The sequence below is a fragment of the Aspergillus heteromorphus genome, assembly GCF_003184545.1.
Source record: "Aspergillus heteromorphus CBS 117.55 chromosome Unknown BO70scaffold_5, whole genome shotgun sequence".
In the NCBI taxonomy this organism is placed as follows: Eukaryota; Fungi; Ascomycota; class Eurotiomycetes; order Eurotiales; family Aspergillaceae; genus Aspergillus; species Aspergillus heteromorphus.
This window is the reverse complement of record NW_020290410.1, coordinates 509780-1318538: the sequence shown is the minus strand read 5'-3', so window position 1 is coordinate 1318538 and position 808759 is coordinate 509780. Positions and strand designations below refer to the sequence as shown.

Here is an 808759-nt window from a genome sequence, read left to right as displayed (position 1 = left end):
CGGAGCCAGTGGCCAAGGTGGTGCTGGCTCGGCGGGGAGAGGCGGCTGGATCCATCTGTCTGATAGCAGACGGCCGCCGGACTTTGGCCGCATTGCTTGGTATGTGTGCTCCTGAACGGGATGTGGGCTGTGCTGACTTGACTCAACAGGCCCGAGGATATCTTCGGAAGTCTCGAGGTCGATGCCGATGGGAGCTTTGTGGGAGGCAATGGCAATTATCAGTCGAGCGGTATGTGTGCATGATGGCTGCTGGAGAATTGGGGCTGACTTCACAAGGTACCTACCGGATTGTGACTCGGGATGGAATGTAAGTCTACCCGTTATTATCTTTCCATGGCATGTATGCATAGCGCTGACAGAGCCAGCTTTGGGTTGAGTCCCTTCCTTAGAGAAAAGTTGGTCCAGCGACTGCGCCAGGAGGCCCAATAGATGCTCAGATGAGCTTGTACAATAATGAAGGTGTATTATTACTTGGAAATGGCTCCCATTAAACTGCTGGGCAGTTATCAATCTGGAAAATGCCTAAATTACCGAAAATGGCAGCCCTCGATCCAGCCAGAGCGTGCAATTCTGATGTCATGTTCAATCTTACTTGTGAAGAAACTTCGTGATGGGCTGGGTTCCAGTCGATTTCTTCTCCGGGGTCTTCACAGGCTTGTTATTACGAGTGGCACTGCGCATCTTCTTCGGCTGTACCCCCGATATCGAAGGGCTGGGCTGCACACTCTTCGGGGAAGTCATACTAGGACCAGTCTTTTGTTTCTTGAGATCCTCCGCCACGGGCTCATCCGAAAGTTCTCTCTTTACCCCAGACACCGGCTTGGGGGCATTATCCTCACTCCACTCCGTATCCTTCGTCTCTCTGTGTTCTTGTTCATCCTTGACCACGTCTTCCTTCTTCACCGCACCCCCCTTGTTCGCATTGGCAAAGAAATTGGCGATGTTGCCCTTGTTCTCCTTACTGCTCACGGGGACCACAAAATCCGGAGAGTTATTGCCCACCTTCCCGACCTCCTTCGGGACGGGATAACACTCCAGCTCGCCTTCAAACGGTTTCAACACGGCCTGCAGCTCCCTCGACCAGGTCGTCCGCCCTGGATCCAGCCAAACGCGCATTGCCTCGCTCCCGGTGTCCAGTATGACCGGCATGCGATCATGCAGGAACTGCAGCTGTGGATTCGAATCCGTCGTGATGACCGTATACGTGTAGAGCGGCTCCGTCGAATCTACCCTATCCCGTCAGCACAGCACACCCCCAACCCAGCCCATAAAAAGAAAAGAAAAGAAAAGAAAAGAGGAAATCTCACCCTCATACTCCACACAATCCCACAGCCCCGCAAAATACATCAACTCGCCATCCATCCGCTTCACATAATGCGGGACCTTCTCCTTCCCCCCTGGGCCCTTCTTCAACCACTCGTAGAAGCCCTGACACGCCACCACGCACCGCTTCCGTCGCTTCATGGACGTCCACATCCCCCGGTCGTCGAGGAGGGATTCGCTCCGACAGTTTATCGTCCGCATGAGGAAGCCGTAGTCCGGGCTGCGCTTCGTCCAGAACGGCACGAGGCCCCAGCGCATGCTTTGGATTTTGTACCGGGGTTCTGCTGTTTCTTTTTTCTTTTTTGGGGATACTGAGGTTTGTGCCGTTCCGTCTGTCACTGTCGCGTGTTCTAGCTCCCATCGTTAAGTAAGCGGGATAGACAGACAGACAGACAGATAACTAGTAGATAGTAGATAGATACGATACACACCTTCGTTGCCAGGACGGGGCGATATATCCGCGCGGTACACGGCGCCATTGTACCCCGGAGCGAAGTTGAACGTTTCGCGCACTTCGTCGTCGTCGGGGACTTCGTCGACCTGCATGCCTTGGGTTTGGAGGTGTTGGCGGATGAAGTTCATTCGCTGTCGATCGTGCAGTGGTGTCAGTACGGAGTAGAGTAGTAGAATATATATTGATCGTGAGAGAGTGGGAGGGAATACGCACCACGCTCAGGGCATAGCGACCACACATGGTGGATGGGAATCAACCGGTGTGCGCGACTGACATGGAGTAAGAGCAGTACTGGACTGGACGATGCTCTGTTGATGTTGATGTTGATGTTGATGTAGATGTATGGGATCAGTTCGACGTCATGCGACGGGGCGGAAGAACGAAAAGACGCACGGACCAACCAGCACCGCTCTGGACCGCCACTGCAATTGACTTTCCCGCCTTCTTTCCTGCTTCGGTCGGTCTGGCTGGAATTGGTTGGGTTCTACCACCACAATTCCACAATCACAAAGACACACCACACCACAATCAAATACAACTGCAATGTTCCGCACCGCAACCCGGCGCGCTGCCAGCGCCACCAGCAGCGCCCTCCGCAACACCCAGCAACAGCAACATCAACATCAACACATCCCCCTCCGGCCCTCGCATCTCAAACCCACCAGCACCCCTCTCCAAACCCAACGTCGCGCCCTCACCTACTTCCAACGCCTTCGACGCGGCTACGACGCCTCCAAGAAAGACATCTGGCGGCGCAACCCGATCCTCCTCCCCTTCGCCATCCTGTCCGTGATTACCGGGGCCGGCATCTTCGGCTTCGTCAACTACATCGAGCTGACGCAGAACGTGCCGCAGTACAGCCGGTACCCGGACGTGGTGTCGGAGCGGCTGCGCACCGCGGTGTATTACACGGAGATCGACCTGAACCCGATTAAGGCGGCCCAGGCGTACCAGGAGGCGTTGAAGTTGGCGCTGGAGAATAACATGCATCCGTACTGCGAGGAGGTCATTGGGATCCGTCTGCAGACGGCGATGATGCTCGAGAAGGCCGGGCTGGTGAAGGCGTCGGTGCAGATTCTGGAGGGGTTGTTGGCGGGTACGACAGGTTATGTGAGGAGTCAGAGGGCGGCGTGGGGTAGTCTGGAGAAGGAGATGGCGGTTAGGGAGGAGGTGAAGAGGATTCAGGAGGAGGAGCAGCAGCAGCAGAAGAAGGAGGATGGACCGTGGGTCGTGAAGGCTAAGGGGGAGGAATTTGAGGACGTGAAGGGTCGGGATAGGACCGTGGATCAGCAGGAGGTGACGGTGGTCCTTGAGAGTGACCCCCTGGCGGTGCGACGCCTGGATACGGCCCTGCGCAAGATGGTGGGCATCTGCATGAAACTGGCGGCTCTGTATGCGAGCGACTACATGCAGGAGGAAGATAAGGCGCAGGATCGACAGGAGCTGGCGGTGGAAATATCCCTGACCGAGATGAACCGTCGAATGAAGATGGGGCTGCCGGTCGGCGGCCTCAGCGGCGGCGAAGACAACTGGTTGAGTCTGGCGGACATCGCCACCGCGCTGACCGAGCTGGCCGGCTTGCATGTCGGCGAGTGGCATTTCAAGCTGGCGCAGCCGTTATACCTGCGTGCCCTGGACCTGGTGTGCGCCGCAGAGGGCGACGAGACCTTCTCCCCCAAGCGCATCACCCTCCTCAGCAACATCGCCACTTGCGCGGCCGAGCACGCGATGGGCGAAAAAACGGACGGTTTGTTCGATGCGGCGCGCAAGTGGGCACGGATGGCCCTCGATGCGAAAGCCAAGGTAACGTATAGTGATGAGCCAGAGTTACGACTGCAGCAGGAGGAAGAATGCCAGTTCTCCTGTTGTTCGTCGTTCATGACATTGGGGGAGCTGAGTTGGTTCCAGCAGAAGTATGAGGATGCTACAGCGGCTTACACAAAAGCCAAGGAGATAGCTGACGGCTTAGGCGACAAGGAGCTGCAGAAAAAACTCAAGCAGACCTTGGAAGATGTTCGACGAGAAGAAGAGAGAAAGACTCAGGAAGCCAAGGAGAAAGATGCCAGGGAAGGCAAAAAAGAGTGAATTTGACGATATGGATGTATAGATAGAGACAGCAGTGTATATATATAGTTACCACAGGGACGATGATGAATCAAAGAAAGGAAAACTACGACTTCAAAAAAGAGCATGAGCACGGGCCGAAAGAATTGTCTATGGGGCATCATCAGGTTTGGGAATAATTTTTTTTTTTTCAAACAGTCTTTTTTAAAATGGTATTAGAACATGCATGCCATCGTTCACAAGATTCCAGACATTTCGGATTTTATGACGAACGAATCGAGTAAAGCTAGACATGTGTGAGATAAACCAGCCCGTCCAGCCCCGGGAGAGGTATTATGTCTCCGGAAGCAGGGGGGAAACGGACGGAGTGTACTCTTCATTTGCTCATGGCTCATACAATCCCAACCCAATGCCTTTTGCCCATTCATTTTTGGTAGGAAAAAAAGATGATAAAAAACAGAAATGGAGTTATCTTGTTTGTTTGGCTCTCTTCTCCCTCTCTCTCTCTCTTTCTCCATGAAACACCCCGTCTACACCGCGCTCAGATCAAATATGGAGAGGATATCTAGGCCCTCGACATAACACCCCAGGCACGGATCTTGTTGTCGGTGTAACCAGCGAACAGAGTCTGGCCGTCAGCGCTCCAGGCCAAGCTGACACACTCGGGCTCGCGGCTCTTCTTGCCCTTCTCGATGTACTCGGGCTTGAGCTCGTCCACCTTGCTCTTCTTCTCGAGGTCGAAGATGGTGATGGAGCTGGCGGTGGCAGCGCACAGCCAGTACCGGTTGGGGGAGAAGACGAGGGCGTGGATCTCGTCACCGGCGTGGAGGGAGTAGAGGTGCTTGGACTCGTTGAGATCCCAGAGCATGGTGGTGCCGTCCTTGCCACCGGAGGCGCACAGGGATCCATCGGGGGAGATGGTGACGGTGTTGATGTATCCGGTGTGACCGATGTGGTCGGTCTGGAGACGGCAGGAAGCGAGCTCCCAAACCTGGATTCTTTGTATTAGCGAATTGCCAACGAAAGAAAATCGAGGAAATAAAATAAACATATAGAATGTTGGGAGGATCCATCAGGGCATTGGTGATTTTTTGTCTCATGGCCGAAGCTCTGAAGTAGCAAATACGTAGATATGCAATACATCATGTGGAACTGAACCGAACGAAAAAGAGGAATTAAATGACGCAGGGAACGTACCTTGACGAGCTTGTCCCAGCCAGCGGAGACGATGACGGGGTTCTGGGGGTTGGGGCTGAAGCGCACGCAGGACACCCACTCGGTGTGGCCCTTGTCGGTGATGGTGAACTTGCAGTCACCCAGGGTGTTCCAGAGCTTGATGGAGCGGTCCCGGGAGGCGGAGACAATCTGGCGGTTGTCGGCGGAGAAGGAAACGGAGAGGACGTCGTTGGTGTGGCCGACGAAAGTCCGGGTGGTCTCACCGGTGGAGAGCTCCCACAGGCGGAGGGACTTGTCCCAGGAGGAGGACAGAGCGTAAGCACCGTCGGAGGAGATCACCTATAGACATCAGGCCCGTCAGCCAATCTGGTCCCTTTTTGTGTGGTTTCGAAACTCGGTTTTCTCGGTCTCGCGGGTTTTGGGGGGGGAAGGGTTTCGTACACAGTCAGAGACGATGTGAGAGTGACCCTCAAGGCTGCGCTTGGGGTAACCGTAGGCCTGCTCGTCGCGGGTCAGGTTCCAGATGATCAGGGTCTTGTCGCGACTGCCAGAGAGCAGCATGTTGGGGCTAGAATCGAGGAAGAAAAACACAGAAGTCAGAACCCAGTTTGTCCATATTCAACCAATGCGGTTTTTGGTCTTGCAACATCACGGAGAGACTCTGTCACAGACCGAGTCTTCCGTGGATGCCCATTCTTATTTTTTTTTTCTTCTCGCAACAAAAATGCAGCAAACGCAGTGCGGGTGGGTTTCAAAGCAATTCGGTAGGCCCTTACTTCTCCAGAGAGGTGGCGAGGGAGGTAACCCAGCCATTGTGGCCCTCGAGGGTGCCGCGAAGGACCAGCTGCTCAGCCATGATCGAAGTCTGGGAGAGGGATGGTAGGAGAGGATGAAGGCGGGCGGAGCAATTGTCGTTGACGCTGGGCTGGAGATAAAAATCACGGCGACGTTTCGACGATGGAGAGCAGGCTGAGCCCTAACTAGCGCGCCCGCCCGCCTCGAAGCGTTGTGCGCACCGCCAACCCTAACCAGGCATAAGCGAGTCACCTGACACACCGCCTTCTGCCTTGGCACCCCCGATTACTCCCGAGCTATGTCATACAGTCATCCTCCTCCGTGCCGCCAGTCGGAGTACTCCTCCGCTGATCAATCAAGTGTGCTTTTTACTCTTCTTCTAATATACAGCCAATATACAAACCCCCCCCTCATCTACCACCCATCTAGTTAAACACCTGCACATTCGGCATCCGTCCCAACCCCTTCCCCCCCGTCTTCTTGCTCTTCGCCGCCTGGAACCCAGTCGCACTGTTGTCCCGCACATGCTGGCGCAACAGCCTCAGCACATCCGACTCGGCCCACCGAGTCGGCACCGGCCGATACGCCGCCTTGAACGCGCCCACCGTCTGCGCCCACTCGCCGCTCTTGGCCCCCGTGCGCTTCCACGTCTCCGTGGGGGTATCCTGCGCGCCCGCCTCCGTCGAGTTGGCCTCATTGATCGGCGCATCCTGCGTAGCCCAGTAGTAGATGTCCCAGTCGTTCTCGTCCAGGAACCGGTCGTACTCCTGCAGCTGCGTCTTGTCCATGTTGGCCAAGTAGACGTCCGCGAAGGTGGAGAGTAGGAGGTCGGATTCGAGGATGCCGCGCTTGCGGCTTTGGTCTGTTTCCATCAGTTATTTATTAGCCATTACTATCCGTAAGATGCGTATATGATATTCAAGAGACCGTTGTGGAAAAGAGTGAGAAGAAAGGAAAGGAAGGGAGGGAGGGGAAGGGAAGGGGAAAACGAACACAACATCCTAGCCCTCATAGTCGAGACATCTTCATCCTTGCGACGCAGCGGCTCAACCTTAAAGGTGATACCCTCCATCTCACCCACGCCCAGCTCGGGCTTCTGCGCGCCCGTCTCCTGCCGTCCGCCGGTGAAATGCTCGATCTTGCCCGGGTATGGATCCGCCGGCTTGTAGTTCGGATCGACCGAGTTGAGCATCTCGGGAGGCGCGGGCCTCTCGCCCACCTTGGGGAAGTCCTTGGTCAGCGTGGAGGTGGTGTTGGGCACGAAGGTGTTCGGGGGCTTGTTGGTCTGGTTCTCGCGGTGCTCGGGGGCCGTGGATGGCGAGCGGTTCTTGCTGGCTTGGATGGCCGAGCTGCCGAAGGAGCGACGGGCGAAGCTCGAGATGGTGGTGGTGGGCCGCATGAAGCGGGTGATGAGACGGGGGGTGGACATGGTGATGGTGTGTATATGAGGGAGATAGATGATGGAGAGAACCTGGGGAGGTCGAGATGATCGAGATTGAGTAGTCACTAGACTCTGGAGTAGTTAGTTAGCCGGAGCGTTAATAATGTCGGGGTTGACATCATCCGGAGAAATATCGTTTGCACTGTTTGCACAGGATGCGCCAACCGGCGCCGGCGGATTGGCAACGCTGCTAGACTATAGTTGGGGTCACGGCAGTGGTTCAGTTCAATGTCTGCCATGGATCAAAGATATCATGTCAGAGGTATCCAATTCGCTTTGTACAACTTTTGGGAAGCTTGTGTATATCTTCAAGGAGGTTCCAAACTTCCTACGAGATATACAAAACTCCCTAATAACGCAAAGGAACCCCCAGAGAACAATATTCTCAGATGCTACTCCTGCATCGCTACTTCCCCGACACATTACTTCAATGCAACTGCAAGCTGCTTCGCTGCCTTAGAAACCGAGAGACGCTCAACACCGCCCAATATACAGCAATATACAGCCATCCATCAGAGACCATCAATACCCAAAACAGTGTACCTCGAAGTATATCCCGACAAAGACAAGCCTACAAGAAAAAGGAAAAAAAAAGGCCTCAAACACAACGAATGTATTGGGAAACTCCATATTTTGCCATGACAGGCCGAGAAAGCATCAACCTGGAACCTTCTCGTCTGTATGACCCGCCTTGCAGCTGAGATATTCTAGATAAGGTGCTTGGATCTGGACAACAAGTTAGCCATCACCCCTTGACCAACCCCACCACTTCCCAAAAGACAAAGCACAGGGAGGAGGAGGAAGAGGAAAGCATACCTAAAGTAAGCCCGCAGATACACCACCTGCCAAGCGCCCAAGCCAACCAGCATGCCCATAGTCCCGAAAGCGAACCACTTGACACGCTCGTTCGTGCTCTCGTTGGTGTCGCGGAGCTTCTGCTCGCGGGCACGCAGGTATTCCATCTCGCTGACGATCTCGGCCACCATCTCCTCGATGCGGCGGAGGTCGGTCTCGACGGGCTTGAGCTTCTCCTGGACCTGGATGCTGGACCAGTCGCGGGCGTCGGCGCCGATGTCGACGTCGAGTTCGATGGACTTGAAGGGGTTGGAGTTGGGTTCTGGTGTTGTCAGTGGTCGTATTCACACATGCACGTACACACAGAGAAGAGTAGGAAGCATTCCGCCGTGTATTCCCTCAAGCGGGGGGAAGAAGGAAGAAGGGAAGATGGCAACATACTGCGAGTATCCAGCTGGTTATCGAAGCAAACATCGAAAGCGGTATCAGCGGGCGAAGTGAACGCCTGACGAGTCTCGCCGGCGATATCCTTCGGACGACCGTGGTCGTTGCCCAGAGCATCCTTGATCTATCAGAGCACAACAGTTAGCAGCAAATCACATTAACAGCGAGAAGGCAAGCTCGAAGCCGAACGGGCAACGATCGATCGAGACACGCAGCAGCAGCAGCAGCAGCAGCAGCAGCAGCAGCAGTAGCAGCAGTAGCAGTAGCAGTAGCAGCAGTATCCCGACCAACCAACCAACCACCCCCTCAACCCAAACATAACCCATCCCGAAACAAATCCAATCCAATCCAATCCAATCCAGAATCCACATACATGCATATTCACAACCTGCCCATCACCCTTATTCCCGCTCACGATCGCCGTGACAACAACCAGCTGATCCTTGAACACGAAGTTGCGTATACACCGTTCATTCTTGCCGCTCACGGCCGAGAGATCGAATTTCAGGGCCGCGGAGAGCTGCACCAGCAGCAGGAGCGCGAGGCCGAGGAGAGACCGCATGGTGAATTGGGAGGTCCCCATTTCTTCGTTCGAATTGGCGACGGGGAGTGTAGTTGGACGGATTGACGGTCGGGGAAGCTGCGGTGCGGCGGACTTGATGCCACGCCGCGTCTCGGGCGGACCGATGTCGGGGGATGGTTTTTCCGGGATGGGCCACTGGGGGTGTTTTACTATGGGTGACCATAGGGGGGGATTGATAATCATAATGCCGTTTTTGTGCAGTTCTGGTGAAATGCTGTCTGTCTGTCTGTTTTGAGGACATTTCTTGGGGATTGATCTAGGTTATTTACCTTACGGAGATTTTACTAGTAGTCAAGGATATAACTACGATAACAGACTACTTCCCCATACGCACTCACGAACCCAAAAACAACAAGTTCAAAAGAAAAAAAAAGAAAAACATGCCATCCACGGCAGGTACATAGCTAGATAAATAGGCATGTAGGTAGATTGATATCATTCATATCCAAATTCAGAAAATCTGTCCTCCCACACAGACAAGACATATACAAGGTAATAGTGAAAATGTAGAAATAAGAAAATAGAAGAGAAGAGATGAGAATAGTGTCGAGGGGGAATCAAGCGCAGAAAAAGAAGAGAAAAAGGAAGAATACCGCTGTAATGTAAAGAGTGATACTGTCCAACAGTCCAACGGCACAGGTGAGCCATACAAGAAAGAATCAAGACCCAAGGAGAGGGAAGGGAGGGAAGAAGTTCGGGGGAGACGTAGGTAGGTTAAGGTTCAATATAGACAAGCAGAAAAAAAAAAAGCATCGTTCATGAGGGTGACGGCCACGAGACATGTCAATGTCGTTTGCTACTAATCATGTATGTAGCATATCGTGTTCGCGGAAACAGAGGATGGCATAGCAGGGAGGAAGAAAGAGGCGATTCGTCGAGAGAGACATCAAACCTCGACCTTCTTCCGACGCACGAAGAGCCGCGCGAAGCCCGAGTCCTTCGATTTGCTCGGGGGCGGTTTCACCACGACAGGGGGCTCAGGAGGGCCCGTGTTTCTAAGGAAGTCGGCCAAGGCACTGGTCTCGGTCTGCCTCTTGGGGGCGGTGGACCCGGCTCCGTACGCTCCCGTACCCCCGTTGCGCTCCATGCCAACTTTAACAGTGTAGTTGGATGTGACGGCGGCATGGTTGTTGTTGCTGATGCTGTCGGAGGGCTGGCGAAGCGAGCTCTTGGAAGGTTTCGCGCTGGGCGTCTTCTCGGAGGCGGTGTTCCGGCGGAGTCGGGCTTTCATGGCGGATGCACTCAGCCCGCCTGCCGAACCGCGTCGGGTGTTCACCAAGGGGGGTGGGGAGGATTCGGGGATCTCGGGCGGAGGAGGGACGTTGCGGAGGAAGTCCATGAGACTCTCTTCCTCGCGTTTCGGTTTCGGGGGTTCGAGAAGGTCCTCGAGGTCGTCGTCGTCGTCGTCCATGTCGATGGCGTACGGATCGGGGACCCGACGCCGGGTCCGTGGGGGACGGGGGTCATCCGATACATTGTTGTTCACGGGAACAGATGTGACCGGGACCCTTGCGATGGTGGACGGGGTGCTCGCCCGGACGGTGGATTCCAACAGTGCCGTACGAGAGCCCACGGATGTCATCGACTTCGCCATCGAGTCATGGGTGCTGGCAACGGAGGGAGCCCCTCGTCCTGCGCGCTCCGGCTCGTCCTCTGTGAATTCGTCCGAGTCCATGGTGTCTCTGAAGGGTGCCACCGTGCGAGGGATGCGGTGGGCGCCCGCCGTGGGCGGACCTTCGCGAATGAAGTCTATCAGGTCGGACGTCTGGTCGCCCTTAGGAGTCACGGGGGAACGAGCCTGCAGGCGAGAACCGCTGCGCGTCGAGCTGGAGATGGAGAGGTTGGCCGGCCGATTGGTCTTTTTCGAGACGGTCGCGTCGGAGAAGCGACGCATGGCGGAGGGCTTTCTAGGGCTGCTCTCGCCGGCGGCGGGGCTGGTGGGAGTGTTGGGACCGCTGGACTTGCGGAAGCTGGGGGTCGGTTTCTGCTGCAGGGCCATGCTGGGAATCTCGATCGCTCTAGGAATTGACTGGTCGGGGGCGGTCTTGGATACTGGAGGGAGGCCCGTCGTGATGCCTGGCGAGGATGTGATGGAGGTTCTGAGGGGGGAGAGATCGTCGGACGGACTGGCGCGCTTGTGGAGGCCGGCCAAGTCAGCAGGGTTCGATTGCTGGGCTTTCCATCGAGGGGAATCCGGCAACTAATGCACGTTAGTACTCGTAGGCCTCAAGGAGGACAGACCATGGGGCATGGGGCATGGGGCATGGGCGCACTCACCTCCATTTCGCGCATGCTCTTGGGGGTCAGGGTGAAATGGATCGTCTCCTCGCTGCGAATCAGCTCATCCAGCCCGGTTGTATTGTCGAGCCCAGACTCCCTGGTGGAAACCCTATCGAGTTCGGAGGAGGTACGGAGATCCCCCGGGCGACCGATCAGACCCTTCAGCTTGTTCGAGACCTGCGAGGTGGTGGACCCCGCAGTGACGGGGCGCCTCTCGCGGCTGCTGCCGAAACTGTCAGAGCGACGCGACTGGGAGTAGCTGGAGGACGCCACGGAGGTGGATGGGCGCCCGGATAAGCGTTGCACGGCGGCGCGTTCGATGCCGGAGGAGCTGGGGGTTGCGATGCTGCCTGCACTCGAGCGCCCGTAGCGATGCGGACTGCCGGAGGTGGTCAGGGGAGTGGTGGATTTGGGGCGCGACACGTCGGAATGGGCGCTCTCCCCAGAAGTGGAGGCGGGCCTGGCGGGCCTGACGGCCTCGTCGGTGGACGAAGAGGAGGCAGCGGAGGAAGACGAAGGGGGGGCGACGGCGTCAGGATCGGATACATCGACATCCACTTCGTCGGCGGCGGGTTGGGCCGGAGTGGAGTCGCTCTCCCCTTGCGCCCGCGCCGCTGGTTCGCTGCCGGTAGGCGCCCGCGGTGTCGCACTCTCGCTCGCATTCTCCCTCGCCTCCTCACTCACCCTCGTCCCCTCCTCACTGCGCATCGCCTTCCGGTTCGGCCGGTGCACCGTCCCCTCCTCACGATCGGTAAGGGGCGTCGACGGGATCGGCGTGCTGCTCGCCTCGCTCGGGGCCACTTCGACTGACGCGACCGAGGTGGGTGACGTTGTGGCAGACTCCTGGACTGCGATCGATTCCGACGGTTCGGAAATAACGGGGGTTTTGGTGGTGGTTGCAGGCTCCTCGTCTTCCTCGTGCTCGTACATCGTCTCCAGCCGCCTTCGTTCTTCCGATGGCGTGGGAGACGAGCGCTCCTCGGGCTGCTCCTCTGGCGAGGGGGGATCCTCGACGGGCGCAGCGTTGGGCAGGGATCTCGAGCGAGCATGGCGGGACGGGGGGATGGTCTTTGCACTGTGGATCTTGGGGGTCAAGGGGGAGTTGGCGTTGGAAGAGGGCGATCGGGGCGAGGGCAGCGTCAGCACCATCAGACTGTGAGGCCGCACCTTGTGGGCCACGACCGCCTGCATGGTCTGGATGTCCCCCGTGTCGAGCTCCGGGAGGAAGCCCGGGATTTCGATCTCCTGGACGTCGTGTTCACTCTCGGGGAGCGGGACGGCCGCGGGATTGACCCGGGAAAGTTCGTGTTCGTCGATGGTGACGGCACTGCTCTTGCGGCTGGCGGCAGACACAAAGGTCGTGCTGGACCGACGCCGGAGGGATTCTCTCGACATCATCGGCGACAGGCTGACACCTCGAACGCGCTTCCGCCATGTCCGCCAGAGCCGTCCCAGCGTCGGGTTTAGCCCCAGCTTCTCCATGTCGTAGTCCTCCACGATCAGCCGATCCATCGGTCCTCGGTTGGCGCCCGTGTCGCTCACGTCCAGCTCGTCGGCGAATTTCTTCGACAGTCGAGACCGCGCCGTCTCCCCCGCAATCACCAACGCTTGCTCGCCAATATGCTCGATGATGGAGGTCAGGAAGATGGCCGCAGCGGGTGTGATGTTGCTGACGTGACTCGCCAGCCGCCGGGGGAGCCCGTCGCCGTCGCCCAGAGTGTCCCGGTTGATGTACTCCTCCTCGTCCTCCTCCTCCATATCACCCAGCCGCGTGTAGACCATGCACCGCAACCGCGTCAGTTTCCATGAGTGAATCAGATCGAAGTCACCCGCGGGGGTCAGTCCGCCGCGGAATTCAGCCTGTTCATCTTCGGGCCCTCCCAAGTAATCGCTCAGTTCGTCGTCGGCGGCCGACACCATTTCCCGGGCGAGTCGAGGCTTCAGCACCTCCGCGACGGCGGGTCGAATGCATCCCAATTGGGTGGACTTGGCTGCGGCGAGGATATTGAAGAGAATGTTATCGAGGAATCCGTTCAGGGCCCCGAGGGCGTCCCGAGTCACCAGGGCGCTGGCATTCCGGCCCGGAATCTCGTCGTCGGCCACGAAGTCGGCGGTGTTGAACTCCTGGTCGGCGGTGATAATCTGGGCGGCGGCGGAGGAGGCGATGAAGGACGGGGCCGGCATGACCGGGGGAGGAGCCAGCAGAGACGAGTGCGAGAGCTGCGAGTCGCTGCACATGCTGCTGCGCGAGCGCGAGCGCGAGACCGTCCGTCCCAGCTCTGGGGAGTCGGGTCCTTTGCTGTGCGGCATGGTGAGTGGTGATGCGGGCTCACATGCAGCCACGAGATAGTAGGTAAGGGTTGTAGTCGTAGTCGTAGGGAGAGAAAGAGGGAGAGAAAAGGGAGACGGGGGGGTCCAGAGGGAGTGGCTCGGGCAAGGAAAGTCCAAAAGAAAGAAGAAGGGAATGAATGCGATCCCAGGGCATCGACTAAGCGTTCATCTCTTCGTCAGCGTTTTCGGGCAATACGAGCGAGCAATGCTGCACCGCCCGAATGGGGGCCTTTTGCGCAGTCTGCCTGCTGGCGGGGGATGCCGTCAGATGGCGTCAGTCAGGCCTGGCTGGTCGTCTGGTCTCAGGCTGAAAAGCAAAAAAAAAAGAGCGAACGAACAAAGGCCAGGCCGACGAAGAAGCAGGGAAAAAAAAAGAAAGGAAAGGAAAGGAAAGGGCCAACGAGGGGGGAGGACGGGTGAGAACCTGGAACGTACCCGTGTAACGAACCGCTTTAGCAGTGGTAGCAGTGGTAGCAGTCGGAGTAACTCATGTTGAGGGGGAAAAGGATTCCGGGGGATCAGTGAAGACCTGGCCTGGGTAACGAAGAGAACAAGGGAGGGGTGAAGGAAAGGAGAACGATTGAAGGTGTGTGTGTAGGAAAGGAGAGAAGCAGAAGCAGAAGCAGAAGCAGAAGCAGAAACAGAAACCATGGACAACGGTACTCTAGCAACTAACTACTAGTTACGACTTAAGAGACAGACAGCCCTAAGGAAGGATGGAAGATTCAGGAGTATCAGTCCATCCCATCCCATCCACCTGGCGACTACACCGTCTCTGTTCCTCCCAATCCACTCCAGATCCGGGAAACAAATCAGGTCTGACTATCTAACTGACTGACTACTAGACTACTTCTTCTTACAGTTACAGGCCGACGGACAAGCTAAGCCGTCACTAGCAAAATCAGGAGAGGTGCAGGTGGAGCCCACCCTTTCTTTTCTGGAGGCTCCAGAGGCAAATGAAGGGCACGAACGGCGCCGTCGGTGGAGTAAAGGATATTTATTCATGGCAAAGAAATTATTCTTATCCGGAAGCAGTGCGACCAACTTATCTATTATCTATCTCCTTCTCTAGACCATCCGACGGAGGGATTGTCCCTTGTAAGACTACTTCCTGTGTACGGTGTACTCTGCAGGGTGTAAATTGTTTGTGTATACTACCGATCTAATCGGATGGGATGGTGCCAGCCAGGCACGAGGGGAAGGGGAGGGGGGGGCCCTGCCGCGATCGACATACATGGCTGGCCACTTGCCACCACTGCCACTGCCACTGTTTGCAAACACCACACTACTTTGCCAGGCACACCCGGCACGGAGCAACCGTACCGTGTTTGAATTTCGAAATATTTTGATTTTGTCCGCTCTCGCCCATGGAACACCTCATGGAGCTCTTCGAAGTCCCCCTAACGGGCTCATCGCCGGCAACAATTGCCTTTGAAGATTTGTAGTTCCAATTTCCTCTGCTCCAGGGGCACTTGAAATTGGCACTTGCTCTTATTATTATTATTATTATTATGATTATTATGATTATTATGATTATGATGATTATTATTATTATTATTATTCTCTCACGATTAGTGTCCCACGGTCCCAGGGCCAGAGGACAGAGCAGAGACAACATTAATTAAGAAGAGGCACCGAAGCCCCCAAGAAACCCGACGATCGCCAGTCCCGAACTCCCTAACAGTAGTAAGTCAGTCAGTCAGTCCCAACGAGGCTTGCCCCACCGCGCGACAAAACAAACCCTAAACCCCCCCCCCGGCTGCAGGAAAGGGGCGCTATCTAATGTACGCCCGCCCACTGCTGCTGCGGTTTTCGTGCGTCTGTGACCTTGGGTCGGGTCTTAGACTGCATGCCCCGGATATTCGATTTAATCCCCTCGAAACACCGCACGTCCTCTGTCATGGACTACTTACTTTGCACTCTGTACTACGGAGTCGCCAGTTGAGGTGGCCTTGGCGCACCCGCATCATCTTTCCCGAAATGATCAAGACCATCCCAAGCAAGCTCAAACTCTGATTCCGACTATTAAATCCAACAAGATCCTCCATCCTTCATTTTGGTTGGGAAGCGCCCGCTCCGGGATCCACCTCCTAACCACGGGGCAAGCGCATCACACGGGTTTGGGATTCTGAAGATTTGGAGATACACACTGAGAAATAATAATGGCGCACCAGGGGCGTCCCAAAAGAAAAGAAGAAAAAAAAAGAAAACGGTCGCTTTCCAGAATGTCCTCAAATCCACACAAGCCCACACTCGCATATCCTGTCACTTGTTGCTTGTCTTCCGCAAGACAAGCAGACAAGCACTGGATGGCTCCATCAGGAGATACCTAGATAGACTGACTGACTGACAATGAACGACGATCTCCAACCTGACAAGGTCGATCGCAGGGTGGATGCCACGAGATTCGAGAAACGATGTGCATGGGCTTGCGCATGCATGACTCTCACGTTGGCCATTACGATTCACACTAACTAACTAGTTAGCTAACTACTGGGACGCCTTGACAAATCTTAGATCGCGCGGTGCCCATCTACGGGCCAGCAAACCTCCGACCATTCTCTCGACTAGTAGATACTAAGTACTATCTTAGTACCCCTCCCATCCCTCCCATCAGACCGGTAAAGGTTAAAAGCACGGGATTATCAATCTTGGGGAGTTGAGTGTGCCGTCTTAACCTTGCTTCGTCCCGGGTTCTTTCTTGTATTCTGCAATCCAATAATCCCGGGTTCGAAATCGCATCCATACCCACTTTCTTAGCACGCAATTCGGGATGCTGTGTCTATTTACGGAGTACATCTAGAGTACACACACAGTATGCAGTGTGATACCCTCCCTCCCAGTCCCAGCCCAGTGGAACCCCCCCGTCCGTGGTTCGAGAATCGAGATACCCCATCCGGGTCATCCCAGCCGGATAGTTAATCGGGTGCACACGCATCGCAAATGCCCCGTGATTGGCTTCCCTCCCCGAGTCCCCCCCGTGTTAATATATCGGGGACTGCCCGCCATCCACTTCGTTTCGTGGGCCTTCAGCTGGGCTGGGTCAAGCTGAGCTGGACAGTGGACACAGGCTCGGCTGGGAAGTCAGTACGAAGTAGATACTCCGTAGTATCGTATGCTACATGACTCGAGGTGCGACATCTTCCAAGGCATGTGGGTGTTACTCAATGCAGGTATCCGGGATAGATGATGATTATGATAATAATAATAATAATAAAAATAATAATGGGGAAGGAGATGCTCGTGAGGAGGTTTCCTAGCGATCGCTGCGCCGCGGTGGGGGATCGACCTGCCAACCGGATCCGATAGTGCCACTGCCACCCTTTTACTTTGTAACTACGTACTATAAAGTCGTAAGTACATGTGGTAAAGAACCCGCGGGATGGAAAGTGAGGCTCTATTCTCTATCTAGACCTGTGCGACATTGTCTATCGTCTATTGACTGTCTACTGTCCGGTTTTACAAAGGAATTTATTGAGGTCATGCTGTGGTGGTTGGTGAGTGGTGCCTTCTAATTGACACCAGACCCTGGATGGAATAAGCTCTCTCTCTCTCCCCCCCTTCCAATAATAATGACGAGTGTAACTCAAGGTATAGATATACCTCGGGCTGACGATCACCTGTCCTTAGTAAGTAAGTACGTGGTACGGAGTACTAACTATGGTGACTATCTAGTGACCCCTCAACCCTGGCAGAGTCGTAGAGTAGTAGACAGGTACACGGGCGATCTACAGACTACCAACCAGTCAGTACAAGAGGATAGCCAGTCGATTGATGACTGTCAGTTCTCAAAAATGGGCTGGATGGTGAATACCCATGTAACCTGGTCAAGGTAAGTCTATGGTTCCAGCATACGGAATACTGCATGAATATTTACATAATGCGTGAGTAATATTATATCGCTAACTATAAAATATGGTGGTTATGGTTATTTGCTCAGGAAGTAGTAGTGTATATGGGCCGCCCTATTGTCCAGGATCAATATGCATCGTGTCAAAACAAAATATATAAAATTCTGCCCCACTTACTTATTTTTTTTTTTTGATTTTCTTTCAAGACAAACGGGGATTTCCTGATGGACAGTAGACAATCATCTGCCTGTCTTTAAACTCATACCCGGAATCCACTTTTATGATTACCAGACAGACAGGCAGTCAGTTAACTCTCTTCTCACCCCTCTCCGCTGGAGTCTACGTTAGTATATACTGTCAGTGTATGTGTAGTACCCAAGTACCCGTTCCACAACACCACCACTCAGCTGACAGCCGCCAAGGCCCCAACACCAACACCACCGAACTCAAGAACCCAATCCACACCCTGCGACTCTAACAATGAACGCATAGAAGATAGTCTAGATAGAGTGCCCCAGCCCCGTTCATGTAACACATACTTACACAACTCTATGTCCCGAGGGGTGGGGGGGGGCGACTCGATCTATCTAACCTAAAAGCAACCCTAACCTAGAAAAGAGTGTGACAGAGCATTCCCCTCTTATTTCCCCTTTCCCCAGGATAGCATGCATGTATGTATAAGAGACTGTAGAGAATCACTGTACCCATATCAGGCATAAAATTCCCACTTGCGCAAGACATGCATCCCCTGTCTGTCCAAACCAACAGTAAGTCAGTAGTTAACTACTGAAGTACGTAATCCACCTGGCTTGCTTACCTCTTACCCTCTCACCTGCATCCAGATTCCAAATCTGGCTATTGCTTACTTCCCCTACCCTACCAAGTATCTGCCTACATATAACTAGTATATGTACCTACAGAACTAAGTGCGTAGTAATAGTATATAGTAAGATATCATCTCATCCGAGATAATTCCCATCCGGGGCGAAATTAGATCCCATTTCGACCCCACCATCTCAGCCCCATAATGCTCCGTAGTCTACGGTCTACAAGGTAAAATGATCTCATCTCTCCATAGTTAAACGGACTAACCCTGCACGAGAAATTGCTCTCTAGGCAATAAGCAGGTATAGTATAGTGTAGTATAGTGTAGTATAGTAAGTAGCCCGACTCCCGGGGCCGACGATCTACCTACCGCCTATCTAGTACTTACAAAGTTATCTGTCTGCCTGCCTGCCCTGGCAGTCTACCTGTCTGTCGTGTCGGATTACCGGATCGTATGATGTGTGGTTTGATGGGATTGCTCTTTTATTTTCTTTTTCTTACGTTATTTTATTTTATTTTTATTTTACTTTTTTTTCTTTATTTTTTTCTCGACTCGGTCGCTTCGCTTCGCTTGGCTTCGGTTCGGGAGGTTAGATATCTACTTACTTTGTAGTATCTAGTATCAAACATCAAACAGTCTAGCCAGCGATCGATCGGGTCGGCCAGACTAGACAAACTCGCGTTACGCAGGATGCCGGGCTGGACCAGGTCCGAGTCCGACATGCAGGCTTTGTTTCGCGTTCGACAGGAATCCTCCTGGCATGCATCGGCCGGGGGGGAGGCATTGTCGATCTCTGTTTCAGCTTCCGGTTGGTTTCGAACAGTTCGCTTCGGCACCTAGTGAGACATTAATTCCCCGTTGTATTACTCCGTATATCTCTCGAGGTAGACAAGTGGGTGGGTGGGCATGTCTACCCGAGCCGAGTCCTCGTTATGGATGATTCTCTTCTCGCTTCGAGGCAAGGGGTTGTTATTGTTATTATACAGATGGCAAGGCCAGGGCAACCTTGTAAGGAAAAGGCACTTTTTATTGTGGCACGCTAAAGTAGAAGATAATCATCCCGAAATTTTAATATCCCCGCTTATGAGCTTTTGGAATCCCTGCTATGCAGTGGTATGTCGTGTGCATCATGTTTAGCAAATCTGGACCGGACTGCGCGGTCGCGGTTCGTTTTTCATTCTGGAAGTGGTCATGTTGTATGACCGGCCACCTAGTGTAGGAAGCCCTGCCACTTCTCCAGTGCGTATACAACGCCACTGGCGAAGAAACTGAGCTCGTCAGGCCCGATGTTGATAGTATCACAGGCGAGTTTCTCGCGGAGGATAGCCTCAATCCTGACCCGAGTCTCTGGGTGGGAGGCGTCCGAAAAACATCCCGGGACTTGATTGCTGAGGCTGACGAGGTCGCTGAGCTCCTCCTTGGCCACGACGTTGCGGAACAACCCGATAACGTGATTCAGGAGGGTGTCAAAGTAGGCTCCGGTGGCATCGCCAGAGTCCAGGTACGGCGAATGCACACGGCCCGTCTCGAAATCGTTGACCTGGCTGCGCAGTTGCGCCTTGTATCGGAGATCGCTGATGCCGTTGATGGCGTTCATGTAGGCGACAAAGATCCGCCTGTCCAGTTCAACGCTGTCACTGGGGTGCTCCTCAGGCAGCTGTTCCATCGACTCGAGGATGCTGCTATGCTCGTCATCCTCGATGTCGTCGACGTCCGAGTCGTCGCTTTCCCCCTCTTGTATATGCAGCGTCCCGGAGGCGCGCGCGATTTCCATCAGTTCGTGACAGGTCATTTCCCGCTGGGGTTCTTCATCCTCAGCATCGTCAACATCTGGCGCATCAATATACCGCACATTGTCGTCAAATCGGACGAATCCTCCGAACGAAACGAAGTCACCGTCGCAGGACTCATCGTCCTCTTCATCGTACGTTTCGTACATGATGTCAGATGCGTCGTCCCATCCGGAGACGTGGTACATATCGTCGTCGTCGTCATCGGATTCTCCGAAGATCGCATCGTATTCGAAGTCCGAATCTTCCGATGCGTAGCCCGACTCGGACTCTTCGTCTTCAATTTCCGAGTACGGCCTCTTCAAGATAGGCTTCAGTAAAGGACGCAGAGACGGTCCTGTCGCAGGCTGCACGGGCAGCACACCTGAGCTGTTGGGGGCCGGTTTGGGAGCCGGTTGACCGTTCGACGTCACCGAGACCTCGTCCGAGGCATAGCAACTGTCTTGGGAGATCGAGATCTCGAGCTGCGAGAAGGTCGAAGAAAGAGACTCCCAGGACTTTTTGTTCATGTTTTGAGTGCTCATTTTGACAAAGGTCTCACCAAATAGACTGCCCCAATGCTGAAAGTGGTACAGACCCACGGAAGACGCGTTGATCGAACAGTGATTTTCCCACTCGTACCAATGCGGCGAATGGGAGGTAGGAAAAGTGGTTAATTTATTCAAGGTAAACAAAGAAGGGTACGTTGATTTTCGGAAAGTGGCTTCGGAGGCCCTCGGTACGCGGGGAGGAGTCCATGGTGAAGCACAGGAGTGTGAACAAGGTATTCACCTAGTGAGAGCCGGCAAGGCCCTTGACCAGAGTAATCTTGCAAAACATTGTTGAATCGTCTGTTCACTTGGAGATAGGAGAGGTTCTGAGGTTGTAACGCATGCGCGTCTGGTTGCTGTCGAGGTTGGCGGAGATACACGGGTAAACTCCTTTCTTGCCCTTAAAAACACGTTCGATGTTGATGGACTGTCTGATGTAATACATATAGACTGTTGTGGGGTCGTTCGTGAGGATTCAGCTGAGTGGAGAGGAGGTGGTTGATGCGAGGCAAAGACCACGACGCGTCGATGCTAAGAGAGAGCAGGCGACTTGAAGCGAGAATAGAGGGTCAAAGTGGAGGGGTAGTGGCTTTGTCTGAAGCCGACTCCGTGCTCGTGGTTTGGACCGCGAAGAGGGGTAATAACCGATGGCGGATGCCCTGCGCTATAGGGACATGCCCACTTTTCGCGGGGATAGGCAAGGTGCAGGCGGGGGCGAAGTACAGAGAACACAATCAAGGCGTGTTCCTGCGAAGCAAGTCAGAGGTAGTCAGGGAATTATCAAATCTCGACAACCAAGGGTCGAGAAGTGTCTGAAATAGGTGAGAAATAGCACAGGCAAGAGTGCTGTGGGGGGGGGGGGGGAGGAGAGGAGAGAAAGGACGAGAAGAAGCCGGGGGGAACGCCTGGCAGGGTCAGTCAGATTTCCGTCATCACCTGGGCACCTGACCTGCCCGGCGCGGCCTTGTTGCCTCCGTCCCTTTCCGGCGCTGCGCTGCCTTCGGCCCGGTCTCGGAACGCCCAGCTGGGACTAGCGCGGAAGACTGCGCCCTCGCTTGGCGGGCCAATCAGCGGCATCTATATCAGCCCGGCGTCTGCAGTTATTCCGGGCCGGAGTTTGCACGGGACTCGCGGGCGACTTTCCCCGATCGGACGGGGATCGGCGTCGTTCGTCTCCTCTGGGCTGGTCCATCTTCTGGCTGGCATCTGTGGTAGCATCGCTGACATTCCTGATTCCACTCCCTGCGATGCTTTCTCGCGCCCATGGATAACTCTCTCCGGAGCTTTCCCAAGATCTCGAACGCTCCTCAAATCGACCTGTCTGGCTATCACTCGCTTTCCCGAAAACCGCGTCGTCCCCCCCCACGCTGGCCATGTTAGCCTTCCCTCTACTCAAGGGCCATCCACGGGATGAACGTGCAATATTATTCACTGTTTACCCGGCACAGGCCGTTATGCAGGCCTGGTATGCTCGTGCTAAAAGAAGCTTCCCGGGGAATTCTTCTGCGTGGCTTGCAGTTCCATTCGCGGGGGTGAGTCTGGCCCTTTGTCAATCGGACCACCTTATTCATGCAGGCCGACGGTTTCGGTCCTTCTGTGACTCGGAATCTTCGAAACACTAGCGTCTCTGCTCTTTGGCTGGGCGTGGTGGCCTTACCCTAACTGTGATGTTCGCTCGGGGCTCTTAGTACGGTGCCCTGGTGCCCTCGAACTACCACTCAACTACCATGTACACCCGTGAGGGATCCGAACAAAGAAATCCCAACTTGGCAAAGAAGGGGAATGGCGTCTTTCTTTACGAGTTGCGAAGTCGAGCCCATCAGAAACCTCAGCAGGTTGACAAATCAGGCGCACCACCTGGGACAAGGAAACAAAGAAACCGCTGGCACATCTCACGCTTAGAGTTCGTGTCCTTCCGTAGGGCGAGTCGACGATATCATCTGCTTGTCCTTCAGAAAAGACCAATCGAGCTGCGGTTGCCCTGTTCGAGTTTCAGAGCCCTCTTGCTCGAGTCGAACCCGCTGAATGCGAATAACCACGTTATTGCTGCAGCTTGACACGTAGAAATGATAATTATAGAAACCTGTGATAACAGTTGAGCTGCAAATCTTTTGTCTCTTTTGTCCAACTTCCTTCAAGCTAACCCTGATTGTGGATAGCTCATGGGTGGCTATTGCCCGGTATGCCCAAGCTTCCTTCCACGCATAGTTGCTGAGGGCGTGCATTCCTCCTAGCCCCAGCATTCCAGTATCCATCCAGCTAGCTCCTCAACGGTAGAGCATTGGATACCCGAGGTCTTCGACTCCACCAGAGCTGGAAGGTGTGGAGCAGAGCATCGGTCGGGGGGGAAAATAGTGCAAATCATCGCAGCTACGTACTAGCAGCCTATCCCAGCTCTGGGCCGGGGGGGATGGAGAAAGCAACCTAATGACGCTTACACTCCAGATGACCGTCCGCCAGCTTTGCCATCCTGACTGCTCCACAAAGCCCCTTGACGCGTCGTGCCGTCGAAGCCGGAGTGACATCCATTGTGTCACTCCTGGTTCAATCCAGCCTGGCACTGATTATCAAACACCGAGCAGGCGAGCTTTATTGGACTGGCCTGGCGGTGGTCCCCTCTGGGGCCCGCCTACGATGGCCCTGCTGATACCTATGACCTCTGCTTCTGGTATAGTGAGGGTTGCATTCCCGCGGGTGGCCATTTGGGTCCCGAGCCTACTGGGTGACGAAGAAGACACGAATCAGCCACCAGGTTTCCCGGCCTCTTGATTGGCAAGGAAGGCCTGTGGGCAAGGCATGGGCCGTTCTGTTCGGGCGACTGAGGAGGGAGTGGGCCATATCGAGCGCCGGCCATTCCCTGATGGCACATTCCCTGCCCATCTTGCCCATCTTGAGAGGGGGTGGAATGTATGCAGAATCCAGAGGCTGGTGCCCGTCGTAGCAATTCAAATAGGCCCATCTGTCTGTTGTTTGTTTGCTTTGTATCCTTTGCATCCTCTGCACTGTTTTCTTTGATTGTCAACTTGTCAAACGATCCCAACACGCAAAGCAAAGCAAGGTTCTCCCGGCGCCGGAACATTCCATCATCATCATCATCACCACTCAGTCGCATCATCGTCACCATCGAGACCCTTTGGAGACTCTTCTGCGGATCCCCGGCAAAAATATCCGCGCTGCACAGCTTCCGCAAGCTTTCCCTTGCATCAAGCTTTGCTGCAGTTAGCTTCGTCGCCAGTCATATCTGATATCGCGCAGTTGTTTGTTGGGTCAACCTTTGACAGCTTCTTTGGTCGTCGCCGCAAACGGAAAGCGGCCCTATTAGCACCATGTTCGCCCAACCTTTCGACCATTCGTTCAATGATTTATTTAATCAGTACGTCAATATGGACTCTGCCAGTGTGGACGGCAACAAAGATGTTTCATTCCCCGGCGATCTTGACCAAATATTTCAACTCGACTCCTTGTCGAGCGACTGTGGCGAGCATTCTCCCACCGTCTCCTCCACCAAGCAACCTCATCCGGCTGTCCAGACCTGGAGTAAAGACTTCTGGTGTCTGCCACAGGACGCAGACCCCTCTGCGGACCAAGGCCACTTCTCCCTCCAGCAGCACGATACCGTGCATCCTTCTGCCGTCTCCGATCTGAGTGTCAACCTGGAAGCTCCTCCTCCCCAGCCAGCCTTCCTCCCTGACACCCGCTCCTCGCCCTCGACTCCCCCCGCAACTCCCAGTCGCAAGCCGAAAAGTGCCCTGGTCACCCCCAAGTCGATCCGTCGTCACCGTGACCCTAATGACCGTCGTGCTCTGATGCGCAATCAGAGCTTCTCCCCCAGCCTATCGCGCTCCTCCCAAGTCCAACGGAGTAGAATGGCGTACCCCGAAGCCTGGCAGCGATTCCAGAACTTCAGCTTCCGGAACTCAGACGACCGCCTGCCTCTATCACCACCGCCATCTGATATCCTCATTCAACATGAGAACCTGTCAGCAGACAACACCGCCGCACACCTGAGTCGCGCAGAGCCGCCACCGGACATGACTCCTCACTATGACTCGGGCATCTTCAACCAGTCCCCCGCCATCTCCATGCCTTCACCATCAGCAAACGCCATGGCCCGGCAGCAGCAGAGATATTTAAGTCAATCGAACAACTCCACACTGACAACCTCGAGCCCCCCGTCGACTGACGACATCTTCCCCTCCCCGCATTCCTCCGACCCTCAGTCCATGTCCTCGTGGCATTCCGATTCCCTCGGATCGACGGGGCTTCCATACACCCCTGACATTCACGGCCACGACGCCCAGGCCTGGTGGTCTCCAATGACATCTCGCGTTGCCCAGCGGCAGCCTTCCTACCAGCAGATGGTGACATCACCAGCTGCGCAAAGACCCGTGCAGAACCCCGCAAGCCAAAACGACATGCTGCAAGGGGGCCTGATGATCCAACTTGACCCCTCATCCTTCGATCTCTCCGGCACAAACCCATCCTTCGCCTCGTGTGGCATGCCTTCGGCCCCCAACGGCCACGAAACCCGCCCTTACAGCCACAACACCACGGCATCCGTGGACTCATCCTCCTTCATGACCCCCCAAGTTCCTCCCATGCAATCCCGATCACCATCACTATCACCGGGGACCAGCGGCTCCCCCAGAAGCGGATCGACCATGCACAACGGCAACGGCGTACGGTCTTCTCCCCCACGTCGAGGCTATGGCCGGAAGCTATCCTCCAACTCGATGACCGCCCCCAAGCCAGTTAAGGGACTTAGCGGCTCCTCGGGGAGTCCAAAGGGGAACAACAAATCCGTCACCGTATCATTTGTGAACTTCACCGCACACGACAGCCAGAAGATCCTTGGCGGCGTTGCCCCCAGCGGTAGCTCCAAGACCAAGGCCCGGCGAGAGCAAGAGGCTCGCGACCGACGACGCAAGCTCAGCGAAGCGGCCCTACTGGCCGTGCGAAGGGCAGGAGGAGATGTTGAGGCCCTTGAGGCCATCCTGTGCTAGACACATGCCTGTACCATCTCATCTATATATACCTAATTGTCTTTTCGTTGCTCTGTTTTTCTTCTTCATCTTTTTTTTTTTTTTTGCTGCAACTAGCCCGTCGGTGTTTCGTTATACCATTTGATTTCTGGACTCGGTGTTTTTTTTTTTTTTATTTTTTTTTATTGCTGTTTCCTTTTAAGCAGGATGGGACTTGCTTGGCGCTGGATCTCAAAAGCATTAGATTCGCGGGCATATGGTCATATAATATATACTAATCAGTATAATATACTATTTCACCCTACTGTCTATTAGCCAAACCTAGTAATCTTAACAATAGGCTCTCTGATCAAGGTGTCAAACTGATTCAAATACCACATCTAACCTGATTTGATGATTATCCGAGCGTTCAACACAACAAACTCCCTTGTTAACATTTCAAGTTCCTGCTGCTGTTCCATGAAGAGCTTATTAATCCGGATTCTAGATCCTCGACAACAACGATCTAGCAGCCGCTTGGCATCTCGGCTCAACCTTCTGATTGTGCTCTAATCCGCAACTCTGCAAGATAGTGCCACTTCGGGGGTAGTGGCGTACTACGTTGCATATCAGGGCCCAGGGGTATGAAGACCAAACGAAATATGCATCACGGTCCCCTCTTTTATTTATTTATTTTTTACATTCTTTGCCTGCAGACAGACACTCTCTTCCTCCCTCCGAGACTTCGATATATCTCCATTTGACTTGACTTGACACCTAGTGGAGAACACGGTGGATAGACAACGAGGGAGCTTCTACGGATTCCCAATAAGTCTGCTCCACGGGTATTTCCCAACCATCGAGGCGAATAGTATTGGAATGCGCTTTTGCGTAGGATAGGAGAGAGGAAATCACGGCGCTGGCTGTGGCTCGGATTAGATTGGATTGTCTATGAGGACTTGGAGTGGATGATTCAGGGTGGAGGTGAAGAGACGTGATGTAGAGTCTTTTCTTCATTGAGTCTTCTAGAAAGTGTGTTAACCATTCATTCAATGATGGATGATGGTCCAAGCAGCTTACAAGCGGCAGGGACATAATTTCATGTTGGCTGCGGGGTCGTTATGCCTTCGCAACATCTATAGACTGCCTGCGCTTGACCGAAATATAGTACGATTGAGGGTGTCGCAAGAATGTCCGGGTGTTCCAAACAAGCCGGGCGTGTGGGTCGACCGCGGAGACCTGTAGAAGAGTCATGAGTGAGCCATCCGTATTTTTCGTTCCATTATTTTGACAAAATCTGACAAAAAGAATAAATGAAAAGAGAATAAAAAGAACTTACCTCAAAACGCATCAACAGGGTTGCAATTATCTTCCTCAGCTGCGCGTTTGCGAAATGCTGGCCGATGCAAGTGTGCTTTCCCATTCCGAAGGCCATGATAGAGCGCTCCATGAGATTATGCTTCTCTTCAGATGCCTCGATCCATCGCTCTGGTCGAAATACGGTGACATCGGAGCCAAACACCTCGTCATGGTTTATTATCCCTTGAAGGCAGCCAACCGTTGTTCCGGCTGGGATATGGGTCCCGCCCATTTCCATTCCGCCATCGGGAGTGACGCGGTCAAGATTGAACTGAACTGGGGAAGATAATCGAAGGGTTTCCTTGACAATTGCGTTAAGGTATGGTAGTTTCGAGAGCTCCTTGATGCTTGGTGGATAGGACAGCTCATGTCCCTTGATTTCTTGCTCGATGTTGCTAAGGATATTTTGGTTCTTGAGAATCTCGGACAGTCCGTATGTGACGGTAAATGCAGTGATATCGGACCCCCCGATGATCGTGCTGAGTGTCATCCCAAGTACCCGCTCGGGAGAGATCATATCAGGCCGTTCCTGTCCTGCTTCGATATAGACATTGAGCAGATCAGTCTTCTCCGGATCGGGTTTCTCCAGCCGTGAGTTCAGACACTCACGTCCCAGACGGACGACCTTCCAGTTCAGACCAACCATGTAGCCTAACGCCCAGGATAGCCAGCTCATGATGGTCGGAATCGCGTGCACTCGTGCCCAAGTTAGAGTGATAACTTTCGTGATATACAAAGACCCGTCTACGTCAGTAGCGTGTTCCATGAAGCCGGGTTTGGCCGAGAAGGCAATGTCGTTCATCATATCGGCAAAGTAGTAGACAAACCACTCGGCCATATCGAAACTGCCACGCTCCTCAACGTGGCCGATGAATTCAAGAGTACACTGGTCCATCTTCGACTCAAAACCCATAACTGAAACAGGGGTAAAGGTCTTGCTGACCATCCTCTTCGTAGTTGTATGTTCATTTTCGTCAAGGATGGCTTCCAACCCGCTGACACTCCTACCCTTATACCAGGTGACCATGGTTTTGAATACGCTTCCCTGCATGTCACCTGGATTAGCCTCTCACGACTCATGTAGAGTTTCCCCTGTACACATACCTTTTTCAAGACAGGATTGGTCTGGTAGACTTTCCTTGCGTTCTCCACGCCTCCCACACAGAGACTATTCGGACCATTGCGGATGAAAGGCCCGTGCTTCTTGTGCCATTCGGACATGACTTCCACATAGTCCCCCTTCCAGTGGCGGTATACCTTCCACCAATCCGTATACCGAGCAATAGCGGGTCCTGGGAAAGCTGCAAGTTTTCGCTCAGCTTTGATGAAATATAGCAGAAACAATATCCCCAGGGATAAGACCACAGATTGTGTTGAGACCATGATCGCTTGATATATGGATTTGGAGACTATTGGATTTCAACGGGGCTGATGTTCATCTCCCTTATATACCGCCTGTCTGTATTATCATATGGGATCAGCATCAAGAGGGGCATGACAGATACAAAGGTATGTGGGAGTTGATAATTACAGAATATACATGCTCTTGAAAGATTCAATGTAGATGTTGACCTCGTTACTGGCCCCATCGCTTGACGGTTATGGGATTTGGTAAAGAATCCGGACGCATACTTTTGTGTGGAGCTCTCAATCCTGCCCGGACATGACCGGAGATCCGCTGGGATAGTTTCGCATTTGTCATTGGCCTTCATGCCTCATGGGCAAGAGCATGATACCACTGGGGTCGTAACAAGTATACTTGAACACCGACCATTCCCGAGTGGCTGAAAGGTAAAGAAAGTGAACCCCCCAGCTAAGACGTTTGGGGAAAGGCTTGAGGCTTGGAAGGCCAGTTTAAGGCACATGCAGTATGCCTAGACAACTAACTTAGTACCGAGATTGGACGGCTAATCTAGCGCTTCTTCCTGCAGAACGCAGGTTCCATCTCGAGATACAAGCGCCCTGCAGGATGCTGTCAGTAGACCGCTGCGGCACAAGGCCGAATCTGACCGTTAGTGTCGAAACTTTCCAGTAACCTGGGCATTAGAGAACATGGCAAATTGGTTCTGGCATCCCAGTGGCATGGTGCCCAGATCGCCTATACATATTTCTCACTTATCATGGTAGACACTATTTGGGGTTTCAGTCCCAGCTCCGAAGGGGTATAACAACAGTCTATAGTCAACAGTGTACCCTGCTTAGACTATAGGAACCATAAAGGCGAAGTTTCCGACCACTCGAGGAACCCGGCGGGCGTGGGTGGTTGTCGTCTCGAGGTCTACACCGTAGTATGGGGCTACGATGCGGAGCGGGGCCCCTCGACCATCTCCCCCCCCCCCCCCGCTATGTATATATCCGACTTGAGATGGTGGACCAAATGGGGACGCGAAGGATGGAGGGTGGCTCGCAGGCAGAACGTGCAGTCATACACATGGGGGCCATAACATGGACAAGGGCAAAATAGGCAGTTGTTGCGACTCGATCTGCAGTCTGTGACGCGCATTGCGGTGTTTCCAGATGGCAATCCCCCATACATGACTACCATGAGATAGTATATGGTTCTTGGATGCTCGCTCGCTGAGACAGAAGATGATGACGAGGATGATGGCGGGATGGGGAAGAAGAAGGGGAGGAAGAAGAGAAAAAGAAAAAGAGAAAGAGAAAGAAAAAGAAGTCGCGACGCGTCAGGACGTGTCAGGTGATCGCCACCGGTAAAATCCCTTCCTTCCTCTTTCGTTCTTCCTTCTTCCTTCTTCCTTCTTCCCACATACGGATCAGCACACGGTCAACCATCGAACCAAGTGCCACAGAATATCAAATCAAGGGGCTGTGAACCCTCCGCGGACATAGCCAGATGATCACTTAAACGTCGCTTGCACTGCTTGAGAGTGGGCCGGCTGAACTGCCGGCCATCGTCTGGATACCAACCCAACTAAACAGGTCTAGATAGATGTCTAGCCGGTGGACTCCAGGGCTCCATCCAACAACCCCTTGTCACCTTGTCACTTGTCAGATCTGAATCAGCGGATTGATCAGGACTGTACCCGAGACCCACTCAAACTGAGTGATCCATGGCATCTGCACTATGCCTCATTCAACGTCCGTGTGGGGCATCAATCATGGAAGCGAGCCTCAAGTGATGAAGATTCTTCCGGTCGTACAAAAAAAGGGACTACGGTACTTGATATCACGCTTGATGACGAGGCTTTTCGATCCTGCCGTTTTTGGCCTCCTTTACTAGTCACAGACGGGTATCCTACGTGTATCACATCAGCCCTTGACTGCGTGCGCCCTTCAGCGTTCAGCCGTTCTCGGATTGCAAGTCGTCAAGGACAATTAGCATCGCAGGAAGGTCTAGTCAACCCTCAATGATGGAAACAGGATCTCACTCGACTGTCTGTCTACCTGTATATAAGCCGCTTCTACCCCCTAGAAACCGGAACGGATACGAATCATATAACATATCCCACACACCCTCTTCAACAATATCCACCCATAAACTACACAATGGTCCTGGTCCCCCAAACAGACCTCTACTCCTTCTTTTCCGAGGAACGCTTCTCGTGCCTGGACTATCTCGACGACTCGGAGCTTGATCCAGCCAGTCGCGCCCACATCAGCGAGCAAGTGTGCGATCTCCTGGGCCTATTTTTCCAAGTAACAAAATGCACCTACCTCCCATTCGAGAAAGACACCCATCTCCGACAGCAGCTCTGGGGATGGGCAGAGAAGGAACTGACCCACGCGACCTCGTATGACATGGGCAGCCTGCAGCCCGTCCTCGAGGCCGCCGCCTCGTTCACCGAGTCCTGCTACCCGCTGGCCTCCAACGAGATGCGCCTCTCCATGTCCCAAGGGACTGCCTTCATAGTGTCCCTGGACAGCTACCTCATCCACCCCACGGTAAAACAAAACCTAGCCCAATCCCAGTGCCGTCTCTCCGCCGGCCTCAAGCCCCTCGACGACTTCTCCTCCTCCTACTCCGCCTTCACCAAAGAAGTCGCCGACCTCTACGGCTCCCTGGACCCACTCATCGGCACACTCTCCGCCAGCGGCTGGGGCCAGCACGTCGAGGGCTGGTGTCTGGAGGAGCAGATCCAGCTCGCATACAGCCACACGCAATGCGAAGCCGAGTCCGAGTCCCAGTCCCAGTCCCAGTCCCAGTCCGAATCCACATCCAAATCCAGGCCCGCCCCTCAGAGTCAGAGTCAGAGTATGAAAATCTGCCACGTGGAAGACTTCCCCTTCTACCTGCGCTCCATAACTGGCGTCCCCATCCCCTACATCACGGGGATCTTCAAGCCGACCAGGGGGTTGGAAGTCCCCTACACGCTGTGGATGTCCTGTCTCCCCGCGCTGAAGGTCTTCGCGTGCCTCTCGAACGACCTGTTCTCGTACCCGAAGGAGTTGCTGGACTGCGAGAAGTTCAACTTCATCAATATCCAGACGAAGACAAAGCAGGATGCCGGCTTCAAGTCCCAGTTTGTGGAGGATAGGCCGTGGACGGTGCGGGACACGCTGTACGAGACTGCGAACCGGGCCGTGCAGTGCGTGCGGGCCATCGATGAGGCGTTTGGGGCCAGACGACCCGCTGGTTCCTCCTCGGGGGCGAGGAGTGTGGATTATGAGTTTCAGCTGGCGGCTACGCTGTGGTCGTTGTTCAAGCAGGGGTATATCTCTTGGCATATTAGATGTCCGCGGTATCGGCTTGATACTCTCAGATCGAGGTTTGAGGGTTCGCTGCAGGTCAATTGATGGATTGATTGATTGATTGATTGTTTTCTGTTCTGCTCTCTTGGGAGGGGTTCCCCCATTCCCTCAAATATACGGCTATGCTCTTGATGTCCTGATACCTAGACTTGAATTTTAAATCATGTTACGCATTTTTGGCCTTTTTTACCCCAAATTAGCCAGGTATCTGTTGTTAGTTTGTAATGGTAAAAAAAAATCAAATCTTTCAAGTTGACTGCTAGTGTGACACTGAGATCCACAATCTTGAAAAGAGAAACATAACTATCCCCGACAAGAAATCAACGATCATGCTAGAAGAAAGTGAGTTACGAAAATCAGGACGCCTAGTAATGTCATCCCAGGTAATGAAACCTGTCCGAAAAATAATTCACCTGATCCTATATCGCCACTGACTCAGCTCCACACGACGGTTCGACTATCACTGGTACTTATGTCTTTTATTAGGGCACCCAACGTCTTACAGCTCGTCAAGAGAGCCGTTTTAGTAGTAGTAGTAGCGTTAAGTTACCGCAGGATCAGATCCTGGATGTGGAGTCCCTCTCATGGCCATCTAAGACAGGGAATTGGGACATTGTTCGTGGCGCTATGCTACGATGGCACTATAGCTACAGAATCCTGCCACCTCTGCAGCAGTATTTTCGTGGTCAGAAGATAGTCCTGACGGCCTGGGTGTAATGCGTGTAATGCTGACAAGGTGTCAGCTTCATCCACCGTCGCTAGCAATCTCAATGGTACCCTAACCAGCCATCCAGAGGGACTCGTCCTAGCCCAACTTCTGTCTGCCAACATATAAGCCCCACAATGTTACAGCCCCATTGCATTCCAACAACAGTCTAGATTTCCATCCCCAACAATCCATTCCATGATACTATCCAGAGAGACAAGGAATAGCTCTCAGCCGAAATGACCGTCTCTTCCGAAGAAACCCCTTACATGCTGTCGCCCCTGGACCACACCATCCCCAAGATCTACGTTGCCTTTTTCCTATCCTTCCCTCTGGAAACCCCGGAAGATGGTCTGCGATCGCTCAAGAAAGGGATCACCAAGCTCATCCAACGTCTTCCGGTTCTGGCAGGGGACACAATTCTGCGCGCAAGTGCCCATGGCCACAAAAACGTTCAGTTCGTACAGAAACCAAACGAAGAGACGGCTGCCATCCCCATGCTGCAAGTCAGACACCATTCGAAACTCTCTCTCCACGAGATATCAGCCCAGAAGGTCAAGAGTGGCGTGGAGAGCCTGCGGTTGGCTGACGCGTGTACGCCCCTGCCGGATTTTATCAGTCCCCTGGAAAGACGACCCATCTTGCGATTTGCCGCCAATGTCATGACAGATGGGATCCTTCTGGCAATGAGCATCAATCATTCCTTTTTCGATGGAGGCGGGGCGGGGGCTATCATGGAAGCCCTGGCAGAGTGCTGTCGAACGTCGGACTCTGACCTGAGCTTGCCGATCTTCAACCTGTCCGATCAGGCCTCACGAGGGAAATTGTCGTCTCTCGGTACTACTACGGGGGTAGAGGCTGCTGATATGGACCACTCCAAACAGTACAATGCCACGGGGACGATCCCTTGCCTGTCTTCGGGCGAGTGGTCAGGCATGATGGAATCCTTCGCCACATCCCTGACGAGCTGTCGCCTTGAGCTGTCAGCCAGCAAACTGGAAAGGTTGAAAACTGTCTGCAACCAGATTCTTGCCCTCGCCTCATGCCCAGATTGGCCACTGTATGTGTCCAGTAACGATGTCCTTTCCGCGCTGATCTCCATCTGTCGGAACAAATGCCACGATGCCCACGGTGGCAAGGAAAGCGAGCTCACTACCATTGTCAATATGCGGCGTCGAGTAGACCCGCCCTGCCCCGATCACTACCTGGGGAACATGATCACGGCGGTTCATGCCCCGATCCCATCATCCGAGCCAGAATTGCCCGTCGACCTCTCTCGATTCGACGACCTTGGACTTGGACGCGAGGACCTGCTCCGGATCACCGCCGCCGCGGCTCGAATCCGACAGAGCATTTTGGTAGTCGACGATCGACATGTACGGAGTCTGATGGGCTATTTGCCGAAGATGCACGACTGGAATGCAATCAATATGAGATCATCCGATCTTTCGATCTCCAGTTGGAGGGACTGGAAGGTGTACGGGTTCGATTTTGGGCGACATCTGGGAGCCATCTCGCATTTCCAGATGCATTTCGGGTTGAACGGCGGCTTGACGGTCGTCATGCCGGCGGGTGGGAAGATCGGGGCGGATTGGGACATCCAACTCATGATCAAGTCCACCGATTGGCCTTCGTTGCAGAGTAGCCATCTGTTTCAATGGGCATTCGGGGCCTGAGCTACCTGATCATATTATATAACTTGTCCGTATGTAGTAGATATATCGTGACCTATACTAGATATTTCCGGAAGTGCTGAAAAATAGGCCTTTCGAGGTATAAACTAGTCTTACTATTACATCTTCTATCTATATAGAGATTATACAAGGCATAGTATACTAAGAAAATATGGACCAACTAAACCCCACCCATTGCCCATCCCATTCCCAACAATACAGTCATTAGTCTTACGGAGTGCTAGATATCTGATAGACTAATTTGATAAATCCGACACTTGATAGATACTTCATGTAAATGATCACATCCACATCCAACTGCGCGCCTCCACGGCTCGCGGTCGAGACTCAGATACAGTCCCTCAAAGACAACCACCCGCGAGTGAGCCGTGATAGCCGTGGCTGGATCGGGCATGGCTGCCAACTGGGCGCGAGAGAAGTGATAGCCGTCCATGGGGATGCAGGCCGCAATGTCTCTGTTGGCCAGTTGGTTCGCTCGTGCCGTCACCGTGGCCCGCAGCAGTGAGGAATCAGGGCTTGACTCGGCCTTGCGGGCCGCCATCCGCCAGACTCAAGACATCTCCGGTGGAGATGAGCAAGGAAAAGGAAAATCTGGTCCGATTCGGGAGATGGCCGTCGTGTGGACTGGGGGAATCCGGAGAATGCTGCGGTATATATATATAATTACGAGTCATTCCTGGGATGCCATATTGTTATACTACTAAGTATCTACAGTGGGCGACCAACCATGCCAGATCTCCCGCCCAGCCCTAACGGGACCCACGAGGAGATCCCTCACGCCTCGCCCCGAACTCGCTCCCTCTGGAAAGCCAGCTTCTGTGTGGTGGGACTGTGTCTCTTCTGTTAGTCTGATCACTGATTATCATTCATTCGCCTACTCTACACCAGCACCGTCGTGGGAAGGGCTACTACTAAACAGCAGCCAGCGTCGGCGAACAGATACGACGGCTCCCTTCTCAACAGCCTGCAGGCCCTGGATCCGTGGATGGCATTCATGCAGCATCCGGCCGGCGCGTGGCTGGGGTTCATCAACGCCATCTACTGGGCTGGGTCGGGACGTTCTTCGGCTCGTTGCTGTCGGCGCAGCTCACCAGTCGATACGGACGCAAGATGGGCATCGCAGTGGGCCTTCCCCCGCGGGCTCTTGCATTGAGCTCATGGCCCGGCTGCTGGAATTCATCGAGGGCAAAGCCCAACTTCTGCGCCCGGATCTCTGTGATGCATGACATGAGTGTCTATAATGCTGACGCGACTGAATCCCCCCCGGCAACGCAGAAATATTATTTGTACAGAATATGTACCCATGCAATGCATCCTCTGTCAAACGGACTGGGACGACCAGCTACAGCTACACCCAATCTTTGTTACCGAGGGAGTGGTGAAGCGTGCCCGTCCCGAATCGCACCTAGGGCTCTCCATGACTTCCGAGCCGGCCGAACTAGTATTACTCTGCAACTCTTTTGCCTGCGGAATGGCGCCATTCATTCATGAAATGTGATAAACCCATGTAGATAAATATACAAAATCGCGATCCTACGACACCGCAAACCACCTAGTTGTCACCCTCTCCCTCGACTCGATCGATGATCACGCCTTCAATGGCCTCCAATTTCCGAATGGCGTCCTCGCTGACGGGACTAGATTTGCCACCGGTCGATTAGCAAAATGTTCCGTTCCAGCGCTATACTGTAGTCACCAGCAGCAGCCTATCGAACTTACGGAGGATTGCCGAGAGGAGGGTCCCGGATAGCGACCGGCCAGTCTTCTTGGCCCGTATCCTTTTGGATGATTCTGGAGAGCAATCGCCACGGTTCAGTCTGGCTATCGAGAAAAGAGAAAATGAAAAGCAAGATGGATGGATGACCCTGGATCAAGGCCGTGGACTTACTCCCGTACCCGCACGTCCAGCTTGTCGAATGTCAAGGCATCGTTGTAGGTATACCGGATTTGCTGCAGCGGGACGGCGTAGAGGTGAGTAAACATACATCTTCCGATGGCGAATGAACCCTGGTTGGCAGGTCGGGCACTTACTGGCATGATGGACAACGCGTTGGATGTTGGCGGCTGAGTATTTTGGTTCGTGGCAAGGGTTGGAACGGATTCTGTGACTAAGTACTTCGGTGATAGGACGTGGTATGTGCAATGTAGAAGTAAAAGACAGAATGAAGGAGGGTTGGTGTGCCTCTTATAGTAGAAGTTGGTTTGCCGGGATGAAAGCATGACTGACTGATGGAGCCATTCCCCAGCAATAATACCAACTACGTCACAGCCTTACTTAATCTCCACAAACAAGGAGCAGCTCATTGTGGGGGGCGGGTTACAATGTGGAGAAACTTGGCCAGTCCTGGGTATTAGTTGCAAGATATCATGGCTTTGTACCTTGTTTCGAGTTTGATTCCGAGTGGTAGCGGAGTGAAGATATCATACATGCATCGAGAATACAAATCTATCCATAGATGGGTAGGTAATATACAGGGGTATTTTCTGAGCGGACTAGGTGGCCTGTTGGGTCCTGTTGAGCCAGGTCTCGCCATCAGATTTTGCCATTGAAGCTTGCTGCCTCTTCATTCAGACCTGTTCCGTATTTCAGGGACATACGGCAGTTTGATGAGACGCCCCGGATCACGACCATGTTACCAGATCTGATACTGTTCCGTGACAAGCCACAAGGCCATCAATGGCAGTTGACAGCAAATCTCTTCGGACCAGGGCAATCGTATGAACCATAGAAGTTCACCAAACACCTTACTTCTTCGAAGACGGGGGCGACCACGACTGAGGCTGCCAATTCTCACTCGGACCACCCGCACGGGCCTTCGCCCAAGGATCTTCTTTCGGTGGCGCTGCCTTCTTCGGGGCTTGTTGCTCAGGCACCTTGTTCTGCGTTTCCGGAGAGCTCAGCGTAGCGCCACTGGTATTCGTCGTCGGGAGGGGCCTTTGTGTATTGGGCATGTCGAGATAGGACGGTTTACTCGCCCAGCGGGCATCGGCTAGACGCGCCAGTTCCTTGATCTGAATCTGGCGGATGATGTCCTGTTGCTGTTCTTCGAGAGTGGGGGCTTCTGCGCGGACGTATCGGAGCCATTGGTGCCATTGTGCTAAGTCGCAAAGAGGTGTCAGTCTGTGTATGATCCCGGTCGGATTTCTTCCACGGGGGGACTCACGACTGACTTGCACATCGCTAAAGTGGGTTTTGGGGTCGCATTTGACGATGCGCCGGTAGCGACCGGCGTTCAGATGGTCTTTGAATTCCCAGAAGGTGTTCCCGGAGAGGTCGGTACCTGGGTGAGTTTAGTGTGAATTGAATGCGCTGAGCGGGTGGAATTGGAGATCGGACATACCGACGAGGAAGGAACTTCGCCACGGAAGGCGCAGACTTTTCCACTTAAACCAGAGACTGTTCACCGGACTCATTGGGCCCTGAGTGATGAGGGTGGAATTGGGGAAGTCGGACGGAGATTGAGCCGGGCGTGTAGGAGGGTGGCCGAAGGAAGGAAGAAAACGCGAAGCGAATAATAGTTAATGCGAATCAGGCGGATGATGATTCGGCAGAGGGAGACAATCTGCCGCGGCACGTCATCGGCGGAGGCGGAGGCGGAGGGTATTCTTGCCGTGTATTGCCCGTACGGTAAGGTTGGACCCGAGGCAAGGCGGCCAGGCAGTCAGGCAGCCAGGCAGCCAGGCCAGCGGCAGGCAGGCGTATTAATTCTTTCTCCTTCGGCGATGATGGAAGATTCCATCCGGGCTTCCATCATCCATTCCACTCCCGCATTCCTTCCCTTCCTCGCCGTCGCCTGTCTCGACGCTGTTTATCTTCTTCTACCATCACCGGCTGGAGATCTGTGCGATTCAACAACTCAATATCTTGTCTGCAAGCGGACACTTCTGTTCTTTGCTCGAGTCCGTCGTCCCGGACCCTTTGTACTCCGGATCTCGATCCCCTCCTGAACCCCTGTCTGTGACGTACCCGTTCGTCCCACCCGCAGCCACAGCCACTATAAACAGCGAAACCCCCCCCCCCCCCCCCTATTCCTCTCGCTCACTCGCCCCCATTCTGCTTTTCGCATCGGTCTGCTGCATGCCACAAGCATTCTGATTTCGACGGTTTGAACTTCCCGATGGCTTCCGTCACCTCCCTGGACAAGGACTTGCGCAATCTGCGCCTGTCCCGCTATACCCCGCAGGCAGCCGCGGAGGTCCGCGACTGGATCGAAGAGGCGCTTCAGGATAGACTAAAGGCTGGAGATTTACTGGACGCTTTGAAAGATGGTGTCGCACTCTGCCGGTAAGACAATCCGCACATTCCCTGACCCCAAGCCAGCCATCGCAGAGCCTTGAGCCATCAGTGATTGGGCAGCAACTAACTAATGACGTCGCAGGCTGGTCAACCTAGCCGTCTCCCCCGGTGTCAAGTACAAGCAGTCATCCATGCCATTCGTACAGATGGAGAACATCTCTCACTTCCTGCGCGCTTGTCAAACGCAGCCTCTTAGCCTGCCCCCTCACGATGTCTTCCTCACCGTCGATCTCTACGAAGCGAAGGATCCCGCGCAGGTCCTGCAGTGCATCACGTCCTTCAGCAGACGCGCCAATGCCCTGCAGCCTAGCAAGTTCCCTCGTGCACTTGGCCCGCAGAGCAAAGGAACTACGCTGAGCCCGCACGCGACCGGGTCCAGCCAGGGACCCTACACCCCCACGAAGTCTAGTGCCTCCGGACACTCGAGTCCGGCTCGGTCTCCCAACCCCGTGAGCAGCTGGAGCAAGAAATCGGACCAGTTTGCCACGGCTCCTGCTTGGAACATCCACCAGTATGGCTACATGGGTGGTGCCAGTCAGGGAAACCAGGGCGTCGCCTTCGGCGCTCGTCGGCAGATTACCACCGCTGCCCCGCATGTTCCCAGCCTGGCCGAAAAGGAAAAGCGAAGACGGGAGGAAGACGAACGCCAGCTTCTGGAAAAGCAGGAAGCGGAGCGCCGGCGTCAGCTAGAGCGTGAAGCGGACGAGGAGCGCGCGCGCGTCGAAGAGGAACGCCGCTGGCAGGAGGAGACGGCGCGTGCAAGGGAGCAAGAGCGCCTCGGTGTGGAGGAGGAGAGGAAGCGCTGGGAAGACCAACAGCGCAAGTGGGACGAGGAGGAGCAGCAGCGTGTGCGGGAGGAGAAGGAGGTGGAGGATCGGCTCGAACGGGAACGGCTGCAACGACGGGAGGCCACCGACAGTCGTCTCAATGGCCAGTTCCTCAGCCAATACCAAGCCAGTGTGGCAGGAGCTACTAGCCCTGCAGCCGAAAACCAGGAAAGACAGCGCGTCCGACAACTCGAGCGGGAGCTGGAGCGGGCCAAGGAGCGCGAGCGCCAGTACGAACGCGAACGCCAGGATGGCGGCGAAAAGGAGGCCGCCACGCCGGAAGCTCGCAGCCCCCGCGCGCTCCCTGTTCCTGTCAAAGCAAGCTATAACCTCTCATCACTGGAGCAGGAACGCCGCCTGCTGCGCCAAGAATGGCAAAACCACCATACCGAGGATCCGGCCGAAGCGAGCAGCCCTCCACCCATGCCTGCACGACCTCTTCCCGAGCCCGTGGAAGACAAGCCACCCATGCCCCCTCGTCCTCTGCCCGAGCCTGCGGAAGTGCCGCCCCCCATGCCGCCCCGCCATCTCCCAGACCAGCCGCAGGAGAGCCGTGTGGATCGTTTCCTCGCCACGAACCGTCCCCCTGTTGCCGCGAAGCCCGCCACCCACCGTCCCCAAGACTTCACAACGACATCGGAGGTTGACGCCGAGAACAGCCGCCGCATCGCTGCCCAGGAGAAGACCAAAGCCGGCGGATGGGCCTCCAAGTCCCTGCTCGAGCGGGAGATGGAGCGCGAACGGGAGCGTCAACGCGAGTGGGAGGAGAACCAGAAGCAAACCGAACAGGTTGCTGCCCAGGGCATGCGCGACGGGTCTCTCGGCACAGGCCCGGGCCAGGGAGCGTGGGACGTCCACCAGTACGGCTTCCTCGGAGGCGATAGCCAGAACCGCGGCGGTCCCGGTCTGGGCGTTGGCGGCGCCAGACGCCAGATCATTGGCCCGCGGCCCCCTCCGTAAATGGCTGTGCATGTACCTACCAGGACATAGAGCTTCAGACTGAAGTCGCTTTATACCCACCCTTCCCCCTGCGCTTTCTTACTCAGTATGCAATCCGATACTTCAATCCCCCCTTGCCCTTGTAAATAGGTAGTCCAACAATGGCAGAATTAGATTTCAATAGAATTGCACTTCACAACCTGGGTATCTGTAACAATCGATGACGGACGGTAGAGTAGCTAAATATACGCCACCAAACAACAGCAACCGTAAGAAGCCGGAACGCCCATGCTACTCTGGAATAAAAAAAAAAAGCCCAAACACACGCCCGAAAAAGCTTTCATCTTCCGCCAAACTTCCAACGCACCAACCAACCCCCACTAAACATTCATTCATTCATTCATTCATTCATTCATCCGTTGTTTCGTTCATTCGTTCATTCCACCATAGCCGTCCCCTCGACATGCGGCAGAAACTCATCGACCAAAAACAGCAGCCGCTCCGCACTCTCCGCCAACCAGGTATACTCGATATGATCGGCGAACTGCGAGCCATCATCCCTACGGGACTCGCGCTGAGACTTCCTCGCGCGGGCATCGATGCCATCGCGGACGGCGCGATCCAACGCCGGATCCGAGGTCAACATGCTGCTATCGGCGAGGAGAATGAGGAGGGACTCCAGGATGATGGAGATTTTGGCGTTGTCGGAGGTACTCGATGTATTGGCGGAGTAGGGGAGGAAGCATTGGACGAGTTTTCCCTGGTTGAGGTACTCTTCGTCGGAGGTGGGGGCGGCGGTCTCGCGCATGCGGTAGAGGAGGAATTCGCAGAGGGTGGTTTGGGCGGCCGGGGAGAAGGAGGGGAGGACGGTGGGGCTGATGAAGGCCTGGAAGATGGGGAGGGGCAGGTGTCGGATGTTTTCGGCGAAGAGATGGTAGAGGTCTTCCAGGGGGGTGAAGTCTTCGGGGAGAAATTCGGAGACGGTGGAGAGGAGGTGCAGGAGACGTTGGCGGAGGGCGAGCGATCGCATGCCCCCGAAGAAGCCTACGTCGCCGTGCATGTAGGGGATGTGTTTGGTGGGGATTTCGTTGATGGGCACGATGATTCCGGTGCTGGGGGCGGAGCCGCCGTAGGGCCGGCGGGCGTGTTGATGCCGGGGCCTAGGGCGGGGGCTTTGCGGGCGCTGCGCCGCGGGCGTTTGGAATTGCGGGTTGCGGCGGCGGCGGAGTCGGTGGTGGAGGTTTCATTCTCGTCCTCATCCTCGTCGGAGGTGAGGTAGTCGCCGAATTCCTCTTCGTCGATGTTGACTTGCGCGCTGCGCTTTTTGCCGTTTGCGCTGTCGGTCTTGGCGGCGTGTTTGAGCTCGTGGGAGAAGACCTCGCGGAACTCGTTGCTGGAGGTTGAGCCCCCGTCGGCGAAGATGGAGCGGACGATGCGCCGGTTCCGCCCGTAGACGGCACTGGCTTCGTCGATGTATTGGAAGATCAGGCTGTCTTTGAGGATCTGAAGGGAAGGGTCTTGCTCTTTGGTCTTGTCTCTGTGGCGGTGTCGGGTCTTGCGTTGAGGAGAGGTGTCGATGGAGGGGGTGGGGCGGTGGTGTTTTGGCTCTCTTTTCGCTGTCGGACTCGCTCGTTCCAGTCACTCTCGAGGACATCGCACATGAACTCGAGCCACACTTGCCATCGCGCCCAGCGCTCGTGGTGGAGGACAGAACAGTTGAAGGCCCAGCCGACGGCATGCCAGAAGTCTCCTGCGCGAGACCAGAGGGACTGCGACTGGCCGAGGTCCAGGTTCAAGGGTCTCGCGTCATCGGCCGACAGGTCTCCCCGAACGGGGGTGTCATCCGCGCGACGCCGGCCCCCATGGCGGGATATCTCTAGGTGACTGAAAGAAAACGCGGGGCCGAGTTTCGAGGCGATGGGCCCGACGAGGGTGTTGGTGAGTCGAAGAAGGCGTAGCGCCGCGTGAGGCGCCTCTTCCTCCTCGGCAGTTTTTGCGCGGGTGGTGGTAGCGGGGTGCACGAGGAAGGTCGCTGCGACGGCGAGGTGTTGTACGGGGGGAACAAGGGCCGGGGTTGAGGCGACGGTGCCGGAAGTGAGGATGTTCAGGAGAAAATTGAGGCCCTGGGTGTCTGGACGGATGTTAGGAGGGCGGACAAAGGAAGAGAGCGCATGGAGACGGACAGAGTTTCTCCTCCAAGAAGATGGAGGCGTGTTGGGCAAGCTCGAAGGGAACAGGTCTGGCGGGGCGATAGAGGGGCCGGAGAGCCTCCTGCGAAGTCGGTACGGTCATGGAAGCTGGGAAGCTGAGAAGCTGATGGTGGTGGTGAGGAGGAAGTCGGATGAAGAGTGAAAGATGAACAAAAGAAACAAAAAGGAACCAACCGAATGACGCGCCGCTTATCGGTGGAGGGGGCGCGTGTTGCGGGCGGTGATTGGCGGGCGGGGGCAGGGATCCGCCGAGGCAAAAAGCGATCTGGGGTTGGTTTTGGGGTTTGCAGCCGGTATTTTTCACTTCCATCCATACAAGAAGTATCTCAATGCATGGCGAGATGGCACCAGGAAACTCCCCAGCAAACCAACTCGAAGATGCTACTGAACAGCCGGGGCTTGTCGTTTGCTATACAAACGGTAGGAAAGACTCATTTCTGCCAGAGGTCTGAATGTATAAGAAGCCTTCTTCTCCCTCCCTCCTCGAACTCTCCTTCCCAACCACTCCCCACTTATCTTAGTCAACACTCTCTCGTCTCGCATCAAGATGTCTTCTGAAGCACCCGTTACTTCCACCATGCCCACCTCTTCTTCTACTTCCTCGGAAGGAGCAAAGACGGAGTCTACCTGTTGTTGTGGTTGCTGCAGCATGGGGGGATATGACTCTGACGATGAATCATCGGACGGTGAAGAAGAGAGTGAAGAAGAGAAACTCGCCTCCTTCCTGTCACGACTTGCCGTCGATCGCCTTGCCGTGTATCATCTTGCCGTGGATCGTCTTGCTGTGGATCGTCTTGCCGAATATGCTTTCGATATTCGGAAGACCATGCACCCAGAAGAGGATCTTCAGCTACCTGAGATCGGCCCCACGATCTTTGGCAGGAAGCATATTTCATTTCCCCTGACGTTCCACGACGGAGCATCCTGGCTTCTCAAAGTTCCCTTCGGGGGAAACGCCCACACCTACGATGAGTATAGTGCGAGGGCTGTACGGGCAGAGGCTCGGACTATGCAGATGCTGCGGCGCGAGACCACCATCCCCATCCCGGAGGTTTACGCCTTCAGCGACACCTGTGACAACAAGCTGAACTCTCCCTTCATCTTTCTCCAGCATGTTAAAGGCAAGCCCGCGTACCACGTGTGGCACGACGAGAAAGCGTCAGATGAAGCTCTGCGAGCCCAGCGGACTCGTATACTGCAGGACGTCGCCGCCGCCTTTGTCCAGCTCGACAAGTTCTCTTTCGATCAGGGAGGGAGCCTGGTCTTCGACGGCGAAGATTCCGAGCCAGATATCGACGTCTATTCAGCCCCCATCAATCCATGTCCCTGCCATTCACAGCCCGATGATGATGAGCTAGCGGATATGGATGGTTTCGGTCCGATCTCAGACACGAAGGAATACTTTACCATCGTGGGCGACTGGCGTATGGAAAGGTCTCTGTCAACGCTCCTCACAGGCGAAATGGACTTTCTAAAAATGCTCGTCGACCAGATCCCGGAACCCAATGATGGACGGAAGCCCTTTGTGCTAGACAATCGACACTTGGGTCTGTGGAGTATGATTGTCTCCGACGACGGCGCAGTGCAAGCTTTCCCGTATTGGTCAGAACCAGTGGCCGTTCCTCGATGCATTGGAAACGAACGATACCCCCGCTGGCTGATGTGCGATCGGGATATCCCGCAGTTTGGCCCCGAAGAGAACGTGATAGGTTGGCAGCCTGGGCGTACCTGGACAGATTCAGCAGAAGAGTTGAAATTCTACCGATCTGTCTATGCCGAGTTCATGCGGTCTCATCGGTCCTCTCCGTCAGAAGATCTACCAGCGCAGCCTGACCTGACTACCAACTCACTCATCTGTCAAAGTATATATGAGGCCGCAACGGATATGGCGTGCAATTGCTTCATTGGGGACGTCTTCAACGAGATCAAGCACAATGTTCGAGATCAGCTCACCCCTAAAGATGTGTACAGTGACGATGAAGAGAGTGAAGACGAAGAGAATGAGACCGAAAATGAGAATAGTGAGAAGGCTGAAGACGAGAAGGATGAAGATATTGACCGTAAGAGACGATGTCGTGGTTTACCCATCAAGTTTGAATTCTGGTCTGTGATAATGGCCCTTGAAGAGGGTTGTTTGCCTAAGCGCTACAATGACCTGATCCGGGCTGGCTTCGATGCAGTGTTGCAGAAGAGTCACACTCTCTAATTTCCACAGTCTCTCATATCTCCTGTGCCATTTGTTATTTCCTTGCGGTGTTTGCTTTTCATTTACATTTTCATTTTCGGGCGTGAAGTGTGTTTATATATGGATTGTACCTCTCTTGAATCTGGGACTCTCATACTCCTACGAATCTATTAAGAGTAACCATGGAGCTTGAAGACATCTTTCCACAATCAACCACCGCCATATCCCTATATTTGAATTAATTTATATTTTGAAGTCTTCTAAAAAACCCATACATGATCTACTCGCCATCCCTGTAGGAGTGTATACACAGTAACCCACATGTAGACATAGTAAAGGTCACCCCACACTCATAAGGTGTCCTTCATCTGCCTTCACCCAGTCTTCTTCTCCACCGCCATCCACGAAAACTACATCCTTGTAGTTGAACCTTGTGCCATTGGGTCACACGTCAGAACAATTTGTGTTTCTCCAATTGCTATTATACATCAATTGTTCTGGAAACTTTTCGCTACATAGAAGTCTCGGACAGTATCTCGGTCATATTATCCAAATCCAGCGATGACAGAAATCGACTGTAAATAAAATACAACAATCTTGTCCTCCCATCCCAGCCGGTGCATGCAGCCCAGACACACTAAACCGTTCCCGATCGGCCACGCTATACCCGTTTCGCCCGGACCGGACCCTACCCTGCCCTACCCTACCCAGTCAGTCCCCTCCGCGACGGATGACGGGGGCGATCCAATTTCCGTCGTCCGACGAAAAGCTTGACGATAGCCAATATTTTTTGTCTTTGGCGCCGTGGTGGTCCCATGCCAAGGCTGGGTCGCCAACGTTGTCCGTTTCTAGACCATCTTACGGACGGATTATAGTACCAGGCTACTATGCGAAGTACACACAGACCAATGGGAAAAAGCGCTCGGGACTCAGGAACGACGCGTTGGGTGGTTATCTGATGCCCCACTGGACGAGACACGGGCACTGGCCGGGCTTTCGCAGGTCGAGACCCACCGGGGCTTTGACAATTGACGTCCCAGAATACTCCTGTCGGTTCTGTCCACCATCACGAGCCTGGTCCCCCACCCACCCAAGCAATGGCTCCCACCGTCCGTCCGGATCTGCGAAAATTCCCGACCAACACGTGCGTTGGGGTGGGATTTTGAATGGCTGGGCTTCGAAGGGACGGGTCGACAAGACTGCAACCCAATCGGCTAAGGGAGCTTCCGTGGGAAATGCAGCAGTCGATCCCAAGCAAGGTTTGTCCTTTAGTGTGTACGCGGTATGGTAAGATAGGGTGGGAACTGGTCCTGGCAACTGGAAGGGATGCTGGGGATCTCAGGGAGGGGAAGGACTACTTATCAATCGGCGGATCTCTCGCGGGTGTTGCTTGATCTGATAAAAACTTCATTGTCGCGTGCCCACATTTCGAGGTGCTTTCAGGCGCCACAATGGGTAACAATCCCGTCTTTGCGGTCACTGGTAGGTCATCATGCATCATCCTCGGATACTTTGTTGGGAAGGGGTCGGAGATGACTCACCGTCTACAGTCTTCTTCATCTGCTTTCGAGAATGTCTCGAAACCAGCGTCGTCGTATCCGTTCTGCTGGCGTTCTTGAAGCAGTCGCTCGGACGGAGTGAGGACCGTCAGACCTACAAGCGATTAGTGAAGCAGGTAAACTGGCCCACATTCAATGCCATCAATACTCATACGAGACCTTACTGACGACGTTTCTCTCTCTCAGGTCTGGCTAGGATGCGCGCTGGGACTGTTCCTCTGTCTCTGCGTGGGCGCGGGTATGATCGGCGCATTCTACGGTCTGGGCACGGACACATTCTCCAGCACGGAGGATATCTGGGAGGGAGTGTTGGGAATCCTGGCTTCCATCATCATCGCTGTCATGGGTGCCGCCCTGCTGCGGGTGTCGAAGCTCCAGGAGAAGTGGCGCCTGAAGCTGACCAAGGCCCTGCAACATCACAACAACACCAATACCACGCGTCAGGGCCGGGTCAAGCAATTCTTCGAGAAATATGTCATGTTCATCCTCCCGTTCATCACGGTTCTTCGTGAAGGACTGGAGGCGGTGGTTTACGTCGGAGGAGTCGGACTGGGTCTGCCAGCCACATCCTTCCCCCTGGCGGTCTTCTGCGGCATCCTCGCGGGATGTTTGGTCGGATATCTGATTTTTCGGTATGCGTGCCCCCCCCCCCCCCCCAGCTAATCCCCGTGATTTATGCTAATATATTGCTGGTGTAGAGGTGGCAGCGAAACCTCGATGCAGATCTTCCTGATCATCTCGACCTGCTTCCTCTACCTCGTCGCCGCGGGGCTCTTCTCGCGTGGAGTGTGGTACTTCGAGAACAACGCCTGGAACAACATCATTGGTGGAGATGCCTCCGAGACTGGGTCTGGTCCCGGATCGTACGATATCCGCAAGAGCGTTTGGCACGTCAACTGCTGCAACCCCGAGCTGGGTGGCGGTGGTGGCTGGGGTATCTTCAACGCGTTGCTCGGATGGACCAACTCCGCTGACTACGGGTCCGTTATTTCGTACAATCTGTACTGGATCTGCGTGATGCTCGCCTACGCCATGATGCTGTATCGAGAGCGAAAGGGCGCGATCCCCGTCATCGACCCGATCTTGGCGCGGTATAAGGCGTTCAAGGCTCGGGTCAAGGCTGCCATTCTTCGCAGGCCGGTTGAGGACGAGGACAGTGGCCCGGTGGAGCCGCTGGAAATGGCGCAGAGTAACAGGATGAAGGAGATCATAGCTGGTGTTGGGGTGAGGGAAGCGGAGGCTTAGTTAGGGCTTGGTCGTAGAAAAACTCGAGAGACTCGGAACAAGGACGAGCGATTGGTTAGAGGCAGGCGACCTGAACAGATCATACCCCAACGCTGGTGAATAGAATCAACCAGCAGCAGTGCATTACTGTAGTGAACAGCAGTCGGAGATAGAAAAAAAATTCATCTGGATTATACTGGAAATGGGGCACGAACGGGGGGGGGGATGAATGCCAAGCGCGGGGACCGCGAGATTTGCCCTAAGTGAGCACTCAACAGTAGACGAGGAGGAGTATCTACTGATTGATAAGTGGCATGGCCGATCCCCTGCTCCACTAGCGCCGCCGCCACAAGAGGGACTTTATAAGAAACTCGACGCCCTCTCCCCGTTCCTCTTCCCCCCTCCTGACCCCAACGACTCACCCCCCCCCCCCCTCCTCACGATGGCCCTCCTCCGCCATCTGCTCCCCTGGCTCACCAGTGTTGTCTTCTGCCTCAGCCAATGTCAGGCCAAGACCGTGACCTATGACTTCAACGTCACTTGGGTCACGGCCAACCCGGATGGGCTGCACGATCGCAAGGTGGTGGGCATCAACGGGCAATGGCCGCTGCCCATCATCGAGGTCGACAAGGGCGACCGGCTGGTGGTGAACATGTACAACGGACTCGAGGACAAGAGTGCCTCGATCCACTTCCACGGCATGTACCAGACCAACACGACCGACATGGACGGTCCCGCCATGGTGACCCAGTGCCCGGTGCCTCCGGGCAGCTCCTTCACGTACAACTTCACGGTCAACCAGAACGGCACGTACTGGTACCACTGCCACACCGACTACTGCTACCCGGACGGCTATCGCCAGGCCCTGATCGTGCACGACAACTCGTCCTACTTCCACGACCTGTACGACGACGAGTACACGCTGACCATGAGTGACTGGTACCACACGCTCACCGAGGACATCGCGCCCAGCTTCATCACCGTCGACAACCCGACGGGGGGCGAGCCCGTCCCTCAATCCTTCCTCTTCAACGACACCGTGAGCAGCACCAACGTCCCCGTCGAGGCCGGCAAGACGTATCTGCTCCGCCTGATCAACATCGCCGCCTTCGTGGCCCAATACTTCTACATCGAGGACCACTCCCTCCGCATCGTCGAGATCGACGGCGTCTACGTCGAGCCCACCGAGGCCGACGTGCTCTACATCGCCGCCGCCCAGCGCTACTCCGTCCTGGTCACCATGAAGAACTCCACCGACAAGAACTACGCCATCGTCACCGTCGCCGACTCCGTCCTGCTGGACACCATCCCCTCCGACCTGCAGCTCAACCAGACCAACTGGCTCCAGTACAGCTCCAGCGCCCCCCACCCGGAAGCCAACATCACCGTGGCCGTGTGCTCCGACCTCGACCCCTACGACGACATGGACCTGGTGCCCTACGACAAGCAGCCCCTCCTCACCGACCCCGACCACTCCCTGACCCTCACCGTCACCATGCAAGACCTCGAAAACGGCGCCGACTACGCCTTCCTCAACGACATCACCTACACCAAGCCCAAAGTCCCCGCCCTGTACACCGTGATGTCGGCCGGGGACCTGGCCACCGACCCCACCGTCTACGGCACCAACACCCACTCCGTCGTCCTGGACGAAGACCAAGTCGTCGAGATCATCCTCAACAACGGGGACACGGGCTCGCACCCCTTCCACCTCCACGGGCACGCCTTCCAGATGATCGACCGCTTCCCCAGCTACGGCCAGCACTTCTACGACTACGTCGACGCCACCGACCCCGTCGTCTACAACGCCTCCAACCACTCCGCCTTCCCCGAATACCCACCCCGGCGCGACGTCTTCGTCCTCCCCCCGCAGGGCTACTTCGTCATCCGCTTCAAGGCCGATAACCCCGGCGTCTGGTTCTTCCACTGCCACATCGACTGGCATCTGTCGCAGGGCCTCGCCATGGTCTTCATCGAGGCTCCCCTGCGCATCCAGGAGCGCGTCACCATCCCCCAGCAGCATTACGAGGTGTGTGAGGCTGCCGGTATCCCCTACCAGGGTAACGCCGCCGCCAACACGGAGGATTATCTCGATCTGACCGGCCAGAACGTGCAGCTGGGCTGGTTGCCTGCCGGGTTCACGGCGAGGGGTATCGTCGCGTTGGTGTTTTCCGTCGTGAGTGCGTTCTTGGGAATGGCGGTCATTTCGCTGTATGGGTTGTCGGATATCAAGTCCGGAGGGGAGAGGCAGGCGGGTGTCGTTCAAACGGAACAGGTCCAGGATCAGTAGTACCAGCATCGGGATCAGGAGGTACATGGGGCTTTGGTGGATCTGTAGTTGGTTGGTTAGTTGGTAGGTTAGTATCGTATATATAGTGAGCACTGATGTAGGTGTGTTTGTTACAATGGTACTAAGTAGTAATATTACAGACGAAGTGAAAGCGTGTCTTGTTTAGTGGATTCATTTTCTTGTGTGTGATGTGATATGAAGAAATATGGATAGTCATTTTTTTTGCAGTATATGTACATGTACATGGTTCTTTGACTTCCTTTCTAAATTCATATCAATCATCCTTCTGTCCCCAACAACTTCCTATACAACCCCGAAAAAGAACACCGATCTATACAATGTGTGTGTGTGTGTGTGTGTGTGTATCACCCCCCGTCCCCGACCCCCCCAACCAACAAATCCGAATCCACCCATTCAAACGACGGCTGTGTCCCAAACAGCTCCCACATCTGCGTGCTATTCCACCACGACATCGTCTCCGATGACATCTCCGCCTCTGTCGCAGAGTCTGCAGTATACACCCCCATCTCGCTGCTGCCGCCGCCACTGCCACCATGTACGATATTCTGCCGAATGGCATCTTTCCCCTCACTATCCTGACCATGACCATGACCATGACCATGACTATAATTCTGACTCTGACTCTGAACAAGCGGACTACACAGTGTCAAGAAGGTGGTAAACAGATGGTGCAGCTTTGCGATGGCGGGGTTCGACTCGATGAATTGGTACAGGCCCTGGGTTGTTTCCGACATCAGGTGGAAGTCATGCGGGTTGGAGGTGCAGACTACGTTGCAGAAGAGGATGTAGAATGGGGTCATGGGGTAGAAGAGGACGGTCCTGTTGTTTTATGTCGTGTCAGTGGTAGTGTTGGGTGGGGGTGTGTAAGTTATAGAAGTAACAGGGGTCTGGGGAGTGCGGTGTAGGGTGTAGGGTAGGGTTGTGGAACAGATTATGTCCAAGGGGAAGTACTCACCACGACAGAAAAAATGGATAGACGCCTACAAACGCGTGGTCGTCATTAAGGGTCTTCTGCAGCCGGCCTAACGCTCCCAGGGCATTTCGCGCGTGAAAGAGACATTCGTCGCGGACTTGGGCGCCGCCGAGGGCTTGCGATTTGAGGTGGATGAGGGTGGTCAGGACGGCCTGGAAGCGGAATTCGACGGCGGTCCATTCCAGTTGGAGGCCTTGTTTGGAACTGACGCGTCTCTTTTTTTTTTAGAATTAAAAAAAAATGATTCGTTAATATTGATTTTATAACAAGTTGATTTTGCGAAAACACAAAAGATGATGTGATCAGCTGGGCTGGCTGGTTGAGAGAAGGCTACTCACCTCGGTAATAGTTGCATGCAACGAAACCATTTCCCTTGCCAGCGAACTCAGCTTCGCAGCCTGTTCGCCTGCATCTTCCGGGCCCTGACCATGGTGGTAGATCTCCATCGCCTGGTCCTGGATTTGGGCGAGCTCGACCACCGTTTTCACGATCAGACCGAGCGGGACGCCGTGTTCGAGGGGAACCAGGGACGCGGGGCTGACTTTGAGTCGTGGGAGGGAGGGGGGGCGGAGGAGTAGCATGCTAAGCGCTTTGTCGAGGAAAAAACACGAGAAGACACAGCGTCGGGCATCCTGGTCTTCATCACTCTGGGCAGTCGTGTTGGGTTTGATGTTGTGGTAGTTCATGGATACGAGGATTTGCGAGGCGATGGCGGTTAATGTCCAGCCTTTGATGGGGTTGCCTTGCATTTGGTGGAATAGGGCCTAGTCGGTTAGTATTTTTGCTGGTGGGGGAAAAGGCTGCGGCATTGAGAAACAGAAGGATAAAACATACCCCAGAAAGCAGTGCTTGAACCAGGGATATAGAGTTCGAGCCGACGAAGTTGATCTCATCCAAGGCCCGGGACGCCGCCAAGGCGTATCTCTGCTGGGATCGCTTGAGATGCATCCGCAACCGCTCCGAAAGATGGTGTTTAGGCACCCGGGTCATGTAAAACAAGGCTTTCGTGAACACGCAGACCTGATAATGCAGCGAGGTCTGTCGATCCAGTCGTCCCTCCGCGATGGACAGGCTCATGTGTTCCAACCCTTGGACCGAGATGTGATCCGGCCAGTGGAAGTGCTTTCCAGGGGAGTGCTGATGGGCCATGTCTAAATCATCATTAGCCCTGGATGCGGAGCGTATCGTGAGCACTGACCCGTTGCCATCATATAGTATACCTCCAACGAGAACTTCTGAGGTTCCAGCACCTCTTCATTCTCCGCGTTCTTTTCGTCCGCACTCGCCGGTCTCGGCTCGGAAGAGGAAGCAGAGATCCTGTCGACCAGCGACAGGGCTTGTTCGAACACGGTACGACGATCCAGGGGGATGTGGTCGCTGTGCTGGAGCTCCCCCTGGATGAACTGCCGGGCCTCAAACGCTCGATGCATCGGGGGCACTCTGGTGGTGGGTGGTTCGGCAGATTGGTCGACCGTGGCCTCTGCGTCTTCGAATTTCCGCTTCACGCTGCCAGTCCCAGAGACCTGAGCATGGCCAGACACATTCTGCCCGTGCTCCGAGGGGTTGGTACTCCTCGATCTGTCTTGACCGTGGCTGGAGCTGATCACGGAGGCGGGTGCGGAGGGCGGGACGGCGTTCTGGGGGTTGGAGATGAACTGCTCGAGAGATGATATGCGGTCCGAGAGCCCTGAGATTCTGCAGACGGTCAGACCGACCGGATGATGAGTCGTTGGAGGGAGCGAACGCAACCGCACGCAGCAGCCTCGGGGATCGGGTTAGGGCAGACGGACCGGGAAATCCTCGGCCGCATACTGCGCCTGGGACGCGTACGCCGGCATTCTGCCCGGGCATCGACACAGTTCATACAAGGATCCAAGCGATCGCATTTTACCTAACAGCGATTGGGGTTTAGATAGGCCATCCAACTAGGAGAGACAAAAGAACATGCATGGGCCAAGTCAAGCACGATGACTTCGGACCGACCTTCCGAGTATGGCACAAGTCGCACTGGTAACACCGAGTTAGCCGCGGGAACGAAACGCCGAGGGAAAAAATGAGCGTCGTGATGCCAGAAAGGGGTCTCAAAGCTTAGCGAAAGCCAAGCCAAGACAAGACGTACAGCGGATCTTTCCACAGCCAATGCGGGAGTCATTGGGACGTCTGCATCCTCGACCGAATCGGACAGCGCGCACGAGAACGTCGTACAGCCTCGGTACATACGGCGGTGGTGGAGGAGGAGGGGGAGGAGGAGGGAGGGAGGTGTGCAGGCAGCAGAATCTTGCTCGGGCGTCCGAACATCCGACCGAGTTGGGCAAGAGCTGCTGCAGGACCAAGGGACCAAGACAACGAGGGAAAAGAATGAAAAGGGCTGGGGGGAGGAAGAGGGCGGGCGTGAAAAGAGCGTCAAAGTGGAGAGAGAAGCAACTTATCAGCAACAGTGTTCCTCGTCATCAGGGACTGAGAAGGGACGGACGGGGCCTGGGCGATCGGGGCTGCGCGTATCGGAGCGTAATAATACGCGGCTGCCAATACTCGGCAGCCGTGCCAGTCCCCGAACCCTAACCCTGGATGGATGCAACAATATCATCATATCAAGATCATTCTGGGTAGGGTCGGTTTTGCGTACTCGGACCGAATTACCAAGTTCTGCGTCAGGGCCTTTCCGTTGTGTTTGTAACAGGGAAGGAGAAGGGGAAGAAAAGGAAAGACCCGTCTCCTAGGTAGCTGCATAGGATAGTTATTCACTTTGCAATTTCCGAGGTATCCGCTTTCTCATTTGCTCTTCTCTCCCTCCCTTCTACTGCCCACTACATCAGTACCCTCAAGTCAGTTCAACACCTTATCTTCTCATTCTATATCATTCCTGTTTTATTTCGAGATGATCTTGGTCTCTGGACAGCTTCAAGGACAAATCCCCTTCCAGCCCATCCCAACTGAAGTTAAGTGAATCAAGCGGATGGCAATTGACACACCAGAACCCAAAGAATAGAGATAGAGCGCAATCCAGGTTCTACCTTCCACTATCGAAACTCACTCGTCGACCGCAGCCCCAACCCACTCTTCTCGTACGCCAGGTCGATCATCTTCATCTGGTTGCACGAGTCCTGTCCCTCCACCCAATACTGCGTCGGCCGGCCCCTGACCCGATTCACAAACTCCTCCAGCTGATACCGATACGACATCCACCAATCCTCCCCAGGCAGATGCACAAACTGCCCGCCCGCCTCCTTATACGTATACGCTTTCTGCGACGTACTCTCCACCCACCTTTTCACCGGCAACCCGTCCTTCTTCTTCTCCCGAACCACAAACGTATCCTGCACGTCAATCTGATGCCAGATGAAGGCATGCATGAATCCATGCAGTGTGACTTGTCGACTCCGGACCTTTTCCTGCGTCCCAGGAAGGGAGTCATCCGGAACCACGACCTCGCGGGTTGTCACGCGGGCCTCGGAGGGTTTCCAGAAAATCGAACCGCGCAGGGAAGTCGTCGCTTCCGCGATCCCACCGTTCGGAAACCGGAACTGCGCCTTGAAGTCATAGTCGCATTTGTCGTGCCTGCCGTCGCCAAAGACATTGGTCTCGCAGCTTACGCATTCCACCGGGTCGTCCTTGAAGATCATGCGCAGGAGGCCGAAGTTGTACGTGCCCAGGTTCATCATGCTGCCGCCGGAGAGGGAGTAGTTGAATTCGATGTTTTCCTTTGCCGTCAGGAGCCACGGCACCATAGAGTCGGTATGGACGTGCACGACGTCAGCGGGGTTGATGAAGGAGAGGAATTTGTGCACGGAGGGGTGGAAGCGGTGGTGGAAGGCTTCGAGGAGGACGGGGGCGTTGGGCTGTGATAGTTCGGGCAGGTTGAAGAGGATGTTCGCTTCGATGGCGTTGGAAGTGGAGGGTTTCTCGAGCAGGACATGTTTGCCGGCGCGGACGGCGCGGACGGCCCATTCGAAATGAAGGCTATTGGGGAGGGGGATGAGAACGGCGTCGATGTTGGGATCGTCGAGGATCTCTGGGGAAGGTTGGCAAAAGTTGGTTAGGGTTGCGGGTCGGGGATGGTGGAGACGGGCTTCAATAACCAACCCTGATACGAGCCCCGAATGTCCGGGATGCCGTGCTTCTTCGCGAACTCTTCGGCCCGTGCATGATCGCGCGCCGCGATGGCTTGGATGATGACATCTGGATGGGACTTGGCGGGTGTGACCAGGGCGAGGGGCCTGTTCAGTTAGCACCTGGCCCTGGCTTGTTCCAGAAGACTTACCCGATCTTGGCGGCGCCCAAGATGCCGAACCGGAGAGCATCGCTCTTTTTCTCGACCGTCGGGGGGCCGAACGCCGTGAAAACTCGGCCAATTAAGGATGCCATTCTTTCCTAGATGGAGGAACGATCGTTACTAATAGACAAAGACAAGACAGCTCCCACGACTTATATAAAAGCGACAGGGTGCTCGAGCCAGGCTACAGTTACTTACTATACCAGGCCCGCCCGGATAGCTCCAGCCCCGATCCCGCCATGCGCCATGTGGGCCGGCCGGTTCCCGCATAGGAGATTAATGCGAAGGAGCGAATCAGCGAATGATTTGCTTAGACTGCGGAGTCAAGTCATCTGTAGAGACTTCCAAGTTCCAACTAATCCTTCACCCGTCAGATGTGAGCAGTACATGCCCACCTCGTGGCCTTCTAACACGGTTCCTGGCACCAAGGCTCGTCGGAAGCAGTTGTATCCGGAATCCGGCGCAGGAGCGGAGGTGGAAGGGCTCAATGTCGAATAGAGTATGAGCTCATTATATTGTCTGAGTACCTGTCGATTGGCGGTTGTGACGGGACCATTATAATGACGATTAACCTGGACAGGCGCAATGCCCGCCGACCTGCCGTACAAGAGCTACCAAAAGCAAAAAACATGTTGGCAATAGATACATAAATCAACAAAGCAGCAGATTGGCGATGAAAATCCGCAACATGCGCTCTCGCAGCCTTGCATTACAGGGGATGAAGCCTAGTAGTACCTGCGACTTGATGGATACATTGCCCGCGCCGCATCGCTCTGGCATTCCTGATTCGCGAAAGCCCGGCGCCTACAGTGTCCGTCTAGCCGCCTGGCCTCTTATCCCTGCAGAACCCTACACAAGGGGCCGCTCAAGCCCTACCCAGACATTGCGTGAGAGACGCTCTATGGCCCCACGCATTTGGTATTTAGCGCTGGATGGCATGGCGGCTGAATCGGTGGCTCCCAGCAGTCTGCCATAAGGCTGGGCCATTTCTTGCTTTGTTTCCAGGGTCGATGGCAAGATTTCTGTTTTCTTTCCTTGCATCACCCCACTCTCGTATACTTATTCATATCGATCAGTCTCATAGGAATATTACGTTCTGACCAGCCAATGTCGACCATAAAAGCCAACATGTTATGTCAACTCTGCCGCGAGATCTTCTCCAAACCCTGGAACCCTGAAGCCCAAGACCACCATTTCCATGCCTTCGAGATGGAAATGGCCGCGGCTGAAATCTGCCACATATGCCACGTGTTGTGGAAAGCGATTTCTGACCAGCCGCCCCGACAGCCAGAAGAGTGTCAGAACGGGGTCAGCATTGAGCCTGCGGCCGATCTGAAGCCAATCTCCCAGTATTATATTTTCCGCGAGTCGCCCACTAGCCAGAATATCACCGAGTTGAAATTCATGGTTGATAAGGACGGTGTCACTGACGGGGGACGGGGGTTTAACTTTTCCCTGCAACAGATGAAAGGTCCGTTCTTCCCCATAGTATCATATAGTATAGTGCCATCCGCATTAACCCTTCCAGAAACCGACCCTTGCCCTGACCCCAGCACTCTCTCCACCCCCGAGCCCAACGACTGGTCCCACAGCCTCCAGGCAGCGAAAAGGTGGTTCGACACCTGCCTGGAAACGCACAGTCGATGCCGAACGCCCCCTTTGTCCGGCTGTACCCCCACACGCCTAATCCGAATCGACCACCCGGGCCCTAATCAAATCAGCCTCTGGCTAAACCCACATGCAGAAACGCAGCACGGACTGCGATACGCAACCCTCAGCCACTGCTGGGGAAGTCCAAAAATCTCGCACACCTCCCGCCTGACATCCGCCTCGCTCGCGACACTCCAAAACGGCATCAAGATCTCCGAACTCGACCACGTCGCCCGGGACGCGGTCTCCACCGCCCGTCTGCTCGGCCTCTCGCTCCTTTGGGTCGATTCCCTCTGCATATTACAGGACTCGCACGAGGACTGGCTCCATGAAGCGCCGCGCATGAGCTACATCTACGGTGGAGCGGTGATCAATCTTGCTGCCAGCGTGGCTGCCCATAGTGACATGAGTTGTTTTCCTCCACGAGACAACAACACATTATCCTCTCTGCAGCCCTGCATTGTGCGACCACCCTGGAATAACAATGGCAACGAACATGGCCCCCTTACCACTCCCTACCGCCTCTACCATAACGACTTCTGGTCCGACACCTTCACAGCCATGCCCCTCATGACCCGAGCTTGGGTCGTCCAAGAGCTCCTTCTTGCCCCACGGCTTCTCCATCTCTGCGGATCCCAGTTATTCTGGGAATGCGGCGAGCTCAGTGCCTGCGAGATCTTCCCCCACGGCATTCCACCCAATAACAGTCCGCGATGGATGACCAGATCCACCATCTGGGACGCGCTGGCTCTCTCCCAAAGCCCTCACATGATGGGAGGAGGAGATTCTCGCCGTGCAACATCCCGTAAGCTCTGGACGAGTATCGTGGCTCAATACACGGAAAGCGAGCTGACCTTCTCGACTGACAAGCTCGTTGCGATATCTGGGGTTGCGAGAATTATGGAGCATGCGCTGGACGACAATTATTGTGCGGGGCTGTGGAGGAAGACGCTGGTTACGGATCTGGGGTGGCGGAGAGCTAGTGCTGGGGCTAGGGGCTGGGGTGATGCAGGGATGAGACCGAGTCCGTATCGCGCGCCGTCGTGGTCTTGGGCGAGTTTGGATGGTCGGGTTAGCCTGGGCTATCGCGATTATGGTGTTGAGAATGTGGGTCGAGAGGAGCAGGAGGAAGATCTAGAGCCACTGGTGGAGATTCTGACATGTGAGATTGAGACTGCGACTAACGACCCCTTCGGCCCTGTCACAGGTGGCAATCTCAGACTCGAATGTCTGCTCGCGACAATCGAAGTCCATGAGGATGAAGGCGAATTCCGTTTCCTTTTCAACAACACATGGCATGTCAACCCCGGACGCATCTTCCTCACCCTCGACTGCACCCCCTCCACCCACAAACTCCACTGTGTGCCACTATACGTGACCAAAACACAGTCTCAGTCCCCGTCCCCCGGCTGGGCGATGTCTTTACTCCTCCTAGAGCCGACGGGGGAAACCAGAGGTCAATTCAGACGGGTGGGCGGGATGACTGTGTTCTCGGGGGCACTGGGGATGGAAGACTGGGCTGCGTTTGGGGATGTGAGCAAGGAGGGGTGGATGGAGTATGAGGACCTGGATATGAAGATTGAGGAAGGGAGGTATTGGATTTCGGTTGTGTAGATCCACGGATGAGTGGGTGCTTGGGGGGTGGGCTTACGTCCGAAGGAAGGCACGACCCTGAAAGGGAAAGGACTGCCCAACAGCCACTGGAGGAAGGAACGATCCTACAACCCGAAAAGGGAAGACATGACCCAGCAGTCCTAAACAGGAAGTAATGATCTATGAGCCCCAAAGGGAAGTCACGATCTAGTATCCTCAGAAAGGAAAGAATAATCTTGTAGTCCCAGAAAGGAAGGAACGGCCCTGCAGCCCTAAAAGAGAAGGAGAGACCAAAAACTTCACAGAGGGAAGGAGCGACCCTGCAATCCTGAAATGGAAGGCACGACCCAGCAACCCCCTGCAATCCTGAAATGGAAGGCACGACCCAGCAACCCCAGAAGGGAAGGTGCGATACAACCCTGAAAGGAAGGAACGACCCTGCATGCAAGAACGGAAGGAGCGATCCAGCAGGCAGGAATGGAAGGAACGACCCAGCGTGCAGGGGGGGAAGGAGCGACGGACCTACTAGGCCTCGGAGTTAGCTTCTGTGGAGTGTGGTCATACTGTATCGAAGATTTGATTTGCTTTCCCTGGTTGCGGATTGAGAATACGGATGGGTGTGGAGTACTTCTCCTAGGGTATACCACCAGTTCGATAAATCAGGGCAGACCGCAGAACGCTACGGAGTAAATGTCTGCAGTATTCCCAAAATTTGGAGCTTGATTGCTGCTAAACCCCCGACAATAACTGCAGGAGATATAGACATCGTAGTTTTTTTTTTTTTTGTCTGTCAGCTGACATCACAAGTCCAGGCTCGATCCCTGCACACTAACTAAATGAACATTGTTTTTGAGCTACGTCAGCGGTCCTATCAAACAGACTAGCAAGCTCCCTGACCAGGTACCCCTCTTTTGAGGAGAGGTGCATTTCAAACCCCCGCCAGATGCATAGCGACTCTACTAATAAGCTAATGATTGCTTCGTACGGACAGCGATAAGTGGGACATGTCTTAACCAGCCTGCGCAATCGGGTGTATTCATCTACTGACTAAAGGTTAGACCAGCAGACAACCCTCAACCAACCCATACCAGAGACGATATCGAAGCCACAATCAAGGTAGCCACATAGGAATGTGTATGGAAGCCGTCTGATGAAGCGTCATGGTGTCACTGTATCCGGAAATGTGCCCCTTCACCTTCGGCCGACGCGTGTGCACCACCAACATATCGCGAGTAGCGCGCTGCGATCGATCGATCTGGTAGATGGGCGTCAGACTGTGCTTGTAGTCGTGGTCCACAAAGACCAGGGTATCCAAGAAGTCTCGATGCTGCACGCGTGCCTTGATCAAGGTTGGGTTGGTCTCCCAGACGGGGATTCCCGTGGTTTCTCGGTTCTCGTGCATGTAGGTCACCGCACTATCGGACCTGACATTGTTGCTCCCTATAAGGACTGTCATGGTGTGGTCGGCGCCGTCAGAATGGACGCCCTCCAGGGCCGGCTCGCCAAGGATGCCCAGTTTCTCTTCAGTGAATGTTCGCACGTTGAACATCATGCAGATCCAGCTGTGGCTGGCGTAGTCCAGCATGTCTCGCGGGACCACAGGCACGTTCTGAAAGACCAACGCCTTGAAAAGCATCAGAGCTTGCACGACGGTGTTGCCTTGCATGTCGGCTGGGGCCTCGTCGAAATCCCTGGGGATGCCGGAGTCGTGGCGTTTATAATCTTCCTGAACGGTGAGGGTAAAAGGCTGTCTTTCTAATCGCCGAATGCTTCGCGTCTCGAAGTCAATGCAGTACCTCCCGTATGTCAGGGTGCGGTAGTCCACCGTCGGATCATCACCAGTCTGATCACTGATAAACTTGAGAAATTCAAAATCCTCCTCTCGCGCTCCCAACCCCCTTAAAATGGGAACCATATCCTCCCCGCGGACAAAGATGTAGTGGTCCCGAAGGTACGTCTGTCGTAGCGCCATGATCTTTGTTATGGCCTCGTAGAATTGCACGTCATATCGCCGATCAAGCACGTTCAGGGTGTGGGCAGAAGGATAGATAGACTTTTTCAAGTCCTTACTGGAGATGCCCATTGTGGATAGGAAGGGGGTTCGCTGGACGTTGGGTAAAGATGAATTCACACGATAGAGTCAAGAGAAACTCTGATCACAAATGACCATTCCTCCAAGCCCAGGATCCGCTTGTATAAGTAGCATCGAGCTTGCCTTGCATGAGAATCCTCAACGCTTGAAAGAAGCCCTCTGTCATACCTTCCAGCATCAGGCCATACGCAAGAATGGCGGCAGTGGCGTCCTGTTGGAGAAATTATCGAAAGTACAATAAATTAGTATGCGTGTTGCCACCTCATCTGCTCGCCAAAATCGCGAGGCGAAGAAGGCGAGGCCCAACCCCACAATTTCCCCTCTTCGCGGATCCTGGTTCTGAGAGTAGGTAGAGTAGATTCGAAGCACCCAGAACCAAGTGGCCTACCAGTGGTAGGAGGGAACACTTCGATTGGTTTGCTCGTCGGAGATAAACCCCCTGTAGTGTTGCATCGCTTCACATCCTTGTTCACGACTTTATCAGGGTAGTAAAGGCGAGGCATATGCAGCACTCTCTATACCATGCTCTGAGATAGCTTCGGCCGAAACATTCAGCCAATTCTTCACGCAGAGAGCTGCCGCGACCTTGTTCCGAGTAGGCCACTGCATAATTGGCGCGGAACAAGCAGTCCCTACGAGGAAATCGATACATCACCAGTGCTGGTGAGGAGATAAAACTGAGACAATAACTGAAGGGACAGGGATGAGCTGCGCAGCTATCTGCAGTGATGCGCCGGACACCGTCGGAAGGTGGGTCTCTTCTCAGGCTCGACATCTTCGTAAAGATCTGGACTCGAGAGAGAACCAGGATCCGATGCAGACTATCGAGACTTTTGCCACTAGGGAGGTATGTGTTGTCACAACGTGCTGCATGCACCCCTCATCTCGAGAGACTGGAAAGTGAAATTAGTGTCGGGGGGCGCGGACCGGGCCGTTCAATGGCGACCCACAGACCGCAGCGAGGTAATTGTTCCTTCAATGTCCCGATTACGTCCGGATATTGAGAACAGTATTAATAGTACGCCTGTTCGATAAGTCTTTGAACGGATTAAGGAACGCATTTCTACTTACATTTTCTGTTAAACTTGTTCTTGCACCATGCGCCCTGACATGACCGCAGTCAGCCACTGGCCAGGATCTTTCCGAACCGCGGATCCGAAAGGCCGAGAAACCCCCTTGCTATCCATCGTGGATGCATGGTCTCTACTGCTTTCTCGGCTCAAACAGACCTCGGAGACCATCAAGCAGAGGTTCGACGAGCGTTCGCGGGTCGGAGAAAAAAAAGATATTCGAGCCGATGAATGGTGCACTTCGATCTTCCTCGAGGCCTATACACGCCTGCTCAAGTTGACAACCGAGTTCGAGATGCAGCTGGCCATTACCAAAACTGAAGGCCAGTCGGCATCCGCCAATACGCCGGCCTCTTCGTTCTCCTTAACTGTCTGGCAGATTGAGGAGCGGTACAGAGCCTTGATCCAGCTGCAGTCTTTTGTTGGGTCGCTCTTCGAGAGGGCCACCCCTTCCTACGACCAGTCCAAGGTCTTCTGGTGGTTTGATCCATCTTACTACCAGTCCACTGGCATCAACTATGACCGCTTTGGGTCACCGGACGTACGAGACTTTGAGAAGAGACTGCTGGACGCGCTGCAACTGGGCAACCAGCAACCGGTCAAGCTGGCTCTCACGTCCAGCGGAATGTCCGCCTTTTCAGTTTTGCAGCAGTACGTGCTGCAAGAGGTAGTCAAAGCGGGCGACACGATCGTGGTGTCGCCCTATATCTACTTCGAGTCGTTTCAGCACCTCCGGCCACTGTCTCACGTGCAAGTCGTGAACTCCGAGACATTCGAGGCCGAGGATATCATCGCTACCGCAGAAAGGCACAACGCCAAGGTAGTGTATGTGGATCCGATGGTGAACACGGTTGGATTGGAGACCACCGATCTCCGCAAATTCGCGCAGATGGTCTCCTCCCGAGACGGTTGGTCAGATCGTCATGTCATCATCGACGGAACCCTCGTTTCCGGCGGCATGGAGGTGTACAACTGGTTTCACGGCCCTCACGCCCCGCAAGTTCTCTATTATGAAAGCGCCCACAAGTACATCCAGATGGGCATGGATGTGATTATGTGCGGCTTCACTGTATATCCGGAGGCCTTGGATTCCACCATGTCGCTCATTCGACAGAATACGGGCAGCGTGCTCTACTCCCGCATGGTCACAGTCCTCCCCCCTATCGACAGTACGGTGCACCAGTCCCGTATGAGCTGGATCACCACCAATGCAGAGAAGCTGTATCTGATCCTGGAGAAGCGGAACATCGGGGTGGCCGAGTTCATGTTCCCGACCCATTGGCGGCGGATGGGCTGGCGGCATGGAGGCAACGTGGTTACCATTCGGTTCTACGGCGAGGGGATGAACAAGAGACCCAGTCTGGAGGCCTGCTCGGACCTGATTCTGCGGGCTGCCGAGGAGGAGGGGGTTGCAATGACCAAGGGCGCCGGGCTAGGCTTCTCGATCACCCGCATCTATGAATCACTCGCCTTCATCAAGAATGTGGATCCGTATCTCCGCGTCTCCGTCGGGGTGGATCCTAAGGACGTGGAGCCTGTGGCAAGGGCTATCTTGAAAGGGGTGGAAAGACATTGCCGCCTGTATCATCCTCCCATGGTGCATCTCAAATCCAAGGCCAATGGCAATGGGATCCCTGCTAATGGCAACGGTTTCCCTGCTAATGGCAACGGTTTCCCTGCGAATGGCAACGGTTTCCCTGCGAATGGCAACGGTTTCCCTGCGAATGGCAACGGCACGATTGTTCGATTCAATGGGTTTCCTCCCAAGGTTGAGATCTAGATGCCGATGCCGTGCTATGCGTTAGCAAACAGACGAATGGAATAGTGACGATTACGTGTCCTTTCGTAGACAGTAAACCCGAATATTCCCGTAAGTACAACAGCAATAGCTGAAGAGGTACCCTGTTAAAATCTCCACAGTTATGGCTATTCGGCCGTCGGCTACCCGGAAGAGTCCCGCGAGAGTGCTGAAATCAGGTACAATGCAATGATCAATCATTCAATCAATCAATCAGTACCTTGGTACGCGTCCAAGATGCTACCTGACTGCATTAGCACCATTCAATGGAGGTCATATCCCTGTAGTGCCACCGAAGAAACAAGAGAGTGTGAAATTCACTTGGACCCACTGGATTCTGCATAGTATCATGCAGGCAGCTGCGTCTGCTCGTCTTAAGACACGCCATAACGGTGGCAAAGAGCAGTGATTTGACTAGCTTCAGGTCGTAGTCTGCAGCGGGGGCATCGCATTCATCCACCCGGTTACGTGGCGGAAGAGGGGCCAGTTCAAACTCGAGGTCAAGCCCCAGAGTACAGATATCTGCATGCATAATCGGGCGTTTACCTGAATCCAGAAAATCTTGGTAAGTCACTCTGGATTCTCCCTCTGAGTAACGAGCTCTTTCGCACTGTGCCGCCATAATCCTTGATTGTATCTCCTTGTCACCTACCGTTGGCTTATAAAGTGGGATAACGCACAGCAAGAGGAAGATACCCTCCGCAATATTATCATTGTCACTGCAAACCATGCTTTCCTTGGACCATTCTTTGGGAGTGTGGGAAACCCGTCTCCCTATTCTATGCGCTCTCATCGTCGTGCTGGTAAGCTCAGTCACCTCGCTATTTATGCCCGTTCATACTCATAAAAGTAGACTCTGGTAGTCTCACTAGCGGTAGGGGCCTACCGCTTAGCCTTTCATCCACTCCGGCGATATCCTGGGCCATGGATAGCCGCCCTGTCCGATCTTCCTTACCTGTATTGGACATGGGCAGGAACTCTCCAATTCAAAATCAAAGACTTTCACGACCGCTATGGCGAGGTAATCCGTATAGGGCCCAACTCTCTTACCTACCGAAGCCCTCAGGTGTGGCGAGAGATATATGGCACCCAGAGAAGGTTCCCCAAGGACCCCAGCTTCTATGTGCCAACTCCCAGCGGACCGACCATCGTCGGGGCAAACGACGCCGATCACTCGCGCATCCGGCGCCTGCTCGTGAACTCCTTCGCAGACAAAGCACTGCGCGAGCAGGAGGCTCTCATTCATGCTCATGTGGACCTACTTATGGAGACTTTGCGGGCCGAGGTATCTGCGTCCCGGCAGACCGTGGACATGGCCCAATGGTTCGAGTTCGTCACCTTCGACATTACCGGAGACCTGGCATTCGGGGAGTCATTTGACTGTGTGAAGTCCAAGCAGTACCACCCATGGGTATCTATCGTCTATCCCAGTATGAAATCGGCCGAGTTTGAGCGGAGTCTGCTGGTGTATCCCGTCCTCACTCCACTCGTTAAGCTTCTGCTACCTCGACGACTTGTCCAAATGCGAAGAGACCATTGGCACATGAGCAATGAGAAGCTCCAGCGTCGTCTGGCCACCCAGACGGATAGGAAAGACTTCCTGACTTATATCCTGCGGCACAACGACGAGCGCGGAATGAGCCATAGCGAGATTGAAGCAAATGCAGGTATTCTGATTATCGCAGGGAGCCAAACCACGTCCACGTTGCTCTCTGGCTGTATCTTTCACTTATTCCAGAACCCCGCCGCCTATCGACGACTCACAGAGGAGATCCGCGGGGGCTTCGAATGCGCCGATCAGATCACCTTTCAGTCGGTTGCCAAGCTCCCCTATCTTTGCGCGGTGATCGAAGAAACACTGCGCGTCTATCCCCCAGTGCCCGCCATTTTCCCACGACTGGTGCCCACAGGCGGCGCCGTGCTCAACGGCGAACATGTCCCGGAAGGAGTAAGTCAAGGCGCACACCCGAGGAGGCCATCCATTCATTCTGTTCCTCTTTAGGTCTCCGTCTCCGTCGCCCATTACTCAACCTATCGATCAAGAACCAACTTCGCCGAACCAGACTCGTTCCTCCCGGAGCGCTGGCTGGACGAGGAAGATCCGGGATGGAACACCAAGTTTGCCGCCGACCGTCGGGAGGCGTTGCAGCCCTTCTCCTATGGGTCTCGGAACTGCATTGGTCAAAGGTGAGCTGCCGCTCCTTGATACATCCTGCTGCTAGAATCCGTGCCGCTAATCGGCGGGTGTCACTGTTAGACTAGCTTATGCTCAAGCGCGAACCATCCTGGCCAAGTTCCTGTGGAATTTCGACGTCAGCCTGGATCCGCAGTCGCTGGCGTGGACCGATCAGCTGTCGTTTAGTATTTGGGAGAGGCTGCCTTTGATCGTGCGATTGACGACTGTTTCACGCGATCAGCCAGAAATCAGTTGATGCCGTAGATGCTTGGTGAGAGTCATCGTCAGCTAGCCGTGTAAGCCCATCGTCAGTCGACACGGTCTTAGCTTAAAAGACTGAGTCGGGTTGCACCCCGAGATATGAAGCACGCGTTGTCGGCGCGAAATAAACAGCAGTTAGTCCATCGCGTCTATCCACGCGTTCATCCATCTGATCTAGTCAAGTTTGACCGTATAGCATCCAGTATCGACTGACATCTGTAGGAGGGATCAAAGTCTTGAGTGAGATGTGAGATGTGAGTAGATGGAATGTCGATGGGTGGGAGTCGGGGAAGTCGGGGACGGATCTGCCCCACCTCCACCTTCCTGATCTGGAAGTCAGATGGGCAGACATAGTAGTACTTAGTAAGAAGTGAAGTACCTACTAGTTAACTAACTAACTACTAGTAGTAGTACCTCCTAGAATAATGCACATACTGCTAATGCAGAGTGCATAATTCCCTGCTCATTCTACATTCATATTTCTCCAGGCAACATCACTCTTAATGCACCTTTACGATGGATGAACATACATCATATTTAGGCAACACCCTTTTACGTAGCAGGAACCAGTAACTCGATAAGCGGTACAGTAAGACGTGAAGAAGATTTATCCACGTAATACACAGGATCCAGTGGTACAACTCAGTCAGGACTACGCAGTCCGGAAGTTGGAGCCAAACCTTCCACAAAATAAGTTAGCCCGGAAGTCATCGGTGCGTGCTATGGTGGTGATCACTGGCCAGCCAAGGCCCGGTTGTCGATATGTGACTCTTCCATGACAGAATATCACGATATTACCTGTTATGCATAAGCTAGCTATATACAAGACCACCCTCGGCATGAGCCATCTCGGCACGTGGAAAGCCAAGGCAACCGACTCGACAATCACGCCATTGATCTCCGCTCCGCTCGTTTCAGCCGGACTTGGCTGCCTTGCCTCAGGAGTCACGAGAAGCCGGCCACCCCCCATCGATCCGCCGATCCACCGATTTACAACGGGCACAGGTGCAGCAATATGGAATACCTTCTTATATAGAGTGTAGTGGTGATGAGCAGCGAGCCCAGAAACATCAGCCCGGCCCCATGCCATCATCTATTCCGCACACACCATCACGCCTTCCCCCTTCTATAACCTGAGCCGCATCCCCCGCTGTCTCCTCGATTCTGCGGTCCCGAGCAAAGCAGCGAGCGCACTTCCGGGGGGCTCCGGGGATGCGGCACCGCCCGAAGCGGCACGGCGACACGGCGACACGACACGGGACCCCGGGAGTCGAACAAGAAGCGAGACGGGGGGTGGGGAATGAGACAACGCCAAGCGGAGAATATTATCAAGAACGATAAGTAGTGTAGAGGACGCGAAACACAGAGTGTAAGATAAGGGAATAAGAGCAAGTAAATGAGACAGGCCAAAAAAGGAGGGAGAGATAGAGAGAGAGAGAGGGAGAGAGAGAGGAAAGAGCGGCTACTCCTCTGGTATATCTGAGAAGAAACCTATTCGCAGACGGTGCGACTAATCCCCGTGTTAGCATTTATTTTCCGTGACTCAAGGGGGGGGCAAAACACGTACAAACGGCAATTTCGGGATCACCACGCCCAGGGTCGCGAGGAAGTTGATGGTGAAATACGTCAGGTCGTAGTGGGTATAATGCGTGCTGAGGAGGAAGAGGCAGATGGGCACGCAGAGGAGGAACTTCTTGGTGGGCGTGTACTGGTCGCCGTTGTCGATCTGTTCCCACATGTTGAGGTTGTCGTACGCGCCGGCGTTGAACTCAAAGGGAATGCCCCGCACCCAGTGGAACATGAGGAACGAGCCGAACATGTAGCTGATGTTGGTGAGGGTCCAGGAGGTCTCCTGCGAGAGACCGGGGATGATGTCGTAGAGGATCTTGAGGGCCACGATGAGCACGAAATGGATGGTCCAGGCTCCTGTCCGACGGCGTGCGGTTAGCCACTGTGTCACTGCCATCCTGGGCACTCCCCGCAGGTACCCCTCTTCAGGATCTGGGAAACAGGTACTCACCCTTGGCGTTGACCCAGTTCGCATTCAGATTGGGCAAAGCCGCCTGGTCGCTGGTGTGTTCAATGGATTCGGCAGGTTCCTGGTAGATGATGCTGCTGGAGCGTCTCCTCCGACCAGCCTTGCTTTGAGCCATGCTGGAGTCCGGAGCCAACCGGCGCGACGCAGCGTCGACCTCCGGGGGGAAGGAGATGGCACGGGGGGCGAGTAGGGAAGACACTTTGGCGGTGTTGAATCGGACGGGGGAGGGGGGGGGGAGGGATCGATAGGGGTATCGGACAGAAAGGTCGGGATCGAGAGAGAGAGGGAGGGAGGGAGAACGACGGCGAGAGGTGCAAGGGAAACGACCGAAGCAGCCGCGAGAGGCAACGAGAGAGTCAAGCAGGGCTGGCTGGCTGGATGGATGGAAGCTGAAGTTCGAGGGTTCGGTTGGTTTGGTTGGTCGGAGGCGATCTTGAAGACGATCGGCGGCGGTGGTTGGTCACGGGAGCAGGTACCGTATCGTATTACCGGGACGCGGCGGTCATTATTCTTACACCGGCAGACCCTAAGCAGGCGAAAAAAAAATTATAATAAAAGGGGGAGGGGGAGGGGGAGGGGGAGGGGGGATGGAGATAAAGCGAGAGATCTCTGCAATCTAGAAGCTGCTAGCTGAAGCTCTAGCTCCTGAGATGGGGAGGAGGAAAATAAATCAAGGGCAGAAAAGGCCAGATGCTCCGATCGGGGGGGGGATGTGGCTAAGAATAGCCCGGACAGCCGGGGGGATGACGCCGGAGAAGTTGCAGTTGCGAGTCTGGCGCGGTTCTCAGCATTGCTGCTGCTGCATCCCATTGTTCTAGATCCGCATCGCCCCTCGCGGCCATCAGGCAAAGAGCCCTCCCTCCTCGTCTCTCATGCACTCGACTGTAGATCTATGATAGATAGACGACAGTTCCAGACCCCGTAGACACGACAGGCTCCATCCGGCCATTTCCACGCCCGTCCCTACAGCGATTGCTGGCAGGAGGTAAACATGGTACGGCCGGGGTATGGGAAATACAGGGCGTGCGGAACGGCACATCTGGTCACTGCCGCCCCCCGTGAATTTCCAGCTCGAAATCTGCTGCTGTCGACGCTGAACTTCCCTCACGCACCTCCTCACCAACCCGGCACTCTCCCACGATGGCAGATTCACCATCAGACGATCACGACTCACGCACCGCCTCGGTCGCCCCCCGCGCTCAGGCGAAGACCCTGTCGCGCCAGAGCTCCCAAGACTCCAACCCGAACCCGCGCAAGAGACAGCGACGCAACGGATCCGACGACGCCCGCAAACCCCAAGACTTTGTGCCCCAGGGCGCCACCTTCAGCGCGACCGCCCTCGAGGTCGACCCGGATTCCACCTCCTCGTCGGGCTCGGACAGCGACAATGCGTCTTCATCGGATGACGCACCGGACGCGGGCGGTGCGCAGGCTCCCGCGGCTCCTCCGAACTGGAACAAGGGAAACAAGAGTGCGATCCGGACGTCGCTGCGCAGTCGCGGGAAGGCGGAGGAGAGCAAGCCCGCGTCCCAGTTCGACGCCGTCAACGATAAATTCTGGCGCAGCCGGAGTGCATCCACCGACTCGAGGCCGGACCAGGGTGGTGCCACAGAGGAAGGGGAGGTGGACTCGAGCTCGGATGAGTCCAGCCAGATGCGCGACTCGGACTCGTCAGGCTCCCTGGACTCGGAAGCGGACGACTCCATTCTGCTGAACATTGGATCGCGCCCCGACGGCGACGACGAATACGACCCGGAGGCGCTGCCCGTGTCGAACGGCAACACCGCGAATGGACATGGACACGATGGCACGGATGACCAGTCGAAGGAGACCGCGCTCCTCCGCTTCTCGAAGAAATACCCGACCGCACCCTCCACCCTCGCCGATCTGGAACGCGACGACATGGACATTCAGGCCAAGTACCGGTTTTATGACCGCGACGTCAACGACATCGACCTGCAGCTACCGATTACCTGCACTGAATGTCTGCAAGAGGGGCACCTGTCCGCCGTCTGTCCGTCAAAAGAGGTACCTTCCCCCCCCCAACCTCTTCCCCGGCCCTATTCAACTCAACTAACCAAACTACAGTGCATCCACTGCAGCGCATGGAACAAACACCCCAGCAACGTCTGCCCGACGTGGCTCCGCTGCCAGCGATGTCGGTCGCGCGGGCACGACCAAGACGCATGCCCATCGGCACTGAAAGGCTCTGCGACCGAAACTCCCTGCGACCTATGCGGCTCGACCACGCATCTCGAACTGGACTGCGATCTCATGTGGAAATGGAAAGCCAGCCAACCCGAAACCTCAGACGCGCCCCCGGTGCCTGTCCTCGTATCTCTATCGTGCGCCCACTGCACCAGCAACCGCCACCTGCTAGGCGACTGTCCCTCCCTCCCGGCCGGTCTGCGCTCCTCATCCTGGACGCTCCAGGGCGTCGACCCGAACACGATCACAAACCTCAACTCCGTGGTAGCCCCACGTCGCGGCGGCGGTGCTCCCCGCGGCCCGGGCGGACCCCGAGGTGGCGGGATGAAGATCCGAGGCCGTGCAGACCACCAGTACCAGCAGCAGCGCTCGTCCTCCGACAGCGAAGACATGATGTCGAACCGACGGCCGCCCGTCAACCGGGGAGCGGGTGCCACGCGCAGCCACATCCGATTCGGGAGCGGGATCGGCCGCGGCAACAAGAACCTGGCTCCAGCGGGCAATGGCGGTGGCGGATACCGCACCGATCGGAACGACTACTCGTCTGCCGGGCAGCGGTCGATGTCGCCGAACCCGCGACCCAACCGCGGCCGAGGCAAGGATAGCTGGCAGCCGAGCGGACGCGGGAAGCCGCCGAGTCGGCCGCCGTCGCGCGGAAACGGGAATGCTGGACGCGGTGGGGGACGCGGTGGGAAGCGAGGGGGCGGAGGTGGTGGTGGTGGTGGTGGTGGTGGTGGTGGGGGAGACATGTATCGACCGATGCCGAGTGCGGGGAAGAAGGCGTGGGATCGATCCCGATACTGATGACTGATGATTAATGAGCGTGGCTGGGTGATGGTGATGGTGATGGTGGTGGTGGTGGATTCTCTGACGATTCGCGTGTACAGCTGAGGTAGACGGTGCAGTATACCCGTGATTTCTTTTAAAATGTATTATATCCTACACTGATGGAATCGTAGACAAGCAGCGTATATCTGAACGGTATGTATCCATTGAACCGTACGTCTATCCAAGTATTTCCCCCCCCCCCCCCCCAATTATCAATCAGTCATATACAGATCCGATCCGATATCTACATCTATAATCTCCACACGCATCATCTCAGTCTTAATCTTCAATCTTCAAATGACCCGCAGTTCCACCCCCTCCTGCCAATCCATTCTTCTCCCCCACAAACCCCCCCTCCAAGACCCCAATCAACTGGTCCAGCCGCTCAATGCACAGGTCCGTATGCCGATGCTCCTTCAGATGGGCATTGTGCTCGTTGAGCAGCAGGACCGTGGCGGCGCCGGCGGCATGGCCGGCGGTCATGTCATCGATGCTGTCGCCGACCTGGATGAATGAGCCCACTGCACCATTCTCGTTGAATGTCGAAGTACTATGTGTGGAATGACACTAGGAATAACCGAAAGGGAGAAAGGAATAAGAAAGTCACGGATGGCAGATAGACATACCATAATCAGCCCGTCGGCACCCACCCCCCACTCACTGGCAATATGCAGGATACCCGCTGGATCGGGCTTGGGCAGGACGCCGGGGGTCTCGCGGGTGATGATGGGGAGGAAGAGGTGGGTGGGGAGATGGTTGTCGAGGAGGGTTTGGACGGGGGTTCTTCATTCATTAGCCGTCATCAAATCGCAGAATACCGATGATGATCATCTCTCTCTCTCTCTCTCTGGTAACAGGGTAAGACAAAGGGCAGACAGCATACTCGAAATTCCTCGTACACAGAGCGCGTCGAACGCGCCTCTTCTCGAGATAATCCATCAGCTCGACGAGGCCCGGCTGGGGCCGCTGGGTGAGCATGGCGGCTTGCTCGATGGCTTTGATCTTGTTGAGGGCGTCGGGGCGAGAGGCGGGGGGGAGGTGGGCGATGTGGTGGAGGATGTCGACTTGGGGGGGGATGTCGAGGGCGGCGCTGGGGGTTGTTAGGGTGGGGGTAGCATTATATAGTATAAATGGTTGGGTTAGGGATGGAATACCGCATCTCAGCGAACATGTAGTTCTGGGGAAGACTATTGTTTCGTGGAGTGGATCATTTAGCTAGCTGGGAAGGGAAGGGGGAGGGAATTGGGGAAAGAATGGCGGTACCATAAAGTGCCGTCGACGTCGAACACGATGCCCCTCAGCGGGGGGGCATCAGAGGCCTGGGTGGAGGGGTGGAGGGGTGCAAAGCGGCGTGGAGGGGGGGATGGGTTGAGAGAGGCCATGATTCTCGCTGGTGAAGAGGGAGAGAGAGAGAGAGAGAGAGAGAGCATGAATTATGGAAAGATGGTGTGATGTGGTCAGGTCAGGTCAGGTCAGGAATGAAGTGGCGCGCTAAGATAAGAACGAGTGGGGAATGCGGGGAGGGGATTCTCTGCCCTAACATCGACACGACACTACATTCAACTTCATCTACAACTATCCAGTTAGTAGTACTACAACGGTGTGATGCTCTGCGGTAGATCGCGATCCGGTGGTCACTGCGCCAGTCTGCTGCAATATGAGACATCAGATGGGAAGGAGTCAACAGTCAGCAGTCAGCAGTCAGTGGCTCCTGCTTCAGGGAGTGTCCAGCTTCATCGCCATCCCACCCCGACGTTCCTGTCGCATCCACATCCACTTCTCTCCCGGCAGAGTTGGCTTCAACCAACGCTAGACTCTGTTGATGCTCTTTGTCACATCTACCGAACGCCTCTGGAAACTTCCCACCTCCTCAGCTACCCCCCCCAACCCACCCCACCACGACAAAAGAAATGTCCTCCAACGAGCCCGCCATCAAGGCCGCGATCCTGATCGACTCACTCAGCCTGCGCCGCGTGGTCTCTCTGCTGCAGACGCTGCTGACGATCAAGTTCCTCCACGCGGTGCTCGACGTGTTCCGGGTGGACCGCACGACGGAGGAATATCCCAACAGCCGCATTGCGCAGACCCTGGAGCGCAAAGAGCAACACCTGATCAACATCCTCCTCATCCTCGTCCCCGAAGAGCTCTACCTGCCGGGTCCCATCTCTCTCTCCCACCCCGGGGGATCCGCCGGCCGACGATGCATCCTCTCCAACACCAGTTCGGACCTGCTCCCCACCACGCGCGGCAGCGCATCCACCAACATGACGCTCCCGCTGATGCCGGTGCCCACGCGCGTCTCGCCGATGGTGCACCTGTCCAACTGCATCTCGCACCGCAGCGTGGACGTGGAGATCGCCAACGCGGCTGTGCTGGGGCCGGGCACCGAGTTCGAAGACACGGGCGCGCAGCGGCTGGGCCATCGGCCGCTGGTCAGCGACTCGGTCTACTCGTCGGTCATCCGCAGGAGCCTGTCGATCAGTGGTCCGAGTTCGATCTCCGCGAGCCAGCGACAGAGCCTGCTCTCCGGGATGCGGCTGTCCGGGCTGATGTCGGAGGTGTCGGCTGGCCCCGTGGTGGTCGATATCGAGAAGCTGCAGCGCTCGCGATCGGCAGACAGCTATCCGGGCAAGTTTCCCATCAGCGAGGGCCTGGAGTTCAGTGCGTTGGCGTCGGCGGCGCCGCGGGTCAATCAGGGGGGGAGCGAAACTGCCGTCGTCAGGGCTTCGGTGAGGCCGACCGAGGTATAGGCATATTCCTTATGCACTGCCGTGATGCCTGTATTGTCTATACTCGGGTGGCCTGTATCTGCAGTCAGACCTATCTGTATCCGTGAGCGTGTACTGTCTTATCTTCCTGCCAGGCCTGCACTTTTGTCTTCGGTCACGTCTGTCTTTCTGGATCCGTGCCCTACCTATGCTGCTATTCTTCTTCACTCATCAGACTCGGCGTCAGATCCAATTTTTATATTCTGGCAGACAACCCTATCCCCTATTCAGCTATATCATCATCATCATCATCATCCAACCCACCACCTCAATCCTCCACACATCATCCATACCCGTCACCACCCCCAACTATAAACCATATCCATGTATACAACCATCCCATTCATACTAATACTAATGCTAATAATACTACTTCTCAATCACACTCTTCCCCATGAATGGCATGATCACGATACCCCATCGCCCGGACAAAGATCTTGGCGCTCTCCAGCACGCGCCTCTTGCAGTGGCCGTGGGTGTCCATCCCCACGAACGCCCCGTACGCGGTGTCGAAGTCGGTGTGGCGGATGGATTTCCAGATGGTGTGCACGTCGTCGGGGGGGAGGGGGATCTACGGATGATGATCATTGGTAGTTAGCAGTCTGTCAATCCGTAGGTGGTTGAACCGTAGGTAGTTGAAGAGTAGGTGAGTCAGTGAGAGAGGGATTGACAAACCATATTCGGATAACTCCACATAAAGGTATAACTGGCGGTCCCCGGCTCCCTCCCCACATGATAAATCCCACTGGGCACCGTCCCGATGGTATCAGCCAGGAACATGACCTTCTGGCTCCTCCACCAGAGGACGCAACTGCCGGGGAAGTGACCGCCGGTTTTGATGGCTATTATATCGTCTCTGCCTGTGTCTGTGTCTGTGTCTGTGTCTGTACCTGTGTCTGTACCTGTACTTGTAGCTGTAGCTGTGTCTGTACCTGTACTTGTGTCTGTACCTGTACCTGTACCTGTATCTGCACCCGCATCCACATCTCCATAACCATTTTGAACCCCATCATGATATGAGCTTGAAGATTCAGATGTCGATACCGAGTCGAATAAATCCACCTGCCGTCCATCCCAGAATACCTCCCTCCCTCTCCCCCTCCCTTTCTCCTTCCCTTTCTCCTTCTCCTTCTCGTTCATCTCCATCGCCATCTCCATCTCCATCTCCATCCCCCCCCTCCCCCTCCCCCTCACCACCCACTCCCTATCCTCCGCGGCCAGGAAAACATCACACCCAAACACCTCCCCCCAGACGACATGGGAGGTATAGTAATGCGGATGAGAGATGACAATGGCGCGCAGACCCCCGAGGGCGCTGATGCGGCGGATAGTCTCATCGTCCAGGTAGGTGAGACAGTCCCAGAGGACGTTGCCGTGGGGGGTGAGGAGGAGGAAGGCGCGCTGGGAGATGCCGAGTTTGGGGATGGTGTGGATGGAGTAGAGGTTGCTTTTTCCTTGGGGAAGAGGCAGGGGAGTGAAGATGTTGGTGTAGGTCGGAGAGGCGTTGTGGAGGGTGCGCAGGGTGGTCCAGGTTTGGCTGTTGGGGTTAGCCTTGGCTTGGTATTTGTTCATTTATTGATTTATTGATTGATTGGTTGGTTGATTGGTTGATTTCTGTATATTTGGGGTGTTGGGTGGGTAGGGAGGGGGGGGGGGTGAGTGGGATATGATTGGAATGAAAATGAAATAAAAGGGGGATAACAGGAAGTGAGGGGTGGAAGTTGACACCTATTTAGATGTTGATGTTGATGTTGATGTCATGTGGATAGGTAAGTTAGGGTTATTTATTAAAAAAAAAAAAAAAAAAAAAAGACGCACCCCGTCGGAGGAATATACTGTCGCGGGTCATCACAGATCTTGCAGTTCGGGGGCGGCGACGGGGTCGAGAACTGCGTGCCGCAGGTCGAGCAGATGATGAGGTCGAGATGGGGGTCGAGAGGGTCGGACATGATGGATACTGCTTGGGACTAGAACTGTATAGCACAGGAGGGTGATATAGTCAGACAGTCAGACAGGCAGACAGTCAGACAGGATCAGGTCCCAAACAAGAGGAGAAGCAGCTTTATCTATCCTTTTACCCCGCAGGCCACCAGCAAACAGAAAGTCCCAACCACGGTAGCACACGGATAAACGATCATCTACTCCGCTGATCCACTCCGCATGACATGAAATGTATGTAACCTCACTTTTGTCATTCATTAGCATAAGGCCGGCCACCGCCAAAATATCCCGCAAGAAGGAGGAAGGGAATCATAAAAAAAAAAAAAAACGATTACATGGTATTCGACATGGTTTACACCTCTCCAACCGCAATACAAAACCAGAAGTATCAAAGCAGCAGATGCAACACGCTCAATCATCAACGAATCATCAACGCATCATAAGTCGTGAGGGGTGAACAAAAGAAAAGGAAAGGACAGAAACTCCGCTAAATCCGCAGCAGCATCATCATCATCATCATCAATAATCCAGCTCCGCGTCGACCTGGTCTGGACTGGCCCGGTACTGGCTGTGCTTCCTCCGGGCAGGACTGAACTGACTCCCCGACGTCAACGGCCGCGGCCCCGTCGGCTTGCGCGCCGGCGGCGGCGTGCTGCGCGGAGACCGCATCGCAGAACTCTACAGAAATATCGTCAGCATCCGGCGAACTCGCCCTTTCCGCACGTGTGCACTAACCCGCGAAGCAACCCGTTCCACGTACGACCGCTCGTCGTCTTCCTTGGCTTTGAGCGGCCTCTCCGGGATCAGTGGCCCGTCGTCCTTCACCTTCGGCGGCCGTGGCGGCCCCGTGTGGCGCGAGCTCGCTTCCGAGTAGCCGGCATCCGAGATGGGCGACAGACGGCTGCCTCCGCTGTAGCGCTGGTTGGCGTTGACTCCCGACAGGCTCGGGTTGGATCCCCACTGCTCCGATGGCGCTCCCGATCCGGGCATCGTGTATCCCTGCGCTTGCGTCTCAAGCTGAGACTGGTAGCGCCCGGAAGGTCCCTGCCGCGGCTGCGGGTGGAACAGATCGAGACTGCCCCGGTGGGCCTGGTACTTCGGCACCTCCGACGCCTGGGATGGCACGAGAGGCGACGGAGGCCGATTCTCCTGCGCCTGATCTTCCAGCGTGTACGTCGAGCGCAGCCCGTCCCCCTGGTCGTAGAAGTCAGGCTTGTTGTACGCCCCGGCGAAGTCCGATCCCGACCGCGATGCCTCGAAGGACGCCCGCTCCTTGCGCCCGGGCTGGATGCTGTTGCGGATGTTGTCCCCCATCGACGACGCCGTGGTCTTCGACCAGCGCGAGATCTTCGGGAAGAACGAGGAGCTGCTGGACTTGTGCTTCTTGGCCTTCTCAGTCTTCGGGGTCGTGTCGTTGCTGAGGGCTCCCGACGCCATGGGTTCCCGCGGGGGGTCGAGACCGGCGCGGAGCCGGCGCGGTCCTGGCGGTTGGCCTCCTGCGACGGCAGCGGCGGGCTCAAGAACTCCCCGCGCTCGTCGACGTCCAGGTCCTCGTCCAGTTCCGGAACCGTGCTGACCCGGTTCTCCATCCCCCGCCGGAGTCCGTTTCCGATGAGCGGCTCCTGCGCTGGCTGCGAAGAGGTCGAGAGATACTCGGACTGGTTTCCAGGAGACGATGTCCCGGCCTGTCCCTCTGGCTCGTAGCCCTCGGGGTCGACGCTGGCGGCACGGGGCGCGCGCACGTACTTGTCGTCCTGGTTGAGACGCAGAGCCTCGACCTCGTCCAGCAGCTGCTCCAGCATATCCTCGATGCGGCCCAGATCGCTCGAGTTCTTCAGACTCAGCCCCTTGAGTGCCCGCTTGAAGATGTTCTTCCGCTTCGAGCGCATGTCCTCGCCCTCGTCGACGGACATCTGGCGAGCGCTGCGCGCACTGACCGGCAGTGGACGCGGCCCGCCGAGGGCTCTGTGGGTGCGCTCGTGCTGCCGGTCATTCGCGTCCATGATCGCTCCATCCTGTTGGGCAATGAACTTCTTCATCTCCTCGAAGGAATTGCGCATTTCAGCGGCGCTCCGCACAAGAGTCACGAGGATCTCCGTATCCCTGGCATTCCGTTGGGCATCCCGAACGGTGAGCTGCGCAGTCAGCATGAGATCAAATGGCCCGCTCGGAAAAGACTTACATGGTCCATTAGTGCAACAATATCCTTGGATTTGATCCGGTCAATTCCCTTTCCAGTCGCACTGTCGTACAGGGGCGAAGGCACTCCATGGGAGAACCCACTCAGCTGTCGCTGGTGAGAGGGCATGAACGAGTCGTCGCCCCCGATGGGGCTGTCGAACATGCCCATGCCATTCGTATCAATCCCGGCAATCCCTTTGCTGAGGGGCTCCGGCGTCTCCACGCTCGGGGACCGCGGGTTGGCGGCCGAAACATAACCCTCATCCTTGGCGCCGAGAGGGGTGCCCAGCATCTGTCGGGGGTAGTCTTGATCGAAGTAGTCGTTCGCACCATAGTCGTTCGCGCCATAGGTGTCGCCATAGTTGCCATAGTTGTCCTCGTAGTAGTCCCCATATTTGGGCTGCTCGACCGATCCCAGGCCGAGGCCGGCGCCGGCGCCGGACTTGTCAAACAGCGGCGACGGGGCGTCTTTGGACGGCGTGCGGTTGAAGCCCCAGCTGTGCTCCTGAGCCGCAGGACCTTGGATGATGGAAGGATTGGTATTGATCTCGGATTCGGAATCGGGGCTCCCCTCATCATGCGGCATCGGGCTCTCGCGATCTACACCCGAAAACAGAGCGGGCTCCGTCAGATCTTCCAACGACTGGGTCACGCTCTGGGGCGGCGAGGTTGCACCCATCCGGCGGGGAAACGAGGTCGCGTCCGGGCTCGGCGCATCCGGGCTCGGCGCATCCTGCCGCTGCTTGAGAGGGCTGCCTTGACGAGATGGCTGAGGGGTGATGTCATCCAGCTCCTCCTCGCTCTCATCCTGCTCGGGGATATCATTCATCGACCGATTCGCCCCGGACTGACTGTCAAGAACGGTCTGGTCGAGCACCGTCGGGTCGAGCAGGGAGGCGACAGCTGATTCTACCGCCATCGGATGCACGAATTGAGGGTTGGCAGCGGTTCCCCCCTCCACATGGTGCCCTTGGTCCACCATGTCGCGGTAGTCCATCTCGCTTTCGTCGGTGTACCCGGTCATCCGCTGGCGCTCGGTGCCCGTGGACTCGGCCATCGAATGGCGGTAATCATGCTCCTCGTCCTCGGATTCGTCCCAGTGTTTGTCATCGCGCGGGGAGGGCCGGGGGGTCTCCTCGTAGCCGAGCTCCGGACCGGGATATTCTTGCTGCTGGCGCCGGAGAGACTCCGTCTGACTGGTAATGCTAAGACCTTCTGGACGAGTGGATCTGGCCAGGTTTGTGCTGGGCGCAGACGAAAGCGAGTCAATCGAGAGGCGTGGTTCCAATTCTCGTTCATCTTCAGAGTACTCGTACCTATCATGATGGGCCTCCTGCTTGACCGGAGACTGGCTCTGGTAGCTGGCGACGCTCTGGATCGGGCTCAGCGTGCGCCGACGGCTCCCCAGATCGCTGAAGCTGAGATCATGGTGATCCGAGTGGATATCGAGGAGGTTGGCGGCAGCTGCAGCGGCGATCGCTGAGCCCGCTGCCTCTCCCACGGGCGAGCGCGTCGAGGAACTGGGACTGTGGATCGACAGATCATGGCTGGACAGGTTGCTGTGTTTGAGCCGCAGCTCATACCGGGCATCCAAGGGGGTGCGGTTCGGCGTGCGAGGCGTCGGGGACAGCGCTTGGAACGGGGGGGCGCGGGATACCTCCTGGGCCCGGTCTTCGTCGTACCACGTAGATGCTGCTGCGGTCTGCTCGGAGAGGAGCGATGCTCTGGTCAGATCTGATTCAATGGCACTGCGCAGGGGCATGGGAGCAATGTTGTGCTTCTGGAAGACCAGCTCGGTCTCGTTAATACTTCCAGTACGGCTGTGGCCGCCGCCGCCGCCGCCGCCGCCGCCGCTGCTGCGTCTCCGGCCTTCGCTCTTGTCGAGGCTCGACCGCGAGTCGTGATGGTGGAGGGCGGCGGCGGTCAGGGCGTTTCCGACGAGCGCAGCCTTCTCGGCATCACGCAGGCCTTTGCTTTTCTGGCGACGCAGCTTCTCCTGTTCCGTCATCTCGGGCCGATATCCCCACTTGATGTACCCGATCTCGGGCCCCTTCTCGCTGTACCGCTCGCTGTCCTTGCTGGAGCGGCGTTCTTTGTGAGAGGGGACAGAGTCGCCCGACAGCAGGATCCCCTCGTCGCGGCTATCCTTGTTGAGGACGACCTTGGGTTTGCGGACGTCAGGGGCGCTGGCGTGCTTGGAGAGGCGGCGACCTAATTCGTCCCGAGAGGGGGTGCTGGCAGACGAGTACGACGCGTTCATGTCCCGGTCGAACTTGGAGGTGTTGGAGATGACCTTCTGGTCCTTCTTGAGCTCCTTCAGTTCCGGCAGGATCAGCCGCCGGATGGCATCCTCGACGGTTTCCAGCAGCTTCGGGTTGTTGATGGATGACTTGGAGGTCCCCGACTTGAAGGAGTACTGGTCCCCGGACCGCCGATGCGAGGAGACGGCCGAGGCGCTGAGGAGGCTCGACTCGGGACTCATCACGTCCTCCGTGCCGCGACGACGGGGCGACTTCGTGTCCATTTCTTGGGGGTCGCTGTCGTCGAACCTGCTGCGCTCCGCGCGGCGGCGTTGCCTGGAGACTTCGCGCGGGTCGTTGCTCAGCTTCTCGGCGACGCGATGGGCGATGCGTTCGGTACTGAGGCTGCGGCTGCGCTGGCGGCGGGGGGTTTTGAGGTATTCCTTCTCAATGGACGGGTCGCGTTCTAGACTCTGGCTGCGTTTGCGACGAGGGCCGGACGAGGGGGCTTCCAGCATGCTATCGGCGGGCATGGAAGAGATGTCGGAGGTCGGGTGGAAGTAGCGGGTGTCGCGGGAGAGCGTGGACAGCTCGCTGGCCTGGTCGCGGTTCATCAACTCGATCTCGACGGGCGGGCCCGGGGGCTGGTTCTCGTCGGTGGCGGAATTGTTGGAGGAGTAACCCTGGTCGTCGGACTCGGGCCGGGACGCCTTGTGGTGGCGGTGGGGCGAGCTCAGGGAGATGCGGCGGGAGTAGACGGGCTTGCGACCGGCGGAGGACTCGGTGATCTGGATGTGATGGTCCCTGCTGTGGTGGTGGTGGTCGCGGTCGCGGTCGCGGTGGTCCTTGGACTTGCGGGCGGAGGAAGGGGTGACGCGGACGCGGACGCTGGGGCGGGCGACGAGAGAGCCCGAGCCAGAGCCAGAGCCAGAACCCTTCCCACCCTCGAAGTACTCGATGAGCAGGGAGGTCTGGGAGTGCTGGTGCGACGAGCGGGACAGCTTGGAGTCGTCGTCCCCGCGGGACCGGTGTCGGCGGCGGGTGGGGATGGTGATGGGGCTCCCGTCGTCGGGGATGGAGTAGAAGGACTTGTCTGTGCGGCGAGAGAGGTCAGTTGCCAGATCGGTGCCTGCGATGCTACCGGCGATGGTGGTGTTGGTGTCGACGAGGGATTCTGTGGGGGCTGGCAGGATCGGTCGGCGAGTGTCGACACCCATGCTGCTGATGGTGGATTGTTTTTTTTTTTTCTCTCAGCCCGACCGGATCATATTACTGCAGCTTCTTCTTTGGGTGATTTTCTTTTTTTTTTTTTTTTTTTTTTTGCGTGCTTTTTCAGGGGGCAGGAAACGTGCAGGGGTGGGAGGCAGGAGGGAAGCAGCAGGAAAAAGGGACCTCAGATGATGTGGGTGTGGGTAGTGAACAGAACAGATGGCGTGTCACACCCGATCGGACGGATTGGGATGCAGTTGAGGTGAGGAGATGGAATAATGGATGGGGGTCGAGGCACAGACACCGCCTGGGTGGCTGTAAGTGAGGATCCGCGGGAGTGGGGACTGGAGAGGATGTGAGATGGGATGGGATGGGATGGGATGGGATCAGGATGAGGAAGTGAGGGAGGGGAGGGGATGGGAGGGAAGTGAGGGGAGCTGCAATATCACGAAAAAAAAAAAGCAAAGAGAGACGAGAGACGAAGCGTACCAGCGCTGGGAGGGGGGAAGACAGTATGTAGCAGTAAGTAGCAGTAAATAGTAAGTAAGTGGCGTGTGGTTGGAGCAGACAAGAGGGACAGGAATAGGATCAGGAACAGGATCAGGAACAGAAAGAACAAACACACGAGGGGAAGATGATCAGGGAGATTATCGGTGAAGCAGCCAAAGGACGCAGCCTCATTCACCGCAACAACAAGTCAGTCAGTCCCGTGCTGCAGCAGGTCCAGATGAAAACTCGTCCGTTCTTTCGCCGAGAGGGGGAAAAGAGACACTAGCAGTGGGGAAGGGGGGGGGGAAGGAAAGGCGATGGCTGGGATGGAGAATTAAACAGACAGACAGACAGATAGATGGATAGATGGATAGATAGATAGATAGAAAGGCTCTCAACCACCAGACTTAATTAAGTAAGGTACTGCCAGGCGATGGGATGTGCTGGCAGGGAACAAACAGTATAACAAAGTACTCCGTAGAACAAGATCGTCTCTCCAACACTCCAGAGGGCAAGTCAAGTCAAGCCTCCCTCCAGCCTCGCGATCGGCCAGCATCATCCTCTTATACTCAGTCTGGCGCCGTTTGGGTTCCCTTGCGAGATTCCCACGTCGGTTGGGTTCGAGGGAGATGGATGGATGAAAAAGGCCCTACGTGTGTGTATTGTCTATACCCTACTCCATACTCACCGACCTACTATCTACCTGGGAATTCCTGGGTTGCTACATTTTCAATCTACATGAATGCTTCTCCATCGAATCTACACCGTCGGGAATAGAGACATACCTAGCTAGATAGGCGAGCTAACCACGCTGCCGGCGAGGCGATCCTCCTCTTCTTCACCCTCGGGATCAACAGGAGCAGGCAGGAAGCACGAGGCAGCATCACCAACGGGCAACGGCCCCATTGCCTCCGTAGTGCAACCCGAGATGTGATCTGTATCCGGTGTGGCCCTATGAGGGTTGCACAGGTGTGAAGGGCCTCCATCCATCTGCCTGGAGGATGAAACCTGCCTGGGAGCGTGTCGTGCTGCCATTTATATACCTACCCTGAAACACGAGCCACGGTGGTTGCGGCGAGGGTGACTCGTCGGGGTGGGAGCCACGATCGATGCGCTGCTTCATTCTGCTTCATTCTGCAAAACAGACCCCTGAGTAGGATAGAAGATACAAGTATGGTTCTGGTTCTGGCGGGCCTTTCCCCCGACCGGAAAAAAAAGCCAAGCCCGCGCGGTCTCCCCGACGACGGCACGATTGGCGGATGGGAGATGGAGCTGCCAACTCATCACATCCGTGATGCCGCCGGTGGAGGCGGTGATTGGGGAGTGAAGCCTGTGGGAGGTTGCACGGGCTGACTGGTGCTTACTCGGGGTGGCACTCGAACTGTACGTTGGGAAGGGAAAATCCATCTTTCGATCTTTCTCTATCTTCCGACTTTCCAGCCACCGGAGAAGTGAAAAAAAAAAAAAAAAAAAAAAAAAAAAAAAAAAGTCAATTTGGACCAGCCACCCTATTATTATTATTATCATTGTGTTCGGGGTGTTGTTCCTTGCGAGGGAGGGACTAAAAGTACCGTCTTTACATGGCCGGTGGAGGCGACCAACCTCCTCCTTTTTCTTCCATCTACGGAGTACTTCATACACTCAAATAGTTAGCCCCCACGCTTACTAAAAAGTATGAATGGAAGAGAGAAAGAAGGGGAAAAGTAATACGGATGTTGAAGATTGAACTGTACCTAGGTACGGAATACTCCGTACTCCGTACATATCCAGATGCCCGTTGATGGGGCTCATGGCGGAGAAGGATGTTTCAACCCCTCCTTTACTGAGTAGTGAAGATCTATTCTCATCTTACTGGCTGTCCTTCCCATCAGAACGCACTTGCACACATGATACCCCAGCCCTACTGTATACTACTGCATCCCTACACCTCCCACTCAAGAACCAGCATGCCGCTGAAACAATGCTTTTACATATCCAACAAGAGAAAAAGGAACAGTCCAGATATCCACAGGGTAAGAACTCCGAAACGAAATGCCAATCCGATCAATCAACCCACTTGATTCATTCCACTCCCCCTACTCATCCTCGTGCCGCCGCTTGAACTTCAACGCCCCCTTGGGCTGGCTGCCGTACGTCCGCCGGCCCTGCTGCTGCTGCCTCTTGTCGCGGCTCATGCTGGACCCCAGCTGGATGTCGATGCGCGGCGGCGCCGAGAACCCGAAGCCCTTGGCCACCTTGATCAGGTCGAGCTTCTGCACGTCGAAGACCGAGCGGAGCGAGTGCGACGCGTAGGCCTGGAGGTAGGCACGGTAGCCTTCCTTGGCGGACTGGTGGGGGGGGATGAAGTCAGTATTGACGACACAGGTCAGATGTTGTGTGGTGTCAGTGGGAGCTCACCTTGTTCAGATAGTAGTTCTGGCCGATCAGCTTCTCCAGCTGCGACTGCACGTTGACGATCTTGCTGGCCGGGAAGTCGAACTCCACCACGGGCACACGAGCCTCCTTCAGGTGCTTCAGGAAGCCGACCTCGGACGGCTGCAGGAACATCAGACTGCGGCCCTTGCCGTTCACACCACGGGCCGTCCGACCGACACGGTGGACGTAGTCGCGGGTGTCATCCGGGGGGTCGAACTGGATGATCCAATCCACGGCCGGGATCTGTGATTATTAGCAGGTGTTCAGAATGTCGTAAGCCATAAACTACTCACATCCAAACCTCTGGCGGCCACGTCGGTACAGATCAGAGTGCCCTGCTTGGCGTTACAGAACTCGAAGAATGTGTTGGTGCGCTTCTGCTGCTTCTGCTTGCCGTGCAGCTCCAGCACGGGGAGGTCAATGTAGTTCAGCAGCTCGGCGTGGTACTTGACGCAGTTGCAGCTCGAGAAGAAGACGATGATCTTCTTCTTGATGTTGCGTTTCAGGAAGGAGAAGAGCAGCAGGAAGCGCTTGTCGGCCTCACAGACCACATAGCCCTGCTCCAGACCCTCGACCGTACTGTGTTCTTTGCGGTGGTCCACGTTGATGTACAGGGGGCCGGGGCGCAGCGATATCCGGGCCAGATCCTCGACTTTGGTGGTCTGGGTGGCGGAGAACAGCATCGTCTGTCTCTCCTCGGCGGGGAGGATCTTCACGATCTGGCGCATTTCGTCCTCGAAACCGACTTCCAGAATACGGTCCGCCTCGTCTGCGCAGGGTTAGAGCCATCCGTTCATCCACGATGTAGATGTAGTCCTTACCGATAACGAGGGTCTTCAGGTTCTTGAAGACAAACCCGGGGGTGTTCTGCAGGTGGTCGAGCAAGCGACCAGGGGTGGCAATGAGCAGGTTGACGCCCTTGGTGAGCTTCTCGGCCTCCGCACGCCGGTTGGCACCTCCAATCACGATACCGTATGTTTGCGAGTGGTGAGCCATCAGCTCTCTAGCCACACCGAATATTTGCAGCGCCAGCTCTCGAGTAGGAGACACCACCAGGACACCAGTACCTAGACCACACCACATCAGTCAGCATCCGACAAACACCACCGCCGCCGCCTGTAGAGAGAGAGAAAACCAACCGTTACGGGGCTTAAAGCGCAGGGCACTCAGCATCTCCACCGCGGGGATCAAGAAAGACAGCGTCTTTCCGGATCCCGTCTTCGCCGCACCGAGCACATCACGACCAGCCAGTAGCGGGGGGATAGTGCGCTGCTGAATCTCGGTCATCGTCTCGAAACCCATATCCTGGATACCCTTCATCGTCTTGTCCGAGAGGTTCAATTCGGTGAACTTCTGGGGCGCGATGTCGGTCTCGGTCTGGGGCAGACGGACAGCGTCCACGGAGGGCAGGTCGGCACCGGTTCCCTCCTCAGCCTCATCATCCTCATCAGCCTGCTGACGGCGATGGATCTCATCGTCGCTGTCGTTCTCATCCTCCTCGCTGGAGTGATCGACCTTGCGCTTCTTGGGGGCCTCCTCCTCCTTCTTCGCCTTCTTCTCTTCCTTCACCGCGTCGAAAATCTTCATCTCCTTCTTGTCTTTCTTCTCCTTCTTCTTCTCATCCTTGGTCACATCCTCGACGACATCCTCGGCCGCAGCAGCGGCGGCGGGAACCTCCTCAGCGCGGGCACCACCACTGTGCTTTCTCTTGCGCTTCTTGGCGATCGATTTCGCGGTATCGACGGGAATCGGCATGGTGACTGAGTTCCCTTTGCGAGGGGGATTGGGGGATTGGGGGACTTGAGGTGGTGGGCCTGGCTCGTTGAATCTGGTCGACCGGCTTGCCTTTTTCTTTTTTTTTTTTTCTTCCGCGCTCTTTTTTTGGGTCCGGTTCTGCCATCCTCCGCCTCACGTGCTGATAAGCGGCGATAATTGGTGGACTATTGGTGCCTGAGGCAGTTACGCTTACTCATCCGCACGGGACAGCCTCAGGCAGCTCATATTTTCCACAGTCGCGGTGGTAACTAGGAACGCACTCGGAGGAGTAAATAAACCAGAGTGTTCAAGGGAGTGCAGAAGGGTGGGCATTCTGGGTACTTTGTTTTACACCACCAGATAAAGGATAAGGATGTATAGTCAATGACTGCACGGCATTACTACCTGTCATACAAGGCAGGGTGAGTGTAGAACAGATGCTACGCCAGCGTTTGCTGCGGAATATATTGTCAAAAGATTAGGTTGCTCCCTGGTTTGACATGGGGGGGAAAAAAGCTAAGCTGTGTTAATCTAACACGCATTTTACCCTCTCAGACTATTCTGTCGGCTACTCGGAGACTGTAAGTTAAATAATGATGCATACATAGTCTCTGAAGACTGCACAATGATTTTAGATAATCGCATAGGTGTTCAGGGGATGTTGGTGAGAGCATGGATAGTATCCCAGTATCGCCAAGTCTACATGATGTGTGCTCCTCCCTTGACCTGCTTTAAGCTGGATTGTCAGTCACATCGAAAGGCGCCCATATGACAAGGCAGACCGACAAGGCGCATCGCCAGGGAGGTTCCCCACTACACCCGGTCCCTGAATTAGATGATAGATTATAGTCCGTAGCTTACCTGTGTTCTCCAGCATTGCCAGGCAGCAAGACTTGGCACCCCAGTGAAGACGGTGACGGTGATGCAGAACGGCAAAAGCACCGTCCAAGCATGGCGGGCCAGGAGATGTTGGATTGTAGTGTCTGGTGGGTATCCCAGCGGTTACATTTGCATAGTCGCAATCTCCTGAGTTTGAGGGACACCGAATCAAAGTATCGGGATTGCGTGTCTTCGCTGGCTTCACTTACAGGCCTATAGGGGGGACTTGCAGATGACTAGAGTGTGGATATCGACTCACTGGCGTCTACCCCGTATTGCTAGCAGAGGCCCTTTCTTCTTTAAAGATGACTATCGTGGCTTGGATTCTCTGGGAAGGGTCCTGGGCTCATGAGAATTGTCCGATGCTGTCATTCTGCTTGGTCGGGTCCTCAGATTTCCGGTAACTAGATGTTTGCTGGGTAGATAATGTAAAATACAATATGGCAGTTGGCATGGATAGCGCGCTTCGGGTTCTCCTCGTCCGCGAATGCATACAATGCATACAATGCATAGAGCTAGAGTTCAGTCTGCTTGAGGCAATGAACACCGGATGTGTCGTTTGAATCCACGCGGGACTTTGTTGAGCACTAGACGTGGCTGTGAACCGCTTACCCCTGAATGCGTTTTGATTAGGGATGTGCGCCTAACCATGCTAGCATTTGAAATATCGGGACTTGAGTAAATGCCCCTGATGACGGCTTGGCATTCAGCGTAGTCAGGTAAGCTGCAGCAGACGTGATGGTGGAGGAGATCTTGCGTGGTGTTTCAGAGAGGCCTATACTTAGGATGGTGGTTGACTGTCAGTTTCTTGATTAGCATGCTACTTGGCTGTCCACTGTCCATCCATTGCCAAAAATCAATGAAAGTACAGGACTGGCGGGCTTGGCCTGTCAGAGTACCTGTGATTTTCGAACTCCTCTTTGGGTCACTCGGATGCACTAATAAATCTCAACCATGTCCTCATCCTCCCGCGTCTGAATCAGCGGGGAGAACCAGTACGAAAGTCAAATATCGTCACGGACGCATAGACAGCATCCGTACATCTGTGCGGGCCGGTAGGGGCGCCAATACGTAAAGCAGGTTGAGACACGTCACCGACGGAGAATCAGAGAACAGCCTTCCGAGGTCGAGAGATTGAGGTCTTCCAACGAAGACGTTTGCTTAAGGAAGCATCTACTGCAGTTCTATCGCGGGAGCGGAATAGGAACGGAATTGCTGGAGAGCCGAATCCCTTTCATCGCTCGTGTCCGACGCCTAGGTCTAGTAAGTAGTGCCGTAGTTTAGGCATCCAGATAGATAGTTAATTCCGGCTTCCCAACTGCCGGGCCGTAAGTTTCCCGGAACATACAAAGCCTACCGAGCGACGACCCTGAGAAGCCCCATGGTTTCTGTGTCTGGTCGGGTGTGTTCACAGCACTGAAGCAGATTATTAAGGTTGGGGCACCACCACCACCACCGTCCAGGCGAGAGAGATCTATCTGATTCTGGGTGGCTTGGCCGGGAGACGCGCAAACCTTGGTTCAAGGTTCAGCACTTCGTCGCAATGCCAAAAATAGTCGGCGCCTTCCGTGGATCCGGCGTCAGCAATTCGCACCTTGGACCCTTTCCGTTCGTCGGCCAATTTGCTTCCCGCGGGTTCCAGTTGGGCCAGTTGGTCTGGACCCAGCGTATGCGAGACCAGCGGCCTGCAGCAGAACGTGTATGCTCGACGCTGAATTACTCCGTCTGCTGGTGGTAAATCGTGGAAATGTACGGGGTTGGGGGGGGGGATCGATGGGGGGAGGGACGTCATGATGCGCAGTCACGGACGGGGCAGGTGTGATGATCCGCCCCCTCAATGGGATGCCATCTGCATGTTGCATGTCCGTGTGCCGGGGGGTGCTTGGGCTTGGGCTTGGGGAGGCAGATATACAACACAGTAATAATATTGGAGGTGGGTTTAAGAAATCAAACGATGAAGATTCAAGCAGCTTGGGTTCGGTGGGGAAGGCGATGGTGTTTCACTGTTGATTAAAGGCATCGGAGTTGATGGGAGAGAGAATATTGCAGCAGGAGGAGGAGGAGGCTGTGCATGTATGTATGTAAGTAAGTATGTATGTATGTATCTTACATTGCGCTGTAAGGTGGTACGGTGGAAATGTACCAGAAAGTACGGAGTCCCTCCCCGACTATACAGCGGATCAGCACCTCCCAACACAATGCAACCAGGCCTCCGGGCACCAACTGGTTCGACTGTGCCGTCTCTCTAGAGCCTAAGCACCAGGCGGCGCTTATGTGCGTGGTACGGAGTAGATATCTCGTAGTTGTTACACGATCCCAGGCACAGGGTCCAGGTCCATGGTTGAAACAGAGCCCGATCGGCCGGAATATAATCTCTTCCTGCGAGATTTGACAGTTTGAAACGATCGATCAAGGCGAGACCTGACATCTCATATGTCCGCGGCACCATGTCTCTTATATGCACCCTTCTATCTACCTAAGTAGGCGGTCCTTAGACAGGTACGGCTATCTATATTTCTACATATTATGGGGTGGGGACGTGCCTGGGCCTGTGGATGACTCCGTGCATGTTGCATCGCCCATCCTCCCTCCAGTGTATGTACCGCCGCGACGCTCCGAGCCGTTTCAGTCGCGGTGTATCACTTGCCCATCACGAACTCGTGGACTCTCGGGTTGGGGGTTATTTATAGCGTCCAAGTCGATGGCGGTGGTGAGGACGGGCGAAGAGGAACGAGGGGCAAGAAAAAAAAAGAAGAAAAAAAAAAAAAAAGCCCAGTTGCTGAAAAGAGGCAAAATGGAATGAAGCACTCCGTCATCAGGTTGGGAGGGGGTCTCAACTCAACTCTCAGATCCAATGACGATGGATAAGAGGGAGGGAGTGGGTGGTGGACACTAGCCGTATAGAGGGGCGGCAGATCCTCACAGTCAGAGAGTCGGCTTCGAGAGGTCCTGAACAGTTCGATGAGCAGCAACAGCGGCAGAGCAGATCCACTGGGCACCGGACTTAAGCTCTGGATGCCGTCTGAGTGTCTGCAGTCTGCAGCAGCGATACCCCACAGCCTGGGAGGGGATAATTTCGCCATGGGCTGGAAGTATGGAACCATCCATGAAACCAGCCGTTTTTGCCCTCTCGGGCGCCAGAGATTTTCAGTCGACGGTCCAAGGCAGGCAAATCAGAGGAAAGCATAAGTAGGCAGGCATCCGCATTCGGCCCAGACCAGCCCCCCCCTGAGGGACGCGCGTGCACCCGCGAGTGTAAAAAGTAAGAAGTACCTACGGAGTACATCAGTTGGGAACTTGGGAGGAGTTGGGGGAGAAAATAATGGACACGAGTGGGTTCGTTCTCGTTCTTTCACTTGGCAAGTAGTATGAGTGTAGAGAGAAAAAGGATGTCATGGACAGGCAGGTTCAGAGAATGAATGAATCAGGAAAGATGGTTCTGGGTCTACACTCTACAAACTTAAGTAATCCATCCCCAGGTAGTTAACTAGTTAGTTAGTTAGTTAGTTATCCAGTTGCAACCCGCCAGTACCACCTGCATCACTCAGACCCCATATTTGTGTAGGCAGGCACCGTAGTACTAGTCCTCCGTAGTCCCAGCACTAATCCCCATAGTACCATTACCACCATACCCGCCTGACCGTACCATACGCTGTGCGTACAGTGGTTCAGCTCCGCTCCCGCCCCTGATTGGCTGCTCACCCGACAGCCCCCGTGCTGAGTCAGCTTCTGGTACATTACGGACCTGTTTCAGTTGGAGACCACGGCGGACTAGCCTTGTGGCATTCCCGACCGTCGCTCGTCGTCGTCGCCTCTCATTCCTCTCCTCCCCTGACGCGGAAAGATTACTTTCTCCTCCTCGTCTGTCGACCACCCTTCTCTTCACTTCTCTCGTTCCATCTTCTGCTTCGCCAAGTCGACAGTGACTGTTCCGACGACTGACTGTCCCCCTCCGTCCGCTCGTCCCCCGAGGGTGCGAACGCCTCTTCCCCCCCCCCCCCTCCTCCCTCCTCCCCATCCCCCTCTCGAAGGGAGACTCAGGCAACCGTCTCCTGTCTTGTCCCCGTCCGTACCTGCGACTCTTACCACCCACCTCGATTCGGCCATACTGTGTGTCGCCATCCCCACGCTCGCTTTCTCCCAGCTCCAACTACTACACTCCCTTGGCCCCCGATATTGCAGTTCGACACTCGTTTATACATCCCATTCTTTTCGCTCCCTTCTTCGACCCGATCGAATCCGTTTCATCCGATCTTTTGTTCCTCGACACGATCCCGAAGCGCCCTGGGCTACCAATGACGTTGTGAACCAACCGGAACCGCAACAAGGCACTACCCCCCGTCAAGCGATCATCATCATCATCATCATCATCCTTACATCTTGCGCCCTCCGACTTTTCCCCCAGGCCAACTTCACCTTCGTTACACGCTCCGGATAGCACCCCCGAAAGAACTATAGACCACAGCCCCAAGGCACAATACCGTCCTCCCGCCTTTCAGGACTTCCGCATCCGGCCGCGCCAAGCTGGTGCTCTGGAGTACCACCTTCTTTTCTCCCTGCTACTTAACATTCCATTTCTCGACGGGCTCCCCCACCGGTAGTCCTCGGTCACATCCCCGCCAGCATGCGATTAATATCCCTCGTCATCGGCCTCCTGGTCGCCGTGCTGAACGCCCCGCAGGTGGCCGCCATCAGGCTCATCGAATCCAATGCCCTGAGTATCTGTCAAGACAGTACCAACTTCACGGCCACCTACTTTAGTGTCACTTTCACCCCGGGCAACCGCTCGCTCGCCTTCAGTTTCGATGGAGTGTCCGCAATTTCGGGCAAGGTCACGGCCACCCTGGTCCTCGAGGCCTATGGTATCCAGGTCCTGACCAAGACCCTCGACCCTTGTGAGATGGATATTAGTGGTCTCTGCCCCATGAATGCCGGTAGCATCGACGTCCCCTCAGCCACAATCACCGTCCCCGAATCTGTCGTCAAGGATATTCCAGGTGAGTGTCTTCGGTCCTCCATGTCCCCCAGATGGGCCCTAACCACTCTCCCCCCCCGGTAGGCATCGCCTATACTGTTCCCGACCTCGATGCCAGCGTGCGGATCTATATCAACTCCACTGCAACGGGAGAGAGTATCACCTGCGTCGAAGCATCTCTTTCTAACGGCAAGACTGTCTACCAGAAGGGTGTCGGCTGGGCGACGGCTGTCGTCTCTGGCTTGGGTCTCGCGGCCTCCGCCATTACTTCCGGCCTGGGTCATTCGAACACGGCTGCTCACGTCGCAGCCAACGCTCTGTCTCTGTTCAGTTTCATGCAATCCCAAGCCATGATCGGTATGACGGCGGTTCACATGCCTCCGATCGTGGAGTCGTGGACGCAAAATTTCCAGTGGAGTATGGGTATCATCCATGTCGGCTTCTTGGAAACCATCTGCACCTGGTATCAACGATCCACCGGAGGCACCCCTTCTACGCTCCTGTCGGATCTGTCGACCACGTCGGTTGAAGCCTACAAACGCCGCAAGCGCTCTGTTGACGAAGAGAACATTGTCCGCAGAGCCACCGGCTACTTCCACTACTACGAGAGACTGAGCCAAAAATTCGCCAAACGCTCCACAGCGACCAACACTGCCACTGATTCCAGCGTGATTGTGCGTGGTATCGATCGGGTCGGTTTCCACGCCGGGATCGAAGAGACCAATATCTTCATGACTGGACTGATCTTCTTTGTCGTCTTCGTTGCGTTGGTGATGCTTTTTGTGGGGCTTTTCAAGATTGGCTGCGAGGTCCTGGTCAAGAATGGCAAGATGAAGGGCGATAAATTCCAGGAGTTCCGCAACGGATGGCAGGTTGTTGCCCGTGGAATTCTGTTCCGACTGACGCTTATCGGCTTTCCTCAAATGTGCGTTCTCTGTCTGTGGGAGTTCACCCAGAGGGACTCGGCCGCAGAGATGGTTCTCGCGGTAATTATGTTCCTCTCGGTCGTCGCCGCGCTGGGCTGGGCTGCCCTTAAGGTCATGCATCTGGCCCAGCGATCTGTCGTCATGCATAAGAACCCGGCTTATATCCTCTACTCCGACCCAACTTGCTTGAACAAGTGGGGTTTCTTGTATGTGCAATATCGCGCCACCGCATACTACTTTATCCTTCCCGTGTTGGGCTACATCCTGATCAAGGGCTTGTTTATTGGCTTGAGTCAGCATGCTCCGGTCGTTCAAACAATCGCCCTGGTCATCATCGAGGCCTGTATGCTCATCGCCGTCAGCGTCCTACGCCCGTGGATGGACAAGAAAACGAACGTGTACAATATCTCGATCGCCGCTGTTAACTTCTTGAACGTTATCTTCCTGCTGTTCTTCTCCAACGTGTTCAACCAGCCTGGAATCGTCACCGGTGTCATGGGCGTGGTTTTCTTCGTGTATAACGCCGTGTTTGCCCTGGTGCTGTTGATCCTGGTGCTGATCGCGTCGGTCTATGCCATCTTCTCCAAGAACCCCGACACACGGTACCAGCCCATGAGGGATGACCGCGGGTCGTTCATCAAGGGCCAAGGCCAGCAGCTGACGACCGAGCTGGATGCCCTGGGTGCCACCGCGCGCGGCGACATGAAGGGCTCTCCGTACCACAACAGTCCGTTTGAGGATGATAACGCGTCCTTCTCGAGCGGCAACGGTGCCAGTATCAGCCGCCAGAACCTGGAGCCCCATGACCCTTCACCACACCACACCGCGCGCCACTCGCCCGTGTCACCCGTTGACCCGTCCCTGCCGCTGTTCCCCAGCGACAACTCGTCCCGGAACGGCCCTCCGAGCTACGAGTCGAACATCGGACGGTCACCATCACCAGTGCCGCGGGGATACAACAGCTCCCCCTTCCAAAACGCACATGCATACAGGCAACAAAACAACCCCAGCCCATGGCAACGGGGGGCCGGTTACGACCACTGAAAGATTAATATGATTGCTTTCTAGCCTTGCTCGCGATGAAGTTATGGCTTAGTGCGGGAATGGGAGGGAAGGACAAGGCGCGGGAAGAGTGATTTCAAAAGACCGACTGTGATCCGCCCACCATATACGTGCGCGATTTTTTGCTTCTGAGCTGTTGATTTTGCTTCTCTCCCATTTGCCTGTCCATTTGCTTCTTTTGGACTACCATTCCTTGTCGTATACTGTGATATACAGCAAAATTTCTTTCTCTCCCTTAAACTACTTTTTTTTTTGCCACCACCATTACTACTACTATTACCATCATCGTCATCCGAACCCTACCAAGGCATTTTCCTTCCTTCCTTTCCTTCTCTCTCTATCTCTGTGTGTGTCTTCTGTCTCTTTATCTCCCTCGTCGCTGGCGTTCTGATATACTGGGTCTGGAGATCGGTACCCCCACCCTTTTTATTTTAACTATATATTAGGGTTTTTTGCGGAAACATTTTGTCTCGAAATTATATTTTCTATTATTTCAATTTTTTTTTTTTTTACCAAATTTTCCGCTTGCTGCTTTCTTCCTTGCTGACTGTCAAACTGACAGGGGTGTCTGTCTGTCCGTCCGGGTATGTTGTATCTTCAATGCTTACTTTCTACCGTCTGATCCCGATATCCCTGTATTATTTGTTGCTGTTGTTTTCGGGGGTTCTTGCTGAGGGACATGTGGTGGTGGTGGTGGCTGTGGTTGTGGTTTCTCTTTCGTGCGTGTATGTATGGAAAGAATGAAAGACAGGCAGGCAGACAGGCAGAGGAATCATAATGCTATTTATGGCTGTGGCTGGGTCTGGGGTCTGCGTTGTGCTACGGCGATGACGCGGGGCTTGGCCTAGTTTTTGGAATTTCATGTGCGTTTTGTGTTTCTTGTAGGGTGTAGATGGGGGGCTATTGTAGGCGTAGATGCGGATGGGATGTAGATGGGATGTAGATTAGGATGTAGTTATAGATGTGGATGTAGACATGTAATAGGTCGACCCTAGTATGATTTACGCATAAGTCTAAACTTACTATACATAGGTACCTAGGTGGTATGCCATGCATAACGCCGTGTTTGGTGTTTGGGGGTTGAAGTCGGGTGAACTTGAGGACGTATATGCGCTATTCAGTCAGTTTACCTCTCAAGGCAAAGTAGACCGTATAGATACACAGACGAACGAAGCAATTCAAATCCACCGTCCATTTCTGTTTTGTTTGTTGTGTCTGTCTGTCTGTTTGTCTGTCATTTGTTTGCCATTGTCCTAACTTTTCCTTCTCATGAACTCAGAAATACCACAGGAAGACTAATGACGGGGTGATCCCCAGCAAACGCTCGTATAAGAAAACACAAATAAATCTAGTAGTAGACACTTAATGAAAAATGAAATAGAACCCCGATCCATATGACACATAAGAAAAAAAAAAAAAAAGAACATAATCCTCAAAAAAAGCATGCCTAATCACCGCCTATCACCCAATCCCGGCGGCGGGCCAGGCAGACTCGAGCTCATACCAGGAGGAGGGGCATAGCCGTCTGAACCCGGCGGGCCACCGATACCGGGCGTCGGACTGGGGCTGTATCCCGATGGCATCTGGCCCGGGGGAGGGATCTGGGGGAATCCGGGAGGGGGGTAGGGAAGTTTGCGGGGAAGCCGCCGGGCGGAGGAGGGAAGCCTTGGGGCATGTTGGGGAGAGGGGGGAGACCTCCAGCACCGGCGGCGCCGGGGAAGGGAGGGGGGAAGGGGAGGCCTCGGGCTCCGGGGGCTGTTGGTGGTGGCAGTGGTTAGTTTGGAGATATTTATGTGACGGATGGAGATGGGGACAGATGACGTACGAGGAGGCATTCCTGGAGCGCCGGGTGCTGCGCCGGGAAGAGGCATTCCGAAAGGAGGAGGGGGAAGTTGACCTGGTCGGCCTGGGGGTGTTAGCCTGTGTTCTCTTTTCTCTTCTCTTGGGTCTCCGGGGGGGGGGGGGGGGGGGGGGGTGCTGTATGCTGTGGTGGAATCATACCAGGGAAGCCGAAAGGCGGAGGAGGAAACGCGCCGGGGGGAACCATTGCCGGGTTAGGGACGGCCTGGCCTTCAGCGGCATAGGACGAAGTGATGGAGTCGATGACCGACTGGGCCTTTTCTTGTCCGATTTCTGAGGACCGTTGGGTTAGCACTTTCTTTCTTTCCTTTTTCTTTTCTTCGGGGGGGGGGGAGGAGACGGGTCGGTCAGCCGTACGTTGGTAGTATTCCACGACGTTTCGGAGGTGGTTACGACCGGAGTTGTGCGCCTTGCGCACGCTCATCGAGTCGTGCGTCAGGTAGACATCGCAGTAGTCGCCTGGAGGTCAGGACATGGTCAGTTGGAGTTGGGTGGATGGATGGGGCGATGGAAGGAATTGCATGCGCGGGAGGTGGGTGGGTGGGTGAGCGTGGGGCGCGATCAGGGGGATCCTACAGAAGAGTAAAGTGGCTGTCAGCAGAGGTCCTGGTCAAGGAGGGATGGGGCACTTATATTTGGGCATCTTGAATCTTCAGAGCAACTGCTCTTGGAAGGGGAAATAAGTCGGAGTCGGCAGCGCTCAGACGGCGCGTAGCGCGGGAGAGAGAGGACTCGGGTCGGGATTGTTCAGTGCTGTAGAAGCGAGAGGTGGGATAGCGCGAGAGAGTCAGCCCGGGATGAGGGAGAATGGGCGCGAAAGACCGTGGATGCTCGTGGACGCGAAATGGCTGGCGATGGAGGGCCGGAGGCGGAGTTCCACTGCGGTACCAGGGCGGTCGGGCGTGGCAGTATGCCGGCCCTGTCGTGGCCTCAGGCATGGTCAACTGAGTGGGTTGTGAGCGAATTATTAATATCATTTTTTGGTGTGTTGATGTTGTAGTATGCATTACGGTGACAATTTTCATAGTTAGCTTGTCATTCCACCATAATCCAAGCATCCCAGCATCCCAGCCCCCTGAAGTTCATGAACGGCCCTACGAACTTAGTAGTATATATCATGTGATATATATATCTGTGGCTTATGCGATGAGTAAGTACTTCCAGACCTACTCGAACAACTAATGAATCGTGTCAACTTAAGACTACTTACTTTATTAGTAGTATTGCATAGTTAGATCTGATATACTCCTCAGATATACGATTCACTCGAATCTTTTACGCCCCAGAGTCCCGATGCCAGTCTCTACGCTCTCCGCTGAAGATGAGGCCCTTGCCCCGACTTGAGCTCTGAACAGAATATACCGGCAGGCTCTTCTCACCCATGGCCTCTTTTGCTTTTGGAAACCATCCTAGATATAGATGCTCCGTGTGCTCGTATTACGCAATAGAGCGCAAGGGTTAGACATCTCGTCATGGGACGCGCTGGTGAGGAAATCGATTCCACGATGGTGTGACCATTCGACATGCAGCATGATGTGATCGATGACGATAATGACAAGCGTGCTTGAACCGGACAGAATCCCCTGTGGTCTACAAGAACGGGCGTGGACTGAGAATGTTGGAATCAGGAAAGCGTAAGGGGAGTCAAGTCGGGGCTGGATTTGAACGAAACCAGAAGGCGGCAGATAGACAGCTGCAGAGACGGTGAAGATTCCCTCCTCCCAACCGGTTGGTACCGGGCTAACAGACGCAAGGGTGACCTTGTTGCAGTGACACTGCGGAATGCTTCTTCAGCTTCCTGGTGATAGGAGATGTTGTGGCGATCAACGCACGCGACGAAAGTCTTGGAGAATGACTGGCTGTCACGAGACCCCGAGGGGGGGAAGGGGCTGGAAAACAAGGCCGTCGTCGAAGGGGGTCAGTCAGCTGGGGGGTCGGCGGGTCGACGACCCATGGCAGAAATGGCCAGCAATAGATAATTTCCGGCGTCTCAAGTTTCGAGGTTTCATCCAGAAGAGGTTCTGGACGGCGGGGAAATTGCTCGTACGTCATGCCGGGCCCACGCCCGTCAGGCGGATGGAAGGGCCGGAAGAATATTGGGAAGAGCGAAAGCTGCATGCGGCAGTCGCCCGGGGCGAAAATCCGGGGAAGAAATACGACGTGGCCTCAAAGGTGCCAGTCAGAATTCAACCTCGGGGACTCTGGACTCTAACAGGCCTCAGGGAAGGCCCGCCAAGTTCCAACCATGATTTGCCGGCTCATCCGACAGGTTATTATTATTTCAGGGGATGCAGATAGTCTATCCCCCTGACCCCTGATGTCTGAGTCCTGGCCGACTAGCAGCCAGTAGTTGGTCGTTAGTATCCGACATAGTGTGTTCTACACCGTTCCGTTGACTAAGAGGAACCGCTTCACTGGGTGGGGATGGATGGGGATTGACAGCGTCGTGTGGGATGCGGTTGGATGCTGGACGTTGGGATGTTGGATGATGGATCATCAGGGTGAGGCATTTCTTCTCGTTTACCTACTTCGTACTACTTCCTCGGTAGCCGGCAGCCCCTCTCCTTAGTTAGTTAGTCGTGGTTAGTCATTCTTTCGCGTCGGGAAAAAGAGTCCAGCCCGTCGCCGGTCCGTCTGGGGAAAACTGGCCCGGTTGGGATTAGCGTTACCAAGACTGTGGGGGGGAGCAATCCTGGTCCTTTGACGGGCCTCAGGCACCAACCCCCTCCCACCCCCTCCCACCCCCTCCCACCCCCTCCCACTCCCCAAATTCCAGCCCGCCCGATGGCCGGTAACAGCCAGGCATTGGTCGACGTCAGTGAGGCCAAGTAGGCAGACGCCATCCGATTGGCATCTGGCACGAGAGTCCAGACGGACGGAATGAACAATAATGATGCGGTTGTTTGATCGTTGGGTGATCTCCGCTAGGCCAGACTGCCGAGCTCCCCCATCGAACTATTTTAGAATTATTAGGTGATCGCGAACGGCAGGTTACTACGGCCTTCCCCTCCTGCACAACGGCGGGTTCATGCATGATGCCATCATAACCCGGGGTCCAAGTGTGCAGGCAGTCCTATAACTAGTAGCATGCAGTAGTAATGCAGTTACAGACGGCTCCTGCCTTGGCCTCCAGCGTCCTGCAGCGTGCCTGGTTGGGGGGGAAACTCTGTCTGTAGTACTCTGTACTCTGTAACTACAGTAGTATCTATCTACTGCTGTTCCACCTACTCCATACAGTAACACCCCAAGGTCCTCCGTGAGAGGATGATGGGCGAGTCACAGTAATTGCCGCCATTTTATTACCGAGCATTATGTATTGCTGGCTCAGCGGTACGATCAGGATCTAAGTTTAGCCATCTGCCCAGCGCGATCACGACGAATGATGCAACCGCCCTGCTTTTTCGTTTCGGCAGACTGGGCCTGTCAGGCTGGCCTGCCAGGCGCTTGACTGGTTCTCGGGGCAGCCACGCGGCATGCCTTGAATATTGCATCTTGAACAGCGTGCTTGACGAACGGAACAACCTGCACAGGATGGGTTTGTACGGAGCACTAGACCGTAAGGTAGGTCGTAACTCGGGGAGTCAGTTGTGTTGATCGAACGTCCAACTGTCCCAACTGCCAACGCAGACCATGACGCGTGACCGGCGGGTAGTTTTCATTACCCCCAGGAAACCACCTGGTGGACGCCCGCCCTCCTCATTGGTGCCGGCGCCAATTTCTCTTACGTTTCGCCACGCCTGGGACTGGCGCCGTGCATGTCAGATGATCGTAAAGAAATGGCCAAAAGCAGCGATGACTCGCAGGGGTGGCGGGGCTGGCAGAGCCAATGAGGGGGGTTTCCCGAGGACCGAGGACCTGTGAATGGCTTCGGCGACCGCACGTTCCTGAAGCCTGAAGCCGCCGGATGAAAAATTTGCTGGGGGGGGGGGAAAGCAGCGGTGATGGGCGACGATGGCGTAGGGTCGTAGCGCGCGCATAGCCGGGCCACCGGGCATGGGCTTAGCTAAGGGGCCGCAGAAATTTCGCCATTTTTGCATCGCGCAACCTTGAGGGCTGAGGCTTGAGTCAAGGGCTCCACCGGTGGGCGGGTTACCCACCGCGTGTGACCCTGGGTTTGCGGTTCGGTGAGGAAAGACCATGGTGCAATCATGAGCCCGCGTGCCGTCACAAAGGGGGCTGCCCTGACTCCTTCCCCCGGTTGTTACTGGAGCCCCTACGCCTGCTCGGCCAACTATATAAAACCTTCCCCGCCGCGATGTCTGGTTCCAGGCCATCCAAAGTGGATTCCATCACCATCGCCAACACGGAAAAAATAGAAAACAGGAAAAAAACAAAGCGAGGAAAATTTTCTTGACGCTTTGTCTTTCTGATATTTCTTCGACCGTCCTGCTCTTTGCCCACTCCTCCTCATACATCCATCCATCCATCTACACCACCCGTCCTATACTTCGACCCTCGGTCCCTCGTTCCCACCAAGCTGGTCTTCGTTGTCTATATGTCCATTACGCCATAGTCTGCTCTGCATTGGGCTTCCGCGCATTGAGTCATTCCGCCTAGACTGCGATTCTTCTACCTATACTGCCCACCACTACCACCACCACCATGCCATCCTCCGTGAATTACCGCGTCATTGAACCGCACCCGTCCATCCCGCACACCAGCCGACCTGCTCTGCACACGGCGCGCGGCGGTGCCGGCAATGTCATCAACCTGAAGGGCACCAGGACCACCGACTCGCGGACGGCCACCGGTCCGGCCTCGTTGACGCGCCTGGACTCCAACGTCCCTAGCACCTTCACCTCCGGCCGCGGCGGCGCGGGCAACGTCCACAGCAGTAGCGAGCGCGCCATCTTCAGCTTCGACGAGGAGCTCGAACGCGGCCTTCGCCGCGCCGCTCCCGTCTACCACGTCGGTCGTGGAGGCGCCGGCAACATGATCTTCGGCGACGATTCCTCCAGCAGCCTGAGCCGCAAGTTTTCCGTGAGCAGCAATTCCACCTCGAGCAGCACCGGCTCGACACGCGAGCGGGCTCTGCGCGGTCTCGAGAAGGGTTGGGGCAAGCTCAGGGGCATGGCATAAGAAGAAGAAGGAAACCGTTCTGTTTTCAACCATCCAGACGTCATTGGATTTCCTTCAGCCTGCCTATCAGCGTTGCATCACTGCAAGATCATGACTCACGACTCACGACCACCAAAAAAAGTTTTTGTTTTCAACAATCGCACACTTCGATTCAACCTTTCCACTTCAACTTCATCTTTCTACCGACACTTTAATCACCATCGCCGTCATCGTCATCGCCATCGGCACTTGCCATGGCCGACTACCTTGACTTGAAAAAGGGTGCTGGCTTCTACACACCCCCCACCCACTCATCTTTTTACTTCAACCACTACCCCAAAAATCCTTTCAACATGATACCCCCTTTCGCCATGGTTCTCGTCCATATACGTAGACCTGAGCGTGGCATTTAACAATTGCCCTGCTTGCTTGCTTGCTTCATTTGAACCAACCAAACACCATCCACCCGTCCATCCACTGGATCTTGCTTTCTTGTCTTTTTTCTTTTCTATTTCTCATGGCATTGGAATCCTGCATACCCTGCCGGCGGTTACATCTCTGTACTTCTGGATCCGGTTCTCTGGCAGTTCGGGAGTACGTTTTGGTTTGTTTGTTGGCTTCTTGCTCATCCTAGAGCCAATATACCCCCTATTGCATGTATGCTTCACCATGTTTAACCGGTTATGGGTTTATATCTGGTTTTGTGAATTGAAATGAAAGAACAAGAACAGAGCAACAACCTCTTTTTTTTTTTCTCTTGTAAGGGAGTAGACTCGACTATCCAGTAGTACTGTAGAAAACGGACCTGGTTCGGTCAACTCGCCGTATCTACAGCTTGCTATCTCTTGCCTGTACTTGAGGTCAAGTATATAATAGTAGGATGACCTCACAGTGGCAGGAGCCACCGACTCACCATATCATCACACAGTGGGTAGTACTTACTATCCCCACACCCCCACACATTATAATGTATTTATAACCCTGCATATTCTCACTATGTAACACATGGATCCCTTGTTAGTTAGTGAATTGAACCAACACACCAGGCCCACCGTTTAGGGCAGTTGCTGTTTACTTCTGTGTAACCGGCACCACCGAATCTCTCTTGACAATTCCCAGCAAATTCAAATACATGATTTATCTATCTACTTAGTGAAAAGGTGAATAAATAGGTACTGGTATATTTTTCCATCTATCCATCCATCCAAAATTTACACAAAATTTGGGGCATGCAGATACCACACCACCCTACACTATAGTTATCACACATACATACAGAGAACCAGGAAGGAGAGGAAGAGAGGGAGGAGGGAAGAAAGAGAGCAAGCAAGGAAGAAACAGAGACGAGGGAAGAAGAAAGTAGAATAGCGGATATCCTGTTTCTAATCTGCCTGCCTACCGATCGGGTGTTCGTTGCATAGGCATAGGGACAGTTAGACCGGATTGAAGAGTGTAGACTTGTGTTTGATCCGGTGAGGAAAGGAGGGGGATAGATAGGGAGATGATAGACAGATGGATAGAAAGTTAGATAGATAGATAGATAGAGGCGGATGACGGGCGACGGCGTTCAGATATACAATCCATAGAACAAGGTGGATAAAGGGAAGAGGAGGGCAGCTTGAATCGAAGGGAACAGGAGAAAAGGAGGGGGATAGATAGGGAGATGATAGACAGATGGATAGAAAGTTAGTTAGATAGATAGATAGAGGCGGATGACGGCGACGGCGTTCAGATATACAATCCATAGAACAAGGTGGACGAAGGTAGGAGGAGGGCACCTTGAATCGAAGGGAACAGGAGAAAAGGAGGGGTATCTATTAAAAGCTGCAGCTGGAAATCTACATAAACCCTGACCGGAGTCAGAAGCCCAATCGACATCTTGTCTGACGTGGGACAATCGAGGGTCTCGAGTCTTGCGGGCGATCCTGGCCCCGTCCGGTCCGTCGCTCGGCGAGGGGGTGAGTGAAGTGAAGCCAGGTAGGGGAGTCCCGGTGATGGAGGTCGTCTTGCGAGGCTGCAGCAGCACCTTAGGCGAATTTCCGGTGGATGATCTCGGGGTCTTCGTGCCATTCGTCTGCGCTTACCCACATCTGTCGATTGGTCAGTTTGGGAGGAAGAGGAAAAAGAGAGAGAAAAGAGAATGCCATACCTTCCGGAACGTGCTCAGACCGGCCAAGATGCCACCTCCAATCCATGTCGTGTATTTCCGCTCCGCAGGAGCAGAGATCCGGATCTTCATGTCCTCGACAGCCAGGCGCTTGATCTCGCGCATCAACCGGTCCGGGAAGTTCTTGCAGAGCGTCGATCCACCCGACAGGACGATGTTCAGATACAGGGACTTCCGCAGATCGAGATCTGTCCGAGTGATAGCGTCCTGCACAATCTGATGAACACCGGGGTACTCCAACCCAATGAGTTCCGGGTCGAAGAGGATCTCCGGGGCGCGGTAGCGCTCTTGACCGATCTGTATGTCGTAATTAGGAAATCGGATTCAGAAGACAACATGAGCGAAAATACGCACCTTGATCTTGTGTCCGTCAGGCAAGGCGTAATCCACCGACTTCGTCTCCGACTTGTGATAGCTATTCATCCAATCCTTCTCCTCGCGCTTCGGATCCAGCGAAACATAGCACACCTTCTCCTTGATCATGCGGACGACCTCCTTCTCCGCACTGGTATGGAGCACATGGCCATTCTTCCGCAGCAGCAATTGCAGCTGTTCCGTGACATCACGTCCCGCCACATCGATCCGCCGTATACTGTTAGGGATAGCGAAGCCCTCGAAGACGGGCACCGCATGGGACACGCCGTCGCCAGCATCCAGCACGACACCGGTGGTGCGCCCGGAGGCGTACAGTGACAGCACGGCCTGGATGGAGGTGTACAGGGCGGGGACGTTGAAGGTCTCGAACATGATCTGAGCGGCGGTGTCGCGGTTCTTGCGCGGGTTGAGCGGCGGTTCGGTCAGGAGCACGGGGTGTTCCTCGGGCAGGGTCTTCAGCTCGTTCTCGTAGACGTAGTGCCAGATCTTCTCCATGTCGTCCCAGTCGGTGACGATGCCGTGCTCGAGCGGGTAGCGGATCTTGAGCAGGCCGCGCAATTCCTGCGCGCGCTGGCCGATGAAGACGTCGCCTTCGAGACCGCCGGCCATGACCCGCGGGTGTTTGGGCCGGCCCACGAACGAGGGGAAGTAGCACGAGGGGATTTCCTCACCGGCAAACCCGGCGCGGATGGTCCCGCTGCCATTGTCGATGACGATCGGGGCGTTGTGGAGGGTGGCCTCTGCCATTGTGTGGGATTGGGGTTGTGGGGAGGGGGGGGGGGAGGGGAGGATGCAGGAGAGGAGGTAAAGTAAAGGAGCGGGTGTTTTGTTATGATGCGCTGCAGGGGAGAGGGGAGGGAGGAGAAGTGACGGTGAGGCCCCGCGGCCAGGTGGATGGCTGGGCAATGACACGAGGGAGTCCAACGAGGTCGAAGATCTTCTCCGGACGGTTCCAAAGGCGATTGCGAATCTCCGGAGGTCGACGAGGAGACGAACGAGGCCGACGGAGCTGCTGGTCGGGCGTCTTGTTCGGCGCGTCCTTGGCCGGAATGGCCCCTTCCGCCTTCCCTCCTCGGACGTATCCCCCGGCAGAATGCGTCCCCCAAGCGGAAGGCGGTCCCGATCTATACGGCCTCTACGAATGTGGTCTAACAAATGAACGGATCACGGATCTGAATTCGAGATAGAACCCCCTTGATCCCTCGTCAGGATTAACGTCAGGATTAAGCTATGGACAAAGATCAACTAGAGGGGTTTTCCCACTCCGCAAGCCATCAAAGCCTGGGCGTACCCATGCGGTTCTTCTCATCATGTCGTCATCCCGACGCGAGTCCGTATAGCTACTAATAATCTCTTATCTGGACATCGGCTGACGGGAAGGGCATCGAGGCATGGCACTGCAGAAAGGGGAGCCTCAGCCCGAGCAAGCGACGGAAGCGTCAACAGTCCTGCCAGAGGGAATCGATGCTGGGATATGCCGGGGTCATGGACATGGCCATGGCGAGTCTCTTGAATTTGGCTTCAATCTAAGAAGCCCAGCTCGTCAGACATGACCTCCTGCAGCGAACGCTGGCGCCGCTGGCTTACCGCACACACGGGCGGCCACGCCAGCATCTGGGCCCGCAGGCGTTCTCCCCGGCCGATTGCAGCAGAAAGATTTCTGTGGGGAAGCGAGTCAGTGAGTCGCTCTGGCCGAAAGGAGACAGACCATCATGGAGGTGGGGACGCATACTGGCAGCTGCTCGCGATGACGTAGCCCTGACTCTGAAGCTCGTCGGCCAGTTCCTGCTGGTGGTTATCCTTCAGAGTCGAGTTGGGCACGACGACAAGAGGCACGCCCAGACGCATGGCGCCGAGGATACTTCCGGATCCTAGATGGGGATCGCGTTGGTCAGTCCAGTCCAGTCCGTCCGTCCGTCCTCGAGTCAACGGGTCAACGGGTCTTACCGGCGTGGCTGATGATCAATCCTCCGTCATGGCCCTTGGAGAGGTTGGACCGGGCCATACGCATCTCCTCGTCCAAGCCGTCCGGGTTGAAGTCGAACCCTTCGACTAGAAGGCCATTGCGGCAGCCAGTGTGGGGAGGGTATTGACGCTCGAAGGCATCCCAGACGGACTTGCCGTCTTTGCCGTACTGAATGAGCAGGTTGGTGTAGCCGAAGCGACGGAGGACCTGGAGGAAGTCCTCCTGGAGGATTGTTTGGAGGAGTTCGTGGAACGAGGCCGTGGCGCCGACGGTCACAAAGCAGACCTTTATGGGCGACCGCGCGCGCATGGGGATGGGGCGCTCCATGATGGTTGGTTGGTTGATGGTTAGTTGGGTTGGGGTTTGGGTTGGGGGTGGAGATGTGGGGATGGCCAGCGCCAAGCTAGACACCGGCTGACGAGGGGAGGTGGAGGATCATGTCAATGACACCGAGGGAGAGCATGCGAGTGCGACATGTTCTGGCCGGAGAGAAGGAGAGAAGGAGAGATGAATGGATCTCAGGCAGAGAGGCAGCCATGGCGGGCGGTGAAGGGGACTCTCCCCCGAAGCGGACTAGCGCCCCCGGGGAGACTGATCAGAGGTGAAAAACATCCGCCGAACTTGCCTTTCGAACTGCGCATCCCCCCATCTCCTCCCCAGTCATCCCCCCCCCACCACCCCCCCAATGGCCTCAGTAGCACGGTATCTGGGCCGTCCGGCCCAACTCCTCGTCCGTCGGGGCCAGTTCCCCTTGACCGTGCCATTCCGCCCATTCTCCGTCTCCCGCCGCACCCTCATGCCCAAGGACCCGGACTTTCTACCAGAGCCCCGGGAACTGCGTCCGGAAGAGCTGCCCCCGGCACCCGATTACTCGCCGGACGACCTGCCGAAGGAGGTGCGCGCCCAATACGATGCAATGTCGCTCACGGAGCGCGAGGAGTTCGACAAGTTCAACCGCGACATGGTGGCCGAGTACAACAACATTGGCAGGCGGGTGGCCATCTTCGACGAGTTCGACCGCCAACTCAACCAGATCGACCGCGACATCCCGCTGCACTTCGACGATCAGCCGCTAAGTAAGAAGGGCAATGGATTCTGGGCTGCAGATGAGGAGGATGATGAATTCGCCGTGGACCTGGACAACGACGAGCATTTCAACGACGACGAGATCACGAGCATGGCTCACGCCGAACTCGAACTGCACCGCGAGATTCGAGAGTATACTCGTATCGCGGCCTGGGTGATGCCTTCACTGAGTGGTACGTACGAACCAAAACCAACATCTGCACCGCCCCATCCCAATTGACCGTGCATCAACCGTACTGACAATATCTCTCCGACAAATCAAAAAGCACTCGCCCAACCCTTCACCCTCCCTCCTTCCACCCACATCCTCCGCTTCCGCTACACAACCTACATGGGCGAGCAACACCCGTCGGAACCGAAGGTCGTCGTCGAACTGTGCTCCAAAGATCTAACGCCCACGTACCTGACGGAACCGCAACGCCAAACCTTCCTGAAGCTGGTCGGAACCCGCTACAACCCGCAGACGGACATCGTGCGCATCTCATGCGAGAAGTTCGGCGCCCGCGCCCAGAACAAGCGATACCTGGGCGACGTGATCAAGACGCTGATCAAGGAGGCGAAGGAGGGCGACGCGTTCACGGACATCCCTCTCGACGTGCGGCACCACAAGCCCAAGGTTACCCGCCGGTTCCCCGACGAGTGGGTGATGACGCCGGAGCGGAAGAAGCAGCTTGAGGCCCGGAGGGCGGAGAGAGCGCGTGCCCGGGACGAGGAGCTGAAGCCCCCCGTGCATGGAAACCAGATCGTTCTGGATGCTATCCAGTCCCTGCCGGCGTTGAACTCGTCTATGGTTGCTAGAGCGACGCAGGAGCGCGAGAAGGTCGCTATAAAGGTCAATGCCAAGTCACAGAAGAAGAGACTTCGCTGAGATTGAGGCTGATTAAGGGAGATGGAGATGGAGATGGCGATGACACTGAGCAGGGGGCTCATCTCATCTCGTCCTCCTCTGTCCTGTCTCGTCTTCTGTCTTGTCTATACATAAAGAACTGATGTGTCTGTTTTTTTCCCCAAGGGTTTGCATTTCCTTTTTCTTTTCCCTTTTCCTCTCTGTACTTTCTGTCACCTATCATCCTGTCTGTCTGTTTGTGTAGGCTCAAACAAAACAGGGCGGCGCTATTTCCTGCATGGTTGTATTAGATATTATCTATCTAGTTTATGTCAATGTACCATATTTCATTTACTGTGACACTGCACACACACCACCTGATTTGTCCTATCCTAACTTAAACTACTCAGCAAATACCGAAGAGAAAATATAAAGAAAGAAAGAAGAAAGAAAGCCGTATGAATTCACAACACAGACTGCCGTTGCTCATATCTTATTTACTAAATCTACCATTGCATCCCGTCCCTTCTTCACAGGGCACAGAAGAAAGCAGGTATAAACACGACCATTGCGTATAATACACCCTAGAGGGCCAGCCGTTTGATAGGGGGAAAAAGCAAAGCAAAGCAAAACAAAGAAAAAAAAAAGAAAAGAAAAGCATCAAGGAGGGTCGAAAAGAAATAAGGAGACATTGAAAAAAACACACACAGACGAACAATCCACCCTTAGGACTTCCTCACTTCACTGCACGTCACTGCACTTCGCTTCATCCCAAGGCTCCATCCCACTTTCCACACGCCACCCATTGGTTCATGTATCTAGATTCGATCACCCCTCACCCCCATCACACCCCAGTACAAGAAAGCCACAAAGCAGAAAGAAGGAAAGTGCACCATGAAACCACAAATTCCATCCAACAAGGAATGTTCAGCAAGACACGAGAAGAGGAACAACAAGAACAAGAGAACGAAGAAGAGCGAAAAAATAAACAAGATAGAAGGAAACAAAGTCAAGGAAAGGTATTATTTATGACAAGACAGACTAAACTCGGCTCCATGGAGGTTTCGAGTGTATACTTCGATATCCGGCCATTGCGCAGTCATTTTGTCAGTCAGAGTCAGTCAGTTAATCAATTAGAACCATCAAGGAGAGTCGGTAGTAGTAAGGTATATTTAGGTTCCGCGTGTCATATCATAAAGGTCATAGGGTGTTGTATTTACGTCGAAGTGCTCGTTGCGTATTGCAACATGCACAGTATCGCGCTCCGGCCTCATCTCGCGTCTCGCATCGCCAGGCCGAGCAGGTCGTCTTCGGATGATCCGTCTGACTGCTGGCGATGAATTCTGCGGCTGCCGATGGCACCAAAAACCGACTTGGGCTGCTTGGCCCTGGTGCGATTACGGGCGATGCTGGGGCTTGACTCGCAAGAAGCGGTTCCAGATGGGCTAGATGGAGATTCCTGACGAGAAGGAGGCTCCGAGACTGGCATGTCCAGAGCGGGCCCGATGTTTGGACTGGCCAGGTGCGAGCCGGAAGTGACCCGGGAAGTCGGAGATGCAACGCTCGAGGAGGTAGTGGCATAGTTCATCAAGAAGTTTCCAAAGGCATCAACCGCACCGGTCTCGTGCCCAGAATCCAGCGCAGAGAGCTGTGAGCGCGGCTGGTAACCGTACAAACGACGGGACTTCGGTGTCTTTTTGGCGCGGCCCTGAGACGCCTGGTTCTTGAAAGACGGACTGGTCATCAGGTAATCCGAGGGTCCGGCCATGGAAGCTGGCATGAGGGATTGAAGACTGCGGGCAAACTCATCGCGGTGGTTGTTGCTGCTTGGGAAGGGGACAATCTCCCGAGGGCGCGGATAGTTGAGGGCGCTCATGCTGCCAGGCGCGGGCTCCATAGTCGACTGTTCTGCAAACTCCGGCAGAGGCTCAAAAGACAACAGATCAAGCTTTTTCATCGCTGAGTTGTCCTCGCTGGAAACATATCTAGCTCCATGCTTAGGAGGAACCGGGCCCTTGGTCGAGTCATACGCCAGCCTGGACGCGCCAGCGAGGGCAATTGACGACTGCTGGGTGAGAAGCTGGCCGGATGCCTTGTATTTGGACTCCTTCTCGATTTCAGAGGCGTCCATCGCTCCATTGATTCCCAGACGAGCCGGATACTGGATCGCTCTGAAGGCCCCGCTGTCGGCTGGGGGAAGAGCATGGCTGATATGAGAACGAGGGTGAGCATGTCCGTTGGGGATCAGGCTGGGGATGCCGTACTTGTCGCGATACCAGCGAGGAATGTCACGAAGGCCCAGCTTCTCCAACATGGCGGGGTCGTTGGGCATTTCATGTTTGTAAAGACATCCTGCAGGCATGTTAGGGAGCGCATCCTGAATTCACAAGCCGATGTCCTTACCCTGCTGCTGATAGTCGCATTCGCCATGACGAATCCAGTACGAACAGTACTCTTTCTTCGCATTGTAGTGAGGACCCTGGGGTAGGGTCAACCTTGCCCGGAGGCTTATCCAGGGTTCTGACAAGGTTACATGTTGAGTAACACTTACCTGTTTGGGACCACTGTGACCAGCGGCTCCACCGCCGCTATTAGGGACCAACCAAGTGCTACTGGAAGGACTGGAGTAGTAATTCTGAGGGGCCCCCTGCTGCAGAAAAGAAGTCACCGCCAGACGCTGGCTGGTAGGGAGACTTTCATCGGAAAGGAGCCTCATGAAAGCTAGCTGCAGGTCGTAGTCATGGGTGCGGTGACCAGCTGCGTTGGCGGCGGCAGATGACGCACGAGTCGCAACAGGAGTAGCGCCCTCCACCACATAGCACCGAGTCCTCGGATTCACAGTCCCAAGGCTGGTCATCCCTTGAGTCCCACTGGCCGATAGGACACGGGGAGCTCCGCGGATCGAAATGTGCGAGGGAAGCTCATCCACAGCGACCAGGGGGGTGAGGGTGCCATTTGGGCGAGTACAGAAGAACTGGGGGCGAGTCGGGGAAGACATGATAACTTGAGAAGATGAAAGGCAACGAGAGAGCTGGCGAACCGCTGTGCGGAAGCCTGGAGGGCTAAGAGCAGTAAATCCTAGAAGGTGACGCGGAAGTATGCGGCTATAAGACACAAGAGGCGGGAAAACGGCGGATAGATGAGGATAGAGAGAAGCGTCGGGAGGGAGGAAGAAGATGGCGAGGGAGGAAGAAAGGGTCACCAGGCAGATTAATTTGTGGGAGAAGCAGAGTAGTGAATTGCCGATGGACGAGCGAGAGGGATATCGACATTCACTGACGCGCAGGGGCTGGATAACACCGCGCCAGTGAAGATGGGGACTCTAAGGGAGATGGAGAGATAAAAACAGGAGGCAGGGACAAAATATAGCGCGCAGACATATATACTGTTAAACACTTTACCACAACAATGCCATGCAGAAACAAAAGGAAGAATAGGAAGGAGAAGAAGGGGACGACAAGCAACGGATACAAGAAGCGACAAAACGATCACATTGAGCATTCACCCCCAGAGGAGAGGGAGAACAAAGCAGCCATCAGAAGGGGAAACGGGCAGCTTTCATTATTTGCAGCAAAGAGCCCAGAGCCCCCCGGGATCCCTAAGCAGTGCCTGAGCCCAGATCCAGCCACGACGAAATGCCGTCAGTGTTTGTCCGATGATGTTGGTCAGTACAACCGTCATGCCCGGATGGCTGCAGCCCTCCTCCCCTCTGGGCCCGGGACGGTCTCTATCTTTCTGGTCGGCCAGGTTTGCTTTGCTGTGGGGGGGAAGGGGGTGTAGTGACTCGCGTTCGGGGAGTTTAAGCTTTTGGCAGTTATTATTGCATCGTACATTTCTTCTGTTTCCCTCCCCCCTCCCCCCTAGTTTATGTTGACCCGTCTGCCTGGAACGATTGCCATTGCGTCGATCAGCCAAGACCGACGATGGTGGTTGGTGGTTTGTCTGCTTGCAGGAAGCCGTCGGAAGGGTCCCCTCCCAGCATCCAATGCCCATGTCCCTCTGGCCAGGGTCTGTCATGCCCAGCGTCTCTGGTCCCGGGGGGGGGGACTTGATTGTCGATAGCAACGTGGAGGCAACAACGCTTATATCGGCCGTTGGTGTTGGTGACACAACGGCTCCAATCGCCCGGCAAATCAGCACCAAACGCACTCCCGTGGAAAATCTGCGATTAGCCAAAGGTGGCCAGCATGGACACATGATTCGTACGGGGAAGACGTTACTGCTGTCATAATCCTACCAGCCGGGGCAGATGTCACCAGATCCCCTGGCTGGGATGGGAACGTGACCACATTGTGAAGCAACTGGGCCCTGACCGGTCTTTCTGTCGGCCCAGGCCTCCAGATTAATCGATTTCAGGACGGACAGTCCAGCATTGGAAATGTTTATCACGGATGGGAGTCTCTCCTGGGAGGGATTGGGCATAAGTTCGGGGGAGAAGCAGAAGACGAAGACGGCAACCGCGGCGGAGGAGCGGCTGCACATGTGACCGCCGTGCCTGCCATTTCTGGCCTCAATGCCAATCATGAGAAGAAACAACAAAAGCATGGGTTGTCCCCTCCACGTCAATTGCTCTGCTAGACTATGCTACACTATGCTCGCATCTTATGTATTATGTATGTACATGCCAAACGCTGACAAGGATCCCCAGTCCATGCGCCCTAAACCTAAAATCCGGATGCCCTCACTCCGGTACTGCTAATTTCTCTTCCTAGTGACCAATCCCTTGCTACATCCTTCAAGGCCCCTGACGGTACTGGTTACCAACGACAGGAGGTTGAGGAGGTCTCGCGACTTGTGATGATGATGATGATGGTGGTGGTGGGGGGAAAGTCGGCGGCGGGGCGCCATCGAGGGTGAGATCGACGACAGGGTAGGCCATGGGCACAGAGGGACGGGGGTTCGTCACGACGGCACCAGCAGGCTGGGGCGTGCTACTGCTGGGGGTGCCATTGCTGGTGGGACCCAATGCAGCCTTACTGGCCTGTCGCCTCTTACGCTGTGCAAGGTCCCCGCGGATGCCCGTCAGGTATTTCTTAGCCAGCTGGATGGTTTCGGGGTCCTCGGTACTGTGCTTCAGGGCGCCGAGCATGCGGGCCACCTGGTCTTCGGATCGCAGATGCGGGCATGTGCGGGCATACCCGTAGTGTGCCAGCCCGCACAAAGGGCAATGTTCGGCCCCGGCCATCTTCAGGCGACAGTGCCCGATCGGGTGGACCTGGTTGCACGCGATGCATGGAGGCGCTTGGTGTGGGTTCGGCTCTACGTTGCCATCCAGGGCCGGGGGGAAGTTCTGCGCGGGGATGCGTTCGAATTGACGTACTGCGTGGCTGGTCAGTGGATCGAAGGTCCTCAGTCAGATGCCAGGGCGAGGGGGGTTCTATCTACCTTTCGTGGCCTTTAAGACCCCATCGGCCTGAGCGGCCTGGACCATCTCGTCGGGATCCAAATCGGGCGCGGAATCGGATTCTGATTCCATGGCTGCCTCGGCTCGGAACTCGGTATCGCTCTCGGCCTCACGCTCCGTGCGAGATTTGACCGGCGATAGTTCCAGGGCCTCGGTGGCATAGTCAACAGCTGTCCGCTTACGTTTCCCGCGACCCAGCGTCTCTGCTTTCCGTCGGGCTTCCTCGGCGGCGGCCTGCTCTCGCTCCCAGAGGATCTTTTCCCAGACGTCTGCACTCGGCGGGGCTTCTTCCTCAACGGTCTCCAGCTGATCCTCGAGGTTCTGTTGGTCGTTTGCCCACACTCGAGCAAAACTGAACTGTGACTCCTGGTTGCCTTCATCGGGGGACATGACCTGCTCAGCTTGACTACGGTCAAGAAGCTTATCAACCGATTCGGGATCATAGCGCACATCTCCCGAGTCATCGTCATCAAACAGGGCTTGAGCACCGTGCCGCAGAATGGACTCCAGGTCCCGTCCGTCGTCTTCCTCGGCGACCATTCGATCAATCAGGACGTGGTCAAGAACCATCTTCTTCTTGCCAATCTGCATGATCTTCTCCTCCGCACTTCCCCGCGTCATGAGCTGGAAGACAAGAACCTTGTTCTTCTGTCCGATGCGGTGGGCACGGGACAATGCCTGCATGTCCTGGTGTGGGTTGAAATCTGGGTCCATAATGATCACAGTGTCGGCGGTAGCCAGGTTGATTCCCACACCACCCGATCGCGTCGACAGGAGGAACACAAAGTACGGGGAGTCTTCCGCGTTGTAATCTTCGATCGTCTTCTGCTTCTCAAGCGACGTCATCTTTCCATCGAGGCGAAGAAACGGCAATCCAAGACCTTCCAGGAAGTCCTCGAGGATATCCAGGTTCTCAAGAAATTGGCTGAAGATCAGAACTCGATGACCCCGCTCTCTCAGCTTGGGCAGCATGAGCTCCAAGAGCTGGAACTTGCCGGCCGCATCCACCAGGGCCCGGTGGGATGCAGCAGAGCTGGCCGTCTTCTCCTCAATAGCCCGGCTGTAAACGAAAGGATGACAAAGACACTTCCGCAACTGCATGAGGATGTTGTTGAGGTTGTGCTTTTCGGTCTGCTTCAAGCTTTTCCCGCCATCCCTCCTTTGGAAGATTGCCTTTATCAGCTGCGGATTCTTTGCCAGAATAGATTTGTACAGTTTCTTCTGCACCATGGCCATGGAAACCGGAACGATGATCTGAGCACACGGTGGTAGAAAATCGAGAACTTGAGCTTTTGTCCGCCGCAGGAAGAATGGGCGTAGCGTGTTGTGCAGTTCTGGGATGTTGTCCTTAGACAGAGTACCATACTCGGCTTCCAGGCTCTCAGCCTTCTTCGATGGATCACAGAATTGCAGGAGATTGAACAATTCTCTGATGTTGTTTTGAAGAGGGGTACCGGTCAAGAGAACCTTGAAAGGGAATCTGAGCCGTGACAAGGCTTCGTAGAGCTGACTCTTGTCATTCTTCAGCCGCTGTCCTTCATCGACAACAAGACCCGCCCAGGGTACTTTAGACAACACTCTGCGGGATGCGTCGTCCACCATAGTCTCATAAGATGCGACCACGACATGACACCGAAGTTCGGGATCGTCATCAGCGAACATCTCGTAATCCTGTGCCAGCTTCCGAGAGAAGGCAGATCCGTAATACGTGACTACCCGCATGGAAGGAACCCATGCCTTTATTTCCTTCCGCCAATTCGGACATGTCGAATTGGGGACCACGACAAGGAAAGGCCAGCATTTATGGTACTGAATCAAGGTGGCAAAAAGACCGATGATTTGGATGGTCTTTCCAAGACCCATTTCATCAGCCAGGATAGCATTTTGCTGCTTGAACCACATGTAATAGAGCCAGTCCAGCCCATCCTTCTGGTAGTTCATGATCTGCCCGCCCGTCATAATATCTGGCTGGCCCTCTTTCACGACCTTGGTGCTGAAACTTTGTTTCCTAACATGAGAAATGCGTTTTCTGAGGGCCTCTTGGCTCGGAATGTGAGTGTATTCCCTCTTGACCCAATCCTCATAGGCAGCTTTGAAGTCCTCCCATCGTTCCGGGTGGCTGCTGCGATCAGGAGGCGTATCCCAAGTTACATCCTCGTATGGCAAACCCTTGAACTTGACATACATCTCGACCACATCCTCCACGCGTTCCAGGTCTGACTCGAAGGTGCGTTTGCTACCGGAGTTGGGTGTAACGGTGGCATACCGGACGTCAAACACAATGTCCACCCGCAGAAAGTCCTCAGGGATTGCCTCCTCCAGGGTCCTGCGCGGTTCGTCACTCTTGTCAGACCTCAAGAAGGCTCGACGCATATGGTGATTCACAAACCCCCATACCCAAGTCCCGGGCATCCAGGTGGTATGGTTGTAAGATTTCGTCTTCCACTTGATGAGGTACTCTCTATCCTCGTCCTTGGCGGCATCCGATCGGGTATCAACTGGCCGCCACGCAACGATCGCCCCGACCTCTCCGGGTACAGTAGCGCAATGTTGACACTGCCAGGTCATGTGCGTGATCTCGGACAGATGGTCGAAATGAAACGCTCGATGGCATGTGGTGCAACGGAAGAGGACGTTATCGATGTCATTGACTCGGGTCATATCATACGGCGTGATGGGATCTTTGCCCCCGTTCTTTTGTCGGAGCTGTTGCTCCTCCTTTGGAGTCAAACGTTCTTTAATTGGTTTGGACATGTTTCCTTTGATGTTGCAGATAGCGCAACGGCCTTGGTGCGGAGTGGATGAGTCTTTTCCGTGGGCAACCCCCAGACAGCGGCGACACTGGAGAATGAACAGCGTTTCCGATACCTTGGTGGCCAGATGATCTCGCGCAGACCGGGGACCCAGACATGCCTGATGGAAAGCGCTGGTACATCCCTGGCAGAAGACGAGAGGACCCTTTATCTTGTCATCGCCGATAACATGGCAGACTTCACAAACATTTCGGTGGCGTTGTCGAAAAGCGTCGCTCTCGGACAGCTCGTGGAAGGATTCCTTGGCTCCAAAAAACTTCTGTGTCTTGGGAGTATCGTCATTCTCGGAGATGTCATCTTCGTTCCTCTCGCGTAGGTTTCTCCGCACGGTATTGCGGGATCTGGTGGAAAAGCGGGTGCCCTTGCGCGCACCGCTGCTGCTCTCTTCCTCTTCCGAGTCCGAGATCGCAATTGAGCGCATTTTGCTGGAGCGCTTCCTTAAGACCCGCCGTCCTCGGCCGGTCTTGCTAGAGGAAGCAATCAGGTCCTCACTCGAAGGTGAATCTCTCCTTGCGCGACGAGGTGTCTCTTCGTCACTGCTGATGACTCCAAAGAATGCGGTAAAGCCTGACTTGCGACTGACGGTAGTGCGCCGGGAGCGCCTCGCGTTAATCTCTGGTTCCGAGGCAGATGTTTCTGCTGAGGTGACAGGAGAGGGTGATCGAGATGAAACGTAGTTGGCCGGTCCGTAGTTGAGGAAATTAGAAAGCGCCTCGGGGCCGTTCTGGAGGGATTGGAGTTGCGAGAAGGACATCTAGGGAGAGAGTGAGATGAGCAGGGTGAGCGATAGGTGAGGGGTCAGTCAACGCAAAGAAACTCCTACCCTTTCAATCTCACCACTTTGTAGCTTCACTTGATAGCTGAGCTCCTCATCCGTCTCGGAGATCTCACTGATGACGTAGCGGACATCGAAATGACCGGGAAGAAACTCATATTGCTCGAGGTCACTCGACAATCTGCCTGGGATCCGAACAACCAGCGGCGGCGTTTCCGGGCGGACGGGCGGTTTGGCGCGGATGGTCGGGGGATTGTTGAACTTGGCGAACAGCTCCTGGACGAGGTCGCCATCGTTGTCTGAGGTGTTGGGCCTGTCGCCGGTGGCATTCCCTTGGTCGATATCCATTTTCGCATCCACATCCACATCCATATCCATATCCATGACTATGGTTCAATATCCCAACATATGTAGTCCGACAAAGTGGTGTTGTTAGAAGGCGGGAGGGAAGGAATAAAGGGCCAGTCAGGTGCGAGGCCAGGTGGGGGTAAGGAAAGTCTCGGGAATTAAGAGAGAGGATCAGGGGACAACGCGAGGGGAGTCCTCCAGGAAAGCTAAGGAAGGAAGCCGCCGTGAAGAGAGCATCTCCCAACGGGGTGGAATGATTCCTGCGATCTTGCGATTAACCAATTTCCAGCACGCGTCTCGCCGGACGCGAAATTCCGCGCGGGAACAACGATGATGCGGCATCTTATCGATCGGGCAGGTCGCGGGCGGTGAGGAAACCTGAATAAAGTGGGCGATTCTCAATCACCGGGAATCCAACCTCGTGCAGTGCAGAGATCGAAAAGAAGAAACCATTTTATCCATCTGCCTCGGGTCATTTTACACAGCTCAGAAGAGTGACGGCGGGGATAAAAAGAACAAACAGTTCAGATCATAAAATACATACAACGGCATCTATCTGCCAACGCCGGAACCGACATATATGGAACAAAAAGAACCAATGAACCCCTCTCCCTTACATTGTCAAAAAGGCTTCCCAAGCAGTCTACACAGAACCAGTCATAACAATTCCCAGTCATCGCCCCTCAACTTATACCACCCAAAGATAAAAGATAAAAGAAAAAAAAAAAAAAGGGGGGCGGAAATCATTACTTCCGGCGGCTCTTGGATTTGGGCGCAGTGTTGGAGGAGACGCTGGCTGCCCGGGACGTGGAGGTGGAGTTGGCTTTGGTGCCACCCTTGACGGCTTTCACTTGCTTGTTCTAGGGGTTGGGTTAGCTGCGGCAAAGGGGAAATTGAATGGTGGCAGTAGATGATGACTTACTACTGCACCGCCCTTGGTCTTCTTCTTGGCGGGGGGCCCTTCTTCCTCCTCGGGTTCCTCCTCGTCGCGGTCACGGCCGCGGCCTTTGCCGTTTTCACCGTTGGCTTTCCCATCTGTCTCAAATTCCTTCGCAACGGTGTTCAGCAGAGTAGTGCACCGGCGCCCGATCTCGACGGGTGTCCGACTGAGGAAGAACCAGTCGAATCGGAATAGAGGGGAGTCGCGGATTTCATCGCGGATCTTTTCGTAGAGACCCTCGCCGTCAACTCCATACCTGTCCAGCATCACCAACAGGAACCGGTCCTCCTCTTCGGTGTAGACCTTCTTGTTGGTGGTCGAGACGGTGTAGTTGATCTTGAGTTGCTGCAGGGGAACCCGGTACATCTCCATTTTCTTGCGGAGCATCTTGCGTTGGTGGTTCATCTTCCGCAGCTTGTCCTCACCCTGGTCAATGACCCGAAGGTACTTAGGGTAGTCTTGAATCTCGGTGTAGCGTTCCCAGAAGACCTGCGCGTATTCCTCGATCTCATCTGGCTCTTTACTGTCAACCTCGGTGGCGATCCCAGCGTAGTCAGTACGACCAAACTTGGCCGAACCATTCACGAATTGTTGGAAATCACGGCGGTTCCAGGTGGAGAAGCCGTCCTCGGACATCCTCGCTTTCTCTGCTTGCTCCTCCTCGGTAAGAGGTACCGCATTGTCGATTTCTTGTTGCTCCAGATCGCGCTCAGCCTCACGCTCGCTGAGCTCCTCCTCAGGGCCGTCAGAGAGAGGAACCTTGTACCCGATCTCCTTGTGGAAGTAGGCAGTCTCCTTCTCCTGCAGCTCTTGAAGCCCTGGCGGGAAGAACTGCCAATCGTGGACAGAAATCTGCTTCGGTGCCCGAGGAACCTTAGGTTTGGGATCTGCCGTCCTGCCGCCGGTAGCCAACGCCTGGCGATAGTACTTGTCGATGGAGTAGAACTGCTCCTTTCGCTCACGCTTCGCCGGGTTGATCCAGTTCATGCCGATGTCCTTCTTACGATCCGTGAAGTCCTTACCGTTCCACTCGTAGGCGCTCTCGGAACTGAATTTCTGCAAGTCGTCGATGCCGAGCTTTTCGTACTTCTTGCTCAAGAGCGCCGTTCTCTCCTCGCCCTTGCGGAAGATCTCGTCGATGTCGTCCTCGGTGAACTGGTGGTCTGGCAGGGAACCGGACCCGCCCTGCGTGTTGAAGACGTTGGCCGCACCGTGTTGAATCATACCGAGCAGCTCGTCCTTGGACGCGGCATTCTTGGTCTGCTGCTGGGCCCGTCCTTGCTGGATGACAAGCTGATCCAGCCGCAGCTTCTGTGCGGCACGCTCCAGCACCTTTTCTTCAATCGCGTTCTCAGTGACAAATCTGAAAACCACGACCTGCTTGGTCTGACCAATACGATGGGCACGGTCCATGGCCTGCAGATCCGCCTGAGGGTTCCAATCGCTATCGTAGAGAACAACAATATCCGCAGTGGTCAGGTTGATACCCAGACCTCCGGCTCTTGTCGTGAGCAGGAAGACGAACTTTTCAGAGCCGGGCTTATTGTAATCATCGATTGCAGCGATTCGGTCCTCATGGGCGGTCGTTCCGTCGATACGGCAGTAGTTGTATTCCCGGAACACACAGTAATCCTCCAGAATGTCAAGCACACGACTCATTTGGGAAAAAATGAGCACGCGACTCCCTTGCTTTTGCATACGCGACAGCAGCTTGTCAAGAATCACCATCTTACCCGCATTGAAAACCAGGTGCTCATCGGTCGTGTACGGGGGACCTGGCTCGGCTCCCTCGAAAAGATACGGATGGTTGCAACATTTGCGAAGCTGCATGACAATGTTCAACAAACGGGTCTTCGACTCACGCTTACCGGCGGCTCCGTTGACCGCGTCGATGTCCTTTTCGAGAATCTTCTGATACCACTTGACCTGCATCTCCGACATAGGCACGTAAAGATTGACCTCCTTCTTAGGGAGCAGACTCTTCTCCACGTCGCTCTTGACACGGCGCAGCAAGAAAGGCCGCAGAACGCGATGAAGTTGTTGTACAACCGTATCCTGGTCGGCGTCTTGGCCGGAGAACCACTGGTCGAATGCCTCCGAGTCACCGAATACATCCGGCAACAAAAAGTTGAGCAGGGCCCAAAGCTCGTGAAGGTTGTTCTGGAGCGGGGTTCCGGTAATCAGCAGCCGGTTCCTGGAGTGGAACACTCGAATAATCTGCGCAAGGGACGACTCCTCGTTCTTGATGCGATGAGCTTCATCGATGATGATGTACTCCCAAGCGAACTTCTTGAGGTGCGACTTTTCCCGCAGAACCATCTCATAACTGGTGATGCAGACGTCGAAATTCTCCTCCAGGAGCTCCTCATTAATCAATTTGTGCCGCTGTTCCTTGTCACCCTGCAGAACAAGGACCTTAACCTCGGGCGTCCACTTTCCAAACTCCCGCTTCCAGTTATCGAGGGTGGACTTCGGGACAGCGACAAGATGAGGCCCGGTGATGCCGCAGACATGTCGAAGGTAGCCAAGGAAAGAGATGGTTTGCAGGGTCTTTCCCAGACCCATCTCGTCGGCCAGGATACCCGAGATACCGTTCTCGTGGAGAGACACCAGCCAGTTCAACCCCGCAACCTGGTAGTCGCGCATTTCGCCATGAACGAAGGGCGGGGATTCCCGGAAGACCGTGCCCGTTCCGGCGCCGCTTCGCTCATCCTTCAACAGTTCGGCATCCTCTTCCTGCTCTGTTCTGCGCCGCCTGTCTCCGCCCGCACCACCTGAGCGGGCGGAACCCTTCTTCTTCGCCCTTGCTTCATCTTCGGCATTTTGCCGGTCGATCTCGGCCATGATCTCCTTGATCTCCGGGTTGGGGTTCGTTTCGATGAAATGACGGAACAGGTCCGTCAGGCCGAGCAGGTAGCGGAATCTCCGGATAGAGTCATCTTCCTATAGCAACATCGATCGTAAGCCTCTAGACATCGACACATGACCGTCGCGTGGATATACCTTGGATTCGTCCAATCGGCCGTGCTTTTTACTCCAGATACCTTTCCTCATGTGGAAAGCTTCCGACCTCCGCCTCCGGCCATCCAAAGGGGCTGCGTCGCCTGCAACACTGCTCGCCGTGGTGTTGGGGTTCGTATCGGAGTCCTAGGTTGCGTTAGTCGGCTCGTCCGCCGGACCGCCCGCCATTGGCCGGGAGCGCCTTTACCGTGTAGTATGGAGAGTCCTGCTGCCCCTAGATCGATCCGATCGTCAACGGGGGTGCCTCCAAACTCCAGTAAGACGCGCCCGGAAATGATAGGTTGCGAAACGAGAGGAATTGCGGCGCACTCACCGTCATCGGCGCGTCTACGCTATCGACCGGCACCGCGGGGACGGGCTCCAAGTTCGCATCGGTCATCGGGGTATCGGCCTGGGATGGCGAATCGGAGGGGGGGACTTGTGAAGGAGCCATCACGGTCCACGGCGCACCTCTGCGCAGGTGTTTGGTGGTTGGTAGTATATGGCGGGACACGACCTGATTGCGTATCAAGCAAACAAACCCGGGGAGCTTGGAAGGAGATGGATAGCAAGACAAGACCCACTGCCAGTGCAGTATCTGGGTTCCGCGGATCTGAGGGGGGAAGGAGGGGGGGGGATTGGAATTGGAACTTGAGAGTGAAGAGGACAAGCGAAGGGAGGAGCAGTCGGGACTGGCGACGGGATGATGAAAGGACGAGAGAGAAGCGAGAAGCAGCGCCCGTCGCGCTCGAGCTGGGATGGCAAATGGAATTTCGTCGGAGAAGCGCGGCCGGGACACGCGCTGATTGGACGGGAGACGCGAAGGCGGGACTGACTCAGGCGTGAGTCAGCAGGGGGGCGGAAGACGAGTTTCCCCGCGGTGGGTCACGTTACCCGGGCAGGCGCAAAGAAAGATCAGCTGCGCCAGCATAGCAAAGCAGCCATATCTCCCCCCCCCCCCCCCCCCGATCGATCGAAGAGTCCCTCCAGCCCACTCCCACGAGGTCGACTGACTCCCTCTCCTTTCTTGCTGCCTCCCCTCTCCTCCAGCGCTCCCCCTCCCCCTTCCTTGGGCATCACCTTTTTCCTTTGTTCTTCGCATTAGTCTGCCGTAGCCGGCTGACTCCTCCGGCTGCCGCGGGATTTGCCTCGTTGCCCTGTTGACAAAGCACGGTTCAGGTCGCCCCTCCAACGCTACTTGCTCACTATCTCAAGTCCTCCCCGAGGACTACTCGAGCTGCAGCACCACCCTTCACCATGGACTCCATGCGATCCCTCAACACCTCATTGCCCAAGTCGACGCCTCGTCCGCAACCCCCCGAGCAACTTCTGCAGTCGTTCAAAGCTGCTGCTCTGTCCGTCACCAACCTTTACAAGAATGCCGTCTTCGAGCAGTCCCAGGCCAAGCAAGCCGGCTACCAAGAAGCAATTGAGGATCTACTGCACTTTCTAGACCGGGAGAACCTCGGTCTGGGAGACGGGGAAGGCTGGGCGGTTCGACAATGGGCCACGGAACGGAGTGATGGCACCGGCCCCCCCAGCGATGACGACGAGGGAGAAAAGCACGCCCGAGGCACAACCCCCACGCCTGCCCGGAAGGCACAGCCAGAGCCAGAGCCTGCCCGGCAACCATCTAAGCCGGCCTCCCCTGCGACGGACGAGCAGGCTGCCACACCGCAGCAACAGCATCCTGTGTCCTCGTCACCCGTCCCCGAACCCAATGCCTTCGATCGACCCACTATATTCACCTTCACCTCCGGGCCAACGTTCCCGCAAATATCCGAACAAGACATGGACATGCAGCCCTCCGACAACTCGACTCCTGCATCCCAAGACGGTGCGCCGGTCAGCGTCTCCGTGTTGCCACGGAACTCGCGGCAACAGCACCGTCACAACAACTTCTCGCGAACGAACACCCGACCGTCTGCGCGGGAACCGTCCGTCGGAATCGGCTCGAAGCGCAAGCTAGCCGTGCCGGATTTCTTCGACCTCTCCGGCCTCGGGAATCGAGACATGTTTGGCGGCGGCAAACGAGGCCGCTTCACCTAGAGAATATGACATCTCGACGATTAGACGAGCATAATATTCTTACGGTCACGCAGCGGTCGATTGCATTTTGATTTCGTGGTTTTTCCTTCGGTGCATTAGTGGGAGTATTGCATGTGGTCCTGTTCCGGGCCAGGGGTTCCATTTTCCTCCTACCTATCATATTCTCCTTATGCTGTGTTTTATATTTTCTTGTCCAGTCCTCATTCTTCCATTTTTTTTCTATTTTTTTTACTTATCCTTATATCCCTTGGTCACATAACATTCAATCTATAGAGGTTACCAGATATGGCGATACCCGGCGAGGCGGCGGTCTGTGAGATTAATGGTGCTATTTTATATACTGGTCTGGTGTGTATATGAGTTATCAACAGTTGAAGCGACGCTTCGGCATGCATTCCGTTCACCCCCAACGCCCTAAGTCGAGAACACGCAAGCAGTAGGTAGATACATGGAAGAAGTAGAGTACAGGCGATCCCACTGCGGGCGGGGATCAATTGACAGCCCTCCAGATACCCAGGCCGACCAGGGCTGCAGAGATGGTCGCAATGCCCAGACGCCGAGATCCCATCTTGTATTTGGTCGCACCCTGCATGATGGCTTTTTCCTGGGCCGTCAGGTTCTTCATGCCGGAGTAGTAGCTGTACACGCCAAGGCCGATGAATGCAGCGGAGCCTATCTTGGATTAATCACATGCGCATGGGACAGACAGTGGTGGGGTGAAGACTCACCAGTCACTCTGCAGGAGAGACAGTCATCGTAGGCGTCTTCTGCGAGGGCGCGTTTCGGGTCCTTGGGCTGGACGTCCCAGGCATTCTTGTCTGGGGTGGATGGGGCCATGAGGACTGGCTGAGCAGGCAGGAGCAGGCAGGAGCAGGCAGGAACAAAGAAGGCAGTCAAGCTCCTCTGGAGGAAAAGCAGCACCAGTGCCAGCACAAGCTGTGGCACGGCGACAATGCCGCCGCCGCGGAAATCCGCGCGAAGGCGGGGCGGGGCGGCAGAACGGGGCTGAGGCGGCGATTGGCCTTTAGCGTCCAGGGCACAGCGATCGATCGCCCCAAGTATCCATCCATCCATCCAACATGACCCCCTCCAACTCCTCCCCCCCAACCGCTCCGCACAGGGCGCCTTCACCACCATGAGCGGCCAGATCGACGCCCTCTACATATACGATGAGCAGAAGTATGCCCCTGTCGAGATATCTGCCCTCCGTCGCCAGCTACTGACGGTCCTGCCCCTCCAGCAATCCGTTCGTCGAGCAGGTCTATCGCTCCCGGCCGCCCTCCGCACCGGCCATCCTCCCCCTCTATCTGGCCCATGCCGCGCCGCGCCCATCGCTCCTCTACATCCCCGGGGCCACCCCGCCCGTGACCGTCTTCTCCGTCGTCCAGTCCAACCTGCTCTTTCTCGCCCTCTCCGAGGAGGACACCGAGCCGCTGCTGGTGCTGGAATTCTTGCATCGCGTGGTCGACGTGCTCGAGGAATTCGTCGGAGCACCCTTGCTCTCGTCGAAGCTACAGGCCAACTACGATGTGGTCGCGCAACTCCTCCATGAGATGTGCGATGCCGGCATCGTGTGCAACACCGAAACCAATGCGCTGCAGGAGGTGGTCGAGATGCCCGGGTGGATGGGCAAGCTGTTGGGTGGTGTGGGACTAGCGGGGTGAGTTGTCAAGATGACTTCAAGTGGTGTCATACTGTCTTGGTTTGGTTGACTGACGCTCGAGCATGATAGATCATCCACCCCGATCCTGGGCCAGTCCAATGCCCTGAAACAATCCATGTCCGCCGCCGCCGCGCAAGGACCGGCCATTCCCTGGCGAAGACCGGGCGTCCGACATACCTCCAACGAGCTATATGTCGACATCATCGAGTCGCTGTCGGTTACGATAGCCCCCTCCGGGCGGTTGCTCTCCGCTATGGTCTCCGGTACCATTGCGTTTACGGCCAAAATATCCGGGGTGCCCGACCTGCTTCTGTCGCTGACGGCCCCGGGTGGTCCGAAGATGCTGGGGCAAAAGTTTGCGCTGCCCGTGTTCCACCCGTGTGTGAGGCTGGCGCGATGGCGGGAACGCCCCGGCGAGCTCAGCTTTGTACCACCAGACGGGCGGTTCATTCTCTCCGGATACGAGGTTGACCTCTTGCCCATGGATCCCAGCCTCGACGACCCCCCGAGTCACATGGAGAAGCTCTTTCTGCCCGCGATCGTAAACATCCGCAAGTCCCTCGGGCCGACAGGGTCAGAGTTCGAAGTGCGCCTCATCCTCAACACGAACTTCCCGGGCTACTCGTCCGCGAGCCGGTCAGGCGTCGGACGCTCGGGATCGGGCTCGACCACGCCCTCTTTCCTGCCAGGAGGCGGAGGAAACTCGTCGATGCCAGTATTGGACGAGGTTGTTGTGACGATTCCCATTCCGAAGTCGGTCCGGAACATTACCGACATGCAGGCTAGCCGTGGGGAGGCACTCTTCTCGCCGGGCAATACCGCCCTCGAATGGCGAGTACCGACCAAAGACGCCGGCACCGTCTCCGGGACAGCCACCCTCCGGTGCACCGTCGTGGGACACTACGCGGACGACGACCTGGAGGACGAGGAGGACGACCCGGACGCCAACCTTCTCCAAGGCTACTACGACGACGCCCCCGCATCCTACCAGAACCCAGACGCCGACACGACGAAACGCAAGACGAAGAAAAAGAAGAAGAAGAAGGTGGTCAAGAAGTCCCGGGCGGCCGCGGCAGCAGCAGCAGCAGCAGCAGCAGCAGCGACGACGACAGAACCCTCCGCATCAACCTCCGCCGATCTCCTCCCTCCCGCATCCGACGACCCCGAACACATCCCCTGCCCCGACCCAACCCAACCACAAAGCCCCACACCCCCGTCCAACCCTCACCACAACCCCGACCCGAATCCCAATCGCAGGGCTCGCCTCCGCCCGCGCCCTCCGACTCCTCTATCTTCCTCACGGCCGCGCGCAAGACCAAGGCGCAACTCAACGCCACGCTCATGCCCAACTCGGCGAGCGTCTCGTTCTCGGTCCGCGGCTGGCTGCCGTCGGGCATCAAGGTCGAAAGCCTGAACATCGACCCACGCCGAAGCCGCGGACTCGGCGAGGGCGTGAAGCCATACAAGGGGGTGAAATATATCTGTGTCAGCCGGAAGGGCGTGGAGCGGCGATGCTGAAATACGACTTGGCTTGGATATCTAAGTTTGAGAATTGGCTATCTGGCTCACATGTGTTGGATTCGAATTTGAATTGCCGATTACGATTCCTGGGGGAGAGTTTGCTGATCTCGACGAGGCAAAGCTGCAGATTATAGATACTAGGTACATAGAAGTGAACATTTGATGAACATCTTGCTTTGACCAATTGAGTAGACCTGGTAGAAGGTAAGTACCTGACTAAGACAGCCAAGCAAGACAGTATTCCGTGACGGCAGCACCCCCCCTGATTAAGAGATCAAGATTTTCAGGTCCCAGGGAAAGAAAGCATCATCGCAAGGCTGAGCCCTAAAAGGTTTGGCGGAAACTAGGTGTACCACCAGCCATGAAGCCTGCGGCTTAGTTTGAGACTCAAAATGGGGAAACTCGCGTGGCCCAGTAGCTCCGACATTAGCTCCAGCTGCCACTGTCACCGTTATATAATCTAATTGCATTAACTACATGGACCAGCCCGGGCTAGCTACTTTACCCGAGACCAACTCCGGAGTATCATAAGTGATTCTTTGATTTGTGACTGGGATGCCAGATTTAGTCGCATAGAGGTACTACTATACCGGAGAGCGATCCGGTGCGGCTCCCTCCTCACGTGGACCAACGTGGCGTGGTCGCTGCAGCAGATCGGGTTGGATTATGACCCCTCCGGAAAGACAGAGTGCATGGATGTGTTCGACTGCCAGACAGAAAACAGAAAGCAGCAGATCAATAGTGGGGGTTTGGCGTCGACTGGCCTGCCCATCTTCAATTTAGTATCTTAGGGCTAGGAGGAATCGGGGAAGAGCGAACTCCAGTACTGCGTACAACGGATGGAGACAAAGAAAAAAAACAAAAACTTACCATTACCGTACTATTCCAACCAGCTCGTCCTCCTCTCCCAGCTTTGTCAGGAAAGGTCGTTGAGAGGGGCGTTCTCTTTGCGTCATAGGGGTTTGTTGTCAGATTAGTTGTGAAAATATACATTAAATGCTTATTAGTACTAGAAACCAATTTAGTGTACACCACCCCCACCTCCACCTCCACCCACATCCAAAACCTATCAGTCCGTCGCAACCTATAACTCCTATTAACCATACTATCATACCATCATCATACCCCAACCCCAACCCAGGCCCAAAAACCAAACCAAATCAAATCATATTCTCAAAGTGATACCGACTCCCCACCGACAACGACCTACCAGGCCCCTTCCCCCCAGAAACCTCCACCCCTCCCTCCACCCCTCCACCAGACCTCGAAACCGTAACCTCCGTCGTAAGCATAATACTATTCGAGTCATCGCGAAACGACAGAATATACTCATCGCTGGAGTTCCCGCTGTCGCCATGGTACGTGCTCGGCGGGATGGGGTAGGGGTCTGTGCTGAGCTGGGGGGTTTTTCGGTCGTATTTGGCGTGCTGGTGATGGTTGTGATCATATCGGGATCTAGATCGGGATTGGGATAGGGAGTGCTGGGGGTTGGGTTTGGAGTCGCCGTGGTTGTAGAAGGGCGTCTTGGAGCGGGAGCGGGAGCGGGAGCGGGAGCGGTAGCTGTAGCTGTAGCTGTCGAGGACTTTCTTGAAGAGGGGTTTGAGGGTGGGGAGGCTGCCGGCGATGATGCCCGTGTTGGATTCGACGCTGTGGAGGGGGGGGGGGGGGGGTTAGGGTTTATTTTGCTTGGAAGGGGAGGGGGTGTTGGGATGGGTGGACTTACGCAACCCATATTGTCAAGCTGGAGTAGTCCCAGAGGAGATCGCCGGTGCGGCCATAGTTTGCGATGAAGGACAGCTTCACGATGGCTGCGGCACAGGCACTGGATGGATAATTTATTAGGAGGGTGACCGGTTGAGTGCAGATGAGAAACTCACAAGATCCCTAACCCTAAGATGCAGATCAGTGAGGCTTTGGTGCGTTGGTTGACCTGCAGATGTCTACTGGGGTTAGCCAGCGGTCTGATTCTGCATAGGATCAATGTACCGGAGCATGAAGGCCGGGAGAACGGCGAGTATCAGGTCCGTCAGGATGTTCAGTGCTGGGTAGATATGTCAGATAGGTCGTCGGTGGGGATTGGATGACTCCGTACATGTGTTAACGTAGCTCAGGGTAAGGAGCTGGGTCGGGGCGAAGCATTTCGATTTCACGGACAGGTCCCAGCTCGATCTGATGTCCTTGCACTGGAAGATAAGGGTCTGGGAGGTTAGACGTCATCGCGAGGCAGGAGAGGCAGACGGACCAGGAAGCAGATGGTGGTGTAGAGGAGCATGAGCACTGCGAGGGGGTCAGCATTGCGCAGTGGCTAGTGACCAAAGTCTTGACCTGAAAGATCCCGGATATCTTCTGATACATACCGATCACCGCCCAGATAAAGATCTTATACCCCCGCCGCGGTGCAAAGCGCAGAAGAAACAGCCCAATCGATATCTTGACCAATCCAATCGCCCACATGTATATACCCTGCGTGGCAAAGTTGAGGTGACTTGCCAATGTGGCCGTCTTCTCCACATACACCGTGTGTCTTCCGGCGCCGTACATAACCTCCGGTATGATGATAGCCCATCCACTGAGAGACTGGAGTCGTCAGGACTGGTCGACACGAAGCAGGAGGGTCTTACCAGCGCCATGGTCAAGACCATGGTATAGTCCTGGACAAGTCAATACACAAGCCACCGGTGAAGATGACGACTTACATCAAGCCCGACATTCCGGATGATAAACACACGCACGTACAACCGAGCCAGGACGGTGGCCAGTGCGAACATCGTCGTGATGGACGTAGCAGTGAGGATCTTGGGAGCCTGACTGACATCGGGCAGGCCCGCGCCCCCCAGATGAGCGCCCGACATAGTAGTAGGAGTAGGAGTAGGAGGAAGAGTAGTAGCAGATCAAGCATCGACCATGCATGCATGCACGCACGAGTGTCATATTCCCGAGAGACCAGGCAGGAACGGTCAACAAGATATAACATAGGGCAGGGGTGGCCCATCATTTAATTCAGGGACAAAGCTTGATACTAGTATATTTGCCCATCCAACAACACTCTACGAAATCAAACCAAAGCCCTGCTGGAAACCCAGCGCCAAAACACCGGAGCCGAGGTCGATCACCGTTTCACACAACACATCAACCCTGACTCTGAGGCAACTTATTCATGAGCACCGATGGCATTCTCCTGACCGACCCTCACCCTCATCACAATCCATGTTTCGCTGTCCTCCCACTAGATCCTTCGCTCCTCGCAGGATCCTGCCAAGAAGTCCAGGCTTGAGGATTCGCGAAAAAGCCGCAGCCATCCAGGGGTTACGGGGTAGGGATGGATGGATGGATGGATGCAACTCTGGCGATCCCTGTGCTGAGGAAAAGGATTCGGATCCCAGGCATCTTCAACCCTGGACAGGAACCTGGCCAATGGGGCGACTGCAGCCGTTGACAACGAGCAGGACATTAAGGTAGAACCTCGGGGGAATCCTGTTGGAGCTCGGGATTGTAGCATCCGCACATCATGATTGACCACTAGGGTACAGTCTGGCTGGTGAGGTTCTGTGCATGTAAAAAGTGGTGCATACATGACACCCGTGAGAGGTTGCGTCCTATTCCCTTGGATGATTCACCACTTTTGTATTTCGTACTAGACATCCAGTATGAATCATCCCCTACAAATACCCATAGCGAAGTCATTGCTACCATCCTAGTAACACCGATTAAGTGATTAAGTTCTCTGATCGAACCCCCCCTCCCAAATTCCCCCAAATTAAACCTGATATCAGACTTACCAATCCCAGCCCCTGCAACAATCCATGTGGCTTTTGACCGATAATGATCGTAATGATCATCCGGACCGATCGATTTCTGTTGCCGGAACCAGGTTGGACGGCCACGATCAACGGTCACGGCCGATCGACGGATCCGCGGAACGCAATGGATCGGCCCAGGAAGACGGACGGACCATGGATGGAGGATGCGAAGGGCCGAAGTCAAAAAAGAATGAAAAAAAAAAAAAAGCCCCAAATATGGGGACTGCGAGGTTGCCGAGGGATTTGAGTGGGAAACTTGGAAACCTCTTCCGTCAACCGTAACATTTTCTCGCCATTGGTGGGGGTTCCGCTGTTATCGTGGCTGCCAGGCGAGCTTGGACTCTGTCTTGTCTGGATGGAATGAGGGCGAAGATGTTGTGGTTGGTTTTTTTTTTTTTTTTGGTTTTAGTTGGTATCGAATCTTCGGTCTGGTTATGTTGTCGCTTGTGGCTCTGACGAGGGCCTCGCGAGGGGATCGTGTGGGGTTATGTTCTGCGGTGTTAGTAGGTGTTGTAGACCTGGCGAGTTGGAAGCATCCCAGCAGACCGATATCATGCTACTATACCATGATAGTTGTAAGTAATCGAGTGAATCTGAATCGGAGGGTGGGCCAGGGTCCTGCAATCCGATACGGGCTAACCCGCAGGAGTCTGTTCCTGTCTCAGGAGACAGGAACAGACACAGACACAGACAGATGATCTCCTCCCCTCCAGGATCTCACCACTTAACCGGGCAGTAACCGGCTGATCCCAATAGGCTCGACGCAGGACGATCCGCCCACGGACCCGAGTATTAGCCGACACGGGATGGGTGAAAGTCGAGTCTGGGCCAGGGTGGAGCAGCCAAGTACAGGCAAGGCCGGCGACAGACAGCGCATCGCCGTTGAAGCCATGGGCCTGCATCTCGTATCCAAGTGAGGGCGCTTGGCCAAACGTTCAGGCCGGGTTAGGGCTTCGTCCTCCGGCCCCGTCCGCCAGCGGCATGGACCGCTGGCGGGCTACTTCTCATATCACCGTGTCTGGGGCTGTCTGCAATCTGCTTCACATGTTTATTTAAATTGACGGCTATTTCCGTTCATCCGCTCGCCTGTCCGTCATTCACGCTGCTTTCGTTCATCTCTCACGGTGACTGGAGAGAGCATCATGGTCCTCAAGACGTTATTAGCCCTGGGTCTTCTCGCCCTGCAGGCCTGTGCCATCCCCACCGCCTCAACAACAGACTCAGACTCCAGCTCTGCTGTCGCAGCAGCCGCAGCCCAGATCTCACACTTGGCCAGCCATGCCTACAACGAGACGATCGCCAACCTGCCCAGCTCGGGGCCCTGCACGCGAGAGACCCTGCGCATCCGCCGCAACTGGCGGGCCTTCTCCACGCCCGAGAAGAAAGCCTACATCGACTCGGTGCTGTGTCTGCAGAGTCGGCCCGCGCGCACGCCCTCCGAGCTGGCCCCCGGGGCGAAGACGCGGTATGATGACTTTGTGGCGACACATATCAATCAGACCTTGGAGATTCACTACACGGTAGACCCATCATACCCACACATTAACGACCCGCACGTCCTAATCCTCACCACAGGGCACCTTCCTGGCGTGGCACCGCTACTTCATCTACCGGTTCGAGCAATCCCTCCGCGAAGAATGCGGATACACGGGCGATTACCCGTACGTCTCCTCCTCCTCCTCCTCCTCCTTCTTCTTTCTACCGCCACCCGCTAACTCTTCCCCAGATACTGGGACTGGGGCGCCGACGCCTCCTCGATGGAAACGTCCCCGGTGTTCGACGGCACGGCAACGTCGATGTCGGGCAACGGGGCGCCGATCGCCAACGAGCCCCCGATCTCGCTCTTCCTGGGTAACTACCCAGCGATTGTCCTCCCCGCAGGCACCGGCGGGGGCTGCGTCACCAGCGGGCCCTTCCGGAACTACACCCTCAACCTGGGGCCGGCGGCGCTGTCCCTCCCGGGGGCCAACAGCACCTTCAGCGCCGCCAACCCGCTGGCCCACAACCCGCGCTGTCTGAAGCGCGACCTCACCACCGCCATCCTCTCGCGGTACAACACCTACCCGCAGATCCTCTCCCTGATCACCGACAGCCCCGACGTCTGGACCTTCGAGATGACCATGCAGGGCGTCCCCGGCAGCGGGTCCATCGGCGTCCACGGCGGCGGGCATTACGCCATGGGCGGGGATCCGGGGCGAGACGTGTTCGTCAGTCCCGGCGACGTGGCGTTCTGGCATCACCATGGCATGATCGATCGGGTGTGGTGGATCTGGCAGAGTTTGGATCGCCAGAGCAGGGAGAAGGAGATCTCGGGGACGGGCACGTTTATGAATGAGCCGCCGTCGGCGAATACCACGTTGGAGTCGGTGGTAGACGTGGGGTATGTGAGAGCGGGGGAGACGAGGAGGATGAGCGAGTTGATGAGTACCTCGGGGGGGTTGTTTTGTTATGCTTATTTGTAGGGGGTGGGCGGGAGGTTTATCCGCTTGTTCAGCGGTGATATGATTATATATAGTATATGTTTGTAAAAGAAGAGCGGTGATATCTTTGCATTTTGCACGTGGTGACAATTAAGCAGCGGTCATATACTTGCAGCAGCGGTAACATCGTCGGTGGCACTAATAACAATGGAATGGAAAAGAAAATGAAGAACAAGGAGGGAGCGGGAGTGGGAGGAGGAGAAGGAGTTGGTGAGGAAACATCTTGACCCCATACGTACTCTGTAACTACAGAGCGGTAACATGACAGATCACTCCCCGCATAACGCAGCGGTAACATCACATCGTCTCGAGCGGTAACATCCGCGACAGACAGCGGTAACGCGGTTGCATCTACCCACATTTACTACATACTATACTACTAGTAGATTCTTCTACTGCTTACTATCTTCGTCTCCATCTAGATATCTCCCCACCTACCTAGTTCAGACCCCATACGATTGATGCAATGCGTTGAATGAACTGAACTGCTTCGGATGTTCACCTTTCCTACTACCTACCTACTATACCTACCTGCCTGCCTGCACCAGACCACCACCCCGTGGGTAACATGTAGAACCACTCGAACATCCCATCAATCAACACCAACTAAGTAGCAACTTATGTAGCCATCCCAGTACATCAAAAGTGAAAGTAAAGGTAAAAAATTGACGGATATTGTAGTAAAAGAAAAAACTAGAAATACACATTACTTGCTTGCGTAACTCACAGCTTCGAGGACCGGCGCTCGAGCACATGGCGCAGAATATAAGCAACTGGGAGATGGTGAGCAGATATCCAGATCAAAACCATTCTGTCTAAATAAAGACGATAGAGAGATGAAATAGACATGGTGTCGTAAGAAAATTGAAAAAAAGAAAAAAAGAGGAAAGGGTGTCGTGGAAGAAAAAGATCGGAAGCATTAAGCCGATGCTGCATCATGGACTTCACCTTCACTCTGGTCTGTCGATCGACGGACAGTAAGTCTGACATATCAAGCACCGTGCGCGAGCCCACAAGGGATTAAAAAAAAGGGGGGGGGGGGGGAGGGTGGAAGAGAGATATCAAACAGGAAATCACTCACCAGCAGCAATGACCGTGGCGCGCGCAGCACCGGACTTGGGGGTACCGCCGCCCACAGTAAGCATGTACCGGAGCCAGCCGAGGGGGAGCTTCTTTCCGCTGCGGTCGAAGTCGGGCGCCAGGACGGTCGCCTTCTTGTACAGTTCGATCTTGTTGCCGTACGGCGGGTACCGGATGTTGAGGAACGTCTCCATCCAGCCCGGGCTGGTGGTGATGGTACGGCGGTGCACCCAGACGTCGAAACTGGCCTTGCCGCGGTACGCGCCCTGGCCACTCTCGCCAACACCGCCGAACTGCAGCGTCGGGATGTGCAGAGCGGCGTCGTTGATGGCCACGCCTCCGGAGCGGGTTTGGGAGATGACTGGAGGGGGGGTTGGTTAGGTCTGTGTGATAGTAGTGACAGGGGAGGGAACATACTCTGGTCGGTTTCCGCCTTGGAGGCGAACGGGTACAGACCCAGCGGGGTGGACTGGATGCCGTTGGCGATCTTGATGGCCTCGTCGACGCTGTCGACCGGGAGGATGGGGAGCAGCGGGGCAAAGCTCTCCTGCGTCATCAGGGCGTCGTCGGCGGAGTCCAGCACGATGACGGTGGGCTCAATGAAGAGCTCCTTTTCATCCATGGTGCCTCCCACGACGATCTTGCCCTGGGTGCTGTCTAGCATGCCCTTGATGCGGTGGAAGGCATCGAGGTCGATGATGCGCGAGTAGTCGTCGGAGCCCTTGGCGCCCTGGGGGTAGAACTCCTTGTAGGCCTTGTCGAACTCGTCCACGACGGAATCGACCATCGAGCGCTCGACGAGCAGGTAGTTCTGCGACGTGCACAGCTGGCCGGAGTTCATCAGCTTGGCCCAGAGCATTCTGCGGGCGACCAGGCGGGGGTCGGCATGCTTGGTGACGATGGCCGGGTTGATGCCGCCCAGCTCCAGCACGACGGGGGTGAGATGCGGCGCGGCGGCCTTGGCGACGATGCGCCCGACGTTGGCGCTGCCGGTGAAGAAGATCTTGTCCCAGCGCTCGGCGAGCAGGGCCTGGGTCTGGGGGATGCTGCCCTGGACGATGGTGTAGGCGGCGGGGTCGAGGGCGGCCTCGACGATGCGCTGCATCACCACGGCGCAGTGGGTGGGCTTCTCGCTGGGCTTGATGACGACGGTGTTGCCGGCGGCGATGGCGCCGGCCACGGGGCCCAGGGTCAACTGGAAGGGGAAGTTGAACGCACTGGCCCGTCGTTAGCGGCCGTTATGCTGGACAAGCGATAAAGGGGGCGAGGGACACTTACCCGATGACCAGCACGCACCCGAGGGGATCCTTCCGGATGACGGGGTTGGTGAGTCGGAGCGAGAGGTCGATGTCCTCGGCCTTCTCATCCTGGACCCATTTGTGCAAATTGCGACAGATGTAGACGATGTCGTTCATCATCCAATGGCTCTCCGACATCTCCGACTCGAACAGGGGCTTGTGCAGGTCCAGGCGCAGGGCCTCGTGCATCTCCTCGGCATGGTCCTTGATCCTGTCGGTGGTCAGCCATGCGACGCGGGAGACATTTCCGCCAGGGACACTTACGCCCAGTAAAGTTTGCGGAGCTGGACCAGGCGGTATTCGACATCGCGAGTGGTGTGTTCGTGGAAGGTCTGGCGGACGCGGGCGACGCGGGCGGCGACATCTTCGACGGGCGTATATTGGATGGGGGGGATTTCGATGGCGCCCATGATGATGTGGAGGGAGTGGAGGATGTCAGCAATAAGTGCGGGTGGTGGGGGGGGGGGGGAGAAGGAGAAGGAATGGGCGTGCAGATTAATTGCAGGGATTTTGAGGGGGCGGAAAATAAAGTAAAGGAAGAAAGGAGGGATTCGACAGATCGAGAGAGGGAGAAAAAGATAGGGGGGGGGGGAATGTAATCTTAAAGGCGACCGTTAAGGATGAGAGTTGGAGAGAACGGAGAGAAACCCCTGACCGACGCACGGGGTTGTTGATTAGGGTAAGGTAACACTTTGGAGGGCTCGTGTCGCCAGCGGGGTCTCTCTCTTGCCAGACAAGTAGTTAGAGGGTAGTAGAACACAAACACGAGTCCGAACCACGGGTTCCAAGGGCAATTCTTGCGACCGCAGGAAATCCCCCGAATGGAAAATGCAATAATGTACGGAGAACGGAGTACAGACATGCCTTCCCCTCACCTCCCCTTGCCTCGGTCAGTCAGGATGATGGCATTCATCGCCACGGCTCCCATGGTTGGAGGACCCAGCTTTTGGTGGCGGCAGATCACTGCGCCCGCCAGCCAGATAGATAGATAGATACTTTATTTTGTGTCGCTGACCAGCCCCACTTCTCGCAAGCTACGCTGCTTGCGGGTAGCTTCTGCAGCGGCAATCCCTGCACTCCGCTCTCATCGGAGGCAATTTCTGTCAACACCATATCCCTGGTCACATCCCTGCTCACACACATGGCTGAGTACTACTCCCGAGCTGTCTGTTTAGCACCATCACACCCATCTGGGTGTCCGTGTCTGGTCACTTTCTAGTCGAGGCACTGATAATGCACATATGATGATCTCCGTCAGATCGGATCCGTCCTGGGGGAGCAGGGGAGTGATAGGAGGGGACATACGCGACGCGTTGACCAAGTGGCCGGGGCTGACGATGACAGAGTTGAAAGTCGACGCCGAGGTAGTTGTTCGACGAGGGGATGTATCCCGGCGGCGACTGGGCGCCTACCAGGGAAGCCCCGAGGGCAATCGCGGCAAGTGATTTGAACATGGTTGGAGTCCGATGAAGCTTGTCCCTGTACTTTGCAGCGGTTTATAGCCTCCTGACGCAGCGTCTTCATGCGCAGCTGGATTGCAACCGCTATCTCCGACCTCCGACATGGGATGTTCTGTCGACTGTCGTCGAGGCCACTCTCTACCACTGCCCTCTTCCCCCGCGGGATGGACGGTAATGGGGAACCAGCGTTCCAGGGAGATGGCAAACCCACTTCGAGGTACGAACCGTCTCAATAGTCCACCAGAAGCTCAATTCCTTCACATGCGAAGGTTAAACCCTGTTGAGGGTTGAGGGTCGGGTGGTGTGCTGCTATTCCGACCCCCGATCCCCGACCTCCGTCTTTCATTATCACTCACATCTTCCTGAAGACATCTTCCGGACTCGCAAAGAGCTCCAAGGGAATGATATGCTTCTGTTCCATACCACGACCACGGCCATCGGTTGATCTTTTTTTTTTGGAATTACACATGCAACAAACACCCTTGCATGATGAGAATCTGCAGATCCACTGCGGTGTAGATCGATCAGATGTAAAAGCCAAGTTAATCAAAAAGCCCCGAATACATTCCAGAGACATGTCAGAACAAATAAGCGTAGACTAAAATCAATAGTCGGCCAAGTGTCGCTGCATCCGGAACTAGGGAACCCACCGTGACATGCTTCTTCTGGCCTACGAGGATGCCCTCGACCAAAAAAAAAAAAAAATAGCAGATTCAGATGCTAATGGCTGTCAAGTCATTCCGATCCATATTAACAAAAACACTACCATGCCTTTCTTTCCCCAAGAAAATACACGCACATCCAGCCTACAGCTTCGCATTAATCACACTCCCCCCATCCACCGTGATCGTCGCCCCATTGATATACGACCCCGCCCGACTACCCAGGAACAAGCACGCGCCCGCGACATCCTGGGGCGTCCCGATGCGACCCAACGGGATATTGCTCTCGATGACCTCGCGGTTGGACTTCAGGGTGGCAGCCATCATCTTACTCTCGAACGGGCCGCACGCCAACGAATTCGACCTAGAGTCAGACAATCAACCAACGATCAGCCACACTTCCGGATCTCGATGCCAACACGGCGAATTACAGAAACATAAACATACGTGATATTCCGCTTCCCGAGATGATACGCCAAGACGCGACTCAGATGGTGCAGCCCGGCTTTACTGGCACTGTAGGCGAACGTCTCCAGCGCCGGCACTCTCAGCCCGTCGACGCTCCCGATATTGATGATGCGGGCCGGATCGCCCGCCGACCCGGCATTCTCCAGCAGCGGGGTGAGCAGCTTGGTGAGATCGAAGACGCGGTGCAGGTTGAGCGTGAGGACCCGCGTCCAGGCCGCGGAGGGGTATTCGTCGTAGGGTGCACCCCAGTTGGAGCCGGAGTTGTTGACCAGGATGTGCAGTTCTATGATCGTCAGTATTAATCATGCATATATGCTCATGCTTTAGATCCCGCCTGACGTTTTTCGCAAGTAGGGGGGTGGCAGAGGCAGAGAGCACTTACTATCTTCGCGCTTGGCGATCTCCTCGGCGAGTCGCTTGCACTCCTCCTCCTGGTAGAAATTGGCCGGGATGGCATGGGCCTTGCCCGTGCCGAGGGCGTTGAGCTCGTCGACCGCCTTGTCGCATGCTTTCGCGTCTCGCGATGAGATGTACACCGTCGCGCCGTTGGTCACGAAGCCCTCGGAGATCATCCGCCCGATGCCTTTGGCGCCGCCGGTGACCAGCACCACTTTGCCCTGGAGATATATATGGTTAGGTTGGATGTTGGATGGCGATGATGGGATGGCTGGGTGGGCTACGGCGGGGTCTACGCATCGCATTGACTGTTGTACAACTAACCTTAACGTCGAAAAGCTTCTGCACGTCCATGGTAGTGGTTAGGATTTGGAGTTGGGGAGGGAGGTGGGATTATTTGTTTAGATGGAATGGTTGGGAGAGAGAAAGATATCTCCATCCAAAGATGGGGGGACCCCTTACATACAAAAGTAGATGTCGGGGGGTACCCGAACAGCCGGCGCTGCGCCGCTTGGCAGACGATGCCGAGGCTGGCGGGCCGGATCAACTATGATGCGCGGGTCGAGCATCACCGTGGCAAACAGGCCAGACCAAGACCAGCTGCGAATCTTAAATCTTAAACTGACTTAGTCAAAGAAGAGACCGTGTGACTTTCTTTGGCTGATGCGCTGATGCGGAGTCCGTCCCTCGTTCTCTCTGATCGGACCACCCCCACAAGCATGGGGTATCGCTGCCTGAGGTATCCGTCGCAGGAGGGCTTGAATCTGCTGGTTAGCCGATCGGAGCCCCGACGACTCGCTCGAAAAAAGTCCCCAGGCTGTGGCGGGGCAACTCAACTTGTTCCCAGTCCATACATACTTAGCCACGATACCCTCCTTCACATTTCACATTCTCCCCCCCCCGTATATTCTGTGAATACATATCTTGTTCATATCTGCTAGAACTATTAATATCCATTACACACCACATCCCCACCACACCATGGAGGAGCTATTAGCCAAGCACCGCAAGGAGCAAAAAGAGCTCCAGGGCCGAATCACGCAGAAGAAGAAGTCCGCCACCAAGAAAACCCGCAAGGGCGTCAATGACGAGTGCGAGCGATGGCAAAGAGACCTCACCGATCGGCAGCAGGCTGAGATCGCACAGCTGAACGGCGAATCCGATCCCGTCGACGGCCTCGAAGACCTCAGTCTCCACGAACCCAATGGGGACGCGGACGCGGACGACCCTGCCACCGCAAACCAACAACAACAACAACCTACACCTACATATACACCCGATACCACGCCGTCGCAAAACACCCCCTCCGACGACTCGTCGCAATCCTCCGGCTCTCGTGCCAAGAAACCCAATCGCCAGAAAGCTCGTCTCGCGCGTCGGGCGGCCGAGCAAGCAGCCCAGGCGGAGATCGCCGCGCAGGAGGCCGCACAGCAAACGGACCACCGTGGGAACGAGAAGGAGGTCATGGACGGCGTGTTCAAGCGGCTGCAGCTGAAGGAGGTGGAGATAAACCCTGATGGACACTGTCTTTTCTCGGCCATCGCGTGCCAGCTGGACGAGCAGGGGATCGGGCTGAAACCCGACCCGAAGCGCATGGTCCTCCAGGGGCCTACCCAGTCGCGCGTGGATACGGTCGCCTCGCCCAAGCACGATGGCTACCGGGCGGTTCGGGCGGTGGCGGCGGATTTCATCAGCGACCACAAGGAGGATTTCGAGCCGTTCATGGAGGAGCCCGTGGACCGGTACACGCGGAAGGTCAAGCTGACGGCGGAATGGGGCGGACAACTCGAGCTACAGGCGATTGCACGGGCATATGGCGTGGAGATCAACGTGATCCAGGGCGATGGGCGGATCGAAAAGATCGAGCCAGACGAGACCGATGAGCCCAGCGACGAAGAGGGAGGCAAGCGGGTCATCTGGTTGGCATACTATAGACATACATACGGGCTTGGGGAGCATTACAATGCGCTCACCAAGCAGACATAGAGGAGCGCGTAGATACGCGCCCAATCAACACTAGGTTATTAGCCATTCCATACAGATCAGGTTCCCGCGGGGTGTGTCGGAGAGCCCACGCCGGACGCATCGACGGATGCAACGCGCAGAAGAACTATCCCAGTCAGCCATGAGCACTGAGCAACCAGAAAGAAAGAAAGAAAGAAAGAAAAAAAAAGAAAAACTCACCATATAATCATAAACCAAATCAAACCCCTCCCCCTCCCCCAACCCCCCGAGAATCAATGGCTAGGAGACCCTCTCTCGGAAGCTAGCCTGCTGCTGCTGATATTGATAGGAATTAATTCCCTGGACTAGTGCCCTGGGACCAACACCCAATGGCTGCATGTGCAACGACAGGGAAGGTGGGGTTGCGAATACCTGCCTAATTGGGAGGGGCCAGGGACCCCCGATAACAGGCCTTCTCCTCAGTCTTTCCTTTCTCCCTCTCTCTCTCTCTCTCTCTCCCTCTCTCTCTTCCTCCATATCTACCTATCATTGTGAATAATTCCAATGCTTAGCAGTGGGCCCACAGTATCTCATACCCCATCATATTCCATTCTCTGCATCAGCTTATCCCTGACTCATACCCATCCCCACCGCCTGCGAGGCCTTTTAGCGCATGGTATTCCCATCCTTCATCCACCTTCTTTTGCTTCGTCGGGACCTTCACTGTGGCCCGGGTTGAGCCAGGCCTATCGCGCCGTTTAACCCCATACGGAGAGGATCTCGTTGGAGCGATCTATACTGGAGATGACGGCTTCTACTGGGCAGGAGAATGGCCTTCCCGAACCGGAAGTCATCGAGGCCCCTCTGACTGAGCACGACCTTCGTCAAACAACGCGATCGACAGGCCCAATGACGGACCTCAAGCACAATCATGACTCGCTATCCCAGGACTCGGATGACCCTCCGGTCATGGAAGGGAAGGATGAGGAGGCCCAAGTTTCATCGTCCATCTACTCGCGCGAGGAGCAACAACTACCGGTCGTGGTGCCGCGACTGAAACGGAGGGGGCTGTTCGGTCAGCTCACGCTGCTAGAAGAGGTCGAAAACCCCAAGGTCTATCCTCGCAAAACGAAGTGGTTCATCACATTTGTCGTCGCCGTGGCAGGCGCGGCCGCTCCGATGGGCAGCTCAATCTTCTTCCGTAAGTCTGCCATCCCCAACATGGCCAATCTCTACCGCTTACCACAGCATCAGCCTCGCTCTCTCAGGTAACAAAGGATCTGGGCACGTCAACAACCATCACGAACTTAACGATATCACTGTACATGCTTAGTATGTCCATATTCCCACTGTGGTGGTCATCGTTCAGTGAACGACTCGGGCGACGGACGATCTACCTCGTTTCTTTTAGTCTCTTCGTTCTCTTTAACTCCCTCTGTGCGATATCCAGCTCCATAGCTATGCTGATTGTGCTCCGGATGTTGAGCGGGGGCGCGTCTGCATCAGTCCAGGCCGTGGGCGCCGGAACCATCGCGGATCTCTGGGACCCGCACGAAAGAGGACGGGCCATGAACATCTTCTACCTAGGCCCGCTATGTGGACCCCTGATAGCGCCGATTGTGGGTGGCGCGTTGGCCGAACGATGGAAGTGGCGAAGCACCCTGTGGTTTTTGGCGGCGTATGGAGGCCTCACTGTTGTGTTTATCCTTTTCGCGCTTCCGGAGACCCTCGCAGCTCCAAAGTTCCAGACCCGAGAGAAGGATGAGCATCAGGAACCACTTCAGCGTCAGCAGAGTCGTGTTTCCTCTCGGCAGGTTGTCCAGTTCACCACCAGATGGCTCAAGGTGCTCAAAATGGTTCTTATCGATCCTTTGAAAATCATTCTTTACCTGCGCTATCCTCCGGTCCTGTTGACGGTGTACTACGCCAGCATCACGTTCGGGTCTCTGTATGTGCTAAATGTCAGTGTCGAGCGTACGTTCGGGAGTAGCCCGTATAACTTCAGCACGATCATTGTCGGCCTCATGTATATACCAAACTCCTTGGGCTATGTGGTTGCGAGCAGCTTTGGAGGCCGCTGGATGGACAAGATCATGCAACGGGAGGCCAAAAAGGCCAACCGATATGACGAACACGGCAGACTCATCTACCGCCCGGAAGACCGGATGCGTGAGAATGCCTGGCTGGGAGCCGTTCTCTACCCTGCTGGGCTGATTTGGTATGGCTGGTGCGCGGATCGGGGTGTATTTTGGCTTGCCCCGGTATGTTTTGGCGACTCTTCACCTGGATATCTTCCGGATTTATGGCTCGGACTGACATTCACAGATGATCGCAAACTTCTTCTTTGGCGTCGGATCCATGCTCATTTTCGGCATGGCGACGACGATGCTGACCGAGTTCATGCCCAAGAGGTCCTCCGCCGGTGTTGCGTTGAACAACTTCATGCGAAACATCTTCTCGTGTGTGGGATCTGTGGTCACGGCCCCAATCATCGACGCGATTGGCAACGGCTGGCTTTTCACCATCCTCGGACTGGTTGCTTTTGCAAGCAGCTCCGTTCTCTTCGTGATGAAAGTGTACGGCCCCCGATGGCGAAAGTCCATGGACGCCCTGAGGGAGTGACCTTTCCTGTCGACCCTGTCATGTGTCATCTGCGAGACGCCCGTAGCGCCGTATTGGGTACCCAAAGCTGGTTTTGGGGCTTGGTTCTGTTGGTGATGGTTACGCATGGTCAAGATCATAGTAGACGCTTGCATATACCCTTTTTTCTTGTCCTGCTCTGTTTGGTGCGATTTTCCTTCGCGGGGGTGCCGGTGTCTTTCATGTTCTCGAACAGCTGAGTGGCAAGTCTGGACGATTCGACGTCTTCAAAAGCATTACGACTCGGGAATACCCAAAAGATGATTACGATTAGTGGTATTTTTAGGATAAATGAGAGCCTAAGAAATGCCAGGTGCTCTGCTGGCTGTGGCAAAATGCCTGATCCGTAGTGCCAGCGATAGAAGATGCAGCCCTGAAGATTCAGCCCCGACAGAAAGAGCTGGCGTGAGAGTGATAATTGGGGGCCTCAAGGGGTTTTGCTTCACGTCAGCACCCTAAATTTCTGTAATGCGGTTTGCATTAGAGTAGACACCCAAGCAGACCATATCATAATGTAACGGAGTGTCCGACAGCCCGGCTGTCATTTCCATTTCTGATTATACTATCTTCCTACCTGACCCAGCATACAGCAGCCTACCTACCATACAGCCTACAGCCTAAAGCCTAGACTGCCTATAATCTTCCGGATGTCATGTCAGGTACTACCACCACCACCAAACGCAAACGCCAGATGACAGATGACAGATGAAGTGACAGATGGAACCCAACATCAATGCATGAATGACATGTACAAATACGACTCCCCCACGGTACCTACGAAGCACTCCGTATTTTCTTACACGGTAGAGCAGCAGAGCAGCAGAGCAGTAGACCAATCAATAGACCAGTAGAGGGAGAGGGCGAGGGAGGAGAGAGAAAGAAAGAGGAAGAGGAAGAGGAAGAGGGAATTCTCCTACCGCGCCACGGAGTACATGTACACGTATATCTATCTACTAGACGAGTATGCGATGTGAATGTCAATGTGATATTATGCGATGCAGGTCAGTGGAAAAGGTAGGGAGTAAGTACCTACAAAGAGAAACCGAGAGGGAGAGACCGAGAGAGAGAGTGTGTGTGAGAGAGAGAGAGAAAGAAAGAGCTAACAGTACCGACCGGCCGGCCGGATCGAAGCGGATACATGCATACACATACATAGGTACATCATGATACATAGGTACGGAATATATATCACAGACACACGGACCGGACCATTGCTGAGGTATCTACAGTGCTGTGTATGGGAGATGAGATGTGAGTAACTATGTATGTGGTTACTTAGGTAATGTGCATAGCAGAGGATGGGGTGTGGTGGTTTACAGGGTACTCCGTAGATGGGATTTAGATGGGAGTTGGATATGGATCTCATGATTATCAATTATCAGCAGGGGTAGGGGTGGTGATGCCTTGTTGCCACTGTCCGCTGTCACGCAAGGTTACTAGATATAGAAATGCGTGGGGGAGGGCAGGGGAGGGGAGGGCAGGGAGGAGAAGAGAGGCGTCAGGGTAGGTTTCTAGGGTAGGTAGCGTTACTAGGGTAGGCTGGTAGGTTGGTGGTAGGTTGGTAGGGCCCATTTCCGGCCCGTTGCGTTTTGCCCAGCGTGGGATGGGGGGACAGTGACCACTGATATTGGTGGATGGTTGTTTCTTATTGGCCGGGGTTGTTTTTGGGTAACTAGGGTACGGAGTGTGTGAGAAACTGAAGCTGTCGAGGATGTCATTGTTATTCGGGTTTCGAGGTAGGTAGCTGGTAGCTGGTAGCTAGCTGGCTGTAGTAAGGTTGTACGACAGATGGACATGGTACAGAACATCTAGTAAGGTATGACTTTGTTTTCTCTGTCTGCCTGTCTGTCTGAGTACTTTGGGCGCGTTGCGTATGCCAGGTAGGTAGGTAGGTAGACAGGTCGGTACACAGGTCGGTACACAGATGGGTAGATAGACAGGCGACTACATACCCAGTTACTCCGCAAGTACCCCATAGGTTGTCAGTAGTTACTTAGCGCCTATAGGATGTGTGTGGTGTGGCAGGGAGTGGGTGAGTGTGATCTGCCTGCCGCGCAACATTCGCCGATGACTGCCGTGCTGTGCTGGCAATAGAAAGATCTAGTAAGCTGTATCTGTATGTGTATCTGAGATGGACACCCTTCCTTCCAGCAGCGTCAGTCCACGAGAGTCGGGAGAGAGATAGAGATTCGATTCGATTCCGTGACGTGGAGAGTTGTTGCCAGAGACCCAACGAGGAGGGACAGGGGAAAACAGTCCTCGTTTGTTGGCCCCTTGGACGGCGCGCGCAGGGGAGCTGTCAACTGGACGCACCGCACCGCACACGCACACGCACACGCACACGCACACGCAGGCTGGGCAGTAGCTCGCATCTCTCCGTACTCCGTAGATAATCAGACTCGGGGCTGGAGAGTCCTCAACAGGCCCGAGTCTGGATGGGGAGGATTCGGGATGGCCAGCCACTCACCGACTGCCAAAGCAGCAGCCAACGCGCCTCACTTGGGGGGTCGGTGGATGCGACGGTCCGTCATCTTCCCACCGCCGTGCGTCTCTGGGTCGGGTCGGGTCTTGGAGGGCATTGAATGGGAGGGGACGGTGGTTTCCAAGCATTGGGATTGGATTTCAGCTGTGAGGTAGATCGCCAGGATCGGGGGATATTCGATTTGCTTGGACTCTGTCTGGGGAGAGGTTGAGGAGGCAGAGGAAAGGAGGATGAGGATGGAAGAGATGGAAAGGACAATACGGACAGATTACAATACGCAGTACCTGGCGGGATCCGCTAGGCCCGGTTGGGCAGTCAAGTGATCTGCGGCGGGTGAAGTGGCCGGTGGGGAATCAACAGACTCTCTCTCTCTCTCTCTCTCTCCCCCTCTCTCTCTCCCCTCTTCCCTTTCATCGTTATTGCCTCTCACGATGAGAATAATGGATCACCATTGGCGATGGCTTCCCCGATCTCGATTCGGGCTGACTGGGCCAGATGCGATCTCCATCTGCCCTCATCCGCCCATCTCATCGGCAAATGATGGTGATGCGATGCCTCGACAGAGCAGTGTCACCGAGTTACACCCAAAACCCCTAGCTAGCTAGTTCTTTTTCCTGGCCAGGGACCCCGTCGTCTCTCCACGGACCATGCAGCCAGTCCAATAATCTACTTACACCCACCGCCGCAACCCTCGTTGGGCATGAATAATCCAGCATGTGCTGCTGCTGCTGATGCTAACTAACCATGTCGGTGATGGACGCAATCACCAACTCGGCGTAACCACGGCCTCCAATTCTCCTATAGTCGGACTTTTTTACTTCGGATGGCTTTACGCCTTCCCTGGGGTCAGATGCAGGCTTAATTGGCTGTGTTTGGTTGCCGGCCCGGAGATCAATCAGTTGACCGTGCATCGTCGAGGCGCGGGTCTCTGCTGCCAGTGACCTTGGCTCGATCGAGTCCGACTGTCGATGCACAAAGTACCTGCCTGTTTATTCCCAGTGCATTGGATCTATTTGCATCCTCCAGGCGTCCAGAAGGCAAAGGCAACCAGTGTCAAAACTTACCAGGGCATCCCATCCCGATGGACCTGTGGGCTGTGGGCTGTGGGCTGTGGCACCACCCCCACCCACCACACTAATGAGACACCCTAACGAAGCACCCAATTCCCTGAGGGCTTGCTATCCTATCTGGGCCGCACTCCTCCCCCATCCCCCCCGCCACCATCACTTGCTACTGCAGGCTTCGTCTGCAGATGGCTCTCCGCCGGCTTGCCCCCTTGCCCCAGTGATGCTTCCGGAAGAGGACCCTCTTTCTATGTCCGTCCGCGAGGGCCCATGGCCCGTGAGACGTGGCCCAATGAGATCCGATGCCGTTGGGCTGTTCGTCCATGACGTCCCCAGCCCCAACCCCAAACCACTCCTGGGCCATTGTTCCATACCACTGGGTAGCCGGGTGAGCTACATACGATACGTCGCCTCGCCTTGGTCCGCGAGAGGAACCACTCTGTCGTTGGCGCATAGTCGGGCCTATGCTGTAGTCTCCCTGCTCCCTCCAGCCTCTCATGCCGCTGCGTTTGCTTAAACCCGACATGCACACAGGCTCCCCTCGTTTCACACCCCTTTCTCTTGCGTTGCCCCCCCCCCCCCCCCCCTATTTTCTTTGGGTTCTTTTCGCGATTCGCCCTCCCCCTGTCTTCTACGCCCTGTCTAGAACCTGACAGGCATATGTCATAATTCTGCACCGGATTTATATTCGCCTGTCACACCCACCTCGAAACCGGTCATCAGATTCCACGAAAAACGCCACTGATCCGATGCCATGGGTAAGAATAAGAAGGGAGGCAAGAAGAAGAACAGCAATAATAAGCAACGACTCCCGGTAAACGACAATCAATCCTCCAAAGAGCACATCTCCTCTCCTGATCCGGCCCCGGAAGGCGCGGTGGATGTCGGAGAAGATGGACCAACTACCGACCCAGTATGCACAACTTCCCAAATTTGAGTACCAGACTTTCGAGCGTCATTATCAGACCTTCGACCGTCAAACTTTTAAATTTTCATATTACCCTGTCAATCCTTCATCTTCATCTGCGGATCATCTGACGCCGCCTAAGGATCAGGACAACAACAACCCCGTCGAGCCACAGACAGACCCTGCCCCCGAGAGTGCTCCGGAAGATGGATCAAGTAGTACCCCTGCTGACAGTACATCGTCTCCTGAGACTGAAGGTTTGTGATACCCTTCCCTTTTCGATGCTTGTCCCGCTTTACACATCTTATTTTAGCATACATACTAACGTTACAAGACACATCCGAAGCCACAACACCGCCAGCGGACGAGGGTGAAGAAGCCCCCAACGATACGGGACCAAAGGAGGAAGGCGAGAGTCCTGCTCCAGAAGCAGAGGTGTCCGCACCCGCACCCGAGGATGGCGCTCCAAGTGACCAACCTGCGGAAGACGCGGCTCCAGACGTAGAGCCGGAACAGGCCGAAGAAGCCGCCCCGGCAGATGCAGGTGTCACGCCACCGGAGGAGAACAATGAAACCCCCACCGATGGTACGCCTACAATCTTTGATAGTTCCCAAAGTCAGCTGACCTTACACTCCGAGGACGACTTTCCAGAGTGCGATCCTACAGCAGAACAAGACCAAGTCGAAGCCGAAAAGGAAGAAGCCACGAAGCAAGAGGCCGCGGACGCCGCGCCGGAAGACGAACCGCCAGCAGTGACCGAAGACCTCATTGATATCGACGGCGACAATGCCGAGCCCGACGCCGCAGCAGAGCCTCCGGCCGAAAATCAGGAAGAGGGTGACGCGCCTCCGAATGGCGATGATGCCTCAAATTCCGACGACGCGGGTGCGGATGGAAGCGGTGATGCGGGTGCAGAAGAGCCAGCTGCGGGCCCAGAGCCTGAAGCTGAAGCCGAACCCGAAACTACAGAAACTGCGGACGAGACACCCGTAGAAGAAAGTGCGCCAGAACCGGTCGAAGAGTCAGCTGCAGAGCCTCAACCTGACAGTGAGCCAGCTGCTGCAGAAGAAGAAGAAGCAGCCGACGTCGCCGAAGAGGCTTCGCCCGAAGAGGCTACACAGCCTGAAGCAGCCGAAGAAGCTACAGAGGATGCACCTGCTGAAATTCCTGCCGAGGAATCTGCGCCCGTGGACGAACCCGCAGGTGAGAGCGCCGACGCAGACACTCCAGCTGGAGAGGCTGCTGCCGACGAACCCGCGGGTGAGCCTGAGGCAGAAGCCCCAGCTGCCGATGAGGAACCCGAGGCAGCAGAGGCAGCAGAGGCAGCAGAGGCACCTAGTGAAGAAACGCCGGCTGAGGAAGGTGCGGATGCGACTGATGAAACACCTGCTACGGAGCAAACTACGACTGAGGAGCCAGCTGTAGAGGAACCGCCAACCGAGGAAGCTCCGGACGCAGAACCTGCAGTGGAAGAAGCTGCTCCTGAGGAAGCTGCCCCTGAGGCTGAAGCACCCGCAGAAGAAACGCCTGCCGAAGAAGTACCTGCCGAAGAAGCACCTGCCGAAGAAGCACCTGCCGAAGAAGTACCTGCCGAAGAAGCACCTGCCGAAGAAATTCCTGCAGAAGAAGTGCCCGCAGAAGAAACTCCTGCAGAAGAAGCACCTGCTGAGGAAGAGCCTTCTCCTGAGGAACCAGCTACTGAAGCTGCACCTGAAGAGCCTGCCCCTGCTGAGGAGCCTGCTAAGGAGCCTGCAGCTGAAGAGGCTATTGAGGAACCTGTTGAAGAAACGCATGAAGAAGCTCCGGCCGCTGAAGATCCTGAGCCAGCTGAGGCTCCACCAGAGGAACCAGCTGCGGAAGAGCCTGCCGCCGAAGAGCCCGCCGCCGAAGAGCCCGCCGCCGAAGAGCCCGCCGCCGAGGAATCAGCACCTGTCGAAGAGCCAGCTCCCGAAGAGGCGGCTCCCGAAGAAGCTGCCCCCGAAGAAGATGCAACTCCTGAAGAAGTGACTCCGGCCGAGGACCATGCACCAGTTGAAGAACCTGCACCAGTTGAAGAACCTGCACCAGTCGAAGAACCTGCACCAGTCGAAGAACCTGCACCAGTCGAAGAGGTTGCTCCTGTTGAGGAAGCAATTCCCGAGGAAGAACCTGCGCCGGCCGAAGAGCCTGCTCCTGCGGAAGAACCAGCACCGGAAGACGAGCCAACGCCCGCTGAGGAGCCCGCCGCTGCTGAGGAACCTGCCCCTGAGGAAAAGCCGGCTAAGGAGGCTGCTCCTGAGGAAGAAGCTGCGCCAGTCGAGCCAGCTCCAGCGGAAGAGCCTGCAGTCGAGGAACCCGCTCCCGAAGAGCCAGCTGCTGTTGAGGAAGCTCCCGCTGAAGACGAACCTGCGCCCGCCGAAGAGCCCGCTCCGGAAGACGAACCTGCACCCGCTGAGGAAGCCGCGCCTGTCGAAGAACCAGTTACTATTGAGGAACCTACGGAAGAACCTACGGAAGAACCTGCGGAGGAACCTGCGGAGGAACCTGCTCCAGCAGATGAACCAACACCCACCGAAGAGCCCGCCCCTACCGAAGAACCAGCTGCTGCTGAGGAGCCTGCTGAGGAGCCTGCTGAGGAGCCTGCTGAGGAACCTGCTCCAGTCGAAGAGGCTACACCTGCGGAAGAACCAGCACCCGCTGAGGAACCTGCTCCGGCTGAGGAACCTGCTGTCGAGGAACCCGCACCGATCGAGGAGCCTGCAGCGGAAGAACCGGTCGTTGAAAGGGAAGTTTACGAAGATGACCCGAGCGCAGAGCCCGCGGATGATGAACCAGACACTACTCGTTCCTTCAAGGATGAAGTCGTAGCTGGAGCCGCCGCCGGGGCTATTGCAGGGGGCGCCGCTGCAGTAATGCAGCCATCTTCCTCCCGCAGAAGACACAGAAAATCCCCCGATGTCGAATACGAGCGCAAAGAGTCAAGAAGCTCTTCCGATGGATACCGATCAATGCAACGACAGAAGAGTGAACGCGCCGGCATTACCGGCCGATGGGCTGAAGCACTCAAGGAATCCAGGAGATTACATGGAGAGAAACAGAAGCAAAAGGTGGTTGTTGTCGACAAAGAGCGCCGTTCGTCAGAGCGAGACAGGGATCGCGATCGGGATCGTGACCAGGACCGCAATCGCGACCGTGATCGTGACCGCCCTCGAGACCGTGATCGTGATCGTGACCGAGACCGTTACCGCGATCGTGACCAGGGCCGCGATCGGGATCGTGGCCGCGATGAACGGGATCGCGATCGCGATCGTGAACGTCCGCGACGCTCCGAGCGATCTGGAAAATCCGGGAACTCAGAGCACTCCGAGCGTTCGACGAGCGGCAAGGAGAGCGCACCAACTCGATCGTCCAGACAACGCTCTGACCACTCAGGCAGCCAGGAAGGCGAACAAAAAAGCAGCTCCTCGTCGCGCCCCAGCGTGCAGGCAACCGCGCCCAAGCCTCGCTCTTTCTTTAAATACGTGACCGAAGGGCAGTCTGACACCAACGGACCTCTCCTGAAGATTAACGGGGCCAGAGCCGCTGCCAACGTCTACGACCGTCCAAGAAGGCCCTCCCATCAAGGCCACCGCTCGTCGCAAGAGGGCAAGAGCACCAGTGACCGCTCCGGTGGATCGGGATCGCGTCCCGACGACGATGCGGAAGCCCGTGCTCGGCGTGAAGCTCGCAGAGAGCTTCGCAAGAAAGCCGAACAGGAGGAAGCAAGGGCCAAGAAAGAGGCAAGAGCGAGGGAGCAGGAGGCCGAACAGCGCCGCTCCCATCGCAGCGGAGAACATCGCCATCGTCATCATCGACGTCGTGAGCCGTCGCCTCCTCCGAGCGGAGTCTCCAAATTGAAAGATTTCTTCAAGGCGGCTGTTGCTGCGCACTGAGTGCTCTTTCCTTTCCCCCTTAGTCTCGGACGTCTACAATCCATCTACCTACCCATTCATTTCCTTTGTTGGAAAACCCCCTTTCTTTCCCCTTCGACATGACATATTACTTACTTCTTTGTACTTGTCCCTACTTTCCCCTATATTTATCAGTGTTTTGCCTGTTCATTGCACAGGGTTCAATTGATGCATCAGCGGTTGGGGCATTCGTGGTTACTTGTCATGCATTTTAGCCCTTTCAGTTATACTGTTGTGTATCTTAACGTTGGACTGTATGTTGCAAATGATGATTATGACCTTCTTCTTGATAAGTGGATATTCTGTAATCTTCTTTCCTAAACGTATGTGCTTGCGTTCTGATTGTGCGCGCCCATAAGTAGTGTGTATAAGAATCGACCAATCAGAGTCTTCAGGCACGTATCAGGGTGTAGCCTTTGTGCGATTTCACACCACCGGGATTGCCATTCCGTCACCTCTCGGGTCACTGCCTGCGCTGTAGATCAATTGTCCTTCATCGTAATGACAGCGAATGATCTGTCCTCGACCGAACATGCCCCTTTTCCATTCAGTCAGCACCTTGACTTGATGGCCCAGCTCCTTGAGACCCTCAACAGCTTTATCGCTGATCCCTTCCTCGACATAGACTGTTCGATCAATTTTCTCGTCACTGCCAGCCGCGATACAGACCCGAGGGGCGTCGAGGGCTGCCTGTGGATGGTAGTTGAATGCAAGCATATTGAGCAAAACCTGGACATGGCCTTGGGGTTGCATAAAGCCTCCCATGACACCATACACCGAATGCAAGGAACCGTCGGAAACATTAGTGATCATTGCAGGGATAATGGTATGATAGGGTCGCTTGCGTGGAGCCAACACGTTCGGATGTCCGGGAGTCAACGAGAAGTTGGCCCCCCGATTCTGCAGCGTGAATCCACACCCCTTAGGTATGATGGATGTGCCAAATCCACCGTAGTTGCTGTTGATAAACGATATTCCATTTCCTTCCTTATCTGTGACAGCGAAGTAGACTGTGTCGCAGTGGTTGTGAGCAGGGCTACCATGGTCAATGATATCAGATGCCTTGTCGGGGTTGAACAGTTTTGCTCGCTCCGCCAGGTATTCTCGCGATATCAGAGCCTTGCTTGGCACCTGCTCCACATCAGGGTCTGCGATCCACCAGGAACCATCCGCAAAAGCAATGCGGAGACTTTCGATGACGGCATGGAGATACTCGGCGGAGTTGTGCTGAGCTTCAGTGAATTTGGGGGTCTTGCCGGTGCGTTCTAGTTCCTCAAGGATTCCCAGGGCCATGAGGGCAACGATACCTTGACCATTCGGCGGATGTTCCCATATCTCCACTCCCTGGTTGACTTCATCCGATGTTCCTGGGGTCTGTTTGTCTATAATACCTTGACCGGTGAATTTGAGCGAGATGGCTTCTGTGTCCTGACTCCCCGTTTCTGCGTGGTACTTGAGATCTTCCAAGGTTATGTAGCCTCCAAGATCCTGGACAACCTTGACCAACTCCTCTGCAACCTGGCCCTCATAGAAACCTTTCTTGCCTTCCGCAGCAAGTGCTCGGAATGTTTGAGCCAGCGTTGGGTTTCTAAGGATCTCCCCAGGCAGAGGACTCCTGAAACCGTTTTCCGCCTTAGGGTCTGGTTTCAGCATCTCATGGTAGTTGGGAGATGCGTTCCGGATCAAATGCTCGCTTTCATGCCACTACGGATACGTCAGCTTCTGAATGTCCAAGGTCAAAAGGCGACATGTACTTACGAAGAAGGATGCTAGCTCGGAGACAGGAAAGCCTTCCTCGCCAAGTTCTATGGCTGGAAGCAAAATCTGCTCCAGAGACAATTTGCCACTACCAAACTTCTCTACCGTATCAACCCACCCTGCCGCAGCACCGGGCGTGCTCACAGCAAAGACACTGGTCATAGGGATTTTCCCAGACTCATCAGGGCCAATGTTCAGATCCTTCCGGACCTTCTCAAGCGTTGCGCCGGCAGGATACCGGCCGGAGCCGTTCAAAGAATGAACCTTCTTCGTTTTAGCATCGTAGAATAGACAGAACATGTCCCCACCGATACCTGTCGACGAGGGTTCGGTGATATTCAATGCGGCCGCTGTAAAACACACGAATCAGCGTCCGTCTGTGCCAGTGCGGAATTTCTGACTAACCTACGGCTACGGCAGCATCCTTTCAATAGTCAGCATGTATCCAAGAAATAGGAACTCGGGTTGGTCCGACGCACAGCAGCATTGCCTCCCTCATTCAGAATCCTTTGGCCCGCGGCTGCCGCTAGTGGCTGAGTGCAGGTGACAATGCCCTTGGTACTGTGCACTGTGCTCCTCCGACTTGCGAAAGGGACCAGGTCGGGGTTGAGGCGGGAATAGACGGCTTTGGAGTTCAGGGGCATCTTGAATTGAGGTTGGGGTTGCGATAGCCTCGAGAGGGAAAGTGGAAGGTTCCGGGAACGAGTGAGGGGACGAGAATCCGGGGGGAGAAAGTAATTTAAAGAACCATAAATTGGAGTAAGAAGATAGCGATGTAGGTCAATCCAATGCGGGCAAAGCAGTGACAGTGCCCCGCCACGTTGGAGACAGCCACCATATCTTATCGGGGCAGTCGGGGCATTCCCGAGGATAAGTGGGCGGTGAGCGGAGATTAGGACATTGTGGATGAAGATGGCGATGGATTGGGAGACAACTGGCGACGGTAGTCAAGAGGAGGATGTTGTCCGTGTGGGAGTTGGTGGGTGCAGTCATGAAGTAATTGAAGAAGAGTGAGGAAAAGAAAAAGAAGAAGAAGAAGAAGAAGAAGAAGAAGGAGCAAAGGCAGAAGACGAGGAGGAGCAGCAAATGGGCATGCACGGCCGAGGCTCGCACCTTCCCGATGGGGACGGCAGCGCGTCGAGGCCCGAAAGGGTAAGGCGGGGCACCTGACCGTGATAAGATCCTCTCGTGCGGCAGCAAATCCCCTCACTTCCTCCCCTCAAGCTCCACGAGGCCGATCTGATATGATCTAACCGCCTCACTCTGCCCCTCTAAACCTCCTGAAACAGCCGGTTCGGCACTGCGCTTCCCCATCTGACCCAGAAAAACTCGTCCCGGCTGCTGGTCCGCCGAGACGAACCACTTCCGTTGATCGCGAGGACCCGCGCCGAAGACGGAGCTGGATCGTTCCCTGCCGCATCATTCCACTGCAGGCTTCATCCGTCACGCGCTGTGGGCTGGGCGCCGTTACGCGTTATAAACTGACTATGACCCGGTCGGATTCATCAGGCTGACTTGCTTAAGTTCGAGTTCTGAAGAAGTCTGAATCCAAATCCTGCTGCATGCACTTTACTTAGACTCCTGCCGGACATTCATCTAGCTTCTGTGGGCCGTGCGGATACTCTTCCTTCTATACTATACACTCCTACTCCTTTCCCCATCCGAGCAAGATGGTGGTATTCATTGACTACGACCGCGATATGCTCAACCAGCATCATCTACCCGCGCGTCCTGATACCCTCCTCCATGCCTGCCTAGAACCAAAGAAGCAGCAGCAGCCTGCGCTGTCCAAGCTCTCAGCCGGGAGCCCAAAGGGGTCGCCTCGTCCGGCGGACAAAGAGCCCTTGTCCAACCTCCTCCCGTCCCTCCCCAAAGAAGAACAGACTCCGAATCGAAACGCCTTTTCGGCTGCTCTGAGCTGCTATCCGTATGAAACACTTTGAACCAGGCCGCACCAGTGTCTGGTTCGGGATGTTGTGCTAACTGCGGATCCAGGATCATCAAGGAGATCGCTCGCTCAATTGACCTAAACACCCTGCACGCCCTTGCCCGAACATGTCGCCAATTCCACGCGAACATGGCCCCATATCGCCCGCAGCTGGTCAAACAGACCCTGCGTTGCGAGAACGAGTACATCGAGACACTGTCGGACATGTTGGACAGCAAGGCTGCCATTCCCCGCAACGTCAAGTCCGTGATCCAGCTCCTGAGCGAGAACGCCAGAAGCTCCGGACGAATGACCCGCGGTAAGGTTGGCAAATGTGCCCGAGACATGGTTGCAGAGTGTCACCGCTGCTCCAAAGTTGTGTGCCGGGTAAGTCCATCGAGCCCCACACCATACATCCAACCCACCCTCTAACTCTCTCATCCACCCAGAACTGCACCATCAAGCCCCCAAACAACAACATGCTCAAAAACCGCATCCGTCGTCTCTGCACCACCTGCCGCACAGCCCCTCTCAACGACCTCATCCACCCACCCTGCGAATCCTCCTCATCATCACCCACCACGCCACCCCTCTCTCCCTCCCAAACAACAATCTCCGCCTTCCAACGCACCCCCTGCTCCTGCTCCGACGCCATCTGGCTGTGTCACCAATGCGGGCACCAAGTCCGCAGCAACGACACCACCTACCGACGGGTGTGGTCCTGGCGGACTCGATACAGCACATACCTGGGGGGTCTCGGCACGGGAATCGGCGAAGGCTGCCAAGGCGTGAAATGCGGCCGAGGGGAAGACTGTCTCGCGGCCCAAGAGATCGAAATGGAAGTAGAATGCGAAGCCGACGAAGCATCCGGTAGTCCTACCGACTACGATCGTCACTACGGGCCCCCGCGCCACGCACCGAGTCCCCCACGACAAAACCACCCTCACACCCCCCTTGTCCATCCCTCCGCCCCCCCTGACGTCTGGGATCACCGCGAGGAAGACCAACCGGGCTACTTCCGCCAGGAGATCATCGGTATCGGCGGGCGCGTCAAGCATAAATCCAAGAAACGGGTCACGGTCGGTGCGTGTGTCGTTGAGTATGAGGATGAGCGCGACTCCGGCGATTATCTCGTTCGAGAGGAGAAGGGGCTGCATCGTAGCTGGTGTGGGTGGTGTTGGAGGGTCGTTCCAGCGAAGACGGAGTTAGAGTTGTGATGAGATCTGATCCGTATCCATTATCAGGGCAGAATGTAGTGGCTGGTTTCAAGAGGAGGTATATTATCTACCGTTATGTACGTACGTATGTACCCTAACTCAGCGGAGCGGGTAGCAGTCGAAGTCGCAGTCGCAGGTGCAGGTGCAGTCGCAGTCGCAGATGCAGATGCAGTTACTCGAACGTCCCATGTCTATTTCATCCCCTTAAGTAGGAATCTAATACATACATATATACATACGTACTTTTACTTCCCAAGGGCTTTTCATCAGTAAAGAATACCTAAGGTAGTGTCTTCTTTCGACTCTTTAATGTACATCCGCTCAAGATGCCTTTATCTAACCCCGTCTTCCAACCTAGGTAAGTACATTGCTTTTCAAATACAGCTCTCCTTTGTATGTTGTAGTATCGATTCCCTCCAGAGTTTTCAATATCAGGAATCCCACGGAATGGCAGACCCAACCTGTTGACAACTTCCAAATAATAATCCACTAGAACCTTTTAATAAAGATCCAGTAAACCAAAGCTAAGACCCCAACTACACAACCTCCAACAAACATCCACACGTCCACATGTCCACACGTCCACACGTCCACACGTCCACACGTCCAACCACACTACCCTACAATCTTCCAGTCTTCCAGTCTTCAAGCTTACGAGCTTACAAGCTTACAATAATATACCCATAAAATAAACAAAGTAAAAGATGATCAACAAAGACCATAGTTATTCCATGCAAAACATCGCACTCTATAGGTAGTAATATACTGATACAGTAGTGATACAAAGGAATCAAAATATACAGATACACAGACAAAAAGAGAAAAAGAAAAAAAGAAGCATCATGAGGTCAGATCAAACATACATCCAAAACAGACAAAAGACAATCAATACCTTGGCGCATAAACGTAGCATAACTCAGTAAGAACATGAATGACATATGAACAAACCAGGGCGCATTGCAGAGAGTAAATAAAGGAAGCCACAAAAATGGGTATATCTTGGTGAAGAGGAAGAAAAAGAAAAAAAGGCCAACCCAAGCCCAGTCAGTCCAAATGGGAAACATAAAAAAGAAGAGAGGCATATGGACAAGGGGGGGGAAGCAGGAGCTGAATTGAACAGTCGTTGCGAGAATGAAGCTTTTCCAAGCAAGGTGACAAAGGAGATGAAGGTATAGTAAGATGACATAGGGGAGTGAAGAAAAAAAGTCTAGAGAAGAAGAAAAAAAGATTACCGGATCAGGCCACTGTTCTTTTGTGGCTTTTTGGGGCCTAATGACCGCCTCGATGCCCTTGTTCGACAGGCTCGAGGCATCGCGACATTATTAGTCGGATGATGGTTCGATGGTGTGAGAACAAGCCGGGGGAGATCCCGTGGAGCTGCTTCTTTTCCCTTTCCTTGTGTATTCCTTCTCTTGTAGTCGCATTATTTCGTTCTCACACTGATTAAATGTACCAGGAAGATTAGTGCGCATCGCTGCGTCTCGGCGTATCGGGCGTCCCAATGGGTCGAGTAATGGCGCATCAGTCGTATAAGAACACGGCTTATAAGCCCCGACTAAGCACCGTGAGCCCAGCTGCTGGGTATCGAGTCGAAAGATCATGGTCATCACTTCGTGCTGATTTCGTATGCATTCACATTCCCCATGGCTTCCACCCCATTACAGGTGGAAATGCCGCAGGCGGAAGAGTATGGTCGTCATAAGTGAGGCTATGCGTTGTTGACCAGCCGGGAGATGGATAAGGGCAGTGGATAGTCTGAGTGATGCGTGTTAGCGTTTTCGCAAAAGGCGGGTGCGATTGACATACTGGTTGGAGCAGACCTTCCGAAAGAGGAAGGGGCATCATGCTCAACGACGGCAGGCTGGTGTCTGGCTGCTCCCAGCAGCGCATGTTCGACTGCATGGACATTGGCGAGGATGTCAGGTCGGGTTCCATGAGGCTCTCGGGATACGGCTCAACGACTGTGACTGGTGTCGAGACGACGGATGAACGGGAGTGGGAGTGAACTGAGAGGGATGTACCATCTGAAAGAGGGGACGGGCACGTTTCCGGCGTAGCGTAGAACCGGCTGTCTTCTACCGACTCGTGGATGTGAGGATGGCTAGGGTACATGGGCGTATGATGTCCAGATGGCATTTCCACGCTATTCCACATCAAGCCACAGTCTCCGGTAAGGTCAGGGTGAATAGCAGGGGCCACGAGAGATCCAACAGACATCGCGTTCTGCGGTTGGGTCACGGCAAGGTACTGTCCCGGGTGCGAGGTCATAGGCGTGGCGTGGGATACATAGTGCTCGGGCATGATTGGGGCACGGTTCTGCTGTTGCCACTGCGCGGTCCGGTCCATCTGTGCTTCCAACTCGCTGAAAGTGACCATTAGCATCCAAGGTGCGAATCCGATTCCGGTTGGTTGACTCACTGTCGCTCCATGTGGCGGGCTAGTAGGTCGGGACGGTGGAATGCCTTCTTGCAGTTGTTGTGGGCACACCGATAGAGGGCCTCCGGGTTGTGGTTCAGCTCATGCCGTCTGTGCGATTCAGTTAGCATGATTAGATGGCCGAAGGCTGGGATCCCAAGACAGATGCCTACCTGCGGTGCTCTGCTCTTGTGAAGACCTTGTTGCAGCCCGGGTACTCGCAGGCATGCACGCGCTTGCCCTTCTTTGCCTTGCTAATGCGGTGTGTGGTTGGCGTGTAGGTAATGGGGAGAGGAATCTCCGATTGAGTAGTGCTTCGACGCATGGTGGATGGGTTGTTGTTCCTGGCCGCAATGGTTGGGGGGTTGCAGAAGGTAGACGTTGTAGTTTTGTTGTAGTAGTTGGTGTGAGTCTTGTTGGTGCAATCCAGAGATGGAGGGGCAGGAGCAATTGACTTGATAGAGTCGCGTGTGGAAGTGAGGATAGAGAGCAGACGGACTGGCGACTGGGTGATAGATATAGTTTCAGTTCCTGAAGGAGACGATCCCCTGGCAGTTCTGCGACAGACCCAGAACTTGTCAGGAACGGGACGTGGTGGTATGCGTGTGGAGATTGGGGGGTAAGTGGGCAGGTGGGCTGTGATGCAGGTCTGCTAGCAGAATTGGGGAACGGTCCAGAAGGGGAAGAGGAAGGAGAGTGAGATCAGGAAAAATGCCTCGCATCTGCAGGCCAGGGCGAGGCAGTGAGATACTAGGTATGAAAAAAGGAAAGTGAGGATCTGAAACGGGCGGCATGGTGGCAGAGAGGCTCTAGGGTGGGTTAGAGTAGTGGGAGATGGAGGGTGCGCGAAGAACCACGGCGATATACAAGAACCCCCCCAATGGGGCTAGACCGGTGCAGACAACTCCAGCGCAGGTGTGGGCCTGGTGAAGACTAGGCCTTCCCCGAAAGATCGCCGGGCAACTGGGGGGAGGGGGGGGGAAGAGATGAATGATTTGAAAAAAAAAAATAATAATAATAATAAATGGAAGAATAAAATAATCTGATTATGGAAAAATAAAAATGAAAGGATTAAAAAAAAAGAATAATAATCAAAATAATCATCATAATAATCCCAGTTATTAAATGGGGAAGAGGGGTTAAAAATAAATATTACAATGCGATTATCGGCCAATCTGTTGCGGCCTGAGAACCAGGGAATGTAGCTTAGTACAGGCCAGTACTGCTAGTCCTAAGCGAGCAACCCAATTGTGGTTTTGCTGATGATCCATCTGCAGGGTGATCAAAGCAAGCATGGCTATGCTACTACTACAGTATGTTCGACGGCTAGTACGGAGTAGCAGTCACAGAGTCGGAGCAGACAGCTCTTCCCAGAGCACTTGTAATGGTAATTCAGGTATTTTATCACCGATGTACTCCGCAGTGACTAGAGTAGCAGTAGTATTAGTTATAGCAGAAGTAGTAAGTTAGTAGTTACTAGGAAAGTAGATTGAAGGCATCAATCTAATTGATCCAGTCCGTCACAAAACCCACGAAATTAAAAAACCAATAATAATATAAAATCAAACTCCAGGATGAAGAAACAGCCAATTCCGTATTTTCTCGATACCGCCTCGGGACGATAGGTTTCGCTCCTGGGTAAGGAAGGTAAGGGCCCTTCAGGCTTCAGCAGCCATCCCCATCGTCCACATCCACTGTCATAATGGGACCCGTTATGAAAACGGGCAAATGACAGCCGACAGACAATCCAACATGGGATGTCTCCTCCCCTCCTTCACCCCCCCTCTTCTCCCCGCCCCCTCAATCTCCAAGCGAAAAGCAGCCAAGTGTGCGGCTGAGGCGCACTGCAAGAAGTGAGGTGAAGAAAAGGACAGGCCCTGTGTGGTTGATTATTTTTACATTACGATGCCTTGGATGTGTACCCTGCCCGAACGGGCCAGTCGGACCGCAGTTCTCGCCCAAATATACTTCAACGGTTCTATGGTTGGCTCCATGAGCAAGAGTCATGTACGCACTAGACAGATATGGAGGACAGTATGTAGCTAGATCTCCATCTCCGACGGCCACGAGGATCAGCCAGACGTACCCAGACGGCTCGCTGGGAGCCAGGAAGGAACAGATTAAATTAATCATCGTGATTGCAAATTTGATGAATGGTCTCTTCCTAACTCCGTACTATGTATGTCCTGTATGCAGAGAAAGGAGACTAATATGAAAGGGGTGGTAATAAACTGAAGGGAGAACGAGAGAGCGAGTAATGGAGAAAAAAAAAAAAAAAAAAAAAAAGGGATACCCCACTCTCAGGCAATACTCCGTGCACAAACTGCCTAAAGTACACATGGCTAGAATCATCCCTGGTAGATCCTGTCAGCACCAAGTATGTATCTACGGAGGACTACACCATAATTACACACGAGTCATACTACCTGACTACCACCCTGAAGTGACGACAGAGCAGCGGGGTCGATGCCTTACTGTCTGATTCTGAAACTGCCACTCCGCCATCTTTGCGGTTTCATCTGATCAACTGCATGAGTCGCCTGGCGGGTTCAATTCCGAGTCCGGAGTACGGAGAGTACATGGCTGGCCCTCCCTGCTGTTCCTTCACCGGAATGCTGACAGGGCTCGGTACATGCATGCATGCATGCATGCACCGGGTGTGGGTGTGGGTGCGGTACGGAGTACCACTACTGATAAGGAGGAACAAGAGCAGAACAGTGAAGACATCGTGCTTGGATTAGGAGGTTGGAGGGAGAGTATTATTACAGCGGAAGTCCACGGTCGGGGGAAATGTTGGTTCCGCGAGGCCCCTAATTGGACTGGTCGTCTCGTAGGTCGATTCTTAGCCTGCAAACCAACAACCTCCTTAGGTCGGCATGCTAGAGGACTAGTGGCAGGAACCTGACTGACCACGGCCGTCCTCAAGCTCTCTCATCCGTGATCCAAGCCTCAAGCGACCCCACTGCTGGAGCGAATGTGCCAAAGGTCCCAAGCTAGAGTTGCTCCACGGACCGCACCAGCCAAGATCCTTTCCAGGCTAAACGTGAGCCATGTGGGGGCGACCCACCCAGTCAATTTGGTTTAGACAATTGACATCCATGATCCGAGAAGCAGCGATAGGGTTCAGTTGTTGTTGCTGTTGCTGTTGCTGGTGGTACGGCACGGATCCAGGATGCTGCTGCCTCCCTGCCTCCCTGCCTGCCCGTGACCTCCCGGACCATCCCGTTAAGGCGGGTAAGAAGTTCAATGTTTCAAGATGCCAACCTGCAGAGGAACGGACAGTCCCATGCGACCAACTAATTATAACCCATCCGCAACATCGGTCGGCCATGCTAACTGGACAGCCCCAGCAGTTCTGCATGGATTAGGTTTGTCATGGAAAGGAAGCCTGTTCCTTTCCCGTTCTCGCAAACCACCGCGCAAGGCCTCCCAAGTCCCAAGTCCCAACGGTTCCCCGCTAGCCGGAGAGAGAATCTTTTTACTTTCCCGTCCCCGTCCGGACCAGACCAGAGGCCTCTCCGTCTCGAGTCACAACTCCACTGTCATAGCATTGGCGATCGATCGGGCTTTCCCTAGTGTTGTGGAGCGGTGCTCATCTTGATTTCGGAGGCTGAAAGCGAGTCTGGCCATGACTGGTCTCCAAATATTCGCTCGCAACCAACAACAAAAAGTTGGAGACTTTTAGACAACTGGTGCAATTCCTCTGGGGACATCAATCGTCCCGCTAGATCATCGGGGTTAAGAAGTATGGAGCACCCACCTGGCTCCGTACTACTACTGCATGATACTTCCCACCACCTAAGGCAGCTAGCAACGTGGTACTGTCGATGGAAGGCCTGAGCCGGCTGACTCGCAATCATAAAACCTGTAATATTACCACGTGAAGTAGCAGGGATGTTGTGTCTGGTGCCATGCATATTACTGAGGCTAAGGTGCTCAACCCATGTCGATCTTCAACTCGCCGGATTAAAGCCCGCCAGCAGCCAGCAAGTCGAGTCTGCCTGCCAAGCAATGTCTCTCATTCATCACTTACCTGGTAGGCTGGTACTCCGTAGGATGCTCCGTATTCCGTATCGGGACCCGCAACACCATGTGATTTGGTGCCGGCCATGCTCGGTGGCCCTTTACCTCTCTGCAGACCACGGGAGGAAGACTTAGCACCCGGAATCAGGGGCACAGGAAGGAAACTTGGTGAAGAAAAGCAAAGTGAAGAGAAGGGAAAAAAAGGAACAGCCGCGATAAGCACTCTACGCCGCTGACCACACACATGACATTAGCCATCCAACGTTTTAAACCTTGACTTGTTGCCAAATTGTCCCCGACACTTGTATAGAGACCGGGGCACCTACTTCGGCACGGTGTAATAGCATCCGATATTAAAGTGAATGCGAGCTATAGCTCCATCTCCCACATGGTACTCCGTAGATAGCGAAGCGATATCCGTGATGATGATAGACACATCTAAATTGGGTGTCCACTGCGACTGACGGTACAGGTCTAATACCACAGGGCGTAATATTACATGAAGCGATGTACCACCAGCTACCTTGGGCGCTAGTACCCACAGGGGCACGGCGTATTCCGTAGTGGGAGAGCCTTAGGGCGCTGGGTACCCCCTTGCTGAGTATCGCGTACTACCTCGAGGTACCCAGCCCTGTGGGGCCAGCATTCTCGTTTCGCCGCCCCTCGCCTACATACTTTGTACAGTACACGAAGGCAGGAAGATAACGAGCACACGAACATCCATGCCGTTCACGCTCCCTGGATGATGTCCTGGCCCCCTTCTGTCTTCGCACAGGCTTCTAGCTCGTTTCATGTCGAGGATCAGTGTAACTCTGCACGCTGAGCCTTGCGCTTCGAGAAGGATGACATCTGGTTGTGGAATATGCAGTTAGTAATACGGAGTACCTTAGTCGGAGATGGGCTGGGAAGCAAACGGGCCACCGCACACAATCTCGATAAGACCGAGAACAGCCTCAGAGCCAGGGGATATGGATTGCTCAACGGGTGTGCAATTCCTGCGGTCCACTAGGGAGAATATCGGATCACAGACACGGTTCTCCCGTATGAAGGTTGCGGAAGTCCCGTTCCGTCAATGGCCTCGGAGTGGGAGCTACCAGGTGGGTTGGGGCTTGGGCCTTCAAATGCGACCGGTTCTGGACTAGAGGCAGATCCATACCGAGATGGCCCATATGGCATTCTGTCATGGCTGGTGATAACTACACTGCCATCGAGGGTCTAGATAGATAGCTCCGCTACCACCTGACAGACTCTAGATTAATCGCAAATTATCCCGGTGCCATGTGTCTAGGATCCGCGGCAGGATGGTGTAACCGCATCACGGTCTGCAAGTAGGCCGATTTCCCCGTAGTAAGCGGGATCCCATACCCTCGGGCTAATAATCGACAGGACAGGGTGCCATTGAAAAGAGCCCTAATAGATAGCAACCGCAGTCAGCAGGCTTTTGCCAAGCGAAGGAGCCCAGATGTTATATGATCGGTCGACTCCGATTGGAGCCATCTTCCTGGTGTGAAATACCGGGTGTCTTGGTGGGGAAACGTTCATTATTGCGTATCGATGGGAGCACTAAAAGCAGGACTACCACTGACACCCCTCCACAGCCCACACGCAAGGAGTCCAGGAGCCTGGAGGGACCGCAGGGTGCCATCTCAGACTTTTCCGGAAAATCTAGCCCGGGGATGATGAGCGGGGGCCATTGGAGACTTGGAGTAGAGTCTAGTTGCGGATAATTGTCAGGAGGCTAGTCAACAGGCGGCTTGGCCGATGGAGACTCTGAACTTGTTTGAAAATGAATGCCTCAGGCAAAAGGAGCAGGGAAAGAGTAAGGTACCACCTATCAAGCAGGGGTGTGCCACTGTGCATAGCCATGACACCATGACAGCATGTCTGCAGCCCGCATTGGCTTACCAGGCTACACGTGGAGGGGACCCCCATCCTAGAATCAGAATCCTTCGAAGGATGCTGGCGAGTCGGGCAAGGGGTCGCCCATGTGGGCATCTCAGGTTCTCAATCCAATGCCTGCTCATGCACCTGATGACCGCATTCACCGATATACCGATAGCAGTTTCATGATGTCCGCGTGGCATCTGGGGTATATGACAACAGCGATTTTATTGATCCTAGCAGCGGCTGGATTCGCGGCAGGAATCAGGAAAGGGAATACGATGAAGTCTGCACGGAGACAGCGGAGCCAAGCGTCCTGCCAGGCAGGCTGGACAGTCTGATAGGAAGGAGGGAGGGAGATAGATAGGACTAGTTGCCGAGTTGCACATGGCTGTAAGCACTGATTCGGATATGGAGAAAGAGCCTCGAGGCTAATAATAACCAACAATGCCAATGTTACTCAGCAGCCAGCCGTATTTTCCGGGCCTGTCTCCGTGGGCGGCTGGGCAGCACGGGCGACGGAAGGGGTAGGAGGGGGGGGAGGGGAAGACGAGGTCGACAACGTGGTCATCCTGTGGGGAAGCAAGGAGGAACCGATTACTTACCTAGATAAGTACTTAGTGCAGGCCCGCTGGGCACTCTCCACCCGCGGAATGCGCCATTCCTCAACCTGGTTAGTAGGTTTGTAGTTGGCCAGGATAGACACGCGGTTTTATTGTTGTTATTATGGGTGTCATGATGCAGTGATGATTCTCGTACATCAAACCCCGTACATGGGACATATAGGTGGGTGTGTAAACAAGGGAACGAATGTAGATAGAAGAGGGGAAGAGGGTGCCTGGCCGGATCAGGACTAGGCGATCGCGAGCTGTCATGTGCCCGGGGCAGTTCCCCTCCACCTCTGGCGCTAGGCCGCAAATGGCAACCACTGTGCAAAATAGTGCCCGCCGGCAAAATAACAGTGGCCACGCCCGCTGGTTGGCTGCGTCCCCAACCCCGCTAAGGCAGGCTAGCCGCTAGCGAGCCCAGTTCTAGTTAGTCTACTTAGTTGCTTTGCTCCCTCCCCCATCTCGCAAAGTATCCCTTTCGAAGCTCTGCCATCCGATTACGGAACTAGCCAGCCATGCAAGGTGATGATAGTTACTGCAGTCATCATTGCTTCACTCGCTGCGCCGCTGATGCTGAAACGCTTCCGTGACAACGTGCATGCTCAACGCCCGTCTACCCGTGTGCGGTCTCGGGTTCAATCCTCCCTGCTCCGTCTACATGCGTTGACTTCATCGGACGCTCGGTAACAAGTGGGATCCGGTGCCAGAGCCCACGGAGCCTAGCTCTTCCCCGGGCCGTGGTACCCGTGGGCTCGTCCGGATTCCTGATTTCTCCAGGAGGTGGTCTGGCTCGGAGATGTTGCATCGACTGGATAACAAGATGCCTGGAGGATTTACAGTTGTGAGCTATACTATGGAAACGTGATCCTGTGTCCATCCTGCATCCTCACGGCCGGGGTTGGATCCGAGAGGTCTCGTCGCTAAGGCAGTACGGAGTAGATGGTAAGTAGGATGATTGACCTTGATTGACGGACAGCCCCTTCGAGAAGAGCAGCGGCCGTCAAACCTGATGATCAGCACTCCAAGGGGCTTGTGAGCCTGAATACCACGCGAGAGCAAGCCAATTATCCGCCTTGTTTGCTCGAATCATTCAGCCCAGTCAATGGATAGGAATCAAGGCCGGATGGCATGACAAACACGATCATCTCATGATCTTACCTCATCCCCAACTGTCCGCCACACGGAGTCGATACGGAGCGCAGAGCACCTGGAATCTGAAACACACTGTGATCATCGGCCAGCCTGCCTGGCCCCTCCATATGGCGGGCCTAAGCCTACCCTACCGGTTCACAGTAAGGCTTCTTTTTCTCCGGGCGATCAAAAATCAGGAATTCAAATCAGCCTTGCCTGAGGCCGGCGGGCCTTATGTAATCCATCTCGGGGCGGGATCGTGCAAGACCACCCAATTTTGGCGCCATCGCGTGAATCGGGTCTATCAGTATCCCTGGAATCCTTGAAGAATGCTGCATCCGCGTATACCCTTGACGGACAATCCATGTCTGTTACTGAAAAGAGCCTGTAAGGCTTAGACAGAAACCTGGCTCCCTACCTCCAGCTACCGTCCATCACTGATGTCCAGGCAAACACACGAAGATGAGCCCTCAACCAAGAGAAACCCACCGTTCAACGATAATCACATCGGCGTCCTCGCATTATTCTCATCCTCGATCAGCCTCTTGCCCTAGCCCCACTCATGTGGAGAGGTCGGCACATAGTATGGACTATGGAGCCCACATTATTATTCTACCTACACCTCAGGTTTGTTGTGGGCACGTCCCAGTCCCTGGTTACGTCGTGACAAATTCCAAGACTTAAATGGAATTCCCCCGTGGGATAAGCAACATTATAATCGGAATTCAGAATTTAGATACGTTCGATACTCTCACTAAAATCAAGCGCTGCAGCTAGCATGCTAGGCAGCTGACGCCAGCTACAATTGGAGCACACCGGTCGACTAGGCGATTAGCCGCTGGAGCCGTCGTCCCCCATTTGGAGAAACTAGGGGACGGTTCCTAGTCGGCCAGCTAACTATGGCACTATGTACGTGCTAACGTCGGTCTTGTCTAATGAATAACAATACTAGCCTGAGCGACTGTTATTCTCATCCTAAAGCAGAAGTCTGCCTACTCCCCCACTGCCAAGCAGTCTATTCAAGTTCGTCTAAATTGGCCTGCATGATTGTCCACCCCGTGGGCCGCTGCGTATCCTCCGCGGGTCTTTTGTGCGAAACGAACAAGCGAATCAGCCTCATTGATTGACGCAGAAAGCAACTGACGACCGGGGAGGCCGACCAGACCAACCGTCATTGTGCCCATGTTGACTGTGATCGACGTCTGCTATGCCATTCGTGTATCTGGCTCGAGCATTCCAGACCAGGCTGAGCCTTCAACAGGCGGAACGGCCCCTTCCGATGTCGAATATTCCCACGGGCCCCAAGACTTGCACTGATCTCAGTCACATATCGGCATATCCCATCTGAAGGGTGGAGTTCGTGAGGCTGTATGCCGTTTATCCTCTTTCAATGTGCATTCCGTTTATCCCGTCTCTTCCATGGTATACTGTTGATTGCAGTGTGTCTAGGCGCAATCCACTTCCAATTTCGAATCCGAGAACCATGGCTTTCCCCTGTCAGCATGTTCCCTGTCAGCGCATAGTGACCAACACGAGGTTGGACACGTTGTAACCTAGTCACCCGGTATCAGGGCAAGGTTATCTGCTGCTCGGCCTCTCCGGACGTCATTGGTGGAGAGTTGCTTCCATACTACTTCGAACATTCTATATACCAACTTCCGGTTTACGTTGGATACCACTTTGGGAGAAGCACATCCTCGTGCAGCATGTAGCCTGCAAACTACTGCACAAGTAGCAGGCTCACGGGCTACAGAGCCATGAGGCCTCTCCTTCCGCCCCCATCGCAGAGGTGACATGCGCCCTGGGGCGGAAAATAGCCACATGGTCTGATCTAATTCTTACTGTTGGCCGGTCCGCCAACCGATCAGAAAGCAGTTGCTTTGATTTACTGTTACTGACCGGGATTCATATGTCTCTTACGAGCCGCTGGTGATTGCCACGTACCGAATCGATCGACTATCAAAATGCGAGTATATCATCCGTCAGGCCGGTCTATAGATAATCTAGATTATCAACCTGTCATCCTGCTAAGTGGAACTAGCCAATTCCTGTCACCCCGCTGCACAGCCATTTTTGACCGCGGGCTAAACACTGGAAGGACCCGCTTCCCTGCTAGCTATTACGGAGCCCTTGTCGATGCATGATCTTTTGGATCCTTCTGAGAATAGCCCTACCATTGACTAATGGCATGCTGAGGAGATATTAAATGCCGCCTGGCTGATTTGCCCGGCGTCTATCGTGGACCAAGCCTTCTGCATGATAGCAAGGCTATGCAGGGGTGTTTCATCCGACTACACGTGTGCAGGTTGCAAACCCCCCTTCGAGAGCCGTGAAGATCATATTGCGCTCTGCGACAATACGATGGCAGGGATACTGCTGGACAACGGCCGGGGCTTTTGCCACTGAGGATCTCCTTATCTCCCCCGTATCCCAGGCCATAATGGCAGCGTGACACACATGTTAATCATTGCGGGGCTTTAAGCCATGGCGTCATCATCGACCAGCGTGCTATCCCACGATTCCTTATTCCCATCACCTTCCACGGATTGATATGTGGTGTTACATTCGGCTGAGCCCGGACTTGCAACCTATTCCAGGCTGGATGCTGTGAAATATGATGCTTATCCAATTGGGGCCAGTTCTGATGCAAGCAACGCAATAGGAACAGCCCCCAACACGAGCCACTACGAACCAACATGTTGGTTCGAAGTTTACCGCTGACTCGTTCATACGCGCAGTAACCGCAATTTAAGCATGATACTACCAGCAGTTCCTGCATCTAAGGACACTCTCCATATTATACTGATTAGGATTAGGTGAACAGAGAAATTGTCATACTTGTCTCACCATTCCAGGTCCCTACCGTCTACCAACCAACAGCATGACTGCGGGCACAGGCGTTGGGACGAAGCACCGTGCAGAGAGATCTGACACAGTCTTCTGCAAGCATGAGATGAGCGGCCACTCCGCGAACCTAATCCTGAAACTCCTTCCACTTGACCATTCTGGCCCTCAGATCCACCTCCTTTCCGTCCACCACGAATCTGCCATCCCCGCGATGGTGAGCCATCTTCATTTCCCTCACCCCTAGCTCTCTGCCACCAACAGAGTTCTTCTCGTCTCCTGCGTTCTTACTCCCCTGGCCATATTCTAAATCCATATCCCTATTCACCCATGCTCCAACCACCCTCAGCACCCACAGGTTGTACTTCGCCACCAACGCTCGATCCTGCACCACACACTGGATATTAGCCACAACGTCCTCCCCTCCAACCAATGGTGCCCGTGTCTGTGCCCTTTCCTCCTCTTCCCCCTTTCCCTCTTCCTCCTCTGCGGACCCAGAATCTGAAACATACTCCGGTGCTGGGACAGGGTTGATCCCGAATGTCTCCCACTTATCGACATCCTCGCCACTGCAGTTTCCAATGTCAACGGCCTTCTCCAACATCTCCACCGCGGGAATGGCAAGCACACACTCGCCCGTCTTCTTCAAGGTATCGTAGCTCTTGTCCCACGGGCCAATGCAGGCCCCGATCAGCGTTGGCTCTTCGTGCTGAATCATCATGTGGAACCCCATGGTCATGATGTTGTGCGTCCGGTTGGCCAGGGACCCCGTAGTCACGAGTACGACAGGCCCGGGCTCCAGGAGGCGATTGACCTGATGGATCGGATAGGGGAGGAATTGGTCCAGGCCTGCCGCTGCTGCTGTTTCTGTGCCTGGACCGTCCCTCCTCCACCTCTGCCTCTGCATGCTAGCCCTGAGGTCAGATTTCGATCGCTTGCTCGCCCGTTCTAGGTCTGGCTTGCTCAGAGGCTGCAATCCAGTATCTCCTTCTTCCGCGGTGGTCCGTTTGCGAGGCATATCTTGCTTGTCTTGTTTCTGTTTTGCCACCTCCTTATCTTTTGCTTATGTGCGTAATGGATACGCGATTGTACGTGTGTGTAGGTAGGTAGGTAGGTAGGTAGGTAGGTAGACAGGCAAGCATATAGACACGTAGGCACGTAGGTAGAGCCGTATATACAGAGATATGTGCTGAATGACCGTCATTCCACACCTGAGAAGACACGTCGAGGACAAACAAACATTTAAACACGAGCAGACAAAGAACCCGCGGAATCGATGACTTGAGTACTCTGTACTTTGTCGCCGTCCCCGCATTCTGGGCTGAACCGGTCATTCCTGTTGGTCGGGTCGGGTCGGGTCGACTGGGCCACCTTTGTGTTCAAACATGAGAACATCTGTTCAAGTTCGGTGGTTCTGAATTCAAAGGCCTGATGGACGATAATACAGTTGGATGAAATACCCAGGATGGGTCTTGGGTTAGTATAAGAAACTTCAGAAAAGCAAACATTCGCATGAGTTGAATCGGCATAGCAAAACCAGCCAGTACCCTACAGTATCTAACATATAATATATGTTTGACAACCCAGACAGCCAAACACTTCACATTATAGTACCACCACCACCACCATCCCATCAAAACCAGAAACTCACGAGGAGAAACTTGCTAAAGACAAATCTAAAGACTACTTCTAATTACCTAGCAAGTCAATCCAATATCTATACCGCCCTCCTCCCTGTACAAAACACTTAAATCTAAAATCCAATATTCAGGCATTACCCAAATCCAGCCAATATACCAGCATACCAGCAGGATCAGAGCTCGAATCAGCTTCTTCAGATGCACAATAATAGCCTATTAGCTAAACTAGCCATCTATCTATCTATCTATCTTACCCCCCCCCCCCCCCCCCCCCCCAACAGGAATCTCCAATAACGAAATTAAGCAATAGATAGAAATAAATTCCACTGTTCATCCAGGAACCCATCCGAAAGTGCCTCCTGCCTGTCTGCCTGCCTGCCTCTCCTCCTTCTCTAGTTGGTGGTAGTAAAGAAAGTAAGGCAATATACTGTCTCCAACATTGTAAGCAGTATAAGTATATCTACTTTACTACTTACTTATATTAATTAAACAGGCTGGGAGGATTTATAATTTACATCCATCTAGGGAGTAAGTATCTGTATAATCAGAGGGTAGAGACAGGTATGTGTGCTCCTTGTAGCGAAAATGAACTCCCTTGAGTACTTTTTATACTGTCTGGATGGAATGGGTGTTTGAGAAAGAGGGCAAGAATTATCTATCTGGGGTGGTGGTGGTAGTAGTAGTAGTAGTAGTAGTAGTAGTAGTAGTAGTAGTAGTAGTAGTAGTAGTAGTAGTAGTACCCCTATTAAATGTTTGCACATGCACTGGTTACTCTTGTCTACATCTCTTATTCTTATATATACACATATATTCATAGGTGTCACTGTAATTGGTTGAGTGTTCATGAACTAGTTATAAATAAGGGGTGGGACAATCGATATACAGTGATGATATAGTATACCGGGATACTAAGCTATCTCCGCCATATAAGTATCCGCACAGGACATTTACAAATGGATGGATGACAGTAATACGAATAGCGAGGGGGGGCAAAGGAAAGCAGAGTATCTTTAGCATAAACGGCATAGTCGAGATGTGTTGCTTTGCCACACCACCCATCAGACACCCAGACACTCATTTAATTCTAGGCCAAGGGCCAAGACACAAATTCAGGGAAAATACATGGTATCCATTCATCCTCACATTAGCTACAGGCCTGTCCATCACCTTACTTACAGACTTCACACCAAGGCCAGTGCCGGGGGTGAAGCAAGCGTGGCAGATCGCCAATAGAAATAAGCACATCACAAAAATAGAACAGATCGGGGGTTCCTGGTTTCAAAAAACAAAAAGGTATGGGGAAATCACTGCTGTCCGCGAGGGGAACCAAAATAAGATACAGCCCGCATCAAACGCCTTTTCAGAATACAAAAATGCTGGACGGATGTGCCGCAGTCCAGTCCAGCGAGCCTTGCCCTTTAGAGGTCCTTGCGATAAGGAAATCTGGCGGTCCGCGAGTGCAACCGCAATTGGTCTGGCAGCCCAAGGATGATCCACGGGGAGCGCTGAGTACCCAAATAATCGAGTTTCTCAGGGCTGCACACCGTCGACTAATATCCACTGAGACCGGTACGATACCGCATGCAGGTAGGAGCGGAGCTTTAATAGCCAACGATCGAGAGGATATCATATCCTGGTCGTGGGGCGCTGGTATCGCAAGGTCGCTAAATAGCCAAGCAAGAAAAAGAAAAGAAGACGCTATCATAAAAGCGCAACGGGTTGCGACAAGCGAAGGTCGAGTGTGAGGTGTTAAGCGACGAGAGCGCATGGCTCAGCCGATGGGGGTACGTGGAGCTCAGGTGGACCTCGATGCATCACTCGGTATTGTCAAATGGTAACAAAAGCCTTTAGCCTTTTAATGATGAAGGCGTCCATCAGGGTTCGTCACCTGGAAATCATGTTAGCCACGGTTATTCTATGGTATCACCGAGTCAGTCTCACCTGCAAGATCCGACGCGAGAAATCCTGGTCATCGTCGATGCTGCCGTTACTTTGACGCCTCTGCGCCATGAAGTCGCCGTCAAATCTAGAATCCGACATGGAGTTCTGGGACATCGGATTGCCAAAGTTGTCCACACCAACACTGCGGCGGTACTGGGCCTCAACAGATTTCCGGTTCTTGAAGCGCCACAGGAAGAAACCAGCACCGACAATAGCGCACAAGCCAACCACACCCACCACGACGCCAGCAGCAATGGCAGCAGTACTGGCGGTCGACTTATCCTTGCTTGCCGCAGAGGTCGTGGCACTTTCGGCCTTTGCAGCCGTCGTCTCGCTTGCTGCTGTCTCATATACTGTTTGTGTGGTACCAGCGCTGGTGACAACGTGGGCTTGGGGTTGTTGGGTCGTTGATGTAGCGGACGTTCCACTCTCAGCACTAGATGTTGTACTTGAGGAGGCGGAATAGTTTTCAACGTCGTTATCCATACCAGTGAGGTAAACCGAATACGTATCGGAACCACCACCTGTGATTGGGACCATCAGTAAACCAAGTCATTAGAGAGGGGCGAAAGCAGGGAACGTACAGTCCACACTAGGCCAACCGGCACATTCGATGTTGCATTTGCTGTCAGAAACCAAGGCCGACGATGCAGGCAACTCATTGCCACAGAGACAGTCCTGTCCATTATGTAAAGCAAACACGGTGTAGCTGCCCTTCAAACACAGCTTCTGACAGTATCCATCACTTTGATATGTGTAGGTTCCTTGGTCCGTCAATGGCGTCGAGTTGGAGTAACAGCCGTTGTATACCTCTGTATAGGCGTGGGCAGCGGGCAAGCTGGCAGCCAGGAAAACGGCAGAAGCCGCCAGAGCCGACCGGAAGGTCAAGGGTTTTGTGGGATGATACATGGTGGACGGAGTAAGTGATCACAGGAGGGTCGAGTATGAGTGTCTGAACATAGGTTTCAGACGCAGCAGCGCAAGATGATGGATCAAGCGAAGGAAAAGGGACGACCCGCGTAACCCTTTGGGCCTCTTCAAGCTGTATCAAAGCTTGGTTGTTCTTTGTCTCACTTTGTCCCCGCTGTTAGACTCGTCTCGCGATGGTGTCCCGAAGCGAACAGGGCAAGCGTGGACAAGGGCCGGTCGTAAATAAGGGCGCGTGACGTAGATGATGGGGACGAGGTGTGGGTATCCGGTCGGGTTAGGCGACAGCAGAGTAAAAGCGAATGGAAGTTAGGTGAGCAGGCGAGCAGGCGAGTAGGTGAGAGATCGAGTGAAGATGGCGATGAAAGAGTGAGTGTTGTGTGTGTGATGTCTACCTTGGGAACAGGCGGTCCCTGACGCTGGCGGGGAAGGGCCCTGGAGACGGGTGGTTTCAAGCCCCCCCTTTCTGTCGGAAAGGGTTTAATGAGCACACCTGTGCGGGCGGTTTAGGCAGAGAAACGGCCAGGATCGGAATCGCCCCCAGCAACTGCAATCAGAGGGGAGACGGAGTTCTATTATGGCCCAGGGGGCTCAGGATGGGAATCTCCAGTAGCGTGAAAGCCTTGTCAAGCGAAGGTGAAAGCAAAATAGAGAGAGGGAGGGAGGGAGGGATGGAGAGGATCGGGAAAGGAAAGGTAAACAAGAATGCCCGACAGCCCGTCAATAATGATCCTCAGGCCCAAAAAAGAGTGTGGAGGGTGAAGTAGCGAAGGGATGGACAAGAAGGGGAGACGATAGAACGAGTGACAGTTTCCCAGGACTTGACGGATTGGGGAGGGAGAGAGTGACTGCAGGACCTCACCTGCCGGGAAGGGATTAAGCGACGCTAGTTACTCCGTACTGCTGCTACTGTTCGTCCGTCTGTTAGTCTGTTAGATACCAGGGGGAAGGCAGAGGAGAGGCAGTCTAACTTTCCCATCTGGCCAAGGCGAAAAAAAAGGGACAAACAAAGCGTGAGGAGGAGCATCATTCCCCCCTCGCTCCCCCAATGACAGCCCGCCATTCCATACGCGGTACGCTTTAGGGTCGTTTTTGGTGGTTCCCCGACGGGACTTGACCCTGGATGCGCAGGGCGGTAATTTACCAGCTTCCCGCGTACCTGGCCGCCCGGGTCCAATCATACCCGCGACCGGCCGCTGACCTCAGCGCCGCCGTCCAGGGGCACGGCGCACTAGTCCTGCGTAAGTACGGAGTACGACAGAACTAGATAGGATGGGAAGGCACGGAGGAGGGGCCCATCCTTTCCCCTTTCTGGCCATGAGTGGCATGCGCTAAGCCCGCCCGGGTCATGGCGGCAAAAAGAGGGGATGCTGTTGATGGTGATGGTGATGGTGATGGTGATGCACATGCTGAATGCTCATGCTCATGCTCATACTTCGGCCGACTTGGGAGTCCCTATTTACTATCTGTAGATAGATAGATACTATGGACTACGTACCCAGAAGAATGACCATCGAGACATCCTACTACTACTCAGCAGCAATGTAGGGCTCCCAGAAACATACCAGTATGGGCAGACATTCGGGTCAAAAATCCAACCATACCTTCGTGCGACATTCTTCCACCATAATACTACTACATGTTTGCCGATGAGGGCACGCGCAGCAGAAGGGAGGGAGGACAGAGCTTGTCACACCCACACCGTCAAGTCACTTATCCGTCCGTCCTCGGGTGGTTCGGACAAGAAGCAACCTCCGCCATACAAAGAAGCCAGAAGTGAGACTTGCCTGGGGCGCAATGTATTAATAGTAGCTCCAGGATCCTCCCACCATTCAACGGGGGCGCTCGTGACCCAAGGAAGACACGGGCAGCTTTTCACTCCTCCATCAGCGGTGGTGGTGGTGTGGGTGTGTGGGTGTGGGCACTGGGCGGGTGTGCCGGTGTCGGTGTCGGTGTCGATTTCGGTCGTGGCTATGGATTATGATGATGATGATGATGAATAGATAATAATGAATGACTCGGTGATCTCTTTCCAATCTGACTGTCACCAGTGGTGATGAGCTGTTCAACGGGACATTATTATTGCGCCATTCCTTGCTGTTCTGCAAGACGGGACAATTTGGTGTTCCCGGCCACTGTAGCGATTTCCATGCAGAACCCCCTACTAAGTACTCCGTAGGTACTGCAAGTACGGAGTACTAACTACTACAGACTATTGTGCAATCTGGACAACCACAGCCAATTCCCCTCCATCGTTCCAACTGCCTCAAAACAGATGTGCAGAAGCATCCAACACCCGAAATTTCCAGGAAATATGTATGACACCCTTTCCCCCAAATTGATGGCCAGCACATCTGCTTCTGAAGGAGGAATGGCAACGGCCGTGACTGGCCGGCGCCCGGCTATCATACACAGTACTGTGTAGTAGTAGTTATTCCGTAGGCGCTGGCAATCCTTGACGGGCCAATAAACAGCCGGTGAGCGGAAAGAAATGGACCCTTGAGCCAAGCTGGATTTAGGCGTCGAGCGTTTGATTTTTCCACCATGCGGGCCCTCCTTCTATGTACGGAAGGGACCAGCTCGACCCCCGACTCAGGGAGTTCGATCGGATAGAAATGCCCACGCCTTGGCATCGTCGTTCCGGAGCGACGTCCAACGGTTTGTTTCGATCGATTTGAGGTGTCCTCTCTCTTGCATCATTCTTGGCCACAGCCAACCTACTATGATGCGATGGAAACCTGGGCTGGTTTTCCATGGTTCCAGCGGTCGGCCGTTCCCGGGGGAGGGAGGCCCGCGGGTGGAACTGGAACCCCTTCTTCTGCAGCCCTTGGGTGTGGTTAACTAGATAGGTAGCTACCGCTTAGTAAATAGCTCCAGGGACCGCAATAATGTAAGGAACCTCCGCCCCTTGACGCGTGTATCTGCAGAGTTGATGCACTGCAAAAGCACAGTGCAGCGCAGCAGTCGGCGTCTCGACTGTCTACCAGGAGAATAATAATCTGCTAAGGCCATGGCCCGTTTGCAATAGATAGAGGGGGGGATGGAGCCAGATGACGGCTTTCTAACTGCTAGTTCGTACGGAGTGTATTCCCGCATGAACATCACTTTGTACGTACTGATGACTTGAGCCACATTAACATACACACATACCGACAGGAATGCCTTGCTACTCCATATCTAGGAAGATAAAACCTCTCAGCGCATACATGCCATACTACGCACCCTGACTCACACTACCGAATCCACATTCCCAGGGCGGGTGAAACTATTCTGGAAGCACAAAGCATGAAGCATGTTGACGCCGACAGACGGGCACAAATAAGCTTATTGTGTGTTTCAGCATGCGAGACTCAGACACTATCTACCTAGTATCTATCTAAAGACCAGAGTCAGGGACCACTGCCCTGACACTTCCGGCTACTACTAATGTACCGCCCATCCTGGCCTATAGGCTGGGCAGGGCATAATCCGAAGCCGTTACCTGTCTGGCCTTGCTCTTCCCGAACTATCCCAAGTAGATACCTACTTAGCACTGGCAGGGCTGGCTGGATTCAACAACAACAACAAAAACCTGGGGAGTGAGTGCCACACAATGCTCAAATGTCACGTTAGGCTGTTGTCACTCACCCATCCACCCACCGTGTTCTGACTCACTGTCAGACTGCCCAGCCCAAGGCTAATTAATAGTAGCCAATACTCCATACGGTTGTATATACCCACCACCAATAACCACATCTAGCCATTGCAAACGAACAAAAGACCGAAGATCACCAGCCAGCCAGCCAGCCAGCCAGCCAGCCAGCCCCGGGCACCGACGGAGCCCATCCATCCATCCATCCATCCGTCCGTCATCCACAAGGAGAATTCTAGCCTCGTCTCGACTCTTTCCTCTTCCTTCTTCCCAATAATGGCCCATAACCCATGTACTCCGTACACAGAAAACCAATACCACCAGGGTAGATATAATTACCTAGGTTAGTGACTAGGCATCTCCATAGGTATGTATGTAGGTAGGACTATCACCGAAAATCCAAAAGAGACGGTGAGACTGAGATGAGCCATTACAGAGGAGAGAGGGGGGAGGGAAGGGGAGGGAAGCGAAGAAGAGGGACCCGTCCGTACCCGGGACCCAGCGGAGTGAAACCCTGGACGACTACGAGGCCGAGGTGGGAGGGTCTAGAACGTGTCATGATGATCCACGATACGATGTCTCTGCTTTGCTTTGCTCTGGTAGCTCTGCTGCTCTGCCGAGTTTTTTTCCATTTATAAACTACTACTACCTTTCTCCCCATCCGCGTGATTTAGGTAGTAATACGGGCGTATATGTAAATAAAGGACGGATAGAAAAAAAAAAAAAAGAAAAAAGGCCGGTTACTAGTGTCGTGTTGGCATTGGAAGGATTCAACTTATTCCTTTGCCAAGATGGTTGACCGTGTAGGGAAATGGGGAAATTGGGCCCTGGGATGCTGTCTGTCAGTCTGGCTGGCTGTGAACTGGGCTTACCTGACCTGACTGACCTGGGTGAGTGAATGAGTGGGTGAGTGAGAAATTCGGGGATGAGGAACAGAACTCCGCCCGTCCTCGATTCTAGGTTGTGTAAGTACCTTAGTCATATATTTATGTAAGTAGTAAGTACTATACAACATCATTATTGAGAGTACTTAAGTGAGGGCGTGTGTGTGTGTGTGAATGGCCGAGTGGCGTCCGCAGCTCTATCCCCAATGTTGGGGAAATAGTCAGGTTGGGGGTCCAGCATGAGGTATCATCTACCTACCTACTTGAGTAGGTCAGCGGATCGGATCATCAGCACGAGCGCAAGCTATGGGATACTCATTCTCATCGTCGTCATCATCATGGATCATTTGATCGTTGCGTGATACTACTACAAGGTACCTAGGTAGGTAGGTAGGTAGGTAAATGATCTGTCCGATGGAGGTCTGGGTGGATGACCTGTTGGTTCTATATTCCGGACGGAGGGCGGCGGTCCTGTGAGACCCGACACATGACTATTGAATAGGTACCCCGTAGATATATTGGGAATGGGCAGTTCCTCCTTTTCTCAAGGTAGGTATAAGTTGGTGCCTGGAAACTGTGGCCATGGCTTGTATGAGCCTGGAGTTAAGTATGGCCAGATGTTCGCGGTGCGTTACTGCCGATGTGCTGTGACTCGTTTGTTGACTCCAAGCACGGGTAGATGCTCAAGCACTTGGATCTGAGGAAAGGCGCGCAGCACACCCAGTAGTTCTATCTACTCCGTACGATCACCGCATCCAACAAGCTTCATATCAAGGAATCGTAAAAATTCATTTAGATTAAATAAGAATACGGAGGCAACGACACCCCGCAGCATGCAAGGTATGCCACCCATTTTCAATCCGCAACATCTGCGTTATCTCCGATAAATGCTTCATGTCCACTTTTGTTTTAGTATCCCCTTGGTATATATGCTCGTGAAAGACATCTCTATCAGAAACGGGAGTCCTAGTCCAGACAAGCGTCACGCTTGTCTGTGAAGCCCTGCCCTGATCTATGGCTTAGGGATGTGCAGCGTCTTGCTGACCATCAGACAACCGTGGAGCACAAAGAGGAGCACCAAGGGGTGGAATTCAAACATCGTACCCTCGGCCGCAACGCCCAACGGTAGGTCGTCCAGCACCCATCCTTGCGAAACGCAGTAGGCCATGTAAGACGCGATGGACAGGGTTGTGGGGATCGGGGTGCCCTCGAAGTACTTAGACTTGCCGGACTTGTCCTTGGGCAGGACCGCAACGGTCACGTTAAACCGTGCCAACCGCGTCAAGCCGCACAGAACGAAGAAGGAGAGGAGCAGATGGTCGAGGCCTGTGCGCATTCCGAGGGCGAAAGCTGCCGCGGCGGGTGCCATGCCAAAGGAGATCTAGAGTACAGAAAGCAGGCAATCAGTCACTTGCCGGTGTGAGACCCGGGGGGGTGGGGGAGGGGGCGTACCAAATCCGCCAAGGAGTCGAGCTCCTGACCCATAAGCGACGACTTTTTCCTCCACCGAGCAATCTTTCCGTCCATGAAGTCGAAGAATAGCCCGAATGGCATGAAAGCCAGGGCAGCCCAGATGGCACCGAATTCGTGGGGATCGCCAAGACAGTAACGCAGAGACGAGAAGACGGACATCACTGTTTATGAGCGGTTAGTGTCAGTTCGCGGATATCGAGCCGAAGTGAGATGTGAGCTTGCCTCCACAAAATCCTAGAGACGCGTTAGCGGATGAGATGTAGACGGAATAATGTTCCGGAGGGAAATGGGTTCTTACCATTGAGTTCAGTGACTAAATCTGCGAGATGCATCGCCCTGGTTTGCGAATCTGCGTCAGTGACCTTTGAAGGCCCCAGAGCAAAACCACGAAAACTTACCTGATCATGCTGAAGTGGCCGGTTTCCGAGGAAAGAAGCATCTTCTGCTTTTCTTGGCCTACGAGTCTTTTAGTCCGTCGCGCCCTTGAGGAAGTATCGCCAGGATGCAAACTTACCACCGTCACCCGCAGGTGGGCCACCGCTATTCGTTGAGGTATTCGACGGCATGGTAGATATCCTGCGAGACATGCTCAAGCTGGAAAAGAAAGAAAAGCTCGTAAGGTAGATTCTCGACAGGTCGGGATGTTTGTTTATGTGGAAAGGGTGGGTTGTAAGGGTCGAAGGGGAATGATGCAATGGTAGGCAGCTACCTTGAGCAGGCGTGTTGACAGGCGCACAGATTCTACGGCTCAAGCGTGGCCAGACGTCATTGCAAGGCGGTGTTGCCTGCGCCACCCTCACACCAGCCACACTACGGTGCTGCCGCTGCCGAGTGCCGACCGATTACCACTGCGCCACAGGCACCCTTACCGGGCTTGTCGCCTACTGCATCTACTATTCAGACAACTCAAGGATCAAGAGGTAGGCACTGAAATACTATGGCAAACGGGAGGTTTAGAACAAGATTCAGCGTGATTAATCGTTGCAATACATGAATTCCATGGCTGAGCAAATCCGCGACAGCCTCTGCGTACAGCAAAGCAGCAGATTCTTTTCTAGGACGCGCAAGAATATAGAGACAAATGAATTCCTGCAAGAGCTCCCTTTTCCCAAAACGCCGTAATAAGACAGTACTACCAAAAGACAGAGACCGTCTATCGTCTGAAACCACCACCGCCGCGAGGGGCACCCCGGCCACCGCCTCTCGAGAAACCACCGCCACCGCGGGGGCCTCCTCTGCCACCGCCCCTCGAGAAACCACCACCGCGACCACCACCGAAACCACCACCTCCCCGAGGGCCACCACGTCCTCTGGAGGCACCGCCACGGAAACCACCTCCACCGCGCATGGGGCCACCGCGGGAAGCACCGCCGGCTCTCTTGGGCTTCGCGCCACCTGTATTGCAGTTAGAAAAAAGTCCAAGACCATCTGGCTTGTGCGAAAATCGTCGGGGATCCTACCAGGAGCCTTGGGCTTGGGGAGGAACCTAGTGGTACAAAGTCAGCAGTGTTTCGTTTGACAGACAAGAATCAGCGACAACATACTTCTCCAAAGGCAGGAGCTTGTCTCCACCGATGTAGACCTTGTCACCGGCCTTGAAGGAGGTCGCGACAATTCCCTCCTGGGGCTTGATGGTGAAGTAGACCTGGTTGATGGGGCCGAGGACCTCATCGACCTTGCCGATGGGGGTCTAAAGTTGTTATGCCGATTAGTTTCATGCGCGTCTGTGAGTCGTTCTCGGGTCGGTGATTCATACTTTGTTCTCGAGGTAGATGGGGGCGTTGAAGTAGGGAATCTTGGGGTTGATCGACTCGCAAACCATCTCACCCTCGCAAGCGTGCATGACAGTTCCCATCTCTAATTGATCCAGATTAGTCGCACGTTCCAATTTTCGATGCTGGGGCGAATAATTACCCAGAACCTGGTCGGGGGGACCGAAAGACTGCTGGTAACCTCCGCGACCTGTCCGATGAAATTTTCGTCAGCTCATCCTCCAGTGCCAAAGTCGGCTCGCGATTGCTGTTTCCGACTCACCACCACGGCCACCGCCGAAACCGCCACGGTTGGCGCCACTGGCAAATCCACGGCCTCCACGGAAAGACATCTTGTATTGCTGTTGTTGCGGTCGACCTGGAGATCTCGGAGTCCGGAGAAGTTTTCAAATGGTGGGAAGCTCGAAACGGTAAAGTGTCGCTAGCCGCAAGGGCAGTTTCCTGTCACGTGGCTCACCGCCCGCGGTCCCTCACTGAGTCACTTGTCGATTTGCGTTTCCGGATCGTCTCATTTCGATGCGGAAAGTCAGTCATCGCTGCTGGTCCTCCGCTCTCTTTCGGTCCAACCCTCCCAGATTGTTCTCCTGACGCTGCGGGATACAGCAATGGCTTCTGAAGGCTCCAAGGACCTGCCCGTCAGGCCGGCGGCCGACGCCAAACCTGCCGGTGGTGAGTTACTCACTGCCTGTCTGCCCCGCCAAATGCTGTCGAAGCCCCTCCTAACCAGTTGACTGCGCCAGGCGCCGGATCTCTCCCCGATTTCATGATCGAACGGAACAATTTTTTTGAGGAGTTGTGGCAGCAGTATCTCGAGGAAACCAAGAACCGCCCTCACCCCGACATCAAGGTCTCAATTGAACTCGGTGATGGAAACACCCTGGATGTCACCGCCAAGGCCTGGGAGACCACCCCCGCACAGCTTCTGAAGAACGTCCCCAAGGAGTTGAGCGCCAACATCGTCCTCGCCAGGGTTGGAAAGGATCTCTGGGATCTGGGCCGTCCCCTGGAGGGCGATTGTACCGTCTCTTATGTCCCCTTTGACCACCCCGAGGGACGGGAGGTCTTCTGGCACTCCAGCGCGCACTGCCTCGGTGAGGCCTGCGAATGCGAATACGGATGTCTTCTTTCGCACGGACCTCCGACCCCGCAAGGTTTCTTCTACGACATGGCCATGCCTGACAAGTGAGTATAGAGAGGGTCGCATGGTTGAGCAGATGTGCTGACGTGGAAACAGCCGTGTCGTCAAGGAGAGCGACTGGTCCTCGCTGGACAAGGGCGCAAACCGCATCTTCAAGGAGAAGCAGAGCTTCGACAGACTGGAGGTCACGAAAGAGAACCTCAAGAAGATGTTTGCCTACAGCAAGTACAAGTTGCACTACATCGACAAGCTGGTGACCGGAGAGAAGAGCACTGTGTACCGGTGTGGTACTTTGGTCGATCTCTGCAGGGGTCCCCACATCCAGAGCACTGGCAAAATCAAGACTTTCAAGATCATGCAGGTATATATTAGTATACGTCGCATACCGGATAACATCGGCTGATCTTTCACAGAACTCTTCTGCTTACTTCCTCGGTGACCAAACCAACGACTCGTTGCAGCGTATCCGCGGTGTTGCTTTCCCCGACAAGAAGCAGATGCAGGAGCACCTGAAGTTCCTGGAGGAGGCCGAGAAGCGCAACCACTTGAAGATCGGTAAGGAGCAGGAGCTTTTCTTCTTCGATGAGGTGTCTCCGGGATGTCCTTTCCTCCTTCCCAACGGTACCAAGATCTTCAACGCCCTTCAGTCCCTTCTGCGCACGGAGTACCGTAAGCGGGGCTACCAGGAGGTCCAGACCCCCAACATGTACGATGTGGGCCTTTGGAAGACGTCTGGCCACTGGGCTCACTACAAGGATGACATGTTCAAGATTGACGTCGAGAAGAAGGAGTGGGCCCTGAAGCCCATGAACTGCCCCGGCCACTTTGTCCTCTTCGGTCACCGTGAGCGGAGTTACAGAGAGCTTCCTCTGAGAATTGCGGACTTTGGTGTCTTGCACAGAAACGAGGCCTCCGGTGCCCTCAGTGGCCTGACCCGTGTCCGCAAGTTCCAGCAGGATGACACGCACATTTTCTGTACTCAGGACCAGGTGAGTACATGCCCTTGGATCTCCCAATAGGCATTTGAATTGAGCTAATCCCGAGAAGATCATGTCCGAAATCGAGGGTCTGTTTGACTTCTTGCAGTCCATCTACGGACTGTTCGGCTTCACTTTCAAGCTGAAGCTTTCCACCCGCCCCGAGAAGTACTTGGGTGAGCTGGAGACCTGGAACGAGGCCGAGGCGCAGCTCAAGGCTGCCATGACCAAGTTCAAGGGCAATGACTGGATCATTGATGAGGGTGATGGTGCTTTCTACGGACCCAAGATCGACATTACTATTGCCGATGCTCTCAAGCGAGAGTTCCAGTGCGCGACCATTCAGCTCGACTACCAGGCTCCCATCAACTTCAAGCTCGAGTACATGTCGAACGAGAAGGGTGAGAAGGCCGTAATGACCGAGGATAGCGAGGCCAAGCCTAACGAGCCCGGTCCTGGCCGCGCCCGCCCGGTTGTCATCCACCGTGCCATCATCGGCAGTTTCGAGCGTTTCCTTGGAATCTTGATCGAGCACTTTGGCGGCAAGTGGCCCTTCTGGATCAGCCCTCGCCAGATCCTGATCGTGCCCGTTATGCCTGCCGTGAACGACTACGTGGAGGAGCTGCAGAGCATCTTGCGCCAGGATAAGCTGAACGTGGACATCGACATCAGCGGAAACACCATGCAGAAGAAGATCCGTACTGGACAGCTGCACCAGTACAACTTCATCTTTGGTAAGTGCACTCACCTCCTTTCTTGGCCATGATTCGGATTGACTCTAACTGCACACACAGTTGTCGGCGCCCAAGAAAAGGAGTCTCGCACGGTGAACATCCGTAACCGTGATGACCCGGCTACCCAGAAGATGGGTGTCATGGTTCCTCTGGAAGAGGCTCGCCAGAAGCTGAAGGCTCTGCGGAAGGAGCGGAGACTGGTCAACGCTCTGTGAACGGAATTGCATTGTGGATTATTTGCATGAGAAGATCTACGTGTCACTATACCATGGCTTAGATACTAGATCGTGTGAGGTCATGAGGGCATTATTGATGTTTGATTTAGCATGACATAAAAAGAAAGACCAAGATCCTAGACTGCACGAAGTGACGAGACGGCGTTACATTTGATTGACGGCGAATCGTATATGATTTTTATTTCTGGGTAAATATGGAGTAGTAGTTGCGATGAATTGCCAAACTTAATAAGGAGCGCAAGGCGAAGGAGTGTTTGACGGCGTGTCTCATGTTGTGTGTCCCAGCCCTGCTTTCGGAGGTCCGACCAGCCCAGTCCGACGCCGATCCCAAAAGGCCAGGGAATCCATCCATCTCTTCTTCTTCCCCCATCATCCTTCCCACCCCTTTGGGAAACACACCAGGTCCTCCTCGACAGGGAGGACGATGACAATTGCAACGAACTGAGTCTTGCGTTCCAGCGAAATTAGCGAAATTAGCGACATCCCCGACATTCCCGTCATGACTGGTCCATGATGCCTCTTTCATTGCAACCCCAACCTCTGTGGCGTAAGGCGCCGGTCTTCTTCTTCGTGGCCGCCTTCTTCTCCGCCTGCTTTGTAGTCTTTTTCTATTCCAGACCCCCGAGCCAGATCGTGTCGCTTCCCGACCCCGAGCTCAGCCCCTCGCTCCCTCCCCCCGACGAATACAACCCGTGCTCCGTGGACCTCGACCGTCTTCGCAAGTATTCCAATCACTCCGTCGAGTCCGTCGAGTACGCCCGGTTAGAAATCGCCGTAACCCCCACGGATAACTTCACTCGCCATGCCGATGCCCTCAACACGCGCTTCCCCAAGTTCCGCACCGTTCGTTTAGACACCGAGGCGCATCGACAAGACCTGTCGCCGGACAAATGCACCGCCTCCGTCACGATCCAGGGCCCCATGCCGAGCGCCCGCCCCGATGCGTCGCACATGATCTTCGGCCTTGCAACGTCCCTGGATAGACTCCTCGACTCCCTGGATGCTTTCGCACACTGGGCTGCGGGCACCAATGCGCAACTCCTGGTCGCCGTCGATAACGGGGGAGGGCCCGAGAAAAAGCAGGCACAACAGCGGGCGGATGCGTTGGGAATCCGTCTCACCATCCTGCAGGAGGAGGACGAGCGCTTGGACCGATACTTCTATTTGATCCGATACCTGTACAAACACCGGGATGCAAACACCCAGTGGGCCGTGATGATGGACGACGATACTTTCTTCCCGTCCATGACGAGGCTGGTGGATCGGCTGGCCACCTACGACACGACAAAGCCTCAGTACGTCGGGGGCGTGACCGAGGACCTGCAGCATATGTACGGCTCGGGGTACATGGCGTACGGAGGTGCGGGCATCTTCCTCTCCATGCCGCTTCTCCAGCAGCTGCAGCCATACTTTGACGAATGCTATGTTTTCAAAGCGGGAGGCGACCGCATGCTCTCGCGGTGTATCTATGCGCACACGACCACGAAGCTCTCGGTGGAGCGGGATCTCTTCCAGCTGGATCTTCGTGGCGATGCGTCGGGCTTCTACGAGGCCGGACGCGGCCAGCCGCTCTCCGTGCATCACTGGAAGTCCTGGTTCGAGGCCGACATGGTGGGCCTCAGCAAGGTGGCCAGCATCTGCGGCGAGGAATGTCTGCTCCACCGGTGGCTCTTGCCGGACGAATGGTACCTGGTCAATGGGTTCTCCGTGATCAAGTACTCGACCGTGTCGGATGATCCGTTGCCTATGGAGCATACCTGGGACGCGAGCAAGTATCCCGGCCCGGACCCGTTCACCTGGAGTCTAGGGCCCCTACGTCGCAAGGATGAGAACAAGATTTCGTTCCGACTAAGAGATGCAGTACAGGAGGAGGGGCGGGTGCGGCAGATGTACGTGCATGAGGTGGCGCCAAAGAAGCTGGAGGTGTTGGAGGTGGTTTGGAACCTGGTTCCGTGAGGAACTGGTTTTTATGTTCCTTTTTGAGACCGATAGACACAGAGATACGATACTGTGTATAGATTCTACCTAGTCTTTCAGCTTGATGCTGGAGCAGTGGAGGAAAAAGTCTCAAGTGCCTCGTTCGTAGTAGATAGATTACTCCACCATCTAAGTGACAGTTGCATATGCATGGTTGATCTGTAAGTACTAGGCATAGACACGCCTGCCTCAGGCACAGGTGGCACTGGATGTCTGAGGCTTTCCAGGCATTATTTTCCAGGCATTTTCCAGGCAACCGGGTTCCTCGCCGGAGTGGAACTGAAAGGCCAACAACATCCATCTCCGAGCCTCCGACTGCTCTCTCTGCCTATCGCGTCGACGCGAACCCATGGCGTCAATTTGCCTCAATTTCCCTCGACGGCGACTGCAGGCTGCGCGCTTCCCAGACCCAATCAGCAGGCCGACTGGGGGGTCTGTCACATCCCATCACTTGGATTCCCTGTAGGAGTGCTGTATGGAGTGCTATAGGTGAGGTGGGGAAGAAAGAGGAATATAACCTCCTCGCCTCCTCGCCTCCTCATTCTTCCAGAGCCTTCTCTTCTCTGATCATCATTGTGATTTTTCTTCATCTTGTTGTTATTCTCCCGTGTCTCTGCTGATCCCGTCTCCTGTTTCAGAATCATCCAGACCCTCTCGGACATCAGCGGGGCACCGACCGGCCAACCGACCCAGCGACCCAAACAACCACCACCTGCGGACACTGCGGACTGACAGACGCCATCCATTATTCATTCCTCGTGAGAAACTTCCCCAGGGGACAAAGAAAACAGAAAGCACGGAATCCAGAAAAAGCAGCCCAGGCTATCTGACCCGCACCAAACTCTCCTCCCCTCCTCCATCCACCAGAAGAGCAGCGATTCGGGTCCAGCCCAACAACGGCCGTACTCGAGCGGATACTGCTGATACTACTTGTGTACTATCTATCTTCTACCCCACCTGGTGCCATCCGACCCTCGATCGGAACAACTCTCTCCCTCCCCCCATCCCCCATCGGCCGACGGTCCCAGTTAACTATCTACTGACTACCCAAACGGCGTACCTTTCCCCTTCCTCCTCTCCCCCGCCCTGACCTGCCTCGCTTTTCTCCCACCCCCTATCCCCCGGTCCGTCGCCCCCCCATCGTGTCATCATGTCCGACCTTCAGGGTCGCAAGATCTTCAAGGTCTTCAACCAGGACTTCATCGTCGATGAACGCTACACTGTCACCAAGGAATTGGGCCAGGGCGCATACGGTATCGTCTGGTAGGTCGGCTCTCCTCCGTCGGCGTCACGGCGCCCCCCCCCCCCCCCCCCCGGCGAGGACAGACCCTCCCCACGGAAATCATGGTTCTAACGACACCAGCGCCGCCACCAACGGTCAGACCGGCGAAGGCGTGGCCATCAAGAAGGTCACCAATGTCTTCAGCAAGAAGATTCTCGCCAAGCGCGCCCTGAGAGAAATCAAGCTGCTCCAGCACTTCAGAGGTCACCGCAATGTGCGTCATTCTCGTCCTTCCCAGCGCCAGCCCGTGAGCGCGTAATCACTGACATGGCCATGTCCCAGATCACTTGCCTATACGACATGGACATCCCCCGCGCGGACAACTTCAATGAGACCTACCTATACGAGGGTGAGATCTTCCCTGGTCCGCTACACACGTACATTTCCGTCGCTAATCACGGACCTGAACAGAGTTGATGGAGTGCGATCTGGCCGCGATCATCCGCTCCGGACAGCCCCTGACCGATGCCCACTTCCAGTCCTTCATCTACCAGATCCTCTGTGGTCTCAAGTACATCCATTCCGCCAACGTGCTGCACCGTGATTTGAAACCCGGAAACTTGCTGGTCAACGCCGACTGCGAGCTGAAGATCTGTGATTTTGGTCTGGCCCGTGGTTTCTCGATCGACCCGGAGGAGAACGCTGGATACATGACGGAATATGTCGCGACGAGATGGTACCGTGCGCCGGAGATCATGCTGAGCTTCCAGAGCTACACCAAAGCCAGTACGTGCTCCTCCTGACCCCATCTCCGTCCCCATACGGTATACTGATCAATGTGCAGTCGATGTCTGGTCCGTGGGCTGTATCCTGGCCGAGCTTCTCGGCGGTCGCCCCTTCTTCAAGGGTCGCGACTACGTTGACCAGCTCAACCAGATCCTCCACTACCTGGGAACCCCCAACGAGGAGACGCTGAGCCGGATCGGCTCCCCCGGGCCCAGGAGTACGTGCGCAACCTGCCGTTCATGCCTAAGATCCCGTTCCAGCGCCTGTTCACCAACGCGAATCCCGACGCGCTCGACCTGCTCGACCGCATGCTCGCATTCGACCCCTCCTCGCGTATCTCGGTCGAGGAGGCCCTGGAGCACCCCTACTTGCAGATTTGGCACGACGCGTCGGACGAGCCGACCTGCCCCACGACCTTCGACTTCCACTTCGAGGTCGTCGATGACGTGGGTGAGATGCGCCGCATGATCTACGACGAGGTCGTGCGCTTCCGGGCCACCGTCCGGCAACAGTCGCAGGTGCAGGCCGCCGCGCAGCAGCAGCAGATCGCCCAGCAGACCAACGTGCCCATCCCCGATAACCAGCAGGGCGGCTGGAAGCAGGAGGAGCCCAAACCCCAGGAGGCGGGCGGTCTCCACCAGAACGATCTGGAATCGTCGCTGCAACGGGGCATGGACGTCCAATAAACAAAACAACCCCCCCCTGGACCAGTGCCCTGCCCACCTAGCTGCCTCCCTCCCTCCCACAGTGTACATGTTTGTTTGCCTATCTGCTTGCCTGCCTACCTGCCCACTTCGTCGCGGAGGATTAAAAAAAGGCCTGATCGCTTCGCCGTTGAATATAATCAATCCATCGTGGTTCTGGAAATCGCGGGCGTTTCCTGGACTAGCTACGTACCCTTATCACTAGTCATATCATATCCCTATCTATCTATCCATCCTTCTATCCTTCCACCTATCTATCCTCCCTTTCTCTATTTGTTATCCTACCCTGCCCTGCCCTGCCCTAATCCCTCCACCCCTACCCCATTACCCCTTCCATCCCCATGTATGCATGTATGTACGCCCTTGCCCCCGACCCAATTTTGGACCGAATGCAACGACCCTTCCCATTCTGCTTTTTGCTGTCCGTGATATTCGCCATGTGTGTGAGAGAGAGAGAGAGAGAGAGAGATAGCTGGTTCTGCTCGCATTCCGGGTGGTTGGTTAATTGGTTATTCGTTGATTAACTGGTTAGACTACGGTCGAAATGCTGTGCTGTGCTGTGATGCATTTGAAATTGAGCGCTGGTTTGATTGCACCCATCCCTTTTGGTTCAATGATTGATTGGTTGGATGATTGAATGAATGGAATAGATAGATATAGTACTTTGGTTGATTAGTTGGTTGATCTAATGATCTATATATGGTTTCGGTTAGTATCTTCTATCTACTATCTACCACCACCAATGTGATGTGTGGTGTGTGGTGTGTGATATGTGTGACTTCTTAGTTAGGCAGTTCCTTCCTTCTTTCCTTTCTTGCCTAAATGACCGGCTGCCTGATTGCCTGATTGCCTGATTGCCTGATTGCCTGATTGCCTTGGTGCCTTACTACCTGGCTGCCTACTCCTTCCTATCCTGTCCTCTCCTTTCATGTTCTTTTCCCCTTTTACTCAGCTAGCACGTGTATCATCCGTAATCATATCTATTGTTGTAGTGAATTATATATAGGCAGATGGGCGGATAGGTACTAGACAGGCAGACAGACAGACAGACAGACAGACAGACAGACAGACAGACAGACAGACAGACAGACAGACAGACATATGGAGAGATGAGAGGAGAGAGGAGAGAGGAGAGAGGAGAGAGGAGAGAAAGCTCCTATACACTATCCATACCAGCTAGCACAATTTTCATTCGGTTAGTTAAGTAGTAGTAGGGAGTAAGAAAAATATAAGTATCATTCATCATTCATCAATCATCATATCAATCAGTGGTGTTTGTTCTACTTTACATCTGCCCATCCAATCCATCCCATCCATGCAAACTACCTTACACAACTATCAATTCAACCCTAAGATCCAATGATATCCAAAAAAAAAAAAAAAACAACAAGAAGAAGAATAAGGAGAAGAGACTCAACTCAATCCAATCCAATCCAATGCACTTCGAACACAATACAACCTCCACAACCCAATAACCCACCACCCCATATACCACAAGCACCCATACACCCATCCACCCAGAGTCAAATCAACAATCAATAATAATACCCCCTCCACCAAACCGCCATTCCTGCAGCAACCACCAAATCCAACATCTTGATGCCCTCATCCTCAATTATTAACTTCCCCAATTTAGCGGATTTCCCGCGCATACCGCCCCCCGCTCGCTCGCGCGCAAGAGAAAGATCGAGACGGTCGTCGCTGGGTGGACGGCGCAGAGGGCCCGTTTTCTCTTTCTCGTGCTGCAAGGGATCGCCAACACCAACACCACCACCACCACCACCACCGCTGCTGGTACTGCTGTTGGAGGGGTTGCGCGAGTGGTGAGCACCGCTGGCACCGCCACCAGAGATGGAGGTGATACTGGCGCCGGAACGAGCGCGGGGACGAGTATGGTTGTTTGGATTAAGGAATTGGGCGAGGGAGGAGCGTTTAGAGGAGGAGGGGGCGGCGGTGGTAGTTGTGGCGGCTGGAGATTGCGGGGAGGTGAGATACGATGGTTCGGTGGGTGGAGAAGCGGGGTGGGCGGAGGAGGGTTGGTCGCGGAAGGCGGAGGCTTGGCTGAGGGCGAAAGGGGAGATGTGGGAGGGACCTGGGGGTTGGTGCAGGTGGCCGGGCTGGAAGGGAGTGTTGAAGCGGATTTCCGCGACGGTGACGGCGGGGGATTCGGGCATGGAGGATTGGTTGGAGCTGGGGGTGGGGATGCCCGGGGTGGGGATCATGTGCTTGCATTTTAGGCTGCGGCCATTGACGCTGGTCGAGAATGTGCAGATGCCGTTCCAGGGAGAGGTGAAGGTGTAGTAGCCGCTTTTCAGCTTGGAGTGGTGGCCCGGGGCGTGGGAGATCGTGGGACTGCCGCTGGCGATGCTGTCGAGGGAGGGGCGACCGGGGAGGTCGAGAGAGCCGCCGCGGGCTTCGTCGTTGAAGTAGGGTCGGGAGACGCAGAGCTTGCGATGGAAGCGGCGGGGGTGGGAGGGCTCGTTGGGGGCGGATGTTGGGATGGGAGTTGCCGGGTCGGCCTGGGGCTTGAAGGATGCTAGGGAGATGGGACGGCCGTTGGGTGGGAGGCTCTTGCCCAGGCTGGCTAAGGAGAACGGCTCATTCTGCGCTATGAACCGGTTGTAGCCTGGGGTGAAGATGTCGATGTCGATGGCGCCGTTATCGAGCCGGGGGGTCGACATGGTCGCGACATTCCACTGACTGCCGTGCGTAGGGTCACGACGGATCAGTGTGATATGGAAGCCCCGGGGAGCAGGGGCCCGGTGGTCGTGCGGTCTCAGGGCGGGCGACTGCCCCGGGCTTTGCGGAGGGCTTCTGACTGGCGATTCCAGATGGGTTCGCGATGGACTCCCGTGGGCTGAATGTGGCCGGATCTGAGGCCTTCTGGAATCCAAACTATGGCGACTAGCCTCGTACTTCTCCCTCCACTTTTCCTCGCCTCGCGCCAGGTACCCCGACAGCGCTGCGCTCCAACGATTGGCTTTCTTCGCCGGGACGGGGTCTATGGGCGATCCCAACACAGGATCCTCTCTAGGGACGGGGGGGAGCGGGCGCGAAGGGCGCGCATTCTGAACGGCCGCGGCATCTTCTGTTCGGGTGGGTTCGAGAAAGTCATCGAAGGTTATTGGAACGGAGCGTGGCGGTGCACAGATGGATTCGCCCGGTGTAGTATCGCCCTGGTAGCTGGGACGAGGCGGCATGGGAGGTCGCTGCAGGTAGTCTGGCATCTGTGAGGGCGACCTGGTCTCCTGCGACTGCCACGACGTCGGACGCGGACGAGCGGGGAGAGGGGGAGGAGGGGCACCCGCATCGGCCGTCACCGGATTGCCAGCTTTACCAGCGCCCGGCACAGGCTTGCGCCTGACGTTGTTCAGTCGCGCAAGCTCAGGCGAGGGGGAAACCTCTGCGTCGTCCCCGAGCTCTTCTTTCCGCAGCCTGGCCTCTTCTTCGCGCTCCTGCTCGTATTCCTCGAGAAGGACCTCATCGTCGGGAGTCGCAACATGCAGATAGTAAAGGGAGGCATTGATGGCCTCTGCAGAGACGCTGGCCTTGGTCGGTGGTTTTAAGGGGGACAGGAAAACATCTAGGCGAAGCGAGGAACATGTCAGTCCATGGCCGAACAGAAGACCAGAGAGGGAGGGGGGGGGTTCGCGGATCGATCATATGCATGTCACCGCCCATGCGGGGCATTCTTCAGGCGATCGGGAAGAAAGAGGGAGGGGGTGGATGCGACGTACCTCGACTGCCCGGGACGCGCACGATGTACAAGACCAGCGGATCGAGTTTCTTCTGGGTGGGATTGCGCGGATAGGCGGGGGGGTTGGAGGCGACGGCAGTGATGGAGGACAGCGAACGAGCCTCGACGGGGGCTTTGGGGAGGCCGGGGGTCGGCGTGGCGGCCACCGAGACGGACTCCCCGTCCCCCGCGGCGTCGACCTTGGCCATGGCCATGCGAGGGGGTTCCGAGGGGAGGGGTGCGGGTTACCGAGGGGAAAGGGTCGCAGGGATCAGAACAACCGGCATCAGGGGTGAGGGAAAGAAAACAAAAAGCAGAAAAATGAAAGGGGAGAGAGAAAGCAAAAGGAAAGGGGAAAGGGGAAAGGGAGGAGAAGGAGAGAGAGAAAGAGAGACAAGAGAGGGAGGGAATGAGGGAAAGCGGAGAAGCCGGAGAAACCGCCAAGAGGTTGATCAGCATCGGGCAGCAAGAGGACTGGACTCTGGAGATATCTATCTATCTCCCAGTGGCACAACGGGATCTACGTGGGACAAGCACAGCAGCAGCAGCAGCAGCAGCAGTGACGATCAACCGGACGGACTGTCCTGTGGGACAGAAATGAGGCTGCCTGGCCAAGGCAAAATGGAAGGAGGGAAGGAAGTACACAGCCACCACAGCGTCCCTAGCAAGCAATGAGTATGGATTCGGTCAATTATCATCACGTCCAAAAGGTATCTCGCCAACAATATAACAAGAATTCTAAGCTACAGGTCAGGTAACTTGGCGTGCCCCCCCTCATGCGATAGCTGCAATCGCCGCAATATAAGACGAAAGAAGAGGAAAGAAATCCCGAGTCAACAACAATCCCGCAGCAGCAGGCTCCCATCCATCCTACAAGGTGGATCGGATCGTAGGGCCCAATTATAAGAATAGCGACTCGCAAGAACAACATTATGAACTCCCATGCGCCCAAGTGAACCATGCCCCTTTCCATGAAAACGCGATGTCTAGACGACCGTCTCCGATCGCTCGCCCTCCGCAATGATCGGGACGTTGAGTCCTCGCTCGGGGCTCTGTAGCACCAGTTGCTCGTGGCGTCGCGCGCGCAGGAAATCGCTGATGGCCCGGATCAGGATGAACCACCCGACGATCATCAAGACATAGGAGATCCATTCGCTCGTGGTGATGGCGGACACGGCACCGCCGCCATCCCCCCCGGAGCCCCCATCCACATTATTCGGGTCGAAGCTATGGCTGTTGGGGTCTGGCGGCGTCACGTAGTCCGAGCCCCCGTCGTCCGACCCCTTCGAGTCACCGCCGCCCTTCATGTAAAAGCCGTACTGCACCAATGTGAGGCCGAGTCCAGCCCGGCTACCATTCTTGGCGGCGTGCGTCGTGTGAAGGAGGTAGGTCAGGAGGAATCCGACCAGCTGGAACGACATGGAGATCATGGCATTCCAGACAAACGAGAAGATCGAGCCAACCGGCAGCCCATCCACAAACACCTCATCTGACGAAATCCCCGGCGCAAGGATCGTCGTCTCCCAGTACGGGGGGGTGGCATCCGCAGCGGCTTCTTCGTAGGACTATATATAGAACATCATCAGCATTCACCTCCACCCTTACAAACACATCTCCAAAGTCGAAATCCACATACCGGAGGCAAATCCTCGTTCTTCTCCCCACGCTCCGGCTTAGCCGCCAGATTGGCAAAAACACCATCGTTCGCGTTACTGATGACCCGACCGGCGCCCGAGCCCGGGGTGTTAAACGACGGCAAAAGCGTCGGTCTTCTCTGAATGCCTCCGCCGGAGCGTACGTCCCCTGCCTGCTGTTCCGATCCACTGGACGACGATGATGACGCCGCGGCGACGCTGCTGCTGCTGCTGTCCGCCACCGAGCGGGTATCCGGCTGGGCCCGCATTAGCCGCTGGCGGTCGTCGGGCTCATCCTCGCCCTCGGATTCACTACCATCGCCAAAGGCATCGGCTAACGTCTGGTCGGCATGGTCTCGGCGAGAGTCGTCGTGGAGAAGGCGTCTGGATGGGGAGGAGGAGCGAGAGCGGAACGAGGGAGGTGGGGAGGAAGGCGTCGGGTTGGGTCGTAGAGGGATCGACGAATGTGACTGGTGTGTGTCGCCTTCTTCATCGTGGGCGTTCACCTATACAGATAACGATGTCAGTCAGCGATCCTTCATGGATTCCCGCCCATCGCGGACTGCAAGACACAGGCCCGACGGCCGGTCTCTTGAAACGCTGGTGCCTCATACCCGTTGATAACGCTGCGAGCTCATGACGAGCTGAGCGAGCGGGAGTCCGGAAGGAGAAGAGAAGAGGGACGAGAGAGGCGAAACAAAGGAAAACAACGAAGACGGTCGAGTATGTAGGACGAGGCAGAGAGGAAGAGGCGTAAAGAACGTGGATGGATGGGATGAGTGGGAGGGACGATGGAAGGAGATCAGCTGGAGATGACGAGGAGAAGAGCCAGGTCAGGCACCCAGGCACCCATGACCCGGTGGCTCAGGCAGTCAGGCTGGACTGGTAGTTCGTGCGCCCGCATGCCTCAGGCCGCATATTTCCTCGTGACCGGCTTTTTGCGACATCCCGAGCCATTCTGTAGATGCTGCAGAGAGCACACCTCAGCCCTTCGCACTGGAACTGGCTCCTCTCACAATCCCTCCGACCTCATCCGACATCCCAACCACCTCATATATCCCACCTCCTCCCTCACCAGTGCCCTCAATCCACCTCCACCATGGCCGCCAAACCCGTACGCTATACCACCCGCAATCAATCCGCGGCGAATCCCCAAACAAGCCCTCTTTGGACACGGAACTAACCAGCGAAAACAAAATACAGAACCCCCAAGCCATCCAAACGCGGATCGCCCACCTCCTCAAACACTGGCCCGTCGATAACGTGCGCCCGGCCTCCGTCTCCGTCCAGACCTACCTCCAAGCATCCCTATCGCAAGCCAACGCCGCCGAGTCACAGCAAAAGCAACCGCAACAAACGCCGCCCGTCAACATCAGCCAGTCATCCGCGGACGCGCTCTCATCGCTGCTGGAGGACCGTTATGCGAGACGGTACCCGTTGTCTCCGCGCATGCGGCACCCGGCCAGCAACCCGGACTATTACGACAATCTTCTTCGGGAAATCGACGAGGCGCCGTCGCGGGATTGGCTGGGGCGGTTGAGGAAGAGGCTTGCGGGTGTCTTCAGGTTTAAATAGATACTACTGCGTGCGGGGCTGTTGGGTCTTTGTTTCTGCTTGGGTTGCGTTGCGTTGCGTTGCGTTTCTCCTGTACTGTACGGTGTAAGGGTGGGGAAAAGTGTACATGCACATGCTACTACTGTTGTATCACTATTGGGCTGCATGATGGGATGGGATGGATTTGTCAGGGTTGGTTGTGAGACTCGGAGGCCGCGAGACGAGAGAAAAGAAAATAAGTGGACATCCCTGTACTTTTACGACAATGTATATATACTTAATACTGCATGCGAATGTTGTTTTTGGTCTTTGAGAAATGGCACGGCTTTTAGATACTGTTAAGTGCGAGATAGTATATAGTAGTTTTGCAGTCGGATATCGCCGTTGAAAGAACACGCTTGAAAATTGTACAGAAATGACAAGGAGACCAATAAAGTCTGGGAATGGATAGGAAAAGATGACGACCGGCGACAATCACAACATAGGCTTGACATCATCGGCAACCTTGAACGGCGCCTCTGTCTTGCTCCGCACTTCATCCACGGTGACTCCGTCTGCCAGCTCAACCAACGTCAACCCGTCGGTGAAGTCGACATCGAACACGCAGAGCTCGGTGATGATGCGGCTGACGCACGTCTTCCCGGTCAAGGGAAACTCGCACTGCTTCACAATCTTGGGGTTGCCCTTCTTATCCGTGTGCTCCATGGTCACCACCACCTTGGTAGCGGAGGGGTTCGAGACAAGGTCCATGGCACCACCAAAGCCCTTGATCTTACCGGGCAGCATCCCTAAAGTCTCGCCGTCAGCATGAAGATCTCCTACCATAACTTTCAAAGGTTCACTTACAGTTAGCCAGATCACCCCGGGCGCTGACTTGCATTGCGCCCAGGATTGTGAGATCGATCCGTCCGGCACGAATCATGCCGAAGGACTCCTCACTGCCGAAGCAAGCCGCGCCGGGCAGCAAAGTGACGGTCTCCTTGCCGGCGTTGATGAGATCAGGGTCCTCCTGGCCCTTCTTGGGGTAAGGGCCCAAGCCCAGAATACCGTTCTCCGACTGCAGCGTAACCGACACAGAGGGGTCGACGAAGTTAGGCGCCAGCATGGGCATACCGATTCCCAAGTTCGCATACATGCCGTTCTTGAACTCCTTGGCCGCACGGCGCACGATGCGCTCGCGCTTGGCGGCCGTATCACCCTTGCCTAGAGCAGCAGCCGCATCCTCGCCCTCTTCCTTGGCGAAAGTAAACTTCTCGATATTCTTCGGGGTGGTGCTCTGAATAACCCGCTTGACGTAGATGCCGGGCAGGTGAATGGCAGCGGGGTCGATCTCCCCAGGCTCGACGATGTGCTCGGCCTCGACGACGGTCATCTTGGCATTGCGACCCATCGCCCCGTTGAAGTTAGCCGCTGCATAGCGGAACTGACAGTTACCCAGCTTGTCGGCCTTCCAGGCCTTCACGAAGGCATAGTCACCCTTAATCGCTTCCTCCATCACATAGCTCTTCTTGTCGAAGACCTTCACGTCCCGCGGCTGACTGTAAAGCGCAATAGTGCCATCGGCATTATGCTTCAGTGGCAGTTCGCCCGTCTGCACGACCGTCCCGAGGGCAGCGGGGGTGAAAAAGGCCGGGATGCCTGCACCACCTGCCCGACAACGCTCAGCCAGGGTACCCTGGGGAGTCAACTCGAGTTCGATTTCTCCGGTCAAGTACATGCGCTCGAAAGTCTTGTTCTCTCCCACGTAGCTGGCAATCATCTTCTTGATCTGTTTGGACTGGAGAAGCAGACCGAGGCCCGCTCCATCCACACCGGCGTTGTTGCTGACGACCGTCAGTCCAGTGATCGACGGGTTGGCTTTCACCGCGTTGATGAGCGTGTCCGGTACACCGGAAAGACCGAATCCACCGGCCAAAAGTGTGGAATTGGACTTCATGTCCTTGATGGCGAGGTCTGCGGACGAGAGGACTTTATTGATTTCAGGCCGACGAACACTACTGGAAAAGGCACGTGCAAGGAACCGTTGGTGCTATACAGCGCAGAAAGCCCGTCAGTGTCCCCATCCCGAAGCTATATTGCACAGGGAACTATGTTCTTACCTTGCTAGGCCCGGCACCAAACTGCCGCGCAATGCGCAGACATGTTGCCACCTGCGACGGCATAATGAATCACGAGGGAGAGTTAAAGAGCTTAGTAGGGGTGCGCGAATGCCAATTGGCGCTCAAAGAAGATAGTGGGCTGGTAGAAGATCTGTCTCGCACAGAGCGATTGGAGGGGTCTGATCGCAGAGGAGTAAGTAGCTTTCCGGGAAGTTGGAAGTGGACGACGAGGCCGCCATTTATAGGGAGTGGATAAGGACGGTCAAATGCGGAGGAGCGGAAAGCCACCCGCCAGGCCGCCTTCCCCGGAATGGCCCCGCATTCATCGCAGACCCTCGATGCAGTAGTGGTGACCGGCCGGCCTGTAAGCTGGAGACTTCCCCGGCACTTCTAGGATCTAGAGGTGGGCGCAGAGCCTCTCCCATCTTGAGCACCATTCGTTTGGAAAAAAATAAATTACTCGTCAATTCGTCTTCCTCTGAAGGGTGTACCCCAACGGTTGCGCCCACATCGACTGCCGACATGCTGAGCCGGCGCCAGCGTTGCACCCGATCCCGATCCGCGGCCCGCGTCGGATCTGCCACCGACCCCGTGACTAATCCTGTGAGGGTCACGTGACTAGTCAGTGCTACAGGCTACTAGGAAAAGCCAGGAAGGAACCATGGCAACATCACGGTAGGTACTTGGAGTATTGCGCCTCAGATATGCAATCATACACAGGTAGAAATAAGACTGTACATCATCAAGAGTCATGGCCGGTAACATCACCTGGTATTTACAGGAAAACATGACAACATCTCCGCTAGATAGCTTGCACAAAGGATATCGTCGTCAGCATAAACAAATACAAGAATAAAAAAAAAAAAGCTGCAACGCGACGGCAAGGGTTTCAACATCCACAAAGCCTCAGCCTCCACTGTCAATCAAAGCCGTCGCGGTTCATACCACCCAGCCCTATGGCCTTTGCTGTGTGATGAATCGTCCGGGGATGTCGTAATGAGTCCTCAGCCCATGGCTTCAGCCCATCACATCATCGGAACCCTTGCGTTTCAGAGGATTTGGTGTCGAGAGTCGGTCCGGCGGCGTTAGCCCTGAACCTACCACTTGACGTCACGTAAGTAAGGGTCACTCTGCATCTGCCATCCTCTGGTAGCTATGCCGTCTCCTGCATCGAGGCCTTGTCTATGTTTTTCCATGGGGAAGTCGGCTCCCGTACCTGGTGCGCCATTATCAGTCCAGATCTCATCGTACGCTGGTGGGTTCCTATCCGCATCTCCAGGAGTGATCGTTGACGAGGTGGCGTCTTCCATCAATGGGGTCGTGTTGTCTGTTGGGGCTTCAAAGACCTCTCTGCAGACGGGGTCGACTAGGCGATCCTTCAACACGTCGTTGACATACACGAGGAAATATGGCGTGGGAGGGTTGTGCTGTCCCTCGTCGCTGAAGATCTCGTCCAGGTTTTGTACTTCGGTCACGTATTCGTCATTGTACTTCCTCCAGACTTTCCGGTTAAAGTCGAAGATGTAAATATAGTAATGGCCGAACGAGACCGACCCGTGGTGGACAAACACCGCGTATAACCGATAGGCTAGGTTCTTATAGTCGGCAAACTGGCTGGAGATCATCGTCTGGGTATTCTTGATCTGGTCCTCGATATCTGTAACAAGGTTAGCTCTTGAACCATGATTTGAGGAATTGGAAAGAGATCCCGTACAGTTTAAGTCAGCCTTCGCTATCTGCGAGAGCTGATCGAGTTCGGGTAGAATCCCAGGTTTGATATCAATAGCGTCTTGAGCGATGTCTGGTTCTTCCTTCATAGAGACAAGGTCTTCGAGTACTTCCCTCGCACTGCCGAGTAGCGCCGCTGTATCCTGGCCATCGGACTCCTGCACCAAATATCAGATGTATAGTCTAGAAACAGGTGGTTCGCAACATACCAATTCGCGTAACAGCTCCGCGCGGCGTGCTTCGAGATCCTTGAGCGAATTCTTCCATTGCCAGCACTGTTGTCGTCGACTCACAAACTCGGGTTGTTGCGTGTCCATATACCGATCAAGGTATATGGTTTCCTTCAACCCGAGGTGATGCGTAGACTTGAATGAGCGTTTTGTCATTGGGTCGAATTGGACACGTTGAACCTGGATCTGAAGCACCGGAGGTAGTTTGCTTATAGCCCCATATTGCTCAGCGACCGAATTTTCAACATTCACTTTCTGAACGTCAAAAGCCCCATCGATCGCTGCGTATATGTCGCGAGGGCCAGTCGCAACATCGACTTTGATATCGCACCACCACTCTTCCTTAGATCGTATACCTTTATCCGATGCTATATACGATCGAGTCTGGCCATAAAACAAGCTATTGTGGATGTTAGGTTAGACTTGTAACTATCTGTGCGTAGAAAGTAAAACTCACTCTTTCACTTGGTCGACTTGTTCGCCATCTGCAGCGTGTGAGATAGGCCTGATAGCGCACTGGCTCTGGAAAAGCACATTGTTGATGACCTCCGTGACATCCTGCTGGGCTCCAATCTCTACTTCCTCTATAAGCTGTCTTTGGGGATCGATTTGTGGAGTAGGGCGCGGGGGCACTGGAGGTGGTTGATTGTTTGGCTCGGCTTGGTCGAGAGGGGCTGTGTCTTTGGGTGGCTCTTCAACGGCCTCGGAGCCTGTCTCATTCTGTGCATCCACCATCACAGAATCAAGTGGAGGCTCATTCTCTTTGCCCTCGATATGAGAAGGCTTGGTATCATGTTTGACACTGTCAGAAACAAGGGTGGCCTCGCTATCTACTTCACTCGTGGTCGAGCGCTTGGACGCCTCGATTTCGACACCCGCCGTGTCCTCTGGTTCCGTCTCTGGAATTGGTTGCGGAGGCCCGAGAGGTCCTAGTACTGGTGCACCGTTGATTTCACCGAGTGCGCCCGCAGGCCTATTTGTGGAGATGGTTGACCGGCGACGGATTGCTGCCTCGTTAGAGGGGCTTATCAGCGTTAATCGTGCTAACTCCTGACCCGGAGTGACGCAGGAGGACGAGGACGTGATCATGTCCGAAAATAAAGTCCGCAACTCCCTGAGGACTAGAACGGTAGAAAGGTGAGCTTCTCTCATAACACACAAAAGGTGACGAGGCACTTACATCTCTGGGAACGCTCCACCTCCTTCTTCGCCACTTTGCGAGATCCCACCTGCTTCCGACTCAGACCCTCGTCACTCAAATCCATCCTGAAATTCTCAAAGTCCAAGACCATGTCCCTATATGGGCGTACAGAGAAGTAGAACTGCAGCAAGCTATTGAGATAGCAGGTGTTGCCAATATTCTGCAACCCAACCGGCCATTCCGCCATATTACGGTCCGGCTTCGTGTCACTCCCTGAAACCATGCTGCTCAGTAAAGGGCTGTTCTTTTCTTTGGCTATTACGCGTAAGGCTTCGTTGTATTTTTCAGCCTGCGCTGGGGCTTCGTCCACACAGATCGTATAGGCCGCCATGATTGCACCTTCGTCAACTGTGCGATCCGGTATCTGGAGAAGGCGGTAGGCATCTCCGATATCCATCTCACTAGTCGTCATCTCACCGGTCTGTATGAAGTGCTTGAGAGCATCGGATTTTCGCGCTTCGGCAATAAGTTCAACAGCTCGCCGAGCGACGTCTTTACAAGACGGCGTATCGTCGACCTAGAGTATCTGTTAGCGCATGGCCAGATAAAGGTTTCTACTCGGGTCACCGTACCTTGGCAGTATATATCGCCATTATAAAATCGTCGCTCGTTTCATTGCCAACGCCGAGGTAAACCTGGGCCTGTTCAACGGTTGCCACTCCTTTCATCAAAGTCAGCTTCCTATCTGTCAGGTATATCATGGTCATGGGTAGAATAAGAGGTCTTACTATCTTCTGCCACTGATTTGATGCGCTCACTACGTCTGCTCTCGCCTATCCTCCACAACTGTCGGCGGGATTCCGTTTCCTGAGTCGTAGAGCTCAAGTAGGCATAGAACTTTCCGATGATACTATCATCGGTAAGCCAAGAGTCATCATGACTCAATCCGAAATACTTATAAGCATCTACGACATCTTCGTCGGTGAATTTTCCTTCGGAATAAGCCACTTGCACGGCCTGTTCGATAGCCTCACTCTCGTAGCCTACCCGGAGATCCCCGATTGCCTTGAGGCTCTTGAAATAGGCGGTCATTCGCGCTGGATCCATTGCGATTTGCCGATTAAAAGCCTCGATAATCGACTGAGACGACATGTCTTCAACAACACCTAAGTCTTCGTAATAACTGATATCTCGTCAATTTACTTCTGGGACATGACAGTATGCGGGTGGAACTAACGGTGCAGGTGACATCTGGAACTCGTCGGACCGGGACGCCCTTTGATCTGAACGTTTGATGAGCATGTAGCCTCTAATAGAGTTAGGTTCACTTACACTCCCGGGCCTCCAAGACATAAAGAAGGTCATCGCGTGATTGATGGTAAGGATATTCCAGCTGATGTCCCTTCTTCTCCAACACGGGCCGTTGCTCGATGAGAGCAGAAAGCTCATGCAAAACGTCATCGAGGAAGATCTTCAGTTGATCTCGGTAAGGATTTTCCGTCCATGGGTTCGGACGCGGTGGTTCCCAGAAACCCTCGTTCTAAGTGATGTTAAGCATCATGATTACGAAGCTTGTGAAGCAAGTAACCAACCTTGACGGTGAACCCTATGAACTCCAGTAGTTCTTTGCACGGCTTTCCTTCGACGCCAAAACACGACATGAATCTCTTGTTGATCGCTGATATCGACTTATTCTGCTGTTTAGAGTCAAAGGAATTGCTGATATATGCGCGCAGATTATCGAGGACATTGATCGGTTGCGGCATGGACATCCCTTCCAGGCGCTCGGGGTGTGCTGCAGCTGCCTCGGCCGCTCGTTCTCGCAACAGTTCCGGATCGGTCAACAAATGTACCCAGTCATCATTGAGCACGGGGGAGGAAGCTCGTACAGACACCACGACGGGGCAGCTGAGATAGGAGCACTCGTAGTGAAATGTCTCTGTGGTCTGTCCTTTGGGGGTGATCTCCTCGGGAGAGACACCACCTCTCTGCCGTCCGGATTTGTACACCAGATGATGGATGTGACCTGGGAGGTTCTGGCTCGATTGTCCGATTCCGGGTATTGAGCTGATGACTAGTTGTAGGTGGTACCGGCATTTGGGGCATATGGCCGAGACCTTGGCGGGGTTGCCAGAGTTGGCTCTTCGGTCCGGCTGAGGTAGGAAGCTCTGATTTGGCTTGGTCACATATGTATGACGGCAAGCCGCAGGGGAAATGAATTCAAGCGGCCCATTGTATTGATCTGGGAAGACGGGGGGGACTTCCGAGAGAAGGTTGCGGCCTGAAGCTGGAGGGTGGGCGGGATCGTAATCATGAATGTCTTGCACAAGACGCGGGGCAGTCTTGCCTGGATGAGATAATCTCGTGTTAGCTCATACTACTCGATGCGATTCACCGCGGTGCGCCGCTTGCGGGATGACGATGCGTTACCTGGCCTCTGAGGAGACGACATGAGTAGGCTCTACTGAGCTCGCCGTTGCCGCAGGATCAAGGCAGGAGATCGTTCAAGATCTTGGAGTAATTTTTGCCCATGAAATTTAGTACCGGGAAATCGAGAGACGCACGACAGTCTCAGGGGCACAGTTGCGGTTATATTCTAAGCGTCATCCGACTATGCGTGAGAGAGCAAGCTGGGCAGTGAATTGTAGGTGTGTGGTAACGGAGGGGCGGATGAGGCAAGCGGGCGGCAAGTAGACAGCTCGACGGTGATTGAACCAGGACTTCCAGCACAACCAGGTCTCGGGGGAGCAAAGAAAGATCACCGCGGGGTGCAGGAGGAGATGAAGGAGGAAGCCCGCATGCCAAGGGAGAAGAACAAACGCGCTCCGGGCATCGATCAGATGTTCTGGTCAAACCGGCCATCAAGTGAGCTCCTCTCGGGGGAGCCTGTGGAGGCGGTGGGGGCCGGCAGAAAGCGCGACGTCCCAAATTCATCGCATCTCCGTCCGACGACACTCTCGAGTGCTAGCCACAGCTCTGTCCCAGTCTCCAACCGCCACCATGGCCCCGCCTCATGATGACCACCACTATCACCCCAAGGATGCGATCAAATCGTCACTGAACAGCTCCATGATCACTGGTGGCGTGGGTCTTTTCGCCTCCGCGGTCCAGAACACCCTCACCAAGAGGAATGTCGGCCCCATGGGTGTGTTCACGCGGAGCGGAGGCACAATCGGTATTTTCGGTATGGATACAATCCTGGATGATCGAGCACAAGGTCTCGAGCTGTGTCAATGCTGACGGCCGGTGTCTCTCTAGCTGCCATGGGAGGTACTTACGAGTTCGTGAAGACCGCATCGGCCAACCTTCGTGAGAAGAATGATCACTACAACGTCGCTCTGGGAGGCTTCTTCGCGGGAGCAATTCTGGGAATCCGAGGTGCGTTCCCCATGACCCGACCATCAATTGGGTCGATATCGTTCTGACGAAGATACAGTCCGCACATTCCCCGCCGTTCTGGGTTACGGTACTGCGCTGGCCGTCTGCACGGGCGCCTACGAATACACCGGTGGGCTGTTCGGCAAGAAGCCGAAGGACCTGGAGGTCGACGAGTTCGACCGCCGGACGAAGATCAGGACGACATACAGAAGCCCGGCAGAGCAGACCTTTGCTGAGTTGGGCGAGGGACGAGGTTCGTACATCCCGCAGATATCTTCTATGCCGTATGGCCCCGACGTTGCTGATCTGATTACGCAGGTATCTATGCTCCCGGATACGCCGAGAGACGGAGCGAGAGGATCAAGGAGGCATACGGTATCGAGGTTCCGACGTCCCCGGCCCCCGCATCATGAACCCGGTTTCGTTAGATATCTCCAGCGCAGTCCCTCAATTCTCAGGTTTTTGTGTAAAACTATTCCATTGTTTCGATGCTGTTCAGCTAGCAGATTTGGTACACCCACCAATAAAGTTTCCTTTTCCCGTTCTGACACTGCCGTTATCTGGCGGGTACTCACAGTAGGAAGGAATATGTGAACCCCTCCAGAGGCGTTGAGCGCACAGCTACCTACGCTTTCTGTCGGAAACACTCATATGATACCCGCGCATGACACACTGAACTGTCTGCGCTGTCAATCTAGATAGATCCACCGACCTCCCCAAACTGCGAGGGGTAACATAGAGGTGGAGCGTCTCAGGTAGTACTTAGATAGATGAATAGCTTAGGTTTTGTAACATGGAACAGCCGTCCACGGGAATTATACCTCCGAAGCACGCCAGGGGCAATAGGACGTTGTTTTGCCTAGCTATTTACGGATGATCCCGTCCAGTGGCGTCTGTGAGACAGCAGATGGATACTACTAGTAGCCAGGTAGAGGGCTTGGATGGTGTGTGTGTTTCTGATAGTACCGGCTGGGGTTGATAGGAGGGCGGGGAGGAGCTGCCCCCCCCCAGCCACACCGGCCAATCACATGGCCGGCTTATCCAATCCCGGAAGGACAGGAGAAGCGTTCAGGTGCCACGGACGGATGACCGAGTACGGAATACAACCACACAACCCAAAGATCCCACCTAGAAAATGGGAGGAGGCAGGCAAGGAGACAAGACAAGCCCAACCAGTGTATCTTTCTTTTTTTTTTCAGCCGATCGAGGCGGGAGACGCCGTGCTGGAGCCCTGTCAATCTATTGACGTCGATACAAGGGATGCACGACAATCCATGCAGGGGAAAATGTGATATCACTTCGTCAATGCCCCTTAACCACACGGGGTAAAGATAATTGGATCGGCTGGAGAAATATGGAGTACGGAGGGCACATGATGGAACCTTCTCTGGGCTCATTATTATTCCTGGAAGGTCATCGGGAAGCAAGCATACCGGGCATCTGAGCGAACGGGGGAACAGGACATCGTACTTTGGTACGGAGGCTACTTTGGATATCAGATAGGGAGGGAGTGCGACTCCTTACTACTACTATCTATCTAGTGAATAGTAGTCCTCAGATTGCATTTGCGCAAGTAGTACGGAGTACGGAGTACTTAATCGACTACGTCAGGTAGATTGCCATGTGGAACATGGAGGGACTGAGGAACCAAACCCAGCGTATCCGGGATCCTCCGTACGACTTATGTAGTACTCCGTAGTATGTTCGGGATTGCGCAAAGAGAAGTAAGTCCCTGAGTCGCAGCGCAGACGCAGCAGTCCCTTAAGTGCCGAGGCTAGAGACCCATCCATACTGGCAGGCTGGCACAGGGAACCTAACAGTACGGTACTCCATCGCAGTCCCCCATTGTCGAACCCGAATGCAGGGAATCCGACCGGATCGACAAAGAACCGGATGAACCGTGCATGACGTCGAGGGTCAAAGTGGCTGCTGGGATGCTGGGCTGCTGCCTCAACGATACCCAAAGCGGGAAGACAAGACCCCGAAGATCCGCTCGGAGGTCTCCTTTTTATTTTTTTTTTCTCCTGCGTGCGCCTGAACTCTGATGGACGATTGCCACCGTGACCCGTCGGGATGGGTCTCATCTCATCACACTCACACTCACACTCACAGGAGTCAGGACTGCCACAGTACTTACCCTTTGAAAAGGGGGGAAGTCCGTCGAAGCCATGAAGAACGACTGTGCAGACGCTAGAAAGAACGGACGGAAATGATTGGCCCAGCGGGGAATCGACGACCAAGCAATTTGCGCAGTCAGCCAATCAGAATAGAGCTGAGCCACACCCACCAGCCTTGTCCGGACCGATGGGGTAAGTGCGGCCTGGTACTCCGTACAAGCCACGCCGATGGAGCAGCAGCGCCTGCTGAATAGGGTAGGTAACTTCCCGACTGTAAGGCAGAACGATTTTGAATGGGTTCTAAGTTTGATGGGAGAGACCACCGCGGAGGCTAAATGGCTGGATATGTGCCTGAGATGATGCTGGTGATCATGATGATGACGATGCTGGAGATGCTGCTGCTGCTGCTGCTGATGCTGCTGGAGATGCTGCTCCTCCCTCTCCTCCTCTTGCTGCTGCTGTTGCTGCTCCTCCTAGAACAGGCAACGGCATTAAACCCACTTCCTTCCTTCCTTCCTTCCCAGTATAGATATCGGACGGCAGCCCAGATCCATTTATTAAATCCATTGTATCCTCATTTCCTTTCGGTTTATTTTTATAGATCGAAATCTAATTTTCTGATCAAATTACCGACTACCGGTAGTACTATTATTATTCCAAAAAGGAGAGGGCATATCGATCGACCACGATACGATCACTCCCCCCCCCCCCCCCCTTCCTCCCCAAACACCCATCCAGACCGACCCATCCATCCATCCGCCCATTCATCCATCTGGCATCGTCCATTGAGCGCCATTCATGGTACGACACGGGGTTGCGAACTTTGTGGCCCATCCCCCCCTCTTCCTCCTGGCGTGAAGTCAACTCGGATCCGGGGATTCCGCTCCCACCGTTCACCATCGAGCATTTGAGGGGCCTTGGTCGTCATAACGTCGCAGCTTCCTTGGTGCTTCTGGCCAACGTAGACGTCATCCGGAACCGGCGCTGGGATTATAGTAACCACTGCCCCCCCTAAGAGTCCGGAGTACTACTACCAGGTTCACTTCACCATTTGCTTGTTGCAGCCTCGGAGGATTATACTCCTGAGTGAGTCGTTGTCGATCGGGGTGTCTCTCTGCATCAGTACTCCCCCCAGACAGCCGGATACTACTGGTTCTGGTTCTTTCCTCTCTTTCTCCTCTCTCTCTCCTCCTCCGACATCCCCATCCCCTTCTTCTCGCAGTCTCACCTGCACCGGTGGGGCCCAATCTCTTTTTAACCCCCGAGTCGCGTTCTGATCGGCCGCCGATTATTCCTGCGACGGCGACGGCGACGGTTCCTGCTCCCAGTGCCAGAACAGGGACTATTGCGAGCGCAAGCGTACTAGTCTCACCCGCTAGACGGAGGCGACGACACCCAGCACCACTCCCAGCACCACTCCCAGCACCACCGGCGGATAGGAGTGTCGCCTGCTGCTTTGCCCCCGCAAACAGTCCGCCCCAGACCCTTTGGGCGCCCGAGTCTCGACGCTCGCCGCGCGACTCTAATTTCCACTCCCCCCGTTCGCCTGGTAACCACGCAACTATCTAGTCGCCTGCGCCTGCCGACTACTAGATAGAATAGACCCATCCCCATCTCCCCCCCCCCCCCCCCAAAAAAGCGCGTCGTCGTCGTGATTCAGTCGTTCCCGGAGTGGACTCCCAGATCGGACTCCTTTTTCTCCCCTCCTATTCTAATTTCGTTTTTGGTGTCGCGTTTCACCATCCCATACCTTACCCGGCCGCTCCCTTCCTTATATTCTTATCACGGCCCGCATCCGGAACTGTCTTTCCAACACCCCCGATCGGTTGATATCGACACACGGGCCCGGCTTGCCCTGCACCGCCCAATTGCTACCCTCTCGCCTGCCCGTCATCACCGCCCCCTTCTCGTCCCCTCCTCCTCCTGCCCAGTCACCCTGCCACGCCGTCAGTCATGGCTATGGCCGTTAGGTCGCAGACGCCGGTGCAGGACACATACGGCGCGATCCCTCACCATCCCGATCTCCTGCTGAATCGCGGGTACAGCACGCGCTCCAGCTCCCGACCGAATTCCATGATCGTTACCAGCTCCGGTTACCTCCCACACGGCGCCAACGCCGAACCTACTTCGTTCGCCCACAACGGCCGGTTCCACGAGGAATTCGATGCGACTAGCCAACGCGGCTCAGTCGTTCTAGACGGTCCGTCCAGCGCGGGCATGCAACGATCCGTCTCTCAGATGTCACAGTCGCGCTCCGCAACCCCGACCCGGTCGAGTACATTGAAGAAGAAAGCCTCCCTTACCAAGCGAGGAAGCATGCGTCGTAGCAGCAGCAAGCGAAGCTTGCGTGCGGGCAGTGTGAGGAGTCTCGTCTTGGGCGACAAGGAGAAGTATGGCGCCGACGAGGACCCGAACAGCGCGTTCTATATCCCTGTTCCCACCAACGGGAGCCCAACCGAGGTCCTAGCGAACCGCTTTCAAGGTAGGATCGCATGTCGCAAAGGCTCCCCAGCTCATGGTTCGCTAATGCGCAGCAGCGTGGCGCAAGGTCCTCAAAGACCTCATTGTCTTCTTCAAGGAGATCCAGAAATCGTACGAAACCCGCTCCAAACTGTTTCTGTCAGCGTCGAATATCATGCAAAACACCTCCCTGCCACCGACTTTTCTCAAATCTGGCGGTCTCGCGGATGCGACCGAGGTGCTGAGGGACTTTCACCGACAAGGGTACACGGAAGCGAACAAGGCCGCTGAAGTGGAAAGTGAGGTGGTCAACCAGCTAATGGGATTGCGAAACGACCTGCAAAAGAAGACCAAGGAAATCCGCAGTCTTTCGGGCGACTTCCGCAACTCCGTGGATAAGGAAGTGGAGGCTACTCGCAAAAGCGTGCGACACTTGCATGAAGCGCTGGGCATGGTTGACACCGACTCTTCGGCTACGTCAGGCAAAGGCGATCCTTTCATTGTCCGCTTGAATGTGGACCGACAGATTGAGAAGCAGATCGAAGAAGAGAATTATTTGCACAGGGTATGCCATACCCCGTGTCACAAGCGAGGACCTGGAAATCAAAATGCTGACCGTTTCCCAGGCCTTCCTGAACCTGGAAAACTCCGGTCGCGAATTAGAATCCATCGTGGTGGGCGAAATCCAAAAGGCCTATAACGCATATGCCAGCATCCTGAAGCGGGAAGCGGACGAGACATACGACACGGTCGAGAAACTCCGCGCGGGACCGATTTCGATGCCTCACGATCATGAGTGGAACTCATTCGTCGCGACCACGGACGAACTGGTCGATCCGCGTGTTCCTCTCCGCGATGTGGAGAACATCACATACCCGGGTAAGGATCATCCCGCTGCTGCGGAGGTCCGGTCCGGGATGTTGGAGCGCAAGAGCAAGTATCTGAAGAGCTATACGCCTGGCTGGTACGTTCTTCGCATGCCGTATTTCTCTCTTTCCCAACCGCGTTGCTGACCAGGAGTAGGTATGTCTTGTCTCCAACGCATCTGCATGAGTTCAAGTCTGCCGATCGGGTGGCCTGGCAACAACCGGTGATGTCATTGAACCTCCCGGAGCAGAAGCTGGGGTCGCACTCTCAACCGGACTCGACGTCGCACAAGTTCATGCTGAAGGGACGTCAGACCGGTACGATGCACCGCGGTCACTCGTGGGTCTTCCGCGCCGAATCCCACGAGACGATGATGGCGTGGTACGAAGATATCGAGAGCCTAATATCGAAGACCGGGGAGGCTCGAAACGCGTACGTGCGACAGCATATTCGGACCGTGAGTGGCACAGGTTGGCGGAACAGCAGCGACGGAATGGACGAGGACGAAGCGGACAGGACGCCGTACTCAGCCGAGTCGGCGGTTTTGCACCAGGAACGCCCAACTTCCCAGCCTCGTCAGCCGGGGGGGCGTTTCCCCAGTGACGTGCAGATAGACCGCCACTTGGAGGCTCCACTGTCGCCGTCTAGCGGAGAGAGCTCCGGCGACAGGGATCTCCTAGCTGCAGCGGGCTCGTTTCCCGACGGCCGAACTTCCTTCAGCAATGAGATGGACGAGAGCCATGCCCGGACCGCCGCCGGCTTGACCGACCGACCGTATCCCGCCGATGTCGAGAGGCACGACAGCTACTATGGCAACTGGATGGGCACTTCAGACGCCGCCATGCGACAGAGACAGCAGCTTGCTCAGCAGGGGCACAATCCCGTCGACCACAGAGAGACCGCCTGGTCCGATCGGGGAAACACTTCGAACTCCTTCTTTGTTGCAGGGCTCGGATCCACGAGCTCGCGCGACCCGTCTCTGACTCGTCAGAGAAACCGCGGCGAGAGCGCCTCGACTGCGCCTACCACCGCCAACCTGACTGACTACACCCATACCACCGTGCCGACTTCGATTGACGAAAGCGAAGAGTCGCCCCATGGTGGCTTTGAACTCGACGGCGTGAAAGGAGACAGACCGGCAGATAGCTCTTCAGTCCGGACCGCACCAGCTGGACCTGTCGGGAACGATGCGGCCGTCTCGCAGAATGGGACTGCGAAGCGTCCCTCGGCTCAATCCAAGGGCAGTGTGTCGACGCTGGAACTGCGGATTCCAGGCCACTACCCGCCAGCCAATCTGGCTGCATAAGCAAAAAAAAAAGGTATTCCTTACCTTTGGACATGCAAGGCCACATAGGCCCGAATGCCCTTTTGCTTTGATGTCCCATTTCTTTTGTCTATTTCCTTTGTCACTTTCCTTTGTATCTGACGCATCTATGTGGTCATGTTACGTACCTTCCTTCTTCTCTCCCTTGTGAAGAAGAAAAACACGAACCCATTGTTCATTCAAAAACAGGGGCATCTGGACGGTTATATGGTTGACCAACCATCGGCCTACCAAGACCTCCCCACATATTATCTATCAGTTTTACTCGGCGTTCTCATGTGACAGGTCGAGATGACAGGTCGACAGGCGGATGGACGGACGGACGGACGGGTCGGAATGGGATCGGATGGGATGGTTACATGGATTGGCTATGGCTATCTCAAAGGCGTACGGTACAATTCTTGGATATATGGATGGATGGCTGGTTTCTGATTCTGCTTTTCATTTTGCTTCTGGCTCTGCTCTGGTTCAGTTCTTTTCCACTTGCGCTTCATCTATCACTTTCTGGATGGTTTGGCTGGCAACTTGAACTTTGGTTGATTTTTTTTTCCTGCGCTTCATTTCTCTGTACCATATTCCCCCACCAAATTTGTTTCTTTTTTTTCTTTTCTTTTCTTTTCTTTTCTTTTGGGTTTGTTTTTGGTTGGTTATTGGGTTTGGATTTTCTACTACCTATATCCTGCTTCAGCTGGTTGATCTGGAATTTCTTTTTTTTTGGATCTGTTTTTTTCCCAACCCTTTTCGTCTCATCATATCTATCATATCCATCACATCATATCACACCATATCACACCATATGAATGAATCATTCTCGCCTTGCTATTTGGTGTCTACTTCTGCTTCATCTATCTCATCTCATTCTCACGTTTCTTTTAACTGGGATCTGGGAAGGCTATGGTCAAGTCAATCAGTCAGTCAACCTGGCTGGGTCCTCTGGGGTGGGATGGGATTTTAGCTAGGTAGCTGATTCGAATGAATGGAATGATAGATTATCCACCCACTCACTAAGTCTAAGGTTCGACTGGGAATGGCGAATGCGGAGTAGAGTGTATGCAGTTGGTTTATCGTAATTTGGTTGCCCTTCTTTTCCTGGTTGATTACGATAACTTAGATAACTATTAGTTGTATACTTTCATGTCAGTTCAGTTACCTTTGATTGTATGGATAACAAATAGACTAAGTAGACAGCAGACAGACAGCAGACAACAGTAGCACGGCTCTAGTAGTCTCTCCTTCCTAAAATCATCTACTCAGATGAAAAAAAAAAAATCTAACTTCATTTCAGCCAGCTGTTCTGTTTACTAGATAAGTATTACTCTATTGACATGGCATGGAGTATACCAAGATCAAGACCAAGATCAAGGTCTGGACTGGAAATAGACAGATAGACAGATATATAGTAGATGGTGGATAGACAGATACTATATAGATGTGTATATACTACTTTATGCTTCCCACATACCTACTCCCTAAGTAGGTACTCCCTACTCCATACGGAGTACCTGCTCCTGCTCCTGCTCCTGCTCCTGCTCCTGCTTACTTCAGTCCATAGTACAGATACGATATCTCTACAAAAGCCTACAAAGAGAAACAAACAGTCAACCTCTCAGAATCACAATTTCACTATGGGTGGGTGGGTGGGTGGGTGAGTCTGACTGACTGACTGGAGTAGTCGAATCGACCCAATCCAACCCAATCCAACCCAACCCAACCCAACACAACACAACACAACACAACACACCCATACCAACTAACCCCATCAAAAGCAACCGCCAGACCTACGTCTATCAACCATTGCGCAGTTCAGTATTCAGTACTCCGTAGATACCTCCCAGTTCAATTCCAGATCCACAATCCACAACATAAAATTCCGATTTGTCTGACTATCTGTCCGACCCCACAAGCTCGACCAGAGAATCCGAAAGAGAAATCAGAAGAAAGAAAGTGAATGAAAGCAAGTAAAAAAGCTAGCTGCATGACAATGGCAACAACAAAACATGAAAAAGAGGTGTGAGGGTGAGTGTGACTGATACGAGAAACAAGCAAAGATACGCCACGCTCTCGACTCGAGCCCACCACGAGCCAGCCAACACAAGAAATAACAGGTCGGACCGGTCATTCATCATCCTAATCTCGATTCGGAGTACGTACGTAGTACATGGCAAACTTTTTTTCAAGCCTCTCGAATGTATGATCCCCCGCAAGCAAGGCCAAGGGAAAAGAAAGAAAAAAAAAAAGAAGAAGATTCATATGGTAAATTTACATGATCTGGTCCTGGGTGAGCGCGGCGGAAGGTTCGGGGCCGTCATCCATGATGTCCTCGGGTCCGGGACCGGCATTCAGGTACTTGACGAATGTAATGCCCAGGGGACGGCCGCCGTACTGGTAGCCCGTGAACTTGGCTGGAGCAGGCAATGTGTGTTAGTAGAGTATCCAGGCTGAATAGATTCAGGACGCTTACAAATTGCAGTCTCTGCGGTGTCGCCGCTGTCGAACTGAACCACACCGGTGCCGCGAGAGCGACCGTTGGGCTCGTACTGGATCTCCGCACGGTCGACCTTTCCGATGGTCGAGAACAGATCCACCAGATCCTCGTTGCAGGTCGACCAGGGCAGGTTGCGCACGTAGATGACACCGCCCTTCTCGCCGCCGGAGGTGGCATAGTCTGTGAAAGGGTTGGGGGGAACCGAGGCCACGCCCTCGAAGCCAGGGCCACCACCAGGAGCACCGAAAGCGCCGGGGGGTCCAGCGGGGGGAGCGCCAGGGAAACCGCCGCGGAAACCACCGCCAAAGCCACCACGACCGCCACCGAAACCGCCGCGGCCGCCGAAGCCACCACCACGGCCTCCAAAGCCACCACCGAAACCACCACCACGGCCACCGAAACCAGGTCCTGCACCGGCAAAGCGATCCTCACGGACCTCCAAAGCACGTCCCTGCCAGTCATAGCCGTTGAACTGCTGGATGGCGTTGCGGGCATCCTCGGGCGACTCAAAAGCGACAATACCGGAGCCCTTGGGGCGGCCCGTGGCATCGGTGTGGACATCGGCGCGGATCACGGCACCTTGTTGAGCTAAGGAAGAAGCGGGTGTCAGTCTTCGAAGCGACATGTGGTTCAGGAATGGGGGGGAGAGAGAGCAGAGGCGGCGGTTGGATGGACTCTGCTGTCTAATACATACCAGCCTGGCGGAAAAGATCCTTCAAATCTTGCCAGCCAACGTTGAACGGAAGCTAAACATCCCGAATGTCAATACCTCACCCAAGCCAATTTCGTACGGGGACACAAACATTGGACACATAAAGCTGACGGCCACTGGCACCCGGGGGACCACCGGGACCACCGCCGAAGCCACCGCCGAAGCCGCCGCGGCCAGGGCCTCCGAAATCTCCACGAGAGGGGCCTCCCGTGAAACGAGGCTCGGGTTCACGGTCCTGTCTGTGTCAGCTACCACTGGAGTTGCCCACAATGCCGAGAAAAGGTCCCCAAATACCTCACGAACGTAGACCAGTCGGCCCATCAAGTTCTGATTGCTGAGGGTGTTGACCGCATTCTGCGCTTGGTCCCTAGTCGCGTATTCCACAATCCTGTTGCGACCGTCAGCACGGTCCGTATGACGCGGTAAACCACGAGGAGAATGAGGAGACTCACCCGCATCCCTACAGTATCCCGGACGGCCAGGCCCAGCCCGTCAACCCAAACAGTCCATAACAAACGAACCAACGGGGGAAAATCCAGAAGCACAAAGGGAAAAGAAACCAGCCACACTACGCATTGGCGCCCACCTTCGACATTCCATTGGGAAGTAGTAAGACATCGGCAAAGATCACTTCTCCAGCTGTTCGAACGTCGCGGAAGTCCCCCTCCAAAGTCAGCCACGGATTCCAAACACCCAAAACACGTCACGCGCCCGACAGCGCAATATGACCCTGCTCACCCTGTCTCATAAAATCTTTCAGGTGATGCCACTTGACATCGTAGGAGAGGTTGCCCACATAGACACGGCGGTCTTGTTGGGACGACTCGCGCACGGATTGCATCATTTGTTCTTTGGCAACGGCGCGATCTTCGAAGGAACGGGGAGGAGGCGGGTAGCTGCTGCGCCCGCCGTAACCAGAAGCAGAATGACCACCAGAAACGCCGGGGGCCGTACTCATAGGAGAGCGAGAGCGACGGTCGGAGCGGCGGTAGTCGTCACGGCTGCGCGAGCGACTGCGAGGCGAGTACGAGCGGCGACTGCGACGAGGGCTACGAGAACGGCGACGGGGCGAACGAGACCTCTCGCGCTGCGCGTGGTCAATGTCGTCGTCAAAGGCAGATGGAGACATGGACGATGTGAAGGAGCGCGCGCGCGAGCGAACGCGAGCGAGGGGAGCGGGAGAAGAAAGTAAGGAAGGGGGAAATGAGATGGCGGGGGGTAACGTGATCTGCGCGCACAAGGTCCCTAGCTGGGGGGAAGAATGGATGAATTGAGGGGGGGGAGAAGAGATGAGAGATGACTGAGGAGGAGGGGAGAGAGAGAGAGAGGAGAGAGAGACAGGAATGAGTGAACTGGATTGGATTGGGTCCGGGTGCCGGGACGCCAGAGAGCCACCCGGTCAGGTGACCCGAGGCCCGATCGGGAATGGCGCCAGACGGGGGACCCTGGGGAAGTCACGGGATGCCCGGACCAGCAACAGCCAGCTAACAAGGGGGGGGGGGAAGAGAGAGAGAGAGAGAGAGAGAATGTGTGTGTCTGTAGATAGATGGATGTGTAAGATCACAACAGCTTTGGTAGGATAGAATGGGATGGGATGGGATGGAGTGCATCCAGCAGGTGTACACGATAGCTCGCTGGGGATCGAGCCAACGGTGGGGATGGGATGACGGAGTCCCGAACGTGTTGCACCGCCCATGATCTTTAGCAAGGGGATGGGCCAACCCATTACCTCCCACCTAGCGGCCTGCACAAAGGGACCTCGATACGCGCCGAGAAGAGGGAAGGAATCATTTTCCAGGAGCAACCCGGAGAGCAAAAGTGCACATCGACTCGCTACACTAACAAACTGGCGGATGGAAAAGCAAACTTACTTGATATGGTCGATAGACGTCGGCTGAAGGTTGGGCCTGGATGGTAAGCCACCGATTCAATGGTCGGGGGTGGAACAAAGAAGCAGCAAAGGGGTTTACCAAAGTACGAAGAAGTGAAGAGAGAGGGGGGTGGGGAAGGGAAAAAGTGACGGGAAGGGGAGGGGGTTAGAAGAAAGAAGATGGAGGAGGAGGCGAGAGAGATAAATGGAGAGAGTAGGGTGATGACGGGAGGAAGAGAGGGGAGGGGAGGGGAGGGGGAGGAAGAGGGAGGGAGAGAGGGGGAGGGGATGGGAAGAGGAAACCTAGCCAGAGGGTGCTGGTGTGGGTGGTGTGTGTAAGGATTATTGGAAGAGCCAGGGAAGTTAACTAGTCGTAGGAGTACACAGTAGTAGGGACGGACGGGGGGGTGTGGGAAAGACTCGGAAAAAGAAAAGATGAGCTGAGCTGAGCTGAGCTGAGGACCGCGTAGAAACAGTTCCAGTTCTAGCCCGTGTCCGTCACATTGTTGTCAAACAGTTGAGAGTCAGTCAGTCTGGCTGTCTCTGCCTGCCTGCCTGCCTGCCTGTCTGTCTGCCTGTCTGTCTATCTCTCCATCTGTCTGTCAGACTGTTCGGGACACATGCAGCCCCACAGGGTGATTGGCCTTCCCCCCCTCCCCTCCCCCGACGAGCATCCGCAGGCATTGTCCAGTGAGCGTGGATGTGGTTGGCGTAGGAGTCACGGCAAGAGGAATGGGATGGATGCATGGCCAGGATGCCCGCTGCTTTTGGCTCGGCACGCCAGACCGGGCCTGTCTGTCTGACGGACATACGGCCGGGTGCCGCAGGGAGGGGAAGATGGCCGGTTCGTACCGGAGTGGGAACCCGTATCAACATCAACACTGGTCGACAGGGTTGGTATGCGCGCAACCCGGACAAGGGGGCGATCATGTCACGGGGGAGCAGTGCCCGTCAGGGGGGGAGGAAGAGGAATGTGAGCTCCCCGAAGAAGGGCTGGATCACGACCGCTGCGATGGTTTCGGGAGTAGAGGATCCAGGGCATTGGATTGGAGGGCAGGTGGATCATCAGGGAAACAAACAATCTGGGGGAGGAAGAAGGGAAGGGAAGGGGAAGGGAAGGGGGAAGGGCCAAGAGTCAGTAGGAAAAGGACCACCCACCCATGATTAATGGTCTTTGGTTTGATGCCAGCGGAAGCCAAAAAAAAATAATAATAATAATAAAACTGAATTAATAAAACACAAGGGACGAAAGGACGAAAGACAAGACCAGCGGGATGTGGAAGAAGAGAAGACAAGTGAGTGGCCGAGGGGAAGGGAAGATAGGTGTGATGGAGATGGATGGGGAGGGAGGAGATGGATGGATGGGATGGGGGAGGGAGGGAATGAGAGGAGGGAGGTAGAGTAGTAGAGTAGGCCTGTCTGGATCGACTCCCAGAGTTTGAACAACCCCCCCAGAGCAAATCGGAGCTCCAGAAAGAGGGGTGGACGGGCTGGGACGGGGCCACGGGATGGGCTAATTGATAATGCCACGATGGATGGGGAAGAGCAGGTAGATAGGTCGATAGATAGCTAGTTGGGTATGGAGCGTTGTGTACTCCGTATAGTTAGATAGATAGTATAGTACACCCCCGCAGGTTCAAGTTGTTGATGACAGATCCCCATATCTCCCCAAATCCCCCCCTCCCTCCCATGGTTGAATTGATTCCCTTCCCTCTTAAAGGAAGAAGCCGTCACTGCCAGCCTATCACAGCCGGAGGCTTAGCTAGTGTGTAGTATCTAGCGGGTACCGGTGAAGTATAGGTACAGGTAGGTAGGTAGTAGTGTACAGCACACCGTGACACCACACCCGGGCAGTACCTACCTACCTGCTTACCTAGGTAGATCTTACTAACTAGTTAGAATCTCTAGTTTGTTAAAACAATTGACAGTTGACAGTTGACAAGCAGGTAGCTATTAGCTAGCTGGCAGCACGGACACCCCCAGAATCTTGGCTCTGCTCAGGCCACCGCTTAAGAGGAATTCTCCGCCATCGCCACCCCCCCCCCCCAAGTTCCGCTTTTGTCCTTATCTAGAGATCTGACATCGGGCCATGACGGGTCTAACAAAGGTGGAGTACTCATTTCATCTATGCCCAGAGAGAAGGGAAGACGCTATTTACACAATAATCACAATGGTAGGCCGCAAGCAGGATTCCAGGACCGTGACCCGTTTTCGCCCGGTTCGTCACTGATCCATCGCCCTTGGAGGATCGTACCCGGCACTCTGCTCACAGGTCCTCTTGTTTTCCACGTAAAAACAACCATCAGAGCAGGGTATCAACACCATGACAAATGCTTTCCAAAAAAAAAATAGAAAATAAAAAGAAGAAGAGTAATAAGGGGGACAACCAGAGGATGAGGTGATGGGAAGAACGAGCGTTAAATCATGGGCACATGCGGCAGGGAACAAGGGGTTGGAAAGAAAGGTAAAGGCAGGAAAATTTACACCAGAAGATGCACGGATTTCACTACATGAAATCAAGCTCTCGTGTTGTACAGAATGGCTTCCCGCGAGCTTCGAGGTCGGTCGCCGCATCGGTCACGGCTCGGCTTCGAGGCCGGCTTCGATGGGCTCCATTGATGGGGTCAGTCCCAGAGAGCGGGCGGGGTGGTGGTAGAATGTAAAGTAAGGCTTTTGCAGACCCACAGACGTGGTTTAGGTCCCCCGGGGGTCGCTGCATGGCGACAAAGCAGGATTATCGGAGATCGGAGATATTGGTTCCCCACAAAAGGCTTATATTAATGACTGGAGAAGTTTGAGTCATCATGACTCGCTTCGCTGCTCCTCACGCGATTGCTGCTGGCCCTGGTCTCGATCCTTGGCTTTGCGTCGAGACGGGGCAGGGACAAAGTCGAAGAATCGGTACTTGCTCGTTGTCTCCCGTGTGATGCTTGATCGACGAGATTTGGAAGGCTCGTGATATTCCAGCGAGTAGGTAGAAGAGTTTTTCGAACTGCCGGTGCTGTCTCGAGGATCAGCCCACCGCGGTATCGAGAAGGGCACTCTACTTTGGTCCCAGGTGGCAGACGAGGAGCTGGGAGGGGTTTCCTCCTCGCCCTCAGGGGCACAGTCAGTGGACCGACGGGGTAGAGATGGTCTTGACGTAAAATAACCAATCGAGTTTCGATGGCTGCCGGTAAGGGATGTCGATCCCGCAACAGCTGCCTCTGTGGCCGGGCTTGTAGGCTTGGAGCTCTCGTCATAGAAAGTTACCGAACGTTCCATAGAATCAACCAGTTCCTCCCATTTGACTTCCAGGCTTCCACTTGGGCGCTCTGCCTGTTCGGCTCGAGTCAAACACTCCTTGGTGCGTTGGTTGAGGCGAAGGGCTAGTTCATGGAATTTGCTGACCCCTGGGTCGATGTCTTCCATTTCACCCAGTCTCGCCGGAGCCATGTCGAGCCAGATACTGATCAGGTTGGCGAAGCTCCGTGCATGGTCAATCAGAAAAGGAAGGCTGGGAAAACCTTCGCGGGAAGTAGGGGGTAAGCGTCCCAAGATCTGGATGGGCGTGGCATAGGAGGGTGTAACAATTGGAGCCGGACGGTCGGCTGGAATTCCACAAATGGAATCCACGAACTGTTTGAAGTCTGCGCGATTGCTGACCAGAAACTTGTTCATGGGCTCCATCCAAGGTTCCTTGCTACCGAATGTGGTCATATTGGCTAGACCTTGCAAGGCCTTCGCGATGAGAGTCAATGTGCGTTGAGCGCGGGGGCGAGGATGATCTGCAGGGCATTAGAACAAGAACTAAAATGAACACGAGGGGAGAAGTACCTTTTAGCAATCCAAAGAGCTTCGGGTTAAGGATTGCCGGACAAAAGAATCGCAAGAAGAGGAAGCCAGATACGCTACTATACGTGACTGACCGGAGGAAATCCCCGTACCGATCTTCTGCGCAAGCCCGGATGTGTCGGAAAATGAGCCTAAGTTCGGCCGGACATCTTGACGCGGAACTAGCAATGGATTTCCAGACTCCCGTGCTGAGGGAAATCAAGTTTCTCCAGTTGCGATCAAGGTCATCCGACCGGTGCACGCGGGAGGGATCGACCTCACACTCAGGGTCGGTTTCGTCGATGTCGCGGAGCCGCTCTCCGATCGTCTCTTCCAGGTATTCTTTACCCAGGCGGCGCATATGGTAGTCAAGCGCCTTGGTGAGAAGGGAATTTCCCCGGAAAAGAAGATTCGCCTCGACTGTGGCAGTGCGGCCCATGTCCCTGACGAGGACTTCTCTATCCTGAGCCGACTCCCGGGAGTCATTGGAATGGATCCTCGAGGTATACCTTAGCCTGTTGGCAGTTGATTCTTTGTGCAATCCATCGATCTCGTCCTCTACTAACGCCGAGATCCACTCGACGGTGGTGCCTGATACTTGATAGATATTCAAAAGAGCATCAGACAACTGATTGAGTTCAGAAGACATGACCTGAGCCATATTGATGGTAAGACCGTTGGTGAAGGAGTGTAAAATTTCAGACATCGGCGCGTACTCGTGAGACATCAGAACGACCGTCTCTTCCATCCGAGCTCTCATGAGCATTTCACCCACTGGCTGATCCTTGTCATCCAAGATCGGCCACCACTTCTCAGTTTCCACCCCCGGCTGTAGATCGTCCAGCTTCAGATCAACCCTGCCAAATGTAGCATCATGGGAAGATAGCTCAACGTCATCCAAGGCGCGCGTAGGGTTTGACTCCTGGTTCAGTGAATGAGAACCATGTGAGATAAGTGACCAGTCCTTCTGGGTTGGGTTAATGGTTTTCACAAGTATCGAGACCTGAGACAAGACAGGAGGAAGGTCGCTGAAAGTAAAGTCCTCTCGCCAAAAGGGGTTTGCTGTGCGATATTTGACAGCAGTTTTGGCCCGAATCTCACCATCCAGAAGGACTTCGGTGTAGTAATCGCTCACCGCGGATGACGAGGACGAGTTACTGTGCGATCGCGACTGCTTACGACTTCGGGGAGCTTTTTCCGCAGCTTTGTTTCGATGTAGTTTCGCCTCCGTCACCCTTATATCGAGCACCCTTTCAATTCTGAACATATCTGCCATGGAAGCAGTACTGGTATCGGATGTACCCTTAGGATCCTCTTCGATACAGGTTTCGGGACCGTAAAGCTCGGGTATGGTGAAAGCGCGCAAGAGCACGAACCACACCTCAAATAGGACTCGGCTTTCCAGAGCCAGGTACACAGGACGTGTTATGCCGGAAGCAGAATGGACTGCATATTGCGGGTAGATAGCGATGCAAAATTCGTCTTCCAGAACGGAAGAGTGTAACTGTTGGACTGCACAGCGGGAGAGTTGAGAAAGTTGGACACAAGTCACGAGCGTGATGTCAGATTCAGTGTATAGTTTGAAAGCACCGTTTTCCTGCAGCGTGCAGCTGACTCGCAGCCACGACGCGGAAAGCGCCCTTTGCTGGCGATACGTCGAGACCCGACGGCCAGAGGACGGTCGGACACCAGAAGCACTGGGCCTGTCCCATTGGAGCATCTTACCAACCTTGATGATCGCAGCTTCTTTCTGAACTGTGCTCTCGGAGTTGCGCCGACGGTCGGTCAAGCGGCGATCCCCTATCGCGACCGACTGAGGCTTCGTCATCTTGTTCTGGACGCCCTTGGGTCGGATCGGCTGCCAGCAGAGCAGAGCAGCAAGCCAGGAGTCGAATGTTTCACTCACGTGAGGCCTCAATTCCACTCCTAAGCCCGATGTGAAGGTTGATACGCTGAGGTAGTTTGTACGTAATTCTGGGTCGACAAGAGAGCGAACTTGACACCCACGAAGATCTGGAATTAGAGTCTTGGCCAAAGCGGGCTCTCCTTTTGCTTGGTATATCAAACTTCCCGTGGCGACGTTGATGGCGCAGTAGCCCGATGACCAAGCAGTTGTCGATGCGGTCCGAAACGAAAGAATGCCGTGCATCCTTCCACAAGTTGTTTTCATAAGCTGCAGAATCTTGGACGCATCGGTACTCGACAGCGGGGAAGGGGTTTGATTGGCCGAGACGCTCGTCGCTAAGCCCGAGCCCCCCGGGGGCTTGCTTGACCGGTGACGGCCGAGGGATTGACTGAGATAGGTGGGAGATTGAATTGACGGGTAGCCGATGGATCCTGTCTGGTCGTCCGATGCCTTGGACTGGGCAGTTGCAGTGTTTATAGACCCTAGGCGATTCCGGGCTCTGAAAAATGTGTTAGGGGAAATTTCGCTGCGCTGATCATCCAGGGTGGTGGTCCGTGATCGCGCGCGCTGGCTTTTCAACTCCACACGGGATTCTTCTTCGTTGCCCGCCGAGTGGGAGGTGTGGAATTCGCGACGCGAGTCTCGATCGGAGGCTCGTGTTCGGGCGACGGGACGAGGGGACGCTGCTGCACTTGATGCGTGATTCTCGGCTTCCGATGAAGTGGAGTGGTTGCCGCCTTCAGAGTCTGGGGTCACTGTCCGAATGCCTGTGTCCCTGAAACTGTCGGGGTAGACCATCCCATGCCGATCTTTGGAGGAGGATTTCTTGCTGGGCCGCCGTTCCACAGGACGACTGTAAATTCCCTGATGAACCGAGTTCCGTTTGAACCCGTTCGAACTTTCCGGCTCCATCTTTTCTTCCCAACCACACACGACGGAACCGGCAGCAGCGGCGCTCGGAAGAGGTCGCTACAAAATACACGAGACACAGACAGGCGGGCGGAGACACATAAACTGGTGATACACTGCGGGATTGTTACCTTGCAGCACGCTGGCACCCAACGTACGCTGCGCAACCGTCCTCGAACAATTGGGGGTCTTTGTCGTCCAATGGGTCGCTAGCTGAACGCATGGAGTCCGGGGTGAGGGAGGGAGATGGAGTTGCACATTCGGTCGAGGCCGTAGCGTTGGGGTACGAGCGATGAGGGGGGAGGGGGGGCAGCCAAACGATTGCTAATTCAGGGGGTGGGAGGAGAGGAGTGTTCTGGTGTGGTGTTGGGCGGTGGTGACGATGGCTGGATGGCGGTGGCAGTAGTGAGTGGGCGGGAAAAGCGCAGCCAGTGTGGAAGAAAAGTCGAGACGAAAATCGCTAACAGGCGCGGTACGAATCCAATCCTCCAACAGTCCAGGTACGGCCGCGATGTCGCTGCTAAAAACGCATCGTCGGGGTAGGTTAGCTCGGAGGGAGGGACACGATGGGGGTAAGCGGGTTTGAAAGAACGCAGTGGTGGGAGTAGTGGTGGTGGGAGTGGGAGTGGTGGAGGCCGAACGGTACGGCGAGAAGTGGTTAGGTAGGTAGTAGATAGTCGGTCGGCACAAAGGTTTGGTTCGACCAACCGCAACGCGATCTCACTGGGATTGACCGGAGAAGCTTGGGGATATGGGGAATATGGGTAAAAACGCACCTTCATCAGCTAGAATTGACACCTTTGCCGTGGTTGGGTTGCTTTGGGGGTTTGGGGGGGGGGGTATTGGGGGGTATTGGGGGGTGGATGAATAATAGGTGAGAGAAGCGCCTCCTTGAAGGTGTAAATAGGAAGGGTGAATGAGTGGATAATTGGCTGGTCCGATTGACAGACGGACTGATTGAATGAGGCCAATTACCCAGACGACGTGCGTTGTGAGAACTGCAGATCCCGCATCAGAAAGGATGCATTTTTTTGTACGACAGACGGGGGTCTAGTCGGTTTGAGGGGGGGGGTGGGAGGAGGGTTGTGGCAGTAAGCGAGGGAGAGGGAGGAGAGGGAAGCCAAGTCGAGGATCAGCTGGAGAGAGAGAGAGAGAGAGAGGAAAGGAAAAGAGGGAGAAAGCGGGAGGCGGTGTTGAAGTCGTGCAGCTGAAGAAGCGGGACGGCAACAGGGCAAAAAAAAGAGGGGGGGGGGTGATTTTGGATGGATGAAAGGAAGAGCAAGACTGAGGAGGATTGATAGTTGATAATCCCCAATTAAGGGAGGGAAAGAGACAGCGATAGGCTTGGGATGGGGAATGAATGAATTGGACAAACCGAAATCCCACGATCTCGATAGGGTACGGTAAGTACTCACGTTGCACCTGGGATCAGGGATGATTGAAGACCGATGATACGACAATGGAAGGACCCTTTCCCATTCCAGATGCAGGGGAAACGGGAGAACGCCCGATCTCTCAGGCTCGGAGGTCTACTCTGCTGAGCGCTGAATGATAGTGATACTGCACAACAACAGTCTGGATCCAGCCACTTTGCGGGACCTTGGTTCTCTGTAGTCTGTACACGAGATTTGCTTATGGTTACCGCAATATTCCCCCTAGAATGGCCTGATGCTATCCGGAAAGAATATTGCGCTGGCTTTCATTTGCAACGTCCAGTCCACACTCCTCTATTTGGATGGGAAATAGTCCAAGCTTGGGACTATCTATCTGGTAGTTAAGTCTCTAATTGAACAGGTGGGAAAATGAAAAATGAAAAAAAAAAAAAAAAAAAAAAAAAAAAAAAACCTAGAAATAGAAATAAAAATAAAACTGTTGGGCTCGGGCTCTGGGGCTGAGATCCCTGGGGGTAATCCTCCTATTTCCTTTTCTCTTGATTTGGATCTCGACTCTGTAGAAGGATGGTCTGTAGACTGTGTAGACTACTCCGCGTCCTTCCCAGCTGCTAGGTCTACGATTGATACCTCCCGTTCTTCGCCTGGGGTGTCCTTATACAAAGCATTGATTGCTCCTGGCATCCGTGGAAAAGCGGATGGGTCAGATTCCAAATAGGCTACAGCTCAATTGGATGTGGAGATTATGTACCCATCATTTATCAACCGGATGAGTTGGCCTTTAATCGATGCAGGATCCCTCGAGAGGCCGGTCAATCATGGTGATGAGCTTCCAGAAAGGTCCACAGACCTGCCTGCCTGGACCTGACTGCTGGGGCTAATGCAGCGCCCAGCTCGGATGGTGGTTTACTCCGACCGCATTCCTCCCTTCCTTCCCTTCCTTGTCCCTTTCCAATGCAACTAGCCCGTGTTCGATTCTTCTTTCACTCTTCCATCGGCAAAGAGGATGGTGGCACCAACCCAACCCATGGCCCAGTTGGTCGTACAATGAATAACCTACCACCTACATAGTCGCCCATTTCTAGAACCCACCCCAACAGGGTGCGGCAGTCAGATCCGAGGGACTAATGATTATCGCCACTGGGATCCTTCCCGCCTCCCCTGTAGTTTTCTGCCCCGATATTAGTATTCTGGACTATGGTGGTTGTTGGGTCCTGGGCAGGAGGGCGTGTACCGGCGCGCCGCTAAGCATGGCTGGCTACGTATGACTACGCTCGCATCAACGGTGTGCAGAACATGATCGGTTGCGATCTGCCGTGGTTGTGGCCAAATGGTCTGCACACTGGCGGGCCATTAATATCACTGCATGGCGCTTAGCCTAGCTAGTCGTTGGCACTAGGCATCTCCATAGTATATAGGTGGCCCATTACGTTTGTGGCTGTTATCTATCTTGAGTGCCGCCGCCTGCGACAAAGGGTGATAACCGGGTCTGGGAAATGACAAGGGTTGACCTGAATATTGCGGCCACCACGATTGGAAGATTTTCCCCAGCTTCAGCGACACTGGACGGAGGATCATAACAGGCGTGTCCATGGTACAGGTCTTGACCCAGCGATCATTTCACCGGGTGTGGATCATTCGGGTAGCCAATTGATCGCACCAAACCCCTACTAGCTTTCCACCGTTTGATGGCAATTGATGGACGCCGGGACGGAGTACGAGGGCACTTCGTATCTACACTATAGATAGTTTACCGGGCCCGGGGGAGGGGGGGGAGAGGGACGGAGCAAAAGGGGGCAGCTCCGGGCATGAGAAGAGAAAGAAAGAGAATTCCACCCAAGGCCAACGGGGCCAGCGAAGCCACGACTCTAACGCCGCGAGTCACCACGTATCTAGATTATTAAAAATGAGCCACTACGGAGCAACTTCCAGTAGCGTTCCAGTGATTCCAGTCTTCCAGAATGGACGCCCACCCCGCACGAGCCACCGACGCGCTCAAGGATCTCTGGCGCTGGAGCCAATCAGTGGTCCCCGTCGGCGGCTCATCCCGTAAGCATCCCACTCAAACTGACTCTGAAGTCTGAACTGACTCGTGTCGTCAGAGACTCTCGGTCGTGGGGTCACGTGAGAATCAGGCCCCCCTCGGCGCTCGGCGGTCGCATTAACTGCCATTCCGGATGGTTATCACATGACACCAGGAACCCGCCTCAGGCACCACACCGACCAAGTATCTCCGGGTGACGACTGACCGCCGACCGACTGACCTGACCGCCTGCATCATCGCAGCTTATCACGAGGGCCGCCGGTCATCAGCTCCTCTTTCGATTCCAGCCATCTATCAACTCCTGACCGACCCCTTCCTCTTCCCTCCCACAGTCAACCGAGCTCGTTCAGTAGATTTCGGCCGAGTTCATCTGCTTCTCTCCTCTCCCCTCCTATTGACCCACCTCAAGAGTCAGAACTGATCCATCATATCGCTCCATAGATGCTGGGTCAATCAGCCGCGTTTGTCTCTAGGTTATCATTGCCGCCTCTCCGCTTCAACCACCCTGCCTCGTTGCTATATAGCCTCTCCCCATCTGGATGGCCCTGAAGTGATCCGATCCACGGTTTTGCGGCCGCTATAATGTACTGATTATTCTATAAATTCCACGACTTACCCGAGTATCTTAATCCAAGATGATGGCATCAAACATCCTGTCCCGGTTTCTCCCTCCAAACGGCTCCCCATCCGTGTATGAGACGATCCGACAACACGATTCCCACTCAGAATCATCGGACATCGAGGAACGCGCGGGCTTGACACTGGAAGATGACCACCGGGACCAGTTTAGTGACCGTGAACTCGAGGAAGCCCTAGCAGATGCTGGGAGGGATGATTCCCCGGGCCCGAGCGATCCATTTCTGCCGCCCCAGAGTCCGCCCCGGAGAAGAGATGGGGGAGGCATCCTTCAGAAGGGCTCTCGCCGTCGCAAGCGCAGCCGTTCTCGGGGAATACACATAGCCTTGCCTAATCATAAACTTGACGATAGTGACGATGACGTCCCCGCCTCTCTTCTCGTGGAAGGAGGTCAAGATGACGACGATGACCTGAGGTCGAGACTTCCTCCTCCACCGCCATCCCATCGCCTCCCCGACCAACCTCCTCGCCCCCGATCCCCCCCTCGAGGAGAGTGGGCTCGCTGGGAAACGACCCGAGAACAGTTACCTCTTCACGACGCCAATCGGAGGCGCCCTCGGACGCTGTGGTCGGCTGGGTACCCCAACTTGGCTACAGTTGATCCGAAGGAGAAAGCAATGTGGATGTGGGCCAATGTTGATAATTTGGACAATTTTTTGAAGGACGTCTATACATACTTTCTTGGGAATGGGATTTGGTCGATTTTACTGAACCGGGTCCTGAGCCTTTTGTGCGTCTCCCACCCCCTCTTCAATATGGGCGTCAGATCTTATGTCCCCGGCTAACAGGTTTCTTGGTGACTTCGCAGGACGTTTGGGTTCGTTGTAGGATTTAGTATATTCCTCACCAACTGCATCGACTACCACAATGTACGCGGAAGTAAAACTTTAGACGACATCCTAATTCAGAAATGCACAAAAAAGATGTCCTTTTCCGCGACCTTCCTGCTGTGGTTACTTTCTCTCTTCTGGATCGGCAAGGCTTTTCAGTACTTGTTAGATATCAGAAGGCTTAAGCATATGCACGACTTCTATTTCTACCTACTTGGAATATCTGATGCCGAGATCCAGTCGATATCCTGGCAGGAGGTTGTCAGTCGACTGATGACTCTGAGAGATTCCAACCCCGCGACTGCAGGCGCGGTCTCCGCGAAGCATCGCAAATTCATGGGGAGTCAATCCAAGCAACGTATGGATGCTCACGACATCGCGAACCGCCTGATGCGCAAGGAGAACTATTTGATTGCCTTGGTGAACAAGGACATATTAGATCTGACTCTTCCGATACCGTTCCTCAAGAACAGGCAGCTGTTCTCCCGTACACTGGAATGGAACATCAACCTCTGCATTATGGACTATGTCTTTAACGAGCAGGGTCAAGTGCGAACGTTGTTTCTGAAGGACACCCACCGACGCGTGTTGAGTGAGGGCCTGCGTCGGCGTTTCATATTTGCAGGCATCATGAACATTTTTGTAGCCCCCTTCATTGTCGTCTATTTCCTGATGCACTACTTCTTTCGCTATTTCAACGAGTTCAAGAAGAACCCGTCTCAAATCGGATCTCGACAATACGCCCCGCTGGCCGAGTGGAAGTTTCGCGAGTTCAACGAATTATGGCACCTTTTTGAACGGCGTACTAACATGTCTTACCCATTCGCTAGTCGCTATGTGGACCAGTTTCCAAAAGACAAGACCGTCCAATTGGCTGGATTCGTGGCGTTCGTGTCTGGCGCTCTCGCCTCGGTATTAGCCCTGGCATCCGTCGTGGACCCGGAGTTATTCCTAGGGTTCGAGATCACCCACGATCGAACAGTGCTGTTCTACTTGGGTGTCTTTGGATCAGTCTGGGCCGTTGCTCGGGGCCTGGTCCCGGAAGAAACCAATGTGTTCGATCCTGAGTATGCGCTGCTGGAAGTGATCAAATTCACTCATTACTTCCCGAGTCATTGGAAAGGCCGGTTGCATAGTGACGACGTCCGCAAAGATTTTGCTGTGCTGTACCAGATGAAGGTTGTTATCTTCCTGGAGGAGATCCTCAGCATGCTATTCACGCCGTTCATTCTCTGGTTCAGCCTGCCCAAATGCAGTGATCGTCTCATCGACTTCTTCCGGGAATTCACAGTACACGTCGATGGGATGGGCTATCTTTGCTCCTTTGCTGTATTCGATTTCAAGAAAGGCACCAATGTCATATCCCAGGGGGACACTAGTCGACGAGACCCTTCACGGCAAGACCTTCGGGCAGACTACTTCTCGACGAAGGACGGCAAGATGCTCGCATCCTACTACGGGTTCTTGGACAATTACGGCGCCAACCCTCGGGGCGGCCCCCCCCGAGCAAACGCCAGTTCTACCCACCTCCTACGTTCCCGACCCTCGGGTCCCCGTCTGCCATTGAGATGGGCCATTTTGGTGATCGACTCGATCAGACGCTGACACGGCCGGGGCCAGCAGCAGCAGGGCTCATGGGCCAACAGTCTGCATTTGGTGCTCCCCGGTTCGGTCCCACCGGCTTGGGCGACCATGCATCGCCTGCTCCGTCCATTCTGCTTGACCCGCACCATCAGCCGTCCGCATCAGGGTTCCGTTCAACGCATCGCGCTAACCCTTACCCACGCTATCGGGCCACACGACCCCCTCCCACCATCTCCGACCCTATCGAGGATGAAGACTCGCCTGCGGCCAAGGCTCGTACCGCTGCAGCCAAGTCGCCGTCACAAGCCGCAGGTGGGTCGAGCGGGGGCGGCATCGGCACCAGTGACAGCAACTTGGAGGAGTCGTGGCGGATGAACCTAGGGGGGGAGGGAGACGAGGACGAGGACGAGGGAGGTGACAATGCCGACGCACTCGCGGGGGGTGCAGGTGTTTTGGGCCTCATTCAACAGTTTCAACGAGTGAACCAAGACAATCGGGGGCGTCCGACGGTTGGTATATAGATAAGCAACTGTGCTCGAACCCGCGAGGATCCGTTCATTCATGCCAGGCGATGATAACTGGAGAATTCTTACCCACGTGAGCTTTGGGGGGGGGGGGGGGGGTTTCCCGGAGACTTTACCTACTAAGTAGGTACCTTTCCCAAACCGTCACGGGGGGAGGCCCAAACGCTGGATTATTGTGATCAGGTGTCGAAGCCCTGAAGGGTGCTTACTAGTTACCCTCACTACTCTCATGTGCCGACCATTCCCCGCTCGGATAAAGGGCCGGCTGAACCTTCGTGGTGCTTAAAGCCTTAACGTTACATAGATAGCGCTTACTTACCTCCCTACCCACTTACATACAATCATGACTCGAGTGGCGTTGGTGCTCCGTACTAGAAGAGACTTAGTCTACTCCGTAGATAGTATCTAGTGGTGGTTACTATTCCTGTCAAGCTCTGTCGGCGCACGCCCCATCCAATCCCGTTGTCGAACAGTCTCCTCGCGCGACCCATCGCCCACCCCTTAGGCTTAGGGTTAGGGGTCTCTGGGTTTAAGTAGATAAATACTACTTGCGACGTAGGGTTCCATGAAGTAAATTTGTGAAGCCCTCGTTTCAGGGTCCTTTTTTCCGAAACGAGGATGGGGCAGTGACCCGCCGGTTACAGTATGTACAAAGTATGTACAGATGATGAGAAGAGAAAGGTGTTTGGTAGATAGAAGCGAGAAAAAGGGGGGGAGGGGGAGGAGGAAAGACACTCAAAAAGTAACAATCACAATCACAAGCAATAGTCTGTAAGTAAGTAACTTTATAGTGCAGCGTAATCTAAGGACTTGTCCAATTAATGCAATTACTGTTTTCTTGGGTACTCTCTCTCTCTCTCTTACTACCGGTACTTTATCTAGATAGCTCTAGACTACCCCTGGATGCAAAGTCCAGTCCAGTCCAGTCCATCCGGCCGGCGGTGGATGTTGAATGTTGGATGGGGCTAGACCACTAGCGAGTAGCGACTACCTAAAGAGTGCTAGTGCCCCACCCCCTCCCGTAAGTTAAGCAAGTATCGGTAAGTTAAGTAAGTTAAGTAAGGTATCGGATTACTTACGGGGGGGGAAGGGGGAGATATAAATAGAAAGTGACAATATTCGATTTGGCCCGTCTGTCCGTCCATCCGTCCGTCCCCTGCAGGATTGCAGCCCGTCTAGATAGTTAGTTCTGCTTGTGGTTGTTTAGATGGTACTATGGAGATAGTGCTAAGTGGCTCATGCTAGAGACGGATGTGGGATGGCCTCCTGCCAGAGGGACTGGAGATGAGATGGACGTCCTTATGGGGGTATTTATTATACTACTTTGTAGAATGGTGCAACAACTAAGTAAGTACGAGAGGGAGAAAGAAGAGCATGGCATAGCATGACATGACATGACATGGCATCGGTGGTATGTATCGCTGCAGGTTACTTACCCCGTGTAAGTCAATCAGTAAATAGCCCATTCCAACCCAGCCCTGACAGCCAGTCAGTCGGTTTTTCATCCCCCCCTTCCCCCCTTGGCAATGGCTGCAGCAAGCAAATCCAGGCCTGGAACGAAACCAAAAAGAGAGAGAGAAAGAAAAGAAAAGAAAAAGAAAAAGAAGACTGCTGATCTGATCCTCCCTCGGTCGCTGATCCGGGGATCTCCTGCGGTCTCGATCGCAGATGAAAAAAAATAGTTGGCAGTAAATTTTCGATTGATCTAGTGATTTATTTATTTGTTTGTTTATTATTATTCTTCTTCTTCATCTTATTTTGTGGGTGCCTTTATTGGTTTTTATTTTTATTTCCCCCTTCATTTCATTTTCATTTTTGGCTCGCCCGACTAAAATATCAAGCAAATTGACAGGGATCCTTCAACTCCATATTTACCTACTTACTACCTTTGTGTATCTAGGTAGACAGTAAATCATGTGGAAACATCATGCAGAAAGACTAGGCAGTGATGGATGAGTCGGAGTATTGCTTACCCCGGCTCTTAAGGTAAGTAAGTGGTTACTAAGTACTCCGAAGTATAGTGAAGAATGAAGAATAGTCCAATGCATGCATCTATTTCCAAGTCCGCAACGGAGAGGGTTTCCGACCGCAGAAGGTGGCCGGCGGTTGCGTCCATTCTTCCTCAGTCTTCATTCATTGGCCCCGGCCCCAGTCTCTCTACCCAGTCTGGCCGCTCAGTCCTTTAGTTGGTTCTGGTTTCTGGTCCCTCTTATCGCGTACCTCCCGTCCCGTTTCTTTCCTTTCCCTTTTCCAACATCTCCCTCCCTCTTTCTCTCTCTCTCTCTCTCCCCCCTCCCTCCTGATCAGGTGGTTGTTGTCGCTGTTGTTGCCTCTTTTCCTCATCCCCCCAATTACCCAATTCAATTCAATCATGACCTAAAGGAGGCCTCACTGTCCTACCTCACTTACTTCTCTGCATCGATTGATTGACTCAATTCTGCCACTCGTTTGGTCCACTTCTATGTTGGATCTCACCCCCGTCTGTCGTTAGAGATTCTCGCCCTCTGCCAAACAATAGCCGGCATTTCTCCATCCTCCACTCCTTTTCAGCCACACCCCTCCGTGACTACTACAGGATTACACACTAGGATCTCGTGATTCCTTCTGTCCCTCTTTCCTCGTATCCGTCCCTCTGACCCTGGGTTGGAGACCTCTTCTTTCGTTCCCCTCCCCCTCTGGTTCTGTATATTTTGTGAGACTTTTCCCCGCGGGTTCCTGCCATCATGATGTTTCGAGCCCGACGGTACCGGGTCTTCCTGGTGTTTGCGACCATCTTCGTGCTCGCCTTCATACACTTCGCCCGATCTCGAGAACAGTCCCCCTCACCCATCGATCGCCACCCTGCCTCGTTCTCTCCGAATTCGCCCGCTGCCGACACAGTCGACCACCAGGACTCCGCCCCAATTGCCCCCCCTCCTTCTCCTCCTACTCCCGATCTCAGCTCCGAACAGCACTCTACCGAAGAGGTCCAGGACCCCACTATCGAAACTCCCGCTGATATCCGCCCATCGCCCTCGGCGGAGGCCCCCAAACCATCGAGCGATGCAGCAGTCAATGAGGACGAGGAGGAGAGCCAGTCCGCTCCGCTCCGCTCCAAATTGGGGGTCCAGAAACAGGAGGCGCTGGAAGTAGAGACCCCCGAAGCGACCTGGCCACACCCTCACTGGAAGAAGCTGCCAGAGCATTACCCCGTGGCGTCAGAGGACCTGATCCGGTTGCCAACCGGCCAGCCGAAGGAGCTCCCGAAACTGCAGGCGGATTTCAAAGACGAGTCCTCCGCCGACAAGATGCAGCGTGTACAGAGACTGTCCGCCATCAAGACCACTTTTGAACGTGCATGGACCGGCTACAAGACCTCCGCCATGGGCCACGATGAAGTCAGGCCCCTGCGCGGTGGGTATCGCGACCCATTCAATGGCTGGGGGGCCACCCTGGTGGACTCCTTGGATACTCTCTGGCTCATGGAATTGAAGGAGGAATTCTCTCTTGCGGTGGACTACATCAAGACGATTGACTTCACGACCACCAAGAAGAAGGAAATCCCGCTCTTTGAGACCGTCATTCGTTACCTCGGTGGCCTGCTCAGCGCGTACGATATCTCGGGGCACAAGTACGACGTGCTGCTGGAGAAAGCGGTCGAGCTGGCTGAGGTTCTCATGGGCGCTTTCGATACGCCGAACCGCATGCCAGGGCTCTTCCACAGATGGGCTCCGTAAGTCGATTTTGGCTCGTTGAAACCTGACATAATTGTGCGTGGCTGACAAATTGATTCGCAGGGTCAGCATGGCACTGCCTCGTCGTGCAGATAAGAAGGCCGCGCTCGCAGAACTCGGCTCTCTCTCTGTGGAATTCACTCGCCTGGCCCAACTGACCAAGGAAGACAAGTACTACGATGCAATTGCGCGTGTTACGAATGAACTCGAGAAGTTCCAGGACAACACTCAGCTTCCTGGCTTGTGGCCACTCAGAATCGACGCTTCTGGTTGCAGGAAATCCCAAACCCACGTTGATCACGAGGCCCCGCGTGGCCAATCGCCCGCCGAGACCCCGTCCAGTTCTGCTCAGTCCAAGCCCAGCTCGACCATGAAGGCTTTGCCGACTGACGCCCAGAGCTACGAGGAGTTTCTGGAGCCTCGCGACAGCAGGTCCCTTCATGATGATGCCCAGCCGGCTGGGTACGGTGGTGTCTCTGCGCAGCCGTACCCCAACTCGGAGAGCGAATACCGGGCGTCTTTCGAGCAGCAATCCCCCGAGGCGCAGTGCCGAGAAGGTCTTACCGCCTTTACCGGTGAAAGCGAGAAGTATGGCCTGGGTGCTCTCGCAGATTCAACCTACGAGTACCTGCCTAAGGAATACATGCTTCTAGGCGGTCAGAATGAGCAGTATCGTACCATGTATGAAAAGGCCATCACGGCGGCGCGCGAACGTCTGGTCTTCCAGCCCATGGTCAAGAATAACCGCGACATTCGATTCCTGAGCACTGTCAGCATGCCCAAGGATCATGGCCATGTGCGGACCACATATGACGGCGATCACCTGTCGTGCTTTGCCGGTGGCATGGTTGCTGTGGGAGCCAAGATCTTTGGCATTGAAAGCGACATGGAACTTGCCCACCAACTGACCGACGCTTGCGTGTGGGCGTATGAGTCCACCAAGTCCGGAATCATGCCTGAGCACTTTTCCCTTGTTCCATGCAAAAAGGGAGAGAGCTGTGAATGGAACGAGACGGCCTACTACAAGGCCCTCGACCCGAACATGCAGGAGCGGCTCGCCCGGGCCATGGCACGGAAGGAAGAAAGGAGGAAGAAGAAGGAGAAGGAGGAGGCCCTGGCGGACGCTGAAGGTTCTGGCTCCAAGAAGAAGAATTCCATCGGCAAGCGCGAGCGCGGCAATTGGCATGTTGTCGCGAACTCGGATGGGAAGTCCGCCAAAAAGGACGAGGCCGAGGCGGAGGCCGAAAACGAGGACTCGGATGAGGACGAAAAGATTCCCTCCCACGAGGAGTTCGCGACGGCCCGGATCCGCAACGAACGGCTGCCACCCGGCATCACCATGCTCGTGAACCGCAAGTATCTCCTGCGCCCCGAGGCCATCGAGTCGGTGTTCATCATGTTCCGCCTGACGGGTGACGAATACTGGCGGGAGAAGGGGTGGGAGATGTTCGAGGCCGTGTCCAAGTACACCCGCACGGAGCTGGCCAACTCGGAGATCGACGACGTGACGGTGGAGACGCCGACGATGCTGGATGAGATGCAGTCGTTCTGGCTGGCGGAGACCTTGAAGTACTTCTATCTGCTCTTCAGCGACCCGGGGGTCCTGAGCCTGGACGAATATGTGCTGTAAGTGGCTCCTCGTTGGATCTATGAGAATCAGGCTAACTGTGACCCTGCAGCAACACGGAGGCGCACCCGCTGAGGCGTCCGCAATACTAATAATGGCTTTGTATGCATGTGCAGTATACGTCTATATTGCTGTTTTTGATGCGTTCTTTGTAAAAGTACAGATACCACGTCCCCGAGTACATGAGTTGATTGATGCGCCGCTTGCCCCTCCTCCTTCTGTGGCGTCCCCTTATGGGTCGTCCCCTCCTGTGACATCCCCCCCCTTCCTTCTTCCTTCTTCCTTCTTCTTTATCTTCTTCTGTGATGCTTTCGTTATTTCTAGCTGGTTTGGGAATAAGAGGCTGATATATGGCGATCTGGATCTGTAATGCACCGGCGACCGGGCTGGGACGTGATGTTATTGTATAGAGCGTGTGCGGTGGAGGTAAACCAAACAATACTAATGAGGCGGATGAAGCTTGCCTAATGCCTTCCTTTTCTGGCTTTGTATATGTATGTCTATGTCTGTGTCTGTCTATCGTGCCTTCCTATCTAGGATGGAGTAGATCCCAGAGGAAGTATGTAGTAGAGTAGGTCAGTGCGAAGTATGGGTACTATTTGACATGTCCGTTCTATTTCTGTTTATCTAGGTGTCTATTGTATTATGTCACTACCTACCTACCTACCTACCCACCCACCTCCTCACTCATTCATCCCTCTAACTATATGTCCTGGAGTAGAAAGAAGAAAACCCGCCCATGGATGTACTCTTTTCAAGTTCCTCGTCCTTGATAAAATACACCGGATGCCGATGTTCTATATGGCCGATTCCGAAGACGGGGTTATCTATAAAGGTAATAAGAATAAACACGTCAGTGATCTGTCTTCGTTCCTTCCTTCCTTCCTTTCTTTCTTTCTTTCTTTCTCTCTATTGCCAGTGAATGACTGAATACCCGGCTGTCATTCATGGTGGATACAGCCAGGGCAGGGACCTGGACATTGAAGAGGACCCCCGGGGAAACCAGTCGTTTGAAAATGGTACTTATGACCTGATTGGTGGTCGCGTGCTCGGTCCTGCACGCTACCAGGAACTTGCATCGAACTATGCAGAATGGGGGTAAAGTTGTTATTATGGAAAGCACGCGTGATGCAATGGATGTATAACTTGTTTTTGGAACTCTCCCTGGATGGTGGGTGGTGGCTGAGCAAACCGGATCCACGTCTCTTCAACATCAGTCGCGCGTATTCCTGGACACATAGATTTCGAGCGCATGCGGCCTCAATCCTGGTCATCATCCACTTGACTGCGCATCACGCCCTGGTGGACGTTGCGCGACTCCAGAAAGAAGAAAGCTTCCTCATCCACGCTGCCACTGGCGGAGTTGGTCAGGCTGCGATCAATCTCGCGCGAGATCTATGCCAGTGTTGGCTCTGAGGCGAAGCGAAGATTCTTTGCAGTAACCTACCAGATTCCGTCTGATCATATTGTGTCGAGTCGGGACATGTCTTTTGAGAAGAATCCCATGTCCGTGACAAACAGTCGAGAGGTTGATGTTATTCTCAACAGCCTGTCTGGGGCTCTCCTGCGGGCGAGATGGAATTGTATTGCTCCTTTGGGCCGGTTTGTCGAGATTGGGAAGCGATATATTCAGCTAAATCGTCAGCTGGCCATGGCTCGTTTCGAACGCGCGGTCTCGCTCCGTGCCATCGATCTTCTGCCTCTTGCAAAACACAATGGAAATGGTCTGGCGAAGGTCCTGGACAATGTGATTGCAATGCAAAGGGATGGAGGTTTGAAATCTAAGATCCCGATCAACTCCTCTATTTCTGATATCCAGCAGGCGTTCCGGACCATGCAGACAGGAAGACATACTGGGAAACTTGTGATCACAGCTAAACATGATGACTTGGTGTCTGTTGGTTACTGGACACGCAGCAGTGCCTGGGGGTGGAAGATTTATATTGACTGTTGAATTCAGTTACTTCCGCAACCACACAAGTTCCTATTCTCGCCCAATAGGTCATACCTTACTGGTGGCGGGGTTGGAGTATCGAATGCCAAATGGATGGCCCAGCATGGTGCTAAGCATATTATATTGGCGTCCAGAAACGCGGAATGTCCAAAGCACTGGGATTTCTTCCTGCATCTCTCCAACCAGTTTCACTCTCACGGAACAATCATTGTGGCTCAAAACCTGGACATCACCGATTCAGATAGCCTGCGTGTTCTGGTTCAAGGCGTGTAGGAACAGGGTTTCCCATCCGAGGCGTGATTCACGTATGGCTCTGCGGGACGCCTTGTTTGATAACATGGGCCACGGTGCGTTGCACGAGGTCCTGGGGCCCAAGACCACTGGTACCTTGAACCTGCATCGTCAGTTCCAAAGCCGTGGCAATATCGACTTTTTACTCACTCTCTCTTCCACGACCGGGGTTCTGGGTAAGATCTCGCAGGCAGCGTACACCGTCGGGAGTGCCTTCCAGGATGCACTCGCCAGGTATTGTGTCAGTCAGGATCTCCCTTCCACAGCCATAGATCTCGGTATCGTCCGGTCTGTTGGCGCCATTGCAGATATGAGAGACCTCACTCGGCATCTTGAACGGCCAGGCTTCAGTGTCCATAAAAAGGATGACCTCCTGCATCTCATCCAGGCAGCTATCCAGAGCTCACAATCCCAAGCAACATCCTTTGAGTAACTCTTGACCGGCATTGCTCCATTCTGCGAGCACGACGAAGCCCCCTGGAGGAGAGATGCCCGGTTTGCCGACCTTTTCCGACACGAAAGCGTTGGAAACTCGAACCTGTTCCGAAGACCCGCAGAGCAAACCCAGGCAGGTCCTGTCCCTCGGGGCTATCCTGCACAATACCAAGATAGCTTTGTGGGGGGGAGGCTTTCTGCAATGTTTATGGTTCCAGAGTCAGAGATACAATGTCCACGTGCCGCTGGTGGCCAAGGAGCCGAGCAACTAGATCATTCAGACCCCAAGAGCTGATCCGAGCATTTTCGATCTGAAAACGAGTCGGTCGCTGGCTGGGTTGGGGGAGGGGGAGATGGTTGTATGTCAAGTAGAAGTCGTTCTATCGGAATGACGTACGGAAACCAAGGCGGCGGAGGGCCGCAAATCCCCCGCCGCCCCGAATTGGCCAACTTCATTCATTTCACTTCCCTCCTCCTCTCCTCCTCTCCTCCACTCCTCCATCACACTTCCTCCCCATCGGTCTCAGCATCTCTCTGTTCCTCTCCCCCTCCCCACGGAGCAAACCCCCCCAGCTACTCGCGACGGGCGCAAGACGGGATGAGTGCCGGGACACGCCACGCCCGACGAGGACGACCGAGCTGTGGGAAATGGAGTTTGAGGTCTCCCTGGAGAACGAGCAGCAATTCTGGGACGGTGCGTTATACTTGCTATCTTATGGTTCCATTGTTTGTTTGCTCTTCTCTCTATTGGGTTTTATTCACCCACAATAACAAACTTCCCTGTCTCTCCCTCTCGTATCTTCCTATCTACTTGCTTGTTTTGAGTATCCGATTCGTTATCTCCTCCCTCCTCCTTCCCCCTTGATAAAAAAAATGTCGCAAAAAAGAGGAGAAAAAGCAATTCCACCATAAAAGCAAATCCCAAACTCAAAACCCAAAACGAACCCAAAGCCGAAAAAAAAAATCTAAGGCACAGGCTAATTCGCCCATCGATACGTTTACAGAAATCCAAGAGATCGTCTCCGTTCCTTGCTCCTCCGAAGACCATATCGACGATGCGCTCCGATCTTATCTGAGTCTGTCGGCGAAGTATCGAGGTTTGTCGACATTTACTGCCGGGGGATACAATAGCGAATGAATAAGCTGACGTGTGAGGGGATTGGCTGCCGGTCAGATGAATACCTTCAGTCGGATTTGGATATCACGCGATGCTCGTATAAGCTGCTCGCGTCGAATATCTTCGTCGCGCATACGGATTATGTTCGGAGGCAGATGATCTATGGGTTGTTGCAGGTATGCAGATCAATTACAATGCACAAGCACATAGACAGGGTGCTTGAGCTGGCGGGAGGAGAAGGAGGGGGGTTTTGTTGACATGCTTCTAATAATGGTGGTTTCTTGCGGGGTGATAGGATGACGATCCGGCGACGCTTCATGTCATTGTGTCGTTTCTGCTCTTCGATGGGCGGCAGCATGATGTGGCCTTTCGCATGATGAATGAGGAGGGCTTGTTCCCCAGACTGTTGGAGCTGCTGCAGGCGCGGAATCAAAGGGAGGAGGAGGGCGTTACGGCTGGTTTGCATCGGCAGTTGATGGATCTGATTTATGAGATGTCGAGGATTCAGAGAGTCAAGATTGAGGATCTGGGTGGGTTTGATTTCCCCTACTTTTCGATTGTCGGATCTGGGAATGGGTTGTTGACAATGACGCTGTGTGGCAGTTCTCGTGGACGATGATTTCGTCAAGGGCCTCTTTGATATTATTGAGGATCTCTCTTACGATGTCAATGATCCTTATCACTATCCGGTGATTCGGGTTTTGGTGAGTGGTTGTGCCGGTGTTTTCAGATCTGATAATGGCGTGCTAATGTCTTTACAGCTGGTTCTGAATGAGCAGTTTATGATCTCTGCGCATGACCCTATCGAGGAGAATTTATCGACGAATACCTTGACCAATAAGGTCATCAAGATCTTGTCGATGCACGGCAATCTATACAAGACTTTTGGCGAGAACATCATCCTCCTTATCAATCGCGAAGGTAAAATGTCCCCACCGCAATGAAAGTGAAAGTGACGATCTAACGCAATGATAGCCGAAACCTCGCTCCAGCTTCTCACGCTCAAGCTCTTATACCTCATCTTCACCACCCCGAGCACCTACGAGTACTTCTTCACCAACGATCTTCATGTCCTAGTGGACATTCTCATCCGAAACCTTCTGGACTTGCCCGAAGAGGCGTCCGCTCTCCGACACACCTACCTCCGTGTCCTTTATCCGCTACTCGCCCATACGCAGCTGAAATACCCGCCCTTTTACAAACGCAATGAACTCAGGCGGATGCTCAGCAATCTCGTTCACGGCCAGCTGTCCGATGGCGAAGCAGACAGCGAGAAGATCATGCACTTTGACGAGGTGGACGAGACGACGCGAAGGCTGGTTCTTCGCTGCGCAACGGTGGAGTGGCTACGGGAGGTAAAGCCCCAGAAGCCTCAAGACGAAACCCCCGCGCTGCCCCTCTCGGCTTCAGACGGGGGGCCTCTTGATGTTGAATTTGGAGTTCCATTGGAATCGTTCCGGACTCTGTCGCCTACCAGCACGGTTGACAGCACCCCTGAGAGCTTATCACCTACCAGAGTGGACGGATCAGGCTCCAGTTTCCCGAAGCTCGACGCAGACCGCAAACTCAGCCAGGCGCAACGACTTGGGATGCATCTGGAGCCGGCGTCATCGTCGTCACTTAGCGTCCAGGAAGTGGCCTCCCAGCACGAAAAACCGGGCGTCATGACCCCGAGCCGCAATGATGTCCGCGCGGGGGCAGCCAGTCCAACAAGCTCTTCGAAGATAGTCGGCAGACCTAAGATCAAGCCCCTGCCCCCGAAGACAAGACGTTGGCGAGGCCGACGAGCCACCGAGGACGAGGACCATCTGGCGCCGACAGACAGGATCCCCGAAGATACCGAATCCCAGCATACAAGTCCTCTCGCCTCGACAACTGGAGCGCACACGCCCGTGGACCGAAGGAACTCAACCAGCACGTCAGGACTCGTCCCGCCACCTGTCCCAGGTCACTCACGTCGCTCGGCCTCCAACCCACCACCGGCCGTTCCTCCACCCAGACGATCAACCGTCCCCCACTTCCACGCAATCCATCAGGCCCTTCCAGTAACCAGCCACTGCACTCCACTCACCAGCCCATCCCGACCCGCCCAGCAGCAGCAGCAGCAGCAGCAGCACCATCATCATAGCATCAGCACCCCCAGCACATCAACCACCGCGCCTCCCCTCAGTACCAGCCCCAACACCCTCCCCCCGAAGCACGGACAGAAGCCCGAACCGCCGAAAACCCGTCGTCGAGGTCGCACTCGAAGCGCCGTGCCAGATTCGTCTGATCAACCACCACTACCATCACTACCCCATGTGCCTGACATTCCCAGCGAACATCTCACGCATCACCCACAACCAGGAGAACACATTACTGTTGACCCCCCAACCGACAGCGAGGCACCCAAGCCCAGCGCCACCATCAGCGTGGAGGAAGCGGTGCAGAACGTGTCTCTTGAGTGACTGACTTTCCGATTCGATATCAAGTCAAACGGCTCTGCATACATACGGTTATTTTCATTTCATTCCCATTTACTTACCTGGCTACCTTACCTCCATTTCCATCTCATTTCATTTCTTTGCATCTCATTTGAGTCCTCCATGATCCCTTCCATCGACCAATCGCATCCATTGGCAGGCATACCAGCGTATCGTATTGTGTTTCGTTGTGTCTGTTCCATCCATCTTTCTCTGAATAATTTCTTACTTTATTTTACTTTACTTTACTTTAGTACCTATTTTGTTTCTCAATACTATTGAATCTTGATCCATCATCATTGTTATTCTGATTATTATTATCATCTACTTGGATCATCTATCACGGACTGACACGGAGTGCAATGTAATGGAATTAACCTACCTACCTAGATTCCCCTTGAGCATTTACCCAGGGTACCTCCTCATGCTTAATTAATAACGATAATGATAGAGTGTGCACCGTTAACTTACACCTACCTTAGTACTACTTCTACCATGTGGCCAGACACGATACTAGTACTAGTAGTAGCAGGCACCTCCCTAAACGATAGGTAACAGTCCTACTGTACTATACCATACACAGCCTGTACCACCACCTACCCACCATACCTTATCCACCTAGTAACTATACTGTGTAGTACCAAGTCCCTCCTGTACTCCGTACAGAATACCTAACTCAGGAACTGGACACCGTAAGAACCATACCTACCTAAGGGTAGGTAGGTAGGTAGGTAGGTAACTTACACCCATACAGTAAGTACTGTCTAAAATCTGAATACTACTGACTATAGTTATGTACTACAGTACGGAGTAGATACAGCTAGTATCTAGTCTCAGCAGGTTTTATGAATTTGGTCAAGTTCAGGTTGTTAGTTGTGGACTCCATCCAATAGTACTTACTAGTAGGTAATACATACTAGCTTCCCCGCTAAAACGGCTAAGAAACAACTAAGAAACGTTAAGAAACGCTTCTTGGTATTCCATTCCGTTCCGTTCCGTTCTGTACCCGCTTCTTTCTTTTCTTCCTTCCTTCCTCTTGGTCAGTCAGTCCCAATCTCCAGTTCAGTCCAGTCCTACCTTAATACTCCGTACTGTGTGTGTATGTGTAGTTTATCTACAGTAGACACTGACTAAGTACAGAGTAGTTAGTTAGTTAGTTAGTTAGTTAGTTAGTTAGTTAGTTAGTTAACTCAACGTATTATTAACAAATCCATCAACAAACTACAAACTTCAACCTCATACAGTATACATCATTAATATGGTTATTCACTGTTGAAATGGGAAATGGGAAATTGGAAATTGGAAATTGGATATGTAGGTATGGAACAGCCAAAACACCGTGGATCCTGAACCCCGAACCGGACAGGAAGATACTGTACCAGATACCAGATACCAGATACCAGATACCAGATACCAGATACCAGATACCAGATAGAAGATACCATACCTCGACCCAGACCCAGACCAGACCCAGACCACAACCAAATCTCAATCTGTAGATACTCTGTACAGAGTATTGCGTGACGACCCGTCCGGCGTCCGACTTCAAGATCTGGATCCGGGACGACGGAGTGCGGAAGGATGGTGGACGGCGGACCACTGCACGCCGCGGAACTGGGAAATGAAAAAGTACGTAGCCGCTGACGACGACGTTGGGCCTGGTGAGTGGCTAGTGAGGGCTAAGGAACTAGGGAGTGGATCTGATCGATGGATAATACCATTGTACAAAGTACCATACACAATACACAAAGGTATTGTGGTATGGGAACTGAAGGTATGGATGCACGTATGTAGTATGTACAGGCGTGGAAATCTCAAAGACGTTTAAACACTCATAATAATCGCCGCGTGTAATGATGGTAGTACATACAAGTCTGGCTGCTGCTGCTGCATAGAAAGAATACCAACATATGCACATGCACACGCACATGCACGTGATACATGAATTAGAGTTCATGGGGATGAAGGGTAGAAAAGGTGTGGTGTAGTGTAGAATCCAAGACGATCACAACCAGCGCGATCCGGCCAAAAGAGTATCAAATATCAATCAATGTTTGCAGGAATGTCAAGACGATGCCAGATCGCCCGCCCGCCAGATCGGCATAGTGGGACTGTGGAACAATAATGATAATAATAATGCTGGCTTCGAAGCTCGAACATGTCAGCGCTTTTCAATGCCCCAATACTTCTCCGCTCCGAAAGTGCCGCTGGAGTCTTGCTTCCAGCCGTCGTCGAAGGCAGTGAAGAGGATCAGTTCGTCGTCGTCCGGGAACGCCTGCTTCAAGCTGGCGATGGCCTGCTGTTGGTTTTCCGCCGACGGGATAGCCTTGCCGTTGGGCTGTCCGCCATGGGGCCAGCCGGACTCGGTGATGATGGTTTTCTTCCCGCCGGCCGCTCTCGAGATCTTCATGGCCTGGTTCTTGGCGTACTGGCCTGCCTGGTCGGGGGTGTTGTTGTCATCGAAGAAGGCGTGGCAGTTAGCGGCACAGTAGTCGGAGGCCAGGCAGAGCTCGGGATGCTGCAGCATCACCGAAAATGTGTCGACGGTCACCACGGGGCCTCGGTAGCCTGCGCCACGGAGCTTGCGGCGCGCAGTTTGTACGGCATTTGTAACATCGGCGACTGAGCTTTGCCCCTTGTTGACCAGCTCGTTCCCGATGGTGATCGTGTGGAATACGGTCCAGTCTCCGTCTGCCGCCCTGGTAATGTAATCCAGGCTGTCTGGGAAGTTCTGCAAGTCGAACACACCAGCAAAGACTTTCATATTGCGTCGTCGGGCTGCCGTAGATACCTTCTTGGTCTGGTCACAGTCGACGCCGTAGATCCGGATAAATCCATAATGTGTCAGCTTGTCCAAGTCCTTGTCAACCTCAACCTGAGACTTGCAAGTGCCATCATCGTTGTACGGAGAGTAGGAGATCCCATAATGGCGGTTATTCTCTGCCTGCAGGGGAATGCTGGTCTCGCCATCCTCGCCATCTGGAAGAGCGGGCGATAGTTCAAAGGGCGCGTTGTCATCAGGGATTGGCAGAAGAGGCGGAAGGTCTGTGGGTATCTAACAGCCACTTCAGGTTAATTGAAGCCTGACTGATGTGTAGCAGAAAATGATTTTAACACTTACATTGGCGGCAGTTGGTGTTGGTACTGCATCGTCCACAGCACTCGTGGCAAGAGCATGCCCTTCCCCATCTACCCAAACAAGCACCTGGGCTACCAGTGGCTCCTTGCGAGAGGCAATTCTGCCATCGCCAGTATCATGACCTCCTGGTCGGTCGTTAATCAACAGGCCGGCGCCAATGCGTCCTTCTGTGTGCAGGGAACGTACCATAAGGAAGCGCACCAGTAAGATGGCTGAGTAGCAGCACAACAAGGAATTGCACGAGAGGCTTCATCGCTGATTGAACGTGGGTCCGGTATCACGATCTCGCCAAGCTCGAGGTAACACGATAGCTTTCCTAAACCCAAGCTACTTGACTTATGGAGAGAATAGAGGACCGTATCCCAAATGACAAAGTGAGATGCGGCCGGTGTGGAGAATACCGGTGAGGATAGATCTGGTAGAAAATCGTTAACGATTCCAGGCAAAGTCGGACGGGGAGAAGGACAGAACCTGCAGACCCTGCCGCAACGAAATTGCCGTGTTACACATGGTGAGGGACTCATTCCCTTCATTCTGATGGATCGAATCGAGAAGCCAAGGGAGCGCCACTGTCTTCTTCGTAGGAAGAATGTATTCAATCCAGGCCAGTTCAAGATGGAATGCTCGCCTCATACCTGGCTCGATAGACCCTTGGGTCTCGAGAATGCGCGACCGACAGGGTCGTGAAGGGGATAACAACCCCTTAGCAACTTCACCTGAAGGCTGGTCTTCTTTCCCTGTCGTGTCTCGGACTGTCAAGGAACCAAGGAAGCAGACCCCCCTGTGTACCCCTTTCATTTTGAACCAACTTGGCCAATAAAAATCACATAACCAATCGAGCAGAAATCGAATTGATATTAAAAAAAATGTTATGTCTAATAATGTCCACAGGGGAAATATGAAAAGGGCAAGTGAGAATATCTGCAAAAAAAGAGTAGAAGGAAGCCATTTCCGGAAGAGCATGGAATAAACAAACTCCTCATTTCCCTCTGAAAGAAAAAAAGTACTTGGGTCGTACCATCACACTGTGCAATATGCTATACAAAGAACCATGTAATGGCGTTCTATTACCGACTGGAAGAGCAAGGAGGATGTGGCAGAATGGAATAAGGGGGCAATGGGCGTATCGTTGGAGCATTAATGTTCATGGCCATCTCCCTGTATAAGGCCGAAGGGGGTGTGAGAAGGGCGAGCGTATAATGATGAAGACTCTACTTCCTCTTGCTCAGAACTTTTGTGATGGCGTGGCGGATCGTCGTTCCTGCTTTTTCGATCTCCTTCCTGGTCAGGCCGGTTGTGACGCAGACCTTCAGGGCAGGAGAGACAATCTGCTTCGGCTCGAAGTTGTCCTGAAGGGTCTTTAGACGGCTGATCAGGACGCCATTTGCAAGACACTAAGCGCGACACGGATTCGTTAGTCATCTGTTCCATATAGACACAGTTTAAGAATCAGGTACATACCTCATCGACGACGTCTTGCAGCAAAAATTGTTGGTCATCGAGAGAGAGTCTCTTCGCAGCCACAACTTCGGGTTTGAGGACCAGAATCATCATCGGGTTTTCCGGGGCACTGGTGCAGTACACCCAGTCGCTGCGAGGATCCAGCTGGGCCCACATGGCCTTGGTGTGCTCCCGCAGCTGTGTCACGGTCTCAGGGCTGTTCTGGAGGATGTTAATCGTGGCACTAGCGGTGGTAGACAGAAGAGCAGGGAGTGCCGCAGAGAAAGTGTATGCAGCAGCGGAGATACGCTGGTGGTGGACGATCTCCTCCGAACCCGCGCAGAAGCCGCCACCTGCAATCAATGGGCCGGCCAGCGAGCCCACGATCATGTCAACCTCTGCCGCGTCGACGTTCTGGTGCTCAGTGACACCACGGCCGCTCCGTCCGAGAACGCCAAAGGACCAGGTCTCGTCGAGGACCAAGCGGAACTTGTACTTGAGCTTCAGCTCAATCTGCACATCCGAGTTAGCCGGTGCCATCATGGATTTCAGAGAGTCAATCACATACAATCTTGGGCAAATCAACCATGTCACCATACGACTCGAACAGACCCTCCGTGATGATGAATCGTCTCGTGAGAGGCTTTCTAGCTTGTTCCTTGGTGACCTTGGCCAGGACTCTTTCCAGGTCCTCCATATCGTTGTGCTCATACCACCGGACGATGCTACGAGAGATCTGAATACCCTTGCGAATAGCGAAGCTGACGCCTTTGTCTGCAACGATGATATCACCGCGCTTCGAGAACGCGGGGATCACACTGGAGATGGTCGAAAAGGCCTGGGCATAGATAATACAGGATGCAGTGCCGAGGAAAGACGCGACATCAGCTTCGGTCTTCATGTGGACATCCTGGGTACCGTAGAAGCCGCGGGGACCGCAAGGCCCGACGCCATAGTTGCGGAGAGTCTGGATCGCCTTCTCTTTCAGGGACTCGTTCGTGTTGAAGTTGTAGTAGTTGTAGGAACCGAGATTGACGACCGTCCGACCATTGCTCAGCTTAGACTTGGGACCCACGGGACTGTAAATCGCCGGTCATTCCATTAGCATTCATTGCATGCATCGGTTGAGGGAGAAGGTCGCAGAGACATACCCAACAATCACCGTGCGCTTCTCAACCTCCATAGCTTCCAATGGGGTTGGCTTTCCCACCAGAGGCTCGGGCGTCCACTCATCCACCAAGTCATCGATTTCGTCTTCGGAGAGTTGGACGACGCCGGGTTTAGTCGAGTACTTCGGGGCCATAAGATAGCGCAACGCGAACAGGAACAGGAAGAGCTCGACCGCGGATCGAATCGGATCATCCTGGTAGCTGGACTTGACGTAACGAAGGAAGATCGCCGAGCCGGGGACACGATGGAACAGGTCTGCGAGCTCATGAAGGTACTCCGAAAGGAGACGCTGGGTCTCCTGGATATCCATGGTGGAAGAGGACTCCACTCAGGGGTGGCTCGGGGCGCAAGAACCTGGGCGCGACGGGGGAGGGAAAGGACCGAATGGAGGTAGGAGAAGAAAGCAAAGGTTGGTTTACAGTCGAATGAATAGCATCAGGTCAGCAGCGTCGCTCATCAGCCATCGAGGTCGAAGTGGAAGCGACGCGGCAAGTCCAACTTCGGGGCCGGGCGCGGCCCGGCACGTGACTGGCCGGCTCCTTGCAGCCACGCTTACGGGTTACGGGTTACGGGTTACGGGTTACGGGTTACGGCGTACGGCGTACGGCGTACTCTTCTGCTACCCAATAACTACTCATGCCGCCTATTACCTACTATGAACGCTACGAGGATTATTCATGCGAAGGATCAGGATCCATTCTTATTAGCCGGCAGCCTGACGCTCCGCTACGGCGCTACAACGGATCAGGATAAGCGCTCAAGACAGTCGGATTGATAGTCGACGCAGGAACTACAGGCGAGAAGCCCTCTGGAAGACACAACGCAAGGAAATCAATGGCACAGGCACAGGATGCAGTGGGTGATACAAAAAAAGTGGGCAGGTCTAGTAAACACATAAGGACTGAAAACACCGGGACAGAACACGATCGAGAGAGATTGAACCCATTAATGTTGGCAACGGATGGAGCATACACGCACAGTTTCATTGAAGAGAAGAAAATAGTGGAAACGAGAAAAAAAAAACTAGGCAAATGTATGAGACCCGGCAGCGACTTCAAGGCGCTGGTTACTTTATACAGCTCGTTTCCATGTTCCATTTCCGAAAAGAGAGAAAGACAGGCAAAAATGCAAAAGGACAGTGAAGAACCACGAGATGCGCCTCTAGGCGGACGCGGACGGTGTCCAGGCGGAGTAACCGACTGGGAGACCGTTACCAGTGTAACTGGAGATGGTGTCGTTGTTGTCCGAGTCGAGGGGCTGCAGAAGCTGCATCGGGATGTTCATCGACACACTGATGCCCATGTCACGGGCAACCAGAGGGGCGATCAGGAGGATCAGGAACAGAACCAGCATGCTGAAATACAAAATGGCAAAACGAACAACTCTTCTCTTGCGGAGCTTCGACTGCTTCAGAGAGTAGATCGGAGGACGGATTTGACGACTAGAGGTCTGTTAGTGATTGCAATCAACTAGGGGAATTCACGGTAACGTACCTCGGCCGGAGCCAGAAAAGAATGACCGAGTGGAACTTGTCAACGTAAGGCATGCAGAGAGCGGGCAGCATGACAAACAGGAGGATGTGACCCAGGACGAAATCAGCGGAGAAGTAACCCAACTCCGTGATCTTGCAAAGGAATTCACGACCAGGCTGGGACATCGAGTGCCAGCCCATGTTGTACCATTTTCCGGTCCACCAGGCGATGTTGGACTGGTCATGCTTGAATTCTCTGGTCAATGCGAGGGAGATGATGAGCTTGTAGAAGAAGCGCTGGATAGCGGCGGCGGCAATCATTCCCAGAAGCATACGAGGCCAGGACCAGCTCTCCAAGAAGAACATGACTTCGAAGATGACAAGCAGGATGATGACGGCAATAGCGTGGGCGATAGCAGCGAGAACAGCACCGAACTTCTTGCAGCACATGCCAAAGATAGGTCCCATACAGCACGCCATGGCAAAGAACATACCAGAAACACCGGCGTTGATGGCAACAGGTCCGAAAGCAACAACGGCGATACGGATAACGGCGTTGGAGGCTCTGGCACTTTCGTTCGAAATACCGGTTCTCGAGTTGATGTAGAGGTAGGGGACGAGGGTAACTGCGACTTGAACCAAAGGCACGACGATCTCACTGACGAAGATGTTGGTGAATCTGGCTCTGGGAACATCACCAGACCCCTTCTCCGACGGAACACCGAGAAGCTTGCGCTTATAACCAGTGAGACGAGTACGAGACAAGCGGCAGAAGGCAATCCAGGAAGACGCGTGGGACCGGGAATTACCACGGGAGAGCCATCTGATATAATCGCGGTAGTCGATGAAGAAGTCGTGCCACGCGAACTGGTGAGGGTTGAAGAGGAACGGAGAGATGCACAGGGCGAGCAGGGAAACCCAGAACCAGATCAGAGCGGCCGTCCAGACGGTGGAAGTCGCGAACAGAAGCATCAGCAGAGAGCGAGCACCGGCGTAGATGGAAGGACCGGCAAAACGGGAGTACAGGACACCGAAGGGAATACGAGCAGTGGCGAAACCACGTCCAGTACCGATATAACGAGCACCTCCGAAGGACAAGTTCTGGTGGACGGCGTTGGCATAGATCTGACAGACGAACACCTCGAACATGAAGGAGAAAGAACCAAAGTGCTTCGCCAGACGGGTCGCCATGCGCCACAGTCCTCTCTCGGTCAATTCCTGGACAGCCAGGGGAACGAAGGAGATGAAGAACACGATGAAGATGGAGATGACACAGCGGTTGACCCAGTTGATGATCGGCGTCAAGTCGGCACAGTACGTGGGGCGGAGAGGGTCGGTGATGGGCAAGTTCGAGTTGTAGCGGCAGGTGATGGTCTCATGCTTCAAGGCACCCAGGTTGATCAGGACAATCATGAACATCTGCACGGACAGCATAATGAACATGTTGTTAAGATGGAAACCAGGATGGGCGTAGTAGAAAGACAGGAAGCGGTCAAGAGGCAGCTGTGTTCCGAGATAGTAGTATTCTCTGGACAGCATTTGCTCACCCATACCAGTACCAATCTTGGTTGTGAAGTTCAGAATGGAGCCAAAACCCAAATCACGACCCTTACCACACTGGAAGTACTCGCAGTGCTTGATGCGTCCACCACGACACAGGGTAGTCATACCGGCGTAAATATCCTCGTTCAGGTGAAGACCCTTCTGAGCCTTGGAGATACCACCTCGCGTAGTCATGAAAATACCGTTCAGGAAATCAGGGTGACCATAGTGCAGTTTACCACCGATCTGAGCGAGCGTTCGAGCAAACAGAGTACCGAATGTCTGTTCCTTACTGGCAGCAACGTCACCAAGAACACCAACACTCTCGGAGAAAATGTATTCACGGGCACCAAGAATGGCGACGGGGGTTTCGGCAGTAGAAGCAACACCAGGGGTGTAGGGCGAGACGTTATCGTTGGACAGTTCCTCAAACTCAGCGAGAACGCTACGAATCTTCAGGCACTCTTCCAGGTAGTTGTCCTGGTTAGCGTCAATGACCTGGATGTATTCACCGCGGTAGAAGATGATCGAGTGGTTCTGGTTGTCGGACTTTCCGTCACCGAGAATGGGGTTACCGGAGAGCTGAATCCTGAACTTGGGCTTGCGCATGGAGTTCTCGAGAAGTTCACAGTGGCCGTCAATCAAGGCGGAGTACAGGCGAGGCTCCTCACCCTCTTCGGTCGGGGGCTCCTCATCAAGGTAAGCGATCTGAAGGTCGGGGTAGGCGCGGAGGAGGAACTCGGTGTTTTCACGCTCTTCCTTGTTGAACTTGGCATAACGCTGCATGGAAACGCAGATCTTGAACTTGCGGCGGGCCATTCTCTCGAGTTCGCGCTCGAGCTTCTCGGAGTTGCCACCGAACATCTGGACGACTTCAGGGTTCTCAACGCGGTACAGGAGCTTGATGGCTCTGCTGTAGTTCATGAAACCGGAGATAGTTCTGTAAAGGGTCTGGGAGCGCAACGAGGACCAGATACGGGTACGAAGAGTATATTCCGGAGCAGCAGACTTGAAACCGATGCAGTAGAAGGGAAGATCATCAATCTTGCTCTTCTGGGCGTCCTTTTCGTTCTTCTCGCCTTCGCCGTTGAATTGAGAAGTCTCATCAGCCAGAATCTTGGTGTCCTTGACGAAACAGTCCCACTCGTGGGGGTGGAGCTGCTTCAGGTATTCCAGGAGAGTGACACGAGAGTAAGGCTCGTCTTCACGGATAATTTCACGCAGCGAGAGAAGGATCTTCTCACTGTAGTGGGGGATGAGAACGGTGAAGGTGGGCATGTTGTCAACCGGAAGGGGCTCGGGCATGGGCGTGGAGACGGACTGAGCGAAGAAGGAAATACGACGTTCAGCCTCACTGCCGGCGGGGAAGAACTCGGTCTTGAAGGACTGATCCTCCTGAGAGACGAAGAAAGTAGGAGCACGCAGAGTACGCTTGCCCTCCTGCTCCGAAGGAACCTGGTGGTACAGCAGCTTCTGAACGTGGTCGATGGCCAGCAGATGCTCACGGTACATGGAGATGATGATAGCATTCCACACCTGGGAGATGAGGACCTTGGGCTTGTACTTGATCTCCATGTCGGTAGTCGCAAGAACCTTGGAGTAGATACGCTTGGGCAGACGAGAGAAGATGTTTCTCCAGGGAGACCAGATAGACACACCGAGGTAGAAGGACCGGGCCACCGAGAAGATGGTGTTGCAAATAACGTACCACAGGTAACTATCCAAGAAGAACAGCGTCAAGTCCATGAACATCATGAGACCGAGGAGAATCCGAGGCTGAGCGTGGCAAAGGCTGTTCGGGATGTACGTGACACCGGCACACTGGTGAATCTGCATCGGCGAAAGGATACGCATAGGATCCTTCAGGGACAGGGTCAGGAAGAAGTAAGACTCGACCAGCTTGGCACCGAAGACACAAATCCAGAGACCGTAAGACATCCACATATCGTTTCCTTGAAGCTTCGGGTAGCTGGCGGTAAACGTCTGACTGGCAACGTACTGGCGGCCGTGCTTCTTCAAATAACTACCGAACAAACCTCCAAGAGGCATGACAGAGAAGAAGAAGAACGTAGCCAGGGCAATGAAGAAGTGAACGATACCAATGATCAGGAGGATCGTCTCAGTCAGGGAGCTTGAGAAGCCGAAGACGACGACACCAGGGGCTAGGTTGATCACGAAGACAAGGATGAGGAACAACAAACGCTTGGTCAGATGCTGAGCACCAGCCCAGCGGCGAGGCACATACATCCATTCACACAGCGTAGCAGCAATTTGGATAAAACCGACAAGAGCACCACCGAAACCAACAGCGGACCACTGTTTTGAACCAGCGGGCTTGTTGTCCAGCTGCTGCTGGTAGTCGTGGACGTACAGTGTGGGGGCGTTGTAAGCAGTGAAGAACCAGAAAGCACCAAGATGGATAACCCAGATACGGTTGAAGTTCGTGACCATGTGAAACCAGGACCGAGTCTCTCTGTATGTCTTGAAGAAGGCCTTCTTCCAGTTGATATCCTTCAACTTGGTCCATCTCTCGGCGGGGGGGATATCCACGAGACGTGTCTTATCCTCGAGGGCAATGCGTTCGATACCCTCGGGGTACCAGAAGAGTTGGTTCATGTCATCATAACCAATGATCTTGTCGTGATCGCGCTCTCGGCGAACATACTTGCCATCTAGTATTTCGTAACCCTGGTCGCGGCAGAACTGGTAGAGGGGGGTAATGATTTCGTTCAGGTAGGTGAATTCCTCCACCGGCTCCACGCGGTTCTGGCATTCGGGGGAAGTGTAGAAGTCGTCCGCACACTTGAAGATGAAACAGATGATCTCGGGCATGTAACGAACTTGGTTGGCCTCACCCCAGACCAGCATGTACAGAGCTAATTGGCGGATTCTGTCGTGCTGAGACATGCGGTTCATGCGGGTCTTCCATCTGTACACGGCGGCTTCCAGGCTGTTGTCACCTTCCAAGGCCTCAAGGTTCTCCTCGACGTTCTCGGGGTTCTGCTGAGCGGCGGCCTTGGCTGCGGCGGCAGCCTTGCGGGCCTTTCTCGTCTTCCGGTCGGCTTTACCGAGCTTCATGTTGGCGAAACCTACCGCATCGTCCAAGTCGAGATGGGCCGCGAAATACCAACGGCGGTAGTTGGCGTTGTCACCACCGATGTAGTCAGCGTGGAGGGACAGAAGTGCTTGGTTCGGAGTCATTCTCGAGGCTCGCGAGTCCAACTGTGTCATTAGATGGTCGTACATGTTGCGCATGCTGTCCCGCTGGAAACCGAACTTGTTGACCAGGTCGATGAAGATATCCTCAACTTCTTCCTTGGAGACGGGGACTTGACCGTCGGACGCCCATGCCGGGTACGGCTCCCGCGAACGCTGGGCGCCGGGGGCGTTGCCGTAGTCCATGCCGTATACCGGAGTGGAAGCTCCGGATGATCGGTTGGCGCCGTACGAGACCTGAGAGGACGGTGGCCGGTAGCCGCCACCGTATCCTCGACCAGCGTACTGACTGTCGGCGTAGCTGTTGTAACGTTCGTCCCCGCGACCGTAGTAATCCATATCAGCAGCGCGCGCAGTTTCCGACCTCATGGTGAAATCACTGAAGGTCTCCGAATCCTCCTCTGAATCGCCGCGCCGTCTTCCCTGGTTCCCACCATTCCCTTGGTCATAGTACTGGTCACCATAGTACTCATCCTGGTGGGCAGCATCGTAGTATCCACCCTCTTGACCACCTTCGGCATTGTAATATCCGCTGTTACTGCAAGGAGAGATAAAACGTCAATGAACAGCCCCACTGAGTATGTTTACGGTGCAAGACATACCCTCGGTCATAATAACTATCGCCACCGTAATCGTTAGGATCGTAATAAGCCTGGCCGCCGTTTTCGTCCTGATAGTAGGAATCGCCATGCTCTTGATGGCCGTAGCCATCATCGTAGTGCTGCTCTGCTGGATATCCAGACATCTTGAGAAGCCACAATCACCGAGCCTTGAAAAGAGCTTCTTCTCAGAGAATCAGCAGCTGATTGCCAGCAAGGGTCCATGGATGCGGAGAGGGGGAGGGGGGCACGCCAACTTACATAGACAGTGGCCCATTAAAAATTACTTAGATCCGTTTTCAGTGATCAGACGCATGAACAGATTTGCCGTTCAGGTGCAGTGAATATGTAATGGAAGATTCTCGGAGGACGCGTCGAAATTGACTCTCAAGAGGCACCAGTCCCGGACTGTCAAACGAGGCAAAGCAATCAATCTATCTCAGCAGCAAGGATCGTGGGAATATTTTGTTGATGGTCGACTCTAGAGCGGAGCCGGAGGGTCGTCACTCGAAGTCGTTGGTCAAACGAATGGCAGGGTGAAGCGAAGTAGTAAAGAACAAAACACGACTAGACTAAGGGGCGAAGAAAAGCCTCCCGACGACCACAGGCCGAACCTGTCTCAGCCAAGAGAGAGACGTCCCTCTTCTTTCCTCAAACGAAAGCAAGAAAGAAGGAAGGGCGTCTGGAGGGGGTGGGCGGTCGCTAGTGTTGCAGGGTAGTGAGGTCGGGACGGAGGAGTAAAAGAGTGAACGGAAGCCGAAAGAAAAGAGGTCGAAGATCCAAAGAACGAAAGAAGGAAGGAACTAAGAGACGGACGGAGAGGGAGGAGGAGGCTTGAGTTGGACGGTAGTGGTGAAAAGGGAATTGATTGCCCACCCAAGCAGGGAAGATAGTACTGGCGCTACTCCTAGTACCTGGGAAGGGGGGGCCGGTGGTTATTTTGGGATCCGGATCTGCTAATTTCAAGGTTACTTGCGCGCCAGTCCCGTACCTGTATGCAATACCGATTCTGTCCTAGAAGGGTGGCCCCGCTGGCCTATGAGAACAAGCTAATTCCTCCTGCTTTTTCGCTGCTGCTGGTATTACCGCACCCGGTACCAAACGCGCGTATCGTTACCCACCCACCACCCACCACCTCGCCATCCGCTCGCCATCCGCCCGCCATCCAGCTGGACTTTCTTTCTTCCCACGCACCTCACAGGCTCACTCACCACTCAGATTCTTTGGGGGTTGGCCCGGAGTGCGGATTACTTGGCAGGGTCTGCCATGATTGGCCTGCCACGCCAGGTGGCTCATCTTGTCTACCTGCCTGTCTGACCTACCAGGTCAAGGATTGAAGGTACCTCAGATACCCATGGATAGATAATGGAGATGGGCCACTGTGGCCGTGGGTACGCGTAAAGCCTACGTTAGGAAACTTGGGATCTTGTTGTTTGCAGTCTTTCTATTCACGGCAGATTTCCGTTGCCACTCTCTCTCTCTCTCTCTCTCTCTCTCTCTCTCTCTCTCTCTCTCTCTCTCTCTGTACCAATTCATCCTCGGGGAGCAGCAAATCCTTTTCTCAATTCATACACTGACAGCTTGGGGCTCTAGGAGAAGGTTAAGCGGAGCGTTTCCGGCAATAACATGAACATATCTCCCCCCTCTCTCCCTCCTCTCCATCCATCCACCAGTTCCAGACGGTGGTAGTCGCGGAATCCATGGGAATCGACGACGGCCCCTGAAGCCCCGACCCACCGACCGGTAATGCAGATGGCGCAACAATACCGTACCTTCCCCGTACCTTACATGATGTGTATCGGCGTTACTTCCATGTATGTATGTATGTCTCGACATGGATGGTCTTGTTTACGTTGCTTCCGCCCGGCATGCAGGGATAATCTTCCTCATTCCTGAGAGACTGTCTTAGCGACTGCCTGCCCGTACAACAGGTGGCAAGTCAAAAATGCGTCGCTATGCATGCAGTCCATGGCTGGATGTTACCACCTTGAGGTTGTTTATTATGTGTGGAGTAGGAGTCGGTTCTCGATCCTGGTGAACCTGCCCCTGCCACCCACGGCCTTTGGTACAAAAGAGTTGGAATTTGTTCCTGATCCATGCTGACATACACCCGCAGTACCCCGTCTGGCTTGTAAGCATCGAATGTAACTAACTACCTAGTACGGAGTACGTAGGTACCTTACTCCATAGATACTTACTCTATCAACCGCTGCCTGTATGTTATCCTGGGGGTCATTACGGAGTATATACTAACTACCTAGATAGGTGGAATATAAGTACTTTGATAGACAACTACCAAATATAACTCCTGCACATCAATGGAAAGACGAGGCGGGCAAGTGTTAATCGTAGCTACTCAATGAACCACTACAGTCTTGTTCGCAATTGACCTCCTTGGCCAACATCACGATATCATCGCACCTTCTATCCATAATCCGCCTTGCCATCGATCAATAGTACGTACTCGATGGTCGGGAAACGAAGATATGAAGAGTCTTTTGGTTGCAGCAGTAGCCTGAACCGATTCGCCACGGTTCGCACACAGAGCAGGCATCGGCCTATCCCATCACATAGTTAGCTAACCTGCTCATATCCGCTGAGTAAGGAATAGGTACATCATCGCAGGCAGCATTTCCATTTTTACTTTTTTTTCCATTTATATCCCCCCCCCCTTGCCACCAATAGTTTCTACTCGGCATCTATAATAGACATTGACGGGCAATCACCACCGGACAATATGTCAGATCTCAAAGTCCTAGGTACCGGACTCCTATTGAAACCGAAGGGGGTCATCGATGTTCACCCCCTCACTGAGCATATGAAGAGAGACCTACAGGTAGGTAGGTGCCTTTAAAGGCGTCTCAAAGACCATTGCCGAGGAGCAAATAGTATGACGCTGTGGCTTCTCCCTCAGATGACATTATCTCTTTATGCACGTTGGGCGTTACCCAGACGGATATTCGATGTTTGACGGCTACGGATTCTCCATAGCAATGGCAGACGAGCAGTACATACTACATAGTAGTATCCCCACAGGAATGCAGAATATGGGGTATGATGGGGGGGCTGTTCTCATTCTTCAGACAACTTACTTACTATAGAGGGGAAATTCACAGCATACCGACCCCAGCCACGGAGAGCCATTGATCATGTTTAAAGAGATGCCATGCATACTTTGTAGTACTCCGTGTTGCAACTCATGGCGCTGTTGTCAATAATACAGGTTTGTTCTGTCTCTACCGTGTAATGTTCTGCAAATAAGCTACTGCGAGTCCACACGATTAATCAAATCTCCCCCCTCCCCATAAAAGGGTATTCTAGACTTTTACTCCGTACTCCCCCCTCGATACCCCATACAGAGAGTCATAATTTATCTCGATCATTCCTCGGGTTGGCGTAGATATCTAGTACCTATATACCTACCTTACTAGTTACTATATACTAAGTTCTGTCAGCCGTTGCAATACCACTCCCTCCCACCCGGCGTGTTCGAACACATGGGGTCCAGCTGAAAGTTACACGCTTACGGGCCGGGCGACCGCCAACTTTACTTCGATTTTACTAGCAGGTAATGCAGCCAACCCGCCGCTGACACCCACTCAGTGACCACACAAGCAAAGTCAAGCACATCGTTCCAAGATAAAATGTGGTCGTCAAACCACTAAGGTCAACAAGAGCTCGAGGGCAAGCGAACCCCCCACCATGACTAGCAGACCCAACTTTTCAGCCTTGGTTGGAGTGGTGGCTTTTTTTTTCCTTGCTTTTCTTCGACGCCTTCCTTTTTTTCTTCAAGAATTCCGTTTCGCCCGAGAGTTTCTTATTGGCAAGAAGGACGGTTATCTCGCGACCACGGGAATCGTAAATGGAAGAAGTCGGGCTAGATAAATGATCGACACATAATGTGGTCGGCCTTCCAGCCTTCCGTGCTGGAGGCTGGGTACTTGGCTACTTTCTTGTGGATACCATTATGATTATGTGCTTAGGTAGAGCCTTAGTGGGCAGCTACCACAGTGTATCTAGTCTGTATCTGCTTCATGTCCATGACTCCGTTTACGCTCATCGCTAAGGTAGGTAGGTAGGTAGGTAGTTAGCATGCTAGTACAATGTAAGCAGGAGCCGTAACTATGTACTTTACTTTACTTTACTTTACTTTAACCAAAAAAAAAAAAAAAAGAACTTCTAGAAGACGATGTAAGGGGGGCGGGCGGACGGTGGAACGTGAGCGAGCGTTGTGTGAGTGCTGACTGCCCGAATCAATAGAATTAATCGCAGGGGCGACGACATCTAAACGATTGATTGATAATTTCGAGGATCAGAAGAGTAATCATTGGCAGACCCAAAGTATCTTAAGTCTTAAAACCTTTTCCGCCATCTTAAAGAATCTGCCCAGGTGATGATGATGGATGGATGGATGTACATGGATTGTTTCCAAAAATATGCCGGTGACAGCCAGTGTATCGAGATCCCACCCAGTAAGCTCAAAGCCATGGGACCAGCCACCGCCGTACCACCGGTCCCTCGGATGGGAATGTCTCAGTATTTGCATCTGGTTCCCCGGTTTGACTTTGATGTGGATTGATAACTGGATACATCTATCTAGAATGCCCTGTACCCATTGCCCCCCCCAGCCGCAGATTTTATTCTACAGAACTCCGGCCATCAGTTCCACCGATGGATTTAAAATTGCTCCCCCCTCCGGAGTATCTATATGTATGTACCTATGCATGTAACTACCTCGATTTGGTGTTTCCTGCCCTTGCAGGCATCCAAGAATCTGACAACCCCGACCGGTCGACCCTTAATCAGACCCCTTCAAGGCAAGAGGCCCCATGTTTGTTCTAAGTATATATACCTACCACCTTTAATATAGTAGAATTCCCGAAGTATCTATGGAATAGTTCCTGGGGGCAAATATCGCCCGGAATCATTGGATGATAGGAGTTCTATCAATCACAAAATCCATCTATCAGGGTATTATATGAACCTATCACTTCGACCACAGCAGGTAATGTACCACCCAAAGTCAGTAATTCGAGTACTGCGTAACTGACTGTAAGTAACTACAGAGTACGGAGTACAGGCATGAACCTTAAGTAAGCACCAACGTTACAAGGCGATTTTAATCAATGTTGCCAGCAGAGCAGCCGGGCAGCGGTTGAGCGTCCATCCCCATTCGGTGCGATGGTGGGGGGTCGGCTTCAGGACAACTTTACAGGTTTCATGAGCTGCCCGCTGATGGGCCAATCCCTAAACAGAGGGGGGCGGTGGAAATTTGGGAGGGTGGGGATCTTTGGCCGTCCGGGACCAATCGGATGCGGCAGGCCAACAAAGGCCAGCGGGTGGCAATTCCCTGACGCGCGACGGTCGACAGACTGAATGGCCGGGCCTGGTCGAAGACGTGGGACCGCTGCGAAAAGGGGGGGTTTCAGGTTTCATCTCGCCCGACCTAGACCCCGGAATTATTATCTTTCGCATTATTATTGTTGTTATTATTATTATTAGTATTATTATTATTATAGTTTTATTTATGTGTGACTATTCCGTCGTCTTACAGTGGTGGTTACTCCATGTCTGCGCTAAATACTATGGAGTAGTACTACAGAGTACTGTCCACTTGTACTTTGCGAAATGCGTACAAGAATGGCCTGTGCGTGGTATCTTATGTTCCGACTTACACCGCATGAAGCGGCGAGGCAGGCCGATGGATATAGGAGGAGTATCTCCCCTAACGCAGTGACAGTTTATAATCACCTCCTTATCAAAGTCGTCCGAGCACCCTCCTTAGAGAAAGTCTCTAATAGTTCGGTCCCTACGAAGAAAGGCCTCGACAGGGGAAGTCTCAGGCCGGGATCCCGTCCAGGCTTATCGGACGGCCCTTCGCACTTCCCCCCCGCCGCGAAGGGCAGGGATCGACGGATGGATGGCAACTGACTCAAACTGCACAGGAACAGTAAGGTCCAACAACCTGTTTGAACTCTCCTGCCACCGACGGTCTCAGTAGGCACTTCGCCACATCGATATGCCACACCCACTCGTCTTCTGTCCGGTGCTACGGAGTGCTTTTCCGTGCGATGCAGGATCGGCACGTCTCAAGGCAACATGATATTCAGGAGCTGATGCTGCCATTTATTATCGCCATCATAACCGGATGCGATAATTCTGGTGGCGAGCTTGCCTTCAGCCATGATCCGATTTGCGACGAAATGATGCTTGGACGATGCCGACCGAGTACAACCCACCTCCGCATTCAACACCGGATTTGTGGCAGTTATGGGAGACACGCATGAATCGTGGTCTCAGTTGAAGCAGTGACATCCCAGTTGCTTGATCACACGCTAAGCTTGGACTTCCAATGGGCTGTTGTGCATGTGCAGTCGTTCAGGTGTTCCAACCGACAATCCTTGACTGTGGTGTTACCCGACTTGTGTGGGGATGTGGATCATGCAGTTTCGCTCTTGCAGTTTGCCTGTGCATGCTCCGATACTTCGCGACATGCAGCAGATGGGATAATCGTGTCTCGAACACCTATCTAACTACCAGCCTCGCTCCGTTTTCATCGTCAATCGGCTAGCTACGGCTACCTTGGTTGGTAGCAACAGAAGATCTGCCTCCATTAGATATCATCTGGTTCTGGGCAATAATGGGCCCGACGGGGTTGCTTTTGAGACATTATGCGGGGAGCTACGACGGGTTCCTAACAAATCGTTTGGACTCGGGGACTCTTGTATCATCGGTGCTCCGTTAGCAGTGAACATGTCTCGGGGGGCTTTGCTGCACGGATGTTTACTGTGGAGCAGACGGAATACAAGCTCAAGGTTTGTCTGTTCCCGTGTGATATGCGTGCGGAGTCTACCTGTTGTGTGGGTTCTTTGCCACGGTTCAGTCAGTTCTCTCGCTTTTCTTGCCGAGCAACTGTCTCCGGCGACGGATATCCGATGTGTAGTTTCTTGTACTCGCAATACCCTTCGACCTTGCTAGCTACTGTAGTAGGATACCATCAAATCATTATTTAGCGGCTACCTGATATTAGATCATGGCCGAAGTCAGCCTTCAACTTCTACCTATGTTATATTCCACGGTTCGGTTTCATTCATCTTCCTGGCAGATCACCCTGTTGGAGATCACGGCCATTGCCAGAGAAGTATATACTTATACTAAGTATATCTGCTGCCTGGTCTTGATTCCTGATAATATGCGCCTCCTGACGAGGTGGCTGCAATCTGTGTGACTACGTAGTGTCCTTGCCACCGACATGTCGAGCTCTAGATACCCAGTACATAGCGGCCATTTTCGGTGATACGATGTGGCTGTGTGAGTCTTCTATTGATTTCTGCTTCCATACTTGCTCGGGGCACATGGACTGTCGCCCAGCGGCTGCTCTCCGGTGGGCATTTTCATACCTCGTATGGAGACATCCATCGCGCATGTTGGGTTTTTCTTGAATTTACTTTCTGGCTGTGAACTTGGCCTTATTGGCTAGTATGGCTAGGATGTGATACCGGGTATCTTTATGTATAGAGTCGTCTTGCCTCGGCTCTATATACAGTTTCTGTATATGGTTCGTGGTATGGACTGTTTGGTCTTGCAGGATGTTGTGCTTTACTCCATTATAGGAGGAATGATTCCGGGGGGGGTAGAGACCCTGTGTCTGGGTGCAGGGTTGGAGAGAGTAGTCTTCACTGGCTTGATACTTGATGTTCTGGCTCATCGGTTTATCAGTTTGTGGGGGGCTAGGGGTTGGAGGGGGGCATATTGGATGGTAAAGGCAATAGTGAGCAATACGGGATCGTTCCCCTTCACCGTGAAAATGAGCGGTGGTGGAACTTTTGAAATCTTTCTCTATCAAGTAAGGCTATACTTACACTTTCCCGTTACATGTGTTGTTGATTCAGCTTCCCCATCGCGTGGGATATTAGGTTTGTCCTTGAAGTATGTCGTATCAATAAACACATTTCTATTCGTTTGTTTCGGGATCTGGGAGACTTGGAGCCGATATAGTTGGTCAGTATAGTAGTATGAAACCTTTGCTGGGTTCGATTTATTTCATCGCGTTGCAGTCGGGTTACATTGTCCGGGTAGAATGCCAACCGCAGGGAATATATACAAAGGTTACAGACAGGACAATCAATCCATGGCAAATACCAAGAGCAAAACATGAGATTTTGCCTGGGAAGAAGAGCTTTTAGTCTAAGAAATCACCATAAACCATACCATAACCAGAACTCATCAAGCAGCAACCACTTGTCGAGATTATCATCTGCAGCTTGACAAATGCTGAACCGTAGAATAGGTTTATAGTGCAAAAATTAACCAGCAAATATCTAACAAGCCCGGGTGGTCTAGTGGTATGATTCTCGCTTAGGGGTACAACCCAAGCATATCTGCGAGAGGTCCCGCGTTCGATCCGCGGCTCGGGCCTTGTATCTTCTTCTTCTTTTTTTTATTTCGACTTTTTTGCATCTTTATACTGTCGAGAGACCGACCATACAAATAGATAGAAAACCAATAACGTACACCACAAGGACCTTTCCCACATGGACGAATAAATTGCCAGCCCTTGTCCCCAAGACACCCCTCTAGCACCGATAATCTCCGCAGTCATTGACACCGGCGGATCAATTGTTGTACAAGCACGTTGCCCAGCCAACGGCCTTTTACTCCCACCGACAATCAATCGCAGCCTCACTCACACCACCTGCTCAACGCAGGTACAGTACATATCCGGAGTCCACCGCTGCACCTCAACAGACACATCGACAACTGCCCGGCCGGCGTTTTCAGACCCCTCACACCCCCAGCCCAAAAGGTGGAGGGACAAGCTCCGTGCCGCGGAGCAGACATACATATACATAGTACCCGATCCCCGGCAATAACCAACAGACAACACACAACAGACAACAGTTGAAGATGGCCCGACTCAACTCCGCCAGTCCGACCAAACCAGCTGTCCTGCGCGAGCGACTACCAGCAACCACCACCAGCAGTAGCAACATCGGTCGCAGTGCCACCGTGAAACGCGGGCTCAGAGACAGCACCCCCATGTCGCAGGGCAAGACAGACAAGGAACAATGGAAGTTGACCGATGAGACGTCGTGGTCAAAGAGCAGATCTCCCACAACCACCACCACCACAACGGCGGCAGCGGCGGAACGGCCCCCACAAAGGATCAATCGGCTACAAAGGACGGGAACGGTGTCTAGTGGCACGTTCAACATATTCTCAGAAAGCGACGGGCAAAGCGACACGGAGGAGAGCAGTCGGTCTTCCCTGTCTAGTACAGCGGACCGGTTGAAGCTCACCCAGGTCAACTCTTTGCTGCTTCCGCTGCCCTCGCCGCCGCGAGCCCGGCCGGTCCGTAAATCGGTGGGGTATAACTACGACAAGGAGAATGACCCGATCGATGGCGAGGAGCAGGAGGACGAGGGCCCGTCTCTGTCCAGGAACTCGTCCACTGCTTCCAATCAATCTCCGACACGGAGGGTTCCTCCTCCCCACACTGGAGCGAGGGGAGGGCCTCGGACTCCAAACCTGGGCTATCTCCAGCAGCAGCAGCAGCCAAGCTCAGAAGATGAACAAAGCGAAGATGAAAACGATGATGACGACACCAACTCCTTGGATGATTTCATCGTCAGCGACAACGACGAAATCAGTTACCATGAGTCATCCGCCGACGAGACATCCGAGGAAGAAGATGTAGGAGAAGAGAAACAGCCCACGCCCTCTCCGCCCAGGACAAGAAAGCGACTGATCAGGGGAAGACGGCTCTTTACTGAAGCAGGGCCGAGCACCTCTCCGCAGGGCTCTCCCCCCAATGAAGGTCTCCGCCTGGACCCAGCCCTTCCGGGTGCGTTGACAGGCGCGGTCCCCAGACTAGAAGCAAAGCCCCGAAGGCTGTTCCAAAGGGAGCTGGACCTCTCCGACAGACTGGGTAACCTGAAGCTCAATCAAAATAGCGCAGAGTCTGAAACAGACGAAGTCCCTAGAGGGTGAGTCTTGACAAGTTCCTACTCAACAACACAGTGAGTATATATAGATGCTAAGACGTCTCAGACAACAAAGCCAAAATGCCGGACCAGTCAAGGAAACAGGCCCTATCATGGCGACCCCCCCAGGCAGCCCATCTAGAAAAAACCTCCTCAGATCACCGAAGAAGACAAGGGTCCGTATACCACCGACACCACACCAAGAAAACACCGACCTGTTCTGGGACCAAGAGACCACCAACGCCTGGGTCGACAAGCACTCCCCGCGGAAGCCAAAGAACATGAACCCATTACAGGAACTCGTAGACTCGGACACCGAGCCCATGGACCAGACCAACAACAGAATGTCCAGCCGTCGAGCATTCAGCCCGATCGCCATCCCCGAAACGACGCCTCCGAGCAAGCCGATCCCGACAAAAACCCCCAGCAAGACAGCAATCAAGAAGCTGGAAGCGGCGCAACGCAAAGCCGAAAAGGCGCGCCAACAAGAATGGAACGAGAACAAAGACCGACTGGCGCGGGAATTCTTCAACGTCCTCGACGACGCCATGACAGGGGGGGAGATCTCGAGGCTCTCCGCCCCGACCGGCGGCGTGCACATCATCTGGCACAAGCCGCTGCAAACGACCGCCGGCCGCGCGGTCTGGAAAGGCGTGGTGGGCGAAGTGCCCAACATCGCGCACAAGGTGATCCGGCACCACGCGACGATCCAGCTCGCGCCGCGGGTCATCGACAGCGAAGACCGACTGATCAAGACCATGGCGCACGAGTACTGCCATCTCGCCAACTTCATGATCTCGCAGGAGCACAAGAAGTTTCACGGGGAGAGCTTCCAGCGGTGGGCGCGCAAGTGCGAGGCCGTCATGAAACCCCATCCCCGTTATGGCAATAATCAGGTCACGATCACGAATTGCCACAACTATGATATCAACTACAAGTACGAGTGGAAGTGCGATCCCTGCAACAAGGTCATTAAACGGCATTCGAGGAGTATCACGAAATCTCACGTCTGCGGGAACTGCCACGGCCCGTTCAGACAGGTTAAGCCCAAGCCGAGGAAATCGCCGCAGAAGAAGAAGATATCGCCCCTCGAGACGAAGAAGTCACTTCCCTTGAATGCTAAGGGGTTGTTGGAGAATGTCGTCGAGGCGATGGCCGCGGACAGAGACAGAGACAAAGCCCGCGAGTCCACGAAGTGTGGGTTGGATGATGGTGGGCTTGGCCTTGCTGTTGTTGTGACGCTCAGTGACACCGAGGATGAAGGTGTAGTTCATGTCTAGTTGATGTTGGTTGACATGTTGGGAATGATATGATAATAGATAAATTGTTGGTTAGTTGGATGTTTTGCTGTTTGTTAGCGAGCATGTTTGTTTCTGCCGCTGCTCTTTTCTTGTCTGTTCTCTATTGGGCGGTTGGTTGGTTGGATGGTTGTACATACAAATTGCACATACATGTTGGATGGAGGTGATGTGGGTGTAGATGGCTGGCGTTCATCAGGACAAGTAGGAGTAAATTTGGCAATTTCGGGGTTATTCTTCTTGAGTAAGTGGTTAGTATTGTAACTACCTAGAACCATCTATAGCTATCTATCTATATACATAATACAGCTTGTTAATGAGTGTTGAATGCAGCTCTTTTTCTTCCTGTCCTTGGTATCATTTCGTCATACTATCTATACATATACAGATCCTGCCCAACCAACTCCTTCCTGTCCTTCTTTGGTGTAAAGTAGCCTTAGATAGGAAAGTTCCTTTCCTCCTTCCTCCCTCCTCCCACTCTTCCATCCTTTGTCCACCCCCCCCCCAACGCAATATATTTATTACCATCCATCCAGAGGTAATCCCCCCCCACCTTCATCTACCCCAACACCAACCAACAACCCTCACCCCCCATCAGGATCAAGCCCTAATCAATCAATCCTCAGACAAACAACCCCACTCCACAACCTCCAACCCGCGCACCAGCTCCCTCCCGACCAACTCCCCCATCATAGCCTCCTCCCCCTCAACCCCTCCAAATCCCCCTTCCCCTCAAACTCCTGCTCGGGCACATTCCCCCAAACCAGCAAATCGGTATCCACCTGCTCCCCCAACCTCACCAACAGAAACCAGCAGCGAGTTGTTTTCGTCAGGGCTCCCTCCCCACTTGACCCGCCACTCCCCCTCCTACCCCTATCCCAGCCCCAGCCCCAGCCCCAGCCCCAACCTCTCCGCGCCTATTCCCCACCGGCGCCGTAAACCTCACTTCACCGGTATACCCCCTCACCTCAGCCGGGAACTTCGGGAGAACGACGGGCGTCGGGCCGGCCAGGAGCTCGATCTTGTCGTCTGCATCGCAGAGGTCCAGGATGTGGTAGATCGCGGAGGCTTTGTCGAGGGTTTCTTGCGTTGGGGAGGGGGGTGTAGTTGCTGTCGCCGTACCCTGTGCCGTACCCTGCGCCGTAGTGGTGCTACTACTACTACTACTACTACTACTACTACTACTAGTAGTAGTAGTAGTGTGATAAAGCGACGGCCACGAGGCAAGCGTTTCCAGCGCGGTAGAATTCGGCACGCGCTGGTTGATCTCGTAGATGAGGTTGCTGAGGGTTGTAGGCGAGAGGAAGATTTCCTGGTGATCGGGGATTTCGCGGAGGGTGCTGGGTTATTTCATTTATGATTAGATATGTATTCTTCCCCTTTGGTGGGATGCATTATGGGAAAGGAAGGGAAGGGGAGGTTGGATGTTACCTGGAGTCGATCCAGCCGCGGGGGATCAGGCCTTTGATGGCGTCGCCGTAGAGGCCTTGGGGGGTGTATTGGGTCATTAGGGTGGTGTATTATTTGGGGTTGTGGTGGTGGGAGATCGACCGAGTTTTGTATGGTGGAAGGGTTGTCTTGTTGTCTCTTTGGTGAATATTATTGATGAGAAGAAGGAGAAGAAGGAGAAGAAGAAAGAGAAGTAAATGTTAAACCGATCGGAGCTTCAGAGAAAGTTGAAGGTGGGGGGTGCGGGGTCCGATTGGCCCGCCGCCGATAGGAGCCAGCCTTGCGGATAAGGCTTATAACTCTAGTCTACTGAGGAGTACTACAGCTAAGTAGTTGGCCACATGTATAACTACAGGTCCATTGGCTAGCTGCATATAAGATAGGCGCATGCATTATCACACTACATATCAAGAAGCTCCTCAATGTACTCATCCAAAGCAATCACCCGGAACCGATTCCCCCACTTCGCCCGGAATTCCTTCTTGCGATACGCGTAGCTCGTCACCTGGCTGAAGCTCACCAACTCCACGGCCCATCCCCGTCGCAGCGCCCGCTCAACCATCTTCATAAATCCGCCCGAGAACTCAGCTTCCGCCGCGTCTCCCGTGGCGAGCACTATGGTCGCGGGGTCATCCGTGTCCAACAGACTTTCCAGGATCTTCAGGTGCAGAATTTCGTCCACGCCCTGCTCGACCCAGCGCTCTTCCGGCGCGTCGTTCGTTTCTGAACCGCTGCCGGGGTCGTGAGAGCCCGTCCGAGGATTCTTGCGGAATTTCATCTGCCGGGGGGTCAGGTGTTTGACCTTATGGACCCGGTCGAGGATGTTCGCTTCGTAGCCCAGCTGTTCGCCTTCGGTGATCGCTGCAAATCGGTCGGAGCCTACCAAGACTCTCTTGGCAATAGGCCGACCGCGCTCGAGAATCAAAGAAAAGTTCTGGAAGGAGAGAGGCAACCGTCGAATCCGTGTTTTCACAGGGATATTGCGTGATAGTTTCACCGTGTCGTGGAATCCAACCATGATCTACAGCCAGTTAGTCAGAACTCCCCGTCGCCAGGGCGTCATACTTACATTGGACATATCGACAAAGACATGAATGGGGTGACATGGCGTCTGCCCCTTCTTGGGAGTTACAGGCCGTCCTACTTGGGTCACGGCATCTGCGTAGTCGGGGAAGTTTTTCAAAAGCTTGGTCAGGAGGCCGACCTTTCGATCGTTGGCCGATCTGTATGCGATGGGTTGTATGCGGGTGGTGCCGGGGTTGGGCGTAGCCTTCACCACCTTAGAGGGAGACGCCTCGATAACCTCATCATACGACGATGGTGGTGTCTCATATGGATCTGGCATGCCCCCCGGTGTGCCCACCTGCGCAGGGACCAGCGACAGGACGCTGCCCTTCTTCAAAAGAGGATGGTCGAACACGCCGTCGGATTCAGCCTCTACGGCAGTCTCAGACGAGCTAGATTCGTAAGTGCATTTTCTGGTACCCGCATCGCGGTTATTACGGGCGCTCTTCCCACTCGGTACCTTGGCCTGCAAGTTGCGAGACTTGGAGACACCAGGAACGGGGATGGGCCTCGGTGATGCTCGAGGGGCCACCTGATCGAAACCTGCAGGGCCTACATGGTTGTTGGATGGTCGTTTGAGGATTTCAATCTTTTTGGGTGGCTGTGGTGGGGGAACAGACGTGATGGTCTGGACTTCGTGAACTTCGTGGGTTTCAACTCGGGCGCGAAAGGGAGAAGGGCTAGCACTGCTGGTGCTGCCCAGCAGCTCCCAGAGTGAACCGAAATCCCCAAGCCGTGGGGGATCACTGCCCCCAAGCCTCACATTGTGCGACTGTACGGTGGAAGTAGAGACTTCATTCCTGTTTGCGTCCCCGGTGGGCCGGGAAACGAGGGTTGAGTCATGGTGGCGATAAGGAGGAGGGGGGCTACTGCTGCCGTACGTGGGCGTGCGCAGGAGATTGATCACCGGGGTGAAGTCCCAGGTTGAAGCGGATTCATACGACGATGGCATTGACAAGTCTGATGATGATGATGATGATGATGATGATGATGATGATGATGATGATGATGGAATGGATTGAGAGTGCGCAGGCGGAGGGATCACCTATAACCGTCCCGACTCAAGGGAGCGCTGGCGGATGGATAAGGCGGGGTTGAGCGTTGACACAACACAACACAAAGAACAGCAGCACCAAGATCGCTCAAAGAGAATGTCAAGCAGAGACTGAAAGAAAACTAGAGATAGAAGCCGGAAGACAAAGCTGAGGTAGTAGATATAACGCAGACCAACATGATGGTCAGGGAGACCCGACGAGAGAGTGTTGGCGCCAAACAAACATGCGAAAGAGAGAGAGAAGGAGAGCGTCAGGCACGACGGCAGGCAGACTCGGCCTGAAGGGACTCGCCGCGTGGCGGTGAACAGCTGGCCGTGGTACTGCCGCAGCCCACCGCCTGCCGTGGGAGTCGCCCCCAGAGGCTATGCCCAAAACGGGAAGGCGTGTATTGGACGTCGCTTCAACAATCATCCGATATTTCTTGGCGCAGGCCACGGCGCTAACCGCATTCAACGTGCATGCAATCATCGAGACGTCATGGAATCTGATAGGCGCATTATGGCGTTGCGTCCAGCATCCGGGGAAGCTGGTCGATTTCCCTGGTTCGGGAGTCCAGACCAGATCGCCAGGACTGTCACCGATGACGCTCATGTTAGATCTTTCGTCGTGATTGGAACTGGGTCCCCCTCTTCACGATGACGTTGATTCGCTGGCTCGCTGGTTCGCTGGGATCTCTCCCAGGGAAATTGCTTGCATTCACTAAAAGTAGAAGCATCACATTCACCTGGATTGCGTAGCCTTTTCATGCCCGGGTTTGATTAACGACGTCATGGAGCAAGTTGTATACCACCAGAAAGCTATATAAAGCCTTCTTTGCACCCCTCTCAACCTCGCTTCATCATCAACCATCCTCATCTGAATCCACTACAGCTCAATTCTTCAAACCAACTATCTTTCTCTACCTCTTCAAACTTCCAACCGAACTACCATCATCATGTCTGACGCCGGCCGCAAGGATTTCACCACCAGTATGTCGCCCCTGCTCCTATGTTTGGCTACCGTGTCATTTGCTTGCAGGATGCTAACGCATATGCACAGAGGCTAAGGAGGAGATCACTCCCGACTCCGCCAAGTCCACCCAGGACAAGGTTAAGGAGACCTTCACCGACACCACCGACCGTGTTGCCCGCGGCTTGCAGTCCGACGACAGCAAGTCCGCTCCCCAGGAGGCCTTTGACAAGACCCAGCGCTCCCACGATGAGGCCGCCCACGGCGGTGCCTCCGGCTCGATGTCAGTATAGCCCAGGCTTGGATGTGTGTCTCAGCTTGAAACAGTGCACTGATATATGCAACAGTGGCGACAAGATCAAGAACGCCGTCGGTCTCGGTGGTAACTAAGCCAGCCACATATACCCTTAAAGAGTCACGCCTAACAACACTTTCGGTTCTGTGATGTCTTGTGCATGGGAATTGTGGAAGATGGATTGGCGGCTCACGGAACATTTTCTATTATGATATCATGATTTCGACGATACCATATCTTGATAGTATCACTTCACTAGGCTCAATGCTAGTCTTGTAATATTTCAAACAAACATCCTACTTTCCATCAGTAAACGCATTTTACCTGTCCACTAGCTTCTCGAACATGCCATCCCGTTGCAGGGTGAGTTCGTCAAGCTCCCGTTCTAGTTCCTTGTACCTGGACCTGGCTCCGGGTATGTCCTTCGGGAGGTCATGAAACATTGCAACCCTAGTCTGTAATGTCTTGACGGCTTCCAGCATTTTTGTGACGCTCTCCTCTTCTGCAATGACTTCCTCAAGCGTAGGCCCCTTGCTCTGGTTCCTTTGCAGGGAGGCAATCTTATCCTGGTACTCGCCAACCTTGGCGTTGAGCAATTTGGTACCTCTCGTCCATTCAGCTGTTTGTGCCGGGAGGTTGGCGGGTGTCTCAAACGCCTCGTTCGTTTTAAGATCCATAAGCTGCTCTCGGAGCGTCGCCAGCTCGGTTTCTAGGTAGCTGTGTAGCGTCTGAACCTTAGACAGCTGCTCCTGGACGCCGAATTCTTCCTTCGTGAGTTCGATAATTGACTGGCCAAGGTCTCTCGTTTCTGAGCTGAGGGCCCCAAGCACCGCAGTCGTCTGTGCCAAATCCTCCAGACTCCGCGTGCCATTATCATCAAGACTCATCTCCACCTCATCCAAGATCTCCGTCTTCTGTTTCTCTTCCATCTCTTCTCCGGCCTTGAACTGCCGGACCGCTTCCTCGCGCGCTTGATGGAGCACCGTGGCTTCCTCGTCCGCAGCATCGTTGGCGGCAGCTAGGGCCAGTAGAGTGCGTAGGGTATCATCATTCCGCTCAAAGTTAGGAATCGGATTGGGCGCATATTGCCGACCCAGCCAGGAGTTCACATAGGCCCAGTCTTTGGCCTGGATAGCTGCCTGGCGGGCCTTTGCGGGGGAGACGAGGGGGCTGTCCATGACGGATACGACGGTAGCGTCTCCAATAATACGAAGACTGCTGCTTGGTGATGGCAGATGGACGGTTGGGGGATGTTGCAGCCGGCCAAAGCGCGCGGTGTTTATCCGACTTCCGCCTCCTCCGCCTCCGCCTCCGCCTCCGCCCATCGGGACCGTCGCAGTGACCACCACCACTCCGGTGATACGGGTTCATTCGACCAACATCGGGCAGCATGGCGGGCTATTTTCCTCCCAATGGAGCCATCTCCAGCCATGCGTCCACTCGAGCGTCCTCGCCGGCTTCCTCGCCCCTCTCGCCGCCGGCACACCAGCGATCCAATGCCTTGTCCAACCGACTGACAAGTGTACTTTCGGCCTCATATGCCGACTCGGACATTCGCGACGCGCTGGAGACCCTCAGTCTCCGGGGCATCCACAACACGGCCGAGGTCCGCAGACAGCTCCGTCTAGACGTCCAGAAAGAGGTGGTCGACAGTAACGCCGAGATTGTACGGGACTTTGGGAAGGTTGCGGAGGTGAGATTCGCGGGGAACTGGATGGAGAGTTGATATGCATGCTAACCTGGGTCGAATACGCAGCAACTGAAACGAATTGGAACCGTGATATCGAACCTGAACCAGACATGCGAGGAGATGCGGAAGCACATAGTCTCCGCGAGACAAGAGACAACCCCTGTTCTCGAGGAAGCGTCTGCGTTGATGAAGCAAAAGCAAGAGGCGGAGACCAAACAGCAACTTCTCCAGGCATTCACCCAACACTTCATCGTCTCTGACGAGGATCTTCTGGTCCTGACATCTGTGGAAGAGCCTATCGACGATCACTTCTTCGACATCCTCTCCCGGGTGAAGCAGGTGCACCGTGATTGCGAGGTGCTGCTGGGTGGTGAGAACGAGCGACTCGGTCTGGAACTCATGGAGAAGAGCTCGAGAAGCCTCAACTCGGCCTACCAGAAACTCTACAGGTGGATCCAGAAGGAGTTCCGGTCATTGAACCTCGAAGATCCCCGGATCAGCAGCTCCATCCGGCGAGTCCTGCGAGTCCTGGCCGAGCGTCCGAGCCTGTTCCACAGCTGCTTGGATTTCTTCGCAGAGGCCCGGGACTACGTGCTCTCCGACGCCTTCCACTACGCCCTCACGGACGCGGTATCCGGCGCGGACGGGGATCGAAATGTCAAGCCGATAGAGTTCTCCGCCCACGACCCTCTACGCTACATCGGAGACATGCTAGCCTGGGTGCATTCCACCACCGTATCCGAGCGCGAAGCCCTAGAGGCCCTCTTCGTCGCGGACGGCGAAGAGCTCGCCAAAGGCATCCAAGCCGGGCTCAGCAGCGAGCCATGGTCCCGCATCGACGAAGACAAGGAGGTCACCTTCGACGGACAGAAAGCCCTCAGCGACCTAGTCAACCGCGACCTGATCGGCGTGTCCCGCGCCCTGCGCCAACGCGTCGAGCTGGTGATCCAAGGCCACGACGACCCCGTCACCTGCTACAAGGTGGTCAACCTCCTCAACTTCTACCAAACGACCTTCTCCAAGCTCCTGGGCCCGCAATCTAGCCTTTCCGAACTCCTCTCGACCCTCGAAGCGTTCACATTTAAGCACTTCGACATCCTGATGCGCGACAAAGTCACCAACCTCTCGACCGACCACTCCGCCCTCACGCCTCCTCCGGACCTCTCCGTCCCCGAATTCCTCCAAGACGCCCTCGAAGTCCTCACCTCCCTGATGAAGACCCACGAAGCCTCCTTCGGCGCCGACCCCGACCCCAGCAACCCCGCCCAGGAAAACAGATTCACCCCGGTCCTCCGCGCCGCGCTGGACCCCTTCCTGGACCTGGCCAAATCCTCTGCCGCAGACCTCCCCACCACCACCATCCAAACCATCTACCTCACAAACATCCACCTCACCACCCGCGCAGCCATAACCCCCTACCCCTTCGCAAGCGCAACCCATACCCCCCCGCTCCAATCCGCCCTCTCCACCCTCCGCATGGACCTTCTCGACATCCAACACCGCTACCTCCTCACCTCCTCAGGCTTGCACTCCCTCCTCGCAGCCCTGGAACCTTTCTCCCCGCACCCATCATCATCCGCTGCCCTCCCTCAACACCACCACCACCACCACCAACAACAGCAGCAGTCGTCCAAACCAAACAACATCGCCGACATCACCGCCCTCCCGGCCTTCCAACCCGCCGCCCTCATCGCCACCAGCCAGCAACTCGACGACTTCCTTCCGTCCGCGCTGATGGACGCAACAGATAACCTGAAGCGCGTGCAGAGCGCTACCTTCGTGAAGAGCGTGACGGAAGAAGCCGTGGAGGCGTTCTGTCGCGATTTCGAGTTCGTGGAGGGTATGATTATCGGGGCGGATGAGGCCAGGGGGAATGTGGATGTGGATGTGGATGTGGATGTTGTTGGGGATGAGAAGGATGATGAGGGTAAGGATGCGGATGGGGACGAGGGAGCGGAGGAGAATGATAAGGATTGGGGATTGAGGAAGTTGTTCCCCCGGACGACGGGGGAGATTAGGGTTTTGTTGAGTTGAGAGATTCATTCATCTTATTTTCTTTAGGGGGTTCGTTTCTTCTTGTTTTTAGTCGTTTTGTGAGGGTGGTTGGGGTGGGTTTTATTTGAGGGTGTATGTATGTATGTATGTATGTATGTATATAGTATTATTTTGTGTTGTGAATTTTTTTTTTTTTCGTATGGACTCTATATGTGTATTGCTCTGGTTTTATGTATACTACCTACCTGTAGGGCTGCAGTTACACCTGCCGGATCATGATGCCGTAAGGGTCGCGATCGCGCTCACTGACATCAACGATACACTCTGCATCATCGAAAGCCTGTTTCAGGTCCGAGTCCGCCGCACTGCTGCTGCTGCTGCTGCTGCTGCTATCCTTCAACCCCTCTGCGCGCTGCGCCTCCCACTCCGTCTGCACCGCACGGGCGAGCTTCTCCCGCATCACGGCACGGAGGTACCCCCGCTCAGTATTCGTATGGGCCAGGGCAATGACGACAGAGCCGCGCTCAACAGCGGCCAAGGCTTCATGGTGACTCAACTCTCCGGTAAAGAGCACATCTGGGATCTTACCACCGGTACCCTTGAGCAGCACACTGGACCCGGACCCGGGACACACGCCCACGGTACGGATCTTCAGATCCTCGACGGTGGCCGTCTGCGGGATAGCGATGGGAATACCGCCGGGGTATCCGACGCCCTGGGCGATGCGATCCACGATGGCGGTGAGAGGCTGCGGCTCGTCGAAGGTGACGATGCGGCCCATTCCGGCGGATTCCATGCCCTCGGGGACGGGCGGGGGAGACGGGATGATGGTGTTTCGGACGTGGGGGACGGGTGTGGCGGGCGTGGCGGGCTGGGGGTGCGGGAACGTGAGGTGCGAGTAGTGTGCTGAGGAGGACTTTTGGATCGAGGGCTTCGAGGCGCTGGTCGGCGCGATTGCGCCGGTCACGATGTCGCACAGCCAGTCGGCCATGCCGCCGGGGGTGGCGTCGATGGCCGTGTGCGGGGAGTACACGCTGATGCCTTCTGTGGCGAGACGGAGGAGGGTGGATTGTTGAGGATCGTTGAAGGTGAGCGATTTCAGGCCGCGGAAGATGATCGGGTCTGGAGGGGAGGGAGGGGAGGGATTAGTTGGTGGTGTGGTGTGGTGTGGTGGGTTGGTTCATTGCATACGGTAGGCTACCACTATGGAGTCTCGACGGGCAATTGCTTCATCGGCGACTGCTGTGGTGAGGTCGATGGCTAGGAGGACCGAGTTCTTCTGTCTGCGGGTGTGGTTGAAGGGGGCTTCGAGGAGGACTGGGAGATGGGTGTTAGTTGGGTGTGTAGTGGTGGTGGTGGATGAGAGCTTACGGCCGGTGTTATCCCAGCTCTTTTCTGCAAGGGACTCGGGGTAGCTAGTGTTTTGATATGCGGTGTCAGCGAGCAATGCGCGAGAGAATCGACGTTGATGTTGATGTTCTAGAAGACGTACAGCTTCCTCATGGAGCTCACCACTGCCCGCGTGAACGGCGACGAGATGGGCTGCGACATTGTGGAGTATAGGCGATGGGAATAGCGGGCAAGGGCAAGAGTATTCATAGACAATAATGGAGGTATTGATTTAACCCGGGGATGTCAGCAATCAAGCGGGACGTCGAGCTCGAACAGCAGAACCCCGCGATTATGAAACAAGACGAAGCTCGAACAATCAATGCAACGGCACGGCAGAGAGACGATCAAAAGCCGAGGCGAAAGCTGGCGCCACACCACGCCAGTCCCCATCCAGCCTAGCACGCACCAGCCACCGCGGCAGCTGACCAATACAGCCCATACGGTACGGTAACTAACCCAACCAAGAGGAATTCCGTCATCCTACATCGGAAGAACGAGGCATCAACCGCACCTCAGTATCAGATTTGCTTGGGACGATATCGGTCGCCTTTCCCCCTGCCCGGTCCCCAATAATATAAATCCCAAATAGAACCTGCCGCATCAACTTGACTTCCCCGAGAAACCACCTTCCCCAGTCCGCGCTTGATGTACTCACGCACCACTACCCTGTTGAGCAGAAGCTGCCGGTATCTTCTCCGCACCCCCGTCCACCATCACCAATCGCCCTTTTCGATCTCCGCGCGCTCCTTCGCTGCAGTGAATGCAGCCATGGCCGATACCCCGGGTGTCACGGCAGACTCGCTGAAGCTTAAATTGATCGACCAGTTACAGGCTCAGCATGTCGAGATTGAAGATTTGTCGGGTATGGAAAATTGCCCGTGCTTGCTGATTAATTGCTTTGCTTGTTGCTTTGCGGGATGCCCGCTCCCTCTCTCTATATACAAATACAAAATATGAGGACTTGAATGTTGACGGTATCTTTTTTTTCTTGTTCTCTAGGTGGCTGCGGACAGGCCTTCCAGGCGGTGATTGTCTCCCCGCAGTTCGAGAAGAAGACCATGCTGGCCCGTCATCGCTTGGTCAACTCGGCTCTGAAGGCTGAGATCGCGGCTATCCATGCCTGGACGCCCAAGTGCTACACTCCGGAGCAGTGGCAAGCGCTGCAGGGTTGAACGAACCCTGTCTTTCTTTCCCTGGCAGTTGGGAGGAAATCGGAGGTGGAGGTGGATATATCCTGGGTATTGAGCATGCTCTCTGTCGTCTGAGGGGCATTGCAGTCGGGCGTTGGGTTAATCGATGATCAGGGCTTTGCGCAGCCGGCTACAACTTTTTTCTTTTCACATTCGCTGGCTATGGGTTTTGGAAATAGACTTATATCGGAATAAATATTATGATCTATTGTCATGTCTTGTATACTAGATTTTACACAACGGCTGGGGTATGGTGTACGGGTAAGCCGGACGCGTTTAGCCCAGCACCTTCTCGGCCGCAGAGACTGTATTCGCGGTTAGTACCGGCCCAAGTATGATTGATGCTACGGGGTTGACAGGAGACGTACCGTCAAGGCCGATGTTGTCGGGCTCCACAAAAGCTTCCTTGACCTTTCCGTTCTCGACGAGCAGCGCGTAACGCTTGCTGCGGTTGTTTCCGAAGATGGAGGCGCTGTCGAAGGTCACGTCGAGAGCTTCGGAGAACTTGCCGGAGGGGTCACCCAGGAAGCGAATCTATGGTGTTGTTAGTAATTGAGATATTGGAGGATTCGTGCAAGGGACATGGGCGGTATCACTTACGCCGCTCTTGCCGCTAGGGTCGAGGGAAGTCGCCCAAGCCTTGGTCCTATTGTGGGATTAGTCCAAAAAAAGTCCTCAGTCGAAGAACCTGGCTAGTGGCTCGTAGCTTACACGAAAGGGTCATTGACCGCGACGACGAAGACCTGACCGGCCTCCTTGAGCTTGGGGTGGTTGATGTATCCGGGGACATGGCTGCTAGAGCAGGCGGGGCCTAAGACAGCAGGAATTAGCATTTGAAAAAAAAAAAAAAACATGAAGTAGCATTGGGTTTGTGTTCTCTCTCTCCGCCCGGGACGAGCAGGTCGGCGCAAACAGGGATGCGTACTGAAGGCAGCCGGGACACCGATAATGACACCCTTTCCCTTGAGCTCCGTGGCAAGGTTGACCTTGTTGCCGGGGGAGTTCTCGACGAGAACATCCAGGTTGGGGATGGCGTCTCCCTTCTGGACGAAAGCCGGGGCGGTGTTGTGGAAGAGGGCCCTCTGGGACAGGGCGCGAGGGACACCCGCGGTGAGACGGCGAGCAGCAAACATGGTTGGAGGAGGAATGAATGAATGATAATTTCCTAAGGAATGTGTTAGATGGAAGAGATGGGAGGTTCAAGTCACAGGAGCCCCTGAAAGCTAACCTAAGTCTGGAGCCGTGGAATGAGTTGTCAATGAAGAGAGGGGAGGGAGTGGGAAGTGCAAGTAAGTGGTAAGTGGTGGAGCTTTCTCGAGGATGGTTCAGCTGCGGAACATCATTTCGTCATGGTCGCTTTCGGCCGCTGCAGAGCCCGGACGTCAGTCGCCGAACGTGGGGGGGGGGGACTCGCTCCCCTGGGCCCTGGCTGAATGACCAAGTCCTTCTATTCTCATTTTGAGGAATGCTTAGCCCTGTATTGAGTTTCAGTGAGGACGGTCGTACTCCGTAGAATGCGGAGAGACATCCAGAGAGCTGTCATTTGTCCCGTTGACAACCCAATTAGGGGGTGCCCGTGAGTCGCTGGCCACAGCAGATTTGCCTTCATCGATGCTATGCTGGGCGATGATGTAGGAAATCGACGGATTTTGTCATCTCCAGGCAAGGTGACCGAGTGGTTAAGGTGCCAGTTTTAGGAGCCTATCTTGATACGATCCGAAACACTGGTTCGAAAGAGCGTGGGTTCGAATCCCATCCTTGTCATCGAAATGTTGTTTTTGTGTTTTTGGCTATCAGTCCGTCAAATTGTTGATGGAGTGAGTGAGCCTCATGATCGTGTTATCTACATGAAGGAATAACTAGTTAGCTCCTCCCCGGTTAGTCAGAGCCGTTCCGATGCCCCGGCATGTCCAGTAGGTATCCGGACCCGAGTGAGATGAGATGAGATGCTCAGATGAGACCGCATCCAATCAATCAAACCCAATGGACATATCCTCCGGGTTTCCATGGACCAGTCTCGATCACTAGCTTTGACAGTTCGCAATTCCCGCCTGACGGACGGGTTGCCCTGCATTGTCTATATCATACTGCAAGGGTTCGCAACATTCAGGTGGCTGTGGTCCGGGGAGGGAGTCTGGGCCCCGGCTGCACCCCATCTATCTCAGACCGTGGCGGCTGGATATTATTGATGGGCGTGATTAAGAAGAAATGCAGGACAGGAATCAATCAAGTAATACTGGAGTCGGGCATCTTCTGCTCCCTTGACGAGTACATGATGCTTGGGAGGTGGCGCATCCATCCCGTCACTCCTTGTACTAAATAAAGCGCCTGCCGGATCTCTATCATATCGTTTTGGCTCAACTGGGAACACTCGGGCACGGAATGGCTGTGCCTTTGTCTCTCTTTGTCCGCAACTCATTTGTGTGTGTGTGTGTGTGCTGCATTTCCAATCCTCACATTGTCGGCTATCTGAGTGAGGGATCTGCATTGACTGCCGAAATAAAGACCCCCATCGGATGGGCCCCTAGGCAGATGTACTCCAAAGATAGGATAGTATTCATCTGGGGAATGTAGATACTAGTAGATAGATAGTTCCCATCCGGCAACCGTCGGACCTGACTTCAATTTCGATTACCCGCATCTGTTGGTTGTCTACCGCGTGGGCCGAGCGAACAGACAAACCGTCCGTCCGTATACTATGACGACCGTTGTTGATCGCTGGGTAAATCCCAAGGCCCCTCCGCTCCGGGCAGCCTATCCCCATGGCTCCCCGCCCATCCTTTTTCATGCAGTGGTTCTGCATCGTTCGGGCGCACTGACAGCCTGGGGCCGGGAGTGCCGCCAGAAGATACATTTCGTCACTGTTGATGAAGTTGGCTACCTTACTTGATGCTTCGGGGTTGGTTTTCTTTGAACCTTCCCCTTTTGGGCCGGGCGAGGATTATTTATTAATATTATTGAGTTGTTGTCTCTCCCTATTAGTTAGTCCCCGAGGCTCTAAGAATTAGTTAGTTGGAGTTAGCAGGAGAATTCTGGTCTACCCCTCTTTTAGGATCTCCTTGCTTGAGGTCATCCACCAAACATTTCGCGCAGGTAGAAAAGCTCCCGGATACCCGAAACCCAAAAAGAAAATACCAGATAGAATGGATGGATAGGAATTATGAGAGGGAGGGGGGGGAAGTAATTTGGGGATGGAGAGGGGGAGAGGGGGGGGGAAGAGTGAACCAAAAGGGAAAAAAAAAGAAAAAGAAAGAAAGAAAATAATAAACAGCGACAGACAGACACATAAACCGTCGGGTAGATAGATGGTTGTGTGGCTAGTGACCACCACCACGTCCTTGGGAGGGGGAGGGGGGGAAAAGAGGAAGAACCCACTTGATAGTCAGTTGCCCTTGAACCTGATTGCCAAATGGGCTCGAGCCGTGGAAAGGCAAAAAACCCCCATCTGTTGATTGATTGATTGCTGGCCTGCTTGCTTGCATCCACCACGCCTCCATCAGCCCACTTGCACCAACACTCAACAACTCAGGCATTTCCATTTTTAATTCCATTTTATTATTTCTCATTACCACTGTACTGTGAAGCGTGAAGGTTGAACACCACACCCCAAGGCCCACCGGGGGAACTGCGAGCGACCCGGACTAAACCCAAACGGAGGCGACTAATTAATTCCCATTCCTCCTTCCACTCCATCTCTCTTGCGACCACCACCACTACTGCTACCTTACGGTCGTCTTTTTCTTCTCTCCCCCATTCTTCTTCTCTCCTCCTCTTCTTCTTCCTCTTATCGTGTCTTATTATAATTATTATTTTATTCTTCTTTCCCCCCCAATCCCCCCCCCATTCTCGCCTCCTGCGAACTTCCGGGAGAAATCGTCGGCTGGTTGGTTTTCTCTTTCCCGTCCACGCCCGCTCCTCGAAGCCCTGCGACGTGTTGAGCCTGTTGCTTGTTCGATCGGTCGCGACCCATCTAGCCCACGATGGACGGTGGCCAGACCTCGACCAGCGCCGCCCCCGCGGGCAACTCCAGCGATTTTGTAAGTATCGGCCTCGATGCCGATGGCCCTGATCATCATGATATGATCAATGAATTATTTACTTTTCCTTCTGTTCGGTCGCTAACAAAATGCCTAGGTACGGAAACTCTACAAGTGAGTCTTCCCCTTTTTCCCTTCCCCCGTACCTTTTCCCTCGCTTTGATCGTCCGTCCGGTCGCTCGCCCTCGGCTCCTCCCCTCCTCCCCCCCCCAAACCCGACCCTCAACGCCTCCCACCCCAGCACTGCCCGATGTTCGCTGCGCCCGATAGATTGAAACGACAGATACCTTGCATATCGATCGGATAATGAGTACTGACTTGGCCAAGGATGCTGGAGGATCCCTCGTATTCGGAAATCGTGCGGTGGGGTGATGAAGGGGATAGTTTTGTGGTCCTGGAGGTGCGGCGCTCTCCGTGTTCTCCCCCCTCTCCCGCGATCGCAACGCCGCGACTGACCGGTTACCTGCCAGTGCGAGAAATTCACCAAAACCATCCTTCCGAAACACTTCAAGCACAGCAACTTCGCCAGTTTCGTGCGACAGCTGAACAAGTACGACTTCCACAAAGTGCGACAGAACAATGAGGAGAATGGGCAGTCGCCATACGGCCAGAATGTAAGGATGCAGCGCTCGGTGGCGGTCGATGCGATCTGTTCTAATTGGATCTAGGCGTGGGAATTTAAACACCCCGAGTTCAGAGCGAACAGCAAGGAGTCGCTCGATAACATCCGGCGGAAGGCCCCGGCTCCGCGCAAACAGACCCAGCCCAGCGACGACTCGGTCCCTACCCAGCAAATAGACTTGCTGAACCAGCAGATTGTGGCGCAGCAGCAGCAGATCCAAAACTTGTCGGATCGCTACGCACAGCTGACGGTCGATCACCAGTTGATGCTGCAGGAGCTTTTGAGGGTCCAGAAAACGGTCCTCAACCATGAGAACGTCATCCACCAGGTGATGACTTACCTGCTCTCTGTCGATGCTCGCCAAAGGCGCGACAGCAAGGCAGCGGCGCCTTTCCAAGCCCAGGGCCAAGCTGGCTCGACCATGAGTCCTTCGCAGGTCGCAACCATGGACGACGAGCCGTCATCGCCCTTGCAGCATGCTTCGAAACTCCTGAGTGATATGAACGCCGAAATCCAGTTCAACCTGGCTGGCTTGGAGTCAATGGGGGAGCCCCCGAAAAACACGGCGGTAGTTCCTGCGCCTGCTATGGAGGCGGCCTCGCGCAACGGTGTCGCGCGCCCCCCGCCCACAAACCAGGCCATGGTCTATTCGAAGATGAACGGCGAGATCGAGCCCGTCGTTTACCCCGTCGGTGCCACAAATGGGATCGATCCTATGTACAGCGAACATGTCAACAACGTCCCTTACCCGATGCCCCCCAAGCAAGAGCTTGACGAGACCCGAAGGCAATTCCCCGACAACCGCAAGAAGAGCGCAAATGTCGACCCTGGCTGGATGCGCAACCCGCATATTCTGCTTGTGGAGGATGATGCGACATGCCGACAGATCGGCGGGAAATTCCTTTACTCCTTCCACTGTCACATTGATACCGCGGTAAGTTTTGCCTGCTGGGGTGTATCTCAAGTGTATGATAACTAACGGTGTTGCAGTTTGATGGACTGGAAGCTGTGAACAAGATCCAGGATGGCTCCAAATACGATCTTATCCTCATGGATATCATCATGCCCAATTTGGATGGTGTCTCGGCTTGCCATCTGATCCGCCAGTTCGACAGAACCCCCATCATCGCCATGACCTCCAATATCCGGAGCGATGATATCCAACTCTATTTCCAGCATGGTATGTCCGCGGTTGTGAAAACATCCCCCAAATGTCGTTCTTGCTCAGGGGCTAATTTCTTCAGGCATGGATGATGTTCTCCCCAAGCCCTTCACGAGGAAGAGTCTTCTTGATATGCTTGAGAAACACTTGGTCCATCTCAAGATTCAGCCGGGCATGGAGCCTCCCCAATCTGCGGCCTCGGTCACTATGGCCGCCCAGAGCTCGGCGGCCCAGTCGGTTAAAGAGGACAGCTCCCCTGGTCAATCACCAGTAACTCCGATGAATAACTGGCAATCCCCCGGCCAGTTCCCGGGAATGGCCCCTGTGGCCCCTAGCATTCAACAGGTCCCAAGTCAATACGTTCCTGCTACCCCGGCCGCGGCTGCATATGCCGTGGACCAAAATGGCGTTCAATATCCTGCACCTCCTGTGGCGCTCACAGCTGCAGCGACTGCAGCAGCCGCCAGGCCGCAACCACGACGGCAGCTTTCAGAAATGTCTAGTGCCGGGGAACCCCCTAACATAGCTAAACGGCCGCGCATGTATGCGCACCAGGCGCAGCCCATCGTCAACCCAATGCAAGCGACGCGGACTGGCTAGGCCCGGTGCCTTCTACTATTGTATACGTCGCCTCGTCCACCACAACTCAGGACGACCTCTCTCAGTCCCTCCCATCCCGTCCCCCGCTCCTCTCCCCCTACTCCCGCCATGCCTCCTCGCCTCACGATTTCCATTTCTCCTCTTCTCATGAAATCTTAGCCGTACGATACTGTTGACTCGGGGAGTTGTACTGCGTTTCTGTTTTGCAGAATTTGTTCGATATATCCCGGTGTTTAGGGCGTATCTTGTTACTTGCATAGGTTGCGAATCGTCTTGCGGCAAACTGTTGCGTTGTTTCGTTTCTACTGGATGGCCGGTACAATCAAACTGGCACATGAGGTATGGCATCCAGATACCGTGGTTTGAAAGAAGGGACCTTGAGCTGGCAGCAGGTAGTATCCATCGATTTGTGTGCGTGTCGCTGGAAGCGATTACTCGTTAAGGCGCCGACCATTTTTCTGTAACTCTGTTGGGAAGGTCAATTTGTGGTGGGTCATTTAATTGGTTATAACAGCAGGGTTGTTGGGCCGGGCAGTGGGAAATCTATAGAGCCAAATCACATATCTACACTATCACCAATCCTACCCCGCAAGCACACCTACCTCGATTCTGTGCTACCTAGTAAACCCACCCTGCCCGGCATTATTCAGCTGCGTAAGCCGTAGAACCACCGTGGACTGTAAATGTATGCGTATACGGCCCCCATCAGCAGCCCTGGGTTGTGCAACTGAGCAACCACTCACGGAGGTGAAGATCCAACGACCCAGTGTTCATCCACCCCAACCAAGCTTCCCGCAGCCCACGATCGTGCATTCATCAGCTTACCCATGACAGATAAGGTTCTAGACCGGTGGTCCCTGAACAAGGGATATTCCTTCGAGTCCATGAGGGCCCAGGCCCCTGGCCGTGTTCTGGACTCTTGGAACCCCCCGACCCCGATCAAGCCACCGTGGCTGATGCAGCAACCCAGCAACACGTGATCACTCTGTGGAGCACGTGATGGTTGGGCGGTCAGGAACCAGGCAAACAGTGCAAACCGCGCGCAAAGGTGGGATGGAGTCTGACTCCTCCGCCCGATGAACGCGGGCTTGGCGGAGATTTTGCGAACTGAAGACTACTACGAGTTACGCGCGCCTCCCCCCCCCACACCTGGTGAACTCGACCGGTCGTGAGTTGCTTTGAACCTGTGCGCGTTACGGCTGGACCTCCCTGCTTTGGTTTTTCGCTGTCCTCTGGGGACTTTTTTTTTTCTTTGAATACTTGAGTTTGAGGTGGGGGAATCTGTCTAACTAACTAGATGTGAGTGCGCATTGTATGAGTCGTGTATCAATTGCTGATGGTTTGGGGGGGGGATTAGATGGGCCCGAAACAAAAAGGTGGTGCGTCCAAGAGGGCGAATGCCACGGAGGAGGTGGAGGAGACTTTGCAGGCTGTGGTATGTTCTGTTCTGTTCCTTTTTTTTTCTTTTCTTATTCTTTCTTTGATCTGTTTTGGGTTCGCTGTGGTTTCGAGTGCTGGACTGACTGGTTGTTTTCTGGTTCTAGGTGCTTGCGGATACGTTTGAGACTCGGTTCGAGCCCTTCACACTGGAGAAGCCTCGGGTATGTATCTCGTGTGCTGGAAAGAAAGAAGGGAGGGTGGATATTAGAGGATGTGGACTAATGGAGGGATACTAGTGTCTCTTGCCCCTTGCGAACACGCCTTTGATCGAGTATACGCTTGAGTTCCTTGCCAACGCCGGTGTCCAGGACGTTTTCTTGTACGGTGGCGCGCACTCGGATCAGTTGGAGAAATACATCAAGTACGTGGGTTGACATTGCGGGGTTGGCGATTGGATCTCGGGGCTGACCAGGAGTCTCTACACAGTGCGTCGAAATGGAGAGCGCCGTCGTCGCCGTTCAAGCAGTTGACCTTCCTCAAGTCGACGTCGACATCCGTCGGAGATGTCATGCGTGATCTCGACGGCAAGCATCTGATCACGGGCGATTTCATCGTGGTCAGCGGCGATGTCATCAGCAACCTGCCCATCGAAGGTGCGCTGACCAAGCACCGTGCCCGTCGTGAGTCCGACAAGAACGCGATCATGACCATGGTGCTGCGCGAGGCTGGTCGCAACCACAGGACCAAGTCGTCGTCTGTGTCGCCTGTCTTCGTCATCGACCCCACCAAGGACCGCTGCATACACTACGAGGAGATCGATCACTACTCGCCGGAGTCTTCCCGCCTGAACATTGATACCGAACTCATCACTACGCACCAGGAGATTGATCTTCGCCAAGACCTGATTGACTGCAATATCGATATCTGTACCCCGGACGTGCTCAGCCTCTGGTCTGACAGCTTCGATTACCAGGCGCCCCGGAAACAGTTCCTGTTCGGCGTGTTGAAGGACTACGAGCTGAATGGAAAGACGATCCATACCCACATCATCAAGGACCACTATGCCGCGCGGGTGCGGAACCTGAAGGCCTACGATGCCGTCAGCAAGGATATCATCTCTCGTTGGACGTACCCCCTGTGTCCCGATACGAACCTGCTCCCCGGTCACAACTACGAGCTCCGGAAGGGAAGCCTGTACCAGGAACAGGGCGTGACTCTGGCCCGCTCATGCGTTATCGGGCGGCGCACGGTTATCGGTCAGGGCACGAGCATCGGGGACAAGACGACGGTTAAGAACACGGTTCTCGGACGGAACTGCAAGATCGGCAAGAATGTCACGCTGGACGGTGCCTATATTTGGGACGGCGCGGTGATCGGTGATGGAACGACTGTCAACCAGGCCATCGTTGCTGACCGGGCGGTGGTGGGCAAAAACTGCATCATCGAGCCTGGGTCTCTGATCTCGTATGGGGTGGAGATTGCCGACGGTGTTAACGTCACCGAGGGCAGGCGGATAACAAAGGCTCCCCGGGAGGATGATGATGGCGAGCCAACCAATGAACCCGAGGTCGTCGGAGAAGGCGGCAAGGGATACGAATACGTTCCGTATGAAGACGAAGATGACGATGAGACGGCCAGCAATGCTTCGTCTGGTTTGAGTATGTACCCTCTGCTTGGAAATTCCCCGATTTTCGGATTGCGTGCCCGGCTAACCTTGCGTTTGCAGTTTACAACATGGCGAACCTGTCACTTTCCACCGAGTCGATCTCGACGCTATCTTCCGAGATCACAGACTTCGGAGGATCTCGCTCCGGAAGTTTCAGTACTACGATGTCCGAGGACGACGAGGATCACTTCGTGCACGATGCCGCGGCTAGTGTCTACGATAGTTTGCGGGATAGCGTCACGTCGGACGTGGTACAGCTGGAGCTGGTCAGTCTACGGATGACAGCCAACGCTTCCGACCACCAGGTCCGCCGCGCCGTGGTGTCGGCCTTCATGAAGCGCATCCAACAGTTGATGGAAGGCGGCAAGGGAGCCGGCGAGGTCATCCGGGAGATCTTTGGCAAGTACCGGGAGATCGTCGAACGGGCTCTCTTCGACCGGGACAGCAAGACCAAGTCCGACCAGGTGGACCTGCTGGTTCTCATCCAGCAGGATCTTGTGCACCGCAGCCGGGGTGACACGGTTCTGCTTTTCACGGCCAAGGAACTGTACGAGCTGGAGATCCTGGAGGAGGAGGCTTACGAGCAATGGTGGGCTGATGAGCGGTCGAGCAACAGCGAGGAGATGCGACAGGTGCGCAGCCAAACCCAACAGTTTGTGGACTGGCTGGCCAATGCCGAAGAGGAAGAGAGCAGCGAGGAGGAGAGTGATGATGAGGAGGACAGCGATGAAGATGATGAGTAGATGAAATAGACCATGGCCCATAATGCTAGCAAAATCAAGACCCATGAGGGAATCTTCACAATCAATGAATGGATCGATTGAATGGGGCCTGGATGGGTGCCTGCTTGCCTGCTTGCCTGGCCAGGCCACCGCGGAGGTCAGGTGAAGGGCTAACCCAAAGAGAGTATATTTAGAGGCTATTATTTGTCAGTGATCGATCTATCTCATCGTGGTCCTCTTCTTCTTCCTGCCCATGCATGTGCTGGCCTGGCATACAGAGCAACTACTTACTCCTTACTGTCCAGGGTCTGGAGTATTGCCTGGTATCTCTTTTTCAAGCAAGCAAACATCCGACATTTGCACACTGCAGATTGTTCCTGTTCCTTGGGAGCTGCCATCACCGCAGATACCCGGGTGGTCCCAATCATACAGTGATTGATCACTTCCACGGAGAAGGACAGCTGTTATTCTAATCCGGGCCTATCTATCTACAAAATTCTGGGTCTTTGGTGGAGTTCAGTCCACACTTGGGCCCTTCGAGTTCGTGGCTCCTGCAGTTGACCCTGCCAAGGTACGGAGCATACATACATTACATACGATACATATGTTGGAGCCTCCAGCATCAGTGATAATCCCTTTTGCTGCTAGCCCTCGCTTCTTTTTTTACTTTTTTTTTTTTCTTGCACGCAGTGAAACCCGTGTGTTTACTGCCCCGCCACCATTCATTACTTGAATCTAAGGTTCGATTGATTCAGGTCGATTCTCGGACCCTCCAGAGTCCAGCGGTTGTTCCCCTCCAGCAGGCGGTGCGGTGCGGCTTGGCCTGAGTCGAACGCCCCCACACCTCCCGTGACGTCCACCCGTTTGCTAGTGACACCACCCCTCCCTTTTACCCTGCTCTTGAATGAGCATCAATAAGCTACCACAGCAAACGCAACCGCAGACGTTCGGCTGAGGGTTAGAGGGTTAGATCCGCGTCGCCTCTCTCCTCTACACCCTTTCCATTTTATCCCCCTATCTCCGCAAACCTTCCCATCCTCTCCATCCGTCCACCCCCCTCCTGTCTCTCCGGTAGGCTGTGTTGTCTCGGAAAAAGAGACCTCGACGTTCCACCTCGAGTCCTGCCTTTTTTCGCATCAGCACATACACCCGCTTGCCACGGGCAGGACGCCTTCACCACGCCTCCACTCACGAGGAAGAGGAAGGCGGCCGAGGCGACGCTTGTACATAACGAAACAACAGCCGCCACCGAGGCTTCCGTCGCCCTCTCGCCCGCCGCCACCGGAACGCCCGCCTCGGGCAACTCCACCCGCAAGAAACTCAGGTCCGCAGAGCAGGATCCCGGCACAGATTCCACGTCAGGGATCTCAGGGAGCTTCTCGGTTCCTGCGCGAACGAAGTCCACGGATCTCAACACCCCGGTGTCCACCACCATGGAGTCGGACGAGGATTTCATGAGCATCGGCTCAAGCCCGGATGACTTTCTGGATACCCAAGGAAGTGATGTTGAGAGTTTAGATGGTCGGTGATTCGATTTGTTGGCTGTGCCTGATTTAACCTGTGCTGACCCTTGTTTCTTTCTACTGGCCAGACTTCGGAGACGATTTCGATGGCGGATTCTCCAAAGACAAAGATATTATCGCGACGAAACGGAAGCCCTACGAAGTCGAGTCCAGTGTTTTGAGCCCGGAGGATATCCGCCAACAACAGAATGTACAGATCAACGAGGTCTCGTCTATTCTCAAACTGCCACCAGAGTCGTCGGCCATCCTGTTGCGATATGGACGGTGGAACCGCGAGAAGTTGATTGACTCATACATGGATCACCCCGAGACGACCCTAGAGGAAGCGGGTCTGGGAGCCAATACCCAAGTGAATCCAAGGACCGAAAAAATACCAGGATTCGTGTGCGACATTTGCTGTGAAGACGGGGACGACTTGGAGACGTACGCCATGCGTTGTGGACATCGTTTCTGCGTGGACTGCTATCGACATTACCTCCGGCAGAAGATACGGGAGGAGGGAGAAGCCGCTCGGATAGAATGTCCGGGCGACACATGTAATATTATCGTGGACTCGAAATCGTTAGGGCTGCTTGTGACGGATGATCTCAAGGATAGGTAAGGACCGAGTGTGCCTCGTTTGATTACTCGTCCGTGTGGCGTGCTGATGCTTGCGTTTAGATATAATGCCCTTCTCATGCGGACGTACGTCGATGACAGGGACAACATCAAATGGTGTCCGGCCCCGAATTGCGAGTACGCGGTCGAGTGTCCCGTGAAGCAGCGTGACCTCCGTCGCATTGTGCCGACAGTGCAATGCGACTGCAAGCACTATTTCTGCTTTGGATGTACGCTGAGTGACCACCAGCCGGCGCCTTGTGTGTTGGTGAAAATGTGGCTGCAGAAGTGCGAGGACGACTCCGAGACGGCGAACTGGATCTCGGCCAATACCAAGGAGTGCCCCAGGTGCCACTCTACGATCGAGAAGAACGGTGGATGTAACCACATGACGTGCCGCAAGTGCAAGCACGAGTTCTGCTGGATGTGCATGGGACTGTGGTCCGAACACGGCACCAGCTGGTATAATTGCAATCGCTACGAAGAGAAATCCGGTTCCGAGGCCCGGACCGAGCAGGCGAAATCCCGGGCGTCGTTGGAGCGGTATCTCCACTACTATAACCGATACGCCAACCACGAGCAATCGGCCAAGCTCGACAAAGACCTATACCTGAAGACCGAGAAGAAGATGACCAGCCTGCAGTCCCAATCCGGGCTTTCCTGGATAGAAGTGCAGTTCCTCGACACGGCGTCCCAAGCGCTGCAGCAGTGTCGGCAGACGCTGAAGTGGACGTATGCCTTTGCTTATTACCTTGCACGCAACAATCTCACGGAGATTTTCGAGGACAACCAGAAGGATCTGGAGATGGCGGTGGAGAGTCTGAGTGAGATGTTCGAGAAGCCCGTGCCGGAGCTAGCAAACTTGAAGGTCGACATCCTGGACAAGACGGCCTACTGCAACAAACGACGGGTGATCCTGTTGAGCGACACCGCAGAAAACCTGAAAAACGGTACGAAGCCCCTGCCCTGCCCTTGTGCCTCGAGGGTATTGTACACTGACTCGTATCACAGGGGAATGGACCTTCAACGTGGATTGGTAGAGTAGAGCGTATAGAATGATCAGACCTACGTACATTATGTCGGGTCCACCCTCCCCGACCAGTGGACGAGCTTCACGACGTGCATAACGACAGCGCATATGGTTTCACTATCCCTCCGGCGTCCTGAAATGTTTTCCTTCCTGGATGGAGATCTTTATTGCTTGTATCAACTAACTGCTGGGCGAACGTTTTTGTGTTGTATCTACCTTGCCATGTTTATTTTCTATTGTAGCAGATACTGATGCGGGTCTCGTCTCTTCTCTTCTCTTCTCTTCTCTTCTCCATCTTCCCAATTTCCCTTATATCTAGCTTATCTACCTTTGCTCTCTTTCGCCCTCTGTGTGTGATGGGAATTTGGGCTCGCATTTGGTTTTGGACACGTATGGATGGATGGATGGATGGATGTATGGGTAACTAGGTAGGTGGGTGGGTAGGTAGGATTAGGATTAGGATTAGGATGCGGAATTTTGAGAGGATTTATTGTAAGGATGAGATGAGTCCGTCAACAGAAAATCCAGCTCTTCAGTGTAGGGAGGGAGGGAGTAAATATACTGGAACCTAGTTGGGATGAACTGAACTAGTCTGACAATCAGTGCCAGTCAGTCCGCGGCATATCCGCGGAGCAAGTTAGCAACACCGAGACGGGGCCCTTTCCCTTCCTTCCTTCCTTCCTTCATTCCTTTCCATCGCAGTCGGCGATAGGGTTCCCGAGCTGGCTGGATAAAGCTTAGAGGACCAGAGGAGGAGATGAACTAGAGCTAACCCACCCACGCCCACCTAGCCAGCCTAGTCAGTCTACGGTAAGTAAGAGAGGGTCGGCAAAGAAGAAAAAAAATCAGATAAGACGGCTGGGCACGCGCAGGGCAGGAAGGATCGTCTACTAGACTAGTATCTAATACTAGTAGTAGTCTGTAGTAAGATAGTCCTGGGGGGGGGGAGCCGGCCTACCGATGGATGGATTCCTCCGCGGTTCGGCGGTTCGGTTGGTTGTCTGCCCGCCCGTGCTGAGATGGGGGGGGACCGCGGCAAAACCACCCTTGTTGTTTATTACCATCTATTCTAGTATCTATAGTATGTATCTATCTACTAGATATCTACTAGGGAGAGAAAAAAAAATATCGGTGCAGGGACTGGAGATCGAGGGAGATGATTGGTGAATAGATATCTACCTAGTACCTAGTTGGCGGGATCTTGATTAATTATTACTAGCAGTTTTTTTTTTTGTTTTTTTAAAGCAGTTAGTTAGATACTTACTTCAGTTGATGGTAGATGGTATCTAAGTGGCAGGTGGCAGGTGGCAGGTGGGACAGGTATCCAATATCCATTACTCATGGAGAAATGGTCCGTCATCGGAATGAAAGAAGTCAGAGTCTGAGATAGTTAGCGTAGGACTAACAGTAACTGGACGGACTAGTCTCCGTATTCTGTGGACTGGATCCCGGCATAAGATACTATACATACATATTAGATACATGGATAAGAGGGTTATTATAGGGCCAAACTAGGTAAGGTACGGAGCACTGCGTATCGACTGCCGTGGATGGATAGTAGATACTAACTACTACTAGATACTAGTACTACGGAGTATCTACCTAGTGTCTGCTCCGTACTGCAGAGTGGATAGGTTGGAAACTTAGCCTAGGGTGTTAACTTGCTAACTGCTAAGGCTGCGTTAGTTGGCTGCTACTGACTTGCTTGCTTAGGGCAGAAAACTAAAAGAGGGTGGTGGTCTAGGTCGGGGAAGCTGATTCAGCGGTTGATAGGACAAATGAAAAAGAAAAAAAAAAAAAAAAAAAAAAAAAGAGAAGAAAGAAAAAGAAAATAAAACCTCAGGTCGGGATGGGGAATTATTATCATACTCTGAATATCCGTACATACTGTGTAAGATGGAGAAAACCAGGCTAGAAGACCGAGGGAATCAGGGCCGAAGGAGGTTGTTCCTCTTCATGGGTCCAGGAAGCGATGCAGCAGGCAAATCATATCAATCTATCATCTGCTGAAGCTGCGATGCCGCGCCTGTAAGGCCGTACGCCGTACGCCGAGCTGACCGTTCCATACACGCTCCGAAATGGCTCCAGGCCTGCTCTTGCGCGGGCGGTGTCGCGTATGTGACGCGTATTGACAAGACGGGACGGGACGGTATGCAGCGGCCGACCTGCTCCTTTAGTTAGTACCTTAGTTTTCCACCTTCAGCAGCAGCAAGAAATTCCCGGCCGTCCAAAGAATTATTATCACCGGCTTCCTCTTGCTCGCCATTCTCCCTCCTCTCTCCCCTTCGCTGCATTATTGATTCTTCCTCGCTCTGGGTCCGGTTGGCACCGCTCTCTCCTCTTCGACTTTTCCTCCTCTTCCTTACCCTTCCTCCTCCTGCTCCTTACTTCCTCCCCTTCCGCCTATCCTTGTCCGTCCGCTCCGTGTCTGTCGGTCTTCCTTCCTCTCCGCTCCGCAAGTCCGATTTCCTGTGTCGGCTTTTTCGACCTTGACCTTCAGCTCAATCACCCTTCCCCTCGACGAGTCGCGGTATCATTGACTTCCGAGTTCCCCCCCTCCGGTCTTTTTTCTTTTTTTTTTTTTTTTCCAGTGAATCCAGCTGTGTGCTACGTCCCAATCAAGCTCCATGGCGACCCCCGAGCATCTCCCCGAGCAGGAATTCGAGTACGTTGTGCTTTGTGTTTCCCCGGTATCCAGCCCTTGGGCTTCAATTTCACCAGTCCGCGCAAGGGGGGGGGAGGATGGGGGTGTCAAATCCTCCCTCCGGATCCTGATTGCGTTGCTCTACTTTCTAGTTGATCGACGAGCGACATGTGAATTTTCCGGTAAACATCCTGAGAGCTAACGCCGCTTCTTCAAATCTAGCTATGAAGCCCTCCCCTCGAACTACGGTCTCGGCCGGAATATGATGGCTGGCGCCTTCGCGGGAATAGCAGTATGTGCACACTTCGCGTGTTTGTGGTGTATACAGGAGAGGGGGGAAAATACAGTCGGGCCGTGCTGATGTGATGTGATGGGTGATGGTGTCTAGGAACACGCTGTTATGTACCCGGTGGATCTGTTGAAGGTATGTCTGCGTCTGTTTTTTGTTCTTGGGGGCTGTTTTGGGGCGGGCGACCGACCAGACTAAAGCTCCTACTCGATTTCTGCTTCGGGTTGGGCTGTGCGCGGACTAGTGAAAAGGGCTCTGGCTGATGGTGGGGTATTTGTACAGACACGCATGCAAATCCTGCATCCCTCGACCGGTGGGCTCTACACAGGCTTGACCAATGCGGTCTCGACGATTTACAGGATCGAGGGCTGGAGGACACTATGGAAGGGTGTTTCGAGTGTTATTGTCGGTGCTGGTAAGTGGTAGTGATGATGGTGGTGATGATGAGGTTTTTGAGGGGGGCGCGGTCAGTCGCGGAGGCTGACGGGCTTTTTTTTTTTTTTTTTTTTTTTGGACAGGTCCGGCCCACGCCGTATACTTCGGTACATATGAGGTTGTGAAGGAGATGGCCGGTGGTAACGTTGACGATGGTCACCACCCGGTAGCAGCAGGTGAGATGTCATGTCCCGACCTTACGAGCGCAATTGCTGACGATCCCCAAGCGCTGAGCGGTGCCTGCGCGACCATCGCCAGCGATGCTCTGATGAACCCCTTCGATGGTGAGTCTCCGCGACCCTTGCGATATCGATGTCTTCGGCGATGCTGACGGGAGCAGTCATCAAGCAACGCATGCAAGTCCACGGCTCCGTACACAAGACCCTCCTCCAATGCGCCCAGACCGTCTACCGGACGGAAGGTCTCCAGGCGTTCTACGTCTCCTATCCCACCACCCTCTGCATGACCGTCCCCTTCACCGCCACTCAATTCGTCGCCTACGAGTCCCTGTCCAAGGTCATGAACCCGTCGCAGGATTACGATCCGTTCACGCACTGCATGGCGGGAGGTCTGGCGGGCGCCTTCGCGGCCGGTCTCACCACCCCGCTGGACGTGGTGAAGACGCTGCTGCAGACTCGAGGCCTGGCCCAGAACGAGGAGATCCGGTCGGCCAAGGGCCTGTTCAACGCCGCGTCCATCATCAAGCGCCAGTTCGGCTGGAAGGGATTCCTGCGTGGCGCTCGCCCCCGCATCATTTCCACCATGCCTAGCACCGCCATTTGCTGGTGAGTCTCCCCCCCGGCCGGTCTGCATCTGTGCGCCGCTGGGGCCTTTTATTCTGACGCGTTCGCATAGGACCTCCTACGAGATGGCCAAGGCCTACTTCAAGGGCCAGGTGGACAACTGAGCGACCACGGCCTTCGCTAACGGCCCAATCGCATGAATCCGACTCCCTCCAGCTCAGCGACCCCTTTACCCTCTTCTGGTTGCGGCCAGACTTGTCTAAGGGCACAAGCAAAGACCCGTTTCCCAAGAAAACCCAACCCCAGCCACGCATAGGAAGAAATAACGACACCCTCAAAAGTTTTTCGAAAAAAAAAAGATCGTCTTGTTGAACGAGAAGTCAAATCATCCTACCTACCTTACCTAACCGACTTACCCTTAGTATCACATGCGGAGCACCGATCGAGCGTTATTGCCTGCGAGCTGCGGGCCTGCGATCTCGTCGGGTGTCTTTTGCCTCCTTTCCTCTTCCTCTGCTTCCTTTCTCTCCTATCGATCCCTCTCGTTCTCGGGCGTGTGCCCCATTTCCGGACCCTCGGACTTAATACACGCAGCGCCGAGGACGAGAGAGGGAGGATGTCCGACTCCGAATTGGGAACCCTTCTATTCTGACGTGTATTTATCTGTTTTGGACGGGGTACAGTTGACTGGCTTGATGGACGATGAATGCAGGCCCTGGCGTGGTGTTGGCGAGCCCGGGCTTTTTTTTTTTTCATTCCCCAGGCTCGGATCGGGGCCCTTCGTTAGGGGCCCCGGTGGTGTATGCTTCTTCATTCGTGCTTCGATCGCGTACTACTGGCGTTGGCATGCAGGGGAACATCTGGACGAGTTTCCTTTTCTTTTCCTTTCATTTGTGTCTGGTTGGATTGTCCTTCTGCATTATCTTCTATCTTCCTTTTTTTTTATTATTATTCTTATTGTCTTGGATGTTTGCTGTTCGGATACATTTCTTGCGGCATGTGCCGGATTGGATGAACGAGAATCTGTGTATGTATGTACTTTATAGAGGAACGAGATGATCGATTGATTGGTATGCACGCGACCATGAGAGGGTGCATGTCCTTCCGAGACAGTTGTTTCTAAGTAGTTTCGAAGTAGTCGGTCAAGGAAATAATGGGTTCGTGGGGCGAGACCTCCAGAACAGCCAAAACCGGTAACCAACGACGTCACAGGGAAAAACTGGGGGGGGAAACGAGTGACTTACAGTACGTACTCTTCCTTCGGTCGGATCTTCCCTCCTCTTCCTCTCTTCATACTTCATCTTCATAGATCGTCGTCCTCTGCTGCTTTCCCCCCCTCCATTCCCCCATATTCCCAAACCCCCCCCCAATTGACCTCTCCGTCCGCTCGTTCTCCCCCTCAATCTCTCATCCTTCGACTCCCGCGGGCGGGCCCTGCAACATCCACGTCTTTCCGGCACTGAATGCCTCCTCATCCATGATGCGCCCCAAGCCGGCGTCTTCGCTGCAGAAGACCTACGATGACTGCTACCTGATGTGCTCCACTGCCGTCTACTTCGAGGGCCAGGTCCGTCACCACTCAATGCTACCTTCCTCCCCCCTCCTCCTCCCCCTTCTTTCTCACTCACTCCCTTCTCCCCTTCTCCCAACTATACCCCAAACTAATGCGGCCCCGACCGATGGCAGAATAATGAAGAAGAGGCCCTGAGATCTTGGCGTTCCGCCCTAGAAACGATCTACTATCACAACGCTTATCGGGTGTCCTCCAAGTATACACCCAAAAACGAGACCGAGCGCGCCTTGCAGGATTCCATCCGCCAGCTCGAGCTCCAATGCAGCGAGCGGGTCGACCTCCTCCAGGCCCTCCGTGAGAGCAGAAAAGATTCCACCGGTCGATCGCCCCCCCGAACCACTCCCGGCTGGATTGGTGACGGAACCGTTCCCGCCGTCGGATATACCGACCTCTCCAAACCTCCCACCATCCCCGGGCGCCCGCCGCCCAAGACCACCGTCAGCTCTGAATCGATCAGAAAGGAGTCCAGCAGTGCCGCCACACCCTCGCCCACCATCCCGATCCCCGCACAGCGCACGCAGTCGCATTCCTCCAGCAAAACCGACTCCCGGGACCCCAGCCCCGACCGGCGGAAGATCATGCCGTTCACGTTGCGCAACAGCGATCTCAAGAAGCATACCAAGAAGAAGGACAGCTCCCGTCGGAGAGATCTGCGGCCGGCCGCAGCCTCTCAGGCGGCGGGTCTCGCCTGGGGTAGTATCTACCCCACGTTCTCCTCGCCCGACAAGACGGCCAGCGATGCCGCCCTCGCATCCTCCCGCTACAGCGCCCCCAATGACCCCGGCTTTCGCAGAGAATCAGAACCCCGTCGACCCCATTCGGGGGATGAGCGTCTCCAGCGGAGGCCAACCAACCCAGCAGAGGACCCAGATAGTCGTCGCACGGGGCGGAAGCTCCGCGCGCCCGATCAGGCAGTCCGGCGGCCGCCCGTGAAGAAGCCCTCCTCGTCGAACACGCCTCAAGCAACACCAACGGTCTCGACACATCGCCCTCCGGTCATCGAAGTTCAACAACCGTCGCCTCGTTCTCAGTCCGCGTCCGTGGGGCCCGCCTCGGGAGACGCCGTTCGCCCGCAATTTCCACCGAAGCCCTCTATCAAGCCGAAACCGGTAGCGCTGAGGTCATCCAATCCAACACCAACCTCCCCGGGGTTATCCGCTGGCACGTCGGAGGGGCCGAGCAAATCACCGGCAAAATCGCTGTCGCGGCCACGGGTCACGCCGAGTTCATCGGCCGATGACGCCTTGGTTCCAGGCTTGGATCGGATGACGCTCTCGCCGGGAAGTCCAGTCCGACCAACGCCTCGGCTCAGACGTGACGTAACACCGCCTTCCAGTGATCCGGAGTCGCTGGGGCCCAAATCGACCGACCTGGAAGAAGATGCGGTCGATGAGGATGCGGATGAGGACGATGCGATCATGGATGTCATGAACAAGCTCCCGAAAGGCGTCGACGTGATGTCCGCGCGGCAGATCCTCAACGACATCGTCGTCCGCGGAGACGAGGTGCATTGGGATGATATCGCCGGTCTGGACGGGGCCAAGAAAGCCCTCAAAGAAGCCGTGGTCTACCCCTTCCTCCGGCCGGATCTATTCTCAGGTCTACGAGAACCGGCTCGCGGCATGCTCCTCTTCGGCCCCCCAGGAACAGGCAAGACGATGCTGGCACGCGCCGTGGCCACGGAATCCAAATCGACCTTCTTCTCTGTGTCGGCCTCCACTCTGACGTCGAAATGGCACGGCGAAAGCGAGAAGCTGGTACGCGCCTTGTTCGGGCTCGCCAAAGCGCTCGCCCCGTCCATCATCTTCGTCGACGAGATCGACTCTCTACTGTCTGCCCGGTCGTCGGGGACCGAGAACGAGGCCTCCCGACGCTCGAAGACCGAGTTCCTCATCCAATGGTCCGACCTGCAGCGTGCAGCCGCCGGGCGCGAACAGAAGGACAAGAAGATGGGCGACGCCAGTCGTGTGCTCGTCCTCGCGGCTACTAATATGCCGTGGGACATTGATGAAGCCGCGCGCCGCCGCTTCGTCCGTCGCCAGTACATTCCTCTCCCCGAGCACGGGGTTCGCGAACAGCAATTACGCAAGTTACTCAGTCACCAGGTCCATGAGCTCTCCGATGAGGATATCGAGGTTCTTGTGCAGGTTACGGAGGGTGAGTCCCTTTCTTTCTTTCTTTCTTTCTTTCTTTCTTTCTTCTTTTTTATCTATTCTTTATAACAACTAATCGAATCAACCAGGATTCTCCGGCTCCGACATGACCGCCCTCGCCAAGGACGCCGCCATGGGCCCCCTCCGCAACCTCGGCGAAGCGCTGCTGCACACCCCCATGGACCAGATCCGGGCCATCCGCTTCCAGGACTTCGAGGCCAGTTTGTCGTCCATCCGACCCAGCGTGAGTCGGGAAGGGTTACAGGAGTATGAGGAGTGGGCGAGACAGTTTGGTGAGAGGGGGGGTTAGACTTCTTCCTCTCTGGCCCCCCAACACACACACACACACACACACACACACACTCTCTCTCTCTCTCTCTCTCTCTCTCTCTCTTTTGCTTTCTCTCGTTCTTTCCTCGTGTGCTCTGTCTGGTGCGAAGAGTTATCGTATCTACATAGTGTTGTCTTGGCTGTGTTATTTTGTGCTTCTTTCTTCTGTGTGAATGGCGTACGTACAGGGTTGGTCGGTCGGTCGGTCGGTCGGTCTTATATACTGGATACTGGATTCGGTGCGTTGGTTGATTTGGATAACTGGCGATGAATGGACGGACGGACGGACGGATGGATTGTATTATCGTCTTGATGTTGATGTTGATGTTGGAATGGGACATGATATTATTGATTGATTGATTGATTGACTGATCGATGGACAGACGGTGCATGGTCACTGACTGGGATAGGCTTGGGTGGGATGGATTGAATAGGCTTTTGATACTTGATAGGATAGGGATAGGAAAAGATAGGATATAGGATGGGTGCATTACTTCAGGTGTTACTGTGCTGTTCATGTCTGTCTGTCTCTACTTCGGTACGGGATAGGTAGGTGTCTGGGTGTTAATTGGTCCTGGTGTAGATGAAGTTTGCCTGTCATATTCAATTCAAATTCAAATTCAAATTCAAATTCAATAATAGGCTTGCAAGATATATTGTATACTCACTCACTGCTGAAACTCTACTTCTCGTATTCTGTCTATTGTTTTACCATCATGATCATGGCACTGAGAGAGGGGGGGGGGGGGGGGTGGATAGGACTTAGTATGGCATGATATGATATGTTATGATATGTTATGATAGTATGATATGTTATGATAGTATGATATGTTATGATAGTATGATATGTTATGATATGGATATAACATGATGTTAACAAGATAGACTGACTAACTAGAATATACTGTAGACTACCCCATACTCTCTACTCTCTCCTCTCTACTATGTATGCTATATCCTATCCTACCAGAAAAGGAAAGAGACGGAAGGGGGAAGGAAGGCTAGGTTGGGTTGTACGACATGACATGACATGACATGACATGACATGGTATCCTAATCCGGCCATCGGAAACCACCTTCCTATCTACCCATCTACTTACCTACTTACTTACCTACCTACCTAGTATCTACCTAGTAGGCAAGAACACGAGACGATGTAACATCGCTGTACCTCCTCCTGCTACTACTACTACTACTACTACTACTACTACTACTACTACTACTACTACTACTACTACTACTACTACTACCACTACTACAAGGGTCGGTCGGAGCCATTATCCCTCCCCTCCCCTCCCCTCCCTCATCAATCTACAAATCCAAACAGAATAAAAAAACTTTGTGAGAGAACGAAGAATTACATCAATGGTATTTTCTAAAAAGAACTATCTACCAGAAGAGAAAAAGAAAAAGAAAAAGAAAAAGAAAAAGAAAAGAAAAGAAAAGAAAAGAGAACGGGAAAGACCAAATTGGGTGGGATAAACAACAAGGGAGTAACGGTATACCAATACCATCCTATCGATGGAAGGATGGATGGATGGATGGACGGACGGACGGACGGGCGGACCAATGTGCCAATGAACCAATGAATTAATAACGAAGGCAGTAGGCAGTAGGCAGTAGGCAGGTAGACAGGTAGACAGCAAGACAGCAAGACAAACAGGAACGAAGGAGAGAGAGAAAAAAATAAAAAGGGATGCAGGCAGAACGAAGGCAAGAAACAGAGGGTATATGGATGATATAAATCAGTATCTCGGTATCTCGGTATCCCAGTATCCCAGTGTCCCAGAATCGGGAAGGGAGTGGGATTGGCTTGGAAATTGTGCAGTACATAAGTGTGAGTAAGAAGGCGAGGTAGTAAGGTAGGGCAGGTACATGACAAATGGAAGAAGCAGTCAGTCAATCAATCAATCAATCAATCTGTAAATCAGTCAATCGGCCAATCAATAAAGAAATTTGGATAAGGAGAGGAGAGTGAGTGACGGAAGATGACTTCGTAGTTGGTTTTGGTTGTACCATCAATATATGCAACGAACGGCGTAAAGTAAAAGGAAGGGACAGCGGGCATCAAAAACAGTAAAAACATCAAGAACGACAGAAACAGAAATAGAAAAAGAAAAAAATGGTATCCGGATTCGACTCCTACAACTGCAACTAGAAGAGAAGGAAAGAAAAGAAAGAGAGAGATAAAAACATAAAAGCCCGAGCCTCGAACGGTGGCTAGATATCTGGACCGCACCCGACCCCATCACCTCCTCGCGTACCGCATCGTCGCCTACAGATCTATCAAACTGCCGCCGCCCTGCTGAGGCTGATGGTACGTCTGCTGTCCTCCCCAGGGGTTGCTGGCGGGCTGCGCAAAGCCCGTCTGCTGGGGGACGAACTGCTGCTGCTGCTGGCCGTAGAACGGGTTGTTGCCGGTCCGCGCGGCCCGCAGCCGATCTATCCCCTGGCCGGCCGAGTTGACGAACGTCCCCGGGGCGGTGTGCTGGGCCGGGATACGCAGGTCGCCGGTGTTTCCAAAGGTGTCCTGGCCCTCGCCCGACGCCAGCAGCGCGTTGAGCTGGGCGCGGTGCGGGTCTTGCATCTGGGGCGGCGTGCTCTTGGGCGGCGCCAGGGTCTGCGGCTGTGGGGAGAAGGACTGCGGGGCCTGGAAGTTGGCAATTGGGTTGAACTGGTTGGTGGTGCGCTCTTCCGCCAGCGAGTTCAGGGTCGGGGGTCCGGTCGACACCGGCTTGCTCTGGAACTGCGTGCGGGCCGCGAATGGGTTGTTCGACCCGGTGGGCATGGGTCTCAGAGGGTCCGCCGACTGCGTGCCGGGCGCAGCCCATGGGTTGTTGGTGCCGGCCGACAGGTAGTTTTCCTGGTGCTGCTGCTGCTGCTGTTGCTGGGGCTGCTGCGAGAAGACATCGGTGCCCCACGGGTTGCCGCCGCCGAAGGCTGTCTGTTGCGGTTGTAGCGTGGTCTGGGGCTGCAGGAAGTTGCTCTGCTGCTGGCCATAGGGGTTCTGGTCGAACGCGGAGGGCTGGGACTGGAATCCATTGGCGTACCCGTTGGGCATGCCCGTCATCTGTCCCTGGAAACCAGTGGGCTGTGCATATTGGTTGTTCAGGTAACCGGTCGACAACGGCTGCTGAGCGTTGATCGGGTTGCCGAACCAGTCGACGGCGCTCTGCTGCTGGTATCCCTGGTTGTACCCAGTGGCCTGCGCCTGGGCCACTGGCACCGGGGTGTCGTCAAAGAGCGAGTTGGCGTTGCTTTCCTCCAACTCCCGCTTGCGCAGTTCCTCCTCTTCCCGACTGAGCTTGATCGCCCGGGCCAGATCTTCGTCATTGTCCACCCCGGCTTCCTTGGCCCGTCGCTTGCGTTCCTCCTCGGCTTCGTACTTGCTCGCCTCGATCGCCAAGCGATACTCTGCATCGTCGTCGTCATTGGTCGTACGCCGACGTTCGCGGCGCTCCCGACGGGGCGGCTCATGCCCTTGAGGCTGGTAGTCGTCAAGTCCGCTCACGCGGGACTTCCACAGCTTGCGGTCGGACCGCTCACTGCGCAGTCTGTCTTCGTCCAGAATCAGGGAGGTAAGTTCTTTGGCGGCAACACGGACTGCAACGAGACCAGTCAGTCAGACACATAAACACATACACGACGCCACACCTGGAGCGCAGCTTACCATTCTGTCCGACATCTCTGCTATCTTCATCCACGTATTGGAATTCGCGCAGGGTCTTGATGATGTAGACGTTCTTGCGGGCCCACGTCACCACCAGCTCGGAACCCTCATGCAGACAATAGTCGAGCACCTTCAATGACTTGAGCACGTGGCGCCAATTCTTGCCCTTATCGTTCAACCGCTTATCTAGCATATCCATGATCTCGTAGAAATCGGTCGGACTGACAATCCCACGGGAGAACGTTAGCGTGCGGAACAGCACGGAGTCAATGGCTCGGGGCCGCCTACCTGCTGAATGTCAAGGCAGCAATCTCAGCCATTTCGGTGCCCGTAGGCCCCCATGGATCATTACTTGTGGCTAAAACGCACGAGGAAACACAGGTCAGCACGAGTCCGTTCCAAATCCGATCACGACGACCGTTGACCGTTCCGCCGACCGACGACGGCGAGCGAGATATGACGTGCGATGAAAGCAGACGATGCGATGAGAGACAGGCGATAGAGGCGAACGGAACGGGAGGGACGTACCATTTCGAACCTTGACCTGGACGGAGGAGTAACCCTTGGTGACGTTCTTGACGCTGCGCACGACTTTGGACATTTTGGCGAGAGGGGGGAGGGGGAAGGGGGAAATATAGCGGAGCGGTGGTGGTGGTAGCCAGACGCGAACAGGGAGCGGGACCCTGCTTCGTTAGATCCCGTTCAAGGGGCGAGTCGATGGAGGGGGGGATGCGCGACGGTGGCTGGTGGGTGGTGTTGGTGGTGGAAGGGGGGGGGGTGTAGGTAGTAGGGAGTGCGATGGGAGCAGAGCCAGCCCGTCTCTCCTTATCGCGCGGTGGTGGTGGTACTAGCGGGTAGTGTGTTGTAGTGGAATGAGTAGTGTAGTGTTCAAGGTTAGTTTCGCTCGGAGGTGGAGGTGGAGTGGTGGTGGCAGTGGCACTCAAGGCAGAGAGGCGGCGGGCGTATGTAAGCCGCGGTCGGAATGGTCAGTCGGTGACGAAGTGAGACAGCAGGTGTGGCAGTGAAAGGGGAGGGGGATGTCGATCGAATGGACGGGACAGAGTGGCGGGATGGATGGATGGATGGATGGATGGGAGGGAAGTCTGGGAGAGAAGAGAAGAGGAGAGGAGAGGAGAGGAGAGAAAAGAAGAGAGAGAGAAAGAGGAATAGAAGGACTAGTGAGTTGGTTGGTTGGCTGGTTGGTCGGGCTGCCACCGGAACCGCGATTACGACGCCAACGACACTCAAGGTTTCTTCAGTCCCAGGAGAGCAATTGGGAAGGAATAGCGGAAGAGAAAGGGAGGACGAGGAAGAAGGAGGAAGAAAAAGAAGAAGAACAATGACCGGAGAAACAGCCAGCAATCCAGGAACCGGAACCGAATTCAAGATGAGGAGAAAAAGCTGGAGAAGAATCAGGAGATGATGGAGAAACTAACTACGGATACAGAGATGATACAGAGATGGTGTCATACTTCCACTCGCAATATATACGCCGTGCCGCAGGTCGATCGAGTGGGGGGGAGTCAATTCCTCCTCTCTCCCGTCTCAATCGAGTCAGACTGTCTAACTATATAAACACTCTTACTCTCTCTCTCTCTCTCTCTCTGTATCTACAGTCTATCTATCTACATCCCCGGACCCGGTTCTTGTGGCGGTGCAGATCCCCTCCTGTTGTATAGTTACAAAACCGACGTCATCGGACGGCGGCCTTGCAGCGCCCCAGCACGTTCCGGAGAACCCTTGCAGTTGCCTCACGCCTAGAATCTTCCTCCCCCAAGCAAGGAACTGCCTAGTGGACTGTCAAATACGTAGGACGGGTGCGTCCAGGCAGCAGAATTGCCCCGTTTGTCTGCCTGTCTGCCTGTCTGCCTGATCCGGTCTGGTCTGGTCTGGTCTGGTCTGGGTTGACTTAGGGTTCAGGCAGGCAGACAGACAGACAGACAAACAGACAAACAGACAAACAAACAAACAATTGGTGGTACAACTGTACATAAGTATATAGTAGCAAGGCCAATCGTTTCAAGTGTGTCTATATTATTCGGCAGGGTGTATATGTCATAACACCCCCGACAAATGTCATGGAATGAACAGCTTTGAACAACAACAACAACAACAAAAAATCACCACACCATCAGGATTGACTTTTCTCCTCCTCCAGGCTCAGGTACTTGGCCTCCGCACCCTTGATGCACGCAATGTTCGCTCCCAGCTTGTTCAGCGTCTCCACGTACTCGTCGTACGGGTCCGAGTCGAACACGATACCTCCACCGGCCTGCAGGTAGGCCACCCCGTCCTTGACCATCATCGTCCGCAGTGCAATGCACGTGTCCATCGCGCCCGGCAGCTCCGTCGTCCCGTCCGCGTTGGCGATGTTGTAGCCGAAGTAGCCCACCGCGCCCGCGTACACTCCGCGCTTCTCGCCCTCCAGCTCCGCGATCAGCTGCATCGCCCGCACCTTGGGCGCCCCCGACACGGTGCCCGCCGGGAAGATCGACCGGAACGCATCGAAGCGCGTCTTCTCCGGCCGCAGGATGCCCGACACCTGCGACACCAGGTGCTGCACGTGTGAGAACTTCTCCACCACCATCAACCGATCCACCTGCGTCGTCGTCGGGTCGCACACCCGGTTCACGTCGTTACGCGCCAGGTCCACCAGCATCACGTGCTCCGCCCGGTCCTTCAAACTGCTGCGCAGCTCGTTGGCCAGTGCCTCGTCCTCCTCCGGCGTCTTGCCCCGCTTCACCGTGCCCGCGATCGGGTGCGTGATGATCCGCCCCTTCTCCTCCTTGGCCAGCAGCTCCGGACTGGCGCCCACCAGCTGGAAGTCCTCGCAGTCGATGTAGAACAGGTACGGCGACGGGTTGACCGTGCGGAGGTGGCGGAAGAGGTTGAAAGGGTGGAGGGAGGTCGGCCGGGACAGCCGCTGCGACGGCACCGTCTGGAAGATGTCGCCCTTGGAGATGTGCTCCTTGAGCCTCGTCACATGCCGCTCGTATCCCTCTTGGCCGATGTTCGACGTGTATTCCTGGTTCTGGATGATCGGGCCCTGGGGCGGAAGGGTGTAGTCGGGGCGAAGCAGCGTGTCGATGGTGCGCTGAAGGGTCTCCTGTCCCTGGCGGTATGCGGGTGCCAGCTCCGCGTCGCTGCTAGGGATGGGGATGTACGTGATGACCTTGACGACCTGGAAGAAGTGATCGAAGGCGATGATGGTGTCGAACAGCATGAACAGCGACTCCGGGATCTTCAGAATGTCCTTGACCGGCCGGGCCGTCTTGGGCTCGAAATACCGCACACAGTCGTAGCCCACATATCCGATAGCACCGCCGGTCAGGGGAGGGAGGATCAAGCCGGGTACCGTCGCGACCCGGAACTCGGCGAGCTCCTGCTCGAGGAGAGGCAGAGGGTCGCACTCGGGGCCATGGCCAGAGCCGGTCTTGAGAACTTTACGGGGATCTGGAGACAGATGCAGAGAACTCGTCAGTCATCGCTCCACCCGGCATTGTAGCGTCGAGGATGTTCGCATACCAGCACCCACGAAACTGTATCTCCCGATGGTCTCGGTCGTGGCAGCACTCTCGTAGAGGAAGGACAACTTCGATCTGGACCAACACCACGTCAGCGCATGTGCCCGCCAGGCCGTGCGGCGGTCTTGAGAGGACCGACTCACTTGTCCGCGATCTTCAGGTATGCCAATGTAGGGGTCAAGAGGTCGGCGGGAATCGACGTCGTCAAGGGCAGGAGGTTAGGGGAGAATTTCGAGTCTCTCGACCGGGCGATGACTTCGCTGGCGGTCTCGAGAGACGGCACGATCGTGACCTGGGTGAGTCACATGGGTATGGCATCAGTAACGGGTTCAGGTCCTCTTCCAGGGGAGGAGTCCATTGACTGGCGGTAATCTGGAAAGCAAGACAGCGGGGATAGCAAACAGGAGAACGTACAGGAGGCGCCATCCTCGCGATGCCGACGGCGATGGGGATTTGGACTGCGGGGAGGGGTGGAAGATGAGAAGAGTTCGGCAGGACGGCGGGGAGTCGGAGTTTATTTGCTTTTGCGAGGGATGGGATTCCCTTTGTGTTCAAGACCACTCTCGATCTACCCCGCGGGGGTGTCAGTCCGAAAGCCCGCTGTGTACGGCGTACTGGACCAGGGACTCACCTCAAATGTAGAAGAGGGATAGAAGAACAGTTGGAGGTAAAAGCACAAGGATGGAAAGGCCAGAAGCACAGGGACGCCTTCAGGCACGCAGGCATTTCCGCCCGGACTTCAAGGCAGCGACGGCCTTGCTGGGGATGGCCCAAAGAGGCCTAGCGCGCCGAGCATAATCGGCTTCGATCGAATCAGCGGCGATTAACCTCAGGCCATCATCACTAAAGACTGATGGATCCCAACTAACTGACTGACTAGAAGTCCACCGGTGTCTATCTATCTAACTAGCAGGCCATCTAGCAGCAGCTCGCAATCCTGTCGCGCTGACCGTCTTTTCCTGCACATCCAAAAGAATCGCATCAACCAAGCCAGGCTGACCGGTTGAATCCCCTCTTCTGCCTGTGCCTCTGCCTCTGCACGTTCAGTTGTTGGGCTGCACGCCTGCGAACCGCTAACCTCCTTCGGTCCTGCTGCAGAAAGTCTCGCCGGTTGCTGGGGGAATCCGCCATCTCAGCTCAGCCCAGCTCGGCTCTTCCCCTCTCCTTCGTACCGTTCCAGCCCGCCAGATCACGGTGTTGTGTTGTTCTCGCCCGGAGCCTACAAATAACCGCGCATTCCGGCATATACGGGGAAACGCAGTTAGTTCTCTAGTTCATCTCGTCTCCCAGTGACAGGTCAAAACACGTAAATTCCTGCAATCCGCGCCACCTTGCAGCGGCCCGGCTACCTCCATCCGTCCCTCTCGGCTACCGATCGCTCACGCATGTATTTACACTCTGAGGTGGTCGCCAGATCCAGAATCAGAAACAGAGAACAAGCAAAGCATTAAATTACAGAGGTCAACGCCCCGCGAGCCAGCCATGGACCAACCTCACCCCGCGCCGTACGATCAGCTGTCGCCCCCCTCCTCAGTGGCCGACCAGATCTGGGACATGGCCCTCACAGACCCCGACTATGCCTCCCACATCCTCGACACCGAAAATGCCGCCGCTCCCTTGCCGGTCCGACTCACTCGATTAGCCCACATGGCCTCGCAGCTGGACCCCTTGTCCAAGATCGACGCCGGCACTCTCCACCACTGTCTCGACACCCTGGAATCCCTGCTGGACCCGCGTCCAGGATTGTCACAGGAGGTCGCCCGGTGCCGCCCTCACTCTCTTTCCCGATCCACCAACTCCGTCGCTTCCTTTTCCACAACCGACTCCCAGGAATCGGAGGACTCCCTCCCGGCGCCACAAGAGGTGTCCCACCCTCAACTCAAGGATATCCTGGGGGAGGTGACCGCACTCAAGGTGGAATTTGATCGGCGTCGCGAGGAGTCGGCAGATATCTATGACTTGCTCAGGCGGGAACGTCAGGCACTGACACGGAGGATGTCGGAGCTAGAAAACGAGATTCAGGAATTGTGAGCACCATCTCTTAGGGCGAGTATGTTTGCCGCGATCTTCACTAATACATCTCATATCTTGCAGGCAAATGGATATTCTTGAGGACTCGGCAGAGCGGGAAGCCATCGAAGGCACGATACATGGACTCGAGAGCTGGGTGGACGAATGGCATAGACAGCGCTTGGCGACTGCGGTGGCCAGGAAACCGGGTGCCACTTCCCGGCGAAATGGTCAACGACGATGGTCCAAGTGTAGGATGGATGATGTGGATCATGACGGCGAAGCACTCTTCGAGGGCCTCACCGCATGGATGCGAGGATGGAAGGATGTCGAGGAAGGCTTTCGTATCAGAGAGAGGGACCGCGGCCTGAGAAGAGAAGAAAGACAGAAGGCACGGGCGGATATATATAAAGGGCACTGCCCAGTAGAATTGGGACATTGATCAATGAGGCCGAGGCTGTGGATTGAGGATTCCAGGCATGAGGGCATACCACATCGGCATAATAGTTGCTAATGTAGTAACGTGCTGGAAAATTGCTGAGAACTGGTGCGACTCTCAACCGATCATGTGCCTTTGAAATCACCGATTAAGCTGTCCAAGAACAAATGGTACACTGCAAGAAAAGAAGAAGAAAAAAAAGTCAACGTAGCCACCGTAACCATGTAATGTCGCCAACCGCCGCGTTTCCCTGATGACCTGAGCTGCGCCGTTCGATATGATCTAATCCAAATCCTTCGAAAAAGAACTAATGATTATTGTAATGGAGGTGTAGGAGGGCTGAGGCGATGCTGTCCGGTCACGCTCCCACAACACGGCACATCGGGGCCTGCCGAGGACCGGGAGCGGAGAGACTAGCCCGAGGTGATACCGACGCTTGGTGATAAGTCCGGCCTGCCTTCGCCGCAGAAGAATAAATGGGAAATGTATCAGATGGCTATTTACCATGTTCTCAATGTACTATCGGAGATTAAGAAATCGTCATGAGGCCGGCTCGAATGCTCGCCGGTCAAGATCAGCGTTGTAGGTTTACAATTGCAAGCTATTAAGCCAGGTTAGTACGGTATTTGGCACAAACAATCGAGGACTACATACCTGGTTACCAAAACCGAAAGCAAGCTTTTTGCCATCAGTGTCCCATGCTAGACTGCGATCGGGCACCGACTCCACAGTTCCATTATGTCCATTCACGACGGAACTCATCTCGTCGTCCTCTTTCTTCTCTTTCCTCTCTTCGCGTTCTGGTGCTTTCCAGGTAGCCAGCGGAGTGCCACCTCGTTGTGCATTCCAAATAAAAAGGCCCTCTTTACTAGCGGCAGCAAGAGCGAATCCATCAGGGGAGAAAGTGCTGGCAAGAGCAGGCGACGTCGGTCCAAGGAACAAGCGGTGGATAAGATTGAAGGTCTTCGACTCCAGATCAATGTGCCACACTTTGACTGTATCATCAGTAGAAGAGGAGGCCAGGACCAGTGATTGGAGTGGTTGTTGTTCCATGTTGGGCTTGAGCTCGATTGCCGTGATATCACCTTCATGCGCTCCATCGACAAGAATATCATGAGTGGGTACCCACAGAGTGGCATTTGCAGACGACGCGGTCACCGCGACGGACGAAGTGCCGGCATTAACGCAGCGGATGAATGTCCAGGGTCGGTCATTGCCAGATGAGAATGTCTTCGAGACATGGATGCTCGAATCAACGTCGCACTGGTACACAATACCATTACCAGAAGCAAACGCTTGATTGGGACCCAGCCAGCAAAGATCAAAAATCGAACCATCGACCACATGAGGAGAGGGGAACTCGTCAGGGCGTAAGGAGTCGTCCCACAGAGCCAATTCGGATATCCTGCTGTCTGAAGCGACGACAATCAAATGAGACCCGCTCTCAGCCCAATGGAGTCCTGTGATCATCCGAGGGACTTCGGGTAGAAGATCGACGGCATTCCCCGAGACGTCGTACATGGTGATCGAACCTCTCATGTCATTGTAGGTTGCCACCGCCAGCTTCTGGCCCAGGGGGTCCCACGCGACTGCCGAGACACAGGTGCTGTCCCCCTTGTTCTCCACGAGCTTCTCCTGCACGGGAGCCGCGCTCGACGACAGCTTCCACAAACTGCAGAAGGAGTCGCCGGCGGCCACGACGACGGTAGGGTCCTTGGGGCGCCACAGGGCGCGGGTCACGTGGTCTGCACTAGCCACATCGAGGATGGCGGTGTCGGGCCCAAGGTCGGCCGCCTTGGCGGGGGTGATCTGGACGCCAACGCTGTGGCCGGTGGTTAACGTGAAGGTCGGCGGCGCGGCGGCGGGTGGTTCCTGGTCCTGCGAATCCGGTCGGATGCCCATGCTCACATCTCCGTCACCATCCACCGCCATCTCAGCCGTTGCTGGAGACCCGTCGGCTGCTGGTGGATTTTCAGTCGCCACTCCGTTCGAATCAACATCCATAGGGACTTCATCTCCGTTGGCTTCCCCGCGGTCGCTTTTACGGGCTTTCTTGACGCTGGTGCTGGCAGCGGGCTGGGGTACCGCGGCCTCGGCTGTCAAGTGACCGTTGATCACGCCGCCGTCTCGCGCAACTTTGCTAGTAGTAGGCGAGACAGGCGCCTGGTCTGTGCCAACGCCTGCCTCCCCGGGGCCACTGCGACCCTTTTCCGGCTCCGGTTCCAGCGGCGCTGGCCCGAAGAAATAATCAGACGATGTGAACGCCGTAGGATTTCCATCCTGTAATCTCGATTAATTTTGCCCACCCGGTGATCGACGTAGAATCAAGATCAGGCTGGAGGGAGGGGGGAATAAATTAATTTTCATACCGGGTCGACAGAATGCTCGAGCTCATGGTATTGGAGACCCTTTTGGACCAGGGATACCAGAGCATGAGTTTTGATGTACGGGGCAAATGACAAACTCTGCGGATCAAGATTCCACGCGCGCTGCAGAGTCAGTGCGGCCTCCCCATGCCCTGTGAAAGATTTAGTCATCTTTGATCATCAATAGACATTGACCTGGGGCAATGGAAATCAAAAGGCAAGAATTAAAGTACCTGACTCTTGAAGATACCTAGTTCCCAGTTAGCCCAAAATACCCAAAGACATCGAGCAGGATAATTTTAACAGGTACGGAGAGCATGCACTGCTAGACCATGAGGTTGGCAAGCAAGTTAGATACATACCTCCATATTAGGTAATTGACGTGATGCGATGTGAGATCGGGTTGTGCCATTGTTACATGTATGACAGCTAGTAAGGTGGAGGGTCCGCTAGCATGCCAGAAACGAAAGGGTCTCCGAGAATTAAAGGTAGATGAGAGCAGGCGGGGATTGGGAGGTCAGGTTGGTGAGGTATGATGATTGCAGGGAGCTGACGGGTCTAGCTCAGTGAGGGTGAAAAGAAAAACTCTTCTTTCGGGGGTCCCTCTCAATCAGAGCTCGAATGGAAGACGCGGAGGCTTCTGGGACGAGAGGGGAGAACGGAGTGGGAGAGAGATGCAGCCAAGGCTGGGACAAGGGAGAGGAAGCAGTGGTTGGAAGGGAGGGTGAAGACGTAGAACACAAATCGCCACGGGGGAAGGTTCAAAGTACGTCAGTCAAAGAGAGTAGTAGCGGAGACCATCGAACATCCTAAGTTAGATGCACCTGGGGAGACAGTTGTTGAAGGGGGAAGCGCGAGACGGGTCTTGGACAGAGGAACAAATTGGGGAGAGGAAGATGAAGGACGAATAATATCGGGACGGGAGGAAATCGACACCAACGTGTGGCTTAAAGATAGCAGACCCGCTAGCGAACTGCAAAGACCGGAGAAGCAACACCAGTCCTAGGGAGGTTCCTTTGACTTTCAGTTCCGGGAGGGGAAGGCGGATGGACGGATGGATGGATGGGGGAGAGGGGGGGGGGGGGGGGGGGGGAGGGAAAGGGAGAAAGCAGTCAAGATCCGAGTGGATGAATGACTGATGGAGACCGAGAGAAGAGAGAGAGAGAGAGAGTATGGGACGGACCAGCAGCCAGCCAGAACGACAGTGGAGGTCGAACACAAGTGTACGTACGAGGAACTCCCGTTAGTGTTGGTGTTGGTGTTAGGCAGGCAGGTAGGCAGGCAGGCAGGAAGACCAAAGAGGTACCAAGAGTCAGTCAAGTCAGTAGTAACTGAGCTGGAGTGAGTTCACTGAGTTGACCCTCGAGACCGTTCAAGTCAACCCAGTCAACCAGTCGACCAACCAAAGCAGGCTAAAGGGAAAAGCTGGAATTTCTCCAGGCGGCTCTGGCACGCTGTTTCAGACGCTGGGCGCACCGGGAGTGGGCATTTTGCTGAGGTGCTCTGGGACTTTTTCGGGGCTTGACTCGTTGTGGCGTCTAGGCCACTGGCTAGCGCGCAGCCGGCCTCAAACCCACTCCGGGCCCCTTGTCCATGGGCGGTTCTGAAGGCGGTTCTGACCTTTCTGACGGACGGCCAGCCGATCGAGCTCCACGCTTGCCCCCTTACGGTTAGCCGTCTCCGGCCCTTTCATGGTTCGATTGGCCCGCGGCCCTTGTTCGTGCATTTTGCATTTTGCGCATTTTTCGTGTCCTGGGGATGGGGTTACCTAAGCGTCCTGTACAAAATAGATGCACATCCACGGATCACCCACGATGAAAGACCACCTATACATATTACTCCATACAACCTACCAAGGTCATGTCTTTAGAATTAAGTTCTAGATAACTACATCATGGCCAGCCAGCTCTTCGGCTCCTTTTTTTTTTTTCCCAGATCTTTCCCCGATGATTCAATAAATCCCCTCCGCCAATGATCCAACCAGATCGGGATCTCTGGGGGGGAAGGGAGGGGGGGGGGGGGGGGGGGCGTCCATTCTTCTGCTGGGATGCAGATCAGTTAGTTGCACTGCGTACCGGTACAAAGCACATCCCTCTGGAGTACATGCATGCATTCTGGGGGGAAACCCATCCCCTGCCGGTAGTAAGCCGCCGTGTGAAGACCTCCGTGCTACTCCATGTGACTCCGACTCCATGCGACTCCATGCTACTCCATGCTAAGCTTGCTTGCTTTAGCTGCTAAGCTGAGATCCTGGCCTTTTATTCAGTGGCGATCCACTTGGAAAATCACTGAGTGGGTAACCATGCCATGAGGCCAGGCAGTAATTTCCCTGGGCTGAGCCACAGTCCCCGATGACTGAGCCACACGTGACCCCCTTGCGATGCCCATCGATCTGCCCATGAGGAACAGCCATGTCTTAGGGACATACGGAGTACAATAGCCAGAGCAATATGGCTGCTATCTATTGTGTAGACAGGTAAGGCTTATTGATGGTCCGGAAGCTTATTGTGCACGGATCCGATGAATGGCTCCCCATTATTCTCTGCTTGGGCAAGATCCAGATAACTATTCCTTACTATTCTTATTCAGACAGCTGGGATCTGTCAGCAGGTCTCCCCACTCTAGCCCCGAATGTTCCATAGTCCATGTCACTTCTCCGTATGTATCTATCTCTAGATTCTAGATACCCCGATTATCTACCCCGTACGAACTTAAGGGGGGCAGACAGTTCCTGTAATAACAATTTCACGGCAGGGCTGCACCAGCAAGAATGGCGGCCTGGGGAACACCATGCAAGGTGTCCAATCAGATCGGCGCGATCCCGTCCTTGCAGCTTGCCCGAAAATGGAACCCCCCCAAACGCCGCGGCCGACTGATCAACTGAACGGACTGAATTTCGCTCTTCCCACTTCCTCTTCCAACCCAGTCGGGCTCTGTCGACAGCCTGCGGTCCCCCCAGCCGCAAGAGCTTCCTCTTCCACGATGGCGCCTCGAGTCAATATCCCTCCAGCAACCCGCATCTGCCTCATCAGCCTCCTCACCCTCTCCTTGCTGTACAACATCGCCCGATGGCGCCAACTTGACCCCAACGGGAGGGCGCCGGCCATCACCCCCGTCGTACCCTACCTGACGCTCGTCCCATCGCTCTTTCTCTTCTATCCATGGACTCTTCTTACAGCGACCTTCGTGGAGCAGAACATCTTCACCGTGCTGTTGAACGCCGCCACGCTATTCTACGGGGGCAAATACCTGGAGCGCGCATGGAGTTCCCGGGAGTTTGCGAAATTCATCCTCGCCATCGCGGTGGTTCCGAATGTGGTGATCGTCCCGCTCTATATCATAGGGGTTGCCATCAGGGGCACCTCCGGTAGCGGGTACGCCTTGTTTCCTAGTGACGAATGCACAACATCCTGCGCTTTCCCTACTGACTCACCGACTCTAAGCGTAACGCAGATATGCGGCGGTATCTCGATCCAGGCATCCTTCCTTGTCGCATTCAAACAACTCGTGCCCGAGCACACGGTCACCCTTTTCAAGGGCTTGGTCAAAATGCGGGTGAAGCATTTCCCCGCCCTCTTTCTGCTGTTGAACACGATCAGCGGGGTGGTTTTCGGCACGCATGTCGCGACGATTCTTTCCTGGCTTGGCCTGTTGACCAGCTGGACGTACCTGCGTTTCTTCAAGCGCCAGCCGGATCTCAGCGGCACGTCGACGGACGGACTAGGCATCAAGGGCGATGCAAGTGAGACCTTCGCATTTGCTTGTCTCTTTCCGGATGTGCTTCAGCCGCCAATCGCGTTTATCTCCGACCAGGTGTATGCTCTATTGGTTGCGGTGCGGGTTTGCACGCCTTTCTCCGAGGAAGAAATCGCCTCGGGCAATCAACAGGTTCTGGTACGGGGCGAGGCCGGTCTCCCGAGTATTCTTTCAAATCATCGCAACGGAAGGGCCATGGCGAAGCGAGAGGAGGCCGAGCGCAGACGAGCCCTGGCCCTGAAGGCACTCGACCAGAGACTCCAAGCAGCTGCTGCCGGAAGAGCACCGCCGCCGTCGACGTCTACATCGAACCAGCAAGGGTCCAGCCATGCCCAGACCCCAACCCCCACGGTGCCAGCGGGACAGAGTATGCTGGGTGAAACCAGCTACACGCCAGACCATGCGTGAACCCGGAGAGTCCTTGTAGTGTATGGTTTACAGGAGTTTGGTTGACTGTTTGGGATAGCGTCCAAGGAAATTGCAAATTAGAGTGTTGATGGAACCCTTCTACTTAGCCTTCTCGTCGTGTATAGAACCCGACGGCCTGTTTTAGTGATTATCTATAGGCCGTTTCATGCGAGTGCAGGTCACGAAGGCGGGACTTGGTTTGTTATATCAGCCCTTGACTGTACAAATTGGCTTTTCCCCCTTTCCCTCGTGCAATAACGACAGAACATGAACCGCCTATTTGCTCCATACCTATGTCCTTTCGCAATTCAAACCAGGACGATCACGTATGTCCAGTCAGTCTATTACATTGATCCTCATTCATCAGTGTTGTACAGAGAGCAAAAAGTTTGAACAAAGAGATTCCCAAAACTACATAATCGAACAGGAATAGTAAAGAAATGCCATGCTACAAGAGACCACGCCCAAGTCGTAATCCCACAAACCGACTCCCATCTCGAAAGCAGAGTTTATATACCCGGCGACACAAAACGGTGGACCGAAAAGAAAGAAGAAGAAGGAAGAGACAAGCCATCGAGGAGGAGAGGTATAAAGAAGAAAGAAAGAAGGCCGCTTAGATCTCCTTCAACTTCTCAATCTCACCCTTAGCCTCTTTCAGCATGCGTTCGCGATCCGCCCTCTGCTGTCTGATTTCCGCAACGCGCGCACGATCCGTGATACTCTTAGCGTCCATCTCCTGATGCCTCGCGCGCTGAGCCAGATCGGCCGCGGTGGGAGGGACCTCCTGGGCGCCAGTCACCTTGGCCACCTTGTTCCAGATAGCCTGGAAATCGAGGTCCTTGAGCTCGAGGATAGCGGACTGTTCCGTGTCCAGCGGCTTGGGGGCGTGCTTGTCGGTGATCTTGGCGGCGAGCAAGGAGGCGGCGTCGCTGGTGCGCTCGGAGAAGTAGATCGTCAGGGAGGCGGGGATTTCCTGCTCGGTGGTCTGTCGTACGGTCATCGGGATGGCCGGGTTGTGGAACTTCAGACGGGGGAGACATTTGCGCCAGAAATGTCGCGCGCCCTGGTGGCCGCCGTAGATCTTCTGGGCGTATGTGAGGTGGAGACGGGTGATGGCAGGGAATTCCTTGGTGGCGGTCGCGGCGGTGGGGAGGATCGCGGCACCGGTTCCGGTGCGGACGTCGAGGAGCTGGAGAGTTGGAAGTTGCAGTTAGCAGGGGTTCTCATTCCTGGTGGTGGTGGTGGTGGTGATGGTGTGGTGGTGGTTTTGTTTCCCCGGTTCTTATTCCGGGCCCGTGAGGGATGCGCGAACGTCCGCTCAAGGGGGCCGCATCGGAGGTTGCTAGGATTGAAAGAATTTGGAAAAAGTAGATTTTACCTTCTGGAGGAGGGTTCAATTCGAGTTAGTATTCGGAGTCATTGATATTGGGGTGATGCTCGACTTACAGCATTCAGCTTCCGCATCCGCTTGAAGAAGTTGACCATTGTGACGGGTGAGCGCGCGAGCTCTTGGGTTTTGAAGAAGAGATTGGTCAAAGAGAGGCTGCTTCGAGTCAGATACGGCAGCAATCGGTCTGGTGAGCTCGCGGCGGAGGGGATGGAGGGTGACTGGCTTGGAGCTTCCTCGTTGATTTTTGGGCTCGCCGGCGGAAAGAAAAGCGGCCGATATCAGGTCACGTGATGGCTGGCCATGCTTGCCCGGGCGTTGAAGGGATTCGATGGTCGTCGGCAGCTGATGAATTGATGATTGTCTGGTTGGAATCCCAGTGCAATATGGATTTCTCTCCCAGTGCGTATCTGATATGCTTCGTGGAAGTCATTGGTCGTGTTCGAGCATAGTATGTATAGTTGCACCATGCCAAGATGATCTAGTCGTTGGCTCCGTAGCGACTTGAGATAGCGCTGAGCAACGCCATCGCATTCTGCCCTCTCGTTCATGAGTCATTTCCCATTTCCGTATCATTGATGCTAGGATCCCCCCCCATATCAGCACCAACAGGGGCGCATGTGAGTCAATTGCACGCCGAGAACTGTACGGAGCATAGCGACGCAGCATGAAACAGCGGCTGATTGGGGCAGGCGGTGACTCACGGACCGCCTTTTCCCACATACGGAGCAATTCTTTTCGACCCCGCGGTGACTCCAGTCGATCTATAAAGACTGCCCTGTTCCTCCCTCGCCCCAGGGCTCTCTATCTCCAGTTTTCAAGCAGGAATCCCTCACATCCGCAGCCATGGCAGCCGCCGCTGCATCAGCAGCTGCCCTTGATCAGGACAACAGCACCAAAAATACCATGAAGCTCGAAAATGTCCGCCTCACTTGCCCCTCCTCGTCCCCCTCCCCCCCCCCCCCCCATATTGTCCAGACAGAGCTGATGGTCCATGGCCCAAATAGACCGAGAAGAGAGATACCCTCATCGCCATCGAGAAGAAGTACCAGGCGCAATGGAAGGAAAACAAGGCTTTTGAGGTCGATGCTCCCTCCTTCTCGGAGGTGCCTTTCGGCAGCATGTCCGCCGCGGAGCTCCGTGAGAAGCACCCCAAGTTCTTCGGAACCATGGCCTACCCCTACATGAACGGTACCCTGCACGCAGGCCACAGTTTCACTGCCAGTAAGGTCGAGTTCATGACGGGTGTGGCCCGCATGGAGGGTAAGAGGGCTCTTTTCCCTCTGGGATTCCACTGCACCGGTATGCCCATCAAGGCCTGTGCGGATAAGCTCCGGGACGAGGTCAAGAAGTTTGGACAGAACTTCGAGGGCTACAGCGAGGAGACTGAGGAGCAGGACCAGACTTCCGTCGCCGCCCCGACGCAGGAGGTCAAGGCCCAGCAGGAGAAGTTCTCCGGAAAGAAGAGCAAGGCCGCTGCCAAGACGGTGAAGATGAAGTACCAGTTCCAGATCATGCTGGCCATTGGCCTTCCCATTGAGGAGATCCACAAGTTTGCCGACGCCTCTCACTGGCTCCAGCATTTCCCTCCTCTCGCCATCCGCGATCTCGACAGCCTGGGTGCTCGGGTGGACTGGCGCAGACAGTTCGTCACCACTGACGCCAACCCCTACTATGACGCCTTTGTGCGCTGGCAGATGAACCGCCTTCACGAGCTCGGCAAGATCATGTACGGTAACCGGTACACCATCTATTCTCCCAAGGACGGACAACCCTGCATGGACCACGACCGGACTGAGGGTGAGGGTATCGGACCCCAGGAATATACCGCCATGAAGCTCAAGGTCAAGGAATGGGCCCCTGAAATTGCCGAGCTGGTCAAGGGTAAGGTTGAGGAGGATGCCAGCGTCTACTTTGTCCCCGCCACTCTGCGTCCGGAGACCATGTACGGACAGACTTGCTGCTTCCTCGGCCCGAAGATCACCTACGGTCTCTACAAGACCAAGGAGAAGGAGTACGTTGTCGTCACGAAGAGGGGTGCCTGGAACATGGCCTTCCAGGGACATTTCTTCGACAGCGAGCACTTCCCCAAGTCTCAGGATGAGCTGCCCGTTGTCGTCGAGGCCCCTGGATCCGCCTTTGTTGGTACTCTTGTCAACGCTCCTCTGTCTTTCCACTCTGAAGGTGTGCGCATCCTTCCTATGGAGGGTGTCTCGGCTAGCAAGGGTACCGGTGTTGTCACCTCTGTGCCCTCGGACAGCCCTGACGACTACGCCACTCTGCTCGATCTCGCGAAGAAGCCCGAGTACTATGGTATTAAGAAGGAGTGGGCTGAGCTGGAGATCTTCCCTCTGATTGAGACCCCGACATACGGAAACCTCACTGCTCCTGCGCTGGTCAAGCAGCTGAAGATCAACTCTCCCAAGGATGTGAACCAGCTTGCCCAGGCCAAGGAGCTGGCGTACGGTGAAGCTTTCTACAAGGGCACGATGATTGTGGGCGAATACAAGGGCCAGCCTGTGAGCGCTGCGAAGGAGAAGATCCGTCAGGCTCTTTACGACAGCGGAGATGCTTTCCCCTTCGCGGACCCCATGGGTAAGGTTGTCAGCCGCAGTGGCGACGACTGTGTGGTTGCCTACCTTGGCCAGTGGTTCCTGAACTACGGCGAGAACGATGCTGAGTGGCAGAACACCACCCTCAACTACGTTGTTAACTCCCTGAACGCCTACTCGAACGAAACCAAGAACGGATTTGAGAAGAACCTTTCTTGGCTCAACCGCTGGGCTTGCGCTAGAACCTACGGCCTGGGTTCGAAGCTGCCCTGGGACAAGCAGTTCCTCGTTGAGAGTCTGAGTGACAGTACCGTCTACATGGCCTACTACACCATCGCGCACTACCTGCACGGTGACCGCTACGGCAAGGAGACCGGTCTTCTGAACGTGAAGGCGGAGCAGATGATTGACGAGGTCTGGGACTACATCTTCACCAGACGTGAGATCAGCGATGAGCTCATCGAGAAGAGCGGCATCAGCAAGGATTCCCTGCAGAAGATGCGCAGAGAGTTCGAGTACTGGTACCCTCTGGACGTCAGAGTGTCCGGTAAGGATCTCATCCAGAACCACTTGACCTTCTTCCTCTACATCCACATTGCCCTCTTCCCCGCGGAGTACTGGCCCCGTGGTGTCCGTGCCAACGGTCACTTGCTTCTGAACGGTGAGAAGATGAGCAAGAGCACGGGTAACTTCCTTACCCTGAAGGATGCCGTCGACAAGTTCGGTGCCGATGCTACCCGTATCGCCTTCGCCGATGCTGGTGATGGTATCGAGGACGCCAACTTCGAGGAGACCGTTGCCAACAGCAACATCCTGCGTCTCCACACGCTCAAGGAGTGGATGGAGGAGACCGTCAAGGATGAGACCCTGCGCACTGGACCCGCGGATGCGTTCTGGGACAAGCTCTTCGACAACGAGCTCAACGGTCTGGTCCGGGAGACCAAGAAGAACTACCAGGAGTGAGTCTGACTGCAGGGCCCCTGTTCAGCAGATGCTAACACCTTTCTAGCACCAACTTCAAGCTTGCCCTGAAGACGGCTCTGTACGACATGGTCAGCGCCCGTGACTTCTACCGTGAGGCCACCACCACTGCCGGCGTGGGTATGCACCGTGACGTGGTTCTCCGCTACATCGAGCTGCAGGCTCTGATGATGGCCGTCATCACTCCTCACTGGGCTGAGTACATCTGGCTCGAGATCCTGAACAAGGTTCGTATCTGATCACCCATCCATCCCAAAATACCACTAACTCCACATCCAGCCCGAGAGTATCCACCGCGCTCGCTTCCCCGAGGTGCCCGAGACCAGCCCCGAGCTGTCCGCCGCTCTGGACTACGCCCGCACGACCTCCTCCAGCATCACCTCCGCGGAGGCGATGTTCGTCAAGAAGCTCTCCAAGGGCAAGCAGATGGCCTTCGACCCGCGCAAGCCCAAGAAGCTCACGATCTACGCCGCGAAGAAGTACCCCTCGTGGCAGGAGAAGTACATCGACCTGGTGCGTGACGCCTTCGACTCCATGAGCATCTCCTTCAACGACAAGGAGCTGAACGCCAAGGTCGGCAAGCTGGGCGAAATGAAGAAGGCCATGCCCTTTGTCCAGCGCCTGAAGAAGCGTCTCGTCGTCGACAAGGAGAGCCCCGAAGTCGTCTTCGAGCGCAAGCTGCCCTTCGACGAATTCGCCGTCCTGCGCGAGATGGTCGCCGCCATCCAGCGCGTCACCGGCTGCAAGGAGCTCGAGATCGTTGCCGTCGATGAGGGTGGCAAGACCGGTGAGGTCCTGGGTTCGGGTGAGAAGCGCGAGGGGCTTTTCGCCGAGAATGCCGTGCCCGGTCAGCCTACGTTTAACTTTGCCAACATTGAGTAGAGAGATTTACTATACCACACCACTCGAGATAGCGTGCAGTAGATTATGGGGATGTATTCATCTTTTCTTTTCTTTTCTTTTTAGGAATAAAATAAGCAATGTGAATGATTTACGTTAGAGATTACGACTTGAGGTGGCTGTTATAGTATCTTATTGTTTATCTAGGTACGCTTTACTACTAGACATAGATACATGATGTTTGCGTCAGAACCGGAAAGAATCCTCATCATAGTATGATAAACCAAGCAGCCTCAAATTCCGACTTTATGCACACGAGTCATTTAAATTCCTCAATTCTCTCCCCCCCCCCGGGCCGGGAACCTTTTTTATACATCATCAACCCAACCAACCCAACCAACCAACCCTCACCAACCTATCTCTATTACAACCCCTTTCACCACCACCATCAACCAACCAACCAACCACTATCAGGAACTAGCCCATCTATCTCCCAATCGACACCAGAAGAAACCAAACACATCGCCAACAAAAGTAGATAAAGTAGATACTATCCCGTAATAAGAAAGCACAATATATATAATATCAATCCTTTCATTATACTCTATATTCGCAAAAACAACCAGAACAAGGGGTGTCAATGTATAGTACGCGTCAGTGTCGGTGTTAGTGTTCGATAAGTTGAGTCTAAGTACTATATGAATATAGATAGATAGATAGATAAATATAGATAGGGAAGACAGCAGACAGCATGCGCTCGCGAATGCAATTGACGCACGCACTCTGTGTGATACTATACACACGGACGAATTTTATACTTGATCATGGATTGAGGGGCCAGATGTCGTCGTCGTTGTAGGAGGAGGAGGAGGAGCAGCTTCTTTCTAGCTTCCATGAAGGCATTGTTGACTGACATGCATACATCAGTTAGATCTGTCCAGTCCAATAAATAGACCCCCGTACTTTGAAGCTATACTCCGCAAATGTAAAATAACATTATACTATAAATACACCCATCCACCTATATAAGAGCCTCCCCCGCCGCCCCCAGCTCCATCTACCAACCACCCCACTCCACATCCTCTACCTTACTATCTAAAAAGAAAAGGAAAAAAAAGTAAACACCCAATCTAAAACAGCGAAAACCCGACCAACGCAGCCCCAGCCACCCAAGCAGGCCACCAAACACACCAAACAACGACCTGGGTCCAGACGCCCCAAACGTCCCACCCGAAGGCCGCCTGCGTGAGAACCGACTCGACGTCGACACCGAAGTACGCGCACGCGACGACAAGGACAACAGGCGGGGAGAGGAGGTTCAGCAGCACGAGGGCTAGCACGGCGAGGACGTGTCGGAGGGGTGCGGAGACGGAGTGCGGGTTGATGCGGTTGACGAAGCTGAGCGGGGCGCAGAGGAGACCGATCATGAAGGAGAGGGAGAAGTTGAGGGTGGCGAGGGCGGAGAGGAAGAGGCCAAGGGTGAGGAGGGAGAAGGATTTGATGAGGTGGGATTGTTGGGTTGAGAGGCCGTGGGTTAGGGTGAGGGAGGAGGAGAGGAGAAGGGGGAGGACTGCGTTGGCAAGGATGGTGGTGTAGGTTGCTGGGTTGTAGTACTGGGGTTTGTTAGTGGGGTGGGGTGGGTTGGGAGAAGAGGGAGGGGACTGACTGTGTGGGGGATGTGGTTGAAGATGTAGAGGGGCAGGAGACCGAGGAGATGGAGACCGACGACGAGGGTGAGAGGGAGGGCGAGTTGGCGCTCCCGGATGTTCTTCGTGTCGGGTTTGGGGGTGTCGTTGCTGGTCTTGGGGGGGTCTGCAGCTTGTTCCTCTTTTGTGGGCTTTTCGACTGGAGAACCGACAGGGCTCTGCTGGGAGTAGGGGTAGTAGCCTGTGCGGAGCCACAGGGCAATGGCCATGATGGTGAAGTTCCCAGCGATGAGCATGGCGCTGGGGAGGTACGTGCCGATGCTGACGAAGCGGTTGGTCTGCATGAGGAGATAGAAGAAGAAACTCTGATGCAGATGCTCCAGGAGATTATTCAAACTGCGGCAAAGACTCTCGACGGTGCGGCCCAGGGCCATCTCATCCTGCCAGCCATCGCCTTTCGGCTGGAGAGTGATGGCGTCGATGTGGTACGGCATGAAGCTGCTATGCGGGCCCGTTGCGTATCCGAACCCCTGCTTGACCATCCCCCTCATCATCGTCTGCAACCGCATTTCGTAGCTGTCGTTGTGATCCCACATCTCCTGCAGATTAGCCCCGATACCCATCTGGCCGCTGGCAATCGACACGGCGGTGTTGAACAGATCCAGATTGGGCAGTTGGCCATTCACCCCGTCGTAGAGGATATGCAGGGACTCGAACCGATGGTCGAAGGGGTATTCGATCACCAGCCCTCCCTGCAACGCACCACTCTTCAACGGCAAAGGCTGCACAAACGCCGGCTGCATATCATGATACGCATCAACCCACGCCTGCGTGCCAGCCTTACTGTCCGGCGGAAACAAGAAGATGATATCCTTCGACCACAGCGACCACCCTGCACGAACCCAGTCAGCAAACCATCCATCCGTCCATCAAACAAAAACCAAGAATCATCACCACCCACTCTTAAAATATCTCGCCAGAGTCAGCGCAAGACTGACACCATTCAAATTCAACTCATCATCCACGGTCTTCCACGCCGCCACCAACACAATCGCCTCGGTGGCATCGCCTCTCGGCGCCTGAATAATCGCATAGACATTCTGCCCCTGGTGCGTGAGGCCCGAAGACGTGTACTCGTAATTCTGCGTAGCGACCTTCAGCCCCGCGGCTTTCAGAACCGATTGAATCTTTCCAGACACCCTGGCACGAAGAAAGTCCCAATTAGCTTATCCATCCATTAATTGCATCGCATGATCCATCCATCCATCCATCCCGCCGCAGGAAGCACCACAACAGAACAGAACAGAACATACGCCGGCGTAAACTCATCATTCCTCCCTTCCCTCCCCTCCTCAGTCTGACCGACTAGAATCCCCTCAAGCTCCTTCTTATAACCGCGAAAGACATGTTGTTCGCTACCAGAGAAATAGGCGTGGACTTGGCCGGGGAGGAGCGCGTTCTCGGAGATGTAGGTTTGGCGGGAGTAGTCGTTGAGGGGGAGGAGGAGCAGCCAGACGACGCCGGCGACGATGCAGATGAAAGAGAGGATGTGCGGGAGGTGCACGAAGAGGAAGTGAGGGTTGCTCCGCAGCTTGCGGACGGCGGCTGTCATGGTCCTTTGAGTCAGCGTGGGTGTACCAGGAGTATTTAGCTGTCCTGCCTGTTCCTTTGCGACAATCCGGGGTAAGGTGCCGATGGCAGGCGGGCCATAGGATGGAAGAGGAGGGAAGGGTGGAAGACGGGTATTTGGAGATCGCTAGTAGGTCGCGAGGCAGACCCGCTCGGAGTTTTAAAAACGAGACACGACTTACATTTCAGGGCCATGGGATCTGGGGCATTCGGGGAGGTTGTCCCATGGTGGTTTGGTTGGTGATGGGGGGGGATGGTTGGTTGGACGGGCCGAGAGACAGCAGCAGCAGCAGCAACACTAAGCAATAACTACTGAGTACTGACTACTAACAAGCACCCGTCCGCCCGCAAAGGTTACGTTGACCGCTACGGACCATCTGCACAACTCAATGCCAAATCCATTATTATTTGCTTACCCCACAACATTTACTATTATTGCAGGTCACTACCAAATGCAGCCGTATAATGCCGTATAATGCTAATTAACTATGCACAAGAAAGGTAATCTGCCGCAGGCCGCATGCCTTTACGGACCGAGACGTTGCGACGTGCCGAGGAAGCTCATCGGGGTTCCTCTCTCGCCCCCGGTGGTGGTCGTCGGCAGGACGCCGTAGCGACCGTACGTCTTCTGGTCCACAGACACGTAGTGTGGCAGTCTTCCGAGCAGGTTCAGCTTTCCTTCGATCCACCGCAGGATCTTCTCCGGGGGAACGAAGAACTTGAGAGCCCCAAGGCCGACTGTCGGGTTGAGTCAGATACCGGTCGCGGGGATGGAGACAGGACAACTTACGCAGATATCCAACAAGGATCGCACACAGATGTCCCAGGAAGCTTGTGTTGGGCACAAGGATCGAGACGAGAGCGCACGCAAACAGGGGCGAGGTCCACGTAGGGATCTTATAAGGTCCCAGACTAGAAACACCATCAGCAACAGAACCCGGGTACCGCGGAACTAGCACCAATCGTACCTAAAGTAGGGGTTGGACTTGAACGTCCTGATGGCTTCGGAGCCCAGAAGAAGGAACACCCAGATACTGAGCCCATTAGACGACATATCACGCATCCTGAGAGACCCAGGACTCACCTTGCACCCGTGACAGCAGTATTTCTATGCAGGACAAACTTCTCAATCAAGATGTAAGCACCCGCTGGGAGCGTGGAGAGAGCTAGAAGCAGAGACGACCTGAATTAGCACATCCCCTCTGATCAACCTTCCACAAAACCGAACTTACGTCCAATAAACAGCGCAACGGCAGTCAACGTGCCATGCTCCGCCTCAAAGCGCTCTAACAACGGCGTGAGGGCCAACACATTCAGGAAGGCGTGGAAGAACCCCAAATGGATAAAAGGATACGTGTTGAGTCGGTACACTGTTCCGTATGTTAGCTCGCGACCTATATCGCCGACCCATGAGCTTGCGCTCGCACTTGCACGGACGCAAGGCCACGTGTGAACATACTGGTGCCGAATCCAGCCTCCTCCGGTATTATGGATCCCCATTGCACGACGCTCCAAACCGTCTGAAGCTCAAGAAGCCAAAAGATGATGATCGCGAGCAGAACCAGGCGCGTGAACAGAGGCAGTCGGAGGACGTAGGTTCGGACCCGGGAAGGGTTGAAAGGCAACGGCGGCAGAGCGGCGGGGGTAGCCATGGTGTTCGGTATTTGCAACGATGCAAACGCGAGTAATTACAATGCGGAGGGGGCAAAAGCAGTCGTCGTGTGGAGACCGACGGTGAAGAGGATCAGATTTATCGAGAACAGACGGCAGGGCGTCAAGGGCGGCGTCGGACGGTGCTGACGGGGTCTAGGCAGGGAGCGAGCGAGCGAACGGCCTCCTCGGGGGGAGGGGGCTTGCAGATGACCCACAGGGGGTAAATGAAGGGATCGGAATCGAGGATATGTATAGATAGATCCAAGGAAGGCAAAAAAACCGTGACAGGGAGTTGTGGGAGCGGGATTATTCAACGGCAGGTCATGGGCGACAGTCGTCTGTACCAGCACCAGCCACCACGGGGACGAAGGGACGCAGACTGCGGGTGGTTCTGGTATACACGCGACGGGAGGGTCGAGAAGAATGAACAGGCCAAACCAACAACAGCCGAGACCCGACCAGCACAAAGCAAAGGAACCAATAGAGAGACGAAACCCCAACACAAGAGCAATTGATTAACGAAAGCCCCGACCCGTGCTGTGCGTCCTAGTTCCTGGGGATCGATTAATATTATTGAGTGGACTCAGTAATTAATTAAGACTGATCTGGTCTTCGCTCGTGATTTTTCCAGCGGATCCGCGGGTGAGTCACGTGCTCGATAACGCTTATCGTTCCTGCTGCTTACTGTTTACTGCTTACTGCTTACCCCTACATTCACGACTCTCTCTCTCTCCATCTCTCCATCTTATGGAAAAGCATGTCATTCCTCATCTCGGTTCATTATGTACTAATGGTCACGGCTATGGAACAAACAGCGGGTCCTGCGGCACGATGGCACGCTGGGACGCATTTACAGGTACTGTCTGAACCAGGCGACGGCCTGGCAGAAAGCCTGCTCCTTGGCCCACTTGAAGTGGGGATTGCTCAGGTCGGCGCGGACAGCGAAGCCGTGGGAGACACCGCTGTACAGGTTGATCTGCCAGGGCTGGCCGGTCTTGATGAGGATGTCCTCGGACTCGTGACGAAGCTGGGTGGTGAAGATGCTGTCGATTTCTGGGAGAAAGAAACGCGTTAGGGATTCGTCCACAGAGCCAGGAGCAAACAAAACATTCAGAGAAACCCAACAACCAATATGAACATACCAGCAGCAGCAATGGACAGAGGGCCCTTGATAGCGGCGAGCTCCTCGTGGGTGACGAAAGAGGGGTGGGCGTTGAAACCAACGTCGACCTGGCCGTCCTTCAGGTAACGAGCGACGTACTAACGTGTGCCCCGTTAGCAGGAATCCCGACAGATAAGGTACTCATCCCTGCGAGGGATCTCACCTTAGCACCGAAGCAGTAGCCGACAGCGGCCACCTTCTTCACGCCCAGCTCGCCCTTGAGGTACTTGAGGGACGACTCGACGATGGGGTCGATGTGCTGAGTCTGGTGGTTGGGGGCCCAGGCGGCGAAGTCGAACTTTCCGGCGGCCATGTCGCTGTGCTGGACCCAGTCGCCGTTGAAGAGGTCGGGGACGACACACAGGTATCCATTGGCGGCGTATTCGTCGGCGAGGAGCTTGGTGTTGTTGTACAGACCGAAGATGTCGCTCAGGAAGAGAACGGCCTTCTCGGGGTTCTTGTTGTCCTTGGGGTAGACAACATAGGTGTCGACTGGGGAGGAAGAGTGGCTGTTAGGAAGGTGTCTCCATACGCGCCGCGACGCAACGCAGGCAAGAAGCAGTTTCCACTAGGAGTCTCGGACAACTCACTGTCATTGATCTTCTTGATCTCACCGACGGGGGTGCCTTCGTGCTTGAAGCCCTGGGCACAGCAAGCTCCGGGGGGGTTAGAGGCCATTGTGAAGGGTAGGTGGGGTGGTCTGGTGACGAAGGTGTTTATAAACGGAGAGTAGAGAGGTTGGAACTTGGAGCAGAGTCAAAAGCTAACAATGGAGAACCGGCGCATAGATATATGCTCGGGAATTTGCCCCGAACCGAAAAGCATCCACCCACCACCACTCCTTTACCCGTCCGCCTTTTCTCCCAGGTTCCCTCCCATCCATCCCCACTTATTGCCCCTCCCTCGTTGCCATCTATTACTAATGCGCCATTTCCCGTGCCGAAAGAGGTTAGAGGCTTGACATCACATCACCTCTTACCTAACTATCTACCCCGTATTATGGCCATGCACCACCTCTCACTTCGGCTTCTTGTCAGAGAGTCCGACTTCCAATCAAATCACATCTGGGGGGGGGGGGTCGTGGATAACATACTGATTATCTACGCACGGAGCACAGTAAGCAATTGGGTTGAGTAGTGGTGGTCTCTGATTCCTCGCGAGTCGTGGGGTCCTTCCAGTCCTCCGAGACAGCCTGACCGGCAAGGATCTGCCGGGCTGGGATTATTCGCCTGCTCGCTCTCAGAGGGCTAAGCTTTGTCGGGCGTCCGGACTTAACAGGGGCGGACCAACCCCGCGATCGGCATTGGATTTGCAAGCAGAAACGCACCTCCCCTTCCGTAGGTCCGATGAATGCTGGGGAATTCCAAGTGGAGAATCAAGTATCTACCTACAGTTATCGGTTCTACTGGATGTAAACGAAGCCAAAAAGACAAATGTAGATAAATAGATAGATAAATAGATAGACAGATAGATGGACAAACAGAATCCTATTGTCAACTAATTACATCATCATCATCATGCTGCATAGATCCGGAAAACTCGTACTCGTCAATCACCTCCTCCTCATTCATTATCTTTGCATAACAGGGATATGGTCATTAACACGGGGGCACGTCAGATAAACAACAAGAGAGTCGTGGGACAGGGCCGTGGTATATATGGTGGTCGGTCGTATTATAATGTTCGTCACCCGAATGTCCGAGCTGTGACACCAGGCCGAAGAAAGGCATTGTTGTAGGGGGTATAATGCTGTGAATAGCAGATAAGTTTTTTTTTTTCTTTTTTTTTTTTCTTTTTTTCTTTCTTTCATTTTGTTTTCGATTTTGGGATGCACTTCCACACTTCATTGGACTTGATCCTCCCCCGGAAGGGCCATTAGGTCCTGGTGTGGGAAAAGGACCTGTCTGTACTGGAAATGATCAAGTTCGTCAGGTGTCAGGTGGATGTTCAGATTTGCTCAGGCCGATGCCGGGAACTGGAAAGGCGGCAGTCGAGGGCGAGACTCCCGCTTCACCGCCCACGCCTTGATGGAGATGGCGACGATCTCGCAGGCCATGATGAAGGCGGTCAGCCCCATGGTGACTGTGAAGACAAACATCGCGTCGAGGTCGTAATATTCCAGAACCTGGATCACGCTCCGGGTCTAGGACGAACAGTTAGCCAGGTGGTCCCGCGGATCGTTGTGGGGCTCCATAAAACTTACGCTAAGCATGAAGACCAAGCCACCCGACATCAGGCAGAACGCAGCAACAATCTCAGTCGGGGGGCGAGATGGAAGGTAGGAAGTCGGAGGCTTGAGGTACATAACAATATACGTCATTCCACGGGCCAGCGCGAAGCCGACAAGCATGTTGCCCCATTGCTTGTGCACCATGGTGGAGACCATGCTGTCCTGGTGGTGAGAACTCATCATCGTTCCCAGCAGAAGAATAATCAGCGCAGGCATGGGGTTGAGCGACACGCCCTGGGTGTCGGGAAGCTGCCAAGCTGTATCGGTTGACTTGTGCGCACCCATGTGAGAAGGGTATTGCAGGACCGTACTGTTCAGCCAGCCCTTGACGCGCCTCGACTCGAACAGCATACCGCAGAGGCCACCGCCGAAAAACATGACCGAGATGGACACATGCTCGAGATCCGTCGCAGTCCATGCGCTACCCCAGCCAGCGAGATGCTCCAGGAAGACGTTGGTAATACCATACAGGAAGATCACGAACGATTCGACGAATTCACCGGTGGGAACCTTGGCCTTCCAGCCACCGACAATGGTGCTGGACGGCTTCACGTTCCACGCCCAGCCAAGGTCGGCCCAACTGCCAAGCATGCGACCCAGGGTCAGGATGCCGTACCAGAAGAAGATTCCTCCTTTGATGAAGTGCGCGAGGCCGTTGAAGATTCCGTTTCCTCTCTGTGACACGAGTCAGTCAATGTCGCACCCGAAAGAACAGACCAGGGACCTACCATCAAACCGCCGTAAGTGACACCACCCGTTGCGATGGCGACAAAGCCAAACGGCAGTATGATCCGATCAATCACATTGTAGATGATCGAGAGAATTCGAACGACTCTGCCGGAGACCATACGAGGCACACGACTGGCGAGGAAGCGGTCGGCGAAGGGAACGCGGAAGCACCCGCGTGGTTTGGACGAAGATTCGGGAAGAGAGTCTTCAGGCTTCTCGAAACCGTCATACTCATCCGAAGGAGAGCCGCACGACGGGGAGCCAGGGCGACTGTGAAGAGACGAGGAGTTTCTTTCGGTGCCCTGTCCGCTGTCCCTCGACCAACGGTATGAGTGGCGGATCCCGGCTGGGTATGACTGGGGACTTTCGGCCATCTCGTCGGTCGATACCGGGAGAAAGGCTGCCTGTTCATAGGAGCTCGATTCTGTCTCGGCTCTACCCGCATAGGCGAAGATCAACGACATGATGACTTGCGCGCTCATGACCCAGGTCGCGATCCAACCGATCTTGTGGTGAGCGTTGTTCTCATACAGATCGGGGGTCTGGCTGTTATAGATGATTCCGATGAGCAACCCCACTGCGTTGAGCACCAAGAAGAGGAATTGCGACGGTAGCGCGAAGCGCGAATGCGCGATGCTGAACATAACCGCTGCGGTTACAACCATTAGTCTTAACTCCGCGCGTGAGAACAAGACCAAAAAACCATACCTGTCGGCAAAGTGAAGCACCAGGCGACAATCATCAAACCGATGTGGGCTACAATTGCACCGCTGTGCTTCCCATACGCGAAGTAGCTCAGAGGCGCGTCGGCATTTGCATCCGCTTGCGCTGCCTGTGTTGTATCACTGCTGCTCGAGTCCATGCTCATGTCCATTCCCATGTCCATCGCGTCGTCATCTCCGTGAGGAAGGGCGTTCGCGATGGAGACTAGGAGGAAAGCCGCCGCAAGCGCGGCCCGGGAAGCTCGCTGCCACATGACGGGGAGCTTCTCTGATGGGCAGAAGCCAAAAACCACTATGCGCGGGGGGATGCGACAGAGGGAGATTAAGTATACTGGAGCTATGAGTTCAGGTCAACTCAAGCCCCAAGAATTAGCCCGCTCAGGGTGGTGGGAGTTTGTGGAAAGCCGGGTGGCGGATGGGTCGGCAGCCAGCTCGTGGAGGGCAGGCGAAAAAGTGTCTGGCCGGTCGAGAGTAGGGCTGAGGTAGAAGAGGTCTGGGAAGCTGACCGTCGTGGGAGGGCCGGGGAGGGCAGAAGTATAAGAGTGGCTGAAGAAGTCCAGGGAACCGAACCGGCCGACGGATGAACCAGGGAATGGAAGAAAAGAAGGGCAAAGGACTGGGGTGTGAGAGGGTCGCGCGAGAGTTTTTAATCATTACTCATGGCTAGTACTTTTCCTTGCGCCGTGTCGCTGCTCGTCCTTCGCTCGGAGCAGGCGGGGATAGGATGCCACAAGGCCGAGAGGCCGTGGAAACAACGCCCGTGGAGCTCCCAAAGCTCCGTGTGCCGAAAGTGGAGTTTGGCTCGCACCCTCGCGCTAGCAGGGAACACCGTCCCTAGTCGGTCATCTAGATACTTCTCTCTCTCTCTCTGTGTACCTCGTAGGTATCAGTCAAGTGAGTGTGCTGTCTGCTGTCCTGCTGTCCAGAGGTCGATCGTTCCAGGTGGAACCGATGATGTTTCTTGCACTGCACTCGCGAACATGCCGGTTGTAGGCAGCCGTTTACCTGACCATGACCATGTTATAACTGAAAGTCTTCAGCCTTGCAGCATCGTCATCATGAGGTGTCTGTCGTCCGTCGGAAACGCTGGTACCACTCCCTCATGATCTCTCGCCAGCAGAAGATTATTGGTGATTGACCTGGTCACCGCCCTTGGAGTCTGGAACCTTAATACTTCATTATTTTTTTTTTTGGTCTCTCTAGAGCTCTCTCTCTGTCTCTCTCTTTTTTTTTATTTTATTTCATTTTTTTTTCCGTTTTTTCACTCCCCCCCCCTCTCTCGGTTCCCACGCTTGCCGGATGTTCCCTTGGGCAGGCAGCCAATCCCGCCCGTCAGCTCTACAACTTCCTTTCAAGCATCGCATGAGTTAGAGTTGTTGCTGTCACTCTGACTCATGATGAATCTGACTCTGAGCAAGATCCAGGCAGGCCCAGACGATAGCCCCAACCAGAGGAGAGACCCAGTCTCTTCTCTTAATGCATTGATGTAATCCTGTTCAAACCACAGAAAAACGAGTCCATTCTTGGGTCTCGGAAGTCCGGAGCGACCGGGAAGATACTTCATGACCAAGTCCTGGCGCGCTGCCGGCTCCGTGGGAAATGACCTCATCCCAAGGTACCGGGCGGTTAGCGGCTGGCCTAGAGCAGACCACTCCAGGCCGGATCGGGATCATGCTTTCTTTGGGCTTGCGCTTGAATGGCCCCTCCGCGGATTTATTAATAATCGTTGGGATTGCAGTCTGCAGCATCAAAATCAGAGGGCCAACTCGGACAGACAGTGAGTGGTCTGGATCCCCTGGAGAAGGCGCTGGATACTACCTTCTTCGTGAAGACTACGGTGTAGGCGGCATCGTTCGATCGCGGGGTGCGATTATGAATAAGCAGTGTCCATATGCAGGGATGCTGATACCGTCAAATCTTGGACCCCGTCTCTCCACGGACTGACTTATTATTTGCTGTGCCATTATTAATTAGCATGGGAGTCGCATCGACGCTTACACCATCGGTAGTATGTCGAGACCGTGGGGGACTTCTGCCACGGCGGCCATCCCAGCTCGTGGGAGAGTGATACGGTGATACGGCAGGAATGTTCGTCTTCTAGTGTAGAATGGTCGATGGTCATGAGTCTGCCAAACTTCTTGACCGGGTGCCGACATCAACAGGGTGACCGTCCCCTTGCATATGCGGGGGCTGCGGAGACATGTCGTTGGAGGCGTCGTGACCAGAATGCCATAGTTCCAAGTGAAGAGCACTTATTCGAAAGCGCCAAGCTACAGAGGTGGAAGATGAGACAATAGGTGCGAACATGAACAGAACGTCTCGTCGAATGGAAGCTTGGCATCCCGGTATCCCTCATATCAGATGCATTGAAGGAGGAAAGCCTTCTCCGTCTGCGATACAAGGGCGAAACCACCCCGGGACTCTCACACACATACACCTTTCGCTTCGCCAAGGTCGATCGCACATTCTATTTTTAAGCCTGTCTTACTACACTTAATTTTTTGAATCTCAGTTCTGCCTCCATGCGGTGGGTGTAGCAGCCGTGGGGTGCCTGAACTCTGAAGGCCCAGCCCTGTCTGACAGGCCCAGCCGGAATGTACCCAACTGGCCCACGGCTTATCTATCTTCATCCATCTCCAAGCTCAGGTGGGCTGATCTCTCACCTACTTGGCGCATGTCCGTGTAGCATGACGTTGTTATGCAGGCTGTCGCACTAAACGTCGGTACTACTGGCGAGATGGTGTACATAGTAGGACAAGACCCCATTTAGATAGTACGGGTCTATACCTGACGATCGATCTTGGGGGGATGGATCGCAGAGAAAGAAACTCTATATGCGGCCCTGAACATCAGTTGCGGGAGCCCCTTTGAGTCTTTGTAGGGAAGGAATGATGGAGCGCCAGCAAGCGTCGATCTCTACCGCCTTAGTGGCAGCCATCAACTGCCTCGGAAGCAAACCCCACCGAGCGGGCCTCGCACGTTGGGCTTTGCCCAGCCCTGTCTGTCTGTGCCCATCTTCTCTGTGTATCGGGACATATCTAGTTAGTAGTCTGATGGTCCAACCGCTTCCTCCTCATCTGACAACCCAACCGACGATCCTGGCTTGGCGTCACTGGATGGAATACCAAGACGGACTTAGGATTTATTTTGCAAAATCCAACATCCGCGCCCTTCCGTATGAACTGCCCGGTCAACCACACATGCCCGCCTTACGGACACGCACCTCGGGACTGGACACACATCCCTGAGCTCTCGGAGATCTCTCGCACGGCTTTTTATCCATTCCAGGCGGCTTTCCTCGAGCCTCTTCTTCTGACTTTCCCACTTTGGCCCTAACCCTTTTCCTTTCCCTTCACACCACCGCTCGCTAGCTAGTCCTAGTGGTGCGTCGTATGACAGTCCACAGTTTGACTCATCGCACTTTGACTGCCCGCGCGACGGGTCGGATATCTGAAGCGATCAGATCGTTGACGTCATTTCATCGTCTATTGACAGGCAGCTCTATTCCACTCATGTAAGGCCTTCCACTGACTACAGGGTTGAACGATAAAAATAGTAGGTCAATCCGATCTCTCAACAAGCATGGCTATTATTTTGCCTGTCCTGGGAAGTTCAATGTGAAGGCCACCCCGCAGCGCAGCAATCGTTGCCGTCTTGGACATCCGTGCTGTCATCGTCCCGGCTGCAGCACATAACTAGTAGTAACGAACCGGCGGACCCGCCATAAAAATTGGCTGATAAGATCCAACCCAATCCCATGACCTTGAATTCGGGACATCCGGCTCACTCGGCTGGGCCAGGCCGTCTACACAGTACATAAACTCTAGGATGGGTTGATTATTTTGTCCAACTCGGGTTCACACAGCCATTTCGGTGATACGTCAGCGGTTGGGACTTTTCTTTTCTACTTACCAACCATCCGTCCCCTGCCGGCCACTGTCCTGCGGTCTAGTTCTAGTTTTACACAGTATGGCCAGTCAGTATAGCTGTGGACCCCAGCTCCAATGCATCGCCCAATCAGTCCCACGATTGATCATTCCGGGCTCTCAAACTCGACCGGAGACTTTCCCCTCCATGTGGATTTCCGCTTCAACACTGGTTATGCTCCGAGCAGTAGTGCTCTTGGCGAAAATCTTTGATATTGGTAGAGTAAGCAAAACCCGCCGGAGGGCGCCGTCCGTGGTTGCATTTATAAGCAGAAATCTTTGCTTGACAGCCTTAGGTACGGCTTTCTGGATGCAGTATAGGCGCGCCCTCGGAGTACACACACCACATGGATCTCCGTAGCTCCCGTCCCTTTCAGCATTTGAGAGGGAAACAAAACACCTTTCCTCGATCCCAGCCCGGCCAAATCATATCTCATATCTTCAACTGACTGGTGCACAGTGCCAAAAGAAGTATGTATGTACTAGGTAGGTACCCCGTAAGCAAGCAACATGGGTAAGTATGTTGGGAACATGGCAAACACGTACCACAGCACAACCCAACCAACCCCCCAAATGGTTGGTGATGCCGGAAATCCGGCACATGGAAAAAAAAAACACTTCACCTAGGCCAATCTCCGAACTCGCCCAAACCACCCTTCCCCCCCCCCCCCCGGCCCCTCTGATCCAATCACCTGGCCCAGCACATCCGTACCAAAAGATCCTGGTCTGGTCCGTAAGACGGCTGCAGAAAAAAAAAAAAAAAAAAACCCTGCTTGGGAATTTGCGGTCAACTTGCCGTGTCATGATCCATCTCATCTCCAAGGGATCAATCAATCAATCAATCACCGGGGCTAGCGGGTGATCCCGCAAGTGGCTTCGAAGCGAATTTCCTTCGCATCGGGATGTCGGATGTTGGGTTCTACAATGTCGGAAGCTACCTACCGTACTACATAAGTCATAAGTAGGTAGATAGGTAGTTACTAGGTATAGTAGGTACCTGTCTAGTAGTTCTGGGTCAGTCGGCAAAGAGCTCCCAGATCATCCGACTAGATACCCAATCGCTTCGTTGCATCCCGTCCGTTGTACTTTGTATAGTACAGTGCCTGGACTAGTACCTGGTTATATTGGCTTGGATGCGATGTTCATTGGCAGGACTTTCTTGGCCAGTCGACCTAGCCCAGACAATCACATTCTATCTATCTGCTCCGTACTGGATGATCGTTACGTGTTTGGGAGGGAGGGAGGGATGGCTGGCTGGCTGGCTGGCTGGCTGACTCGCTGGCTGGGTTATTCGGGCCAGGTCAGTCGACAAGGCTGAATACAAGTAATTATGTCTGCTGTCTGTCTGCTGTCGTTCTGCTAGATATAGTAGATAGATAGCTCAGGGTACTCCATACTGGAGGTACCACGGCATATCTACTCCGCGGTCTAGTCTTGCATCTTGCATGGCGTTATTGGCCTTTGGTCTGGCGTTGCCGCGTTACAGGACTGACTATCCGTACTTTAGTACATACCTACTAGGTAGGATCTCAGGTACAGTATTTTGTTCCGTACCGGAGAGGAAGCAAGCAGGCTAGAGAAAGCGAAGGGTCCTGGGGAGGGGAGTTACTACTGCACTCCATATCGCGCCATTTACGGATGGATTACGGAGCACCTACATATGCGGAGAACCGCATTTTTCTTTTCTTTCTTGTGGACCGACAAGTCCAGACTCTGGGGTTACTAACTATACCTAGGACCTATGTAGGTAGGTCTTGCATACTTACCTCGGAGGTTGTCAGTAGGCATGTACTTATGTACATTGCACATATGTACATAAGTATGTATGTGTGCACATCTCAACGAAGCATGTGACCGAATCCCCATCCCAATTCTGCATCCCGACCCCGACTTCCACCCCGAGTCCAACACTGTACACGATTTGTCTCCGTTATCTGTGATCTGACACCGGGCGTGTCATGTTCGAATCTCGTCCTGCAAGGATGGTGTCCCTTCCGCTGGTCGCGTGGTCATGCCACCATCTAGGTATGTAAGTACTTATCTGTGTCGAGATATTGGCTAGCGAGAGGGGAGATCGGCGATGGCTGAGGGGGGAGTGGAGGGGGCGAGGGGGTTAGTTGGTCGAGGTGCTTCGTGCTTGGTTCTTTTTGCTTGATTGGGGTTACCATAACCATAGGTATGGGGGTATGGGGGGTGTAGTGTGAGAGTTTCTCTGGTACAAATGGTGCAGAGTAGGTGGTCAACTTCAACTGCGCTCATCGAGTAGTATGTGTTTGAACGTCGCGTCTGGGAAGGAGGGAGGTGATATCATCGTCGATAGTTATCCTCTGCTTGGAATACTCGAGACAGACTCCGTGGTAGAAAGAATCAAGGATAGCTTCGAGTGTACAGATCCGGTGAGTCTCAAAGCATCACCACATAACAGCAGCACTCAGTAGAGTGTAGACAACGATGTATACAGTAAGCAAGCCAGCAAGTAACTAGTTAGTTATACACCGAACCAGCCCGGAAGAACCCACCGCCCTGATCACCGCCCCAACCCCTTTCCCGGGTTTTCCCCCCTCCTTAGTCACGAAGGCACGCATCACATGACCCATTCATCCCAAACAGGTCTAGTGCCCACCCGCAAGCGAGATGGTCCGAGCCCGCATCACGGAACCCGGAAAGCACACAACGGATAATTTTCGAACCCTAACCATCCTGTTCAACCCTTCAACGCCCAGCGACGACAAACCGCCCGTCAAACAACCCGTCTCATCCCCAGGTTTCTCTCGCCGCCTCAGATTCAAGATGACTCACGAGTCCGTCTGGTTCAGCCGTCCCCGCAAGTAAGGATACGCCGTTCGGGAGAATGTGAAATGTTGAAGATTTGAATGTGAAGGCTAACGAGGTTTTTTTTTTTTACGATGATATAGGTTCGGCAAGGGTTCCCGTGGTTGGTGCGTACACACTACTATCTGATTATTCCGGAATTGCGATTCGATTTGAAGAAGAGACGGCAAAGAAGAAGAATACGGAAGCAAAGGAATCGGGAGAAAGAAGAAAAAGGATGGAATGCTGATTTGAATCTGTGTTTGATATAGCCGCGTCTGCACTCACCGCGCCGGTCTTATCCGCAAGTATGGGGTATGAGAACACCACTTTTTCTATATTGATCGCTCTGCCTGGATTCGCGACCTCGGGATTGGAATCAAGGCTTGAACCGGGGGAAATATCATGCGTGGGCTGGGCTAACAGGTTCAATAGATGAACATCTGCCGTCAGTGCTTCCGTGAGAAGTCCTCGGACATTGGTTTCCACAAGGTTGGTTTCCTCCACCATTACCATCTTACTACCCACCTGCACCTGCACATATACGTCGCCTCGAATGGATGAGAAACAAAGGAGGAGGAAATGGGACACGCCAATATCACAACAAACCACCCACACAAATACAAATCCACACCCATCCACCCAGAAATATGAAACAAACAGCAGAACTAACGCCTTCACCACCTTCTTCAGTACCGTTAAACCAATCACTTCTCTCGATGCCCATTTCCTATTTCACGACAACTTCGTTTAAAAAGAAAAGACGCACTCGGCGCTCGGTTGCTCGGTTTTGACCGCTCCACATACATGCATACATACCTACCTACCTACGTCCTCCCTTGTCGCCTTTTCCCGCGAGTGGCTACAATCAATCCAATCAACCTCTTTTAAAGAGAAGGACCAAACAATGTTGGGGGGGGCTTGTGTGTGTGTGTGTGTGTGTGTGTGTGTGTGTGTGTGTGTGTGTGTGTGTGTATGCTGCGGGGATGGGGGAAATATTAGTTGAAGAAAAAACCGACCAAAATGACAACTTGATAACCTTGACAAAGAAAAACGAATGATCCATGCGTCTCGTCTGAGATTGCTCTTTTTTTCTTTTTTTTTTATCTAGCCGTGTGGGATGTGTGTAAATGGGGTTCGGGGAAAGAAGAGTTGATAACGATACAACAGAAAAAAAAAAGAGAAAAATTATTGGGTTGATGAAAGGGATATGTTTGCGCGGGATGGGGATGGTCGGTTTTAATTGTTTTTTGACGTGGCTTACTTTTTTCTATTCTATTCTATTCTCTTAGAATTAGGGATAGGTTAGGTGGTGGCGTCAATTCAATTAATGATTTCTTTTGTCGACGATGATCTTATCTTGCTTGCAGTAACTATTGTGGGGATGGGCAACTTTCTTTCCCTTTTTTCATCTTTTCTTGATTGATCAGGGTGATCATCCTCTGGAGACTGAGAGTGTAGAGGTAGGGGTGGGATTGAGGGATTCCCGCTTTCTTGTCTGGCTGGATGGACTGTGCTCTCTGGGGTATTTATTATATTAGTCCTGATTGATGGTGAGGCTGTCAGGCTGGGGTACGGGGCGATGCTGCTCTGGTGTTACATGTGATGGCTGCCTTCTGGTCTTTCAGCCGGGATGGATGTCTGTCTGGCACTCACCTTGTACTGTTTTCTCTGTGCAGGCTGGTCAAGGCATAGATAGCCCTTGCGTAGTTTACTCCATACTGTCTCTCGTATTGCACTTCAGCCTGGTGTGACCCCCAAATTATAGAAAGGAAATATCGAGACATCAAACAGCATTCATAAGTATCTAACGGAGCAGAAGCCACTGATAAACTGCCACCGTCTAAGCCACTGTATCTCCAGCGAGCAACACCATCCTACCCCAACGTTTACCGAGAAAGAAAACAAAGCAACAAAACGTTTGGAATCACTTGAGATGCTATCATCTCCGAGTTAACCACTCCAGATGGGTATGCGAAAAATCAAAATCAGGTCAATGACTGAACTCCTGACGAAACTCCGGGTCGCTGAAATAAAATAATGCGAGGAAAGCCGCCCGATGGATGGAATGGTTGATAAACAATAGTTGGATCTGCACCGTTTCTACTGCGGCGCAGAAGCGAGAGATCGAAGATTGTAGAACAGAAGGTAAGCGTCGGCGTTGAGGACGTCTGCCTCGGTGACCGGCGTGACCTGGTCGTCGTTGAAGAGTACCCACTGATGGTGTTGAGGTCAGTACTGGAGAGCCGGAAAAGAAGTTTGAGACGTACCTCGTCGCCCTGGCGGCAATACACATAGTAATGCCCCGCGTCTAATTTGCCCTTGTGGACCACGGCAGATGAGAGGTCATACATGAACCTGGTTCTGTCGACTTTGGCATGGGGACGAGTCGTGTAAGGCAGCATGTTGATCGAAAGCGGAAAGTCGATTTTGCCTTCCAGTTTCTCAGAGACGGAAAATGTGTGTTCGAAACGCTGTCCGAGTTAGTTCAGGTTCATGTATGCACAGGATAGCATTGCGGCCCGTACCTTCAACTGCATACATAGAATAGCAGGCAGTTTGCGGATGCGCAGCTGCTTGGTCGCCTTCTGAGCCGCCCCTCCGCAGTGACTGCAGCTGTACACTCCCGCCATCAACTTCTCCGGTGATGTGAAACTCTCCAAGCACCCGCGGAGGGTGGGCGTCGACGAGGCCCCGATGCCGCCCATGGCTCGCTTTTTCGCCTGCACCTGAACGTCGAGACTGAGGTCTACCATCGGGTCATCCGTTCGCGTGACATTGCCGCACTTGTCGCAGGTCACGCTGCTGCGAAGCTTGCCGTAAAAGGTTTTATGGAAGAAACAGGGGCAACCTTTCTCATGGCCCTCCCGGTGCCCCTCGGCGCTACTGTGGAGCTTGTCGACGAGAAATTGGTAATATTCATGGGCATCTTGTTGTTGGTAGCCCGCCAAGGCCTGAAATGCGCATTAGTATTGACTGACGGATAGAAGGTGAGATGTCATACAGGACTTGAGCGCCATGAAGCTAGAAGGAGGTTCAAGGCCGCGAACCCTTCCGGCCTGTCGCTGCTATTGAAGTCGGCAAAAGCCTCCGCAACGGCGCACCCTATACAGTCGGGGGCAGTGCAGTCATGAGGCTGATGGCCGCTCCCAAGGAAGTATGTGTTGAGTATAGGGTCATGTAGAAGTGTCTGGAGAATGACATTGAGATAGCATGTTTGCCCCAGGTTGAACAAGCCCCTAACACCTTGTTTCGCACAAGGACGTTTGGTGGCATTGCTTCGTATATAAAGCTCGTCGGCGGAGCTATCGCTAAAGCGACGTTTCTTGGCAACTTCTCCCTGTTAGCTGCGACAGAAAGCGGAAATGAGATCAGTCGCTAACCTTCCAGCGCACTTTCCGCCGTCGAACACCGCAATCGTTCTAGGTGATGGTCGTAGACAAAATCATCACACAAGTGACAGTACAGCGTTCGGGCTCTGGAGTCCATGACTGGCAGAGGGTTAGCCAGCGCTCTTCGGCGCAAAAGACGATCTCTTACAGAACTGATGGTCCGTCTTCTCGGAATGAGCTTTCCGATCTCCCAGTGCCATTGTCTCGGAACATGTCAGGCAGGTGTATTTAGGCTTCAAGAAGCCCTTAGCCCTGAGGCGACCATTCTTCGCGGTTTCCGTGGATTTCGGGAAGGCCCCCAGGGCGTTATGGGTCTTGATGAAAGCACTCTTGAACTGCTCCGCAGTGCCCCCATCCTGCTTCAGCAGCGCGCCAAGATGCTCTTATAGCGGGTCAGCGATGAGACGGAATGGCATGAGGCGCGATGCGCATGATCTATACATACCGCAGCCAAACTCGGCCTCGGAGAGTAACGATATGGAGAGGACACTGGCCATTCCGACGGTATAGTGGGGACGGGTAAGCGGAGATGAGGCTTGAGGGTCGCACTCGACGCCTATCTGGCACAGCCGACCGAGAGGTGAGGGTCTGGTATATCAGACCAAAGAGGATGTTCAGGACTCCAGCGGTCCTCTCTCATAGACCAGGGGGGAGAGGCGGGGGTAGACGTGTTCAGCAGGTCAACTGCAGAGAAAGAGAGAATCCATGGATTGTCACACCCGAGAGGACTGTGCGCATTTCAATCAGATCAGCATTGTATTATGGGCAAGGCATGCGGGGCCTGTGAAGAGGCAGAGGGGAGGAGGGGAGGAAGGGAGGAGGCAAGGAAGAAGCACCTTCAATAGACGGGCCCTATAGCAAGCCCGGGGGAGAGGGGGTTGAATGGGGTGAACGGGGAGGATGGAGCAGCAGTTCAGTGTTTCTCCGCAGCCACCGGCTGTTCCGCAGTCGGGATCGGAGTTCGTCTGGAGTCGGAAGGAAATGTCCCTGGATGGGAGCAATGGATGCAGTCAATGACCAAGTCCACGATGACAGACTGCCCTGGAGAGAAGACGTAGCAGGCGCAAGACCACGAGTCCGCATGAATTTTTTTTTGGCAAGGGACGACCGCGGCTCCGGGCGATAAAGCAACCGGGACTGCATTTGATCCGATTTCCCATCTCGTCACTGCGACGCCCGCCGCCGCGCCTTCCCTTCCCGGACGCACAGCCGCTGGGCTCTCCACGCATGCTGGATCTCGATCTGGATTAGATTGGATCTGGATGGGACCTGCTGGTCTCTTATCCACCCTCCTGCTAGGCAATTCTCTACTACTACCCCAGGGTGGGTCACTCTGGAGACGGGCGATAGTCCTACAAGGCCTAATGGCGTAAAAGGCTTATTTGGGCCGCAAGCCCACCAGAACCCGACATATCCATCGGGATCGCTCTTTATCATTCATACACAACACTATCATACTTCGTGGAGGCTGTTTCATGAGAGCTAGGAAACTTAATCGCCTCAGGAGCGAAACAATCTCCCAGCCTATCGCAAATCCGATCGACAACCCGACACTAGCCAGATGTTCCATCGCACAGGACACGAGTCGCGGGATCGATCAAGTGCTTGGCAGACTTTGTGTCACGAACTGCAGCATCTGTCGGCGTCCGATCCGGAAGCGATTCCTCGTCGAGTCCCCGGAGCGCACGGTAGACTGCAAGGCCTTTCGGCGGGTTGCTGATTGCCGACCGTTCCCTACGCCCAAGCCTCCGGGCCTCGTGGGCTCTGCATACCCGACTGCCTGCCTCCTGTAATACACTTTATGATGTTTGTCCCTTCCTTCACCGGATTCCTCTGCCTCGAGGCAATGCGCTTGGGCGCGCCCCACGACTCGTGCCTCTGGTCGTATAGCGACCCCTCGTCGAACCGCGCGTTGTTCCTCTTTTGGTTCCACGAGACGAAGCCGGGACCCTCGTCGTAGGCTTGGTCGAAATAGTGCTCGGGGGGTTCTCGACAAACGACGTATCCGTAGTCCTAGGCACACGATTTCGTCAGAGACAGAACATGACCATACGTAGCCAAACTCACATGAATGTTGTTTCGACGTCGTTCGGTCTCAGCTGCTCCGCTTCGACGTCTGTAAAGAAAAATTAATATTTCAAAGGTTTGTCACAGTGGATCAGGCCTACCATCTTGCGTCTCCGCCTGCTTTGCCCTTCGAAACGATTCGGGGATAGGAGCCTGCACCCTCAGTGAGCATTATGCGTGGAAACAGAAAGGTCTTGGGCCACAATACCTCGGGAAAGTCCACACAGAAAGCGTTCATGTTCAGGCCATACAGAAAACTGGCGAAACTCTCGCTGAACCGCGTCAGACTCTCGTGCATCAACTGGAGGTGCATGAAGTTGGCCTCGAGATCCGCCATGGAGTCCGCGAGTTCCGCAAACTGAGGCTCCAGCGCATTGATGGCTGGCTGCGTGTAGCCTGCATTGCGAATGCTGTGTCCATAGCCATGCGCTTCACGAAGCGACGATCGAGAACCGGGTCTCAGGGGGGTTGTAGGTCTCGACGAGGGCCGTGGGCGAGACGCTGAGTGGGAAAACGCATCCATGACGACGATGCCTAGACTATGGGCCGTAGGAATTTCCGGGGGGTCAAACGGGCGGAGGGCGTAAGAGGAAATCTGTCAGTGATATGAGCGACGCCACTTGTTTCAGCCTGGTTGGATGAATTGCAGCGTTGGGGACGGCAAGTGTCTGTTGTTGTTGTTGTTGTTGTTGCTCCCCGCTTCGGGCAAGTCCTGATCACTGGACCCTCTCACGGCCTGTATGCCTCAGGCTGCGATGGTGGTTGCCCACTTGCCGCATTGGGCCTGGCAGTCCTTCTTAGTTCTGGTGCTACTCGACCTATAATTAGGTTCGGACGAGACACTACGCAAGACCCCTGGTGGGAGCGCCTGGGAACCGTTCTGATCCATTCTTATTACGGGGCGCTGAAACCTGCACCAGTGCACTGAATCGGAATCCGATAGCATCATCCGCTAGCTGCGAACCTCCCCAAGTGCCCGTCTTTGTATGAACCCTGGACCCTTAAGGTTCTCACCGGCCGCCTCGTTCCGCTCGCCCTCCTCCCTTCGCCTCCTTCTCTCGCTTGCCTTCCCCGCATCCTCCCCTCCCCTCCCCCCGGCTTTCATTTCTTGCCTGTGGCTTTTCGCTCAGCGAGTCGCGGATCGAGATATCTCGCACAGGAGGACCTGCCCTGAACATCCGAGTCGTCAGTCTCCGGTCGCCTTTTGGCCCTCGGGAACAAGCACATGCAGGCTGGTCCATTCCTGCGCCGCCGCCTCTTTCCTTCCTCGGCCAACGCGATCCAATTTGCGTCGCAAAGACTGTTCCATCCTGGACGTGCACAGATCTCCCTACGGTGCTCCTCTAATTATACCCCTTTGATTAAGTCTCGTCCGATCACACGGCCATTCTCCACTTCGCCGTCACATCGTCGCGAACCGAGTCAGGCTGCATCGTTCTGGACGATCACAGTCACCCTCATCCTCCTCGGTGCAGGATCCTGGCTCCAAAATAAATTCTACAACCACGGCGACGAGCCCCTCCCGGCTTCTATCCCCCCCGAACTTCAGAAAAATCTAGACGAACCGTTTCTTGGTGTGATCGAAACCCTTAAGACAATGCCGATGGATCTACCGCCCGGAACCGTCGGGAACCTCACAGCGGAGCAGGAAGCCAAGCTACAAGAGTTCTGGGTCCTTCTGCTGAAGGTCTGCGGTGTCAATCTGGATGCAATTGAGCAGCAGCAGAGCGGCAGCGAAACCCCTTCAAGTACATCGCAGGAGAAGGAAAAGAAGAAGTCAAAGCGCAGGTTTGGCCTGTTCCGAAGCAACGATGGCGAGGAGGAAGACACCGCGAGTGATAAGACGAGCAATGGGGTCACGTCCAGCCTGGCTTCCATCAACATCGCCGACGGAGATGACAAGTATGGACAGTCGAAGGAGTTCCAGCAGGCTCTCGTGGATATGAAGCCCGAGGAGATCCGCCTCACGCTTTGGGAGATGGTCAAGCACGACAACCCCGATTCTTTGCTTCTCCGTTTCCTGCGGGCGCGTAAATGGGACGTCAAGAAAGCCCTTGTCATGTTTATCTCCACGCTTCGCTGGAGACTGTTGGATGTGAAGTTGGATGAAGATATCATGAAGAATGGCGAACTGCATGCTCTGAACCAAACCAAGAGCTCTGACCCGGCTGAGAAGAAGCTGGGTGAGGACTTCTTGTTCCAAATGCGCCAGGGCAAGAGTTTCCTCCATGGCGTTGACAAACTCGGCCGCCCGATTTGCGTCGTCAGAGTGCGCCTGCATCGCACGGCCGATCAGGACGCGGAAGCCTTGGATAGGTTCACCGTGTATACCATCGAGTCGGCCCGGATGATGCTTGCACCTCCGGTCGAAACAGCCGTGAGTATTCACGCCGGTTGACACAGGAGATGTTCTGACCGTACACAGTGTATTGTTTTTGATATGACCGACTTCTCTCTGGCAAACATGGTATGTGCACTGTGGTCTCCCGCAAGTTATTCTTTCTAACCCGGCATAGGACTACCACCCCGTCAAGTACATGATCAAATGCTTCGAAGCCAACTACCCGGAATGCCTGGGAGTTGTTCTTATCCACAAGGCCCCTTGGATCTTCTCAGGTTTGCATCCTCCATCCAATCATGACGACCGTGCTCTAACGCGACGATAGGAATATGGAATATCATCAAGGGCTGGCTTGACCCTGTCGTCGCCTCCAAGATCCAGTTTACCAAGAACGTCCAGGACCTGGAGAAGTTCATTCCCAAAGACCGCATCATGAAAGAACTGGACGGTGACGAGAACTGGGCTTACAAATACATCGAGGCGCAGCCCGATGAGAACAAGCCCATGGAGGATACAGCCAAGCGAGACGAACTGCTGGCTGAACGGCGGCAGCTCTCTGAAGAGATCCAGGGCCTCACCATCGAGTGGATCTCTTCCGCCATGAAGAAAGACGACGGGGCCATCAAGGCCGTAGTGAACAAGAGAAATGAGCTCATCGAGCGCTTGAGAGTCCAGTACTGGGAGCTTGACCCCTACGTCCGAGCCACCTCCTTGTACGACAGACTGGATGTCATCCAAGGAGGAGGTAAGATCGAGTTCTATCCCACCGCGAGCAAGGTCGAAGGAAACGCGCTCAGCGATGAGAAGGCGGAATGATCTGCCCTGCCCATGATGTTATATAGCGTGTTAGAGAGTGTTGTTGATAGAGGTTTGGTGTGTCATAATAGGATTGCACTGTGGCATGTAAATAGCTTCTTGTCTAGATGGGCATGGATTGTTTCCTTTTTTTTTATAGGCCGTTAGACTGGAATATACGGTTGTGGGCTTGATTGTACTTGGGCATGCACTGCTGCCAGCTTGGCTGACCCTGCGTGACATGAGATGAGATACAGGCCAGCACTTTGACCGGTGTAAAGCAGCTCAAGGGTAGGTAGGGAATTGACAATCCGAGGGAACATTTTAGATATTTACATAGGAAACATCAATCAAAACAGCTACAGCACTTCCTACAACCCTCCTCCAAGCACACACATACACACAAATTTCAATTCGGAGTACACAAAGTCATGGTACTATAGACATTAATCCGTACTACCTACAATTACATCTTCGACTTAAGATCCTCGTACAAAGCCTTCAGCTTATCCATATCGGTATCCTGGGCCGGCCACTCGATACCGAGACCTTCGGCCTTGTTAGGCTTGGGGATCTGTTTCGTTGACATTCGTTAGCACTCCACAACCTACAGCCTACAGCATCCTTGACATCATAGCCATAGCCATAGCCATAGTCATGTCATAAGAAGAGAGGGAGAGGGAGAGGGAGACAACGCGAAGGGGTAACGTACCATGTGGAAGTGAACCTAGTAGCAACAAAAAAAAAAAAAACAGCAGAAGCTCCGCATTAGCCAGATATCCCTCCTCAATAGGGGAATGGGTGAACGGGTTTGTAAGTAATGGGTGGGAGTTTCTTACATGATCGACAACCTGGTGCGCTATGCGGCCGTTGTTCTGCAGGATGTTGAAGTCCTCGGCGCCGCTGATCTTGGCGATTTTCTTCGCGACGGGCTGGTTTCGATTGTTAGTTTAGTGCCTCGTTGCGGGGGGAGCATCTCGCAGGGTCCTCAGTCTGGGGGTGATATAAAGTAGCCCTGTGCCGCCTCCCCGGGTTCGGGAGTGGTGCTGCTACGTACCAGGATTTCGTGCAGATCTTCGTCGGGGATGTCGGTGAGCTTTGCACCGTGGAATTTGGGGATCACGAGCTGGGGTTTGTTAGTTCAATCTTGCGTTATTCATTTGTTTTATCTTTTTGAGGGAACGTATGCATTTGGATAGGAATGGGGGAGGAGGTGCAGTAAAGGATTGCTTATTAGACATTTCATTGATGCTCATCTCAAGGGTCCCGTCGACTGGTGCGGGGATGGGTGACCAGAGACAGGGATGAACATAGAAAAGTTCACAAGCAAGGGCAGGGCAGGGCAGGGCAGGGCAACACTCACCGCATGTCCACGGCTCAGAGGCTGGATATCAAGGAAGGCGAAGACCTTGTCGCTCTCGAAGAGCTTGAAGGAAGGGATATCACCTGGTGGTTTTTACGGCGGGCGGGATTAGCTAGGGAGCCACCATAGACACAACAGACAGGTTCGCGGGCGAAATTGGAGAGACCTGATTGTCAGAGGGAACGCAGGTTGTTTATCCTACTTACCCTTGATGATTTTGCAGAAGATGCAAGCAGCGGACGACGACATTTTGTAGAAGTTGGGGTTGCGTGTGATGGATACGAAAGCTGGGGGATCGAAAGTACGAAGGAAGATATGTGATGCTCAAGGCAGAAGAAGGGCGACAGCCATGACCGAATGCGGGGTTGAGGCGGAACGCGACGGACAATTGTTACTACTGGCGAGGGGAAGGAAAAGAAAGGGAAAGAAAAGATCGCGCCGTCGGGGATTCGAACCGCGGCTGTAGAGCGTACAAAAAGGCGGGTTAAGTAGCACAATAAGGGCCAGTCTGGGAGGAGTGGGACAAGCTAGCTCAGAACCCATTTCTTGCCTTTTACCAGAGATGGCCGTGGCTTGCCCAAAAGACTCCTCTTCTCAATCTTTGGACTTATCCATCGACATAGCCGTCGATTTTATTGTTTTTCTTTTTGCTCAGGTGGTATCGCGTAGGATGGGTCTGTCTGGTGATCCTTTTTGAATTTCCTTTTTACACCGATTAGTTGTTTGTTTGGAGGGCACTGGTGCGTTCGTTTTATTGCCACGGCCGTGTGCATAAATAAGGCTGCAATTGCCAATGCCCACAGCCGACACACGCTTTGGAAGGAGTCCGTCCCTACATTTGACCTTCTATAACCAATAGACAGCCTGCCATTTGCGCCAGACTTGTGCTACTTCAGTTACAGCTTAAACTATCCCTTTAGCCTTACGCCACCGAGTGAAATCGATCTCTTTATTCAATCGGATGTTGCAATTGCTAAAGCCTCCAGCGGTCTCCGCGGATGCCGCCGCGGTACGGACAGCTCCGTGCCCCTCACTAAGACACCCTCCCTCCCTCGCCGAGAAGCTTCCACTCCTTATCCCTACTCCAACAGCCTAGCCGACCCGAGGAGATGGAGCACAGCCAAGCGATCGTATCGCCAGACGGACACAAGTCCGTTCCGCCCTGATTCGGTGGCATTCCCGAGGCCGCAGCTGACCCCACTGGCCTATCTTATCATCCTACGCTTATCGGGAGGGGTCTCCGATGCCCTCGAAGTAGATATAGCCCCAGTCGGCGCCATCGACGGCCAGGATGTCTTGTGCTTCATATTTGGGCTCTTCAGCTGCTAGAGTCGCTGGCCTACTTGTCAACCAGGCAATATCCCATTTCGTGCGGACCGGTTTTGCATCTTCTCGTCGAGCCTTCCAAGTCTCTCATAATCGGGCCATGTTGTCTACGGAGTTGACGGAGGCTGAGGTCTCGGCTCTCAGGGCCAATAAAGAGCGTCTTGCGAAGGACCTTCATCTCAGCTGTCAATGGGGGTTTGGGATTCGCTGGGGAGAGTAAGTTTCATGTCGCACCCTATGCGTTCACGTTGCTAGTGCGAAAAGCTCTGTATAGGACAGAGAACATCCCTCTTTCAATTGCCACAGCCCTCGACGAGAATTAGACTGATCATCATCTAGCGGGTCCACAGACACCGGTATGCAGCGCCTGGCGCTATCACAAGAGGACAAGCAAGTGCGGGACTGGTTCATTGAAACAACGAAGGCATTGAAATGTGAAATCACGGTGGATGAGATGGGAAACATCTTCGCTGTTCGTCCTGGACGACGGACCGATGTACCAGCCACCTTCATTGGCAGCCACCTAGATACTCAGCCGACGGGTGGTAGATATGACGGGATCCTGGGCGTACTCTCCGGTATCGAAACACTGAAAGTGTTGGATGAGATGGGGCTGGAGACTGAGGGTGGTGTGGGAGTTGTAAATTGGACAAAGTAAGGCCGCGGTAGCTATACCCACCCTCGATCTTGCATCACTAACAATTCCATAGCGAAGAGGGTGCCAGATTTCCCATCAGCATGGTGTCCTCCGGAGTCTGGGCGGAATGCATTCCCCTTTCCAAGGCACATGAGCTCAAGGAGGTCCCAACTGTCGCTTCTCTCCCTACGGCGTCTTCCGCCCCAGAATCCATCAAGTCCGCACTGGAGAAGATCAGCTACTTGGGAACTACCCCATGCTCCTACAAGCAAACGCCAATGGCAGCCCACTTCGAGCTGCATATCGAGCAGGGCCCTCACCTCGTTTCCGCGGGCCAGCATGTCGGTGTTGTTACTGCGGTCCAGGCATACCGCTGGTTTCGCCTGAACATCATCGGCAGGGATACCCACACAGGTACGACTGCGTTCGAGCACCGCGCAGATGCGCTATATGCTTTCGCTCGTATGATGGTGCGTGCACGCGAGGTAGCCTCCTCCCACGGCTGTCTGGCCAGCGTTGGAATTGTGGAAGCGAAGCCCGGTAGCGTGAACACGGTTCCTGGTCTCGTCAGCTTCAGTCTCGACATCCGGGGACCGGAAAGTGAGTTGGTCGAGGTTGTGGAACAGGAATTGAGAAAGGATTTCGACTCGATTGCTGCAGAAGAGGGCAAGGGCATTGGCAAGCCCTGCCGCGTGGAGTGGACTCTCGACTTCGATTCACCGGCTGTGAAGTTTCACCCCGACTGCATTAACTGCGTGCAACAATCTGCGGAAGCCGTTGTCGCGGACAGCAATGCTGTAGAGCCCAAGTCACTTATTCGGACGATCATGAGTGGTGCGGGACACGACAGTGTGTTCACTTCTAAAAGAGTCCCAACCAGTATGATCTTTGTCCCGTGCAAAGATGGGTTGAGCCATCATCCGGAGGAATTCTGCTCTGCGGATGATTGCGCCACAGGTGCATCGGTCATCCTGCAAGCCGTGATCCGCTATGATCGACAGAGGTTCTCCAAATAAATCTGGCAGTGGTACGTGCGCTCTGCTGTATCTAGCCCTGTACAGGAGCTGGGCCAGAAAAGCACTGGAACATATGGCCGATAATACAGGCTATGTATTTACCCAGTTAGCTTAGCTACACTATTACGAAAACTACAAATCCAAAATTGGTATCATGAAATCATGCCATTAATCCTAACTATTTCGTGACATCGAGACAGCAGAAGGCATAAACTTCTTTTTAAGGATGTGCAGCAGCACGGCAATTTCTGACTTCTTTCAAAGAAAAGCCTACTCAAGCCGCACCGGCAACGATCCCATCAGACCCTTGGAAGACCAGCAGGCGACACTCTTAAGAAGAGGGAGCACCACGGCCACGGCCGAATCCACCACGGAAGCTGGGGGCGAACTCGCCGGGGGCACCACCCTCCTTGTTGTCCTCACGGCGGCGGTAGCCACCCTCACGAGGAGCACGAGGACGACGCTCACGCTCCTCACCACCCATCATACCACGAGGGGGAGCGTGGGAACGCTGCTGCTTGATGTGGGTGGCGGGGACAACCTCGGCGGGGAGGTGGAGCCACTCACGGAGGTAGTCCAGACCCTGTTAAAATTTCAGTTAGACCAGCTGTCCTTTATTCTTCCGAATTGGAACATAGCCAAAGCAACATACCTCGGGGGTGAGGGTGTAGTAGTAGTACTGCCACGAGAACTGGGTCTTGACGAAGCCGCGGGAGTTCAGGGACTGGAGGGCCTTGATCACGTAGAGGTTCTTGGTGTCAATGTCGCCATGCTTGGGAAGGTTGAAGTCCTTCTTGGCCACGAGCACACCCTCTGTTTAAGTAAAACCGTCAGCGACAAATATTCCTCCTTCATATGCGCATATCTCGACCGGATGCCGGCCGGCGGGCGCAGCTTCACATACCGCGAAAGAGGTACTCGTGGATCTTCTTGCGGTCTTCCTTGGGGATAAGCCTGAAGGCGGAGAGGTTAGTTATCACATCACATCATATCGTTATCATCATATTGAAGCCCAATGGCTAATATTAGGGGCGTCAACTTACATTGTCGCGAGTTCCTAGCGCTCTTCGGGGAATCGCCTTGACAACGCGCGAAGAGAGTGGTTTAAATGTAGATATATGAGTGGAGCGGCGGCCGTCGAGGGAAAAAGTGCGCGGATTCCCGATCGGGATACGCTTGCAGGGTTGCGGCCCTAATCGGCCCGCTAGCCTGATAAGCGCAGTCACGTGGAAAGTTGAGCTGTTTCAGCCTAAGGCATGAGTCCTCCTTGTGTCTTAGTCAGCTTCTTTAGTCAGCGGTGGCTTATCGGGAACTCTCCGCATCGCGTCTCTTGTTCTGCAGTCCTCAACTCCACCTTCAACGAGCGACACAGTTGCGGTGCGACGGTGCTACATATCCTCTACTAAACACCGGCCTATCTCCCATTCCATCCCAGTCCTATTTCAAGTTGCCACTAGCCATCACCATCAAAATGGCGCCCCAGAACGTCAACATCCTCCTGTCGTCCTTCCCGGGTCTGTCGCTACCCCCGACAGTCTCATTCTCGCTTCCGTCCTCGTCGAGCATCTCTGAGCTCACGGAAAAGGTCACCTCATTCCTCCCCTCCTCTGTGTCGTTGGATTCCCTCGTCCTGACCACCACCAACAACAAACAACTCCTCCCCTCACCCGAACTTCTCCTATCCTACCTCGCCGGCGACTCCGCGCCCACCTCAATCCTCCCCCTCCGCCTCAGCGCCCCACTATGCGGTGGAAAGGGTGGTTTCGGATCCCAGCTTCGTGCCGCCGGTGGCCGCATGTCCAGTAAGCGCAAGCGCAACCAAGGCGACGACAACGGCTCCAGCCGCAATCTCGATGGGCGGCGTCTTCGCACCGTCAACGAAGCCAAGGCGCTGGCCGAGTACCTTGCGCTCAAGCCGGAGATGGACAAGAAGGAGAAAGAGGAGCGCCGGCGCAGGTGGCAGGCTGTCGTTGATGCGGCGGAGAAGCGCCAGGAAGAGCTGAAGAACGGCGGCGGGAAGCAGAAGATCGATGGGCAGTGGATGGAGGATAAGGAGGAGATGAACGAGAAGGCGAGAGAGGCGGTCCTCATGGCCATGAAGGATGGTATGTGGACGGATAACCTGCACGAGACTATCTTGGGTGGGTCGAGTACGAGTGCCAGTGAAGGTAGTGGCCAAGACACTCCGTCTGCGTCTGCCTCGGAGGAAAGCGATGATGAGCAGGAGATGGAGGATGCGCCGGGCCCGTCGCAACCGGCTCGCAGTGTTGCGCCCAGGCGGTATGTTGGGTTCGATGAAGATGATGAATTCATGAGCGATTCTGATGAGGAGGAGGATGAGTCGGCCGATGATACCAAGGGCAAAGGGAAGGCAAGGGCGTGAGCCATGTTAAGGTTGTGTTGTTTATGCGTTTACGGAGTATGGTTCATGCATCCTTCGGGTTCTTTCATGCTCTTCAGTCGTTCGGTCATTTACATGCAGGGTCTGCGGATCGCGGGAGTTTTCAGCTTTAGTATTAGCGTACAGTTTTGTTTGAAATACATAATGACCCTTCCTACTACCACCTCAAGATAAATAAATGTTTATATCTTCTCTGGTTTTGACAGTCATACTGGCCATTGTTGTCCGGCTGTTTTGCCACCGCGAACTTTTTCCGGGGCGTCGAAGCGGACCTCCGCCGCCGTCACTATCAATCGCCGCTCTCCATCCATCAATTCTTCCCTCCCATTCAATTTCTCCGCCCAAGGCTGCTACAGTCTACGGACTCCATCATGTCGCCATACCTCGGGCGCGTGATCCCAAGGGGTCCTACATTAAATCGACTTTCCTCACGCCTTCCGCGCCAGTCCTTACAGCTCTCCAGGCCGTGCACGCGAGCAGCTGTCTTTTCGCAGCCGGAGGTCCTCCCCGTCCGAAGTCTAGATGGCTTGAACCACAGAATACTGCTACGCTCCTTCTCCACGAATCGTCCGTTACGTGTCAGCGCTCCTGAACAAATCTCAATTCTTGCGGATCCTGAGTCTCCCGAACCACCCGAATATTCTGCAGATACCGATTCTCCCGAACAGCCCGATCTTGTGGCAGATGCTCTCCCTCTCGATGCGCTCCCCCTCCCTCTGTGTTGCCCCGGATGTGGTGCATTTGCGCAAACCGTCGAGCCCCTCGAGCCCGGCTTCTACGATACAACCAAGAAGCAGACGCGGAAGCGGATGGCTGAAACGCAGCAATTGGCTGAACGTCTAAATGAGGAGTCAGAAGAAGGTGTTGGTCTTGATTTGAAAAATGACGCGGAGACAGCCGCAACGGAGATTCGGCAGCATCTTGAGCTGATAGAAGAGAAGGGGAAACCCCGTCGCGAGCCAGGTGCGATAGTCCTCCTTGATTTCTTTCTTATAGCGCGCAACCGTTGGTACTAACTGGAACATAGCTGCGGTAGGAAGAGCCATAGCCACTGCTAGCAATTACCTCAAATCTGCGACAGCCCCGGTACAAATATGCGACAGATGCCACGATCTGTTGCATCACAACAAGGCCATGCCTGTCATTGCGCCAAGTATGAGCGCCATCCGTGCATACCTCGATGAGTCGCCTTACACCCATAACCGCATCTACCATGTCGTCGATGCGGCAGATTTCCCCATGTCTCTTGTCAGATATATCTACCAAGAGCTCGGTATTTTCAATCAGCGCACGAAGAACCGGCGCTCGGCGTCTTACAGGTATAAGCAAGGAGTCAAAATGCCGACCATCAGCTTCATCATCACTCGCGCGGATCTTCTTGCGCCTACGAAGGAGCAAGCGGACTCCAAAATGAAGTTTTTCCAGTCGGTTCTTCGTGATACTCTCAAGCACCAGGCCGCAGATTACCGCTTGGGCAACGTATATCTAATCAGTGCTCATCGGGGCTGGTGGACCAAGAACGTCAAGAAGGAAATCAGGGAGCACGGAGGTGGAATCTGGGTGGTCGGTAAGACCAACGTGGGAAAGAGCAGCTTCATCGAGAGCTGCTTTCCCAAGGACACCAGGAATCTGGAGAAGATTGCCGACATGGTGCAGCGCCACAAAGAATCCAAACTGACTCCCAACCCCAACATCTCTGTTCTTCATGGCACAGAAAACGTTCTTCTCCCACCTCCGCCTCCGGAAGGTCTCCATCCTTTTCTTCCGATTGTGTCCTCGTTACCAGGCACGACGGTCTCTCCGATCCGCATCCCCTTTGGACATGGAAAGGGCGAGATGTTTGACCTTCCAGGACTGAAGCGCCACGATCTCAGCGACTATGTTTTCGACGAGCACAAGCGCGATTTGATCATGTCCTCCCGGGTAAACCCCGAACACATGTCCATCAAGCCCGGCCAGTCGCTATTGCTCGGTGGGGGGCTGGTAAGAATCACCCCGACACATCCCGACACGGTGCTCATGGCAGCCTGCTTCGTGTCGCCGGCGCTTCAGCCATTCGTCACAAGAACCGACAAGGCCATGGAAATCCAGGCCGAGCGGCGTCATTACCCGGGCACCATCATCGCCAAGGGCTTCGGAGACGGCATCAGGCCCGCCGGAACCTTCGACTTGAAATGGGATGTCACCAAATCGCATCTCCCGAGATCCATCGCCAAAGCGCTCCAAGACAAGATCATCAAGAAGGCCCCGTCTCTGCCTTACAAAGTGATGTCCACCGATATCCTGATCGAGGGATGCGGCTGGATCGAGCTTACCGTGCAGCTTCGCTCCAAGCCGACACAGCCAACGCCCGAGACCAAACCCACCTCCACCACCACCACCACCAGATCCACCACATCTAAACCCGAATTCGACGACATGGAGCCCGTAATCGACTTCAACCCCAAGCAAGACATGGATCCACTCGAGCCCGAATCCGAAGACGGAACCACCTCCGATCCCAGATTCGGGCTAACCCCCAAACCCAACCCCGACTCTCCCCCGTCTTCCTTCCCTCAAGTCGAAATCTTCACCCCGAGAGGCCTGCACGTCGGCTCTCGCGCCCCGATCGAGTGTTACCCCATCATCGCGAAGCGCCAGGCCGCCGAACAGCGGAAGAAAGCCGGCCGAGGCCGCCCGGCCATCAGCCAGCGCCATCGAGCCCAGGGCGGCGGTGCCGGTCCCCGATCCGGATCCCGCTCTTCTGCCGCCGAATGAAATCTCCTTGTATAGTATAGAATATCAGTATTAGTATATATATTGTCTGTCTAGAATAGCGATAGCGATAGCGATTGGTGTTTCCGGGTGTATGACTGGGGAGGGATAAAACAAACTGTATACTTATGTATTATTATAATTGCAACGACTTGGGCATGAGCAGGTTTATTACTAGTATTTTTGTATTAGATTAAATATCAATGTCAACTTCATTGGGGGGTTCTTTTCTTTCTCTCTCCCCTCTCTTATCATCTGTCTCGGTCTCTGTCTGTTTCCAGTCGTTCGTGTCTTGTCTCTTCCGCCTTGAATTTCACACTCTACATCTATTTACAAAAGACCCCGCAAGTCTCGTATGGATCTCAATTATAATGAGGTTCTAGTACGGAGGAATTGTTCGTACATACATGATGGGGTAGCTCTTATGCGAGTCAGGGGACCAAATAACGGGAAGAGGGGAAGGGAAGGGAAGTAAACCAGAAAGGTATCTGACTGGCTGGCTGTCTACGCAGCCCAGACGTCCTTTCCTACGCCCTCGATCCAGTGACCCAGCTGGTTCACGCCGGCATCCCAATCCTTCAGACGGTTCCGCATGCCCTCAATCTGCTTCATATCCAGCACCTTGGGCTGGACCCAGTTGATCTGAGCGACCTGGGCGACTTGGTCGATGGCGCCCTTGAGCAGGCCCAGCGAGAGGGCCTTCATGATGAGATGCTCGATCTCCTCGGGCTTGACCTTTGTCTCCGCGGAGATGGACGAGAACGTAAGGTTGCGGTCGTGCGGGGGCCGGCGGAAGACCATCTCCGTCAGCGCGGACAGGGAGATCTTCTGGTACAGGAAGATGCGGTGTTGCTCGAGCAGCTGATTTTTGGAGATGTTGCCGGCGAGGACGTCGTAGGCGGTCAGGTCGCCGCGGTTGAAGGCGAACAGGAGCTCGCGCAGCCAGCTGTGCGGCGTCTGGGTGAGGGAGTCCAGGATCGGGTGCAGGAGCAGTTCTCCGAAGTTGTAGATCGAGTCGGAGACCAGCGCCGCCACGCTGAGGTTGTACGCGCGGGACGCACGCTCCGATTCGCCGAGGTCCTCGAGGTCGATGCAGGCGAGGTAGAGGAGGGCGTTCTTGTAGAAGGAGGCGAATTCTTGTTTGGTCTATGACATGGGGGCCATTGTTAGGTATACCGTACACGATACTGAAAGATAGATGAGGGGGCAGTTGAGTGCGGGGACCTACGTGGTAGTAGTCTGCGTTGACTTTGTAGAAGGAGGCGTGCACGACGGTCTCCACGGAATCGAATGTATCCAGCACCTTCTGGCATGTCTCCAGATCCTTCTGTGCACCGTTCAGGTCTTGTAGCCGTTGCTTAACGTTGGCGACATCGGCAAGGGCGTAGATGTAAGCGTCTTGTGACTCGGGCTTGTTGACTTTGTCTGCCAGCGATGTGAGGAAAGACAGGCGTTCTTGGTCATCTGGATGGTTTGGGGGAGATCTTGTCAGATTGGCCGTCGGGTTGCTGCGCGATGGGTGGGATACAAACCAGCGCACTCTGATGATGCCATCAAACCCAGCGAGACGAACTTGAGCTGATTGATTCTGTCGGCGAAGCTGAGGACGAAGGACTTGAATATCGGTAGGCGCTGGGGAGCACTCTCGGGTAAGCGGAAGAAGTCGACCAGGGAGTCCGTGAGCTGATGCCATAGCTTGCGCTCCCAGAGGTCTTCGAAGCTCAGGAAGGAGGCCTGGGACGTCTCCGGAGCTTGTTCGAGCTGCTCGCTGAGGAAGTCGGAGATTCGTTGGTTCTCCATGGTGGAGGAGGTCTGGAGAACGCGAAGCGAGGGGTATAGAGGGACGAGATGGGAGATCGGAGGATGGGAAAGGGCGAATGGGTGTAATGGCGAGAAGATGGGGAGGGAAGCTGATCGGAAGGTGGAAGCGGAGCTGTTGGCTCATCGCTGGGCTGCGAAACCCTCATCGGGAGGGCGGTGAGGCACATGACATCGCCGGCACGACATCATCTTTGGCGGCTCAGTTGCTCGCTCTCCTCCGCTACCATCTACGAGGACCCTCGAGGTCGTCTTGCATCGGTCGACTCATCTTGTGGACAAATTGAATCTCAGCATCTCAGTAATCATGGCAGCTCTCCGGTCTGGGCCTCCCCAGATCCCTCTTGGCGGGCATCTTGGACCCAGTTAGTCTACAAAAAGTGTCCGATATCTCTCCGGGCAGCTATGGATTTGGTGGTTCTGCCAGCGCCCAGGCTGATATTTACTGGTCCCGTAGGGCTATAAATACGGCCCTTTGACTCCCGGCGTTTCTTCTTCTGTGGCTCAGACTCACCTCATATCTATCTCTCAGCAATTAATTTTCTATCTTCTGGAATATCTTTTTCTACCGTCCGTTTCTACTCACATAAATTGGAATATCCCACATCTAATCATGGCGGAGCACACCGAACACACCGAGAAGAACCGTCAATACTTTGAGTGAGTAGTAGCACCCGTCGACGTCTTAAAGAACAAGGTTTCTAACATGCACAGCAATCTTGCCAAGTCCTACAAGGACAGTTTCAAGCCTGTCCTGGATGGAATCTGCAGAAATGTTACGGCCCGCCGTACCTGGATCAGTGATACCTGGACCGACACCGAGGCCGGTCAGGGGAAGGAGATCAAGGTGCTAGATTACGCATGTGGGACTGGCGTTGTCTCTCTGGTAAGTTACTTTGCGTCTTAGGGGGGTGAAAAGTAAAAGACATATGGACTGACAAGTCTAGACTTTGGCACCTTTCGTGTCGAAGATCGTGGGCATGGACGTCGCAGACAACATGATCAATCAGTTCAACCAGAACGCCCACGACGCTGGTTTCGGGGACAAGATGTCCGCGATCAAGGGTGACCTTCTGTCTGAGACTCTGTCGGACGAGCTCTCAGGACCGGAGTACTCTGATTTTGACATCGTTGTCGTCAGTGCGGCCCTCCACCACTTTGAGAAGCCGGAACTGGCCATGTCCCGTTTCTGCCAGCGGTTGAAGAAAGGCGGCGTGTGTCTGATTATCGACATTGTGCCGGACCACCATCGGATGGCGCACGACTTTGGTGAGGCTGAGCACACGGTCACAAACCATGGGTTTACCGAGGAGCAGATGAGGCAGCTGCACGAAGGCGCAGGGCTCAATGAGGACTTCCGGTACCAGTCTATGAACGAGCAGTTTGTGTACCAGAAGGATGGGAAGCAGAGGACCTTGACCTTCTTCCTCTCGCGTGGCCAGCGTGCCTAGGTCGTTTTTGTGGACAGGTAGCATGATGAATATGAGCACCACGCAATAATTCTATAGGATTTTCCCTGTAGACCTTTGATCTACGAAGAATCCTCCCTTAGACCCATCGAGTAACTTCTGTTCATCAATTATCCTGGTGGTAGTAGACCTCGCATGACGACGATATGTCCAGCAGCCAATCAGAGTGGTCGAATAGTCAGACGCGATCCGGCGTGAGGCCCGGATTGACCACGACGAGGGCCATCCAGCTCGAACCGAGTAGATAATTTGTGTCCATAGTAGGGGAGTAGTCTCTCTGCCCTATTTGACCGTAAGATGTCTGAATCTAGCGTGGGGAGGTCGCAATGGCCAAATGCCTGAGGACCGGTGGTGGCCGAAAGGGGACTAGCGCGCGAGTCCCGTGCCAACTCCAAGATATTCGGGACCTTCACTTTCGACCAGCTGCAGCAGCATCAGTCCTGACGCCGAGCTCCGCTCTCTCCCCTCTCTTCCTCACTCTCTACCCAAACACCGTGCCGGACGCAATTCGGTGGTCTCGGCTGATTCCAACCAGAATTGAGACCATGCAGACGTCCCGGGCCGTCAATTCCGCCATGGGGTCGAGGGCATTCGTCCCCACCCCCCGGGTCCAATTCCAGATGCAGCGCCGGAATCTCCAGGATGTCGCGATCACTCGGACCGGAAAGCCTCTTCTGAAGATCCAGGGTGGACGGTAAGGCGCCTTCCGATGTGGTGGAGCTTCGTGTGCTGACTAGTCGCCCTACAGCTCCTCTCTGGGAGGTACATAGCCCTTGTCTCCGCCGCTTCGTATGCTGCCAGAAGACTAAACTCTTCTCTAGGTCACACCGCGACCGTCTTCGGTGCCACTGGTTTCCTCGGTCGCTACATCGTCAACAGACTCGGTATGTTGGGCAATTGGTCGACGGGAAGGACAGACGCTGACGCCGTTTAGCTACGCAGGGATGCACCGTTGTCGTGCCCTACCGTGAGGAGATGACGAAGAGACACTTGAAGGTCACCGGTGATCTTGGCCGGGTCAACTTCATTGTATGACGGCTCCCAATAGACCAGGTGGCGTGGCCCGCTAACTGGTGGCAGGAATACGACTTGCGCAACACCCAGTCCATCGAGGAGGCTGTGCGCCACTCCGACGTTGTCTACAACCTTGTCGGTCGTCAATACCCTACCAAGTCAGTGAAATGAAGGGAAATGGTGAGCGCTCTGCTAATTGGCGCAGGAACTTCACCTACACCGACGTTCACGTTGACGGCACGGAGCGCATCGTCGAGGCGGTCGCCAAGTACGACGTTGACCGTTTCATCCACGTCTCTTCTTACAACGCCAAGCGGGACTCTCCCTCCGAGTACTTCTCGACCAAGGTCCGTGGTTCTGGTCATACATGGTCGCTCGCATGCTGATAGTCGCAGGCCTGGGGTGAGGAAGTGGTTCGCTCCATCTACCCCGAGACCACCATTGTCCGTCCCGCGCCCATGTTCGGTTTCGAGGACAACCTCCTCCACAAGCTCGCCCGGGTGTCCAACCTCTTCACGTCCAACCACATGCAGGAGCGCTACTGGCCCGTCCACGTACGTCATTCGGGATGTGATTTTTTTTGGATAGCTGCTGATGTACATAGGCCCCCGACGTCGGTGCCGCCCTGGAGCGCATGCTGCACGACGAGACCACCGTCGGTCAGACCTACGAACTGTACGGCCCCAAGAACTACTCGACGGCCGAGATTGCCGAGCTGGTGGACAAGGAAATCGTCAAGCACCGCCGCCACGTGAACATCCCCAAGCGGCTCCTCAAGCCGATGGCGCACTACCTGAACAAGTTCCTGTGGTGGCCCACCATCTCCCCCGACGAGGTGGAGCGCGAGTTCATGGACCAGGTGATCGACCCGACGGCCAAGACGTTCAAGGACCTGGACATTGAGCCCGCCGAGCTCAGCAACCTGACCTTCCACTACCTGGTGAGTGTGTTCCTGGTGCGTCTAGGCATTGGCTAATGTTGCATAGCTGGGATACCGCAGCGCCTCCTACTACGACCTGCCCCCGGCCACGGAGCGGGAGAGACGGGAGGAGAAGAAGTACCTGCACGTTCTCGACGACCAGTAGTCTTGTTTTTTTAGTGTACATACCTTAGACCCATTGATTCGTTTGTTCGACTGAGCACATTAAGCAGATGGTAGACAACTCAGTAAATGTAGTAAACGGCAGTCTCGATAGGCTGGTAACTAGACATCCCAATTGAACATTGAATATTAGCTCCAGGCATCTCAGTAGGCAGGCCGCGACAATAGGCGGGGTCAATCAACAGAGCATAGAGCAGACCATTGCAGAAAGACGTCAATCGGACCCCACCCGCACCTCCGCCTCCATCATCCATCATCCACCCTCCATTCATCCCACCTCACCACTACCACCACCACCTTTCCTCTCCAATTCCGCCACTCAACCCCAATCTACAACCTACAAAATGCCCTCCCCCGACACAGAAACGGGAACCACCCGCATCCTGCTCCTCAAAACCAAATCCGTCCCTCACGACGGGTACGACGAATACTTCACCACCACCACCACCACCACCACCACCCCAGCTCCCACCACAACCGCAACCACAACCACTCCAACCTTCATCCCTGTCCTCTCGCACAACTTCCATACCCCAAACCTACAGACCGTGCGCGACCTCTTCACATCAAACAATGGGTTCCTGGGACCGCCAGAAAACAGAAAATACGGGGGGTTGATCTTCACGAGCCAGCGCGCGGTGGAGGGGTTCGCGGATGTGGTGGGGGGGGTTGTTGATGGTTAGTTTTTTTTTTACCTTTACCCTTACCTACCTTACCTCTCTCTTTCTGTCTTCTCTGCTCTGGTGGTTTTCTTTCTTCCACTGGACTGGAAGGAATCAATCACATCTGTGTGTATGTGTGTAGAGGTATATGCATGTGTGGGTGGGTGTGTATAGATATCTATCTACCTATCCCACACACACCATACTACCATACTCTATACCCACAGCTACGACAATAGCAACCCAACACAACAAAGAACACTCCAAAACATCCCCCCCCCTCCCTTCCACAAATACTAACACATACCTCCCAACTCTCCTCCCCGCACAGAGAAAATCAAGCGCGAATTCGCCCTCCCCCTATACACCGTCGGTCCCGCAACGCACCGCTCCCTCTCCACCCTGACAACGAAACACCTCCCCCACGCAACAATCCACGGCCAAGAGACGGGCAACGGGGGCGCATTGGCCGAGTTTATTCTCCAGCATTATAACGGTCTCTACTCTGACACGATCACAACCACAACCGCACCCACACCCAACACCACCGATCCCGACGCGAATACCCAGCCAGAAACCCAAGCGCAGAAAGCCCTGAAACCCCCCCTCCTCTTCCTCGTCGGCGAACAACGCCGCGATATCATCCCCAAAACGCTCACCAACCCCTCCCTACCCCCGCATACGCGGATCGGGGTCGACGAGCTAGTAGTCTACGAGACAGGCGTGATGGAGGGGTTTGAGGAGAGTTTTTCCCAGATCATCGCGACGGAAAGAGAAATAATGCGGGATAGCGCACCCGAGAAGCAGAATGAGGGGAGGGTGGTCTGGGTGGTGGTGTTTTCGCCGACGGGGTGTGAGGGGATGGTTGGGGTTTTGAGAGAGAATAATTATATGGATGGGGAGGATGGGGGGAGGAGGAGGAGGTTCTTTGTGGCGACGATTGGGCCGACGACGAGGGATCATCTTCGCAATGAGTTTGGGTTCGAGGCGGATGTTTGTGCTGAGAGGCCTAGTCCGGAGGGGGTAGGGGAGGGGATTCGGAGGTTTATGGAGGGACGTGGCTAGATACCAGGTACTTAGGGCTTGAGGTGGTGTGTGGTGGGTGATGTTTAGGATGAATCTGCTTATCGAAAGGCCGGTCTTGTACGGAGTATATATACCCATAGTTTGGTTCGGTGGACAGAATTCTGTCTCGCATTCAATGACGCTAACATAATGTATATTCAGGAGCTGGACTATCGCTGAAACTGCAAACCGCTTCTTCCAATGTCACATAAAGCACTAGATGTCGCAGTCAATGACTCCCACAAACGGGCAAATTGCAGCAAATTACTCCGCACAGGGCGGGTCGGAATGTCCAACTTGCCCGGCCCTTCTTCTATGCATCCATGGGTTATGTGCATGACGACGTCAACTGTCCCAACTCATCAGGCTCTGCCTTGTTCTTACTCCGTGGTATATCTCATCTCCTCGTAAGCCGTCTACCGCATAATCTCCTCGTAGATCAGAACTGCGCGCAAGTCAGTGGTTGTTCGGCTATGGGATCATTGGTAACTGACGCTTCAGCTGCTCCTTGCTGAGAGCATCTTTGTTCTTATCAAAGTCGAAGAACCCTTCGGGGATAGGTGGCGCCGTCGGTTCGTCTTCGGGGTCGTGGTAGGGCTCTAGATACGGATGGCGCAGCGCCTCTTCGACAGTGATGCGCTTGGCCGGGTTGAAGGCCAACAGCTTCTCCAGGAGGTCCAGCGCGAGGTCGTTGCTCTTGGGGAACATCGCCCGGAACGGGATCTTCTTCTTGAATGGCAGAGACCGGATGTACTCCCGCGCACGCCGAGACTTGATGCCGTAGTAGTCCTCCATGGTTGGTGTGCCGAGGACATCAAGGATCAGGGTCAGTTGGTGGTGGTCTAGCACCATGTCAGCGTTACCCTGCATTTGCGCCATTCAAGCCACTCACAGTCTTTGCCTGGGAACAGCGGCTTCCCGCTCAGCATCTCTGCCAGGATACAGCCGACACTCCACACATCGATGGCCTTGGTGTATTCCTTGAACGTCAACATGATCTCCGGGGCACGGTACCACCGCGTCGCGACGTATTCCGTCATGAATCCCGAGTTGTCATCGGTCGATGCGGCTGACCGGGCCAGACCAAAGTCACACACTTTCAGGTCGCAGTTCGCATTGAGGAGAAGGTTGGAGGGCTTGAGGTCACGGTGGAGAACGTTGGCGGAGTGCATGGCTTTCAACGCGCGCAGCGTCTGGTAGATGAAATATTGGCAGTGGTCGTCGGAGAGGTCTTGGGTGCGAATAACCCGGTGCATATCGGTTTCCATCAGTTCCTGGGGAGGATTAGTCTCGAGCGTTTCGAAGCGCCTGGATGGGCAGTACCTGAATCAGATACACCTCGTTGAAGCTCTCGTAGTTCCGAGGCCTCTGGATGTCCAGGATGGAGATGATGTTCTCGTGGTTGAAGTACCGCAGCAGCTTCATCTCACGCAGAGTTCGCAAGCAAAACATGGAGTGGTCGAACGGCGTGATCTTCTTGATGGCGACCTTTTGCCCGGAGGGCTTGTGAATAGCGGAGCTGGAGTCCCCTTAGCATGAGATCAATGCCCAGCTTGCGTCGATACTCACCACACCACACCGTAGGCGCCCTCTCCGATGACATCTTGAATCTCATACTGGTCCGAAACGTTGAAGGAAATCTTCCGCGACCCCCCTTGAGGAGGCGCCTGCTGCACCATGGTTGCGGGTACGGGAACTAGACAGGTGTCAGTTGAAGCCGAAGGCCGGGTATTTGTGTGTTGGGCCGCGCGCTCAGCAGACTACCTCATCCCTCAATCCCATCCTAAGTGAAGCGACCAAGGCAGCCCCCAAATTCTAGGATCGATTCCGATGTGTTGGGTTCGTCACATGCAGACAACCAGGGTAGCCCACGAGGGGTAGCGCCGCGGGCCCATCACACGCGGGACAGCAGGCACTGGGCGTATCGCTTACAGGAGACGCTCGCGTCGAGTTCTAGTGATAGCCTAGTCCCAGCAAATGCGCATGCTAGGGGCGAGTGTGTTGGACAGGTGACAGACGTTCGGAATCTGTCAAGGATCGGAAGCGGGGTACAGCGCGTGTCTGCTGCAATCGAAACCACAGGGACCCGCAAGTAGCCGCCAGGTGTTCCGGAGGCGCCTGTACGATCGGGATGCGAGGGATTTCAGCCGGATTGTGGCTCGGAGGGGGTTGGGTTAGGTTAGAGGCAATGGATGAACCGTTCCGTAAGCGCTGGGAATGGCCGTGTCGGGTGATCTAGCAGCGAATCGACGATGTCAATGATCAATGATCGAGCCAGAGCGGAGGTTCGGGTCTGAGGTCTTATTTCAAGGCCGGAAGCCGCCGAAAAGGAGAGTTCTTACCAGCTGCCAGGACCTGGGGGTGCTCGCGTCTTGTGTTTCAGCAATGCGTTCTATTTTTAATTCCGTTGTATGGTGATGCCCTCTTATCTGGTTCTATGCGGGACGCATAGTCAGTTTCACGAGGTTCTTTGAGCTTCTGGAATTTCAAAGCAGAAACGCACCAGGGGGCAGTTGGGGAGGGGGGCAGTTCGGGGGGCAGACGAACAGACGCTGGGACAAAAAAGACGAAGGGGAGCTCGAGGGATGTGGAGGGGATGGAAAGACACAGGACAATAGTCAAGACAGTAGTCAGAAGCAACAAGGGGACTAGCGTACGTAGTAGGAAGTTAATAAACCGGGCGCGGATCGGCCAGAGTGGGGTGGGGCAGGAGGAGAGAGATGGAGGGGAAACGTGGTGAGAAAGACAGCAAGCAGTAGATGCTGGACGCAGGTCAGGTCAAAGGAATGGGGGGGGAGGGGACAAAAGGAAGTCAAGAGATAATTTGCGGGGACTGCTGCAGGTGTTGACTGAGCTTTCAAGTCCAACACAGCAGCCAAAACAATCACGACTAGGACAACAAAAGAAGAGCTGTGTAGACGGGTTGAGGGACAGGAAACGTGGAGCAAGTTATCGATAGAGTGAGGAGCCCAACCAAGGAACCAGGGTCGATAGCAGATAAGCCACCAGACAGCCAACTTACCGACAGGAGTAAGTCAGAAATAAGAATAGCAGCAGCCCCAACAAAGGACTGAAGGACGAAACAAGACCACGACGTGCTGCGATGACCAGCCAGCTGGGGGAGAAGCCGAGAGTTAAGGGGAGCGAGCAAGAAAGATGGGAGAAGAGCTGCGATCCTTGGATGAGTCGCCGAGACTCTCGAGAGGGGCTGTTACCGTATAGTACCATACGTACATACGGTACTGAACCGTGACTAAACAGAGACCCCGTGCCTGACCCATCTCTTTAAGCATCCCATTTCAATTTCATATGAGGATGAGATGAGATGAGATGAGATCAAATGCAAATAAGATGAGTCTCTCCGATGAATCATTTCCTCATGCCTTGACTGGAAGCACCGGCCAAAGTACCGTCATCTATCCCAAACTCGACTTCATTTCACCCGGAGGGCCGGGGGCTTTTTCCGGCCAGACCACCGTGACCCAATATCGAGTCAAATATAACTAACTGGAGGATCAACCACATACCTTCCATAAGATACATCGTATCTACCTACTGCTTTACATACAGACAAACAGACAGACAGACAGATAACCAGACACCCTCGTGGTCGATCAACCCGGCCCTCCCTCCATCCTGTCATCTATCAGGGCCCCCTCTCGCTGGGTCTCTCTCTGGGTCTTCCTGAGGACTACGTCTCGACCAGTGTTTCAACGCCGCCTCCGCGAGAGGTTGGCCGCCACGGCGCCAATTCTCTCGCAGTTTCACCCTCCACCGCCGTCTCCACCAGCCGCCTTTTTCTGGCCCGGGATCTGCTAATCACGATACGGAGTACATAGTTAGATAGATTGGATTGGATTGGATCGGATCAATATTGGACTCGTCCCTCTAGGGAAGGGGCTTACACCATACTCAGGCCCATACTCATCCATAATCATACAGTACAACCCGGATAGTGATGATGAGTGAGAGTAAGACCGAGAACAATAAGTGAGAAAAGTGAGGGGATGGATGCCCCGAGGCCATCATCCATCATCCCATCCCATGTCATCCTCACCGTCAGTCACAGTCACAATCACAGTACCTACATACTACACACCTAGGTACAATCACAGGCGCTACTGCCCCTCAACCCCAATTGATCACATCACATCACAACAGGTTAACCCATCCATCCATCACATTTCACCTATCCTTCCGTCCTCCCAAGCCAACACCCCCTCACAGGCGCTCACACACAGAATCCCCCAAACCCCCATTCTCATCGCTGATTTGCTCCTCCCCCTCCCAGCCAGCGCTTCTGTCCGGCATCCCACTAAGCCGTGATCTAAAGTTTACACTGCATGATCGGCCACACAGAAAACGCCCGGACCAATGCAATGTGCCTGTCTGCCTGTCTGCCTGTCTGCCATCACTCACACTCACATTGACAGTCTGACACAGGCCCTCCAGCCTCCTCGGTGTCCAGTACTATCCAATCCCCCCGCTCAGCGAGTGGACTGACAGACCGACTGGCCGACTAACTGACTGAGAACCTTGTTTTTCCCCCTTTCTCTCTCTTTTTTTTGGCTTCATTTGGCCCGAGGTGCAACTGCGCACACTCACACAGTACGTAGAATCCTAAAGTGGAGCAGCGGGAAGCGGCCAGTGTGGTTGGCGGCCGCGGCCGCGGCCGCTGCGTCGAACGGCAAGACAAAACAAGACAAGATACGATGCCAAAAAAAGAGGGCAAAGCTGTCGATTCGGGAGGGATCAGATCACCCTCACTCACTCACCCTCCCCCCCCCCATCATCAGATCTGACTCCCCGTCCCTGGGACGTGGGCTATCTACAAGACGGGTTCCCATGAAGGCTCTCCCTCCCTTCTGATAATGGACTCTCCTATACTCCGCAGTCGTATACCGAGGCCAATCAACGCAGGCAAAATGCTTTGCCGTCACCCTTCCAGGCAGACGCCATAGGGAAGAATTAAGGTATTCCGTAGAAAACAAGCAGCGAATAGGATTACAACGAGACAGCCGAACAAGACAGAGCCACTTGAAATGTATTGAAGTATCTTCCATGTAATTTACCAAAATCGAAAAAAGCTATCATTACTGAACAACCTGTAGGCGTGTTCGAAGCTCGTCAGTCCAAATGCCTCAAAATACGACCGGGGGGGTCTATGACGGCAGAGGGAAAGAGAGAGAGAGACAGAGAGAGAACGCTTAGGAAACCGGGACAATCAGACCTTTTCCCGCAGCGTGCCCATCCATTGCGACAGGCTGACGCTCTGGTCGGCACGGTCCTCCACCAGCATGGTCTGCGCCCATAAGCGGAGACCCGGCTCGCCGTCCTCCTTCACCACATAAAGGTGCGGCACCACGATGCTGCCCACCCCCTTCGACCGGTGGTCCCGGCTCTTCTCGATCACCGCCCGCACCCGCTGGCTGAACTCGTTGTCCATGTCCGGCAGGTTCTGCTTGCCCACCCGGAGCTGAGACTTGTCGCTCAGCCCGAACACATCCTCGATCAGCTGCGGCACCGCATCGCGGCCCACCCACAGGAACTGCGTCTGTCCGTCGTCGATGAGGTAGAGACCATACGAGGCAACCCGCTCCGACGCCAGGTTAATCGGCGGGGGCAGAACGATCTCACCCGTCTGCTCATCCGGCAATCCGGCATTGTCAGGCATGTCGTGCAACGAATACATCTTCGGGTAGATGTACTGGATGAGGAGGGGGAGGGGAAGGGTCGAGAGCAGGCAGAGCGCCGCGGAGCGCATGTCGGTGGGTATTTGTGCGGATTTCCGAAGACCAAGCTAAATAACGTCAGTTCGTCGCCATAAGCGTCAACAGGGTCGGAGGGAAGGGCTTACGTTTTTGATCATGGCAAGGAAAAGAACCGGCAAACCTCTCAGGTTAGCAGGGAACTGAAGGCCGCCACCACTGACACTGCCTCCAGCCAGCTCCTTCCGGTACGTCGACAGCAACTCCACAGCCTTGGCCTGGAGAGCCTCCCGGGCAGGTTCCAGACCACTTCCGAGAGCCCGCTCAACGGCCTTGTGGCTGAAGTAGGTAGCAATCGCCTGCTGGTCCGCCGAAGCGTAGACATCGGCCAGGCTCTGGGTGGTGGGAAGCGCCAGGGTCAACACCCGGATTCTCCGCTCGCCGTTGCATGTAGTGTGGAGGACCGCAGTCTGCAGGCAGACGACAGGCTTCGCCACGGTTTCATCAATCGCGACTTCGACGACGTACGCTTGATCGCGCGGGAAGGCGGGGAAGGCACAGAGATCGGAGCTGCGGTTGAAGAAGTTGCCGTAGAAGGTGTTCATACGCAGACCCGTGGTGGCACGGACACGGAGCACGGCTTCCAGACCAATCTCGGACGAGAGGTATTCAGAGTACTCGCGCGCGAACTTGATCGCATCCTCGGGACGAGCGGCATTCCAGCCGGGGTAGAAGTAGGTCTGTCCACCGGTGTACCGGGGCAGGTTACTGAGAGACGCAACGTCCTGGTATTGGGATGAGAACAAGAACATGTCAACAGAGACCTGCGCCTTCGAGCACTCCACGGCAAAGCTCTTGTAGAAACTGTTCGCTGTCTGCAGCAGACCATTCTCTTTGCTTGTGCCAAGGACCTTCTTGTCTTCTCTCATGGTCAAAGCGCCATGGCCGATGTTGGGCAGAGAGGAGCTGAGGACACACATTTTGCCTCCCACCGGGGAGATGAGCTTGTAACCCGCACGCAGCGCGGATCCCATGGCGCAGCCGTTGCTTTGGGTGTTCTGGAACATTTCTTGCAGCTTATCGAGGAATACCTCAATGTTCTCGCGGCACTCGCTCAGGGTGACCAGAAGATCGCCGGGGATGGGAAGGAAAGGCTCATCCAGATCGCTCACTACGAGCATCCGGGGGTCGGAGCTCTCTGATCCATCCCGGGGGATGCTGAAGTAGTGAAGGCTAGAGTCGACCGCAATAAATCCCAGGCGGGTGCGACGGTCTGCGTTCGGGATCCGGTCCAGGCTTTCCTTAATGCACCGAGCAGTCGTGGCCAGAAGGCCGTTGGTGACAGACGCATAGCTCACATCGATCAAGAAAAGGTAGACCAGCGGCTGCGGGGGACGGACCATATATTCCTGGGGGGCCACGAACTCGACCACCGAGTGGTTCAGATCAGCTCTCAACGACCTGTCCGCCGGCTTCTGCAGGGCAGTGTCCCAATCAAAGGCCTGGGGTACATCGTTTGTCAGGTTGCACATGTTGCAGCGCCAGCGGTGTCCATGGTCGAGGAATGTCACGAAGGGGTTGATGTAGGACCGGCAGCGACGACAACGCGAGATAACTTGATCGGGGATGACGGGGACCTGGTCTTCCGAATCATGGAGGGAACCATACGGCTGGATAACCAGAGCAAACGGCAGCTTGGACTTTTTGAGGAGCGAGTGTTGGGTCGGGACGGCATTCAGCGTCGAGCGAACGTATTTCGGAGGGCAGTTGGAGTGGGGAGAAGGGTAAACGCTAGTCTGCGACGGGTCAGCAATCCAGTACTCCGCAACCAAGGGCTTCTGGGGGACATACACCCGGAGGCAAAACAATAGGAGGTGGTGGGTAGTCAAGCTCGGCCACGTTGAACGGCTGAGTGAGAAGATCTGTCGGGTAGAGCTGGTTGAGGGGGACGGCCCGCGGGGCCTGAGGAGCTTGGGCGACGGGCTGCGGGGGCATCAGGTGCGGATCAGTCATTCCCATTCCCATAGCACCAAACTGCTGGGTCATCTGTGCGACCTGGGGGCTGGCAGGCGCCGCATATCCTGGGGCCACGGGCTGCATCTGAGTTGGGTCCGCCCCATAGACAGGTTGTTGGTATCCCGCGGCCTGTGGTTGCGGCGGATAGGCACCATAGCTGCCACCACCCGGTAACTGACCCCCCAACGCAGCATTGGCTCCAGAGCCGAAGTCAAACGCTTCGCCGGCGTAGACTCGCTTCTTGCGACCTCCAGCCTGGCCTTGGGCGGGGGCTCCAGGAGCCAACGCCGCGGGCTGTTGAGTGGGAGACCCGTAGCCGACGGGCTCACCGTACCCTTCCTGGGGAGGGTATCCCCCTTGCGGTGCTGCCATAGAGGACTTTGTGTTTATTGTGTCGCTTAATAAGGTGGATGGTGGGATTCCGAGGGGGGTTCAACGGGGGGGGGACGTTTGAGGGTGTGCGTATGTCGGGCAGGTCGTTACAGGCTCACTGGATCGGCGGTCAATTCATGGTGGAGGGAGGGGATAGGGGAATGGCGGCTGGAGGGGCAAGTGCATACTAACAAGCAAGAGAGCAGGGGATCACAGACGGGACAAGTTCAAAGTCCGAGGGAAAGGCAGGACTGGACCACACTCCGGGGGGGGGGGGCAGGTCAAGGAGTCCTGGGAGTGGGAGCGGAAGTGGACGATGAACGATGATGGATGATGGAGGCAAGCAAGCAAGCAAGCAAGCATGGTTGGTGTACGGTGGCCTTTGCGGCTGCCGCGCCTCGGCCAATCAGCGCCCCGCGCCCTAGCCGACTCTCAACCACCAGTCACTACGGGGTACTTCGAGAGTCCCTTATGTTTCGGACGAGTCTGACTTTTATTTGGAGGTTTGGGTCATTTCTACGGCACAGAGAATCGTGGTTGTTGCGAGCACATGCTTTATCGCAGGGCTGTCTGCTGCCTGCTTTCTCCTGTCTGCTGTCTGCCGTCCGGTCTCTGCCTGGCACCTGCAGGAGGTCCTATGATCTCATCCTGGCTCATAGGGAGGCTACTCATATCATGATACACTGCGGTAGACCTCAGCGGTGTTTGATATCTGTCTGTTTATCGGTATTGGACAACGCTCTGTGGTCTTGATCTGCCTTCGGTGGGGGGTTGCAATATATATGCTAAGCTAATGTCCGATTGACCATTGCTTCCACGTAGTGTGACATTATTTATATTGTTGCGCAGGTCGGCACAAAATCCGGAGTGACGTCGAAATAGTTGATGTAATTAGTCACAGAGCCTCTCAGGTCCCGCAATGCAGACCAAAGCCTCAAAAGGAAAAAAGGGAAAAGAAACCGAAAAAGAAAAAAGCAAGAGTGAACGCACGATGTGGTGTGTGTGGCATGCTTGACCTGGGGAAGCCGAACGTGGAAGGTTGCCGTGCCAACAGCACTGACCGCACCACCACCAGCTATCCCTGTCGCTTCACTGTGGCTCTCCTCGTTCTTCAACCTCCCCCACGGCCTTTGACCACCACCAGTCGCCAATTGTCCTGCTTTTCTGTTTGATTTTATGCCTCGCGTGTTGTTTTGCTCCGGTGCGCATCGATTTAATGAGTGGTAAATTTAGCGTTCGACTTCTCCGAATCTAACAGTGCGACATACTTTGGCGGCGACCGATCTCGCAAGGTTTAGCTGCCCATCTTTGGTCTCGACCTACCCCATTCCAGTATACTCCTCCTACACGGCCGATATAAGTCGCGACCCAGCAATTGGTCCACACATTTGATCAGTCGAGTACTAGCAGCATCAAGCTAGTGCATACGACGAACCACCGGGACTTTCACCAAGCGTCGGAGATATACCTTTTAATACAACATGAGTGTCCGGGTTGTCGGGCGGGTAAGACCGCTTCTGAAGTCGGAACGAGAGGCGGATGTCATTTTGCGGACAGACTCCTCGAACCAGGCTGTGCCTGGTAAGAGCGACAAGAAGGAGAAGGGAGCTCTGGCGGCACTGCGGGACAGGGATACTGTAGTACGGATCCCAAACCCGAAGAATGAAAGCGAGGAGTATTCGTTTCAGTTCAATGCTGTGTATGATGCGGAAGCGTCGCAGCAGGAGCTCTTCGACGCAGAGGGTTCGTGACGCAGCCAATTTCTCCTGGTGGGAATAACATACTGATCGTCGCAGTTGCTCCAACGGTCAAACACCTTTTCAACGGCTTCGACGTAACACTATTCGCATACGGAGTCACGGGAACCGGAAAGACGCACACAATGCGAGGCGGTAAAAGCCTGGCCGATCGAGGCGCCATCCCCCGTCTCCTGAGCAGTATATACCGACGCAGCCGGAAGATGGAGAAGGACAGCGATGGGGAGACCTCGGTCAATGTGTCCTTGAGCTATTACGAAATCTATAACGACAAGGTCTTTGACTTGTTTGAGCCCCCAGAGAAGAGAACACTGGCGGGATTGCCGCTTCGAGACAATGGTGGAAAGACGGTGGTTGTAGGTTTGACGGAGAGGCCATGCCACAGTCTGAAGGAGTTTGAAGTCTTGTATGATCAGGCGAACATCAACAGATCCACATCGGCAACGAAGGTTTGCATCTCCCATACTTCACCGCAGCACGTAAGGGTGGCACTGACAGTCCATTAGTTGAACGCCCACTCTTCACGATCCCATGCCATCCTCTGTGTTAAAGTCGCCGTCAGCTCCGCTGAGAAGACATGCATCAGCACGGCTTCAGCAATCGACCTTGCGGGTTCCGAGGATAACCGCCGGACGGACAACGACAAGGAGCGCATGGTTGAGTCGGCCAGTATCAACAAGAGCCTGTTCGTCTTGGCTCAGTGCGTGGAAGCGATCAGCAAGAAACATTCCAGAATTCCATACCGGGAATCGAAAATGACCAGAATCCTGTCTCTGGGGCAGAACAATGGGCTGACGGTGATGATTCTGAACCTGGCGCCTGTCAGATCCTATCATCTGGACACGATCAGCTCGCTCAACTTCGCCAACCGCACGAAGAAGATCGAAGTGCGCGAAGTGGAGAACGAGCCCATGTTCAAGGGTCCTCCGCGACCCGCGGCGCGGCCTTCGATGGCCAGCGCCCGCCAGCCGTTGCGGCCACTGACAGCCTCGGTGAACGTGAACCTCACCGCCGCCAAAGACGCCGCGAAGACCGGCGAAAAGCCCCCGAAGGCGTTCCACGTCTTTTCCGACAAAACCCTCCCCAGACTCAGCACACAGTTCAGGAAACCCGACGCCCCCAAGCGGACTTCTCTGAGCTCGGAAATCTCCCGCCTGTCGTCAAAACCTACCCGTCTCGCCCAGCCCCCACATCAGCCACCAAAGCACTACGATGAGATCTCCGCAGCCAAGATCGAAGAGATGGTGGAGAAGAAGGTTGAAGAAATATTGGCTGTACGAGCAGTCAGCGAGCAATCCAGACAAACGCAAGTCCGCGAACTGAACGAGCAGGTACAACGGCGCTTGGAGCTCCTCGAGCAACGCATCGACGGCACCGAGGACGCAAGAGCCGAAGGCCTGTCCTACTTGCTCATGGCCAAGCAGCACCAGGCTCGGGGCGAGGACAGTTTCGCCCTGAGGATGTATCAGCTCGCACTCCCCTTCTTCCCCAACAACGAGAAGCTCTCCAGGAAGATCGCCACCCTGAAAGAGCGGACCCAGAGCAAACCCCACCACCAGGACGCCGACACGACCGCCACCATTACTATCCCAGGAGGAAAGAGGGAGTTTGGCAGCATGCTTTCACTCAAGAAGCAGCCGATGAAGACAACAACCCACAAGCGTCACGCCGACGACTCGGACGCGGAATATGAGGAAATCGAAGAAGCCGCGGAACAGTTCAGTGACGAGGATGTCACAGAGATCGCGCACCTGAGGCGCAAGAAACGCACCAAGACCAAGTCTCCGATCGAGGAAGAGTGTGCTAGCATCGACCTTGATGAGCCGGCCCCGTCCCCCCGAACCATCCACCTCCTATCCATCATCAACTCCCGCGACGTGAGCCAAATCAAACTCCTCAAGGGCGTCGGTGTCAAAAAGGCCGAGGCTATCGTCGACTGCCTGTGTGAGATGGACCACGGCCACGCAGACGAAGCACACTTCCAGATCAGCAGCCTCGCCGAATTGAGCAAGCTGAAGGGTGTCGGCGTGAAAAGCGTCCAAAGCATGCGCACCGGAGTCTTGGTGTAGGTTGTACAACAGCCAATGAATAATTGACAGCTGCATTTTGGAGCGCTGGGATACATACATGCATGCAAACATGCTTCCACAATTGTTTGGCTTTTGCCTATGCAGTGTCATTGCCGTCATCATTGTCATCCATCTTGTCATCACCGCCCTCTTGTTACTTTTTTTCTTTTCTTTCATTTTCTTGTGACGTGCATTTCTGTTGCATGCACGATCTTTCCATCGAGCGCCGGTGTTTGGGAGTCGGGTCAATAGTAAATCGGATTAGTTAGTTATTGGTTTGGAGATACTCTCTATCTATCGATCTATCATCAGCATACATCATTCATTAATTCCATCCATCATTCCATATGATTATCGTGTACCCAATGCCATGCCATGCCATGCCACGCCATGCCACGCCCCGCCAAACCAAACAATCCACCATCCTTCCTTCCCAATAACTAAACACCATTCCATCCATCCCCATTCATCCCCGCCCCACTTCACTTCACTTCTCTTCTCAACAACCCTCTTCCCTCTTCCCCCTTCCCCTTCTCCACAAAGACCCCCAACCCAATCAAACCTTCCTCCAAACCCCCACCCCACCAACCTCACCTTAGCCAGAAGATAAAACCCCGCGCCGGCAAACATAACCACGGCACAAAAGATATACAGCTTCGTATAGGACCCATGGAGGGGATCGGGGAGCAAGGCGCCCGCGATCGGGGTACCGGTGAGGGCGGCGAACGAGACGATAAAGAAATAGGTGCCGCTGCGGACGCCGATCTCGCGGATCTCGGAGATCTGGGCGACGAGGGCGGGGGCGAGGGAGACGACGGTGCCGGAGCTGAAGCCGTAGAGGGCACTGAAGACGATGGCGGGGGCGTTGCCGCGCGTGGGGAGCCAGATGGCCAGCACGATTATGCCGGAGAACAGGGTCGTCAGGATCATGAGGTTGAAGCGGCCGAAGAGGTCGGCGAGGTATGGGGGGATGATGCGGCCGGGGTGCTGGGGTTTTTGTTTGTTAGTTAGTTGGTTGATTTGGTTGGTTGGTTGGTTGGTTGGTTGGGGAGGCAGGATAAGGGAGGGAGGGAGGGAGGAAGGAAGGAAGGAAGGAGTGTTCTGAGGGGAAAACAAGGGAAAACGAACCTGGCGGCGTTGAGGACGGGAATCATGTATGATGCGAGCGTTGCAGACATGCCGTATCTTTCGGCTTGAGAGGGAATGAAGGAGAAGGGAAGGAACATTCCCCAGAAGAAGCAGAAGGTGCCGGCGGTGGTGAGGACGAAGGGGAGCTCGCCGAGCGGACGGATGAAGTCCATGAGGTGGAAGCGCTTCCTGCGATGGACGAGTCGGGACTTGGTCGTGAGGTTGGTGATGATCAGGAGGAAAAGGATCAAGAATGCGCAGATGCGCATGGCCCAGCCGAAGCCCAGCTGGTGAAAGAGCCGGGTCAGCATGATCGGGAGGATGACTCCCCCGAGACTGGCGCCGCTGGTTGCGATACCGAGGGCGAGGGCGCGACGATGGCGGAACCAGGTGCTGATGGAGTTGATGCCGGCGTGGAAGAGGGCGCTGGTGCCGATGGGGCTACAGATGCCCTGGGCCAGGAGGAACTGGTAGTACTCCGTTGAGATGGAGGTCATCATGATGCCAAAGACATGGAGGAGGGTTCCTGCCAGGATGATGTACCGGGGACCGAAGTTATCGAACAATATTCCTATGAAGGGACCCTGTTGGTGTTGGTGTCAGCGACTTTGGTCGATGGTGATGATGATGATGATGATGATGATGATGATGATGATGATGATGATGATGATGATACTCGGGTTAGGGCTGGCTACGCACCCCGAAGAACATCATGAACGTCATTAACGAGGTGACCCATGTTATTGTGCTTGTAGACTCGTGGCTCAGCTGGTGGGTTTGATAGTAATCGAGGAATATACCCATGCCTGGCATTCTGTGTCAGCGATCGCATCTTACTTAAAGATGGGAGGATTCGGCCACGGGGGTTTGGATCTCGAGTCCACTTACAGTTGGTCCAGCCAAAACTAACGAACATGCCACAGAAGCCTCCGACCACTGTCATCCACGCTTCATATCCTCCGTCGGGGGGTTCATCGGCCACTAACGTTGACTGTGCCTGGACAATGGTACTCGATTTCTCCGAGCCGTCGCCCAGCCCTCCATTTACGTCGTGTTTTTCTTCCTCAAGGGGTTGTGGTCTTTGGACATTGTTGTCCTTGTTTGCTTCGACATCGTCACCTGTACTTGAAGCAGAGCCATGCGTACCAATGGCCTCTTTTCTGTCTTCCTCGACCGCGTCACTGACTATATGATCCTCATTGTGTTGCATTTTGTCCGTGGCGGCGACTAGGGCCGTCTGTGTCCCGAGAGGCAGGGTATATCCTTCCGAACGTAGGAAGGGAATACTCCGTAGCGAGCGAAGCTGGTTCCTGACAAGCGGACAATAGCTGACGAGGAGAACTTAGGGGTGCGGGATTCGAAAGTTGAATTTGAAGATAAGGTCGGGGCCCAGGGATCGTCGCTTTTCTGGTGAGATCGTAAAATAAAAAGTGGCGCCTAGTCCTAGAGGAACGTGAAACCCCTTGCGTAGACCATATATACCCTACTATGAGTAATCCGCCAGGGGGTCCTTGGCATGGAATCAAGGAACGACCGGGGTGTAAGACATTGAGGCAGACGAGGGTGCTCCTTGCAAGCCCTTCATCCATGGAAGCCCCGCGCACATGTCAGTCGGGTGATACGAAGCAAGGATTCCCCGGCTGGCTAGGACTTTGAAACAACACGAGAAAGGAAGAACTTAGGATTCGACCGGAGTGTCGGTGTGATCGGACACAAGCTATTGTCTATAGTACATTGAGCCTGCAATGAAAAGATCATCCCCAGGTATGTGGCTCTTGAATCTATGCGTGAAAAAGGCAGCGCTAGGGACAGAGACCTGAAGCTTAGCTCGTTTGCCCTGGCTTCTCAAAGATCACCTTGCCCTCCTTGGTCAAGATCGCAATACTCTGAGAGACGCCCTTGACCTCATTGGTCAAGGCTTCTACCGACCTTGATGGTCCAGGGGCGGCGTTGACAGCCTTCTCGGCCGCTTTTCTTTCTTCACCCTCTGCTGTGGGTTCACGCTTTCCCTCAGGATGCTGTGACGGGCCAATGGTCAATCCTCTGGGTGCGCTAGCAAGTTCATTGACTTCCTGCGTGCTCAGGATCTCGTTGATGCGAGGACCGCGGGTCTGAAGAAGAATGGTCGACGGGCCCTCGAATTGGAGGAACAGCTAGAAACAAGCATATTAGCACGGTACATGAGAGGCACGCAAGACGTAATATACCCTATCTCCCCAGATAGTCATCCGAGACCATGTCCGGAGCTTGTGGACAATATTCATCGTCGTCTTCCATGTTTTTGATGCCGACATGTCCTGGATGAATTTGGAGTTCTGAATGAAAGTCGGCAGGCCCTGGAGACCCTTAAGGCCTGGGACCTGGAACTTCAAGCTCGTAGACTTGAAGCGGTAAGGGCGCGGGGGACTAGACGCCATGGAGTAGGCAACGACATTGCTTCCTGGTATCAGTATACGAAGCTACAAGGGTGGCAAGACTGTTAACAGCTTACCTCGGATGAACAACGTATTGCTCCCCAGCCTTAAGCTCAACAGAGTATAGTTGTCCGTTGCCAACCAACGCTAACAATCCTCGTCCTGTGACCTCGGAGCTACCCCAGTGGGCAAGGCTCTGCGCAGGTTAGTATCACTTTTGACACGCGCAGGTGGGGACAAACGGACCAGGCTTGTGTTGATAGTCGGTCGGATGGAGAGAGCACGACCAGACCATGCGAGTAGCGCCCGTCTTTGAGCCACCATCCAGTCCACAGAGCCATTGAGGTGCACAACAGCAAAGGACGTATTAGGAGAACGAACGGAGACCAGGGCAGTCACCGGACTTGCGGAGGACACCTGACGGGTATCAGTTTACATGCTCATTCCACGAACTCCAGGAAACCAGCCGAACCTTCTGATAGAGAAATGGCACGCCCACGACAGCCCTTCGGAAGGGTTCTAGCACACTCAATGTCGAGACCACCTGCGTTGACACCAAAGCCGTTAATCAATGGAGCACAAATGAACGATATACGGGTCGCAAAGCATCTGCATACATTGTCCGCCTTCCCACTCAATCCGACCAGCGTGCCCCGGCGAGTGTAGAGATTCTGCGAGGCGGAAAGCGACACCGAGAGTAGAGAGTACGGCGCACCGATGACATCGAATCGCGCATCTATGGTTCACGGCTGGTTAGCATGGATCATCGGTTCAGAGGCAGGTTGAGTAGATCATGAATGCTTACCAGCGGATTGAGCAGAGCTCGGAGTGCTGGAGACCGGGAGATGGTCGCCATTGACCGTAGATGGCTGCTCCGCGGGCGCCGCGCGAATCTGGACGCATCTGGTCTGCCATCCGCGACGCAGCAGGGCCCCTTGTCGCGCCCGTGGAGGAAGGACTCGGGTCCAGGAGAGAGTCCTCGCGGCGCTCCTCCAGGATTGAGCCGGTGCCATGATGGGGAGATTCTGCCGGACAAGAAGCAGATGGAGGGAAGCTGGATGGAAAGCAGGACTCGCAGGAGCTCTCGATCTCCGCGGCAATTCTTCGTTCTTCTCGTTGCCCGGATTCGCGGTTCCAGATCGGGAAAAGCGTTTGGCTGCGGCTTGGCACTCGAAACGCTTCGGTGCTGCAGTTGTGCAGGTGCTGTAACAGCCCGCCTCGTCGACAGATCTGGAGAGCGATACCTCACTGGGTGTGTCAGACCGTCTGGGAGGATACCGGGGGGGGGAGATTGAGGGATTGGCAGCCTAGTGGTGCTTTGCTGTGGCAGACTGTTTCTTGCTCTGATGTCATACTTGAGTATTCCTGCAACACCACATGTGTGACACTAGCTTGTCTTCTGTAGCATACTAAAGAATGCTTTTTCCAACGAAAACCCCCGATGGTCTAGTTGGTTATGGCGTCCGGCTGTAATGGTTCATTGTCACCGGAAAATCACCAGTTCGATTCTGGTTCGGGGGAATCCTCTTGTTTTTGATTGATGATTTTTGACAATCCGGTCTGTTGGTCAAGTCGACAGGTAGGTGGCTATATATATATAACTGTTCCTGCAGGCGGCTGTCTGTCTGCCTACTCCTCCTGCTCCTGGGCCTGGTCTGGTAATAAGGACTGGAAGCGACCTACATATGATACATAACAAAAGCTGGCGTGTACCCCCCCCCACGACCAGTGCCGCATAGATGTACACCGTTGTTCGTACTGCGTTTTGTAGAGTAGATATCAATCACTGTGCAAAAGCTTATAAAATATCTCATATCTTCCGGATACACCTATGGAAGGCCACAATAAGTGCTCGGCACAAAGAAGGACTTGGTCACCTAGGTACTTGAAGGTAGTACAATCTGTACGAGGAGAGTGCCTGTCCCGCCAAACCAGGCACGAATAAGAGATTGATTGACCAGTCAAGATACGCGAGGTGACTTCCTTTCTTCTTTATTACCCAAGCCCCCCCCCCCCCTCTTCTCAAGCACAGAGCATAGTACTAATAGCGTCACTAGATGATCCATATTCTTCTATCTAGAATCCAATACCACCATACATACTCGGAACCAGGAAACAAGGGTTGTTTCTAGGATAGAAAGGTCAGACAGAGCCTTTGTCTTTGCGAAAGGAGTGGGTGGACGACCTTGCTCAAGCGGTCGCTTTCCTCGAGTAGTTCAACCTCACTCACGGTGATCTACGACCTCAAAACATACTGCTTGGTCGAAATCGACTCAAGCTGACCGGTTTCGACTATACGCAGACTTCTCCAATTGCTTTCTTCGGGTTAGCCCGAGCAACTTGGATTCATTTTCGAGTTATAAGCACAGTTGACTACTCAAAAAGTTGAAGCCGTACGCATCAAGATATGAGCACGGCATATATATAAAAGGCTTAGATTAAAAAAGGTTGTATTCCCCCGAACCAGAATCGAACTGGTGATTTTCCGGTGACAATGAACCATTACAGCCGGACGCCATAACCAACTAGACCATCGGGGGGTAAGCTTGCAAAAGTTCATCTACAATTGCGCTAGCAGTCAGTGATGTATTTCGTACTATATAACTAGGCCTTGGCGGAACGGGCAGGTGATATTATATTACTTAATATATATTGTGAAGCATGAGGGCTAATGACGTAACCCAGCCTAGCCAGACAAAGAAAGCCTTTGACAGGCGCTCACTAGTCGAAGGCACATGGGTTGAGGTACATTAGTTCGGGCATGTTGCAAAATAGTAGTACGGTCGTAGGGTTCGAAGGGGTTGGAGGGTAAAGTAAGTAAGGGAGGATGGATGGATGGAAGGAATATGGCCGTCGCTGTCCCGACGCGGGGACCTGAATCGATCCAACAAAGCTTGTTGAACCACTTGTGGACAGCCTCAGGGGAAACAAATAGAACAGTGTCTGGTAGAAGGATGTCAAGATGATCCTCTCTAAGTGCTACGAAAAAAGGAGAGAGAGAGCAAAAACTACTATGCTTGTATTATTAGTATATATCATATATCAGAGACAAGGTAGTAAGAAAGATGCCAACTAAGCTACTAGTACCTTGTTTATCATGTGAAAGCCGCCCAGGCAATATCACTGTTCACCGTTCACCGACATATTCAATGTGCTTCAGCAAGACCGATCCGGAATTATATCTTCTCCATGTTCAGATGTCCCGGTACAGTGTCAAAATGTTTATCGATCTAATAACATTGTCGTTCAGGCCCAAGTCCGGGAATTCTCTCGAAGCCTGTTCTACCCTAAGTCTCCATTGGCATCCGCCAATCACACCCTTCTACACCGACTTCCCTCTCATCGTCGTTGTCCTCTTTCTCATCAGCAACTTTACTCCCTGATTGGTAAAGCAATTCTCATTGATATGCATGGTTTTCGGTCGCCCTCTCGCCTTCCAATCGGCGGGAAAGTCGAACTCGAAGTCGTACAGCAACCGCGCCATGATCATCTTGATCTCAGCGACGGCAAACTGGCGGCCGGCGCAGGCCTGATTCCCGTACCCGAAGGCCAGGTTGTCTGGATGGGTCATGCCGGCCTTGTGTCGATCACGCTGATCGGGGTGGGACATGCGTTTCCGGTAGCTGCGCATGGGGTCGAAGGTCCGAGGGTCCGGGTAAACGGCCTCGTCCATCGAGTGCTCGTAGTTGGCGAAGGCGAGTCGGGATCCCTTAGGGATGAAGGTACCGTCTTTCAGGGTGATGTCTTGGTAGGCGAGTCTTTGGGGGTTCACTTTTCTCAAAAATCAACGGGCCCGATATGCAGGCAAAACATGATTAGCTTTAGTACTTTTCAAAGACGTTTGAGATGAAGGGGGGGGGGGGGGAGGAAGGGATAAATCTCACGGAGAAGAACAGGACTATGTCTCTGACTTTCTACAAAGAAACTATCCAACTTGTCCAATCGCGCACACCACTCTTTCGCACTGACGGGAGGATTTTCCTGACCGGGGGGACCGCCCAACTCCGCAGCGATGGCGAGGACCTCGGTCCGTAGCTCAGTGAACCACTCGGGGTACGTGCAGAGGTCGTACAGCATGTTGGACACGTTGGAGGCGGTGGTGTGGATGCTGGCCAGGGTCAGGACGCACTGGCGGGCGCCCATCTCGTATACCTCGACCTCACTTGGAGTACCGTGGTCCAGCATCCAGTTCAGTAAGGTGTCTTCTTCTTCGACAGCTTCCCCGCGCCGGCGTTTCTCCTGAGCCAGCCGGTGCCGCTCCGTGAGCTCGCCCACGATGCGGCGACCGGTCTTCAGTTGCCGGAAGGTGCGATAGCGAGCGGGCACGAGCCGCGCGACAATCCCGTATAGCCAGGGTGGGAACATCTTGATAGTGAAGGCCGTGGTGAACAGGTCCACGGAGAAGTCGATCGAGATGCGCAGCCAGTCCGGGTCGCGACACGTCGGCGCCCCCATGAAGACCTTGGCTGTCATGCGGGCGACGAGCATGCGGAGGTGATGCTCAATGAGGACGGGGGTCCATTCTAGAGCATTTCAAACTCACCAGCATTAGCCTGTAACACATGCCGAGTACGCGGTATGCTTGATGCTTGTACTGACCATCAGTGTGCGGTAAATCCTGCTCCCATCCATAGACCAACTCTTCGCTGGCCTTGTCCACATAGGTGTACAGCTCGGGCGTGAGCTTCTTTTTGAGCACGTCGAGGTGGAGGTTGGAGTGGTATAGGAATTGCATCGAGGTGTATTCAGGCGCTAGATTCTATTTTCGTTTTTTTGGTTCACTCGTCAGCTTTTTATCAGGTAAGAACGAAGTAGTAAACCCACCCCAGTCTGAGCGCCCTTGCTACTAAGCTTGGAGGGAGGGTACAGTCGAATCTCCTCGAGATACCTCATCGGCAGAACCAGGAAGTCAACATCCCACCGTCGCAGAACGAACGGGTTGCCTTTCATCTGTTTATTGAATGCGGATGTGAGGAAAACGAGGTTCTTCACAAGACCAGACGGAATCACGACTGCCTTACAGTGGTGTATGCATTGTGGATGATGCCACAGGCCCCCAGGATAAACCGGCTCTGCAGGAGGAAGGTCGGCTCGAGCAAGGACCGATAGCCAAAGACGGGGGCATTGGGTGGTAGTTTGCGGCCGGAGAAGAAGGGAGTCAAGATGAGGAGAAGGATACTAAGAAAGAAGATGCGAAATACTGTGGGGCTTAGGAGGAAGCTGCCAGTAGGGTCCGGCGCGAAGTGGAAAGAGAAGAGGCCATCCATCACGCTCATGATGCGTCTGAAGAAACCGAGCAGGAATGATGACGACGGAACAGCATGGAAAGGAGGGACAAGGGTGTTTAAATAAATGCCTCTGCCGTAGGATGTGGGACATATCTCCATCAAAGGATTATATATACTACCTGATGACTACTAGTAGCAGCAGCAAGGCGTAACTGGTTCTACAATAAGTGCATTGGAACAATACCGATATAGAGTGGTGATATCCGAAATGGTATTACCAGCAGTCTCGGTATAGATACTGTACGTATGGATTATACTGTATTGTGCCACTCTAATTAGAATCGAGGAAGAAAGACCGTGCGGCACGGCGGCAGATTATCACTGCACCCCCTCCTTTCTCCATATTTCGGACCCCACGCTAATCAGGAACACTACTCTCGTGATCCTTTGATAGGTCACAAGCAAGACTTAATCTCAACCCCGGTTCTAATTCCTCATCGACCATAGCATCGATCGGCGGTATATTCGTCTTTGTCATGATGAAATACTTACTACTTACTATCTCAAAACTTGTTATTGGATGCAGCACTGTATAGTAAGTCCATAGGTAATTCTATCTTTCTACCTAATGTCAGCCCCTCCTTTCAAGAAACTTAGCAATCACTCCGCAGTAACTACCCAGCCTCCTCTCCCCACTACCAATCCTTCCTCTACTGGAAAAAGAAAAGAAAAAAAGAAAAAAAAAAGAAGAAGCAAGAGAAACCAGTGAACCTCACCCGGGACTACCACTCCGTATCTATTTCGGCTGTAATGGCGTCATATCCACCTCGGAGAGGCCCATCTTCTTGTAATGCATGAGATCCCGCGAACGATGCGAGGACGCATACTCGGTGTTGGTGTCTCGTGTGGGGCCCGACGAGGACAAGGAGGTGCCCACTGTCGTGCTCCAGAACTGCTTTATCGAGGGGGCGCAACCGACCATAATGGCAGTTGTTCCTTCGATTACCCTTCACAGAAGATTTCTCAGTCCTCTATACAGAGAAGGAGGCAGAACGAGTACGAGCAAGAGGGGGGGACGATCAAGGTCAATAAAGAAAGGAAAGGGGTTGCACCTACGCGCATAGCATAGTCGCGAGAGTATCCGACACCGCACCCGTATAGGCCTCCCATTTGAAATACAGCGACACGATAGAGGCGACGATACCACTGCCGCCCCAGGAATTGAAGGTTAGTATATGGTCAATCTCTCTTGTCGTTGATTGCGTTGTGGTGGAGGAGTAGTAGTAAGCCACATACAGAATTCCCGTAAAGAATACCGCCCCGACCGCCAGCTTCCTGCCCCGGGGCATGTGCAGGTTTAGAACGAGGGGAATGGGTAAGAAAAAGATGAGCACGTCCTGGGCCAGCGCGATGAACCCAGAGAGCACGCCCGTCAGCGTGGTACCGGTCGTGCACACGGCCAGATCTGTCAGAGTCGCTTCGGTGGTGGAGGGGTTGCAGCGCATGAACGTGGGCGCCATGACGCAGATGTACGCAACCCCTGTGATGGCCAGGCAGGCGTGGCAGGTCCAGCGTAGCCACTTCTGGATGCCGAAGAGCTTCACATACAGCAGAAGAATTGGCACCTTGGTCGTCCAGAGCTCAAAGGCGATGACCACCGTGATGACCACGGCCATGCAGTTGAGCCAGTTGAGGGAGTGGGTTGGGTTCATGAATCCTACACAATCCTCACAAGTGCCCCCGAGGGGAGGTGATATCCATCAGTCCTGATCCCTTGTTGTTCTTGGTGTGATACTTAAGACGCACGCTGGATGATGATATCATTCATGGAGAAAGCGATCGTAACCAATGCACATCCCAGGATGGAGAGATCTATGAGCAGGGAGAGGAGACGTCAGCAAAACCATGCTGTCTCTTCTTGCTTTTTGTTGATACATACAGTCCGCAATGAGTAGTTTCTTGTATACTCTGTAGCTCATCCAGCATCGAAGAGCCACAAAACCCGCACACAGGACAATCAGAGGCGTCCCAACGGCCACATAGGCGCCGGTCGACAAGGTACCTTTGGTCGACATGACACCGGCGTCAACTCGCAGGCTGATGGATAAACGACCAAGGAGTTTGATAATCACAGGGCAGAGAGGTAATATATATAGATCGGGAGTACTAGGGATATAAAAGTTTGTTTTAAGAGCAGAGGTACAATCCTTGGCTTATTCTGCATCGCTGACAGAAAGAAGGCTGCAGTGTGAAGGGGACGATGATAGCCTGCCTGGCCCTGGCCCTTGCTGCGGCCCCAAAACCTCTCTCTCTAAGATCTCTCTAAAATCTCACGACCCCAATTTGGCCCCCATTTGGACTGCGAATCCCCCTTGGCCCAGGTCTGCATGGTCATGCTCAGTATCATTCCTGTTGGAATCACAAACATCTTGCCAGGATAGTCAAGGCCTTATGCACGGGCCTGTCGCTAGGAGATTCATGCATGTACTGTACTATACTTCTGCATGCATACAGAGTGGCTGGTTATGACAAATTTGATGCAGATCAGCTAGGAATTAGCTAGCTAGCCAATTTACTGACAACTTGCACTCTCAATAAGAGAAAATAAATCAATATTGCTATCGGAAACTATCGGGATTTCCCCTCTTCCCCTGGTCTCCGACCATCGCCGGGACAAGTAATTAGACGTTGTCGCGTAAAAGGAAGCCGCCATTCTGCAGCTTCTGAAAGACGCCTTCCGGGTCGTATTTAGCTGCCACTTCCCGCATCCGCTTGACGTTCTCAGCCCCATAGCTGCCCAGAACCTTCTGCGAGGCGGTAGCAAAGCTCATACATTTAAAGTCTAGGAGGAGACCCTTGGCATTGGCCAGGGATTGCACCTTTTCCGACATGGCATCGATGGCGTTCTCCGCTGCGGCATCATCACTGCCGTCTTTAGGCCACTCACAGGTGAAAACCCACCCTATTCGAGATGCATTAGAATCACATCAGCCACATGCTCAAAGATATGAGATGAGAAAGAAGAAAGAGTGGAAAGACACGTACAACACTGTGAAACATTCTCATGACCCATGATGTTCTCTCCACGAGCTTTGCCAGCCTGGACACCTGCCTTACCAAATGGCTGGATGGTATAATGTAGAACGGCACCAGTAGGGAGGGTCTTGCTGACCTCTCCCCAGGCCTTAAACACTTCTTCGTACAGGTCGTGCGAAACCTTGGTGGTGATTGTGCAAATGCGTCGCCTATGGAATGTACACAACATTAGTGAATGAAAGGGTATGTTCCAGCCACTGATACTCACTTCTGAGCCGTCTGGGGATGACCCATAGCTTGAGCTAGTGACAAGAGCGTGCCATTCGTGGACTGGAGCGCCGTTGCCACCAGGCTTTTCAGGTTGTGGAACGGCCCGAAAGCCTGGGGGGGCTCGGCCGGGTGGTCTCCGTAGAGTAAGCCCACCGCAACGAAGCCATTGTTGAAGTTGGTGAACAGCCCAATCTTGGGATCCTCCTCCATGGCCTGTTGGACTGCCACGGTGGCCTGATTGATTGCCACGTGATCATCGGGGTTGTAGAGGTTGATAGTGTATTGGACATTGATCAGAGGGTGGGTTGCGAGGTCGAGCCGCGTCACGATGCCTGTGTTTCGACCGGTTAGAGGGAGTGGTTAAATTCCCATCCGGATTTCCCCAGAAAGCATGGCATGCCAGAAACATACCAAAATTCGAGCCACCGCCCTTTAGAGCGCGGTAGAGATCAGAGTTCTCATTCGCGTTGGCGTTGACGAGACGGCCGTCGGCTAGCAGGACCTATTGCTTGCAGCGTGAACTTCCGACCTTTTTAAAAAGGAAAGAAATCTGACTCACTTCAAAGTTTCTCACCCCATCCGCACCAAGCCCATGGAGATTAGGCAAGGCGCCCATACCCCCTCCTAAGAGAAACCCCCCTAAGCCCACCTGCGAGTCCCTGCCCCCAATGGCTGATAATCCCCGCTCCTCCAGCCAATGATATACATCGCCCCAGGTATTTCCGGCACCAAACTGGGCGACGGTGACCCCTTCGTCGGCCGTGATTAGCTCTTTGGATTTGAGCTGACTGATGTCCAGCACGACGGCTGTCTCGCCGGCACTACTGAAACCGGCGTTGGGGTTGTGGCCGGTGGTCCGGATGGCGAACTTGGTGCCGGTCTTTCGCACAATGGCCAGCGCCTGGATCAGTTCCTGAACAGAGCTCAGGTAGACGTACGCTGCCGCGGGGATCCAGCAAGTCTGCGACCAGGGACGGGATACAGCAGCTTGGTACTTCTCGCTGTTATTGTCCTGGTCGATAGGAGTTACCACCTTCTCGGTGGTGTTTTCTGGGAAGAGCAATCGTAGCTGGTCGAAGGCAGTGGCCGCCATGATGGGTGGGTGAGAAGGGAGGGTTTGGATGTTGATCTTGGCTTTCGAGGTCGAGGTCGAGGTTGAGGTTGGTGGGGTTGGACTCCCTTCTCTTCAGATTCTTCTCCGGTTTCCTCGTGTGTCCCTCGACATTTTAATATAGAGAAGGAATCTCACCCTTCAAGGGGCAAGAGGGAAGGTGCGCCCATCCGTGCATCCAGTGTCGCCTGCACCCAGAGTTCACCAACAGATGTTTGGTTGATTGGTACCCCTCTCTCTCGCTCCCACTAACTCAATACTAAGCCTTGTTCTCTTCCTAATTGGGGAAATGTGGATGGCTTCAACTGGTAGTGATTTGCGAGGCTGGACTGGGGAGGAATAAGCACTAGAAGCACTAAAGCACCAGCCCACGTCGAATGTAAGTCTGGTTTGGGTGCCAAGAAGAAAGGAGAATCTCCCGGAGTTCCGAGAATCACTTAAACTGATTCAGGAAGTAGATACATACCATACTGGTAATCGGACCGGGCCATTCCGCACGCTTGGATGTCAAGGTGGTACCTGATCGATGTCATATCTATATAGATACCACCCCATCGTACTAACCGGTCATGACGAGACCCACACGGTATTGACATTTCAGAACCGACTGCCTCAGTTATAGTATAGGTCAACCAAGTCCCGTCGGTGTTTGTGGAAAAATGATCGACTCCCAGCGAATTAATGGAAAGAACGGAGAGCGTGCAAGAGGGGAATGGGGCCAGCTTGTTGGTATCTCCGCTTGTCTGCGTCTTCAAACCAAACCCGCAACCAAGTCGATAGACATAGCTCGGAAATGGATAGTGTTGGCGATAAGGACTCTTCTGTATATATGACAAGCGAAGCAATCCCCCAACTTATTTCCGGGGGGGAAATCAACCCAAGATAAATCTCGTTGTCGTTATAACAATTGACGACCACTACCTAAGCCCCTACAAGTTGCAATTGTTCGAGGTCTCAGATCGCGCTGCCGCCAATATGGACCTCCGAGCCGCAAGGATTATCGCCTCTCTCGCGGAATCGCTCGAAACGCCATATCAGGGCTCCAGCTCCATGACTCTCTCCGTCTACGATACGGCTTGGGTGTCCTTGGTAGCCAAAGAAGGGGAGTGGCTCTTCCCGGAGTGCTTCCAGGTGGTGCTCAGAAGTCAATCTCCCGGGGGCGGGTTTGGCGTGAACGAGGAGGCGCCGCTGCAGCAGCTCGACGGCATTCTGAGCACCATGGCTGCACTTCTGGCGCTCTGCAAACACCAGAAAAGCCCATCCCCCTCCATCCGAGATGGCCCGCACCAGGAATGTACTCCTCCCCCATCTTCATCGGACCTGCAAGACTGCATCGATCGGGCGCAGGCGTACCTCAACCAAGCCCTGCAGTGCTGGGATGTCAGATCAACCGTGCAGGTGGGATTTGAAATCCTAGTCCCCAGCTTGCTGCGCTTGCTGCATGAGCAAGGGCTGCATTTTGACTTTCCCGGCCGCAACGCCCTCATGAAGTTGCATCGGCGCAAGATGGAGAAGATTCAGTCCGCGTTGGACACACCCCACCCATCACAAACCACGCTGCTGCATTCGCTCGAGAGCTTCATCGGAAGCGTAGATCTGGGCAAGATGGCGCCTTGTTTGGTAAACGGGTCGATGATGGGTTCGCCCTCCTCAACTGCCGCCTATCTGATCCACAGCCCCGACTGGGATGAAGAGGCGGAAAGGTATCTTCGCTTTGTCGTAGCACGCAACAACGGACGCGTGCCTTCTGCCTTTCCCATCAGTGTCTTTGAGCTCTCCTGGGTAAGTAGGTCCTATCGTAGCAGAATCCTGCTCATGAATACGCTTTTGACCATGAAATCCTGTCGCTGTAGGTTCTCTCTACCCTGCTGAGTTCGGGATTTCAAGCCACTGCTTTAGGAATGGAGAACGTATCCACTCTAGCAAATTACATTGAGTCTCGACTTGCAGAGAATGATGGCATCACGGGCTTCGGTAGGTACCCTTTCTCTTCAGCCTCAATCAAGGAGGTCTAAGCTCAAAGCTGACGCAATGACCGGAGTGAATGCAGCCCCCGGAATGCTTGCCGATGCGGATGACACGGCGAAAAGCATATATTCACTTCGACTTCTGGGCCGGCGCACGAACTGTGAAGCCATGCTCCAGGCATTTGAAGGCCCTACCCATTTCAAGACGTACAATCTGGAGGCTAAAGAGTCCTTCAGTGTCAACTGCAATGTGCTGATTGCGCTGCTTGCATCCCAAGATCCATCACGACACCTCACACAGATTTCCAAAGCTCTGAGGTTTCTCTGCAGCGCTTGGGAAAATGGTAAATGGAGTGACAAATGGGTAAGCTGTTTCAATGGTCAGCCTGTGTGTTTGCAAGGAATGAGCGGCAATTCTAACCGCGTATCTTCACCAGAATATCGAGGCCCAATACGCCATGATGCTCTTGGCCGATGCTCTCGCAACCCTGATTGAGCGTTGGCATGATGGTACTCTAGGAAGAGATCTGGATCCCAACCTCTTAGCCGATCACGTTCCGCTGGTGACCCTCCAGATCCTTGTGCGGACGTTGAGCGCGCAGTCGACAGATTCCGGCTCCTGGAAACAGTCACCGGAGATCACGGCCTACGGGCTCTTGACTCTCAAAGCACTGGCCAGCTTGCCATGGCTCCGAGCGGCTGTAGGGCCCCAAGTCATCGATGAGCGCATTGACCGAGCCATCGAATACCTGCGAGTTCACCAGGATCGCTGGAACAACCCGGAGGTGATCTGGGTCGAAAAAGTAAACTATGGCTCCAGCATCCTCTCCGAGACCTATTGCTTAGCTGCACTGCAGCGAAAAACTACAAATCCGTCCCGCTGGGGAGAGCCAGTCACGAATTTATGCAAGGTCTCTGAGAAAAGGCTTGACCAACTCTGCCAATTTTTGTCTCGGCTGCCAATCTTTAAGAGCGAGCCGAGATGGAGGCTGCAGGCTTCCATTCTCGAAGGGGATCTACTCGCACCAGCGTTGCGGCGAGCAGCCGTCGAACTAGCCGTCTTCCCCTTCCCTCAAGGAGATAGGAAGGAGGGGAAAACAGCCACGTACCTGGAATACATCCCATTGACGTGGACCACGTCCAATAACGCAGCAGCAAGCTACGGTCTATCCACCTCCACAATGGTGGAGATGATGGTCCTTTCTCTGCTCAACTTCCAGGTGGACAAATGGCTCGAAGAAACCACGGAGGATCCGCGGCTCCGGGGCGATTGGGCGGCCCTCAAGACCGTCATTAGGGAGCTTTTCGCGGAAGAGGATCATCCAAGGGAGAATAAGAGGAAGCAAACGCAGCAGCAGCAGCTGCTGCCAGATGATCAGCACAATCACAAGCGGCGTCAGTTGGCGAATCCCGCCGAACCTAGCATTCCTGCTGCTGCACAGATTAACACCCTGGTGGACGAGGAAGAGGACGAAAAGGCTACATTCCTAGCCGAGGCCCATCGTACCCTCAGGAGGTTCGTGCAGGGCGTGCTCCAGAACATTTTTGTTCGGAAGGCGCCACCTGCGCTGCGCCGGCGCGTCCGGCAGGAGCTCCACATCTTTCTCCTCGCGCATGTCACCCAAGGCGAGAATAACGATTCGCATACGACGACGACGATGACACGAACATACTATGACTGGGTTCGCACCACATCAGCGGACCACACGAGCTGCCCATATTCATTCGAGTTCTTCCGCTGCCTTGTTTCTTCCAGCGTGGGCAAGGAGGATTGCTTCGCGGGGCCCCGCGCCCAATATCTCGCCCAGGACGTCTGTCGCCATCTAGCGACCATGTGCCGGCAGTACAATGATTATGGCTCCATTGCCCGTGACCGCGAGGAGCATAATCTCAATAGCGTTGATTTTCTGGTGATAAACAATGACACCGAAGAAGGAGATGAGAAAACGTTGTTGTTAGAAATCGCCAAGTATGAGCGCGAGTGCCTGGAGCTGGCGGTGAAGCGGTTGCAGCCTCAGGTCTCCAAATCCGTGTGGAAGGCATGGGAAGTCTTTCTTGTTGTGACGGATTTATATGGTCAGATCTACGTGGCACGAGACATAAACTCAAAATAAGTACCTACTGTGATTCGATGGTGGAGTAGCATAGAGAGGTACAGGTGTAACTACTCACTCAGTACTAACCACTAAGAATATACGTATACACATTTGATGTCGAGGGTTCTTAGGCAGATTCGGATTAAGCGGTCATTTCACCCCATAGTGGCCAATTCCTTCTAGAGTAGCAACAGGCATCATTCTCCTGGTTTCCGTTCCCTTCGATAACACCCGCTTTCATGCTTCTATCCAAATTCAAAGTCTCGATGCATGAGCCGTCAAGAAAGTATCCACCGAGGTCAGATGCTGGGCGAGCTCACCCAGATCATCCTGGCAGTTGCCCACCGCGTCCTCGCCAGGGACCTGATTCGCCCATCGGTGCGCAGCCGCCACCGGACTTCCCAGCCGGATCATCTCATCCACTTCTTCCTCCGACCGATATCGCACTTGCACTTTGCTTTCATGCAGGACGCGTCCAATCTTCTCGGCCAATTGCTCGACTGTAAGCGCCTCGACGGCGAGATCAACGGTCCGGTGCGAGTAACGGTCAGGGTCTGCAACGGCTGCCGCAACCACAATCCCCACGTCGCCCGCATCCACCCAGGGCAGCTTCGTGTCGGGCTTCCATGCCACGTTCAGGACCCGGTCTTGCTGGAACTCGGGGAATGTGAGAGCGTTAACAGGAGGCAGCAGGTTCTGCAAATAATGGCCTGGCCGCACGATCGTCCAGTGCCGGATGAAGCCGTCCGATGATGATGCTGATGCTGATGCTGATGCTGCTGCTGCTGCTGCACGAACACGGGTCTCCAGGGCGTGCTTGTTCAGCCAGTATTGTCGCATCGGATGAGCACGAGCATGATCATCATCGGAGTCTGAGGCAGGGGTTTCCCATCCCGGAAACGACGCATGCTGACCCGTCTTGATCGCCGTCGACAGAATCACATGGGATACAGTGGCTGCTGCTGCTGCCGCCTCCTGCGCCGCGAGGATGACATTTTTGCTCCGCTGCAGGTCCGCCGTGCAGTCGCCGGTCTGCACCTCGGTGAGAAACACGGAGTTCATGCCATCCATCGCGGTGCGAAGGGCCTCAAGATCGTCTAGATCGCCCGGCACAAGAGTGGCACCCCATTGCGCGAGTTGAGTGGCGGCAGGTGTGGTCGGGTCCCGGACGTAGGCAAAGACTTGGTGGTCCGCAGCCAGACAATGCTGTACCACGCCGCGGCCTTGATTGCCCGTGGCACAGGTCACCAGGACTTTCTTCTGAGGAGACATTTCTCTTTGAAGTATGAATTAACAATAAAAGCTCTGCGCCAGGGAGGGCTTGGAAGAAGGAAGTAAGCGAAGTCAAGCAACAGCGGTCGTCTAGCTACTTATTTATAGACTACGAATAAGTACTGCACTGTCTTAGCTCTTACAGGGTGGGGATGATCCTCCCTCTTCTGTAAGACTGTACTTTGCTGCTTACAGTATTTCTCATTAGACACCTTCTGCAGCGGTCATTTACAACTAGAATATGGGGACCTGTGGGATTGAGGCCAAAAATGACCGCTTTTGAGGCCAGAAACAGCTCCCTTTCCACCCGTAACTTTGGACATCCAGCCCCCCCTTGACCGCCCACTGCCCCGTAACTGAAGTGGATCCTCAGGGGTGTAGGGGCTTCCGGACGCTTCACTTGTACACGGGTCACGGCCTAAGGCGCAGGTATAGGATACTAATAAAAGATAGAAGTAGTACTTTTTAGAGTTATAATAATAATAATCTAAAAATTTAAGAATTTTTATTTAGTGATTACTGACAGATTTTTTTTAAGAATTTATTAAAATATATATTTACTCAGCCAAAGATAAAACTTAGGTATAACCACTCTAGCCAAGGGTGCTGATATAACCACCACAACTCATGAGGACTGCTAATCACTGGGTCACTAGTTAAAATGCAGACCTGTGCCTCCAAGGAACAAGTGACAAAAGCATCAAGAATACTATTTGAAAAAAAATACTACTTGGCTAAAAGAAGTCTCCAAGCACCTACATCGCTGTGAAAGTGCTGGTGCTGACAAATATTTCACATTTGAAAAAGAATCATCATCCCCCGAACCAGAATCGAACTGGTGATTTTCCGGTGACAATTAACCATTACAGCCGGACGCCATAACCAACTAGACCATCGGGGGTTGTTAAAGATTTCGGAAAGCCTTGGCCTTATATCATTATGACAAATCGTCTACAAACAGAGACATATAAACTATACTCGGCCGGCTAGCTGGCTAATTGGTTGTTCTTAGCTCTTGTCATTTGAAATTTAGCTCCACTAATGTGTACTGTGTTCATTTTAAAAAAGAGGAACACCATCCAGCCAAGTTAAAGACATGCACTCTACGGAGTACGCAGTACTACTGTAGCTTCTGTCATACGTCCAGCCGATAAGCCGAGGCCGCGATCAACCGCCGCAAGCGTATCGCGTACCGTAATTATTACCGGAGTCGCTCCAGGAGAATCGGCGATTGCGACAGAACCGCCTGCCCTGGTGCTATCCTCCCACCCCAACTCTCCATCCTGCTCTATATAATAACCCCTTTCGTCCCAGTCCTCGCCTTCGAGTCAATGCATATCCAGGCAGGGTCTTGTGAAGAGTCATCACTATAACCAACTCCCGTCCTCGCTAGTATAGTTTCCTCCACCAGATCCCCGCCTTCGATACCTCATCCCCGCCACCGACGTTTTCCTCCGAACCCGGCGGTCCCCATTACGAGGCGGCAATTCGCGCAGCAGGCCTCACCACCACAACAATGCTCCATTGGCTATAGAGACAGCTCCTGTTAACTACCGGTTGCCGTGAAGAATCTCTAACGCCCATCATGCTGCCCAGGGCGGCCCGAACGCCTTGCTGGCGTGTCCCGGGGCGCTTCATACACCACGCTGCGGCCTTTCCGCGCCCAACGTCATGGGCGTCTGTCTCCCGCGGGATCCAGCTCAGAGCATTTTCGACCACCAGGGGTCCGTTGAGGAAGCAGACGGCTGAGAAACCCCCCTCAGACTCGCAGACATCGAACTCCAATGACCTCTCATCCACTCGTCCGGGTGCTGCCAGTGATGCGCAGAGCCCGAAGGGTGCCCAAAATGCTACCGCGACTCCGAAGAAGGACCTGCTCAACGAAGCTCCCGTGGCAACTAAAGAACAAAGAAAGGCGGACTGGGCGATCATGAAGGAAATGGCAAAATATCTTTGGCCAAAGGTGAGGCGGCTTAGTGGCACTGCTGTGGAATCGTGACATGGGGTGCTAATGAAGAACGGTGTAGGATGACTGGGGAACCAAGCTTCGTGTCGGGACTGCGCTGTCATTACTCATTGGCGGAAAGGTGAGTCGTATGGAGTTTCTGCATCTCTGCATCGATACTTACTGGGTGACTAGATCCTGAACGTTCAAGTGCCCTTCTACTTCAAGAACATCGTCGATTCGATGAACGTGGACTTTGCGGCCGTTGGCGGGACGGCTTATACAGTGGCGGGCTCAATGATCATCGCATGTAAGGGAAGATCGCGTCCTTGAAAGACTTGCTATCTAACGGTTATAAGACGGTGTCACTAGGATCAGCGCTACTCTCTTTCAGGAAATGCGAAATGCCGTGTTCGCCAGTGTTGCCCAAAAGGCAATCCGCAGAGTCGCGCGGAACGTTTTCGAGCACTTGCTACGACTGGATCTCAACTTCCACCTGACGCGGCAGACCGGTGGTTTGACTCGAGCAATCGACCGTGGAACAAAGGGCATCAGCTTCCTGCTGACCTCTATGGTGTTTCATGTGGTCCCCACAGCCCTGGAGATATCCCTTGTCTGCAGTATCCTGGTATGGCAGATCGAAGAACACGGGAATGCTGACTTTACTGACCATGGTAGACTTACCAATACGGCGCCCAGTTCGCCGCGATCACGGCTGCGACGATGGTCGCATATTCCGCTTTTACGATAACGACAACTGCCTGGAGAACGAAATTCCGTAAACAGGCAAACGCTGCAGACAACCGTGGGGCCACAGTTGCTGTGGACTCTCTGATCAACTATGAGGCCGTGAAGTACTTCAACAACGAGAAATTCGAAGTTGCGCGTTACGACAAGGCGCTTAAAGCTTACGAAGATGCCTCCATCAAGGTCACCACGTCGCTGGCATTTCTCAACTCTGGCCAGAACATGATCTTCTCGAGTGCGCTGGCAGGAATGATGTATCTCGCCGCCAACGGAGTTGCCAGCGGTAGCCTGACTGTTGGCGACCTGGTCATGGTCAATCAGCTTGTCTTCCAGCTCTCGGTGCCGCTCAACTTCCTTGGTTCGGTGTACCGCGAGCTCCGGCAGTCCTTGCTGGATATGGAGACCCTTTTCAACCTGCAGAAAGTGAACGTGAACATTATCGAGCGGCCCGACGCCAAACCCATCGAGTTGAAGCGGGGCGGCGAGATTCGGTTCGAAAACGTCAGCTTTGGCTACCATCCCGATCGACCCATCCTGAAAAACGCTAGCTTTACGATCCCTGCCGGCCAGAAGTTTGCTATCGTTGGACCCAGTGGCTGTGGCAAGTCGACCATCCTGAGACTGCTGTTCCGCTACTACGATGTCCAGGAGGGCCGGATCCTCATCGACGGGCAAGACGTGCGCGACGTGACGGTCGAGAGCCTACGCAAGGCCATCGGCGTTGTGCCGCAAGATACCCCTTTGTTCAACGACACTATTGCGCACAACATCCGCTACGGCAGGATTGACGCGACCGACGAAGAAGTCCACATGGCGGCGCAGCGCGCCCAGATCCATGGGCTGATTGAGAAGCTGCCCGAAGGCTATAAGACGGCCGTGGGGGAGAGAGGCATGATGATCTCGGGTGGAGAGAAGCAGCGGCTAGCCATCTCCCGACTGATCTTGAAGGACCCGGAGCTCTTTTTCTTCGATGAAGCGGTAAGTTCGAGCCTCAGATTCGCGAGCTCGTGTGCACTAATCTCACGGACATGTATGTAGACCTCCGCGCTCGACACGTACACCGAGCAGGCGCTATTGCAGAACATCAACAGCATCCTGAAGGAAAAGAGACGCACGAGCGTGTTCGTGGCGCACCGACTGCGCACGATCTACGACTGCGATCAGATCCTCGTGCTGAAGGAGGGACACGTGGCGGAGAAGGGATCGCATCGCGAACTTCTGGAGCAGAATGGCATCTACGCCGAATTGTGGAACGGTGAGGACCCCGCCAACCGGATTGGTTCTCGAGAAAATCGCGCGAATGCTAACGTGCGCCACAGCCCAAGAAACGTCACTCGCAGAGGATCTGGAATCCGACCGCATTGCGGAGCTCGAGGAGGAGACGGACCAGGCGGCACAGACCACGGCCTCAGCACCGCAGCAGAAATAAGCGCTTGATACCTTTGTGCCCTTGGGGAACAGGCATAGATTTTGGAATGGTTCAACTGCAATGAGACAGACACACTTAGCGTACTTACGTACTTAAATCCGACCTCTGGACTCGAATGCACGGGAAGCACCACTGGCAACCGAGCCAAGCAAACCAAACCAGCCGTAAAGCCGGCGGTCGAGCCGGAGGCCAGCTGGAGCCGTGAAAGGTCATCTAGACGGAACCACCGGTAAATTCAAAGCGGCCCTAGCGTCGGTTCTATCCTTCGACGAACCACACAACGACGCAGAGTGGTACAGGGGGGAAAAGAATCACGACTGGAGAGAGCTCTGGACTATCTACGGAGTACTCTGGAGCTGGACTTGGACTGAGGGTTCATGCATTGCATCACTGCAGTGACCCGTAGTACTATATCTACTAGTCGCAACCGTTCCAACGCTGATCACCGTGCGTTAAAACTGCAGAATGCTAGAGATGCCCGGCTCATAGGGCCCGGGGAGTGGAAGAGTGGGGGGGAAGTCCTCCAGAATGCCTAGGGCTCTTTGAGATTGTTTGCAAAAGTTGAGGGAGTGGTGGGAAAATGCCTGGGTCAGGCCAATGGTGGGTGATCAGGGGCGATAGCGCACCCAACCGCGGAAGTCAGTCTGCAGTCTAGCGATTCTTGTTTCCCCACCACTGTCAGGCCTGCGAGTCGCAAACGCTCAGTTAGATACTACGGACTATCTATCTATCTATCCTTAGACGGGCCGAGACATCGTCAGGGGTCTTTTTTGGGGCACAGGTTGAGTGTTTGTGCTGTGCCGCGACTCATGTCAGACGGTATTTAGTATTTAACTCAGATTGAGACACAGTCCCGTCAGGTACCATTCTTACCGGACCTTGTCCTGGGCCAACCACAACACCCGAGCAACCCCTGGCTAGACCTGAAGGGGCAGTTAGCCCCACTCCCCACGTTGCTGCGACTGGCAGTGCCTGATACGGTGATACCATACGGAAGCCCCCCGCTCGGCTGGCCGGTGCGGTCCCGTTCCCATGCCAGAGGCGGTACTCCTCGTACGGAGTATAGAGGGGGGAGGGAGTAACTCGACCTCGCCCGCTATCTTCTGCTCGCTCTCCCTTCCTCCTTCTCTTCCTCCTCTTCCTCTTCCTCTCTCATGCCATTCTGATTTGTTGCCTCTTCTGGACTCCCCACGCTCATTCTAGCCTGCTTTCTCTTCTCGTTCCTTCGTTTGTTCCAATTTCCTTTATCAATCAATCAATCTCCCTTTTTTGCATCCTCCCCTTGGCCCCCTCATTATTGGCACGTAGCCGTCGGTGGCTTTCCCGCATCGCAGCATTCTTCTCCACAATCCTTTCTGTGCGATTCCGGACTCCGTCTCCAGCCATCGTGTTTGGGCACTATCGGCGTCTTATTTATCATTGACTTCTTACTACGGGCTACTGCTCCTTAGCCTCGGAGGACTATCTTTCTTGGTGGGTGTCGAACTCTTGCACCATCCGCCACAACACCCACTAGCCCGCCCTGCGTGTGCTCTCGATCCGGTCTTTGTTCTCCCTCCCCCTCCCCCCGGATCTTCTACTTTCCTCCTTTTTCTCTTCTTGGACCTTCCCCTCGTATCTGCAGGCTTTCTCCGACGAGCCGTTGTCGCATCAATTGGCTTTCTGGCTGCCAGTACTCAAATACAACACTGCATCCCCTTATCCCAACGCTGGACACACCACAACTCTCGATTCTGCATACACACGCCCGGAAGTGACGCTATCAATTCCATTCTACTGTGACAAATACTCGAAAGGAATAAGGTTATCACCTGGTACAATATACACAATGGGTTTCATCGGAAAGTTGCAAGCAAGTATGTCTCCCCGAACCCCCTGGAATGTCGGCCATAGGTGCTCAACCGCGCCCGTTACATATGCCCCGTCTCCATAATCACCCAACTTGCAAGGGCTCCAAGTGCTAACCAAGATTCTTCCACAGAGTTTGAACTCTACCGCCTAGAGCAGCGTTATGCCCGTCGCAAACATCGCAGCACGTTCTCGGGGGTTCAGTACGTCGACGGGGAATACGTCTACTCCAATGGATCGAACTCCTCCTCAGGCACGGTCTCGAAGCACTCGACAGGCAGCCACTGGAAGGCACAGACTTTCAGCTCGTCCGAATCGCGCTGGCGGTGATACACCTTTCGCGATCTCTCAAGCGCTGTTCTGTTTTCCTTCCGTTCAGCTATCGATCCCCCACATTATGTTCATGTAGAGGATGCGACGACTTGTCCTTGTTTATTCCATTCCACGGGAGAAGAAAGCGAACGAAAAAGGTTCATGCTTTCTTTTTCTTCTTCCTTTCCTCGACCTGCCTTATCGGACGTTGGATTCCACCCGCGATGCCTCAAAACAGCATCCCCCTCGATTGACTCTTTTTCTGGGTTAATAATCGCCTCTACAATCAATCACCATAACCTGCCTACCACCAACACGCGCTTTTGAGCCACCGGTCCGATGGGTATTTGGCACTTTACTTATCTACCTGAAGCTATTTTCTGGAGTCATTTGGTATCATTTCCCTGACGCGATTCACGCATGATTGCTTGCCTGCTTCTGACCATACTTTCCCCCCTATCACAACTAGCCGTGATGCTTATACTTCTGCTCTGTTTGGGAGTTTGAAAAACGAGCAGGCTTTTTGTTCCTTGTCACACTTGTGTACTTTCACACATACCCCTCACAAGCCCATTAGCGAGTCGTTCGGTGGCTTGTGTGTACCTTTTTTTCTCTTCCACCACTATCACCACCACCCCCTTTTACCTTCTCGCTCCAAGGCCTCCTCCACGGGCCTTACTATACTGTACATAGGCTTTTTTTTACATTTGAGCCAAAAGATATGATGATCATCAACCACCCAAAGCTTAAACCCCACCACCAACCCTCCATTTCGGTCCTGAGCACGTTCCTCCTAGTGCCAGGGTACATACATAGGTACATACATACGTACACTTCTAGAAGCCTGCAGAAGCCTGCAGCCTACAGCGCAAATGCTACTTACTAGTAACCAAACCCAACATGCATGTACTCTGTTTGATTAAATCGTGTCCGCACTCCGTATATCATTCTCATCTCATCTCATCTCATCTCATCTCATCTCATCTAGAAAAGGCGCCTAGGAAAGAAATCATAGAGCTGCCGCCGCCGCCATAGATAAGCAATCCAGTAGAAGACAGCAAGTATAGCCCACCCGGAATCTTTCCCCCCTATGTACTGTACTTCTTTCTCGCCGTTTCCTTTTTCGATCCGTTCTTTATCCCCATATCCCATGGCAGAAATACAGCAACTGGATAGATGGATAGATAGATTGAATCTCGTCCCTTCCACAACACAACGCAGCGCAACGCAACGCAACGCAACGCAACGCAACGCAACGCAACGCAACGCAACGCAACGCAACGCAACACCATCAAAACCTACCGATCCCAATAAACACAGCCACTCCGCTCCGTCCGTCTCCTCGCCTACTTTACCTTGCTCTCTCATCTCTTCTCATCTCATCTCATCGCATCTCATCTAACCCCATCACCAAAAAAAAAGAAAGAAAATTGATTGGTTGATTACCTCTTCGACTTCCGACTTCCAATTCCCAGGCGGCCCAAATTCGACAAACTAGATTTATGCCTATGGGCACCGCCCAACAACGATCCCCCGGGTTTCGTAGTCCCCGTGTCCGCCCCATTTCCCCGACCTCCTTCACCGACGCCCCCGCGCGGCGTATCAGGGAGGTTTGCGCCTGCGGCAGACGAACGATCTCTGGTGTTTCGAGTGGGGTCGGAGAGGGAGGAGGAGGGCCCGGAAGCAGGGTCCAGGTCGAGAGGCCGTTGGGAGGCGCGTTGGGAGCGACGGGCTCGCTCTTGCGTAGACTTGAATTTGTCGAGGAGGTCGACCCAGCGGATGGGGGGGTCGTCGCGTTTGAGGCGGCTGTTGGAGGTGCGGTCGTAGGAGGAGGAGTTGTTGGTTGAGGTTGTGGAGGATGTGGCGGTTCTGGGAATTGATAATCGTTAGGGGTGGGGCTGAGAAAAGGGGGGGGGGAACTTACAGTCGGGGACCGGTGTGGAGGAGGCCGATGCTACTGACGCTGTTTAGGCGGTTCTTGAGGGCGGCGAAGGCGGAGCTTTGCGGGAGGAGCATGAGGACGCCGTAGAGGCATTTGTAGAGGAAGGGGTACCGTTCTGGTTCGAGGAGCTGGAGGCGGAGGTCTGTGGGTGGATTAGCTGATGGTTTTAGGGGAGGGAAATGGAAGGAGGGCTTACAGGTGAAGACGGGGGATTCGAGGAGTTGAACCAGCTTGTCGATTTGAATTAACATGTTGACTGTCATTTCGAGCTCAGCGCTATGGAATGGAGCTGTTAGCAGGGCTGGGTAGGGTTGGATTGCTGTGGAAGGGATGCACATACAACACTTGAAGGAGGTTATAGGCTTGCTCGTAAGCTTGTGCAAGTAGACATAGGGAGAAGGTAGAGACAGCATTGTGGCACCACGATCGAAACAATGCTACGAAGAACATCTGGCCATCCTGAAGACTGGTCAGCTTTCTTGCTGTTCATTTGGTATATGTGGGTGTTTTGACCTTGGAGTCCAGGTTCCTTAGCCGCTTCCTAAGTTCCGAGAGTTCAGGTGCAGTGATCAGGTTGTTGTTCAGATTTTGTACCATGATGCTGGCAAACTCGATGTCCTGGGGGGAGTTAGCATAAAAACGGCAGATGTCATCCGTTTTAGCGCTCACCTCTTCTTTTTCGAGACAATCCGCCAGCGTTCGATAGATACGCTCTGGGCTTAGGTTCATACAAAGTTGGCGGATGATGAGGTTCCCCCGGACCTCCAGTAAATGCCTGTCCGTGGAAAAGAGCTGCAAAAGATTCACCATGAATGACTTGAAGTAACTGTCCTCGCTGTTTCTCGAAATCTGCGACAGAAGCTGAAGGTCCTTGGTAACCACAGCTTCTGCGGGGTCGGACAATGTCTTCAACAACGCAGGAAAGGTTCCATCGTTGAATGCGATGACCTTCTTGGGGGCCTTTCGGTGTAACATTATGAGCCACGAAAGAGCAGCTACCCTGGTGGCTTCGTTCTCATTCAGGAACTGCAGGGTAAGTGAGCTAACGGCGGCGGCATAATCGAGGTCCGCAGGAGGGATGGGTGTTGAGATGCTGCTTCGCGGCGTTTGGTCCGTTGATTCTGGCTGAGACAATTGCTTTTTCGGCTCACCCGAAGGGGTCTCCGGGGCTTTACTCCCCGGTGTGGACGCCCTTCGTTCTTCTTTGCTGGTCGAAGTATATGACTTCGCCAAAGGGACTTGTCGGCTCTCATCCGTTGCATCTTCAGATAGAGTGACAATATACTCCATCAGAGACGTGTTGACCCGATTTGCGGCCTGCCGCACTTGATCCGAGCCACTGGACATCGCCGGAAGTACCTGCGTCAGGAGACGAGGCACGAAAGGAAGAATGTCTTCCGGGCTGATCTCGAAGAAATTATCGATCCAGCGCAGTGCAGTTAGCTGCATCTCCTCCACTAATATTTGTGGTCAGTAGCGATAAATTACCATTCAGCATTGCCTGCTTACCGAAAGACGTGTCAACAAAGCCAACGAGGATATCTAGGATCTTCGCATAATCGATCTGAACATCTTGCCCCGGGATCCAGTCTCCGTCGACATGCAAGCCGTCGTCATCGGTGACAGATCCGGCCTCGGAGTCTTCTATCGCATTATCGGTCACCTCGGACTCAGCAGCTAGGGTCTGATCTGTGGTCGTCGTAACGCTAAGAGCGTCGCTTATGGTCGATTGCCTGTTGTCGCTCCCCTGGCTTTTCCGGCTTTCCTCAATACCTTTCTTGAGCCGTGCAATCCTCTTGATTTCCGACAAGAACCTATCAAGGAGCGCTTGGGTGGCGACATTGACGTCCCTATTGGGGTCACCAAGAAACTTGATCAACCCGCCCAGAAATTCTGGCAAATAGGAGATCAACTCCAGGTCGGGAATCGTGTCCAGCAGAGTCAGCCATGACACAAGGAATGTGCGGGTGAATGCACTGATGACGTGGATTCGCTCTTTAAGCAAGGGTATGAATTTCGGGAGCGAGAAGGCCGTGGGAAGATCGACATCCTCTAAACCCTCGGGGTCAGTTGTCTGCTTCTCGGCAATTTGTAAGACGGACACATGGGAAGCGGCGGACTCCGATACGATGTCTTTGACGAGTCTATCGAGAAGTTCTGCGCCGTTCTTGACCGAAAGTTCTGAATCCGAAGCCAGCTAAGGTATGTATGTGAGTTGCGCGACCAAAGCAAACGCGATAAGGAGGAAATCCCCACCTTGCTCAAGGCATCAAATATATCGTTGAAGAAAAGTAATATCTCTCCCTTGGCCACTTTGGCGATGTTGTACATGCTTTCGCAAGCATAGTATCTAACCCGGGCATCTTGGTCGGAAAAGCAAGCAAGCACCGGTGGTACGATTTCTTTTAAATAGGGAGCAACGCCTTCCTAGTATCCTTGAACTCAGCGCCTGCGCGACCATTTCAGTATATCCCGATGGCACTCACGGATCCTAGCGCTATGGAAGCGGCAGCGAGACCGATGAGACCTCCGTTTCTCGCGTGGGGCTGATGTACGGCGTAGGCATAGTCATGACAAAGCTGGTCGACGATTTTCTGGATATCCTCGTGTTCTCCCCTGAATGCGGCATCGCGGACAACTTTCTCGAGCCTGGAAACCCCGTCTCAGTTAGTCACACGATATCATGACGGACGGACATGCCGGGGTCGTCTTATCGATCAATGATGGTGCGTACTCCAAGGCCCCCTGTTTCCTCCGGTCGTAAAGCTTATCGTTCAGCGAGCGCTGAATTGAGTGATCCATCGCTCAGGCACACCACACATGGATTGGATCGAGTCACAGGCTCCGGGCGTAGTTAGCTTAGATGGTGGCTTTCATGGCGCGAAGGCGTCGTCTGGTTAGGCTGGGCGGTGAAGCGGCGACGGTTCTCGACTCGAGCGAGTTCACAGGAAAGGCTGCCCTGTAGCTATTCCCAGACTCATCGGATGCAGTGGCGGCAGGGGGTCGACGGTAAACAAACAGAGCGGACCTGTTCGACAATCGAGAGCACCCGTCCGTCGCTTTAGCCTGGTCGCTAGGTGGTTGCCGGACTATCAGTGTGGGGAGCACTCACAGCAAGATGCGTTGGCAACGTGGGTGGTGTCCTAGCGGACGCGATGTGACGTAGTGGCAGCGCGCAAGGCATCGCCGCTTACCGCCCGGGACCATTGATGTGTCTGCAGCAACTCCATACACTCTATTGTATAACTTGTTCTATGCCATGTCTACTCTACGAAATAATAACCATAGTACCGCCTAAATAAATCAACAATCACGCTTCCCAAGACACCAAATATCGCAGTCATGTACGCTCCAAAAAACAAATCATTAAGGTATTCAACATGTCCTGTCATGTCGCTCTCAGTGGCTGATGTACTGGAAGACAGCAGACACGTCATGTTCCCCTGTTTCCTGACGAATGAGCAAGTCCTGAATCTTACTGAGGAGGCCCTGCTCTCCATCATTCACAAAATGATTCCAAGTACTGGTATCACCGTACAACATGGCGGGCGCCTTGATGTATTGTGTCCCATCTGGTCGGCATCTCTTGCATTTGAACGTATCATGTGTATCGCTTCGAGTCTCTGGTTTGAACTGGAATAGTTCGCGGAGGGATTCCAGAGAAAAGTGCCGTTCGACGTCTTCGGCCGCATCCACAACGCAAGACGAAAGCAATTGCTTGTGGGACTGGCGCTGGAAGATCTTCTCTTCGATCGAGCCGGTCGCAATGAACCGGTAGACGAAGCAATCCTTCTTCTGGCCATCACGCCAAACTCGTGCCAGCGCTTGCTGGTCAGCAGCGGGGTTCCAATCTGGATCGAACAGGACGAGGCGGTTGGCGCCTATCAGGTTCAGACCGCAGCCACCAGCCTTACTACTGAGCAGGAAGACAAACTCGGCTCCGTCAGGGTCATTGAACTTATCAACCAGCTTCTGCCGTTTGTTCACCGTCATGGTGCCGTCCAGCCGCAATGAGCCGTACCCCCGGGATCTGCACAGTTTCTCGAATAGGTCCAGTGTTTGAGTATAGTTGCTAATCAAGACAATTTTATCGTTAGTGTCTTGACGGATGCGTGCTAACATCCGATCCAAGACCATCATCTTTCCTGAGTACCAAGACTTGATGTCTCTATCACGGCCTCTCCCTTCCGGTGGGACGTAATCATCTGGGAAGGCGAATTCGCATCCAGGAAGATCAGTCGAGAGGTTGAGAAGATCTGGGTGGTTGCAAAGTTTCTTCAAAAGACCAATGGCTTTTAGGGGCTGGCTCCCCTTGCCTCTGAGTAGGCTTCTGATTTCAGGGCTCTGGATAAAGTGGTTGTAAAGGTCTAATTGGAACTGTGATAGGTTGCAGAAAACCACATGCTCGTATTTGACTGGCAAATACTTGGACAAGATGTCGTTGGTTCGGCGAATAATGAACTTATTCACGATACCGGAAAGTTCGGTCAGACGTTCGTTGCCTTTCTTCAGGTCTTCTTCTGTCCCTGCTGCGTCTCTTCCCCTGAGGATGGGAAGTTCGAACCTCTTCCGGAATTCATTCTGAGACCCTAGCAGATTGGGGTTGGCAAAATGAAGAAGAGCAAAGTATTCCGAGAGATCATTCTGAATGGGTGTGCCGGATAAGATCACCCGACGCTGTACATTCAAGCTGTTGAGCGCAGTCCACGTCAAGCTTTCTTTATTCTTCAAACGATGGCCTTCATCGCACAGAAGCAAGCCGATGGGACTGTCTCTCAACGTGTCAACATACAGGCGGAGGGTTTCATATGATATGATAAGTACTGGTCTGACAATAGACCGCCCCGAAGAGATGGCCCATTGCTTCATCTGAGTGATAAGCTCTGTTTTCGAGGCTTTGCCATCAACTGCAAATGGGATGATAGCATCCTTGCCCAGCCATTTAACTGCAATTGTCAGCAAACGCGTGATCCAAGCAGTGACATTGACTTACCAAGTTCATTGGCCCAATTTCCGACCAAACTAGAGGGGCAGGCAATGATGCACTTCTGTATAGTTGTTTTTCCTGCCTCTGGAGATTGCTTGAGCAACGTCCACATCAACGAGATGCATTGGAGCTACCACGATCAGTCTCATTATCGATGTAGTAGACCGGTGAACATACTGTCTTGCCCAATCCCATACCATCTGCCATAATACACCCATTTGCATTCTTGTCGACCATTCCAGTTGTACAACGATAGAGGAACTGATGATGGGTGTATTAGCCAGTAGTCCCATATTTTGTACGAAGGAAAGCCTCACCTTTACACCCTCCACTTGATGTGGTCGAAGGACCTTCGCCAGTCGTGGGTCTATTACGACTGGAACCTTTGGTCGGTCTTCGACCTTCTTCTTGAGTCCAAGTATATCCGCCAAGCTCTTGTGTTCCAGTGGCTCCTCCAACTTTGCCTCCGGGGCCTTTTCTTCCTCCTTTGACGGCTCATCGACATCATCAACCGTGGGGTCGTACATAACTATGGCAAACTCTCCACTAGGATCGTGCAATGGCTTCACAATGAATGTAGCGCCTTGTCTCATTCCTAGCGTCGGCGCTGACCTGGAGCCACCATAACTGTCCGTAGCCTTATTGATCAGAGGTATCTTGAATCTTTGCCGGAATGTAGTGTCTTTGTCCTTGACTTTGAAGACAGGGAACCGGTTCACGTCTCTTGTTGCGAGTGCCAGGCGGTCCTCGTTCGTATACGGCTTCACACTGTTGTCATCCACGCTTCCATCCGCTCCTGCGTAGTTCACTTTTCTCCGCTTTCTCGCCGGTTTTTCCGATGCCCGTGTGGCTGTAGCTGTTCCCGGACACTTGAAAGGCTTCGAAAGACGGTCGGTGGAGGCGCCGGCTTGCAGCGGCTTGGACGGTGTGCCTGTAGCATCGCCATTCGCGTTTGGTCGAGGTCGATACCTAGATAGGTCAGCCGAGAAAAGACAGGGTATTTAATACGTATCAAGACTCACATTCTGAGACTTTTCTCGTTGTCGCTGACCGGCCTGGATAGGATCGGTTGGCTGTCGTTCTGCAGTCACACACAATGACCAGCAGGCACCGAGCAGGCACCGACGCGCGCTTGCCACAGCCTAGCGCGTCGCATGCACTTGCCGCAAACACCAAAGTATCACGCGGTCACGTGACTATCAGCAAGGATCAACCTTGCACCGTCGTACTTTGCGCTTCCGTTGGTAGTTTGATGCACATTAAGAGTCTACAAACATGGCCTGTTACCATCTTTATTCAGCCAGTGGACTCGGTTTCTGAAAACTATGTATCCAGCGCGATGGTTGCTGCTACAAGGATTACCTAAGTATATACTTGCGGCATTGGGTTAGAGCGGCACTAACCCATCGTAGTAAAGACTGACGTTGCACCTTGAGTAACAGTAGAATGAGTGATGATTTGGAGTGAATGTTCCACAGTTAACCTGCGACCTGGGTGAGATGTGGTAAGCGAGAACAGACACTGAGAGAGCTAGATCGAATCAGCTCGCAGCCAATTGTGTGGAGAATATATGTATACAACAAAGTATTGGCTGAATGACCTGACGCGGTGATGACTACTACTAGACGAGTAGGAAAAAGCAAAGTTTCTGTCAATGCAGCCCTACTGCATCCTGCAAGAGACAATACATCATGCCAATCTAGCATGCATGTTACTCTTCTACCACAAGAAAATCCATCACGGAGCACCCAGACTTCGCGCCATATATGAGAAAGAGTTTCTACTATCTCTTCTTTGAGTATAGCTTCCGGCTTTCCTCTAGATGTGGGACCGTTTAGTCAATGAACCTCCCATCCGTCGAATAGTAGATAACAGGTTGTTGCAACCATCATGATATTCAACACCATTATTTGCTGCTAAAATTACAGACCCTCCGGCTCAGCAATTCGGCCGATGTCTTCGGACTTCTGGGCTGGCTACCTTAGCGGTGCCATTGGTATCATCATCGGCAACCCCCTCGATGTTATCAAAGTTCGATTACAGGCGGGGCAGACTCCAGATATCGTTGCATCGACCACCCCGCAACAAGCGAGTCGCTTCGAGAACGCCACTTCTCTCGTTCGAGGTTTGACTCTTGTCGTAAGGCATGATTTGGACCTGAATGCTAACTCCTCGATTAGGCGCTGCTGCACCAATACTTGGGTATGGGGCTCTGAATGCGCTGCTCTTTGTGGCCTATAATCGCTCGTTGAAGTTCCTCGACAGTTCGATCATAGATCCCACCAATCCACAGAGTGCCTCTCTGTCTAAAATATGGCTTGCTGGTGCTGCAGGCGGGGTGACCAGCTGGATTGTGTCATCCCCAACAGAATTCATAAAATGCCGAGCTCAGCTTGATTCACGCCCGGGGGTCTCGTCGTTGACCGTGGCGAGGGACATCATCCGCACGCGCGGCTGGAGGGGTCTCTACTATGGAGGAGGGATCACCTGTGCCAGAGATGCAATTGGCTATGGGTTTTAGTACGCAATTGCCTTCCCCAGATCTTCCCCGGTATTTCAGTGCGGCTCATTAGTACTGACGTACGCCACAGCTTCTGGTCTTACGAGTATTGCAAACGTCTTACGGCCTCAAATGACGACGACACGAATGGTATGAATGCAATGAAGATACTACTATGCGGAGGTATTGCTGGCATCGTTACTTGGGCCTCGGTCTTCCCTCTAGACATGATCAAGACAAGACTGCAAGCAGAAACAATTGAGATGAGCCCTGAAAGTCGCCCACTGATGCAAACTTCAAGAAAAACACACGCTCAAGGCTCCTTCCGGATCGCTAGGGAAGTTTACCTCAACGAGGGCTTCAAAGCCTTCTATCGCGGGCTAGGAGTTTGTAGTGTGAGGGCTTTTATAGTAAATGCTGTCCAGGTATGTTAGCTCGAATTTTTCTCAGTACAATGCTAACGGTGGATTGAAACCAGTGGGCGGCATATGAATGGCTTATGAAGTATTTACAGAATCCATAAATTCAGGCAAGCAGGAGCAATTTCAAAGCATCTACGCAGTACGGAGCATATACAAGTCTCGATCAACAAGTGTCGTATTATTGCAGCTTGTAAATTAATTTCGTCCTAAAGGAACCGCGTCCGATAGAGTGGGGACCTGGCTATACGACACTCCGAGAAACGGCGGTTTTGAGCGAGTTTCCGCAGAACGGAACCGGCGTACCCGGAAACTCATCGCCCGCCGGAGGCGGTTTTCGGCGAATGCGGCTTCACGTGTCACCTGCGAATTGGGTCCATCGCTGATTGGGTCACGAGCCTTGTCTGCGCGCAGCCAGTAATATGGCGCGTGGACCAACAACGGCAAAAAACGCGTAGATGCGCAAAAATTTTTTCAAGACCGGTGAGCTCTAGATATCCTGCCAGGGAGCTTTGGCAGGGTCTCTGAGCCGGCGCTGCTCATATGGACAGTCGATGGATGGCTGCAGTGCCATTTCAGACTCATTTTCCACAATCTAATCTTCCATTTCGACCTCCGCGTCTTTCGACCTCACACCGTTGTCTGTGCCCAAGCCGATAACAGCTTCGGCAGCTTTCTGTGAATGGGCTTCTTCGCGCAAGATGCGGACCCTAAGAAGAAGAGAGGTCAGCTTCAATATGCGATGAATTGATTTGCGCTCGACGTAGCCATGCCGATAAAAAGTTGCTCGCCACGGACCTCTTCTTGTGGTTCTTGCCCTTCCTGTGGGCGACCAGGTTGAATTCGCTTTCAAACCATTTTGAACATTCGACACAGTAGTGTCTTCCTAGACCTGGAAGGTCCTCCGCGTCTTTCGTAGCTTTGTATTGAGCGAGGTGCTTGGAGGATGCGATATCTTCTCGGACCTGGTCATAACCTCTGTCGGTCGCATCAGATTAGATCGTCAGCACTCCATATTTGATAGCAAGGCTATATTTGGTATAGAGAAACCAGAACGAAAGGAATCACTTGCTACATACCTGGTCATGCGCTTGGTCTTGATTTTCCTGACGGCACCCATTTTGATGATAGCGGGCCAAAAACCGTAGTCAGTATACCTAGTATGGGTATGCTTCCAGTGAGCGTCGCAAAGTGGTTTTCCCCCGATATACGGAATGAAACTAAGACCTTAGGCGCTGCGAGAGCGGGTCGCTTATCTCGAAAATTCCGCCTTTGTGTGCGCAAGCAGAATTTCCTGAAACACGTTGCCCGTTATTGGTCAAAGTCAGCTGGGGTCTTGGCGGCGGGCCGCGGGATTGCCATCGGTAGGCCTCGGCTCTGAGTCGGCTCTCGCTCTGTCAGCGCCCTTGGGCTGCTTCCGTACGGCCTTTTCCCCGTGGTCCTGTAATTTATGACGTTGCCAGGAGCCGGCACGTTTGCTCCGGAACAAGCATCGTCCACTGGCGATTCAGGTGAAATAATACGCACGCTAGCTGGCCTACCACCATGTCTCCTCAGCAACAATCCCGATCTCAATCCGTATTCAAGCGGTCTGGCAGTCCTGCGGACATCGGTTGCGTGGAGATCGGTCACATCCTCTGAATGAGGGCTTGTACTATGCTCTGGATTATTTGGGATTGTACGACCCAATGGAGCTGGTAGCCTCAGTGACGTCGACGGAACGTCTATGATGTAGGATGTAATCCAGTACATCTGATTGGACTACAGCGAAGCATCTCACATGCCCTGTGCGCGTTGCACAGGCTGGTTGGAATTACATTGTATTTTTACCTGGGTAAGGCACTAGTCAGTTCATGGGAGGGCCGGGCATGGGGGAGCAACGGAGCATGGGGGACAAAATAATGGCCACCGCGACTGACCGATTTTAAAGGTCATCGGGGGATCCGAAGGCCACTGACAGTGAGGCCTTTTCGAATCCCACGGCGACCTTACGTTCCCGGGTAAAGGCATTATGGGTCCCCGCCGTCCTGCTCCGTACTAGGTAGATGGATTGTAGAAAGGGAGGTCTGCAGGTCGAGCGGAATTTTTCAGGCTTACGGTATCGTGACGGTAAGAAAGGGGTCCCACGGATTGTCCAGCCACCTTCCTTCTCTCCGGTCGCACGCTGCACGCTACGAATGCGTACTGGCGTACTGGCGTACGGGCCCCGTACGGTCAGGAGCGGTTACGGGTCCTCTTCTCCGGTTCAGTCAATCGCTCTGGTGGAAACAAGAATTCTCTCCCACTCAAGCTTCCTTTTTATCTACTCCATCTTCCCTTTCTTCCTATCCCTTGGAATTTCCTTTCCTTCCCACTCCACTCTACCACTGCTGCTTCATCGCGTTGAAGCTAGCTTCCGTTGCTGGTCTCTTTGAATGTGTTGCGGCCTCGCCCACCTCGCATAGAGAGCTTCCATCATGATCTCCACAAGGCTTGCGCGCATGGGTGCGCTGGTAAGTCGTCCTGACCACGTTGCTTCACCATCTGGCGAAGGCATCTCATTCCATCTCTGGGATGCGATGTCCTTGGCTGGTGTGCTCTCCTAATCAATGGAAACTGACCTGCTCTTCCCCTAGGCCCCTAAGTCCCGCCTTGTAAGCGCTCGCCCTTGTCTCGTCCGCTCGTGGTCGTACCGCGAGGGACGCAGAGAGATCTCTGCGTAGAAGCTTGGAAATACTGATACCTTGTGCAGATGCTCGGGGCTCGGGGCTTTGCCACCGTCGGCGACTCTCCCCTCGACAAGAAGGTCGAGATGACCAATGCCGAAAAGGTGAGTGGTGAACTCATGGGCTCGGCTGGCTTCGGGTAGTGCGGGTGCCAAATTTGGGGACACGATCCGCTAATGCGCTCTACAGGGCAACTACATCAACTACAAGTATGGCAACACTTTGGTTCCTGATACAAGGATGCAATCGGCGATTGCTCCTCCTGGATCAATTGACTGTATGCTAACATGCTTGCCAACTTTCTAGGAAGATGTCTGAGAACCTCGACATCGTTCGTCGTCGTCTGAGCCGTCCTCTCACATACGCCGAGAAGGTTCTGTACTCTCACCTTGACGACCCGCACGGTCAGGAGCTTGAGCGTGGTACTTCCTACCTCAAGCTGCGCCCCGACCGTGTTGCCTGCCAGGATGCCACTGCCCAGATGGCCATCCTGCAGTTCATGTCCGCTGGCATGCCCTCCGTTGCCACCCCCACCACTGTCCACTGTGACCACTTGATTGAGGCCCAGGTTGGTGGTGACAAGGATCTTGCTCGTGCCAACGAGATTAACAAGGAGGTCTACGACTTCCTTTCCTCCTCTACCGGAAAGTACAACATTGGTTTCTGGAAGCCCGGTTCCGGTATCATTCACCAGATCGTTCTGGAGAACTACGCTTTCCCCGGTGGTCTGATGATCGGTACTGACTCTCACACTCCCAACGCTGGTGGTCTTGCTATGGCTGCCATCGGTGTCGGTGGTGCTGATGCCGTCGATGTTATGGCTGGTCTGCCGTGGGAGCTGAAGGCCCCCAAGGTCATCGGTGTTAAGCTCACCGGTGAGATGTCCGGATGGACTACTCCCAAGGGTAAGTTTTTAATGTCTGCATGGTTAAAAAGATGAGTGTTTGCTAACGGTAAACAAAAGACATCATCCTCAAGGTCGCTGGTCTCCTTACCGTCAAGGGTGGTACTGGTGCCATCATTGAGTACCACGGACCCGGTGTCAACTCCCTCTCCTGCACTGGTATGGGTACCATCTGTAACATGGGTGCTGAAATCGGTGCCACCACCTCCATGTTCCCCTTCAACGACCGCATGTACGACTACCTGAAGGCCACCAAGCGTCAGCACATTGGTAACTTCTCCCGGGAATACGCCAAGGAGCTCCGCGAGGACGAGGGTGCTGAGTACGACCAGCTGATCGAGATCAACCTGTCTGAGCTCGAGCCCCACATCAACGGTCCCTTCACTCCCGATCTTGCTACCCCCATCTCCAAGTTCAAGGAGGCCGTTAAGGCCAACAACTGGCCCGAGGATCTCAAGGTCGGTCTCATCGGCTCTTGCACCAACTCCTCCTACGAGGACATGTCCCGTGCTGCCTCCATCGCCCGTGACGCCCTCGACCACGGTATCAAGTCCAAGTCTCTCTTCACCGTCACCCCCGGTTCCGAGCAGATTCGTGCTACCATCGAGCGTGACGGTCAGCTGCAGACTCTCGAAGAGTTCGGTGGTGTCATCCTTGCCAACGCCTGCGGTCCTTGCATTGGACAGTGGGACCGTAAGGACGTCAAGAAGGGCGAGGCCAACTCCATCATCTCCTCCTACAACCGTAACTTCACTGGCCGTAACGATGCCAACCCTGCCACCCACGCTTTCGTTGCCTCCCCCGACCTCACTGTCGCCATGTGCATTGCGGGTACTCTGAACTTCAACCCCCTCACCGACACCCTCAAGGACAAGGACGGCAAGGAGTTCAAGCTCAAGGCCCCCACTGGTGATGGTCTCCCCTCCCAGGGATACGACGCCGGCCGTGACACCTACCAGGCTCCTCCTAAGGACCGCGAGTCCATCTCTGTCGCCGTCTCTCCTACCAGTGACCGTCTCCAGCTCCTTGCTGGCTTCGAGAAGTGGAACGGAAAGGACGCCACCGGCATCCCCATCCTGATCAAGTGCCAGGGCAAGACCACCACCGACCACATCTCTATGGCTGGCCCATGGTTGAAGTACCGTGGTCACCTTGACAACATCTCCAACAACATGCTGATCGGTGCCACCAACGCCGAGAACGGTGAGGCCAACAAGGTCAAGAACTACTTCACCGGTGAATACGATGCCGTCCCCGCCACTGCCCGTGACTACAAGGCCCGTGGCGTCAAGTGGGTTGTCGTCGGTGACTGGAACTACGGTGAGGGTAGCTCTCGTGAGCACGCCGCCCTGGAGCCCAGACACCTTGGCGGTCTTGCCATCATCACCCGCAGTTTCGCCCGTATCGTAAGTTGCTCCATATTGTCCAATCCACTGTCAACCAAGCTAACTGTCTACTCCAGCACGAGACCAACCTGAAGAAGCAGGGTATGCTTCCCCTGACCTTCGCCGACCCCGCCGACTACGACAAGATCAAGCCCGAGGACACCGTTGACCTTCTGTGCACTGAGCTCGAGGTTGGCAAGCCCATGACTCTCCGTGTCCACCCCAAGGACGGTTCCTCCACCTTCGACATCAAGCTCGTCCACACCTTCAACGAGTCCCAGATCGAGTGGTTCCACGACGGTTCCGCCCTCAACACCATGGCCCGCAAGGGTAACTAAATCAACCGCGACTTGGCACACAAGACATAGGCCTTGGTCGTGACAAGCGAGGGCTCGTCTGTAAATTATGATCGCTGTGTTTCTTAACTGCCGCGAAGAGACGTGATACCTAACCGATCTGCCTGCGGGGCGAGGATATCAATCCCTCGCTCCCTGGCAGTGTTCTTGGATGTTCGAAGGCAGCATTGGGGATAGCGGCTGCACTTGGAGCGTCTATGATGGGAAAATCCGGAGTCGTGTTCCGAAAATTTTAACGAATTGTTTCTGTTGCCGCCTGGGCCTGTTTTCTTTTGTACACCCTGTGATTTCCGGTGGACTACATGGATATATCTTTTTTCGCTTTATATCATACACTGTATGTTAGGGATCGCATGCATACCACATTTCCTTCTGTTCCAACCGAGCTTTTCCCCGTAAAGACCGAGTAGGTTGCGTGAAATCCTGCTGTAGATTCTCCGTAGCTGTAGGGCCTCTTGGGGGAGTGCTGACATAAGGCCGGTTGTCTCTGCCGGCGCCGAGGTCGTAATGCCGGGGTCACCCGCCTTGGAGTGTGACTCTTTCCTTCTGGGCGCTGTCGAGGGTGACACTAGTAGTAGTACTAGCAGGAAGTAGTAATAGTTAGACTGGACTGCGCGAACATCCCTCATTCATCATCCATCCAGCACTGTGACTACATCTCCACGTGACTGACCCCGTCACCCATTATTAATCCTCTACCTGATCGTCTTCAGTCTGAAGTAATTCCTGCTTTACAAACCACCGTGGCATACACTGGTCTGGTCCATAACGTTGCTTCCGCATCGCCGTCTGTTACTCCGGTGCAACTACATGCCTGTAAGTAGACCCCTTCCTATGTCCTGGCTCTCTCTCACACCGAGTTCCACCAACTCGCGCTTATCGACGAATTGCGGAGCGGTGCAATCTGGCTGACACCACACGAAGGCTGGCTGCCACGGGTTGATTGATTACCTTTACAGCCTAGAGCATGGCCACCCAGCTAGTTTCACTGGCAGAGGTGGAGAGGCTCAGTACCTCGGTTGTGAGGATATTGGGGGGCAACCCTGGCAAGGTAGGCAACCCGATCCTGGAAAATGGACACTATCGTAGTCATGGATTGCGACTAAGGCGCTGCCTCATCTTCTAGTTTACTCTGCAAGGTGTGCCCTCGTCCCTTCCTGTGTCGCCCAGACATTATCTAGCTAATTGTGACCCTCCACAGGGACGAACACATATCTGATCGGTCGTGGATATCAACGGATTCTCATTGACACGGGCCAAGGGGAGCCCTCGTGGGCATCTCAACTCAAGACCCTATTGGCAGAAGAGAATGCAACCGTGCACCAAGCCCTTCTGACGCACTGGCATACAGATCATGTGAAGGGCGTGCCTGACCTCCTGGAGCTGTGCCCGGAAGCAACCATCTACAAGAACCAACCAGAACGAGGGCAGAGTGGCATCGAAGATGGCCAAGTCTTCCGCGTCGAAGGCGCAACCTTGACGGCGTACCATACCCCGGGACATACGGTCGACCATATGATGTTTGTTCTCGAAGAGGAAGATGCAGTCTTCACGGGTGATAGTAAGTACTCCCGACGAGGTGGCTACCGGGGTATGTGGTGGCTAATCCGACCTCGTCAGATGTCTTGGGCCACGGCACTAGTGTCTTCGAGGATTTAAGGGCCTATTTGTCCAGCCTGCAGAGAATGCAGCACCGGGTGTCGGGCCGCGGCTATCCCGGCCATGGCGCGGTAATTGAGAGCGCCACGGCGAAGATTACAGAGTACATTAGACACCGACAACAGCGGGAGGACGAGGTGATCCAGGTTCTGCGGGATTATCAGGCCGATGTCGCTGTGAATAATGAGTTCTCTCCGGAGCGCAAACAGTCCTGGACCCCTCTGGAGCTAGTCCGGGTGATCTACAAGGATGTTTCCGAAAGTCTTCACCTCCCTGCTTCCCATGGCGTACGGTTAGTGCTGGAGAAGCTGGAGGAGGAGGGCCGGGTTATCCAGGAGAGTGATGGGTCATGGAGCCTGGAGAGTGGGAGGTCCACGCTATGAGGGGTTTCCAACGGGACTGCCTACTTATCTGCTTATACACTTGTCTACGGTAACTAACTAACCAGTCCAACTCCATACTTACATAAGTACATACTTGGTTTCTTCGGTTGGAAATGACCAGTGACTTTTGGGGAGAGATGAGGGGCGTTGCCGGAAATAGTAGGGATGAGAATCGCCTGCCTTTTCCCTATCATCATAGACAAATAAATAAACCGTTTCCGGCGGACCAGCGGCGAGGCCCAGACCCTTCGATCGCCGGGGGTGCAGGGTGGAATCGGAGGGGGAGAGAGGGGGGGGCCTCGGGCAGCAAAGGGCCAAGGAACAAAAGGGCCTGAGCTCCGTAGACCTAATTAGGAGGAAGTATTCTGCGCAGTACCTGCGAAGTAGATACAGCCTACAGGTGAGGGGCGTGGATGAGTGGACGATATGGGCCCCGCATGCTCGTATACCTAAGTTGTGTCCAAGTAGATATACTTCTGCGTTGCTGCCATCCATCTAAGTACAGGAGGTAGGTTACCTATCCTATCGAGTCGGTAGGCAAGTAATGTACCTAGGAAATAACTGAGTCAAATCCATGCAGGTGATGTCTGCCTTTTTACGCCACCGGTTAGCTGGTTCGGAGAGGTCAGGACAAGATCCCAGACACGAATTTGGACGATATGAAGGCGAAGATGAGACGGGGACAGAGAATCCTGGTCGATAGATTGATAGGGTAGTATTACGACGTTTAACCGTCATGTCATCAGGCCACCGGGTGGGCAGACGAATCAGTTGATGTTGCCGGGCACGAGGCAGAGAAAGAAAAAGGGCGGATAAACGGAGGCAGGCAGAGCAGCCATAGTGGCAGGCGAAACCATGGAAGTGTTGGCATCATTCACGATGGGGGGGGGCCGGGGCTGTGAGTGGCTGGGTGGCCTCCCGCATTGCGACTGACTTCATCGCCCGCCCCGGAACTAATCTGCTCCCGATCCTTCCCCTCCCCCTCTCCCAGTCCGGAGTACTGGCCTAGTTCTTCTTTGTCCGTCTCCTCACTCCTCTTTACTCCTCACCAACTCCTCTTCCTGCTTGGAAGTCCGGCGATCAGAACTCCTATCTTCCATCTCCAACCATTGCAGCACACTGCAGAACGTGCCATAGTCAAGAGTGATACCCCCCGGTATCTGTCGATGAGCTTGCTAGTGAGGAGCTCCTGGACTCCGGCATTGCTCTTAGCTCCTCTTCTCCCTCTTGTGCCCAAGCCTGGGTCGGTTGGTCCGCGCGCCGGTCTGTGAGTGAGGTCACCCCGTCAAGTCAAATCAAATTAGTCCGCATTCCCCGCCGCCGCCTTGGAACTCTCGCGATTTGCAAGAGAGAGAGAGAGAGAGAGCCTTTGAATCACTGCTGCTCTAGGCCTCACGCAGGAGCTAGCCCTCAGTGCTTTTTCTTCTTTGTCTTCTCCTCCTTCTTCTTTTCTTAACCCTCCTATTGATCACCCTCTGTCCCTGTCATCTGGACTGTCTGGTGCTGGGGCTCACCTTTCTCGTTTCAATTCCTGACTCTGTTTGAAGATTTTGATCGTCCTTTGTCTTCCCCACCCTTTCTTTGCTTCTCTTCTCCTGTTCCCTAAAATAATTAATCCTAATTTGATTGCGCCCTCCATCTGTCGTCGGATTCTTGTTCCGTTCGCTTTTTTTTTTATTCCTGTCTCACCGTTGAGATCTGATAATCTCTGCTGTCCCCTCCTCCCATCCAGACCATTGGTCGCCCGTTGTCGGTCTAACCAGATTGGCACTTATCATATCTACATCTGCGCCCCGCCTCACCCCCCGGTCCCCTCCCAGACTACACTATGCCTTCTCTCGAACACCCCACCCAGAATGAGGCTCGGTTGCTCCTTGTCTCCAATCGCCTCCCAATCACCATCAAGCGGTCGAATGATGGCCGGTATGACTTCTCCATGTCCTCCGGTGGGTTGGTCAGCGGACTCAGTGGTTTGTCCAAATCCACCACCTTCCAATGGTACGGCTGGCCCGGCTTGGAGGTCCCCGAGGCCGAGATTGGAGTTGTCAAACAACGCCTGAAGGAGGAGTATAACGCGGTGCCGGTATTCATCGACGATGAACTGGCTGATCGCCATTACAATGGATTCTCCAGTGGGTCTCACTTCTCATCCTATCGGCTTACGGAATGGAGCCGGTCATTCGTTCAAGAAGTCACCTGCTAACTGGTAGTCACTCCCTCCAGATTCCATTCTTTGGCCTCTCTTCCATTACCACCCCGGTGAGATTACCTTCGATGAGTCCGCCTGGGAGGCCTATAAAGACGCCAACCGCCTCTTTGCCAAAGCCGTGGCGAAGGAGGTCCAAGATGGGGACTTGATCTGGGTTCACGATTACCACCTAATGCTCCTTCCCGAAATGCTGCGCGAAGAGATCGGCAAAACCAAGGAAAACGTCAAGATTGGCTTCTTCCTCCACACCCCTTTCCCTAGCAGCGAGATCTACCGAATCCTGCCGGTGCGGAACGAGCTGCTGCTCGGTGTCCTCCATTGCGACTTGATCGGGTTTCATACCTATGATTATACCCGGCATTTCCTGAGCGCTTGCTCGCGACTACTGTATGTACCCGAGACCGTTGGCCTCTTGGCGGCTGTGCAGATGCTAATATTCGAGATCCAGGGGACTGCCAACCACCCCGAATGGTATTGAATTCCAGGGCAAGCTCATCTCCTGTGGTGCCTTCCCGATTGGCATTGACCCGGAGAAGTTCGAAGAGGGCTTGAAGAAGGAAAAGGTGCAGAAGCGGATTGCGCAGCTGGAACAGAAGTTCCAGGGCGTGAAGCTGATGGTCGGTGTTGACCGCCTCGATTATATCAAGGGTGTTCCGCAAAAATTACACGCGCTGGAGGTGTTCCTGAGTGACCATCCGGAGTGGGTTGGCAAAGTTGTTCTGGTTCAGGTTGCGGTTCCCAGTCGACAGGACGTGGAGGAGTACCAGAACCTCCGCGCCGTGGTCAATGAATTGGTGGGCCGAATCAATGGCAGGTTTGGTAGGTTGCGCTTCGCATACAAGTTTAATGTCTATGCTGACTGAGAACCAGGCACCGTTGAATTCATGCCAATTCATTTCCTGCACAAATCCGTCAACTTTGATGAGCTGATCGCCCTATATGCGGTGTCTGACGCTTGCATCGTTTCGTCGACTCGCGATGGCATGAACCTCGTCGCCTATGAGTACATTGCAACTCAGAAGAAGCGCCATGGTTCATTGGTGCTCTCGGAGTTCGCCGGTGCAGCCCAGAGTCTGAATGGCAGCATTATCATCAACCCCTGGAATACCGAAGAGCTGGCCGGTGCTTACCAGGAAGCCGTGACCATGAGCGATGAGCAGCGGGCCCTTAACTTTTCTAAATTGGACAAATACGTCAACAAATATACCAGGTACGATTCTGTCTCGAGACTACTGAGAGACCCGAAACTAATTTCATTATAGTGCATTCTGGGGGCAGTCCTTTGTGACTGAGCTGACCCGCATATCGGAACATTCAGCGGAGAAGTTCCTGGCCAAAAAGGCATCTATCAGTTCGTCCTCCGAGAACGGGGAGCATACGAACGGCGTGACGGCTCCGGCCTAAGGATGGGCAGCGTTATGAAGTCCATGCTGCTGCTTGCGATGAGTCCTTTTGGCGAACGGTCGAGTAAAAACGGGGATGCGTGAATGAATTAGACATAGGTTTTACTGGTATCTGAGCACCAGGCGTGGCGAAACATGGGTTTCTTTCTTGCAGATTTATATCTCGGTTCTCCGTATGGAATATTACAAGAGTGATCACTGCATCTGGGTCCTAAGTTCTCGGGTATGGCTGGACAAAAGGCATGAGGCATGAACATGAGGCATGGGAGGTGTTTGATTGGGTTACTGTATATGGAGCATTGTATAGATTCCCCGGCCGTTGATCTCTCTACTTCAACTCTCCATGGTGTTCGAAGGTCGGCTTTTTTCGGGGGTTCGAGGCGTTAAGAAGGACTCTACAGTTATTTTGTGTCTAATGTTCAGAATTTATCCAAATGCATGTTTTATCCATCAACAGACTGGTCGGTCTTCGCCCATCTTAAGCGGAATCGCGGCGCGGAAAGCCGTTGCAAACAGTGCAAACAGGCCCGAGATTTTAGAAATTCTCGGCCAACTCCTCCGCCGCCGCGATGCTGCTCCGGTTGCTAAAGTCGCCTTGCACGCTCCTCCTTCCGTGATATCCAGGGTCATTCGCTTCCAAAGAGCTATCTCGCAGAGCGGATAGTCTTTCTCCGTATCCACCGTCCCTTGAGCTCAGCAATTCGACCCCCCCGTGGTCTCCGATACCACCGCAACGCGACGTCTCCCAATCCCCGTTCGACTCAGCTCAACCCAACTGAGCATCTGCACCAGCTCACCAGGCATTGAACCTCGGCGTCACCCATACCCATCACCGTCATGCGTCCCAGCACTCTCCTCCGGGCCCTGCAGCCCCTGCGATCCTCCATGATCCGCACGACCACCCGCACAGCCGCTCCGTCTCTATACCACTCCGCCATCACCCAGCACGCCCAACGAGCCAACATCACCACCACAACCCCCGCCAACAACAACAACAACAACAAGAAGAAAAAGAAGAATCCGAACAATCACAACGCCCCCTCTCGGGAGCCCTGCCGCCCTCCCTCCGCAAATACCCCTACACATCCAAGATCGGCACGGTGACCACCGTGGGCCGAATGAACCGCACCGTCCGCGTCAGCCACCGCCACAGCGTCTGGGACTCGTACATCCAGAAGTACTACCCCAAGGAGACGACCTTCCTGGTGTCGGATCCGCGGGACTCGCTGCGCGAAGGCGACGTGATTGAGTTCTCGTCTGGGTATCCCAAGAGCCGCACCGTGCGTCACGTCGTGGACCGCATCATCGCTCCCTTCGGATCTCCCGTTGAGTCCAGACCGCCTGTCATGTCCCGGGCTGAGAGGGATGCGGAGCGCGAGGCGAAGAGGGCGGCTAAGTTTGAGCGCAGGGAGGCGAGACGACTCGAGAGTGGCCAGGTTGATGCTCCCCCGAAGGAGCATGTTGGGCGCATTCGGAGGTTGGTGCTTGAGAGAACTCAGTAGATGATATACTTGAGGGGGGCTAGAGGGGGAAGGTTTGTCTAGATTGGGGGGGTTTGTTGTTGCTGTGTCTGGTTGGGTGATCGATGGATGGACGCCCGGTTTCCTGCTGTTGTTCTATTTTCCATGTTGTATGTAACCTTGTGTATATTACTATCTACCTATTCATGGCATGTTGGATATGCAGCAGTGCTCCGTAGCTTTGGAGGATGTAATCATGTATTTCTGGATAACCCTTAAGTCCATGCAAACGATCATCAGTTGGTGGCATTGAGAAGGGGCCAAACTACGCCAAGTGATATATAGATGGTAGCCCCTGCACTTTTCCCGCAGGACAGCGAAAAAGATCTATGCAACACTATTATGCGAAAATATCTAAACCCAATAAAAGCTTGCGTCATCCAGCCTCCAATTAATTACATATTATTACCCCACCAGATTCGTACCTGAGACTCCAGGTGACAGACAAACCGAGTAACAGCAGTCCGGGCAGCAAAGCCGGGCATCCCTCCGCCGCCAAGGCCGGTCTTTGGGTCGCGAGTCACCCCAGCGACTTTGGCCGTTGTTTACAGTACCGACTCTCCCTCATCCCTCATCCCTCATCCCTCATTCATCATCCCTCATTCATCCCTCTCTCTCTCCTTCTCCCCCCCTCTCCCCCTCCCTCCCTTTCTCTCTCTCTCTTATTATTGAACTTCATTCATCATCCCTCGCCACCCCACCTCGGACCGCGACCGCGACCGCGACCGCGACTTTTACAAACCCCATCCACCCCCCCCCCCCAGAACAGGCCTTCTGGCGATCCCGATTCCGACTCCCGCGTTTGCATATCTAACTGATTGTGCGACCCTGAACAAACATTCAATCCAGCCTACCCACCCACCCACCCACCCACACGACTCTCCGCCGGTGCATGAGATCTGCGATCGGTGCCAGAATCAAGGTGTGTGTTTGATTCCTCGCTATTTGACTGCTGGTGGGGACGGAGGATCTTGAGGGTGTCTTGTCTGGATTTCAATGATCGCCGTTGGGCTGGAATTCAGCGCATGCTTTCCCATGTTATTCGATTGATCGCGGATCGCTAATCCATCGCCTCCTCTCGCCATTCATAGTGCCTACCTACATATATTAAACCACCACTATCATCATCATGGCCGAGGGAGAGGAGGATTTCTCTTCCCTGCCATTGCCCGACCGGTTCTCGCATAAGGTTCGTCGTTCGTCCGTCTACTTCCGCTCCTCCGCCAACCCAATCGGTGATATGCAACTTTGGAGACTGATGCTTTTGGGATCATAATTTTTGTAGAACTGGAAGGTCCGCAAGGAAGGATACGAAGATGCGAAACAACAATTTGAGAAATCCCCCGACGAGTCGGACCCGGTATTCGCGCCGTTCACACAAGACCCTGGTTTGATGAAAGGGGCGGTGGCGGACTCCAATGTTGCGGCTCAGCAGGAAGGTCTGGGGTCTTATTGCGCGTTTTTGCAATATGGTGGTGTCCAGGCCTGTACGAGGTAGGTTGTTTGTCAATTCGTTTGGGGCATTCTTTGAGGTGTTGTTTTGGTGTTTTTTAAGGAGGGGGGCTAATGAAGTTTTGGAATGAAGAACCCGGGGATACACCGTCTTTCCTATCTGCGAGAAAGGCCTTCCGTCTACGAGACCCGCCGCCAAAACGAATGCGATCGAAGCCCTCTTGTTATGTGTGGAGTTGGATAAGGCCGACCCGGTCATCGAAGAAATGCTGCCCGCGCTGTCACACAAAGTCCCGAAGGTTATTGCGGCGGGACTGGCGGGGTTGAGGGCCATCTATCATGCTTTCGGGTGCAAGATTGTTGACCCCAAGCCGGTGTTGAAGGCCCTGCCGAAGGTCTTTGGTCATGCCGACAAGAATGTCCGTGCGGAGGCCCAGAATCTCACGGTGGAGCTATACCGGTGGCTCAAGGAAGCTATTAAACCTCTCTTCTGGGGCGAGCTCAAGCCCGTCCAACAGCAGGATTTGGAGAAGCTGTTCGAAAGTGTGAAGCAGGAGGGCTCGCCCAAGCAGGAGAGATTTACGAGGGCGCAGCAGGATGCAATGGCAGCGGCTAGTGCCGTCCCAGAAGGAGGCGACGATGAAGTTGAAGGTGGCGAGGAGTATGGCGAGGAAGAGGAAGAAGGTGAAGTCGATGCTTTCGATCTCGCCGAACCCGTTGATGTCACTGCCAAGATCCCCAAGGACTTTGTGGATCAGCTATCTTCGTCGAAATGGAAGGACAGAAAGGAGGCCCTGGACGCTCTGTACACGGTACTGAACGTTCCCCGCATCAAGGACGGACAGTTCGATGATGTTATCCGGATGCTGGCCAAATCCATGAAAGACGCCAACATCGCCGTGGTAACAGTTGCTGCCAATTGTATTGATCTACTGGCGAAGGGTCTTCGCAGTGGATTTGCGAAGTATCGGTCTAGCATCCTATCGCCGATGTTGGAGCGCCTGAAGGAAAAGAAACAGAGTGTTGCGGATGCCCTGGGTCAGGCCCTGGATTCCGTCTTCGCCTCAACGAACCTATCAGAATGTCTGGAGGAAATCCTCGAATTTTTGAAGCATAAGAACCCCCAGGTCAAGCAAGAGACGCTGAAGTTCTTGATCCGTTGCCTTCGTACCACTAGGGATGTCCCTGCCAAACCGGACGTCAAGTCGATAGCTGAGGTGGCGACCAAGCTTCTAACCGACTCTAGCGAGGTCAACCGTGCCGGAGGAGCTGAAGTTCTGGGAACCTTGATGAAAATCATGGGAGAACGTGCGATGAACCCCTACCTTGACGGGCTTGACGACATCAGGAAGACGAAGATCAAGGAGTACTTCGAAACGGCCGAGGTCAAGGCGAAAGATAGACCCAAGCCTATCATTGCCCCCCCGAAACCCACATCTGCTGTTGGAAAGAAGGTCATCGGCGGAAAGAAGCCCGCTCTGGGAGCCAAGAAGCTGGCACCCCCGGCTCCTGTCGAAGAACCAGCAGCAGCCCCGTCACCCCGGCCTGCCACAAGGTCCATTCCGTCAAAGCTCGGTGGGCCCCCCAAGCCCGGTGGTCTACCCGCCCCAGGCGGCCTCAAGAAGAAGCTTGGCGGTATAGGAGGCATAGCATCCCCACAACGGCGAGTCATGTCGCCACCGTCGGAGGACCAACCACCGCCACCTGCAGCTCCCAAGTTTGGTCTTGGACGAGGACTTGCAGGGCGTCCGATAGCAAAGCCCGCAGCTCCTAGTGAGCCTGCTCCCGCTCCCGCAGCCCCTCAGTTGAGCGGAATATCCGCCATCGAACGGGCCGAATTGGAGGAGCTGCGTCTTGAGAAGGACCGATTCCTACGGATGATCGAGGACTTGAGGTCCGATAGAACCAAACTGAACTCACAAGTAATGGAACTCCAGGACCAGAATGCCCAGCTCATCGAGGATCATACGAGGGATGTTCTGAGCATCAAGGCCAAGGAGACTCAACTGGTGCGCGCACGCAGCGATGCAGAGGCGGCAGAGCAAACGGTCCAAAAGCAACAGCGGGAGATTGACCGCTTGAAGCGCGAGTTAACCAGGGCACTCCGTGCCAGTGCTGCCAGTCCCCCCTTGCCGGATACGCTTGGCTTGCCTATGTCGGATGCGGGATCTGTGTACCAGGACCCGAGTGGAAGCAGCTACGGTCTGATGTCCCGGGCTAGTCTTGGGTTGGGCGCACGACTCGACAGCTCACGGCCGCGCAGCTATGCCTCGGCCAGCCCAAGCGAAGAAAAAGAAAACAACGGCCTGGACTCCCCGGGACTGGGTAGCCGAGAGGGACTTGGCCGGCGGAAGCTCAGCCCTACCTTCGGCACTGGCTACTCCGGCCTGGGAAGCCCAACTCGGTCATCAATCCTGGGGTCGGGCAGTGCCTCAGGCGAGGACCAAGGTACAAGGAGCTCCGAGCCCGCAGAGAACTGGAAGAGAGCCGCAGAAGTCACCAGCCAACTGAAAGCAAGAATCGAGCAAATGAAGGTACGCAACTCCCTCTCCCCTCCCTTCCTCTTGTCCCTTGTCTTCATCACCTCAACAAGCCTTCAAATCACTAACTCACTCCCCCTCCCACAGGCCAGACAAGGACTCACACGACCCCCCACCCAACGTTAACGACTTGAAACGAATGAACACGATTGATTCCATCCATCATCCATCACCCTCCTCCAAATTCCGCATCAATTCTAGCTTCGTCTGAAGTGTTTCCATTCTTTTCTTTTCTTTTCTGCCTGCCTATATTTGTACTCGTTTCCACAAACAAAAAGAAGTGTTTCATCTCATTTCTTCTTTCCTCTCGTCTTTCTTGGGTGGTGTGTGGTGTGGTGGCTGGCTCTTCCGGTTTTTTTTTTTTTTTTCTATCTTTCTTTTTCTGTCTTCTTCTAATTCGGTTGCGGACCTTGACAAATAGGTCGAAAGGGATGCAAAGCAAAGGGAAAAAGGGAAATGGAACGGGAGGGGAGGGGCATCGGTTGCATTTTCTTTCTTATCTTTTTCTTTTTCTTTTGTGTTGTATGGGGTTGGGGACCTACCTACATTACCTCCTGGTACTACCTACCTACCTACTACTACCTATTCTTCCGTGTGCTGTTTCATACCATACCATACCATGCTGTTGTTGTACCACCTGCCTTTCTATCTTTACCTTATCCTTATCCTTATCGTTGTCTTTATCCTTGCTGTGGTGCTAGTTCATTGCACTGTATAGATCCTTTCTTGTACCATTTCACTCTTGATTTATTTTAGTTTTCTGGTATCGAGATGTGTTTTCGGGTGTTGTGACTTGGTCTGTGGTGTGAGTGGATAGACAGATCTACGTACCTACTGTACTCCGTGTACAAGTGTCAGACAGACTCTTGGACTTCAGACTCATAGAGTATTAAGAGGAGAAGAAAGAGAGAGAAATAAAGAAAGGGAAAGATGAAAGAAGGAAGTAGTTTCATGAAAAAAGTTAAGTAGGCCTTAGGAGAAGAGACTTAATGCTATGGTGGGTAGATAGATGGACAATGTATGGTGAAGCTTTGGCTAGTTAGTAGATATAGATATGTAAAGCGGTGGACGGAGGACTTGGTGGGATGCAACCAACTACTAGTACTTCAATAGTTACTACCTTGCAGACCAAGCGGCGAGCCAAGCAGCTGTCATAGAGCAGAGCAGGAGAAAATGATGGTCGAAGCTTATGAATAATAGGCGCGAGGATCACAGGACTACAAACTACGACTTACAGTACAGAAGCAGACATCACATGAAATGCTCATCATCACGACAATCAACACCAAGACATCCAGACAGGATGTCTCTACATGTAAAGACCTTGACCAGGCCGACACGACAGGAGGTTGATGTCCGAAATAGCATTCATGGATGGGGGGGTATCTGCAACGTGTACATAGAAAGAGAAAAATGACAAAAAAGTATAGTGACGGTTGGGGTTGTAGGTAAGAAACCATCCACAAGATTGACTAGATGGATTGAAATTTAGGCAAGGATGATGCAGTTGTAGTGTCTGGCGAAGAGGCGGCCTCTCACACCCACTAACAACCACATGAGCATCCCATCTAAGCTAGAAATGCCATCAAGTTGCTTTGGTATCTCCGAGGTCGCTCCCATAAAAACACCGTGTGCCCCTAAGAACTTTTTTGATGGGTGAGAGACGCAAGGAGTCATTAGGATTCGTTGAAGTAAAAAAAAATTTCTTTTTTAAAAGTGTTATCCTGTCAGAGCTAAGCTAGCTTAGACACGGATGGCACCCTCAACGGCCTTGCGCTTCTTCTCCTGGCGGGCGACAGCCTTGGCGCCCATGATACCACCACCCCAGTGGCGGCGGGACTCCTCGTACTTGTCGGTGTATCCCTCCTTGACGGCGGACAGGAGCTTGGCGAACTCAGACTTGTCCTCGGCGCGGACCTCGGTGAGAGCGAGGACGGCAGCGGTCTGGAACGGGCTAAATTAGCATGGACGTTTTGGTAAGTGGGTGGTTGGACGCATGGATGCTCACCTTCTTGTGGACGACGGTACCGAGACGAGCCTTGCCCTTGACGATGGCGTAGGGGACACCCATCTTGCGGCAGAGAGCGGGAAGGAAGACAACCAGCTCAATGGGGTCAACGTCGTGGGCGATCAGGACGAAGGAAGCCTTCTTGTTCTCGACGAGGCCGACAACGTGGTTGAGACCGTACTTGACGTTGTAGGGCTTCTTGGAGACATCCTCCTTCTTCTTGCCCTCAGCGACGGCGGTGGCCTCGGCGAGGAGACGCTCCTTCTTCTCGGTCTTGGTCTCGGGGCGGTACTTGTTGAGGAGCTTGAAGGCCTGGGCGGCGGTGTTGCGGTCCAGGGTCTGCTGGAACTGAGCGATGGAAGGGGGGACCTTGAGACGGAGGTTCAAGATCTTCTTCTGGCGCTGCAGACGGACATACTCGGGCCACTTGACGAAGCGACCGAGGTTGCGCTTGGGCTGGATGTCCTGGCCAATGCCGAAGTTGCGGGAACGCTTCTCGATGAGAGGGTTCTGGGGGAAACGATTAGCGACATCAATCTTATCGAGAGAGGGTTTTAGCTGGTTAGCACATACCTTGGCAGCCTTCTTACCGCCAGCCTTACCCTGGGGGTAGGGGAGGGGAGCAGTCTTCTTTCCGGACTTAGGGGCAGGCTATCATTGAGAAAAGAAGATCAGCAATCGCGTCCATCTGCTGCATCTTCCTTGAACTCTAAGAGAGAACACTCCTCCAGTAACCAGTTTCACCCGGTTACTGAATTCGTGACTCCAGCCAAATCATCACTGGCGCTCGCGTCCCGTGAAGGATTTGAGCGACCAGCGGAAATAACGCTTCTCGACGGTGCGAGATAAAAGCGGACGAGATTTCTCACGCCATGTCGCAAGCGTAGTCGATAGCCCTCTTGCAATAAAGAGATCGCAACTGAACAAATCTATGTGCTTACCATTTTGTCGACTGAGATCGGCGTTGGGTGACGGGATTGACAGAGAAAAGAAGGAAGAACTTCGTTGAATTTCGTGCGTGGAAAAGAAAAGGCCCCGTCGCCTGTGTGGGCCGCGGCCGGACTAACCTTTCGCCCGCGACCCGGAAAGTGCAGGTCACGGGGTAGGGCTAGCCCTTTTTTTCCCTTGGGGCCTGAGGCGTAAGGCAAGAATCTGGGTCACGCCGTAGAGAGTAAAAAGGCATGTGACGGTTCCCCTCTCGATAATCAGTGGTGGTTTCTGAATAGTTGGGTATGCTATGCTCCACGGAGTAATGGGTTGTTTTGACCAGAAAGCCCCACTGGAGTTGGTTAGAGCATCTTAGTTCTATGTACCTCACACATCTCATACATCCTCATCCCCATGCTACCAAATCGCAAAAAAAAACGCCATGCCCATGCTTAGCTACATCCCCTCTCTCAACTGCCAGCAAACCCGCCCCATCCTCAGCCAAGCAGCCATAAAGAAACCCCAAGTCATAACAAATCATAGCCAAGAATCTACCCCTCACGATCTCACCTCCAGCCCCCAAACCCGCCAGCCCACCCCTCCCTATCCCCGCACTAGCTGCCTGAATAGCCTTCTTCTTCCCCATATTACCCTCTTGATTGCGCACGCCGGCGATGATCTTTTCGATGTTCGTCTCAACTACCACCCCGCCCACAATCATCTCTCCCAACACCGCATGCATAGTCTCGTACCCAAAGATAAGATCCAGCTCGCAGACATTCTCGAACATGCGGTCCAGCGACTCCACGAAGACCTGGATCAGATCGATGAGCGCGAGTGGGGATTCCGTCGATGTGGATATCATGATGAAGGATAGTGTCGCATAGGTACGGTAGGTAATTTGCGTAGGGCTGTCTGAGGGGCCATTTGCTTCGCTGGAACGCGCGCCGCGAGATAGGAGGGGAGGGAGGGGGAGGAAGTTGCAGGCGCTTGGGGGACGCTGGGCGACGAGGTTGTAGATTTGCGCGATGAGGGACTGTTTTGTTTGGGTGTCCTGCATGTGTGTGGGGTAAGTAGTTAGTTAAGGGTTCGTTGTCTGGTTTGGAGGCGAGGGAAGGAGGGGGGAGGGGGGAAGCTCACGATCTGTGTGTAGAACTTGGTTAGACGGGGCTGTCCGTTATTGTTGAAGACGAGGACGGCGCTGATCATGATGACGGATTCTGGGGGGCGGAAGACCCTGGCTGATGGTTCAAGATGTGTCTCGAGAGGAAGAGAGTGTCGAAAAAGAGGCGACTGGGCGACTGCGCAGTTGCAAGCTATCTGCGTCGGTCTAGACCCCGGTTGAATGTGGATGTGGATGTGGATGGAGTCGATCTGACGCTGTCCCTCACTTGCGTTGCTTATCGGCCCGCGGCGGAGATTCGGCAAAGGTTCCTCCTTGTCGGGCCGCGCTCGGCAGACTTTCTTATCCCCGAGATAATTTCTGGAGAAGCTGTTCAACAGCATCAACGAATCCGCGAAGTACAATAGGACGCCGCAAGGACTCAATCCTCTCACAATTCCACCATGAAGCACCGCCTCCTCACCCTCACTTCACCCCTCACCCTCCGACCCCTCCCATCCCCCATCCCCTCCACCACCCACCGCACCCTCACCACAACCACCGCCTCCACGCCGCATCCCCAACCGCAACAACCACAGCAGCAGCAACAACAACAACAGCAACAACCACGACCACACCCCACCAAACGCCCACTCGCCGACCTCTCCCCCACCGAACTCAACAGTTACTGGGACACCCAAGCCCCAACCGCCTCGCAACTCGCCTACGCCGACAAAGTCTTCACCCCGTCGCGCCACTCCCCGATCAAACTATGGACGCTAGCCAAGTTCCGCACGACGCCGATATCGTCGACAACGCCCGAAGTAGCCTTCTTGGGGCGGTCGAACGTCGGCAAAAGCTCTCTACTGAATAACCTGATGGGCGCAGAGGTATGCTACACGTCATCGAAACCGGGGCGGACAACAACCATGAACGCGTTTGGGATCGGAGGCACCAAGGGCGGGGAATCCAAAGTCGTGCTTTTGGATATGCCCGGGTACGGAAAGGGGAGTCGCACGGAGTGGGGGGATGAGATTATGAAGTATTTGAATAAAAGGAAACAGTACGTTGCATCCATCTTCCATTCCATATCCTGTCCTATCATAATACCATATTGCTCGAGTCATTGCGGAGAGGGAGGTATGTGTTAAAGAACCAACTAACCAACCAACCCTTTACCAATCCAGACTCCGCCGCACCTTCATCCTAATAGATGGCCTGCACGGCATCAAACGCTCAGACCTAAACATGCTCGAACTCTTCCGCGAATACGCCATCCCGCACCAAGTGATCGTGTCCAAGGTAGACAAGATCCTCGCGAAGCGCAGAAACCAAGTGATGAGCGGCGTCACGGAGGCGAACATCCTTGGCGTGCGGAAATCGCTGCGGGATCTGAAAGCGATCATCCAGCCGGTTGGTCGGTCGGAGGGTCCTCCTGCGCTGGGCGAGATCTTGACCTGCAGTTCGAGTGTATCCGGGAACCATGGCGATCATTTGGGGATGAGCGCTATCCGCTGGGCCATTTTGGCGGCCGCCGGGTATGATGGGAGGATGGAGGTTAGGGTGGATCGTCAGTCGGATGGGGAGGGTGGGTCTATTGCTGCTGATGCTGATGTGCCTAGCGCTGAGGCTGAGTCGAAGAGGGAGACGAGGTGGGATTTCTCTTGACTTGATACTGACTAACAGAGATACTGTTGCTTTGGACAATATGTATGAGCCAGAGGGGTGAGATCGCAGCACAGAGTAATGTCGTCATAATGTGGCATTTGCTGCCCTACACACGCGGCAAGATTATTTCTCTCTCAGGTATTAGCATATCTTACTTGAGCATGCTGGCTCGTTCTACTGCTTGCATCAGAAGAGCGACGGTGCCGGATATTACGCACTTACCAGCGTGATGACATTATGCTTGGGGTTGTGTGCTCGTATTGTCTGATGGTCTGGAGATAAATACTACAAGCTCTCGATTTAGCAAGCGTATGAGCTGCACGGTTGTCTACGGACTTAACCACGTGCCCTTCTTCGTATATGCTGTACTAGGGCAGAAAAAGATGCCGCTCAGCGCTCGATTCTACCTACGAAACTCGCGCTGGCCGTCGATAGAGATGCTTGGTGAAACTATCGATGTATATACCCATATTTACCTCAATCTACACGAGGTAGACTCTCGTCGTAGTTAAGATCAAGTCATAATCGTATTGCAGATAAAAACCAGAGTCTATGATATTCAATTATAAGATAGAGAAAGGGGTATTCGGATACGTCGACTTGTATGCATGGAAGTGTGGATGTGATGTGAGTTAACTTCGGCAAACGGGTTATGTGTGGAACGACGTATATCGAACGTAACGGACAAACGACAGCGTTTGAGGGAATCGAGAATCGAGGTGAGAGAGAAACGGAAATTAGACAAGAGGTTGATTGAATCCGTTTTGAATGCCAAAACGCCTGTCCGTCATGATGATGCATGTCAAAGGATGCTGATCACGCTATGCAAGTCCTCGTAAAAAGGGAATTATAATTCCATTGGGTGGGTATCGTAGATGTTTCATGGCTCGAGTAGGTTGAGAAAAAAAGGTAGAAATAGAACGTGAAAAAGAAATCGCCGATCGCTGTTGCCTTGCGCAGAGAATGAAGACGCTAGAGGGTGATATTCCTTCAGCCCTTGAGGTACGAAGCGAGACAAGGGTTTGTAGCATTAGGCGTCGGAAAGGTCGTAATCCTCGTCGGTGTCACTGACTTCCTGGCCCCATCGATTGACGACGACGCGCCTTCCGAGCTGCTCACTGGGCACTCCATCGCGTGAAGCTCCGAAGTCAAGTACCTAAGACTAGTTAGCAGGCAGCAACCTGGTATGACTGTATGGGACTCACCTCGATGTAGGTCAGACTATCACGCTGCACTGCAGCAACGCACCTACGGTCATTGAATTTGACCTGCCACACACCACTCAGATCGGTGAGCAGATCTCTGACGCACTCCCCCGTACGCACATCCCACATCTTGAGGGTTCGATCCGAGCCGGAAATGACTTTCTGACCATCATGCTGGAAGCAGGTGATGGCGCCAGTATGGGCACTCAGCATGTTTTTGCACTGGCCGCTTTCCGGGTCCCAGATTCTCAGAGTGGAATCCGCAGCGGCGGAGACTAAACGGTCGCATTTCAGGTCGAGTAGACCGACAAGAGAAGTATGACCCTCCAAATTGTAGAGGATGGAACCGGTTTCCAAAGACCACACCTTGACCATGTTGTCCATAGATCCACTGATGCAACGGTTCCTCTTATGGTCGAGGACCACGCTATACACTTTCAGTGTATGCCCTTGAAGCCGATGAACAGTCTCGCCAGTGGAAACTTTCCAAACCCGCACTGTACAGTCATAGCTGCCGCTCACCAACGTGTCGCCATGCGCTGCGATCGCCCTAACAGAGTGCTGATGGCCGGTGAGAACACGAACAAAGTACGGGCAATCCGCATCGTCGGCGTGGGGTCCGCTCTGGTAGTAGCCCGGATCGCCCGGTTTAGGAAGCTTCCATACTCGAAGGTTCGAGTCACGAGAGCCTGTGATGATCAGTGGCTCCTTTGGCATCATCTCGGGGGTGCCATCAGGTTTTTTCCCCACTTCCACCGGTAAGACAATCTGCAGGCAGCGAACGGTTGAGGTATGGCCGTGGAAGATCTGAGTGCATCTGGCTTTTTCGATGTCCCAAACCCTGACCGACCTGTCAGTAGATCCGGAAACGAGGGTGTTGCCGTGATACTCGAGTGCCCAAACACCACCTTCGTGGCCCTCAAGCGTTGCCCTCAGCTCACCGGTCTTCGTGTCGTAGACGTTGATGTTCGTGTCATCGCTTCCAGTCAAAACCTTGTCAGTGTCAAACTGGAGACAAGTAACCACATGGCGGTCATGTGCGCGGAAGGCGATGTGCCTTGGCTTGACGTTGGGCTTCATCCAGGCCTTGTGAATTGAATGATGGCGTTGATAAAGGGATTTGTAAAGATGGAGTCCACGAAGAGACGGGATACCGATGTCCGGATACGGGACCGCCGCAGCCGCAGCGTTCGCAGCAGCGTAAGGACCCTCTGCCGCAGAAACTTCTTTTCTCCAGTCCGAGGACTCAGAATGATCCGTGCCACTTGAAGAGATCTTCCGTTTCGACAGCTTACGACTAGAAACGCGGGTGCAGGCCTTTCTTTTAGGCCGGCGACTCACGGACAGGGTTCTTTCACTTGACTCACCAAGTGAAGAAAAGGGGGGAAGAGATGATTCAGGATCAGGCTTGATGAAAGGAGAGTGACTCATATCTTTCTCATAGTCTTCACAGCCACCCGGATATTGCCACCCCCAGCCTTCCCTGATCGCACGATCCAACTCCCCGGTCGGAAGAACGTAACCATCTCTATCAAAAAGCTCCTTCCAGGATTTTTCGTCAGAGTTTATGATGTGCCTCCACTTCTTAGACACTTGCGCCGCACGGCACATGGTCTTGGCGTCAAAGTATTTCACAATGTTGAGACTGAGCTCCAGCGGAAGAAGAGACAGAAAGTCACACTTCAACGCCGGGTTGACGACATCAGCGACAAAATGCAACGTCTGCTTCGGACATCGCCTGAGAAGTTGATACATCATATATGTTTTCATGCTATCGGGCACCGAGTCGAAAAAGTCCAACACATTGGGGATGTCCATCAAAGAGGCCGGGCGTGGCACCATGGGGCCTGCGGGGAGTTCATCGGGTTTGGCGACGTATGACGCCTTTCCCTTCGAGTCACCGACCCGTAAGGGATTCATGAACCGAGTGTCATTATTGTCGAGGCTGGAGTCCGTGTCTTCCTGGTCTTCGGCGGAATCGAAAGAGGATTCGGCGTTCCCCGCATTCATAGCAGCGACCGGGGACAAACTCGGGCTCGGTAAGCACATATCTTGGGCCACGACGTTATCGATAAAAGCAAGCTGGGACGCTGACTCGGTATGAGGAGGTTGAATTTCGTCGCCGGGAGCATCGTAACCAGAGTCTTGGCTTGTAGTGGCATGTCTGAGATCCGATTCGGTTCTTTGAAACGCAGGCCTCGCAAAAGCAGCTTCGATGGGGCGATCGTTCGGTCTGTTCTGATCTTGAGCAGCAGACTTAGTACGCAAGGTCTCTTTTCTTGTGCCGACTGACTGGGAAGCCCCCTGAGCTTCGACTTCCGAGGACAAAGGAGATCGAAGCAGCGTCTCCCTGCGTGGGTTACTAGTGCTGTGAACCCTCCGCCTAGACAAGATCCCATCCGTCGCGCTGTTACTGTTGCTTTCCGTTTCTGGGGTCGCTAAGCCCGCGACGGTGGGGTGTACGGGGGTAGAGCCATGGGGGCGGACCGAACGAAACGAAGGTTCCGATGGCACACGAGCGGAGCGTGCCCGCAACGATGCCTGCTGGGATTCTGGAAGTCGACGTTTGGAGATTGACAGGGGGTTTTGGTTCGAGTTTCTGTGTGCGAGACGTCGAGACAGTTGATTTTCAGACGTATAGGAAGTCACGGATCGGACCAAACCATTGGACGCCCTGAGCGCGTCATCCTTTTCACTCAACTGTGGCAGTTAGTTTTAAATACCCGAAGCGGCAAAGACGTAAACGAAAGCAAACAATTCAGGATATCAACGCTTGTCAGCATCAAGGACAACGTACCTCGTTGAGAGTGCTTGTGGTATCTTCAGGCTCGTTGAAAATGACTGATTTTCCACCGAGTTCGAATCTGATATTGCGTAGCGACGTTGGTGTGGGTGCCGATGCTAGGGGGTATAGTTTGGGATCCAAATCTCGCGTTGCGCGGGGAGGTCTGATGAACACGGGGGGGAAGCTGGTGGTGGTGGTAGTTGTCGTGGTGACTACTGTCGTTCGAGTAGCAGGGGCAAACGAGAATTGGCCGATCGAGCCGCTGGGCGACCCCGAGCCAAGACCACGATTGCTTCCGTCTTCCTCCATTTTGAGGATGGCGGAGGGTTGGAGGTACGACTGATGTAGTGGGAGATCCGAGGGGTAGGATATGGGTATGAAGAGGCGCGTGTGGCGTGGTACAGGCGAGTCACGTTTAGACAGTTCCGATCCGATGAGGCTGTGAGTAATTCGGCGTGTCAAGGAGCGAGAACAAGGACGGGAAGGAGGTGGTTGTTTGAGGGGGTCGGCCAGCCTCACGTTGAGGCGACTAGACTAGTCGGTGTCCAAGAGGGCCGCCAACACGGTTGGGGTTATACAGGCCCGTCAAGACCATCTGAGTGCCGACGGAGATGAAGGGGGGGGAGAGGAGGGGGACACTGTTAGAACATGATGGAGACGACGGGGTAGGCAGGTTGCTTGAGTGGAGAGAAAACAAGCAGTGTAACGAGTGAACGAGGGCAGGCAGTGGCGTGCTCTGCTGACTGACAAGACAAGGAGGTGTTGGGCGGCGGAGAGGGAGAATGGAGAATGATCGAGGGACTGGGAGGGAGCTGAACCGAAGGTGGTTGGTCGTGCCTCCTCTTAGGCTCTGGCTGGTTTCCGGCCTGGTTCGTCGGCCGGCTAGCCCAATCTGGCGGCTTCCCGAGGCTGGCGGTCTCCGTAATCAGATGGGAGGCAAAAGAGGATCCTAATGCTGTCTGTCGATATCTATCTAGTCCGTATCTCGAGACAGATTAGATAGACCAGAGAGATAGACGCGTGATAGACAGACTCAAAAGCCAGGTGATGGTGGGAGACGGACAGTAGATAAGTACAGAGGATCGACCGGGATCACAACAGGGTGAGCAAAGTAAATAAATGTAGGGGGGACAGACACAGCGAAACAAAAGGAAAAAAAGGGTCAAGGGAAAAAAAGTTAGACTGATCGAGGAGAAAGGCCAGGCAAGGCGGGTTCTGAATTTGCCGTCCTGCAGTTGTTGCGTTGCAGGTCGACTCCCTCGCCCAGCGCTCGGAGCACTCACTCCCCTTTAGCCCTTTGGACCACTCCGGCTGGCTGGGAGGAACCCAATCAGCCGGCTCTCTGGGCCATCGTCACGCCGTCACGCCGTCACGCCGTCACGCCTCACGGCCCTACGTCGCGACTCGCAGGGCGGTGCCTCCCGGTGAGGGAAGTCCCTGGTCCGGCCCCCACCACTGTACACCGTCCTGTGGATAGCCGCTGCCCGAGCGAGATACATAGGCGGTCATATTGGACTAATCGGACTACACAAACCCACATCTCTTCATCTTTGAGTCTTTGACATTTCTCGCTAAAGGATAGCCCGACGGACGCGCATATGACAGATCTCAGTCGCTGCGTCTTTTCTCCTCCGCGGGTTTCAAACTATCCTCCTCCTCCTCCTCCTCCTCATCAGCATCCCGGCCGTGATGTCTTTCTTTGCCACCCGCCTGACCCTCACGTGATATGGTGGGGTCCGTCGTATTGCCAGAACCCAGGAATCCAGAACCTCGTCGGTGTTTTTTTTTTTTCGATGTCCGGGCCCTCGGGGCCATAAGATCCATCCATTCATCCCATCATGTCCTGTCAGTCAGCTGCTGGAGCCTGGGGAAGGATCAAGAAACGGAGACAAAGAGTAGGCCTTTAACAGGCAAAATTATAGGCCGCCCGTCCGATCCATAACCTTACGGCCGACCCTTTCCATAGTTGCCTTCAATCCTAAATCCTTGACTAAGGCCGCCCCAGGCAATTGCGGGGAAGCGCCGAGATATGGCGACTAGACTATCTATGTATCGTCGCGATGGCCGTGCCGGGCTCACGGTGCTGGCAGCCTGGCTGGTTCGTAGTTTCATCTACCGCGGGACTTGGCCTGTTTCAACTTTCAACGCTCCACCCCCGGTCTTTCTTGCCGTTGCTGGAGTAGTTGGAACATGCAGTTGCAGTCAAAGGTCCTCCATACGGATCCGCTACGCCATGATCGACCCCTGCTGTTATGGAGGCCAGCATCCTTCACATCGTATGCGGTACATACCAATGTGTACTACGTACCACTGCAGAAAAGAAGTACTGGATTTTTGGTAACTTTAATCAGGGGACTGCGCTTCTTCTGCTAAAATTAGCCGGCATCGGGCTTGACGGGGCTTGACATGGAGGGGGGAGTGAAGTCAGCGGCGCTGGGGTCTTTATTCCATGAAATGGGGAGAAGCTTGGAGATTCTCTTGTCCGTTGTTGGAGGAAGAATGCCAGGAATGTTGGTAAGGGACATGTCTGCAACCTGGCGGGTAATTTTCAAACGACGATATGATATAAATAAATACCTACCGCCTCCCGGACAGTGAGATAGCGGCCAGCCTCTCCAAGACCTCCCAAGACTCTCCAAGACCCTCCAACAAGCCCAAACCTAGAGATAGTCCACTAGTAGTAGTTGTTGTGCTTTCCCTTCGTATCGTACAGAGAGACGCTCCCACCCGGGGTTTGTTTGTCTCAGCCAGATCGCTTCCAGCGACAGGCAGGCAAACGACAAACGGGCCCGACTCCCGTGACCCGTACCTGTGTCGTCAACGGTCAACCAACCTGACTTGTCGTGGACCTGCTCTTTCACCTTCCCACTTCATCGACGCGAACGCAATTGACTGTCCACAACCTGGCTTGCCCGGTGCTGAATGCAGGCGCTCGCTCGCTGCCTATCTCCACCTCCTCCCCATCCCAGCTGCCCAGCATGGTTCGGATCAAGTTCACTGCCCCCCCGTCGACCGTCCAGCTACAGGCTGCTCCGCGGAACCTCCACACCCTTGCCTCCAACAGCAGACCTGTCACTCGGGTCAAGGCGCAGGATGTAATTGAGGCGCCCCCCGAATTGACGCTGGAGGAACGCGTCTCGCTGAAGCAGCAGCAGAGTCTGGAGATGGTACAGATCATGTTGCATGTTTCGGTAAGCTCCGCAGTTCCAGAACTTTGTAACTTGCATCTAACTCAACCGCAGTTCGGAACACTATTTTATCTTCGGTTCGTCGGGTGCCTCCCTCAACCTTTGCCTAGTTAGAGCCAGTCTCATCAGTGTATCTCAGGGAGTTCCTACCGCTCCCGTGCTTCGACGATCGGGACCTGAGAGAAGCCCAACGAGAGAACAACCTTTCGTATCTCCAATTCATCGACAATGAATCGCGCGTCTCGGATGTCCCCTTCGGCACAGGTAAGAAAGGACAGCCGTTGAAGATCATCATTCGAGGATCGGATCCCAAGGCGGACATGATCATTGATATCTTGGTAAGCTGCCCGATCCCGACCCCAAGTCGCTCTGCTTACATTCGTAGGAAACGGGTATCTTCGATGCGCTGAGCAAGAACGTTCTCGAGGCCGTCCAATTGACTATCCTTGTCGACAAGGATGCCCCCGACAATGTACTCGAGTCGTATACCTTTTCCTTCAAGTATACAGGGGCGTCCGGAGACATCAATAGTCGCCTTGAGAGCCTGTCAATCGAGCCCATGGGCTGTGTGGCCGATATGAAGTCGGCGCAAACGGCTAGAATCGGTCTGGAGACGATTGTGAGGCGCTTGATAACTCTCAGTGCCTTCCTCCCAACCCTACCAAGTGCGTGTTCCTTCTTCCTGGCGGGACCTCTATCTCATAGCATTTCCAGACAAGCGAAATCTCGGCGTACATCTGTTCTACACCGATGATTGCCCCCCTGACTATGAGCCTCCAGGCTTCAACGGGGCGAATGACGATATGCTAAAATTTCCTCTCAACGACAACTGGAAGAGGGAAACACAGTCATGTGGAACAATGGACGGTGGATGGCATACGTGTGTAGCTCCTTCCCTCTGGACCCAACTTTGACTAATTCAAATGTAGTGTCGGACTGAAGGTAACCTCCCTCAAATGGACTGGCCCCGAACCCGAAGGATCCGAAGCTCCACCCCAGGTCCCGTCTGAGCTGGAATACAATGATCCCGTACGAAGAATGCAGGATATTGGGTTCGAAGATAAGGAGGAAATGCTGCGCGCAATGGGAGGCATGTCTAGCACGGCCATGGAAGTCCGTAATGCGACAGTGGAAGACCATAATGCGACAGTGGAAGACCGCAATGCGACAGTGGAAGACCGCAATGCGACAGTGGAAGACCGCACTATGACAGTGGAAGACCGTAATTCGACAGTGGAAAACAGTAATTTGACTGTGGACGACCGCAATTCGACAGTAGAAGACCGCAATCCGTCTGTGGAAGACCACACTCTGACCGTGAAAGACAGCAGTCCAGACCGCGACCTGGCCATGGAAAACAGCGAACCGACTGCGGAAGACCGACCATCTGCAAGCGAAGGCCTTTTGCTTGCGCCGTCACAGAGGACAGAGCCTGGGGAAGGGACGCAAGATCTTGCCGATAAGCTTCGGCTACAAAAGATGTTACCTGTGAGTTGACAGCTCGTGGAGCGTAGACTGCCATAATTGTGACAAGATAACTGATGAAAGTAGTCTCAAGCAGAGAGTCCAGATAGTGACCTGGAGCCTACACAACCGATCAAACCCACCATGGCAGTCGAGGACAACGATGCACCTCTGGCAGAAAGCGGGAAGTTCATTCTCACGGAGGATAGTAGGCAAAAGGTCCAAGAGTTTCTACGCTCCCATGACCTCGAGACTACGAAGACAGCCCAGGGACAAAGCCCCGTCCACTGTCAATGCGGCTGGGATGGCGAGGACGCAGCAATGGTAGGCTGATAGCCCAGATACCAACCAGTACTGTACTGATATCGGTAGATTGAATGTGCTTTTTGTCACACGCGTCAGCATTTGCTCTGTTACGGATATGAGGATGCCAGTGACCCACGAGTCCCTGATATCCACGCCTGCTACCAATGCTTGCTTAAGCCCAACGAGCCCAAACTGCTTCGTGAGATGAATAGTTTGGCTCTCTTGAGGAGAGCAGTGAGGATTATCCTGAACGAAGGATACCCTAGCACAACGACACTATTCACACAAAAGCTTCGTGAGTTACCCAACCTTTTAGCTTCTGCGTTATCTGACCGTTTAGACTGCAATGGGCAGAGTATTGTCCAGATAACAGACTTACTCAGAAAGCGCAAACTACTTCAAGCAACCTCAGGGTATAAGAGCAAAGGGTTCGTGCGAAGGGGCTTGCCGAAGTTTAGCGTTCCTGGTTCAGAGGATGCCAAACAGAGACTCCAAGAGGAGATACTGAGTCCTATGATCAAGATACAGCACCACGTAAGTGTTCCCTGCTATGGCATTTTTATCAAGCGCTAAAGCTCTCGTAGTTTGTGCAAGGAGGCCCACAAGATGAATTCACGCTATTCAGATCAGTGACTGGCGATGAGCTTGAATCCATTGCCAAATACATGTCCCAAGAGGACGAGGATTCATCCCTTGAAATCAAAGAAAGTGACCAGGAGACACAGGAGACCATCGAGGAGACCACAGTGGTAGAGGCAAGGATGACTCGGAAGAGAAAGGCATCGATGGCCAACGCGTCCAACCAACCCAGCACCGTGAAAAGTCCCGACGTGCCCGTGCCCGAGCGACTCGGCCGAGTCCTGCGAAAGGACAGTAAAAGAGAAGCAGAAGAACAAGCGAAAGCACAAGAACGAGCGAAAGCAGAACGAGCAAAAGCAGGCAAAGGACCAGGGTCCGGGCCCCAAACCCCCGCTCACCGGAAGCTGAGCGACGACAGTCTTCGCCGAAGCAGCAGAAAAAGACGCAAGATCAGCAACTACTCCAAAATCATTGATGTTGGCGCTGAAAATTCCGACCACGATGCTTCCTAGAAACGCATTCTACGGAAATACCCCCTCCCCCCCCCCCTCTCTCTCACGTTAATCATATCCCCGAATTGATTGGAAAAGGGAAAGATAAAGAAAGGCTCGACACTCGGCATGACCGATCAAACCCGAGAAAGGTGTCATCGAGAGGATGCTTGCGAACTGGTGGCCCGAGAGTCATGTATTCGTGATCTGAAGCATCCAGCCGGCATTCAAGGGACCCGGTGTTTCAACGTAGCAACTATTGAATCAACCTTGAAGCTAATAAGCATGTCTGCGGGAACAGGTGGGAGCACCCGAGTCAATGCGCGAGTCAGAAAGTGGGAGGGCGACTGGGCGACTGGGCTAGACTGAGAGGAAGCACAGCTGATGTCTCTGTTGTTGTTGGACTACACCGTGGTCTGGTTATATTGACGCCTGCATCGGCCAAATACATAGATACCCACCCACCCACGGTGAATAGAAAAGAGCGCCAGTGCACTAATGAGGGGGTAACGTTTTATATGTGTATCCATATCCACACCCACATCCAGGATACTGTATTTCTATGATAGTGATTCTAATTTATCCATGGCCTGAACCCGTGTACACTACCAACCCATACTATACATATCTGCATACTACACATCAAACACTGACCGGCTGGCCGGCTCGCTGATTGACTGATTGATTAGCGGACACAGCACACTCCGTATAGATACCCCACCAAAACCAATCTGTAGATGGAGGGGGAGGGGGAAGAAGGAGGGGAACTACTAGCAGGGTTAATCAATCAGTCAATCGTTTAAGTCAAGTTTGCTCGCTCGCTCGTCTGTTCGCTCGTCATCAGGCGAGGGCGGAAGTGCCATCCGTCCGTGACCCGTCCGGCGTCTGGGTCCGGACTCCTGGCATGTTGGACTTTGGAGATCTGGATATCTTGACTTGAGGGCCCCCTATTTCACCAGTCGGTCAGCTATGAGCTTAATTCAGGTAGGTAGGTAGGTAGGTAGGTAGGTAGGTAGGTAGGTAGGTGTGTTTGCCGTTTGCAGGATGAGGATACAAAATGGTAAATTCAAGGTTGAGAGTATATACTAGAGTAAGATGCTATGGGATTGGAAATTCGACTGGTCTGCGTGGAAATCAATTGTGTAGATGTACCACAGCTTAGATTTTCTATCCAGCACGCACGGACTCCATCCATCCATCTTAAGTGCAAGAGTTGTTACTATGGTTATAGCCAAGCTAAGAAAAGCCAAGCAACGAGACCCAGCACCACTTCCGATTCCGATTGCAATTCCGATCCGAGAAGACGGTTTGTTGGGTTTAGTAGTTTAGCTACTTACCTACTTCGGTATCTAGTAAGTATGTATATATATACCTAGATATGTCTTGCATATATCCCGCTCCCCATTCTGTCCCCATGCGTGATGATTGATGATTGGAAGAAATATGATCATCCACCCCGCTTCTTCGCATTGGATCTCGCATGCGGAATACGGAGTAGGTAGAGTATCCAAACCTAGATACATGCATAGTAGATAGATGGGGAGAGATGTGTGTGTAGGGTGGGGTGGGGGGGGGGCGTGGTTGTGGTTTGTAAAGCGCTAGAAAGCATCACCTCGAAAGCAGGCAGTAGATCTTCCTCCTCCCGTCCGTCAATTGAGCTCGTTTCACCGGAAGGCGCCGCAGACGGACGGCTGGGATTTTACAGTACGTAGCTAGGTAGAAATTAGGTAGATGAGCACTAGACAAGAGCGATTGTGATGCTCCGAGCCGTCCGTCATATTCGGAGCATTGTCGAAAGGGGGTATAGAGGGAAGAGGGATCTGCCACACTATGGAGGTGGAGGTTGCCGAGGGATTGCCGTGAAAGTTAGGGGCGGGATGGGCTGGCTGTCAGAGTCTACTTACCTGCGACAGGTACTTGCCTAGAGGACGCTGTCTAGTTTATGAGATGTTTAATGGGTAATGATTGGTGATTGATTCTCGGGTATAAAGTAGGTAGAATTGCTGCCGGGTTTGGGAGTGGTGGACAATGGTGGGGGGATTTTGTAAGTACAGCGCCTGCTGTTGCTCTTTTCTGCAGGTGCGGTGCAGGTAGTCTTGTTCGTGACCTCTTACTGAGGATTATTAGGACCGAGTGAGGAGAAAAGAAGGGCATGGGGAATTCCTCTTCGGGAAAGATGAGGATTGGGCTGATCGCCACGGTAAGGGGCGAAAGCAGAGTAAATACTCAAGGTTCCAACTCCCCGGGACTGACTTCAGTGAGTCGTCCACTAGCATCGCGAGCTTGAAACTGCTATTGCGGGACTATTTGATCGTACCGGAAGGTTAACCGGCAGGAATTGGCTTTCTAAATCGATGTCCAAGAATATGCATGTGCTCCGTACTTCGTACCGCACATGCACTGTGTGGTGCTTGATGGGGACCGCATTTTCCTGTGCCCAAGTTATGGGAAAGAGATGAGCAAAGTACCGTCAGGGACAGAGCCCCTACTGTAGGTGCCGAACATGGGGCGGAAGTGGCGATTTGTCAGACGCCAGCCGATCGATTGATTTTTGTCCTTATCCAGTCAGAGGTCGGCGCGTGAGATTTAACGACCCCGAACAAATCGGGTAAGTCGACGGTCGCACGGAATGACGGTTGGGCTGAGGATCTGCATAGGAGATGCCACTCTGAACTAACTGCGGCGGCTGACGAGGTCCTAAGTAACTCCGTATGCAGATTAGCTCAATCCCACTACCGAGAAACTGATCGGAAATCCGGAAGAGTCTGGAGCAGTGTGTTGCACGGTGGATTTGTACTATCTATCTAGATGGTGGTCAGTGTACGGAGTAGGTGAACTGGGGCTCCATTGAGTGTAGATAAGTTCCGATCGGTAGATGTCTTGATCTCCTATGGACACCGGCAACCATAGCCCAGAGCAGGAATAGATAATCGAGATTAGAGGCCTGGTTGTCAATCTCCATTGTTCCCACCGCAGAACATATAGAATTGATAGACATTCCAACGGGCGCCAGTGCGGGACCTTTCCATGGAAACACCACAATGGCCTTGTTGATTATTGAGGACGATTGAGCAGCACATGCATCTGCAGGATCCTGCTATGCACGACTATTTGCACCCAGCCATTAGCCGCTTGTTATAGGCAGCCATGGAGAAGAGATAGCCGGACTAAACAACCCTAGGGGATGCCGTTTAGAGTATAGACGGGCGATCTCACGGGAGCGCGGTGCCTCCAGCCTGGATCGCATCACCAAGCACTATTGAATCGGCACTTGGTTGACCCCACCGCTATGACGGTGGAGGGCTGGGATGGCATTGGGAGGGGGGGGGGGATGGGGATGACGATCAGCAGCGACTGCGGTTTCTCATTGGAAGAGCTGGGAGGGACGGCAAGGGTGGACGAGCGGGCGAGGACAGGCGAGGATCCGGCGTTCTGTTCTGCTGGCAGAACCCGTGGAGAATAATGGCGAGGCCGCAATGTAGCCGCTCCAGCCCCTTAATTTGGGGCAATGGCTGGTACGGACGGAGCACAGCACGTTGGCCCAATTTCCGACGGGACGTCAGAGTGCGCAAGCGGCAGGAGGAGTGGAAAGTGGAAGATGGATGGATGGATAGTGGAAAGCAAGGCGAGCAGGAAGTTGGGGCCTCCACGCGGAAAAGGCATCATGGGCAAGGCAGGGAAGGGTGCCTGAGGAACCGGCCCAAAGCAGGCAAGCGCACGTGTGCGGCCGCGTTTTAAGCCGGGCTACTCCGTACTAGTACTACTATTGGCCTCGAGAAGACTAGAATCTCTCCTGGAATCCAGAGAAGGCGGGAAGGAAGACCCGTCGAAGTTAAGCCAACCGACTAGCCAACGCCCAGCACGCAAATGAGGCAAGGGGGATACGACCAGGATCCGATCCGTGAAGGCGGCATCGTCTTGTTCTTCGATAACCGCGTTCTGTGTTGCCAACCCGTCGGTTTACTGGCCTACTGGCCTACTAGTCTAGACAGCCTCCGAACCCTCAGGTACCACCCCACCGACTGAGACAGTCAGACTGTCTGTCCCCGCCAGTGCAACGGAGGATACCCAGGCAGGGACTAACTCCTACGCACCGTTGCACCTAGGCCAGGCAGCGACGTGACCAACACCCGAGGGTCAGAAACGAAATGGTATGATCCATGGCCGGGTAGGCTGGTGGTGGTGTGCAACAAACCGAACGATCCATATTAACCATATTAATGTTTAATGAACCTCCCGGAGTCCCGCGAAGAAATCCTGACTCGACTAGCCTTGCCTCGAACGGGCATCGGGGCCCTCGGGCCCTCACCAGTCGCTGGTTCACCACCGCGCGCATCCACCGGATGGGCCACTCACAGGTGCCCAGGAACCGACCGCATTGCGATCTATGGAACCATAGGGGTGTGTACCTGTCGATTGTTACTGGGATGGTACGCCAGTGGGGGGGGGGAGGGGGTGACACGAATCTTAACTCTCCTGATGGCCGATTTTGGGCGGTGCTGTCTAGTGTCTCGGGGTAGGAAGAGGATCGCCTGAAAGGAGTATGACAACCACCACTATTGCCATCTACAGTACTATGGAGTATCTTCACCCCTCTCGATTGTCGGGCTCCATCTGAACGGGTCCCTCCATGGCCCTCTGCGCGGATCCCCTTCGTCAATCGTCTGTGTCCCCATCCCCAATCGCTTCAATTCTGCGCTGGCCCATGCTGAAGTTAGACGCTTTTGGCGTCCTTTTCGTACCCCCTTAAGCCACGACTCTCCACCGTTCTAAAATTCCTGTGCCCCATACACACACACTCCATGTCTGGCTCACATGTATCGTGTTAACAGCAAATTATATATAGCGCCGAATTGACCTCTGGCCTCGCACGGCCGCTCCTCTCCGGCTCCGACTTGAATTTACTCAAAAGCTCGCTGGCGGACCCCCCCCCCTGGTCCCTGAGCTGTCTACTAACCATCTCTCCCTCGTTCCTTGGGACCTGCATACTTCGACTTTCTTTACATACTGTTCCCCTCTTTTTTCTGTCCTTTTTCCTGACCATCCTTTATCACCATTCCAACCTCCCTGCCCCCTGAAACCCCCTCGCCGGGAGACACCAATTTCCGCGCGCCTCCATTCGTTAGACCGCCTCTTCGCCCGAAACCAAAAACCGCCTCTGGACTTCGAATGACCGAAGCGGTAAACCTCGCAAGGCTCCGATCCGGTCTTAGACACTCACCGACTTAGTGTGGGGAAAGACGTCTTTGGGTTTGGGGTCCAGAGCTAAACCCAGTATTTGAAACCCCCTGAGCCCGTCTGACCAAGGGACGTCGCGATCAACCATCAACTGCCGAAAAATTAGTCTCACGAGGCATTGCAGACCCCCCGCTGTCGGGCCTGTCTGGCGACAACAATAGCTCCCGAGAAGTAACGCTATCATTCGACCACCCGAAGGACCGTCGACGGGCGCTGCCATAACCATGCCCATGCCGCAGCAATCCTACAGAACATCCAATATGCATGCATCCCCGGGTGGAGTACTTCCGACCGCCACCAGCAAGGAAGACCTGCGGAATGAGAATTCCTTGAAAGCATATAAGATACTGGGGACCGCCGATGGCTCCCTCAATGAGAACCATCCGAGACGAGAGGATAAACGACGCTCGCGACGACCCAGCTTCATGAGGGCCCCGGAAATCAAATCGCAGAAAACCGCGGGGTTTGTTCCCTTCCCAGTTGCTACGCAAGAGACCCTTCCACCGCAGCACCTTCGTGTTCGGGCATCATCGCCTCTGCTAGGCCACGATTATCGCCCCGAAGATGCCTCCGAAAAATCCTTTCCAGCGCCTTCCAAGAAAGTCCACCAGGCTGGCTCCACCTCTGCGCTGTTCTCGTATTTCAGTTCACGAGAGTCGACAATCGACTCAAACCCTGGTCCTGGAATCGCGACGAGCGACTTTAGCTCTCCTGCCAGCACCAAGTCAGGGCCTCAGCAAAATGGCGAGTCCAACTTTGGGCCCAGACAGCCAAAAGGGCCCTTGAAGGAGTCAAAGCGGAAAATGCGTCCACCCCGGATTGATCTCTCATTACTCTTTCCGAAGCCACGAGCAAACGCCGAGCCATTGCTGTCGCCACAGCGCATGGTCAACTCGCCTTCTGCGATCTCCGTGGTTTCGGAAAATCCTGTCGTCAAAACGCAGCCAGAAAGCCATGATACTGCGAAGAAGCTCATGAAAACGCCGCCACGCTCAAAAGGCTCTACTCGAATGCACGGTTACGAGGCCCATGAGTTATCTACTTCTCACGAGTCAAGAAACTCGAGTTGGTCCAATCCCTCCTTGGAGAGGACAGTGCCAACCAGCGAGATCGACGAGGCTCTGCAGAAGTACAGTAACGTGCAGCAAAGCCCCCAGAGAAAGGACAAAAGTCGCAGCAGCCGCTTATATTTCGTACCTCACACCATAGAGAAGTCACGGACGAGGGATTCGAACCCCACAGACAACAATGCGTGGAGAGCTTCTACTCAGAGCTCTGCCAGTGGGTGGAGCAAGGAGACATACCTGTCCCCAAGAACCTATTTACGCCCAAGCCTGCCACGCGTCCCCGATCTCCCCGATCACAGGCAGACCAGCTCGTACGCGAATGCCTCTGGGGGGAAAGATGCGATGCTGAAAAAGAGCAGTCGAACGACGCTGAAGAATGCGGACCTGAACAACTCCAGCGTACTTTGTCTCTCTTCCTCGGAGGACGAGGACGAGGACGACGAAGACTTCCCCAGGGAAAGCCAAGCTGTAAGAGGCAGCGTCCAGACCTACGGCGAATTTGAACCCGAAATCTGCACCGCTTCGCAGGCTACCAAGGGCACGGTACGAAGCGTTGACTGGCCTATTCCGAGTAATCGATCGCGTTCCACCCAGAGACACCACTCTGCCCAGCGAGACACCTCCGTATCATCGGCAGGAAGATCGTCAGCTGTGGACAGAAGTCAATCTCGTGCCAGTGAGATACCCACGATTTCGGAGCCAGAATTTTTCCACGGGGATCCCATCTTCAGCCAAGCCCGGAATAGTGTGCGCAAGGACCCTGGCCGATCGCAAAAGGAGGCCAACAGAAGGAGCCGCGTGATCGCGGTGACGCGACAGGAGGAGCATCTCCTCGAAGCCATGCGACTGCGGCAAGGGAAGATCACGCCGAGCATTTTCCAGGAAGCCCGTTCGGAAGCCCGCTCTCATAATCAAGAGCTTGACCAAGGTTCTATGCTGTCTGTCCCTTCGCGGGACTCATTTTATGGTTCGGACATGTCGTTCTTACGTCTCAGTCCCGCTTTCCCGACCAAATCCACGGAGACGAACAGCGACCGAGAAGGGTCCGTTTCTCGGAGCACCTTTTCAGATGCGGAACAGAGAACCATCAACTCATTCCCTTCTCCCCGGACTAGCGTTGCCTACTCGACGGTCTCCTCACCCGCGAGCGGAGCATCGCCCTTGACACCGACGCTCCCTATCCATCGATTCTCACCCCTGCCCTCACAGAAGCCGCCTCCCCGCCACGCTCCCCCCGCCGCGCCTCGAGAGAAACGCCGGCATTCGAGGAGACGCACGGACAGCAGCGAGGCGATCGTCCTGGAGGAATCGGACGATACGAAGCAAAGCGATGAGCTTCCCGTGTGGTCATTAAAGTGGAACCATGAGACCGGTACTATGACGGCTGTGCACTGAACCGGTGCGGCTTGCAGATCACAGCATGCAAGCATGAAAAGCCCAATCCCTTCGTGATTTGTTTTGAAACGACCATAGATACCTCTTTGCGACTGCGCACTCACTCTCTTACTGATTTCATACCTGTTACCCACCCAACACTCGTTGTTTTCCTTACTTGTGTGATGTACTTTCTTGTCTAGCGATTTGGCCATGCGGCACCATTTTCCGACCACATTAGCGTTATTGGTTATGGTTACTCATGTATAGAGACTGGAATGAATAGACCGACCAACAATGTGTACTTATCGAAACTACGCCCAGAGATCCGGATTGGAACAACAATCGAGTCCAGCCCGCCTTGTTGGCAGTTGGTCGGCTTTCATTTCCGCCACGAGGTTGAGCCCTATAACATGTCGCACCGACGGAATAAGAACCGCAGGACCGGGGATCATACCAGTCGCCTGTTCTTGACGCCATGTCTAGATCATCCCCACGCGTGGGGATTTCCGACCACGGTGATCGCACATCGGGTGCACCGAATAGTATCAGGGCACGTTGATGAGCGGAGCGGAGCGTAAGCTGCAGCCCGTGCCTTGTTGCGGGAAAGAAACTCCGTCACCAGCCCTCGGATCTGCAAGCACAGCGTGCAGCGTAATCGATGGGGTTGATCGAAGCATGTATGTCTTATCCTGACGTCAGATCCGATCCCTCAGAAGGAAAGCTTAGCGAAGGGTCGAACCAAAGCATGGCAGAGGCTGGGAGGGACCCGAAGACAAAAGCAGACAAAGACAAAAGGACAGAGAGTTAAGTAAGTAGACCGTAGACCGCAGCCCGCACGCAGCCCGCAGACTTGCAGACAAGGACAAAAGAACGAAAGACCGCGAAGAAAGTGTCACAGACTCGGGCGGGACTAGACCGCCACCTGCCCCCGTGATCCACACCGCCCAAACAAGCGTCTCGCGAATACCCCGGATCTCTCTCTTGTCCTTCTTCTCGCTCGCCCCTTTGCGCCTGGCGTCCTGACTCCCTCCATTGAGGCCTCTCATCCTCGAGGGGACCCTTCTGTTGAATCCCCTTCACTCCTTGAACATCGTCAATACCCTCCACATTCCCGCCTACTCACCGGCTGACTTCGACTGGGTCCGGTTTGCTGGTGGACACCTCCCGATTAAGCTTAAGCGCGAGGATAACCCCCTCCCACCCTCGCACCATCCCACGCGCACAACTGGTGTGCAATACTCTCGGCAGTCGAGTCCGGGTTTTCGGTCAACTAGCGCCCAGCAACCTGCAATCCCTGTACTTCGAAAAAATCGACCCGCGCCCTATTGGGGGTCTATTGAGGAAACGTCATCTAGCTATTGGGCCACGGGCACATAGTCACTATGGGGGAAAGCACACAGCGCCAGTCCTCAGGGCTGGGTTCGGGCTGGAAGCACTCAGCCTGGGCTCTGGTAAGATATACAGCATTTTGCGCGCACACTACGTCTGCTATTATCACGTTGCGAAAACTACAAAGTAACGGTCGCTAATGTTGCGTTTCTTTATGCAGTTGACGGCGCAGTACACGGCATTTGCCCTGGTGGGTTGTCTTCTACCCCCCGATAATCTCGACGAGTGACTTATATAAGTTTTTCTTCATAGTTATTGCATTATTCTAGAGTGATGTCGCCAGCGGGCGGCAAACGGTATCTCACGTCCACCACCGTTTTCTTCAACGAGGTGGCCAAGCTAGCCATCTCCTTGACCATGGCGCTGTACGAGGTGTCGAAGACAGCCCCTCCCTCCGTCCCCGCGACCTCCCTCTTCTTTTCTCTTACAACCACCATCTTCTCGGGCGATAGCTGGAAACTTGCGATCCCTGCTTGCCTGTATACAATTGCGAACTCGTTGCAGTACATCGCGCTGTCGAACCTACAACCAGCGGCCTTCCAAGTGTCCTATCAGTTGAAACTGATCGTGGTGGCTATATCCGGCCTGGTGCTGTTCAAGAGGTCCATATCGTTGCGCAAGTGGGGCTTGCTGGTGCTTCTCGTGGTGGGGGTCGCTCTGGTGCAGATGCCCACGGGCAACCCCGATGAGATCACACTCCAGGACGAGGCCGCGCATCTCGCTTTCCCGCGGTCCCTGGAAGAATGGAAAGCTGCGAAGCTGGGACGCGAGAACCTGCACAAGCGTTCCGCAACTTATGAGGGGATTGAAGAGGATATGATGACCGCCAACCCCAGGATGAACGCTGCAGTCGGCCTCTTGGCGACCGTTGGCGCCTGCCTCGCCTCCGGCCTTGCGAGTGTATATTTTGAGAAAGTCCTCAGGGACAGCGCGAAGTCGACGTCGCTTTGGATTCGCAATGTGCAGTTGGCTGTGTACTCGATCTTTCCCACGCTTTTTATCGGCGTTGTTTTCTTAGATGGAGAGAAGGTCGCCGCTAATGGCTTCTTCGAGGGATATAACTGGGCGGTTTGGTCTACCGTTCTTGTCCAGGCGATTGGGGGAATTGCAACATCCTTCTGCATCGGCTATGCACATCGCGATGCGAAGAACATGGCCACGGCCGCCAGCATCGTTCTCACTACGTTGGGCAGCATCTGGCTCTTCGAACTCGAGCTTACTGCCAATGTACGCGCTTTACATCTTTACTTCGCTGCATATATGCTAATCGTGTTCTGACAGTTTCTTCTTGGGTCATTCGCCGTACTCGTGGCAACCTGCCTTTGCGAAGATTCGAGCTCGTTAGCTGCCCAGGCCAAACGTCCGGTTCTTCGACCGCCTCCAATCCGCGTGGATCGTTATGAAAAAGAAACCAACAGCGAGAATGCTTCCCCAGCCTCGCCTTCACCCGATGAAATCTCGATCAAGCTCCCTGGCACGCCATTCCTGTCCGATGCCGGGCTGTCTACATCTAGGCCTACATCTCCTGGTCATGTACGAGTCGGCCGCACCCCGAGCAGTGGGTATTTTGACAAGCACCAGCAGCACCTACGAGATCACTGAATCCCTCGCGGGATAAGTCATCCATTTGCTGCGTGAATACCACCCTTCGCTCTGTTGTATCATGTCACCTGGAAGTAAATAAGGATGGATAGAAGCGATGATGCCACTTACGTCTTTCATCGAATATGTCTCATTTTCGTGTATTTTATTCGTTTCCACACCTGTTGATTTATATTTTGACCAGTATTGGGTTTTGATATCTCTATACCTATTTCTTTCAATAGCAGTTTTACAGCCATGGATCTACTTGAGTGCATGCGATTCATAGAATGGATCAAACTTAAACTCAGGCACAACGACCTTCGGATAGTGTTAACCGGATCGTGACTTTCTCTTCTAGCGACATGGTTCTCAATGATGCCGCCGTTCAGACCGTCAGCGGCCTCACGTGCTTTTCTCATCTGTAGCAGGTGACTTCGTCCACTTCCTTCCCTATACTTCAGACAACCTCTCGCCGGTCAATGCAATTGCTCTGATTCCACAGCCCTCCTCATCAACCTGGTTATCCTTCCCCACTGCCTGTCATGCGTCGAAAACCATACCATCCATTCCCTACAGCCCGCCAAAACACTCACCCTAGGCGCAAAGGCATCCCTCCACTCCCAACTCCCCGCCGATCTAACCCAAGTGGCATCATTGATCGAAGATCGGTTGAGGATGCCCAGTTATCATGCTTCACCAGAACGTCTGAAGACCTCCCCCCCGAGTTGCAACCGTTTCCTCCCGATGATGACATGGAATTGGATGCGTTTGGTACACAGGTCTGATGATAAAATGGCATTCGAATCAAGCTGACTATCCAATCCCCAGACCTTGAACTGCTTGCACAGCCTCAAGAGAAATCACAAAGTCTCCAGGTATCCGCCTACCCCACCGATCGGGCTCCCTTGTCGTCTGGGCCATCGCAAACAGCAATTAACGTCTCTCGCTTCTTTCATGGTTAGTGCACATATGGAGTAGATGACGGATGGGCTTTTCTATGGCGACAAAGCGCAAATGACTGATTGGCATAGCAGTCGGACCCCACGCTACTCCACACCAAAGCCTCGGCTCGAGCTCCCCGGATATGGATATAAGGTCACAGTCGAGTCCGTTGGTCAGACTTCAGGCTGAGAGGAGTACCGCGCAGTCTCGTGACAGTGCTATAGAATACAGAGATATTCATACACTGTCATACCATGAAGATAGCCCAATGTGTACCGCCTCCGCAGCGCGTCGTCAAGGAGAGCGAAAAGATCTCTTCAAAAATATTCCGGCCTCCGTCCGAGGCATTGTCCTTGTGTCGGTGCATGAGCTTCCAGATAATTGTCGGGCAATCTTCCCTTTCCCGGTGTTTAACGCCGTTCAGTCCAAATGCTTCCATTCTGTTTATAAGACTGATAACAATATTGTGCTCGCAGCACCCACAGGAAGTGGAAAGACAGTCATCATGGAACTGGCCATTTGTCGGTTAGTAAACTGTTTGAAAGATGAACAATTCAAGGTGGTGTATCAGGCCCCGACAAAGTCTCTCTGCTCAGAGAAATTCAGGGACTGGACTAGAAAATTCCATACATTAGGGCTGCAGTGTACAGAATTGACTGGGGATACAGATCATATGCAGTTGAGAAGTGTCCAAAATAGCCAGATAATCATCACCACCCCAGAGAAGTGGGATAGCATGACTCGAAAATGGAAAGATCATACGCGGTTGATGCAGTTGGTAAAGCTATTTCTCATTGATGAAGTGCATATTCTCAAAGAGGCGCGCGGTGCAACCCTGGAGGCTGTCGTATCGCGCATGAAAACAAATGGATCGAATGTTCGCTTTGTTGCTCTCAGCGCTACTGTCCCAAACTCGGATGATATCGCAACTTGGCTCGGTAAGGATGCAACTAATCAGCACATGCCTGCTCACAGAGAGCATTTTGGTGAAGACTTTCGTCCTGTGAAGCTGCAAAAGATAGTGTACGGCTACCAGTCTCAAGGGAACGACTTTGCATTCGATAAGATGTGCAGCTCAAAGTACGTTTTCTTCCATGGGTTTGCGTGTCGATACTGATGCGCTTTTAGGGTTCCAGATGTGATTGCCTCGCATTCTTGCAGAAAGCCAATCATGATATTTTGCTGCACGAGAAACTCGGCTGCTGCGACTGCGAAAGAGCTTGCTTCTTTGTGGTCCAGGACCAATCCTCCTGCTAGACTGTGGAAAGGATCAGGGAGGGTGATGGAGGTACACAATTTGGATTTAAAAGGTAAGCATTTTCCTCGCCGTTTGTCCTGGATCTGGCTAAGCATTAGGCGCAGCCACAATTGGAGCTGGTGTTGCCTTTCACCACGCTGGCCTCGACCCAGCTGACCGGCGTGCGGTAGAGGCGGGATTTCTCCAGGGACAGATTAGCATAATCTGCTGCACTTCAACCCTCGCAGTTGGAGTCAATCTTCCATGTCATCTTGTGATTATCAAAGGCACAGTCGCATGGCAGGAGGAGGGCTGCAAAGAGTATTCAGACCTAGAGATCATGCAAATGCTTGGTCGTGCGGGAAGACCGCAGTTCGACGACAGCGCAATAGCAGTGATTATGACAAGGAAAGAGCGCGAGAATCGATATGAAAAGCTTGTCACTGGCTCTGAAAGTCTGGAAAGCTGCTTGCATTTGAATCTTGTTGACCACCTGAATGCCGAGATCGGACTTGGTAACGTCACCGATATCGATTCCGCCATACGATGGCTCGCTGGCACCTTTCTGTTTGTGAGAATGAGGAGAAACCCAACACACTATCAACTTAAAGAGGATGCTGATAAGGATGACGAAGATGAGATGCTTCGACGGATATGCGAGAAAGATATCAAGCTTCTGCAGGAATGCGGGTTGGTCTCCACGAAATGTCTCAAATCAACCAAGTTCGGTGATGCCATGGCTCGGTATTATGTCCGCTTTGAGACAATGAGGACGCTACTCACATTGAAGCCCCACTCCAGCATGTCACAGATTGTAAGTAGGGCTTATGATGTCTGACAGAGGCTAATAGCATGCAGCTTGCGGTGATCGCAAAAGCGGAAGAATTCCGCGACGTTCGTCTAAAGGCAGGCGAGAAGTCACTGTACAAGGAGATCAATCGCGCCAGCGCAACCCGGTTCCCCGTCAATGTGGATGTAGCGCTTTCAGCTCATAAGATCTCGCTACTGATTCAGTCTGAACTGGGCGCAGTTGATCTCCCAGACGGTGAACAATATCAGAAGCACAAATTCCCCCTGCAGCAAGACAAGACTTTTGTTTTCTCACACATAAACAGACTTATTCGTTGTGTCATAGACTGTCAGGTAGCTCTTGAAGATTCCATCACACTGCGAAATGCGCTCGAACTTGCAAGAAGCTTTAGGGCCCGAGTCTGGGACGATTCTCCGCTCCAGATGAAGCAAATTGAACAAGTCGGAGTCGTTGCAGTTCGAAAACTCATGTCGGCTGGGATTTCCAGCATCGAGACACTTGAGCTCTGTGAGCCCCATCAGCTCGATATGATTTTGAGTCGGAATCCACCATTCGGAAGGAAGATGCTTGATCGACTCGTCGAATTTCCCAAGCTTCGGGTATCTGTCAAAATGACCGGAAAGGTATGAAAGCAGATCTGGTATAGGGATACATGCTAAGGTAAATTAGGACACCAAGCCTGGAAGTTCTGTGAGGATTCAATTCAGAGCAGAGATTGCCTTCATGAATGAGAAGTGTCCGACGTATTTTCGAAAACGCCCTGTATACGTTTGCTTCCTAGCGGAGACTTCGGATGGTCGTATGATTGACTTTAGGCGCATGAGGTAAGGCAACTATATCTAGTTGAGTCTCCATTGAGTGACCTGATATAGCGCAACGAAGTTGCCTAATGGTCAAGACATACTGTTGGGAGCGGAATTGAAGGGGGCGGGTCAGTTTGTGACGTGTTATGCGATGTGCGACGATATAGGTAAGTATGTCCGATCGATATGCTAACGACCACTTTGATTGCTAATAGCCTGCAGCTGGAACTATGAGGTCTGCACAGTTGAAGCCCGATCTCCCTGATTCTTGTTTTCCATCTCAGCTAGAAGGTGTCAGTACAGTGCTTGAAAGACCCATGCCGAATATTTCACGCCGCCGCAGCAATGACATATCTCGAAACAACGCCATGCTTCGGAGTCTCACATCCTGGGATAGTGACGATTTGTTGTTTGATGATGTTCTGGAGAAGGGTAAGTCTACCATGTCAGATCCAGGTAGAACTTGTGATTCGAATGTCCGCAGACCAAGGCGAGAGCTTGTCGGCAGCTACCAAGCTGCCAGAACCCCCCAAAAATATATCCACCAAGAAGCCGAGAACCGAGGAAAGAAATTCGGAAGAGGGAAAAGTAGTTGAAGCAGATGCACCTACCCAACTTGCCAATGGCAATTGGGCGTGCAATCATCGATGCAAGGATAAGACAACGTATGCAACTGCAAGGATCAACGGGAAAAAGCTAACGTACATAGATGTAAGCACTTCTGCTGTCGGGATGGACTGGAGAAGCCACCCAAAGCGAGCAAAAGACCCGTTGTTGACGGAGATAAGAAGGCAAGAGGGCTCAGCCAGACAACCCTTTCAGCGGCGGTGGTCCGGAAGGGTGCCAATGAAGGAGTTTCTGGTTCGAAAGCGTGTGAAAATCAAGCCGAATTCCCTGAGCTAAAGTCAAAAACCCCAAGATCTACTTCAAGTCAAGACAAGAAGCGTGATATCAAAACAGACAATGTAACCTCCAAAAGCAAGTCTCCGAGTGAATTTGATGACGACAGCTTCAGTGACTTCCCCTCGCCGACGGTGTTGCTGTTCGGGATACCAGCTACGCCGAAAGACCACGCAAAAGACTTGGGGAGCTCTAACGCTGGGAAAAGTGGAAAAGATGTGAATGAAGACTGGACGGACGACGAGATATGGCTGACTATGCACTCACCATTGCCGGCCGCAGGCCCAGCAGGGCAAGACAAAGTTGTTACATCGAAGGAAAATGCTGAAACGGCCTCAGGGACCCACATCCAGAACGGAAAGACGGCCTCAGACACCAACCGTGGTACTGCGAGCCAAGCTTCTATCTTCGAATATGACGATCCCCCAGACTCGGAGATATTCCCTGGGAGAAAGCGGGATCTTCCCTTCTCAACAACCAGTGATGGTGGCAGTAACGGACATAAGAAATGTAAAATTAACAAAGAGAACTGTGCTGCAGAAAGCCAGGATAACAAAAGTGTTACTTCCAGTGCCTTCTGCCAGGGACCAAAGTCTGCTGAGGCGACATTTTCGAATATACCAGAGGGCTGGGAAGATATCGACCCTGCCCTGTTGAGTGAGTATAAAGACATTATCAATTTGTTCTAGGAGATGTGAGTTTGTGCGATGTCGGCTATATTGAAGCACATACAGGGAATTACCCTCTTATTCCTACATAGTTCTTTCTTATGAATGCAACGAGAATGTCCCACGCGGTATATTGCTACCAGACTTCGATGTGCCAGATGTAAGGGAGATCCATAGAAAATCTACTCAACATCAGTAAATATCCATCTCAAGCTCTCTTAGGGAGATCAGTCACCCATATAGACCCTTGAAACCATTGTATGATCCGTTCGTATGCAAATTGTCTCCAGTTCGAGTGAATTAATACTCTTTTCCCTGGAAACCAGGGCCAAATCCCGTGCCCACCAGCAGAGCCGTATAGCCCCCTGCCTCTCCCCCCCCCCCAGGTTTACCCTTCTTCAGTGTTCTATATCTCCCTCCCTCTCTCCGCTCTGCTTCTTCTTTCCCCACCATCTTCTTTTGCTTGACACTGCTCTTTTGTTTCCACAAATATCACAACAAAGCAGTTGTAAGTTCAAACTTACTCCCTCTCCATCTTGATATAAGACTGCTTGCTTTCTTGCTTGCTTGCCTGACACCTAGTTCTTCTTTGAACCAGAGTGCGAAATTTCGCTTCTTCTCCCCCCCTAACGCGTCTCTTGGGAGTCAGGATCACCACGCTTCTACTTCCTGTCTGCCCAGATACATCTTACCTTCTTTAGATCTATATCCAGGTACGCAGCTCCATTCTCTTTTTTTACATTCTCCCTCCCAGGGTTAAGTATCGGGGCTGCGTTAGGCTGGGTTCGGCGAACGACGCGTCGAGCCAGCGCGCCCGGGACTGCTCACTTGCTATCATGTTTCGCGGGGTTGTTTGTCGCTGGGTAGAATGGCTGTCACGCCACGTCTATTCTCCTTCATGTCTCTGCTGTGATGTGACATGACATGATATATAATGACTGCATGCACAAGGCAAAGCTAACTTACCATGTCCATGGCAACAGACGGATCAGACCGGACCAGACCAAACTGAAGCGACCGGCGCGCCTTCGTGGCAATTCCCAAAATGGGAAAGTTGAATTATCTTGCTGTGAGTACTGTGCTGCGCCGCTGCCGTCCAAGCAGCACCACCAATACTGAAACCAACAGACTAACAAGTGCTTGCTCTTCCGGCAGAGAAGGATCAGTGGCACCAAAGCCGGTCAGGCTGTGTCGAAAGACTTGGTATGTGATCAATGCCTTCACCTTTTGTCTAGCTTGCAGTGTACTGTGATGCATTGCACTGCGTTGCACTGCAGACATGACCTGCGGAAAAGGTCAGGAATAGAGAACATGAGCTAACAGAAGCTTAATAGAAAAAGCGATTCCCGCCAGGTCTCAGCTCCCGCGCCGCAGCCCGCGACCCGGTCGTCGAGATCGACGTGACAGGCAAGGCACTGACGGACGAAGGCTTCGCGCAGTTCATTGACGACCTTCTCGGATGTCTGAAGTTCAGAGACGATGAACACCCCATGGGGCTGGCTCGGGTCGCTGAGTTCCACCTGCAGGGGAACGAGCTGACAATCGCGAGCCTGCCGAAACTGGGCGAGGTGATTGCTTTGAGTGCAGGGGATATCCGTGAGTTGGATATCTCGAACAATAACATCCGGGTGCGCACGCCCGCGGACATTGAGATCTGGGTGGCGTTTCTCAAGTCCTTCGAAGATTGCTTCGTGCTGAAGAAGTTGGATTTGGGAAGTAACCCGTTGGGTCGGATGGGAGTGGAGCATCTGGCGCGGGTCTATCTCAAGAGTGATCTGAACTTCCTTGAGGATGATGCTGATGCTTTGTTGGGGGGCTGTGGTGAGGAGGGGGATAACGAGGGGGGCGAGGGTGGTGAGGAGGATCGTGGTGTTGTTGAGGGGGTCGCGGAAATGAAGGTCAGTGGAAATGGCAAGGAGAATGTGCCGACTCGTCAGAAGAAGTCTCCGAGTAAGGCCAAGGTGGCTAGTACCAGCAGTGAGTACCATTTTGGGTTGTTTGAGGGCGTGGGTTGAACTGATTGTGATTGGTATAGATAACGCCTATATTCTTGCTGACCCAGCCGAGTTGAAGAAATACGCCTGTACTCGGGGCCTTCGTTCGATTCCTTATTTCATCCTGTCAGACGTTGGAATGTCCAACACAAGTGCTATCCATCTACTGAGCATGCTCAATGTTCAGAGAACCCCAGATCACCTTTTGAATTTTCTTCCTCCTGGTAAAGCATTGACCCTGCCGGAGAGCGCGCCCCTATGCAAAAGCATTATCTGGCGTCCCTGCCATGAACTCACGGCTTACACTTTGAGAATGCTCGAAGTGGCTGAGGCTCTTCGGGAGAACAAATTTGATACAGAGTCCGAGACGAACAATCTGAGTGACGACATGGATGTTGCAGAGGCAGCGACCTCATCCAGTGCCGGCAGCAACAAGGGCCAGCCCGAAGTAGACAAGGCTGCACAGAAAAAGGTCCATGACAAGTTGGAGATTGAGTACACCCGGCTCTGCAAACGGGTTCGTTTGGAGGCCATAAAGAAAGACGGTGTCCACAGCAGCACAATCTGGAGCGTCTCGTTGAAGATGATGATCGTCTCCCGCGCCATTTTGCTCGATGACAAAGATCGTCCTGGACTTGAGGAGCCCCTGGAAGAGACTGAAGCCGAGGAGCCCGAGAACCCGAATGTGTCTGATGAACAGGCCGAGGAGCACGAGCCGTCCACCGCCAGACACCACGATGAGGACAGCTCATCGGAAGGGCCTTCATTCCGTCATATCGAGGAGATCCAGCCCAATGTCATCCAGCCGTATCACATTCGTTCGTTCTACCAGCCCGAGCCGACCCCCTACCCCTTGTCCATGTTCTTGACGGGGGAAGGGTTCATCCGTGACGCGCTGCTTCAAAACCCACGCATCGTGGACATGTCACGGCCCCTCGCTGCAAGAGGCCCGTTCCACACGGACCCTGAGGCCTTTTACGCCGAATTCCCGACTTTGCAGGAGGTGCGTGAAGCCGCCCTGGCCCGCCAGCAGATGGAGGAAGCCCAGAAGGAAGAAGAGGCTAGGTTGGCAGAAGCCACGGCAGCGGGAAAAAGACGCGACGCCCAGGAGCCCGTCGAACGCATCTGGCGATTCGGCCTGCCCACTGAGGCTTGGCGCCGGGTGATCTCCGAGGCTGTCGGCGCAGACGGCATCTTGGATCGCGAGCAGCAGGTGCGTATCATGGAATATGCCGCCGACTGGAACGCCGTGGAGTACGAACAGACCATCAAGGGGGCGGAGGACCACCAACAGATCTGGAAACTGCTCGAGACTCTCAAGTGTTTCACATACAGCTACTGGTGAGGATGGACGGAGTGGATTGTATGGGAGATTGTTGCGGCGGTAACCGTATTATGAATGATGATGATCATGATGACGAGTGACGAGAGATGAGTGATGAAGGGTAACGAAATTGAAAAGAGACATGCAGTGGACGCGGGTCCATTTGGGCATACATCATGGGCAACGTACATGTGGGCGCCACTGACGGTGCTGGACTGACTCGGGCGTCTGGGCTCTGGAGCCCGGATGTCGGGCTTGGTCTGGCGCGGTTGTGGCATCCGAGTGTCGTTGCGGTGGTTTTGAGAACAACCTTGGTGTTGGTCCTTCCATGTCTTGAAGCTTCATCATAATTAATCATAAGTAACAAAAAGAATGAGAATAATGAGTGATCCTCATACACGCATACACGCATACACGAGCAAGAATGAAGTCCTGTAGCAGAATCCAATCGAAACAAGTGCCGAAGTAACTCCAGTTGCCCCGCACGTGACGCCATAGTCACCGTCCTTTACTTTGTCTATCGTCTCATCTTCCATCGTCAAACTTCCTTCCTCCAACTTTCCAGCTGCAGATTGCGTGTCGCCCAGAGCCAGTCCACCACCACTGTATATACCGATCAGCTCGAGCCGGCACCATGCGCAACAAACGGACCAACACGCAGCCGCTCGAAGATGCGTCCATCTCGCCCGCGACCTTCAACGACGGACTGCCTCTCCCCAAGCTGATCGCCTTCGACTTGGACTACACCCTGTGGCCTTTCTGGGTCGACACACATGTCAGCGCCCCGATCAAGCCTCGTGATAATAACTCGCGCTGCACGGATCGGTAAGCCTCCAATCCACCCTACATACCCCTCCAACTAGTTCCCCCCCTCCCCTCCAAACCAACCCCACTAACACTTTCCTCAAACCAAAAACAGATGGAACGAGTCCTTCGCCTTCTACCCCGCCGTGTCCTCAATCCTCCATTCCCTCAAATCCAAATCCATCCCGCTGGCCCTTGCCTCCCGCACCCACGCCCCCGACCTAGCGCGCGACATGCTCAAAGCCCTGCACATCATTCCCAGCTTCTCCGACAACCCGGCGGCGAAAGCCAAGTCGGTGCGCGCGCTCGACTACTTCGACTACATCCAGATCTTCCCGGCGAACAAGACGCAGCATTTCGCGCGCATCCAGCAGGCCAGCGGGGTTGCATACGAGGATATGCTGTTTTTTGACGACGAGGCGAGGAATCGCAATGTTGAGACGGAGCTGGGGGTGAGTTTTTGTTTGGTGCGCGATGGCATGACGAGGGAGGAGGTCGATCGGGGGGTTTGGGCGTGGAGGAGGAGGAATGGGATTAAGGGGAAGAGAGATGAGGGGGTGAAGGGGGGGAGGGGGAGGAGGAGTAAGTGTAGATTGATGGTACGGAGTAGGATGGGAGGGGATGGGCGTTTGGGTTATGTTTTTGGATTATGACTTGTTCGATGTGACATGAGATACCCGGAGAGGAATATTTACTAGATAGGATAGAGGTAGACATGGAGATATAGACATTGTTTTATTTGGACTTTGCGGTGAGAACGGAGGATGTGTTGCTGGAGTTGCTCTGACCAGCCCGTCTCCGCCAAACCTCCGCGGACGGCATCGTCCACCTCCGAACTTCTGCTTCTCCAACTTCACCTTCCCTCCAACCACCACCTCCTCTACCACACCATAACCACAACCACCAAAAAGGAGACGTGCCGGCTCATATCTCCCCTCCTCTCCTCGCCTCTCAATTCTCCACACTCAACCTCATACTCAACAAAAATAGCAGAAACAGCAGCAACAATGGACCCCCGCCAACCCCCACAACAACACAAACACCAACACCACCAACACCGTCATCATCAACACACCTCAAGCCACCACCAACCCACCACCACCGCGCCCCCTCCCCCTCAATGCCCCCGCCCTCCCGCCCACCCATAACCGCCCACCCTACCGCGACCATCTCCGACACGACCATCTTCCAAGGCAGCCACCCGATCTCCATCGGCGCCGGCACGATCATCCACCCGCGCACGCGCATCCTCTCGCACGAGGGACCCATTATCATCGGAAACGGGTGCATCCTCAGCGAGAAGAGCATCGTGGGGGCGCCGCTACCCCCGCCTCCATCTTCACCGGGGCCTTATTCCTCATCACACCCGAAGCCACCCACCGCTACATCCACATCCACAGGAGACCGGGATAGGGACAGGGAAAGGGAACGAGAACTGGAACGAGAAAGACCCAGCCCCATCCCCACCCGCCTCTCCAACACAGTCGTCATCGGTCCCGGCGCGCAGATCCTCCCCGGAACCGTCCTCCACTCCACCGTGACCATCGACGCGCTGGCGATCGTGAACCGCCGGGCGGTCATCGGCGCCCATTCGAAGGTGTGTGCAGGGTGTGAGGTGCCGGCTGGGGCGAACGTGAAGGAGTGGACGGTTGTTTGGGGCGTAGGGGGTGGGTTTGGACAGAGGAGACGGACCAGGGCTGTTGGGAAGGTGGTTCATGTTGGTGCCGGGGCAGGGGGAGTGGGGGTGCGTTGGAGGGGAAGATTATTGAGAGTGCCAGGGTCATGGTTTTGCATAAGGAGAGGGAGGCACTGGGGAGGTTGATTGGGGTTGCGGCGGCGGGGGGGAGACGGAGGTGATCCTGGGGGTGGCTGGGCTTGATTCCAAGATATGAGATATGATATGATATGTGTGATAGTCAGTCAAGATAATACATACTAATGCAACCGGTACATTTATACCAGATGGGAAAGTATAGGGAGGAAGCAGAAAGTCTGGGATGTAGCAGGCATATATATACTAAGGTGAATGAAGATGATAGATGATCTAAACGACATTGGAATTGCAACCCAGTCGATACTAGCCTCCAATCCAGCAGTCCGACAGCTTCGCGGCCTTGCTGCTGTAATTAGTATCTCCCTCCGGAAGTCCGACGCACCGAGCTTATCGCGAAGCACGAAGATGTGAAATTAGCGCTGACGAGTAATAAGCAAAGCGCCTGTTCTCATAGCCAGCGTGACATTTCTCCTCGCAACTTGTGATTGCAGCCTCAATATGATATTGACAAATCCAGTGACACCTCTGTCTTCCTCATTCAACCTCAAGACAAATCTTGACAACCATCATGCTCAGCAAGTTACCCCCCGAGCTGCTGGCCATGGTGCTCAACAATGTATGCAGCTCCCCCACCTTCCAGTCGAACCGGACTACTGACGCCTCCCAGATGACTCGAACTGATCTCAAAAGTCTCTGTGAAGTCTCCAAGGACATTCATTTCCTAACTGTTCCTTATCTGTATAAGTCCCTGGTCATATCAACGACGCAACCATCAGCTCAGAACATAACCTCTACAATTAAAAAGATCGACCACTCGCACCTAGTTCATACGAGAGACCTCAGCCTGTGCGGCCCATTCCATGGGGAGCCAGTCAATGGAGGCTGTCCGTTCCATGACCATTTGGTTATCCGGAATGAACATCTTGGATTGGAGGTTGGTGGATTCATGTCGGGAGTTGAATATACTCTGTGCTTACCTCGACAGGTCAATCCATTCGAGCCTTTTTCTCAGTTTATGGATGATCTGCATCTTGCGGTATCCACAATTCCCGAGGACCAGTTGCGGACCTTCAGGTACGGACATTCATTTGTGATGATGTGTTACGCCGACTCAACACTGACGCGCCATAGGTGGGATCTAGGGACGTGCCTTCCCGATGAAGTAGCCCAGAGAATCGATTTAATGTTGAGAGAACAGAGTCAAATTACCTCAATATCTCTCATCGGGGACAGTGACTGCAGGGCGAACAGAAATGCGTCATGCAGTATCCATCTCGCTCGGCTTTCTAGGGTTCAATCTCTGTCCTGGAAAGGGCTGAAGCGGTATGACGATTTCGAGTCAGTTCGAGATTTCATCGCAGCCCATGGGCCTCACCTGAAGACACTGTATCTCGATCTCATCGGCTGGGACAGTGCCAGACTGACATGGTCTCGAGGCTTCTTGCAGAAATTCACGCCGAATACCAGATTGCCGGAGAACTTCTTTGCGCAATCCGTGCTTGGCCTCCAGGGTGGAGAGCTACGGACCCCTCTCCCAGCCCTTCAACGCTTGTCTCTCTCACAAGTATCCCTCTCTCCCATGGAGACCGAATTGGTCGATGCGCTGAACATGGGAGCGCTGCGCGCTTTACAACTTTCAAACTGCCCCGGAACATTCCGCTTTCTGCGACAGACTGTCCGCTCTGGGGTGCCTCTGAAGCTGGAATCGCTCGAATTAACATTCAACCCAGAACATTTGAACCAGATCACGGACGAGTCCCAGGACGGTATCTCGGAGACGGTTGGAGCATTTCTCAAGTCTTTCGATGGGTTGAGAGATATCCATCTCATGCTCCCAGTACCAACCGACTGGGGCATTATTAATGAAGGCACAATGCATCACCGCTCCACACTCAAGCACCTGATCACCCATGGCCTTGATAGAACGGAATACGGGGATTCCATGGACACGGATATATTTCACTACACTATTAACAACCACCTTCTTTCTCCAAGCATAGACCTCCACTTCTTCGGGGTCTCAATAAAGATCGGTTATTCATTTGTAAGAACCCCCTGGCCTGGTATCTGATATCTAACATGTGAAAAAAACCCCCCATAAAAATAAAAGGAAGAGGAAAAAGAAAGAGAAAGAGAAACAAGCCGAGGATATATAAGATACTAAAGACTATGTTGCCATTCTAGGACATTCACGAGGAGTTCGACCATCATGTCACACCGAACCCAAATATCAAGATATTACACCTCCGATCAAGCGGCCCCATGAGGCGCAGGCAAACAGACGAAGATTCCGCGGAAATGGTTGCGATAAGCAATGATGCGATCCTGGAACCAATAGCCCAATGGGCTTTCGGGCCGTGTGGGTATTTGAATCTGCAGGTTCTGGCCTTCGGTGACTTCTCTTATGACGGGTACTACAACGAATATAATATTCTGCTCTGTAGAGACGGCGATTATTACCGGAGGATGACCTCCGCTGATGTGAGGTATTGGGATCTGCTCCGTGAGTATATGGGTGCGTTGGGGCTTGTGCGTATGATGAGTTGATTGTTGGGAGGGGAGTGCCTCAATTCTAATCAATCCTAGCATATATCTATCTATCTATCGATCGATCTATCTATCTAGGTAGGTAGGTAGGTAGGTAGATAGGTAGGTATCTGACTATCATTGGATTGAATTTTGTTTATCATGATGAAAAATCGGTTACTGCCATAATCGATGATTCAGAGTCATGACTGAACATGGAATCGTTGTAAGTAGGTGTGGGTGATGATGATGATGTAAATTTTGACAATAGCATGTAGTTAATAGTTTGTAAATTCAATCGCACTCAATAACTAGAAATCTATAATCCCATCCAGTACGATCTTCACAATTTGCATAGTTATCCCTCGAGACAATGTCCATAAATCACCTGATATCTAATGACGAGACAATGTGGTAACTAGTTAGTTATTTCCGCTCTACAAGCTTTACCGACAACAATACAGCCAACCAACCAATCACCTGAGAAAAGCCCCAAAAACCAAATCAATGCTCTAAGATATCGGAACACATGTCACAACAGAGGAAAATTCATAATGGTATGAGTGAGGGTTTTGCTTTCCGAGAAGAAAGGCAGATGGATAGGTAGGTAGGTAGGTAGGTAGGATGGAAGGCAGGAAGGTTAATTTGAACACCTCAATCCCCACCACACCACACCACACCACACAAAACAGATTTCAGACGTAAAATACATGAAAAGGAAATAAAAAAGAGTATGACTATGACTATGACTAAGACTGGAATCACAAATACAATCACAATGGCATGGCAGTAGCAACTGCAAGATCAACCGCCAGATATCAATCAAGGTCAGACAGGGATCAAGATATTAGAAAACTAACTTATGATGATGATGATCCCCGGGCCTGTCCACCGCCGCCTCTCATCCGCTTTCCCTCGCCGCCGGCGTCTCCCCCATCCTCGCGCGCGCGCTTGTTCCCCCCCGGCACGAACTGACGCGCGTGGGCGTTCAGGTTGCCACGGCCGGGACTAGCCTGGCCCTGCTGGACTTGAGCGGTCTGCACGTTCTGGTTGCCGCCACGGCCGTGTCCGCCTCCTCGTCCGCCGCGACCGCGAGGGAGACCGGAGCCGCGCTGGCTCGGGGCCTGGGCTTGTTGTTGTTGCTGCTGGGGCTGGGGCTGTTGGGCCTGGCCCTGACCCTGGGGTTGTTGCTGGCTTTGTCCAAATGGATTCTGCTGGTGCGCGCCGCCGCGACCGCCTGCCCGGCCGCCGCCTCGGGCGACGGGGAGGCCGGACTGGAGGGCCTTCAGAACACCTGGCGCAGTGCCGGCGGTACCGGCTGGGGGCTTGCTGGGCAGCGATGGAGGCTGCTTGTTCTGGCTCTGACCGAATGGGTTCGGGGCTGTGGATGGAGCGGCTTCTTGGGCTGCTCTTGAGGTTGTTGTGGTTGTTGCTGGGCTTGCGCGCCAGGCTGAGGTTCGGGCTCTGTAGGTTGAGGCTGTGGTTGAGGCTGTTGGGTTGGTTCAGCAGCCGGTTCGGCGGGTGGTTGTGTTGCAGCGGGTGTGGGAGCCGGGGCTGGGGACGGAGAAGGGGCCACAGGGGCAGCCTGGACCACCGCCGGGACAGGAGACGGGACCGGCGCAGGCGATGGCACGGGCTTTGCGGGAGTCTGGGCAGGAGCCCGGGTGGTTTTGGCCACTTCCCAGACCTCGACAACAGGCCTTTGCGGCGTCTCCGTAGCGGCCTTCTGCACCACATCGATCTTCGCCTGAGCTGTCCGGTACCGGGTGTCCAGCATGCTCAGCTTAGCCAGCGACTTCTTATCTGACAACTCCACCGCAGCCTTGATCTTCTCCTCCACGCCATCCCCGTTGACCTTCTTCAGCGTTTCTCTCTCCTCATTGAACTTCTGCTCCAACGCTGCCAGGGCCTCCTGGCTGGCCTTCGTCTCCTGTTCCTTTTGCTTGGAGATTTGCGTCCGAATGTTGTTGCGGATGATGTTGCGGATAGTTTCGTTTTTAGCAACGAGTTCTCGGGCCTGAGCGTCCGTGAGTTCGGAGGGAATGCCATCCTTGAGAGGAGTGGCAGGAGTGGCGTGGACGGCGGAAGCCTGGTCGGGTTTGGCGGGAGTGCCGGGCTCTTGTGGGATGGCTTCTTGAGTCGACTTCAGACGCTCGACTTCCTGTCGGTGCGCTGTCCGGACCTCCGCCATCTTGCCGTTGAACATCTCCTTCAGCTTGTCCACGCGCTCCTTGATCTTGCCTTCATGCTCCGCGTCCTTGGCAGCCAATGCGGCGACCTTCTCGGTCAGAGCCGCCTCAAGGCGCTGCACCTTCTCTTCCAGAGCCTTGACACGCTCGTCGTCTGTAGCAACAGCCACTTGGGTAGTGGGCACGGGGAATTGGGATGCAGGCGTCGAATCGACACCGCCAGTGCGTTCGACCGGAGCGGGGGCAGCCGGTGCGTCGGCCATCTTGGCCTTCAGCGCATTCAGTTCCTCCTTAGTTATCTTCAACTCCTCCTGGATGACATCCTTCTCCTGAGCGACTGCGTTCAGTTCCACCTGCTTGGCATTGATGCGACCAGTGAGCTCCTTCGACCGGGCCTTGAACTGTTCCGTGAGCTTCGTGCGAAGCTCCTGCACCCTTTCTTCCGCATGCTTGAGTTGCTCCGGGAATGCAGCAGCTTCAGCCTGATAAGTCTCACGGGCTGCGAGAGCTTCGTCCCGCTCCTTCTCCAGTGTCGTAAGCTTCTCCTTGAGACCTTCCATCTCCGCAGGGTCCACACGGTCGTACTTCTGCAGGATGTTCTGCGTACGTTGTTGCCACCGGTCCCTGTCGTCCTGCAGCAACTTCAGTTCTCCGTCCTTCGTCTCCACAACGTTCTCTAGTTCTCTGATCTTAGTCTCCAGGGGTTGGATCTGATGGACAAGTTCTTCGACGCGAGCGGACTTCTCTGCAAGGGAGGTTTCCGCCTGCTTGACCTGGTTGCGGAGGGTCACACTGCTCTCGCGGAACAGATTCAGTTCGTTCAGGGTGTCCATCAGCTTGTTGTGGCTCAGGGCAGAGTGCTCGTTGTCAGCATCAGCACGACGCTGCTGCTCAAGCTTCAACCGAGCCTCATCCAGCTGAGACTGGGTGTATTCGAATTGCTGGCGCAGACGCTTGCTCTCTTGGGTCGACAGGTGGTACTGCACGTCCACGATTTCCTTCTCGCGACGCAGGAACTTGATGACCTCCTGGAGGCCTTCGAGGTTCGGCGCACCCGAATCTCCGTCGTTATCGTCCTCCGGCATGCTGGCACGGTCGCGCTGCAAAGCCGCAATCTGGTTGGTGATGTTCTCGAGTTGAGTGTGAAGCAGAGCGTTTTGGTGGAGGACTTCTTCCCGGCGTTTCTGCAATTCCGTGAGTTCGCTCTCATACCTCTCCTTGATCTCCTTCCAACTTTCCTCCTTTTGAGTAAGATCCTTCTTGAAGGTTTCGGCCTGGGTCCGCCATTCGATCACCTCCAGCTTCAATTGGTTGGCTTCGGCGCGGACTGTCTGCAAGTTCTTCGCGGCCTCAGCGTGCTTGACCAACTCGCTTTCGTAGTTCTGTTGGGCGTGCCGAGAGATTTCAGCCTGGGCTTTCAGGTCTTCCTGGTGGAATTGCGCAGCGGCGATCTGTCGTTCGTTCTCGTCCTTCAGTCGGGTGATCTCCGCATCCAGCGTGGCCTTCTGTTCCTCCAAGCGACGACCAGCCTCCCCTTGTTCATCACGCAGCTTAGAAAGTTCACTGTTCGTAGTCGACAGCTCAGAAGAGATCTCCTCGATCCGCCTTTCGACTTCCTGAATCTTCTTGTCCTTCTCTTCGATGAGACGCTCCGTCTCCTCACGGTACTGCTCGTCAGTCTCCGTAACAGACTGCAGGCGTTCTTCACTCTGCTGGCTGATGGCTTTGTAGTCCTCAACCCGCTCTTCGGCGTGCTGAAGCTCGTTCTTCACCAGCTCCAGATCGCGTTTCAACTCAGAAACCTCGATGCTGAGTTCCTGCTCACGCGTCAGGCCACTTTCTTGGCCTTCCTCAGTCGCAGGGGCTTCGACGGGCGCAGCCGAAACAGTAGGCTTGGATTGCACGACCTGCAGGCGCTCCTCGGCACTACGCAGCTCGACGGTGAGCTCATCTACCCTGGACTGCAAGTGATCCCGCGTGGTCTTCGTGGCGACTAGTTCCTCCCGCACCGTGCCCAGGCTCGTCACCAGGTCGTCAATGCGTTTCTGGTTTTGCTCATGCTCGTACTCGCGGCGCAGCGTTGCCTTCTTGGACTCTTCCACCTCGTCGTTCAACTTCCGCTTCGTAGATTGCAGCTCCGATTCCAAAGACTCGACACTGGCCTGTAACCGACGACGACTCTCGGCGTCGGTATGCTCTCGCTCATTGAGAATGGTTTGAAGGTTGGCGTTGAGAGTATCAAGACGGCTTCTTTCATTCCGCAAGGTCTCCGTCTCAGCAAGGATTCTATTTTCGACGTTCTTCCAGAGATCCTTCTCAGCCTTGAGGTTCGCACTCTCCCGCTGGAGACTCTCCACAAGACCCTTCATCTCGACCAAGTCCTCGGCAGCCTGCTGAGTCCGGAGGTCCTGCCGGGTGGCGTTCTCTAACATTGTAGCGTAGCGCTTCTGCAGTTCCGAATTCTCGCTCTTGAGCATATTGAAATTGCTCTGGAGTAGTTCCGCGCGCTGAGAGGCGGCACCGAGCTGGCTACTGGATCGGCTGATCTCGCTCATCAACTCGCTATTCTTCCGAGAAAGCTCGTTGACTTGTTGTTTCAATGCGGAGTGGTCGGTCGCTGACTCCTCGCGGAAGCTGTCGAAGTGGGCCTGTACCTTGCGCAGCAATTCGGCATAGTCGGGAGCATCCTTGGCGTGCTCCTCGGCGACTGGGGGCGCTGCGCCCAGGGGCATAGATTGAGAGAAGATGGAAGCGTCGCCAACGGTCTGGCGACGACGGGTCAGCATACTCCGGAAGGTGTCCCTTTCCTTGACATAACTCTTCGTCTGCGCGACAAGGTTGGAGATCTCGTCACGGTATGTCTGCACGCGGATCCGCAGCTCCTTCAGTTCCTCCTGGTCTTGCTGGCGCATGGCATCGGCCTCGCGAGCCTCCGCACCCTCCATCTTATCTCCAAGCTCTCTCAGCATGCGCCGGAGAGTGACGTTTTGCTCCTGAAGTTCATGGAGATCCTTGAATGCCATCAAGTTACGACTAATGAACCGGCCTGTTGGGTTGAGATCCGCAGACGAGTCATCAATCTCCTTGCGGGCAATCTTTTCAAGTTCCTCCCTGTCGTAACTTTCCTCGCCCTCCTTCATGATGGCGTTCTCCAAGACCAGGACCTTGACCTGGGAGCTCAAATCCCGCAATTGCTGACGCAGAATGTCACCCTCCCGTGCCAATCCCTCCACCTGTCCCTGCCACTTCCTCGCTTCCTTCGTCGCGTCGTCCCGTTCCTTTCCGGCGGTTTCCAAAATGTTGGACATTTCGACCACCGCATTCTCGAGCCTGCCGTGATCCACGCGCAGCTCGTCGATTTCAGGTTTGCTGGCCTCGAGATCCTGAACCATCTCGTCCAGAGTCGATCTGAGTTCCTGGCTTGTCTTCTGTTCCACGGCAAGCAAGGTCCTCATCTTGTCATACTCGCTGTACATCTGGGTGAGGGTGAGTCCACCCTTGCCGCGCGAGGCTCTGGGAGAGAATGCGGCAGCCGGGGTGCTGGGACGCTTGGGCGTGCTTGGTCCGCCATTCACCGCAGGGCTCATCGATCTTCTTCTGCCTGCGCGACCCTCCGACTCCAGCTGGCTAACTGCAAGCTCGAGCTCAGCCACACGGCGCTCAGCAGCCTCCTTGTCGGAGTGTTCGGTCTCGACCTCCACGCGAAGTCGGGAGATCTCACCCGCCGCATCTTCTCTCGCCTTCTCCAAGGCCAGCTGGCAATCCTTGGCACGCTGCTTCGACGTCTCCGCGGAGTTCGACTGCAACTGAGCCAGGCGATTGGCGCTGTCCAGCTCAATCCGGAACGACTCCGCTGCTTGAACGGCCTCTTCCTTCAGCTGCTGGATACTGGTAAGAGCTTCTTCGTAGCGCTGTTCCACCTCATCCAAACGACTCCGCAGAGCATTCTCACTGCGCCTGAAGGAGTCCACATTTGCACTGGCCTCCTCGTTTTCACGTTGAAGCTCCGTGATCCGAGCGCTCTTCTCCTTGCGGAACTTGAGGTGCTCGGCAGACTTGGTCTTCAGCTCCGTCTCAAACCACTCGTTGTTCTTCTTGGTCAACTCCAAGTCCTGCTGAAGGCTCTGTTCGCGGAACTTGGCGGTAGCAGAGGCGGAGGTTGCGGCCTGGAGGTTCTGTTCGGCGGTGGAGAGTTGGCGTCTCAGTTCGATGGTCTTCTTATGCTGGGCGGAGAGTTCTTCGGACAGCTTGTCGTAGGCGGCGGATTTGGATTCGAGTAGCGATAGCGTATCCCTGTTGGAAGCCTCCAGGGACGAGATGCGAGACTTCAGCGAGCTCACCTCGGACTCGTTCGACGTAGAGGACGACTTAAGGGAGGCGATTTCGGATTCCAACGCAGAGCGAGCAGTTTCTACCACGCGTCAGCAACAAGGGAAAATCTCCAACCACACATCTCCACGGTACTTACCCGATTCGTGAAGTTTCTTCCTCGTTTCTTCCACTTCTGCATGGCCCTTCTCCACGGAATTCTTCAGAACCTTTATCTTGTTCTCGCTGGAGCGGACGGCATTGTCAAGTTCCACTTCTAGTCGGATCTTGTCGGACTTCAGCTCATCATGCTCGCGTGCCTTCTTGGTGATGGCTTCCAGGAGCTGGTTGACGAGCTCGACGGTGGGAGCTTGCGTGAGGGAGCTCAGCGTCGACTCAGCCACGGAGTAGTGTGACGAGAGGAAGGGGAGCTCAATCGTAGCTGTCGCCATGATTACCATGGGCTGACCGCAGCAATGGCTGCTGGATCGTTGAAAAGCTGGCTTATGTTGTGAAATGAGTGATGATCGTATGAGAGGAGGTGAGGGATGTTGGGTTGTAGGTAGCCAGGCGCTGGCGTCAGTCTGCTGCGCGTTGGAAGTGAAAAGAAACGCACAGCCTCCAGGAGCAGACTAAGCCATGGAAGCAGGCCTGAAGGGAGTGGGAGCGAGGGGAGGCGGGGGCAAAGAAGATAGATGGAAATGACAGCAGACAAAGGTCTCCGTCGCGATGATGAATGACCGGCGGGAGGGCCTGAGGCTTAGTCGCCTGGGCGGAGCTCCCATTGCGGCTAGTGCCAGTCCCGTCACCTGACTGTAGCCGCCTCAGGCAGCGGGGCATCGCAAAGTCGACGATGACGAGGATCGTCCATCCATCCCTCATTCCTCCACCACTTCTCACTTACCCACCACCCACTCGTTGGTCGCTCACTCTCTCGGTGGCTTCAAATACAGAACCCATCCTCGACCCCGACCCCCTCGCTTCCCCGTCTCATATGATAAAACACGATCTTTAACAGAGCTCCTTTGTGCTCTTACAAAGCGAGGCCTCGCCTCCTCGCTCTGTCTCCTGGCCTCGGGCCCGACCTCACTCTCGCCGTCTCCCTCCCCATCTCAGCCCGATCACATCCCCGGCAACCGGCAACCGGCAACCGGCAAAATGTCACACCTTCAAGCCCAGCTCAAGAATTTCAGCGCCAGCGTAGTCGACTACGCGGCGCGGATGCCCCAACAACGCCGCTTCGTGAACAGCAACAACGCCAACACCAACACGTCCGGCAGCAGCTCTCAGCTCCCATCGTCGACCTCGACCCCAACACCCGGCGGCAGCACACTTGACGAAGCAAAGCGCAAACGCCACGATGCGGACATCGTATACTCGCAGCCGGCCAACACAGGCACGGGAAAGGATATCATGACGCAGGTGGTATTCGCGATCGAGCACATGAAATCCAAGGGCACTCCGCTCCGATTTTCCGACATCGTCAGCTACCTGTCCCTGCAACACCGAGCAAATGACCAAGGCTACATCCAAGCGCTGCGGAGCATCCTACAAGTGCACGAGAAAGTGCAATACGACCCTAGCGGAGCCAACGGCGAAGGCACATTCGGGTTCCGTCCCCCGCACAACATCCGCACCGCCGAACAGCTGCTCCAGAAACTGCAGGCGCAGACCACAGGTGCGGGCATGAGCGTGCGTGAGCTGCGCGAGGGCTGGCCTAACGTCGAGGATACGATCAATACGCTGGAGAAGGAGGGGAAGCTCCTCGTCACCCGGAACAAGAAGGATGATCACGCCAAGATGGTCTGGGCGAATGATCCCTCGCTCATCCAGGTCTTCGATGAGGAGTTCCGCACTATTTGGGAGAAGGTGCGCGTGCCCGACCAGCAGGCTGTCAAGGAGGAGCTGGATAAGGCGGGTATTCTGCCCACCAGCAAGAATAAGGTCGTCAAGCAGAGGCCCAAGATCGAGCATAAGAAGGTCAAGAAGGCCAGACGCAGTGGGAAGACTACCAATACCCATATGATGGGTGTTTTGAGAGATTATTCGCATTTGAAACGGTAGTATGCGGTTTCTTAAAAGTGTTTCGGCTTTTCTTTTTTTTTCTCTTAAGAAAATTGTCCTGGGATTGCATTTCTGGCGTTAGGGAATTAGATGGTGGTGCCTCCTTCTTTTCCTTTTGTTTTGTTCTCATGGAAGACTGGGAATGGCTGCTGTGCTTCTCTTTCCTTTCCTTTTCTTTCTTTTCCTTTTTTTTTTTTTTTTTTCTCTGGCTGGTTGTTGCAGCCTTGTGTAAAACTATACAGCAAACTCGATACCCGAATAATAATTGATTATAGACTGGACTTGGTTCTTGGGGTGGGTTGTGTTTTCCTGTGGTGTTCTACTCTAGTGGATTATTATGGTGATTCAATGTAGTCGTGCTTTCATTAGTCCTTTCGTCTGTACCATGCCAATACTAGCATTCAAACATATATCATGCACGTCTATCAAGAATCCAGAGTGATATACAGTCCCAGAAATAGCTTTCAATGAAAATCCTCACCAATGCCTCTTTCTCTTTTTATCCATCTATTTTGCAGTGATCCATAGGGGCCAGAAGAAACAGACAATGAAATGTTGAAAGAGAGAATCAAAGAAGGGAACAAGAAAAGGAATAAACAAAGACACAAGCAGCCATATACAATGCAATCAACCACCGTCTCGGTGTTGGCAGTGTCCAGAAGGAAGAAGGAAACAAGACAGAAGAAAGAATATACAAAAACCCCAACCGCCATCCCACCAAGCATCTTAACCTAAACACTCCCATTCTTTCCCCCCTCTTCTCTCTCCACAAACTCCACCAAATCCTCAATCGTACACACCTTAATCCCCCACTTCCTCCCGAACTTCAAACAAGCATCCCTTCTCATCATCCCATTCTCGCCCCCGATCTCCGCAACGCCAGGGACCGTCTCCCCATCCTCTACCAACTCCGCAATCACACCGGCAGGCGCCTTTCCGGCCAGACGACAGAACTCCACCGCAGCCTCGGTGTGGCCTCTGCGTTCGCGCACGCCGCCGGGCCGCGCCTGGAGGGGGATGATGTGACCGGGACGACGGAGGTCGTCGGGGTGGGCGGTGGGCGAGGCGAGGGTGCGGCAGGCCAAGGCGCGGTCTTGGGCTGAGATGCCGGTTGTCACGGAGGGGTCGGAGGCGTCGATGGAGATGGTGTACGCTGTGCCCTTGGGGTCGGCGTTGTGGGTGACCATTTGAGGGAGGTGCAGGCGGGAGGCGAGTGTGGGGGTTATGGGGGCGCAGATTAGGCCGCTATTTTTTTTTGTTGTCATGGTTAGAGGGGGGTGCTTTTAATTCGTAGGATTGTGGATTGAGGGGGGAGGTATTGGGTATGGAGGAGAGGAGGGGATTGGGGTTGTGTCGTACCTTGTGTAGCGCACCAGGAAGGCCATTTGCGCGGGGGTGATGGATTCGGCGGCGATGATGAGGTCGCCTTCATTTTCGCGGTCTTGGGAGTCGAGGACGATGATGAATTCGTTGTTTTCTAGAGAGGGGAGAGGGGGTTAGCGGTGTGCATGGGTTGTCTTCCTTTGTCTTGTGGTTGCGATTATTGATTATGGAGATGACGGTAGAGGGATTGAATGCCCCGCGGTGAAAGACACAGCGAAGATAAGCAAGGAGAAGGCACTCACTGAACGCAGCTATCGTGTCTTCAATGGAGTCGAATTGAAGAGTAGGGTCCACAGGCGAAGGCATCTTGGATGGTAGCGGTAGTGGTATAGGCAGGGTGTTGTTGTGCTGCTCGATTGATCAATCAGCGAAATGCCCCTCGGTGCGTGCGGATGGCGGAATCGGGGGCGGGGTATGTACTGCAGGGGGGGAAAGGCTTGCTCAGGGCGTTCCGATTGGGTCAGCACCAGGATTTCGAGTGCAGGATCGGGCGTTTTATAGAAAGGGGAGCGCCAATGGCTAGCGGGGAGAATCTGTATGGCGCAATGGCGAGGCTGGCGGTGGTGGTGGTTCTTTATCGGTCGGGATTCGCGGGGCGGAGGTTCGGAGGCTCGGGCTCGGGGATGGCGGCAGCAGGACACAAATGATGATCGGGAAATTACTTCCTATGAGGAGACTCAGAGACACCGGGAAGATGTTATAAAACAGGAATCTACCCAGCAGTAGACTCGGACAGAATGCGAAGGAAGAGACGGAAACGGCCGCGGGCTCACTAATGGTTTGTCAGAAGCCAGTCATCGCGGGTGGCCGAGGCCTGGAATGGAAATGGTCTCCCGCTGGAGCAGAAGTCTGCAAATCTACCGGTTTATATCCCCGCTCTATGAAGGAAGTTCAAGTCTATCTAGGGGCATGGCCAGCACAATAAACATAAGCCCAGATCGTAGGTATCACTCATCAAATGGCAAGTAGCAAGCAGCGCAGCAAGCAGCAAACAAAGACGCAAAAGCCGCAAAGATCATCACCAGCATCACAGCCCAAGACCACCCATCCGCCGCACCTCATCGGCCTGTCTCACCAGGGCCCGCCGCATCATCGTCGCATATTCATGTTCACGCCGTCGCAGCTCGCGTCGGTCATTTTGCCTCTTTTCGACCTCAGCCTCGCCGATATTTTTGTCAATGACCATGTCTTCATCCTCGTCGTCTTGGTCGAGTTCCGCTTCAGGGGTGTTCGAAAATCGAACCCGTCCAATGTGCTCACCGGTCCACACGAGCAGCTCATCGCCCGTCAAACTTGCGCCAGTAGGGAGAATTTTTCGCGCCACCTCGCCGTCATTGCGGGACCGTGATAGACTACCCCAGAGACCAGGCGCATGCTCTTCCTCCCCCTCAACCCCACCACCCCCAGAGCGAATGGAGGCGCCCCCGGGCTGCTGGTTCCATCGCCGTTGCGGTTGGTAGGCGTTGATGTTCAGGCGGCGGACTTCCGACCGCCCATCGCGCTCCACCCACTTGATGTTGCCATCTGCGTCGGAGAAAACGATTCGAGTCCCGTGGGATTCAACCGAGAGCACCTTCGACCGGGCGACACTCTGCCGGTTCTGGTACGCCATCGACAGCGAGGACGAGCAACCCGATGGATCGGCCTTGTAATTGTTGCCTGAAGGTGACAGGTCGTAGAGCTCCAGGGATCCACGACCCTTATAGTCCCCACAAGCGACCAGCTTATGGGAGGTTGGGAACTCGGAACTGGGGAAGACAGGAAACCGGGGCGCGGGAACAGCAGCAAGACCGCAGAGCTGACCGCCCGAGTGGATGGTGTTTTGTAAGCGTGGGAAGAAGCGGCGATCGTATTGTAAGATGCTGGGGAAGCGGCCGGCGAGGAAAATCGAGTTCACATGCGGTGCAGGAGCATGAAGCAGCGAAAGAGGGCCTGGTTGGAACAACGGGGCGTAGTTGTCACTGTTGTTTGACGGGTCTGGGCTTCGGATTCGATGGGGGGGTCGACCGTCCGGTTGGAGTTGCAGAAGGGGCGAGTCCGGAGGGGCATAGATCTGGGATTGGGGGACCAAAGACACAGTTGGCTCCTCACAGCGTAGGTTGATGGCCGCTTCCTCTTCCATCGCCGACATTCTACCATCGTATATATGCAGACTTAGTGTGGTCGCCAGCGTCAACGGTACCGAGTAATCAGTCTCCTGGGACAAGGCAAACACAGACCATGGGTATCGCTGTTGAGAGATGACGCTGAGAGTCTCGAGATCGACCTCGTTTAGGATGTTCCCAACAGCCAGATAGGCTCTGCGACGGATGGAGTCTACGCTCACGCATTCGCCCAGGTTGACGAATTCCAGGGCCTGCTTCGTCCCGGAGTTGTCCCGTCGCCCGGACAGGTTCGCCATCAAGATCCCTGGCGAGCTCACCCCAAGAACTTTGCCCTTGGTGTTGCGGGAACCGATCGAGTGCGAGTGGTTGAGATCCCAGATGCAAACGCTCCCATCATCAAGGGGCGCGATCACTTTATTCTCTCTGGCCGAACTCCAGTCGCGGAGCAACCCCATACCTTTCACCTCCCGGTAGTCCCGCCGTTGGCCCTGGGAGACCTTGGTGAAAGGCTGCTGCATCCAGCTGAGCGAGATCGGTCCATTCCGGGCAATGTATTCCGAGTACCAGTTCACCTCTTCCCCCTCATAAGACGGATCCCACCCCGCCGCCGCTCGGGATCGCAGGCCATAGGACGGGGATTTATCCTGGGGGTCGTTACGGGACGCGCGGGGCTGGATCAGAGATCGGAGAGAGGTGTGGCCGAGGGCGCTGAGCGAGGCGGTCGGGTTGGCGACGAGGCTCTGCGAGGAGCCGTTGGTGGAGGGACGCAAGGCTCCGGAAGCGCTCCATGATCCCTCGAAGCAGTGGAGTCGCCAGAGGTTGTTGTCGCGGGCCACCGAGAAGAGTCGCCGCGATACCGATTGAAGCTGTACCCGCTCATGTGGGGTGAGATCTAGGGGGCGTTAGCCGGGTGGTGGTGGTGTGGTCTAGCACATGGCATGAAACTGCTGATGTGGGGTAGTGGAAGGCTGGCTGGACTGGAAGAGCTGGGGATTATGAAGGGTGAAGGGACAGGGCGTACAGTCAATAATCTCGCAGAGAATCTCTACGGGGAGCTTCTCCATGAGTGAGACGGGGACGAGAGCACCATTGAGGGCCGACCGGACTCATCGGGCTTGCACGGCGGAGAGGAGGCAGAGAGCAGAGGGCATAATTGCCAGTTCTTGGGGTCGAAGCTCCAATTTATCCCCCACAATCCGCAGTCTAGACCGGCGTCACGTGGTGATGTGCAGAACGGAAGCACCAAAGCAGTATATCGGCCGGAAGGACTGGCGCAACGTGGTCGTGGATCCGTTGGGTACTACTCGATAAGGCTCGGATCTGGTGTTGGTGTTGTATTTGCGAGGGGTTGACGGGAGGAAAGTCTGTTGGTGTTTCTACGCTGCTAGAAACGCGGTTCGCGGCATTCTGAGGCGAGCCATACCGGCTATATATACACCAACACCCTAGTCACATTCTCTGACAAACAACATAGTAGTACTCGCACTATCTCTGAAAATAAGACCGTCATTGTATTTTTTTTTTAAACCAGTAATAACCAACAAAGCCAACGCATAACCCTTGAACCTAACCCGTCCTGCCAATTTCATACCCAATCATCATAAATCCATTACTCGTACATTAACCGTAAGACGTGACAAGACGCAATGAGAATGCTTGTTCAAGCCGACCGCTCGGCCTAACTGTCGGGCTTGTAGACAGCATCCTTGCAAAGAACAGCCACCTTCTTGAAAAAGCGTCGCCACTCCAGCGGATCTCCCTTGACTTTCATAAATTCGATCTCGAAGAGGCCCTCCGACACACACTCCATCAGCACTTTGCCCTGGAGTGTGCACATTCTCCCATCCCGAGTGACGATCCGGATCATCGCGGAGGTGTCTCCAGCAGACACCGCAGGAATGGCAGGGACAGGGACCCCGAGGCGGTGGAGAGCCTCGCTGATGAGAGGGACCAGTATCTTGAGCTCCCAAGTGGAAAAGAAGCGTGTCATCGGACGAGAGGGCACGATGTCCTGGAACCGCTGAGCCTTTTGTGTCCGACTGAGGGGCACAGACGGATGCGGCGAGAATTGTGACATAGATGGCTCATCCTCCAGATGATCCTGCACCGACGTGTCATCTGCAAAAAAGGGCCGTCCCATGGGTTGCGTGGAAGAGAACGCATCGGCCACCTGGGGCATGTCCCAGTCCACCAGCATGTCTCCTCTCGGCATGTCCGGTTGGGTGGACGAAATTCGTTCTTCGCCGAGATCGACGTCCATCCGTGCGCCCGCAAAACTGCCCCCCTGCGACCGCGCGAAGGGATCTTGGGAAAAGTCGATATGGAGTGACTCAAACATGGTGGTTGCCAAATTAATCGGGTCGCGGAGCGTGCCGTTGCGCGACAGATATTTGTTCGGTCGGGTGTACCAGGGATGTCTTCGCACGTCTTCCAAGGAGAACCGGTTTGCTGGATTGACATTCAACATACCCCGCAGCAGGGAGAGAGTTGCCGTCGGTAGCTGTTGCCAGAGCTCGTCAGATGTCCGCCCGTTTGTCGCTAGATATTCCTGGAACTCGTAACTGCCGTCGGTCGGACTATCCCACGGGGTGTTGCCTGCCAGTAGCACGAACAGCACAATCCCACAGGACCAAATATCCACCAGGTCCGGTCGATAACCAGACCCCTTCACCATATTCCTGTTACTGCACGAGATGACCTCTGGGGCGATGTAGGGGGGACTTCCGCAGAATGTGGTGGAGAGTTTAGTCACGCCCTTATACTCGAACAACGTCGCGAGGCCAAAATCGGCGATTTTCAGGTTGCCGTCGGCCGTCAAGAGCATGTTCTCCGGCTTGATATCGCGGTGTCCCACCCCCTTGGAATGCATGTAGCCCACGGCACTGATGAGTTGCGAGAAGTAGACGTGGGCGATGTCCTCACCCACGCCCTCGTCGGACTCGATTTTGTCGAACAAATCGCCCCCCTCGGCCAGCTCCATGGCCACCCAGCGCCAGACGTCATCCTCGCCCGTCTGGAAAAAGGAGATTATGTTGTTGTGATCCCCGATATGCTTATGGACGGTTGCTTCCATCTGCAACTGACGCGGGGTGACCTTGCCATGGCGGGCGGCATATTCCTTGTGGATGAACTTGACTGCGAAGACGGGGTTGTCTGTGTAGGTGGGGACGGCTTTCTTGATACTAGACATGAAGACTCGTCAGTAAGAGTTTTCGAGGAGCCAAATTTGGCAAGGGAGCAGAGCTGTCATACCAGGCGTAGGCACCCTGGCCGATGGTCTTGGAGACGATGCGGAAGGGCAAGTCATTCGGCAGCGGGGCCAGCTGAGAGTGGTGCATGGCGACAGAGACTCACGAGGACGACTGGGCGAAAAAATCCCTGGTGCAGGCTGATGTGACAGGTCCGATCATGAAGTCGAGTTCAAGCCATGCCCGGGGTGGTGGCGGCAAGCAACGCAAGGGAGGGGATGCTGGATGGGATGCTGGATAGGCGGCGAGGAAGCTGGACGCGCAGAACCGGCACGCGAAAGCCACTTTATCCTCTTTCGGCAGTCTGTTGACGGCTGCCGGTCGCAGCCTTCAGAACCCGGCATCTTGGGGGAGATACGATGCTGTCACAAGGGGGACTCCAGAGGGAGGAAGAGGATGGTATCTTGAAGCCATAAGTGAAGATCAAGATAGGAGAAGAAGACTTGCACCTGCAAGTCGCGAGTCAACTAGTAGTTGACCGCCTGGTGTGGTCTGCTTCAGGACGCTGTCACGCCAGACCCGCACCCGTAACCAAGTCACTTAAACCAGCACAGACCGTCCGGTGAGGAGGAGGACTTGTTTGCACCACAACCTGGCCTGGATTATTTACCCAGTACCCTCGCAAACTCAAACAACAAGGCAAGTGGCAAGGCTAGCTGGTCCAGGCTTTGTCCTCAGATTGGATCGCACAGTAGATCATGCATCTAGATAAGGGATCAGACGGTGTCTGCAGATGATCGCGACCAGTCAGTCCGTCCATCAGTTGCAACGACCGGTGGGGATGTGCGACTGGCTGGATCAATCGGGGGCGGCGTTGCCGGGCGGATGGCGAGTAAACAAAGAGGGTGCGATTTATTGCTTTTTTCCCAGGGACCCTCACGATCGCCCTCTTTTCTCCTGCCTCTCCCTACCGATCAAACCTAAGTTCCTGACTCCTGAGTAACCCTTCTCTTTTCCCACCTTCCCACCTACTTGCCAGTCCTACCGTGCCATCACCCGTCCGCCTGTCTGAGTTCGAACATCCGGGGGATTCAGCCTGTGGGTCAATCGGGTCCGCATCAGCCAACGAAGTCGCAGCGTTCGCATCCGGCGTCATTCCAGCCAGCGCCTCTCCTCTCCTCCCTTCTATTCTCTCTCCTCCCACACATCCACACGCTACACGTTCGCTGCATTCCTCGTTTCCCTGACCCCTGCTTAAATCAACCGTCGCCCGCTTCAAGCCTCTCGGCTCTACCAGAATGGACTACACCATGGAGGACACACAGAACTCGGCCCCCGACGCCCACGAAGCGTCCAAGCTCAACCCGTCCGCGCAGAGGACCGACACTCAGGGCGTCACTAAGCGGTTCGTACCACGACCTCCCACCGTCAGCGTCCACTGTACACGCTGTATACTTCAGGATGATCCTTGTGGAACCCCATACTGACCACCCGACCCCTCCGTCCTTACAGCCTCCAAGCCGAGCTGATGCAACTGATGCTCTCGCCGTCGCCGGGCATCTCCGCCTTCCCGACGCCGACGGCAACCTCCTCTCCTGGACCGCCACCATCACCGGCCCAACCGAGACGCCCTACGAAGGCCTCACCTTCCGACTCTCGTTCGCCTTCCCCAACAACTACCCCTACACAGCGCCGACTGTCCTCTTCAAGACCCCCATCTACCATCCCAACGTCGACTTCTCCGGCCGCATCTGTCTCGACATCCTCAAGGACAAGTGGAGTGCCGTTTACAACGTCCAGAGCGTCCTCCTGAGTCTGCAGAGTCTGCTTGGCGAACCCAACAAGTAAGACATCCCTTTCCTCCATCTTCTCTCTCACCCCAGATCCTCCTAACAGCCAACCCTCAGCGCGAGCCCCCTCAACGCCCAAGCCGCCGAACTCTGGGACACCGACCAGGAGGAATACAAGCGCCACGTCCTCGCCCGTCATCGCGACATCGAAGACATCGAGTAAAATTACGATTGTCCCGGAGTGAGCGTCTCTGTCGTCCACGATGTGACCTGACAGAATCCGGACCCGCATCAACGGGTCCGCGTTGCATTGCATGAGAATTGGGGTCTGTGCGTTGTGTGCGTTGTGCGTTGACTTTATGGGAAAGAAACCGGCTGCATGGTGCCTGCCTACCCCTCCTTCCCCTACCACTTCTTTCTACCTGAGGGTACAAGAGGTGGGCTGGCTGGCTGGGTTGATTTCATGATTTTTCGGAGTTCTCGCGTTTGGGAGGCGGGGTCTGTTTGTTTGTTTGTTTTTTTTTTTTTTTTTCGTTTGGAAATGGGAAATGACAGGGTCGGTCCTGGGATTAAATACCCTGCGCTTTGCCTTTTTTTATATTTCTTCTTTTTCTTGTCAGTAGGCTATTATTCCTATTGGATATGATGGATGGGCACTGGTGGAGGATTGGGTCCGTGGATGGATGTATATGAATGGTGGTGTGAAGGTTGGGGGGGGAGGGGGATTGGGTTAACTTGTACCTAGATACTCCTACCCTTCTTTCTTTTCTTTTCTCTAGTGCAGTGGAGGCTGGCATTGAAGTTGAGGTTGTCGTATACATACCATACCATACCATACCATTGAGGATTTCCATATCATACATTCTATATCCCGGTTAATAGTGGGATTAGCTGTTGCGATGTGATGGGGATATCCCAAGTTTCTGTTTGATGAATCTCGAGGAGGAGGTCAAGTAGTACCGTACCTACTTCAGATCTTGAAGGCCTCTCTCTCTCTCTCTCTTTTCCTCTCTCTGCCATTGTATATATGCCCCTAACAATGCAATTCATCCCTTCCATACTCGATCTAGTAACACCGGAATCCGACGAAGACGAAATACGTAGAGCAACCTACCGAGAACCAAACATCTACATTAAACTGCGCCCCCATATGATTCGCCAGCCAGGATTTACACTACACTCTACTTACTCTACACCACCCCAACGCCTACTACTATCACTAATATCTACGATGATATTATACCTTAACATTCAAGCAAGGAGTCTATTTAGCCAATTCGTACATGAAGCCGTAGCTAAGTTCTCACACATACCCCCGAGCCATTTCCCATGCTAAACCCCATCTATCAAATTACTATCCCACCGAGCCAAAACCCCAAGCAACTCGCCTCACGTCCCTGATACCTTCTACCTATGAGCTCGGCTGAGAAAAACCGCCCTCATCAGTAATCAACAACCCCGCAATGGCCGCACTGGTAAACGTACCCAGCGCCCCAGTGAGCATGGCACTCACCGCGACGCGTGAGACATCGCCCGCTCGCCCGGGGGCTAACTGCGCCAGCACGCCGATCTGGTTGCCCAGAGAACCGATGTTTGCGAAGCCGCAGAGGGCGTATGTGGCGATGAGGCGGGAGCGGGGGGAGAGATCGTGGTATTCCGGGTCGGTTTGGAGGGCGTGGTAGGCTACGAACTCGTTCTGTTGATTTTGGAGATTTGGGGTGTTAACATTGGGGGTGTATAGGAAAGAGGGAAGGAGGAAGGGGTACCATAACGAGCTTCGTCCCGATCAGCTTGCCCACTTTAAGCAGGTCGCCGTCGCGGGATACGCCGAGGAGAAAGGCGATGGGGTAGCAGAGGTAGCCGAGGATGAGTTGAATGGTGAGAGGGGGGTTGTTGATGTTGAGGTAATGACCCCACCAGGTGAAGAGGCCGTTGATAAGGCCGACGAGTGAGATGATGCATAGGAGGGTGGCGGTGATCAAGCCGGCGATATTGATGCCCGTCCAGGCGCCGTTGGTGAAGGCGTGCAGGGCGTTAGCGGCCTTGTGGTCTTCGTCTTCTGGGACGGTGACGTTGCCTGCGGTGAGAGTGTCTTCTTCCTCTGGCCAGCGGAGTTTTGAGACAGCGAGGGAGGCGGGGATGCTCATTACACAGGATGAGATTAGGGCTTGGGGACTGACGCCCATGCCGATGTAAGCAACAAGGACGGAGCCGGCGATGGTGGCAAAGCCGGAGCACATGATCTGATGGACTTCGGCCATGGTGAGGTATGGGATGAAGGGTTTGATCAGCATGGCGGATTCGCCTTGTCCGATGAACGGGGAGGCGGCAGCAACGACGGCTTCGGCGCCGGAGACGCGCATGCACCAAAAGAAGAAGATGGCGAATTTTTGAATGGCCCATTGTAGAACGCCTGAGTAGTAGAGGAGCTGTACGAGAGAGACGAAGAATATGATGGCGGGGATAACGCTGACGATAAACCATGAGCTGTGTTTCTCAGACCAGCCGGGTTCGACCAGGAAGTCGACGCCTTGCTCTGCGAAGCTGAGGAGCTCACGGGCGAGGGTGGAGATGAAGTTGAAGATGTCATAGCCGGCCTTGGTGCGAAGGACAAACAGCGCGACGATAAACTGCACTAGCATGCCGACGATGACGGTGTGCCAGACAATCTTCTTGCGGTTTCGGGAGCTCAGCCAGAGGATGAAGAGGAAGACAACGAGTCCGAATAGACTGACGGCTCGGTCTGCGCGGGTATTGTTGGCAGACTCGGGAGACACGAAAGATCCGATGAGAATAACGGCGATGGTGACGAGGGCAGCGCCTGGGATGCGAAGCTTTTCTGGCACATAGCCAACGAGTCGTGAGGCCGTCTGTTTCCATACGAAGAAGACCGGTCTGGTGAGTACTGAGATGGGGATGTAGAGAAAGATGAGTCTCAAGGTGATGGCGAGATACAACAGGAAGGGGATTAGCCAGCCGAGGTCGTAGCGGTGGAAGATGAGGCCGGTAATCCACCAACTGGAAGAAGATGTGCGTGTTAGTTTGAGGTTACTTAGCATCAGATCTAGGCAGACTTACCCAGTAAACAACGCCCAGATTGCAGCATAGGCCACATGCTTGAAGTATTTGGAGAAGCAGCGACGATTCCACAGATGAAAAGCAGAGCTGGTGCTGGCTTCCTCATGATTCTCCCCCTCACTGTGGCCATGATGGCTGCTCCCTTCCACGCTGGACTTCATGTTTGGGGTATAAATGACATCATTGTGGTTGGGAACCTTCGGGGGAGAAACAGGAGTCTCTGCAAGTTTTTCTGCAGCGGTGGCCGCCATGTCGGTATTTTTATTGTCTGGCATCTCTGCAGTTTGTTGAAGATGGAGGACTGGTGGTGAGGTGCAAGGAGTGTATTTAAACCGGGGAATGCTTGCGGGACCATGCCACGCGCGCAGCCGCAATTTTTAATGGGAATGTTGTATGACAAGTGTGTGACAAAATCATTAGAGAAGCACACTGGATCACCAGTAGACAGGACCACTGCCACTCCAGGCCAATTGGAAAGGGGAAAATTGTACAACATGAAGATCTATCTGCCAAGGGGCAGAAACTTCTTGGAAGGTGCAGCGGCCACTCCGGCGGTCTGCTGTATTGGAAGGGTGGCTTTCCATCGGGCTTCCCCCAGCTTCTGTTGTATCTGATCAACCTTGCGTCTTCTCATTTTTGTCTGTTAATGTTATTAGCTCCACCACTGCTGCATGTTCCTGGCGGCATCCTGCACTCATTAATATGAGACGACTTGACTGCAGTGCAAAAACAGGACAAGGATCATAATCATAAGATGCTTTGCATGAGGATATCTAAGACAGGTTTCCTGGGTGGCTGCGATCTTTTATAGATCGATTGCCTGACAACCCCGGATATGGATGCGTTATTAGTGGCTGATCGGGCCGGAGAACAGGGGTCGGGCCACTCACATTCCCCATCCTGACAGCCCTATCGGACCCTGTTTAAAGCCATACTTGAGATGCTAGTTGCTTAAAAGAATCGATCGGAAGCAGATTGGTCCTGGCAAAGACTGGGGTTTGTTGCACTCGGTCATTTTCCTTTTTGCGTAATGCCAGAGCTCTATCTTGGTCAGCATCGCTAACAAAAATTCTAAAACAAGGAATCCCGACCGTTCAGAAAAACCCCCAATCTATTATATTACTCGCCGACTGGCTCGTTCAGATACCGCACACATCATTTTCAGGCCCGTCCAGTCTTATGCTAAGTCTCCAGGACATAGAAAGCAGTGAGATGTCCTCGCGCATGCTCTTAACTTGCAATCGGCTTCTTAAACACTAGGACCTCATCGCTTCAACAATGTGTGTCTCTCCGGGAAATTTGTTTCGATCGATATTGAGTGGTGGGAACGCAAACGGAATGTCCACACGCAGGGCGACTATATCCTCGACCGTGGGGACGGACGTAGCCATTGGATTCATGCAGATTGGTCTCGAGCCCGGCCGAAGGTTTATGATGGCTGCCAGATTATTCAACCACTCTGCCCAATAGGTATATGGAGGGAGTCGCGTTATTAGCCCTGTTCGCGCAATAAGCTATGCGTACATCGCGCCTTCTGCGCGACCTAATGCTCGGTCCCGGTGTCGGGGATATCTTTTCAGCCACCTTAATCGCGGCACAATATCGGGGCAGAAGCAATGTACTGTACGACCCGAGCGTTAGTCGCAATGTGGAAGTCAAATCCCGACAACACCTTAGCAGGTCGCCTGATAGCAACAAAACGCGCAAGATCCAGAGCTAGTTATTACTTACAACACTGTCATGCGTCCACCAATTCTAAATCATCCTTCGCCCAAACTTCTTGGAGACCAATGAGTGGTGTAGACACGAAAACCCACGAGTGTCCAACTTGAAGCCATGATCGTGGGTGTCGAAGGACACGTACGCCGAGCATACGCTAAGCATCATCTGTCTCCAACTCCATTGATCTGTGCTGACCAGCCTCAACTAGGTGGGGGACAGAAAAAGTCAATATCTGACGGTGTTACCTTTCACGGAGACATTCGCCATTGCGCAAACAAAAGGCGTGAAAAGTCATTGAGTCAATAACCTGCCATAGGATTTGAAATTCACTCCTAGCAGAGGGAACAAACATGTCCCCAGAGGGTCCTCATGCGGCGAAGCCTTGAACTCCTAATCCCACATCTCCACTCACCGTTGCCTGATAGTGCTAGAGAGCTGACTCCTCGGGATTTGAAATAGCAATTGAATACCCCACTGGGATGGTCTGAAAGTTAATAAACTCTTAGCATGGCTGGAAATGACCCGCCGAGCAGGAAAACACGGACGGTCGATCCAGACGCCTCCCGGTATTGAAATGCCCCACCCAAGGCGAGAAGCACTAATATATGTATTGTAAGTAATGTCCCTGGTTCCATGTACTGGTGGTAACAAACCAAGTATCGCATGTATTGATGTTTTACCAGGAAGCATCGTCATTTTGCACACGAGGTAAGACGATGAGACTGCCTACTTAATGATCTGCTCACTCTGTTCGCGAGCACGGTTCTTGCTGCTCGCATCATGTCCCTCGAGAATAGCCCAGATCCCCAGGCATGGCTCTGAGCTCATTGGTCGTGGAGTTCGGTAATTCCACCAGGCAAATCTATGCCTTTGCTTCACTACACCCCTATATCACTGCTCCCCTCTTAGTGATACTCACTTGTCTGCTCAATCGCGTCTACAGCGAGCTTCAATATGCGCGAATCCAGGCCAGAGACAATCCCAAGGAGCCAGCTACGCTCCCATACTGGATTCCGTTTCTCGGCCATGTCATCTCTTACATCTCCAACAATGGGAAGCTAACGGGCCAAGCCAGGTCAGTATATAATTCACAGCCAACCACCCTCTCAAACACTGACAGTCCACAGAGACCACTGCCGCGACAGCATCTACACCATCAGGCTCCTCCACCGCCAACACTACATGATCACTACACCGTCGATCGTTCAACAGATCTTCAAACAGCGCGCAACCACTCTCTCCAACAAACCCCTCATCCACCGGATCGCCAGAAATGGGTTCCGCGATGAAGGCACCACGGCAGAACAGCCCGATCTGAACGCAAAGATAACCGACAATCTCCACATTCTTATGACAGAAAGTGCTATCCTCGATGCCTCAGACCGTACAGCCAAGGCCGTCGGGAAGAGTATCTCCTTACTGACTTCTTTCTCATCAATTCGTGCGAAACAGACGGCCTGGGAAAGAGGCGCCAATCCCCAAGTAACCAACAACGGAAAGACAATCGAGGCAGACATGTTTCATCTTGTTACCCGTTGGGCATACACATGCTCAACGCCCGCGATGTTTGGCCAGTCATTCCTCAAGCGATTCCCCGACGTCATGGATGATCTGTTTGTATTCGATGGGCAATTCCCGTTTCTTCTCGCAGGCGTACCCGCCATTACAGGGAAGATTGTAAAAGCCAAAGCCGCGCGGGATCGTTGTCTGGACGCCATGAAAGAGTGGTTCGAAGCCTTGACAGCTGTCGAAGATGGTGGAAAGCCCCGTTTTGGCTGGGGCGACATGGGTGATGTGTCCGAGCTGATGCGAATCCAGCATCGAACGTGGCGGAGTGGCGGTCCGCAGGCTGAGAAAGCCGCTATCTCCAGTCTGCTAAGTTCTCTCTGGGGACTTCATGCCGTAAGCTTCCTCTACCTTGTACAGGGGCGTGTGATCTAACCATTTGCAGAACTCCAACATCATCGCTTTCTGGACAATGCTGCACATTTACGAGAATCCCACTCTTCTCGCCTCTATCCGGGCAGAAGTATCCCCTTACATCACCCGCCTCCCCTCAAGGGAATATACCTTCGACCACAGCTCTCTTTCCCGAAAATGCCCCATCCTCAAATCTACCTGGTACGAAACCATGCGCTGGGACCTCTTCGGCGCGGAACAGAAATATATCCTACGAGACTTTTGCGTGACCGAATCCGCCGAAGATGCCACCATGCTTCGTGGTCCCAGTGCACTGCCCCGATCCTACACCCTGAAAGCCGGTAACGTAGTGTGTATCCACAACGGCGCGACGCAGAAAGACCCCAAACTGTGGGAGAATCCCGAGGAGTTCAACCCTCGCAGGTTCATTGTCCAAGATTCCCGGGATAAGACAACAGAGAAAGCAGAGATGTTTCGACACTTGTATAGTTTCGGCGGCGGTTATAGTATGTGCAAGGGACGGCTGTTTGCGGAGAGGGAGGTGTTGACCTTTGTGGCGGCAGTTGTGAGTCTTTGGGATATGGAGTTCCTGGGGGATAAGGGCCAAGATGGACGGTGGGTGGTGCAGAGGGAGATGGATGCTGGGGCGCCCCATCCTGATGGAGAGGTTAGGGTGCGAGTGAGCAGGAGGGAGGTGTTGATGTAGATGAATTCTAACATATGCGATCTATCTCTATTGGTACAGTCAGACACTTCAAACATGCCCATCATCAAGGAATCGCCCAATTCTGCCCCTGAACTAATTCCCACTCACAACCAAACAGCGCCAAAAACAGCCCCCTCTCACACTATCTCCCCCCACCGCCATCACCACCAACTTCTTCACAACCCATCCCATCCAACCACCCCCTCAACCTCCCCAACGCGAAAGTACCATGCCTCTTCTCTGAAGAAACATAATCCTCCATCCCTCCTTCAATCCACCCGCCCGTCCCCCTCGACGTCCCCCTCGACGTCCCCAACAAACTGCCCACCTCCCCCGCCGACCCAAAATCAATCAGCACCGGCATAACCCCCCCCCTCCATTTCCATCTCCAACATCAGAATCATAATCAACCATCACATTCCCCGGATTCAGATCATTATGCGCCCACCGAAGGGAATGTAAACGCCGAATCGCGGATTCATGTTCGCTCATGAATACTTCCTTGTTGATCTTTCGCCTGGTCACCGGGCTTGACCCTCCTCCTACGGGTCTGAGGTACTCTTCCAAGGGGGGAAGCTGATTGGGAGAGGATGACGGTAGTGGTGGTTCTGGTGGTGGGAGGGCTGGGTATAGCTCGGTATCCGGGATGGGGTTGAGAGCGGCGGCGACTTGCTGGATGGTGAGATTGGATTGGCGGGTGGGTAGCTCAGTATAGTAAGTAGATTGTGTCGTCGGAGGGCGCGATGAAGGCAAACATGGTGTATTTGAATTCGTTGGTTTCGGGGTCGAATTCTTCGGATATGTGGGTGAAGTCGGTCCATGCTGTGATTTGTGGTGGTGGCATGGTGGATAGTGGTGGTGGTGGTGGTGGTGGGGAGAAGAAGTAGTGAGTGTGGATGGATGCGTTTCCAGTAAGATTGTGATATGAGTGAGAAGGAAAACAGGGAGAAAAGAAAGACTGCCGAGGAGCTTTGGAAGCCTATGCACCCAGTGACACTACTAGTGTACAAACACCAATATTTACTTCAAAATAGCCAGCCCATATCCTACAGCCACCACCAAATCTACAAAACCCGCTCTCCTCCTCACCCGAAACGCGACCTTCCTATCCAACGGCATGGTCCCAAACCCAAAAATACCGCATATTCCCTTCCGGTCTTCTGTCTTCCTTCCCTGTGTCCAACAGCTCAATCTCAAACGTCCCTAGCACCGCCGCAGCAGTCATCAGAATCTCCCTCTTCGCAAAATGTCTCCCGGGACAAAAGCTCTTCCCCCCACCATACGGAATCCATGAGCCCGCTAACCCATCTAGCGAGAAATATGGCTCCGAACCAGCAGTCCGTTTCCTGTCCTTCCGGGACCTGGCAGGCCCGCTCTCTGCGTCGGCGGGGTTCACGAGGAACCGCTCCACCCAGAAGGTGTTGAGGGGATGCGGGGGCTCAGTGGGTCCGGTACTCCAGATCTCGGGGTCGAGGGATTCGGTAAGAGTAGAGATGCTGAGGACTTTGTCCTGCTTGATGTGGTAGCCGCGGAAGGAGAAATTGGGCTTGGACGGTTGATGGACGATGATTACGGCGACGCAGAGGCGGAGGGTCTACGCGTAGATGGATTGGAGGAAGGGGTTGGAGGAGGGGGTTGGAGGTTAGGACGGGGAGGGTGAAGGTGGGGATTTGGGTGTTGGGGGTAGTGATTTCTGGGGTTGGGGGTGTTGTAAGAGAGGGTAACAGGGAGGTCACTTTCTCCTTCAAGGTGACGTCTTGGAGAATCTCTAGAACACACCACACTGATACGATGACAGAGTTGGAGTTTGTTCTGGGGGCGTTAGCCTAGGTTCATATTGTGTGATCCCAGGGACGAAAGGGACTTACGCCCACATGAAGGCGAAATTCTCCGCAGCTCGAGCAGTCTCATCGAGAATGCCGCGTTTGGTGAGGAGATTCTGTCTGTCGCGGATGAACCTACTGCCATAGAAAGGCTCCCATTCTACATCATCGCTAATGGTGCTCACGTCGCAGTGCTCCCGACAAAAGTCGTGCTAGCGCTTGAGGTTGACCATCTTCTCACGCGCCCTGTACGCGGCTGGATTCCACCACCGCGGGGCACCCATGAACAGCGGCCCGATGTAGAGATCGTAGTGCCAGAAGTCGTCCGCGAGGGTGGGGTTCGCCGTGAGAATGTGGTCGCCGAAGAGCGCGCGGACCGTAGCCTCGAAGACGCGCTTTTCCACGCCTCCGTTGAGATCGTGGTGTTCGATCCAGTCGGATCCGATGTAGGAGTCAAGATCCTACTGGAAGCGCTCGCGGAGGTAGATCTGGAACCGCTCGGAGAGAGTGTCTAGGGCTGGCCCGGAAAGACCGGTCTGAACGGCGCGGTGGATGGCATGCTCGATGTCCGAGGGGCCGCCATCTTGAGTGGCTTGAGATGAACCAAGTGATGTGGACAGCCGAATGCGTTCTCAACTACGACCAAGCTGCGACTTGTGGTGGACAGGTCGCGCGATTTTCTGAAGTAGGAGAACATGGACTCCGGGCCGGAGATGATATAGTTTGTGAAACCGGGGAATGCGACGCGGATGGGGACGAGGCGGTCCATGTATGCCCTGTTTGGGCCCGTGTCAGTGATGCTTTGCTGGGATTGAGGATGTTTTACGCTGCGGCGAGCATCAGCTGGTGTCCATCGCGCAGACTCAGATGCTGTGGCCGAGGATGGAAGAGTGGAAGGGCGCTTCAGCTCTTTGCCGGTTGTTTGGTCGATGACGACTTCGGGTTTGCGGAGAGATCCGTAGGAGATGGACAGGCAGAAGACGAGAAGCGAAATAGAGATGACCGCAGTCAACGCCCGCTCCCAGGTCCAATATTGGGGAGAAATGCCCTCGAGAGACTGTCGCACCATATTCATTATTGCTTGGTTTGTCGATTGATGAAGGTTCTCGGCCACACGGAAGCAAGCCTGAGCAAAACGATCTACTGGAGTTCACATGCTGACTGACCTGCAAGAAGCCAGTTTAAGAAAGAAATATCAGCACACATCTCTGTCGAGCTGGGTGGGGTGTTGGGTGTAGCATGGCTGGTGCCTGTTTATCCTGGTTTCCTCTGCGCTGCAGTGTACGTTTGTTACGCAGGTATTGGCGGTGGTACGAGTGGTAATTTACAGAGAAATAATACTCGTCTGTAATTTACAGGTGGGCTGGGCCCGTACTGAAAAAGACATCATGACCATACAAGCCTGTGTTGGCGGGGGATGCATCTGCCCCCTTCTTGTCGAATGACACCAAGTCCAACTGGAGCCTGTCTGGTCTGTTGGATTCTTTCCGGCTGAGGAGAGCGACCCAAGGACTGCGACCACGAGCCGCTGCTGAATTCTCACCGGAGGGTTATCGAGATATCGAGACGATGATGCTTCTTGCGCTCGGAGGGGTTGTGTCAAACCTAGTATCATTCAGTATCACACCTACTTAGGTGTCTGGACACCTTTTTAGTCGAGTGGTCTGTTTTGGTCTGTTAGGTTGTCAATGCCATCCCCCCTCAACCCGGCGGGATCGCGCACCTTCCAAACCGGGTTCTCCATACATTGTCGAAATCCTATAAACCCCCCCCCCCCTCCCCCGCGTTTTCGCTCTCCGTCCCACTGGCCTTCTCCTCAGCGATCAGGGTCCTTGGAGGGCCAACGAGGCTGGTGTCAGCTCCGGACACACAACGGTCTTGATTCGCAGCATTGACAGCCTGATGAGATGTTTTGATGACGAGAGCCTACAGCAGGAAAGAAACGAGGCCGTAGGGGCCGTTGGATTCGTGGTGCTAGCTATAATGAAGCGAGGAAGCGGAGGAGAGAGGACTGCGGAGGCAGTCACTGCAGGCGGTAACACCCATCCAAGTTGATCTCTAGAACGCTCTCTATGTACACGATAATTATTGACAGTCACATCATTAATGTATATTGCCTGGGTAGGTGACCGATTCATAACCCTATCGTCTCCATGGCTAAGCATCCAAAGGCAAGCCCAGCGATCCCAATGCACCTGGTACAATTAGCAACTTCAGCAAAAGAAAAGGCAAAAGGTTATACATACGATGCAGCGCCATATCATCTCCAAAGACTCTCTGTTTGACCTCAGGACCCCACATCATGTCTCCTGTCTTCCCATCATATACGGCTCCAGATGCCCCGATCACCAACTTGATACCGGAATTGGGCCCTTTACTCTGGGGCATTGACTGTGCATCTGGGAGCCCATGTCCTGACTCCCCAGCCACAATCATGTGAGCAATGCTCGCGGCAGCTATTTTTCCCATTCGGACTGCACCTGCTGCCAGTCGAATTCCAGGCGTCGCAATCACATCGCCCACCGCGAAATGGGAGTCGCTGTTGGGTATATTTCTGGCGAAGTGTGTGCTATTGATGGCCTGTCAGTGCCATTTCAAAGGTCATTGGTTGGGAGAGGACATACCTTGGGAGGGTCTCCACAAATCCTCTCTCATCCAGCGATTCTTTCGGGAGAAATTCAGTGATTGGCGCAGCGGACGAGGTTGCCCAGATTACCTCGTCAGCTGCAATCTGGTGGCCGTTCTGCAAAGTCACTATCTTGGACGGACCCGATTCCTCTGTGACATTGATTACACGGTTTTCCAGAATCACGGTGACTCCGCCGCCTTCGACAATGCGATTGACCTGTTCTCGGAACTCCGAGGGCAGGGGCTCGGAAGACAGAAGCTCAGAGCGAGAGTGTACCAGAGTCACCTCCTTGGTAGGGTGCCGGTGCTTTATTTCTGCCGCCATTTCAATGCCAACCGCGCCTAGAGATGTGTTAGCCCTGAAGGTGGAATGTCGAATTTTGCAAATTATGAGTACTAACCTCCTCCAATGACAACAATGGATTTGCATTGCTGCAAGTGGTCGATATATCGCTGAGCTTGTGCAGAATACTCCGACTTCGTGGTAGCCGCCGGAACCGTGGGCCATGGACGCCTGAGGCCAGTGGCCACAACGAGATAGTCATAGTCGAGGGATTTCTGCTGTAAGCCCTCCGATTCACCCGATACATAAAGCAATGACTTCGCTTCCGGATCGACCTTTACGGCAGCTCCCTTGAGAATAGACACAGACTCTCTCTTCAACTCAGGGATCTCTTCCCACGTTCGCCAGGGCTTAGGAATAAAGTCTCTGGATGTATGAGCCATTGGCGTTCCAACGGTGTGATCTACGCTGCCATTAATATTTCAGTGAAACAGACAAGATGGAAGATGGGGTCACGTACAAAATCCGTCTCTAGGATCCAGGATCGTGATCTTGGGCATGTTTCGGGGAGCATGGGGAAGCTCCATTTTCTGTCCCCCAAAGCCTCCTCGTCCACCACCACCACCACCTCCTCTTCCACCTCCCCTACCACCGCTCCTGCCACCACCTCTACCTCCCTTGCCGTACTGAGCAATGGTCCCGTCGCAGATCCGGAGGAGGTTCAGCGCCGTGGACAGACCCGCGTATGCACCCCCAAGGATAACCACATGCTGCTCCCTGAGAGCCGTACTTAATAATGCGGGAGCCATATCAGAGAATGAATGATTGCAAGATCAATTGCAAGGAATGCGATGTATAACTGCTGTCGAATTTGGCAAGTGGGCTTCGGTTTGTTAGCTTTGTGAGAAAGAGATCAATAAAAGCTAAGAATTGAGACTGAAAGAATCGAATACTTGTTAAACATGTCTGAAACCCCTAATCACCCATCTGACTTATATATATAGGGGATTGAGGCAAAATGCGGCGTTTGGGGCAATCCTCGGACCTGGATGCCGAGTGCTCGGGGAATTGGTTCGGAGTTACCACCTTCGGACACTACCAGAAGCTTTCGAGAACACGCGATTCTGGTCGGACATAATCTCGGCAAACCGGAGTTATACTTCAGATACAGAGATGTGTCATTGAATTGGCATCTCAAAGTCTCGGAGGAATCTTTTATGGACTGTATCAACCATTGGCATTTCGCCACCAACCGGTCGAACCTGGCAGAGAGTCAGAGCGGCGGCGATGGCTAGCTCCGACGTGAGCGAGGTCTTTTCGGACGTACGTTACCCCAACAGCGACATGGAAGTTGATAGGATTTAGAGGATGATTATGCTCCTGATAGTGATCTCTTCAATATGCGCTCGCTGCCTTCATATCACTACTTGACCTAAACAGGAACCCTCGATCGCTTGTGACTTCCACAGAAGCGGTATAGTGACGGGGCCCAGGAAAGTCTAGATAAGACCCGCATATGTTGGAATAGGTGGGCATCCCTCTTGACCCCTCGTTATATATTTGTTTATACTGCAAGATCTGGTTCTCATAGACATACAAGTAGTTATTGTTGGTGTAGTGCTTACAGGAATGACTGACGATGAAGTGATCCCTCATGAAAGGGTGGCCGGTGTCTTCCTTGTACTTGTACATGTCGCTACCGCATATGCCTTCCGGCAAGCCAGCCAGACCTGACTGGATTTCGTAGAAAATAGTCCTTTTAGATGATTTTCGTAAACACCTGTGACAAACGGTGGGGATATTTATACTGCTAGCTATCCGAGATACTAAATGATCTTCAGCCCCACCAGATCGAACGCCATGATCATCTTATTCTATTTCCTCTTTAGCTTCAGCTTCGTAGTCATTACAGAAAAGGTCTGGTCTGCCTGACATGCTTCTCGATATAACTCCCTCCTACCTGCTAACCAGCACATGCGACCATAGGGTGTGGAGAACAGGGCTTCCCGTCCGCTCAGCCGTACTTAAGCCACACGCCGGGAGGTTAGTAGTTGGGTGGGTGACCACCAGCGAATCCCTTCTGTTGCATGTATTTTTGCTGTTTTTCTCATCTCTTATTGGTGGAGAGAGTAGCACAACCATAATACAAAGGCGGTTGACCACCAGCGTATCTCATGTCTTGTATGGTTTTGCTCACCCCATACCTATTCTTATTTTCTGTGCATCCTGAAGTGGGTTCTCGAAGTGAATAATGATGAAATACCAATATCCACTTCACTCCGTCGCGGAAGCAAAATGCCCCGCATTATCTGTTTGGAATTTTGTCTCCACCGCCGCAGTAGCCGTCATTGCGCTTCATACGACCAGAAATCCATCGCGAGTTGCTTTGATACCTTCTTTGAACACTTCCCAGTAAATTTCCATCAATTTTCCTCTTTACCGGCTGAATTGGTTGAGCGAGTTGAGCGCCTTTCCCTTCCCTCCATTCTGAATATCGCAAGAGTGAGCAATGCTGGCGCCGAAGCTGACACATTTAAGTGTGTATCCAATGGAAGATATCTGGATGTTGCCAATGCCAGACTGATTCAATTGATGACAAGGACGATTGATACATATGCGTGCATGAGAAGGTGAGTGACCGGGAGTGTTAAGTTGGTAAGATGTTTTTATAAACGGGGAAACTAATTGTGTGTGCCAAAAAAGGCGAAGCCCAGAGGAGGTATGCCAGTCTCGAAGCTATCCTTCCTCGCATTAGTCGGCTGTGATACCTCAAAATAAACCTTTTTTTCAGCACACACCTTATACTATGATTGAAGCGCTGACAATCCTGCGAGAATAAAAACCACAACCCAAGGAACTTGTGATCGCTGATCAGCGTCCCGGGTGCATATACATCCTTACTTTTAGGGGTCTGGTCCTCGGCGGGGTTATAACCAAGAACTGTCTACTGGAGATGACGCCTGGTTTTTGTTTCAAACTTTTCTTATTGTTAACCCCACTACCTCCTCAATGGTGAGGTTGTTCTGTCAACTTGTGGATCACAACACGCAACACGCAACAATACATCGCAGCGCCACTGTGAAAAAAAAAAAAAAGTGGAAAATGGAAAGAAATAATCAAAACAGTGGCTGATGGTCATACTTCTCCGCCAGCAACTGCGCCGAAGCCGCAACAGCTGCATTGCATCCACTGGAAATAGCGCCCGCAACCACCTTATACGGAGTGATGCAGTCGCCCGCAGCAAAGACTCCGCGAATACTAGTCTGATGGAAGGGCGCAGTGGCAGCTACATCACCATTCCCGGGAACGAAACTGGGCGCAAAGTCCAAGCCCAGCTGAGCAGCCAACGAGCTCTTGACCTGTGTGTTGGGGTTATGCACGAGAAACGCTTCTTCGACCTGACTGCCATCGACAAGCTGTACCTGAATAGAGACTGGGGAGCTCAAGTCATCACCACTAAGAGCAAAGCTGGTGATTTGACGGTTGTCAACCTTGAAAATGGTATTGCTGCCCTGACTGGATAGGGTGGTAGTCAATTGGGACCCGAGACCCTCTGCCCCGTTGGTATATATGGTGACCTGGGAGGCGAGCTGGGCGGCATTTTCGGCCTGATGCATAGCCATGGGGACATTTGCGGCGGACTGGATGGCGAGGACGCCGGCCCGTTTTGCGGTTCGGTCTTCGTATCCCTTGCAGAAGAGGCAGTGGAAGCTGAAAAATAAAGAGTTAATACTGACAACAGGAGACAATCGGTGATACAAGATTGAACTCAAGAGCATCATACATGCGCTTTCCCCAGGCATCAGCATAGCCGGGGATTTCTGGAAGTATGTCCTGGGATCCAGTTGCAAGTATCAACTTCCTTCCTTGCCAAACATGACCATTCGCGTCTGTCACTCTGAAGAGGCCATCGTCTCCCTTCTCCACGTTTTCAATGCTTGTATCTTCCAGCCGAACGGTGGAATAGTTGGACAGGATTTCCTCACGGGCCTGAGCTCGAAACTTGGCGGGGTCCTTGTGGTCCCAGGTTGGGATCATATGCATGAACGGGGAATTGCCATTCCGGTAGGACTGGCTATCAAAAAGGATGGCAGTGTGCAGTTGGCGCGCAAGAGTGAGGGCAGCTGTCAACCCAGCAGGGCCGCCGCCGACGATAAGGACGTCAACTTTTTCAGTGGTCATTTTAATTGTCTCGTGTGAGTTTCTTAGCTGACGGGTTGGATAGAGAGAGGATTGATGGGGATATGGAGATGGGGAACAGAACAGGCTCGGCGGGCTCGCGCGAGGTATAAATGTTGGAACCGAGAGGGAGCGGTCAGCAAGGCTATCGGGAAAGACAAATGTTTGTCAAAACCCTACTGGAATTCAATCCCTGTAGGTGATCACACCAGTTACCGCGCTAAGGGACCGCCACATATCCCTGTAAACCTTGGATGTCTGTGAGCTTCTGATATGCGGTCTAGATAATACATCATGGACACCTCTCGGTGTGACTGGATTTCGATCTAACCATTTCAGTCACCGTGAACAGAAAAGAACATAAATAGGGCTCTCGAACAGCCCCTACTCCAATTTCTAAAGACAACTGCAATAGTTCCCGTCTCGCCCCTTGAATATTATCAGAATAAGCAGTCCTCCTCCTTGATCCGTAAGCACTCCTACCATTGGAATATGATGACAAGCGACTGTTGCTAATATAGAACAGACAACATGGCGAACCTCATGATCATAATCCTGACCTTCTGGCTCTCCGCCACTGGACTGATGGCGAGCCCTACGCCCCGGCCCGATGAGAACACGTTCGACGCTGTGGCTGAACCTGAAAACTGCTGCCTCTGAGCTTGTCCGAAGGACCTTTGTCTTGGGTGGGGCAATGTGCGCTAGAATGTGGGTATTGGATGATGGATACATACTTTGTAACTAGAACCAGAACCTGTTGAATGAAAGTGGAAACCGATTGTATCTCGTTTAATCTGGAATATGTTTTGTATTAATGTAGATGGTGCACTGTACCTGGATTGAAAGATATCTATCTTCTAAACTCCAATTCAAAGAAGGGAATCTTACTCCCAATCCAGTGCATTCGACAAGTAAATGTCTCCGTCTAGAAAGATCTGTTGTGTGGAAAATACGCCTCAGACAGCTAGACCAGCGCACTCCGTAACAAACCCCTTCGAAATCTTGGTGTAATATAACGTCTCTTACAGGTATCCAACCCAAACGTGTCTTGTGGTTGTATTCTCCTTTTAGTACAGGGCACAATTATATACGTGCGTATTCAAAATCCTTGACCCTATGACCTTCTACGAAAGGGTTACCCTAGATTGTGTCTAGTTACATTCATTCGGGGAACTAACTTGACTCTCTGACCTTCTTCCATAAGTGTCCGCAATCCTAGCTCTACCACTGCCAATAGCCGGTGCAAGTCCGATCATTCCATATCCGGCCATGGGACCCAGTTGTCATCGTAGCCAAAGAATTTTCTAATCAAGGGCAAATAAGGAGAGTCATTGGGGCAGTACTTGAACCTGTCCAGATTCGATATGTGTTCATCAGTGTGTGACAGCTCTTGATAACACGGACTGTGTCGGTCAACGAAGGCCTCCAACTTTTGCCAGTCCCGACATAATCGAGCCTGCCCATCTCCTGGTCTAAATCCGTCAACGGCATTAGGAGGGACGTATCTTGGTGTGTCATCCGCGGTGCACATGGTCTCGAGTCTAATGCTGTCTAGACAGTGTAAGATATGTTCATAGGTGATGCTTTGGGGCCGATTTTGGCGATACTCCTGTATGGAGATGAATATATTCCGCTGGGTTGGTTAGAAGGTTAGCGATAAATCACTATAATGTGGATCCCGCCCCACTTACCACACAATGAAGGATATGATGTGCATTGAGGATGTAGATGCCACTGGTCGGATCCCAGGGAAAGGGCTGTGATTTGGGAAGTCCCAGACGGTTGGCTTCATTATGCTGGATAGCAATAATACCGCGTTCCCATGGAATATGAGAGTCCCACAGGTCACTCAAATAGGTCTCGTTGGTGGAGTTACTGTATTCTGTGTTCCACCACAATGTATCTTGCTTTTCCCACTGGAGCTTTGCTGTTTGAGATTAGTGACAGGCTCAGACATAAGAGAGGCTTAAACTATACCGGTGGCTGTCATTCTTGGGTCAGATCTGGGTATGAGAAGTAAGACAAGGATGATATTCATCGTAACGGATATCAAAGCCAATCCAGATATGACCGGGTTTCGTAGCATCCTTTTGGCAATGAAATCTCTTCCGGGGTGACTCAGGGAGAGCTGGTGCCCCTCGTCATCACTATGGAGTAGATGATTGCATTCTTCCTGAAGAGCCATGATTTGCCTTGTTCCTTATTTGGTCAGTTGGAAGTGAAGACAGGTTCCTATTTTCAGGGGATGGACGGTCAGTGCCATGTACGAGCAACTCGGTCAGAAGAACATGGCCCCTCTGGATTGCTCATGCAATGCGACAAGTGCAAGGCTGAGTGCGTGGCTGAACTACTCGTTGTTTGCTCTTTTCCCCTGTCAGCCTGATTTCCAATAGATGTGGGCACTCGGCCGCTGAGGGGGAAAAGAAGAAAAAGAAGAAGAAGAAGAAGAAGAAGAAGAAGCAAACAGGCTATAGAATGGGCTGGAGGGATGGCGTTCTTGGGCAGGGGAGGCTCTTGGCAATACTACCTATAATTGCGTTGGATTGTCTACGAGACAGGCGTGGAGTATAATCCATGTATTATATAGCTGGATGCTCCTGTCCACGTTCTGCGACACAAACGATTATTCGACGTATTCTGCAACAACTGTTTGCTTCTATCTTCAAAAGAGAACCTGCTCTGGCCATCGGTGCAATCCCAAAGTCATGTCGACTAACAGTCAATGGAGCAAGCAGCCCTTTGGCTTTGCGTCACCTGGAGATGTCCTTGCGGCCGGTATCGCTCTTCCTCTAGTTTGCTCCATAGCTGTTAGTCTGCGCTTTGTTGCGAGGGTGCAACAGAGGGCGCATATCGGGATGGATGATTGGTTGACAGTTCCAGCAATGGTATTCTCACCCCTCAGTTGACCTTGGTGTTCCCTGAAGCACCTTTGACCGTTCTTGTAGGCTCTGATCATTGCTATGGGGGTATGCTTTATCTACGGTCAGCGAGTTCACTTCTGCCTCATTCAGTGCGTAACTTACAATGGCCAGGGTATTCAAAGCGAATCATGGGTTATCCGACCCCATTTCCGGCAGGCAGCGACCCAAAGACCGCAATGTCGAGGTATATGAAGGCGTATGCCATCGAAGCCAAGGTCGGTCTATTCTTATTGGTCTGAGGAGCTGCCCTCTCACACGTCAGTAGATCGAATTCTATTTTCAACTTTTTATGATCCCAGCATATGGCCTCATCAAGCTCAGCATCATACTGCTCTACCGGCGGATTTTTCTCGTTCACAAAAATTCGAAATTGGGCTGGACGTTCCATGGGTTCGTTACTCTGACCGTGGTTTGGACCCTGGCGTTCTTCCTACTCTTTTTGTTTGGATGCAGAGAGAAAATCTACCTTCATTGGGCGCCGCTCGAGGAGGTCAAAAACCAGTGCGGCAACCCGCTCACGGCGGAATCAGCCCTCGTCATCTCGGACCTCATCATGGATTTGATGATCCTGTTTCTACCCCTGCCAATTGTTCGTATCACATAATCGTCCAATATCAACATTATATGACGCAGTTTGATTGACGGATCCCGCTCAGATTTGGGGGCTGCATATGCGGCTGCGCCAGAAGATCATGTTGATTGGGGTCTTCTGTGTGGGGTTTGTGTAAGTCCCAACCCCTCTTTCTCCAACTTTCAGAATATCGCGCTTACTTCGGTTTCCGTTCTCCAATATCCAGGGCCGTTGCAGCATCGGTAGTCAGACTCGCCATCTACCTCATCGTCTACATGGCTGGGTACGTGACTGGATATGACCTCGATCGTGAGAATCCCCTGGTAGATCACCAACGCGAAGGTCTGACTGACAACACGGATAGAAACGGTCACGACAATGCTTTGGTGGAGTATGATCGAGGCCAGTCTGGGCCTTGTCGTTGCTTGTCTCCCGGTCATCCGCCCCCTCCTGGGCAAGGCCAAGGTGGCCCGGATGCCCGGCAAGAATCGCGGAGACGGCCAAAGTCAGGAATCCCAGCAGCGTCTTTTTGTGTTGGAGCCATACCCTGGGTCCGCATCTCAGGTACAGAGACAGCCCCAGAGCTTGAACACGCCCTCCAGCCGCTCGTTTTCAGATTGTGTGTAACGTGGTGTTATCGATGCCCAATCAAGATGGTGGCGGGGGGTTGATCGGTGGTCGTCGGTCGGGCTGGATGGGTCCGGCATGGATGGGTAAATGGGTAGGAACGCGATTGGAACTAGATATAGCCACCGCTCGCAGGGTTAGAGCCTCTTGGCTACATATACGCGTGCATTAGATTGCCGCCACATGAAGCATGTTTCCCTGTTTTCGTTGCTTGCTTCTGCCACCCAACCAGTATCTGCCAGTCCTTCCGGGGAAGACCCGAGCGAGGAGTTCTCCGTTTGCATCAGCGATCGTCCTGTCATTTATCGGAACCTTGAATTAGGCAACCAGCTAGCAGTCACAAGGAACACCAATTAGACACCGGTTGTGGTCGATCAGCCCTGCGGCTAAGCAGTGCGAATTAACAATGTTTGTGCCCTGTCTTGGAAGCAACCAGGTGCGCAGTACACGAGGCTTTTGATACACAAGGCCGACAGGCACACACACCTCCACCTTTAGATAGTTTCCATCATATCTTGGGCTCTATCCCTTGGTGGTGGGCTCTCTATTAGCTTTGCCCGATTCCAGAAAGTTGATCCCATTGCTGCTCCTCACCAATCCACACCCATGGCAGCTTCCAATCTTATCGTTTCCCGCGTTTCACTGACAGCTGAAGGGGAGTGGGATCAACTCATGGCCAGCTACTGGGCTTCCTGGCTCAACCCGCTCCAGGCCGCAGGGGAGCTAACCTTCGCTCATTTAGGAACGGGGACCCGGGAGGAACAGAACGCCTTTGCGGAGCTGAAAAAGGCTCTGCTCGACGAGGCACATGCAGACCCAGAACATACTGTCTGGATCAAATGCACTGAAACCCAAGCCAATCGCATCATTGGGGGCGGGATGTACAAGGTCCACTGTTCCAACCCCTACCGGGCGGGGGCGCCCACGCCTAGTGCTCACTGGTTTGCTCCGGGGACCGAGAAACGTGAATTAGCAGAGACGATGTACAGACGGTTATGGGGCTGGAGGGCCAGACTGATGAGTGATAGGCATGTTTGTGAGTATAAGGTACCATCAGGGTCACGGTGTCGTGTTTTGGTAGTGGTTGCTGATCAGGTCGAGTCATAGGCGGAAACGCACTCTGGGTCCTTCCTGCATATCGCTCCCAGGGAGCTGCCGGCCTCATTGTCGACCAGTTTGTCCAGCATGCCGATAAGATGCAGATGGAGGCATATCTGGAGGGCACCGAGATGGGAGTCCGACTGTATGAGCAGTATGGATTTGTCGTTGTCTCCAAAGCAAGCGTGGAGTTTGAGCCTCCCACCGGGACAGAAGGCAGTGCGGAGTGGCGGCGGCTTGTTGAAGACCTGAGATCCCATCCTGTGAGTATTATGTGGAGACCTGTAGGAGGGAGGCGCGGGACAATGTTTCCTTGGGAGAAAGCATGTCAAAATTCTAAGCTATAAACCTGTACTACGTCATTATATGTACCGGTGAATATAAGCCTGTACGGAAGGGTTGGGAATGGAGTTTTTTCTTTCTTGAGAAAGGAAGGGGGGTTGGCTCCTGCAGGGAGGTACCGTAGTCAGGCAGTGTGGTACTATAAGTACAAGTAGATAGGACAGCAGAGGTTTGCATCAATTATGCGATTCATATAGAATAGTTCGACAGATCCACCAATACCTTCCATCCATGCATGCCATGCTATGCACAACCAACCCCACAATACATACAGAAACAGCCCATCAACTAAGCGCTCTTCTTCGGCACCGCCTCATACAACGCATCCGTGACATGGGAACTATCGGGCTTCCAAACCTTGAGCACCTCAAAGCCCGCCTTCTCCAACAACGCAACCCACTGCTTCTCCGTGCGCTCCAGCGACGAAAACGTCTGCATCATGACCAAGTCCAACGTCCCGGTAACCGGCGAGACATTCGACTCGGGGAGGGTGTTCTCATTGATCAACAACAGCGAATCCTCCGCCATGGCGGTTTTTATCTGCGCCAGGGCCTCCAACGCCTGCTTATCGGGCCAGTCGTGAAGCACCGTGCGCATGTAGTACGCCTTCGCACCCGTGACAGGCTGCACATCAAACATGTTATATCCCATGGCCTCGATGCCCTCCGGCAGGGGAGACTTGATACCCGCAATAGCCTGGGGGAGATCCTGCACGATGAGTTTCCCGGAAATAGAGGGGTGAGCAGCCTTGAAGGTGGAGATGTCGTGGCCGACTCCGCCGCCGATGTCGATCAGGAGCACGCGGTCCGGCGATATCCCCTGCAGCCTTTCGGCGACGGGGTAGAACTGGTGCCAGTGGACGCCGCCAGCAGTGCGCGACATGGTCATGACGGAGTTGAAGGCCGCCTGGTCTTCGGGACTGCTGTCGAGGAACTCGAAGAAGTGCTGCTTGGTGGAGTGCGCGAATTGGAAAGGCGCGTCGTACGCCTCCGACGGGGTGACGTATCCGTTCTTCTCAAAGTATTCGTACAGGAAGGAAGACGTGCGCATGTTGAGGTAGCTATCACACTCAAGGTTAGACTTTTCTCCTCTTCCATACCATATCCGTCTTCATCACGGCGCAGGTGGTGTTTGGGGGGATGCGCAGAGAGACATACAAATGCTTGACTGCATCTCCACCCACGGACGTCAGTTCCAGCGCCAGCGGCGATGCCTCGTATGTCTCCTTGCCGACTTCCTTGAAGATGCCCTGGGCGGAGAGGTAGCGCATCAATCGGACTGCATTTGGCGCGTCGAAGTTAGACAACTGCCTCGCCAATTGCAGTTTCAGTAATGTAGGAAAGGTCACATACCAAGCAACTCCCTTTCACCCTTCGTCTTCTCGTGCAGAGCATCAGCAGTCAATTGCTTGGTAGGACCCTCAGCGTTGGCGAAAGCATCGAAAATGCCCATCCCCTGGCCGACGCGGACAGCGGTTATGACGTAGTACTTTCAAAATTGTATTGTTAGCAATTTTCTGGGTTTACCCATGGCTTAATCCCAAAAGACAAGATAATGGACGTACCGAAAGACAATGCTTCAACACCGTCAGCCGTGGCGGCTCCAAAGCCGCGCGCAACTTATCCATGGTCGCGAGAAGCTGCATGCGAGTGCCATGATCGATATTCTCGGGGGCGGGGAAGTCGGCCAGGGCGGCGTTGGCCGCGGAGAGCACGTCGGACAGAGGAGAAGCCATTGTAACTCTTCCCGTTCAGGAGCGACAGAAGAGGAGAGTGAGCAGTTGGAATCAATTGAGGAGAAAAGAATGGTAGGTGGTGTGGTATCTTGGATATTTAACCCCCTCCCTCATCCTCATCCTCAGCCTCAGCCTTACTCCCTCACCCACGGAGGGGCTGAGCTGATTGAATCGAGGGGTAATATCTCTACAAGCGCTTATAGTGAACCTGTTAGTGCCATGGACCCTTGCTAGCTTGCTGACTATTAGGTAGATAGCTAATCTGCTTGACCTGCCCTGGACTAGTAGCGAAGAGGAGATGCTACCCAAAGTCCCAAGGTACTATAGTAGGTACCGTTTGTATGCGCGATACCATGACGGGTACGATACAACCTGGTGAGCAGTAGTAGGTATGGGGAGAGGTAATCAACTAATCAACTAACTAGTGGGCTATCTATCTACCTAGACTCCCCAATCCAATGCCCAACCCCCGCCGCTAAAATTTCTATCCACTTCAATGTACCCAAGTTCGGCCCCCTGGTCGCATCGCATCGCATCGCATCCCCATCCCCGGCCTGTGCGGCAGTGGAACCAGTCGCAAGTGACAGTTGACACTTGTCCCGTGCACCGATCCGTTGGCCCGTTGACCCTGGTTCATCCGTCCTACTTACGCACTACTACCTACCTACTTACTCTAACTATGGACCATGAATCAGCCTCCCCAGATCTGATTCCGGGCTGCTTACACGCCGCACAACATAGCTTACCAAGATCTTGCTCATCAGTCAAGTGGAGGGAGGCTATGCTGACTGCTGACTGCTGACTGACTCGTTGTCCCCATGCCGGAAGATTTAATCCCGATTGGCTGAGTCGGACTCGACGTTGCGGCTTTTTGATTTTCAGTGTCCTTACTGCTTACGGACTTGCATGGGTCTGGATGGTTCTGGCCGGGGATGCCGTCGGCGTTCCCGGGAGCCGCAGAGGAAGCGAAGGCTTGGTGGCGTTTAGTGGGGATTGAGCCATCGGGCCATTGGGGATTGGGGTGGAGGGGGCTATGTATGGTGTCTTGTTGTTCGCTTAGTGGTGGGTGGGATTTGGAAGGGTGGAGGGTATGTATTTGATGTTTTTTGTTTATGTATCGAATAAAGGTGGTCATGGCATTTCTTTCGATTGTGCATAAATCAAACTCTGGTGTAAATTAGTAGAATGGCATTCTTATCATATCTGATTTATGAGTGTTGTTGATCCTTTGTTTGGCGGGTGCTTGCTAAGTAGTTAGGGTGATTAGTATGTAGGCCTTTAATCAGACTCACAATAATAAAACCACCTGGTAGAGAATATATCCAGAGCACCAACTTGAATAACAGATGAATATAAATATTGATCAGAGCGATATACATGTAGCTAGAAACAGCAAACCCCCATCTCAGATAAAAGTCAGTGAAAATACATTATCGACAGTGTCCAACCCATCAAACACTATACAAACACTATACAAACATAAGAAATCATCAGATAGTCAACCCATTCACTCCTCTCAAGACAAACCCCACAGATCCTCCCAACCCCCACATCACATACCCCCTCACCCCCGACTCTCACTACTCTTCGTCCTCGAGACCTGCGAAATGGCGACCTCCTTCGTCACCTGCCATCGCGAATCACTAACCAACAACTCCTCATCATCCAGATCGCCCCTTCGCTCCACCGACGCAACATGGCTCCCCACCCCCCGGGACGCTTTATCATCATACGACTGATTCGACAGCTTATAGCTCGCTGAAGCCTGGGTCAGACGGATGGGCTTGCCTTCACGAAAATAATCCCAGATAGTCTTGGACGGCGGAATGCAGCCCGCAATGACGAGGAACGCGAGTTCAAGGGCTGTCCACAGGTAGAGGGCGTAGCCGTTCCAGGTCACGTCCGTGGTGCTTTCGGCTTTAGTGAACGCCCAGGTTTTGATAGAGGCGCAGACGCCGGCGCTGGGGGGGAGGGGGTGTTAGTGGTGTTTCAGAGAGAGAGAGGGGTCGGGAGCGTACATAACACCCAGGCCGAGGAGGATGCATAGAGCAATTCGCTTTTGCATGTTGATTTTTAGTTCGAGGAGGAACGTGAGAGGGAGGAAAGCGAGGGCGAAATCGAGGTAGGCGCCCCATGCTGGCAATTGCTGTTAGTATGATCTTTTTCTGTTCCGCAGGGATTATATAGAACTAGGAGAATAACACAAACTTACCACCCTGAAGCATATACATGGCCAGGACGAATGTGGAATTGATACACTTGACCTTCCCGCTAATCTCGAGCTCAGGCTCCCATAGCGCAGCGGGCGATGTGCATTGCCCGAACATGATACCCAGGACAGCCAGACTGACGAGGAAGTACAGCACGACGTTGATGTCCAGGAACCAACGACGCCACTTCTTGGTCCCCGAGAAGATGCGCTTGATGAACAGCGCTACGCTGCTTTTCCCGAAGATCAGGGCAAACATGCCGATCGGCTCGTTGATGGTTTGCAGCTTCAGGACGTACGTGAGCTCGCTCGACGACAGATACTCGATGTGTCGGATACTGCCATGGCTGACCATTAGTGTGCTCAGTGAGATGGCTGTTGTGTAGAGGACCTAGTCAACACGGTGTTAGCATCGGTAAGGGCGCAGTGAGCAGGGGCGAGGCAACAAACCCAGCACACGAGCATGAACCAGTCATCTAGACCCAGGTCTCGCCTTGCGATTCGGCTCCAGAACCGCGCTATCAGAAGCAGTGTAGCGAAGGGCCATGGAACCCATAGACTGGTGATAAGACCAGGGCTGCGATTGACATTGGGAGGGATGGCAGCTGCCGACATGATGTATATCTATATCACGAATGTGCCGGGTCAATTCATAGAGATGGAAATGGGACGGACGATGAACCCAGTCCGATAGGAAACAACCCTGCATATGAACTGCATGCGAGATTAGATGCCATCGACATGCCCCCCCAACCTGTCAGCCTGGACAGCAGCGTGGCGATGAGGGCGTTCGTCCTAGCTCAGCGGGCCAAAATGCCCGCCCCAGAAACAGGAACTCAGGATTGGACCTCTTCGTCTATCAAGAGTGCTCTTCCGAGGGGGTGGTGAGAGTTGGATTACCCGGGTCGGCATCTGGTCGTTCTCGTTCATGGCGTGGAGGGGGCGTGGCGACGCCGTCTATTGACACATGCAGAGTGATGGCGAGCGAGGGGCCAATTTCGAATCTTGTATCTTGCATATAATATACATATGCAACTGGCTGGGATAGTGAGAATTTAGTTTGCGAGGTACCCAAATGAGTGAATATCCCGGAGGTACATATCCAACTTGCAGGAGTTGATGCACCTCTGGCCATTGGGATAGAGACAGGGGTTGTGATGTGCGTGGTGCTGCATACAGCCCTTGAGGCGTGCCAAAAGGGCATTGACACTACCGCTAGACGTCGTGTTAGTATTGATGACAGGTTCTGGGCATTTCATGCAAGCCGTAGTCCGACAAGAGTACAACTGGAGATGCCAAGTGATACGAGGTGAGGGGATTGAGTTCGGCTCCAATGTATCTCAAGTCACATCGGAGCGAAGGAAACGCACAATGCAACCATCCATGACACGGAGAAGGGTGCATTGCAGGAGATACTCGTGAGGGGGAGGTCCAGAGCATTCTCAAGAAGACGATATATAAATGGAGGTTCCTGGATCATCTGTATATATCGTAGAAGCCACCAGTTCAACATCAAGAGCACTTCATAGCCCAGTTCAACAGCAAGATCACTTCATAACCCGATTCAACACAATGAAGAACCAAACTTCCTCTCCCATTCACTATAATCCCCCCAAAACGGGCATTCTGTCCTACCTGCCCCCGACGTGGGTGCCTTACGCAGAGCTAATCCGCCTGAACAAGCCCACCGGGGTGCTGAACATCTACTTGCCCTACCTATTCGGCGCCCTCTACGGCTCCTGGATCAGCTCACCCAGCCCCATCACACTGATATCCCGGGTTCTGCTACTCCTCATCGCCTCGTTCATCCTACGCAGCCTCGGCTGTGCCTGGAACGACATCATCGACCGTGATCTGGACCGACAGGTCGTGCGATCCTGCCTCCGGCCCATGGCCCGGGGGGCCATTCCCCTCCCCCTGGCCCTGAACTTCACCCTTATCCAACACCTCCTCTGGCTGGCCATCATCTCCCCGATCCTCCCCCTCCAACAGAACTGGACCTACATCCTGCCCCTGACGGGGCTTGTCCTCGCCTACCCCTTTGGAAAGCGCTTCACCCACCACGCCCAGGTCATTCTAGGCGTGACCCTCGCTTGTGGAATCCCCATCGGTGCTAGTGCCGTGGGCGCGAACCCCCTGCACTTCTCCCCACCACCACCACCATCATCATCAACCACCCCTCACCACCCCACTAACGGTATAATCTCCCTCTTCATCGTTTACATCCTCTGGAGCATAATCCACGACACGATCTACGCGTTCCAAGACGTGGCGGACGACATCCGCGCCGGGGCCAAGTCCATGGCCGTGCGGTACCAGACCATCGCGCGACCACTGCTCCTCCTGTGCGGCCTGCTCATGGTAGCGTTGCAGGTCTATGCAGGTGTCGTCGTCGGTGCGCAGCTTGGCTACCACGTTATTTCCGCCGGCGGGTCGGCGTTAGTCGTTGGTGTCATGCTGTGGCGTGTGCGGCTGCAGGATCCCGGCGACTGTGAGTGGTGGTTTCGTCAAGGAACCCTGGCCTGGGGGCTGGTTGTTACAGGGGGGATGGTGGTGGAGTGTGTTGTTAGGGTGCGTGGGTAGAGGGGGTTTGCTCTCCTGTTGCTAGAGTGGTGTGGTTGCTCGGGTTGGCGGAGGCTGAGTGCCGCGGAGATGGGAAGAAAGAGAGAGTCGGTGATGGGTTCCTGTAGAATTGGGGTTGGGATTATGGTGATTTGTCTGGATTCTTCGGGTTGCACGGGGGAGAGGAGGGGGGGGGGGGGGGGGAACTGCATGGGTTTCAGATCGGTCAGCTCTGAATAATCTGCTTACTTCTTACTTGCAGGGGTAGTAGTGCAGGAGACAGTCAAATAGATAGTCAATCCTGTCAATGGCGTGCAAAAAGTGACTTGCCTACGGAGAATTTCGGCCTTGTTGGATTTCTCCAGCTCATCACAATCCAGGAAGTAAAGTCTCCGCGTAATGGCGGAGCGTTTCATGAGGGGTAATCGTTCTACCGATGACGAGCCCTAAGACATTCCAGCAAGACACGGGTGGCGGATACGAGAATGGAATTAAGCCACAGGATGGGGTCCAAGGAGATTGATTAAAATCATGTTTGTGAAGATAGTGATCTATCCTTACACGGATAGGAAGTTTATAGCATGAGTAGTGTATTGCACTAAAACCAGGAAAGTACCCATTCACTATCTATACTAAGCCCCTCATGATGACCCATTCACTCCTTCCCTCCACGTCCCGCGAGTCCCCGGGAACTCGCCCCGAGAGAACGTCTTCCATGCCTTGTCAGCCTCGGCAAGCGCATCGTAGCCAAACATCCAAGGCTGGAAGACCGGGTCCGCCAGGAAATTGGCAGTGCCGGCGAATGGGGCCTGCTCGCGCAGTTGTCGGTCCCGCTCCTCTTGCTGGGGCCCGTCCCGCATGGAGTGTCTTTGGCGGATCCAGCGTACCTGTCGCTTCATTTCCTCGACTCGAGGTTTGCGGATGGTTTCGTAGATGGTTAGGAGGTCGGGAATTTGCGCGGGGGAGACCATGCGCTGGAAGAGGGTGCTGAGCACAGCGGCGTCTTCGAAGGCTAGGGCTGCTCCTTGTCCGCTGCACTCGGTCTGTTAGCAGTCACAAGATCACACTGGATTCGGAGGGGAAACTCACGCATAAGGTCCCATCGCGTGTGCGGCGTCGCCTATGAGCGCCACACGGCCCGTCTCGTCCGACCAGCGCGCGGCGATGTCGCTCTCCAGCAACGTCCACCGGGTACACACGGACGTCAAATCCAGGATGCGCCAGAACTTCGGGTCCCAGCCATTTTGAAACTCTTGGGCGACGACCTCCTTGCCGACGCGCTGAGGGATCAACGGTACGTCCGACTCGGGCCCGTGCTCCTGCATGAACACCACGTTGAAGAGGTTGTCGCGCTTGAGCCGGTACGTGAGGGCGTTGCCCCCCGGGCCGATCCAGAGGTTGATCTGCGGCGGGCTCAGCAGACTTTGCAGCTCCTCGTCCGCTGCGGCGATCTCCGGGATGGGAACGGTCACTCGGTAGACGTGTTCACCACTGTCCCGGAGCATGTTCGGCTCGTTGAGGAGAATGCGGCGACAGGTTGAGCGTTCGCCATCCGCGCCGAGGATGAGATCCGCTTCGATGATCTCTCCGTCTGCTAGCTGTACGACTGGACGGTCTCCTGCTGTCTTGATGTCTTGGGTATCGACTCCTAGTCGGATCTGCGCGCCCTCTTCCTTCGCCGTTTGCGCTAGCAGGTGGTGGAGATCCACCCGGTGCACTGACAGATAGGGCGTCCCGTAGGTGGGTTCCATTGTCTCCAGGAGGGAGATCCTGGATAGTGCTTCACCGCGGTATGAGCGCAGAGTGGCTGATTCCGGCACCTCCGCGACCTCGTTGAGGGCGTCTAGAAGGCCCCAGGCCTTGAAGATCCGAGTCGCGTTTGGGGGAACTTGGATGCCCGCTCCGATCTATTCGGATGATGAGTAAAGGGTGAAAGATTGGGGATATATCTACTCACTTGTCCCAGCTCGGGTGCTTTTTCTAGCACGGTCACTTGGTGACCGGCCCGGCGAAGCCCAATTGCGGTCATTAGGCCGGCCAGGCCCGCGCCGACAATGACGACGGAAATAGAGGGCGGATTGGGCGACATGGTAGGTGCAAGAAGATATTCAATAGAGCTTGAAAATTATCACCGTGAGAGATATGCCCTTGTACACTTCTACTCTGGGGCTTCGACTGGTTAAAATAGCCTGTCTCTCGCATCTCGCCGTCTGTCCTGCGAGAAGCCCTTGATAGGCTGTCGCAGGACGAGGGGTGCTGGCATGGGAATCAACAAGTTCGGCTTTTGGTAGTGCAACTGCATCTATCTACACGACTCATTTGGCCCCCATTTCTTCCCATACACATCTTGGCTATTCTCCTCGGCTCTATGAGTTGAGAGAGGGCTGGTGTATCGATGGTACGAGTACGGGACGGGTTACGATACCACTGCCGCTGCGCGGGTAGTGCTTATGGTAGACCCGCCGTGATGTGGCCAGACCTAAGCTGACAGTGCTATAGGCACCCACAGGGTCTCTAAAGAGGGACTCTGATTGAGATAAGAAAGGGTTTGAAAGATTTCCCGTTGAAGGAGGGGAGATTTCGCGGACTTCTCCCACCTTCGAACTCTTGTCTTGTTCCTGTGTTTAATTGACCCCATGTTGTCTCCCTCACAGCTGAAGCTATTGGTAGCTGGTGCTGCTGGGCTTCTCTCACACTTATGCTTCTTTCTCCGCGGCGAACGGGATCGCCACGCTGCTGTCATCGCGCGTCTCTACCTCACAGCGACCATCGGCATCAGCCTGGCCCAATGGCAGGTCCTACAGATGCCTCTCCGGGAGGCCATCTTTGAGACCTTGGAGATCGACGGTGTCTACTTTGGTACCCTTGTCACCAGCATGATCACTTACCGACTATTTTTCTCCCCTCTGCACCATCTACCAGGCCCGCTGTGGGCGCGCATAACCAAGCTCCATCACGTCTGGAAGATCCGCCATGCCGACAATTATCGGTATACCAATCAGCTTCATCATCAATATGGAGATGTGGTCCGGACTGGTAGGTTTTGGGGACTATGTTTGGCGCAAACTGACTCGGTATAGGCCCCAACGAGGTCATGCTTTTCACCACCGATGCCTTCATGAAGATCTATGGGCCAGGGTCCAAGTGCACTCGGGGTACATTTTACGATATGATGCTGCCTCTGGTCTCGATTGTGACGACGCGGAATGCCCAGATTCATACCCACAAGCGGAAGCTATGGGCACAGGGATTAGGTGTTAAAGGTACGCCCCATCACACTCCCTCATTCCCCTCATCCGGTAATAATATATACAGCCCTGGAGGTATGGGAGCCTAAAGTCTTCGCCCACGCGCAGGAACTGGTCAATCAGCTGCGAAAGCAGATAAACAAGTCGATTGACATGTCCAAGTGGACGGAATACTACACATTTGACCTGATGGGACTCATTGGCTTCAATATCAAGTTTGGTCTTCTGCAAAAGCACAAGCACCTGGCACTGGATATGTATAGTGCTGGACATCCGGTCCTGGGAGTCATTGCTCCTACCCCGTGGTTATACTTCCTGACCCACGCCATCCCCTACGCGCAGGAGGGCTACAAGATGTTTGCTGGGTGGGCGGAGAAGCAATTGCGCGCGAAGATTGAAGTACGTATATTATGTCCAGACGTCCCACGTCAGGAATTCTTGCTGATCGCCGTCGTCCACAGAGTAAATCCCACGACAAGGACGTAAGTTACAACCCCCGAAGCATTTAAACATTCCGATCCCCCAGACTGACTCCAACCCCAGATCCTAAGCCATGTCATTCGCGACGCCCAAGAGAACGGCGGTGTCACCGCCAACTGGAACCATCTTCTCGGCGACTTTATCCTGCTCTTCTCCGCTGGAAGGCGAGTAACCATCTTCCTCCACGAACCAACTCTATCTAACCGTGCATTCTTCATTCTTAGTGATGCCGCCCGCCAAACCCTTACAAACGTCCTCTACTACCTCGTCCGCTACCCGGAGCACCGCCAACAGATCTGCGCTGAGCTCAAAGCCCTGGAAACAATCCACAGCCACAGAGCCCTACAGCAACTCCCACACCTGAATGCCGTCATCAAGGAGACGATGCGCTTACACCCCCCCGTTCCCTGCGCTGGATTGCGTATCACGCCCCCCGAGGGCATTCATATCCACGATACGTTCATCCCAGGCGGTACCACCGTTCTCGTTCCTCATTACACTCTCTTCCGACGTAAGTGTCTTGCTCCGTCCCACACTCACCTCACCCCACCAACCCACCCACCAACCCATCCACCTACCCACTAACCACATGTACAATACACTCCCCAGGACCCGACTCCTTCACCCACCCAGACGATTTCATCCCCGAACGCTTCTCCACAAAACCTGAACTCGTCCTCGATTCCCGCACATGGCAGCCCTTCAGCGCCGGTGACTACCAATGTATCGGGAAGAACCTCGGTATGATGGAGATTCGGGTCGGGTTGGCGATGCTGTTAATGAATTTTGAGTTTGATTGGGCGGATGCGGACCGTGGGGAGAGGGTTTTGGTGGATGCGAAGGATTACTTTACTACTGTGCCGGGGAGGTTGGAGCTTATTGTTAGGGAGAGGGGGGATTGAAGTTGAAGTTGAAGTTGAGGTGGGGATGGGGATGTGGGGAGAGATGGTTGGATGAGGATCGAAAACGGCGGTCGAAAATGAGGGATTGGGGATTGGGAAGGTGCGAGGGTGGGTATTTTAATCAAGTTGAACTAATCCTTCTTTGGGACTTAATTTACTGTAAGAGAGTCAGTTCTATTCTTAGTTATTTTTACATGGGCTCTGTTTATAGACAGATACTTATATCTTGAGCGGAGTGTACAACTACTACCTTCTTGGACTTAGTTGAATATAGTATCTATCTATCTGCTAAGCCACCAGGCTCTGGCTCATAGTAGTACTAGTATTTAGCACTTCTCTCCCCCCTCTTTTTTTCTAATTATAAATTAAACCCCCACCCCTGAAAGAAACAAAAAGAATCAAGAATTCAGGCACCAGTCAGAAACCCCGCCAATCACTGCAAAGTACCGACTGACCAAACAGCCAACGCAGCCAAAGTACAAACCTACTACTAGGTAGTAGTTACTGTAGGTAATTAATCAACATCTCTTCTCTTGTCGGGAATCCCGAGACCAATAGTAATGAATCACTCCTTACTGTAATGTAAGTACAGAGCCCCATCGACACTACCCCTAGACCTTGTCCTAGCACTCCTGGTCACCGAGTCCTACTACCTTAGGTACCTACAGTACTTAGATACATGAATCCCAAACCGTCCCATACCAAACCACCAAACCACTAACCAACCACTAACCCTAACCTAGCCTAGCCTAATATCACCAACTCTCAATCTCTTTGTCTCTGCAACCAACTCACACTAACTAGATAAGTGCTCAATCGCACGCCGCTTTTCCTCTTCGGGCTTTCACGCCTTTGCTATCTAGTGCCCATCCGGGCCGGGGATATTACATTACCGTTTAGATAGATACCATGATATCGCGGGGTTGTGTTTGTTTGGCGGGTCGGTCCGTGGCTTGACTAGTACTACCTAGTTTCATTTCGATTTCGGGTTGAAGAGTTGGGGGGGGGAGACATGGCCGATGAGGGGGACTACATATTAAAATATTGGCGTATCTATATCCCCCGTTTTACCTAGTTATGTGTGGGGTGGGGAGTACTTACGAATGGATGTACCGTTTTGGTCTACTTAGGTGTATGCATCGTGAGATGTGCATGCAGGCGACTTGAATTAGCGGAGAATTGAGAATAAGATATGTAGGTTTTCTAGTACCTATCTAGGTATGTGTCTAATTAGGGAATAATTGCCGATAGAACCGGCGGAAGTGGGAGGGAGAACCGGCGGAAGCGGGAGAACCGGCGGATTCCTTGGGCTTTTGGCCCCCAGGTTCGACCGACCGATCGATCATTGGCTCGATATTCTGGAACCTGTGCCTACTGCTTATTGCTTAGTTGAGGGTAGCGATGGACTGACTGATGCTTTTGATATGGGGCTTGAGGGGTTGAGGGTCCACTTTGGATGCAACGACAAATCTATTGTTGATCTATGGAATAATGTTTTGGAGGGTCAAGTCTACGTCCGGCTAAGCTGTATTGTACAGACATAAGATAGGAAATAACAAGAGTAACAGAATCCATCCAATGCGGTTTTCGCGTCGGCGTTGCCCGGGTTCTGGATGAAAAAAAACCGCCCCCATGCGCAGATTAAACGCCCGAATCGATCTGGTCCACGTAGTTGGTGTGGCTGAACTTGTCCCAGTCGACGCAGGTTTGTTGCATGACTGCGGGAATGTTCATCTCTGTGGCAATTGAGTCGGGTTGTTCCTATGCTGATGTTAGTCGCGGTCGGGGATTTCCGTGAACGAGGGAAGGGAGGATTACCAGGATGCTAAGCACCAAACCAGCGCTGGCGTGGTTGGACATGTGACAGTGTAGGGGCCAGACGCCCGGGTTGTCCAACTCCCACTCCAGGACCAGGTAGGAGGGCTCGTCGGTTGAACCCGCCTGGAGAATCTGCGTATCGCGCCGCTGGGGATTAGACGGGTTGGTGATGGTTCCATTCCAGGTCCCCGTACCCTCTGCCAAAACCCAGAAGTTGTGCCCGTGAAGATGCATCGGGTGCTGCATGGCAAAAGTGTTGGTCAGAATCATGCGTACACTCGTGTTGTTGCCGAAATCGTAGACGTTTCGCTCGGTTGGGTAGACTTGGGATACATTTTGATTCGCTAGGAAGAGAACGGGCTCGTTGTAGTCGGCCCGGAAGGACGATCCATCCACGAAAAATAGGATGTAGCCCGTTGCGTTGTAGCCCAGGGTAATGTTCACTGTGTCGACCGTTGAAGGCGTGGCTGGGGGCGCGATGGGATAGTAGGGTACCGTGTCTTCCAGAGGGTCGTTGCGACAGTGGTTGCTCTCCCAACTGGTTCCTGTGGTCTGCGGTACACTGCTGGTGTTGGCTGACTGGTAATATACTGCTGCCAGAGCGGTATCATATGTGGTGGACTCATTCAGACAGAGCATGTCGATTTCAGCCCGCAACCATACCGCATCTGTTGCGCTGCCCGTTGCTTCCACAATCACATCTGTCCGCTGGCCGGCTCCCAGAGTCACCACATTTGTAGTATAGGGTTCGACGGGAACAAAATCATTGGCAATAATTGTCATCTCGTGGTTATCAAGGCTCACTTTTTGATTGGCCAATGAGCCAGTATTGATAAAACGCAGGCGATATTTCTTTCCAGATTCGATTTGGAATTTCGAGAGGCCTGCGCCGGGCAAACAATCACCGGAGGCAGTCTGGTTGCAGTCATAGAAGCCCTTGCCGTTGATCAGATTGTTGTCTAAAGGTACAATGATGGGAGGCTTCTTGAATCCCTGAACTAATGTGTCGTAGTAGTTGTCATGATAGTAGTCGGATATCATCACAGGGCCAAGATCAAAGTCGTAGTCCACCGAGGGCTGGACGGGACCATAGATAATCATCGGCCCATAGAGACCATCGTTGTACTGTGCGCTGTAGTGGGAATGATACCAGCTGGAGCCAAACTGGTCGGCCTGGAAGGTGTAGGTGAAGGTGCTGCCCGGAGCAATAGGGCACTGCGTGTATCCCGGCACTCCGTCATACCAGGGACTCTTTTTCTGCGAAAGACCATGCCAGTGAAGGGTAGTCCCCTCGTCCTCGCTGTCGATATTGTTGGTCACGGTCACTTGAATCATATCGCCCCAATTGGCCTCAATCAGTGGGCCCGGGAATTGGTCGTTTATCAGAATCACGCTTTTGTTGAATCCATCCGGGGACTTGTAAGCGCGCGTGATAGAGAAGTCATAATATCTGATCACCCCGGTGTTGGGGGGCTCCCCTCCAGGAACTGTGTCTCCCCAAGGGGTGTCATCCACTAGGGACTGGGCCGAGAGGTCAGCAAGGGCAAGAAAGTCACGGACCGAGCGCACATACACAGTTGTCCAAAAACTTCGGAAGGTTTGGTGAAGGCAATGTCCCCCATTTGGATTGACCTAGTTAAAGCACACTGTTAGCGGATATCAATCCACGCTGGATAATGCAAGATTGTAGGTATACCATTGGTGCTGTATTGAGACAGCGCAGCTGCCAGAGCTGTTGTCAATGCCCAAACTTCTAGTAACCAAGACATAATGTATATTTTGCAAGCGAACCTGCTGTCAGAACCATCAAGTCAACGGCAAAGCATAATATATATGCACATCGGACAACATCAGGAGGCCCCCAGCAACGCCCGGGAGTCGTAGCTTGTTCCATGAAGTCTCAAGTCTCAATTGAAGACATCCCACGGCGACTAGATTGCGCCCCGCCCCATTTTAACTGACATGAAGACATCCAATAGAAAGTGGAGAGGCCTATGTTAAGCAACCTAGATTAAAAGGGGGCGCACCTCTTAGAGCTAGACCCAGCGCACAATGGTATCCAGCTGTTAAGAAATGCTCCTTTGGGTGAGCACTAGCCCATTAGTTGCCTGGGAAATGCAACCCTCATTTTACACAAGCCCTCGCCACGGTGTTTCGCGCCATTATGGCTGGAATTTTGTGACTGGATGAGGCTGTGGATCCTTCGGGGCGCTGCGCTTCCCTCTATATTACTACCTGCATCGTTGTCCTGGGGCCCCTATTTCGCACCAAGGCAGTCAGTGCTGACTGGCATCCGACGGAAATGCGTCGAGTTGTACCTAGCATATATCCGACGCTCAGTAGATCCGGATGGCACATTGATAAATGCGTCGCATTCGTGAGCATCGAATTGAATAAGGGGATTTATCGGAGGTGTAGCATCCAGTGCGTGTTCCCACCGCTAGATCGATGAGTCTGGGTGGTATCCAAATGAGAGGACTCTCATATTATCATATATATAAGGCTGGCTTTCAAGGCAGGCGACTATGGGGGTCAGATACTCATCCGGGATATTGTCCTGACATTTCAGCCACATCAGCCTCGGACGTTTTGAGGAACAGTGGTCCGACTTGTTGCTTTCTTGCTTGTGTCCGCAGCAGAGTGTCTTTGAGCAGGCGGATGAAACGGAAGTTCCAGCCGGGAGGATGGAGTCTGCCGAATATGCGTCTGCAGTGAAGTGAAGTCAGGTGCTTTGTCACGTCCATCTTCCTTCCTCTTTCCTCCCCTCCTTCTTTTCTCCCTCGTCCTTTCCACTTCCCTTGTCTTACTCAATCTATCAAGTACTTGAAATTATCAAAGGTCTATCTTCAAATTGTACTGGTGAATACTAGTTTCATCAGAAGCATGTCGAAAGTTGTAGTCCGACAGCTCAGTACATTGTATCACTTCACCCACACCCCTTAACAAATCCTACTCCTAGGTAACTAGTGTCTAGACAGGCTTCCAACCAGGTAGGTCAGGACTCGGCGCCGAAAAGCGGAAGCTCACTGACAGACGGGAATTGGAAGAAGGATGCAAAGGCGACTAACACCGTGTGAGTGTCTCCAACAACCCTGCTAGTCCGCCATACTGCTAAGCAAAGTACTGGCTGCGTCTCTTCCTCTCTCTGATGAATCTTTGCGCATATGCGAGAACCAACCCCAGCCTATCAGACATTGGCCCAAGGCATCTGTCTCATCTCAACTCATCTGGCACGAATATCACACCCTGATCTGGCCATCCTCGACTCCTACACACTTCTATACACATCTTTCTATTTTATTCCATTGAAGTCAGAAGAAAAAAACATACAACCTGAAAGTCCAACACGAAGTCGACCCCAACCATAGAAAGTATTGGATCGGGTTGGCTTGGATAGGGATGTTGCATTGATGGGAGTTAGGATGGGTTGTGGACGCATTCGGTGTTTTTGGTTTGGATCGACAGTCAGGAATGTTACCTGGGCGGGGTAGATAAAGTACTAGTAGCAATCTCGGTGTCGGGCGACAATACTATATATAAGTAAGTATATAGTATATATAGTACTATATATGCAATTTGATGTTGAGAAATATGTATGACTTAGGTCACGAGTTGTGAAGAAGGGAAGAAGGTATTCATGCTTTTTCCATCTTCTTATCAATGATCGACAAGCTCCTCAACGATCAAACATGACTCCCCGAGCTTGAATCGTGGTGGGATAGAGTTCGTCACCGGATCGGGTAGCGAACCACCACCGCCGCGGCCAAGCGGGGCACGATGATCTCATTGTTTCCGGCCGCGGACGAGTTCCTGAATCGCCTTGGTTGAGCCCCTTGCAGAACAACTGGCGTTTGAATTCCACCTGATCTACACGCAACTCTCGAATAGCACATCATGGCGTCCAGTGACACGGCATGGGAACTCGAGGAAGGCATCCCCCAGGTTCAGGATCCTTTCATCCAGCAATACCTGAGGGGTCGCGATTCGCTGATCCTGCAGGAGCAAAAGCAGCGACACGGTCAGTCTTCCGAGCGGAAGAGATTGGACGGGACTGACTTTAGTATATGATTAGACTTCAATTTTCGCAAGGCTCTGCCGCCGACAGCAGCCAGGGCGTGCAAGATCATCTCCCAGATCCGCGACCGGGAGCTGCACCACGTGCGCTCCCCAGGCTCGAATGAGCAGGATGCCCTGCCATCCACACCCACAGCGCGACATGCAGGCCTTCTCTCTTTGGATAAAGAGAAGATAGAGTCGACCGACCTGTGGGAGGTCATGCGAAAGTTCCCCAAGGGGTCTCTTTTGCATGCGCCGTTACACGCCGCAGTCAATGTGGACTATTTGATCGACCTGGCGTTCTCTACCCCGGGTATTCACGTTTATGCGGACCGCCATCTGGCAGCTCCGGGTGACTCGACTGACGCGTCGTTTGCCTTCCAATACTCACTAGGAACGACGAAGGACACTGGAGACCAACCTACGATGTGGTCGGCTACATACAAGCCCTCGAGCCTTGTCCTACTGCAGAGCGCAGCGTCTTCGTTCCCAAATGGGGGAGAAGAAGGGTTTCGAGTGTGGCTCAAAGGCCGATGCACGCCAAAACCAGGTTATTCGGATTACCACAGGCGCACAATGCCCATTGTAAACTCCCTGCTGAGCTATGAGCCCATTTTGCGCTCATGTTTGAAACAGGTCTTCACTGATCTTGCAAACGATGGGATAGGATACGTTGAGTTGAGAAATACTTTCAACTTCCCATACCGCAAGGAGAGTAAGGAGGTCCCAGAGGAAGACTACGGCGCATGGTGTCATGTGTTTCAGGAGGAGCTTGCACAATTCCGGGAAACGGACGTCGGGCAGGGGTTTCGTGGAGCACGCATTATATGGAGCAGCCGGCGCTCGTTATCAAACAGAGACCTCGTTGAGGATATGACACAATGTATCCTGGCAAAGTGCGATTATCCAGAGGTGATCTGCGGGTTTGATATAGTAGGGGAGGGAGATGAGAGGCCGCTCACCGATCTGGTTCCCATACTCTTTTGGTTCCGCAAGCAATCTGTTGAAGAAGGAGTGGAGATTCCGTTCCTCTTCCACGCCGGGGAGTCTCTCCGAAATGAAGACGAGGCAGATCAAGGCCTGTTCGATGCCATCCTGCTGGGGTCTCGAAGAATATGCCAAGGGCTTTCGCTGCACAAGCACCCATTATTGATGGATCTGATCAAGGAGAAGAAGATCCTGGTGGAGTGCAGCCCGCTGTCCGATGAGATTTTTGGATTCACAGACAGCATCCAGACCCATCCGCTCTCTGTTTTACTATCCCGGGGTGTTTCCGTCTCCCTCGGTGCCGATGCGCCGGGCCTTCCTGGACACAGTACCGGCGCATTGACGTGGCAGTTCTGGCAAGCTATCCAGGGTCTTGATAGTATGGGTCTCGCGGGACTGGCCATGATGGTGGAGAACTCGATCCGGTGGAGCTGTTACGAGGATCAGCCGACGGGCGAGTGGCTATGTGACCTTCGGGAAGGGATCCTGGGTGAGGGGATGAGGGCCAAGCAGTTGCAAGAATGGTACGCGGAGTTTGAGAAATTTTGCGAGTGGGTGACGCAACGGTTTCCGGAGGTAGAAGTCGATGAAGCCGTTTGATTGTGCTAGATGGAATGATAACGTAACAGTTATGCAATTGTGCAATTGTGTAATTATGCCAGTGCACAAGTTAGGAATCCCGCGCATATGAATGTAGTCACATATAGATGAGTAAGCTGCACAGAGTTGTGCACGATGTGACCGGTCTCGTTTCGTTCCTGGCCAGACGAGGAGGCACGAGGAGGCACGAGGAGGGGTCCGGGGTGGATTGCAGATTGATTACCGCCAGCGTGCAATTATTGGCAGACTGGTTTGGAAGCGGATGGATGAAGCACAGGAAGGGGGGCAGCAGTTGAAGGGGCGCGAAGGGAGCGAATGACAGGCGAAGAGTCGTCTTTATCCACGAGCCACCGCGATCAGGAGTCAAGAGTAACTCTGCCTGCCCACTGCCCTGCAGCATGACGACCGTTGCTAGTCCCCCTTGATGCCGTTTCTTATTTTTTTACTTTTCGTTGGTCATTCCGGCACCGGCTGGCGGAGTCTTTTGATTGCTTTTGTCGTGCCCCGTTAGAGTTCGCGGCTGTTGGGAGCCCGACACTGGGGATTGCATCGCAGGCCATGGTTCGACGGGTGCCCCCTCAAGTAAGAGTGCAGGACTGGACTTCCTCCGGTTGAGTGTGCGACACCCACGATCGATGAAGCGATAAGTTCGATAAGTTCGACGTAGGTGTGAGTTGTCATGGTGTGATTTGGGGTGTGCCCCGGCCCAAGCTCCGCCTGACTGTTGCGGTTGATCAACGCTGCTATCTCTCTCTCGGCCTCTCCTCACTAGCGCCTCCATCCCCGAACGTCATCCTCCCCGACTCTTCAGCAACCCTCCGCAGCCCGCATCGTTGTGCCTGCTGTGCTGGTGCCTGTCCAGGCTCGCCGCCGCCCTCGTCCTTCTCCCTTTCACTGCCGCCTTATTATGTTTTGCTTCAGATGACACCTGCCCTCCTCAAATGAGCCCCCCCCGGCTCCTTTGCCCCCCCCCAAAATGGCCTACTTTTTGCCCTCGTTCTTCCAGAAACGACTGCTGCGATATGCTCTATCTCGCCTGGAGATCGTCGATACCGAGGCCTTGGATCTCGATAGCCTGGGAATCCGATGGGGGCAGCGAAGTACCGTCGAACTACGGGATATTGGCTTGAGGCTCGAGGTGAGTGAGACAGCGTCGTGCCCATCATCGTCACCGGTCCCACCCTGCTGCTGTTCACCGTTGGCCCCCGGGGTGCGTCAAATGCTAATCCCTTTTTCGGTTCCAAACAGAAACTAGCCACCCTGCTTCACCTTCCTGCTTCCAGTGAACTCCTAAGCGCCCGTGTCCAGTTCCTGAAAATCACCGTCCCCGCCGATATCTACAGCAGCGGTATCATCTGCCAGGCCAGCGGCATCGACGTACATCTACGGCTACTTTCCGAGGAAGAGACACATCATCCTGGGCCAGGCGAGAAATCATTCAACCCTGACCCTAAAGACGATGCAAGCACCGATCCGATCATCCCCAACCCCGCCGATCTTGCCCAATCGTTCCTCGAGGCTGAGCCAAAGGAGGAAAGGGACGAGCTACAGGCTGCCATATCGTCACGATCCCAAGTGCTACAACGATCCTCGGCATTCATCGGCGATGACGAGGAGGATCTTGGTCTCGGTAACGAGACCGTCTCTCTGCCCAGCTTCGTTGCCGCCTTCCTCAAGGGTGTTGCAGACCGCTTGCAAGTTCAGGTGGACGACATATCCATCCGCGTCGATGTGGAAACAAAGCAAGATGGGCCGCTAAGGAGGCAGCCAGAGGACAAACCAGACTTAATCACAGGGTTGTTGAGTGTTGGACAAGTCAAGGTCGATGCAGTGTCGTCGTCTTCGGGCGCTGAAGGGCCTCCATCACGGAAACAGAAGCGATTAATCTCCGTTTTGGATATCAATCTTGCCTTGATATCGGACCCCGTCGTCTTTTCGAATTATTCACGGTTTGCTGCTCCACCGTCTCCAGATGCATCTCTGCCACCAAAAACAAGCCGGGCTCCGAGCCGTGACTCGCCGTTGCCGTCACCGCCAGCGTCGCCGTCGCCGTCGCCGCCTCCGCCTGAGCCCTCATCTGACCGGAGCTCCACCATGGAGATGACGCGATCGACTATTTTTGATCCATCTCCTGGTCTCAGTGACTCTCGATTGATAGAGCACCATGCTCCCGAAATGGAAGGCTCCGTGTACACCTACGATGGCAGGTTCTCCGACGCCGACACAGAGGAGACCAGGAGCTATGGTTACATGGAGGAATCGCAAAATCTCTCAGATGACGATAGGATTCTGGATAATCCGTCGTATCTAGACGATGTGATAGGCTCGCAACTCCAGGATGATGATCTTGACGATTTGGACGGCTTACGACCGGACGTTGGTCGGCGCGTCCTAGGCAGTGGCGATACCCCGCGTCCCCAAAGCCCAGAGTTGCACGCTCATAGAAGGGTATCATACGACAGGGCAACGTATGGTTCCATGGGTGCTTCCTCTATGCCACAACGGCCGGAAGTTGGTGGCTCTACTCAGAGTAGCCTACATCTTCCGGATACTAGCACAGCTGTCCCCCAACCGGAGTTGTTGGGGATCAGCCCGGATATCGCCCAGGATTCGACACCAGATGAAGATACCCAGGTCGAAACACGTGTTCCTTCACCTCCTTCCGAAGCCGGTAGCTCAAGTTCAACGTCTGGGTCTTTCAACCCGGAGGAGCTTTCCGAATCAAGATTATTTTCGAACGAGGAGGCGCAGAGTATGTATATGAGTGCTGTCAGCCATGATTCTATGTCCAGAAGTTTCATCCCGAACATCCCCGGGGCGTGGGATTCGCCAGAGTCAACGGTTATTAGGGGAAGAGGCCCACACGCGCATTATACAAATGAATACGATGCGCATCAGGCAGGAGATGAGCATGAGGAAGAGAACGAATCCATCGCGACACCTAAGCTCACTGCTCAAGCAGGGTCTCACTTCTCGCAGGAACTTCCCCTTGAAAACAGTCAAATGGGAGATAAAGAACCTGCCCAGAGTCCGCCAAAGCTAAGTAAACTTCCGCATGTTGCTAGGCGCTTCTTCAGCATCGACAAAGTGTTGATCACTATTCCTTCAATCGATAATGATGAAAATCCTGTTCAAGACCTACCGCCCGAATCCCACCAAGAAACAGAGTCTTCAAGCATGGTGGAATCGACAGCTTACTTGCGTGACTCTGTGGCTGAAGGTGATCTCGCGGCTTTCAGTACACACGCCTCTACTCGAATCCGCAGTGATACAATAAGGTCATATCCTGGAAGTGAGGGCATTGGGGCTAGATTCCCACGTACACACACCGACGAGAAAGCTCCACAGCTGAAGCACAATTCATATGACCTTGAAGTTGAGATATTCTCCGTACAAGTCCAATTCGATATCGCTATCGGTTGGCTTGTCATAAAAATTGGGCAGAGGTTTCTCGAATCATTTGGAAACGATACTGCTAGCAGTACCAAGAAGAGTCGCCCACAGGTGCAAGAACGACAGGCCTTCAAATTTGGTCTTCAAAGCCTTTCCATCAAATTTGTTGACCACGTCCCTGAGCAAACGTATTCTGCTGAAAACCACAGTTCAAAGTTCTTTGGGCTGCCACGCGAAGATATCTTGTTGCAAGCTTCTGTTTCCGGATTGAAGGCCCATTTCCTAGCCGAAAAAGATGTAACAACATTGGAGCTGGGAGTTACAAGATTCACTCTCGGGTTTGCTTCTGAGGATCTGATATCGTTTAGCGAAGACCTCAAGATGCGTGAGTCTACCAGAGATGTTCTATCACCGACACATGGAGACATTTCTCTTTCTGTCACGAAGTCGCCTGATTCAACGAGAGTGGTCATAATGACACTCCCTCTGCAGTTCAAGTTCAATATCCAGCGCTTGGAAGAGGTTGTAGATTGGGTCGGTGGTCTGAGCACCATCCTGGAACTCGGAAGCTCAATCTCTTCGGTCTCGACCGGGAAGAGCCCGAAAAAGGACGTGCCAAAGCGCCCTCGTGGCGTGCACTTTGAGGAGTTCCCTCCCCCGGCTGCCCCACTGTCTTCGTCGACACCTTTGAAAATAAATGCCCGTATTGGCGGGATTGCGCTTGACGTTGTTGGAGAATATCATTACATCAAGCTGAGAACGACAGCCGTCAAGGTCATCAAACGGCCTGAAGGGTTAGCGGTTCAAATAGACAAGGCGAAGCTGACCGGCCCACTGCCTCTAGATGATTCTCGTGACGCACCCGCTAAGATAAATCTCAATGATATCAGGATCGAGTTCCTGGACGCTCCGACAGAACCCGATTTGGATCGTCTTCTGGGATTGATCACCCCATCGAAGGATAAGTACGACGAAGACGACGATATCATGTTGGACACGCTATTCCGACAGCGGAGACAAGGCTCAGTCCTTCGCGTTACAGTAGCCGGAGCAAAGGTTGCCGTCGCCCGAATCACCGAGTTAGGCCCGCTTGCTCAGCTAGGAGAGGAGCTCGGCAAGCTGTCCAACGTTGCGAAATATTTGCCGGAGGACGACCGCCCTGGGATCCTGACCCTTACAATGATTCGTGAGCTAGAAGTACAGGTGCACGTCGGCGGCAAAGTTGGTGTTATTACTGCGAGTCTTCGGAGGGCCGATGCAGCATATATTAGCCTCCCCTCGCTCATTGCCGCACAGCTGGGTTCCATCGCCGTGGTAAGGAACGACAACGAGGAGCTTGTGGGTGATGCATCGCCGACAAATCGGGGACAGGGTCAAAGCCTTCCGGTGCTAATGGCCCGCTACATAGCTGATGAGATGGACCCCACGATCAAGATCAAGTTACACAACTTCCGCGCGGAATATACACTTCCATCCATGATTGCTTTCCTCGGACTCAGCGACGAAATAACGACAGGAAACGTGGCTGCCAATATGGCCAACTCCCTGGCCAACCTTGCGGAATTGCAACCTGAGCCAAGCAACCAGACATCAACAAAGGCGACCCACCCTGAGCCTCCCTCAAAGCCTCTCAAGCTGACGGTTGACCTGCGGGACTGTGTTCTTGGTCTCAACCCGCGGGGCACCTCAGCAAAAGGTCTGGTGGTTCTGACAAACGCAGAATTTTCGGGTGCGATACATGATCTGGTGTCTTCCGAAGCCAGTCTTAAGCTGCGAAAGGTGTCGATAATGATTATCGACGATGTGCAAAATGTGGGATGTACGGATAATCTACACCGACGGAGCTTTGCCCCTCCACAAAGCGACCAAGTGCGGCTCTTCATCGATGAGGGCTTCGTACCCGTCTGCTCAATATCTTCGGCCACGGCCACTGTGCGGATAATGCGCTTGAGCGATGATGGGACCAAATCTCTTGACGTGGAGGTGAAGAACGATTTGCTGATTCTGGAAACCTGTGCCGACTCGACGCAGACGCTTATCGGCATCGTCAATGGGCTCCAGCCTCCGACGCCTCCCAGTGTCGCCAAGAAGTACCGGACCGAGGTTCTTCCCCTGCGGGATATGCTGTCGTCTTTCACCATGGATGCATTTGTGCCTGATGTGCCGGAAGATGAGTCTGGGATGACCGCCGATTCTACTGGCCAAGTCCAGAGAGAGGGGCATCTTGAGGACGAGCGCGAATATGTCAGCGATTTTCAGCATGTGACAGGCTCAGAGCACGGATCTCAGAACGAGGGCATGATGGCGTCGGGCTCAAACGACCTTCTTGATAGCTTCCATTCACAGTACTATGTGTCGTCCAGTATTTCTGAGCTCGACTTCCGTGAGGATCACTTTGCACAGCAGTCGGCCGTTGGAGGTACTGCGCACCGATGGGACTCCACGGAGAATACCTACGGGCTCTCGGATGACTCGAAGCTCCAAAGAAGTCCGTTGAGAATCAGAGTAAGGGATGCCCACGTCATTTGGAACCTGTTCGATGGCTATGATTGGCAGCGTACAAGGGATACTATCTCAAAGGCTGTGAAGGACGTGGAGCGGAAGGCTACAGAACGGCGCGCACGAGTTGGTAGCCGTGCGTCTCCCAGTTTCGATGAAGAAGAGGAGTCAGTTATTGGAGACTGTCTGTTCAACTCGATTTACATCGGCATTCCCGCCAACAAGGATCCTCGTGAACTTCGAACGGATATCAATCGTAACATTGATGATCTTGTCAGTGAAACAGGGAGCTACGCGACTACGACGACTGTCACTGGAGCGACGGTTCGACAAGGCCAGTCGCCGTCTCTTCGGGGGAAGAAGCTGCGTCTTTCTCGAAGCAAGTCTCATAAGATGACGTTTGAACTCAAGGGTATCTGTGCGGACCTGGTCATATTCCCGCCTGATTCTGGTGAAACGCAGAGCTCTCTGGATGTCCGTATCAAAGACCTGGAGGTTTTCGATCATGTGCCCACCTCGACGTGGAAGAAGTTCGCAACTTACATGCATGAAGCTGGTGAGAAGGAGAGCGGAACCAGCATGTTGCATCTGGAGATATTGACTGTCAGGCCTGTGCCTGAGCTTGCGGCGTCTGAGATTGTATTGAAGGCGACCATCCTCCCTCTACGTTTGCACGTCGACCAAGACGCGCTGGATTTCATATGCCGCTTCTTCGAGTTCAGAGACGATTCCGCGCCTACCCCGAGCACTCCGGGCGACATCCCCTTCTTGCAACGAGTCGAGGTCAATGCCATCCCTGTCAAGCTCGACTTCAAGCCCAAGCGGGTGGATTACGCGGGGCTTAGGTCCGGTCGCACCACCGAATTCATGAATTTCTTCGTTCTGGACGAGGCCAAAATGGTCATGCGTCACGTGATCATCTACGGGGTGTCGGGGTTCGACAAGCTCGGACAGGCGCTCAACGACATCTGGATGCCCGATATCAAGAACAACCAGCTCCCCGGTGTGTTAGCTGGCCTTGCTCCCATCAAGTCTCTGGTTAATGTCGGTGGTGGCGTCAAGGACCTTGTGATGATCCCGGTGCGCGAGTACCGGAAAGACGGTCGCATCGTCCGGAGTCTGCAAAAGGGCGCCGTGTCGTTCGCCAAAACCACATCAAACGAGATTGTCAAGCTGGGTGCCAAGCTCGCTATCGGCACACAGACGGTCTTGCAGGGCGCAGAGGGTCTGTTGACAACCCCCAACGCATCAGGAGCCGGTGCCGAAGAGGAGTCCGGTGATGACGACGAGGCCAAGACCATCTCCTTGTATGCGGACCAGCCCGTGGGTGTTGTTCAGGGCCTGCGTGGCGCTTTCCGAGGCTTGGAGCGGGATCTGATCTTGGCTCGCGACGCCATTGTTGCCGTGCCTTTGGAGGTCGTTGAGAGTGGAAGCGCCAAGGCGGCTGCCAAAGCTGTCTGGAAACATGCCCCCACGGTGGTTCTCCGGCCAGCGATTGGGGTCTCTAAGGCTGTTGGCCAGACGCTGCTCGGGGCTGGAAATACCCTTGATCCTAGCAATCGGCGGAAGATGGAAGATGTAAGTTGCGACTTTTTACAGCTGGACTCTTATGTGTGAACAAGACGCTAATACCTTCGTAGAAATATAAACGCCATTAAGCTCCCATATCTGGAATAATCGATACCATTTGGCGTTACCCGTCGCAAGTGCTTTCCCCCGCGACGACTTTTGGATGGCACACCGAGGGACATACTGAGCAGGTTCACACCACCTGCAGGCAGGTTACCGGGGGAATGCATACATATCCTTATTTTTTTTCCTCCAACTTGCCTTTTGCGTTTGCTTTTTGATAACGATAACGATGAATGATCCTTTGGCTTAGTACCTATTACCCCATCCTCTTTTTTTCATGTGCCACTTTTTTCTTTTCTTTTTTTTTTTTTTTTGCTCCTTTTTGTTTTGTTTTCTTGGCCTTTGATACACTGCTTTGCTTCTCTTGCTAAAGCATGACTTGGTGTTGGATGTTGATATTTGCTTCTGACATACGCGGGCATTTTTTTTGTTTGTTGCTCACTGAAACTGAGATTGGACCAAGTACAGTATTCATATTCTTATCCATTCTTTTAGGTTCAGGTGGTAGGTAGGGTAGGTAGATAGGGAGAATGGATGTGGAATATCTAATGATTGTGTTGTTGTGTTTTGTTATGTTGTGGCTGAGGGCGGGCTTGGGATTAAGTTTGGGATTTGGCAGATTGGTTTGTAGATGTTGAATGGTACTCTACTCTACTCTTTTGCCTTCTTGATTGGTGTAAATTGTCTCTAATTGGGATACGTGTGGTTGTGTATGTGGGTAATCTTTACTGACACAAAACAGTATATAATTGTTACTTTATTATGTGAGTTAGTTTGAATAACGTCTTATCCTTTCAGATTTCTTCCCGACTGTCTCGCATCCACCACTCACTCCAACTCCGGCGTATCCGACAAAAGCGTAGCCATCACCCTATACACCCAAATAGTTAGCTAAAACACTTCAACCCAACCCGGACCCCCCAAAAAAAAAACAAACCACTTCACATGAACAACGCGGGGCAAAAAAGGAAAAAGGAACTCACGCAGCCGAATACCTTGTCCCCTTGATATCCAAGTCCCCCCTCAACTCCCCCAACATCCTCACCTCCGCCTCACTCAACTCCACCCCCACCGCTCCCGCATTCTCATCCATTCTCTCCACCGACTTCGTCCCGGGGATAGGAATCACCCCCGCTCCCTCTCCTTCCTGCCCCTTCGCCAACAACCAGGCCAACGCCACCTGCGCCGCCGTAACCTTCCTCCTTTCCCCACCAGGCCCAGGTAAAGAATGCGCCTCCGCAACATCGTCCAACCCCTTCACCAACGCCCGAATCTGCGGGAAGTTCTCCTCGGCGTACTTTGGCAATCCGCGCCGCAGATCGCCCTGGGGAATGTCAGTGTGCGAGGTGAATTGGCCGGAGAGAACGCCCCGGCCTAGCGGGCTAAATGCGATGATGGGGATGTTGAGGGCGCGGCAGGTTTCGTGGATTGAGGAACCAGGGCTGTCGATGTCTGTCGTGAAGAGACTGTATTCCATCTGTAGGGCAGAGATATGGTGCGTGGCGTGCGCGCGACGGAGAGTTGAGGCGGAGACTTCGGAGAGGCCGAGGTGGTTGATTTTGCCGGCGCTGGAATATTCCGTCAGTATATTGATCGATCAGATGAGGGTTTATATCCAATGAAGTCTCAGGTTTCTTAAGTGAGCAAGTCTACCAACGGCCTCGAGTAAAAGAAACCTCGCCAGGAAGAACGAATCGAATGTACTTATACGCAAAGGTTTAGGGGGGAAATACACACCTCCTCAACTCCCCCATCGCCTCTACCGTCCTCTCAATGGGCGTAACCCCATCCACACGGTGACAGTAATAAAGATCAATATACTCAACCCCCAGTCTCTCCAGACTCCTCTCACACGCTATCTTCACGTACTCGGGATCAGACCGGAAGGTATGTCTCCCATCCGCCTGCCGCTGCAACGAGAACTTGGTCGCGAGGAAGATATCCGCCCGTTTTCCGGGTCGGGTGCGAAACCACTCGCCTACCAGGTCTTCGCTGTCGCCGTAGACGTCCGCCAGGTCCCAGAATCGGAGGCCATTGGCGTGCGCGTGGTCGAGGAGGGCGAGCCGCGTTTCCAGCGGACCCGGGGGGCCGTAGAAGCCGCTTAGGCTGCCGAAGCCGAGGCCGATGGGGAGGGTGTACGGGTGGTTTTGGAGGAGGGGGATGGTGGGAGGGGACATTTTTGATCGAACGAAGAAATTGTTGTGTGGTAGTTCCATGGGGAGAAAGGGGGGGGGTTGAGTTGGTGGTGGTGAAGGTGGAGGGTTAAGTATACGAGATGGAATGGGCATCTCTATGAGGGCGGACTAGACCCGTTTTGGATCCCGATGGTGGTCCGTCCTCGAATGGGGATATGGGGCGTTTGATTGGCCTGATGGCACGGCTTGGTGGGGCTGTATGCGGACTTTATACTTGGAGCATCATCACATCACTGTTCCTTGTAAGACACAGCGATACTGTAAATTTGGGAGAGGGAACCAGGATTAGTTATGGTTCACCAGTCCACATTGGAATCAATCGTAAGCACTAGTTTGAATATGATATATGTCAACTTTGCTAACAGAAGAACCCATGGCAGTATGAGTCTGGGCCCGCCGCTCATTAATATACTGGTCTTTGTTAAGATCAGAGGAGAACTCCTGTTCACTAAATATTCCCTGGCAGATTCGGGCGGATACGCTACAATTTTTTGCGCCCCGGTATTTCCAGTTGGAAAGACAGGGCCATGAGATCGAATATGATCCCACGGACCTGTGGGATCATGGCAATGCCTTGTATAGCCATTACTACCCGACACAGAGCAATCCGCATCGGCGACCTTAGCCATCGCGGCTTAACAACGCAGTCCCGTCGGGGAAACGACAAGAAGGCACTGGGGATACAATTGATTCTGTGGATAAAATTCTTGGTGTTGTATTCTTGGTTCAGAAGAGTCATTTAATCAACATTTTGAGTCCATATTTTTTGTAAATGCGTACCCATCGTTAACATCCCCTACCAAAAGTCCTCATGGCGCTTCAAGTCTCAGGTGACCACGGTGGTTTTTCCTTCGTTTTCTTCAATCATCATCTGGAACGCGAGCATTGCCGCTCCAGAGTGTCCGGCCGGTCCTTTGCCATAAATCTGCTCCCCGAACATTCTCAACTGCATCGGCATAAAACGGTCATCGTAGTGCTCAATGATATCGCTCTTTTCAACAGCACAAGCCAGCATACTCAACATGTCACCTGCCTGTCGCCTCAACCCGAACGCCATACACGCCTGAGTATGCTCAGGAGACCACCAGGGAGGAAGCAACTCGCTTTTGTTCTCCACCATTCTCAAGAAACGGCGGAACCCGATGCGACTGTCCTTTTTACCCCCATAAACGCAGTCTACGTCAACTTCGCCTTCGAAGGTGTATTGATCATCCATCTTCATACGGTACGTGTCGATTAGGAGCTTGTAGACATCGTTCTTCGGACGGTTGTGAAGCCAGGTCTTGCTGTGCAGCTCGTGGAAGGGCTTCTCAATAAACACTTCCAGGTTCTTGGGGCGGGGGGTGGTATATCGACGGGTGGCATCTTCCGCAGTGGGTTTGTTGTTGTTGTTGTTGTTGTCATTGTTTGGGGTCCCATCAGTGCCACTCTTGCCGCAGGCCTTCTTGTGGTTCTTCCAGTCTGCTTTCTGGCAGTCGTGCGAGCAGTACCACTTCGTCTTGCATCTGGCGCAGCGTTTCAGGGTCAGCTCGCTGGATGCTGACTTGCCGCAAGTGTTGCAGCTGGCTGCGTCTGCCATAGTGGTGTGTAGTAGTAGGTGGGGCTTTTTGGACGAATGAGGACGGATGAGGATGGATGAGGATGGATGAGGATGGATGAGGATGGATGAGGATGGATGAGGATGGATGAGGATGGAGCGACCTCCTATGGGAGGGGAGTTGGAAGATAGGTTGTGTGGTGGGTAACGGTTTGGAAATTTGTGGGCGACAGACAGACGGTACGGTCGTGGGCTTTGTTGCCAGGTGGCTTCAGGTATTCAGTGAATCGTTTTTGTTTTGTTATTCACTACCTGGGCTGCCTCGGGTATATAATATCAGGGAGCTTCGACTACGGTGGCCGTGGGGGAGGTTGTTCCAGCCACTTCTGTTGGTATTTGGCTTGGGCATGCAGAGCGCATCAGAGTGTTTGTGATTTACTATATAAGCTATTTTGTACAAGGAATATAGGATTTAAGGGGCAACAGTCTAACCTACCCAGAGACTGGTGGATATCGACTTGTGGAATCAGCCCACAGTCGAAAGTACCTGCAATTAGTCCAAAGACGAGTAACCATATTTACACCATTTTCGGTATACACAACTAGTCAAATCAAAGCAACAGCGTGATTTACATTCGACTAGGCCAATTGTGTATATGCTCGGTACGCTCTCTCCGCCAACATTTTCCAAATCTATACTTCATCCCCGGATCAGGAGATCTTTTTGATCAACATTTCATGTCCTCATATTTCGTATGCAGTCTCCAAGACTTGATCTGTGAAGCTGCCGCTGTACATATCATCAATAATTGCCTGACTGGTGAGGCTGCCACGCACAGCTATGTTTATCGCGTCAAGAGCCACGGGATGGTAAATCGAGGGTCACACACATCCTTTTCGCCGGTCACCCTTCCATCCTTCCATCGCAACCTACAATCAGATCCTCTAGCGGTTCGCCGTTAGAGAAGTTCTATGGGAAGGACAAATCTTGGGCAATCGGTTACTGGGCCTGGTGCATAAACAAGTTGGTGGTTTAATGGTTGAATCTCGGGTCTGTTCAGATTTTGCAAACAGAAGCCTCATGCTGACATCAAAATGCAGAAAAATATCCTTGCACCAGACGAACTGCCTATCGGCTTTCGCCAGATATACCCAATCCCTCATGATCTTTCCAAACCTCCACCTCACCACCTCCACGGAGAACTGCCACGCGCATCGTGGACAACACATTTCTCGCCGTGTCCGAATGGGCATACAGACCACCATTGAACATGGAGGTCGAATCTTTCCCCAGCATTCTTTGGATCATTGTCTCCCCGCCCGGATGCTCCGCCATGAAGCCCGACACATCATGAACCACGCCTTCCACCACCAAGAGGGCCTTTCCCGTCCTCACTGCACCCTGATACTCGCACCATTCCATCACCGGCAATTGCCCGAGCTCAGGCCCCCAGTCCAACCGGGCACGCTCTTTCTCCAACGCTTTATAGCCCTGCTGCACGCGTCGCTTCTCAATCTCGTTCTGCCGGAACCGCTTCATCCGATTCACCAATCCCAGTCCCGCCAGCGCCCGAATCACCCACTTCGTCGGGTCATAGTCATACCACTCAATGCCATTGCGATAGTCGCCCGGAAACTCATGGTGGAAGTTATGGTACCCCTCACCAAAGGTGATCAGGGCCGTGACCAGATGGTTCCGTGCGGAGCGTCCGTCCCCATACGGCTGCTCCCCCAGGTAGTGCGCCAGCGAGTTCACGCAGAATGTGGCCTGGTTGACGAAGAAATACCGGAGGATACCGGCATACAGCAAGCCGCCATAAAAGTCGCCCCAGCCCAGTCCTGCAATCAGACTGGGGACCCCGAAGGCCATGACGGCCATGGCCAGCAGGTAGTGTTCGTGTTGCCACTTCACTACGGGGTCATTATGCAGGTCAGACATATCCACGTGGGTTTTCTTGCGCGGGTGTCGCAGGATTAGCCAAAGAATGTGCGCGTGGAGAAATCCCTTCTTGACGTTATACGGGTCTTGGTCGGTGTCGGTATATCGGTGATGCGCACGATGCTCGGAGGACCATCGGAGGATTGTTCCTGCATGATGAGGGTTAGTTGAGGGGGCGGAAGTATTAGGGGGTCCCTTACCTTCTACAGCTCCGGCTCCGAAGGCGGCCAGCATGATCCGCACGGGCATGGATGCAGAATAGGCCCGATGGGCCCAGAGGCGATGGTATCCTAGTGGCTCAGTCAGTGACTGGACTGGTATGGGCGATCGGTTAGTTAAAGCCGTACCTGCGGTGATTGCGATCCCGGTGATGAAATAATACACTACTGAGAGGACGAGCGTTTTCGCCTGAAGCGGAACAAATGGAACCATGAGAAAGGCCAGGGCCGGAACAATGACCAGGATGGTCAATTTGGGCCAATGGATCCGCTTCAGCCATCCAGCTTCAACAGGTTCCCCTTTTTGATGGGCATTCTGTGTGTTGTCGGACATGGTGGTCGGGGCAGACAGCATCAGATGCCAGAGCGAGAGAAGTGGGGGGGGCTAGGTGAATGCCAGTACAGCGAAGCAATGGCTGTTTCGTTGCTCTCGCGGGTTAGATCTGTATAAATATCTCTGTCTAACCCGGCCCCAACAAATCGCCCCAGCGCTGTGCCGTTCCGCGCCAAAGGCACGCAGCGCCCGCAGTATGAGTTTTTCTCTCTTCAACTGCGTGCTACCCAAAGATCTATGCTGCATACACTATTGAGGGCAGATAAATGGCGTCTTGATCTGCGGTGTTTCCGAGCAATATCCGACATGTCACAGTGGGCTGTCGCTGATTAACGATGTAAATGGAGATGGCTTCCCCTTCCACGACGCAAGGGGGAGGGAGTCCAGCCAGCCTCGACGCGAGAGGCGAGAAACCTCTGTTATAGAGGGCGAGACACGATCATGCCTATGATTAACTTGCCTTGGTGGTAACGGCCAATCAATGGTGCGTGCATACGCAAGCTGCCCCCACCATATCATATCTTTCTCTTTCACAGAAATTGGACATGTGGAACATTATCACTCCGGTGGGGCGAGCAATCCAACCTTTCCAATCACGTCGATGGGAGCATATCCGAGAGGAAGCACGAGTGCTGGATAAGCTTATTAACAGAGATAGGTCTGGTGAACCCAAGCCCAAAGCTTCCCAGCCCATCATACCAGCATGGAATAGGACTTAGGATGCAGAATTTCGCAGACCTGGTCCGCTGTTTACAAGATCCCGGTGGACTTTGCGATCTCGTGAGTCTGTTGTACACCCTCTCCCTCCTCACGAAGAGTCAATCCCTGATAAACCGTTGTTAGATTGTATCCGTTCACGGTGTACTGCGGGTCGGCCATCTTCATCCCGAGCTATGAGGACTTGCCATTTCGACCACTCGCGCGAAATCACCTTCCTCGCTCTGTCTCTCTACATCCTCGGATGTGAGTGCTCCTATCTCGTACGCTCCTTCACAGCATGTTCAATTTTAAAGTAGGCGGCACTGGCACTTTCCTATCGCCCCAGCTCAGCGAGCTGGCCTTCGTCGGCTGAAATCCACCCTTCATTATCCCATTTGTTATCCCATTTGCCATGTTCGTGCTTCTCTCGAGCATTCTGGGTATCTCGGACAGCTTCCTCTCCCTGCTGGTGCTGCACCCGTGCTCGTGTTGCTCCCTCCCGAGACCTCTCACGACACCATCCTACTTCGATGAGCACGCCGTCTATTCCACCTTGCCGGGCAGCCAGACCTCATCGTGCCCGCGAGCTCCGCCGGAGCACTCTTCGTAACGCGCCTGTCCGCCGCTGTAAACCGCCCGGCCATCGGACTTTTATGCCTGTACCGCTCGTTGCTCTACGCCGTGTTCTACTCATCTCCGAGGTTTCCCTCTGTGTATCTAGGCTTCTACGGCATGATCCCATCGACTACAGCCTCGGCTTCCTGGCATGTTTAATCAGCTCCGTCATCGCAGTCACTACCCACGTCCTATATTAATGCCATCTGGTTGAAGCCCTGAACATCCTCCTCACAAAGACACCCTCCTCCCGGCCCTCCCCGCTGTGATTTTCACGACCATCGTCCTATTCTGTTCGTCTGAAACGCACGCTCCTCCATCCACCTACCGTCCTTATCATGGACAGTCCCTGCATGTACGATAAAATGGGCATCAGCCATAGCGTCACCATCTTGGCGGGTCTCTCTCTCCTGGGAACCGTAGTCATATATGTTCTCGGCTGCCACGGGGCCCAGTTGCGCATGCTAAACCCCGTTGCTGTGCCTGAATCTTCCGTGATAGGTGCAGAGGCATACAAGATTGCGTCAGGCTGAAACTCTTTCGCTCAGCTATGAGGTCTGGGCTTTCTGCATCCCCAAAACTGCACTATTAGGTGGCTACTATGTACGGGCAGGGGGCTGCTAGAGTATCATGCACTTACCCAAGTCGGTATGTAGATTAGGTACCTAGGCATCCAGGTTCCAGGTTCCAGGTTCCAGGTTCCAGGCTCCAGCAGACCAGCAGGCCAGTGGAGCAACCTGTCAACCAGTAAGCTCCGCTGCATTCCGTAGAATAGGGAGAAAGGCAATCCCAGGTGCATGGAACTACCACTTTGGATAAATCATCCGGTGGGCAGCCTCCATGTACTTACCTACCCACCTACCTAATACCCAAGTATCTATCTACTACCGAGAACCTAACTACCTTAGGTAAACCTAAGTACGTCCGTGCGTTACCTAGCCACTGCCGTCTCGGAGAATAAACACACAGCTCAAATACAGGTATAAACATGGGTGGTTACGTACGGTACGTACCTATCTCGTACTGCGCCGGCAGTTGCCTCAATGGCGATGCGTCGATCGATCTGGGAAATTAAGGCCAATGAGGTAGTTAGGTAGTAGTTACTTACTTACCTACTCAAAACCGCAAAACAGACATGTCATGTTTTTTATGTTTTCGCTACTATCCACTTTACCTAGGGATGTGATGTGATGTGATGTTTCTTCTCCGCAACTTAACCCAATACCCAGGCTAACTAACGATTATGACATATCTTAGATATCTGTCTGTGCGGCTCTTGACCGCTACCTAGGTAGGTGGGTATGTAGGCAACTACCGGTAGATACTGGTATTATCTGCTGATGGACATGCCTACATACCGACGTACGTACGTATTGTACTCTGTGGGAATTGGATCCTGTGATACACGATCAGTAGGAATGTTGTTGACACAGAGTTTCAGTCCGCTGTTTAGTTGAGGGGTTTTTTTTTTTTTTTTTTTTTTGACAGCTACCGTAGTACCTAGTATGAGTACTTACTAGTACCAGTCTACTCCGGTACATGCATATGGCAGTAGTACTTATTAAGGTGTATCCATATATATATGCAATTGGATACATACATACGGTACCTAAGGCTGAGCAGCCGTGGGCGGAGATGGTTCTTGCCGTGCGCAGTTCCCGTCTATTACGGCCTTTCTGGGACGCCTCCCTCACCTTCCTCGTTTACTACAACCTGTATGCTACCTAGCTAGTCATCAAAGGGTTGTCTAGTTAGCAGGAAATTATTTCATCTGTTCATGATCATTGTTCTGTATAGAGCATAAGAGACGACTGGTAGGTACTTGGGTACACTACCTGGTCTACCTAGAGCAAAATACAAAACAACTTTCTGCTGTAGGTACAATAGGTCTCCATCAATAAGGTCCACTGTCATACGATTACGAACACCCTGCACCAGCCAGCCAACCTAGATATCCACACTCACAGTCCCTTGCTCTCCGGTGCTATTGTGGAGCACCCCCGTCTGCCGAGCCACATCCAAAATTGCCCCCACCACAACATCCACATCCACCGTCTTGAGCGGAACCTGGTGATCTGCGTCCCACTCCACTTTCCGGATACTGTCAGGCGCACAACAGGAGTCCAAAAGATGCTTGAAGGGGCGGAGCACAGAGTCATTTCGCCCGTATACATGGACGGTTGGGACCCGCAGCAGGACTTTGTCGGTGTCGCCAGAATCGATTATTTCCGTCATCGGGATCAAGGGCGCTGGTCCAGCCATGAGAACCGCAAACCGGAAGTTTGTTGGTGTCCCGGCCTCGAGGGCTGTCTTGACCGGAGTGTCCTGTAGTTGCTTTTGTTGCTGTTGCTGCTGCTGCTGCTGGCGAAGCATCAAACTTCCAGCGATCTGCGCTCCTCGACTAAACCCCAGCAGCGCCACCCAGGGACCCGTAGCGCCAGCGCGATCGTCGTCTTCCATCGCGGTTTGGATATGCTCATTGATGGGCGCGATAGTGCGCAGATCTGGCTCCGCGGAAATGGTCTCCGGATCGACTCCCATCGGAAACCAATTGCAAAAAGGCCCCCATTTGGCGTAGACTCGGCCCACGTCGGGACCGGGAGGGCTCGAGAATGGCGCGTCAACAAAGACGAGGCGGAAAAAGGACGCCAAATGGCGTCTGATCACGCGGCATTGAGTGCGAAAGATTCGCGCGTTGGTCCCACCCCCATGGAGACATAGAATCCGCGGGAGGTGAAGCGTTTGGTCTGGCTGATGGTTCATTGAGCTGTTGGACACTCCAGAGGCAGACATGATTGGAGGTCTGGAAGGGGGGAGGGGGGAATTAAGGCAGATGGTGGAGGAGAGAGTCGGAATAAAAGCCACTGGGCTCAACGGTTGCCTGACAATTTCCGAGTCGTGGGTTGGATATGTTGTGGATGGGCTCCGGGCAGAATAGATTCGACCTGTCTGCTAGGTACCGTGAACACGGAACATCGCTTCTTTTTTTTATAATAACTGCGCCGAGAAGCAAATGCGGTGAGATATTCCGGATTCAATATCAGACACCTCAGATTCTCTGGGTCCATGACAGCAATCCGGCAACACCGTCTCCCAGGAGCATTCCTCTCTTGCATCGCACTATCGACTGGGGTTGTCCCTTCCGGAACGCTCATACCACCAGTACTTTGTTGGGACATTCGCGTGTTTATCCGAGATGATCTTAATGTCTTCCGATGATCACCACCTGCCTGCCACTCACCCCATGACGGAGCGGGAGCGCCCAGACTCGCTGTCAGACCCGGGACTATATTTTGACCCATAAAGACGAGAGATGGCATCTGTTCCCCAAGTCCGCCATCCTGTTCTCCTCTCGCATTTTCGTTCTGTCTTTTTCCTCTTTCATAACTCGAGGCCAGCCGCTGGACCTCGACTCTCCAAGCACAACAATGGACCCATCACTTCAGAAGCTACTGGCAACAGGTGGCAACACAGTCCTTGTCTTCGGTCCGCAAGTGGCGGTGTTCGATTCAAAATTCATTGAACACGTTCGCGCTGGCCTGGCGGAAGGGCCAGACTTTCTGCGACACACGATATCCAGCCTCCCCGAGTATTGGGATGGACTGGTCGCAGAGCTCCCGGAGATCGAACAAACCATTCCCGGGAAAGAGCACGTTCAAACCCTCATACACTGCTTAGAACATGGGCTGGATCAGGAGATACGGCGAGCGCCGAATATGATCGTTTCCCCGATTGCCGTTATAGAAGAATTCCTGCAATATTGGCGGTTTCTGCAGATGATTCACGGTAATGAAGGAGAGGCGACCTCCGACGGAAAGACCGACCTGCAGGCCTGGTGGCTCGCCCGCCAACAGAACAGCAAGACAGCCACCTTGGGCTTCTGCGGGGGGCTCTTCGCGTCATTTGCCGTGGCCTCCTCTCATACCTGGGAGGAGCTCGAACAGAATGTCGCGGCTATGGTGCGGTTGAGCATGGTGACCAGCGCAATGGTGGATGCCTACGAGGTGTGGGATGGACGTTCAGAGTCGTTCGCTGCCATCTGTCGCCAAGAACAACAGGGGGAACAGATGCGCGGCATCCTGGAAGAACTCGCATCGGATGCTCATGTCCAGGCAACCTTTGACGTCGGGTGCGCCACGCTGTGTGTGTCTCAGGAGCAGGCGCCCGTCTTGCTCGACCGACTGCGTGCGGTAGGCGTCAAGACCTCCCGATTGGGCATTCATGGTCGTGCCCATCACCCTGGCGATCAAGGTCGTCGCAGTGTCGCCGTCCTCACCAAGCTTTGCGAGTCTATGCCGGGCCTCCGGCTGCCGGATGCCTCCCAGGTCTCCATGCCGACTTACAACGGGGCAACTCCCATCTCCGAGGGCGGTTTGCATGAGATGGCCGTCCGTGGCATCCTGTCCCAGCCATGCCATTGGTATCGCACATTTATGGCGGTCCATGCCCAGCTCGATACACCGCTTGTAGTTTCTTTTGGCGAGGAGTGTGTGCCCAGATCCATGGTGTCCGGGATCCGTTCCACGTTCTTGAGCATGAAGGCTTTACAGCGAGCAAAGAGTCGACCTGCTGCGCCTACAGCCCCCGCTGCCCCTGCCTCTGCCGATATTGCTGCCTCCCCGGTTGCTGCCCCGATTGCCACCGAGACTACACCTTCACCCCCACCACCCAACCCCTCATCCGCCCATTCCGAAGGCACTTCTAACGCAGAAATCCCTTCATTCGAGACGGTAGCAATCGTGGGAATGGCAATCAAGACCGCGGGCGCGGACGACATCGATGAGTTCGCGTCCCTACTGCGCAGCGGGCAATCGCAGCACGAGAGAGTGCGAGCCGAGCGGATCCCACTTGACACGAGTCGGGAATGGTACGCCAACATGATGCAAGACACAGACGCATTCGATCACAAGTTCTTCAAGCGTAGCCCGCGCGAGTCGGCGACGATCGACCCACAGCAGCGCCTGTTCTTGCAGACGGTGTACCAGGCGCTAGAAGATGCGGGATACTTCGCGACGAAGACACGGACAGGGTCGTCGCCTTCAAATGTGGGGGTCTTTGCTGGATCGACGATGAACGACTATGAGCATCACACGGTGGGACATAGTCCTGGCGCGTTCACAGGGACGGCCACGAAGAGCTATATTCCTGCGCGAGTGGCCCATTTCTTTGGCTGGACGGGTCCGACAATCGTGTATGACACGACATGTTCCTCGTCCATGGTAGCTCTACATGCTGCGTGCCGGAGCCTTCTGTCGGGGGAATGCGCCGCCGCGGTGGCTGGCGGTGTTAATATCATGACACACCCGCATACCTTCCGCGCTCTCGCAGCCGGAAATTTCATCAGTCCAACCGGTCAGTGCAAGCCGTTCGATCAAGCGGCGGACGGCTACTGTCGGGCTGAGGCCGTTGGCTGCGTCTATCTGAAGCGCATGTCAGACGCAGTGCGCGACGGGGATCGAGTTATCGGTGCCATCTCCAGCACGGCCGTCTTGCAGAATCTGAACACTACTCCTTTCTTTGTTCCGAACTCCCCGTCTCTCTCGCAACTTTTGTCGACAATCCTAGACCAAGCAAAGATGGATCCAGCCGCGATCTCCGTCATGGAAGCCCATGGGACAGGCACAACAGTGGGCGATGCGGCCGAGTATGAAAGTATCCGACAGGTGGTGGCAGGCCCTAAGCGCGCACGGCCTCTAATCCTCGGTTCGGTCAAGGGACATGTGGGCCATGCGGAGGGTACCTCGGGCGTGGTATCCTTGATCAAGATCCTGGCCATGATGCAGGAGAACTTTATCCCTCCCCAAGCCAGCTTCTCCACCCTATCGTCTCATCTCAACGCCACCCCGACGGATATGATCGAGGTGTCCACTGCACTGCGAAAATGGCCCAGTGGATCTCGAGCAGCAGTCATTAGTAACTACGGAGCAACCGGCTCGATTGCTGCCATGGTGGTCACGAAACCCCCCCCAAGAAGCGAGGTTTCCTCTCTCGAACATTCACACGCAGGGAATCTCGTGCCCTTGTGGATTGCTGGTTTGGATGAGCGCAGCATCAGCGCATATTGTGTTCGACTCTTGAGATATCTTCAATCGCACCCAACTGCCGCCTTATCGGATATTGCATTCAACGTCAACCAGTCGTCCAACCGGGCCTTGCCCCAAAGAGCCCTCCTCTGTTGTCGATCCAGAAAGGAGCTGGAGGAAAGGCTGGCTCAACTGGCGTCCCGCACTCACACCAAGACAGGCGAAGCCAATCCACAAATCACCATTGCACCAAAGGAGCGCCCACTCATCCTTTGCTTCGGAGGTCAGGCCGGCCAGTCCATTGGTCTTGATCGCACTCTTTACGAGAATGTCACTCTTCTCCGCGACCATTTAGATCAGTGTGATGTGGCCATTCAGGCTGCCGGGGCCGGTAGTATCTATCCAGGCATCTTCTCCCGGGAGCCCATCGCGGACCAAGTTCACCTTCAGGTAATGCTCTTTGCCATGCAGTACGCTTGCGCACGCTCCTGGCTTGACACCGGCGTATTGTCCAGGACTGTCGCGGTAGTAGGCCACAGCTTTGGCGAGATCACTGCTCTCTGCATATCAGGAACTTTGACCCTTCAAGAAACAGTGCAATTACTGATTGCCCGGGCAAAGTTGGTGCGCGATGAGTGGGGTAATGATTCTGGAGCCATGCTCACGATCAATGCGGAGGAGTCGACGGTTACTCAGATTCTCGCCGAAGCAAATGTCCGCTACACCGGGGCTCACCCAGCTTCCATTGCATGCTACAATGGACCACTTCAGTTCACGTTAGGCGGATCATCGGAGGCCATAGATGCCGTTCAGGCTGTATGCGATGAGCAACAGCCAACGATTAAAACAAGGCGGCTTGCGGTGACCAATGCTTTCCACACCTCACTGGTTGATCCTCTTTGCAATCGGCTGGCAGAACTCAACCAGCGCGTCTCATGGAAGAAGCCCGTCATTCGCCAGGAACGAGCCACAGAGTCTCCAGTCGATACCCCATTCCACTTTGCAGAGCATATGAGACACCCGGTCTACTTCCGGCAAGCCATTCAGCGGCTGGCCGAGGAGCACCCATCCGCTGTATGGCTTGAGGCAGGATCAGCCTCCGGTGTCACCACAATGGCTAGCGGCACTCTCAAGACTGCCGCAGGGCCTCACTCTTTCCACTCGCTGAACGTGACTGATGGCCGGGGAGGCTTGGATGGCCTGGTGACGACTACCATGTCCCTCTGGACGGAGGGTATCCCAGTCACGTTCTGGGGTCACCACCCCGTGCAAGCCTCAACAGTCGCGCTACGATCGCTACCTCCGTATCAATTTGAGAAATCGCGGCACTGGCTCGAACTCAAGCTGCCGCAAGACCTGGCATCGGCTAGTTCGGGAAGCCCCGAGCGCAAGGAGGCGCAGGGCCTGGCAGACCTGATCAAATTTGTTGGTAACCGAGAAGAGACAGACTCTAAGAATTCGATCGGCGGGAGCTATTCACGGCCTTACTTCGCCATCGACACGAGCGCCCGTCTCTATTCGGAGTTGCTTAACGGCCATGTTCTCAACAGGACTACTCCAGTTCTGCCCGTGGGTGTTCAGATTGGTCTCGCCTTCCATGCCTTGCTCAGCCTCCGTCCCCAATGGGTCACTGACCGGATGCAACCGATGGTCCAGGACATGATCAACCACGCTTTCATTTGTGATGATCCGTCGCGAAAGCTGTGGTTGGAGTTCCACGTCAAAGATGAGAAGCAGCTGACATGGGATTGGGCCATTGTGAGTACTGATGGCGCCGAGTTGCCTCATACTCGGCTCATGCATGTGGAGGCACGCATGCAGATGTATCATCCATACGATGTTGCATACCAAGCCGAGTTTAGGCTCCTGCAGACTCTGGCCAGCTACAAGGAATGCAGCGCACTGTTCGCACACGCCAACACGAGTAGCGATGCCGATGAGGGCGCCGACGAGATCCAGATTGCTCAAGGGTCCACCGTGTACCACCTCATGGACAAGGTTGTCCAGTACGGGGAGCCCTATCGATGGCTCAAACGGGTGGTTAGCCGAGGTTCCAGCGCTGCTGGCTGTGTTCGCAAGCGGAAAGTTGACCTGGCCTCTGCTTTCGATGTCGGGCTAGTTGATGCGTTCTGTCAAGTAGGGAGCATCGCCATCAACTGCATGAACGATACCGTGCATCCGGACGACGTTTGGGTCCACAGGGGATGCAACCGATGGATCCGCTCTCCCAATGTCAGCACAGTACGAGAGACATCGCATGTCCTCGTGCGTCATCGGCATATTTCCGATCGCCTTCGGGAGATGGATGTTTTTGTTTTTGATCCTACGACTGGTGCTTTGGTGGAGGCAATGCTGGGGGCGCGGGCTGTACAGTTCCCCAAGGCCGCTCTGAGCGACATTCTCACTCGGCTTAACGCGGATCAACCCGTTTCCCAGAGTACTGCGCAAGTGGCCCATCGTCGTGCCGCCCCAGTCAAAGACCAAGGCCCTCAAGTGGTCGTGCAGTCAGACCAGGATTCCGCAGCTGAGGGGAGACGCGGGTTTGAGCACACTCTCGAGGATGTACGGGTGATGGTCGCCAAGCTGCTGGGAGTCAATGAGAACGAGGTGGCCCCTCAATCCCAGTTGGCCGACTTGGGCATTGACTCTCTGATGAGTGTTGAGCTGGGCTCCGACATCGAGACCACTTTCAAATGCTTGCCTGACGAGGCGGATATGATGGAGGCGACAAGCGTGGAGGAGTTGGCTCTTTGCATCTGGAACACACTACGCGGAGACGACACGGCAGGATCCGAAAAAAGCGAGGAAACCCTGATCGTTGAAAAGGTTGGAGACGGTGAAAATGTCAATCTGTCCGGCAAGCTTCTCATTGACTCTGATTTGCAAATACCTGCAAAGCTCGCTTCTATCGTTGCTACAGATATCGACATTCAACTAGCGCAGTCAGACATTCTCGATAACTTCAACACTGTGAAAATGAACAGTGATCAACGGATTAGGGACGCCGGTCTCGAGAACTCGTATCACACCGCTGTGAGCCTTACCAACAGACTCTCTGTCGCTCTGGTGGTTGAGGCCTTTGAGCAGCTGGGCTGCGATCTGCGCACTGCTTCTCCTGGTGACAGGCTGCAAAGCGTCAAGTCTTCTTACGTCCGTCCGGAGACGTTGCGGTCATTGCATGACTTTATCGCAAACACGGCCCGCCTGGTGGATGTTGATGCTGCGGATGAGGTTCTTGTTCGCACAGCAATTCCGGTACATCCCAAGACGAGTGACGCGCTACTGCAAGAGTTGATGCGAAAACACCCTGAGCACAGCGCCCATCTGAAGCTGACCTTCCAAGCCGGCAAGCACCTAGCCGAGGTCCTTCAAGGCACAGCAGCCGGGGATCACCCCCTCTCCAACGCGAGTGAGGGCCACGCACTCGTCCATGAAATGCACCGCGACTTCTTGTATAACCAGGTAATGTATCAGACCGTTAGCGATTCCATTCGCAGCATGCTCGACCGCCTCAGGGCAAAGACGGGAACGAATACCCCCCCGGGTACCCTTCGTATACTCGAGATGGGTGGTGGTGCTGGGGATCTGACCCGCGTGCTGGCATCGATGCTGGCCGCACAAGGTGTCCCCATTGAGTATACCTTTACCGACCCATCATCCTCCAGGGTTGCTATGGCGAGCGCCGAACTCGGCAAACAATATCCCTTCATGAATTTTGCCGTCCACGATATTGAGAACTCACCCGCGGAGAACTTGCAAGGACAGCACATTGTCCTCGCGGCAGATGCCACGCAAAGCATCACAGCCTCCTTGGAAGGTATTCATCAGATGCTGAGACCCGACGGCTGCTTGATGATCCTTGAGAAACGGCCACCCTTTCTAGATACTATCTACGGTCCTCTGGAGGGCGGGTGGCTATTCGATGACAGCAGTGACTATTCTCTGGTACCAACAGAGCAGTGGAAGCGTGATCTGCAGACGGCTGGCTTCCAGCACGTTGATTGGACGGACGGCAGCCTCCCAGAGCAGGAAGGGTTCAAGGTCATTCTTGCGCTGGCATCTGGGCCAATTCAGGAAGTTTGTCCCATTTCGACAGTACCAAGGGCGGGAACAAAGCCCGGGGAGATCATGCAACGCCAGGAAAGAGCCCAGGAGCTTGTCTCCAAGTACACATCCGGGTTCACGGCGCCTATTCCTGCGCCGGTCAACGATTCCCCGGGAGGCGAATGCAAGAAATCAGTGGTCATCGTCACCGGAGGCACGGGTAACTTGGGGTCGCACGTTGCCGCCCTGCTATCCCAGAGTCCAGCTGTCGAGACCGTTGTGTGCCTCAACCGGCGTGCTCGTGGGGTACCAGCGATGACTCGACAGCACGACGCCTTTTCCTCGCGCGGCATTGAGCTATCCCAAGACGCGTTGGACAAGCTCCGCGTGTTGGAGTCGACCACAACGGACGCACAGCTGGGACTATTGGATGAGGACTATCAGTGGCTCGTAACCAACGGGACAGACATCATCCATTGTGCATTTCCCCTCAGCCCGACGCAGACCGTGCGCGGACTCGAGCCCCAATTCCAAGCCATGCGCCACCTGCTAGACCTCGCGCACAGCATGGCCTGCCAACCACGCACAGAGCGATCCTCTCGCGTGGGCTTCCAGATGATATCCTCCGTCAGTGTTGTCGGTTATTCTGAGGAAACGCCAGTGCGTGAAGAGCTTCGTGGCATGGAGGGCACCCAAGCGATGGGCTACTCCGAGGCCAAATGGGTATGTGAGCACATTCTCGAGGCAACCCTGCGGCAATACCCCGAACACTTCCGGGCCATGACTGTTCGAATTGGCCAAATTGGCGGATCAACCACCAGCGGCTTCTGGACCTGCGCCGAACATGTCCCCTTTCTCATCAAGTCCGCGCAGACGCTGCGCGCATGGCCTGATCTCGGGGGCCATGTCTCGTGGGTCGCCGTCGACCAGATCGCGACTATTCTCATGGATCTCCTGGCTGTCGGTGTTAAACACGATGTCCCGACGCCAAACTCCGTCTACCATATTGAGCACCCCATGGCCAGGACCTGGAAGGAGATGGCACCCGTCATGGCCGCCGCTCTCAATATCCCTGCCTCCCGGATCATTCCAGTTAAGGAATGGGTTGCTCTTGTCCGAAACTCCCCGCTCGAGAGATCGGATAATCCTGCTATTTTGTTTGCTAGCTTCTTTGAGTCGGCGTATGAATCGTTGATGTGTGGGAGGGTTCTGGATACGACGTGGACGCAGGCTCATTCTCCAGCTATGGCGAAGCTGGAGCCGATCGGTGATGAGATGGTGGGGTTGTATATTGATGCGTGGAAGAAGCTGGGGTTTCTTGGTTCTCAATAGATGTGTGTACCAATGTATGTAGGACAGATAGTGATCTGCTCTGGACTGTGAAGCGTGTATTAGCATAGCCATAGTCATAGTGCAGTGATCAGGAACATATATGTGGTAAAGAGCTACATTTTAGAGACAGACCTACCAGTAGTGCAAGTATGCGATAAATATCCTCATCTGGCAATCGTGGTACCGCTTGCAGTTCGATAGTTAGAACAGAACAGAACAGAACAAACAACCATTCCGTTCGAGATACGGCCCAGTCAGATGAAATCGAACCCATCAGTCAATCCATGCACCTAAATCAATAACCACATCACCTTCACCTGTCTTTAGTATGTATGCAACAAGACCTGTAATTATGTCATGTGACTAAGCCATATCTATATTAATCAACCCAATAGCAATGCAATATATCCGCCAACCAACCAATCAGCTTCATCAGAAAGAGGTAGTACGTGGCTCGCTGCCAGTCAGACAACGTGTTCCTCCCCGTGTTCCGTGTATGTATGTATCTATGTAGGGAGGTAGGTAGGTACTCCGTAGGAAGGTAGGTACAACTCAAGCCAGACGACGACCGACCGACCGACCGGAGACTTTTCTTTGATTGGTTCGGTTACCAGGTTGATTGTTTGTTGGCTTGTGGGGGTAGGAAAATAGAAACGGCCAGTGTTGATGAAGACTGGGAGGGAATGGATGAAGAATTGTTTTGAGTAGGTATTGGATTGGATTTGAAACGATGATGTGTTGTTTGAAAGGTTAAATTTTATTGTTTATTGAGGTTGGGAATGGTCTGCAGTTTAGCGTAGATGGGAGTGGGATCCTTTCTGTCTGTCTGTCTGTCTGCCTGCCTTATGCTGTGTCTGAAACTCATTCTTGATGTTTAATATTTGAGTGTTGGACGTGCCAGAGATCGCTAGAAGGATGGATGGTTATTGCTTTAGAAGGCCCAACATGCAGTACACTGCAAGCTGGATAATCTCCTGAGTGGCAGCTGTGTTAGTGACACTTGGGTTTCATAGCATGCGTCAACCCAACCCTCCCCTGGAGCTGGTGATAACGGGTCTTGGCTGGGTATCAGTACGGACGGCAGGACTGGATGACTGCGGCGGTTTCAGGGTTCTTGTCAGAGGTATTATTCAACTACTAAGGTAAAGATCACCACTCGAGACGCGAAACAGAGGCTGGTGACCTCGAGGGTCCAGTTAGTACAACCTGTGCAGTAGCTTTCAAGATAGATCTGCGCTATCTGGATTCTCTTGATGGTCGCATTGTGGTTAGTGCACGTTGGATTAGAATTTCCGGAAATTGATTCTCCCTGGAGCTTCGGTCTATCCCTTGAGTCAGGGAAATGGAATGTTGTCTCAGACAGGGTGGTTAATCTGATGCAGGACATTTTGTACAGTCTCTCAGCAAGAGAGTTCCTCAGAGGCCTTGATCGTTGGCATGGTTGGAACCAGGTGTTCATTCTGTCTCTGACCAGGGTAGGAAGTCCGCGCTGGCCAATTTTCAGGTTGCACGCGTTTGTGACGCGAATCCCATAAAGCACTTCCGGAACTGCAGCTATCCTATGTCGGCTTTATTCGCTTCTAGATCGTGGAGGCTATGTTTAAATAATAACGCCTATCAGTACACAAAAGCATTAGTATGAAACGTTGTGGATCTGATATCCAATAATAGATTAGAAATACCTCCGAAGGCCAGGAGGAGCGACTCAGCGGCCGTTGGCCCAATAGTTCGGTAGAAAAGGGTTCGGCAGATTGCCATTACAGGCAGTGTCATGTGCCTTGTCACAATTGCCGGGGACTCCGAGAGTGATCGAGCACACCGTCACCATGATCGTCGCAAAGGTACGTACACAGAGTACACAGGACAGAGGCTTAGGGAGGACAGTGTGGGCCAACCGCTTCAACGTTCGTGGAACATGGGAAGGAAGCCATCGGACTCTACAAGGCTGGCTGTCGATGACGTTAGCGGCGACCCAGCGCAGTCAGCGCAGTCAAGGGAAGTCCATTCCGATCTCAACTGGGACAAAGACAGGGCGGGGTTCTTTGCGACATTCTTATGCGGTTTCGAGTCGGAGGGAGAGAAAGAGCAGGCTGCGGTCCGAAAGACCACGCGTGAGTCGATGTGACACCCTCCCAGGGACCACGAAGTCGCACGGAGGATTCGTAAACTGGCTCGCGGGTGGTTCGAACCCCGTCAGCCTCATTGAATCGAAAGGGATCCGTCATGACCACATATGATGTGTGAAAAAGTTAAACCGGGCGCAGATTGGACGTATAGCATAGTCCGGTTCACGCGAGCGGCGGACGGGTGTGCCTGGTGGGGGGGGAGCAGATGCAGGAGGGAGAAGGATAGGAGATGGCGTCAAATATAGAAGTGGCTGGGCCTCGAGTGCGCCCGAGTTGAAACAGGTGCTCTGGCCGTGGTGATTGGGCGGTGGCTGCTGATCGGGGGGAACGGGAGCGAGCGAATGGGTGGCCGGGAAGGGATCTCAAACCGGCTCACAGGGAGGAGGCGTTGAAACAAGATCGTCAGGAATGTCCCGGAGGGACTCGAGGGAGGGAGGGAGGGAGGGATGAGGACAGGGTGGTTGAGCGATCACCGGAAGGGCGGGTGGTCATCTGGATGGTTCGTGTCTCGACGCGGAGGCAAGGAAGGGGGGGGGAGGTTTCCCGAGTCAGTCAGTAGGAGGGATTATACTTTGAACGAGGGAACTTTGATGGAGGGAGTCGTGAAAGAGAGAGAGGGACTAGGAAGTAGGAAGTGGTAAGTGGATCCTCGGAGAGAGCCACTGCCACGCAGGTTGGTGCCCAAGTGGGTAGAAGGATGGAGGATGGAGAGAGGGAGAGGGAGGGAGGGAGACAGACAGACAGACAGTGGTTGACTGGTCATGTCCGGCCGGTTGGTTGCCTGAGTCCGACTGGTCGAGGCCGGACTTCTACTAGCAGCTCCCAGTATAGCGCATGGCCCCGCTGATTGGCCGCATGCATGTCAACTGCCAGCAGCTTGCCCTGACCCGCAATCAGTCAGTAGTACCTTGGTAGTAGCAGTACAGTAGTGGTAGTAATTCGGTCACTCAGTCAAGTGACACTCCCCTGGCTGTTGCTGCTGCTTTTTCCTTTTACTTTCGGCCCTCAGGGCTGGCCTTTTCTTTGTCTTTCCATCGTTCCTGCTGGAGATCCAGCACTATTCATCGTCATCTCACCCATCCGCCGCACAGTCGTGATTGCCGGCGTTGCACATCCCGATTGCCAGGAGCGATCGCGAGAATCTCACTGCATCGCTCTTGACTTGCTATACTTCTTTCCCCCCCCAGGTTCACTCCCGCAATTGAGACATCCTGTCTCGCTTTCATCTCCCCGGCCCTCCCGCACCATCCCTCCACCGTGCAGGAAATATGCGGACAACACCGTTGCCCTGGCACATGAACTGACCATAACACCAGCGGTGGTGTGTCAATCAACATAATAGCAATTGTGCTCCATGCTACCGCCCTAGAGGTCGCACGGGCCCTCATCTTCTTTGTCTGTCTCCGTCGTGATTGTATTCCATCCAGGGTCTGTCTCTCGCTTCCTCTCTTCCATCTGGCTCGGTGATGCCGATGGTGGCCATAACCATGGATATCCGGGCCCCGGGCCATGGATCCTCACATCACCACCACGCCATCAACTCGATCTCGACATCATTAGTCCCTTTGGATCCGGGACCTGATCCACTGCAGCTCCCTGCCGGGAGTCCGGCCCTGTGCCAGGCAGCATATCCAGGAACTTTGTCGCTGCACAACTACCGCAAACAGCTGTCGGACGGAGACTCGTTCCTCGAGAACCACGAGGGGAAGTCCCTGAGACGAAGAAACGCTGCGTTTCCTCTCAGCCAGCACCCCATGCATCCGCAGCACTCCGTCCATCCATTCTCGGTGTCCTCCATGCAATCGAGCCCTCCCCCGCTGTCTCCGTCTTACTCCCCCAGCGCCGCGAGTGCACAGGGACCAGAGAGCCTCCATGGCTTCGTATGTGAGTGTTTACAGTTTGGCCGGCTCAGGCCGGGTGGTGGTTCAGTTGTTCTGACGGCGAGTTCAGTGTCCCCCAATGTGGAAGTCTACTCGTCGGACAATCCTATATATTCCAAGCAAAATCCCCACAAGCTGCTGGTAAGTCAACCTGAGGCAGCTGCAAAGCTATTATCTAACGAGCGCCAGGATACCTTCCGTGACAGATTGGAGAAATATCCAGATCCAAACTCAGACATGACGGGCTCCCACCACAAGCACACCAGGACCCGCTCCGACTCCATTCTGTTGAACATGAAGAGACCAACCGCGACTATATTTGATCATGGCACTTCGTTTGAGATCCTCAACCCGCATGACTCGCTGAACGTCGCCAGAATCGTCTCCTTCATTGAAGACGTCGACCGTGACTCGACTGGAAACCATCGCGAGTCGTATATAGAAGTCACCAACGACACGCTCATCATCGCGGGAGAGGAGCCCCCGCAGAACCCCGTCTTCGCGGAAGCAACCCCGGAGAAGGACGAAACGCAAGTGCGTCAGGAGATTGTGGGCGATTCACCGCACCGACCCATGCCGTCTATTTCGGAACTTCTCGAAACGAAGGACTCCGACGACGTGGCGGGGTCGAGCCATTCCCCCTCACCGAGATACACCCAGAAACGGCCCATCCCCCTCCGACCCCGTGCGTGGACGGATGACAGCGATCTCGGGGAGCCAGGGTCGCCCATCCGCGACGACGGAGAGTATCCCTCGCCCATGTCGTTCCCCGTCTCCCTCTCCACCCCCTCGCCGTTCTCCATGGACGGAAACTCGCCAATCCCGCACGCAGCCGCGTTCTATGACATCAACTACTGGCACGGGGTCTCCGGATACGAGCACGGACAGGGATTCCCCCATCCCCTGTATTCCAACCCGCCCTCCCCTTACGCAATGCCGTCTCCCTTCCTGCCCCAACAGCCGGCTCAGGACATGCGCATCCACCACAACATCTCCAAGCAGTCCCTCAACCATCTCCGCAAAGGCAGCAAGTCGGGGTCCGGGTCGGGGCCATTCAAGCCCTTTCGTCGACTCTACAATGCTTTTTGCAAGAAACGCCGGTGAAGGCTTGCTCCACTCACACTCACCGCTTCTTGCCCTTTTCGTTCGTCCGAGTTCTGCTCTATCGGCTCGCTTTCAAACTTTTTACTTATTGCCGCGCTGCCTGCCTGCTTGTCTGTCTGTCTGTCTGCGGTATCACGTGCATGTGCATGTGCAGATGCAGGATAGGTACATGCAGGCATGCACTATCTTACACTATCTTACGCTTCACTGCACGGCACTCCACTACTGATACTATGTAATGAGTCGATTACCTCATGAGCTATTACCCACTACCCATTACCCACCCATGCACGTCTGTACGAGTTGTATCGTTTGATTGAGTTGGTGGTGTTTGTCCCATCCTCCCGGCCTGGGATCCTTTGACAGGATCAAACTACAGCTGGCTTCTCTTTCCTTTCATTGTCGATATTAAGGATGGGGTTATGATGCAAATAGATTTTTTGTCTTTATGTTACTACCTATGCCATGCCATGCTTGCCATGCTTGCCACGCTATGCTTGTTATGCTAAGTACCGTGCTGTACTACTTACCTACCTCTCACCTATGGGGCCTATCTTGCATGTTAGTATGAGAGTGAAACATTGAAAAAGAGGCCGGAATTGATATCAACTACCTAGGACCAATTAATTCATGGACCCTTCATCCATCCAGTAATTATTGAAGTAATCAGACAGTGTAGAATCAAACTAGTCGAGTAAAATTGTCAGCATGGCTGGTTGTCGTCGCCGCCTGGCCTGTACTTAGGCAGTGATTGCCTCTGCAGTCTTCTCCCTTCTCTTCCTCCTCTTCCTCCTTCTTCTCCTCTTGCTCCTCCTCCTGTTTCCTCCTACTGCTCCTGCTCCTCCTCTCCCTCCTTCTTCACCTCTTCCTTCCTCCGCCCCATACCTAGACACCGCGAATCCAACGGTCCCCACAACCAAGTTTTCACCCTGCTGTAAGCTCCCATTATCAAAAGTATATCATGTATGTAAATCAAGCCAATCAAGTAACATGGAAGTGAAATCCTACTAATTAATCAATCTAGTCTAGTAAATTCAATCAAGTAGAGAATCATACTCACCAATCTAGTCAAGGAAAATCAATCGAGCAGACTCGAAGTATACTCGAAACCATTTGGTAGCGTAAAGTGTAGTGTAGTAAAACGAAACGGCAAGATCAGATGAGAGCACCGAAAGAACACCCATTCACCGGGTATATATGATATATGACATATGACATATGATATGTATGGGTATGTATGGATATGTGATGTTTATTTACATAGATGAGATTCAGCAGACTGTATGTATAGTATAGTATAGTATAGTGGATGAATCTCAGTGTCGGGACCCGCTAAGGCTAAGGTGTACACACACGCACACACACATGCACACTGCACACTGCACAGACAGAGACGGAGACGGAGACAGTGGAAGAAAAGGTTATGAGATAGACGAGATAAATAATAAAGAAACAACACGCCAGGTTACTCTTAGTAACAAAAGTCCAATGCACAAGGCAGGGAATAGCAAACAAGGCAAGGCAAACAAACAATCCGGTTATGAGGGTACAATTTGGGTATCTATCTTTCAATATGCACAAGGAATATCCGAACCCTGAAAGAAGATAGGTGCGATGGAGGGAACTTGAAAAAAGGAAACGGGTGATAAAGAAATGGGAATGGGAGAGGAGAGAAGAGGACAGGGGAGGGGTAGTGGAAAGAAGAAGAGAAATGTGTAGATAATAAATAAGACATAAGGTGAACGGAGGGATGGGAGGAGGGTATATCGAGTCCAATTGAGAGATCACATCGCATCGTATCAACCCACCAACCAACCTGCCAGAAAGAAAAAAGAGGAGAAGAAGTTAAAGAAAAGAAAAGGTAGAAAAGGGGAAATAGTAGAAAGTTGAGGAAAGAGAGATGGAAGAAAGTTCAAGAGGAAACCAAAAGGAAGGAGAGACTCGACTCGACTGGGATCAATCGAATCATTCCTCCTCATCCTCCTCATCCGGAACCGGCTCCACCATTGACGCCAAAGCCGCACTGACCAGACTCTTCCGTCTCAAGCCCTGTTCACTCTTCTTGCGCAGCTCCCGGGTTGACGGACAGTGGTAGTTCTTCTCAATGCGATGCGACGAGACGCTGCTCTTCCGGCGGGAACGGGGCTCGGACACGGACACCGCCCCCGAAGAGGAGTCCGATGCGGGCTGGGTATTGCGGAAGCGGTTCCGGGAGAGTGTGAGGGCGCGTCTGCGCGGGGAGGACTGCGGGGGGATGGAGCTGGGGTGGCAGTCGTCTTCGCAGAGGGAGTCGAGAGACATGGCGGAGCGCATGATCTCGTCGTCGGAGACAAGAGCGCGGCGGATGGACTCGATGTCGGACTGGTTGCATTGCAGCCGGGAGATCTGCTGGCGTTGGGAGCGGACGTGCCAGGCGTCTTCTTGCTCGGGGATGGCAGACAGGTCCATGGGGTCGGCGAGGGGGGGGAAGTCGGCGGGGATGGAGGTGGGGCTGAGGAAAGGCGACGGGGAGAGCGACCCCGAGGTCAGCGACTCATCGTCGTGGTCGGTGTCCGGCGGGGTCAAGACGTAGCCCGGGAATTTGCTGGAGATGCTGCTGCTGCTGCCGCCGCCGCCGCTGCTGCCACCGGTATTCAGGGATAGGTCTGAGGGGGTCGGGGATGCCGGACAGTCGAAGCGGCTGTTGTTCTCCTCGCCGCCGTTGGCGTAAGGGTTCTGGAGGGTGTGCTCGTGCAGTTTCCGGGTCAGGGTGCTGATCGAGAGCCGCTTGTGATCGTAGGCGGAGAAGGGGACGGAGGTCGGCGGCTGCTGTTGCTGTTGCTGACCGGACCGGAAGTAGGAGGATCGCGAACGAGGCACCGCCCGGGAGAACCGCTGGGATCGCGGAGAGGGACAGCGCGACGACATGGGGGAGATCAGGGCGCTGTCGCTATCCGCCATGCGGCGGTCCTCGCCGTCGAGGGCCAGGCGCGAGGGCCTGGTCGACGAGGGGGACGAGAAGGAGAAGTCCTCGAACATTGTGATGGCTGATGGGTGATGGATGACTCAGAGATTCGAGGATTCTGATGCTGGCAACAGGACAAACAGTTCGTTCGACAGGCCCGGGGGGTCCGATCCGAGTGGGTGGGATGGAGATGGTCAACGGACGGGGTTATCTGGACATAGTAGGGTAGGGGGGGTGGCAGGGCTGTGGGAGGAAGAGAGCGAGTGTGTTCCTGGCTCAATATAAGACGGAAATCCCACAGTGGCCAATTTCTCGTGCCTGTGAATCAGAGAAATGGGTTCTGTTTTGTAGCCCCAGTCAAAAAAAAAGTAAAAAGCCCAAAAAAGAAAAAAAGGGTAGGGCCGACGGATCTGGCGCGTAAAGAAACGGGCGAACCTTGGGATGGCTTGGGATGGAGGCCGTGGGGAAGGGCCAGGAATCAATCAACGGCGATGGTTGGAGTGGACCGGAAAAGGAGAAGGGCAGGCGAGGGCGCCATCGGAGCAGGAAAAAGGAGAGAGAGACAGCGCGCGCGCCAGATGATACCGCAGGCCCCCTTTTCATTAAAATTAATATTGGTATTGCTTTTCCTCGCCATGGACAGACAGGACGAGCCAGGCGGATAACCGTGCACGTCTGGACTCGGCTCGACTTGAGGAAGAAGAAATACGATGCATGATCGAGGAAGAGGAGTGAAGAGGGGAATTCTGGCGAGAACCTTTAGTTGCCTTAGTGCCTCGTCGTCGTCGCCGCCGCTACGCCGCGCTGGGCTTAGCGCCCCTCCCCGAACGGCGGAGTCCGCCGTGCGCTACGCCGCTTCCGGCTAGGCGGGGCCTTGCAGAGTGGCCGCGCTAGCCCCGTTTCAGCAGAGGAGCCTCCTGACTATCGCTGAGTCAGCCGCGTCTCCAGGAGGCGTGCTTCGGGCCTACTTTCTTCTTCCTCGTCTTGTCCCACACTTCTCCGCCGCGTCTCAACCGTTGGCCCTCCGCGGGTCTTAAGCACTTCGTATACTTCATCTCCTGCACGGACGACGGAGTTCTATACCGTTCCAGCCTCGCTTCCCCCAACGGTGGAGGACGAAACCCAGACGGACCGAAATCGCCACCGTCCGCCGGGATGCGGCCCAGGATCTGCCGGTTCCAGCCCGCAGACCCGTTCGCCCTAATCTCTCGCCACCCAGTCAGTGTGTGGTATGTGGACACTGGACTGCGACTGGACACTGGACACTGGACGCTGAAGAGACCGGACGGACACTGGACAAGTCGACACCCAACACCGGTCACAGTCCGGTGTTAACTTTCCACCCACCCACTCTCAGCATCATATACCCTCGTATACTGTCGCCTAGCCTGTCAACATGCCAACCCAATCTAATCGAGACTCATACCAGGAAGACCCGGTTTGGGCCTCACCTGTACCAGGTAACCGGCTCGATCCATGGTGCCGCAATCCTGCTGTCAACGGCCTCCGACCCTGATATTGAGCAACATCGTCGGTCTTCATTGGCTGTCGGGTGCCGTCACGACCCTAAATTCGGACCATAAACCAAGAGACAGAGATCACGGATGCTGATCTCTGCTGGAACTGGTATCCGCGAGACGGCAACAGAGCACATGCGTAACTCACCTGCATATCCCATAGTACAAAGAAGTTATATCATTCCCGATTGACATTCGAAATCAACGCCCAAGAACACCCAATCCTCCCAAGACAGACACATACACAATGTGGGAATACTTCTCCGACAAGACCATTCTCATCACCGGAGGCACCGGCTTCCTGGGCACGGCGCTAGTCTGTCGACTGGTGTCGCAGACCCGCCCCAAACAAATATATCTTCTCTGCCGCGGAGGCAAGGAGTACGTCCGGGCCCATCCATCCCATCCCATCCCAAACCCCAACCCAATATAAATTGTTATCTATGCACTACTATCTAGCCATCCCGTCACCTATCCATCTAACGCGATAAACCCTAGCCGCGCCATCGAAAGATGGACCGAAAACCTGCCCAGCTCCCTCGCGCAAACCCTCACCAGCTGCCCCTTCATCACCTACCTAGACGGCAACATCAAACAGCCCTCCCTGGGCCTCGTAAACCAAGACCCCCCAACCCACAACCTCACACACCTCATCCCAGTCCTAGAAATCATAATCCACGCCGCCTCCTCCATCAACCTCGTAGACCCACTCCCCAAGCTCTCCCCCAACATCATCGGCGCCACTGAACGCCTCGCGCACATCGCCCTGGCGTGTCCCCGCTTGCAACGCTTCATCTACATCTCCACAGCCTACGCCAACAGCCACCTGTACAACACCTCGCCCACGCGGTCCCCGGACATCACCATCAAAGAAACACTCTACCCCGTCTCCTCCACCCCAGCCCTGACAACCTGGACCCAGCTCCAGACCACACACACAACACCCGAATACTCCCCGCACACCTTCCCCTGGCCCTACGCGTACGCCAAACACCTCTCCGAGCGCGTCTTCCTCTCCATCTTCACGCACTCCGGGCTCGAAAAAACCCACCTTCTCATCATCCGCCCCTCCATCTTCGGCCCCGCCCAACAGCTCCCCTACCGGGGCTACAGCGTACCCCTCGCAACCCCGCTAACCGCCCTCGCCGCAATGATCGCCATCACCCCCAGCATCTACTTCCAGGCCGCGACGCGATCGCGCAACCCGGACGCAGAGGTCACAGCCGACGAGGTACCCGTGGACGTGGTGGTGGATCGGACGCTGTTCCACATCGCGCATGGAAGCAGCGGGTTCGTGCACGCGGTGTGTGGCGAGCGGGGACGGTATCGGTTCAAGGATCTCTGGGAGGAGGGGATGGCGGCACGGAGGATTCCTTGGCGGTTGAGGCTAGTGTGGTCGGATCTGGATTGGCATTCGCCCCGGTTGCATTCTATCGCGAGGTTTTATGTGCTGTTTGGGCCGTCGTTTCGGTTCGGGGAGGAGAGGACGGAGAGGTTGTGGGAGGGGATGCGGGAGGAGGAGAGGACGGGTTCGGGTTTGGTGCTGTTTAAGGATCCAGGGAGGGGGTTTGAGTTGGTGTCTAGGAGGGGGGAGATGAGGGTTTGTGCGAGGGCGTTTGCGCAGTTTTTGGGGCTGCCGAAGTGGTTGCTTTGAGGGGTGTGGGTGGTTGTTGGTTGGTTGGGACTACGGTGAGTATGATAGGCTGGGGTGGGCTAGTGTTGTTGTGATGATGATGTATATAGGTAGAAATTTGTATATATGGATTGTATGATTGATGATTTTTGTCCCCTATTCTTTCTCTTTCCCGCGAACAGTGGCCCCCTAGAGGTGAAGGCTGTATATAATACATCCTCCTTCTTGTCCCTGCTATAACTGAAGTATGGGATTTACTGGAGTAGTTCCCGTGGCTAATCCAATTGCAACGGCTCTTCTGAAATTGGATTAGACCAAAGACTCATCCAGAATACTGACTGGTCAGAATTACTCTTCAGTCTCCCCACCCCTCTGGCAATCAGTTTCGCGGTTGGCTTCGGATGGATGCCTAACGGCTAAGCACTCTCCCCGCTTACCCCGGATATGGTGCTGCAAGAGTTCCAAACAATCATTATTAGCCCTGACATGCTATCAATTCCAACTCGAACTACCAGATAAAGGTATGAGATACCGTGAATATGTGCATGGATCCACAGGTCCCCGTTGTTGGGTACAGTCAGCAGCTCGCAGAAGGCAAGTGCGAGACCGAGCAAGAGACAGAGTTCAGACCAGCTTATCCTGGTGCCTGGCTTGGACCCTGGTGTCTGGTACTAGTGATTGTCGGCTAGCCGGCCCAGCCTTGTTCCCACCACCGTCCGGGTCTCGATAATTGTTTGCACCCCTTCATTTTACCAGGACAGGGAGCATAAGACTAGTGGGTATCAGGCTATCAGCAGATTATGCCGGTCTCAATGGAGAATTGGATTGGACCTACCTCAGGCTGATTGGATATTGTGGTGATTGTCATTCTACTAACCATAAAATAGGTTAACTGTACAGGGGTTCTCATCCACAAGCTTCTATCATTGAAAGACTCTGATTGAGCTTAGCTAGCTGATCTTGTCCACTCACGTCATCGAGGAAAATTCGAACCAACCGTCCGTGGGCACTAAACGCCATCTAGGCCAGGCTGTGCACACCTGCAAAGTAACATTTCGGGTTCGGGTTCGGGTTCTAAAGGAAATGATGCAGTAGGTGCTGAATTGACACAACGGGGGCCAAATCACCGGAAGCCTCCGGGTGATCCTGTCTCTGTCCCAGGTGGAAAAGAAAAAGTGCATATTACTGTAGCATGTCATTTGGCCATCAGGCCACATCCATTACAATAGCTAATATACTGTTAGAAATCAAAGGCTTTTACTAATAGTGTGTCGCATCGGACACGACCTGCTATAGGTAATGAGCCCACTATGTAATTTACATCGTAGTCTCTTGGTCGCTACCCAGTGAATATCCTACATTTACTTCAGCGTACGACTTGATAAACCGCTTTCCCTCATGATGTAGAAACAGACACCAAAGCCACCCGCCCCCAATACTCGGCGGGATGCTCCCTCCCGGACTCCTTCAAAGCCATTCCCGCTGGCCCCCATTTGAGAAGCGGCCCCCAGCTTTAACCAAATAGTTGGTTGACTTGTCTCAAGTCCAGAGACAAGACCTTGCAAATCTCATTACTGATTCACCATGTCATCTCATAATCTGGTGCAATGCAATCCTACTCTGGTAGTAGTTGCTGAAACCGCCCCAATCCTTTAGATGAAGGGCCTCGATGTATAGAGAGCGAGATATCTATAAATGCCCAGTTCTGCTTCTCTTCGTTGCTATTGCCAGACACTCATTCTGCGGATATACACTCATTACTCTCTTTGTCACTCATTCCTGTAAAATTTCCTCGTTGTTTTTCATTATCGTCATTCGTTGTTTCAATAGCTACATTCCTTTGCCAAGATGTGGTTCAAAGACATCACCGCCCAGAAGGCCTTCGCCGTGGCCTCATTGCTCTTGACATCCGGGGTCTCAGCAGCTGCTATACCCTCCAACCTCGATGGACCCAGATCCGTCTCGGTGGTAAACGATGTTGCGACGACCACGCAGATCACTGCAACTGGAGTGGATGGCAAGCCGACCTCTGTCCCTGTTGTGGATGCCCCAGACTGCCAGGTAAGTGCTACTGGATCCTGCTACTTTTTTCTTTCTATTTATTGAAATCTAACTAAATCAATTCCAGTTCTGCGATGCAGATGATGAGGATGAACAGACTGATATCAGTGGCTACGAGATTTCTTCCGAGCCTCTTGAATCAGTTCCCGTCATTACCGTCCCCTCCAACGGGGATGATCCAAGTGATGATATCTCATCCAAGACTACACGCCAGCCGGCAACGGAGGTCAAGCGGGCCACTACAACCTCGAAGGATCCCAAATATGAGCGGCTGGAGAAGACCCTCGGAAGCACACCCGTAGTCAACGACGGCTACGCTATCAAAATCCGTATGTCTTGATAACCCTCTGTTCCTCAACTTCCTACAGCTTGTCGTGAAACTGAACTTCCTCTCCAGGGAGTGAACGAAATGAGGCATCCGGCGTGTCGTACGTCGACCACTACCTGATGGTTGCAGGGTATGTCTCGAAGACAACCGAGGGCAGCACCGAATACTTCAAGTACGACTCCGCATGCTACGATATCCAGGTCGTCGATGGCGAAATCAAGCTCAACGACTGCGGTGCCACCAAGTGGTATGATTTCAAGGCCACATATGCGATGCTCGGTAAGATCAAGTCGGGCATCACATCCGCGACTCTCGAATCGGATGCCAAAACCATTGCAGAGGAGATGGAAAAGAAGGGATATAACCTCCTCACTAACAACTGTCGGGATTTTGTGAAGAAGTTGTACAAGAAGATTAAGGCTTAATTGGAAGGAAGGAAAGAAGGAAAGGGAGATCAGGCCATGTTAGAGGGGGTATTTGGTCATCTAGTCTGGATGATTCGGATGTATATTACTTACTTGTAGAGCATGTGGACCTTTTCAGCTTTTTTTTGATGAATATGTCTCATGGAATACTCCGTAAACCAGCTTCACCAACAGGGAATATCCGGTGTGATTGGGTTGTGTTCCGCTCAGCCCCCATGCAACTAGTACGACGCCGTAAATGCTTGTACTGTAAGGCTGCGCCCCGCCTTGGCGCCATCGCCGTGGCCCCCATGTAGCATCATCATTCATTGGCCCCAATTAATGATCCCAGCAAGGCATCCATAAATCCATCGCTGCTGGTAAATATCTTCCCCAGTCACCATCACCCTCCTACAAACCACCTCCCATGAGAAAAGCGCAAAGGTTCAGTTATGGCGGCCCTCTTGGACAAGGTATTGTTCCGCATGGTGTTCGGAGATAGAAAGAAGAAACTCGACAAGTTTCTTCGCACTACCACACCTGGTGAGTCGGTCAGTCAGTCAGTCAATAGCTAGTGGCATCGAATCGAAGAAGGAAAAATGGGTCGACCTGACCGAAAACGAAACCATCCAGACTCCGTTCTTTCAAACCTGCACACCTGCCTCGTTCGGGAAGGAAGCACCTCCATCACATCGCAGGCCGTCTTCGACGCGTCTAGCATCCGGGACTCGCCCCAGGAGCAGCCTTGTAAGTGATTGATCCTTACCCATCCACTACACGAGAGATCAAGGCTCCAGCGGGCAAGTTAGCTAGCTAGCCCATACCGTACCAGGAGGGGCTGATCTGATGAGAATACTTACTGGAAACTGATCCTGTTCCAGACTGGACGAAAAAGAGTTTCCAAAACCACCTTGTCAGGACCCATCCGGACACGACCATCCCCGACACAGCGATCAATGTCCTGTGGACTTGCTTCTGCTTCTTCGCCTACCACCCGTTCCCACTCCCCAGTGCGGACGACACGAAGCTGTATCTACCAGCCTTCGAGCGTGCGTTGATCCTGCTATCTGTCCAAGGCGCACGGCTCCTCGGAGTCGCAGATAGTGATTTCGGTCATCGCTGGGGTCGTCACGACGAGCCTTGTAACTGCAGTTTTAGAACCATTCGGATCCTCCGAAGCATCAGTCTGGTCAATCGTCAGTCGTCAAATTTCGCTCCACAAGTCGCTGGTTTCGACACATTCAACACCGACGATGCGGTCGATGCTCTACTTTCGATAGTCCCTTTCCATCCGAAAGTAAATGCATCCCCTAGGGATCTGAAGCCGCTGGCGGAACGGTTGCTCGAGGGGAGAAGAACAGACCAGTATCAGATCAAGGTCATCGACTTGGCTGCGTTACTCGGCCTGATCATGAGACTAAGGGTCTATGATAAGCCGACTTGGGGCTCCCGGGACTTTCATTACGGGTCATTCGAGGATACCACTCCGGGGAAGGAGGAGTTGGCTCATATTCTGGCCCGATCGTTCTGTTCTGGCCAGGAGGACAAGTACCTGGCCCCCGACACGGTGCTCCGGGCTTTAGATATCCTGGTAAGTGGATGAACCCACCCATTGATCGTCTTCCGCCTTCCATCCCTCTCTCTCCCAGCTACGAATCTAACGAAATCGCTGTGCTGCGCACCAGCCCAACCTAGAGCAATGGGTTCATCAGCTATGGGCAGCCATTTTCCAACCGTGCACGTCCACAGAATCACCTAAACCAAACTTATTAGAAACCCAATCATCACGATCATCACCACCACTGCCACCAGACACCACCACTATGGACGAGATTCTCCGTGCAGTATCACTATTCATCCCTCCCTTCCACCCTCATAAAAGAACCGATCAGGTACGCAAACTCAAGCCAATCACATTTGAAAAATGCTACGATGACTCGATACCATCCCAGTCCTTGACGGACAGCAGTGGCATCAGCCTCGATATGGACCTGGGCCATATCCTCCAGCAATTCTCCGAAGACAATCACCCGAACCGTCTGTCGCAATCCCGCCTCGTTCTTTTTCTGGGTCATCAAGCTCAGGATTCGTCGAAAGATGTACCGATAGTCGTGGGCGCATTCTTCCCCACGACCCCTGCTGCGAAAAGAGAAGAGGAAAAAGAGCCAACGGAAAGAACAGTAGGAGACAAATCGACCATCTCCCCTCTTCCAGTTCCACAATTTCTCTTCCAGCTCCAGCCAACCTTCAGGCTATTTCGCTGGAACGGAGAGGGCAGCAGTGTCACAGGCACAGCCACAGCCACGGGATATACCGACCCCCACCCTACTTCTAATTCCAATTACCTGGGAGATCCCATTCGATCGAAGGTGGGGGTGGAAATTGACTCCGTCACAGGACAGGCTACTTTTCTGCGAGGAACAAATCGGGTATCAGACGGGGATGGGTATGAAGAAGTCACGGTAACTGTCCCCAGCAATTCGAAGAAGCATGATGGGACGGATACCGTTCATGGGGATGATGGAGGTCAGGATCAGCAAGCGCGAAAAACAACCTTTACGGTGACTCGTATCGCCCTGTTTAATGTGGACGGGGGCCCGAATTACGATTATGAAAATTCTTGGTGATTGATCTGGTAAGATCATATCACGATATCTAAAGAAAATATAAGGAAGGGAATGGGTAGATGGTATTTATTGCTTTACGCATTCATCTTTCATTTGTTAATTCCAGTGTTTCTCGATGGCAAACATGTCACTCCCCAGCAAGTTACCTAATTCATTTACAAACTCAAGCCTAACTGACGAACACCATACTGGCCTGATTTGAGTCGAGTACAATTAAAGTTCCTTTTTTATTAAGCAGTATCATTATTATTCGGTATTGGTTCGGAGGTACATAACGCAATCCAGTAGCTAGCTAGGTAGGTAGGTATATAAGAAACAACGACTCGCAAAGACAAAAACGCCTACGTCACATCCAGAGGAATCATTCGTCTGACTCTGTGGCATCCGTGCTGTGTCCCGTTTGCCTGTATGTTAGAGACACTTTAGACGATGTGCCCGAGCAGGGTCCCCACGTCCGAGAGCACGCTGTCGTTGTTGTCGCGGCTGTCGTTGTTGTTGCTGCCTTCGCTGTTCGTGTTGGTGTCGGTCACATACACGCTGGTTGAGCCTGGCTGGCCGCTGCCGCTGCTGCCACCGTTCGAGCCGCTGCCGTTGGAGCCACTACCGTTCGAGCCGCTGCCGTTGGAGCCACTACCGTTCGAGCCGCTGCCATTTGAACCGCCGTTGTTGGAGCTACCGCCGTTGTTGGAGCTACCGCCGTTGTTGGAGCCACCGCCGTTGGAGCCTCCGCCGTTGGAGCCTCCGTTGGAGCCACTGCTGCTGCCGCTGCCCTTGTCCTTGTCATCATCGCAACCACCATCAGTTCCTCGCTTGTTGCTGGAGCAGCCGCCTCCGGTCTCGAGAGTCACATGTGCAATAGTGCCCCCACCTGCAGAAGTGCTCCCACCCTGTATTCGCAGTAAGCACGATTTTGTCATGGTATGTTCATGAGGGCAAACTTACATCGTCGGGTACTCTGGCCTGCAGGGACACGGGACTAGCCCCAACGGGAGACACGAATTGAACGGCACTGAGGAGCAGAGCCAAGGCGGCGAGGCCTGTCTGGGAGCGAAGGTGGACCATTATGAAGGAAGGTATGAAGGAGTGGTAGGAGGAACGAGTGGCTTCCGCGGAGTCTCTGGGGCGGAGGGTTGTCGAATTGGTTGTCGAATGGTTGTCGATTGAGTTGATGCAAGTCAAGAAGCAGGCATCGTGTCGTCTATTTATACCTTCCCTCTCAGCACCATTGCCTTGGATTGAAACGAAAAGAGAGTTAAAGACCGAGTGCAAATGGACCCGCTGCATGCTGAAGGCTGTCGAAGATGGACGTGCTCAGGCTGGATCTGCAGCCCCAGGTTACATTCTCGTGGGTTGAAGAGGAGCCCTAGATAACGCTAGGGTTGTAGTTCCCTGATTGAAGACAACAGGGTATGGGTCCAAGGTCTGCACCAGCCATGACAACGAGCAGCTATGGGACTCGGTTGTTTCTTCCGCCACTGTGGACGATGTTCAAGTACTAGTGGCATTCCTGTGGCTCCTCGTGTAACAAGCTGTTCCGAGCAAATGTAACCTTCATTGATCTGCATTTTTCAAGGTGGTCAATTCTTTCTGGGAGTAGATTCCGGGAATTGGGGAGATGGTATATGATTGGACTGAGGCTCTCCATAGGATGCTATAGAAACGCCCTATGTTGCATCACCGTGCCCACCAACACGTGGAGACGCTATTTCGGAGCCGGTGGCTGCACCTATGAGATTCTCCGGTGATTTTTCCCTGTTACATCCCGGGCCATCTGATGGGACGTTGTTGAAGGCTCGACCAGTCTATTTTATGTTTCTGCTCAGTACTGCTCAGTAGGGCTGAGGGCCGTGAACGGACGGACGGTCCGCGAGGGCATTTCCGCATCGCCAGACGAAGGTTTAGTGGCGGGTCCCTATCCTATCAACAGAGCTCGGACATCAGTACCGGAGTGTAGGACTGTAGGTACGATCAGGTCATACAATCGACAAGTATGTGTCATGTCTCTCGCAAGAATCTGCCAGATGACCCCGAGGAGAAAGCGAGGTGTACAGCGCAAGGAGGGATGAGCGAGAAGAAGGAAGAAGGAACGAAGGAACCAGGAATCCCAGTCCGGCTGCGGACGCGCTAGTGCAATCGTGCCTGAGCCCTGAGGAGTCCTCGGTCTGTTCCCGGTCACGGTACCCCGCATCGCCTATCTCGCTCCCCCCTTCTGCCTCCCTCCTTTCCTCCCAATCCCCCCATTCTCGAATTCTAGCGCTCCACACGTCTCACACGTCTGTCACTGCGGTCGCATACACCCAATCCAACTATGGCCGCCCTCCTCAAGAAACCATTGAAGCTGGCCCTGGTTCAACTGGCCTCAGGTCCGTGTTACCTTCTCCTTCCGACTCTTCCACCCGTCGACCCATCGACCCCGTACTTGCCACACCATACATCAATCCTTCCGGCCCCAGCTAATCTATGATGACAATACCCAGGCGCCGATAAGTCTCTAAACCTCGCACACGCTCGTTCCAAAGTCCTCGAGGCCGCCAAAGCCGGTGCTTCGCTGATCGTACTTCCCGAATGTTTCAACTCCCCCTACGGCACCCAGTACTTCCCCAAGTATGCCGAAACGCTGCTCCCCTCCCCACCCACACAGGAACAGTCCCCCTCCTACCATGCGCTATCAGCCATCGCCGCTGAGGCCAAGGCCTACCTGATCGGCGGCAGTATCCCCGAATTGGAACCAGCCACGAACAAATACTACAACACCGCTCTGGTGTTCTCGCCCACCGGTGCCCTGATTGGCACACACCGCAAGACCCACCTATTCGACATTGACATTCCCGGCAAGATCACCTTCAAGGAGAGCGAGGTGCTCTCCCCCGGCAACCAGCTGACTGTGGTCGACCTGCCGGAGTATGGCAAGGTTGGCCTCGCGATCTGCTATGATATTCGCTTCCCAGAGGCCGGTATGATCGCGGCGCGTCAGGGCGCATTTATGCTGGTCTACCCGGGCGCGTTCAACACGACGACTGGTCCCTTGCACTGGTCGCTGTTGGCGCGGGCACGCGCTGTCGACAACCAGGTGTATGTGGCTTTGTGCAGCCCCGCCAGAGACATGGAGGCTTCGTACCATGCCTATGGCCACAGTCTGGTCGCGGACCCTAGCGCGAACCTGCTGGCCGAGGCGGAAGATAAGGAGAAGATCATCTACGCGGACTTGGACAACGAGACCATCGAGAACACGAGGAAGGGCATCCCGATTTACACGCAGCGGCGATTCGACGTGTATCCGGACGTGAGTGCCGACAGAAAGTAGGCGCATCTCACGTTGTATTTTGACGAGGTGCGCTGCCAGCCAGCAATTAAACTAGCATGTAAATAGGATGATTTATGAAATAGCCCAACCGAGCGGTGCAGACAGGCTGTGCAACAGACAACCACAAACTACGGAACATTATTTACTACGTAAAACGGATGGTCGGTGCCTCAGGCGGACCCGCTGGGGGCTTGCAGCGGAGCATCACGTGCAGGACGGGCGGGCGAATCACAGGACGCGCAGACGATAAGCGAGCCGCACTGGAATTCCCACCAGGAGAAAATCTACCATCTCGAAATCTCCTCCAACCTTGACAGTCGACCACTACAGCCAACGACAGCCGACACATCTGTCCCTCATTCAGTGAGTGAAATTTCGCAGACTCTGATAAACCGCCATTCTCTCCCGAGAATTTCCCCTAACACAATTTCCTCTGCAGAAATGTCCACCACCGTCAAGACCGGCAAGAAGACCCGCTCGGCCATCGCCGACGTGGTGACCCGCGAGTACACCATCAACATGCACAAGAGAGTACGTTGAAAAACACAGCAAGCTTCAGTCAACTGAGCTTCAGCACAATCCAATCCATCCCCTACTCCCACAAGCGACCTGCGAACGATATTTCCCACCTACGGAAAATCGCAACCACCGAGGCACTGGACGGAGAACAAGAGAAGGGAAAAGACCGGACAGGCGCGCGCGAAGTTTTTTTCAATTCCACAACCTTCTGTAACAAGAAGGCCTCGGAGAGACAAAACCACCGCAGCCTGTCGGTCCCATCTCAAGAGCGTGGAGGAACACATGCACACAAGATGGGGAATCCACAAAAAGAAGAATTAGTTTGATGAAGTCCACCTCTATGGCCGCAGAAAAAAAACCGTCTATAGAAGACGTAAAACTCTATATGATACATCATTACCAGATGGCATTCGGGCGGAAGACTAATATCTCTTCTTTTTGGTTCGTTTTAATAGATGCACGGTGTTTCCTTCAAGAAGCGTGCTCCTCGTGCTATCAAGGAGATCCGCGCCTTCGCTGAGCGTGCTATGGTATGTTGTACAACCCACCCTGTTTCCCCTGCCCCTCCCCCCACCACCCTTTCACCCGGATTGGGGTGTTGATGGTCGGGGAAGTGGTATGGTCCAATAAGATGAACCGAACTAACACCAACAGGGCACCACCGACGTCCGCGTCGACCCCCAGCTCAACAAGAAGGTCTGGGAGGCCGGTATCAAGGGCGTCCCCTACCGTCTCCGTGTCCGCATCTCCCGCAAGCGTAACGACGAGGAGAACGCCAAGGAGAAGCTCTACTCCTACGTCCAGGCCGTCAACGTCAAGGACGTCAAGGGTCTCCACACCTCTGTCGTTGATGACGAGTAAATGCATTTCTCTTTATCCATAATAAAATAAAAGAATGTGTTTTGCTTTTCTTCAGCGATGGAGATGAGAGATGAGATGAGAAGGGAATGGAAATCGAATTAGGATGGGATGCGTCGGAATGAGGAGCGGTGTCTACCTTGCTCCGGTCGGTCTTGGATCATTTTCTTTTTTTTTTTCTTTTCTCAAATGAAAAAAAAGTTGAAATACTTTGAGGTGTATGTCTGTCTGTCGCTTTCAAACGTCAGATTGAGCCAGCAGATAGGTTTTAGTAAAAAATCTATTTTGCTGGGTTTGTCGGCTGTCATTACTTTTCTCTTCTCCCTCTCTCTATAGTTCCTGTATCTTTTCTGGGGGTTGGTATGTAGATGTAACTGTAGATGTAGATTTTTTTTTCTTCCCTCAGCGGGAGGAGTACGTAATCGAGCTTGAGTAGTTAGTTACAGTTTCTCGGCTGACTGGCTGGCTGACTGGCTGGCTGGCTGGGATGAATATCTAGATAGTAGCCATGAAACGAACTCTTACCCAGCAACTGCACCCTAATTTTCGAGATCAAGCACTTTCCTTAACAAGTTAGATTAATTTTATCCTAATCCCAATACAACAAACACCCACCCCATAACCTCAAAACAATGCATCCATGATCCATGGCAAACGGCGATCCTATTTATCGACGACTATCGACTAAACACTCTAATACTAATACAACGAACCCATCCAATGAACCCGATCACCACGATGAAATAAGAAAGTAAGAGAAACAAATTCCATTTGCAAGAAATCATAATCTTCGAATCCCACACGCTATGCTAAGGCGATGCGCCTGTTTTCTTCCTTCCTTCCTTCCTTCCTGGTTGGGGGGCAGCAGGGCAGGGCAGACAGAACAAACAGACCAGAAGGACGACAGACATGACAGACCACATGAAGGAGACGCGCGCGCTATTCCGAGGATGCAGCTGCAGGTAGTAATTGCGAGGTGCAATAAACAAAAAACAGGATAGTAAAAGAAGAACAACAAGGAAGAAAGAGGAAGAAGAAAAAAGGCAAGATTTTAATTACACAAGTTTGGAGAGAGAATTCGGAGAGGGTGGGAAATCAATCGATGCTCCTGAGAAGGAAAAAAGAGACAAAAGTAAGAGCAAAGCGACAAGGTAAAAGAAGAGAGACGCCGGAGTTGTAAAGTAAACACAAATTCGCCGCTGAAGGGGAGGGAGGATCCGTTTTATCCAGTCACAGTTATCTCGTACTGCCGAGCGGGGTGGTCATGCCATAGTGACAACGGAGAAAGAAAAGATAGGGCGTTGTCAGGGGAGAGAGGGAGAAAGCCTTCGTCTTGGGGTCGGGGTCAGAGACAGAGGTGGCGAAGAAACAACAATCAGAAAGCAGCAAAAGCACACCATAATACATCGATCGCCACTCTGAGACGCCCGCAAAAGACCATCATGAAGGTGAAGTTGTTCAAATGCATATCCTATGTACCATCTAGTCGTAGCAATTAATTTCAATTTGTGCGAAAAGCCGAGGTTGGCGATTTTTTTCAAGACTTCGTCTCCTCCATCGAAGTGGACAGACGTTCGGCGTCGGTGCTGGTCTTCACGCGTAGAGCCCACAGCTGGGGTGGTCCCTCGGCCTGGGGGACCATGAACTGCACACTGTTCTTAGCAACCGAGTACTTGATCTCCTTCATCAGGCGGGCATTCAGAATAACATTTCCACTTGGGTCAGCACGGACGAGGATCCGACCACGAGACGTAGTCTTATCTTTCAAGATTCGAAGGAATCCAACGCCCTGACTCTCCCAGCCACCGCCGGCGGTGTGCTTCATCGCACGAGCCCGGCTCTCGACCACGAGATCTTCGTTCTCTTCTCCGGCTCCGCCTCGAGCAAGATCGACCTGCGGGAGGTTTTCGCCCTCGCCATCACCGGAGTCTTCAGCACCCGTATCAGAGGTGACTCCAGGGGTGGGGGAGCGGCTGGCGGCAGCGGAGTTAAGTGTGGGAGGGGCCAAGAGGGACGAGTTCGCTTGAGCGGGAGCTCCGAAAGAAAACCCAAGTGATGGCGTCGTGCTCTTGGCGTCCGACTTGGTGAGAGTGGGTGGTGCTCCGAAGAGGTTTGAGAATGGCTTAGGGGCCTCCGGCACCGGAGTTGCCGCTCCAGAATCCGGCTTCGATGCCGAGGCGGATTCCGTCGCAAACCGGATGGGGGAATTGGGCTTCCAGGTGTTATCGCCAGCCGAGTTCGTGGTGTTGAAAATCGACGGGGTAGAGTTGGCAGAAGAGGCGTTCGAGGCGAAGACGCTGGTGCCTGCGTTTGCAGAGCCGAAGATATTGCTGGTTGTAGACTTAGACGTTGCTTGAATCGAGTCGGAGCTGCTGCCCGGGGTCAGAGACGCAGGGGTGCTGTTAAAAGATGAGAATTTATTAGACGAGCTGAACAAGGTTGACATGGATCCCTTCTGCTCTTCTTCACCCTGGCGCTTGGGCTTTCCGTCATCATCATATGACACCCGGTCGAACAGACTGCGCCCGCTTCCCTTGACATCGTCGCTGGAAGCCGCCTTAGAGTCAGCTGTCTTTGTTTCCGCACTGCTATCCGGCGAATCATCACCCTCTCCACCAGAAGCTTCCTCAGTGTCGTCGGCTTCATTATCATCGTCCTCGGCCTCAGACGGCGTCGCCGACAGGTGACCGAAGATGTTCGTCGACTTGACGGCAGAGTTGTTCTGGCTAGCAAAGACCGACGCACCAGTGCTGACGGGAGGAGTAGGGGTTTCTTCGGGTGTCTTTGCAGGGGAATCACTGCTCTCTTCGAAAACAAAACCCTTGCCAGGAATGAACTTGGCCTGCTGCTTGGGCTTCGCTCCATACTGTTCTTGTTTCTTGCGCTGCTCTTCGGCGTCGCGACGCTCCCATTCAGCTTCGTCCTCTTCCTCTGAATCCCAGTCCTCATCCTTGCGTTTCTGCTTCTCTTTCTCGGCATCCTTGGCGGACTGTGCCTTGAATTGCGCCAGGAAATCAGTGCCGCCTGCGGAGGCAAACTTCGGCGGTCCTGGAGCAGGGCTCGCGGAGGAATCTGTCCCAGGTGCCTTCAGTACAAAGGGATTGGCCGGGGGGGGAGCGACGGGAGCAGCTGACGTCGAGCTAGTGCCAGACACAGACGATGAAAATAAGGGCGCGGGGGAGGAATCCTTGTTGACAGAGGATGAAAAGGAGAACAGAGGCTTGGCAGGTGCCGTGGACGGCGTCGCAGAGAACAGAGAAGGCTTGGTAGAGTCAGGGGTAGACGGTTTCACCGAGGGCGCAGCATTGACTGGCTCGTCGTCAGACTCAGTGGTCTTCGACTTGGAAAATGACTGAGCAAATATACTTGCGGTAGTGGAGTCACCATTTACCCGCTTTGCAGGGCTAACATCATCACCCTCATCGATCGACTTTCGCTTCGTAGGAGTAGAAGTAGGCTGGGCTGTGCCAAACCCCTTGAACGGTGTAGAGCTCGGTGCAGTCGCAACCGGAGTAGATATTACCTGGGGGAGAGTCGTTTTATCGGCAGATTTACCGAAGGTCTGAGCTCGTTTGGGAGGGATGCCGTTGGAGCCATCGTCCGTAGCCTTGCGCTTAGAGCCAACAGAAGCACCAAGCGTGGCACGGACCCGCGTGTAGAATTGTACAGCAGCATCGAAGTTATCGCTTGCGGGGTCCAATTTGGATACTTGACGCTGGAAGCATTCGTTCAGAATGCGCAGACGGTATAGTGCTTCGGAATCGCCGATAGCCTCGGTCTTTTTTGTAGATTTCGGGGCTTGAAGCTGTCCGAAGGTAGACGGCGCACCGTTGCCAATAGCAGGAACTGATGAGACCGGCTTTGCACCATTCACCTTGAAAGGGCTCTCGGCAGGCGCTGAAGGGGCGAAGGGTGCTTGTGCCTTGGGCTCCGGAGCAGAGGTCGACGCCGGTGGCTTAGGCGTAAAGAGACTCGAAGCCGATGGAGTAGCAGCTGAGGGAGTGAAGGAAAATGGACCAGGAGTGGCCGGCTTTGCTGGTTCACTTGGCTTCGCAGCATCGTGAGCTGTACTGGGCTTGGAGAAAAGACCCTGGAAAGGAGTGGATGAAGGATCAGGCTGCTGCTCCGCTGAGGTTTGGCTCGGCGTCGCTGGCGTTGCCGGCTTCGCAAACAGCCCGCCAAACGGATTTGCGCTCGCTTCTGCAACCTTCGGCTTTTCTGGCTCCGCAGTTGTAGCTGGCTTGGGCGCGAACAGGTTGTTTGTAGATGGTGTCTGGAACAAACCAGTCGAAGGGGCTGCCGGAGAAGCAGGGGCGGCGCTGTCACCCTTTGAAAACAGAGAAGGGCCAGTGTTTGTAGAGGAAGTGAACTGGAAAGGAGACTTGGGCTGAGACTCGACAGGCTTGGACTCCTCTTTCTTCTCTTCGACGGGCTTTTGGGCGGTGGAAGGTGTGGTTTGGAACAAGTTCGTAGACTGAAACGGGTTCTGGAAAGGAGTAGACGGCTTAGCAGGAGATGCGGTGCCAAATAGTGAGGGTGTAGCCGTAGTCGCAGCAGCCGGGGCTGGTGTCGGTGCAGCAGGAGTGGCCGCAGAAGAGGCTTGTGGGGTGGTGCCAAAAAGCGATGGCGTAGGTGTAGCGGCCTTGAAATCAAATACTGGTTTCGAAGGAGTCTCCGTCGCTGAGGATGCCGGTGCACCAAAGAAGGACGTGCTGGGGTTGACACCGAAAGTAGGAGGAGCAGTGCCGAAAATAGACGGCTTCGAGGGAGGAGCAGCAGCAGCCTTAGCGTCCGGAGAGGTTTGCATCGAGTCATTACCAAATGCTGTCGATTGGCCAAAGGGAGATGGCTTTTTCTCACTGGGCTGGCCGAAAACATTGGTTGAAGGGGTGTTGACAGCATTGCTTTGACCGAAGAGTCCACCGGCCGTTGGAGTCGCCGCGGCGGATGGGGCGGATGGCCCGTTGCTCATGCTGGTACCAAACAGACCCCCGGTGCTTGTATTCTGTTGAGATGGGGTTGCGAACAGTGGAGCAGAAGGTAGAGATTGTTGAGCCGGAGCCGGGCTTGCCGGTGGCGCGTTGAACATCGAACCCTTGAAGCCAGAGAAGCTACCCGCATCAGACTGGCCGGAATTACCGTTGTTCATGTTGGCAAATGGATTACTCGAGCCCGAGCCACCAAATGATGAAGAGAAGTTGAATGACGAGGATCCGCCTGCGCCTCCAGAGCCAAAGGCAAAGGGTGACGATGTGCCGTTCTGAGTCGACTGGCTAGGAGTTGAGCTAGCTCCTGGGAAGCTTTGATTTTGTCCTTGTCCGAAGGAAAATCCGTTGGAAGACGGTTGCGACATGGAAGGTGTAGAAGAAACAGTATTTGGATCGATGGAGCTGAACGGTCCGCCGAAGGATGGAGCTGGAGCACTTGGCGCAGCAGAGTTGGGACGAGGGCGTCTGCGGACGTCTTTGATCCTGGTCAACGTGTTAATAAACAAGATGGGGTTAAAAGATATGCAGAGAAGTGTAATAAGCGAGACGATGAACGAAGACATTCAGCAAGTGGGTGTTAGACAAAGATTCTGAATCGAGAGGAAGAAAGAGCAGATGCAAAAGAAATACAGACGGAAGTAACACAGAAGACTCGGGCGCGTCGTGTCTCCAGGCCGCGACCCGGTAAATACAGTGAATATTGAGGCTGCAGGAAAAAAGAGCATCGCCTGCATGAGATAGCCCGCAAAGGTCGGTCTGCTTTCAACTTACTTTCTGTTCGCCAACTGCGCCGCGGTGGCCCGCTGCGGCTTATCTTCCGGAGTACTCGCCATGTTGAATGAAAACAAGTCGGTATCCTTGTCCCCTTGAGGACCCTGGGCCCCTCTTTTAGACATCTACCTTGGAGCCTCCAGCGGCGACTATCTCGACCGTCGAGACAGCGGTTGGCTTAACCCCTTCGTGTATGTCCAAATTCACCCCTTAACAACCGTCTCTCATGCACGGTGCAAGGTTATCCAATGCGCAAAGGTTCGTTCGAGTATGCGATACGATGTGATCGAGATCCGCAAAATGACCCAATGTCTGTGGTTTTGAAGAAAGCTAAGTCGGATGGGGGGAGAGAAGAGGCGTTTGAACGGAGGGGGTGGGGAGTTGTGGGCGAGACCGCGAACCAAGCGACAACAGTGAATCGCGTTGTGAATGTTTCGAAGTATTCACCACAAGCCCAACAAGTTCCTAGGATTATCCAAACTTCGCCCTGTCAAAAAGGTGAGGTTGGGTGGTCGCGCGATGATTCTGGATTCGGTGTGAATTGAGTCGCGGAGCGCGAAGCAAGTGAAGCGACCAGAGGGGAGGGGGGGGGGGTGGAAATCGTGGGTGGTCGATGAAAGGCAGAGCAGTGAGTGTCAGAGACTTCTAGGGAGAAGAACAGAGAGACGCGCCTCCATTCGAGATGCTCTGCCTTGGGGGGGTGATGGGGGGGAGTGGTGTGCTCGATCGAGTGCACTTCTTTTTTTTAGCCTTCCAGCGTTCGGCTCGCGACTTTGACCGGCAAGAGGAAGAGGAACTCTGCTGGCAGAAAAAATTACGGTCACGTGAGCCCTATGCAAGGTGACATCTTGGCGGGGATGACATAACGCAGCTACTCTTTCCCTTTCTTTTCTTTATGTTTTCCTCTTTTTTCATTTCCTTTTTTTTCTGGATGCTGGGCGGCGGCCCAGATCCATGGTCTGCTGAAAGACTGGGGTTTTCTGGATGTCTGCGGCATCTCTCCTTGATCTGGTCACTGGCTTGAGACGCCGTTCTTGTTCTTTCCCTGGATCCTTTCGATGGCTGCCGCAGCCTGTACGGTTACAGCAGTGACACCCGCCGCGGCGGGCGGGCGGCATGTGAGACGGTACGAATACTGGGTAATTATGCTGGTCAGCTGCGCTCGGGGTTTCCATGGCAAGGCAGGACTCGGATTCTGCAGATGCACCAAATGCATGCAGGAGGAGGATACTTTTGTCGCTTGACATTTGTGTCAGTCTTAGTAGATGGCACAGGAAACCAAATATCAACACTATTGTCTCCATCAATCTTGTGGATTCCCGTGGTCGAACTGTATGAAGCCTTCTCTGTCAACCTCGGGTGGCCCGGTATATATTTAGGGTGATGTAAGAGTGGTTTGATACTTACATCAGTGGGATTCTTTGAACTTAACCAAATTCATAGACCATACTGAAAGAGAACAAGTGTCATACAGTTTTTCGCATCAACTCTTTTTACGATTGTTTTTCTATGTCGCCTTGATCAGAGACCCTTGTTTTGTTGATCAAGGTCGATCACGGTAGAAACCAGCAGCATTCTTACTCCAATCTACAAGGCACAGACGAGATGAAAAAACCCAGTGTTGATAGATTCTACCAAAAGCGATACCAATTTAGGCTAAGCAGAAATAAAAGAAAACGTCATCATAATAAGTCGACGTCCATGCATCGAGTTCAAAGGCGTAAAAGAGGAAAAAATACAAAACAGGGTATCTATAGCTTGGCCTTGCCCTGGGCCTTCTTCAGGACGGGCTCCATCTTGGTCGCCTTCATGATATTGCCCTTGATCTTGAGCTTTCCACCCATGAAGAGTCGCTGCGCGTTGGCCTTTCCGCTGACCAGAGAACTGAAGTCCTCATCGGATAGAGAAAGAGTCACTGTTGATCGTAGCGGGACGCCCGTCAGCATGCGATCGGGGAAACCAAAAAGAGAATGGTATTTAGGCGCTCCACGCAGGGGTGCACGATGCCCGAACTCGAAGCAGGCAGGTGGACTTACCATCGGCTTTTCCGCCCGCGGGTGCAGCACCCTTGGCGACGTGTCCCTTGTCCTTGAGATCGAGATGCCAGCTCTCCTCTTCACCCTTGGCGTTCTTGATGTTGAAAGCAACGATGGCCTTGGCCTTGTTGATGGCGTCTTTGCGCTCTGCGGCGTCAGACTGGAGGGTGGCGTTGATCGCGTCGAAGGCGGCGGAGGAAGGGAAAGCGCCTGCAGGTGCGTCATGATGGTCAGCCACGGCTCGATGGGAATGCCGATAAGAGGATGCGGGGACACGTACTGTGTTTGAGAGACATGGTGACGGGACGAGAGGATCGGATGTTGGTGTTTGCGAAGGAGCGAGAACGGGGGTCGTTGGAGTATGAAGTATGAAGAAGTAAGAGAGTTAAGGTGCCGAGGAAGGGACCAGTATTAATAGAGGATGGATGACGGGCGATATTATTATGGAGCTTCCCCGGAGAGTTCGGGGGGGCCACTACTGGCAGGGCATGTGAAATCCTGGAGGCGGTCGCGGGATCCGCTTGGGCCGAGGCTGCCCTGTGATTATTGTTTGCAGATCCAGTCAGTCAGTCATGCATCCTTTGAAGCTGCCGCTCTCTGTCTACCTTGCTTCATCAACGTGAAAGAGACTGACTTATTAATTGTCCGACTGTGCCCTCCTTGCAAGTTGCCGAAACCAGACAGCTTCCATCTGTCCTCCACCGCGCATGTACGGAGCTTCTCTCTACGGAGAAGGCTCGGTCTTTGACTCCCTCCTTCGTGGATCAAACAAACTTTGAGGGGATCGATCTACGCAATCGCAATACTACGACGGTAACCGGCTACGGTCGCCCGCCCGAGGACCGTCTCCTGAACCAGATGCTGGCATCCACATGAAATCAATTTGTCCGTGTGACTCTGCTGCTTGGACACGACACAGGTACTAGATTACTTACTGTTATCCAACGGTTTCCCCAATTCCACTTCCTGCCATTTTCTTCGATGAAACGCAACGAAAAAACGAAAGAAAAAAATGGACTCATAGAATTTCGTGAGCTGATGAACATTCCGTCTCTACAAAGGCACAGCGACGGTGCTCTTTTTGCGCCGGACGGAGATCTTGGTTGTAACCGGTGGCAGCTGGAATCGTCCCCACCCTGTAAGTTGGTCAGCTCGGTATCTCAGTGGCAATCGCTGGCACGAAACTGACTATGGATTTTGGGACGAGTAGTCAGAGGCTTGATGTCGTAGTTCAGAAGCATCTCCGCGATAGTCACCTTGACAATGTGGGCGAAGATCCAGCGTCCGGGGCACTGTCGACGGCCGTGACCGAAGACCACATACTTGTCGGTGGTGGTGGTCATCGCATCCCGTTGTCGCTCCTCAGCAGAGGCATTCGCAGTATAAAATCGACAAGGGTCATATTTGTCCGGGTCGGGGTATAGGTCACTGTCCCGGTGGAGGGCATACTGAGGGATCCCGATATTGGTTCCACGAGGGAGGAAAAGCCCATTCGGGAGTGTGACTCCGTCGGTCGCAACAACCTGAACGAGAAGTGAACGTCCGTCACAGTCAGTACCGGGAAGGGATAGATAGTCACACACCTTTCTGGTTGGCGAGATAGAGTTGATGCCGTTCAATCGCAGGCTCTCCTTTACGGCACTTTCTAGCAAACAGGCCTTTTCTAGATCCTCGGCGGTCCATGCTCGGTCGGAATTGATGGCGATACCCTCTATCTCCTCTCGCAAGACGTCAAGAAGTTTCTCATCGGCTGAATGGCTCAAGATATCCAGGAGGATGCTGGTGGCAGATACGCCGCTGGTATGCACGCCAGGGAAGTTGATCATGAAGACTCGATACGCAAGCCACATCGACGTGACCTCCATCGGCCATTTACTACGTAGTCCCGCCTGAACGAGCATGTCCAAAAGACTGCCCTGAAGACTTTCAGTATCGAACGCTTGGGCGGAGGGTCTTGCGCTCACCTGGGACTTGAGGGTTTCATGCAGAGCCGTGGAATCCTGGGCTTCGGTTTGTTCCTTAACCTTGGCCTCGATAATAGGTTTCATGCGTCTGTGAAAGATCACCTCGAAGTATCTATTGACCAGTCCCACAACTGGGCCGATGATCCTGGCGACTCGGTCAGTCAGGACTTTAAACAGACAAAAATGAATATAACCCCAGAGACAAACGCACGGGTGAAGGAAGGTGGGGAATGCCTTGATAACATTGGACCCAAAAACGATGGCGTTAGAACAGTGTGTCAAGGCAGTCAAAAGAGTCTCATCGTGACTATGACCCGGTCCAATCGCAAGTACATTGATCATCCTGGAAGCCGTCTTCTCCATAGCAGCATACAATGGCACCTCAACCCAGTCGTCGGTATCATTGCCCCAGAGGTCTGACAGGCAGGATCGAGCCTCGTCAGCGAGCGACTTTGCGACTAGTTTGGTTTCGAGTGTTGCACTGAGGTCCTTGCTGATTAGCTTGACATAGAAATCATACTTTTCTGCAAAGGCCAAGGGCCAGCTAGTATACATCAGCTGGAAAAAATCGAGAATATGGGCCTTGAAGCTGTATTCGTTTTCTTTGGCCAAGAGAACAGTATTTGACTGATCCGTCGGAAGAATCACTGCATCACCCTCGTTGATACTGGGCATCACGAACGGTTCCTGATTTCTAGAGTACTGAGAAGCAGCCATGTCAGCAACCATATGGAACTTGCCTTGAACAGGGTGCAAACCTTCTTGTACCCGTCCTGAATGAAGCCAACGGGGTTGACGCCAACGAAACGCTCTGCAGCACGCCCCAAGATATTCTTCTTCTTCAAAACCCAGGGAATGCCATCCGGGACGGGAGAAGTCTCGAAGAGCTTGACCATAAGACATACAAGAAAAACGAGAATGCCCGAGCTAAGCCAAGAGATGATACCGATATTCAGCAACATTTTTGCAGCGGAACTGATGGAATACCCTTACTGGGATTGCAAACATGTATACCTGCCCATGAGATGGGTTGCACCTGTTTAAATATTATGATCCTGCCTAGTAAGTAAATAATACAGGGGTCTGTCATATTAAAAGGTATGGTGATGCTTTTATTTATAGTAAGTTTACCACAAGTTTTTATTCGTCCGTCCACCTTGAACCAAATTCTAATACAACGCATGCCTATAGGAACACCCTGGGGATTAAAGTATCTGGGGTCATGGATCGACCTAAGATATTCAGGAGATTTATTTCTTCACTATACAATGGCAATGGCAATTGCCTTTATTCTAGGAGTTAACCAAGAGCTCTCTGCACGTCATATTGCTAAGTGAATTCCCCCAAATATCAAAAGACAAAAAGCTAATACTCACTGCAGGAACACACTATGCCCTTATACTTCCGATGTCATGCGGTAGCTATAGAGTTAATCCCAGGTGAAGCCGTCAGTACCACACTTCGAGTGAAACTTAATCCATTTTCAACCGGATTAGGGAGAGGAGCGGATGAGGCAACACTTCTCCTCCCCTCCCCTCCCCACCGTCCGACCTGACCACCGTGCCTAGAACCAGGCCGGTATCAAATCTGTTCAGTAAGTATATGAGCCATTTCATGGAGACTGAGCCGTCCACATGATGTATGTAGCATGTGGCATGTGGCATGTCGCTCGTGGCATGGAGCGTGCATGAGAGCTAGGTGGCAGGTAGGTAAGTGAGTGGTGTTTTGATATTATCCTTGCTTGGTCTATGGATAGAAGTGGTGGGGGAAGCGCCTGCCGAGATATACTGTAGCGACTGACAAGACCGACAGACTGACAGACAAACAGGCATGATCAAAATCCATCATATCCACCACCCACACCACGAGGTCTAGGCTCATCCAATCCCATATCCCATCGTATCCCAGCAACTACCCAACCAACCAGCCATCCAAATATCAGACATTGAATTAACCACGTTGCACCACCCCTCAGCCCACATCAAAACCCCCAATATACCCCAACGAAATCACTCCTACCATCATCGACCCCGGAACCTCGGCACCCCGGAATCCGGTCATGAACAACGCAGCATCCTCATTCATCAACAGTCTCTTAACATAGCAAAATGAATAACAGAGTTGATCCCCTGGTATCTCATAAAGACTTCAATACAGGGTCCTTGAGGGCTCGGCTACTCGATTCGTGCATGTCAGAGGATTAGCTAGGCGGGTTGGAAATCCGCTGAGAGGGGAAGGGGACGAAGTAAACTGCTGTACTCTGTGATCCGTGATCCGTGCTCCATGCTCTTTGAACACGTTTGGGCTGAGAATTGGGACGATGGGGATCGGAGGGATAGATAGGAGGGCGGATAAAGGGAGGTTACACATGCGGTGCTGCATGATCGATGTTGCAGTCCGTTTGGTATTCTACCCCGCTGGTAATAGTGGTGGTGGTAATCCGAGGATCAAGTTTCCAGATTCGAGGCGTTGCTGTGAGAGGTGGTGGGACTAGTTCTGCAGGGCGGAGGATTTTATCATCGTAGAGAGAGGGGAGAAATTCACATGGGGGGGAAAGAGGGATTCGATTTGATTTGGGTCGGGTTGGGTTGGTTATCCAGTCTGGGTGCGTATAAGCCGATATGCATGGTCAAGACGTAGAGAAAAACTTATGGGAGGAGGCTGAAGGGGGGTCTATTGTGTTTTTAGTTTTGGCACTTCAGCCTTTTGTATCTCACAACCTGTAAACTCTGACTTTTGGCTTGTACACTCTGGGACTGTGGAGGATGGTAAAGTTACTTTTTCTTTAACTCATCAGGATGATGTGCGCGGTAGCTTGAGATGGGAGTTGATCATGTCAGCTTAAATAAAGAGAAGCTGTTAAGACTGGCCATGATCCTGCTCATAGAGGAATTAGGCCCCAGGGGAAATCAGTGAAGCAGCAAGTAGTTAAGGATGTCGTACAGTTGCCTGATCTGTATGACTTGATAAATTCACCATGACGGTGCTGGTTATAGGTCCGGTGCTCTGCTAATTCTCTATTTTATTAAATCTGGCCTGATTCAGACCGATGTCTCTTTCTCACCAGTACAAAAGATCTAGCCAGACAAGGAAACGATTATGCATTATGCCATGCTGTCAAGCAGCAGGTAAAACCACCCGCACCAGCCACAGTTATATGTCCAACTGTGGCTAGTGGAAAGCCCCGCCACAGCCGGATAGAGTTTTCATTTTCATTTTCATTTTCTTTTTCCTGTTTCCTGCTGGTCTTTTCCCCCCTCTCTCTTTTGGCTTGGCCGGATTATCCCTGATTTCCATCAGAGAATGGCTATTTTTATCCAGACTCCCATCGTCATGTCAAATGAAATTCCCGGGCCAGAGTAAGGAGCCTGTCGGAAGGAAAAGGTGTTAACTGGTGGTATGTGCGGAAGTTGACAGGTCGAGAATCGGGGTCTTGTATGATTTGTATGGACCGGGGAGAGTTCCGCGGCGGTGCGGTCTCAGTTTGTCGGTTTGGCACTGTCAAGGGGCGCAGGAAAAAAAAAAAGGGACAGTTGCCACCAGGACAATTCCATGGCATGGGATTGAGATTTATTATTAAATATTCACTACTGTGATTTCCTTCTCTTCACTTGAAGTCTCTATATTATATCTTACCATTTATATTGAACTTTTTTTTTTTTTTTGCTTTTCAGACTAACGCTGGGTTATTTCTTCCCCCACTGTTCTGTTAGCAAAGAATCACCGCTGAAAGGTGAAACGGGAGTTGCCCGCCCAATTAACACGTTAACGCGATCGACCCGCGACGGACGGACGGCCAACCAACCACCACTTTACTTACTGCCAGGTACCGCCAAGAGAATCGCGATCCTCCCACTCCCCCCATCGTCAACTTCTCCCACCATCTACAGTGCTGACTATTTCCCCTCCATCTCCTTCGCATCCCTTCTTCAGTCTGTGCGCGTGTCCTTCTCTGGACCAGCAGGTTCCCCGAGGCGCGTTAGCCTCGAGGTGGTCGTGATATCATCGACCGATAAGTTTCGGCCAGTCGGCCTCGCGACCTGCCATTTCGCCATCCAACCAGCCTGTGATAACAACCATGGCCTCCGCCGCGCAGGACGCTGAGATTCAGGATCTCGAGGACGATCTGCAGCTCAACCATGTCATTTTGCAGAGCTTGGATGAGGAACGTCCCGATGCTGCCGAAGATAGGCGTGAGATCATAGACATTATTAGAGACCTCGAGACGCGCATAGCGGAGCTCAGAGGTTATCCCGTTCCCGCTCAACCTCCGTCTCCTCCGGCGTACTCCAGTCTGTCTGCTGGGCAACTAGATGGCCCCCCCCCTCAGATTGGATATTCTCGTGACTCTCAGCAGGGCACGAATGCGCTTGGGCCAATTCGTGGTGGTTTATCGGCTTCCGGGAAGCGCCGACGCCCCGATGATGATGAGGATAATGATGATGCCGACGACGACGACGAAAGTGATTATGATGAGGAGGATGACGGATATACCAATTCGGGCACGGATGATCTTGATGCGCCGGTTAGGCAACACCGACACAAACGCGCTCGCCGCTCCAGTCCTGGAGTTGCGTCTCATCATAGCGCTGGGGACGACGACGAGGAAGACGATTTCCCTGTGGATCACGACATGCTGCGGTCCATTCTAGGCGTTGACAGCGCTAATATCTTCCGCGACATCCAAGAGGAGCAGAAGAAGGCGGAGAAGTGGCTCGAGGAGCGCAGGGAACAAGAACGTCGTGACGCAGAGTACGCTCGCCAACTCCATGAATCCTTCTTCCAGCCGCAACCATCGTCTTCTCGACACATCGTGTCCTCCTCTGACCCAGATACGCCTGAGCCGTCACCTCAGAGACCGCACCAGAGAAACAGCCACCGACCTCCTGGCCCCTCTCAGCTGGCCCCACCATCACGTTCTCTCGATCCAAACCGCTCGGCATTTCTTGGTCGGCTGATGGAAGCCAGGGAATCCGGCTTACCACCAGGTATGCGTGATAGCGACGATAGTGATGTCGCCGAAATTACGCCGTTGGACTTCCAACGTCATGTCCAGAATTCACCCCCGCGGACGAATCGCTACCCACTTCCCTGGGAGAATGGGATGGACAATGACGGTCTCAATCGCCCTCACCCCTCCCTTCAACCAAACCGTCACCCTTTGGACAGGATGAATAACGGACCTGGTCGTTCTTATATTATGCCAATGCCTCCATCAAGACCATCTCTCTCTTCTGCTATGGGAAGGCCTGGAACTACGTTTAGTCCACATGTGATGTCAAGCACCATGGCAAGGCTTAATTCAGGCAAGGATATGCTGGCGCAAGCAACGAGGGCTTTATTTGGCGATGCGGGTCCTTATCAAGGTTCTTCCGATTATCCCTCTTTTGACCCAGATTATGTTGGCCAAAGGAACTACGACATGGCCATGAATCGTTTGAAGTGAGTTTTGAATTCTAAAATATAAGAGCTCTCGTGCTAATTAGTGAATTTATAGTGATATTTACGGGTCCGCAGAGGACCCGAAAAAGACCCAGGAGGAGATTGTGAAACTGCTTGAAAGCATCAGGCCTGATTCCGAAATCTCCCTCAAAGATCGTGAAGGGACTCCTGACGCTCTCAAATACCCACTATTGGAACACCAGAAACTGGGACTTGCCTGGATGAAGGCGATGGAGGAAGGAGAGAACAAAGGCGGGATCCTTGCAGATGACATGGGTCTCGGAAAGACAGTCCAGGCTATCTCTCTCATGGTGACCCGGCCGTCGACCGATCCCAACCGAAAGCCGACTCTCATCATTGCCCCGGTTGCCTTGATACAGCAGTGGAAACGCGAGATAACTAGGATGCTGAAGCCCGGGAGGCACCAACTTTCCGTCTGCGTATTGCATGGCGAAAAGAAAGCTACGAAATTTCGAGATTTGAAGCAATACGACGTGGTCCTCACCACCTTCGGTACCTTGGCGGCGGAACTGAAGCGGAGAGAGAAGTACGAAGAGCTAGAGAAACGCGATCCAAACTTGGCCAGGCACTATATGCAGGACCTTCCTTGCCTGAGCCCAGCCAGCAAGTGGTACCGCGTCATCATCGATGAAGCTCAGTGCATCAAAAATCGCAACACGAAGTCTGCAAACGCATGCTGTCGGCTCAACGCCACGTACCGCTGGTGCATGACGGGGACTCCCATGATGAACAGCGTTGAGGAGCTTCACTCGCTGATCAAGTTTCTCCGCATTCGGCCCTACTGCCAACTTGAGAATTTCCAACGTGTAAGTACACTTAGATCCATTCCTTTACGATGATGAGCAGTTACTAATCCTGAACTCTAGGACTTTGTTCGACCCCTGAAGAGCGGTGTAAACTCCTTGCGCGAGAAGGCCATGTTGCAACTTCAAGTCCTGCTGAAAGCGGTTCTCTTACGGCGAACCAAGACGTCGAAGATAGATGGCAAGCCGATTCTGCAACTCCCGCCCAAGGTTTCGGAACGGGTACATGCGGTGTTCAGTGAGGATGAGCAGGAATTCTACAATGCTCTGGAAACCCAGACTCAGCTTGAGGTCAACAGGTATATAGAGGCCGGTACCATGGGCCGCAACTACTCTAATATCCTCGTGCTACTCCTCCGACTTCGACAGGCATGTTGCCACCCGCACCTGATCAAGGACTTTGGCGTCGAGATCACTGCGGCCACAGGCGAGTTGGACCTCATTGCAAATGCAAAGGCCTTCGCCGCTGATGTTGTCAATCGTCTGAAAGACAATGACGACTACGAATGTCCTATCTGTATCGATGCCGTGGACAACCCTGTGATTTTCTTCCCCTGCGGTCACAGTACATGTGCGGAGTGTTTCTCGAGAATATCGGATCCGGCCATAGCCGTCAGGAATGGTGTGGACGGTGCCGTCGAAGCCAAATGTCCTAACTGCCGTGGTCGCGTCGATCCCAAGAAGATCACCGACCATCTGTCTTTCAAGAAAGTGCATTTCCCCGACCCATCTACCGAAGAGGAGGGAGATGGGTGTGCAGCAAAGGAGGACTCCGACGACTCCGACTCCGACAACAGCGATGACGACAGCGACGACAGCAACCAAAGCCTATCCAGATTCATTGTCGCCGACGATGAAGACGAAGAAGGCACGTCAAAAAGGCCCAAAGCCAAAGGCAAGAGAAATGGCAAAGGCAAAAGCAAGACGGGCAAGAAAACGCACACGCTCGCCCAGCTCAGAAAGGAAGCCACTCGCAACAAAAAGTCCAAACTGAAATACCTGCGCCGTCTCGAAAAGTCATGGATCTCCAGCGCCAAGATCGAAAAAGCCATGGAGATCCTGCGCGGAATCCACAGCGGCGAGAACAACGAGAAGACGATCATCTTCAGCCAGTTCACCTCGCTGCTCGATCTGCTCGAGGTCCCGATCGCGCGTCAAGGATGGGATTATCGCCGTTACGACGGCAGCATGAAACCCGCCGACCGCAACCAAGCCGTGCTGGACTTCACGGATAACCCGGACTGCACTATTATGCTTGTTTCCCTCAAGGCCGGTAACGCCGGCTTGAACCTCGTCGCCGCTTCCCAGGTCATCATCTTTGATCCCTTCTGGAACCCCTACGTCGAGGAACAGGCTGTCGACCGCGCCCATCGTATCGGACAGACTCGTCCTGTTGTTATCCATCGTATCGTCGTTCAGAACACAGTCGAAGATCGGATCCTCGAGCTTCAGGATAAGAAGCGAGAGCTGGTGGAAGGTGCTTTGGATGAGAAGGCCTCCAGAGATGTTTCGAGATTGGGGACGAGAGAACTGGCTTATCTATTCGTATGTTCCCCCACCCTACCCAACCAAACACAACCAGGTAGTGCTCTTACTAACTTTGTCTCTCTCTCCTAGAACATCCGTCGTGAATAATCCCCCCTTTCGATCTTTTTCCTCCTCATCCTGTCATCAAATTAAAAATTACATACCTCTGGCGTTATGGCGGAATTTTGAATCTGAGCCCGTTCCTTTCTTGACATTTCCAAGATACCCTTCCCTTCCATTCCCCTTCCCTACCAACACCACCAAGCGTTATCCTACACTACAGTATATTTTCCCATAACATCTCTCTGCTAGCTGGCTGGCTAGCTAGCTAGATAGATAGCTATCTAACCAGGTCTATCCTGCTCTGTTTTGTCTCCGTCTCCCTGTCTCCCTCCCTCCCTTTCTTTCTTCTTTTCACCGGGTTGGTTCCGTGAGTCTTCCTTGAATAGACAGACACATTACATCGCCCTCATCGTCGAACATGAATTAATATCCATCCATCCATTCGCAGAATATTCCACTGGATTCGTTAATTAGATGGGTAGTTAGGTAGTTGGGTAGTTGTTCCTTTTCTGAATCGTTCCTGACTTGTTGATCTTTCCTGGCTTATAAGAATGAAGTCCCTCTAGGTAACTCGAATCGACTCGACTCTTCTTTTGGATGATACTTACTGTACTGGGTGGGTGGTAGGATAAGAGTCTGGAGGATGTACTTGCCCTGCAAGTAGTGGTCGTAGACTATAGTGAAATAGTGAAGTAGTGGTATAGTAGTGTAGTGGTGTAGTGGTGTAGTCCCACCCCATGACATGATCAAATAATCCAAGCACAAATCAAACACACATGGAAACCCAACTCAACTCGGCCCAACCCAGTTCAACCCAACCCAACCTAACTGATCCGATCTACCTTACCTGCCTTACTACTTACTACCTACCACCTTAAGGTCCTATCTACCCTACCTACCACCTTGAGTTCCTGTTCCTACCTACCTACCTATCTACCTACATAACCATAACGTACCTGACTTACCTGCATCGATAGATAGTACCTACCTGATGTCACCTATAAGCGCGACCGGGAGGGATATCGTTGATCGGATGCGAAATGCTCCGTAGAAAGCAGGGAGGGAGGGAGGGATATGGAAGGGATGGTGGTGGTGGTGGTTATGTGACTGTGAAGAACATGACTGATTCTGATTGATTGATTGTTGCTGCTGCTGCGGCTGCTGCGGCTGCTGCGGCTGCTACTGTACGAGGTAGGTAGGTAATCGCATTAATGAACTACCGACATCTAGACAAGATGTATTAGGTCCAGAATGGAAGGGATTGGATGGATGGATGGATGGTATCAGGTATCAGGTATCAGGTATCCTAGATGTGGTTTTGTTCCTGGTGTTGTTCCTGGTGCTGGTGCTAGTGCTGGTGTTGGTTTGGCTTTTTTTTTCTTTTTTTCTTGCATGTTGTGTTGTGCTGTGCTGTGCTGTAGTCATAGACAGACACTGACTGAGAAGGGAAACGGGACAAGAAAACAAGAAAAAAAAAAGTAAAGGAAACGAAAATAAAAGAACTTTTCGGAGGCCAAAACCGCAACTATCCTGGAATTTCGGATAGATCCGTGATTGATGGGTTGATTGGCTGGCGAGTAAAACAGAGGTCATCGTTTCAAAGGAACTTTGTAGAGATAATCAGAGTCTAGACTACTAGTGGTAAATATTGCAAATGCATAATCATGCCGACCGTTCTCGGGCTTACTTCCTCCCTTCTCTCCGCTATCATTGTATCGTGATTCGAAATCTTTGCATAACGTACCCGGAGCTGGGCACGGCCACAGTCACACGGCCGCGGCCACGACCGACGTTCCGTCCCCAGCCTTTTATTGGCGATGCGTTTACAAGTCGGGGTCCTCCTCGTCGGGCAGGGGCATCTGGGTGGCAGCCTGCATCTCCTTCTCGTACTGCTCCATGAGCTCCTGGTTGACCTGCACCTCGGGGGGAGCAAGGGCGGGAGCGGCAACAAATTCCTGACGGGGGGGTTAGTGAGCGCCCACGGAGCGAGACGGAACGATCGACTTACCAGCTGGGGGTTGCCGACCAGTTTCCGAGCGAGCCAGAGGAAGGGCTTCTCGAAGTTGTAGTTGGACTTGGCGGAGATGTCGTAGTACTGGAGGTTCTTCTTGCGGTGGAAGGTGATGGTCTTGGCCTTCACCTTACGCTCCTTGACATCGACCTTGTTACCGCACAGCACGATGGGGATACCCTCGCAGACACGGACGAGATCACCTGGATCAGTTGTTAATAAGAATGTAATCGCATGGCAGAAACGCGAAAGCACTTACGGTGCCAGTTGGGCACGTTCTTGTAGGTGATACGGGAGGTAACATCGAACATGATGATACCGCACTGTCCGTTGATGTAGTAACCATCGCGAAGACCACCGAACTTCTCCTGACCAGCAGTGTCCCATACGTCGAACTGGATGTTACCCAGGTTCTGGAGGAAGGGTTAGTTGATGCGAGACAAAGACGGCGCAATGGACAAAGCGGGGTCGCCGGCCGCGGGGCAGGAGGCATACGGTGTGGAAAGCGAGAGGGTGCACTTCGACACCGAGAGTCGCGATGTACTTCTTCTCGAACTCGCCAGTCAAGTGACGCTTGACGAAAGTGGTCTAGAGGAAAAATTTTTGGTCAGCAATGACGTCTGAGTCGGTGAGGTTGAGGGGCGATGAAGTTTTTGTTGATCGGGCCGACGGGACCAGAGAGGGGTAAACACGCCAGGCGAGAATGGTTGCCGCGAGGGAACTGGCATCGAGAGAGCGACCAGCCATATCCAGACGAGTTGACTCCAATATGTATCGGACGCTGGAGGGATGAGGGGGCAAGGGGATTCTACTCGCCTTTCCAGTACCACCGTCACCGACGAGGACGAGCTTGAAGGTCGGTACCTCAGCAGCCATGGTGAAGGGTATGTGATGTGGATGGGGGGGGATCCAAGTATGTTGTAGAAGGTAGACGCGAGTCGAGAAAAATCAACGGTCGGCAGAAAAATGCGACGGTTGATGGACAGACAGAGCGACCTGGGGGGGATCGATAGAACTGAGGGGGGGGTGGAGAGAAGGCAGGAGGGAGGAGTTCAAGAGGGAAGGTTATTCTGGCCGTGATGGAATTTTTGCCCCGAGTCGGTCGCCCAAGCCTGTGCTCCGTCACGTGGCTGTTGGCGCCTCAGGCAGCATTGCCCCGCAGGATCGCGGCAAATGCAAATGCACGGCCTGCAGGCGTTCCCGATGGCTCTACGGGCTATCTACGGGGGATCTATCCACAGACATCGGCTGTGTTCATGATGCTGCAAATTGATATTTGTTCCCACGCAGCCTGACTGCTTTGCTGCCCTGCTGCCCTGCTGCCCTGCTGCCCTGCTCTCCTTGTAACGTATATCTTCCCGGCAACAAACAAATAAACAACCAACAATAGAAAGGTCATGTAAACATGTCGCGTTCCTCATAGTCAAATGGTATGGGTCAGACGAGAGAAAAAAACTACGTCGCCTAAGTCACTCCATCGTACAGTAGCTGTAGACCAAACCGCATATCACAATGGGACCAGATGGCAGCCCAACAGGCCGCGACCACCCCAATCGCGACGTGGAACAAGTTCCAGGGATAGCTCGATATTGCTCGTAGAGTTGGGCTCCTTCCTCGACACCTTTACTACCACCGTACGCTAGAAATAATGTTAGAGGCGATGTCTCAGAAAGGAGGTGGAAGAACCAAGATATTGGGGGCTTCAAAAGGATCGAGACCAGGAAAAATCGAGACGTACCCCTTCACTTTGTTGAACCACCTGTGCCACCTTCGACAGGCGCTCATGATTAAGCCAGTTGGCACTGGCAAAGCTCCGCACAGTATCGCCCGCCCTCAAGCCGGCCTGGTCTGCCGGACTGCCGGGCACCACACTATTGACCTTCGCGAACGGCATCCCAGCTGCCCCGGCGTCTGAAGCAGCATTCCCGGACACACTCGCTTGCAATCCCGGAGTATCACCCGCGTTGCCACCAGATGGCGCCACCGCCTGGGCGCGCTGCAAATTCGCAAAGTGGTTGTGGATGCCCTTCTCGAGATGTGACATCACATCTTTGTGATCGTTCCGCAGTCGGATGATCCGTGTCCGAGTCGTCCGTACTGTCCCATTCTCAGAGGGCGCACTGTGGAAGGATAAGCAGTGACTCACTTTGGGCAACGTCGATGTCGTCTCGGGGGAAGCCATCGAAGGTTGTCAGCGATGTACTCATACGGACGCCGTGCTAGAGGGTAAATATGGTTAGCCCGCATGGTAGTGGCAATGGCCAAAGATATCCAAATGAGACGCCAACGTACTGAGGTGAGGACACTGCTGAGTGCTGAAAGTTCCTCTTCGATGCGTTCCTTCTCCTGCATCAGGTCGACCATGCCGAGCTTGGACAGGTCGCGGGGAGGGGGCCCTCCGGACGTAGGGCCGGAGGCAACTGTTGGAGCATGAATGTCGTCCATGGAGATTCCCATTCTAAAGCGATTCGGAGGTAGGTTGAAACATCGTTGGGTGGGACGTGGGATGTGAGACGAGGCCGTGAGCGGTGATGTCTCTCGGCGATGAGCTCTCGGGAAGCGGCGCTGCGGCGTTGCGGCGGTGGGTCGGGCGTGCGAAATCTGGGGGAGGAAACGCGCCCCTCTTGGCGTGGCTTGCTCGCTGCAACATTAGCAGTTGACGCACTGAAGTTGACGCAGCTGTGGCAAGCTGGGTGTTTTCTTGGTATAGTTCTTTGCGGCAAGTTTGTATAATCCTGGTTGCCGGGCCTACCCGGGTGTTTAATCTATTATACTAAAATATATATATTTTTATATAGATTTAAAATATATAAAATCTTAATTCTTATAGATCAGGACATGATAATGTATTGTAATGGATTCAATGTAGATCCCCGCCCTGTATTTTTACTCGTTTCTCACGCCACTTATCTCGATAACTCAGAGGCAATGTCTGAAGATCCTACGATAATTACTGATCAATCAAGCTCCCTCGGTCGACTCCTGGTCTGATCAGGTTCCTTAGATATGTAAAAGATCCCTTCATCATGACCAGTAGGCACTCATCGTGAGGTTAGGACCAGATCTAGTCGTTCGAGGGATCGAGTAGCTTCGAGCCAATCATTACTCAGAAACTTGAAACCTTTACCTCTTTTCTTGCAAGGAGGTTGGTTGCTTCGTCCTTCCTAAAAAGGGGAACACGGAAGATTATTGATCCTTTCCCCCGGAGTAATGGCATCCCTTGATTGAATCAGCTTCATCTTTCTTCATACAGGGATTGGGAAGGCCAGCAACGTTCACCATATTTCATTATCATACCTCTCAAATCGGATATAATTAAACTAACCATGGATGACTCAACCGAAGATGATTGCGGCCGCATTCTGCGCCGGATTCGAGAGATCCTTTTCGACTTTCTTGGAACGATCGGTTCAGGCACGATGCGAATACTTGGGGATACTCCGAATAGTATGCTTGACCCCAAAGATTATTTAGGATCTATACGCCCCTTTGCCACACAGGTTCAGGATTGTCTCCATGAATACAATGCAAACAACGAGACTTGTTTTGTCGCAGTCAATATCTACCCCGGCAAGCACTCCTATTTTGTGGTTGATCTCAATAATACCAATTATGACTATCAGACTGCTCATGAATGCAAGACATCGATTCCCGTCTATGTCCTTCGCCTTTCAAAAAGAAACCCGAAGATTTTCAGAAAACAAGAACTGGATGAACAAATTGCTGAGACTCTCAGGATCATGCATAATGGCCATGGTCAAGACCCTCTACCTTTGTTTGACAATTATTGTGACAAGAATCGACAATACTGCAACCCACGCAGCCTCCAACGTTGAATTTTGAGTTTGCCACTGACGATGCATGTACAATGAATCTTGTTACCTTCCTGTTGAAAGCTGTTATTACCCCCGAACGCCTGCCTGAGGGAATAAAGTTGTTTAGTTGATCGATAATATTATTTAGTTAAAGTAGGCTTAATTCAACTTGTGCTGGGGGCATGATAAATCTAACCAATTATTTGAGGCACCTCCTCGCCCTTAGGTTCTTTGCTCTGTTGGCTCTTGTCTGGAACATGCGGCCAATCAAAACCCGCCATATCCATCACATCCATCACATCTATTATGTTGTTGCGACTCTCTTTCCAGCCATAAAGTAGAACAGATGTGTCCAGTAGGAATTTCATATTGACACGCTTGGGCCTCAAGGCTTATCTATATAAGAATATCATGACCATTCCTTCCAGTCTTTCATCTCCACATCTCATTCGCACACTTTCTTTCTCGGTTTGAAAGCCAAACCCAGGAATTGAACGAGGTTTGCACACCTAGGTACTTATTGATATCAAAACACACTGATACCCGTGACAGATGTGCTATTGAAAGCAGACACTTTATCAGCTCTGTGGATGCTTGGGTATCCCGGAGAAGCTGGGGCATATGAAAAATTGCAATAGTGATTGCAATATCAACACCCAGACACCCAGACAGCAAACTAGGGTGGAAACAAAACCAGGAAGATGCAACATCCATAAGTACTCACCAAATGACTCCATCAAGCAGTGAAGAATCCCTCAACTAAAATAGCCTATGTGAACAGGGTACGTTATTGTCATTGACGGTGCATTAGATTTGAAACACTAAAATATCCAGTTATTACAAGGAATGAAAGCACTTCTGCTTTCTATCATATCTTGATTTCGCGGTATATGTGGTCTTTATTGTTTTCAGATAATATATTCATGAACTCTACAGTTTTGACCGCCAGACGCGGGTCTGTCTCAATATTCTGTTCTTCCCCAATTGGCAGTCTTCGTGGAATTAACTGTAGCCCTGGAAGTAATCAACATGAGTGTGATCAAGAAGTCTGCCTCTCAAAGCGTTGAAAACATCCACACCGGAGCACTTGGCGAGGTAGTCATTTCCATAAACAGCTGTAGATTTATATATCAGGATTTGGGCGACGTGAGCCGAGGTGTACTTTGCTGTATATACTATTAGCCAAATAGAAGATCGAATATAGAAGGAAGATTGATCTTTGATAACTGTATATAGAGCCCGGCGCATTGCATGAACTGTAGGCGTTACAAAATAACCCGCATTGGCCAATATCCTTCTGAAATTGTTCTGGTAGTTTTCTTTAATCAAGAAATCTTCACTGATTCCTTCAGCTGTGATATTTCTTACAATATATCGGTCTTCTGCCTTCTTATTCTATCTGAGAATTAATTTATTCTGCTCTTCTGGAATCCTTTGCTCGAACAACTCTTTAGGGATAGAGAATCCGAAGAGAGCATTATCTGCAAGGGCCAGAGCAACAAGATATAGTACACCCAGATACATAGGCTCATCACAGTCCCAAATAGCAGTACCAAACCTATTATTGTTAAAGAGACTCATATAGCCACTGAAGGGGATGTTTACTTATATTGTATTATTGGGGTCTCTGTTATTCTTGACAAAATATTGATCAAGCCGCCATCTGACCAAGGAGCATCATCGGCGCGAAAAAGCACGAGTTGGATATGCTTCTGAGTATTATCATATACAATCTCAAGGATTGGTAGTATACAAGGCTTTTCTTTGTAACAGAGACCTCTACCCCTTTGATTTTCTAATGCAGGTGCGAGAGAGGATACTCTAGCACCTGTACACAGAGACAAAAGAGTAAGAAAGTGAAACTGATCACGACGCCTTTTATAAATAAAGAAGAAGTCATTGGAAGCCCATAAAGTGATTATAGCGCGCTCATAATTGCTAAGCTTAAAATTATACTTTGGCTTTGTGATTGTTGAGAGAACATGTCTTTCGACTAACTCATATTCAATCCACTGCACAAATTAGACAAATATTTTAAAAAGTAAGTGGGGGCCTACATGATACAGGTCTTTCACCTCCTGAGGTATCTTATTTCCAGTTTCGAGAAAAAATCCTGGAATGAATCCTTGCGCCCGCACTAAGACTGTGTTCATAGTTGGTCGTCTGTCCAAGGAAATTTTTCCCTTAGTAGATTCGATAAGCCAGCAAAAAAATGCTTTGAGTTCCTGTAAGATTGGAGCTGGATGCCCCTCTCCAATCTTATATCCCTTGGGCATCTTTCTCTCCTCAATGAGGAACCTGATGCATGAATGTAAGTAGATGAATAACATCCCAGAGACACAGACATACTCCTCATACTTGTGCACCCTCTTCTTGTAATATTCCTTTATTTTTGGTGATGCCCTACCTCTATTTCTCTCTGCATTCTCCTTGAGATGAGTACCGATGTTGTATCCTCGTTCTTGACAAAGTGCACGACGAGCCTGTCTTTTTTTCTCAGCCTGGGAGGCTTTCCATGAAGCAGAGCGTATGATCATCTTGTAGAGATATGGCTGAAAAACAGAATATCTAGAACAACAATAGTGAGGGAGCAAAAAGACATTGAATGCAAAAGAAAATATATTACCGCAAGAGAGATGAAAGTATGCGGATAAGAAGCCATTATAAGTTATGTTATTCAATGGGTAATGTGATTCTTGACTAGTTATTATTGACTGACACTTCTTTCCACTTCTGTAGAAGATGGCTTGAGGTATTATTTTGGCCATAGTGTGTTGTGTCCAAGAGTAATTAATTACTCGGTCCTTATCTTTGCGATGCCCTCACCAAAGTGATGGGTTGACTGCTAGCTTGTCCATAGTATAGAGACCCAGGCCCTAGTCATGTGGAACACGACCACAGGCGCAGGAGCTACTCTGGTATCATCCAGTTGAGCTGATAAGAATAATCCGGGAGCGACCGGTGCAGCCTGTGCGTGCTCAGTGAGTGACAAGTGAGTGTCCCGGAGCGCACAGGGAGTGCTCATGTGCTGCCCTCACAAAAGTGGCGGCACCTGTATCAGGCAAGTGGACGGGACTTGTAGCAGAATATTTCAGTTATACACTACTAACATATACTACTGCCGCGGAGGCATTGTTTTCTCCCACAACAATCCCCATTACCCAACAATTTGTGGGTGTGAATCATCTGTACTAATCTGTAACGCCGCTCAGACTCTGATCAAGGTGATCAATCATAAGTCAGGGTGTACAGATGATGGGAATAATACGGAGTACAATAGGAAGGCTTCCCCGCGGTACGACCAGCCGCCAATATTTGATTCTCCACCATGTCATGCAATGTGTGTGGCCAACTTTACTTCCGCAATATCACCTTATAGTCAATGTGAGACTGCGTGGATGGTAGCAGTTTCAGTTTCACGGAATAGCTACCGGATTTGTGGGGTTGCACCTTGAAAATCTGGGCATCTCACGGGACACGTGAGATCTATATCCTTCTTTCCCCATGTGAGAACCTGAGCTGGTCGCGACTTCCACACCACCAGCTACCATGGTTTCTAGCAAAGGACTTTACAGGTGCACTTACAAGCGAGAAAAATCCTGATGTTTCATCTTTCTCTCCATGACTTAGGAAAGTCGACCGACCAGCTCATTCATGATCATGGAGGAGTCCAAGGACATCGCTGAGACACCCCTCCTGGTCCTGGAGAAGACAGAATCAGAGGAGAACCCCACCAGAACACATGCCGTTCCGACCCCAGTGGAGCCTGTGGCTGCATTCAAGCGATGGGTGAGCAGCTTTCGTCCGAAGAAGAATTTCCCCCTTCTGGGTCCCGGCAGATACGTCAACGGCTGGCCCGAGCAGTATCTATATGACAAGATGGACTACGGCTCTGAACTTGCGGCCCTGCATGAGGTCCAAGAGATTGATGAGAAACAGTGGGAATCCTTATCGGGTCATTCATCTCATCTAGGAACCGTCAAGACGTCTACCCTGAGCATTGCCAGTCAAAGTGCCATGAGGTCGAGAGGGACTACACAGAGCACGGCAAATCACAGTATCAGATCGGATGTCCGCGAATCTTTAGACAGCATAAGGCCTACTTCAAGTTTTTCCATCGACGAGGAGGCTCAGCATCGCGCGATCAAGAGGCGCCGCGTCCTCCGAGAGCTGATCACAACCGAGTGTGACTATGTTTTCGGGCTGAAAGCGCTTGCAGATGTATTTTCCATGCTTTTCCTACAGCGCTTGCTTTGATGTCCTAACTTTCATCGCATTAATGGCTGACGAGTCCCCTTCTTATAGGCGCTGTTTATCTTCTCCGTGAGACCAGAAATCTACTGCAACGTTCAACAAATCCGCGACACGCATGAGGATTTCCTAGCACAAATTCGGAAGCTGACGCCAATTTCGAATCTTGCCGGAGCCGAGTTTGATAGTTTGATGCCACAGGGGTTCCACAAGCGTTTGAGTGCGATTGACTTTGGCTTTAAGGCCTTTCAGAATAGATCCTTGCGATCACGGAACTTCAGAGCTTCTGTAGAGTCTCGCCTCAAAGCGCTGGCTGCAGAGGCTAAAGAGGCTTTGCAAGTCGCACGGGAGGTTGGGAACTTGGTATGCATTCCAAATTCTAGCTCCTGGCTCAACTGCTCATGTCTCTGTTGCAGGCCAAGTCTTTCGCGGCCTACAAAGTGTTCTGTAAGAACTATGGCTTACTCACCGTGGATGTCACCCTTCTCCGCCAATCGATACCGAACTGGCGTATATTCGATCAGGGAATAGAAGCTCTCTCGAAGTCTGTCGCATCGATGGAGAGGCAGACACAGGAAGAAAACAAGGCAATGTCGTTGAATGACCTGCTTATAAAGGTATTCGCCGACTTGCTCCAAGTTATGCCCAATACTGACTTCCTATAGCCAGTCCAGCGCCTGTGCAAGTACCCTCTACTGCTCGAGGAGTTACTAAAGTGGACGCACATCCAAGATGATCCTTCTGCTCATGATGGTATCAGACAGGTTCTGGAGACTGTCCGTGCCGTGGTGTGCGAAGTTAATCAAGTGACCGACAACCCTATCAACAAAGCACTAGTGGATAAGACTCTCGTGCTACAAACTATGCTGGACTTTTCGGCATCGGTGAGAAACTACATACCAGTTTCCCTTACCTGCAGAACTGACTAGAGATTGAAATTCTAGAATGTGATCTACGACATCTACAGACAGCTAGGACCTCTCACCCTGTGCGGCGTCCTCCACGTCACATATCAAACCCCCAAGAGCATAGAAAATGGCTACATGGTCTGCATTATGTTTGGTTATCATCTTCTCATTGCCAAAATAAACGATGACTACCGAAAGCTGCTACCAGTAGCGTGTTTGTATGTCTCGGACATGAAGATCGATTCCCCGAGAAACGGTGAAGGTGAGTACATTTGGAGGGGGTTATGTATTTTACTAAAGTCTGCTCCAGGCCTTCAATGCTACGAGTGCTTGTTCTCCTGGAAGACTGTTTTCCAGTATCACGACAAGTATTACGAGTTGGTGCTTAGCGCTTCGTCCGCGTGCGAGGAAAAGAAATGGAAGACTGAGATACTCAAGTCTGCCGCTGCATCGACAAATATGCAGAAGACCGTGTCAGCCAAGCTGAAGGCGTACTCGTTCTTGACCCTGGAACTGATTCCGCTGACTGGCGTAGCCGGGTTGACGCCTTGTTTGCCTCGTCGGCCGTCTATGCAGGCATTGGCCACCTCACGGGCCCAGGTCGATTCACAAAATATCGTGATCAAGAATACCCACTGTCCACATAGATATCGGATCTCCGGTCCAGTGGGTGGTGAAATCGAACGACCAAAAACGCCTATCTCCTGCTCTGCGTTCATCCTGACCGCCCACAGGCAAGACCGGATTCGACTGGAACGTGCTATATCGTCCGTTTACACGAGGGACGTATTGCCGTATCCAGGCATGACTTTGGCAGCGGGTGATATTATCAAAAGACACTTGAGTCTCCGGCCAGGGCTATACCGACGCTCTAGCTCCGTGAGCCTGCGAACTAACGGGACTTCCAGTGTGGCTTCCACCGGGGCTACTCGCGTTGGAGTCAATAAACTAACAAAGAACAACGAGAAACAGGCGCGGAATGTGTCAAAGACCAAGCCAGCATCCCCTGGGCAGGAGAAGGGGCCCGACCTGCCGCGCCATGGCAAGGTGACAACAATCAGACGATCTAAGACATGGAAAGGCAAGGGAGGACACAAGCCGACCATGGAGGTTGATACCACACCGATCAGCAAAGGGAGCAAAGGCCATGAGTCTCCTGAATACTGCACAATGAAGGCATCCACTATCCGGAGGATGTTCAATTCCATGTCGTCAAGGCGACCGAAAAGGCATGGTCGCATGGGGCTGGGAAGTGGAGCCTCGTGAGGGGAATGATGCAACCCATTATTGATTAATATTGAGACTGCCTGCGTTATTGCATCAGGGGATATGCGGTTAAGGACAGGTGTGCTGAAGTATGGAATACTTGCAGAAGTTTGCAAAAGTGTTCTTGTGGATTCGTGCTGATTCGACGACGGTGGGGGGTAGCGAGTTTGATCGGATGGAAGCGAGACGTAACTAGTAGCATTAGCGAGCCAGAATGCCAGACAACAATAATAGAATGATGATGATGATGACGATGAGGGAATTGAATTCCACCGTAGGTCGCCATGTTTCTCCACATCTCCACCGGGTGTGCCAGAAGGGGGGAGTTGAAGCTCGCAGCTTTCTCGGCGCGCATCGGTCGATGGAAACCGATGACGTCGTCGTGCTCCAGCCCGCCGACCAGGGCATCGCATTACGCTTCTCTTGTCTTATTTAAAGGGTGTCTGCCATGGAGGGGACTACTGAATCATTATTACTCTTGAATCAATAATAAACAATCAACTGACATCTCTCCCACTCCCCTTCCCTCAATCCATCCATTCCAGAACCCCTTCGAAGTTTGTTTCCTCCATCTTTGTCCCGCCGGGAGCATCCATCTTGGTGACGTCATCTGCCATCACCTCACACGACCACTTCTCTCGCCATCTCGACCTCTTCTTCCCTCATCCCTCTCTCTTGAATCTGCAAACCATCCCTTTTGACAGCTTCAAACACTTCTTACTATCACTTTCTTCCTCAAAAAAAAAAACCTCTGATAAACTACACCTAACCTCATCATGCCTCGCCACAACGACCCCACCTCCAAGCTCTTCTACAAGGGCAACTCCGACGACTTCATCGTCTTCGTTGACGACGTCGACATCCTGAACAAGTGGCGCGGTGATCGCTCAATTCCCCTCGCGGATGTGCTTAACGGTTGGAAGATCTTTGTGACTCACAAGTGAGTTTTCTTGATGCTGCTGCCTTGCTTTGAGCTTTGGCATGTTGTCAAGCTTGGTATACGGAAGAACAGAAGAACAGAAGAACAGAGGCTAATTGAATTATGAAAACGCAGACACGGAGCCCAGGGTGTCCTCGATGGCGCCAGCAAGGCCAGTCTCGAGAATGAATTCGGGACTTCGAATGAAGATGATTGCATAACTAAGATCCTGGAGAAGGGAGAGTATCAGGCGACTGTTGTATGTGTTCCTTACCCCTCTGTCCTTCTGCCCCTCTACCCCTCCTACCCCTCTGACCTACCTACTACCTACCTACCTACCCCTCTCTCCCCTGCAATACACCCCACCCACCCCAGTCTTGTATCCCAACCACCTCACCAGCAAAAAAAAAGAATAATAATATGCTGACAACATGGTACCTCCAGGCCCGCGAACAACAAGGCGATACCAACCTCCGGAACGGCCCCGCCTTCCGATAATTTCGTGCAGGTGTATGCCGGGCATGCCTTGCTTGCTTTGCTTTGCTAGCTGGCTGGCTGGATAGGCTGGCTGGCTGGCCTTTTTCCCTTTTTTTTTTTTTTAACCTGCCTTTGTTTTTATGGGTGGTGTTTGTATGTCGAGGAATCAGGATTGATGACGATGATGTATTAAACCCCTTCCTTGCCTTGCCTTGCCCTTGATGGGTGGTGATGTTGTGTATGGACACGGACAGGCTGGATTACTACAATACAATACAATACAATACAATACAATACTACGGTAGCATGATGAATAAATATGAATACACATATATCTATGGATACTATCTTTTCGCTTGTTTTGGGTTTGTCGTGGTGTATGTTGGTGTATGTGTGTTGCTGTTGAATGTCGATGATGTTTGCGTGTTTGAGGGTAAAAGGGCCGGCTGTGCGGGGTGGTAGGTAGGCATGTTGTAGTAACTAGATGGTTCAGTTTGTCTACTAAAATTTTATAATATGAAAGTGATGCTCTGCTCATTCATCATTGATATTATTCTTCAGACAGTTAAATCGTTAAGTTATCGGGACATTCTACTCCGATCATCCGTATATGTACAGTAATACTAGCCGATCCGATATACCTAAGTACTATATATACTACTAGTAGCAATCATATCAAATATTACATGGTGTAAAACGAAACGATAAGACTTTTTTTTAAGAAACAGAAAGGACAATCGAGACCTCACCAGGATATAGGGAGTAGAACCGGAGTACAGCTTAATTCACCGTCTTTTCACCAATCTCTGCCAGGACTTTGGAGTAGTACTCCGTACGTAAAGTCTGCGTCGAATTAACTACCCCTACCTACCCCTATCTCCCCATATCCACCTCCATCTCCACCTCACCCCCATTATTACCATCACCATCACCATCACCATCACCATCACCATCACTATCCCCATCCTCCGGCATATTAATCGGCAACCCCCCAACACCCCTCCTCTCCACCTCCACCCCCACCGCAACCTCATCCAACAACCCCTCCACATCAACAAGAACCCTCAACTCCTTCTCCACGAGCACATTATACACATGTCTCAGCTCCCCAAACGCCATACCCTCCCCCTTCCTCCCGTCACGGTCGCGGGAATACCGCTCCTCGACAACATCCGCGCGCAGATGGGTGAACGCCAGCATGAGGAGGTCCTTGGACCACGGGCAGGCGCGCATGCCGCGGTAGAAGACGTCCTTTGCGCGCTGAATCTGGCGCCGGGAGAGCTCGAAGAGGATGTAGAGTTTCCAGAGGGTGATGCTGGAGGGGGCTGTAGAAGAGGATGAGGATGAGACTGAGGAGGGGTGGTGGTGGCTGCCGATGGCGCGTTCGAAGGCAGCGCGGACGGAGTGTAGGGTTGAGCCGGCGTAGACGGGGCGGAGGAGTTCGGTGTAGATTGAGAAGAGGTGCGTGGTTATTGGGATTGAGATTTGGGTGGTGGGGTAGAGGGTGGTGTTGTTGTTGGGGGTGGAGGAGGACATGGAGGTGATGTCTCTGATGGTGTCGCGGACGCGTTCGTCGATGCGGAAGCGGGATTCGGTCCAGGCGAAGAGGGAGAGAAAGATCGTGTTGTGGCGGAAAAGGGAGATGCTCTCGGATAGGAGGGTGCGGATTTGTGTGGGTTTGTAGGTCGTGCTGGTGCGGATGTGGTGGTAGAGGAGCCGGGCGCGGGATTGGTGGAGGAGCTCGGTTGCGAAGGGGATGAAGGGGTTGGATTGGTCGGGTATATATGATAGTCTGGTGGTTGCGGTGATGTAGGCCTCGAGGGCTTTGGTGAGGTCTTGGGAGTTGGTGAGGTAGGCTAGGATGGCGAGGCAGTCGGTGCTGGCGACGAAGGCGTTGGCGTTTTTGCTCGCGATGGCGGACTCTTGGGAGTCAGATAGATGCTGGGGCGTGGGTGTTAGTGAGGGTGTGGGGGATGTGTTGGGGCTTTGTGGCTTACATTCTGGACTTTCAGCAGGCTGCTCGGGCTGAAGGATGGAGCATCGGGGAAAGCCTGCAGGTCAACGCTGCTCTGGGGGATGGAGGTAAGGAGGTGCGACGCGTGTGCTATATTGCGGGCCTCGAGAAGCTCCCAGACCCAGGTCTGCCATACTATGACGCTGTCCACTCTGGCGCGGGCGGAGAATGTCTTGCTCATGGAGAGAGAGGTTACCCAGACATGGTCCGCAGCGGCATGGTTGCCGGATCGACGTTCCATAAGGGCGTATGCATTGTAGAGTCGCAGGCTGGATGATCGCTTTTTCAGCAAAGATTTCGCGTACTTCTTAGCATCCTTGGGGTTGCATGCAAACTCCACAGCAAGTACGTATTCGGCCAAATTGTCGTTCCCGGGAGTCGCTTCAACCAGCAACCGGAGACTCTTGCGTACCCATCCAGGGTCAATGGCAGATCTCGAGTCCGAAGTGGCGGATGTCCAAGTTTTAAAGGTCGAGAACCACGTTCCTGAATCAGCAAAGAGGGTGTCCAGTGTAGTGAGGAAGTTCTGATGGGGGAAAAGGGCGGGGGGCGTTGATGTGGGCTCAGTGTCAGCAGCTACGTTGGGAAGCCAGTCCTCAAGCGTTGAATAGAAGCTGCTCGCAAGCTCGTTTCGTATGAAGCTGTCGCCATTCCAACGCCTTGTCGTACCCAAACTTTCAAAAGATGCGATTGACGGCAGCTGACAGAAATAGAGAAAGCTGTCAATCAACACCTGCGCTGAGTTCCCGAGAAATGCTAGGGATAGGATCTCATCCAGATCAGACGCGATAATAACACGGTAAGGGTCGTCTTCCTCCGAGTCATCGGTACTGCGGGCAGGCAACCGAGCGTTGGTGATTCGTTCGCTTTCATGAGGCGTCCAAGATGCGAACAAAGACCGTGGATCGAGCTGGAAAGAGGGCTTTTCAGTACTGCTTGGACTTGGCAGCACATTCCCCCCATTCTTCCAGCCCTTGGCGCCTACTTCTCCAATACGCGCGACTTCCGACTCCCAAAAATCCAGAAAAGCCGATATTATTTCTGGTGGGCTGCCACTGGCTTCAGGCGAGTCGGGTCGGAAGAAGGTTAATTCGAGAATGCCCTGCCAGAGTGCTGCTGCATGTTCGGTGAACCCAGCCTCACGGATGAACAGTGTCAGCCGCAGAAACAGATACATGTGGATTTGTACCATCTCGGGCGTGTCTGACGCCGACTTATTGAGTTTCAAGCACTCGAGGAAGGTCGCAAGGCACCGTTCGTAGGTGAAATCCAGGAACTGTGTCTGCCGGAAGTCGAGGTATCTGACCCAGAGGCTGATGAATTGGGAGTCCGACTTCAATATTGCCTGCCACCGGGCGGATAGCTTCTTGGTATCCCACAGCTTCGCCCCTTCTTCCAGAAGGCCAAGTAGAAGGCGATCCCGATCAGAGCTCTGGCCAACTTTTTTGAGGGCTTTTTCGTACAGAGACACCTTGATGTCTGCCAAGCTTTTCTTTTCCGCGTACGTCAAAGAGCTGGATTCCCTCTCGGACCCTAGGAGAAGGGATTCCTGGTGGTCGATCATCGTAAGCCACGCCCCGACGTCACCAGGGCGCTGATTGACGAGCCTCAACAGCTCCGCATTGCGTTGTTTGATCTCTTCGTCCGGGTCGCCTCGGATTCCCTCCTCCGAATCCGTGTCGGAGACGGCTTCCACATCGCTGGGTAGATCTTCATCTGGTTTTGCCTTGCCATGAATCGAGCGATACGCATGCTTCTCGTCATCGGAGTTGAGACCTAAAAGATCTAGACGCTTTTCTTTGCCGGAGACGCTCAATGGAAAGTAATCAGTAGAGAAGTCCACGGTTGTGTTGAGCGATGACTCTGGCCGTATGCGATGTAGCCGGACTTTCTGCTTGGAGAGACCCGAGAGAATGTTCTTCGCCCTTTTCCGAGACTTGTCTGACCTGCCAGATTCATCCCGAATCACCAGCGCATTTTCTAGAGCGCTCTCCCGGTCGATTTTGTACCTTGGGGGTAACCCCAAAACGCTCCCTCGGCCGATGCGATGGTAATTGGGGATGCTGTATCGATGGAGGGTTCCATATATGCGATTGAACCGATCGCCTTTGGTGTCGATGTAATATAGATCGGATGCTTCGTCCGTTGGCTGCTGCTTCACGGGACGGTCGGATGTAGACGTTCGTGGGTATTCGGGGGAGGGTTCTCGACGGGGACCGGCATCTCTGTCCGAGCGACGGGGTTCGCGTTCTCTGCGTTCTCTGTATTCCCTGCGCTCTCTATGCCCCCTATGCTCCTTATAATCCCTCTGTTCTCTATGTTCCCTGCGACGCTCCCGGGACCGCGAGCGTTCACGATGACTCCTGTGCCGCGAGCGGTGCCTGTCATGGCTGGACCTCGCCTCCCGATCGGAGGAGTCGCGACTGGGGCGCGCGGGCGGCCGATCAGCTTCGGACGGAGGAGGCCGAGGCTTGAAGCTGGCGAAGCGGGGGATGGATTTCTTCTCCTGGAAGAGAAGATAGGGTCAGTGGAAAGCGACGAGACCAGCACCATTGTCGCAGCGTCACACGTACCTGGGCGCCCGAGGAATCCATCGGCATCGTCGTGGGGTGAGGCATGACGAACGTCTCCTCCCACGGGCGGGCGAGGCTCAGGCTGGAAAAACTGCGGTCCCGCTTCCCGCATTTTTTCCGGTCGGTCTGCGGCTTCAAGAAAAAAGTTGCTCCGAGTCCAAAGATCTACACGGTCACTCCGGGAATTTCTGCCCGCCAACGCTTGGGGTTTTGTCAGTTTGATTGGAGACGCTGCTTGAGGGATGGGAGTCTGGTTCAATTCTCGATAATCAATTTCCACCGTCCAACATGGCCTCGGCCCTCGCCGCGCAGCTGTCGCAAATTGCGGCCAAGTCGACCAACCAGTTGAACCTCAAGGCACAGAGATTAGCGCACTCGCAATCCCTCATCTTCGACTGGAAGATCGCCACATCCCAGGATTACGATACCGTCTACCAAATATGCTTCGAGGGCTTCCAGGAGCTATGCCAACTCGACCCCCGATTCGCGTCGTTCGAGCGCACGATCTTCAATGAACAGAGCAAGTCGGAGGACCGCACGGAGATGAGTGCGGTGCAGAACAAGGAGCTGGATACCGTTCTGGAGGCTTTTCTGGCTCTCGTTGGAGGGCACCTACTGCTGAGTCCGGCCGTCAAGGCCGTTGACTGGCTGATCAGACGCTTCCGGTACGAGTCTTGATTCTCAGGGTTCCCTGTGTCAAATTTGCGAGCTAACGGGCCTGCAGGGTGCACGAATACAACACCGAGTTCACGATTCTCACATTCCTGCCTTACTACAACACTCCTCTTTTTCTAAATCTGATGTCGATACTGCCCGAAGACCTAACCGCGACATTCAAAATCCTTAACCCATACAAGAAGGGCAAGATCAACCCCCCTCGCCATCCTCTCGTGCACAGTGCTACGACCAACAAGCACTTCCTCACTGCCGTTAACAACTACACCCTGAAAGTTAGTAAGCAGCGGGCACACCACCATGCGCTCTTGTCGTTCTGGGCGGGTCTCTTCACAGAGGCCGTGGCTGGGATGCTGGACTCGTCACGTTCGGGCCGACGGGAGGCTGAGAAGGAGAAGCACGAGGATATCATCATGAAGGCTCTCCCGATTCTCAACGATGGATTGGCGATGAAGGATGTCTCCGAGCTGGTTGTTGGCTGCTACATGGTCTGCGTGGTCCTTGCACAGAAGGCGTCTCTCCAGGACACGCTACTCGATGGTTTGATGGAGGCCGTTGCCGGGTCGTGGACGGCAGAGACGGTGGAATCCGGATTGATTTGCCTGTCTGTCCTGGCACAGAAGAAGCCCGATATGAGAATCCCGAAGCGGGCTTTCAAGGCGGTTCTTCGGTTGGAAGACCCCGTGTCGCAGCTGTCGACTATTGCCGCGCAATATCCGACATCTCACCTCGTTCTCGGCCTGGTGGCTGGATGCGTGAGCGACATTTCGAAGCAGAAAGACCTGGCACGCTTGGAATTGTTGTCTTCTCTATTCGAGGCTAAGCTCCTGGGTGAGCCCGAGACAGCCCAGGCCATGGCCATCACCCTCCATGCGACCAGCCATACGGAGGGTGTCCTCTCCTTAGATGCTCAGACGCACCTTGCGGAACTCGTCCAGCAGTTCACCCAGTCCGAGTCGCTTCGTCCTATCTTCCAGAAAACGATCGAAGAATCGTCCATCGATGTCACCGCTTTGGAACACAACCTGCAGACTGTGATCGAATCCGTGCCCACGACGCAGGCTATCGAGGATGTTGATATGGGAGATGCAGAGAAGGAAGTGGCAGTGGCAGATAACTTTGCCACTTCCCTGGAGGCACTGGGAGGGAAGAAATTGGATACGTCGGCTCTCAGTGCGCAATCTATTCCCGCTTTTGAAGCCCTTGTCCAGGTTTTCGCCCTTGCCGTTGGCTCCCAGGAGAATCTGGAGTCCCTGGTTAATTTGCCAATCCTCGGAAAAGCGGATGCCGTGAAGTTGCCGCAGTACCTGTCCTTCTTTACCCGGATTTTCACGGGCTCATACCCCATCGGCACTAGGGTAACTGCGCTGAACATGATCTCGACGTTCCTGAGTTCCGCCTCGGCCGACCTCGATTTCCAGGCATTGCTTCCTTTCATGCTGGTAGGCCTTGCAGACTCTTCGGAGAGGATTCGACGTGAGGCAGCAGGCGTCCTTGCCGCTATTGGCGCTCTGTATAAGAAGAGCAAGAAGGCCGACGCTACGATTTGGGCTCGCGACACGATCTACGGAATGCAGTCCAAGAATGTCCAGTGGCTGGATGGCCGCGATGCGCAGAAGATCGTCGAGCGCGCTCTGCTTCCTGGCCTGGAGGAGTATGTCCTCGACCAAGCTTATATCGGCCGCGTCGTCGAAGGAGCACTGCGGGGAACTGCTTCTGACTTCGAGTTGAAGAAGCCGCTTCGATTGAGCCTTTTCACCTTCCTCTGCTCTCACGCCGTCCAGATGCCCCTCTATGCCCCTAAACTGAACCTGCTTAAGCTCCTCAACCGCATTGATAAGGCTGGCGGCAGCACTCGCACCAAGGAACTCGAGCCATTCTTGAAGACTTGGCGCGATATGAATGAGCAGAAGGCCAAGGAGGTCTGCGAGCAAGAGCGTGTGTCTGTTGCGGAGGTGGACGAGCAGGCAGCTCTGACTGTTACTCCTAAGGACAAGAACGCTATCATCGTGCTGTTGTCCAATGTGAGCCCGTACTCGGAGTCTCTCCGGCCATCTTTTGCTGCAGCCGTCTTCAACCGTATGAAGGCTATTTGGGCTAAAGTTGAAGAGAACCGCCAGGTCGACGCTTCAGAGAAGCTGTTCGAGATTTCTCTCGGCGAGGTGGAGTCGCCCCTTGTGAGCGGTTGCAGGGAGGTTCTCCGCAGCGTTGAGCTTACTGGAACGGTTCTTTCCCAATTCCTTCGCAAAATCCCTGTCTCGATTACCGACATGGAGGCCACCGGACCGGCACCGAAGAGACGGCGCACCAGTCAGAACAACATGGTCGCCATGACCATCAAGGATGAAGCCAAGCTCAGCAAGCTCATGGAGAAGATGACTTTTATTCTGGAGCTGGTGGATAGCTCGAACCCAGAGGCCCACCCCCAGTTGGCGGACGGTCTGTTCCTGACGCTGGCTGCCCTTCACCATTTCAAGACCCAGATTCAGTCTGGAATGAGCTACCTTCTCAGCTTGACACTCGGCAGTCTCCTGGCCATCGTGAACCGTTGCAAGGCAACTGCCAAGCCACAATTCGACACCTCCGTTATCCGGGCCGACTTGGTCGTGGACTGTGTCCGTACCACTGACAGCCCTCAGGTGCAGAATGCGGCCCTTCTTCTGGTGGCTGGATTGTCTGTCATCGCTCCGGAGTTGGTCCTCCACAGCGTGATGCCCATTTTCACGTTCATGGGTTCCAGTGTCCTGCGGAAGGACGATGAGTACTCTGTTTCTGTCATCGACCAGACGATCGACCAAGTGGTCCCGGCGCTTATCCAGTCCCTGCGTAACCAGAAGCGCGATGTCGTTTCTGGAACTTCGGAGCTGTTGCTCAGCTTCACGGCTGCCTTTGAGCACATTCCTTCCCACCGCCGTCTGCGCCTGTTCCATGCCCTGGTCAACAAGCTCGGAACACAGGAGTTCCTGTTCGCTGTTCTGTCCATGCTCGCTAATCGGTATGCCATGGACAAGGACGTCCTTATTCTGATGACCGGATTGGTTTCTGACGCCAGTTCTCCGGTTGAACTTGTGACATACGTCAAGTTCCTGGACTTGGTCATCGACTCACTCAAGACCAGGCCCGGCATTTCGCAGGTTCTTCTCGGCATCGGAAGCGATGAGGGCCGCGAGCCTCAGAAGGTGGCTGTTGACTTGCTCCGGGCACTGGCCTATCTGTTCAAGCACTCGTCGCTCAAGGCCAAGATGGCCAAGGACTTTGCCGAGGATGACGAAGAAGTTGTTGGGAACATCCGCGCGTACTTCTCTCGGATCTTGGAGCAGGTTCTCGCAATTGGCGAGTCCATGCACAACGTCAAGCCCGTCAGCCAGGCCAGCGGTGATGTTCTCAGCGCACTGTTCAGTACTCTGTCACTTGTGGACTTCCTCGACACCATCGAGGTTCTGCTGCAGCGACGCAACAACGACCTCCGGCGCAAGGTTCTCCGCCTGCTGGAAGGCCGCCTGCGTCAGAACCCCGAGGGTGACGGTGTCTCGCAACACCGCATGCTTGACTTCCTGCCTACGCTGGTCAACATTGTCCAGTCTTCGCCAGACATTCTGCTCAAGCACGCCGCGGTCGCGTGCATTGATCGCATAGCTGAGAAGTATGGTCGGAAGGACCCGTCCAAGGTTATCCACGCTGCCCAGGTGGTCGCTAGTGAAGCCTGCATCGGCCAGAAGGACGAACGTATCCGCATCATGGGTGTGTTGGCCCTTGCTTCCATGGCTGAGGTGCTCGGCGAGGCCATGATCCCGGCGCTGCCTGATGCGCTCAGCCGTTCGTTGGCGTTGCTAGAGCAGAGTCTGGAAGAGGGCAAGGAGAACGCTCGGATGCACGATGCTGTGTTCTCGTTCTTCTCCGCTCTTTTCGTCCACATCCCCTTCATGGTTGCCGGGTCTCATCTGGACAAGATTCTCCTTCTCTCCTACAAGTCTACTGTCTCTGAGGGTGTCGAGGATGACAGCCGCGAGGAAGCGCTCCGCCTCATGGCTCGCAAGGTCGACATGGCCGAAACATTCGCTGCCATCGACCGTAACTGGCAGCATGCGGTGGCCTCCGGCCCTGACGCCACGAGGGAAACACTGGGGGTCATCAGCCTCGCGATCGAGAAGCACCCCAAGTCCGCTACCGTCGCCAACCTGCCCGTCCTTTCCAGCGTTCTGTTCAAGGCGTTCGACCTGCGCCGCGAACAGGTGTCACTGGGCGAGAACGCCACATTCGACTCGTCTGACGTGGAGGAGATCGAGGATATTATCAACGAGGTAACGATCAAGATGATCTACAAGCTGAACGACACGACATTCCGGCCCATCTTCATCAAGCTCTTTGACTGGGCCACCTCCACGACCCAGAAGAAGGACGTGCGCGGCAGCGTGGCCCGTCTTACCACATTCTACCGGTTCCTGCAGGTCTTCTTCGGCACCCTCCAGGTAAGCCCCCGCTCCCCCTGCACCATCACAAACCCATCTAACCTCTCCAGTCCATCGTCACCGGCTACGCCAGCTACATCATCGAGAACGTGGTCAAGGTCCTCAGCAAAGCCAGCCCGGCGAACCAAGACACTAAGAGTCTATGGTTGGCGACGATGCGCATGCTCCGGAATGCCTTCGAGCACGACCAAGACGGTAAGTCCCATCCATCCATCCATCCATCCATCCACCCCCCAACCTCAAATACTAACCCCCAAACAGAATTCTGGCAATCCCCTTCCCACCTCACCGTGATCGCCCAACCCCTGATCTCGCAACTTGCGCATGCCAAGAACTCCACCACGGCGACGCTCGTCGTCGCGGAGGCCGTCCCCGCGCTAACGGAGCTCGCCGTCGCAGCGGACTCCACAGACAACCACAAGGAACTCAACACCGTGCTGATGCGGCTGCTGCGGCCGTCCGCCGGGCCGACCGGCCAGCCCGCCGGCGGCGAGAACCCGCACACGCGCGTCGCGGCGCTCAAGGCCCAGCAGTCGCTCACGGAGCAGCTGGGCGAGGAGTGGCTGGCCTTGTTGCCCGAGATGCTGCCGTACATTAGCGAGTTGATGGAGGATGAGGATGAGAATGTGGAGCGCGAGGTGCGCAAGTGGGTGAAGCAGATTGAGGATGTTTTGGGGGAGAGGCTGGATGATATGTTGACTTAGAGGGGGTGAAATGGGTGTGAGTTGGTGAGTGAGGATAGAGTGAGCATTTTGATGCCGGGCGTGGCGTATTTGGGTGCTTGCTTGCTTGCTTGTATATATACATATTATTATTAAAAGTTACAGGATCGTCGCGTGTGGTTGTGATTGTGATTGAGGTTGTGATTGTGATTGTGGTTGTGGTTGTGGTTGTGATTGTGGTTGTGATTGTGATTGTGATCATATACCTGTTCCGTTAGACAAATGAAGCATTTTCTGGGTTCACTTTGTTCGAGAGATCAATCTTCATCGACCCGCCCGGGCGGCCTCTTGACCTGCAGGTTCTGCCTACCGGCTGGCTGGCTGGCTGGCTGGCTGGCTACTCCTCCTTGGGGGGGGGGGGGGGGGGGGGGGCAGGAGGCCTTCCTCTCGGCTGCAAGCATATCAAACCGGATGGATACAGTAGTAGTACAAAGAGGAATGGCAGTATACACAAGGAAGAGCGAAAAAAAAAATAAAATAAAACAAAACAAGTAAGATCGTATTCCTGACTCCAGCAGTTAGACAGACAGACAGACAGGTAGGTAGGTAGGTAGGCCAGTTGGCCAGACCAGCTGACTGACTGGCCTAGTTCTGCTGAGTGCTGAGTGCTGACCGTGACCGTGACGGTGGTTTTGATGATGGCCTGCTAGCTGAGAGAGAGAATAGAAGCAAAAGGAACTGAAAGTAAACGACAAGAAAGCGAAAATGATCGATCAACGATCATCCACCATCCACCATCCAAACTAAATCCAACCGCAAAGCATCCAACCGCAAAGCATCCAAACCAACAAACCGAGGACCAATGACCGAGGACCGAGGACCGATGACCGCGTCTGTAACTGATTGAGCGAGCAGTCAATACCCAACCCAACAGACAACAGACAAAACACACATCATCACTCCATCAATCCAAGTCTCTCTTCCAGAGCGTACCATCGACACCACCAGATTCCCACCCACGAAACAACTAAACCATGATATCATCATATCCCTGATGCAAACAACTGCCAGTGTATTTTATATTCATGCCATGCCGCGGCGAATATTCTCATACTTGGAGACGGGATAATCGAGCTGGTTTTCCTCGCAATCCAAGACGGCCTCGCCGCCGAAGGAATCGACGACCTGTGTAGGACAAAAAAAAAAAAAAAAGGACAGGTTAGTAAGGGGAGTGATGATAAACCCGCACGTCGATGAAGTGGATGGAATGAGAATGGAAGAGAGAGGGAGAGAGAGAGAGAAAGAGAGAGAGAGAGAGAGAGAGAAAGAGAGAAAGAGAGAGAGAGAGAGAGAGAGAGAGAGAGAGAAAGAACAAAGTAAAAACATACCGCAGAAACCAAACTCCCCTCCCCCTTCCGATCACCACTCGTCTCCCACCACATGCCGCCCCCCAACCCGCGTCTGACGACATACTGGGCCTTCCACCTGGCCGAATTAATCGTATCATAGCTCACCAGCGTCTTGCTGGCAGCATCGTAGCTGTAGGCCGCGCCCACATCCTCCATCTCGACGACCTGGGCGCCCGCGGCCGGCAACGCCTTGTAATCCCACAGGCCCTTCTCCCAGGAGCCGTCGCCGACGCCGTTGAACGGCAGGCCCAGGCCGTCGGTGTTGGTGAAGCTGCGGCCGTAGAGCGGCATGCCCAGGATGAGTTTGCGGGAGGGGACACCGGCGGCGAGGTAGGCGTTGATGGCTTGTTCGGTGTTGTAGGGGGTGGAGGGGGCGTTGGAGGTGGAGGGGTACAGGTTGGAGCTGTGGCCGCTGGCGGTGGACCAGCTGCCGCTGTAGTCGTAGGCCATGAGGTTGAAGAAGTCGAGCAGCGGGTGCATGGCGCTCAGGTGCAGGGTGGAGTAGCTGGATGGGCCTGGATGGAATATAATATATATGGTTAGTGGGGGTTAATGGGAGGGGAGGGGAGTTAGGGCTCAGGACGGACCGGCAGGTGCAGCAACGCTGAGCAGGAAGTGTTTTCCGTTGGCGTGTTCCTGGCCGTAGCGGTCGAGTTCCTGGATTGGATCCGTGGGTCAGCAGAGAGATATGATGGTAAGGGATGCATGAGAGGAAAGAGAAGGGAAGAGGAACGTACGGCACGAGTCTCCCGCAGCAGCTCAACCATATCATTGGCCTGGTTATCGTTCGAGGGACTCTATATCAACATCACATTAGCCATTAGCACACTTCCCCAAACAACCCTAGAATAAACCCCATCCATCCATCCATCCATCCATCTATCCATCCATGCACTCACTAAAACAAAACAAAAAAAGACAAAATAAAAATAAAAAATAAAAAAAACAAAAAAATAAAAATAAAAAAACAAACATACCTCCCAATCAACATCCAACCCATCAAACCCCAAATCGCCCAACAACTTAACCGCAGTCTGCGCAAACTTCTTGCGACCGGCATCCGAGCTCGCCGGCTGAACAAAATTGCTGGAGTAGGTCCAGCCCCCGATGGAGAGCATGACCTTGAGCTGGCGGTTTTTCTTCTTGAGAAGGAAGAGCTGCTTGACGCATCCGAAGACGTTCTGGCTGGCGTTGTCCCACGAGTCGCCGGGGAAGTGCTTGTCGGTGTCGGCCCAGGCGTCGGAGAGGTAGACCTCGCCATCGGAGCGGATGTTGGCGAAGGCGTAGAGGACGTGGGTCAGTTTGTCGATGGCGATGTCGGCTGGGGTGTGGTTTCGGGCGTAGATTGCCTGGATTTTTGTTAGTGGGGGTGGGCGGGTGGATGTGTTGGATGGAAATTGGAGTTGGGGGTGGATGGGATTGGGATTTGGGATGTGAGATATGGGTAATGGATGAGGGCACTGTTGCTGGACATGGGGGGGACATAGTATGCATGTATGCATGGAACATGGGGTATGAGAGCCGGACATTGACAAGTACGTAGAAAAGATATACCGCGAAAACAAAGAAAAACAAGATAGGATAGGATAAAATAGGAAGAAAGGAAGAATGACATACCCAGTTAACATAATAAGCAATAGACTTATAGTCATTTGTAGTCGCATTCAGAGCATCCCTCTTAACCCCGGCACGAGTCTGCTCACGAGCATGAGCCCAATGACCCGGCACAAGCATACCCTCGTCCACAAAAGGAATCGCAAAGCCACTGACCACCACAGCCAGGGCCATCAAGAAAAAGGTAAAGAATCGCATGGTGTCCAGTCACAGTCACAATCACGAGCTGTATCTGTAACTGTATCAGTATATGTGTCTGTATCTGTCCCTGTAACCAATCAACAAAATCCAAAGCCGTGCAAGCGCCTGTGCATGAACACAAACAAGCGCATGAGCATGAGAATCAAGAAAAAAAAAAGTAGCGAGCGACGGGGATCCAGAGCGAATTTATAGACCTCGAAGCGCTCCAAACCGGCCAGATATCCCATAAGCCGTGAAGGTCTATACTGGAGGAATGCACTGGACAGAAGGGTCTAGACAGGAGAGGCTCGAAGGCTTCACTGATATATATACGGGTGATCGAGGGTCTGGATGCTCGGGGGGTGGGTAGATGGTGCGAGGGTAGGAGGGGAGGGAAAGTCACCAGCGGTGAGGACCTGCATTGGTTGGGTGTAACGGGATGGAGTATGAGGATGGAGTATGGATGATGTGGATGGTGCGTGCGTGATGAATAGAATAGAATGAAGATGGATGGATGCATGGATCATGCTTGCGTGCTTGCTCTTGCTCTTGCGCTCATGGTCTAGACTTGTCCAGTCCAGTCCAGTCCAGTCCAGTCTTATCGGCTGAATGAATGTGCCTGTTGGTGAGAGAGAGAGGAATGGAGGGAAAGAAGTTGATAACTCCATTGGAGATGAATACCGGATATCCCACCATCTAACTGGCCATCCTCTTATCCGGGGGTAAGAATCTCATCTCGAGTCTAGAGTTTGGGGTCTGGGGTCGCAATAATCCAACTTCTTTGATTGATTGATAATCCTGGACCAACCGTCTCATCTCATCTCCCTTTCCCTTCCCTATCCTCCCCTCCTGTCCCATCCTGACCCTCTCTCCCTTGCCTTGTTACATCCAGACAGGACAATTAAATTCAACGTGCCTAGCTGCTTCTCCCTACTCTGCCATCACTACTTAGCTAGCCATCACATCATCCCCAACAAATCAAAAAGTCAACAAGTCAAGATAAGAGACCCCTTTCACGCGACCCGTTCCAGAGATGAGAGTGACGAGCACCCGCAGATACCGTGCGTGCGTCTGGGACGGAGATGAAACCAGTCAGAAGGAAGGAAGTAAAACGCAGGCTATTAACTTCCCGTGAGTGCATCATGCGCGGCAGACTATTCCGTACTAGATTAGACCTATCCCGAGGGAGAGGAAGGGTTTGTGTATCGTCGGCGGGAGGGAGTATCTTAAGTAAGTCGTCTCCCTGCAGTCTGGGCTGGAGTGGACTAGACCTGGAAGTGAAGGGAATTGATAGCCTCAGTCTGGACCTAATCTGAACCGAACCTGACCTGACAGACACCAGGCCCAGTCCCAGTCCCAGTCCCAGTCCCAGTCCCACCCCGCATTCCCTTCTGTTGGTCTGGTCCGGTCTGGTCTGGTCTGGTCTGGTGGGTGGATCTGATGGGGGCGCTTGGACGGGGTCCGGGGTCGGGGGTGAAAGAGGTGAAACGGAAACTATCCACCGCGACAGTTGAAACACACACAGAGCGAGTGGGGATCACTTGGTCAAAGTAGATTAATTAGGGCTTGATTATCTATGCTATGTAGTGCTCTAAACCATAAATCACATTCCACAATCAGGTAGGTGGGTATCGTATCCTTGAGGCAAACTGCTAATCCTAACCATCCCGGGTATTATCCATAACGCCTTTGAAATTGAATTTGAAATCATGCTTTTGAAGTTGGTGTTGACTGCCGGGTCGATATTGATGTCGATGCCTTTGTGCGATGCTTGAGTTGGTCTTTTTTTTGTAGGTGCCAGTTGATGTTTGTACAGTCCGAGAGATACCTCTAGATTATACTCGCGCTGTCCCCAGCATCTGCGAACGGTCCGGCGCCAAATTGCTCATGCGCACGGCCGTGTAGTCGGGCGGCGCGATGGCGGGCAGCTCGGCGATGGCGGCGGGCGCGATGCTGCGAGGGCTGAAGAACTCGGCGTTGACCTCATCCTGGGTGATGTTGACGACCGTGCCCTTGGACGGCGCGCCCGGCCGCGCCTCGCAGGTCAGCTGGATGGGCACCTTCAGGGATGCGGACGGCGTGAGGATGCGCGCGTTGGGCGCGTGGTAGGAGATGCTCAGCTCCAGCGCGTAGACGCGCGCGGTCAGGCACGAGAAGAAGGTCGGCACAAACGTCTTGGCCTTGGGTAGCGTGACGGGCACGACCACCGCGGCCGTATAGTACGTGCTGCCGCCGAACGAGGCGGACGGGCCTGGCAGCGACTCCGTGGACGAGGTGGACTGCATCGAGTCACGGCGCTCGCCGGCGGGCGTCGTGTGCTTGGTCCAGGGCGCCGAGGCTACACACATGGTGGACAGTGGCACCACCTCGGTGTACATCCCGCGGCCGCCCATCTGCGCCCAGCTTCGGATACACGACGCGGACGGGTAGTCGCCCCAGGGGTCGGAGCTGTAGAAGGTCGACACCCGGAGTTTGCTCCACACCGTGCCCAGGCGCGGCGGGCACTCGTCGCCCACGGGGTCGAAGCGCAGGTGGACGGTGGCCACTGTGTTCACAGAGTCGCAGCCGTCACCGTTGTTGTCCTCGCCGGGCGGGCTCAGCTGCACCGGCTTGGGCTGCGCCGCGGCGACCACCAGGCGGCCCAGCTTCCCGCGCATGAAGCCGCGCTTGACGTCCTTCTCCTTGCGCATGCAGTACAGGCCCTCGTCATCGGACACGTTCAGGGGCGGTTCCTCGTCGACGGTGGGAATGATCCGCACCTTTTTGCCGACGGACGCGAGGGTAGCGGGGGCGGCGTTGGGCGCGGCGGGCTTCTTCTGCAGGGTGACACGGACGAGATAGGCGATGCGGCACATTTCCGGCGTCATGTCATCGACGACGGCCTTGCGATTGGTGGTCATCATGGGGTCGCCCAGGGTGGGGGGCAGCAGGGTGTGCGAGTGCTCGACGTGCAGATTCGTTTTGGCGTGGTTGCAGATGTGCGGCAGCAGACGATCGGGGACCACGAAGGTGAAGGGGAACTGATACGTGCGACCGACCTCGAGCACGCGCGGGGTCGGATACACCGTCTCCTCGATGGGCTGCCGCAGGCGCAGGAAGGTGTGGTACGCCCCTGTCCGCCCGGGCATGGACTGGCGTTCGACCGAGGTGCGCGAGGTGCCTGGCCAGTCAGTATCGGTCGTCCGTGGGGAATGGTTGGTTCGGCGGGGACATACCTTCGAAGGTGATCTCCAGCTCGTCAAAGCGGGTATCGTGGTCGACAGTCACCGTGACGGTGCCTTCAATGACGTCTCCGGTAGTGTAGGACGGGACCAGGCCTTCCTTCTGGCTGCTCAGTGAGATGTCGATCTTGGGGCGCGAGCGGACGGCGAATGCCGCAAGAGAGTTGGACCCTCGCGTGATGATGGAAGCGGCCATGGTATTCAATTGGGGATAGAAGTATGGGAGGAGGGGAGTATAGAAGACCCCGGATGGAGTGGGACTGGCGACGCGCACCAATCAATCGCGACGGACAGTGAGTAGACAGGATGATATGAAAGTCAATCCAAGTCAAGCCAACCGACGCGGCGGCGAACACTTTTTATTTGAATCGAAGGCGCGGAAAAGGAGGTCGGGAAAGTCGAGTGAATGGCGATGGGATGGGAACAGATGGGGTGATGGCCGTTGCGGTTGGGTAATGGAAATATCGTGGGTGGAGAACCGATCCTCAAGTCAGGCCTCAAATATCCGGATCTGATGCTCAAGAACCACTCTGGATCGCCGGGATGTCTTCCCATATTAAATATCTAAATATTCCCCCCTCCGACCTCGCCTGGAGGCAGAACATCACCCCCTTGGGTGAGTCATGGCGCAAACCCCCTCCTTCCCCAGGCACGTGGGGGGGATGGGAAGTTCGGCAGCCAAGCGAGGTGAGAAGTACACCGTAGGCGCCGTAAGGACTGCATCCAAGGGGTCGTTTGCCGTTTGGGGCTGGCAGAAATGGTCCAGAAGCCTAAGCGACTAGACCAAGACGGCAGGACAACAGAGAAAGCAACAGCCGCCCATAGGCCCGTTGCGCCCATGCCGATGGCGGCATCGCGCTCATTGGACGTTGGCGGGCGAGGGCGCGCCCTTCGATGACATGCGCCCTATGGGATACAGTGCAGGACTCGGGCCTGGAATGCTATGACGCAGTCACGCAGATGGACGCATACACAGTCAGTCAGTACACATCCCCCATCCCCCAGAAAGATAACTAGATAGATCTACACGGATGGAACATGATTATAATCTGTCCGAGCACTTCACCATGCTGAGTCTGGAATCATCTTCTCATTATTCAATCCTCCTGGATACCCGGATCCCCGGATCCCCGATGCCTGGCAGACCCTGGTGATATTCGCCGATCTCACCATCGAGCAGGCAACTCTAGAGTAGATACTCCGTAGTCAGGTTGTATGATCGTCGCCAGCTTGTCCTGCATGCACGTGTGGATTCTGGGAGGGAGGGAGGTGAGGAACTTGGCGGTGACTGAAGTGACTTCAATTGACTTGCTTGATTCACGCCCGGTGACAAACGCCCGCAAGCCACCAGCAGGAAGGTCTCATTCCCATTGGTGGCGCCCGCCGGCCTGCCTCTGCGGGAGATTCCAGCCATTGAACGAATAGAATACCACAAAATAATATACGGAGTACATAAATCTTGATACTTCAAAACCACCGCACCACAACCACAACCACAATAAATATAAAAAAAAAAACATTCTCTTCTCCTCCGATTCATATAACTAGATAGATCGAAACCCAGACCCTCCCTTCTCAATCCCGACCACAAACGACAATAACCGCACTCCCGATCCAGACCCTCCTCCGTCCGCGCCCCGGTTTTATCCGCGCGTAACCGACCGCAGGGCCGGTTTCTGCACGGCTTCGCACACACTATGATGCTAAAATAGATAGATAGATAGTAGGTTAAGTGGTTTAACGCGTGGATCGCTGGCCGTGTACCCGCTTTGGATCGAGGTTCGCGGCGGCGCCGGCGGCACCCTCTCTCTCTCTCTCTCTCTCTCTCTCTCGCATACAAGCGGGCCAGTGGGTTGGCTGGCTGTCCGAGTCCTATTCTTGGTTTCCCGCGGGTAAATGCGCGATGCCGACGGGGGCGGACGGGTTTGCTTTCTATAACTACTAGTACACCATTCTTATTTTTGGTACTGGATAGGGGGACGCTGACAGGAACAGCGATCGTCAGGAACAGGAGATATGTTTCTGCTGTGCGCTATCCACGGCAGGATCCGATACGATGTGTTAAAACTTTCCCCTCCCCGAGCCTCCCCCCGGCGCGGAAACGCGATTACCCTCGCTACTTTAGCCACGGGTGAAGCTTTGACGGAAATATCTATAGAGTATATCTACTATCTACTATCTACTATGTACGATATAGTGTATGTTATATACAGAATTCAACAGCCAATAAATAATCCCCCCCACCCCCCGAAAAACAAAACTATGCAGCGCCCACCGCAGATCGAAGGATCAGAGATCGGCTGGTTTGGTAGTGTAGATGCTGAATAGACAGTAGAAATCTAGGCGAACCACATCTGTTCTGTTATATATAGATAGAGATAGAGATATGTGAAAATCGGTGGCAGTCTGTCTCCGGCGTTGCTTGTCTGTAATTATAGTAGTTTAATAGTGAATAAAAGATTAATATTAAGTCTGAAAGCAGAGCAGAGCATCAGATATCCAGAACAGGTGGGGCTGAATCAAGAGTATAGTACTTATAAGCGAGTAGGTAAGCAGGTAGTTAAGCATCCTGCAAGCTAAAAATAAAAAGGGAGAGAGGAGGTACTAGTAGGTAGATGGAGAGGGACCCTGCAGCATTATGATAATTACATACATGAAGAGTGGGTCTGACTGATAGCTGAAACTGAAAGTACCTATGACGGGCGAGGGGAATTTGGAGGGAGGGAGATACTACTTTATATACTATATAAGTAGATCTAGATTAGATAGCCAGATAAATTAATACCCAAGACAAAACTGACCTGCGAAGACAAATATAATATAGCTACGACGCCTTAAAGCACCGCATTTACTTAAGACTAGACCCAGTTCCACTGCTACTTATCCCTTATTACCAATCCAAACCCCGAACTGATACCGCCATGAGCGCGCCATCTCCAGATATAAGGTACTTACTTATACGAAAGGGCATCCTGGGAACGTAATATCTGTTATAAGTAGTATAAGGAAGACGAACAAATACATCATCCAATAGAACCATTGATGAAGGTAGTGTCTAATAAGATAGGGTTATGTATGATAGTCAAGTTGGGTTTCAAGGCGGATTGATCACTCGCAGGTGGTGGCACTGGTTTTCCTGCGCGGCGTAGAGGAGAGTTGGATTCTGTATTGCATTGCTATTGCAGTAGGATACTCCTTGTCCGGTAACAACTAACTTTTATACAGAGGAGTTGGAGATGGAGGTGAGATAGAGGGGGAGGTGAGAGAAGAAGAGAAGAGAAGAGAAGAGAAGAGAAGAAGCGAGACCTGTTGGGGAATAGTTGGGGTCCGTCATTCACTGCGCCCTCCTGACTCAACTCTTTAGTCATTACGATTGCGTTTCAGTGTCACTAACTACTGCATAGCCATGCCAACCGCCTCGCCAAAGGACATGCATGCAGGTTAGGCAAGGGAAGAGGGTTTGAAATATCACTTGAGATGAGTAATTTTGTTCCAAAGTATGCATATGCATGCTATACTACTATAGTACTACATAAACACCTCCTAACACCAATGATATACTACAGATATAGCCACAAACATACCATACCCAACTATACCCCCAAATCCACCCCATCCACGACCAACCGAAACGCCTCCCCGGGACAACACCCCAGATCCATGCGTGCGCGGATACAATCCTCCAAGTCGATCTCCCTTACCAGCAAGCCACCATCCCCATCTGAGAAACAAACCGGACCGGCCAGTACCTCACCCAGAGGTCCCACGATATACGATTCCCCGGAGAGAGACTCCATTTTTCTCTTGGTTTTTTTGGTTGTTGTGGGAGAGACATCTCTTTCGGACACTTGGCTCTCTCTCTGCTGTGCCTCGGCCTCAGGTGCAGTTCCAGGCCCAGTATCAACTGTGGTTCCAGCTGCAGCTCCACCAAACCGCCCATCCGGCCAAACAATCTCATGCGGCCCCTCGAGGGTGACAGACCTCTTCCGCAGCCTGGGGTTCGGCGGCAAGCATAGCGGATCGACCCCCGGCGCGATATCCCCGAATGAGCTGTATCCTGTCGCGAAGCCGACGGTTCGGTCCCCGGTGCCGTCGCTACCAACACTTCCACTCACATCCCTACCCGTATACCCGCCTGTTTGATCTTCTCGTCCTCGATCTCGCCCTCGCCCTTCCAAAGACGTAGACTTAGACGTAGACCCAGCCGAGGAAACAACATCACTCGCCCCCAAAACAACAACCCTCCCCTCCACGGCTACCGTCCTGACTACCGCTCCCCACACACCCTGTACCCCATCCCCATCCCCATCCCCATCCCCATCCGCTTCTCCGTCCGGGTTACTACCCAACGCACAGAAAACCTCCACTCCCTGTGCGTACAAACTGTGCCGTACCAGCGGCATATAATTCTCTGCTCCGATCGTCGCGCCAAGCGTCACCTCCGTCCCGTTTATTATCGTCTTGATAGCAACGAGATCCGACGCGGAGCCGGATGTGTAGAGGGTTCGTTCCTGGGGGGTCTATTATCCATCGTTAACAACCAGTCACATCAGCAATGAGAAGTTTGTAGAGGTTAGCGGGTAGACAGTCACAGGTGAGATTCAATATAGACGCGCTTTGTCGTCATAAACTCATAGTCAAAATATTTGAGTGAGAGGGAGGAGGGGGGGGGGGGGGAATGAAGAACGAAAGAAAAGGACATACCAACCCCACCCCCCTCCTCTTCCCCACCACTCCAAAAGCAGGATGCACGAACACCACCGACGAGAAAAGCGCCCGTCCGGCGCGCTCCACAACCCCCACGATCAGGAAGACGTTTGTCGCGTGTGAGAGGGCTTCCAGGATTTCGCGCGTGCCGTCGCCGGGGATATTTGTCTTTTCACCAGTCCCAGTTCCAGTTCCAGTTCCAGTCCCAGCGCCACCTGTCCCAATAGCACCACCAGCACCAGTAGTGCTAGGAATACCAACCCCAGTAGCAGCAGCAGTACTACTGACACTACTCCCAATACTCCCCCCTCTCTCCCTCATACCAGGAACAGCCACAGCATAGGATTGGGGGCGTTTTATCCCCATCCCCATCACCATCCCCCTCTCCCTCTCCACCCACGCCTTCCCGCCGCCCGCGGGAGCCGGTATATCCCCGAGATCGCACGCGCAGTTATACGCTTGTAGGTATGCGTTGCGGTTACATGCTGTTTCACGAGGTGTTGTTTTTGTTCCTGCTTTTGCTTGTGCTCTCGCTTTTATTATCCTTGGTGGTGTGCAGGGAGGAGAACCGAGATACCCAGCCGGGAAGACGAGGAGGTGAGCGCCTCTCGAGGCGGCGAGGTGGGTGGTTTGCGTGAGGGTTGTGAGGGAGGTGGCTTTTGTTTCTGCTTCTGCGTCTGCGTCTGCGTTTGTAACTGTTTCTGTGTCTGTTTCTGGTTCTGTGACTGAGGAGGGGGAAGGGGGATGGGCTTGGGCGATGGCGAGGGTGAGGGTTCGTTTGGGGGGCATTTCGGATAGGGAGTAGTCGTTCTGGGGGTATGATTCCGGGGGAGGAGATGGAATCGGTGGGGTGGGGAGTGAGATTAAGAGTATTATAAATAGATGGAAGAGGAAGGAAGGATGGATGGATGGATGAAAGAGCCGTGGTTCTGAAGTGCGGAGATCTGGGGATGGTGACGTATGGGTTGGGGTTGAGGGTTGGTTGGTTGGTTGCGGTCCGGGTTGTGTGACGGACAAAGAGAGGTACAAGGATAAGAGCGTAGTATGGATATTTGGAGATGGAAGTGACATGATAAGATAGTCAAGGTAATAGGTAATAATAATAATAATAGACGATCGCAAGTATTATACACATGTACAGTCAAGATCGCGCGCTAGATAGCAGCAACAGGAGCAGCAAAAGCACACGCAGTGTAGAAGACAAGTTGAAGAAAAAAGAAAGAAAACCAAGCGCCTCGCTAGATCCCACATTTTATGTACCAAAGAGCAGGCAGTGTATCAATTTGTCGCAGTACCAGTACCAGAATGCAGTCATCGATCGCAGGATGCATCAATCAAACCTTCATCCCCGTGGCGTTGGCAGCCTGCTGCAACACCCGCGGCCAGCGCGAGATCAATTCCACGTCGTCCAGCGCGCCCTTGCCCTGGTTGCGCACGTACTGCGCGCTGGGGTCCACGCGCGGCTCGTAGTCCCAGAACGACGGCGTGCCCTGGATCAGCGCCGAGTATACCAGACGTCGACGCCGCTGCGACCGCAGCACGTCCTCGCGGATCTGCTCAAGATTCCAGCGCGCGTGCACCTCCTCCGTGAAGTGCGCGAGCAGCTTGGCTGGCTCGCTGGTGGCCGGGAGCGTGTACACGGCCTTGCCCGGGCTGGGGGTGCGAGGGGGCGTCGGGAAGGGGAACGCGGTGCGCTGCATCGGAGACACGCGAGGGGAATCGCTCGGGGTTGGCAGAGGAGCCGGGTTCAGTTGCGGCGCCGCCTTGCTGGCTTCCAGCTTGAGTGAGGGTTCCGCCAGACCCGCAACCAGGTTGACGCGCTCCTCCGGGTCGGTTACCAGATCGTACAGCATGGGCGGGTCGATCAGCGAGTACACGAACTTCCAGCGGCCGCGGCGGATCATCACGGTCGGCGACTGCGTGCCCTCCGCCATGTACTCGCCCAGCACGGTGTCCGTCTTAACGCCGTCTTCGCCCGTCAGGTACGGCAGCAGCGACACGCCGTCCAGCGGCAGTTCGCGGATCAGCGGCGCACCCACCATGTCGGCGAAGGTTGGGAGCAGATCCATCGTTGACACGTTCTCGGACACGCGCTTAGCGGCGAAGCGCTTGGGGGCGTGCACGATGAACGGCACGCGCGCCGAGTTCTCGTACCACACCATCTTGTACCAGAGGCCGCGCTCGCCCAGCATGTCGCCATGGTCGCCGGTGAAGACGACGATGGTGTCGTCGCGCAGGCCGCAGTTCTCCAGCACGCGCAGCAGCTTGCCCACGTTGGTGTCGACGTAGGTGCAGGCGGCGTAGTAGGCGCGGCGGGCGGCCTTGATGCGGTCCTCGGGCATCTCCTTGCCGTACAGGTCGATGCACTTCAGCACGCGCTGCGAGTGCGGGTCCTGCTGGTCGTGGGGGATGGCGCCGTGCTTGGGGAGCGGGATCTCCACATCCTCATACAGGTCCCAGTATTCCTTGGTCATAGCGTACGGGTCGTGCGGGTGGGTCATGGAGACGGTCAGGCAGAAGGGCTGGTCGCCACGGTGGCGCACATGGTCGTAGAGGTACTGGGTCGACTTGTAGATCACCTCCTCGTCGAAGTCCAGCTGATTCGTGCGCACGACGGGGCCGGCCTCCATCACGGACGACATGTTGTGGTACCAGTCGGGACGGATATCCTATTTGGGTCAACATTTCCTGATCGCTCGCTCGCTCGCTCGCTAGTGCTGATTGTGAAGGTACGTACCGGCTCATCCCAGTTGACGGACCAGCCGTAGTCGCCGGGATAGATGTCGCTGGTCAGACGCTGCTCGTAGCCGTGCAGCTGGTCGGGGCCGCAGAAGTGCATCTTGCCGGCCAGAGCGGTGTGGTAACCCTCGCGGCGCAGGTAATGGGCGTACGTCGGCGTGTCGGCGGGCAGATCCGAGGCGTTGTCGTACGCCCCGATTTTCGACGGCAACTGGCCGGTCACCATGACGAAGCGCGACGGGGCGCACAGAGGGGCGTTGCAGTAGGCCGAGTCGAACACCACCCCTTCCTCCGCCAGCTGGTTCAGGTGGGGGGTCTTGATGGGCGAGTCCTTGTCGTGGAAGGCTAGCAGGGGGGCGGCCATCTGGTCCGCCATGATGTAGAGGATGTTGGGCTTCTTGGTAGCCATGATGACGGGTGATGAGCCAGTGGCAAGTGTAAGATAGAAGAAACTTGTCACTTGTCAGGTCGGTCTGAGTATGAAGAAAAGACAGGAGTACAGTACGGGGGTGGAAGACAACCACGGGCAGGGCAGGATATAAGTATTTTCGACCCGAAGAGCCCTGGCAGCCAGCCGGTGGGCCCGAAGACTATGGAATTGGCCAACCGCCCATGGGGCAGCAGGCGGCGATAAAATCAGAGGAAGCGAGCGACAGCCGCGATCCCCATGTCACCGCAACAATGGAACCATCGGCGGGGACGATGGTGTGATTGCGGGAGGTTCCATGGTTGGCGGCGAGGAATGTGATCTCACGCCCACGGGCAGGATCTTCAGGAGTGCCTCTTTCTGTCCTTTTACAGTTGCAGTACTAGTACAGACTGTCTCCAAAGTCCATTCCGTACACCGTGACTGTCTTCACGCTTCACAACAATCAGGGAAGAACAGTACTTCGTACTTCACCCTGTCCAAGTGGAGCAGCTGATAATGTATCCGTTCACCACTGGCAGAGGACAGCTTCATTTCCCGCGACCGCCAATCCTCCGATAGGCGACGGATTTATCCAGGCCTCTCTCGCCACGCGAGCCAATCGCCGAGTGGCCGACTAGCGCACACAGCATCCTGATTCCCAAGTCTAGCGCACTCACTGTGTATCTCTATCTCCCCTGCCATTACTCCGTATCTATCTATCTATCTATCTATCTATCTTTTTTTTTCTGACTCAGTTCTTTATCTTCCCCCTTCTGTCGCACAATATCCAAAAGGAGAATCCTGTACTCCTTACACCGCCAGGAGTTCCTCCATCCACCCAACCCCGGCCTTTCCCTCCCGCTAGTCGCCTCGGCCTCCGGATCGCCCAGTGCTTGGCTCCTTGGCGCGTTTCGGGCTTCTGATTGGGTAGTCTGCGGTTTCGACAGGGGTCTGGCTGATGCGTCGGCTTTGCCACCACACAGGACTGTGTACTTTGTACGGGACACGCGGCAGTTGATTGCTCGGTATGGTGGTTTCACAGAGATTGATTGGTTGAGATCTAAATAGATAGGTAGACAGTGACAGGTGCTCGGGCTCAGACTCAGGGGTGATGGGATGGGTGGTCTCATGGCGGATAAAGGATGAATGGGGGTCAATAAGAGTAAGCAAGGAAATAGCAGCAGCCACAGCGTCTGCGACAGCAGCAGTCTTTGAAAGAACTTGTCCGAACTTGCTCCGGGGAGTTTTGCACGGCCTATGGAATAGGAACTAGGACATACTTAAGAAACAGCCTCCGCAGTCCGTACTTACACCGGTAGCAAAGTACTACAGAATTATAAATCAAGAACATCTCCAAATCCAATCCCTGTCTGTCTTCACCTGCAGAACCGAACCAAGACTGCGGTCCAGCTCGCCACACCACCACTTTCTCTTCCTCCTGTTCAGCTAGATCTACCCCATACTCGGAACAGTCCATCCACCTGCCCCGAGCCACGGACCCTCCCCTCCGCCAATCATCCACCCACCCATCCCATCCACCCAACTCTTGAAACAATGCCTGCCCGCTCAATTTAACCATTTATTATTATTAATGTTCTTTGTTGCTTCTTATCCTTCAACCCGGACTCGTGACTGCGCCCGCCTTCCTGATTCCCACCGTATGGAGATGGGTAATGGACTCCCTCCGTATCTCTGTTTGGCTTAAGTAGTACGGAGTATACTAGGAAGGTCGTGGATATACGGTATTCAAGTATGATTAGCAGGGAATAAATACAGCACCGCTATAGTACTAGTCGCCGTAATAGCCAGGTACTATATACGTTAGCTAGCTAGCTAGGTAAGGTAGTGTAGCAGTAAACTACTCAGTAAAGCCTTCACGCACCCCATAACAATACTCTCTCTCCTCCTCACCTTACCATCCACATCGTCATAATAATACTCAAGCATCTACTATTCCTGTCTTCGGCAGCTCCACACCCACACCCAACCTAGCGCTCACCCAATCTTGCGGATCGATGGCATCATCCGCCATCGGGCCTATCACGCGCCCTCTACCGCGCGGGTTCCACGTATCTATGCTCCGATCCGGGGGATCATACCACTTTGTTCTGGAAGATGGGCGGTTGTCTCTTCCTTGATTTAAAAATAAGCGGCTCTAACTAGCTAGCTAGTAAGTTAGTTTCTTTGCTGTGTGTGTGTGTGTGTGTGTGTGTGTGTGTGTGTGTGTGTCTGTGTCTGTGTCTGTGTCTGTGCTATAGTACTCCGTACAGAGGATATTATATCCAGAGGTTTTAGAAGTAGGACCCAGTGTTTTTGTTCATGATACGACGGAAGTAAGTAAGTAGGTAGGGTTGGATTTATACGCCTGGGTGCAAGATACAGGGAGGTGGGTTTAATGTTTAGTATGCCTGTCTAGTGCTGTAGTATAGTAGTACTGCCAGTGTAGGGATAGTGTAGATAGATAGTGGAAGTAAGTACGGAGTATCTAGTGGGGAGCGCTGGGGCTGAAGGCTGGCTGGCTGGCTGGCGCGTAAGCTTCCCCGCATTTTGGGTTGAGCTGGACTAAGTACGGAGGATACTACCTACCTACCTACCTACCTACCTACCTACCTACCTACCTACCTACCTACCTACCTACCTACCTGGATATATGGTAGGTTTTGATAGGCTACGCAGCATGGTAGATATCTACCGTGTGCTGGCTGGGTCTGAGTCTGATTGCTATGACCCCGGTACTCCGTACTCTTTCTATGCAGTATGGTATGTTTTGTGGATTGATCAGCGACAGTCCGACTTACGAAAAGAAGGGGGAAGAAGAGCTCTGGAGGGTCGACTTCACATTATGACGAATGCAGAGAGGTTCGCATGGTATTGGCATCGTTGAACATATTTCTAAGAAAGTGGGATCAATGCACAACTCAACCATCCAGAGTCTCAGTGCTAAGTCTAAGTACGTATAGAGTCTCACACCAGAAGATGAGATCCAAATAATGAGCCGGGTTTGAATTCCACCGGGCTTGGCGGGATCTACCATTGTCCTAGAAGTACTTCAGCGCCCGCCCGCCCACCGTTATTTGGTCCTGGGCGGGGGGTCATGTGGTCTGTCTGACCCTTGCGGCCTTGGCGAGTCTGAACCCAAACCCTGAACCCAGGACCAAAAAACCAGAACCCAGAACCCAGAACCCAGAAACCGGACTGCAGGCAAGACGCAAGACTAAAATAGACTAGACTGTACAAAGAGATGGCTATGATTTCGCTAATGACATGTTATATATATCGACCCGCAGCGAGGCCTCAGGCCAGCTGCTCAGCTCAGATGACTGTTTCTCTCAAAGAAATGACATGATGAGGCCTCGACTTTCGATAGCAGGGCGTCTGGGGGTCAAGGTTCTACTCCGTGCCCGGGTCGTGCGTACGCTCAGTCGACTTTGACGGAACTGTGCATGGTTAGCGAGGCCGCAGTCCTATGGGGAATCGAATCGAATCGGATCGGATCGGAAGAACCTACCTGTAGATCCGTCGGATGAAGGTGTATGCGGTCAGGAAGCCAACAGTCCCCGTCAACAGGCCGTACACCGCGCACGCCAGAAAGCTGTAGCTGAAGAACAGCAAGCCCGACACGAAGCCCGTGATGTGCAGGTGGAAAATGTAGTACCAGATGCAGTAGCCGAACACCCAGAACGCACTGCTGCTCCCGGTGAGGAAGCTTTGCCACCACCAGTGGTAGTTCTATTCCGTCAGCACCGAATATACAGGACATTCGAGAAAAAAAAACTTACCTCCGCGCAGAGCTGGCTGTAGGTCGCGATCACGGTCACCTCGCTGACCGTGACCATCAGGATCGTCGACACAGCGCTCAGGAAGCCGAACACGTAGTAGTAGCCGCTCTTGTCCTGCCACAGGTTCTTGAAAACGAACAGCAGCTCAATGAACAGCACCGCAAACGGGGCGGCTCCCGTCAAGAGCGTCCCGCTGATGCTGTGCAGATACCACGGCTGTGGGGGGATCTGTCGGGCGATCGAGGTGGTCTTGGTCGGGTGCTCCCACGCCTCAGTGCGCACATAGCCATACCAGCTGCCGACATAGACCAGGGGAACTTGGATCAGCAGCCAGAGGGCAAGAAGGCTAACGAGCGTGCCGAACGGAATGGCAGTGCTGGATGCCTGCGACCACACAAACAAATTCAGGATGAAGATGAGAGAAAAGGCCAGTCCAGGGAAGAACAACGCGGTCTGAAAAGGTTAGTGCTGTCTGTTGCTACACGAAGGTGACTTACGATCAGTGTGTTTTTCCGCCACTTGACACCGCCAAAGGTCTTGTACAGCCTTCCAGAAAAGTACCCCGAGAAAAGACCGGCGAAGATGAACAGGCCCATACCGACGCTGACGAACCCGCCACGGAAACTGGGATTCAACACGCCCAGAGAGCTGAGCAGCAGAAGCCCCGAGACCATGAAGAACAACTGCATGCCGGAGCCCACGAGCGGAGCAAGAAGCCCACTGTACTCGGGCACCCGGAACACATCGCCGTGAAGAAGCTTCCATCCGCTCACATCCTCCAGGCCTTCATCATCAGACGAAGCGTCCGCGTCACGCTCGACGTCGCCTTGCTCAAGAAGCCCGTCGCCTTTTCTCTCCGACTTGCTCTTGCCACGAACTTTGTCTTCCATGGCTCCGTCGCCCCGGCCCTTGATATCGCCTTGAACGGTCCGGCTCCAGATAACGTACACAGCGACACCAAGTACTCCAGAGATGGTCAGGGAGTTGAGAATCGCAAGCCAGTGAGTCGTGGAGCCCTCGTCCTGGTTGCTGAAGTAGAGATCCCACCGGTTCCACCAGTCAACCCCGTTCTCCTCCTTGAAGTAGACCGAGTAAGTGTAGGGAACCTTCAAGGTGGCACCGTCGTCCATGTCGCCATCGTCCTCGGGGATATACGACGATCCAGGGTACATTTCGCGGAGTTTGGAGGTGTCCGGGGGGATGTACAGTTCCAAACCCTCGTGGGTCTCGTGCACCTGCTGGGGACAGCCACCCTCCAAGTGATCAGCAGCGCGGATGCTCTTCGGATAGATCTCGAACCCAACGATCACCTTGCCGCCCTCGGGTACCGACCGCCAGCGAATGACGATGGTGAAATGGTTGTTGAGATAGTATCGCGCCTTTCCATCAATGGGCGAGTAGTCCTGGAAGCCCAGCTTGAAGCCGGTAGCGTAGTACTTGCGGCTGCGGTCGACGGTCACAAAGCTCGTTGCCCCAGGCAAGTTGTCCGCGATCCATTCGGCCACATATCCTTCCTTGATGAGCTGACGGGTCCATTTGACGTCCTTGCGCCCGACCTCCTGTGTACAAAGCGCTTGGCATTCGACGTTCTTGCCCATTTGGATTTCGAAATCGGAGGTCATGATACGGTCGCCGCGGAGAATCTCGCCCAGATTGAGAGACACGCTTTGTCCGGAGCCAAACGGAGAGCCGCCATGCGACCGGCCGCTCGGGGGACAGATGAAGGGCAGGTCAAAGTACGCATACTGAAGCTGGGTGTTGTCGGAGAAGATCTTATTCACGAGGAGAGGGATATGTTCGTCGTCGCCATAGCGCTTGACGGAGTAACCTAGCGGGCAGGCATGTCAGACAAAGAGCAAGCTGTCGCAACCACGATCACCTACCAGGAATGTAGAACGCGTAGGTGTAGGAAACAAAGAGGAGCCACAGCGTCCATTGACGAAGGCGCAAAGACCAACGAAGCTCCATATCGGCGAGCGGAAGAGGTTTAGCTGTCTGAACAGAACAGAAAACTGCCGCAAGTATGTACCAACGACTACGATCGCTGGCTCGTACGTGGCGGGTACGAAAATCGGATGCCGATCAATAACTTTCAACTGACCGCCACGATCTTCCTCCAGAGCTCAACTCGGATGGTGGAACAATTACAAGTAGTATTTAAAGGTCTTTGACAAGCCGGACTCAGACGGCACACATAATCAGAGGGACAGGGAAAGGACAGGCAAGTGGCAGAGGGGGGGGGGAGGGGTGGGTTGAACGGAGGTCCAGCGGTACGGGATCCGGAGAGTGACAACTCAGGCCAGGAGAACGAGTGGAATCGGCATTGAATGCCAGATGCAGCGCAAAGGAGCAGCGAGATGGAGAGGACGAGAAGGGAAGAGGTAGGAAGAACAGGAGGAGGAGGAGCAGGAGGGAGGTTGAAGATGCGCTGTTTCGGATGGGCTGCCAGCCTCAAGGGGGTTAGTCCCATTCCGGAACAAATCCAGGCCGTCACGGTGGCCTCAGGCTCGGTCGGGCTCGGGATTTGCGCCGTCGCCTCCTTTTCCTGTCGGCAATAACTACCGATTGCTGTCGTGGTGGCCCGAACTAATGCACTATGCAATCTACTCTGTCTACACTCTATATTGGTGGCAACTGGCAATGTCATCGAAATCGTGAAACACATCATCATACTACCAGGATTCCCGTAAATCATCATGTCATAATTCTTCCTATATAACGCCATCAGGTGGGCGATAGGATTAGCTACATGAGCCTCGTCCGGTCCCTACATTTTCGGAAGAGTACGCAGAGTGGTAAGAAAGATAAACCGCCAAGCCGCCAATGTCGAATCTGTCGGTCCGCATGGAGACATACGCAGGAAATGCATCGTTGAAAGATCGCGAGGCAGGTCGTGGACAGCACAAGACTAGGAAGGATGGCTCAGCAGATACTCCACTGCCCCTTGTACGCTGCCTCCGGCCTGACGCAGAGCCTGGATGTTCCTCTCGAACTCATAGAATCCCATGTCGTTCAGCTGACGCAGCTGCTCGGCGTACCGTTCCTCCGGGGGTCGGTTGTCCTGCGGAGGGGGACTGCCAAACCCGGCGCCGCCAAACCCACCACCAAGGAGTGCCGCGAGGGGGTTGGTCCCAGCCCCCGCCCCTTCTCCGGGCGCAGCACCCATGGACTGCATCATCTGTTGGAGCATCGCTGGGTCGCGCAGGAAAGGGTTCTGTTGGGGGTTGAAGGGGTTGATGCCAGCCTGGCCAGCCTGGCCGCCCTGGCCACCAAACAGAGCAGGATTGAAGAGATCGAACGGGTTCTGGAAGGCCGGCTGGCCTTGACCTGGGGCATTAGCGTTGTCTCCGGTGGTGTTGCCTGCTGCTCGAGCAGCGTCCGGTTGGTCGCCACCCGCTGTGTTGGTTGTAGACGGCGTCTCCGTAGGACTGCCCGCACTGGGATTGCCGCCGAAGAGGGCAGCAAAAGGATTGTTTGGAGCAAGACCGGTGGGCACGAACGGGTTGAATGCCGCGGCGGGGCTGGGCGCAGCGCCAGCGCCAGTGTTCGGGGCGTTCCTGTTCTCCTCGGGCGTGGTGTTCGTGACTCCAGGAGCTGGGAACGCACTGCTGCCACCAAGCCCCCCGCCACCCATGGCTCTCTGCATCTGTACCACCTGACGTATCGAGTTGGGGTCGGTCAGCATGCGGCGGACTTCCGGGTTCTGGAACATCTGTCGCGCGTTGGGGCCCATGGCGCGCAGCACCGGGTTCTGCTGGATCATCATGTCAATCATCGCGGGGTTCTGCAAGGCTTCGTTGATTGCAGTCTGGAATTGGGGGTTTTCGAGCATGTTGAGCATCGTGTCGGTGTCCGGAGGAGGACCCATCTACCCAAGCTGGATTAGCACTCATCCCCGTACCGGAAGCTTTCGCGAAGACGCGACTTACCCCGCCATCTGGTCCAAACATCCCTGCGCCCGGAAGTTGCGCAAACCCAGCATATCTGGCGCCCGTCAGCCCAGCCAGCGGGTTGTTGCCGGTGCCAGCCGCGAGGTTCGTGGGGACGCCTGCGGCCGGGGCGGCAGCCGGGGCCGTGGTAGCAGCAGTCTGCGCTTGACGCTGGTTGCTGGCAGCACTCTTCACCAGATGAATGGTGTTTCCTTCTTTGATCTTATAGGTTGCCAGGGATTCGTTGTCCTTCAGGACTCTGCCCGAGTAGATCAGGCGCTGACGCTCGGCTGGGGTATCGGCATACTCCGCGGCGGCGAGCTTCTCCTTCAGCTGGGACACGGTCGTCGACGCGGGCAGGGTCAGGGTGTATTTGGCATCATTTGATGACTTAATGTTGAAGGTGATGGGCGCATCATCAGCGGGGGAGGTTTCATCAGCCATGATGGTGTGTAGGGGTGGGTGGTGGTGGATGCGGCGGATGGAGGGGATGAGGGGGGCCCGAGGGAGCCTGAGGAGACCAGTCACGTCACACCGGGGGGAGGGGAGTTGGTGGAGAGTAGATTGCACAAGACGTGGGGAGGGAGAGAAGCAGATTGGGGAGTCGTGGAGTAGATATACAGCGATGATAGTATGAGGAATAACGGAAGGGGATGGGGGGGACTTGTCCTCTTCCAGCAAACGGCCAGTAGTGCAATCGCGCCGTCAGTCGCCTCAGCCCAGCACTGGACGATAGCGTAACCGGTGAGGTGGAAGCGGGCAGAACCCCATCGTCCGCCCTCCCAGCTGCCGGGTGTGTATTGCTGGAACGGTATTGCGGGCCCCTCCGTCCTGTGGGCGCGATGACCCAACGTAAGCTGCTGTACGGTACGGTCAGCACCACGTGACGCCGCAAACCAGGCAAACCCAAACCCGCCCAAGCTCATTTCCTTCTTCGCACCGGAATTTTCACTCTTTCTTCTCGCAGACACACACTTGCTGGGTTTGTCCTTTCTTTCCACGCAACCACCCCCCCCCAGCGAGGACACTCGGTCTCGAGAGTCCTCCCATCTCAATTGCTCCACGAGCAGCAATGGGACTGCTTTCACTGTAGTCTCCCCCTGGCTGCAATCGCGTCGTAAACAACCACCCCACCCCCCTCGCTCAAGCTCACCTGAGCTCCCCCCCCTCCACCATGGCGACCACCTCGCACATGTTCATGTACTCCCTGACGATCCAGCCGCCCACTGCGATCACTCAGGCGATTCTGGGCCAGTTTGCCGGCACCAAGGAACAGCAGATCGTCACCGCGTCGGGCTCCAAGCTCACCATCCACCGCCCCGACCCGACGCAGGGCAAGGTCACTCCGCTCTTTTCTCAGGATGTCTTTGGAATCATTCGCTCCCTGGCCGCCTTCAGACTGGCTGGTAGCAACAAAGGTATGTTTCAGATTCCCCCTGCCTGGACTTTCAAGATCATCATAGTGATTCTTCAAGCTTCCCGGGCAGCACGATCCTTAGCCGAATCGTCCCGTCTCGGTGTTGGTGGCTGAACTGTGCTGAAAGATGCCTATAGATTACATTATCATTGGCTCGGACTCGGGACGCATCACTATCATTGAGTATGTGCCCTCACAGAACCGGTTCAACCGGATTCACCTCGAGACGTTTGGCAAGTCTGGTGTCCGCCGGGTAGTCCCGGGCCAGTATCTGGCCGTGGACCCCAAGGGCAGAGCTTGCATCATCGCTTCCATCGAGAAGAACAAGCTGGTCTACGTCCTGAATCGGAACTCGCAGGCCGAGCTGACGATATCTTCCCCATTGGAGGCCCACAAGCCACAGACCTTGGTCTTTGCCATGACGGGTCTGGATGTTGGGTATGAAAACCCGATATTCGCGGCGCTCGAAGTGGACTACTCTGAGTCGGATCAGGATCCCACGGGTCAGGCCTACGAAGAACTCGAGAAGCACCTGGTTTACTACGAGCTGGATCTGGGTCTCAATCACGTCGTCAGGAAGTGGTCAGATCCTGTTGATCGCACTGCGACGATGCTCTTCCAGGTCCCTGGCGGTGCAGACGGCCCCAGTGGTGTGTTAGTCTGTGCTGAGGATAGCGTCACCTACCGACACTCCAACCAGGATGCGTTCAGAGTACCCATCCCTCGTCGAAGTGGTGCTACTGAGAACCCGGAACGCAAGCGGATCATCACTGCTGGTGTGATGCACAAGATGAGGGGTGCTTTCTTCTTTCTTCTGCAGACTGAGGATGGTGATCTCTTCAAGCTCACCATCGACATGGTTGAGGATGACAACGGCCAGCTGACTGGCGAAGTCAAGCAGCTCAAGATCAAATACTTTGATACGGTTCCCCTCGCGTCGAACTTGTTAATTCTCAAGAGTGGTTTCTTGTATGTTGCCAGTGAGGCTGGTAATCATCATTTCTACCAGTTCGAGAAGCTCGGTGATGATGACGAAGAGATCGAGTTCACCAGCGAGTCTTTCTCTGCGGATCCTTCGGTGCCGTATGAGCCGATCTTCTTCCAACCAAGAGGCTCGGAGAACCTGAACCTGGTGGAAACCATTAACTCCCTGAACCCATTGATCGACAGTAAGGTGGTCAACATCACCGAGGATGATGCGCCTCAGATCTTCACTATATCTGGCGGTGGCGCTCGGAGCAGCTTCAGGACATTGAAGCATGGCCTGGAAGTGTCCGAGATTGTCGAGTCCGAGCTTCCGAGTGTGCCTTCTGCAGTATGGACAACGAAACTCACCAGAGCCGACGAGTTTGATGCGTACATTATTCTTTCCTTCGCCAACGGCACTCTGGTCCTGAGCATTGGTGAGACTGTGGAAGAAGTTACGGACACTGGCTTCCTCTCGACCGCGCCAACGCTGGCTGTCCAGCAGCTTGGTGAGGATGCATTGATCCAAATCCACCCCCGCGGTATCCGCCACATCCTAGCCGATCGGCGAGTGAACGAATGGCCTGCTCCTCAGCATCGGTCCATCGTGGCTGCTGCAACCAACGAACGTCAGGTTGCTGTTGCTCTGAGCTCTGGTGAGATCGTTTACTTTGAAATGGATGCGGATGGCTCTCTGGCCGAATACGACGAGAGACGTCAGATGTCTGGCACTGTGACTTGTCTGAGTCTGGGTGAGGTTCCTGAGGGTCGCATGCGGGGCTCTTTCTTGGCTGTCGGATGCGACGACTCGACTGTCCGTATTCTGAGCTTGGATCCGGATTCGACTTTGGAGAACAAGTCAGTCCAGGCTCTCACCGCCGCCCCTTCAGCTTTGAACATCATGGCCATGGCTGATTCGAGCTCCGGTGGAACGACTCTGTATCTGCACATCGGTTTGCACTCAGGCGTTTACTTGCGAACGGTCCTGGACGAGGTCACGGGTGAACTATCGGACACCCGGACACGCTTCCTCGGATCTAAGGCTGTCAAGCTGTTCCAAGTCTCCGTCAAGGGGCAGGCGGCTGTTCTTGCCATCAGCTCCCGTCCCTGGCTCGGCTATTGTGACGTGCAGACCAAGGGCTTCATGCTGACGCCGCTTGACTACGTTGGGCTCGAATGGGGCTGGAACTTCTCCAGCGAGCAGTGCGTTGAGGGCATGGTGGGTATTCAGGGACAGAACCTACGGTATGTACATCTCGTCTTTTTTCGTCCTTTTCCGCCCCATCCCCTTGATCGTATGATGAAAATTAGGGTCCGAATAAACAAATGTGGATCAAATTTTTTTATATTCCAATTGTTCCTACTGAGATCGATCCCCAATACACATTTATTGTTCATGAATGTTTGGTGAACGTTTGCTAATGGCACACTAGAATCTTCTCGATTGAGAAACTGGACAACAACATGTTGCAGCAGTCCATCCCTCTATCGTATACTCCGCGTCGGTTCTTGAAGCACCCCGAGCAGCCGCTCTTCTATGTGATCGAGTCAGACAACAACGTCCTCTCTCCCTCCACTAGAGCTCGGTTGATCGAGGATTCCAAGTCGCGCGGTGGTGATGAAACTGTCCTGCCGGCGGAAGACTTTGGATATCCTAAGGGTTCTGGTCACTGGGCCTCCTGCATTCAGGTAGTCGATCCTCTGGATGCCAAGGCTGTCGTCCACACCATTGAACTTGAGGAGAACGAGGCTGCTGTCAGCATTGCGGCCGTTCCCTTCACTAGCCAGGATGACGAGACATTCCTGGTGGTGGGAACAGCGAAAGATATGACTGTCAACCCGCCTTCTCACAAGGGTGGCTACATCCACATCTATCGCTTCCAGGAGGACGGAAGAGAGCTTGAGTTCATCCACAAGACCAAGGTTGACGAACCGCCTCTTGCGCTTCTTGGATTCCAAGGTCGTCTGGCCGCCGGTATCGGCTCCCTGCTTCGCATCTACGACCTGGGTATGAAGCAGCTGCTTCGCAAGTGCCAGGCTCCGGTCGTGCCCAGGACCATCGTCGGTCTCCAGACCCAGGGAAGCAGAATTGTCGTCAGCGACGTCCGGGAGAGTGTCACGTACGTCGTGTACAAGTACCAGGAGAATGTTCTGATTCCCTTCGTGGATGACTCGGTGTCTCGCTGGACAACCTCCACCACCATGGTCGACTATGAGACCACAGCCGGTGGTGACAAGTTCGGGAACTTATGGCTCCTGCGTTGCCCCAAGAAGACGTCTGAAGAGGCGGATGAGGATGGATCGGGTGCCCATCTGATCCACGAGCGTGGCTACCTGCAAGGAACACCCAATCGTCTGGAATTGATGATCCACGTGTACACGCAGGACATCCCCACCAGTTTGCATAAGACGCAGCTGGTGGCCGGTGGACGCGACATTGTCATGTGGACCGGTTTCCACGGCACCATCGGCATGCTGGTTCCGTTCCTCAGTCGAGAGGATGTCGACTTCTTCCAGAACCTGGAGATGCAGTTGGCTGCACAGCACCCTCCTCTCGCTGGACGGGACCACCTGATCTACCGGAGCTACTATGCCCCGGTGAAGGGGGTCATTGACGGAGACCTGTGCGAGATGTATTTCTTATTGCCTAATGATACGAAGATGATGATTGCCGCGGAACTGGACCGCTCCGTCCGGGAAATCGAGCGGAAGATTTCGGTAAGCTGCCAGTCTTCATTCCATACGTTGACTACCAAACTAACAGTTCCCTCCTAGGACATGCGGACCCGCGTGGCGTATTGATTTGCTTGGTACGGCGTCAACCAGGCTCGGCTCTGCTGGGTTTTAGATACCCGATAATCTGTACACTTATATCCAACCAATACCAGATATTCCACTGGACCCTGTCATGTCATGCCTCATGTCATCGTCGTGCCCGTAGTCGTAGCCCTGTCATGCATGTCTCTTGCCTCGCTCGGTCATCCGCTCCCCTCGGATGATCTTGAGCTGGATGCAGCTGCACTACTTTATGTTAGTACACTGTACGAGACGAGAGGAAATCCGATGATCTTTGAGTACGATTTTATCCGATCCCACGGGTATCATCGTAATTTATGCGTCGGGACAACCAACATACAACATACAACATACAACATTTCATGCGAAGAGAATAGTTAGGTCGGTCCAATATTCTTGCCGTATTGCAGTATTTTGGGCTAGATAGCTAGCTAGCAAGCAAGCAGCAACGAAAGAATTTACTTGTGAATGAGGATACCTTTTGAGTTCATCGTCTTAATCTACAAGATCTACTTATTTTGACACGAAAACACATACACTCCCCCACCCTGTGGGGGTGGGGATGTGGATAACAGTACTCCGTACCATCCCTTTCCATGGTGCAATCTATCGAGCAAACAATCAATCAACAAGTAAACAATCTGGAGCGGAAATCCATGTCTGGAGTGTCCATACATTTAGCCAGATCACCGTGTAGTTAGCACTTATTAGTTAGCTCGTATGTAGTGTAGATTGTTGGCAGACGAAACAAATCGAATAGGTTTCCTAGGAACCACATATCTCACCTATCCTATCCTATCCGTCTTGGAAAATCATCAAACTCATACAAATGTCAAGTATAGAAAGCTATCTGGCGAGCAGGGGGGCAATATTTCTAGGTAGTAGGTAGGTAGTAGGTAAGTACTGGGTAGGTACTAGATACTATCAATATGAGTAAGTACATCTCTTGCCTTGAGCTTGACTTGACTTGTCTTGTATCAAGGGTACCATCTATCATCTTCTTCATATTCTTCTTCAAATTCCTCATCCTCCACGGTCTCGTTCTTGCACTCGCTCGTATTCATATTCTTATTCTCATTCCCATCCTCATCCTCATCCTCAATCTTTATCATCCGGGGATTCTCCTCCTCGGCCTCCTCCTTCTGGCGAGCAACCACCCATGTCTGTGTCTGTGTCTGTGTCTGTGTCTGTGTCTGCGTCTCACCCTGGCATCGCCATGCTTCCTGTCGATCTACCTCCCAGCCCACAACCTCCCGACCTTGACCTTGACCTTCTTCCCTCTCCACACGATGTCCCACCCGAGCATCCACCCAACGATCACGTCTACTCAGCCACCCGGGTCGAAACGGCAGATGGGCGGGCCTCTGCTGTCCAAATACAGACCCAAACCCAGACCCAAACCCAAACCCAGACCCAAACCCACGAGGACCCTGTGAAGGAAGTGGAGGACGAGAAGGCAGGAATGAAGGTGGGCGGGGGAGCGGGTCGGTGCGTTGGTGCTGATAGTTAATATTATTAGCAGATTGCTATACTTGTTAGGTGTAGTAGATACTATAGGTGGGCCTTTGTTTGGGTTGGCGGGTGGGTAGGTATTTAGGATAAGCAGGGGGGGAGCAATGAAGCAAAGAAGGAAAGAACCAAGAAAGAAAGAAAGAAAGACAATACACTGAGTGAAACCATCTTCGACGCCCTCGCCCTGTTGATATTCGGGTGTCGGCAGGTTCGTTCCCTATGGCTGCATTTTTGGCATATCGTGCTGAACTGGGTGGGTATTGTGAGTTGATGCTGGCTGGGAAGATGATGGGGAGGGAAATGGGGGGAAGGATTGGCTTACTGGAAGAGTGGATCTCTTGTTCTTTCTCCTGTTCTTTCTCTTGTTCTTTCTCTTGTTCTTCTTCTTCTTCTTAGAAGAATGATGACTGTTGCTGTCACCGCCATTTCGGTTGGAATTGGGGTTGATGTTGATAGTGATCCCTCCGGAGACAGCGGTAGCAGCGGCAGCTCCTGGGGCCTGGTTGAGAGGAGATGATAATAAGGATGTATTGACAAAAGAAGACATGATGGTTTGTGGTTTCGATGGCGGTTGGATAAGAGAGGTGGGTTTGGAGAGAAAATAAGGAAGAAGAGAGGAGAGAGAAGAAGGAAGAAGAAGGGAGGGGGGAAGATATAAGACAGGACAAGACAAGACAAGACAAGACAAGACGTGTTGTTGTTGAGAGTCCATTCACTGTCTAGTTCTACCAGTCCCGGATAGCATGGAATGGGGTAACTGAACTAACTCTCTGGGGTTATGCAGTAGTAAACGAAGAAAGGAAGACAAAAGAAATACATATTGGGTCTCAGTTTGGCTTGGATGGTGGATTCTAGTCCTTGCCATGATCTAATCTGATAGATATATCCAATCCTGATAGTCATTATGATGATGATGATGATGATGCATATTGGCTGTGCAGTCTACTTAACAAGATAGTAAAAATAACAAGGGAAGAAGATAATCATAGACAAAAAGGGTGTATACAAGCAATAAGAATCACCGCTATAGTATTACAAACCCCCAAACCCCCATATGCACACTCACACTCACACTCACATCCCCATTCCAAAACCAATCACTAAGCCAACCATCCCAAGTCCCAACAGCTCCCTAGCAGTATTCTCTAAACAATATAATCACACCCGAAACACCAACCGCCGAATACTAATATTCGCAATGTGCGTCATGGCCACCATCTGCCTCACCTCCGGCAACGCGGCCGGAAACACCAAAAACAGCCCTCGATCCAGGTCCTCATCCGGGCGAAACCGATCATGATACGCCTTCTTCCCACTAATCGGCAGCCTCTGGAACGTATACCGATACACCATGCGGGTCATCTTCTCCACGGGGCCAGGCAACCCCACCACCTCCCCCAGATGCTCAAACGGCTCGTAGCCAAACCCTAGATACCCGACGCCGGCCTTCCGCAGCAGCGCCATCGCCGAAAACACCAACAGATCGCTCAGGCCCCGCGCGGCCCCGGGTCTCGCGATGCACGGGTCGAGGTGATAGCCGCCTTTGGCACCGATCCATCGTAATGCTGCGAATCCGCACACTGCGCTGTCGGGACCGGTGCCAGGCCCCTTGCAGTAAACGTACGTCATCAGCTCCGGCATCGAGAAGGGATCATACTCGGTGATGAACGCCTGCGTTGTCCCACTGGTATTCCGCTCGCTGCGCCACTCATCATATATGCCGCGTAACTCGCTCTCCAACGCTTCATCCCCATGTCCCCCGGGAACATAAACATCCACCTCCCACCCGCCCTTCAACAACTGCTTATTCTGCACCAGAATCCTCTTCCCCGCCGTCTCCGCGAGGATCGGACTCGTAAGGGGATTCAACACCCTCTCCTGCCCGAACTGCAGACTCGTCCAGTGCGCGTTCGTGATTCTGGCGTGGTGGAGTAGTTCTGGGCTCGCGCCTAGGAACGCAATGCCCCAGTGCTGCCGCTTTCGGTAGACCTTGAACTCCGAGAGGAGCGAGGAGAAGGATGACGGGTGGCAGAGCGGGTCGCCGGCGATGATGGCCACTTTGTTGAGCACTTTGAAGCACAGCAGGCCGGTGTGGGTGGTGTTCAGGAAGAGGTGGTAGCTGGGGTCGAGGAGGCCCATGTGCGAGATTTGGCCGTGGTGGGCGGCGAGGGAGGTGATTGTCGAGACCGGGGGTGGGGGTACGTGAGGGTGTGGATTCGGGGGATGGGAGAGGGGGAGGGGTTTGTTGTGGGTGTGGTTTCTGTTAGGGTTGGAGGAAGAGGAGGACGAGGAGGAGGAGTCATGGCTGGTGCGGCTGGAGGCGAGGCTTTTGAGGGACGAGGAGGTCGAGTGTGTGGTGTTGGCGCTGCTGCTGCTGGATCGGGGGTTGGCGATGGCGATGGAGATGGGGATGGCCATTTCGAGAGGTTGTGATGCAGGGCCCCCCAGTGGTGGAGGGAGTCTGGGGCTTCGAGACGCGACTCGATGAGGCGGTCGTAGAGAGATTGTCCGATCTTGTCGGCAAGAAGGACTTTCGGTGCAGCTGGTTGAGGGTCTGGCTTGTTTTTGCTCTTGTTCTTGGGCTTTCTTGGCTTTTGCTTCTGCTTTTGCTGCTGCTGGGATGGCTGGTCTGCAGAGGATGGGCTCATGGTGCTGAGTGGTCGATCGTGTGTGACCATTCTTGTTGCTTGGCCGTTGCTTGGCTTCAGAAGAAGGGGCTATGGAGAGAAAAGATGGATGGATGGATGGTATGGTATATAAAGGGAAAGAAAGGCCAGCAGGACAAGAGAGAGAGAGAGAGAGACAAAAGGCGCGTCATAAAGCAGGCAAATGACTGAAGGGGCACTGCTCTAGGCTGCCACTACAGCGATGAATCGCTGTAATGTCTGTACGGACCGATCACGGTCAGGCTGCAGAAGTACGATGAACTGGCGAATCTGTCTCCGCGGGGCGTGGTACAGCATCCTGGCTGGTGGTATTCTTACACGGACCCGGATGTTCGATGAGCTTATGATCGCTGGAGGGGGAATGGGGCTGGCTGATGCCATCGTCACCCAGCGATAACTCCATCGAAGACTAAGTTCTCTCTGGTGTCTTTGTCGTCCGTCGTCCGCTTTGTTCCGCCGTCTACACAACGAACGCCCTGCTCGCATCTGCTGGTTCTTTCCTGATGATTCTCATCTCTACTGGCGATCATCTCCCTCATCCCCCTTGGGCTTGATACAGCATCCTCGTATTGAATCCAGCCACAGCCGCAGCCAGACCCTGATGGGCTCTGGAAATACGGCTGCCTGGCTGTGTGCCGCTGTTGTGCAACGATACAACCAACGCCTGTGACGGGGAGCGTCCAGGGAAAAGCTTGTCAGCCCAAGTGGGGCCAGGGTCCCGTTTCAAAAGCTTGGGCGGCTCGTCTGACTGGCTGTCGCGCTCACGGCATGCCCGTTTGGTCTTGGTTCAGCCCTATGGCGGATAATTAGTTAGGTATTAATAGCAGGGGAAAGGCGCAGGGCCGCGGGGTCCGGAAATAATGTGACTGCCTGAGTAGAAGAGGCACTGCTTTTCAGGTGCCTACATTCAGATACTATGAAATAGGTAGACACGATTTAAATACGGAGTTCACGGTAGTCAATGATACTGTCCCGACTAATCTACGCGTTGAAGGCCTGAAAGAGTATATACCTCGTCCGCCGATCAGACCATGTCTTTCCCGTCTTACTCTTAAAGCTTCCATTTTCTCAGGAAACTCTGACAAGTCGCAATGCAGAAATTGACAGTAATTTTCCCCTCTCAGCACCATCCTACCACCGCAATCCGTAACACCAAAACCCGCTAATTAAATCTATGTAACAATAACCCCCATCCGGCAGCCACAACCCCTCCATCCCATTCCGGTCGGAACCTCGGAATATACTCACGTGACCTGTATTCCGACATGGCGACATCCCGTGACTCATCTGCAAACAAAACGAAATTAGGAGGCAAAAAGAGAAAAGGAATAAATACTATTGCGAGTTTCCGAATCCTGTTAGCCCATCCTATTCCTCCAGTCACAAAATATATACGTGATTACATCATAGATACATAATCTATGCACCTCCGCCCAAGCCAAACACTCCGGGGCATCACGCGCATCAACACCTTCCCCCTCACCATGCAAAAACCAACCACACCCCCAGCCCCAACCTTCGCACCTCCCAACCACAGATCCCGTCTGACCGTCTCCCCCGCCCTACCCTCCGACAGCACCGCCCTCACAGACACATTTCTGGCCGCCTTCTCCGACGACTTCAATCGTCGGCTGTTCCCGCCCACCCCGGACGTGCGGAGCTGGTGGGTGGAGCAGTTCCGCCGGGACATTGAGCTGGCGGGGGGCAGGGATCCGTCGTGTGCGGTGCTGAAGGTGGTTGATGAAGATGGTGTGATTGCGGGGTTTGCGAAGTGGCAGTTCCCTGTTCCCGTCTCTGCGTCGAACGATGGCCATGGCGCTGGGGTCGGGGATGAGGAGAAGGTGGCGTGGCCCCCCAGCTCGGACTCGGAACTGTGTGAGAGGTTCTTTGGGGATATTCATGCTGAGAAGGGGAGGGTTATGGGTGGGAGGGAGAGGGGTATTTCTGTAGGTTTTCTTTTTTTTTTTTTTTTTTTATTCCTTCTCTGGAGGTTCTTTTGCTTGTTTTGTTTTGCTTTTTACTATGGTTTGGATGATGATGATGGTGTCTAATGGCGGCGCAGATCTCGACATGCTCGGTACTAGACCCGACTTCAATGGACGCGGGGTTGGGTCCTCGTTGCTAAGATGGGGGCTGCAGCGTGCGGATGAAGTGGGTGTCGACACGTTCCTGGCGTCCACGCCCCAGGGTCGCCCGCTGTATGAGAAGTATGGGTTTCGGGTGGTGCGGGAGTGGGAGGTCATTCCGGGGTATAGGCAGGCGGCCATGGTGAGGGAGAAATAGAAATAGAAGTAGATGGTAGATGGATATTGGATAGACAGTAAATGGTCGATGGATATTGGATAGATAATCCGATGTGTCAAATAGCAAATAATGCACCATCAGCGGTGAACATTCTGATGCCTAAACCCCGTCCAAATCAATAGATAATCATCAATGGGCCGCCAGGACACGTAAGTCCTGCACATCCCCAGCCTAGCACCGGCTAGCGAAGGCTGCGAGCGTACTAGGCAGTCGCTGATAGGCCGCCAGACCCCAAAATAGCCAACCACGGATCCCCGGCTCAGCCCTACAGGGCGGCCCCACCGACCCAATCCGGCCAAATATAATCCCCCGGCTGTCGCTCTTCTGCTCGACCCCTTGTTCCTCCTCTTTTTCCTCCTCTTTTTCCTCCTCTTCATCCGCACACATGGTGGCTGTGGCCCAACTCCCTCCCCAACCACAACCACCGCCATGTCGTCCCCCATCCCCAAGCTCCTCCGCGAGTCGAGCGACCTCACCATCTCCTCCACCACGGGGCCCAACTCCACCCCCAACACCGTGACCTTCACCCGCGTCTCCCGCCGATCCCTCAATCCCTTCACCACCCGCCATCCCCCAAAACTGCGCCTCACCCAACAACCCCTCTTCCGCAACTCCCTCCTCGCAGGCGTCGGCTTCCTCGAACTCGCCAACGCCGCCGACTTCGCCGCCAACGTCTGGAACGACATCCCGGTACCACGCTACGCCCTGATCCTCATGGCCATCGGCGGGCCCATCGCCCTCCTCATGACCCTCGTCGCCGCCCGAGACCTCCACCTCAGCTGGACCAACGTGCAGCTCCTCCGCCAGGAGCGCTCCCACCTCCAACACCTCCTCTCCACCTCCACCCCCACAAACACCAGCCTCCTGAAAACCCGCCTCGGCGTCAACTACCGCGAACTGGGCACCGAGATCGTCGACCGCATCCTCATGGACCTGCTGATGGGCCTGGGCGCGCTGCTCGTCGGGACCGGCACACTGATGGCGATCTGGGGCGCCAATCCGCGCGTCTACCGTGCTAGCAACCTGCTATCCGGATACATCGGGAACGGTCTGGCGGCGCTGTTCGGCGTCGTTAATGCCGCGTGGTCGTTTTATCTGGTCCGGCGGTTCCAGACACATTACAAGGCGTGCACGGCGACTGCTTCCCCGACGCATCCGGGCGTCGGCGTGTTTCGCGACCAGTTGAAACTGCGGTTCCGGGGGCTCCAGTGGCATGCGGTTGTGAACGGGGTGAACGGGCTGGTCGCGGGCGGTGCGAGTCTCGTCACCGCGACCATGTGGTACGGCTATGTCGTCCTGATACCCTGCATTATCAGCCTGCTCGCGTGCAACTGGTTCTGGAGAAGCAGGTTGGGCTATGACCGCCCACTCTTCTTGCCTGTTGCGGAGGATCGCGGCGGCGTGGAGGAGTTGCTAGCCGAGTTGGCGTACGTGGCGCAGGTGCATCGCACGATCGTGGCGACGGGGGATGCGTTGCCCCGCGGCGTGGTGGACAAAGCGGACCTGGACTCCGTGGTGAAGTTTGTGGCGCGGAATTCGATGTTTGAGAGCTTCTGTGCCTGGGTGGATCGGTTGGATGGCGGCGTGGAGGGGCTCTTGGGGTTTGATGCTGGAGTGGATGTCGTGAGTCTTTCTCCTAGGGATCTTGTGGCTCTGGGACGCGGCAATGAGAGCGTCGTGATCGAGAAGGCAAGGGGGTTTTTGGGGCTGTATGCCTCCAAGGCGTTTGCGTATCGCGAGAGGTATCTGTTGGAGTTGGTCGGGTATGCTGTTTGGTGGGAGATGAATGGCGATGCTGGTACGGATTCTGCTGCTGCTGCTGCTTGAAGGATGGTACTTCATCCTTTCCTTGTTAAAAGGCTCGCTTCGAGTCATGGCTGCATTGACTGCAGCCTCTAGTGCAGGACACGGTGCATGCTTGCGTGCATGGCTGATAGACAGCTAGACATATGCTGCGCATATAGATACAACTACTATAATAATAATAATGCACGGCATGAGCCACTTTATTCCGTCTTGTTCGTCTGTCTGTCAACTAGCACAAACAGCAGGTCACAGTAAGTATTGCTCGCAGTTTCACTGTCCACCCCCGACTGGGTGTTCGGGACTAAATACCAGCATGGTGTATCTTTTGGCTCAGCGTGTCAAATCGTTGATATTTCTAGATTAGGGCCCGTATTTATGTCCAGTCAGCAATCTATTGAGCAAAGCGGAATATGTCGGGGTGGTGCCTGAGGTTAATAATGCTCCGCCCATCCGGCAGCCATCTTCTTCCTCACCCCTCAGATATTTACTAGGGTACACTGTGTTTAGGTGTATGATGTGATGTGATATGTCTCTTTGTTATGATGTGATGTGGGATGTGTAAAGTATAATACATAGTTATATGGAATGGAATTGAGTTAATACTAGATAGAATTATAGTTAGAAGCTATTACTCCTGTAGGGAGTGCCCTGTGATGTTATCTTCTTTACTACCTACCACCTACCTACGTACCCTTGCAGGTTGTAGGGTATATAGTGTATATTATACAGCTTACAGGGTGCAGTGTATAGTGTACAGCTTATTTTGGGTTCTATATAGATTCTTACTTTGAGATAAACCTCCGAAGATGCTCCCGGGGAATATCCCAGTTACTTAATCATCTTTAAAATACGCTATCTATAGATAGATATCTCTCCTATGTGATTACACAGACAGGAGTATACTATTCACTCTCTTTAGGATGTCTCTGTAGCCCTATACTCATTCCATAATATCCATTCCTAACATCCATCCTTATCATCCCATTCAAACTATATTCACCCCCTCCCTCACCAAGCACCAATACATCTCTATCCAAGATTCCCCTCCCCAGACTCAGTGAATCCCATTCTTCGAGAGAGGTGCACCAGACCAGAACACGAATATAAAAACCCCCCACCCCTATCCTTATCCTCCTCTTCCTCTTCCTCCTCTTCATACTCTCCACGATCAATATGGCGAGCGGACTGGCCGTCGAATTATTTTTACGTCCTTGCTCAACTGAATCTACAGAGTCTACTATAAATTCTCATACATCAATCAAGATCCATCAAAGGACCCATGCAGAACATACAAAGCCGATTGAGAATTATCCTCGCTGGAAGAAAACGAAGCTGAATCGGAAGTCCAGAAGAACATCGTCAACCAGACTCTACCTATTTAAACAAATTCATTCATGGTTGAACATGCAACGAAGATAGAGCTTCCGATCTGGGAACCACGACGGTGTTTCGATTTCGGGGTTTCTATCATATACCCAGCCTCATCACGTCACACTCACATTGATGGATGCAGTGCGGATGATATATACTAGTAGACTAGACGCGATATTATCACCAGTGCATGACGGTTGTTTTTACAAGCCCTGCAACAGCAATCAGGGCAGATCAGTCTTTGCGTGGCTGAGATCACGACCCCCGAGATCGAACAGACCCTAGGGCTGTAAATGACTGGCTCGTCAGAAATTTTTCTAGAGACCAGACACAGCTGATTGTCGACTATCTTGTTGACTAGCCTATGCTTCTATCATTTAAGTGAGCACGGTGTTTGTCAAGGGAATCTGACATGACTTGTAGTGATAGTCATGTCTTCGAGATGAGCATGGTATGCAAGGAACGTATGGTGATGAACATGGGGCACGGAATATGTCTTGCCTTGAAGATGAACACGGCCTCCAAGGAATGTCTTAGAAAATCCAGATTGGGGTCCAAGACTGCACATCCATGAGGCAATGGTGGCTGTCAATCTGGTCTGATCTAAGCCCGGAAGGGCGTGAAAGATGGTTTACAGAAACAGTCCTGCATCCAGAGCTCGTTTTCTGCTTACAATGATGGATATGGAGCGTATTGCGTCGAAACTGTCTACCCTTCTGGGATTTTATTCAGCGAAACGGTGGTTCATAGTGCAAAGCCTTCAACTCATAGATGTTTTTTTTTTTGACAATAGCCGAATAGATGGATGAAGACATTGTGACTGACGATTTGGTCCAAGAAGAATGCATACTCCAGACTTGATCAACATTTGAACCCGAATCTACTTGTTGAAGCCGAGTCAACTTTTGAAGTGGACTCGGCCATAGATATAGTCTCAAACGACGATGTTACGGTCAAGAAAAACACGATGCTTAAGTTACTGTCGCCCAACTTGCGGGATTGATTGCTCGACGCGTCGGTGAGAGAAAGAAGTACTTCAAAGCGGGAAAATTACGAGCAAAACACTACGATGTCATCTTTGCAAAGAACATGAACAATGAGTTCCATTTCTCGAACGTCGACAGATGGGAAATGCAGTATGAATACTGGTTACACTAAACAGCAACTGCAGCAGTTATTTGTGGCAGTTATTTGTCTGGGAAACCCTGCTATCAGACAGCGTTGACACTGGAGAATCGGCATCGGCATATACCATTAACCAGGTTAGAGCCCATTGAGCTTACAAGTCGGCTGGAGATTGATGCACATCACGACAGGAGAAATCTTTTTTCCAGGTCGAATATACTTCTGCGGTAGCACGTATCGCCCTGAGACAGTACAGATGATGCTCTACTAAAGATTCTTTTTTTTTTTTTTTTTTTTTTGCTGAAGGAGTCCCAGCTTCTAGGTGCAATGGGTACTGTTTAAAGATTCCTATGGACAATGCAACAGATCATCGCCCAGGAGCTCCTTGGATGGTTACCCCGTACTTACTTTTCCTGAAGGACAAGCAAGGGTGTGCCAATCACTGACAGGGCTGGCTATGATATGCTCGAACTTAGGACATCGAGTTCGTTGTTTCCGCTCGAAAAAAAAAAAAAAGTGGAGAAGGACAGCTTCTCGGATTTATAGATGCTGTTGGGATATTAAGCACGGATGAGAAGTACTGGTCGAGTCATTTCGATTTCGATTCCTGTCCAGATACCGTCTTGACAGCTAGAAACGCTGCCTGATAATCCAACTAGCCTCGGCCTAATCGATCTTCTTCCTTGATCGAAGATTCTCATTTCCTCGAAAGATAGCCGCGATACTCGAGGTATCCAAACCAGCATCATCATCATCATCATCACCATCATGATGCTTTGCAAGATCAGTCCATCTGCACTCTCCAACCTGAACGAACTACCTATACTGCGCGATAATTAGATTACAGACCAAGCGAGGCGGGAATAGAACGTACCCAGGAACCAAAATTAAAAAATATACCGATTATATATAAATATTAAATCCAGCTTTCCAATCATAACCACATTATCACTATGCCAGTATAGAGGTTAGTCAGTAAAGCAGGTTTGGTATATTTTTAATCTCCCATCATCATGCTCTCTCCATATATCTATATACTAGTATATACACACCAATCCCAGCCCAATCAACACAATTTACAACCCATTTTTCATTGTTATTTACCAGCCATCCACCCACCCAAATCCCCCACAACACAAAAAAAAACCAAAAAGAATCGACAACAGTCGGATTTGAACCGACGCCTCCGAAGAGAATAGATTTCTAGTCTATCGCCTTAGACCACTCGGCCATATTGTCTGGTGGATATTAGTCATCTCTTATTGTGTCTATTCGAGGCTGAGTTCAGGCTAGGCGGTCAGCAAACATGCATACATACATACATACTACTAGTTTTGTTTTGTTTTGTTTATCCCGGGGGAGTTTGGATGGGTGGTGCGGATGGATAGGATCATAGGATATATGGGGTGGATAATGATGGTTGGGATAGATAGTAGGATAGTAGGATGGATGAATGGATGGTTAATACCACTGTTTTCCCCTCTACTCCATCCTTCGCATCTATAGCTATCCTACGGATACTCCACTTACTTAATTTAAGCACATGTCTGCTGGGAAGGAAGAATATACATCTCATCACCAGATGAATTCGCTGTACATGCTATTTGCTCTGCTCTCCCTGTTCTGCTCTTTTCCACTCGCTGTGCTCTAGGTGCATGCCATTCATGCATCTACTCAATCAAATACACCGGCGCCTTGACCAACACGTTCATCGGTCCCCTCCCTCGAACCTCCGCGGTGACGAAAGACGCAAACCGAATGCGACCGGGGCCGCGCTCTCGCTCTTCCTGAACAACGCGGGTGTCGCCCGGGCCAGGAGGCGCCGTCGGACCCGTACGACGGCCCATCAGGGAGCTGAAGACCGATCGCATGCGTTGTTCGCGCTGCTGCGGTGGGCTGGATTCACCAGGACCACCACCTCCTCCTGACTCATCGGTTTCATCGGCCGGATCGAGCTCGTCCGAACCACGGGATTCAGTCCGTACGTGGGTGAGGGGTGGAAGCCCCGCTTCAATCTTCATGGTGCCTTCGTGGATGACCGACCCGGGTGCGATGTATTCGACGCAGATATCACGAGATTCAAGAGGGATTTTCTCAGCAATGCCCACGGCGTTTTCGACGATCATGCGGGCACCGGTGTCGAGGCCTGGTGGGGCGGGGTCGTGGAGGTGTGAGACGAGGGTGGCGACCAGGTGGGAGATGAGTCGGTCGATGAGCTGGGAGCGGTGTTCGTCGGCCTGTGGCCCCTGTAGGTTGGTGAGGCCGTCTAGCGTGGTGCGGCGCCAGTTGGAGATGCGCGCGATGGCGTTCTCTTTGTCTTCCTCTGTGCACGGTTTGACCTGCTGCCGGCGCAGGTTCATCTCGATGCTCTTGAGCTGGCGGCTGAAGGTGGGTTCCAGGGCGGGGTGGAAGTAGCGCTCGAAGAGCTCTTCGACGAGCCATCGGCTCATCACGGCGCGGCCGATCGCCGTCATTTCCTTCGTGCCGACGGTGTGGGCGTCGTCGTTGACGACCCCGCTCAGCCACGGCGGCAGCGTCTCCCAGTCCTTGCGGATGGCAAAGGCCAGGTCCTTGATTGCGCCGTCGAGGCGACCGAATCGGTTGGCGTACTCGTTGTCGTCTAGCACCGTGCGGGACACGGCCATGCGCTGGTGGGCTACCGTGTTCTGGAGGTGCTGCACCTGTGCTTCCTTCTCAAAGTAGTATCGTTTCACCTTGGAATATTTGGCCTCTGCTTCTTGTTAGCGGGCTTCCATACCAGGACGAAGCACTTACGGAGTTCATCGTGCTTCTGGACTAACGCCCGCACGTCGAGATCGCTCTCCTCGCGAGCGTCCCGACGGCTGTCCCGCGAGCTGGGCGTGCTGCGACCCTGCTCCGGTTGCTGTGCCGCCGCGGTGCGGAAGCCAGCTTCCTGCGTGTTTCCTGCATACGGCGCATGGCCGGGGGTGGGCTGACCCGGAGGCGGACCCGATGGACGTTCTGACATGCCACTCGCGACTGTGTCTGGAGGGTTTGGAAGGGGACGTAGTGGCGAGGGAGGCCCGATGGACTGGCGCGATGGGGGTCGAGCGCCGACCGTGGGGTCCAATTGGGGCTGTGTTGGGGCCAGTTCGCCGGGCGGTCTGGGTGGCTCCACCGGGGACGGTCGCGGGAGGTGATCGATCAGACCCGAGTCGGTGTTGGATCGGGGGATAGAGGGATGCGGTGAACGGGGGGAGCGTGTGTCGAGGGGCCCTGCGTTCTGCGGCATGGATGATCGGGTCGGGGTTTGAGGTTGGGGCGGAGAGGGATCAGACTGAGGTTGGTTCTGGGGCGGAAACAAAGCTTCTTGCGATCCGCGAGACGGGGACGCAGCCTGAGCTTGTTGGAATTGGGGCTGCGGCTGAGGTTGGGTTTGGGTTTGGGTTGGGGTTGCTGTTGTAGTTGTGGTTGTTGTTGCGGCTGCGGCTGCTGCTGCTGTTGCTGCTGCTGCTGCTGCGGGGGAGATTGACGCGGCGGCTGCGGAATCTTCTGCCACGGGGCGTCTAGTTCGTGCTCCCTCGACCAGGAGGTAGCAGGGCGAGGTTCGGAGGTGGTGTCGACGGACACCGGGCGCTGTTGTATAGGAATCCGACGGGGCTCGACGGTGGGGGGAGTCTTCTTCACGGAGCGAGTGCGCTGCAATATGCCGCCGGACTGCTCGCGGGCGACGGACGAGTGGAGGGAGAAGATGCTGCGGCGCGATTTGCGCGGTTCGGGGTCGGCGGACTTGAGGGGCTGGTCTGGCAAAGGCCACGACTGGGTGGGAGGGTCAGCATCGAGGGTGGGTGCGGGGGATGCTGCATGTGCAAGTACCGGAGAGTCGTCGCTGCTGCTGTTGCTGATGCTGTTGCTGGGGCCTTGTCGCTGGCTCTTGGAGCGACCGAGGGGGGTATTTGCGGGGTGGCGTGGTTGCGGGGCAGGGTTGGGGGGAGAAGGGGTGTCGATGGGCGTAATGGACGGGGTTGATGCGGAGGGAGGGATGGTCTTCGTAGTCGTAGCTGTAGTTGTAGCAGTTGGTGTTCTCGAAGGAGGCAGAGGCAGAGGGTCGCGGGAGGTGGAGGCGGAGAAGCGGCGGTCGAGATCGTCGTCGGGGTAGACGCGAGGGACGGCCGCAGGCAGATGCTCGACGGATCGGAATGCAGTCGCGGCGGCGGAGGGCTTGTGCTTGCGGCGGAAGAGGGGCATGGAGAAGGTGGTGGGAGGAGGGAGATAATGAGAGGCAGGGGAGGAGGGGGAGGGGAGGGAGGGAATGGGATGAGAAGAGAGAGAGAGAGAGAGAGAGAGAGATGCGTGAGTGTTGGAGTGAAACGGTTGGAAAGCAGCGCGAGAAACAAAGAGCGGGACGGCGGCACGGCGATTGGCGCTCTACACGAGCACTAACAAAGTACCTGCAGCCTGGCACCACTAAGACTACACAGTAAGGCTGTAGGCTGTAAGACTACAGAGAATAATAATAATACGTCGCAAGGATCCCACTCGACTGACAGGGGAGGGGCACTGCCTCCGCCCCCAACCCGATTATCCCCGTCCAGGCTAATGTAGTAGTTGCAGTTCATTCATGTACGTGATGGCTAGCATCCTTGTATGTACCAGATATACAGATCGTCTCACTCTAACTACCCCTCAACTGCCCTCTAGCAGCCGTCTAGCAGATACTGTGGGTCTTGCCATGCTTGCCCTGCAAGGAATGGCTCTCATTCTTGTAGTGCTCGTGCACATGCTTGGACTTGTGCGAGTTGGTCGAGTGCTCGCGGACATGGCTGTCTTCGTTAGCCTTCTCACTCAATCAACACACAATCAGGCAATCACTTACCGAGTGTACCGCGCCAGCATCGCCTTGTCCATGTCGCCCAGCGTCTTCATTCCCAGCTTGATGTCCGCCAGCAGAGCGTCGCACCGGCTCTTGGTGAAGTCCTCGCGCACCACCACGCGCATCAGCTTGAGGGCGCCGCTGTTGGGGGCCATCGTGTAGGCGGGCACGATCCACCCGCGCTCCCGGAGCTGGTGCGCCAGCGCAAACTCGTCAAACTGCTCCTCCTGGCGGTCCGACGGCAGTCGGAAGGCCACCAGCGGCAGGCCCTTGCCGCCCTGCTCGCTCATGAGCACAAAGCCCATCTTCTGCAGCTCGTTGCCCAGGTAGTCCGCGATCTTGGTGATGTTGACCATGATCGACCGGTAGCCGCGCTTGCCCAGTCGGATCATCTGGTAGTACTGGCCGATCACCTGCGACGCGCCCTTGGAGAAGTTCAGCGTGAAGCTGGCCTGCTCCGCACCAAGGTAGTTGATGTTGAAGATCAGGTCCTTGGGCAGGTACTCGGGCGAGCGCCACACCACCCAGCCGACACCGGGGTAGACCAGCCCGTACTTGTGACCGGACACGTTGATGGACACAACCTTGGACAGGCGGAAGTCCCACTCAAGGTTGGGCACGGTGAAGGGGGCGACGAAGCCACCGCTGGCGGCGTCGACGTGGATGGGGACGTCGAGGTCCCGCTCGACGAGCAAGTCGTTGATGGCCTTGACGTCCTCGTACTCACCAGTGTAGGTGGTACCCAGAATGGCACAGATACCGATGGTGTTCTCGTCCACCAGGTCGACGGCCTGCTTGGGGTCAATGACGTAGCGCTCATCCGTGCAGTAGACGTAGCGCTCCTCCACGTCGAAGTAGCGGGCTGCCTTCTCCCAGCACACCTGGACGGCACTGTTCATGACGATGTTGGGGCGGGTCCAGTCCTTGCCCTCGGCCTTGCGCCTGTTCTGCCAGCGTCTCTTCATGGCCAAGGTGCCCAGCATGATGGCTTCGGAAGATCCGATGGTGGAGGTGCCCATGGGGTGTTCGTCCTCGCTGTCGGTGGGGGCGTTGAACAGACGGGCAATCATGTTCACGCAGCGGTTCTGGATCTCGGCGGACTGGGGGTATTCCTCGTAGTCGATGAAGTTCTTGCTGAAGGACTCGGTCATGAGCTTCTCGACTTCCTCTTCCTGTTGAAGTTAGCTTTGTCCCTGCATCTACCATCATCCGGAGAACATACCATGTAAGTGGTGACGAAACTCGCAAGGCTGCCAACCGTTAGCCCACGCCCACTCCTCACATCCGACCAAACCTACTTGAGCATGGGGTTGCCATCCAAGCTAAGCTCATCCTTGATCATCCGGTAAGCCACCTCACGAGGCATCTCGCGTTCGGGCATCTCGGTGGAAGGGAGCTCCTGGGTAGCGAAGCGGGTGCCGTAGACACTGGTGGAGAAGCCATCCTCCTCGATGTTCTCGAGCTGGATGGAGCCAACCTGACCAGCGATCTTCTCGATCTCGCTGTCGCGCTTAACCTGGGCAAGATGGACCATTGTGACGGATAATGGGGGGTAAAGATGGGAGAATGGAGAGGAAAGAAAGAAGAGACAGAAGCTCTGCGACGAGAAATGGGGGGGGGAGCAGTGAAGTAAATAAAGGGAGGGGCCAACGTCAGCCCAGCAAAGCTTGCCCCTCTCGGTCCCTCTTCACCCTCCCCTGTCCTGGCCAGTGTCCTGACCCGACCAGAGTGTCCTACGGTCCTACCTAGCCTGCCGCATCATCCGCCCGCTCAGGCAACACGGGAGGAGGGGACAGCCAACGAGTGGCTGTTGTCCTCAGCCCCTTCAGCCCCAGGAGGGGGCAGCGACAGCCACTCATGAGGACGACCGCCCACAGCTTCCCAAAAGCTCGACTGCCCATCGATAACGCCGGCAATTGGGGCCCCTCCTGGCTGGAGCGGATGGGCGAATCACCAGACGGCGACCAGGGACACAGCGCTAAAAGCTTGAGGAAAGCTTGGCCTGGATCGGTCGACAGCGGGCGGGGGGGTGTCTCAGCCACGATGGGAGGGGGTCTGATTCACCGACGAGGCCGACGGGGAGACGCGAATTCCCTCATCGTGGGGCGGCAAGTGGAGGGGCTGGCGGACGATCGGACTGGCGGATGATATCATGGGCGACCAGCGATCCGGATCCTCCAGCCAGCGGAGACTGGGAATTGGGACAGATATGTCATCGTTCGGGTAGTTGGAGAATGAAGAGTACGATGACTGGTTCAGACATGGTGTGGTGGAGAGACAGACGATCGTTGAAGTTGAGAGGGAGAGAGAAAGAGAGTTGAGCGTTAAGACCTGTTGAGAAGTTGAGGGGGTCGCAATAGCCGATAGTTGGGCGAGTCTATTGGCGTCGCGGACCCCCTCTTCTGACTAGCTAACGACACTTCTGGAGCTCTTCGGCGGATCCCTTCCTCCTCTTCCTCCTCCTCCCCCCTCCCAAAAGTCTCACTTCTCCGACATTCTAAATGGCGGTGTATTATCTATCTCCGCTGATGTGTTGTCTGTCCTCTTTGGCACTCAATCAGCGTGCCATATACCTTCAGTTTACTCCCCCTTCTCCTTAACCCTGGACAGCTTCACGGTGCTCCGTCCGGAGTCTCCGTCTACTCCTACTCCTAGTCTCCTGGTCTCCTCGTCTCCTGATGTGGCCAGGCATACATACATACATACGTGTACACCCCCCTATGGCATCCCCGGGCATCTCCAGACATCCCATCGTAGCAGCGAAATAATCAAAAGTTCAAAGCATCATTGCATTTCTTCCTCCATTACCATTAACGAGACGTCATGTCATCCCATTCTCAGCCCATTCCGCCCAGCGTGAACAATACATACGAAACACAAGCGCTCGACAAGCATGGATCAATCCCAACCAGTCCAGTCCAGTCAGAACCACCGCCCTAATCCAATCCCCGTGGTATCCCGGCCGTCCATTCATATCGTACACCCGCCATCCATCCTTCTTAAGCACAGGGGGGTATTCGCTCTGGTATCCATCTTGTTTTCGGCCTTCTTCTTTTTGCAGGGTTTTGCGGTGTTTTTTTCCTTTTCCCGTCATTCCATTCCATTCCATTCAATAATTCAACCGTCCGTGTTGGGGTATCAGCAATAGGGGCTTCTTCGTCGGCGGACATCCACCAAAGGAGCCAAAGAAACGGGCCGGATCGCGGTCGCGTCCGGTCCGCGGCGCATGGCACAGAAACAAACAGCGGCGTCTAGTTCTTGTCGCCCTTGATCTTGCGCTTGAACCAGCCCAAGATCCCGCTCTTCCGCTTCTCGGCCTTGGCGACTTCCGACTTCGCAGCCTCCTGGGCCTTGTTGGCTTCGCCCTTGGCGGTGTCCTTGGCCTGCTCGACCGCCGACTTGCCCTCCTCGGGCTTCTGGGCAGCCGTGGCACCCTCTGCCTGTGCGTCCTGTCCAGTCTGGGCGGCCTCGGTTTTGCTCGCGTCGGCCGTCTTGGCGGCTGAGGTGTCTTCCGGCTGGGTCGCCGCGGGGGTCGCCTCCTCAGCAGTCTTGGCTGCGGCGCCGCCCTCTTTTTGGGCCTCCTCGCCAGCCTTAGTAGTCAGGGGCTCGGTTTCTTGGGGCTTGGTCTCCTTGCCCAGAGAAGGAACAGCGCTCTCGGCGGGCTTTTCGGGCACCTGCTCCTTGGCGGACTGCAGCTTGTCCTCCGCCGCCTTGAGGGGCTGTTGCGCCTCAGTGGTAGCGGGGTCGGTGGCCTTCTCCACGGCGTCCTTGCCAATGTCCTTACTGCCGGTCGCAGGACGATCTGTGATGCTGGAAGGAACAACGGTGGCAGGTTCGCTGGCGAGCGCGGCGGCCGGGGTCTCCGTTGTCGTCGTGGGCTCCGCGTGTGACACTGCACCAGTCGTCTTCTTGGACGCATCGACGTCATCAATCACGGCAGATGTGGGTGCGCCGGACGGAGCAGTGGTATCGGCGATCTCGGGCTTCGCAGGGGTGTCGTTGACAGCAGCCTTCTCAGTAGCAGCCGGCACAGCCGTGCTGGTGGCTGCAGTAGCCTCACTGGCGGCCGCATTGTCTGCCGAAGCAAGACCAGGGACTTCCACGTCCTTCGTCACTTTATCCGACGGATCAGCACCAAGTCCTGCAACAATCTGCGGCTGCACGGTAGTAGTACCAGGGATTTCAGTCTTGCCGGCCGATGCACCCGTGGCCGCGGAGGCAGCAGCGAGCTCGTCGTCCACCTTGGGCATCTTGGAAGGCTTGTGGTTCTCATCCTTGGCAGTGAGGCTGCTCTCGTATGGGCGCTTGACATGGGCATCGGTGGTCTCGGAAGCCAAAACGCTGTCCTTGGGCCGCTCGGGCAGGGATGTCTTGCCCACATCTGCGGGGGCGGCAGAGGGAGAAGGCAGAACGGCTGTGAGGAGATAGATGTCAGCAGATGACCAATTGTGCGAACACACACAGAGAATGACGTGACTTACTCGTGCCCTCCTCCACGGAGTCGACTCCAGACGTTTGCGCCTTCTTCGCAGCATCGTCCACGACGCTCTCGTCTACCTTGGGGAACGAAGTGTTCACTGCATTGGAGGCCTCCGAGGTGAAATTGGCCGGAGGGGCTGTCGAGGGGGCCTGCTCAGTGGTCTTGGGAGCAGCGGTGGCTTCGAGCACGTCGGTGGTCTCGGGGACAGAGGTAGTCTCGGGCACAGCAGTCGTCTCAGGCGCAGCAGTGGTCTTAGGGACCGCAAGGGTCGCGGGGACAGCGGTGGTCGCAGGGACGGTGGTGGTTTCGGGGATGGCGGTGGTTGCGGGAACAGCGGTCGCAGGGACGGCATCACCAGCAGAGACGGCATCATCAGTGGAGCCAGTCTCGACCTCAGCGTCACTCTTGGAGACGGTTTCCTCAACCTCCTGGCCGGATTTGCTGTTTAACAAGACAGATGTCAGCGTCGCGCGACCCTAAGTGACCCGCGCACCGACCCCCCGCCGCAATTCATTTGTGCGATCGGAATTGTGTCACTCACTTATTGTTCTGGTTCTCAGCCAAGCGCTTGGCCGCGGCAGCAGCAACAGCGCCGCCGCTCTTGCCCTTGCCCTTTCCCTTCTTTCCTCCCTTCTTACCAGCCATGGTGATCAATGGGCAGTGATCTGTGCGGCAGCCAAAAATTGTTAGCGACCGACTAACCGACCAGCCACAAGTGCGAGCGAACGAGCAAGCGAGCAAGCAAGCAAGCGAGTGATGACGACAACGACCGCGACCCAGCCGCGAAAGGGTAACACTTACTGTCTGTGCGGAACGCAGTAGACGGACTGGGGGTGTGGATGGATGCAAAACTGGCGGTCGTGCGATTTCTGCGATGGGGGTTTTAATAAGAGCTCACGGCCGGAGGAGGTGCGAAGTTAGGGGCGGGCAAGGTAGGTTGTGGTAAGGTATGTTGGTTTAGTCCTCCTTCCTTTCCGAATGTCTAAACGATCGGGGAACGTTAATCCGTGGAGGCCCGGGACGACACAATTATTTGGGCCAGTGAGCTACTGACCTGCACGCGACAGTTGCTGTGCCACTCAATTTAACCCCGATCCCACGAGTAGTAGCTCTGAAATGGGGTGCAGTGTGGTACAGTATAGATTGACAAGCGTAGAGGAGTTACCCGATCGATGCCAAAGAGAACAAGTAACAAAGGACGAGCGAGACAATAGGTAGTTAGAGGGGGGGGAAAGTTCTCGCCGCGGTCACATGGGGGTCGTGGTTGAAGAGAGGGAAAGGAAGGGAAGGGAAGGGGCTCCAAGTGCCTGCGGATCGAAATTTGGGGGTGTTATGCTATTCGAATTGCAAGTTGCAAGTTGCAGCAAGCTCATTACAATCCTTTCCAAGGTTGCAGGACCTCTCTAATTATCGGCAGGGGACTTCTCCCAGCGAGGGCGAGAATGGCCCTTCCCTTCCTACAACTTCTCCTTCGTCCCCTGCCACCCACTGCACTCGATGGATAGGATGGGATACGAGTGTATTGTTGCGGCCCGCACCCAGCTAGACCAGCTGCTTCCGGAAGCTCCCTCCATTCTACGGGGGACGGTTATGTACAAGACTCTCTCTTCTCTGGCCCTGTCTCTGCCCTGTCCTGTCCTCCCCTCCATCCCTCCCCAGGAATTCTCTCAGCAGGGCGAACGCCCATTTTCCCCCTGATTCCGGCGACTCGGGTCTGTACCTGCAGATTGGGCTTGCCAGGCCGTTTTAATTAGCCCCGACTAAGGCAGGCCGGACGATGGCGGACGATCATCACCTCCGACCGGGCCCGCCATTAACCCGACGCGGCTGGCCGCCAGTCAACAACAGAAAAAAAAAAAAAAAAGAAAAGAAAAGAAAAAGAAAAGACCACTCTGGCGGTCTGGCCTGTCGGTACCTATCTAGTCATGATGTCGACTGTAGATTCTAGATTGGCACGGATTAAGGAGTATAGAATAGATATCTAAATCGCTTATCTACAATGATAATAAGAGTGAGTAGTGCTCATCATCATCTTCACCCCCAGTATCGTATTTCTTATCGACACTCCTGCCCAGCCCAGCCCATCAAGCTACCTAATCGTCCGGACCGGGTGACTGCAGCACCCGCATTCGATCGGACTGGGAGGGGGGGGTTGTCAGGTCGATTGCATCATGAGCCTGGGATGCTGGATTGGATGGCTGGGACTGGGACGGCCAAACCCGGCGAGGAATGTCTGCCATTCGTGTCCCGTCCACGCTTCCGGCCGAACATGAACGAACATACCAACCAGACCAGACCTGATGGATGGATGGTTGACCGTTCGTTAGTCATGACAATGACATACCAACGACTCTCGCCTAAAGAAACCAAACGAGTAACTCCGGGGTTGGGTTCGATGACGGGGTGGAATGTCCGGGGAATGGTACCGTCACGTGTCTGGCCCCATGGCTATGGGCCATGAGGTGAGTTGTGTGGACTGTGGAGTGTGAACTACCGGTAGGGGAAGTTATACGATGAAGAGTATCTATGCCTCACTGCCTCAGTAGTATATACCTACCACACTGTGGCAGATCCGATCTGACCCGGCATCCAAGTCAACCCAAAAACAGAAGTGCAAGGTGTTTCGCCACGGAGGATCGCTCGTATACTGCCTCGCATCCCTTGCAGACGACAGCTGGATGCCAATTTCCTCCGCTGGCGGTATCGTTTTTCCAACTGTATCCATGCCCGACCCGATGAAGCATGCGGATGGGTGCGCTGGGGGGAACTTCTAGAAGGCGAGGGATGTGACATCATAGAATGACGGGAGGGGAGGATGCCACGGATGGTTACGGCCCAACATGTGGTTCTGCCGAGCCCTTACAGTGTACATAACTCGGGAGATGTGTTCATAGCGATCTGAGAGCCATGCGTGGGATGCAACATTAACTTTGGGGGATCGGCTCGGGGTGCGACGCTCGCTGTCTGGGACAAAAAGACGTCTCGAGTTGATGGAGCGCATAGCTTGTGTGTACTGTGTACAGCAAGCGGCAGTGCAGGAGAGATGTACGAAGAAAAACAAAAAGAATGACCGACGCAGGATTCGAACCTGCAATCTCTTGATCCGTAGTCAAGCGCCTTACCATTGGGCCAGCCGGCCTACTTGATGGGAAATGGGAGCCGTTTTGTGTTACAATATCCTACAGCCAATGTGCTGCCCGGAAGCAGCGTGCCGAGTGGAGGCGACACCGAGTCATCCGGCGGGGCAGTCGGAAACCATGGCCGTCCCAACGATATCACTCCCGCCAACACCCTATCACCGTCCAGTTGCGCATTATCTCATTAGTCAAGAGTATTTCTCTGCCTACGCGATGGTTTTCTACTGCGTACGGAAGACTCCATACGGAGTGCCATGTCGGGAACATCGCCTCCCAGTGCCACCGTTTCTTTCCGGCGACTGACGTGGGACGGTCATCTGCCCGGCCGACGACTCGCTCGCCAGCCATGGGCGCCGCGAGAACGAATGACGATGCCGGTCGCAGGTTGCATCCCGACGACCATCCGGTCGCTGCCACTTGAGAGAGCCTGAGAGGGCAGCCAGGTGCGCTTCCCTGGAATGGTGGGCGACTCGGTGGTGGCACGTCGATCGGACCGACCGTCTTGGCCGCCTTCTGGAAGGGTTCGCTGCAGGACCACGACAGCAGTCTGCCTTACTTCAATTCTCTGCCCTTCGACTGGACGCGACCGGTTTGCCATTGCCACACACCCTCCTGCACGTCCTGCAGGCTGAGTGATAGTCGGCTGCCATTATACCACCATTCCGGTGCATGTACAGATGTGGCCACCGGCCTGCACACGCCGAGGGCGTTGAAGGCTTGAAGCAAGCAGATGGCTAGACTTGGCTGTCGCAACCCAAAGCGATGGTGGGAAAGGACATCGTCCCGGGCTGTCTCCGCGAAACCACCGAATTGTCGCAGCGTAACCATGGATGAGACCCCCCATGGCTGGGGGGGAGCGTAGCAGTGCGGTACCTGTCGAAGGTTGAAGTTGCCGGCGATGCAACCCGAAGGTGAGCCACTCCGGTTGCCTTGATTGGAAGGCGGGTGGGTGAGGGTGAGGGTGAGCGAGAAGGGGTTAGTTCGCTCCGTCAGCCCTGGCTGGGAGAAGCCTGTCCCGGCTGTCGGCACCGTGACGCCGATGAGGAGTCTGTCCTGCAAGCCTGCAAGGCCCAGGATTACACAGTTACTTACAGTAGAATGAAAAAGAAAAGAAAAGAAAAAAGAAAAAAAGAGGCCGTGTCAGGCTGAGCTGGGGAAGAAGATGATGAGGTGGAGGTGTGATGACATCCGGGGGATCAGTGGTGGCTGTTCTTTCTCTCCCCCTCCACGAACCGGGTTGAGCAAACATAGCACTCCCCACACAGTTTCTACTCCGTGATGTGTACTCCGTAGATACGCAGGCATAATTTCTCTCACAGTGACATAACATCCGCCGGACTCCCTCCGACGGTCCGACTGCTCACTTATCTCCTACAACAACAACTCCAACACCTCCTGGTAACGAACACACTAGTGAGCCAGCTAAATTCGCGCACAACCCCCTCCTCCTTCCCCCTGGTGGATCCTCCACGTTCGGCGTGGTTTCTTATTCACGCATCGGATTTGGCCGCAGGCAATCGCGGCTTGCCAGTTACCAAACCGTACGTCTGCCAGCCGTGGGGTCGGCCTGGCCAGTGCAGGCTTAACTACGGAGCAAGGTCGGAAGAACCAGTGGTGGGTGGTGATAAGTCACGACCAGGTGAGTTATCGCCAGGACCGGGAATGGTGGGTTCCATCCATGGATGGAGACTCGCTTTTAGTGGGATGGGACTAACGGCATGGTGCCTTGAGCAAGTCAAGCGCCTCGTTCCAATCAGATTACCCCCCAGTCGGCCTGCTAGTAATCTATTCCCATCCGATTGAATCATAGTAGGTATGGTGGCCGCTGATTCCGATTACTCCTACCAGTTAGTCGCGCGTTTCGTACTGACGGCCGCTCTTAAGATAGTTACCCGCATTACTACTACCCATTCTAGCCCTTCCTTCTTCCCCCCCCCCCCTCTCTCTCTTCTCTCTTCTTTACTCTCCCCTCTTCTTTTCTTCTGTTGTATACTCTCCTCTCCAACCCTCTCCCCACACCCTGTTCAGGCAAACGATGATACCAGGGTCCTTGCACCTACTCGATTGTCGTCCGTGCTTGCACACCCTCCCTCGCGTCCAATCCCTCTGCGGGAAAGGCATGCAACTGAGGTACTACTAAGCCGACGGTGAACCGCATATATCTCCCTCCCATAGCCACGCTTCGGCCCTGTCACCCTGTCACCATGAATCTTCGAGAAAAAGTTCGTCGGGTTTTCCGCCGGTCCAGCAGTGGGTCGTCGTCTTCGTCCAAATCCAAGGGCAATGGCATCAAGATTGAATACTACAAACGACACGAAATCCCACGCTCCAAATTCAAGGGCCCCTTCGACCGGGAACACCAGAAGAGGCTTGCCGCATGGTCATTCGGGGAGGCTCAAGAGGAACGACCCCGGTCTCCCGATCTATCTCTATCCCCGTGTGCGACACTGCCGGACTATCTGAGGCCACATGAGGACGACGAGGATTTGGCCCCGGATCAGATTCGGACAGCAGCACCGGAGGTAGAAGTCTTAGTTGGTGGTATGTGCGATAATTCGTCCCGTTCGTCGTCTTCGGCGTCTTCCCGACCTCTCTCACTCTCACCCTCGTCCTGAAACATTCCATGCGTGACGCCCATCTGACCAATCACCAGCAGCCCCTACCGTCCGTCACGACGAATACGCGCGCAGTCGGGACGACGACAGCGGCTCCTCCTCCTCCACGGCGGTCGACGCTGCCAGCTACACCGACTCAATGATGACGCTCTATGCCGATATCCCCCGGCTGGGCTCGATCGCACACCTCAAGGAAACGACCCGATACACATCCCCAGCTGTACGGGCCATTTCGCCGCCGCCCCTTTCGCCCAAGGGGTGTTACATGCCATTCTCCCCGGAGGAACTGACACGGGCGTTGCACGCCGTGCAGATCTGCACCTAGTTATTTTTTTTTAATTCGTCCCCGACAACTTCCGGCAAGATCTTCGGTTCGTCGTCACGTGATACGCCACCTACCGACTCTTACCCTATTCTATATCCTACCTGCGACACGGGTACAAGCCTCTTCCCTTCCTCGACCCAAATCTGCGGGTCGCGCAGAACGGTGACCCCGTCCGAACCACGTACCCACCCGTGTTCGAGGCCACCACGACTGTTTTTTTCCTCCCCTTCAACCCATTAACCCAGTCCACACACTTCCACCTATATGCAATCCTGGCGTGAGGGGGCGCCTCTTTTATTGCATATTCCGGACCCTCCCCCGTGTGGCTGCCATTTTCCCACGCATGGGACGAGAACGATGGTTCGAAACCCCATCCATCGGTCTTATGCGTGTTGCTTCATGCATTGCGTTTGAGCGTATACCCCATCCATCCATCCATCCGTCTGTCCGTCCGTCCAAGCAAGTTACAATCTTGGCCCCATACCGACCGACTGTCGTGTGACGGTGCCTTTTCTTTTTTTTACACTTCTCCTGGGTGCCTACTACTAGCACCTGGGTTGATGGCCGAGATAGAATTGTAATGTATCTACCCACTTATTTTAGTTGTAGGGTAGTTGAGAATGAATCAATAATAATTAAAACACAAAATATTGTCTTGTGCGTCGTAGAGTACTATATGACGAGGTATAAGCAGAATGTCCATCCGCGACATTCCGGAGCTTACTTAACTACTACCTACAGGCTACGTGACTATACCCAGCTAACTACCTACCGTACACTTGATACCCCATACCCTGAACCCCCTCATCCACCTACCCTACGACCTATCCGAAAACTAATCAATCAATCACAACCAGACAGTCAATAAATACCTCCACTTCATCTCACTTCACTTCAATTCACCTCACCTCACCCCGCCCCCCCCCCCCTAATTTCCCTAAATCCAATTCTGTTCTGAACGTCTGGTTCCGAATTCCAATCCCACCCCGCAAATCACCCACCCCCACCCACCCCTGTAGATAGTGCGTCGCGCCAAGAATCCAGACCGACTGGTCAGATCCGGACCGACATCTACGCTTCCTTCCCCCTCCCCCCTTCCCAGGCTCCCTCCTTCTCTCTGACTGTGTCTGTGTCTGTGTCTGTGTCTGTCTGTTTAGTTGATCGGCGCTTTGGTCCGTTAGATGGTGAGACTAGGGCGAGCTATCTATGACCTACTTATTGTACCTATGTATGGAGTTGGTGGTAGTGTTTACTTGGTTTACTGGAGGGTTGATTGGGAGGGAGGAAGGTCACGGGATGGGATATGACTGGGGGCTTCTGTTTGTGGGTGTGAAATGATGGTAACTAAACTCAACCAATGTCAGATTTACTTGGAAGAGAAAGTATATTGATAAAGTGAAAAGGGAAGGTGTTGGTATTGTAAAAGTGAATACATATGCTTGCTTGTTTGGTGGTTTGATGGTTTGGTTAGAAATATATACCCAGTACGGAGTGGAGAACCACCTACCAGCATAGTATCTACAGTCAATATGTTTGGGATAAGCAATGCAAAGTAGTTAGACAAGTACATTTAGAGTAGTATTCTAAATGTACTTGTACCTAGCAATGGACTGGGTTTTTGGATGAGAGATGACAGATTTTAGATGTCTACACTTTATCTTTTATTTCCCAAAAGCGAAGCTTTGTTCCATTCCATAAGTACCTACGGAGTAGTTAACTGTCGTGGACATTGATAACTAATCCCGCCCGTGCACATCCATAACTACTAGATAGTAACCTTACCTTACCTATAGTCTCGACTCTCCTCCCTACGCGACAACAACAACAACCAGACACATACATACATACATAACTTGACATCTCTTTTCCTTGTGTAAGGAAACCTAACCTACCTAGGTATATGAAGGGTCAAAGCACATTTCCCCCCCAAAAAACCCTCAAGAAATCTAGGTAGTTTTCGCAAAGACCACCACCAACCAACCAACCACTCTTCCTTCCGACTAGCTAAATTCAACCAGCTCGGCCAGTCGGTCGGTCGGTCGGTCTGCCCGCAGTCCCGCGCACGGAAAGGAAACCAGAGCAAGCGCGGGGCTTGGACGGGAAAATACTTCCCACCTTCTTCCACCTAGATACCAGCCGAAAAAAGGTTCAGCCTCTGCCTTGTTTACATTTTTGCCAATCAATCCTTGGAGGAAAATTTGATGCTTGCTCTAGGTTGATGCACAGATCTCTTTGATACTAATACCGGGACTTGAGGGTTTTGGACCAAGTTGATCTACCTATCTACCTACCTAGGTAGAGTCGTGTCGCGCGCGTCCCGTTTGCTGGGACCTTCGCAGTACTACATACCACCTCTACCCATCATCCGTGGAGATTGTTGGGTACTAGGTACTAACTATCTATTACTACTCAGATAAGTATCTCTCTCTCTCTCTCTATCTATCTATCTACTACCAAGCTACATCAGATGGTCAATGCATGCAATACCATCGTCATTTCAATCTGAAAACAAAACCTGATCGTATTCATATTCACATTCACATTCACATTTACATAGTCATACCAGAAACACGGTTTCTCTAAGCTTAACACCCCCAAACTCAATCTGACATCTACCAGACAGACATCAGAAAACCTCCTCCACGTACCGATCCCCCAGACTGAGCGCTACATCCGCACCCAACATCTCACCGAGTTTCCCCCGAACACCCTCCACCATCACCGCACTTCCACAAACATACACGTAACCCCCCTGGTCCACCAACTTCGCCCGAACCTCATCCCGCCTGTCCCAGAGGAAATCCTGAACTCTCTTTTTCTCCCTGTTACTCGGCACGAGGCACGACAGATCCACCACGCCATGTTCCTCCGCCAGAGACGCCGTCGAGCGGATGATGTCCTCGTCGACGCGCCGGAACCCGGCAAATAAGCTGATGGGGCTGGGTCGGAACGGACATGTGTTTCGTCCTTCGGACGCTTGGGCGATATGGATGCGCTGCTGGAGGAGACTGCGGACAGGGGCGAAACCAGACCCGGTGGTGATGGCGATGAGAGGTTTCTGTACGACGGGGAGGTCCGAGGCCGGGGAGGTGGGAACCAGACAATACTTGACGAGTGCGTCGGGGGAGAGGGTGGATAGGTATGTCTCGCTGAATCGGCCCTGGCGGTGGGGTTTGATCAACAGCTCGACTTTCTTGTCGCCGAGGTAGTGGGTGGAGGATGCGACAGAGAAGGCGCGGGGTCGGAGGAGAGGGATATCGAGGCAGATTGAGAGGCGGAGGGGATCGGTGAGTTGGGATGGATTGATGAGTCGCTCGAGGGTTTCAAGGACGGGTTCGTTGTATTTCCGCGGCTGGGTGGTCCAGCTTTGGGTCTTAAAGCGGTCTTCCAGGTCCACAAGGTAGAGGAAGAAGTCTTGGTAAGTCCATTGTTGCAGTTTCCTGTCGGAGAAAGGCATTTGTTGGTGCGGATTGTCGATTCCCAGGGCGGCGAGCGCCCGGGATACCTGCGATGGAGAATTGGTGGGTAGGAGTCGCAGGTGTGTCATCTCTGCGTGTTCGATACCGTCGAGGGCCATGAGGATGAGCCCGTCTTCCTCCCCGGAGGGCGACGACTTGGATACAAGTGTGGCGCTGTTGAATTTGCGGAGCATCTCGCCCTGCGCGATCAACTCGTCCTCGGGGTTCTCGGTCAACTCATCGATACCCCCCGTCAGGGAAGACTCGACCACGTCCAACCACCGATGGAACAGCCGTAATGGCAGTGCCTCGGATGCCACATCGGCCTTGACTAGACCTCCCGCGATGGGGGAGACGCCCAGTTTGCTGAAGAAATTGTACACGTCGATCGCGGCAGCGTTGAAATTCGGATAGGCGCTGTCGCCTACGCCGAAGACCGACACGCGGAGCTGCGAGAAGTCGGTGGTAAGTGTCTTGAGCAGGTGGCGCGTCGATTTCGCAAACTCGTCTCCGTTGGTGGGGAACGTGCCACTGCCCGTTGTGGACGCGACCACGAGGATGACATCTGATGGATCGACTTTGTGAAGGTCCAGGGCATTCAGGGAGCTGAACGCGACACGGAATGTTTTGGCGCATTTCTTCACGCTGTTGTGCAGTTTATCGGCGAGGATGCGGGCAGTTGTGCCTTTGCTGCAGTAGCAGATGCGCACGGTGTTGAGTTTCGCTTCCGACACGGCTTCTGTGGCCGTACTGCCATTTCGCTCTGACGGGTTGGATGTGAAGGGGCTCAAGACCTCGGTGACCTGGAATCTGGTTAGCCAACGAACAAAACAATTGCACATACGCTCTTACCCAGCTTCCCTCCTTTCTCACAAGGCGAACGGGGTATGCCTCAGTGGCGCTCTTCTGACGCTGCCAGGACTTGACAGGGTCATAGCGATTCCGACATATCATCGGTTTGGGCTGGTAGTTTGGTGCGCCACCTCGGTGCCACACAGGCACGATTGAGCCCTGGGGAGGCGACAGCCAGTATGGGTCGGAATTGAGGCGGTAGCCGTTCTTCTCGGCATGATCATCATCATACTGACACCAGTCGGACGAGGCCGCGAGAGTGCCTACACAAGTGACGCCCTTCTTGAGGAAGGACCACCGCACTGCGTAGTTAAGTTCTGCCTGGGCCCGGCTCAGCCACCGCAGCTGTTCATAGTCGGGCAGATCCCCCATTTCTCTGATTTCCGAGTATTCCTGTCTTTGACGATATGAATCGATGCTGAAACCAACAGCCTTGGCCACGTCTGGCAGCGAGTCGAAGCGAAACGTATCCGCGAGGTTCCGCACCCCGATCTCTGCATCCATGTACCTGGTGGCATGTCAGATTAAAATCAACGTGAGGAAAACCGGGACGAGACTACCATCCGAGAAAGGGCGCAGCCGTGTACTGAACACCTCCGATATCAAATCCCAGCCTACTCAAGGCCGGAAACTGGTACCACTTCAGATCCAGTTTCCCAATGCCGGGGTAGTCCGGATGTTCGATGTCGATTAATCGACGCAGATTGTCGGGTATCTCTACCAAAGCCGGTGCGTCGTTTTCTGCCATCGCAACAATCGGGAGTAGATCCCATCGACCCTTGGGGGTTGGTGGCGTCCAGCCCAGGTCGATGATGTCTTTGGTCAATTGGACATTACTTGGATCGCCCAGTACTGAGCCATTGTCCAGTTCATACTGCGTTGCGGTCAGTTAGGCTTGCATCCGGTGGATTGCGATGGATGGGGAGAAGCGTACGGCAGCAAAATTCAGCACTTGCTTATTCCAAAACATGGGCCCATTGCCATCCACAGATTTCGGGGGGAAGACGAACACTGCGAAAACCGTCAGTATAGGCAACCATGTAAGTCCCGCCCCCATCGCGGATCCCACCTACCCGTGGGCGTTATTTGACCATTATTGAACGACTTGGTCACCTCCTCCAGAATCGCCGTAGCCATGCCAACGCTCGTATTCACACGCCTCAGATCACACAACTCCAGCTCCTGATAGCGCGATCGCATGATGCACTTCCGGGAATTCCTCCACGCCAGCCGCAGCCCATACCGGAGTTCCTCGGGGGTCTGCGTCCACGTCGACGTCTTGCTGACTCTCTTGACCTCCCGGCTCCAGACGATCTTCTCCTTGGCCGATCGCTCGATCTCGTCCATCACCTGTGTCCGTCGCTCATTGTATTCGTGCTCCGTGTAGATACCGTCCTGCCACAGCTGCCACAGGAACCCCGACGCCTCGTCCCGCACCGTCTCGAGGGGTCGGTTCTCGCCGATTTTCGGCTCGTCGGTGTGGTTCATGCGGCCCGCTTGACAGAATTGTTCCGTGCAGCCGGTGGGCGTTAGGATGGGGTTCTTCGAGATGATCTTCTCGTACTCCCTGAATGGACATTGGGAGGGTGATGTAGACATGGTCATGGGCATGGTCTCTGTGAGGGGGTTCAAGGAGTTGTGCACCATTTTGTCTGTCGCTGTTTTGTTTAAAAGGAAAAAGAAAAAGAATAAGAACAAAAAAAGACAGCCGAAAACAAGAGCTTTACCACACTCCCTGCTGGAGGACCGAGGAGAGATATGCACTTTATAGTAGCAGCAGCAGCAGCAGTAGCAAGATGCGAACCCACACCACGCACCCAGCCTAAGTAACTACTAGTAGATTGTCAAGACTAGCTACAGACCGACCGGGGCCTGCCTCCCTCACATGGCAACGCAACATGAACCAACCAACCAACCAACCAATCAACCAACCAAGCACCTAATCATCCGTTGCCAATTAACTACTAGATAGTATACGGAATACCATCTTAGAGTTAGCATAAACCCACTATCTAGATTCAATCAAGACAACTGTCAAACCGGAGCCGGACCAGGACCCGGATGAGATCCTGCCGACCCTCACCCAGCCCAGCTCCTCTCAGAAAAAAAAAAAAAAAAAAAAAAAAAAGAGCAAATTACATGACACTGGCATTGAACACTTGGGACTGGAACTGGGACTGGGACTGGCACAGGCACTGATAGGCATTAATACTACTATCTATTTCTACTTCTAGATTAGCAGACAGTAAATCCGGTCGGTCGGTTGTATTACCTTTTCCGAACCTCTGCTCGTCTGTCTAACCAGCTTGGTTGGTCGTCGTCGTCGTCGTCGTCGTCGGCGGGTCGGGATTTACACAATCGCCATCCGCCATCCTGCGCGAATCCTGCGACCCTTAACTATAGGGTTATAATCTGCCATAAGTGGACTCATAAGTATTATAGTATACGAGTAACTAAAACTATAGCAACTGCATGCCATGAATGAAACGGAGTAGTGCTGGATAATATGTATGTATGTATGTATGTATGTATATAAATAAATAGACACGTTCCTGCAGGGCTATTATAAAAGCCCCTGCAGGCCTCAGTGGTCGGGCCTCGGGTACTTTACTCTGAAGATTCGGTTTAAGAATGTTAGCCGCAGCATTCTAGCAAGCATGCGTGCATGCATTGAAAATATCTATTTTTCTAGACAGATAGCTAGTATCGATTTTTTTTTTGTTGGCGCTATATAGGCGTAGGCTGCATGATGGATACCAGCTAGTTAGTATCTAGTATGCAGGTAGGTAGGTAGGTAGGTAGGTAGGTAGGTAGGTAGGTAGGTAGGTAGGTAGCTAAGTAGGCAGGTCGATGCTGAGATATCACCTACTATCTAGATATCTAGTAGATACTTCCTTACTTGGTTAGTCCGATAATAAGAGGAAGTGGTATATCCAGCCCCTGACAGGAAAAATTCCTTCCTGTCTAGCTCAAGTTCAAGTTCAAGTTCCAGTTCAAGTTGTTGATAGAGCAGCACATTGTCTGGTTCCAGATTAGCTCCCGCGGGCCACCGGGAAGTCCAGAACCGTAGTGGCACTGGTTATTTCCGGGCCGGTTACTCCGGAGCCTAGAATGAATTAATACCTACCCAGTGATTGGCTAATTGACCAGGAGAAACTACTTTGTACCATCATTGCATTGTACGGATAAAGCGTGGCAGAATAAATAATAGTACTAATAGCGATGGTAGCCACTTAACTACCTAGGTAGGCTGCGTTATTAATATGCAAAGTAGGTTTTATACTTTGATCCAATCCTTGTGTTTTGTCTGGTGGAGTTGGTAGTCTAGCCCTAGTTTCACTATCAAACCTGACAAGCCTTCCGGGCCCGGCAACGTTCGCTAGTTTGATTGCGATCTGTGAGACCAAGATGTCTATAGTATTCACCTACGGAGTATCTAGCTGCCTATTTATCTACATACATAAATTAGTCTATATAAAGTGCTGGGCATTCTGCTCAGTTGAAGAAGAGACAAGAAATCCGTTATTTTGGAATATGCTATCTCTACTTGAACTCCACCAGAAAAGAAAAAAAAAAAACAGTGCACCTAGCTAACCTGCCCTCGCCTGAACTAACGCAACTAACCCAGCCTACATAGATTAACCATCCCCACCATGCTAAGCAGATAGACCATAAGTAGATGGCAAGTGCTGTCAAAACGGACCGTTGCCGATTAGCCACTCCGCAATGGCCTGATTATCCCCCCCCCCCCTCCTGGGGCCAACCACTGCAACCACTGCAGCCACACCCCCATGCCACTGCCCACCCCTCCCCCTCTCTCCAGGCTCCGAAGTCTCCGGGGGTCTCGGCTCGGAGGCTTCGGAGGGGGCCGTTGTATTGTTATTGTTATTGTGAATCTAAGCGAGGTATTAGCATCTATCTATCTACGGAGTACTCTATAACTAGGGGTTGAGGGATGGATGGATGGATGGATAAGCGCTAACCGAGAGCTTGATCAAGCCATGAGGGTAAATCATTAGCCACTTTGCTTAGTGAGTGGACAAGGGGATGGCATATAGGCATTAGATAGGCGGACAGCCAGAGCTAAAAGGTGCAGGCATACGGAGTACATGGATGGGTCTTGCGAAAACGGTTGGTATTGTGTATAGTTATAATGATGATAATGTATGTATTGAATGTGAGCTGGAGATCTGGGTGTGACCCATAATCGATCGCAGCTCTGGGATGGAGATGGGGATGTGGATGTGGATGTGCATGAATGGCCTCTGCATGGCCGTGCGAAAAGCAAGGACCATACGGGCCCCGGCATCTATCTATCTATGCACATTGCGCCAGACTCAGAACCAACGCGGTGGAGAATTCAGGTCAAATCCCGGTTAACCTGTTTAGGCTGGAGATGTTATTAATGGGCACGGATTATGAATCGGATGTGCAAGCAGGCAGGCAGGCAGACAGACAGAGAATAGGCACAACACCCCTGGTGGAGTCGAAGTCTCATTGGGTCCCTGCTGCTGGCAGCTTCGCCGGTTCTCAGCAGGTGTTGCATGATTTAGGGGTGATTCTCACATGCATCGGCTGAGACATGCATGCCGTATGGATGGGAGAAGGGAAAGATAAACAAGAAAAAAAAAAAAAAAAAAAAGAGACAATAGAGCCAGAGGAACCGCATGGCAGGTATCAGCCACAGACTGTAAGGTATCGCATTGCTTCGTACATTCCTGGTATTCCGAGTCATCAATCATATCAGGGCCCCCGGCCATCTATACATGAAACCATCCGTTCAATCCCCGAAGTAATCCTCAAGCTTACTCCTCGTGGGTGACCGTCATATCCAACACCTCCACACGTCCTCTGCCCCGTGTCTCGGTGCCCACAAAGTCATTCAGACCCTTGAATGCCCCCGGTTCCGCGAAACCAACGACCTCCCACTCATCCCCACCGACCACCTCTTGGGCCTCAATCGATTCGATGTAGCTAAGGATCTTGTCCTTCACGTTGCCCGGGCCTTTAGCTGGGGCCGCCTCCGCATCGGATCCAGCGGCTTCGTCGTCGGACTCCTGTTGACGTGACTTCTTAGACCCCTTTCCACCCTTCTTGTTGCCCTTTGAGGCGCCCTTAGGCGGTGCCTCCTTCTCTTTGCCACCAGCGGCACCAGCGACCGCTCCGCCCTTGACACTCTGCTTCAGAAGAGACACCGGACAGGTGACACGGAGGCGCATGCGCGCCCGCATCACCGGAATCGGCTGCCAGGCGATGAGCGCCTTCATGGCCTCGAGGGCCTGACTCTTCGCCGATTTAGTCGCAGACACGCCCGTCCACAGCGGCTTCCGCGGTTTAGCCTCCTCCTCCGCTCCATTTGTCTCGCCATTCGTAGGCTGAACCTGAGTCTGCTGCTGTCCACTGGCCGAACTCAGCTGGTCCAGCGCCTTGGAGATCATCCCCGGCGTGTAGACTCGTTTCGTCGTGGGGTCGACCAGCCGCCCCGACACAATATCCAGCATCTCCTTCTCGACTCGCTCGATGATTTCTTTCCGCTCACGCTCGCCGACTTGCACTTCGCCCTTTCGTAGAATCTCTTGACGGATCTCATCGGCGGGGGTGTTGGCTCCGAAGGCCTTGGTTAACTCGGCGGACGGGGCAGTTTGCGCTTTCGACACGGATAGGAAGATCGTGGGGACTTGGAGGACATTGTCGAGGTCTTTCTCGGCGCCAGAGCGGTATTCTAGTAGTTTGTTCTTGTAGCAGGCGAGTTCAAATCGCTTTTTGCCTGTTTTCATTGATTGTTAGCGGGGTTGCGGGGCCGACTGAGTTGGATCTTTTCCAGGTTTCTTCGGTGCTGGGGATTTTGCTTTCCCACATGATCGTTCTTCTCATCCCTTGCGACATGCCATGGCGAGGAGATCGACGGTGGAGGGGGCATGGGTGTAACATCACGTACCTTTTTTTAGTCTGACCACTGATACATTGGTGAACTTGATCTGATTTGAGGGTTGGTTGATGGGCATTTTGCACGAGGCCTCTCCAGAGAAGCCGTGTGGGTTTTCTGGGACAAAATTCCGTACTGATGAAGGGAGAGGTTCGCAGGAAACAGTCAAGTCTGGAAAGAGTCGAGTGGACAGCCTTGAATGCGCCGAAAAAATGTTGTCACCTCTTCCAGCCAGTCACCCGGCTGGCCTGTGATTGGTGGACGGACCAATGACGCCGGTCCCGTGCCTGTAGCTGACTCAGCGTCATGACTCAGCGCGTGACTTGCTGCGGGCGGAAGGCACCGGCCTCTGATTGGGCGCCTCCCTGCCCAGCTATCGAGGCGTCATCGCCTGCCTGCAGCCCATCCAGGACCTCCTCTCCTCTCCTCTCCTCTCCTCTCTTCTCCCTCTCTCCATCCTCGTCTGGGTTCCCATTGACCACCCAGTAGTTGGTATCTGCTTAGCTGCTCGTTTGCTCACCTTCCACTGCTCTGATCTGTACGCCTCCACACCTTCCCCATCTCTTCCCGTGATAACCCGGTGCTGATAAGGTCCCCTGCCTTAGGTACCCTCCAGACCGCAAGGTCCTTCCTCATCCTCAGCGTTGCCATTTCATCAGCGTTTCGACTTCAAGCCTGTCTTTCGACTACATAATACATCATGAGAGTTCTTCCAGCTGCTGTGCTGGTTGGGACGGCCGCTGCGGCTGTCTCTCCCTTCCAGCAGGTCCTCGGGGGTGCCAAGCAGGGTGCCGACAGCTTCTCCAAGCCACTGCAGACCTTCCAGGAGGAGCTCAAGAGCCTCTCTGATGAGGCCCGTAAGCTCTGGGAAGAAGTGGCCAGCTTCTTTCCCGAGAGCATGGACCAGAACCCGGTCTTCTCTCTCCCCAAGAAGTCCAACCGCCGTCCTGACTCCCACTGGGACCACATCGTCCGCGGATCCGACGTCCAGAACGTCTGGGTCACCGGAAGTAGCGGTGAGAAGGAGCGTGAGATCGATGGCAAGCTCGAGACCTACGATCTCCGTGTCAAGAAGACCGATCCCAGCGCTCTCGGCATCGACCCCGGTGTCAAGCAGTACACTGGTTATCTCGACGATAACGAGAACGATAAGCACTTGTTCTACTGTAAGTCGACCTTGCTCACTTCCCATCATCCGATGCTATCTCTAATTCGTAACCAGGGTTCTTTGAGTCCCGCAATGACCCCGAGAACGACCCCGTTGTTCTCTGGCTGAACGGTGGCCCGGGCTGCTCTTCCCTCACCGGTCTTTTCATGGAGCTCGGCCCTAGCAGTATCAACAAGAAGCTCCAGCCGGTTTACAACGACTTCGCGTGGAACTCTAACGCTTCCGTCATCTTCCTTGACCAGCCCGTCAACGTCGGTTATTCTTACAGTAACTCTCCTGTCAGCGACACGGTCGCTGCTGGCAAGGACGTCTATGCCCTGCTTACCCTCTTCTTCAAGCAATTCCCCGAGTATGCCAAGCAGGACTTCCACATCTCTGGTGAATCCTATGCCGGTCACTACATCCCTGTCTTTGCCTCGGAGATTCTGTCTCACAAGAAGCGCAACATCAACCTGCAGTCCGTTCTGATCGGTAACGGTCTCACCGACGGTTACACCCAGTATGAGTACTACCGCCCCATGGCCTGTGGTGACGGTGGCTACCCTGCTGTTCTGGATGAGAGCTCTTGCCAGGCCATGGACAATGCACTGCCCCGCTGCCGCTCTATGATTGAGTCTTGCTACAACTCCGAGAGCGCCTGGGTCTGTGTCCCTGCCTCGATCTACTGTAACAACGCTCTTCTGGCCCCTTACCAGCGCACCGGACAGAACGTCTACGATGTCCGCGGCAAGTGCGAAGACAGCTCCAACCTCTGCTACTCGGCCATGGGATGGGTCAGCGACTACCTGAACCAGGCCAACGTCATCGAAGCTGTCGGCGCTGAGGTTCACGGCTACGAGTCGTGCAACTTTGACATCAACCGCAACTTCCTCTTCCACGGTGACTGGATGAAGCCCTACCACCGCCTCGTGCCTGGTCTCCTGGAGCAGATCCCTGTCCTGATCTACGCTGGCGATGCCGACTTCATCTGCAACTGGCTGGGCAACAAGGCCTGGACCGAGTCCCTGGAGTGGCCCGGACAGAAGGAGTACGCCTCTGCTGAGTTGGAGGACCTGAAGGTGGTCGACAACGAGCACAAGGGCAAGAAGATCGGTCAGGTCAAGTCGCATGGCAACTTCACGTTCATGCGTATCTACGGTGGTGGCCACATGGTCCCCATGGACCAGCCCGAGTCGAGTCTCGAGTTCTTCAACCGCTGGTTGGGAGGTGAATGGTTCTAGAGAACCCGCCATCAGGCATTAGACTGCGTTGCAGCGTTGCTGCAGTGACACTGCAGATATTTTTTTAACGAGAGTTTTGACTTTTGAGATGGATTGCCAATGCCCACTAGTTCCTGAGGCTTCATAAGTTGCATGGCATATACGAACCTTGTCTTCATAGTGCGTCATATTATATTAGTTCGTATGAGAATGAATTCGATAATACCGTTAGCGAGTGTATATGGGGTAGCTGTAGAGTAATTATGGGTGTCTGTTGGTGTCTACAGCACGGGCAAGTGTACGGGCTGATATGAATTGAATGACGATCATTCAAGACGGACAGGGTATTATAATGAAGGAGATTGCCGCCCTGAATGAATTGGCTAATATCGCATCAATTTGAGGGTAGCCGTAGGGTAGGTAATTATCAGCATCTGTCGGTGTCTGCGGTGTACAACACGGGCATATGTACAGGCCAATATGGCATACCCGATAACAAACTGGAAAGGAGCGGCGAGGATGGGTTCAATCACCTGTAGTGATACCGTGGTGGACAGAGCAACCAACGCCTTGATGGAGCCACCCTGGATATTAGAAGCTACTCTACATATCAAATCAAAGACATCACCTTACGTCGTGTACAAGCCAGTGTTGCTACACATATGAAGACCATTTAAGATAGACCAGGCATCATAATGGAAGGAGATTGCCACCCCGACACAGCATTCCTTATTCCTAACTGCAGCCTACGACCAGAAGAGGGTGATTTGGTATTCATTCACATTGGTATGATTCTTTTCATTTTTGGACTCGGCACTTTTATTATGATCCGGTCCGCGGAAGATTCGTTAAAAAAAACCACACACCAACATACAACAAAAAGGAATCCCGCTCCCGACAATCGACTCCAGCCAGCATGAAGAAACCAAAGCAGAGAAGGTGATCCGATCCCGTTTTTTGCAGTCTGGCTTAGTTCTTCTTCTTGCTGACACCGACGGTGCGACCACGGCGACCGGTGGTCTTGGTGTGCTGACCGCGCACACGGAGACCCCAGTAGTGACGGAGACCGCGGTGGGAGCGGATCTTCTTCAGGCGCTCAAGGTCCTCACGGATCTTGCTGTCGAGGGAGTTGGACACAACCTGGGAGTCCTTGCCATCGGTGATGTCGCGCTGTCTGTTGAGGAACCAGGTGGGGATCTTGTACTGGGTGGGGGACTGGAGGATGGTGACGATACGCTCGAGCTCTTCGGTGGTGAGTTCACCAGCGCTGTGGATATATGTTAGATTGTGGTTCTGTGTTCATCTGAGATTGGAGGTTGGGAAGGGTTTCCGGTTTCGACTCTTGGGATGGATTGATATTGCCATCGACTGAAAGATGTCGAACTGTGTCGCTTTCCATCTCCGGGAACATTCGTGTGGAATGTGTAGAAAAGATAAGGGGATAACGTACCGCTTGCTGAGATCAACATCGGCCTTCTTGCAGACCAAGTTGGAGTAACGGCGACCAACACCCTTGATCTGGGTCAAGGCGTACATGATCTTCTGCTTGCCATCAACGTTGGTGTTGAGCAGACGCAGAATGTACTGGAAGTTCGTCTTCTCGCCGGACACGAGCGCTAAAAGTCGAGAAAAAAAACCGAGTCAGCCTTTTTGTTCTTTGTTCCCTCGTGGTTGAACACCCCCCCGGTCCTCGTCCTCGTCCTCCTCCTTATCCTCCTTCTGTCTGGTGTGTCGCCATCCTGAAATCCCTTCTCTTCCGCAATATTTCAATTTTCCTCCCCCATCAAACAACCGCCGACAGGAAAAACAGGATAGCAGAGGGAATCGGGTCCAGGGTTGATGTTTCTTGGTTTGCACGTACACATGATGGGCGATGGCGCGAAGAACCGCGATTGATTGTCGACAGCGAAAGGGATGGGATGAGAGAGGTTGAAATCGAGGCAACTCGCTGGGCTTCCAACTTTGCTCGCCCGTTGTGGGATCGGGTAAGCTGGGGACTAGCCACCTCGGGCATGGTGCGCTCCAGGGCTCGCTTGTGAGAACGCTAGGCCTGATGGGGATATATTGTCACTGGGCTGGATTACGGGCACGTGACAGGAGGTAAGGTTACAGTATGTGTGGTATTGGGTTTATTACATGTCAGAGCGGAGGTTGTCGTCTGGACGGCTTTGTTCTTCTTGCCTTCTGGCTGTTGCTTTGACTGCGCATGGACCTGCAACAACCTAAACAAATTGACAGACTTTCAGATTGCGTTGTTTGAGCCGTTTCATTCATGGCCTCTACCTTCTTTGCTCACACGTTGCCTTTGAGTCCCTACTTTTACGTAGGACCAAGCTTTTTATTGTGTGCTTGCTAGCTGATGTTGGTGCTCCCGCCGCTGTGTGCCATGGGTGGGTGGCACTTCCACAGCATATCCTCTGAGCTAGAGATGACTTGACATCCGGGCAGGAATCAATATGCTGGCTCTGCTGGGTTCCATCTTGATTTTACGGAGTATACTCATCCATTTTCCATCCATGCTGGACTCTGATGGCGCATCATGATGTATCAGCCCTGACGCCTCAGGCAGTAAGGCTGGGAACTAGTCCGCCTCCGTTGGCGGTCAGGGTGCTTCGGGGTCCCGCTAGCGAAAAGGGGGGTCCCGTTGTCGGTCCCCTAATATATATCCACCATGACAGTGAGAGACGGACGGTCATATTGTGTTGGAAGCGATTGCTTCCATTCAGGCTAACCTCACTGATTTCCCCGACAACTGCAATATGAAGCACCTATTTGTCGGGAAGAAAAAGTGCCATGATTGACCGTATAAAAGGTGATCCGAACCCGGAATCAATCTATAAAGCTTTGACCGGCAACTTGCGTGTTTGGGATCGACAGAATCGACCATCTCCTTGTTTCCCTTGTCACCAAAGGAATTGTCATTTGGTTGGCCATGCGGGTATATATCCCCCTGGGACGCGTACCATTGGGTGAAATCACCTCTTTTGTTTGCGCAGATCTTGTATCGAATACTATACCCAGTGCTTATACTTACATTCGACGACAAAAGCCTTCATATCAATCAATTTATAATGCTCGCCCAATTAGCAGGTTCTGGTGGGAAAGGGCAACCCGTCTCCAATCCCTACCCTCTGCTTAACATTGTCGACCTGGAAGATCCGCCCGAGAATTGGAGGCTGTGTGGGAAGAAAAAGACGACTTACTTGGGTGTCCTTGCTCACAGAATTCTGAACTGGAACGCCTTATTGGCTTTTCACGGCTGGGGGTTCGTATACGACGCTACATATGACAGTGTCCTGAGGATAAAACTTGAAGTCCTGTTCAAAATATTCTACAACCAAGCACCTGGCCACCAACCATGTACCATGGAAGAAATGTTCGACTTCTCCAGAGATGCGGGTCCTCGTCTGTTGAATCCTGAAAAAGATATACCATGTTTATATCCTATCAGCAGGCGTTATCCGCATCCCCCGGACCCTGATACTGCTTTGGTCAATGATTACCATCGACCCCAGATGGCCCCATCTTTGCTTCCGGATGTGTACATACAACAAATGCTTTTGCCTGTTAATGTGGGGGGCCAAGCTTCCGATTTCGATCCTCGTGGAATAGCGCCTGATATCCATACCCCCAACGGCCCTCGTAAGCGTACCGCCACGAGCACCGTCAAGAACTCTCGAAAGGGCACCGTCAAGAGTCCTCCGAAGAGCCCCCGCAACAAGAAAAATGAAGAACCAAGTCCCATGCATAAGTCCACGATGTCTCCGAACAACGACCATATGATGAATCTAACTGAATCGAGGATTACTACCGATGCTCTTTCCGTTATTTATACAAAAATGTATGGCCATCTCACTCCAATTGCTAAAACGCAGATGGGCTCCATGGATGTTGCACATAATGATTTTGGGGCTCTTGAAACTAGGCCTGTTACGCCGTCGACTAAAGGACCTGCTATTCCTAGCCTTTCAGCAGCGACAAAGGATATTATGGCTTCAAGTTTTAGGGGACATGAATCTGCCAATGCGGCACCTCGGACCCCACCGTCTGTCACTGAAGAGGTAGAGCGTGCGGTTATGAGGGTTGCTTACGCCGACCTCGAGCGTCATCCAACTGCTTCCTCTCGAAATATTGCAATGCCTCATTTTACGGCCTCATCGGAGGACACTTTGACAAGACCAATCATAAGTGTAATCCCAGCAACAGCCGAGGTTCAATTCATCTGCGACCCCCGGCTGTACGAGGGACTGACCTTTTCTCCGCGCCTGCAAGGTTACCCTTATAGAGGTCGAGGCCCGGTTTGGGACAACTTTTCGAGTGCTGTTGACTGTGTCATTGTGGCAGGGCGACTGCTCGATGCCGGGTCTACCAATATCGATCGTAATACGAAGGAGTGGTGGAAGGGCTTCACACTCGCGGAGCGTGCGTTCATTGAAGCGACAGATCCTATGTCCTCGTGAGTTGAGCATCAAGCTGAGAAACAGATTCTGGAAACTGGTAGCACCGTTTGCTGCAGTTTCTCAGGGAGAGTCCATTGATGCTATTCGGTCTATCTGGGCCGCGTGTACAAGAAGCTTCAAGCAGTTTCAGTTCTCCTACACCGAAATCATGAATCCCTGCCGTTGCGGAAATAACCACGCTGCCGCCTCCGAGGTTACGAGATCTTCTGTGACCCCGAACTTACTTCCGGGTCAGATCCACCGCGTCAAGGACATGCGGGTTTTGCTATCCCTGGCGTTCAACCCCAAAGTCAAGTACCCCTGCACGCAGTGTGCCGCTGGGGCCAGATATTGCCTGCGACTTTTCAAAAGCCTTCCCATGCGTTTGGTTGTAGAGCTTGATGGACACTCCTTCGTTCGGAACCACACCGACGATATCACTTCCGAGTATCAGGATAGAGAGGGTTACTTTCGACAGGCCACCTATCGCTGGATAGGAGGTGTATATCTCAATGACGGTCGCATGTACCTCTGCTGGAACAATGCCAAGCGAGGGGAGCATGATGGGAAAAACACGCTGCGCGTGTACGAGAGCCGTACAAACTCTGGTGTCATCTTCGGAGGCCTTTCCCCAGCCAATCCGGCGGAGAGAGTACCCGAGATATACTGGAAAGCCCAGCAGGTGCCCTTGCTGTTCTATGAACGGGTGATGAACCCCGACCCATTAGTGCTCGATGCGGCCCAGCGAACGATCCGCCAAATGGCGCAAGAACATACGACAGGCAAGCTCGTTTTACAGCGGGAGAAAGGATGGACACCGTCTGCACCCCTCAAGGGCCCGGGTGAATACCCATGGCCATCAATGATGCCTGGCAGGTGCTTCGATGAAAGCTGCAAAGGCACTGGCTTGGCCGTCGGACCCGGTGGTCAAGGATTCAAGCTACCGCCGCCCGCATCTTCTACTGACCCAGCTGCCAATAAACCCCATCCATGTCGCGAGACTTCTGTCTTGCAGGTAAAAAACCCTAACAAATATTGTGATTATGACAACGATGATTGCCCAGAAGCAGTGTCCACTGCCCCCTCCTTCAACGACAGCCATACACTCGCAATAAGTACTCCGGGATCAAGGCCCTCTTTCAACCTCTCTAATGTCAACCTCAATCTCCCGAGGAACGTACCAGGTATTCAGCGAAAAAATTCTACGCGGCGGATTCAAAAGCCACCGCGAAAGCCGCGGAAGTGGACCTGATCCATCTCGGGACCTGGCCTTTTTTGCCTTGGGAGTTCGTTCGATTTCCGGGGACTTAGGCTTTTCAGTTTTGCTATATAGATAGTAGGGGCTTTTTGCAGATTCTTGATGGATTGATTAATATCGGAATCAATCTTGACCTAGACGAATTGAATATCTATGCGCGTGTGTCTGAAATTCGTTGTCGGGAAGCTGAAGACGGCAACTGGTAAACATGTAACTCTGGACGTGTGCTCTTCCAAAGTAGATACTCCCAGGCAGTACAGCACGTAATCACAACAACTGACTAATTAACTACCCTGGCCAGTATAAATAGCATAAATAATAGCCAGGAGTACTATGCAGCTACACGCGTTGTTTGCCCAGCCAGCCAATGGCGGGCGCAGCAAAGTCAGCCTTCCCCGCATTTCAACCCCGGCCCCTTTCATCCTGCGACTTCATCTTCTCGCATCTCCTGGCATCTTTCTACTGTCTACGACGTTCTGGTTGATCGGAACAAGACTTGCTTCTATTAACCCAGTATATACGCTGGGGCCATGATCTAATCTAGGAACCCTCTATCGTGGAATCTTCCATCGTGTATCGCATCATGATCCTCCCAAATAAAACACACAAACAGACAGAAGTCTACAGCCTGGCCCGCACGGCATTCGACTTCCTCGGGGGTCCTGTCGGGGTACCACTCTTCTTCGGAGCAGAGATGTAACCCCCCTTCACGTTGTCTGTGTTGAGGATGACGTCCCTCTCATCCCGCCGAATACCCAGCTCGACCAGCTTCGCAAACACCTTCGCAAAGTGATCGAAGAACAGGTCCTTGTCCTCCGCGTACTTCTCCACCCATTTCCGGAACGACGGGTCCGTCTTGAGCGCAATGTCAGTCGGCAGCATCATCAATAGCTCGTCTCCCTCCTCCGCGTCCGGATCCCGATACACAAACTGGCTCATCCCGTTCGCCAGCTTGCGCGGCGTCCACTCCAACTTCAACAGCAACTTGAAAAACTGATTGGAGAACCGTATCGGGTTGTTCACCCACGGTCCCTCGAACCCACTGCGATCGGTATGGCACCGACCTAGATTGTGTCCGCCTGCCAACGCCACGATCTCCTGGTCGTTGAAGCCCATCCGGTTGAAGATAAAGCGCAGGTGGTCTGCGCCTTGTGCCCCATCAGGGAGACGGCCGCGCGGCGGCACCTTGGAGTCGTCGACCAGGTCCGTCCGACCGGGCTTCCACTCGATTTCGGGGCCTCCCATCTCCGTGATCGCCACCGCGCCGGCTAACGTCCACAGATCCGAGTATGTGATCCAGGGGTGCTTCTCCTTCACCGGTTCGAGGAATGCTCGTCCGTACTGAAGTCCTGCGTTCGACGGATCGCCGCCCTCGGCTTCATATCGCATCCCGGCGCCGTTGCTGCCGCCCGTGTCCGATTCTGCGTCGTAGGTACCTGCGGAGTGCCTATTCAGGGGTTAGTGGCGAACACACACACACACACACACACACACACAAACTCAACCAGTATACGATGAACTCACCATGCCAAACGAACAAACACAGGTCCTGCACTTCCATCATCATAATCGGGTTTCTTCAGTTGTGCGACGATGTCTTTGCGCACAGCGTCATAATCGCCCGGGGCGCTCATCTCGGCCGATAGTCCGTCCGGGGTAGTGGGTCGGGAACAGGGGAATGAAGAGAGAGCGAAAAAAAAAAAAAGTTCACGCTCTGCGCTGGAGGTCTTTGAAAGAGGGAATAGAAGACACCAACAACACAGTATCTGTCTAAGAGTTCAAAGGAAAGAAAAGATGATCGATCGCGGAGATATGCAGGAGTAAAGAGGCCCTTTCTTCCTTTTGTTGGCACATGAAGGGGACGGCGACCTGTGGATCCGCGGCCCGATTGATTGCCCTGATGGCAAATGCCGAGGTTGTTGTTCGCAGGCGGCGACCGGACTAGGACCAGTCTCTGACTTTCGGACTTGCGGCGTCTGGATTGCCAACTTCTCGCCCCTGCTGATTGGGCTACCGCCGCGTCACATTCTTTGGTCCTCTCTGGAAGTCTTCACATGAAGAGGCGACTCCAACAGTAGGAACTGCCAGATTGTCGACCCTGTGGCGATTGTTCCATTTCTAATGAGTCTTTCGTCTACTGGTTGTGGGTATGTGTGTGCCTGTGGCTTGGGGTTGGTTCCTGGGACTCTATTTTGATCGAACCTAAAGCCGTGACCCTCGGAATTTGGGTTCCCGAGTACGGAGAACGAACTTCATGACTTTCTCTACTACGGCGACGTCAGATTGGTTGATGCTGCGGCTGGGGTGTCTGTAAGACAAGTATACAACTGAATAGTCTACACTACACCAAGTAACGTCCATGTATAATAATACATACTGTCAATATAATAAGAATTTTAAGAGTGAGATTTCCCAGGAAGCCGAAATGCAGGACTATCGCGATAGATATTAAGATAACCATCGCCAGGATACTATAAGTGATCTTTTTTTTATGAAAAAATCAAGAGATCATGGTAGAGATGGTTGTTTGCATATTATAGAGCACCAGTCTGAGGTATCAAAGTATCTTGGTCTTTTTATTTATCTTTTTTAAAAAAGAATAGAAAAAAAGAATAAAAAAAGAATCAAAAAAAGAATCAAAAAAAGAATCAGAAAAAAGAATCAAAAAAGAATCAAAAAAAGAATCAAAAAAGAGAATAAAGTACTCCTACCTAGGTAGCTAATTCCATTCGAGAGAAGACAATTTCATTCAAGTAGAGACAAGGAATAACACTTTCAGTTAACATACCAGACTCTGCCAGTGAAATGATATTCACTGTCTTGGATAACTTCACTCGACCCATTTGCTCACGCCTATAATCGTAGGCCACCCCCCTCTTCTTCTCTATCTTCTCTTTTTATTCTTCTCTCACCCCGATTTCTTTCCTCCCCTCATCCTCTCACGCTTATATTTCTTTCGAAGCCTCTATTTTATCTTGCCCAGTCTCTTTCCACCATAACTCACTTTGGCCATCGCTCTCCCATAGTTTTCAGCCTTCCTGTCAGACGTTCCCTGGATGCCCTGAAAGAGAGAAAGAGAAAAGTTCTCTTATTGCCTCAGCAGCCTTCCTGCCAGGTTTTATTTGGTGAGTTTATTTCTGTCCTTTCTCTGCACGGCTGGGGTGTGTTAAGGCACAACAGACCCACATGCATGGTACAGCTGGGGGAATCGGCCCATTTGCGATATCTTGGCTGACACTATGTTCTCTGTGGGATTACCCATCGGATGCAGGGCACCATCTTTCGATTTATTCTCGCCAATACCTTGAAGCCTGGATCCTCTGACCAAGTTCTATTTCTTTTATGATTTATCTTCTCTCTTCGATATAGGTTCTTCTCCCACTGACCGAGGATATCAAGATAGAATTCTTTTTCGATCCGGCGCAGGCACAGGGTCGACCTATAATTAAGTTAATTAGTATGATTCGATGCCCCTGTGATATCGACTCAATGCACACTGTAGGTAGGTTATACACTAGGGGAGACCAAGAGCAGACGAAAGAGTGAAGAACATGACCTCCCGTCCCTTTATTACCTTATTCAACGAGTCGGAAACTTCTTCATTATTGACTCGAAACACTGGAATCATGACAAAACCGCGACAACAAGATAACCGTGCATCGCGCCCAGGCACTGGGGTCAGACAGTCGTTGTTCCCAATACGGAGGCCAAATTCCACGCGACCTACATTCCAACCACGGATACAGCCGATTCTACGCAAGGGAAAGAGTCGAAACTGGCCGCTTTTGGTCCGGTCATGTTTCCCTTGCTATTCGACAGCGCTTTTCTGTATCTTTCACTGCTCATCGAACTAGACTGTGCGACAGTATAATGATCTAGCCGGTCTCTGCTTATGAACATGCCGGTTTCAGGCCCAACAGAATTAGCAAGCGTTTATCCTGATATAAACGAGACTGAGACTGTATTTGCATTGAGTGCAGACGATGGATTCTCCACTGCACTCCATTTCAACTGGGCCTTTATGACTCGCTCATATATGCAAAAAGGCTGGGAGATTTTAGGCTTTGCAACTGACGATAGTCGAGGAAAGTCGCGCCACCATCCCCAATGTTGAATTTTCATGAACGATGGAGGCAATTCCAGATCGAGGAATGAGTTTGATATCCTCGAGATTAACGACGCATTTGCATACATGGTAATATGGGGTCCTATGTTTGTTGGAAACATAGACAGCGGCTAATGTATGCGTAGTGCATAGTTTTGACTCTGATGGGGCCAGGAACACGCCAGTGATTGGAAAGGCATCACCAAACGCAGTGTTCGTCTTGCTATTATACGATATCGACCTCAGAAGGCCCAGGCAAAGGAAATGAGACGGCAAGGCTAGGAAAGGGTCCTTTCTTCGGGTGACCTGCCAGTTGTCGCACGTCCGCAGCTGCCTGGTCATGTCTCACTGTTCGTTTATTATACAACTTCCTGCGAGTCAGTTGTTTTACGAATACGCCATTAGTCATGTCTGAGGGCGAAGAATGTATTATAGCGAACAGCAGCGTCCATTTACCAATATTCTGGATGATGACTAAAGTTCAAGACCTACTACGAGTATTGTCGCTCTCAAGCCTATCTGGAAAATCCAGCAGACCGGCGAGAAGAATACTTTGTACCACTGCCGGCCTTAGGGCCCAAATCGCAGCTCATCATGCATTAGGGCCCTGCACGGTTGATCTGAATAATAGCTTGGTCATCTTATCTTATGTGAGCTTCTAAGAAATAGTGGATCTCTGGACCCCATCATCCCCGTCAACAGAGTTGATTCGCCGAGAGGCTGTCCTGGTGACTTGGACTAGGGCCAAAATGATCGGAGGATTTTGGCCCAGGGGTTAAGACATCCGAGCGACCCAATAATCGTCTATCCTGCATACTCATCCCATGTTTTGATCTAATGCGCCTTCATGCAATAATAGGGACAGGGATGGGATATCGCTGTCCCAGTCCCGGTTCTATTTATCCGGAAGATAGATGGATTTTCGCCTGCTCGGCTAAGCGAATAGCCAGCTTCTAATATCATCGCGGTATTTCATATGTTGATTTTATCTTTTTCCCGGCTCTATATAGCGCAATACGTGAAGCTATCGGTCTTGGTTCGGGCTGCAATATGGATGAGGAAAATGTGGTATTGCGCGTTGACGGGTCAATTTGCATGCGATGGATTAATTACCCTATGGCTGATGACGATATCATTGCCCAGAGACTAACTACCTGAGACAGCCGATTACGATACTATCCTCCTTGATAGGGACGAATCTGATATGCAGGTCTTAGATGACGAGCTTTCCGTTATACTCTTCTACCGGGTACGAGGATGTTCCGGTTTATCTATATCAGTATACACCCGAGCGACTGTCTGCTACTTATATAAGTTAAGATATAGGAAAGAACCGTTTCCCTGCTCTTTTTGATACATGTTCACCTCATCAGCCTATCCGTCTGACCTTTGTCTTGGACCTGGGATGCTTGTGTCTAGAAACAAGACAAGCGACCCGATAGGATTCTACAGAATCATGCGGACATATCTATTGAAAACCCGGGTGAAAAACTTACTGTCACTGCTCCATATCCGGGGCATGAGATCCAAGTAGACCCTGAGAAACAGGCATCGAATGCTCAACATATATCCCCGCAGCAATTGACAGCGACGGCCAATTCCATCCAAGGGGGAAAAGCCTTGCGATACACCTTTCTTTCCGTGTCATTTTGAACTCAGATAAAGCGGCTCACTTGACTTCCACCACGGACAAAAGCTGCGAGATACTCGGATTTTGGCGAATGAATGACAGAAGCCGTGATAATTTTCTTCCACGTACTGGGGCACTTGGCAACTAACAGCCATTTGAGCGACACAACACAGCTATCGTGCCTTGGTGAAAGGATCCAACCATATAACTATGCCCATCCTTGCGTCTTAATGCAATGTGCGCAAGCCGAAAATATTATCGTTCCCCGTAATCTGGATAATACCTCAGCCGTCTAGTTTGAGGTCGCTAGAAGCAGCTGCTCCGACTGCCACTAACTTAACTACTATTCTCCCGCTTTGTTTGCTGCTCCTCCATCGGACTGGTCACATCGCTCTTGCTGCAGTGCACCTTGCCAGAAGCGGTGTTACGGGGTAAATGAACTAGTTGTGCGACGGCAGTTTTGGTGCGACTATGACTCGATGCAGGCAGCGCAAGACGACGTCTATCTTAAAGTCTTTTGACGAAAGTGTCTTCGGGCTTCGTCGGTCCCAAGGGGAGTCTGTCCAAGGTGCTTTAATCCCCTACAGTCGAAAATGCCCCCCCCCCCCCCCCCCCCCACATGGGAATATACCAAAGACAAAATTGACCGTTCATCGTTCCTGTGCTCGCTGAGTCCAAGACACCCTTGTGGAAATGCAGAGTGGGGAAATGGGACACCCAATAACTATTGACTATCTACTCAGTACTTCTCGGAGGACCACTAGGGCCAATGCAGTCTGCCCCTTGCGCCATATATGCATCTGCTCTCCTTGATATCGGCGTAGGCGAGAGCTATATTCAGCTGGAGCGTCGCTGATGATGATATTTCGTCCTCAGCCTGCGGAAAGTGCGAAAAAGAACCTGCTGTTCATGATCTAATCGGTGCTGTGCAGACCGCTGTTCTAATATACTCGAGGCCCACGCGACGCTTGCTAGGATCACTATATAGTAAAAAGATACATCGACTAACTATGCAAATGACGTTATTTCATGGCGCAGCCATACAGAGAGCCAAGTTATTTACTATACACCTACCTCTCGAAAAAATTAGAAGGTCTTGTCATCCCGGATTCAATCAATCGGTCGTGCCTGGAGATATACCACTCTTCAAGGATGCCACTCGGGTTTATTTTTAAGAAGAAGAGGTGCACGTCTTCAATCACCTCTATCTACGCGATTGCAGCTGCCCCCATTATTAGTATCACTGCTCTCTAAGGTGGCCACCCATTCCGGCAGCAGACCAGCCGGGATTGGGTCGGTAATTAACTAGTTATGGCAGGATGTTCTTCTACTCACCACCTGCTACCGTGCGGGGTCGTCAACCTCTGGTGATTATCGCAGGACACGACATCGTCGCTGATTATACTGCATGTGGATATATATACTTGTCCTGTCTGTTGGAATGGATCGAGACGATAGAAGCTTGGGATAGAAACGTAGGAATGGTCTATAGAAGAGCCGACAGAGACTGGGTGCCAGGGTGGGGAAGGAAGCGGGGGCAGATATTCTAACCGTCAGGTTCTAGAAGCGAAGGATTCATGATACGATCGCTGGATTCTAATGTTCTCGGATTTCATGATTTCATTACGGTAGTGGTAGTAGTTATAGCATTTGAAGGCGTAAAGATCGTATTATTGACTTGAATTGAAAAATGGTTATATATGAATGATACAAGGCGGGCGTGGTTCTATCTGTCTATTGGTTAATTTAATTCTATATGCGTTTCGTTATATCCAACAACTGGCGACCTTCACTCGGTCACCTCCTCCGACAATGTCTTTTCCTCGTTGGCTCTCGGTCGACTCTTAATCAGATAAACCAAGCTGGTGGCAAGACCCAGCACCCCGAGTCCGATACCCATATACAACGCGCCACGATACCCTTTCAGCCTGTCGTGGAAGGTCTTCCCACCATTGTTGACATGGGCCTCGACCGTGCCCGCGAATCCCAGACCCAGAGAGATACTATAGTTCACGACGGTGGTGACCAACGACGCCGCGACACCCTGATGACGACGCCCCACCGCGTTCGACAAGACGACCGTGGCAGCAGGGAACGACATGTCCATTCCCCAGGGGATGATTATCAGCGTGACAAACGTCAACGCCCAGTATGTCTGATGAACCGGATCGATGGCCGAGAGGACATTGCCGATGGTGAAGGCCATCATGGCCATCAACATGATCCATCCGGGTCGGATCTTGCCCAAGAGGATGCCTGTCGTGAAGGAGGCGATCAGACCCGCGACTGTCGGCGGGGCAAACTCCGCTGCAGCCACCAGCGGCGACTTCATCCGGATGTCTTCGAGGAACCGCCAGAAGTAGTAGATCCAGATGCCGAAGCTGGCCCAGCCGCACGCCACGCACGCCAGAATGAAGGATACGTCGATGTTGAGCGTCTCGAACGGGATGAGCGGGTTGGAGGCGTACTTGATCTCCCACACGAAGAACCCCGCCAGGATCAGCGTCCCGATGATCAGGAGCACGTATACATATGGTACGTGCCATCCCACCACGGGCGCCTGGTTCCAGGCGATGTTCACCAGCACTAGTCCTGTGATTCCCAGGGTGGCACCGATGATATCCGTCTCCCAGAGCAGCTCCCTGGCGGACATTCCCCGCGCCGGTGCGGGGGACGATGGGATAACGAGGACAGCCAGCCCAGCTAGCACCATGCAGTAGATGGCCATGGACCAGAAGATCCAGGGCCACCAGGCGAACTCGGCGAAGATGGCAGCGATGACGGCCCCGCAAACGGATCCGTTGGGCGCCGTGGCCCCAAACAGCGAGAAGACCATGAACTTCTTCTTTCCCGGGCGATACGTCGCGCCCAGCAGCGCCAGGCCGTTGGGCAGCAGCATGGCGGGTCCCAGACCCTGCAGCGTACGGGCGAAGATGAAGAGCAGCGTATTCGAATACACACTCACGCCGGCGATCATCGACCATACCGCGAACCAGACAAACCCGATGATGTACATCGATCGGTACCCGAACAGATCGCCGCATCGGCCGAAAAACAGGATGAACGTTCCCACCGTCAGCGAGTAGCCGGCGATCAGCCAGCTGGAGATGCCCGGGTTGGTGATCCCGAAGCTGTCGCTGATGATGTCCAGCGGCGCGAGAACGGTCCCCAGCGCGGCTTGGGTCATGAACTGCGACATGCAGACGACGAACACGAAGGCGAATTCATGGAGAGGGGAGAAGTTGTGCACGGTCGATCGGATGGATTCCGACCGTGACAGAGTCACGTCGAGTTCCTTGTCCCCAGCCATTTTGGGGCTGGGCTGGTCGGGGCGCGCAGGGGCGAGCTGAGGTCGGGAAATCAGATGGGGTGCTCCCGAGCTAGATTTAACGCGACGGCGACGCAGACTCGAAGAGTCAGTTCGTCAGCACGGAGTCGAGGGCGAGCAGGAAATGGCCGAAGATAAGAAGGGCCGACGGTGGTCTGTCGGACTCGGGGGGGGGATGAGGGAGGGAAGGCGATCGGTAAGCAATTCGGAAGGATTGCGCTACCATGCATAAGTAAAAAAAAGATAGTGTAAGTTAGGTGCAGGATGGCGGTTCAATAAAATCTGCACGGGCTGAGCGAATGCATCTCGCGGCGATGGATGGATGGTTGATGTCCACCAGGTGGGATTCGATGTGGGAAGGTGGGGCCGTCAGGTGGGGCTGGCAGGGCTTCCCCTATCTTTCTTACTGTGTATAGTAGATACTAGATAGATTCTCACTTCTGCTTCTACTGAATATCTACTGTGTACGGAGTAGCTGGGTCGATGTAATGCTGTCTTACGGCAGACTTACGGAAAATGTTCCGTCAGGACATCACAGCACCCGAATAGTAACCAACCCCTTCAATTCAATCCAAGCTAACCCGCGAACAGAACATACATTCCCTTAACCCTAGCTCCCATCCATCAACAACAAAAAAAAAAACAATCCACCGAAAGCAATAAGCAAATAACAGAACCATCCCATCACAATCCCACTCATTCATCCAGACATATCCATCTCCTCCCTCGCCTCCACCACCTTCAAAAACCTCATCGCCGCCGCCCTATCCATCCCAGCAACCCTCTCCAGGTGCCCCACAAAGCTCTCCATCACATCAGCCATCCGCTGGATCTGCTCCGCCATCTGGTCGTTCTCCTCCCGCAACCGTATCACCTGCGCAGACAATCTCTTCTTCTGGGCTCGGAGTTCTGCAAGCTCACCGTCACGGACGATCTCCAGCATGCGATAAACAGGCTCGACATCTTCCTTGGTCAGATGCCCGGCCTCTTCGCCCTTGGTGACATTGTTGAGGATGTTGCCGATGTCTCTGGCTAGAAACCGTATGAACGCAGCTTTGTGGGCGCCTTGGAGCTTCTCGAAGTTTTCCATGAGCTCGGCCGGCGTATGGGTGCTTGTGGGGTAGTTCCAGGCTGGGGGTGGAGGAGGAGACGAGGACGAGGGCGATTGCATGGGAGCGGACATGGGAGCCTTGCCTTTGCTTTTGCTTTTGCTTTTGCTTCTGCGAGGGCTCATGGTGGCGCTGCGTTACACTGACTGGGTTGGTTGGTTGGTTAAGTTGGTTGGGTGTTGAGCCGTTGGCTGGGTGGGTGTGACACGCGCTGTGAAATGCGGGGGATATACAGGAGATTGAGCTCGGAATTGAGTGAGCGGCTTAATATACTCCGTCTGTGTTACCTTAGAGCGGGCAGCCAGCGTCATCACATTCAGTTTTTGCTCTGCCGGCAGTATCTGGTGTATGCTTTGCCCTGAAGGAGTTCTGTAGGCGGTTGGTGCATGGTTGGTTCACTGGGGACAATATGCTTGATGTGGTTGACGGAGTTCTTCATGAGGTGCTCTAGAAGTATTCTACAAGTGTTTGAAAAATCTCCTGAGAAAACGCTTCTCAGGGAGCTTTACAGAGCGGTCTATGATCATCTCTACTCATCTCTACAAGGTCTTGATGACATGCCCTTGTGATGACTATGACCTCAGCAAAAGGATCCATGCGGTCCAGGATAGCATGTCGTTGCCTCAGGCCGCAATAGCCCACCGTATCAGGCACCGCGATAAGATAAGTAGGGCTAGCCCTCCCCCTCACGTTTGCAGTGTTTGCACCCGCGATAGCAGCAAATTCCTCCCTCGGCGTCACCGATCTCCGACCACCATCTCCCCCCCAAAACGATTTCATCCCACCCAATACACACCTTACCGGCAAAATGGGTCAAATAGAAGAGCTCCCCGATGACTACGACGAGTCCGTCGACCTCAACCAGCCGCCCCCGGCCCCCGAATCCCTCCACCCGGATAACCTCAACAATGACCCCACCTCCGCCGGAGGAGAAGAGGAACTCCCCATCCCCATCAAAGAAGAGCGTCTGAAGGATGTCGTGAACGACCCCATGGCGCCTGAGATGTCCCCTGCCATGCAGGCTGTGAGCTCGCATACCACCGACGAGTTGGCGGATATCCTGAACCGCACGCCGCTGTTCATGTCGGATATTAGCAAGGCGTATGATGAGAGTGAGTTTCCGGTAGCTGTTAGGTAGTGATTGGTGGTGTGGTGTGGAGAGACTAACAGGCTGGTGGTGTGGGTTAGAGGGCGAAAACCCCATGTTGGATGCGATCTACGCCCTCCAGAACGAGGGAACCCGCGGCGATGTGGCGCAGAACTTCCGGGAACAGGGTAACGAGGCGGCGAGGGAGAAGCGCTGGATCGATGCCAAGGAGCACTACTCGAAGGCGATTACGGTGCTGGAGGCCAAGATCGATAAGTGGGATAAGCCGGAGGACGAGAAGGAGGAGGCGAAGTTGCGGCGTGAGGTCGAGGAGGCGTGCTATATCAACCGTGCGCTGTGTAATCTGGAACTGAGTAAGTTGAGATCCGTGATATTGTGCTTACCGGGTGCGGAATGGGATGGCTGACGAAAACAGAGAACTTCCGCTCCACGACCCTCGACTGCGCGTCCGTCCTCAAGCTCAACCCCAGGAACGTCAAGGCGTACTACCGCTCCACGATGGCGTTGTTTGCCCTGGACAAGATCCCTGAGGCGGAGGACGTCGCTACTCGTGGATTGAAGCTCGATCCCAACAACAAACCCCTGCAGACGGTGGCGTCGAAGATCGCGGAACGCAAGGCCGCGCTCGAGCGCATTGCCGCGAAGAAGAAGGCCGAGGACGAGCGCACTCGGAAGGAGAAGACCCTGCTCAGTGTTGCTCTGCGCGCGAGACAGATCCGCACCCGCAAGACAGAACAGCCGCCCGAGATGGAGGACGCGACGATCCGTCTATCGCCTGACCCGCTGTCACCCGAAAGTACCCTCGAGTTCCCCGCCGTGCTACTGTACCACATGGACGCGCAGTCGGATTTCATCAAAGCGTTCTCCGAGATGCACTCGATCGAGGACCATCTGGATTATATTTTCCCGTTGCCGTGGGATCAGAAGAAGGAGTATTCGATGAACTCCGTGGAGTGCTTCATGGAGACGATCACCGGGGGTTTGATTCGTGCGGGCAAGAAGGTGCCGTTGCTGCAGATTCTGAGTGGCGGGAAGGTCGAGGTTGTGGATGAGTTGGTTAAGATCTACGTCGTGCCGACGAGCAAGAGCGCCAAGTTTATCGCTGAGATGAAGGCCAGGAAGGATAGTAGCTGAGGGATGAGCCTAGGTTTTGACATTCCTGCTCTTGGGTCTTGGGATCATCGCCGCGTGGTAGCTGGCTACTGCTCTGCTCTCTGCTCCCGCTCGGGCAAGGCATGGCGTCGGATATAGCCGTTTTCACGGTCGTCCAGAACGATCAGCCATAGCGGAACATCTGCGCGCGGACTGCCAGGTTTTGCTACCACTTCGATCCACGATCTACTCTATACCCACGAACGCTATGTAGCTAGCATACATAGCCTTGTATATACCACCAGCATTTTTGCTATCTCAGAAAGGGCGGTCATAGAACTGTCATCCAAATCCGTCTTTCATCCTTTTCTCCTATCCTCTACCATCCACTTAAATCTTCCCCGAATACTGTCGAGAACAAGATCATGACCCTGATATCTGCCAAGTTCATTATCAGGTCATCGTCTCACAGTGTTTTCTTCTACCTCCTCACCCCCATCTCAACCAACCTGCTGTGTATACGCAGACTCAAGTGTAGTTGCTCAACTAGTCGATTATCAATCTACCCTGCCGCATCTTTACATCAACCTCAATCTTCACATCGACCAGAACGTCATGGACAAAAATCACCAACCCCATGACGTCCATGCCATCATAACCTAAAAAAAAAAAAATCGACTTACGAACCAATAGATTCCATGATGATTTAGATAAGACCGCATCGCTCCCTCGAACCGCGGTTCACCCCCACCCCCCCTGCATCATGTCATGCCATGCCATCCCGTGCCCTAATCTCTATACAGCTGATGGGTCGATGACACCAAAACGACTCATTCCAGACCTTCTCGGTTCTTCTCGAAGCAAAGGATAATAACTTCGTCGTCGTTGGGGGGGGGGGAAAGGGGACTTTTTTATCTTTTTCATCTCCCTCCTCGATTCTCTTGGTTTTGTCTTATTGCTGGTTGCTGTGGCACAATACAACTCAACTTGATGTTGCTTCATCGAGTACGATCGCTGTTGGCATCAAGTACTTGGTGTTGGCTGTTCGTTCTTTAAATTCCAAATTCGCCTTTGTGGTCTCCTCTCTTTGGGAGGGCTTCTTGCTATCGATCGGTTGGGTCGAGTTACTGTCGTTGAATACCCCTCGCTGCTGCTGAGGTCCTCGTGACTTCGATACTCTGCCTTCTCTTCTGCTCTTGATAAGAGTTTTATATACATCGATCTGTAGAAAGATCGGTATACTTATTTTGTCGACTCGACACTCCTTCCTTCGAGACTCCTCTTTTGACACTCCTTTCGACACTCGTTTCGACACTCCTTGTCTCAACAGTCTCATCCAACAGACTGTTCAAAAGACGATTTATATACGTCTCTCTTTAAGAATCCATCAAGAGATTCCACATTCAAAATGACTGGCGCGACCGAGGTATCCGGAATGGCCTCCCTCCCCATGGAGCTGATTGACCAGGTATATAAGCCATCCCTCCCAACCATCCACTGATGCTCCCATACTAACTGCATCCAGATCGTCTCCATTGTCTGCCAGTCCCCCAAGAGGGTCAGCAGAAACACCCTGAAGAACCTGCGCCAAGTCGATCGCAAATTCCACGAGAGCGCCTCGCGGGTCCTCTTCTCCAACTTTGTTGTCCCCATCACAGACTTCGAAATCGACGGCCAAAATCGGCCCTTCTTCGACCTTGAGCTTCTCTGCAGGAAGAGCATCGCCCGCTACGTGCGGAATATCAACTTTGTCTGTCGCAACCCGTGGAAGGGTTCTGACGGCCAGAAAAAGCAGCTGGAACGACTCTTTCCGGTTTGTCTGACTCGACTGCCTCGCCTCCAGAGCATCGAATTTGACCCCGTAAATGCCACCACTCCAGAGCAGGAGCTCATGACCCGGGATATCATCGACGTCCTCTGCAAAGGCCTGTACCATCATGTCCAGGCACAACCGGGTTCCTCCCGTTTCAAAGGCTTTGACATCGAGGTCGGACACATCGATCACCACGCACTATCCTGCCGTCGTGCCCCCCCCGACCGATACCTCCAAAACCTCTCGGGTTGCTTGCCGCTGCTCAAGCAGCTCAAGCTCAAACACGCCTCCCGTTCACCCTGCGAGAGAGAGGCCTCTCGCATTTTCGACCTTCTTCATTCCGGCCAAGCTCTCACCTCTGTCGAACTCTGCGGTCTCGCCGATATCGAGACCGAGGGCGCCTGCGCGGGGTTCATCCACCCGGGCGCCCCGCTCCACGACCTCACCCTCGCGGACGTCCATACCTCCGCCCAGCGTCTGATCGCGCTGAAAGAGTTCGCCGGAACTCTACAGCATGTCGTGTTTTGGGGGGTCGATCTGTCGTCCGGGACGTGGGCGGAGGTGTTTGACGCCCTGCGGGGGTGTCACAACCTCCGTCGATTGGAGGTCCAGGGATGTGGGTATACTCTTCGGGGGGATAATGCCCATTTGAGGGATTTTGACGTACAGGCGAATGTCAGGTCCAGCAATGGTCGTGATTTCGGATACCTGTCTGAATGCATGGAACTTGCGCGGAGGAATCGGGAAGTTTTGGGGGATGTCACTTTTGTCTAGAGATGTTTGGTTGTTTTTGTTTTGTGCCCTGTTTGGTGTCTTGGTGTTGGGTCTTGGTAATGGCCTGGTTGGAGGAGTATGACTTTTCAGTATGTATTTGGATTTTGGAGATGGCTCAGGGAGCATCTCACCAGACTTGTCTGCCATCAATAGACGTGGATGAGCGTCTGCAGCCTACTGGATAGGCTGCCAAAAACCAATCGAGTGATCTGAAGTAGCTGTAGGTGCTGAACTGTAGGATGTACTGGGAATGAAAGGGATGAAAGGGTCTGGCCTGCCGGGGTTTGTCTCCTGCGTCAATGGCACAGCTTCTGCATTCCCCCCCAGGAACAATAGGAATTCATTCACAGCATACTGGGCTGTCAATAGCGTATTCGTATTCATTCCAGCCAGCGTGAAAGGGACTTCAATGCCGCACATCATTTCCACCCCCTCATTCCCCTTCATCCGTGAATCCGTTTGCTGCACGCACAAAGCCAGATTTATCAGGCTGCTAGTTTCGAAGGGGTATATAAACCCCCCTTCTTCTCTTCTCCCTTCTCCTCCTTCTTTCCTTCCTCCACCACTCCCATCAAATCAAGACCATCCCATCTCATCTCGCATCTCGTCTCCTACCATCTTTTATATATTATATATCTAAACTCCCAAGCTTACCGAGTACACCTTCCAGCCGTACTCCCCCTCTACCTCGTTCTAAAACCGACCCGGAAACGCTTCGACCCCCCGGCCTCTTCCCACGGGCCTCCCAGCCAGTCCTTCCCCATCAGTTCAACAGAGACACGAAATTATAATCGACCAACACGCGGTCGGCATACTTCCAGTACCGCCAGCAAGTCATCACACTTTATCCTCTCGCAGATGGTCGCCCGCGGTTGATGTCTCGCTCCGCCCCTGAGTCCTCGATCTCATTGCCATGGATCAACTTGGGATCTTCGCCTCAAACGGTCTCGAAATCTTTTTCGGTCTCACCTTTGTCTTGGGTTGGAAATTGTATAGACAGAGAAAGTCTACGGCTTGAAAATGTTGCATGGAACCTCGGGGAACGCATCTTCAAAAAAGGCTAGGTCTGTGGTTTGGGGATGAGGGGATACACCAGCTGGGCAGTGAGTGGACTGCCGTTCATATTCGGCAACAAGGATAGCCATCAGGCTGCTTGGCAATCGGACCTGGATTGCTGTGATGGATTTACTATCTATGTAAAGAAATATGGGTGTTGGATTGGATAACACAGTCGGCACTGTTGGCAGCATCGCAGTGCACCTATCGCTGGTGGGGAGAATCAGCACTGCCCACATTGATGGACGAAAACTTTCTGCACGTCGTCATCGCGCATGTTTACTCGTCTTCAGCCTACGCTGCAGCTGTTACTATGCAGCCCAATATTCTGAAAACGCAGACCTCTCCGGTGATCTGGGTTTCTTTGGGACAAGCTCTATGTCCTCGCATGCCACTCGCCCGCACGGTGGCTGGGACGGTGCCTCGCTGATTGCCTCTGACGAAGTTACCCAACTTTTGAGGTCTTGCTTTCAAGCATCGACTATACCTACTGGCCATGCTTCTTCGGTTACGGGTGCGACCATGGTATAATCCGGTCCTAGGAGGATCTATCGAAATGTCCATCGATGGTGTGGCATATGGCCCTGGTATCGCTGCAATGCGTCGCGCCACGCGTTCTCGAAACGTTGTCTCGACATATATACTATACTCCTGAAACTTCATACTGCTCCTAGAGAAGCTTCTTGCCGATTTCCCTCGGTGCTGTCGATGAGTCGGACGCAACATGGTATAATATCGTTGGCGGATGACGGGAGTCAACCGTTCTGTGCAATAGTTCGAGAGAACTGCTATACAACACGGTCGCGCAGTCTTCTAATAATTGCAATGGGAATATTCGACGACTATATAACCCATTGCCATACCAAAAATGAAACGGACGATATTTTTCACCAATTATGACCCCTAAGCGGTGCACCGCGACTGAGGACAAACAAATGAATTCTTTCGCCTCAACAAATGGCTCCCTGGCAAATAAAGCCCCATTTCGAAAGAGAGATACCTCGTAACTTATTCACTGCCGAAAGTTATCTCTTTGAGTTCCTGCATCACAGACGCCTCGCTGGTGTCAACCCCAAGATGTTTGTGGGGCTATGTGGGGGAAAAAGTGGGATCTGCCAGTCACTTTCAAACGGTGTGAGCTTTTCGATCATCAAACCATACAAGTGCCGCTTCTGTGATGCTGCGTCAGCAGTATATCACATACTGCGAATTATCATGGGGAGAAGAACAGTGTTTGGTGGATGACGGTTTCAACTATTAATTCAATCGTCCGGGCTTTTCTTTTTAGAAAGGCTTTCAAATGTCAGAGGACATTGATTGTATTGAGACCATCGGGGGTACCTTGGCATGGAGTCTTTTATTATCCCTATTCCCTCTCAGAAGAAATCCTAGGCAATTCTAGCCCTGTGAGATGCTCGTCAGTCATGTGAAGCAAAGAACCACAGAAAAGGAGTATTTGGCAATAATGTGCTTCAAGGAATGGACGAATTCTCGATACTTCCCGGATCTATAGCGCGCTCGCTGCTGATGGCTCGCTTCGGCGGTAAGCACAATACTGGGATTCTCAGGGCGGAATTTGCCAGAATTGTCTGTGATGAAGGACACTGCGCAAAGACGATTGTCCACAGACGTCATCAGGCAATCGTCTTCGTTGCTCTCTAGACAGACTTTGAAATAAGTATGCACTCTTGCCAGACAGTCAGGGTCTTATCCTGCCAAGTGACTTTATTAGGATGCCCACCCACTACTGGGATGAGCAGATTTCAGCAAAATATGGAAGTCTAATTTTCGTCGGATGTGATACACGGCAGGCCTGTTATACAAGAATCAACGGCGGCAAAGAAACTTGTTTATCCTGACCGTCGCACCACATGAAGCCGCCATGAAGAATATTGCCAGCATCTGAAGCCTATCATAAAGGGCTCTCGCAGTTTATTCAACGGCCAGCTAACTGCTATTACCACATCTGTGTTCATATTTACTGGGGATCTGCCCCAGCAGTCAAAGAACAGTGGCGTACAGAGCTATAACGCAACATTCGACCGCCCTTCCTGTTATTTCCCATAGACGTGACTACGCAATCTCCCGACTGGTCTTAGGTCACCAAGCCGCTATCATTTCGACGTACAGCACCTCCAAACTCCTGCGGTGCTTCGAGCATCCGAGCAAAGCGTTAATGCAGTTGGGACAGATATGCCTGCCAGAGTTGCGTCCCCAGGTCAACCTGAGATTCCGCCTGACATTCCCCGGTGTCGATGACTTTTATCGATGTTGGGCTATGCCGCCGTGTACGAAGACGAAGCTACTCGGGCGCCAGCCGACTTCCTGGAGACAGAACCAGTTGTGTTTAAACATGGCTGACCCTGGCCCCGGCCACTTCACGGCTCCTGGCAGCGCTGTGTTCGTTACCAATGCTATCGAGAATGCTTCGAACCCCTCGGATTACGGATTCCATCACGGTTTGTTTACAGTTTAATCTTCCTTTGTGCTTGGTTCAAACACTAATGAGTACAGGACCGATCTCTACCACTGTCCCGATCCCTGACGACGAGGACGATATCAACACTGTTGCCGAAACTGGCTGGGACGCGGACCAGATGGTGTTGAGTCGCTTTCACAGCGGCATGTACGTATAATCAGTGTTTACGCGTTGTTTACGCGCAGTTTAAACTAACAATGATAGCTGTTGGATCGAAGTTAACCCGGGCGAGATGTGTGGGATGGTCTTTGATCGCGCTCCGTCGCTGTACAGACACATCAGAGAAGGGCATCATGGTAAGTCTATAGTACAATCTCCCATGCTACAAGGTTGATGCTGAGTTTAAACCGCAATTAGTTGATCTTCGTACTCAGACGACCGGCAACATCCGCCTCGCCGAGAGGGTCGCTGGCCAGAACGCGCTCCGCCTTTATATTCGCGATCAGCACTGGCGTTTTGCGCACTTTGTGCACGAGCACGATGACGATCTAGCGGTCAATCGCCGATATATCGGCTTTCTGGGACTTTTTCTTGACTTGTCTTTTGCTGAACGCCGACTCCGCTCGGGTGACGTACTATTCGTCAACTTCACACCCGACGATGCATACACTGTGGATGGCTGAGCGGCGTCTGGTTCCTTACAGCTACCCCCGTCTGGAAACATCTTCTCCATATTGTCGGCTACCTCTGCTGATGATGCACCCCCAGACACAGAAGGGTAGCTTGACAGTCTTAAAGGACTTGTCTACTGTCCCCGTGGTTATTCTCTGTCATCTGGGACTTATTCTAGACTTGAATAGCGTCACAACTCTTCTGTTCTCCGGATCTTCTATCGATTGGGGATAACGATTGCCTCGACAGCGAAGCCATCTACCACAGATGAGATGATAGATAAGACAGACATCCCAGTCGACCTGCTAATGGGCATGATTTTCGTGACATCAATGTGGCCAAGTGTTACAACCCTTGGATATTATCCGGGTTGGCCCTTTGGAAGCTACACTCGCGGGACAGGCAGTTTGTCTCACGCTCCTAGGCACCGGTAATGTTTCCTAAACAGAAGCTGCGCAGGCCAAACAGGTTATCTGCAACGCGATGCTCATGGACACTGGGGATTCCTGCTTGGGTAGAAGCAACACTCCTGTATCGGTGATAGCCCTTGTGAAACTCTGAATATTCCTGCCCGATATGTTGACAGATATTGGCCACGATAGACATCTGCATCCATTCTGGGAAACGCATCAAATCCGGCTTTGACCTCCGGTGGTCTTCACGATTTCTTGACACGGATGACTGGGGCCAGGGCTTTAATCTGGCCATGTGCGAGGCTGTTTGCTGTCTCGTGCGATCTCGTGCCACTGTTTTCTACATAGTAAGCAGTGCCATGCAATGAATGGTTCATCAGTTGAGAAGAGCCACGAGAGTTTAGATCAGCACCGCCAACTTTACAAAGATTCAGAGTCCTCTAGTCACCTGCTTAATGTGAGTCGGCAATGACGGAACCAGGAACAACGCACAAGGCTTACAAGAGAAGAGTTGCCCGTGCCAGTTTCATAGATATGACTTACTTGAATTTGTTTTCCCTTTCATGTGCAAGCGGGCTTTTACTGAACGCATTATAACACAATAAATTTGTGATGATTTATGCAATTAGGCAATGCCAGTCAAATCAAAGACAAGATAGTCAGTACATATGCAATATAAACACAGCCATCACTATGATATGACAGCACAAAACATCATAGTATCCAATTATACCCACATCTGACAAACAAGCCTAACTCAAAAGCCCGCCCTGCATGAGGCTCAGCATTAACAAAATCCCCTGCTATCTCTAACACCCCTAAGCCTATACGGGCTATAGCCAACCACCTATTCAACGGCGTAAGATTCCCGACCAAAAAGAGCTCTCAGCACCGATCCTTTACGCTGTAGCAACTCATAGACATTCCCCACCTCCGCAACGCGGCCCTGATCCAAAACAACCACGGCGTCCGCATCAGCAATAGTTTCCAGCCGATGCGCCACAACAAGAACAGTATATCCTCTGAACTCCTCACGCAGGACCTGTTGTATCAGGCCATCTGTCTCCAGATCGATACTACTCGTTGCCTCATCGAGCAGAATGACCTTCCCGCGCGACCGACGAAGCAGAAGCGCGCGCGCGAGAGAGAAAAGCTGCAACTGGCCCTGCGATAGAGGCCACTGGTTCATCGGCACGTCGAGGAAGAATGTCGGTGGGAAGCCGGAATCCATTGCTCTGTTTTCGAAAAGAGTGGAGAGATGGACCTTGTGTAGCGCATCTAGGATCTCGTTGTTTGTTGCGGTTCCATTCTTGTCGAGGTTTGCGCGCACGGAGTCGCTGGGGAGAATGAATGGGTCTTGGGGGAGGGTGAGTAGTCGGGACCGGACCACGTCTTGGGAGATAGAGGTTAGGTTGAGGCCGTCGATGGTGATGGTACCCGTGGACAGCTCGAGGAGGCGCACGAAAGTTAGGAAGAGGGAGGATTTGCCGCTGCCGGTCCGGCCGCAGATGCCGATTGTCGTGCCAGGGGCCACTTTCAAGGAGATGTGGTCGAGAGGGTGGCCGGTTGTCAATGATGATGATGATGATGATTCCGTGGGCTGGGCGTAGTCTGCAACGATGTTTCTCACTTCGACCGCGCCGCTGGCGGGCCATGATGGGGGTGGTGTAACTGGTGAGCTTGGTTCTGGCTCTGGGGTCACGGTCTTTGTAAAGTTCATGATGCGGGAAATGACGCCTAGCGAAGCATCGAAGTTCGCCCATGATTGAACGGTGATCAATAGGACCATGTTGACTGTCAGGATCACGTTCATGCTTATTCCCACGTCGCCGGCCGTGAGGCTATCGCTTAGGGTGACTATGAGGGTCACGTTGAGGAGGGCCACCCCGGCGACTATCAAGTCGAGTACCAGGGCAAGCCACTGTTCGATTGAGAAGAGGGTATATGAGGGTAATTGTGCTGCGTCGACTGCTTTGCTGTTCTCGGTGGCGTAAGCGTCTTCCCATCCAAACGCATGGATGGTCGCGATTCCCTGGACGGTCTCCAGAAAGCTGCTACTTGGATGGGCATTTGCTTCCATGCTGAGCCACCGAAGCTGTCGGCTGGTGAGGAGGTATATTTTCTGAATGACATAGATGACCAGGACCAGAATAGGAAAAGTGACAAGCATGTATGTCTGAGCCATGAAAAGCAAAAAGACCTGGGCAAGAAGCTTGAAGGCTTGGCTTCCGAGAGCAGCTACTTGACCAGGTAGGCGGCGGTCGACTTGTGTCATGTCTTGGCTGAATCGCGACAGAGTAGTGCCGATATCAGTGGAGGTGATGAATGCCAATGGGGCCTTGATCACTGTCTTCAATAGCTGGTTGTGTAGATTGCGGCCAGATGTAGGCACTATGAGCAGCGAAACAGTGCTGATACTGGCGAGAGCGCACCAATGGGCAAGGGAGAGAGCAAGATAAATTGTAATATGGAGCCATACCCGGTGTCCTGCTTCTTTGTCCGCTGACCACCACCGAAGCCATGTCTGGATGAGCACAGCAAAAGTCGCGGAAGAAATCATAATGAGAAGGGTGGCGAAAACACGGTTTTTTCCAATGGCTTGAATATAGTGCCAATATATGGCTCCGTTTCCCGTTTGACGGTTCGAATCCAACGATGTCCTTGCCTTAGGCGGTTCCTCGGGTTGAAAGGGCGTGTTATTGGTTTCTTCGGAATCGTCGTCGCTTATATCAAAGACCTCAGGTGACTTCAGACTGTTGAAGTGAGCTTGGCCTTTGATTTTATCCCATGGAACCTGCTCAGCAATGCTCCCGTCATTCTCAAGCACAATAACATTGTCTGTGAAAGGAAGAAAGTTGACTAGGTCGGAGATGTCAGTAAAGATACCGGTCAAGTGTTTTGCAATCTACATACCTGTGTGTGTGCTCAGGATAACAGTTTTGCCGAGTTCACGAAACAGACCAGCTGGACCTAGCAACCGATTGCCGATGCGTCCAGCAGTTCGAGCATCAAGTGCGCTAAACACATCATCAAGAACAAGAATGTCTAGCCCAGAATATATAGCTCGGGCGAGTGCCTTGGATACTTGTTAGAAAAGCAGAACGGCAACAGGTACTCTGAGACCTTACCACTCGTTATCTTTGGCCCCCTGAAAGAGCTGTACCTCCATTGCCGATAATCGTGCGGTCTCCCGCAGGCAGCTTTTGAAGGTCATATTCCAGATCGCAAGCTCTAATTACTCGTCGATACCAATCTTCGTCTATCACTTTAGAGCCAGGAGGTCCTGCAATATTATCACGAATCGTACCTTTTCCTAACCAGGATGACTGGGCACAGTATGCCATCACTCTAGAAGTCGCCAGTACTGTCCCAGTTTCGGGTTGTAGATCTCCTATGATAGACCTGAGCAATGTTGTTTTACCAGAGCCAGTGGCTCCCGTGGTGATGACAATCGAACCACTGCCAACACTAAAAGTCATTTTCTGCAGCACAGGTCTGGATCCATTTCCATAGGTGACCGTCAGATCTTCAACCGAAATAGCACAAGCTCTGTCAGACTCGATAGTCACATGCTCATCATGCTTTGGCGTACTACCTGCAAATGAAGTCTCTGCCTCACTCGCAAGGATAATGCGACCGTCTTCTTGGATAGGCTCTAACAGATAGCTTTGGATCCGATCAAACCCTGCAAGTGCTGACAAAAATGCAGGAAGGGTGAACAAGATTGAGTTTGCTGGCAGTGTAACCATCTGGACCAGTGCGAACGAAGTGAAAATCCCATCTGCATCTAGAAGAGCATTTCCAGTCCATTTGGCCCAAACGGTGTAGATGCCAAGGGTTATGGCAGGTCCAACGGCATTTAGAAAACTTGCTAAGAAATATCAGTTTCTGCCAGCTTTCGGTGGATTAAACGGTTGAGTGAAGAACTAGTAGGAAAGCTTCGACCTACCAGAAGCTGCTAGAAGCACATCAAGCCAATAGATAACCCGGGCTGCAGCTAACTCGATGTCACGAGCGCCTTGAATCTTTCCTTCGATGTTCTGCGAAAAGCCCATTGCCTTGATTGACTTCATTTTTTCAAGGACTGTCTTGATGAGACCGACTCGCGTCTGTGTGGCATCATTCCAGGCCCTCTGCTTTGCGACGAAGACTTTCGAGACGTACTTGCTGCACTGGGAAGTACCTGGACAGTTCTGTCAACAACAACCAGGAACACGGGTCTGTCAAGGGTGTAGAACTGACATAGAAGTAAGACCATGGGCACAATGCTGACCCAGTTGAGTCTGGAAACCAGCAAGAAGAGGCCCAAGCCCAGCGACAGAGCCGATGACCATAAATTATGGAATCGTGACACAGCCATCTGCACATCTTCTACATCGTTTCCGATCAAGGCAATGGCGGAGTGATCGTCATGATTGGACTGCAAGGCTTTTTCGTGGATGATTCCGACTAGCGATCCTTTAACGGCAACATCTACTCTTCGCTTTGCTATATCCCGCTGGCCATTCAGAATCTGTTGATAACAAAGTAAGCTTATTGAATAAAAAACTGAGAGCGTCGATCGTATTACTCACAGCTAGGCCAATGTAAATAAAAGCCGCTAGAACCACCAGCTTGAAGCCCTGGAGCTTCCCAGTGCCTTCAGCCGAAGAGGCACGTACGAACGTGATCAACTGCGACATCAGCAGAGGCTGCGCATAGCGAACGATAGTTGCAGCAAGCATGTATGGGACGACCTCTAAATTTTCCTTGCTGATACATTTCAGCGTAGCTAAGGCGAGGGCGTATCTTTTCTCTGGCTTGGCTATTGTAGCAGGTGAGTGGCCATTCGAAGGCGAAGGCAGAGACTACTTATCGTGAACACACATCGGCTATCCCAGCATATCTTCATTCTAGCCCTGAGCAGCTTGGATGAGAGCCTGCTAGGCAGTGGAGGAAGGTCCCCTGGCTCGAGAAGCTTGGAATACCCTTTTCTGAGAAGAGCATTCACCCACCAATAAAACACTAGGCTGAACGTACTCTCGGTCTCTTCAAATGAGAGGTCGCGCCAGGACTCGCGAAGAATGCAGCGCTTGCTTTGCAACTCGAGAGCCAGAAGCACTAGTTTAACAATGAATATAGCCAAGTTCAGAGAGGAAACTTGACACTGGTGCGTTCCGAGCAAATGCAGAAGGCTGACATGCACAACGTCGAGGAATATCGATGAAGTCAAGATTGCATTGAGCAGGTCAAAGGGTTTGACTGATTTTGCATGGTTCATCAGGGACAAGTAGGGAATCGAGCCAGAAACAGCAAGGAGACCGACGGCTGGTCCGAGAAATCTTGCGTGGGAGCCTGCTTGAACCTCGATGATCAACTGGGCCAGATGAAGGACAAACAAGCTGGTCGAAGTAGCCTGACAGAAGGAAAATAAGTTCGTGTCGCAATGAAACAAAAAAAAAAAAAAAAAAAAAAAGCGAAATCCACCTACCACTTTCCAGGCTCCTTTCCTATTTTGGACCACTTTGATGGGCTCTTGTCGAAGTTGAACGTAATTCCAAGGCGCAAAGATGGCAAAGGTCAATGCGGGAAAGAGTGGGATGAACAACGATAGCAGATCTTGCCATGCCGTAGACTGTTGAGTCTGGCTACGGTGAGAAGGCAAGCAAAGCTGCTCACCCTGCCAGATCAACTTCGAGACTAGCGCATACATCTCAGTCGCATTGGTAGGAATGGTGTTGAGCGACAACTGCGACTCCAACCTGGCATCAGCTTGGAACCAGATGGAAGGACCACACCTCGATCAGACGGAACTCTCTGGCAGCGACAGGCGAGGTTGGCGAATGCAGAATATCGCGCTTCCGACTAACAATAAGGCAGGCGGCAAGATGTAAGGCAAGATAAGATGACCCTTCCGAGCTTGGACTGAAATAAGTGAAATTCATCTTTCTTACCGAAATTCACGAAAGGGCCTTCCCCTCTTCCAAACAGGGGTTCGCTGTCGCCATGTACAAGGATCAACGAACAAGAACTGGTCCCTCCGCCGGGCTCCGCGGGGCGCGGTGGATTTGGTGGCAAATTGACCAATGAAAAATAAACCTAAAAGCGACAATTATGTATGCAGTATCCTATCCCGGTAGGTCACTTTTTCTGATAACTTATCATCTGGTCGCATTCCCAGCACCCTGCTGCCTACAGAGTAACCAGTCATGGAAGGCTTAAGACATTAGAATTATATTCCTAGAAGTATTCTTTCTTCTACCTCCAACCTTGTAACTCCCACACTGCCTTGTTTATTTCCCTCGTAAAATCTGGTCCAGCCAGCTTATCCAGCCCCTCACGGTGCATCCGTTTTCGTTTGTGATTCGGTGAGATCGTCCCTAATATAGGTCGCGATCCGACGATCTCGGCCCGTTCAAAGTCAATAAAGACGACCTTTTCGCTTTCTCGATTGTAGAACCAGTTCCGCGGGGCCGGGTCCTTGTGGAAGACATTCAAGCGGTGCATCTGTGAGAGAGACTCTTTCATCTTGGCTTCTAAGCAATCTCGACTCATCTCCCGGAGTGCCAGGCCGGGAGACTGTCCACCCGGACTCAGGAGCATCATATGTTTGAGATACGCGATCCCGTCGTAGCTGTACGGATGAACCAACTCGATGGTTCCGAGGTGGAGCGGAATGCATATGCCCTGGAGTGAGCGAAGCTTGTGGTATACAGCAGCTTCGTGTCGGAGGTGGTTCGAAAATTCGGATATGGTGCATTTTGCAGGCACGGTATATCCGTGCGATGATAGAGTAACCTTCAGAAGAGCACCCCGGGAACCGTGTATACCCAGCGCTTCGCAATCTGCATTGACGGTCTCAGACAGTTGGCGCCGCAACCGCTTCACAAACGCTTTTGCGTTTATGACATGGCGCGTTGTGCCATGATCAAGGACATTGGGGCAAGCCTGATCGAGCTCATCCCCACATACCAGTCCACGTAGACACTTCAACGTGCAGTAATACCGATTATTCTCTCCCGAAGACCTTTGTGTGTCTGGCGTGGGTGTTTGCGGGGTCTTCAATCGCTGTCGCCGTTCGATGTTGCGAGAAAGCCGTGGATCTCGGCTCGGTGTATCAGGGTCAGACTGCTCGTCGTCCTCAACTCCTGGTGTGTCGGTTGGTTGACAGCCAGTAACACTGGGTTTGTTTCGCCTGCGGCGTAGTTGGATTGGAGACATTCGAAGAACGCCATTCATCCGTGGAGGGCGATATTCGGAAGACGGTACATCCTCCTTCCTGATACTGTCCAGAATGTCTGCGACTATCACCTCCCACCTGGGCAATGAGTTGACTGCTTGCTGCCTCCAGGCTTGGTTCCGAGGCCGCAACTTGAGCGCCTGGAGAGTAAAAGCGAGAGATTGCCCGACGGCGGTCAAATGCAGACGATTTGGGCCGTTCGAGTGGGGGTCCCAATCGGTGGAGTCGCCAACATCTCCCTTAGGAACAGAGAGGTGGTACAAAAGCGTCCCGGGGTCGTCCCCAATCCGCAGATAGATATCCGCTTCGCCAGTACTCAGCACTCCCATTTCTGTACCAGCACGGATCATGTAGTCATGTGGTTGCACGAGAAGCCCCGCAATCGCGCGGCGGAACCGATCCTTTGGGGTCTCATCTTCCTTTTGCTCAACCACTGCGTCAATATCCATATCCTCCAGCCCTTCATAAATGTGGCCCAGTGTCACCTTATGCGGGGACTTGTACTCCTTAACATAGGCTGCAACGCGATGGATCGATTCGGATGCTTCACTGGGGATGTTGTAGACGCAGAATTGATCGGCACGAGGCCTGGTGCTTCGCACCAGAGGCGGTGTTCTCGGGCCACTCGGCGCCATGGTGCTTGATGTGCGATTGTCTCGGGCAGCAATACGCGGCGAGCGTCGGCGTGGCCGGCTGCGAAGATCAATATTCTGCATCCCCTCTTCCAGTTCCCGCTCCGGGCTCAGAGTATTGGAGTGGTTTTCAAAACAGATCGATCCTCTAAGCCCAAACACCTGTCGTAATGTTGGATCCTTGTAAAGCTCTTCGATGATCTTCGATACGTGGTCCTCAACGGTCTGGCGAAGAAAGTGGCATAGATCACGTTCCGAACCAAGAGGCCGCCGCCGAATGCTTTCCCCTGTTTCTTCCAGGGTATGAAGGGAAGTAAACAGTCTTTGTTCGACCAGCGAAGAATCCATCAGCAATCGCCAAATCTCCTCTTGTTCCTGGGCAAAGGAGTCCCAGGCTTTGAGCTTCCTGGGGCGAAGCTTGTTGGCTGCATTTGCGGGGTCTCCACGCGTGGACTGGGTCGTATCCTGCTGAACGCCCAGACCGAGGAAGAGGTGCTTATGGAGACCATCGAGAAACGTGGGAAGACTGGTCTTGGATATTTTCTCCTGATCCTCTGCACGAAGACGTTGTTCTTCTGCACGAAGACGTTGTTCTTCTGCACGAAGACGTTGTTCTTCCGCAAGAAGGCGCCTTAACTCTTCCACCTCGGAGGACATTTGGATTCCAGGTGTTGCGAGTGGCATTCTCGAAGTTGCGGGGATCCTTGTTTACCGTTGACCTCCCGTGCGGCGCACGTGCGACTCACGTGCTGGGTCCACGTGATCTGGTCTCGACCGTGGTTGAGGCCAGGCAAATGCCCGATCGGAACTCCAGTCGGGTTGCTGACCTCTGCCTGGCTTTCAGAAAGGACTGGTGCTTCATTGGGGCTGTTCTCTAGGAGCAAACGTCGAATCGGGCGGCTCCTGTTGGGGAGGGAGTTGGAGTTTAAGCTATAGAGTATACTAGGGGGCTAGGCGACCCCCACCCAACACCCAGCCCTCCGGAGTACTGGGGCTTGGTAGGTTGCCTCAGGCATGGTCGTTTCTGGGTTTATCAGATCTACCTCTTCTACAAGAGAGGGTGGTCGAAACCCAGGAGATCTGTGAATTTCCAGTCATCGTGAGCCTCGTGGAATGCCTGCTTCGTCTGTCATATGTCATCGTTGTGTTTCTTAACTGGCATCCTGTATATCCTTATCCATTACTTGATCTGTCGGATACCTCAATGTCAGATTATGGATTACGTCTTGAGTGTTATGCCTGTACTCTGTATTCAGACGGAAGTAACAATGAAGCTATCTATCTATCTATCTATTCCATTAAACTCTAGACACGTCTTCCTGCATTCCAAACCCAATATTTACAAAGAAAAGAAGAAGAAGAAAACGGTAGGTAAAGTAGTGACTCAATAAACCACCATACCCACCCAGACCGTACCCGACAGATAGATATAGATAGATAGATAAAAAGATAAATGATGAGAGAAAAACAAAAAAAGAAATGAAATGATGATTGGCGCTGCCCGGAATCGAACCGGGGCTGGCACGGCCACAACGTGACGTCATACCACTAGACCACAGCACCTGTTGTGATGGAAGAATGACCCTAAAGTTGTCTAATAGTGCAAGTAATATTATGTAGCTGCCATACTCTTGGTTGTTCCAGACTCCTGGGAGAAGTCGATCTTACGTTGGGGTTGTTGATGGTTCACTGTTAAATAGAAGATTATTGAATCGATCAGGTGAAAATTTGGTTCATGAGAGAAGATCCTTAATCGTTTTTCTTTTTTTTTTTTTCTTTATTTCTTGGTCGTTTGTTTGTTCTCTCTTAACTTAAGTATATATATGTCTTATGTCAGGGAATCCATCACTCCGTCCTTTCATCCCACAAGATAAAAAAAGACTACAGCTTCGCCTCTACCCCCCCCAAATTCTCCACCTCCGCAAATTGATAATAAAACTCCAAGCTCTCGGGATTCAACAAAGTCCCAGAGGGCTTGATCCTCTTCCCAGAAACGATCTGTTTCACGGGTAACTCGACTTTCTTCCCGTTTACCGTGACCTACGTCGGCAAACAATATCATCATTAGCAAACGAGTCCAATCCACGACCCAATTCACCCAGCTCAGTCCAACCATAAAATAGTCCCCAGCATAACACAAACAAAGAAAGTATAGAGATGGGGATAAACATACCGGAATCGCCGGCGTCTCAAACACAAACCTAGGCACATGTCTAGCGCTCAACGCCTTCCTGATTGCCGTTCTGACCCGCTGCACCAAGTCCGGGGAGAACGTCGCCCCGTCCCGGATGAGCAGGAACAGCATGACGGATTCGTCGGTGTCGGTTGGACGACGCTGGCCGACGCAGACGGAGTCGACCACCTCCGAGGAGAACTGCGTGTCGATGACGTTGTAGATTTCCGCGGAGCCGAAACGTACCCCGGACGGGTTGAGGACGCCGTCGGAGCGGCCCAGGAAGAAGATTTGATGGGTTGTGGGGTGTTTGGAGATGAAGTCGCCGTGGGTCCAGACGTCTGAATTTTATCATATCATGTGGGATTAGCAGTTTTCGTTCCTGGTTCGTTTTGAAGATTGGAGGTGGATGGAGATGTGGGAGAGGAGAGAGAGAGGGAGAAAGGGAGAAATACTCACTATCAAACCTCGCAAAATAAGACCCAAAATACTTCTTCCCACCCTCGTCACCCCAAAACCTCACAGGCATGCTCGGAAACGCCGCGGTAGCAACCAACTCCCCGGGCTCGCCGTCTTTCGTTTCGATCCCCTTCACCTGGGTGACCGACTCGTCTGCCTGCTCGAAGGCAGCAATGGGAATACCCAGACTCGGTCCCTGACATCCGCCCACATACAACGAGGAAAGGGGATTATCCAGCGCAAAGCACGCGGCCAGATCAGTGCCACCGGAGATATTGGCCAGCTGCGTGCGTGGGGGAAAGGCCTCGTCGTAGAACCATTCGTAGAGAGATTCGGAGAGGACCATGCCCGTGCTGACTACGGCTTTGAGACGGTGCAGGTCGGCGATCTGTCGGGGGCTGATCTGGCTTTTGCGGATTTCTTGCATCCAGCGGGGCGAGGTGCCGAAGTGGGTTACTCTGGAGTCGGATGTGTTAGTTTCATGTGCAGCGTGGTGCAAAGGGAAAGAAGGAGAGGAGTTGAGGTAGATGACATACCCATGCTTCTCGAGAAGTCTAACGAGAATAGCAATGTCCGGAAGGAACGGACTCCCATCGTAGAGAATCGACTTCGCGCCAATAAGCAGCACGGAGATGCAGGATAGGTACATGATCCATCCTGTCGTCGTATACTGCAGGAGCACCGCCTCCGAATCCATATCTCGATGGAGTCGACCTTCCTTATACATATTCAGCACCACCCCGCCCACCGAATGCACAATGCACTTGGGTTCCCCCGTCGTCCCAGAAGAATACACAATCAGGAACGGATCCCGAAACCCCAGCCTCACAAACTCCAGTCGATCCGACGTCGCCGTTGCCAGAAACTTCGCAAGAGTCTGCGTCCGTGGAAGATGGGTCACATCCGCCGGACGGTCCCTGAACCGAGGCAGAGCGACAACGCCCTTGAACTCCTGAAACTGCGACAGTCCCTCAACAACATTAACAAACTTCGGCGTCAAGTCCACCGTCTTCCCATTATACACGGTCACATCATCCATAAAGACCCAGACAGGCTTGGTCTGCCTCAATCGATCCAGAATCCCCGTGATGCCGGTATCAGTCGACGTGGACGTGAAAATCCCCCCCAGGGCCGTCGTAGCCAGAAACACAACCAGCGTATCGATCCCATTCCCCGCAACCGCCGCAACACGATCCCCTCGCTGCAACCCGGCCGCTTTCAACGCCTGCACCAGTCTCCCCGTCCTCTGTCGGAGCTCTTTCCAAGTCAGGTCCACCGGGGGCTCTATCGCGCCCTCGCGGACCTCCGTCACCGCAATCTTCCCATCTTCTTTCCCTACCGTCGTCAACGCAGCGGCATCCGAATCTCCCCGCGAGAAGAGAACATTCTCCGCAAAGTTGAGCCTGATCCCCGGGAACCAGTCCGGGTTGCTGTCGATGCGCGCGGACTCGTCGACGACATGCGTGTAGGTTCCGTCGTGGATGATGGGGAAGTACTTCCAGCAGAAGTCCCAGAAGGCGGCACGGTGGGTCGTAGACCATTGGTAGAGCGAGTAGAAGTCCGGTAGGGTCACGTCCTTGGTAGCTTCGAGGCGCCGTTTGAATCGCGCCATCGCTGTGGCATTGGGGTTGGGGTGGTCCCAAAGTTTGCGGGGCGTTGGATGGGTTGCCATTGTGGGGGAAGGGATGGATCGGAGGGGTTGCGTTGGTACCGGTTGGGGGAGACGAGATGGGGGAGATGGGGGAGATGGCGTAGAGAGACTCTGTGCGTCGGTCTGGGAGGTCAGTTTTTCATCTCCTCAAGTAGCAACCGCCACGGTGTGGATGGAATACTCCGATTTATGTAGGTCCAGACGCGTCGCTCGCGCCCTGGATAGAGCGGCCAGTCAGATCAAAGCCGCGGCTTGGGTTCGGCTATGGGAAAGAAAGGCGGGGGTTGGACCAGAACAGCTCTCCGCCTGTCGGCGAGGGGTGATTGGCACGCAGCTGTAAAGTCAAAGCAAGAGGATCGGGGGGAAGAGCACTGGATTGGCGGGCTGAGTTATGCTCAGACCCCCGGGGTTACTACTAGTAGTAGTACTCCTCCATCCACCGGCTCACCCACTACACTCCTTGCTTGCTCCTTCGGAGACCCAACATACATGACTCTCCAGACTTTTCGATTTTTGGATATCCTATACAATTCTATCCATGTCCATGTTCATGTCAGATCCAGCACATAATCTGATAGTATACAGCCACCGACCAACCCTCTTACTCCATGTCGTCGAAATCGCTCGCCCCCTCAAACCCCTGCTCCATGGCATCCGGGTTCAGGTTCGCATCCGGCGCAATGCCATCCTTGTATCGATCCTTGTGGGACACGTTTCGCCATCCACAAGGTTCAGCAGTCGCATCCTTTATGTACTCGGACATGGGGAACTAAGAAAGCAAGTCAGTTTGATTCGAATCATCACCGGAATAAGGGGAGCATACGTAATGATCGTTCTTCTTCATCGTCACCACCCACGGCACATTGTCGAAGGTCACCGCCCGGAGTCGGAAGTACGTGTTGTCAGGGATTTTGCTCACTTCCTCGACGAACCGATCCAGATCCGGGGTGGGGACACCGTTGACGGCCGTGATGAAGTTGGTGGGTGCCAGGCCATATTGATAAGAGGGCGATCCGCGGGTCTGTGAATGTTCATCAGTATCATCGAAGGTAGGTGGGAGGGGAAGAAAAGACATACTCTGGCGCAGACATAGACCTCGCTGTGCAGCTTGGAGATCTGCTGGCGGACCGCATGGTGCGGCTTCTGCAACACGGCACCACAGAACACGATGGCCCGGTCGGTCTCCAGATCCTTGGTCGGCATCGTCGGCACCTGGATCCGCATCTCCTGTCCATTCCGCACGACGAGTGCTTCGAGCGTTTCCTTCTCGTACATAATATCCAGCTCCGACACGCGGGTGATCAGTTGTCCGTCCAATGTCAGGATGATATCACCCTCCTCGAAGCTGTCGACGGTCGAGTTGAACCCCGGTCGCGGGCAGTCGACCTTGCGCACCATGAAGAGCTGGTGCCGTGCCGGATTGGCCTGCGTCACCTTCTCGATCCATTCTTCCGAAACGCCCATGATGCGAGCCTGGCTCATCTGCACCACGTAGCTCTCCATGCTCAGGATCCGTAGCTCGGGCATCTCCCCCTGCTGCACCTTCGACAAAGCGGGCAGCAAGGATGGGGTCGCAAATCCGAGGTGGTACTCCACATCCTTATGCGAGTTGGCCTGGCGCTCTCCAAGATAGTTCAACCACAACGCCTGCACCACTCCGTCGTCGCCAATCAAGACTCCATTGGAGCACTGCCCGCTGAGACCGGTGTCCACAGTGACCGCGTCCAGATTGATCGCGCGGTAACGCGGCGCCGTGGCGTTGGCTGGGATCGAGACCGTGGTGATGTCGGTGACTGCGGTCTTGGCCACGACAATGCGGAAGTTTTGATTGAATCCCACGAAGGTGGTGTCCTGGCCCTGTTTGATGTACTCGGTGCTAAGCTTGGCGCTCTGGACCGGAGCCTGTACTAGGCTAGGGTCGTACTGAATAATGCAGTAGTTCTGGAGCGGGTGCAGGAAGACGACTTTCGCAAGCACAATGATCGAATCGGCCACGATGACGTTGATGTCACAAAGGTCGTACGGCACGATGGCTCGCGACACAACCACGAGTCCCTTGTCCGCATCAACAACCAATCCGAACCCAGTCTTCTTGACCCCCGGGTAGCCGTCCAGCTTCAGAGGGCTCGAGCAGGACACTCGTACGAAGCTGCGAACGATCTCCGCTGCTGCGGGCTGGCTCACACCATCAAGCTGGATGAAGTCAGCCTTCCGCGGCACCGGAGGAAGGGCCGGGAGGGGGTCCGCAAGATCCGAGAAATCCCACAGGCCGGTGTTGTCGTTGCGCACTGCCAGTCGCATCTTCGGATGCCAGTGCCTGTCAATATAGATGATGCTGGTGCCCCGGGTGTGGAGATCGCGGATATGTCGATACGAAATGACCACTCGGGAGCCATCAGGGATCGTCTTCATCACCTCCACAAACTCATCCAGATTGCGAGTCGGCCGCTTGTCCACCGAGTCGATGATCCATCCCGACAGAGTGTTCTCCAGCCTGAAGGAGCCCGCGGCCTCGCAGACATAGACACCGCGGACGGCGATGGCATACAGCCGCGCCTGCTGGTAGGACAGGTCATGGAACGTGCCCCGGCCACCGTCACGAACCGGTCGGGCGTGATGGCATGCAGGTCGCCAACAGAACAGTCGACCTCCACATCCTGACCGCCTCTTTGCACCAGCAGACGCACTGTCTGCCCAACACTCGAGTCCAGGATGTCATCCAACCGGATGAACTGGGTGAGCAGCTCCCCGTTGACCTGCAGGAGCACGTCTCCCTCCTCGAGCTTTCCGTCGGCTGGGCCTTCGGGCAGGATGATCTCTGCCACCAGCATGCTGGTTTCGGTAGGCGCTGCCTTGCGCACGGTCGCCTCCCACTCAGGCGTCAGCCCCAAACGGCGGCACTCATCAAACGGCTTCAGGATCCACTGCGTCTGAATCGTGCCTCGCGTGACAGGCTCTCCGCGGCGAATGCAATCCAGAGCACGCAGTGGCCGATCCAGCGGGAGGAAGTAATCGGTCGCCGCGCCGTCTGCACGACCACCGGCCTGCAGAGCGATCGCATGACCATCAATGTTCACTACAGGACTGCCGGAACTGCCACCACTCGCTGCCGCGGCGGCCTGGATGTAATTCGTATTAAAATCACTGTAGCCTTCGCCATATTCGGGTGCATTTCTATCCAGCCGACTAATGACACCAGACAGGATACTCAGTTTTTCTCCCGCATCGTTACCCACGACGCGAATTTCCGATCCAACCTTAGCTGCATCCGGTTGCAGTTTCAGCTCCTTCAGTTTCATATAGCGGATGGCCTTGGGGTCGAATTTCAGAATCCCAAAGTCGTGAACAGGGTCCCGATACACCGGATGGACGTCGCACTGGTAAACAATTAGCAACACGAACCAAGCCACATCGCTCGCCAGGTCCCCATCACACGGATCACGGGGGAAATAACGTACTTCCTCATGGTTATCAAAGATACAGTAACCCCAGAACGGGCCCGGGCAGACCACGTGTCGGTTCGTCAAGATATATCCCTTCTCCGCATCCACCACAAAGCCGGTAGCCTGACTGCTCATAGACAAGTCCGTATCGAAGGAGCAAGTCTGACAAAAGTGGATCGACACGACACTCTTCACGACCCCCTCGATAGTGGCCTGCCATTCCGGCGAATCCGCCTGTGCGGGCCCAACAGGCATCACCCGCCCTGCGTCCTCATTGTCCTCCACGTCATATACGGTCCCATGCACAGGCGTCGAGTCGCCGGGCGTCAATGCGTTTGATTCAGGACGGAGGTGTTTGGCGGGCCGCTCGGCGGGCGTGGCGACTGAGCTACGCTTGCGCTTTGCGCCTGCATCTCCGTTCAAATCCATCGGGGATATCGGGGAGCGAAGGCCACGGGGTTTCGTAGAAGGGGTAACGAGCGAACTGAAGGAGCGGACGGGCGTCGAACGCGTGAGGGCGATGCTAGCGGTAGTACCTGGCGTTCCGACGGCTGATAACAAAGAAAGTGTCCGAGCAGGGCGCCAATGCGCGGACCGGCTAGAACGGTGGGGGTGGGATGGCCACGCAGCTGACAAGAAAGGTCTGCAGGGGCTGGTGGTGAGCTGGAAAAGAGTCTCGTATAAGTAGTAGGATCAAAAGGCGGCGATGGCGGCGGCGGCGGCGCAGCGGGAGAAGGAGTGATAGCGGCACTCACAGCAGATGTGTTAGTAGCGACAGGCAGCAGGCTCCTTCTGTAGGTGTGGAGCCAGGCACAAGACATTCACGAGACCCCCAAAGACAAACAGGCGAGGACCGTGAGGGAGAAAAGAGAAGGTAGAGAGAGAGAGTCAGGCGAGCTGCAGCCAGTCGTTAGCAGGGGCCCGCCAGAAGAACCAGAGAAGGCAACCTCGCGGGCGGAGGACGGGCTTGCCACCCGCTGATTGGCTCTGCCGCCCTCGCCGCCTGCGCGGCGGCGTCTTCTGACCTGATCATTCAGGCCACCAGGGACCCCCGTCTAGTACATCCAGGTTCGAAAGTTGTGGTAACAAGGCAATACATGCTATATATGGTGCAATCGCTGGCTATTCTTACAATCATAATAATACTGCCTCTTCCCCCCCATTATTTTGTGCCATCAGGCTGCCCCTAATAATCACATGGCTACTCCATCTTATCATATCCTGCTGCGGTCAATCGTACGTGTTTGTGTACGATCCTCGCCAGCTTGGTCCTGGACAAAAGGCCCGTTGCGTACAGCTTGTGCTCCTTCCCTTAGCCCCAGTAAAACGCTTCAGGTTGGACATTGAGCTTCAAGCTCCCCTTTGCGGACCCACTGGTGAATGGGAGAGGCGTGATTGCATCTCGCCTGCGATCTCCAGTAGGAAGCTCATTTCTGAGCCATTCTTCGATCGCTCGAAGTCTATGGCTGGTCCTAGCAGAATAATGATGCAACAATAGAAGGTCGGTAAACCACGACAGCGTTCTCTTTGGTATGCCCCCAACCTTGGACCGGTACGTTCGCGTCTACTGGGAACGCGCATTGATTTGCAATACATCATCGTTCGGTTCTCGTCTCCGGGGTTCGTCAGACAATCGACTCGGCAACTGGAGAAGGGCTTGGCCGCCCGTTGCCCTGGGATGCCTGTGGGCTTGGCTGAGGGGTTCCGACATTACTTGGCGCCATGCGGGGGAAAAGCTCGTTGAGCTTATTATAGACCTCGTTCATGGACGGCATGTTCGGGGGCGGCGTCATGATGGCAGGGGCGGCTTGAGGCACGCCTCCTGATTTCTTAGCCCGGTCGGCCACGTTTGCGAGATAGGCGAGGTTGGCTTGTAACCGGCGCATACATTCAACGTATTCCGACCGCTGAGCCGACTTGTCGGGGGTCTGGTCAGATCCAGGCGATGGATTCGACTCTTGCCCCCCCTGCTGAGCGGGCGTACCACCGGCCTTGCCCGCTGCCTGAAGATTCATTACCTCCTGCAGCAAAATCGAGTTGACCTCCAAAAGCGCCGATACGCGAGCCTTCTCCCGCGCGGTTGTTGCTGGCGACTGGGCAGTCGCTTGGGCGGCATTCTGCATTGGATTTGGCTGCGGAACCGGCCGCTGCTGCTGCATGGGGATCATGTTGTTTGCCGACATGGCAGCCATGGCAGGAGGAAAGGACTGTGCGGTAGTGGCAGGGAGACTCGGAGTCGAGGTCGCCTGGGGAGGAAGGTACTGGTTCATTGACGGTGCGACAGGTGGCTGCGCAAATGGAGCAGAGAAGTTGGCGTGGGGTCCTGCTAGTCCATCCCGTTGGTTAGCGGCTAGTCCTTGCAGCCGGGCATCGAGTCTGACAACTTGGCCAGGGCGATGGGAAAGTAACAGCAGCCTCAGCAATAGCAGGGGCTAGGGTAACAGGCGCTGGTGGTACAGCAGTGGAGACCCATTAGACCTTTGGCACACCCACCGCGAAACTACTCAGCCAGGCAGGATGCAGTAGAGCCGACATGGGGAGAGCATCCGCGCCATGAGACAACAAGTAGTACGTAGATCCGGGGAGGGAAAGGTGGGGAACGGATGAGAAGATCATAAGATCAAATGGTCACAGGGAATCGAGACACAAGCGTACGACAGTATGGTATCAACGATAAGAGGCAAAGGGAGAGGCGGGGGGGGGGGGGAGAAGAGGTAGGAAGAAGATCCCGACGTACCGGATGAATGCTGGGGGAAGCCAGACGGCATCATAGCTCCACCAGGGCCGGCTTGCAGAGGCACCGCACCGAAAGAAGAATGCTGCTGTTGCTGCGGTGGAGGATGCGAGGCGGGTTTAGGCTGGGGGAAGGAGGGAATGGCATTCGGATAGTAGGGGAACTGCTGTGAGCTCTGGGAGGTGACAGGAAAACCCGCGGTCTGCTGCATCGCAGGAGGGAAGCCGGGAACGTTGGGGTCCATGTCGGTCGGTCAATAAGAGCAGGAGGGTCGACAATCAATGGCTGGGCCAGGCCACAGGCTTTCCTTTTTTTTTTTCCCCTTCTGTCCTTTTTATTATTATTTTGGTGGTTAAATTAAAAACTTCCACGGATCAGGTCCGCAGGAACAGTGACCGTCGGTCGCTCTCTCTGACTCGCCGGAATCCAGGGATGGGCGGGATGAGACACTAAGCCAATTCCTCTAACGACTTAGTGTCCTGGCGGTTGTGCTGCTTAATTTCGTTTGATATACTTTTTTTTTTCTGGCGCTGGGACGAGTCGCGCAGGGAGAAGCAGGGCAAGGCACAGGAAATTCCAATACAACTGAACTGGCAACAGAGAGAGGGCAGAGGGCTGGTGATTGGCCGGTGCGGACACGACGGCCAGAAGGGATGCGGAGGGAGATGGAGGCAACAAAGGCGCGCCGACGGCAGGTGAAGAGTGACAGGCCGTAAGAGAGCAAGTTAGTCAGGCTGGGAGGACAGACCGGCGCGTCCGTCAGTTAGTCATATGTCAGGAAGGGATTGATTGGGACGGGAGGTGAGCAGAGGGAAGGAAAGAAGGGAAAGAGATTTGCTGGCCGGATCGAGCGCGATCAACCTGGGGGGGGGCGGACGGGGTTCGGCCGGGCGGTGGGGTGGAGAGGAAGGGTCGGACGGAGGAGAACGGAGTACTCCGGCCTACCAATAATGGAGAATTGCGAGATGGATGGTGCGGTCAGAGCAGGCCGCGGCTGTGGAATTATGAGTTGCGTGTGGATCTGTGAGAGTGGGAGCAGGAAGCAGACACGGTGGCTGCAAGGCAACCTGCTGGACAACGCCTGCCTGTCCCTTGTACAGGTATCATACCTGTACCACAACACGGCATCTGGCTCCCAGGCCCACCGCCAATCCGGCCTGACATTACAACATGCCGGTATTACCAGATGACAAACAGTATCAAAACAGCGCCTGCCGCAATTCAAATATACCTGAGGCAAGTCACAGCTCTTCCTGCTTCTGGGGTACTGTTTGGTCGTCCTGCTCTTCTTCGCAATACCACACCAGAGCAACTCCACTGACCCGGGCATCAGCTTCTTCTTGGACCTGATTGAATACTGTCTGCACGTCAAGTATTCTTTTCTTTCGACCCTCAGCGGCTAATCTAACATCCAACCCCAATACAGCACTCCCCCCCCCCGGTGTGCCTGGGACTCGTACTTACGCCGTTCCCAAGACGACAACGTCAGCTACCAGGTTATGTATAGAGGATCAACACCAAAATGTCGGGCCCCATACCGCTACTGCTCCAAAGCCCTGGGGCCAAGTCGCTTGAATTGATCCCCGGCAATAGTCCAGATCACTGACAAACGTACGACGAACCCGAGGCCGTCGAGACGAACTATCTACCGGATAGTGGACACTGCGCAAGCATTCGGGGTGGATCTGCCTCGCAAAGTGGCAACCTTCTAGAAACACGGCCGTGATGATGTGGTCATGGCCGAGCCATTCCCGGCTCCACAGCAGGGCTATCAATTATCATCATAGCTCCATCGGCTTTATTCTGTCATATCGCTGGAATGTTCCACGCCGTACCTATCCAACTCGACCTGACCTGTCATTCGAAGACTCATCCATACCATCCATACCGCCCCTCGAAAAGAGGTACGCGAGATGGATAAAGTACGGAGATACAGGAACCAATCTACTCATTCACGGATACTAATTCCGCTTCGTGCCTTCCATGTTTGCCTCTGCCCATGTCTGTGGCTTGGCGGATTGCCTCCATGCAATCAATAGTGAGCTGCAAGCACTATTGGCAAGGGTAAGTAAGCTTACCACCAGCTTGGTACCCCATGCCTGATCGGTAGTTGCCTTGGATCGCAGGGACGGTGCAGTACATTTTAAGCCTCGGGAGGATCAATGGCCAAGCTGTCATCGCGGTATAGTGCCAACCTAGTGCAATGTAGTCGCCCCGAATTTCCCAGCAACGCCCGAAGCCTCGCCGTCGACGGAGCACAAACGGGTTATTGCAAATCATGTGGATGATCAGGCAGCCTGCCAGACAACTGACGTCTATCGATGATCTGCCCATTGATGCAGCCATCCCCAACAATAGTTTTGAATAAAGTGCCGCGCGGGAGCCACCGCTCGATCCCACCTGCAGCGTACCTTCCCCCATTGTCTCAACGACCCCCATTTATTTATTTATAACTCATGCTGGGCGGAACTTCGACGGTAGGTTCATAAGTTACTCGTTACTTCCGGATGCTCCCCGGCCTGCATGATGGGCGTCCAGCCACGGTGACAGGTCACCGTATCATATGCAATATGCACCCGACTGCAGCCCGGCCGGCCGACACATCAGACATCTGGACAAATGAACACCACTCCATCGACACCTGGGACAGACGGTCGACGGGTTCTGCCCTCCCGGCTATCCGCCAGTCCAGACACGCCCGGTCCCTAATGTCGCAGGCCAATACGTGCCACGATCGTTTCCTCGCTTCTGGCGGATTTGCCAGAACACCAGACACCCGGAGGTTTGAAGGCCTTCTCTTCTGCACCACTAGATTTTACGTCCGCGATGTGTCACAACCTTGTCTCGGCAGAGGCTGGGCTCTATCAATCATGTCAGGACCAGGTCAGGCATTGTTTTGATTCAGACGATCCAACGATGGATAGACCAATGACTTGGGTGGATCTGCCCCAACCGTCCCCATCGCGATGGAGCCATCGCATCCGCGCCGCGTCTCCATCAGGGTCCATGTAAGTCGTCGGCTTTTTTACTTTCTTTATTTTGTTTCATTTAATTTTTTTTTTTTTTTTTTTTTGCGGTTTCCCAGGCGTTCGGGACACGGGTTTCGTGATCCTATCATTGGTTCACGGTGGCCATCCTCAGAACCGCCGCAAGGTGGCAAGAGGACCACTGCTCTAGACTCGACCAAGTCAGTTATTGACAATTTGACATCTGCCATGTGGATAACAGGAACGATAACCAGCAATGGCGTTGCGTTGTCCGAATTTCCAAATGGAGAAAACCCGGCATCAAATGATGCGAAGCAATAGTGATAATCACCATGGGCCGCCTCGGCCCCGCAACTGTTTTCCGACGGTCCTGAGCAGGCACTCTGGTGCACTTGCTCGCTTCGACTAGCCCCCCTGTCATGCTAGTTCTGGCTCCCTTCCTAACTAGGGCAATGTCTGCGTAAAATACACCCGGCTTCTACTCCAGGGTGGGCACCAGAATTGGAAACCAACGCTGCATGTTTCGCGCATAGCTTGGGAGCATCCGGTGGACCACGTAAAGATGACCCTCCAGCGACGCCGTACGGAGTACCTGACCGTCCACTATTGACTTTGGGATAATAATACCATGACAAATATTTCTCGGGGGATTCTGATATGGTGCCTGGCGTGCTGGCTACTATCTGGTGACAGCGTCTGCCCCGCAGGCCAGGCATGCTCACCCTCACAGCGAGCCATGGATGCAGTGCAACTACTCCGTATGAATGTCTGACACCCGATGCATCAGGTAAGGAGTGTTGGTCCGGTAAAAAGGAAGCAACTTGTGAAAAAGGCAAGGCAATCGAATAGATAGGAGCAAAAGCACGCGAAGGATTCTAGGTATAACCAGAAAAAAAAAGGGGAGGGGGGGGCAACGAAACAGGCATATCCCCATGCTATCGAACAAGATAGAGTCGGCATTGCAGCCTATATCGTTACCTCGCTGGTTCGGGTTCTATTAGGTCTCCGGGTCGAGTCCATCTCACTACCAGACTGTTCGGCAGTACAGCTTCAGCCCCTCCACTGACACTGCATGAGTATGCCATGGTGGCTGACCGGTTTGGCTTTGGAACGACGGATGCTGGATCCGCTGGATAGCTGATGGCAACGAAGGGCATGAACACTCCAGCTCCACCCCAGGAGCCACCTGCTCTGCTCCCAAGGCTGCCAGCAATACGGGACCCTCAGTCGACGCCCATCCTCCAGTTCGATGATTGGAAGCAACCGACGCAGCCGAGCATTAGTTCCTACGCCCAAATGCATGCGAGCGGATGAGGGACCCGTCGGCTCCTGTGCCACATAGGGCCACGCACATTAGTGACACAACTTGGGCTGATCCATTGATCTGGTTGCTACCGTTCATCATTACGGTGTATAGCCCAAGATCGCGTTGCTTTTTCTTCCTTTTTCGACGCTTGTCTGCAGTCAAGCGACCTATGGACGATTTCTAATAGGGAAAAGGGTATTTCACGCACGCATATGAAATTGCATCGGGGGCGTCCCAGATCCGGAAGCGAAACAAAGCTGAAGCCCAGGTCGGGGACGATCCTGTAAGCTTAATACGGTGGGTGGATCTATTGGCCACCCTCTTCAATCTATTTGCCTCGGTTTGGGTTCGCCTGTCTTCTCTACATCTTTAAAAATGCTCCTTCTCGTGCCTTGTTTCTGAGTTTCAGTTCTTCTTCGTGTAGGCGTTTCTCTGTCTTCTGCGCGACCGCGACCAGGCGATTGCACAGGTCACTCCTCCCACCAGGACTCCGTATCTCTTGCGAGTTATCACATTCTCATTATCATCATCATCACCATGGTATGGCCCATGCCCGTGGCGACGGCCCAAGTGTCGCAAGCTGACCGCGCCAGTCTCACACCCCCGTGTCGATGGATGCGCCGCTAGACGGGCTGGCCTGTCTTCACTTCGCCCTGATCTATATCGACGACAGCGGCAAACTGCGCTTCGAGGCCTCGCCCTCCATCGCCAACAACTGCCAGAGCATCCTGTCTCCCAACGTCACAGACAGCTTCCTGCGCGCCGTGGCCTTGTCCGGCAAGGGAGACCCGTCCAAGATGCTCGGTAAGACGCGTGAGATCCTGATCGAGGACATCCAATAACGAAAGTAGACGAAATCCGAGGCCGAAGCCCACTCTCCCCGGAGTCCCCGAGCGCGAACGACCTATCCAGCAAGTCAATGTACGGCCTAGCCCCAGTCTCAGTCTGCAGATGCACAACCCACTGACCACGCGCCCTCAGATTCCACTCAACCCCAGAACCTCCGCAGTCGAAACGGAAGCGCGTCTCCCACGAATGCCTTGTCCCGATGAGCATCACTTGCCACCAGAAGACCATGTTGCCCGTCCGCAATACCGGGCTGTTGCGCCGGTATTATGAGAAGGCCTTCGACAGTCTACAGCAGATCAACTGTCGGATCCTCGCCAAGGCATACATCAAGCTCGTCGAGCCCCGGAAACAGGTCAACTACCCATATAACGGACGCAAGATCATCTCCGGCTCGTCGCAGCAATTCAACCCCGAGCTGACCAAGCCAGCCTGGTGGCCAACGGGCGTGACCCATCGGGAACCGGATCATCTCCTCAAAGCTGGTGTGTTCAACATCGCCCTCCTTGGCCCATCACCACCCTAACCACGAAGCAGAGCGAATCCGCCTCCTCGTACACATCCTCTGCGAGCTGCGCGAAAGCCACTCCATCTGCGTCGAGAAACTCAAAGAAGCAGACCAGTCCGTCCGGCGCCAAATCGCCCCCGTCGAGCGCATCCCCGTTCTTGACGAGATCTACCACGTCCGCGAAGAGGAAGAGCGATACCTAGACGGTAGAACCGGTAAGCATCATCAAACCAACCCATTCCACATACTCATACTAATATGAACCCACCAGACGGCTCCGCCATCATCTGCGTCTCCCGCGTCCACCTCCCCGAACTCTCCGACTCTCAAACCCTGGGCTCGCCGACCCAAGCCCTCAAAGACGGCCTTACCAGCAGCACCACCAACCCCGTCTACCGCAAGGAAATCCCCGATCTAGAATCCCACACCTCCGTCTTCCCCTCCGCCGCCACCAACTCCCCCATCTCCTCCAAGCCCTCCACATCCTCCAAAGCATCGGACCCCTGCAAGCCCCCCTCCCAACAACAACCTGGGACAGCAGCGCTTCCGCCTCATACGCGCCCCTCAAACGTCCCCGCGAGAGCGAATACCCCCCGCTCGACCTCTCCGCCGGATCCATCTTCCACCAAGAACCATCCTCGTCATCAACAGCCGCTGCCGCCCTCGACCCCACCCCATATTCCATGAAATACTACCCTCAGAGCCAGCCGCAACCCTCCCTCCCTGTGCTGGGTCTCTCCGGCGCGGACTTGGGCGGATGTACGCATCCGTACTATTTCAACTATTAGACTTGCGTGTGTGTGAAGGGTTCCCTTTCCCGGGCTCTCTTCTTTCTTTCTTTTGTTGAGGGGTGGGATGTCGAGCTTGGTTGGTTGGTTAGTCGGTTAGTCGGTTAGATCGGACTGGATTTGATTGGATTGAGTTGGGATTTAGCGGGGCGTCATCATCATCATCATCATCGTTCATTTTCATTTTCTTTTTTCTTCTTGTCTTTTTTATCTTTCTCTTTTTCTTTCTTTTTTTTTTCTTTTGGTTACTCAACATACACATAATAGTCATGGACTGAACTTTGGGAGGAATCTGGGTTCTTGGAGAGGGGGGGAAGAAAACAGGGGGTTTGAGAAAGAGAAAATCGGGGGGAAGGAGGGAAGGGGACAGGCAAAAGAAAAGAACCCATAACATAACATAACATATCATAACATAATACTTACTTTACTTTTCACTCACTTGCGAACGCTCCCATGGTACTCTGTACCTATTTAGCAAACCACTCTGCCTATGTAGGTAGGTAGGTAGCTAGCTAGCTATCTATGAGTCAGGCTATAAGGTACTATACCGTGACCCCATTTGCTATACACATTTCGGTTGTGTTTGCCGGATGTATAACTAGTCATAGAGAGATATTAATAATCAAAATAAATCATCAATTCAGAGACCATACATGGAAAGAATAATTCATCCATTAGAGATTGGGGGGAAGAATCAAGAATTGTAAAAAAAAAAAAAAGAGAATCAAGAATGGTAAAAAAAAACGAAACCCGAGAAGAAGCTGAGTGAATGTGAATGAAGAGAAACCCGGGAGATGGGAGATATTTAACTCTTTTTTTTTTTTCCTTTCCTCAGCAAACAAACACACCGCACGCTGTTGTCAACATTGAATTTCCTTGCTTTGGAGGGTGGGAGGGTGGGTTATATCAGCCTGTACTAACTATCAAGCAAGGGGCGACGGTGACGGCGATTGCGATTGCGAGGGCGACTGCGACTTGTGAGGTGGGGTGTGTGGGGTATGTGTGTGTGTGTGTGTGTGTGTGTGTGTGTGTGTGCGCTTAAATCTTGGTTTCCAGGCATACAGATCTTGGTTCTCCTGCATGCGTGTGTGGATCAAGTACTACTACTACTCTTACTTTCTTTACTAGTACTTACTTACTAGTACTAAGATGAGTAAGTAAGCAGGTTTTGACTTAGTTTGGGTTTGGGTTTGGGTTTGGGTTTGGTTGCCTTTAATTCCATTACATACGCAGTGCAGGTAAGGCAAAGTAGAGGTTTGGTTTGGTTTGGTTTGGTTTGGTTTGGTTTGCTTGGGAGCGGGTTTATACGAGTGAGTGAATGGGGCTTTTGCTTCGGACGGAGTACATGATGGTTTGTACTCCGTTCCTGTCTTTCTACGTGGTTGTTTTTTTTTTTTCTTTTTTTGGGATTATTGGGGTGGAGCAGGGATGGTCCCGTAAGTAGGTATATTGTGTTGTGTGTTGGGTTTGGTCGGGATTCGGGGTTTGGATGATGGGAGTATACGGGTTTGGATGATGGGATGGTTTGCATATGATGAGGCATATTTGATATACCTATGCTAAAAGCTAAGGGGGGTGGGGGGTTGTATGTTAGTATTTGATTTGTTAACGGGTTGTTGCTGGTGAATGGATGGATTGGATGGGTATGGGTTGAGTATGGAGAGGAGGGTTGGGAGGTACTAGTACTGCTGCTGCTGCTGCTACTGCTACTATGGCCCTTTAAAATCGGATTCAACGACGGAAAGGAAATCATATTTTTGGTTTTTTCAAAGTTATTCAAGTTAATAAACATTATGTGCTGAGGTATTATGTACTCTCCTCTTAAGCGAGGTATGTAACTCTCGAGCATAGTAAACAAGGCCATACTTGCATGCAAGCAGTCCCAATAAGAAACATCCGTTGTCGAGTAGACCAAGTAGATCAGAGAGACCAATCAGATAGACCAACCAGACAGAAAGGGAAGGCCCATCCTCGACATCCCAAAGACATCAGCCTCAGGCCTCATCTTTGGGAAATCTCTCCGCCCAACGCTCATCGCCACCAAGGAAGCGAAACACGACGCGGGAGTCACGGTCCATACAATCGGGATCTCTGGCGGCAGCCTGATAAACCTCCAGCGCCTGATATCCGACGGCCAGAGCGGCGTCCACACTCTCCGCCAGATCGACAGCAAGCGCAAAGTCCTTCTTCATCAGCTGAACCTTGAACCCGCCCTCGTAATCCTTGCTAGACGGGGCATCCGGCACCACGCCCGGGCAGGGGTTGAAGCGATCGCAGACGGCGTTCTGAGCCGCGCCGGCCGCAAACACACGGGACAAGACACGAGGGTCCAAGCCGGCGCGAATACCCATGTTCAGGGCCTCGGAACTGCCGATGGCAATCAGTCCGGAGAGATAATTGTTGCAGATCTTGGCGGTCAGACCACCCTGGGGCATTCCGCAGGGAGTGACGCTTGAGCCCATGAGACTGAGCAGTTCGGTGATGAGACCCAGTCTGGGATCATTCTCGGGGCAGCCGATGTAGAACGCGACGGTGCCTTGCTCGGCGCTCTGGGCTCCGCCGCTAACGGGGGCATCGTAGAACAATGCGGTGGGGTGGCTCTGCGTCACGTAGTACTGGACCAGAGCACTAGTCTCGAGGTCAATGGTCGAGCAATCGATGAAGATCTTGTTGCTCAGATCGCCGGCACGGATGATTCCGATCTCGTCAAAGTACACGGCCCGGATGTGTTTGCCCTCTGGGACCATGGTGATGATGAAATTCTGTGAAGGTACGTGGTGTTAGTAGGCTGATATAGTGAATTTGGGTGTTTGACCATAAGATGGGACTACAAACAGAAGCCACAGTGACATCCTTGGGCGAATCACAGAGAATGACCTTGTCAGGATACTTCGCTCCCAGGTCCTCCATGGGGGTACAGATCGCATCGTAGACGTGGATTTTCGCGTCGTGAGGCAACTTGGCCACGAGCCGCTCGACCATCGGCTTGCCCATGGCGCCGAGACCGACAAAGCCAATCTTGGAAAAGTCGGCAGACGCCATGGCGGTTGGTTTAGGGTGTTTTTGGACAGAAAACAAGTCTTGAAGTGGGCTTTTTCTGCTGAGAGACGAGATGGATGTATGAGAGTTGTTGTCACTTTGTGAGTTGGCTGACGCCCAAAACAATAAACGGCACTTCTGTCGCGCTGGTGGGGTCCCTTCATTCACGCGAGGCTTTGCTCAGTTTGCTGTTGATGGGGGGTTGGTTTGGTTTGGTTTGCATCTAGCTCTTGGTTCTAATGCTGTCTGGAGGGGGGACCTGTGGCTGCTGTCTTGGGCATCTAGAGGTGGTTTGTGTGGATTGTTTGCATTGGCTGGGCTATCTATATTGTTTAGTGGTGTATTCTGTCTGCAATGTCAGGTAAGTAATCCTGAAGAATCAGGTCTTCAGAAGACACAAACGACTCGTATGTGCTGGGGTAGAGTAGAAGTGACTCCGGCAGGATCTTACAGGATCTTATATTCCGCCGAATTGGCGGCCAATGATATGATACAAAGGTTATACTATGGTATATGTAGTTTTACGGTAAACATCTCATTGCTAACCGAGGGAGCAGTACACCTCCAAGTAAGATGAAACCCCCGAAAGAAAGGACCCTATTTACCATGACAATCCCACAGCAACGCTCCCCTGGTCAAGGTAGGTGATATTGCTAGTATGCTGCATGAGAAACATGGTTTTGACTGGACAACAGCCGGGAACCACATAGCGAGTCCAGTCTGCCACTCCACCACAACCCAATGTCAGATAGACAAGCAAAAAAAAAAATGACGAGAACTCTCCATCTCTCTGCCAATGCCTTGACGGAAAGAAAAAAGACAGTAAAAAAGAAAGCCCAACGCGGGGGTTGAACCCGCAACCTTGAGATTAAGAGTCTCACGCTCTGCCGATTGAGCTAGCCGGGCTACTTGTTGAAAACAGGCTCTACTGAGTGCTTTATCAGCCTAAATAATATTAAACTTGAAATAACCATGGAGACCAATGCAATAAAAACCTCCAATGACAGTGGTGTACGTGGAGGGTTTGTCAATGTTGTGAGGGCTCTGCATATGCTACTTATATTAGGTGCTGGAAGAGAAGAAAAACTGCGATGGCTTCTACGTGCAGCCCATGTACACTACTGTTGTTCATACCGCCAGGGAATAGATCGAGGGTATATAGTATCTTTACAATTTATCTAGATGCCTTGTCTCCTCAACCCGTTACGCATCATAAGGAAGCATAACCTCTACTCTCCCACCCCTTTCCAGACCCGCGATTGCGCGTATTGTCTTGTCTCAAAGTCTGAGACCGATCAACATGAATGCAGCTGGTTGACGTGGATAAATCCAGTCTGCGAGATCTTTTCCCCGGTCAGAGTACGTGTCTCGATTGTGACAGATGGAGTCGGTGTCGGAGGCTGCCAAATCCCACGGTGGAGGGATTGTATCACGTCGGGCCTCGATTCCAGATGCCGTCTGATTGCTGGGCGTTGTCGAATATTGTCAGTGTATAGATCTGGGTCGTGACGAATTCCTCGGGTCGAAGAGTAGATGAATGGGTTTATCTCGTGGGGGGTTAATGTTCTCGGGGTCGGACAGCCGGTAATCAAGGCGTAGACTGTCACGGTGCTGGCGTGTTTGGACATGTTTGGGGAAACTGAGAAGAAAGAAAACACTCCGATTCAAGACTGGAGAAGGTTGGATTTCACATTCTTGACATTGGAATAAGAACGCGACATCTGACCCCTCGCGTGGGTAAGTATGTGGGGGCATCCTTTCCTCGCTGATCTAGTATGTACTACTAGGTCTAACTAACATAATCCCCTTGCAGTCTCTTCTTAGCACGTTCTGTCCAAATCCCATACGCATACCATAAACTATGATCCACGCATACACAAATGGCCCACACAGTATTCTCGAAGCCACCCACCCACCCTCAAGGCCTCTTATACTCACCACTCTCGATCATCTCGTTAATAACCCTCTCCGTAACCTTCGTAGCCTCGATCCCCGCCGGGGCCCCACAGTAAACCGTCGCCTGCAGAACCGCCTCGCTGATCTCCTTCTCAGTAAGACCGTTGTTGATAGCGCCGCGGGTATGGACAGCCAGTTCAGGCCAGGCTTTCAACGCGATGAGCATTCCCAAATCTAATAACACAGCGAGAGCCATGTTAGCTTTTTCGATCCTCAATATGGTCTGCACTCATATACAGGGAGGCTGGCAATCGATCATCCTTACTCAAAATACTCCGTTGCTTCCGTTCAAGCCCCGGCCGGGTCCAGATATACCCCCATCCCACCTCGGTAATGAGCTCTTGGCCCGGACGGGCAAATTCACTGGACCCGTTGGCAAGGGCTCTGTCGACGTAGGCGTCGCCCAGGACCTCACGACGAACTTTCATACCCTCGTCGAAGAGGGTTTGGTGGAGAGGTTTGAGTTCCGGTTTGTCGGTCATAGTGGGGGGTAGTATGTAGTATCGGGGGGGGGGGGGGGGGGGGGGGGTGAAATGGTCGCTCGAGCTGGGAAAGTTTCTTCTCTGATGAACTTCGCGAACGTAAGTGGTATATTGTAGGAGCTATATGGTGCATACCTCCCTCCGGAAAGTCGGGGCAGCGGGGATGGGATACCCTGGATCCCCGCGCGGTCCGTTTCCCCATTCTCCAATCGGTTTACCCCCCAAACTCTTGTTCTGCAACCACGGGAGCGCGGAGGGCGGTTATTCGTTGACGCCACCCGCGACTTCCCGAATGACTTGGGCGAATAGCAGGTCTTGAGCTCTATTATTGAACTGCCCGGGGGGTTGGCACTCGGTTAGATGGCCGTGTCGGTGAGGGAGTATGGAGCAAAGTACTCCCCCCTTGTCGGGCCAGGGGTGTTTTTCTGGGCTTGAATTGGGTGTGAGGGTGTATGTGGTAATGTAATTCGATGTTTGTTTGTTTGTTTGTTTGTCTCAATTGTGTCATATGCTATCGTGCTGCGAGGTCGGGGTTGTTTATTCGTCACACATGGGCTGGGATCTGATATTATATATACCCAACCCGTACCGTCCATAGAAAACCACTCAAAAGAAAAACGCCAACTCGCGGGTGAATTGATGAAGATCAAGCTTGACCGGAATACTGTCGAAGATAGCTAGTTTACATTAAAGGGATTCCATCTCCAAAGGTCAATGATTAAGAAGTAGAGTTGCGAATATAAGAAATCGTAAACCTGCGCTGGTTCCCCTATTATTTGGGTCAAGGGTTTAAAAATGACGCCTCATTACATCAAGAAGCATCATTGGTCTAGTGGTAGAATTCATCGTTGCCATCGATGAGGCCCGTGTTCGATTCACGGATGATGCAATTCAATTTCTATTTTTTGGTTTTGTTTTTCTTTCCCCCTTCCATCTATCCACGCAATTTTTGACTTTCCAGCCGGTTAACTCCGTACAATTAGTGCCCTTGTACTCCGTAGATTATCCAATAATGGAGCGTCCCCGGAACCTGGGCTAGCAGCTGCTTTGATGTGCTGCCCAATGCTCCAAGGATTTATTGACTGGCCAACACATGGTCGCCAATAGCGTGTATCTCTATCGTCAGTAACATAATCCAGATACTCCCTGTTTGCTGGCCAGGGATGAGATATATGGCCCTGGACACCTTTGATCTTATCCAGCCTTATCAATTTTAGCAAATATAACCAACGTTCATGAGTTGGGTCCATGTTACTGTGGTACCGTTATCTCCTTCCCATTGAGCGCACGAATGTCGGCATCGATATAAGTGAGTAGTCTGTCTGCTACCTTAAGGGGCTCGTCGCTAGTCTGTATTATCCGACGGTATATGGAATATCATGTTGCAGGGTCCACATATTCTAGAATATGATCGAGGCAGATTGAAAAAAATAAAACATCTTCCAGCATATGCCGTGTGCCTGCCTATTCATTTGTACGAGCCGGCAAACAGTACTCTAGGCAGGCAGTAGTATATCGACAAAGAAAGATACGTAGCGGGGTTTGATATTCACTTGGAGCATCATTGATACAGTGTGACATGTCAGCTATTTACTACCTTACTTACATCACATGTCCAGTCCATAGTTATTGTTTTCCCCTCCTACCTTTATATTATTCCACATGTTCACATCATCTGTTCCAATATTCACTGTATGTAATGTAAAGTTCAGTTGCTTATCAAGTTGTTTACCGCTCTACTCTCTACTCTGCACGCCTCAGGGGAGGGGGTCTAGTTCATATCAACCCGAGAGTCTATAATAGCATTCATCCACTAGGAGATGTGAGCTATGTAATACCTTCTGGAAAGAAGACTTAAAATCTACACACATAGGTATCTACCTAGTTATTACCACAAGGGAAACTAAATAACCAAGTGTAAAACTTAGAATAAGTATGGGCCTAAAAAAAAAGACAGGCCCGAACCGCGATTCGAACGCGGGGCCTCCTGCATTTAAGATTTGGGATCCCAACTGGTGTTGTTGTTAGTTGTTGTTTTGAAAGTGTAATAGTAATATGGTAACTTACAGCAGGAATCATACCACTAGACCATCCGGGCATTGATGATGTAAGTGTTTGCTCTATCAGGCAATACAAGAGAGGTTTGCAGATGTTATGTGGCATATGAAAAAAAAGAACAGGCCCGAACCGCGATTCGAACGCGGGGCCTCCTGCATTTAAGACTTGGGATCCCAACTGGTGTTGTTATTAGTGGTTGTTTTAGGAGGTATCATAGAAGCATGGCAACTTACAGCAGGAATCATACCACTAGACCATCCGGGCGGTGACGTCTAAGTATCTCTAGCACAGATATAAGAGAGATCTACGGACATACGCGCGAGAAAAAAAGAAATCGGCCTGGACCGCGAAATGTAGGACCTCTTTGTAGTATATATGCCTTGGGTTTCTTGTAAACACAGGCGAAGCAATGTAATCAGCCATCGCAAGAATACACAACTACAATCCTATCATCAAGACCTGCTTGGGCTCCCTGGAACACCCGCCAATTTCTACACCATCAGATCAAGTCATACGGAGAGTGCAATTTGAAGAGTGCAGAAAAACTACTAATTCACATTCAGCCGGAAAGGACAGAAGAGAAAACTCCCGCAAGCTCTCCAAACGAATCATACCGATTGTCATCATACACAAACCTAATCCATCCTATATGCCGTAGCTATCAAGCAGAACCCGCGGCGCTCACACCAGCTCCACAACCAGCTGCCTGTCACTGCATCAGCAGCATCAGGCCGAGACATGGACTCTTTAAGCAGCCAGAAGAGGCTCCGTCTCCACATTCTGAACAGCCTGTTCGATCGACTCCACAGGCTCTGCCTTCGGCGTGTCCAGCACGGGAACCTCCTTGGGCTCGTCCTTAGGGGCTTCCGGGAAGTCCGTGGTCTTGATCTCGGGCTCGGTCTCAGGCTCCTTCTTGATGACGGGGCTGGACACCTTGGCCATCTCGGGGGAGGCGGAACGACGCATATATCCCTGGGCCTTGGCGCTGTAGTCGTCGACGTACTGCCTCACAACACCCGTGGCATGGGCAGTGCGCTCCTCGGCAAGACCCTTCAGCTGGTGGGCCTGAGCGTTCACAACACCCTGCGCATGCTCAATGTGGGCATCAATGACTTCGCGGTTGTTAATGTAGACCAGAGGTCCCATATAGGCGATAGTGACAGCAATCAGAGACAGTCCCCAGAACGGAAGGAACTTGATGAGCCAGTAGGCGGCAAAGGCGGCGAAGAAGGACTATGTATGAGATTAGTACCGACAATTGCGCGAGCCGTTATCAGGTTTGGACATACAGCGATGGTGTGGACGATGTTCTCGGCGAACAGAACGCGCTGGAACTCGATGAGGATGAAGTCGATGAGCTGCTCAAGATCCTCCAGAACAGCCTCGATGGTTTCCTTGGGCACGGTATAGTATTTGCGGGGCCGGAAAGAGCTCACGACGCTCTGGGATAGGACAAGCCGGCCACCTACCTCCGCGACAGCAGTGACTAGTATATCGGATCAGTATTAACGCGTTGATGCATGGTGCAAGCCCGATGAACCTACATCCGAGAACCACATAGATGAACTTGAAGAACCAACGGAGGAGAGGAAGGTAACGGGCGGCAAAGATGAATGTGATAACGCTCGCGAAGGAGGCGGCGGTGGCTCGTGGTTGCTCCCACTGTAACAATGAATTAGGCTTGTTTCGCGCTGGCGGCATCATCGATCACTCACGCTCAAAAGGCTGTACAGCAAAGAGTGGTAGTCTGGCATGGATTAGTGGAGAGCGTGGTTCTGGGTCGTGGCATCACATACAAGTCAATGGTTGACCGGTCGCAGTGGTGGACGAGGGGGTAAATCTGGCATTCTTCAACTCGCGGAATTCTTGACCGGTGCGGGAGGCCTCGGATTTGATGTTATCGGCGATGGGGCCTGAACGTGACTGTTAGACCAATTGTTTCGCTGCACATTCTCCCCCGAGCGGAAAACACGGGTTGGCGAGGTCAGGTATTTACCATTTGCAACAGCGCCTAAGTGAAGGAGGATCGGGGTCAGTCCGTGTAACCTAGCCAGTGGGAATGTGTGTGGGAGACTCGGAACTAGGGACAAGAAACGGTCAGCTTTCATATCCTTTTCCAACAAAGAACGTCTTCTTGTTTCTCGTACCTTACTGTGGCCATTTGTGTCGGGGTAGGTCACGTCAGCCATGGCGAAGGTTTGTGTGTTTGTGTGTTTGTGTGTGGGTAATCGGAAGCTTTCGAGGAATCTCGGGTCAGAAAGATCAGAGGTAGGCGTCGGGGCTGGGCGCGGTTCAGGGGGCTAATCGTCTGAAATTAAATAATACAGGAGAAGATGAAAGATAACGACCGCGGGAAGAAAAGAAGAGCAAGAGAGTCGAGGGCTGGTCGGCGGGGGTGGGGGATGTGAGGGAGGAGAAACAAGAGAGAAGCGAGAGGGAAGAAGGAAGTGGATAGGAGAGTGAGAGAGACAGAGGGTGATGCAATGTCGTGTGCTGCGTTGCTGCTTGCTTGCTTGCTTTTCTCGCGCCTTCTTTGGCCTTTCTGCGCCGAACGGCAGGGCCCGCCGGCCTTTGGCGACATGTGATGGGCGGGAGGTTCGGACTAACTTTTAGTTCCCTACACTGCTACATTGCCCTTTGCAATCGTTGTCCTCGTCGTGTCGCTATCTATCTATTGTGTATCTTCAATCGCTGAAACGGTGTGGCCTTATGCAAGGGGTGGTCTGTACACAGGAGCCTAGACGCCGACTCCATTGTATCCATCCCAGTCCGAGGCTATACCTCGTGTACTCTACTGCACCCAGCAGTGGTTCTCCCATGCAGATTCCGTGGATTGAAACACCCACACACGGGGCGCAGGAGCTCCTTGAGCAATACTCCGGCCTGTGTCCCCTACGCCTGTCCCAGTAAGACAACGGTCATCTTACACTTCCGTCACCATTTCCCAGGACTTGGCTGCGCACACCTCGTACAACTCCCGGGAGCGGGGATGATGTCACTGCCAGCTCATGATTCTGGTTGATGCGCACTGTCGCCCGCGGGGGAAGGACCGAGTCTACAGTGGAGGACAGACTGGATCTGGTGTCTTTCGTGATGGTGATACCGTCCAGTCCAGTTTGATAGATAGGCAGATTGGAGATTGAACGCTGCGACAGCTCAGATCGTCTTGGTAAGTAATGGCACTTTGGGTTCGCATCATTTCTATGTAGCATAGCCGGGTGGCTTTCAGCGTGACATCACAATGGTCTCAGTGTCCATTTTGCTGGTCAAGGCAATCCAATCCCGTGTGCTTTTCAACGGTCCAACCTAGGTACAGAATGGTGGCCTGACCAGGCACCAAGGCATGGTCTCTGCGCGTGAAGCAAAGACTATCCAGAGTAGACTAGTGCAAGTGAAACAAACCGCTCAAGTCTCCGCAGTCTGCAGAGCCAAGCTGTCGGGGATATCAAAACAAACATCTTTGATCGAAACTGTCAGCCGTAGTGGACGCGAGAGCGAAGTTGGTGCCTGGCCTGCCAGGCAGCGAGTGATGCACGGGTCACGTGTCAGGGCGGGACTCACGCGTTGCCGATGTTTTGATGCTCGACTCCCGACGACAAGGCGATCTCAGCCCACTCGACTTTCAACGCCCACCGCCTGCACGCCACTCTTCGATGTCCCCATCGTTGCCCCTCGCTATTATCTAGGTCGGGACTTTTTGCCCTTCATCTATCTTCCCCGTTTAATGCGCACTTGACGAACCCGCCACCGATCGCCTTTGTTTACATCACCATGGCCGCGGCAGGCGCGAGGGCGCAGAAGCCTGTAGGCTCTGCAGCGTGGATCTCCGCCGAAAAGGAAAACTTCATGCAGCTGGTCGACCAGGAAATGGAAGAAGTGGAATACCCAGTGCGCCATGAGATGGATTGGCTGAACGAGCACATGTCCGAGATCTTCTCCAACAACCAACTGTGCGTTGCGCCTTCTGATCCCACACATCTGCAAATGCTCACTCCCCCATAGCAATATCACAGATGTCTTCAAGACCCCCGGGAAGCTACGAGGTAAAACTCCGCGCACGGTGCGAAAGCGTGATGCGAATGAATCTCGAGTGGTACGTTGAAACTGCTTCCTGGCTAGTGTCTGGGTTTTGCTGACTATCCCTAGCCTCTGAGTGAGATATTTTCATCCGCGCACAACACCAAGTCGGAAAATAAATTGGAAGGCAAACTGGAAAACAAGTCTAGTGACAGTCCGGCGGTTCAACGCTCCCCCACGAGACCCGCTGCTGCGACCGCAGCTGCAACCACAGCTCCGCCCACCACGGTGGAAACCGAGGAAACCGAAGAAGCAGAAGAACCCACGGAAACTACGGAAACCAAGGAAACGACAGAAACCGCGACTCAGCCCCGGTACCCAGATTTGAGCCAAAACCTGAACTCCTTCCCGCAGTTCAACACGGACTCAGGATACCATGGCATGCCGGAGGAAGAGGACGACGATGAAGAAGACGATGATGTTGTGCTGACACAAGTGCAGCCTGAGTCTCAGTCCTCCACTCAGCCCATGGATCTAGCGCCCATCGAGACCGAAGAACCGATGCAGGAACCACAAGAAGACCGTCGCGCTACAAGGGATTCGTTCCATTCCGCTCAGGAAGACGTGCGCCAGCGCGGCGAAACGGCTGAACCTGTTACCGTTGCGTCGCCCCCCAAGCGAACTGCTCAAGCTAGTTCCCCCCAGAAGCAGCCGGATACGCCAAAACCTGTGGGCACAAAGGAACCAGAGCTCGTTTCAGATGCGGAGCCGGAGCCTGAAGACAGTCCCATGCCGGACCGACAGCCCGAGAATGAGCCCCAAGCAGAAATTGAGCCAGCACACGAGGATAAGCCCGAGCCAGAACTCGAGGAAGCTATGCCCGAGCCAGAACTCGAGCCAGCACTTGAAGATGAGTCCGAGTCGAAACCCGAAGAAACACCCGCACCCGTACCCGCGCCCGCACCCGAGCCTGAGACTGTACAAGAACCCGAATCCGAGCAAGAATCCGAGCAAGAGTCCGAGTCTGAACAAGAGCCTGAGCACGAGAAAGAACCCGAGCCCTCGCCCCAGCTCAAGCCCAGACGCGAATCAAAGCCTAAACAGTCGGCACCAGAACCACAGCCGAAAGAGGTGGAAATGGCATCGCCTGCGAAGACGCCCACTGCGCAGTCCGAACCCGTGCAGGAAGACGATGATGAGAAAGACGATATGGCCCTCGATAGTCTTGATGACATGGGCTCGCCTTCGGATGTCTCCCCGGTACGGCCGCCGATTCGCAAGAGCAGTCTGAGTTTCGCATCGCTCCCGGCACGCGAGCCGTTGATGAAGAAAAGCTTGGGAGGCTCGAGGGTCTCTCGCACGAGCCATCTTGATTTTGCCAAGCCGAGCAACACCGGAGGCTACCTGGGCAGACAGACCGGGGGACGTAGAACGACGCAGAACGCTTCGGAGGATGTGCACGATGACAAGATGGATTTAGACGATAAGAAGGACGCCCCCGAGGAGGAATCCGATGCAGATACCAGGGCCAGCAAGCTCCACACCAAGTCGTCAACCCAGCTTCTGCATGAGAAGATCAGCATGCTGGGCAAGCTCCAGCCGTCGCGACCGACAAAGTCTATTCCTTCCGCCTCTGGCGTGTCGACCGCTCAAGTGACATATCCCGAGCTTCCCACCGTCAAGCCTGATGCCAAGCAGGAGGCGTCCAACCAGAAACTCCGTGAAACCCCACCTGCTCTTGAGCCCACTGCCGATGATGATTGGATCAAACCGTTGAACTCGCCGTACAAACCAAACCCCCGAACGAGCCAGAAAGACAGCATGAGCAAGCATTCAGGTGCCAAGGCAGCCCGCGTCGCAGACGAAGATCGTTCCTTTGTTGATCGGGCCCGCGACTTGGATGCAGAGGCGCCGACGACCAGCTCGAAGCAAACCTCAGATACGGCCCGTGACAAGTCCTCGACACCGGTATACTCATCACCTCAGCGGCCTAATCACCAGAAGAGTGCGTCCGCGAACATTGACTCCCAGTTGTCGACGACCCCAGTCGGCTCTCCCGCAGAACGCTATGATGGCCCACTCAGTGCATCCAAGTCGAGGCTGCAGTCTATCGTGAAATCCGCCAAGGGACTGTTTACGAACACCGGTGGTGTTGCAGCAGCCGCGAGGATGGAAGCTTCCTCTCCGGAGGCACCGAGATTGCGGCATAAAGGACGCCTGGAGACCGATCGCCACGCCGGTGTCCAAAGACCGCAGTCTACCCAGCCCCCGAGTCCTCCGCGCCAGGAGGGTCGCCGGACCCGGAGCTCTACCGAGAGAGAGGAGAAGCGCAGACAGAAGGAGCTTGAAGACCGCCAGCGGGAAGAGGAGCAGGCCGAAAAATCCCGACAACTGGAGAAACAGAAAGCCATGAAACTCAGGACGGCTCAGGAGAAGCAGACTGCTGAATATGAAGCTCGTGCACCGGCCGAGCCATCAACCTCGCAAAAGATACCACAACTGCAGAAACCATCCAAGGAACCCGAAACTACTGCCGAGGCCGGCCCCAAGATCCTAGCTCCCTCGCAACAGCAGGCTGCGAAGCAGAATGAGCGTCGTCTGAAGCCTGCCCGTGAGCTCCAGAAACCGAAACCCCAGCCCGTGTCCATCCGTGTCGGCAGCGCTCTGTCCCGGCAAATGCCACTGGCGTCTCAGGTACCCTCCAGCACCCGTGAGTCCAGTGTGCCCGCACCAACGCCAGCCTCGGCTTCGAAGCCACCGACCCTTAAGAAAAAGGCAAGCAACAACTCCCTGCATACCGCGTCTTCGAACAGCAGCTTCAAGAGCTCCGTGTCCAGCCAAACACAACGGAAAGCCCAGCTTGCCAGTGAGCGGAAGAGAGAGCAGGAGGAACGCGAGACCAGGCGCCGGGAGGAACAACGACGCGAGTTGGAGCGGAAGCGGGCGGCACAGCAACAAGAGGAGGCTCGTCGTCAGGAGATGCGCAGTCGGGCGGAGGCTGAGCGACGGGAGCGACTTGCCGCTGAAGATCCCAAGAAGGCTGCCCACATGCAGGCCATCGAGAAGCGGCGCCTGGAGAACCAACGACGACTCGAAAGACAAGGAAGCCAACAGCCCGAGGCTCCTCTCGGAGCAGCTCGACCGGCCTCGCGACTGGGATCCATCCAGCCATTCAACCGGTCGATTAACCCGCCCCAGCCGAATCCCGCCAAGCCGCCCAAGAGAGGCCTTGAAGAGGAGACCAGCCACCGGCCCACGGCACCCAAGACGGCTACGATGCAGCCCGCGGGCGAGTCCAAGCGCCGGAGGACAGAGGACGAGCAAAGTCGCATGTCTTCCATGCGACCGGCAATGGCTCCGCCGATCCGCCAGTCAAACATCCGCAAGGTGAGTGGTACGCCTTTGAAGCTGACATTGAGCTCTGCTGACCGTGTAACTACGAAGCCCTCCATCTTTGGACATGGACAAACGTCTGCGGCACACCAGCCGGGGTCCTCGATCTTCAAGACGGCCCAAGCGCCGCGGCCCGGACACCCGCTCGATATGGCCAAGTACACCAGCGGCAAGATTCCCTTCGCGGAAGCGGCCCCACAGCCCGCAGCGCATCGGACACCCGCGCCCAGTGCGTCGCAGAAAGCGCCGGTGAAGGAGTCGCCAAACTACCCGAACGGCGAGAACATCAACCTTCCCGAGATTGCGACGGACAGCGAGGACGAAGACTCGGACGCGGAGATGCTTCCGGTGCCCAAGTGGGCGCAGGCCAAGGAGCTGGACTCCCTGCTGCGGCAGCAAGAGGGCATGGAGGTGGATTCGATCTTCGGGCCCATCGCGCCGTTCTCCCTGGAGGAGACGTTCAAGTCGGACAAGAGGGTGAAGAAGTTCCGCGACCGCACGAGCAGCGCGAACTGGTCGGGGGCCGATGGACTGACGCAGGACGAGATCCGGCGCGATCTGGCTGAGCGACAGCGGCTGCGTCTGAACGGCGGCTGGACCTTTGGCAATTGATGTTGCAATCTTTTTCTTTCCTTTCACTTCATGACTCACTTACTTTGGGATGGCCATTTTCCGCAGACAATAGGGTGGCAGGATGGACGGATGGCATGGCCGGGGGTCTGGCGTTTCTGGGGAATATTGGTTGCGTGTTCCATTCCAGCTATATCAGGCATCACTTAATGCATGTATGCGTCGTTATTTGGGAATACAATTGATTCATCATCCGCTTTATCATCTTCAGTCTTCCCTCCATCCCCCGACCCAATTGAAACCTCAAACATGCCATTCCCACCTTCCACTCCAAAAGTACGCCATCCTGTGTTCCCTTTCAGTTACACCCCCCCCCTTCCCTTGCCCTTGGCCTTCCCCTTCCCCTTCTCCTCTGTCACCACGCCCGTGCATCGTCGCAACTCATTTCCGACCTCCGACCCCTGCTCATCCCTGCCCTCCTCCCCGGCACTAAAGACCGGTGAAGTTTGTTCCATGGCTACTTGCAGGGGTCAGTTCTTGCGCGCCAATCCCAATCCCAATCCCAATCCCCATCCCGATCCCCATCCCAAACCCAGCATCTGTCGTCCCTCGCCACACCTCCACACCTCCACACCTCCACACCGCAACAGACAATCCACACCGCACCAGACAATCCGACACCGCAGCGGTGGCGAGTATACTGATATTGTTACAGACAGACATGAACAATGAACATGAGACTGAAGCCTTTCGTGCTGTGCGGCATGGCAGGATGGGACGCTGTGTATCTGTCAATGATTGCTTCTTTACTTAGTATGTGTGTTTTTGTATGTTGTATGCGGTTGCTATGGGTATGAATGAGTGTTTCTGTCTGGCTGTGTGGACGGTGGAGAGTGGGAGTGGAGATGTGTGCAGGAGAGAATGGGGGATCGTGAAGGAGTGGTTGGTTTGGATTGGTTGATTCATGGGATATGGGATAATTGTGGTTGCTTGGGGGGGGGGGTTACTGCTGCTGCTGCTGCTGCTGCTACTACGAATACTAATACTACTACTACTAATACTACTACTACTACTACTACTACTACTACTACTACTACTACTACTACTACTACTACTTGGGGGGTGGATTTTGCTCGGCTGCAGTATCATTCAGTATCACGCCTACTCTTATACTTAGGTGTCTAAAAGCCGAGTGGTCTTTTTCGTCTGTCAGATCAGAACTAAAATAGAAAAGTACCGGTGTTCTGATCCCAGCTGAGATACCCGGGCGGTCACGGCTATGGCAAGACGACTAAACCATCGCTATCACCGCTACCACCGCTATCATCGCTATCACCGCTAACAGGGTGTGGATGTAGATGTTGATGTAGATACGGATAAGTGTCTTCTTGTTGGACCTTGTCTCGGACGCTCTGAGTGGGTCCAGGTGTCCGGACATTCAAAGGAGGGGGAGGGGGCGTTGCTTATAGTAGGTAGATAGACTGGTATAACTAACTACTGGGTGGGGTAGGTGGGCTACTGATTGGCCATGCGTGATATGCGCCATCAGCAGAGTGGATCCAGATCCAGATCCAGATCCGATCAGATTGGGTTCGAGGGTCCTGGGTTCTTTATTTCAATGAATGTATGCATAAATAAATACGGGTGAATACAGAGTAAATGGATGGATGTATAGCTGGATGTCTGGCGGGCTGGCAGTCGAATGAGTGTGGAGTGGGTTGGTCACAACCCCCACGTGCCATCAAAGTCCCCTCCGGTCCTGTTACAAAGACTGTATTCGGGTGGTATCTCATTTGGTTTACATGTTGTTGATGCCAGTAAGGTGATACAGGACTGGGAGTTGCGCGGGAGGTAAAGTATAGTAACTGCCTCATTCTTCTCCTCTGTCTTCTCCTCTCCCCTTCATGCAAGTGGGAATAGCCAAGACCCGTCCCCTCACTGGCATTGGGCAAGTGCCAATACCTGGTGCCATGATGTCATGATGCCATGACGTTGGTGAGCGAGAGCTTTTGATTTGGGCATACGTCGATTTGCCCTTGAGGGAGGGGGTTGGGCACGTGCATGACGTTTGATGATGGAATGGGGCATCTGCCCAATTACAGATCGAAACCCCCCGGGCTGGCGCCGGGGGGAAGGGGGGGGGGGCGAAGAGGGAGAACTTTGTTTGGTCATGATATCCATTCAACTCAACCGTTAATTATGTTTGGGACGTCAGGACAGATGGTGCTGTCGATATCTCTTCGGCACCCGCAAGAGTGTGGATTGGCCAAGCACCTCAGGCGACAAGAAGATGCTAGCTGCAGATCGTCCGTTCCATCGGTGCTGTCAATTGAGCGATTGATAATTAATGGCCATTAGCCAATGACTCAATCCACTGGTCCGACGGGAGAAGCAAGAGAGATGCAAATATCAAGACTCCCCCCTCGAGACTGCATTGGAACACAGGAATCATGACTCTCTACTTCTACACCGTCTCTGCCTCTGGCTGAGGAGAGGTGGCGGCTGTGCAACCAACAACCCAGAGCTACAATTGCGCAGCCAGCGCCAGGGTCGGCCACCATAGTGGCCAAGCAAGCCGGACGGAACACCGTTCTTGATCCTTTCAACTAGCCCCAGCACCTTATCGGCAGGGCTTTGTCCAGTCCTGCCCAGTTCATTGTATGGAACATTCTCATTCTCAGACCTCCTTTTACTGGTCTGGACCGTTGACTACATTGTCATAGGCCCCATTCTCTTTCACGATATTTCCCAGCGAGCTGTTCTGTCTCCCCGTCCCTCCGCTACACGCAGACTATCGAAAGAAAACAGTAGCAGAGAACCCCAGGCTCCTGCCAACAACATGTGAGACGAGGACTACTGTGAAGCCGCCACAGTGGACCATCGAACGTTCGCGAAGGATCAATAAGTTTTTCTATGCTCCGCAGTCTGCGATTCGGCGTCCCTACCGGGGTTCAGACTTTCCCAGACAGCGAGTACAGAGCGCATGGCTGGGCGGATTGCGCGGCCAGACCGTCGGAGGTGAAACACCACCACTGGCGTGCGGATGGCGTCGATGCCTGAACTGGCTATGCAACTCTCTGACTTGCTGAGGCTGTCTGCCATCCAGAGTGGCAAGCAAAAAAAACAAAAAAAAAAAAAAAGGCATTCGGGGTTCGTTCTTGGGGGGCATCGCTTTCTGGTCCCCATGTCATGTAATGTCGGGATTATGGCCTTGAAACCGTACGACGTACTTCTTTTCGACCGCCAGGCAAAGGAATCCGATCCGTGACTGATTGGCCGCCTACGCTGTAGCCTCCCGCCTCGGGTTTCTATCTTTCATACAGCAGTGCTCTTCACCGTTATAAGCAAGATACTCGGCTTTTCGAGTTCTGACAGCGACGGAGCCACGGTTGCTTCCGATTCAAAATCCACAGAGCCAAGAATGGCAAACGTCAAGGTGTCGAACCGACAGACGTCAGACGAGGACAGCGAAGGTGGCCTGTAGACACCCGTTTAGGTTTTTCTGGACTCACACCCCCTTTTCAGTTCGTCTGCACGGACTGCGGGCAATGGGCGTGCATTTCGAAAGACTCTGGTATGGAACGAAGGCCCGTTGTCCAGAATCTTCACTTCCAGCCCCAGCAGAGTTGAAGAAGCGGGGTCTACTGCCTTTCTGGCTTTTTGATATTCTGTAGCTGCAGAAGACGGTTCCCTGCGTATCTGGCGAGACCGCTTATTTTTATTTTTATTTTTATTTTATTTCCCGTCCCCGGATTAAGACCCACACTGTCAAAAGTGATCGTCTGGCCCTAATGGAACGGCAGCAGGGATGTAAAATGACATCTGGGGGATCTCCCGTGGCCAGCAGGACTGACCATGCCTGGGCTCTTCGCCAGGATTCGCCAGACCGGTGAACGGGACTGTCTGAAAGTACCATACGGGCATCCAAGACATCTGGCCGAACGTCTGGAAGCAGACTGGTGCCAGCCGCTGGCTTGGACCCGAATGGGACCGCTCTAGATAAATCCGGACGAAATGGGGGCTTTCTTTATTTCTTTGACTAGTCACTGGGACCTGGGCCCAACCTCCCATACAGCTTCCTGCACACCAATCGCTGCAATCTTGAACCTCCATATTGCCCAAAACGGTTGGCTTCTTGTCGCTGCCTGTCTCTGCTTGCACTATTTCAACCCTCTTCTCTCTTCTCTTCTCTCTTCTCTTCTCTCTTCTCTTCTCTCTTCTCTTCTCTCTTCTCTTCTCGTTCTTCCTTTCCACCCCATCTTCATCTCTCATTCTTCTCTTCTCCCGGTTCACTTCTCCCTCCTGCTTCCTCAGTTCTTGTACCTGTCACTTTTCTTTCTTCATCGCTTTCCTTCCCTGCTTCCTCGAATACTTCACCATGATGACGCGCATATCGATATCCTCCTTGGTCAATCCGACTGAGCCTGATGACCCTATTCCTTCCTTGGAGCTTCCCTTCCCTAACTCCATGAATACTCGTCCTCGTCTTGACCGAAGGTCGTCAACTCCTCCCATGACGAGATCGTCGAGCTCGCTGCCCTCCCGATCGCCACCTCGGTCGCCCATCGGCAAGAGGTCGAAGGATCCCAGACAGAAGGGTCCCAGAAAGCAGAAGGACACCAAGAAGATGTCTGGTGGTAAGTCGAAGGCTTCAGACCAGCCAGTCTTCGTGAATCGTGAAACCTATGGCGAGGTGCGATATCCTCCCTGCGAGGAACGGAGCGAGGAGCTGGAGAGGATCCATCGGGAGTTCAACATGTATCCATCTCGGAATATTGGGAATTATCCATCCCGTATCCCCTATAAGAGCAAGAAGCGACTGTTAACGGAGGGTACGGGACGGGAAGTCCTCGAAGGTGAGCCAGCCAACCATCCCCACACAACGCACGCTGACCGGATAGTGTTCCATTACACGTTCCAGGTACCCGGGAAAGACAAAACGTGGGTAGTGATATGGGACTACAACATCGGGCTCGTCCGAACGACGCACATCTTCAGGGCCTGCGATAAGCCTAAGGTGCATGGCATCCCATCTTATAGTCCACCAAAGCTAACGGGTATAGACCGAGCCCGCGAAGGCGATGAGACAAAACCTGGACCTAGCACGGATCAGCTATAGCATCACGGGCGGCAACCTTCTCGGACAAGGTACCCACGCTGCCTCCAACCCATACCAGCCGCAACCACTAACGATGAATGCTTAGGATACTGGGTGCCATGGGAGGCCGCCAGAGAGCTCGCTGCGACCTTCTGCTGGAAGATCCGCCACGCCCTCACCCCGGTCTTCGGTACCGACTTCCCCTCAATTTGCATCCCTAAGGGCCACAAAGACTTCGGTAACTATCGCATACCTAAGAAGGCCGTCGAGCGTGCCACGTTTCTATCCCGGACCTTCCGCAGCATGGAGCTGGGCTCGCAAGACAGACCGCAGTACCTTCCAACCCCAGCCCCCAGCTCCAGTCCTAGAGATGAGGAAAGGTATTCCTACCCCTCACCCTACCAGATCCCATCCACGTTCATCCCCTGGGTCTCACGTTGTGTCTCTCCAAGTAACAGTTCCAACTCGAACGGCTTCACCGCGATCAACACCGCCAGAAGGCGCAGCACGGATGCCACGAGTCGCATCACTGCCTCGCCCTCCCTGACCGACGATATCGACACCGGTATGGCGACTCCGTGGACGATGATCGATGACCTCGAGGCTGCCCCTGAAGAAGATTCCGATAGCGACGTCTATGTCGACATATCGGAAGATGACTGCTCCTCTAACGGCACGATCGATCCGCATTCCCCACGGCAGAAGCTGAAGCAGAGGGGTGAAGATCCCTCGGCGCTGTTTGAGGAACGCAGTGGGGCAGCCCGAGCGTTGCTCACGGCCATGGAGCATTTGCTGTTGCGCAGGGCTCCAGTGTTTAAGGCGCCAGTGACTGTTGAGGATGTGGACGCGGCGGATATGTTGATCACGATGAGCCGGGGCCCGCGAGAAGCCGTTGATCATGGACGTGTGAGCGACGGCGGATCGGAGGCTGGGGATGAGATGGAGGTGAATTGATCTATCTGAGTATCCTCCCCATCTGGGTCTTTTCTATCCCGCGATTCACGTGTTCTCTCTTCCACCATTACATCCATTACTTACCTTTTTCTCTCTTCCCTTTTATTTCGGGTCTGCAATTCTTGGTCGTTCTTGGTCATTCTTGTGTTCATTCTTGTTTTTGTTGCCCCCTTCCCCACCCTCAATACACAAAAGCATATCAAGCATCCAAAAAAAAAAAAAAATACAGCATGTCACCCGGCGTCTTGGTGGAGAGGATCAGTCGGGAAAAAAACATTCATTCTTTCATTTTCACATACGTTCTGGTTTGGGATTTCTTCTCGCATTCATCGGTGTTGTTTTAAACGGGCACCGTATTTCATTCGTTCTCATTTCGAGTGGGGATCCGTCTTCTATTTTCTTCGTGGCTTATTGGCGCGAGAGGGTGTCTTTTGTTCATGGCCTTTTGGTGGGAGGTTCAGTCAAGGAAAACAGTACTTGGATTCTCTTATGTTAGGAGTTTGGCGTTAATAAACCAGAAAGTGAAAAGCACGTTTGCTGTCTAGATTGTAGTTATAACCATTGTATCTGACAAGGAGTGCAATCTCTGCTCTGGACATAACTATCTGGCCATGTTGGATGGCTGAGAGGGGCGGGGAATTCGATACATCCTTCTTGGCGTGGTGGTTGTGTAACCGTCCCCATCTCGACCAATGGGAGGATGTGTGGGGGGAGGCAGATCACATGACTGGAATCATGTGACCCACAGTGACAGTTCTGTCACAGGATAATATCTAGTTAATTGCTACACACAATTGTTATGATGATCTCGAATCGAATACCCCGTGCTCTTCTTCTATCCACGTCATTCCCAGATCAACGCAACTCAGTCCATTATTGCCAAGCCAAATGCCAAGTATCGGATTCATCTCCAGTCGGGGAAGAAAAGCATCTTGGGGAGGAAATTCGGGGTAGAAATCGGGGTTCGCTCGTTCCGACGGACAGGAAATCGGCCACAAGGCCGAGCCCTGCTGAGTCAGAAGCGACGCGAGATCCACCGCGGCTCCACTCATTTCCACCCAACATTCCACTGCTATCCACTCACATCCATCAAACGCCTCGAGGTCCCACTGTTGTATGCTGACCTCTTGCTTTTTTTCACGCCTCTTCACGGTGTTCGCCCTGGCACGCCTTCTGGACGATCGCCGTTGGCCTGGACGTCGGCGTTATCGCCCGAGAACGACCCATTATTCAGCGTCAGCGTCACTCTCGTCCGGGGTTCTTATCCTCCATATTTTCCCAGGTTGTGCCCCCTCCTCCCCTTTTTTCGTCTTCTGTGCACCCACTGACTCCCCCCATGCAGGCCTATCTTCAATACCGCCGCATCGGCCACGCGGTGCGCCGACAGCTGGAAGAATACCCCGAGTTCTCCCGGCCGGAAGCCACAAAAGATGACCTCCCCGGGGAGACCAGCGACAAGGACTCGCAGCACCGTCGTCCCAGCCCGCTGCTGCCGGGCGTGCAGCTGAAGGACGTCGTCGACGACGATGGCACGTCCTCGTCCGTCCTCCTGGTCGACTGGGAACACGACCACGACCCCATGAACCCTCGCAACTACTCCCGGACAACCCGCATCTGCGCGACCCTCATCGTCTCAGCTCTCGGCTTCGCCGTCGGTGCCGCCTCGTCCATCGAATCCGGCGTCCTCCCCCAAAACGCAGCCGCCTTCCACGTCAGCGATGTAGTCGCCTCTCTCGCAACGGGCACATACCTGCTCGGCTTCGCCGCCGGGTCTCTCGTCTCCGGTCCGCTCTCCGAAATCCTCGGCCGAAACGCCGTCTACATGGGCTCTCTCACGCTGTTCATGATCTTCGTGATGGCATCCGGTCTCGCGCCCAACATCGGCGCGCAGCTCGCCTTTCGCTTCCTGGCGGGCATCTTCGGCTGTCCGCCGTTGACCTGCGCGGGTGGCACCATCGCCGATCTGTGGAACCCGCTCGAGAAGACGCTCTTCTTCCCGCTCTACGCGGTGCTTTCTTTCGGCGGCCCCGTCCTGGGCCCCGTCATCGCATCTTACATGGGAGAAGGAACCCTTTCCTGGCGCTGGACTAACTGGATTATCCTGATCCTCGCGGGTCTCATCTTCGCCCTGATTGTTTTCCTACAGCCAGAGACCTACGGCCCGCTGCTCCTGAAATGGAAGGCCCACCACCTCCGCCACATCACCGGCGACGACCGCTACCGATCCCCCATGGACTTGCAGAAGACGGCGCTGTTCTCGCGCATCGGAACCGCCTGCATGCGCCAGTTCGCGCTCACCATCTCCGAGCCCATCATCCTGCTGATCGCCCTCTACATGACCGTCATCTACATCGTGCTGTTCACCTTCTTCGATGGTTACACATACATCTTCAGCGACGTGCACGGCCTCTCGCAGGGACTGACCAACATCGTCTGGGTAGCCATGTACGTGGGTATTTCACTCGCGGGGCTGTTCGTCCCGGTGGTTTATATCTGGACGAAGCGAGAATTCAAAGACGCTGCGGCGTCAGCTGCCGTCTCGCGAGCCCCCAGCTCGGAGATGGTCGCTGAGGCAGACGTGGACCCGAATGCAAACGCTCCCGAGAAAGAGGCTCACCTGCATATCGCTCGTCCAGAAAACCGTCTCTGGTTCGCCATGCTAGGTGCTCCGGGGATCCCGATCGGGTTATTCTGGATGGGTTGGACGGATTATGTACGTCCCTTCCCCCCCCCCCCCCCCCGCCCCCATCACTTCTTATAACACACTGAACCACCCTCTCTCCTTCAACCATCAACCATCAAAACATACTAACCAAAACCCAGTCCTCCATATCCATCTGGTCCCCCATATTGGCAAGCACGCTCTTCGGCTTCGGCACCATCTGCGTCTTCATCTCCTCGTACATGTACGTCATCGACGCCTACGACATCTACGCCGCCTCCGCGCTAGGATTTATGACCGTGTCGCGCTACTGCGCTGCCGGTGGCATGACCGTCGTCGGCATTCCGTTCTACAGCAACATGGGCGTGCATTATACGCTTACTATCCTGGGCGCGATCAGTGCGCTGATGACGCCTGTGCCGTATGTGTTTTATCGCTATGGGACTGTTATTAGGGGCTGGAGTAAGTATGCGGTTTAGGTTTAGGTTTAGGTTTAGGCGGTTGGGTCTGGTTGGGTCTGGTTGGGTCTGGTTGGGTCTGGTCTGGGGGGTATTTTGTGTGGAGGTGGAGGTGGAGGTGGAGGTGGAGATGGAGGATGGGGTAATGGGCGTTGGAGAGACAGACAGAGAGAAAGAGAAACAAACAAAAAAATTACGGATGTTAGATGAGATATAGATGAGACTTAGATTTAGATATCTTTAGATTAAAATTATGGGTAATGGTAATATTATAGTTTGGGCTTTTGCTTATGTTTGTTTAGGGGGTGGGTGATGTAGCGTACCGTGATCATGTAGTAGTTGGATTTATGTTTTTTTTTTTGGGGTTGGGGGGGGGGGGGGGATGTCTAGATCAGTTAGTACCAAGTACTAACTACTAACTAAAGTAACTACCGGTCAGATAACTACAGGTTTGTTTGCCTTTGGGAATCTCAACTTGAGATATGATTTTTTTTTTCTATACGTATACCTACCGCTTGCAGCATGTGAGTAAACTGAAAGTAAAAGTAAATCCATAGTACATATCATACATATACATATACATAGTACTATACTTTACCCGTCTTACGAGCTTGGTCCCTGCGGTGAGTAGATCAGACCCTTCCCCCCCCCCCGCCCCCACTCAAAACATATCCAGCTTTTCCTGTTCTTTGATGAAAATTATAGAGTTAATTTCCGTTTTTTTTTTTTTATACAAAAGTTTGCTCCAAGTTCATAATTAAATACTATGTACTATCACCAAAGCAATTCCCCCAAAATTAACCCCCTCCCCCCCCAAAGAAAAAGTAAAAAAAAAAAAAGATAAACACCCCGCCCAGTGGACTGACTGGCTACACCCCCGCCTCCAACCGCAACAACCTCGCAAAAGCGCCCTCCGGCCTCTCCAACAAATCCCGCGGAGCCCCCACCTCCACGAGCCGCCCACCATCCATAACCGCCACCAGATCCATATCCAGAAGGGTATGAATCCGGTGAGCGACCATGATGACCGTGCAATCGCGGAAGGCCTCCCGGATGACGGTCTGGACTGTGGCGTCGGTTTCGGCGTCCAGACTATCGACACCGACGGCAATTGGTTGGTTGTTAGTATACGTACATACAGAGCATACACTTATGTAGGATGGGTTGTAACGTGGAATGCATAATGCATATGAGAGGGAGAGGGAGAGGGGGGGAACATAGAACATACCTGCTCGTCGGCTCATCCAGAATCAAAATTTTGCTCTTCGTAAGTAGTGCCCTTGCCAGACTAAACAGCTGCTTTTGACCCTGTGAGAGGGTGGTTTCATTGAGGGGCGTGTCGAGAGGCGATTCTGCCCCGTTGGATACAGACGCAGACGCAGATGCAGACGCAGAGACCAGCGCATCCCAGACCCCCACGCATTCCAGGGCGGTGATGATGTCGCTATCTGTCGCGGTGTCTAGAGGATCGGCGTTTTGGCGGACAGTCCCGGGGAAGAGGAACGGGTCTTGACTGAGGCCGCTGATTCGCTGGCGGACTAAGGACCGCGGGATCACGCTGATGTCTTGGCTGTCGATGAGAATTTGGCCGGATACGAGCTCGTTGAGACGGAGGAGGGAGAGCGCGAGGGAGCTCTTTCCGCTGTGGGTGTGGGAGGTTAGGGGTGGTTTGGTCGTGGGAATTGAGTTGTGGGTTGGGGGAGGTGCTTACCTTCCAGTCCGGCCGCAGAGTCCAATCTTCTGACCGGCCTGGATCTGGAGATGGATGTCGTGCAGTACGGGATTAGTTTGGTCTGAGCTGTACGAGATGGTTGCGTTGGAGAATGTGATCGCGCCGCGGCTGGGCCATTCCGGGTGTGGTGCTTGCTCGGGCGTTGTGGTGTCCTCTTTCGGGGTGTCTTCAACGAAGTCCTTAATTCTGGCAATCGCGCCCAATGATGTCTCGAGGAGTGTCCAGCCCTGGATCAGTGCCGACAGAGTCTGTCCTAGATCCATCATCATGAGGAGAGCAATACCTAGCAGACCTGGATCGATATGTCTGCGCAGGGCCACCGCAGCGCCCACCATCAGTACCGTGAGCGCAGCGACAACGAGGTTCAAGACCAGGTCGAGCCAGCGTTGTATACATAACAGGAGATAGTAGGGTCTTTGGGCCTCATCGAGCTTGGAGAACATCCGGGATGTGTAGGCGCGGGTCCAAGAGAAGGCACGGATGGTGGTGACGCCAGCGAGGGATTCGATGAAGTGGGTGTACAGAGGGCTCTTCAGCTCGATCCTGGAAGTTATCAGTAGAGTAGAAAGAATGCCCAATCAAGTAAGGGCAACGTACTCAAGCAACCGCAGTTGGCGAGATGTGCGCAGGTAAAAGCGCTGGATCAGAACCAACAACCCGACGAGAAAAGGCAACGTTGCAGCCAGATAGGGCAGCGAGGCGATGGCGATAGCGCCTTGAGCAAGGGTCCCAGTCAGCTGGAATCCCGTTGAGATAACCCCCCCCGGCAAGGTCATGTCGACTAGCCTCATGTCCTGGCTGAAACGCGTCACAAGAGCCCCGGTCTCGACGTTCGACAGGAAGGAGAACGGAGCCCCCATGCAGGCCCGCAGCACGGTCGAATGCAGATTTTTTGACGCTGTTGGGACAATAACCACCCAAACCCAGTACACCGCAAGGGCAATGCCGCTGGCTTCGAGAAAGGAAAAGACCCCATACAGCCCGAGCCAGTAGCCCAGTCGCGAGTCCCAGGCGCTGTCGCTACTAGAGGCCCACAGCTCGATCCAGATGTCGCGGAATCCGCCAACACCGGCTTGAACAAGCAAGAAAAAAGCCAACACGAACACGCGCAGCCAGCCGAGTGCAGAGAAATATTACTTGTACACAGCCAAGTCGGTGGTCTGCCGACCTCCATCGGCTTGGGTCGGTCCATCCACAGGACCGGTTTCTTCTGACCGTGGTGGCTGATCATCCCCTGGTCCCTCGATGTCATCGGTCTGTCCGAGATGGATGCTCAGGCGCTGGACATAGCCTCCGGGCTTGCTCCGGAGCTGAATATAACTACCCTGCTCCAAGACCTGACCGTCTTCCAGTACAATAATCGAATCCGCTTGGGGTAGGTGATGAACACTGTGAGTAGCCAAGAACACAAGACAACCCAGCCGACGTAGCAAACCGGCCGGGCCAAAGACGTTATTAAACACTAGTCGGCCAGTCGCGTTATCCAGACCGCTTAGGACGTCATCGAAGCAGGCGATGCGCTTGCGGGCATAGACGGCTCGCGCGATAGCCTAGACAAGATGTAAGCAGGTGTTACTGGCGGAGACGGATCACTTACGATTCTCTGTTTCTGCCCTCCACTGAGTTTGGCACCTTTGCTACCCACCAATGTCCTATCGCCTGCTGGCATCCTCTGAACATCCAAGTCCAGCGCGCAGGCGCTCACCACGGTGCGATACCAGGCCGCATCAAAGTCAAGGGGCGAGTGTGCGCCGATAATGTTCTCACGGATTGAGGCATTGGACAGCCACGGAGATTGGTCGCAGAAGGCGAGGTCTGGGTACTTGACAAACAAATCGCCCTCGAGCAGCGACGTCTCACCTGCGAGGCCTTTGAGGAAGGTCGACTTGCCACTGCCTACCGCACCGACAATCGCGATAAGACTACCCGAGGGAGAGGCCGCGATGTTGAGCGTGAGACCAGCCCGGTCCAGTGAAGAGGGCTTCCAGCCAAAGCGAACATTCTGCAGAGATATAACGCTATCGGGTTGAGTTCCTAGAGCGAAGCTGCCCTTTGCGCCGTTGGGCGGAAGGTGAGACAGTTCGATATCAGATACACTAGTGGGCGGACTGGATGGGACTACTTCCAACCGAGGGATCTGTCTCTTGTCTGTCCATCACTGTTAGATCTCGCTAGGCCGAAGGGGAGTCGAGACTCACCCAGCCGATTCGTTTGTCTCAGAAAGTCCTCTACACGATGCAGACATCCCATCGAAGCGAACGTGTCCGGAATCGCTCGCATGAGAATCCGAAGCGGGTTGATCAGCAGGTTAATCAGCGACAGGGAGGTGATAGCCTGCGAGACTGAAAGACCGCCAGAACCTTGCACCTTAGCCACTATAGCATAGGCCCCGAAGGTTCCAAGCTGTCCAACAATTTGGGGAAGATTGACTGGGACTTATCAGTATGTAATGTTTAGAGAGCTGCACAGCCAGCCTTCTGTCCTGATCGGAGGCGACGAGGGTCAAGCGTGAAGCACATGAACACTCGCAGCATAAAAGCTCGATTGAGACAACATACCCATGCAGATACGGGCAGACTGGACCCGACGAAACTTCTTCGAGATCTGAAGCTCGCTGATGCGCAACGCCTCGATCCTTTCGCTCATGGTCTCGGTCAAGCCGAGAAATTTGACATTTCGGATGGACCCGATGACTTCACTGGTGAAGTTGATGCGCTTTTCAGTGGCTTGAAGCCACGATTTCTGCCGAACCGACACGGCATTTCCCATAGCGAAAGACAGGGCCGTGAAGACTAACCCCCTATAGTCAGATGGGGTCCACGATTGAGGAGGAGAATTAGACTCACCGATAACCACTACAATGGGCGCAATACAGACGGCACCTACTTCAGTCTCCAAGAGCCAGACTGCCAGTACTAGCTGGACAACATTAGCCCACGTTTCGCAGACGGTAGTCTGGAAGTATTCGGCGAGCATTTCAATATCCGCGCCCATCAGGGACATAGCACTGGACTCGTCGGTGCTTCCTAGAGGTAGGTCCATCATGTGCTGGAATGCCAACGCCATGAGACCTCCACGGATCATAGTTGTCGAACGGTATCCCAGGTGTTCGTACGAAGCGGTGGCTACCTAGTGAAGGCGAGATATGGTAAGCGCTGGTCTAAAAGGCGAGGTCCTGTGGATCGTGGCAGAAGAACAAGACGTATGACCTACAGCATTACCAACGAAAACAATTGCCGTGGCCCCAATCAGCCCATATCCCTTATCCAGAGACAGCGAGTTCGTCTCCTCCAGAACTGTAACCACCTTGCTCACGAGAAACGGCTGCGCGATATTAAACCCCACCAGACAAAGCCGTGGGAACGCAATACCAGCTATCTCCCACCGGAGACACCTGATCACGGCCAGAAGCAGCGCATTCTGACGACTCTGGTCACAGCTCGACCAAGCGTCCGAGAACCGACGCGACAGATCGCTGGACGCCAGCTTTTCGTGAATATTTGGCAGAGCTTCGCCGGTCAGCAGAACGGTGTAGCCTTGTCGCAGCAGCCCGTTCAGCCAGGCGAACAGTCCCCGGTTGAAGGGGCCGCTTATGCTCTCGCCAGACCGCGACTTCTCATCGGGCAGGAGCCATTTTCTCTTTTCGACGTTCTCGAGTCCCAGGAGGAGCAGCTTGAGGGCGACGGATGTGGTGAGACACGCGGAGTATGCTCTGCTCTCTGGGATTAACCAGGCGGTCCGGACGCGCGCGAGGTCTAGAAGCAGTGTGGTGAATAGATAGGCGGAAACGAGGAACGATGGTCGAATGGATCGGATGTGTTCTAAGTCGACGAGTATCACTATGGCCAACGCTGCGAGCAGTTCGAGGACGGCGCCCACCAGCGAGATGCGCTCTTCGATGACGTGATTTGTCGCGACTAGTGCGAGGAGAGCAACCTGAAGGACTGCTGAAATAGCAGCGACAACCTGGGAACGAGTGGCGGCTTAGTTCTGTGTACCGAGGTACCGAATAGAAAGACCTACCAGGGTGGCCGCATGAATGGTAGACGCGTGTACTTTGGGGGACTGCTTGGCCAGATAGAATAGACGAAGAGGCACGAGCAGGAGGAAAAGAGCGGCGGGAGTGACGGTCAAGATGGATGCTTCAAAAAGCACTAAAGGACGGGCAGTCAGCGCATGGAGCAGGCACGACAAACTACTTGCGCACCTGTGAAGTCGAAGCCTCCGCGACAACTGGAATCGAGGACAGGGCCAAACCAGTTGTCGTGGCAGCTGGACACGGAGGAAGTCGTCATGGTGGCATGAGAGAAAACATTCAGAGCACGGTAGGAGGAGGACGATTGAAGGGGACGGTGGATGAAGTAGTCGGTCGAGTCGAAGGAATGGCGTTTGATAAGGAAAGCTCACTAACGCATTAGTCGATGGCAGCCTGATTCCTTCGACAGCAACATGGGTCATTATCCCCAGTAAATATGCAGAGAAGATCTAGACCCTGATCCCGACCACGAACTGTTGATACTCGGAAGATAATAGGGAGAAGGGTTTCAATACGTGGGAAGAACAATGATCTATAGGAGATGATACAAGGCCTGGTGAGATACCTTCTGCCTCCAACACGCCAGTGGCTACCAACTCCTGCAGCTCGAGCCTCAATCCTCGGTAGGCAGCCACAATACAGGTTCAAGCAATCCCCATCTATGATCTATCTAACGGCTGTCTCTGATCCGACATGAGAAATCGCACGGGAATGATGGCCAACTCACATATCGGCCAAAACACCGAAGGGGAAAGCAGCGACCAGACCGGTGTGTGCCCTTCAATCAGCCTCGTAGCTTCTTGCTATAATTATGCCCGACGAGATAGATCCTAGATACCCACGATAGCCTCGACGATGGAGAGGGAGCCATTGAGGTAGGCCAGTTTGGACTGAATGAGGTCGGTTTTGCCGAGGCTCGAGTCTAGATGGCATAGGTTGTTCTCGAGGAGTTGCAGTAGGGGCACGTCGAGGAAGGATGAAGCCCCCGTGAGGGTGAAACAGCAGATGCCGAGCAATGCGACATGGTAGAGGGATGAGGGATGAGTGAGGGGGTGGGGATGGAGGGGAGGATGGCCGGGGGGAACCCAGAAGGGGCGATGTTTCGTGCATGGGGAAAAGGTGGGGGAGATAATGGGAAAAAGGAGATGGAAGAGAAGGAAGGACGCGCGCGGTCTCCGACGGGAAACAAACGCATCAGCGTGCTAGACACGGGACGCTTCTGCTCCTAATAACTACTCCTCTTACGAACCCCTCCCCCTACTGGAGCAAGCAACCACCTACACGACAACAAGCTCAATCAAAAAACAAGAATCCAAATTGACCAGGTCTGAAGTAACAAGACAAAAGTAAATGTACATCAATGATCGTGATCGCTTCACCAAATGCTCAATGTATCACGACGGATCTAAGCATCAGCAAGCACTAGAAAGCACTATTATCTACTCGCTGTCCTCCTCAAAATCATCACCAGAGTCTCCCTCGCTGTCATCGTCAATTACATACGTCTTCTTCTGCGCCGTGGCAGTACGACGCGCAGGCCGAGAGGTCGTCGCCGCTGCCGGAGAGTCCAGAATGTCATTCGCCATCGCATCAATATCATCGTCCGACAGATCGTCCGCCAGCTGCTTCTTCTTGTTGGCTGCGGTCGTCTTGGCCTGCTTCGAAGCGTACGCCTTGGCCGCCGGAGACAGGGCCGCGGGCTTCTCCGCTGCCACGGCCGACACAGCATCCTTCTTGGGCCGACCACGCGCCTTCGGGGCAGGCTTGGCGGCGGCGGCCTTGCCTCGCGCAGCGGGCTTAGCCTTGGTTGCAGCGGGCTTCACAGGCTCCTCCTCCTCGATGTCACTGTCGTCCAACACTGTCGATGCAGCCTTGCCACGGGCGGCGGGCTTAGCCTTGGTGGCGGCGGGCTTCACGGGCTCCTCCTCCTCCTCGTCGTCATCGCTGAATTCAAACACGTTCGCGGCGGGTTTGGCGGCTGCGGCCTTGCCCCTAGCGGCGGGCTTAGCCTTGGTGGCGGCGGGCTTCACAGGCTCCTCCTCGTCCTCGTCGCTGAATTCAAACACCTTCGCAGCAGCCTTACCACGGGCGGCTGGCTTAGCCTTAGAAGCAGCCGGCTTGACGGGTTCCTCCTCATCCTCGCTATCATCCAAAACCTTTGTGTCCTTTGACTTCACGTGCAGGGACCGGCGGGGGGAGCTCTGCGGCACAAGCTTGCTGTAGTCAGTCTCGTCCGCGTCAAAGTCGGGAGACGGCTTGGAGGGCTTCGAGCTGGTCGGAAGACCCGAGCTGCCGCCAATCTGCGACCGTTCCGAGAAGAGCTGACGGTCCGACGTCGACCCGCCCGCGGTGCCGCCGATACCCTTGACCATCTTGCTCACATCCCCCAGCAGGTCATCGCCGTTGTCGCTCTCCGAGTCACTCATGGTGTACTTGGCCGGCTTGCGGGCCCGGCTGGTGGGCGGGGCAGCCTCCGCCGCTTGCGCCTTGGCGATCTCCATGAAATCGTCGTCGTCCATATCATCATCCGCGGACTTAGCTTTCGGCTTGGCTGCGGCTCGGCCCCGCTTCGGTGCTGGCTTGACCTCGGACGCATCCGTGTCTTCCTCCTTTGCCTTCGACTTGGGCGCTGCGCGACTCTTCTTGGGTACGATTTCTACGTCCGAGTCGGCCGTCTCCTCTTCCTTGGGCTGAGGCGTCGGTTTAGCGGATCCTCGGCTCTTCTTCGGCATCACCTCCATGTCAAAGTCAAAGTCGTCGTCAGAATCGCCATCCTTGACAGCAGGCTTGGGCGAAGGCTTCTTCAAGAAGTTATGGAGAGTTCCCTTCGGCTCGGCCTTCTTAGGGCCTCGCTTGGTCTTGGGCACACCGAAGTCTTCGTCGTCGTCGTCCGCGACCTTGCGCTTGCGGCCTCCGCCACGGCCGGTGGTCGTCATCAACTTGGCGGAAGTGCGGCGGCCCATGTTTTGGACCTTGCGCATGCGGCGGGCTTCGTCTTCAAGCTGGAATCGCCATTCATTGATGAAGTCTTCCAAGTCTTTCTTCCATATGTCCTCCTTGGAGAGCTTGATCAAGGTATCAATATCAACCTCCTTTTCACCAATCTGGCGGCGGAGGCGCTCCACACGCTCCTGAGTCAGCGACCAGATGGCCATACCCAGCAGGTAGTCGTATGCATTGGAAAGGTTCTCGGTGTCTGGCGAGGTCTCGGGGTCTTCCTCCTCGTCCTCCATCGCCGGCTCCATTTCACCCGCCTTGTGGGCTTCCGCCACCTTGGGGAATGGTTTGAAGCCCTTTTCTTTCAGCTCAACAACCAGAACGGTCTTCTTCTTCTTCGAGACCACAAGTTCGCCGTCGATAATCATCTGAACGAATCGCGCCTGGTTGCTCAGCTTTTCAAGCTCCTTCTGGAGTTCGTTGAGTTGGTGTTGCTAGTGTCGTGTTAGTAGACGCCCGCGAACAGTGAACGGGAACAAAATTACCTTGCGGCGCTCGTAAAACTTGAGACGAAGATGGAAGAACTCCTTGAGAATGTCGTCGACCGTGGCATACTTCGTGATGCGGCCTTCCGGGTCAAATGCAACCAGGTTGGTGGTGGCGATTGTCTTCGTCAGCTTGAACTTCTCCTCCAAGCCATCCGTGACGGCGGACTTCATGTGCTTCTCATCCATCTGGATAACGAAGTGGACCTTGGTGTGGGTGTTGTAATCCCTGTAGTCCTTGATGAACGAGGGAGTCTTCTCCGCCTTGATGATATCCTCAAGCTTGTCCTTGAAATCCTGAGTCCAGGTCCGGATGGGAAGTTCAGTGATCTCCACTTCCTTCTCGCCCGTCTCCTTGATGATACCACTGAACTTGAAGCGATCGCCACCGATGGCGGTGACCTCGCCCGTGAAACCGCGGAACCAGGGCTGCATAGGCTTGAGTTCTTCACCATCCATCAGCCGGTTCAAGTTGTCCACGATATCCTCGGGGTTATAGTTGGGAATCGACGAACTCCAACCAGTACCGATACCGTCCGCACCGTTGACCAGAATCATGGGAACGACGGGCATGTAGACCTCGGGTTCGATCTTTTTACCATCATCCTCGTTGTAGGTCAGAAGGGGCTCATCGGCCGTCTGGAAGATACGACGAGCGAACGGAGACAGTCGAGTGTAGATATAACGCGCACTGGCACAGTCGGAACCACCCTGGAGACGACTACCAAAATTGCCACTAGGCTCGAGGCAGTTGATGTTGTTGGAGCCGACAAAGGTCTGCGCGAGACCCACAATAGTCTGCTGCAGCGAAGTATCGCCGTGCTGGTAGGCAGTCATACCCGAAACGTGACCAGCCAACTCGACAACCTTCATATCCTTTTTCAGGTTGCGACGGAAACAGGTGTACAAGACTTTACGCTGACCAGGCTTGAGTCCATCCACGACTGAGGGAATAGAACGGATGTTATCCGCCATACTGAAGAGGATAAGCTCCTTGTTGATAAAGTCGGTGTAGGTGATCTTCTCAACTGAGTGATCCAAGAAGGTTCCGGGCTTAAACTGCCGCAGCCATTCCTTCCGCTCGTCGGCCTTCTTCTTCGAGAACGCCAGCTCGATCAGTTCCGCCTCGTTGTCCTGCATCGTATGGAACTCCTTCAAGTGACGGTCCAAGTCGCGAAAGTAGACTTGAGCATCCTCAGTGGTGCTGGTACCCAAACCCTTGTAGTACTTGTGATCCCAACCACGCTCATCCTTGTGATCCTCCCTCCACGCCTCATACTCGGGCATGGTGAAGAATGAGCGCTGCTTGGTAGGATTCTTGGGGTCACCTTTCCAGATTTTCACGATGGGCGTGATGAACTCGATCAAGAACTCAGGGATCTTCAACAGACTTGGGAACTGGGCCTGCAAGAAGTTGATGAGCAAACCCTTAATGTGACTACCGTCGTGATCCTGATCAGTCATGATCATCAAGTGACCGTACCGAAGACCACGAGTCTCGGTGTATTCCTTCTTATGCTGCAGTCCGAGGAAGTTCTTGATGTTCTGAATTTCCGCGTTCTTCGAGATCTGGTCGAATGAGGCATCACGCACGTTGAGCAGCTTTCCTCGAAGGGGGAAGACACCGAAAAGATCCGGTCCGACCACCGCTCGTCCAGCCATGGCCAGGCCCTTTGCCGAGTCACCTTCCGTCAGAATCAGCGTGCAGTGGTGACCGTCCTTAGTGCCGGCCTTGTTGGCGTCGGTCAACTTCGGGTTGTTCATACGGGAGCGTCGGCCACCGTCAGTCTTCTTGAGCATCTGATCGGCCTTCTGCTGCGCGAAATGCAAGATGTTCGACATGACTTCGGTTTTCAGCACCTTCTTGTAGAAGTCTTCTTCGAGCACACACTTGCTACCGAACTGAGACTGTTTGGTAGTGAGCTGCTCCTTAGTCTGAGAGGTGAACGCGGGGTTGACAACCAGCGCGTTGACGAAGATGAAGATGTGGTTCCGAATCTGGGCCGTCTTCAAAGTAGCACCGTTCTTGTTCTTCTTCTTGACCTGGTCGGCCAATTTGTTACAGATCTGATCCGCAATGTAGTTCACGTGGGAACCGCCAGAAGTGGTCGCGATAGAGTTGACGAACGACACCTGCTGGAAGGAGCCGTCGGAAACGGCGAATCCAATCTCCCAGTGAGGGTCGGGGCTGCAAGTGATTATCTCGTCCTTCGCGGCCGGGCCGTTATCGCCGCGCTCCTTGCGGATAGCCTTGGTATACATCTCCATATATTTCCGGAAGTTGCGGATGGGGACACGGGTTCCATTCAACTTGACTGCGACTTTCGCGGTACCCGCCAAATCATACACACGACGCTTCACGAGGGCCTCAAAGTCGTCATCCATGCCATCCATGCCGAACTTGGCGTAGTCTGGCTTGAAGGTGACCTTGGTGTAGTCATCACCCTTGGCCTCAGTGATCTTGGCCTTGCCCATCTTGGTCATGTTGTCGGTCCATGTCTGCCTATACTTCTTCTTCTGCCGCGAATCTTGGGTCTCGATCGAGAATTCGGTCGAGAACACGTTACACAGCTTGGCACCGAAACCGTTACGACCACCAGTGACCTTCTGTTGGGTATCGTCGTAGTTGGAAGAGGTCAAAAGGTGACCGAAGATCAGCTCGGGGACGTAGATCTTTTCTTTGGAGTGCATTTCGATGGGAATACCACGGCCGTTGTTCCAGACACTGATAACTCCCGACTCCCGGTCGACGGTCACGCGAATTTCGTCCATGCCCGCATCGTTCTGTTTGTTGTCGGCGGCGTTGACGACAATTTCATCGAAGATCTTGTAGAGACCGGGCACGTAGGAGACCTCACGGAACTCCATGCCCTCTGTTTCCGAACTATAAACCCACATTTGCTGCAATGTGCGTTCAATGGAACCGATATACGTATCCGGACGTTTGATGATATGTTCAAGTTGTGTAAGCTATATAGCCAGACGTGTTAGTCAGAAACACGGCGACCGACGTCACGAGTGCTTGCCTTCTGGTACTTCTCTGATACGTCGGTTCCCTTTGCGGGCTCTACTGAGCCGTCCTTTCCAAATGATTCATTCTCCAGATCTGCGAGGGGCTTGGAGCCAGCCTTCTTGGCGGGGGCGGCCGCTTTCTTGGCCTTCTTGGGAGGGGTGTGAGATAACACGGAGTCGTCGCCGGAGATGTTGTCATCGCCGTCGTCTATCTCATCGTCGGTATCGGGTTTGGCCCGCTTCTTAGAAGCAGCCTTTGCAGTGGGCTTCGCGGTCAGTTTGGTTTGGGTGAGCTTCTTCTTGGGGGCCGCCTTCGCCTTGGGTTTCTGCAGTCATGGCGCTCTGGTCAGCACGGGGGCGGCAGGGGCAACAGGAGATGGATCTGTACAGGAGCGGGCTCAGGGAGGAAGTCAGAGACATCCTCGTCCTCGAAGGCGGATTCCACCATAGAGTCATCCATTTTGAGTGAGTGATCGTGCGAGTGTACGGGGGAAATTAAGGTAAAGAGGGATAAGGAGTGACAGAAGGGTCAGAGGAATTCAGGAAGCAAAAGTAGTGAGGAAGTTCACGTCCCAGTCGCAGAGGGAGTGAAATAAATTGGAAGTGAGTAAAGAAAGTAGCCAAACCCCCAAGCAGGCTACCTTTGTCGACCGTGAGTTGTTTGCCGGAGTCTTTGTTGACGCGCCCTCGATTCAACGGCTGCCGCAAAGAAACAGAAACAGAAACCTGCCGCCGCGGCCGAGCTGGCCCGGATCAACATCAGGCCGGCGGAGAGTGGCGCCGGAGCGGCCGAAAAGGGAAAACTCCAAACACTCGGGCCCAAAGCGGAAGGCACGACCAAAACACGCAAGGACGGCGCGGGGGAGGGGAAAAAGGAAGCCACGCCCCGGCGCGTTTATTCTTAGCACAAAGGGGCAGCCCGTCCCGACACTCGCATCATCTGCATCTCTCTCCAAGGGATGCCATGCGATTTTGTCCCCTCGCTGTGGCCAGAAACTGCTCTCCATGGGCTGACAGCTGTCACGGAGGCTACTGTAGTGAATCACCCTGGACAACCAGAGGAGGGTGTACGGAGCACTTTGCTAGTACCTCCCCAACCGGTCAGCTCCCTCTCAGTTGAACCTGACTAAAGCGTAGGGATCTATCGAGTTCGTGATAATCTAGCCATCTCTTTCTCAAAAGTGTTGTAACTTAATCAGGGGGTTCTCTATCGGTTGAAGATGTCGTTGAATCCAAGGTTCAATATATATGTCCGGAGTTCTCTGTCCACCAAACCTTGGGCGTCCTAACGTGATACCTCATCTACTCGGATCGTGTCTTTGTGGGTTTGTTTTAGAATCCATTGATGGTTATAAACAGCAGCATCTCTTTCACGGCTAGATAATACCAATAGTCATTATCTTCGGAGACTAGTCCAATGCTCTCTTTCACCATTGATCGCTTTGCATCGAATCCGGCGGTCTTCTAGAATCCTGGGTGGAAGGTTGTCCTGTACGGTAAGCCACGATGCGGGTAAAACATCAGCCAATCGCCGCCGCTTACAGTCAGCACCCAACCAATCGGAGCCCAGAGCACCACACCTTGACCAGGGTGAAACGGTTATGGAACGTTTGATAATACCGCCAGGGGAAGCCGACCGGCAATGCTCCCCTACTGGCCAGAAAGCTTCCCAGCTGCACACATCGACACGCCGAGGGGCCGTCGCCTGGAACATCGACCAGATAAGCCATCAGTGAGCAGACTGCGCATTCCTCGTATGCGCGAAATCGCAGCAAGCAAGGTTTGTGGGTGAGTTTCCGACGCTTCACCTCGCCCCTCCCGACCCCCACCCAGCGAGTCATTCAGCGGTGGATCATGTGCTTACAACTTCCAACAATACCCATTTACGCCAAATGGGTCGTGGATCGTCCTCCCGAGCTACAGACGGCAGGCCCGCGGGATATTAAGATTGCGCAGCAACGGTACGATATGAAGACTGAAGACACCTCCTGGGGATTCACGCAGCAGCGGTTCGGTCGAAAAGGTCAGGCAATTCCATGGTTCGCGATGCGGAGAGATCGACCTCGGGCCTGATCAGGGAGAGATAAGTTGATAGATAACCGCCCCAGGGGAATGAATGCAGTTGGGCACGATGCACATGTAGATTCAGATTCGATGATGTCGATGAGCAACGTCAGCTGGAGGCATGTGCATGAGGACTCACTGGCCCCCGAACAGGAGGAGGGATAAATAGTCGGCGGTAGTCCCTGAGCGGACGAGTTATTGGTAATTGGATCGAATGCTTCCCCTGAGCCTGACAGGTTAGTGGCGGCAGGGCCAATGTAGTCCCCGACGCTAAGACTGCCTAAGTTGATAACCCGCCCAGTCCGCCCGCCGTCGCTCCATCCGGCCCTGAAACCAAAAACACCGCCGTTTCTCCCTCTCGTCTTCCCACTTCCCCCCCTTCTTCGCTGCTTTTCGGCCCCCTCGTCAATCTCACCACCCTATTTCTCAGCCTCAATTCCTTTCTCTTGACCCTCGCCCCGGTCCCCATTGCTCCCACGCCGGAAAGATATGCTGTCGTCACTGACGGCCCCTCCCTCGACTACTCGCTCTCCTTATCGCGTCTGGCTGCTCATTTAACCCCTCCGCCGCCTCCGCCCCCCTCCCCCCCTAACGTCTGGACCTCCCCGAGGAATGTGCCTTTGGCATTTGCAGTGACCGTTACAGCCCTATCAGCTACGCAATGGCCATGGATAGCGCCGATCGTACCCCGTCCCATGTCCACTCGGACTCGACCGCCACCGGGTCAAACGATACCGACTCGATGGTGACCGTGCCATTGACCTCCAACTCAGAACACACACAGCCCGACTGGCGCACCCTCGACATTCCCAAGACCCCCGTTGACGTGACGTCCCCGACACGAGAGCATTCCGCAACGGATGAAGATGACTCGAAGATCACGCCAACTCAGGATCAGGAATTGGCGCGATCGGACCTAGAACCCAGCTCGAATCGCGGTGATGCCAGCTCGACAAGATCACGCAACAGCGAATACCGCGACAGAAAGGATGATACCGTGGACTGGGAAGAGCTGGAGAAAACCGAAGAGCAGGAACCCCGATGTGAAGGGTCGGATGAGGTTGGTAACACAATCGAGAAATTGAGACGCAGTTGTTGACGTGTTTTAGTCAACCGCTCTTCTCCTGGCGCGGCTGGAGCAGGAAAACAACGCCCTTGCGACGAACCCCAAGTCCGGCTTGGCGAGCAAGTCGCACGTCAAGCGAGCAACCCGACCATCCCGTTCCCAGTCACTGCATCATATCAAGCGATTGATTGACGAGGACCCCCGTTCGTCGTTACGGTATTCGCAACTTCCCCCCCCACCAATGACCGAACTCGAGTTTTGGGCCGCCTTGGTCGCCGATTACCCCCAGACAGCCCAGCGATTGCCGACGTTGACATCGAACAAGATCAGGGGTGGTGTCCCCCCTCCACTGCGTGGTGTGGTGTGGCCCAGCTTGGCGGGCGCCCGGGATAATACGTTGTTGGCCGAGTACCAGCGACTGTGCGGCGAGACGAGTCCGTATGAGGGACTGATAGGCAAAGACATCGGTCGCAGCTTTCCCAACGTGGAGATGTTCCGGGACCCGAATGGCGAAGGACAGCAGATGCTCGCGCGCGTGTTGAAGTGCTTCAGCCTCTACGACACGAAGATTGGCTACTGTCAGGGACTGGGTTTTGTTGTGGGCCCCTTGCTAATGCACATGACGGATGCTGAGGCATTCTGCGTGCTTGTTCGGTGAGTCTACACCCAGCATTTACAACGGAGCTGCTGCTAACAGACCCAGGTTAATGGATCATTATGACCTCCGGACGTGCTACCTTCCCGATCTATCTGGGCTGCATCTCCGCGTGTACCAATTCCAGAACCTCCTTGCCCGTCTTCGACCCACTTTATTTGCGCACCTGGAGTCGCTGAATGTCGAACCAGTCTATGTGTCGCAATGGTTCTTGTCGTTCTTCGCAGTCGCATGTCCGCTCCCAATGCTTCTCCGGATCTACGACGTCATCTTCCTAGAGGGAGCCTGCGAGACCCTGATGCGCGTCGCTCTGTCACTGATGACTCGAAACGAGAAGAAAATCATGGCATGCGCCGAGTTCGAAGATGTCATGCAACTGTTGCTGTCAAGGAGTCTGTGGGATACGTAGGTGATCAAACCCATATCCCAAGAATTCGACTAATTTGTATATATAGGTACGCCTGCCACGCGGAAGACTTTGTCAACGACTTCGTCTCTCTCACCTCCCTCGTCACCAAAGAAAGTCTTCAAGCTCTAGAAACCAGCTACAACCAGTCTCAGGGAGTACCGACGGGCATCACCTTCCCCCAGATGCAAGCTGCGGCATCTCGCTTCCTCGGCCGGCTTTGGGCAGGATCCAGCTCGCACAGCTCCTCCAAATCCATCACCCTGAACCCCAACAACGCCAGCGCCGCCCACGTAGCCAGCATCCGACGCTCCACGTCCAAGCAAAGCATGACATCCACCCTCAACTCGGTTGAATCGGCATCCGACGCCAGCACGGCGCCCACAGAACTCTCAACCGATGCCCTCAAACCGCGCGTCAAATCGGTCATGTCACAGCACAAAGACCGGGACCTGCACACGCAAATCGAAGACCTCCTCATGGCCCTCAGCGACCTCCAACGCCAACACGCCGACCTCACCCTGGAACTGCAACAGGAGCGCGAAGAGCGCGAAGAAGACCAAGCCCTCGCCAAATCCATGCTCCAATACATCAAAGACACCTCCGACGATCCACCCATGGATCTCGTGCACAAGGCCGACGCGCGCTTCGCCATGGTCGAATCCACCAAGCGTGCCGACCAGAGCAAACACCAACTCCGCGACGACCTCACGCGGTGGAAAGAAATGCACGCCCAGGAATCCAGCCGCTGCAAGAGCCTGACCCGACGCATCGACGACCACGAGAAGGCCAACACCTCCCTCCGCGACGAACTCCGCGAAGCCCGCGGCCGCATCCAAGACAGCTACCGCGAGCGCCAGCGTCTGGAACGATTGGTGCGCGAGCTCCGCACGATCAAAACCAAGACCCGCAACTCCAACCCCGACTCGTCCCCTGAAACCTACGCCTCCCCCACCAGCGACACCAGCGAGGGATACACCGGCACAGGGGGCCTCCGAGAACTCAAGCTCGTGCGCACCAACTCACAGCTCAGCCAACGGAGCACAAAGACCTTCGCAAAACGATCCAGCAGCCTGGGTATGCAGACCATGCTCGCCTCAGACAACAACACCAAACCCACCCCCGTCCCCGAAACCCCTGTCTCCGAAACCCCCGCCTCCGAAACACCCGCCGCCGCCCCCGACGAATCCCTCCTCCTCGAACTCGTCAACGCAAAGACCGCGGAAGCCGTCGCGCGCCAGGAACTCGAAGAAGTCAAGGGCCAGCTGGACTCCATGCGCAAGGTCATGGCGCGGAACGGAATCACACCGGAACCTCGACATTCGTTCCTGGGCCGTTCATCCACTGTGGCTGTCCCGCCCACGAAGGCGCCGGCCGAGCCGGCCAACGGGGGCGGGCTGTTCAGTGGGTGGGGACGACGGGCGGTGTCGACTAGCAATGAGTCGCTTGAGGGAAGGTAGATGGTAGAGAAGGGGCGGAGGGGGAATATCAGTAGATACGTTGAATACGTGTGCATTGCGTTGCGTTCCTGCATTGTTTACTGCGTTGGTTTAAGCTGTCTTTTGGACTGGACTGGACTGGACCGGACTGGACCGGTTTATGGAGTTGGTCAGCGCATGTTTTGTTGATTGGTGGGCGGGTGCGATGGATAGAGTGGTGGGTTGGTGGTCTGTGTGGTATTTGTTACAGTAGACTTGTTTTGACTGAGGTGCCCGGTTGCATGATATCCTGTATCTCTTACTCGTGTACATAAATCGATAGAAATCAGAGAGCTGAATCGCTTTGAAGAACATGGCGCTGTTGACACATAGAAGTAGAAGTACTAAGGAGCTTTGTGATATACCGGTGCTCGGGGAGACCCACTACCAGGAAGCATACTTAAAGTACTACTATAAGTATTGGTCGGACTTATTCCCATCACTGATTTCCTTCCTTGTTCCCAATGTCGCGATCACCTTGGCCCTCCGATTCAGAATATTTGCCCGAGCCGAATCTCGGCAGAGTAAACGAGCCGGAATAACTAACGTAGCCCCCCAGTGTATACCGCTACTAAGTGGTAGCGTAGCCGAAGTTTTTTTTTTTTTTTTTTTTTTGCAATATTTGAGAGACTTGACCGAAAAAAAAATAAAAAAAATAAAAAAAAAGCCCAATCTACTCATCTCTAGTCATTGGATAATATATACTTGGTACCAGTAGAGATTTATATAAGATGGGTGCTTCATGAATCGTAGAGTATGGTAAAGGGGCGGTGATGAGAATACAAATGATAAAACAAGAAAGAAGAAAGGGAGAGAGAAAGGGGGATATCAGAGAAGTTCAATGAGAATGGAGATGAAAATTTCCAGTGACTGTAGTAGGTAGCAATAGGGGGAAATTAATGAATATGGATGGACCCAATGTTGGAATCCTCCGAGGCATTCAGTTGGATATTGATTTCAGACCCGAGGAAAGCTATAGTATAGTATCATCTATCACCGTACTCTACGAGACACACGGTCTCTGAGATGAACAGACTGTGAATATCTCTCGGCACACCACGGCGGATGAAGAGGGTTCGAACCCTGGATACTATGTACAGAAAAGTAATTACTTGCAAGCCACCACCCAGTACCTCCCTAAATACAGAGAATACAAAGTGAGCTCGTCTTGGCTTCACCCCGTAGGGCTACTAGACTCCGACACCACGATGAGGTGCGAGCTTGTCGTCGGAGACCCAGTGTGTTCCTGCAAACACAACCAGGTACCTGCCATGCAGCAGGATTTTCTATCTCTCTAATAGTGGGATTCCAGTCTGGTGAGGTCGCAGCGAGCTCTAAACCACTACATACTCTACATACTCTATCTACTCTAATTACTCTACTTACTCTACTTACTCTACTTACTCTACCTACTCTACCACTCTACATACTCTACCTACTCTACCTACTCTACTTACTCTACTTAATCTACTTACTCTATCTATTTTATCTACTCTATCTATTTTATCTACTTTATCTACTCTATCTACTCTATCTACTTTATTTACTCTAAAGTATTTATACTATCTACTCTATATACTTTATTTACTCTATTTATACTATCTACTCTATCTAAATTATATATACTATATACACTACATACACTACATACACTACATACACTACAAAGTGAGCTCGTCTTAGCTTCACCCCATAGGGCTACTAGACTCCAACACCACGATGAGGTGCGAGCTCGTCGTCGGAGACCCAGAGTGTCCCTCCAAAAACACCCCAGGTACCTGCCTTGCGGCAGGATTTGCTATCTACCGCTGAGTGAGTTCAACGAGGCCGCATTGCTACGCTTGGAGGGCGACCCAAGAAACCCAAAGCCTCGGGGGAGGCCGGGTGGCAGGAAGGGGGGACACGTACCTGAATAGGACGAACGAGTCGGTGGTCGGTGGACCAGACGGCAGGTTTGCCCTCTTCAGCCGTGGGCTGGTGTTGTTGGTGGAGGTGTTTGGAGGTGAAGAAACTCGAGCCCCTCGAAGAGATGGCTGAGTGGCAGGGGAGGGGGAGTCACGTACCTGGAAGGGTTCACAAGTCTTCCGGCAAGCCGAACCACAAGTGTTCCCTCTTCAGCCGTAGGCTGGTGTTGTTGGTTGAGGTTTTTGGAGGCGTGGAGAAACTCGAGCCTCTCGAAGAGATGGCTGAGTGGCAGGGGAAGGGGAGTCACGTACCTGGAAGGGTTCACAAGTCTTCCGGCAAGCCGGACCACAAGTGTTCCCTCTTCAGCCTGAGGCTGGTGGTGGTTGAGGGTGATGAAGTCGAGGCGAGGCGTGGAGAAACTCGAGTCTCATACGAGACCGAGTGGCAGGAAGGGGGAGTCACGTACCTGGAAGGGTTCACATGTCTTCCGGCAAGCCGGACCACAAGTGTTCCCTCTTCAGCCAGAGGCTGGTGGTGGTTGAGGGTGATGAAGTCGAGGCGAGGCGTGGAGAAACTCGAGTCTCATACGAGACCGAGTGGCAGGAAGGGGGATCCACGTACCTGGAAGGGTATCACAAGTCTTCTGGCGGACCCAGACCACAAGTGATCCCTCTTCAGCCAGGATATGGGCGGGCTGGTATGGTCTACCTGTGAAAAGAGGTCAGTAAGACACGTCTTGAGGATCAGATGGGAGGGGAAATGAACGTTACGAGGCATGGAGGACGAGACGGGAGTCTGTCGTGATACGATGGGCCGATGGGCGGGATGCGTTGGACTGGGACGCTCGATTTACCTGCAAAGGAGGAGTCAGTATAACGCGCGTCTTGAGAGGCAGTTGGGAGGAGAGGGGAAAACCAACGCTATGAGGCTTCGAGGACGAGGACGAGCCGGAGTCTGTTCTATCCGGTGGACTGTCGGGGCCCAAGGATGGAGGAGGGCGTATCTAGATGCAATAGAAGATGGAGAAGATAGGAAAGATGGGCAAGTTGATGGAAGAAAGGGGGAACGGTGGGATGGAGGAGAGATGGAAGGCAGATGGATGGAGGAAGAAGAGGGAAAGGAAGTTGGGGGAGGGGGAGGAGGAGGATTAAGTAGGGATGAAAGAGGTGAAGTCACTATGTGTTGATGGAAGTGAATGGAGGAAGCATATTGGTCACCCAACTCTCTCACGAGCGAGTGACCTCCTCAAGTCGCGCATTTGCGACGTCAGGAATATGGAAATACGCAATGATGCGATAGGATCTTGCCCATAGCTACCATAGCTACTAATAATAGACTCTCCAGGACGTGTGACATAGTGTGGAGTGTGGTATAGCTGAGGTCATAGAGTGTTACCGATAGAGCAGCGATGCTAAACACTACAGATAGACTGGAGTAGTTAGAGGCTGTCATCATGGGGTGGATGCTCCTGTTCTGAGGCCTGCGAATCGACCCGTGCATCGGGTAGCTTCCTACAGTCTACTATGATCCTTATGGGGAAAGTTATAGTCTCTTAGGTATCCCGGTAGACAGACAGACAGAAACGATTGCCACCATATCTAGCAACCTCGTAGCCATCTCCACCCGCAGCGATGTACACTGACAAGCGAACAATCCCCGGTCCTGACCCATATAAGCCAGCAACACCGATCACAGATGGAAAGAAACGTTTGAAACTGACCAAGGCAGGATGTGTGATGGAAGAGGAAGTAAGCACAATGATCTAGAAGGGTAGATGTAGCAAGGACACTACTCAGTGGCTTGCTGGCCGAGACACGATTAAGCACCCGACAGATAAGATTTCATACATTGAAGGAAGCCGCGACTGAGATTTCTCCTTCCCACACAATTTCATACCCCCCTTTCCTGAATTTTCCCTATAAAAGCCCTGCTAAATAGTCCAATTTACCGATCACAAGCCAGCCCGCCAAGAAAAGCAACCACGAGAACATGAGAACACCCTGCAAACACAGACTTAAACATATGACGTGCTTATAATTGCAGCCATGAGTATACCCATTCGCCCAATCATTTACGAAACAACGCCAACACATACTCCGAGATCTCCGGGCCCCCTAGCACCCACGCGGACGCAGCGACAGCCCCAAGGGCAGCCACATAGCCGGTAAGCGCCCTTCCAGACTTGATATCATTCCCATCACGATCAAACGAAGCCGGGGCCCGCGAAGCAAACTTGGCAATATTCTCCACCTTATAGGGAGGATACCTGGCCGACACGAAGCGCTCCATCCAAGCTGGGAGCGCATTCGTGTACGTGCGAAGATACGAGAAGGCCAGGATGCCATACTTGCCATGGTAGCTTCCCATCCCCGAATGTCCGACACCCCCAAACGGAGCATCGCGAGCAGCCGCATGCAGAATGCAGTCGTTGAAGGTGACACCGCCCGAAGCGGTCTCGGTCTCGATGCGTCGTTTTTCGGATTCATCGAAGGTGAAGGCGTACAGCGCGAGAGGGTATTCGAGGCTGCGGGTGTAGGAGATGGCGGAGTCGAAATCTGCATCCATAATGGGGAGAATAGGACCGAAGAGTTCTTCAGAGAGAAGCGCGTCGTCGCTCTTCACATCCACGACGATGGTGGGACCGAAGTACTGGGTTTGGCGATCTCGAATGCCTTCGTAGACGATTTTGCCGGATGACCGTTTCAGGAGAGACTCGAGGCGGTCGAAGTTGCGTTCATTGATGATTTTGCAGTAGTGGTCGGCTTTGGTGTTTTTGCCGCCAGAAAATTCATCGAAGTATTTGATCAAACTGGCGACGAGGGCGTCTCGTACGCTGGGGTGGACTAGGATGTGATTGGCATTCACGCAGACCTAGATCGGGTGTGTTTAGCATTTGACAGCACGGATTTGGTTTAAATGGGAAGGACATACCTGGCCAGCGAGCGCATATTTTGCCCCGGCAATGTGCTTCGCCGCGAGGTCAATGTTCGCCGATGGGGTGACGATGGCGGGTCCCTGGCCGCCTAGCTCGAGAGTCACAGGGGTGAGGTGTTTCGCAGCAGCGGCGTAGACAATCTTGGCGACGTTCGCGGATCCAGTGTAGAAGATGTGATCGAAGCGGTGGTCAAGGATGTTCTTCATCTCCTGTGGCCCAGCACTGACGCAGCGGATAGCATCGCGGTCCATATACTTAGGGATGATATCCAACAGCACGTCCTGGCAAGCCAGTGACACATCCGAAGGCTTCACCATCACCGCACAGCCAGCAGCGATGGCGGCAACCATCGGCTGTAGCGCGAGACTGATCGGACAGTTCCAGGCGCTGATAATCAAGGTGACACCCAACGGCTCCTTCCGAACCACCGTTCCGCCGAAGAAGTTGATGGGATCCTTTCTCGTTGGCTTCTCATCCTTCGTCCAGTTGTCGAGGTTGTCGAGGGTGGAAATGATCTCGTTTTGGACCATGATAATTTCAAAGACGACAGATTCGAACTCGTGTTTGCGCAGATCGGCATGCATGGCAGCGCAGAGACGGTCTCGGTTGTCTTCGATCATCCACCAGGCTTTCTTGAGCTGCTGGCGTCGCCATTCCTTGGGCTTCGTGCGACCCGACGCGAAGGCCGCCTGGACACTCGCATATGCCTATTTCCGTTTCATCGTCAGCGATACGATGCCGATAAAGCTAGAGCCGATGGGTAGAAGGGGCACTCACCTGATCGAATTCGGCTGCCGTGGTGAAAGTCATTGTGTGAGGTGGGAGAGATGGCGAGGGAAGGTGAGGATGCGGAAATTGTGTTTCGCGGAGAGACAGGCAGCCGGGGAAGCTGCCTCTTAAAGAGCAGCTAGCTGGCTCCCTAGCACTAACGCATCAGTGGCAGGGGGGATTGTTATTGGTACTTAGGTCATATTGCGTAAGTGGACACAAGGAGAGCAGCCTAGTTAATTGGAGGGCAGCCCGGCGATCGAGAGTAAATGCGGGGGCCGCTCCTCTCACCTGTCTGATGATCTGATCCACCTGTTGACGTTCCATGTTCCGCCCATCTACATCTACCTGTCGTTGGACCTTGAGGTAGACTAGCCACGGCCCGAACAATGGCAGATCGTGGGCCACCACATTCCCCCAATCGGTCTGTCGCGAACCGAACACTCGCACTCAAGCTGTCAAAGTCCAGATACTTTGTCCTCCATTCCATGTCCTTCCAACCGACCGGTCTGTAAGTCGGGGAAAGATAATTGAATTGACTTTAAGATGGCCGAGAGATGAATAGGCCCCAATTTCGGCATAACCCTGGAAAGAATATCCCGCCCGTTCGAGCAAATCGGTTGATTGAGCGAAATGGTTGTTTACACGAACCGGCCTGAGGGAGGGACCACCATTCCCGCACGGACCATCGGCTAGCTCATCTCCCCGCTTTAGTTACCGATCAGGACTTATGCTTGGCATAATACGAGAATATATGTCACGTGAGGATTATGCAGCATGTCCGGGGGTGAGGCAGAGAAGTCAGGTAATGGCGTGGAGCTACGGAGTAGCTCACAGTGCTAGTAGGAGTGGCTGTAAGGATATCAGACCACGGAGGTGATGCGGTAGAATGGGCCAGACGATTTGCTTGTCTGGGTGTACTCAGTGGACCGCAGGACTGAGTGGAAGGACTGCATCGTGGGCATCTACTGTATAATCCAATACAGTGATAATAATTTGGAAACCTTTTAAAAACTGTAATTGTATCGTAAGAAAGAGAAGTTCATGATCTGTCCACCGGATACATTACACCTGCTGCACATAAACACTAGTCGCTCCACCTTTGCTGGAATCGAGCCGCTCCTCAGTTCCCCTAGGATCATCCAGGTCCGACTGTGAGACTTTGGCCCCGAAACTCCCGTCAACATCGGACTTCCAGTCTGCGCTTCCATTAGCAATCGGACACCAGACACGGGCGAGGCAAAATTAAAAAAAAAGAAAAAGAAAAAGAAAACGATAGAGCCTCAAAAACCACTTGTCAGGGTGAAGGGGGCAGTGTGACAATAGCGCCCCCAGTAAAAAAGCAAAAAAAAAAAAAAAAAAAAAGAAGGGAAACAAAACAAACAAGCCAAGCATGCCACATACCAGAAAACTTCCTGGCAGGAATCCGTTGCTGCCACATTTCTTCCAGCTCCTCGAGGGAACGTCCCGTGAGCTCGGGAAGGAAAAAGTAGCCACTGATCACCCCCAGGGCGGCGAGAGCGCCGTATATGAAGCCGACCTTTGACTGAAGGTCTGCGTAGGGTGCGTCGAGCAGGTAGGGGAGGGAGTAAGAGACGACGAAGTCGCAGACGATGCGCACAATCCAGGCGACGACAGAGGTCTGATCGCGGAGTCGGAGATGGGGCGTTTCCGCGCCGGTGATGACAGATCTGTGGGTGATTGTCGTTAGTAGGGAAATGCCAAACAAGGCACACGGGGGACGTACATAGATCCGAATGACATGATGTAGAACAGCCCGTACATCATGAGCACGCCGCAAACTCCACGCTTTTTACCATCGGTTATCGTGCCGGTTCCTAGTCCGCCGCAGGCAAGAAGGAGTGCGGTCGTCATGGTGCCACCGAACAGATATATAGGCCTCCGACCTGTGGTATCGACTAGGGAAAAAGTGATTAAGGGGCCAATGGTCGAGATGCCGCGGGATATTAGCGTAAAGGCGAACGCGTTCATGACCTCGAGGGACTTGATGAAGAGAGTGCCATATTGGCTGACAAAACTTTGTCCCGTTAGTTGGTTAAATGCCGCAGTCATGACGGCGATCATTGTTCTTCTCTGTTAGAGTGTCAGTTGTGTTGTGTCCAGATACAAATCAACAGTTAACTGGTGCATACTCGGTTGGTTCCCTGGAGAAGCTCCACCCACGAGCCCTTAGTCTGTGCATCTGCTTCGATAGATGCTTGTAACAGTGCAACTTCCCCATCAACATCGAAGTCTTGACCCTTGTAAAGATATGCAAGCTGCTTAGCCGCTTCTTGGGTCTTGTTCTTTCGGACAAGCCACCGAGGACTTTCCGGCACAAGCCAACAGAAAAGTAAAATGAGACAAGGAAACGCCCACATCACGCCAATCGGGATCTTCCAGGCTGAGTTATTGTCCAGCTTGGCCGTCTCGTACGTGATGATGGCGCAGATAAATGAGCCAAACATATGGGCAAACACGTACACCACGACTGTAGCCCCACGCACAATCGTAGGGCTTATCTCGGCCAGAAACATGGGCACGAGCCAGTCTTCCCATCCGATGAAGCATTGCACTATCATCCGCCCCGCCAGAATCTGACCGAAGGTTGAAGAAGTGTAGCTAATGGAGATGCCGGCAATGCACATCAGCTGCATACCAATGAAGCAGACCCGACGTCCGTAGTATTCTCCGATGTACCAGCCGAGAAAGGTGCCGAACGCTTTGGCAGGAAGACCGAGCGAGTTCAGGAAGGCTAAATGCTGAGTACTGAAGGCGTATTCGCCCGTAGAGGTATCTAACGTGCCGAATTGCTTTTCAAAGGCTTTTCGAAGTTAGTAGGATAATATGAGGGACTAAAGGGGGGAAGTCAAAATGGAAGGCCTTACAATCCATTGACTGGATGGTCGAGAAGACTGCATCGTCAAAGCCATAGCTAAACACACTGACAGCAATCATGGTGTACGCTATCACCATATTCCAGGTGAAAGCGTGACGCTTAATCTGAAAGCTCTTGAAACCCGTCATTTCGCCTGCAAAAGTGACAGTCTAGAACTTCAGGGTGTTTGATAAGAGGGGACGCCTCTCGCTCGGGTGGGAGCTTCGGGTTGAGGATATAATGGCACTGCCGGGCTCGTATTGCGAGAATTTGGCTGATAACCATGCCGCAGCTTTATAGTCTTCGGTCAAGATATCGCGACATTCTGGAGCGATGTTGCCATATGGCCCTAGAAGGTCCTTGGACAATTTGGGGTCTCCACCATGGCCAGTGGAAAACAAGGCAAACGACCGACAGCCGTAGTTTCGCCGACTACCGTGCCGTAGAGAACAAGCAGTCAAGGAGGGGAGAAAATCGCGCCTGATTAATGGAGGTGGATGAAGCCATCATGCGGAGGGATGGCATCATCGCTTGATCGGGATAAGCATGCGTGGCCCGTAGGGCCAACGGTGGAGCTCGAGCCACCAACCGCCACTTCACTGACCGTTAACTCAAGATTCTAGATCAGTGTGGTGAGGATCACCATACATTTGGACATATTCTGGTGTCGATAAATAGCAAATCTCGGACACCACATTAAAGCGCGACCCCAGCAAGCCTTTCAAAGTCCAACTCATTGCCACACCAAAACGATGACAACATCCAAACGCCCGAATTTCTTGATTATCGTCGCCGATGACCTCGGCTTCAGCGACACATCCCCTTTCGGAGGGGAGATTGATACCCCGAATCTCTACCGCCTGGCCATGGAAGGGCTAAGAATGACAGACTTTCACACAGCGGCATCCTGCTCGCCAACTCGAGCGATGCTCCTGTCTGGCACCGATGCTCACATTGCAGGGCTAGGAGTCATGGCCGAGAGACGGAGTCGATTCCCGCACGTCTTCGATGGAAAGTCAGGTTACGAAGGCTATTTAAACTATAAGGTGGCGGCATTGCCCGAAATTCTGCAGGATAATGATTACTTTACCTGTATGTCTGGGAAATGGTGCGTATCGAGGCACAACCCACAAGCAAGCGGAGATAGAACTGACTGTTGCAAAATAGGCACTTGGGCCTGACGAAGGATGTTGCTCCTTGCTCAAGAGGGTTTACCAAAGTGTTCACCACTCTGCCTGGCGCCGGGAACCACTTCAACCACGAGCCTCAGCTGTATGACACAACCGAAAAGCCACGAGTAATCCTCAAGGGAAAGGACGGACTGTGGATGCGCGATGACCAATTCATCAGTGGAGCTAACGACCTCCCCAAAGACTTCTATTCATCCAACACGTTCACTGACAACCTCTTATCCATACTGGAGAACCGCACAAGCGATGAAAGGGAGAAGTCCTTCTTTTCATATCTTCCTTTCACAGCACCGCATTGGCCCCTGCAGGCACCGTCAAAAACAGTACAGAAGTACCACGGTTTGTATGATGACGGCCCGCTGGCCTTACGGAGTCAACGACTGCAGAACCTGATCAAAAATGGACTCGTTCCAGAAGGGGTCGAGCCCGCTCCCATAATAACAATGGGGACTACGCCGTGGGCCGAACTGCCTGCCGAGGAACGGAAGAAATCATGTCGTGCCATGGAAGTATACGCCGCAATGGTTGATCTCATCGATGTGAATATTGGTCGCGTGCGAGAATACCTTGAGTCAACCGGAGAATGGGACAACACTTTTGTGGTTTTCATGTCCGATAACGGGGCGGAAGGACAGCTTCTTGAGGCTATTCCTGTGCTAGCAGGAGCGACATTGGGAGATGTAATCGAAAAGTACTATGACAACTCACTCGAGAACCTGGGGAATCATAATTCATTTGTGTGGTATGGCCCGCAGTGGGCATCGGCTGCCACGGCTCCTTGCAGGGCCACCAAGTCCTTCACCACGGAAGGTGGTATTCGATGTCCCTGCATTGTTCGTTATCCTTCCCTCATGAAGATGGAGCCGGGGACTATTAGCAACACGTTCACCACAGTCATGGATATATTGCCGACAATGCTCGACTTGGCGGGTATCAAGCATCCCGGTACCCTATTCCGGGGGCGAGAGGTGGCCCCTATACGAGGCCATTCATGGAGACCTCTCTTGGAGTCCAGCGACAGCAACATTGACATCTATCACTCCGATGTTGTTGGCTGGGAGCAGCTTGGAATTGCAGCAGTCCGAGTTGGCCATTGGAAGGCGCTGTACTTGCCACCTCCGCGCGGGGAAGGCAAGTGGGAACTGTACGACCTGTCCAGTGATTTGGGTGAAGTAAACAACCTTGCCGAAAGCAACCCTGAAAAGCTGGTCGAGATGATAGCACATTACGAAACGTACTTCCAGGAGTCAGGCATGTTCGATTCGTACTCTGTTTTCCAGGAGGAGTTGAGGAAAACCGGGGTTAAAAGAATTTGGTAAAGTCGCGGGTCAATAGACCCAAGGGGCAAGCGACAACTGGCGGCACGAACCGCCTCGGGCTGACGCCATCGTGTGGCTCTAAGGCGCAACTAGTGTCCACCGTGTCCACGTCAACAAGGAAGCCGAGAGAGTCCTGAGAGGTAGCGAAATGTCCTAGATAGGCCTCACCTTAATCTATCCTATTTCAAGTCTCAGTACGGAGTACGCAGCGCCGAGTCAGCCTGAACAACAACAGAAAGGGACTATGCCCATGTCTGAATGGCCGACTCAAGTAACGAAAGCTTACCTGATCCTTGCTTTCAATGCCGATCACGTAAAGTGAGTGGTTCATTCATCGTATCATTTTTACTTCTAGATCCGCCTGCTGAATGGGTCATAGGTTCGCTGCGACCGGAAGAAGTATACTTGTGGCAATTGTGAGCGATTGAAGCACTCATGCTCGTTTCGAAAGGAGATTGCCTCTCCTGGACACGAGGAGACTCATCCTGCAAGACGTCGCGGGGCACAGGCATGTCTGAATTGTCGTCTGCAGAAGGCTCGTTGTTCAGGTGAACTGCCACGGTGCATTAACTGCCAGAGGCGGAATCGAGAATGTCGGTATCCATCAAGACAGGCCCGTCACTCGCCGCACAAATCGGGTGAGCCATCCAGGATAACATATGTAAAGCAAGTTACCGGATCAGAGTTGGAGCAAGGATTGTAAGTGAAGACCAATCTGGAGTACTTCTTGGTGGGGTTGCTGATTTGTACCAGGGTATATCCTGTCAAAGACAGTTCCGAGCTGGAGACAATCCTGGATAACTATTTTTTGCAGTTATATCCTCTGCCATCATACAGTTTTCTCCATGAACCGTCCATTCGACGAATGTGCACCGAGCAAACGCTAGAGCCAAGTCTAGTAATAGCAATATGCGCCATCGTCAAGCTGCGCTGTAGACCAACGGGGTCTGTACCTTATGAGAGCGCACCAATGGTCGAGCTGGCAGAAAAGCGGATCTGGGATCAGCTTGAAAGACCATCCATCTTCAGACTGCAAGCGCTGTTTCTAATTATTCAGTACCATGCCGAAGTTGGCCGGGTTGAAAGAGCCTTCATGATGGCTTCCATTGCCAGTCGCCATGTAGCCGCTCTGAAGCTGAACCATGAAAGCCCACACCTAGGTTTCATAACTCAGGAGATCCGTCGCAGGGCCGTGTGGACTATGGCGCTTCTAGATGGTTACTTCTCCGTTGGCCTGCCTGGATATAGTACCATCAACTACGAGGAGATATACCTGCGATTTCCATGTCGCGAAGAAACGTTTGGATCGCCCGTCCCAGAGGGAATGGGCTTATCGGTACCGGAGACCCCCCAGGTTGAGCCGACCCAAGACTCTCACAGTATGCTCGAATTAATCTTGCGCATCTCCAAAATTCGAAGAGATATTATGCGACTTACCAGACAATTAGCCCTTGTGGAACATCCCCTGAGAGAACTTCAGAGCATTCTACAAGGGCTTCGACTCAGTCTATCACAGATCGAGGGAGAAATCACGTCTGCCTTCGGCCCATCGACCTCTGGTTCCATAGGTATTCAATGGGAGTCTCGATGGTTTATCCGAGTCATGGAAATCCGTCTGGCATGGCATCAAGCATACTGTGATTTGTTTCGCCTTTTCATACCCGGTCATCCAAATTCGGCTCCTGATGTTGTCCTGCGCTCCATGGAGCCGAGCACATATGTAGTCCAGGCTAGGGTGATCTGCGAGGAACACAGCGATTGGATCGTAAACTCTATTTCCGAGGTTCTGGAGAAAGGTGTTCAGGGCTTCTTTTCGTTCGACATTGCCAGATGCACTTATCAAGCGACAAGCCTCAGTCTTTTTCTCGCCCACATGGCCAGCGCAAGATCGAGCTTGGTACCAGAAGCAGTGATCAGGAACGCCGTCTCAAGCCTGAAGTTCCTGCAGGAAAACTTTGCATCATCAGCTCACGTACAGAGAATGATTTCAGATCTCAAAGATTTGATCGGAGCTTACGAGACGCGTGGTAGCCAACTTGAAGCAGCCTTGGCGCTTAATTCCCTCCGATCATCGGGTGACGCGGTTGAGAGACATTTTCAGCTCTCCGTGCACAGCCTGATCCATCAGGCCCATTTTATCGATGACAGCTATCTTTATGAGAGGTGATGAGGCTTTCGGGGGTAAAAGACATGCGAAAATTCCGTTTTCTATTAGAAAAGGATTGCTGGTCAGCGTATGAAAGAACACATTGATCGGTATGATAGAAAAGAACTCACCAGTGACCCAAGCGGCTTAGTATTTCATGTCCTGTTGCTGTTTGTCGGTCCAGACAAATGCGGACATGCGCGCATGTCCAGACCACGATTATCCCAGATAATAAACGAGCACAGGCCGAATAAAGTGAGCTATTCCCCATATGGAACCATCACAGGCGGGTCTCGGAGGGGATCCGATGCGGGGTTCTGGCGGGGCGAGAACTATCTGACGGCCGGAGTCGTCTACTGCTGTGAGTAGGACATAAATATCATCTTCAGCGGCATCTTTGAGAGGCTTACCTTGTACAACATCTAAACATGGTTCTTGCTAAGCCGGAGAATAAGCACGTTCTCAAAGCCTTTGACCTTAGCGGCAAGGTCGCCATCATCACTGGTAAGATTAGCTACCCCACGCTTGAAAGCTTCCCAGTTTTCTAATTATGACTAGGTGGTGCTCGTGGAATCGGGTTGGAGGTGTCGAAGGCTTTGGCAGAAGCAGGTGCCGATGTTAGTCCGCCTTCTATTGATAGACAAATCTGACCAATTGATATTGCATGTCGCCTTAGTCTACAACTCGTCCAAAACTGCGGAGGCAGTCGCTGAAGAGATCGCCGTCACAAATCACGTCAAAGCAGCCGCATATAAAGCCGATGTCGGGAACCAGGAAGATGTCGAGAAGGCTATTCGGCAAATCGCATCCGACTTTGGTAAACTGGATATAGTAGTCGTCAACTCAGGTATCACCTCGAACATCGCTGCAGAAGACTACACCGCGGGGCAATGGCATGATATCATGAAGGTCAATCTGGACGGTGCCTTCTATACTGCCCAGGCGGCAGCTCGGATCTTCAAGGAACAGGGGCATGGGAATGTTATCTTTACTGCGTCCGTCAGTGCCACACTCGTCAACGTGCCCCAGAAACAAGTCGCAGTAGGTACTTTGAACGCTCAACATGGCAGCATGACGGTAGACTAATCGCATTGGACTAGTACAACGCTTCCAAGGCTGCCGTGGTCCAGATGGCCAAGTGCCTGTCCGTTGAGTGGGTTGACTTTTGCCGCGTCAACTGCATCTCTCCTGGATTCATAGCCACCGAAATCCTCGATATCCACCCTCAAGAATGGCGAGAGAAATGGTACAGTATGATCCCGGCACGTCGAATGGCGGATGCGTATGAGCTCAAAGGGGTGAGTCTCTCCTAGCCATTTATGTCCACCTCCATCCGCAGCTCACCCTTCCTCCAGGCCTATGTGTTCTGCGCATCCGACGCGTCAAGCTATATGACTGGGGCTGATATCGTAATCGATGGCGGCTATACCCTTCCTTAGATTAAGCTATCAGTATGACTTCCACGCCATTTGCTGTGATGAGACTCAGAATAGACAATGGTGAATTGGTATATGAAGAACTCAGTAGCAATGTGCACCCAGACTGCATATGAGACAGATGAATGAGATAATGCAGAGCAGCTTTACTCAATATCCCACAATGACGTAAGATTCTTTTCCATTAGTTAGTTAAAACGACTGTCAATCCGAAACTCCTACTGCTTTCTCTCTTAACGGTCGACGCGTATTTAGAAACCATAACGAGTAAGTTGAAAACTTCCATAAGACTAAGCCTCAATATTCCGATGTGACGAGGCGTTAGTAGCCGGAGGCTCCATCTGGAAAGGAACTAAGCAGCCCCAGGGGAAGGTGGACAACAGACAATTTGAGGCGATCGCGGGATTGTTGGCAGCTCGTTTGTATGAACTAGTCCCGACCGGGAAAGGGCGACACTACCCGGTTGAACACCTGAGGTGTCCACGGGTTTCCCGTCTGCCATGACAATCTTCGGCGAATGACTCTCCGTACATCATCCCCAACAACTGCACTCTCCATCTGGCCGATAAAAACGATAATGCAAGGGCCAAATCAACTAGATGAAACTAATGCAAATGCTCACTTGACAGCATGATCCAATTTAGGCACCACAATATCCTCCGACACCCCAATGAGCAGGGGCCTCTGACTGCTTCACCCGTGCTGACGGCGCGAAGCTCTGAATACGTGGCTGCGACCGCGCCTATCACCGTCGGTCCTCGAAGTTAAATCTCAACATGAAGCGCCCCCCCTTCAAGATAAAACGAGCTTCGTCAAATGGGATTCGAAAAAAAGACGGTGAGGGGGATCTATGCTGTCCGATATGATGTGCCCAAGAAGCGGGGCATGGATGCCATTTGTTGCTGTTCACAACTCGCATTGACAGTGTCGATCAATACATCGGGCCGGAACTGCTGAGACGACTCCTATCACTGGCTGCTCTGACCCCAGCCCCGATAATGCTTTAAGCCCGATCAGCCGTTGAACCGCTTGCGTCATTGCACGGAGGTGGGATGGAGTGGAAAGGAATGTCGAACGTTGGATGTTCGGGCCAACATATATTTATCGACTCGCCGCACGGTGGCGTATTCGATCAAGCCATCATTGAGATACGGAAATTGCGTGGCTTACGGTACATCGTTACTACTCGCCATGATGGATAGAAACATCAGCCTCCTCAGCCTTGATGGCGGGGGCGTCCGTGGTCTGTCTTCTCTTTACATCTTGAAGCATATCATGGAATTCATTGATCCGGATAATACTCCCAAGCCATGCGATCACTTTGATCTGATTGGGGGATCAGGCTCAGGCGGGTAAGCTGGTATTCAGCGTCGGAATCGTTCTGCAGCCGAGTCTGATATTCTAACTGCCTTCGAATATACAGCTTGATTGCAATTATGCTGGGTCGTCTCGAGATGGACATTGATCAATGCATCAACGCGTACAAGAGGATCTCAAACCATGTATTTGCGCGAAAGAGAATTCTGCCAGTGGGAGGCAACTTACGGCGCCAGTCAAGATACGACGGGCGGAGGATAGAAACTGGCATGAAGGCGATTCTTCACGAACTCGGATATGAAGATGACGTACTCCTGAGAGAGCCAGATAACCCCTGCAAGGTGTAAGTCCCCTCAAATCAGCGTGCAGAGACCACCCTACTGATGTTGGCAAAGTTATGTCTGCGTGACCGACGCTGGATCCAAGCGAAACCTGGCCCCTCTGACCAGCTACCCAAGCAAATACTGCTCCAACGAGCTCTACAAAACGGCCAGAGTATGGCAGGCTGGGAGAGCGTGTTTCTCCACCGATCCTCTTTTCGACTCCGTTGCAATTGGACCAAGCGGACGGCGATTCTACAACAGCAGCACGGAGGTCAACAACCCCGTGAGAGAAGTGTGGATTGAGGCCAGGGGCATATGGCCCTCCGGCTCACTTGACAGTCAGATCAAATGCATGGTGTCGATTGGCACGGGCGTTCCTTCGATCAAAAGGTCCGGAAAAGGCATGTTCGGCCTATTCAAGACGTCACGCACCGAGACAATTGATACGGAGATGGACATGAACAAGTTTATCCGTGAGCATACTGAGCTGGATGACGAGAAGCGTCTGTTTCGCTTCGATGTACCCAACGGGCTAGCGGACATTGGCCTCGACGGCGTGGATGAGATCGATACGATCGTGGATGCTACTGAGGAATATCTCGCGAAGGAGCTTATCTACAAACAGATACAAAGGTGTGGTAAAGCACTCGGCGGAGATTCATAGATGTTCGAGGTTAATCAATTTGGGTGGTATGGTGAGCGTACAGGGTGGCAAGTGTCATTTCACATCGTATATAATACTTTTGTTCTTTTTCTGGCTGCGGATTTGTTTTTCCCACTATACAAACTAATATTATCAGACGAAATGTCTAATGCGTCCAACATGAGGCATTCCCCTGTTGCGCAGCGCCAAAGCGCCCCAGCACAAATTTCAAGATACTAACCCACCCCTGCGAATTTCAGCCCCGAAGGAAAGGAATTGTTGAGAGCCTTGAAGCCTGAGATAAACTTTCGGAAACTGTCCAGGGAAGGACATCACCAAACCCAGACATCAAACGATGACGATGGTCCTGTTCTCGGAAGTATGACGTCAACGCATCCAAACCAAATATAAATGTCCTCCACGGCATTGATCTCGAAACTCCAACGACAATATTCCAAATCCCACTACCTCCGTTTTCTAGGAGACTAATCCCACAATGGTCAAAGACAACGACACCGTCATCGAGTGCGCACACCCCAACCCAACCCCCTTCTCGCTCCACACACTAACACACCCAGCGAATTCAACTCCCTCGTCAACATGACGCCTAACGAGCTCCGGAACTGGCTCAAAAAAGAGCAATCGCAGTCCTCAGGATGGACTGGCGAGTCGGGTGAGACGATCGGGCATGAAAGGTCGGTTGGATATTGAATTTCCTGCAACTACCCTGCACTTACCATCTAAGCCTTCCCACCTTCTATCATGAGATATGTGGGTGGTACCTGGGAAGCGAACGTCGCAAGCTAATAAAGGTTCCTGAAGCGGTCGAAAAATTGTCAACATCCTCGAACACAACCCATCCAAAGAGCCCTCTGAGTACTCAGACGAGGACATTGATCACATGCGGCGGGTTGTGGCGTACTGCAAACGGCATCTGGCGCAGGAGGGGAAGGCGAAGCAGGATACGGATAGTAGGAGTTATAAGTCGTTGAAGAATTGGGGACATGATCCGTTGAAGGGGTAGAGGCTGGGGATGCCTTCTGGATTTTTGGTGCAGTTGTGACAGGCGGGAGGGAAATTTATGTAGTCACTTTGGAAGGAATGCATTATTCATTATCTGTTATATATACTTCGACGGCCCCTTTTACGATTGTATGTAGGAATCAGGGCCAGGTAGATGCTTTGTTGCCAACTTCTTTGTTATTGAGATGTGGGTTGCTATATCCAAGGGTCTCCCTTTCCCTTGCTAATCACCAGACTATATTCTTGAGGACATAAATATCATATGTGATGCTTAGATTTTTCTGGAGTGTTCTGCCGCGTCACTATCAATTTATATTCTCACTGTTCAAGCTAGGAAGACTAGAAACATGTTAGAATATCCCTTCACCGGAGAATAAGAATGCAGCATCTGATAAAAAAAATCTCGATGAAATAGTACATAGGTAGCCCCTGCATCGAAGCGGGGGTACGGTACACCTTATGTACTACCGCGATCGCAATCTCATTCCTGATCGGAGATTTTCCCCTGCATGTGCCGGATCGCCGCTGCATCAATTTACTATCTTCCGGATCCCGGTGTTTGGCATGCATCTACCTTGGAGTCTGCTAAGTACTATATTGAGTAACAGCTGCGCAAGAGTACATCATCTCGAGCGTTCCAATGATGCGGGCATTTTACTATACCACTATCAACTCTATATCAACATATTTCGAGACATATATAACGGTCCCTAGATATCCGCGGCATCATCCATCCAAACCATATCTGGGGCACTTTGCCACATGGGAAGTGGAACAAATTTCCTGCATCGATAGATATATCAATGTGATTGTGGAACAAAGCCAGTATAATATGCCAGCCCACAATCTGACTCGCTTTAACCAGATCTACCAAGGTCCAGAGCAGGTTCGAAAATTCGTTGAAGCAAATACTCCCTCCTGGTACTTAACAAGCATCGACTCACATAGTATAACCACAGTTTCTGGTCATGATATGCCTATAAAATCCACTTTCCGCATACTATTCCAAACAGAGATGGCTGCGTCTTGGATCTTCGGCCACATAAGTGAGGTCCCTAAGCCGCTTTTTCCCGACCGGATGTTGGCCCGAGAGATCTATGGATTCGGCTCCAAGGTTCCCGGGGCCGTCGGTGTCTGACCGACATGTTCCATGTGTACAGCTAGCTGGCTCTGCGTGTTTGGAACAATGTTATGGGATAAGGGGAGGTTGGATCAAAAATGGGAAGTTAAGGGAAAGCTCAGAAAGATGCTGCCGTAAGTGGATCCGGTTGATCGTGAAGATGACTAGACAAAGGAGGAAAATGATGTTCTGGCAAAAGAAATTTGGATTCTCTGCCGTCTTTTAAAGTTGATGGCTGCGGATACTGTGCCCTTCTTGGCAGTTTATTTTCTTTCTCTCTTTCTGTCATATATTAGTAACTGCGCGCGTCATGCCTTCTCAGTTAACCTGGGGCAAAATCAATCCAAGTTACTTCAAGCGTCGTTCGTGACAGTATTCTGCACAGCCATCCGCATACAACCCGACACGACAGAGAACATTTCGAGACTTTGTTTCGGCCAGGAACTTGGTGGGCGTGCAGGGTGGGCTGAAACATCAGAATCTGGACGAGGCGGAGACGGAGCCAGCCCGCCGTGCAACCGCAGATATCTGCAGTTGGAGATGAGATCGGAGCTGAACCCGAGTATCCGCTCTTTTGCAGAGTGGGTGGTAAATCAATCGAGGCTGCAAAAAACAAAAACAAAGAAAGAAAGGACACGGACGCGACACGAGATTCGTAAGGATTCAGAAAGGGGTGGTAAAATGGACGGGAACGCCAGACAAAGAAACCGGAGACTGCCAAACCCTCGAATTATGGTCGGCAAGAGCGGGAATGCCCAGTGAAGGAAGGGAAGACTAGTAGCAGAGAATTTTGCACCCAGCAAACTTGATTCTGCGCCTATCTTCAAGCCGCCCCAAGCCGCTTTCCTCGGTTTCTCCTTCATCCACCCCCCATCCACCGCGATCATTCCTGGCACCAGCTGGGTCATCATCTCCTGGTTTCTTTGTTGGAACTGCGCCTCCGTGATGCTTTACCCATTTGGGCCCACCAAGTATACGAGCAGACAGGGGGGTTCGGTTTCCGGAGGTCTTGAGCACCTGCTCGCGTCGAGGAAGTCATTAGACTGGAATATGCTCGACAAGCGGTCACATCTTCAGTCTTTCCAGACGAACTCTGGGGCATGACTGAGCGAGCGGACATCGAAGACAGCTATCTGTGACTATCAGCTGGAAGTGACTCCTCAGGGTCAAACCTGGTATCTGGTACCTCGTGTCTTCCCGGAGAGCGTGTCGCCGATGTTGCACAGACTGCGCGTCGCAACTGCACGCACGTGGACATCATCTCGATCAGAGAACCATATCGACGGAGGCCGAGGGCAAACACCTCTCACGAAACAATACTCTTGTGGAGATTGATTCTGTACTCGAGCGGGTCCTGATCCAAAATTATCATCCTGTCTCAAGCATAAGCCGGCTAGGTAACAAAGACATGGTAACCAGCAAGGAAGATCGTGTCAGTCCGCCCGTTCGAAAAATTGTACAAGCACGTGGCTCCACAGTGGACAGCATAAGGCAGGCCAGTTTGAAACTGGCAAATAAAGGATTGCGCACAGATGATAGGACGAGGGGACTGGCCTGCTTGGTGAGATGACTGCATCCATTCGCGCGCTGCTGAACCCAAGCCACCGAGGGTATCGCGGTTGACTAGCAGGCTCACCGGGGCGCCGGGACATCTGACTGACATCGTCGCTTAGTGATGGTGCTTTTTACACCAACCACTGCTGGCTGTGGCAGCCGTCGCTTTACAGCCCCAGGGACCGTGGGAGCGTTTGTTTGTCTCCCCTGATCGCGCCCTGCGTTCTCGTGCCAGCTCAGACTGGGTTCCCCGGGTTTGGGTATAGGGCGCTTAGCCAAGTTGGTGTCAGGGTCAGATGCTTCGCTTCCACTGCCAATCGCAACGATCGGAGATCGTGAATTTTGATGGAGGCTTTTCGAAGAGTTTGCTGACCTAGGAAAAGTGACGCCATCCAAATCAATGGGTTCCCTAACTCTTGACTCAGGATCCGCATTGTGCTTGCAATCGCATGACCGACCTACTTTCTGAGATAATGCATGGCTTAGTGAGTGAGTGAGAATTCAGTCGGACTAGTTTACTGAGGTTTTCCTAGCAGATCTTGAGGTGTGGAGGAATCGCACGGAGCGGAGCTCTGTTTGTTTGCTTTTTCCTTCCACGTCTCTTATCGTGGGGGCAGCCTGACAGGTTTCGGGCGCCGGGTGGATATCGACCTCTTGGTGTTGGCTCGTCATCGGTGGGTTGGCTGAAATGTACCAGAAATTACCAGCGAGATGCAGCATCAAATCACCTGTGACATTGATTAGCATCTATCTGACCTAGGTCCACCGGTTCAAACAGCCTTGCGATGAACCGGTGGCCTTAGTGCATCATTAGACGAGAGTCAGAAATTAGCAACACAATACAGAGGCTAACAGTCAGGCTATAAGTATGGTCAGCCTTATATTTATTAGCATAGGTTATCTTTTGCGGGAAAAAAGTCTACCGGATCTCAGCGCGGATCAATTATGCCGAGCATGCGGTGTGCCTGAGCGTGGTGGCTATACGGTTGAGTAGCGGTCAGCGCTAATCCCACGGCGCGCCCGATACAGGAATCAGGCATTCTACGCGTTGCAGAGGAAAGGAATCGGGACTGGCCAGGTTTCGCAGGTTGTAGGCTACAATAGATCGCTATGGACTATCTTCTGCACGCCACATCTCCTCGGATGAAGTGTTCGGGATCCGAGCCATGGTGAACGGATGCTATAGTGTCAGGCACTATGATCATGGGTTCGTATCCAAGGCCCACCAACCCCCAGATAGTGGAGACAGTGTCAAAGAAAGGGCCAAAGATGTCATTGCAGGGAACTACACAGCAACTGGCCGCTGAGCCCATCCGAGTTGATGTTCATGGTCACTCACCGAGCTATTAGGCCGATTTCCAAGCAAACCAAACACAGAGGCTCATGGGTTTCGCCTATGCGTGATGTTTCCAATACAAAAAAACAATATACCATATTGGAAGTTGCGGCTGATTCTGGTACCTAACATGTGTCACTCGATGCACATGGCGAAGTCACCCTGGTAAGCTCCTGATTCTTCGTCGGTCGTGTAATCCATTCGATGCCCCATCCGCTCCTGTGGGTGGGTCTCTTACGGGTGGAGGATTATCTGCATTAGGTTGTGCATGAGAGGCAGCATCTCGTGAACCCCCAGAGACAGGTCAATCCCTGGTTTTGCAAGGCTATGCACCGAGTCCTATCCCCGACTCACGAGCCAAATGACTCCTCTGGTGGAGACCTGAAATACGAAAACAAAGAAAAGGAGGTAAGTGAGATCGACGGTGGAATTGTATAAATGCGGTTGTCATGGCCGGACTCGATAGTAGGAAGCAAGCGAGCAGTTTGGATCGTTGGCACTTACTTTATTTGATTCCAAGCTACTGGGAACTAGTCGCGCCGTCATGAAGATCTTTTTACTAGGGCTCCTAGCCTCATTGGCACTGTGTGGCCCCATGAAACGGGATGCCAACATTGCTCCCTTTACCCCAACTGCAATGGCAGCGCAGAACAGCACCCCGTGGGATGGATACAATCTCGACACCAACTACTATGAGACTATTCCAGACACCGGTGTTGTCCGGGAGTACTTTTTCGATGTCGTCAACACAACCGCTGCTCTCGATGGAGTCGAGAGGCAAGTACTCCTCGTCAATGGACAGTTCCCCGGCCCTACCATTGAGGCCAACTGGGGAGATACTGTCAAGGTTCATGTCACCAATCGCATGCAGAATAACGGCACCGCCATCCACTTTCATGGAGTCCGACAGCATTACACCAACCAAATGGACGGTGTGGCGGCAGTGACCCAGTGCCCGGTTCCACCCGGCTCCAGCTACACATATATATGGAGGGCTGAAGAGTACGGGTCGAGTTGGTACCATTCACACTTCTCTATTCAAGCCTGGGAAGGCGTCTTCGGAGGCATTGTGATCCACGGTCCTGCCACAGCAGAGTACGACCATGACCTGGGGTCCCTGTTTCTAAACGACTGGTCACACGTGACAGTTGATCAAATGTATATGGGGGTCTTAGAGACTAATGGGCCGCCTACATTCCAGACCGGAGTTATCAACGGAACCAACATCTGGGTTAATCCAGATGGCTCGATCGTCGGAAAGCGCTTCCGTACCGAGTTCGTTCCGGGACAGAGATACCGCATCCGACTGGTCAATGCCGCCATGCATACACACTTCAGATTCTCCATCGATAATCACAACCTCACCGTGATCGCCAATGACTTCGTGCCTATCGTGCCTTTCACAACGAACAATGTCCCCATCGGCATGGGCGAGCGCTACGATATCATCGTTACAGCAAACCAGGTCCCGGACAATTACTGGATTCGAGCAGTTCCCCAGTCCTTCTGCAGCAATAACGAGAACCCTGACAACATCAAGGGCATCCTCAGCTACCAGGGAGTCAATGACACCTCCGACCCCACATCTACGAAGCAGGATTACCCCGACGACGTTCAGTGCGTGGACTTCGAATTATCCCAACTTGTCCCCTGGCTTGCCCTCGATGCAAATGTTACAGACTCCCAGGCGCGCACATCTAACGTCTCATTTACACCCTTCGGCGAAATTCCAATCTACTTGTGGACTCTGGGTGGAAACGCCCTCAATATCTCGTGGGTCGATCCCACGCTGCGACAGACTTTCGAAGACCCCACCAAGATGAACTGGCAACCAAGCCAAGGTGTCATCGAGGCGCCCATTCCAGACGAGTGGACTGTGATCATCGTCCAGACTGATCTCCCCGTCCCTCACCCGATCCATTTACATGGTACGCCCCCCCCCCCTATTCCAATAACTCTTCTCTCGCATATCCATCTAACTAACAACCTCAGGCCACGACTTCTACGTCCTCGCCCAGGGCTTCGGACCATACAACCCAGATACTGTCACCCTCCAGACCATGAACCCCGTCCGCCGCGACACCGCTATGATGATTGCCTCCGAAGACGCCGGCGGCGGCCACGTCGTCCTTGCTTTTCCGGCCGATAACCCGGGCGTCTGGATCATCCACTGCCACATCGGGTTCCATGCCACCCAAGGATTTGCGCAGCAGGTCGTCGAGATCCAGAGTGAGATTAGCACGTTCTTCAATCAATCGTTGCTGGAGGACACTTGTTCGGCGTGGGATGAGTATGGTAGGGTCAACCCGTACGGGGACCAATACCGTGGGCTTTATGGGCCGTATGAGTCGGGGGTTTGAGGGGCTTGTTCATGATAATGATAGATTTTGGCTTTGGGTGCGTTTGATTGTTTGATTGTTGCTTTTTTTCGATGGGATGATTGGGGTAATGGGATAATGTGTGCTCGGGTATTACCTATATTATATATATGCTTAATGATGAGGGATGAGTCGGATGGTATAGACGAATTGATGGGATATGCTGTTATATAGCCAATTTGAACTGCGTTTCTGGATTATGATGTTTTGGGTCCAGTGGAATGGGATTATCTCTAGTAGTAGGCTAATTCAGCGCGATTTTAAGGCTGATGTTGCTGGGATATTAATCAGAGGTCGGGCATTCAGAAGGTAGATTTGATTTTCCAAGCCAACTTCAGCTGGCATAAGCAAGTTCCTAGCGTTTACGCATCCGAATGCTATCACTTCCCATCAAAATCCCACCCTTTTTTCGCATCCCTCTTCCCGTCCTTCTCAAAGAGATCCAGTTCGAACAGCAACGCACAAGTCGCAACACTGCAAAAGCTCTTCAAATCCCCATATCCGATCCTTCTTCTCCGCGACAGTTGCCCCCATGTCCTTCAGGATTTGGACAATTTGAAGATTCAAGTATAGCGAGATTTGCTTCCATGCCATGTCGGAGATTTTTGAGGTCTTTGGTATGGCTTTCATGTCCATCGACGGTCGAATCGGGACCCGAGCTTTTGACAACTGAATATCAACGGCAAGCAAAGGTCTTGCACCTTCCATCCGGACTGGAAAGAACGTAGAACCGCTTCTAATTACGGACCCTAGATCCAGTGCCCCCCACCGTGGAGAGGTCACCCCGTGCTGCGTCCCTGATGTACGCCGGCACAGGAGCAGGAAGTTGTGCATTTTCGGGCGGGACGGAGTTTGGAGGCAGGGACTGAAGTCCCACGGATGAAGAGTCGGGAGGAGCGACAGACGTATGCGACCTAGCGCTATATATAATCACATTATGATTATGATTAGTACCTTGTACCCGTTGAAAATTGTGGGAATTTGGATATGTACATATTGTACTTACGGACGACGCGAACGCGAATTCAACCAGTTCCTGACTGTCTCTGAAACCGACACGCAAAAGACGTCCAAGGGCAGGCAGCAAGACTTGCAGACGAGCGAAGCAGCTATGATAACAACGGGGACGATGAGGTATACCCACCAAGGGATTTTTTGAGCGATGTCCATAATAATAAGTAGCTATGCTAATAAAGATGATGTTGAGGAAGAGAAAGGAGACGAGCTGGCGAAGCTACTAAATGGATGAAAACTAGCCATCGCCCCTTCCTACATCAGAACTTCGGTGGAGGCAAGGACGGATGAGGTAGGTAGGGTCTGTGCCGTGTCTGTATACAGCAGGGACACTCCGCCGTACAATGGCCGTACACATAGCGGGTCTTGCGTGCGCTTTCCTGTTCTGATGGACAAAGGTACGTCAACAGTGACTTTGCACAGCATCCACAAGGTCGCCCACAGCACCCCCCCTCATCGGCACACCGAGCACGACATTTGACCCATAAATAGGAACGGCCATTTCGATCACTGTGATGAGTCAGAATGTCAAACCCTTTTATAGCGATGTTCCGAGGTTTCCGGAGCAGCATAGCATGTAGGATTGAGTTATGCTCCCAATATAGCTCTAGAAGCTCATCCGCGTCTTTTTTGGCTTCTGATTTCCAGTCCATGGGCGGTGACTGAATATCACTATAGGCCGGCGGGTTACGGTAGAGCTCGCTTTCTTTTGTTTGGGTAGGAACTATTAGTGGTCCCTCTATGAGGCGTCGTCGTCGCTGAAGGATGGCAAAGCCACGCTTTGTCTCATCAAGGTATGGAGTGACCCATGAGCTTTCTTCCGTTTTCGAATAATTTTCGTGTTTTATTTCATCCAGCCACTTGCTGTAGGCTTTATCGAAGTCCCGCTCACACTTGGGCTTCCGGGAAAGGAAGTGCTTCAACATGCTGGAAGGTTGTTGAGGGGGTGGGGGCAGGTAAACGCGGTGTATCTGATGCTTTTTGGACGTTATGAGGTACTTCTCGCCAAAATTCCCACTGGTGAGGATGGGGGAGAAGAAAAAAATGAGCGAGAGAAATTTGAATGGGCGAGGAGTCATGGGATGAGGAGTGGCGGTATGACGCCATATTTTGCGCACCATTCTTTCATATGGACGAGATGCGGATTTTGCATCCGTTCCAGGTACCATGAAGTAAACCTATCAGTATGCCCTTCTTCAGTTGAGTGGTTTAAGTTTGGACTGGAAGACACAATAAAACTGAGCTGCCAGGGAAGATACAGCTCATGGGATGACTTTTTGGGAGATACCAGCCATACCTTCATATTTTTGATGCACCCTCAAACCTGTCCACTATGATCCATGTCAAATAGATCTTATGGAGAGAAACAAGGCATTTCATCAGTCTGCCTTGCTGGCAACCGGAATAGTGAGCTTTTTGAGGTGTGGCTCTAGCTGCTTTTGCAGCCGCTTATCGGTAAGTTGGCCGGGGAGATTGCGGATTAGCCCTTTCATGGCAATAAAGTTGTTTTGGAAGAATTAGAACATGCAGTAGCTGATAACAAAAATATAGAAAGACGAATGAATAGGATGAAAATCGAAAGCTCGATGAGCGAAGGATGGAGGAGATGGGGAGAGTGAGAGAGGTGGGACGGGAGATACAAGCAACACCTAACAGGCCACCTCTGTTTGCACCAGCAAAGTGCAGTGAATGCTGCATGTTCCCACAACAAAAATCTTTTCTTAGGACAGGAGGATGTAGGGGATTGTATCTTGCTAAAATCACCGAGGGCTTTAATAATGCTGAAATGGGTCTGCAGCTGACCGTTGTCATCCACGAATGGCGAGGAAAACTATTGAAGAAAGAGCCCGTTAGCCTGAAAGTAAGAAACATCGAGCATCTTTACTTGCCCAAACTGCATGAGATCTCAGTGACGAATGTGACCACCCGGGGAATGAATACGTTCTTCCGGCAATTTGAATCCCTCTAGTGAGCACTTTCTTGAATCGAGTAAACACATCATCGTGGCTAACATGCGGACTAAAGTGCAGGTCTTGACCATTCTCGTCACAGAACTGCACCCGAAGAAAGTGATCGTGGTGCTTAGGAAACCTGCGCAAGATCCGGTTCTTGGGTTCCAAATCCGGCCCATGGACAGAAACTCGAGTGGGCGTGACCATGACTTTATGGACCAGAACAAAGTAGGTGTGATACTGAATATTACTGGGTTTGACACCTTCCAACTTTTCGTTGCGACTCTCAGCATCAACCACCATTAATGCTAGAATGGGAGACAATCACTATGAGACCTTTCAGTATGGAGTGGGAGATACGATCAGTATCCAGTCGCACAACCCCCCATCACCTCTTTCAAAAAAAGAAATTGCCCGACGGGCTGCCTCCGCGACATGGGATCAATCGCTGTCTCCTACAGAGTTATCTCTCCAAAACCCACCACTACCAGGATCAAATGGAGACGGATATGCTGTCATTAAGCTAATCGATCCGGTTCGGGTTGGATATGGCAAAAGATCCCAGATATTTGTGATCAAGGCTCTCAATACTTCTAACTTGCCACATGTCCCGACAGATCAGGACCTGGTGGCCAAGATATACGACCCTTTATCTTGCGAGTTTGACTTCGACGATGAAGACCCCTTTCTCGGAGTTGACTATGATTACACTCATGAATGCGGAGCATATATGCATCTCTCGGACTTGCAGGGCGCTGTTATTCCCAAATTCTTCGGGTCCTTCACCCTCAAAATTGCCGTCGGTGACCGTTTTCGCCTGATTCGGTTGATCTTAATTGAAAAGATCAACGGTATCTCGATGGACAGGCTGAATCCCGAGAGCTTCACGACAGAACAACGCCAAACAATCTTGAAAGAAATCGTCGACGCGGAATCTCTTCTCTACGAACGCGATGTCTGGCATGAGGATCTATATCCACGCAATGTTATTATCGAATGCAGCGGTAAAGCCGTAGTACGGGTTACTGTTGTCGACCTGGGAAAGTCGGTCATCGGACGATCTCGCAACCCATTGGATAGGGATGAAGAACAGCGCTACCTTCCGGGAGTTTTTATTAGTCCGTTGCTGAGGTGGAATGTTTACTTTCGACGACAGATGTTCTTCGAGGATTGGATTAATTGGGCATGGCAGGAGTGGCTGGAGGATGAGTACAAGAGAACCGAGAGCACCATTACTGAGGAACAGCGGGAGCTGTGGCGAGTGTATGACTGGATGAAGGAGTGTCCGCCTCATCCTTCGGATTAGAGGCTGGGTGTATGGGGTACATGTAAGGAGACAGTTTGTTGTGAATAGCGTGGCCGCTCTAAGGTCAGTTCTTCGTTGCAAATACAATGGTTCCGTAAAGCTTCCAAAGCAAAGGGCTGGAAGTAATAAAATGGATTGGTGTCTATTCCGCAAAAGCACCAACTATTTCTTTATATCACAGTTATTCTTGAAACTTAGCTCTTTGAAATTCACCAGGAAATACACAATTTGTTCTATCAAAAGGACTTGCACTATGTACAAACAGGCTTCAAACATCACGAATTGACTGTTCGGCTCTGAACTTGATGTCGTAGCCGATACTGATACCAAATATTGTGGTTGACCACTTGGCAAAAAAGCAGTGGACGGTGGTCAGGAAGCCTGAACTCGGCTTAGGATTATCCTGAATACCGAGCTTGCGCATAGCAGGCCGACCCCAGTCCTCCATCCATTCTGATTCCAGGGCAGTACTGGCATCAATCCGCTCTGAGGGCTCATATGTCAGCATCGCTCTGAGCAAGTTCTCAAGGGCATTCATCTCTCCCGGACTAAATTCACAAGTGGACGGATCCTCTCCTCGTCCCATACTGCTCAGTCTCTCGGTAAGAGGTCGAGAGTACAGACCATAAGGACGATGTGTCTCTTTTTTCCAGGATCCATCCTCAAGGAGAAAGTCGGTTTTCATTTCCCATTGATCCCACCATCGTTTCGGCAGACTTCCAAGGGTGCTTATCATCTCGGCAAGGACCCATGCTTGGTCCACAGCAATGAAACCGTCGAAAAGGGGACCATCACCGAGGACCTTGTAGAGCGTGCATCCTAGGGTCCACACGTCGACAGCCTCGTCGACCTGTTCATTGAAGAACGCCTCGGGCGGTTGAAGAAGAATAGGAGTATTCAGCTTTTTGCGCTCTTCGGTTTTCACGAAAGCCTCGCCAAAATCCGCGATCACAACTCGAGCGTCCACGACATCTTCAGCTGACGTGAAAATCATGGCAGGCATGAATGCATAATTTGGAGCTTGGGGACCATTCGGTTGCTTGTCCAGGCGTTCCACGGGTACCTTCCGAGGCTCTCCCATGCGCTGATAAAGTTCCTCCAGTGTCAATCCGTCGAGATTTGAAGACGTGAAAAGAATATTGCTCGGATGCAGATCTGCTACATATCAGCACAGGAATTTGAAAAGAACTCGATTGGACTCACCACCGTGTACGATGCCACACGAATGAATAAATTCCAACCCCAGCAGAAGCTGCGCGGATATAGCCCTGGCCACATCAGCCGGAAATAGCCAAGTAGAGCTGCCGTTTTTGGACCGATCGAGACTGCATCCAGCCGCTTCGCTAACAATGCAAAGATGCCGACCATTTGGCCCATCGATGAAAAATTCGTCTAAGAGCGACGAAACAAATGACTTGCCGGGATGGTCCGCCTTCCCGGCAGCCAAACCACGTAGTATCCTTCCTTCAGAACAGTTTTCGGACGAAGAAGCGACGATGATCTTGAGTGCGACGTATCTTGACTCCTTGTGATCTCTCGCAAGCCAGACGGTTGAGTAGCTTCCCCATCCCAGTTTATGAACAACTTCATAACGGCCGTTGCAATGTTGATCGCCAATGTGGGTTGGGTGATACCCGCCGGGCTGGTAACATTCAAGATCCTCGACATATTCTTGCCATTGATAGACCGACTCACGCAAGTCGGGATGAGACTTCGGGGGGTCACTGTGAGTTGACATTGCTGATGTTATTGTTAGACGCGGAGATGGTGAGGGGCGAAATGCGAAAAGAAAATGGTTTGCCAGAGAATGTGGACATCAGAGGAGAAGGGTCTTTTTAAAAGGGGTCGGACAATCAGAGACATCGGCTGTTGTCATGTCTCACCTTTTGATGGATTTCATGGTTCATTCATCCGGACTGTCTCCATAGTGGTAGTGGGTGAAGTAGCAAGACAAACGAAACTATCCCCCTCGTTGAACCCGATATCGCACCGCCTTTTGTCCTGGTTGTTCGGCGGGCGTCTAATTTTATGAGACACTCGGGACTTGGGCACCTTTCACCATCTCTGGTTTCAGGGATCTGGCTGATCTTCTAAGTACGAAAATAGAAGGTGATGGCTGGAATGGGTACAAAGAGGAAAGACAGAAGGGAAGTAAGTATCTGGTTTCCCGATTTGATTAAATATTAATGGATTTATATCCTAGTCCTTATCACACTTATCCTCCCAGCTACTCGCCGCCTGCTCTGCCAGCGCATTATGGCCGATCCATCCTGACGGGTTGTATTCCAATAGACAGCTCAGGATCCGCTCCTCTCCAAATAATGACTAGATGGGATAACCTGCGGCCCTCGGCCTTCTCGTTTGATTCCCGTTGGGGTAAGCTTCTGCCCTGCTGAGATTATGTGTTAAAATGCAGACCTTCTTTTTCATACGATGCTATCTATAGAAAACGTCGGACTGAGAATCCCGACCCTCTGTGGAACATGCCACAAATCTCGCCATGCATCGCGTCTGCATGTTTCTCGCGCCCCCTTCTGGACCCGGAACTCCATTCTGGTCTAACTAAAGGCGAGAGGAAACAAATATAACCCAGGTCGCTAGTGAAGGGGGCCGTGAACTCGAATTTGAACTCGAACGCGCACGCGAACTCGAATACGACCTCTTCATACTTCTCGACCTCAAGAACGATCGTCAAAAGCCATCGTGAGAACATTTCAATCCGACCGATCCGGCTGCTACATAGAAAATTGAAAAATAGGAAAAGTCCTAGGCTTTATATCGCAGATGGAGGAGTTCAAACATCTTCGTCATACTGCAGGTCATATACAAAGTACAAATACATCGGAACCAATATTGATACTCATAGCGAAATGCTATGCGACCAGCCTGTGGTAGCTAACTTGATTCAAGAAAAGTATCGACAACCCCACCTTTCTGTACATGTCTTCAGTATAAGACAAAATGCGGTACTATTTTGTGGATTGGTTCAACATTGTGCCAAGCCCTACGTTGCAACGGCTGACAGCGTCGTTCATGAAACAGATTCATGTCCCCATCTATTCACCTGGCAAAATACATATTAATGGGAATCATCGTCGGTGTCACATAAGTCTCGACTCACACCACTCATTGGACGAAAACCAAACTTGTCACGATCCCCGAGCGGGCCCAGAAAGACCATGAATTGACGCAGACCTCGAAAAAGCAATGCCGGGCTATGTTATACTTGCTACCACAAGCAGATGCAACCTCCCTATTTAGGCAGATCTCACTAGCATATCTTTCTCCGCACTTTGGCGACCGGGTGTTTATATCCCTTGCCGGATGGCCGAGCGCATTCTGCCGACGGTGTGTTACATGCAGTAGGTCGCACCTGATGAGGAATCTTTCTCGTCAATCCTTGCAGCTGACCCCTTTATGTTATATGGCAGGGGGTGCCAAACAAAAAGAGTCCTCGTCATTGGGCTTGAGCATCACAGTAATCTCCTGCTGTTTACCCCTCATATGGCCCCCGCTAATTTAAGAGGGGGGTGTTGCCTTCTCCAGACAATGTTTGGAGAATCCGGGCCAGCATGGAATGCTGAGACCTTGCGTGACTTCCCCCGACGAATGCTTTTCTCCCCACCGTCGGTTGCTCATCCTCAATCGACTAGAGCCCTTCTTGCAAGATGCTCTCCTTTATCCCTAGGAAGCTTCTGCAAGTGACCGCGACAGCTCTTTCAACCGCTACTCTTGTTTGGGGGCAGGTATCTAGTAATTCTAGCTTTGATGTGCTAGATTATGTGGACCCCTTCATTGGGACTTCCAATGGAGGTAAATGTTTTGCTACCCAGCTCATCTCGTTCAAAAGGCTAATTTATGCCCACAGGTCATTCATTTGCAGGCGCGAGTCTGCCATTTGGTAAGAAATCTCGTACTTGAGAGATAATGGCGATCCTAACCGACTTCAAGGAATGGCCAAAGCAGTTGCAGATACCATAGGCGAGAACCAAGCTGGGTTCGCCTATGATACAACAAATGTTACAGGATTTTCACACATGCATGATTCTGGCACTGGCGGCGTTAGTCATTTCGCATAATCATGTTGTATACACCTTCTGAGTCTTATTTAGTCACCATCGCTGGGAAACTTTCCCATATTTGTGCATCCAGGCTGTCCCAGTGACGCTCTCGACAAATGTACATGGCAACAGTCTGATCGAGCGGTCTTGTGGACGCCGGGTTCACCTAACGCTCACCCTGGGTATTTTAGCATTTCGCTCCAGAATGGCATTCACGCTGAAATGACTGTTACCAACCACTCAGCTTTATATCGATTCACCTTCGCAAATGCGTCTATGGAGTCGCTCAGCCCTGTCGTTCTAGTCGATCTCATGGACCTCCCACAGTCACGTACAAACGGGACAGCTTCAGTGGATCCCTCGACAGGTCGACTCAGCGGTAATGGGACATTTAACCCCAGTTTTGGCATCGGGTCATATGATCTTCACTTTTGCGCCGATTTCAAAGGAGCCAGTGTCAGGGACACAGGTGTATGGACAAACAACCGGGCTGGCGTAGGGCAGACATCCGTCTCGCTTACTTCAGACGGAAGTAATACACCGGCGACGCTGTCTGCTGGCGCATTTACCAGATTCCATGCCCCAACTGCTAACAATACACTTCTGGTGAGAGTCGGAGTCAGCTTCATCAGTGTGGAACAAGCCTGTTTCAATGCAGAGAACGAGCAACCGGATTTCGACTTTCCTGGCACTGTAAGTGAAGCAGAGAACACATGGAGAAAGAAGCTAGATTCTTTCCGCATCAACGCGGAGGGCGTCTCGTCTGATTTGCAAAAAGTGTTCTGGAGTGGCATGTATCGTGCTATGATCAGCCCACAGGACTATACCGGAGAAAATCCACTTTGGCAGAGTGATGAGCCGTATTATGACAGCTACTATTGGTGAGAGTTCCCGAGAAGTGTACCCCAGTGCAGCTCTAATGAAACACTAGTATATGGGATTCCTTCCGTGGCGAACATCAACTATTGACTCTGGCAGATCCGTTGTCTCAATCTCGGATGCTGCGAAGCCTCGTGGATATCTATCGCCACGAAGGATACTTACCCGATTGCCGTATGTCGCTATGCAAGGGCTATACCCAAGGAGGCTCGAACGCCGATGTCCTTTTGACGGAAGCTCTTTTGAAGAATATCAGTGATATCGACTGGGCTACTGCCTACGAGGCCGTCGTGAAGGATGCGGAGGTCGAGCCTGCAAATTGGAATGTCGAAGGTCGCGGAGGCCTGACTAGCTGGAAGACGCTCAACTACATTCCTACCGACGACTATGATCCTTATGGCGTAGGGCTGCACACGCGAAGTATATCAAGAACGGTCGAATATGCTTACGACGACTTTTGCATTGCCGAAATGGCGCTGCGACTTGGTCACCAGAGCGACTACGAAAAGTACTCGCAGCGCGCGACCAATTGGCAAAATATGTTCAAGGCCGACCAGAAGTCTTTCATCGGTATTGTGAATACAAACTTCACCGGCTTCCTTCAGCCTCGTTATCCCAACGGGACTTGGGGCTACCAAGACCCGATATTCTGCAGTCCCTTGCTGAGCTTTACCTCATGCTATCTCAACGCAAACGGACACGAAACGTATGAGGGAAGCGCTTGGCTCTACACCTTGTAAGTCTTCTATCATTTTGGTCTATCACGAAGCTAACGTCTGGATGAAAGCTTCGTACCGCAGGACATGGCTGCGCTCATAACACGTCTCGGGGGACCGAGCGCATTCACCTCTCGCCTTTCCTATCTGCACGACTCCGGTCTGCTCTATGTCGGAGACGAGCAAGCATTCTTAACCGTCTTCCAGTTCCACTACGCTGGACGTCCCGCATTGTCAGCCGAGCGTACTCATTTCTACATCCCAACCCAGTTCAATACGTCTACCTCCGGGATTCCTGGAAACGATGACAGTGGAGCTATGGGCTCATTTGCCGTACTCAGCATGATGGGGCTATTCCCGGTTCACGGACAGGACGTGTATCTGATCAACCCTCCATTTTTCAAGGAGATCAGCATTCAGAACAAGGCGACGGGCAAAGTGGCAACGATCAAGAACATTAATTTCGATCCCACATACAAGTCTATCTATATCCAGAGTGCGAGACGTGATGGAGAACCATGGACAAAAAACTGGATTGGCCATGACTTTTTCTACGAGGGGGGCGTTTTGGAGCTTGAACTGGGTTCGAAGGAGAGTAGCTGGGGGACTCGAGACGAGGACTTGCCGCCTAGTATGAGTGGTAGATGATTCTTTCATGAAGATGTAGGAAGCGACCACACGAGGCAATGGGAAACAATGAGTTGATTCGGAGGGCAGGGGCCAGAAATCCCGGTATCTGAAGTAGGAGGCGTGATCACGTGTCTCAGAGCAGTTATTATTAATATATCTTCTAGCTGTAATCTCTGAAGTCCTGTAGATTATCTAACTAGATAATATATATAAAATTATAATAAAATAATTATAAAAAAACTGTTTTTTTAATTCTTAATTATTATTCTATCTCTTTAAGATAAAGTATCTTTTTAAATACTTTAAACTTTATTATTTAAAGAGATTTAGTTAGTTTATTTATTATATTCTTTTTTAAGAGAATTCAGCAGAATTTAATCTATTCTTATTTTTAAATATCTCTGATAAATTAGATATAATTATTAAGTTATTTAATAATTAGAGTATAGTCTTTCTTATAAACTAGATTAATAATATTCTAATAATTTATATAAATTAAGATATAATTAAATATTAATATATTAAGTATCTTAATTAATTACTTAATTTACAGATTTTTTTTAATAATCTTCTTATATATAATTAATTCAGCTAGAATTAAGAACTTAATAATAATCTTTTATTTTTTATTTAATTAACTAATTAGTAATCTAATAAAAAAAATAATAAATATCTTTATTAATTTATAATCTAAATAATTCTAATATATTATATTATATTATATTTCTATAGAATTAGTATACTTCAGAATCAGAATAAGATTATATTTATTATTTTTAAGATAATAAAGAATATTCTTTATAGCTGTTATATTATATAATATCAGATTTTAATAATAATATTATAAACAGAAAACAGAATATATAATATTAGATCTTATATATATTAATAGTTAATTTAGTTTATTTATTATTATTATATAATTCTTAATATTACTATTATTATATTTCTAATTCTTAGATCTGAATTTTTAATATTTAGAATTCATAGAATAATTCTTTATTAATATCTTATTTATATTATAATACTTTAAAAGATCTTTAATATAAATATTCTAATTTATAATAATAGTTTCTTTTGTAGTATCTCTGCTAATATTATAATTAAGAAAATAAATCAGAATATCTAAATATTTTATCTTAAAACTCTGACTTAAATATTTATATATTTGATTAATATTAATTTTTATATAATCTATAATAATAAAATTATTAATATATAATATAATTAAATTTAATTCTTAAAGATAGAGACAGAGCTCTTTAATAATATTCTTAAAATTAAGTATCTATAATTATTTATTAAAAATCTTATTCTAGAGATAATCTGCTTGTTTTAAATTATATAATATATATTTAATAAAACAAATACTATTATTTTTCTTAAATCTGATTAATTATTTTATATAAATAAGCCTGTTATTAATAATTATATATAGATATATAATAGCTATATTAATTTATTTTTATTTAAGTTTTTTAATAATAATCTTTATAAATCTTATTTTTATAATAATATCAGAGACTATAGATATATATATAATATTATAGTCTTTATTTATTTATTAATAATTATTACAGATTATTCAGCAGGCTTTAAAATAATTAATATATTTATTTTTATTAATCTTTATTATATAAATCTATTTATCTAGAATTATATAAATATCTTTATATATTAAATAAAATATAATCTTAAATATTTATATTTCTTATAAATTTTACAGTTTCTTTAGTATAATCTTCTACTAATAATCTATATATAATAATAATATTACTGATTTATATATCTTAGAAATAGATATATTTATTATATATATCTATATATTAGAAGCTATAAGAATTATTTTATCTCTTAAATAAATTAAAAATTTATTTTTAATCTTATAATTTAAAATTTATATTAATTATATTATCTTCTGCTTTCTCTTTTTAATAATATATTTTAATAATATTATAATCTTATTATTCTGAATAATAACAGAGATATTATCTTTAATTATATCAGAATTATTAATTAAATCTAACTAATCTATTAGCATGCTAATACTTAATAACTCTGCTTAATATAAATAATATAAAATATCTATAATTTATATAATATATATATTATTAAATAAAAATCTTATATATTTATTCTGAATATTCTCTCTTAATTAAAGATTATATACTCTCTCTAACCGCAGAATAATATTATTATTAAAATAAGAGTATCTAATAATAATTTAATTAATATTATAAAATAAATATATCTTCTAAGATATTAAAAGATCTTAGACTATAATAATTCTTATTAGAATCTGTTATAATTAATCTTTATTAATATTATAATTAGTAAAATTATTAGAAAAAGTTATAAAAATATTTTTTTATTCTTTAATACTCTTATAAATAAAGAAAAGAATAAGTCTAATAGAAAATCAGATAATATTAAATCTAATAAAAAACTAAATAATACTGCTATCTTTTTTAACTTATTAAGAATTTTCTAGATAAAATATAATTAATTAGATAAGATATAATTTCAGAGATAATTAAGAGATTATTTAAATTCTTCTATATATTAATAATAAATCTCTTATCTAAGAATTCTTGATAATTATTTTATATTTAATTATAAATAATAGAACAGTATAATAATCAGAATTATTTTTTATAAATTTAATAGACTATAATTAATATTTTACAGAGATTTTTATATCAGAATCCAGATTATTCTTATTATTATAATATATGATTTGTCAGTCTTATTATTTAAATAAAATAGTTAATTAATAATTAGATTAATAATATTAATTATAAAAGACTATATATTCTTAGATAGACTACTATTAATAATTATTATATAAATTATTTAATTAAGATAATCTTTATATTACTCTGAAGATTTATTAATCTTAAATATATAATATAGTATTAAAATAATATATATTAATTAGTTTTTAATCTACTTAGTAAAGAGATTAAACTTAGTATCTTTATTAAAATATTAGTATTATATTTACTTATCAGTTAATATTTTATATTTTTTAATAAAATACTCTAGTTTAATATCTATATTCTTAATCTTTAGAAAATAAACTTTGGATTATTAAATAATAGAATTAATTATAATTAAATATATATAATATTTATTATATTCTATTAGTTTTATTAACTAAATATTAGTAATTTATAATACTAAGAAATTTATATCTATAATAATTAAATCTTGATTAATAACTTACTTAGACTTTACTAGTAAGTATAATTTATAATTAGATTATATAGAATTATTAATCTTAAGTTAATTAGCTATTACAGTAGTTTTTAATTTAGAAATATCTATATATTCTAGTTATTAGTATAGTAATATCAGATTAAATATTATAATTAATATAATTTTTAAATTCTTATATTTATTTAATTTAATAAACAGAATTCTATACTTCTTATAGACTTTATTAATAATCTTTTAGATTCTGATATTTTAAATAATAATATCAGAATAATTCTATATATTATATATTTTATAAGCTGAGATTCTGCTAAAGATTCTGAAATTTATATCTAAATAATAGTATATAATATTATATATCTTTATTTATTCTTTATAACTATTATTAAAATAAAGAAGAATTATACTATAATTCAGAGTATAATCTATTATATTATTAAAGATATTAAATTAATATAAAATCTTATTTAGTTAATAGAGAGTATAGTTAATAAAATAATTATAATCAGAAATAATATAATAATTAGTTTCTGAATCTTAAATCTATTAATCTTTTATATTTAGAATTCTTATATTAAGAGTTATAAATTAGATAGATATAATAATATTATTAATATCTTTATTTATTTTAGTATATAAAGAGAAAGATAAATATTCTAATATATATTTTTTTTTATTATCTTCTCTATAAAATCTAGTATAGTATATTATATTAAGTAATAAAAGTTCTTATTATTTAATATTATTATAAAGATATTAGACTACTCTGAAAAATTCTTATATAAAATAGATTAATCTAATATAATAATTTATTTATTATTCTTAGATTAATACTCTCAGATATCTTATTTAGATATTTAATCTGAATCTTGCAGTTTTGAAATTAAGTAAGAATAAAAATATAATTTATAATTATTTAAAATTCTATAATATATATATTTACTGTTTATCTGATTATTAAAATATTTTAATTAATATTATTAATAATTATAATCTATTATATCTTTTAAAGACTATCTCTACTATCTATTCTTTGATATTAATTTTATATTAATATTATTATTTTTCTTCTTCTTTAAATCAGATATCTTAGACTTAGATATCTTTATATATAAAATAATTAAAACAGCTAAGATTATAAAAATTAAAGAGATTATAATAACTATCTTTTCTATAATTTTAATATAAAAATAATTAAATTATTATTTAATATATATCTTCGACTTCAGCTTAATCTTATCTATCTCTAGTTTTTGAATAATATATTAAAATAATATATTATTTTTAAGCTTATATAAGAATATAATTACAGAAATATAGAGAGAAAATATAATATTAAAATATATAGTATAATTATATATCTTATAATATATAATAATAAAATCCAGAATTAATAAATACTAAGCTCTTTTTAAGATAATAAAATTATTAATTATATTTATAGCCTATAGCTTATTATTATTAATTATAATATTATATATAGTAGTCTATATATTATCTATATATTTAATAAAGAGATTAGGATTCTATAATTTCTTTTATAGATTA

At 53.4% G+C, this 808759-nt stretch overlaps 270 protein-coding genes and 11 non-coding genes across 281 annotated transcripts; 137 read left to right on the top strand and 144 right to left on the bottom strand.

Moving 5' to 3' along the window:
- Positions 1-19: 19 nt before the first annotated feature.
- BO70DRAFT_394258 (uncharacterized protein) lies at positions 20-429 on the top strand (the record flags this gene model as incomplete). The annotated part of the gene is made up of 4 exons (XM_025546445.1): positions 20-99; positions 150-229; positions 277-307; positions 366-429. Coding segments are annotated over 4 exons (255 nt in total), but the record flags the coding sequence as incomplete, so codon positions are not given.
- Positions 430-461: 32 nt separating this feature from the next.
- Positions 462-1883, bottom strand: BO70DRAFT_360013 (SOS response-associated peptidase). Its single transcript, XM_025542680.1, has 2 exons — positions 1308-1883; positions 462-1226 (listed from the first exon to the last, which is right to left on the bottom strand). Exons 1-2 carry the CDS (start codon positions 1579-1581, stop codon positions 589-591), a joined length of 912 nt encoding a protein of 303 aa, XP_025402094.1. The 5' UTR covers positions 1582-1883; the 3' UTR covers positions 462-588.
- Positions 1884-2246: 363 nt separating this feature from the next.
- Positions 2247-3990, top strand: BO70DRAFT_360012 (TPR domain protein). Its single transcript, XM_025542679.1, has one exon. The coding sequence runs from the start codon at positions 2321-2323 to the stop codon at positions 3860-3862; it is 1542 nt and encodes a 513-aa protein (XP_025402093.1). The 5' UTR covers positions 2247-2320; the 3' UTR covers positions 3863-3990.
- A 48-nt stretch (positions 3991-4038) lies between these two features.
- On the bottom strand, positions 4039-9122 carry BO70DRAFT_385692 (40S ribosomal RACK1 domain-containing protein). Its single transcript, XM_025545756.1, has 10 exons — positions 8866-9122; positions 8490-8616; positions 8070-8370; positions 7586-7659; positions 6806-7318; positions 6250-6674; positions 5794-5942; positions 5459-5585; positions 5039-5356; positions 4039-4832 (listed from the first exon to the last, which is right to left on the bottom strand). Exons 1-10 carry the CDS (start codon positions 9073-9075, stop codon positions 4407-4409), a joined length of 2670 nt encoding a protein of 889 aa, XP_025402092.1. The 5' UTR covers positions 9076-9122; the 3' UTR covers positions 4039-4406.
- Positions 9123-9842: 720 nt separating this feature from the next.
- BO70DRAFT_184669 (uncharacterized protein) lies at positions 9843-13807 on the bottom strand. Its single transcript, XM_025538462.1, has 2 exons — positions 11353-13807; positions 9843-11275 (listed from the first exon to the last, which is right to left on the bottom strand). Exons 1-2 carry the CDS (start codon positions 13663-13665, stop codon positions 9962-9964), a joined length of 3627 nt encoding a protein of 1208 aa, XP_025402091.1. The 5' UTR covers positions 13666-13807; the 3' UTR covers positions 9843-9961.
- Positions 13764-14393, bottom strand: BO70DRAFT_184663 (uncharacterized protein). The gene is made up of 2 exons (XM_025538461.1): positions 14122-14393; positions 13764-13931 (listed from the first exon to the last, which is right to left on the bottom strand). The coding sequence occupies exons 1-2, from the start codon at positions 14335-14337 to the stop codon at positions 13863-13865; spliced, it is 285 nt and encodes a 94-aa protein (XP_025402090.1). The 5' UTR covers positions 14338-14393; the 3' UTR covers positions 13764-13862.
- Positions 14394-19536: 5143 nt separating this feature from the next.
- Positions 19537-20930, bottom strand: BO70DRAFT_184632 (uncharacterized protein). Its single transcript, XM_025538460.1, has one exon. The coding sequence runs from the start codon at positions 20675-20677 to the stop codon at positions 19574-19576; it is 1104 nt and encodes a 367-aa protein (XP_025402089.1). The 5' UTR covers positions 20678-20930; the 3' UTR covers positions 19537-19573.
- Positions 20931-24708: 3778 nt separating this feature from the next.
- Positions 24709-25779, top strand: wetA (developmental regulatory protein WetA). Its single transcript, XM_025542678.1, has one exon. It carries the CDS (start codon positions 24715-24717, stop codon positions 25684-25686), a length of 972 nt encoding a protein of 323 aa, XP_025402088.1. The 5' UTR covers positions 24709-24714; the 3' UTR covers positions 25687-25779.
- A 509-nt stretch (positions 25780-26288) lies between these two features.
- On the bottom strand, positions 26289-28386 carry BO70DRAFT_332116 (pisatin demethylase; the record flags this gene model as incomplete). Its single annotated transcript, XM_025540903.1, has 3 exons — positions 26289-26883; positions 26984-28048; positions 28108-28386. 3 exons carry the CDS (start codon positions 28384-28386, stop codon positions 26764-26766), a joined length of 1464 nt encoding a protein of 487 aa, XP_025402087.1. The 3' UTR covers positions 26289-26763.
- A 1991-nt stretch (positions 28387-30377) lies between these two features.
- Positions 30378-31891, top strand: BO70DRAFT_184596 (uncharacterized protein). Its single transcript, XM_025538458.1, has one exon. It carries the CDS (start codon positions 30511-30513, stop codon positions 31756-31758), a length of 1248 nt encoding a protein of 415 aa, XP_025402086.1. The 5' UTR covers positions 30378-30510; the 3' UTR covers positions 31759-31891.
- Positions 31892-32658: 767 nt separating this feature from the next.
- Positions 32659-34095, top strand: BO70DRAFT_286762 (uncharacterized protein; the record flags this gene model as incomplete). Its single annotated transcript, XM_025539212.1, has 1 exon — positions 32659-34095. The coding sequence occupies one exon, from the start codon at positions 32659-32661 to the stop codon at positions 34093-34095; it is 1437 nt and encodes a 478-aa protein (XP_025402085.1).
- A 449-nt stretch (positions 34096-34544) lies between these two features.
- On the top strand, positions 34545-35266 carry BO70DRAFT_394246 (uncharacterized protein; the record flags this gene model as incomplete). Its single annotated transcript, XM_025546444.1, has 3 exons — positions 34545-34762; positions 34828-34955; positions 35040-35266. The coding sequence occupies 3 exons, from the start codon at positions 34545-34547 to the stop codon at positions 35264-35266; spliced, it is 573 nt and encodes a 190-aa protein (XP_025402084.1).
- A 311-nt stretch (positions 35267-35577) lies between these two features.
- Positions 35578-36264, bottom strand: BO70DRAFT_359999 (uncharacterized protein). Its single transcript, XM_025542677.1, has 4 exons — positions 36145-36264; positions 36002-36063; positions 35833-35904; positions 35578-35750 (listed from the first exon to the last, which is right to left on the bottom strand). The coding sequence occupies exons 1-4, from the start codon at positions 36148-36150 to the stop codon at positions 35666-35668; spliced, it is 225 nt and encodes a 74-aa protein (XP_025402083.1). The 5' UTR covers positions 36151-36264; the 3' UTR covers positions 35578-35665.
- A 199-nt stretch (positions 36265-36463) lies between these two features.
- On the bottom strand, positions 36464-37597 carry BO70DRAFT_332112 (uncharacterized protein). The gene is made up of 3 exons (XM_025540902.1): positions 37455-37597; positions 37278-37394; positions 36464-37211 (listed from the first exon to the last, which is right to left on the bottom strand). The coding sequence occupies exons 1-3, from the start codon at positions 37525-37527 to the stop codon at positions 36859-36861; spliced, it is 543 nt and encodes a 180-aa protein (XP_025402082.1). The 5' UTR covers positions 37528-37597; the 3' UTR covers positions 36464-36858.
- Positions 37351-38146, top strand: BO70DRAFT_184565 (uncharacterized protein). The gene has a single exon (XM_025538457.1). The coding sequence runs from the start codon at positions 37636-37638 to the stop codon at positions 38059-38061; it is 426 nt and encodes a 141-aa protein (XP_025402081.1). The 5' UTR covers positions 37351-37635; the 3' UTR covers positions 38062-38146.
- BO70DRAFT_359997 (calponin homology domain protein) lies at positions 38124-40376 on the top strand. Its single transcript, XM_025542676.1, has 2 exons — positions 38124-38398; positions 38493-40376. Exons 1-2 carry the CDS (start codon positions 38232-38234, stop codon positions 40195-40197), a joined length of 1872 nt encoding a protein of 623 aa, XP_025402080.1. The 5' UTR covers positions 38124-38231; the 3' UTR covers positions 40198-40376.
- A 91-nt stretch (positions 40377-40467) lies between these two features.
- Positions 40468-42468, bottom strand: BO70DRAFT_427308 (uncharacterized protein; the record flags this gene model as incomplete). Its single annotated transcript, XM_025547875.1, has 4 exons — positions 40468-41359; positions 41485-41730; positions 41802-42307; positions 42360-42468. 4 exons carry the CDS (start codon positions 42466-42468, stop codon positions 40613-40615), a joined length of 1608 nt encoding a protein of 535 aa, XP_025402079.1. The 3' UTR covers positions 40468-40612.
- Positions 42469-43035: 567 nt separating this feature from the next.
- On the top strand, positions 43036-44700 carry BO70DRAFT_385684 (uncharacterized protein; the record flags this gene model as incomplete). The annotated part of the gene is made up of 1 exon (XM_025545755.1): positions 43036-44700. The coding sequence occupies one exon, from the start codon at positions 43036-43038 to the stop codon at positions 44590-44592; it is 1557 nt and encodes a 518-aa protein (XP_025402078.1). The 3' UTR covers positions 44593-44700.
- Positions 44701-45918: 1218 nt separating this feature from the next.
- BO70DRAFT_378011 (FTR1 family protein) lies at positions 45919-47551 on the top strand. Its single transcript, XM_025545239.1, has 4 exons — positions 45919-46053; positions 46122-46246; positions 46317-46762; positions 46829-47551. Exons 1-4 carry the CDS (start codon positions 46023-46025, stop codon positions 47373-47375), a joined length of 1149 nt encoding a protein of 382 aa, XP_025402077.1. The 5' UTR covers positions 45919-46022; the 3' UTR covers positions 47376-47551.
- A 244-nt stretch (positions 47552-47795) lies between these two features.
- Positions 47796-49782, top strand: fetC (putative ferrooxidoreductase Fet3; the record flags this gene model as incomplete). Its single annotated transcript, XM_025542675.1, has 1 exon — positions 47796-49782. A coding segment is annotated over one exon (1849 nt), but the record flags the coding sequence as incomplete, so codon positions are not given.
- A 227-nt stretch (positions 49783-50009) lies between these two features.
- On the bottom strand, positions 50010-52790 carry BO70DRAFT_385681 (transcription factor domain-containing protein; the record flags this gene model as incomplete). The annotated part of the gene is made up of 9 exons (XM_025545754.1): positions 50010-50140; positions 50264-50484; positions 50621-50853; positions 50977-51402; positions 51473-51789; positions 51837-52333; positions 52429-52529; positions 52622-52645; positions 52758-52790. The coding sequence occupies 9 exons, from the start codon at positions 52788-52790 to the stop codon at positions 50010-50012; spliced, it is 1983 nt and encodes a 660-aa protein (XP_025402075.1).
- An 855-nt stretch (positions 52791-53645) lies between these two features.
- On the bottom strand, positions 53646-55003 carry BO70DRAFT_385679 (Gfo/Idh/MocA family protein; the record flags this gene model as incomplete). Its single annotated transcript, XM_025545753.1, has 3 exons — positions 53646-54650; positions 54722-54855; positions 54900-55003. The coding sequence occupies 3 exons, from the start codon at positions 55001-55003 to the stop codon at positions 53659-53661; spliced, it is 1230 nt and encodes a 409-aa protein (XP_025402074.1). The 3' UTR covers positions 53646-53658.
- Positions 55004-56034: 1031 nt separating this feature from the next.
- On the top strand, positions 56035-58338 carry BO70DRAFT_359993 (HET domain-containing protein). The gene is made up of 2 exons (XM_025542674.1): positions 56035-56382; positions 56440-58338. Exons 1-2 carry the CDS (start codon positions 56316-56318, stop codon positions 58173-58175), a joined length of 1803 nt encoding a protein of 600 aa, XP_025402073.1. The 5' UTR covers positions 56035-56315; the 3' UTR covers positions 58176-58338.
- A 622-nt stretch (positions 58339-58960) lies between these two features.
- On the bottom strand, positions 58961-60476 carry BO70DRAFT_184454 (2OG-Fe dioxygenase family protein). The gene has a single exon (XM_025538456.1). The coding sequence runs from the start codon at positions 60235-60237 to the stop codon at positions 59266-59268; it is 972 nt and encodes a 323-aa protein (XP_025402072.1). The 5' UTR covers positions 60238-60476; the 3' UTR covers positions 58961-59265.
- Positions 60477-61356: 880 nt separating this feature from the next.
- Positions 61357-63096, top strand: BO70DRAFT_286230 (uncharacterized protein; the record flags this gene model as incomplete). The annotated part of the gene is made up of 1 exon (XM_025539192.1): positions 61357-63096. One exon carries the CDS (start codon positions 61357-61359, stop codon positions 63094-63096), a length of 1740 nt encoding a protein of 579 aa, XP_025402071.1.
- Positions 63097-63842: 746 nt separating this feature from the next.
- Positions 63843-65812, top strand: BO70DRAFT_427299 (cytochrome P450; the record flags this gene model as incomplete). Its single annotated transcript, XM_025547874.1, has 4 exons — positions 63843-63917; positions 63968-65062; positions 65117-65301; positions 65372-65812. 4 exons carry the CDS (start codon positions 63843-63845, stop codon positions 65544-65546), a joined length of 1530 nt encoding a protein of 509 aa, XP_025402070.1. The 3' UTR covers positions 65547-65812.
- A 280-nt stretch (positions 65813-66092) lies between these two features.
- Positions 66093-66869, bottom strand: BO70DRAFT_184441 (uncharacterized protein). Its single transcript, XM_025538455.1, has one exon. It carries the CDS (start codon positions 66642-66644, stop codon positions 66204-66206), a length of 441 nt encoding a protein of 146 aa, XP_025402069.1. The 5' UTR covers positions 66645-66869; the 3' UTR covers positions 66093-66203.
- On the bottom strand, positions 66829-67837 carry BO70DRAFT_184432 (ORMDL family protein). The gene is made up of 3 exons (XM_025538454.1): positions 67572-67837; positions 67119-67477; positions 66829-67061 (listed from the first exon to the last, which is right to left on the bottom strand). The coding sequence occupies exons 1-3, from the start codon at positions 67702-67704 to the stop codon at positions 67014-67016; spliced, it is 540 nt and encodes a 179-aa protein (XP_025402068.1). The 5' UTR covers positions 67705-67837; the 3' UTR covers positions 66829-67013.
- An 876-nt stretch (positions 67838-68713) lies between these two features.
- On the top strand, positions 68714-70601 carry BO70DRAFT_385675 (zinc knuckle domain protein; the record flags this gene model as incomplete). Its single annotated transcript, XM_025545752.1, has 2 exons — positions 68714-69617; positions 69678-70601. The coding sequence occupies exons 1-2, from the start codon at positions 68730-68732 to the stop codon at positions 70599-70601; spliced, it is 1812 nt and encodes a 603-aa protein (XP_025402067.1). The 5' UTR covers positions 68714-68729.
- Positions 70602-70952: 351 nt separating this feature from the next.
- On the bottom strand, positions 70953-72013 carry BO70DRAFT_310376 (putative haloacid dehalogenase-like hydrolase; the record flags this gene model as incomplete). Its single annotated transcript, XM_025540162.1, has 5 exons — positions 71889-72013; positions 71780-71812; positions 71509-71715; positions 71252-71408; positions 70953-71129 (listed from the first exon to the last, which is right to left on the bottom strand). Coding segments are annotated over exons 1-5 (693 nt in total), but the record flags the coding sequence as incomplete, so codon positions are not given.
- A 522-nt stretch (positions 72014-72535) lies between these two features.
- BO70DRAFT_378000 (uncharacterized protein) lies at positions 72536-73375 on the top strand (the record flags this gene model as incomplete). Its single annotated transcript, XM_025545238.1, has 1 exon — positions 72536-73375. The coding sequence occupies one exon, from the start codon at positions 72536-72538 to the stop codon at positions 73373-73375; it is 840 nt and encodes a 279-aa protein (XP_025402065.1).
- Positions 73376-73616: 241 nt separating this feature from the next.
- Positions 73617-75439, bottom strand: BO70DRAFT_427294 (putative metallo-beta-lactamase domain protein). Its single transcript, XM_025547873.1, has 4 exons — positions 75212-75439; positions 74595-74930; positions 74069-74249; positions 73617-73964 (listed from the first exon to the last, which is right to left on the bottom strand). The coding sequence occupies exons 1-4, from the start codon at positions 75340-75342 to the stop codon at positions 73770-73772; spliced, it is 843 nt and encodes a 280-aa protein (XP_025402064.1). The 5' UTR covers positions 75343-75439; the 3' UTR covers positions 73617-73769.
- Positions 75440-75853: 414 nt separating this feature from the next.
- Positions 75854-80972, bottom strand: BO70DRAFT_394227 (uncharacterized protein; the record flags this gene model as incomplete). The annotated part of the gene is made up of 4 exons (XM_025546443.1): positions 75854-76012; positions 76070-76732; positions 76795-77469; positions 77517-80972. 4 exons carry the CDS (start codon positions 80970-80972, stop codon positions 75854-75856), a joined length of 4953 nt encoding a protein of 1650 aa, XP_025402063.1.
- A 2247-nt stretch (positions 80973-83219) lies between these two features.
- On the bottom strand, positions 83220-85700 carry has1 (ATP-dependent RNA helicase HAS1). Its single transcript, XM_025542673.1, has 5 exons — positions 85008-85700; positions 84690-84935; positions 84162-84637; positions 83851-84111; positions 83220-83780 (listed from the first exon to the last, which is right to left on the bottom strand). The coding sequence occupies exons 1-5, from the start codon at positions 85621-85623 to the stop codon at positions 83529-83531; spliced, it is 1851 nt and encodes a 616-aa protein (XP_025402062.1). The 5' UTR covers positions 85624-85700; the 3' UTR covers positions 83220-83528.
- A 5268-nt stretch (positions 85701-90968) lies between these two features.
- On the top strand, positions 90969-93775 carry BO70DRAFT_184277 (transient receptor potential ion channel family protein). The gene is made up of 2 exons (XM_025538453.1): positions 90969-91499; positions 91562-93775. The coding sequence occupies exons 1-2, from the start codon at positions 91127-91129 to the stop codon at positions 93445-93447; spliced, it is 2259 nt and encodes a 752-aa protein (XP_025402061.1). The 5' UTR covers positions 90969-91126; the 3' UTR covers positions 93448-93775.
- Positions 93776-94842: 1067 nt separating this feature from the next.
- On the bottom strand, positions 94843-96015 carry BO70DRAFT_184253 (putative U1 snRNP complex component Yhc1). The gene is made up of 5 exons (XM_025538452.1): positions 95955-96015; positions 95683-95784; positions 95467-95598; positions 95291-95362; positions 94843-95220 (listed from the first exon to the last, which is right to left on the bottom strand). Exons 2-5 carry the CDS (start codon positions 95747-95749, stop codon positions 94964-94966), a joined length of 528 nt encoding a protein of 175 aa, XP_025402060.1. The 5' UTR covers positions 95750-95784; positions 95955-96015; the 3' UTR covers positions 94843-94963.
- A 3912-nt stretch (positions 96016-99927) lies between these two features.
- BO70DRAFT_286362 (DUF3602 domain-containing protein) lies at positions 99928-100404 on the top strand (the record flags this gene model as incomplete). The annotated part of the gene is made up of 1 exon (XM_025539199.1): positions 99928-100404. One exon carries the CDS (start codon positions 99928-99930, stop codon positions 100402-100404), a length of 477 nt encoding a protein of 158 aa, XP_025402059.1.
- Positions 100405-101783: 1379 nt separating this feature from the next.
- BO70DRAFT_184225 (uncharacterized protein) lies at positions 101784-102269 on the bottom strand. Its single transcript, XM_025538451.1, has one exon. It carries the CDS (start codon positions 102126-102128, stop codon positions 101817-101819), a length of 312 nt encoding a protein of 103 aa, XP_025402058.1. The 5' UTR covers positions 102129-102269; the 3' UTR covers positions 101784-101816.
- Positions 102270-102410: 141 nt separating this feature from the next.
- On the bottom strand, positions 102411-103672 carry BO70DRAFT_394222 (actin-related protein ArpA; the record flags this gene model as incomplete). The annotated part of the gene is made up of 3 exons (XM_025546442.1): positions 102411-102473; positions 102533-102847; positions 102905-103672. The coding sequence occupies 3 exons, from the start codon at positions 103670-103672 to the stop codon at positions 102411-102413; spliced, it is 1146 nt and encodes a 381-aa protein (XP_025402057.1).
- A 425-nt stretch (positions 103673-104097) lies between these two features.
- Positions 104098-105374, bottom strand: alg13 (N-acetylglucosaminyldiphosphodolichol N-acetylglucosaminyltransferase catalytic subunit ALG13). The gene is made up of 3 exons (XM_025542672.1): positions 104873-105374; positions 104658-104796; positions 104098-104585 (listed from the first exon to the last, which is right to left on the bottom strand). The coding sequence occupies exons 1-3, from the start codon at positions 105216-105218 to the stop codon at positions 104447-104449; spliced, it is 624 nt and encodes a 207-aa protein (XP_025402056.1). The 5' UTR covers positions 105219-105374; the 3' UTR covers positions 104098-104446.
- A 184-nt stretch (positions 105375-105558) lies between these two features.
- On the top strand, positions 105559-107195 carry BO70DRAFT_359975 (mitochondrial 37S ribosomal protein mS35). Its single transcript, XM_025542671.1, has 2 exons — positions 105559-106150; positions 106244-107195. The coding sequence occupies exons 1-2, from the start codon at positions 105577-105579 to the stop codon at positions 106843-106845; spliced, it is 1176 nt and encodes a 391-aa protein (XP_025402055.1). The 5' UTR covers positions 105559-105576; the 3' UTR covers positions 106846-107195.
- An 878-nt stretch (positions 107196-108073) lies between these two features.
- On the bottom strand, positions 108074-109801 carry BO70DRAFT_286507 (uncharacterized protein; the record flags this gene model as incomplete). The annotated part of the gene is made up of 3 exons (XM_025539203.1): positions 108074-109155; positions 109207-109282; positions 109355-109801. The coding sequence occupies 3 exons, from the start codon at positions 109799-109801 to the stop codon at positions 108074-108076; spliced, it is 1605 nt and encodes a 534-aa protein (XP_025402054.1).
- A 1358-nt stretch (positions 109802-111159) lies between these two features.
- BO70DRAFT_427284 (uncharacterized protein) lies at positions 111160-111543 on the top strand (the record flags this gene model as incomplete). The annotated part of the gene is made up of 2 exons (XM_025547872.1): positions 111160-111416; positions 111516-111543. A coding segment is annotated over one exon (222 nt), but the record flags the coding sequence as incomplete, so codon positions are not given.
- A 536-nt stretch (positions 111544-112079) lies between these two features.
- Positions 112080-116260, bottom strand: BO70DRAFT_359973 (putative chromatin remodeling complex subunit (Chd3)). Its single transcript, XM_025542670.1, has one exon. It carries the CDS (start codon positions 115772-115774, stop codon positions 112181-112183), a length of 3594 nt encoding a protein of 1197 aa, XP_025402052.1. The 5' UTR covers positions 115775-116260; the 3' UTR covers positions 112080-112180.
- A 426-nt stretch (positions 116261-116686) lies between these two features.
- BO70DRAFT_359972 (putative SNF2 family helicase/ATPase) lies at positions 116687-120764 on the bottom strand. The gene is made up of 4 exons (XM_025542669.1): positions 120418-120764; positions 120087-120230; positions 117066-120026; positions 116687-117003 (listed from the first exon to the last, which is right to left on the bottom strand). Exons 1-4 carry the CDS (start codon positions 120535-120537, stop codon positions 116890-116892), a joined length of 3339 nt encoding a protein of 1112 aa, XP_025402051.1. The 5' UTR covers positions 120538-120764; the 3' UTR covers positions 116687-116889.
- A 286-nt stretch (positions 120765-121050) lies between these two features.
- BO70DRAFT_359971 (uncharacterized protein) lies at positions 121051-122532 on the top strand. Its single transcript, XM_025542668.1, has one exon. It carries the CDS (start codon positions 121341-121343, stop codon positions 122130-122132), a length of 792 nt encoding a protein of 263 aa, XP_025402050.1. The 5' UTR covers positions 121051-121340; the 3' UTR covers positions 122133-122532.
- On the bottom strand, positions 122444-123058 carry BO70DRAFT_385662 (uncharacterized protein). The gene is made up of 2 exons (XM_025545751.1): positions 122861-123058; positions 122444-122804 (listed from the first exon to the last, which is right to left on the bottom strand). Exons 1-2 carry the CDS (start codon positions 122967-122969, stop codon positions 122623-122625), a joined length of 291 nt encoding a protein of 96 aa, XP_025402049.1. The 5' UTR covers positions 122970-123058; the 3' UTR covers positions 122444-122622.
- A 172-nt stretch (positions 123059-123230) lies between these two features.
- On the top strand, positions 123231-125472 carry BO70DRAFT_359970 (putative AP-3 adaptor complex subunit mu). The gene is made up of 4 exons (XM_025542667.1): positions 123231-123311; positions 123373-123792; positions 123865-125010; positions 125154-125472. Exons 1-4 carry the CDS (start codon positions 123268-123270, stop codon positions 125311-125313), a joined length of 1770 nt encoding a protein of 589 aa, XP_025402048.1. The 5' UTR covers positions 123231-123267; the 3' UTR covers positions 125314-125472.
- Positions 125473-126362: 890 nt separating this feature from the next.
- On the bottom strand, positions 126363-128265 carry BO70DRAFT_310345 (uncharacterized protein). Its single transcript, XM_025540161.1, has 9 exons — positions 128013-128265; positions 127938-127967; positions 127674-127893; positions 127559-127593; positions 127409-127514; positions 127303-127357; positions 127194-127259; positions 127040-127138; positions 126363-126963 (listed from the first exon to the last, which is right to left on the bottom strand). Exons 1-9 carry the CDS (start codon positions 128166-128168, stop codon positions 126477-126479), a joined length of 1254 nt encoding a protein of 417 aa, XP_025402047.1. The 5' UTR covers positions 128169-128265; the 3' UTR covers positions 126363-126476.
- A 1879-nt stretch (positions 128266-130144) lies between these two features.
- Positions 130145-131578, top strand: BO70DRAFT_310342 (tyrosinase family protein; the record flags this gene model as incomplete). Its single annotated transcript, XM_025540160.1, has 3 exons — positions 130145-130636; positions 130692-130777; positions 130843-131578. The coding sequence occupies exons 1-3, from the start codon at positions 130259-130261 to the stop codon at positions 131576-131578; spliced, it is 1200 nt and encodes a 399-aa protein (XP_025402046.1). The 5' UTR covers positions 130145-130258.
- Positions 131579-132109: 531 nt separating this feature from the next.
- Positions 132110-134424, bottom strand: BO70DRAFT_359966 (hexadecenal dehydrogenase). The gene is made up of 5 exons (XM_025542666.1): positions 134239-134424; positions 133955-134185; positions 133094-133893; positions 132678-133037; positions 132110-132556 (listed from the first exon to the last, which is right to left on the bottom strand). The coding sequence occupies exons 1-5, from the start codon at positions 134382-134384 to the stop codon at positions 132516-132518; spliced, it is 1578 nt and encodes a 525-aa protein (XP_025402045.1). The 5' UTR covers positions 134385-134424; the 3' UTR covers positions 132110-132515.
- Positions 134425-135182: 758 nt separating this feature from the next.
- BO70DRAFT_394209 (uncharacterized protein) lies at positions 135183-135428 on the bottom strand (the record flags this gene model as incomplete). The annotated part of the gene is made up of 2 exons (XM_025546441.1): positions 135183-135201; positions 135280-135428. The coding sequence occupies 2 exons, from the start codon at positions 135426-135428 to the stop codon at positions 135183-135185; spliced, it is 168 nt and encodes a 55-aa protein (XP_025402044.1).
- A 735-nt stretch (positions 135429-136163) lies between these two features.
- Positions 136164-137508, bottom strand: BO70DRAFT_359963 (short chain dehydrogenase/reductase family). Its single transcript, XM_025542665.1, has 4 exons — positions 137285-137508; positions 136947-137181; positions 136544-136847; positions 136164-136460 (listed from the first exon to the last, which is right to left on the bottom strand). The coding sequence occupies exons 1-4, from the start codon at positions 137312-137314 to the stop codon at positions 136241-136243; spliced, it is 789 nt and encodes a 262-aa protein (XP_025402043.1). The 5' UTR covers positions 137315-137508; the 3' UTR covers positions 136164-136240.
- A 125-nt stretch (positions 137509-137633) lies between these two features.
- BO70DRAFT_359962 (deubiquitinase OTU2) lies at positions 137634-139139 on the top strand. Its single transcript, XM_025542664.1, has one exon. It carries the CDS (start codon positions 137942-137944, stop codon positions 138944-138946), a length of 1005 nt encoding a protein of 334 aa, XP_025402042.1. The 5' UTR covers positions 137634-137941; the 3' UTR covers positions 138947-139139.
- Positions 139140-139708: 569 nt separating this feature from the next.
- Positions 139709-141868, top strand: BO70DRAFT_332031 (MFS transporter; the record flags this gene model as incomplete). Its single annotated transcript, XM_025540901.1, has 3 exons — positions 139709-140105; positions 140159-141165; positions 141230-141868. 3 exons carry the CDS (start codon positions 139709-139711, stop codon positions 141524-141526), a joined length of 1701 nt encoding a protein of 566 aa, XP_025402041.1. The 3' UTR covers positions 141527-141868.
- A 3808-nt stretch (positions 141869-145676) lies between these two features.
- Positions 145677-150280, top strand: BO70DRAFT_359959 (PE repeat family protein). Its single transcript, XM_025542663.1, has 2 exons — positions 145677-146254; positions 146332-150280. The coding sequence occupies exons 1-2, from the start codon at positions 145984-145986 to the stop codon at positions 149907-149909; spliced, it is 3849 nt and encodes a 1282-aa protein (XP_025402040.1). The 5' UTR covers positions 145677-145983; the 3' UTR covers positions 149910-150280.
- Positions 150092-152329, bottom strand: BO70DRAFT_420373 (gamma-glutamyltransferase family protein; the record flags this gene model as incomplete). Its single annotated transcript, XM_025547514.1, has 3 exons — positions 150092-151631; positions 151686-152035; positions 152161-152329. 3 exons carry the CDS (start codon positions 152327-152329, stop codon positions 150354-150356), a joined length of 1797 nt encoding a protein of 598 aa, XP_025402039.1. The 3' UTR covers positions 150092-150353.
- A 1026-nt stretch (positions 152330-153355) lies between these two features.
- BO70DRAFT_377979 (uncharacterized protein) lies at positions 153356-155346 on the top strand (the record flags this gene model as incomplete). The annotated part of the gene is made up of 6 exons (XM_025545237.1): positions 153356-153612; positions 153681-153999; positions 154062-154779; positions 154857-154906; positions 155214-155222; positions 155338-155346. 6 exons carry the CDS (start codon positions 153356-153358, stop codon positions 155344-155346), a joined length of 1362 nt encoding a protein of 453 aa, XP_025402038.1.
- Positions 155347-156461: 1115 nt separating this feature from the next.
- On the bottom strand, positions 156462-157569 carry BO70DRAFT_350845 (C2H2 finger domain protein; the record flags this gene model as incomplete). Its single annotated transcript, XM_025541717.1, has 4 exons — positions 156462-156584; positions 156636-157191; positions 157248-157355; positions 157418-157569. The coding sequence occupies 4 exons, from the start codon at positions 157567-157569 to the stop codon at positions 156462-156464; spliced, it is 939 nt and encodes a 312-aa protein (XP_025402037.1).
- A 6796-nt stretch (positions 157570-164365) lies between these two features.
- Positions 164366-164695, bottom strand: BO70DRAFT_359956 (uncharacterized protein). Its single transcript, XM_025542662.1, has one exon. It carries the CDS (start codon positions 164631-164633, stop codon positions 164370-164372), a length of 264 nt encoding a protein of 87 aa, XP_025402036.1. The 5' UTR covers positions 164634-164695; the 3' UTR covers positions 164366-164369.
- A 3166-nt stretch (positions 164696-167861) lies between these two features.
- On the bottom strand, positions 167862-168749 carry BO70DRAFT_369359 (flavin reductase family protein; the record flags this gene model as incomplete). The annotated part of the gene is made up of 2 exons (XM_025544680.1): positions 167862-168580; positions 168611-168749. 2 exons carry the CDS (start codon positions 168747-168749, stop codon positions 167862-167864), a joined length of 858 nt encoding a protein of 285 aa, XP_025402035.1.
- Positions 168750-171294: 2545 nt separating this feature from the next.
- On the bottom strand, positions 171295-172221 carry BO70DRAFT_286756 (WSC-domain-containing protein; the record flags this gene model as incomplete). Its single annotated transcript, XM_025539211.1, has 2 exons — positions 171295-171836; positions 171897-172221. 2 exons carry the CDS (start codon positions 172219-172221, stop codon positions 171295-171297), a joined length of 867 nt encoding a protein of 288 aa, XP_025402034.1.
- A 5545-nt stretch (positions 172222-177766) lies between these two features.
- On the bottom strand, positions 177767-180082 carry BO70DRAFT_369357 (Gar1-domain-containing protein; the record flags this gene model as incomplete). Its single annotated transcript, XM_025544679.1, has 9 exons — positions 177767-178135; positions 178207-178388; positions 178526-178563; positions 178626-178683; positions 178742-178821; positions 179097-179100; positions 179470-179622; positions 179752-179917; positions 179984-180082. The coding sequence occupies 9 exons, from the start codon at positions 180080-180082 to the stop codon at positions 177767-177769; spliced, it is 1149 nt and encodes a 382-aa protein (XP_025402033.1).
- A 442-nt stretch (positions 180083-180524) lies between these two features.
- Positions 180525-183263, top strand: BO70DRAFT_359950 (threonine--tRNA ligase THS1). The gene is made up of 6 exons (XM_025542661.1): positions 180525-180668; positions 180740-181181; positions 181234-181498; positions 181551-182126; positions 182185-182848; positions 182909-183263. The coding sequence occupies exons 1-6, from the start codon at positions 180605-180607 to the stop codon at positions 183061-183063; spliced, it is 2166 nt and encodes a 721-aa protein (XP_025402032.1). The 5' UTR covers positions 180525-180604; the 3' UTR covers positions 183064-183263.
- A 210-nt stretch (positions 183264-183473) lies between these two features.
- Positions 183474-185163, top strand: BO70DRAFT_359949 (glycosyltransferase family 31 protein). The gene has a single exon (XM_025542660.1). It carries the CDS (start codon positions 183595-183597, stop codon positions 185038-185040), a length of 1446 nt encoding a protein of 481 aa, XP_025402031.1. The 5' UTR covers positions 183474-183594; the 3' UTR covers positions 185041-185163.
- A 1048-nt stretch (positions 185164-186211) lies between these two features.
- On the top strand, positions 186212-187755 carry mpkA (mitogen-activated serine/threonine-protein kinase SLT2; the record flags this gene model as incomplete). The annotated part of the gene is made up of 6 exons (XM_025544678.1): positions 186212-186324; positions 186425-186557; positions 186626-186692; positions 186755-187069; positions 187128-187201; positions 187285-187755. 6 exons carry the CDS (start codon positions 186212-186214, stop codon positions 187753-187755), a joined length of 1173 nt encoding a protein of 390 aa, XP_025402030.1.
- Positions 187756-189141: 1386 nt separating this feature from the next.
- On the bottom strand, positions 189142-191759 carry BO70DRAFT_377970 (uncharacterized protein). Its single transcript, XM_025545236.1, has 2 exons — positions 191511-191759; positions 189142-191356 (listed from the first exon to the last, which is right to left on the bottom strand). Exons 1-2 carry the CDS (start codon positions 191722-191724, stop codon positions 189309-189311), a joined length of 2262 nt encoding a protein of 753 aa, XP_025402029.1. The 5' UTR covers positions 191725-191759; the 3' UTR covers positions 189142-189308.
- A 407-nt stretch (positions 191760-192166) lies between these two features.
- BO70DRAFT_359943 (metal homeostatis BSD2 family protein) lies at positions 192167-193863 on the bottom strand. Its single transcript, XM_025542659.1, has 3 exons — positions 193758-193863; positions 193146-193649; positions 192167-193074 (listed from the first exon to the last, which is right to left on the bottom strand). The coding sequence occupies exons 1-3, from the start codon at positions 193779-193781 to the stop codon at positions 192496-192498; spliced, it is 1107 nt and encodes a 368-aa protein (XP_025402028.1). The 5' UTR covers positions 193782-193863; the 3' UTR covers positions 192167-192495.
- A 379-nt stretch (positions 193864-194242) lies between these two features.
- Positions 194243-194989, top strand: BO70DRAFT_377968 (ubiquinol-cytochrome c reductase complex assembly factor 2; the record flags this gene model as incomplete). The annotated part of the gene is made up of 2 exons (XM_025545235.1): positions 194243-194257; positions 194347-194989. The coding sequence occupies 2 exons, from the start codon at positions 194243-194245 to the stop codon at positions 194716-194718; spliced, it is 387 nt and encodes a 128-aa protein (XP_025402027.1). The 3' UTR covers positions 194719-194989.
- Positions 194986-196985, bottom strand: BO70DRAFT_359941 (3-oxoacid CoA-transferase). Its single transcript, XM_025542658.1, has 3 exons — positions 196797-196985; positions 195544-196726; positions 194986-195485 (listed from the first exon to the last, which is right to left on the bottom strand). The coding sequence occupies exons 1-3, from the start codon at positions 196857-196859 to the stop codon at positions 195172-195174; spliced, it is 1560 nt and encodes a 519-aa protein (XP_025402026.1). The 5' UTR covers positions 196860-196985; the 3' UTR covers positions 194986-195171.
- An 828-nt stretch (positions 196986-197813) lies between these two features.
- On the bottom strand, positions 197814-202347 carry BO70DRAFT_369349 (ubiquitin-specific protease UBP2; the record flags this gene model as incomplete). Its single annotated transcript, XM_025544677.1, has 12 exons — positions 197814-197893; positions 197926-198453; positions 198511-198682; positions 198734-199154; positions 199212-199875; positions 199935-200472; positions 200528-200616; positions 200684-201078; positions 201133-201178; positions 201228-201435; positions 201488-202242; positions 202326-202347. 12 exons carry the CDS (start codon positions 202345-202347, stop codon positions 197814-197816), a joined length of 3918 nt encoding a protein of 1305 aa, XP_025402025.1.
- A 563-nt stretch (positions 202348-202910) lies between these two features.
- BO70DRAFT_310288 (Tim17/Tim22/Tim23/Pmp24 family protein) lies at positions 202911-203854 on the top strand. Its single transcript, XM_025540159.1, has 4 exons — positions 202911-203079; positions 203154-203273; positions 203332-203526; positions 203592-203854. The coding sequence occupies exons 1-4, from the start codon at positions 202965-202967 to the stop codon at positions 203684-203686; spliced, it is 525 nt and encodes a 174-aa protein (XP_025402024.1). The 5' UTR covers positions 202911-202964; the 3' UTR covers positions 203687-203854.
- A 921-nt stretch (positions 203855-204775) lies between these two features.
- BO70DRAFT_183028 (uncharacterized protein) lies at positions 204776-205442 on the bottom strand. Its single transcript, XM_025538450.1, has one exon. It carries the CDS (start codon positions 205355-205357, stop codon positions 204881-204883), a length of 477 nt encoding a protein of 158 aa, XP_025402023.1. The 5' UTR covers positions 205358-205442; the 3' UTR covers positions 204776-204880.
- A 1901-nt stretch (positions 205443-207343) lies between these two features.
- BO70DRAFT_286129 (SLM1 family PH domain-containing protein) lies at positions 207344-210023 on the top strand (the record flags this gene model as incomplete). The annotated part of the gene is made up of 4 exons (XM_025539190.1): positions 207344-207872; positions 207928-208415; positions 208477-208814; positions 208874-210023. The coding sequence occupies 4 exons, from the start codon at positions 207344-207346 to the stop codon at positions 210021-210023; spliced, it is 2505 nt and encodes an 834-aa protein (XP_025402022.1).
- A 189-nt stretch (positions 210024-210212) lies between these two features.
- On the top strand, positions 210213-210917 carry BO70DRAFT_183001 (uncharacterized protein). The gene has a single exon (XM_025538449.1). It carries the CDS (start codon positions 210401-210403, stop codon positions 210839-210841), a length of 441 nt encoding a protein of 146 aa, XP_025402021.1. The 5' UTR covers positions 210213-210400; the 3' UTR covers positions 210842-210917.
- Positions 210918-211918: 1001 nt separating this feature from the next.
- Positions 211919-212270, bottom strand: BO70DRAFT_182959 (uncharacterized protein). Its single transcript, XM_025538448.1, has one exon. The coding sequence runs from the start codon at positions 212158-212160 to the stop codon at positions 211972-211974; it is 189 nt and encodes a 62-aa protein (XP_025402020.1). The 5' UTR covers positions 212161-212270; the 3' UTR covers positions 211919-211971.
- Positions 212271-212300: 30 nt separating this feature from the next.
- BO70DRAFT_286832 (RNP domain protein) lies at positions 212301-214196 on the bottom strand (the record flags this gene model as incomplete). The annotated part of the gene is made up of 7 exons (XM_025539215.1): positions 212301-212443; positions 212503-213114; positions 213221-213272; positions 213330-213473; positions 213533-213626; positions 213811-213877; positions 213977-214196. 7 exons carry the CDS (start codon positions 214194-214196, stop codon positions 212301-212303), a joined length of 1332 nt encoding a protein of 443 aa, XP_025402019.1.
- A 2975-nt stretch (positions 214197-217171) lies between these two features.
- BO70DRAFT_182801 (uncharacterized protein) lies at positions 217172-217796 on the bottom strand. Its single transcript, XM_025538447.1, has one exon. It carries the CDS (start codon positions 217680-217682, stop codon positions 217332-217334), a length of 351 nt encoding a protein of 116 aa, XP_025402018.1. The 5' UTR covers positions 217683-217796; the 3' UTR covers positions 217172-217331.
- Positions 217797-221902, bottom strand: BO70DRAFT_182800 (GTPase-activating protein BUD2). The gene is made up of 2 exons (XM_025538446.1): positions 218925-221902; positions 217797-218875 (listed from the first exon to the last, which is right to left on the bottom strand). The coding sequence occupies exons 1-2, from the start codon at positions 221737-221739 to the stop codon at positions 217911-217913; spliced, it is 3780 nt and encodes a 1259-aa protein (XP_025402017.1). The 5' UTR covers positions 221740-221902; the 3' UTR covers positions 217797-217910.
- Positions 221903-225429: 3527 nt separating this feature from the next.
- On the top strand, positions 225430-228823 carry atgI (autophagy protein ATG9). Its single transcript, XM_025542657.1, has 3 exons — positions 225430-226537; positions 226616-228097; positions 228145-228823. The coding sequence occupies exons 1-3, from the start codon at positions 225807-225809 to the stop codon at positions 228740-228742; spliced, it is 2811 nt and encodes a 936-aa protein (XP_025402016.1). The 5' UTR covers positions 225430-225806; the 3' UTR covers positions 228743-228823.
- A 1786-nt stretch (positions 228824-230609) lies between these two features.
- Positions 230610-231371, top strand: BO70DRAFT_182755 (uncharacterized protein). The gene has a single exon (XM_025538445.1). The coding sequence runs from the start codon at positions 230792-230794 to the stop codon at positions 231173-231175; it is 384 nt and encodes a 127-aa protein (XP_025402015.1). The 5' UTR covers positions 230610-230791; the 3' UTR covers positions 231176-231371.
- Positions 231372-231468: 97 nt separating this feature from the next.
- BO70DRAFT_394182 (class I alpha-mannosidase 1A) lies at positions 231469-234177 on the top strand (the record flags this gene model as incomplete). Its single annotated transcript, XM_025546440.1, has 3 exons — positions 231469-232457; positions 232522-234084; positions 234138-234177. The coding sequence occupies 3 exons, from the start codon at positions 231469-231471 to the stop codon at positions 234175-234177; spliced, it is 2592 nt and encodes an 863-aa protein (XP_025402014.1).
- A 675-nt stretch (positions 234178-234852) lies between these two features.
- Positions 234853-235562, top strand: BO70DRAFT_359930 (uncharacterized protein). The gene is made up of 2 exons (XM_025542656.1): positions 234853-235480; positions 235533-235562. Exon 1 carries the CDS (start codon positions 235008-235010, stop codon positions 235185-235187), a length of 180 nt encoding a protein of 59 aa, XP_025402013.1. The 5' UTR covers positions 234853-235007; the 3' UTR covers positions 235188-235480; positions 235533-235562.
- Positions 235563-235589: 27 nt separating this feature from the next.
- On the top strand, positions 235590-236312 carry BO70DRAFT_394180 (MDR/SDR family oxidoreductase; the record flags this gene model as incomplete). The annotated part of the gene is made up of 2 exons (XM_025546439.1): positions 235590-235982; positions 236046-236312. 2 exons carry the CDS (start codon positions 235590-235592, stop codon positions 236310-236312), a joined length of 660 nt encoding a protein of 219 aa, XP_025402012.1.
- Positions 236313-236346: 34 nt separating this feature from the next.
- BO70DRAFT_394179 (KR-domain-containing protein) lies at positions 236347-236763 on the top strand (the record flags this gene model as incomplete). The annotated part of the gene is made up of 1 exon (XM_025546438.1): positions 236347-236763. One exon carries the CDS (start codon positions 236347-236349, stop codon positions 236761-236763), a length of 417 nt encoding a protein of 138 aa, XP_025402011.1.
- A 506-nt stretch (positions 236764-237269) lies between these two features.
- On the top strand, positions 237270-240781 carry BO70DRAFT_427245 (uncharacterized protein). Its single transcript, XM_025547871.1, has 7 exons — positions 237270-237459; positions 237770-237862; positions 237940-238058; positions 238178-238412; positions 238486-238586; positions 238644-238803; positions 238858-240781. Exons 1-7 carry the CDS (start codon positions 237414-237416, stop codon positions 240327-240329), a joined length of 2226 nt encoding a protein of 741 aa, XP_025402010.1. The 5' UTR covers positions 237270-237413; the 3' UTR covers positions 240330-240781.
- Positions 240782-242365: 1584 nt separating this feature from the next.
- scw4 (putative cell wall glucanase (Scw4)) lies at positions 242366-243736 on the bottom strand (the record flags this gene model as incomplete). Its single annotated transcript, XM_025547870.1, has 3 exons — positions 242366-243399; positions 243466-243608; positions 243670-243736. The coding sequence occupies 3 exons, from the start codon at positions 243734-243736 to the stop codon at positions 242506-242508; spliced, it is 1104 nt and encodes a 367-aa protein (XP_025402009.1). The 3' UTR covers positions 242366-242505.
- Positions 243737-244319: 583 nt separating this feature from the next.
- lcbA (serine C-palmitoyltransferase subunit lcbA) lies at positions 244320-246548 on the bottom strand. Its single transcript, XM_025545234.1, has 4 exons — positions 246075-246548; positions 245492-246002; positions 244945-245436; positions 244320-244877 (listed from the first exon to the last, which is right to left on the bottom strand). Exons 1-4 carry the CDS (start codon positions 246401-246403, stop codon positions 244695-244697), a joined length of 1515 nt encoding a protein of 504 aa, XP_025402008.1. The 5' UTR covers positions 246404-246548; the 3' UTR covers positions 244320-244694.
- Positions 246549-247254: 706 nt separating this feature from the next.
- BO70DRAFT_394175 (1,3-beta-glucan synthase) lies at positions 247255-253067 on the bottom strand (the record flags this gene model as incomplete). Its single annotated transcript, XM_025546437.1, has 3 exons — positions 247255-247534; positions 247587-252860; positions 252925-253067. 3 exons carry the CDS (start codon positions 253065-253067, stop codon positions 247255-247257), a joined length of 5697 nt encoding a protein of 1898 aa, XP_025402007.1.
- A 3341-nt stretch (positions 253068-256408) lies between these two features.
- Positions 256409-257017, top strand: BO70DRAFT_359923 (uncharacterized protein; the record flags this gene model as incomplete). Its single annotated transcript, XM_025542655.1, has 1 exon — positions 256409-257017. A coding segment is annotated over exon 1 (179 nt), but the record flags the coding sequence as incomplete, so codon positions are not given.
- Positions 257018-261249: 4232 nt separating this feature from the next.
- Positions 261250-261339, top strand: BO70DRAFT_t87. Its single transcript has one exon. It is a non-coding gene; the product is annotated as a tRNA-Pro (tRNA).
- Positions 261340-261670: 331 nt separating this feature from the next.
- Positions 261671-264477, top strand: BO70DRAFT_310262 (uncharacterized protein). Its single transcript, XM_025540158.1, has 2 exons — positions 261671-262907; positions 262972-264477. The coding sequence occupies exons 1-2, from the start codon at positions 261829-261831 to the stop codon at positions 264182-264184; spliced, it is 2292 nt and encodes a 763-aa protein (XP_025402005.1). The 5' UTR covers positions 261671-261828; the 3' UTR covers positions 264185-264477.
- Positions 264478-264891: 414 nt separating this feature from the next.
- Positions 264892-265824, bottom strand: mog1 (Ran GTPase-binding protein MOG1; the record flags this gene model as incomplete). The annotated part of the gene is made up of 3 exons (XM_025545233.1): positions 265634-265824; positions 265170-265542; positions 264892-265119 (listed from the first exon to the last, which is right to left on the bottom strand). Exons 1-3 carry the CDS (start codon positions 265708-265710, stop codon positions 264892-264894), a joined length of 678 nt encoding a protein of 225 aa, XP_025402004.1. The 5' UTR covers positions 265711-265824.
- Positions 265825-265995: 171 nt separating this feature from the next.
- Positions 265996-268007, bottom strand: BO70DRAFT_359919 (NYN domain-containing protein). Its single transcript, XM_025542654.1, has 2 exons — positions 266721-268007; positions 265996-266672 (listed from the first exon to the last, which is right to left on the bottom strand). The coding sequence occupies exons 1-2, from the start codon at positions 267666-267668 to the stop codon at positions 266052-266054; spliced, it is 1569 nt and encodes a 522-aa protein (XP_025402003.1). The 5' UTR covers positions 267669-268007; the 3' UTR covers positions 265996-266051.
- A 321-nt stretch (positions 268008-268328) lies between these two features.
- On the top strand, positions 268329-269319 carry BO70DRAFT_427238 (heat shock 9/12 family protein). Its single transcript, XM_025547869.1, has 3 exons — positions 268329-268739; positions 268810-269002; positions 269067-269319. Exons 1-3 carry the CDS (start codon positions 268706-268708, stop codon positions 269107-269109), a joined length of 270 nt encoding a protein of 89 aa, XP_025402002.1. The 5' UTR covers positions 268329-268705; the 3' UTR covers positions 269110-269319.
- A 15-nt stretch (positions 269320-269334) lies between these two features.
- On the bottom strand, positions 269335-270192 carry BO70DRAFT_331956 (uncharacterized protein; the record flags this gene model as incomplete). Its single annotated transcript, XM_025540900.1, has 1 exon — positions 269335-270192. The coding sequence occupies one exon, from the start codon at positions 270190-270192 to the stop codon at positions 269335-269337; it is 858 nt and encodes a 285-aa protein (XP_025402001.1).
- Positions 270193-270367: 175 nt separating this feature from the next.
- Positions 270368-272770, top strand: cog6 (Golgi transport complex subunit COG6). The gene is made up of 2 exons (XM_025540899.1): positions 270368-270707; positions 270771-272770. The coding sequence occupies exons 1-2, from the start codon at positions 270405-270407 to the stop codon at positions 272736-272738; spliced, it is 2271 nt and encodes a 756-aa protein (XP_025402000.1). The 5' UTR covers positions 270368-270404; the 3' UTR covers positions 272739-272770.
- A 130-nt stretch (positions 272771-272900) lies between these two features.
- On the bottom strand, positions 272901-274298 carry BO70DRAFT_331950 (Nif3-like dinuclear metal center hexameric protein; the record flags this gene model as incomplete). The annotated part of the gene is made up of 4 exons (XM_025540898.1): positions 272901-273821; positions 273891-274016; positions 274071-274114; positions 274192-274298. The coding sequence occupies 4 exons, from the start codon at positions 274296-274298 to the stop codon at positions 272959-272961; spliced, it is 1140 nt and encodes a 379-aa protein (XP_025401999.1). The 3' UTR covers positions 272901-272958.
- A 288-nt stretch (positions 274299-274586) lies between these two features.
- On the top strand, positions 274587-275473 carry BO70DRAFT_359917 (BolA family protein). The gene is made up of 2 exons (XM_025542653.1): positions 274587-274953; positions 275091-275473. The coding sequence occupies exons 1-2, from the start codon at positions 274860-274862 to the stop codon at positions 275261-275263; spliced, it is 267 nt and encodes an 88-aa protein (XP_025401998.1). The 5' UTR covers positions 274587-274859; the 3' UTR covers positions 275264-275473.
- On the bottom strand, positions 275463-276585 carry BO70DRAFT_359915 (peroxiredoxin family protein). Its single transcript, XM_025542652.1, has 6 exons — positions 276510-276585; positions 276207-276446; positions 275993-276092; positions 275882-275927; positions 275650-275815; positions 275463-275586 (listed from the first exon to the last, which is right to left on the bottom strand). Exons 2-6 carry the CDS (start codon positions 276412-276414, stop codon positions 275558-275560), a joined length of 549 nt encoding a protein of 182 aa, XP_025401997.1. The 5' UTR covers positions 276415-276446; positions 276510-276585; the 3' UTR covers positions 275463-275557.
- Positions 276586-277721: 1136 nt separating this feature from the next.
- BO70DRAFT_182418 (uncharacterized protein) lies at positions 277722-278243 on the bottom strand. The gene has a single exon (XM_025538444.1). It carries the CDS (start codon positions 278133-278135, stop codon positions 277839-277841), a length of 297 nt encoding a protein of 98 aa, XP_025401996.1. The 5' UTR covers positions 278136-278243; the 3' UTR covers positions 277722-277838.
- An 875-nt stretch (positions 278244-279118) lies between these two features.
- skn7 (putative stress response transcription factor SrrA/Skn7) lies at positions 279119-281710 on the top strand. Its single transcript, XM_025538443.1, has 7 exons — positions 279119-279318; positions 279416-279432; positions 279646-279718; positions 279789-279932; positions 279987-280874; positions 280931-281120; positions 281185-281710. The coding sequence occupies exons 1-7, from the start codon at positions 279262-279264 to the stop codon at positions 281700-281702; spliced, it is 1887 nt and encodes a 628-aa protein (XP_025401995.1). The 5' UTR covers positions 279119-279261; the 3' UTR covers positions 281703-281710.
- Positions 281711-282854: 1144 nt separating this feature from the next.
- Positions 282855-285600, top strand: BO70DRAFT_310239 (translation initiation factor eIF2B catalytic subunit epsilon). Its single transcript, XM_025540157.1, has 6 exons — positions 282855-283001; positions 283060-283137; positions 283247-283303; positions 283379-283503; positions 283569-284740; positions 284809-285600. The coding sequence occupies exons 2-6, from the start codon at positions 283060-283062 to the stop codon at positions 285489-285491; spliced, it is 2115 nt and encodes a 704-aa protein (XP_025401994.1). The 5' UTR covers positions 282855-283001; the 3' UTR covers positions 285492-285600.
- A 474-nt stretch (positions 285601-286074) lies between these two features.
- Positions 286075-288630, top strand: BO70DRAFT_369330 (RING finger protein; the record flags this gene model as incomplete). The annotated part of the gene is made up of 5 exons (XM_025544676.1): positions 286075-286095; positions 286637-286991; positions 287062-287590; positions 287654-288540; positions 288602-288630. 5 exons carry the CDS (start codon positions 286075-286077, stop codon positions 288628-288630), a joined length of 1821 nt encoding a protein of 606 aa, XP_025401993.1.
- Positions 288631-291200: 2570 nt separating this feature from the next.
- On the top strand, positions 291201-293179 carry mrsA (putative mitochondrial carrier protein). The gene is made up of 8 exons (XM_025542651.1): positions 291201-291285; positions 291487-291556; positions 291653-291688; positions 291836-291968; positions 292072-292164; positions 292216-292272; positions 292329-292773; positions 292844-293179. Exons 1-8 carry the CDS (start codon positions 291248-291250, stop codon positions 292893-292895), a joined length of 924 nt encoding a protein of 307 aa, XP_025401992.1. The 5' UTR covers positions 291201-291247; the 3' UTR covers positions 292896-293179.
- Positions 292981-293925, top strand: BO70DRAFT_182356 (uncharacterized protein). The gene has a single exon (XM_025538442.1). It carries the CDS (start codon positions 293160-293162, stop codon positions 293775-293777), a length of 618 nt encoding a protein of 205 aa, XP_025401991.1. The 5' UTR covers positions 292981-293159; the 3' UTR covers positions 293778-293925.
- A 2621-nt stretch (positions 293926-296546) lies between these two features.
- BO70DRAFT_359906 (putative AAA family ATPase) lies at positions 296547-296922 on the top strand. Its single transcript, XM_025542650.1, has one exon. The coding sequence runs from the start codon at positions 296564-296566 to the stop codon at positions 296765-296767; it is 204 nt and encodes a 67-aa protein (XP_025401990.1). The 5' UTR covers positions 296547-296563; the 3' UTR covers positions 296768-296922.
- Positions 296923-299062: 2140 nt separating this feature from the next.
- BO70DRAFT_286321 (epsin) lies at positions 299063-301058 on the bottom strand (the record flags this gene model as incomplete). The annotated part of the gene is made up of 4 exons (XM_025539198.1): positions 299063-300390; positions 300458-300678; positions 300746-300815; positions 300986-301058. 4 exons carry the CDS (start codon positions 301056-301058, stop codon positions 299063-299065), a joined length of 1692 nt encoding a protein of 563 aa, XP_025401989.1.
- Positions 301059-302444: 1386 nt separating this feature from the next.
- trpE (anthranilate synthase TRP2) lies at positions 302445-304644 on the bottom strand. Its single transcript, XM_025542649.1, has 5 exons — positions 304613-304644; positions 304396-304549; positions 304125-304273; positions 303983-304056; positions 302445-303910 (listed from the first exon to the last, which is right to left on the bottom strand). The coding sequence occupies exons 2-5, from the start codon at positions 304405-304407 to the stop codon at positions 302589-302591; spliced, it is 1557 nt and encodes a 518-aa protein (XP_025401988.1). The 5' UTR covers positions 304408-304549; positions 304613-304644; the 3' UTR covers positions 302445-302588.
- Positions 304645-305231: 587 nt separating this feature from the next.
- Positions 305232-306578, top strand: BO70DRAFT_359900 (uncharacterized protein). Its single transcript, XM_025542648.1, has 2 exons — positions 305232-306008; positions 306076-306578. The coding sequence occupies exons 1-2, from the start codon at positions 305464-305466 to the stop codon at positions 306431-306433; spliced, it is 903 nt and encodes a 300-aa protein (XP_025401987.1). The 5' UTR covers positions 305232-305463; the 3' UTR covers positions 306434-306578.
- Positions 306579-306717: 139 nt separating this feature from the next.
- Positions 306718-309603, bottom strand: BO70DRAFT_182223 (WD40 repeat domain-containing protein). The gene is made up of 5 exons (XM_025538441.1): positions 309159-309603; positions 309030-309046; positions 308800-308948; positions 307085-308710; positions 306718-307031 (listed from the first exon to the last, which is right to left on the bottom strand). Exons 1-5 carry the CDS (start codon positions 309206-309208, stop codon positions 307005-307007), a joined length of 1869 nt encoding a protein of 622 aa, XP_025401986.1. The 5' UTR covers positions 309209-309603; the 3' UTR covers positions 306718-307004.
- A 2126-nt stretch (positions 309604-311729) lies between these two features.
- BO70DRAFT_359897 (rhomboid family protein) lies at positions 311730-313300 on the top strand. Its single transcript, XM_025542647.1, has 2 exons — positions 311730-312170; positions 312240-313300. The coding sequence occupies exons 1-2, from the start codon at positions 311779-311781 to the stop codon at positions 312958-312960; spliced, it is 1113 nt and encodes a 370-aa protein (XP_025401985.1). The 5' UTR covers positions 311730-311778; the 3' UTR covers positions 312961-313300.
- On the bottom strand, positions 313201-314904 carry BO70DRAFT_359896 (mitochondrial 54S ribosomal protein mL61). Its single transcript, XM_025542646.1, has 2 exons — positions 314407-314904; positions 313201-314149 (listed from the first exon to the last, which is right to left on the bottom strand). Exons 1-2 carry the CDS (start codon positions 314443-314445, stop codon positions 313574-313576), a joined length of 615 nt encoding a protein of 204 aa, XP_025401984.1. The 5' UTR covers positions 314446-314904; the 3' UTR covers positions 313201-313573.
- Positions 314905-315120: 216 nt separating this feature from the next.
- Positions 315121-318888, top strand: BO70DRAFT_310211 (leucine--tRNA ligase CDC60). The gene is made up of 4 exons (XM_025540156.1): positions 315121-315268; positions 315355-317858; positions 317909-318107; positions 318160-318888. The coding sequence occupies exons 1-4, from the start codon at positions 315194-315196 to the stop codon at positions 318760-318762; spliced, it is 3381 nt and encodes a 1126-aa protein (XP_025401983.1). The 5' UTR covers positions 315121-315193; the 3' UTR covers positions 318763-318888.
- A 519-nt stretch (positions 318889-319407) lies between these two features.
- Positions 319408-323647, bottom strand: BO70DRAFT_350803 (Gaa1-domain-containing protein; the record flags this gene model as incomplete). The annotated part of the gene is made up of 13 exons (XM_025541716.1): positions 319408-319414; positions 319912-320333; positions 320387-321258; positions 321328-321566; positions 321680-321971; positions 322178-322293; positions 322412-322424; positions 322530-322733; positions 322786-322907; positions 322964-323029; positions 323080-323143; positions 323228-323365; positions 323455-323647. The coding sequence occupies 13 exons, from the start codon at positions 323645-323647 to the stop codon at positions 319408-319410; spliced, it is 2748 nt and encodes a 915-aa protein (XP_025401982.1).
- Positions 323648-324369: 722 nt separating this feature from the next.
- On the bottom strand, positions 324370-325540 carry BO70DRAFT_359888 (dienelactone hydrolase family protein). Its single transcript, XM_025542645.1, has 5 exons — positions 325401-325540; positions 325374-325375; positions 324974-325302; positions 324791-324908; positions 324370-324701 (listed from the first exon to the last, which is right to left on the bottom strand). The coding sequence occupies exons 3-5, from the start codon at positions 325121-325123 to the stop codon at positions 324499-324501; spliced, it is 471 nt and encodes a 156-aa protein (XP_025401981.1). The 5' UTR covers positions 325124-325302; positions 325374-325375; positions 325401-325540; the 3' UTR covers positions 324370-324498.
- Positions 325541-326767: 1227 nt separating this feature from the next.
- BO70DRAFT_394151 (Ytp1 family protein) lies at positions 326768-328745 on the bottom strand (the record flags this gene model as incomplete). The annotated part of the gene is made up of 4 exons (XM_025546436.1): positions 326768-326953; positions 327014-327715; positions 327769-328418; positions 328478-328745. 4 exons carry the CDS (start codon positions 328743-328745, stop codon positions 326768-326770), a joined length of 1806 nt encoding a protein of 601 aa, XP_025401980.1.
- Positions 328746-335149: 6404 nt separating this feature from the next.
- Positions 335150-336272, top strand: BO70DRAFT_359883 (40S ribosomal protein uS14). The gene is made up of 4 exons (XM_025542644.1): positions 335150-335245; positions 335333-335356; positions 335501-335543; positions 335664-336272. The coding sequence occupies exons 1-4, from the start codon at positions 335208-335210 to the stop codon at positions 335790-335792; spliced, it is 234 nt and encodes a 77-aa protein (XP_025401979.1). The 5' UTR covers positions 335150-335207; the 3' UTR covers positions 335793-336272.
- Positions 336273-337173: 901 nt separating this feature from the next.
- Positions 337174-339240, bottom strand: BO70DRAFT_181694 (putative ubiquitin C-terminal hydrolase Ubp8). The gene is made up of 7 exons (XM_025538440.1): positions 339066-339240; positions 338769-339002; positions 338612-338719; positions 338233-338561; positions 337757-338182; positions 337499-337702; positions 337174-337445 (listed from the first exon to the last, which is right to left on the bottom strand). Exons 1-7 carry the CDS (start codon positions 339115-339117, stop codon positions 337332-337334), a joined length of 1467 nt encoding a protein of 488 aa, XP_025401978.1. The 5' UTR covers positions 339118-339240; the 3' UTR covers positions 337174-337331.
- A 785-nt stretch (positions 339241-340025) lies between these two features.
- BO70DRAFT_359880 (DASH complex subunit DAM1) lies at positions 340026-341358 on the bottom strand. Its single transcript, XM_025542643.1, has 4 exons — positions 340896-341358; positions 340789-340840; positions 340688-340736; positions 340026-340633 (listed from the first exon to the last, which is right to left on the bottom strand). Exons 1-4 carry the CDS (start codon positions 341208-341210, stop codon positions 340441-340443), a joined length of 609 nt encoding a protein of 202 aa, XP_025401977.1. The 5' UTR covers positions 341211-341358; the 3' UTR covers positions 340026-340440.
- A 212-nt stretch (positions 341359-341570) lies between these two features.
- BO70DRAFT_359879 (CRAL-TRIO domain-containing protein) lies at positions 341571-344159 on the top strand. Its single transcript, XM_025542642.1, has 4 exons — positions 341571-343064; positions 343113-343154; positions 343204-343303; positions 343354-344159. The coding sequence occupies exons 1-4, from the start codon at positions 341913-341915 to the stop codon at positions 343842-343844; spliced, it is 1785 nt and encodes a 594-aa protein (XP_025401976.1). The 5' UTR covers positions 341571-341912; the 3' UTR covers positions 343845-344159.
- Positions 344160-344214: 55 nt separating this feature from the next.
- BO70DRAFT_359877 (HIT family protein) lies at positions 344215-345616 on the bottom strand. Its single transcript, XM_025542641.1, has 6 exons — positions 345393-345616; positions 345187-345269; positions 344881-344949; positions 344663-344755; positions 344536-344550; positions 344215-344397 (listed from the first exon to the last, which is right to left on the bottom strand). The coding sequence occupies exons 1-6, from the start codon at positions 345433-345435 to the stop codon at positions 344290-344292; spliced, it is 411 nt and encodes a 136-aa protein (XP_025401975.1). The 5' UTR covers positions 345436-345616; the 3' UTR covers positions 344215-344289.
- Positions 345617-346295: 679 nt separating this feature from the next.
- On the top strand, positions 346296-348322 carry BO70DRAFT_310187 (M20 family metallo-hydrolase). Its single transcript, XM_025540155.1, has 3 exons — positions 346296-346728; positions 346852-347166; positions 347223-348322. The coding sequence occupies exons 1-3, from the start codon at positions 346478-346480 to the stop codon at positions 348163-348165; spliced, it is 1509 nt and encodes a 502-aa protein (XP_025401974.1). The 5' UTR covers positions 346296-346477; the 3' UTR covers positions 348166-348322.
- Positions 348315-349219, bottom strand: BO70DRAFT_331884 (40S ribosomal protein eS10). The gene is made up of 4 exons (XM_025540897.1): positions 349209-349219; positions 349070-349119; positions 348818-348978; positions 348315-348748 (listed from the first exon to the last, which is right to left on the bottom strand). Coding segments are annotated over exons 1-4 (465 nt in total). The 5' UTR covers positions 349211-349219; the 3' UTR covers positions 348315-348496.
- A 296-nt stretch (positions 349220-349515) lies between these two features.
- Positions 349516-350721, top strand: BO70DRAFT_359874 (telomere maintenance SDE2 family protein). Its single transcript, XM_025542640.1, has one exon. The coding sequence runs from the start codon at positions 349637-349639 to the stop codon at positions 350546-350548; it is 912 nt and encodes a 303-aa protein (XP_025401972.1). The 5' UTR covers positions 349516-349636; the 3' UTR covers positions 350549-350721.
- A 202-nt stretch (positions 350722-350923) lies between these two features.
- On the top strand, positions 350924-353470 carry BO70DRAFT_377926 (uncharacterized protein). Its single transcript, XM_025545232.1, has 2 exons — positions 350924-351529; positions 351594-353470. The coding sequence occupies exons 1-2, from the start codon at positions 350938-350940 to the stop codon at positions 353321-353323; spliced, it is 2322 nt and encodes a 773-aa protein (XP_025401971.1). The 5' UTR covers positions 350924-350937; the 3' UTR covers positions 353324-353470.
- An 81-nt stretch (positions 353471-353551) lies between these two features.
- On the bottom strand, positions 353552-355230 carry BO70DRAFT_359872 (proteasome regulatory particle lid subunit RPN9). Its single transcript, XM_025542639.1, has 3 exons — positions 354853-355230; positions 354549-354784; positions 353552-354466 (listed from the first exon to the last, which is right to left on the bottom strand). The coding sequence occupies exons 1-3, from the start codon at positions 355118-355120 to the stop codon at positions 353825-353827; spliced, it is 1146 nt and encodes a 381-aa protein (XP_025401970.1). The 5' UTR covers positions 355121-355230; the 3' UTR covers positions 353552-353824.
- Positions 355231-355371: 141 nt separating this feature from the next.
- BO70DRAFT_427208 (class I SAM-dependent methyltransferase) lies at positions 355372-356633 on the top strand. Its single transcript, XM_025547868.1, has 3 exons — positions 355372-355798; positions 355853-356024; positions 356086-356633. The coding sequence occupies exons 1-3, from the start codon at positions 355752-355754 to the stop codon at positions 356587-356589; spliced, it is 723 nt and encodes a 240-aa protein (XP_025401969.1). The 5' UTR covers positions 355372-355751; the 3' UTR covers positions 356590-356633.
- Positions 356634-357051: 418 nt separating this feature from the next.
- BO70DRAFT_359869 (complex I NDUFA9 subunit family protein) lies at positions 357052-358758 on the top strand. Its single transcript, XM_025542638.1, has 9 exons — positions 357052-357301; positions 357356-357369; positions 357429-357491; positions 357542-357636; positions 357688-357779; positions 357827-357968; positions 358017-358175; positions 358226-358561; positions 358608-358758. The coding sequence occupies exons 1-9, from the start codon at positions 357153-357155 to the stop codon at positions 358704-358706; spliced, it is 1149 nt and encodes a 382-aa protein (XP_025401968.1). The 5' UTR covers positions 357052-357152; the 3' UTR covers positions 358707-358758.
- A 237-nt stretch (positions 358759-358995) lies between these two features.
- Positions 358996-360450, top strand: BO70DRAFT_331868 (uroporphyrinogen-III synthase HEM4; the record flags this gene model as incomplete). Its single annotated transcript, XM_025540896.1, has 2 exons — positions 358996-359401; positions 359717-360450. The coding sequence occupies exons 1-2, from the start codon at positions 359068-359070 to the stop codon at positions 360448-360450; spliced, it is 1068 nt and encodes a 355-aa protein (XP_025401967.1). The 5' UTR covers positions 358996-359067.
- A 257-nt stretch (positions 360451-360707) lies between these two features.
- BO70DRAFT_181304 (mitogen-activated protein kinase) lies at positions 360708-362494 on the bottom strand. Its single transcript, XM_025538439.1, has 6 exons — positions 362383-362494; positions 362020-362146; positions 361774-361969; positions 361343-361724; positions 360945-361292; positions 360708-360895 (listed from the first exon to the last, which is right to left on the bottom strand). Exons 2-6 carry the CDS (start codon positions 362127-362129, stop codon positions 360867-360869), a joined length of 1065 nt encoding a protein of 354 aa, XP_025401966.1. The 5' UTR covers positions 362130-362146; positions 362383-362494; the 3' UTR covers positions 360708-360866.
- A 2987-nt stretch (positions 362495-365481) lies between these two features.
- BO70DRAFT_359866 (COPII subunit SEC24) lies at positions 365482-368611 on the bottom strand. The gene is made up of 3 exons (XM_025542637.1): positions 368010-368611; positions 366308-367954; positions 365482-366250 (listed from the first exon to the last, which is right to left on the bottom strand). Exons 1-3 carry the CDS (start codon positions 368544-368546, stop codon positions 365675-365677), a joined length of 2760 nt encoding a protein of 919 aa, XP_025401965.1. The 5' UTR covers positions 368547-368611; the 3' UTR covers positions 365482-365674.
- Positions 368612-368711: 100 nt separating this feature from the next.
- BO70DRAFT_181218 (uncharacterized protein) lies at positions 368712-369339 on the top strand. The gene has a single exon (XM_025538438.1). The coding sequence runs from the start codon at positions 368877-368879 to the stop codon at positions 369297-369299; it is 423 nt and encodes a 140-aa protein (XP_025401964.1). The 5' UTR covers positions 368712-368876; the 3' UTR covers positions 369300-369339.
- A 344-nt stretch (positions 369340-369683) lies between these two features.
- On the top strand, positions 369684-372696 carry BO70DRAFT_331860 (kinesin family protein). The gene is made up of 3 exons (XM_025540895.1): positions 369684-370289; positions 370343-370752; positions 370810-372696. The coding sequence occupies exons 1-3, from the start codon at positions 370028-370030 to the stop codon at positions 372370-372372; spliced, it is 2235 nt and encodes a 744-aa protein (XP_025401963.1). The 5' UTR covers positions 369684-370027; the 3' UTR covers positions 372373-372696.
- BO70DRAFT_377919 (MCT family MFS transporter) lies at positions 372663-374750 on the bottom strand (the record flags this gene model as incomplete). Its single annotated transcript, XM_025545231.1, has 5 exons — positions 374389-374750; positions 374200-374306; positions 373497-374084; positions 372967-373359; positions 372663-372674 (listed from the first exon to the last, which is right to left on the bottom strand). The coding sequence occupies exons 1-5, from the start codon at positions 374708-374710 to the stop codon at positions 372663-372665; spliced, it is 1422 nt and encodes a 473-aa protein (XP_025401962.1). The 5' UTR covers positions 374711-374750.
- Positions 374751-375189: 439 nt separating this feature from the next.
- On the bottom strand, positions 375190-377171 carry BO70DRAFT_359863 (AIM24 family protein). The gene is made up of 7 exons (XM_025542636.1): positions 376720-377171; positions 376532-376650; positions 376387-376458; positions 376161-376331; positions 375992-376110; positions 375708-375936; positions 375190-375653 (listed from the first exon to the last, which is right to left on the bottom strand). The coding sequence occupies exons 1-7, from the start codon at positions 376925-376927 to the stop codon at positions 375324-375326; spliced, it is 1248 nt and encodes a 415-aa protein (XP_025401961.1). The 5' UTR covers positions 376928-377171; the 3' UTR covers positions 375190-375323.
- Positions 377172-377349: 178 nt separating this feature from the next.
- Positions 377350-377435, top strand: BO70DRAFT_t88. Its single transcript has one exon. It is a non-coding gene; the product is annotated as a tRNA-Tyr (tRNA).
- Positions 377436-378368: 933 nt separating this feature from the next.
- On the bottom strand, positions 378369-378454 carry BO70DRAFT_t86. Its single transcript has one exon. It is a non-coding gene; the product is annotated as a tRNA-Tyr (tRNA).
- Positions 378455-379042: 588 nt separating this feature from the next.
- On the bottom strand, positions 379043-381190 carry BO70DRAFT_377917 (cytochrome P450; the record flags this gene model as incomplete). Its single annotated transcript, XM_025545230.1, has 5 exons — positions 379043-379685; positions 379799-380437; positions 380514-380673; positions 380739-380864; positions 380936-381190. The coding sequence occupies 5 exons, from the start codon at positions 381188-381190 to the stop codon at positions 379237-379239; spliced, it is 1629 nt and encodes a 542-aa protein (XP_025401960.1). The 3' UTR covers positions 379043-379236.
- A 748-nt stretch (positions 381191-381938) lies between these two features.
- On the bottom strand, positions 381939-383217 carry BO70DRAFT_394133 (uncharacterized protein; the record flags this gene model as incomplete). Its single annotated transcript, XM_025546435.1, has 5 exons — positions 381939-382149; positions 382259-382348; positions 382439-382859; positions 382949-383014; positions 383082-383217. 5 exons carry the CDS (start codon positions 383215-383217, stop codon positions 381939-381941), a joined length of 924 nt encoding a protein of 307 aa, XP_025401959.1.
- Positions 383218-383823: 606 nt separating this feature from the next.
- BO70DRAFT_369300 (FAD-binding oxidoreductase) lies at positions 383824-385541 on the bottom strand (the record flags this gene model as incomplete). The annotated part of the gene is made up of 5 exons (XM_025544675.1): positions 383824-384104; positions 384188-384387; positions 384447-384780; positions 384860-384950; positions 385008-385541. 5 exons carry the CDS (start codon positions 385539-385541, stop codon positions 383824-383826), a joined length of 1440 nt encoding a protein of 479 aa, XP_025401958.1.
- Positions 385542-386543: 1002 nt separating this feature from the next.
- BO70DRAFT_310146 (Ent-kaurene synthase) lies at positions 386544-389640 on the top strand (the record flags this gene model as incomplete). The annotated part of the gene is made up of 5 exons (XM_025540154.1): positions 386544-387341; positions 387413-387533; positions 387610-387890; positions 387964-388815; positions 388927-389640. Exons 1-5 carry the CDS (start codon positions 386610-386612, stop codon positions 389638-389640), a joined length of 2700 nt encoding a protein of 899 aa, XP_025401957.1. The 5' UTR covers positions 386544-386609.
- A 14-nt stretch (positions 389641-389654) lies between these two features.
- On the bottom strand, positions 389655-390937 carry BO70DRAFT_359859 (NAD(P)-binding protein). Its single transcript, XM_025542635.1, has one exon. The coding sequence runs from the start codon at positions 390892-390894 to the stop codon at positions 389878-389880; it is 1017 nt and encodes a 338-aa protein (XP_025401956.1). The 5' UTR covers positions 390895-390937; the 3' UTR covers positions 389655-389877.
- Positions 390938-391709: 772 nt separating this feature from the next.
- On the bottom strand, positions 391710-391795 carry BO70DRAFT_t85. The gene has a single exon. It is a non-coding gene; the product is annotated as a tRNA-Tyr (tRNA).
- Positions 391796-392373: 578 nt separating this feature from the next.
- Positions 392374-395204, top strand: atm1 (ATP-binding cassette Fe/S cluster precursor transporter ATM1). The gene is made up of 7 exons (XM_025538437.1): positions 392374-392857; positions 392922-392981; positions 393035-393149; positions 393199-393467; positions 393518-394564; positions 394625-394841; positions 394906-395204. The coding sequence occupies exons 1-7, from the start codon at positions 392480-392482 to the stop codon at positions 395013-395015; spliced, it is 2196 nt and encodes a 731-aa protein (XP_025401955.1). The 5' UTR covers positions 392374-392479; the 3' UTR covers positions 395016-395204.
- Positions 395205-396843: 1639 nt separating this feature from the next.
- BO70DRAFT_394128 (uncharacterized protein) lies at positions 396844-397193 on the top strand (the record flags this gene model as incomplete). Its single annotated transcript, XM_025546434.1, has 2 exons — positions 396844-396871; positions 396997-397193. 2 exons carry the CDS (start codon positions 396844-396846, stop codon positions 397191-397193), a joined length of 225 nt encoding a protein of 74 aa, XP_025401954.1.
- A 1070-nt stretch (positions 397194-398263) lies between these two features.
- On the bottom strand, positions 398264-404697 carry BO70DRAFT_369295 (uncharacterized protein; the record flags this gene model as incomplete). Its single annotated transcript, XM_025544674.1, has 14 exons — positions 398264-398343; positions 398809-399044; positions 399100-399259; positions 399314-399393; positions 399458-399576; positions 399631-400434; positions 400477-400574; positions 400627-401314; positions 401374-401544; positions 401604-401766; positions 402533-404063; positions 404111-404198; positions 404282-404365; positions 404422-404697. The coding sequence occupies 14 exons, from the start codon at positions 404695-404697 to the stop codon at positions 398264-398266; spliced, it is 4578 nt and encodes a 1525-aa protein (XP_025401953.1).
- A 1360-nt stretch (positions 404698-406057) lies between these two features.
- Positions 406058-407127, top strand: BO70DRAFT_286405 (putative mitochondrial carrier protein; the record flags this gene model as incomplete). Its single annotated transcript, XM_025539202.1, has 4 exons — positions 406058-406229; positions 406285-406624; positions 406696-407029; positions 407083-407127. The coding sequence occupies 4 exons, from the start codon at positions 406058-406060 to the stop codon at positions 407125-407127; spliced, it is 891 nt and encodes a 296-aa protein (XP_025401952.1).
- A 37-nt stretch (positions 407128-407164) lies between these two features.
- Positions 407165-408357, bottom strand: BO70DRAFT_359852 (putative C2H2 finger domain protein). The gene is made up of 3 exons (XM_025542634.1): positions 408103-408357; positions 407822-408001; positions 407165-407733 (listed from the first exon to the last, which is right to left on the bottom strand). Exons 1-3 carry the CDS (start codon positions 408141-408143, stop codon positions 407619-407621), a joined length of 336 nt encoding a protein of 111 aa, XP_025401951.1. The 5' UTR covers positions 408144-408357; the 3' UTR covers positions 407165-407618.
- A 968-nt stretch (positions 408358-409325) lies between these two features.
- On the top strand, positions 409326-412754 carry acoA (aconitate hydratase ACO1). Its single transcript, XM_025547867.1, has 7 exons — positions 409326-409515; positions 409639-409656; positions 409755-409832; positions 409918-409937; positions 410035-410633; positions 410693-412038; positions 412095-412754. The coding sequence occupies exons 1-7, from the start codon at positions 409480-409482 to the stop codon at positions 412353-412355; spliced, it is 2358 nt and encodes a 785-aa protein (XP_025401950.1). The 5' UTR covers positions 409326-409479; the 3' UTR covers positions 412356-412754.
- Positions 412755-413090: 336 nt separating this feature from the next.
- BO70DRAFT_331829 (putative metallo-beta-lactamase domain protein) lies at positions 413091-414665 on the top strand. Its single transcript, XM_025540894.1, has 4 exons — positions 413091-413424; positions 413500-413512; positions 413575-413934; positions 413994-414665. Exons 1-4 carry the CDS (start codon positions 413341-413343, stop codon positions 414413-414415), a joined length of 879 nt encoding a protein of 292 aa, XP_025401949.1. The 5' UTR covers positions 413091-413340; the 3' UTR covers positions 414416-414665.
- A 1484-nt stretch (positions 414666-416149) lies between these two features.
- BO70DRAFT_180702 (glycosyltransferase family 20 protein) lies at positions 416150-418199 on the top strand. Its single transcript, XM_025538436.1, has 5 exons — positions 416150-416547; positions 416639-417011; positions 417073-417443; positions 417495-417834; positions 417887-418199. Exons 1-5 carry the CDS (start codon positions 416244-416246, stop codon positions 418026-418028), a joined length of 1530 nt encoding a protein of 509 aa, XP_025401948.1. The 5' UTR covers positions 416150-416243; the 3' UTR covers positions 418029-418199.
- Positions 418200-418610: 411 nt separating this feature from the next.
- Positions 418611-419548, top strand: BO70DRAFT_359847 (uS17 family ribosomal protein). Its single transcript, XM_025542633.1, has 2 exons — positions 418611-418944; positions 418986-419548. The coding sequence occupies exons 1-2, from the start codon at positions 418865-418867 to the stop codon at positions 419527-419529; spliced, it is 624 nt and encodes a 207-aa protein (XP_025401947.1). The 5' UTR covers positions 418611-418864; the 3' UTR covers positions 419530-419548.
- Positions 419549-420676: 1128 nt separating this feature from the next.
- Positions 420677-423665, top strand: BO70DRAFT_286792 (putative spindle pole body component; the record flags this gene model as incomplete). Its single annotated transcript, XM_025539213.1, has 4 exons — positions 420677-420736; positions 420833-421041; positions 421133-423533; positions 423627-423665. 4 exons carry the CDS (start codon positions 420677-420679, stop codon positions 423663-423665), a joined length of 2709 nt encoding a protein of 902 aa, XP_025401946.1.
- Positions 423666-423830: 165 nt separating this feature from the next.
- Positions 423831-424391, top strand: BO70DRAFT_180687 (uncharacterized protein). The gene has a single exon (XM_025538435.1). The coding sequence runs from the start codon at positions 423996-423998 to the stop codon at positions 424293-424295; it is 300 nt and encodes a 99-aa protein (XP_025401945.1). The 5' UTR covers positions 423831-423995; the 3' UTR covers positions 424296-424391.
- An 891-nt stretch (positions 424392-425282) lies between these two features.
- On the bottom strand, positions 425283-427683 carry BO70DRAFT_369286 (60S ribosomal protein L7A; the record flags this gene model as incomplete). The annotated part of the gene is made up of 5 exons (XM_025544673.1): positions 425283-425483; positions 425548-426057; positions 426121-426198; positions 427142-427528; positions 427615-427683. The coding sequence occupies 5 exons, from the start codon at positions 427681-427683 to the stop codon at positions 425283-425285; spliced, it is 1245 nt and encodes a 414-aa protein (XP_025401944.1).
- Positions 427684-428017: 334 nt separating this feature from the next.
- BO70DRAFT_385578 (translation initiation/elongation factor MRX8) lies at positions 428018-429651 on the top strand. The gene is made up of 2 exons (XM_025545750.1): positions 428018-428639; positions 428764-429651. The coding sequence occupies exons 1-2, from the start codon at positions 428041-428043 to the stop codon at positions 429242-429244; spliced, it is 1080 nt and encodes a 359-aa protein (XP_025401943.1). The 5' UTR covers positions 428018-428040; the 3' UTR covers positions 429245-429651.
- Positions 429652-430274: 623 nt separating this feature from the next.
- Positions 430275-433543, bottom strand: BO70DRAFT_350768 (cell division control protein Cdc4; the record flags this gene model as incomplete). Its single annotated transcript, XM_025541713.1, has 3 exons — positions 430275-430400; positions 430450-433149; positions 433247-433543. The coding sequence occupies 3 exons, from the start codon at positions 433541-433543 to the stop codon at positions 430275-430277; spliced, it is 3123 nt and encodes a 1040-aa protein (XP_025401942.1).
- A 2669-nt stretch (positions 433544-436212) lies between these two features.
- BO70DRAFT_394115 (putative meiosis specific protein Hop1) lies at positions 436213-439283 on the top strand (the record flags this gene model as incomplete). The annotated part of the gene is made up of 10 exons (XM_025546433.1): positions 436213-436425; positions 436477-436499; positions 436562-436760; positions 436808-437087; positions 437137-437302; positions 437352-437910; positions 437974-438210; positions 438259-438487; positions 438533-438726; positions 438777-439283. The coding sequence occupies 10 exons, from the start codon at positions 436213-436215 to the stop codon at positions 439281-439283; spliced, it is 2607 nt and encodes an 868-aa protein (XP_025401941.1).
- A 5447-nt stretch (positions 439284-444730) lies between these two features.
- On the top strand, positions 444731-446962 carry BO70DRAFT_286882 (uncharacterized protein; the record flags this gene model as incomplete). Its single annotated transcript, XM_025539217.1, has 1 exon — positions 444731-446962. One exon carries the CDS (start codon positions 444731-444733, stop codon positions 446960-446962), a length of 2232 nt encoding a protein of 743 aa, XP_025401940.1.
- A 992-nt stretch (positions 446963-447954) lies between these two features.
- On the top strand, positions 447955-450180 carry BO70DRAFT_359838 (putative UDP-galactose transporter). Its single transcript, XM_025542632.1, has 4 exons — positions 447955-448395; positions 448494-448523; positions 448586-449560; positions 449615-450180. The coding sequence occupies exons 1-4, from the start codon at positions 448327-448329 to the stop codon at positions 449933-449935; spliced, it is 1395 nt and encodes a 464-aa protein (XP_025401939.1). The 5' UTR covers positions 447955-448326; the 3' UTR covers positions 449936-450180.
- Positions 450181-450281: 101 nt separating this feature from the next.
- On the top strand, positions 450282-455299 carry BO70DRAFT_331800 (putative DEAD/DEAH box DNA helicase (Mer3); the record flags this gene model as incomplete). The annotated part of the gene is made up of 11 exons (XM_025540893.1): positions 450282-450688; positions 450746-450874; positions 450952-451939; positions 451988-452169; positions 452222-452910; positions 452955-453530; positions 453577-453731; positions 453780-453877; positions 453933-454142; positions 454195-454375; positions 454420-455299. The coding sequence occupies exons 1-11, from the start codon at positions 450460-450462 to the stop codon at positions 455297-455299; spliced, it is 4317 nt and encodes a 1438-aa protein (XP_025401938.1). The 5' UTR covers positions 450282-450459.
- A 1015-nt stretch (positions 455300-456314) lies between these two features.
- BO70DRAFT_286582 (uncharacterized protein) lies at positions 456315-458617 on the top strand (the record flags this gene model as incomplete). The annotated part of the gene is made up of 6 exons (XM_025539205.1): positions 456315-456347; positions 456434-456481; positions 456613-457255; positions 457314-457666; positions 457709-458079; positions 458218-458617. Coding segments are annotated over 6 exons (1848 nt in total), but the record flags the coding sequence as incomplete, so codon positions are not given.
- A 613-nt stretch (positions 458618-459230) lies between these two features.
- On the top strand, positions 459231-461448 carry BO70DRAFT_350762 (Mg-dependent acid phosphatase; the record flags this gene model as incomplete). Its single annotated transcript, XM_025541712.1, has 4 exons — positions 459231-459421; positions 459516-459982; positions 460192-460997; positions 461440-461448. 4 exons carry the CDS (start codon positions 459231-459233, stop codon positions 461446-461448), a joined length of 1473 nt encoding a protein of 490 aa, XP_025401936.1.
- Positions 461449-461698: 250 nt separating this feature from the next.
- On the top strand, positions 461699-463951 carry BO70DRAFT_331792 (uncharacterized protein). The gene is made up of 5 exons (XM_025540892.1): positions 461699-461790; positions 461842-462108; positions 462160-462248; positions 462306-463218; positions 463359-463951. The coding sequence occupies exons 1-5, from the start codon at positions 461743-461745 to the stop codon at positions 463719-463721; spliced, it is 1680 nt and encodes a 559-aa protein (XP_025401935.1). The 5' UTR covers positions 461699-461742; the 3' UTR covers positions 463722-463951.
- Positions 463952-471091: 7140 nt separating this feature from the next.
- Positions 471092-472464, top strand: BO70DRAFT_331790 (transcription factor TFIIE subunit TFA2). Its single transcript, XM_025540891.1, has one exon. It carries the CDS (start codon positions 471356-471358, stop codon positions 472259-472261), a length of 906 nt encoding a protein of 301 aa, XP_025401934.1. The 5' UTR covers positions 471092-471355; the 3' UTR covers positions 472262-472464.
- A 214-nt stretch (positions 472465-472678) lies between these two features.
- Positions 472679-474353, bottom strand: BO70DRAFT_359831 (3,4-dihydroxy-2-butanone-4-phosphate synthase RIB3). Its single transcript, XM_025542631.1, has 4 exons — positions 474065-474353; positions 473887-473992; positions 473621-473738; positions 472679-473506 (listed from the first exon to the last, which is right to left on the bottom strand). The coding sequence occupies exons 2-4, from the start codon at positions 473948-473950 to the stop codon at positions 472993-472995; spliced, it is 696 nt and encodes a 231-aa protein (XP_025401933.1). The 5' UTR covers positions 473951-473992; positions 474065-474353; the 3' UTR covers positions 472679-472992.
- A 318-nt stretch (positions 474354-474671) lies between these two features.
- Positions 474672-476813, bottom strand: BO70DRAFT_286667 (uncharacterized protein; the record flags this gene model as incomplete). Its single annotated transcript, XM_025539207.1, has 2 exons — positions 474672-476641; positions 476762-476813. 2 exons carry the CDS (start codon positions 476811-476813, stop codon positions 474672-474674), a joined length of 2022 nt encoding a protein of 673 aa, XP_025401932.1.
- A 380-nt stretch (positions 476814-477193) lies between these two features.
- Positions 477194-479549, bottom strand: BO70DRAFT_427174 (putative serine/threonine protein kinase). The gene is made up of 2 exons (XM_025547866.1): positions 479002-479549; positions 477194-478931 (listed from the first exon to the last, which is right to left on the bottom strand). The coding sequence occupies exons 1-2, from the start codon at positions 479085-479087 to the stop codon at positions 477428-477430; spliced, it is 1590 nt and encodes a 529-aa protein (XP_025401931.1). The 5' UTR covers positions 479088-479549; the 3' UTR covers positions 477194-477427.
- A 686-nt stretch (positions 479550-480235) lies between these two features.
- BO70DRAFT_369270 (putative ubiquitin conjugating enzyme (UbcK)) lies at positions 480236-480950 on the top strand (the record flags this gene model as incomplete). The annotated part of the gene is made up of 3 exons (XM_025544672.1): positions 480236-480342; positions 480458-480781; positions 480845-480950. The coding sequence occupies 3 exons, from the start codon at positions 480236-480238 to the stop codon at positions 480948-480950; spliced, it is 537 nt and encodes a 178-aa protein (XP_025401930.1).
- A 1188-nt stretch (positions 480951-482138) lies between these two features.
- Positions 482139-483966, bottom strand: BO70DRAFT_286277 (NupC/NupG family nucleoside CNT transporter; the record flags this gene model as incomplete). Its single annotated transcript, XM_025539196.1, has 3 exons — positions 482139-482423; positions 482494-483745; positions 483806-483966. The coding sequence occupies 3 exons, from the start codon at positions 483964-483966 to the stop codon at positions 482139-482141; spliced, it is 1698 nt and encodes a 565-aa protein (XP_025401929.1).
- Positions 483967-486339: 2373 nt separating this feature from the next.
- BO70DRAFT_377890 (cytochrome P450) lies at positions 486340-488397 on the top strand (the record flags this gene model as incomplete). Its single annotated transcript, XM_025545229.1, has 4 exons — positions 486340-486602; positions 486655-487429; positions 487479-488126; positions 488272-488397. 4 exons carry the CDS (start codon positions 486340-486342, stop codon positions 488395-488397), a joined length of 1812 nt encoding a protein of 603 aa, XP_025401928.1.
- An 861-nt stretch (positions 488398-489258) lies between these two features.
- BO70DRAFT_377889 (uncharacterized protein) lies at positions 489259-491175 on the bottom strand (the record flags this gene model as incomplete). The annotated part of the gene is made up of 5 exons (XM_025545228.1): positions 490617-491175; positions 490218-490437; positions 490022-490136; positions 489752-489965; positions 489259-489699 (listed from the first exon to the last, which is right to left on the bottom strand). Exons 1-5 carry the CDS (start codon positions 491049-491051, stop codon positions 489259-489261), a joined length of 1425 nt encoding a protein of 474 aa, XP_025401927.1. The 5' UTR covers positions 491052-491175.
- Positions 491176-492133: 958 nt separating this feature from the next.
- On the bottom strand, positions 492134-493799 carry BO70DRAFT_427169 (NAD(P)/FAD-dependent oxidoreductase; the record flags this gene model as incomplete). Its single annotated transcript, XM_025547865.1, has 5 exons — positions 493408-493799; positions 493006-493350; positions 492601-492946; positions 492223-492545; positions 492134-492171 (listed from the first exon to the last, which is right to left on the bottom strand). Exons 1-5 carry the CDS (start codon positions 493694-493696, stop codon positions 492134-492136), a joined length of 1341 nt encoding a protein of 446 aa, XP_025401926.1. The 5' UTR covers positions 493697-493799.
- A 2169-nt stretch (positions 493800-495968) lies between these two features.
- On the bottom strand, positions 495969-497119 carry gliT (thioredoxin reductase gliT). Its single transcript, XM_025547864.1, has 2 exons — positions 496672-497119; positions 495969-496598 (listed from the first exon to the last, which is right to left on the bottom strand). Exons 1-2 carry the CDS (start codon positions 497067-497069, stop codon positions 496004-496006), a joined length of 993 nt encoding a protein of 330 aa, XP_025401925.1. The 5' UTR covers positions 497070-497119; the 3' UTR covers positions 495969-496003.
- Positions 497120-497360: 241 nt separating this feature from the next.
- On the top strand, positions 497361-497778 carry BO70DRAFT_427167 (uncharacterized protein; the record flags this gene model as incomplete). Its single annotated transcript, XM_025547863.1, has 3 exons — positions 497361-497374; positions 497435-497535; positions 497593-497778. 3 exons carry the CDS (start codon positions 497361-497363, stop codon positions 497724-497726), a joined length of 249 nt encoding a protein of 82 aa, XP_025401924.1. The 3' UTR covers positions 497727-497778.
- Positions 497779-498149: 371 nt separating this feature from the next.
- On the bottom strand, positions 498150-499056 carry BO70DRAFT_394097 (uncharacterized protein; the record flags this gene model as incomplete). The annotated part of the gene is made up of 4 exons (XM_025546432.1): positions 498150-498206; positions 498343-498699; positions 498758-498993; positions 499044-499056. The coding sequence occupies 4 exons, from the start codon at positions 499054-499056 to the stop codon at positions 498150-498152; spliced, it is 663 nt and encodes a 220-aa protein (XP_025401923.1).
- Positions 499057-500261: 1205 nt separating this feature from the next.
- BO70DRAFT_359820 (uncharacterized protein) lies at positions 500262-500656 on the top strand. Its single transcript, XM_025542630.1, has one exon. The coding sequence runs from the start codon at positions 500277-500279 to the stop codon at positions 500589-500591; it is 315 nt and encodes a 104-aa protein (XP_025401922.1). The 5' UTR covers positions 500262-500276; the 3' UTR covers positions 500592-500656.
- A 44-nt stretch (positions 500657-500700) lies between these two features.
- BO70DRAFT_359819 (uncharacterized protein) lies at positions 500701-501250 on the top strand. Its single transcript, XM_025542629.1, has one exon. It carries the CDS (start codon positions 500937-500939, stop codon positions 501183-501185), a length of 249 nt encoding a protein of 82 aa, XP_025401921.1. The 5' UTR covers positions 500701-500936; the 3' UTR covers positions 501186-501250.
- A 1580-nt stretch (positions 501251-502830) lies between these two features.
- On the bottom strand, positions 502831-504396 carry BO70DRAFT_310070 (O-methyltransferase). Its single transcript, XM_025540153.1, has 4 exons — positions 504190-504396; positions 503978-504113; positions 503783-503903; positions 502831-503685 (listed from the first exon to the last, which is right to left on the bottom strand). The coding sequence occupies exons 1-4, from the start codon at positions 504358-504360 to the stop codon at positions 502914-502916; spliced, it is 1200 nt and encodes a 399-aa protein (XP_025401920.1). The 5' UTR covers positions 504361-504396; the 3' UTR covers positions 502831-502913.
- A 1415-nt stretch (positions 504397-505811) lies between these two features.
- On the bottom strand, positions 505812-507184 carry BO70DRAFT_350749 (uncharacterized protein; the record flags this gene model as incomplete). Its single annotated transcript, XM_025541711.1, has 5 exons — positions 505812-505829; positions 506009-506321; positions 506379-506496; positions 506573-506960; positions 507020-507184. 5 exons carry the CDS (start codon positions 507182-507184, stop codon positions 505812-505814), a joined length of 1002 nt encoding a protein of 333 aa, XP_025401919.1.
- Positions 507185-508168: 984 nt separating this feature from the next.
- On the top strand, positions 508169-509128 carry BO70DRAFT_256605 (4-hydroxybenzoate octaprenyltransferase; the record flags this gene model as incomplete). The annotated part of the gene is made up of 1 exon (XM_025538858.1): positions 508169-509128. A coding segment is annotated over one exon (960 nt), but the record flags the coding sequence as incomplete, so codon positions are not given.
- A 644-nt stretch (positions 509129-509772) lies between these two features.
- Positions 509773-511220, bottom strand: BO70DRAFT_377885 (FAD-dependent oxidoreductase; the record flags this gene model as incomplete). Its single annotated transcript, XM_025545227.1, has 3 exons — positions 509773-510163; positions 510221-511038; positions 511089-511220. 3 exons carry the CDS (start codon positions 511218-511220, stop codon positions 509773-509775), a joined length of 1341 nt encoding a protein of 446 aa, XP_025401917.1.
- Positions 511221-511800: 580 nt separating this feature from the next.
- On the top strand, positions 511801-513818 carry BO70DRAFT_310066 (cytochrome P450). The gene is made up of 7 exons (XM_025540152.1): positions 511801-512167; positions 512212-512394; positions 512447-512778; positions 512841-512861; positions 512923-513023; positions 513084-513370; positions 513469-513818. Exons 1-7 carry the CDS (start codon positions 511936-511938, stop codon positions 513759-513761), a joined length of 1449 nt encoding a protein of 482 aa, XP_025401916.1. The 5' UTR covers positions 511801-511935; the 3' UTR covers positions 513762-513818.
- Positions 513819-515402: 1584 nt separating this feature from the next.
- Positions 515403-517348, bottom strand: BO70DRAFT_369264 (extracellular dihydrogeodin oxidase/laccase-like protein; the record flags this gene model as incomplete). Its single annotated transcript, XM_025544671.1, has 4 exons — positions 515403-515522; positions 515580-517100; positions 517153-517211; positions 517276-517348. 4 exons carry the CDS (start codon positions 517346-517348, stop codon positions 515403-515405), a joined length of 1773 nt encoding a protein of 590 aa, XP_025401915.1.
- A 2042-nt stretch (positions 517349-519390) lies between these two features.
- Positions 519391-521234, top strand: BO70DRAFT_310062 (putative CECR1 family adenosine deaminase). The gene is made up of 2 exons (XM_025540151.1): positions 519391-519597; positions 519652-521234. The coding sequence occupies exons 1-2, from the start codon at positions 519474-519476 to the stop codon at positions 521220-521222; spliced, it is 1695 nt and encodes a 564-aa protein (XP_025401914.1). The 5' UTR covers positions 519391-519473; the 3' UTR covers positions 521223-521234.
- A 964-nt stretch (positions 521235-522198) lies between these two features.
- Positions 522199-529060, top strand: atg2 (putative autophagy regulatory protein Atg2; the record flags this gene model as incomplete). Its single annotated transcript, XM_025547862.1, has 3 exons — positions 522199-522360; positions 522471-528692; positions 528755-529060. The coding sequence occupies 3 exons, from the start codon at positions 522199-522201 to the stop codon at positions 528770-528772; spliced, it is 6402 nt and encodes a 2133-aa protein (XP_025401913.1). The 3' UTR covers positions 528773-529060.
- A 514-nt stretch (positions 529061-529574) lies between these two features.
- Positions 529575-530923, bottom strand: BO70DRAFT_350742 (aldo/keto reductase; the record flags this gene model as incomplete). Its single annotated transcript, XM_025541710.1, has 3 exons — positions 529575-529617; positions 529730-530314; positions 530484-530923. The coding sequence occupies 3 exons, from the start codon at positions 530921-530923 to the stop codon at positions 529575-529577; spliced, it is 1068 nt and encodes a 355-aa protein (XP_025401912.1).
- Positions 530924-531767: 844 nt separating this feature from the next.
- BO70DRAFT_331754 (zinc finger MYND domain-containing protein) lies at positions 531768-532520 on the bottom strand (the record flags this gene model as incomplete). The annotated part of the gene is made up of 1 exon (XM_025540889.1): positions 531768-532520. One exon carries the CDS (start codon positions 532518-532520, stop codon positions 531768-531770), a length of 753 nt encoding a protein of 250 aa, XP_025401911.1.
- Positions 532521-533224: 704 nt separating this feature from the next.
- BO70DRAFT_359813 (acyl-CoA desaturase) lies at positions 533225-535092 on the bottom strand. Its single transcript, XM_025542628.1, has 3 exons — positions 534765-535092; positions 534618-534707; positions 533225-534566 (listed from the first exon to the last, which is right to left on the bottom strand). Exons 1-3 carry the CDS (start codon positions 534967-534969, stop codon positions 533608-533610), a joined length of 1254 nt encoding a protein of 417 aa, XP_025401910.1. The 5' UTR covers positions 534970-535092; the 3' UTR covers positions 533225-533607.
- Positions 535093-535589: 497 nt separating this feature from the next.
- On the top strand, positions 535590-536092 carry BO70DRAFT_180093 (uncharacterized protein). The gene is made up of 2 exons (XM_025538434.1): positions 535590-535753; positions 535813-536092. Exons 1-2 carry the CDS (start codon positions 535690-535692, stop codon positions 535983-535985), a joined length of 237 nt encoding a protein of 78 aa, XP_025401909.1. The 5' UTR covers positions 535590-535689; the 3' UTR covers positions 535986-536092.
- Positions 536081-536442, top strand: BO70DRAFT_394084 (uncharacterized protein; the record flags this gene model as incomplete). Its single annotated transcript, XM_025546431.1, has 2 exons — positions 536081-536156; positions 536237-536442. The coding sequence occupies 2 exons, from the start codon at positions 536081-536083 to the stop codon at positions 536440-536442; spliced, it is 282 nt and encodes a 93-aa protein (XP_025401908.1).
- Positions 536341-537098, top strand: BO70DRAFT_359812 (uncharacterized protein). Its single transcript, XM_025542627.1, has one exon. It carries the CDS (start codon positions 536649-536651, stop codon positions 536814-536816), a length of 168 nt encoding a protein of 55 aa, XP_025401907.1. The 5' UTR covers positions 536341-536648; the 3' UTR covers positions 536817-537098.
- Positions 537099-538028: 930 nt separating this feature from the next.
- Positions 538029-539438, bottom strand: BO70DRAFT_359810 (uncharacterized protein). Its single transcript, XM_025542626.1, has one exon. The coding sequence runs from the start codon at positions 539074-539076 to the stop codon at positions 538231-538233; it is 846 nt and encodes a 281-aa protein (XP_025401906.1). The 5' UTR covers positions 539077-539438; the 3' UTR covers positions 538029-538230.
- Positions 539439-539618: 180 nt separating this feature from the next.
- Positions 539619-547682, top strand: BO70DRAFT_331745 (polyketide synthase; the record flags this gene model as incomplete). Its single annotated transcript, XM_025540888.1, has 3 exons — positions 539619-540843; positions 540979-545150; positions 546423-547682. Exons 1-3 carry the CDS (start codon positions 539712-539714, stop codon positions 547680-547682), a joined length of 6564 nt encoding a protein of 2187 aa, XP_025401905.1. The 5' UTR covers positions 539619-539711.
- A 3592-nt stretch (positions 547683-551274) lies between these two features.
- BO70DRAFT_286536 (oxidoreductase, short-chain dehydrogenase/reductase family) lies at positions 551275-552792 on the top strand (the record flags this gene model as incomplete). Its single annotated transcript, XM_025539204.1, has 3 exons — positions 551275-551692; positions 551759-551829; positions 551878-552792. The coding sequence occupies 3 exons, from the start codon at positions 551275-551277 to the stop codon at positions 552790-552792; spliced, it is 1404 nt and encodes a 467-aa protein (XP_025401904.1).
- Positions 552793-554672: 1880 nt separating this feature from the next.
- Positions 554673-555998, bottom strand: BO70DRAFT_180016 (uncharacterized protein). Its single transcript, XM_025538433.1, has one exon. It carries the CDS (start codon positions 555808-555810, stop codon positions 554758-554760), a length of 1053 nt encoding a protein of 350 aa, XP_025401903.1. The 5' UTR covers positions 555811-555998; the 3' UTR covers positions 554673-554757.
- Positions 555999-557500: 1502 nt separating this feature from the next.
- Positions 557501-558907, top strand: BO70DRAFT_286368 (male sterility domain-containing protein; the record flags this gene model as incomplete). The annotated part of the gene is made up of 2 exons (XM_025539200.1): positions 557501-557634; positions 557752-558907. 2 exons carry the CDS (start codon positions 557501-557503, stop codon positions 558905-558907), a joined length of 1290 nt encoding a protein of 429 aa, XP_025401902.1.
- A 1827-nt stretch (positions 558908-560734) lies between these two features.
- BO70DRAFT_420169 (uncharacterized protein) lies at positions 560735-561700 on the top strand (the record flags this gene model as incomplete). The annotated part of the gene is made up of 3 exons (XM_025547513.1): positions 560735-560947; positions 561015-561276; positions 561345-561700. 3 exons carry the CDS (start codon positions 560735-560737, stop codon positions 561698-561700), a joined length of 831 nt encoding a protein of 276 aa, XP_025401901.1.
- Positions 561701-562131: 431 nt separating this feature from the next.
- On the top strand, positions 562132-564511 carry BO70DRAFT_331738 (uncharacterized protein; the record flags this gene model as incomplete). Its single annotated transcript, XM_025540887.1, has 4 exons — positions 562132-562222; positions 562313-562426; positions 562561-563270; positions 563365-564511. 4 exons carry the CDS (start codon positions 562132-562134, stop codon positions 564304-564306), a joined length of 1857 nt encoding a protein of 618 aa, XP_025401900.1. The 3' UTR covers positions 564307-564511.
- Positions 564512-564540: 29 nt separating this feature from the next.
- On the bottom strand, positions 564541-565825 carry BO70DRAFT_179989 (uncharacterized protein). The gene is made up of 2 exons (XM_025538432.1): positions 565249-565825; positions 564541-565193 (listed from the first exon to the last, which is right to left on the bottom strand). Exons 1-2 carry the CDS (start codon positions 565588-565590, stop codon positions 564729-564731), a joined length of 807 nt encoding a protein of 268 aa, XP_025401899.1. The 5' UTR covers positions 565591-565825; the 3' UTR covers positions 564541-564728.
- Positions 565826-566549: 724 nt separating this feature from the next.
- Positions 566550-569446, top strand: BO70DRAFT_385547 (carbon-nitrogen hydrolase). Its single transcript, XM_025545749.1, has 6 exons — positions 566550-566669; positions 566784-567589; positions 567928-567973; positions 568050-568141; positions 568585-568659; positions 568784-569446. Exons 1-6 carry the CDS (start codon positions 566615-566617, stop codon positions 568988-568990), a joined length of 1281 nt encoding a protein of 426 aa, XP_025401898.1. The 5' UTR covers positions 566550-566614; the 3' UTR covers positions 568991-569446.
- A 1078-nt stretch (positions 569447-570524) lies between these two features.
- Positions 570525-574808, bottom strand: BO70DRAFT_369251 (RanBP1 domain protein; the record flags this gene model as incomplete). Its single annotated transcript, XM_025544670.1, has 15 exons — positions 570525-572249; positions 572280-572339; positions 572379-572785; positions 572816-573126; positions 573160-573223; positions 573272-573283; positions 573314-573356; positions 573387-573643; positions 573686-573699; positions 573745-573811; positions 573848-573984; positions 574015-574152; positions 574195-574287; positions 574330-574458; positions 574747-574808. The coding sequence occupies 15 exons, from the start codon at positions 574806-574808 to the stop codon at positions 570525-570527; spliced, it is 3519 nt and encodes a 1172-aa protein (XP_025401897.1).
- Positions 574809-576353: 1545 nt separating this feature from the next.
- On the bottom strand, positions 576354-577078 carry BO70DRAFT_377870 (SCP2 sterol-binding domain-containing protein; the record flags this gene model as incomplete). The annotated part of the gene is made up of 3 exons (XM_025545226.1): positions 576354-576661; positions 576783-576992; positions 577063-577078. The coding sequence occupies 3 exons, from the start codon at positions 577076-577078 to the stop codon at positions 576498-576500; spliced, it is 390 nt and encodes a 129-aa protein (XP_025401896.1). The 3' UTR covers positions 576354-576497.
- A 757-nt stretch (positions 577079-577835) lies between these two features.
- BO70DRAFT_394072 (cytochrome P450) lies at positions 577836-579708 on the bottom strand (the record flags this gene model as incomplete). Its single annotated transcript, XM_025546430.1, has 5 exons — positions 577836-577918; positions 577972-578305; positions 578366-578891; positions 578958-579448; positions 579505-579708. The coding sequence occupies 5 exons, from the start codon at positions 579706-579708 to the stop codon at positions 577836-577838; spliced, it is 1638 nt and encodes a 545-aa protein (XP_025401895.1).
- Positions 579709-579879: 171 nt separating this feature from the next.
- BO70DRAFT_179834 (uncharacterized protein) lies at positions 579880-580150 on the top strand. Its single transcript, XM_025538431.1, has one exon. It carries the CDS (start codon positions 579928-579930, stop codon positions 580081-580083), a length of 156 nt encoding a protein of 51 aa, XP_025401894.1. The 5' UTR covers positions 579880-579927; the 3' UTR covers positions 580084-580150.
- Positions 580151-583058: 2908 nt separating this feature from the next.
- On the top strand, positions 583059-587049 carry BO70DRAFT_427146 (DEAD/DEAH box helicase). The gene is made up of 4 exons (XM_025547861.1): positions 583059-584188; positions 584244-585015; positions 585076-586557; positions 586630-587049. The coding sequence occupies exons 1-4, from the start codon at positions 583380-583382 to the stop codon at positions 586645-586647; spliced, it is 3081 nt and encodes a 1026-aa protein (XP_025401893.1). The 5' UTR covers positions 583059-583379; the 3' UTR covers positions 586648-587049.
- Positions 587050-588098: 1049 nt separating this feature from the next.
- On the bottom strand, positions 588099-589640 carry BO70DRAFT_359791 (Ran family GTP-binding nuclear protein). Its single transcript, XM_025542625.1, has 5 exons — positions 589430-589640; positions 589109-589201; positions 588873-589026; positions 588611-588816; positions 588099-588557 (listed from the first exon to the last, which is right to left on the bottom strand). Exons 1-5 carry the CDS (start codon positions 589487-589489, stop codon positions 588426-588428), a joined length of 645 nt encoding a protein of 214 aa, XP_025401892.1. The 5' UTR covers positions 589490-589640; the 3' UTR covers positions 588099-588425.
- A 480-nt stretch (positions 589641-590120) lies between these two features.
- BO70DRAFT_350725 (putative 26S proteasome non-ATPase regulatory subunit Nas2) lies at positions 590121-591058 on the bottom strand (the record flags this gene model as incomplete). The annotated part of the gene is made up of 4 exons (XM_025541709.1): positions 590121-590252; positions 590352-590710; positions 590760-590832; positions 590906-591058. The coding sequence occupies 4 exons, from the start codon at positions 591056-591058 to the stop codon at positions 590121-590123; spliced, it is 717 nt and encodes a 238-aa protein (XP_025401891.1).
- Positions 591059-591871: 813 nt separating this feature from the next.
- On the top strand, positions 591872-592615 carry BO70DRAFT_179740 (uncharacterized protein). The gene has a single exon (XM_025538430.1). The coding sequence runs from the start codon at positions 591940-591942 to the stop codon at positions 592447-592449; it is 510 nt and encodes a 169-aa protein (XP_025401890.1). The 5' UTR covers positions 591872-591939; the 3' UTR covers positions 592450-592615.
- Positions 592616-594029: 1414 nt separating this feature from the next.
- On the bottom strand, positions 594030-594965 carry BO70DRAFT_286929 (uncharacterized protein; the record flags this gene model as incomplete). Its single annotated transcript, XM_025539218.1, has 3 exons — positions 594030-594440; positions 594486-594726; positions 594778-594965. 3 exons carry the CDS (start codon positions 594963-594965, stop codon positions 594030-594032), a joined length of 840 nt encoding a protein of 279 aa, XP_025401889.1.
- Positions 594966-596088: 1123 nt separating this feature from the next.
- Positions 596089-599239, top strand: BO70DRAFT_310015 (putative Rho guanyl nucleotide exchange factor; the record flags this gene model as incomplete). The annotated part of the gene is made up of 5 exons (XM_025540150.1): positions 596089-596649; positions 596734-597042; positions 597096-597296; positions 597345-597563; positions 597624-599239. 5 exons carry the CDS (start codon positions 596089-596091, stop codon positions 598851-598853), a joined length of 2520 nt encoding a protein of 839 aa, XP_025401888.1. The 3' UTR covers positions 598854-599239.
- A 390-nt stretch (positions 599240-599629) lies between these two features.
- Positions 599630-600270, top strand: BO70DRAFT_377865 (SBDS family protein; the record flags this gene model as incomplete). Its single annotated transcript, XM_025545225.1, has 3 exons — positions 599630-599793; positions 599908-600031; positions 600217-600270. The coding sequence occupies 3 exons, from the start codon at positions 599630-599632 to the stop codon at positions 600268-600270; spliced, it is 342 nt and encodes a 113-aa protein (XP_025401887.1).
- Positions 600271-600814: 544 nt separating this feature from the next.
- Positions 600815-604881, bottom strand: BO70DRAFT_385540 (uncharacterized protein; the record flags this gene model as incomplete). The annotated part of the gene is made up of 4 exons (XM_025545748.1): positions 600815-600897; positions 601194-602190; positions 602247-604418; positions 604837-604881. 4 exons carry the CDS (start codon positions 604879-604881, stop codon positions 600815-600817), a joined length of 3297 nt encoding a protein of 1098 aa, XP_025401886.1.
- Positions 604882-605024: 143 nt separating this feature from the next.
- utp10 (snoRNA-binding rRNA-processing protein UTP10) lies at positions 605025-610937 on the top strand. Its single transcript, XM_025540149.1, has 4 exons — positions 605025-605501; positions 605561-609980; positions 610031-610175; positions 610242-610937. The coding sequence occupies exons 1-4, from the start codon at positions 605125-605127 to the stop codon at positions 610682-610684; spliced, it is 5385 nt and encodes a 1794-aa protein (XP_025401885.1). The 5' UTR covers positions 605025-605124; the 3' UTR covers positions 610685-610937.
- Positions 610938-611725: 788 nt separating this feature from the next.
- Positions 611726-613785, bottom strand: BO70DRAFT_286851 (glycoside hydrolase family 18 protein; the record flags this gene model as incomplete). Its single annotated transcript, XM_025539216.1, has 6 exons — positions 611726-611827; positions 612031-612566; positions 612639-612708; positions 612789-612848; positions 613029-613400; positions 613669-613785. The coding sequence occupies 6 exons, from the start codon at positions 613783-613785 to the stop codon at positions 611726-611728; spliced, it is 1257 nt and encodes a 418-aa protein (XP_025401884.1).
- A 1604-nt stretch (positions 613786-615389) lies between these two features.
- BO70DRAFT_359787 (arrestin (or S-antigen), N-terminal domain protein) lies at positions 615390-617606 on the bottom strand. Its single transcript, XM_025542624.1, has 2 exons — positions 617061-617606; positions 615390-617005 (listed from the first exon to the last, which is right to left on the bottom strand). The coding sequence occupies exons 1-2, from the start codon at positions 617260-617262 to the stop codon at positions 615681-615683; spliced, it is 1527 nt and encodes a 508-aa protein (XP_025401883.1). The 5' UTR covers positions 617263-617606; the 3' UTR covers positions 615390-615680.
- Positions 617607-620659: 3053 nt separating this feature from the next.
- Positions 620660-622601, bottom strand: BO70DRAFT_427138 (nitrilase; the record flags this gene model as incomplete). Its single annotated transcript, XM_025547860.1, has 3 exons — positions 622343-622601; positions 621771-622258; positions 620660-621586 (listed from the first exon to the last, which is right to left on the bottom strand). Exons 1-3 carry the CDS (start codon positions 622560-622562, stop codon positions 620660-620662), a joined length of 1635 nt encoding a protein of 544 aa, XP_025401882.1. The 5' UTR covers positions 622563-622601.
- A 242-nt stretch (positions 622602-622843) lies between these two features.
- BO70DRAFT_359784 (putative choline sulfatase) lies at positions 622844-625134 on the bottom strand. Its single transcript, XM_025542623.1, has 2 exons — positions 624511-625134; positions 622844-624442 (listed from the first exon to the last, which is right to left on the bottom strand). Exons 1-2 carry the CDS (start codon positions 624919-624921, stop codon positions 623108-623110), a joined length of 1746 nt encoding a protein of 581 aa, XP_025401881.1. The 5' UTR covers positions 624922-625134; the 3' UTR covers positions 622844-623107.
- A 2782-nt stretch (positions 625135-627916) lies between these two features.
- BO70DRAFT_359783 (transmembrane 9 family protein) lies at positions 627917-630906 on the bottom strand. The gene is made up of 5 exons (XM_025542622.1): positions 630584-630906; positions 629198-630528; positions 628701-629153; positions 628430-628650; positions 627917-628358 (listed from the first exon to the last, which is right to left on the bottom strand). The coding sequence occupies exons 1-5, from the start codon at positions 630666-630668 to the stop codon at positions 628340-628342; spliced, it is 2109 nt and encodes a 702-aa protein (XP_025401880.1). The 5' UTR covers positions 630669-630906; the 3' UTR covers positions 627917-628339.
- A 448-nt stretch (positions 630907-631354) lies between these two features.
- BO70DRAFT_359782 (ubiquitin domain-containing protein DSK2) lies at positions 631355-633334 on the bottom strand. The gene is made up of 2 exons (XM_025542621.1): positions 632630-633334; positions 631355-632568 (listed from the first exon to the last, which is right to left on the bottom strand). Exons 1-2 carry the CDS (start codon positions 633071-633073, stop codon positions 631609-631611), a joined length of 1404 nt encoding a protein of 467 aa, XP_025401879.1. The 5' UTR covers positions 633074-633334; the 3' UTR covers positions 631355-631608.
- A 471-nt stretch (positions 633335-633805) lies between these two features.
- BO70DRAFT_359780 (DDB1/RSE1 family protein) lies at positions 633806-637907 on the top strand. Its single transcript, XM_025542620.1, has 4 exons — positions 633806-634047; positions 634184-636257; positions 636446-637730; positions 637788-637907. The coding sequence occupies exons 1-4, from the start codon at positions 633822-633824 to the stop codon at positions 637812-637814; spliced, it is 3612 nt and encodes a 1203-aa protein (XP_025401878.1). The 5' UTR covers positions 633806-633821; the 3' UTR covers positions 637815-637907.
- An 878-nt stretch (positions 637908-638785) lies between these two features.
- BO70DRAFT_420108 (uncharacterized protein) lies at positions 638786-639867 on the bottom strand (the record flags this gene model as incomplete). Its single annotated transcript, XM_025547512.1, has 2 exons — positions 638786-639307; positions 639643-639867. The coding sequence occupies 2 exons, from the start codon at positions 639865-639867 to the stop codon at positions 638786-638788; spliced, it is 747 nt and encodes a 248-aa protein (XP_025401877.1).
- A 425-nt stretch (positions 639868-640292) lies between these two features.
- Positions 640293-642090, bottom strand: ergS. Its single transcript, XM_025542619.1, has 2 exons — positions 641802-642090; positions 640293-641694 (listed from the first exon to the last, which is right to left on the bottom strand). The coding sequence occupies exons 1-2, from the start codon at positions 641996-641998 to the stop codon at positions 640479-640481; spliced, it is 1413 nt and encodes a 470-aa protein (XP_025401876.1). The 5' UTR covers positions 641999-642090; the 3' UTR covers positions 640293-640478.
- A 1380-nt stretch (positions 642091-643470) lies between these two features.
- BO70DRAFT_394054 (GNAT family N-acetyltransferase) lies at positions 643471-644269 on the top strand (the record flags this gene model as incomplete). The annotated part of the gene is made up of 2 exons (XM_025546429.1): positions 643471-643909; positions 644049-644269. The coding sequence occupies 2 exons, from the start codon at positions 643471-643473 to the stop codon at positions 644267-644269; spliced, it is 660 nt and encodes a 219-aa protein (XP_025401875.1).
- Positions 644270-644854: 585 nt separating this feature from the next.
- On the top strand, positions 644855-646063 carry BO70DRAFT_259291 (uncharacterized protein; the record flags this gene model as incomplete). Its single annotated transcript, XM_025538895.1, has 1 exon — positions 644855-646063. A coding segment is annotated over one exon (1209 nt), but the record flags the coding sequence as incomplete, so codon positions are not given.
- Positions 646064-649749: 3686 nt separating this feature from the next.
- On the bottom strand, positions 649750-649831 carry BO70DRAFT_t84. Its single transcript has one exon. It is a non-coding gene; the product is annotated as a tRNA-Ser (tRNA).
- A 250-nt stretch (positions 649832-650081) lies between these two features.
- BO70DRAFT_359776 (uncharacterized protein) lies at positions 650082-652847 on the bottom strand. Its single transcript, XM_025542618.1, has 3 exons — positions 651764-652847; positions 651368-651725; positions 650082-651323 (listed from the first exon to the last, which is right to left on the bottom strand). The coding sequence occupies exons 1-3, from the start codon at positions 652799-652801 to the stop codon at positions 650263-650265; spliced, it is 2457 nt and encodes an 818-aa protein (XP_025401873.1). The 5' UTR covers positions 652802-652847; the 3' UTR covers positions 650082-650262.
- A 414-nt stretch (positions 652848-653261) lies between these two features.
- BO70DRAFT_369228 (glutamate decarboxylase) lies at positions 653262-654960 on the bottom strand (the record flags this gene model as incomplete). The annotated part of the gene is made up of 4 exons (XM_025544669.1): positions 653262-653376; positions 653430-654598; positions 654649-654676; positions 654725-654960. The coding sequence occupies 4 exons, from the start codon at positions 654958-654960 to the stop codon at positions 653262-653264; spliced, it is 1548 nt and encodes a 515-aa protein (XP_025401872.1).
- Positions 654961-656209: 1249 nt separating this feature from the next.
- Positions 656210-658981, bottom strand: BO70DRAFT_377852 (uncharacterized protein). Its single transcript, XM_025545224.1, has 4 exons — positions 658961-658981; positions 658448-658888; positions 657908-658347; positions 656210-657840 (listed from the first exon to the last, which is right to left on the bottom strand). The coding sequence occupies exons 2-4, from the start codon at positions 658549-658551 to the stop codon at positions 656678-656680; spliced, it is 1707 nt and encodes a 568-aa protein (XP_025401871.1). The 5' UTR covers positions 658552-658888; positions 658961-658981; the 3' UTR covers positions 656210-656677.
- Positions 658982-659730: 749 nt separating this feature from the next.
- BO70DRAFT_179410 (uncharacterized protein) lies at positions 659731-660413 on the top strand. The gene has a single exon (XM_025538429.1). It carries the CDS (start codon positions 659906-659908, stop codon positions 660365-660367), a length of 462 nt encoding a protein of 153 aa, XP_025401870.1. The 5' UTR covers positions 659731-659905; the 3' UTR covers positions 660368-660413.
- Positions 660414-660973: 560 nt separating this feature from the next.
- Positions 660974-661045, bottom strand: BO70DRAFT_t83. Its single transcript has one exon. It is a non-coding gene; the product is annotated as a tRNA-Arg (tRNA).
- A 2040-nt stretch (positions 661046-663085) lies between these two features.
- Positions 663086-664155, top strand: BO70DRAFT_179324 (uncharacterized protein). The gene is made up of 2 exons (XM_025538428.1): positions 663086-663584; positions 663697-664155. Exons 1-2 carry the CDS (start codon positions 663248-663250, stop codon positions 663981-663983), a joined length of 624 nt encoding a protein of 207 aa, XP_025401869.1. The 5' UTR covers positions 663086-663247; the 3' UTR covers positions 663984-664155.
- Positions 664156-666501: 2346 nt separating this feature from the next.
- On the bottom strand, positions 666502-669962 carry BO70DRAFT_427125 (putative nitric oxide synthase). Its single transcript, XM_025547859.1, has 5 exons — positions 669367-669962; positions 669228-669304; positions 668854-669167; positions 668294-668801; positions 666502-668244 (listed from the first exon to the last, which is right to left on the bottom strand). Exons 1-5 carry the CDS (start codon positions 669938-669940, stop codon positions 666610-666612), a joined length of 3108 nt encoding a protein of 1035 aa, XP_025401868.1. The 5' UTR covers positions 669941-669962; the 3' UTR covers positions 666502-666609.
- Positions 669963-672952: 2990 nt separating this feature from the next.
- Positions 672953-674417, bottom strand: BO70DRAFT_359768 (guanine nucleotide exchange factor SDO1). The gene is made up of 2 exons (XM_025542617.1): positions 674232-674417; positions 672953-674060 (listed from the first exon to the last, which is right to left on the bottom strand). The coding sequence occupies exons 1-2, from the start codon at positions 674296-674298 to the stop codon at positions 673099-673101; spliced, it is 1029 nt and encodes a 342-aa protein (XP_025401867.1). The 5' UTR covers positions 674299-674417; the 3' UTR covers positions 672953-673098.
- Positions 674418-674665: 248 nt separating this feature from the next.
- cp3 (carboxypeptidase C PRC1) lies at positions 674666-676817 on the top strand. Its single transcript, XM_025542616.1, has 3 exons — positions 674666-674757; positions 674825-675385; positions 675442-676817. Exons 2-3 carry the CDS (start codon positions 674920-674922, stop codon positions 676605-676607), a joined length of 1632 nt encoding a protein of 543 aa, XP_025401866.1. The 5' UTR covers positions 674666-674757; positions 674825-674919; the 3' UTR covers positions 676608-676817.
- Positions 676818-677189: 372 nt separating this feature from the next.
- On the bottom strand, positions 677190-678520 carry BO70DRAFT_359765 (40S ribosomal protein uS13). The gene is made up of 2 exons (XM_025542615.1): positions 678037-678520; positions 677190-677853 (listed from the first exon to the last, which is right to left on the bottom strand). Exons 1-2 carry the CDS (start codon positions 678120-678122, stop codon positions 677556-677558), a joined length of 384 nt encoding a protein of 127 aa, XP_025401865.1. The 5' UTR covers positions 678123-678520; the 3' UTR covers positions 677190-677555.
- Positions 678521-679657: 1137 nt separating this feature from the next.
- On the top strand, positions 679658-682365 carry BO70DRAFT_427121 (uncharacterized protein; the record flags this gene model as incomplete). Its single annotated transcript, XM_025547858.1, has 2 exons — positions 679658-681042; positions 681071-682365. 2 exons carry the CDS (start codon positions 679658-679660, stop codon positions 682275-682277), a joined length of 2592 nt encoding a protein of 863 aa, XP_025401864.1. The 3' UTR covers positions 682278-682365.
- Positions 682366-682762: 397 nt separating this feature from the next.
- BO70DRAFT_359764 (peroxidase) lies at positions 682763-684078 on the bottom strand. The gene is made up of 2 exons (XM_025542614.1): positions 683808-684078; positions 682763-683730 (listed from the first exon to the last, which is right to left on the bottom strand). The coding sequence occupies exons 1-2, from the start codon at positions 683915-683917 to the stop codon at positions 682905-682907; spliced, it is 936 nt and encodes a 311-aa protein (XP_025401863.1). The 5' UTR covers positions 683918-684078; the 3' UTR covers positions 682763-682904.
- A 5714-nt stretch (positions 684079-689792) lies between these two features.
- Positions 689793-691341, bottom strand: BO70DRAFT_377845 (MDR family MFS transporter). Its single transcript, XM_025545223.1, has one exon. The coding sequence runs from the start codon at positions 691326-691328 to the stop codon at positions 689808-689810; it is 1521 nt and encodes a 506-aa protein (XP_025401862.1). The 5' UTR covers positions 691329-691341; the 3' UTR covers positions 689793-689807.
- A 589-nt stretch (positions 691342-691930) lies between these two features.
- On the bottom strand, positions 691931-692639 carry BO70DRAFT_359763 (uncharacterized protein). Its single transcript, XM_025542613.1, has one exon. It carries the CDS (start codon positions 692578-692580, stop codon positions 692047-692049), a length of 534 nt encoding a protein of 177 aa, XP_025401861.1. The 5' UTR covers positions 692581-692639; the 3' UTR covers positions 691931-692046.
- A 2940-nt stretch (positions 692640-695579) lies between these two features.
- Positions 695580-697242, top strand: BO70DRAFT_420070 (uncharacterized protein; the record flags this gene model as incomplete). The annotated part of the gene is made up of 2 exons (XM_025547511.1): positions 695580-696123; positions 696181-697242. Exons 1-2 carry the CDS (start codon positions 696064-696066, stop codon positions 697240-697242), a joined length of 1122 nt encoding a protein of 373 aa, XP_025401860.1. The 5' UTR covers positions 695580-696063.
- A 3409-nt stretch (positions 697243-700651) lies between these two features.
- On the top strand, positions 700652-701400 carry BO70DRAFT_350697 (uncharacterized protein; the record flags this gene model as incomplete). Its single annotated transcript, XM_025541708.1, has 4 exons — positions 700652-700757; positions 700813-700924; positions 700982-701073; positions 701135-701400. The coding sequence occupies 4 exons, from the start codon at positions 700652-700654 to the stop codon at positions 701398-701400; spliced, it is 576 nt and encodes a 191-aa protein (XP_025401859.1).
- A 1249-nt stretch (positions 701401-702649) lies between these two features.
- Positions 702650-705551, bottom strand: BO70DRAFT_369219 (P-loop containing nucleoside triphosphate hydrolase protein; the record flags this gene model as incomplete). The annotated part of the gene is made up of 9 exons (XM_025544668.1): positions 702650-703507; positions 703538-703778; positions 703815-703853; positions 703893-703897; positions 703934-704014; positions 704045-704161; positions 704195-704640; positions 704716-704886; positions 704966-705551. 9 exons carry the CDS (start codon positions 705549-705551, stop codon positions 702650-702652), a joined length of 2544 nt encoding a protein of 847 aa, XP_025401858.1.
- Positions 705552-706068: 517 nt separating this feature from the next.
- Positions 706069-706751, bottom strand: BO70DRAFT_179148 (uncharacterized protein). The gene is made up of 2 exons (XM_025538427.1): positions 706669-706751; positions 706069-706606 (listed from the first exon to the last, which is right to left on the bottom strand). Exons 1-2 carry the CDS (start codon positions 706691-706693, stop codon positions 706263-706265), a joined length of 369 nt encoding a protein of 122 aa, XP_025401857.1. The 5' UTR covers positions 706694-706751; the 3' UTR covers positions 706069-706262.
- A 1270-nt stretch (positions 706752-708021) lies between these two features.
- Positions 708022-710313, bottom strand: BO70DRAFT_359760 (uncharacterized protein; the record flags this gene model as incomplete). Its single annotated transcript, XM_025542612.1, has 1 exon — positions 708022-710313. The coding sequence occupies one exon, from the start codon at positions 710308-710310 to the stop codon at positions 708040-708042; it is 2271 nt and encodes a 756-aa protein (XP_025401856.1). The 3' UTR covers positions 708022-708039.
- An 832-nt stretch (positions 710314-711145) lies between these two features.
- On the bottom strand, positions 711146-711216 carry BO70DRAFT_t82. Its single transcript has one exon. It is a non-coding gene; the product is annotated as a tRNA-His (tRNA).
- Positions 711217-711443: 227 nt separating this feature from the next.
- On the bottom strand, positions 711444-714085 carry BO70DRAFT_309955 (acetoacetyl-CoA synthase). The gene is made up of 4 exons (XM_025540148.1): positions 712822-714085; positions 712286-712743; positions 711827-712167; positions 711444-711693 (listed from the first exon to the last, which is right to left on the bottom strand). The coding sequence occupies exons 1-4, from the start codon at positions 713955-713957 to the stop codon at positions 711535-711537; spliced, it is 2094 nt and encodes a 697-aa protein (XP_025401855.1). The 5' UTR covers positions 713958-714085; the 3' UTR covers positions 711444-711534.
- A 321-nt stretch (positions 714086-714406) lies between these two features.
- On the bottom strand, positions 714407-718233 carry BO70DRAFT_359758 (putative nuclear serine protease HtrA2/Nma111). Its single transcript, XM_025542611.1, has 5 exons — positions 717395-718233; positions 716531-717313; positions 715014-716492; positions 714760-714957; positions 714407-714705 (listed from the first exon to the last, which is right to left on the bottom strand). The coding sequence occupies exons 1-5, from the start codon at positions 717806-717808 to the stop codon at positions 714538-714540; spliced, it is 3042 nt and encodes a 1013-aa protein (XP_025401854.1). The 5' UTR covers positions 717809-718233; the 3' UTR covers positions 714407-714537.
- Positions 718234-719004: 771 nt separating this feature from the next.
- BO70DRAFT_286256 (uncharacterized protein) lies at positions 719005-720357 on the bottom strand (the record flags this gene model as incomplete). The annotated part of the gene is made up of 2 exons (XM_025539195.1): positions 719005-719705; positions 720117-720357. The coding sequence occupies 2 exons, from the start codon at positions 720355-720357 to the stop codon at positions 719005-719007; spliced, it is 942 nt and encodes a 313-aa protein (XP_025401853.1).
- A 4651-nt stretch (positions 720358-725008) lies between these two features.
- BO70DRAFT_331650 (uncharacterized protein) lies at positions 725009-726693 on the top strand. Its single transcript, XM_025540886.1, has 5 exons — positions 725009-725219; positions 725258-725327; positions 725388-725737; positions 725787-725975; positions 726032-726693. The coding sequence occupies exons 1-5, from the start codon at positions 725018-725020 to the stop codon at positions 726445-726447; spliced, it is 1227 nt and encodes a 408-aa protein (XP_025401852.1). The 5' UTR covers positions 725009-725017; the 3' UTR covers positions 726448-726693.
- A 1849-nt stretch (positions 726694-728542) lies between these two features.
- BO70DRAFT_420030 (putative 3-hydroxyisobutyrate dehydrogenase) lies at positions 728543-729590 on the bottom strand (the record flags this gene model as incomplete). Its single annotated transcript, XM_025547510.1, has 2 exons — positions 728543-729310; positions 729384-729590. 2 exons carry the CDS (start codon positions 729588-729590, stop codon positions 728543-728545), a joined length of 975 nt encoding a protein of 324 aa, XP_025401851.1.
- Positions 729591-730420: 830 nt separating this feature from the next.
- Positions 730421-730493, bottom strand: BO70DRAFT_t81. The gene has a single exon. It is a non-coding gene; the product is annotated as a tRNA-Lys (tRNA).
- Positions 730494-731505: 1012 nt separating this feature from the next.
- BO70DRAFT_331647 (CMD-domain-containing protein) lies at positions 731506-732045 on the bottom strand (the record flags this gene model as incomplete). The annotated part of the gene is made up of 2 exons (XM_025540885.1): positions 731809-732045; positions 731506-731717 (listed from the first exon to the last, which is right to left on the bottom strand). The coding sequence occupies exons 1-2, from the start codon at positions 732023-732025 to the stop codon at positions 731506-731508; spliced, it is 429 nt and encodes a 142-aa protein (XP_025401850.1). The 5' UTR covers positions 732026-732045.
- Positions 732046-732843: 798 nt separating this feature from the next.
- Positions 732844-732914, top strand: BO70DRAFT_t89. Its single transcript has one exon. It is a non-coding gene; the product is annotated as a tRNA-Gly (tRNA).
- A 981-nt stretch (positions 732915-733895) lies between these two features.
- On the top strand, positions 733896-734333 carry BO70DRAFT_359756 (uncharacterized protein). The gene is made up of 3 exons (XM_025542610.1): positions 733896-734037; positions 734093-734260; positions 734317-734333. Exons 1-2 carry the CDS (start codon positions 733961-733963, stop codon positions 734190-734192), a joined length of 177 nt encoding a protein of 58 aa, XP_025401849.1. The 5' UTR covers positions 733896-733960; the 3' UTR covers positions 734193-734260; positions 734317-734333.
- BO70DRAFT_t80 lies at positions 733982-734123 on the bottom strand. Its single transcript has one exon. It is a non-coding gene; the product is annotated as a tRNA-OTHER (tRNA).
- BO70DRAFT_t79 lies at positions 734205-734347 on the bottom strand. Its single transcript has one exon. It is a non-coding gene; the product is annotated as a tRNA-OTHER (tRNA).
- Positions 734348-734466: 119 nt separating this feature from the next.
- BO70DRAFT_331644 (uncharacterized protein) lies at positions 734467-736572 on the bottom strand. The gene is made up of 6 exons (XM_025540884.1): positions 736212-736572; positions 735880-735996; positions 735799-735830; positions 735628-735745; positions 735373-735569; positions 734467-735316 (listed from the first exon to the last, which is right to left on the bottom strand). The coding sequence occupies exons 1-6, from the start codon at positions 736270-736272 to the stop codon at positions 734831-734833; spliced, it is 1011 nt and encodes a 336-aa protein (XP_025401848.1). The 5' UTR covers positions 736273-736572; the 3' UTR covers positions 734467-734830.
- Positions 736573-737825: 1253 nt separating this feature from the next.
- On the top strand, positions 737826-742314 carry BO70DRAFT_427109 (uncharacterized protein). The gene is made up of 3 exons (XM_025547857.1): positions 737826-738033; positions 738086-738176; positions 738230-742314. Exons 1-3 carry the CDS (start codon positions 737855-737857, stop codon positions 742103-742105), a joined length of 4146 nt encoding a protein of 1381 aa, XP_025401847.1. The 5' UTR covers positions 737826-737854; the 3' UTR covers positions 742106-742314.
- Positions 742192-742852, top strand: BO70DRAFT_178931 (uncharacterized protein). Its single transcript, XM_025538426.1, has one exon. It carries the CDS (start codon positions 742277-742279, stop codon positions 742793-742795), a length of 519 nt encoding a protein of 172 aa, XP_025401846.1. The 5' UTR covers positions 742192-742276; the 3' UTR covers positions 742796-742852.
- Positions 742853-746740: 3888 nt separating this feature from the next.
- On the top strand, positions 746741-748368 carry BO70DRAFT_178904 (putative APSES transcription factor Xbp1). Its single transcript, XM_025538425.1, has 3 exons — positions 746741-747211; positions 747268-747541; positions 747620-748368. The coding sequence occupies exons 1-3, from the start codon at positions 747145-747147 to the stop codon at positions 748113-748115; spliced, it is 837 nt and encodes a 278-aa protein (XP_025401845.1). The 5' UTR covers positions 746741-747144; the 3' UTR covers positions 748116-748368.
- A 1057-nt stretch (positions 748369-749425) lies between these two features.
- Positions 749426-751492, top strand: BO70DRAFT_331638 (MFS transporter). The gene is made up of 2 exons (XM_025540883.1): positions 749426-750828; positions 750939-751492. The coding sequence occupies exons 1-2, from the start codon at positions 749452-749454 to the stop codon at positions 751254-751256; spliced, it is 1695 nt and encodes a 564-aa protein (XP_025401844.1). The 5' UTR covers positions 749426-749451; the 3' UTR covers positions 751257-751492.
- Positions 751493-752104: 612 nt separating this feature from the next.
- On the bottom strand, positions 752105-757262 carry BO70DRAFT_385508 (multidrug resistance-associated protein; the record flags this gene model as incomplete). The annotated part of the gene is made up of 12 exons (XM_025545747.1): positions 752105-752327; positions 752464-752877; positions 752947-753510; positions 753565-754039; positions 754136-754517; positions 754565-755115; positions 755166-755396; positions 755526-755759; positions 755814-756096; positions 756181-756903; positions 756991-757121; positions 757175-757262. The coding sequence occupies 12 exons, from the start codon at positions 757260-757262 to the stop codon at positions 752105-752107; spliced, it is 4299 nt and encodes a 1432-aa protein (XP_025401843.1).
- A 299-nt stretch (positions 757263-757561) lies between these two features.
- BO70DRAFT_178871 (uncharacterized protein) lies at positions 757562-758218 on the bottom strand. Its single transcript, XM_025538424.1, has one exon. The coding sequence runs from the start codon at positions 758111-758113 to the stop codon at positions 757784-757786; it is 330 nt and encodes a 109-aa protein (XP_025401842.1). The 5' UTR covers positions 758114-758218; the 3' UTR covers positions 757562-757783.
- Positions 758219-758296: 78 nt separating this feature from the next.
- Positions 758297-764172, bottom strand: BO70DRAFT_178864 (DNA topoisomerase 2). Its single transcript, XM_025538423.1, has 4 exons — positions 763886-764172; positions 763512-763823; positions 760486-763455; positions 758297-760434 (listed from the first exon to the last, which is right to left on the bottom strand). The coding sequence occupies exons 1-4, from the start codon at positions 763955-763957 to the stop codon at positions 758443-758445; spliced, it is 5346 nt and encodes a 1781-aa protein (XP_025401841.1). The 5' UTR covers positions 763958-764172; the 3' UTR covers positions 758297-758442.
- Positions 764173-766303: 2131 nt separating this feature from the next.
- Positions 766304-769148, top strand: BO70DRAFT_286061 (putative GTPase activating protein (Evi5); the record flags this gene model as incomplete). Its single annotated transcript, XM_025539187.1, has 4 exons — positions 766304-766621; positions 766671-767281; positions 767331-767687; positions 767738-769148. The coding sequence occupies 4 exons, from the start codon at positions 766304-766306 to the stop codon at positions 769146-769148; spliced, it is 2697 nt and encodes an 898-aa protein (XP_025401840.1).
- Positions 769149-771195: 2047 nt separating this feature from the next.
- BO70DRAFT_350682 (uncharacterized protein) lies at positions 771196-771738 on the top strand (the record flags this gene model as incomplete). Its single annotated transcript, XM_025541707.1, has 1 exon — positions 771196-771738. One exon carries the CDS (start codon positions 771196-771198, stop codon positions 771736-771738), a length of 543 nt encoding a protein of 180 aa, XP_025401839.1.
- A 1102-nt stretch (positions 771739-772840) lies between these two features.
- Positions 772841-777801, bottom strand: BO70DRAFT_309927 (aldehyde dehydrogenase; the record flags this gene model as incomplete). Its single annotated transcript, XM_025540147.1, has 8 exons — positions 772841-773942; positions 774003-774713; positions 775248-775283; positions 775936-775973; positions 776179-776465; positions 776522-776868; positions 776928-777598; positions 777663-777801. 8 exons carry the CDS (start codon positions 777799-777801, stop codon positions 773139-773141), a joined length of 3033 nt encoding a protein of 1010 aa, XP_025401838.1. The 3' UTR covers positions 772841-773138.
- A 603-nt stretch (positions 777802-778404) lies between these two features.
- On the top strand, positions 778405-780340 carry BO70DRAFT_309924 (arylsulfatase; the record flags this gene model as incomplete). The annotated part of the gene is made up of 2 exons (XM_025540146.1): positions 778405-778760; positions 778820-780340. 2 exons carry the CDS (start codon positions 778405-778407, stop codon positions 780159-780161), a joined length of 1698 nt encoding a protein of 565 aa, XP_025401837.1. The 3' UTR covers positions 780162-780340.
- Positions 780341-780419: 79 nt separating this feature from the next.
- On the top strand, positions 780420-782328 carry BO70DRAFT_385502 (uncharacterized protein; the record flags this gene model as incomplete). The annotated part of the gene is made up of 3 exons (XM_025545746.1): positions 780420-780479; positions 780640-780860; positions 780915-782328. The coding sequence occupies 3 exons, from the start codon at positions 780420-780422 to the stop codon at positions 782326-782328; spliced, it is 1695 nt and encodes a 564-aa protein (XP_025401836.1).
- Positions 782329-782735: 407 nt separating this feature from the next.
- Positions 782736-783746, top strand: BO70DRAFT_394016 (SDR family oxidoreductase; the record flags this gene model as incomplete). Its single annotated transcript, XM_025546428.1, has 5 exons — positions 782736-782811; positions 782866-782916; positions 782984-783348; positions 783408-783605; positions 783663-783746. 5 exons carry the CDS (start codon positions 782736-782738, stop codon positions 783744-783746), a joined length of 774 nt encoding a protein of 257 aa, XP_025401835.1.
- An 831-nt stretch (positions 783747-784577) lies between these two features.
- Positions 784578-786402, top strand: BO70DRAFT_359741 (uncharacterized protein). Its single transcript, XM_025542609.1, has 3 exons — positions 784578-785095; positions 785167-785403; positions 785456-786402. The coding sequence occupies exons 1-3, from the start codon at positions 784935-784937 to the stop codon at positions 786045-786047; spliced, it is 990 nt and encodes a 329-aa protein (XP_025401834.1). The 5' UTR covers positions 784578-784934; the 3' UTR covers positions 786048-786402.
- A 120-nt stretch (positions 786403-786522) lies between these two features.
- BO70DRAFT_309912 (DUF3140 domain-containing protein) lies at positions 786523-787126 on the top strand (the record flags this gene model as incomplete). The annotated part of the gene is made up of 3 exons (XM_025540145.1): positions 786523-786551; positions 786605-786721; positions 786849-787126. 3 exons carry the CDS (start codon positions 786523-786525, stop codon positions 787048-787050), a joined length of 348 nt encoding a protein of 115 aa, XP_025401833.1. The 3' UTR covers positions 787051-787126.
- Positions 787127-788302: 1176 nt separating this feature from the next.
- Positions 788303-789062, top strand: BO70DRAFT_359740 (uncharacterized protein). The gene has a single exon (XM_025542608.1). The coding sequence runs from the start codon at positions 788401-788403 to the stop codon at positions 788929-788931; it is 531 nt and encodes a 176-aa protein (XP_025401832.1). The 5' UTR covers positions 788303-788400; the 3' UTR covers positions 788932-789062.
- A 2634-nt stretch (positions 789063-791696) lies between these two features.
- Positions 791697-793419, top strand: BO70DRAFT_286388 (extracellular dihydrogeodin oxidase/laccase; the record flags this gene model as incomplete). The annotated part of the gene is made up of 2 exons (XM_025539201.1): positions 791697-792987; positions 793052-793419. The coding sequence occupies 2 exons, from the start codon at positions 791697-791699 to the stop codon at positions 793417-793419; spliced, it is 1659 nt and encodes a 552-aa protein (XP_025401831.1).
- A 355-nt stretch (positions 793420-793774) lies between these two features.
- On the bottom strand, positions 793775-794527 carry BO70DRAFT_178705 (uncharacterized protein). Its single transcript, XM_025538422.1, has 2 exons — positions 794431-794527; positions 793775-794357 (listed from the first exon to the last, which is right to left on the bottom strand). The coding sequence occupies exon 2, from the start codon at positions 794269-794271 to the stop codon at positions 793870-793872; it is 402 nt and encodes a 133-aa protein (XP_025401830.1). The 5' UTR covers positions 794272-794357; positions 794431-794527; the 3' UTR covers positions 793775-793869.
- BO70DRAFT_359738 (uncharacterized protein) lies at positions 794290-795899 on the bottom strand. Its single transcript, XM_025542607.1, has 2 exons — positions 794444-795899; positions 794290-794357 (listed from the first exon to the last, which is right to left on the bottom strand). The coding sequence occupies exon 1, from the start codon at positions 795528-795530 to the stop codon at positions 794712-794714; it is 819 nt and encodes a 272-aa protein (XP_025401829.1). The 5' UTR covers positions 795531-795899; the 3' UTR covers positions 794290-794357; positions 794444-794711.
- Positions 795900-796692: 793 nt separating this feature from the next.
- BO70DRAFT_420007 (uncharacterized protein) lies at positions 796693-797709 on the top strand (the record flags this gene model as incomplete). The annotated part of the gene is made up of 1 exon (XM_025547509.1): positions 796693-797709. The coding sequence occupies exon 1, from the start codon at positions 796717-796719 to the stop codon at positions 797707-797709; it is 993 nt and encodes a 330-aa protein (XP_025401828.1). The 5' UTR covers positions 796693-796716.
- A 268-nt stretch (positions 797710-797977) lies between these two features.
- Positions 797978-799635, bottom strand: BO70DRAFT_420002 (protein kinase; the record flags this gene model as incomplete). The annotated part of the gene is made up of 4 exons (XM_025547508.1): positions 797978-798090; positions 798121-798864; positions 798913-799420; positions 799627-799635. 4 exons carry the CDS (start codon positions 799633-799635, stop codon positions 797978-797980), a joined length of 1374 nt encoding a protein of 457 aa, XP_025401827.1.
- A 1742-nt stretch (positions 799636-801377) lies between these two features.
- On the top strand, positions 801378-804013 carry BO70DRAFT_420000 (glycoside hydrolase family 92 protein; the record flags this gene model as incomplete). Its single annotated transcript, XM_025547507.1, has 6 exons — positions 801378-801522; positions 801578-801610; positions 801661-801770; positions 801822-802651; positions 802702-803385; positions 803437-804013. The coding sequence occupies 6 exons, from the start codon at positions 801378-801380 to the stop codon at positions 804011-804013; spliced, it is 2379 nt and encodes a 792-aa protein (XP_025401826.1).
- Between the last annotated feature and the right edge of the window lie 4746 nt (positions 804014-808759).

Excerpts from the sequence above, each read along its gene's own strand:
- BO70DRAFT_360013 (XM_025542680.1), bottom strand. The coding sequence starts at position 1,581 with ATGCGCTGGGGCCTCGTGCCGTTCTGGACGAAGCGCAGCCCGGACTAC. Across the intron at positions 1,227-1,307 it reads GGATTGTGTGGAGTATGAGG|ATTCGACGGAGCCGCTCTAC; the intron begins GTGAGATTTCCT and ends GGGATAGGGTAG.
- BO70DRAFT_360012 (XM_025542679.1), top strand. The coding sequence starts at position 2,321 with ATGTTCCGCACCGCAACCCGGCGCGCTGCCAGCGCCACCAGCAGCGCC.
- BO70DRAFT_385692 (XM_025545756.1), bottom strand. The coding sequence starts at position 9,075 with ATGGGGACCTCCCAATTCACCATGCGGTCTCTCCTCGGCCTCGCGCTC. Across the intron at positions 8,371-8,489 it reads TAACCAGCTGGATACTCGCA|AACCCAACTCCAACCCCTTC; the intron begins GTATGTTGCCAT and ends TGACAACACCAG. Across the intron at positions 5,586-5,793 it reads CTCGCCACCTCTCTGGAGAA|CCCCAACATGCTGCTCTCTG; the intron begins GTAAGGGCCTAC and ends CCTCGATTCTAG.
- BO70DRAFT_184669 (XM_025538462.1), bottom strand. The coding sequence starts at position 13,665 with ATGCCGCACAGCAAAGGACCCGACTCCCCAGAGCTGGGACGGACGGTC. Across the intron at positions 11,276-11,352 it reads AGAGCATGCGCGAAATGGAG|TTGCCGGATTCCCCTCGATG; the intron begins GTGAGTGCGCCC and ends AACGTGCATTAG.
- BO70DRAFT_184663 (XM_025538461.1), bottom strand. The coding sequence starts at position 14,337 with ATGGTTTCTGTTTCTGCTTCTGCTTCTGCTTCTGCTTCTGCTTCTCTC. Across the intron at positions 13,932-14,121 it reads TAAAGCGGTTCGTTACACGG|GCAGACTGCGCAAAAGGCCC; the intron begins GTACGTTCCAGG and ends CCCCGCCAGCAG.
- BO70DRAFT_184632 (XM_025538460.1), bottom strand. The coding sequence starts at position 20,677 with ATGAGCACTCAAAACATGAACAAAAAGTCCTGGGAGTCTCTTTCTTCG.
- wetA (XM_025542678.1), top strand. The coding sequence starts at position 24,715 with ATGACTCCTCACTATGACTCGGGCATCTTCAACCAGTCCCCCGCCATC.
- BO70DRAFT_184596 (XM_025538458.1), top strand. The coding sequence starts at position 30,511 with ATGGTCCTGGTCCCCCAAACAGACCTCTACTCCTTCTTTTCCGAGGAA.
- BO70DRAFT_359999 (XM_025542677.1), bottom strand. Across the intron at positions 35,905-36,001 it reads CTGGACGTGCGGGTACGGGA|AATCATCCAAAAGGATACGG; the intron begins GTAAGTCCACGG and ends ATTGCTCTCCAG. Across the intron at positions 35,751-35,832 it reads CCTCCTCTCGGCAATCCTCC|TCCCGTCAGCGAGGACGCCA; the intron begins GTAAGTTCGATA and ends TGGCAAATCTAG.
- BO70DRAFT_332112 (XM_025540902.1), bottom strand. The coding sequence starts at position 37,527 with ATGAGTCCGGTGAACAGTCTCTGGTTTAAGTGGAAAAGTCTGCGCCTT. Across the intron at positions 37,395-37,454 it reads GCGAAGTTCCTTCCTCGTCG|GTACCGACCTCTCCGGGAAC; the intron begins GTATGTCCGATC and ends AAACTCACCCAG. Across the intron at positions 37,212-37,277 it reads TAGCGATGTGCAAGTCAGTC|CACAATGGCACCAATGGCTC; the intron begins GTGAGTCCCCCC and ends TTTGCGACTTAG.
- BO70DRAFT_184565 (XM_025538457.1), top strand. The coding sequence starts at position 37,636 with ATGCGAATCAGGCGGATGATGATTCGGCAGAGGGAGACAATCTGCCGC.
- BO70DRAFT_359997 (XM_025542676.1), top strand. The coding sequence starts at position 38,232 with ATGGCTTCCGTCACCTCCCTGGACAAGGACTTGCGCAATCTGCGCCTG. Across the intron at positions 38,399-38,492 it reads GATGGTGTCGCACTCTGCCG|GCTGGTCAACCTAGCCGTCT; the intron begins GTAAGACAATCC and ends ATGACGTCGCAG.
- BO70DRAFT_378011 (XM_025545239.1), top strand. The coding sequence starts at position 46,023 with ATGGGTAACAATCCCGTCTTTGCGGTCACTG. Across the intron at positions 46,054-46,121 it reads TCCCGTCTTTGCGGTCACTG|TCTTCTTCATCTGCTTTCGA; the intron begins GTAGGTCATCAT and ends CACCGTCTACAG. Across the intron at positions 46,763-46,828 it reads GTCGGATATCTGATTTTTCG|AGGTGGCAGCGAAACCTCGA; the intron begins GTATGCGTGCCC and ends TTGCTGGTGTAG.
- BO70DRAFT_359993 (XM_025542674.1), top strand. The coding sequence starts at position 56,316 with ATGGTTGATAAGGACGGTGTCACTGACGGGGGACGGGGGTTTAACTTT. Across the intron at positions 56,383-56,439 it reads TTCCCTGCAACAGATGAAAG|AAACCGACCCTTGCCCTGAC; the intron begins GTCCGTTCTTCC and ends TAACCCTTCCAG.
- BO70DRAFT_184454 (XM_025538456.1), bottom strand. The coding sequence starts at position 60,237 with ATGGGCATCTCCAGTAAGGACTTGAAAAAGTCTATCTATCCTTCTGCC.
- BO70DRAFT_184441 (XM_025538455.1), bottom strand. The coding sequence starts at position 66,644 with ATGATGGCATGGGGCCGGGCTGATGTTTCTGGGCTCGCTGCTCATCAC.
- BO70DRAFT_184432 (XM_025538454.1), bottom strand. The coding sequence starts at position 67,704 with ATGGCTCAAAGCAAGGCTGGTCGGAGGAGACGCTCCAGCAGCATCATC. Across the intron at positions 67,478-67,571 it reads GAACTGGGTCAACGCCAAGG|GAGCCTGGACCATCCATTTC; the intron begins GTGAGTACCTGT and ends GCCGTCGGACAG. Across the intron at positions 67,062-67,118 it reads TGATCCCGAAATTGCCGTTT|TCGCACCGTCTGCGAATAGG; the intron begins GTACGTGTTTTG and ends CACGGGGATTAG.
- BO70DRAFT_427294 (XM_025547873.1), bottom strand. The coding sequence starts at position 75,342 with ATGTCCGACCCTCTCGACCCCCATCTCGACCTCATCATCTGCTCGACC. Across the intron at positions 74,931-75,211 it reads CAGTATATTCCTCCGACGGG|CCAAACCTGGACCACCCTGC; the intron begins GTGCGTCTTTTT and ends TAACCCCAACAG. Across the intron at positions 73,965-74,068 it reads TGTGGAGTTATCCGAATATG|ATCCCCCTCCCCCCCGACGA; the intron begins GTTTGTCAATCC and ends CATCATCCGTAG.
- has1 (XM_025542673.1), bottom strand. The coding sequence starts at position 85,623 with ATGCCGATTCCCGTCGATACCGCGAAATCGATCGCCAAGAAGCGCAAG. Across the intron at positions 84,936-85,007 it reads GCGCTTTAAGCCCCGTAACG|GTACTGGTGTCCTGGTGGTG; the intron begins GTTGGTTTTCTC and ends GGTGTGGTCTAG. Across the intron at positions 84,112-84,161 it reads TGGCCGCCAGAGGTTTGGAT|ATCCCGGCCGTGGATTGGAT; the intron begins GTGAGTAGTTTA and ends TAATAATCACAG.
- BO70DRAFT_184277 (XM_025538453.1), top strand. The coding sequence starts at position 91,127 with ATGCGATTAATATCCCTCGTCATCGGCCTCCTGGTCGCCGTGCTGAAC. Across the intron at positions 91,500-91,561 it reads TGTCGTCAAGGATATTCCAG|GCATCGCCTATACTGTTCCC; the intron begins GTGAGTGTCTTC and ends CCCCCCCGGTAG.
- BO70DRAFT_184253 (XM_025538452.1), bottom strand. The coding sequence starts at position 95,749 with ATGAGCGTGCGCAAGGCGCACAACTCCGGTCGTAACCACCTCCGAAAC. Across the intron at positions 95,599-95,682 it reads CGTCGTGGAATACTACCAAC|AAATCGGACAAGAAAAGGCC; the intron begins GTACGGCTGACC and ends AACGGTCCTCAG. Across the intron at positions 95,363-95,466 it reads TCCGCCTTTCGGCTTCCCTG|GTCAACTTCCCCCTCCTCCT; the intron begins GTATGATTCCAC and ends CAGGCCGACCAG.
- BO70DRAFT_184225 (XM_025538451.1), bottom strand. The coding sequence starts at position 102,128 with ATGGATTGTATATCTGAACGCCGTCGCCGTCATCCGCCTCTATCTATC.
- alg13 (XM_025542672.1), bottom strand. The coding sequence starts at position 105,218 with ATGGAGCGCCCCATCCCCATGCGCGCGCGGTCGCCCATAAAGGTCTGC. Across the intron at positions 104,797-104,872 it reads ATTGATCATCAGCCACGCCG|GATCCGGAAGTATCCTCGGC; the intron begins GTAAGACCCGTT and ends ATCCCCATCTAG. Across the intron at positions 104,586-104,657 it reads GTCATCGCGAGCAGCTGCCA|AAATCTTTCTGCTGCAATCG; the intron begins GTATGCGTCCCC and ends GCTTCCCCACAG.
- BO70DRAFT_359975 (XM_025542671.1), top strand. The coding sequence starts at position 105,577 with ATGGCCTCAGTAGCACGGTATCTGGGCCGTCCGGCCCAACTCCTCGTC. Across the intron at positions 106,151-106,243 it reads GGTGATGCCTTCACTGAGTG|CACTCGCCCAACCCTTCACC; the intron begins GTACGTACGAAC and ends CAAATCAAAAAG.
- BO70DRAFT_359973 (XM_025542670.1), bottom strand. The coding sequence starts at position 115,774 with ATGTCCTTCTCGCAACTCCAATCCCTCCAGAACGGCCCCGAGGCGCTT.
- BO70DRAFT_359972 (XM_025542669.1), bottom strand. The coding sequence starts at position 120,537 with ATGGCTCCTTCACAAGTCCCCCCCTCCGATTCGCCATCCCAGGCCGAT. Across the intron at positions 120,231-120,417 it reads GCGTAGACGCGCCGATGACG|GACTCCGATACGAACCCCAA; the intron begins GTGAGTGCGCCG and ends AACGCAACCTAG. Across the intron at positions 120,027-120,086 it reads GCCGATTGGACGAATCCAAG|GAAGATGACTCTATCCGGAG; the intron begins GTATATCCACGC and ends ATGTTGCTATAG.
- BO70DRAFT_359971 (XM_025542668.1), top strand. The coding sequence starts at position 121,341 with ATGGACTCCATGCGATCCCTCAACACCTCATTGCCCAAGTCGACGCCT.
- BO70DRAFT_385662 (XM_025545751.1), bottom strand. The coding sequence starts at position 122,969 with ATGGCCCCATCCACCCCAGACAAGAATGCCTGGGACGTCCAGCCCAAG. Across the intron at positions 122,805-122,860 it reads TCTCTCCTGCAGAGTGACTG|GCTCCGCTGCATTCATCGGC; the intron begins GTGAGTCTTCAC and ends AATCCAAGATAG.
- BO70DRAFT_359970 (XM_025542667.1), top strand. The coding sequence starts at position 123,268 with ATGAGCGGCCAGATCGACGCCCTCTACATATACGATGAGCAGAA. Across the intron at positions 123,793-123,864 it reads GGTGGTGTGGGACTAGCGGG|ATCATCCACCCCGATCCTGG; the intron begins GTGAGTTGTCAA and ends CGAGCATGATAG. Across the intron at positions 125,011-125,153 it reads CCACAAAGCCCCACACCCCC|CGTCTCGTTCTCGGTCCGCG; the intron begins GTCCAACCCTCA and ends CAACTCGGCGAG.
- BO70DRAFT_310345 (XM_025540161.1), bottom strand. The coding sequence starts at position 128,168 with ATGTCGGGCGCTCATCTGGGGGGCGCGGGCCTGCCCGATGTCAGTCAG. Across the intron at positions 127,139-127,193 it reads ATCTTAGGGTTAGGGATCTT|TGCCTGTGCCGCAGCCATCG; the intron begins GTGAGTTTCTCA and ends TTATCCATCCAG. Across the intron at positions 126,964-127,039 it reads AGCTTGACAATATGGGTTGC|CGTCGAATCCAACACGGGCA; the intron begins GTAAGTCCACCC and ends CCCCCTCCACAG.
- BO70DRAFT_359966 (XM_025542666.1), bottom strand. The coding sequence starts at position 134,384 with ATGGGCGCCATCGAAATCCCCCCCATCCAATATACGCCCGTCGAAGAT. Across the intron at positions 133,894-133,954 it reads GGGTGCGTGCTGGTCATCGG|TGCGTTCAACTTCCCCTTCC; the intron begins GTAAGTGTCCCT and ends ACGACGGGCCAG. Across the intron at positions 132,557-132,677 it reads CGCCACGGTCATTGCTGCTG|ACCAGAGTGAAGGTGAAGTC; the intron begins GTGAGTGATTTC and ends GTCGATCGACAG.
- BO70DRAFT_359963 (XM_025542665.1), bottom strand. The coding sequence starts at position 137,314 with ATGGACGTGCAGAAGCTTTTCGACGTTAAG. Across the intron at positions 136,848-136,946 it reads GATCGCCAAGCGCGAAGATA|AACTGCACATCCTGGTCAAC; the intron begins GTAAGTGCTCTC and ends TGACGATCATAG. Across the intron at positions 136,461-136,543 it reads CTCGGGAAGCGGAATATCAC|GTCGAATTCGTTGGCGTGCG; the intron begins GTATGTTTATGT and ends GTCTGACTCTAG.
- BO70DRAFT_359962 (XM_025542664.1), top strand. The coding sequence starts at position 137,942 with ATGGAGGAGCTATTAGCCAAGCACCGCAAGGAGCAAAAAGAGCTCCAG.
- BO70DRAFT_359959 (XM_025542663.1), top strand. The coding sequence starts at position 145,984 with ATGGACCAACTACCGACCCAGTATGCACAACTTCCCAAATTTGAGTAC. Across the intron at positions 146,255-146,331 it reads ATCGTCTCCTGAGACTGAAG|ACACATCCGAAGCCACAACA; the intron begins GTTTGTGATACC and ends TAACGTTACAAG.
- BO70DRAFT_359956 (XM_025542662.1), bottom strand. The coding sequence starts at position 164,633 with ATGGACACAGGATCACGTTTCCATAGTATAGCTCACAACTGTAAATCC.
- BO70DRAFT_359950 (XM_025542661.1), top strand. The coding sequence starts at position 180,605 with ATGGCTTCTGAAGGCTCCAAGGACCTGCCCGTCAGGCCGGCGGCCGAC. Across the intron at positions 181,499-181,550 it reads AGACTTTCAAGATCATGCAG|AACTCTTCTGCTTACTTCCT; the intron begins GTATATATTAGT and ends GATCTTTCACAG. Across the intron at positions 182,849-182,908 it reads CCAGTACAACTTCATCTTTG|TTGTCGGCGCCCAAGAAAAG; the intron begins GTAAGTGCACTC and ends CTGCACACACAG.
- BO70DRAFT_359949 (XM_025542660.1), top strand. The coding sequence starts at position 183,595 with ATGATGCCTCTTTCATTGCAACCCCAACCTCTGTGGCGTAAGGCGCCG.
- BO70DRAFT_377970 (XM_025545236.1), bottom strand. The coding sequence starts at position 191,724 with ATGGCCATGGCCAAGGTCGACGCCGCGGGGGACGGGGAGTCCGTCTCG. Across the intron at positions 191,357-191,510 it reads GCGCGTCCCGGGCAGTCGAG|ATGTTTTCCTGTCCCCCTTA; the intron begins GTACGTCGCATC and ends CGCTTCGCCTAG.
- BO70DRAFT_359943 (XM_025542659.1), bottom strand. The coding sequence starts at position 193,781 with ATGAGCTCGCAGCGTTATCAACGG. Across the intron at positions 193,650-193,757 it reads GCTCGCAGCGTTATCAACGG|GTGAACGCCCACGATGAAGA; the intron begins GTATGAGGCACC and ends TTATCTGTATAG. Across the intron at positions 193,075-193,145 it reads AGAACGAGGATTTGCCTCCG|TCCTACGAAGAAGCCGCTGC; the intron begins GTATGTGGATTT and ends TTCTATATATAG.
- BO70DRAFT_359941 (XM_025542658.1), bottom strand. The coding sequence starts at position 196,859 with ATGCCGTCGCAGGTGGCAACATGTCTGCGCATTGCGCGGCAGTTTGGT. Across the intron at positions 196,727-196,796 it reads TTGGTGCCGGGCCTAGCAAG|CACCAACGGTTCCTTGCACG; the intron begins GTAAGAACATAG and ends TGCGCTGTATAG. Across the intron at positions 195,486-195,543 it reads CCGGGGTGATCTGGCTAACT|GGATGCTGCCCGGTAAGATC; the intron begins GTAAGTGAACCT and ends GCGAGACTTTAG.
- BO70DRAFT_310288 (XM_025540159.1), top strand. The coding sequence starts at position 202,965 with ATGATCACTGGTGGCGTGGGTCTTTTCGCCTCCGCGGTCCAGAACACC. Across the intron at positions 203,080-203,153 it reads AGGCACAATCGGTATTTTCG|CTGCCATGGGAGGTACTTAC; the intron begins GTATGGATACAA and ends GTGTCTCTCTAG. Across the intron at positions 203,527-203,591 it reads TGAGTTGGGCGAGGGACGAG|GTATCTATGCTCCCGGATAC; the intron begins GTTCGTACATCC and ends CTGATTACGCAG.
- BO70DRAFT_183028 (XM_025538450.1), bottom strand. The coding sequence starts at position 205,357 with ATGAGACCCATCCCGACGGGTCACGGTGGCAATCGTCCATCAGAGTTC.
- BO70DRAFT_183001 (XM_025538449.1), top strand. The coding sequence starts at position 210,401 with ATGGATTGGCTATGGCTATCTCAAAGGCGTACGGTACAATTCTTGGAT.
- BO70DRAFT_182959 (XM_025538448.1), bottom strand. The coding sequence starts at position 212,160 with ATGACCGGTCCGACCTGTTATTTCTTGTGTTGGCTGGCTCGTGGTGGG.
- BO70DRAFT_182801 (XM_025538447.1), bottom strand. The coding sequence starts at position 217,682 with ATGCGGCGACCGACCTCGAAGCTCGCGGGAAGCCATTCTGTACAACAC.
- BO70DRAFT_182800 (XM_025538446.1), bottom strand. The coding sequence starts at position 221,739 with ATGGAGCCGGAAAGTTCGAACGGGTTCAAACGGAACTCGGTTCATCAG. Across the intron at positions 218,876-218,924 it reads GCTCTTTGGATTGCTAAAAG|ATCATCCTCGCCCCCGCGCT; the intron begins GTACTTCTCCCC and ends AATGCCCTGCAG.
- atgI (XM_025542657.1), top strand. The coding sequence starts at position 225,807 with ATGATGGCATCAAACATCCTGTCCCGGTTTCTCCCTCCAAACGGCTCC. Across the intron at positions 226,538-226,615 it reads AACCGGGTCCTGAGCCTTTT|GACGTTTGGGTTCGTTGTAG; the intron begins GTGCGTCTCCCA and ends GTGACTTCGCAG. Across the intron at positions 228,098-228,144 it reads ATGCTCGCATCCTACTACGG|CAAACGCCAGTTCTACCCAC; the intron begins GTTCTTGGACAA and ends GCCCCCCCCGAG.
- BO70DRAFT_182755 (XM_025538445.1), top strand. The coding sequence starts at position 230,792 with ATGCATCTATTTCCAAGTCCGCAACGGAGAGGGTTTCCGACCGCAGAA.
- BO70DRAFT_359930 (XM_025542656.1), top strand. The coding sequence starts at position 235,008 with ATGACTGAATACCCGGCTGTCATTCATGGTGGATACAGCCAGGGCAGG.
- BO70DRAFT_427245 (XM_025547871.1), top strand. The coding sequence starts at position 237,414 with ATGGAGTTTGAGGTCTCCCTGGAGAACGAGCAGCAATTCTGGGACG. Across the intron at positions 238,587-238,643 it reads ATCCGGTGATTCGGGTTTTG|CTGGTTCTGAATGAGCAGTT; the intron begins GTGAGTGGTTGT and ends ATGTCTTTACAG. Across the intron at positions 238,804-238,857 it reads CCTCCTTATCAATCGCGAAG|CCGAAACCTCGCTCCAGCTT; the intron begins GTAAAATGTCCC and ends ACGCAATGATAG.
- lcbA (XM_025545234.1), bottom strand. The coding sequence starts at position 246,403 with ATGGATATCCAGGAGACCCAGCGTCTCCTTTCGGAGTACCTTCATGAG. Across the intron at positions 246,003-246,074 it reads AAGCGCACGGTGATTGTTGG|TCCCGTGGGTCCCAAGTCTA; the intron begins GTATGTCTCTGC and ends GGCGATTTACAG. Across the intron at positions 244,878-244,944 it reads TGCAAGACGTCGTCGATGAG|TGTCTTGCAAATGGCGTCCT; the intron begins GTATGTACCTGA and ends TGTCGCGCTTAG.
- BO70DRAFT_310262 (XM_025540158.1), top strand. The coding sequence starts at position 261,829 with ATGGCCCGACTCAACTCCGCCAGTCCGACCAAACCAGCTGTCCTGCGC. Across the intron at positions 262,908-262,971 it reads ACAGACGAAGTCCCTAGAGG|ACAACAAAGCCAAAATGCCG; the intron begins GTGAGTCTTGAC and ends AAGACGTCTCAG.
- BO70DRAFT_359919 (XM_025542654.1), bottom strand. The coding sequence starts at position 267,668 with ATGCCATCGTCGTATGAATCCGCTTCAACCTGGGACTTCACCCCGGTG. Across the intron at positions 266,673-266,720 it reads TCTTTGTCGATATGTCCAAT|ATCATGGTTGGATTCCACGA; the intron begins GTAAGTATGACG and ends AACTGGCTGTAG.
- BO70DRAFT_427238 (XM_025547869.1), top strand. The coding sequence starts at position 268,706 with ATGTCTGACGCCGGCCGCAAGGATTTCACCACCA. Across the intron at positions 268,740-268,809 it reads CCGCAAGGATTTCACCACCA|AGGCTAAGGAGGAGATCACT; the intron begins GTATGTCGCCCC and ends GCATATGCACAG. Across the intron at positions 269,003-269,066 it reads GGCGGTGCCTCCGGCTCGAT|TGGCGACAAGATCAAGAACG; the intron begins GTCAGTATAGCC and ends TATATGCAACAG.
- cog6 (XM_025540899.1), top strand. The coding sequence starts at position 270,405 with ATGGCGGGCTATTTTCCTCCCAATGGAGCCATCTCCAGCCATGCGTCC. Across the intron at positions 270,708-270,770 it reads ACTTTGGGAAGGTTGCGGAG|CAACTGAAACGAATTGGAAC; the intron begins GTGAGATTCGCG and ends TCGAATACGCAG.
- BO70DRAFT_359917 (XM_025542653.1), top strand. The coding sequence starts at position 274,860 with ATGGCCGATACCCCGGGTGTCACGGCAGACTCGCTGAAGCTTAAATTG. Across the intron at positions 274,954-275,090 it reads CGAGATTGAAGATTTGTCGG|GTGGCTGCGGACAGGCCTTC; the intron begins GTATGGAAAATT and ends CTTGTTCTCTAG.
- BO70DRAFT_359915 (XM_025542652.1), bottom strand. The coding sequence starts at position 276,414 with ATGTTTGCTGCTCGCCGTCTCACCGCGGGTGTCCCTCGCGCCCTGTCC. Across the intron at positions 275,928-275,992 it reads GCGGTCAATGACCCTTTCGT|GACCAAGGCTTGGGCGACTT; the intron begins GTAAGCTACGAG and ends ATCCCACAATAG. Across the intron at positions 275,587-275,649 it reads CGACAACATCGGCCTTGACG|TCTCTGCGGCCGAGAAGGTG; the intron begins GTACGTCTCCTG and ends CCGCGAATACAG.
- BO70DRAFT_182418 (XM_025538444.1), bottom strand. The coding sequence starts at position 278,135 with ATGTATCTTCTGGCGGCACTCCCGGCCCCAGGCTGTCAGTGCGCCCGA.
- skn7 (XM_025538443.1), top strand. The coding sequence starts at position 279,262 with ATGGACGGTGGCCAGACCTCGACCAGCGCCGCCCCCGCGGGCAACTCC. Across the intron at positions 279,933-279,986 it reads AGTCGCCATACGGCCAGAAT|GCGTGGGAATTTAAACACCC; the intron begins GTAAGGATGCAG and ends AATTGGATCTAG. Across the intron at positions 280,875-280,930 it reads ACTGTCACATTGATACCGCG|TTTGATGGACTGGAAGCTGT; the intron begins GTAAGTTTTGCC and ends ACGGTGTTGCAG.
- BO70DRAFT_310239 (XM_025540157.1), top strand. The coding sequence starts at position 283,060 with ATGGGCCCGAAACAAAAAGGTGGTGCGTCCAAGAGGGCGAATGCCACG. Across the intron at positions 283,504-283,568 it reads CAGTTGGAGAAATACATCAA|TGCGTCGAAATGGAGAGCGC; the intron begins GTACGTGGGTTG and ends GTCTCTACACAG. Across the intron at positions 284,741-284,808 it reads CAATGCTTCGTCTGGTTTGA|TTTACAACATGGCGAACCTG; the intron begins GTATGTACCCTC and ends TTGCGTTTGCAG.
- mrsA (XM_025542651.1), top strand. The coding sequence starts at position 291,248 with ATGGCGACCCCCGAGCATCTCCCCGAGCAGGAATTCGA. Across the intron at positions 291,557-291,652 it reads GCGCCTTCGCGGGAATAGCA|GAACACGCTGTTATGTACCC; the intron begins GTATGTGCACAC and ends GATGGTGTCTAG. Across the intron at positions 291,689-291,835 it reads ACCCGGTGGATCTGTTGAAG|ACACGCATGCAAATCCTGCA; the intron begins GTATGTCTGCGT and ends GTATTTGTACAG.
- BO70DRAFT_182356 (XM_025538442.1), top strand. The coding sequence starts at position 293,160 with ATGCGGAGCACCGATCGAGCGTTATTGCCTGCGAGCTGCGGGCCTGCG.
- BO70DRAFT_359906 (XM_025542650.1), top strand. The coding sequence starts at position 296,564 with ATGACCGCCCTCGCCAAGGACGCCGCCATGGGCCCCCTCCGCAACCTC.
- trpE (XM_025542649.1), bottom strand. Across the intron at positions 304,057-304,124 it reads TACCTGAAGATCGCGGACAA|ATCGAAGTTGTCCTTCCTCT; the intron begins GTGAGTCGGTCC and ends GTGTTGGTCCAG. Across the intron at positions 303,911-303,982 it reads ATACAGTTTCGTGGGTGCTG|ATCCCCGTAAAGTTCTCAAG; the intron begins GTATGCGAACAT and ends ATCTGTCTCCAG.
- BO70DRAFT_359900 (XM_025542648.1), top strand. The coding sequence starts at position 305,464 with ATGGACCAACCTCACCCCGCGCCGTACGATCAGCTGTCGCCCCCCTCC. Across the intron at positions 306,009-306,075 it reads GAAAACGAGATTCAGGAATT|GCAAATGGATATTCTTGAGG; the intron begins GTGAGCACCATC and ends CATATCTTGCAG.
- BO70DRAFT_182223 (XM_025538441.1), bottom strand. The coding sequence starts at position 309,208 with ATGGCACAACCCGATCTCACATCGCATCACGTCAATTACCTAATATGG. Across the intron at positions 308,711-308,799 it reads TCGAGCATTCTGTCGACCCG|GATGGAAATCCTACGGCGTT; the intron begins GTATGAAAATTA and ends TCGAGATTACAG. Across the intron at positions 307,032-307,084 it reads CTTTCGGTTTTGGTAACCAG|CTTGCAATTGTAAACCTACA; the intron begins GTATGTAGTCCT and ends CTGGCTTAATAG.
- BO70DRAFT_359897 (XM_025542647.1), top strand. The coding sequence starts at position 311,779 with ATGGCGCCTCGAGTCAATATCCCTCCAGCAACCCGCATCTGCCTCATC. Across the intron at positions 312,171-312,239 it reads AGGGGCACCTCCGGTAGCGG|CGTAACGCAGATATGCGGCG; the intron begins GTACGCCTTGTT and ends ACCGACTCTAAG.
- BO70DRAFT_359896 (XM_025542646.1), bottom strand. The coding sequence starts at position 314,445 with ATGGTCAACTTCTTCAAGCGGATGCGGAAGCTGAATGCT. Across the intron at positions 314,150-314,406 it reads GGATGCGGAAGCTGAATGCT|CTCCTCGACGTCCGCACCGG; the intron begins GTAAGTCGAGCA and ends CCAACTCTCCAG.
- BO70DRAFT_310211 (XM_025540156.1), top strand. The coding sequence starts at position 315,194 with ATGGCAGCCGCCGCTGCATCAGCAGCTGCCCTTGATCAGGACAACAGC. Across the intron at positions 315,269-315,354 it reads ATACCATGAAGCTCGAAAAT|ACCGAGAAGAGAGATACCCT; the intron begins GTCCGCCTCACT and ends TGGCCCAAATAG. Across the intron at positions 317,859-317,908 it reads ACCAAGAAGAACTACCAGGA|CACCAACTTCAAGCTTGCCC; the intron begins GTGAGTCTGACT and ends ACACCTTTCTAG.
- BO70DRAFT_359888 (XM_025542645.1), bottom strand. The coding sequence starts at position 325,123 with ATGGCCGCCGGAAAGTTCGACTTCGCCGCCTGGGCCCCCAACCACCAG. Across the intron at positions 324,909-324,973 it reads GCTACTGCTTCGGTGCTAAG|TACGTCGCTCGTTACCTGAA; the intron begins GTGAGATCCCTC and ends GGCACACGTTAG. Across the intron at positions 324,702-324,790 it reads TCTGTCCATTGCTGCTGCTG|AAATCGACAGCATCTTCACC; the intron begins GTATGTTCATAT and ends TCTTTCTCCCAG.
- BO70DRAFT_359883 (XM_025542644.1), top strand. The coding sequence starts at position 335,208 with ATGACTCACGAGTCCGTCTGGTTCAGCCGTCCCCGCAA. Across the intron at positions 335,246-335,332 it reads TGGTTCAGCCGTCCCCGCAA|GTTCGGCAAGGGTTCCCGTG; the intron begins GTAAGGATACGC and ends ACGATGATATAG. Across the intron at positions 335,544-335,663 it reads GTCTTATCCGCAAGTATGGG|ATGAACATCTGCCGTCAGTG; the intron begins GTATGAGAACAC and ends CAGGTTCAATAG.
- BO70DRAFT_181694 (XM_025538440.1), bottom strand. The coding sequence starts at position 339,117 with ATGGCCAGTGTCCTCTCCATATCGTTACTCTCCGAGGCCGAGTTTGGC. Across the intron at positions 338,720-338,768 it reads GAAGACGGACCATCAGTTCT|TCATGGACTCCAGAGCCCGA; the intron begins GTAAGAGATCGT and ends ACCCTCTGCCAG. Across the intron at positions 338,562-338,611 it reads GGCGGAAAGTGCGCTGGAAG|TTGCCAAGAAACGTCGCTTT; the intron begins GTTAGCGACTGA and ends AACAGGGAGAAG.
- BO70DRAFT_359880 (XM_025542643.1), bottom strand. The coding sequence starts at position 341,210 with ATGGATGCGTTTTCCCACTCAGCGTCTCGCCCACGGCCCTCGTCGAGA. Across the intron at positions 340,841-340,895 it reads TCTGTGTGGACTTTCCCGAG|GCTCCTATCCCCGAATCGTT; the intron begins GTATTGTGGCCC and ends CTGAGGGTGCAG. Across the intron at positions 340,737-340,788 it reads GCAGGCGGAGACGCAAGATG|ACGTCGAAGCGGAGCAGCTG; the intron begins GTAGGCCTGATC and ends TTTTCTTTACAG.
- BO70DRAFT_359879 (XM_025542642.1), top strand. The coding sequence starts at position 341,913 with ATGCAGGCTGGTCCATTCCTGCGCCGCCGCCTCTTTCCTTCCTCGGCC. Across the intron at positions 343,155-343,203 it reads ACTTCTCTCTGGCAAACATG|GACTACCACCCCGTCAAGTA; the intron begins GTATGTGCACTG and ends AACCCGGCATAG. Across the intron at positions 343,304-343,353 it reads GGCCCCTTGGATCTTCTCAG|GAATATGGAATATCATCAAG; the intron begins GTTTGCATCCTC and ends ACGCGACGATAG.
- BO70DRAFT_359877 (XM_025542641.1), bottom strand. The coding sequence starts at position 345,435 with ATGTCGTCGTCCGCTGCTTGCATCTTCTGCAAAATCATCAAGG. Across the intron at positions 345,270-345,392 it reads CTTCTGCAAAATCATCAAGG|GTGATATCCCTTCCTTCAAG; the intron begins GTAAGTAGGATA and ends AAAAACCACCAG. Across the intron at positions 344,756-344,880 it reads AAGATCTGCACGAAATCCTG|CCCGTCGCGAAGAAAATCGC; the intron begins GTACGTAGCAGC and ends AATCGAAACCAG.
- BO70DRAFT_310187 (XM_025540155.1), top strand. The coding sequence starts at position 346,478 with ATGTCTTGTGCTTCATATTTGGGCTCTTCAGCTGCTAGAGTCGCTGGC. Across the intron at positions 346,729-346,851 it reads TTTGGGATTCGCTGGGGAGA|CGGGTCCACAGACACCGGTA; the intron begins GTAAGTTTCATG and ends ATCATCATCTAG. Across the intron at positions 347,167-347,222 it reads GGAGTTGTAAATTGGACAAA|CGAAGAGGGTGCCAGATTTC; the intron begins GTAAGGCCGCGG and ends ACAATTCCATAG.
- BO70DRAFT_331884 (XM_025540897.1), bottom strand. Across the intron at positions 348,979-349,069 it reads CCACGAGTACCTCTTTCGCG|AGGGTGTGCTCGTGGCCAAG; the intron begins GTATGTGAAGCT and ends TTACTTAAACAG. Across the intron at positions 348,749-348,817 it reads ACTACACCCTCACCCCCGAG|GGTCTGGACTACCTCCGTGA; the intron begins GTATGTTGCTTT and ends AAATTTTAACAG.
- BO70DRAFT_359874 (XM_025542640.1), top strand. The coding sequence starts at position 349,637 with ATGGCGCCCCAGAACGTCAACATCCTCCTGTCGTCCTTCCCGGGTCTG.
- BO70DRAFT_377926 (XM_025545232.1), top strand. The coding sequence starts at position 350,938 with ATGTCGCCATACCTCGGGCGCGTGATCCCAAGGGGTCCTACATTAAAT. Across the intron at positions 351,530-351,593 it reads GAAACCCCGTCGCGAGCCAG|CTGCGGTAGGAAGAGCCATA; the intron begins GTGCGATAGTCC and ends ACTGGAACATAG.
- BO70DRAFT_359872 (XM_025542639.1), bottom strand. The coding sequence starts at position 355,120 with ATGGAGAACCAACGAATCTCCGACTTCCTCAGCGAGCAGCTCGAACAA. Across the intron at positions 354,785-354,852 it reads GGCATCATCAGAGTGCGCTG|ATGACCAAGAACGCCTGTCT; the intron begins GTTTGTATCCCA and ends CAAACCATCCAG. Across the intron at positions 354,467-354,548 it reads TCAACGCAGACTACTACCAC|ACCAAACAAGAATTCGCCTC; the intron begins GTAGGTCCCCGC and ends CCCATGTCATAG.
- BO70DRAFT_427208 (XM_025547868.1), top strand. The coding sequence starts at position 355,752 with ATGGCGGAGCACACCGAACACACCGAGAAGAACCGTCAATACTTTGA. Across the intron at positions 355,799-355,852 it reads AAGAACCGTCAATACTTTGA|CAATCTTGCCAAGTCCTACA; the intron begins GTGAGTAGTAGC and ends TAACATGCACAG. Across the intron at positions 356,025-356,085 it reads GGACTGGCGTTGTCTCTCTG|ACTTTGGCACCTTTCGTGTC; the intron begins GTAAGTTACTTT and ends TGACAAGTCTAG.
- BO70DRAFT_359869 (XM_025542638.1), top strand. The coding sequence starts at position 357,153 with ATGCAGACGTCCCGGGCCGTCAATTCCGCCATGGGGTCGAGGGCATTC. Across the intron at positions 357,492-357,541 it reads CTACATCGTCAACAGACTCG|CTACGCAGGGATGCACCGTT; the intron begins GTATGTTGGGCA and ends GACGCCGTTTAG. Across the intron at positions 358,176-358,225 it reads AGCGCTACTGGCCCGTCCAC|GCCCCCGACGTCGGTGCCGC; the intron begins GTACGTCATTCG and ends TGATGTACATAG.
- BO70DRAFT_181304 (XM_025538439.1), bottom strand. The coding sequence starts at position 362,129 with ATGGTGCAGCAGGCGCCTCCTCAAGGGGGGTCGCGGAAGATTTCCTTC. Across the intron at positions 361,725-361,773 it reads ACGAGGTGTATCTGATTCAG|GAACTGATGGAAACCGATAT; the intron begins GTACTGCCCATC and ends AATCCTCCCCAG. Across the intron at positions 360,896-360,944 it reads CAGCAAGGAGCAGCTGAAGC|TTCTGATCTACGAGGAGATT; the intron begins GTCAGTTACCAA and ends ACTTGCGCGCAG.
- BO70DRAFT_359866 (XM_025542637.1), bottom strand. The coding sequence starts at position 368,546 with ATGGCAGCACCGCAAGGGGGATACCCTCCCCAGGAAGGGTACGGTGAG. Across the intron at positions 367,955-368,009 it reads CTATTGTTTTGCCTCCGGGT|ACTAGCGTTTACCCTTCTCC; the intron begins GTATGTCCCCCA and ends GACCCGTCGCAG. Across the intron at positions 366,251-366,307 it reads TCCTTGCCATGATCAAAAAC|CTTGGTCTTCGGAAATCCGC; the intron begins GTAAGCCCTTCC and ends GACGTTATTTAG.
- BO70DRAFT_181218 (XM_025538438.1), top strand. The coding sequence starts at position 368,877 with ATGATGGAGGCAAGCAAGCAAGCAAGCAAGCATGGTTGGTGTACGGTG.
- BO70DRAFT_331860 (XM_025540895.1), top strand. The coding sequence starts at position 370,028 with ATGAGTGTCCGGGTTGTCGGGCGGGTAAGACCGCTTCTGAAGTCGGAA. Across the intron at positions 370,290-370,342 it reads GGAGCTCTTCGACGCAGAGG|TTGCTCCAACGGTCAAACAC; the intron begins GTTCGTGACGCA and ends TGATCGTCGCAG. Across the intron at positions 370,753-370,809 it reads GATCCACATCGGCAACGAAG|TTGAACGCCCACTCTTCACG; the intron begins GTTTGCATCTCC and ends ACAGTCCATTAG.
- BO70DRAFT_359863 (XM_025542636.1), bottom strand. The coding sequence starts at position 376,927 with ATGGCACCGGCTCAATCCTGGAGGAGCGCCGCGAGGACTCTCTCCTGG. Across the intron at positions 376,651-376,719 it reads GAGCTCTGCTCAATCCGCTG|ATGCGCGATTCGATGTCATC; the intron begins GTAAGCATTCAT and ends CGTGAACCATAG. Across the intron at positions 376,111-376,160 it reads CGACTATCAACACAAGCCTG|AGCCTTGCCCACTGGGGTAG; the intron begins GTCCGTTTGTCC and ends TAACCTGCGCAG.
- BO70DRAFT_359859 (XM_025542635.1), bottom strand. The coding sequence starts at position 390,894 with ATGTCTCCTCAGAAGAAAGTCCTGGTGACCTGTGCCACGGGCAATCAA.
- atm1 (XM_025538437.1), top strand. The coding sequence starts at position 392,480 with ATGCTGCCCAGGGCGGCCCGAACGCCTTGCTGGCGTGTCCCGGGGCGC. Across the intron at positions 393,150-393,198 it reads GGGCTCAATGATCATCGCAT|ACGGTGTCACTAGGATCAGC; the intron begins GTAAGGGAAGAT and ends AACGGTTATAAG. Across the intron at positions 393,468-393,517 it reads CCCTTGTCTGCAGTATCCTG|ACTTACCAATACGGCGCCCA; the intron begins GTATGGCAGATC and ends TGACCATGGTAG.
- BO70DRAFT_359852 (XM_025542634.1), bottom strand. The coding sequence starts at position 408,143 with ATGGGTGCCGTCAGGAAAATCAAGACCAAGCGCATGACCAG. Across the intron at positions 408,002-408,102 it reads AAGACCAAGCGCATGACCAG|AGGTTATGACCAGGTCCGAG; the intron begins GTATGTAGCAAG and ends TGCGACCGACAG. Across the intron at positions 407,734-407,821 it reads GGCAAGAACCACAAGAAGAG|GGTCCGCATCTTGCGCGAAG; the intron begins GTCCGTGGCGAG and ends TCTTCTTCTTAG.
- acoA (XM_025547867.1), top strand. The coding sequence starts at position 409,480 with ATGATCTCCACAAGGCTTGCGCGCATGGGTGCGCTG. Across the intron at positions 409,833-409,917 it reads AGATGACCAATGCCGAAAAG|GGCAACTACATCAACTACAA; the intron begins GTGAGTGGTGAA and ends TGCGCTCTACAG. Across the intron at positions 412,039-412,094 it reads CCCGCAGTTTCGCCCGTATC|CACGAGACCAACCTGAAGAA; the intron begins GTAAGTTGCTCC and ends TGTCTACTCCAG.
- BO70DRAFT_331829 (XM_025540894.1), top strand. The coding sequence starts at position 413,341 with ATGGCCACCCAGCTAGTTTCACTGGCAGAGGTGGAGAGGCTCAGTACC. Across the intron at positions 413,935-413,993 it reads TGCAGTCTTCACGGGTGATA|ATGTCTTGGGCCACGGCACT; the intron begins GTAAGTACTCCC and ends CGACCTCGTCAG.
- BO70DRAFT_180702 (XM_025538436.1), top strand. The coding sequence starts at position 416,244 with ATGCCTTCTCTCGAACACCCCACCCAGAATGAGGCTCGGTTGCTCCTT. Across the intron at positions 417,012-417,072 it reads AGCGCTTGCTCGCGACTACT|GGGACTGCCAACCACCCCGA; the intron begins GTATGTACCCGA and ends TTCGAGATCCAG. Across the intron at positions 417,835-417,886 it reads TACGTCAACAAATATACCAG|TGCATTCTGGGGGCAGTCCT; the intron begins GTACGATTCTGT and ends ATTTCATTATAG.
- BO70DRAFT_359847 (XM_025542633.1), top strand. The coding sequence starts at position 418,865 with ATGCGTCCCAGCACTCTCCTCCGGGCCCTGCAGCCCCTGCGATCCTCC. Across the intron at positions 418,945-418,985 it reads ACCACCCGCACAGCCGCTCC|CCAACATCACCACCACAACC; the intron begins GTCTCTATACCA and ends ACGCCCAACGAG.
- BO70DRAFT_180687 (XM_025538435.1), top strand. The coding sequence starts at position 423,996 with ATGGAACGGGAGGGGAGGGGCATCGGTTGCATTTTCTTTCTTATCTTT.
- BO70DRAFT_385578 (XM_025545750.1), top strand. The coding sequence starts at position 428,041 with ATGAAGCACCGCCTCCTCACCCTCACTTCACCCCTCACCCTCCGACCC. Across the intron at positions 428,640-428,763 it reads TATTTGAATAAAAGGAAACA|ACTCCGCCGCACCTTCATCC; the intron begins GTACGTTGCATC and ends TTACCAATCCAG.
- BO70DRAFT_359838 (XM_025542632.1), top strand. The coding sequence starts at position 448,327 with ATGGGGGAAAGCACACAGCGCCAGTCCTCAGGGCTGGGTTCGGGCTGG. Across the intron at positions 448,396-448,493 it reads AGCACTCAGCCTGGGCTCTG|TTGACGGCGCAGTACACGGC; the intron begins GTAAGATATACA and ends TTCTTTATGCAG. Across the intron at positions 449,561-449,614 it reads AACTCGAGCTTACTGCCAAT|TTTCTTCTTGGGTCATTCGC; the intron begins GTACGCGCTTTA and ends GTGTTCTGACAG.
- BO70DRAFT_331792 (XM_025540892.1), top strand. The coding sequence starts at position 461,743 with ATGCTCAGCAAGTTACCCCCCGAGCTGCTGGCCATGGTGCTCAACAAT. Across the intron at positions 461,791-461,841 it reads TGGCCATGGTGCTCAACAAT|ATGACTCGAACTGATCTCAA; the intron begins GTATGCAGCTCC and ends GACGCCTCCCAG. Across the intron at positions 462,249-462,305 it reads GACCAGTTGCGGACCTTCAG|GTGGGATCTAGGGACGTGCC; the intron begins GTACGGACATTC and ends GACGCGCCATAG.
- BO70DRAFT_331790 (XM_025540891.1), top strand. The coding sequence starts at position 471,356 with ATGTCACACCTTCAAGCCCAGCTCAAGAATTTCAGCGCCAGCGTAGTC.
- BO70DRAFT_359831 (XM_025542631.1), bottom strand. The coding sequence starts at position 473,950 with ATGCCTTCGCCTGTGGACCCTACTCTTCAATTCGACTCCATTGAAGAC. Across the intron at positions 473,739-473,886 it reads AGACACGATAGCTGCGTTCA|AAAACAACGAATTCATCATC; the intron begins GTGAGTGCCTTC and ends TCCCCTCTCTAG. Across the intron at positions 473,507-473,620 it reads TTCCTGGTGCGCTACACAAG|CGGCCTAATCTGCGCCCCCA; the intron begins GTACGACACAAC and ends AAAAAAAAATAG.
- BO70DRAFT_427174 (XM_025547866.1), bottom strand. The coding sequence starts at position 479,087 with ATGCACCACTCTCAGCTGGCCCCGCTGCCGAATGACTTGCCCTTCCGC. Across the intron at positions 478,932-479,001 it reads GGCCAGGGTGCCTACGCCTG|TATCAAGAAAGCCGTCCCCA; the intron begins GTATGACAGCTC and ends CTTCATGTCTAG.
- gliT (XM_025547864.1), bottom strand. The coding sequence starts at position 497,069 with ATGACCACTGAAAAAGTTGACGTCCTTATCGTCGGCGGCGGCCCTGCT. Across the intron at positions 496,599-496,671 it reads GATGCCTGGGGAAAGCGCAT|CTTCCACTGCCTCTTCTGCA; the intron begins GTATGATGCTCT and ends TTTATTTTTCAG.
- BO70DRAFT_359820 (XM_025542630.1), top strand. The coding sequence starts at position 500,277 with ATGATCCCAGCATATGGCCTCATCAAGCTCAGCATCATACTGCTCTAC.
- BO70DRAFT_359819 (XM_025542629.1), top strand. The coding sequence starts at position 500,937 with ATGCTTTGGTGGAGTATGATCGAGGCCAGTCTGGGCCTTGTCGTTGCT.
- BO70DRAFT_310070 (XM_025540153.1), bottom strand. The coding sequence starts at position 504,360 with ATGGCTTCTCCTCTGTCCGACGTGCTCTCCGCGGCCAACGCCGCCCTG. Across the intron at positions 503,904-503,977 it reads GGGTGAAAGGGAGTTGCTTG|TCCGATTGATGCGCTACCTC; the intron begins GTATGTGACCTT and ends CGCCAAATGCAG. Across the intron at positions 503,686-503,782 it reads GGAGATGCAGTCAAGCATTT|CTACCTCAACATGCGCACGT; the intron begins GTATGTCTCTCT and ends TGAGTGTGATAG.
- BO70DRAFT_310066 (XM_025540152.1), top strand. The coding sequence starts at position 511,936 with ATGCCTCTCCGGGAGGCCATCTTTGAGACCTTGGAGATCGACGGTGTC. Across the intron at positions 512,779-512,840 it reads AATTGCGCGCGAAGATTGAA|AGTAAATCCCACGACAAGGA; the intron begins GTACGTATATTA and ends CGTCGTCCACAG. Across the intron at positions 512,862-512,922 it reads GTAAATCCCACGACAAGGAC|ATCCTAAGCCATGTCATTCG; the intron begins GTAAGTTACAAC and ends CTCCAACCCCAG.
- BO70DRAFT_310062 (XM_025540151.1), top strand. The coding sequence starts at position 519,474 with ATGGCGTCCAGTGACACGGCATGGGAACTCGAGGAAGGCATCCCCCAG. Across the intron at positions 519,598-519,651 it reads GGAGCAAAAGCAGCGACACG|ACTTCAATTTTCGCAAGGCT; the intron begins GTCAGTCTTCCG and ends GTATATGATTAG.
- BO70DRAFT_359813 (XM_025542628.1), bottom strand. The coding sequence starts at position 534,969 with ATGTCCGACAACACACAGAATGCCCATCAAAAAGGGGAACCTGTTGAA. Across the intron at positions 534,708-534,764 it reads CGGGATCGCAATCACCGCAG|GATACCATCGCCTCTGGGCC; the intron begins GTACGGCTTTAA and ends CTGAGCCACTAG. Across the intron at positions 534,567-534,617 it reads CGGAGCCGGAGCTGTAGAAG|GAACAATCCTCCGATGGTCC; the intron begins GTAAGGGACCCC and ends CTCATCATGCAG.
- BO70DRAFT_180093 (XM_025538434.1), top strand. The coding sequence starts at position 535,690 with ATGCAGAATTTCGCAGACCTGGTCCGCTGTTTACAAGATCCCGGTGGA. Across the intron at positions 535,754-535,812 it reads TGGACTTTGCGATCTCGTGA|ATTGTATCCGTTCACGGTGT; the intron begins GTCTGTTGTACA and ends AACCGTTGTTAG.
- BO70DRAFT_359812 (XM_025542627.1), top strand. The coding sequence starts at position 536,649 with ATGGGCATCAGCCATAGCGTCACCATCTTGGCGGGTCTCTCTCTCCTG.
- BO70DRAFT_359810 (XM_025542626.1), bottom strand. The coding sequence starts at position 539,076 with ATGTCTGCCTCTGGAGTGTCCAACAGCTCAATGAACCATCAGCCAGAC.
- BO70DRAFT_180016 (XM_025538433.1), bottom strand. The coding sequence starts at position 555,810 with ATGTTCGAGGACTTCTCCTTCTCGTCCCCCTCGTCGACCAGGCCCTCG.
- BO70DRAFT_179989 (XM_025538432.1), bottom strand. The coding sequence starts at position 565,590 with ATGCAGCGGGTCCATTTGCACTCGGTCTTTAACTCTCTTTTCGTTTCA. Across the intron at positions 565,194-565,248 it reads AGGCCAGAGTACCCGACGAT|GGTGGGAGCACTTCTGCAGG; the intron begins GTAAGTTTGCCC and ends CTGCGAATACAG.
- BO70DRAFT_385547 (XM_025545749.1), top strand. The coding sequence starts at position 566,615 with ATGGCCGCCCTCCTCAAGAAACCATTGAAGCTGGCCCTGGTTCAACTG. Across the intron at positions 567,590-567,927 it reads GATTCGACGTGTATCCGGAC|TCGACCACTACAGCCAACGA; the intron begins GTGAGTGCCGAC and ends CAACCTTGACAG. Across the intron at positions 568,660-568,783 it reads CCTTCGCTGAGCGTGCTATG|GGCACCACCGACGTCCGCGT; the intron begins GTATGTTGTACA and ends TAACACCAACAG.
- BO70DRAFT_179834 (XM_025538431.1), top strand. The coding sequence starts at position 579,928 with ATGCCTATAGGAACACCCTGGGGATTAAAGTATCTGGGGTCATGGATC.
- BO70DRAFT_427146 (XM_025547861.1), top strand. The coding sequence starts at position 583,380 with ATGCTGCGGTCCATTCTAGGCGTTGACAGCGCTAATATCTTCCGCGAC. Across the intron at positions 584,189-584,243 it reads ATGGCCATGAATCGTTTGAA|TGATATTTACGGGTCCGCAG; the intron begins GTGAGTTTTGAA and ends GTGAATTTATAG. Across the intron at positions 585,016-585,075 it reads AACTTGAGAATTTCCAACGT|GACTTTGTTCGACCCCTGAA; the intron begins GTAAGTACACTT and ends CCTGAACTCTAG.
- BO70DRAFT_359791 (XM_025542625.1), bottom strand. The coding sequence starts at position 589,489 with ATGGCTGCTGAGGTACCGACCTTCAAGCTCGTCCTCGTCGGTGACGGT. Across the intron at positions 589,202-589,429 it reads GTGACGGTGGTACTGGAAAG|ACCACTTTCGTCAAGCGTCA; the intron begins GCGAGTAGAATC and ends TTTTTCCTCTAG. Across the intron at positions 589,027-589,108 it reads ACCCTCTCGCTTTCCACACC|AACCTGGGTAACATCCAGTT; the intron begins GTATGCCTCCTG and ends CCCTTCCTCCAG.
- BO70DRAFT_179740 (XM_025538430.1), top strand. The coding sequence starts at position 591,940 with ATGGATGACTCAACCGAAGATGATTGCGGCCGCATTCTGCGCCGGATT.
- utp10 (XM_025540149.1), top strand. The coding sequence starts at position 605,125 with ATGGCCTCGGCCCTCGCCGCGCAGCTGTCGCAAATTGCGGCCAAGTCG. Across the intron at positions 605,502-605,560 it reads TGGCTGATCAGACGCTTCCG|GGTGCACGAATACAACACCG; the intron begins GTACGAGTCTTG and ends ACGGGCCTGCAG. Across the intron at positions 610,176-610,241 it reads CTTCGAGCACGACCAAGACG|AATTCTGGCAATCCCCTTCC; the intron begins GTAAGTCCCATC and ends ACCCCCAAACAG.
- BO70DRAFT_359787 (XM_025542624.1), bottom strand. The coding sequence starts at position 617,262 with ATGGCCGCTTCCATCATCACGCGAGGGTCCAACTCTCTTGCGGCATTC. Across the intron at positions 617,006-617,060 it reads GCTGGAGATCACCTTCGAAG|GCACCTCGCGCACCTCGGTC; the intron begins GTATGTCCCCGC and ends CTGACTGGCCAG.
- BO70DRAFT_359784 (XM_025542623.1), bottom strand. The coding sequence starts at position 624,921 with ATGGCTACCAAGAAGCCCAACATCCTCTACATCATGGCGGACCAGATG. Across the intron at positions 624,443-624,510 it reads CCGTCAACTGGGATGAGCCG|GATATCCGTCCCGACTGGTA; the intron begins GTACGTACCTTC and ends TGACCCAAATAG.
- BO70DRAFT_359783 (XM_025542622.1), bottom strand. The coding sequence starts at position 630,668 with ATGGAGCTTCGTTGGTCTTTGCGCCTTCGTCAATGGACGCTGTGGCTC. Across the intron at positions 629,154-629,197 it reads GGCGGAAAAACACACTGATC|ACCGCGTTGTTCTTCCCTGG; the intron begins GTAAGTCACCTT and ends TAACCTTTTCAG. Across the intron at positions 628,651-628,700 it reads ACAGCCAGCTCTGCGCGGAG|AACTACCACTGGTGGTGGCA; the intron begins GTAAGTTTTTTT and ends CTGACGGAATAG.
- BO70DRAFT_359782 (XM_025542621.1), bottom strand. The coding sequence starts at position 633,073 with ATGGCTGATGAAACCTCCCCCGCTGATGATGCGCCCATCACCTTCAAC. Across the intron at positions 632,569-632,629 it reads TGTTTGGACCAGATGGCGGG|ATGGGTCCTCCTCCGGACAC; the intron begins GTAAGTCGCGTC and ends CAGCTTGGGTAG.
- BO70DRAFT_359780 (XM_025542620.1), top strand. The coding sequence starts at position 633,822 with ATGTTCATGTACTCCCTGACGATCCAGCCGCCCACTGCGATCACTCAG. Across the intron at positions 634,048-634,183 it reads ACTGGCTGGTAGCAACAAAG|ATTACATTATCATTGGCTCG; the intron begins GTATGTTTCAGA and ends AGATGCCTATAG. Across the intron at positions 637,731-637,787 it reads AAATCGAGCGGAAGATTTCG|GACATGCGGACCCGCGTGGC; the intron begins GTAAGCTGCCAG and ends GTTCCCTCCTAG.
- ergS (XM_025542619.1), bottom strand. The coding sequence starts at position 641,998 with ATGGTCACACACGATCGACCACTCAGCACCATGAGCCCATCCTCTGCA. Across the intron at positions 641,695-641,801 it reads CTCTACGACCGCCTCATCGA|CAGCAGCAGCGCCAACACCA; the intron begins GTCGCGTCTCGA and ends CCCCCGATCCAG.
- BO70DRAFT_359776 (XM_025542618.1), bottom strand. The coding sequence starts at position 652,801 with ATGCCCCTCTTCCGCCGCAAGCACAAGCCCTCCGCCGCCGCGACTGCA. Across the intron at positions 651,726-651,763 it reads CCGATCCAACACCGACTCGG|CCACCCAGACCGCCCGGCGA; the intron begins GTCTGATCGATC and ends TCCCCGGTGGAG. Across the intron at positions 651,324-651,367 it reads CCAGAAGCACGATGAACTCC|AGGCCAAATATTCCAAGGTG; the intron begins GTAAGTGCTTCG and ends AACAAGAAGCAG.
- BO70DRAFT_377852 (XM_025545224.1), bottom strand. The coding sequence starts at position 658,551 with ATGGCTGGTAAGAAGGGAGGAAAGAAGGGAAAGGGCAAGGGCAAGAGC. Across the intron at positions 658,348-658,447 it reads GCTGAGAACCAGAACAATAA|CAAATCCGGCCAGGAGGTTG; the intron begins GTGAGTGACACA and ends CTTGTTAAACAG. Across the intron at positions 657,841-657,907 it reads CTCCGTGGAGGAGGGCACGA|CCGTTCTGCCTTCTCCCTCT; the intron begins GTAAGTCACGTC and ends ATCTCCTCACAG.
- BO70DRAFT_179410 (XM_025538429.1), top strand. The coding sequence starts at position 659,906 with ATGATAATAAGAGTGAGTAGTGCTCATCATCATCTTCACCCCCAGTAT.
- BO70DRAFT_179324 (XM_025538428.1), top strand. The coding sequence starts at position 663,248 with ATGAATCTTCGAGAAAAAGTTCGTCGGGTTTTCCGCCGGTCCAGCAGT. Across the intron at positions 663,585-663,696 it reads GGTAGAAGTCTTAGTTGGTG|CAGCCCCTACCGTCCGTCAC; the intron begins GTATGTGCGATA and ends ACCAATCACCAG.
- BO70DRAFT_427125 (XM_025547859.1), bottom strand. The coding sequence starts at position 669,940 with ATGGTGCACAACTCCTTGAACCCCCTCACAGAGACCATGCCCATGACC. Across the intron at positions 669,168-669,227 it reads AAGTGCTGAATTTTGCTGCC|TATGAACTGGACAATGGCTC; the intron begins GTACGCTTCTCC and ends ACCGCAACGCAG. Across the intron at positions 668,245-668,293 it reads TGAGAAAGGAGGGAAGCTGG|GTCACCGAGGTCTTGAGCCC; the intron begins GTAAGAGCGTAT and ends ACCAGATTCCAG.
- BO70DRAFT_359768 (XM_025542617.1), bottom strand. The coding sequence starts at position 674,298 with ATGCCCATCAACCAACCCTCAAATCAGATCAAGTTCACCAATGTATCA. Across the intron at positions 674,061-674,231 it reads AGTGGTCAGACTAAAAAAAG|GCAAAAAGCGATTTGAACTC; the intron begins GTACGTGATGTT and ends CAATGAAAACAG.
- cp3 (XM_025542616.1), top strand. The coding sequence starts at position 674,920 with ATGAGAGTTCTTCCAGCTGCTGTGCTGGTTGGGACGGCCGCTGCGGCT. Across the intron at positions 675,386-675,441 it reads CGATAAGCACTTGTTCTACT|GGTTCTTTGAGTCCCGCAAT; the intron begins GTAAGTCGACCT and ends ATTCGTAACCAG.
- BO70DRAFT_359765 (XM_025542615.1), bottom strand. The coding sequence starts at position 678,122 with ATGTACGCCTTGACCCAGATCAAGGGTGTTGGTCGCCGTTACTCCAAC. Across the intron at positions 677,854-678,036 it reads GATGTTGATCTCAGCAAGCG|CGCTGGTGAACTCACCACCG; the intron begins GTACGTTATCCC and ends ATATATCCACAG.
- BO70DRAFT_359764 (XM_025542614.1), bottom strand. The coding sequence starts at position 683,917 with ATGAGCGCCCCGGGCGATTATGACGCTGTGCGCAAAGACATCGTCGCA. Across the intron at positions 683,731-683,807 it reads GTGTTTGTTCGTTTGGCATG|GCACTCCGCAGGTACCTACG; the intron begins GTGAGTTCATCG and ends ACCCCTGAATAG.
- BO70DRAFT_377845 (XM_025545223.1), bottom strand. The coding sequence starts at position 691,328 with ATGGCTGGGGACAAGGAACTCGACGTGACTCTGTCACGGTCGGAATCC.
- BO70DRAFT_359763 (XM_025542613.1), bottom strand. The coding sequence starts at position 692,580 with ATGAGCCCTCGCAGAAGCAAAAGCAAAAGCAAAAGCAAAGGCAAGGCT.
- BO70DRAFT_179148 (XM_025538427.1), bottom strand. The coding sequence starts at position 706,693 with ATGAAGATATGCTGGGATAGCCGAT. Across the intron at positions 706,607-706,668 it reads GATATGCTGGGATAGCCGAT|CCAAGCCAGAGAAAAGATAC; the intron begins GTGTGTTCACGA and ends CTGCTACAATAG.
- BO70DRAFT_309955 (XM_025540148.1), bottom strand. The coding sequence starts at position 713,957 with ATGGCAACCCATCCAACGCCCCGCAAACTTTGGGACCACCCCAACCCC. Across the intron at positions 712,744-712,821 it reads AGACTTCTCGAGAAGCATGG|AGTAACCCACTTCGGCACCT; the intron begins GTATGTCATCTA and ends ATCCGACTCCAG. Across the intron at positions 711,694-711,826 it reads TTGAGACGCCGGCGATTCCG|GTCACGGTAAACGGGAAGAA; the intron begins GTATGTTTATCC and ends TTGCCGACGTAG.
- BO70DRAFT_359758 (XM_025542611.1), bottom strand. The coding sequence starts at position 717,808 with ATGGATTTGAACGGAGATGCAGGCGCAAAGCGCAAGCGTAGCTCAGTC. Across the intron at positions 717,314-717,394 it reads TCTTTGATAACCATGAGGAA|TGCGACGTCCATCCGGTGTA; the intron begins GTACGTTATTTC and ends ATTGTTTACCAG. Across the intron at positions 714,958-715,013 it reads AGGTCTATGTCTGCGCCAGA|ACCCGCGGATCGCCCTCTTA; the intron begins GTATGTCTTTTC and ends GAACATTCACAG.
- BO70DRAFT_331650 (XM_025540886.1), top strand. The coding sequence starts at position 725,018 with ATGGATGCGCCGCTAGACGGGCTGGCCTGTCTTCACTTCGCCCTGATC. Across the intron at positions 725,220-725,257 it reads CAAGATGCTCGGTAAGACGC|ACGAAATCCGAGGCCGAAGC; the intron begins GTGAGATCCTGA and ends TAACGAAAGTAG. Across the intron at positions 725,328-725,387 it reads GACCTATCCAGCAAGTCAAT|ATTCCACTCAACCCCAGAAC; the intron begins GTACGGCCTAGC and ends ACGCGCCCTCAG.
- BO70DRAFT_359756 (XM_025542610.1), top strand. The coding sequence starts at position 733,961 with ATGGGCCTAAAAAAAAAGACAGGCCCGAACCGCGATTCGAACGCGGGG. Across the intron at positions 734,038-734,092 it reads TTTAAGATTTGGGATCCCAA|AGCAGGAATCATACCACTAG; the intron begins CTGGTGTTGTTG and ends ATGGTAACTTAC.
- BO70DRAFT_331644 (XM_025540884.1), bottom strand. The coding sequence starts at position 736,272 with ATGGCTGACGTGACCTACCCCGACACAAATGGCCACAGTAAGGTACGA. Across the intron at positions 735,746-735,798 it reads TGCTGTACAGCCTTTTGAGC|TGGGAGCAACCACGAGCCAC; the intron begins GTGAGTGATCGA and ends TCATTGTTACAG. Across the intron at positions 735,317-735,372 it reads ACATCGTCCACACCATCGCT|TCCTTCTTCGCCGCCTTTGC; the intron begins GTATGTCCAAAC and ends TCTCATACATAG.
- BO70DRAFT_427109 (XM_025547857.1), top strand. The coding sequence starts at position 737,855 with ATGGCCGCGGCAGGCGCGAGGGCGCAGAAGCCTGTAGGCTCTGCAGCG. Across the intron at positions 738,034-738,085 it reads ATCTTCTCCAACAACCAACT|CAATATCACAGATGTCTTCA; the intron begins GTGCGTTGCGCC and ends ACTCCCCCATAG. Across the intron at positions 738,177-738,229 it reads ATGCGAATGAATCTCGAGTG|CCTCTGAGTGAGATATTTTC; the intron begins GTACGTTGAAAC and ends GACTATCCCTAG.
- BO70DRAFT_178931 (XM_025538426.1), top strand. The coding sequence starts at position 742,277 with ATGTATGCGTCGTTATTTGGGAATACAATTGATTCATCATCCGCTTTA.
- BO70DRAFT_178904 (XM_025538425.1), top strand. The coding sequence starts at position 747,145 with ATGAGACAAAACCTGGACCTAGCACGGATCAGCTATAGCATCACGGGC. Across the intron at positions 747,212-747,267 it reads CGGCAACCTTCTCGGACAAG|GATACTGGGTGCCATGGGAG; the intron begins GTACCCACGCTG and ends ATGAATGCTTAG. Across the intron at positions 747,542-747,619 it reads AGTCCTAGAGATGAGGAAAG|TTCCAACTCGAACGGCTTCA; the intron begins GTATTCCTACCC and ends TCCAAGTAACAG.
- BO70DRAFT_331638 (XM_025540883.1), top strand. The coding sequence starts at position 749,452 with ATGCAGGCCTATCTTCAATACCGCCGCATCGGCCACGCGGTGCGCCGA. Across the intron at positions 750,829-750,938 it reads GGATGGGTTGGACGGATTAT|TCCTCCATATCCATCTGGTC; the intron begins GTACGTCCCTTC and ends ACCAAAACCCAG.
- BO70DRAFT_178871 (XM_025538424.1), bottom strand. The coding sequence starts at position 758,113 with ATGCACGAAACATCGCCCCTTCTGGGTTCCCCCCGGCCATCCTCCCCT.
- BO70DRAFT_178864 (XM_025538423.1), bottom strand. The coding sequence starts at position 763,957 with ATGGATGACTCTATGGTGGAATCCGCCTTCGAGGACGAGGATGTCTCT. Across the intron at positions 763,456-763,511 it reads TATCAGAGAAGTACCAGAAG|CTTACACAACTTGAACATAT; the intron begins GCAAGCACTCGT and ends CTGGCTATATAG. Across the intron at positions 760,435-760,485 it reads AGTTTTACGAGCGCCGCAAG|CAACACCAACTCAACGAACT; the intron begins GTAATTTTGTTC and ends ACACGACACTAG.
- BO70DRAFT_359741 (XM_025542609.1), top strand. The coding sequence starts at position 784,935 with ATGATGGATAGAAACATCAGCCTCCTCAGCCTTGATGGCGGGGGCGTC. Across the intron at positions 785,096-785,166 it reads GGGGGATCAGGCTCAGGCGG|CTTGATTGCAATTATGCTGG; the intron begins GTAAGCTGGTAT and ends TCGAATATACAG. Across the intron at positions 785,404-785,455 it reads CCAGATAACCCCTGCAAGGT|TTATGTCTGCGTGACCGACG; the intron begins GTAAGTCCCCTC and ends ATGTTGGCAAAG.
- BO70DRAFT_359740 (XM_025542608.1), top strand. The coding sequence starts at position 788,401 with ATGGCTGCGGATACTGTGCCCTTCTTGGCAGTTTATTTTCTTTCTCTC.
- BO70DRAFT_178705 (XM_025538422.1), bottom strand. The coding sequence starts at position 794,271 with ATGCACAACTTCCTGCTCCTGTGCCGGCGTACATCAGGGACGCAGCAC.
- BO70DRAFT_359738 (XM_025542607.1), bottom strand. The coding sequence starts at position 795,530 with ATGACTCCTCGCCCATTCAAATTTCTCTCGCTCATTTTTTTCTTCTCC.